Source organism: Hypanus sabinus, chromosome 12 (assembly GCF_030144855.1).
Source record: "Hypanus sabinus isolate sHypSab1 chromosome 12, sHypSab1.hap1, whole genome shotgun sequence".
NCBI classification, from domain to species: Eukaryota; Metazoa; Chordata; class Chondrichthyes; order Myliobatiformes; family Dasyatidae; genus Hypanus; species Hypanus sabinus.
Genome location: NC_082717.1, coordinates 87,836,081 through 88,894,649, shown reverse-complemented (window position 1 = coordinate 88,894,649; position 1,058,569 = coordinate 87,836,081). Strand labels below are relative to the sequence as shown.

Here is a 1,058,569-nt window from a genome sequence, read left to right as displayed (position 1 = left end):
GACGTTTTGAATCGACACCCTATATCTCGACCCCATTGTCCATTTCCCTCTCTAGATGCTGCCTGCCCCGCTGAGTCCCTCCAGCGCTTTGTGTGTTGTTCCTGGTTCCAGTCTCTTGTGTTTCCATTCTACTGCATTGTAACTGTATGGGCAGTTACATTCATTACAAGTATCTGCTTCATTTTCAGCCCAGACTTCCACACGGGTTGAAAGAAGTCATTCAGCCCACGAGCTATATGCTAGCTCACAGAACAATCCTATTCCATTATCAAAGAATTGATTGTGGACTTCAGGAAGAGGAGGTCAGGAAAACAACTGCCTTATTGAGGGGTCAGCAGTGGAAAGGAGGAGCAGTTTTGGGTTCTTCGCGTTGGGATTATCCTCCTGAGTTGTGAAGAATGGTCTCTGGCCAAAACATCAACTATTTATTCCTCTCTGGACGCTGCCTGACCTGTTGAGTTTCCCTAGCATTTTGTCAGGGTGTTACTCTTTTTTTCAGCATCTTTTGTGTATTAAATGCCTCTTATTTATGGGGAGATTGGGAAGTGTTGATGCTCAAGTGAGTTTCTATTTGTTCTTATTCTCCAGTCACTGAAATCTATGAAACTAAAACGTAGAAACATAGAAAACCAACAGCACAATACAGGTCCTTCGGCCCACAATGCTGTGCCAAACCTGTACTTAATTCAGAAATTACCTAGGTTTACCCATAGCCCTCTAACACCTTAAAACTATGCCCTCTCATGTTTGCCATTTCAGCCCCGGGAAAAAGCCTCTGACTATCCACACGATCAATGCCTCTCATCATCTTGTACAACTCTGTCAGGTCTCATCCTCTGTTGCTCTGTCCGGAGAAAAGACCAAATTCACTCAACCTATTCTCATAAGGAATGCTCCCCAATCCAGGCAACATCCTTGTAAATCTCTTCTGCACCCTTTCTATGGTTTCCCCATCCTTCCTGTAGTGAGGTGACCAGAAATGAGCGCAGTTCTCTAAGTGGGATCTGACCAGGGTCCTATATAGCTGTAACATTACCTCTCAGCTCCAGAACTCAATCCCATGGTTGATGAAGGCTAATACACCGTATGCTTTCTTAACCACAGAGTCAACCTGTGCAGCTTTGAGCGTCCTATGGACTTGGACCCCAAGATCCCTCTGATCCTCCACACTGCCAAGAGTCTTACCATTAATACTATATTCTATTATAATTGACCTACCAAATGAATCACCTTACGCTTATCTGGGTTTTACTCCATCTGTCGATGTCCCGCTGTAACCTCTGACAGAACTCCACGCTATCCACAACACCCCCAACCTTTGTGTCATCAGCAAATTTACTAACCCATCCCTCCACTTCCTCATCCAAGTCATTTATAGAATGCAGTTGGCAATTAAGAAAGTAAGTGGTACATTGGTCTTTAATGTAAAAGGTTTCAGTTGATACATGGGAATCTGAAGTAATTCCCTGTAGTATACAAAATCTAACTTGATAAAGATATCTCCATTCCATAATTATTTAGAGTATGGGCGTTTGTCGATGGGAGCTGTGATAGAGTAGGTGGTAGGTAGATTGTGGAACTCTTCATCTGAATTAACAAGAGGTTTTGAAATGTTAATCAAAAATAAACACTGATGGATGATAGTTATGCGTTAGTTTGCTCTGAATAGTTGATTGGAATTCCAAGGCTTGACTGAGTGGATATAGGGTAGGAATTGGTGGTGAGCATAGACATGGCAGGCCAAGGTGTTCGGTGCTGTTTGACTCCGTGGATGACGGCTAACACGAGGAGAGGCACAAGGTCCAAGGTTACTGTGGCCGTGCCTCTGCTCCTCTTTCTCCTCTTGACAGCAGCCAAGACTTCATTAGTGAAGAAAAGCTCTTGACACTGAACAAACGCGTGAGTGTAATGATTCATACTTTGCAGTGATGCACAAACAAAATGGTCCTCCAAGTCAACAGTCAACCACTCCTCCTATCATCTCTCTGCATGTTGTAAAAATGTGACCTCGGCATTCAGCAAGTCTTAAGAGTGCACAATATACGAGCTGTCTTGATAACAATTTATTCTCACCTTCTTGAAAAAGGTTTTCTTCATTGTTAATGCTTGAATTGTTAATTGTCTTGCTGAATTTTCTTGTGCTGATATTATTTCAAAAGTCCTGCACACAGATAACTGTATTGCTCGAGTGTTGCTGCCTCAAAGAGGAACGGGAGATAACAGATTTGTTGTTTCCGGTTCTCATTCAATTCACTAACTTTTTGTTGTGCCAAATGCAGGTCTTCTCGGCCCCCATCCAGCTGAAATTACCTCAATATTCCCTTTGACCTTTGAAGATGAATAGGTCAGCAGCTTGAGATAAGGAGTTTTCCTTCTACTAAACTAGATTTCCTTAACTAAATAATTTAAAAATTCAGTTGGCCCTATTATTTTAGATTTCCAGTCTCTCAGAGTTCTTGTTTACACAGTGACATGGTGAGTGGGAGTGCTGTTTTACAACCCCAGCAACGTGGGCCCGGGCGCTCCTGTGAGGAGTTTACATAGTCCCCTTTGGAGACCACGTTAACCATCAACCTCTCAGTTACACTAAACCTACACTAATCCCAATTTTCATTCTCCCCGTACTCCCATCAACCACTCAGTTACACTAAACCTACACTAATCCCAATTTTCATTCTGCCCGTACTCCCATCAACCACTCAGTTACACTAAACCTACACTAATCCCAATTTTCATTCTGCCCGTACTCCCATCAACCACTCAGTTACACTAAACCTACACTAATCCCAATTTTCATTCTCCCCGTACTCCCATCAACCACTCAGTTACACTAAACCTATACTAATCCCAATTTTCATTCTCCCCGTACTCCCATCAACCACTCAGTTACACTAAACCTACACTAATCCCAATTTTCATTCTGCCCGTACGCCCATCAACCTCTCAGTTACACTAAACCTACACTAATCCCAATTTTCATTCTCCCCGTACTCCCATCAACCACTCAGTTACACTAAATCTACACTAATCCCAATTTTCATTCTCCCCGTACGCCCATCAACCTCTCAGTTACACTAAACCTACACTAATCCCAATTTTCATTCTCCCCGTACTCCCATCAACCACTCAGTTACACTAAACCTACACTAATCCCAATTTTCATTCTCCCCGTACGCCCATCAACCACTCAGTTACACTAAACCTACACTAATCCCAATTTTCATTCTCCCCGTACTCCCATCAACCACTCAGTTACACTAAACCTACACTAATCCCAATTTTCATTCTCCCCGTACTCCCATCAACCACTCAGTTACACTAAACCTACACTAATCCCAATTTTCATTCTCCCTGTACTCCCATCAACTACTCAGTTACACTAAACCTACACTAATCCCAATTTTCATTCTCCCCGTACTCCCATCAACCACTCAGTTACACTAAACCTACACTAATCCCAATTTTCATTCTGCCCGTACTCCCATCAACCACTCAGTTACACTAAACCTACATTAATCCCAATTTTCATTCTCCCCGTACGCCCATCAACCTCTCAGTTACACTAAACCTACACTAATCCCAATTTTCATTCTGCCCGTACGCCCATCAACCTCTCAGTTACACTAAACCTACACTAATCCCAATTTTCATTCTGCCCGTACTCCCATCAACTACTCATTTACACTAAACCTACACTAATCCCAATTTTCATTCTCCCTGTACGCCCATCAACCTCTCAGTTACGCTAAACCTACACTAATCTCAATTTTCATTCTGCCCGTACTCCCATCAACCACTCAGTTAAAACTAAACCTACACTAATCCCAATTTTCATTCTGCCCGTACTCCCATCAACTCTCCTCAGATTCTGCCCTCATCTGTAATGTACACTGGCCAACGAATCTACCAATCTGCACATTCTTGGCATGTTGGAGGAAAACCTGATGGTTGGTGGGACAGGTATTGTTGAGGAAGTAGAGAGTCTTCAGAAAGATTTGGATACGCTCGGCAGAGGATGGAGCTCAGAGAAGCTGTGTCGGAGGGGATGGTCGTCGGCTCGGAGGTTCGACGGACTCAGGTCGCTTTCAGTGTGTGCTGCGTCTGCGAGGCTGGTTTCGACGGAGCTTCCATTGTGTGCTGAATCGGGCAGCGCCTTGGAAGTCCATAGCGGGGGTATTCCCTTCTGCCACCGGCGTGGGATGGCAAGTCTGTCGGGACCCTGGGGACTCGTGGAAACTGTGTGGTGATTTCTTTTGAACTTACAGTCCTTTAACATCTTGGGACTATTTTTACTGTGCCCATAGTCTGATTTTTTAATCGAATATGCTATTGTTTGCACTGTTGTAACTATATGTTGTAATTATGTGGTTTTGTGCAGGTCTTGTAGTTTTAGTTTTTGGTCCTGTTTTTGTCTAGTAGATTTGGAGCTCCTTTCCAGGGAACGCGCTAGCACGATATTAATATGCAGCAGCCTCTCTGGACTCTGGACTGGGGATTGCCAAACATTACATGGATTTTCTCGTGTATTAATATGCTTTTGTCATATGCTTTTGTGATATCATTCTGGAGGAACGTTGTCTCATTTTTTAACTGCATTGCATTTGTAGTTTCTAAATGACAATAAACTGAATCTGAATCTGATAGGTTGGCAGAATCGGCAAAGAATTGCCAAATGGAATACAAAGTAGGCACACGTATGCATTTCTGTAGAAGGGATAAAGGCATAATCTGCTTTCTAATCGGGGAGAAAATTCAGAAATCAGAGATGCAAAAGGACTTAGGAGTCCTAGTGCAGGATTCCATAAGGGCTAACTTGTAAGACGGATCAGTATTAATAAAGGCAAATGCAATGTTAGTATTCATTACAAGAGGACTAGAATATGGAAGCAAGAATGTAATGCGGAGGCTTTGGTCAGACTGCACTTGGAGTACTGTGAGCAGTTTTGTGCTCCTTATGTGCTGGCATTGGAGAGGGTCCAGAGGAAGTTTCCATGAATGATCCTGGGAATGAAAGGGTTCATGTATGAGGAGTGACTAATGACTCTGGAGTTTATAAGAACGAGAGGGAATCGCATTGAAATACATCAAATATTGAAAGGTTTGGATAGAGTGGACGTGGAGAGGATGTTTCCAATGGTGGGAGAGTCGAGGAACAGTGGGCATAGCCTCAGAATACAAACATGTCCCTTGAGAGCAGAGATGAGGAGGAATTTCATTAGGCAGAGGAGGGTGGTGAATCTGTGGAATTCATTGCCACAGATGTTAATAACAAACACAAGATTTCCTTGTATTTAGTTGCAGCTGAACCAGAAGCCAATTTTTTTTAACACAAAATATGAGTAACCGCTTGGTGAGCACGTCTGTTTCTGCCCATGACTGATGGAGAGTGGGAGATTAAACCTGGCTGAAGAGGGGATCTGCTTCACTGAAACCAACAGTGTAATGTGAAAATACCCTGCGTTCAAATTCTGCGATGGTCCTGAATGAAGTACAATTGAACAAGAATTCAAACCATGGATATTATCTACATCAGAGGTTCCCAAACTGGGCCCCCAGCGCCCCCCTCTCCCTTTCCGGCCATTACATAAAAACTATAAAGAATTTGGATTTAGTGAAAGAAAGAAGGAACTGCAAATTCAAAGCAGTGAAAAATGATTGAGAAAAAGATTATTCAAATCTATTTAAAGCAACAAATAAAGTTGCTAACATGAGAAAGTCAGCAGATGCCGGAATCAAAGTAGTGCACAGAAAATGGTGGAGGAACTCAGCAGGTGAGGCTGCGTCTCCGGAAATGAATAAACAGTCGATGTTTCGGGCCGAGACCCTTCTTCAGGACTGGAAAGGCAGGGGGAAGATGCTAGAATAAAAAGGTGGGGGAAGGGGAAGGAGGATAGATAGAAGGTGATAGGTGAAGCCAGGTGGGTAGGAAAGGTAAAGGGCTGGAGAGGAATAAAATTGTTTAATTACAGTAAAAAACAATCTTTGTCAACGTTTTTCGAGTGTACATTAGCAGCCCAACTGTTCACTGTTCCATTGCTTTTTCACCTTTCACTGAGATGGGTGGGTTTGATGTCATGAGATCAGCTTCTCAACGGTCAGTGTGGAGTCTCAGATCTCCACGGTCACTCCACTAAATATGATTTTGGAACGTCTGTAAAGACTGCCTTGACCTTTTTCCACAGTGCAGGATACTGCTCAGAGAATTCTTCCTGCGACCAAAAGTCTTGATGTGACTGTTTTGAACCTGGGCTTCAGCTCAACGTTATTTTGTAGCGAGATCAGCTCTTCCTCCTTCCTTCCTGTTAATTCCTCATTACAGGTGGTCAGGAATAGAACGATTGAAGATCAAGCGTTTATAATAAGTAATTCATTTCTTAGATTAAACCTGCAATCCCTCAGCTGCCTCACTTGCTACGGAGCGACCCCCCCCCCCCACACCCTCTCAGAAACTCCCACCACCTCAGAGGGTGATATTGCCCACTTTGGGAACCACTGATCTACATGATAAGCAATGTTGTGTATACTTGTCTAAATATCTTGTATGTTTCCTGTAACTGTGTTTTCTACCATGATATAAAACTAATCTTTCCGAACTTTCCTTTCAGCTGATGTACGGTGCAGAATCAATGTCTGACCTTCACTGGAGATTAGACTTAAACTTATGAAATAAGAAGAAACAAAAGGAGGTGCAGCGCAATGTAACAACAAGAAATTGTTTGATTGTATTGCCTTTTGTGTTTGCACATGGACACTTCTGTGGAAGCGATATAGACTCTACAGGATGCAGTCGCTTAAGTTCTCCTGGTGTTATGGTAAGTTGAATGTGTTGAACTCAGATCTAACCCAAAAGGAAAATTGCAAGAGAGTGCGGCGTTGGATGTAACGCAGAAACGTTGCTGTATTAGTAGTGTAACGCCCTGGGAAAGGTTTCACTGCTGGCCGCTGAATGTAATATGAGGGTTCAAATGTGTTTTTTTTTAACTCCACAGTTCACAAGAACTTAGTAAACTTAAAGTTTCATATTTGGAGGAATCACTAGATTTGCTAAAATATAAATATTGTCCAGTTTCATCTCACTCAGAAATACCTTGCATCATTTAATTTATGCTGAGAGAGAAAGAGAATTGCTTTGCATTTAAGATTTGAAAGACAACAAGTGAATCCATAGAGAAAATCCCAGAAGGGGGTCAAAAAAGCACTGATTTTGGTCTCGCTCACAGACTCCCTGAATCTGCTCAGTTATGTGATCGTTTTTGTTGTTTGCCTGTAGCCAGTACATCCTGAATGGTATCTGTCGTCTTGGGAATAAGCGGGTCATTTCCTGCTGTTAAGTTGCTGTCCTGTGATTATTTAATTTTTTGCTGTGTTTGCTACATTCTTATCATGTTCTGTGACCCTTTAGAGGGTTAGCTATAAGCTTGCTGCGAGATTTAGTATCTGCCCCTACTCTCTGAGCTTTGGCCTCCAGAAGGGACCCCTGCTTGCCAATTCATGGTAAAGGTACCAATGAGCCGATCCTCACCCTAATATAGTCACTTCATTCACGTGTAACCACTTGCCATATTTCTTTTAAAACGGAGCTGTAGGTAATGGAAGTAAAATTGGTGGCCACTTTAGTAGGTATATTGTATACCTGCTAATTAATGCAACTATTTAATCAAGTGGCAGTAACTCAATGCATAAAAGCATGCAGACATGGTCAAGAGGTTCAGTTGTTGTTCAGACCTAATATTGGAATGGGGATGACTTTGGCTGTGGAATGATTGTTGGTGCCACATGGGGTGGTTTGAGTATCTCAGAAACTGCTGATCTGGGATTTTCACACATAACAGTCTCTATACCTTACAGAGAATAGTGCAAAAAACAAAGAACATCCAGTGAATGGCAATTCTGTGGGTGAAAGTGCCTTATTAATGAGAGAAGTCAGAAGAAAATAGCCAGACTACTTCAAGCTTACAGTAAGGCAGAAAACATCTCAAGTAACTATGGATTTCAAGTAACCATAAAACTTTGAAGTGGATGGGCTTCAGCAGTAGAAAACTATGAAAATAAATCAGTGGGTAAATGCCAAAGTTATGATAAAGCTTCATTTCTTTAGACGAGGTTAAACATTTCCATTACCGCACACACAAAGGAAATTCAATCATCTGTTAAGATATTTATCTTCAATATTAGTACACTGGAATTACTGTGAGGACTGATTCTGAATGCAGACATGGGGTTGGTAAAAATACGTACTTTTCCTGCTGTTATTGTGCCAACACTTGACTAGTGTTTTGTTCCACGGAGACTGTTATCAATCTGACAGAGTTCCTAAAAATGGAAACGCCCTTTTCAATCTTTTCACTACAGAATCTTCATTTGTTTATTTGTAAGTAGACTGTATAACATTAGAAAACATAGGACACAGAAAACCTTCAGCCCACAAAGTTGTGCCGAATACGTCCCTACCTTAGAAATTACTAGGCTTACCCATAGCCCTCTATTTTTCTAAGCTCCATGTACCTATCTAAAAGTTTTTTAAAAGACCCTATCATATCCGCCTCTACCACCATTGCTGGCAGCCCATTCCATGCACTCACCATTCTCTGTGTAAAAAACTTACCCCTGACCTCTCCTCTGTACCTACCTCCAAGCACCTTAAACCTGTGTCCTCTTGTGGCAACCATTTCAGCCCTGGCAAATACTGGGAACGTAGTAGTACACATAATTGAAATACTCATTTAGTTATATCAATGAAATAGATTTTGTTCTGAGTTTTGTAGTCATACTGTACTGTGCATTAGAGCATTTTAACTCAAATGTCAATCATTCTTCAAGATATCGCAATGTCACGTAAATCCCTCCCCCTCTCTCTTCTCCCTTCTGTTCCACCACTCTAACCCTCCATGTTTCCCCATCCCCACTTACCCCCCATTTTCAGATAAACTTTTAACCTGCATGTGATGTTTTCTGAAGTTCACATTGTAGTTTACAGTCTGATGTCTTCTCCAAAGTCATCTCACCAAGGAAGGCTTCAGCCAATCGACAAGGCAGACATTTATCATTTCGTTCTGGCCACAGTTGACTTCAGTTCTCAATGGTCCATTGCCTAGTCTATTCCAATAAATAGATTCAGAACTTATTAAAATATCCATAATTTCCTTAAATGCTATATCTCATAAAGTCTCCTGAGGACAAATTAGAATTTAGAAGATGTGCTGCAGATGCTGAAATTCCAGAGCAACACACAAATGTTGCAGGAACTCAAGCAGGTCAGGCAGCGTCTGTGGAGAGGAATAAATAGTTGATGTTTTGGGCCGAGACTCTTCATAGGGTATCCAAGTTAGAATCTTCTAAGCCGTACAATGAAAGTTGACAGAATTCCATGTGCAAACAAAAACAATGTGTGGTCACAGAGCAGGTTAGAGAAACAGAACAAGCTGGGCTTCTGCTCCTTCCTGTCTTACACAATCCTCCACCTTCAACTTTATGCCTTCCTGGAGTGACAACCCGAGGACATCGTCAAAAGGCGGTGCCTCAAAAAGGCAGCATCTAACATTAAGGCCCCCACCCCCAACCATCACCCAGGACATGCCCTCTTCTCATTGCTACCATCAAGGAGGAGGTACAGGAGTCTGAAGACACACTCTCAGTGTTTTAGAAACAGCTTCTTCCTCTCCGCCATGAGATTTGTACCTAAGAACTCGGTATTTTTTGCTCTCTTTTGTGCACTATTTATTTATTTTATATATATATCATCGGGATGGGGAACGAGTGCCGCACTATGTCAATTAATGCTCAAATGAGGCAATCCATAGACCTGTTGTAAATTTTTATAACAGTCAAAAAAGGAGGCCGTTCACCTCATCAGAAATATCCCAGGTCTCTGGAAGAGAAATCTCTGCTCCCACCCATTGCCCAGCCTTTTCACTGTAACTCTGTGATTCTCCTTCTCCCTCAAGTTCCTTGTTCAAAACAACAATTGACTCCATTCTGTCCACTCTCAGCCACGGGACCCCAGGTGCAGGCTACTCGAGGTGTGAAACATGTCCTTCTTTCACCCTTGCCTTCTTCTAATTACTTTTAAGTTATGTTCTCTGGTTCTGGACTCCTCCACCAATGAGACAGTTTCTTGTTCCTCATTCTAAATCATTCATAATTTTGACCACTTCTGTCAAGCCATCTCTCAGCCTAATGAAAATCACAAGGCTGTAGACTTGGAAATCTGTAATTTAAAAAAAAGTACTAGAATCACTCAGTAAATCAGGCAGCTTCCGTGGAGAGAGAACTTTTTAACCTTCCCTGCTCTAAAGTGAACCTCTCAGTTCCCCACTTGAGTCAACACCTCCTCGCTGATACCATTCTGTAAAATATTTTCTGCTTCTATTTTTACTAACTTTACACAAACAGGGGAAATACTTAGTAGCCCTCTACTTCCATGGTACCTTTGAGCCAATAAATAGAGTTTAATAAGCCATAGAAAAGTCCCTTTAGGATTTGAACACAACAAAGCAACTATTGACCAGCTGTGTATGTGTCAAACATAAGACTTTGAACAAAATAATGCAATACTTTAAATGACAGCCTTGTGAAACTCAGAAAGCTGCAGACTTGGACATCTGTCATAAAAAAGTGCTAGAAACCCCCAGTAGATCAGGCAGCTTCTGCAGAGAGAGAAACGAGGAACTTTTCATTGAAACAATTCTAGAAATTTAATGTGTTCCATTCTGTTGTCACTGCAGACTGGTTTTTAACTGCACAAATACTGATTAAGTTACTTTCAGGGCACCTTTGTGGAGTTCCTGGTAATCTCAAAATTTTCAAATTGACAGTATGTAATTGAAAAGAACTGCAACAGAATTCCTTTGTGATCTGGCTCAAGCACGTTGCTGATTTCTTTTTAAGTGTACATTTACACTCACAGGCTTGGCAAATGTGTTGCAGGTGCATTCTACAGGACCATCTGAAAAACCAGTGGTGCATTATACATGAAACTCAGCAATAATCTAGGGTTACAGAAATGAAGTATACTAACTCAGTTTCTAATTATGCAATCTCCTGATTTATTGGGAAATCACAACATTTTATGCATCAAGAGCGTATTTGGAAGAAAATTATTAAAATAAATATAACTTTTGTCATATATTGTTACATTTTAAACTTGATGTAACAGGAGTACAGCAGAACAGTAGAATTACCACAATGTTCTGTTTCCAACAACAGAAGTATTCATCTCAGTCAATTCTCACTTTTCCAAATCATAAGAACATGTATTCCAAATGCTATATTATCAGATAAAAACATCAAATCTCTGTTGTCAAAACTTGAAAAAAACCCTCTAGAATTGTAATTATAACACAATTTCTAAATTAAATTCTAAACGCTATGTGGTACTTAAGTGTTGGAACACAAAGAAAAAACAATTGTTTAGTGTAAATGATTGGGTTTTTTTTACCAATCTTCTGATGAACTTTATAACTTTCAACTTTCCTGAAATGTATTAGTAAAAGATTTTCTTCCTATAGCTTATATTGAGAATGTAATAAAGTCAGCTTTCACTGGACCTTTGGCTATCAATGCAGTTCCTGCTAATAAAGTCAACAGCACAAGGCAGAAGCATCTTATCACATCCTGGCTACATCATTAAAAGCAGCTCCTCTTCATTTGAATTGGTTCCATGTCCATTCCGCCAAGCCGAAAGCAATGAGTTTGGGCGAGTCTGTGAAGTTTGAACTTTCTTCTCAAGAAGTCTTATAATTCGAAGTAAGCCAGGTCAGCCCCTCATAAAGTCCATCGCCAGTGGTTGCTGAGGAGGGTTGAACATACCAGTTGCGATCTCTTATTCTGGTCAGTCCCAGTTTTTCTTGGATCTCATGAGGTTTCATAGCCTCAGGCAGGTCTTGCTTATTTGCAAATACCAGAATGATGGCATCGCGCATTTCTCTGTCATTGATGATGCGGTAGAGCTCTTGCCTGGCTTCGTCAATGCGGTCTCGGTCAGCGCAGTCCACCACGAAGATCAGCCCCTGGGTGCCTGTGTAGTAGTGCCTCCACAGGGGTCGGATCTTGTCCTGGCCACCCACATCCCAGATGTTGAACTTTACATTCCGGTACGTCACTGTCTCCACGTTAAAACCTACGGTGGGAATGGTGGTGGTGGGCTGTCCCAGTTTGAGTTTGTATAGGACAGTGGTCTTCCCAGCTGCGTCCAGGCCTAGCATCAGAATCCGCATTTCTTTGTTTCCAAAAATCTTTGACAGGAATTTACCCATTTTTTTCAATCAACATCAAGTACGATCCTGGAAACAACAAGTTAAACTTTAACAGAGTATCCACACCCTCAGGAAATAAACTTAAAACTACCAGTCTTGTCAGAAATATTTGTTGGATTGAAAAAAACAAAAGGAACCTGTTCCAGGGGAGGTTTCCCAGCTGCAGCAAAGGCAACGATGAAGAAAGACTTCTTGCTGTTCTGTCACTTCCTTCTAGTTTGTCCAGACAAAAGCAAATGTTGACAAGGGAAAAGTTTTCTTCCTGACCTAAGAGCTCAGACTGTAGCATTTAATCCCTGTTTTTAGAAAAGGAAGTCATATGGATTCTGAAATCCATTGTCCTTGCTAATGCTGAGAGACTATCAATTTGTAAGGTTAACGATTCCAAAATAAATGCACAAATTCCAAAAGAGTGCAGAATGAAATTGATTTGAAGCACTTGCTCACTCTCCTCCTGCCCTGTTCGGTGTAAGTTTGAGGCCTCACGCAGGCCTATGAAAGCCATCTGCTGGAGAAGACTGGGAATTGTTCACTAGACTTCCTTGCATCTAATTCATCCGTTTAACTGAATGTATTGAACACAGTTCAACAAAAATGACATTAATAAGTTATTAAAGAATTCATAAAGCAAGTTTAAAAATTTATAATGTAAAGTCCTAATTCAAATGAATTGATGCAAAAGCAGTCAAGGCAAATAAAGATAATCAAATCTTTTGAATTTTACTCCTCTGGTAACCAAATAGACCTGAACTGTCTTTCTGATTATTTATTTTTCACGATACTAAACATCAGCTGCCGCAAAATTTACTTTAAAAATTATTTCATTTACTTATCAATATCATTCAATATAAGCTTTTATTCATAGTTCAAGCTTTAGGCAAAAGGTGGTGGTGTGTTGAGAGTATTCTGCCTGGAGATCGGTGAACAGTGCTGTTTTGCAGGGATCTGCTCTGGGACCCATGCGACTTGTGTTTTTTTATAAATGGCTTGGATGAGGAAGTGGAGGGGTGGGTCAGTATGTTTGCAGATGAAGCAAAGGTTAGTGGAGTTGTGGATCATGAAGATGGTTGCCATAATTGAATTGAATTGACTTTATTTCTTACATCTTTCACATACATGAGTAAAAATCTTTACATTACATCTCCGTCTAAATGCGCAGTGTGCAATCATAGTAATTTATAATAAATAGAACAGTCAATGTAACATAGAGTACACTCAGATCTGTCTGAGTAAATCAGTCTGATGGCCTGGTGGAAGAAGCTGTCCCGGAGCCTGTTGGTCCTGGCCTTTATGCTGTGGTACCGTTTCCCGGATGGTAGCAGCTGGAATAGATTGTGGTTGGGGTGACTCAGGTCCTCAGTGATCCTACAGGCCCTTGTTACACACCTGTCTTTATAAATGTCCTGAATCCTGGGAGGCTCACAACTACAGATGTGCTGGGCTGTACACACCACTCTCTACAGAGTCCTGCGATTAAGGGAGGTACTGTTCCCAGACCAGGCAGTGATGCAGCCAGTCAGGATGCTCTCAACTGTGCCCCTGTAGAAAGTTCCTCAGATTTGGGGACCCATACCAAACTTCATCAACTGTCTGAGGTGAAAGAGGTGCTGTTGTGCCTTTATCACCACACAGCCAGTGTGTACAGACCACGTGAGGTCCTTGGTGATCTTTATGCTAAGGAACTTAAAGCTGTTTACCCTCTCAACCCCAGGTCCATTGATGTAAACAGGGGTTAGCCTGTCTCTGTTCCTCCTGTAGTCCACAACCAGCTCCTTTGTTTTTGCGACATTGAGGGAGAGGTTGTTTTCTTGACACCACTGTGAAAGAGAGATGACTTCTTCCCTGTAGGCCACCTCATTATTGTTTGAGGTTAGGCCAATCAATGTAGTGTAGTGCAATAGGCAATGGGGGGGGGGGGGGGGGCACGGTAGCGTAGTGGTTAGCATAACGCTTTGCAGTACCAACAACTTGGGTTCAATTCCCATTGCTGCCAGTAGAGGGTTTGTACATTCTCCCCATAACCACGTGGGTTTCCTCCGGGTGCTCTGGTTTCCTCTCACAGCCCAAAAATGTACCAGTTGGTGGGTTAATTGGTCATTGTGAATTGCCCTGTGATTAGGCCAGGGTTAAATCAGGGTAGCTAGGCAACACAGCTCAAAAGGCCAGAAGGGCCTATTCCACACTGTATCTCAATAAGCAAACAAACAAATAGGACAATAGGACATTGTCAGCATGCAGAGATGGGCTCAGAGTGGCAGACTGAGGTCAGTCCAGAAAAGCGTGAAGGGATACACCTTGGAAGGTTTAAGTTTGAAGGCAGAGCACAATTCTTCACTGTGTGGCAAAACAGAGGAATCCAGGTCCTTAGATCCCTCAAGGTTGCTAGGGTGGCTAAGAAGGCATGTTTTGTCTTGGCCTTCATAGTTGGGAATTGAGTTGTTAAGAAGTCAGGGAATTGAGTTCAAGAGCTTCAAGTTAATGTCACAGCTTTATAAAATTCCAGTTAGACCACACTTGGAATATTGTGTTCAGTTGTTGTATCCACATTGAAGGAAAAATGTGGAAGTTTTAGGGAAGGTGCAGAGGGGACTTACTGGACTAGAGAACACATCTTATGAGGAAAGGTTGAGCAAGTAAGGGCTTTTCAATTAGAGTGGAGGATGAGAGGTGACTTGATAGAGATGTACAAAATAATAAGAGGTATAGAATGAATGAGACTTTTCCCAGAGCAGAAATGACCAATACACAGGAGCATAATTTTAAGGTGATTGGAGGAAGGTACAGGGGGAATGTTAGAGGTAAGATCTTTTTACACAGAGTGGTAGATGCATGGAACACCCTGCAGGGATTCTGGTAGAAACAGATACAGGAGGAACATATAAGAGACTCTTAGATGGGCACATGGTTGAATGAAAAGTATAGGGTTATGTGGGTTAGATTGATCTTGGAGTAGGTTTAAAGTTGGCACAACATTGTGGGCCAAAGGGCCTGTACTGTGTGTGGTACTGTTCATTCTGGATACTTGTTGTTGCTTTTAAGAGTTACTAATTGCATGCTAACCAAATCTGTTCAGCTGATCATTTTTAACAATTCTCAGATTTGTTTTTGTTCTGTATTCTACAATCATACAGAGTTTATTTGTTTAAGTACACGTCTGGCTCCGTGATTCACTGAACTGTCACCTCCCCAGGTCATGTCACACTCTGGACATGTCCATCTTCACTTTTGTTGTTGCAAAACCATTTCCCTATAATCCACATTTGTAAGTCTGCATGTTTATTTTGTTTAATTTTGTGCACAGAGGACAGGCAGAAGATCAGAACCACTGCCACCTGTGTATAGCCCTCAGCTCCCCATCGCCTTGCCACATGATTCATTTCACTCCAAATTTCCCAATGCACTTAATGTAAAATTTCTATCCTTAGCTAGAAACTTTCTCCAAGGTTCACATCACCATCTTTCCAAAATATCCTTTGCTCTTTTTACAACATCGTACAACAAGCTGCCATCCCTGTTTATAAATCCTCTTTGATACCAGCTCAGCTTATCCCAGCTTTTGTCTCTTCCTTTAAGATAGATATTGTGAGCAATTTTGGGCTCCTTATCTACGAAAGGATTCCGGGGGAGGTTCACGAGAATGATCCAGGAATGAAAGGGTTAACACATCAGGAGTGTTTGATGGCTCTAGGCCTGTAATCGCTAGAGTTTAGAAGAATGAGGGGGTGATTTCACTGAATTCTATCAGATATTGAAAGGCTTAGATAGAGTGGATGCGGAGAAGATGTTTCCTATAACAAGATTCAAAATTATTTAATGTCATTTCCTGTACCAAAGCGTAAAGGAGAACAAAGTAATTGTTACTCTGGATCTGATGCAGCCCAAAAAACCCACAAAGGATAAAGAACACAATAATAATAATAAAAATAAAACATGGTAAATATGAATACATAAGATAGCCTATATACATAGATTGATTACCTGTCCATTGACTGATGTGAGCTGTACATAAGATAACTGACAGGAAATAATAAAGTGGTGGTGGAGTTAGTGGGTGGAGGTGTTGATCAGCCTGACTGCTTGGGGAAAGCAACTATTTTTGAGTCTGGTGATTCTACATCACCTCCGGCCTGATGGGAGTGTTGGATAAACAGACCATGAGCAGGGTGGGTGGGATTCTTCATGATATTGCTGGCCTTTGTCTGACATCTTTCTGTGTGTGTGTATATATATATGTAGGGTTTCACTGATAATGTAATGGTTTCTCTGTAGCAGCAATGTTTGGGTTATGACTGGAGATAACAGGGGTTTGGAATGTAGTTTTTTCTTGTGAGCTGGAAGAGAGATTTTTGCGGTCTTTTGCAGGGAGAGACGAGGAGAGAAGACACGAATGGAGAGAGTTGGTAGACCAACGGATGGGATGGACTTGGAACGAGGGTCCGAAGGGCAGCGACGATTGGAGGAGGTCGATGTTGGACAATCGGCTTATCAGTGAGCTCCAACATTGTGCAAAAGACTGTTTCATAAGAGATTGGGCCCTTTTTCTTTTTTTTTCGATTTCTTTACTAATCATATGGTCAAAGTACAAATTATAAAGCTTAATTGTTTAATCACATATTGTGTACTGTTTATTATTTCAGACTACTGATTTGTAACGGGAGACATTGTGCAGCATCCACCCAAACAAGATTTCTTAAGTTTGACTGGGCCAGGGGCTATCATCCCCTATATTAAGCCTCTAGCCGAAGTGAGAGTTACATATATACTGTATATATGCCGATGGTGGGTAAACTGGTGCTGGTGATGCAATGAGCAGTTTTGGCTACCCATTGTAGAACCTTCTATCTGCCACAGTGCTGATTCCGTACCATGCCATGATGCAGCTTGTCAGGATGCTCTCTCTATCGAATGACGTGAGTATAGATGTGCAAAGTGCAGCTTTCTACAGCCTCCTCAGAAAGTGGAGGTGTTGGTGAGCTTTCCTGACTGTGTAGGATGTGTTCTGGGACCAGGAGAGGTTGTGTGTGATGTACATTCCCAGGAGTCTGAAACCGCTCCCAGTTTTCACTGCTGTGCCACCGATGTAAAGGAGGGTGTGAGTGGTGTGAATTCTCCTGAAGTTGGAAGAGGTTTATTTGCCTAGAGGTTATCAGACATGCATCAGTGACTTTTATTCACCTCATAGTTTCTACCTTATAACAGGCTTTGGGAGAATCAGGGACTTGCAGTCAGCCTTTGATAAATCTCCTATTGAACATAAGTAAATGCCCAGAAACTGGATTGCACTCATTTTCAGTGCACTAAATTTTAGAGCTACGCGCACTCAGTGGCCACTTTATTAGGTACACCTGCTCGTTAATCCAATCAGCCAGTCATGTGGCAGCAGCTCAATGCGTAAAAGCATGCAGGCACGGTCAAGAGATTCAGCTGTTGTTCAGACCAAACATCCAAATAGGGAAGAAATGTGATCTAAGTGACTTTGATTGTTGGTACCAATTGGGGTAGTTTGATTATGTCAGAAACTGATGATTGCCTGAGATGTTCACACAAAGTAGTCTCGAGCGTTTATGGAGAATGATGAGAAAAACAACAAAAGAAATCGAGTGAGTACAGTTCTGTGGGCAGAAATGCCTTATTAATGAGAGAGGTCAAAGGGCAATGGCCAGACTGGTTCAAGTTGACAGGAAGGTGACAATAACTCAAATAACCACACATTGCAACAGTGGTGTGCAGAAGAGCATCTGTGAACACACAACACTTCAAACTTTGAATGGTTGGGCTACTGCATCTGGTGGCCACGAACATACACTCAGTGGCCACTCTATTAGGTACAGGCTGCATCTATTAAAGTGGCCACTGAGTGTATTGTCGCTAATGCTCATCTGTTTTTCTTAATAAAGACTATTAAAGTCAAGGTTTACTAATAGGGAGGGGGAGAAAACAAAATAGAACACAAGAAAAAAACATTGACCCAATACCAGACTCGTACCTCTTACAGCCAAAACAGCTAGGTCTCTTGGCCAAAAGTCTTTTAAAAGTTGCTTGTATTTTCTGCATTTGAAACCATGTATCAAAGGGGGACTCACAAAATTCTTGAAGCTGTGCACCCAAAGAATGCAAGCTGGTAGATCTGGAGAGCTATATAGATGAGAGATGGAATGTGTTGCTTGAGCTTCATTATAACAATGCAGGAGACCTCAGACCAATACATCATAGTCGAAGCAGGATGAAAAATTAAAGTGACAGGCAACAGGTGGCTCTGTGGACCCCTCAAGATTACCCCATTCTATATTTGACTTCTCCAGTGTGGAGGAGATCACATCGCACCCAATCTATGCACTCCATAGATTTGAAGAGGTGCAAGTGAATTCCTGCGTCATCTAGAGACACTGGAAGGAAATGATGAAAGGACAGGAGATGCAGGTCCTGCTGTTGCACTGGAGAGTCCTGTGGGAAAGATGTAGTTAGTGGGAATGGGCCAGGGAATTGGCCGCTCAAAAATGCTGATATTGGAGCAGAGGGGAAGGTACCTCTGGTGGTGGTTTTGGTTGTTTTTTAATTTGTAAGGATGGTTTTGGGGTCAGAAAGGAGAGTTAGGGGTCAGGTTAGGGTTTGGGGATGTGGGGGATTATAGGTCAGGTCAGATTCTAAGTCCCCACCCTACATTCAAAAGCCGGTGATGCAGACGTGGGGCATCTGCTGTTGGATGTCAGACGTTGGGCCAACAAAGAGTGGATGAGCACCCCCCCAGGTCAGTGGGTTGTTGGAGTTCCATGCAGGCAAGGAGGAATGAGGTCTGGTTGTGGTGAACTATGTGCCTGTTGGGACACGCCCCTGCTGACTGCTCCTGTGGCTCCTCCCACAGGCCCCTGTATAAAGGAGACCTGCGGCCTGAAGATCGGCCTCAGTCTCCAGGACCTTGTATGATAGACACTCACTCCTGGTTCCTTCTTCCAGTCAATAAAAGCCGATATCTCGCCTACGTCTCAGTGTGAGTTATTGATGGTGCATCAATTTTATTGACTGGAAGTTTTATAACATGGAACCCGTTTTGCGTCCGGACCGGTTGGATTTGGACCCTCAAGACCCTGACGCAGCTCTCGCTTTTGAACACTGGCTTGCATGCTTCCAATCGTACTTGGCGGAGCTTCGTGCGACTGAACCCGCCGTTATGCACAGAATCCTACTCTCGAGGGTCTCCTCCAAAGTTTACTCCTTTATCCGGGACCTGCCGACCTACGATGGGGCACTGGACGCCCTCAAACGACAGTACCTGCGGCCGGTGAACACCGTCTACGCAAGACATCGCTTAGCTACCCGGCAACAGCGGCCTGGCGAATCGTGCGCTGAGTTTCTCCGAGCACTACAGACACTCGTCCGAGCTTGTGACTGCAAGACGCTCACGGCAGAACAGCATGCGGAGCTGCTGGTGCGAGACGCCTTTGTGACGGGACTGAGGTCAGTGTACATGCGCCAGCGACTGCTGGAGAACTCGGATCTTACCTTAAGCTCGGCGATAGAGAAGGCCAACGCTCTAGAAGCTGCGCGGCATAACGCCGACGCTGTCCAGTCGCGCGATTCCCCGCCGGTTTCGTGGACGCCTCAGACCCCGCCACCGCCGGCTCCCGGGAGCGAATTCGCCAACGCCGCCGCCAGTCGCCATTCCACGAGCTCCCCGACCCAGACCACGGCTGTGGCCCGTAAGAAACTCGTGCTTTGTTATTTCTGTGGCCAAAAGAAACATCCTCGACAACGCTGTCCAGCGCGAGAAGCGACCTGCTCCAGCTGCGGAAAGCGGGGCCACTTCGCCAAGGTCTGTAAGTCTCAACCTCGAGCGGAGTGCAGCGCTGCGGGTGAAACGTGGGGGCCGCCATCTTGCATGCCGGGATGTGGGCGGCCATCTTTGTCGACGTCAGCACGCCCCGCCCCCGATCCTCGGATGCTGACCGGGTACCCCGGATGTGAGCGGCCATCTTTGTCGGCGTCAGCATGCCCCGCCCCCGACCCTCCGATGCTGACCGGGTACCCCGACGGCGATCCAACTCTGGCCACTGTGACTCTCGACCAAAGCGCCCCACACCAGCTTGCAAGATCCATGATGGACATCCAGGTGGAGGGGCATTGGACTGGATGCCTGTTTGACACGGGCAGCACTGGGAGTTTTATTCACCCGGACACAGTGCAACGCTGCGGACTTGCAACGCGGCCGGTCAGTCGGAGGTTCCATTTGGCCTCTGGGTCGCAGTCCGCAGACATCCGGGCGGGTTGTGTAGCGACTTTGGTGGTGCAAGGCACAGTATATCGGGACTTTGAACTGCTGGTCATGCCTAATCTGTGTGCACCTGTGCTATTGGGGCTGGACTTCCAGAGCCATCTCGAAAGTGTGACTATGGTATACGACGGGCCCCTCCCACCACTCACTGTCAAGAATCCTCAGTTTTGTGGGACTTCTTCACATACCCCGCTACTGACCACACACACACACGGACACACACATCCCATCCAGAACCAGGCCAACAGCTGCGCTACCGACACTTGCAGCCTCTCCACTCTCAAGATCCCTCCCCCACCGCTGTTCGCCAACCTGACCCCCGACTGTAAACCTGTGGCAACCAAAAGCAGGAGGTACAGCGCGGGGGACCGGGCCTTCATTCGGTCGGAGGTGCAGCGGCTGCTCAGGGAGGGGATCATTGAGCCGAGCACAAGCCCTTGGAGGGCCCAGGTGGTTGTTGTTCGGACTGGGCAGAAAAATAGGATGGTGGTGGACTATAGTCAAACCATCAATAGGTTTACGCAGCTTGACGCATACCCCCTACCCCGCATCGCGGATATGGTCAACCAGATTGCTCAGTATAAGGTGTACTCGACAATAGATCTGAAATCCGCTTATCACCAGCTCCCCATCTGCCCAGAGGACCGCCCCTACACCGCCTTCGAGGCGGGCGGCCGGCTCTATCACTTCCTGCGCGTCCCTTTCGGTGTCACGAATGGTGTCTCTGTCTTCCAGAGGGAAATGGACCGGATGGTGGACCAGTACCAACTGCAGGCCACATTTCCCTATCTGGATAACATCACCATCTGTGGTCATGACAGGCCAGATCACGACGCCAACCTCCAACGGTTTCTCCAAGTGGCCGCAGCTCTGAACCTTACTTATAACAGGGACAAGTGTGTTTTTGGTACCACCCGCCTTGCTATACTTGGGTATGTCGTGGAAAACGGGGTTATTGGGCCTGATCCCGAACGTATGCGCCCCCTGTTAGAGCTCCCTCTTCCCACCACTCTCAAGGCCCTCAGACGGTGCCTGGGGTTTTTTTCCTATTACGCCCAATGGGTCCCCCATTACGCAGACAAGGCTCGCCCCCTGGTCAAGTCTACCTCGTTTCCCCTCTCTGCTGAGGCCTGCGCGGCCTTCAACTGCATTAAAGCGGACATTGCCAAAGCTACGATGCATGCAGTGGACGAGACCGCTCCCTTCCAAGTGGAGTGTGATGCCTCCGATTTCGCTCTGGCTGCTACCCTTAATCAGGAAGGCAGACCAGTAGCATTCTTTTCTCGCACCCTCCAAGGCTCTGAAATTCGGCACTCCGCGGTGGAGAAAGAAGCCCAGGCCATAGTGGAGGCTGTTAGGCACTGGAGGCACTATCTTGCTGGCAAAAGATTCACTGTGCTGACCGACCAGCGCTCGGTTGCGTTCCTGTTCAGCAACCAACAGCGGGGCAAGATCAAAAATGATAAGATTTTGCGGTGGAGGATAGAACTCTCCACCTACACCTATGATATCCTGTACCGGCCTGGCAGACTCAATGAGCCCCCTGATGCCCTATCCCGGGGAACATGTGCTAGCACACAGCTCGACCAGCTGTACGCCCTTCATGCTCAACTTTGCCATCCGGGGGTCACCCGATTTTACCATTTTGTGAAAGCTCGGAACCTGCCGTACTCCCTGGAGGACATCAGGACGATGACCAGGGACTGCCAAATTTGTGCCGAGTGCAAACCGCACTTCTACTGTCCTGACACGGCACAACTTGTCAAGGCCACCCGCCCTTTTGAACGCCTGAGTGTTGACTTTAAGGGCCCCCTTCCCTCCACTGACCGCAATGTCTATTTTCTCAGTGTTATTGACGAGTTTTCACGGTTCCCCTTTGCCATCCCCTGCCCCGACACCACTGCCACGTCCGTCATAAAAGCCCTGCGCCAGCTCTTCACTCTGTTCGGGTATCCCTGCTATATCCACAGTGATAGAGGGTCCTCCTTTATGAGTGAAGAGCTGCGCCAGTACTTGCTAGCTAGGGGCATTGCTACCAGTCGGACCACGAGTTATAATCCCCGGGGTAATGGCCAGGTAGAGCGGGAGAATGCCACAGTGTGGAAGGCCACACTTTTAGCCCTCAAGTCCAAAGGGTTGCCGGTCTCTCGATGGCAGGAGGTCCTCCCTGAGGCACTGCACTCTATCCGCTCTCTGTTATGTACGTCCACCAATGCCACCCCTCACGAACGCCTATTCTCTTTTCCCAGGAAGTCTGTCACTGGGACCACCCTACCAGTTTGGCTGACGTCCCCGGGGCCAGTGCTGCTCCGGAAACATGTGAGGAGCAATAAATACTCCCCGCTGGTAGAGAGGGTTCACCTTCTCCATGCGAACCCCCAGTATGCTTACGTGGTCTTACCTGATGGGCGGGAGGACACGGTCTCCATCCGCGACCTGGCACCCGCAGGTGCAGCAGACCACTACCCTGAAGGCTCTCCGGTAACTGTGAACCCTGCACCAGAGGTGACACCGTACTCACCAGGCCCTACACAGACTCCTCACGACACTTGTATACCGGGCGTTTCGTACGCATTTATACCAGGCGCCTCGCACATGCATGAGGGATCACCGGCGCCTAGTGGGCAAGAACACGCGCAACCCCCGTCCCCTGTGCAATCGCCAATGTTGCCGGCACCTATGCGGTCACAGCCGGTGCTACGTAGATCGCAGCGACAGATTCGACCGCCTGATCGGCTTGACTTGTAAGAACCTTCGCTACATGAGGACTTTTTCAAACGAAGGGGGGGTGAATGTGGTGAACTATGTGCCTGTTGGGACACGCCCCTGCTGACTGCTCCTGTGGCTCCTCCCACAGGCCCCTGTATAAAGGAGACCTGCGGCCTGAAGATCGGCCTCAGTCTCCAGGACCTTGTATGATAGACACTCACTCCTGGTTCCTTCTTCCAGTCAATAAAAGCCGATATCTCGCCTACGTCTCAGTGTGAGTTATTGATGGTGCATCACTGGTAACCCCATGTTCACGAATCAGTGAGACCAGAGTTCAAGAGCTAGTGTTTGGGGTCCTGTCATTGACGAGTCTGGAATTCAAAGCCCAGTGTTTGGGGTCCTGTCATTGACAAATCTGGAATTCGAGGCCCAGTGTTTGGGGTCCTGTCATTGACAAATCTGGAATTCGAGGCCTAGTGTTTGGGGTCCTCTCATTGACAAATCTGGAATTCGAGGCCTAGTGTTTGGGGTCCTGTCATTGACAAGTCTGGAATTCGAGGCCTAGTGTTTGGGGTCCTGTCATTGATGAGTCTGGAATTCGAGGCCTAGTGTTTGGGGTCCTCTCATTGACAAATCTGGAATTCGAGGCCTAGTGTTTGGGGTCCTCTCATTGACAAATCTGGAATTCGAGGCCTAGTGTTTGGGGTCCTCTCATTGACAAATCTGGAATTCGAGGCCTGGTGTTTGGTGATTGGTGTGCCCTGGCGTCGATGCTGAGGATTGAGGAATGAGGACTGAATTGGAAGTCCAGAAGTTGAGGCTTATTGGCCAGAACCGAGACTATGAATCTTTGTGAGTCCGAAGACCAATGTCTGCAGGCCTGAGCATGATTCTGCCGGATACTGGAGGCTGGAGGCCGGTCCTGGGGTTAAAGGAGAGATGGAGCTTGTTTTGCTGTTGTTGCGAGCTTGCTATGTTGGTGCCAGAACGTGTGACGACACTTGCAGGCTGCCCCAGCTCACCCCTAGCTGCGTTGGTTTTCGGTGCAAGTGATGCATTCCGCCGTATGTTTCAATGTGCACATTATAAACAAACTTGAATCTTGAATGTCATTGGAGTTGACAAATCCCCCTGCCTGAGCTGATGCCTGACCTTCTCTAAAATTGAAATAGGTCGTCATTCTAACATCCTCTGGAATGTAGTCCTAGTTCCACATTGAGTCATTCTCACTACCTAACTTGGCACTTACATCTTCTAAAACCTGGAACAGATCTGACTTTCAGAAAACTGTGCTTGCTTTACTTAAACTTGGTAATTTTCTACGAGTATTATTCCCATAAATAATTAGATTCCAGCTTTTTCCCTTTAAGATCAACTTTAAACAAACAATGGTATTTGCGTCCTTTTTTTTTAGAAATGATTTGAAAATATCAATATTTGGTTATATGGTTAAATTAAAACACATTTCTCATGAATATCCTTTGGTATTATTCTGGATCATTAGTATGGTTTATCCCATGAAAAAGTTGCAGACTACGATTTTGAAGTTATTTTCAATGATTGAAGATTAAGCTGTTCACGTGTGCTGGGTAAGAGATTAACGGGGAGATGTTGGCTGCTTTCCTGAGGCAGCAGAAAGTGTAGATGGAGTTACTATAGGGGCTGTTGGTTTGTGTGATGGACTGGGCTGTATTCACAACTCCTTGTAATTTCTTGCAGTGTAGCGCAGAGCAGTTGCCATTCCAAGCCGTGATGTATGTAAGTAAGATGCTTTCTATGGTACATTTCTAAACACTGGTAAGACTCAATGAGGCATGCTGGATTTCCTTAGTTTCTGGTGTGCCTGTTTGGATGAGGTATCCATGTGGTTGGATCAGGACAAATTGTTTGTGAGAGTTAATAGGTTGCAGACGGCATTTGCATCCAGTCCTAAATGGAGAGAATAGATTTTCTAATTGTGTTAAATTTTAAATGATCGAAGTTTACAAATTAATTTGAACTTTATTGAAGCAATACGAAGCTCCCATCTTCACAGAGAAGCAGCAGAAAACATTTAGTAGGTTGATCATTATTTTAAATGAAATTACTACATTTACATAGGAATGTATCATTCACTGTTTTGCATAGCAAATTCATTTTGAAAATTTTCATTACTGACTTCCTTTCCATTCTCTTTCTTGATACATTTTCACTGTTTTTCTCATTGTCCCTTTCACAGCATTTCCTCTTTATCAATAAAACTGAACCTCCTGAGTTTCTAGAAGAACTCAAAACAGTGTCTGGTCATGAGAAAGACTAATTAAGTTGTCGAATGAAAACAAAAAAAAAATGTAGGACACTAGGACCCCGGTGGTCCATAAGGCTGATCATTACTGTGAAATGCAGTTTCCCAGTACCAGGGCCCTCTCCTGATTGAACCATTCAAATAGCAAAACTCCCAGTAATCAAGCAGGACCAGTCATTGGCCAATATTAACACCTTTCAGTGCCTTGAGTATGGATTTACTGGACAGATGTAAATTCTCCATTGTTGCAGACTGGATATGTCTTAAGAGGAATTATAACAATATACAAATTTTATTGATTTACATTAGTCAATTTATTAGTTATTTTAATTCAAGGATTTAAAAAATTACTTGTCATTGCCTTTGTTCCAAAAGAGCTTAAGTTTTTCCAGCATTTCCTGATTTTTTTCTTAATAAGCTGCCAGAATCCAGCAAACGAGGTCAATCTGCAGAAAATGTGCTTATGAATATTACTTAGAGGAAGTGAATGCCTTGTTGGTGTGGTGACCTCCAGAACAATGTATTTTAAACCTGTATGAACATTGCAATCCAATTGAGGTGTTAGAAGTTGTTATCATTTAGACAAGTTTCTTTACAAAATAAAGGACACACTATTATTTCTGTGCTGTTATGTTTTATGGTTCTATTTGTGTGTGTGTGTGTGTGTTTATATATACACAATATATATAAAACAATTATACTGCAAATTTTTTTAGTGATTTTAGTGAAAATAACATGCCAAATTGTAGACAGTATATGATTTGATGCATAATGGCAATTATGCATTAAATCACACTCTGTAGATCCACTAGGAGCACGCTCATCTCCGTGTCTGTCAGACTCAAGTCCCACAATACAGACCTGAGTTCAAAGATTTTAAGCTGATATGTGAGGATAGTTCTGTCTTCAGGGGTGCTGTCACTTGGAAAATACTTTAAATTAAGTCCTGTCTGCTTTTGTGAGTTGATGTAGTTGACTCCTTTTGCATAATCTGCTAATATCTTTTGTAATTTTTCATCAAAAGGTTGAAAGCAGAAATTCTGTGGTTGAGAAGTATTATAAAACTCCATTAATCTTTTAAATTTCAAAATAAATTTTATTCATAACAATGTATACAGGAAATAGAATATAATTAGTACATGCCTTTGCATTCAGATATTTACCATCACGCCAATATGTTCTGTACACAATGAACCAAAGCCACTTGCTTCCTCTTTAACCAGTACACTCATGAGGTTAATCTGGCATGCTGATGAACTTGGTGGTGTCAGAACTATTAACACCCAATACTGCCTTTTTTAAATTACACAGAACGAATTTTCCCATGAACCTGGTAAATTTGAGGGGAGCACATGAGAAAGATCTAATTGAATTTAAAGAATGCAGTAAACAGGGTTTCAATGAGCTAAAGACATACTGCTTGCATTTCATCCCAACTATTTGATCCATCCTCGAGATTTGTCAGACATAATCTCACTTTGTAAAAGCATGCCACTTGATTGCCCTATAACTCTCTAATTGTCCTGTTCTTGTTTTCCCAGTGACACATGTTAAACTAGCAGGTTGTCAGTTTACTTTCTGCCTCCCTTCTTTCTTGTATTGTACCTATCCCTACTTGCACCTTTCCAAAATCCCAGGAACTTTGGTAGATTATCAGCAACATTTCCACAGTCTTGGCTGCCACTTCCTCTTTAACCCTGAGAAACAGACTATCACGAGATTCATTTGGCCTATACACTTTTTTCCAGTGTTAGAGTTTGTTTTGCGCTCCTCCATCCTGAATCAGAATCAGTTTAATATAACTGACCTATGTTGTGAAATTTGTTGTTTTGTGGCAGCAGTAGAGTTGAATATATTTTAGAAACTATTAAGTATGAAAACAAATAAGTGGGTTCTGGTTAATTGGGACACATTGGGACCAATACATTTTGGCCCAATTAAGTTTCATGGAAATAGCTTAAAAGATTAACTACCTTTTAGCTGAGCAACAATGAGGTATTTAAATGAAATACAGAACAAATTAGAACACAGCCAATGTTACTACAGTACTATAAAATTGTGTATTAGTTCCCAATAGTCACTGATGGAGGAATTCGTCCAGTGTATACTGGTGTGTATGGGGGTCGAGTGGGGGTGGGAGGGGTAGCACCTCTGGTGAAGGGGCTTGTTGTGTCCATTCTGGGGCAGTTCATTCACCTTTGGTCCCCACCAGACATTCAACTCTCACCTGTGGCTTTGAATAGCTGTTTGCATGTGTCAGCAGCCATACCCCGGTACACTACTTTGACAGGCAGACTAAACCAGGGGAGAGTAGCAGACACCTACTGCAGATATTGGACTGCCTTCATACAATGCTTTTGATGACTGCATCCTCCAACTCCCCATTGTAACGTTTGAGATGATTGTTGATACCTTCAAATTCTTCATAGTTTCTAACTTTTTGAAGAAGAGAAATCGTTTCATTTTCACTCCTGGCTGTTTCTGGCATCTCCAAGCCTGAATGCTTGTAACGGTAGTGCGCAAAACAATTTTAAATTGCTTTACTGCTTATTTCTTACCAACTATCAGTGACAAAAATCACTATTTTTTTAATACAAATATGTGCAAATGATGCTCTTTGAAAACTGTTTGCTCTAAAGCAACAGCCACAAAGTTCATGTGACTGACCCTAGTTGGAAACTGTTTGGCAACAGTAATCTGCCTCAATTAAGCGGCATGGTTTTCCAAATAAAGGAAGGGAAATCTTGGCTGTTTTCTCAATTAGTTTTTATTCTTTAAGAGTTGTCCCAAATAAGAAGTTACTCAATTAACTGATAGTCCAATTAACCAGAATCTACTGTATATAAAGAAGTTAAATTGCGGTAAATAAATTGTGCAAAAAGAGAGCAAAAATTGTGAAGTAGTATTCATAGGCTGGTTCATTGGCCATGCACAAATCTGTATTTATCTGGTCCCTTGATTTTATCTATTATTATTGGGATGTTTTATTTGGCTTTTATCATGAAGACCAACCTAAAATAATTATTTATTAATAATAATAACTATTTTGGATCTCCGCCACATCACTACTTCACATTCTTAATTTCCTTATCTTATTATGAAGGGAATCAACTATTGATTCAGCCTCTATCCTTGCTTGATGCACACAGAGATTCTTACTGACTATTTTTATATTATTCAATAGTATTTTTCCATATTCTATTGTATAGGCCTATCATTTTTAGTCATACTTTGCTGGTTTATAAAATGTTGCCAATTATCAGGCTTACTACTAATCCCAGCAACAGAGTACTTTATGCATTTTCTTTTAATGCAAAACCTTAGTAATTTTAGTTAGCCGTGGATGTTGAGACCTTACAGTGAATCCTTTCTTTCTTAATGGAACGTAATCATTACTGAGATTTCTGAAATATTTCCTTCAATGTAATCAGCCTATTACCCATTGCTTTCCCAATCTGCATTAGACAACCATTGACTTTATACATTATAAATGCCTTTAAGTTTAGGATACAAGTTTCAGGTGCACGTTTCTCACTATGAAAATGAATATGAAATTCTACCTGCTACAATCGCACTTTCCTAGGCAATCCTTCACTGTGAAATTATTAATCCTGTTTCAATACACCATACCACATCTGAAGTAGTCTGGTTTATCAACATAATACTCTTAGAAAGAATTCCTAATTTTGTTTATTAATCCATCCTTGTGGCTGCCTTTGCAAATTTCATTTCTTTGCGATATGTGATGATTACAATTGCCCGGATTGCAAAACCTTACTTAAAATACCCATTAATTGTGGATATGGTAAGTAATATTTATACCAGTGACCATTTCCCAGCTGTACAGTATTTGATGTTCACCTAAACTGATATTAGTTCATAAGACCATGAGACACAGAAGCAGAATTAGGCCATTCAATCCATCAAGTCTGCTCCACCATTCCATCATGGCTGATCCTGGATCCCTCTCAACCCCATACACCTGCCTTCTCACCATATCCTTTGTAGCACTGACCAATCAGGAAACAATCAACTTCCACCTTAAATATACCCACAGAATTGGCTTTTGCTGCAGTCCATGGCAGAGTAACTACAGATTTCCACAGATTTGCTACTCTCTGGCTAAAAAAATATCCTTCTGACCTTTGTTCTAAAGGTTCACTCCTCAATTTGAGGCTGAGTTCTGGATACCACCACCATAACAAACATCCTCTCCACATCCACCCTATCTGGTTCTTTCGGTATTTCAGTAGGTTTCAATGAGATCCCCAGGCATTCTTCTAAATTCCAGTGAGTACGGACCCAAAGTTGCCAAATGCTCCTCATGTTAACCCCTTCATTCCCGGAATCATCCCTATGAACCTCCTCCGGACTCTCTCCAAGGACAACTCATCCTTTCTGAGATATGGGGCCCTAAACTTTTGACAATACTCCAAGTGCGGCCTGACTAGTGTCTTATAAAGGCTCAGCATTATCTCCTTGCTTTTATATTCTATTTCCCTTGAAATAAATGCCAACCTTTCATTTGCCTTCTTTACCACAGACTCAATCTGTAAATTGTCTTTCTGATAGTCTTACACAAGGACTCCGAAGCTCCTCTGCATCTCAATGTTCGAATTTTCTCCCTATTTAGATAATAGTCCGCACTATTGTTCCTTTTACCAAAATGCATTATCATACATTTCCCAACACTGTATTCCATCTGCCAATTTTTTGCCCATTCTTCTAATTTATTGTCCTGCTACAATTGCATTGTTTCCTCAGCACTACCTACACCTCCACTTATCTTTGTATTATTTGCAAACTTTGACACAAAGCCATCAATTCCACTATCCAAATCAATGACAAACAACGTGAAAAATAGTGGTCCCAATACTGACCCCTGAGAAACACCACTCGACACTGGCAGCCAACCAGAAAAGGCCCCTTTTATTCCCACTTGCTGCCTTCTGCCTGTCAGCCATTCCACTATCCGTGCCAGTATCTCTCCTGTAACTCCATAGGATTTTATCCTGTTAACCAGCTTCATGTGTGGGACCTTATCAAATACCTTATGAAAATCCAAGCAAGTGACATCCACTGCCTTTCCTTTGTCTACCCTATTTGTTACTTCCTTGAAGGACTCTAACAGATTTGTCAGTCAAGATTTCCCTTTACAAAAAACCATGTTGACTTTGACTGATTTTATCATTAGTCTCCAAGTACTTCGAAACCACATACTTAATAATAGGCTCCAACACTATCCCAACCACTGAGGTTAGGTTAACTCAGCTATAACTTCCTTTCTTTTGCCTTCCTCCCTTCTTAAAGAGTGGAGTGAAATTTGCAATCTTCCAGTCCTCTGGGACCATGCCAGAATCAAGTGATTCTTGAAAGATCATTTTGAGTCAAGTCAAGTCACTTTTTATTGGCATTTTGACCATAACTGCTGGAACAGTACACAGTAAAAACAAGACATCGTTTTTCAGGACCATGGTGCTACATGAAACAATACAAAATCTACACTGAACTACATGAAAGCAAGACAGGAAAAAAAAACTACACTAGACTATAGTCCTACCCAGGACTGCATAAAGTGCACAAAACAGTGCAGGCATTACAATAAATAATAAACAAGACAATAGGCACAGTAGAGGGCAGTAGACCAATATATCTGTTATTTCTTCAGCAACCTCTTTCAGGACTCTGGGATGCAGTCCATCTGGTCCAGGTGACTTATCCACTTGCACTCTTTCCTTTGTAATAGCACTCCTGGACCTCTGGCATACAGTTAGTGTCTTCCACAGTGAAGACTGTTGCAAAGTACTTATTAAGTTCATTTGCCATTTCTTTGTTCCCCATTACTCTCTCACCAGCATCATTTTCCAGTGATAACTCTCACCACCCTCCCTTCTCCTCTTTACATAACTAAAAAAAACTTTTGGTATCCTGCTTTATATTATTGGCTAGTGTGTCCACATATTTCATCTTTTATCTTATTACAGCTTTTTTAGTTTCCTTTTGTTGGATTTTAAAAGCTTCCCAATCATCTAACTCCCCACTCACTTTTGCTGTGTGTGTGTGTGTGAGAAAGAGAGAGAGAGAATGAGAATGAATTGTGTGAGTGAACCATTAGATTAGTTGCCTCAAATTCAGTCTGTGGTCAGGTACAAGAGGGTGTGACTGTGAGTGAGGTGGGTAATGGGATTCATGAGACAGTGCTGGAGGAGCCCTTGAGCTTGTCCAAAACGTCTGAGATTCCTGCTCCCTTTGTAGATGAGAGTGGGGGTTCAGGGAGCCATTCAAGAGGGGGGAAAGAAGAGAAATGTAGTGGTAATTGGGGATACTACAGTCAGGGGAATAGACAGAGTTCTCTGTCATGAGGTGAGAGCATCCCGAAGGCTGTGTTGTCTGCTTGGTGCCCGGGTTTGGGTCATCTTATCTGACCTGTAGAGGAATTTGCAGTGGGAGGGGAAAAGATCTGGTTGTTGTGGTCCATGCGTGTATCAACTACATAGGTAGAATGAGGAAAGAGGTTCTGCTGAGGGAATTTGAATAGCTCGGGACTAAATTAAAAAGCAGAACCAAAAAAGTGGTAATCTCTGGATTACTACCTGAGGCACATGCAAACTGGCATAGGGTCAAGAAGATTAGAGAGTTAAGTATGTGGTTTAAGGATTGGTGTGGGAGAAGTGGGTTTGAATTTATGATAAACTGGCACCAGTATTGGGGAAGGAGTTAGCTATACCAATGGGATGGGCTCCACCTGAACAGTGATGGGACCTGGATCCAAGCGAATTGCATAACTAGGGCTGTGGATAGGGCTTTAAACTAAATAGTAGAGGCTGGATTCAACAGATTGGAGAAGTATGGATAAAGTAAAAGAGAAAAGTGTGGATAAAGTAAAAGCAAAAGATAAAAAAGAGGAAAATAAGAATGGAGTAAAGAAAACGCAAATACAAAAGAGTAAAAGATTACAAGATTTAAAAGCACATTTTTTGTAAGCTCACTTTATTTGAATGCTTGTAGTATTCGAAACAGGGTTAGTGAACTTGTGGCACAAATCAGTACAAAGGGGTATGATTTAGTGGGCATTACAGAGACATGGTTGCAGGGTGGAGAGGGCTGGGAATTAAATATCCAAGGATATCAGGTAATATGGAAGGATAGGCAGGAAGGTAAGGGAGGTGGGGTAACACTCTTAATTAAGGATGAGATCAGGATGATAAGATCTAAGGAACAGAATGTTGAATCCATCTGGGTAGAGATTAGGAATAGTAAAGAGAAAAAAATCACTGGTGGGAGTTGTCTATCAGCCACTGCATAATAACGTTACAGTGGCACAGGCAATAAACAGAAATATCTGAATAGAATAGAATAGAACAGCACATTAAGAATAGAACAGCAGTTATCATGGGGACTTTAACTTCCACATAGATTGAGTGAATCAAGTTGGTCCAGGCAGCCTTGAGGAGGACCATAAAATGCATCTGTGATGGCTTTTTGAACAGCATGTTACTGAACCTACAAGGAAACATGTTATCTTGTAGCAATGAGACAGGTAAAATTAGCAATCTTGTAGTTAGGGATCCTTTTGGAAAGACTGATCACAGTATGATTTGAGTTTCTCATACAAATGGGGGGTGCAATAGTTGGATCTATAACCAGTGTATTATGCCTAAACACTGGAGACTACATTAGGATGAGGGAGGAGTTGGTTAGTGTACACTGGGAAGACAGGCTACGGTGGGATGGTTGAGGAACAGTGGAAGACTGTCAACAAGATTTTTCATGGTGTTCAACAAAAGTATATTCTAGTTAAAAGCGAGGACAGTAAGAGTGAGGAGAGCTAGCCTGGGAGAACTAGCTAAGGAAATAAAAGAAGGCATCAAACTAAAGCTCAAGCATACAAAGTCACCAAGAGTAGTGGGAAATTGGAAGATTGGGAAAACTTTAAAAAGCAACAAAGAGCCACTAAGCAAGCAATAAAAAAGGGAAGTTAGATCACAAAATATAAAAATGGACAGTAAAAGTTTTTTTATAATTATATAAAGTGGAAAAGAGTGTCTAAAGTGAATGTAGGTCCTGGAGGATGAGAAGGGGGAATTGATTTTGGGTAATGAGGAAATGGCCCAGGCTTTGAATGACTATTTGGTGTCAGTCGTCCAGGTGGAGGACATATCTAACATGCCAAAGAGAGATGTTATGGGTGCGATGGGAGATGAGGAACATGATACAATAGCTGTTACTAAAGAGGTGGTGCTGAGCAAACTTTGGGCCTGAAGATAAGTCCTCTGGTCCTGATGGAATGCATCCCAGGGTAGGGAAAAAAATCGCATAAGTTATGGTAGAGGTTTTGGTGATAATTTACCAAGATTCTCTGAACTCGAGGAAAGGAACCCTGCATCAGGGAAGGAGTTTTAACATTCTCTCTCCAGTGAAGCTGCTTGACCCGCTGAGCGTTTCCAGCAATGTTTTTAGTGATCCTTTTTGTTGCTCCGTGTGTTCTGTCGGCGCCGGAGTGTGTGGCGACCTTGAGGGCTGCCCTCTCCCGTTGTGCCGGTTGTTAAGGCAAACGATGCATCGCACTGAACGTTTACACTGTACATGTGATAAATAAATCAATCTGAAAAGGGTTCTAGAGAATCTCAGTCTGCTGGCTCAGAATCTTTATGACAGGAAGACAAATCAATGGGCGATTCATCTATCTCATGGTATCTTTCCATGGGTAAGAGCACTCCAAATAAATGATGGATTAATTGCACAGAAATAATTTGGGTACTTGTTTTCAACAGATCGCGCGCAGATTGATTCTTGCTACGGTTACATAAAAATTGCTTTTGGATGTTTAATTTCTGATGTTTGCAATAGCAAGTTTACATATAAAGGATGTGCAAGTGTAGAAAGAAGATGATGAGCGAAGGATCAGAATTAAATCAGTGCAAGCACAGCGGCGCAGGATAGAACTGCAGTGTGCGCAAAAACTGGCCGCAACCAGTTTCGGCTGAGCTTTGCAGACGTCAGGCCTCCCCGACGCTGCCGATCCTAAAACTACAAATCCGGAGACGTACGCCTATCGCTCCGACTCTTGCAGAAGCCATTTTGGGGAGGCGAACATCTTTTTGAGGTAAAAGATAAGGGCAGCGATCAATATGGAGGCGCGGGAGAAGGAGCAGCGCACGTGACCTCCTTCCCCTAACTGCCGTCCATTCGGAAGCACGCGCGGCGGGGGCGGTCCGGCGCGGGGCCCCGGATGCGCGCTCTGTCGGCTGGGCATGCGCAAGCGGCGGAGGCGGGGCGGGATTCGCCCTCAGTTAATGGCGAACGGGCAGAGGGAAGAGTGAGTGTGTTATTATGTCCCGATACAACCGGTGCGGTGGAGGTGAGAATCCCCCTTTACCACTGAAGGAATACCACAGATAGCAAATGTGAACAGCTGATAGGAGCCGGCCTCTCGGCCCCCTGCTCCCCGAAGCTGGAAGCCGCCGTGCGATTGCCCGGCGGTGCGGAAGCTGCCATCGGCGCGCTGGTGGCACGCCAGCTTCTTTCAGCATGGCGGGGTCCGGAGCTGCGTAATGGCGGCCGCTTCCCCTCCTCAGTTAAACCGGTTCACTTAAGCCCGCTGTGACTTGCCAGCTTAAGCAGCGGGGTTGCGTGAAGCATCGGGCGGCCGGCTGGCTGAGGGAAGGGGGGAGGGTAAATAACTGAAAACGAAAGCGGCTGTGTTCGCGCGCTCTTCGGCGGGCCTGAGTGGAGTCGCTCCCTCCCTCCCTCCCATGCTCCAAGGGACAACCCCTCTGATGGCCAAAAGTTCGGGGGGAATTGTGCTGCCAGTAACTGAATTATTAACGCGGGTACACTTGATTCACTAACCACTGAGCTGGTTTGGCGATCCTTAATGTGGGAGGAGGAACAAATGGAGCATCGACAATGCGCTGGGCGATTGTACCCCCAAAACCGCAGTTTGGTTCTTGCTGACCATTAACTGTTTTCGTTTCCTTCTGCGATAATACAGTATAATCGTGTTCTTTGTTCGCCTTAAACGACCCACTGCTTAAGTCCAGCTGCCGTTTTAATTTCTGTCCTAGATCTTGGACCTCTCGAGGCTCTTTCAAACCCTGATTTATTTGAATGCTCTAATTTAGAGGAGTTTATAACATTGTAAAATATAGAGCATTTCATGCTACCATGGTATCTTTGTATCTTAGCAATTGAATTGGTAATTAGACATTCATTTGTATCAATCTTGAAATAAGGTTGCCATCAATTTGCATGGTCAATAGTATCAAATACAAATACTTATTGGCCTGTAATGTCTGTGTTGATTCTAATTTCACATTTTCAATCTGAACTTTTATGATTCATTCTAAACTCCCATCTGTTGTTTGTTGGACTAGTAGTTCCCTATTATATTTCCTTGAATTTTTTTTTACTAATCTCCAAATAAATATTATTCAGATCAGGTGCAAAAATATACCAGCCTCGACCCACGTTCTTATCCATGCAGTAAATCATGATCTTATTTTTGTGTCCAAGATCTTGCTGTACTCAAATTGGTTGTGCTCTTTCTTGTATTGCAGTTATGTATATTAAAAAATAAATTGCAGCTAATATTGGAGAGGATAGGAGTGTGATGGTAGTGTTGTATTATGGATAGTCATTGTAAATAAAGTGTTAGCAGTTGTGGGTAAGTCATCATGCCTGCATGAAAATATCTTAAAGAGTAGGGGGCTACTTTTCATCCCATTTGTCTTTGCATCTGGTAGTAAACCCTTGGGGCAGAAAGTCGCGTCACCTGTTCCTTTTCCTTGTCCTTGGGCCCCTGGCCAGGGACCATTCTCCCTAATGTGCACCTAACCCTCTCAGTTCCAGGTGAAGAAATGATTCACATAATCTACTGTTTCTTTAATGCATTTGGTACTTGATGTGTGTGCAACAGTCATTTTCCTATCTGGTTGCATGTCATTTAATCTCCCCTTTCCCACACCAACCTGTCTCCCTTGTCCTCTTCACTTGTACAGCCAAATGCAAACTAAAGGAACAACACATCCACACCTTACCCCTTCATCATATTTCCCATTTTCATCTGCACATCACCCTTCCTATCCCCTTCCCCTTCTGGTTCCCTCTGCCCATCATCCCTCCTTTATCTGGTCTGGAACTTCCTCCTCCCCCAGTTTCCTTATTCATCTTCACCTATCGCCCACCGACTCTATCTCCACTACTCCAATCCCCACTCCATGTCTGTTTCCACTTATTGACCAGTTAGTGTCTCTCTGTTCCCCCTAACCTCTATGCAGGGTCATAATCTGAAATCGGCGACCACCCTGTTGCCTCCACAGATGCAGCTTGATTCCAGCATCTGCAGTCTCTTGTGTCTCAATTGTATTGGACTAACTTAATTCTTTTAAACAGGTCACCTGGGTTGAATGGGTCACTAATTATTGTCTAAATAGATTTTAGTAAGATTTTTGATCAGTCGCCTATGGAATTCAGGAATTTAGATCCAAAGCAGCATGGATTCAAAATTGACTGTGACAAGAAGTAGGTAATGATTGGCTGTTGTCATTGGGGTTCATTATATGCTCTATTGTAATTTAAATCTAAATACAGAAATACATATATTTAAGGATTAGTGTATATGCAGATTAGAAAAATATTACCCATGTGGTTTAGGTGTAAAGGAAGGGAGGAATAAAAACTTTAGAATGTTGGGAGAAGGTCAGGTTGTAAGGTTGTTCAAAAACATTTGGCTGAAAGCTAGCCACCTTGCAGGAAAAATGTGATTGCACTGAAATTGCAGAAGGCTAGGAGATCGGAGCTATAAGAAAATATAGTCAAACCTATTGTTTTGAGATGAGAAAATTTGGGTTGTATTTGAGTTGTATAAAATTTGAGGGATCTGGACAGAGGAGGAATTTCCCTGGGCAGAGGAGTGAAATAAGCAGTAGGGTAGATTGAAAGTAGTCAGTAGAAGGATTAGCAGGGAGATAAAGAAAGTTTCCTTCCAAAGGAATTCTATGCCAAAAAGGGTTGTTAAGCCAGAAATCATCATTTAAAAAGAAATTGAAGAATTATGGACAGAATGTGGGATCAAGAGTAAGCTCCCCAGCTTACAAACTTTCTGATTCTACATAAAGCATTTTGGGACATTCTGATGGTAATGTAGACATACTATAAATTCTTAAATTGGGAAAGACTTGGTGTAGGTGGCTTTGCATGGCAGATACAGTGTACTGTACTATGACTGGATTCCTCAGACATCTGTGCTCAATTTTTATATTTTGTAATTTTATTCTCGTACTCCAGTGACATTTTCAGCTTTTACTGGAATGCGGAATTCCCTGCTGAACTGAGAAACTGTAGAGACACTTCTGCACTGAAACGTTTAAGAAATAAGTTTAACTGTTGAATTGTTTTCCAGTAAGTTGCTGCATATTGCAGTTTAACCTGCAATTCAGTTTTCCAGTGAGGATGAGTATAATACTGTGGGATGGGGTATTGTGAAATTTCTCTAATATGAAAAATGGTTTACTTTTGCTTTGCACTCATTACACAATGGAACCTCTAATATGAATTATTAATTTATAGCTAAGCAATGTTAAATCCACTTCAGTCTATAATTCATGTTATGTTTTATACTTAATATAGCTCTAGTGGTTTATATGGGAAGGTTAGATGCCCTAATTTTGACTTTAGGTTACTGATATTTCTTGAAAATACTGGAAAACGGAATGATTTTTTTCCACTGTGATAAAATCTTTCTCTTTAGAGAATCAGTTTTCAATGTCATATATTGCATATTTAAACATTTGTTACTTATGATCAAGTATATTTTTCTGGTTAAAATGGATTTCTGATATTCACTGTAGGCATCATAATCTTAAGATTTTTGCAAAAAATCTATATGTTTTTTCAGGAGTTTATATGCATGCATACATGTACACTGTTCTAGAACCCGTTTTTATGTTGGATCTCAAATATTCTGGATTTAATATGCAAGTAAGCAGTTGATTGTTACTCTGCATGTACTCACCTCTAAAGTGAATCTACAGACAATATGAAGATAGGTGGAGGGGCAGGTAGTTTTGAGGGAGTAGAGGCTACAGAGTGACTTGGATAGATTGAGAGAATGGGCAAATGGAATACAATGTCGGGAAGTGTATGGTCATGCACTTTGATAGAAGAAGTGAAAGGGTTGACTGTTTTCTAAATGGAGAGAAAATACAAAGAACTGAAGTGCAAAGGGACTTGGGAAGCAACGTGCAGGATTCCCTAAAGGTAATTTTGCAGGTTGATTCTGTGGTGAGGAAGGCAAATGTGATATTAGCATTAATTTCAAGGGGACTACGATATAAAAGCAAGAATGTAATGTTGAGACTTTATAAAGCAGTGGTGAGGCCTTGCTCGGAGAATTGTGAGCAGTTTTGGGCTCCTTATCTTAGAAAGGATGTGCCGAAACTGGAAAGGTTTCAAAGGGGCTCATGAAAATGACACCAGGATTGAGCGCTTGTAATGGCTAATGGCCTGTATTCACCAGAATTCAGAGGAATGAGGGGTGACCTGATTGAAACTTACTGAATGGTGAAGGACTTTGATGGAGAGGATGTTTCTTATGGTAAGTGTGTCCCAAGACCAGAGGACACAGCCTCAGAATAGAGGGTCGTCCTTTTAGAACGAAAGTGAGGAGGAATTTCTTTAGCCAGAGTGTGGTGAATCTGGAATTCTTTGCCATAGGCAGCTGAGGAGGCAGAGTCTTTATGTATATTTAAGGCAGACGTTGATAGATTCTTGAAAGGATATGGGGAGAAGGCAGGAGATTGGGGTTGAGAGGAAAATTAGATCATCCATGATGAAATGGAGCAGACTAGATAGGCCAAGTGGCCTATTTCTGCTCCTTTGTCTTATGGTCTAATGCAACTTTGCTCAGAAACAATTTTTAATTTCTGCATTTAATATCTATAGTAGAGATTTTTTCCCTGGTTTTGGATGAGCGCCTGGAAGTGGAATTTGGAGGCTGAGGCAGATCACTTTCACTTCAACTGTTCCCAGGATTCAGCTTTCCTTTCCAGAACATTAGACATCCTTCTTCAAAGAATGAGATTTCCTTTCCTCCACCATTGATGCTGCCCTCACCCGCATCTCCTCTATTTCCTGAACACCCAATTTTCCCACCACCTTGAAAGTGATATATACCTACCACCCCATGAATCTCTGCATTCAATATATTCTATGCAACTTCTGCCAGCTCCAAAGTGATCCCATCACCAAATAGATCTGTTCTTCCCCCCCACCTCTCCAATAATTGTGCCCTCTGTGAATCCTTTGTCCATTTGTCCCTCCCTATAATATATCTGCTACAACCCCCGTACTTATTCCTGCAAGCATCCAATGTGCTACACCTGTCCATACACCACCTCCTTCATTTCCATTCAAGGCCACAAACAAACAGTTCTTCTGGGTGAGCCTGCACGTCACCTGTGACTCTGCTGAGGTTGTCTGGTGTTCCCAGTGCAGCCTCCACTACATTGATGAGACACATTGTAAATTGGAGGGTCCCTCTTTTGAGTCCACTCCATCTGCCAAAACTTCATTTCCAATTCCCATTCCTATTCTGATATGTCAGTTCATGGCCTCTTCTTGTGCCATGATGAGGCCACCCTCAGGGTGGAGGAGCAACGCCGATATTCTGTCTGGGTAGCTTTCAACCCGGTGACATGAATATTGATTTATTCCTTCCGGTAAACCCCACCTCCGACCTTCTGTTTCCCACTCTGGCCTCTTACCTCTTCTCACCTGCCTATCACCTCCCCTGGGTCCCCTCCTTCCCTTTCTCCTATGGTCCACTCTTCTCTCCTATCAGATTCCTTCTCCAGCTCTTTATCTTTACCGTCAGTGTAGCTTCACTTGTCACCCCGCTGTTCTCCTTCTCCCCGCCATCTTTTTCCATCCTTTATCCTGAAGAAAGGTCTTGGCCTGAAATCTCGACAATTTATTTATTTCTATGATGTTGCCTGACCTATTGAGTTCTTCCAGCATTTTGTGTGTGGTGTTATACCTACTGTTACCAAAGTAAAGTCAATGTGGTCTATTGTAACTCAGTCCACATTGTCTGCATGGACTTAGTAACAGGGTAGGTTTTTTTCCTTATCCTCTTGTGACCAAAAACGGGATTATTCAAATAACTGAAGGAAGGCTAAGTATCTTGGTTGTCTCTGTTATTGTGTGCATGATTTTTTTTATTAAGCCAAATTTTTGAACAAAGGCCTTCATTAAGCTATTTTGGGCTTAAATGCTAAATCTGAAAATTAGGGTGTAGAAGACTGGGCATTGTGCTATTGCTAACTTCCAATCATTGGATTTTTAAATTGTATTTGAATACCTAGTTACCAAGGGGTGTGGTAGTTGCAAGTAGTAAAATTGAATGTGATTATCTTTATCGTTGTATGTCCATACAGTGTGGGTTTTTGTAACTATTCTTGACTAGTTTACACCAGTTGTGTGTAGATGTAAATAAGGGAGAATTGATGTTTGTCCAAGAATATTTGAATTTCTGAAGAATTTGCAGGAATTTGGAAAGAGCTTGAAGTTTACTTAAATGTAATCCAATTGATAAATATCAGTCGTTGAACTTTACATTATTACCTGGGGGGGGTGGTCGGAGTGAAGGAATATCCCTAAATAATCATTGTCCTCCTTGTCAAAATCACTGGAGCACTTGTTTCCCTGTCACCATTCTTGCTCAATTTAGCCAGCTGAGTAGTTCAAGAATTCAACATTGTGCCTTCTAATTTAACCCAGATTGTCAGGTAAACTATTGAGAGACTGAAGTGATTTTCTGTAATGAATTAACTGAAAGGAGTATGAATTGCTTTTCCATCTAAGCTCCCAACCAAGCAATATGATAAAATCTACAGCTGCCTTCATCTCTCACCTTCGTAGTCCAAGATAACTAGTTTAATAACTTAATTCACCCTGAATCAGGAATAAATGAAGAACCTTGGGAAAAAGGGAGTGAGGAAGACACAGAGACAGTTCTGCTTGCTTATGTTATTTTAGCTTGCTCCAAGATCATACAGGTCTACCTTCACTAATCTGGCACAATTGGGACTTGCGGAGTGTCGGATTAGTGAAAATGCCGAATTACAGAAGGATCACATTAAGCATTAGCTAACTGCTTCATCATACCTTTAAATATCATGTAAATCAGTACAAGTTAGATAATAAAACAGAAGTATTAAATGAGTAGCAAGTGAATTTTTAATAAAGTAATATACTGTACAGGCACAGACAAAACAAAGGGTACAAATAAATGTACAAGAATTAACTTATACAGAACAGTTGAGCACTTCTGCTTCTGAAGTGAGATGTTTAATATACCTTTAGGCAAAGTTACATGTCTGCAAGTGGGGGGTTGTCAGGATCATCAACATCTTCATCTTGAAAAATGAGTGAAGCATCAGGAACTGGTGCTGAAACTGGCATAACAGTTTCTTCAAGAACTGTTGATGTTGCTGGCAGCACATCTGGGTAAGCAGAAGTTGGAGAAAGGAGGTTTTCTATACGCCACATTTTCTCAACCGCCAGGCAGCCGGGGATTTGGCACTGGGCTGTTCCCTCTTGACCCTCAGTTACTGAGGGAATCATGGTTAGTTTGTTTTCCTCAGCTTAGTAATATGCTTAAATTCAGCGGGTCACCACGTCTGATCTGAGGTCGTAGGCAGCAGAGAACGGAGCGTCGGCTGGGCGAGGTAGTGCATGACTTCCGATAGGCGGGCGAGAAGGTGGACCGACCCAGCACATGCCAGTTCCCCCAAGCGGGTGCCAGGTGGTCATGCCTCACACAAATGGTATTAATAAATGCAGGAAAACAAGAATCACCTGTCTGTGCTTACAAGAGCGTGCCAACATGTGAACAGATCTAACACAACCAAAGCAACGCGCAGCAGATTGGTATGGTGGCCCAGGAAATTTGAAATTACAGTTGCATGGAAAATTTGAAATCAGTGCTGGATTATCGAAGGAACCGAATTACAGGTGGTCGGATTAGTGAAGGTCGACTGTACTTAGATGGATTTTAATTTACTGTATCCACCTGATATAACACTTTCAAATTGGATACTTTCCTGTCAAAGCCGATGGCATTTGATGTTTCTAGTGTAGTGTTGACACACTGACTTAAACCAGAGATTGCTGGAGCTTTATGGGCAGATATGAATTCAGTGGTGACTTCCATTTTTTAATGGACTATTGCTTCACCCACTTGCTAGTGTGCTATGAAATTACTATGAAGTTTTGTGACAGAATTGTTCATCAATCCACAATATACCCAGTAAAAAACATACCACTCTTCCAATGTAGTTATTGAGATGAATCCAAAAAGGTTCCAAGTAGGGACAAAATTTGGGAATTCCAGGACTTTGGTAAGTTCAGTGTGTCTAATGTGATAGTGTAGTGGGTTGCACTTGTTGCTCTCACTTTCAGCTTCTGCTACTGGCTAACAGTCTTGTGAAAAGGAGAGCTCAATGTGTCTCTCCCTGCCGGATCACGGTCTCCAACAAGCCTCCTGTCGTGTCTCCTTGCTGGTGACACATGGAAACTGAACTCCTTTCGGATTCAGGCTGCACTACGGAGGAGGGAGATGTGGTCTTGTCCCTGTACACATAACATGAAAGCCTACTGGTGTGTAGTCACACTCTGATGCTCATGAATCAGATCCCTAGCTATGGGTAAATAACCCCACTGCCTTGCGGTCAGACTCGAGAGAGATGAAGGCTATGGGAGTAGACGCTAATGGTAAATCTAGAGTGGAGCCCCTAAGGCACCTGGACAGCTCCTGCAGCCAAGCTGGTGCCAAGTGTATTGTTTCATAAGCTTTCCTTTGGACCACACTGGTGAGACTGAGAGGGGGATCTTGATGACTGGGCATCTCAGGATCTCCATACCTTCTGCCTCGGCCTTTGATGATGATCGTCATCCATTGTCCTTCAAGACAGACGGATGCAACCAACCACCAGGTGTTAAACTGCATTTTGAAACATGTCTGCAAGGTTTAGGTTATAAAATGAACATGTGATTGCACTACTGAAATACAATATTTGATTAATTATTGACTTATATTTATGATGGACATCAATCTTGGAATTAGAAATTTTAGATGGCTGATTTGGATAAATTATGAACTGTAAATAATCAGTATTCAACACTGATCTTGTACTAGAAATTCCAACAATCTCGGCATCTTACCTCTTCTAATATTGTGATCTCTGGTGTTTTGCACCATTGATCTTGTCGCATAGAAGATTCTCAAAGAATAAAATAGGAAGGATAAAGCACATTTTTAAATTAATTTTGAACAATTCAATTTGAAATGAGGATTTGTACTTGTGTAGGACTGTGGTTAGTTGAAACTAACTTTAAATTATTTTAAAGACAATTAGGGTTTAAAATTATTAATATGTAGTTAGTCCTTTTGAAGCTAAAAAAATTTGCTAAGTTGTAAATATGGCATATAAAAATCATGCAGGAAACTAACATTGTACACCAAAGTTTGTTGATAAAATCCTGAAGTTTTGCATCAAATCAGACTTCCATTGATTATGCTAAGTAGGCAGCAGGCTGTGGAGCATGAAATTAGGAATAGCATCATCTGAATTTCCTCATTACACTCCAGAAAGTGTAATATTGAATAGTAGTTTTTTCTAAAGCAGCATGTAAGATGTTAAAATTCACCACTAATGGTGTTAAAGACTGTCAGTAATAAAGAGCAATGGGTCATGTGATATATTTCCCACTTTGTTTACATTTTAATTATACTTCTGGCTATTAGTTTAATATAGTCACCCAGGTTCAAGTGAATCGAAATCAAATACCACACAATTTTTTCTTGTTATTGCTCATTATAAACTTAATGTTGATTTTATTTCTTAAAGCAAGTCTATTAAAATAGTCCTACCTTCTACAATGTCTGATGAAGGTATATTGGTCAAAGCATTGGGGAACATTCTGATGAGAAAGGTCGTGTTTTTTATGGCTGTGTAATGTTTGAAAGATGTTTAATGTTTCATCTAACTGGGACAACCAACAAATAATTAACTAAATACTACAGATATTGTAGCAAAATGTTTTCCCAGACTACTTATGTGTTTTGACCTGGTATAGAGAGCTCAGACTGGTAACCTTATATTAGGTGGGTGCTGAACCAAATGAGTATCAGGATTCCATTAACCATGCAAATCCTGGAATCACTTCTACATCATATTGCTGCTGGCCTATCTTGACTATCGACTTAATTAGATTTTTTTTCCTACCCCTCAGTGTTCCCATCCTGAGCCTTTTTGTTTGGTAGCCATTTGTTCTTGGAATCTTCACTCCAATTCATGAACGCAGGAGATACAATTATTGATCTTACTGTCTGAACTTCTCATGTATTTCATTTAGATTAATCCTTTTTTAAATATCTTCAGTTCTAGTATGACTTCCAATTTATTTTTGTTTCTTTTACTTTGAGTAATATTGAGCTACTTCTATCTGGTTCTATCTATACATTGACCTTGTATTAAATACATCTGATGTAGCTCATAAGACAGGTAACTTAACCATGTAGGGCAAAGGCATTTGTCTTTGATGCTGCACTTCAGTTTTCTTACAATAATTTTACAGGAGTGGTTATGAATTTTTAAAGGTAATGAAAGTGTAATTTGAATTATAAGTTACTTTATATGCATGCCATTTTCCAAAATGTTTTTGTCACTGAGATACTTACAGTACTGTGCAAAAGTCTTAGGCACTCTAGATTTTTAAAGTAAATTTTGTATTAGATTAGGGATTCGCAAACATGGACCCTTAGCGTTAACAGGTCTGTGGAAGGTTGGCAACCCCTGTATTTTGATTTTTTTTTGTCTTTTGTATTAATGTGTCAGTAGCAAAGAGCATTTTTTGATATCCAAGCAGTTGTTTTTCAAAAAATGAAATGGTACAGAGAATTTAAGTATTTTGTTAAAGTTACATATTAAGTGATAGTTTACTTTTCAAATTAAAACTTGATTACTTTGTGGGTACATAGCCCAGTGCATGATTAAATAGGTAATAAACAAGTACTAATGATTAATGACATGAGGTGAATGAACTATTCTGATTAACCAAAACAGAAACGGGTGTAGAAGGAATCAAACTGAGCAACCAAACTAAAAGGTGAGGTTGTGGCAGATGTGACAATTTAACCTTCAAGCTATCAATTCTTACACCTTAGCAAATTGAGCATAGCAACAAGACACAGGTCATCGTGCAACAGCAAGGTCGCTCCCAAGCAAGAATTTTGCAGCAGGTAGGAGTTTCAAAGTATGCTATCCAAGCTCTTCTGAAGAGTACAAAGAAACAGACAAGGTTAAAGAACAGAAGGGCAGTGGTCAGCCACAGAAACTGAGTGCTGCAGATGATGTCAAATTGATGTCTCTTCTAAATTGGAAGAAGTCCAGTACTGCTATCAGCTCTAAACACTTAGAAACTACTGGAACCCAAGTACACCCCTCTACAGTCAGAGGAAGTCTTGTCAGAAGTGGTCTTCGTTGAAGAGTTGCTGCCAAAAAACCTTTCATCTGAAATGGAAACAAAGCCAAGAGATACACCTATGAACAAGGACTGGGATGCTGAACAATGGTAGCAAGTAAGTTAAAACTTGAAGTTTTTGGCTCAAAAAGGAGGCACTTGTAGAAAAGCTGGAGAGAGCTATATGGATGAGTTTCTGCAACCAATGGTGTAGCACGGTGGAAGTTCCCTGCAGGTTTGGAGCTGCATTTCTGCAAATGAAGTTGGTGTTCTGGTGGTCAGAATTAATGAAACCTTCAATGCTGAGAAGCATAAGCAGATTCTCATCCACACAATACCATCAAAGGAGGCATCTGATCAGTCCCAACTTCATTATGCAGCAGGATGATGACCCCAAACACTCTGGCAATGTCATAAATAAATACCTTTAGCAAAAGAGAGTTCTGGAATAGATGATAAGGCTTCCAAAGAGCCCTGATCTCAATGGCATTAAGGCTGTCTGAGGTTGCTAAAGAGAGAGAAGTGAGACAGCCAAGGTCTGCAGAAGAAATGTGGCAATTTCTCCAAGATGCTTGGAACAATCTACCAGCGGATTTCTTATCAAACCCCATAACTGTGTACGTAAGAAAATTGATGCAGTTTCAAAGTCAGAGTAGTCACATCAAATAATTTTACTTTACTATTTACTGGGTTTTATAGTTTTTTGATATTTGGAAACTTCATTATTTCATTATTTTTGAAAGCATCTTTGATTTACAGCTTTTTTTTACATATGCTTAAGGCTTTTGCACAGTACCGTATTCCTTTCTCTTGGCGTATATATTCTTATAATTGTATATTTTTGTTGTCCTTTAAAGTCCAGTTTTCTTTTGAAAATCACAGTTAATTTTTTTGTAATTCAAAACAGTTTTATTTAGTGTTTTGTTTTGCAGATTCTAATGATATCTGGTATGCATCTCAACAGAAACCAAGGTCTATGTAGGTAACTTGGGAACAGGTGCCGGTAAAGGGGAACTAGAGCGTGCATTCAGCTACTACGGGCCACTGAGGACTGTCTGGATAGCACGGAATCCCCCTGGTTTTGCTTTTGTGGAATTTGAGGAGCCTCGAGATGCTGAAGATGCTGTTCGTGGTTTGGATGGCAAGTAAGTAAATCTTAAAGGGAAGCTAAACCCCATTGGTAAAGTCTTGCTTTCATTATTATCAGCTATTTTTATTGCATAATATGAATGTTTTCAATTTTCTTTGAAACTTCTGTTCAGAATGCACTTGTCACAGTATGCTCTCTTAGCCCTAAGTGTCCATGGAGAATTGTACAGGCATGGGGACATTGCCAATTGACTGAGAATTGTTTGAGAAAACATTACTGTACAAATACACATAAAATCAGAATCCAGTTTAATATCCTTGATATATCGTGAAATTTGTTAACTCAGCAGCAGCAGTACATTGTAATACATGATAAAATAAAAATTATAATAAACATGTATAGTTAAATAACTAGTGTAACACAAATAAACAGCAGTGAGATAGTATTCATGAGTTCGGTATCCATTCAGGAATTGGATGGCAGAGGGGGATAAAGCTGTTCCTGAATGACTGTGTGCGCCTCCTCCATGGTAAAAGTGTGAAGAAGGCGATGCTTAATGATGGACACTGCCTTCCTGAGGCACTGCTCCTTGAAGGTATCTTGGATACGGTGAAGGCTTGTACCATAACTTTTTCATTGTGCAGCAGTAGCAGCCCTTCCTCCCCAAACCAGACAGTGATGCAGTTTGTCATAATGCTTTAACACGGTACATCTGTAGAATGTTTTGGGTGACAAACCAAATCTCCTCAAACTCTTAATGAAATATAGCCTCTGTCTTGCTTTCTTTATAGCTGCATCAATATGTTGCATCCAGGTTAGCTCCTCAGATACTGACAGGAACTTGAAATTGCTCACTCTCCACTTCTGATCCCTCTGATTGGTTTGTGTTTTCTTACCCTTTCTGAAGCCCAAAATCAGTTCTTAGTGTATGCATACACATTTAAATAAATTGCCAAATTATTTGTCATCCCCTTATCCTTTTAAATAAGTGTTTTACAGTGTAATTCTATATTCAAGGCAAAACTGTATTAATATAAATAAAACAAATAGAAATCAAATAAATAACTACAGTCGTCATCACATGAAATACCAAAGCTGTTGTTGCTAATTAGCCTACAACTGCACTGCTGGTGTGAAGTAACTAATGTAAAAATATCTTCTCATTATTTTACATATTCAGTGAAATAAAATTGATTTTTGAGCATAAAACAAAACAGTCTTATGTAGGTCATGCATATTCTTTGAAATTTTTACTGGTTTAATGAGAATTCCTGTTGGCTAAGTACCGGATAAACAAACTTACCTACTTTAAGGTATTGATTGGCAAGAGTTTTCCCCTCCTCAAGATATTCATAGAAAAGCAGTCCCGTGAAAACTTACATTTGCCTGCAGAACCTTTCTTACATCATTTAAGAGTATAGTTGTTAGGCATTGTGTGCTCTGATCAGAGGATAAAGAGCTTGAGGACCATTTATCTTAATTTTAAGTAAGAAGTGAATAATGCTATTGACATTTGGATTTGGCTTCCACTTAAATATTGGGGGATTGTCAGAGTAACAAATGTATAAAATGTTATATGCGTGAAATATTCAGTTATTATAATGCAACATTGTACAGATAAAGAAACCATGAGTGCTGCCATTATTGTAACGGAGCCCATATTAACGCATTATTATTTGGCAATTGTGGAAATGCAAGCTATTTTTCAGATGTCATGTATTGGTACGCTAGCAGTTAACTATTTTCCCTTCAGACATGTCCAGTAACTGAAGATGTGCATGACTGCTCTTCTACCTGGTTGAGATCCTTTGAGTCAAATTTTATGCAGTTGAGTAATTTCTGTTCCTGTTAAAAATGTTTGACTCTTTCCTGTTAGATTTTATACTGTGTGTTATATGGTCTTTGGTGAGAAGAAATGACAGTAGCTGCTGAACAGTTGTCCACTGCTTTACGATCTTTTGGCTATTTGGAACACTAATACTGATCCAAGATTCCCAACTTTTTCTTGGTTGAGACCTCTTGGTGACCTGATATCTCATGAGCAACTTTTGTGTGACAGTGCATTGGTGTAATTAGCTACACAAATCAAGCAATGACTCTTTTTGGATTATACATAATTTCCATTGAATCAACATGAAAGGAACACAAGATGGCTTGCTTTTGTTGGTTCTCTTGATATGAAGAAACTTACTTATCTTTTGTGTGAACTTTTATCCTTGTGCAGTTTGTGGACCTTTGGTTAGGTTTTGGAGAATTTCTCTCTTCAAAGCTCTCTTCATACAGTATCTTATCGAAAAGGGAACATTATCAGTATTGAAAGCTGGAACTGTTCACAAAAGGTGCTGTTTTAAAATAGTCTGGCAATCGCCATTGATCAACTTCTTGCCAATCTTGGGTTATGCTATAAAGTCCCTATAAAAGGCAGGAATCAGCAAAATTCTGTAATTCATTTATCTCTTCCAGAGACATATTTGCTAAACTCTAGTAGTGCAGAATTGTTATCTTTACAATCTATAACAGATATATAATGATACATGGGAGTTTCAGGTCTTTGTAACATTACAGGGGCTACCTCAGCATAGCAAGCAGTAGTTGAATAATAGATCATGATACAAAACCCAATTTTACTTCTGGAGATTGGAGTTAATATGAACATATTCTGCTGAGATTGCATAAGTTTATACTTTCTCTATGAATTGAAGCTTATTTACTTCATCTAAGTTTAGAAAGAAACGTTTCTTGTGGCTCAGTTGTATTGGCGGCTTTCCTTAGCTTCTTGTGCCGGTCTATAAAATTATTGTTATATATAACTGGTCCATATTTCTACAGAGCTGCATTTTAAAAAGTTTTGAACTATGACTCGTATCCTGTTAGATTTGTTAGTTTTATCGCAGAGATCTGCTTCTATGGTTGTGCTAATGTTTTATAACTGAAGTTTGCATATAGAATGAATCACATGATATGCTTCCTCTGAATCTATATTCTGCATAGGCACCTGGGCTTTGTGTCTTGCTTTTGAATATTTGCCACAGGTTTGGGAGCATGATGAAAATGCGTATTTTCATGGGTGGCAGCACTGACACCCACTGGAAAATTCTCCCTTTAAAATACTGTGCATAGCTGAGGACATTCTGCATTAATGTTTGAGGTTGAAATGTTAGGAACTGTCACAAAGACATTGTAAGTTTAAAGTCGTATTAGAATTTGGTTGATTTGAAGTTTGAGTCGGTTGTTTCTTGTAAGAACCAAGTTCAACTGGTCAATAATGTGTGTTAGTGTACCCTTGGTATATGCATCAGGACGACTTTCTTATTTGTTAACACTTGAAAGCTTCTAACTGAATATTACAGCACACTGTCAAGAGGTGAATAGTTAGAGACATTTCTACAGCAGCCTATGAATTGCTAATTGAACAACATAGTTTACTTCTGTACCTTTTGTCAGGTCTCATTAAAATGGTATTTAAATTGATTTAGTCACCTACAAATCATGATTTGATGGTCTTGGCAATTGCACATGATTACAGATCAGTAAACTTGAAACCCACCTGGTTTCCTTGACTGTAAGTCTAGGGAATACACATCCGGGTCCCACCAAATCTGTGAGATTGAGAAGGCTCTCCCACCCCAAACCCCAGTTTGTGTGGATGCTGTGTAATTTGTTACAACTCGATGTATATGATTAAAGGAGTTATATTTATGAATTTTAACTAAAGGGTTAGTAAAGAAAGAAAAAGCAAAAAGGGCTCATTATAATTAAACAGTCAAATATGCACAAGTTGTAGAAGTTATACATATTCACCAATCCTCAGTTGACCTCGGCACCTTGCTCCATTGAATCACGGCCCCTCATTGGGTCAAATCCTACAGTTGGTTCTCTCCAGCGTCTTCACTCTTCATCTTCCACTGAACAAAGGACCCCAGCTCACACAGTGTCAGCCACACAACTCAAAAGCTCCCTCCCCTGATTGGATGTCTCACATTCCAAAGCACCAGTTAACTCTAACCATAACTCAAACATGGCTTCTACATTACATTAGCAGTGAAACCTCTCCCAGGCTGTTAAACTCTTACTGTCGCTTCCTAAGTATATATACAAGACAGTATTTACCTTTCTCTTTGGTATCTCTTGCTTTTTTGCTTTTCTCTAGATAATTTTCACAATGTGGTAAATGTCATTAAAGCACTTTTTATAAAGACAACTTTGGATTTCCATCATTCCACTGTGGTGTTGGGATCAGTCATAGTTGAACATTATTTTTCGGCAGAAGTGTTCTTTTGTCTTCACCTAACTTATCACCTAAACTTTGCCCCTAAACTTCAAATTGCTGTGAACAAGACTTGTCCAATGACATTGGAAAAAGTTATTGAGGCAATTTGTTACCCAATTAATCACCCCTTTTAAAGGTAGGATCCTGTAAGAGAGAATATTTTGTTAAATTATGTTGTTGAATAACTTATGTAGTTGTGTTCCAATCACAAGAATGGATAAAGTTATTGTGCTTGTTACTCTTCAGCCTAATGAAGAGCTTAGTAGCATCAATGCCTTTTTCTTTTATAAATTGTTCTTTTAAGTTCTGTCTCAGCCATGTTCCTGTTGGTTTTTCGCTAAGTTTTAAGGGAGGTAGGTACTCTTTCTTTACCTCCCTTTCTCATCTTCACCCCCGCACACCCCCCCCCCCCTCCCCATTGGGTTCAACTTGATGGTTTTGGATTTGAATCCTTTGATTTATGGGGGTGTGTGGGGAAGAAGTATATTGTTTCTCCTGAGATTTTGGTCAGACCTATGGCTATTTTCCAGATTTTTCCCCCATATCAGATGAGTTAGCTTGGAGAAATACTGCTGAAGTTTCACTGTAAATGTTCACATCACTGTTGCAAAAAAAAAATTGTTTATGGAATTGGACTTCAGGGCAAACAGATCAGAGTAACCAGTTTTGTATGCATAAGCACCAATGGTTGCAGAAGCTTAATTAATGTCTCATTGTATGCATCATGAAATAATGTGCATATAATGTTGAATGTTTTAAGCTCCAATAATAAGGGCAGTATTGTAGCTGCACATTTTCACTGATGCCTGTTTAAATAGTAATTTCTTTAACTTAAGGGTAATTTGTGGTTCGCGTGTTCGAGTGGAATTATCAACAGGAATGCCACGCCGCTCACGCTTTGAGCGGCCACCAGCACGGCGGCCCTTTGACCCAAATGATCGATGCTATGAGTGTGGAGAAAAGGGTCATTATGCTTATGACTGTCATCGCTATAGCCGACGTAGGAGGAGCAGGTATGACATACCAATCTCAATGATTATTAAAAACGCTTAAAAGCATTTTAAGTATATTTAAACAGCTTTATTTTAATCTGAATAAAAACGCAGTGCTTTATATTGTTGCTGCTTTACATTTAAGTGCTAATCAGGTCTTGTGGCTTTTTTGTTTGCTTGACTTTGAGTTTCACTGTGAATGTTTTGAATATTAATGATCCACCTGGTCCAAACCTTTCAGGTTTCTTCGTTTGAGTCAGTCACCGCGATTCAGAATGTCGTGAGCCTCATGATATCAGGCTGAGGCATCTAGCAAATCCAACAGTTTTGATGCGCCTAGAGCATACGGTGATTGGCATGAGGCCAGATCCCCTCGAGAACCTGCTACAACTAGCTTCACCTTTAAGATTCTTTTGAGGGCAGAAAATGTTTGAGAATGAGACAAGGTGATCGCCGTTATGCTGTAAATTGGCTTTCAATTGGGCCCCTTTCTAGAGGAACGCCAGATTGACCGCATTCCCTCGTAGACAAACATCCTGCGTCAATCAAGCCTCACTTTGGCTCATTTGGCTGTCAGTTTGATCGTCGTTAGATTGAAGAACATCTAGATGCTGCGATGATCTGATAGATACTTCTAGATCGCCTAGATCTGCTTGACCTTGGTCCAAAGAGGGGGTCGACTGACCTGCAAACTTGCAAGGTTTACTTTATGTACCACTTACAAGTGTTTTTACAATGCACAAAATGCTAAAAGAAATGTAATGATTTTTAACTGGATCTACGTTATGTAGATTTAATCTAAAAACATATATGTAGGTCCCCACATTGTCTTCAAACTGACAGACACTGTATTGTAGCAATCTTATTTTGATTCCAGCAGAGGTATTCCAAGAATATAATGCTGAAACAGCTAAATTTAACTCTTTTCTTTTTGTTAAACCAGGTCCAGGACTAGGTCACGTTCAAGATCACGTGGAAGAAGATATTCTCGTTCACACAGCCGTAGCCGTGGCAGAAGGTATGTCTTTCATGGAGGTTTAGTGTTAAAGAATGATGTGTTTGTGTTCTAAAATGTAATAATTACTCAAATTTTGTCAAGGTCCAGGTCATTTTCTCCTCGGAGGTCCAGGTCATTTTCTCCTCGGAGGTCCAGGTCTTTCTCTCCTAGAAGGTCCAGGTGAGTATAATACATTCTTTACTTTCCCTTTCTCCATAGTCAAAAACAAAAGAAAATACTTTGAGCTCTGGATTAATTGATCATTTCAATTAAGTACAACTTACAAGTCTTCTTGTCTAGCAATTTTAATTTAAAATAATAAATACTAACAAAGGCAAGTACTGATGATTTGCCATCCTTGGAAGCACGAAGTAGTCAGTGAGTCAATCTGCAATTGTAGAGAGAGGAAAAGCAGAGTTAGTGTTAAATGCATTTCATTGGAAATCAAAATAGGGCAAGAAACCCAAAATTAAAAATGTTGAAAGTAGTTAGTAAATTAGCCTGCAACTGTGGAGAGAGGAAAAGCTGAGTTAGTGCTTCTAATCAATGGCCTAAGTTTCCTGCATTTTCACTTTTTAAAAACAAAGTGTGTTCACTGAGTTCATGCTTGGAATGTATGTATGGTATTTTAAACATTGAATAGGTGTGAATCCTTATACTTTCAAAATACTGAGCCTTGATATGGTTTAGTTTGAATCACAAATACAACTCAAGCAAGCAGTTTGACTCGGGTCTGATGTCCTCACTTCTCTATCAACAGTACTCTTATTCCATGTGTCTGCTTCCATACATCCCTGTTTTGGGTCTTAAATTGTAAAATTAAAATGTTATGGCAAGTGGCTTCAATTATAATGTTCTTTAAAATGGAAGAAAATTTTAACCATATAACAATTACAGCACAGAAACAGGCCATCTCGGCCCTTCTAGTCTGTGCCGACGCTTACACTCACCTAGTCCCACTGGCCTGCACTCAGCCCATAACCCTCCATTCCTTTCTTGTCCATATACCTACCCAATTTTACTTTAAATGACAATACCAAGCCTGCCTCTGCCACTTCTACTGGAAGCTCATTCCACACAGCTACCACTCTGAGTAAAGAACCTCATTGTACCCTTAAACTTTTGCCCCCTAACTCTCAAATCATGTCCTCTTGTTTGAATCTCCCCTTCTCTGAATGGAAAAAGCCTATCCACGTCAACTGAATCCACCCTCCTCATTATTTTAAATACCTCTATCATGCCCCCCCTCAACCTTCTACGCTCCAAAGAATAAAGACCTAACTTGTTCAGCCTTTCCCTGTAACTTAGGTGCTGAAACCCAGGTAACATTCTGGTAAATCTTCTCTGTACTCTCTCTATTTTGTTGACATCTTTCCTATAATTTGGTGACCAGAACTGTACACAATACTCCAAGTTCGGCCTTAACAATGCCTTGTACAATTTCAACATTACACCCCAACTCCTATACTCAATGCTCTGATTTATAAAGGCCAACATACCGAAAGCTTTCTTCACCACCCTATCCACATGAGATTCCACCTTCAGGGAACTGTCCACCATTATTCCCAGATCACTCTGTTCTACTGTTTTTTTTTTGTTTTTTTCCACTCTGTTTGGTGTATGATTGCTGTTTTCATGAAGTTCAGAAAATGGATGGCTGTATCTGAAATATTCCTGAACTTTGTGTACAATTGGAATGTATGTTTGCAGACAGACTTCACAAAAAAAAAACATTCCTGGTCAGGTTTTTAAAACCAATAATTTATCCCTCCCTTCTCACCTGCCCATCACTTCTCTCTGGTACCACTTCTTTTTCCCTTTCCTCCATGGTCCAATTTGCTATCAGATTTGATCTTCAGCCCCATAATTCTTCCACCTATTACTCCTCAATTTCTCATTTCATTCCTACCCACCCTCCCCCCAGCTGCTTATTCTAGCTTCAGTCCTCCTCTTCCTTTCCAGTTCAGGAAAGGGTCTTGGCCCAGCACATCAACAGCTTGTTCCTCTTCATAGTTACTGTCTGACCTGTTGAGTTCCTCTGGCACTTGTGTTTTTAAACTGTTTACTTTTTTGTTTAATTGAAGATTCTTCATACTAGTTTCATGAAAAAGATTCAGGTTATGGGCAATGCATTAAAATTTTCAGTCTAATGAACTGAGGTTTCTAAATGTGCTTGTCCAAGAGAGAAAATTGTGCAACCAGGCTAAGTCTATTTCTAACACTTCTTCCTCTCTCTCCAGCTTTCTCAGCTGCCTCCTCCACCTCAGTGTTTGTACCAAGCTGCCCTGAAAAGATTAGTCTTGGTACATTTTCATTTTGTTGATTCAGTCGGTACAGCATCAACCAATTTGAGCAACTTGGAGGTGGGGTAGCATCTACAGATCCCCATTGATCTTCATTGGCTTGGGATTGATGATCTCTTCCTCTTTCTAAGAGGAACCGTCAGGATTTAACGAGTCATGTCCAGCAGAATCGCCACATCTGGCAGGGAAAGATTAAGAATAAAGAACACCGCTCTCCCCCATCCATTCATTTCCCTTCACTTGGTTTCACTTTTTCTCTTCCAACTTGTATTCTTTCCCCTCCCCAAGCTTTTTATTCTGGCTTCTGCCCCACTTCCTTTACAGTTCTAAAAAGGGGTCTCGGTCCAAAACACAAATGGTTTATTCCTCTGCCTAGATGCTATTTGACCTGATGAGTTCCTCCAGCATTAATATCCAGCACCAGCAGAATCTCTTGTTCAGGTTTTTTAAGAAGTCTTGAGAGTCGACAAAACAGATGATGAAATTTGCTGCAGTTAAAGATTGTTTTAGAGGCTTTTCTGGAGTTCAGTTAACTCATGGAGTAAGTACAGTCGACTCTCTCTTATCCAGTGGTTGATTTACCCCGGTTTGCAGATTAACTCTGAGGGTGGTGGGTGAAGGGGAAGCCTGTGCTTTCAGTTTTTCAAAACCTGTGCTTCCAGATTTAAAATCTTGGGCTACTACTGAGCTTGTTTGGTTCTGTAGAGCAGCAAGGTGTTGCATTCTTGAACAAAGAATTGTTTCTGGAAGTGTAACAGATGAGTATCACCAAGGCAAGTCAATTGATGAAACAAACAGGACTGAGTATTTTAAACAACAAAGTACTGTGCAAGAATTTCCAATGCCTTTTTAATGTGTTTTGCATTATCTGTATTTTTGCATTATCCGTCGAGGCGCACCCCTTCATTACTCAGGATAATTGAGAGTCAACTGTAGATGACATCGAGGCACTTTGGGAGGATTGGTAAATGTTTTTTTCTAAGTTAACTTAAAGTACCGTATGTCTTTTTGTAATAGTTAGCTTTACCTCATTGTATATCTGTGAATTTTAGTTTTGTAAATGGTCTTTTATAAAGGTCTCGATCAAGGTCACGATCCAGATCCAGGTCTCTGTCAAGGCAGAGAAGCAGGTCAGTTGATTTTCATGTAGTATCCTTTGTTGTAATTAATTTGTGGCATATACAGTTGTGAATAGTGCTAGCAGCACTATAGTGAGTATTGATATTTGAACAATAAATACCTGGCAGGAGTAGGCCATCCAGTGCTTTCAGTCTGCTCTACCATTGATCAATATCTTAGCTATTTTCTACCTTGGCCCATTTCTAACATTATGTTTAATATCCTTTAATGCCCAGAAATCTGCTAATCTCATGTATGAATACATACACAGCCTTCTAAGGTGGAACATTTGAAATGTTCACAATCTTCGGAGTGAAGCATTTCTTTTCAGCCCTAAAAAGTTAGCTCTTGATCCAAAAATTGTATCTTTTAATCTAGAACTCTAGTCATGAAAACATACTCTCTGCATCTAGCCTGTAAATTTTAGATTTCGTCTCTATTCTATTGAACTGGAAGTTTGTAAGATGTAAGTACAAGATTTGAAGCATGTGCAACAAAGAGGTGTAAGACCATAAGGCATTGGAGCAGAATTAGACCATTTGGCCCATCGAGTCTGCTCTACCATTTCATCATGACTGATCCATTTCCCTCTCAGCCTGAATTTCCTGCCTTAAGTATAGCCAATGACTTCAGAAAGGCCCATGACAAAATTCCTTAAGGTTAGAATTGATTTGATCCAGAGTATTGATCAGTTTATACTTGGGAGTATTGAGAGCAGTTTTGGGCCCCTTATCTAAGAAAAGATGAGCTGGCATTGGAGAAAGTACAGAGGAGGTTCATGAGAATGATTCCAGGAATGAAAGGGTTGACATATGAGAAGCGTTTGAGTCTGGTACTGTAATTGCTCGAGTTTAGAAGAATGGGAGGTGTGGGGGAGATCTCATTGAAGTCTGTTGAATATTAAAAGGCCTAGATAGAGTGGATACGGAGAGGATGTTTCTATGGTGGGGGAGCCTTTGAATAGAGAGAGTTCTATTTACAACAGAAATCAGTGGGAATTTCTTTAGTAGAGGGTGGCGAATCTGTGGAATTCATTGCCATAGACAGCTGTGGATGCCAAGTCATTGGATATATTTAAAGTGGAGCTTGATAGGTTCTTAATTTGTCAGGGAAGCAAAAGTTAGAGGGAGAAGGCAATAGAATGGGGTTGAGAGGAATAATAAATCAGCCATGACGGAATGGCAGAACACACCTGATGGGCTGAATGGTATAATTCTGCTTGTGGTCTAAAATAATTGGCCAAATCCATGTTGCTCCTTCCCCATGAAGAGGAGGCTGCATTGGGAGCACCAGATATCAGTAGACAACCCCAATAGATTTGCAGGTGAAGTGAAGGCTAGAACATATTGACGTCAAGAAAGAGAAAGACTTGGAACTTAAGAAAAGCATTAGGATTAATTCTCCAGGGCTGGACACGTTAATAGAGGAAGTGCGAGAATAGATTGCTGTACCTTTCGTAATGATCCTTGTGTCTTCAGTGACCATGAACGATTGGAGGGTGGCAAATGTTATTGCTTGTTCAAGAAATGGAGTAGGGATAACCCTGGGAATTAGATTCTTAGAGATAGGATTTACCAGCATTTGGAGAAGCATAGTCTGATTAGGGATAGCGTGTCTTTATGAGGGGCAGGTCATAGGATCCTAACTGAGTGCTTTAAGAATGTGGTGTGTATGAATTTTTAGTAAGGCATTTGGTAAGTTCCTCATTCAGAAAGTCGGGAGGAATGAGATCCAGGGAAACTTGGCTATGTGGATACAGAATTGTTTCTTTGTTCTTATGGCTCATAATCATCAACCTGACCTCATCCAGAACAAAGTAACCTACTTTATTGGTATTTCACCACTGGTGCAGGGTGGCTGCAATTCACACATGTTGTAGTGACTTACTTCCTTGGGCTGCTTTAGCAGCATTTCCTTCATTTGTGACCTTCATTGGGGAACAAGGAAATGGCAGACGAGTTGAACAGGTACTTTGGATCTGGCTTCACTAGGGAAGACACAGCCAATCTTCCAGATGTAATAGTGGCCAGAGGGCCTAGGGTAATGGAGGAACTGAAGGAAATTCACATTAGGCAGAAAATGGTGTTGGGTAGACTGATGGGACTGAAGGCTGATAAATCCCCAGGGCCTGATCTGCATCCCAGGGTACTTAAGGAGGTGGCTCTAGAAATCGTGGATGCATTGGTAATCATTTTCCAATGTTCTATAGATTCAGGATCAGTTTCTGAGGATTGGAGGGTAACTAATGTTATCCCACTTCTTAACAAAGGAGGGAGAGAGAAAACTGAATTATAGACCAGATAGCCTGACATCACTGGTGGGGAAGATGCTGGAGTCAATTATAAAAGATGAAATAGTGGCACATTTGGATAGCAGTAACAGGATCGGTCCAAGTCAGCATGCATTTACGAAGGGGAAATCATGCTCGACTAATCTGGAATTTTTTGAGGATGTAACTATGAAAATGGACAAGGGAGAGCCAGTGGATGTAGTGTACCTGGACTTTCAGAAAGCCTTTGATAAGGTCCCACATAGGAAATTAGTGGGCAAAATTAGAGCATGGAAAATTGGCTGGCAGACAGGAAACAGTAGGGATCAACGGGTCCTTTTCAGAATGGCAGGCAGTGACTAGTCCCACCTCAAGGCTTGGTGCTGGGACCGCAGCTATTTACAATATACATTAATGATTTAGATGAAGGGATTAAAAGTAACATTAGCAAATATGCAGGTGACACAAAGCTGGGTGGCAGTGTGAAATATGAGGAGGATGTCAGGAGAATGCAGGGTGACTTGGACGGGTTGGGTGATTGGGCAGATGCAGTTTAATGTGGATAAATGTGAGGTTATCCACTTTGGTGGCAAGAACAGGAAGGCAGATTACTATCTGAATGTTGTCAAGTTAGGAAAAGGGAAAGTACAACGAGATCTAGTTATCCTTGTTCATCAGTCACTGAAAGTAAGCATGTGGGTACATCAGGCAGTGAAGAAAGCTAATGGCATGTTGGCCTTCATAACAAGGGGAGTTGAGTATAGGAGCAAAGAGGTCCTTCTGCAGTTGAACAGGGCCCTGGTGAGACCACACCTGGAGTATTGTGTTCAGTTTTGGTCTCCAAATTTGAGGAAGGACATTCTTGCTATTGAGGGAGTGCAGCATAGGTTCACAAGGTTGATTCCCGGGATGGCGGGACTGTCATACGTTGAAAGATTGGAACGACTGGGCTTGTATACACTGGAATTTAGAAGGATGAGAGGGGTTCTGATTGAAACATAAAAGATTATTAAGGGATTGGACATGCTAGAGGCAGGAAATATGTTTCCGATGTTAGGGGAGTCCAGAACCAGAGGCCACAGTTTAAGAATAATGGGTAGGCCATTTAGAATGGAGTTCAGGAAAAAAACTTTTATCCAGAGAGTTGTGGATCTATGGAATGCTCTGCCTCAGAAGGTAGTGGAGGCCAATTCTCTGGATGCTTTCAGGAAAGAGTTAGATAGAGCTCTTAAAGATAGCAGAGTCAAGGGATATGGGGAGAAGGCAGGAACGAGGTACTGATTGTGGATGATCAGCCATGATCACATTGAATGGTGGTGCTGGCTCGAAGGGCTGAATGGCCTACTCCTGCACCTATTGTCTATTGACCTGTCACCTGGTTTAAGATTAGTTTCAGGCTCTGGTTTCTCACTGTCAAACTGAACATGAAATGCAAAATGATCACTCTTTTCCTCATCTTTTTAAAATGTTATATCATGTTTTGCCCCATCACTAGATCTAAATGGTCCATTCCCCTGTTGGGACCATTTTAAGGATTTTTTCTGAATACACTTACTGAGCTTGTTCTTGAGTGTACCTTTATCAATTTGATTCATCCAGATTAGATGGATTTTAATGTTACCTACGATTATTGTATTGCTTACATAATTCTTGATTCATACTCTTACAGTGTAATTTTTTAATGAAGGTTTTATTATCTCCACCAGATTCTCAGTCAGTCTTTGTTTTTGCACCTATATGGTGATTTTTGTCCTTTATAAACAGACCTACCTTAACCTTTACAAGTTCTTTTTGGTCCTGTGGAATATTGTTTTTAGTAGATCATGTCCATTTTTGTTTGTACCGCAATTCATCTGCCCTTGTTATAAATGTTCATGGAGCTTTCATTTTGTTGTTTTGCCATTTTTTTAGAATCATGGAGTCATGGTCATACAGCATTGTAATGTGTCCTGTGTGCAATCGTATCCATGTCAACTAACAAGAATGCATCTACACTAATACCATCTTTTTTCTTCTCCACACCCACCAACCCATGAGCTATATATTTGGAGCTCATGTCTTTGAACCACAAGAGAAAACTGGAGGGAATCCCTTCTGATCTCCTGAATAATGTTTAAGCTGTATGCAAGTAGTACCTGGTTCTGGGGCTGTGAGGCAATGCTATCACTCCTGCATTACTCAGTCTCTCTGACCTTGTTTGCAGGTGCAGACATGTTTGTATGCTTTGTTATATCACCTGTGTTGCTACCTTACATTGTCTTGTCCTTTCTCATTCTTAACTCCACTCACTCCAACTACTTAAACAGTTCTATACAGATTTAGTTATTGGACTTGCTGGGGCACCAGCTCCAGCTTCACTCAAGGGAGACCTGTCTTGTGAAACAGACTTCTTTCCCAGAACAGTTGCCAGTTCTCTGTAAACTGAAATTCATTTTATCCCACACCAATCTTTGAGCTATTCATTAAAATTTTTGACCTTATTAATTTGATGCCAGTTTGCATTTCATGGAGGTAATACTGCAGAGGCTATTAGCATTGAGTCTGCTTTTTACTTTAAGATCTAGCTGTTCATTCTTTCTCAGCAGAACCTTTAAATCCAATCAATATTAATAACAGGCTAGAGAAAGCTACTGCTGCCATAGTGCAAGTTGCTTTTTAGTCTGAGGTGTCCTTTATACTGATGATACAGAAAACACCTTTTGTGACTTGTTCTCATGGCCCTGTAGAATAGTTTGTCCCTAACTGTACTGCTGCCACACAAGTTTGCTTCCCCTTTCATGACTGACCATGGTGTTAGTCATTTTCCTCCTTCCTGAGCTTACTCTCATACATGTATTCTGTATGAACCATTTATTGTTGGGACAACAATTTAGGCGGCTGTTCCCTACTGATCACTTGTACCTGCTTTACTTGTCAGTCACTTTCTGTGGTAATTGCAGTAGTTGACCAAAGGGATGTGACTGTCCTCTGGAACAGAATGATCAAGTTCCTTTCCCCCTTGCATCTGTAGCAGAGTCTAAAGCACTGACTACTTTGACTAAGGCGGAATTCTGTTAAGTTGTAGATACTTGCCGCAAATCTGGTTGCTGAAATCATTGTGCCTCAGTTCCTGCATGATACAGCTACAATATGTCAGATGTGTTTCCCTGTCTGTCCTCCTTTATTTAATTAGTACTTTGTTTTCCAGCTGGCTATTTATAATTTTTAATTGTTCTGGTAATGATTTGGTGTTGAGTCCTAATTTTAGTTGCACCTTTTGCTTACTGGGAGCAAATCCCCTCAACATGGAGGGGAAGAAACAATTCTCAATAGTTAATTACATTCTGATGCCACATCTTGATTTTTCTTCTCTCTCAGGTATGGTAAACTGCAGAAGCCAGATAAATACATCCATTTTGTTGCTAATGTAATTTGGATGAAACATATTGATCTGAGCAAATACATGTTGCAGTTTTGATAAATGGACTATTTATTGGTGGCCCATTAGGAATTTTACCTACAGAGAACTTGATTATGAAGAATCTTGTAGTTCCATCCCTCCCCCACACATCTTAACTACCAATGAATGGCTATTTAAATCATACCTGCAGCTTATTTAAAAACTGCATAGTCCCAGAATTGATTAGACTGGGTTTTATTTGAACTGTAAACCAGATACAAACTGCTAGTTTTCATCTGCAGTAATCCTGATCATTGATGATCATTGTTATGCAAACTTGGAAATAAGTTGGTTTATGATGCTAAATATGGGAAATTATTGTTGAGACTTGTGTAATTGTACAAAATTTATCATAGATATATAATGTATAATCCTATATATCATAGGAATATAATGTACAGCAAATATTAATTAAACATTTTAATACAGATCTCTGTCTCCTCTGAGAAGATCCAAGTCTCGCTCTCTTGTTCGAAGGTGAGGAGATCAAACAATATTCATTCTTTTTGAAATGCTTGTCTTTTGATATTTTTCTCTTCTTCCGCCTTCCATTGAAATACTCAATATTCTTAAATTGCATCTTGTTCCCTGGCAACAGCCTTAATAGTTGATCAGTTAGCTATCTAGAATCGCTTTTGAGTGAGTTGCAAGGTATGGATTAATTATTTCAGGTTTTGTAGCATTTGAGGGTGAAAATACTTTTGCTGGACTAACTCTGGTAGGCTTGCAATTGGTTAATTTTTTGAATGTGGTTGTGTGCTTCCTGCAATATCCAAGTTCCTACTGAATGTTACTTCAACTCTGAGATTTCATTTTGGGCTGGATTCATGTTCTTCTCAGTTTATTTTGCTTGAGTTCAGGCATTTGAATCTAGTTATTAATTGTTCCAGCCTACAAAATGCCGTAACTCAATATAATGAAGATGGTCTGGGGAAATCTATAATTTGTAGAATTTCTTTGCAGTTAAGCCTTGTTCAATCTGAATAAAGAACTTTATTTGTGACTGCTGTGTTGGTCTTGGCCTTAGGAGTGAGTGCCCTGTTCCGTTGCCTGTTAGTAGTTTTATTGTTGGTTTTTGGATAGTTAACTAACTTCAATCTCTATCTTCTATTCCAAAAACAGTCGCTCAAATTCTAGATCACATTCACCAAAGCGAAGGTAAGGAATTACGCTAACAATTTATACACAAGAAGACTAGCTACTACTTCCCTACATCTGTAGTTATTTGCATTAAGGTTCTCATCTATAAGATCGTTTATAAAGATGTCTGAGTTTAGGCCAGTAAAATCTGTTTAAATGCAAGGAATATTTAAAGCTCTTAATATTTTTCGGACAAACTGACTAGATAGCAGAATGTTATCTATTTAATCTTAACACCTATAATTTGTTTTAGTAGTACAAAAAGGATTGACAGAAAGTAATTATGACCTTTAAGTTCTATGTTGATATTAATAGACTTAATTGAATCTTGCTGTTGCTTTTATTCGATATACATTGATTTGTTACATAAAAACTTTTCTAGAAAACACTGTCATCTGAAATTATAAATCAGCAAAAATCTTGGTACCAGATAACTAACTGTGGAAGACCATGATTTATTTACAATGGGAATTGATTGGTTGACAGTGTACTGAAATATATATGGTTGCAAACAAAATGAACCCCTAAAATTTTGTTCTAATTACATGTTTTTCCCTCCCTCAGTCGCACGCCATCTGAAAATTCTCGTAGAAGTGCAAGTCCTGACAGAAATGACTAAATACAACTGGCAAAGCTAAACTTTAGAATGTTTTTTTTGTTTACATTCTTTGAAGTTGTATGGGAAACCTCTGGTTCTTTTGTGGGGGTTTGGATTTGATTTTAAATGTAAGGGCTTGTTTCTAACTTAATTTTCATGCTTTTTTTCCCTTTTGTGGAGGAAATATGGCGTGGGTAGGAAATTTTTTAAAGAAATACACATCCTATAGAGACTAAATTGAGTGATCTGCATTTTTCCCTGCATAACTGTGTTGTATTCTTTTGTTGTTATATCAGATTCCTCAAACCATTCAAAGTGTATCACATTTTTGTATCTGGAAATAGAAATAAACGAATTGTCCTGAGAAGTGTGTGTGTGTGTCTTTTTATTAGGTATCCAGCATAGAATCAGTGAAATACACTTAATTATGATAGCGAAATGGAAGTTTGCTTTATTAGGAGTAGCTCAGGAAATTCAGCAATAATCTTTATGGCAGACAAGAAAACAAGTACAGATTTTAGGATCACAAGGGTAGATCTGGTAATGCTGATGAGAATATTACCATTATCGAAGCTTTGGTTCTGGGATAGTAACTCAGTGTAACTTAGGGGGCTGATGAGTATTGGAGAAAGTTGAAAACCCGCTTTAGCTTCAGTACTGATTCAGGGGGCAAAATTCCTAGTTGTTGGGATCAGTGTAGGGAAGAGCTAGAGGATCTTGTACTATACTTTGTGCATTACTAGGCCACAGAATAATGCATTATGTATTGGTATTGACCTTTATCCTATAGATAAAGCACCCACCATCAAGTATTAGAAATTGCTTCAAGTTATTGGAGAAATCACAGGTGGAATCAAAGCAAATACAATTTGAACTTTTAAATCAAACCAGTGATTACATGTGATCAGACTCTTGCAACCGAAAGCAACCACACTCGTACAAGAAACATACACAAAATGCTGGAGGCAGCATCCATGGGGAAAAAAAAGCTGGTTGAGGTTTCAGACCGAGACCCTTCAGCAGGACACTACAGGCCCTTCTGTCAGATGAGTCCAGGTTGACCATGGTGCCCATAAAACTAACCCCAATTTCCCAAGTTTGGTCCATATCCTGCCCCAACACGTGCTTTTTAAGTGATAAAACTACTTGTTCTGGCAGCTTGTTCCATATAGTTGCCACCTACTCCATGAAAAGGTTGTCCCTTAGGTCCCTTAAACCATGCCCCTAAATCTATGTTTTGGTCGTTCCTTCCCTGTGAAAAAGATTTATCATCATCTAGCTATGCCCTGCATAATTTTAGACCTTTTTAAGGTCCTTCCCCACCGCCCCGTGTTCCAAGACCTAGCTGAGCCAAGCTCTCCCGATAACTTAAAACATTTTGTAGTGACTGATTCTATTTCATTTTCCTGTGACTATCTCCTCTTACATCATGATCCTAGAAATTTGAGATATTTATCCAATTCCCTTTTGAAAATTAAAAGTTTTTTCTGCTCTTCAGCTTTGTGATTGCAGGTTTAGAAGTAACTTTGTACTGTACAGAAAAGCTATCCTTACCGTGATTTTGAGAAACTTCCATGAGATCAAGTACTGCCAATCATAGTAGTAACTCAAGCAATCCATATCAATGGTTTGAAAACCTTGTTTTGCTATTCTTAAAAAATGTTAGCAAGTTTAGTTCAAGCCCATCTCAGGCCAATAGTTATATTTTTAAAATCTAGAAGTTTTAAATGCACTTGACAGTTCTAAAAATAAACATGTTTCTAGAAATAATTTGCAAAATAGAGATCAATGTGTTATAACTAGACAATATTCTTCTTGGGCTCCTCCTTGTGGCAAGATTTCAATTAGTGTCGAGCAACGGTTGCCTACAGCCCCACAGTAGTCAGCAAATCTTTCTTCACATCTGCAGGCTGTACAAGACCAAGCTGGAGAGAGAAAGAACAGGTGTTAAAAAGACAAAAGGGTATTTTTAAAAGAATGCAGGAAGTAATGCTTTTAAAGGCCCTGTTTAGGAGATAAATGTCAATCTGGTTTATAGGCTTATACTGTGGTAGCTGCACAGCTGAAAACCAACTGAACCTGGATAAGATACTCTGAAGTTGCACACCTATCTATGATACCTTTCAAACTCACTGTTCTAGTGCCACCTTTGCAAAAAAAAAAGACCCATTTATAGTCCAAATTCCTCTGCTGTCGGGACTTTTTAATGACAATGTTCATAAAACTATGGTTTAAAAATTAGATAGCTGGAAATCCGGAATTACACAAAATGCTAGAGCAATTCTGACACGGAATAAGCAGTTGATGTGTTGGGCTGAGACCTTCATCAGGGAAGGGTACAAGCTGACAGGTGGTTAATGAGACGGGTGGGGGGGGGATGAAGTGAGAAGATGGGAGGTGATAGGTGGGAGAGGTAAAGGGCTGAAGGCATCCGATAAGAGGTGGCAGTGGACAATGGGAGAAAGGGAAAGAAGTGATGGGCAGGGGAGCCAGAATAAGAAAAGGGAGCAAAATTACTGGAGGTTAGAGCAATCAATGTTCATGCTGTCAGATTGGAGGCTACTCAAACAATACCAGGTGTTGCTCTTCTAACCTGAGAGTAGCTTCGTTGTCAGGCCATGGACCGACATTGGAATGGGAAGTGGAATTAAAATAGGTGGCACTGGAGAAACAACACACACAAAATGCTGGTGGAACACAGCAGGCCAGGCAGCATCTATAAGGAGAAGCACTGTCAATGTTGCGGGCCGAGACCCTTCATCAGGACAGTGCTTCTCCTTATAGATGCTGCCTGGCCTGCTGTTTTCCACCAGCATTTTGTGTGTGTTGTTTGAATTTCCAGCATCTGCAGATTTCCTCGTGTTGGCACTGCCTTTTGTGGTGGAGCAAAGGTGCTCGACAAATCTATGTTGCCTCACTGTTTAGGGCCCTGAATGGTGGTGAGGGAAATGTGTAGAGGCGGGTGCTGCACTTGTCCTGCTAACAGGGATAAGTGCCGAGAGAGATTAGTGGGGAGGGACAACTGGACAAACACATCACATAGAGAGTGATTGCTGCAGAAAGCTGGGGGGGGAGGGATAGTATCCTATTGAAAATATGAACAATGCTGTGCTGGATGAGAGGCTTTTGGGATGGTAGATAAGGACCAAGGGGAACTCGATGCCTGTTATGGCAGCAGGACGATGGGGTGAGGGTGGATGTCTGGGAAATGGAGGAGGTGTGAGTTAGGGCAACATCAATAATGGAGGAAGGGAAACACTGTTTTTTGAAGGAGGAGGTGTTTTGGAATGGAAAGCCTTATCCAGAGATGGGGGGAAATGAAAAAATGGAATGGCAGTTTTACAAGTGACAGGGTGGGAAAGGGTAGTCAAGATAGCAGTGTGAGTTAATAGGTTTATAAAAGATCAGTAAACAGTCTGTTCATTAAGAAAAAGGAGAGGTGTCTGAGATGGACCAAATAAATACGAAGGCAAGTTGGAGGCAACGTTGATGAAATTGTTGGGCTCAACATGGGTGCAGGAAGCAGCACCAATATAGCGCAGAAAGAATTGGGAACATTACCAGAGTAGGCTTGGAACAAGGACTGTTGTGGGTAGTGAAAAAACTATGGTAGAAGAGCTGAAAGTGAAACTTTTGAGGATGACGATCAGCTCTGACAGATGGAGGAGGGTGTTGGTAGAGAAGAACTGGTTAGGTCTAATGTCCAGAAAGAAGGCAGGGACCTTTAAAGCATTCCTGATATGAGACAGAGTGTAGAGGGATTGGACATTCATAGTGAAAAGTGAGGTGATCAAGGCCAAGAAATTGTAAGTAGTTGAGATTGAGAGCATGAGAAATATCGTAGATATAAGCGAGAAGACACTGAACCAAGGAGAACGAGTCAAAGCATGCATACATGGGTCCTTGGGGCAGGAGCAGGTAGAAACTATGGGCAGACCAGGACACTCAGGTAGGAGGTAGAAATGAGCAGTGTGGGGTAAGGAGGCAGTGGATGAGAGATCTGAGCGATGACCATGGTTAAAACCCAAAGTTGTAGTAGTGGCCACAGCATGAAGTGCAGGTAGTGTGCAATGTGAAGTATTTACAGGAAATCTTTAAAACAAATCTGTATAAAAGCTCCCTCTTAAGGACAAATCAGGAAATATTACTCAATTTCTTAACTATTGAAATATTAGGTCCTTACTCCCACCTTCAAATCCACACCACCCAATCATGACCGTTATTTTTCATTGTCTCAGAATGCTTTTATTCAAATAAAGCAATAAACAGTAGCTACTTACATTACTATTTCACAGTAGAGAAAGTAAACCATGTTGTGTGATTATATTCTTCACCAGGTCTCAGCAATGCATCTGGAAAATTCTTCTGCAATATAAGAACATTTGAAAGAATCGGTGGTCTGGGTGGGTTCCTGTGATCTGTACAAATATCCTCACTTAAAATTTCTGAAAGATGTGTTTTACTGTATCAGAGCTGCTATCATGCAAGTCACTGCATAACACATTGCAATAGGTTCAAATTTAACATTCATTTTTCACTTCAGCAGGGTGAAGTTGTAGAGAAGTAAGAATACAAATTTCTAAGGACATACTTTGGTTAACAAAATTAATTCATTTCACTTCATCTCACCTCTCCCTCTTCCTTTCCACCCGGCCCCAGAAGCTAACCTTGTTGACGGCATCAGGCCAGTTCTGCGTTTCCAAGCAAAAAGCTGAATGCTTAGGGTATACAGCTCCTCCTTTGCCCTTCAAGCTTCCATCAAGAAAATTGGCAGTGTAAAACTGAATTCCTGGCTGTGTTGTCTCAACCTCCAGCAGTCTGCCACTTGGTCGATGATACACCCTGTAAACAAGTTTTCACTGGTAAATTCTTAAGTATATTTAAAATTTATTCCCCAAACATTTTCCCAGCTAACATATGCCTCAAGAAATTAAGCAACCAGTAGCTCGAAGACTTGTGGCATGGCCATAAATAATTCAAACCTAGATAAGGTTTGGGGATATGTTCTCTGTCATTGGGGGATTGAAGATGGAGAGGGTCAGTAAGTTTAAATTTCTTGGTGTTTTCATATCAGAGAATCTGTCCCGGGACCAGCATGTAAATGCCATCACAAAGAAGGGACAACAGCGCCTCTACTTTCTTAAAAGTTTGTGCAAATCCAGCAGCATGTCATTGACGAGTGAAGATACACAGTGAAGAGTATCCTGAATGATTGCCAATGTGCAAGAACAGAAAAGCCTACAAAAAGTGATAGATACAGCCCAGTCCATCACAGGCAAAGTCATCCCCACCACTGAGCACACCTACAAGAAGCACTGACAGAAGGCAGCATCCATCATCAAGAACCTCCACCATCAAGGTCATCCTTTCTTCTCGCTGCTGCCAATGGGAAGGGGTACAGGGCCTTAGGTTCAGCAACATTTATTACTTTTCAATCACCAGGCTCCTGAACCAGCATGGATAATTTTACTACCCCAACACTGAACTGATTCCAGAACCTATGGGCTCACTTTCAAGGACTCTACAACTTATGTTCTCAGTATTATTTATTTAATTATTTTATTTTTCACTTTGCACAGTTTGTCGTCTATTGCACATTGGTTGTTTGTCAGTCTTTGTGTGTAGTTTTTCATTGATTTTATTGTATTTCTTTGTTCTGCAAATGTATGAAGATGAATCTCAAGATAGTATATGGTGACATATACATAGTTTGATAATAAACTTACTTTGAACATCAGGTTCTAACTCCACTCTAGATATCAGAATGCAAAGCTAAGAATTACTAGCGCAGTATCAGAATCAGAATCAAGTTTAATATCACTGGCATATGTTGTGAAATTTGTTGTTTTGCAGCAGCAGTACATTGCAACATATAATTTTAAAAAACTATAACAATAAGAAACAGAAGTCTTAGGCACGCTAGATTTTTTTATATAAATTTTGTTTTAGATGTTAACTTCTGCATTAGTGTGTTAGTAAAAATGAGCAAATTTTAGAGTTCCAAACATTCACTTTTGATAAAATTAAATGTTACAGAGAAATGTTGGTATTTCATTAATGAAAGTAATAGACCACTCTTCAAGTAAGATCTTGAATGTAGGTGTATATCCCAGTGCATATTGAAGTAAAGATAACTAACAGGATGCTAATAATCAATAACATAATGAGTTGAATGAACTAAACTGATTAAATGAAACAGAAACGGATGTAGGAGGAATCAAACCGGGTGAAGGACAACCACACTAAAAGGTGTGGGTGTGGGAGATGTGACTAGTTTAACCTTCAAATCATCAATTTTTACACCTTGGTAAGAGTGAGCATAGCAACAAGACACAAGGTGGTCATCCTGCATCAGCAAGGTCTCTCGCAAGCTGAAATTTTGCAGCAAACAGAATTTCAAGATGTGCCGTCCAAGCACTTCTGAAGAAGCACAAAGAAACTGGCAAGTGATCGACCAGGGAAACTGACTGCAGCAGACAAGAGATACATCAAACTGATGTCCCTTCTAAATCAAAAAAGTACAGCATAGAAACCACTGGAGACCAAGTACACCCCTCTACAGCCTACAAAAGTCTTGTCAGAAGGGGTCTTCATGGAAGAATTGCTGCCAAAAAGCCCTTCCTCTGAAGTGGAAACAAAGCCAAGAAATTCACCTACACACAAAAACACAAGTACTGGGGTACTAAGCAATAGCAGCAAGTGCTCAGGGCTGACGAGCCAAAATTTGAAATTTTTGGCTCAAACAGGGGGCAGTTTGTGCATAGAAGAGGTGGAGAGCTCTACATGGACAAGCATCTGCAGCCAACACTGAGACACGACAGAGGTTAGCTGCAGGTTTGGGCTTAAGTTCTGCAAATGGTCAAAATTAATGGAATCCTCAATGCTGAGAAGTACAAGCAGATTCTTATCCATCACACAATACCATCAGGGAGGTGCCTGATTGGTGCATTTTCATTCTGCAGCAGGACAATGATTCCAAACACATGGCCAAGGCCATAAAGAACTACCTTCAGCGATAAGAAGTACAAAGAATTCTGCGACAGATGGTGTGGCCTCCACAGGGCCTTGATCTCAACATCATTGAGGCAGTCTAAGATTACCTAGAGAGACAGAGTCTGCAGAGGAACTGTGGCAAGTTCTCCAAGATGCTTTGAACAACCTATTAATGATTTTCTTATACAAGGGTACACCAAGTACCTTAAAGAATTGAAGCAGTTTAGATAAAAGATGGTCACACAAAATATTGTTTTAGTTTTTTACTGTTCACTGCTCTTTATAATAATTTTTTTATGTTTCAAAACTTTTCATTATTTTTGAAGAATCTTTGCTTTACAGATTTTTTTTTACCTGTGCCTAAGACTTTTGCACAGTAAATATATATATATATATATAATAAAATTAAATAGGTAGTGCAAAAAGGGAGCAAAAAATAGTGAGGTAGTGTGCAAGGCAGAGGGGAAGAAGCCATTCCTGAAACATTCAGTATATGTCTACAGGCTCCTGTACCTCCTACTTGATGATAGCAATGAGAAGAGGGCATATTCTGAGAGATGGGGGTCCTTAATGATGGATGTTGCCCTTTGAAGGTGCCCTCAATTAGAGGAGGCTAGTACCCATGATGAAGTTGGCTGAGTTTACAACTTGCTGTGACTGTTTCCAGTCCTGTGCAGTAGCTCCTCTATACCAGTCAGTGATGCAACTAGCTTGGTATGGAATACTCTCCATGGTACACCTGTATAAATTTGCTAAAGTCTTTGGTGACAGACCAAGTCTCCTCAAACTCCGAATGAAATATAGCCGCTGTTGTGCCTGTTTAGTAATTGCATCAGTATGCTGTACCCAAGATAGATCTTCACACAGAAGATCTTTCTTTCTTGACACCCAGAAACTTGAAATTACTCACCCTTTCCACTGTTGATCCCTCGATGAAGACAGGTGTTTTCCCGCTATTTCCCTTCCTGGCGTCTACAATCAATTCCTTGGTCTTACTGACATTAAGTGCAAGGTTGTTGTTACACCACTCAACCAGCTAATCTATCTCACTCATGCAAGCCTCCTCTTTACCATCTGAAATTCCGTCAACAATGGTTATGTCAATGACAAATTTATAGATGGTACCTTGCCACACAGTTATGTCTGTAGACAGAGTAGATTAGTGGGCTAATCACACATACTCGAAGTGTGCAAGTGTTGACTGTCAGCAAAGAAAGATGTTACCCAGGTTTTAGAGTTTGTAAATTAGAACTGAGGGTAAGATGGCATTGAATGTTAAGCTATAATCAACAGCGATCTGACATAGGTACTGCTGTTCTGCAGGTGATCCAAGGCTAAGTGGTGAGTTAGTGAGATTGCATCCGCTTTAGACCTGTTATGGTGATGGGCAAATTGTAGCAAGTCCAGGTCATTGCTTAGGCAGTTGTTAATTCTAGCCATGATCAACCTCTCAAAGCACTTCTCCACAGTAGATGTGAGTGCAACTGAGTCACTGAGGCAGCTCACCTTGCTCTTCTTGGGCACCAGTATGATTGGTGCTCTTTTGAAGCAGGTGGGAATGTCCAACAGCAGCAGTGAGAGATTGAAGATGTCCTTGAACGCTCCCACCAGTTGGTTGGCACAGATTTTCAACGCAGTACCAGATACACTATCAGGTCCTGACACTTTGTGATGGTTCACCCTCTTGAAAGATGATCTAAAGTCAGCTTCTGAGACAGAGATCACAGGGTCACCAGATGCAGCAGGGATTCGCACAGCTGTAGTTTTATTCGCCCTCTCAAAGCATGCATAAAAGGCATTTAGGTCATCTGGGACTGAAGCATCACAGCCATTCATGATGTTAGGTTTCACCTCATAGGAAGTAATGGTCTGCAAACCCTGCCACAGCTGACACGCATCCGATTCTGCCTCTAACTTCATTCTGAATAGTTTTCTCGCTCTTAAGACAGCCCTTCTGTAGGTTGTACCTGGACTTCTTGTGTAGTTCTGGATCACCAGTCTTGAATGCAACAGATCTAGCCCTCAGCAGACTAAGAATCTCCTGTTTCATCCATGGCTTTTGGTTTCAGTATATCCAGTATGTTCTTGAAGGAACTCACTCATCCACACAGGTGTTGATGAAGTTGGTGACAAATGTGGCATATTAATTTAGATTTTAAGATGAATCCCTGAATATCATCCAGCCTATCAACTCAAAGCAGTCCTGTAAGCTCTCCTCCGCCTCCCTACAACATACCTTCTTTGTCCTCACCACCGGTGCTGCAGTCTTTAATCTCTGCCAATTGGACGTTTCGAAGTCTGCTGTGGGATGGCATGGTAAGCATTCTTGATTGTGGCTCCTCTGTTGGCTCATTTGTTGGTGGTATTGTTCAGAGAGTTTGTCAAACTGACCTGGTTGAAATCCCCTGCAATGATTGTGAAGGCATCTGGGCATGCTGTTTTGTGACTACTGATCATAGTGCTCAGCTCCTCCAGTGCCTGCCTGATGCAGGCCAGGGGCAGAATGTACACTGCTACCAGGATGATAGCAGAAAACTCCCTCGGCAGTTAAAGTGGACTAAATTTGACTGCTAGATGTTCCAGGACAGGTGAGCAGGATTGAGACAATACTGTCATGTCTTTATACTACCATGAGTTAATCATAAAGGATACTCCACCTCCTCTAACCTTAAAAGCCTCAGCTGTCCTGTCTTTACAGAGAATGGTGAAGCCATTGGGCTGCAGTGCTGCATCCAAAATAGTGGTGGTGAGCCATGTTTCCATGAAGCAAAGAACACAGCAGTCCCTGATGTCCCTCTGGTGCTGCAATCTTGCTCTGAAGTCTTCAATTTTATTTTCCAGAGATCGTAGATTTGCCAGCAGGATAGTTGGGAGTGGGGGTCTAAGGCCTCTATTTTTCAGTTGTACTTGTAGACCAGCGCATCTTCCCCACCATTGTTTTCTTAAAAGGGAACTGCAGTTGCGACCTGAGTAAGTCGTCCAGGTCCATCGATTTTGAGTATTGATTGTTCTTTTAAATGTCTTAAAGTGATGTTGTAAAAAGTACCCAGGGCTGTGACTGTGGATTTCATCTGTGAGAGTCCTAAATGAGAATATTTGATGATTCACTTCGAAGCTGCATGTAAAGGGTCGTCACTTATCGGCACCATCTTAAACATATCCAATGCTGCTGCATTCATGGGACATATCTTAGAAATGAACCACGCTCTCCATACTTTCTCAAATAGACAACTACCAAAGTTTAGTTTAATAGAACCAAAGGACAACTTACTAGGACCAGAACATAACTAGAGTGGGAATATAGCTCCTTGAGGTTAAACAATTCTGAAATCCTTTGATTTGAATGCATGCAGTATATGAAATAAGGTAGATGAGCTTGTAGCGAAGTTAGAAATGGTCAGATATGATGTTGTGGGTAGAAAATAATCTTCGTTGAAGGAACATCAAGCTGGGAGCTTAACCACCAAGGATACACATCATATTGAAAGGACAAGCAGGTAAGAAGAGGGGCAAGTAGCTCCATTGGTAAAATAATGAAATCAAACTCTTAGAATGAAATGACATTAGATCAGAAGTTGCAGAACCCTTTCGATAGATTTAAGAAATTGAAAAGGTATAAAGATCCTGATGGGAGTTATTTATCAGCCACCAAACAGTAACCAGGTACAAACTAACAAAAGGAGGTAGAAAAGGTATGTAAACAATGACAATGTTATGATTGTTAGCACTGGGGAACTTCAATATGCAGGCAGATTGGGAAAATCAGGTTGGTGCTGGATCCCAATAGAAAGAATTTGTAGAATGCCTATTACAGTAGATGACTTTTAGAGGAGCTGGTGTTTGAGCATACTAGGAAAAAGGTAATTTTGAATTGGGTGCCCTATAATGAACTGGTTTTGATTAAGGATCTTAAGGAACTTTTAGGAGGTAATGATCACAGTATGATAAAATTCACCCTGCAGTTTGAGAGGGTGAAGCTAAAACCAGATGTACAATAGTTGAGAGAAGGTAACTACAGAGGCATGAATGAGGAGCTGGCTAAAGATGATTGGAAGGGGACACGAGCAAGTATGTCAGTAGAGCAGTTTCTGGAGTTTCTGGAAGCAATTCAGAAGACACAGATCAGTTCACCCCAAAGGAGAAGAAGCATTCTAAAGGCAGGATAAGGCAACCATGGCTGGCAAGTGAAGTCAAAGACAGCATAAAAGCAAAACAGAGGACAATACAAAACAGCAATAGGTTAGCAGGAAGCTAGAGGATTGGGAAGCTTTTAAAAATCAACATTGGATATTGGACCACTGGTGCTAAAGAGGTAATAATGGGGAACAAAGAAACGGCTGAGGAACGAATATCATTGTGGATAACACCAGCAGCATGCTGGAAATCTGTGAGTGTCAGGGCAGTCACTATTACTAAGGAGGTGCTTGAGAAGCTGGAACATCTGTAAGTTGATAAATTACCTGCAGCAACAAACAAACTGCTGCAGGAACTCAGCAAGTTAGGTATCTGCGGGGGAAGGGGATTGTTGACCTTTTGGGTTGAGTCCCTGCTTCAGGATTGATGCAAGTCATGACCTGAACAATGAACATCGAGAGTGCTTGGGGGGGGGGGGGGAGATCTTGGGGAAAAAATCTCAGTTCATAGCACAGCATCAAATCAATTAAAGTGTAGCAAATCCCCACATATTATGGTAAAAATGATGGGGCATGATTTTAAAGTGAGAGGAGGAAAATGAGATAAGTTTTATTACGCTGAACACACTGCTAGGGGTGGTGGTAGTAAAGGCATTTAAGAAACTCTTTGATAGGCAAATGGATGATAGAAAAGTGGATGGCTCTGTGGGAGGGAACAGTTAGATTGATCTTGGAGCAGGTTAGAAGGTCAGCACAACATTGTAGGCTTTGTACTGTCCTGTTCTATGTTCTGCTCTCACCAGTTTTTAATCTATGAGCAAAATTCTGCTACATAATCATGACAGATCCTAAAATGCACCATTTGCTGCTACATATCCTACGCTGTAACAGTCACTGCTTGTATGCTACTTCGGGATTCCTAATGTAGTGAAAGGACGTATACAGATGCAAGCTAAATATCTGCCACTCTCCCTTAAACTGGCCAGCTGAAGAGAGTGAGAAAAGTGTGGAAGCATTGTTAGGATATCAATGGCCATGTATAAAGATTTTGGGGCAGACAACCAACTGGGGAAATGCCACAGCGACCTGGTCTCTGTCACTGAGTCTGACTGTGGCTCAGAAGGGGAGGAGGAAGAAGAGGAGTGCAGTAGTGATAGGGGATTCCATAGTAAGAGGAGCTGAATGAAGATTCTGTGTTTGTGAAAGTTACATCTGGATGATATGTTGTCTCAGACGCCAAGTCAGGAAAATCTTGAATTGGCTCCACAGAATTCTGAAGGGGAGGGTAAACAGCTAGAAGTCATAGTACGTATTAGAACCAACAACACAAGTTAGAAATGAGGTCCTGAAGAAGTAGTATAGGGAGCTAGAGAACAAGAAGAAAAGCAGGATTTCAAGGGTAATAATTTCTGGATTGCTGCCTGTGCCAAATGCCAGTGAGGATAAGAATATGATAATTTAGCAGATGAATACATGGCTGAGGAATTAGTGCAGGGGGCAGTGTTTCAGATTTCTGGATCATTGGAATCTCTTCTGGGGAAGGAATGACCTTTATCAGAAGGATGGGTTAAACTTGAGGGGGACCGATATACAGTCGGCCCTCCTTATCCGCGGGGGATTGGTTCCGGGACCCCCTGCGGATACCAAAATTCGTGGATACTCAAGTCCCTTATTTAATGTGATCAGTGCGGTGGTCTTTAGGACCCAGCAGAACCCCGGACTTTATTTAACATGTCTCCGTGCGGTGGACATTAGGACCTGGCGTTGCAGCTCTGAATCTGCAGTGTTTCTGTTTCTGAAAATGATCACGATCACAATTGAAACTAAGGTGGAAGTAAAAGCGATCGGAAAGAGGTGAAACACCATTGGTCATTAGAAAAGCATTAGGCTATAGTCGGTCAACGATTGGAACAATTTTAATGGAACATGTGAAAGGCCCTGCCCTGGTGAAAGCTACAATTATTACTAAGCAACACAGTGGTTAAATTATTGAAATACATATGTTTCTTAAGTGTTTTATATGCATAGAAAGGTAGAATATGTACTATATACTAAGAAAAACATGTGACTAACTGACGCTAAATAATACCAGATGTACCTGTTCCGACTTTAAATCCGACTTAAAGACGGACTCAGGAATGGAACTCATTCATAACCTAGGGACTGCCTGTACTTTTAAGTCATTTCTAGATTACTTATAATACCTAATACAATGTAAACACTATGTAAATAGTTGTTATACTGTATTGTTTATAGAATAATGACAAGAAAAATAGTCTGTACATGCTCAAGCAATGAGTGCTGGAGAAAGAACTTCCGGGTTTTCCCGATCTGCAGTTGATTGAATCCACGCATACAGAATCCGCGGATAAGGCGGGCCAACTGTACTTGCAGGCAGGTTTGCTAGAGCTGTTGGGGAGGATTTAAACTAATTTGGCAGGGGGATGGGGTAGTTGGTATACAAGTACCAACAACATTCTTGGTCAGATGCTGAGGAACTGTGCAGCCTAGCTAACAGAGGTCTTAATGAACACCTTTAGTATCTCCTTGAAACAGTCCCCCTTCCCTGCAGGCGTAAAGGCTGCCACCAACATTCTGGTGCCCGAAAGAGCAACAGTAGCTGGCCTAAATGATTACTGCCCAGTGGCAATGATTTCAAACAATCATGAAATGCTTTGAGCGGCTGGTAATGGATCTTATAAAATCCCATTTTCCAGCTGCACCTTCCCCCTTTCTTCTCAGTCCTGAAGAAAGCTCTCGGCATGAAACATTGACTGTTTATTAATTTCCATAGATGCTCCTGACCTGCTATGTTCCTCCAGCATCTTGTGTGATACACTGGACCCTTACCAATTAGCCGACTGCTCAAACAAGTCCACTGAGGGTGTCATAGCCTCGACCCTCCAATCTGTCCTGTCCCACCTAGAAAAGCAACGTCTCATATGCCAGGATATTGTTCATCAACTTTAGCTCTGCATTTTAACACGATCATTTCTCAGAAGCTGGTGGATAAACTGCACTTATTTGGACTCAACATCTTTCTCGGTAACTGGAACTTGGACTCCTTGATGGAGAGACCCCAGTCAGTACAAGTTGACAGCAACATCTCGAGCTCCATCATGCGGAGCCCCCAGGGTTGTGTGCTCAGCCTGATGCTGACTCCTGACTGCACAGCCAGGTTCAGCTCAAACCTCATCATCAAGTTCACAGTGTTGGCCTCATCAACAGTGAGTCGGCACACAGAGAGGAGGTAGGGAGGCTTGTCAACTGGTGCGAGAACAACTTGAGTCTCAACGCGGACAAGACTAAAGAGGTGAGTGTGGACTTCAGGAAGGTGTGGGTCGACCACTCTCCATTGTACATCCATGGCTCTGCTGTGGAGGGAGTGAAGAGCACGAAGTTCCTTGGTGTGCACATAACTGACATTCTAACCTGGACCCACACCACCACCTCATTAGTCGAGAAGGCACAGCAGCATTTACAATTTCTGAGGAGACTGAGGCATGCAAGCCTCCTTGCCTGCACTCTCACAACTTTTTACAGGATCACTTTGTCTGGCTACATCAGTGTGGTACAGAAACTGCAAGCCATTGGACCACAAGACCCTACAGAGGACGTAAGAACTGCAGAGAGGATCACCAGGGTTTCCTTCTCCACTATTTGACACACTTACAAGCAGTGTTGTAGAAGAAGGGCCCAAAGGATTATTGAGGATCCCTACAACCCATCCCACAGTCTCTTTGAACCACTACTATCAGGAATAAGGTACAGGAGCATCAGGACTAGGACTGCCAGACTGGGTAATAGTTTCTTCCCTCAGGCTGTGATACTAATAAATACCCTTCTCAGCACCGAGGTCTCATCACTAGGACAGCAAATAGTTTACTTTTTACTTTACTGCACTGTTTTTCTGTTTATCTATGCTGCACACTACATTCATTGTGAATTACATTTTATTAACTTATTAATGAACCAAACTGCAGTCAGCAGGATGGGTTGAAGTGTGTCCTTAAGTTAAAAAGTAGGCTCAGCCATGGAACAATGAAGATAAAGCAAAAGGGAAGGAGAGTGCGGGAGAGATTATGAAGGTCTCCTGAATAAATGAAAAGACCAAATGTTTAGAAAGGGTTAAAAGTTTAACTTCCAGTAACATGGGGCCAAAATTGAAAAGGGTCATGAATAGATGACCAAAGGTGTTATTTAAGAATGCACGCAGTAATTGGAATAAGGTAGATGATCTTCTAGTGCAGTTAGAGTTTAGCAGGTATAACATTGTTGGCATCACTGAGTCATGGCTGAAAGAAGATCACAGTTGGGAGCTTAATGTCCAAGGATACACAAATTGTATTGAAAGGACAGACAGGTAGGCAGAAGAGGTGGGGTGTCTCAGTTGATAAAAAAATGAAATCAAATCCTTAGAAAAAGGTGGCATAGGATCAGAAGATGTAGAATCCTTGTGGGTATGTTGAGAAACTGCAAGGGCAAAAAGCCCACTGAGAGTTATATACAGGCTTCTGAACAGTAGCCAGGAGATGAGGATTACAAATTACAACAGGAGATAGAAAAGGCACATATAAAGGGTAATGTTACAGGAGATTTCAGTATGCGGAAGATTGGGAAATCAGGTTGGTGCTGGATCCCAAGATAAGAAATTTGTAGAATGCCTATGCTTTTTAGAACAGCTTGTGGCTGAGCCCACTAGAGAAAAGGCAATTCTGCACTGGGTGTTGTGAAAGGAACCAGATTTGTTTAGGGAGCTTAAGGTAAAGCAACTCTTAGGAGACAGTGATCATAATATGATAGAATTTAACCTGCAGTTGGAAAGGGAGAAGTTAAGATCAGATGTATCAGTATTACAGTGGCATGAGAGAGGAGCTGACCAAAACTGATTGGAAGGGGACACTAGCAGGGATGATATCAGAAAAGAACTGGCTGAAGTTTGTGGGAGCAATTCAGAAGGGCAGGGTAGATACATCACAAAGATGAAGAAGTAGAGTATTTTAAATGAAAGATGATGCAACTGTGATGAACAAGGAAAGTCAAAGACAGCATAAAAGGAAAAGAGAGGACATACAATATAACAAAAAATAGTGGGAAGCAAGAGGATTGGGAAGCCTTTAAAGGCCAACAGAAAACAACTAATAAAGCAATGAGAATAATGAAACATGAATGTGAGCTAGCCAATAATATAAAAGAGGATATCAAATGTATTTTTGTTTCAGATATATAAAGAGTAAAAGAGAGCCAAGAGCGGATATTGGACTGCTGGAAAATCATACTAAGAGGCAGTAAAGGGGGACAAGGAAACGACAAATGAACTTGATATTTTACGTCAATATTCATTTTGGAAGACACCAGCAGTATGCCAGAAATTCAAAAGTGTCAAGGGGCAGGAGTACATAAGTTTAGTTGTTATTAACAAGGAAAAGGTGCTTGGGAAACTAAAAATTCTGAAGGTGGGTAAAACATTTGTACAAGATGAAATTCACCCAGAGTTCTGAAAGAGGTAGCTGAAGAGATTGTGGAGGCATTAGTAGTGATTTTTCAAAAATCACCAGGTTTTGCAACTGTTCCAGAGGACTGGAAAATTGAAAATGCCATTCCACTCTTTCCACAGGAAATTATAGGCCAGTTAGCCTGACTTCAATGGTTGGTAAGATACTGGAGTCCATTATTAAGGATAAGGTTTTGGGATACTTGGAGGAACACGATAAATAGGCCAAAGTCAGCATGGTTTCTTTCCTTCAGGGGAAATCTTGCCCGACAAATCTGTTAGAATTATTTGAGGAAATAATAGGCTAGATAGACTAAAGAGAATGTTGTTTACTTGAATTTCCAGAAGGCCTTCAACAAAGTGCAGCATATGATGCTGCTAAACAAGATAAAAGCCCATGGTTATTACAGGAATGACACTAGCATGGATAGAAGATTGGCTGATCAGCAGGAGACGAAGAGTAGGATTAAAGGGGGTCTCTTCTAGTTGGCTGCTGGTGACCAATGCTGGTGATTGGTATTTGAGCCACTTCTTTTCTCAATGATTTGAAATTGATGGCTTCAACTGGATAATACAAAAATAGATAGAGGGGCAGGTATTATTGAGGAAGCAGGAGTACTCAGACAGATTAGGAGAATGGAGAAATAAGTGGCAGATGAAATATAGTGTAGGGTAGTGTATGGTCATGCCCTTCTGTAGAAAGAATAAATACAGAGTATCTTCTAAATGGGGAGAAAGCTCAGAGATTACAGATGCAATGTTAGCATTCATTTCTAGAAGACTAGAATATAAGAGCAAGGACAATGCTCAAGCTTTATAAGACATTGGTCAGACAGCACTTGGAGCACTGTGAGCTGTTTTGGTCCCTTATCTAAAACAGGATGTACTGATATTGGAGAAGGTCCAGAGGACGTTCACGAGAATGATAGGGTAAACATATGAGGATAGTTTGATAGCTCTGGGCCTGTACTTGCTGATATTTAGAAGAATCTGGTGTAAACCTATTGAATAATAAGAGGGCTAGGTAGAATGGACTTTGACACAGTGTTTCCTATAGCAGGGGAGTTTACAGCCTCAGAATTGAAGGACATCTCTTTAGAACAGGATGAGGAGGAATTTCATTAGCCAGAGGGTGAATTTGTAGAATTCATTGGCACAGACAGCTGTGGAGGACAAGTCATTGGGTACATTTGTTTGATAGGTTCTTGATTAGACAGGGAATCAAAGTCTACGGGGAGAAGGCAGGAGAACGGGGTTGTGAAGGATAATAAAGCAGCCATGATGGAATGGTGGAGCAGACTTGATGGACCAAGTGGCCAAATTCTTATGGTCTAAGACCTACACACAGACCTTGTAAAGTGTTTTATTTTTGTCTTTCCTGGCAGCAAGTGAATTGCAGGTTTAAGTCATGTATATTTGTTTAAAAACATGAATAAAATTACATTCTAGAAAATACAGAGAATGCATAATTTTAAGTATGGGTGGGAAAAAGTTTAGAAAATAAACATTTTTCTGTTAAGTTCAAGATGATGTTAATTTTTATCAGGCTGCTTACCTTGCACAAGGCGATCGTTGCTTTGAGAGGCTTAAACAGAAATTGTGGTCAAAGCCTTCCATTAGCTTATTCTCAATGAGGTTTCCAAGTACTACAGGTTTTCTCAGATCAAAGTAAGTGTTTGCCACTGAGGCAATTTCACCTTTATGAACCAGAAATATATATTAAATTTCTACACCATTGGCTTACCCCCATTTGTAATACAGAACAGAAAGCCTCTGATGAAATATCATTGCTAGGTTACAAAAATTTTGTTTCTCTTGACATAAACATCTGTCCTGCTCTCATGAGGTGTTTTGAAGATCACTGTGCAAGTTCTCATCATCCTGGCCAATACTGTCTCATAAAATATCGCGTTGATAGATTATCTGATTACCAATTAACAGCCATCGTAGAAGCTGCATGTTTCATACTGTCTGCCAGATTTCCTGTCTCAGATGTAATAATACATCAGAAGCCTTTCATTTACTAAGGCCATGACGCTACTATAAATGGAAATCATTTAACTAAAAAAAATACTAGAAAGCATTCTCATAAAAACACAAAATGCTGGCAGAACTCAGCAGGCCAGACAGCATCTATGGGAGGAGGTAGTGACGACGTTTCGGGCTGAAACCCTTCAATTGCTGCAGCCCACCTGATCACAACAAATAAATAGATATATTAAATATATCTATTTAATTTTACATCTTTTACATTTCAAACTCCCGATGAAGCGTTTCGGCCCGAAACGTTGTCACTACCTCCTCTCATAGATGCTGTCTGGCCTGCTGAGTTCTGCCAGCAATTTTACTTTTCATTTATTTCCAGCAACTGCAGATTCACTAATGTTGCCTTAGAAAGCATTCTCAATGTTTTGTACCCAGTGTTAACTAGTTATTGCCTTGAAAGGTCATCTGTATAAATTGAACTTCGCTTGAGATGTTTTTATGCTTCAATGCAATTACTTCTCATTCTTCTAAGTTCAATGGAATATGGACCATTTCCTTAGACTCTCAATGAAAATTTTGCCACTTTGGTAATTAATTAAGCGAATTATTGCTGAACTTTCCCAATTTCAAGTATACTCTTTGGCAAGGAGACAAGACATGTACACAATGTTCCAAGACTCTATTGTAGGTATGTCTTTAATCTTGTATTCAATTGTCTTCTGTGTAAAGGTCATTTGCCCTTCTTAATGCATGGCATACACGTGTGTTAATGATTTGTGTACAAAAGTATTCAGGCTCCTCTGAGCACCAACAACCTTAAATCCCTCACCATTAAAAAACTCAGTTTGATGACTTCCATGTTTTCCATATTATATTCAGTCTACCAAGCTCTTGTCCTTTCACTTAAGGTTTATATTTCTGAATCCTCTGCACCTACTTGCAGCCCACTATCACCTTGCTTTCTATTGTCTGTAAATATGGATATATTTTACTTGATCACCTTATCCAAACCAAAATGGATTGTGAACAACTACCAATTGCTGCAGCCCACCTGATCACAACAAATATATAGATATATTAAATATATCTATTTAATTTTACATCTTTTACATTTCAAATAAAAGTTTTAAAACCTTCAGACATGCCTCACAAAATATAATTTTTATTCCCTGGTTCATTCTGGTAACCTACCCATTGCAAAACCAATAAAATGGAGAAATAGTGAGTGGAATAGCTGAATGTGTATGCATTTAAGCCAAACTAAGCCAAGGGTGGGCAATTATATCTCTCAAATTTAAATTTTCAACATTCCAACTTCTCTACCCTTTGGTAGAAAAGAGTAACAAGTACATTCTTACCAGTTGGAATTAATGTCTTGTCAACCGGTAGATAGTGATCAGCTTCTATTGAAACTTCATGGTCAAAGATATTGGGGGTTCCCTAAATGAGAAAGAAGGAAGAGAAATGTTGAAACTGGAAGTATTACAGCAAAGTGCATTTCATCCCATTCTGGTGTTCAACTACCTCCACAATCTCAGCCCTCCCTCACCCTGCAACCTTGTCCAGCTCTACAGATTTAAGGATCTCTATAACTCTGGCCTCTAAGGATCCCTTAATTTCTATAGCCCACAACTGGCAGCTTTTAGCCATCCAGACAATAAAGACTACTCTCACTTCTAACCAACTTTCCCCGGTTCTCTCAAATTGCTGGCATGTTGCAGGTGTCATCCACAGTGAAGGTTGATGAAAAATACTCATTCAGTTCATTTGTCATTTCTTTGTTCCCCACTACCACTCTCTGAAACCATTTCCGTGCAGTCCAATATCCACTCTCACCTCTCTTTTATATCATTAGTTTAGCTTACCTTTGTGTTTCAGATTTTAGTTGCCTTCTGTTGGTTTTTAAGAGCTTCCTAATTCTCTAGATTCTGAGTAGTTTTTGCAATATTGTATGTCCATTTTTTTATGCTGCCTTTGACTTTCCTTGTCAACCACAGATGCCTCAACCTCCCTTTAGAAAGCTGCTTCTTCTTTGGGATGAAATTATCTTACATCTTCTGAATTACTCTCAGAAGCTCTAGCCATTGTTGCTCTACTGTCATCCTTGATAGTGCTCCCTTGCAATCAACTTTAGTCAGCTCCTTTCTCATGCCACTGTAGTTACCTTCACTCAATTGTAATCCTAATACATTCAATTTTAACTTATCCCTCTCAAACTGCAGGGTGAATGCTAGCATTTTATAATCATGGCCTTCAAAGGATTCCTCTGCTTGAAGCTAAACAAATTTGATTCATCGAGCGATACCAAATCCACAATTGCCATTTTCCTTGATTGAAAACCTGATTTTCCCAGTCTACTTGCATACTGGGGTCACCCATGGCCATCGTAACATTGCTTTTTACGTGCCTTTTCTATCTCCAGTTGTAATTTGTGCTCCACATTCTGGCTATTATTTGGAGGCCTGTATATAACTCCCATCATTATTTATATCCTTAAATAATTTTTAAAAATTTTATCCACAAGTATTCTGTATTGTCTGATGCCATGTCGCTTCTTGCTCTGGATATGATTTAATTTTTTTATCAGTAAAGCCATCTCTTCCCCTCTGCCAACTTGCCAGTCCTTTCGATATGATGTGTATCTTTGGATGTTTAGATCCAGTTGTGATTTTCTTTGAAATGCCCACATTGCAGTACCTGCAAATTTCTAAATGTGCTATAAACTCAGCTATCTAATTTTATATACTGCATGCATTCAAATATAACATCTTCATCCTTGTATTCCCCACCCCATTTCTCAAATCTGTCTGAAGTTAAATTCTTATTCTTTTCTGAACTTTACCTTGTACTTTTATTCTGGACCCTTCAGTAACATCTCCTGCACCCTTCTTCCCTTTCATTTTATCTACATTTTCCAATCTGTTGAACCCTATTATTTAGTTTAAAGCCCTAGGTTTGCCATTCGCCAGGAGCTTGGTCCCATGGCATAGTTCAGATGGAGTCCAAAAAATTGTAAGCTTCTCCTTCAGCAATACTGGTGCCAATGTCCTACAAATTCACGAACAGTAAGAAAGAACAGACAAGCCCACGTGGTACCTAGTGATAATCTTGGCTTCACGTGGAGCCCTGGAAATAGCTTTGGAACATGGTGAAATACCAGCTAAAAGTGGAGACTGGGCAGAGAGGAGAAATAAATACTATGAGGCAAGGAAAAGAAACCCAATTTGTAAAATATCCTACCTTACAAAATTTTTCACACTTGATTGATCCTTTACAGTTATGACTTAATTTGCATTTAGATGCCATCATTACTTCTAAGTTAGAGAAGGGTCTTCCCAGCACAAAATGACACAAATGGAAAAAAAAACACCAAGGGCTATGTGGGAGGGAAGGGTTTGATTAATCTTGGATTAGGTTAAAGTGTCAGCACAACATTGTTAGTTGAAGGGCCTGTTCTATATTCTAAAAAGGAAGCTGCTTCCCCCCCATCTTAAAAATAATTAAGAGTTCTGCAGAGATCCCGGCCACTACTCGCAGTGATGTGAGCGAATCTCAAACATTCACCTCAACAAACTTGACATCGAATGCCCCCAAAAGACTGGTAACTGGTATCCCTAGCATATAGGAGAGCCCACTCCACCAGCATTGTTTGTGGTCAGGCTTCATTGCCTCATAAGGGAAGATCCCAGATACATAGAGTTTCTCTGACTGTTGGCCTGATTTATAATTCTTTTAAAGAAAATTATCAAAGAAGAGAAACTCCTTCCGAAAGGCTCAATAATCAGTGGACACATATGTACGGTAACTTGCACAATTTCTGGATGGTAGTGAGAACTAAAAATAATCCGTTGTTATGACCTGGAGTATAGAAAATAGCATAAAATACCTTAGAGTCAAATCAGTATTCACTGAATGACATACACTGTTGTAACGGAAATATGTAAGTCAAACTGGAGTCAGGAGTTGTCTGAGATGTACAAGATTAGTGATTTTCTACTCCTCCCTACTCCTAATCTCATTCACCAATCAGCCCATAATTCAACAGTATTTTACTTTTTATCTCCTATTCTGGGTAGCCTCTGACCTGCTGGCATGAACATTGGCTTCTCTTACCTTCCTGTAATTTCTCCCCCCTCCCCTTTATCTCCTTTTCTATTCCCCATTCTAGCTCCCCTCTTAGTCGTTCTCTTCCCCTCATCTGCCTATTACCCCACCCCCATCTCCCCAGTGCTCCTCCTTCCCTTTCTCTCCTCTCCTATCAAATTCCTTCTTCTTTATTCCCTCTCATTGGCTTCATCTATCACCTTCCAGCTTGTACTCCTTCCCCTCTGCCCATTATCTTATTCTGGCTTCTTCCCCCTTCCTTTCCAGCCTTGATGAAGGGCCTTGGCCCAAAATGTTGACTCTATTTCTTTCCACAGATGCTGCTTGACCTGCTGAGTCCCTCTAGTATTTTGTGTGTCTTACTTTGGATTTCCAGCATCTGCAGTATTTCTTCTGTTTAGTATTTTGAACAATATCTGTATTTCCAGTGAGTGGGAAAAGCCTGTGTTTTATTAAGCCTCAGTATCTTCTGATTGCCAAAAACAATCTCTGGCAATCAATAGCCATTGCCCCCTGTAATTACTTTTCCTAGCTTGTAATTGTCAGGCAGAGAATGTGGGAAGGAAAGTTATATTGAGATATTGTTACTTGTTAGGAACCTCGCTCCATACCCCTATTATTGTCTAAACTCCTTGATGGTTTGGAATTCAGATGGACTATAAACAGTGTGGAATATTCAATGTTATAGGCCAAGTTAAAGCATGTTACTTTTACTTTCACTCTATCCAATCACTCCATTACTTATCGCTTTTGAACGTATTAGATTATGTTTACTTGTCACATGTACATCGAAATACTGAAACATAGTGACTTGCGTAGTTTGTGTGAACAACCAACACAGTCTGAGGATGTGCTGGGTGGGGAACAGGCCACAAGAGTTGCCACGCTTCTGGCTCCAGCATAGCATGGCCTCAATTTATTAACCCCAACATGCAAGTCTTTGGAATGTGGAAGGAAATCCACGCGGTGATAGGGAAAACGTATAAACAGCAGTGGGAGTTGAACTAGCGTCACCGGTGCTGTAAAGTGTAATGCTAACTGCCACGCCATTGCACTGCCCCATATCAAATGAACATACATGTCCAGCTAGATTGAAGTAGGAATGGTTGGTCAGGTTTATTGGTGTGGTTTTGGTGGCTTCAGCCTTGTAGTTAATAGTCAGTTCTTTTCCATCCAGCACATAAGTCACCCAGACTTTAAGCTCCCCAGGATATCCCTCTTCACCATCAGCACTCGTCATTGAAAACCTCACTCCATTGGGTAGGACTTCAGGCGTCCAAAGGACCTGCAGTGAAAATAGAAATTAAATAGCAACCAAAATTATCTACCAAGTTAGTCAACAAAATGGCTGTGAAAATTGGATTCGGATCTAATGTAGGTACAGGGGAAATACAATCAACACACTTTGCAACAGTAAAAAAGAGACTTGTATTTTATACAGAGGCTTCTTACAACCTCCGGACATCCAGGCACATTACAACAAATGAAATACTATGAAGTATAGGTCAAAAACTGCAGATACTAGAAATAAACACAGATAATACTGGAAATACTCTACCGGTCAGGCTCTAGCATGGAAAGAGAAACAAGGGTGTTGTTGAAGTGTTTCTCTTCCACAGATGCTGTCTAACTTAGAGTCACAGACTCATATGGCATGGAGACAAGCTATTCAGCCCAATCTATCCACATGGGTAAACTTCCCAATTCCCAGTACTTTGTCCATAGCCCTTTGTGCCTAAGAATTCAAGTGTACCTCTAAACATTTCTTAAGTGTTGTCAGTAACCCAGTTTTCACCACTTTATCAGGCAATGCATTCTACATACTCACCACTCTCTGGGTGAAGAAAGTTCTTTCTCAGATTCCATCTAAATCTCTTCCTCCTTACCCTAAATCTAGGTCCTCTGGTTTTATCTCTCTCAGATTCAAACGAGGGTCTACATTATCTATGTAAAGGGGATTTCTTCTTTTTCGTTGTTACTGTGTATGTAATCAAAATGACTTCTTTGTTTTGTTAAAAGTAGGAATGCTTCTTTGTTGCGAGAGAGTGCTGGAAGCTTATTTGGGTTAAAATTTACTGATAACGAGAATTGTATTCCTTTGTAAACCAATTGGGATTAATGTTGTTCTTTCTTCTGAGTCTGTAAGCTATTGTTGGTGGGCTTTTGGGGAGATCAGCGCGAGGGGGTGAAAGAGAGAGGACACGATGCTGTAAACAGGGCGAGGAACTGACCCCAACGGGGGTCCAAGGCCAGGAGGTATCCCGAGGAGAGGAGACGAAGATAGATGTGTTTGGTTGACCACTTCAGATGGTCTTGAGCTGTGAGTCGAGGAGTTCGGAGGGGATCAAATGATGGCCGGGGGTTACATTGTGGGGGCTCGTCCGGGATTGTTTACTGTGGAAGCTGTGTGATCACCCTCTTTAAATTATGTCTGCGGCGAAGAACTGGTGTGCCTTTGTGGGGTGCGATTGCTGGTTATCGCTGCACGTGTGTTGGGTGGGGTGGCTGCTGTTGGAAGCACGGAGGTCGTTGTTCGAGTTCCAACTAACGCTGACGAAATGGTGGTGGGACCATGGGTTGTCCATACTGTTCGGAGAGTGAGAAGTGACAGGTTGGGATGTTTCAGCAGTGGTAGGCTCCGCCCAGTTGTTGGAATAATGTCCAGCCCTAAAGGGGCGGAGACATGGGCGGAGCAGACTTCTCAGTTGTTGGGTGAGTGGCAGTGCTTGGCTGAGGGAAAGCGACAGGAATTGGTTGGAAGCTTGAGTAGGCGGGCTGGTGACGTTGTTAGAACTGTCGGGTACAATTACCTCTGGGTGACAGCTGTCAGTTATGTGAAAGTGTGGGAAAATGTGTGTGGTTCGACTGGAAGTCAAATGCCGCAGCTGGGGGGGGGGGGGGCTTATAATATCCGTGGCAGGAGATTGGTGGAAAGTTTTTAGGGTATCCCTTTTGGTTAGGAGGGCAGATAAATTGCTTGCGGTGCCAGGGGGATCTGTCAAGGGGATCAGCTCGTCCCTCAGTTGTTCAGCCGATCCGAGAGGTGTCAGGAAACTTACAGGAGGTCCAGTGGGGGAACGGCTTGGGGTCTCTGGGGGAGCACGTTCCCAGCAATGGACCAAGGAACTTCCAAAAGAAACAGACCCTATTCCTGAAGGCTTAGAGGGACCAAGCACACAGGTGTTGTTACGGATGGATGGAAGTCAAGTTAAAGCCATCCTTGGCACCGGGGCGCCGGTTAAGTTGCTGTACAATTTGTTTTATAACCGTTATTGGAAGCATTTACCCTTGACGACATTGAGGGCACTGGAGATTTGGGGTACCAGTGCCGGTGATTATCTAGACGACGGTTGTTGGTCAGTGAAAATGGAGTTCTTAGAGGCAAATGTGGAGGTGACTGAGGTTCGTGAATCATTGATGCTGATGTGTCCAGACACTGTTGAGACGGGCAGCATTTCGGTTCTGGAGAGAACCAATATCCTGCGGGTGTGCTTGGGGGCCTGCCCGGAGGAGGCGGGTGAGTGCTGTTTGGAGGCATTGTCGATGCACCCAGAGTTTCGAGCTGCTTGTGCGGATGTGTGTAGCAGCATTGGGCCGATACCGAATTCAAACAAGAGCCGGTGGTGGTACGGCCTGGGGAAAGTATCTGAGGGTGAGACCCTCTTAGTGGACGCTGCGAAATACCACGAGGGAGGGGAGTTGACTGCTGAAGACACCTCGGTGAGAGACAGGTTGCGGCGACTGGCCCCTGAAGCCGTGGAAGACGTAGGCAGCGTGTGTGTGGATTATATTGCGCTGAAGAGGCGCACTGTCAGTGACCAGAATATGGCCCTGAGGGCCAAAGAGGGAATGGCCTATCTGAGTGGTGCGAAGTGGTTTAAGGTGCTGGATCTGAAGAGTGGATGTTGTCAGATCCCGATGAGTGGGGCCGACAAGGAGAAGACGGCCGTTATAAATTCCCTAGGAGTCTTCCGGTCTGAAACGATGCCACAGGGCATATCTGGAGCCCTTGCAACCTTCCTGCGGGGCATGTGGAAGACCACGGGGGATGTGGAGGCGTTTGGAGTTTTGGCGTATGTGGATGATCTCTTGGTATTTGGATTTGCCTCAGGAGAATATGAAGTGAGGTTGTTGCAGGAGCGGCTGAGAACTACAGAGTTAAAGTGTTTTCTGGACACGTGCCAGGGCTGGCGAAGGTCACAGCTCGTGAGTGACTGTCTCTGCAGAATCAAGTTTGAAATGAAGACGGAGAGACTGGAGAAAGTTGATCTGGAAGTAGTCATGAGGAAGAATACCGATTTGATGGATAATGTGCTGGATGTGTGGTACATGCTGCCTTTTGCTGACTTTCCCTCAACTGAGGAAGAGACCTTTGGCCCTTCTCCCACTGAGTCAGGTGTAGTGGGGAGGGTTAGCTATGTGCAGTGGGGGGCATGAGTGAGAGGTTGAGAGAGGAGTTGGTAGCGGGACCAAGGTATCCCTAGTTGTGTCTGAGCCTGAAGGGTTTAGGTGAGGGGGTATGGAGGTCTCAGAAGGGTTGGGGAACTCCCAGATAGTTGGCCTATGTAGCGCCTGAGGAACAGGGCGTGAGGTTTACTGTGTGGGGAGGAGATGTCACTATTTGTGCTTGGGTTAGGGTGTGTTGACAGGAAAGGTGGCGCGTTATTTAATAGTCATGAGGACATGACTTTTATTTGGTGGGGAGAGAGTGTAAAGGGGATTTCTTTTTCTTTGTTACTGTGTATGTAATTAAAATGGCTTCTTTGTTTTGTTAAAAGTAGGAATGTTTCTTTGTTGCGAGAGAGTGCTGGAAGCTTGTTTGGGTTCAAATTTACTGATAACGAGAATTGTATTCCTTTGTAAACCAATTGGGATTAATGTTGTTCTTTCTTCTGAGTCTGTAAGCTATTGTTGGTGGGCTTTCGGGGAGATCAGAGTGAGGGGGTGAGAGAGAGAGGACGCGATGCTGTAAATGGGGTGAGGAACAGACCCCAAGCGGGGGGGGGGGGGGGGGGGTTCCAAGGCCAGGAGGTACCCCGAGGAGAGGAGACAAAGATAGATGTGTTTGGTTGACCACTTCGGGTGGTCCTGAGCTGCAAGTCGAGGAGTTCGGAGGGGATCGAACAGTGACCAGAAGACTTCAGGAATTGAGCTCCAACAGTTGTGCACAAAGTGGTTTGGACTTTGATAAGTTTGGCACCTTTTCTTTATTTTCTTTTCATCCATATATACTGCATCATTATTAATCACTTAGTTATAGTAATCTTTATAAATTGTACTTATTTAATCGCATATGGTGTACTGTCTGTTTTTGGGTGAGGCGGGGACATCACACAGCATCCACACCAGCTGATTACCCAGTTTGGCGGGGCCGAAGGCTGCTCCCCCTAGACAAGAACGAGCTGAGCAAGCCTGAGGCGACCCAGGGGGTTACATCTATATTCAATTATATGTACTTCAATCACATCCCCTCCTCTGCTCCAGGGAGAACAGACCTAGCTTTTCCACTCCCTCCTCATAAATGGACTTTAACCCAGGCACCATCCTGATGAATTTCCCCTGCAGCCTCATCAATACCATGATTTCTTTCCTATGGTGTAGTGACCAGAACTGAACACAGTACTCACAGTACTCCAGATGAGCTACAATCAATGTCTTATAAAGTTGTATTTTATAAAATACAACCGATGAATGAATATTGTGTTAAAAGATTATGACATTTTTGTTTATGATGTGATGATTGATGCCAAATATATTGTTGTATAAGTAAGAGGGGTAGGCGTAATAAGCAGTAGCTTCAGCCTACACCCTTTCGGTCTGTTTTAAAGAATATCTTTATTTTTGTTGTAATTTTGTCCTATGAAATCATCATTGTAAATGATGCTTTTTGTTATGTTTGTACTGACCAAAATAAATTAATTTCATTCATTCATTCAATATGAAACAGATAAGTATCTAGGATATCAACAAGCAAAGAAAGTAGATCACAGTGAAATAAAGGAAAGACTTTTGACAGTATTTACTTCAAGGATTAAGAAAATCTGCCAAACAGGACTTACCAGTAAAAATATAACAAAGACAATGGACACTTTTGCTGTACCTATATTAGCTTATCTATATTTTAGCATAATATCTTGGTCTGAAACTGATATGTGTTACGAAACCCCCTACGTAACTGGGTCACTTACCAGCAAAGATAGAGAGGTCCGTTGGAAGTCTGATGGTACTATTTTTAAAAGTATTTATTGATAAAGGGGCACAAAAATAAGATTAATGCAAACATACAGATAATATACATCGTCAATACTAAATCTAAAAGCGCGGGTATAATAAGAATCAATAAGAAATAGCTCTATCGTTGTCTAGGGGATAATATATTGTCCGATGGAAATATAACAGTCACTGTTAGTTCGTTCAAGCTGCAGCATTTTGGGTTTAAGAGAGAGGCGTTTTAAACTTGCCCAGGTCTTTCATGAGGCCAATCCATTGAGTCAGGGGAGTGGGTTTCCCCGTTGTTAGCTAAAAGCCGTTTTCCGTGGTTCCAGCCACCAGTTCCAGCAACGGAACTGAATGCACGTGGCCTCCTACAGATGACTTCCTGCTATTACGTGGTCGCTTAACGTTTCTTCGGGTGCGTCTGAGGGGCTGTTCCTACAGACCCTCTTTTATCCTGACTCACAGGGTCATAGATGTCAATCAGGTTGGAGGTGATGCAATCTCTCCCTCAACCAGCCCACTTTGCCTGAGGGCGTTCACGTAGCATAGTCTTCAATCCACAACTTCGCCTTCCGGAGACAATGGCCATGCCCCTTAGCTTTACATCGCCGGGGAAACGAGACATTCCGCACGTCTCTCTCTCATTTCCTGTGCCCCTTGACCCAACCCAACAGTGATCTTGTGATTCTCACAAAGGAGGGGGCTACCCCGCACCCTTCAGCCCCTCAGAGCTGTGGTACATTCATAACATATGCAAAACTTACAAAGGAAAATAAGAACTGAAATGACAAATATCAGAAAATATTATGTACATTTGAATGTGCTTAGATTTACTCTACTTAGGACAGAAGGGGGAAGAGGAATAACAGACATTAAGAATCTACACAATAGTCAGATAAAACTTTACAAGGATAGACTTTCATCAATGAAAACAGGAATCAGCACTCCATGCAAGCATATGCAATTCTGACAAGAAGTACACACCACTAAATGTAAATGAGAGCACAACCCAGAAAAATGAACACATTATCACTACTGAAGGAAAAGCTAAGCAATGGAAGAGCACTATGGAAGACATCCCCATGATCTGAGCAGAGCAGATGTCGACAAGGAAGTGTCAAACGCCTGGCTCAGAGTTGGAGATCTCTTCCTAGAAACAGAATGGCTCCTTGTGGCGATTCAGGACCAGGTGTAACACAAAATATTACCAAAAATACACCATAAAAGACCAACAAATTTGAGATGATAAATATAGAAAATACTGATAAAAACCAGAAATAATCCAACACATTGCAGGATCCTGTAACAGTTTAACTCAATCTGATTACTTACACAGGCACAAACAAGTGGCAAACATCATTCATCAAAAGCTTGCCTTAAAATACAAACTCATCAATGAAATCACACTTTACTATAAATACAAGTCAGGTTTAGAGTCAGAATATCACAGTTATGACTGATCAGTTACTATAGATAAGACAATCTATAATAACCATCCGGATCCAGTAATATATAAGATAAACAAGCAAGAACAACTTACTTAATAGATATACCCATTCCAAACACACAGAACATACAGAAATCATTAAGTGAAAAACGCCAGAAATGTGCTGAACTAAAAGAGGAAACTTTGGAATGTGAACAAGCTAAAATTGTCCTGATAGTAATGTCTACAACTGGTGTCATCCAAAAGGCACTACACAATAGCATTAAACAATTGGGGCTACACAGTAAATCTTCAGAAAGCCACTATACTAAACATCACTAGAGCAGTTTGAAAGTTCCTAGCAATTGACAAATGAGTGTGTTTAGCTCTGCCCATACTTTACATTTTACCAGTCTGTACTAAGAAAAAATAAATAATAAGAATGTAAATAAATAATACTGAGAACATGAGTTGTAGAGTCATTGAAAGTGAGTCCATAGGTCATGGAATCAGGTCGGTGAGTGAAGTTATCCACAACAGTTATCCACCCAGGACATCTTCAGGGAACAAAATCTCAGAAAGGTAGTGTCCAGCACCCAGGGCATGCCCTTTTCTCACTGTTACCATCAGGAAGGAGGTACAGAAGCCTGAAGGCACACACTCAGTGATTCAGGAACAGCTTCTTCCCCTCTGCCATTGAACCCTTGGACACTACCTCACTTTTTTAAATATACAGTATTTCTGTTTCATGCATGGTTTTTAAATATATTCACTATACATATACTGTAATTGATTTACTTATTTATTATTAATATTTTTATTTTATTTATTATTTTTTTCCTCTTCTAGATTATGTATTGCACTGAACTGCTGCTGCTAAGTTAACAGATTAAACCTGACTCTGATTCTGGTTCAGGAGCCTTGTGGTTGAAGGGTAATGACTGTTCCTGAGCCTGGTGATGTGACACCTAAAGCTCCTGTACCCCCTTCCTGATGGTAGCAAAGAGAAGTGAGCATGACCTGAATGATGGGTGTTTTTGATGATGGATACTGCTTTCTTGTGACAGTGCTCCTTATAGATGTGCTCAATGGTGGAGATTACTGATTACTGATGCAAATTACTGAACATGCCTCCCAAAACCACATCACTCACAGACATTACAAACAATAAGAGTCCCAGCAACACTCCTCATGGGACACAACTGGTTATAGGCATTCAATTGCAAAAACAACCTTCCACCATCACACTCTCTCCACTTGCCAAACAAATTTTGATCCAATTTGACAATTTGTCTTGGTTTCCACTGACCCTAGGTTACTGACCATCGTTGTCATTTTCTGTTTTTTAACTGTACTTGTGTAGTGCAGTGGCAGTTGTAGGGAACATGAAGCAAAGAATAGAAATTCTTTGATTCTATAAAATCTTCACATAGTAAAGTGCTGCTATCAGCCATGTTGACAATAACCAAAATATAGATAGAAAATGCTAGACATGCTCAGAAGATCAGGCAGCATCTGTGGAGAGGGAAACCAGGTAAATGTTAATAACTAAAATCACAAATATCTAAAGATCAATAACTTTTCGTTAGAGCTTGTTATTGATCTGAAATATTAACCTCCTTTTCTTTCTCTCCACAGATGCTACTCAAATTGCCGAGCGTTTCAAACAACTTTTGTTTTTTCGTTCCACAGATTTTCAGCATCTATAGTTTTTTTCTTTTCCAAACCTGGATTAGGAATAATACACAAGGGATAAATATGCTTTCAGTGACCACTGTATTAGGTACACCTGTATACCTGCTTGTTAATGCAAATATCTTATCAGCCAATCATATGGCAGCAACTCAATGCATAAAAGCACTGAGACATAGTCAAGTGGTTCAATTAGATTGGAATCTGGTATTTGTAAGGCTAATAAAGAATCAGTGGTAGCAATTTTCTTTGATGTAGAGAAAGCTTATGATATGTTATAGACACAGATGTTGCTGCTTAAACTGGAAAAGAAGGGAATAGGTGGTATAACGTCCAAATGGATTCAAGATTTTTTATGTGACAGGAAGATACAATGGGAACAACATTGTCTAAGGAGTATGAGATAGAGAATGGGACTCCACAGGGGAGTGTGAGTAGTTCATTCCTTTTTAATATTATGATTAATTATATTTTCTTAAATGTTGGCTCAGACATTTCCAAATCCTTATATGCTGATGATAGTGCAGTGTGGAAGAGAGGCAGGAATTTAAATTATATAGTTCGGAAAATGCAGGCAGCTTTTAATGAAGTAGAGAATGGGGATGTTGGTGGGGTGCAAAGACTCAAGTTATTTGTTTTTCTAAAAAGAACATTACATCCACAATTGATCTTAAGTTATAGGGGTAAATCTCTTAAACAGAGTCAGTGGTAAAGTTTCTAGGTGGGTGGATGGACAAAAGGCTAACATAGAAGGTGCACGTGAAATATAGAATCTCCTTAAATACATAACTGAACACAACCTTGCTGTCGCTAAAGAACTTTGTACCATTTAGTTCATTGTCCAGCTCTTCTGTTATTATCTCTACCATCTCAACTGCTAGTATAGCAGTAATGAGTTCAAGTTTTGGTATGGTGAGATCTTGCTTATGAGCAAGCTCTGCCTTTGCCCACAATTAATCCAATTTCATTATATCCAATACATTTGTAACCTTCAGGTATGCAACACCAGCAATAGCTTTTGTTTATGTATCACAGAAAATACAGACTTCTTTCTTTTAGGCTGTGGAATTGCTGTGTAGGTTCTTGGAATCTTTAACCCTTTAAGATCCTGAAGGGAAGAACACCATTGCCGTCACTAATCATGTTTCTCTTTAGGGAGTGGGACATCCCTTCTATCTGAGCTCAACCTGCATCCCTGGATGCTGATTGGAGTAGCAGTACTCCAGAATCTCATTGTCCAGTTGGTGATCACGGAACTACAGGAATATGTCTCAATGATCATCTCTCCTAAGGAAGCCGTGGAACATTTGTTCCATGTCTGTTATCACTGCAATGGACTCAGTTTTGAAGCGCATGAAGACCCCGAACAGAATTACTGAGATCTAAACCATGCAAGAGCACATTGTTCAGTGATAGGCTTTTGAACTGTGCACTTGAATCAAGGGCAATTTGTTTTTGAGCAGATTTCTGGGGTTGGTAAACACCAACATTGGGCGAATAACACACACAAAATACTGGTGGAACACAGCAGGCCAGGCAGCATCTATAGGGAGAAGCACTGTCGACATTTCGGGCCAAGACCCTGCGTCAGGACTAACTGAAAGAAAAGATAGTAAAAGATTTGAAAGTTAGTCCTGAAGATGCTGCCTGACCTGCTGCATTCCACCAGCATTTTGTGTGTGTTGCTTGGTTTTCCAGCATCTGCAGATTTCCTCGTGTTTGAATATTGGGCGAATACCAGTTTTCTTTGTTGGGATCTGGTGGAGGAGTTAACTCAGCATAACTGTTCCTGAAGAGACTCTCCATGTAATGATCTTTCATTTCTGGATTCCTTCTCAATGTGCAACTGAGGGACGTGAGTCAACTAAGGACCTGTCCCCTGTTATTTAGTAGGAATTGTCATAGCGAGCAAAAAGGAAGGTGAGCTACCCAACAGTTTGACTTGCTTTTGCTAAACTCTTTTTCTTTATGATTCGAAGGAAGACCTCATCTTCAATGGAAGATGCCAGCTTATAAGTGACAGATGACCAGCTTGCCTAAATCTGGTTATTCAGAGGTAAATATGTTGTGCACTTAGACTACTTACTAACAATCTTTTCTTTCAAACAGATTCTACTCTCACATGTCTGAAATTACTTGGGGACCCTTTCTCCAGGCTTAAATATGCTGACAGTGGGCTGATGAGCAGCACGAAGGCAGACCTCACCCATGATGACCCAGCCCAGGCCCAGCTGTTGGGCATAAGATGTGAATGACTATGTGCAGCTTCAGGAGTTAAAATTTCATTCGTGTTGCTGGGAATACGGTTGCACTCAATGAGGGTTGCTAAGGGTAAGTAGACCTCCCCACTTATTAACTCTATGACAAATCCATTGGCTTTTCTTTTGGCACTTCTGATCTTCCAGAATATGTATTTAAATGTATGGGGAAACAGAACTTGGTGAATACTGAATATGTCATATAATGTTAATTTTGCCAAAAACACAATGCTCTGATCATCCAATCTCACATATGCTTTTATTTTTTGCTCAGGATTTCCCTTTGGGTAGATGTTGGCTAGAAACATTTAGAGTATGATTTGCCTTGGAAGCCTCTCCTGCATACCACAGTACATGAGGGAGTAGCTACATTTGATGGATGCTCAACTGGCTCACCACTGTGCTCCACTATAGGTGTGCGGGAACCAGTTGTAGCCCAAAGTGTTGGCCTGAAAGAACAGTTGTTATGTGTTGGTCACTGTTGCACTCAGTTAAGTATGTGAGAGCTTTACAGTTTGTTGCTTGGTGTGCTGTTTGAGCACAACACTTAAAACATATTTAGTGCTCCGTTAGAAACCATCTTTGGTCTACAAGCAGTATTTCTCTGAATACTCTGCATTTCCTTAAGGGATAAAGTTTCTTATGGACTGGGCATTGTCTGAAGTTTCTTATGGACTGGGCATTGTCTATCAGGGTTCATGATAGAGTTTTCTACTTCAGTTCCGTTAACTTTGATAGGGGTTTTGGTTTTCCATTCATTTGCTGGAGACCTCTCTTTGAATGAGGTGTTGCTGGAAGTGGAGAGCACAAAACTAGGGCATTTCGCATTTCTCCATGTGGCAGACAAATTGCACAAAGGATGAAAATGACGGATAGGGGGCAAAATGCTTTGTTTTATACTTGAACCCTTCAATTATCCACTGTTCTTTAACAGTGGATAATTCATAAGATGAGCAATTTCTCCACTTTCGGATTTATTCCTCTTGCTGGTTCCAAGAAACTCAGTCCTAGTAGGTAACACTCATTTTTTGCAGTTCTAACAACAGATTTTCAAGCTCTAGTAGCATCCATGGTTCTTTGTGTGAGAGCTTTGGAAAATTATCAAGTCTGCTGAAGAGAGATTCTTCATTTGCCTCTGGACAGCCATTGCATTAGAACAGCCTCTGCCACAGCATTTGTTAACCCTTAGCTGGATTATCAATGTGAACTACTCTAACTCCTCTTGCATGTTGCAGTGACTCCCCACCAAGCCACTTATAGAGAGGTCTAGTTCTTTGGTAGGTTTGAGGTTTAGTCCTTCCACAGCATTGAGAAAGCTTGGATTCCAGGACGGATAACTGGCAGACTGAATGTCAAACACTTTTAGTCCTGCTGTGACCAGGTCTCCTGTGAGGTGCAAGGAAACATCCAATTGCTAAATTGAGATCTTTGGGATAGACACAGTTTAACATGGAAAGTCTGTTAGAACATCACTCCACAATGCTTGTCTAGCAGGAGCCTGTAGAGGTGTAGCAGGTACAGGAGTGAAATTATAAAGGAAATTACAGACACAGTAATGGTGCACTTAAATGTGACTCAACCAGAGATTATAGCAAAAGGTGGAGGAAAAGAAAGTTAATAAAGGCAGGACCAAGACAGCAGCTTGGTTATGGAGTTGAAGACATGCATATAATTCTGAATGAATACTTTGCATCTGTCTTTACAGAAAAGGGATGATTAAGCCATTAATATCATTGAGGACTGTAATGATTTGGAAATGATAGACAGAGAATAGATTTATTAGTGTGCTCAGCAAGTTTAAAAGTGAATTAGTTGTGAAGCCAGGATAAAATGCATCCGAGACTAATGAAAGAAGGGAGGAAATAGGCCAGGTTCTGTCTTTAATTATCCAGTGCTGTTTGACTATAGATGTAATGTTACTGACACAGCACCTTTGTTTAAAAAGGGAGAAAGGGAATGGACTGAACAACAACAGGTCTGACATCAGTCATAGGAAAATTGCTAAGAAAAATTCTGAGGAGTGCATACATCAGCAGTAAGACAGAGACAGGACTGTCAGCATAGTGATCACGCCTGGTGATGTTAATGAATTTTTGAGGTTAACAATGAGTATGAATAAAGTTACAACATTTGATGTAGACTTCATGGAGTTCAGTGAGGTACTTGAGAAAGTCATACACAGCAGATCAACCAAGGAAGCAAATCGTATTTGAAGAAATGTGGAAGGTGACTTAAAAATCTGCCGATTATGAGAAAGCAAAGGTTGTTGAGAATTTTAGTAAAAGGAGGGCTGCATGTATTAGAGTTGTATAAGGCCCTTTGCTCTTTGTGATACATATAAATGATCCAGATTTAAATATAGGAATTGTAATTATGAAGCTTATTAATGGTAGGAAACTTTGTAGTGTCTTGAAGATACAAACAAAACTATCAATGAACTGACTGAGAATGAAAGTGGCAAGCAGAATTCAGTATGGAAAAATGTGTAGTAATGCAAGGCAAATAAGGCAAAGGTAAATGGTCAGGTACCAATAAGTGCAAAAGAACTGAGAGATCTTGAGGTATCATGTCCTCAATCCTTCAAAGTAGTAGATCAGAAACATCGGTCATAAAAACATAGGGATCTTTTCTTTTGTTGATCAAGACAAAGTATACAAGAGCATGTCAGTCATGCTACAACAAGAGAAAAATATAGTTCAGCAGCAGCTAAAATCCTGTACACATTCTGGTCACCATGCTAGGAAGGATATCAACACACACAAAAGGCTGGTGGAACACAGCAGGCCAGGCAGCATCTATAAGGAGAAGCACTGTTGATGTTTCGGGCTGAGACCCTTCACCTGAAACATCGACAGCGCTTCTCCCTATAGATGCTGCCTGGCCTGCTGTGTTCCGCCAGCATTTTGTGTGTGCTGTTGTTTGAATTTCCAGCATCTGCAGATTTCCTCGTGTTTGCTCTAGGAAGGATATGATTGCATTAAAGAGAGTGCAGAGAACACTTACGTGGAAGTTATCTGGGCAGGAGAATTACTTATAGAGAGATTATCTAAGCTGGGCTTGTTTCCATTGGCACAAAAGAGATGCGGAGGATATTTAATGGCATAGAAGTATGAGGGCCCACGCAGTGTAATCAGAAAGGGCTTAGTTCCTTTAGCTGATGGAACAATAATTAGGCAGCACTGATTTAAATTAATTAGTGATAGGATTATAATAATGCTGATGAAAATTATTATGCTCAACAGGGACTGGGGTACTAGAACTTACTACTTTTTCTTTTGCACTACTGATTTAATTTTTCAACCCACACACACATACTGTATTTCAGGTTTTTTTTCTATACTTGTACTGCTATAGATTGTACAATATATTGTACTATATTGTACTGCTGCTGCAAAGTTAACAAATTTCACAACACATGTTGTTTCTGATTCCACGAAACAAAGGTGATGCAGGCAGACCCTCACCACATCTTTAAAGCAGCTACAGGTAGACCTGAAGAGTCATAAATTATGGGACTAAGGACCAAAGGCTAAGAGATGGGATTAGCCTGATGTTCACTTTTGGCTGGCATAATACGACAGACCAAATAGCTTCCTTGTGCACGGGCAATGAAAATTTCTGTTGTTGCATGACAGCTTCCACAGTAGGTTTGCCGATAGTCATTCCTCAACTGACATCACAAAACACCAGAAATGACTATTATCTCATTTTTAATGCAGGAGATTCTGGAGCTGCTGAAAATATAGAGTAACACACACAAACTGCTGGAGGAACGCAGCAGGTCAGACAGCATTTAAGGAGAGGAATAAAGAGTTGACATTTCAGGCTGAAATCGTTCATCAGGACTCTTTATTTCTCTCTATAGATGCTGCCTGATTGCTGAGTTCTTCCAGCATTTTCTGTGTGTTATCTTAGCCTTCCTTGAGGGAGTTTTTAAGTACAAATTAGCTACTGTGATCTTGACATTAATCCATTACTACTGCTCTAAACCATTTCATTGGCTATTACACATTCCAGGGTCCCTTCATACTGTGGAAGCAGCTACACGCCGAATGGAAGATTTGTTTTTTGGCACTGCAATCTATCTTTTTGCAAAGCAATGTAACACAGCTTTGTAAATTAAATCTGCCTACATATGCAAATCCTGTTTGCAACGAGGCGGAAGGCACATGGGTATGTTATCTACAACATCTTGTATTTCCAGTGCAATGCTGTTTTTGTGTGTGGTAAAAGATGTGATATCTGGCATAAATCTACTGAGCAACAGCTAGTGTCAATGTGCAAAATCAATTTGTAGCAGGCTCTCCATGCAATCTGAAGCACCTGTGGTGCACACAATAGAGGTTTGTCAGATCTTCTATTCTAATAGCATATGCTTTTAATGGAAACTTACTTCTAATTGTGCACTTTCTAGGGTTGCAATATCTGTTTAATGACTAAAATGTCATAAACACATGCCAGATGCTGGAAATCCAGTGCAACACACAAAATACTCGAGAATCTCAGGACAGGCGAGAGTGTTTCAGGTGAGACTGTTTATTTCCCTCCATAGATGCTAACTGGCCTGCTGAGTTCCTCAGAGTTGCACCAAAAGGTCAGATTGTTTTTTTTATATCTGTCCAGATCTTGGATATCATAAGACATTTACAAGATTCTGTGCGTTGTTTTCTTTTGTAAACTCCTTAATTCGTTACTCTTGCCTGACTTTTTTTTACCAGCGTTGACTGGTTCTGACAAAATCAAGTCATCAGTCTTGATGAAAGGTCTTGGCTCGAAGAGTCGACTTTTCACTTCCCTCCATAAACGCTGCCTGACCTGCTGAGCTCCTGAAGCACTTTTTTGTGTTGCTCTGTATTTCCAGCATCTGCAGAATCTCGTGTGACAGTGACCATTATGTGCTCACAGTAATCTAAAACAAAAGCCATATACAATACTGTTGTCTTTTTTGCTGCTACTACCACGGTCAAGTCAAATGGAGTAACATTTTCACGCACAACAATCTCAAAAGTCTACAGAGAATGGTGTGAAAAACAGAGCTCATCCAGTGAACAGCAGTTCTGTGGGCAAAGAAGCACCATCCTCTTCAAAATGGCGCTGGAGAACTGCAAAATTATACACTTAACAGTGACTTTATTAGGTACCTAATAAAGTGACCACAGAATGTATGTTCATGGTTTTCTGCTGCTGTAGTCTATCCACTACAAGGTTTGATATGTTGTGTGTTCAGAGAAGCTCTTCTGCATACTACTGTTGTAACACGTGTTTATTTGAGTTACAGTTGCCTTACTGTCAGCTTGAACTAGTCTAGCCATTCTCCTCTGAACTCTCTTATTAATTGAAAAATTATTCCATAGATGATAACAAGATACTGGAGATTCCTGCATCAGATAACATATCTGATGTTGGGCAGAGGCACGCTAGAATTGTGGTTGAAATGACTGCAAAAGAAGAATCTCTCTCCACAGATTATTCCTGTCCTGATAAATATTTCCACAATTACTTTTATTTCAGATTCCAAGTATTCTGTATTTATTCTGTGGCATTTTCTAAAACGTGTTCAGGAGAATTTTCTTGATGCGTGGCCTTACATGCTTAACTAGCAGCATATACTGCTGGGAAATGAGTTGATTTTAATGCAAAAGAAACTCAGCAGGCTAGGTAGCACAGCAAATGGATGAACAACATTCCTGTCAGGACCGTGCATTGAAATATTAAGTTACTGTGGAGAAGGATGATAATGAAACTAGAATAAAAACAATTAACAAGAGAAACTGGATTTAATGAATTGACAGAGGATGTGGTTAGCAAATACTGACAGGTGGATAATTTTTATCATTCACAGGATGTGGGTGACTCAGGCAAGGTCAGTATTATATTGCTCTGCTGTAATTTTCCTTTGAATTGAGTGGCTTGACAGACCATTAGAGGGCAGTTAAAGGTTGACTGATTTCAACAGATTTGCTGTGTACAGGCCATACCTGCACAGATACTTGTTCAGTACACAGTCCTGACATCTGTGTGAAAAAAAAGCAATTGTGGAAATATTCATTGGGCAGGAATAATCTGTGGAGAGAGATACTTCTTATGCAGTCATTTCAACCACAATTCTAGAGTGCCTCTGCCCAACATCAGATATGTTGTCTGATATAGGAATCTGATCGTTGTTCTCCAGATGCTGCCTGTGCTGCAGACTATCTCCAGTATTTTGGTTTCATCTCGGAAATTATTTTTCAATTAGCAATTTAAAGTCTCCCTTTATCTTTACTCTCAATAATTTCTCCTCAGCTCCTGTCTCCTTTGCAGTACCTGGGCTCCCCTAGTGTTTCTGAACTCAGCAGAATAGAGTGAAGGCATTTTTTCCAGTCCTGTACACAACTCTACTGCACCACAACCTCCCTTCAACCACTCCACTCTCTCCACTTCTTCATGATGCACAATACTGGATAAACAGAAATACTCTCCAACTGTATACACTATACACTGTCCTAATCCCTGCCACAAACCAAACTGAGTTCTCTACCCAACTACTCCACCCCTCTGCCTGGCAATTCCCTGAAGGTGAACCAAACACTGTTGTCATATTTAAGCCAAAAATATCTGCCAACTCCATATCCCTTCCATAAAAGAAACCCTCTTTCCATTTTCAGAACAATACCTTATTCCATACCACCTCCATTTACTGATGCTGAAATCCTCACCTATGCCTTTTTTACTTTACTCAGCTGCATTGGCCTTCTTATTGCCTCAAATTTACAAACTGTACCCTTGTTTTAAAGTTCCTCCATGACTTTGTCCTATCTTCTCTCCCAAATTAAAGTCCCTTGAGATTCTTCCCTTCTTGATTCTCATTTACATGTAAGATACTTAGAAGCCAAACATTTGCCTGCTTAGAACCTAAATTCCGTAATTCCATCCCTAACTGCCTCTCCTATTTCCTATAAACCACCTTTCTTGTTAAAAATAAAACTACGCTTTTGATTCTCTGTCCTAATATGTTCTTAGCAGAGAAAATACGACATTGGGATATATAATATCCCTGTCAAACATTCCTGGATATTGTAATTCATTATGGGCCATTTCCAATTACATATTATTTTTCCTGTGTTGTTTTTCCACTTAGTTGAATATCCCCTGGTCAATAAAAATCTATCAATATTACTGAAATCTTCAGTGAAAACATATCCTTTTGGAGGGACAAATGCAGATTTTTATTACCCATCTGCGGAAAAATGCTTTCTCAACTCCACTCCCATCTGATCCAGCTCCAACTTTTGAGATCATGCCAACATTTAATAAAAGTTTAAACATGTAAATAAAGAAATAGATATCAGGGCATGCTGAGCATATGAGATGGCCACTTCTGGTTATTTGAGAGGTAACACTCATTATGGACCGATTAGGCTGAATTACCCACTACTTCGTAGTTTCACCACTACAAATCTAACTCCAAATGTTTGTTCAAATGTTGGACTTAAGGGTTATAATACAGTTTGCTCAGATACATTAAAAAGTGGTATTGCACATTTGCTGGTAACCCCGCTCCTTCGATGTCAAAATGCAGCCCAAACTTGCAAATACAGAGTTACTGCAGGTGGGTGTACTGTTCAACTGCACTTATAAACGTAACATTTCGGAATGACTCAAAGCCACAAACACTGTGGCCTGACATTTGTATTACTTGCTACCACTGCATATTTTTCAATGATTCTAGAAATAAGTTCTCATAAAGCACCGATATAGAGACGAACCAATGTTTCTATATTCTTATTGTCATGTAACCCTACATGTGCACCCATATGCTTTCTGAACTGCAAATACATGCAGTGGTGTTTGGAGGGAGTTACAGTCTTCTGTAAATGCTAGCACCGCACTTACCCCGAGTACTGGAGACAGGAAGATGCCAGAAGTTTCCTCTTTACTTATTAAGATATAGAAAGCTTTTCAGCCCATCACATCCAAATCTATCTGTCATTTTCCTCCTCCCCTTACTTGCCTTTATTCCTACAACTTCTCTCCCATCCCCTACAACTCCTTCTGACTATTTGACAATATGGGTTAAGGTTATGGCACGCAATTAACCTGTCAGCCTATGGTTGGGATATGGGAAGAAACTGGAACACCCAGCAGAACACAAATGGGGAGAAGGTACAAATTCCACACAGAAAGCAGACAGTAATAATCAAAACAGAGGCCTTGAAGCAGTGAGTCTGTAGCCTGGCTATGTCCAAAGTACTAAGTTTATCCCACCATGTTCTCAGCCTGTGGACAGTGTGCCTGCTCTTCTACTTTAACCCTTGTGTCCAAAAATTCTAGGAGATCCTCATCTTCACCCAGCAGTCTCCAAATACATTAAAGTATCTTTCATTACTCCCAATTCTAACAATGTGATGTCACTTATCAGATTCTCATTCTCCTTTGATCTTTAAGAGGGGGCCAATCTCTCCGTGATCCCTGACGCTCTCCTCAATTGCTCCAGGAACCACTGTGCTTCTGTGATACTTCCCAATGTGAGCACATGAAATACAACTTGTTTGCACTTGAAAGGCAAAAAGCAAATTAGTTGTAGTGTATGTATGAATGTCCCACAGTTGTGAAAGGCTAGGTTTTAGTACAAGACTTTTCACTGATTACTGCAACACCCTATATTGCTCATACCACCCTCCCCAACACCAAAAAAACTTCCCTCTCATTGGGAGCAGCCCCTTACAAGGAATGAACTAACAAAACTTGGAAATGTTAATGACATTTCTGCATCATTGCTAAATCCAGGGACTCCATACCCCCACTGCACTGTGGGCATTAAGGATCAGTCTAAGGACTGCAGCAGCTCACCACCTTCTGAAGGACAATTTGGAATGGACAATAAATGCTCACCCAGCCAGTGATGCCAAATCAGACATATGATTTTTGAAAATGTCTTGCTTTCACTTACATTCTTCCCATTCTACTCTTTACCTTCAGGTTTGTTTTTCTTTTCAGCTATGCATGTAGATACTCAGCAGGTGTAGACATATCAAGACGTACAAAAAAGCTGGATGAACTCAGCAGGTCAGGCAGCATCCGTTGAAAGAAGCAGTCAACGTTTTGGGTCGAGACCCTTCATCAGGACTAAAGGAGGAGGAGGCAGGGGCCCTATAAAGAAGGCGGGGGGAGGGTGAAAACCGATCAGAGGAAAGATCAAGGGGTGGGGGAGGGGATAGGCAGGAGTTGAAGAAGGAATCTAAGGGGAAAGCACTATGGATAGTAGAAGAAGGCAGAGTCATGAGAGGTGATAGGCAGCTAGAAGTGGAGACAGAGTAGAGGTGGGATGGGGAAGGGAGAGGGAGGGAATTACTGGAAGTTGAAGAATTCAATGTTCATACCAAGGGGCTGGAGACTACCCAGACGGTATATGGGATGTTGTTCCTCCAACTGAAGTTTGGCCTCATCATGGCAGTAGAGGAGGCCATGTATGGACATATCCGAATGGGAATGAGAGGGAGAGTTGAAGTGAGTGGCAACCGGGAGATCCTGTCTGTTGTGGCAGATGGAGTGTAGGTGCTTGACGAAGCGGTCCCCCAGTCTGCGTCGGGTCTCGCCGATGTAGAGGAGGCTGCACCGAGAGCACCGGATACAATAGGTGGAGAAATGTGGTATGTAGAAAGCCAAAAGTTAGGTAGTTAGGATTATGAGAGTGCAGTTACAAGTCTGTTCAAAACCCCCTAATGTTACTTCTGTCCCCACTCAATCAGTTTATAAAACCACATGCCTCCATTAAAACCACTTCCCGAGTACAGAAGGCAGCAGCAGGTCAGTATGCTGAAAAAGAGCTTTGACCAGTGGCCAAACTGGACATCAGGAGTTTTGAGAGGACGTAACTTCAATCAAATTCACTGCCCGAGTACTAAAGGTAGCAGCGGGTCAGTTCAGTGCAAAAAAAGGTGGGGGGGGGGTGACCTGACAGAGGAACATTAGAACATTAAAAAACCTTTTGACAAGAACAGGCCTTTCGGCCCAACAAAGCTTGCAAAACTCCTATTCACATAGTGTGTTGAAATAACCATCGAGTTTAGATTTAAAAGTCTCTAAGGTACTACTCTCAACTAAACAACTAGGTAGTTTGTTCCATCTGTCCACAACTTGCTCTTTTGTGCTATGGAGGCTAGTACCCAAGATGGAACTGATTAACTTTACAAATTTCTGTGACTTTTTTCAGTCCTGTACGGTAGCTTCCTGCCCCCCATACTCCATACCAGAGAGTGATGCAGCCTGTCAGAATGTTCTCCATTGTACCTCTATAGAAATTTGAGTGTTTTAGTTGACAAACCAAATCTCCTCAAACTCATAATGAAATTTAGCCAGTCTTGCCTTCTTTGTAGCTGCATCGACATGTTGGGACCAGGTTACATCCTCAGAGATCTTGAATTTGCTCACTCTCTCCACTTTTGATCACTCTATGAGGATTGGTACGTGTTCCTTATCTTACCCTTTGTGAAGTCCACAATCAGCTCCTTTGTCTTACTGACATTGCAAGGTTATTGCTGCAACCCCACTCAAAGAGCTGGTATATCTCACTCCTATACGCCCTCTCATCTCCATCTGAGATTCTACCAACAATGGTTGTATCACCAACAAATGTATACATGGTATTTGAGCTACACTTAGCCATGCAGGTATAGAGGGAGTGGAGCAGTGGGCTAAGCACTCACCCTTGAAGTATGCCAGTGTTGATCGTCAGCGAGGAGATACTATCACCAATCTGCAGAGATTGTGGTCTTCTGATTATGAAGTCGAGGATCCAATTGCAGAGGGAGGGACAGGGGCCAGGTTCTGTAGCTTTTTGATCAGGACTGTAGGAATGATGGTGTTAAACGCTGAGCTAAGGTCAATGAACAGCATCCTGACATAGGCGTTTGTATTGTCCTAGTGATCCAAAGCTACGTGAAGAGCCATTGAGATGGTGTCTGCCATCTTTTGTGGCGATAGGTATATTGCAGTGGGTCCAGATCCTTGCTGAGGTAGGGGTGCATTCTAGCCAGGACTGAACTCTCAATGTATTTCATCATTATATGCCAGTGATTTGGATGATGGAATTGATGGGTTTGTTGCAAAGTTTGCTGACAATATGAAGATAAGTGGAGGTTCAGGCAGTTTTGAGGAATACAGAGCTACAGAAGGACTTATACAGATTAGGAGAATGAGCCAAGAAATGGCAGATGGAATACAGTGCCGGGAAATGTATGGTCATGCACTTCAGTAAAAGAAATGAAAGGGTTGACTATTTTCTAAATGGAGAGAAAATACAAAATACTGAAGCGCAAAGGGACTTGGGAGTCCTTGTGCAGGATTCCCTAAAGGTTAATTTGCAAGTTGAATCTGTGGTGAGGAAGGCAAATGCGATATTAGCATTCATTTCAAGGGGACTAGAATATAAGAGCAAGATGTAATGTTGTAATTTTATAAAGCACTGGTGATGCCTCACTTGGAGTATTGTGAGAAGTTTTGGGGGCTCATCCTAGAAAGGATGTGCTGAAACTGGAGAGGGTTTAAAGGAAGTTCACAAAGATGATTCCAGGATTGAATAGCTTGTCAAAAAAAAGTGCTTGTTGGCTCTGGCCTTTATTCTCTATAATTCAGAAAATTGAGGGGTGTCCTTATTGAAACCTAACAAATGGTGGAAGGCTTTGATGGAGGAGATGTGGAAAGATGTTTCTTATGGTGGGAGAGTCCCATGACCAGAGGACACAGCATCAGAATAGAGGGACGTCCTTTAAGAACAGAGATGAAGAGGAATTTCTTTAGCCAGAGAGTGGTGAATCTGTGGAATTCTTTGCCACAGGCAGCTGTGGAGGCCAAGTCTTTGTGTATATTTAAGGCACAGGTTGATAGATTCTTGATTGGTCAGAACATGAAGAGATACAGGGAGTAGGCAGGAGTTTCATGATGATGAAATGACCGAGCAGACTCAATGGGCTGAATAGCCTAATTCTGCCCCTATATCTTATGGTCTTGTGGTTATCTCCTATCTTCTTGTGCTCATTTATGGGAACCAACTGTTAATTTATATGCAAACCCATATATGCTCAAGTTATTGAACTCCTGGAGAGATCCAGGACATTAATGGGAGTAAAACTAGTGGATGTAACCATATAACCATATAATAATCACAGCACGGAAACAGGCCATCTTGGCCCTCCTAGTCCGTGCCGAACCCTTAATCTCACCTAGTCCCACCTACCCGCACTCAGCCCATAACCCTCCACTCCTTTCCTGTCCATATACCTATCCAATTTTACCTTAAATGACACAACCGAACTGGCCTCTACTACTTCTACAGGAAGCTCATTCCACACAGCTATCACTCTTTGAGTAAAGAAATACCCCCTCGTGTTTCCCTTAAACTTCTGCCCCCTAACTCTCAAATCATGTCCTCTAGTTTGAACCTCCCCTACTCTCAATGGAAACAGCCTGTTCACGTCAACTCTATCTATCCCTCTCAAAATTTTAAATACCTCGATCAAATCCCCCCTCAACCTTCTACGCTCCAATGAATAGAGACCTAACTTGTTCAACCTTTCTCTGTAACTTAATTGCTGAAACCCAGGTAACATCCTAGTAAATCGTCTCTGCACTCTCTCTAATTTATTGATATCTTTCCTATAATTCGGTGACCAGAACTACACACAATATTCCAAATTTGGCCTTACCAATGCCTTGTACAACTTTAGCATTACATCCCAACTTCTGTACTCAATGCTTTGATTTATAAAGGCCAGCATTCCAAAAGCCCTCTTCACCACCTTATCTACATGAGACTCCACTTTCAGGGAACTATGCACAGTTATTCCTAGTTCTCTCTGTTCCTCTGCATTCCTCAATGCCCTACCATTTACTCTGCATGTTCTATTTGGATTATTCCTGCCAAAATGTAGAACCTCACACTTCTCAGCATTAAACTCCATCTGCCAACGTTCAGCCCATTCTTCTAACTGGCATAAATCTCCCTGCAAGCTTTGAAGATCCACCTCATTATCCACAACACCTCCTACCTTAGTATCATCGGCATACTTACTAATCCAATTTACCACCCCATCATCCTGATCATTTATGTATATTACAAACAACATTGGGCCCAAAACAGATCCCTGAGGCACCCTGCTAGTCACCGACAAAGTTCCACATGGAAGGTTAGTTAAGAAGGTTCAGTCGTTAGGTATTAATGCTGGAGTAATAAAATGGATTCAACAGTGGCTAGATGGGAGATGCCAGAGAGTAGTGGTGGATAATTGTTTATCGGGATGGATGTAGGAAATGTTTTTTGCTCTAAGTGAGCACAGTAAGCAAATTAAATGTCAGGAATATCAGTATCGGGCATAATTCAGTTTATTGACATGAGACAACAGATGCTCTAATCTGGAACAGGCAGAGGTAAGTTCAGCGGAGATGCATGAGGGCAAGTTTGTTTTTGCACAGAGTGGTGGGGCCAGGTTTTGTGGTATACTTAGAGTGACACACACACACACTCACTCTCTTCTGGTTAATGGGGCCGTCAGTTAATCAGGGCATTTACCATCAATCAAAAGAACATGCCAGTGTACACTGAATGATTTCTTCTATCGATAACTATTAGGAACTAATACACAGTTCTATAGTATGGTAGTTGTTTGGGTAGTGTTCAAATTTGTCCTGAATTTCATTCAAATACATAATTTGTTACTCGGTTAAATGGTAGTTTGTCATTTTTAAACCTTTTTAACTATTTCCCGATGTAACCAAATTAACTGAAATCTACTGTACATCGGGACCAGTACATTTTGGTCCAGTTAAGCAATTGCCCCAATTAGCAGAAGTTTTATGGAAATAGTTAAAATGGTATAAAAAAGACAAGTACTGCACACAAAATGCTGGAGACCAAGCCAGGCAAAAATTTATGGAAAAGTGTAAACAATCAACGTTTTCGGCCAAGACCCTTCATTAATCCTGATGAATTGTCTTTACCCTTTTTCATAGATGATAGTTGGCCTGCTGATTTCCTCCAGCATTTTCTGTGTATTACTTTGATTTCCAGCGTCTGCAGATTTCTCGTTTGTGATTAAAAACAAGACAAACTGAGTATCAAATAATGTATTTAAATGTAATACAGAACAAATTAGAACACTACCAGTACTATAAAACTGTGTAATAATTCCTAATAGTTATCAGCAGAAAAATTCATCCAATGTACACAATTGACAAAATCACTGGAAACACCTAGAGCAGGAAATGCTATCACACAATGCTATCGACGATTGCATCCTCCACACCTTCACTTCCAGTGTTAACATTCAAATTGATTGTTGATGCCCTCAAGTTCTTTGTAGGTCCTCACTTGTTGAAGTAGTGAAATAGTTTCATTTCCATTCTTGGCCGTATCTGGCATCTCCAAGCCTGAATGCTTGAAATCACAGTAAGCAAAATTGTTTGTAATTGTCTTACTGCTTATTTCTCACCAACAAAATCATTATCGACAAAAAAATCAGTGACAAAAATCACTGTTTTTGAACACAAAAACAAGCAACTGACACTACTTAAAAATTGTTCACTCTACGCACAGTTCACATCTAACAGCCACACAAGTTCACGTGACTGAGATCTCCCAAGTACCCAAAAAGAAAGATTGTGCTTACTATAGTGAGCACATTGATTCTTGAGAAGGCAGATTTTGCTGTATAACGAAAGATTAAGATAACTGCATCTACATTCTTTAGTTTTTACATACATGATGATTTTGTGACTATCTGCATTGTGTTCTGTGTTTTGCAGCTTGGCCTCCAGAGGAATGACGTTTTATTTAGCTGCATACACATATATGGTTGAATGACAGTGAACTTGAACTTGAGTATCTGGATTCCACACTCTCAAATCTGTTGCATATTTCATTGTTGATCTCTTTATTTATGAGTTGTCTTGAATTTCGTTTTCCTGTCCCACATCTCCTACATGCCTTTCTTCCTTTTGCGCACAAGAACCAGTTCTGTCCAGTTACACTGCTTAACTTTAATCTTCTTAACAGCTATGCAGGAAAACACATAGCTTGCTAGTGCAGATAGGGACTATGAGGAAGCTGGCATTTGATCTCTACACGATAGAGGTCAGCACACCAAAACCAATCCTATAACATTAACAGCTCTTATCAGCCAGTACAGTAATAAATGAGGCTTACCTTGTCAAATCCTTTCAGGCCACCATGTATACTATTAGGCCCATTATTAATGGGCAGTTGATAATCCTTCCCATCTATGCTGAATTTCCCTTTTGCAATTCTGTTGGCAACACGGCCAATCACTGCCCCAAAGTAGGGATGCTTGTTGATGTAGCCTACAAAGGCAAATGAAACAGTTGTCGTTTTTGACGATAACAATTTTATGTTCTTTACAAGTTACACTGTTTTCCTCCCTTCCTCCCCTCTACTAAGTGTTATTGTGTCCAAGCAATGAGCAATGGGAGCCATTCAGATTTTTCTTGAGCTCACTTGCAAGGCCATGCATATCAACCATCACTTGCCCCACTAATGAAGGGAAAGCTCTGACTCTCTGAACTATTGTAATTCTTCTATTGAAGGTACCAGTGTAACGGAAGAGGGAGTTTCAGGATTTGGATTCTTAAATCATGTTATATACTTTTCCCTACTTTCTTTTCACATTGTATGTCAATGAACTAGATAATGGAATTGATGTCTTTGTGGGCAAGTTTGAGGATGGAGGGAGTGTTGAGGAAGCAAGGATCTGCAGAAGGGTTTGGACATTGTAGGAGAATTGTCAAGGAGTGGCAGATGGAATACAGCGTAGGGAAGTGTACGGCCCCCATCTTTCTACTTTTCTCAGGGATAGCTCCCTATGCAACTCCCTTCTCCATTCATCCCTCCCTACTGATCTCCCTCCCGGCACTTATCCTTGCAAATTGAACAAGTGCCACACCTGCCCCTACACCTCCTCGCTCACTACCACTGTTGGGGTCATTTACTGTGTCCAGTGCTCCCGGTGTAGCTTCCTGTATATTGGTGACCAAACGTAGATTGGTAGACCATCTTGCCAAGCACCTATGCTCCATCCACCGGAAGAAGTCACATCTCCCCGTAGCCACATATTTTAATTCCACCTTCCATTCCCATATGCCAATCCATGGCCTCCTTTACTGCCATGATGAGGCCATACTCAGGTTGGAGGAACAACACCTTCTATTCCGTCTAGGAAACTTCTAACCTGTTGACATGAACATCAACTTCTTTAACTTATGGTAATGCCCCTCCCCCCTCTCACTTATCTCCTTGCCAGTTTACTGTCTCCCTCTGGTGCCTCTCCCCCCTTTTCTTTCTTCCATGGTCTTCTGTCCTCTATCAGACTACCCCTACTCCACCCCTGTATCTTTTTCACTATTCAACTTCCCAGCTCTTTACATCAACCCCCTCCCTCCTGGTTTCACCTATCACCTGGTATTTCCCTCTCCCCTCGTCCCCACCTTTTAAATCTACTCATCTTTTTTTTCTTCAGTCCTGCCAAAGGGTCTCAGCCCAAAACGTCAACTGTACTTTTTTCCATAGATGCTGCCTGGCCTGTTGAGTTCCTCCAGCATTTTGTGTGTGTTGGTCGATCTAATGCTGATGGTTTATAAGGCATTAGTGGGACCACACTTGGGAGTACTTTAGGCTGTTTTTGGTCCCTTATCTAAGAAAAGATGCACTGGCACTGGAACTGGAGAGGGTCCAGAAGAGGCTCTGATCCTGGGAATGAACAGGCTAACTAAGTGTTTGATGGCTCTCGGTTTATACTCGCTGGAGTTTAGATGAATGGGGGGAGGGGAGAGATCTCATTAAAACCTATCAAATATTGAAAGACCTATATGCGAAGAGAATGGTTCCTACAGTGAGAGAATCTAGGACCAGAGGGCACAGCCTCAGAGTAGGACATCCCTTTAGAGTAGAGATGAAGAGGAATTTCTTTATCTGTGGAATTCATTACCACAGTTTGCTGTGGCAGCCAAGTCATTGGATATATTTAAAGCAGAGGTTGATAGGTTCTTGATTGATAAGGACTCCAACAGTTATGGGAAGGCGGCAGAGGAATGAGGTTGAGAAGGCAAATAAACCAGTCATGATGGAATAAAGATTCAATGGGCCAGGCATCCTAATTCTGCTACTAGGTCTTATTATCTAAAGGTGCTTTATTTCATGTAACCTGGAGGTGCTAGAGATGGTAGCATCTCCATCACTTTGCTCTTGGCAACTGTGTATCATCAATGGTCAACAACTCTGGAGAATAGGGACACCATGCAGTGCGCACATGGCCCATATATGAAGGGTTGCTGGGTAGCCCTAACCCTCAGGGTAATGCCAACAGTGGTCGGGGGACTTTGGTGGGGGCCCACCTTCGAGGGTGTCGAAACCCAGGATGATGTCCGCTGTCTGGCCCCGCCGGTCCTTGGTCTCCAGGCCCGTCACTATGGCGCCGAACGACTGAACGCGGAGCGACACCGAGTCGGATCGCAGCAGGAAGCGGCGCACACGCCCGCCGTCGGGCAGCGCACCGAACTCCTCGCCGCTGACCTGAGTCATGGCGGGCGCCCGTTACCCGGCGACCCGGCCGGCCGACCGACCTCGCACTGCCAACTTAGTTCGCAAGTTTACTTCTTTAAAATCTGTTCAACCCACGGCTAACTGTAGGAGCAACTATCCACGGTCCGGCAGGATTTCCAGAGTGACGTGGATTGCCCCACTTGCTGTACTTTCGACTGCCGCCTGCGCATGGCAAACATCCTGCCAGGCCGCCTGATGGGAATTATCGCGTCGGTGCAGAGGCACAGTGAAAAGTTTGCAGCAGCACGGGTACGCAGATTCGAACAACACACAGAAAATAAATTCATACAAAAGTCAGTGGAATGCAGGGCGTAGGGAAGAAGATAGACAAGTCGGTGGTAGTGGTTCACGAGGTGGTCTACAGTGTTCCATTGCTGAGGTAGAATTAGGATTTTGTAGATCTCTTCAAGAGCCTGATTGTTGGAAGAAACTGGCTGTTCCTGAATCTGGGCTTGTTGGACTTCCGCTTCTGTACTCGCTGTTTGATGGTACAGTGAGAAGAGAGTATTATCTGGACCGTGGTGGTTCTTGGTGATGAATGCCATGTTCTTGAGGCAGTTCCTTGTAGAGGTGGTTGCAGTGATGGAGTGGACTATGCCTGCAACATGCTGGGCTGAGCCACTACTCTGAAGTTTCTTGCATTCCAGGGTGTTGGGATTGCTGTGCGAAGTGGTGACAGAACCGATCTGGAGTGGGGCATGCATATTTGATGGGAAGGTGAAAGGGGGGAAAAGGGATTCTCCTTGCCTGCCCATCCCCTCCCTCCGGTGCTCCTGCCCCCCTTTTTTTCCCTCCGTGGCCTTCTGCCCTCTCCTATTGGACTCCCCCTTCTCCAGCCCTGTATGTCTTTCACCAATCAACTTCCCAGCTCCACCCCTCCTGTCCGGGTTTCACCTATCACATTGTGTTTCTCCCTCCCCTCTCCCTTCGCCACCCCACCTTTTAGATCTACTCCTCATCTCTTTTTCTCCAGTCCTGCAAAGGGTCCCAGCCTGAAATGTTGTTGACTGTATTCTTTTCCATAAATGCTACCTGGCCTGCAGAGTTCTTCCAGCGTTTTGTGTGTGTTGCTTGGATTTCCAGCATCTGCAGATTTTCTCTTGTTTGTGATTGCTTCTTCTGATTCAGAACCTGCTGCAGAGGATACAACCTCTCTTACCTGCTTCACCATTCAAAGAAACATTCTTTTCCTGCAGTAATGGCGTTATCCCTTGACATCCAAAAATATATTGTTTTTTTTTCTCTTTAATATAGTCAGCAAATAAATGCTAATTGCATTTTTTAGCTAGAGTACAATCTGGATGGAAAAAATAAACTCTGTTGTTCTGAATGGCACGTAGAGTTCTGAACCTGGATTCTAGACATCCCACCCAGTGGGAAAACTCAGCTCTTGCATCTACCCTGTCAAGCTCCTTAAGGATTGTAAATGAGATACAATTATTCTAGACTCAAGAGTGCAGGTTTGATTTACTTAATCTCTTTAAGTAACAGCCTGCCTTTCCAAGAATCAATGTGGCAAACTTCATCCTCTTTTCATATCCTTTCTTAGGCAAAGAGATGAAACCTATACACAACGTTCAAGAATTGTATTCCTGCAGGCTTTGTGGAAGTAAAGGAAGACGTCTCAGTTATTATGTTCAAAATTCAAAGTAAATTTATTATCAAAGTACATATATGTCACCATATACAACCATAGAACACCACAGCGCAGTACAGGCCCTTCAGCCCTCCATGTTGTGCCGACCCATATAATCCTTTTAAAAAAAAGGTACTAAACCCACACTACCCCATAACCCTCCATTTTTCTTTCCACCCTGAGATTAATTTTCTTGTGGGCATACTCAATATATCTGTAGAAAAATGACCTTAACAGAATCAATGAAAGACTGCCCAATTTGGGCATACAACAGGCTCTTGAACTGATGTAGATAACTTCATTCACCTTAAGTCTGAACTGATTCCTCAACCTACAAACTCACTTTCAAGGACTCTACAACTTACTCTCTCAGCATTTTTTATTTGCATAATTTGTCTTCTTTTGCACTTTTAAGTATATTTTTCACAAATTGTGCAAATAAAAAAGAATACTGAGAACGTGAATTGTAAAGTCCTTGAAAAAGTGAGTGTGTGGATTGGAGAATCAGCTCAGAGTTGTGATGAGGAAATTATCCACACTGGTTCAGGAGCTGTAGAGTAGTGAATGTTCCTGAACTTGAGGGTTCAGCACCTAAAGCTCCTAGTAGTGAGAAGACAGCATGGCTTGGACAGTGCAGGTCCTTGATGATAAATGTTGCTCTCTTGAGGCAGCGTTCCATGTAAGTGTATTTAATAGTCGAGAGGGCTTTGCCTTCTTCAGACTCTCATTTTATCCAATTATCCTTTTTCATCGGTCCAACAGCATTAAGTACTATGGGTCCTGAGGTGGCTGATGATACAAATATGGGAGCCCAAGCATCATCGTAAATGGGACAGGGGGTTCACGATAGGGTGGGTGAATGGGTGCTTTGTGAGGGGCATTCCTTCACTATTTGTGCTGGGCTTCTGGGTTCTGATGAGGGAATGGGGACTTTCAATATCAGTTCAAATGCTCCTCTTCCTCCTTAAGAGGTTAAGGGCCAGAGAAAGCCATGAGTTGGCAGTAAAATCCATGTGACAAAGCTTAGAATATTCAGTCTTGTTTTGGGAAGTCTGGTGTCAGGTTTGTCACTAACGTGGCTTGCTCAACAAAGCTCACTCAGTATCAGGACAGAAATCTGTTTCTTGTCATACCTACTTCCTTTTGTTTTCCATTCTGTGTCACTCTCTCATTTAAGACCTTTATTAAAAGCTGCTTCTGACCATCCCTCTAGCATTTTTCATTTGTTCTGCATTGCATTTTCATCTGGGTTAGCTCCTATGGCTTCTCCATGTACATTTGCCTGTGAATTCAAATTATTGTCAACAATGTCTTATGGAAATGACCCAAATTAAAACCATGGCATGTTCTCTGTATCCTGAAGCTTTATTCCTTTCCTTTCACCATTTGAGTCTAAAGTACAACTGAAGTGGGGGGGGGGGGTAAGAAACAAATTAAGAGGGGCTAGACATACTGAGATGGAATGATGGAGAGGGGTTGGGAACAAAAACATGGAGGAAAAACAGAGAGAGAGAAGGAGAGGATGAAGTGAGTGAAGCACATCTTTTTTGAAGGAAGGCCAGATTGCCAAATGCCTTCAGGGGATCACTAACATAGACCACATTTTGCTTTAATCACACACCTTCAGAATGATAGGATTAGTTCTGTATTTTGACAATACACAGAGGTGCACAGCAGGGAATAGGATTATGAGAATACAAGTTACATATGGGATGTTTCCCCTGTAATCGGTACAGGGACCTTAACATTTCATCACATCTATTAATGACTGGAAAAGAAGTATAGAGAACTAAATCTGCATGTTTTTTTGGTAATTTTAGGTCTTTCTCTTAGGCGGTCACTCTCATTTTGCAGGTGACTGAGGCCATTCCGGAACCCTGAAACTTACCAGAATGGAGCAGCAAGTCCCTGATGAGAAGAGCCAGCATTTGGATGGATTATTTGCTCTTCCTGCTGTTTATGTGGGGTTTCTGTGTGCACTCAATGCATGGACAAGGTTCTCAGTGCCATTCTAAATGCTTCTTCTCAACTTTGTACAGTCTTGGGCCAGGGATTCCTAGGAGTCAATGAGGATGTTTTTACTTTCTAAGTTTTTGTAACTTTCCTTGAATATCTCCCTCTCTTCAACTGGTAAGCTCTTTCAGTGACATAAGCAGTCTGTTTTGCAAGTCTGGTGTCGGGCCTGTAAGTGATTTGGCCTGTCCAGTGAAGCTAAAGCTGTACAATTAGGGCCTCGATGCTGGTGATATTAGCTCACCTATCCTTGAGGTGAATCTGGAGGAGTTTGCAGAAGCAGCATTGGTGGCCTCTTTTGACATCCTGATTGTGGATACAAATAGAAGGATAGCAACAATAGTTAACTGTACACCATGAGTCTAGAACAGAGTTTGATCTACAAACACACTGTTCTCAGACAGGCCAAAGTCAATGGGGAATCCGTCATTAACGACTGCCTTTGCTGCAATTTTGCTCTTTTAAGATATGGGAGGTGGTTCATTTTTTTCCCAGAATTCTGTGATGGACTTTTATTGTGACACAACAAATGCATAGATGGGAACATAAAGTTGTAAAGGAAAACGTATAGATTTGACTATGTGGGGAGAGTTACAATGCATTGGTGTTTAGTGTGTTGAGTGTGATCTCCTATTCTTTAAACAAAAAAAATCTTGTGGAAATAAATTGTGGAAAGCTCAGAACTACTAAGCTAGGAGGAGCAGAGGGATATTCCAAAAACTGCAAAGGTTGAACGTGGTTTGCCTTTATTCACCCCTAATGTTGATTCTAGATTTAGGTAGTTGTTACAAGTACACTTGTAAAGTGAGAAGAAATTCCCTGCCTCTGTCTGTAGAGAAACTGTTCAACTGAGCGGTTGGTTTCCACAGGAAAAAAAAGGCACACTGAGTTGTGTTTCAGTTCCCTGTTTTTCGAGAAAATTGTATTCAGTAGTGAAACAGCCATGTAAGTAAGAGGATGGAATTTTCAAAATGTATTCAGTGGTCACTTTATTATGTACAGCAAGTTTTCATGGCCTTCTGCGGCTGTAGTACATCCACTTTAAGGTTTGATATGTTGTGTGTTCAGAGATGCTCTTCTGCACACCACTGTAGGTATTTGAGTTACTGCCACTTTCCCGTCAGCTCGAACCATTCTCCTCTGACCTCTCTCATTAACAAGGCGTACCCACAGACAGAACTGCTGCTCATTGGATGTTTATTTTGTTTTTCGTTCCATTCTCTGTAAACTCTAGAGACGGTTGTGTGTGAAAATGCCAGTCTCTAATCTACTCAAACCACCCCATCTGGCACAAACAATCATTCCACTGTCAAAGTTACTCAGATCATATTTCTTCCCCATTCTAATGTTTGGTCTGAACAACAGCTTAAATTTTTGACCATGTCTGCATGCTTTTATACATTGACTTGCTATCACATGATTGGCTGATTAGATATTTGCATTAATGAGCAGTAATATAGGTGTATGATGCACCATCAATAACTCACACTGAGACGTAAGGCGAGATATCGGCTTTTATTGACTGGAAGAAGGAACCAGGAGTGAGTGTCTATCATACAATGTCCTGGAGACTGAAGCCGAGCGTCAGGCCTCAGATCTCCTTTATACAGGGGCCTGTGGGAGGAGCCACAGGAGCAGTCAGCAGGGGGCGTGTCCCGACAGGCACATAGTTCACCACGGTGTACCTAATAAACTGGCCACTGAATGTATGTACAGGGAGACCAACACTTCATCAGAGCTGAATCAGGACTCAATAAAACTTAGATTCATGTAGCACTGTTAATAAAATAGCCAAGGAACACTTCAAGTTTGTAACAAGCAACATTTATCTTGGAGCCACAACGTGGAAAAAATGCTCTGAGCTTCATCAAAAAGGGCAAGTTCTAAGGTGCATATTAAAGGAGTATCGAGACACGAATACAGGAAGGAAACACCTGTACTAATGCTGTTTGAAGTCATAGCTGCTTTTTGTTAGAGTGAAGAGAACTGGGAATGTATGGGGGAGATTTTCAGAATTGGGGGATTGTAGAGATATCACAGAGCTGAATATGTAGGATTAATCCAGTAGCCCACCCTTTTTTTTTGAGAAATTAAAATCGGGAGATGGTTACCATGCTTCAGATGCCTATTTGTTTATTCAGTCAGGTTATCATTGGCCTGTATTTCAATTCCATCAGCACATAGAAATGGAAACTGGTAACCCAACCCCACTTACCTGTGCCACCGTTTGAAGGGATGATGGCTGTTCTTAGACATCAGTGCCACTTTCCTGTACTAACCCTATATTCCTTAATATCTAAAACTCTAACAATTGTTGTCTTGAATATACATATTCCACAGTTCCCTTGGATACTGAAGGCCAAAGATTCACTGCACTGTGAGAGAAGAAAGTTGTTCTCATCTAGTCCAGAATGAGAGGGTTCCTTTTTATTGTAACTGAAGCTAGCTAGTCAAAACATCAATTATTTCATCTATTTTGTCAAGCCTCGTTAAGAATTTTGCAAGTTACATTATTATCTCTTGTACTTCTAAATTCTAGAGAATATACTCCCAGTCTGCTTAATCACTCCTTGTACATCAAAACCATTCTAGGAATTAAGAAAATGAACCTATGCTGCATTCCATTGCAAGTATAATTGTCTTTAGGTAGGAAGATAACCTTCCATGGGCGGATTGGTAACATAGCGCACTTGTTCAACAGCACCAGTGATCATTGATTGGAGTTCAATTCCTGCTGCTATCTGTAAGGGGTTTGTAGGTCCTCACCACAATTGTGTGGGTTACCTTCAGGTGCTCCGGTTTCCTTCCACATTCCAAAGACGTACGGCTCAAGTCCTCACCTCTGCAGCATACCTCTGTAGCACGTAATTCTGACTGTGCACTTGGTTCACGTTTCTAACTCAAACTCTGGTCACACGTGTTCCCAACTGAACACCAGTTGCGTACTTACTCCTATTGTCAACCTCGAACTCTGGCCACATACCTACCCATGTCCCTATTCCGCAGTTGCCACTATGCACTAAGCTCATGTTCTCAACTCTGACACTAACCACACATCTGTTCCACATTCCCATCCCCACTGTTGTAGCAGTACACACCTGACCCTTGTTTTCTACCTTGGCTCCAGCTGCACACCCACCTGCAATGTCAAATTTGTCAAAGACCGCTTCTCTCTCTACATACACACACACTCTCTCTCTCTCTCTCTCTCTCTCTCTCTCTCTCTCTCTCTTCTCTCTCTCTCTCTCTTCTCTCTCTCTCTCTCTTCTCTCTCTCTCTCTCTCTCCCTCTCTCTCTCCCTCTCTCTCTCTCTCTCTCTCCCTCTCCCTCTCCCTCTCCCTCTCTCCCCCTCTCCCCCTGTCTCCCTCTCTCTCTCTGTCTCTCCGCTCCACAGATAATCTTTTGATCCCCAGTCAACAAGAATCTCAGAGTGTGTCACTAACCAGAAGTCTACTGTTTTGAGTATCTTGGTTGGTCCACCAGAAAGAACTAGCATTGGTTACATAAAAATGATCAGGAAATTGGGACTAATAAATTGCAAATAAAGGCACTACTGTTTCACAACCTCCATCATTCTTCAAGGTCTATAGTGACAATAAAGCAGAGGCTCAGCAGAAGGCCCTGGCCTAAAGAACTGATGGCGATAGAGTTAGAAAATTAGGAGACAGTAACTTTCCAAAGGCTAGGATGTGTGTAATGCTGCCAAAATCTTCCATGGGCCAAACACCTAAAGCATCACCCCATTAACAATCAAGAATAGAGGTGAATTTATCAAGCATATAGAGAGGCAGCCAATGGGAAGAAACACTTAAAAGTTGAGAAATCATGGTGCAGTTGTATAGGATACTGTCCAGGTTGCACTTGGAGTATTGTGTTTAGTTTTGGTCACCTGCTATAATAAAAATGTTATTAAACTGGGAAGTTTGCAGAAAAGATTTACAAGAATTCTGCCAGGATGAGGGATTGAACAATAGGGAGAGGTTGGATAGGCTGGGACTTAATTCCTTGGGGCATAGGAGACCAGGAGGTGATCTGAAAGAGATGTCGTATATCCATTGGTAGGATGACATCATGAAACAGGTAAGATGGAAATAAGTTTCCACAAGAAGGAGAATGTCGGAATTATGTCCCTCTTGATTAATGGAGTTGAACTCTTTAGTGGGGTTGGTAAAGGCTATAAGTGGTGACTTAATTTTCTCTTGGATTGTTTGTGCTGTGAAGAACATGTTTTCTGTGTATCTAGATTGATGGAATCTGCCAGCTATTCTGAGATTTTCTCTGTAATTTTGTAAATGGATTTGTACCCTTTGTTGAAGATGGCCATGTTTTTGGTGTTTTGAGTTCAGATGGTAAGTCACCCTCTTCCCAGGTACTGGCAATGACATTATGGGTTCATGATTGAAGTTCTCATTGTTGAACTTTAGAACCTGGCAGTGAAAATACCATCTGTCCTCCAGGTGTTTTTTTTAATCTTATTTAGAGATGGGCTTTTCAACCTCATTAGTCAAAAGTTGCAGCAAAGCTGAGCCGAATGTACCGTAGTAGGGTATAGTTCACGTTAAGAAAAAAGAAGGCACAGTTGAGAAGATGTTAAAGTGTTTCTGAAAGTGACTCAGACTCGGGCCTGCAGACATAGGACTTCAACCTACCCAGTGGATTTGCAGAGTTTCGCAGTCTTGACTTGTGGACTTCCAATCCATGCCTTGATCACAGGACATACTGAACACTGGGCATCGAATTCCAGACTTGCCATTGACAAGACCCCAAACACTTTGCAGAATCTACTGTTGAATCTATATCTCTATCTATCTATCTGTAAAATCTACTGTAGGTAGATACTGGCGTAGATTCACATTGAAATGTTCAGTGCCTTGCTTCGTCTGTTAGGCAGAATGCACAGTAGTTTGGAGCTACCAGCCTCATGCATTAGATTGCGTGAAGCCAAGAGAAGGTTAGTTCCAATCTGAAGATGATGTACCTTCCCGTGCCAGCCAGCATCAACACCTCTGCACAGCAGCAGCTCAGTTTCTATTGTGTCTCTGCAGAGGGCAGTGGGCTGGTCCTAACATGAGAGATCGTGAGATTCCACTCGAGTAAATTGCTCTTCTGGTATAGGGTTTATACCGCTCAGGAACAGATTTGTCCCCATTGGGAACCGAAGCCATTTTGCCCACACAGGACTTCATTGATTGCCTTCTAGGAGGAGGAGGTTGTTTGATATGATTCGGTTGCTAGGATTAGGATGGGTTTAAAAGCATCTGTGAGCTAGGTTCCATCAGGTCTACAACCCATTATCTGCACTGTCATGCAAGAGTTCCAGTGGAAGTGCAGAGCTTGAAGCTGCTGCTTTCCTTTAGGATGACAGCATTCCACCTGGCAGACAATGCCTTTATTGGTGCCTAGTAGCCAGCAAACCCAAACTGCATTCACTCATAAACTTACTACAGAGATTTGGATTCTGTGATACATCAAGGTATTTCAGAAGATGTTCACACGCCTTGGAAATAGTCTGTCAAGAAACACAGGAGAGTGTGGCCACCAATAAGGCTTGTCTGAAGATTTGGAAAGTAGCAACATGGGCTGTACAACTCCAACATGTGTAAGATTCATGCAGTCTGTGTGAATGAGAACAGAGACTAGTGGATGGTTGCTGTGCAGAGGACCAAACAAATTAGAGTGTAGAGGAATGAAGAAGGGAGGGAACATTGTAGTTAAAGGGAGGGGAACTTTGTGCAGAGCCTCGTACAAGCCCTGAGTGCTGTGTTGCCTGCAGAAAGCCAGGTTAGGAAAAATCATTCATTTTGAGGCTGAGAAAGAATTAGACCACAACAGTAAGACGATAAGACAAAGGAACAGAATTAGGCCATTCAGCCCATCGAGTCTGCTCCGCCATTCCATTATGGCTCATCCTGGATCCCACTCAACCCCATATACCTGCCTTCTCGACGTATCCTTTGATGCCCTGACCAATCAGGAAATTATCAATTTCCACTTTAAATATACCCATGGAGGTGGCCTCCACCAAGTCAGTGGCAGAGCATTCCAGATGCATTACTCTCTGGCTAAAAAAAATTCCTCCTTACCTCTGTTCTAAAAGGTCACCCCTTGATTTTAAGGCTGTGCCCTCTAGTTCTGGATACCCCCACCATAAGAAACATCCTCTACACATCCACCTTATCTAGTCCTTTCAACTTCGGTAGGTTTCAATGAGATCCCCCTGACTCCCCACATGGGAACCAGCTGAAAGAAATAGGGGAAGGAAGGAGGTTCTGCTGCAGGAATGTGAGCAGTTAGGATCCAAATTAAAAAGCAGGACAAAGAATTCAGGATTCAAAATTCAAGTTAGTTTATTGTCATTCTTCAGTAAATGAGTATAAAGGAGAACAAAACGATTGTTACTCTGGGTCCGATGCATCATTAAAAACACAATAAATGTAAGTATAAAAACAATCCTATAAAATACAATGAACAAGTAACTGTTGAGTGTGGCTGCATACATACATAAGATTGGCTTATATACATAGACTGAATGTAAAGTGACGCTGAATGCAGGAGTATCTAAATGTAAGGTGAATCTGGCAGGAAATGATAAGTGACAAAGTGACTGAGCCACAAGCAAGTTGGCAGAAGATCAATAAGATCAGACAATAGAATGTAATAGTGCAGAGTTGTAAAGATAGGAAATGAATCTGACAGGAAGTAACAACATCTACAAACGTAAGAGTCTTCCAAACATTGACAAAGGAAGGAAAATACTAAAGAGACACATTTGAAAACACTTTATTTGAGCTCCTACAACATTCTTAACAAGTGTCATGTTAAGTAATGCCACGGCTTGAAATTAATGATTGTAATCTAATGCTCATTATAGAGACACAATGGCCAAGTGACTAAGGTTGGAATTTAAATTTCTGAATTGTATACTTTTTAGAAGAAGAGGGCAGAATTGAACAAGAGGCACTATAGACCTTGTAACAAAGCCAGTAGAGATGAAAGACCTTAGTTCAGAAAAAAACTATTCAATTTGAGTGGAGTTAAAAATCAGGTAATTAGAAGTGTGTATGAAGCACATATTGCTGAATTCACTGGAAAAGGTTATTTTGAACATAATGTCATTGAGGGGAAGGATTAATCAATGATCCTGAGACACTGTACTATCACAAACTCCCCTCTAATTCTATCACTATTTACCCTAAATTTGTGCCCTTCATGAAAATATTTCCAGCATCTGCAGAGTCTCTCGTGATTATGATATCCTCTTCTTTTTGGAATCCATTATGCTACATTTTCAAAGTAGGCACTTATTCTGAACACCTTTCCAACATTGTTTCATAACCTTTGCTGCAGAAATATAAGAACCTTTGTCATTTTCATATATATGTTTCTCAACAGTTTTTGTGGTCTTACTACTTGTGCAAGACGCAAAATTGTGCAATTCATAAAGAAGTAAATTCTGAGAAAAACTTCTATGATGACTGGAGGGGAAATGGCAGGATTGTTATCTCTGTTCCCTAACTTGAAATTAAAATATTGTTAATACATGAGTATATAAATGTTGTTTTTACCTATGTATCAGTATAGTCTGAGGCCAGTGGGATCAGAGGTCCATGCGAGTTCAGAAGTTGAGGATCGACGGTCAAATATGTCATTAGTGTCCTGGGTTGAAATCCAAAGTTAGAGGCCTAATGTGTGCAAGGTTGAGTATCCGAAGACAAGAACTGTAGGCTTAAAGTTGGTGTGTCCTGGGGTTGCAGGCCATTCTGGTTGTGTGAATGGAAGGATGGTTGGGAGTGATGGATGGGAAAGGGGCTTGCTTTGCTGTGTTGCTTTGTTTTGATGTGTAGTTGTTACAGCCCTGGAGTGTGTGGCAACTCTTGCGGGCTGCCTCCAGTGCGTCCTTGGGTGCAAACAACCCATTTCACTATACGTTTTGATGTACATGTGACAAATTAATCTAAATCTGTTTATTCTTTGTCCCGTTCTCATTTCCATGACCTTTTGCTGTGCAAGCGTGGTAACCGAGATGGGCAATTTCTCCTGTTCCACATCATGATGATCAGCCAAGTCTTCCACATGTGATGTCCACTGAGAGGCAAACACTGTTCCCTCTAAGGTGCATGGTCGTGCAGTAACTTAAATGCTCTGCATACATAGTGTGTTGCCGCACAGCTAAAACCTTCTTTTATATAATGATGATATATTTTTCAAAGTTATATTAGCATAATTTCAAAATTTTAATAGCATAATTTCAAAATGATATTTACATAATTTAACAGAAGAATGAGACCCCCCCCCCCCATCCAGTATCTTGTTAGCAAATGTGCAGCTGGCGAACAAGATTGAAGACTTGAGGGCAAGATTACTGTATTGGAAAGAAATGACAAATTGTTTTGCTAGGTCCTGGCTTACTCCCTGAATATCAGATTCGGTGATCAGCACTGAAAGCTTCTCAATACACAGGACGAACCCAACTGCTGATTCCGAAAAGGCAAAAGATGGGGATGTTTGTTTCATGATAAACTCTCCGATGTGCCAGTTTTGTTTTCCTTGTATACCCCCCCAGCCTGGAGCACTAATGATCAAGTGCCAACTGTTCTATTTAAGAAGGGAGTTCTCCATAATCCTGACTGCAGTTTACATATCACCATCAGCAGACTGTAATCAGGCTCTTGAAATACTGCCATGCTGCCATCATCAAACAAGAAACCCCAATGCATTTCAGATTGTAGTTGGGTACTTTGATCAGAGTTGTTTGAAGAAATCTTTGCCCAATTACCATCAGCATATAACCTGTAGCACCAAAAGTCCCAACACATTAGACCATTGCTATACTACAAGAAGGAATGCCTTCTGTTCCATGCCCAGACCGCATTTCAGGAAATCTGATCACTTGTCTGTCTTTCTCCTACCTGCACACAGGCAGAAGTTAAAGAGTAAGGCTCTAGAGATAAGGACAATGAAAAAGTGGTCACAGGAGGAGGAAGAGTGGCTACAGGATCATTTTGAATCAATGGACTGGGCCATGTTCAAGGTCACCTCAGTAGATCTGAATGAACATACCATGGTAGTCATGGACTTTTTAAAAATAGTTGTAGATGAGTATGTCCCCACAAAATCATTCAAAATCTCCCCCAACCTGAAGCCCTGGCTCAACCAGGAGATCCGCAATCTGCTAAAGGCCAAATCAGAGGCATTCAGGTTTGGTAACCAAGTAAGATACAAGAGGTCCAGGTATAATCTCTGGAGAGCCATCTCGCAGGCCAGGTGGTAGTTCTGGATTGAACCTGAATCAATGAAGGATACTCAACATCTGTGGCAGGGTTTGAATGTTGTTAGAAACATAGAAAATAGGTGCAGGAGTAGGCCATTCGGCCTCTTACAAAGTGAAATCAAATGATGTGAGTGACAACAAGACTTTGCTTCCAGATGAGCTCAATGTTCACTTTGACCAGCAAAGGATAGAGGAACTTGTGTGAACTTACATACCGGAAGACCCTGTGATTTCAGTCTCTGAGGTCAATGTGAGAGCACCCTTCAGGAGGAAGAACTCACAGAAAGCATCTGGCCCAGATGGGGTACCTGGCCAAGTACCAAAGACCAGGTCAGATTATCATCTCCATCAGCACAGGTACACTGCAAAGCTTTGTGCTTAGTCCTCTGCTCTGCTCACTTTACAGCTCCACCGACATATTCAAATTTGCCAATGACAGCACTACTGTTGGTAGAATCTAAGTTGATGATGAATCAGCATATAGCAGAAATATTGAAAATCTGCCTGGGTGGTTCCATAACAACAACCTCTCACTCACTGGCAGCAAGAACAAGGAGCTGATTATTGACCTTAGGAGGAGGAAACCTGAGGTCCATGAGATCAGGGGATCAAAGGTGGAGACAGTCAACAACTTTAAATTCCTCGATGTATTAATTTCAGAGGACCTGTCCTGGGCCCTGCCTGTAAGTGCCATTACAAAGAAAGCACAGCAGTGCCTCTGCTTCCTTAGATGTTTACAAAGATTCAGCGTGACATCTAATACTTGACAAACATCTATCAATATGTGATGGAGAGTATATTGACTGGTTGCATCACAGCCTGGCGTTGAAACACCAAAGCCCATGAATGGAAAATCCTACAAAATGTAGGATGGATACGGACCAGTCTATCATAGGTAAAGCCCTCTCCTCCATTGAGCACAGCTATACAGAGCTCTGTCCCAGCAAAAGCACATCCATCATTAAGGACTCCACCACCCAGGTCATAATTTCTTCTCGCTGTTGCTGTTAGGAAGGTACAGGAGCCTCAGGACTCACAATAGCAGGTTCGAGAACACATTACCCTTAAGCCATCAGGCTTCTGAACCAGAGGGTTGCCCCACTTGCCCCATCACTGAACTGTTCCCACAACCTATGGACCCACTTTTAAGGACTCTTCATCTCATGTTCTCGATATTTATTGTTTATTATAATTGTATTTTTCTCTTTTGTACTTGTCCAGTTTGTTGTCCAGTTTGCACATTGGTTGCTTATTTGCCCTGCTGGGTGTAGTCTTCCATTGATTCTAGTATGGCTCTTGGATTTCTGAATATGCCTGCAAGAAAATGAATCTCAGGGAGACATATAGCTACGTTGATAATAGATTTACTTCAAAAGTTGAACTTTGAAGCTTTTGACCCTGTTGCTATTGCAAATGCAACCAATTTTGAAATTAGGAAAGAGAATGTTATACAACTAACAAAAAATACTCAGCTGTTATTATGAATTACAACAAAAGCGCTGCCTCAGAAATATTACGGCAACACTGTGATTTCCAGTTAGGCATTTCTGAGAAAGTTGAGACTGGTTCAATTAAGACAGTTGCTGATATATTTAACTACATGCTTAGAAATTTGAAGATCTGTCAATTCTTGTTGACATCGTTGGAACTGTGAAGGTATATTCAGTCTAATGAATTCAATCATAAGTAATTCCATGAACAGGTTAGAAGTGGAACACTTTGGATCTAATGAAGATTTAGATGTATCTTTCAGTCTGGATGTGAAATTAATCTGGATAGTGTTTGTAGATGATGCATTTGTAATGAAGACATGAGAAAAAGTTCATGAAATGTGCATTGTGTGGTTAAATGAAAACTTGAGGATCAATCGGTGTCTAATTAGCATGGATCTCAGTTTTCTGCTGCACTTGGGGTATTGCAGGAAGTTTCAATGACCCCATGGGCTTGAGAGAAAGTCTTTCATCATTACCTGTGATAATGGCTGGTTTTAAATTTCAAGTCAAGTCAAGTCACTTTTATTGTCATTTCAACCATAACTGCTGGTACAGTACATAGTAAAAATGAGACAACGTTTTTCAGGACTATGGTTACATGACACAGTTACAAAAACTAGACTGAATTACATTAAAAAAAACAACACAGAGAAAGCGACACTAGACTACAGACCTACACTGGACTGCATAGAGTGCAAAAAAACAGTGCAGGCAATACAATAAATAATAAACAGGACAATAGGGCAAGGTGTCAGTCCAGGCTTCGGGCATTGAGGAGTCTGATAGCTTGGGGGAAGAAACTGTTACATAGTCTGGTCGTGAGAGCCCGAGTGCTTCGGAGCCTTTTCCCAGACGGCAGGAGGGAGAAGAGATTGTATGAGGGGTGCATGGGGTCCTTCATAATGCTGTTTCCTTTGCGGATGCAGCGTATAGTGTAAATGTCTGTGATGCTGGGAAGAAAGACTCCGATGATCTTCTCAGCTGACCTCACTATCCGCTGCAGGGTCTTGCGATCCGAGATGGTGCAATTTCTGAACCAGGCAGTGATGCAGCTGCTCAAGATGCTCTCAATACAAACCCTGTAGAATGTGATGAGGATGTGGGGTGGGAGATGGACTTTCCTCAGCCTTCGCAGAAAGTAGAGATGCTGCTGGGCTTTCTTTGCTATGGAGCTGGTGTTCATCATGGCTTCATCACCCTTAATACCCTTTCCCATCAAAAATATATCAACGTTTGTTCTTGATTTTTCATTCAACCTATTCTTCATCTTGTGTGAAGGCTTGCATCCTGATGCCACTACTGAACTGCATCAGTCTCACATTAAGCTTATGCCCCTTTAGTTGAGGTGTTCTCAACAGAAGAAATAGTTTCATGGAATATAGAATATAGAACAGTACAGGCCCTTTGTGCGACAAATGTTGTGCCAACCTTTAACATACTCTAAGATCAATCTAGCTCTACCCTTCCACATAACTGTCCATTTTTCTATCATCCATGTGCCTATCTCTTTCCAACAAGTATATTAATCACAGTACAGTAGAATAACACAGCACGCTAGAAAGTTATGCAATCTATCATGATTGTCCTGGCTATTTGAAAAATCTACTTACTTACTTCCTTCCCTTATTCTCTTCCCCACACTCCTCAAAATCTAGATCTATTCAGAAAATCTGAATCAGCTTTAATATCATTGAGGTACAGCATGTCACGAAATTCATTGTTTTGTGGCAGCAATACAGTCCAATACATTAGAAAGCTATAAATGACAGTAAGAAATGTATGTATAAAATTTTAATTAAATAAGTAATGCAAAAAGAGAGCAAAAATAGTGAGATAGTGTTCATGGATGGGTTCACTGTCTATTCAGAAATCTGATGGCAAAGGGAAGATGCTGTTTCTAAAGTGCTGAGTGTGTGTCTTCAAACTCCTGTACCTTCTTCCAGTTGGTAGTATTAAGAAGAGGGCATGCCCTGAGTGGTAGGGGTCCTTAATGATGGATTCCACCCTTTGAGGCATCGTCTTTTGAAGGTGTCCTTGATACTGGAGAGACTAGTGTCCATGATGGAGCTAGCTGAGTTAACAACCCTCACAGATTTTAACGATCCTGTGCAGTGGTCCCTCCATACCAGATGGTGATGCGACCAATTACGATGCTTTCCATGGTACATCTGTAGGAACTTGCTGAAATCTTTGGTGACATACCAAATCCCCTCAAACTCCTAATGAAATATAGCCACTGTCGTGCCTTCTTTGTAATTGCATCAATATGTTGGGCCCAGGATAGATCCTCAGAGATGTTGACATCCAGGAACCTGAAACTGCTCACCCTTTCCACTGCTGAACCCTCGAAGAAGACTGGCATTCCTGAAGTCCATGGTCAATTTCTTGGTCTTATTGAGGTTGAGTGTAAGATTGTTGTTGAGACACCACTTGTACAGGATCTATCTCACTCCTGTGTGCCTCACTTCACCATCTGACATGCCTCTTCATCACCATAATTGTTGACCACCATGTCACCATTGCAATGCTATAGAAGTGATGAACTGAAAGAGGTGCCATCCTACTCATGAGACGATAGACCAAATCCACCTGTCTTTATGAGATCCTATGGCAATATTTTAAATGAGATCTGGATGGTTAATGACTAACTTGAACAGTATCACTGCAATGGGATGTCTTCCGCAAATTTTGCTGACCAGCACGTTCCAGGATGCAGGAGGTTTGCACTGAAGCACGGTTCAGCCACCACAAGGGGGCTGTGGTATGGCACCACAGTTTAAAGTTCTGTTGCCACTGGACCCTGTGTAATAGCCTCTCAAATGCTTTACTGATTCAGTGTATAAAGGCCAAAGGTGAGTAGTGTTGTAAGTGAATGCACTGATTTGCTTACTGTGGTTCAATGAATAGGAAATAACGTGTCCTATTTACTGCATATCATGAGTAAAGTATATTTATGGAAAAATATCACTAAAGAAAATAATGTTATCACTAGCAACACATACAAAATGCTGGAGGAACTCAGCAGGTCAGGCAACATCTATGGAAGTGAATAAACAGATGACATTTTGGGCCGAGGCCCTTCTTCAGGACTGAAAAGCAAGGAGGAGTACGGCAGAACAAAAAGGTGGGGGGTGGGGAGGGGAAGGAGGATAGCTGGAAGGTGATAGGTGGAGCCAGGCGGGTGGGAAAGGTAAAGGGCTGGAGAGGAAAGAATATGATAGGAGAGGAGAGTGGATCATATGAGAAAAGGAAGGAGGAAGGGGCCCAGAGGGAGGTGATAGGCAGGTGAGAGTGTGGTATAGAAGAAGAGGGGAGGGGAGGGAAAATCGATTTTCATGCTATTAGGTTGGAGGCTACCCAGACAGAATATAAGGTGTTGCTCCCTCATCCTGAGGGTGGCCTCATCTTGGCACAACATGTCAGAAAGGAAATGGGAAAGGGAATTAAAATGTTTGGCCACCAGGAAGTTCCGCTTTTGGCAAATGGAACAGAGGTGCTCGATGAACCGGTTCCCCAATCTGATAGTGATGTTGTCATTATCAAATTGCAATATATGTTGTCCCACACCACCAGGTTCAATAGTAGCTATTTCCCCTCAACCATTTGATTCTTGAACCAACCGGCAAAATTCTGATCACTACAGTTTAGCAACACTATGACTATTTCAGGTGAAAATTGACTTGTCATTTTTTGGTTCTAATTGTCTTGTTATTTATGTTTAATTTACATTTTCCACGTGAATCCTGCTTATCTGATGCTTTATGCTTGCTGCAGAAAGTAAGTTTTTCATTGCACCTGTTTATACATACCTGTTTGTGCATGTGGCAATAAACTCAACTTCTGACCTTGACTGACTTTGATATGTTGAACCTCATTTTGCAAGGCTTGACAGCAATGTTTCCTGCAAGGCTCACTTAGAGCATAAACAGCACCATAATCAGGCCAAATAATTGTTGCTGTTCTATAAATGTAATACACTGTCGTTGCCCCAAAGCACATAGTAACTTGACAAAGGCAGGAAAGGAAGTGAATTCCTTCTCAAACATAAACACCTCAATCGTGAGTCAAGAACCATTTCCTTTTTATTTAAGAGATTAAAACATACTAAGGGACTTCATGAAGCATTGAAAAATTGGCAGCATACAAACAAAGAAACAAAAATAGAAAATTCAGGAAATACTCAAAAAGTCAGATAGAATTTGGATAAACAAAATTATATTTTCAATTCAACAGCCTTTCATCAGAACTGATACCTGTTGCAGAACTGGATTTCAAGCAGTACCTGAAAGGAGGAAGGGATAAATGGAAATTTCTGGGCTGCTTGGGGTCCAAATGTTGGAAAGCTTATTGCCAGTGCTGGAAAATAAACTGGGTGCTGTATGAAGAGGGAAGAGCTGGAAGTTTGCAGGGTGAAAATGGTTCAAGATATAGGGAGGGAATGAGGGCATGTAGTTAAGATATATGCATAGTAAGAAATGGTTGTACATAACTGAAAGTAGCATGTGGACGTTGTAAATTATTGCCACATGAAGGGAGACTGCCACCAGGGGTACTTCTATCGTTGGTTAACTTTAATCTACAAAGAAAAAAGGTGATGTTTTTCTCCAATGGAGATATGAAATCTTGAAGTACAGACCAAGTTCTCCTTTTTGTTGTACACTAGCTCAGATTTTCCTGCACATGTCCACCCTTCTGTTATCTCTTTTGAAAGTATTGGGCTCAAATGGTTCGGGTCATATTTATAGTACAACCATTGGACTTTTGTTTCATTGTACATTCCAAGTTTCCTCAACAACCAACTCATCAATCTGTTATAAACTATTCCTTTATGATTGTTGGAAATTTTGTTCTTAGACCATTTTTGAAATTATTTTTCATGACATGGACTGCATTGGCAAGGCTAACATTCACTGCACTGTAATTGCCTTTGAGAAGGTGCTTGTAAGCTGCATCCACACCCACATTCAACATTTTAGGAAGAGCTCCCTCATCTCTGCCATCAAATTTCTGAACGGTCCATGAACCCATGGACACTACCTTGCTATTCCTCTTTTGCACTATTGATTCATTCATTTATCTATTTATTTATCTAATAATTTATTTTCTGCCACAAAACAACACGTTACATGACATACGTCAATAATAATAAATCTGAACACTTTGGTAACATGCAATTTTGTAGGATGACATTTTTGAATAAGCGTTAGAAGGTCCAACAAACAATCTGGCACAACAACGTCACCAAACCTGATATGAAATTCCATGGCCTAGCAAACATCTCAGATTTAAAGGGATATGTTTGCACTTCTACAGTACTGAGTATAGGCAGAGACCGAAGACTGCAGCACCAGTAGTGAGGACCAAGAAGGTTTGGACAAGGGAAGCACAGCTGCACTTACAGGACTGCTTTGACTCGGTGGACTGGACCATACTCAGGGATTCATCTTTGGATCTGATGAGTATGTCACAGTTGTTACCGACTTCATTAAAACCTGTGTGGATGAGTGTGTGCCTACAGAAACTTGCTATACATTCCCAAACCAAAAGCTGTGGATGAACCAGCAGGTATGTCATCTGGTAAGGGCTAGATCTGTGGCATTTAAATCTGATAACCCAGGTCTGTACAAGAATTATTGAGGGAGTGCAGCATAGGTTCACAAGGTTAATTCCCGGAATGGCGGGACTGTCATATGTTGAAAGATTGGAGCGACTGGGCTTGTATACATTGGAATTTAGAAGGATGAGAGGGGATCTGATTGAAACATGTAAGATTATTAAGGGATTGGACATGCTGCAGGCAGGAAGTATGTTCCTGCTGATAGGTGAGTCCAGAACTAGAGGCCACAGTTTAAGAATAAGGGGTAGGCCATTTAGAACAGAGATGCGGAAAAACTTTTTCACCCAGAGAGTGGTGGAAATGTGGAATGCTCTGCCCCAGAAGGCAGTGGGGGCCGTCTCTGGATGCTTTCAAGAGAGAGTTAGATTGAGCTCTTATAGATAGCGGGGTCAAGGGATATGGGGAGAGGGCAGGAACAGGGTACTGATTGTGTATGATCAGCCATGATCACAGTGAATGGCGATACTGGCTAGAAGGGCCGAATGGCCTACTCCTGCACCTACTGTCTATTGTCTATTACTTATGGAAGGCTATTTCAAGAGCGAAGAGACAATTCTGAGCGAGGTTGGAGATGAGATCAGATGCATGTTAACTCTGGCAGGGTTTGCAGGACATTACTTACTACAAAGCAAAACCCAATAGTGTGAATGGCAGCGATGCTCATTGTCTTCCGTGCCTGCTTTGAAAGGGAGAATATAACTACAGCTGCACCCGGTGATCTCTGTCTTGGAGGCTGATGTCAGACTATCTTTAAGGAAGGTGAACCCTCACAGGGAGCAGGTCCCGATGGAGTAACTGGAAAGGCTCTGAAAACTTGTGCCAACCAACTGGTGGGCATATCCAAGGACATTTTCAGCTTCTGACTACTACGGTTGGAAATTCCCACCTGCTTCAAAAAGGCAACAATTCCTAAGAAGTGTAGTGTGAGTGCCTTGTCCAATAGCATTCGCATCTACAGTGATGAAATGCTGGTCACGGTTAGAATCTACTCCTGCCCTTCCAAGTACTTGGATCCACTGCAATTTGCCTATCGCCACTATAGGTCTACAGCAGACACAATCTCAATAGTTCTTCATACAGCTTTAGATCACCTGGACAGTACAAACACCTATGTCCAAATGCTGTTCGTTGACTATAGCTCAGTGAATAACACCATCATTCTCACATCCTGATCGATAAGCTACAGAACCTGGGCCTCTGTATCTCCCTCTGCAATTGGATCCTAACTTCCTAACCAGAAGACCACAATCTGTGCAGATTGGTGTTAATATCTCCTCTACGCTGATGATCAACACTGGCGTACCTCAGGGGTGTGTGCTTAGCCCAAAGCTCTACCGTGACTATGTGGCTAGATATAGCTCAAATACTATCTATAAATTTCCAGATGATACAGCCATTGTTGGTAGAATCTCAGATGGAGACAAGAGGGCGTACGGGAGCAAGATGTATCAGCTAGTTGAGTGGTGTTGCAGCAACAACCTTGCGCCTAGTGTCAGAAGACGAAAGAACTGATTGTGGACTTCAGGAAGGGTAAGATGAGGGAACACAAACCAATCTTCAGAAGTGGAGAGAGTGAGCAATTTCAAGTTCCTGGGTGTCAAAATCTCTGAGGATCTAACCTGATCCCAATATATCAATGCAGCTATAAAGAAAGCAAGACAGCGGCTATATTTCATTAAGAGTTTGAAGAAATTCAGTTTGTCACCTAAAACACTCAAAAACTTATATAGATGTACCGTGAAGAACATTCTGACGGGCTCCATCTCTGTATCTCTGTCTGGTTGGGAGGGGCTGCTATTGCACAGGACCGAAAGAAGCTACAGGAAGTTGTAAAATCAGTCAGCTCCATCTTGGGTACTAGCCTGAAAAATACCCAAGACATCTTAAAAGAGCGGTCCCTCAGGAAGGTGAAGTCCATTATTAAGGACCCCCATCACCCAGGGCATGCCCTCTTCTCTTTTTTTTCCCTTTTGTTAAGTATTCATTATTTCAGTTTTTGCACTATTTTAATCTATTCAATATACATATATATAATTTACTGTATTTGTTTTATTTGGTTAGTTAGCAATTATTTATTTATTTTATTTCTTTCTTTCTTTCTATATTATCATGCATTGCTTAGTACTGCTGTTGCTGCTGTTAACAAATTTCATGACACATGCCTGTGATAATAAACCTGATTCTGATTCTAAAAGGATCCAAACAATTTGAAATATATGGCAGCCTTTGCCAAAATTTAAGCTTTGACAGGTATGGAACCTCACCACAGGAACTGGCTGCACGTAATGACAGGTACCATGTGGTCATTGTGGTGAACTATGTGCCTGTCTGGACATGCCCCCTGCTGACTGCTCCTGTGGCTCCTCCCACAGGCCCCTGTATAAAGGTGATCTGAGGCCTGACGCTCGGCCTCAGTCTCCGGGACATAGTATGATGGACACTCACTCCTGGTTCCTTCTTCCAGTCAATAAAAGCCGATATCTCGCCTTACGTCTCAGTGTGAGTTATTGATGGTGCATCAGTCATTTAAAATTATTTCCACGTCAAGGGAGGCCACCAGGTGTACTTCTATAGCTCCTGTTTGGTTAACTTTAATTTACAAAGAAGACAGAATGATATGTTTCTCTCCAAGAGAGATAAGAAATCTTGAAATACAGACAAATGCTCCCTTCTATTGTGCACTAGCAGGAAGTCAAAGCACTGTCTAAGACAAGGATGTATGCATGTTTGCAGCCACAGGCAAGAAAAGCATTTCAACCCATGATTCTGGGCTTGATTTAACACCAGACCTCAGAGACATAAAGACAATTGCACTTGCACTTCCTTTAGTGCTAAGCTAGTAGTTACTTATGATAATAAACCATACTAAAATAGAAATTTAAAACAGAATTACACGTAAGTCATAAAAAGTATAAATTTTAAGATATAAAAAAAATTATGGAATTGGAGCCAAATTTGTAAAGAATACTTAATCACAGGGTATACATTTAAATTAGCAACTTTTAATTGTATAGGTAGAGCAGCTCCCAATAACAAGGTTAAATAAAACCGTTTCACAGCTTTCAATTCCAAATCTACCCAAACTGGCTGCTCGTTCTTATCACCTCAGTGTAACCAAAAGGACATATATGGCACATTAACAGCCCAGTAATACATTCTTAAATTAGGCAAAGCAAGACCTCCATCCTTTTTCAATTTTTGTAAGTGACATTTTCTAATTCTTGGTCTTTTATCATTCCAAGTAAAAGATGAGATAATAGAATCAATTCAATCAAAAAACTTCTTAGTCAAAAAAACAGATATTCTGAAATAAATATAAAAATGTTAGATTAAGCAAGATTGGGAAAAGGAACTTAATTTGACTTTTATGACAGAAGACTGGATGCAGATCTTGAAGTTGGTTAACTCTTCTTCGATTTGTGCTAGTCATTCACTGATTCAATTTAAAATTGTACATCGTTACTATTTGATGAAGGAGAGATTGTCTAAAATCTTTCCTAATGTTGATAGTTATTGTGATAGATGTAGAACTGAGACAGCTACACTGACACACATGTTTTGGTCTTGTTCTAAACTGGAACAGTTCTGGAAGTCAGTTTTTTTTACAATTTCTAAAGATAGATAGATAGATACTTTATTCATCCCCAAGGGGAAATTCAACATTTTTCCAGTGTCCCATACACTTATTGTAGCAAAACTAATTACATACAGTATTTAACTCAGTATAAATATGATATGCATCTAAAATCACCCTCCCAAAAAGCATTAATAAATAGCTTTTAAAAAGTTCTTAAATAGTTTACTAAAATACATTGAGTGGTAACTTAAGCTCAGTCCTAACCCTGGCACTTTAACATGTCTTGCCCCTGGTGGTTGAATTGTAGAGCCGAATGGCGTTGGGGAGTAATGATCTCTTCATCCTGTCTGAGGAGCATTGCATTGACAGCAACCTGCCGCTGAAGTTGCTTCTCTGTCTCTGGATGGTGCTGTGCAGAGGATGTTCAGGGTTTTCCATGATTGACCGTAGCCTACTCTGCGCCCTCCGCTCTGCCACTGATGTCATACTCTCCAGTTCTGTGCCCACAACAGAGCCCATCTTCCTTACCAGCTTATTAAGACGTGAGGCGTCCCTCTTCTTAATGCTGCCTCCCCAGCACGCCACCACAAAGAAGAGGGCGCTCTCCACAACTGACCGATAGAACATCTTCAGCATCTCACTACAAACATTGAATGACGCCAGCCTTCTGAGGAAGTACAGTCGACTCTGTGCTTTCCTGCACAGGGCATCTGTGTTGGCAGTCCAGTCTAGCTTCTCGTCTAACTGCACTCCCAGATACTTGTATGTCTTAACCTGCTCCACACATTCTCCATTAATGATCACTGGCTCCATATGAGGCCTAGGTCTCCTAAAGTCCACTACCATCTCCTTGGTCTTGGTGATATTGAGACGCAGGTAGTTTGAGTTGCACCATATCACAAAGTCCTGTATCAGTTTCCTATACTCTTCCTCCTGACCATTCCTGACACACCCCACTATGGCCATGTCATCAGCGAACTTCTGCACATGGCAGGACTCCGAGTTATATTGGAAGTCTGATGTGTACAGGGTGAACAGGACCGGAGAGAGCACGGTCCCCTGCGGCGCTCCTGTGCTGCTGACCACAGTGTCAGACCTACAGTCTCCCAATCGCACATACTGAGGTCTGTCTGTCAAGTAGTCCGTTATCCAAGCCACCATGTGTGAGTCTACTCCCATCTCCGTTAGTTTATGCCTTAAGATCCTGGGCTGGATGGTGTTAAAGGCACTAGAAAAGTCCAGGAATGTAATCCTCACAGTACTTAAAGTACTCAAAGTACTTAAAATTAATTTACAAACAAACCAATTAAGGAATTGAGAAATAATTCCTCAAAATATCCGCAGTATTTCTTTGTCTGACCAACATGTTATTGTGTTTTTTACATTGATAGCTAGGAGGGCCATTCTGTTGAAGTGGAAGGATACATCGGCTCCCACTCTGTCACAATGGTTCTCTCAAGTGCTGTTATGTCTTAGTTTGGAGAAAATCAGAAATCTAACTTTCGAACTTATGTTTGATTTTGAGAAAAGATGGGGTTCATTTGCTCGTTACTACCATTTGAGTTAATTGTTAGATTTCCTCCACGATCTAATTGTAAATTTTGGTATAATTTTTTTTGTTGGCGGTTTGATGTTTATCTTCAGAAGCTTTTTGTATGACGCACGGCTCCAGGGTTGAACACCTAACGGATTCTCTTTTTTCTCACTTTTCTTTGCTTTAGTAGGGTATTTTTTCTTTTCTTTTTTTTTGTGTCGCCATATTTTTCAATCTTTAAAACACTTTTTTTTTCCTTTGAGACATTGTAATGTTACTTACTTCGATGTACTCTTGTTATTTTGGATAATAATAATAAAAGGATTTGAAAAGAAAGAAAAAGTCAATACCACTGAAGAGAATCATTAATCAACTACATTGCAGTTATTGAATATGTTGGCCATCAGAAAAAGGCAACTTCTAGGCAAAATAGAAGATAAATACTGAATAATCTGTTTATAAATTCTAATATTTGATGGTGGAGAATCACAAACTTCATTAACAAGATACATTTTAGAATTACATTTAATTAAAGGAGCATATTGCATAATTGTTTCAACAATTTGTTTTGTCAGATTAGAAGTGGATACTTATGGTGAAAACCAAATCTAAGATTTTTGAGAAATATTATGGAGTTCCGGCTTCCGTGCATTTCAGTGAGCAAATATCTAGCAAGCATCCGAGCAGAGATACCTCAACTGTTTGAATATTTCAGTGTTCATGTGTAACTGTTGGAATTACCCCACAATTAAAAATAAGCAAGTTCATCAGCTAATTTGTGATTTAAGTTACAGTGAAAGATACCATATCAATCTATCTTTCAAAGATGTCAAGTGGAAATACGTTGTCAATTTCAGTAGGGTTTCTGTTTTGATCATTAGGTCTTGACATGTTTACTCACTAATGAACACAGAAAGATACATTCTGCACCTTCCTCTTCTGTTTCTATTACCTTCCCCAGCCTTACACTCATGCAACTGCACCTCTTTGTCAGTTAACCCATTGCACCCTCCACCCACTTAACCCACACTCTTACACTTCAAGGAGAAATTCTGGCTGCTCATGCAATCCCCATTGTCACTGCCTCATCGTGTACATTCCGAAGCTCTGAGTTCTAACCTATGATATATAAATACATGTGTAGAGTCCCTTGAACTACTGTTCCTCACATTGTATTACTTGGATACTTTACTGTGGCTAGATATTGAGGACGTGAATATAGGTTATGCTTATTTAAATTTTACATAAGCTTAGAGAAACCCTTATTGCAGTACCAGGCCATCCTAGGTAAAGAACACCAGACTTACACACATCCCTGCACATGAATGAACTCTCATAATGTTACTAGATCCCAAAGTCTGATATATGTATATTTATTCTTATTGTTAGCATTTCTAGTGACTCCTGTTCCTTTTCTAACTTACGGACAAAATCAACTCATGGATTTATGTAAAAGCAGAAATGGTTCATAACCCGGACATGGCCTATAGCTTGAAACCCTCAGACTTAACACGTACAGTTGGTTTAGACTACTGTTTGAAACCTGTAACTTTGATCAACTTTTTGAATCTTATGCCAACTTAGTTTCACTTATTTAGAACAACACTTTCATGAAGTGCCTTAGGCTTTTCCAAGTTAAAGAAGTGCTGCATAATTATTGGTTTTGGACACAAGGATGATTATGAACACAGCTGGTTGTGGCATCACCTATTAACTGGACTCTGAAATCTCGCACTTGTTCCTCAATCACACTTCATTTACTTGTGCACAAGGAGAACAGCCTGGTGCCTCTCGCCCACACTGTTCTGACATCTGAATGGCAAAATGTCATTTTTGTACAGGACTAACTAGTAATTATGGATATTAGTCATTCGATAACCTTCTGTATGTTCAGAATCCTTATCTGCAAGTTTGATCACCATGTATTAAAAGTCAATAGAAACTACAAGTAATTGTCCCCTAACTGGTGAATCCTTCCATTACACCTTGTCTCCCTACACCATTTGGCTCCTGTCCCTGCTGTGCAAAGGAGCGCTATGCTCTTCAAATCTCTTTCTTGCCTGGGCTTCTTAACCCTTGCCTTGCCGCATCTTCTACAGGGCTTGAGTAGAATATCAGGCACAAGACCCACAAAATGCATTAGATACTAAGAGTCATAGTGTCATACAGCATGGAAACAAGCCTTTCAGCCCAACTGGTCCATGCTAACCAAGATTCTCATTTAAGTTAGTCCCATCTGCCTGTTTGGCCCGCTACCCTCTAAACCTTTCCTATCTATGTACCTATTCAAGTGCCTTTTAAATACTGTTAACATACCTGCCTCAACCACCTTCTCTGGTGGCTCATTCCATATACTGTCCACTCTCTAGGTGAAAAACGTCCCTCATTTTTCTATTAAATCTCTCCCCTTATCATAAACCTATGCCCCCTAGTTCCTTATGGTCCAACCACAGGAAAAAGACTACATATTCACCCTGTCTATGCCCCCATAAATTTATACTTCTATATAAGATCACCTCTCATTCTGTGCTCCAATGGGAAAAAATCCGACTTGCTCTACCTCTCACTGTTCTGACAACATCCTTGTAAATCTCCTCTGCACTCTTTCTTGCTTAATGGCATCTTTCCTATAGCTGGGTGACCAAAACTGAACACAATATTCCAAATGTGGCCTTACCAACATCTTGTACAACTACGACATAACATCTTCACTTCTATACTCAATGCCCTGACTGATAAAGGCCAGCAAGCTAAAGGCCACCTTCTCCACCCTGTCTACCTATGATGCCATTCCCAGGGAACCATGTGCTTGTGCTCCTACGTCCCACTGTTTTACAGCATTTCCCCAGGGCTCTACCACTCACTGTGAAAATCCACCCTCATTTGTCTTCCCAAAATACAAGATGTGAGAAGTAAATTAAAACATAGAGGAATTTGGCTTTGCCTTTGTGAAGTAGTTGATATCTGTCTTTCCATTAGAGGCACTTAAGTTTTTGTAATTATAATAGCCTACTGTTTAATTAGGTAACACTATATTTAAAAATTAGTTAATTTAATTTCTAACCAAATTACTTACATTGTTTTCCATTTTGCAGTTAAGTTCGTGTTGTCAATATGTCCTGACACAGATAATGCCACTCTTTCCCAATCTGTGTTACTTAATTAAACAAAACTTTTTAAAAATATTGTAAATAGGAGGTGATGAAAATATTCAGGACAGGTAGCCCCTGAGAAGTGATAAACAGAGTTATCATTTCACATCAATGAGCAGTTTTTGAAATTGCGATATGTTAGAGATAAGCAGAGGAGTGAGGGGCTGGTGGAGGGGTGGTAGGCGTGATGGAAGACTAGTGAAGAAGAAAACAAAGAGAACAAAAGGGAAGATCTATGATAAGTGAGCAAGATTAACTGTCTAGAGAAATGATATTTACTTTAAAAGGAACAGAAATAGGTGAATCATTGAAGGGCTGAAATTGTTGAATGCAATTTGCAAATAAGGTATTTAGCATCATGGCCTTCATCAGTCAATGCAGTAAGTACAAAGGTTGTGAAATTATGTTGTAAAACTTTGGTGAGGCTGCACCTGGAGTATTGTGTATAGTTTTGGTCACCATATTGTAGAAAAGATGTTATTGAACTAGGAAGACTTACTAGGATGTTGCCTGGACTTGGACTCTGTGTTACAAAGAGAGATTGCATAGACTTTCTTCCCAGGAGCATAGGAGATTGAGGGTTGACCTGAAGGAGGACTACGAGAGCTTAGGCAAGGAGAAAATACATGTTTTTCCCCCCCAGGGTGGGTTGCTAAAAACAAATGGGCATAGGTTTAAGATAAAACCTTTTAAAAGGGACATCAAGGGCATTTTCATCATGCAAAGGGAGGTGTGTATTTGGAATGAGCTGCCAGAAATAGTGGTTGAGGTAGGCACATTAGCAACCTTTAAAGGGCATCTAAAAGCATTTGGATAGGAGAGGTTTGGAGGGCTAAGGGGTAGACATGGACAGATGGGACTAACTTACTGAGCAATAGAGCCAGAATGGATATGTTGGGCTGAGTGGCCTTTTTCATGCCATGTGACTCTATCTGTCTATGAGAGTGCTGTCCAAGTCCAGCTGGTTGTAATCATTCTGGTTTGAAGATAAGGCATGGTTCCTGGACCTTCAGTGAAACCATATGGAAGCCAAGCCAGAGAGGCTGAGTTAGACAGAAGTGTAAAATGTTAGGAACCTGAAGCTGATGATCACAACAGCAACCTGAAAAGAAGTATCCTCCAATCTGGACTTCCAGTCTGCACTTAGTCCCCCCAAAGCAAAGAAGACCATACTGTAAGCAGTAGATATCGTATACTACCTTAAGCAAAGTGCCGCTAAATTGATGTTTCATCTTCAAGTAATGTTATGAGTCAGGAATAGTGGTAATAGAGCAAATAAAAAAGTAAGTGTCCCATTGTTAAGGTTGCAAAGTATGTGATGTGGGAAGAGGCAGAGATGTTGATGATGATTTGCATCCTGGTCAACATGAACCATTTTCTCATCTACCAACATTTCAGTACAATACCACATTCTGAATCAGATTCAAATATATCTCAAAGGCTAGTTCATCTCTCTGTCTGGGGTGTACTACTCGTCTTTCCCACATTCAATGACATCACCAGCTGTATAGTTACCATTCTAATCTTCCTGAGGACTCTACAGTTAATTAGAATAACAGGACTTTTCATGATCACATTTTGAGCTGTTCAAAGGTTATCTTGAAGATTAAGGAGAACCAACTTTTATAGACCACCAAATAATGAGAAGACAGTAGAACAGATTTACAGTGGGGAAAAGTGAGAAATGAACAAATTAATCTGGTAATAAGAGACTGTAAGTATGGTAAAATTAAATTGCACAGTGGTTGCATTAAGGTAGAACAAAGAGGAATCTCTGAACTTTCTTAGGTTGATTCAATTCTGTTGGATATAAACCTGCCCAAAGAAGCCCAGACCTGGAAATTGAATTTCAATGTGCAGAAGATTACAAGAGCTAAGTATCTCTAGAATTTCATCTCACAAACTGTACATACAGTAGCTACTTTACTAGGTGCCTCCTGTATCTATTAAAGTGGCCACTAAGTGTATATTTGTGGTCTTCTGCTGCTGTAGCCCATCCACTTCAAGGTTCCATGTGTTGTGCGTTCAGAGAGATGCTCTTCTGCACTCCACTGTTGAGTTACTGTTGCTTTTCTGTCAGCTTGAACCAGCCTGGCCATTCTCCTCTGACCTCTCTCATTACCAAGCCGTTTTTGCCCAGAGAACTGGCACTCACTGGATGTCTTTTTTTGCACCATGCTCTATAAACTCTAGAGTTTATTGTGCATGAAAATCCAAAGAGATCAGCAGTTTCTGAGATACTCAAACCACCCTGTCTGGCACCAACAATCATTCTGCAATCAAAGTCACTTAGATCACATTTCTTCCCCATTCTGATGTTTGGTCTGAACAACAACTGAACCTCTCAACCATGTTTATGTGCTTTTATGCATTGCGTTGCTACCACATGGCTGATTAGATATTTACATTAATGAGCAGGTGCACAAGTGTATCTAATAAAGTGACCAAAGAGTGTACTTCGGTTACAATCTTCCATATCTGAGGGAGTACAAGACTAATCCATGGCAATTTGTCCTTCTAATTTGCCACAATTATTTAAAAAAAGATTTCTTTCAATGCCTTCCCATTTATTACTGCATCCAGTCCTAATACCATAATCAGTAGGTTTTAAACACTTATAATCATTAACAGGGAAATTTTACAGAATCATAATCTTTCTGGTTAGGTTTAAATTTGTTAAAGTTTGACAAACTTTGTTATGTGCTTAACAACAATCCTTTTAATCTTTAAAAAAGGAGAGAGAGAAAAAAAACAGGAAATCATAGTTCAAAGTAAGTGACCGAGTTATTGTTGAACCTAAGGACATAGCATTTGGAGAAATTTGAGCTGATTAATGAGAGAGAATGTGGATTTGTAAGGATTATGTTTTGTCCAGTGGCTTGTTTGAAGTGCATGGAAAAATGTTTGACAGAGATTAGCCTACAGCATTCATTGTTAAAACACCTAGGAAAGCAAATGAATGATGCAGTAAATTGGATAGGTGAGAGGTAGCAGGGAATGGATTTCATGGGTATTTTACATGGGAGGAAATAACTGGTGCTAGATCTTATGTATATCTGAACGGTCGCCTCAATTATTCACTAAACTCATAAATAACAGCTAATCTACACACCCCAGTTAAAAGATTAAGTGACATAATAGGGGCTTAACGTTACAAAGAAATATTGATGGATTAATTCAAATTGTTTTTAATGATTCCAACACACACACACAATGCTGGTGTACTGCAGCAGGCCAGGCAGCATCTATTGGAAGAGGTATAGTCAATGTTTTGGGCTGAGACCCTTCGTCAGGAGTCCTGTACTTCTTCCTATAGATGCTGCCTGGCCTGCTGCGTTCCACCAGCACTTTGTGTGTGTTGCTTGAAATTCCAGCGTCTGCAGATTTCCTCGTGTTTGTGTTTTTAATGATTAGAAGCTTGGCAATATGGAAGTCCAAACTTATTAAACTACATTAATCAGATACAAACTAAAGAACACTCAGTTTCTTGGGAAAATGGCCTTCATAACTCAAGGAATAAAGTAGAAATGTTTTGCTGGAGCATTGTGAGTGGTGGGCAACTTTCTTAGTTGCCAGTAGGAATCTCTTCTGGGAACCACATAGGTAAAAATATGTTTTTACAGAGATGGCTATACCTGAACTGGAAGGGGACCAATATTGTCATGAGCAGGTTTGCTAGAGCTGTTGAGGAGGGTTTAAACTAAGTTGGCAGGTGAATGGGAACTGAGTGATGTCAGAGGTTGGGGCTGTTGGTATAAAGCTAAGTACACTGTGTAGAGAGACTGTGAGGAAGGATAGACAGTGGATAGTGCATAAATTACCAGGTGGATGGGTTGAAATCTGTCAACCTTAATGTGAGAAGTATCAGGAACAAGACTGATGAACTTAGAGCTTGGATCAGTGGTATATGGAACTATGACATTGTGGTCATTACAGAGACTTGACTGTCACAAGAGCAGGAATGGCTGACGGATGTTCTGGGAGGGAGGTAAAAGAAGTGGGGAGCAGCATTGCTAATCAGATAGTATCACATCTGTAGAAAAGGAAGATGTCATGGAGGGATTGTCTGTTGAGTCAGTAAGGGAGGTAATCAAAAACAGGAAAGGAGCAAACACTGTACTGGGAGTATTCTATAGGCCCACCAAAAGTAACAACGACACTGAGAAGCAGATCGGTAGGCAGATTTTGGAAAGGTGCAAAAATAATAAATAGTCTTCTTCTCATGGGTGACTTCAACATCCCTAATATTGACTGGCACCAACAAAGACAAGATGGTGCTGATAAGGGGTGTCTCTTTGAGTGCAGCTCTGAAGGGAATCATCAAATATTCCTGTACAGGACCATTACAGCTGAAATCCAAGGGTAGTATTTCACTAAGCAACATCATTTCAAGACATTTAAAAAAAATCTACTGATACTCAGAATCGATGGATCCCAGATTTCAGACTCAGGTTATCCCCCGCCATTTCAGACGCAGCGTGATGGCATCACTGTTCTCCAGAAAGGTAGCTCAGTCTTTTAACGGTAGAGGAGTTGGAGTATTCTTCATGGTGCACAGATGTGGCAATTCTGTCTTAGTCCTGCCCACTCAACCTGGAACATCTAGTGGTTCAGACTCATCAATTTTATCTGCTGAGGGAGTTTTCTACCATCATCCTGGTAGCAGTGTACATTGCACCTCAGGCCAATGTCAAGCAAGCACTGAAGGAGCTAAGCTCCATAATCAGCAGTCTCGAAACAGTGCACACTGATGCCTTCCCTATTAATACAGCATCATACCGTCAGTATTAATCAACAAGGTCAAAAACCTCCCTCTGCAACTGGATCCTTGACTTCCACATCGGGACACTACAGTCATCTCCTCCTCACTGACAATCAGCACTGGCACAGTTCAAGGACACGTGCTTAGTCCACTCTACTTTCTCTAAACTCACGACTGTGTGGCTAGGCACAGCTCAAGCATCATTTATAAGTTTGCTGACAACACAACTATTGTTGGCAGAATTTCAGATGGTGATGAGAAGGCATACAGAAGGAAGATAGATCAACTGGTTGAGTGGTGTCACAACAATGACCTTGCAACCAGCATCAGTAAAACCAAGGAACTAATTGTGGACATCATGGAGGGTAAGTCGAGGGAACACACACCGGTCCTCCTCAAAGGATCAGCAGTGAGCAGTTTCAAATTCCTGGGTGTCATCATCTCTGAAGAATTATCCTGGGCCCAACATATTAATAAAATTACAAAGAAAGCATAACAGCAGCTATGTTTCATTAGGAGTTTGAGGAGACCTGGTCTGTCACCAATGACGCTTGCAAATTTCTACAGATTTACCCTGGAGAGCATTCTATGGAGGGGCCACTGCACAGAAACTCAGCCAGCTCCACCATGGGCACCAGCCTCCCCAGCATCCAGGACACCTTCAAAAGGCGATGCCTCAAAAAGGTGGCATCCATCATTAAGGACCCCCATCACCCGGGACATGCCCTCTTCTCATTGCTACCATCAAGGAAAAGGTAAAGGAGCTTGAAGACACACACCCAATGTTTCAGGGACAGCTTCTTCCCCTCTGCCTTCTGATTTTTGAATGGGCAGTGAACTCACAAACTCCACCTCACTATTTAAATAATTATATACACTATTTATACGTATACACTACTTTCTTATTGTGTGTGTGTCACACAGACACACACATTTACAGTATATATACAATATGCATATGCGTGGGTGTGTGTATTTATATAGTTATTGTATTATTAGTTTTATTTATTATTATGGATTGCATTGTACTGCTGCCACAAAAACACATTTCATGACATATGCCAGTGATATTAAACCTGATTCTGATTCTGATTTACCTCCTTAGTGCAAAAGCTTCAGATGGGGCAGAATTTGTTAGGTATGTTCAGGAAGGTTCCCAACACAATATGTGGACAGGCCAGCCAGAGGAGAGGCCATGTTAGATCTAGTACAAGACAATGAACCTGGTCAGGTGATAGATATCTCAGTGGGTGAGCATTTCAGAGACAATGACTACAACTCCCTGACCTTTACCTTAGCCTTGGACAGATAGGGGTAGACAGTAAGGGAAAGTATTTAATTGGAGGAGGGCAGATTATGATGCTGCTAGGCAGGAATGTGGAAGCATAAATCAGGAACTGACATTCTCGTGGAAATGTACAACAGAAAAGTGAAAAGGGAGCACTTGCATGGAGTTCTGGATAGGTTTGTACCAGGGAAAGGGTGGTAGGATGAAGGAACCATGGCTGACAATAGAAGTGGAGTATTTAGTCAAGAGGAAGAAGGAAGCATACTTAAGTTTTAGAAAGTGAGGATCAGATGGGGTACTTGAGTGTTATAATTGTAGACAGGAAGGAGTTTAAAATGGACATGGGAGAACTAAAAGGGGACACGAGAAGGCCTTGGTGAGCAGCATTATGGAAAATCCCAAGATATGTGAAGAACAGGTAGATGACTAGATTGAGGGTAGGACCAATCAGGGATAAGGTGGAAATGTGCCTGGAGTTGGAGGAGATATTGAAGGTCCTTAATGCTTCAATATTCACCAGTGAGAGGGACCTTGACAAATGTGAGGTCAACTTAAAACAAGCAGATAGGTTAGAACATGTTAAGTTTAAAAAGATGATTTGCTGGAACTTTTGAAAAACATTAGAATAGATAAGTTCTTGAGGCCATTTGGTATATACAGATTAATACAGGGAGCAAGAGGAGAGATTGCTACACCTGAGTACTATCAGATGATTGGAGGGTGGCAAATATTACTCTTTTGTTCAAGGAAGGTAATAAGGATAATTCTGTGGATTACAGATCAGTGAGTCTTATTTCAGTGGCAGGCAAACTAGTAGACAGAATTCTTGAAGACAGGATTTCTTTATGAGCATTTGGAGAAGCATGGTCTGAATAGGGATTGTCAGCATGGTTTTATGAAGGGTAGGTCATGCCTCATGAGGCTGATTGACTTCTTCGAGAAAGTGGCAAAGCAAATTGACAAAGGTAGAGCAGTGGATGTGGTGCATGTGGAATTTAGTAAGTTCAGCTTGGTAGGTTCCTTCAGAAAGTCAGGAGGCATGGAATGCAGGGAAACTAGGATTCAGAATTGGTTTGCCTACAGAAGGCAGAGGGTGATAGTAGATGGAGCATATTGTGCCTGGATTTGGGAGTCTAGTAGTGTTCTACGAACATCTATTCTAGGTCCTCTGTTATTTGTGATTTTTTATAAATGATTCGGATGAAGAAGTGGAAGGGTAGGTTAGTAAGTTTGCAGATGACATGGTGAAGTTGTGGATAGTGCAGTGAGTTGTTGTAGGTTACGATGGGATTTTGATAGGATGGAGAGCTGGTCTGAGAAGTAGCAGATATACTTCAACTTGGAAAAGTGTGAAGTGATTCACTTTGGAAGATTGAACTTGAAAACAAAGAGTACAAGGTTAATGGTAGGATTCCTAGCAGTGTAGAGGAACAGAGGGGCCTTAAGGTCATAGATCCCTCAAAGTTGCTGTGCAAATTGGTTAATAATTTGTATGGTGTGTTGGCTTTCATTAGTCGGGAGAGTGAGTTCAAGAGCTGTGAGCTAATGTTGCAGCTTAATAAATTGCAGTAAAACCAGACTTGGAATATAGTGTTTAGTTCTGGTCACCTTATTATAGGAAGGATGTGGAAGCTTTGGAGAAGCAAATCCAAATACCTTACCTCATTACCACCAATCAAAACCCATCTTGAAGGGTGCAGAGGAGATTTACCAGGATGCTACCTGGACTAGAGAGTATGTCTTAAGAAGAAAGATTTAGCAAGCAAGGGTTTTTTTCTTTGGAGTGAAGGTAGGTGAGGTGTGACTTGATAGAGGTGTATAAGATGACAAGAGCAATATATCAAGTGGACAGTCAAAGACTTTTTCCCAGGATGGAATTAGCTAATATGAGAGGGCATAATTTGAAGATGATTGGAGGAAAGTATGGGGGGGGGGGGTGATGCCTGAGGTAGGTTTTTTACAGAGAGTGGAAGGTGTGTGCCAGGATTGGTGGTAGAGACAGATGCAATAGGGACGTTTAAGAGACTGTTACATAGGCACATGGATGAAAGAAAAATGGAGGGCTTTGTAGGATGGGAGGGTTAGGTTGATCTTGGAATAGGTTAAAAGTGTAACTTTGTGGACTGAAGGGTCTGTACTGTGCTGTACTGGTCTATGTTCTACCCTGAATTTGAAAATACAGGTGTTTAAATTTATTAGCAACCCAGTTTCTATTCAGATTCTACCAACCGTCAACAAGAAATGAAACCAATGGTTTCTTCGCTTAAAAATGGTAGTTTTCAATCATTGTTTGTTTGATGTCTCTGTTTCTTGAAATTATTTTTAAAATCTTTATTGGTGCTGGAGACTAGGCAGTAGTTTGATTCCACACCAAAAACAAAAGCCTATCAATGATTTTAAAACATTTAATGATTCACAAATTAAATAAATTTTAGTTACCATAGGAATACAAGTTGAAGGCCTGGAGTTTGGGGTCAAGTCATCAGCTAGTCTGGGGTCTTGATAGCAAAGATCAAAGTCTGAAGGCAATCATAGGTCTGGAGGTCAAAGCCTAATGGCTGAAGCCTGGATAATGGAGGCCTGGCTTGCAGTTGGAGGACTGTCTGAGTGTGTGGGCAGATAGGAGGGAAGAGTGAGAAAAGAAAGAGTCTTGGTTTTTTGTTGTGTTTTGTGTTGTTCTGCCAAGCTTTGAAGGCATATTATGTTGGCACCAGAGCATGTGGTGACAATTGTGGGCTGGCCCCAGCACATCCTTATGACGCACTTCACTGAATGCTTTATGATACAGTGCATTTGGTGGCATCCGTTGGTCTCGAGAGACCATGGATCTGCACCTGGAGTTTCCAGGGCACAGGCCTGGGCAGGGTTGTATGGGAGACTGGCAGTTGCCCAAGCTGCAGGCCTTCCCCTCTCCACGCCACTGATGTTGTCCAAGGGAAGGGCACTAGGTCCCATGCAGCTTGGCACCGGTGTCATCGCAGAGCAATGTGTTGTTGAGTGCCTTGCTCAAGGACACAAACATGCTGCCTCAGCTGAGGCTTGAACCAGTGACCTTCAAGTTACTAGTCTGATGCCTTGCCCACTAGGCCACGTGCCAACACAGTGCATTTATGATGCAGTATATGATAAATGAAACTGAAATTCATTCACCACCACTGATCCTCTGCCTGATATTGGTCCAGTTCTGTGGGCTCTAAGTTGGTTGACAAGGTCTATGCAGGATCCGTGGACTTGACCAGCAGTAGGGAGGTGGGTGGTTTGTTTGGGCCATTAAGCACTCCATCTGCTATTTGCAAACAGCTTCCATGTATTCCCATCATAGAGACGCTTAGTGCTCAACCTCCTATTAGGTGCTCCTTCTCCATTTTGGGCAAGCAAGTGCTAAGGGTTCCCAAAAAAAAAGAAGTTAGATTGTTTGACAGAGGCTCTGAGAATGTTCCTTGAAGCATTTTCTTTCTCCAGGAAATCTCTCACCTAAATGAGCTTGGGGTGGAGTGCTTGCTTTGGTAATCTGGTGTTGATAGCGTGGATGAATGTGCATGATAATATGGAAGGGTGATGTTGGTCTGGGAGAGGGTGTAGACATTGGTTTACCTACCATGCCAATGGATTGGGTGCATTTACCAGGATATGTGTCGATGATACCTCACTAGTGATATGAGATGCCTACTGTAGGTTGTCTGTGAGTTAGAAGCATACAGGAGGGCAGGTAGCATGGTTGCTCTGAAGACTATGAGCTTTATCTCCAGAATAAGCTTATTCCCAGTTGGCTAGTTGTTCACTGGAGGCAGTGGTGGATTTTGCCCTCAGCTGAAGGGTCAAGTGGTGATCCACCTTTTCCAGGGTCCAAACATGCTTCTGACTGTTTGGGATCAATTAGTAAAAGGTCACTGCCCATCGGAATAATTAATGGCCATTCCTTCTTCTATTTCAGCAACAGAGTCAATGATGACACAGAGCTCTGCGTCTGCATGTTCACCAATGCAAGTTGTGTCTGCATACTAATGCATATAGTGAAATAATTGGTGAAACGTATAGTCTGCACCATACAGCAGAGAAAAGCAATTAATTTCTAAGTACAGTCAAGTTTGAAAAGGATTCTTATGATTGCTTTAGATTCAAGGAATTGATGAGGTTGAGAAAGGCATGGTTCATGCTCTACATTTTTTCTTGGGTTTCTCATGCAGTCAAAATCAGGTCCATTGTATGTCTCAATAATTAGAATCTGCATTGCAATTCTGGGAAGAGTTCTCTAGCCACTGGTCGAAGCTGTTTGAGGCTAAAACTTATCACAACTTACCCAATGGTATTTAGGAGTCAAATTGATGTAGATAGCAGAATGATTTATGTGGTGGTTCTAGTTACCAAGCAAGTACTCCACTCTGACCCTGACTACAGTTTACATACCACCAAAGGCAGATATCAAGCTAGCACTCGATCTATCGAGTGCCATGATCAACAAACAAGAAAAGGCCTATCTTGAAGCCTTCAACATCCTTTCCAGGGACTTCATTCAGGCTTCCTTGAAGAAATCTCTGCCCAGTTACCAATAGCACATCACCTAAAGCACCAGAATGCACACTAACTACTATCAAGAATGCCCACTGTTCCTCCTCTTGGGAAATCTGATCATCGGTTCTCTCGTACCCGTATATAAGTGGAGACTAAGTAAGAATAACAAAGAGATGGTCATGGGAGGCAGAGGAGCAGCTTTGAATCAGTGGACTGCACCATGTTCAAAGACTCATCAGAGGACCTGAATGAGTACACCATGGTTGCCACAGACTTTATAGACACTCATGGACTGGTGTGTCTCCACAAAATCATTCAACATCTTCCCAAACCAGTGGTATTTCCCGACTAAACATGAATTCCAGAAGGATGCTCGACAGCTGTGGCAGGGCTTGAATGCCGTCACCTCCAAAATACAAAACCAAGCAACATAAATGTCAACAAGGTTTTGTTCCCAAGTGAGCTTAATGCCTTTTATACTCATTTTGACCAACAGAACATGGAGACATCTTCACAAACTCCCACAGCCCCTGGTGACTCTGTGATTTCAGCCCCTGAGGCTGACATGAGCAGGGTGAACTCATGGAAAGTGTCTGCCAGACAGTGTATCTGGCTCAGTAATGAAGACCTGTGCTAATCAACTGGCTGGAATGTTTATGGACATCTTCAACCTCTTGCTTCAGCTGTCTGAGGTAACTATCTCCTCAAACAGGCCTCAATCTTACCGGTTCCCAAGAAGAACATGGTAATTGTCCAATATCATTTACATCCACTGTGATGAAGTGCTTTGAGACATTAGTCATTAACCATATCAACTCCTGCCTGAGGAATGACCTGGGTCTGCTCGAATTTGTCTACTGTCACAACAGATTAGCAGCAGATGCCATTTCATTGGGCCTTCACTCTGCCCTGGACACTAGGATAATAAAGATGCATACATCAGGATGTTTTTCATTCAACTCAGCGTTCAACACTATCATCCCTTCCAAACTAATCGATAAGCTCCAAGACCCGGGCCTCAAGAGCTCTCTGTGCAACTGGATACTTGATTTCCTCACATGCAAATTGTTCAGACTGGCAACACCATCAGCACAACTCCCTGATCTACTTGCTTTGTACCTCTGATTGTGTGGCTAAGCACAGCTCCAACGCAATGTATAAGTTTGCCGATGACACCACTGTTGTTGGCTGAAATAAAGGTGGGGCTGAATCAACATATAGGAAGGAGGGAGATTGAAGCAAAACCAAAAAGCTGAATATTGACTACAGGAGGAAGAGGTTGAAGGTTCATTAGCCAGTCCTTATTAGGAGATTGGAGGTGGAGAGTATCAGTAACTTTAAATTTCATCAGAGGATCTGTTCTGGGAGCAGCACGTAGGTGCCATCACAAAGAAAGCATAACAGCACCTCTACTTTCTTAGAAGTTTGTGTAGCTTCAACATGCCACCTAAAACTTTAACAACTTCCATAAATGCACAGTGGAAAGTACTCTTAACTGGTTGCATCACAGCCTGGTATGGAAGCACCAATGCTCAGGAATGGAAAAGCCTACAAAAAGTCGTGGATACGGCCCAGTCCTTTGCAGGCAAAGCCCTCCCTACCATTGGACACACGTACAAGGAACACTGCCACAAGAAAGCACCATCTATCATCATGGAACCACACCACCCAAGCCATGTTCTCTTTTCGCTACTACAGTCAGGTAGAAAATACAAGAGCTTAGGTCCCACACCTCCAGGTTCAAGAAGAGTTTTACCTTCCAGCCTTTTGAGCTGGCATGGATAACCTCACTCACCTCCAATCTGAACAAATTCCATAATCTATCGACTCACTTTCAAGGACTCACATTAAGGTATTATTTCTGTACTTTTTATTTGCACAGTTTGTCTTCTTTTACACATTGGTTGTTTGTCAATCTTTATATACAGTTTTTCATAAACTATATTGCATTTCTTTGTTTTCTTGTGAATTCATGCAAGAAAATTAATCTCAAGGTAGTAAATGAAGTGAGAGGAGAAAGATTTAATGGGAAAGGGGCAAGTTTTTCAAATGGAAGGTGGTGGTATGTGGAATGAGCTGCTATGGAAGTGGTAGGGAAGGCACAATTACAAAGTTTAAAAGATATTTGGACATGGATAGGAAAGGTTTAGAGGGATCTGGGTGAAATGCAGGCAAATAGGAATAGCTTAGGAAAGCACCTTGGTTGGCATGGTGGAATTGGGGTAAAGAACCTGTTTACATGGTATGTACTTTGTAATTCTATGACTCTCTGATGAGTACTTTTTCCACAGAACAATTTGGTGAGGCACCAGTTAGCTCATTCATGATGGGGAGACCTACTGCATGGTAGCAGTCCAGCTGACGTGACTCACAAGTTTGCTTTGTAGGCCTGGTGTAGGTGATGAAAATGTTTATGTATGCTAGTTGTTGTTCACCATTACTGGAATGTTCCCATGGCCAGTGATCTCACTTTCAAGGACTCATTATCTCATGTTCTCATTACTTTCTGCTATTAATTTATCTGCATTTGCACAGTTTGTTATCTTCTTAACTCTGATTGATCTTTCACTGATCCTGTTATAGTTACTAGTCTGGAGATTTGCTGAATATACCAACAAGAAAATGAATCTCAGGGCTGTAAACGGTGACATATATGTACTTTGATAATAAAATTTACTTTTAACTTTGAAATATTGCACAAATAGCCTTATATTTCCGGAAATTCCAGGTCAAGGAATCTTGGAATTTGTTTTTTTTGTTAATAAAGGTACTGTGGAGGGAATAAACAGTCAATGCTTTAGGCTGGGACCCTTCATCAGGACTGGAAAGGAAGGAGGAAGAAGCACTTCCATTCCAGACTTGTGGGTTCTGAAGTGGCTGATGATATCAATGTAGGTTTTCCACATGTAGTGCCCCAGTTCACATCTTTACTGTTATGCTGTGGGTATTTCATTTAGCAGCTCTGCAAGAGCTGTTTGTTCTGCTTTCAGCCTGCTTGGGTTATTGTTGATGATAAGGGATGATGTGGAATGTGTGCCATCCAATTAGTGGGAGGTTTTCTTGGTGAGGGACAATAAGATTAGTCTTGGGGCTTTTGTTCAAGAGGAGATGAAGAGAGAAGATGCTGGGGAGAACCAGTCGTAACATACGATCCGGTGGGAGACCCGTGTGTTTGAGATGGTGAGCAATGTTCAGAAGGTGGCGTGGGCATTCACGCTGACCGAGGGTCCAGCTCCAACCTGTGCACATTTGACTGTTTAATTAGAATGGGTCCTTTTCTTTTTGTTATTCTTTATTAACCCTTTAGTTAAGATTCATAAATATAATTCCTTTAATTGTATGCAGTGTACTATCTGCTGTTTCGTGGCATTAATTTGTAGCAGGGCAGCGAATTACACAGCATCCACACAAACAAGGGGTTTGAGAGAGGGGGCTCGCATCTGAATCTCACACATTTGGTGGGCCTAGATTGTCTTCCCTAGACTTATACAGCCGAGGAAACCAGAGTGTTTCACACACATGGGACAGAATGTGGCTAATGGGATGGGCATGTGAATGGGGTTTGTGGTCTACTTCTTACACCATTGGATTGAGCTTCTGTGTGCTTGGGTGCATGGCCCTGAGCTTCCCAGCATCATTCTGAATGCTCCACTTTGAGGCTAGAGGCACTGGGAAGTCAGTGGGCATGTTGTGTTTCTTCAAGGTTTAGAGCATATCCTGGAATCTTTTCCTCTGTCCACCTAGTTACCTCCTCCATCAAAGAGAATCTGTTCCGGAAGTCTAGGGGTCATCCAAGCAAAACAAATTGTCCAGCTCTGTAGAGTCTTGTGACAGTAGCCAAGGCCTCAGTACTTTAGAATTGGCCTGGGAGAAGATACTAAAGTTGGTTTGCTTGTCCATTTTTAGCCATCCCCATGAGGGGCTTAGCCCTCCCTATCATCGAGGACAACTTGAAGCACCAGGGGCAGGGCTTGTCCATCACTACCATCCTCACCATCTCGGATATGCCCTCTTCTCATTACTACCAACTGGGAGGAGGTGCAGGAGCCCAAAGACCCAAACTCAATGATTCAGGAACTAACTCTTCCCCTCTGTCATTAGATTTCTGAACAGTCCATGAACCCATAAACACTACCTCTTCATTCTTTTTTGTCCACAACAGTCTAAAGGGTGAGGCTGATAAATAGTTTAGAAAGGGATAAAAAGAATCCCTTTCTTTTTAATATAGAACTGAAGGTGTCATATTTGAATGCAGTCAGTCTATGGAATAAAATAGGTGATCTTTTAGTGCTGTTAGAAATTGGTAGGTCTGACATTCTGGCATCACTGAGTTGAACCTGAAAGAAGATCACACTTCTGAACATAACATCCAAGGATACACATTGTACTGAAAGGACAGGCAGGTAGGCAGAGGGGGTGGGGAGGCGCTGTTGTTAAGAATGAGATCAAATCCTTAGAAAGCAGTGGCATAGGATAAGAAGATGTAGAATCCTTCTGGGTAGAGTTAAGAAACCACAGGGTGCAAAGACCCAAATTGGAGTTACATTCAGGCCTCCAAACAGTAGCCAGGATATGGGGCACACCTTACAATGGGAGATAGTTAAGGCATGTGAAAAGGGCAAAGCTACAGTAGTCAAGGAGGATTTCAATTTGTAAGCAGATTGGGAAATCTATCCTCATATCCTCGGTGTCTGTAACTGAGAATCAAGGGCATTACTGATTATGCAGGGGAAAACAGCATTGGCTGTCCCAGTGATGCCTCCCTCCCTGACATTCTAAACAACTTCTATGCACTTTTCAAGCCATGCAACACGATGAGAGCCACAAAAGCTACTCCCCTCCCAGGTGTGCAGCTGCTGTCTGTAACAGCAGCAGACATGAGAAGGATTCTGCAGAGAGTGAACCCCCACAAGGCGGCCAGGCCAGACAACATCCCAGCCTGAGTACTCAGATTGTGTACACCAGCTTTATGACTTCTTCACCGATATCTTCAACACTTCACTCATCCAGGCATGCTTCAAACCAGTCACCATCATCCCTGTATCAAGGAACTTTACATTTTCTATGCCTACTGCCTGGTGGCACTGACACCAATCATCATGAAATGACTGAAATGGCTGCTAATGGCAATATCAAAGACTCCATTCCTCCCACCTAGGAACTCACCAATATGCTTCCCGACAGAACAGCTCTACAATAGACGCCATAGCATCTGTCATTCACCCGGCCCAGTCACACCCAGAAAACAAAGACACATGTCAAAATGCTGCTTCTGGATTTCTTTTCAGCATTCAACACTATTGTCCCCACAGACGATGGTGAACAAATTCCTGCTCCTCGGTCTAAATGCACCATTGTGCGACTGGCTGTTGGACTTCCTAATGAAAAGACATCAGACAGGATGCATAACTGCTCCTCCCTCCCCATCATCCTCAACCTGGGCACCCCAGGGCTGTGTGCTGAGCCCACTGCTGTACACAGTGCTCACATGTGACTGCACGGTCAAACACCTGAGCAATCGTAGCAATCAATTCGTTCAGTGGCAGGTATGGCTGGTTAAAGGCACGCTTAACTGAAACAACAAAACCCAATGGTTGTTAAAATTTTCCTGCAACTAGTCTGAAAAGAAAAATGAGAACATTTAATTAAATAACCTTGTATTTCAAAGTAGCAGCTGAGTTTTAAGCAGTTTTATTTATTCTTCCCTTGAAATGAGAAGACAATTGTATCAGTGTGAGAGGGAGCTGTGGTTAATGAAGTATTATGTAATACAGAATGGAAAAAAAAAGCAAAAGATCCTCTTGGTTAATTCAGCTTAACAACAGGGAAGATACGCAAGTATGAGCAACAATTGTTCAATGTTAATCAACTCCTGCATCCCAGAAATTCCCCAGGATGATAATCAGAGACCAGATCTGGGATACCGACCAGTAAACCTGCATGACAGGTTATCTGTGGCTCACCTCGATCTCCGGAGGGCCTCGATGATCGACCCCAGAAACAACCTGGTGACTTTAGTCCGGGGAGCAGCGGAGAAGGAAGAAGAGTCCTCAGAGAATGATACAGAAGACCTCCAGATGAAGTCAACCAAAATCACTACAGCAATCCCCTACATGAGCAGGCCAATGGCTGTCACTTGTCTGCTTCTGAATATCATCGTCCCTGGTACAGGTACGCACTTCTGTTTAAATGTATATCAAGGTGCACTTCTTTATTGAGAACTTGTTTCGTAATTACATGAATGGCTTTGTTTGTTTGCTGTTGGAGTGTTGCATTCAGAGTGAAGTGCTCTGATGAATTTTTTAAAGTGAATCCTCTAGTGTATCCATAAATTCCTCAGTGTGGTCCTGGTCACAGTTCCTGGATTTTGCTGGTGGCCTGCTCTGATAGCTATGAATTATGAACCTCAGCAATCCAGCTATCCCTCCACACAATGCCTCACACTCATGTCTACATCTGATTATTACTCATATACCTGTATGTATCTTGGTTTGGATGATGGAATCGATGGTTTTATGGCCAAGTTCAAGGATGATACAAAGATAGGTAGAGGGGCAGATACTGTCATGGAAGGTGAATGTCTAGAGAAGAACTCAAACAGATTAGGAGAATGGGTAAAGAAATGGCAGATGGAATATCATGTGCGGAAGGTCATACACTTTAGTAGAAGGAATCAAGGAGCAGACAGTTATCTAAATGGGGAGCTAATTCAGAAATCAGATGTGCGAAGGGACTTGGGAGTCCTAGTGCAGGATTCCTTAAAGGTTAACTTGCTGGTTCAGTTAGTGGTAAGGAAGGCAAATGCAACGTTAGCATTCATTTTGAGAGGATTAGAATATAAAAGCAAGGATGTAATGCTGAAGCTATACAAGGCACTGGTCAGACCACACTTGGAGCAGCTCTGCGCCCCTTATCTAAGAAAGGATGTACTAGCATTGGAGAGGGTCCAGAGGAGGTTCATGAGAATAATCCTGGAACAAAAGGGTTAACATATGAGGTGTGTTTGATGGTTCTGGACATGTACTCACCCAGAGTTTAGAAGAATGAGAGGGAATCTCATTGAAACCTGTTGAATATTGAAAGACTTAGATAGAGTGGATGTGGAGAAAATGCTTCTAATTGTAGGAGAGTCCAGGACATGAGAGCCTCAGAATAAAACAGAGATGAAGACAAGTCTCTTTAGCCAGAGGGTCGTGAATCTGTGGAATTCACTGCCGTAGATGGCTGTGGAGGCCAAGTCACTGGGCATATTTAAAGAATAGGTTGATATGTTCTTGATTAGTAAGGGTGTCAAAGGTTGCAGAAAAAAGGTAAAGAAAGGGGTTGAGTTGGTTCTAGCTCTGATGGAATGGCAGAAAAGATTCCATGGACCAAATGGCCTGATTATTCTCCTATGTCTTATGGCTTATTTATTTATTTTGTAAATTTATAGTGATTTTGTGTCTTTGCATTGTCCTGTGATGCAAAACAATAAATTTCAAGCATATAAATGTGATTCTGATTCTTGCATTTTCTAAATCCTTGAGGAGGCTGCTGTAAGATCCTGGTCACAGAGACATGTAGGAGTTACTGCTGCCTGGTAGACCCTGAGTTTTATGGCAGCTCTGAGGTCTCGATCTTCAAATGCGTCAGGTAATACAACATTTACTCTTTTCGTTTTGATTCTTCCTACCTGCATTTCAGGTGAAGCAGCAATTAACTTTCACTTCATCCATTTTCATAATCACAGCCTGGTCTCCTCTGCACTGTGTTAAGCAAATTCAAGTGTGATGTCAGCTTTGCAGAGGATTTTCATTCCGTATGCTGAAGCAAGCCTGTGCATCCATTTGCTTGCTACCTTAATTCTTCACTCCCGCTGTGACCTGTTAGTCTGAAACCTTCTGCTTTATGCACTGCCCCACTGAGGCCCAATGTAACTTCAAGGTACAATAGTTCACTTTTACTTTTGGGCAGAGTGTAGTGTTTGGTAATCATTATTGAATTCAATAATTTCATTTAATCTGCTTTCTTTGTTTCTGTCACATCTAGCTAATTCTACTGTAAGTTATCCATCTGTAAATTTAACTTTTTTTGTCTTCAATGATTCTGCCTGATCTGCTGGATATTTCCTACAGTTCTGACTGGATTTCACACCTCCCACATCTCTTTTGTTCTTTTTCCCTCTTTCCAACTGCCTTCTTTATCTGGGAACCAGAAAGCTTCATCTTTAGTTCATCGCTATGGCATCCTGGCCTCAACATTAGCAAAGATAACCCCTTTTGTTTTTTTCTGTCAGTCCCACACTCTCTGCAAGTTCAAATTTTGATGTGGAATCTGACTCATTCAGTATTTTATCCAGCAATCTGCTATTTACAGATCTGGGTGCTTGCATGTGGAATGGGAGTGGAGTTAGAGCTGGAGTATGGTACAGCTTATTTCACAGGCTAAAACTCACTAGGTTTCATTTCCCGTGCTCCCTCAAACTCACCAAGCCTCAGTTTCTCACACCCCTTCAACTCACCAGATATATTATTGCTGTATCACATTTTAAAATCACACGTAGGAAATATTTGTTTGGAAAATTTGCCAGTCCAACAACATCAAAGCCTTGGAGAGCCAGATCATTTGAATTTTATTTTAACTTGTTTCTTCTTATTTCCATTTCTGAAGATAGGTCTTTGATATAAAACATTAACAATGTTTTATTCTATAGATGCTACTTAATCTGCCTAATGATTAAAGCATCTTTCGTTTTCATTAGATAGTCCCTAATGTTCCATATATAATTGGTTATGGCCAACTTCTGGCACTGGAAGACCAAGGCTGTGCACAGCTTCCAAATCTTCTGCAATTGTACCGATAACAAAATATGCTGGGAGTACTCAGCAGACTAGGCAACACTTGAGAAGGTAAGTCCTGAGGCAGCGTCTCGGTCCGAAACGTCGACCGTCTGTTCTTCTCCACAGATGCTGCCTGAGCTGCTGAGTTACTCCAGCACTTTGTGAGCGTTGTGTTAGATGCCTGTATTTATGATTTTATGCAGGAAGAAAACGGAATTGGACAGCTGCTTGTCTTACTACGCATTTCCAGCCGTCTCTGCTCCCACAGACGACGAGCGGAACCCGCAGATGTCGGCTCTCGACCTTAAAAGTGGGAGGGGGGGCGGGAAGAAGACGAGAGGGCAGGGCTCGCGGCTCTTGGATTGACATCCGGGCGCCCAATCAGAGCGGCCGGTTCCACCCCCCGCCCGTAGCGCCGGAGATGTGGGAACGTTGCCGGGAGCCACCTTCCCTCCTTTGTCCCGGCGTCCAATTCCCGATAAGCTGGCAGGCCCGCGACCAATCAGGGCCGAGCTGGTTTTGGGGTGGGGGGGAGAGGAGGGGTGCACGCGCCCAACGATCGTCGTTCGGAGGTTGTGGACAAAAGCGGCGACGCGGAGCTGAGGTGTCTCCAGCGAGCTGCTTCTCACCTTCCGACCCACTGGACCAGCAGCTTTGCAGTTTGCTTTCAGGCAGGAGGTGGTTTTGTGTTTTGATTACATAACAGCTGCGGCCGACTCGTCCATTCCCTCACACCTCCCCCGCTGATCGCCTCCCGGCCCGGGACGCCTGTGGAGAATGTCCGCGGCAGACTACTACGACACGGGCGACTACTTGGACGATTACTACGAGTCCTCGCACCACCCGTCCAAGCGGCTGAAGGTCGCCGACAGTGACAGCGACTTCGACAGCGACGATGACGGGCGCCTCTGTGGCTTGGATGCCGGGGTAAGCCTGAGTTGCTAGGAGGGGAGGGGAGGGGGTGGGGTAGGGCTGGGAGGGTGGTGGAAGATGGACTGGTTATGTTTCCTAGTGAAATGGAGTAGTATGAACAAAAAGTAGGCGCCGTTTGCTTTCCCCGACAGACACCCCCCCCCCGCCCCGCCCGCTTAAGGCACGTTGCAGTATTCATCACCTATTGGTCTTGTGCCCACCCGGTCTCGTAATATTTCACCATTCATACTCGCTTAAAGCGTATCTTAGCACCCATTTGCCTCTTCGCATTTGCACCAGATGTCTCAACTTAACAATTATTTTGCTGAATGTGTTGTTGGGTTGCCAGCTGCTGAAAAGGGATGAAATGTGGTGTGTATGCAATCATAAGAAACTAGGAACTGGTGGACCTCTCCATGTACTCTGGTTGGTTATTATTTGCTACCACACGTGTAGAAGGCAGTATCTTTTGAAACCCTGTGGTTTCCTGAACCAACGCAAAGTACTTGATCACTTATATATTCACTAAGCTTTAAACGCCTTGTCATGCAATAAAGGTTTTCTTAAAAATCTTTGTCGGTGTGTTACTAACGTGAATTGTGACAGTTTACAATTCCATCACTTACTCTACAGTGTTTGTTAGGCCCACTATAACTCGTTGACGATCAAAGTGTGAATAAAACATTGCTGTTTTGTGATTCTGCCTGTGGTTATAGTGAAAGGTGGCGTGACGTTACTTTGCTTGTCAGGGCAGGATGGTTTCAAATTGATTAATGCAGTTCTTGTTGCTTAAGCAAGGTAAAGCTGTTGCACTGGGTAATGGAAATTGGTGTGTAGGCTAGGTAACAACTTGCGTGGGACATTTTTCTGTGTGTATAAAGTTTTGTATTGAACAACAATAAGGAAGAGGTGCAGCTGGTCGGACTATTGAAAACCAGTATTTCCCCTCAAATGCACTTAAAGATGCATTTCAGGAACCTTGAAGGCCAGAGACTTTTAATTAAGACAATCATTATTTTATTGACATAAATTGCTGGAATAAATCTTTCATGTAAGAATCCTTTTTGTAAGTTTCTAATCCTTTTCTGATGATTCAATTTATTAAAACAGTTCACAATGATTTTGTTTAAAACAGTTCTGTGCAAATCCTATTTTTTTTGTTGCATTTGGGCAATTATGAATATGAAGATGTTACTCTCATCCTGAATAAATTCTGTGATATAAAAGGATTCATTAAGCAACCCACCACCCATCCCATAATCTCTTTGACCTTCTACCATCAGGAAGAATGTACAGCATTATCAGGGCTAGGACTGCCAGACTGGGTAACAATTGCTTCCCTCAGGCTGTGTGATTAATGAATGCCCTTCTACCACCCAGATCTCATCACTAGAATAGTGAACAGTTTACTATTATCTGTGTTGTACACTACCTGCACTTTTGTTATATCTTACTAACTTATCTGCCTGTGGGTGCACCATATTTTGAAGGAAGATTGTTGCATTTGTATATACGTACAGTCATATGAGAAACTTGAACTTGATGGTTGAGCTCTGCCAGTAAATTGCAAAGACAAAACTTGCAGATGAGGTTTCCTGGTGAAGGGTTTCTGTGCAATCCATTAACTATTTATTCATTTTTATAGATGCTGCCTGACTTGCTGAGTTCTTCCAGCATTTTCTGTTATGCTAGAGTTCCAATATGTGTTGAGTCTCTTGAGGCAAAGTTTGCTGTGTATATGATTTTTTTTAAAAAATGTTCAGGACTTCTTACAGTTTGGTAAAGATTTCTTTCTTATTCCATTCAAAATTATATTTTTTTTCAGAAGTTGAAAACTTGCATCCTGTTTGTTTTTTTCAGAGGAACATATGCTTCTGTAAAGGTTTCGTCTTTGGCTTTCAAGCTCTAATAGCAAGAACAGCAGTGACTCTGATGTGCTCTGTCCCATCATCTCAATATTCAGAGTTCCTTATCACTATGGTCTGTTCCAAAATAAAAGCCAGATATGCTGGAAACATTTGGCAGATCAGGAACCTTTTGGGTTGAAATCCTTTGTCGGACTGGGAAGGCGGGAAAAACAATTTGTAGGGGTGGGTGTGCTAGAAGTGGTTAGGAAACTGTGAATATGTGATAGGACCAAGTTTGTTGTAGAGATCCTCCAGTTAATGAGGCTGGAAGTACAAATTGGAGCCTAAAATGGATGTGGGTTGTGTAAATAGTGAGAGGAAAACCTGAGCCAGCGTCACAGATAGGTGACTTCAGAAAGAAATCACCATTTTTGAAGCAGAGAAAGTGAGTTACATGAACTTTAAAGTTTTTCCAATGATCTAATAGGCTGCAGTGTTCCTAGGTGAAGGATGTCTCTGTTCCTCACCTTTGCAATGGGTCTCATTGTAATGGTGCAGAAGGCCATGGACAGGTCAAGTGGGGCAATAGTTATGGTGACAGGCAATTAGAAACAATCATGTCTGTGGATGGAAGTTGTTGCTCTACAAAGAGGTCACCCAAAATGCATACATGAGGAAATCTGCAGATGCTGGAAATTCAAACAACACACACAAAATGCTGGTGGAGCACAGCAGGCCAAGCAGCATCTATAGGAAGAAGTACAGTCAACGGGTCTTGGCCCGAAACGGCCTGCCCTGCTGTGTTCCACTGGCATTTTGTGTGTGTCACCCAAACTGCATTTAGTTTTTCAAATATAAAGACCATGTTGTCAACACTGGAAGTAGGATACTGCTTAACCTGAAAAGATTTGAGGGGTGGGGTAGTCAATGGGCCTTGCATGATGAGAAGGAAAGAGGTGAAAGGGCAGATGTTGCATCTCCTACAGTTGAATAGAAAAGTTCTATAAGGTGGGAGAGCTAATGTTGGGACGGAAGAGCGAGTCAGTGAGTCAAAAAGGAAACAGTTAATCTGAAATTCTAGATGGGGAGGGAGGATTGTTTGGTGGTGGAATCTTGATGTCCTCTTTCAGTGCCTGCCAGGCTACTATTGTTCTTAAATTATGATTTGAGATTTGTGCGCCAAAAGGTTGCCATTTAATTGTGGGTAGATTAATATTTTGTTTAGAGCTACTGCACAGTAACAGGCCCTTGTAGCCCAACGAGCCTGTGCTGTCCAATTGCATCCATGTGACTAATTAAACTATTAACTTGTAATCTTAGGAAAGTGGAGCACATGGAGGAAATCCAAACAGTCAACAGAAATCAAATCAAGAAAGATAGCAGAGTCAAGGGATATGGGGAGAAGGCAGGAATGGGGTACTGATTGTGGATGATCAGTCATGATCACTTTGATTGGCGGTGCTGGCTCGAAGGGCTGAATGGCCTACTCCTGCACCTATTGTCTATAGTCACAGGGAGAACTATAAATTCCTTGCAGACAGTACCCACAAAAATTAACCTGGCAAGTTTTCTTAATTTTGTTTTGGGTGCAAGCTTGCTGAAGCTGATGAAAGGAAACAAATTCAGAACGTGAATTAACAGTGCAGTCATGGATATCTCAATCAATGCATGAATATTTCAAGCTTTAGTTATTATAGATTTTGCTGTAGTGAAATTGAGCTGTTACAGAATTTGCATTGTCAGTGTAACCTCTCACTGGTAACAATCCTTTAGCTTTGTAAATCCTTTTGAACTGGTTAATTTTTCTCAACTGTCATTTTATTCAAGCTATTTAAAATATGTAGGGTACTGTTTCTTACACAATGTAAAATGCAAGTAGTTTATCAACATCTTTTTTGCACTCTTCACAGGTGCAAAGTTAATTGGTCCTCTGCTTAGAACCTGCCTGATCTTTTTTGTTAAAAATGCCATCCCAAAGTTTCTCTTCCCCTCAGACAAAATTATATTTTTATTTTTGGCAACATCTTGTTTGGCTGTCATCTTCTGCATTGCTCCTTGTGCTTCCTTGGTACAGGATGCCATGGTGAAAAGAAACTATTATTTGGCAGATCTGTTTTATTTCACGGTACTGTCGACCCTCCTTATCCACGAATTCTGCATGCATGAATTCAACCAACTGCGGATTGGGGAAAACCCGGAAGTGCTCTTCCAGCACTTGTTGTTTGAGCATTTACAGTATTTTTTTTTCTTGTCATTATTCCCTAAACAGTGCAGTGTAACAACTATTAACATAGCATTTACGTTGTATTAGGTATTATAAGTAATCTAGAAATGACTTGAAGTACATGCAATCCCAGGGTTATGAATGAGTTCCGTTTCTGAGTCTGTCTTTTAGTCGGATTTGAAGTCGGAACAGGTACATCCGGTATTTATTAGCATCAGTTAGTCAAATGTTTTTCTTAGTATATAATACATATTTTACCTTTCTAAGGAACATGTTTCTTTCTTAAGAAACATACGAATTTCAATAATTAAACCACTGTGTCGCTTAGTAATAATTGTAGCTTTCATCGGGGCAGGGCCTTTCAAATGCTCCATTAAAATTGTTCTGATCATTGACCGACTGTAGCCTAATGCTTTTCCAATGACTGATGGCATTTCACTTCTTTCTGATTGCTTTATTAATTCCACCTCATTTTCAATTCTGATCGTGATTATTTTCGTGAACAGAAACACTGCGGATTCAGAGCTGCACTGCCAGGTCCTAATGTCCACCGCACTGAGCATGTTAAATAAAGTCCGGGGTTCTGCTGGGTCCTGAAGACCACTGCACTGAGCCAGGTTAAATAAGAGACTTGTGCATCCACGATTTTTTTGTATCCACGGGGGTCTCAGAACCAGTCCCCCGCGGATAAGGAGGGCTGACTGTATACGGGAGGATGCGCGTGGGTTATTGTGGATCGGGATAAAAAAAAAATCAAGTTCTCTTACTAAGTAAGTCGTAGCAGGTACATCCGGTATTATTTAGTGTCAGTTAGTCAGATGTTTGACTTAGTATATATTTTACCTTTCTATGCATATAAAACACTTCAGAATGTATGTTTCAATGCTGGGCTCGGGAACGGAATTTCCCAAGTTCGATCGAGTGACAGACTGCTCCCGAGTGCACACTCCACTGTTCTGAGTTGATGTGGAGGATCAAAATCCAATAATTAAACCACTGAGTTGCTTAGTAATAATTGTAGCTTCCATCGGGGCAGAGCCTTTCTCACTTTATCCTTTAAAATTGTTCCAATCGTTGATTAACATAGCCTAATGCTTTTCCAATGACTGATGGTGTTTTACCTATTTCCGATCGCTTTATTATTTCCACTTTATTTTCAATCATGATTATTTTCGTGAACAGAAACACAGTGGATTCAGAGTTCTGCTGCCGGGTCCTAATGTCCACCTCACTGAGACAGGTTAAATAAGGTCTGGGGTTCTGCTGGGTCCTAAAGTCCACCACAAACTGGTTGAATAAGGGCCTTGAGCATCTGTGAATTTTGGTATCCGCGAGGGGTCCTGGAACCAATCCCTCATGGATAAGGAGTGCCAGCTGTATTACTCTCTGAAGGCTATTTAAGCAGCTTTTCCTGTTTTTAATTCTGTGTTATCAGCCTTCTGAGTGGCTGAATGATTTAGCAGAAACTGCCAGATTTGTTTGTATGTAAATCTTGGCAATTTCTGAGAATCCATGAGTTTTGAACAAGTTTTCGTATAATTAATTTACAGAACTTAAAAAAAAAATGTATGCCATAGTGTACTTTGTGCCTGCTTCGCCATTTAGCATAACAGCTGTTTTTTTTAATCTCTGCATTTTGGATCACTACCCCATTATTTCTCTGATGTCTGGAAAATCTATCTTTGAGCATGAAGGATGAACTTTTGGAGGAGAGAATGCCAACTGTTTATTGCCCTTCGAAGAAATTTCTATTCGTGATCATTAAAAGCTTACTCCTCATTCCAAGACTGTTCTGTGGTCCTACATTCCTCAGTGAAGGGAAAACATCCTCTTTGCATTGAGCCTCTTCAACCCTTTTAAGTTTCAGTGAGATCTCCTTTCTATTCTATGGAGATTGTAGTCCCAGATTACTCAATCTCTTGTACAGAAAATGTACCCTACCTGGAGCTGATCTAAAATGTTTGCACTTTGTCTAATTAAACTAGATCTTAATGTGTTCTCTGGATGTACTCTTGACAAGACCCTGTACAATTGCAGTAGGCCTTCCTTTCTACCATATCAAACTCAGTTGTTGTGGGGGAGGGGGAATAGGACAAAACAATTTATTGGCACCTTCTTTGCCTTCATGTTGCACTTCACTGGTGGGTGAGCACACCAAGATCTCTGAACATGTGCTAGATTACTGGGCATAGGATGTACTCTGCTTTCTTAAGACAATGCTAAAGGAAATTCAGAAAGAAACGTTTAAAATGGTTTACATTGCAGAAATGTGGCGTTTGGTATTGTGTAATGCTGGTGTTTGTGCTTCTTATTTCCAACCAGGCACAGGGAGTTATTAGGAAAGTTGACATTGCTTCTTACTGTTAGGAATTAAAGTACGAATGTTGGGTGTTAAAGTTCAATTTCTTTTTAATTCCCAAACTTGAAAGCAGCAGTGGTCTCAGTGCTAGTGCTTATGGCCTCCAACTCAATGCCTTCCTTTGCAATTCTGTGCTTCTGTTTTGCAATCAGCAAGCAATTTAGAGCCATAGAAAGCTACAGCATAGAAACCTGCTATTTAGCCCATCTAGTATGCGCACCAAACTATGATTCAGCCTAGTCCCATTGACTTGCACTTATGACCATAGACCTCCAATGCCTCTTATCTATGCACTTATCCAAATTTCTTAAAAGTTGAAATCTAACCCACATTCCCTACTGAGTCCTGACGAAGGGTCTCTGTCCGAAACGTTGACAGCACTTCTCCCTATAGATGCTGCCTGGCCTGCTGTGTTCTACCAGCATTTTGTGTGTGTTGTTGTTCCCTACTGCTGGCAGCTTGTTTTGCACTTGCCACTCAGTGAACGGGTTCATCCTCATATTTCTCTTAAATATTTCACTTCTCACCTTTCCATGTAACTTGGGTCCCAAGTGCCAGCAACGTCCTTGTAAATTTTCTCTGCACTCATTCAATCTTAATGATATCGTTCCTGAAGGTTTGTAACCAGGACTTAACATAATAGTGCAAATTAGGCCTCACCAGAATCGTTGTACAGCTTCAACATATCCCAATTCCTGTACTCATTCTTTTATTTATGAAGGCAGTGTGCCAAAAGTTCTCTTTATGAAACCTTCTACCTGTGCTGCCACTTTCAAAAAAAAAAAATTGTGGATCTATATTCCCAGATCTCTCTGTTCTAACACACTGCTCAGTACTTTACTGTTCGCTCTGTAACTCCTGCCCTGCTTTGTCCAACTAATGTGTAATACCTCACACTTTTCTGCATTAATTTAACGGTTCTGCGCACTGTGATTTCAAGCATTCGGGCTCGGAGATGCCAGGAATGGCCGGGAGTGAGAATGATTTCACTACTTCAACAAATTGGGAAATGTAAAGAATCTGGTATCGACAATCACCTTGAATAAAAATGAAGATTGAGGATGCACTCATTGATAGCATTGTATGAAGGCAGTCCATTATGTACATGCGGTGTCTCTGCTGCTTTTGTTCATTCTAAAGTCAATCGAAAGACTGCGGCAGTGTATGCTAAATTCCTCCGGTAATTATTAGGATCCAAGACTCTTTTACAGTGCTATAGTTGTATTAATAGTGTTATAATTTATTCTGTATTTAATTTACAATAATTTGTCTTTTTTAAACATTTTTAACTATTTCCATGGAACTTCAGCTAATTGGGCCAAAATATACTGGTCCCAATTAATCAGAATCCACTGTACTTAATATCAATTTAAGCTCTGAACTTGTTACAAGTGTAAGTATTGGTTTTAATTCCAACTTGAGAATTAATTGTTTTACAAGCTTGATAGCCAATTGAAAGCATCTTGGGTAGCTATTTGCAATTTTTGTGTAACTGGATCTAGCAAAGTAGCTCTAGTGTTAGTTGGGGGTATGATGGCCAATTTCTATTGTAGTTATCTGTGAGATTCCAATTGAATTCAGGCTTGTTTTGGTATCAGGTGGAAGAACAACATCTCGTATTCTTTCTGAGTAGCTACCAAATTCAACAGCATGAATATCGACTTTCTAACTTCTGGTTACTTCTCTCCCCTCCTCCTCTTTGCCCATTCCCCATTTTGGTCTCTTCTAAACACCTTCTCTTCTCACCTGCGTATTGCCTCCCTCTGGTGCTCTCCCTTCCCTTTTTTTTTCATGGTCCACTCTCTTCTATCACATTCTTCCTCCTTCAGCCCTTTAGCTCTTCTTCCATGTCTGTTTCTCACTTTATTTCTTCTTTCTCAGGCTTTGTGCTTTGTCTTTACAGTGAAACAAGTGAAAACATCTGCAGAGGTGTTCTATTATAGACTTTGCATATTCAGATTACAAAGCCTGACTTGTGTACTGGGGGTTCATACAGTGGCAGGCAAAAGTTTGGGCACCCCGGTCAAAATTTCTGTTACTGAATAGCTAAGTAAGTAAAAGATGACCTGATTTCCAAAAGGCATAAAGTTAAAGATGACATTTCTTTAATATTTTGAGCAAGTTTCAAAATAACATAGTTCTATTTTAACTTCATCAGTCCACAGGACTTGTTTCCAAAATGTATCAGGCTTGTTTAGATGTTCCTTTGCAAACTTTTGATGCTGAATTTTGGCCGCAATGAGCAAAGGTATGTTTGGTGAAAAAAGGGTTCAGAATTTTATGAAAAGAACACCTCTCCAACTTTTAAACACGGGGTGGATCGATCATGCTTTGGGCTTGTGTAGAGGGAAGAGGGTCTGACCTGTAGAGGGTAGAGGGAAGAATGAATTTAATTAAATACCAACAAATTCTGGAAGCAAACATCACACCGTCTGTTTTTTTAAAAAAAAGTCAAAGATGAAACGTGTACAACAGGATAACAATCCTAAACACACCTCAAAATCCACAATAAGCTACCTCAAGAGGCACAAGCTGAAGGTTTTGCCATGGCCCTCATAGTCCCTTGACCTAAACATTGAGAATCTGTGGATAGACCTCGAAAGAGCAGTGCATTCAAGACGGCCCAAGAATCTTACAGAACTGAGAAGCCTTTTGCGAGGAAGAATGGGTGAAAATCCCCAAACAAGAATTGAAAGACTCTTCGCTGGCTACAAAAAGCATTTACAAGCTGTGATACTTGCCAAAGTGGGTGTTACTAAGTACTGACCATGCAGGGTGCCCAAACTTTTGCTTTGGACCCTTTTCCTTTTTTTTTGATATTTTGAAACTGTAAAAGATGGAAATAAAAAAAGTGATCTTGCCCAAAATATTAAAGAAATGTCATCTTTAACTTTATGCCTTTTGGAAATCAGGTAATCTTTTACTCACTTAGCTATTCACAGTAACAGAAATTTTAACCAGGGTGCCCATTGTATGAACACTCATTTAGGAGTTTGACAGGATGGATTTACTAGCTGTTGTGAGGCTACAGGCACTTGATTCGTGGCTGCATTTCTGATTTACAAACTGGCTTCTGAACATTTAACGAGAGCTGTGTATGCCCTTGCCACTTAAGTTTTGAAACAATATTTTCAGAAACTGCAAAGAAATGTATTTATATGACTTCTCACTATCTCGGTCTCAAGCTTTTTATAACTGTTAATCCCATTGTTGTAAAGGATATACAGCAAATAATTTGCAGAGAAGTACTCTGCAAACAGTAATGCAGCATGACCAGATATTTTGGGATTGATTTATTTTTGCATGTGTTGAGATACGATGAAAAGCTTCTGTTCACATGCCATCCAGACACATCACTCCATGCATCAGTATGTCAAGACAGTTAGAAGACTGCAGAAGCTGGTTGGAAAATTAAGCATTGGGTTTAATGCTAAAGAGCTGAATTTTAGACATGTATCACTGGCATTTATTGACCAGCTAATCACTTGAGTAGCAGCTTTGAGCTGCTTGCTCATGCTGTTGGATGTTTGCCATTTTTTTTCCTTCCACTGAAGGACTATTTCAAATTGTATAAGGAAGTGGTGCTTGCAGGCTCCTATAAAATGAAAGAAATTAACAGTTGTATGTGTGATTTCCCGCACATACTTGTAGATGTTGCATATTGCTACCACAGTATGTTCGGTTTGGGAGCGGGAAATGAATCATTTAGAATGAATAATAGAGTATTTGTCTTCACCTGCTTTTTGCTCTCAATTCCACTCTGGAGTTGCTTCTAATAGCTCAGATTTTATCATGGTTACTAATTTTCTAATACTTAATGCAATATCCCTCAAAGAAAGAATGGGTGGTTTGTAAACAATGTGGGATTTTGGAGAGATAACTGCAAAAGTCACTATTAAATTAACGTTTTAGGATCACGATGGAGATCGGGATAGAGATAGAGATCGAGATCGACCAAGAAGCCAGTACAAGACTGCTCCATCGCCTGTAGTTCATGTCCGTGCTCTTTGTGATTCTGTCATTGAAGCTGATCTAGTAAAAGGGGTTGATCGATTTGGACCAGTAAGGTAAATGAATCACTTAATTCTGCTTAAATTGGTTGGAAACAAAATAAAGATGTGAGATATAGCAGAAGATGTAACAGGCAGTATAGCTTCACCAGACCTAAAAAATTAGGAGGAAAATAGTGTAGGCTTTTCCCCTCAGTCCTTATTAGCAGTCTTTCATAAGCTAATATGATACACTTCTTTTAGGAGAATCAGCCTAAGATGAGCGAGTTAAAGATAATTCTGAGGGCCAACTTAAGTCATCATCAAATAAGTTAATGTTTCAGTTTTTCTCTTCCCTTCTAAGTTGTATTCTCTGGAACCTGAATCCTCAACACTATCAGTTTGTTGTTTCATATGTCAAAGGTAGTATGTTTTCATTAAATTTCTATTCTAAAAGTAATGCATAAAATGTTAAAATTGGATTCAAACATTTTAACGTTCTCGGATGATGCACGTTCTGACCCCAATGATTGTAGGGATTCTTTGGGGTGCAGTGCTGTTGAAGTCTAACCTTTGCCATCTTTTTTCCTTGGGGTTGTTTGGGAGGTGGGTGTTTATAGGGGAGAGAAGATGCCAGCTAATGATCAAGGCTAGAAATGAACCAGTTTCCAGCTTCATGGTTTCTGAGATGTAGCACTTTGGAAATTGGTGATAATTGTTGCTTAATTAGATCTTATTGATTAGGGAGCCCTGATTCTTAATGCACGAATGGAAGGATTAGCAACCCTGTAAGTATATACTTGCATACATGCAGCACATAAAAGCATTAAAGAATTGTACAAAAATTAACTTGAGGTTAAAGTATGGATATGGAATAAAATATTGGTAAATACTACAATGTATTTAAAATGTTAACAGCATTATAACGTTTTTTAAAATGCTTTTTTAATAGCTCTACTGTATAGTGTTTTACAGGAGGGAGCTTTTGGAAATGGAAGTTTGCTGGATGGGTAGTGTCCCTGGAGATATTCTTCCTCCTCCCCACCCCCCCCCCGGGACACATACTGGTCCTAAGGTGATGGTAGATTGTAGTCAATTACCTTATCTGCTAACCAGAAAGTTTGCTGTAGTTTCCATATGTTATGAGAGGATGCTGCGCCAAACCAGACAGTAATGGTTGATGTGCAAGAGTTTCAAATTGATCAGTTCAATTATAATATCACTAAAACTAAATCTTGGGTATGGAATCAATTTATCTCATTCTCATACTTGAGCTTTACCTGGTGCATGTTCGTGTTGTGGCAAAGTTAAAATAACTGCCTCGTTTCAAAATTTTGAGAACAATAGCAGTGGGTTGACAAAGTTTATCCATCTCAAATCGTAGTTCTCAAATCACATTTAGATTTGTCCATCCATGCTCTTGTTCTTTCCTGTTGCTTTACCAAACACTTCATGTCCTTTGAAACAATTTAAGAGTTCCTTTTAATGACTGTGCTCAATTTTTATTTTGTCTTGTATGGTTTATTATCCAAAGCAATCACAGTAAATCAGGTTGCAGGCATTCTGTCTTTTATCTTTCTAATTAATTCTAATCTCCAGCTGATCATTGAATTTTATTGGCCAAATTCTGCTGAGATACCTTTTGAACTAATAATTTTTGTATATTGACAGTACTTTTTAGGGCAAAGACATACTGTAAATTTGTAGTGATTTGTGCTCTATTTCTGGTATGTGATTTAGGTGTTTGATCTTTTGCTTTTTAGACTTTAAGCTACAATTCTAAATTTCCTGTTAACTAATGCTAGCTCTTCACAGCTGAACTTTATGTTGCAGCTATGTGATGATGTTGCCAAACAAGCGGCAAGCCCTGGTGGAATTCCAAGATTTGCAGAGTGCCCAGAAATGCGTTGCTTACTCCAGACGACGCTTAGTCACAATTGCAGGTCACCCTGCTTACTTTAATTTTTCTACCAGTCAGCGCATCACCCGTCCTGGGGGTCCTGAAGATCCAAAGCACATCAACAATGTTCTTTTTTTGTCCATCCAGAATCCTTTGTATCCAATTACAACAGTAAGTCTACATTTTTAAAAAACTTGTCACAGTGAATTTCACGTAATTGCTCTTAATCCTTTGCAGTATGGTGCACATTGAAAATTTCCTGTGGACTGGTGATTATCTTTTAGATTTAAGCACTTGTTCAATCATTTTTATGTACAAGTGAAGAGCAGTTGTTATGAAAAGAAATCTTAAACCTATTGCAGTTTGTTTGCAATTTCATTATACCAATTTGTAATTTCTTTTCCTTCAGGATGTTCTCTACACTGTCTGCAATGCATGTGGACCAGTACTTCGTATTGTAATATTTAAGAAGAATGGGATACAAGCTCTAGTTGAATATCCTTTTCAGAAGTGAACAAATTAATTGTCCAGAAGAATAACTTGGATAGGCTTACGATCTACCTTTGGAGTAATGGGATATGCATGTAGTAGTTTTAATTTTACTTGGGAATTGCTTCTGTGTTCTTCAGCTTGCTTAATCTATCATTGACCTGTACCTTCTGTTACTGCCAGCTCCAGCCTAGATCTTTCATTCATTGTCTTGGGGGTCCAGTCTGGAAATTATGTAGGCTGACACTGCAGTGGCTAGATGAACTGTGGTGTTTTTGTTTGAGTGGCTGTAAGTATCTCCATATCACTGAAGGAAGGAGGATCCATTTAATCTTAAACTTTTATTACTTAATGCCTTTAGTGATTTATTTCTTGCTTCAAGCAAGTCAAAGGGGCATTGGCATTCTCTGCAAAAGATTCCATACACAGATATGCACCTGTGTAAGAGGACATGAATTAAACAGTATGGTCTCATGTTTACTGTTACACATTATGCTACACTTTTCTTGTCCTGTGACAAGTCAACTGATTCCTCAGAATTCATGTTTATTGATTAGCTACAGCTCTGAGATCAATATTAAGATTCTCAACCATTTGTAGCAGTTGTTCTTTATCTTAATGTTTTACTTCAGAGTAGATCTATTTTTATGCAACAGTTTGGTGTGAAGAGGATGCAAACTTTTACGAGCTGTGTAGAAATTTACCTTTAAAGATTAGACCATGCTTACTGAAATCCAAATTCACTCCTTAACTCTATACACATTTGATTCAGTCCAAAGTGCCCAGAAGGCAAAAGCTTCTCTAAATGGAGCAGATATTTACTCCGGTTGCTGCACATTAAAAATTGAGTATGCCAAGGTAACTTGAAATGGTGTTTTTTATCTAAATGACATTTCCACTCAGTTTTTCTTGCATATTAAAACATGTTTTTCATCAGCCTACTCGACTGAATGTATTCAAGAATGATAGCGAATCCTGGGACTACACTAATCCTGATTTAACTGCACGAGGTAATGTATGCCCCGATTAATTTGTAGGCTTTTAGAACGTGTGCAAATTATCAATTTTTTATACTATGTTAGACCTCCAGCAACAGCCCTGAGTTTCTAATGACCAAATTGGAATGACTGAAGTTTAGCTACATTTATTTTTTTTCATATTAGCAATTAACTCTGCCACTGGATATAAGGAGCTTTTAAAGGATGCACTGTGAATTGTACTTTCAGTAGGTCTGCACAAATTGGACTGGCTGCACATTTTTAAGCAGTGAATATTGCAGATCTCATTTTGGTTTAAACTGGCACAATGAGCTTTCTGCCCTTGTTTAGTAACAAATAATGTTCATACTTGCAGGAAAATTTAGTGTCTCCTGGTTACTGATCCTGCTTTCTATCTCAAGTGCTGTAGTTAACAGTGCAAAACATCACCTCTAAATTCTTACTGGCACAAGCTACTATATATTTTTGACATAATAGGGACTGAATATTAAAATACATGAAGAGCTTGGGAATTTTGTATTTTGAATAAGTTTGTGTGCCATGGATAGTGATGTAAAAGGTGGTTGTTCTTGAATGAAGCAATTATGGAAGCAAATCCTTAAGTCTATGATTTCAGAAAAGAGCCAAGAATTTTAGTTGCAACTCATGTCATTTGAGTACTTGTGATCAATCTGAGTCACTCAACTTTTCCCTATTAAGTAATGAGCAGCTTTGATTTTTGTTAATGAAATCACAACTTGCTGATTACAGTCAGGACTGTTTAAAATAAATCCTTATTTCCCTGTACTGCTTTTAGTTTGACTTATTCCTGTTTTGTTTGTTTTTAAGCTATCTAGTCCATTTTGTGAAATCAAATCTCTTTACTAATAAGTCCAAGTATAAACAACCATCTTTGCTTATAGTGTTTGGGGATAGTGGTATCATCATTCTAATAGGATGAAGATAACTTTCATAGCTTATTTTTTTCTCATATTGAAGCACATTAATCATTATTGTAACAAAATGATATTTGTATGTTTGTACAGTAATTGCTGGTAGTCTAACATCTGTTTGGAAATGTATATTGGACAAAGGTATAGCCATCTGTCTGACCTGCAATGGATGTTTTGAAGTTCACTCGCATCACTTACAGCACTATAGCTACAGGTCACCTACATGAACTGTACATGCAAACAAGGCTACGGCACAGAAAATCGCAGCTTTTAAAGTCGCACGCAGTACTCAAGAACATTGCACTCAAAGGGGAAAAGAGAACCAAGACCTCAGTTGCAGAGATATTAAATCTTCAGAGCTACATTCACCTTCTGCAGATAAATATCGTCACTGCCGAAAGGATATTGATCTTTCTGTCCCCTCCTTACTGGAGCAAGACATTTTCACAGGTACATCAGCGAGAGTGAGCACCACAGAAGAGGGGCAAGCCAGGCAAACTCAGCATTTCATGCACCCTTGCCAACGAATGCCAGCACTTCGCATTTACAAATGACAGCAACCCTGCCTTCAGAAACAGAACAGACTTTTATTAATACTCAGCTCACCTAGACTGCATGCAAACACATCCTCAGGAAACTTGATCAGGAAGGACACATTTTATTTTCTCTCACCCCATTCATCGGTGCACAGAGGATATGTTTGCAAAGTGCCTCCGTAAGATCCTGAGATGAAAGTCTGTGTGAATACGTTAAATGCTGTGAAATTAAATTATTAAAGGAAAGACAACTCTTGTAAATTTGAAATGAAGAGGAGAAATCCCCTTATGACTTAAAAACACAAAACTGGAGACTCCTGTGATTGATTGAATTTGAAGCTGGAGTAACTTGAACTTTTTGACAAATCCAGGAATCGCTTGCTGCTAGAAGGAGGACTGAGGACTGTCTGAAAATTGTTACCTCTCAAAGTTAATTGTAAAACTATGTAACTGATGGCAAGTGATATTATTAAATTGGATAACATCAGTTGTACTGTAAAATGGCCATATTTCTGTGCACTTAATGGTATATACTACATGCTTTTAAGACCTAAAATATGAGAATTATGATATTTCCAGAATTTGCTTTGGAATTTGAAGGCCTCAATTGATAGAGCACTTATGCCTGAATCAGAAATTTGTGGTTTCAAGGACCCATTGCAAAATTTAGAACCTATAATACAGGCTTACATTTTTGAGGTGCTGAGAATGATTTGCACTGTTGAAGCATGTTAGTATCTCAGAATTATTAGATACAAGTCCTTGTTGAGGTGGTCTTCATTCTTCAAAATAGTTTGCTTTTAAGAATTCCAAATGTAGTTCTAAATATTGCAATAGAACCCTTGTGTGTAATTTAAGGAAGTAGAAGAATAGACATTAATAAGGCAACCTCAGTGAATGGTTTACTTTTAAGGAAGTGCATATGGGCTGTTCGCAGTGGATAAGATCAGGGTATTTCAGTGACTGGGTTGAGGCTGCAAGGGTAGTGTTGGAGGTGAGAAATCCAGTGAGTTGTTCTGTGACACGTACCTGTATAGATTGTAGGGATAGAGAAAAATAACACATGTTCCAACTTTGATATGGTGTGAAATTGTTTTATTGTCACATATACTGATATACAGTGAAAAGCTTGTCTTTCATACTGCTCTTACAGATCTACTCATTACACAGACGCATTGAGGTAGAACAAGCTTAAAAATAATGCAGAGTAAAGTGTAATAGCTACAAAGCACAATGCACATTAAAAAATAGATGCGAGATCATAATGAGGTAGATTGAAGAGCTTGATTAGTTGACCTAGGAAGAATAGAAAATGTCTCGTCCTGCTGGCTTACATTGTATTTAGTATTTATAGGCATAGTAGGTTAATTTTTACTCTACTGTGTCTCTAATGCCCTACACCTGTGCAAATTTGCAGCTACGATCTTTATTTGATTATCTGTTAGTTTCGAAGCATGGCTGTGGAGAGAAACCAAAGTGTATGTACTAAATATAAAAATGAGAAAAGTCACTGCTGATGTAACCTCTATTCTTTTGGCTTTCTACTGTCTTCATTCTTGTTGCTACAGAATTCATGTTTTGCTTTTGCATCAGTCTGGGTTAGTGCTTAAGATCTTCAACACCACCCGGTCATCATTCCACCAGGGTTCCCTTATTTGGTTGAAAGATTAACTGCATTACATCAGTCTTGACATGACTAAGTTTGGTCTGACTAATTGCTATACTTTCACATCAGTGTAGCAGTACCATAGTCTATATGATTCTTTTTCACAGCCTACTATTAACCTAAAGCTGTTTGGTAATGATATGTGGTGGGGTGACAAGTTATGCAAAGACATCAACTTTAAAGAACTGCCTGATTATTTGGAAAGGCAGGATATTTTGGGTCTTAAAAGTGTTGGAAACATCCCAACTGTTTTGGCCACTGATTTCTGCATTATCTTAAACCCTTTCTGGATTTGAGCCAAAAAGTTCAGTATTGGTTGACCAAATCCTTTTTCTTTTAGTGCACTGGTTTCAATGCATGAATTGGATAGAAGCTACTTATCAATAATCATAAGTCTAATTTCTGATCAAAGTATACTACTTGCAATGAGTTTGAAGCATTTGAATTTGGGCAATCAATAGTGTTCTCCTGATTTAGATCCATGTGAATTTTTAAAATAACATGATGTATATTCATCTTTTTAAACTCTGTATTCACTGATTGTAAAACTGTAATGCAGGGGCGAAGTATCTCGCTTTTGCTGAATCCTCCTGCAAGTTATTAAGAAGGCCTCTTTGAAACTGCTCTATCTTGCTGTTTGAAGCTTATGGTACAAAAACAGGTACAATTTTTTTAAAATTGTATTTAATCTCTTGTAAAGTTGACAACATGCAAATGTACTTTAACTTCCTGTACAATATGATGCAAAAATATTCTTAAATGGGGTTTAAGTTTTGGCATAATTGAGCCTAATTATTTTGCAGGGTTTTAAACTTCTCTTCCTTGTTTCCAGATGAACGGAGGCGACAGGGACAGCCAGCCCTTCTAGGAGATCATCCCTCAACATATGGGGGTAATTGTTGATTCTGAGTTTTTTAAGGGATTAGTTTTGCTTCTCCTGCCTTTATCTTTAATGTGATCCATATTGAAATGAAGAATGAGTGAAATCCAGTGAATGTCACATTTGCTGAAGCATGAAACTTGTTTTCTGCTACGTCTGGAACAGAAAGTGATGGGATTTTTAATTTGCATTTGCTATTTGACAGGGCTTTTTTCTTTGCAAGATAGGGTTAAGTCAGTTCATAATTCCACAGAAGGTGAATTTAATTTTGATTACAAAACTTGAATCACATTGAGCCCATTTGAGTCAAATTTGAGTTATTGTCATCTGTGCTAGTAAATCAATGCACAAAAGTATAATGAAAGCTTATTTGCAGAAATATCACAGGTAAACATCGTAAGCACCATTTGTAAGAAAAAAAATTAGACATCTACAAGAAAGATTTAAAAAGTCCTTTTTAGTGCAAAGTGATCATAATGGTCAGTGTTGCTTAGGGTTAATGTGATTAGGGTTGTGCCAGTTGGTTCAAATGTGGCTGAAAGGAAGTAGCTGTTCATGAACCATGTGGTGTGAGATCAGGCTTCTGAACCTCCTGCCTGTGATGGTAGCTATGAGACAATAGCATGGCCTGGATGGTGGGGATCTTTGGATGTGGTCTTGAGGCAGCACTTTGTGATAGTAGTGTGGTGTGCCTATGATGCATTGGGTAGAATAGACTGTAATGATTCCTACACTTTTCCCTTGGAGTGCTTATCCAATTTATTAGGAGTTTTTAGTTTGTCTTAACACCCTTTTTCAAACAGTGAATTTCAGATTCCTGTATAAAGGTTTTCCTTGTTATATGTCAGTTTGAAGCTCACGGGGCATCAGCCTTGGCTGGCAGCTCATCTAGAAGAAGGAAAACTCTGATCTCAAACTTTTGCTGGCTTGCACTCATGGGGCAGGCCTAGAGAGAACGGTCCAGAGCTGGAGTCCCTAAGGCAGTTCAACATTGAGCTCAATGCTGACTGGTAACTCCTGTGATGCTGCTTCATACTAAACTGCATTGGTTCCTGCCATTCATTTGGGTTCACCAGATGCGTGGCAAGGGGGAGCTTGCTATGTGGGCAACAGTTTGCTCAATATCGTACTGTATCTAGACAGCTAGGACGCAATATCCATGGTCAGCTCTGACGGAGGCCCTCACCTCAACTCGCATATTTGGCAGTTAAATGTATCTCTCTGGCTACTGACAATAAAATCTTTTGTATCCATTCTTAAACTGGGGTTTTAGGGGATCTTACTGTTAAACTTGTAGCAGTGTAACAGTTTACAACAGTTTGTTAGATAATTCCTAGTTTATTTTGCCTCTAGATAGGTAAAACTAGTGCCTTGCAAGTGAATATCTTTTGTACCCTTTCTTGGGTCTTGACACCCAGACTAAATCAAAGTGCTCTATCTGGGACTGCTAGTGGCTTTAGTTTGGCATAACTTTGGGTACTGTTTCCCTTTGCTAAAAGCCTCATGGATTTTGTGAAAATTTTTACAACTTATCCTAATTCTTTCAAAGACTTTATACCTTGGACTGTTTCTGTATTGCCTTTACACTTGCACTGTTCACAGCACCCAAATAGCAAAAAGTGAATTCTTGTAATCTATGATTCTTGCACCTAAATTTGGGTCATAATCTTGGAAATATTCAGCAGGTCAGTGGACTTTTGGAAAGATTTTCTTGTTTGGAATATGCTGATGAGGACAATAGTTCATGTCTTGGGAATTGGTTCTACTTTGATTGTATATCCTACAATAAGATGGGATATTTAAGTAGTGCCTCATTATTTTTGGTAGTCTACACTGCATGTTTTGCAATTTATCTAAAGATTTGAGTCTTCCTGTTGGCTGGCTTGTGTGTAGTGAGGAAAGAAGGAATATGTTTGTTACAAATTAACATATTGGTAATAGTAGAATTATCAAAACTATCCTGAAATATTAACTAATTTCTTTCTGAGCAGATAGTGCCCTTTCAGTTCATTGGAAAATGCTTAGCCTCCAGATATGGTAGCTATAATCCACCCTCAATCAATAGCAAATCATTTTTTCCTTTTTTTCTTTAATGAATACATATTGGATGTAAAATTCATTCCTTTTGAGGCTGTTCTTTATTGGCACTGATCCCATGTGGCTGCTGCTCACCAAATGTCTGATGTGCAGGTGCATTCCATTTCTATTAAGTCTGCCTCTGTTTTTGATCTTTTATTCAAAGGAGTTTCTCTAACGGTCCTTCCTTCACCTTGATTTGCCTTGAATGCTTTGACCAATAGTCTGCACTCTTTATTTTTGACCATGATTCTACAGTAGTTTTTGTGTGTAAATGGGAAAGTACTATAGCTTGTGCTAGACCCACAGCAATCAATTTCTCAGCTTTCCTCAAAAAGCGTGTAAAATCTATCAACAATCCATCTGCTTTCACTAAAATCATGGAATAATTTCAGACATTGAGTAACCCCACTAGTGTGTTCTCCTTTATCCTGGTCTTGTTTTGGCCAATAAGTTGTATGCATGAATGGGTATGAGTTACTTTGTAACCAAATTATCGGCTTTTTTTAAATTAGCTAGCTTTGTGATCTTTATCTCATTACCCACTACCTCTGAGCTCCACTGGCATTGTTTTTCATGATTGTTATGGTGAACAAATCAAAGCTTATTTTCTGCAGGAAAATATTTGCATAAAAAAGGGCATTACATATTGCGCATTAAGTAGTATGCCAATCTTTTATACAGGTTTTCAAGCAAACCCTTTGGTACTGGCACACAGAATGGATTCTCGTGCTTCCAACAACAGGCCCATGCATCTCTACTCAGCTCCTGATTATGACTTTGTTTCCCAAGGCAAAGTTATAATGATTTATGGACTTAATCCACACAAAATGAATTGTGAAAAAGTCTTCAACCTTCTCTGTCTCTATGGCAATATTGAAAAGGTAAGACTTAATCTTTTGCTTTTATCTTAGTTGTTAATGCGGGTCTTCATCACTAGTCCAAGTTGAAGCTTGTTTGTTTAAAATATATAAACAGTAAGTGAACTTCTAATGCACCGAAGTGCTCCATTTGGGATAAATCGGAATCCTAGTTTACACCCAAGATGGAGTGAACAAAAATTTGATGCTGCACTTGAGAATCTGTTCTACCGAGGGTTCCGGTGATGTCAAGAATGGCAGCTTAAGTCACTAGCTCCTCCTGGAAAACGCATATTTAGCCCTGTTAACCCATCAAATATACTATTTTTCAAAAGTATTTTAACTAATAAGAGGGACAAGAATGGGGGAAAAAAAATGGAAGTAAAAAATGCGACACCGCGGAGCCTGCAGCCGAGAGGAGTGCAGCGAGCGGCTCTCCTACTCAACCGCGTGCTAGCGACGCGGACACTGAGCCTTGTTCAGGCAAAGCGGCAAATATGATCGAAATTTTGAAAGAGATAAGGGAGTTCCAGAAAGAAATAAAGCATCAGCTATATGATATTAAGTCAGAGCTCGCCAATGTCAATCAAAAAATAGCAGTGGCAGAGTCTAATTGAGAAGGTGGAAGATCGCGTGCAAAACGTGGAACGGATACTAAGAAAGACGATAAAAATATCAAATAAACAAGAAGGTAAAATGCTTGACCTGGAGGAAAGATCACGGTGGAAAAATATCAGAATATACAATGTTCCCGAAGGAGCAGAGGGTTTGTCTATGACAGTTTGTTGGAAAGTTACTGCGGGGACGCACTGGAGCTTCCCTCGGTTATGGAGCTGGAAATTCAGAAAGCGCATTGCGTGATCGTCCTGAGGCCTACCTGAGACAGAGCAGATAAGCCACGCTCAAAAATTTCTTCAATACAGTACCAAGGCAGAGATTCTACAAAGGACCTGGGGTAAGAAGAGTGTGTTTTTAGACGATAAATTAATAATTTCGACCAAGATTATCCCCCCCCCCCTCCCCGTGGTCTTGCAGAAACGTAAAGAATACTAAAGCAAGAAAGGATTACATTTCAAATTCTGTACCCTGCTAAACTTCGTGTTTTATCAAAATGGGATCCAACTGTGGAAGAGGCGACTACAGACCTGAAGGCCAGAGGGTTGCCCATCAGCATGATCAAACCGAGGGAAAGCCTGGCTCCGCTTGGGAAATAGTGCGAGAATTGAGAAGGCAGGAGACGGGAGGAGGCCGAGAGAAGTATATCAGGAAGAGACTGAGTTTTCCAAAGACACCCCTCAACCCCTCCAGAAGAGCCATAAGGTTTGGCTAACTTCAAAATTGTTGAGAAGCTAAACGGAAGCAAAAGTAGACGGTGATATACCTATCTTGAGATATACTTATTATAATGTGGATTTTATATTACTCATTCTTCTTTATTCGCTTACTACTTTTTCCCTACCAAAATGAGAATATGTGTGTGTATGTATGCATATATATTCAGATTCAGTTTATTGTCATTTAGAAACCACAAATGCAATGTAGTTAAAAAGAATGAGACAATGTTCCTCCAGAATGATATCACAAAAGCACATGACAAAACAGACTACACCAGAAAATCCACATAACGTTTGGCAATTCCCAATCCAGAGTCCAGAGAGGCTGCTGCGCATTTATATTGCGCTACCATCTTAGTGTGTTCCCTGGAAAGGAGCTCCAATCCCACCAGTCAAAACAAGACCAAAAACTAAAGCTACAAGACCTGCACACAACCACATAGTTACAACAGTGCAAATAATAGCATAATTGATTTTAAAAAAAACAGACCATGGGCACAGTAAAAATAGTCCAAAGATGTTAAAAGACTAAGTTCAAAAGAAACCACCACACAGTTTCCACAAGTCCTCAAGGTCCTGATAGACTCGTCATCCCACGCAGGCAGCAGAAGGGAATACCCCTGCTATGGATTTCCACGGCACCGCCAGACTCAGCCTTGCAGACGCAGCACACACTGAAAGTGACCTGACTGTTGAGCCTCCGACCATCCCCTCTGGTACAGCTTCTCCGAGCACCATCCTCTGCCGAGCGTATTAAGATGCCCCTGCCAATGGCCATCGGCAACGCGACCCCGAGGACTGGGGCCTGTTCTTCCCAGCAGAGACCCAGACCTCACAACAGCAGCAGCAGCAATGAAGAAGGTCTTCCTGGAGATTTCCAGATGTTCCTCCGTGCTTCCACGTCCATTTTTCATCTGATTATGATTGCGCACGGCACCCTGCTTCACAAATAACAGATAATCAGCTCTGGAGTGGCTGCTGCAAACTGTGTTGTGCTGCCATCTTGATTTTTAAAATATATAAATAAATATAAGGAGTACACAGGGAAATCTTTTCTGTTTAATGGATTTGTTCACTGACTTTTATGAATACTGTAATGGGGGCCCTCAACTCACAAGTAGGAGGAGTTATCCCCCACAGCTAGACGTGGAAACCCAGGGTCATCTACCAGAGAACTCAGCCTTGGAATCACACCTTTGTTGCCTTTTTTTGTTATTATTTGCATTTCTTGGTTCTTATTTGTTCAGGGAGTAGATCGATTAAGTTTTATTCTGCTAACTTCAATGATACATTGACAGATAAAGACAAAGTAAAATTCATTTCTTTTAATGTCAATGGCTTAGTAAATCCAATCAAACGTAATAGAATTTATCCAAAATGAAAAAAGAACAAGCCCATGTAGTATACTTACAGGAAACTCATTTAAGTGATAATGAGCATAGAAAACTAAAGCGAATGGGCTTCACTAATTTGTTTTTCTCCTTGTATAAATCAGGACATAGGAGAGGAGTTGCTATTCTTATCTCAAATAAGCTAAATTTTGAAAAAGTATTCAAAATGGGAGATAAAGAGGGCAGGGGGAATATAGCTAGAAATTAGGTTACTCTATTGAATATACAGTTGGCCCTCCTTATCTGCAGAGTCTGCATGCGTGAATTCAACCGCGGATTGGGGAAAACCGGGAAGTGTTCTTCCAGCACTTGTTGTTCGAGCATGTACAGACTTTTTTTTCTTGTCATTATTCCCTAAACAATGCAGTATAACAACCATTTTACATAGCATTTACATTGTATTAGGTATTACAAGTAATCTAGAGATGATTTAAAGTATACGGGAGTATGTGCGTGGGTTATTGTGCATCGGAATTGAAAAAATCGGAAGTTCTCTTACTAAGTAAGTCGGAACAGGTACATCCGGTATTTAGCGTCAGTTAGTCAAACGTTTGTCTTAGTATATTGTATATATTTTACCTTTTTATGCATATAAAACACTTAAGAACGTATGTTTCAGCGCCAGGCTCGGGAATGGAAGTTCTCAGGACTCGGGACAGATCGCTCCCTAGTGCACTCTCCACCGTGCCAGGTTGATGTGGAGGATCAAAAACTCAAAACCCCAAAACCTAATAACTAAACCACTGCGTTGCTTAGTAATAATTGCAGCTTTCATCAGGGCAGAGCCTTTCTCACTTTATCCTTTAAAATTGTTCCGATCGTTGACCGACCTAGCCTAACGCTTTTCCGATGACCGATTGCGTTTCACCTCTTTCCAATCGCTTTATTATTTCCACTTTATTTTCAATCGTGATCGTGATTATTTTCATGAACAGAAACATTGCGCATTCAGAGCTCTGGTGCCGGGTCCTAATGTCCACTGCTCTGAGATAGGTTAAATAAGGTCTGGGGTTCCGCTGGGTCCTAAGGTCCACTGGATTGAGACAGGTTGAATAAGGGACTTGAGCATCCACGAATTTTGGTATCTGCGAGGGGTCCCGGAACCAATCCCCCGCGGATAAGGAGGGCCAACTGTATATGCACCCCTGGGAGGTGATACTGGTTTCTATCAGAAAATTACTGATATTATGGTAGTGGAAACAGAAGGTCTCCCGATATGTGGGGGAGAATTAAATTTACAATTACAACCAAAGTTAGACTCTTCCAACAGAAAAACCTATGAAACAAAATCCTTACATAAGAAAGTTAATATACTTTTTGAGGATGTTGGTTTAATTGATAACTGGAGGGACTTTTCCCCGACAGAAGGGATTACACTCTTTATTCTGCTCCCCATTCTGTATATACAAGAATAAACTATTTCATAGCATTTGGAAAAGACAAAGATAAAATAAACAACTGTGGAATTGGGTCAATAGATGCATCTATATATTTATCTGTTGATTTTTGACCTACAACCAAAGAATACTATTTGGAAACTATTAAGGAACAAATTAAAAAAGAAATTGGTCTCTACTTAGAATTCATTGATAATGGAGAGGTTTCACCTCCCATTTTATGGGATACTTGAAGGCCCTCTTAAGAGGGAAAATTATAGCGATTATCTTCATATAAGGAATAAAACATTAGAGGAATTACAAAATAGGCGGAAGGAACTAGAGAAAATAACACATTGAATTTGGCACAGGATACATTGGGGAAATTTAAGAAGTTTGGCTATGCAAGAAATCAGGAAAAATTTAATGTTTCTGAAACAGACATTATGAAACTGGATTAAAGTCTATGAAAATACTGGTGTGGAAACTGGGGGGAAAAAAAGATAGCAGAAAATACGATTCATAGAATTAGGGATCCAAGAACAAAAATGATTATTAAAAAAAAACTAAGTGAAATTCAAGAAGCGTTTGAAGTGTTTTACAAAACTCTTCATATTCCAAAGTTCCGGGGTGGGGGAGCGTAACCCAAATTGACACCTTCCTGAATTCTTTAGAGTTACCCACTTTAAGTGAAGAACAAGTTAAACAATGACTGCTGACATAACTGAAGTTGAATTAAAAGTTGGAATTAGTAGGCTTAAATTAAGCAAGTCACCAGGATCAGATAGGTATACGGCAGAGTGGTACAAAGAGTTTAAAAATGAATTAATTCCTGTTCTACTCCCCACACTGAACTGGGATCTAAAAAAGGCACAAATGCCACCCAGTTAGAAGGAAGCGATAATCTCAGCTATACCGAAAAAAGGCCAGGATAAAATGGAATGTGGGTCATTTAGACCAATATCCGTTCTTAATGTAGATTATAGATTATTTACCTCCATCGTGGCCAAACGATTAGAGGAGTTTCTACCCATACTGATACGTAACGATCAGACAGGTTTTGTATGGCAACGCCAAACACAAGACAATATACGGAGGACACTTCACGTTATGGATCGTATACAAAAAAAAATAAAATCGAAGCAATAGTGATAACTGTGGATGCTGAAAAGGTATTTGATTGGGTTAATTGGAATTTTCTTTAGAGGTTTACATAGATTTGGTTTCCAAGACTACTATTAAAACTATACAGACGCTATATGACAACCCCACTGCTAGGATTAAAACCAATGGATATTTATCAAATAGTCTTACCCTAGAAAGGGGCACGAGAAAGGGTTGTGCATGGTCACCACTACTCTTTGCATTATATCTGGAAGCATTAGCTCAATACATCAGACAAAATGAAGATATCAGGGGAATTACTATTAAAGGGACAGAGCATAAATTGGCTTGTTATGCGGATGACATTTTGATCTATCTAGGGCAACTAACATACTCTTTACCTAAATTGATGCAATCCTTTGAACAATATGGTCAATTATCAGGATACAAGATCAACAGATAAAACCCAATTGCTTTCATATTACTATAGCCCACCAAGAGAAATTGAAAGTAGATATCCTTGAGCATGGCAAACAGTCTTTCAAATATTTGGGCATCATTATGCCAAAAGATTTGACAAAGTTATCAGAATGCAATTATCAGCCTTTATGTATTTAAAAAAAATATTAAGGAAGATGTGGCAAGATGGAACCTGATTCCTTTTTTTCAGCACGCACAAGATACTGGAAGAACACAGCAGGCCAGGCAGCATCGATAGTACTCTTACTATCTTTCTTTTCGGTTAGTCCTGATGAAGGGTCTCGGCCCAAAACGTCGACAGCGCACTCCCTATCGATGCTGCCTGGCCTGCTGTGATCTACCAGCATTTTGTGTGTGTTGTTTGAATTTCCAGCATCTGCAGATTTCCTCATGTTTGCTCCTTTTTTTTCCACTGTCAGTTCAAGGATTGAGTCTATTAAAATGAATATACTGCCCAGACTGTTATATCTCTTTCAGACCCTACCAATAGAGATTAATCAAAATCAATTCAATGAATGGAACAAGATGTTATCAAGGTATATTTGGTAAAAGGCCTAGAGTTCATCTCACAACTTTGCAGTTAGCAAAGGAAAGGGGGGAATGGGCCCACCTTCTCTTACTATTTTGCAGTACAATTGAGAGCTGTGATATGTTGGTGCAACCCATCACATGATGCTCAATGGAAAAATATTGAGGAGTGGGTACTTCCCATCCCCATACAAGCAATTCTGGCTAATAACAACCTGCAAAGGTACATAAATACTATTGATAACCCATGGGTGAAATTGACTCTTAAAATATGGAAAACTACTATAAAAGAATATAATCTAGAGCAGTGGTTCCCAACGTGGGGTGTACGCCCCACAGGGGGTAATTTGATTTTTAAAGGGGGGGGGGCAATTCGGGAATGAGTTATTAACAGTGAATTTTTTCTAGTAAGTCTGTGAGTATGAGTGTGTGTGTGAGTTAATACATGTGTATATACAGTATGCATACATAAAAATACTTGTGTATGTACATGTGTAATTGTATGTACTGTATATATAGTGTATCACCATCATTACAACCATCAAATGGCTTTCATAATTAAATTAATGAATTGACTGATGTAGGAAGGAACGAATGAACAAGTCCAAATGCGTAAGAAACTCGTATAAGGTTGCGCCAATGCTGCTTTTTGCAGTAGCTTTCGGTTCTTGGTGGTGTGAAGGTGTGTACATTGCGTCATCTCTTTTAAACGGTGTATCTGTCTTTGTATGCTGTAGAAACGAATCGGCATGGTTTTATTTATTTATTATTATTTTAATATCACTTAATGTTCTTTTTTACAATTTCTTAGTAATTTCTTCCTCAGAACTTTAACAGTCCTTTGGTTCTTTTATTTTTCTCTTTCATGAATGTCATGTTCTTTGGAAGCTTGTTTAAACCAAGTTAATGGTCTTTTAGGCTTCCTCCAGGTGAATAGGAGTTCACTTTTTGAATAATAAGATTTATATATCGCCACAGGGGGCATCAGGATTTTAGAGTTGATAAGGTGGGGCATGGCCAAAAAAATGGTTGGGAACCACTGATCTAGAGGGAGATACTGCAATTCTTAAATGGTGTGCATATGACTCGGATTTTACACCAAATAAATTGGATGCTAGATTTAAGGACTGGATAGCTAAAGGAATAACAGTTCTTTGCAACATAATGAAAGAAGGAACACTGTTCAGTTTTGAAATGCTTAAAGAGAAACACTTTTTAGAAAAACAAAATTTTTAATTGGTATTTACAGATGCGACAATATGTTAATAATACGCTTAAAAATGTAACCAAGGTAAGTACATGTTTGATAGAGCTCTAGAAAAGCATATTAATTCAGATAACGGTAGTAGAATCATTTCAAGCGTGTATAAGGGTTTGTCAAATCTTAAAACACATTCAACTTCATACATTAAAACAAAATGGGAGAAGGAAGGAGGGATAATTATATCTGAGGAAGAATGGACAATATGGAGGTATCAATGGAAGTGTACCAGTTCACAGAAATGGAGGGAGTTTGGATGGATAAGCTTGATAAGATATTTTATTACATCCTCTCAGAAATCCCATTATGATTGTAACCTCCCTGTTTGCTAGAGAAATTGTGGAAATCAAAATGCAAATCATTATCATATTTTTTGGGACTGCCCTGTTATCAAAGAGTATTGGAGGGGGATACACAATGCCCTACAAGACATCTTTAAATGTGAAATACCCTTAGAGTAAAACCATATATTTTGGATATATACCTCAAGAATGGTTGAAAAGAGATAAATATTTAATGAATATACTGTTGGTGGCTGATAAAAAGACTCTTACTAGGAAATGGTTATTACAGGAGAGCCCAACTTTAAATACATGGATGGAAATTACAATGGACATTTACAAAATGGAGAAGATAACAGCATCTGTTAATCATAAGCTGGAACAATTTGATTCATACTAGGAAAAATGGTTTAACTACATAATGTCTCATAGGCCTGATTTTATTCTCTCAAATCAATGAATGTTGTTTTTTTAAAAAAAAATCACTCCCTACTTAGTTTTTCCTTTTGCTTGTTTTTTCTTTCCACTCTTTTCTATAAATGTATACCTCAGATAAATACTATGTGGAGATTTGTGACATATATGATTTTATAGATATAGATATAGATATATGTATATGTACAATGATATATGTACAATGTCTGAAATGCATCTTATGGAAATGTTTGTTTGATGATGAACTTCAATAAAAAAAATTACAAAATAAAAATCTCTGCTGCCCTGAGAATGTCTCATCCAAGATGGGGAGGATTATGGCAGAACATTCCAGCAAAGAACTTTGAGTCTTTTTCTTGCATCAAATGAGCAAGCCTCTTTCTTTAATCATCAGGGTATTGTATCTTTTTTTGGGCAAAAGTCCTCTCTATGTGCTTCATCTGTAAGTTTCTTTGCTTTTAGGTTAAGTTCATGAAGAGCATGCCAGATGCCGCCATGGTCGAAATGGGGGATGAATTTTCTGTGGATCGAGCTATTACTCATTTAAATGGTGTCGAGATGTTTGGAAAGAGAATTAATTTATGGTAAGTTTTTCTAAAGATCTTTGCACAGCTGTAGTGATATTTTAGTCCTCATGAAGTGGACAGTTATAATTTTCTGTATTCTTTCTTCAGCGTCTCTAAGCAGGCATCAATTGTTCCGAGTCAGTCTTACGAGTTGGTAGATGGCACTGATAGTTACAAAGAGTTCGCCAACTCGAGGAATAATCGCTTCACCAATCCAGGGCAAGCAGCCAAAAACAGGATACAGCCCCCTTCCAATGTGCTTCATTTCTTCAATGCTCCTCCATGTGTAACAGAGGAATACTTCCAAGAGGTAAAGATATCTGATGGGTCTGGAATAGTAGGAATTCTCTTATTCCCAACCCTTAAAAGTGCATTTCAACAAATGTTGCATTATTTTGTTGCTACTATACCCTGCTCGAAGTTTAGCGATAAGAAGGAGTGGATAACCAATTTGGGCACCAGATAAGAAATTGATGCATCCTTGGTTAGTGGTTTTGGGCAGTGTTGACACATCCAAGGAAGAAGCCGTGGTGTTTTTTTAAAAAAAAAGAGAAAGTAAATGTGTCAAGACTTTGCAAAGTGTCACTTAGATACTGTAAAGATATGGAAGAAGGTCTTCTGGTCAGATGAGACTAAAGTGGAATTTGTTAGCCTCAACACTAAGAGGTATATGTGGTGTAAATTTGATATTGCACACCAACCAGGTAACACCATCCCTACTGCAAAGTATGGCGGAGGTAGCATAATGCTCTGGGGATGCTTTTCGGTATCAGACTGGAAATCTGGTTAGGATTGAAGGGAAGATAAATGGTGTTTAATCAGAGATCATAGATAAAAGCCTGCTAGCCTTTGCCAGAAAACAAACTGGGAAGGAAGTTGTCTATGAAAGTTCACGAGCAGTAATAATCTGATTTGATTTACTACTGGGGGGGGGGGGGTGTTCTTTTAGCAGGATAGTGGTTAAAAGTACACTGCTATAGCAACCATGGAGTGGCTTCAAGTGAAGAAAATTGATGTCCTTGAGTGGCCCAGTCAGAGCCCTGACCTTAACTCGATCAGATATCACTGCCATCACCTCAAGGTTGCTGTTCACTGCCTCTCCCCAACTAACCTGGCACAGCTTGAGCAATTTTGCAAGGAGGAATGGGCAACTCTTGCTCCATCGTGTTGTGCAAAGCTAAGAGACTTGCCCAAAAATAATAGGGGCTGTAATAGCTGCAAGAGGTGGCTCAACTAAAGAGGGATGAATACTTTTGAACTGACACTTCAGTCTTTGAATGTTTAGTTTTGCATGTTTTACTCTTTTATTCTTGGGCTCTACTATGAAAAGAGCATGTGATTTGCAAATTCTCAGTCAAATTTATCAAAATACTTGATTGTAACATTCATTTGCGTGAACAAAGGGTTGAGGGCTCTTACAGGCCACTATACATGGAAGGTCTCTTGGTGTGTTTTTTTTAAAAAAAGAGTGACCAGTTTTGAGCTGCTGATTTTTGTCATTGGTCTCTGCAACCTTTCTTGACAATAATGCCACAGCAAATGGAACTCCTTTATTGTTTTCATATTGAATGGCTATTATGAACTTGAAGCTGGTGTATTGTGAAAGCAAGTTCAACTGTACTTGTGTTAGTTTCCTAAAACAGTCCTGACATGGCTGCTGCATTGATCATGATTCTGTCTGGGTTGGCTTTTTTTTGTGGCAAACACATAGTACATAGGACTTCCTTTCCAGAAAAAAAGCTTGACAAGGTGTATTATAGAACATTGTGTAAAACAAGGAAGGAGCTTGCTACTGGCCAACTGAGGTGGGAAAGTTACTGCTTGGGATTCTTTGTGTCAGAATTTATTTGAAGTTGGGAAGACAAACACTCATTGGGAATAGTCAGCATGGTTTAACTGAAGTACTGTATGGAAATGGGCCCTTTGGCTTGGCCCATACATGCTGACCAAGGTGGCTCTGGGATAGTCCCATTTGCTTGTGGTTGGCCCATATCCCTCTAAATCTTTCCTATCCATGAACTTTTCTAAATACTTTTCAATGTTCTAATTGTAACCGCCTCTACAACTTCTGGCAGTTTGTTCCTAGTAGCCCCCACCCTCAATGGAAAAATTTGTTCCTCAAGTTGCTCTTCAGTGAGGTGCTGCAGGGATTGGTGTAGGGCCCTGTATTGCTGCTTGTCACGTGTGTTGTTGAGAAGAGAAAGTATGTAAAATTATTAGTCTGACAATACTTCCAATTTTTGTGTCATAGTGGACAATGAAGAAGGCTAAGATTACAACTGAATCTAGATCATCTGGGAAACTGGGCAAAAGAATGGCTGGTGATGTTTAATTTAGGCAGGTGTTAAGTGGTGCATTTTGAAAAATAAAACTAGCAGGGCTTGAACAGTGAATGACAGGATCTTAGAGTGTTATCGAATAGTGAGACCTTGGGATAAAAATACATAGATTCCCACCTTCATCCCCATCCAACCTAACCAAATGTAGCAATGCAAGTAAACAGAAGTGAAGTACGGTATGCTCCCCCTCGGTGACCAGGACACTGAATGCAAGATTTGGGATGTTGGGTAGGCCATACTTGGAATATTGTGTATAATCTGGTCACTAGCTTTTTGGAAGGATGTGATTAAGCTAGAGCTGGTGTAGAAAAGTTTTACAGGAATACTGCCTGTACTGGAAGTCCCTCTAAGGAGGGATTGTTTGGACTGGAATTTTTTTTTGGTCTGCAGTGAAGGAAGCTAAGGGGTGATGTTAGTGTATAAAATTTGAGGGGTGTAAGACAGTAGATAATCATGGTCTTTTTTCTAGGATAAGGCAGTTTAAATGGAGGCTGTAAATTTAAGGTGAGAGGGGAAAGAATTAAAGGGAATCTGAGGTGCCAGTTGTTCAGAAGATGGTGGGTATAGTACTAAGCTGTCAGAGAAAATGGTAAAGGTGGGTGCAATGACAACATTTAAAGTCAGTTGGGCAGGCACATGGATAGGAAAGGTTTAGAATGTATGGGCAAAGTTCAGGCAAATAAAATTAGTGTATGTGAACATTTTGGTTGACGTGGCTGAATTGAGCCAAATGGACCTGTTTCCATACTATGCAACTAAATCTGTGGAAGGTCCAGGCAGAGGGAAAAGAAATTTAGGAATGGTGATAAATGTGTGAAAGTTTGGCTGGCTGCGGTACTGTGGATGACTAACGGGGTTTTTGGTCAGCCAGCCCTTAAAACTATTCTGCTTTGCCATTCTGGCAAAGCTTATGCCAGTTCTTGTCCAGTAAATCATCTACTGCATTTGTTTGGAGATGTTTGAACTATTCACTGCAAATTATTGCATCTGAACTCTGTAAAACACTGTCCTGAATATACCACCCCACCAGCCTCCATGTCCAGCACATAATTCTCCAAAACTTCCACCACCTCCCAAAGGATCCCATGACCGAACACCCCACCCCCCCCAAACTTCTGCAGGAATCTATGCGACTCCCTTGTCCATTTGTCTCTCCCCACTGATCTCCCTCCTTGCACTTATCCTCACAAGCAGAGCAAGTGGTGCCCCTACGCCACCTCCCTCAGTACCATCCAGGGCCCTAAACAGTCCTCCTAGGTGAGGTGACACTTCACCTGTGAGTTTGTTGGGGTCATTTACTATGTTGGGTTCTCTTGGTTTCATCTCCTGTACATCAGTGAGACCTGACCTAAATTGGGAGACCACTTCACTGAGCATCTACACTCTGCCAGAACAAACAGGATTTCCCAGTGCCCACCCATTTAAAAATTTATTTTTTTTAGTTCCCATTCCGAACGCCTTGTATTCAGTCTGGGTAGCCTCCAACCTGATGGCATGGCCAGTTCTTTACTTCATCCCTACTCCAGGTTTCACCTCTCACCTGGTGGTTCTCTCTCCCCTTCTCTCCCCCCCCCCCACCCCACCTTTTAAATCTGCTCTGCTTTTTTCTCCAGCCCTGCTGAAGGGTCTTGGCTTGAAACATTCACTGTACTTTTTTTCCCATAAATGCTGCCTGGCCTGCTGAGTTCCTCCAGCATTTTGTGTGTGTTGTGCTAAATGTGACAATGGATTCTGGTTTGGTTGGTTTTGATTTTGGGGCGGGGGGGTGGTGGGAAGAAGAAAAGAATTATTGTACTCTAGACTGGGTGCCAACATAATTGCAAATTGAATTCCCAGTCTGAGAATTTTAGAAACTCAGTGGCTTGCAAGTTATCTAATTAGAATTGCCCTATGGCTGTGGTTTGTCACATTTTCCTTGTACAGGAGTGCTTTAACTTAAATGTGTCTGATGTTTTTATAGGTTTGTGAAGAGTGTGAACTGAAGCCTTTTAAAACTGTCAAGATGTTTACTGGAAAATGTAAGTAATAAGCACATGCAAGTGGCTTCTGAAGCAGTCTTAAACTAAAAATTACTGGCCAATTCCATATTTCTGATTTGAATGCCTAATTTTACTTGTGCCATAGATTTAATTTTAAAATCAATGTGCATTAAGCTGAGAAACAACATGGAATAAGTGGAACAAAGGATTTTCCTGCTGGCTTTAAGTTAGAACTGGAAAGAGAACTGGCTGGGCACCTTTCTTTGTAGTTGTACAGTATAGAAATGTACTTTAGCCCAACTGTGCTGACCTCAATGCACTTCCAAGCAAGGGAAATTTGCCTCTGTTGGCCTAAGGAACCCCTAAACCTTACCTATCCATGTACCTGTCCAGCTGTTACTATTGTGCCCACCCTCTGGTAGTTCGTTCCACATATGTACCACCCTCTGTTTTTAGTTCCTATTAAATTTTGCTCTCATCATAAACCTGTTGGGGGGGGGGGGAGAAGACTGCATTCACCCTGTTTATGCCCCTCAGTTTGTACACCCTAAGATCACCCCTCAGTTTCCTGCACTCTGAGGAGGCAGAGGATGGTAGGAAATCCTAGTCTGACTAACCTTTCCCTATAACTCCCTTTCCCTTGAGTGCCCATAATATCTTCGTAAATCCTTCCTTCACTTTTCCAGTTTAATGGCATTTCCTTGGTGACAGAAATTTGCCTCACAAATGTCTTGTACCTCTCAACTTCTATACTTATTGTCCAGACTGAAGGCCAGTGTGCCAGAAGCCTTCAAGATCTGTCTACTTGTGACTCCATTTTCAGGAAGCCCCCATGTACCTGAACTTTTAATGTGTCGCTATTCTACAACAGTCCTGTGAAAATCTTAACCTTGATTTGACTTTCCAGAAAGCAATGCCTTCGACTTAACTGAGTTAAACGCCATTTGCCATTCCTCAGATCACCTATTCAGCAGATCAAGACCCCTTCCCCACCTACCCCTTTGTAACTTTTAATAATGTTCACTATTACTAATACCATCTCTTTTTAGTTGGTCAGTAAGAGTCTGGGGATAAGGTTGTGCTCACCTCACGTACTCAGTTGCTGTCAGCCATGTGATATTGTAACCTGACTGGTCCTGTCTCTATAATGGATGCTCAGTAAATGTAAAACTGATTTGTAAGATGTCTTTCAACAATCTGTTTCCTTCCAGCTGACAGGAGTTTATCTGGCCTGTTGGAGTGGGAATCCAAAAATGATGCGGTAGAAGCACTGACAGTACTGAATCACTACCAGATGAAAAACACAAGTGAGTACTCCTGTTTATAGATGGGACCGTCAGGGTTTAATTTTAAAATTTGAATGATAATTGGCAAGAATTTTCATCTCTTGCTGCTTTTGAAAGGGAAAGTTTATAATTCTGCAACGACTAATGATAAACTAAGCCTTGAGAGTGGAACGTGAAACTAGCTGCTTAGTTTTTTCAGAGGCAGCTCTAGCTGTTTGGCCTATTCCTCCATCTTCAGAAATGGAGAAACAATTGACCAAACAGCTGGTGCAGAAGAAGAGTATTTTTGTAAGGTTTGACAATGGTAACTAATATGCTTTCCCTGGCTAGAAAACTTAAACCTCTTTGTTACCCTTGTTACCCACAAGGTAACCTTTTCAAACCATGGAGTGATTCTCTTAAGGTGTGGATATTTGGAGTTACCAATAAAAGGGCTGAAGGATGTCAAGAATTTTGAAAAGATATGGGTGATTGGTGACACTAAGAATTAAATGATAATGGGGATGTATAGTGATGTCACTTTTTAACAATACTTTACCTTAGTGAGTTAGACCTGGTGCTATGTTTGTAGATTTTCTATTAAAATTCAACTGCCATTGACCTGGCCAAAGGGGTTAATTTATTGCAGTGCAAGTGCAGAAAGAATATTTATACTGGAAGTGGTTTCCAGCTATATGTACAACTATAAATGTATCCATAATTGAAATATTTAGTTGCCATTTGAGACTATAAGACATGATTCTAGCTTGTCCTAATTCCCCTAATAATTTTTATTTCTCTTGTCAAGATGCTTTGAGCAGGTAATGAGTTTAGTGTGTAGAAAATATGTATGTTAAGAGTGATTGTTTTCTAATCAGCAAAAACATTTCCAGTATACTGCTGTTCTGATTTTGCAGCTGAGATTTGAAACTAGCTAAGTTATAGAAAGTTGGACTTTTCAATTTAATTCACTATATGAAATTTGAGTCCAAGATGACCTCTGAAATACTCAGTTTGGATTACTACACCACAAGGCTGTATGTTCACATTCAGATATTTGACTTGGATTAGTGCTGACAATTTACAAAGAATTTGACAGGTTTGAAAGTAAATGCAATTTGCAGGAATTGGAGAAAAATAGCTAAAACCTTTTTTTTTCAGATGGCCCGTACCCTTACACTTTGAAGCTCTGCTTTTCCACCATGTCTCATGCATGAAGACACAGTTTGAAGAAAATTTGGAATTGATGCTATAGGTCAGCTTGCATACCATTTCCAAATTGAAGGAGAGAAAATATAGGTCTTTAGTATCAGACTTGCACTTGTAAGTGGAAGATACTTTCAGCTTATTGTAACTTTCTGAATTGTATCGATGTAAAAGTTAAAACAGTTAACTAAGTTTGTTCCTTTGTTAGGTTTTTTTGCAGTCAATGAGTTATTAGAACTTAATGTTTATGCAAGTGACCTTGTATTTTAGAACTATGCAAGTGATGAGCAACCACTTGTGGCATATCTATTTAAGGCACTTAAACAGTGATAAAAACAGGATTGTTTTTTTTTTGGAAATGTAGTTTGCAAGATTTGTTTTAACATAAACTACATGTTGCTGTGATCAGGAGAATTCTTCGTACTGCTGAAGTGCCCAAATGGTGACTTTTGAACACTATACCTGAACTCCGGTATATTTACAGCTTATTTCCATGTGTTTAATTCCTTGCTATGTTTCAGATATCATTAAACAATTATTTCAGATATCTGTGATTCATCTTAATAAAGGTTCTAAACTCAAATTTGTGACTAACTTGTCAGATTAGTTAACCTGACTAATCTTTATTATTCTGATTTTTTTCTTCCTCTTACTCCAGACACTCCCTTTTTATATCTGACACAAAACATTGATGACATTGATGTTGTGAGAAGATGTGGATAGATATCTATGCAATGTGGGCTTTACACCTTTAGTTTGCTCATATTTAAGTGCTGGCTCCCTATGTTGAGGGTCAGGAGTACTGCATATGGTGCATGGTTAATCTGGAGTGGCCCAGCTTGATTCTATAGAGCACTGCTGAATGTCTACCCTGGAGTAGCCCCGCTTTGGCTTTTATTTTGACTAATTAGCTAAAGTAGTTCTGATATTCCATTGGTAGTTGTCCATTGGTTAAGAATATTGATTTCAATTAATACTTTTTTTTCTAGGAATGTCTTGCAATTCCATCAAACAACTAACTGACAATTATGTTCTCATGAATGAAAGCAGTTACAGTAAGAGAATCTCAGTGTTTTCTATATTGAGATTCCCCACACTACTTCCACTACTCATGCTTTTTGGGTGGTGGGGGAGAGAAACTGTTTCTCTGGATCTTTTTTAAAGAGTAAAGAATTTTAAAAATGACTTGAGTATGATCAAGGTCACCAACAATTGAATGCTTACTACCTGTTATGCTGCTGGCATTTGCAGCCGCAGTGAAGGTCCTCCCTCTGGTGGTGTTCAGGGCTTCCTTCATGTTAGTAGCTGGGTTTTCACTGTCAGTCTTATTTCCCAGGTGGAAAATCAGGAACACTGTTGCACACAGACGTAGAAGGATTCTTCATTGCTGTTTCTGTAACAATTTTTATCAGTCAGGGTTGTTGACCTTGAACATCAATTGAATAGATTTTTTTTAAACCTAGTGATGGCAGTTGACTTAACTGTTAAACTTGTCCACCTAAATGCTACTTTGTCAAGTTCTGTAGTACATGGACAGTGCTAAAAGGAGAGATGTGCTTTAATGTGGAAATTAACTTGCACCCACAGTCTCATTGTTAGCAGTATCTAGATTTTTTAAAAGTTGCTTGTGATGCAAGTAGTGACTCATTCACCAAGATCTCCTTTGCCTTTCAAAGTAATGTTGAAAATTTGAGGCAGTGTGACTGCTAAGAATCCCAGTAAGATTCACTTTCAACCAAATGGTGTGAAGTGCTGTGAATGCACAGAAACCCAGCAAATTCCCTGCAATATGAAAATTTGCCATGCCTGAACAAGTTATGGTGAATTTTATTTAATGCTTTAGGGCAGTCTTTTTATGCATCTTCAGTCATGAATTGCCTCCATGATGGAGGGGGTTTTGAATTTTGGATCTACCAGCCGCTGTGGAGGACAGAACTAGCCCAACAGGATGGGCTCCATTCAAGCAGGCACTGATGCATTTCTTCCAGAAACTGCACCTCTCTCATCTGAGATTTTTTTTTTGGGGTGGTCAGTTTCTCTTCCGTTTTTTTTTCTTCACTTCCATGTATGACTCATTCTTTCTGGATTCCTGCAAAGTTTCTACCTGTCAATTAGAATTCACCTTTGACCTCTGGTATATTCAACGTATCTAACATTTTTCAAGACACTTATTGTATTCTGATTGCTTGAAATGTTAGCTGTTTTTCTCTCCTGTAATTCTGTCTCACCTTATTGGTTCAAACACATTCCATTTTAATTCCTCTTGAACTGAGCTGACACCAATCTGTTGAATTGGATAGTTGTGCTGTGGTATAGTACTGGGTGGAAAGGGTAATGGAACATTACAGCGCAGGAACAGAACCTTAAGCCTTGGTGATGCCAATTAAAACTAATTTTGTCTATTGACACATGTTCTATCACACCATTCCTGCCTGATGTGTCTACATGCCTCTTAAATGATGCTTGTATTTGCTTCCACTTGCCCTGGCAGTACATTCCGGACATCGACCAATTTTTGCCTTGTAAATACTTTATTCTCCACCTCATCTTAAAGCAATTGGTATTTGGCCCATTATCACCCTGGAGAAAAACTATCCTATCAATGCCTCTCAATTTTATACACTTCTATCAGGTCAGCCTTTTTGCTCCAGAGAAAAGTTTGCCCAACTTCATAGCTAATACTTCATAGCTAATTTGGACAACATTCTGTTGAACATCTTGAGCCTTCTCCAAAGCCTCTCCATTGTTCCTGTAACATGGTGACCAAAACTGGACAGAATAATCCAAATGAGGCTTAACTAAATTTTACACAGTTGTAGGGTTCAAGTGGGGGGAACAATAGATTTGGTTTAGATTTTAAGGGGAAAAATGATACAGGTATTGGTAAAGCAGGTTTTTAAAAAAACACTACATTGAACAGTACAGCACAGCAACAGCCCATTCAGCCCATAATGTTCTGAACTAATTAAACTAGTAATTAAATGCCTAGCTAAACTATTCATTTTTGTCTGCACAATGTCTAACTCAACATTCTCTGCACATTCATGAGTCTTGTCTAAGAGCCTCTTGAATGTCTGTGGTACATTCTTTCACTACCTTTAGCAGTTAATTTCAGACAACCACCACATTCTTTACAAATTCCACCATCTCCTGTGGGATCCAATACCAAACATCTTTTCCTGTCCCCACCCCAACCCTCTACTCCCCACTTTCTATAGGGATTGCTCCCTCTATGATGCCCTTGTTCATTTGCCCCTCCCCATTAATCTCCCTCTTGGCATTTATCCTTGCAAACAAAAGAATTGCTACACCTGCCCATTCACCATCTCTCTCACCTTCATTCAGGGCATCAGAGTCCTGCCAAGTGAGGTACCACTTCACCTGTGAATCTGTTGGGATTGTCTACTGTATCTGATGTAGCCTCCTCTACAACGAAGACTGGGGTACTGTTTTTGAGCATCTTTGCTCTATTTGCAAAAGACAGGATTTCCTGGTGACCAAACATTTTGATTGCAAGTGTCGGTCCCTGACATGCTGATGCCACTCTGCTTGGAGGAGCAACACCTCACATTGAATCTGGGTAGCCTCCAATTTGATGGCTTGAATGTTGATTTCTCTAACTGGGTAATTTTGCTGCCACTCCCTTCTCTCTTCCATTCTGGCTCCCCTCTTACCTCTTCCCAGCTACCTATTGCCTGCCCCCTGGTGTGCCTCCTCCCCTTTCTTGGGCAAGGAGAATGGACCTTCTCTAGCCCTTAACCTTTCCCACACATCACCTTCCAGTGTTTTTCTTCTTCTCTCCTCTTCCATCCACCTTCACTTACCACCCTCTAACTTGTACTCCTACTCCTTCCCCTTCCCTTTCCAGTCCTAATGAAGGTTGTTGATCCAAGAAGTCAACTTTTTCATTCCCATAGCTGCTGCCTAACCTGCTGAGTTTCTCCAGCACTTTGTGTTACCTAACAAAGTTTTTTAAACTTGCCCCTCTCCTTTGAACTCATCACCTTTAAGTGCATGCACACCAGTTCTAGACATTTTGAGCCTGAGGAAAAACATACTTGCTCTATAATTTCCAAATCTTAAACTTCTGTTAGGTCTCCCCTCTGCCTCTGTCACTTCAAGAGAAAACAGCCCCAGTTTGTTTAGTACGTGTCCAATAATCCCATCAGCATCCTGGTAAACCTATTGTGCAGCCTCTCCAAAGCCTCAAGTCTCTCTAAAATGGAACAACCAGAATGGAATTCAATGCCCCAGATGTATTGAACAGCAGCCAATCGGAGTTTGGAGGTGAAAGGTCTTCACCCAGGTCAAAGAAATCGGTTCTTTGTAGCCCTTTTTTTCTGAGTTGGAACAATGGCCAAGCAGAGTCCAGATTCATTAGCAAGGTAAAATAAAAATAGGGTAGGGGAGATGGTGCAGCCATTGTTAGAGTGGGACAAAGATGAGAAAATCTGCAGACGCTGGAAATGTAAGCAATACACTCAAAATGCCAGAGATGCTCAGCAGGCCAGGCAGCATCTATGGAAAAGGGTAAACCGTCAATGTTTTGGGTCTCTGCCTGAATCATTGACTGTTTTCTCTTTTCCATAGATGCAGCCGAGCCTATTGAGTTCTTCCAGAATTTTGTGTGTATTGTTAGTGGGGAGACTTGGCATTGGCTCAACAGGTATGGATGATGCAAGTATATGGTAAGCTTTTTTCTTGCTCATTTTTCTTCTGTAACTGTGTAGTTAGGGTAGTAAGAATGGCTCCATGGTCTGTTTTATTCTTTGTGTGACTTGTGGAAATTATGGGAGACGTCCAACCTCCCAGGTAACCAGGTGCAATGAGCTGCAGCTTCTCAGAACGTGTTAAATAACTGGAACGCCAACTCTACCTTCAGCTCAAAAGGGCAACTGGGAACACGATAGGAGCTACAGGGGGATAGATGGTCACCCCCAGATTGCAGGAGGCAGGCGAATAGGTCACTGCCAGGAGGCCAAAGAGAAATAGGCAGCCAGTACAGAAGTACCCCTGTGGCTGTTCCCCACAACTACAGGTATACCATTTTGGATACTGTTCTGGTTCGGTGGGGGAGGGTGGTGGCGAGCCACAGTGACTGGGTCTTTTGCACTGAGTCTAGTGCTGTGGCTCAGAAGGAAAGGGGGCAGAGGAGGAATGCAGTGGTAATAGGAGGTTCCATAGTTAGAATAGATAGGAGAATCTGTAGAAGTGATACTCAAATGCTGTGTTTCCTCCGTCAGGAATGTCTCAGATTGTATCCACAACATTCTAAAGAGGGAAGGTGAGCTGCATGTCTTGGTACATGCAGTATTGGAAAAAAGAGGAAATAGCTGAAAAGCGGGTCTTCCAGGGTAATGATCTCTAGACTGCCACCTGTGCCACACGCCAGTGAGGACAAGAATAGGATGATTTGGCAGATGAACTTGTGGCTGAGGAACTGGTGTAGGGGGCAGTGTGTCAGATTTGTGGATCATTGGAATCTCTTCTGGGGAAGATATGACATGTACAAAAGGGATGGGCTACCCCTGAACCCGAGGGGAACCAAAATCCTTGTAGGCAGTTTTGCTAGAGCTATAGGAGAGGGTTTAAACTAATTTGGTAGGGGACTGAGGACAGGGATGCTGGTTTACATGCAGAGTTGGTGTATAGAAACATAGAAAACCTACAGCACAATACAGGTCCTTTGGCCCACAAAGTTGTGCCGAACATGTCCCTACCTTAGAAATTACTAGGGTTACCCATAGCCCCCTTATTTTTCTAATCTCCGTGGACCTATCCAAAAGTCTCTTAAAAGACCCGATCTTATCCGCCTCCACCATTGTTGCCAACAGACCATTCCACACACTCACCACTCTGTATTTTAAAAAAAAACTTACTCTGTACCTACTCCGAAGCACCTTAAACTTGTGCTCTCTTGTGGCAGCCATTTCAGCCCTGGGGAAAAGGTCTCTGACTATCCACAAGATCAATGCCTCTCATCATCTTATACACCTCTATCAGATCACCTCTCATCCTCTGTCGCTCCAAGGAGAAAAGGCCAAGTTCACTCAACCTATTCTCATAAGGCATGCTCCCCAATCCAGGCAACATCCTTATAAATCTCTGCACCCTTTCTATGGTTTCTACATCCTTCCTGTAGTGAGGCGACCAGAACTGAGCATAGTACTCCCAAGTGGGGTCTGACCAGGGTCTTATATAGCTGCAACATTACTTCTTGGCTCCTAAATTCAATTCCACGATTGAAGGCCAATACACTGTATGCCTTCATAACCACAGTCAACCTGCACGGCTGCTTTGAGTATCCTATGGACTCTGACCCCAAAATGCCTCTGATCCTCCACCCTGCCAAGAGTCTTACCATTAATACTATATTCTGCCATCATATTTGACCTACCAAAATGAACCACTTCACACTTATTTGGGTTGAACTCCATCTGCCACTTCTCAGCCCAGATTTGCATCCTATCAATGTCCCACTGTAACCACTGACAGCCCTCCACACTATTCACAACACCCCCAACCTTTGTGTCATTACAAAACTTACTAACCCAACCCTCCACTTCCTCACCCAGGTCATTTATAAAAATCAAAGGGTATGGGTCCCAGAACAGATCCCTGAGGCACTCCACTGGTGACTGACCTCCATGCAGAATATGACCAGTCTACAACCACTCTTTGCCTTCTGTGGGCAAGCTAGTTCTGGATCCACAAAGCAATGTGCCCTTGGATCCCATGCCTCCTCATTTTTTCAATAAGCCTTGAATGGGGTACCTTATCAAATGCCTTGTTGAAATCTATATACACTACATCTACTGCTCTTCCTTCATCAATGTGTTTAGTCACATCCTCAAAAAAAAATTTATCAGGCTCATAAGGCACGACCTGCCCTTGACAAAGCCATGCTGGCTATTCCTAATCATTTTATCCCTCTCCAAATGTTCATAAATCCTGCTTCTCACGAACTTCTCCATCAACTTACCAACCACTGAAGTAAGACTCACTGGTCTATAATTTCCTGGGCTTTCTCTACTCCCTTTCTTGAATAAGGGAACAACATCCGCAACCCTCCAATCCTCGGGAACCTCTCCTGTCCCCATTGATGATGCAAAGATCATCACCAGAGACTCAGCAATCTCCTCCCTTGCCTCCTACAGTAGCCTGGAGTACACCTCATCCGGTACTGGTGACTTACCAAACTTGATGCTTTTCAAAAGCTCCAGCAGATCCACTTTCTTAAATCTCTACATGCTCAAGCTTTTCAATCTGCTGCAAGTCATCACTACAATTACCAAGGTTGTTTTCCATAGTGAATACTGAAATAAAGTATTAAGTACCTCTGCTATTTCCTCCGGTTCCACGCACACTTTCCCACTGTCACATTTGACAGGTCCTGTTCTTTCACGTCTTATCCTCTTGCTCTTCACATACTTGTAGAATGCTTTGGGGTTTTCCTTAATTCTGCCCACCAAGGCCTTCTCAAGGCCACTTCTGGCTCTCCTAATTTCCTTCTTAAGCTCCTTCCTAGTGGATAGAATTCACCCTGCAATTTGAAAGGGTAAAGCTAAAATCAGATGAATCAGTATTACAGTGGAGTAAAGGGAATTCAAGAGGTATGAGGGAGGAGCTGACCAAAGTTGATTGGAAAGGTACACTAGCAGGGATGATAGCAGAGCAGCAATAGCTGGAGTTTGTCAGAACAATTCAGAAGGTGCAGGATAGAAGGGGAAATAATCTAAAGGCAGGATTATGCAACTATGGCTGACAAGAAGTCAAAGCCAACATAAAAGTAAAAGAGAGGGCATATAATAGAACAAAAGTTAGTGAGAAGTTACAAGATTGAGAGGTTTTTAAAAACCAACAGAAGGGAACTAAAAAAAAATCTATAAAGGGGAAAAATGAAAAAAGCCCACCAATAATATCAAAAGTGATGCTAAGCATTTTTTTCAGGTATATAAAGAGTGAAAGAGAAGCAAGAGATATTGGACCATTGGAAAATGATGCTGGAGAGGTAGTAACGGGGACACGAAATTTTCAGACAAATTGAATAAGTATTTTGCATCAGTCTTCACTGTAGAAGCCAGTAGTAGTATGCCAGAAGTTTGAGAGCTGGGGAGAAGGTTCTTGGGAAACTGAAAGGTCTGAGGAAGGTGAGTTACTCGGACCTGATGGATTTTAGAACCCAGGGTTCTAAAGGAGATAACTAAAGAGATTGTGGAGAAATTATTGATGATCTTTCAAGAATCAATTGATTCTGGCATGGTTCTGGAGGACTGGAAACTTTCAAATGTCACTCCACTCTTCAAGAAAGGAGAAGGGTAGAAGAAAGGAAACTATAGGCCAGTTAGTCTGACCTCAGACTTTGTAGCCAAGTTTGCAGACAATACAAAGATAGGTGGAGTGACAGGTATTGTTGAGAAAACGGAGGCGTAGAAAGACTTAGACAGATTAGAACAATAGTCAAATAGGTAGCAAATGGAAAGATGTTGGAGTCTATTATTAAGGGTGAGATCATGATAAAATAGGCTGAAGTCAGCATTGTTTCTTCAAAGGAAAATCTTGCCTGACAAATCTTTTGGAATTTTTTGAAGAAATAACAAGCAGAATAGACAAAGGAGAATCGTTGGATGGTGTGTACTTGGATTTTTGGAATGCCTTTGACAAGGTGCTACACGTGAGGCTCCTAAACAAGATAAGACCCCGTGGTGTAGGAACGATATTAGCATGGATAGAGCATTGGCTGATTAGCAGGAAGCAAAGAGAGACAATAAAGGGATCCTTTTCTAATTGGCTGCTGGTGACAAGTGGTGTTCCATAGGGGTCTGTGTTGCAACCGCTTCTTTTTCCATTGTATATCAACAATTTGGTGATGAAATTGATGGTTGCAGATGATACAAAGATAGGTGGAATGGCAGGGAGTGTTGAGAAAGCAGAGAGACTGCAGAAAGACTTGGACAGAAGAATAGTCAAATAGGTAGCAGATGGAATATAGTGTCGGGAAGTGTATGGCTATGCACTTTGGTAAAAGGAATAAAAGCATAGACTATTTTCTAATCAGAGAATAAAATCAAAAATCTGAGGTGCAAGGGATTTGAGAGTCCTCACACAGCATTCCTCAAAGGCTAATTTGCAGGTTGAATTAGTGGTGAGGAAGGTGGAGGCATTAATTTCAAGAGGACTAGAATAAAAAAAGCAAAGGTGTAACTCTGAGGCTGTATAAAGCACTGGTGAGGCCTCACTTGGAGTATTGTGAACAGTTTTGGGTCCCTTGTTTAAGAAAGGATGTGCTGATATTGGAGAGGGTTCAGAGGACACTCATTAGAATAATTCCAGGAATGAAAGTTTTATCATATGAGCAACAATTGAAAGCTCTGGGCCTGTACAAACTGGAATTTAGAAGAATGAGAGGACTACCTCATTGGAATCTATTGAATGTTGAAAGGCCTAGACAGAGTGGATGTGAAAAGGATGCTTCTTTTGGCGGGGGAGTCCAGGACCAGAGGGCAAAGCCTCAAAATAGAGGGATGTCCATTTAGAACAGAGATGAGGAAGAATTGTAGTATGTATTGGTCCCAATGACATTGGTAGGAAAAGGGAGGAGGTCCTGAAGACAGACTACATGGAGTTAAAAGGAAGTTGAGAAGCAGGACCTGAAAGTTAGTAATCACAGGATTACTGCCTGCGCCACAGAACAGAGGGAGGTGAAGAATAAATGTGTAGCTGAGAGATTGGAGTGGTGGCTGGGATTCAGATTTCTGGATTAGTGGGACCTCTTTAGGGGCAGGCGCGACCTGTACAAAAAGGACGGGTTGCACTTGAATCAGTGGGTGACCAATATCCTGGTAGGGAGGTTTGCTAAGGCTATAGGGGAGAGTTTAAACTAGAATTGCTGTGGGGTGGGAACTGAACTGAGAAGATGGAGGAAAGGGCGGTTCGCTCAGAAATGGAGAAAGCTTGGAGACTGTGTGAGAGGGAGGATATACAGGTGAAAAAGAAGGGATACGCTTAGACCGATGGTTTGAGATAATTCTATTTTAATGCAAGAAGCATCATGAACAAAGCAGATGAGCTTAGAGTGGATCAGTACTTGGAGCTTTGATGTTGTGGCCAATACAGAGACTTGGATGACTCGGGCAGGAATGGTTACTTAGAGTGCCAGGCTTTAGATGTTTCAGCAAGGAAAGTGAGGGAGGCAAAGTAGGTGGGGGCATGGCACTGCTGATCAGAGATAGTGTCACGGCTACAGAAAAGGAGGAAGTCATGGACGGATTGTCTACTGAGTCTGTGGGTGGAAGTTAGAAACAGGAAGGGGTCAATAACTACTGAGTGTTTTTTTTTATAGACCACCTAACAGGGGCATTGATGAGCAGATAGGGAAGCAAATTCTGGAAAGGTATAATAATAACAGGGTTGTTGTGGTGGGAAATTTTAATTTCCCAATTATTGATTGGCATGTCCCTAGAGCGAGGGGTTTAGATGGGGTGGAGTTTGTTAGGTGTGTTCAGGAAGGTTTCCTGACGCAATATGTAGATAAGCCTACAAGAGGAGAGGCTGTACTTGATCTGGTATTGGGAAATGAACCTGGTCAGGTGTCAGATCTCTCAGTGGGAGAACATTTCGGAGATGGTGATCACAATTCTATCTATTTTACTATAGCATTGGAGAGGGATAGGAGCAGACAAGTTAGGAAGGCGTTTAGTTGGAGTAAGAGGAAATACGAAACTATCAGACAGAGCATAAATTGGAAACATATGCTGTCAGGGAAATTTACGGCAGAAATGTGGCAAATGTTCAGGGGATATTTGGCGTTCTGCATAGGTATGTTCCAGTGAGACAGGGAAAGGATAGTAGAGTACAGGAACCGCAGTGTACAAAGGCTTTTGTAAATCTAGTCAAAAAGAAAAAAGCTTATGAAAGGTTCAAAAAACTAGGTAATGATAGAGATCTAGAAGATTATAAGGCTATCAGGAAGGAGCTGAAGAATGAAATTAGGAGAGCCAGAAGGGGCCATGAGAAGGCCATGGCGGACAGGATTAAGGAAAACCCCAAGGCATTCTACAAGTATGTGAAGAGCAAGAGGACAAAGTGTGAAAGAATAGGACCAATCAAGTGTGTATGGAGCCGGAGGAGATAGCAAATGTACTTAATACTTTGCTTCAGTATTCACTATGGAAAAAGATCCTGGTGATTGTAGGGATGACTTACAGCAGATTGAAAAGCTTGAGCATATAGGCATTAAGAAAGAGGATGTGCTGGAGCTTTTGGAAAGCATCAAGTTGGATAAGTCACCGGGACCGGATGAGATATACTCCAGGCTACTGTGGGAGGCAAGGGAGGAGATTGCTGAGCCTCTGGCAATGATCTTTGCATCATCAATGGGGATGGGCGAGGTTCCAGCAAATTGGAGGATTGCAGATGTTGTTCCCTTATTCAAGAAAGGGAGTAGTGATAGCCCAGGAAGTTATAGACCAGTGAGTCTTACTTCAGTGGTTGGTAAGTTGATGGGAATGATCCTGAAAGGCAGGATTTATGAACAGTTGGAAAGGCATAATATGATTAGGAATAGTCAGCATAGCTTTGTTAAGGGTAGGTCATGCCATTTTTGTGAGGTGGTTCATTTTGGTAGGTCAAATGTGATGACAGGATATAGTATTAATGGTAAGACTCCTGGCAGTATGGATGATCAGAGGGATCTTAGGGTTCAAGTCCATAGGACACTCAAAGCTGCTGCGCAGGTTGACTATGTGGTTAAGACAGTATATGGTGCATTGGCCTTCATCAATTGTGGGATTGAGTTTGAGAGCTGAGAGGTAATGTTACAGCTATATAGGACCCTGGTCTGACCCCACTTGGAGTACTGTGCTCAGTTCTGGTCACCTCACTACAGGAAGGATGTGGAAACTATGGAAAGGGTGCAGAGGAGATTTACAAGGCTGTGGCCTGGATTGTGGAGCATGCCTTATGAGAATAGGTTGAGTAAACTCAGCTTTTTTTCCTTGGAGCGGCGGAGAATGAGAGGTGACCTGATAGAGGTCTATAAGGTGATGAGAGGTATTGATTGTGTGGATAGTCAGGCTTTTCCCCAGGGCTGAAATGGCTAACATGAGAGGGTACAGTTTTAAGGTGCTTGGCAGTAGGTACAGAGGAGATGTCAGAAGTAAATTTTTTTACGTAGAGAGTGGTGAGTGCGTGGAATAGGCTGCCCGTGAAGGTGGTGGAGGTGGATATGATAGAATCTTTTAACAGACTCTTTTATAAGTACATGGAGCTTAGTAAAATAGAGGGCTATGGGTAACCCTAAGTAATTTCTAAGATAAGTACATGTTCGGTACAGCATTTGGGCAGAAGGGCCTGTATTGTGCTGTAGGTTTTCTGTGTTTCTATGAAATTCTTTAGTCAGAGAGTGATGAATATGTTGAATTTGTTGCCACAGGTTGCCGTGGAAGCCAGGTTATTGGGTGCATTTAAGACAGAGGTCGATGGGTTTTTGATTATTCAGGGCATGAAAGGTTATGGGGAGAAGGCAGGAGAATGGGGTTGAAAGTGAAATGGATCAGCTATGATGAAATGATAGAGCAGACTTGATGGGCTGAATGATCTAATTATGCTCTTGTATTTTATGTACTCTGGACTATGACTTAATCTAAATCTTGGGACACCCTTGCTGAATAGCACTGAGAATCTTCACCAAGACAATAGCTCTGGTTGAAGGCTGTGACATGATCACCTTCTCAATGGCAAGTAGGATGATGAGCAATAAATACTGGCCTTACCAGTGCTCCCCAGTTCACTCAAAAAATTAAAAATTGTGGGCTTGAATCAGCGAAAGGGCAATTATTTTCAAAATTCTGAAGGTTTTACATGCAACAAAAGGGATTTCACTGTCTGAATAGTGAGTAACCACCCAAGAGATGGCAAAATAACTGGAGGTTATTAAAGAGAAATGATTTACAGGAGCTTATGATTAGGAGTGCTCTGAAAGTCATGAAACATTCAATAATTTCAGTAATTAAGAATTTGTAATCCTGCAGAAAATGGGTTTAATTTGATACTCTCTTGAAAACCCACAGAGGCCAAATGGCCTGCATTGCGAGGTTCTATATTCCTGAGCTAATTTGTTTTGAAACCCTCATGTTTCACCACTAAGCTATAAGTAGAAACACTGCCTTCTCATTGATGCTACTCAGAGAAAATCATGTTTCTATAATGGTTCAGCATGAGTAATCAGTGGTTTACTAGTTGCATAGCAGCAAGTAACTGTTCTCTCTTTAACTATTCACATCTATTTTGTAATAAATACTTTGTGCATTTAGATACCTTTGTATTTCATTTAGTTTTCTTTTACTGTTGTACTATTGCGATTGAAACAATGTTATATTTCCAAGTAGGAACGGTGCGTGATTTGGAGAGGAGCTGGTATTTCTGTGGACCTGCTGTCTTAGGCCTTGATAATGGATGTGCATTTGGGATGGCTGTTAGCAGTCTGGGTTGTTAACTGCAGGTCGTACATGCTGCAGGAACTGAGTGCTGACTTATAGAGAATGAATGGTTAGGGTGATTGAAAGGATGCTGGTTAGGCTGCTGTGGCCTGGTGGGTATTGATTTTCTCAAGAATTGTTGATGCATCACTCATCCAGAGAAGTTTTCAATCATGGTTCTGGCATATTCCTTATAGTTGGTGAAAGGCCTTTGAGTATCAGGAGGTGAGGAAGTTGCTAGGGTTTCAGAGTTTCTGTCACCTTGCTGATCGTTGATTGGGCTGTTAATTGGATTGGATTTGTGAGTGGTACCTATCAACAGTTTTCCAAATTGTATTAAGCCAGTATTATAACTGTATTGAACAGCTTGGCCAAAGGCAGGGATAGTTTTGAAGCAGAGATCTTCAGTACCATAGATGAGATGCCTTTTGGTCTTAGCTTTTGATTATGTAGTACTCGTGACTGTTTCTTGATATTGTACAGAGTGAATTGAATTGGCTGGAGGGCAGCTCTGTGACTGGAGAATCTCACAAGGGGCCAAATTGGATTAGCTATTGAGCATCTCTGGCTGGGTATGTTTGCAAATACCTGTGTATGTGTGTTAGAAGATGCTGTTGATGAAGATGCAAATGTTTTTAGATCCTCCCTCAAATAGCTGTTCAATTGCCCACCACTATTCGTGACTAAATATGTGAGGACTGCAGAGCTTGGATCTGATCTATTGGTTCTGAGGTTGCTTATTTCTGCCTATTGAATGTTTCTGCAATCCCAATTTTTAATTTTCTCATCATAACTTCCTCAAGTCTGATGACTACAATGAATGCTGCCACAAGATCTGTCATCAAGGACCTGCAGCATCCAAGCCATGCTGCTGCGAATAGGAAGGAGGTACAAGAGCCTTAGGTTTCACACCATCATGTTCAGGAACAGTTATTACCGATAACCATCAGGCTCCTGAACCAGTGTGGATAACTTCACTTACCTCAAGTTGGAACTGACTACCTATGGACTGACTCACTTTCAAGGTTACAACAACTCATGTTCTCAATATTATTTACTTATCTATTATTTTTTTATTTGCTCAGTTTGTCTTTAACACATTGGTTGTTTCTCAGTCTATGTGTAGTTTTCATTGATTCTGTTGTATCTCTCTGTTCTACTGTGAATGCCTTCAAGAAAATGAATCTTAAGATGGAATATGGTGACGCCTGATGGTTTGAATCCTCTTTCTGCAGGTCAACAAAAGAGAATTTGTACTTAAATGGCAGCTTCGTGTTTACAGAGCAAAGGTGCTTTGCAATCACTGAAGTAACTCTGAGGTGAAATCTGTTACGAATAGACCTGAAGCAGTACACTTGCTGAGAAATTATTTCTTGGCATGTTGTATTAAGGCTATATTAATGGATAGTTAATATATAATGCAGGAAGCTAAACTGGTTATTGCTTTGTGTGAGGCCACTTCCTTTCACTGAATTTGATGGAGAGGTGTGGTTGTCATGGTGCTACCTTGTGCACTGAATATTGTAGTGCAAATCAACATGATGGACTGTAGAACATTGCCTTGCCCATGGCTTGCGGCTTAATTAGTTTTAGTGGGGAAAAAAAGGATAAATTAAGGTTTGAAAAGTAACAGTTCCAGTAGTTCCATACTAATAAGTTTACATACTAATAGATTACATACTAATAAGTTTAAGATTCCAGTCCATTGTGTCAGAAAAGTCAGAGGTAGAGAATATTAGCCCTTGAGTAATTGAAATGTCTTTCTTGACCCACAATCAGGCAAGATTTTTTTAAGGGGTTAAGAAGGTGAGCTGTGTCCTCTGCAGGGGTGAGACTGTTTTATGGCAGCTCTTGGGCCACTTTGATCAGAAGGCTGCTGGTTCAGATTCTACCCAGCACAAAATCCAGATAGATCTTCCCAATACATTGCTACAAGCTGGCTGCAAGCCTTTCAGAGAATACTTTAATACAAATTTCCAACCACCTTCTTAGAAAGATATAAAAACTAGCAGAGTCACAAGTAGTTTTATGGGAGTTTTGCTGTGCAAATGCCTTGTTTTATCTTATACCTGTAAATATTAGTCACTTGCTCCTGAACTTTAGAACATAGAACAGACAGCTTTACAGCACAGTGCAGGCCCTTTGACCCAAACTGCTGTGCCAACCTTTTAGATCATTTAGCCCTTCACTACTACGTTTGTAAATAGCTCTCCATTTTTCTGTCATCCATGTGCATATCTAAGATTTCCTTAATTGTCCCTGATGTATCTGCCTGTACCACCATCCCTGGCAGAACGTTGGGGTCTAGCTGACTTACCTACCTACAGATCTTTCAGTTTCCCAAGATCCTGCTCCCTAGTAATGACACTTCTGCCCGCTGACACTCCTGAACTTCCAGCATACTTTATATCTGAAGAAACTTTTGGTATCCTCTTTACTATTATTGGCTAGCTTACCTTTATACTCCATCTTTTCCTTCTTTATGACTTTTTCAGTTGCCTTCTGTTGTTTTTTTAAAAGTTTCCCACATCTTTGCTACTCTTTGGGGTTCTGTGTATAATTCCCATCAGGGTCTTTTTACCCTTGCAGTTCCTTAGCTCTACCTACGACAATTCAACACCTTCCAATCCTATGACACCTCTTTCTAATGATTTGATGTCATTTTTTACCAGTAGAGACATGCTACCCCACTCTGCCTAACTGTCCGTCCTTTCGATACAAAGACAAGAAAATCTGCAGATGCTGGAAATCCAAACAACACACACAAAATGTTGGAGGAATTTCTCATCTTTTTTTCCCAGTAGTGTTGAAGGGTCTTGGCCCGAAACCTTGACTGTTTTCTCTTTTCCATAGATGCTGCCTAGCCTGCTGAGTTCCTCCAGCATTTTGCATGTGTTGTCCTTTCGATACAATGTGTATGTATCCACGGATGTCTCTTTCAGCCATGATTCAGTGATGCCCACAATGTCCTATGTGCCAGTCTGTAAATGTGCTACAAGATCATCTATCTTGTTCCATATACTGACTGTGTGCATTCAAATATAACATCTTCAGTCCTGCATTCACCCTTTTTGATTTTATTTGTCTTTTACATTGCAACTGATCTGCCTGACTCTAATTTTGACTTATCAGTAGCCTCTCCTTGCTAGCAGTCTCACTACACACTGCCTCTGTTTGTAAACCAACTGCCCCATCCTCAGCCCCAACACTCTGGTTCCCATTCCCCTGCCAAATCAGTTTAAGCCCTCCAACTCTAATAAAAATGCCTGCAAGGATATTGGACCCCTTAGGATCAGGTGTGACTCATCTCTGTGTTACAGGTCATACCTTCCCCAGAAAAGATCGCAATGATCCATAAATCTGAACCCCTGCCCCCTGCACCAGTTCCTCAGCGACACATTCACCTACCAAATCATCCTCTTCTTACCCTCACTGGTGCGTGGCACAGGCAGCAATCCAGAGATTACTACCCTGGAGGTCCTGCTTTTCAGCTCCCTAAAATCTCTCTTCAGGACCTCCTTGCCTTTCCTACCTATGTCATTGGTGCCAATATGTACCAAGGCTTTTGGCTGCTCACCCTCCCCCTTTAGAATGCCATGAACCTGATCCGAGACATCCCTGACCCTGGCACCTGGGAGGCAACATACCATCCGGGTGTCTCTATCGTGCCCACAGAATCTCGTCTCTATTCATCTGACTATGGATCTCCTATCACCACTGCAGTCCTCTTCACCACTCTTCTCTTCTAGGCCACCCCACCATACTTAGTGCCAGAGACCCAGTCGTGCGGCTCTCCCTGGTAGGCCATCCCCTCGATAATCTCCAAAGCAGTATACTATTATTGTGGGGAATGGCCACAGGGATACTCTGCACTAGCTGTCCATTTCTCTTCCTTCTCTTGTCAGTCACACGGTTCGTTGCCTCCTGCAACCTTGAGGTGACTACCTCCCTGTAATTCCTGTCTATCACCTCCTCATTCTCCCGTATGAGCTGAAGGCTGTGAACTGCAGCTCCATTTCCTTAATAACTTCTCCGAGGAGCTGCATCTCCGTGCACCCTGTGCAGATGTAGTTATCCGAGAGTCTGGATGTCTTCCAGAATTCCCACCTCTCACACAGAACAAAACATTTCCCCAGAGCCATTCTCACTGCACTAGCAGAACAGGACAGAAGAATAAATTTGGGGAAAAAAAAGGAGAAACTTACAACATACTTACCTCACCCAAGCCTAATGAACCAAAGTCACTCCAACACTGGATCACTCTCAACACTAGCAGCTAATCACCGTCAATGTGTTTGGCCAAAATTTTTATAAAATAGGCCAAAATAGCAACTGAGCTTACTTTAATCAAGTTCCTCTTCTCTGGAGCTTGGCGATTTTTGAAGTGCTGAACAATGCATTGCAGGTAGAACAGTGCTTAATGTGACTTTGCAGCAATTAATATTAAAAGTTGGGCCACTGTCCAGAGCAATCAGCCTTTGTGATAAGAGCCTGCATGATTCGTACTGATACAGAGATTTACTCTTGGCTAAATAGATCATTTAATCAGTTTAATTTCTGATATGAGTTAATTTACATTGTGGAGACTTGGCAGGTTACACGTCCACTGAGGACTTCACTTTTTTCTTAAATCTCTTCCTTGTAATATGGGCACTACAGAAGAGTAACGGTTAGTGCAATGCTGTTACAACTTGGGGCATTCTGGAGTTCAGAGTTCAACTCTGATGCCATCTGAAAGGAGTTTGAACATTATCCTCTGGGTGACAGTCTAAAGGCGTATTGGTTAGTTGGTTATTGTAAGTTGTCCTGTGATTAGGCTAGGGTTAAAACAGGTGTTGCTGGGTGATGTGGATCATTGTTAGGTGCTATATCTCTAAACAAAATATAAGTTTTTGTTCATTTCATTTAAAATTTCCTCAGACTTGGACGAGTGAATATGCATCACCATGGGAGGGTGGAGATTATTCAGCAATGTTTAATGCTATTTTTATCTTGTAGGTATAACAGTTTCTTTCAAGCAATTTATAATGTTTTCAGTCAATACACTCCCTCTTATTGTTTGTATGTACTGCATAAATTACAACACTGATCATTGCCTTCTTAGTTCAGTGGCAGGTCTGGCTGTTTAAAGGCACACTTAACAGAAACAACAGTTGTTAAAGTTTCCCCACAAGTCTGAGAAGAAAGGTGAGGAAAAACTCTAAGATTATGTTCAATTAAATGATCTTACATTTCAAAGTAGCAGCTGAGTTTTAAGCAGTTTTATTTATTTTTACTTTGAAATGAGAAGACGATTGTATTGGTGTGAGAGGGAGCTGTGGTTAATGAAGTATTAAATGCCAGTGTGGAAAAACAACAGAAAATCTCCTTGTTAATTCAGCTTAACAACAGGGAAGATACGCAAGTATGAGCAACAATTGTCCAATGCTAATCATCTCCTGCATCCCAGAAATTCCCCAGGATGATAATCAGAGACCAGATCTGGGATGCCGACCAGTAAACCTGCATGACAGGTTATCTGTGGCTCACCTCGATCTCCGGAGGGCCTCGTTGATCGACCCCAGAAACAACCTGGTGACTTTAGTCCGGGGAGCAGCGGAGAAGGAAGAAGAGTCCTCAGAGAATGATACAGAAGACCTCCAGATGAAGTCAACCAAAATCACTACAGCAATCCCCTACATGAGCAGGCCAATGGCTGTCACTTGTCTGCTTCTGAATATCATCGTCCCTGGTACAGGTACGCACTTCTGTTTAAATGTATATCAAGGTGCACTTCTTTATTGAGAACTTGTTTCGTAATTATATGAATGGCTTTGTTTGCTGTTGGAGTGTTGTATACAGAGTGAAGTGCTCTGATGAATTTTTTAAAGGAAATCCTCTAGTGTATCCATAAATTCCTCAGTGTGGTCCTGGTCGCAGTTCCTGGATTTTGCTGGTGGCCTGCTCTGATAGCTATGAATTATGAACCTCGGCAATCCAGCTATCCCTCCACACGATGCCTCACACTCAAGCCTACATCTGTTTATCATTCATATACAAGTATGTACCTTGAAAGCTAAAACAGACCATGTTTAGACTTGTAAATGAATCTCAGGGTAGTATATATGGTAATACACACTCATTAAATACACTTGTACACCTGCTCATTAATGTAAATACCTAATCAGCCAATTGTGCGGCAGCAACTCAATGTATAAAAGCATGCAGACGTGGTCAAGAGGTTCAGTTGTTGTTCAGACCAGATATCAAAATGGGGAAGAAATATGATCAAAGTGACTTTGACTGTGGAATGATTATTGGTGCCAGGTGGGGTGGTTTGAGTATCTCAGAAACTGCTGATCTCCTGCGATTTTCACACACAATAGTCTGTAGAGTTTACAGAGGGTGGTGCAAAAAAACAAAAAGCATCCAGTGAGCGGCAGTTTGGTGGGTATAAAAATGCCTTGTTAATGAGAGAGGTCAGAGGAGAACGGCCAGACTGGCTCAAGCTGACAAGAATATGCCAGTAACTCAGATAACCACGTATACAACAGTAGTGTGCAGAAGAAAATCTCTGACTGCACAACACATTGAACAAAGGAAGACCACGAACTTGCACTCTGTGGCCACTTTATTAGGCACAGAATTTATCCAATAACGTGACCGCTGAGTGTATACGTACTTCGATAATAAATTTACTTGTGACTTTTGGACAGGAAAAAGATTGAGTGGGGAGTATTTAGGGAACTGTGATCATAAATCTTTAAGTTTTGGTAGTTATGGACAAGAATGAGAATGGTCTTGATGCGAATGTGCAGGAATTGAGGAGAGTAGATTAAGAGTGGCTGTCTGGGAGTCAATTTCCTTATAAAATATGAGAGGTGGTTGGAGATCTGGACTGTTAGGTTCTCATCAAGATGAAAGAAGGAAATTAAAAAGGTTGACAAAGTTTGAGAACTTTGGATGACAAGAGCTTTTTGTATGTATACCAAAAAATAAAACAAAAGAAATACATAAGACTTAGGAAGATGAAATAGAAAAATATCCTCAAGCAATATAAAGGAAGCAAGAAAGGACTTAACAACAAGAAATTGGGGTGGCAAAACGTGGCCATGAAGTATCTCTGGCATGTAGAATTAAGGAGAACCCTAAGGCATTTTATATGTATTTTGGAAACAAGTTGATATCCTGAAAAACCACGCAGGGACCAAGGGGGGCATCTCTGCCTGGAGCCAAAGGAAGTGGGCAAGGTCCTTTGCATTAGTGTTCATTAAGGAGAAGGACATGGATGATGGTGAGATCATGGAGGAGTATGTTCCTCAATATGGGTGTGTGCTGAGCCCATTGATGTACACTCTGCTCACACGTGACTATATGGCTAAACACCCAAGTAATCACATTGTTGAGTTCACTGATAACATGACAGTGGTGGGGTTCATCAACAATAACGGTGAAGCGGCCTACAGGGAGGAGGTGGAAGAGCCTGAGGCCAGGTGCCAGGCAAATAACCTCTTCCTCAATGTCAACAAGACAAAAGAGATAGTTATTGACTTCAGAAGAACTCGCACCACTCACACACCATTCCCCCTACTTAATATCAGTGGCGCAGCTGTGGAAATTGCAAGCAGTTTGAAACTTGTGGGAGGGCACATCTTGCACAACCTCTCCTGGTTCCAGAACACATCCTACACAGTCAAGAAAGCTCACCAACACATCTACTTTCTGCTGAGGCTGAAGAGAGCTGAACTTTGCACACCCATACACAGGTCATTCTACAGATGTGTGGTAGAGAGCATCCTGACAAGCTGCATCACGGCATGGTACGGAATCAGCACTGCAGCCAGTAGGAACCCTCTATAAAAGGCAGGTCCAACTGCCCAACACGTCTGGCATCAGCCTTCCCCCAGTATCAAGGATATGTAAACAGAATGGTGCCAGAAAAAGGCCAGTAACATGATGAAGGATTCTGCCCGTTCACTATTTGTCTCACTCCCATCAGGGAGGAGGCTACAGAGCATCCACGCCAGGACCACCACACACAGTCACTCCCCCCCCCCCCCCCCCCCCCCCAAGCAGTAAGGCTGATCAATACCTCCACAACTTCTCTATTACTTCCTGTTAGTCACCTTATCTACGACCTAGTGTCACTTTATGGATATACAATCAATTTATGTATATAAGCTATCTTATTGTTTTTATTGTGCTTTTTTCTTACATTATGTATTTTGTGCTCTATCAGATCCAGAGAAACAATTCTCCTTACGCTTATGCACAGAAAATTATATTTAACAATCTTAAATCTTGAAGGTTGATATAGAAACATAGAAAACCTGCAGCATGATACAGGCCCTTCAGCCTACAATGCTATGCCGAACATGTACTTACTTCAGAAATTACCTAAGGTTACCCATAGCCCTCTATTTTTCTCAGCTCTATGTGACTATCCAGGAGTCTCTTAAAAGACCCTATCATATCCGCCTCCACCATAGTCGCTGGCAGCCCATTCCACCCACTCAGCACTCTCCGTGTAAAAAGAACTTGCACAGACATCCCCTCTGTGCCTACTTCCAAGCACCTTAAAACTGTGCCCTCTTGTGTTAGCCATTTTAGTCCAGGGAAAAAGCCTCTGACTATCCACATGATCAATGCCTCTCATTATCTTGAACACCTCTATCAGATCACTTCTTATCCTCTGTTGCTCCAAGGAGAAAAGGCCAAGTTTGCTCAACCTATTCTTGGAAAGCATGCTTCCCCAATCCAGGCAACATCCTTGTACACTCCTCTGTACACTTTCTATAGTTTCCACATCCTTCCTGTAGTGAGGCGACCAGAACTGAGGTCAGTACTCCAACTGGGGTCTGACCAGCTGTAACATATTCTAGGGTTTGTCAGGTCTCTTGATAAACATTAAGGTGGTTGTCCCCAGGGCTAATGGAATATATCTCAGGATTCTGGAAGCGGCAAGGGAGGAAATTGCTTGGGCATTGATTGAGATCTTTAGGCACAGGTGAGATCTCAGAAGTGTGAATACTCACCATTGTTCCTTTATTTAAGAAGAACAACAAGGAAAGTCCAGAAATTTATAGACTGGTGAGTCTTACTTCAGCAGTAAGGAAGTTGCCCTCTCTTGCTCACCATCTCTGCTAAGGGCGCGATTCCTTGTAATCCAGAAATCCTCTCACGTATATCCATCAGTGATTCTTCCGCAAGGGGTGGTTCATACTCACCAAATAATCTCCCAGCATGTGTCTAGGACATTGGATGAAAATGAAGAATATGGTGGTCACAGGGAGAATGTGCGTTTTCTGGAACTGAGAGGCAACAACTTTAATGCTGTTGGATGGTGCTGCCTTCAGTGTAAGCCATAGCGTCAGAGAGATTACACTGCAGGGAAACAGGCCTTTGGCCCAATACCTGCACAGCAGCCAAGTTGTCTACCTGAGCTAGATCCATCTGCCTGTGTTTAGCCCAGATCCTTCAAAGAACACTGAGCGACCTAGTGTTTTCAGTATCTCCAGGAGTAGCCTGGAAGACGTGACCCTGTGGATGACCCGATTCCTCGCCAGTATAACCAACGGAAGCATTGCGGAGATCAGAACATCGAGAGGGCAGTGTTCACTGCTGTCAAAGTAAGTGGCACTGCAGACTGTAAAATCAGAATGGTGAGCCGTTGATCTCCCTTTCTCTGTGGTAGGAGTGAGATCTCTCTCTCCCTCCTTAGTGAGAGACAGAGATCCTGTGGCATGTCGAAAGTTGGGAAGAGCCATAATTTTTTTAGCGGTCTCTAGATCATGGCTTCTTTGAGGGCTTTGTTGTTGCTTTCATGGCAGGTGGTGGGGGGATGATGCTTTTGTTGAGGCAGCTGGGAGGGAGGTTGATGATTTGTTGCTGCTTGTGTGTGAGAGGGGGGAGGGGGGCTTTGGGTTTCTAATGTTTTTTCTGTCATTCATTCTTTGGGGATTTTCCTGTTTTGTGGATGTCTGCGACGAGTAAGAATTTTAGGTTGTATACTGTATACATTCTCTGATATTAAATGGAACCATTGAGCCTTTCCTCTTCATTTATTTAAATGTAATTGTTCCCACCTCTGCCACTTCATCTGGTAGCTCGTTCCATAACCCACCACCTTCTGTGTGTAAACATTGCCCCCTCTTACCCTCCAGTCTTAGACTCTTCTACCCTGGCAAAAAGGCTATGACCATTACCCCTCATGATTTCATATAGCGCTATATGGTCACCCCTGAGCCTTCTAAACTGCGGAGAGAACAGCCCCAGTCTACCCAGAGTCTCACTATAATCCATGCCCTCCATCCTTGTGAATCTTTAATGTCCCCTTTCCAGGAAAGTGACATACTTCCTATAGCTGGACAACCGGAATTGCAAAGAGTGCTCCAAGTGTGGTCTCACTGTTGTTCTGAACAGTTGTAAGTGATGTCCCAGTCTATGCACTCTGCTGACCAATGAAGGCAAGCCTGCCAAACACCTTTTCACTACTTCTGTGCACACTTTCAGTGATCTATATACTTGTATTTCAGAGAACCATGTGCTTATCACTGCTGCACCTTACTGTACTTAATTTACATTTCAAATATTGAAAGAGTACCCTTCAACTAAAGTAGATGACTTGCGTTCATAATCCCAGCAAGTCCATTGGAAGCTTATTCCCTTGGGAAGCATGGCAGTCAATTTGCACACAGCAAAGTCCCACACTTTGATTAGATTTTAATTAAGATAAATATTGACCGACATGCCAGGAAGAGGTCCCCAGCTTGCCTTCGTAAAGTGCTGTTGGATTTTTAAGATTAAGCTGGGAGAATAAATGGTGTCTTGGATCAATGTTGAATATTGAACTTCTAATAATGCAGCCCTGCCCCAGTACTGCACTGCTAAATCAGCTCTAACTTCATGCCCAAAATTTGTGAGTGAACCTGGGGCTTTTTGACATAAGAGGAAGTAATGTTGCTAATAGTTTCAACTACTGAAAATTTCACGTTCTTGGTTGTTTACTTTGAGACTTGTGAGAATTGGGGTGAGTTTGAAGGCAGAGGGTAGCCTCCTTTTGAAGGTGTCACTTTCAAAGTCAGAAAGGCCATTTATCTGCCTTGTTGTGACGTTGTCCTGAGAACAGTTAAGGGGAGAGAAGAAGGTGAGTAAGCTATGATCATGCAGGAGAGTTCAGAGTGTTTTCTTTGTTGCTAGTTAACTGGTGTCTCTAGTTTATGGAGTCCAAAGTCCAGTGTTTGCTACATGAGTGGTTTAACAATTTTGATGCTGAGTTGAACTTGGAAAACTATGACCCAAGACAACATCAAATGACTTCAATATTACATTGCACCCAATTATTTGTGTTTAAAGTAGCATCTCTTAAGGGCTTAGTATGATCCAAGGAGGTGAGCATGTAATGTTGAAGTGTAGTGATGTGCTGGCATAGGAAACACAGTGGCCAACATATGCACATAAAATGCTGATCTGATAATTTTATTTGTGATTGCATAAAATGTTGAATGGGGGATCTGCCAGAATTCTTTAATTAGAGTGAGGCATCACAAACAAGAGAAAATCTTCAGATGCTGGGAATCCAAGCAACACACACACAATGCTGGAGGGATTCAGCAGGCCAGACAGCATCTCTGGAAAAGAGTACACGCGACGGTTTGTCCTGCTGAAGGATCTCGGTCTGAAAAGTTGACTCTGCTCTTTTCCATGGATGCTGCCTGGCCTGCTGAGTCCCTCCAGCATTTTGTGTGTGTTGCATAGAGTGAGGTGACATTTTGGGGAGGACTTAATGTGGATGGGAGTGTGTCCAAATGACTAGCAAACTGATTTATGCATTTAATTTGGATGCAATCAGCTGTGTGTGTGTAAACCAACTTCTAAAAAGAGACACTCTATCACATTGGAAATGTGACACTCAATTGACTTTTGGGATACCCACAAGCATCTAAGCCAGCTAACCAGCTCTGAGCTGAGAAAACTGAAAAGCAAATGTGGGCTCATTGAGGCAGTAATAATCTTAGCACAACATCATAACAGGGCAGTAACCGAGCCATTTCCAGTTTGAAAATAGCCAAAAAGAGACACCAAGGCACTGTAGATGCTGTAATCTGGAGCAAAGTAAAACCTACTGGAAGAACTCAACAGATCAGGCAGTAGAGAAACAGGATGGCTGATGTTTTAGGGCAAGTCTCTGCAACAGAAATCCTAGTCTAAAAATGTTATTTTTAAAAGAGCATTGAAGTTTACCTGAACAGGCAGACTGAACTTTGGACTGACATCTTTAGTCATTAGACAGCATGGCCAAGTGCAGCATGCACTAAGAACTGAAAAGAATTCAGCCTGAATTCTGTGCTCAGTTCATGAACTCAAAGTCTACAACTCAGAAGTAGGTGTGCCTCCCCTTGACCCAACCATCGGAATCGGCTAGTTCTCCTCTGTCAGTTTCAACTGGTAAACACCCTGGAGATCAAGGCTAGCAAAATGATCATCAAGAGGTAGGGAAAGATAATTTTCAAGACAGGAATTAACACCACAGGGCATGGTAGAATAAAATCAGGAATTAACACCACAGAGCATAGTAGAATAAAATCAAACAATCTGTAATGACACAATTTTGTATGGGGATTTCTTTTATTAGAAGTTAGTTTACAAGCACTGTGCATTCAAATGGTCGAAGTGTTAGTAATCCACACACACATCAATGAAGTAAACACAAGAAATTCTGCAGCTGCTAGAAATCCAGAGTAACACACACAAAATGCTGGAGGAACTTAGCAGGTCAGGCAGCATCTAAGGAGAGGAATTAACAGTTGACATGTTGGGCAGAACTTCAAAACCTATGTCCTGATGAAAGGTCTTGGCCTGAAATGTCCACAGTTAATTCCTCTCCTTAGATGCTGCCTGATCTGCTGAGTTCCTCCAGCATTTTGAGTGTATTATACCAATGAAGTAATCATCCAGTACTTCACCAGAGGGCACTGTTACCTTTGCAGGATTATAATTCTGTGTTATACACAAGGATTTATTCCTGACCCTTACTGCTGCAATGAAGTGCAAAAAGGGTAACCTTTAGTAATTTTGTACTACACTGTGCAGATTATTTAACATTAATGTGGCAGTTTCACTGCAAATTGAATACATGCATCATGTATAACATCATACTAAGCAGCTTGAAATCCCAAGTCTCTGCTAGACGTTGTGAATTCCTCTTTCTCAAGGAGCTTCCTGTTGCTAAGGCTATCTTCAAAATTCTAGACTTACGTGTTCTTTTATTTTTTTTCTGTTGATGCCAACTGAACTCCTATACTAACACTTTCTCTTTTGAGACGGCACACCAAGTACAACACCAGATTTACTGAGTGCAGTGCAGAGAGTATGCTGTGCTTTTCATCCTGTAGTCCTTCAGGCAGCTGTTGAACTGAGAGGCCAGATGTTGGTAAAAGACCATAATACCATCAGACATAGGAGCAGAATTAGGCTACGTGGCCCGTTGAGTCTGCTGCACCATTCCATCATGTCTGATTTATTGTCCTTCTCAACCCCATTCTCCTGCTGCCTTCCTGTAAGCTTTTGACATTCTTACTAATTATGAACCTATCAACCTCTGCTTTAAATATACCCAATGGCTTGATTTCCACAGCTGTCTGTGGCAGTAAGTTCCACACATTCACTGTCCTCCAGCTAAGGCAATTTCTCCTTATCACTGTTCTACAGAGACAGCCTTTTATTCTGAGGTTGTGCCTTCTGGTCCAAGACTCCTCCACTACAGGAAACATACACCCTATCTAGGTCTTGCAACATTCAGTAGGTTTCAATGAGAAACCCTTCATTCTTCTGAACTTCAGTGAGTACAGGCCCAGAGCCATCAAACACTCCTCATACATTAACCCTTTCCATTCCTGGGGTCATGCTTGTAAAACTCCTTTGAACCTTCTCCAATGCCAGCACAACCTTTTTTAGATGTGGTGCCCAAAACTGTTCACAATACTCCACGTGTAATCTGACCAACGCCTTATAAAGCCTCAGCATTGCATCCTTTTACATTCTAGTTCTCTTGAAATGAATGCTACTGTTGCATGTGCTTCTTTACTACCAACTCATCCTGCAAGTTAACCTGCATGAGGATTCCCAAGTCCCTTTGATCCTCTGATTCCTAAATTTTCTTCCCATTTAGAAAATAGTCTATGCCTTTATTCTTCCTACCATATGACCATACACTTTCTTACACTGTATTCCATCTGCCACCTCTTTGCTTATTCTCTTAATCTAAGTTCTTCTGCCCCTCCAGGTGTCTTTGTATCATCTGCAAACTTGGCCACAGAGCCATCACTTTAGTCATATAAAGTGAAAAGTAGTGGACCTAACTCTGACCCGTGTGGAACACCACTACTCACAGCAGCCATCTAGAAAAGCTACCTTTTATTTCCACTCTTTGTCTCCTGCCAGTCGCCCAATTTTCTGTCCATGCTAGTATCCTTCCTGTTATGCCATGGGCTCTTATCTTGTTTAGCAGCCTCATGTGTGGCACTTTGTCAAAGGCCTTATGAAAATCCAAGTAACCAACATCCACCGGCTCTCCTTTGTCTATCCTGCCTATTATTTTTCAAAGAAATTCAACAAATTTGTCAGGCATGATTTTCTCTGAAGGAACCCCTGCTGAATTCGGCCTATTGTATTGTGTGCCTCCAAGTACCCACAAAACTCATGCTTAATAATGGACGTCAACTTCTTGCCAACCACTGAAGACAGGCTAACTGGCCTATAATTGTCTGTCTTCTGCCTCCCTCCCTTCTTAAAGATAGGAGTGACATTTGCAATCTTCCTGTCCTCTGGAGCCATTCCAGAATCTAGTGATTCTTGAAAGATCATTACTAATGCCTCCACAATCTCTTCAGCTACTTTTTCCCAAAACCCCGGAGTGTAGTCTATCTTGTCCAAGTGACTTATCTACCTTCAGACCTTTCAGCTTCCCAAGCACCTTCTCCTCAGTAATAGCAACTGCTCTCACTTTTACCCCTTGACACTCTTGAATTTCTGTCACCCTTCTGTTGTCTTTCACAATGAAGACTAACTTAAATACTTACTCAATTGATTTAAAAGGTCCAATGACACCATTATACAGAAGAGAACCTCTCCAGTTTCGTGACCAATTTGTTTTTCCTGAACTAACATTACTCATTCAGGTTATCTGCTCAATATCTCATTCTTTACTGTAGGATATTATCAGGTGTAGAACTGGTTGCTGTGTTACCTGTATTTCAGCATTGTTATTTGATAATAAATCTTTCAGCCTTCCATTTGAACTTATTATGAACTGTTTTCCCTATCTCCCACTGAGTATGCCTCACGAATTAACTACTTGTTCTCTGAAGTATTCCTCGCTGACTCAGAACCCAATGTCAAGGTAACAATGGAGACAGAATGAGAGTGAAAAGCCCATAAGGCTGTGAGAAATAGGAGCATAATTAGGCCCTTCAGTCCATCGAGTCTGCTCCACCATTCCACTACGGCTGATATATTATCCCTCTCAACCCTATTCTTCTGCCTTCTCCCTGTCACCTTTGGCTCCCTTACTAATCAAGAATCTATTGACCTCTGCTTTAAATATACTCAATGACTTTGCCTCCACGGCTGCCTGTGCCAATGAATTCCACAGATTCACCATCCTCTTCACATCTGTTCTAAAGAGACAAACTTCTATTCTGAGGCAGTGCCCTCTGTTCCTAGACCCTACCACCACAGGCAACAGAAACATCCTTTCCACATCCACTCTACCTCGGCCTTTCAAATGTTCGATAGGTTGCAAAGCGATTCCACCTCGTTTCACTCTTCTTTGGGATGAGTCTCTCCTGGTCCTTCCAAATTGCTCTCATGAATCCATCCAATGCTGTTCTACCTTGGAGAAACTTGCTTGTGACATGCGTTGCAGTAATGCTATGTGGTATGAGGGCACAAAGAAAAGGTGCATGCAAAAATGATCATTTTTGAGTCTTTAACAGAAAACATTTTGGAGAGATAATTCAGTCTATAAAAATGAATTAAATAACACTGCAAATATAAAATATCAGAACCAGAGTACTTAGTGACCTTAAGTAAGAACACTACATAGACACTTGGTCTAGTATCAAAGGTTTCAGAAGTACATTTAATGTCAGAGAAATGTATACAATATACATCCTGAAATGCTTTTTCTTTGCAACCATCCATGAAAACAGTTAAATATTAGAACCACAGCTCCCCCAGCTCCTCCCTCCTGCACGTAAGCGGCAGCAAGCAACAATCCCCCTGCCACCCACTGGCAAAAAAAGCATCGGCACCCATCACTGAGCACTCAAGCGTGAGCAAGGCAACAGCAAAGACACAGACTTGCAGTTACCCCAAAGACTTTGCGTTTCACCCGGTATTCGACATACCACAGGTTTTCTCTCTCTCCCTAATAAGGGAGAAAGAGGTGTCCCTGTTTCACAGCGAGCGGGGAGGCACAACAAACAACTTACTGGTTTATGATGTTAAAAGTACGCCATGTCACTTCTTTCGAGCTCTGTGCCCAAAGATCACGAGTATCTGGGCACTTAGCCGCAGATATTCTGACACCCCTGACGACACACAGGTCTCCTGCTATGACACTGACTCTCGATCTGCTCGTCTCCAGAGCCCCGAGATCCCAGGCTTCCAAAGCCGAGCCGGATGCTTGGGCCGAGCCCTTGGCCAGTCATGAAACCCCGAGAGCGGGTCCCATTCCCACAAAGAACCGAAGTCAGCGTGTGACTTCAGGCCAGGGTCTTCAAAAGAACCCTGAAAGGGAAAGATAAATATACTGAAGATGGAAATAGAGCTGTTTCTGAAGATGCCATTTAGCGCCATCATCACTTTGCTCCGCCTCCAGATTACAGCCTTAAGTGGACAGTTGTGAGAAAATATATTTTATAAGGTACAATAGTCTTTAAAAAAAAAACAGACTTATTCCAAAGCAACCTCTACACAAAATGCTGGAGGAACTCAGCAGGTCTGGCAGCATTCTGAGTCATATCATGGAAAATTGCCTACAAATTAATATGTAGGACACATTGGAATAAAACCCAGTTAAAAGCCAGCATTGCATGTTGATAGAAATGCAAACTGATTTTCAGGTGCTGGCTGCTTTCACCCCATTACCTTAAAGGAACAATAGCAGCCCGACCGGCAAAATTTCCATGACAGGCAATAACTAACTGTTGATTTAAATCCATACACACTCTGGCTTACAGGGCATGTAGCTGCACGTTGTGGAGAAAGAGGCACATTGTGGCACGTTGAGGCCACATCTGTCACAAAACTGTTGCTTTACTCGGATAGACATAAATTTCAACTTTTTCACTATTATTATGGAATCCAATTCATTTATTTAGTAGTACAGCAATCATATAACCATATAACAATCACAGCACGGAAACAGACCATCTCGGCCCTCCTAGTCCTTGCTGAACTCTTAATCTCACCTAGTCCCACCTACCCACACTCAGCCCATAACCCTCCACTCCTTTCCTGTCCATATACCTATCCAATTTTACCTTAAATGACACAACTGAACTGGCCTCTACTACTTCTACAGGAAGTTCATTCCACACAGCTATCACTCTCTGAGTAAAGAAATACCCCCTCGTGTTTCCCTTAAACTTCTGCCCCCTAACTCTCAAATCATGTCCTCTCGTTTGAATCTCCCCTACTCTCAATGTAAACAGCCTATTCATGTCAACTCTATCTATCCCTCTCAAAATTTTAAATACCTCGATCAAATCCCCCCTCAACCTTCTACGCTCCAATGAATAGAGACCTAACTTGTTCAACCTTTCTCTGTAACTTAAGTGCTGAAACCCAGGTAATATCCTAGTAAATCGTCTCTGCACTCTCTCTAATTTATTGATATCTTTCCTATAATTCAGTGACTAGAACTGCACACAATATTCCAAATTTGGCCTTACCAATGCCTTGTACAATTTTAACATTACATCCCAACTTCTGTACTCAATGCTTTGATTTATTAAGGCCAGTGTTCCAAAAGCCTTCTTCACCACCCTATCTACATGATACTCCACTCTCAGGGAACTATACACTGTTATTCCTAGATCTCTCTGTTCCTCTGCATTCCTTAATGCCCTACCATTTACCCTGTATGTTCTATTTGGATTATTCCTGCCAAAATGTAGAACCTCACACTTCTCAGCATTAAACTCCATCTGCCAACGTTCAGCCCATTCTTCTAACTGGCATAAATCTCCCTGCAAGCTTTGAAAACCCACCTCGTTATCCTCAACACCTCCTACCTTAGTATCATCGGCATACTTACTAATCCAATTTACCACCCCATCATCCAGATCATTTATGTATATTACAAAAAACATTGGGCCCAAAACAGATCCCTGAGGCACCCCGCTAGTCACCGGCCTCCATCCCGATAAACAATTATCCACCACTACTCTCTGGCATCTCCCATCTAGCCACTGTTGAATCCATTTTATTACTCCAGCATTAATACCTAATGACTGAACCTTCTTAACTAACCTTCCATGTGGAACTCTGTCAAAGGCTTTGCTGAAGTCCATATAGACTACATCCACTGCCTTACCCTCGTCAACATTCCTCATAACTTCTTCAAAAAATTCAATAAGGTTTGTCAAACATGACCTTCCACGCACAAATCCATGCTGGCTACTCCTAATCAGGTCCTGTCTATCCAGATAATTATTAATACTATCTCTAAGAATACTTTCCATTAATTTACCCACCACTGATGTCAAACTGACAGGTCTATAATTGCTAGGCTTACTTCTAGAACCCTTTTTAAACAATGGAACCACATGAGCAATACGCCAATCCTCCGGCACAATCCCCGTTTCTAATGACATCTTAAAGATCTCCGTCAGAGCTCCTGCTATTTCTACACAAACTTCCCTCAAGGTCCTGGGGAATATCCTGTCAGAACCCGGAGATTTATCCACTTTTAAATTTCTTAAAAGTGCCAGTACTTCCACCTCTTTAATTGTCATAGGTTCCATAACTTCCTTGTTTCCCACACCTTACTCAATTCAATATCCTTCTCCTTAGTGAATACCGAAGAGAAGAAATCGTTCAAAATCTCTCCCATCTCCCTCTGCTCCACACATAGCTGACCACTCTGATTCTCAAAGGGGCCAATTTTGTCCCTCACTATCCTCTTGCTTTTAGTATAACTGTAAAAACCTTTCGGATTTACTTTCACCTTATTTGCCAAACCAACCTCGTATCTTCTTTTAGCTTTTCTAATCTCTTTCTTAAGATTCCTTTTACATCCTTTATATTCCTCGAGCAATTCCTTTACTCCATGCTGCCTATATCTATTGTAGACATCCCTCTTTTTCCAAACCAAATTTCTAATATCCCTTGAAAACCATGGTGCTTTCAAACCTTTAACCTTTCCTTTCAACCTAACAGGAACATAAAGATTCTGTACTCTCATAATTTCACCCTTAAATGACCTCCATTTCTCTATTACATCCTTCCCATAAAACAACTTGAGCCAATCCACTCTCTCTAAATCCCTTCGCATCTCCTCAAAGTCAGCCTTTCTCCAATCAAAAATCTCAACTCTAGGTCCAGTCCTGTCCTTCTCCATAATTATATTGAAGCTAATGCTATTGTGATCACTGGACCCAAAGTGCTTCCCAAGACATACATCTGTCAGTTGACCTATTGCATTCCCTAACAGGAGATCCAACACTGCCCCATCTCTAGTCGGTACTTCTATGTATTGTTGCAAAAAACTATCCTGCACACATTTCACAAACTCTAAACCATCCAGTCCTTTTACAGAATGAGCTTCCCAGTCTATGTGTGGAAAATTAAAATCTCCCACAATCACCACCTTGTGTTTACTACAAATATCTGCTATCTCCTTACACATTTGCTCTTCCAACTCACGCTCCCCATTAGGTGGCCTATAATACACTCCTATCAGTGTTACTACACCTTTCCCATTCCTCAACTCCACCCAAATAGCCTCCCTAGAGGAGCTCTCTAATCTATCCTTCCAAAGCACCGCCATAAGATTTTCTCGGACAAGCAATGCAACACCTCCTCCTCTGGCCCCTCCTACTCTATCACACCTGAAGCAACTAAATCCAGGAATATTTAGTTGCCAATCACACCCTTCCTGCAACCATGTTTCACTAATAGCTACAACATCATAATTCCAGTTATCAATCCACGCTTTAAGCTCATCCACCTTTCTTACAATGCTCCTAGCATTAAAATAGATACATTTAAGATACTCTCCACCTCCTCCTCTCTTTTCATCCCTAACAATGCATTCAAATTTATTATCCTTTTCTTTCTTCTCCCCTACATCTTCGGGCTGAGCGCATCCCTTCTCCATCACCTGCCTTTCCTCCCTCGCACACCGTCTCTTTACTTGCTCTACTGGTGAACTAACCTCCTCTCCCATAGTTCCCTCAAATTGATTCCCGCCCCCCTATTTTACTAGTTTAAAGTCTGCCCTGTAGCCCTAGCAAACCTCCCCGCTAGGATATTGGTCCCCCCAGGATTCAAGTTTAACCCGTCCTTCTTGAACAGGTCACGCCTGCCCCAGAAGAGGTCCCAATGATCCAGAAACTTGAATCCCTGCCCCCTGCTCCAATCCCACAGCCACGCATTCATCCCCCACCTAATTCCATTTCTACTCTCACTGTCGCGTGGCACAGGCAGTAATCCCGAGATTACTACCTTTGCGGTCCTTCTTCTTAACTGCCTTCCTAACTCCCTATACTTTCATTTCAGGACCTCTTCCCCTTTCCTACCTATGTCATTGGTACCTACATGTACCACGACCTCTGGCTCCTCACTCTCCCACTTCAGGATATCTTGGACGCGATCAGAAACGTCCCGAGCCCTGGCACCAGGGAGGCAAATTACCATCCGGGACTCCCGATCACCTCCACAGAACCGCCTGTCTGAACCCCTGACTATCGAGTCCCCTATTACTATGGTCCTCTTTCTTCTATCCCTACCCTTCTGAGCTACAGGGCCGTCCTCTGTACCGGAGGCCCGGCCACTGTCACTTCCCCAGGTAGGCTGTCCCCCCCAACAGTACTCAAACATGAGTACTTATTGTCAAGGGGTACAGCCACTGGGGTACTCTCTAGTACCTGCCTCTTCCCCTTCCTGACCGTGACCCTGATTGTATTCTTCTGCCAGGGGAGGAGGGCACCGTTGTAAAGATAGTTGTGATTTATCACAGAAAAATGTAAGAACTATGGTGACCATAACTTTATACTGGTACTAAATCGCAACAGTCAGTTTAATTAACTTTACAGTTGACCTTCTACCCACTACTTTTGGTAAGACCAGAGAATTCAGTCTCTGTCATCAGAATGTGATAAAGGGGCAGTATTTCTCCCTGGCATCTCTTGGTCCTGCTCTACCTTTCTACAAGATTATGGCCAATCTTCTAGCTTGGCACCACTTCCCTGCCCTGTCTCCTTGTCTCTCCTATCTCTAATGTCCAGAAACCCATTGATCTATATTTTGATGTGGTCAGGGACTGAGCCCCAATCTATCCCTCTGGGATAGGTGAATTCAAATATTCCCTCCTTCTATGTGAAGTTTCTCCTCATCACAATCCAAACATCCTATGCCCTACTTTGAGTTTGTGCTCAGCCAGGAAAGTTATCCTCCTAACATATTTACCGTTAAAATCTTCCTCTTCTCACCTTAAAGCTACGCCTTTCTCCAGGAAATAGGCTAAGTGCAACTTGAATCAGCCATAATCTTATAGGCTTGACTATCTGTGTGGCCACTAGCTTTCATACGTACTGTAGCACCTTCTGCTTTTGCTGCTGTTGACTTGCCGCTGATGTGCCGCGATATGCTGAGATGACGAGAGGAGTCTGCACACCTCTGGGCAGGATCTGAAGTGATGGACAAGAGCAAGGTTAACTCCCAGAACTCCCTCATCACCTGCTCATGTTCTCTTCCACCTTCACCCTCCCTGCACCCTCTTAATCTCCTTCTTACCCCCTCAGACTTTGATAACTGTATCATTTCTTTTTCTAACATGTAATCACAAATCCCCACCCCTCCTGTCATTCCACCTACCCTTAGTACTTCATCCAGTCATAACTCGCCTCTAACAGCTGAACTAACTAATGACTAGCGATTTAGGAAACACTGTGTTTTAATATCTGTCTCACTGGGTAATGTTTACCGTGTCCTTGCATTTGCCCAGGCATCAGTACTTTTGATTTAATTCCTTATTTAGTATAACAGTTAAATGTTTTTTTTATTGCTGCATGTCCTGCCAACACACCACAACAATTTCCTAATATATATAACTGTAAATGACAAATATTCCTTGATCCTTAACCCCTGATCAGTTCCATCGGTCCTTTCTTACTCAATGAGACCCCACTATCTAATCTCCCATCTCATTCACTGGAACCTGGTTAATACTGATAACCAGGATGCCAGTTCCCATGTGCCCTTCCCACTCATTGGGACCCAGATCCCCCACTCACTGGGGCCCCAGTTCCTGTGCTCCTTTTAAATTTACTTAGCTCACCAGAAATTTTATTATTATATTGTTTGTCTTAGATAATTAAAATTCTGCTGAGCTATCTATATATCATATCCAACTGTCCCAAAATTCTGCTTGCCCAAAATTAGCACCGTCCTGAGGGTGCTGGATTAAAGTAGTTCAGTATTCCCTAGTGTATATGAGTGACAAGAAAGGTGGTTTATAATTCAGGAAGATGACAGTTAACCACTGTGGAAAATCAGAGCCACATACACCAAGCATTGGTGCAACTCAACAGGCAGGCAGCATCGATGAAGAGGAATAAAGATTTGACTTTTGGGCTGAGACCCCTCATCAGGATTGGAAAGGAATTGGGCAGAAGCCAGAATTAGAAGGTGGGGGCGGGGGTGTGGGGGAGGAGGGGAGTACAAGCTTGAAGGTGACAGGTGAGACCAGGTGGTGGGAAGGTGGGTGGATGGGGCAGAGAGGATGAAGTAAGAATCTGGGAGATGATAGGTAGAAGAGGTAAAGAGCTGAAGAAGAAGGAATCTGATAGGAAAGGAGAGTAGATAATGGAAGAAAGGGAAGGGGGGCACCAGGAGAAGGGGAAGAGAAAGGTATGAGGTTAGCCTGAGTGGGGAATGGAAAGGGGGGGGGGGAGAACTTATTGGAAGTTAGAGAAATCAATATTCATGCTGTTGGGTTGGACGCTATCCAGATGGAAGATGTATTTATTTTCTGTGGAAAATGCATTTATATTTTTGATTCATTTGAATCACATTTGAATCAAATTAAAAGTTGTTGGTCCTCTACAAGAGGGATTAAGATCATGAACTACTAGATACAGCAGGCATTGGTAAAAGAAAATGAAAACATTGTCATTGGAGAATGTTCTATCGGAGTAGCAAAACCAACAGAGTTGTTGTGAAGTTCCAGTGACAATTCTACATATCTCAAAGGTCTTCTACCTTTCTGATTCCTTTCCAGCCCCAACCAACCAATGCATTAATTGGGATGGTGTTTGTGTTTGATGTGGATATGAACTGATGCTACTTTCAAACAGTCTGAGCAAACATGGAGACTGGCTCTCGGAGCCAAGGAAGAGTGGTCAAAGAGCATGGCAGTATTTTCTGAGCTCCACAGCTGTTCTTTCAGCTGCAATGTTCCTTCAACATAGAAAATAGGAATGGGACTAGGCCATTCAGTCCTTCAAGTCTTGTCGTACCATTAAACACAATGACAGCTGGTCCTCTCCCAGCACCTTATCCTCACGCTCTCTCCAATTGTAATTCCTTTTGCATTTGGGAACCTATCTTTCTCCTTAAATTCCTTTAGCAACTGCCTCATGTTTTAGAGGAGGGAAGAAAACTTCTCCTCATTCATTGTTAAATATCTAGACTTGTTATCTGAGACTGTGACACCTTATGCTAAACCTGACCTCCCTGTTTCCATAGGATACACCTTTCCCACATCCACTCTGTTTAGCTTCGTCAGAATTTTGTTTTAATAAGATCCCCTCTTGTTCTTTCAAGCACTGGAGAACATTTTCCCTGTTGACCTAATTTTTTTTATCAAAATGAAGTTTATTCATAATAAAAAAAATATTTTTCAAGGATGAACTTTTCACTCTTTGTCATTGTCACTCTTTACATTCATAGTCAATACTCCCAGTTCCGTCCTATTACATTCCTACACGTCAATAGCCCTGCTGGCACCCCCGGGGTGCTGCACGACTGCGATAATGGAGGGGCTCACCATCCCGGAACCTATGTCTAGTAGCGGAAGAACCCGACACTGTGATCCTTCCTCCAGCCCTTGCAGTGGCTGCACCAGGTTCCAGAGCATTTCTCAGCATGAGCTCCTGCAGCCTGCAGTGTGCCAGTTGGCAGCGTTCCTCCACAGACATCTCGACGTGCTGGCAGACCACAGAGCGACTTTCACTGAGTTGATGATCTGACATGTTAGCACAATGTTAGTCTCCGTGTGTGTCTCTGGGAACGGCCGTAGATCAGAGAGTCCCCCGTCACACTGATGCTCCGGGATGAACCGCGACATAGGCCCTCGCATCTTTCTTCAGACCCTCTTTACACACCCACAGTCCGTGAAGAGGTGAGCTACTGTCACTTCCCTACTACAGCCATCCCACGGGCAGCGGGCAATGGGGACGATGCTCCGGGCATGCAGGAAGGATGTGACTGGCAGGACCCCCTCACCCCCAGCCAGGCAAGCTCATGGTGCCTGTTGGTGAGGCCTGGTGATGAGTTATCCTGCCAGATAGTTTGGATAGTCTGCTCAGGGACTATCTGCACAGGGGTCACTGCACTGTGTCCATCGAGTCCGTATCCTGCAGCGTCTGCAGGGTGTTCTGTGCTGACCACTGCCTGATAGACTTGTAGTCAAAGGTGTTGGTCCAGAAGAACTTCTCTACAAAGGACAGGTAGTGTAGCACTGTCCAGCTGACTGGGGCCTAATTGCTCCTACCTGTGGCAATCCTGTCATCCGAGGAATTAGTTTGGAGAACCAGCAAGGCACACCTTCTAAGGCCAGTATATCCCTTCTTAGATAAGAAGACCCACAGTACACTAAATGTGGTCTTACCAGGGCACTGCATACTTGCAGTAAGACATCCTTGTTCTTGTATTCAGATCCTTTTCCAGTATTGACCAACATACCATTTGCCTTCTAACACCTGTATTTGCTTTCAGTTAAAGGTCTACAAGAGAGTCATTTTTTACATTAATATTTCCTTATCAAACACAATTTAAATAATATTTCACCTCTCTGCTTCCTTCTGTGAGGTAGATAGAGTGGTTATTATCTTGAGAGATTGCATTCAGGGAACTATTGTGGGGAGATTGTTACCCACAGAGGCTCTATCCAGGGATTCTGCAGCTAGAGTGGCAGTATCTCATGATACTGTAATGGAACTATCAAACCTTATTAGTCTTTAAAAGTCAGTATGCATGTGTGAATTGTTCTTTTATATGGCTTTAACTTGTCATTTTTGTGAAATCAAGGATCAACCTTATTGGCCATATACACTCACTGCCCGCTTTATTGGGTACAGGGGGTGTCTCTGTAATTCCCTGTAAGCTCCAGAGACTGTTGTGCATGAAAATCCCCGGGGATCAGCAGTTTCTAAGATACGTACTCAAACCACACGTCTGGCACCAACAATCATTCCACGGTCAAAGTCATTCGGATCATAATCCTTCCCCATTCTGATGTTTGGTCTGAACAACAAATGAACCTCTTGACCATGTCTGCATGCTTTTATGCATTGAGTTGCTCTCACATGATTGGCTGATTAGATATTTACATTAACGAGCAGGTGTACAGGTGCATCTAATAAAGTGTATATTTCCATGTTTTAGGAATTTGGTGTGGTGTGCTGGTCAGGGCACAACATGCAAAGAGAAAAGTTTCAACAGTTATAAAGAATAAAGTATATAAAATATAAACTTGGAGGTTAAAATATAGATATGGAATGAAATGTGCATGAATAAATAAATACTATCATGTATTTACAATGAAAACAGCATTATAAAATTTGTTTAAAGCATTTAAAATAGTTCAGTGGAGGGTGGAATAAACTGAGAATGGTGGAGGATTAACTGGAACGGTTGATCAGATTAACTGCTGGGGACAGAAACTTCTAAGGTACAACACTCTGAGGTAAGAACAAGTAATTTGAAATGTATATATTTTTTAAAACATGAGATCAGTTTGAACAGACCATGTGAAGTGGGTGATTTTTCTTTTCATAGTTGTCTGAGGAGAATTCCTCGTGACTCTGCAAGTGAGGCCAAGGCAGCAACCTTGAGAGCTATGTCTGTTGTTTTCAGGAACTATCCTGGCTGGCTTCACACTTGTGTGCTGTTCCGATCCTGGCACCCCCACTGGCAGCAGGAGCAGTGATGAGAGGTTGGCCCTGTTCTGCCTCAATGTTTGGGTGGGGGTCTCGCAGCTCTTCACTGTCCCCTTCCTCCTGGTAGGCTGGTTGTGGAGCATCGTCTGGGGCATCATGATGATCAACCTGTCCTGTAAGTACCTTCCCTGTTGGTGACTCGCCATTACAGAAAATGTATTAGAATTAGTGACAGCACCGTCCTCTGGTGCCCTTCCTTCTTCCCTTTCTCCCATGATCTCTCCTGTGAGATTCCTTCTTCTTCAGTCCTTTTACCTTTTCCACCTAACTCCTCCCAGTTTCTCACCTCACACCCCCCACACCTTCCCCCTCACCTATCAGCTGCCAGCTTGTACTCTTTCCCCCTACCCCCACCTTCTTACTCTGGCTTTTGCCTCCTTCCTCTCCAGTCCTGCTGAAGGGTCTCAGCAGGAAGTGTGGGGTGCTTTATTCCTCACTGTAGATGCTGCCTGAACTGCTGAGTTTTGTGTGTGTTGCTTTGGATTTCCAGCATCTGCAGAATCTCTCATGTCTATGACAAGTACTAGGCTTCTCTCTTTGACAGAGGCTCTGGCACATTTCATGCTTCATAAGCATTGACCCACCTTGTATGTGGCCTATCAGCGGCGTCTATAGAGCTTTACCAAGAGGGATTTCTCACAGGTTGGCGGCGGTTATTTAAAAAGGGAGCTTCGAGAGTGTTTGTCCATTGTACGTGGCCTATCAGGGGCTATAACTGGACACCGATCGTGAGTTAGATAGCAGGGAAGGTTCAGGCATAAAAGGGAGACACTGACTAGCGGAGCAGTCATCGATGGAGTAATTAGGGAGAGTGGTAGGGCTTTGCTCATTCAGGCTTCAGCAATAACAGTTCAAGGCAAGGTAAGTTACCCATGAGGAATAGAAACAGGAAGTATGTCTGTGAAGCCGGTGTTTTGTACTGGTCGTTAGATGTGGGAAGTTTGGGAGACTCCCAGCCTCCCAGGCAGCCACATCTGCACCAGGTACGTCGAGCTGCAGCTCCTTAGGGACCGTGTTAGAGAACTGGAGATGCAGCTCGAAGATTTTCATCTAGTCAGGGAGAGTGAGGAGATGATAGAGAGGAGCTATAGGCAAGTAGTCACACTGGAGCCTTGGGAGACAGTTAAGTGGGTAACAGGAGAGGGAAGGGGAAGAGTCAGGTACTGGAGAGTACCCCAGTGGCTGTCCCCCTGAACAATAAGTACTCCTGTTTGAGTAGTTTTGGGGGGTGGGGGACAGCCCACCTGGGGGAAGCAACAGTGGCTGTGCCTCTGGCACAGAGTCTGGCCATGTGGCTCAGAATGGTTGGGAAAGGAAGAGGATGGCAGCAGTGATAGGGGACTTTACAGTTAGGGGGTCAGACAGGCGATTCTGTGGATGCAGAAAAGAAACACGGATGATAGTTTGTCTCCCAGGTGACAGTGTCCGGGAAGTTTCTGATCGCGTCCATGATATCCTGAAGTGGGAAGAACAGCCAGAGGTCATGGTACATATTGGTACCAATGAGAAAAGTGAGGAGGTCCTGAAAACAGACTACATGGAGTTAGGAAGGAAGTTGAGAAGCGGGACTTCAAAGGTAGTAATCTTGCCACAGAACAGAGTGAGGTGGAGGATAAATGTGTGGCTGAGGGATTGGAGTGGGGGCAGGGATTCAGATTTCTGGATCATTGGGACCTCTTTTGGGGCAGGCACGATCTGTACAAAAAGGACGGGTTGCACTTGAATCCCAGGGGGACCAATATCCTGGCATGGAGGTTTGCTAAGGCTGTTAGGGAGAGTTTAAACTAGAATTGCTGGGGGGTGGGAACCGAACTGAAGAGACGGAGGAAAGGGCGGTTGGCTCACAAATAGAGAAAGCTTGTAGACAGTGTGAGAGGGAGGATAGGCAGCTGATAGAGAAGGGATACACTCAGACCGATGGTTTGAGATGTGTCTATTTTAATGCAAACAAACACGAACAAAGCAGATGAGCTTAGAGCATGGATCAGTACTTGGAGCTATGATGTTGTTGCCATTACAGAAATTTGGATGGCTCAGGGGCAGGAATGGTTACATAGAGAGCCAGGCTTTAGATGTTTCAGAAAGGACAGGGATGGAGGCAAAATAGGTGGGGGTGTGGCACTGCTGATCAGAGATAGTGTCACGGCTTCAGAAAAGGAGAAAGTCATGGAGAGATTGTCTACTGAGTGTGGCTGGAAGTTAGAAACAGAAAGGGGTCAATGACTCGACTGGGTGTTTTTTTTATAGACCACCCAATAGTAACAGGGACATCGAAGAGCAGATAGGGAGACAGTATGATATGATCTGGAAAAGTATGATATAACAGGGTTGTTGTGGTGGGAAATTTTACCTTCCCAAATATTGATTGGCATCTCCCTAGAGCAAGGGAGTTGGGGTGGAGTTTGTTAGATGTGTTCAGGAAGGTTTCTTGACACAATATGTAGATAAGCCTACAAGAGGAGAGGCTGTACTTGATTTGGTATTGGGAAATGAACCTGGTCGGGTGTCAGATATCTCAGTGGGAGAGTATTTTGGAGATGGTCATCACAATTCTATTCCCTTTACCATAGCATTGGAGAGGGATAGGAACAGGCAAGTTAGGAAAGCGTTTAATTGGAGTAAGGGGAAATATAAAGCTATCAGGCAGGAACTTGGAAGCATAAATTGGGAACAGATTTCCTCAGGGAAATGTACAGCAGAAATGTGGCAAATGTTCAGGGGATATTTGCTTGGGGTTCTGCATCGGTATGTTCCAATGAGACAGGGAAAGGATGGTAGAGTACAGGAACCGTGGTGTACAAAGGCTGTTGTAAATCTAGTCAAGAAGAAAAGAAAAGCTTACAAAAGGTTCAAAAAACTAGGCAATGATAGAGATCTAGAAGATTATAAGGCTTGCAAGAAGGAGCTGAAGAATGAAATTAGGAGAGCCAGAAGGGGCCATGAGAAGGCCTTGGCGGACAGGATTAAGGAAAACCCCAAGGCACTCTACAAGTAAGTGAAAAGCAAGAGAATAAGACATGAGAGAATAGGACCAATCAAGTGTGACAGTGGAAAAGTGTATATGGAACTGGAGGAGATAGCAGAGGTACTTAATGAATATTTTGCTTCAGTCTTCACTATGGAAAAGAATCTTGGCGATTGTAGGGATGACTTACAGCAGATTGAAAAACTTGAGCAGATAGACATTAAGAAAGAGGATGTGCTGGAGCTTCTGGAAAGCATCAAGTTGGATAAGTCACCAGGACTGGATGAGATATACCCCAGGCTACTGTGGAAGGCGAGGGAGGAGATTGCTGAGCCACTGGCAATGATCTTTGCATCATCAATGGGGGTGGGAGAGGTTCCAGAGGATTTGATGGTTGCAGATGTTATTCCCTTATTCAAGGTAGGGAGTAGAGATAGCCCAGTAAATTATAGACCAGTGTGTCTTATTTCAGTGATTTGTGAATTGATGGAAAAGATCCTGAGAGGCAGGATTTATGAACAGTTGGAGATACATAATATGATTAGGAATAGTCAGCATGGCTTTGTCAAAAGCAGGTCGTGCCTTATGAGCCTGATTGAATTTTTTGAGGATGTGACTAAACATGTTGATGAAGGTAGAGCAAATAGATGTAATGTATATAGATTTCAGCAAGGCATTTGATAAAGTACCCCATGCAAGGCTTATTGAGAAAGTAAGGAGGCATGGGATCCAAGTGGACAGTGCTTTGTGGATCCAGAACCTGCTTGGTTGTAGATGGGTCATTTTCTGCATGGAGGTTGGTGACCACTTATGTGCCCCAGGAATCTGTTCTGGGATCCCTTCTCTTCGTGATTTTTATAAATGACCTAGATGAGGAAGTGGAGAGTGGTTAGTAAATTTTCTGATGACACAAAGGTTGGGGGTTCCGTGAAGAGCTGTCAGAGGTTACAGCAGGACATCAATAGGATGCAAGACTGGGCCGAGAAGTGGCAGATGGAGTTCAACCCAGATAAGTGTGAGGTGGTTCATTTTGGTAGGTTAAGTATGATAGCAGAATATAGTATTAATGGTCACATTCTTGGCAGTGTGGAGGATCAGAAGGATCTTGGTGTTCGAGGCCATAGGACACTCAAAGCTGCTACGCAGGTTGACTCTGTGGTTAAAAAAGGCATATGGTGCATTGGCCTTCATCTACCGTGGGACTGAGTTTAAGAGCTGAGAGGTAATGTTACAGCTATATAGGACCCTGGTCAGACCCCACTTGGAGTATTGTGCTCAGTTCTGGTTGCCTCACTACAGGAAGTATGTGGGAACTATGGAAAGGGTGCAGAGGAGATTTACAAGGATGTTGCCTTATGAGAATAGGTTGAGTAAACTCAGCATTTTCTCCTTGGAGCGATGGAGGATGAGAGGTGACCTGATAGAGGTGTTTAAGATGATGAGAGGCATTGATCGTGTGGATAGTCAGAGGCTTGTTCCCAGGGCTGAAATGGTTAGCATGAGAGGGCACAGTTTTAAGGTGCTTGGAAGTAGGTACAGAGGAGATGTCAGGGGTAAGTTTTTTATGCAGAGAGTGGTGAGTTCATGGTAATGGGCTGCTGGCGACGGTGGTGGAGGCAGATACAATGGGGTCTTTCAAGAGACTCCTGGATAAGTACATGAAGCTTACAGAAATAGAGGGCTGTGGTGACCCTAGGTAATTCATAAAGTTTGACACAGCATCGTAGCCCGAAGGGCCTGTATGGTGCTGAAGGCTTCCTATGTTGTCTGTAAGCAGGGCTATTCAACCAGCAGTGTCACCACTGTGACCTTCATGACATACCGAGTCTGGTTAATCTGATTTGCATTTACAAACCCGCTTGATGAAAACAATACCACTCCCCCCCCCCCCCCCCATAGCTCTTCCCGAGCAGGGAATCAAGCCAGAGCATTCCTGAGCACTGATGCTCTGCTCTAACTTTCCAGAGCTAACAAAGGTAGTCTGTGCAATCCAGCTGAATCTGGGCTTGACCCCACTGGGACCTGGACCTCTCTGTATCTACCTAAGAGTCTCTTAAAAGACCCTATTGTATCCGCCTCTACCACCTCCACTGGTAGTGGGTTCCACGCACTCACCACTCTCTGTGTGAAAAACTTACCTCTGACATCCCCCTTGTACCTACTTCCAAGCACCTTAAAACTATGCCCCTTCCTGTTGGCCATTTCAGCCCTGAGAAAAAGCCTCTGACTATCCACATGGTCAATGCCTCTCATCATCTTATACACCTCTATCAGGTCACCACTCATCCTCCGTCGCTCCAAGGAGAAAAGGCTGGGTTCACTCAACCTGTTTTCGTAAGATATGCTCCCCAATCCAGGCAACATCCTTGTAAATCTCCTTTGCACCCTTTCTATGGTATCCACATCCTTCCTGTAGTGAGGTGACCAGAACTGAACACAGTACTCCAAGTGGGGTCTGACCCTGAAATCTGTCTGTCTTGTCTTTATGCAGCTCACCCAGGTGGGCACAGTACACTTGAAGATCATTATTTGGTATTCTTTGTTTCGTTTCCGACTCAGAGAGGCTCGGAAATGGAAAAGGACACGATGACCAATGTTGTACCTAAATAGGGTTAACTTGGACAGAAATGTGGAGACGACTGATTTGACTTTGATAGGATTCACATCATTTCCTTGCAACTGAAGATTAATTTTATTAAAAGTAATAGTTCTATAAAATAAGCAATGTCATGCCTAGCATACTTGAGTTGATTACTGAATGAAGCTTTCAAGTCTTCAAAGAATTTTATCATAGTTTCAAAAGGTGTGTTGAAGTATCTCATGGTTATCCTTTTGATAACCATCTGACTTCTGTGAGCAACAGCGAGTGTTCAAACTGTTTACCATTCTTTTTGCGAAGCTCTCAAAGTAGTCGAGAATTGAGAGCATGGACCTTGATTTTAACTATTTGTGCGGCTGATGACAATAGGTTTTTTGTGAAAGATGCTCTGTGAGTTGCACAGTAAATGATAAATATTTGATTCCTGAAGAAGAGCCTCAGCCTGAAATGTCAACTGTCTACTCTTTTCCATAGATGCTACCTGGCCTGCTGAGTTCCTCCTGCATTTTGTGTGTGTTGCTTTGGATTTCCAGAATCTGCAGACTTTCTTGTGTCTGTAAATGTTTTAGATTCAGGTTTTTCCCACGAAGTAATAACCCCACAGGGGTGTCCTGTCATTGATGATGCCCCATCTGTAGCACAAGCAAGAATGTTGGTGAGCAGAATGTCCTTCTCTTTGAAAAATTGCTCAAAACTCGAGATGTTGACTCCCCCTTTATATCTGTTTCTAGTCCCTTACAAGTAACAATTTTTGAACCATTCATTCATCTTTTATGAAGTAAGCATAAACAAGAAGCAAAGGTTCATTGCCTAGCAAAGTTGACTCATCCAATTGTAAAACAAATTCTGTTGCCCTAAGTATGGTGCAGAAAGGGTCTTCCACATTCTCAGACATTTCATCTATTCGTCTTTGAACAGAGTTATCACTGAGTGGAATTGCTTTAATTATCTGGTCTGATGACTTGAGCAAAACTGTACCCAAGAACCTCCCTTACTGCTGGCAGAGTCAGTACTTCTCCAATTGTCTGGGACTTTCCAGATTCAGCAATGAGCAATTGAAATATTGTATGACGCACACAACTATCACTGTTCGGTGGTGAAGTGGTGGCAAATATGCTTTGAAGTTTTTTCAGATTCTGAAAGTTTTCACAAAGTGACTGATAATAAGCCAAGTTCTTGTTTGCTTTATCAGATTGTATTCTCTTCAAATGTTTAGGAAATCTGGTTGGTTTCATCACCTCATTTGCAGAAAAAACTTCTACACAAAAGACACATTGGTTGTTGTTAGTTGCTTGGTGCTGGTATAAATCCATGTTTCAGATACTCCACACTGTACTGTCTACACTTCTTTTACATATTATCTGATAGGTATCTGATTTTACATACCATTTTCATTATGGATTAACAACCACGGTCAATCATCTGTTGTTTCAATCCAACCTCAAGCACTGCGATCAATAAAGGGGAAAGTTATGACATCATAATAGCTTGGACAAAACTTGACTCTCTGCTGAAGGTACATAAAGTGGGGCAACAATATCTCAGTTGGGCTGTGGGCTTTTCAAAGGAGTTGAAGATCATTCAAAAGGGCAGGTTCTGAACTTTATCCCATTGATCACAATGACCTAATTCATAGGAATTGTGCTGCAACATGATTAGAGTATGGGAATTGTACTAGCTAACACCGTACTGCTGAAGTGAACGTAAATATTACATGGGCCGGACCCGGACATGACATGAATTCTTTCTTCCCGATTGCAAAACACAGAAGTGTCACATTGCTTTACAACAACTATAACGTGCTTTGAGCGAAATCTAAGAGATTGGTGGGTTAGCAAGAGATGAGTTGATTGCGTGATCATTGTAAGCAATTATGAGGCACTGAGAATCAAGTGCTTATAATAATTAATTAATTTCAAAAATTTAAGCCTGTAATCCCCTTGCTACTAAGCACACCCCAAAGCTCCCTTTATCTTTATTGTCCCCTTAGAAACACCCAGAGCCCTGGTGATGTCACCTACTTTGGGAGCCAGTGTTCTAAATCGATATAAAGCATTGGAGAAGGAGAGATGACGTGACAGAGTTTATTAACTTATGAGGGGTATTTTTAGGGTAGGTAGTCTCCTTCCCACAGTAAATTGTTGAATGGATGGGAGGGATCACTGATAATGCTAAGTGCCCTGCATACACAGCAAGAGATTTGGATTAATTAGGAATCGTGATTGGCACAGACACTGTGAACTCAGGGGTCTGCTCCTGTGCTGTATTATATAGAACACAGGACACTACAGCTTTGTACAGGCCCTTTGGCCCAAGATATTGTGCTAACCTTTCAATCTACTCTAAGATCAATCTGACCCTTCTCCTACATAACCCTCCATGTTCCTATGCACCTATCTAAGAGATTCTTAAATGCCCCTAATGTATCTGCCCTTACCACCACCCCTGGCAGGACATACCACATACCCACCATTCTCTGTATGGAAAAAAAAACTTACCTCTGACATCTCCCCTGTATTTTTCTCCCATCACCTCAAAGTTATGTCCCCTTTGTATTAGTTATATCCAGCCTGTGAAAAAGTCTCTGACTATCCACTCCATCTCTACCTTTTATCATCTTGACTCTGTCAAGTCACCTCTCAAGAGAAAAGCCCCAGCTCACTCACCTTATCTTATAAGACATGCTCTCTAATCCAGGCAGCATCCTGGTAAATTTCCTCTGCAACCTCTTTAAATTTTCCACATCCTTTCTACAATGGGGCGACCAGAACTGAAACACAATATTCGGATTTTGGTCCAATCAGTTTTATAGAGCTGTAAACTCATGGCTCTTGAACTCAATCCCCGATAACTAAAGGCCATCACAGCATATGCCCTCTTAACAAGCCTGTCAACTTGGGAGGCATCTTTGAGGGGTCTATGGACGTTAACCCCGAGGCCCCTCTGTCTTGGGCAAGGTTTAATTGACATGGGTTATGGATTGGGCTCTATGGTTCATGTTATGATGCATTTCTGATTTCTGGTTACTACTGGTTTTATTGCTGTTTTGTACGATTTTGATTAGGGTGGACTGGCTCTGCAGCATGCAGTCAACGAATGACGCAGAGCTTAAATTGAACTGGTCACGATCGGCACAACATCGTAGTGCCGAAGAGCCTGCAATGTGTCCTGTGTTTCTATGAACTAAATTGAGCATTTCTAGGCTGTTTCAATTACTTAATGCATTGATGCTTTATACTCTGTGTTCACACTCGTTTTATACCACATGTGATTTGTTCTTTTTTTTTGCGAGTTTTCTTCAACATTTCTCTGTTTCATGGCTGTCGGTGGGAAGACAAATCTCATGGGTTGTATACTGCATACGTACTTTGATAATAAATGTACTTGGAACTGGCTTGTGAAGCAGGTGGACATGTGGGACGTGAAATTTAACCCAGGGGACTCTAAACTATCGTTATGGTAGGAGGAGCAGGAAGAGGCAACCTAACCGGAAAGATAAAACTCTGAAGGGTGTGCAAAGACGCAGACACACCAGTATACGTGCACAAACCTTTAGGACGCAGACACACCAGTATACTTGCACAAACCTTTAGGACGCAGACACACCGGTATATGTGCACAAACCTTTAAGACGCAGACACACCGGTATACGTGCACAAACCTTTAGGGTGCTTGGACAGCATGAGAAAGACAACACAAACTGTACAAACAGATAACCTAATGACATACACAGGATCTGGAGTTTTATGACACAAAGCCACAAAAATACTAAGGAAATTGAAACTAAATAAAAATTTAATTCTTACGGAACAGAAAAACTGTGTTTCATTCTGGGAGGAAGTAAAAAACCATGGGAAAGTTCTTTAGAATGGTTGAAGGCATGAGTTATGTGAAACCAAAGGGAGGGGGCAAAGATCTTTAATAAGCTTGATAAACCATGACCTGGACAAAGTTAAAAATTCATTGCCTGAGGAGCACTTGTTCCAAGTTCTGGCAATGGTAATACAGAAGGTTTGAAGAAAGACAATAATGTGGGCTAAATCCATGGCCTTAAAGTGTGTGTGTACAGGGGAGTGAGGATTGGGTGGTGGGGCTGTCGTCATCATGGCTTTGAGAAACTAATTTGGATAAGCAGTGGAAGGGAAGGTATTTATGGGAAATGTTGGCTGGGCTTCCACCCTGTTTGATCCTGATGCTTTTGTGATCCAAAGCTTCTTCAGAGGCTAAGAATGAGGCATAAAACTTATTTGACATCTGCTTAATTAAATCTTACAAGAACAAAAAAAAACAAAGGAGAAAGCAGTTGTGGTTGTCTCATACTCCAACTAGAAATAACACAAATTCCATTGATGACAACTAACCCTACAAAATAGCCAGGTTCCAATGTTGTGACACTTGCTACAGAAAACGAAAAAGCTTTTAGAAAAATACAGAAGCAACTGTACGGTAATTACCAGAAAATTCATTGAGCGATTACATGTGTGTAGGTGATTACATAAAAATACAAGCAAGCATAGGGAAGTTAAACTACAAGGAAATTAACAACTTTACTGCTTAACCCAACAATCCTATGAAATGTATGTGCTGAGATCCAAAACACTTAAGTTTTCACAGGTTAAAACCAGAGTTTTGTTATGTTATAAACATAACCCAGAGCAGGGTTATGTTTATAAAAGGCTGTGGTGGGTTGGTGAGGTTCTGCCTGAATCCCTGCGAGCACAACTGCTCTTTGCAGTGACTTGCTGAATATTTTGACAAAACTGAAACCAGTCCGCCACCTAACATCGTACTCATAGGGGAGCAGGCTTAAAGCAACAAGAACCGTTCTATGAACAATATCCATTTTCTAAAAGTTTAAAATCCAAGCCACACCATAGTACGTGTGCTTTTGGTTGCAGACAGCATTTGCTGAGTGCGTCTAATCACAGATCCAGTTTTATTCTAATCCTTCTCTGTGTCACCATGATGAGATTATCAAAAAGGTTTAAAAATTCATTAGTGCAATAGGACCTGCCGATTGAGGTGAGGCGAGCTGAAACCTCCAGCTTTTCGCTGACACAAGCGGCAATTGCCTTTCACCCTGATAAGTGCAAGGGTCACTTCTCTCCTTCCATTTCGTTAAGTTGGAACATCTGATGATTGTCTTAATGTCTTTCTGCCACAGACGCGCAGACGAATGCAGGAGTGGTGCGGGGAGTTACCATGGAAACACATCTCTCTGCAATAAGCAACTCTGCAAAGTGAGATTTACATGGGCTGAGACTTGGCTTTTGACCTGAAAAGTACAATTGGGATCAAGGCGCACCAGCTGACCATCAGTAACGATACATCAGGGGTTAGAATTTGTGCCGACATATTGAAAAGTGAAGTTCATAGAATATTCTGCTGCATTATGCCTGTATTTTAACAAGTACCAATGTAAATTAATATCTCTCATTGCCACTAATAGATTATGTTTTCCTGCTGTTAATCTTGCATTTTTGGAGTAGCTCTTCTGTTTTCTGGTGTCTTTGGTTGTATCAACACATTTCTACCTGCTTTGCTTAAGGACTTCTGATAGGAAGCCATTGTTGTAACATGTGAAACAGTTGTTAACTTTAGACACACAAGATGCCACAGATGGTAATGACCAATAAGTTCTTCCTGTGATGTTGGCTGAGAGGGAAGTATTGACTAAGAAACAGGAAAGAGTTAAGATGTCACATTTCCAAGGGCTCCCTCTGTGGGAGGGCAATGGGATCTCAGTTTAACATCCTCGATGCTGAAAAGAGAATGTATACCAGATAAGCTGCCAGCTCTGATCTGGAATACATGTGCAAATCCCACCATGGTAACAAAGGAATCCTACCTAATTAAACAAAATATAAAACTAAAGAAATATGCTGGTCTGTCTTGATCGGTAGCCTTTCAATCATTTTGCTCCTTCAGGGGAGGACATTTGCAACCCGTACCACACACGCCAGTGCAATTGAAGTTTAATTGCCTCCACTGTTTAGTGCAAATAAGGCTGGGTAAAAAATGCCAGTGACGACTGCAGCCTGTGAACAAAGAGCAAAGTTCTGCTCCTGTCTTTAGAGCCAGAGACTTTAACCCTCAATATGTTGACCCGGTGAGGACTGAAGTCTCAATAACTCAGCCACAGTTGATAATTGGTGAGGATGTGTGTGATATTTCTCCTTTTAAGTTTCTGGTAGTGCTCAATCCAAAAATGCTGCAGGGGACACTATTCTTGCCTGGTGTCAATTTCCTCCCGACTGTGAATGTCCTTGCTGGGGACTTTAGCTAGAATAAAGAGCACACTTCTCTCTATTTTTAACCAATTAACATTGATTTTTCTAACTCTCAGTAATTTCTCCATCCCTCACCCATCTCTCTTTGTCCATCTCCATGCTGAATCCCCTCTTGCCCCTTCTCTTTTACTCACCCGGCAATCACCTCCCTCTGGCGCTCCTCCTCCTCTTTCTCCCATGGCCCTCACTCCCCTCCTATCAGATTCCTCCTTCTTCAGCTATTTACCTTTCCCACCTATCACCTTCCAGCTTCTTATTTCATTCCCCCTCCCCCATCTTCTTGTCCTTGGTTCGTCCCCCGTTCACTTCCAGTGCTGATGAAAGGTCTCAATCTGAAAACAGATCTTGATCTGTTTATTTCTCTCCATATATGCTGCCTGACCTGATAAGTTCATCCAACCTTTTGTGCCTGCTCACCTTCTGGTGAACAATTCCCCCCCGCCTCCTCTATTCCTTGACCTTTCATCTCTTCCAACCTGCCTATCACTTCCCCCGGGTCCCCTCCAATTTCCCTTTCTCCTATTATCCAGTCACCTCCTTTATCAGAGTCTTTCTTCTCCAGTCCTTGACCTTTCCCAGTCACCTGGCTTCACCTATCACCTTCCAGCTAGCCTCCTTCCTCTTCACTTTAACATCTTCCCCCTTCCTTCTCAGTCCTGAGGAAGGGTGTCGGCACAAATTGTCAACTGTTTACTCTTTTCCTTGGAGGCTGCCTGACCTGCCAAGTTCCTCCAGTGTTCCGTGTGTTGTTTTGTATTTACAGCATCTACTTCTTCAGTTTTTGTGTCTGTGCTCTGATTTTCCAGAGAAGTTAGCTATCATCTTTCTAAATTTTAACCTACCTTTCCTGTCACTTGTATACACGAGGGAATACTGAACTCCTTTAATCCAGCACCCTCAGGACTTGGAAACTCTGATCAAGCAGAAGTTTTGGGCTGTTAGATATGATTTACGTAAAGACCCCAACAGAATTTTAACTACTTAAGATGTTGAGTGGGAATCTGGATTCCAGTGAGTGTGAAGGGCACATGGGAATTGGCATGAACCAGGTTCCCAGTGAATTGGATGGGAGAGTAGGAAGTGGGGTCTTATTGTGTAAGAAAGGACCAATGGAACTGATCAGGGATCAATTTTATTCCCTCTATAAATATACACAAATTAGGAAATTGCTGTGGTGTGTTGGGGCTATATGCAGCAAAAAGTGCCAATATTCAACAATTATACAAAATGATATAAAAAGAACTAATGTTCAAGTTAAGTCAAGTCACTTTTATTGTCATTTCGACCATAACTGCTGGTACAGTACATAGTAAAAATGAGACAACAACTAGACTACAGACCTACACAGGACTACATAAAGTGCACAAAAACAGTGCAGGCATTACAATAAATAATAAACAGGACAATAGGGCAAGGTGTCAGTTCAGGCTTCGGGTATTGAGGAGTCTGATAGCTTGGGGGAAGAAACTGTTACATAGTCTGGCCGTGAGAGCCCGAATGCTTCAGAGCCTTTTCCCAGACAGCAGGAGGGAGAAGAGATTGTATGAGGGGTGCATGGGGTCCTTCATAATGCTGTTTCCTTTGCAGATGCAGCGTGTAGCGTAAATGTCCGTAATGGTGGGAAGAGAGACCTCGATGATCTTCTCAGCTGACCTCACTATCTGCTGCAGGGTCTTGCGATCTGAGATGGTGCAATTTCCGAACCAGGCAGTGATGCAGCTGCTCAGGGTGCTCTCAATACAACTGCTGTAGAATGTGATGAGGATGGGGGGGGTGGGAGATGGACTTTCCTCAGCCTTCGCAGAAAGTAGAGACGCTGCTAGGCTTTCTTTGCTATGGAGCTGGTGTTGAGGGACCAGGTGAGATTCTCCGTCAGGTGAACACCAAGAAATTTGGTGCTCTTTACAATCTCTACCGAGGAGCTGTCGATGTTCAGCGGGGAGTGGTCACTCTGTGCCCTCCTGAAGTGAGTCAATGTTTCAGGTCTCGGCCCGAAACATCATCTGTTCATTCCTCTCCACAGACGCTGCCTGACCAGCCGAGTTCCTCCAACTTTTTGTGTGCTTTGCTCTGGATTTCCCGCCTGCAGAATCTCTTGTGTTCATAGCTTTTCTGTGGGGTGAAGCTGCAAGATGCAGGCAATAGGAACTTCCCGGGATAATGATGCCTGGTTCATTCTCTGGGGACAAGCAGAGCCTCAGCCCTAGTGTTGCTCGGTGTTTGCAAACTCTGCACAGCTTAACGCATGTACGTGCACACCTTGAGCAATGCATAAAAAGGAAACCCAACAAAAACACACGGAAAGTGTGAGAGTTTTATTCACAAGGCAGGTTATTTAATATTTACTTGACAGGTTGCTAAGCTCTTGTTCAAACCAGTACACTGTTCAAGAAGCAGACTTATCACAACTCTGCTGTTTGTGCATAGAGGAAACAGGTGTTTCCTGCTTAAACGCTGCACCCATCAATGAAGCAATAGTAAACTACAAGTAACCGCAATATAGTATTGCAATCACTCGGTAACCGAGTGTGATGTTCTCCTGAGGGACTGGCTATTGGTGGGTCATCTGGGAAGTCAGGATTCCCTTAGTGGAGAATGCCTGTGTGTGACTTTGCTTAACGGGGGGAGGCTGATACACAGGCAGCCACCACATGGTCATTGACAGATCGGGGGGTCAGGTCTCGGAGGGCAAGATGACTGGGGAATCTTCACTGCCGTTGTGACGTGTCACCATCTTCCGCCAGCTCCACCGTTGAAGTCCACTTTTTAACTGGAGCTTCCCACAACCGATAGGTAACCGCACCAGGAGATAGGTGCCAGATGGTTAAACCCCAGGCAGCACCACTCTGGCCATCTCAGGATGTCTTCACGGGTTTAGACCATTCACCTGATTTTATACACCTCTAAAAAATCACCCCTCAGGTTCTTATGCTCCAGCTACACATGGCCCAGCCTGTCCAGTCCCTTCTTAGCCAGTTTTCCAATCCTGATAATATTCTTGCGATTTCTTTTTCTAGCTTTCTCTGTGCAACCAAAGTATTTCCTCTTAAATTAGAAGAATTATCACTTTCTGTCTGCAGCTCACATGATAAGTTACTGGCGACTGGTTTCTGTTCCTCATCTGTCAAATGCTGTCCGTCCTCTAGGTCAAGGTTCACTGAACATTTTTCAGCACTTTATTGCTGTCTTTATCGCTCAAGTGTGATAGAGTGATTGGCTGTCTTTGGTCTCATAATCCGGGACTAATATAGCTACAAAAGGATATAATCTGCCTAGTAAAATAGATGGAATTTCTTGATTCTGAATATTTTCCTGGTGTACAGAAGTGAAAGTAAATGAGTCATTCAAGGAGGAGATACAGGAGCCTGAAGACACACACTCAGTGCTTTAGGAACAGCTTCTTCCCCTCCACCATCAGATATCTGAATGGACAATGAACCCATGAACACTACCTCACTATTTTTGCTCCCTTTTTGCACTACTTATTTATTTTTTTATATTTAAAATTGTTATTTATGATATATTTTGCAGACACAAAACAATAAATATCAATGCATAAAAGCATGCAGACTTAGTCAAGAGGTTTGGTTGTTCAGACCAACAGCAGAATGGGGAAAAATGTGATTTAAGTGACTTTGACCGAGGAATGATTGTTGGTGCCAGGTGGGATGGTTTGAGTATCTCAGAAACTGTTATTCTCCTGGGATTTTCACACGCAACATTCTCTCAGTCTCTTGAATTTATAGAGAATGGTGTAAAAAAAACTATGAATATCCAATGAACAGCAGTTCTGTGGGTGAAAACGCCTTGTTAATGAGAGAGGTTCAAGGGAAATGGCCAGACTGGTTCAAGCTGACAGGAAAGGGACTGTAAAGATACTGTGCACATGGCTGTTGTGTGTACACATGATGTAATGGGCCACATGATGGATGAAAAGATAGCAAAACCTATCAGAATCAGGTTTATAATCACTGGCATATGAGGGCTGATTGATAAGTTTGTGGCCTAAGGTAGAAGGTGTCAATTTTAGAAAACCTGGAACATGTATTTTTCAACATTATCCCCTCCTGCATTTACACACTTAGTCCAGCAGATGTGGAGCATACGGATCTTGGACCTCCAGAAAGTGTCCACAGCAGGGGTGATTGATAAGTTAATGGCCAAAGGTAGAAGGAGATGAGTTATACAGCTCTCTTTACGTGCACATGCAGGTAAACTCTGAGTGATTATGCAGAAAGTTTGAAGTTAATAACTCATCAGTCAGTAACTCATCGGGGCCTAAGGTAAAAGGAGATGAGTTATTATCACAGGATGTTTTACGCTTCTCACACCGTTTTCTATAAACAGGGAGATCTTCACCTGGATCACAGGAAGCTTCTTGCTTATCGACAACTTTGCCCCCGTTTTCAATAAGTCTGGGAGTCCCCCTCTGAGGGGCACTGCAGTCTGTCGCCATGTACACTGCCGCAATTTGTAACTTCACTGCCCTCCCTACCCCTCACTTTACCAAGCCGAGGCAACGACCCTTGTCCAGGAGGGCATCTGAAGCTGAGGTGCCAACCTACTGAAGCTGCAACACAGCACTACTTGTCTAAAGAGCGAAGGTCAGAGGGTAGTAGATATGGTCAAGTGATCCACAAGAGCATGTAGAACACAGAACAGTCCCTCACGGTACAGGCCCTTCAGCCCACAATATTGTGCCTATCCTTGAACCTACTCTAAGGTCAATCTAACCCTAGCATTCCACATAGCCCTCCTTTTCTTCCTTTCATCCATGTGTCTATCTAAGAGTTTCCTAATACCCCTAATGTATCTGCCTCTACCACCACCCCTGGCAGAGCGTTCCACGCACCCACCGTTAAAAATAACGGTACCTGACATCCCCCCTATATTTTCCTCCAAACACCTAAAAATTATGCCCCCTCGTATTAGTTATTTCTGCCCTGGGAAAAAGTCTCCGGCTGTTCACTCCCTCTTATCATCTTGTACAGCTGTACCGAGTCACCTTTCAGCCTTCTTTCCTTCAAAGGGAATTGCCCCAGCTCACTCAACCTACCCTACCCTCATAAGACATGCCAGATCCAGTCCATCCCATCCTCTAGCCGGCTTCATCCTTGAATGTCTTTGAACACTCCAACCAGCTGGTTGACACAGGTTTTCAGTGCCCTGCGAGGTAAACCTTGCCAAGATTCACCCTCTTGAAGGATGTTCAGACATCAGCCTCTGAGCAGGAGATCACAGGGCCACTGGAAACTGTGGGGATTTGCCTTGGTGTAGTGTCATTTTCCTTTCTCAAAGCATGCGTAAAAGTCATTGAGGTTATTAGGATGTGAAGTGTAATTGCCATTTATGCCGCTAGGTTTCACCTTTTTGGAAGTAATGGCCAGCAAACCCCCTCCCCACCCCCACAGCTGTCATGGATCCAACTGTGTCTCCAACTTCACATGGAATTGCCTTCTTGCTCTCAAGGTGGCCTTCCGTAGATTGTACTTGGAGTTCTTGTAGGATTCTGGATCACCGGTCTTGAATGCCACAGATCTAGCCTTCAGTAGACTGTGAATCTCATGGCTTCTGGTTTGGGTATGTCTGGATTGTTCTTGAAGGCATGTGCTCTTGAAGTTGCTGATAATTTTGGCATATTCATTCAGACCCAAGGTGAATCCCTGAATGTGGTCCAGTCCACTGCTTAAAAGCTGTCCTGTAAGCACTCCCTTCCTCCCCCCTTGGCCATACTTTCCTGGTCCTCGCCATTATTGCTGTGCTCTTTAGATTCTGCTTATATGCTGGGAGAAGGAGTACACCCTGGTGATTGGACTTGTCAAAGTGCGGGCGTGGGATGGGGCAACATGTGTTTTTAATGGTGGTGCGACTGTGATTGAACATATTGGCTGCTCTGGTTCTGCAGGTGAAATGTTAGTCTGAAACTTCAAGATGCCCTTGCTGAAATCCTGCGATGATTGAAAAGGCATAAGGGTGCTGTGTCTTATGACTACTGATCATGGTGCTCAGCTCGTCGCATGCCAGCTTGACGTTAGCCAGGAGTGCCACCAGGATGAGGCTGGAAATCCTCTTCAGCAAATAGAACAGATAACACTAGATGCCAGATGTTCCAGCAGGACTCAGAATTGTCACATCAGTGCACCACAATGAGTTAATCATGCAGCAAATGCCGCCTTTACCTGATCCCACCATCCAACCCATTGGGCTGCAGCGCTGTGTTTGGAATCTCAGTGAAGCAGAGTACACAACAGTCCTTGAGGTCCCTCTGGTCTTGCTCTGAGGACTTCAATTTTATTTTTGTGTAAAAGAGTCAGGAGGATGGGGGTAGGGGAGGCTAGGGTCCTGCACTTTTACCGGTTTTACCTGGAGCTATCCCCAGTGACAGTGTTTCATGAGACAATGGAGATGTTCCCGCTACTTCCAGCTGCTGTACTTGCTCCCTGCTGCTCTGGAGACCAGTGTCTGTCAGTTCTGATCATCATTTGATCTCTTAAGTAGCTGGAGATCATCTTACTGCAGTCTCTGTGACTGCAGATTTCAGCTGGAGTTCCAGGTAGGAGTGTTTGGTGATTTGATGATGAGGATTGAGGTTCGAGGGTTAAATTATAAGTCCAGAAATTGAGGCTCATTGGCCGGAGCCCCAGGTCTGTGAATCTCTGTGCAAGTCTGCTGGGGTAGTGAGCGAGTCTGAGTCCGCTTGACACTGGAGGCTGAAGCAAACGGTCAGAATCAGAATCAGGTTTATTATCACCAGCGGTCTGTCTTGGGGTAAGCGGACTGTGTATTCCATGGGTGGGGGAGAAGGGGGTTGTTTTTTGCTTGTTGTGATCTGACTTGTTCTGCTGAGCTTTGTGGGTGTGCTGTGTTAGTGCCAGAATCTATGGCGACACTTACAGGCATCCCCCGAGGTTGTGTTGGTTGTAAACGCAAACAGCGCATTTCACTGCGTGTTTTAATAAATAAACACGAATCTTGAATCCCTTGGGAGCTGCACACAAAAAGCTGCCCCTCTGCAGCGCCATTATTTCTTCCCGGTGTCACAGGGTGAACGTGCAAACTCCACACAGACAGCATCGGGGGTCAGGATTGAACCTGGGGCACTGGATTTAGGAGACTGCAACACCATCTCGGCCAGTGGCACCGAAGACCTGGGCTGAGTTATTCATGTACTACAACGTGGGAAGTTGCCTAGGTACGTCCTGTCCCAAAAATCGATCAATTCTAATCAGACCAATTACACTATCAAGGAATAAGGGTCAACTTTATTTGCCATAGATATTTACACGTATTACGAATTTGCAGTGGTGTATTGATGTGATATGAAAAAAATGACAACAGTCAACAGAATAAAGAGTTATGTAAAAATAAAATTAGAAGTGTAGATATGGAATAAAAATGTGAAAGATCAGCATGTATTAACAAATGCATTATAAGAAGTGGTTTAAAGTGTTTACAGTGCAGTGTGGGGGTATAGATAGAGGGGGGTAGAAGGGGGTGGGTAACTAGAATGATATTGCCCACGTCTTGGTCCTGGACACATACAAGTCCTGAAGTGATTGGTTTCCTGGGGGGATTGGAGTGACTACTCCCAAAAAGTATTTTTATAAAAATGTTTGCTATATCAGAGAGAGAGAGTGAGAGAGAGAAAGAAAGAGAAAAGAGAGAAAAAGAAGCAAGCCCATTCAGAATGAATTTTACACCTGGTGGTGTGCAGAACATGCTGCCTAAGTGGAGGAACTGTCTGACAATTGCATCTCCTCTCTCAGGAACATTGTAACTTGGAAACTGTCCTCTCAGTATCTGGCCGACAACTATCAGCTCTGTCAGCAGAGGACAGTGTGCACGTGGGCGTGGTTACACATGCACACAAATAACACAACCATAACCAGAAGTCCAAAGATCTTGGAATGGGAACTAGTTACACTATATTATTACGTTCTACAATTGTACAGTATTAGTGCCATTTTTCTCAGAATATCTGGAGTGCTTGCATCATTCTCTGTACTAAACAATGACACAATCTGTTAATGTGACCATCATGCCCTTATCTGTGGTTGCAACACCAGTTTTCAAAAGTCCCGTGTTAGTCATATTAACTCTCTTTATCCCGTGTTCCTGCACAGTTCTTTCTGTCTCTCTCTTTTACCGTCTTGTACAATTTATATGTAATTCATGTTCTGTGTGTTGTCTAACTGTACCTGCACCCTACCGTACTTGTGCACACGACAAGATAGCAGACTTGACTTGAGCTGTCCTTTGTTGCAAAGGAGATGGAGGATAAAATATAAACATAAAGATTGAACTACGAGGAAGAATTAGGTGGTGGGCTGAGTCTGAGGGCCTGTTTGCATTTCAGATGAATTTCTCTTTTGACTGAACTGGAAGAACTTGAACATTTTGCTGGCAAGGACAATTCCCACAATACTGTCCTCCAATAACTTGCCTCAGACAGGAGGTCAGAAAATCAAACGACCAAAGATTAAGAACCTGATGCAATGTATGAAAGAGAAGCTTTCATTTTCTAAAAGTCAAGATTTATACGATTTGTTTTATTTGTCACATCAAAACATGCAGTGAAATGAGTTGATTTGCACCATGTGGTAAACTATGTATACCTGTCTGGACACACCCCTCTGCTGACTGCTCCTGTCCCACAGACCCCTGTATAAAGGCAATTGGGACACTGCTCCTTCCTCAGTCTTCAACATGGTCATGCTCCCTTTTTCGCTGTTAATAAAAGCCTATCGTTCACTTCCAGTCTCCTAGAGTTATAGATGGTGCATCAATTTTATTAACAGCGATTTTAAAACATGGAGTGGATTTTATGACCCATCAAATTGGATATCGACCCTCAATCCCAGGAAGCCAGCAACGCTTTCAAACTCTGGCTAGCATGCTTCGAATTGTACCTGGAGGAGATTCAAGTAACCGAGCCTGCTATCATGCACAGAGTTCTCCTCTCCAGGGTCAGTCCACGGGTCCACTCAATGTTCAGGGACCAGCTGAGCTACCAGGATGCGGTGGACGCCCTCAAAAAACGATATCTATGGCTGGTGAACACCGTCTATGCAAGACATCGCTTAGCAACACAGCAGCAGCGGGCAGGAAAGTCGAGCGCTGAGTTTGTCTGGGCCCTACAGACACTCATGCGGGCCTGCGATTGCGGCAGGCTGACAGCAGAACAGCATGCGGAGCTCCTGGTAAGAGACACCTTCATCACAGGGATCAGGTCAGTGTACGTGCACCAGTGACTACTGGAACATGCCGATCTTACCTTACGTTCAGTGATTGAGCTGGCCGACACACTGGAGGCTGCTCTGCACAACGCTAACGCTCTCCAGGCACGCGATCTCCCGACAGCCTCGTGGACACCACAGACCCTGCAACCCACCGGCGAATCGACCACAGCTACTGCCAGTCACAAGTCCATGAAGTCCCCGCAACCCACCGACGAATCAACCACGGCTGCTGCCCCTCATGAGTCGGCGAAGTGTTACTTCTGCGGACTTGAAGGAGCACCCCCGAAAATGCTGCCTGGCACGAGAAACTACCTGCTCCAGCTGTGGAAAGAAGGGCCACTTTGCCAAGGCCTGTAAGTCCAAAACACAAGCGGGGTCGAGCAGCACCGCGTGCAAGGCATGGAGGTGGCCATCTTGCCTGACCACCGCATGTGAGGCATGGGGGCGGCCATCTTGGTCGCTGCCACCTCGCATCGCCTCCGACCCACAGGTGCTTACTGGGCACCAAGACGGCGATGCAACTCTGGCCTCCTTGACCCTCAACCAAAGTGCTCCACACCAGCTCGCAAGGTCAATGATGGACATCCTGGTGGAGGGGCACAGGACTAGCTGCCTGTTTGACACGGGCAGCACTGAGAGTTTTATTCACCTGGACATGGTGCAACGCTGTGGACTCGTGACACGGCCTGTAAGCCAGAGGGTCACCATGGCTTCTGGGTCGCATTCCACAGACATCCGGGGGGGGGTAGAGGGGTTGTGTAGCGACATTGGTGGTGCAGGGCACAGAATATCAGGACTTTATCTTACTGGTCATGCCTTAACTATGTGCCCTTGTGCTATTGGGGCTCGACTTCCAGAGCCACCTGAAAAGTGTGACAATGGAGTATGACGGGCTCCTCACAGAAATCCCCAGTTCTGTAGGACTTCATCACATATCCTGCTACTGACCACACACACACTGACCCGCACATCCCACCCAACACCATGCCCACAGACGTGATACGGGCACCACTTGCGGCCTCTCCACCCTCAAGATCCCTCCCCCACTGCTGTTCGCCAACCTGACCCCCAACTGTAAACTTGTGGCAACTAAAAGCAGGAGGTACAGCGGGGGACAGGGCCTTCATTAGGTCAGAGGTGCAGCGTCTGCTCAGGGAGGGGATCATTGAGCCAAGCACAAGTCCTTGGAGGGCCCAGGTGGTTGTTGTTCAGAACGGGGAGAAAAATAGGATGGTCGTGGACTATAGCCAGACCATCAATAGGTTCACGCAGCTTGACGCATATTCCAACCCCACATCGCAGATATGGTCAATCAGATAGCTCAGTACAAGGTGTACTCGACCACAGACCTAATATCTGCTTACCATCAGCTCCCCATCTGCCCAGAGGACCATCCCTACATTGCCTTCGAGGTGGGCGGCAGGATCTATCACTTCCTGCGCGTCCCCTTCGGTGTCACGAATGGTGGCTCTGTCTTCCAGAGGGAAATGGACCAGATGGTGGACCAGTGCCAACTGAAGGCCACGTTCCCATATCTGCATAACATCACCATCTGCGGTCATGACTGGCAGGATCACAACACCAACCTCCAAGCGGCCAAAAGCTTTTAACCTTACCTATAACAGGGACAAGTGTGTGTTTGGAACCACCTGACTTGCTATCCTTGGGTATGTCGTGGAGAACGGGGTCATTGGCCCTGACCCTGACCGTATGCAGCCCCTGTTGGAACTCCCTCTTCCCACCACCCTCAGAGCCCTCAAACGGTGCCTGAGCTTCTTTTCCTATTACGCCCAATGGGTCCCTCATTACGCAGACAAGGCCCGCCCCCTGCTCAAGTCCACCACATTTCCCCTCTCAGCCGAGGCCCGTGCAGCCTTCAGCCGCATTAAAGGGGACATTGCCAAAGCAATGACGCATGCGGTGGACGAGACCATTCCCTTCCATGTAGAGAGTGATGCCTCTGACTTTGCACTGGCTGCTACCCTCAATCAGGCAGGAAGGCCAGTAGCATTCTTCTCCCGTACCCTTCAAGGCCCTGAAATTCGGCACTCCGCGGTGGAGAAAGGATCCCAGGCCATAGTGGAAGCTATTAGACACTGGAGGCACTATCTCACTGGCAAAAGGTTCACCTTGCTGACCAACCAGCGCTCAGTTGCGTTCATGTTCAGCAACCAACAGCGGGGCAAAATCAAAAATGATAAAATTTTGAGGTGGAGGATTGAACTCTCCATCTACAACTATGACATCCTGTACCGGCCTGGAAGGCTCAATGAGCCCCCTGATGCCCTATCCTGGGGAGCGTGTGCCAGTGCACAGCTCGACCAGCTATATATCCTCCATGCAGATCTTTGCCACCCGGGGGTCACCTGGCTTTACCATTTCATGAAAGCCTGGAACCTGCCTTACTCCCTTGAGGAAATCAGGACGATGACCAGGGACTGCCAAGTCTGCGCTGAGTGCAAACCGCACTTCTACCGTCCTGAACCGGCACAACTTATCAAAGCCACCCGCCCCTTTGAGCGACTGAGTGTCGACTTTAAGGGCCCCCTTCCCTCCACTGACCACAATGTGTACTTTTTTAGCATAATTGACGAGTACTCGTGGTTTCCCTTTGCCATCCCCTGCTCCGATACCACTGCCCCATACGTCATAAAGGCCCTGCGCCAGCTCTTCACTCTGTTTGGAGACCCACGCTATATCCACAGTGACAGAGGGTCCTCGTTTATGAGTGACGAGCTGCGCCAATACCTGCTGGCTAGAGGTATTGCTACTAGTAGGACCACAAGCTATAAACCCCGGGGGAATGGACAGGTGGAGAGGGAGAATGCCACGGTGTGGAAGGCCACACTCTTAGGTCAAAGGGATTGCCGGTCTCTCGCTGGCAGGAGGTCCTCCCCGAGGCACTCCACTCCATCTGCTCCCTGTTATGCACGTCCATCAATGCCACCCCTCATGAGCGACTCTTTTCTTTTCCCAGGAAGTCTGCCATTGGGACCACCCTACCAGTTTGGCTGACGTCCCCAGGGCCAGTGCTGCTCCGGAAACATGCGAGGAGCAATAAATACTCCCCGATGGTCGAGAGGGTTCACCTACTTCATGCGAACCCCCAGTATGTCTACGTGGTCTTACCTGATGGGCGGGAGGACACGGTCTCCGACTGCGACCTGGCGCCCGCAGGAGCACCAGACCCCTACCCTGAACACTCCACGGTGACTATGAACCCTGTACCCACCGATGTATATACCCACAAGACACTGCACATACCAAGCCCTACACAGACTCCTCACGACACTCCCATACCGGGCATGCCCGAACCTGCTCACGCACATGCATGAGGGGTTACTGATGTCTAACGGGCTGGCACCTCAAGTCAGGCCGGAGTCAGCACAACCACCATCACCGGTGCTACGTAGATCGCAGCGATGGACTCGACCGCCTGATAGTCTTAACCTGTAAATATACTTGTCAGAAACTTCGCCCCATGGGGACTCTCTTTTAAAACAAAGGGGGGGGGGGTGAATGTGGTAAATTATGTATACCTGTCTGGACACACCCCTCTGCTGACTGCTCCTGTGGCTCCTCCCACAGACCCCTGTATAAAGGCGATTGGGGGCACTGCTCCTCCCTCAGTCTTCAACATGGTCGTGCTCCCTTTTTCGCTGTTAATAAAAGCCTATCGTTCACTTCCAGTCTCCGAGAGGTATTGATGGTGCATCACATCAACAATCCACACAGTCCGAGGATTGTGCGTGGTGCGGGTGGTGAGGGGCATGGTGAACCACAAGTATTGCCACGCTTCCAATGTCACCATAGCATGCCCACAACTTGCTACCGCTAACCGTACGCTTTGGAACGTGGGGCGGAGCTGGAACATCTGGAGGTAACCGACATGGCCACAGAAAAAACATACAGGGTCCTTACAGAGAGCGGCGGGAACGGAACCCTGTGACCCACTGCAGTCAAGACCTGTTTTAACACTCCAGGAGTTCGGTGACACCATAGCTGTTGGGATCAGCTGCTGTAGTCTTCTTCTTTAAGAAGGGAAAAGTCTGGATTCCAGTCGGTATGGTGAAGAATTCCCTGGAGTGATTCCTGAAGTCATGAGGACATGAGTTGGAGATGAAAAGGGAACAAGGAGGTAAAAGACACGTAGAGGAAAGGGCATGTTGGGGACGTGAGGGTGAGGCCGTTCTTACCGAATAACCTCTGAGTACAGGACCAAAACAATGTTTGGACATGTAACTCCTGTGTCATTTTCTGAATGGCATGGACAAGTTGAACGTGTTGTGTATGGCCTGGAATTAGGTGAATTGTAGATCTGGTTGCCACAACTTAGATGCATTTCATTTGGCTTTGTATCTGTACTTGGCACAATGACAATAAAGTTGAATCTAATCTAATCTAATGTGTCCACCACTGGTCTCAGTCAGTAATTGGTATTTTGTTTATTATTTTGACACGCAGCGAGGGACAGTGAAAAACTTTGTTTCTCCTGCCTGTCCATACTGATCATTTCATTCCAGGCTGATAACTGTGGGAATCAGTAGGTGCATATGTATACAGCTAAAGGAAACATCGCCAAGGTGTAAGTCACAGTGCATTGTGTTACACACAGCTCACAGCACATATAGTTGCTATTGCACTTACAGTCACAAAATACATTAGCACAAGTGGTGTAGCCTGAAGACTGACAGGTTGACTAAGTGTGAGGTGCATGTTTATGTAAGACAGTATAATGTTACTGGCACTATTATAATAAAACAAATAGTTGTCTAAATATGTGAAGCAGGAGCATTAAGAGATGAAAAGTGACGAGTGCAGGTTGAGAGTGGGTCTTTTAGTGGGGGAGTGTGGAGGAGCAGGGCCAGCAAGGCATTTAGATGGGGGGGGCGTTATGTCTGTATTGGGTGGCAGCGGGTTTTAAAAACATCCAAGAGCCTGGGGAAAGAAACTGTTTCCCAGCCTAACACATCTGGTTCTTATGCTGCGGTGCATTCTGCCTTATGGCCGGATGCCAAAGAGATTGTGGGAAGAATGGAGGAGGTTTTTGTCAATGCTTCATTGCAGTACCGTAATCACAATTACCCTTCCTACTCAGCAGCGCTGATTTACTTTGTCAAATAAGTTATTGAAGTATCAAGTACTTTAATAAGTGTCAAACAAGCTGTAAAGTAAAATCTCATGATGAAAATAGCTCTGTCCCCTCAGCTCAACATGATCAGCAGTCCCTCATACAACTGGCCATGTTAAAGGCAGCACTCACATAGAATGGAGTTCCTCTGTGCTACTGGCAATGCATTTGGTGGAAGAAAAAATTCACTTGTTTTTTTTCTTATGTTAAAAGTGATTCTTTTTTCAATCTGATCGAGGTGTGTGGGAGAGAATAATTTACAGGGAGACAGGGAAATATGGAGGGGGTAGTGGGACTTTTCCAGGATATTTTAACTAGATTTTAAAAAGTCGCTGGTTCCTCTTTGTAACAGAATCAATTGTCTACCTTCCATCTTCAATCATCCCTCAGAATCCACAACCTGTGTCCCTCCCTTATTTGTTGCATCTCAGTTTAAAGTTCAAAGTAAGTTTTATTGTCATAATTACATACTGTATATCCCACCGTATACTACCCAGGGATTCATCTTCTTGCGGGCATTCACACTAAATACAAAGCGGCACAATAGAATCAATGAAAAGCTGCCACTCACTTGTGGCTTTGATGCCTGGTGGGATGACCAGATAAACAAGTAACACTTAAACAGTGTTTCTGAACAGAGCAATCAGTCACTTCCTTTCTCACTTAAACCTCCTGGCTAGCAGCCATTATAACTCCCCAGGAAAGACAAATTTCATTTTAATTGTCTCTTTGTCTCAAGAGTCAAATGTCTCTTGACATCAGCATTGCATAGTTGTGTTCACGATCATGCTGGAAGGAGGTAGCAGGGCAGTGTAGTGGCTAGCTCAACACTTTACAGCACTAGCAGACCCAAGTTCAATTCCTGCCACTGTCTGTAAGGGGTTTGTACATGCTCCCTGTGACTGAGTGGGTTTCCTCTGGGTGCTCTGGTTTCCTCCCACAGTCCAAAAACCTGCCAGTTGGTAGGTTATTTGTTCAGAATCAGAATCAGGTTTATTATCACCAGCATGTTGTGAAATTTGTTAACTTAGCAACAGCAGTTCAATGCCACACATGGTAATAGAGAGGAAAAAATGATGAATTGCAGTAAATATTTAAAATAGTTAAATGAGTGTTGTGTGTTTTTTTGCTCTGTGTTGTTTTTTACGTAGTTCAATCTAGTTTTTGTACAGTGTCATGTAACACCATGGTCCTGACAAAAAGTCTCATTTTTACTTTGTACTGTACCAGAAGTTATGGTCGATATGACAATAAAAGTGACGACTTGACTAAATAAAAAAAAGTGAGGAATCGGATGGCAGAGGGGAAGGGGCTGTTCCTGAATTGCTGAGTGTGTGTCTTCAGGCTCCTTCTCAATGACAGCAACAAGAAGAGGGCATGGCCTGGGCGGTAGGGGACCTTAGTAATGGATGCCACCTTTCTGAGGCACTGCTCGTTGAAGCGTTGTAAACTATAAATTGTAAATCAGGGGTTGCTGGGCTGCACAGATCGAAGGGCTGGTAGGGCCTTCTCTGTGCTGTATCTCAATAAAAAAAATAGCCACTCTTATAACTTGAGTTCTCCCCCTCGAGTCTTGCCCTTGGCTTTGGAAAGGATGTGGGGGGATTAGAGGACGCCAGAGCCTGAAGTCTCTGCTCGGCGATTGAAGGACAGCAAAGTGGATGTGGGACATCTGCAAACTGGACTGGGATGTCCAGCCAACGGATCAGCATGAACAAAAGGCTGGTGGCTGTTCCAGGGGCAGCAAGTTGTTAACAGGTTTCAGAATTGGAGTTCCATGCAGGCAGGAGGAGTGAGGTCCGATAGGCCTCTTGGTTTGTGAATGAGTGAGAGCAGAGTTCGAGGCCTGGTGTTCAGCATTCCAACATCGGCAGGTCCAGAGGTCAAGGCCTGGTGCTCGGCATCCCAACATCGGCAGGTCCAGAGGTCAAGGCCTGGTGCTCGGCATCCCAACATCGGCAGGTCCAGGATTCGAGGCCTGGTGTTTGGCATCCCAACATCGGCAGGTCCAGAGGTCAAGGCCTGGTGCTCGGCATCCCAACATCGGCAGGTCCAGGTTTCGAGGCCTGGTGTTTGGCATCCCAGCATCGGCAGGTCCAGGATTTGAGGCCTGGTGTTCGGCATCCCAACATCGGCAGGTCCAGGTTTCGAGGCCTGGTGTATGGCATCCCAGCATCGGCAGGTCCAGGATTCGAGGCCTGGTGTTCGGCATCCCAACATCGGCAGGTCCAGAGGTCAAGGCCTGGTGCTCGGCATCCCAACATCAGCAGGTCCAGAGTTCGAGGCTTGGTGTTCGGCATCCCAGCATTGGCAGATCCAGAGGTCAAGGCCTGGTGCTTGGTGATCGGTGGGTATTTGGGTCAATGCAAAGGATCGAGGCTGGAGGTTTAAGTTGGAAGTGAAGAAGTCAAGGCCCATTGTGTGGACCCCTGGGTCAGTGAATCTCTGTGAGTCAGCTGGAGTCGTCAAAGGCCCAGTGTCTGTGTCTAAATCCGAGTCTGAATCAGGGTCTGCTGGAAGCTGGAGAATACGTTCTATCCTGGAGTTGTACGTGCAGGGGTGGGAGGGAGGAATGGGGACCTTTTTTGTTGTTGCTTGCTGTGTCCTGTGTCATTCTGTCGAGCATTGTGGGCATTCTATGTTGGTACCAAAGTGTGCAGCGATACTTGCGGGCTGCCCCAAGCACACCCTTGTGCCTGATGGTTGTTAGCGCAAACGATGCATTCCACTGTATGACTCAATGTACATGTAATAAATAAACACACCTTGAATGATTTATCTCTTGCCCTTCCTGTGGCTGCACCTGGTGGTGCCTTGATAGAGGAGCTGGTGTTGGAGGAGAGAGAATGGGCCATAGTGTCCTGGATGGAAAAATCTCTGCAATACCAGTAGGGGAGGGAGAAATCTCACTGGCGTTGCTTTGCCTAGATGTTGTTAGAAATTACGGTGGAGGAGGTGGAATAGGCAGTGAAGTCCCGAGGAAAGGTCTTGGCTCAAACATCGACTGTTCATTCCTCTCCATAGATGCTGCCTGCCTGCTGAGTTCCTCCAGCATTTTTGTGGGTGTTACAGGGGGAAACCTTTTCCTGTTCTGGCTGAGAGAAGAGGGGGTGGGAAATGGAACAAATATCCCTGGAAATTGGCTGCACGGTTAGGACCATGGGCGACTTCATCCAAACAGATGTGATGGAGATGGGGAAATTGGGAGAACAGAGTAGGGCCTCTACAGGAAGTGTAGTGGGAGGAAGCGCAGTTCAGGTGGCTGAGGGAGTCAGTTGGCTCGTACCCAACAGTGGTACAAATAATCTGCTAGAGGAGCCCAGCAGGTCGAGCAGGGAAGATGGGAATTGCTGATATTTCAACTCCTCCCAGGTTCTTCCACCCACCCATACAATTTAGAGGCAATTTACCAGAGGCGCTGGAACGTCTTTGAGATGTGAAGGGAAGCAGGAGCACTCGGAGGAAACTGACATGATCACAGGAAACCTGCAGCAGTAGCCCCAAATGTCAACGACTCCTGCCTCCCAACAGACACTGCCCAGCCCGCTGAGGTTCTCCAGCAGACTGATCGCTGCTCCAGCTTCCAGCATCTGCAAGAAAGGGTCGGAGACGGACTGAGTGAGTCGTGGTACAGGATCACCGAATGGTGAGAGCTCAGGGAAGCTATTTTCAGCAGGATTTCCGCCGGTCAGCAAACCTAGTGATACTGTGGGGTGTATGCAAGCCTCCAGCCGTTTCGGAAGGAGCAGGCAGCTGGTGCATCATCTCTGCCAGAATGTTTATCCACACGCCATATGCTGATCACTCTGTGGGAAACTTAGCAACAAGAAGGAAGGTTCTGAACTCCTCCCCCACATCCAGCCCACTAAAGAAATCCTCATCGGATGTGTGACCGTGAATAATTCAGTTGGGGATTGAGTCAAAGTTCAAAGTGCATTTATTATCAAAGTATGTATACATTACACAACCTTGAGATTTGTCTGCTTATCCAGTTTTTGTCTAGTTTTTCCAGTTTTTATCATTTGGGCTGATTTAAAACTACTAAAATGTCCGCTGTGTCATCACTTCCTGTTCCTCCCTGTATTTTTGTTCCTCTTCTGGGTTCATGAGTTCATACTTTGGTTAACTCTTTACACACCAAAGGGTTGAGCCTAAGAAATATGGCTCAGGCTATTAATTTTGCCTCTTGGTATACTAATGGTTTAAACCATCCGATTAAACAGAAAAAGATTTTTAAAGTATTCCAAAGACTGAACACGCATATTATTTTTGCACAAGAAACTCATGTGAGGAAAGAGGATAATCAATGTTTTTTTTAGGTTTTGGAAGAAACAACAGTACCATTCGAACTCGAATGCCAAAGTAAAAGGAGTTTCAATCTTTATTGACTCCTCTACTACATTTGTTCAACATGATATTATTTTGGATCCGAATGGTAGATTTTTGTTAATTACTGAGTTACTTTTCAATAACAAGGTTGCTATGGTTAATGTTTATGCTCCAAATGTGGACTACCCTGAATTTTTTAGGTCTTTATTCTCTTGTCTACCTAATCTAAATGAATATATGTTGATAATGGGCGGTGACTTTAATTGTTGTGTAAATCCTTTGCTGGATAGATCTACATCCACTCAGACTTTACCAAATAAGTCCGCTGCTTTTATCAACTCTTTTTTGAGTGATTCTGGAATTTTAGATATTTGGAGATTTCTACACCCTAAGGACAAAGAGTTTTCATTTTTCTCACATGTTTATTATTCTTACTCGAGAATCGACTACTTTTTTATTGACTCTCATTTTATTCCATCTGTAATTGGTTGTAATTATGACATTATCGCCATCTCTGATCATGCTCCAAAGAAACTTTCTATTAAACTAATGGACACAGCTCCTAGCAGTAGACAATGGCGATTTGATTTTACTTTGCTTCAAAATCTGGATTTCATTAAATTTGTGAAGGAACAGATTGATTTCTTCTTTTCAACTAATACAATGGAAGAAATTTCCTGCGGAACACTTTGGGACACTTTTAAAGCATATATACGTGGACAGATTATCTCCTATTCTGTTGGTTTGAGAAAACGTATTAAGAATGAAACTCTTTTATTGGTTGATAAGATCAAAGAAATTGATAAGAAATATTCTATTGCTCTTAGTAAGGAGTTCTATAAACAAAGAGTTGAGCTTCAAATGGAACACAGCTTATTACTTACGTCCTCGATCGAAAATCAATTAATGAAAACTAGAAGTGAATTTCATATACTCAGTGATAAATTGTGTAAATTGTTAGCTCACCAACTGAAGACTGCTTCGGTTAAATGTCAAATTATTAAGATTCGTAAACAGAATGGTGATTTCACAGTTAATCATGATGAGATAAATAAATCTTTTCAAAATTTTTATACTTCTCTGTATCACTCTGAATTTCCTCATGATCTCAATACCATGTATGATTTTCTAGGGAAATTGAATTTTCCGAAACTATCACCTGAAGAATATTTAACATTAGATACTCCCATTACAGATGCAGAAATAAAAGGTGTTATTTCCTCAATGAATTCTGGGAAAGCACCAGGTCCAGATGGGTATACAGTTGAATTCTTCAAGTTTTTTTCTTCTACTCTTTCTCCTTGGTTATGTAGGGTTTTTGAAGAAGCAATTATATTAGGTAAATTATCACAATAATTTTATACAGCTTCTATTTCTTTAATTTAAAAAAAAGGTAAAGATCCTACTGATTGTGCATCCTATAGACCAATATCCCTGTTAAATGTAGATTCTAAGATTTTTTCCAAGATACCGGCAACCAGGTTGGAGAAGATATTACCTCAAATGATCTCTGACGACCAAACTGGATTTATTAAAAACCGTTATTCATTTTTTAATATTAGGAGATTAATGAATATTGTTTATACTCCTTCATGTAGCACCCCAGAATGTGCCATTCATTAGATGCTGAGAAAGCATTTGATAGCGTTGAATGGCCATATTTATTTACTGTGCTTGAGAAATTTAACTTTAGTCCGACATTTATATCTTGGATTAAATTGATATATCACACTCCAGTAGCCTCGGTATTACTAATAACCAAAGATCTCCCTTTTTTCGCTTATTTCGGGGTACCAGGCAAGGTTGTCCTCTTAGTCCATTACTATTTGATATTGCCCTGGAACCTTTAGCAATTGCTATTCGAAAATCACCTAACATTTTTGGCATTACTTATGGGATGGATATACATAAGTTATCATTATATGCAGATGACTTGTTATTATATATTTCTAATACTGAGAAATCCATTCTTGCAGTTATATCACTGTTGGCTCAGTTTAGTAACTTTTCTGATTACAAATTGAACCTTAATAAGAGTGAACTGTTTCCCCTAAATATGCAGGTTTCTATTTATGGAAATTTACCTTTTAGATTAGTTACTGATCACTTTATATACTTAGGGGTTAAAATTACAAAAAAACATAAGGACTTATTTAAGGCTAATTTTTTTACCTTTAATTGATCAGATTAAACATTTGTTTACTAAATGGTCACCATTGTCTCTGTCACTCATAGGTCAGATCAATGCTATTAAGATGATTATTTTACCTACATTTATATATATATTTCAAGCGGTACCAATTTTTATTCCAAAATCCTTTTTTGATAAAGTTGATTCAAAAATCTCTTCATATATATGGCAGAATAAAAATCCTAGGTTAGGTAAAAGATATTTACAGAAGTCTAAAAAGGAAGGTGGACTGGCATTGCCAAATTTTCGATTTTATTATTGGGCAATTAATACCCGATATTTGAAATGCTGGTTATGGGATTTGGATTTATCTTTTAGTCCTCAATGGGTAAATTTGGAAACCAAATTGGTATAAGGGTTTTCACTGGGTTCTATTTTAGGGACTTCTCTTCCCTTTGCTTTTTATAAATTGCATAAACAAATCGACAATCCAATAGTTAAATATACTCTACACATATGGTTTCAATTTCGGAAATTCTTTGGATTGCATCAATTTATTTTAGCAATTCCTATTATATCTAATTTCTTTTTTCATCCCTCTATTATGGACCAAGCCTATTTAGCTTGAAAGGCTAAAGGTATATTATGATTTTCCAATTTATTTTTGGATAATTGTTTCATGTCTTTTGAACAATTATCTAATAAATATAATTTGCCAAGGTCCCATTTTTTTTAGATGTTTACAGATTAGGAACTTTTTAAACACTGTACTTCCTACCTTTCCAAATCTGGATTCTATGGGTATTTTGGAGAAAATTTTAGAATTAAATCCCTTTCAGAAAGGTGTAATAGCAAATGTTTACAATATAATTATGAAAATACGTTCAGAGGTTTCTTATAAAATTAAGAATGATTGGGAAAAGAAACTTAAGTTTACTATTCCTATTGAGAAATGGGGAAAAAATTCTTCAATTAGTTAATTCATCCTCTATATGTTCCAAACATTCGTTGATACAGTTTAAAGTTGTGCACAGGGCTCATGTGTCCAGGGATAAATTAGCTCATTTTTATTCCCATATAAATCCTATATGTGACAGATGCCATTCTGAGACAGCCTCACTAACTCGTATGTTTTGGTCATGTCTGTCTTTGAAAAAATATTGGAACAATATCTTCAATATTATTTCTACGGTATTGAGTATTGATTTACAACCTCACCCTATCACCACAATTTTTGGTTTACCAATGATAGAGCCGATTCATTTATCTCCTTCTGCCTGTCGAATGATTGCATTTCTTACATTAATGGCTAAAAGATCTATTTTGTTGAATTGGAAAGAGATTAATCCCCCTACCACATTTCATTGGTTTTCTCAAACTATGTTATGTTTAAATTTGAAAAAAATTAGAAGCGTCATGTGTGATCCTTCTATTTAATTTGAAAAGACTTGGAGGCCATTTATTCAATATTTTCATATGATGTAATTTGACCTTCTTCCAAACCTATTTCTTTCTGTTTCTGATTATATGCATGTAGAGAGGATTGGAGTTGATGACACTTATGATTCTTTTTCTTTTCTCAGTTATTATAAACAGCCCATGTTTCTTTTCTTTTTTTTAGTTAGTGGTTAACTTGTTAGAGTATTTTTTTTCCTAGTTTGTTTGGGGTATAATTTTTTTTTCTTATTTTTCTGTTTTTTTCATATTGTTATACCTAGTTTTCTTGTCTTGTACACATTATATTTGTATCATGTATGATTTTGGGAGACAATTTTTTGGACCTATTGTTTATATATCCTTTCATGTTAACTTTTAATTTTGTAATCCCAATAATTATGTATTAATTATGTATCAATTTTTGTTAACTTAATACATTCATATTAATAAAAAGATTGAAAAAGGAAAAGAAATGAGATTTGTCTGCTTAGAGGCAGCCACGAAACAGAGAAACCCAGTAGAACCCATTGAAAAAAGGACTGTCAAGCACCCAGTGCGCAGAGAGAAAAAAACATGGAAACGACTAGAGTAAGCAATTAGCATTCAGAACTGAAGTACAGGCAACCCTCGGGTTACGAATAACTTCCGTTCCTGAGTCTGTCTTTAAGTTGGATTTGTATGTAAGTCAGAACAGGTACATCCACTATTATTCAGCATTAATTAGTCAAATGTTTGTCTTAGTATATAGTATATATTTTACCTTTCTATGCATATAAAACACTTGTATGTATTTCAATAATTAAACCACTGCATTGCTTAGTAATAATTGTAGGTCCTTCAGGGCAGGACCTTATACATGCTCCATTATTCTCACTTTATCCTTTGAAATTGTTCTGATCGTTGACCAACTTTTCCAATGACTGATGGCGTTTCACCTCTTTCCGATAGCTTTATTATTTCCACTTCATTTTCAATTGTGATCGTTTTCCGTCAATGGAACAGAAAACTGCAGGTTCAGCAGCAGCCGTGGGTCCTCTGCTCCCCGGGTACTAAAGTCCACCTGCACTGAGACAGGTTAAATGGGACAAGTAGGGGCAGTGCTGACTGGAAAAGTGGGGGGTGTTAGGGTGAATCTTGCTAAGAAATATTTAAGCCAAATACAAAGTTACACACTCAACACAGTATTAACGGCAATGACATAAAATGGCGGACGGTGTCATGATCCGACTTAAAATGGCGGATGGCATTCTCCTCCCTCTGTTCATAAGTACAAGTTGTTCGTAAGTTGGACGTTCGTAACTTGGGGACTGCCTGTAACACGAAACCAGGCACCACTGCAGCTGGAGCAGGCCGCGGCCTCGGTTCAGTGCACAGCTGGGCAAGCGTCACGGGGCAGCAGGCAGAATCAGCCTGTCCCTCACCTCCAGTCCCGACACCCTGAACTTTTCAATCTGCCCCAGCGCTTAAATCATCCAAGCACGTCACTCTCGGAGAGCTCTGGGGCCCAGACTCCGCAGCCAGTTTATTTATCAGTTTTATCTGTGAGAAATTTATCAGTTTGGGGTAGAGTTAAGTTCTGTGCCTGTAGGCAGTGGCTTGTCTGAATTGTTGAGGGATGCCTTTGCTTGGCATTGATGCGTCTCTGCTGGACTCCAGCACTAGAGGGAGTAAGGGAGCAGCCCAGACTCCTGAGGAACCAGGACAACCGAGTTTGACTCAGTCCTCATAAAGGGCCTTGGCCCAAAACCTATCGAACGGTGAATGGCCTTGATAGAGTCGATGTGGAGAGGATGTTTCCTATGGTGGAAGAGTCTAACACCAGAGGACACAGCCTCAGAATAGAGGAGCATCCTTTTAGAACAATGAGGAGGAATTTCTTTAGCCAGAGAGTGGTAAATCTGTGGAATTCTTTGCCACAGGCTGCTGTGGAGACCGAGTTTTTATGTGATTTTAGGCAGAGGTTGATAGATTCTTGATTTGTCAGGGCTTGAAGGGATACAGGGAGAAGGCAGGAGATTGGGACTGAGAGGAAAACTGGATCAGCCATAATGAAATGGTGTAGCGGACTTGATGGGCCAAATGGCCTAATTCTGCTCCTATATCTTAAAATGATGTCCTTTTATTCCTCTCCATAGACGCTGTCTGACCCTGCTGGCTTTGTGTTGGTTACTCTGGATTTTCAGCATCTGCAGAATCTCTTACGTTAGGGAAATTTAAGAAACTCTTAGATAAGCACATGGGTGATAGAAAAATGGAGGGCCACGTAGGAGGGAGGGGTTAGATTGATCTTGGAGCAGGTTAAAAGGTGAGTTGAAGGGCCTGTACTCTGCTATAATGTTGTTTGTGGCCACCCCCCGCCAATGGCTATCGGATTCCATAGCAGCTGCTTGGCCTCTCTCCTGCAACCTGCTGAGACAGGTTATTCCTCACTTCATTCTTAAATGTAGCGGGGACTGCTTCAGAGAATGGTGCAGACCAGTGTCGCCCCCCCACCCACCTGCTTGGGTCAGAGGCCAGAGAGTTATCGGCGGCTCTGGAGTCAGAGTTCTGTGCGGGCAGGAGAAACGAGGTCCGATGACTCCCTGGGTTCACGAATCAGTGAGATTGAAGTTCGAGGCCTAGTGTTTAGGGCCCCATCATCGGCGGAGTCTGAAATTCAAGGCCTAGTGTTCAGTAAATCCTGGGATGCTGATGCTGAGGGTTGAATTGGAAATTTGGAAGTTGAGGCCTGTTGGCTGGAGCCCTAGGAACAAGAATGTCTGTGAGAATGTAGTTGAAGGCCGAATGTCTGTGTGTCCAAGTCTGCTGGAGGCTGAAGAAAGTGGCCTGCCCCAAGGTTAGGAGACTGCGTGTGTGGGTGGTGGGAGGGAGGGAGGAGCAGATCTTGCTTTACCGTTGTTAACTTGCCGCTTCTTGTTGCTTCTCTGCTGAGCATCGTGGGCATGTCAGAATGTGTGCTGTCCCCAGCTCACCCTTGCCTGTGTTGGTTGCTAATGCAAATGATGCACTTCACTGAATATTTCAATGTAAACATGGTAAATAAACTTCAGTCTTTTATGTTGAATCTTGATCATGAGTGTCCTGAACTTAGTTTAATTGGCCAGTGGCACTGTGTGCAGCCCATGTGAGACAGATCTCTACAAAGTGATCTAAATTAATTACAAATATAAAGCACAAAATAACTGATCAGATAAGTATTCACCCCCTTTAATATGACACACCAAATCATCACTGCTACAGCCAATTGGTTTTAGAAGTCTCATAATTAGTTAAATGGAGATCACCTGTGTGCAGTCAAGGTGTTTCATCTGATTTTAATAAAAATACACCTGTACATGGAACGGTTAACTGCTGGTGAGTCAGTATCCTGGTAAGAATGTCACCACAAAGGCAAAAGAACACTCCAAGCAACTCTGCGAAAAGGTTATTAAAAAGCATAAGTCAGGAGACGGATACAAGAAAATTTCCAAGTCACTGAATATCCCTTGGAGTACAGTTAGGACAGTCATTAAGAAATGGAAAGAACATGGCACAGCTGTAAATCTGCCTGGAGCAGACTGTCCTCAAAAACTGATTGACCATGTAAGAAGGGGTCTACTGAGGGAGGACACGAAGAGACCTATGTCAGCTCTGGAGGAGTTACAACTGTGCCATATTCTTCAGTGGCTGAGATGGGAGAGACTGTACAGTGGTGAATACATATACCTGTATGGACATGCCCCTCTGCTGACTGCTCCTGTGGCTCCTCCCACAGACCCCTGTATAAAGGCGATTGGAGGCACTGCTCTCCCCTCCCAGTCTCCGAGATGCCGTGCTTCGTTTTGCTGCTAATAAAAGCCTATCGTTTGCCTCCCGTCTCCGAGAGTTATTGATGGTGCATCAATTTTATTAGCAGCAATTGTAAAACATGGAGAGCATTTTACGACCAGACAGATTGGATCTTGACCCTCAATCCCAGGAAGCCGGCGATGCTTTCGAACTCTGGCTAGCATGCTTCGAATCGTACCTGGAGGAGATTCATGTTACCGACCATGCCACAAAGTGCAGGGTTCTACTCTCCAGAGTCAGTGCAAGGGTCTACTCCTTGATCAGGGACCAAATGGACTACCAGGGTGCGATGGATGCCCTCAAAAGACAATACCGGTGACCGATGACTCCGTCTACGCAAGGCATCACTTAGCGACATGGCGGCAGTGGGCCAGAGAGTCGAGCGCTGAGTTTGTCCGGGCCCTACAGACACTCGTGCGGGCCTGTGACTGCAGGGGATTGACGGCGGAACAGCATGTGGAGCTTCTGGTACGAGATGCCTTCATTACAGGGATCAGGTCAGTGTATGTGCGCCCAGCGGCTGCTGGAACACGCCGATCTTACCTTACATTCAGCGATCGAGCTGGCCGACACACTGGAGGCTGCTCTGCACAACGCTGACGCTGTCCAGACGCGCGATCTCCTGCTGCCCTTGTGGACGCCGCAGACCCCGCAACCCACCAGCGAGTTGACCTCGGCTGCTGCCAGTCGCAAGTCCGCGCAGTGTTTCTTCTGCAGACTCGAAAAGCACCCTAGAAAACACTGCCTGGCCTGAGAAGCTACCTGCTCCAGCTGTGGAAAGAAGGGCCAAGGCCTGTAAGTCCAAACCATGAGCGGGGTCGAGCAGTGCCGCAGGCGAGGCATGGAGGTCAGCATCTTGGTCGCCACCGTCTTGCCTGTCCACTGCGTGCAAGGCATGGGGGCAGCCATCTTTGTCGGTGCCACCTCACCCTGCCTCCGACCCACGGGTGCTTACCGGGCACCAAGACAGTGATTCAACTCTGGCCTCCGTAACCCTCGACCAAAGCGCCCCACACCAGCTTGCAAGGTCAATGATGGACATCCTGGTGGAGGGGCACAGGACTAGCTGCCTGTTTGACACGGGCAGCACTGAGAGTTTTATTCACCCGGACATGGCACAACGCTGTGGACTCGTGACACGGCCTGTAAGCCAGAGGGTCACCATGGCTTCTGAATCACATTCCACAGACATCCGGGGGGGGGTTGTGTAGCAACATTGGTGGTGCAGGGCACAGAATATTGGGACTTTGCGTTACTGGTCATGCCTCAACTGTGTGCCCCTGTGCTATTGGGGCTCGACTTCCAGAGCCACCTGAAAAGTGTGACAATGGAGTATGACGGGCCCCTCCCACCAATCACTGTCAGAAATCCTCAGTTCTGTAGGAATTTGTCACATACCCCACTACTGTCCACACACACACACACACACACCGACCCACACATCCCACCCAACACCATGCCGACAGCCAAGCTACTGACACCACTTGCAGCCTCTCCACCCTCAAGATCCCTCCCCCATCGCTGTTCACCAACCTGACCCCCGACTGTAAACCTGTGGCAACTAAAAGCAGGAGGTACAGCGCGGGGGACAGGGCCTTCATTCAGTCAGAGGTGCAGCGTCTGCTCAGGGAGGGGATCATTGAGCCAAGCACAAGTCCTTGGAGGGCCCAGGTAGTCGTTGTTCGGACCGGGCAGAAAAATAGGATGGTCGTGGACTATAGTCAAACCATCAATAGGTTCACGCAGCTTGACGCGTACCCCCTACCCCGCATCGCGGATATGGTCAACCAGATAGCTCAGTACAAGGTGTACTCGACCATAGACCTAAAATCCGCTTACCATCTGCTCCCCATCCGCCCGGAGGACCGCCCCTACACCGCCTTCGAGGCGGGTGTCAGGCTCTATCACTTCCTGCACGTCCCCTTCGGTGTCACGAATGGTGTCTCTGTCTTCCAGGGGGAACTGGACCGGATGGTGGACCAGTTCCAACTGAAAGCCAGGTTCCCATATCTGGATAACATCACCATCTGCGGTCACGACTGGCAGGATCACGACACCAACCTCCAATAATTTTTCCAAGCGGCCAAAGCTCTGAACCTTACCTATAACAGGGACAAGTGTGTGTTCGGAACCACCTGACTCGCTATCCTTGGGTATGTTGTGGAGAACAGAGTCATTGGCCCTGACCCTGACCGTATGCACCCCCTGTTGGAACTCCCTCTTCCCACCACCCTCAGAGCCCTCAAACAGTGCCTGAGCTTCTCTTCCTATTACGCCCAATGGGTCCCTCATTACGCAGACAAGGCCCGACCCTGGTCAAGTCCAACACATTTCCCCTCTCAGCCGAGGCCCGCACGGCCTTCAGCCGCATTAAAGGGGACATTGCCAAAGCAATGACGCATGCGGTGGACGAGACCATTCCCTTCCAAGTACAGAGTGACGCCTCCGATTTCGCGCTGGCTGCTACCCTCAATCAGGCAGGAAGGCCGGTAGCATTCTTCCCTCATACCCTTCAGGGCCCTGAAATTCAGCACTCTGTGGTGGAGAAAGAAGCACAAGCTATAGTGGAAGCTATTAGGCACTGGAGGCACTATCTCACTGGCAAAAGGTTCACCTTGCTGACTGACCAGTGCTCAGTTGCGTTCATGTTCAGCAACCAACAGTGGGGCAAAATCAAAAATGATTAAATTTTGAGGTGGAGAATGGAATCTCCACCTACAACTATGACATCCTGTACCGGCCTGGAAGACTCAATGAGCCCCCTGATGCCCTATCCCAGGGAGCGTGTGCCAGCACGCAGCTCGATCAGCTATACGCCCTCCATGCAGATCTTTCCCACCCAGGGGTCACCCGATTTTACCATTTCATGAAAGCCCGGAACCTGCCTTACTCCCTTGAGGAAATCAGGACGATGACCAGGGACTGCCAAGTCTGCGCTGAGTACAAACCGCACTTCTACCCTCCTGAAAAGGCGCAACTTATCAAGGCCACCCGCCCCTTTGAGCGACTGAGTGTTGACTTTAAGGGCCCCCTTCCCTCCACCGACCGCAATGTCTACTTTCTCAACATAATCGACGAGTACTCGCAGTTCCCCTTTGCCATCCCCTGCCCCGATACCACTGCCACGTCCGTCATAAAAGCCCTGCGCCAGCTCCTCACTCTGTTTGGATATCCCTGCTATATCCATAGTGATAGGGGGCCCTCGTTCATGAGTGACGAGCTGCGCCAGTACCTGCTGGCTAGAGGTATTGCTACTAGTAGGACCACGAACTATAATCCCCGGGGGAATGGACAGGTGGAGAGGGAGAATGCCACTGTGTGGAAGGCCACACTCTTAGCCCTTAGGTCAAAGGAATTGCCGGTCTCTCGCTGGCAGGAGGTCCTCCCCGAGGCACTCCACTCCATCCGCTCCCTGTTATGCACGTCCACCAATGCCACTCCTCATGAGTGACTCTTTTCTTTTCCCAGGAAGTCTGTCACTGGGACCACCCTACCGGCTTGGCTGACGTCCCCAGAAAACATTTAGAAGAATATCTAAATATTCTTGAACGTTGAATGGATTAAATAGACTGGATATGGATAGGATGTTTCCTGTGGTGGGAGAGTCTAGGATCAAAGGTCACAGCCTCAGAATAGAGGGCTGTCTATTCAGGATGGAGATGAGGAGGAACTTGTTTAGCCCGAGGGTGGTAAATCTGTGGAATTCATTGCTAAAGGCGGCTAGAGAGGCCAGGTCATCGCATATATTTAAGGCAGAGGTTGATAGATTCTTGATTAGTCAGGGCATTAAAGGCTACAGCGAGAAAACAGGAGAATGGGGTTGAGAAGAAAATGGACCAGCCATGATGAAATGGTGGGGCAGGCTCAATGGCTCCTTTGGCTTATGGTCTTATGGTCTACTTCCTCAATGGACCATTGTAATGAATTGATCTGTATGAATAGTATGCAAGACAAGTTTTTCAATGTACACAAAACAATAAGAAACCAATTTACCAAATTTCTTATTCTAAATGCCCGCCCTTAAGGAAAGACACAATGGTTTCTGGTTATGGTAACATTCCGAGACTCACCTTAAAGGACTGCACAACTGTCCAGAGCAAAATGCGGATGGTATATCCTTGGCGGAGAAGCTTGACAAGGCGTGCCGCTCTGAACAGCCGCAGAACGGCTGCTCCGGAAACAGGCGAGGAGCAATAAATACTCCCCGCTGGTTGTGAGGGTTCACCTACTTCATGTGAACCCCCAGTATGCCTACGTGCTGTTACCTGATGGGCGGGAGGACACGGTCTCCATCTGCGACCTGGCACCTGCAGGAGCACCAGACCCCTACCCCGAGCACTTCATGGTGACTATGAACCCTGTACCCACCGAGGTGTATACCCACGAGACATCGCGCACACCAAGCCCTACGCAGATTCCTCACGACACTCCCATACCGGGCGCCTCGCACATGCATGAGGGATTACTGACGCCTAATGGGCTGACACCTCAAGTCAGACCAGAGCCAGCACAACCAGCAGCACTGGTGCAATCACCACTGGTGCTACATAGATCGCAGCGACAGACTCGACCACCTGATAGTCTTGACCTATAAATATACTTGTCAGAAACTTTGCCCCGCGGGGACTCTCTTTTAAAACAAAGGGGGGGGGGGTGAATGTGATAAACTTTGCTGATTGACCATGTAAGAAGGGGTCTAGTGAGGGAGGACACCAAGAGACCTATGTCAGCTCTGGAGGAGTTACAACTGTGCCATATTCTTAAGTGGCTGAGATGGGAGAGACTGTACATACAACTGTTGTCTGGGTGTTTCACCAGTTGTAGCTTTATGGGAGAGTGGCAAAGAGGAAGACACTGTTGAAAAAAATTCACATGAAATCTTGGCTAGAGTTTGTCAAAAGGCATGTGGGAGACTCTGAAGGAGGCTGATGAAACCAAAATTGAGCTTTTTTGGCCATCAGACTCAACACTATATTTGGCGTAAGCCAAACACCTCACATCATCAAAAACACACTATCCCTACCATGAGGCATGGTGGTGGCTGCATCATGCTGTGGGGATGCTTCACTGTAGCAGGTCCTGGAAGGCTTGTGAAGATAGAGGGTAAGATTAATACAGTAAAATACAGGGCAATCCTGGAGGAAAACCTCATACAGTCTGCAAGAGAACTGTGACTTGGGAGAAGATTTGTTTTCCAGCAAGACAATGACCCCAAGCATAAAGCTGAAACTACACAGGAATGGCTTAAATATAACAATTTTAATGTCCTGGACTGACCAAGTCAGAGTCCAGACCTCAATCCAATTGAGAATTTGTGACTGGACTTGAAAAGGGCTGTTCACTCACGATCCCTGTGCAATCTGACAGAGCTTGAGCAGTTTTATAAAGAAGAATGGGGGAAAATTGCAGTGTCCAGATGTGCAAAGCCAATAGAGACCTGTCCATACAGACTTAAGGCTGTAATTGCTGTCAATGAAATTACTTGAAGAGGGTGAACACTTCTGCAATGAATTATTTTGTGGTTTGTATTTGTAATAAATTTAGATCGCTTTGTAGAGGTCAGTTTTCACTTTGATGTGAAAGATTCTTTTCTGTTGATCAGTGTCAAAAAAAGCCAGATTAATTCCAGTGTGATTCAATGTTGTAAAACAATAAAACTTCTGGGAGGGGGAGTGAATAATTTTGATAGGCCCTGTATGGACCAGAAACTAGAATACGAAGGAAGGGGAAGAGAAGAAGTATGTTTTTTCTGTCCATTCCAGTTCAGTCTCACTCAACGTTGACTGTTTATTCCTCTCTATAGATGCTGCCTGACCTGTTAAAGATGTTTTCAGATTAAGGTGGCACTGGTAAAGCAGAGCGATGGCTTGCCAGTAGCAAACAAAACAAAAACAACTACTGAGGGGCCCATTGCTGCAACCAGTCGCCTGTAACTTCCCTTCTGGAGTTGAGCTTTTGAACCACCTGCACGACCGGGCATTTTTTTAACAGTGTGAGCTCAAGTCCAGAAGGTGCAGGGCAGATGCAATATGGCGTGTACAGGCTGAATCAAAGCAGTGGGACCTGGGCCCGAGAGTGGGGAATGAGACCGGACTTGGAGATGATTCAACGTGCCAGGACCGAGGCCAGGCAGAGTTGAGGTGGTGCAGCCTGGGTCCGAGCCCAAGAGTGAGGAAAGACCTGAGGTTTGATCAATTTATGTATGCCAAATTGGAAAGGTGAGGTATGGGCTGAACTGAGGCAACAGGCCTAGGCCTGAGAGCGTATTGAAGCGGCAGGGCCCAGGTCTGAGAGTGAGGAACAATCTGAGGTTTGGATGCTTAAAGCACTGGGCCCAATTGAAAAGGTCAGAGACAAGGAATGTTCCGGTTCAGCTCATTGTTCTGTGGTGTTTACTCCTCTCTGCACTGAACTGAGGCTGTGGCCTGCAAAGGGCTCCTGAATCGCTTCAGTGATGACCGGCTTCGTGCCAGTGGACTCACTTCCATGAACTTCGCCTCTGAATGTTATTTGCTTACTTTCACAGTTTGCACAATTTGTTTCTTTTTCTGCACACTGGCCATTTGACGATCTTTTTAATGGGTTCTACTGGGTTTCTTTGTTTTTTTGGCTGCCTGTTAGGAGACGAATCTCACGGTTGTTTGTAGTTTAATAATAAATGTACTTTGAACTTCGAGTTCTTCCAGCATTTTGTGTGTGTAACTCTGGATTTCCAGCAGCTGCAGAATCTCTTGTGTTTAAGGTGACAAGTGAAGCCCAGGTAGGGAAATGGGGGGAGGGAGCACGGGGAACTGATGAAGTGAGAAGCTGGGAGGTGATTGGTAGGAAAAGTAAAGGGCTGAAGAAGGAGGAATCTGATAGGAGAGGAGAGTGGACCGTGGGAGAGAGGGAAGGAGAAAGAGCACCAAAGGGAGGTGATAGGCAGGAAAGGAGAAGAGAATAGAACTTGATTGTTATTGCTCAATACAATGAGATTGGGGTGCTACTCCAGTCTGTGCAAAACAGATACTTACAATGCATGTGGCACGGCTTAATTAAAAGAAAAGTTCCCGTGTTTACATGCAGCAAGTGACTTTGATAGACTGCTGTGCAGTCTGAGGCAGGGCAAAAGGAAATGTCACAATAATGGAATAACTGGGGGAAGTGGCATTAAGAGACTCGGAACATGGCAGCATCACAGGGAGGGGGGGGGGGTTCAGAAGAGGTGACTGGTTCAGATGTCTGGCTTCAGTGGGGAAGGAGCTATCCTTGTACAGGCTTTCAAGCTCCTGTATCATCTCTCCAAAGTTAGGAAAGAGAGAAGAGAATGGCCAGGGCATCAGGCATCCATCCTGGAGATGGAGGTTGCAGACCTGAATGTCGTTCATGCAGTGGCCACTTTGTTAGGTACACCTGCTCATTAATTATCGAATCAACCAATCATGTGGTGGCAATTCAATGCATAAATGTGTGCCGACAAGGTCAAGAGGTTCAGAACAAATATCAAAATGGAGAAGACTTGTGATCTAAATGACTTTCACTGTGGAATGAGAGTTGGTAGCAGACAGGGTGGCTGAGTATTTCAGAAGCTGCTGGTCTGTTAGGAATTTCATGCACAACAGTCTCTAGACTTTACAGAGAATGGTGCAAAAAACAAAAAAGATCCAGCATTGGCAGTGCTGTGGTCAAAAAGCTTTGTTAATGAGAGAGGTCAGAGGAGAATGACCAGACTGGTTCAAACTGACAGGAAGGTGACAGTAACTCAAAAAACAATGCATTGCAACAGTGGAGTGCAGAAGAGTGTCTCTGAACGCACAACACATTGAACCTTGAAGTGGACGGGCTACAGCAGCTGAGGACCACGAACATACACTCAGTTTTTTTTGTATTGTATTTTGTATTGTGCTCCCACGCAGATGAAGGTATCACGTTGTTTGCGGCAGCACAGTGTGTAGCAGGTACAACCACTACCTTGCCATTCCACAGACTGAGTTCGATCCTGAATCCAGGTGCATGTTCTCCCTGTGACCTCAGGACTTTTCCCCACAGGCTCCCAAAGATGTGCGGGTTAACTAGCCAGCGTAAGTCACCCTTGGTGTGTAGGTGAGAGGTAGGATCTGGGGCGGGAAGTAGTTGACTGGAGAATAAGATGGCACAAGTATAGGATTAGTGTGGGTGGGTACTCAGTGCTCGGGATGGGCTCAGCCTGGTTTCTGAGCTGCATACTGTAATTGTCATAAAATCTACAGCCAAAGCCAGTCCTTGTTTATAATCTGCCAGGCACTGAATAGTAATCCTCTGTTGGCCTATATTCATTGTTTGCTTCTGAAAATGCCATTGCCACATGTTACTCTGTATGCATTAAGAGTCCTTTCCCCCGGTTGTCTGTCTCCTCTGCTGACATCAATGGCTCGGCCCATTGTGCAGGTGTGAGTTCCACCAGCTGTCCCTGTCAAACTCACCTGATGCCGGTCTTTCACCGGCAGAATTATCAGTCGGCCTTTTACACTCAGACTCCGGGTGACAAAATCTCATCTGCCGTCGTGTGCCAGTCTGGTCACCTGCCTACAGGATGGAGAGCAGTAAGATTAAAAGAGCACAGAGAGAATTTATAAGGAAGTTGCCAGGGTTTGAGGACCTGAGGTATAGGGAAGGTTGATAGGTTAGGACTTTATTCCTGGGAGTATAAGAGAATGAGGGAAGAGTTCGTAGAGGATATACAAAATTAAAATGTGTATAGACAAGGTAAATACAATCAGGCTTTTTCCACTGTGGTTGGGTGAGACCAGAACTAGAAGTTTTAGGTTAAAGGTGAAAGGTGAAATATTTAAGGGTAAACTCAGGAACAGCTTCTCCAATCAGGGTGGGAACAAGCTGTCAACAGAAGTGGTGAATGTGGGTTCAATTTCAATCAGAAAGATTTACTATCGCCGAATATGTTGTGAAATTTGTTGTTATGTGTTGCAGAAACAGTGCAATGCGTAATAAAACATAAATTACAATATGAAATCTATACTATATACAGACAAGTGAAACCTGCAGATACTGGAAATCCAAGAACACACACAAAATGCTGGAGGAACTCAGCAGGCCAGGCAGCATCTATGGAAAAGAGTGTTGTTGACGTTTTGGGCTGAGACCCTCTAGAAGGACTGGAGAAAAAAAAGATGAGGAGTCGGAGTTAAAAGGTGGGGAGAGGGGAGAGAGAGCCAACAGGTTATAGGTGAAACCGGGAGGGGGAGGAATGAAGTAAAGAGCTGGGACGTTGATTGGTGAAAGAAATACAGGGCTGGAAAAGGGGGAGTCTGACAGGAGAGGACAGAGGTCATGGAAGAAAGAACAGGAGGAAGGGGCACCAGAGGGAGTTGATGGACAGGGAAGGAGATGAGGTGAGACAGGGAAAAGGGGATGGGGAATGGTGAAAGGGGGGGGGGGGCATTCCCGGAAGTTAGAGAAATCGATGTTGATGCCATCGGGTTGGAGGCTACTGAAATGGAATACAAGGTGTTGTTCCTCCAGTCTGAGTGTGGCCTCATTGCGACAGTAGAGGGGGCCATGGATGGACATATCAGAATGGGAATGGGACGTGGAATTAAAATGGGTGGCCACTGGGAAATCCGGATTCTTCTGGTGGACGGAGTGTCAGTGCTTGGCCAAGTGGCCTCCCAATCTACATCGGGTCTCACCGATATACGGAGGCCGCACCGGACACAGTAAACGACCCCAACAGACTCACAGGTGAAGTGTTGCCTTACCTGGAAGGGCTGTTTGAGGTCAGGAATGGTAATGAAGGAGGAGGTGTAGGGGCAGGGGTAGCACTTGTTCTGCTTGCAAGGATAAGCGCCGGGAAGGAGATCAGTGAGGAAAGACAAATCCTCCTGCCACCCTACTCCAGGATAGGGTTCCTCTGGTCTTCACCTACCACCCCACCAGCCTCCATGTCCAGCACATAATTCTCTGAAACTTCTGCCATCTCCAACGAGATCCCACATTTATCCCTCCCCCCTCCACTTTCTGCTTTCCACAGTGATTGCTCCCTAAGTGACTCCCTAGTCCACTTGTCCCTCCCCACTGTATATACACATAGGTGGGAGAGGTGTGGAGGGCTATGGTCCTGACGCAGGTTAATGGGACCATGCAGAATTACAGTTCAGCATGGACTAGATGGACCAAAGGGTCTGTGTCTGAATTGTTTGCAGAGAAACAGGATTGATATAACCGAGGTAGCAGGAAGATATTGCAAAGGAATGCTGAAAATGTGAAAAATATCCCAAATTCAAAACTGCAAATATCTCTCCTGTTGTGTTCTTTATATTAATATGTACCGTGGGTTCCTGGATCAGATAATGAACGAGATGCATATCTCACTGGTAACCATTCCTTATCATGTTTCTGGAGTAATACTGCCCCTAAGCCTGCATCACATGAGATTTTGATGGGTCTCTCAGCATCATAGAATTTCAACACAGGTTCTTTAGTGAATACTTTCCTGAGATGTTGCCATGCCTCCTCCTGCTCATGATCCCAGCTCCATTCGTTTTTCTTTTCTGTTAGCTGCCTCAACGGAACAAGCTGTTCTGAAAGATTGGGTATGAATTTTCCCATGTAGTTGACCATTCCCATGACCCTTTGAACATCCTTTTTACATTGCAGTCTTGGCATGTTCTCAATAGCAGTTCTTCAATGGATCAGGACACACACCCTCATCGCTGATGATATCACCCACAAGTGTCAGTTCAGTCACTCCTAGCTGCCAGAATCCAGAGGATGCATCTAATTTACTAAAGTACTTTGCATTAGCAAACTGACATAATTTCTTCACAAGTGGGCAATTTGAAATGCTCTCTATTAATGGCTTGATTCAAGTCTCTTGGATCTAAGCAAATCCTCAGTTTTCCATTTTTCTTATCAACAATGACAAGTGAATTGACCCCTTCAGTCGGTTCGTCAATTTTTTTTATGACTCCTAGCCGTTCCACTCTGTTTTCAGTTGATGATATAATGCAAAGGTACTTTTCTACATGGATGTACTATGGGTGGCACTGTGTTCTCAATTTTAATCGTGTGCTCTCCTCGAAGACAACCAAGCCCTTTGAACAAGTCCTCATACTCTTTCATCAAGTCACTATATTCTGACTCTGTGTCACTGTCCAGGATCTTGTCACATACCCCGTGACCCCGTTACCAAACCAGCAGAAATGGAATAATACGTTGGAGTCTGGTATTACCGTAACTAAAAGTGTTTATGAGTAAACTAAGTAATACAGTATTATAAAATGCAAATATACATATAAAACAGGTTAGCAATGATGTATACAGAAATGTGGAAATAGGAATCAAAACCAAGCTGTATCGAAGTCTAGGGGCAAATGAATAGTCTTATGTTGGTGCAGAGTTCAGTTTAGTTTAAGTCGAGGTAGTTGCTGCTGTGCCATTGGAGAGAGAGAGAGAGAGTGAGAGGTGATGCAGTTGCAGGCAAACCTTCCATTGTCTTCTTGTCCTGTTGTGGTCACCGACTGTGACCCCTCTGTACCAGGCCAGATCGTTCTTCAGTGGTGAGCCTGTCAGCCAGGCGAGGGTGGTCACACACACAAGCCCCCACCGGTCTGCCTTCACACACTGTGAGCCTCTGATTGATTCCCCCGAATCGATCCTCCAAACCCCACCTTCCTGTGGGTGCACAACACTCTTCCAGTGTCCCATGGCATGTCTGCCTGTGTCTCAGCAGACTTGCCTTTTATCTCCCCTGCCGGGGTACCAGCCATCCATCAACTGTCCATCACCTGGTACCGCCTCACTGTCTCAGCAGGAATCCACACAAGCAGGCAAAGTGTCCTTGGAGTAAAGTAAACAATTATCGAAGAAGCCATAACTAAGTCATCCTTCTCTCTCTCATTGTCAGCATCTGCAGCAGGATGCCTCCCCCCTCTTCTTCTCTCTCTCTCATTAGCAGCATAGTTCACAGGGGGGTCAACTCTGGACCCCATCTCAGCCTGGTTTGCTCATCACACATCACACTCTTTTCACCAAATTCAGACTCTCCCGGGCAGATAATCCCGGTATAGACTGTACATTCCTTGTAACCACCACAAATGAAAGTGTGTGCTCAATATGTTTGTGTGATACTTTTGCCACACATGTTCCTTTAACTGGAATGTCTGCACCTGAATATCCAGTCACTTTTATATTTGTCTGATGTAAACTTGGTCTTGGCTTTAATGCATTAAACTCAGATTCTGCAAGAACATTTACTTGTGCTCCAGTATCAAGTTTAAACAGAATATTGTTTTGGTTCACTTGCAATGGCATAGTCCAGTCATTCTTACTTTGTTTTCACAAAGCATATCTATATAAAACTTCTCATATTCATTTTCAAGCTCTGCATTTACGTTTTATTTTCTCTCTACTTCTACAACAGCGTGAAAAATGATTACCGCAATCATTGCATATTTTCCCATATGCTGGACACTGTTTTGGCTGACGTTGCCACCCATAGCGATCAAATAGCTTTTTTCACTCAGATGATGTCTTGCTCTCTGTTGGTTTTGTTGTCGATTTATTATTTTTTCTAATATGTTCGTGCTTTTTCACAGCGTCTACATTGCAACTCTCAATGAAAAGTTCTTTACCCTGTGACGCCACGGTTTCTGAAGCTTTGCAGAGCATCAAATCTTTTGCCAAGTCTAAGTCTTGTTCTCTTAACAGTCTTTCTCTCAGACCATTATCCAGAATGCTGCAATCCTGTCTTTAATGAGAGAGTCTGTCAGTTCTCCAAACTCGCATGTTTTACTCCAGTGTCTCAACTCAGTAACATATTGATCAATAGTTTCATCAACTCGCTGCTTACATGTAAAAAATTTGTACCGCTTGTACCTCACATTATGCTTCCATATACAAAATGTTTCAAATTTGCCCATTATCGATTTTAGATTTAAATTATCTCCATTTTCAAAAGTAAAATGGTTATATACCTCAATTGTGTTGTCACCTATTACATGGAGTAGAAGTGCAGCTTTCGTTTTTTCCAGTTTTTTATCCACTTCAATTGCTGATAGATACAATTCAAAACGTTGCTTAAAATTTCTCCAGTTCTCAGCTATGTTCCCAGACAATTGAAATGTCGGTGAAAGTTGTAAAACTGTTAGTACACCAAAACAGTTTGAACTCTTTTCGATTATCTTCAATTCTCCCGTGTTGGATAACTTATTATTCTTCCAGACTGGCTTCTGACACTACGTTGTGCTCTTTATATTAATACGTACTGTGGATTTCTAATAATGAAGCATATTCTGAAAGAAATAGAACATTTATTTAACAACTACAACCACAGGTGTCTTACAGCACCATGCTTCCAGATCTTCCTCTCATTTCTGCGCATGCTTGGGACTCTCTCCAATCACGTTCTTACATGTGATATCGCCACTTCTCCCTTCTGCAGCTCATTGTAGTTGGAAGATCTCACTGTTTACAGTGGCTGATTTAAATATAATTTTTATATTTAGATTATTTTTGCTTTTTTGATATTAGTTCTTTTCCATTTTGCATTTTTCGTTAAGCATCACTAATTTGACTAGGAAATGTATCGATCAATTGAGCAAAGAGACTTTGTAATTCTTGATTGGCTTAGCTCAGTTCCACACAGTGCAGTTTATTTAACCTACTATACTTTAGGTCAGAAGTTCAATTTGTAATTTCGAGTGAATCACCTCCTGACATTCCAAGGCCTTTCAGCCGTGCATAGAACATAGCAAATTACAGCACAGCACAGGCCCTTCAGCTCACAGTGTTGGGGTCATTCTAACCTTCCCTCCTCCACAGCCTTCCACTTTTCTATCATCCGTGTGCCTGTCCAAAAGCCTCTTAAATACCTCTAATATTTCTGCCTCTACCACCACACTTGGCCACATGTTCTACCCACCCACCACTCTGGTGTGTGTAAAATAGGTACTTCTAACATCCACCCTATACTTTACTCCAAACATCTTAAAGTTGTGCCCCCTCATATTAGCATTTCCATCCTGAGAAAAGTCTCTGGCTGTTCACTCTATCAATGCCTCTTATTAACTTGTACACCTCTATCAAGTCACCTCTCATTCTCCTTCTCTCCAGCCCTAGCTCACTCAACTTGTCCTCATTAGATATGCCCTCTAATACAGGTGGCATCCTGGTAACTCTCCTCTGCACCCTCTCTAAAGCTTCTGCACAATATTCCAAGTGTGGTCAAACCAGAGTTTTATAAAGCTACAACATTACTTCACGGCTCTTGAACTCAAGACTAATGAAGGCCAGCGCACCATACACCTTCTTAATAGCCCTATCAACCTACACAGCAAATTTGAGGGTCTACAGGCATGGACCCCTTTTCCTCCACACTGTTAAGAATCCTGTGGTTCACTCTGTACTCTATCTGCAATGGAAAACTCTTCAGTTTGCCTGGACAACTCTGCAACTCCAACAGCTCTCAGAAGACTTGACACTATCCAGGAAACAGAGGCTCTTTTGAACGTCAGCCCGCCTCCTCAAACAGAATTCCCTCCATCACCGGTGTGCTGGGGCTGCAGTTTTAGTATCAACGAAACATACCCCAGTTACTCATCCAGCACTAAGAACCCATGAGCTCTTCCACAAAGAGGGACAAGGGCAAGTGGGAACGCCAGCACCCCGAGGTTCCCCTCCAAGTGGGAACGCCAGCACCCCGAGGTTCCCCTCCAAGTGGGAACGCCAGCACCCCGAGGTTCCCCTCCAAGTGGGAACGCCAGCACCCTGAGGTTCCCCTCCATTGCTGGGACTAAATCCAGAAACTCTCTCTACGAAAACTCTGAGGGAGTTTCAGATTCAATTCCGATCCATTTATTTATCAATCACATGTTCATTTCGTGTTCTCCTTATTTATTTATATTTGCATTTGCACAGTTTGTTGTCTTCTGCAACAATCTGGTTGTTCTCTCAATGATCCTGTTATAGGTACTATTCTATAGAGTTGCTGAGAATACTTGCAGGAAAATGAATCTCAGGGTGGTATGTAGTGGCACATACATAATAAAATTTACTTTGAACTTTGAAGCATTCAGTGAAATGCATCATTTGCGACAACCACTGAGACAACCTTAAGCTGTGCTGGGGGCAGCCAGCAAGTGGTGCCGATATAGCAGGACAGAACAGAACGCAACAAAACTAAACACGAGAAGCAGCAAAGCAACAACAGCAAAACAAGCCCCTTTCTTCCCTCTCACACACGGACGGCCATCGGGCATCTCAAAATTAAGAATGCATAGTATAAATGGGTTATTCATTGGTAATTTTCTGATGCAAATTTTAAAATTACGATGATAATCTCTTTTTTGGGTGATGTTTAAGTTACTTACCTCCATAATTCATTATTTTTGTTACGGTTTCATTTTCCCATCGCTAGCTTAAAGCGTGTCTGAAAGAGATGTGCAAGAGATACTCAAATCCACTCTTTCTGAAGATCTGATTCTTTCTGAAGCTGGTACGCTGTCGGAATTAGTGTTAGGGGGATCACCGAGGTAAAATCCAATGAAGGGGCACCAGGTTGTGACTTCTCACCCCCAATATTCAATCGGATCATTTCATTGGAGTGCGTTGAGCGATGACGGGATGCAGACTAAAGTGTTACCGCTCAGAGAAAATACAGTGCAGGCAGATTATAAGGTGCAAGGCCATAGCGAAGTGGATCGAGGTCAAGGCTTCATTTTAGAACAGCAGTGTAGAACTTGTCCTTGAGCCTGGTGGTGCACGTTTTCAGGCCTTCGGCCCGATGGTCGGGCATCAGTTTCAGGTGGTTAAAATGCTGCTGTAAGGAATGAATTGTCTCACCTTTCCAATCTGGTTGGGGAGTGGGGAGGGGCAGCATGATAGCATAATGGTTAGCATAACGCTAGTACAGTTTTAGTGACCCGGGTCCAATTCCCACCACTGCCTGTAAGGAGTTTCTACGTTATCCCTGTGATTATGTGGGTGCTCCGATTTCCTCCCACAGTCCAAAACGTACTGGTTAGTATAGCTATTGACCACATGGATATAATTAGCTCTGCAGGTCCGTGGGGCTGGGAGGGCCTGTTACTTTTGTATCTCTATGCAAAATAAGAAAAAGATTTAAAAACAAAGTAGATACATCTGGTCTGTTGCAGTTGTGGGAGAAGACATTTTTTACTGTGCGAAACAACTGAAAAATTATTAGAAATTTTAATTTAGACTGATGGTGTGAACCTTAGAGCAGCTGATAATTGCCAGATTGTCTTTGGCTGCAAGTGGAAGCTTTTTTTGCACATTTTTAATTATTCCACCAACAGCATTCTGCAAATTTGCAGGAAATCAGACAAGAATTAGCAAAGTATTCTGATGCATACATTCATACTGAGGAAAAACAGAAAAATCTGATATTTACACCTGTTGAGAAATACAAATGAATTGAATGCAGATGAACATCCACTCTTGTACCTGTTGTGTGGAAAATCATTACTATTCCTTGTCACAACAATGCACTGTCTCTGCCAGGCGCAATATTTCTGGGTGTGAACTCACAATGACAATCTCAACATAATCCCACTAAAAGTCAGTCTCATCACCAACCAGCTGACCTGGTTGTGTAATAAGTTATTTTTATTACACAACCAGGTCATTTATTTCAGAACCATAAAATTAAGATGCTTTAAATGCTCAGTTGTACACCTGTACACCTGCTCATTAATGCAAATATCTGATCAGCCAATCATGCGGCAGCAATCCTAAACACAAAAGCATCCAGACATGGTTAAGAGGTTCAGTTGTTGTTCAGACCAAACATCAGAATAGGGAAGAAATGTGATCTAAGTGACTTTGATTGTGGAATGATTGTTGGTGCCAGATGGGGTGTTTTGAGTATCTCAGAAACTGCTGATCTCCTGGGATATTCACTCACAACAGTCTCTAGAGTTTACAGAGAATGGTGCGAGAAACAAAAAAACATCCAGTGAGTGGCAGTTCTGTGGGCAAAAGCACCTTGTTAATGAGAGAGGTCAGAGGAGAATGGCCAAACCGGTTCAAGCTGACAGGAAGGTGACAGTAACTCAAGTAACCACTTGATACAACAGTGGTGTGCAGAAGAGCATTTCTGAATGCACAACATGTCAAACCTGGAAGTAGGGCTACAGCAGCAGAAGACCATGATCATACACTCAGTTGCCATTTTATTAGGTACAGGAGGTATTTACATTGAGTGGAGTCATAAGGAGTAAGGGGGGGGGGGGTGGCTAAGGAAGGGGAGAGATTTCAGTGTGTGGATTTGATTTTGAAACTTTGCTTCATTAAAGAGAAGACCAATGCAGCAAAGGTGGTTAAGGTCAGGAGGACAACTCTAGTTGCTGAGCTTCAGCAAGATTTGTAGTGCCAACCTTACAAGAAGGTTTGAGTTTATCTAATTCATCCAGAAGCCTGAATAGGCTCGGTCTGGAATATTGTGTACAGGTCTAACATCTCCTTGGGATTCACTCCAATATGGTAAAAATTCATACAGATTGGTTCCTAGGATTGTGATCATTGAAGAAGAGAGAGCAAACAGACTGAGCCTATACCCTCTAGAGTGCAAAAGAATTAGAGGTGGTTTCTTTGTCATGTACAGAATTTCTACAGGGTTTGACAGAGTAGATGTACAAAGTAAAGTTTATTATCAGAGTGCATACATGTCACCACTTACAACCCTGAGATTCTTTTTCCTGTGGGCATACTCAGCCAATCATTTTACTTTGAACTTTAATCAAGAACCCATCAACCTCTGCTTTAAATTTTGGCCTCCACAGCTCCACACTGTCGACATTTCGGGCCGAGACCCTTTGTTAGGACTGCCCTGAGTCCTGACGAAGGGTCTCGGCCCGAAATGTTGGCATTGCCTCTTCCTATAGATGCTGCCTGGCCTGCTGTGTTCCACCAGCATTTTGTGTGTGTTGCTTGAATTTCCAGCATCTGTAGATTTCCTCGTGTTTCCTTTATTCCCACTCTTTGGTTTCTACCAGTTGGTCAATCTCTCTGCTGGTTGTCTGGAGTCAGGCATCACACGCTCAAGGTCATGGTCGATGTCTTTTCCATTCAGGAGTAGAGCAGAAATTTCTTCGCCCAGAGAGTAGTGAATAAGTGGAATTCCCTACCTAGCAGAACTGGGTGGGTTAGTTAGTGGATCCATTCAAAGCTAAAAAATCCACTCTTTAAGAAAGGAGGAAGACAGCAGAAAGGAAATTATAGGCCAGTTAGCTTGACCTCAGTAGTTGGGAAGATTCTGGGGTCAATTGTTAAGGATGAGGTTATGGAGTACTTGGTGACACTGGACAAGATAGGACAAAGGCAGCCTGGTTTCCTTAAAAGAAAATCTTGCTTGACAAACCTGTTGGAATTCTTTGAGATTACAAGTAGGATGGATAAAGGGGCTGCAGTGAATATTGTATATTTAGAATTTCAGAAGGCCTTTGACAAGGTGCTACACATGAGGCTGCTTACCAGGTTAAGACCCCATATTACAGGAAAGTTACTGGCATGGTTAGAGCATTGGCTGATCAGTAGGAAGCAGTGAATGAGAATAAAAGGATCCTTTTCTGGTTGGCTGCCAGTGACAAGTGGTGTTCTGCAGGTGTCAGTGTTGGGACCACTTCTTTTTATGCTGTAAATAAATGATTTAGATGCTGGAATAGATGGCTTTGTTGCCAAATTTGCAGATGATACCATGATTGGTGGAGGGGCAGGTAGTGTTGAGGAAACAGGTAGGATCCAGGAGGACTTAGACAGATCAGGGGAATGGGCAAGAAAGTGGCAAGAAGGTGTAGAATACAAGAACAGGGATGTGATGTTCAGGTTTTATAAGGCACTGGTGAGGCCTCACCTTGAATATTGTGAAAAATTTTGGGCTCTTCATCTAAGAAAAGGCATTGGAGAGGGTTCAGAGGAGGTTCACAAGGATGATTCCGGGAATGAAAGGGTTATCATATGAGGAATGTTTGATGGCTCTGGGTCTGTACTCGATGGAATTTAGAAGGATATGGGGGGAATCTCATTGAAACCTTTCAAATGTTGAAAGGCCTAGAGAGAGATGTTTCTGATGGTGGAAGAGTCTAAGACAAGAGGGCACAGCCTCAGGATACAGGGGCATCCATTTAAAACAGAGATGTGGAGACATTTCTTTAGCCAGAGGGTGGTGCATTATGGAATTTGTCACCACTGGCAGCTGTGGAAGCCAGGCAATTGGATCAGCCATGATTAAATGGTGGAGGAGACTTGATGACCCAAATGGTCTAATTCTACTCCTGTGCCGTGTGGTCTAAAAATGATAGATTTTAGGTGCAAGGGATATAGGTTAGTGAGATAAGTAACAATGAAAAGAACCACATGATACAACAGGCCAAAGTCAGCATGGCGGTTTGAAGATCAGAGGTGGTTTGTTAAATTGCAGAGGAGAGGCTTGTAGTCTATTTCATCTATCTATGGTCAAGACAACCCGGGCCCATCCCTGGCATCTGCTGCCATCTACCAGTGTGCCAGCCAGTTGAATCTGAAGCTCAATGCAACTTGTGAACGAGGGTGGCACTGATTTTGAGGGAGTCAGTAGGTTGTGGTGTGCAGGTAAGGTTCTTCCATGTCTTACACCACCTGGGCTTGATTTGTCAGTGGATCTAAATCCAACCTCACAGTCTACCTCTTTATGGACCTGCTCCGACTCTCTGCTTGCACTGCACTTTCTGTGGCTGTAACACTTTATTCTGCATCTATTACTGTTATCTCAATGCAAGGAAATGACTTGTATTGATGGCATGCAGGACATTACGGTGAGTGGGGGGAAGTATGAGGAGGGATGCCTGAGGTAAATTCTTTAAAACAGAGTGTGGTGGGTGCATTGAACAGGCAGATACACTAAGATAGGCAATGGACGATAGAAAACTGCAGGGCTGTGTTGGAGAAAGGGTTAAAATGATCTTAGAGTTGTTTGACACATCATGGGCTGAAGGGCCTGTGTTCAATGAAATATGAGAAATGATGAACCAAATTAACAGTTTATCAACCAGCAATCTGTTAGAAGAAGCACAATTATCTTAATGAAGAGTGGAACAGGCTGGAATACCAAAGATGAGAAAATCTGCCTGAGCTGGAAATCCAAGCAACACGCACAAAATGCTGGAGGAACTCAGCAGGCCAGACAGCATCTCTGGAAAAGAGTGAACAATCGACATTTCAGGCTGAGATCCTTCAACAGGAGTGGAAAAAAAAGATGAGAAATTAGAGCAAGAAGGTGTGGGGAAGAAGTATAAGGTGGTGGGTGATAGGTGAAACTGGGAGAGAGGGAGGGTGAAGTAAAGAGTTGGGATGTTGATTGGTGAAAGAGGTAAAGGGCTGGAGAAGGGAGAATCTGACAGGAGAGGGTAGAAGACCATGAAAGAAAGGGAAGGGGGAGGACCACCAGAGGGAGGTGATGGGGAGGTAAGGAGATGAGGTGAGAGAGGGAGAAGGAAATAGCAGAAAGTTTGACTATCATTTCTGAATCCTTCCTGCTGTGGCTAACTTGGTGCCATCATTTAAAAGCTGCGACACAAGTTTGTTTGGGTCATTAAAGAGGTGTATAGTATGTTGGCTTTCATTAGTTTGGAGAATAAGTTCAAGATCCACAAGGTAATGTTACAGCTGTATAAAACCCTGGTTAGACCACACTTAGAATATTGGATTAAGTTCTGCGTTCTTCATTATACGAAAGATATGAATGCTTTAGAAGGGTGGAGAATCTTGGTGGCCAAACTTTGCCAAAAAGCTTGTATGAGATGATTTTATTTACTACAGTGGAATTTATGGGGTCATTTAACTGAAATTTATATAACTGGGAGAGGTTGAATCAAAAGAACCAATTAGGATTAGAATTACAGTATCATATTGTAAAGGGAGTGGAGCTAAAATATTTGCGTTCAAAGATTATTTGAGATACTGGAAGAGGATGGAGCTGAGTGATGATGATGCTATACGGCAACTCCTTTGCTTGATCTTCAGAAACAGCTCTATTTCTGGCTTTGATATCTCTTTTCTTCCCTTTTGAAGACCCTGACCTGGAGTTAGTTAGTCTGACTGGTTACTTGTGGGTCTCGGGCCTCACGACCGGCTGTTTTTTGATATCCCAAGGATGTGGCCTGGAAGACTAGTGCACCTTCAGGGTGCCGGATTTTCGTGGCTCTGGAGACCCGCTGATCCAAGGCTGGTGCCACCACCGACTGATGCCTCTTGGGAGAACATGGAGTACTGTGTCCAGTTCTGGTCACCTCACTACAGGAAGGATGTGGAAGCGTTGGAAAGGGTACAGAGGAGATTTACCAGGATGCTGCCTGGTTTAAAGGGTATGGATTATGATCAGAGATTAAGGGAGCTAGGGCTTTACTCTCTGGAGAGAAGGAGGATGAGAGGAGACATAATAGAGGTGTACAAGATTTTAAGAGGAATAGACAGCCAGCGCCTCTTCCCCAGGGCACCACTGCTCAGTACAAGAGGACTGGCTTTAAGGTAAGGGGAGGGAAGTTCAAGGAGGATATTAGAAGAATGTGTTTTACTCAGAGAGTGGTTGGTGCGTGGAATGCACTGCCTGAGTCAGTGGTGGAGGCAGATACACTAGTGAAATTGAAGAGACTACTAGACAGGTATATGGAGGAATTTAAGGTGGGGGGGTTATATGGGAGGCAGGGTTTGAGGGTCGGCACAACATTGTGGGCTGAAGGGCCTGTAATGTGCTGTACTGTTCTATAAAAAAAAGATCAGAAGCAGCAGGCTTGGGTGTTGGCTGTGTGCCCAGAGACCTGAGTTCTTTGGGCACAGAGCTCAGAAAAAGTAACGCGGCAATCTTTTGACATCATAAATCAATGAGTTGTTTTGTGATGACACCTCTTTTTTTCCCCTTATTAGAGAGAGAGAGAGAGAGAGAGAGAGAGAGAGAGAGAGCCTGTGGTATGGCGAATACCAGATGAACGAGTAGTCTTTGGAGTACTGCAAGTCTGTGACTTTATTGATGCTTTGCTGCATGCCTGAGTGCTCGGTGGGGTCACCGATGTGTCTTGTTGGTGGGGAAGGGGGGGGGGGGGTTGTTGCTTTGCTGCTGCTTATGTGTGGGAGGGGAGAGTTGGGGGGGGCTTTGGGGTTCTAACATTTAACTGTCATTTATTCTTTGGGGAACTCTAGTTTTCATGGATGGTTGCAAAGAAAAGGAATTTCAGGGTGTATATTGTATACGTTTCTCTGACATTAAAAAATGTAACTATTGAACCTACTGAGTCATTGCCAGAGGCAAAGAACTTGTTTTTAAGGTACTTGATGAGGATTTCCTACGTCTTGAACTTCTGGGTCTCAGCTAGAGAGAAAACAGTGAATAGTTGGAACGGAGCAGATTCCAAACAAGATTACTGTGCAAAACTTCTGATGGATTCTATGGCTGGAATAGGAATGAATAGGTGGATGAACATTTTCATCTAATTATCATGAAAAATCAGAGACACACGAGAGACTGCTGATGCTGGAATTTGGAGCAACTCACAAAAGCACTTGTCGAGCACCTTCTGTTGTGCCAGCTGGGATCTCCTGGTGGTCAGCCATCTGTAATTCACTTCCCATTCCCACTCCAACATTATCCTATCAACACCCTCAGCTGACCCACCTACCACTTACCTCACCCCTCCCACCTCTTTTAATACCGACTGCCTTTCTTCTTTCTGTCCTATCCTGATGAATGGCGACTGTCAATCTTGCTCCATAGATGCCCCATAGATGCTGAGTTCCTCCAGGTCTTTTTGTGCTTTTCGTCATAAAGAAACGAGCCCTAAGCACAAGAGGTTCTGCAGACGCTGGAAATCCAGAGCAATGCAAACAAAATGGTGGACTGACTCAGCAGGTCAGGCAGCATCTATGGAGGGATATAAGGGTCTCAGCTCTTTATTCCTCTCCATAGATACTGCCTGACCTGCTGAGTTCCTCCAGCATTTTGTGTGCTACGCTGGATTTCCAGCATCTGCAGAATCTCTTGTGTTGAGGAATAAGCAGCTGATGTTTCAGACTGAGACCTTTCATTAGGACAAAAAGCAAACCTGTTTGTGATCACCTTCCTGTTTGTGGAAGTGTGCTGTGTAGTTTACCACACCACAGTGCTGGCGGCTTCACTGGCTGTAAAGGGGTGAAAGGAAGCAGTCTATTGTTCCTTCTGCAGTTGCAGTGGTTTGACTGAAGATGGAGCTGAGGTACAGTAAGTACTTAGGGAGGGGCAGGGGCCAGGCTGAACTGGCTCTTCATTAAGATTGTGGCTGCTCAGCCCCATTCTCCTGCCCAGTCTCCACAACTTTCGCTATTCCTGTCCATTTAAATGACAGAGCAACGAAAAACTCAGCTATCGAAACAGAGATACACAACAAGTCGGGCAGCACCTGTGGAAAGAGAATCTGTGATCCTTTGTCAGAATCAGGAAAGAGACTCTCACAGACCTAAAGTATCGGCTGTTTCTCTTTCCACGGAAGCTACCTGACCTGTTCCAGTGTTTTCTATTCTTTACTTCAGATCTCCAGCGTCTGCAGTATTTTTTTGTGATTTTCACAAAACTCCGGGTTTCCAATTCCATTGTGAGCTTCCCAGCTTTGCCCTAGAAGCTCGACGCTCTTTGAGACACAGCAGCCCGTTTGATGGGCACCCTGTCTGCAATCGCTCACTCGCTCCAGTGAAATAGGTACCATTTACAGGATACTCTGTAGCAGACCCCATCAGCTGCACTTTCCAAACCTGTGACCTCTCCCAGCTAGCAAAAACACAGGGAACACCACTCCCTGGAAGCTGCCCTCCAAGCCGGACATCCTGATTTGGGAATAGATTAATGTTTCTGCACCGTCACTGAAGCAATGTCCTGGAATTCCCTCCTAGACAGTGCTGTGGGTCTACCCACACTCAAGAAAACAGCTCACTGGCGCTTTATCAAGGGTGGGGCAATTAAATGCTGGCTCAGCCTGTGAAGCCCACATCCCCTGAAAGAATAACAAAAAATTGAAGTACGTAGTTATCATAAACACAAGAGATTCTGCAGATACTGGAAATCCAGAGCAACACACACACACAAAATGCTGGAGAAACTCAGCAAGGTCAGGCAGCAACTACGGAGACGTTTTGGGCCAAGACCCTTCATCACCAGAATCTGTGAGGCAACGATGTTGGTTCTGCTTTATTGTTCCACAAAATAAAAGAGGCCCTGTGTAGCAAAAGATGTTATTGCTTTTTCCCCTGCTTAGTTACCTAATGTAATCAAGCCCAGATAATATTGACCTAAGATGCACTGTAACGTATAGGATAGAGCTATACCAACTCTGATGGACAGGTCGGGTCATCTGGAATCCTAGTTCACATCTCCCCAAACATAATCTTTAGTCCCAGTTGAAGGAAGGTCAGCGAGCCCCTGGTAGGCGAAGGAAACACTTTAAAGATAACATCAGAATCAGCCTGAAGAAAATCAACATTGCAGTTAAAATCTGGGAAAACATCGTACCCTAGAGATATACTTGGAGGAGATCTAAACAAGAGCGAGTTGAGCAACTCACATACAAACTGCTGGAGGAACTCAGTAGGCCAGGCAGATCGAAGTCCTGCCAAAGGGTCTGGGCCTGAAATGGCGCCTGTACTTTTTTCCATCGATGCTGCTTGGCCTGTTGAATTCCTCCAGCATTTTGCATGTGTTGCTTGGATTTCCCGCATCTGCCGATTCTCTCTGGTTCCTGAAGAGTGAGCTGAGCTCACGAGAGTGACCTTCGCTGTACTGCAGGGATCAAGCAGCGACAGTGAAAGGAGAGAATGAACCATCAAAAGACCTGGCCACTAACCACAGACACCACTTACCTGTATCCATACTGTACCAGAATATGTAGATCCTGGATCAGTCTCTACAGACACCCGAGGACCCACCAAAAATAAACTCCTTGAGAAATCCCCCAACCCAGGTCTTTGGGATGTGGCAGAAAACTGGATCCGCTGGGGGAAGCCCTCAAACTTACAGGGAAAACATGAAAACTCCATTCAGTCAGCACCCTGAGTCAGGATCAAACCCCGGTCTATGGAGATGTCAGGCAGGGCCTCCACTTGCCCGGTTTCTATTATCACCCAGAAGAGGATTACTAACTTGTTTTTTTATATGTAACTTTTGAGGTTGCAGATTCTTGACTGAATTGAAATTCCATAGCAGTTGTAGCTGGATTTGAGCCAGGTGTCGAGACCCTTCGGCTATGCCTCTGCATTACTAATCTGGTAATCTAACCACTGGCGCGTGGCCAAGTGGCTAAGGCATTGGTCTAGTGATCCGAGGGTCGCTAGTTCGAGCCTCAGCTGAGACAGCATGTTGTGTCCTTGAGCAAGGCACTTAACCGCACATTGCTCTGCGACGATACCGGTGCCAAGCTGTATTGGCCTAGTGCCCTTCCCTCGGACAACATCGGTGGCGTGGAGAGGGGAGACTTGCAGCATGGGCAACTGCTGGTCTTCTATACAACCTTGCCCAGGCCTCAGTCAACATTGAAATCGATGGACAGCTGAAGAAGAAGAGAAGAAGAATCTAACCACTGTGCCATCACCATATCACCATGATGTGCCGAAAATGTCAAGTGATCTACATTAATTTAAATGTACTGCACATGTTTCTGAGATGTCTATATGCCTCTATGGTCACAATTTTAAAATGGAATATCTAGTGAAACCGAGTGTGTGTGTTGGGGGTGGGGGGTCGTATAATTCTGATCAAATTATTCTCTCAGTGTTTATTTCAAGAAAGCATTGACAAAATGTTCTCAGATCCAAATTAAACCGCAGTAGTAGTAGTAATGGTTGTGATTTTGTATCAGTCTACAATTGGATTCAAAGCATACTTAACTTATCTGAGAAAGAATGCCCCTCAGGACTGAGGGTGACTCGTTCCCCCTGGTTCACAGGTCAGCGTGGGATTAACAAACTCTTTTTTGCGGGTGAAGCAGGATGTGTTTGTCAGTGGCTGCTGAGGTGGAGAAGGTCAGTAACTTTGAATTCCTCAGCATTATCGTATCAGAGTATCTTAAGTGCCATCGCAAAGAAGGGACAACCGTTCCTCTACTTTCTTAGAAGTTTGTGTAGATCTGGCACGCCATCCAAAACTTTGACAAGCATCTATATATGCTTGGTGGATCATAACCAAACTGACTGCATCACAAACAAGAGAAAACCTGCAGATGCTGGAAATCCAATCAGTCCTGCCAAAGGGTTTCGCCTTGAAACATCGACTGTAAAGATGCCCGGCCATGCTGAGTTCCTCCAGCACTTTTTTGTGGTTGCTTCGCAGCCTGGTAAGGAAACAGCAATGCCCAGGTATGGAAAAGTCTACTGAAAGGGATGGATGCAGGCCAATCTATCACAGGCAAAGCCCTCCCCACAACTGAGCACATTGACAAGGAGTGCTGCCACAAGACAGCAGCGTCCGTCATCAAAGGCTCCTGTCATCCAGGCCATGCTCTCTTCTCGTCACTGTCACTGGGTGATAGTAGGTTCAGGAGGCTCATGGAAGTGACACACTTTTTCCTGGGTCTAACGTGAACCTTTATTGACAAAGGGCAGTGTGGTGTATCTAGGGCAGATTGGTAGGGGTATTTTGCTCTGTGGATATTGAGTTAAAGGCCATCTCCTATAAGTTCCAGTAAATGAGTTGGTGATGCCTTGAAGCCTGGCCTCTGAGTGTACACAAACCTTGCAGGTCAGCTCCTGAGGTTCAGGGCACCTGTCACTATGTCCCTAATGGTTCTGAAGCTTGGCTCTATTTCCCCAAGAAGCTTGACCAAGCTGAGAAATGGTGACAAAGACTGATCAATAATGCTGCCTTGTTTATACCAGGTCTTTCCTGAGCCAGGCTGCATGAGACCCTTTAGTTAGGATCCTAGCTCATGTGGTAAACACAGTATAAAAAGTACTCTGTGTTGAAGTATTTGTATTTTAGTGAAAGAAATTTAAGCGTGTATCTTATAAATATATAGAACACTGTCAAAGCACAGGATTGGAAAAAGCCGCAAAACTCCATCACGGACACTAGCCAACCCACTATCAAGGACATCTTCAATAGGTGATGCCTCAGAAAGGTGGCATCCATCAGTAAGGGCCTCCATCACCCAGGACATGCCCTCTTCTCATTGCTATCATCAGGGAGGAGGTACAGGAGCCTGAAGACACACGTTCAGTGTTTTAGGAACAGCTTCTTCGCCTCTGCCATCAGATTTCTGAATGGTCCATGAACCCTTGAATACTACCTTGGTTTTTGCTCTCTCTATTTGCTACTCATTTTTCAAATATTTCTTATTGTAAATGTTTAGTATTTTTTACAGATTGCACTGTACTGTTGTGACAAAACCACAAATCTCATGACATATGTCAGTGATAATAAACCTGATTCTGGGCCATAGAATTACAGAGCATGGAAACAGGTCCTTTGGCCAGCTTGCATAGTGTGTACGGTTTTCCTTTGGTTCACCTTTGCCATAATAGGGAGACTTCCGATTTGCGTTAGGGAGAATACGTCAAGAGGAGTGTCCTCTTTTTTCAGGTATTTTCTTTCCTATCCAGCAGAATTTCCATGATTTGTCACCTTCTTGAATTCAGTTTTAGTTGTGTCCAGCAAGAAGCAGAGCCCATCTCTGCATTGGTGCTGCTGCTGGTCATGGAACATCCTTCTGTGCATAGAAAATGGACTCTAGTGACTGATGATCAGTAACAAGGGTAAACTCTCTCCCATACAAGTACAGGTTGAAATGTTTTACACCCCAAACCAGACTCAAGACCTCTCTGTCAATCTGTGCATTGTTTTTCTCTGCAGGGGTATAGGAACGTGATGCACAGGCTTTGGGCTATGGGGCTTCTGTCACTCAAAACGTGTGACATGACTGCACCCATACTATAAGGAGAGGTATCAAAGGCAGCTTCACTGGGAGATGTGGTTCATAATGTTAGAGCACAGTGTCTGGCATCACCATTTCCTTTTTCGTTTGCAAAGCCACCTCACTTTGCTCTGCCCATTGCTGTTTCTTCCCAATCTGTAATAATAAGTTCAAGGAATGGAACACAGTAGTCAGATTTGGCAGGAAACTGTTATACTAATTGACAGATCCTAAAATATAAAGCAATTGTGACATGTCTTTTGGTCTTGGAAATCCACCACTGCTTGACTTTTCTCAGCACATTTGTGTGATTCTTACGCATCAATGGTGTGAACACAGTAACTGATACTTGGTTTAAAGTGCTCACACTTGTTGCATTGTGCTCTGAGCCCATAATCTTTTCATCTTCTTAACACAGTCCTGAGATTCTGGACATGTTCCTTGTCATCCTCATCCTCTCTTGCAGCACCTGCTCCGTAGCTTTCTGCCAGAGTGCAGCTGTAGAGGCTGCTCCAAAAGTAAGCCTATTATAGTGATGAAGCCCTTTGTGAGCGTTCATGGTGAGAAACACTTTGGACTCTTCTTCCATCTCCATTGGTAAATATTCCTCAACTAAGTCCTCTTTGCTGAAGTGCTTCCTTCCAGAAAGGTTTGCAAAGTTATCTCTTGCCCAGGCAGAGAGTATTGATCTAATTTCAGCACTGAGTTGATGGTGACCTTAAAATCACCACAGATTCTGACAGACCCATTCTTCTTGGCTACTGCAGTCACTGGTGTTGCCCATGGGCTGCAGTCAACCTTGGAAAGAACTCCTTCAGCCTCCATCTGATCTAGCTCACTGGCTACTTTAACACTGATGGTATGAGGAATTGGGCCGGCTTTGTAAAACATGGGTGTGGCATTTTCATCTAATACTACTTTACTCTGAATATGTTTGAGTTTTCCAGTGCATTACTTGAACACCGCTTTGACATCATCCAGTACTTTTCTTAATTCACTTTCAGTTTACTCTACTGCAGGAAATTGGCATGCAAATGTTGGATGGATCTCCAATTAAGTTGTAGTTGTCTCAGCCAATCATGTCCCCACAATGCTGGCCCTCCTGTTTTTACCACATGCAAGTGCAATGTGGCTTGCTGATGGTTGTATTTCATTATTACAAATGTCATTCCCACAAGAGTTATCTTTTCTCCAGTATAAGTTCTTAGTTGGACATCTGCAGGCTTCAGTTCAGCATTTTTGAAATGCCATTCAAACTCATTTTGTGAAGTGACTGAAACAGCTGAGCCAAACCAATGTCCAATTTCATTTTAATTAATTTGCCGTTCATATTGCTTGTCTCTTTGTAAGTCTCAAGGCCATCCAGTCCTATGTCACTCTCACCACAACATGCAGATTAGTGTTCTGTCTACAACTTAACTTTCTATCTTTTCCTTTTCCCTGTGCATTCCATTTATTTTAAAGTTGTATTGGTCTGGTGCATGTGAGCCCCTGCCACAATAGTAACACAATTTATTTGGCCAGGCAGGTTTCTGTTTCATGCTTCAGGTTTCACACTCACCTTAATTCCTGACTGAAATTCATTTGCATCTCTGGCTGCAGTTTACATTGATAGAGCAATTTCAACTGGTCTTTTAAATGTGAGTTATGCTTCAGTTAGGAGCCATTTTTAAATGACTTATTGTAAGATTCCACACACTAAACAATCTCTCTGTGCATCATTAAGCCCATCACCAAACTGGCAATGCTCCCACAATCTCTTCAATTCAGCCACATATGCTGAAATGGACTTCTCTTCTTTTTGATTCCACTTATGAAATCTAAAGCATTCTGCAATCAACATTGGTTTCAGTTCTAAATATTCTGCATTACTTTCACAATATAGCAAACTGTCTGCTTTTCAATGTATTACTCTCAGCAAAACTGGCATTTGCCATTTTTTTGGCAATTTCATTTGCTTCAAAATACTGCTCAATTCATTCAGTATAGCTCAACTAGTTGACCTGACCTGTTGTGCAATCAAACACATCCATCTTTCCAATGTAGCCAGCCATTTCTGCTTTTTGAAAAATTATTATTATAATTATTATTAGCCAGTACTCACTGTTTATGAACCTATGAACTTCATCCATTTTCTGCTTTTTTTTTAACTTGGCCATCTTTCTTACCTTCTGAAGAATTATTGCTGCACTTTTTAAAACTTAAACTCTCTTCCCTTTCAAAAGAAAACTTGATGTGCTTCAACAGGTTGTCTTGGGTACATTTGAGAACTTACTCTTTGCCACTGTTATGTTTTATAACTTTAGAGATGTATTGAAAGAAAAACACAGGGGTCAGGGATAATGCATCTACTTCATTTTACTTTGGTGAGGCGCACACATATGATGTGGTGGAGTGATGATGTAAGCCATTCATGTACTTCTTACATATAACCTGTAATGATTTATGTAAACAGACAAAGAGTGCTTAATCAAACAATATATTTACAATATTGCTCAAATATTGCTGAAATATTAAACAAACTACATGTTAATTCTGTTTCTCTTTCCACAGAAGCTACCTGACCTACTGAGTGTTTCCAGTACTTTGATTTTATTTCAGATTCCAACTTCGGTAATTCCACTTCTAAAGAGTTTATTTTAGTTTATTGGGGTGTTGGAAGACACTCTCTCTCCATTTAGAGTGTTTCTGGTATTTTCTTGCTTTTATAACCTGATCAATTGACTCTCTGATTGTGTTGGTTTATTGGTATTAATATCAGAAAACTGTGAAATATTTTTCAAATCACATGACTTGAAGCTGCTCTGCTGCTGGTAGCAAAGTAAAGCTTCCAACCCTGCTGGTGCTTGAGGTTGTCGTGGAAACGGTGGGTGAAAGCCCGTTTCTGTGTTGTATTACACCATAGTCCTATGTCCCTGGCTCAGATCTGCTCACTTTCTTTATCTGCTTACAGGAGGCTCTTGGAACTCCTTACAAACAAGCAGCATATGAAAAGCAGCTTCTCAGATACAACTCAGATTTTCTCTCTGCATCCAGAACTGAAAACTTTAACCAGGTGTTATTTGTTGTGAGTTGTAGTGGGTGGTGTGGCTCGAAGTATCAGAAGGGCCTACTCCACACTGTATCTCAATAAATGAATTAAATAAATCTGCAGGAATATGCCCCATGGAAACCTGAACCCTTTACCTATGAAGACAGAGTTCTGCTAAAGAGGTTTTGACATGCAACATTAACACTGTTGCCCCTCCCACAGATGCTGACTGAATTGTTGAGTGGTTCTGTTTCCATTTCAAAGTTCAATGTCAATTTATTAACAAAGTACTTACTGTGTGTGTTAAAATATACTACTTTGAGAGTAATTTCCTTACAGGCATTTACAGGAAAATATAGAGCAAAACTATACATAAGCAGACAGAGATAGACAAAGAACCAACATAGAAAGGAAGACAAACAGCACAAATACAAATAATACAGATAACACGAGGTTATGAGTCCTTGAAGGTGAGTCTGTGGGATGTGGAGTCAGTTCAGTGTTGAGGTGAGGGAAGTTATCCACACTGGTTCAGGAGCCTGGTGGTTGTAGGGTACGAACTGTTCCTGAACCTGTTGGTGAGGGACTATTTCAGCTTTCCAGTATCTGCAGGTACTTTCAATGCGAGGAGTTCATTGGAATTATTTTGACATAAAAATGAATAGAGTTATTATTTGTTGCAATATTACTTACAAAAATATACTTTAATTAACATCAGCACCATTATGAGCTGTGTCGTATGACGTGGGCAATTGTGGTCCATGACCATGATAGTTTTTGCCAAATTTTTCTACAGAAGTGGTTTTCCATTGCCTTCTTCTGGGCAGTGTCTTTACAAGACGGTGACCCCAGCCATTATCAATACTCTTCAGGGATTGTCTGTCTGGCACCAGTGGTCACATAACCAGGATTTGTGATAGGCACCAGCTGCTCATATGACCATCTCCCATGGCTTCACGTGACCCTGATCTTGTGTGTTTGTGTGTGTATGTGTGTATGTATGTATGCAAAAAAGCAGGTGCTACACTTTGCACAAGGGAGACCTGCAGGCCAGCAGAGGGAAGGAGCACTTTACACCTCCCTTGGTAGAGAAATATCTCCACCCCACCACACAATTTATTCATAATATATACAGTAAATGTAATTGGGGCACATCATTCCCTATGTTCATTGTATCTATTTATTCATTTAGCAATACAGTGTGGAGCAGGTCCTTCTGGCCCTTTGAAGCACACCACCTGGTAACCCCAGGTATAACCTGATTAACCCTAACCTCATCAGGGACAATATACAATGACCAATTAGCCTAGGTGATACATCTTTGGACTGTGGAAAGAAATCGGAGCACCCGGAGAAAACCTGGCCATTCTGCAGGGAGGATGTACAGAGACCCCTTACAGAACAGCACCAGAACTGAACTCTGAACTCCGGAACACCCCAAACTGTAATAGCCTGGCACCATGATTCTTTACGTTCTCCTCCTTGCTCCCATACAATGCACTGACAAAGTGTTAAGAGAAGTAATATTGACTCTTTATTCCTCTCCACAGATGCTGCCTGTCCTGCTAAGTTCCTTCAGCATTTTGTGTGTGTTACTCTGGATTCTTAAGGTTCCTTAAGGTTGTTTTAGCCGGGGCTGGTAATGGGGACAAGCCCCCCACTACCTATTAAATGCTCCCAAAGGCGTGCGCCTCAAATAACCTCTGACAACCATGCCCAGTTCCTGGCCTTCATGTGTGGCTTAGCTACTAAGTCCAGTGGAACCATTTCTACTGATGGGAGAAGGGACAAAGGCAGGTTGCTGGTGCCTTAAAACTAGTTATTTCAGGCAGATGGGGTTTATCAACCATGCAGCTCATCTAGGAGAAGGAAAACTCTGATCTCACACCTCCACTGCCTTGCAACTATATACACTCATGGGGAAGGCTTTGGGAACAAACCCAGAGGCAAAATTCCGGAGCTGGAGTCCCTAGGCAGTCTTACATTGAGTTCCATGCTGACTGGCAACTGCTGTGACGTTGCTGGTGCCAAACTATATCGGTCTCTGCCGTTCCTTTGGATTCATCAGATGCATGGAGAGGGGGAGCTTGCTACATGGGCAACAGCTTGCTCTCCATATCGTACTGCCCAGGCTTGCGTATCTACACAGCTAGGACACAATATCCATGGTCAACTCTGACCGACAGAGGCCTAAGCTCAGCTCTGGATTTCCAGCACCTGCAGAGTCTCATGTGTTTCCTCTAGGCTTTTAGAACTTTTTGGATTCTTATTTAAACAGCTGAGCGGTAGCTGCTAACAGCTGAGAACAAGCTGTTTGAGTACGAATGGCAACTGCAGTGCCTTGTCCGATGAAGGCAGTCATCTGATACTGTTGTATATGCAAATGTTTTCGTTGGTGTAATATGTCAGCATAAGGCACAGCATACAAGAGTAACAGCGACCAGTAAATGCAGCTGCTTAACAAAGATTATCAATACCACATTGATACGCTGGGACGTCCTCAGCCCTACTATAAATTATAACATTTCATTTGCAGTATCTTCCAATTGATCATTCTGAGGATACTCAGATCTGCAGACGCCTTGGGTTATTTTAAGAGTTATTGCAGTTCCTTGCTACTGGAGTCAGCATTACTTCCTTGAGACCACAGATGGGCTGAGTTTTGAGTTTCACTTGCCCTCAGCTTTCATAGATCCTCCTGGGTCAGCACTAACAGGCTTCGCCCTTGGTCCTAATGCCTGGTCATTACATCACTAGCCTTTAAAATACAAAATGCATGACAGCAAAACTTGTGTACAGCTTAGTTTTGTTACCCATTTTCAAATTAACTTAGAAATGCTTAATTATGGTAGCAGTTAGCAGATCATTTTACAGGGTCAGCGATCACAGATTGATGCCTGCTGCTGTCATTCTCCTGGTGACTGTGTGAGTTGCATCTGAGTGCTCCAGTTTCCTCCCACTTCCAAACACATACGGTTGGGTTTAGTAAGTTGTGGGCATGCTATGTTGTTACCGGAAGCGTGGCAATACTTGTGGCTCCACCCCCACCACACACAATCCTCAGACTGTGTGGATCGTTGGCACAAGTTGATGCATTTCTTTGTGTGTTTCGATGTTCGTGTGACAAATAAAGCTAATCGTACAGAAAACTGAACCTTCTCTTATGTATACGGCATGAGGTTCCTCATCTTCGGTTGTTTGATTTTCTGACCTCCAGTCTGAGGTGAGTTATTGGAGGACGGTATCGTGGGAATTGTCCTTGCCAGCAGAATCTTCAAGTTCTTCCAGCTTAGACAAAAAGAGAAATTCACCTCAACTGCCAACAGGCTCTCAGCCTCAGCCCACCACCTAATTCTTCCTCATAGTTCACCTACTTAACATTTTGTGCTTTATATACAAACAACTTGCATTAATTTCCTACAGCAAAAATGCTTTTTGATAGACTGAATTGATTACAGCTGAATACTCCTATTGCCCGTGTAGTGTCGTAGACACAGGAATTTCTATGTTTCCTTCTACGCCTGTGTACTCTCACCAACCCCCCTCCCAAAATAACTCTACCAGGTATTGATATTACTCAAGGTGTACAAGATGATAAGGGGATAAATCGAGTGGACACCTGGAAGAAACGGCTAATATGAAGGAACATAATTTTAAGGTGGTTGCAGGAAAGTACAGTGGGATGCCAGAGGTAAAGTTTTTACACTGGTGGGTGCATGAAATGCCCTGCCATGGGTGGTGGTAGAGGTAGATCTTCTTGTGATCAGTCTAGTTAAGTACGATCTTCTCCTAAGGGGTTGTCTATTGGTGGGTCCTCAGGTGTCTGTAGAGACTGATCTGGGACCCATGTATTCCGGTGCAGTGTGGCCAAGAGTAAGTGATGTTTGTGGTTAGTCATTGAGTCTTTTGGTTGTTCAGTCTCTCCTGTCACAGCTGCCCCTTGTTCTCTGTGGCACAGCGAAAGTTGCTCTCTCGTAGCTCAGGTCTCTCTTGAACAGATTTCCTCCAGTTGAGTTCAATGTCTTCCTAGTTTTTAGATGTAATGTTGAACTTCTCCAGGCTCATTTTGATGTTTTTTTGCCCACTTGGGGGTTCACTGATCTTCCTTCAACAGGGAGCTCAGTGAAGTTTGGAGAATGTGTACAGCCTGGAGGGCTGAAAGCCTGGAAATATGGATCAACTCCATTGCTCCTCTCTGACCGAGGAATCGAGCAAAGCTGAAGTCAACGAGGAAGAGAGCGGAGGACGGGGAGGTGTTCGGAACCGTTTGGCCGGCCCTCCTCTCCCTCTCACTTGCTGCTGTCAGAGGAAAGTGCAGGAGTCTTGGCATCCACTTAGCAAGGCTACGGACTCATTTTGGGGAACTTTGTGGTTCCTGTTGTATGTGTTCCTGGATTCTGATTATCCTTTTTTTAAATATTGCTGTTTCTGAGTGGTTTGATCAGGGCAATCACTGGGATCTGAGCTGCTTCAGCAAAGAATGCTTTGCCCTGTGGCCTGCAGTGGGCTAACGGCAAGACGCTAGCCCGTTGAAATAAACTGAATATCACTGGACTCCAGGTTTGATGTTTGATATTCCATGCATTGTCCCTTTAATTTTTGTCATCTGCACAATTTGTTCTTTTTTCACACGTTGGGTGTTTGGCGTTTCTTTGCTTCATGACTGCCTGCGGGAGGAGAAACCTTAGAGTTGTATTCTGTATGCACACTTTGATAATAAATGTACTTTGAATCTTTGATTGGCAACTTGAAGTTTTTGGACTTTGTTTTATGTTCGATTAGGAAATTGCTCTATTGGCCAAATCACCTATTTGTTATATGTAAATAAAAATTAAAATAAAAACGGTCTGTATTTTATGGTCTCAGATCTGAACAAATCAAAGTCATGGTTATGGGCACTGATTCCACAAGCCTTTCCAGGAACTGAAATCTATCTACTGTGATTCACCATTTGGATTATTCTGTTCAGCTCTGGTCACCTCATCATGGGAAGGATGTGGAAATTTTGGAGAGGGTGCAGAGTAGATTTACTGGGATGCTGCTTGGATTAGACAGTGTGTCTTATGAAGTTCGAGTGAGTGAGCTGTGGCTTTCTCTTTGGAACGAAGGAGAATGAGAGGTGACTTGATAGAGTTGTACCAGACGATAAGAGGCATAGACCGAACAGATAGAGTCATAGAAAAATACAGCACAGAAACAGGCCCTTCAGCCCATTTAGTCCATGCTGAACTATTTAAACTAGCTAGTCACATCAACTTGTACCAGGACCACAGCCCTACATACCCCTCCCATCCATGTGCCTATTCAAACTTCTCTTAAACATTGAAGTTGAAACCGCACCCTTCACTTGCACTGGCAGCTCATTCCACACTCTCACCACCCTCTGACTGAAGTTTCCCTTCATGTTCCCCTTAAACATTTCAACCTCCACCCTTAACCCATGGCATTGCATTTACCCTGTCTATACCCTTCATAATTTTGTATAACTCTATCAAGTCTCCCCTCAAAAGGGCCCAAAGGATCATTGGGGACCTGAGTCACCCCAACCACAAACTGTTGCAGCTGCTCCCATCTGGGAAATGGTACCATAGCATAAAAGCCAGGACCAACAGGCTCTGGGACAGCTTCTTCCACCAGGCCATCAGACTGCTTAATTCATGCTGATACAATTGTATTTCTATGTTATACTCACTGTCCTGTTGTACATACTATTTATTACAAATTACTATAAATTGCTCTTTCCACGTTTAGACAGAGACGTAACGTAAAGATTTTTACTCCTCATGTATGTGAAGGATGTAAGAAATAAAGTCAATTCAATTCAATTCAATCTTCTACAGTCCACAGAATATTCTAACCTTTTTGATCTTTCCTTATAACTCAAGCCCTCCAACAACATTCTTGTAAATTTTCTCAGTACTCTTTCAGAACTTATTTACATCTTTCCTATAGGTAGATTATCAAAACTGCACACAATACTCTAAATTAGGCCTCACCAATGTCTTATACAACTTCAACATAACATCCCATCTCCTGTACTCAGTACTGTGATTTATGAAGGCCAATGTGCCAAAAGCTTTCTTTGCAACCCTATCTACCTGACGCCACTTTCAATGAATTATGTACCTGTGTTCTCAAAACCATTTGTTCTATCACACTCCTCAGTGCCCTACCAATCACTGTGTAAGACCTACCTTGATTTGGTCTTTCCAAAGTGCAACACCTCCTGCTTGTTTGCATTAAATTCCATCTGCTATTTCTCAGCCCATTTTTCCAGCTGATCTAGATCCCGCTCCACTTCCTCGCTGCCCACTATACCCCCAATTTTGGTGTCACCCTCAAAACTATGATCCAGTTAACCACATTGTCATCCAGATTGTTGATTTACTGTAGATGACAAACAACAATGCAGCCAGTACCAATCCCCGTAGCACACCACTAGCCACAGGCCTCCAGTCAGAGAGACAGCCACATACTACCACTCTCTGGCTTCTCCCACAAAGACAATGTCTAATCCAATTTACTACCTCATCCTGAATGGCAAGTGATTAAACTGCCCTGACCAAGCCCTCCCCACCCCCCACGTGGGACCTTGTCACATGCCTTGCTGAAGTGCATATAGACAACATCCACTGCCTTACCTTCATCAACTTTCCTGGTAACTTCCACAAAAGACTCTTATAAGATTGGTTAGACATGACCCACCATGCACATAGCCATGCTGACTATCCTTAATCAGTCCATGTCTATCCAAATACTTATATATCTGGTCCCTCAGAATACCTACTAATAGCTTTCTCACTACTCAGGTCAGGTTCACCGACCTATAATTTCCTGGTTTATTCTTAGAGCCTTTCTTCAAGAGCAAAACAACATTAGCTATCCTCCAATTTTCCAGTACCTTACCTGCTGCTAAGGATGATTTAAATATCTCTGACAGGACCAGGCAGTTTCTGCACACACCTCCTACAGGGCCTGAGGAAACACCTTGTCAGGCCCTGGGGATTTGTCCACCCTAATTACTTCAAGACTGCAAATATCTCCTCCTCTGTAATCTGTATAGAGCCCATTACCTCACTGTTACTTTGCCTCACTTCTACAGACACCGTGTCTGTCTCCTGATTAAATACAGATGCAAAAACATCTATTTAAGATCACCCCCATCTCTTTTGACTCCACACCTGGATTATCATTCTGGTCTTCTAGAGGACCAATTTTGGCCCTGGCAAACCTTTTGCTCATAACATATCTGTGGATCTCTTAGGATTCTCCTTTACTTTGTCTGTTAGGGCAACCTCATGCCTTCTTTTAGCCTTCCAATTTCCTTCTTAAGTGTTCTTGTGCATCTTCTTATACTCCATAAGCACCTCATTTGTTCTTATCTGGCTACACCTGCTATGCACATCCTTTTTTTCTTAACCATGCTTCAATATCTCTTGCAAACGAAGATTCTCTAAACCTGTTGTCTTTACCTTTTTAAATCTGGTAGGCACATAGAAGCCATGTACTCTCAAAATTTCAAGGCCTCCCACTAATGAAGTACACCTTTGCCAGAAAACAGCCTGTCCCAATCCACACTTGCCAGATCTTTTCTGATACCATCAAAGTTGGCCTCTTTCCAATTTAGTATCTCAACACCCGGACCACACTTACCTATTTTTGTGTTTACTTAGAAACTAATAGCATTATAGTCACTAGATGCAAATGTTCCCTTACACAAATTCTGTCACCTTCCCTGTCTCATTCTCTAATGGAAGATCAAGTATTGCACAATTTCTCGAAGAGTTTTTTTAATGTACTGATTAAGGAAATTTTCCTGAACACATTTGACAAACTCTATCCCATCTAGTGCTTCTACATTATTGGGAGTCCCAATCAATATGTGGAAAGTTAAAAATCACTTGCTATAACAACCTTATGTTTCTTGCAAGTCTGTGATCTCTCAGCAAATTTGCTCCTCTAAATCCTGTGGACTGTTGGGTGGTCTGTATTGTAGCCCCATTAACATGGTCATACCTTTCTTATTTCTCAGTTCCACCCATAAAGCCTAATTAGACAAGTTCTTAAATCTGTCCTGACTGTGCACTGCCATGGCATTTTTCCCTGACTAGTAACACCCCCCCCCCCAAAACTCAGTCACATCTAAAACAACTGAACACTGGAGTATTGAGCTCCCAGTTTTGCCCCTCCTGCAACCAAGGCTCACTAATGGCTCCAATTTCACAATTCCAGGTGCTGATCCATGCCCTGGGAGAATTTTTCCCAGGGAAGAAATGACTAATACAAGGGGTCATAATTTTAAGGTGATTGGAAGAAAATATAGAAGGAATGTCAAAGGTATGTTTTTTTAACAGAATGGTAGGTGTGTGAAATGCACTGTCAGGGGTGGTGGTAGAGGCAATTACGCTATCAGCATTTAAGAAACTCTTAGATAGGCATGTGGATGATAGATAAATGAAGGGCTTTGTCGGAGGGAACAGAGCAGGTTAAAAGGTTGCTGAAGGGCCTGTAATGTTTCATGTGACCTTGGTTGGCTTTTAACTCTGCTACTTTTATTGAGGCTGCAGACTTTGTCATTCTTGGTTGTTCTTTATTCAAACTTGGCAGCAGGGTCTTGAGACTGCGTGGAGCAGAGTTGGAGGCGGGGTGCAAAACAGAGAGTAAAGTTCAACTTGAAGGATATACGTGGCCATGGTTGTTTCCAGAGCTCAGTGCTGGAAAGTGATGTCATAGGTCAGCAAATTGGTAACTGGTAAACATGAGATTCTGCAGATGCCAAGAGTCTTGAGTAACGCCCTCAAAGTGGAGGCCTGGTGAAGTGTCTTTGCCTGAAACATGGAGTATTTATTCCCCTTTATAAAAGCTGCCTGACTTGCTGATTTCCTCCAGCAAATTAGTAATTAGGTTGTGTTTCTTGCAGGACAATATCTCCTTGTCCAATTGGATCCTTGATTTCGTCACTTACAGACTCCTGTCAATTCAGATTGGCAACAACATCTATTTAAAATCTCCATCAGCAAAGGTGTGCTTAGCCTCCTGCTCTACTGGCTTTATACTTATGACTGAGAGACAAAGTACAGCTCCAGTGCCATAAGTCAGTTTGCCGACAACATAACTTTAGTTGGCCAAATCAAAGGTGAAGATGAATCAGCACACAGGAGGGAGATTGAAAATCTGATTGAATGGTGCCACAACCTCTTACTCAACATCTGCAAAACCAAAGAGCTGATTACCAACTATAGGAGGTCCACAAGCCAGTCCTCATCAGGCAATCAGAGGTGGAGAGGGTCAGTAACTTTAAAATTCCTTGGTGTTATCATTTCCGAGGATCTGTCCTGGTTTCAGCACCTAAGTGCCATTACAAAGAAGGCACAGCAGGAGCTCTAATTTCTTAGAAGTTTGTGAAGATTCGGCATGTCATCTAAAACGTTGATAAACTTCTATAGATACATGGTGGAGATTATATTGACTCCCTGCATCATGGCCTGGTATGGAAACACTAATACTGTTAAACAGAAAAGCCTACAAAAGGGAGTCAGTACAACCTAGTCCATCACAGTTAAAGCCCTCCCCACCACTGAGCACATTTACAAGGAGTGCTGTCAGAGGAAAGCAGCATCCACCATCAGGGACTCCACCATCCAGGTGCTGCCATTGGGAAGGAGGTACAGGAGCCTCAGGTCCAACACCACCAGGTTCAGCAAAAGTTATTACCCCTCAACCGTCAGAGTCCCAAACCAGCATGGATAACTTCACACCTCCCTGCACTGAACTGATTCCACAACCTTTTGACTGACTTTCAAGGACTCTGCAGCTCATGATCTCAGTGTTAATTATTTACTTTTTAACTATTATTATTATTTTGTTTTTCTTTTTGTATTTGCACATGTTGTTGTCTTTTGCACATTGGTTGTTTGTACGCTGTGATTCTATTGTGTTTATTTGTATTTACTGTGAATGCCTGCAGGAAAATGAATCTCAGGGTTGTATGTGGTGACATATGTACTACGATAATAAATTTATTTTGAACTTTGGTCACTTCTGTTTTAAATCAGGAATACCATATCAAAATCAGAGATATTAATTTTGCCAATGAATGTGGCAAGTTAAAATAACTAAATCAATTTGAAGTAATCCAATTCAATTAATTACATGGAACAGGAATGTCTTGGCAGGCACTGTGTTGTAGTTGCAACTGGTGCACTGCATTAGTATTGGCAGTTCAAAGAATTTCAGCTCAAGATTGATAAGCTGGACTCTGAGCTGCAGACAGCGTGGCGCATTGGGGAGGGGGCCAACAGCTTGGGCTTTGTGTTCCAGGAAATGATCACACCCCCACAGACTAATGTCCTCAAATCTGATCAGGGACAGGAGGATGGTACTGCAAGAGGCAGGTGAAGATAGCCAGAGGGTAATCCTTGAGGAGACTCCGCCATTAACCCTGACTGACAAGTCAAAGGTCCTTGGACCCTGCATAGACAGGGTCCAGGAGTGCAGGGAGGATGTGCAAGCTGTCCACAGGGTGCCATTCAAGTTTGGGGAGAAAAGCATAATGTGGTATTGTGAGTATTGTGAGTATGCTTTCCCAAGGGGTTATTCCCTTAAAGGTGAATACCTGTGAGTGACTTTGTTTAGTGTGGGGAGGCTGATGCATGGGCAGCCAACACCAGGCCCTTGGCAGATCAGGGTCAGTGTCCAGTGGCATGGCATCCAAGATGACTGGGGACCCTTCACTGCTGTGATCTTTCACCCACTCCACCACTGAGGTCTTGGTTGGATTGCTCTTTGTCTGGAACCTTCCCGCAATGGGTGATCCTACCAGGAGCTGAGCTCCAGGCAGCATCACTCTTGGGATCTCAGGAACTCACAAGCCTCTGCACCACGACAAGGTGATGACCCTTGGAGAAGGATAACGTAGTGGTGATAGAGCATTGCACTGTTAGCGGAGCAGACACTGTTTTCTGCAGCATAGAGTCCTGATGGTTGTACTGCATGCCTGTTGCCAGAAAAGAGGACATCTCTTCAGTTGTGATGGTCCATGTTTGCACTAACAACATTGTGAGCAAACTGTGGCTAAAGTTCTAGAAGAAAGTTTAGTTTTATTTGTTAAATGTACTGTAATTCAAAACATTGAAACGTGCAGTAAAATGCATTATTATGTGTCAAATCAAACCAGCGTAGATTGTGTTGGGAGCAGCCTGCGAGTGCTGCCACACTTTCTGGCACCAGCATAGCATGCCCACAACTTACTAACCCTAAGCATACATCTTTGGAATGCAGGAGCAATCCTGGGCTCCCGGAGAAAAACCCAGGAAGGTACAAACTCCTTACAGACAATGGCATGAATCATACCCCAATGAGTAATTGCTGGCACGATAAAGTGATTACACTAACCACTAGGCTACTATGGCACCCACAATGGGCCAAAGAGCAAAGGAGGTTGTATCAGAGGCATGTCAAAATAATTAAGTGATGTCATTAATCAAATTGACAAGGGTAAAGGGGAAGAGGAATTTTCAGATTGTGTCAGGCCAGGTCGTTTGCATAACCTACCTGGGAACAGGTTATTTTAGATTTGCTCAGAAGCAAAGAGGTAGAATTAATCAAAGATGTTGTGGTTTAAGAACCCCAAGAGAGTAGTAATGGTGGAATTCCTCAATTACTAGCATCCATGCTCTATTAACAATATAATTAAGTTAAATGGGGGCAGTTACTAATGTATGAAGATAGAGTTGCCTGGAGTGTACTGGATAGATAGGCTGAGGGATTCGTCAGTGCATGAGCTGTTCTAGGTATCTAATGTGGTTAACCATGCAGAGGGTTGTAAAGACTTCCAACTCCATCATGGGCACTAGCCTCCTCATAATCGAGGACACATCCAGAAGGTAATGCTTCAAAAAGGCGGCATCCATCAATAAGGACCCCCATTACCCAGGACATGGCCTCTTCTCATTACTACCATCAAGGAGGGGGTACAGGAACCTGAAGACACCCATTCAACTTTTTAGGAATAGCTTCTTCCCCTCTGCCATCAGATTTCTGAATGGACAATGAACTCATGAACACCACCTCACTATTTTTGCTCTCATTTTGCACTACTTTCATATATTTTAAATGCATATTTCTTAGTGTAATTGATTGTATTTTTATGTATTGCACTGTACTGCTGCTGTAAAACATTACATTTTATGACCCATGTCAGTGATATTAAATCTGACTCTGATTCTAGTGCGTAACACTCAACAGAACTTTATCCCAGTTTGAAAGCAGGATCCCAGGAGAAACTTGAATGAACCATTCATGATTAACAAAGGAGATCATGGAAAATCCATTAAATCAAAGACTGGGAGAATATAAAATAGCAAGGCCTGATCATAGTTCAGAGGATCAGAGAATTTTACAGAAACAAGCAGCAAGAAACTAAAAACGAGAGAAATTTGATTATGAAAAGAAACTGGGAAGAAGTATCAGAACAGACAGAAAGGGTTTCTATGGACATGAAAAAAAGGGAGAGGATAGCTAATGTAAATGTGGATCCCTAGAGAGTGTGTCTAAGGAATTAATAATGGAAAATAAGGAAACCGCAGTACAGTAAATCAATACTGACAATAAATAAATGATAAGGAAACTAATCAACCTGAAAGAATCTTGAAGGAATCTCATGGGCTACTAGAGGGACTAAAGCAGACAAATCACCAGGCCCTGATAGTTTGTACCAAAGGGTTTTGAAGAAAACAGTTCCAACAATAGTGGAGACATTGGTTAACATTTTTTAGTCTCCTCCAAGTTCCCAGAAAAGTACCAGCTTATTGGAAAATGGCAGGTATTGCTCCAGCTTTGAAGAAGGGACAAAGACAATAGAACTTTGGAGAAAGCATTTGGAGTATTGTGAACAGCTTTGGGTCCCTTATCTAAGAAGGGATGTGGTAGCATTGGAGAGGATCTAAGGAGATTCACGAGAATGATCCTAGGAAAGTAAGGTTAACACATGAGGAGCATTTGAAGGCTCTGGGGCTGTACTTGCTGGGGCTTAGAAGAATGAGAGAGATCTCATTGAAACTTATCGAATATTAAAAGGCATAGATAGAATGGACATGGAGAGAATGTTTCCTATAGTGATGCAATCTAGGACCAGAAGGCACAGCCACAGAATACCAGGATGAGCCTTTAGAACAGAGACGAGGAGGAATTTCTTTAGCAGGAGGGTGGTAAATCTGTGGAAGGCAAGTCATTGGGTATATTTAAAGGAGAGGGAGATAGGTTCTTAATTAGTAAGGGTGTCAAAGGTTACAGGGAGAAGGAGGAGCATGGGGTTGACATGAATGGGGTTGAATGAATCTGACATGACAGAATGGTGGAGCAGACTCGATGGGCTGAATAGTTGGTTCTGCTCCTATGTCTTATGGTCTTAATGGCCTGTTAGATTCATCTTGGCAAGATGCCGGTTTCTATCATTAAGGACATTTTGTGTCATTTAGGGAACTAGGCTGTAATCAAATGAAGTCAACATATTTTTATGGAAGGAAAATCACGTTTGATGAATTTGGTGGAGTTCAAAGGTTCATAGGCCCAATTTAATGACAGAGAAATGTATACAATATACATCCTGAAATGCTTTCTTCACAAACATTCATGAAAACAGAGAAGTGTCCCAAAGAATGAACGACAGTTAAATGAAGAACCTCTCCAGCTCCCCTCCCTCCTGTGCATGAGTAGCAGCGAGCAACAATACCCCCCTTCCCCCAGCAAAAAAATCAAGCATCAGTACCACCACCGAGCACTCAAGTGTGAGTGTGGTGAACTACATATACCTGTCTGGACACACCCCCTGCTGACTGCTCCTGTGGCTCCTCCCACAGACCCCGGTATAAAGGCATCTAGTCCTGTGCCCCTCCACCAGGATGTCCATCATTGACCTTTCAAGCTGGTGTGGGGCGCTTTGGTCGAGGGTTACGGTGGCCAGAGTTGAGCCGTCTTGGTACCCGGTAAGCATCGGTGGGTTGGGGGCGGGGCATGCTGACGTCGACAAAGATGGCCGCGCACATCCACTGTATAAAGGCGATCAAGGCCTGAGTCCGGCCTCTTAGTCTCCAGGATGTAGTATGGTGGTCACTCACTGCTTGTTCCTTCTTCCAGTCAATAAAAGCCGATATCTCGCCTTACATCTCAGAGTCAGTTATTGATGGTGCATCAGTGAGCAAAGCAATAGCAAAGGCACAGACTTGTACTTGCCCCAAAGATTCATGTTTCACCTGGCATAAAACATACCACAGGTTCTCTCTCTCCCTAATAAGGGAGAAACAGGTGGCTCCATTTTCCCAACGAGCAGGGAGACATAACAAACAACTCGCTGGTTTGCGATGTTAAAAGTCCATAACGTCACTTTCGTTCTTTGAGGATATATCAAGCAGAATCAATAGAGGGGATTCTGTAGATGTGGTACATTGGGATTTCCAGAAGGCATTTGACAAGGTGCAAAGTAAAAGGCTGGAACAACAGATAAAGATCTCATGGTATTGGGGAAAACGTGTTAGCATGGATAGAAGATTGGTTGTGATGTAGAAAGCAGAAAGTTGGAATAAACAGGTCTTTTTCAGGCTGAAAGGCGCCTCAAGCATCTGTTCCTGGTCCTCAGCTATTTGTAAGTCGTGTTAATGACCTGGAGGAGGGTGCAGAGTGTAAAGTATCCAAGCTTACTGATGTTACAAAAACAGGTGAGAGAGCATGTTGCGACAAAGACTTTTGGACTCTGTAACTGGATATAAATAGGCTGAGTGTGTGGGAAAAATCCTGGCAAACAGAACTTAATGCAGGAAAATATGAGATCATAGCTTCAAGAGTGAAGTAGAGTGGAGAAAGGGCCCTCTCATTCCACCCAGACCATGCTGACCATGATGCCTATCTGCATTAGACCCTCATCCCTCTATGTCTTTCCTATCTAAGTACCCATCCAAATGCCACTTAGGTATTAAAACTGCAAAGCATCTGCCCCTTCCTCTGGCAGCTTGTTCCATTTAACCATCTCTCTCTGTGTGAAAAACCAACTTCTCAGATCCCCTTTAAATATTTTTTCTCTCACCTTAAATCTCTATCCTCTAGTTCTAGACTCTACTGCCCTGAGGAAAGACTCTTTATCTCCTATATATCCCAATATGATGTTATAATCCTCTAAGAGATCACTCCTCAGCCTACTAGTTTCCATAGAGAATACACTCAGCCAATCCAATCTCCCCTTATTACTAAAACCCTCCTTTCCAGGCACCATCCTGGTGAATGTCTTCTGCACTCTCTCTGTGTTACCACTTCCTGTAGTGTGGTGATCAGAACTGTACCCAATGCTCAATGACTGCGGTGGTGCTGCTTCCTGCACCCATGGATTTTATCATCTTCATCACCACCTTCCACCCTGCTCTCAAATTCATGTGAATGATTTCTGACCTTCATCTCCCTTTTCCAGATCTCACTGTTTCCATCTCGGGAAATAAACTAAATTATTATAAACCCATCAAGTCCCACAGATACGTAACCTTCACCTCTTCCCACCCTGTCTCTTGTCCTTGCTCCTGGTTTCTCTGTCTCTGCTATATCTGTACTCAAGACTGAAATGGCTTCCTTTTTCACCACTCTCACATTTTCTCTGTTTCTCAGTCTGCCTTCTCCCAGACACCTTATCTCCTGTATTCGGTGCCACCAAAATGGCCCCCTCTACATTGAGTAGCACAAGCACAGAGTCAGTAACAGCTTTGCAGTGCACCGACACTCTGACCTCAAAGGCCATCCAAAGCTCCCCATCTCATATCATTTCAACTCCCCTTCCCATACCCACACTGACAAGTCCATCCTCAGTCTTCTCCATCATCAGGATGAGGCCTAACTCTGACTGGAGGAACATATCTTCTGGGTCGTCTACAACTCAATATTGTACCTAATATCTCCAATTTTAGGTAACCCACTTTTATTTTCCTCCCTCCTCCCCTTTCCCTCTCCTTCTGATCTTCTGATTCTCCCATTTTTGTCATCCTTCTCACCTTCCCCACAGCCTTCCCCCCCACACACATCTTTGTCCGTTTTCCCCTCGTAGCTCCATCCACCCACTTCCCATCCCAACCTCCATTTATTTCCAAACGTCATCACCTCTCCCCCAGTTGTTCCCATTCCCACCTGCTTTACTGATCCAAATCCAGTTCTGGGTAGTGCTTTGTGTTCCTGCTAATCTCCTCCAACAGCTGTCTCCCATTTTCGCACTCCTCTCCCCCACCTTTCTCCATCTGGTTTTTCCCTTTTTCTCTCTCTCTCTCCCTCCCTCCAACCATCCATCATTCTTTTGCCACTCTCTTCCAACTCCACCCCAATTCAACTCCCCTACCTGGCACTACCTACCCGTCACCTCAGTCCACCAATCACCTCGGAGGCCTGTCGTGGGGTTGGAGGACTGCCTGTGTCCATGGGTGGGAGGGCGGGGGCAAGGGGGCTTGTTTTTCTGTAATACACACAAAATGCTGCGGCAACTCAGCAGGTCGGGCAGCATTGATGGAAAGGACTGAAGAGCTGATGTTTCGGGTTGAGATCCTTCATCAGTGTGTTACACTGGATTTCCAGCATCTTGTATGTAAACACCTGGGTCGCCTCAGGCTCGCTCAGCTCGTTCTCGTCTCGGGGGAGCAGCCTTCGGCCCCGCCAAACTGGGTAATCAGCTGGTGTGGATGCTGTGTGATGTCCCCGCCTCGCCCAAAAACAGACAGTACACCATATGCGATTAAATGAGTACAATTTATAAAGGTTACTATAACTAAGTGATTAATAACGATATAGTATATATGAAGAGAAAATTAAAGAAAAGGCGCCAAACTTATCAAAGTCCAAACCACTTCGTGCACAGCCGTTGGAGCTCAATTACTGAAGTCTTCTGGCCACCATTCGATCCCCTCCGAACTCCTCGACTCTCCAAACAGCTCAGGACCCTCCGAACTCCTCGACTCTCCAAACAGCTCAGGACCCTCCGAGTGGTCAACCGAGCACATCTAGCTTCATCCCCCCCCCCTCGGAGAATCTCCCGGCCTCGGACCCCCCTTTGGGGTCCGATCCTCGCCCAGCTTAGAGCATTGCGTCCTCTCTCTCGACCCCCTCACGCTGATCTCCGCAAAAGCCCGTCAACAAAAGCTTACAGACTCAGAAGAAAGAACATTAATCCCCATTTGGTTTACAAAGGAATACCATTCTCGTTATCAGTAAATTAGCATTCCTGCTAGTTAACAAAAGGAAACCCTTTCCCAACAGTAACAAAGAAAAAAAAAACCCTTTACATGTACTTTTGCTTTGCTGGTGTTTAGTTGCTTGTTGTGTTCAGCTGTGTCATTCTGCCGAACATTGAGGGCATGCCAGGTTGGCACTGGAATATGTGGCAACACGTGCAGACTGTCCTCAGCCGGGGTTGCACTGGCTGTTAATGCCAACGACCCATTTCACTGTACACTTTGACTGATGCACACATGACAAACAAATGTATCCGAATCAGAATTTGGATCTGGAATCCCTCTTCTCTCTCTGCTGGCCATCTTGCCTCTTCACTCTCAGTCTTGACCTAAGTCATCGCCTTCCTCCCACAGATTCTATGTGATTCACTAAGTTCCTCCGGCACATTGATTGTTGATCTAGGTTCCAGTGTCTGCAGTCTCTTGTGTCTCCATAATGGAGTCTCACCAATGTTTTGTAGAACTGGAATGTGATGTCTGAACTCTTCTACCCAATGCCTATGTCTGGGAGGGTAAGCATAGCAAATTACTATCATAATCACCACTCTCAGCAAGCTTCAGAAGCACTCAAAGTTCAATAATGTGCAGTAACCTTGAAAATCAATGAGCAAGCAACTTTTAATTGTGACAATTAAAACCATCTTTTCAGGCTGGGTGGTTGCTATGTTTCATTAGGAGTTTGAGATTTGGTATTTCACCAAACCCTCTAGCAAGTTTCTGCACTGTACTGTGGAGAGCATTCTAACGCTCTGGCGTGGAGGGGCCACTGCAGTGGATGGGAAAAATATGCAGAAGGTTGTAAACTCATCCAGCTCCATCATGGGCACTAGCCTCGTCACTATCGAGGGCATCTTCAAAAGGCAGTGCCTCAAGAAGGCATCCTTCATGAAGGACCCTCACTGTCCAGGTTATGCCCTCTTCTCATTGCCACCATCAGGGAGAAGGTACAGGAGCCTGAAGATACACACTCAACATTTTATGTAGGAACAGCTTCTTCACCTCTGCCATCAGATTTCTGAATGGACAATGGACCCACAGACACTACCTCACTTGTTACTCTTTTACTTAACATCTTTAAAAAATATTTTTTATTGTAGCTTACAGTGCTTTCTTATGTCTTGCATTGTACCGCTGCTGCAAAACAACAAATTTCACCTAAAAAACCTGATTCTGATTCTTATTCTGGTGCTCAACCTCGGAGTAGGTTCTAATATGTTGTTCTAAGCCTGTGATGCAGCTTGTAATACGAGTTATCTGATCATAATACTGAGAATGGCATTTGCACATTGCATGTGCTAAAGTCTGCAGAGTAAACAGCCACATTAGTCCTCAGGCTGAATTGAATCTCGATGACAAGGATCACACCATCTGTTGACCTTATACACTTGAATGTAGGTTCAGCAGCACTCCAATTATCAATTAAAACTATCAGCAGTTGCCAGCAACAAAACATCTGCTGGAGGAACTTAGCAAATTAGGGAGCATGTCAAGAAGCAGTGAAACACACAAAATGCTGGAGGAATAGCTTCTTCCCCCCCTTCCTTTCCAGTCCTGATGAAGATCCTCAGTCCCGAAACATCAACTGTTTATTCCCTTCTATAGATGTGGCCTGACCTGCTGAGTTCCTCCAGCACTTTGTGTGTGGAACAATGAATTTCCATCATCTGCAGAATCTAATCTTTAGGATAAGTGGCAAGGGTTGGAATTGTCAACATTGACGGTTGAAACCATCCAAAAGGATTGTGTGGAAAGAGAAGATAGGTGTCATAAGTTTGAAGTTAATTGGGACAGGAGACTGTTGTCAAACAGTTTCTAAATTACATCAGTCGTGTGCACTGTGTGGCCCTTAGACACTACACCATGCTTAGAGTGAACAGTTTTTAAATAGCTTCGGTTGCGTGTGTTTGTGTTTAAAAAGCAGTGATTTTTTTCAGTGATACTTGACAAGAAATAATCAATAAGACAACTCCAAGCTGTTTTGCTCACTGTGGTTTCAAGCATTCAGGCTTGGAAATGCCAGAAATGACTGAAAGTGAAAATGACACTATTTTACTACTTCAACAAGTTAGGAACTAGAAGAATTTGAAGATATTGTCAATCATCTTGGGTGTTACCTTTGGTCCCCACTCAGCTCTCCCCTGTGGCTCCAAGTAGTCATTTGCATGTGATAGCAGCCGCACCCCCGGTACACCACTTCGACAGGTGGGAAAAATCAGCTGAGGGTAGCTGGCAGTTCTTGTACCCCAGTAAGATAGGGACATGCCTGTCCTAGCATGCAAAGTCACTTCCTGCTGACTTGCCAGATGAGATCTACAGTGAGATCCAATGGTCAGGGAGGTGGTTCTACAACACTCCTTGGAGAGCAAAGAGCATGACGAGGCTCAGAAGTCTTGGTCATCCACTGCAACCAGGGAAGACCCCAGTTCTGATGTCTACTCATTTCACTGGATCCAGACTTCTTAGGTCAACAGAGTGGAACTGCCCCAGTGTATGGGCTTTCCCACTTTAAAAACTCCTCCGCGCAGGTCTCCTCCCATCATTAGATATGATGGACAACCACAACATTAGTAGTGTTCTAATTTGTTCTGTATTTCTTTTAAATACATAATTTGTTACTCAGTTAAATGGTACTTTGTCTCCTTTATACCTTTATAATTATTTCCATGAAAATTTGGTTAATTGGGGCAGTTGCTTAAAATGTACTGGTACTGATATGTACAGATTAATCAGAATCCATGGTACTTAATTAAATAAAAGAATTATTAGTAATTTAAACATTAATTCTGCATCTTTTTGAGGAATAATTTGTCATCAATTATTGAGGAAGCAAATTGGCAGAGCTGAGGAAACTAGTTTGCCACTGTAAAGGGCTGGTTTCAAATTCCTGAGTCTCTCATCCAGGATGAAAAGAGAATGTACAAGTAACACAAGCCATGCTACCATGGAAATGAAGCTTGAGTCAAAGCTTCCACAGAAAATGAAAGACACACTTACAAACAGATACCTCTTGTGAATCTCCTTCTCTACAATAGAAAAGTCTGCATACAGTGATCTCACTCGATCGAATGTTCACTTCAAATTCGTTTGTGTGATGAACATATTCAATAGAATAAAATAAGCGACAAGATGTAGTTTCTCGTTAAATGCATGAAGTATTATGTACTGGATAGAAGATTATGGATCAAAGAGAGTGCTCTCTGATACATATGCTCAAAGCAAAAGGACAATCGAAAGGACACAAGTTCTCATTCTTCTCGAGAGTGGACGAGGCTGGTGAAAGACCTGATAGAAATGGGGCAATCACTCTGCTGGGTGTACTGTTTAGATCCCCCTTTCCCCCATAACAATGGAGGAACAAATTGGGACGCAGATTTTGGAATGGTGCAAAAATTACAGAGTTGCTGCCCTTAATATTGATTGGCACCTCCTTAGTGGAAAAGGCCTGGATAGGGCAGAATTTGCTACACGTGCCCAGGAAGGATTCCTGACACAAAACATAAACAGAGTGACTAGAGGATAGGCCTCTGGTACTAGGCATTGAACCAGACCAGGTCTCAGATCCCTCGGTGAGTTAGCATTTCGGAGACAGTGACAAAAACTCCCTATCCTTTACCACAGGCTTAGACAGGGATTAGGTGCAGATGATATGGGGAAGTATTTATAAGGGTGAGAGGGAATTATGATGCTATTAGGCAGGAACTTGGGAGTATGAATTGGGAATGGGTATACTCAGGGAATTGCATGACAGAATTGTGCAGGTTGTTAGGGAGCTGCATGAGGTTCTGGATAGGTTTGTCTCATTGAGGCTGGGAAAGCATGGTAGGATGAACAAAACAGAAAAGAGCTGTGGAACATCTAGTCAAGAGGGAGAAGGAAGCTTACTCCAGGTTTAGGAAGCAAATTTCAGACAGAGTTCTAGAATGTAACAAGTTAGCCAGGAAGGAGCTTAATAATGGACTTAGGAGAGATGGAATGGGGGATTTAAAGGCCTTGGCAAGTAGGATTAAGGAAAACCTCACGGCGTTTTACAGATATGTGGAGAACAGGAGGATGACTAGCATGAGGATAGGACTGATCAGGAATAGAAGAAGAAACGTGGCTGGAGTTGTAAGAGGTAAGGTATGACCGTAATGAATACTTTGCTTCAGTGGGGTTTTGATGGTTGTGAGGACAGTGTAAAACGGGCTGGAACATGTCAACGTTAAGAAAGAGGATGCGCTGGAACTTTTGAAAAACATTGGGATAGATAAGTCTTTGGAGGCCAGACAAGATATACCCCAGGTTACTACGGAAAGTGGGAAGAAATTGTTGTGGCTTTGGTGGCGAGTTTTGTGTTCTCACTAGCCACAGGAGTAATATTAGATGATTGGAGGGTGGCAGGTGTTATTCCTTTGATCAAGAACGGCAGAAGGAATGACCCTGGGAATGATGGACCAGTGAGTCTTGGGAAAGTTATTGGAGAAGATTCTCAGAAACAGGATTTATGAGTATTAGGAAGCTTTGTCTGATAAGCGATAGCCAGCCTGGCTTTGTGAGGGGTAGTACATGCCTCACAGGTCTGACTGAATTCTCTGAAGATGTGACAAAGCACATTGATGAAAGAGCAGTGGGTGTATGGTATATGGACTTTAGTAAGGTTCTAACAGAGGCTTATTTAGATAATCAGGAGGCATGGGATCCAGGGAAACTTGGCTGCATGGATTCAGAACTAGCTTGCCTATAGGAGCCAGAGGCTGATTGTAAATGAAGCATATTCTGCCTGGAAGTCAGTGACCAGTGGTATTCTGTAGTGATCTATTCTGGGACCTCCACTCTTTATGATTTTTATAAATGACTTGGATGAGGAAGTGAAAGGGTGGGTTAATAATTTTGCTGTTGAAAGTTTGGTGGAGTTGTGGATAGTGTAAAAGGTTGTTGTAGTTTGTAGCAGGACATTGACAGAATGAAGAGCTGGGCTGAGGGGTGGCAGATGGAGTTCAACTGGGAAAAGTGGTTCACTTTGGAAGGTCAAATCTGAAGACAGAATACAGGGTTAATGGCATCATTTTATGTTCTATGTGCAAGATTATGAGGGCTTAGGTAGAGCAGATAGTAAGAAACTCCTTCCATAGAGGAGGCATTTAGAATTAGAGGGCACAGTATAAAAAGTTTAAAGGGGATCTGAAAACAAATCTTTTTGACCCAGAGGGTGATTGGATTCTGCAATGCACTGGCTGAAAGGACAGTGGAGGCAAAAGTTCTCACATTTAAGAAATATCCAGATGGACACTTGAATTGCCAAGGCAGGGTACGTCAGTGAGCAAATGCTGGTACATTGGAGTAGTATAGTTCATGGCAGGCATGGACAAGCCAGATCAAAGGTCCTTTTTGGGTGGCTCCATTACTCAAACATGCTTGGCATGGAGCATGGATCTAGAAATAATTGCGGAAGATGTGTTTGGGATTGCTGAGATTCTGAACTGTTTGGATTCAGGGCTCCCTATATGCTGGCGTCATTCCTGAAGGAGGCGATGAGTAGAAATATCCACAGAACTGACTGGGAGGGATTCCTGTGAACACAAAATGGCTGATGTCTGCAGGGGATAGGAGACAATAGCTTCAGATGTAAGAAACATTGTGTTGCTGCTACGTCAAAATTAATTTTGGAGATAAGTGTGTTAGGAAAAAATGCAGGACTGAGGGATTGGACACTTGACAAATGGTAGTCAAAGCAGCACAAAATGTTGCAACATTTTGGCTCACAAAGTTACTCATGAATTTACCAAGTAAGGAAGAAGTGCAAAAATAATCAATCAAATGTCTGGTTTAATCTTATTTAACAATGAACTGTTCTGTTAAGGCATGGGATGTAAACATTTCCAACAACAAATGAAACCAGTAAAGGGATAAAAATAAACAGAAACAAGCCTCTGCTGTGAGAACAGAGTTTCAATTTGAAATGCTGTGAAATGTGCTGAACTCAAAAGTTTGAAGGTTTATCTCAAGCGCTTTTGTTGAAGAAATGAATTAGAATTTATTTTATAATTTCTATGTGAAACATAGTTGAGTAATGATTAGATTTGTGTTATTACTTCAAAAACAGGATGACCCATTAATCAGAGTTACTGTAGACACATCACATTTGGTCAGTTGGATGAACTTCGTTAAATTGTTTTCCTTTCTTCATTCGTGTCAATAAATGGAATTTGTGAGCATTTTGCCTTCCTGTCTAGACATTGAGACGGACAAGGATTCGCACTTTTGGCCAAGTTCACAAGTAGATACAAACCTGCCCTTTATAGATCCCCTTATTTCCAGGTGAGTTGGTCTCTCAGAGTGGATGGATTGTTTCTGGGGAACTTACCTCACAAAAGAGGACTATGCCTGCATTCCCATGCTAAAAGACAAACTATCTGATCCCCCTGCATTTGGTGAGGTCAGCACCTGGTCTCAGGTTACAGGGGAAGTCGTTTAAAGTTCAAGCTCAAAGTAAATTTACAACAAATTATGTAAATGTTCCAAATACTAACTTGAGATTCATTTTCTTGTAGACACTTATGAGGAAAAATAAAAGGAATTTATGAAAAACTAAGCATGGACGAAGATTGACAACCAATGTGAGAAAAGGCAAATTGCAAATAAAAAATACTGAGAACATGAGTTGTAAAGAGTCCTTGAAAGTGAGTCAATAAGTTGTAGAATCAGTTCAGAGTTGAGGTGATTGAAGTTATCCCTGCCAGTTCAGGCGCCTGATGGTTGTAGGGTAATACCTATTCCTGAACCAGTTGGTGTGGGACCTAAGTATCTCCTGCCCATTGGTAAGAGAACATCGCTTGAACAGAGAGATTATTTGATGGTGGACGCTGCTTTCTTGTGACAGCACTCAATGGTGCTCAATGGTGGGCAGGGTTTTGCCAGTGATGAACTGTGCGACAAAAGACCTCGGTGGGGAAGGTTTGGACCCAAGTGCTGGAGTATCCAAGACTGGAATCGATGCAAAATAGGAGACTGAAATGAAGACATGGTTCTAATCTAGACGCTAGACTAGAATCCAAAATTGATCTGGCAATTGAACAACAAACCTCAGTTCAGGCGCTCTTTAAATATTAAATTCTGGTGCCAAAACTTGGCCAACAATTAGCAGGGGTGGCCTGAATTTTTTTTTCTTTTTTTCTTTTTTTTTAAAAAAGGGACCTCACCAGCTATCCATATTCCGGAGAGTTGATGTGTCTAAACCCCAGAAGCTAGTGCGCTTGGGAGCGTGTTGTAACAGACTGGGCTGTGTCCATCACCTTCTGTAGCCTTTTCTGTTTCTAGGCAATGGTGTTTCCAATATCAGGCCATGATGCAACCTGTCAGGATACTCTTCACTGCGCATCTCTAGGAGTCTGTCAACGTTTTAGGTTCAAATTTTTGAACATAAAAGACATCAAGGAGTGTGGGGACAGTGTGGGAACATTGTATCAGGATGATCTTGCATTATCATGATTTTTAGAGAGCATGAAAATTAAAATTAACTGCAGGTGCTGGAAATCTAACATGAAAGCAGAAAATGCTGATAACTCTCAGCCTGTCAGGCAGCATCTGTGGAGGGAGAGACGGAGCCCCATTGACAAGTTGGACATCTTTTAGCCTGTGAACCCAGCCCAGGGTACACCATCTTGGTTAGGTAACCATCTTTTTTCTGAAGAGCAGTTGGATATGCTAAGCAGGTTTTTAGTAATGCTAAATCCAACCTTCTTCAGGCCAAAGGTGCTCCCCCCACATATTTTTGCTCCAGAGACTTTTTGCAAAAGATTTCAAACTGAGCATTGCTGGAATGGCCGAAAGAGCTAGCATGTGGAAGCGCTATGATAAAATGGCCCCCTCACAATTGAATTAAATTCACTCAAAGTCACTCAAGTTACTTTGTAAGTTCTTATCAATTACAGACATGTTCAACCTTATTTGCTATATTGAATTTCTTACATGTCACGAGTCAGACTGGAATTATCTCTTGACTATTCTTCTCCCGTTGCAGGTACACAAAACGTCACCACAGCAACAGCAACAGCAACAGCACTGGCACACAAGATATCATGTAGCAGGTCACAGGTGGACTCAAACAAAGATATACTGCGGTACTTGCCAGAGGGGATTTCCACATTCATAATGGAAGGTAAGAAAAGTGAAATCCTGGGGGTGACACAGTGGCAGAGCTTGTAAAGCTGTTAACTCGTAGTTGCAGAGACCTGGGCTGAATCCTGACCTCTGGCATTGTCTGCTTGGAACTTTTCTCCCTGTGCCCATGCAGGTTTCCCCCAGGCTCTCCTAATTCCTCCCACATCCTGAAGACATGCAGGTTCAAAGTAAAGTCATTACGTCACCTTATAATACCTTGAGATTTATTTCACAATAGAACAAAAAGATAACATAGAATCAATGAAAAACTACACACAAAGACCATAAGATCTAAGATATAGGAGCAGAATTAGGGCATTTGGCCCATCAAGTCTGCGCTGCCAATTCATCATGACTGATCCATTTCCCTCTCAGACCCAATCTCCGGCTTTCTCCCCATATTCCTTCATGCCCTGACTAATCAAGAATCTATCAACCTCTGCCTTAAATGTATGCAATGAATTGGTCTCCATAGCTGCCTGTGACAATGAATTCCACAGATTTAATACTCTCTGGCTAAATAAATCCTTCCCCATCTCTGTTCTAAATGGATGTGCCTCAATTCTAAGGCTGCACCCTCTGTTCCTAGACTCCACCACCATAGGAAACATCCTCTCCATATCCACTCTATCAAGACAATTCAACATTGGATAAGTTTCAATTCCCCCCCCCCCCCACACACACATTCTTCTGAATGCCAGTGAGTACTGGCCCAGAGCCATCAAACACTCCTCATATGAAAAATCTTTCAATTCCAAAATCATTTTTGTGAAACTCCTTAGGACATTTTGATTGACAAATAACCAATGTGCAAAAGAAGACAATCTATACAAATAAAAATAACGTAATGCTCTGGTTCATATTTTTTTATAGTTATGCTGTATGTATCTCATTTAGTAGTTCTGTAAGAGCAGTCTGTTCTGCTCTCAGCCTGTTTGTTGACGATAAGGGATGATGAGGAATGTGTGCCATCCAATTAGGATGTTAGAATTGAGTGGAGCTTTTTGGTGAGGGGCACCAAGGCTGGGCTTGGGGCTTTTGTTTGGGAGGGGACAGGAAGTGAGAAGGCACTGGAGAGAACAAGTCAGAGTGGGACCATGAGCCAGGGGTGAGATTGATTGAGGATCAGTGAATATGGTGAAATTCTGAGCTCCAACTTGTGCACAATTGACTGTTAAATTAAAATGGGCCATTTTCTTTTTCTGTAGCAACCCTTTAGTTAAGATTCGTAAATATAGTTACTTAAATCATATGCAATGTACTGTCTGTTATTTCGTGACACTAATTTATAACAGGGTATCAAATTACACAGCATCCGCACAAACCCCTCAGCGTTTGGCGTGGGAGAGTCGTCTCAATCTCACGAGTTTGGCAGGACCAGAGAGTGTCTTCTCTAGACTTACACAGCCAAGGAAACCAGATGGGTTTCAATAAATAAGTAAATAAATTATACTGAGTATATGAAAGTGAGCCCATTGGTTGTGGAATCAGATCAGATCTGAAGTGATGGAATTATCCATGTTGGTTCAGGAACCTGATGCTGGTAGGTTAAATGGCCCTGGTGTGTAAGTGAGTGGTAGAAACTGGGAGCAGATGTGAATTTTAGAGAAGTATAGTACAGAAACAGGCCCTTCAGCCCATCTAGTCCATCCCAAAACCATTTAAAATGCCTACTCTTATCAATCTGCACCGGGACCATAGTCCTCCATATCCCTACTGTCCATGTACCCATCTAAGCTTCTCTTAAATATTGAGATTGAGCTAGCATGGACCACCTGTGCTGGTACCTCATTCCACACTCTCACAACACTCTGAATGATAAAGTTTCCCCTCATGTTCCCCTAAACTTCTCACCTGTCACCCTTAATCCGTGACCTCTGGTTATAGTCCTACCCAACCTCAGTGGGAAAAGCCTGCTTACATTTACCCTATCTATACCCCTCATAACTTTGTATACCTCTATCAAATCTCCTCTCAATCTTCTACGTTCTAAAGAATACAGTCCTAATCAATTCAATCTTTCCTTATAACTCACGTCCTCCAGACCTGGCAACATCTTTGCAAAGTTTCTCTGCACTCCTTCAACCTTGTTTACATTTTGGGAGAAAGTAGAATATAGGATTGATGTGCTTGATAGTCAATGCAGAAATAGTAAGCCAAAACCATGTTTCAGGCTGCATCACAACAAAAATTACAGCTAGATTCTGAACTGGGTAAGTGGGGCGAGGAATGACATTTGGAGTTTAATTCAGGTAAGCGTTTTAGGAAATGAAACCAGTGTAGGATTTTCACAGTGAATGTGTGGAACATTGTAGAACAGAGGGACCAAGGAATATAGGTATATAGTTCCCTGAAAGTGGCATCACAGGTAGGCAAGGTGGTGAAGAGGCATCTGGCTTGCTTGCCTTCATCAATCAGGGCACTGAGTGCAGAATTTGGGATGTTACATTGCAGTCATACAAAATGTTGGTGAGCTGTACTTGGTGTATTGTGTTGAGTTTTGGTCACTTTGGTATAGGAACAATGCCATTAAGCTGGAAAGAATGCAGAAAAAAAATTTACAAGGATGTTGTCAGGTCTTGAGGGATTGGGCTATAGGGAGAGGCTGTGCACGTCAGCATTTTATTTCTTGGAGTGTAGAAGACTGAAGGCTACTCTCAGAGCTTAGATGGGCATTTTAGCTAGCATGGACGAGTTGGGCAAAAGGGCCTCCATGACTCCATCTATGCCTAAGCTTGATGGTCAATACAGAAATGATGGGCCCAAATCATGTGTCAGGCTGCATCAAGAACTGTAGCAGGATTCTGATCAGCTGGGTAAGTGGGGCGAGGAATGGCAACTGGAGTTTTATTAATATAGGGGCTCAGATCTTACCATCAGTAAAAGCTACTAGGAGTGAGGAAGACCAAAGATCTTTTCAGATGGGTTGACCACCCTGATCGATAAAACTGACATCACTGAAAGTAGACACATATCCTTCCCTACCCACCATTTCCATGTCACTTCCTGTCTGTCAGGGATTCAGTGCTAATTTTTAGGTGCCGAAGCTGACAAAATGCTTGCCATTTCCTTTATCCTCTCTATATATACGTCACACCCAATTTATGTACCTGCTCATTTCATGTACTGGGCAACTTCCTTGCCCCATTCATGTAATGAGCAAGTACACAAATTGGGTGTGAGATATATATATCTTCTTATGTCAAGCACTAAACCAAGATGAAAGAAATATATGAATTTCAGAGCTCCACAGAAATATAGTGATAGTTAAGACATTTGACAAGATTATAGTCTATCACTACATTTCAGTGTATAACTGGTACAATAAAACATATAATACTTAATTTAATAATATGACAAAGTATTGCACGGCTGCACTCATTAATTATCATAAAATATAATTATCTAGCAAGTAAAGAAAAAGATGGTAATCATGTATTTTACCAATTTAATAATAGTTACCTGCTTACCAAATGTCACCAATGAGAGGTTTCATAATAATTTCCACAAAGAATCAGGAGTAATGTGTGTTCGGGGGTCTGAAGCAACTCTTGTCTTGGTGTCATCTCCTGATCTGTGGCACTGCAGCCATGATGTGACATACGGCTCAGGATTCTACTGAACTAGAGGAGGTCTGTGTAGTTTAACAGACATAAGTGTTGATGCACGAATTATGAGCATTCTTGAGCATGTTGATGTTATTAAGCTCATGTGACTGAATCCTCTCTCACACTGAGCAGTACTAATAAGAATAACTTGAGAACAGCTCAGTAATGAGCATAAACCTTGGGGGATGCAGTGTCCACAATCCTCCACATAATCTCTGAAGGCATTTATTACAGAGGAAGGAAAAAGCTTAAACCGCTTACAGAGATGAATTTGCAGCTTCTCCATAATTAGGCGGTATTTCAGCAGGCCAGTTATCTTTATCAAGGATATACAGTTCATTTAGCAGCGATTTATACATACTTTGAGGTTCAGAATTTTGAAAACCTTTCAAAGATATTGTCGTGAACATATGGTGCTGCAAATTGTTTGTAAGACTAGTAAGAAAGTGTAGATAATTAATGGAGACAATTTTGTTGTTGCTTGTTAAGGTAATTTCTCCAAACTTCCCCTTTTCAACTGCCTCTTGAGCTTCTAGAGTTTTTGTACCAGGTTGCTCTTTCAGTCCATGCGGTGATCTTATGCTCCGTTAGATCAGTTTGTCTCCATAAACAATCGTAGTAGTGTGTTTCTGTAAACACTGACAGTAAACCAAGTTTACGCAACATGTCATACATTAGAGCTAAGTAGAGTAGAAACTGTTCTGAAGAGAGTCTTTTCATCAGACCTTCATAGGTTTTTCTATCACTCCCAGATCTTGTTTCATCCTTCATTGCTTTTTCAAAATGAAAACATACTGCTTCATAATTTTGCCACACTCCTGAAACTGTTCGAATGAGCTACCTACCCACCTGGTGCCCAGAACACAGCCTATTTTGCAAATTTGTTGTTCCAGTTGAGAGGCACATTCAGACAGTTCTTTTTGATTTAGAGGTGATCTACTGTAAACAGAGTACAATTTGTCCATAAATGATTGAAAATGATTTATTCCATGAACTTCTCTCACTGAATCACCTACTGCAAATTCTAATCTGTGATTATGACAGTGCCAAATTATCATGTCAGGGTAATGTTCCTTGAGAATTATTGCAACACCAGATTTGACACCAAGCATTATGCTTGCCCCATCGCTAGCAAATGCTGCAAGGTTCTGTTTCAAGTAAGAGGCATCAAACCCATGGTTATTGAGACAGTTCAATAGATGCTTAGCATTAGTTACAGTTTTCTGATCAGGCAGTTCAGTAAGATCTAAAAACTTAAAATGGGGATCACCTTCCTTATCACTTTCACATTTCAAATAAACTATTAGGGTGGTCTTAATACTCAGGCTTGTTGATTTATCAATGAGAACAGAAAAATTGCCATTTACCTGCTTGATATGCTGTCAAATTTTCTTTTTCATATTAATGGCTATGTGATTAATTATCTCTGTGGCACTAATGCGGGAATGCAGTCCAGTTCCAGCGTCAATACAATTTTTTTGAAGTTCCAATAAGCCAAAGTGATCAGAGTATGGTCTGTCATTCTGAGCTAAATAAAATGCAGAATGAAAAATTAAATGAACCAGAGAGACCATTTTTGCCATTGTAGGGGTAGCACTAACACTTCCACGAATTTCAGCTTCTTTCTGCTTTATTGTGCAAATGCTCGATATGCCACTTTTCAAAAGATCTGAGATTTTTATTTTCTCGGCAAACAATGCTCAAATGAATGCTGGAGAGAGACTGAGGATCTGTGAAATGGTGGGAAGCTACAGCAGGGTATGCTGGGACAACGGGTCGAACACGGAGGAATTTCACAAATACCCAAGTAAAGTCACAGCTCCTGGATTTCACCAAAAACCATCAAATATTCTAATCTTATTAGTGGTATTTTCCCTGCTACCCGCCACCCCTCTCCCCATCCCCCATTTTCCATAAAATTCCCTCTATTTAATATGCAGCCGCTGTTAAATTTCCCGCTTGTTTATTTTGACTTTGTTTATAAAAAAAGGTGCCGGAGCGGCACTTCGGCGAGCTCCAGCAGCTCTGCACCCCAGCCGTCTGTGCAGTTTCCCAGCCACAATGAGAAAATGAAAGCACCCACAAAATAACTATCTGAACTAAAGACAGTGTTATACATTGAACCATGTCAAATATCACGCCAAGGCGCACACACACTTCTATTGTGCATTTCCTTAGTGCTCGCCTTCTTTGTAGCTTTGCCCAGTTCCTACAGATTAAAAGGTTAGTAACTAACCTTTTGAAGCCCCAGTATCTTAGTTTCACCGCCCATGTATGGCACACTGGTGCTAATAGAGTGAACTGCAAGTAAAAGTTTAAAGATACTGAAACCCTCAGCAGATCAGGCAGCATCTGTCGAGTAAGAAACAGAGTTAATGTTTCTGGTCAATGTCCTTCATCAGATCTGGCATGAATCCTGATTCAGTTTGATACAATATGTTGTCTTGGCCTAAAAGTTATGCCTTCAGATTCAGACGCAGAGTGAAATTCACTGCTGTGGCAACAACCTGCACGATCTAAGGATGTCGGGGGCAGCCTACAAGAGTCGCCACACATTCTAGTGCTAACGTAGCATGCCTAAAGATTGCATTCTGTCTTTCTGTACTTCTCATTCCCACCATTTTAGCAAGAAAGGATAAGGGTCCAGCAAAGATCCAGCAAAGCCTTAGCTGCTTTGTAAAGGGAGTAATGAGCAGACCCTCAACTATATTTGATAGAATGTTTGACAAATACAGTATTTTGTTAGAAATAATGTCCAAACCCACTTAAAATTTGCTGATTTGTTCCACCTTTCTTTTAGTGTTGCATTCAGTATAGTGAACAGTCACATACACTCAGTGCCCACTTTATTGGGTACTTCCTGTACCTAGTAAAGACTGACTGTATGTTCGTGGTCTTCTGCTGCTGTAGCACATCCATTTCAAGCTTTGACATGTTGTGCATTCAGAGATGCTCTTCCACACATCACTGTTGTAATGCAATTTTATTTGAACTACTGTCACCTTCCAGTCAGCTTAAACCAGTCTGGCCATTCTCCACTGATCTTTCTCATTAAAAAGGCTTTTTCACGCACAGAAGAGCTGCTCACTGGATGCTTTTTAATAACATTTTTAACAACATTCTCTGTAAACTCTAAAGATTGTTGTGTGTGAAAATCTTCAGGAGATCAGCAGTTTCTGAGATATTCGAACCACTCTGTCTGGCACCAACAATCATTCCATAGTTAAAATCACTTAGATCACATTTTTAAAGGTTTCAAAGGTACATTTAATGTCAGAGAAATGTATACAATATACGCCCTGAAATACATTTTCTTCACAACCATCCATGAAAACAGAGGAGTGCCCCCAAAGAATGGACAACAGTTAACTGTTAGAACACCAAAGTCCCCCCCAGCTCCCCTCTCTCCCATGCTTCAGCAGCAGCAACAGTACTCACTCTCCACCACCGGCAAACAAAAGCATCGGCACCCGCCACTGAGCACTCATGTGTGAGCAAGAAAACAGCAAAGATGCAGACTTGCAGTTACCCCAAAGACTACATTGTTCACCCAGCATTCGACAGATCACTGGCTCTCTCTCTCTCCCTAATAAGGGAGAAAGATGTCTCCATTTCACAGCAAGAGGGGAGACATAACAAACAACTCACTGGTTTACAATGTTAAAAGTCTGTTGCATTGCTTTTCCTGAGCTCTGTGCCCAAAGATTGCGAGTCTCTGGGCACACATTTCTTCCCCATTCTGATGCTTGGTCTGAACAACAACTGAACCTCTTGACCATGGTTGTATATATTAAGTTGGTGCCACATGATTGGCTGATCGGATATTTGCATTAATGAGCAGGTGTACAGGTGTACCTAATAAAGTGGCCACTGAGTGTATCTAATTGGTACTTGACATTAATTGAACATAAATGATGGGCTTTATTTTCACCATGGCATAATATCCACTTTCTGTGTGCATGAAAAGCACAAAACTGCCCCTCTAACAACATGAACAGGGGCGAATGGGGAGATATTAAGATGTCTCCATTGGTGGGAAAGTCTCAAATAAGGAGATGCCATTGCAAAATCAGGGCTGTGATGTAAAAACAATGGTCCACGGGAACTTTCGGACAAAGGTTGGTGACTCTCGGGAGACAATAGACAATGGGTGCAGGAGTAGGCCATTCGGTCCTTCGAGCCAGCACCGCCATTCAATATGATCATGGCTGATCATCCACAATCAGTACCCCATTCTTGCCTTCTCCCCATATCCCTTGACTCCGCTATCCTTAAGAGCTCTATCTAACTCTTTCTTGAAAGCATCCAGAGAATTGGCCTCCACTGCCTTCTGAGGCAGAGCATTCCATAGATCCACAAGTCTCTGGGTGAGGAAGTTTTTCCTGAACTCTGTTCTAAATGGCCTACCCCTTATTCTTAAACTGTGTTTCTGGACTCCCCCAACATCGGGAACATGTTTCCTGCCTCTTGCGTGTCCAATCCCTTAATAATCTTATATCTTTCAATCAGATCCCCTCTCATCCTTCTAAATTCCAGTGTATACACGTCCAGTTGCTCCAATCTTTCAACATATGACAGTCCCACCATCCCAGGAATCAACCTCGTGAACCTACGCTGCACTCCCTCAATAGCAAGAATGTCCTTCCTCAAATTTGGAGACCAAAACTGAACCCAATACTCCAGGTGGGGTCTCACCAGGGCCCTGTACAGCTGCAGAAGGACCTCTTTGCTCCTATACTCAACTCCCCTTGTTTGAAGGCCAGCATGCCATTAGCTTTCTTCACTGCCTGCTGTACCTGCATACTTGCTTTCAGTGACTGATGAACAAGGACACCTAGATCTCATTGTACTTCCCCTTTTCCTAACTTGACACCATTCAGATAGTAATCTGCCTTCCTATTCTTGCCACCAAAGTGGATAACCTCACATTTATCTACATTAAACTGCATCTGCCGACTCACCCAACCTGTCCAAGTCACCCTGCATTATAATAACATCCTCCTCACATTTCAAACTGCCACCCAGCTTTGTGTCATTTGCAAATTTACTAATGTTATTTTTAATCCCTTCATCGAAATCATTAACGTATATTGTAAATAGCTGCAGTCCCAGCACTGAGCCTTGTGGTACCCCACCAGTCACTGCCTACCATTCTGAAAGGGACCCATTAATCCCTACTCTGTTACCTGTCTGCCAACCAATTTTCTATCCATGTTAGTACCCTACCCCCAATACCATGTGCTCTAATTTTGCCCACTAATCTCCTATATGGGACCTCATCAAAGGCTTTCTGAAAGTCCAGGTACACTACATCCACTGGCTCTCCCTTGTCCATTTTCATAGTTAAATCCTGAAAAAATTCCAGAAGATTAGTCAAGCATGATTTCCCCTTCATAAATCCATGCTGACTCAGACCGATCCTGTTACTGCTATCCAAATGTGCCGTTATTTCATCTTTTATAATTGACTCCCCACCGCTGATGTCAGGCTAGCTGATCTATAATTCCCTGTTTTCTCTCTCCCTCCTTTCTTAAAAAGTGGGATAACATTAGCTATCCTCCAATCCTCAGGAACTGATCCTGAATCTATAGAACATTGGAAAATGATTACCAATGTATCCACGATTTCTAGAGCCACCTCCTTAAGTACCCTGGGATGCAGACCATCAGGCCCTGGGGAATTATCAGCCTTCAGTCCCATCAGTCTACCCAACACCATTTTCTGGCTAATGTGAATTTCCTTCATTTCCTCTGTTACCCTAGGTCCTCTGGCCACTATTACATCTGGGAGATTGTCTGTGTCTTCCCTAGTGAAGACAGATCCAAAGTACCTGTTCAACTCGTCTGCCATTTCCTTGTTCCCCATAATAAATTCACCTGTTTCTGCCTTCAAGGGCCCAACTTTGGTCTTAACTAATTTTTTCCTCTTCACATACCTAAAGAAGTTTTTACTATCCTCCTTTATATTCTTGGCTAGCTTACCTTCGTACCTCATCTATTCTCCCCGTATTGCCTTTTTAGTAATCTTCTGTTGCTGTTTAAAAGTTTCCCAATCTTCTGGCTTCCTGCTCATCTTTGCTATGTTATACTTTTTCTCTTTTATTTTTATACTGTCCTTGACTTTTCTTGTCAGCCACAGTCACCCCCTACTCTCCTTAGAATCTTTCTTCCTCTGTGGAATGAACTGATCCTGCACCTTCTGTATTATTCCCAGAAATACTTGCCATTGTTGTTCCACTGTCATCCCTGCTAGGGTATCCTTCCAGTCAACTTTGGCCAGCTCCTCCCTCGTGGCTCCATAGTAACAAGAGGGTAGCAGAGCTAGGATAATTGGGAGCATTTAAAGAGGAAGCAGATACATTATTGTAAGGCTGAACAACTGAGGGTGATGGGAAACAAAAGCAGAGATAAGACCTCAGGCAGATCAGCCATGATTACATTGAATGGTGGGGGAGGCTTGAGAGACTGGGGGGCCTTCTCTTGCTCATATTTTCTAACAAATAGCACTAAATTGCATTTATATAGTCATAGAGTCATATAGCACTACACAGCATAGAAACAGCTCTTCGGCCCATTTAATCCAGGCCAAAATATTATTCTGCCAAGTCCCATTGATCTGCATCTGGACTATTGCCCTCCATACCCCTCCAATCCATGTACTTATCCAAACTTCTTTTAAATGTTGAAATCAAATCTGCACAGAGATGCGAAGGAATTTCTTCAGCCAGCGCGTGGTGAATCCCTCGCAATATCCATCAACTATTGCCCATCCCTGATTATTCTTGTGAAGGTGGTGGTGAGTACCTTCTTGAACAGCTGGGTTCTTCCAGCACCACTTCCTATGGATCCTCTTCAATAAATATATTTTTTCATGATTAAGGATACAGCTTCTCATAGAAAAAATTGTTGAACCATAAATCCATTTGGCTACACTAACTCCTCTTTGTGACCTACTTTGGAAGGTGTCCTCATGATGGTATTGTTTATTATAAATGCACACTAATTAATCTTGGATCATTTGACTTTTTTTTGCAGGGGAACAGACAATTCTATTCATTAAATCTTTGCTTTAAATCCGGGTCACTCATGTGGAGTAAAACAGTTTTTCTCTATAAGTAACCTGGACCAAAAAAAATGTATTAACTCAATGGCCCATTAAATATCCCTTTTTTAACAGCAACCTTGGATGGTGCTCTTGCGTCCTGCTTGACATCAGAAATTTTAACAAAATTGGGTGATAGTGCCTGCTACAGTTTCAGCCTCATAAAGTGGTGGAGTCATAGAGTCATGCAGTGTGGAAACAGGCTCTTTGGCCTGAGTGGATACCTACTTAAACCAATCTCACAATTATCCTGGTTCATTCACCACACATCACTTCTCATCAGGTTCTCCCATCTATCTACATTTAAGGGGAAGTTTTGATGCACCATCAATAACTCTCAGAGACGTGAGGCGAGATAGGCTTTTATTAGCTGGAACAAAGCACCGTCAGCAGCAGGAGACCACCACACAACATCCTAGAGACTGAGGGGGGAGCAGTGCCTCCAATCGCCTTTATACAGGGGTCTGTGGGAGGAGCCACAGGAGCAGTCAGCAGAGGGGCGTGTCCAGCCAGGTATATGTAGTTCACCACATTCACCCCCCCCACTTTGTTTTAAAAGAGAGTCCCCATGGGGCAAAGTTTCTTACAAGTATATTTACAGGTTAAGTCTATCAGGTGGTCAAATCTGTCGCTGCGATCTACGTAGCACCGGTGGTGATTGCACCAGAGACGGTGGTTGTGCTGGTTCCGGCCTGACTTGAGGTGTCAGCCCATTAGGTGTCAGTGATCCCTCATGCATGTGCGAGGCGCCCGGTATATGCATGTGCGAGGCGCCCAGTATGGGAGTGTCGTGAGGAATCTGTGTAGGGCTTGGTGTGCGCAGTGTCAGGTGGGTATACATCTCAGTGGGTACAGGGTTCATAGTTACTGTGGAGTGTCTGGGGTAGTGGTCTGCTGCTCCTGCGGGCGCCAGGTCGCGGACGGAGACCGTGTCCTCCCGCCCATCAGTAAGATCACGTAGGCATACTGGGGGTTCGCATGAGGTAGGTGAACCCACTCGACCTGCGGGGAGTATTTATTGCTCCTCACATGTTTCTGGAGCAGCACTGGCCCTGGGGACATCAGCCAAGCTGGTAGGGTGGTCCCAGTGGCAGACTTCCTGGGAAAAGAAAAGAGTCACTCATGAGGGGTGGCATTGGTGGACGTACATAACAGGGAGCAGATGGAGTGGAGTGCCTCGGGGAGGACCTCCTGCCAGCGGGAGACCGGCAACCCCTTTAACTTCAGGGCTAAAAGTGTGGCCTTCCACACTGTGGCATTCTCCCTCTCTACCTGTCCATTTCCCTGGGGATTATAGCTCGTGGTCCTACTAGTAGCAATGCCCCTAGCCAGCAGGTACTGGCGCAGCTCGTCACTCATAAAGGAGGACCCTCTATCACTGTGGATATAGCAGGGATATCCAAACAGAGCGAAGAGCTGGCGCAGGGCTTTTATGACGGACGTGGCAGTGGTGTCGGGGCAGGGGATGGCAAAGGGAAACCGCAAGTACTCGTCGTTAATGTTGAGAAAGTAGACATTGCGGTCGGTGGAGGGAAGGGGGCCCTTAAAGACGACACTCAGTCGCTCAAAGGGGCAGGTGGCCTTGATAAGTTGCGCCTTTTCAGGAGGGTAGTACTCAGCGCAGACTTGACAGTCCCTGGTCATCGTCCTGATGTCCTCAAGGGAGTAAGGCAGGTTCCGGGCTTTCATGAAATGGTAAAATCGGGTGACCCCCGGGTGGGAAAGATCTGCATGGAGGGCGTATAGCTGATCGAGCTGCGTGCTGGCACACGCTCCCTGGGATAGGGCATCAGGGGGCTCATTGAATCTGCCAGGCCGGTACAGGATGTCATAGCTGTAGGTGGAGAGTTCTATTCTCCACCGCAAAATTTTATAATTTTTGATTTTGCCCTGCTGTTGGTTGCTGAACATGAACGCAACTGAGCGCTGGTTGGTCAGCAAGGTGAACCTTTTGCCGGCGAGATAGTGCCTCCAGTGCCTAATAGCCTCCACTATGGCCTGGGCTTCTTTCTCCACCGCGGAGTGCCGAATTTCAGGGCCTTGAAGGGTACGAGAGAAGAATGCTACTGGCTTGCCTGCCTGATTGAGGGTAGCAGCCAGCGCGAAGTTGGAGGCGTCACTCTGTACTTGGAAGGGAATGGTCTCGTCCACCACATGCATTGTTGCTTTGGCAATGTCCCCTTTAATGCGGCTGAAGGCTGCGCAGGCCTCGGCTGAGAGGGGAAATGTGGTGGACTTGATCAGGGGGTGGGCCTTGTCTGCATAGTGAGGGACCCATTGGGCATAATAGGAAGAGAAGCCCAGGCACCGTTTGAGGGCTCTGAGGGTGGTGGGAAGAGGGAGTTCTAACAGAGGGTGCATACGGTCGGGATCGGGGCCAATGACCCTGTTCTCCATGACATACCCAAGGATAGTGAGTCGGGTGGTTCCAAACACACACTTGTCCCTGTTATAGGTAAGGTTCAGAGCTTTGGCCACTTGGAAAAATTGTTGGAGGTTGGTGTTGTGATCCGGCCAGTCGTGACCGCAGATGGTGATGTTATCCAGATATGGAAAGGTGGCCTTCAGTTGGCACTGGTCCACTATCCGGTCCATTTCCCTCTGGAAGACCGAGACACCATTTGTGACACCGAAGGGGATGCGCAGGAAGTGATAGGGCCTGCCGCCCGCCTCGAAGGTGGTGTAGGGGCAGGCCTCCGGGCGGATGGGGAGCTGGTGGTAAGCGGATTTCAGATCTATGGTGGAGTACACCTTGTACTGAGCTATCTGGTTGACCATATCCGCGATGTGGGGTAGGGGGGTACGCGTCAAGCTGCGTGAACCTATTGATGGTCTGGCTATAGTCCACGACCATCCTATTTTTCTGCCTGGTCCAAACAACAACCACCTGGGCCCTCCAAGGACTTGTGCTTGGCTCAATGATCCCCTCCCTGAGCAAACGCTGCACCTCCGACTGAATGAAGGCGCTGTCCCCCACGCTGTACTTCCTGCTTTTAGTTGCCACAGGTTTACAGTCGGGGGTCAGGTTGGTGAACAGCGATGGGGGAGGGATCTTGAGGGTGGAGAGGCTGCAAGTGGTGTCAGTAGCTTGGCTGTCAGCATAGTGCTGGGTGCGATGTGTGGGTCGATGTGTGTGTGGTCAGTAGCGGGGTATATGATGAAGTCCCACAAAACTGAGGATTCCTGACAGTGAGTGGTGGGAGGGGCCCGTCATATGCCATAGTCACACTTTTTAGGTGGCTCTGGAAGTCCAGCCCCAATAGCACAGGCACACACAGTTGAGGCATGACCAGTAGCACAAAGTCCCGATATTCTGTGCCCTGCCCCACCAATGTCGCTACACAACCCCCCGGATGTCTGTGGAATGCGACCCAGAAGCCATGGTGACCCTCTGGCTTACCGGCTGTGTCACGAGGCTGCAGCATTGCACTGTGTCCAGGTGAATAAAACTCTCAGTGCTGCCTGTGTCAAACAGGCAGCTAGTCCTGTGCCCCTCCACCAGGATGTCCATCATTGACCTTGCAAGCTGGTGTGGGGCGCTTTGGTCAAAGGTTACACAGGCCAGAGTGGAATCACCGTCTTGGTGCCCGGTAATTACCCGTGGAGGCGGGGTGAGGTGGCGCCGACAAAGATGGCCGCCCCCATGCCTCACATGAGGCGGGCAGGCAAGATGGCGGCGACCAAGATGGCGGCCCCTATGCCTCACACGCGGCGCTGCTCAACCCTGCTCGTGGTTTAGACTTACAGACCTTGGCGAAATGGCCCTTCCTTCTACAGCTGGAGCAGGTAGCTTCTCGGGCCAGGCAACGTTTTCAGGGGTGCTTTTTGAGTCCGCAGAAGTAACACTGCGCAGACTTGCGACTGGCAGCAGCTGTGGTCGATTGCGGGGAGTTCATGGACTCACGACTGGCAGCAGCCAAGGTCAATTCGCTGGCGGGTGGTGGGATCTGCGGCGTCCACGGGGCCGGCGGGAGATCGCGCGGCTGAACAGTGTCAGCATTGTGCAGAGCAGCCTCCAGCGTGTCGGCCAGCTCGATTGCCAAGCGTAAGGTAAGATCGGCGTTTTCCAGCAGCCCCTGGCACACGTACACTGACCTGATCCCTGTAACGAAGGCGTCTCATACCAGGAGCTCCGCATGCTGTTCCGCCGTCAGTCCCCTGCAGTCACAGGCCCACACGAGTGTCTGTAGGGCCTGGACAAACTTAGCGCTCGACTCTCCAGCCAGCTGCCGCCGTGTCGCTAAGCGATGTCTTGCGTAGATGGTGTTCACCGGCTGCAGGTACTGTCTTTTGAGGGCGTCCAGTGCCCCTTGGGAGGTTGGCAGGTCCCTGATAAGGGAGTATACCTTCGGACTGACCTTGGAGAGGAGGATTTTGTGCATGATAGCAGGCTCAGTCACGGGAATCTCTTCCAAGTGTGATTGGAAGCATGCAAGCCAGAGTTCAAAGGCAATAGCTGCTTCTGGGGCTTGAGGATCAATGTCCAATTTTTCCAGACGTAAAATACTTCCCATGTTTTAAAATTCCAGTTAATAAAATTGATGCACCATCAATAACTCTCAGAGACGTGAGTCGAGATAGGCTTTTATTAGCTAGAAGAAAGCACCATCAGCAGCAAGAGACCACCACACAACATCCTGGAGACTGAGGGAGGAGCAGTGCCTCCAATTGCCTTTATACAGGGGTCTGTGGGAGGAGCCACAGGAGCAGTCGGGGTGGGGGGGGGGGTGTGTCCAGACAGGTATATGTGCTCACCACAGGTTTACAATACTGTAGTCCATCAACCTACCAATGTGCATGTGCAATGAAACCAGCTGGTCATGTGTAAGAGTAAGCTACAGGAACAATAAGTGAGAGTGTGCCATCATTGGGAATGCTCTGTAAACCAGCATAGGCTTGATGAGCTAAGTGCCCTCTTTCTACAGAACAAGAAAATATGAAATGTATTAAACCTGCATGGTATAGTTCCTGGCTTTGCTCAACACCTTCTGCAATCAGGGATATGCATTTTCCATTGTCCCAGGCAGACCAGACCACTCCCAACTACCTGCATGTGCATGCTCCTCAGCCACAGCCTTAGGCTGCCTCATCTATGACCTCCAGGGCTGCCTGTGTGTGAACATTCATCCCTCTGTGAAGATCCTGGCACATGAACTTCCACTTCTCCCTGCCCTGAGCTTGGGGACCTGCCTTGTGCAGATCCAACCTAGAAACACCCGCAGAGTGCAGGTACTGAGTCACTTCTTCCCATTCGTGCTCATTCCCTGACAACTTCACAATGTGGGTCTGGTCTAGTGTCATTTCTGCTCTCCCAGAGAAGAGAGAGGCCTGTGGATGTGGTCATGATGAGGATCATAACAAATGAAAGTGAAAAGAATATCACCGAAGTATTTTCAGACCATAACGCCATATAACATAGGAGCAGAATTAAGCCATTTGGCCTATTGAGTCTGCTCCACCATTTCATCATGGTTATTTTATTACCCTACTCAACCCCATCCTTCTGCCTTCTCCCCATAGCCTTTGGTTCCCTTACTTATCGAGAGCTTGTCAATATCTGCTTTAAATGTACTCAATGACTTGGCCGCCACAGCTGTCTGTGGTAATGAATTTCATAGATTCACCACACGCTGGCTGAAGAAATTCCTTCGCATCTCTGTTTTAAAGGGAGATCCTTTTATTCTGAGACTGTACACTGTGGTCTTAGACTCCCCAACTAGAGGAAACATTCTCTCCATTAGACCAATGACTAAAATAGATAACGCTTCAGCATCCACATACATTCAAGTGGCCACTTTATTAGGTACCTCCTGTGCCTCTAGCCCACCCATTTCAAGGTTCAACGGGTTGTGTATTCAGAGGTGCTCTTGCGTACACCACTTTTGTAATGCGTGGTTATTTGAGTTACTGTCGCACTGTAAAATTGAGAGATTGTTGTACATGAAAATCCCAGCAGATCAACAGTTTATGTGATACGTCGCCTCATCTGGCACCAACAATCACTCCATGGTCAAAGTCACTTGGGTCTCATTTCTTCCCCTTTCTGATGTTTGATCTGAACAATAAGTGAACCTTTTGACTACGCCTGTGTGCTTTTATGCTTCAATTGGTTGATTAGATATTGGCATTAATGAGCAGGTGTAGAGCTGTACCTAATAAAGTGGCCGCTGAGTGTACAAGATATGTGAAGCCTCTGATGCAGTTCTGAATCTTGTAGATTTACAAGGATGTTCCCAGGAGTTGAGGGGCATGGAGAGAGGATGTACAGGTTGGTGTGTACGAGAATGAGGGGTGATTTTGTAGAGGTGTACAAAATTATGTGGGGCACAGATAGGATCAATGCGCAAAGTTTTTTTCCTAGGGTTCAGATGTCAAGATCTAGAGGGCATAGGTATAAGGTGAGAGGGAACCTGAGGGGGGGGGAGGAACGATGACAGCATTTTCACCCAGAGAGTGAGAGGAATGAGCCAGCAGAGGAAGTGGTTGAGGCAGGTACATTAACAACCTTTAAAACATACTTGGACAGGTACTTTGTTGAAAACGTTTAGAGAAATGTAGGCAAATGGGAATAGCTTACAAGAGCACCTTGGTTTGCACAGATCAATTGGACTCAAGGGCCTGTTTCCATTTTGTATGACTCTGTTACTGTGTACTGGGTGGAGCCCCCACACTATTTCCAAAGTATTTCTGCAGCATAAATGGGACACATAAAATTATGTGAGTCATGGCTGTTATACTGGCTCCTTGATGTCCATTGGCATAAAAATTGAAGGAGGTACAATGATTGTCATATCTTTTGACTCCTGAGATCACACCACCACCTACAAGGCGAAAGTTAAGACTGTGACTAAAGAGAAGCTCTCCACCTGCCTGAACGAGTGCAGCTCAACAACTCTCAAAAAGCTCAATACCGTCTATTGTCCCAGGTATCTCTGCATTCCACAATCAGCGTAATATTTTCTGAAAGATACTATATCTACGGCGTGCACTGGAGCAATTTTTAAAGGTTCTTTGATAGTCCCATCTAAAACCACACCAACAAGGGCAAAGACGGCAGATGCAGAGGATCACCATCACCTACAAATGCTTCTTTTTCACACACAATATTGGCTAATCTATCAGGTTGGAGGAGCAACACATCTTATTCCGTCTGGGTGGCCTCCAACCTGACAGCATGAACATAATTTCCTCTAACTGCCAGTAATTTCTCTGCACTTCTCCCTCTCTCTTTCTTCCATTTCTCATTCTGGCACCCTTCTCACCCCTTCTCTTCACCTCATCTGCCCATCACCCCGATTTGGTGCCCATCCTCTTTTCCTTTCTTCCATGGTCTGCCGTCTTCTCCTATCAGATCCTTTGTCTTCAGCCCTTCACCACTTTCACCTATCATCTCCCAGCTTTTTACTTCATTCCCGTGCCCCCACCCCACCTTCTATGGTACAGTACAATGCTTCACAGTACCAGCAACCCTGCTTCAGTTGCTGCAGCTGCCTGAAAGGGGTTCTCCCCCTAACTGTATGGGTTTCCTCCGGGTTCTCTGGTTTCCTCCCACAGTCCAAAGGCATATTGGTTGGTAGGTTACTTAGTCATTGTAAATTGTTCCATGATTAGACTGGGATTAAATTGGGAGATTTATGTGCAGCGTGATTTGAAGGGTCCAAAGGGCCTAATCCATACTGTATCCCCTCACCTGGTCTCAGCTATCGCCTACAAGCTTGTACTCCTTCCCATTCCCCTTCATCAAGTTCCTTCAGCACTTTGTGTGTGAGGCTTAAGATTTCCATCATCTGCAGAAACTCATCGTTCCTTGTTGTTCTTGGATTCAAGTCATGTAGAATTCCTCCAATAACAACATTATTTAAGCACATTCACCACAATCAAAGGTTCAAGGAGAAGACCTATTAATCCTTCCCATGCACTAAATATGGGTAATAAATGCTGACCTAGCCTGAGAATGGACTCTCTATTATTATCAGCTGATCCATATAAGTGAATATGATCACATAGCTACATGAAAATATAGCCTACAGACATTAATCCTAGATTGCAGGGTGTATATCATGTCTTTAACATGTGACCCAAATGGAATACAACTAGACAACATTTATCGCTTAGTCTGTTCATAGTGCATTTGCAGAATCAACATTAAACTCCAAGTACAGAATGCTAAGCCTACACGTTAAGATATTTTCTGGGATGATCCCACATGATACTTCATAATTGAATTTTGTTCTGTAATTAGAAACTAGGTTAGTAAGTCTGATGACTATAGAAAATTAGATTTTAGTTTTATTAATTCCCAATGTGACAATATCTACCAACATTGAAATTTATCATTTAACATCGGGTCAATTTTTCCTTTCTGTTGTAAATGAGATGCAATTCTTTTTCTTCTTCAAATGCATGCAATTATCTAACTAAATCCCAGAGACAGTGAACCAGTACATTGTTCCTTGACTGAAAAAAACACATAAAATGCTGGAAAAACTCGGCAGGGCAGGAAGCACTGATAGAAAGAGAAATCATTTAAAGTTTCAGGTCAAAGACCAGCTGAGTTTTACTCGCATTTTCCAATATGATTTCGGATTTCAAAAGTCTCAGTGCAGACTCTTTAATTGACATCTGGTTGCTGGCAGTTCAACAAAGCTCATACATAGTCATCAAAATCTCTGGCTTATGGAAGAAACATAGAGTGGGCATGATGTAGATGGGTGTGTGACTGATGCTTCAGAAAATGCTAAGGGAGTGCCTAGGCCTTTATCCTGATGGTCAAGATTTCACCTAATGTGATCTAACCTTGGTATGGTGGCTTTTATTGCAATCTGTACCTGATGAAAGGGTTAATCATTGATTCAACCTCTGGAATGAAATGCAATTAAATCGTTATTGTTCTTGGAAAGCTACAGTAATTGAGGTCAAGTGCCCTTTACTCAAGTTCATTGGTAACAGCAGCAGAAACCATGGAAATGGGAAGTTATTTGACCCCTCGGCCTCTTGGTTTTATTTACATATATCAAAAGGCCATCAACTGACCTCCCTCTATGAGAAGTCTGGAAATATGTGTATGGAGTGCATCACTGGTATTGGGCCAAGACTCCCAAGATGCTTCTTTCATTTACTTTATTGTCAGCTACAAACCCCAATGTCATTGGGGAAACAGTAAATAACGTAAGGACACATTAGTGTTTACAGAGCAAACAGAAATGTACAATTGGACAGCAGAATGGGACTTTGTTTTTGCTGACCTATGTAGTTATTTCTCAACTCTGCCACCAGAGCTAAGCAGTCTGTTGATTGTCCTAGTTTATGTAAACATTGAGGAAAAGGTACTGGGTTAATATCCAGTCTTTGGTCACTGTCACCACTAAAGGCAGGTGTGGGCACCTTTCTTGCCACAGGATGATAAAACTTTCCAGTAGCCTCTAGGTCGTGTAAAAGAAGTCAAATCACAAACAAGAGAAATCTGCAGATGCTGGAAATCTGAGTAACACACATAAAATACTGGAGGTACTCAGCAGGCCAGGCAGCATCTGTGGAGAGAAGTACAGTCGATATTTAGGGCTAAAACCCTTCAGCAGTCCTGTATTATATTTTTTTTCCATAGATGCTGCCTGGTCTGCTGAGTTCCTCCAGCATTTTGTGTGTGTTGCTGTGTAAAAGAAATAGTTGTTTATATTTTCCATTGAACTAAAACAAATTCTTATGTAAGAATTAAGGGAGTTCTTATGTAAGGGAGCTAGGGCTTTACTCTTTGGAGAGAAGGAGGGTGAGAGGAGACATGATAGAGGTGTACAAGATATTAAGAGGAATAGACAGAGTGGACAGCCAGTGCCTCTTCCCCAGGGCACCACTGCTCAGTATAAGAGGACATGGCTTTAAGGTAAAGGGAGAGAAGTTCAAGGGGGATATTAGAGGAAGGTTTTTCACTCAAAGAGTGGTTGGTGCGTGGAATGCACTCCCTGAGTCAGTGGTGGGGGCAGATACACTAGTGAAGTTTGAGACTACTAGACAGGTATATGGAGGAATTTAAGGTGGGGGGTTATATGGGAGGCAGGGTTTGAGGGTCGGCACAACACTGTGGGCTGAAGGGCCTGTAATGTGCTGTACTATTCTATGTTCTATGTTAAGAACGGCAACTTGGTGCATTTTTATTACTGCAACTGAAAGTTGCAATGGGGTCAACTACAAAAAAAATCAAAAAATGTCATCCATGTGTGAATAACCTGATTTTAAACCAATTTTTTAAAAGATTAAACATAAAAAATTGGACACTAGTCAGCTTCTTAGTAGATTAATTCTTAGCTAGTTAAAATTTGCTTTCAGATACTTGCAATTCAACTTGAACCGTCTGCAGTACAGGGTTGGTGTTGGTGGTGCCTTGAACTGGTTTATATCCTGCCTCCAAAATAGAAGCTTCTCCGTCAAAATAAGCAAATTTTCTTCTCTCCCAGCTGGTCTCTCCTGCGGGGTCCCAGAAGGTTCCATCCTAGTTCCCATTCTTTTCTCTATATATATGCTTCCGCTCGGCCAAATCATTCAGAAATACAACATTTCTTTCCACTGTTATGCTGACAACACACAGCTTTATCTCCCCCTGAGACCAAACAACCAGCCAAATCTAGTCAGCCTCATGAACTGCCTTGAGGACATAAAGTGTTTTACGGCACAAAACTTCTTACAGCTGAATGAAGACAAGTCTGAAGTTGTCCTACTTGGCCCCGATGACTCCATCAAAGTGATTACTAACAGTCTTGCTAACCTGTCCACCCTTGTCAAACCCCATGTTAAATCTCTTGGTGTGATATTTGATGCCACCTTTGAGTCTAACAAGCAAGTTGATGCAGTAGTAAAAGCCAGTTTTTTCCAGCTTCATACTATTCCCAAAATCAAGCAGTTTTTCTTTCTTTCAAAGATCTCCAGAAAGTCATCCATGCCCTTATATCCTCTCACTTGGACTACTCCAACTGCCTGTATACTGGGATTAGTCAGTCGTCTCTGTCCCACCTGCAACTAGTCCAGAACGCTGCAATCAGGCTCGTGACAGGTGCCCGGAAGAGGGACCATATTACTCCTATCCTGGCCTCCCTCCACTGGCTGCCAGTATGGTTCAGAATTGATTTTAAGATTCTCCTGTTTGTTTATAAAGCCCTAAGTGGACTGCCCCCTCCTATATCACAGACCTTATTCTACTTCCAGATCCCTCAGGTCGGCTGACTTGGGGCTCCTGGCTGTCCACGCCTTTGTTGTTGTAGCCCCTAGACTGTGGAACAGCATTCCCCTCCCTATCAGATCTGCCCCTTTCATTGACTCTTTTAAATCCAGGCTCAAAACTTACTTTTATTCACTAGCGTTCGAATTCTCCTGACGTGGCTGATTTTTGGCTTGTGCCTAGGCCCTTGTGTTGTTTCATTTGTGCCTATAAGCTGTTTGCCTTGTTGGTTATGTCTGTGTTTCTTGTATTTGTGATTTTAGCAATCTGCTCTGATCTGTACAGCACTTTGGTCAATGTGGGTTGTTTTCAAATGTGCTATATAAATAAATTTGACTTGACTTGAAGAATTTCTTCAGAGACTCGGTGGAGGCAGTTGGTGGAACTTCACCATGTTCACTGATTCAGACAGGGGTCACTACTGTTTTTGTTGGTGGGGGCCACAGAATGTAATTTGTGATGGATCTAACAGGCACTTCACTTTTCTATGCTAGTTTGTTGAATTTTGGGTGAATTGCCCCAGCAGAAACTCTCAGATAATGAAGACTGTTATAACCAGGCATACAAGATATTAAGAGGAATAGATAGAGTGGACAGCGCCTCCTCCCCAGGGCACCACTACTCAACACAAGAGGACATGGCTTTAAGGTAAGGGGAGGGAAGTTCAAGAGCGATACTAGAGGAAGGTTTTTTACTCAGAGAGTGGTTGGTGCGTGGAATGCACTGCCTGAGTCAGTGGTGGAGGCAGATACACTAGTGAAGTTTAAGAAACTACTAGACAGGTATATGGAGGAATTTAAGGGGGGTTATATGGGAGGCAGGATTTGAGGGTCGGCACAACATTATGGGCTGAAGGGCCTGTACTGTGCTGTACTATTCTATTCTATTCTAACCATCAGGTGCTGTTCCTTGCTGAGTTTCCATTGATCTAACAAGTGTTCACGTAATCGCTCATACACAACAAATATCCACCCATATCACATTTCCTAATTCTATCCTTATCACATCATGTTTCTAATAAAACAAAATCCAATTACGTAACACAAACCATATCCCCTTTGGGACACCACTCTACAGCAAACAAGAATTGTTTTTATTTACTATTACAGTTCAGGGAGAATGTCACCAACTTGTGGATAGTGAGGTCCTACAACCATAATGAACAGATGCATTGCTTTTAGTGATACCAATGAAGGGATGAGATTTGGCCAGGGCAAGAGAGCTAATTCCCCTGCACTTCTTCAAAATAGAGTCACACCATTCTCTACATAGACAAACTCCGTTCATAACAACAAAAAGGCATCATGGCACACTCCTAAATCACAATGAATATTCACTTATATCTTTGTGCTGGTCTCTGAAGGGGAATATGAACTCAGAACTTTATGGCCAAGACAGAAATGCTGCTTAAGTTAAGACTACTTCACTGTACTTGAACCTCCTCTCATGGACCTGGCTATTAAGCTTCACCTCACTACAATGTTTTTGCTTTGAATATACTTACAGATGAGCTTTATTTGTCACGCGTACATCAAAACAGATGGCGAAATATGTCGTTTGCGCCAATGAGCAACACAGTCCGAATATGCACCGGGGACAGCCTGCAGGTATTGTCAAGCTTCTGGCAACAACAGAGCATGCCCACAACGTACTAATGGGAGGAAACTGGAGCACCTTGAGGAAACCACATGGTGACAGAGAGAAGATAGACAACAGTGGGAATTGAACCCAGGTCGCTGGCATTGTAAAGCATTACAATAGCCACTGGTAGGTCCAGAAGACATGAAAGGCACTAGGAGATACATCCTTCCTCCCTTTCACCTGTTTTTGTAGTTCTTAAAAATGTAAATCAAACACATATAAAAAAATTATAAATCATGTATCACAGCTGAAGTTCTTTCCCAGCACTCTGTGGTGTAAGAACAGATTAGGTAAGCAGATCTCTTATGAACTGAAACCTGCCCAGTTTAACAAGTAACTTCTATTTATGGTGAATCGATTGCTGGAGATTCTCACCAAGTTTTCCTGATCCTCCCAATGAACACTGTCGGACCAACATAATAGGCTTTGCAAGTAATTAAAAAACACAGAAACAATAAAAAGCAAGGAAGTATTCAAAAGAACAGTAGTTAGAAACAACTTCAATAATTAAGAAATAGAATGTATGTCTTACAAATTCAGTTGAGCAACTGATTCAATGGATGCTTGACCCATCAAGGAGGACCGTCGGCTTATAATGGGGTACATCTATAATGGTGCCTGAAGTAAAACTTGCACATTATAGAGTCATAGAGTACTATAATAGAGCTCAGAAACAGGCCCTTTGGCCTGTGCAAAACTATTATTCTGCCTAGTGCCATTGACCTGCTCCTGAGCCATAGCCCTCCATACCCCACCCAACTGTTTTATAAAAAACAGATTATTTTTTATATCAATGAAGTTTGATGTATGCATGTGTGAATTCATCCATGAAGGTGGCAAGAATATGTTCTAAATTACAAAAAAAAAGGAATTTTCGAGGAGGAAATGAATTTCACAAGTTTGCAAAGTGTTACAAGCCAGAGAAATATATTAAAAAAACCACACGCACACAAACATCTACTGGAATAAGGCCACTTATCCTGAGGGCACAAGAATACAATGTGTTAGAAGTTACTTTTCACTTGCGCAGCATCTTTGTCAAATCCTATCTACTTTCAAGAAACACACACAAAATGCCGGAGGAACTCAGGTCAGGCAGCATCTATGGAAAAGAATAAACAGTTAACGATTAGGGCTGAGACCCTTCAACAGGACAAAGGGTCACACCCTGAAACATAGACTGTTTATTCTTTTTCAAAGATGCTGCCTGACCTACTAAGCTCCTCCAGGGTTTTGTGTGTGTTGCTTTGGATTTATGGCATCTCCAGACGTTCTTGTGTTGTATTTACAAGAAGGATGTTCAGTCCACATATTTACAGGAATGCATTCCAGATAGGATCATGAATCCCAAAAAACTGGGAATACTATTTTACATAACATTATAAAACACAATGTAGCTTAGTATAGCATGCTTGGGAAGAGTAATAAGGGATTTCAAGGATCAACTTCCAGTTCAAGTTCAAGTTTAATTGTCATTCAACTTTACATGAATATCCATGGCTACGGCCAAATGAAACACATTACTATGGGGCCACGATGCAAAACACAGTACCGACAGTCACACAACAACATAAGGCACATATAAGATAGCGGTAAAATACAGTCACACAAAAAAAATAGTCCAAGACCCTGAGTCAATGAATGTTTCAGCGGTCTGCAGTTGAACACAAAATGGCTTGACTTCTGTCGAATGAACATTGGGAGACAGCACCAACTCCAGCCAGGATGCTGCAGCACACTGGCCTCTGGCACTCTGGTTGAGTGCACCAACTCTGACATCTCTCTCCTGGGCAGCTGTAAGCAGGCGATCCCACTGCTTGAGGCCTAGTTATCGCTATGACTGAGGCCACGCATCTTCCCTTCCACAGCCAACAAACCAGTGAATCAGACTTGCAGCATTCCACATTAACAATGTCCACAGGGTCTTGCAATCACAAGAAAAGCGATTGAGATGATCACTCGTTGTTGTATTGCACACCGCCTTTGTGCACTGACTCCTCCGATGCCTCTATGATGCAGGCAGCATCATGACCTGCATCACGTCCAGCTCCTTCAGCTTCTCTGCCAACTAGGAACTCATTGATGGGGTAGACCTGCAGTACTTTAAGTTCTTAATGTCCAGCAGGGTCTTGTGATCATAAAAAGTATGTTTACAAAAGACAATACCACCTTTGGCTGCCCCCATAGAAGCCGCTGCATCCAAGCACGCCACCATGTTACGGGATACTTTATCTTATATCAGAACTTTATTCGCCGTATACACTTACTCATACTAGGAATTTGCTGTGGTGTGTTGGTGGGACACATAACTAAAGAAAACATTCAACAAATATAAAGATTAAGGAATTATATAAAGCATAAAGTTAGAGATTAAAATGTAGATATGGAATAACATGTGCATAAAAACATAAATAATATTTGCAATGTAAACAGCATTATGAAAAGTGGTTTGAAATGCTCACGGTGCAGTGAGTGACAGGCATAACAGATACAGGAGGGTGGGTGAGGGCTAACTAGATTGATTGATTAGATCAACTGCCTGGGGAGAGAAACTTTTAAGGTGGCATGAAGTTTTCATTTTAACAGCCCTATCACGCTTTCCAGAAGCTTTTGGAAAAGGCTGTTTGCAGAATGGATGGGTACCATCCATGATAATATGCCACAGTTTTGAAATGTATTTTAACGTACAATAATGAAGATAATGATGATGCATTATTGCTCTTCTACTGAGATATCACCCACCCACTTCTGGTAAGTCCAAACCACCAGGCTGTGCTCTTTCTCCCTGCACACAAATATAAATGGAAACGGGAGGGTCCAGTACAGAAGGCCATACACTGCTGGTCTGAGGGAATAGTTGAGCTCCAACCTGACTGTTTTGAGTCTGTAGACTGGTCTATGTTCAAAGATTTAAACAGCCATCATAGGTGAGTATGTCACCACTATCACGGACTATATCAGCAACCGAAAAGAATTTCAGGATGTATATTGTATACATTTCTCTGACATTAAGTATACCTTTGAAACCTTTGAACTATCCAAATGCATTGTGACAACTCGTCATTGTGACCGCAAGAAACTGCAGTGAGTGGTAGACGTTGCTTAGCATATCACAGATGCCATCCTCTGTTCCATGGACTCTGTCTACACTTCCCACTGCCTGGGAAGTGGATATTAAAGAGGTGATCGGTTCAGAATCAGAATCAGGTTTAATATCACTGGCATGTGCCATGGAATTTGTTGTTTTGTTGCAGCAGTACATTGTGATACATAATAATAAAAATTATAAATTGCAGTAAGAATATATAAAAAAGAAAACTAAATGAAATAAGTAGTGCAAAAAGAGAGGGAAAAATACTGAGTTTATTGTCAGTTCAGAAATCTGATGGCAGAGGGGAAGCTGTTCCTGAAATATTGAATGTTGTCTTCAGACTCCTGTACCTCTTCCTTGATGGTAGCAATGGGAAGAGGGCTGGATGATGGAACTGATAAGCCCTTTATGATGTGGGCTATGTTTACAGATTCTGCAGCTCCAAGGCCGTTCCATGAGTTTAGCGATGAGCTCATTAGGCTCTGTGCATGATCAATTTCTTATCTTGACGATGCTCTGGGCCCTGAGTCTGGCTGATCATAGCCAATGGTTCTCTTCTGCAGCAACCATCATGTTATCATTCAGGCAACAACTTTGCCATCTGCCTCTCCTGACACTCCAGATGAACTTGCTGAAGAGTTAGGATGAACCCTAGAGTATCATTATTGTTTCCAGTACTGTATATTAAAATAATTTATTAACAGTGTCACATTAAAATTATCTAACCACTAAATAATTAATTACTTCCCACTCTAGTAAATCTCACTGAGTCTGGGTATGTCCCAACTCACCTTCACCCTTTCTTCTTTATCTGCTTCATTATTGCTTATCACCATTCCTTCTAATTATGCTGTGGTTAATTCTTCTACTTCCTTTCCATCTATGTTATTGAAACCCTCACCTCCAACTTGATTCATGCCGGACTAGCAGAGAGCTTCACCTCTTCTCTAATTGAAGGATTCCTGGTGAAGCTATTGACCACTTCCTTCCATAACTTTGGCCAATGTAAATTTATGTTTGTGGCTTCAGTTCATTCACCATTCTTTAATGCTTCAATCTGATCATCAATATTGTAGAATGCCCTGCACAAAATGACATCAAAGTCAAGATTAACATCCACCACAACTTTAAATATGACCACAGGTACACCTGGTGTAATGGATCTTTATGAGTGCACCAACTCCAATACCTCTCTCCTATCCTCACTGATGTGCTGAGGAAGCAGGAAGTCTGCAGAAAGACTTAGATTAGGAGAAAGGGCAAAGAAGTGGCAGATGGAATATGATGTAGAGAAGTGTATGGGCATGCACTTTGGTAGAAGGAATAAAGGTGTGGACTATTTTCGAAATGGGGAAAAAAATTCAGAAATTGGAGGTGCAAAGGGATTTGGTAGTCCTTATGCAGGAATCCCTAAAGGAAAACAAAAATGTAGAGTTAGCATTCATTTTGAGAGGACTAGATTATGAAAGCAAATATGTAACGTTGAGGCTTTAGTCAGCATTGGTCAGTCTGTATTGTGAGCAGTTTCCCACACCTTTTCTAAGAAAGCATGTGCTGGCATTGGAGAGGGTCCAGAGGAGGTTCACGAGAATAATCCCAGGAATGAAAGGGTTAACATATGAGGAGCTTTTGATGAATCCGGGCCTGTACTCACTGGAGTTCAGAAGAATGAGGGGGATCTTATTGAAACTTAATGAATATTGAGAGACCTAGATAGAGCGGATGAAGGGGAGAATGTTTCCTATGGTGGGAGGAATCTAGGACAGAGGACACAGCCTCAGAATGTAAATACATCCCATTAGAAAAGAGATGAAGAGGAATTTCTTTAGCCAGAGGGTGGTGAATCTGTGGAACTCATTGCCTCAGACTGTTGTGGAGACGAAGTCATTGGGTAATTTAAAGCGGAGATTGATAGGTTATTGATTATTAAGAGTATCAATTGCTATGGGGAGAAAGCAGGAGAATGGGGTTGAGAGGGATAATAAGTCAGCCATGATAAAAAAGATAAGTAAATACAAAAATGAGGGAAATCAGAAACAGGAAATGATGATCACTTTTGTTGAATAGAAAATCTAATGGAATATTTTCCTCACATTTTAACAAGAAGCATGTTAAATTATCTTGCAAGTGTGACTGACTTGCTGGTCATAAATTATTTATTACATTCTTTCAATAAATAATTTATTGGTGGGTACCGCATTACTTGAATAGGGACTATTTTATTGGTTAATTTAAGTAATGCAATTTCCAATGAAGTGTGTGCTATCAGTAGACTGCTATAAGAAGACCAGACCACAATTTTTTCACTATCTTTGCTCTTTATTCTCTTTCATTTCCCCTTGTTTCCTTTTTCAGAATTTTCATGGAACTGAACATTGAACAATATTGAATTTCCAATGACACAATAGGTGATGATCAACATGAGGATTCATTGCTCAGTTTTGAACTAATGCCATAAAATTTCATGGTATGTAGATTCAATGTTCAGAATTGCAAGCAATTTCCTTCAAGAATGTATATCACAGTCAGTCTGTTCTACAGTAGTACAGGACATGCTCAAGGATGCTGACATTGGAGTCTAGGATGTTGGCTGTTAGGAACTATTCTGTGAGGATGCTATACCTCACTGTTGTTGACTAGAATGTGAGACAGTTCTTCTAATTTTGGTATGCTCCAGATGTCGAATAGAATTTTGCAGAGTTGTAACTTGTGAAATAGATGTGGCAGTCTGTGTTTACCAGAAGGTCTGACCTGTTTATTTTAATTGTACTTTGTTGTAGTGCTTTGGTCCATCTGACTGGCTTGTTGAGCCATTTCAGTCACACCTAATCTGGATCTTATCTTTGTTTAACATTCTTGTCTAATGAAAATCTGTCTATCTCACTTTCTCAGTCTTCAATTGAGTTAGTTTTTTGAGCAAGTGAGCTCATTTCCTACTGGTCTTCCCTACCACCCTCCATCCCTTCCTTCCCTCCACAAGCTCCAAACCCTGGGCCATTGTACCTCCCTCTGCCAATGGATCCATGATCTCCTCATCGGGAGGCCACGGTCAGTCTGGATCAGAAATAACATCTCTTCCTCACAGACAATCAACATTGGCAAACCTCATGGAGGTGTGCTTATCCCACTGTTTTACTCTCTCTACACCCATGACTGTGTGGCTAGGTACAGCTAAAACTCCAGCTATAAATTTGTCTATGGCACTATTGTTGGCAGAATTTCATGTGGTGTAGAGTAGGCATAGAGGAGTGAGATAGATTAGCTGATTGAGTAGTGTTTCAATAAAAACATCAACATCAGTAAGACCAGGGAACTGTAGACTTCAAGAAGGGGAAGTTGAGGGAACACACACCAGTCCTCATCAGGGTTCAGAACTGGAAAGAGTGAGCAGCTTCAAGTTCCTGTGTGTTAACATTTCTGAAGATCTATCCAGGCTCCAACATACTAATGCAATTACACAGAAGGCATGACAATGGCTATATTTCAGTAGGAGTTTGAAGAGATTTGTTATGTCATTAAAGACCCTAGTAAATCTCTACCAATGTACCATGGTGAGCATTCTAACAGGTTGCATCACTGTCTGTATGAAGGGGCCACTGCACAAGATCGTAAAAAGCTGCAGAAAGTTGTCAACTGAGCCAGCTCCATCATGGACACTGACTCCCCAGCAATGAGGACTCCTTTAAAAAGTGATGCCTCAGAAAGGCAGCATTCACATTAAGGACCTCCAATATCCAGGATATGCCCTCTTCTCATTCCTACCATCAAGGAGGAGGTACAGGAGACTGAAGTCACACACACAAAGTTTTAGAACATTACCCTCCAGCATCTGATTTCTGAATGGACATTGAATCCATGTACACTACCTTTATTATTTTTGGTCTCTTTCGTATGTATATTTATACAGTACTGTGCAAAAGTCTTAGGCACCCTAGGTTGTTATATGGTTCAGAGCCCTGATCTTAATATCATCATAAGACCATAAGACATATGAGCAGAATTAGGTCATTTGGCCTTTGAGTCTGCTCCCCCATTTCATTATGGCTGGCTTATCCATTTCCCACTCAATCTCATTCTTCTACCACCTTTCTCTAACTTTTCATGACTAATCAAGCACTTATCAACTTTCACCTTAAGTACACCCAATAACCTGGCCTCTGCAACTGCCCACTGCAGAGAATTATCTCTATTCTAAATGGACGTTCTTCTGTTCTGAGGTACGTCCTCTGGTCCTAGACTCCCTCGCCATAGGAAACATCCTTTCCACACCACTCAATCTAGGCCTTTCAACATTTGATAGGTTTCAATGAGGACCCCCCCACCTTATTTTTCTAAATGCCAATGAGTAAAGGCCCCCAGCCATCAATGGCTCCTCATACAATAAGCCTTTCATTCCTAGAATCATTCATTCAACTCCTCTGAATACTTTCCAATGTCACCACAACTGCTCACAATACTCCAAGTGAGGCCTCATCAGTGCTTTATAAAGCCTCAGCATTACATCATTGCTTTTATATTCTAGTCCTTTCAAAATTAATGCTAACATTTTATTTGTCTTCCTCACCACCAACTCAACCTGCAAATTAACCTTTATGGAGGCCTGCACAGGGACTCTCAATTCCCTTTGCACCTTGGAGTTATGAATTTTCTCCCTGTTTAGCAAATAGTCTACGCTTTTATTTCTTCTACCAAAGTGCATGACCATACAGTCCCTGACTCTGTATTCCATTTGCCACTTCTTCACTCTCTCCTAATCTGTCCAAATCCTTCTGCAGCCTCTCTGCTTCCTCAACACTACCTTCCCCTCCACTTATCTTCGTATCATCAGCAAACTTGGCTAAAAGGCCATCAATTTCATTATCTAAACCATTGACATACAACTTAAAAAGAAGTGGTCCTGACACCGACCCCTGTGGAACACCACTAATCACTAACAGCCAATCAGAAAAGGCTCATTTTATTCCATTCTTTCCCTCCTACCAATCAGCCAAAGCTCTATCCATGTTAGTAGTTTTCCTGTATTATCATGAGCTCTTATCTTGTTAAGCAGCCTTTTGTACGGCATCTTGTCAAAGGCCTTCCGAAAATCCAAGTACACAACATCCACCGATTCTCCTTTGTCTATTGTTATGTATTCAGGCAACAATAAATATATGTGTTCGGCAAGGGTTTACCATAACAAACAACACGTTTATTAAACACAGAAAACAAACCCCCCAAAAGTAAACAAACACTAACGCAACCGGAAACAGCTGCGGTGCGGCAGCCCAAACAGTTCTTAAAGCGATATTGCAAAAACAGTTCTTTAAAGTGGTATTGCCAAAAGTTCGATATGCTCACAGTCCATTTAAAAGGAGAGACTTTATAAGATGATTTAAATTCTCTTTCACGTCGCTTGCTTCGATCCCCGACGTCGAACTTCCCACGAAGAATTCACGAAACAGAACGGCTTAAAGGCACTGACCTTTCCTTCTCCACTACCTTCAATCCTTTCTGGTTAAACCCAGGGATTAACACGAAGATAGTCAACGAAATCCTTCCAAATAAGGATCAAACAAAGGTTGCCCCCGTTTCACTGTAGAAAGCAATTCTCCTCGATCTTTAACTTCCGAACTTCGATCTTCACTCTCCACTAATTTCCTCGAACTAGCAGAATCGTAAAGAACCTGCTGGCAATGACCTCTTAAACTTTAGGCATTAAATAAAACTTCATCTTTCAACTAAACTGCGTCATCACTTAAAACACGCAGTGGCATGAAGTCAACCTGGCAAATCCAGCCACGAACTGCCCCTCCTCACAGGGTGGGGTCTACCTTTTATAACCTGTAAAAAAAACCTGTCACATGATCTCTACTGGCGGGAAACTGACATCACTCCACCATCACAAGACCATCACCTCAAGTCCAGTATAGCTTCAATCCCAGTCACATGACAAGGGCACCACTGTCATGTGTCACGAGTACGTAACACTATCCTGCTTGTTATTTCCTCAAAGAATTCCATCAGATTTTTCAGGCAAGATTTTCTCTTAAGAAAACCATGCTGACTTTGATCTCTTTTATCATCTGCCTCTAAGTACCCTGAAATCACATCCTTACCATTCGACTCCAACATCTTTCCAACCATTGAAGTCAAGTTAGCTGGCCAATAATTTCTCCTTTCTTCTGCCTCGCTCCCTTCTTGAACAGTGGAATGACATTTGCAATTTTTCAGCCCTCTTGAAAGATCATTTACTAATGTCCCTACAATCTCTTTAGCTATGTCTTTCAGAACCCTGGGGTGTAGTCCATCTGATTCTATTGACTTATCTATCTTCAGACCTTTCAGTTTTCTAAGCTAGTAATAGCAACTGCATTCACTTCTTCAGCGTCATTTTCCCATGGTCCAATATCTACTCTCGCTTCTCCTTTACTTCTTAAATATCTGAGAAAAGTTTGGTATCCTCTTTGATATTGTTGGCTAACTTACTTTCATATTTCATCTCCCACCTCCCCCACCCATAGCTTACCTGAATTGCCTTCTGTTGGTTTTCAAAAGTTTCCCAATCCTCTAACTTCTCACTAATTTTTGTTCTATTATATGCTCTCCTTTTTCCTTTGGTTTTGACTTCCCTTGTCAGCCATGGTTGCAACATCCTGCCTATAGAATACTTCTTCTTTTAGATGTATCTATCCTGCACCTTCCAAATTGCTCCTAGAAACTTAAGCCACAGCTGCTCAGTCATCATCCCTGCTAGTATACCCTTCCAATCAGCTATGGCCAGCTTCTCTCTCATTCCTCTGTAATTCCCTTTACTCCACTGTAATACTGATACATCTGACTTTAGCTTCTCCCTCTCAAATTGCAGGGTGAATTCTATCATGTCATGATCACTGTTTCCTAGGGGTTCCTTTACCTTAAGATCCCTAATTAAATCGGGTTAATTACACAACACCCAATCCAGAATAGCTGATTCCTAGTGGGTTCAACCACAAGCTACTCTCCAACACCAACCTGATTTTCCCAATCTATCTGCATATTGAAATCCTCCATGTTTCCCTCCATATATCATGTTCCCCTTTTGACAATCTTGTAGCCAACATTCTGGCTACTGTTTGGAGGTCTGTATATTACTCCCAACAGTGTCTTTATAACCTTGCATTTTCTTAACTCTATCCACAAAGATCCTACATCTTCTGATCTTATACCACCTCTTTTTAAGGATTTAATTTCTTTTTTTTATGAACACAGCCGCGTGACCCTCTCCGCCTACCTGCCTGTCCTTTTGACACAATGTGTATCTTTGGATGTTAGGGTTCCAACTATAATCTTCTTTTAGCCATGATTCAATGATGTCCATAACGTCTTATTTATTAGTCTCTAATTGCACTACATGATCATCTATCTAATTCTGCATACTGCATGCATTCAAATATTGGTCACCCTTTTCAATTTTGTCTCCCTTTTACACTGCAACTCATCCCACTGATTATAATTTTGCCCTATCATCTGCCTGTTCGTCCTGACAGTCTCACTACACACTGTCTCTGTTTCTATACCAACAGCTTTATCCTTAGCCCTCTCATGCTAGTTGCCAAAATAGTTTAAACCCTCCCCAACAACTCTAGCAAACCTGCTCACGAGGATATTGGTCCCCTCGGGTTCATCCCTTTTCTACAAGTCATACCTTCCTTAGAAGAGATCCCAATGATATAGAAATCTGAAACTCTGCCCCCTGCACCAGTTTCTCAGCCACAGTCATCTGCCAAATTATCCTATTCTTACCCTCACTGGTGCATAGCACAGGCAACAATCCAGAGATAGCTTTTCAGCTTTCTACCTAGTTCCTTAAATCTCTCTTCAGAACCTCCTTGCTTTTCCTACCTATGCCATTGGTGCCAATATGTACAAAGACTTCTGGCTGCTTCCCATTCCCCTTTAAAATGTTGTGGACCCGATCTGAGATGTCCCTGAACTCTGACACTTGGGAAGAAACATACAGTACCATCAGGCATTCTCTATCACATCCACAGACTCTTGTGTCTAGTCTTCTAACTATGGAATCCCCTATGACTACTGCAGTCCTCTCTGTCCCTTTCCTTTCTGAACCACAGCACCAGACTCAGTGCCAGAGACCTGGTCATTGTGGCTCTGCCTCAGTAGGTTATCTCCTTCAACAATATCCAAAATGGTATACTTATTAATGAGGGGAACAACAATGGGGTACTCTGTACTGTCTGTCCATTTTCCTTCTTTCTCCTGACAGTCACCTATTTACCTGCCTCCTGCAACTTAGGGTGACTACCTCCCTATAGCTCCTAACTATCATCTCCTCAGTTTCCTGTATCAGCTAGGTGCACCTGTACAGATGTGGCTATCTGAAAGGCTGTAAGCATCCCAGTATCCCCACATCTCACACAAAGAACCCAACACTGCCCCTGGAGCCATCCTCACTACTCTAAATATGGACTAACAGATTAAGAATTAAGAATGAAGAAGCTCACCAGATACTTATCTCACCCAAGCCTGATGAGCCAAAGCCTCCCCACTCTAACACTAGTCCATTCGCACAATGACCACTCCAACAATGGCTGCTCTGCATGTCCCTTCCTTATTTTTATTTCCCTTTGCTAATGAACCATGACTGTGCAAAATCCAAAATCCTGTGAAGGCTCCTTTTATTAAATCTTTCATTCCCCAATCTGTGTGAGGCCTGCCGCACTGATTCAACTGTGACTATGATACCAAAAAAGCCAAAATCCAGTGAAAGCTACTGTTTTAAAAATCTCCCGCTCCTCCACCTGGGTGCTGAGGCTGCCTTTGGTTACCTGGAGAGACAGAAGCAAGTGAGACAGCCAAAGGCTGCAGGAGACCTGCGGCAAGATCTCCAAGATGCTTGGAACAACCCACCAGCAGATTTTCTTATAAAACCGCATGACAGTTTATAGTCTTAAAGGCAAAGGATGGCCACACCAAATATTGATTTGATTTAGTTTTTTACTGTTTACTGTTCTTTAGAGTACTTTTTGATGTTCAAAAATTTTTAATTTCAATTGTTCTTGAAAGCATTTTTGCTTTACAGAATTTATATGCGCCTAATACTTTTGCACAGTCTAAACATGTATATATAGTCAAAGTACTGTATAGTATATATATTATTGTAAGTCATAGCTTTATTTCATTATGTATTGTACTGTACTGCTGCTGTTGCAAAACAACAAATTTCACGATATATGTCAGTGATATTAAATCTGACTCCTTCATACCTCTCTTCAAAATCAGGTTTAATATCACTGACAATCAACACTTCCACACCTCAAGGATGCATGCTTTGCCCACTGCTCTACTCTCTCTACACCCATGACTCTGTGGCTAGGCAGAGCTCAAACGCTATCTATGAATTTGCCAACAACACAACTATAGTTGGCAGAATTTCAGATGGTGCCGCAGAGGCGTACAGGAGTGAGTTGTTGTAGCAACAACCTTGCACTCAAAACACAATAAATATAAATAGATAAGATAGCTTATATACATAGATTGATTGTATGTAAGTATATAAAATGATACTGGGTACTGGAGTGTTCTGTGCATAAAGTGACTTTGATAGGAGTGGTGGTGGGGGTTGTGATGGGATAGGTTACTAGGTGGAGGTGTTTATCAGCCTTACTGCTTGGGGAAAGTAACTGTTTTTGAGTGTGGTGATTCTGGCGTGGATGTTATGTAGCCTCCTCTGTGATGGGAGTTCATTAGCAAGGTGGTTGGGATCCTTCATGATATTGCTGGCTCTTTTCTGGCACCTTTCTGTAAATATATCCTTGATAGCAGGTAGGCAGGTGCTGGTGAAGCATGGGCAGTTTTGACTTCCCATTCTAGTGCCTTCCTGTCCACCATACTGCAGTTTCTGCACCATGCAATGTTGCAGCATGTCTGAATGTTCTCCACTGTAGAACATCATGAGTTCAGCTCTCTTCCGTCTCCTGAGAAATTAGAGGTGTTGGTAAGTTTTCTTGATAGTGTAGGATCTGTTCTGCGACCATGAGAGGTTGTGCGAGATGTGCATTCTCAGGAACTTGTTTCCACTGCTGTGCTGCCAATGTGAAGAGAGGTATGAGTGCTGCGAATTCTCCTTTAGTTGATAACCATCTTTTTTGTCTTGTTGACATTGAAGAAGATGTTATTTGCCTGGCATCTGGCTTCAAACTCTTGCACTTCCTCTCTGTAGACTGTTTCATCATTGTTGGTAATGAGCCCGTCAATGTCTTGTCATCAGTGAACTTGGCGATTACTTGGGTGTGAGCGGGGTATACAGCAATGGGCTCAGCACACAGCCCTGAGATGGCACCCATGTTGAGGATGATGGAACAGTTGTGCATCCTGACTGAGGTCTGTTAGTTAGATAGTCCAATGCCCAGTCGCTCAGCAGTGTATTTAGACCAAGGACTAGGAATTTGTTCACCAAGGTCTGTGGCACAATAGTGGTTAATGGCAAGCTGAAATCCAGAAATAGTGTCCTTGTTTGATAATTTGATAAAAGTTCTTACCAAGTTGCCATTGGTATATTTCTTAGAGTGGTCTTTTCCAGAACTGTACATTTCCAGTCAATATATAGTCCTCTCCCTATCCCTGCAGTCTCCTTCAACCTCCTAATATCTCTGCTCCTCTAATTCTGACTACTTTTGTGTTTAGGTCTGGTCACTGAGCTGTAGAGATGTTATCGAACTGGAGAGGACACAAAATAATTTTGAGAGGACCAGGACTTGACAGCTTGAGAGTTAGATATTTGATATGTTCTTTTTTTCTTGGAGAGTAGGATGTTGAGTGGTGAGCTTACCAAGGTTATATAAAATCAAGAGGAAAGTAGATGAGGTGGATAGTCACACTCTTTTTCTTAGTGAGGTCCTCTAATGGTCAGAGTTGAACATTGACGTGCTTTCTGGCTAGTACAATATGGAGAGCAAGTTGTTGCCCATGCAGCAGGTTCCTCCTCTCCATGCAGCTGATGAATCAAAAGAAACGGTGGACGCTGATACAGTTTGGCATCAGAGGCATCACAGGAGTTGCCAGTCAACGTTGAACTCAACGTAGGGCTGCTTTAAGGACCCCGGCTCCAGATGTTTCCTTGGGGTTTACTCCCGAAGCCTTCTCCATGAGTGGGTATACCTGCATGGCAGCAGAGTTTCAGAGCAGAAGAGTCTAAAACTGGAGGGCATTGATTTAAGATAAGAGAGAAGAAATGTTAAAGGGACTGAGGGGAAGCTTCTGGGTAGTAGGTGTATGGGATGATCTGCAGAGGAGGTACAAATACAATGTTTAAAAGTTATTTGGACAGGTACATGGACTAAAAAAAAGGCCTAGAGGAATATTTGCCAAACACAGGCAAATGAGACTAGCTCAGACAGACATCTCAGTTGGCATAAATGAAATGGGCTAATAGACCTCCTTCCATGGTGCTAACTCAATATACTCTGGTACTGAAGGCTACAACTTCAGTCACTGAAGTTGTAAGTTCTGAAATTCCATTGTTAAGTCTCTCTGCTCCTCCACCTCTCTCCTCCTTTGATATACAGTGACTTCTGATCAATTAGAACACATTGGGACCAGTACATTTTGGCCCAATCAACTGAAGTTTCATGGACATATTTAGAAATGTATAAAAAAGTCACAAACTACCCTTTAATTGAACAACAAATTATGTACTTAAATGAAATACAGAGCAAATTAGAACACTGTCAATACTTTTAAACTGCGTATCAGTTCCTAATAGTTATCAATGGAGGAATTAATTCAATGTAAGCTGCCATGTTCTTTTGATTGACTCTAAATTAACAAAATCAGCATAGACACCAATTACAAATCATGGACTGCCTTCATATAATCCTTTTGACGATTGTATCCTCCAAATCTTCATTTTTGTTGTAACATTCCAAATGATTGTCGATACCTTCATATTCTTCGTAGTTCCTAACTTGCTGAAGTTGTGAAATCATTTCATTTTCACTCCCGGCTGCTTCTGGCATCTCCAAGCCTGAATGCTTGAAACTGCAGTAAGGAAAAACAATTTTGAATTGCCTTACTGTTTATTTCTCACCAACTAATAGTGGGAAAAATCATCGCTTTTTGAACACAAAGACACACAACTGACACTATTTAAAACCTGTTTGGTCTAAGCATGGTGAGTGTCACATAAGTGCACATGACTAACACTGGTTAGAAACTGTTTGGCAACAGTCTCCTGTCCCAATTAAACACCATAGTGTCCCAAATAAATGAATGAATGGAGTCCCTGCTATTTTCTCAATTAATTTTTGTTCTTTAAGAGTTGTCCCAAGTAAGTGACTGTCTCAATCAACTGATTCCCCAATTAACCAGTATCCATTGTACACCTTAAGAAATTCCTCTCTGACCAAGTTTTCAGTTGCTTATTCTAAATTTTGTTCAATCATGCCCCTACAAAAAACTGTTGGATGTTTTGTGTTAACTGTATTATGTATTAGGTTGATGCTGTTTCACTGGCTTATGCCAGTTTTGATCAGATGATGGAAATAATCGTATCAGGAAATAAAATGTGGTCGAATTTTCCTGCATTGATGTTTAACTGACCTAAACAGAGTTAAACCCTGGAATCTTTTGCACTTTAAGCCAGGGGGACTTTTAGAATTTAATAGTTGTGTGAACAGATTTATTTTGTAATGGTCAGATTGTGCAATCAATAAATGTAATGATTGTATTTAATGAAGTATGAGAAAATAAGGAAATAGGAGAAGATCACTGAATGCTCAAGCCTGCCCTGCCATTCAATATCATCATGGATGATCTGCCTCAGGTTACAATGCCTCTTCTGTGCCAGTTTCCCAGAGCCCTCAATCCCTCAGAGCCTTTGTCCCGCTGAAGAGTTTCCGCCCGAAATGTCAGCTGTACTCTTTTGCATAGATGCTGCCTGCCCTGCCGAGTTCCTCCAGCATTTTGTGTGTGTTGCTAAGAAGATTGCTCTACTGCTTCTAGAGTTTAGAAGAATGAGAGATAATCTTATGGAAACATCTAATATTCCAGGGGGCTGGATCAGAATCAGAATTAAGTCTATTATCATTGACATATTGTTGTGTAATTTGTTGTTTTGTGACAGCAGTATAGTGCAAGACAAAACATTTCTGTAAGTTACAATAAAAAATAAAATAATTAAGTAGTGCTGGAAAAGAATAGTGAGGTTGTGTTCATGGATTCATGGACCAGTCAGGAATCTGATGCAGGAGGGGAAGAAGTTGTTCCTAAATGGCTGTGTTGGTTAGCAGGCTCCTGTACCTTCTCCCTTATGGTAGCAATGAGATGAGGCCATGTCCCAGAAGGTGAGGTTCGTTAACGATGAATACCGTCTTCTTAACCACTGCCTTTTGAAGATGTCCTCAATAGGGTAGGGTAGACAGAGATTCTCAGACCTGAAAGGTTAACTGGCTGTTTTTCTGCAGATGCCATCTGTACTGCTGAGTATTCTGATGTTTTCTGCTTCATCTCAAGTGCTATGTTTCCCTTGGCGGGTGAATCTAGAACCAAGGAACAGAGTCACAAGGAAAGGGATGATGATGCATTTCTTCTTTCAAAAGGCTGTAAATCTTTGAGCCAGACCTTTGTACTATATATTAAGCCTGATATGGATGAATTGTTGGACTAGATATTATGCATGTTCTGTAGGAAAATGGAACTGAGGTGATTAGCCAAATTAGTTACATTCTAATGGACAGACTTGAGGGGATGTATGGACTACTTTTTTTTATATTTAATTGCGTCGTTTTTTAAATCATCCATTGTAATGAGTGGAGCCTGTAAAATCAGGATTTTGCAAATGTATTATTTCTCTACATTTGGCTGGAGATTGACCTTGATTGGAAGAATGTGACCTATTCCCACAACTGTGCAAATAAACGCAGTTATATTTGTTTGAATCCCTTTATAACCTGCCTCTTGTACTCACAAATGTCAGTAGTTATGTAGAAGTTCTCTGCATGTCACATGAATGTACTCACAATGATCGCCATTCATTACTGCAAACTGGGTGAAGTAGCAAATACTTTGTTTTCTCTTTCATCTTATAAAGCGAATTTAGTAAAGCCTTACATAAACAACCCTTGAAACTAAGGCTGGAACAGAATTTCATTGCGGTTTCATTCCTGTTTCGGGAAACAAAATACGTTATTTCACCCGAAGAGCACATATGATCGATTATGTTTAACGTGCATTTATTCTTAAAAATATTGACTGTGCGGTGAGAGCACTACATGATCAAACGTGACTTGCAACATCCACAGCATTCAGGAATTAACGTCCGCACGCCGTACTGATCCAAACATAAGTGTTTCTCGATATGTTTCTTTTTAGCGTGCTGTCAAGAGCATGTGACTTCCGTCACACGAACAGGACTCATTCATTTGAGCTTATTAATTTTGCATCTAACCTATTTTTTGGGGGGAGACCTGAACTGTTAGAGATGAACTGCAATCATTGTGTCAAGGTGGAATTATGTTCTTATCGGCTGGTAACCGATCTTGCTTTCCTTCCCCACCCACACGTTTACCTCATCACCGGCGGCCGTAAGGCGGGGGGCGCTAGGACCCCGCGGCGTCGCCAGCTGCCTGTGCCCCGGCGGAGCCGCGCTGATAAAAAGGGCCGCTGTCATCCTTTGACGTCAGTGGCGTTCTGGATTTAAACTCAAGAGAAGATGGCGGCGGGTGCCGAGTGGAGAGGTCCGCGTATCTGCCGCCGTGGCAGCGGCGGCGGCGGCGACGACGGCAATTCCAGCACCGAGGGTAACGTTCCCGCTCCTCCCGCGGGCTTCCCGGAGGGCCGGCTCGTGGCGGCGGACGGGGGAGGGGGAGGGGGGGGGAAGTAAAGTTCGTTAACTGGGCCGCCCGATGAGAGTTTGAACGGCGGCGCGCGCGCTCCCTCGCGCGAAGGGAGGGCGGGGGGAAGCGAGTCCTCGGTCAGCGCGCAGGCGCGGTGAGCCGGTCGTTCTCACGCGGAGGGGGGGTGGAAGATCGCTCTGGAGGGGGGGGGCGCAGAAAAAAAATGCTGTTGAAAAGGGCGCAGCAGTCCGAGCAAAGGCGATTGGGGCGCCGGAGGTCCCGGGGACGGAGCGCCGGTGAGTGGGAATGAAAGAAACGCTGTTTAGTTTTATTTTGCGACGGAGTAAGGAAGTTTTCACGTGAACCTACGGGGTGGTGGGAGGTGGGTGGTGAACGGAGGCGAGGAGCCGTTTATCGTCTGCTAGTAACTTGGCGGCAGGTACGGCGGCCCGCAAGTGATCCTGCGCGGCCGCTGCAATCGCGACTCCGCTGTTCTGATATCTTGCTTTAATTCCGTGCATGCCTGAGATTTGCCCCCTCACACCGATCGGGATGTACCCCACTCCCTTCCCCTGCGGGAAGCATGTCCTTCCTCCCGACATTGTGGCCAGAGAAATTGCAAGGTGTCGGGGCCCGGGAGGGAGGCAGGCAATCTCTGCAACACAGTGTATGAACCGACGTCTCCGCCGCCCCATGTCCTAGGGGAACGTCCCCTGCCACGGTTATTAAAGTTCATCTCGTCGGCTCCTGTCACCGCTCTGCGCCCTTTACACTGCCCTGCCTTTCCCCTCTCCTCCGGCCTGCATTCCAGTAGCAAAGTGTTATGCAATCACTTTTAGACACATGGCTCTTTTAAAAAAATACTTCCCCCGGGCGGAGGCAAGTGACTCGAGTCGATCCCGGTTTTACCTGAAAAAAATCTCCACCCCCTAGCAAAGAAGCTAAGAGAATAAAACATTTATATTACTTAAAATACAACATAGTGGGTTGAAATTGGGTGGAATGTGAATAATCTTCTGCTTGTGTTCGTTTCACCACCTTGCTAGTCCGTTATTCCATTGCGTGAAAAAGAGGAGCATCTTGTTCAAACCCAATTATGGCTCCCAGCTGAAATAGTTTTGCTCTCATGACGTCTTAGCAGAACTAGAACTAATGTTTCATGCCAGTTGTCCCTCATAAGAGCTCTTCCAGCACTGATTGGCTGCATTTACTGTTTCAACATGGTAGTACCCTAATATCTGCAGACCACCTGGAGGATTGTATTCCTGCACATGCTAAAACCTCTTGGTCGGACAGACAGCCTTCACGAATGTTGATCTTGATTTAATGAATATTATCGGAGGACCCATTGACAGTAGTGTGAGGAACACATGGAAATGAGAGATGAACCTGACAAAGTTGCAACACCGTGCTAAATGAACCAAGCAGCATGCAATGGACATAACTACAAAACAGGACAAAATATGTGCTAATCAACTTTCAACAACTCATTGGTGTTTGGAATGTGGGAGGAAACCCACATGGGCCATGGATAGTGGTGGAATTGAACCCAGATTGCTGGTTCTGTAATTGTTGACATTAACTGCTTTGCCACTTGTGCTCCATTCCTTGAACCTTCACTTGGCCAGAAGAGCCTGTTATCATGCTTTATCTCTAAATGTAAAGTTAATAAATGTAACTTTGAGAAATCGCAACCAATTTAATCAGTTCAAGATTTGTTAATGGAGTTGTGTCCGATTGGGAATGATGGTAGACCAATGGATGGGTAATGGAAGGAGGCCTCAGAATCCCCAGCCTTGCCAATGCAAAGCCTTTAGCTTTTGAGTCGACAGTGAGTCAAGTATTTGCAACTGATCATCTAAAATTGAGTGGGTGATTATTTTCAGCTTTCTCCCACAATCATAAAACAACGACAAGGGTGGATACTGCAAAACCTACAGGACCTGCTTGCATCATGGCTGTAGTTCCAGTTTTATTTTGAGAACAACCTGCACTTTTGTCCAGGCTGTGCCAGTACACTGCCATTACTCCAAAATGTGGAGAATTATCCATGTTCTTGATCATTAATGATGGAAGATGTCATGGCACCTCTCTGTAACCTGTGTACTGAAGCTTGCATTTTGTCAGGATCAGCTAGCTAGTCAAGTGTTACAATTGAGTCACTGCTCTTGAAATAAAGGCAGCATTCAGTATCCTTATAATACAGGAAGACTTTCTATCCATCAAGTCTCTCCTGCCTTTCAGAACAAACTCATCAGACCCTTTCCCCATTTATTCCCTGCAACCTATTCCATCTTGAATACCCATCAATTCTGATTCTCTTACCATTCACCTACCCTAGGGGTAATCTATAATTACCTTTATCCTACCAACTAGCATGCCTTTTAGTTGTGGGACAAAATTTAATTGCTTGAATCTAAATTTGCAGTCATAGTGTAATTTGATTTTTGGGATTAAGTCCTTGTGAAATCTAAAGTCAAAGGGAATTGACACTGGGTTTTCTGTCTGTCTGGTATCCTGACTCCAAATCTTTTTATTTGGCCATCTGCAATGTGCATGTGGAATTGAACAGAATATATCTGCTTGCCTAGATAAGTGCAGCTTTTGCAACATCTGAAGCCCAATAGCATGCAGGACAAAGCTGTTTGATTGGTACCCAGGTCTAAATATTTGCTTCTTTTCACTACTGGCACTCTATTGTTGCTATGTATCACTTCTAAAATGCACCACCAATATTTGTGGAGATAGTTAATGTATCCAGAACAAATTTCACAAGGCCAGAAGGTGAATGGGAATAGCATTTGAATTGCTCAGCTGCCTAAATGCAATTTACGTCAACACTGTTCATGTAGCAGATGTTCACTTGTAACAGAATTCACAAAACACTGCCCTAAAGTTTGAGATAGAATAATATTTCTGAGTTTGGTAGAGGGGAAAGCAAATAAATATTTGTTTTTCCTCATTTTGTGACATTGTATAGCTGATAATACTTTGTGTTACAGCATAATTGTAATAGACATTTCTTGGAATGCAGCCCCCTAAATTTTGAAATATCCTCCCCATCAGCATTACCTAATTGCATTGAAGAAGTCACCATTTGCAGTCATTCGCAGTAGGTAATAAATACTAATACAAACACCTGATATGTCCACTGTTTATTCCTCTCAATAGATGCTATATAACCTGTAGCATTTTGTGTGGTATTACTAACCTTGACAGTGGTTCATACATTTTGTAAACTGAATCCCCAGTCTTGACCTTTTGCAGCCATTTCTGACTCTCAATTAGTTCATCTGCCTAAACTCGACAATTATGTCTAGTGTATTGACCTGAAGGTCGTTTGATTTCCAAACACAGTGGAATCTGTTTAATCGGGACCAGTACGTTTTGGCCCAATTAAATGGCTGCTCCAATTAACTGAAGTTTCATGGAAATAGTTAAAAACATACAAAAAAGATGAACTGCAGTTTAACTGAGTAACAAATTATGTATTTAAATTAAATACTGAACAAATTAGGATGCTATCAATATATTATAGTACTAGAAAACTATTAGTTTGTAATGATTATTGACAGGAATTCAGTGTACGCTGCCACATTCTTTTAATTATAAATATAATTAGCGTAGATATCTTGTGTAAATAATGGACTGCCATCATTCAATGTTTTCCATGTTTGCATCCTCCAAATCTTCATTTTCATAGTAGTATTCAAGTTGATTGTCAATACCTGCAGATTCTTTGTAGTTCCTAACTTGTTGAAGCAGTGAAATTGTTTCATTTTCACTCCTGGCGGTTTCTGGCATCACCAAACCTAAATGCTTGAAACCACAATGAGGTGCAACAGTTCTGAAATGTCACTAATAATTGGTGAGAAATAAGCAGCAAAACAAGAATCACTGCTTTTTGAACACAAATACATGCAACTGGTGCAATTTAAAAACAGTTAACTCTGAGCTTGGTGTAGTGTCTAACAGCTAAACAAGCTCATGTGTTTGATACAAGTTAGAAACTTTTTGACAACAGTCTCCTGCCCCAGTTAAGTGGTGTAGTGTTCCAAACAAATGAAGAGAACCTCTGCTATTTTCTTGATTAGTTTTTGTTCTTTAAAAGTTGTCTCAAATAAGTGGTTACCATGATTAACTGCTGGCTCAATTAACCAAAATCCACAGAACCATCCTTGGTACCATGCCTTTTACTGGAATGTCTGAGACTGTTAATAGAATTTGGAATGATAACGGAAAGTGAAAAATGAAATTACTGCACTTGATGACAATTAACTGCTTTCATTGCCATAGTGATACTTCTAAGAAAGATAATTTTATTTTAACCTCTTGTCTTTGGCATTTAACACGTTATGTCTTTACCTTCATTGCTCTGTTTATTGGGAATGATAATTCAAGGGATGAGAATGGTTATTTCCTGCATGCTGTCAAAGACCAAAATCTTTATTGCCTTTTTATTCAGGGATGGATCACCTTTGTCCCACTGCTGCTATCCAAAATTACAGAACCCATTGGAATTCTTCCAGTCCAATCCAAAAATGATGATTTGGATTCTGCTCAATCTTGCTCACGGCCTTCATTTTACCCATGTCTACATTTGCCTTTTGTAGGACCAACTGATACGGAGCTTTCAATTCTTGACTGTCTGTCCTGCAAGGTGAAGCATGCTACAGGCAGTGACTTGCTTTTAGTTCTGGATCCTGAGGTCTGTTCAGAATGAACAGATGGCCTTTTGACAGATTGCTGTTGCCAAATTCTTTTGTAAGCTACTTTAATATATGTTTCATAGAAGTGTTTAAGATTTGTTCAGGTAGATTTCAATGATTGATTTTTTTTAATGTTTTAAAAGCAAGCTATAAACCAATTAAAGTAATATAATAAAGTAGAAAATAAATCACTTTTTAGTCAATGTCTATTGATTCAATTAACCCCATTCAAGTGAGCTTGAATTTAGTTTATATTGAAGCTTTACTCTGAACTCAAGCAAGTGTAAACTTGTTTCTGACATTGTTGTATTGAGGGCAAGGTGAGGAAGATGAAAATGGGCTGACCTGTGAAGAACAGGTTCTGATGCCTCTCTGCAGAAATTGATGACAGGTAAAAATTTGGCTAGCAACTTGAAATTGGAGCATTTATTTTGTTGGAGTTGTAATTGAAATGGCAGTGTTCTTTGAGAATACTGTACACTCTTTTTAACCTAGTTGAACTTGTTTGTTTTGTAGGATCCTGCTAATACAATTGAAGTGCCTATTGTAAAATGCATATTTATATTTCACTAACCTGAGTAGTGTCCTATGAGACAATGCTTGACTTCCATTGTAAAGTGATGCAGTTTACATACTTGAAGCAAGATAGACAAATAATTCTGATAAAATTTGGTGATTCAAACATGTGTAGGTTAGTATTTTGTTTTTGACTTATTTGAATTGATTGTTGAGCAGTGATCTCTGGTTTATGGCATTTGTGTTCACGTTTTAATAATGATATGGTATACACATCAGTGAAAATCTTTTCCTGGCTTACTGGAAATTCTGGAAATAAGTTCTGTGCCTTGTATCTTCAAGGATGCACTTGATCTATTGAATCAGAGGTCTCCATCCAATTTTGCGCAGCGGACCAGTTTAATATTGACAATATTCTTGTGGGCCGGCCAATGTTTGGGGGTGTTAATCATGACCGGAATATAGGTGATAAGTTAACAATGAGTCACTTAATAAGTGGCTAATATATTCAGTTTCATTTCTAAAAGGGTTTATCTAATGAATTTAATATTTAACACTGCGCGTATTTTCCTCGTATGAATATATATAATCATTGCAACACACCAATATCGCTGAATCTGTGGGGGCCCTGGGCTTGTTTCCCTGCAACAAGATGGTCCCATGGAGGGGTGATGGGAGAGAGCGATACTCAAAGGGGGTTACTTATGTCCAGTCTATTCCGCAATTTAGTTTTCATGGCTTTTAGCACTTGTTTCTGTCCCACTGCTCACGTTTTTTCCGCTTAAAAAAAACTCAATGGGTTTGTCATTAAGTGCAGGGTGCTTGGACTTAAGGTGCTGAAGCAGTTTTCATTGCCTTGTTAGACAGCCTCCAGGCCTGAACTCCAGTTTCCCACCCACCAGACGCCTTGGCCAGGTGCAGCTGGTCGTGGGTGGGGTGAGAGGACAAGGTAAGGGCAGAGGTCCCCGTGCCAGGGCTGCGGCAGTCGCAGTCCGAAGAGCGAGGAGGAGTGCAACTGTGCACGTGCCTGCCCCCCTTGTAGGTAGGTAGGATCTACTGACTGACAAGAGTTTGGCTTGAGGGATGATTTTCAGTAGATCGTAGCAAGGTAGCTGCTCTGCTACTTACGAAACCTTGAGCCTGAATTAGGTCATCTGTGAATATTTTAGCACTGGGTTCCCCACGAACATTCGGTGTGCTAAACAGGTTTAGAGGCACCGCTCATCTGTCTGCGCTCCAGAACGGTAGCAACGGCACTTCTTGCCGGCTGCGCGAGGCGGCTGGTTACTCGAGGCCAACCAGTGATCCCTGGCGCGAGGGTATGACTCTGTTTAGGCAACTGATGACCTCGCGTGAGTAATGACCTTGAGTGCGTTCAAGTTCAACAGTGGCGTGACTGGGAATGAGGAAAGGTGCAGCTGACTCATCATTTCATATCGCCAGATCATGTTGTTTCCTTGCGGCCTGGTAGCACATGCTTTGGTGGTTGGGGACCACTGTATTGAATAGTTTAATAGTTCCATTTAATACCAGAGAATGTATAAAATATACAACCTTAAATTCTTTCTTTCTGCAGAAACAAGTGTCTTCAAGCTCTTGTGCCACCACCTTGATAGAAATGAGAAGAGGGGGTGTCTTGGGTGTTGACTTAATTATGAATGCTGAAATTTGAGGCATTGTCTTTTGAAGGTGTCCTGGATGCTGGGGAGGCTAGTGCCCATGATGGAACTGGCTAAATTTATAACTTTCCACATCTTTATTCAATCATGCAGTGACCCCTCCATGCAACCAGTTAGAATGCTCGCCTTGGTACTTATTAGTCTAGTCAAGTCAAGTCAACTTTTATTGTCATTTCGACCATAACTGCTGGTACAGTGCATAGTAAAAATGAGACACCGTTTTTCCGGACCATGGTTTACATGACACAGTACAAAAACTGGACTGAACTACGTAATAAAAAAAACACAGAGAAAGCTATACTAGACTACAGACCTACACAGGACTGCATAAAGTGCACAAAAACAGCACAGACATTACAATAAATAATAAACAGGACAATAGGGCAAGGTGTCAGTCCAGGCTTCGGGTATTGAGTCTGATAGCTTGGGGGAAGAAACTGTTATATAGTCTGGTTGTAAGAGCCCGAATGCTTCGGAGCCTTTTCCCAGACGGCAGGAGGGAGAAGAGATTGTATGAGGGGTGCATGGGGTCCTTCATAATGCTGTTTCCTTTGCGGATGCAGCGTTATAGTGTAAATGTCAGTGATGGCAGGAAGAGAGACCCCAATGATCTTCTCAGCTGACCTCACTACCCGCTGCAGGGTCTTGCGATTCGAGGTGGTACAATTTCTGAACCAGGCAGTGATGCAGTTGCTCAGGATGCTCTCAATATAACCCCTGTAGAATGTGATGAGGATGTGGGGTGGGAGATGGACTTTCCTCAGCCTTCGCAAAAAGTAGAGACGCTGCTGGGCTTTCTTTGCTATGGAGCTGGTGTTGAGGGACCAGGTGAGATTCTCCGTCAGGTGAACACCAAGAAATTTGGTGCTCTTTATGATCTCTACCGAGGAGCCATTGATGTTCAGCAGGGAGTGGTCGCTCCGTGCCATCCTGAAGTCAACAACCATCTCTCTTGTTCACATTAAGAGACAGTTTGTTAGCTCTGCACCAGTCCGTTAGCCGCTGCACCTCCTCTCTGTAAGCTGACTTGTTGTTCTTGCTGATGGCACACCACGGTGGTGTCATCGGCAAACTTGATGATATGGTTCGAGCTGTGTGTGGACTGAGCATGCAACCCTGGGGAACCATGATTAGATTATTAGATTAGATTGTGAGGACACTCAGTCCTCGTTTATTGTCATTTAGTAATGCATGCATTAAGAAACGATACAATGTTCCTCCAGTATGATATCACAAACACAAGACAGACCAAGACTAACGTACGTAAACCACATAATTATAACATATAGTTACAACAGTGCAAAGGAATGCCGTAATTTGATAAGGGCGGACCATGGACACGGTAAAAGTAAGTCTCAAAGTCCTCGATAGCCCATCATCTCTTGTCGACTGTGGAAGGAAGAAAAACTTCCTGCCATGAACCTCCAGCGCTGGAAAGCTTCCTGATGCAGCCTCTGGAAGCATCCGACCACAGCCAACTCTGAGTCCGTCTGAAAAACTTCGAGCCTCTGACACCGAGCATCGAAAGTATGTAGAAAGTTGTGAGTCTTTGGTGACAGGCCAAGTTGCCTCAAAATATAGCCTCTGTTGTACCTTCTTTGTATTGGATCAGTATGTTGGGCCCAGGATAGGTTCTTCAGAGATGTTGTCACCCAGGAATTTGCACATGCTCACTATTTCCACTGCTGATTCCACAATGGGAACTGAGTATGTTCCCTTTCTGAATTTCTACAATCAGTTCCTTGGTCTTACGGACATTTAGTGCAGGGTTGTTGTTGTGACACAACTGAAACAGCTGGTCTATCTCGCCACCATATCACCATCTAATATTCTGCCAATAGTTGTTATAGGCAAATTTATTGACGGTGTTTGAGCTGTTCCTAACCACACAGTCATAGGTGTAGAGAGAGTAGAGCAGGGGGCTAAGCACACAGCCCTGAGATGTGCCATTGTTGATTGTCCGTGCAGAGTTATTTCAGATCCACACTGACTAGTCTCCCAGAGAGGATGTCAAGGATCCAGTTGCAGAGGGAGGCACAGAGGCTTTGGTGCTTTTGGAAGAAAGGGGAGTAGGGAGTAGACCAGTAGAAAATGTTCTTATTGTCATCCTTTTGAAGCAGGTGAGGAGACGCCAGCTGCAGTATTGAGATGAAAGATCTCCTTGAATACTCCTGCCAGTTGGTTGGCACAGGTTTTTAATGCCCTTAGGGGCCTGATGGTTCTGTGGGTTCATCCTCTTGAAAGATATTCTGATATAAGCTGCTGAGGCTGTAGGGATTCACACAGTCTAATTTTCTTCTCCCTTTCAAAGCGTGCATAAAAGGCGTTCAGCTCATCTGCAAGTGAAGCATCATAACCTTTCATGTTAGGTTTTGCCTTGTAGGAGGTAATGGCTTGTAACCCCTGCAGGAGCTGAAATGCATCTGATTCCATCTGACTTCAAGTGGAATTGTTTTTGTGCTCTTATAATAGCCTTCTGTAGGTCGTACCTGGACTTGTATAATTCTGGATACACTAATGAAGTGTTATAGTTAAAGAAAATTGCAAGCAGGCATAAAACTTCCACAGTTCTAAGGAAACTCCTGAAATGTTGAACTTTGCATGATTTGATTTGAAGTACGGCATAAAAACAGGCTCTTTGGCCCACCTAGTCCATGCTGAAACCATTAAATTTCCTACTCCCCTTGACTTGCACTGGGACCACAGTCCTCCATGCTCCTACTATCCATTTACTTGTGCCAGCAACTCATTCCACACACTCAAGACCTTTGAATGAAGAGTTTCCCCTCATGTTCCCCTTAAACTCCTCACCTTTCATCTGTAACCCATGACCTCTGGTTGTGGTTCCTCCCAACCTTGGTTGAAAAAGTATGCTTGTGTTTTCCCTATCTATACCCCTCATTACTGTGTATATCAAACCTACTCAATCTTCTATATTCTAAGGAATGTAGTCTTAGCCCATTCCATTTTCCCTTATAACCCTCATCTTGCAGATCTGACAACATCCTTGTAAATTTTCTGTATTCTTTCAACCTTATTTACATCTTTCCTGTGGGTAGGTGACCAACACTGCGCACAATACTCCAAATTTGCCCTCACTAACATTTTATACAACTTTAATGTAATATACCATCTCCTGTACTCAATACTGTGATTTATGAAGGCCAATGTGCCAAAAGCTTTCTTTCTGTGCCTATCTACCTGTGATGCCACTTTCAATGAATTATGGAACTGTATTTCCAGATCTTTTTTCTACCACACTCTTTGGTGTCCTGTTTTTCACTGTGTAAACCTACCCTGGTTAGTCCTACCTAAGTGCGAGACCTCACACTTGTCTGCATAAATTACATCTGCCATTTTTCAGCCTAATTTTTTCCAGCTGATGCAGATCCTCTGTGAGCCAAGATAACCTTCCCCACAGTCCACTATACTTCCAATCTTAGTATCTGCAAATTTGCTGATCCAGTTAACCACATTATCATCCAGATCATCAATGTAGATGACATACAACAAAGGATCGAGCACTGATCCCTGCAGCACACCACTAGTCACCAACTTCCAGTCAGAGACCGCCATCTACTACAACTCTCTGGGTTCTACCACAAAGCCAATGTTTAATCCACATTGCTACCTCATCCTGAATTCCAAATGACTGAATCTCCAGTCTGTCCTGTTGGAGCACTGGGTGATATTTTCTTTGACTAGTAACGGCACCCCTCCTTTAATCCTTCCTGCTCTGTCACATCTAAATAACAGAACCCTGGAATATTGAGCTGCCAGTCCTACCCCTTGTATGACCAAGTCTCACTAATGGCTGCAATGTCATAATTCCAGGTGTTGATCTGTGCCCTGAGCTCATCCACCTTTCCTAGAATACTACTTGCATTGAAATGTACACTGCTTAGTGTACTAGTCACACCATACTCAGCATTTTGATACCTGACCTTGTCTGAGGTCTTATGAAAATCAGCCTCCACAGCCTCTCCACTCTCACTCTGGTTCCCATCCCCCTGAAACTCTAGCTTAAATCCCACTGTGCAGTATTAGCAAACCTTCCTGACAGAATATTAGCCCCCTTCCAGTTCAGGTGCAAACCGTCCCTTCTATACAGGCCCCACTTCCTTGGAAGAGAGCCAAAAATCATATGCCTCATTCCTACACCAACTCTTTAGCTGCATGTTAAACTCTAGTGCTGCTCACTAGCACGTGGCACAGGTAGCAATCCTAAAATCACAACCTTGAAGGCCCTGCTCTTTAACTTGGCATGTAACTCCTTGTGCAGAACCACATCACTTATCCTACCCATGACATTGGTACCTATGTGGGTCATGACTTCTGGCTGTTCACCATCCCACTGAAGAATGCTGAGAACTCAATCTGAGATACCCTGGACCCAGGCACCTGGGAGGCAACGTACCATCCAGGTATCCCGTTCTCGCCCACACACAGAACCTCTTGTCTGTTTCCCTAACTAACGAACCCCATTATTACCACAGCTCACCTCTTTCTTTACCCCCCCCCCCCGCCTTCTGAGTCACAGAGGCAGATGTGGTGCCAAAGGCCTGACTGCTGTGACTGTTATGTTATCTACTTCGCCCACCCCCCAATATTATCCAAAGTGGTACATCTGTTGTTGAGGGGGATGGCCAAAAGGGCATCGGCTCCTTAACCCCTTTCCTCTTCCTGACTGTCACCCAGTCTCCTGTGTCCTGCACAGTGGGTGTAACTACCTCTCTATATGTACTGTCCTATCACTCCCTCGGCTTTCTGGATGATCTGGAGTTCGTCCATTTCCAGCTCCAACTCCCAACTCCTTAATGTGGAGTTGTAGAAGATGCAGCTGAATGCACTTGCTGTTGTAGCTGTCAGGTGCACTGAAGAACTCCCTGCCTTCCCAGATCTCAAGAGGAGCATTCAACTATCCTGCCTGCCATCTCTATTTCCTAACTGGGCAGACATAAAGAAGGATAGTGGGGATAAAAAAACTTTACCTACAGCTTTTTGTTTTTTACTTTCTGACTAAAGCCACAAAGAGTTAAAGCCTCAAGATCACCACTCTAACTCTGTCCACTCAGATGATGATGTAGTTGTAGTTTGAAGGTGATTTTATTGTTCACTAACATGTTACAGGAGCTGAGTAAAAAGATGGTACTTCTCAGTGTTCTCTTGAAAGATGGGTTCAAATATTCTTTAAAATGCCTTTGACTCATAAAGATGCTTCTGACTAATAAATGACTAAATATTACAAACAATTATAATAGTTATATAGCACAGAAACCCCCTCTATGCGCCAAGAATTTTACATTGCTATGAAGTCACCTCTCAGTTTCCTACTCTTCAATCAATAACTCAGCCCTTTGAGTGCTGGCAACTTTCTTGTAAATCTTTTTATTTAACACCTAACTCCTATACTCGGTGCCCAGACTGGAGGCCAGCATGCCAGACACTTTCACCACCGTATTACCAGTACCACCACTCTGTGTTGGTTCTGGGCAGGTCAGGTTCTGACATCAGCAGTGACAAAGGCTTTGTGGTACCTGTGTGGAAGGAGCTTTGACTGAAAATGTCGCATGCCCACATTAATTTATTTTTCCCTTTAATGACAGACATGCAGCCAGACTGGTAGCATGTGGACGATTGTATTTACTGCCCCAAGACCATAAGATATAGAAGTAGAGTTAGGCTGTTTGATCCACTGAGTCTGTTTTACCATTTGATCAAACCTCTCAACCCATTCTTCTGTAGCCATTAAGTTTTTGGATTTACATTTTTTTGTAAACTAAATTTTGTTTAATTACTTGAGTCATTCCTGGTGCATATCCTTGTGGTTGGGTGATTGGAATTGTATGTGGCTATTCATTAAGAATTGTGGAAGTGAGTGTAAGAGCTTATGAGTATCATACAGTAGTGAATTATTTCCTGCTGTTTAAGCTTCCCATTGTTGCATCTAATAATCTTGGTTCTTTCTGTGTATTGTACCCAGCATTATTAAGTTGCCTGCCACTATTGAATCAGTTACATGACATCCTTTTATAATATTTTATCAACTTAGTGCTTATTCCACCCTCACTCAAAAGTTTTCCTGTTTAAGCCAGGCAGGTAGGCAAACTCCAGTCCTGGTGAAGTTATAGTTTGAAGGTGGTTTTATTGTTCATCAGTACGTTACATTATGCAAGTAGCTGAGTAAAAAGAAGGTGGAACTTGGCATTTTCTTGAAAGATGGGTTCAAATTTGATTAAAATTCCTTTGACTCATAGTGGTGCTTCTGACTAATAAATGACTAAATACGCAAACAATTATAATAGCCAACCTGATGTTGACAGCTAATTGCTTAACAACACAAGTTAATCAACAACATCTGTTAACTTAAAAGTAAGCAATAAGATCTAGTAACTAGAAATAACATGGCAAACCAAATTGAGCGTAGGGTGGGGGGGGGTATAAGTTTTTGGTAACAAAATTACTTGAGTATCTGCTTTCAAGTCTGAATTTAGCTTACTTCCATTGACATACTGTATAGAAAATGAACTTGTATAAGCTACAGAAGTTCATGTAAATATGTTGCAATGGGGCAGATTACTGTGTTATCCATTTCATACAGAGAAATGGTTGGACTACCTGTCAGCTTGTGCATCCTTAGTTTTTGTTGTAGGATTAGGAGCTGATTAGGAGATTTAAGGCAGGGTATGCTATTCATATACAACTTTTTATGGCCTGTACGCAATTTTGAAAATTAGTCACAGTTTGGAACTCGAATACAGCCAGAACTTGCAGACTAGTTCAAGGTTCAATGTATAATTAATTTTGTTGGTTAATGCATATTGCCAATGTTTGTTTAGGGAAATGCATAAACACAAGAATTCTGCAATTGCTGGAAATCCAAAGCAACACGTGCAAAATGCTGAAGAAACTCCAAGTCAGGCAGCATCTATGGAAATTAATAAATAGTGATGTTTTGGGCCAAGATCTTTCAGGGCTGGGGAAAAAAGGGGGAGGATGCCAGAATACATAAAAAGGTGGAGTTGAAGGGAAAGAGGATAGCTAGGTGGTATGTGAAGTCAGGTGGGTGGGAAAGGTTAAAGGGCTGGAGAGAAAGGAATTTGATAGAAGAGAATGGGCCATGGGAGAAAGGGAAGAAGGTGGGAGAGGTAGTAGATAGGTTAGAAGAAGTAAGAAGCCAGAGTGGGGAGTAGAAGAAGAGGGAAAGGTGAGGGGAATTTTTTTTGCCAGAATGAGAAATCAATGTTCATGCCATCAGGTTGGAAGCTCCCCAGACTGAATGAGATGTTGTTGTTCCTCCCCATTGTGGCACATGAGGAGACCATGGACTGACATGTGGGAATGGAAATTAAAATGGTTGGCCACTGAGAAATTTTGCATTTGATGGTAGGAGTGGAGGTGCAGGAGAAAGCAGTCCCCCAATTTATGACAGATCTTATCAATGTAAAGATGGCTGCATTGGGAACACTGGATACACCCAATAGATAGGCAGGTGAAGTGTTGCCTCACCTGGAAGGACCATTTGGGGTCTTGAATTAAGGTGATTGGGCAATTGTAGTACTTTGGCAGCTTGCCGGGATAAGTGCTAGGAGGGACAAGTGGACAAGAGAATCACATCACTGCGTGAGTGCATAGTGCCTTTGTTTAACTCAACTAAAATATGTCGTCTGTGAGAGTGATACACAACATAGTATTGCACTTGGGTGTCATCCTAGATTATTTACTCAGTAGCCACTTTAGATACAGGAGTGGAAAATGTGTGTTCTGCTGAAGCCCATCCACTTCAGAGTTCAATGTGCTGTGATTTCAGTTGCTCTTCAGCACAGCACTATTATAACGCATGGTTATTTTAATTACTGTAGTCTTCCTGTCAGCTTGAACCATTCTGGCCATTCTCCTCTGACCTCATCATCAAGGCATTTTTGTCCACAGAATTGAAGTCACTGGAAGTTTGTTGTTAATTTGCACCATTCTCTGTGAGCTCTAGAGATTATGCGAATATCTCAAAATCAGTGGTTTCGGAGATACTAAAAGCACCCCATCTGGCACCAGTAATCATTTAACAGTCAAACTAACTTAGAACATAGAAATCCATAGCACAATACAGGCCCTTCGGCCTACAGTGTTGGGCTGACCATGTAACCTACACTAGAAACTGCCTAGAATTTCCGTATTGCATAGCCCTCTTTTTTTAAGCTCCGTGTACCTATTTAAGAGTCTCTTAAAAGACCTTGTATATCTTTTTACAGTATGGGATTCCCAATCAAAAGGTGGAAAGTTAGTCAATTACTATAACAAATTTAAGGTTTATTGTAACAGTTTGCAATCTCTTTACAAATTTGTTCCGTTAAGTCCCACGTACTGTTGGGTAGTCTACAATATAGCCCCATTAACCTTTCTTATTCGTTGTCTGCATATCAGATTTAAGCAAAGCTAGAGGTTGTGAATTTAGGGTAAGGTGGAAGAGATTTATAAGAATATGAGTGGGGTCCTTCACTTAGTGTGATGGATACTGAAAAGCACTGCCCGAGTTTGGTTGAAGCTGGGCCACTGATGTGTCAATTGAGCACTTCAGTTGCTTGGGCATAGAGCTATAAACTTGGTGCTGGGCAATAAGATTAATTTGGAAATGTGTCCACTGGTTGGTTTGGAAGTGTAGAGTGAAATAGCCTGTTTATATGCTGACTGTATTCAGTTATTTTTGTACTTGTAGCAATTCAATTAGTCCCTTTGGCAAAATCGTTGATAGAATGAATAATTTGAGTCTCAAGCATCAATTGTCACAGCCTGTCAGCTTTAAGAAACACCTGTTTATTTACCTTCTGTTTTGTTTTAATCATTTTGCTTTTTCAAATTTGAATGTTCTTGGAAGTGTGTAGCCATTCTAGCTGTCCTGTTTGATACATTGTCATCAGATCTTGCTGGTAGGAGAAATCCTGTTTTCTTGCCCTTGACACCATAGTGTAATACCATACAATTCGAAGTACCCTCTCTGTTCAGAAAACTGAAGAAGACAACTCCATAATTGTATACAGGATTCTACCTACCTCCCCACCACCTCTACATGAACTTTTGAATGTTTGCATTTAGCATTAGTTGGAACTTAAAGATGAAGTGAAACTTTACACATTTTTCATTAGTGTTCATGTTTCCTGCATTTTCATCTAATTTTTGCATTTCTTTAGTCCCTATTTCATGGTTTTGCTCATGGTCAAATAACAAGCTTCATCATTGATGTGCTGTTGGAATGAAATGTTAAAGTTTCCTGTGAGGATAGGTGATGAAAACAGGGTTTGTTCCTTTTTGCCAATGAGTGTTTGATAATGCAACCAACTAATATTTCACTTAAGGCTGTTTGTATATCCAACTGATGTGATATTGAATAATTTGCAGTGATGGTGATGGAATTGCAACATGATTCTTTGGAATTGTTCATTAATTTAGTTACTGTGATTCTTTGGCATGGTAAGGAAGTGATTACTATGACACTGTATCTAGAGACAGAATTGTGATTTCCTAATGTATGTAGAGGAATCTCAAACTTTTAAACCTGCTGTTATCTTTTTGTACTCGAAACTCAACATGGATTTCAGTACTCAAGACTTGTGCTGCCAAGGTGATCCCAATTGAAAAATATACCTTCTGTTTGAATTAAAGTATTGCATTATTTTGTGTACTTCAATGTTCAGGTCACAAGCAAATTTCAGATATAACAGTAACTTGTTGTGAAGTATAGGTTGGGCGATTAATGACAATAGTTTGGTTCTGTTGTCAGTTGTATTTTTTAGGATAACTCTTAGATTTTTTTTAAAAGCTAAGCTTGCTTGTACTTAACCCCAAGTGCCAATTAAATTAGTTTTGAATGAAAGTTGGTAATTGGCTTTAAATCCCCAGGTTTAAGGAGAGTGTTGAAATTTGGGTTAATAGGTTTTTGTACTGTAACATGAGGGAAAACTAAATCCCAAATGTGCATGACCACTGGAGTTCTTTACAAATGATGTCAAATATTGGAAATTATAGTATGTCTTTTGAATCTTTTCATATCTTAGTTTTTGTGCAATTCCTTTTATCTGTCAAGTAGGTGGACAAAACAAATTCAGTTATTGCATACTATTACCATTACACCCTTTCCAGAGCTTCATGGAAAAATACAAAATTGGAGCTTTTGTGTATATCGTTGATGGAAGAATGAAATCTCTGCATGTACTGCATTGGGTTAACTGCATTATTACATGAAGTTGGTGTATATTTGACTTTTTTGTGTTTTTTTTTGGTTCTAGATAAGATGGTTTCAATCGTGCCAGAAAAACTAGCATATTTTACTTAATTCTTTGACAGCTGTAATTTTTAAGTTCCAGTATTTTCCTTTAGTGTTGCTAAATAACAGAATACTAATGATTTCTGCAAACTAAGTTGAGTTTCAGATTTCTATTTTCCTGATCTCTAAAACCTGCAGACCTACAACACTCAGATCTGTTCTTCCTGCATTTTGTCTTTTATATACCTTTGTTCCATTAAGTTTAGTATGAAATATTACAAGGGGAGAGGAGCAAGGCAAGCTGGGGTGTGATTGCCCCTTGCCGTCCTCTACTTGGGCTATTGGTGCCAAATTTGGCTGAAGCAAACCAGGGTTAGTTTCAGTGATATAAAAGAATTTGAGTCAGCTCTAGGACAAGGTGGAGCTGTAGACCCAAATGTTTCCCTTGCTCCTGGTACTAGATCAATTGCACAAACTTGCTGATGTCCTGTGCCAGTGGCCAGGTTAAGCAGCAATTCAACGGAGTCCTGGTGTTCATGGTTGCATGCTTTTTCACTTTGAGTGTAAGCAATACATCAATTTCCTTTGACTTGAAAATTCTTGTCTCTAACTTAGTTCCTTTCATAGGGATGCTGGTGTGTCTTTGTGATTACACAATATGTTGGTCTCAGGTTATACCTTCATGAGATGTTAGAACATAGAAAACCTACAGCACAATACAGTCCCTTTGGCCCACAGTACTGTGCTGAACATGTACTTGTTTTAGAAATTACCTAGGGTTTCTATCCAGGAGTCTTTTACAAGACCCTATTGTATCCATCCCCACCGCTGTCACCGGCAGCCCATTCCACGCACTCACCACTCTCACCAAGCTGCTTTGTGTTTTCTGGTGGCTGTCGTAAACTCTTCGAAGTGTGTTCTGCAGTCTGTGGTCTATGGTATGTGCGCTGTGGTCGGCCTAAGGTCTCTGGCCTATGGTCTACAGACTGTGGTCTGTGATCACTGTTATATGCTCTTCAGTCTCTGCTCTACAGACAGAAAAAAACAATTTGCCCCTGACATCTCCTCTGTACCTACTTCCAAGCACCTTAAAACTGTGCCCTCTCATGTTAGTCATTTCAGCCCTGGGAAAAGGCCTCTAACTATCCACACGATCAATGCCTCTCATCTTATACACTTCTTCTGCTCCAAGGAGAAAAGGCCAGGTTCACTCAACCTATTCTCATAAGGTATGCTTCCCAAATCCAGGGAACATCCTTGCAAACCTCCTCTGCAATCTTTCTATCGTTTCCACATCCTTCCTGTAGTGAGGTGACCAGAACGGAGCAGAGTACTCCAAGTGGGGTCTGACCAGGGTCCTATATAGCTGTAACATTACCTCTCAGCTCTTAAACTCAATCCCACAGTTGATGAAGGCCAACTTATGCCTTCTTAACCACCGAATCAACCTGTGCAGCAGCTTTGAGTGTCCTATGGACTTGGACCCCAAGATCCCTCTGATTCTCCACACTGCCAGGAATCTTGCCATTAATACTAATTCTGTCAAATATAGACTATTTGACCTACCAATATGAACCGCCTCACACTTGTCTGGGTTGAACTCCATCTGCCACTTCTCAGTCCAGTTTTGCTGTAACCTGTGACAGCTCTCCACATTATCCACAACACCCCCAACCTTTGTGTCATCAGCAAATTTACTAACCCATCTCTCCACTTCCTCATCTAGGTCATTTATAAAAATCACAAAGAGAAGGGGCCCCAGAACAGATCCCGGAGGCACACCACTGGTCATCAACCTCCATACAGAATATGACCCATCTACAACCACTCTTTGCCTGTCTGCCTTCTGTGGGCAAGTCGGTTCTGAATCCACAAAGCAAGGTCCCCTTGGTCCCATGCCTCCTTACTTTCTCAATCAGCCTTCCATGGGGTACCTTACAAATGTCTTGCTGAAATCCATATACACTATATCTACAGCTCTACCTTCATCAATATGTTTAGTCACATCCTCAAAAAATTCAGTCGGGCTCATAAGGCGCGACCTACCTTTGACAAAGTCAAGCTGACTATTCCTAATCATATTATGCCTCTCCAAATGTTCATTAATCCTGCCTCTCAGGATCTTCTCCATCGACTTACCAGTTACTGAAATAAGACTCACTGGTCTATAATTTCCTGGGCTATCTCTACTACCTTTCCTGAATAACAGAACAACATCTGCAACTCTCCAATCCTCCGGAGCCTCCCCATCCCCACTGATGCAAGGATAATTGCCAGAGGCTCAGCAATCTCGTCCTGTCCTGGTGACTTATCCAACTTGATGCTTTCCAAAAGCTTCAGCACATCCTATTAATGTGTATCTGCTCTAGCTATTCAGTCCACTGTAAGTTATCCCTATAATCACCAAGGTCCTTTTCCATGGTGAATACTGAAGCAAAGTATTCATTAAGTACCTCCACTATCCCCTCCACTGTCCACACTTGATTGGTCCTATTCTCTCATGTCTTATCCTCTTGTCTTCACGCACTTGTAGAATGCCTTGGTTTTCCTTAATCCTGCTCGCCAAGGCTGTCTCATGACCCCTTCTGGCTCTCCTTATTTCATCCTTAAGCTCCTTCCTGTTAGCCTTATAATTTTCTAGATCTCTATCATTACGTAGTTTTTTGAACCTTTTGTAAGCTTTTCTTTTTGACTAGATTTTCAACAGCCTTTGTACAAGGTTCCTGTACTCTATCATCCTTTTCATCTCATCGGAGTGTACCAGTGCAGAGCGCCACTCAAATATCCCCTGTACATTTGCCACATTTCTGCCGTACATTTCCCTGAGAACATCTGTTTCCAATTTATGCTTCCAAGTTCCTGCCTGATAGCTTTATATTTCCCCTTAGTCCAATTAAACACTGTTCTTATACCTCTCTGATGCCATAATAAAGGAGATAGAATTGTGATCACTATCTTCAAAATGCTCTCCCTGTGAAAGACCTCACCAGGTTCATTACCCAATAGTAGTAGGCCTCCGTTAGTCTCGATAGACCATGGATTTGCACCTTAGAAACATTCCAGGGCGCAAGCCTGGAAAAGGTTTTTTTTATGGCAGACCGGCAGTGGCCCAAGCTGCAAGTCTCCCTTCTCCACACCACCAATGTTGTCCAAGGGAAGGGCATTAGAACCCATACAGTTTGGTACTGGTGTTGTCGCAGAGCAATGTATGGTTAAGTGCCTTGCTCAAGGACACATGCAGCTTCAGCCAAGGCTCGAACTAGTGACCTTCAGATCACTAGACGAACATCTTAACCACTTGACCACGCAACAACATATTTCCCAATACCAGATCAAGTACAGCCTCTCCTTGTAGGCTTATCTGCATAGTGTCAGGAAACCTTCCTGCACACACCTGACAAACTCCACCCCATCTAAATCCCTTGCTCTAGGGAGATGCCAATCAATATTTGGGAAATTAAAATCTCCCACTACAACAGCCCTGTTATTACACCTTTCCAGAATCTGTCTCCCTATCTGCTCCTCGGTGTCCCTGTTACTATTGGGTTGTCTATTTTTTTTTTAAAAAGCACTCAGTAAAGTTACTGACCCCTTCCTGTTCCTAACTTCCACCCATAGAGACTCAGTGGACAATCCCTCCATGACTTCCTCCTTTTCTGAAGCCGTGACACTATCTCTGATCAGCAGTGCCACACTACTACCTCTCGCCTCCCTCCCTGTCATTTCTGAAACATCTAAATCCTGGCATTAAGTAGCCATTCTTGCCCCTGAATCATCCAAGTCTCTGAAGTGGCCACAACATGGCTCCAAGTACTGATCCACACACTAAGCTCATCCACTTTATTCGTGATACTCTTTGCATTAAAATAGACACATCTCAAATCATGTCTGAGCGCATTCTTTCTCTATCACCTGCCTATCCTCCCTCTCTCACCGTCTACAGGCTTTCTTGATTTGTGAGCTAACTGCCTCTTCCTTGGTCTCTTCAGTTTGGTTCCCACCCCCCAGCAATCCTAGTTTAAATTGAGACTGTGGTAGGCAAATTGCAAGGGTCCAGATCCTTGCTCAGGCAGGAGTTAATTCTAGACGAGGTAGCTCCCCCCGTTCTTCTTGAGCACTTGTATGCAATAACTAGGATATTTCATCATTTTTACCATTGATGTTTTCTGTTAACATTTCCTATATTAATAAAAACTTAATTGACAGACCTACTGGTGACCTAAATTGAGATTTTAAATTATTGCTTATTCTTTAGGGTTAGAGTTAACTAGCAGTACCTAGCAAGACAAATGGTTTTTTGGAATAGTCTGTTTATTGACTCCTCTTACCTAACCATTCTATTTCTGAAGGTATGATGTTGCCCACAAATGTACAAATTAGAATTATAAAGGCTATCAAATAAAGTCATGCTGATCTGATTGAAACTATAACTATATAACTGTGATTCTGTTTACTGACGCTAACATTTTATCGCATTGCTTATCAAATATCCATCTGTCAGTCTAAAAATTTCCCCAGAGAAAACCTGCCCACTTCATTATTGACATGGGTAGAAAGGGGAAGAGGCCTTGCACAGAGAGGATAGGGGATTAGGAAAGGGGTTCGATAGCAAAACATCAAAATTAGGAATCACTGAGTTTTACCTGGTGCCACATGCAAGTTAGGACAGAAATAGAAAGAATGTGTAGCTGAGGAGTTGGTGCAGGAAGCATGGTTTCTGGTTTTTGGATCATTGGAATCACTTTTGGGTTGGTATGACCTGTATTAGCGTGACAGGTTACACCTTAACTGGAGGGGAGCTAATATCCTGGCTGGGCTGTTCACTGGTGCTGCTTGGGAGGATTTAAGTTAGTTTGGCAGGAGAATGGGAACCAGAAAACCAGGTCAAAAAATGGAGTCAGTGAGAAGTCAACTGTAAGATCAGGCAAGAGTAAGAGGTAGTAGACTGAATGAATTGAAGTGTGTATATTTAATGCTAAGAGTATTATAAATAAGAATGATGAGCATGGATTGGTATGTGGAGCAATGATGTAACTATAACAGACTTGGTGGGAGGAATAAACTAGATGCTTAATGTTAGAGTTTTGGCTTTTTTAGAAAAGAAAATGTGACAATGTTGGAAGGGGGGCTGTTTGCAGGAACAATATCACAGCTGTCTCTCAGAAAGGATGTAATGGAGTGCTCATCTGCTAATAGGTATTACGTGTGGACACTTGGAATTAAGCTACAAAACCACATCCTGCTCTCCCCTCCCACCAGCAACCTCTGGGACATTGTGGAACTGAGATGCAAGCAGATTAATGCAGGACATTTAGTTGGGGCATAATGTTGTATGAATCCACGATGGTTTCAAAGTTCAAAGTAAATGTCACTATACAACTGTGATTCGTTTTCTTGCAGACATACTCAGTAAATCCAAGACCATAATAGTATCAATGAAAGATCAAATCCAAAGGATCAGACAAACACGCATTGTGTAAAAGGCACACTGTGCAAATAACAAAGAAAAATAAGTAATAATAAAGTAATAAATACTGAGAATAAGGTGAGTCCTTGAAAGTGAGTCCTTAGGCTGTGGGAACAGTTCAGTGATCGGATGAGTGTGAAGTTGAATAAAGTTATGGCCACTGGTTCAAAAGACTGATGGTTGAGGAGTGATAAGTGTTCTTTAACCTGGTAGTGGGTGTTCTGAGGTTCTTGTACATTCTTTGTAATGACAACGAGAAGAGAGCTTGATCTAGGTCGGGGGTCGGCAACCCGCGGCTCCGGAGCCACATGTGGCTCTTTTACATCTGTGCTGCGGCTCCCTGTTGCTTTGGGAAATAATTGGTTGTGGCGACCCTTTTCCTGGCACATCCGAACCGACTCACAATTAGATAGCCTACGGGGGGTTGCGAGCACAGAGCTTTGGAGCCTCTGCACCATGGGGGGCAGGTTGAGGGAGGCTTAAAAGTGAGGCTGAAGATTTCGAATAAAGTTTTTTCCTTCGACTGCAGTTACCGACTCCGTGTCGTAATTTTAGCGCTGCGTGTAGCACACCGCTACATGGTCAGTATTTAATTAAAATGTATTTTATGTTAGTTTGTTAGTTTTTGAAATGTAAATCTAAATTTGAAGATTATGGTGATCTTGTACAATCTAAATAAGACGTTGTGGCGACCCATTTCCTGACACATCCGAACCGGCTCACAATTAGCCAGCGTTCAGGCTAAGGGAGATAGCCTACGGGGGTTTGTGAGTACGTGTCTTTTGCAGCATCCGCGCCCATGGGGGGCGGGTTGAGGGAGGCTTAAAAGCAAGGCTGTTTAGTTCGAATAAAGCTATCTTTGACTGCAGTTTACTGACTGCGTGTAGCACACCGCTACAACGTGTTTTTATCGCTGGCTGTCCAGAGGGGAGGTGCTGAAATGCTTTGTCGCGTGTCTGGAAGAAGTGAAAACTTTCCTGGGCAGCAAAGGGCTCAACTTTCCTGAGCTGGAACAGCCAGAGTGGCTGGAAAAGCTACACTTCATGGTAGACATGACAGCGCACCTGAACACGCTGAACACAGCTCTTCAGGGGTAAGGACGTACAGCCCTACACATGTTGGAGGATGTTTTGGCATTCGAGCGCAAGTTGACGTTGCTTGCCAGAGATTTACAGAAAGGCACATTGTCTCACTTCCCCAATTTGAGAGAGTTCAAACAAGGTCACGACATGATAAATTCGGAGTATTTACATTCTGCAATCATCGCAATGCAAACATCGCAATGGGAAACGCTTCTGTGAGTTCAGAGAGGAAAAAAACACATTATCCTTCCCGGTCACTCCCCTAAGCATCGATCCATCACTACTGAATACGACTGCATTGTCAGGTGTGAGTCAACCTGACCAAGTATGATGAATATTTTAATTGCCTATTATTTTACGTATATTCATATGTTTTCATTGTTCAGTGAAATAGTCCTTTTATTTTTCAGGTTGACAGCTGGCTGACGTTATTTTTGGTTTGCTGCTGGCGGCAAATTTAAGTTTGGCGTTTTTCATAAATACAAGAAGGACTCAAATAGACGTTGAGTATTTTAATTAAAAGTAACCTTCAACCCAACGTCTTTTTTTCGGAGTTCAAAATGTTTTTGTTGCATGCAGAAATGTAATTTCGTTTCTCTGCAGGAGTTCATCAATTTCATAAATGCAACACATTATAGTTTGTTTATACATAGCATAAAGGCAAAACAAAACGTTGTATGCAGTGTTATTTCATTTTAAATGTCAAACGGGTTTTGCGGCTCCCAGTGTTTTCTTTTCTGTGGGAAACTGGTCCAAGTGGCTCTTTCAGTGGTAAAGTTTGCTGACCCCTGATCTAGGTGGTGGTAGGGGGGGTGGGGGGATCCCTGATGATGGGTGCTGCTTTTGTTGCAACACCGGTCTGTGTAGATGTGCTCAGTTGAGGAGAGGGATTTACCCATGATGGGCTGGTAGTATCCACTACTTTTTGTAGGATTTTCCCTTCAAGAGCATTGGTGCTTCAATACTAGGCTATGGTGCAACCAGTCAATATACACTCCACTACATCTATAGAAATTTTTCAAAGTATTGGATATTATGCTGAAACGCTTTGCAAGCTTCTAAGGACTGCCATGTGTTCTTCGTAACTGCACTTGTGTGCTTGGTCCAGGATAGGTCTTCTGAAATAATAACACAGCTATTTAAAATCGCTAAACCTCTCCTCCTGATTCTTCTGATGAGGACTAGCTCATGGACCTCCTATTTCCTCCTCCTAAAGGTAATAATCAGCTCCTTGATCTTGCTGACTTTGAGTAAGAGCTTGTTGTGGCACCACTCAGCCAGATTTTCAATCTTCCTCCGATCTGGTGATTCATCAACACCTTTGATATGGCTTGTGACAGTGGTTTCATTAGCAAACTTAATTATTGCATTGGAGCTGTGCTTAGCCAAACAGTCATAAGTGTAAAGTGAGTAGAGCATGGGGCTAAGCATGCAGCCTTGTGCATCTATGCTAATAGAGATTGTAGAGGAGATGTTACTGCTAATCTAAACTGACTGAGGTCTGCAAGTGAGGAAATCAAGGATCCAATTGCATGAGGAGGTATTAAGGCCATGGTCTTGAAGCTTATTGATTATTTTTGAAGGAATGATGGTATTGAATGCTGAGCTGTGGTAAATAAAGAGCATCCTGATGTATGTATCTTTGCTGTCCAGCTGTTCTCGGGTTGACTGAAGAGCCAATGAAATGGCACCTGCTATAGACTTGTTCTGCCAGTGGGTGAATAGGAGTGAATCCAAGTTGTTTCTCAGGCTGGAGTCGATGCGTTTTATCACCAACCTCTCAAAACACTTCATCACAGGCTGTGGAGGGATTTAAATACAAGGAAAAAAAATATAAAATCAAAGCATTGTTGGACTGGGTGCTGATGTTGGTCTACAAGTACAAAATGACTGAATAATCTTCAGTGTCCTGTTAAGGCACAGGTGGCAGCCATTCACCCCATTAAGTTCCTGTTAGCTATTAGTGGAACAATCCAGCCAGTGCTACATTCCTGCTCTGTTGGACCCCCTGAAAACTATGCAGCTCTTAATACATTAAATAAAAGAAAATTCCAGCTGCATGGGAGAATTTCTGTTTCTGCACGGCCACACACCCACTCAGCTTAGAAAGAACAGTGGACTTGAAAGCATATGTCCAAAAGGTAGAGCCTTCCCCATGCTAATGAAGCCCACTCAGCCAGATGTGATGTCACATGGAATCTACTGTCTTGGCTTGCTTCTCAGATATTGTTATGTCACATGACATGTATTGCGCCTGGTTTCATGTCATGTATCGTGTCACGTCATACTGTATCACATCTTGTCTCAAGACATTGTGTAATGTTGTATATTGCGACTGATCTCCAGTCTGGTATAGTGTATCATTGTATACCATAATTTGTGTCTCATGACTCACTGTAGATCATGTGTTGTCTCATCATATATCGCATGCCATTGTGTATCGCGACTTGTCGCATATTATACATGTCATACTGTATATCATATAGTGCTAAATCATGTGTCATTATACATTGTATATTGTGTCATTGGATTTCATCGTTTGAATGTCAGATCATACGTCATATTGGATATTGTTTCACATCAATGTCGTTTATCATCTCATTGTGTATAATCTCATATCGTATCTCATTACATATAGTATATTTTAGATATCACAGCATACAGCGCACATTGCTTATTGCATTGTATTTTGGTGCATTGTGATGAACACAATCTGCGAAGGTGAAGTATAAACTTAAAACACAGTGCTGTCTCCCATCATACATTAAATCAGAAAGACCCCTTTCTCAAAGGTAGTGGAAATCTTAAGCTGTCATGACCCCAGATTCTGTAAGTTGGGTCAACTGGAGCTTTCACAACTGGCGGGTCAGATAATTGGGTGTATGAGCATGAAGAGGTGTGTAGAGTATTGTTTATATGGTGGCTGTGAAAGATAGAATGGCCAGCGTTTGATTGAAGCTGAATGAGTTCAAAGCAATTGCCATTCTATACTGGAAGATTGAAGGCATTAAAACAATAAGTGAAATGCAGTGATTTGAAATCAGAATATTGGGACCACTGCATATACAGTATGAATGAAACCTGGCATCAAAGGGTTAAGTATATCTTCAGTAGTTAGAAATACTTTACATGTAATAAAATTAACTAGATTTTGCATGACTACAAAACATAGTCAAATCTTGTGGAATGATTTTACTTATTCCTAAGGAACATTGAATTGTGCAGGTTAGACTTTGCACGTAAGGCAGATGAATAATAGTTCCCATTGAAAACAGCATTGAAGTTCAAGCTGCTTTACACCTGGATGTGGGTTATATCTCTGTTAAACTATACAAATCTTCTCCTAGCCAATGTAACTGAGTGCAGCCAAGGCACCAACACCTTTATGCCAATACACTAAATTCTGCTAACCTCGTATCACCAAGCTCACTGACCTTGCTGATGATACAGCCATTGTTGGTAGACTCTCAGGTGGTGATGAGAGGGCGTGCAGGAGTGAGATATGCCAACTAGTGGAGTGGTGCTGCAGCAACAACCTGGTACTCAACGTCAGTAAGACGAAAGAGCTGATTGTGGACTTCAGGAAGGGTAAAATGAAAGAACACATACATTCTTCATAGAGGGATCAGAAGTAGAGAGAGTGAGCAGCTTCAAGTTCCTGTGTTAAGATCTGAGGATCTAACCTAGTCCCAACATATCGACGTAGTGTGGCGACCCTTTTCCTGGCACATCCGAACCGACTCACAATTAGATAGCCTACAGGGGTTTGCGAGCACAGAGCTTTGGAACCTCTGCGCCATGGGGGGCAGGTTGAGGGAGGCTTAAAAGTGAGGCTGAAGATTTCGAATAAAGTTTTTTCCTTCGACTCCAGTTACCGACTCCGTGTCGTAATTTTAGTGCTGCGTGTAGCACACCGCTACAATTGGTGACCCCGACGGTCCAAATGATTTTTGGACCAGAAATGACTGACACCGCCTCTGTTCATGCGGTTTCGTTGAAACTGCCGGGTTTCTGGACACAGCGCCCGAACCTATGGTTCCAGCAAGCCGAAGCCCAATTCTACGTTCGCCAGATCACCTCAGAAGACACCCGCTACTACTACGTGGTGAGCTCCCTCGACCAGGACACAGCGGCCCAGGTGGCGGAGTTCGTACAGTCGCCCCCGGCAGACGGCAAGTACACGGAATTCAAAGCCCTGCTCCTCAGCTGCCTGGATCATGCGCCCCGTTCACCCTGATGTCGGGTCCGAGCAAGGACATTACCTGGGACGAGGAGTCTGCCGCCGCTTTCGTTCAAACGAAGGAAGCTTTGGCGGACGCCGCAATGCTAGTACATCCCAGAATGGACGCCCCTACCGCCCTCACAGTGGACGCATCAAACACGGCAGTTGGTGGGATGCTGGAGCAACTCATCGCAGGTCGCTGGCAACCCCTGGCGTTTTTCAGCAAACACCTGTGACCACCCGAGCTCAAATACAGTGCTTTCGACCGGGAACTGTTGGCGCTCTACCTGGCAATCCGGCATTTCAGGTACTTCCTAGAAGGTCGGCCCTTCACCGCATTCACGGACCACAAACCGCTTACCTTTGCGTTTACGAAAGCGTCCGACCCCTGGTCGTCCCACCAGCAACGCCACCTGTCCTACATCTCTGAATACACGACGGATGTCCGGCACGTCTCGGGTAAGGACAATGTCGTGGCGGATGCGCTCTCTCGCCCTACCGTTCATGCCCTTTCCCAAGGGGTAGACTTTGAGGCACTGGCAGAGGCGCAGCAGGCGGATGAGGAGATTCCGAGTTACGGAACCGCAGTCTCCGGTTTGCAGCTCCAGGACCTCCCCGTGGGCCCGGGTGAGAGGACCCTACTCTGTGACGTCGCCACCGGCCAGCCCCGTCCAGTCGTCCCGACAGCCTGGCGGCGACGCGTTTTCGACTCCATTCATAACTTGGCACATCCCTCCATCCGGACAACTGTCCGCATGGTTTCCAGCAGGTTCGTTTGGCACGGACTCCGCAAACAGGTCAGTGAATGGGCCAAAACATGCATGCACTGCCAGACGGCCAAGGTGCAGCGGCACACCAAAGCCCCACCACAGCAGTTCCATCCCGCCCACCGGCGTTTCGACCACATTCATGTGGATATCGTGGGCCCCCTGCCAGTGCCGCGCGGGGCACCTCCTGACTATCGTGGACCGGTTCACAAGATGGCCAGAGGCGGTCCCGCTCACCGACACCACCTCCGAATCTTGCGCCCGAGCCCTGATCGCCACCTGGATATCTCGCTTTGGTGTACCAGCCCACATTACCTCCGACAGAGGCGCCCAGTTCACCTCCAGCCTGTGGTCAGCTATGGCCAGCCTTTTGGGGACTCAGCTGCACCACACCACTGCCTACCACCCACAGTCGAACGGGCTAGTGGAGCGTTTCCACCGTCACCTGAAGTCGGCCCTCATGGCCCGCCTGCGAGGAGCCAACTGGGTGGATGAGCTTCCCTGGGTCCTACTCGGCATCCGCACAGCGCCCAAGGACGACCTGCACGCCTCGTCGGCCGAGTTGGTATACGGCGCGCCCCTGGTCGTCCCCGGGGAGTTCCTACCAGCCCCAAGGGGGCAAGAGGAAGATCCTGCAGCAGTCCTGGGCAGACTACGCGAGAAGCTCGGTAACCTGGCCCCCATACCCACTTCACAGCACGGGCGGCACCCGACCTGTGTACCCAAAGACCTACAGAACTGTAAGTTTGTGTTTGTACGAAGGGGCGGGCATCGGCCACCACTGCAGCGGCCATACGAGGGGCCGTTTATGGTGCTCCGGAACAACGGGTCCACGTTCGTGCTGGACGTTGGGGGGAAAGAGGAGGTTTTCACGGTGGACCGCCTCAAACCGGCCCATGTGGACCTGGCGCAACCGGCTGAGTTTCCGGCACCTTGGCGGAGAGGCCGACCTCCCAAGCAGGTTCTGGCCCAGACTGCGGACATTGGGGGGTGTATCGCCGGTTCTGGGGGGGGGGGTTATGTGGCGACTCTTTTCCTGGCACATCCGAACCGACTCACAATTAGATAGCCTACGGGGGTTTGCGAGCACAGAGCTTTGGAGCCTTTGTGCCATGGGGGGCAGGTTGAGGGAGGCTTAAAAGTGAGGCTGAAGATTTCGAATAAAGTTTTTTCCTTCGACTGCAGTTACCGACTCCGTGTCGTAATTTTAGCGCTGTGTGTAGCACACCGCTACAGTAGTTCAATTTCCTCTGACCTTTCTTGTTAACAAGGCATTTTCACCCATTGAACTGCTGCTCACTGGATTTTTTTTGTTTATCACACCATTCTTGGTAACTCTGGAGACTGAATTTCCCAAGAGATCAGCACTTTCTGATACAGGCAGTCCCCGGGTTATGTATGAGTTCCGTTGCTGAGTCCGTCTTTAAGTCGGATTTGTACGGAAGTCGGAACAAGTACATCGGGTATTATTTAGCGTCAGTTAGTCAAACATTTGTCTTAGTATATAGTATATATTTTACCTTTCTATGCATATAAAACACTTAAGAAACGTAAGTATTCCAATAATTAAACCACTGTGTTGCTTAGTAATAATAGTAGCTTTCGTCGGGGCAGCGCCTTTCACATGCTCCATTATTCTCACTTTATCCGTTATCCTTTAAAATTGTTCCAATCATTGACCGACTGTAGCCTAACGCTTTTCCAATGACCAATTGGTTTCACATCTTTCTAAACGCTTTATTATTTCCAATTTATTTTCAATTGCGATCGCTTCCCGTCAATGGAACAGAAACACTGCAGGCGGCAGGTCCTGAGCTGCGCCGGCTCCCAAGGTCCGCCGGGTCCTAAGGACCACCGCATTGAGAGAGGCTAAATGGGACAAGTGGGGGCTGTGCTGGGTTTGGGTATTTGATCCACAATATTCTGCGTGGGAATTTAAACTGGAGGTGGCAGTGTTTTTTTTTATGAGGTCAAGTTGCGAGCTCGACATCAACCCAGCACGGATGGTACAGGAGTCACTGGATCGACATCAACCCAGCACGGGAATGGTCTATTACTGGATCGAACTCGGGAAACTCTGTTCTCCACCAGGCGTTAATCTCACTGCGCCACCAGCCGTGGGGGGTGGGGGGTGCAGGCGGGGTCAGGGTGAATCTTACTAAGAAAAATTTAAGCCAAACACAAAGTTAAACACTCAACACAGTGTCAATGACTTAAAATGGCGGATGGTATTCTCCTTCCTTGGTTCGTAAGCACGAGTTGTCCGTAAGTCGGACGTTCGTAACTCGGGGACTACCTGTATACTCAAACCACCCTGTCTGGTACCAATCATTCCATGGTCGAAGTCACTCAGATCACATTTCTTCCCTATTCTGATGTTTGGCTTGAACCTCTTGACCATGTCTGTATGCTTTTATGCATTGAATTGCTGCCACATGATTGGTTGATTAGATGTAGCATTAAAGAGCAGGTGCACTGGTGTTCCCAATAAAGTGGCCACTGATTGTATATTTGACTGACACCCCCTCGTTTTCCATTATCCCCACAACCTCTTCAGTTCTAGAGACAGAAGGATGCAGGGCATAAGCATTGTGTGTTTCAGAATCTTTTCTATCCCAAAGGACAGCTTGGGGTTAGCACAATGCCATCTGTGCGATTGGTTTCATTTCTCGTCTCTGTAAGCAGTTTGTACTTTCTCTCCATGGTCATGGGGAGTTTCCTCCAGGTTTTCGAGATTTCTCCCACATTCCAAAGATGTACTGGTTAGGGTTAGTGCATTGTGGGCATGCTATGTCGGCATCGGAGAGTGGCGACACTTGCAGACTGCCACAGCACATTGCAATGCAAGCAGTGCATTTCACACAGTTTGGACACTTCCATGTACTTGTGACAAATAAAGTTAATCTTTAATCATATTGCGTTGTATGAGGCAGTTCAATTTGACAATGGAAAGATAATGATGTTTATAGAAGTGAAGGGAACTCGACAGTTAACCTTTGACTTCCACGTGCAGTGTATTGTGATGTTTTCATTTGAAGGTAGAAATACTTAAAGTGAAGATGTATTAGGTTTATGCGAATTACATTCTGCATTACTAAATTGGATTATTACAGCAATGTGGAATATGTAGCAGTGAACAGAAAAACAACAAGCAGAAGTTACATTAAATCTTTCAGTTACTGGTTGGGCTTTGTCAGTTTCCAGAATACATTAATGGTGTTTTGAAGGGCTTGATGAAAATGTAGGGGAGAGTTTCTGGTTCGATACTGGTGATGAGAGTTTTGAGTGGACGGTTGGATGACAAATCTGGATTTATTTGCCTTGCATCAGTGAGAGTTGGAGCATAAAATGGTACAACAAAGAAACAGGTCTTTAGGCCCACAATGGTGTGCCAAACTAAGACTAGCAAATAAATTTTGAAATAAGCTAATCCCTTCTGCCAATACCACGTTCATGTCCCTCCATTCTCTGCATATTCATGTTCAAAGTAAATTTATTTTCAAAGTACATATGTCACCATATACAACCCTGAAGTTCATTTTCCTGTGGGCATACTCAATAAATCTATAGAAATATAACCATATCAGATTAAATGAATGACTGCACCAATTTAGACATTCAACCAGTGTGCAAAAGACAAATCGCAAGTACAGAAATCTCCTGAGGAATTGGAGGTGCTGCTGTGCTTTCTTCTAAATAAATAAATGAGCAATATACATTGAGAATGAGATGAAGAGTCCTTGAAAGTGGGGGCATTTCAATGATGGGGTAAGCAAAGTTATTCCTTCTGGTTCAAGAGCCTGATGGTTGAAGGGTAATAACTGTCCCTGAACTTTGTGGTGTTAGTCCTAAGGCAGTAGTGGGAAGAGAGCATGTCCTGGGTGGTGAGGATCACTGACGATGGATGCTACTCTCCTGTGACAGCATTTCATGTAGATGTGCTCATTGGTGGGGAGGCTTTATCTGTGATAGATTAGGCCAGATCCACTACTTTTTGTAGGATTTTCTGTTGAAAGGCATTGATGTTTCTAGCCAGTCATCATATTCTCCACTACACATCTGTAGGATTTATAAAAGTTATAGTTATGCTGAATCTTTGCAAACTCTTAAGGAAGCAGAGGTGCTGCCATGCTTTCTTCATAATTGTGTGCCAGATCCTCTGAAATAATAACACCAATGAATTTATAGTTAACTTAGCCTAAGAGCTGTCAAATTCCTCTATTGTATTTACCTCCACTAATTCCCAAGCAGCTCATTCCAGAAATCCAGTAAAGTCCTGAAGAAGGGTTTCAGTCCGAAATGTCAACTGTTTACTCTTTAGTTGATGCTTCCTGACTTGCTGAGTTCTTCCAACATTTTGTGTGTTGCAAAATGCAAGAGATGCTGGAAAATCAGAATAACACAGAAAATATTGGAGGAATTCAGTAGGTCAGACAGCATTTCAGTTGCATTTCAGGTCAAGATCCTTCATCTGGACTAAAAGCATGTGGTATGCTAGCAACCATAAACTCCCTCACGTTGTGGGATGGATGTAAGATTTAAATAAATTAAATGTGATTTAGTTGAGCAATTGAGTTCAGAAGTCAGGAACTTGTGTGTTGCAGCTTTATAAAACTCAAATTGGGCTACACCTGATTACTGCTTTCAGTTCTGCTTGCACCATTATAGGGAGGATTTTGGACTTTGGGGAAGGTACAGAAGACATTTACCAGGTTACTGCCTGGATTAGAGGGCATGTGCTGCAGAGGTTGGGGAAAAAATATTCACTCTATGCTGCCCTCTGGTGTTTGCTCAGTGGAAGAACGAACTGGACCAGAACAACTTGCCATCAATCCTACATTCAGGGACTTGGGCTACATTATTTTAAAAAATCTTTTTCCTTTGTATGTTATTCTGAAACTGTAACCATATGTGCTGCTTGTGATATGTGCAGTGTACTGAATGTTGTTGGAAGTGTGATTTGTACCATGACCCCAGAGGAATACTGTTTCATTTGGCTATATTGGTTGGATGATAATTGAACTTGTTTCTCTGGAACAGTGGAGGCTGAGGTATGGTCTGATAGAGAATTATGAGAGGTACAGATAGATAGCACAGGTTGAAATGCCTAGTACTGGAATGCATGTATTTGAGGTGAGACTGGGAAAGTTCAAAGGAGTTACGTGGGGAAAGTTTTTATTCTGTAAGCAGTGTTGGATGCTTGGAATGTGGTGGTAGATGGATAGCACATGGAAATGCAAGAAATGGAATGATATGGAATGTGTCAGAAGGGATTATTTAGTTATGCATTTGGTTGCTGCTTTAGTTTGCCACAACATGAGCCAAAGGTTCTGTTCCTGTGCTGTACTTTGTTCTAGTTTGTGAGAAGTTCCTGAACACATCAGTTTTAATTGAATACCCCTAACTGGATAATGATTACTTAGTTAATCTTCTCTCTGGTGAAAACATCTCTACATCTATGTCATGTCCACAAAAGCAATTATTAATGTTATGATGTTCCCTGTTAACCAGTCATTCCCCTCCTGTCTGGTGGTGGTGAACCTATAGATAGAATGTGTGCCCAAGATAGTATGAAGTAACAATTTGTTTAGAACCAGAGAGCAGTGAAATTCTTTCTCAGGAAATGTCTTGCACTGGCTTGGCATCAGCTAAACAACTGCATGAGCATGTGACTTTGGATGATATGCCTTCAAATTTTTGTATACATATCAGTATTTGGAAAGTAAGCAGTTACAATACCAATTCTGTGCAGAAATGGTTATTGTCATTAAAGGATTAATATTAATAATTTTGAACAGATTTTCTAAAACGTTTGTTTCAGTCTGCAGCACATTAGTAGTAAAACAATCAGTACACATAAATAAGCAATAAATTCATCCTTTTACCTTAAAGTCCATAATTATTATTACAAATTTATTAATCAATAATCTTTGCTCAAAATTACCATGCCATGCGAGAGAATTAGATTATTGCCTATTTAGGTACACACTCTAAAGGTTCACCATCCCTATTCCATACAGTGTAGTTTATTCTGAGATAATCTCTGTGGCATCTTTATAGGACACTTGGAAATCTGGATGGTGTACATCCACAGATTCTCTTGTCCTCTGCTTCTGTAATTTTCAAATAGGTCAGACATGCTTTCTCCTTGCTGTGGACTTGATTCCTTGATTTTTCTGTAATGTCTTTAATTATTAATATTTTGTCCAAATACAAATGTTAAAACTAATTCTGTAATTTTCTGTTCATCTTTTCCCTTTCCGTATTTTCCAGTGGAACTTTCTGAATCTGGGAATTTAAGAAAATTAAAATTACCCATCAACTTTTTTAATAGCCATTTTTTCATGTTCAAGGATGATGTCCATCTGAGCTCACAGCTCCCAACAATTCTGTAGTATCATTGACGATAGAAAATTTCCCATGCTCTTCAAAATCCTACTTTACAGGCAGTCCCCAGGTTACGAACGAGTTCCGTTCCTGAGTCCACCTTTAAGTTGGATTTGTACGTAAGTCGGAACAAGTACATCCCGTATTATTTAGCGTAACTTAGTCAAAGGTTTGTCTTAGTATATGGTATATATTTTACCTTTCTATGTATATAAAACACTTAAGAAACATATGTATTCCAATAATTAAACCACTGCGTTGCTAGTAATAATTGTAGCTTTCATTGGGGCAGGGCCTTTCATATGCTCCATTATTCTCACTTTATCCTTTAAAATTGTTCCGATCGTTGACCAACTGCAGCCTAACGCTTTTCCAATGCCCGATGACGTTTCACCTCTTTCCAAATGCTTAATTATTTCCATTTTATTTTCAATCGTGATCGCTTCTCATTAACGGAACAGAAACACTGCGGGTGGCGGGTCGCAAGCTCCGCCGCGCCCTAAGGACCACAGCACTGAATTCCCCGGGTCCTAAAGTCCACAGCACTGAGACAGGTTAAATGGGACAAGTGGGAGCTGTACTGGGTTTGGGTATTTGATCCTCCTCAATATTCCCCTTGGAAATTTAAACTGGAGGTGGCAGTGTTTTTTTTGAGTTCGAGTTGTGAGCTCAACATCAACCCGGAGCGCTCAGGAGCAGTCTGTCACTGGATCGAACTTGGGAACCTCCGTTCTCGAGCCTGGCACTGATCTCACTGTGCCACGAGCCGACTGGAAAAGGTGTGGGGGGGAGGGTCGGGGTGAATCTTGCTAAGAAAAATTTCAGCCAAATACAAAGTTACACACTCAACACAGTGTCAATGGCAACAACTTAAAATGGCGGACGGCGTTCTCCTTCCTCAGTTTGTAAGTATGAGCTGTTCGTAAGTCAAATGTTCATAACTCGGGGACAACCTATGCAGCAATTTCTGAGATGGTGCTTGTATCCTGTAGCAGTAAAGGTCGATGTAAAATACTTGTTTTATTCAATCTGCATCTCCTTGTTTTTCAAGTTTCCTTGATTCTTTCAAAAATTGTTTAGCTTTATCTTGTACTTTTTCTCCTCTTAATGTTCCAGTGTAATTGTTACTGTTTCTTATACATTCTGTCCAATCTTCAGGTGTATAGCCTTGTCTTCAGTTTCATTTTTCAATTTTGTTTTTTTTTGTTAACCACAACTTGTAATACGAGGAGCTTTGAAATTTTCCTTCCCTGTTGGAAATTTTGTATATTATGAAAGATGTTCTAAATATCTGCTACTGTTTCTGAATGGATTGACCATTTAAGCTGCTTTGCTAGCTCTTTGACTAGTTTTGCTTTCGTCCTTTAATTTTAAAAAAATAATTATACGATTAATACTGCCTTGGTATTGTGCAATGAAATGGCATTTTTGCAATCATGTCAATAATTAACTCCCAAGTGTATTATAACCTTCTGTGGTTTCAGGACATTCTGTTCTTTAAAGCTACTCCTAATCTTGGCTACCTTAAACATCTGACTTCCCCCCCCCCCCCCCCCCCCGATTTGTGGATTAAAATACCCCATGGTTACCACTGTATATTTCTGGCAAGCTGTTTAACACCATATTAACAGATCCAGCCCTCTGACTTCCTATTCTTGTTGTAGAGAGCTTGAAACACTACAGTATTTCTGGTGAAATTATGCCCTTCCAAACAGTAAAATGGAAGTGTTATGATAGAGCCACCATGATGGTGACGACTTCCAAGTAAAGGTGATGTGAACTTGCTAGTAATGTCTTATATGCATGTTTATTATTTCCTGTTTTGAGGGTGGGCTTGACTTTTGAATTGCAATTGAAATACAGCCATCTGGGCTTCATAGGTAGTATCAGTTGTGGTAGGATTGAACATGCAGTTCAATAAATTGGGTGGCAATCAAATAGACTGCTTTGTCTTTGGAGCTGCTTTGAGTGGTGTTGGAGCTGCATTCACCCAGGAAAGTGCAGAGTCAGAGTAATACAGAGCAGAAACAGGCCAACCACAGTATCCTTGCTGCTAGTTCCATTTGCTTGCATTTGGCTCCTAACCCACCAAGCCTCTTCCCCGCAAGTACTTATCCAAATGTCTCTTAAATGTCACAACCATACCTCAAACACTTCCTGTTGGCAGCTTATGTATTCAGCCTCTGTAAAGAAGCTACCAATAAAGTATTTTTAACTCTTCTCTTGTATCTGTAGCCTTTTGGTTTTGAACACCTTAATCTTGGGCAAAGAACTGATTGTCCACTTTGTCTATATCTCTCATGATTTTATAAATTTCTGACATCACTACTTGTTCTACACTTCAAGGAATAAAGATCTAGTTTGGCCAACTTTTCCCCATAACTTAGGCACTCCAGTCCAAGCATCGTCCTCATAAATCTCTTCTGCATCCCCTCAGCTTGACAATGTCTTTCCAAAAACAGGATGACCAAATCTGTTACATACTTCAGGTGTAGCCTCACCAACAACATGCAAGAGCAATATAATATCCCTGTTCCTAAACATGATGTCCTAGCTGAAGGCCAGCATACTAAGCGCTATCTTCACTACATGGTTTAATCGTGCGGCTGTTTTCAGCAAGCTGTTCTAGAACCCCGGGTCACTCTGTTCCGCAGCACTAATTGGTGCCCTGCCATTCATTGTATAGTTATTACCCTGAACTGGGCTGAATTGACTGTCTAAAATATATCACCTCATACTTATCCAAGTTGAAATCCATTAATGAAATAAATACTTCTTTAAGAGCCTCTGATTTCTTCCCTGGCCTCCTAAAAGGACCAAAGCTGCACCTGGTCAGGCCTTGTGATTTGCCCACCTTAATGGACTTCAAGACTGCAGACACCTCCTTATTATATGTATGATCCAAGACCTCATGATTACAGGAAAAACAGACATTAAAAATCTCAGCTGCTGTGTTCTGCAGTGTCACAATGTGACCTTTATGGTCTTTAAGAGGACCTAGTCACCTGTTAATCGTTAATGCAATTGAAGAATCTCTTAGGATTGTCTTTAACCATGACTTATAAATCCACCTCATACCCTTTTTGCCATCCTGATTCTTCTCTTAAATCTTGTCTCTAACTTTTTATATTTGTTGAGGATTTAATTTGAGTGCAGTTGCTTAAACCATGTGTATTTCCTCAGTGATCCTTAGCACAGCAATAATCTCTCATCTGCACTGAACTTGGTATATCTATTCTCTCTTCTAACAAGAACCTGCTGTCCCTAGATTCTTGGATAATCGATTTTGAAAACCTCTGTTTCTTTGCCTTAAAATGGAGTTGCCCACTTGACCCCTTTTAAGATCCTAATATCCTTAAAGTTGATCCTGCCCTAGTTCGACTAATTAGTGCACCTGTTTTATCTTTTTGCAAAATCATTTAAAAACTAATAGGATTGACATTGGACCCAAGTTCTCCCCTTTAGTTCCAGCCATTTTAGTTCCTTGGCCTGCTTGTGTTCCTAAGAGGAGATGCTCCTTCCTATGTGAATTCTTATTGTAAATTTTGCTCTGACCAGGATCTTTGAACATTGGGTTGCCTAGTCAGTACTAGGAATATTGAAATCTTCTACTAGTACTATCCTATTTATTCTTCTCACAACTGCAAACGGTTTCTCAACACTTTGGTTCCTTAAGTTCCCGCTAACTATTGGTGTGGGGTGGGGTGCAATTGGAGAGAATCTGTAATATAGTTCGACCAGATAATCAACCCCTTGTTTCTACAGTAAATTCTACTCAAGTGGCTTCAATAGATGATTCCTCAAGAATGTCCTCCCTTATATTTAAAAAAAAAGCCTTGCCCCCTTCACTCTTACCTGTTGCTGTTACTTCTAAAGCATTGGTGTAGTGGAACATTGAGCTGGTAGTCCTGTCCTTCTTGTGGCTAAGTTTCTGTTGTGGCCACATTATCCTAGTTCATAGATACAATCTGCACCCTCAGTTCATTTGCCTTGTCTGTTAAGCTATGTGCAATGAAATAGATGCAATTTAAAACAGTGGTACTTTAACTGTTAACATGGCTATCCTGATTGCTAGGCTGGCAGACTTTGGTTGCTACATATCTGTCTTCTCACCATTTTCCTTTTCTCGAGTCCCCTCTAGTTTAAACTGTAATAGCAAATGCAAATTTTCCCGTTAGGAAATTTGTTCCCTGTGGTTCAAGTGAAATCCATCTCTCTCGTACAGGTCACTTCTACCACAGAAGAGATCTCAATGGTCCAAGAACCTGAGTCCCTGCACCAGCTCTTCAGCAATGTGTTCATCTAGCCTAGGGGTTTTCAACTTTTTTTTTGTACCATGAATCCCTACCGTTAACCGATGAGTCTATGGACCCCAGGTTGGGAACACTGAGAGCTTTGTTTTTCCTGATTTCTCTGTTTGTGGCAAGGGAGTAATCTGGAGATCACTGTCCTTGAGGATCTGCAATTTAATACCTAACTTATGCTTGTTCTGTAGGACCTCATCTAACATGAGTTAAGATCTCCAGCTTTTAAACCTTCTCATGAAATTTCTGTAGCTGCTCAGAGATGACATTGTTGACCCTGGCAGGGTATTAGTACTCCTTGTCGGTGATGGAAGGATTTGCAAAGTCAAACCGTGAATCATCTACTAAAGGATACTGGGCTTCTGATCGGCACTTGTTGTAACATCAGTTATTTTCCTCCAATAATAAACTTTACTCAAAAAAAAATCCAGGAAATGTGAAACAGTACATAATTTATTTCACATTTAATGTTGTCCATTTTATGTTTATAGTGTTGTAAAGTTTATATAGAATAATCAACCTAATGTGTGCAAAGCACCACTCTACTCAATCAGCCCATTTGAACATTATACCCGTCAAGTGTTTGCAAGGATATCATGAAGTATCTCGCCTCTCTGTCTATTGTGGCAGGGTGTTAGATTGCAGTAATTCATCACAAAGCCTTTGGTTGCATCTTTTTGGTTTGTGATTTCTTCAGTGCCTGCTTTAACATATATACCTGTAGTTTGGAATGTACCAGGTGTTGGCAGCATCAACGTTAGACATCTCATTGTGCTGGAAGACCAAGTTTCCGATAGGCCAAAGTGCATTGTTCACTGAGTTGATCTTCCAAAAAGGTGCCAGAACGTGGTAGGCTGATCTAGAAGATCAGGTCCCATGGAAGCCAGGGTGAATGAGCTAGGTGATTCCAAATTAGTGTGGAGGTAGGAAGCAGAAGATGGTAGATAAAGGTTTTCATAGAATGGAGGCTGATGACTAGTGGTCTGCTACAAGGGTTTGTGCTGGGTCCCTTGTTGTTCGTAATGATGGACAAAATTAAGTATATTGTCAGTCTTCACTGTGGAAGACACTAACAGCATGCCAGAAATTTGAGTGTTGGGGCAGAGGTGAGTGGAGCTACTATTACTAAAGAGGAGGTGCTTGGAAATTTGAAAGATCTGAAGGTAGATAAGTCACCTGGACGATATGGTCTACACCCAGGGTTCTGAATGAAGTAGCTGAAGAGATTGTTGGGGGGGTGGGGAGCAACAGTAATGATCTTTCAAGAATCACTAGAATCTGGAATGGTTCTGGAGAATTAGAAAACTGCATTCTTCAAGAAGGGAGGGAAGCAGAAGAAAGAAAAATATAGGCCTTTGAACCTATTGAAATTGCCTCCTGCCAGTCAGCCAAAGAGTGGGAATAAAGTGGTCTATTCTGATTGGCTGCTGGTGACTAGTGGCATTCTGCAAGTATCTGTATTGGGACAGCTTCTTTTCACATTATACAGTTATAATTTAGATGACGGAATTGATAGCGTCATAGTCAGGTTTGCAAACAATGTGAGGATACAGTACTGTGCAAACGTACAAGACACTTGAGAATGGCAAAGGTGGAGCGCCACAGGAAGGATGTGGGGAGAGGTGGCAGAGAAATTCTAGGGGTGGGGTGGGAAGGTGCAGATGCAGCCACCCCGAGACACCAGGCAAGGATAATATGATTCCAAATAATTTGTTTATTGGTCATTACAGAATGTCTCTCTTATGCTTCCTGCTGCTGTTTCCACTCTAGGACCCATTTCAGAATCAGGTTTATCATCACTCACATATGCCATGAAATCTTTTTGGGCAGCAGTACAGTGCAGTACATAAAATTACTATGGTACTATGCAAAAGTCTTGTGTGCCTAAGACTTTTGTACAATATTGTGGATGGAGAGGCAGATAGTATTGAAAAAACAAGGATCTGCAGAAGGGCTTGGACAGATAGGGAGAATGGGCAAAGAAGTGGAAGATGAAGGATAGAATAGGGAAGTGTATGATCATCCAATTTGAGAAGGAATAAAGGCATGGACTATTTTCTAAATGGGGAGAAAATAAAAAAACCTGAGATGCAGAGGGACTTGGAAGATTAACTTACAGGTTGAGTTGTTGGTGAGGAAGGCAAACGCAATGTTAGTACTTGTTTCAAGAGGACTAAAATATAAAAGCAAGGATGTAGTGCTGAGGCTTTATAAGGCATTGGTCAGATCACACTTGGAGTTTTTGGGTCCTTTATTTTGGAAGGGGTCTGGAGGAGGTTTTGGAGAATGATTCCTAGAATGAACAGGTTAGCATGTGAGGAGAGTTTGGCTCTGGGCCTGTACTTGGAGTTTAGAAGAATGGGGGTGGGGGGGGGATTCTTTGAAACCTATTGAATATTGAAAGGCCTACATAAAGTGGATGTGAAGAGGATATTTCCTATAGTGGGTGTATGGGTGTGTCTAGGACCAGAGGGTACAGCCTCAGTAGAGGGAAGTTCATTTAGAATAAATGAGGAATTTCTTTGGCCAGAGGGTAGGGAATCTGTTAAATTCACTGCCATGGAGGCTTTGGAAGCCAAGTCATTTGAGTATATTTAAAGCAGAGGTTGATGGGTTCTTGATTGGTCAGAACATCAAAGATTACAAGAAGGCAGGAATATGAGGTTGAGGGATAATAAATCAGCCAAGGTGACCAAGCAGACTCGATGGGCCTAGTAGCGTAAACCTTGTACTATGTCTTATGGTCTTGTGATTATTTTTATAAAAATTTAGATGCAATTGCACAAGGCTTGATCAGTAAGTTTGCAATTGATGAAATCAAGGAATTGATAGTGAAGAAGGTTATTGCAGATTGAGGGGATTACTATCATTTAGTGAAGTGGTCTAAGGAGTGACAAATGGATTTCTGTACAGATAAGTGATGTATTTTGAAGTGGCATAGGATTAGTAGTAGGTTTGGTAGGACACAAGGATGTGTAATGAAATGGGGACAGTTCATAGTTCGTTGAAAGCAACATCACAAGTTAAAAGGTGTTTAGCATGCTGTCTGTCATTTAGAATAGGAATTAAGTAGTACAAATCTGATGTGGCTGCACTTGGTGTGCTGTGTATAGTTATTGGTCACTGTTTTAGGAAAGATAATTTTAAACTGGAAAAAGTACTGCAAAAATTCACAAGAATGTTGCCAGGACAGGGGGCATGAGCTACTGGGAGAGGTTGTCCAGACCAGATCTTTATTTCTTGGAACATAGAAGAATAAGGGGCAAATTTAAAGAAATGTTTAAAATTGAGTCATCGATAAGGTAAATGGTTGATAAAGTAATGGATTTTTAAAAAGGCATCATTTTCAGAGGGTAGTGAATATATGGAGCCAACTGCCAGGATTGGTTGAGGCAGGTGCAATAGTCTTAATTTAAGAAGCATGTGGATAGGTATGTAGAGATGGTGAAGGTTTTGGAGGAAATTGGGATGAGTAGGGTGGGTACCATGGTCAGCGTGTACATGATGTGCAGAAGAACTGGTATCCATGATGTATTTGCATTTTGACAGTCATAATACAAATACAGCATGTACAGGTATAAATGTACATTAATTCAGACACGCTACATTGGAAGCTGCAATAGTACTTTAAGTTTATATCAGTTATTTTGATAATCCCCTAAAAAGGCAAATTTAATTAAAGTTGTTGAGATCTGCTTTGAGCTTTTTGTACCCTATCAACATATTTTTACATTCTGATGTCCAACTATCAACTGTTGAACCTAGCAAAGGTTTTTATGCAGACTTTTATCACTTTTGTTTGAAGTTGTCTGCCTTGTTTTGTTAAACTTACCTGATTTCAATTGGTATTAATCTTGATGGTTAGTAAAAGTACATTAAGATAAATAGCTAAAATACTTCAATTTGTATCTCAAGTTAATTTACTGTGTTTTTAAACAGATGAGTCTGCTATCCAAGAGGCGCCAATGAATTCAGATGATGTACCCATGAAGGAGGCCAGGCCAATACAGATAGTTGTGGCACATGAAGATAATCATCACTTTGATCTTGATGAAGCATCATTGGAGAGGATTCTATTGCAAGAACATATTCGGGACTTGAATGTTGTGGTTGTCTCAGTGGCAGGAGCATTTCGTAAAGGCAAATCATTTTTATTGGATTTTATGCTACGATACATGTACAGTCAGGTAAGTCCATCCTACAGTTTTTTGAATTTACTGTTAGCTAAGTTGTATTTAATCACCTTGATGTATATGATATATTGGTATGAGAAAAGAACTGAAAATTGTAGAATGCTTGCCAAAGGCTCCAAACTTCGAAATCATTACTCACCTGTTAAAGTTTGGAGCTCCAGCTCTCTTCAGGGCTAACCTGGGATTATTGACTTTTATTTACAGCTGAAGTTCTTTATTTGCTCTCATTTCCTTGTACAATACTGTTTGTATCCTTTACCTTTCCCATTTTCACTTGTCAGCCTTTATTTTGACTTATTTAGTTGTAGAGGTTATCATGGCTGATCCTGAGTTTGTTTCTAGCTAACATCCATATGTACTTGAGCACAGGCCAGGCAGCATCTATAGGGAGAAGCGCTGTTGACGCTTCGGTCCGAGACCCTTCGTCACGACTAACCGAAAGGAAAGATAGTAAGATTTGAAAGTAGTGGGGGGAGGGGGAAATGCAAAATGATAAGAGAAGACCAGAGGGGGTGGGATGAAGCTAAGAGCTGGAAAGGTGATTGGCGAAAGTGATACAGAGCTGGAGAAGGGAAAGGATCATGGGACGGGAGGCCTCAGGAGAAAGAAAGGGTGGGGGGGAGGGGGTAAGCACCAGAAGGAGATGGAGAACAGGCAAACAACTGTGTTGTTGTTTGAATTTCCAGCATCTGCAAATTTCCTCAAGCTTGGAGCATATTCATTTGTTCTCATTAATATGGGCTAATTAAACATTTTTTTGGCTTTGGAGAGCAAAAGATTACTTCTGAAGATTAGTAACCTGGGGCGACTTCCTAACTTGTACAAGTGTCCCTTGCTGGGTGAGCTCTTGGGAAATAGTTCTTTGTGTGGGGGGGGGGGGGGGAGAAACAATTTGGTGTAAATCAAATTTGTAATTATTAGGAAAATTAGTATTTTCCCTCATTTGCATATTTCTCAACAAATACAAGCTTCCTTGTTGTAGAAATATATTTTGGATTAACACATACAATATGTTGGAGGAACTCAGTAGGTCAGACATTGTCTGTGGAAATGAACGTTTTAAGTTTGGAGCTAATAAGGGAAATGGAAGAGTGAAGGGGGAAGAGGGAAAATTACCAGAGGTTAGAGAAATAATTAGTGTTCAGGCCATCAAGTTGGAAGCTACCGAGATGGAATATCAGATGTTGCTCTTCCAATCTGAAAGTGGCAGTAGTGGAGGCCATGGACCGACATGTTGGGAACAGAAGTGGGGATTGAAATTAAAACAGTTGACTACTCCAAAATCCTGTTTTTTGCAGATGAAGCGAAGGTGCTCAACAGAGTTGGGATTGGGGGGAGAGTTGGCTGTATGCCCTGCAGTGCAAAGTGCTGATTTTGTTGAGTTTTATTCAGTATCAGTTTTAGAACATATAACAGTACAGCATTGGAACAGGCCCGTTGGTGCATGATGTTAAGGCCCTAAGCTATAGGAGCAGAATTAGGCCATTTGGCCCCTCGTGTCTGCTCTGCCATTTTGTCATGGCTGATCTGATTTCCCCCTCAGCCCCAGTCTCTGCTTTCTCTCCATATCCCTCCATGCCCTGACTAATCAAGAATCGATCAACCTCTGCCTTAAATATACCCAATGACTTGGCCTCCCCAACCACTAGTGGCAACAAATTCCACAGATTCACCACTCTGGCTAAAGAAATTCCTCCTCACCTCCATTCCAAATGGATGTCCCTCTATTCTGAGGCTGTGTCCTCTGGTCTTAAACTCTCCCACCTTAGGAAACATCCTCTCTGCATCCACGCTACATCCACTATATCAAGGCCTTTCAACATTCAATAGGTTTCAGTGAGTTCCCTCTCATTCTTCTGAATTTCATTTAAGTACAGGCCCAGAGCCAGCAGACACACCTCATGATAAACTTTCAATCCCAGAATCATTTTCGTGAATGTCCTTTAGTCCTCTCCAACGTCAGCACACACTATTCCAAGTGAGTCTTCATCAGAGCCTCAACATTAGATCCTTGTTGTGCCAAGCTAATCCCTTCTGCCTGCACAATGTCCATACCCTTCCAGCTCCTGCACATTTTTTCTACCTATCTAGAAGCCTCTTGAACTCCTGTTATATTTGTCATCACCACCTATCTGTGGCAGTGCATTCCAAGCACCAACAATTTGTCTTGCACATCTCTTTTGAGCTTAACCACTCTCACCTAATTGTATGCCATCTGTTACGCATTTCAAACCTGGGGAAAAATTGTACTTGCTGTCTATATCTATGCCTTTCATAATGTCTTCAGATGTTCCCTCCCCCCAGCCCCCACTACTGCAGAGAAAATAATTCAAGTTTGACTAACTTTCCAATATAGCACATGCCCATTAATCCAGACTGCATACTGATAAAACTCTTCAGCACTCTCTCCAAAGCCACTACATCTTCCTGTAAGGGGTGACCAGAATTGAAGGCAATACTGTAGGTGCGACCTAACTAGAGTTTTATGAACCTGCAACATAACTTCCTGGGTCTGGAGCTCAATTCCTTGGCTAATAAACTGAAGCATGCTGTATGCTTCATTACCACCACAACAACCTGCGTAGCCACTTTCAGGAAGCTGGTCTTGCCATTAAGTATACTGTTCCTCGTATTTGATCTCCCAGGTATAACACTTCTGATTTTCCGAGGTTAAACTCCATATTTTGTTTCTCCACCCACATCTGCGGCTGATCTATATCTCATTGTATCGTTTGGCAGTCTTCTACACTGTCCATAACATCACCAGCATTCATAAAATTTGCAGACTTGCTACCCCCCCCCCCCCCCCCCCATCAATTTTCATTCAGGTCTCTCCAGCCCAAATAGATTTCATTAATCACTACCCTTTGTAGCCTTTTCTGGATGAGCTTCCCATGAGGAATCTGTCAGACGACAAGCTGAAAGCCTAGTAGACAACATCTAATGTTCTGCCTTTATCAATCAGCTTCTTCACTATTTTAGAAAAAAAAGAATTGTTAGCAAGACATGACCTTTGGCTGCTCACCCTCTCTGTTACCTGTTCCCCTAACTATAGAGTCTGCTATCACAGTTGTCTGCTATCACAGAGTCTGCTCCACCTGACTTTGCCCTTCCCTGCTGAACATTAAAGCCACCCACAGTGTAACTGACCTGGCTGCTGCTGCTGTGCCATGATGTCATCCACCCAGCAGTAACCAAATGGGTATACTTGTTGCTGAGGGATGGTCATGGGGAATCCTGCAGTAATTGTCTCTTCCCCTTGCCCCTCCAGGTGGTCACCGAGCTATCTGTAACCTGTTCCTTGGGTGCGATCACCTCTGACAACTCTAATGCATGATGTTCTCAGCAAACTGGATTATCCTAAGGATATCCAATTCCAGCTTCACTGGTCAATCAGGAGTTGTAGCTGGGTGCACTTCCTACTTTGAAGTCAGTAGGGAAACTGGGAGTCTCCTTGACCTTCTACATCCTTGAATAAGAGCATACCATTGTCCTAGCTGATATCCCAGCTACTCTAATAGGAACAATAATTCTAAGGGAAACATCACCTGCATTGTCTCCTCCCACCAAACTCTCCTGACCTACAGCCTTGGCACTTGTACTCAGACTACTACAAGACAGCCACGCTGTTAGTCTGCTTCATTCTATTGCTTGCCAAAAACAACTGGACAACAAGCTAAGCTGCTGGCTCCTCCCCCTGCTCCTCTGGCTACAGCAACTGGACAAAAAACTCTTCATTGTAAAACTACTTTTAAAAAGTTTTGGTTTTGGCCAGTCTGCTTTCACCATCAGTCTCGTCCTCAAGGTCTCTAAATACACACTTGTGCTTTGTTCCATGCTTGCAGTGCCAATTGTCTTGTCTTTATACATGTATTAATTTCCTTTCCTTCCTACACAGAAATGACATTCTTTTGTAATCAGTAGCCGTACATTGATAACCTATTGAACCATTTTGTTGAGAAAATGGAGGCTGGCTGTTTAGGCAGTTTAAGAAGCTTAGCTGGTTGAACAGGGAAGCACAGAAGTGAAAGTAACAAATGTCAGTCCATTGCAGTTACCTGCAAAAGTGACACTGCCACATGCCAGGAGTGTGTCATGGTGCTGGCACTCAGACCACCAGCACCATGGCCATTGTTATATGGGACAGAAGACTACCACTTATAATTATCCTGCATATTTTTTAATAATAGATTAACATCTGGATACCATGATACAGTAGAAAAAAAATCAAGAACTCCATATTAGAGCTACAATACTTGCAGCTTTTGAAAGATTCTCTATTTGTAGTCACTTTTAATATTTACTCAGTAATTAACTTTGTCCCACACATTTGCTTTCCTAACAGAATTACAACATTCTACATCAAATGGCATATTGCTTCTACTTATGCAAAAGGATTTGATTTAATAAACTGAATTTATGAAAGTTTTTCTTTCTGTATCTTTTTGGTACTTCTGTTCCCCCTCCTGTCAGTTGGGTTTATATAGTGTAGATTTCTTGAAAACTTGCCATAAAACATTTGAGTCAGAAGGTCTTGCATGTAAATGTGTGAACTTTTCAGAGGACAAAGATGAATCGACATGTCCTGAAAAATCTCTTCTGTACCAAGTACAGGAAGTACCCAGGTTATGAACGAGTTCCATTCCTGAGCCCGTCTTTAAGTTGGATTTGTACGTAAGTTGGAACAAGTACATCCAGTATTATTTAACATCAGTTAGTCAAACGTTTGTCTTAGTATATAGTATATGTTTTATCTTTTTATGCATATAAAACACTTAAGAAACGTATGTATTCCAATAATTAAACCACTGCGTTGCTTAGTAACAATTGTAGCTTTCATCGGAGCAGGGCCTTACACATACTCCATTATTCTTACTTTATCCATTATCCTTTAAAATTGTTCCGATCGTTGACTGACTGTAGCCTAACGCTTTTCCAATGCCTGATGACGTTTCACCTCTTTCCAAATGTGTTATTATTTCCACTTTATTTTCAATTGTGATCGCTTCCCGTCAACGGAATGGAAACACTGTGGGTGGCGGGTCCTGACCTCCGCCGGCTCTGGACGTCTGCTGGGTTCTAAGGACCAGCGCACTGAATTCCCTGGGTCCTAAAGTCCCCTGCACTGAGACAGGTTAAAAGGGACAAGTGGGGTTGTGCTGGGTTTGGGTATTTGATCCTCCACAATATTCAGTGTGGGAATTTAAACTAGAGGTGGCAGTGTTTTTTTTTAAAAATGAGGTCAAGTTGCAAGCTCGACATCAACCTGGCACGGATGAAGAGCGCACTCGGGAGCGATCTGTCACTGGATCGAACTCCGGAACCTCTGTTCTCGAGCCCGGCACTGATCTCACTGCGCCACCAGCCAACTGGAAAAGTGGGGGTCAGAGTGAATCTTGCTAAGAGAAATTTAAGCCAATTACAAAGTTACACTCAACAGTGTCAACAGCAATGACTTAAAATGGTGAATGGTGTTCTCCTTCCTTGGTTAGTAAGTATAAGTTGTTCGTAAATCGGACGTTCGTAACTTGAGGACTACCTGTACGCTTCTGTAAAATATTGTAATTGCTGGTTGTGATTAGTAAAGTCCATAGTGAATGTACTTCACAGGTTTGACTGCCCTGTAAGGAATTTGCAGATGGCCTATTTGACTTGAATGATTATTTTGAAAAATGGCTAAAATAACCTATTGCCTTATAGTGCATGATGTCTTTTGAAGTGCTGCCCAATGGAAAATTGGACGAAGTATTAATGTCATTTTCCTACTGCTATTTCCCTGCCATCATCACTTCATGTCCACTATGACACATTGGATCAAGAGATATAATCTTGGTTTTGTTATCCCATTAGAATGAGGAGCAAACCCTGTGCATCAAATAATAAATTATGTGAGGAAAAGTATCCCCAGTGATACGTTGTGTTTACAAGCACCTGAGTCCTCGCACATTTTTTGTTGACCCCCCACTGACAACATTAATTTGATTCATGCAATCCCTGCACTTTGCACCTGTGATTTGTACCTGTGATCCTATTGCCGACAGTGGCTTGAGGCTTGGAGAATGAAATTGTGATTTTGTTTTGTCTCCCCATGCCGACCTCATTCTTCCCTCTTCTCTTCTCCTCTAACACCAATATCTGCGTGGCAGATACATGATGAAACCACCTGTGCGCTCAAGCAGGTGCTGACAATAAATGCATAGGCACATTCTGCAACTTTTCAATGAAAGAGAATCTTGATATTTTTAAAATATCACAATGCTGCAATTTCATGGTTTTCTCTTACTGTGCACAAAATAGATTTACCACTTTAGGGTAAAAGGTTTGTACAGAAAACTTTACAAACTTAACATCATGAGATCTATCTGGAATGTAAGTAATCATCCAAATTCAGCCAAATTCAGCTGTTGAATATCCAGTTCCTTTTCATTCTCTGTATTTGAAAACAAAGATACTTCAGATTCAGATTTATTTATCACACAGACATCAAAACATAATGAAATGACATTTGTATTAATAAGCAACACCCAGTGTGTGTTATTGGGAAGTGTTCTTAAAGTTGTATATCTAATAAGTAATACTGTACCAGAATTGGAGAAATCCAGTTTTCTAATCTTTTGTATTAGCTAAAACTGCCTCCATTTTTTGAGCATCCTGGAATAGTAAGCAAAACTAACTCTGTGGTAAGAGAGTGGTTGGCAGAACTTTGTTGTTCTACCATGGAAACTAAAGCTCCTGCTAGTTTGTAAACTATACTTGGTGCTTTGTTTCCTACTGAGTGCAAGAAATAGAAGCAGGAATTGATCTTATCTCCAGCCTATACATCCCTTGGGGTACGTATTTTATCTCTACTTGAATATCCATGATGCTAAGTGTTTTTGGGCAAGCATCACATTTGAAAGTTTTTATTTCTCATTTTAACACTAAAATGGATGGCATCTTATTTTGAAGCCATGTCTCCAGTTCCAAAATTTCCAGCCAAAGGAAACTACTTCTGAGCATTTACACTGATAGTCTTAGTTTTCAATATGATCTTGTGCTTCTAAACAACTATGAGAGTAGGTCAGTTTTGATCTCTCTTAGAAAAACTGATGATGCCCTGAGTGAAATCCCATGAATTTGCACATGAAATCCATGTATATACTTACCTGGATATGGGGACCAAAATTCTGTATTATTTCAAATGTGACCATTCAGAGGGTTTAAAAATTGCATTAATTCCATTGCAGTAAAGAGCAATATAGCATTTATTTTCCAAATAGTTTTCTGTACCTGAAGATTACCTTCCGACATTAAACTAGCCTGTCAAGAACATTCTGTACCAGTATTTAGTATGTTTTTGTTCTATTCTTACCAGAGTGAATAACCATTTTTCCCCACATTGCACTTAACTTGCTTTCACTTACTCACCTATTTATTTCTCTATATTCCTTCCCATGTGTGTCCTCAAATATGAAGGCAGCTTCACAGTAGTACCTACCCAAGGTCCTAATATAAAATGTTAATAATTGAGGGCCCAGTAGTATCTCTTGGCATTTCAGGAGAAACTGGTTGCTAGCCTGTTTATCCTTTTGCCAGTGTTCTACCTGTGTTAATGTTGCCCCATTTTCATGAACTCATACATAACAACTTGTGCTTTTTAAATGAATTAAAGCATTAGTTCCTGCTCATTTACCTTGTTATTTACATAATAAAAAAAAACTTTGTGTTGTCTAATATGGCCTTCTAAAATGTTCACTAAGAATTCTCTTAGAGCTGGATTTTGAATGGATTCTTACCGTTTTACTAAATTTTCAGAGCACATTTCTTCCTCCTTTAAAGCAGTTTTAAATTTGTTGACTTCTAGTCTTCTGAATTATTCCAAAATTTTGGAAGATTATTAATGCATCTAGTGCTGCAAAAAGCCCCCCTTTTTAAAAGTGTGGAGGCCAAGAATCCAATGCGTTCTCTTTTTTTCTTAAATCTTGGCTGCTAACTAATAAAGCAACAGTTCCCTGCTCTAGTCTAGGCTAATGACAAAAATTTTAGCGACTGCAATTCTGTTTTGTGTGCATGAGAAGACAGGAGTAGGAGTAGTCCATGCAACCCTCAAGTCTTCCTTGCCATTCAAAAGGCTTTATCTGCCTCGCCTCTCATAATGCCTTCTGTGCTAGTTCTCCATAATCCCTCATTCTTTGATCTTCAAAGAAATTTACCAAACTTTTTCAGTGCCCCCAATGATGCAACCTGCAGAGATTTGCCATCATCTACATTTGTACACTGCTCAGTTTTAAATGACTACCCTCTGGTGTATAACTTATTGAATCTCGTTTATCACTGAAATTTGTTATTTTGTGGGAACAGTACAGTGCAACTGCATCTTTGCTTGAACGTTTCAAAGTATGCTATCAGATCGTACCTTGTTGTAAGGTGCAAAGACACCTGGTACTTAACTCCCCCCACCCCCCCACTCCCCCTCAGCTTTGTACCTTGTGCCTATCTGTATTTCTAACAGCTTCTGGCTTTAAATTATTGAATGCCTTAATGCTGCATAGATTTTAGTGTATTTTATGAATGTTTTTCGAAAATGCTGACAACAGTGATCTTTGGTTATACCGTGTATAAAATGGAGCATAAATGTTTCCATTGATTGAACTGGGTAAGTATCTGGCTTGATGGACTGCAATGGGAAAACTGCAGTTCTCTTCCACGTTCCAAATATGTACAGGTTAGCAGGTTAATTGTTTATTTTTAGTTAATTTTGTATCATGTCCATGTAGACAGCTAATTCAAAGCCAAACCATCTATCCTTTTGCATGTACTGTTTTATCTGTGCATAGTTGGAATGTGGGCAAGAACTGGAGCACCCAGAGGAAACCTATGTGATCATTGGGAGAACATACAAACTCCTCAAAATTCCACAAGAATTGAATGCAGGCTGCTAGCATTGTAAAGTGTTGCATTAATTGCTATGCTACATTGCCATACTGTTTGGTTTTTATAAAAGTGATTATTTTGGAAGCGCAAACACGAGGAAATCTGCAGATGCTGAAAATTCAAACAACACACACAAAATGCTGGTGGAGCACAGCAGGCCGAGCAGCATCTATAGGGAGAAGCGCTGTCGACGTTTCGGGCCGAGACCCTTCGTCAGGACTAACTGAAAGGAGAGATACTAAGAGATTTGAAAGTAGTCGGGGGAGGGGGAAATGCAAAATGATAGGAGAAGACCGGAGGGGGTGGGATGAAGCTAAGAGCTGGAAAGGTGATTGGCGAAAGTGATAAAGGGCTGGAGAAGGGAAAGGATCATGGGACAGGAGGCCTCGGGAGAAAGAAAGGGGCAGGGGGGAGCACCAGAGGGAGATGGAGAACAGGCAGGGTGATGGGCAGAGAGAGAGGAAAGAAAACAAACAATTAAATATGTCAAGGATGGGGTAAGAAGGGGAGGAGGGGCATTAACAGAAGTTCGAGAAGTCCATGTTCATGGCATCTGGTTGGAGGCTACCCAGCCAGTATATAAGGTGTTGTTCCTCCATCCTGAGTGTGGATTCATCTTGACAGTAGAGGAGGCCATAGATAGACATATCAGAATGGGAATGGGACGTGGAATTAAAATGTATGGGCACTGGGAGATCCTACTTTCTCTGGCGGACCGAACGTAGGGTTTGAACACCTATAGATGCTGCCTGGCTTGCTGTGTTCCACCAGCATTTTGTGTGTTCTTATTTTGGAAGATTTAATTTGTTAATGTGATTTTTGCATTACACACACAGCTTGCATGCTTGCTTTTTGAATGATGCAAGTGCATGTACAGAAGTCAAAGCTTTCCAAAACTAATGAGTTTGTACTGATATATCCAGCATTTCAACTAACACACCCCCCCCCCCCCATAATTATCATTTGCAGTCTTTCTAGAGAAGCAGACTACTCTGTTCCACATTGACAATCAATTTATTTTTCCCCTAAATGAGAATTTGGCAAGATATTGCGTGTTCTTCCTCCTGTGATGGTAGTTCTTTGTGTGTAATGCTATTTGTCCTCTGGTACCTTTCCCAATAGCCATTCTTCATTGACACAGTTCATGGGACTTTCATAATGAACTAATCTAACAACTGATCTCTCACATTTATGCATCTCCTGTAGCAGCAATTAAATAATGCTGAGCAACAGGAACATTGGCTCTGCTTCATCTACTCCAGACTGTGGGGCATGACGGTCAATACTAATGTTCCTAGTGATGTAGGGGTCATTAATTAACTTTAGGCTAGTTTGATTTATATGGCCTGTATGTTCTGGAGTAACAAAGAAGATTGATGGATATACAGTCTAGTTCTTTCATCAGCAATGAAACATCCATAATTTATTTCTTTACTAAAGTTCTCTAATTTAGAAAGAGCAGAAATACAAACCTGTTTTGTATAGTATTTTTATACTTATTTTATTTGTATTTGCTTTTCTACTGGTAAGTACACTGGTCAGCATTTTCCTTACAGGTTAGTTTGCAGTGAAGCATTCTGCAAATAGGAATTTTGAATTCCTTCAGGTATCTTTAAGAAGTATTTTTCAAAAGGTTAAAATTGATTTACCTTGGATTCATCATTATTTATTCACTCATCATGTCAAGTTGCAATTTTAAAGTGGATTTTTCTGGCCTAGGTTTTAAAATCCTGTGTTTTGTATATGGGTATGCTATTAGACTATGGACTTTTGACTTTTTTCGTCTCAGTCTAACAGTTTTTAATCTGAGTTTTTCACCCAATCTTCCTCATTTTTGTTTGTGCGGAGGGAGGGGGTTTGGGGTGGCGTTCTGTTCCATTTTTGTCTGGGGGGGGGGATATAGGGCTTGATTATCGTGTTGCCATTCTTGGTTTTGCAATTATCTGGAGAAGAAGAATTTCAGAGTTGTATACTCTGATAATAAACCTTTGAACATTGTGTTAGATATTCTGAATAGATTAGAATTCAGAAGTTGAGATAATTTATCAAGATGATACATTGGGATAATTTAGATGCAATCTGTGGAATATTTGGCGCAATTTGTGTAAGTTGTGAATATTTTTATAAGGATTGCACCATTTACCATTTTAGCCTTTGTTCAATGATTTGGCTTTAAGTAAAACTTGTGCTGTTGTATGCTTGACACTATCTAAATATTTTTACTCAATTCTTCTGAACTAAGAGGGAGCTAAGAAGCCATTTTGGGTCTGGAGTCGCATTTGTACCAGGCCAGATTAGGATGGCAGACTCTTCTTTGAAGAATATTAGTGAACAAATATTTTGTAATGATCGGGTAGCTTTGTGGTTAATGTTCCTGAGACTATAATTCAAATTCTTGAATTAATCTGGATTTTCTGTCTTTGAGAAATTGAAGCTTGTCTGTAGATTAGCAGGCATCATTTTAAGCCCTTCTGCTACTATATTTTTGCAGCAGGAAGAAATGAAAGCAATGTCAACGCTTAATGGAGGTGGTGATAAGTCTTACTGGTCTAGTTTCTTAACTGGTCATGGCAGAGTAACAAATGTCACTTTTACATTAAGAGCTGTAAAAACTATTAAGCCAGTACTGAACATTTACTGTATAGTCAATGGCTAACTCTAAAGTATAATCTTCTCCAAACTGGTTTTTATCCCATGATCAAATGTTGAACTCTTCAAACTTTTACAGTTTCGTGATATACAAAGTGTCTGAATGATTGTTTGATTTTTGGATAAATAATTTTGGAGAAATAGCAGAAGGGGAAACTTTATTAAATTGTGAAAATAATGCAAAATTTATTAATTCAAATGTTTTACTTGTGAAATTTGAGAACAGCAGGTTCCTTTGCACGACAACAAACAAGTAGCTGTTCACACTCTATGTCAAAAGAGTACTGTGTATATGCAACTGTTAAATTTTCTGAATAGATTAGAATTCAGAAGTTGAGGTAACTTATCAAGATGATACATTGGGATAACTTAGCAACAATCTGTGGAATATTTGGCACAATTTGAGTAAGTTACGTATATTTCTCTATACAGGATCCCAGCGCTTGGCTAGGTGACATTGAAGAACCACTGACTGGATTTACTTGGCGAGGCGGATGTGAACGAGAAACTACTGGTATACAACTTTGGAGTGAAGTTTTTGTGATCAACAAATCTGACGGGAACCAGGTCTGGTTAGCATTGAACTATACAAAAGATATCGATCAAGTCTCTTATACACTTTTTTGTGTATTCTTTTCTTTTTACAATATTTTTATTCAGAAGAAAAAAAAGATGTACAGAGTGCAACACATAGATATACATCTCAACATAATTTGTGTACATTCATATATTGTAATAAAATTGTTCAAAATGTTATAGCATAACACATAAAGGTATACCACTCTAATCAAATATTTAAAGATAAGTCATGCATCATAAAAGAAATTTTTTGTATATTAAAAAGTCAACCCCCTACCAATGAAAAAAGCTGATGGATGACAATGGATAATTAGAAAAAAAAAACATATTCACTTTACAGTGTATTCTAATCTAATGTGAATTTAATTTTAAGCTGACTCATCTCAGCCAGGGCAAATTTAAAAGCCAAGCCAAATTTGCATTTATAAGTGATATTGAGATAGAATGAAAGGGGGAAAAAAAGCTAAGAATTCTAAATATAGTGTTATTTATAGAGTGCAGTGCAGCTAGGCAAATTTTAAGTGCCAGTACCATGAGGAGATAGATTATAAGAGATCAAGGATTTACATAAATATCTGCGTGTGAAGTAAATGTGAAAGTTTTTTATAAAAAATGTTTTTAATCTTTATATCCGAAGTTGTAAGTTCACGGTTATTCAGGAAGTGTGCATTTGAAATCTATTTGCATTATTCTGTTGATGGTTGATGTATTGCAGCCAGGGTAGCATTTCATTGTACAGGGAAGATCCTAAACTTGTCAAATCTCCAGTAGAGTTTCCACTGTAGGCTTCTGTAATCCAGGGTTTAGAAATTTGTAAGTGACCTTCAGTGTGAAAGGAAATCTAGGTGAGAGAACATTGTATGTACTGTGTTCATTAAGCCTCTGTGGCTTTTGATGCCCACTTGGTTTATGTGAAGACTGGCTGCTGCATCAAACTGATTTCTTCTGATCCATAATTAAGTAAGTCTTACCTCAAGGCTGGAGGAGTAAAACTGAATGCAGCTTTCCACTTAAGCATAAAAGCAAAATATTGAAGATGCTGTTGATCTGAAGCATTCAATAATTTTGTATTCTCATTATATACCCATACTATGTAGAGTGGAATTAAGTGGAGCTTTTAAAAATAAACTTGAAGATGTTTATTGCATAAGCAGGTTTTACCTGAGTAAGGGATAGTCTTAGCAACATGCACAAAAATGTTGGAGGAACTCATCAGGTCAGGCAGCATCTATAGAAATGAATAAACGGTCGACGTCTCTTACTGAGACCTTTATTCAGGATTGGAAAGGAATGGGGAAGATGCCAGAATAAAAAGAGAGGGGTGGGCAAGGAGGACAGCTAGAAGATGATGGATGAAGCCAGGTGTGTAAAGGGCTGGAAAGGAAGGAATCTGGTGGAGGAGAGTGGTCCATCAGAGAAAGGGAAAGAAGGTCACTATGGGGGAGGTAATAGCAGGTGAGAAGGGGCAAGGGCCCAGGATGGGGAATAGAAGAGGGAAGAGAGAGTAAAGTATTTTTTCCTGAAAATAAATCAATATTCATGCCATCGGGTTGAAGGCTATCAAATGAATATAATGTGAATATTTTGGCATAGGAGGCAGCCATGGCCCAACATGTTGGAATGGAATTAAAATGTTTGGCCTCCAGAGAGATCTGCTTTTAGTGGAATTATGGGTCTCACCAATGTACAGGAGGCCACATTGGGAGTACCAGACACACCTCACCTGTATTTAAAATTTCTCCTGTGTTGCCATTAGGTTTTTTTAAGCTGTAGCCATAAGTCTCTGTCCCCTTGATCTTGCTCCCTTTGTTAATGAGAACAATTTTTCTTTTGACTACTTCTCTGGACTGTTTTTTTTATTGTTCCATCAAGTTGGCTTGAAATTGCATCTCTTCTAAGGTGAACTGTTTAATTTTAGTCTGAAACTGAAACCCCTAGGTACCCTTCTTCAAATGTCAGAGTCTCTGCAATGAATAAATTTGTAACTACAAACAATGGCACGCAATTCTGACTGTCACTGCTGAAAATGTAGGGTGGAGTGGTAATGTGGTTTCAGGTATCTAGTGGTAAATGAATATTTGAAGAGAGAACAAAGACAAATATTTGAATATTTAGCCATAAAGCAGAGGTATAATAAAACATGAAAGTATAAACAAAATCATTCTTAAAGGTAACTGATCTTTCCAGCGGTGTGATATCCAAAACATTATAGAGAAACTGGGAGTAAAGTGTAGGGGAGGTGTTGGATGTAGAAGGAATAAGTGGAATATGGCTACATTGAGGGCATCTGATGGATGGCTAAGATGGTCATGCAGCATGGAGGAGAAAATGAAGCTGGAATTACTGTGCATTAAACTGCCATGCAGTTCTTTAAGAAAGAGGGTCCACAATTGGGATCTGTTCAAATTGAAATAAAGAATAAATGGAACAATGTAATATGGATGTATTGCATAAATCAAATAAAGCAGAAAGAGGATGAAATATATAAGCAAATATGAAATGCCAAGTAGCTAAATAATTGGAAGCCATAATGTTCCCAAGAATATTAGAACTAGTAGCTACTTTGTATGATCAATTGGATGCATGCAGCTTTGACATTCTTTAATTGTGTCAACATAACTACTGGCCATTGTAATTCTTGCAGCTATATTGATTCAGGCTTGAAAATAGTTAATTGGTTAATTGGGGCAGCTGCTAATTTGGGACAACTCTTGAACAAAAACTGATAAAAACTAGCTAGGATTCCCTTTATTTATTTGGGACACTGCACTTAATTGGGAACAGGAACTGTTGCTGTACAGTTTTTAAATAGTGTCAGTTGTGTGCAGTTGTATGGCTGTTAAACACTACACCATGCTTAGAGCAAACAGTTTTTAAATGGCATCAGTTGTGTGTGTTTGTTTTCAAATACAGTGATTTTTGTCACTGATAGTTGGTCAGAAATAAGCAGTAAGACAATTCAGAACTGTTTTGCTCAGTGGCTTTAAGCATTCAAGCTTGGAGATGCAAAAAATAGCTTGGAGTGAAAATGAAATAATTTCAATAATTCAAGTTTCCTAGTTTCATAGTTCCTACTATGAAGAATTTGAAGTTAATTGACAATCATCTTGAATGTTAATGAAAATGCAAATTTGGGTGTGTAATTGTCAATAGCATTGTATAAAGTCTGCTCATTATCTGTAGATGATTGCATTGATTTTGCAAAAGAACACTGCAGTGTACACTGGAAGAATTCCTCCATCCATAACCATTAGGAACTAATAGTTTTGTAGTACTGTAGTAGCATTAGTAGTGTTCTAATTTGTTCTGTATTTCATTTAAGTCAATAATTTGTTACTTATCATTTTTATACCTTTTTAACCATGACCATGAAACTTTGACCAAAATGAATGGTTCTGATGCTGCCCAATTAACTGGAATCCACTATTACAAAAGTGTTTGAAATGTACTCTGACAGTATTCATGAATGCCATTTTTTTTAAAAAAACAAAAAAAAAACCCAGCTGATTCAAACTGAAACAATTTTCTTCCAGGTTGCAGTCCTTCTAATGGATACTCAGGGGGCCTTTGACAGCCAGTCAACCATAAGAGACTGTGCTACTGTGTTTGCTCTTAGCACCATGACAAGTTCTGTTCAGGTAATGGTCAAATGGTAAACTACTTATGGTAATAATGTTCATATCCATTCGACATTTTTTTTCCATAAACTTGTTTTAATGTTCTGTAATAGTGCTATCCTTTGGTAGAATAATGCTTGCTACTGTATGAAGTGATCTTGATCAGTTTTCAATGTGTATAGGTAGTTGGCCAGAACATATCGCATGCATTTTAGTAATACAAAATAATCTGCAATGTACTGGTTGAAAAGGAAATAAATAGTAACTTTCAAAAATTAGCTTTGCAATAAAAGCGAAAAGATCAAGACAGAACTATCTTATCCAGAAAAACTGCCAGTAAAATAATGGGCAATAGAGCAACAGCCTAGACTGTTATGATTCTACAAAAATGTTTTAATCCTTGTAGGTATACAATTTGTCTCAGAACATTCAGGAAGATGATCTGCAACACTTGCAGGTACTGTACTCAATTAATTTTTTTTGCAGGAACGTTCTGATGTATCATGTTTTAGGCTTTTCTATTCTAATATTTTGTTACAACAGCCATACCTGTATGTAGTCTCCAAATTCCTGTAATTAATCCTGTTGTGTTTACCTGATAATATCACTCATCAGCTCCATGGCCTTTTCACTTCCTGTGAATATTGGACTTGGATCTTGTGCTCTTTGGTTTACCAAAGCATCACAATAGTTTGGTTAGTTAGGAAAACCATCGTGTTCCCATTCCAGTAGTATTCACCCAAACTAGAACTGGTTTATGCATACGTTGTTATATAAAATCCTAGTTTCTTTAACTATTGAAATATTCTTGGGTCTGAGTTCCTTGTTAATGAAAACTTTTTAAATACAAAATACCCGTTCAATGCTTTAGCAGTTTAAGTATGATATTCATGAGCTTGCTGTGATTATTTCAATTGACTGCCAAATATAGGTTTCATTTGGAATACTTTCTTTGGGCTAGGCATAAAGTATAGAACAGAGATCTTGGCACAGCTTCATAAAATGTTAGGCTGCAGTTCTGGTCACTGTGCTGTTAGAGTAATACAATTACACTGGAGAAGATACAAAGGAGATTCACCAGGATGTTCCTTGAAATTGAGTGTTTCAATTATAAGAGACTGCATGGGTTAGGTTTGTGTTCCCTGAAGCAGAAGGCTAAAGGGTGGTTGAGGCTCTAACACTGCAGCTGTGAGGTAGCAGCTCCACTTACTGTGCTGCCCTGTGCTGTAAGACGGCTGGCAACCACTTTGAGAATCGTCTCAGTGTATTTGCCAGGGCAAGTTAAGGATAGTTTGTATTCATTTTTGTTCTGTTTCATACTTTCCCTGTGTGATCACTATCTCTATGTATAATGCTTTCTCTCATTATTTGTATATGTTTACTCCTATTGACGTTAGTAATTGGAAAAAGTTCCTATAACAATTTCAAATATTCCTCCCATGTTATGTTTGAACTAATGGGTCATTTATCGCACTGTGACGACCCACTTCCTAGCGCACTCGAACCGGCTCACAAATAGCCAACACGCAGGCACAAAGGCCAGGTCTGCAACAAAGGGAAAAAGCCTGCGGTGGTTTGTGAGTACGTGTCCCTTAGAGCATCTGCGCCCGGGGAGGGCGGAATGAGGGAGGCTTTAAAGCAAGGCTGTGAAGTTCGAATAAAATCTTCTTTAATTGCAGTTTACCAACTCCATGTCGTTATTTTAGCACTGCGTGTAGCATACCGCTTCAGCTCATCGTTTATCAGCAGTGTGGTCAAGTTGTGGTAACTTGCATCTTGAGCTAATCTCTGGTAAAATGTGAATTGGATATTATGAAACTCCTGGACAGGAAGAAGTCAAGATGTGAGCATGCAAATTGCAGATTTATACAAATTTTTTAAGGTTATTGTCTAGTCCAAAACTCATGTCTGATACCATAAACCACTTTTCCTGGGGTATCTTTCATCCTCCTGGGACTATTGGCCAAGGTGAGGACTATTGAGGGAGTCGCATCCTTTAATTCTCAGCAGTCAATCATCAGTCCCTTGGAGCTGTCAAGCTTTTTAGTAGACCACATGGGAGAATTGTTAATGGATGCTTCCATAGATCAATCTTTCCCAATTTAAGAGGCTATCAATAAGAGTTTGAACCTGGCTCTGCCTGCTTGGGAAAGCTTTACTATTTCTTCAGTCCTTCAGATATCACTTCTATTCTACTACTATCATGCTAATGAATAGCAAAAACTGACTGAAATTTCTTTAAGCTCTTGTTTATTTATCTGCATTACACATCTTTAGACTGCAAGACTGTTGGTTGTTTACTAGGCGAATTAGACTGGCCAAACATGACCCACATACAACAATTCATTGGCTCATAAGAGAAATCTGCTTTCTTCCTTGACAGATCAAAAGCCATTGTTTCTAGATTGGCACAACCATCCACAGGTGTTTAAGGCTATATTCAGTCTGATTAAAAGGTGCTGAATGTCTATTCCGATCTGAGTGGCCGGTAATACTACTGAATTTTTGTAATGCTTTGCACAAGAGCTCTATTCCTTTAATCTGATTTTAAAACCATCTGAGAGTCAGTGGTATCCTATTTAAAAACAAAGTAAGCCAGTCCCTAACAATTAATTTCACCTGGTTTTTAAAATTCACTTAACCAGGGCCAGGTACCATGGGTAATTGTGATTGGTATCAGTGGCCAGGTTCCATGAAACAGATTGAACATTAAACGTAGAATTGTACAGGCCCTTCATCCCATAATGTTGAGCCAACCTTTAACCTGCTCTATGATCAATCTAATACCACTCTTCTACATAGCCCTCTTTTTTTTATCATCCATGTGCCTATCTAGGCATTTCTTAAATGTCCCTAATGTATCTCCCTTGACCACCATCCCTGGCAGGACCCACCACTCTATGTAACGATTTTCCTCTGACGTGCCCCTATACTTTCCTCCAATTACCTTTAAAATTTTACCCCTATATTAGTCATTTCCACCGGGGGGTGGGGGGGGGGGGGGGGTGTTCTTTGGCTATCTACTCTATACCACTTGTCATCTTGTGCACATCTTATGTAGTCACTTTTCATCCTCCTTTGCTCCAAAGAGAAAAGGTGTAGCTCACTCAGCCCATCCTTGAGAGACATATTCTGTAGTCCAGGCAACAGATCTTTTGCACTAAGGAGGTACAATCTATATTTGGGAAGTTGAAGTACCCTTTGACATCAGCCCTGCTATTTTTGCCTCCTGATCTGCTTCTCAGTGTTTCATGCTTTTTTTGTGTGTGCAGGTGGTGGTGGGGTGTTGCTTCTGTAGAATACTCATAAAAGTGATTGTTTTTCCATTAGGTCAGGCAGTGGAAGTTGTATTGGAGCATGTATTACTTGCAAGGGCTGTGAAATTATCTAAACTGCTAAAGATGCTGTGTGTTATCTAATCAGTGCTAGAGACTGAGATGACTGGTGTAACTACTTTGGTTCTGTCCTCTTGGGTTGCCAAGGGGGGGATGGATTCTGTTATCTTGGGCAAAATAATAATAGCAACCTGTTTATAAGAGCAATTTTTGTGCAAATTTTGTTCAAAGAATGTTACAAATTGATAAAGTACAAGAATAAAAATAAAAGACAATGTCCCATCTTCCTACAGGTATAGGACTTGCATGTTATAATATTATGTGGCATAGATTTACTTGGAACTGCTTTTCTCTCTTGGGGCAGCTGTGATCTCATTAGATCTTGAACTCATTTGTTCAAATTACTTCCCTATTGGTCTCCTTTGCTTAGGTTCTGTTTTCAACTCTTGTCATTTTTTTTTGGATATTCTACTCTGGTATGAGCTGGATCTTCTAGCTCTCAGCTTCAAGCATTCTGTCTATGCGCATTCCAGTGAGTCATTAATACTCAAAGCCCATTACTGATGTCTAATAGAACAAGCACGAGGAAATCTGCAGATGCTGGAAATTCAAACAACAACACACACAAAATGCTGGTGCCAGCATTTTGTGTGTCTAATAGGACAAGGTATTTTTGGTGGTGCAGGAGAAAAGTATAGTGTTGATGCATCCCTTTAAAAAAAAACCTCTTCCCTGCTATCCATCCTATGCAGTGCCTTTTAGAGGGTTACAGTCCCAAAGATAACGTAGGTTCACTATTCCTCCATTATCTACTTGCTTTCATAGGTAGATCATTACATTTTCCAGTTTCATTGTCATGTGTTTCAGTTCCCAAAGATGCATATTATGCCTCTCAGGGCTAAAAATTGAGATTCCGTAATTTGCTTTTCTATTGACATTTAATGTTATTGGCTAAATGTTGTGCTCAGTCAGTTATGTTTGTCCTGATTCTGAAGCTGACTCAAGCGCACATCCTGCTTTCCTCTACTTTCAGGGCTGTAATAATACCATTAATTCTTCTTTCTAAATGCTTTCTGCAATGCATGTAACAACTTATTTCCTTTACCCTTGTCCTCACGTTCATGCATACACTGTTATTACAATGCTTTTCACTATTTGCCTTTTTGGCATTGATGCATGCATCTTCCCAGTACTGCACTGCCAAAAACATATGACCTATATACACTGATCACAAGTCATCCATTCTGGCCATTTATCTAAGTACCTCTGGAGCTCTAATTTCCAAAGTGGTTGTGTTCTCTTCTAGGTGCTTCACTGGTTTATTTAGTCAGCTTCTTCACGTATCTCCCCAGCAAAGTTCATAAACTTTGCAAAGTTATTGATCATAACATAACATTTGACAGGTAGGTTGGTAATGATGTGCCAGTTTCCACTTGTATAGACATTTGCACCACTGACTGCTTGTCACAGGTAGACTTTCTTTATCTATTCAGTGCATCTTGCATTGTATACAACCCATCAAGACAAAAGCTGATCAATCTCAACCAAAATTTGGTATTCCAGTCCTGGATCTGACGCTCAAGCAAAGATCATAGGTTCTCGTTCATTTTCAAAGCTTTACGGAATTAAGTCCTGTTTCCTGAGCCCATCTCCCTCCTATCCCTTCTGTTCTCCCTCAGTAACAATTTTGATCATTTAGCATTTGACAGGTAGGTTGGCAATGATGTGCCAGTCCTGGTCCTGCCCATTTCTGCCAACATTGTTCCATTGCAGTTAGGCTGTTGGTTGCCACACCATCACACTTCCACCCACCAGCTTGCCAGTCTGTAGCATCCTAGTTGGCACTGAGCTAATCAAGACAGGGGAACATATAATTAATTGCACATGTAAGGATTCCATCTTCCTTGTGTGTTTGCTCTTGTGACCATGCCTCATCACTTGGGCTTTTCTCTATCTTAGCCTAAGTTTTTGATTCTCTTCTACTGTGGGAAATGTTTACAGAACTAACTAGGCTTTAGTCTCTTGATTGGGAATGTCTACAAATCAAATATATTTTCCTTGTTAGTATTGAACTGACTCCAGCTATTTATTTTTAGATTATTGGCTTCTTCAAAGCATTTCCTGATTCTGAATTGTTAACACTGTCCAAAACAATTTGCTCCTTCATTTGACTTAAACCACCCTTTTGCACTCTCAGAAATCTTCCATATTAGCCCATCTCTGTGGTTACCACACCCAATCTTCTGTTCTGTAATGGTTGTTATTACCCTGTGGTTACTGGGTCCAGAGAAATGAGACTAGTCAGGAGTGATAAAAGATAAATAGAGGGAAGAAACTTGTTGAAAGGGTACTGGAGGCAAAAACCCATATTGAATTTAGTGAACATCAACCATGAACTGCAAATGTACACTAAAGCTGGGATTATTCCAGATAGCCATTTCAACCAGTATTAATAGGTTAACGGATTCCTTCTGTGCCCTTGATTCCTAATAGCTTTTTATCTACATATTTTTGAGCCCTCTGAAATTTGGTAGGTTGGTTGTTTTGTTAATTAATGTCTGTTGAAACTACAATTTGTAATCTCTAAGTTTAACGTTTGTACTCACTGGTTGTGCCAACTTGTTGTCCTTTAGCTCTTCACAGAATATGGTCGACTGGCTATGGAAGAAGTATACCAAAAACCCTTTCAGGTTTAGTATGCTTTTATGAAATATGATTGCATTGAAATCAAACTCTTATTACTGCAGTTCTAACCTACCTTCATCCACTTGTTATCCAAAATCAAAGATTTTAGTTTGGGTGCCCAAGAATCTGCAGTGGTGAGAACTGAGTGTTTTTCTGAAATATTAAATGGGGTTTACTTGTAGATACATTTCTGGATTGCTAAGTACAAAATAGTAAAACTGGCATAATAAAAATATAAAAATTAAAAATAAAATAAAAATTAAAAAATAGTAAAAATGCTTAGATTTTGTTCTGGGCTTGGTTCAGTACCTGTATTGAGATTGTTATCCAGGCCTTTTCAAATTTGCTATCCTTAAGGAATACTTTACTGTCAAAGGTTTAACTTTCGGGTGAGACAATAAAAGCAAGTTGTCTGTTCCTGGGCACTCGCCAGGAGGAAGGTAGTTTTGTTACCTGTCAACGTGTATCCATTGACCAACTTAATCTAGTGAATATTTTTTCCCTATTTGAGGGACCATGCTGCACTTTCTATCTGGTAACAAAGACTACACTTAAAACGTAACTGGAGCAGGTTTACTGTTGACCTCCCACCTGCCCTTCAACACTGTTTCTTGCAGTGTTGCCCAATTAAGTCTTTTGCCACAAGGTTGACTCACACACAATGTAACATGATGCCCCTTTCTACACTAGTAGTCGAAAGTGCTCTTATAGAAAGAGTGAAGTTCTGCCTATAAAAATTCCTTTTATACGTGTTTTAATCAGATGGAAATGAAATTGCTTTTGTATTCTTTTTCTGTAGACATTAATGTTTTTAATAAGAGACTGGAGTTATCCCTATGAGCATCCATATGGGCTGGAAGGAGGCAAGAGATTCTTGGAAAAACGATTGGAGGTAGGATTTTAAATGTAATCTACAGTTTGGTGTCACTTTTAAATGTTTCTATAAGTAAATATCATGGTGCTATGCAATTTGGCCCTTTCTTAGCTTTCTCAACAGTTGAAGAGGAATCCAGCAATTTGAGTTGTTCCTGCATGGTAGAGTAGTGGTTAGCACAATGCTTTACAGTACCAGCAATGGTTTCAGTTCCAGTCACTGTCTTTAAGATTAAGTTCTCTCTATGACTGTAAGTTTCTTCCAGATGCCCCAGTTTCTTCCTATGGTCCAAAGACATATATTGGTTGGTAGGTTAATTGGTCATTGTAAATTGTCCTGTGATTAGGCTAGGATTAAATTGGAGTTTGCTGGGCAGTGCAGCTTGAAGGGCCTATTCCGTGCTGTATCTCAATAAATAAATAAATAAAATTCATACTATATTTCTGTATATTCATCAGGGTCTAGTGTACACCTCAATTTTGGCTCCATTTGAAATTAATGGAATTGAAGTCCAAAGTCAGAGTGCAACGTGTTCTTCGTCTGTGTACTGCATTTTTCACTACTGTTTTGCTATTTTTGAGAATCTAGGTGTTCGCTCTACGTAAAGTCATTGTGTCGACGGTTGACTTTTCTATTGATACATTTTTGTTTTTGCAATAACTGGAGAAAGATGAAGTTGGGAGCATTACATTTAGTTAACCATAGCTATTTTGTTTTCCCCTTTAGATAAAACAAAATCAACATGAAGAGTTGCAGAATGTTAGAAAACACATCCATTCCTGTTTTGCCAAAATCACCTGCTTCCTAATGCCTCATCCCGGTCTGAAAGTAGCTACAAATCCTGGTTTTGATGGGAGATTAAAAGGTATTCAAAGCCCCTGGATGGAACCTGTGTGTATAGGTTGCATGCAGATATTTTTGCTGGATGAAGAATTTTCAGACCAGTTGACATGATTACCATATCCCTATTGGGTCAAATATTTGACACCTGTTGGATCTTTTTGTATATACAAGAAAAGAATGAGACTCAAAAGTTCAATATATTTTAATGTTTTTAACTTCATCTAGGAAAACTGCTATCCTTTTTTAATATTCCATTCAAAAGGTATAATAGACTATTTTAATGTGTTCTAGGTTCTGTAGTTAGTCACTATTCCAATCTTTTGCATTGCTCATTTTCCTTCTAAATAATTTTTCATTGGCATAAATTTTGACAAATTTCATTAACTACAATCACTGGTCCTATTTCTGTACTTTGTCCCTGTATTAATGCCAGTCTGTATATTCATGGGTTAAATGTTGCCTACAGATCTATTCAAATTGAAATTCTTACTTCAGGACACTGCATTTGAAAATATGATCCAATTGGAAATAGTATCTAAGACAACTGAGGGAGAATTTCTTAGATATCTATAAATCCTCTTGATAATCTGAAATGGAGAAGTTCTAACTAGGTTGGTAAACGTTAATTATTAAGCAACTTCAGTCTTGCTTTCTAGTGGTTGCTTTACTTGGCATTCAGCTTTCACGCTCCTAATCATATTATGGAAGTATTCCTAAGGAATTGTCACATCCATCATTTCTAAGCTTTGATTCTATAAATTTTCTTTTTTGTGGAAAGAGCAGTAACTTCATAAATGCTTATTTTTTTCTTGAATATTCAGATATGAATTAGGAATAATATGCATTTTCCCTCAAAGATACTCTGCCGGTTAATAAGATTCTGGCTAATCTTCTGTGTACTCTCCAATGTTATAATGGCCTACCTGTAATAACCCTGCCTCCTTTGTCTTAAATAGGTAACCCTTTATTTTTTAAACAGTAATTATACTTCTGAATTCTCCCATAACAGATATTCTCACCACATCTGCCCTGTCAAAACCCTCCAATCCTTGTGTGTTTCAGCCAAGCTTCCTCTCATTCTTCCAGACTCCAGATATTGTTTAATAAAACTCTGAACAAGTTCCAATGCATTTAACATCCATTCTTAAATAAGAAGACTGGTACTCCTGATGTGGTTGCACCAATGTCTGTATAACTCCCTATTTTTTATTTTATTTCCTTGACAATAAGTAAAATTTGCTTTTCTGTGTGAATGATGCACAGGGACACCCAAGCATGTTTCTACCTTGTTGACAAAACGGGAAAACTTCTGTATTACTCCATTTACTAGGCCTTTACACACTCGCTGGACCTGTCTATTAACCGTTTTGTAATCTGTTTATGTGCTCTTCACCACTTGCATTCAATCTCGTATTATCAGCAAATTTAGTGGCAATTTTTTCACTTCCTTCACCCACCGGTCATTTATAATAGAACTCCCTGCATGGATATGGTGGCATTCCATGTTAGAGGCAGCAAGTTGATAGTCTTGTAGCTCCAGTGACACAGGTTCAGTCCTGGCCTTCAGTAATATCTGTGTGGAGCTTTCATGCTCTCCCTGTGAATGTGTGGGTTTTCTTCCAGGTTTCAAAGATCTGTCAGTGAGCCAGTTAACCGCTAAATTGTCTCTAGTGTATAGATCAGTGGTAAAATCTGAGGGTACTTGATGGAAATCTGGGGAAAACAAAATGGGATTAATGAAAGTTGGTGCTTCGATATAGTAGGTTTGAAGGGCCAATGTCAATGCTGTATGACTTTGACCTCCCAATTTGAAAAGGACTGTTAGTTGGCTACTCTTCTTCTGTGCTAGTATATTATCTACTTTTTGTGTAATAACCCTATGATTCAGCTGGCACCTCATCAAATGCCTACTGCATTCCTTCATATTGATTGTCCTTTATTACTTCGAAGAATTCTAATAAATCTAATAAGCAATTTCCCTTTCAAAAAGTTGTTGACTTTAATTAGAAATTTCCTTAGTCTTGTTAATAATGCCTTTAATAATAATCACTAGCATGTTTCCTACAAAAGATGTCAAGTTAACTAACGTGCAGTTTCCTACTTTGTTTGAATAAGGAATTACATCAACTATTTTCCAGTTTAATGGAACCTTTCACAAATCTTGGGGAATTTTGTTTTGAGATCCTAGGATGCAATCTGTCAAGATATAGAGATGTCACACAGTGACTCTAATTTACTCAGTATGACTGTCTTAGTTTCACTTTCCTGAGTTCCTCAGTCCTTCCAAATCCAATTTTGCAACTATATTTGGAATGTTATTTGCATCCTTGTTGAACTGTCTTAATTTGTAATTGCTCTTCATGGGCTAAGTGTGCGTCATTATTGCACTTGTAATGCCCTGGTTAAGATGTTTACTGCTATGCTGTAGGTATTTCATTTAGCAGTTCTGTAAGAGCAGTTGGTTCTGCTTTTAGCATCTTTCGGTTTAGACTATGTTGTTCAACTTGGGAATGTTGTCAGCCAATCAGGGTGGTGGAATTGGGAGAAAGTTCTAGAGAACACTGAGCAGAAAGGTTTTGTGATGGACACTAGTGTGCGTTGAGATCTTTTCGGCGGGAATTGAAAGAGGACAGGACTGAAGATGGCTGAGGATGTTGTGCCTGTGGCACAATTTATGTAGATAAATACGCTCGGCAGAGGATGGTGCTCGGAGAAGCTGTGCCGGAGGGGATGGTCGTCGTCTTGGAGGTTCGACAGACTCGGAGTCCGCTGCGGTCAGGTCGCTTTTGGTGTGTGCTGCGTCTGTGAGGCTGAGTCGGGCGGCGCTGTGGAAGTCAGGAGTGGATCTGCCTCATACAATTGGAGCACCTGGAGAGGCAGGGCCATGGGCTATCCATACTTTTAGAGAAGGAAGTGTACGTGAGGGCCAAATTGGAAGTATAACTTTCTGTAGCTGTGGTTGGAGACTTTAAAAGCATTGCTCTCGTTTCTGCAGAGTGAAGGGAAGGAATTGCTTAATGTCAATGATTTAATGAGTCCTTCAGTGATTTAAATTCTCAGCTCATTTTGGCTATTACATCACTGGTTGATAAATGCAGAAGTAAATCTCTAGAGAGCCAAAGTTATTGTAGGCTGGGAGTGTTTTGTGGGGTGAAGCACACACCCAATGGGGAAGAAGGATATGAAGGCTTAAGCTGAGCAGACATCTTGGTTACTGGAGAAATGGTAGTGCTCAGGTAAATGAAGAAACTGAGACTGGTAGAGAGCTTAAAGGGTCCAGGGGCTGATACAGTGAGGTTCCTCGAGGCAAAAAATCCATTAGCTGATTTACTGCAAGGTCTGGAAGAACTTTTGGCACTGCTAGAAGTGCAGCTGATCTTAGGATGAAGTTTAAGGACACATTTCAGGAGGAGGGAGAGAAGTTGTCTGCTTGCTTTTTCATGTTGGAGAAGCTGCTGCACTGTTCTTTCCACAAAGGGGGCATTCAACCATCTGAGAGAAATTACTTGAGGATGGAGCAAGTTGTGAAGGGTGCGCTGTCACATGACATGACTATTCTACATTTTCGAATGACCTGCAAGATGAGCCTTCTCCATTTTTTTTTTACTGAGTTACTCAGAAGGTAGGAGGAAAATGCAATGGAGGAGCGCGAGGCCTCTGTCAGCGGGGCAAAGGCTTTGGTAGTAGCCTATGTTGCTAAAGCAACCTCTGATGCCAACAGCTGGTGGTTTTGCAGAATGTCATGAAAGATCTGAAGGCCAATGAGAAGCTGGGCCATTGGTGGGACATACCAAGATGAGACTGCTGCTGAGTGGGGTCCCTTGACCAGGGAAGTGAACAGTATTTTCAGTTATAACTGTGGAGAAGATGGACATTTCAAGTGGGAGTGTGAAGGACAGGAAAATATTGGGGAAAGTAAATCAGCGGTTGACCAAATATAGAAAAAGATGTAAAACTATAGAAGGACCCAGTAAAGGAATGGGCTGACATTTCGGAGAGGATATGTTCCTGTCAGTGTGTCAAGGGAAATACTAAAGTACAAAGCACTGTTATTGAAGGTTTAGTGGGACCAAACTTCATCTATACGGATTGAAGGTGTTTATGCCTGAGCCATACTTGACACAGGTTCTCAAGTTGCTTTGCTTTATAGACCCTTTAATAACTGGTATTTTCATTTACCATTTACACCTCTCAGTGTCCTTGAGTATCGGGTTAATACTGATGAGTACTCGTACAATGGTTACTTGTCGTTGAAATTGGAGTTCTCAGAAGCAGATGTCTGAGTAACTGAGATTATGACACACCTGTGGTGGTCTGACCAGATCCAGTTGAAAAGGGTGGAGCTTCCATTCTTGTGAGAACAAATACTTCTGTTGTGAGAGGGCTCATTGGAGCTTGCAAAGAGAGAAACAGAACTTTTTGAAAACCTTGCCCATCCACCGTGTTCAGAGCTGCTTTTGAGAAGGTGCGAGTTTCTCCGAAGCAGGATGATGAGCAGAAATTAAAAACTGTGGTACGCCCAGTTTAAACCTGTCATGTTATGTCCAGGAGGAGTAGCTCGAGTAACAGGAACCCCTAAATTTGCTGGAATGCTCGAGAACTGGAAAAGGGGATTAATTGAGAGGATGTTGGGATGTGAAGAAGACTTTTCTACTGACAAGTCTGTTGATTACTCCAAGAACACTTGCCGCACTTTTAGAGCAACTGATGACACCCTTTCCAAGAGAGGTCTTGCTGGTTAGCACCAACAAGGTTGAAGATGTTTTGGCAGAGCCTGCTTAAACTGAAGGAAGCCAAGTTCGGTCATGGAGCAGGGGGGCCTGAGCTGCCAGAAGACATGAGTAATAGATAAGGGGATGCACCCTCTGGAAGGCAGGTTGGGTTGCAAGGGGTGGTTGAAGTTGGAGGAGCTGAAGATAGGGTAAGGAGGTCTCAGAGTCAGGAAACCCCCAAATTGACTGACTGGCGATGATGCACCAAGAAAAAAATGTTGTGCTTATCCCCCTAGTGAAATGCATCTCACCATTTACAAATGGATTGGAGGTCCTGACATCACGAAATTCCTTCGAAAGCTGTTATTTCAAAGACGTGGACATGACTGTTTATTGGTGGAAGGAGAATGAAGCTCTCTGGTTAAAGTTTTTACTGCTAAGTTGCAGGTCTTTCATTTTGACAGCTCTGTAAGAGCAGTCTGTTCTACATTTAGCATGTTTGAGTTTGAGCTAAAGATAAGAGGCCATGTTGTTCAACTTAGGAAGGTTGTGTCAGCTAGTCAGGATGGTGGAATTGGACAAAGGTTCTAGAGAACGCTGGGGGGGAAGGGTTTTTGTGAGGGACACTGGTGTGGGTTGAGGTGCTTTTGACAGGAGCTGGGAGAAGACAGGAGGGAAGATGGCTCAGGGTGCCGTCCCTGTTGCTCAAGGTGCTTTGTGCGGATGAATGGCTTCAAGGAGAATGGACCAATACTCCTGTGGGGAGCTTGTTTATTCAAGGTGGATTTTGAGTGACATCCAGGTGGTCTGTGCCTTCAGGCAGACCATGGGTCCAGCAGGTGAGTTAGACAACCTCTAGATGAGCTCCAACTTGTGTGCATATTTGGATTGGGTAAACTGTACTGGGCCCTTTTTATTTATTTTTTTATCAACTTTTCAATAAAGTTGACATTTGTAAATATATTTTATAATTGTGTATAGTGTATGATCTGTTCTTTGCTGATTGCTAATTGCATGGGGATAGTATTTACACAGTATTCACACAGATTGGGGTTCAGGTGGTCGAGACTTCCCAACCCCAGTTTTGATGGGGGCCAAGTCATACCTACCTTAGATGTACAGAGTTTGGGAGGGGTGGTTAGCAAAGGGCTAACAAGCTGCATCTCTAGAGATACCTGGTAAAAAGGGGGTTCACACCTCAACAACTTGCTGTAGTGCATATTCTTGTATTTAGCTATGGAGAAAATATTCTGATTTCATAATGAAATTTTTTATTGGATTCAGCTGTTTTCTGGATATAATTTGGAGCTTTAGAGCCTTTTGGAATTTATAATAATCAATGGGTTTGTTTAATTTGGTGGCAGTTATCTGAGGGACAAAGAACTGATCTTCCAAATAAATTAAGATGTTATTCATATGTTCCATCTAACTTCCACTGCCATATTGCTCCCTAGGCAAAACAATTATTAGTTGTGTGTGCTGATGGTATTATCATGCATACTGCATCATCCCTGTCTCTTAGTCAGATCCAGATAACAACAAATTTCTAGTAAGAATTAAATATAATTCCTGCAGTTATTTGCTTGTGTGATTAGGCCAACTGTTAAAAATCTTTTAAGATTTGTTTAATGGTGACTATCTAAACCCTTTTCATTGAAAACTTAAAATAAAAATGTTAAATTAATTCAGTTCCATTTTATAATTTTATGAATTGTTGTCTAAATCTTTAATTTGCTAGCCCTCTTCACCCATTGTTTGAGGAAAAGGAATAAGCTATGTGTCCACAAGTCTACTGTCCCAAGTAGTTGTAAATAGTATTTATTTAAAAAAACTAGTTCCAATATTGTTGCAATAAAATACTTCTGGAAATTCTGATAGAGAAAACACCAGAGCTAATGTTCTATGTGAAGGTACTGTTGTGTGTTCTGCCTGAACGAAATGTAAAATTAAAACCAGTAATCTTTGACTTTTTTAATGTGCTGTATCTGTTATTTTGGTCGAGTAGGTTTAACCCCCTTTGACCACCTGTTCCAGTTTCTGAATTTCAAGAAGCAACTGGAATAAGTTGGTTGATTATAGGATATTAGAAAAAGTATTGCACCATCATGCAAGTGAAAGTTGAATAGGTGTATTTATTTTAGCTGTTTGTTTTGTTATTTATTTTGTTCCAATAGACATTGATGATGATTTCAAAAAAGAACTTCGCAATGTAGTGCCATTTCTGCTGTCCCCTGAGAACTTGGTAGAAAAGGAAATAGGAGGAAGCAAAGTAACTTGTCGGGATCTGGTTGAATACTTCAAGGTATGAGAAATGAACATTTAAATGTTGTATGTTTCGGTTATTTTCTGAAGCATTTATATTTTAGGATATATTATATACATTAAAAATACAATAATTGTTCCCTGTTCTTCAGGCTTACATCAAAATTTACCAAGGAGAGGAGCTGCCTCATCCAAAATCTATGCTGCAGGTACTTTTAATTGTATCTCAAATAGATGTGGCATCTCAGAAATGATGTGATTTAAGAATTGTGGAAAAAAGAAACAAATTGCCGATGAATAATTAAGATACTATTTTTGTATCTTTTGAGGTAAATTTTCCATTTTTTGTATTCTAGTCTAAAAATGTTATTGAAGATGGCTAACTCTTTCTAATGGATTATAAATGGGTGTTTCTCTGTGCATAAGAGATGCATTATCTATTGGTCATTTAGTCATTGAAATAAATACATGTTCTCTATTGAAAGTCTTTGTTTCCACACTTCATGAAATTTCTTGCAATAAGCTGATACCAGTCAAACTCTTGAGAGTCATAGAGCAATATGTAGAGATACAGAACCTTGGGTCCATCCAGTCCACATTGTTCACCAGCGAGTCCCATTTCCTGTGTTTGAAATCAGCTGAGTTTCAGCATGCATTTATACAGTGAAGAAGGATTACCATCCAATGTGGACATATAATTTCAGATTTTATTAGAAGGAGATCAGTGAAAGAAATAGAATGAATACTCAAGCTTTGTTCCATTTCAACATTTGATGAAAGGTTCAGTCAAAAGATTTTGAATTTCTTAAGCAAGGTGGCAGAAATATCTTGTGATCATCAGTTTGCCAGTGAGATAGGAATTTGCTTCCATACATGCACCACCCTGTTGGGATTTCATATGCTTTATCACAAGTATTTGGATGGAACTCATCTGGTAATCTAGCTCTGAGTTTAGTTGATATGTGTGCTGTCCTGCTTGTCAGGTTATTCTATACTAATAGTCTTAGTTTTTTTCCCCCCTAATTTTGTCTTGTATAATCCTTTGCTTTTGTCCTGATTCTGCTGGTTTAGCAGCTTTTTTAAAAAATTTGCTTTGAATTTGCCCCTTAAGCATGGGCTTCTGATATTTCACCAGAGGTGTTGCCCATAATCGAAATTGGGTTTAATATCACAGACATAGGTTGTGAAATTTTTAAATTTGGCAGCAGTACAATGCAATACAATACATGGTAATATAGAAAAAATAAGTAAATCAATTACCGTAAATATGTATATATTAGTTCAAAAATAGTGCAAAAACAGAACTAAGTGAGGTAGTGTTCATGGGTTCAGTGTCCATTTAGGAATTGGTGGTGGAGGGGTCGAAACTGTTCCTGAATTGCTGAGTGGGTGCCTTCAGGCTTCCGTTTAATTAGTTGGTTTCCCAATACATATTAAAAGTGAGTCCAGCTGAATCCTGTCACTGCTGGAGAGAGGTGATGCCCTCAAGTGCATTCCAGCATTCTTGTATTTGCATTCCAGGAAGTGAGAACTCCAGAATAGGAGTATTCCATTCAGCTGAACTTTTTTCTCATCGCATGCACTACATCCTAGTCCTTGAGATTAAGTCCTTAAGGCTCTAAAAGTAATCTGGGTAATTATAGGCCAGTACGTTTGACGTTGGCAGTAGGTAAGTTATTGGGAGGAGTACTAAGAGGTAGGATCTACAAGTATTTAGATAGACAGGCTTGTTAGGGAGAGCTAGCATGGCTTTGTGTGTGGTAGGTCATGGTTAACAAATCTATTAGAGTTTTTCGAGGAGGTTACAAGGAAAGTGGATGAAGGGAAGGCAGTAGATGTAGTCTACATGGACTTCAGTAAGGCCTTTGACAAGCTCCTGCATGGGAGGTTAGTTAGGAAGATTCAGTCGCTAGGTATACATGGTGAGGTAGTAAATTGAATTAGACATTGGCTCAATGGGAGAAGTCAGAGTGGTGGTGGAGGATTGCTTCTCTGAGTGGAGGCCTGCGACTAGTGATGTGCCGCAGGGATCAGTGCTTGGTCCATTGTTATTTGTCATCTATATCAATGATCTGGATGTTAATATGGTAAAGTGGATCAGCAAATTTGCTGACGATACGAAGATTGGAGGTGTAGTGGACAGTGAGGAATGTTTTCAAAGCTTGCAGAGGGACCTGCTGGAAAAATGGCAGATGGAGTTTAATACAGACAAGTGTGAGGTATTACACTTACGAAGGAAAAACCAAGGTAGAACGTACAAGGTAAATGGTAGGGCACTGAGGAGTGCAGGAGAACAGAGGGATCTGGGAATACAGGTACAAAATTCCCTAAAAGTGGCATCACAGGTAGTTAGGGTAGTAAAGAGAGCTTTTGGTACGTTGGCCTTTATAAATCAAAGTATTGAATATAAGAGTTAGAATGTTATGGTGAGGCCAAATTTGGAGCATTGTGTGTCATTTTGGTCTCTGAATTACAGGAAAGATATTAATAAGGTTGAAAGAGTGCAGAGAAAGTTTACAAGGATGTTGCCGGAACTTGAGAAACTGAATTACAGAGAAAGGTTGAATAGGTTAGGACTTTACTCCCTGAAGCGTAGAAGAATGAGGGGAGATTTGATAGAGGTATATAAAATTATGATGGGTATAGATAGAGTGAATGCAAACGGGCTTTTTCCACTGAGGTTAGGGGAGAAAAAAACCAGAGGACATGGGTTAAGGGTGAAGGGGGAAAAGTTTAAAGGGAACATTGTGGTGGGTGGGGCTTCTTCACACAGCGAGTGGTGGGAGTGTGGAATGAGCTGCCAGATGAAGTGGTAAATGCAGGCTCACTTTTAACATTTAAGAAAAACTTGGACAGGTACATGGATGAGAGGTGTATGGAGGAATATGGTCCAGGTGCAGGTTAGTGGGACTAGGCAGAAAAATAGTTTGGCACAGCCAAGAAGAACCAAAAGGACTGTTTCTGTGCTGTAATGTTCTATGATTCTATTACTTTGCTGGTTTCAGTAGAACCATGAGGGTATTTGAAAGCTGGAAAAATCAGTAAATCAAAATCTTAGAGAAAGGTCTGAATTTAGTTTTTTTATGTAATAAAAATGTTATTCCCCTCAATAATAAACACAAGGTTCTGCAGATGCTGGAAATCCAGACTTGTGCACATAAAATGCTGGAGGAACACAGCAGGTCAAGCAGCTTCTATGGAGAGGAACAAGCAGTCGCCTTCTCAGCCCAAAGGTATTTATTCCATCCCATAGATGCTGCCTGAGCTACTGAGTTCCTCCAGTATTGTGTGTATGTTATTCTTCTCAGTGTTGATTTTATGAAAATACCTGAAGTTCATTCACAGTGCCATTTAGATTTGCATAACCTCTCAAGAGTGGTTTCAGACAGCTGTTTCCCAAAAGAAGAATCATTAAACCGATCATTCCTTTACAGGCAACAGCTGAAGCCAATAATCTAGCTGCTGTTGCAGGAGCAAAAGATATCTACAACAAAGCGATGGAGATGGTATGTAATTACAGGGTCTCTGCAAAAATTAGCTTTGCTTTGGATTCTTCTACAATGCATTGTATATAATTTAATGGTATTGAGTATATACTAGCCTTATTTCCCCTAGTGGTGGTGTTCTTTCTAATTAACAGTCACAAATTGAAGGGAGCTAAGCTAATTTCCACACTGGTTAGCTTGTTTGAATTTTATTGCCTACCAATAATTTTGTGCAGTCCACAATGCATTCTACTTTGTATAGTAATTTTAAAGTTTTTTCAATTTTTAAATATTATAAGTTAATTGCACCCACCTAGTTATGCCTTTGTAGTATACTGTTTGCTGGTAGCAGATACAAATCCAAGCGGTTACCAAGTTTTGGTATCTGCTAAAGCCAACTTCCTAATAAACAAGATTAAAACTGTAAATTTTTTTCCTCCTTTGTAAATTTTCAATTTTGTATTGATTTTTAGTTTGTTATAGCCAAGCCCTTGACTAGTACACAGTCAGATCTTTATTTCAATGGATTGGATCTAAATTCTGTTTAATTACTACACGGTAATGTGCAACTCGACGCTGTCAGGAAGGACATATGAATATTTTAAAAATTATAAAAAGTGAGCTTTGATATCTCAGACTTGACAGTCTTTTGATTTAATTTACTCTTTTGATTACTCACACTTTGTGATTTCATTGTGCAAAAGCAAAATGGTAGCCATTCGGTCCATTATGCCCTGATATCTCTAATTATTCTTTATGATGTTTTATTTCTCTTGCACATTCTCATAGTCATAAATATTTAATGTTTGAGCATATATCCTGTCCCCTTCAGAAGGTATTATTTAATCTACTTCCACCAACTTTTTGGGTGAATTTCAAGGCTAGGTGATGCTTCCAGTGAAGCAAAATATTCCAGTGCAAATAGAGAATTGCCCAGGCATATCTGACTATATCTACTGATTAATTTACAACACAGTGTCAAAGATCAGGAAGCTAAAGGAAGGCACCATTAACTTTACTACCATGGAGTATTTAATTTGCCATTAAACTTGTCATTGCTGCTCATGTAGCCCACTTGGCTCCTGATTCGATTATGGGCACAAAATGCTAAATTCTAGAAGCACCCCATACCCATGTACAGTAAGATGATGAACATTCAGATATGGACCAGTAAATTTAAAAATTCATGCCATAACGTGACAACGTAATGTCTATCTCTCAAAAATCTGATTGCTTGCTATTTGTATTTGGCATCCTGCACCCTGAGGTAGCCACTGATGAAACCTTGACTATACCAATATAGATTCTCTACAAGAGCAGGAATGTTCCATGGCAAAGTGCTCATCAGATTCTTATTTGCTGCTTAAGACAAATCGTGGGTGTGTTAAATGCTTTCCGCTTAGGGATTGCACTCAAGACTAATACTCGAGCAGCCTGACACAATCCAGGAAAAACCAGCTGCTCGACTGATACAGTCCATCGTCCTGATGATTCACTCCTTCAATTACTGATACACAATGTCTAGGTAATAGTGGATTTTAATTTAAGAAAATTTGATCTCAAAATGGAGATCTACTGAAAATAGGGGCCCATCTACATCTCTAGATATCATGAATACGTAGTGAGAATCAACATGAACTAACTGAATTGTGGAACAGACTGGATAAACTGTTTGACATATTGATAACCTTGGTACAAATGCAAAGTACTGTAGGTGCTTAGAATCTGAAATTGTAGTCCTGGAGTTGTAAGGAGTTCAGACAGCACCTGTGGAGAGAAACAGTTAATGCTTCAGGATACTAACTTTTCATGAGCCTATAACGTTAATTTTTTTCCCTCCACATATGCCAGCATTTTCTGTTTGATGCCTGTTGAAACGGTTATGAATTTGGATGACTGCCATGCTTTGAATCTACAAACATCTCCTGAATTCTTGATTTGTAATTTTCTGGAGAAAGGAACTAATGAATATTGTGGAGATGAGGAAAATCATGTTGATTATAAGTGGGTTTTGAGAAAGCATCTAGAGGAATATGAAATGCACAGAATTTATATATTTTTTCCTTTTGCCCATTAAAAGCTTTATGCATTTCTTTAGTCGACTATTTTAAACAAGACATTCTGCAAATGCTCGACATCCAGAGCAACATATACAGAATGCTGGAGACACTCAGCAGCTCCATTACCATTTATGGAGGGGGATAAGCATTTGATGTTTTGGGCCGAGATCCTTCATCGGGATATTGAAGTGCAACTTTTAAAATATTTGGAAATTTATTTAATAAATTTAGTACTGAAGTACTTTCTATTGAAATAATAGAACTGCAAATGATCAGAGCATGCTCAGATCATGGTTTTAGTATATACCACACATTAATATATAGTGAGTAATCTCTCAGCAGTTGTTGCACCTGGTTATTTGATACGTTCCCCATCTTCACCAAGAGGTCCAATATTTTAAAATCTAATACAACGAAATAATATCAAGCCAGGCTTTAATTTATTTCAGTCAATGATGTTAAGGTAAGTGATATGAAGTGAGTTCTTAAATTGATGTGGAGAGAATGCTTGCCTTCGTGTTTAACTTGATTATATTAATTAATAGTATTTGAAGAAATATGAATGTATTTGTTCTACAGTTTTGTGGGGGAGATAAGCCTTACATAGCACCAGCAGATCTGCAGCAGCAACACCTGACCTTAAAAGAAGCTTCTATCAAGCAGTTTCGCTCAGTCAAGAAAATGGGCGGAGAAGAGTTCTGTCAGCGTTACCAAGAGCAACTTGAGCAAGAAATGGAGGAGAACTATGCAAATTTTGTAAAGCACAATGACAGCAAAAATATTTTTTATGCTGCCCGTACACCTGCCACGCTCTTTGCTGTGATGTTTGCCATGTACATTATCTCAGGAGTGACTGGATTTATTGGTTTGAACTCGATAGCTTCTTTATGCAATATCGCAATGGGAGTGGCTCTAATATCCCTCTGCACCTGGGCTTACACTAAGTATTCTGGTGAATTCAGAGAATTTGGAGCAATCATTGATCAAGTGGCTGAAACTATATGGGAACAGGTGAGTGTTATCCTTTCACCACTTCCTTGCCTTTATTGCAAATGAGGTTTTAAGAATTTGCTATTTTTCTTAAAAGTTTAGTATTAATGTTAAACATGTAATTTAATACTGGTTTTAAATAAATGGGGAACAGAAGTTTTCAGAGGTTTTCACTGAATCATTTGGCTGCGAGATTTACAAGTAGTATGCTGTGCTGCTACTTGCTCGAATTCAATCTCTATTGTCTTTTCCTAGTAAAATTTCCTTACCATCATGTTCAGGTTCTGCTTCTATATCTTTGCTTGGCAAAATTAAATGAAAATTCTATTTTCTGAATTGCAGTTAACAATTATCAGCAGGTGAAAGTGAAGATGAACAGTTTAAAATTTATTTCAGGAATTGCCCATTCATCTTCCACTTTGACATCCCTAAAGGAAATTTAGGAAGAAGTTGGCACTATTTTCAGCTTGGTTCTTGGAAGTTTATCCCCACACCTCCACTCAAAGGGCTGCTTTCTTGTACTATTGAGTCACTGGTATGATTTGTTATTTTGTTAGAAAGATTGACTTAAATTTTTATGACATTTTACAGCCTTGATGCATTCCAGAACACTTGCTAGCCAATTGTATACTTGTGGTGAAATGACTAATGTTACAGATGAGCTGATGTAGTAATGTCCCATGTAAGAATGAATAGATAATCTGTGGAAATGTCATTTGGGAGATGGCTGAGTGGAGTAATGCCAAGGGATCAGTTGGTCAAGTTGAGAGAACAGTGTTTTCATCATCCCATACGGAATATAGCAGGACATTGAATGGTTGATGATGAAATGTTTGAATTCAGCGTTAATAAGAACTTGTAGTATTTAGGGAATGAGTGCTCAACCAGTGTTATCATGCAGCTTACTGTCTACGTGAAAAATATTTGACAAAACAAAACTTGAATGGAGTTGGTGGAGAAAAGTTGGAGACCGTTGATAAACTGGAGAGAAAGCTATTCCCAGTTAAAAGCAGACATTTTATTTTAAAAGTAAAGCACAAGCAAATACTTTAATAAAAAAGATTTTTATTTTTAGAAGTAGGCAATATTCACAACAATTTACACTATATATTTTCCCTTCGCAATCAGGTTTATTACCACTGTATTGTGGAAGTTGTTTTACAGCAGGAATACAGTGCAACACATGAAATATACTACAAGTTATACAGAAATATGTATTTAAAAATTAAGTAGTACAAAAGAGCTCCTGTACTACTTCTCTGATGGTAATGCGTAGAGGGGATCCCTTGGGTGGTGGTGGTCTTTAATGATGGATGCCACCATTTTGAGGCATCGTCTTTTGAAGAGTTCCTCAGTGGTGGGGAAGCTAAAGCCCATGATGGAGCTTGCTGAGTTTGCAACTCTCTGTAGTTTACTTGCTGTAGCCCCTCCATACCAAACGGTGATGCCTTGTCTTGTCCATACTGTACCAAGCAGTTAGAATGCTCTCCACAGTACGTCTGCAGAAATATGTGAGTTTCTTTGTTGACGTATGAATTCTCGTCAAACTCCTAATGAAGTATAGCCATTATTGTGGCTTCTTTATAATTGCATCAATATGTTGGGCCCAGGATAGATTTTCATTCATGTTGACTCGCAGGGACTTGAAACTCTCACCTTTTCCGCTGCTTGATGTGCAGTGGTATTGATTCAGTCTCAATGAGGATTGGTGTGTTTCTTTAAGTTCCCTTTCCTGAAGTTGAGAAACCCTTTGGTCTTACAGGCATTGAATGCAAGGTTGTTGTTGTGACGCCATACAACGAGCAGATCTGTCTCGCTCCTGTATGTCTGCTCGTCACCACCTGAGATTCTACTAACAACATTTGTGTTATCAGTGAATTTATAGGTGATGGTATTTACAACATGCCTAACTACAAATCATTGTTTGTAGAGAGAGTAAATAGAGGGCTTAACACATCTTCGAATTGCACTGGTTTAATTATCAGTGAGGAGATTATCGTATTTCTCATCTGGACTGACTGTGGTCTCCTGATAAGGAAGTCAAGGATCTCATTGCAGAGGGAGGTCCAGAAGACCAGGTTCTGAAGCTTACTTATTAGTACAGGTTCGGAATTAAGAATTTTCCTGATTTCAGAGTCTCTCCTTATTGGTCCTGGGACCCACCCGCGGATACCAAAAAACACGTATGCTTAAGTCCCTTATTTAACCTGTCTCAGTGCGGGTGGACATTAGGACCTGGCGGAGCTCCGGACCGATGTATATCCTCCCATATACTTTAAATCATCTGTAGATTACTTATAATAAATAATACAATGTAAATGCTATGTAGCAGGTTGTTATTCTGTATTGTTTAGGGAATAATGACGAAATTTATTTTCCCCAACAGAAACATTCAATAAACCATAAAAATATACAGCTTCAAATGAACCAAATCAAACACATGGTAAATGACTTATTTGAATAAATGTAGAACGTCACTGTCACTATAAAACTTCAGTAACTTGTCTTTCTGTTTCTTTAAATCATATACAGTGGTAGCTCTGACACCATATTCTTCAGTAAGACACAGCACAGACACACCACGATCAAGCCTCTGCAATAACTCCACTTTCTGCGTTATTGATAATGATAGATGCTTTCTTCTCTCTTATTGTTACCCATAGGGGTATCTGCAGCTCTTTTCGACATTTTCACAGTGAAATTAAACACGAAGTCAACAGTGAACACAAAATATCAGTGAACAGCAAATGCACGTGTGACCAGTACGAGCACTGTGCCACAACTGACGTCTGGCGGCCTCTGCTAGTGCTGCCATGTCACACCTGAGTGACGTCAGCTGTTGGCAAAAAGACTTATGTTTTTGGAGCTTTTTGGGTTTCAGAATTCCGGATCAGGGATTGTGGACCTGTACTGAGAGGGACAGTGGTGTTGAAAACTGAGCTGTAATCAATAGGCAACAGGCTGACTTGGGTATTGCTGTTGTCCAGGTAGTATTACAGCAGGGCCAGATCCTTGCTTAGGCAAGAGTTTAGGCATGATCACCCTCTCAAAGCATTTCATCACAGTTGCTATGAGTGCAACTGTACAATAGTCATTGAGGCAGCTCACCTCATTTTGGGCACTGGTATGATTGTCACCCTTTTGAATCAAGTGGGAACCTCTAACTGCATCAGTGAGAAATTGAAGATGCCCTTTAACACTCCAGCCAGTTGTCAGCACAGGTTTTCAGTGCCCTACCAAGTACACCATTGAGGCCTGACGCCTTGTGAGGGTTCTTGAAAGATATTCTGATGTTGGCCTAAGACAGATATCAGTGTCAGCAAATGCTGCAGGGACTCGAATGGGTATAGTTCTATTCTCTCTTTCAAAGCATGTATACATAACAAGCATTGAATGAAGCATCAGTCATTTATGATGTTGGGTTTCGCCTTGTAGGAAGTGATGGCCTGCAAGCCGTGGCAGAGCTGATGTACATCCAGTTCTCTTAACTTAACTGGAATTTGCTATTTTGCTCTTAAGATAGCTTTCTGTGGGTTGTACCTGGATGTGCTATAGAGTTTTAGATGATTGTTCTTGATTGCCAAGTTCTAGCCCTCAGGAGATTGCAAATCTCATGGTTCATCCTTGGTTTCTGGTTTGGGTACATCCACACAGGTCTTGATGAAGTCAGTGACAACTGGCATTTCATTCAGATCTGAAGATGAATCCCTGAATGTTGTCCAGTCCACCAATCCATGCTTCCCTTAACTATATCTTTGTAATCCTCACCAGTGGTGCTGTGGTCCTCAGTCTCTACCTGTATGCCAGCAGTAGAAGTACAGCCAGGTAATCAGAATTGCCCAAGTACAGGCGTGGGATGGCACAGTAGATATTCTTGATGGTGGTGTAACAGTGGTCAAGTATGTTGGCTCCTCTGGTTCCACAGGTGACATATTTATGGTAATTTGAGGTTTTCTCAAGCTGACCAGGTTAAGATCCTCGGCAATGATCAAGAAGACGTCAGGATGTGCTATCTCGTAACTGCTGAATACGGTGCTCACTCCTCTAGTACCGGCCTGATGTTGGCCAGGGGTAGAATAGTGTACCCTACAATCAGGGTGATGGTGGAAAATTCCCTCGGTAGGTAAATTGGACAACATTTGATTGCTGAATGTTCCATGTTGGGTTCTTCCATCTTCCTATCCAATTACAGGAGATGCAATGTCTAAACCTCCCTTCCCAGTATCTAGGGACCCAACACTCTTTCCACAGAAGCAATAATGTACTCTGCTCACAATTTAGTGTTGCATTTTCTGTTCGTGATATGGCACCTCTACATTGGAAAAATTGAACTGAAAAAAACTAATGGAGAGCATAAAATTTGAGAAAATCAGTAAAATAATATAAAAACAGTCAGTGAAACCTATCTTGAGTATTTAATAAGTAGAGAGTAGCTATAGTATTCATTGATCCCTTGAAGGACAAGACTGGGGAGAGAAATTCTAAATAATTTGGATTGGTCTTTAGAGGTTTTAGATAAATATTTTGTTGATCTCAAAGGAAATTACAGGGTCGCAGATATACAAATATTAGAAGAGAAGTAAGAAAGAATTTTTTAAAAAGTTACTTCAAACAGTCTAACAAGAGTGGGTCATCACTTCCCTGTGTAACCCCCTGGGTCGCCTCAGGCTCGCTCAGCTCGTTCTCGTCTAGGGGGAGCAGCCTTCGGCCCCGCCAAACTGGGTGATCAGCTGGTGTGGATGCTGTGTGATATCCCCGCCTCGCCCAAAAATAGACAGTACACCATATGCGATTAAATGAGTACAATTTATAAAGGTTACTATAACTAAATGATTAATAACGATACAGTATATATGAAGAAAAAAAATAAAGAAAAGGCGCCAAACTTATCAAAGTCCAAACCACTTCATGCACAACCATCGGAGCTCAATTACTGAAGTCTTCTGGCCACCATTCGATCCCCTCCGAACTCCTCGACTCGCAGCTTAGGACCATCCGAAGTGGTCAACCAAGCACATCTAGCTTCATCTCCTCTCCTCGGAGTGCCTCCTGGCCTCGGACCCCCGCTTGGGGTCCGTTCCTCGCCAAGCTTACAGCATCGCGTCCTCTCTCTCTCAACCCCTCGCGCCGATCTCCCCAAAAGCCCACCAACAATAGCATACAGACTCAGAAGAAAGAACAACATTAATCCCAATTGGTTTACAAAGGAATACAATTCTCGTTATCAGTAAATTTTAACCCAAACAACCTTCCAGCGCTCTCGCAACAAAGAAGCAGTCCTGCTTTTAACAAAACAAAGAAGCCATTTTGATTACATACACAGTAACAAAGAAAAAAGAAGAAACCCCCTTTACACCTGGCTATAGGTTGACTCATAGAGCCTAATGGCCGAGGGGAAGAATGACCTCGTATAGTGCTCTTTGAAGCAGCATAGTTGTCTTCGTCTGCATGCCACCTTGGCTAAACAAAGGAGCACTTTAGTAGTAGACTATGAGGAACATTGTCCAGAATTGCCAGGATTTTCCGTAGGGTCCTCTGTTCTACCACAGCCTCCAGTGTGTCCAGTTTGGCTCCAATAGCAGAGCCAGCCTTTCTAATCAGTTTATTGAGTCTGTTGGCATTACTCCGTGTTGATGTCATTTCCCCAGCAGACTGATAGAACATGTGAAGGAGAGGCCTGTATACTGAAAGGACCTCAGTCTCCTCAGGAAGAAGAGGTGACTCTGGCCCTGCTTGTACACAGCCTCTGCGTTGGTGCTCCATTTAAGTCTGTTATCCAGGTGCATCACCAGGTACTTGTAGATCCTCACCACTTCCATGTCCTCACCATCAATGGTAACAGGGATCATTGCAGAGTTAGACTTACTAAAGTCCTCCACCAGGTCTCTGTATTCATCCTCCCACCCCTTTATATATCCAACTTTGCTGAGTCATCAGAGAATTTCTGTAGATGATGTGACTCAGTGTTGTAACTGAAGTCTGGGATATACAGGGTAAACAAGAGGAGAGCCAATACAGGCCCCTGTGGCCTAGTGCTACTTGTAGCCATGTCTGACACACAACTCTGAAGCTGCATAAACTGTGGTTTACCAGTAAGGTAGTCCATTATCCAGCAAGTGCTAACCTGTATTGAACAGAGCTTTTCCCCCAGCAATATGAGCTGTATGGTATTGAAATCTCTAGAAAAATCAAAAAAACATGATCCTCACAGTGCTGCCCTGCTTATCCTTGTGGGATAATGGGCTCTGTTCAGCAGGTAAATGATGGCATCGTCGAATCCAATGTGCTCCTGGTAGGCAAACTGAGAGGATCAAGGGCTAATCTGACCAGGGGTTGGAAGTGAGCCAGGATCAGCCTCTCTACGGGCTTCACTATGTGAGGTCAGGGTCGCTGGACGGTAGTCATTCAGGACTTTCAGTCTGCCCTTCTTGGGTACTGGGACCACCCATGATGTTTTCCACACAGTTGGAAGCTCTGCAGCCTTGATGTTTTTCATGCCTCTCCATATCTCCTGTGTTCTGCTCTGCCCAAGCTTGTTCTCTTTTAGCTCCCGCTGCACCTGTTTCAATTCCTTCCTGTCTCCTGATCTGAAGGCTCTCTTTTTGTGATTGAGAAGAGCCTTCAGATCACTGATGGCTCATAGTTTGTTGTTAGGGAAGCAGCAAATAGTCCTTGATGGTATTACAGTGTCCACATAGAAGTTGTTGGTAGCCAGTGATGCAATCAGTAAGCTCGTTAATGTCCTCCCCATATGGTTCACTAAGCACATTACAGTCAGTAATCTCAAAGCAGTCCTTCAAGGCCTCAACAGGCACTGGAGATAATTTCTTTACTATCGTGGTGGTAGCTAGCTGTTGCTGTACTTTGGGCTTGTACACAGGCAGAAGTCGAACCAGGTTGTGATCTGATCTTCCAAGTGGGGGCAGAGCTGTGTGCATCTTTAATATTTGTGTAAAAGAGATCCAGTGTTGTATTTTCCCTGGTATGGCACTTGACAAACTGATTGAAGGTGGGTTGGGTTGTTGAGAGAGAAACATGGTTGAAGTCCCCTGATACTGCATTGTGGTGTTGAGTCTGGGGTCTCCTGTATGACGACACACACAGCATCAGGACTGCGTCAGAAAGGCAGAATATAGACAACAAGTGATATGGTGTGGCTGATCTTGTCACATTACATCACATAAATAATAGATCATTGAAGGCTGTGCAGAAACTGAACCTGAAAACCAATTCTATCATTAGAGGAAAACATACTAGGCAAATGGATGGGGCTATAGATCAAGTTTCCTGGATCTAATAGCCTGCTATAAGTGGCTACAAAGGTGATGGAAACTTTGGTTGAAATTTGTCAATAAGCCCTGGTTACACAAGGTCCCAGAGGGTGGGAAGTTGCAAGTATAACACTGCTATTCAAAAACAGAAGAGCATTGGATATCTGGCTCAGCTGTCCTGTCATTTGTATCAATGGATAAATTGTTAGGATCCTTTAAGGGGACATACAAAGAATCATAAGACAGTCAAGCAGAGTCAAATCAGTTTTTCTGAAAGGGAAATATTGTGTGACAGATTTATTAAGGATGTGATAAGAATGGTGTATAATACCCAATAAATGTCATATAATTGATTTCCAAAAGATATTCAGTAGTGTCATGAAAGGTTACTGAACAAGAAGTGCATGGGGTCAGTGCTACCTAACAGTTACAATAATCCAGGTAAAATTTTAAGTTCATGACTGGGTTTCTTGCTTCTTTCCCCACATTTGCTGGTAGTTAATAAGGTAGTCTAATACACACACACACACACACAGACACACACACACACCACCCCCCACACCCCCCCTTGTAATAAACAATAAATGGCTCAGATTGATAGGGTAGAGGCTAACTGCAGAAACTAAAGTTGATGTAAATGGATCCGTTTCAGATTTATAATCAGTGGGTGCCACAGGGATTAGTTCTGGGGCTTCAGCTATTCGCAATATATTTTATATGGGAACCAAGGGTACACTGGGAACCTTCTTAGCACTACCTCAAAGCTGACTGATCCATATGTGCAAACACGAGGAAATCTGCAGATGCTGGAAATTCAAACAACTTACAAAATGCTGGTGGAACACAGCAGGCCAGGTAGCATCTATAGGGAGAAGCACTGTCGACGTTTCGGGCCGAGACCCTTTGTGAGTCCTGATGAAGAGTCTCGGCCTGAAACATCGACAGTGCTTCTCCCTATAGATGCTGCCTGGCCTGCTGTGTTCCACCAGCATTTTGTGTGTGTTGTTTGATTCATATGTGGTTCCTTCTGCTTTTGGTCCTCCGATCTGAACTCTCACAGGTACATATCCAGTACTATTCCTTGAAAAGAAAAAGACATCAGCTTAAGTTGTGTATTTTACCAGGAACCTGGTATAAAGCTCCTGACCTCTCAGTACTTGGGACCTGACATGAACCTCTGTCCTCAGGCAATCCTACAGCAATGAATTGATACAGAAGGCATCTAGTAGTGCTAGCCCAAGACCGAGTGAAGCAGCCATTCCGCACTGGGAAATGTGGCTTAAGGTTGTACTCTGGCTGCACAGTGAGTGCAGACTTTCAGAATAGTGACATCTGATCTTTACTGAAGAATCGCATTTTCTCTATGGTCTTTCATCACTTCTTGTTGGATGGAGATTTCTCAGTGGTGACAAGCTCAGGGGTAGTTACTGACCTTCGAATGTGTTACCACAGAGAAATCTTGAGTTTGGAGATCTGTGTATGCCAAGGGGGAGAGTAGCTGATGATGGCAAAGGGTTATTTGTTAGTTCTATTCTACTCCTCCTCTTTGCTGCCTTTGCTTATTTTGTTTTCTGCACTCTGGTTGAACTCCCTAGTCGGGCAGTTTTTCATTGATTCTGTTATAGTTACTCTTTTATAGATTTGTGGAGTATGCCTGCAGGGAAATGAAACTCAGTGAGATACAGGTACTTTGATAATAAAATTTATTTTGAACTTTGAAAATATAGGGAAAGAAATGTCAGGTTATCCACTTTGGAAGGAAGAATGGAATGCAAATTATTTTAAATGGCATGTGTTTTGAGGTTTAAATAGATCTAAGCCCTAGTGCATGAAAGGCAGGTGCAAAAAGTAATTAGCATGGCTAGTGTACACTGGCTTGCATTGCGAGGGAGAAGATATATAAAGTACAGGTTTTGATTTAACTTTATAGAGTATAGGCAAGGTTGCATCTTGTATACATCGAGCATTACAGCACAGTACAGACCCTTCGGTCCACAAAGTTGTGCCAATTTTTTAACCTACACTAAAATTAACCTAACTCTCTTGCCTTCTATGTAGCCTTTCATTTTCTCTTATCCATGTGACTAGCTAGGAGTTTCTTAGATGTTCCTGTGTCGCTAATGTATCTGCCTGTACCACCACCCCAGCAGTGACACACCACTTTTAAAAGAATTCTCCTATGCCCCCACCACCGCCGTACTTCCAATCACCTTAAAATTATGCCCTCTCATATTAGCTATCTCAACTTTCTGCATCTGTAGGTGAGAGGTGAATAAGGTTGGCATGTGGATCAATGGGGTTTATCAGTCTATGGCATTAGCACTGCTCGTCTCCATAGACACTGTTTTTTTGTTTTCCATTGTCTGCAGTTTTTAGCCCTGGCAATTTCTGATGAACTTCAATTTCTTTTTCCCTACAGATTCTGCCTGAGCTGTTGGGAATTCTTAGCATTCTCCTTTATATCAGATTGCTTACAGCCATTATATTTTGTATTTCAGTTCTAGCAGATTTTTTTCTCTCTCCTCAGCTCTCCCATTTATACCTCCAGATTAGCTTCATTAACAAGGCTTGTACACTCCCTCCTGGATGACATCAATATGTGTTGTCCATGTTGGTATCCACTCATATCCCCTTTCTCCTTATTCTTGCCCCTTCACGAATTTAAGTATGCCTATATTCTAAATTTTTTACAGTTCTGAAGAAGGGTTGGCAACCTGAAATATGAATTGTTTCTCCTCTATAGATGATGCATGGCCTGCTGAATACTTTCAGCACTCCATGACCTCTTTAAGCAAATATTTCAAGATGAACTGTAGAGCATAAAAAATTGGAGGATTTAACCATTTGATTTGATCAAATTTGACCATTTGAGCCTCGGCTGCCATTCAATACAAATGACTTGTACCTCCCCATAACCTACGAGTCCCTATAAATAACTCATCCATGTACAATGATGCAGCCTCCACACTCAGTAGTGAAGAAAACTAAAGATTCTTAGCATCACAAAATGCTGGCAGAACTCAACAGGCCAGACAGCATCTATGGGAGGAGGTAGTGACGACGTGATCTATGGGAGGAGGTAGTAACGACGTGATAAACCCTTTATCCGAAGTGAATAACATGGGATAGTCGAGGAGGGATAAGAAGTGGGGGGAGGGATGAAGTAGAGAGCTAGGAAGTGATAGGCTGGAGGGAAATGGGCTAGGAGGAAGGTGGAGAATTATGGGAAATAAAAGAAAGAAAGAGGTAGGGCTAGGGGGAGATTATGGGGGGGGGGGGGGGAGAGAAAGAGAACCAGACTAAAATTATAGATGGGGATGGGGTAAGGGGGGGGGCAGGGGTATCAATGGAGGTCGTCTTCCTTTTTTAGAGAAAGGGGCTTCCCTTCGTCCACTATCAACTCTGCCCTCCATCGCGTCTCCTGTATTTCACGCACCTCTGTCCTTACCCCATCCCCCCGCCAGCCCACCAGGGGTAGAGTCCCCCTGGTCCTCGCCTATCACCCTCCCAGCCTACAGATCCAATGTATAATCCTCTGTAACTTCTGCCACCTCCTACGGGATCCCACCACCAGACACATCTTCCCCTCCTCTCTCCCCCCCCCCCCCCCCACTCTTGGCTTTCCGCAGGGATCACTCCCTACGCAACTCCCTTGTCCATTCATCCCCCCATCCCTCTCCATTGACCTCCCTCCAGGCTGTTATCCCTGCAAACCGAAGAAGTGCTACACCTGCCCCCACACTTCTTCCCCCACCACCATCCCAGGCCCCAGACAGTCCTTTCAGGTGAGGCACCACTTCACCTGTGAGTCAACTGGGGTGATATACTGTATCCAGTGCTCCCGATGTGACCATTTATACATTGGGACCCGCCGCAGACTGGGAGACCGTTTCGCCAAACTCTGGCGTTCAGTCCTCCAGCAGTGGCGGGATCTCCCTGTGGCCACACGCTTCAATTCCACAGACCACTCCCACTCCGACATGTCTGTCCATGGCCTCCTCTACAGTCAAGATGAGGCCACACGCAGGTTGATGGGGCAACACCTTATTTCCCATCTAGGGAGCCTCCTACCTGCGGGCATGAACATTCAACTCACAGACCTCTGTTGATACCCCTGCCCCCCCCCCCCCTTACCCCATCCCTATCTATAATTTTAGTCTGGTTCTCTTTCTCTCTCTTTCCCCTCACTATAATCTCCCCCCCCCCCCCCCAGCCCTACCTTTCTTTCTCTTTCATTTCCCATAATTCTCCACCTTCCCCCAGCCCATTTCCCTCCAGCCTATCACTTCCCAGCTCTCTACCTTATCCCTCCCCCACTTCTTATCCCCCCTCGACTATCCCATGTTACTTCACTCCTGATGAAGGGTTTCGACCTGAAACGTCGTCACTACCTCCTCCCATAGATGCTGTCTGGCCTGCTGAGTTCTGCCAGCATTTTGTGTTGTTATTTATTTCCAGCATCTGCAGATTCACTTGTGTTGCCTTTAAAGATCCTTAGAACTCTGAACGTTCCTCCTCTGCATTTACCTTGTTAAAACCCCTCAGTGTCTTGTTTCACATTCTTCAATACTCCAAAGTCAAGTTCTTGCCAGCTCAAACTTTCCTCATTGCCTAGAATCAACCTTGTGTATCACTCTTTAAATATGGAGACCAAAATAATGCACTTATATAGTTATAGCAAGACTTTGCTACTCTTGTACTCATTCCTTCCATTTTCCTTTTCTAATTACAGTGTCCACTTTGTTTCATATCAGGATCCAATTTAATATCACCAGCATATGTCATGAAATTTGTTAACTTTGCAGCAGCAATACAATGCCATACATAATGCAATTCATTTATATTCTATATTTATTAAGTTATGTATATTAAATAAATTAAGAATAGTAATGCAAAAACAAGTAAAAAGTTAGGTTGTGTTTATGGGTTCAGTGTCTATTTTAGGAATTGCATGGCAAAGGGGAAGAAGCTGTACCTGAATCGCTGAGTATGTATCTTTAGGGTTCTGTACCTCCTCTCTGATGGTAACAGTGAGAAAATGGTATGCCTTGGGTGAGGGGGGGATCCTTAATAATGGATGCTACCTTTCAGAGGCACTGCTCCTTGAAGATGTCTTGGATACTACTAATACTTGTACCCATGATGGAGCTGACTAATTTTACAATATGCAAAAACACCTAGATCTTTCTACAATCACAATTTACATTCTCAGTGTGTAAACAAAGTTCATTTCAACTTTGCGTTCCTATGTGTTATACAGTATTCCATCTGACAAATCTTGCTTTTGTTTTGAGCTATTTACCTTTGCAGACAGCCTTTCTCGCAACTTGCTTTCCAGCACCCTTACAGTCGCTGTAATAGTACATGCTGCATTGGTTCCTTCATTCACAATATAAGAGCTTAATCGCTATGTCTTGGTAGACAAGATATTGAAGTAATGGGTGAATAAGGCCTATTACTTTCATGGAGTTTTCCAAACAGCAACATTCCAATCTCTGCCCTGCCTGTGGTTTTGGGGTGAAGTACATTGTGGAGTACAGTACTTTGAACTCTCAGGAGTTGGCTCCAAATTTGCGATCTACCTCCAGAAGCAAGGAGTTATAGGGCATTAGAAGAAAGGAAACAAAACTAGAAATGAATTTAGGGCTGGTTGAGCAAGTGCAGGATCTAAAGACTAGATTCTGATTTATTACTGTCTCCTATTGTTTCTGAAATTGGTAAGTATATATGGGGGGGAGGTGTTTTTAAAAGCATCTTTATCCAGTCTTAAGCAAAATAAGGATTCCTTGTCTCTGCTTACGTTGATCATGAAACTGAATAAATTATATTGCACTATAAAATTGCAAAATATCACTCTTTAAGAAGGGTGGGGGGGGCAGGCAAAAGACTGAATTACAGGCTAGTTAGCCTGACCTCAGTGGTTGGCAAGATGTTGGATCCTATTATTAAGGATAAGGTTTCAGAGTACTTGGAAGTGCATGATAAAATAGGCCAAGTCAGAATGGTCTCCTTAAATGGAAATATCTGAAAAATCTATTTGAATTATCTATTTGAGGAAATAATAGGTAGGATAGACAAAGCAGTGTCAATGGATGTTTACTTGCATTTTCAGAAGGCCTTTGACAAGGCTGCTATGCATGTGAGGCTGCTAAATAACATAAGTGCTCATGGTATTACAGGAAAGATACTAGCATGGATAGAAAATTTGCCTCCTGCCTGTCAGCCAGAATGGAAATAGCTGGGTCTATTCTGGTTGGCTGTCACTGACTAGTGGTAGTTCATAGGACTGTTTTTGCACATTACCTTTCAATGATTTGTGTGATGGAATTGATGGTTTTATGGCCAAGTTTGCAGGTGATACAGAGATAAGTGATGAAGTGATGTCTGCAGAAGGACTTAGACTTGCAAGGGTAAGGAAGTGGTAAATGGATATAGTATAGGTAAACATACACTTTGGTAGAAGAAATAAAGACCTACTCCAGACTTTTCTCTAAACAGGGAACAAATTCAGAAATCAGAAGTAAAAAGGAACTTGGAGGTCATGAATTTCCTAAAGGTTAACTTGCAGGTTGAATTGGTAGAAAGGAAGGTAAATGCTATGTTAGCATTTATTTTGTGAGGACTAGTATAGGAAAGCAAGAATTAAAGCCTCAGCACTACAAGGCAGCGGTCAGACTGCACTTGGAGAATTCTGAACAGTTTTACACCCCTAGTCTAAGAAAAGATGTGTTGGCATTGATGACATTCACAAGAATGTTTCATTCAGCAGATGGAACAATTTTATTTATGCCTTTGCCTCTCTGCCTGTACTTGTACTCACTGGAGTTCAGAAGAATGAGAGGTAATCTCATTAAAAACTATTGAATATTGAAAGGCTTAGTGGACATGGAGGAAGGTCAGACCAGAGAGCACAGCCTCAGAATAGGACTTCCCTTTAGAACAGAGGAGGAATTTATTTAGCCAGAGGGTGGTGATTCTGTGGAATTCATTGCTGTGGAGGCCAATAATTGGATATTTTTAAAGCAGAAATTGATATGTAAGGGTGTAAAAGGTTACAAGGAGAAAGCAAGACCGTGGGGTTGGGAGGGATAATAAATCAGCCATGGTGGAATGGTGGAGCTGACTCTGAGCTGAATGGCCTAACTCTTCTCCTACATCTTACGGCCTTAACCAAAATCTTGCTTAACTAGATCATAACATGAGATGGTGGAAATAAGACAACATGTTTTAAGTAGTTCAAACAGTCAACAGCAGGTCCAGTGAGATCTAGGTTTTTATCGTGAGGCTTGGAGTACAATTTATAACTGTAGTTAGACCAAAGCGGGATTGTTCTGAGCAGTTTGGTTTGGTTTATTATTGTCACAGACTGAGGTGCAGTGAAAAGCTTCATGCCACCCATAATTACATTGAGGTAGTTTAAAAAAGCAGTGCAGTGTTGCAGTTAGAGAAAGCGCAGGTAGGCAAAGTTCAAGGACCACAAAAGGGGTTCTTGTCTATTCAAAGGTCTATTCAAGCGTCTGGTAACAGTGGGATTAGAAGCTGACCTAATATGTGCTATCTGGCCTTTTTAGCTTTTGCCTGAGGAACTTGTAGAAATGAGAATTCAATTGGTATTCAAATCATCCTTGATTTTATTGAATGGCAGGACAGAGTTAAAGGGAAATATTAACTACTCCTGTTCAAATTAAGAAGGGGTTTGGGAATTAAAAGGAAGATTTGGGTTACTCATTTAATGTTTGTTCCTGCTCTGGGACTGACCTGAATAAATATTTCCCCTGGCTGTATCGTGCTCTGCAGACTGTCCTTGGATCTTCAAATTTAAGCTTTGCTTTCTAAACTTTAGTCTGTCTATACTTATCACTGTACACTAACTGCCTTTTCTTTCTTTTTTTCCTCGCAATCCAGCGGAGTCCAAAGAAGGTGAAAACCTTGTTTTCTGGAAAATTTGTTTATTGTAATTGTCCCAGTCAATCTTTTTGAGAAATATAGTACTTTGTAGTCACTAACAAACAACTCCTTGTTTTAGGTGTTAAGCAAGCTGTTCACATCAGCTCGAAATAGAGTGATCCATCGTACTGTTACATCATCACTGAGGCTATCATCCAACAACAACAAGAAGAAAAACTAGCTGTTGTCCTTTCATGTTTTGGGATTGGGATGCAAGTGTGGACAATGACATGTACAGCATGAACTGGTCAGGGTTTTACTGCGCAGGAAGCTATAAATTGTACATGGCTAACTCAATGTAGGGTGCAGAGCTACTTATTTCTTAAGTGACATTAAAAACTGAGTTGAAAGTTGTGGTAAATGCATCTTAAGATCATGAACTTTTTAAAATTTAATTTATATATATATATATATATATATAAACCTTGTATTATCCATTGTATTATATAATGCCAGAATTGCACAATCAATAGTTAGCTTATTTTTCCACAACTTTCTTTAGTTGAACTTAGTTTTCCATTCCATTTTTTAATTCTTTATTCATATAGCTATTCTGAAGCTACTTAATGGGGAAACTTACAATGAACATATTTCTGCTTTCTGTTAGTATGTTTTTAAGTCTCCCTTTTTTTTCTTTTAACATTCCCATATTACAGGTGTTGAAGCCACTGAGTGACAGTTTGATGGAGGACAACATAAAGCAAACTGTAGCAAACTCCATCAAAGCAGGTTTGACTGAGCAGGGCTCCCAACATGCCAAATTAAAGACAAACTGACAATCCAACTTGCCTGGTTCTTTTGCTGTCAAGTGTTTGCTATAGGTTCTGGACTTGGTGCATCAATATATTCTGTGTAGATTTTGAAGTGAAAGTCCCAACTTCACTGGATGCTGCCATAAAGGTCTGAAGAAAGAAGGAATTTTGCTGGAGAAGATTTTAATAATGGATAGAAAATTACATTAAATAAAGTTCAGGGATAAATTAAAATCAAAATTAATTTTGAATGTTACTTATTGTCATGAACATAAGTTGAATTTCCTTTTCAAGTCACCTCTAGTGCATTGGTGGATTTGTGTAATAGACTGATTTGTACTGAGTTATCTGTACAGATGAATCAATGGGATCATTTGAGGTGATGCATAGAAAATCAGTCAGTGCATACTTCCTTTATTTTGTTAAAGTTCTGCTTTTATTACCAGTATTACAGTGCATGAATCCAAACTTTGTTAGGTTGAGAGTAATTGAAGCTTGCCAGGCCTTTTTTTTTCCCTGAATACATACTGACAACATCATGCATCATTTACAGTTGAACTGCTGGGAGATTTCACCATTTCATTACTGCCACTAATCCATCCAACATGCTTTTCATTTTCCTTTTTAACAGTAAGTCCATCCACAAAGAACTGTTACCCATGGTTGTAAGTTAGTATTTGCCTGCACACTGCATTATCTTTAATTTAATTTTCTATCAAATTATGGACATGGGGCATGTATATGAAATATAAATATATAAATACCAAATTTTGTATCAAAGTTTTTGTAGTTAATGGCAAAATCTGGTACAGTGGTAGACTCCGTGCAGTTTATGTAAAGGACTGTTATTTGTGAGTGATGTAAGCATCAAAATGCATCAAATTTGAGGTTTTGATATATTTGTGATATTAACTGCCTTGAGCGTTGCAATCCTACCCCTTATTGCAAAGCATTGGGAATGTTTGTTGTGGAATTCAGTTGTCTTCTGTTGCATTTTAAAGTTATTTCCTGTAATTTATTTTTCAATACATAATTAAAGTACTCTGATATTTCCTGCTTCTGTTTGTATTTTTTGGGTGAAATGAATTCTGCAAGATGTAATGGTCATTTAAGTGTCAAAACTTTTTTTAAATTTAATACTTAATCTGTAAAATGTATCTAGGTCATATTGGCCTCATTTAAATGTACAAAGAAATGTGTTTCTGCCCCCCAAGAGTGCTTGTATCTGTATATAAAATCCGTAATGGGTAATATAAATTGTTTAGATACACATTGAACAGTTTTCACAAACTTGCTGATTGTGCTTCAGAAACATTCTAATATTTCAGTATTGTATATTGTTGCTCAGATGGAATAAAGTAATTTAATTTGGCAGTAATAAAATTTTATTTTCCTCCTGTCAAAACAATTGAAAACAACTGAATCTGCAGTAACTGTTATGGATGAAGCTATAATTGGTCTAGTTGGATGTATGTCTCAAAAGCCAGCTTGGAGTGGTTAGTTGGATCATGATTGATTGATGAAGATATTCTGATGTCTGAATGTCATTGACAGGCACAGTTTGCATCATTTCAGTGTACCCTGACTCTGAAGCTTCAAAATAATCTGGTCAGCTCTAATTGAATCCAATTTGTGTATAGCACCAAAATATAGCTAAGGTTTCGACTTTAAGGTGGTGGTGTGATCACTTCAGTCTAGTAAAATGTTCTCTTAAGGGGTTGTCCTTGGGTGGCTGTACAGGCTGGCCCATGATCCACTTGAATCCATGCAACATGCTTTTCATTTTCCTATTTAAAGGTGATAATCAGCCTATTCAAATAATGCTGTGGGGTTTTGAGTGGTGGCCAAAAAAATCCTGTCCCCTTTCATTAACTTCTTCCTATGAGTATTCTTTCACACATTTGTGCGTGTGAACAATTACTAGTCAATCTTGCCTCTGTAACAACTACGAGAACTAGAAAGTATACAAATAAAGTATGATTGTAAACAAGAAGCTTTGACAATGAAAATAAAGAAAATTGCAGATGTTGGCAATATGAAATAAAAAAATACAATATTGGAAACAGTTGATGCATCTCTGGAAAGAGGAAGTTAATGTTTCACCTTGTAAATACTGTAGTGCAGGGGCTCCCAGTCTCTTTTTATGCCATTAACTGATGGATCTGTGGACACCAGGTTGGGAACTCCTGCTGTAGTGGAAGGTTTTTGAAGTGTTTTTGGCCTGAAACCTTAACTTCCACTGAAGACATAGAATTGGGTCATTCAGCCCACTGAGTCTACTCCACAATTCCATCATGGCTGACTTACTATTCCTCTCAAATCGGTCTCCTAATCTTTGCCAAGCACCTAAGCTCTTTTGGGAAAAAAGAATGGGATCGGCCAAGGACATAGGGTAACAGAGGAAATGAAACAGATTGAAATTAAGAAGGAAACGGTGATGAGTAAACTGATGGACTGAAGGCTGACAAATCCCCAGGTCCAGATGGTCTGCATCCTAGGGTACTAAAGGAGCTGGCTCTGGAAATTGCGGATGCTTTGGTAATCATTTCCAATGTTCCTTAGATTCAGGATCAGTTCCTGAGGATTGGAGAATGGCTAATGTTATCCCATTTTTTAAGAAAGGAGGGAGAAAACAGAGAACTATTGTCCTGTCAGCCTAACATCAGTAGTGGGAAAGACGCTAGAGTCCATTATTAAAGATGAAATAGTGGCATATCTAGATAGTAGTGATAGGATTGGGCCGAGCCAGCATGGATTTACTAAGGGCAAATCATGCTTGACTAATTGGAGTTTTTCGAGGATGTAACCAGGAAGTTAGACAAGGGAGATCCAGTGGATGTAGTGTACCTCGATTTTCAGAAGGCATTTGATAAGGTCCCACATAGGAGATTGGTGGGTAAAATCAGAGCTCATGGCATTGGGGGGGGGGGGGGGAGACATTGACATGGATAGAAAACTGGTTGGCAGATAGGAAGCAAAGGGTAATGGTGAATGGGTGTTTCTCGGAATGGCAGGTGGTGACTAGTGGGGTGCCACAGGGCGCGGTATTGGGACCACAGCTGTTTACGATTTACATCAACTATTTAGATGAAGGCATTGAGAATAACATCAAGTTTGCTGATGATACTAAGCTGGGTGGCAGTGTGACATGTGATGAGGATGTTAGGAGAATTCAGGGTGACTTGGATAGGCTGGGTGAGTGGGCAGATACTTGGCAGGTGATTAATGTGAATAAGTATGAGGTTATCCACTTTGGGAGTAAGAACAGGAAGGCAGATTATCTGAACGGTGTAGAGTTAGGTAAGGGAGAAATACAAAGAGATCTAGGAGTCCTTGTTCATCAGTCACTGAAGGTGAATGAGCAAGTGCAGCAGGCAGTGAAGAAGACAAATGGAATGTTGGCCTTTATTACAAAGGGAATTGAGTACAAGAGCAAGGAAATCCTTTTGCATTTGTACAGAGTCCTGGTGAGACCACACCTGGAGTATTGTGTACAGTTTTGGTCTCCAGGGTAAAGGAAGGACATCCTGGCTGTGCTCAACTAGTGGAATAAGTGCCTGCAAGGAGAAGTATAATTTGAGTAACACAAAATCTGAGCGCTAATATTGGCTGAGTATGCACTACAATAATTGAATTTGGAAGTTGAAAATGAAAGCTGGAAAGAAGAGTCAAGGTTGATTACCTGCTCCAACATCAAACTGAAAGGTTATGAAAAGATGAAAGGGACAAAGTATTTCACAAATCCCTTAAGCAGATCTAGCTTAAGGCTCCCAGAGTTCACAAAACATTCATTCTATTGGGACAAATTGAACATGGATTATGAGAACAAATGCCATCGAGCAGAGAAGGATGTAGATGCAGAAATAAATTTGAAGATGATTTGAAAGTTGTTGGTGGTGAGATATGTGGTGAACTACATATACCTGTCTGGACATGCCCCCTGCTGACTGCTCCTGTGGCTCCTCCCACAGACCCCTGTATAAAGGCGATTGGGGCCTGAGCTCCCAGTCTCCAGGATGTAGTATTGTGGTCAACCAGTGCTTGTTCCTTTTTCCAGTCAATAAAATAGATGCACCATCAATAACTCACTCTGAGACGTAAAGGGGAGATATCGGCTTTTATTGACTGGAAGAAGGAACAAGCAGTGGTTGACCACCATACTACAAGATAGTGAGCAAAGTTGTGTAAGGCACTTTTGGATATAGATCAGATAGCATTAAATCTGGACAAGTGAAAGGTGATGCATTTTGGGAATTCAAATAGAGATAGGACATGAAGAGGTTTAGAGCTCAAAGTTTGTGGTCCCCTGTAAGTGGCAAGGTTAGTTGGGTGATGAGGGTATATGGCCTGCTTGGCTGTCTGGGTGATGCACCATCAATAACTCACTCTGAGACGTAAGGCGAGATATCGGCTTTTATTGACTGAAGAAGGAACCAGCAGTGAGTGACCATCATATTACATCCTGGAGAATGAGGCAGAGGATTAGACCTGAATTGCCTTTATACAGGGGCCTGTGGGAGGAGCCACAGGAGCAGTCAGAAGGGGGCGTGTCCAGACAGGCACATAGTTCACCACACTGAGCGAGGTGTAGAATATTAAGAATTGTGATTTTATGTTGCAACAGTACAAACCACTGTTTTGTCTTCATTTGGAGTACTGTATACAAGTCTGGTTGTCACACTTTAAGCAGGATGTGATTGCACTGGAGAGAGGGTATATGATATTCACCAGGATAGTGCTTGGATAGAGAGAGAGGATAAGCTTTGTTTTCCCCTGGAGTGGCAGACATTGAGGAGGGACCTGATAAAGTGTATAAAATTTGAGAGGCATAAATAGGGTAGATACTTAGATGGTGGTAAAAACTAAAGGGCAAAGGATTAAGGTGAGAGTAAGATTTAAAATGAATCATAGGGGGTAGTTTTATTTTACGGAGGTTGATACCTGGAATGTACAGGTGCAGGTGCAATCAAATAAAATTACTGTTTAAGAGGCATTTCAACAGATACTTAAATAGGCAAGGCATAGAATAACAGCCTTAATGCAGGTGAATTGGATTGGTGTACATGGGTAAGTAGTTTTGCATGCACCTAGTGGGCAGGTAAGCATGTTTCCCTGCTTCGGTGACAATACTGGTAGATTTTGGCTTTTTGCAGGAGCGATCACCCTGGGGCCTTTCCTGAAGGCAGAAAGGTGAAGTTTGGGTATAGGAAGCTTAAAGGTGCAGAGAGTGTAGGATTTGAAGGAGACAGAGCAGTCACAACAAAGAATCTATTGTATGGGGCAAGAGCAGACCTGAGTTAGAAGGGACATGTTACCATTTGAGAGAATGATTTGGAATCTGCAGATTTCAAAGTTAGAGACGAACCTGAATAGTTGAATAACCAGAGTTGGATTAGGTAAGCAGTAGGAGGAGATTAACTTGGCTAGAGGACAAGGAAAAGGCCCTTCCATCCCAACAAACCACACCATCCATCAATCACCTAGTTAATATTGGTCTAATCACAGGACAATTTATAATGACTGATTAACCTACTTACTGGTATACCTTTGGACTGTTAGAGGAAACTGGAGCAGCTGGAGGAAACCCATGCAGCTCAGGGGGAGAAGGTACAAACTTACAAGTAACACTGGAATAATGTCATGCTAACTCTTAGTTAGGGAGGCCCTTATTTAGTTGGGATATTAATTTAGAACAGAGATAAGGAGGGTAGTGAATCTGTGGAATACATTGCCATGGATGGCTGTGGAGGCCAAGTCAAAGGTAACAGGAAGAAGGCAGGAGAATAGGATTGAGAGGGATAATAAATCAAACATGATAGAGCAGACACAATGGGTCAAATGGCTTAATTCTGCTCCTATATCTTATGCTGTTCGGTTGATAACTAATCACCCTTGCTGATTATGTTCCTGTACTGGAGTCTGATACAATGTTTGAATCTGGGACTGTTCAAACAGGGTTTGGAATATTCCAGTGTGCTCAGACCACTTAAATAAAATATTACATACCTTCATCCAGAGAAGGTTACTGCTTGCAGTTTCATGGTCACACATTGATCCATCAGTGAAAGGCAAATCAAGCCAAAGTATACCCGAAACCACTGGAAACACTTAACAAGTCAGGCAGCAGTAGAAAAAGGAAGTTAAAGTTTCAGGTCAGAACTAGGAAAGACAAAAATAAAACTAAGTCAGAGAGGAATGAATAGGGCAAAGTGAATGTGATAGGTTTGAGGCATGGTTTCTGTGAGAGTGTGATCTATTGCAAATAGTAAGTCTAGCCAGTATCAGAGTTATCAGATGTTGGAGAATTCAGTGTTGTGCCCAGGCAGGAGATGAGATGCTGGTCCTCAAGTTTTCATTAGACTTCATTTTGACTGCACTGTATAGTGAGTAACAGATTCAGGGCATTCAGGGAATGTCAGGGCATAATACAGGTGGGACACATCATGACTCAACTGGTGAGCTCGTACACTAGAAGGGTTCTGAGCACAGAGAGGAGGCTGTTCAGTAAACACAACATCCTGTCCCAGATACATAGGGACTGGTTCTCAACAGCAGCAGGACTTGGCACAGAAATTCTCTATGGTAAGGTGGTCCATGTGAATGTGCTCTGCAGAAACAAAAAACTTGAACAACTTTCTAAAGAACCATAGTGTAATTTGACAAGAGGACCCATCTGTTAATGGGTTAGAGTATTTGCTTTGGCTAGGTACTGTGATCCTGTTTAAAGTTGGTGATGTTTGACCAGTATGGTAACATAAGGCAGAATATATTACCTTGAACACAACTGCTGCACTTGAAACAGCAAAGGGCACAGATTCAAGCCCAATACTCAACAGAAGAATGAATATGTACTTGGAGAGAATTACTGAAACACGGAGAGTGGGACCTGTTTTTCTCAGTCATTAACTTGAAATGTTAGCTTTTTCTCTCTTAACAGACCTGCCTAAGTACTTACAGCATTTAAACAATATATATATCTTTACCAGCACAGTGGCCAATTTGGACTCCCATGGTCTGCATAAGGATTTCATGAACATTTGGTTTCAGAAGCTACCCCAACATTTCTGTTTAAAAACCAGGTCATTGATACTATTGGCTTCACACTAGTTCTTTAACACGCTGAAGCACAATGGCCATAGAAAAATATTTCATGAGTAGCAGTCACTGAAGCCATGAACTTTAAATTGACGAAGGGTCTCGACCCGAAATGTTGACTGCTTCTTTCAACGGATGCTGCCCGACCTGCTGAGTTCATCCAGCCTTTTTGTACGTTTTGATTTGACCACAGTATCCGCAGTGTGCTTTGTGTTTAATAAATCAGTGGCTGATGCATTGAACCAACCAGGAAAGAGCAAGATGAGCAAATCCTGCTTTTACCAAGAAACTTCTCTCACTCTAAGTAATGATCCAAGAGAACCATCTGATACAAAAATAAATACCAGCCTTTAAAGTCATGTGGATTCCAAATTCGTATTGGGCCCACTTGCTTAAAGTCATTGCAGATGTATCATTCGGTAAATAATTTTGGCTTTATCCTGGATGCCAGCTCAGAATGGAAAAGGGATGCCCAAATGGAGTAAATCAAGTGAGATCTGGGTCAGGTGCACTGATCAGTAAAGGCAAAACCATTACATAGTTTAAAAACACACCTGTAAAGTAAGGCAGTTATTCTAAGCACATATAGAATGGTGCTTAAACCACACCTGGAGTACTGTGAACATTTCGGATCTCTATATTAGTGAGGCACTAAAGCATTGGACAAAGTAATAGTTTTTCAGAAGTCAGTAGAGCTTATCTCAGATCAAATCTGAGATATTTAATGTTATGAAGGAACTTGATAGATGCAAAAAAGTTATGTCTTCATTATGACTAAGATCAACTGGCATAATTATGAGATAGTTACAAATAAATCCAAACAGAAAATCCAGAGGAATTTCTTTATATAGATAGAGGATGTGGTGGCTTTTATAGATTTAGTAAGATGCAATGTTAGCACTGATGAAGCTTTGGAGATTTACACATCTGATGGAAATGTATTAAGTTTCATACCGGAGACTCACATGGCAAGATCAGAAACTTGAGAAGCTGTAAAGACCCAGACAATTTTTCTCCGGGCTGGAAAATGTTCTTTACTAGATAGAAGTATTTTGCCGTGTTTGAACACTGCTGTTCAATACAGCTAAATACTTCTCCCATAGAATGCGGAGTTCACACTTCATGCCAACGGCTTAATAACATGCTCCAAAGCTTCACTGTCCCTACTGAAATATTTAATTACAATAAAATATTCAATTTACAATGAATGAATGAATGGAGACTTTGCCCAAGTCTTCGCAGCTCCACAGACAGATCGCTGGGTTGGTCTCTTATGCACACACTCTTTCCCTGGCTATCCACTTGTTCTTAAATATACTTATAAAATGCCTTGCAATTTCTTACTCTTACCTGTCAGTGATGTTTTGTGGCTGTTGATCTCTTAATTTAAGTATCCCCCTACATGCTCTTATATTCCTGTAAGACCTATTTTTATTTTCTATGTTTTCTTTTCCTTTACCAAACTAGCATTCCAATGCTCTTGGTCCTGAACTTTCATTAACATTAATTCACATATGTTGATTTACCTACACACTTGCTCCCAGTCTGCATTTCCCAGATCCGTCTATTGCTGTTGCATTTGGCCTTATCCTTAATTCAGACTTGGGATATATCTCATCAGGCCCTGAGATCAAGAAGGGCACAAATTAGACAGGCATCAGTGAAAGTCATGGCACAAGGAAACACACGGCATGCAAGTTAATTCCTAGAAACATGCTTTTCCATGAACAACTCTATAACAAACCCATAGACCTCAATCCTATTTATAAACAGATAAGGGCAAAATTTCAGACCACAAAGTGCACCTTACAGCCAATCAGCCACATTATAAATGACTTTCTGAAATTACATCCAATCAGCTGTTTGAGAAGCACTTAAAGGCCAAGCATGGATACACCACCACCACCAGCACATTGACGATGTCTCCTCGCATAGTGACAAAACGTTTGCAAGTAAATTGCCAAGATCAGAGAACAAATCAACCCAACCATCCAATGTCTCCTTTTATAATGTTAAGGTGCTCTAGAAATTCATCATCCCTATTGAAATGTACAATGACTATGTTGTTCTGCTTAGTGAATGCAGATGAAAAGCATCCATTTGACTTCTAGATTATCCTTTTCCATGTCCACTAACACTCCATCCTTCCATCCTCTCACCAAGGTTTATTCCCTGGGATTACTTTAATCACTCCCTCATCCCTAGTTATACTCCCTACATACGGACTTAAAAACCTCTAATAAATGCACCTTAAAATTTCACCCCAATGCTTTCAAACCGAGTGATCCAGTAATAATGGGATGTTGAAATCTGTGACCGTCGGCAACCCTATTCCTCTACATTTCTAGGATTTGTCTACACCTGCCACAGACTGTTGGGAGGCTTGTGATATAATCACAGCAGTATTTTATATTTCTAAGCTCCACTCACAATTCCTTCATTACTGCACCGATGGTTTCCTTGATTAATAATGCTAAACCATCTGCTTTTTAAGAAAAAACACCCATCATATCTGCATCCTATTCTTTTGAATGCGAGTTGTCACTCTGTGATTGTAAGAATTCCTGTGTGCCAGTCTCCTTGCAATTAGTTAGATGCAAATGAGCTTCCAGTCCTCCCATGAACCTTATGCCATACCTCACTTCCTGGACTGGCCTAATTTATCTATAACGACGTCATTCCCATGTGCTGTAGCTTTATTGGGAGATGACCGCCAGTATGGACGAGTAAGAAAATCTCCTTGCTGACAATCACCTCAAGGATGTATGCTTAACCCACTACCCATTCCTGAGCACAGCTCAATGATGATACCATTGTTGCCAACAGAATCTCAGATGGCAACAAGGAGGCATATAAAAGTGCAATAGATTAGCTGGTTGAGTGGTCACAACCAAGTAATTGATTGTGGACTTCAGAAAGGGGAAGTCTGGGGAAAACACACCAGCCCTTATGGAGGTGAGCGGTGTAAAGGTGCATTGCTTCTAGTTCCTGGGCGTCAACATCTCAGCAGACCTACCTTCAATGGAATCAAAGGTGACACGCCAGCAGCTCTACTTTATTATGAGTTAGAGAATACCAAAGGTTTGCAAATGTTTAAAATGTACAGTGGAGAGGATTATAACTGGTTGCATCACTAGCTGGTATGAAGGCTCCTTAACAGGACCAAGAGGCTACAGAGGATTGTAGATGCAGCCAGTTCCATCACTGACACAACCCTCCCAACCATTGAGGACATCTTCAACTTCAGTGCCTCAAAGGCCCTCACCATTCAAGTTATGCTTTCTCTGTGTTACAGATAAGGGAGGAGTCAGAAAAACCTGCAGTCTTCTTGTGCTTCCTCCCTTCCACCGTCAGATTTCCGAATGGTCCTGGAACATTACCTCATTATTTGTCTTTTGCACTTATTTTACAACCAATAAAAATGTTCGTCTTGCACTATACTACAGCCATGAAACAACAAATTTAACATACAGTATAGTACTGTGCAAGTCTTCGGCCAGAGTGACCAAGACTTTTGCACAGTATGTAGTAATTTTATGCATTGCGCTGTTCTGTGAGAAATGATGCACCTGATTCTGATATGGGTTTCTATTTTGGATTGAAGGGGTTAGGGAGAGGGGAATTATGGTTGGGGGGAAAAGGGAAAATATGGCTATATAAGCACCCAAGACTTTTGAACAGTACTGTATGTCAGGCTTAGGGCAGAGCACTTCAAAGACATGGAATGCACGGCTGAGCCAATGTCTATGATATCATGATTAGGAAATGTCATTAGCTGCAGTGCCAGAAGGCTTTGTGCCCTATGGAATTAAGGTGCTGATATGCCCGTTGAATAACACAATGTAATCAAAAATAGACAGGGAGAAAGATCAAGCAAGTAGACCACCGAATCACCCAACAGTGTTCACCTTTGAGTACCAGTGGGTTGGGGGCAGGGAAATGGTTTCCCCCTGGAGAGCACACAGCTGAATTTCAAGGATCAGCTGTTTAGTACTCTCAAGGTTGAAATTCTTCCGAGGGCAGTGGATCTTTAGAATTCGCTACCCTCAATCATAGTGAGGAAATCAGACAAGAATGTGGAGCTGAGACCAAAGATCAAATCTGACCAGCAAACATGATCTTAATATTGGCTCAGGTTCTCCTCTTACTCCTAATTTGTATACACTCACTGAGAATTCCTCTACATTAAAGTTAGAACTGAAATTCCTTGATCCTACACAAAATTCTGTACACAAGGCATGCACCTAAATGGCTTTCAAGTAACAAGTTGAAAAGTAGTCACTGAGAAACCAAACAGTGATGGAGAGATGCTCTCTCCAAACTCTCAAAGAAATTTGGAATCAAAATTAAAGTTAATACCAAACTTTAATGTCAATAGAGCATCACAGTTGCAGATTCAACATTAAAATGTTGTATTTTTACTTAATATAATAGTAAACAAAATCCTAGAAACCCTTGTGTACAACAGAAACCAAAAGACACTAGTTTACAAAATCAGATGGGACCAGATCCACACCCTAAAATCTTTAGGGCGATATATTAGAGCCTTGAGTAGCGTTTTCTCTTCAGAAGCAAAAGAAATGTCATCCACTGGTCACTCAGATCCCCTGGTCTTCTCATTTGCTTTAAATAAGATCAGCAACTAGACAAAAAATAACCAGAATGTAAACACATAAGACAGGTCAAATTCAGCACAATCTAAATTGTACAAACATATCATACAAGATCTGCTACAACACAAAATGTTGAAGCAACTCAGCAGATCAGGCAACATTTATGGCAACCCTTCATTAGTACTGGAAAAGAAGGCTGACACAGCCAGAATAAGGTGGTGGGGAGAGGAAGGGGTAGTTTCTTCCTCTTTCCTTTCCAGTCCTGATGAAGGGTCTCGGCCCAAATCATTGACTGTTTATTCCTCTCTAGTGTTTCCTGACCTGCCAAGTTCCTTCAGCAATTTGCATGTGCTGCCATGGATTTCTCGCATCTGCAGAATCTTTTTTATGTTTATGACAAGATCTGCTGCATGGAATTTTATTCTCCCTGAAAATGCCAAAGAAAAATAGAGAAAACTTGCTACTGTAACCGTCACAGTATTAGTAGACTTCCACCTTACTGTTTATTTAAGGAGGGATCTGCTTGCATTAAAGGTAGTGCAAAGAAGGTTCACTAGGTGGATTCCTGGATGAAAATATCATGACAGAAGAAAGGTTCTGAGTGTTGTGAATTTCTGGAATTCTCCAACGCAGAGGGATATGAAAGGTATTCAATACAAATTATTAGCTGATTTTTTAGACTACAAAACTGTAGGGAGAGGGTAGGAAAGTGGAGTTGAAGCAAAATCAAATTGGCATGAGCTCTTCAAATGACAGAGCAGTGAAGAAATATTTAACCATTATATAGTTAGAAAGATGCAAGTATATAATAAGGCGCTTTTACTTGTGTTTGTTCTTGCATTTGCTCTGCTCAGCTAGGAGGAGCAAACTGCTATTTCTGCCCAAAATTAACAAGAGTACTGAAGGTGGTAAAAATCACCAGGTTTGGTCTAAGCCTGGCATTGTCAAGTATATTCCACACCCCAATTTAAATGTGCACATTTTAAATGTGAGATTTTGTTCCAGCTAATGGTTTCCAGTTTATTATTGGCACCAATCAGATTTTAGAATGGGTATCTCCAAGCATCCGAGTATGCTCATGAATTGCTAAAAGATACAAAGTTGACTCCAGATTGTCCTGATAGCTGTCTAGAGGTAAAGAACTGAACAAGAGCTCACCGTTCATTGGCATTTCATCAATCTGCGTTGAGTAGTACTGTTCAATATCTCGCAGAATACGAATGTCATCGTTCTTGACAAAGTTGATGGCCACACCTTTGCGTCCATATCGTCCTGATCGGCCAATCCTACAACCAATGGCAGGGAACGTCAGAACAGGGGGCTGGGGGAGGGAGAGAGGATATTGGCTACCATACCATATTAATTAGCCAATTGTTTCAAAGATCTGCATGGTAATAAGGTAATGTTAATTACTTCTGTATTAACTACTCATTTCACCTCACTAAGACTTTAATATTTCATTTTCAAAATCTTTGCATTTGATTTATTTAGAGATACCTCACCTAACAGCCCTTTCCGGCCCAACGAGTCTCACCATCCAGCAACCCACCCATTTAATTCTAGCCTAATAACAGGACAATTTACAAGGACCTTTTATGCTTACTAACTGGTATGTCTTTGGACTGTGGGAGGAAACCAGAGCACCCAGAGGAAACCCTTGTGCTCATGGGAAGGACAAACAAGCCTCTTACTGAGGATGCTGGAATTGAACCTTGACGCTCTGAGTTATTAACACTGTCGTGCTAACCCACTACACTACTGAGGGGCCCTAATACTATATTACTTTAATTGGTAATAATTTGGTTTCATACTTCAGATGTTATGCATTACACAATCATGGAAGCTATTATCAAGTTGCAATTGGATATTTTGAATTCCACCAACAGCAGCGATGTGGCAGAGGATGAGGCGTGACTACACACAATGGCTCTTCAGTCACTGAAGAGAGGGGATGGAAGAGAGGAGATTGTGGTTCATTTGGCCAATGACATCAAGAATGATAAAACCAAACCTAGCACAACCAACACACTAAAGTTACCTGTGGATGTACAATTCTCTGTTATTGGGCAAGTCATAGTTTATGATCAACGACACTTGAGGGACATCCAAACCCCTGGCCCAAACATCTGTAGAAATGAGCACCCGGCTGTTTAAAAAAAAAACAAGCAGAAGTCATGTTTTGTCACTGATGTCCAAAATGATCAGAACTCTTGGAGCTTTCAAACACTACACACCTTGCACCAGAGCGGAATTCCTTCATGATGGATTCCCTCTCCTTCTGTGGCATGTCACCATGCATGGATGACACTGTGAAGTTAGCCTCTCTCATTTTTTCAGTGAGCCAATCCACCTACAATTAAGAAATTGGTGTTGAAAACAGTGTGTTAATTTCCCCTTTATGGACAAAAGCAATTCCGAACACTAATAAATACTTTTACATTAAATGTTTTAGCAATCAGCATTTAACATCTCCAATGTGTGCAAGTTGGGGCTGAAAATTTTCCAGAAGTAATGGCTACAGGAACTCTAAACACTTGCACAAAAATTCAACAAACTGCCACACAATAGGGACATTACACCATTTCCAGCACCTGCAGAATCTCATCTATGTAACTATATATTTTTTTCATATTTAACTTTTCTTTTGCAATACATACTTTATAAAATTCCATGATTCCATACAAACTTTGTTAAAATGTCTTATTAGACTGTGACAGGAAACGTACAAACTCCACAGACAGCAATAAAATAAACGAGCGATGAGGCAGTAGTTCTACCTCCTGTGCCCTTGACATTAAGTAAAGTTTTGTTTAGTATTTAGTTGCTTTTCTTTACCAAATGAGTGGAAAGATAACATGCTGAAGTGACAATGAAGCCTGGGTATGTTTCCTACCTTCCGCTTGGTGTTGCAGAAGATGACAGCCTGGGTAATGGTCAATGTGTCGTACAGATCACACAATGTGTCAAACTTCCACTCCTCCCTTTCAACTGCCACAAAGAACTGTTTGATTCCTTCCAAGGTCAACTCATCACTGTAAACACAATGTAATCATATTAAAATACATGGCACAGCAGAAACTGACCCGAAGCCTCTAAATTTGATAGTTGCCTACTGCACTGCCTGTGTAATAGGACTTCATCAGTTACATTTTGACTACTATAAAAGATTAGATTAGCTTTGCCACATGTACATTGAAACACAGTGAACCCTGTTGTTCTGCATCAACATTCAATACAGTTACAGAATATCTTGGGGGCAGCCCGCAAGTGTCGCCACCCATCCAGCACCAACATAGCATGCCCACAACTCACTAACCCCAACCCATAGGTCTCTGGACTGTGGGAGAAAACCGGAGAACCCAGAGGAAGCCCATGTGGTCATGGAGGGAACTGAACCCTGATTCTTGGCGCTGTAAAGCATTACGCAAACCACTGCGCTACTGTACTGTAAACAATTGGAATTAATTTATTTGTCTGCTCAACTCCCCTTCAAATATTAACCCCAGGGTATCAGAGCTAACAAAATGGGAACCGGGTCTGTCAGAATTTAAGTGAAACAAGATCAGTTTTGGAAAGGAATGCCACAACTTGGTACCAAATTGCAATCATTAAATTTGTGGTGAGCAAGTGTTCAGAGTTCAAAGGTCACTGATACCTCAGGGGGAATACAAAGTAAGAAAATACAGGGAGAAGCAAGACCACAAAGGGTTTGAAATCAGCAAGTCAGCATGCACTGGACTGAAGGGTGACACCTGGGCAGCAGAAATATGGATGACCTCAAAATCATGGAGAGTAGTGTAAAGGAATTAACACCGGAATGGTAACTGCAGCAGATGAGTGAAGGCCGGCTCAGAGTCAAATGTTATGAAGTTAGAAACAGGATTGCTTAGTACTGGCTCAGACTCGAGGCACTCCAAAGTTGTCAACATTCTGGTTCAGTCTCAGCAGTCAGTTCGGGTTTGGAAATGAAGCTTGTAATATGGACCAAAGGCAAATCTGTAGTCTTCCACTGAATTTTCCATCAATGGGAATTTCTGCTCAACAGGACTAGACTAAGAACAAAATGTTTCTGACAAATGTAAGACAAAGAGGAGTTTGAAGGTAAAGGTTAGTGTACATTTGGTTATTGAGTGTGTTTTTTGAGATGCCACTGAGAGGTACCGTACAGATGAGATAAAGGAAGGGGCCAAGGATAGATTCTCAAAGGACACCATAGAAAAGGAAGCCAATGCTGGTTATTTTCTGGTTACAAGTAATGGAAGAAAGGGTACTAGGTGAGTGTGGAACATGGAACTTCACAGCTCAATGGCTTGTGGTGAAATTTAGAACACTGCAAGGTTCTCAGGCAGAAAGAATCCTACCGTTTGACCAGGATTCGGATGGGGTCCGTCATGAATTTGTTGGTCATTTCCAAGATTTCGTGAGGCAAGGTAGCACTGATAAGAATCACTTGTGTGGCTGGAGGTAAATATCTGTACACATCATAGATCTGTTCCTTAAAACCTGCGGTCAGTAAAACAAACCACATAATGCATTCAAAAAAAATGTGGAGTACCATCGCCAACCAGCTAGTGTCATGTTAAAGCCAATCTTACTTAGAGAACAATGCAACACAATCAAAATTCTATTATTATTTCAATAGCCTTTCACAAATATGTTTATTGAAAACAAATAGTTCACACAGTTTTAGCTTTTTTATTTGGGAAAATAATAGGCCACAGTTACAACTGCACTTTTCTTGCTTAGTGTCCACACAGTACAGAAACAGGCCATTGAGCTCAGTCAACACCTGGACGCAAACTTGCTTCCAAACTACTTTCCCCTCCGCTTCTTTGCTTGTTCAGCTCCCCTATAAAGCATCTGCTGCATACAACTGACTTCAGCCATCACTCATGGAAGTGCACGTTTAGAAACCACTAAGTACAGCCCTTCCCCTCTCATTCCCAATTGGATTTCCTGGGGACCGTTACTGCGATGGCTTCATCAGGATGTTCACGAAATGACCCTGGAATAAAAGTGTTATGAGGATCGCTTGATGACACTAGACCCATACTTGCTACAATTCTTTCTGCCCTCTTCTTTGTGGTGGCGTGCTGGGGGGGCAGCATTAAGAAGAGGGACGCCTCACGTCTTAATAAGCTGGTAAGGAAGGCGGGCTCTGTCGTGTGCACAGAACTGGAGAGTATGACATCGGTGGCAGAGCGGAGGGCGCTGAGTAGGCTACGGTCAATCATGGAAAACCCTGAACATCCTCTGCACAGCACCATCCAGAGACAGAGAAGCAACTGCAGCGGCAGGTTGCTGTCAATGCAATGCTCCTCAGACAGGATGAAGAGATCATTACTCCCCAACGCCATTCGGCTCTACAATTCAACCACCAGGGGCAAGACATGTTAAAGTGCCGGGGTTAGGACTGAGCTTAAGTTACCACTCAATGCACTTTAGTAAAACTATTTAAGAACTTTTTAAAAGCTATTTATTAATGCTTTTTGGGAGGGTGTTTTTAGATGCATATCATATTTATACTGAGTTAAATACTGTATGTAATTAGGTTTGCTACAATAAGTGTATGGGACACTGGAAAAAAGTTGAATTTCCCCTTGGGGATGAATAAAGTATCTATCTATCAATTTAGAAGAATGAGGCGGGGAGTCTCACTGAAACCTATTGAATATTAAAAGGCAGGCGTAGATACATTGCACATGGAAAGGATGTTTCCTACAGTGGAGGGGTCTAGGACTATAGGGCACAGCCTCCGATTAATTTGGCCTTTTAGAACAGAGAGGAGGAATTACTTCAGCCAGTGGAATTCATTACCATGGACAGCTGTGGAGGCCAAGTTACTGGATACATTTAAAGCAGCGAATCAGACTGAGGGGGAATAATAAATCAGCCATGATGGAATGGCGTACTGAGTGCAATGTCTCCCAAGTTTTTAGATACAATAGTGAATTTCTTCAGGTGATTTTGCTCTGATTTTAGAATTGTTTCCTTTGCCCACTTGGGGCTTGTTGACCTTCTTTTAACTGGGGGTAAAGGATCTGTTTCCAGGGAAACAAATTAGAATTTATTTAAATCTTACATCCATCCCACAACATGAGGGAGTGGAAAAACTTTGTGTTATGACTCCGTTGCAACATACAGTCATGTGAATATAAAAGTCTAATGGCTTGTAGAAAGCTGTCCAGTAGCCTGCTGGACCCGGCTTTAATGCTGCGGTACTGTTTGCCAGACAGAAGCAGCTGAAAACAGTTTATGGTCAGGGTGACGTGTGTCCCTGATCATCTTTCAGGTCTTCTTTCTGCACCTGCTGCTATAAACGTTCTCAATGGAGGGACGTTCACATCCACAGGTGCGCTGGGCTGTCCATACCACTCTCTGCAGTACCCAGTGATCAAGGTCGGTGCAGTTCCCATACCAGGTGATGATAAAGCCCACCAGTACATTTTCAATGGTGTTCCTGTAGAAGGTCTTGAGGATTTGGGGGCTCATGCCGAACTTCTTCAGTCGCCCGAGGTGGAAGAGATGCTGTTGTGCTTTTTTTAAACCACAAAGCCAGTGTCCAGCTAATATGACCTATCCATCGGAGTTGATATTGCTAGATATTGGTATGTAGAATAACTCACAGTAACACTTCGGGCAAAATAGGTCAAAGGGAGGAATGCCAAGTAATTACAAAGGCACTGCCATTCATATATTGTAACTCATAACTCAATGGCACATCAGCCTCATTTAACCACCCTTCCTCCATTTCCTTTGATGGTCTAACCCAACTCAATTGCTTGAAGTGGCCAATTTACCAAGCCATGACAGCGTTTAGAGAAAGCTGGCTATGGATTTTCTAATCTTGTTTTGAATGGCCTTCCTCCCCTCCCCCGAAAGTTTCCCTCTCCATCAACCTTCTGGAATCTCTTTATAAAATTAAATGCTCTGCTCATAACACTTCTAAAACATCTACAGTGAAAAGAGTACAGACCACACTATTTAACCTAGCTTCAGAATGCAAAGATGAGGTACCTTTGTTCAGCATTTCATCTGCTTCATCAAGAACCAACATTTTGATAGAACGTGTCCTCAAACTTCGTCTTCGTATCATATCTATTGAATAAAATCTATGGTTAAGGTCATTCTTACATGATCTCAATGGCCTCTGATGGTCATCTATACAATTACAACTTGAGTAAAAACTCAGCCAAAAAAAAATCAAGACTTAAATCAGCAACAGCCTTTGATCAGTTAAAACTTTCAAACAGTCGGTTATCTTGGAAAACTAAAAATGGGATCATTTATTGGTATATTTGTAAAAACTCTATTTGGCAGGGGAGTGAATACAATAAAGCCTTAGATTTTAGGGGAGATGCATTTTAGAAACAGCTGTGAGTCAAGTACCATTTTTAAAATCAGTCATGATAAAATGGCAGAACAGACTCAACGGGCCAAATGGCCTAATTCTGCTAGTGTCTTATGGCCTTACATCAATGGTTTGAAAGGGTACCAGAGTAACCAACACCGGTTAGCTGAAGAGGGTAAATAGTTTTTTCCTGTTAATTTACTTATTATTACAATGACCTGTTAAATTTTGAGAAGCTGCACGATATTCTCAAGGGGGAGGGTAAACTTCAGAGGTCATGGTGCATATTGGCACCAATGACATAGGCAGAAAAGGGAGAAGAGGTCCTACACAGTGAGTACAGGGAGTTAGGAAAGAGGCTGAAGAGAAGGACATCTAAGGTAATAATCTCTGGGTTACTCCTAGTGCAACGTGCTAGTGCAGGTAGGATTGTGATGATAGCACAGATGAATGAGTGGCTGAGGAGATGGTGCAGGAGGCAGTATTTTAAGTTGTTGAATCACTGGAATCTTTTCTGGTGAAGGGATGAACTATACAAGAGTGACAGGTTGCACCTGAACTGGAGGGGAACCAACATCGTGGTGGGGAGGTTTGCTAATACTACTTGAGAGAGTTTAAAGTTTTGCAGGGGGTTGGGAACCAGAGCACCAGGTCAGTAAGTGAAGGAACAGACAGGGAAAGTAGCTTTCAGGGAAAGTAGCTTTCAGGGAAAGTACTGATAGGCAAAAATTAATATAAGTATGATGGTACAGATAGTTTGAAGTGTGTGTATTTTAGAGAGAGCATCAAGGCTGAAGGTGAGGAGAATGAATCAGTACATGGAACTAACAATGTTGCGTCCATTACAGAGACTTGGTTGACAGAGGGGTTAATGTACCAGGTTTCAAAGTTTTAGGAAAGATCAAAAGGAGTGGGGGTGGGGGGGGGGAAGAGAGTTGCACTACTAATCAAGTACAATATTACAGCCGCATGCAGGAGAGACAGTGGCAGGTACAGATTCTTAAGTCAATTGAGTAGTGCGATCACTCGAACTCTAGTAAGGTATGTAGACAAAGTCCCTCATGGGAGGCTAATTCAGAAGATGACGATGCATGGGGCCCCTGATGAATTCAGAACTGGCATCTGCATAGAAGTTAGAGGGTAGTGGTTGAAGGAACTAATTTGAACTTGAGGTCCGTAATTAGCTGTGTTCCACAGGGATCAGTGCTGGGACCTCTGCTGTTTATGATTAATATAAATGACCTGGATGAAAATGTAGATGGGTGGGTTAGTAAGTTTGCAGGTGATTAGTATAGAAGTCTGACAAAGAATACAACATGATATAGATCAGTTGCAGATAAGAGTTGAGAAATGGCAGATGAGTTTAACTAAATTTAATAAATAAATTTAATAAATCTGAGGTGTTGGCATCTTGGTAAGGCAAATGCAAGGATACAGTACACTGTTAGGGGAAAAGACCCTTAACAGTGTTGCTGCGCAGGTAGATCTTGGGGTCTAAATTCATAGTTCCTTGTAAGCGGCTATAGAGGTCGATTGGGTGATTAAGACAGCTTATGGTATGCTTGTTTTTTTATTAGTTGAGGCATTGAGTTCAAAAGTCAAGAGGAATGTTGCAACTTCCTGGTTAGGCTACATCTGGAGCATTGAATACAGTTCTGGTCGTCCCACTATTGGAAGATGTTGAGGCTTTGGAGGGGTTTAGCAGGATGCTGCCTCGTTTGGAGGGCATGTGCTATCATGACAGGCTGAGGGGAGCTCTGACAGAGGTTTATAAGATTATGAGAGGCATAGAAAGAGTGGACAGGGAGTTTCTTTTTCACAGGGTAGAAATGTCTAATACCACAGGGCACGCATTGAAGGCGAGGTAGGTTCAAAGGGGATGTGAGGGGCAAGTTTTTTTTAAACAGAGTGCAGCATGTGTGGGATCAGTTGTTTGGTATGGTGGTAGAGGCAAATATCTTAGAGGCTTTTATGAGACTTTTAGAAAAGCACATGAATATGAGATAGATGGAGGGATATGGACATTGTGTGGGCAGGAGGGATTATGTTGTGTTTTTTTATTTACTTTTTAGCTGGCTAGGCACAACATTGTGGGCCGAAGGGCCTATTCCTGTGTCGTACTGTCCTATATTCTATCCACAAATGGATTGACTCCGAATTCATGAAAACACAAAACGGTTTATAGTAATATTTGTTCTCTTCCTTTACCTGGAGTGGGGTTGGACAGATGAGGTGTTAGAAAGTATGGAGATCTCAAAACAGCAGTCTTGTTGCACTAGAATGTGGAATAGAAAGGTGGGTGTCTTGGCCTGGCCAATGTTTAAAATAATTAAAACAATGTTGTGGTCATTATCGACTTGCTATTTGTGGCAACTTGTGAGCAAATGTTGACTGATGTTAGATTACAATGACAGCAACTGTATTGCAGGAACAAAACCATTTGGGTCATCCCAAGATTGTTCAATGGACCACTTTACACTGTACAATTTATGAAGTTTCCCTAACATATTTGCCTAATGCCACGACAGGTCAATGACAGACACAATCTCAATGGCTCTCCACATGGCTTTTGACCACCTGGACAACACAGCCACCTAAGTCAGGATGCTGTTCATCAACTATAGCTCAGCATTTAATACCATCATTCCCACAATCCTGATTGAGAAGTTGCAGAACCTGGACCTCTGTACCTCCCTACCTCCCTCTGCAAATGGACCCTCAACTTCCTAATCTGTGCGGATTGGTGATAACATCCTCCTCGCTGATCAACACTGGCGCACCTCAGGGGTGTGTGCTTAGCCCACTGCTCTACTCTCTATATACACAACTGTGTGGTTAGGCATAGCTGAAATACCATCTATAAATTTGCTGATGATACAACCATTGTTGGTAGAATCTCAGGTGGTGATGAGAGCGTGTACAGGAGTGAGATATGCCAACTAGTGGAGTGGTGCCGCAGCAACAACCTGGCACTCAGACGTTGATTGTGGACTTAAGGGTACAGAGTGAGCAGCTTCGTTCCTGGGTGTCAAGACCTCTGAGGATCTAACCTGGTCCCAACATATCGATGTAGTTATAACAAAGGCAAGACAGCAGCTATACTTTATTAGGAGTTAAAAGATTTGGCATGTCAACAAATACAATCTAAAACTTCTATAGTTGTACCGTGGAGAGCATTCTGACAGGCTGCATCACTGTCTGGTGTGGAGGGGCTACTACACAGGACTGAAAGAAGCTGCAGAGGATTGCAAATCTAGTCAGTGTCCATTATTAAGGACCTCTAGCACTGAGGGCATGCCCTTTCCTCAATGTTACCATCAGATAAGAGGTACAGAAGCCTGAAGGCACGCACTCCACAATTCAAAAACTGCTTCTTCCCCTCTGCCATCTGATTCCTAAATGGACAGAATCTTTGGACATTACTTCACTTTTTAAAAATATACAGTATTTCTGTTTTTGCACTTTTTAAAAATCTATTCACTATATGTAATTGATTTACTTGTTTATTTTTAAAACTTTATTCTCTCTGCTAGATTATATATTGCATTGAACTGCTGCTGCTGCTAAGTTAACAAATTTCACACCACATGCTGATGGTGATGATAAACCCGATTCTGATACTATACATTAATAAGGTGCAACTGGTGAGGTTCAATGGCAATGGTGCACACAAATTTTGAAAACGCGGACACACAGACTCACTTAAAGAAAAATAAGCCCTTACTAATTCAAACTAAAGACCAATACAGGTCCCTTACCAAACACACGTCCTGGAGTACCAGAAACTACATGCTGTCCATAGTCCAGCTTGCGAATGTCTTCTCCAACATTGGTCCCTCCAATGCAAGCATGGCATTGTACGTTCATGTAGTCACCAAGAGCGAGGAGTACCTGACCAACAGACACATGACAGTCACGCTGCAACAAAAACTGCACCAAACTACCCCTAGCATTCTTAAAAACCGCTCATTTAGGGGATTGGGACATTGCTATTCACAAACAGATCATTCTCTTCATCTGTATGTCCCTCAAAGATTTAAAATAACTTGAATTACTTAAGATGTAAAGAGACAGATCTTACAAATATCACACAAGAGCAGGCAGCACTTCCTATGCCCTGACAAATGTTTAAGACCCATGTTTCATTTTGATCACTGCTTCCTAAATGCTCTCAATGACCAGATCCTCCCAAAGCACAAGCCTGGACATAAAGCAGCCTGCTCTCTCAAGCAAGTTCAGATCTACATGCAGCACTGTGAATGCGGCATGAAAGCAATAGGCAGAAGATGCCTTTGCTCTTGTACTCAAAATCTTCTTTTAATATAGGTTAATGTATTGCAAGTGGTCTTAATTGCTGCTGAGTAGTGAAATGTCTTTTAATGATTGGTGTACACCACCACCCAAGCCCCCATCTTACCAAACACCCTTTTCCAATCCGTCATTATTTTTTTTAAAAAACTCTGCCTTTCTAATGTTTAACTATTGCTTGACACCCTTGAGTCTTTCTTCTTGAAACTTCTCTATATCCTGCACAAGCCCACACTACCATCTAACTTTTTAAACACTAAATAAGCTTGGATATATTACATGACTCCCTCAGACAAGTTACTAAATAGATAGTGAACATCTGCAGCAAGCTCTTCCAACCTGAAAGTGACCTGTTTATTTCTACTGTTTTCATGGCAGGATATTACATCTAATACAATATAATCTAGTTCTGTTCAATCACAGTTCCTTATCCAAAACCTTCTGAATGTTCATGTATGATAGAAAAACTAGTTCACCCTTAATCTGCTAGTTTACAAGCTCAAAATTCTGAACAATTTGTCCAGAATGATTTCTTTTCCATGAATTCCTCTTACTCTGGCTATTCCTAGTACTATTTTCTAAGTGGCTTGTAAGCACTTCTTTATGAACATTTCTAGCCATTTCCCTTTTATTCATGGTAGTGTGGTGGTTAACTAGATGCTGTTACAGCACCAGATTGGAATTCAATTCTCACCGCTGCCTGTAAGGAGTTTGTACCTTCTTCCCGTAACAATGAGTTTCCTCAGGGCGCTCTGGTTTCATCCCACATTTGAAAGATGTGTAGTTAGGATTATTATGTTGACACCAAAAGTGTGGTGACACTTGCGGCTGACCAGCTCAAACCTCACTGATTTGATTTGACACAAACGACACATTTTCTTATACATTTTGATGTACGTGTGACAAACAAAGCTTGTCTTTTTTCATGCCAAATGAACTGGTGTATAGTTCTTTTCTCTCATTAAATAGCACCATTTCATTTGTTACCTTCCAGCCTATGAGGACTGTACTCTCAGCAACAGAATATATTTGAGAACTAGGTCATCCATCTATATGTAAACACGAGGAACTCTGCAGATGCCGGAAATTCAAGCAACACACACAAAATGCTGGTGGAATGCAGCAGGCCAGGGCCTTCTAACTGAAAGAGTCCTGATGAAGGGTCTTGGCCTGAAACGTTGACTGTACTTCTTCCTATAGATGCTGCCTGGCCTGCTGCATTCCACCAGCATTTTGTGTGTGTTGCATCCATCTATATAGCCACTTTTGCAAGCAGGTCATCAGCTCCATTAACTTCCTCAACACTAATGCTTTGGTTAATGCTAATTTCTTTACTCATTCACTCTCGGGCACAGAAAAGCTCTTCAACCCACCTAGTCCATGCCAACTAATATTATGCCTAGTCCCATCGATCTGCATCTGGACTATAAGCCCTTCATACCTCTCTCATCTACATACATATCCACACTTCCTTAAATGTTGAAACCAAACCTGTATCCATCACTTCTGCCTGCAGCTCGTTCCACACTCTCAGCAGCTTGAGTGAACTAATGCCCCCCCTGTTCCCCTTAGACATTTCACCTTTCACCCTTAATTCATGCCCTCTAGTCTCACCCAACCTCCATGGAAAAAGCTTGCTTGCATTTACCCTATACCATTCAATTTTACATACCTCTATCAAATCTCCCCTCATTCTCCTACGCTCCAAGGAATAAAGTCCTAACCTATTCAAACTTTCCCTGTAAGTCAGATCCTTACTTACTGTTACACCTCTTAACAGCGATTCCAAACTACTATAGTCAAGTCCCACCTTCATGGCCTGCTTTTAGATTTAAAACCCCTGTTTGAGATTGAACTAAATCACTTTCAGCCTTTATATAAAACTGTCACATTGTGATCATTGTTCTCTCAAGACCCTTACCTATTAAGACTACCGAAAAACTTTTATTATACAACACTGGATCTAAAACTTCGTTCTGTTGATAAACATCTCATCACATGCCCATCTAGAAAAGCACCCCTAAACAAAACATTCACTTTTCCTAACACAAATGCTGGAACCAATTGTGGTATGCTACTCTGGCCTGGGTGTACTGACAATGAAGTCACTTAAGAATGAAATAGAATTTTTCACCTAGTTTTATTGAAGAAAGCCTAACTTGTAAAAATTTTAATTCTTACTTTCTGTATCTGTCCTGCGAGCTCCCGTGTTGGTGCCAATATAAGTGCCTGAGTCTCACGAACCTAGATGTAAAAAGAACTTGTTTTAAAAAGGATAGAAATCGACATTCAATTATAATCTGTGAAATGGATGTCATTAATCTAAAACAATTACTTAAATTTTATTTACACTGCTTCTATGTACACAGTCCTATAAGATAATCTGTTTACCAAGATAAAAATAAATATAGATGTTAACAAGTATTACCTGAATATCCAGGCACTGTAATACTGATACACAGAAAGTTGCTGTCTTTCCTGTTCCAGACTGGGATCTGGGTAAAAAGATGGGAAGTATTAAATAAGCAGTTCAATTTTAATGTGCAATTACAAAACTGAAGAGATGTACTTACTGAGCAATGACATCCCTTCCTTTAATTATTTGTTTAATGGCCCTCTGTTGAATAGCTGATGGTTTCTCAAAGCCTGCAAATTAAAAAAATCACACTGCTCAATTCTTGAAAATATATTTTGCAATTAAACAGAACATATTTTCTGTAGAACAAGAGAGAGGAACAGTTGTTACATCGTCAATAACAGCACTCCTGACAGCACGCACAGGGTAAAACAACATTTTGAAATAACTACAGATGTGAGGAGTCTGTTGTAAGACTTCCGCGATCCTGTTGTGAATATTGTTAGCACCACCTACTCTTTCCTGACCCCCACCACAGAGCTTCACTCCCTGAAGCTTTTATGAGATGAATAGATTGGAATTACACAAGATTTCATGTGTTTTTTGCTAAAATTTAATACTGTTTGACAGAAAACATCCGTCATGTCAAGGCAGGTATGCTGGAGACAGATGTTAGAGCAGGAATTCACAAAAGAATGTCTGAATTGAGGAATACCTGTTCCAGTTTCTTCTCAATTCTTTAATGACCTTGAGTTACAAGCCAATAAAATCTTTCCATTATCAAAGCAGGATTGCAGCATGCACTATCCCCAGGGTGCAATGGAATAACTCAACAAGAATCTACCAAACTCGTGATGTACAAGGAAAAACTAGCACTTCGAGGTTTCCCTTCAAATGATGCACTTGGGGCAATTATTACTGTCCCTTCAGTGTCCCAAAGAGAACATCCCAAAATACCCTGCCCATCTGGACACTGGAAGCACACTGACAACAGAACAGGGGCTGCAGTATGCTCAAGGCAGCTGCCCACAACCACATTCTCCAGAGCAACTGAGGATAGAGGATAAATTCTCTTTTGTCACTGCTCCTCTGACGCAAGAATATTTCTAAATGGAAGCTTGCATATTTTTATAAAACAGCAGATCTACAAAGAATCACAAGGTCAGATTCCTGCCCTTTCATTATATTCTCCACTGTTTGTTCAATTAGTGTACCAGTGGCTGCCATGTGTTGGTAAAACTGCAGTTCCCTCCAACATCAGAAACATTTAACTTTCGACTATTAAAATGGCCCTTTCCAAGGAAAATCAAGAGGTTTCTGAATGCAACAAGCTTTACAAAAGTAAACACAAATGTTTGAGAATCACTATGGTATTTCCTTCAGTGCAACCTATCACAAAGTATTTACATCAATTGTTTATCCCAACAGACATGCTGGTGTTTCTTCCACCATTCTTCAGCTACATTTAACAAAGCAATCACATGCTAGCGATTTAATTAAGTGGATGAAACTGACGAGTTCAGCACTGGTGCAGGAAGCAGCACCAATGCAGTCATCAATGTAGCGTAGGAAAAGTGTCATCAATGTAAGCTTGGAACATTGACTTTTCCATGTAGCAGGCAAACAGGCAGGCACAGCTAGGACCCATGCAAGTGCCCATGCCTATCCGTTTTGGTTGAAGGAAGTGGGAGGAGCCAAAGGAGAAATTATTTAGAGTGAGGACAAGTTCTGCTAGGCAGAGGAGAATGATGGTGGAGGGGAATTGGTTGGGTCTGGTTTCCAGAAAGAAATGGAGAGCTCTGAAGCCTTCCTGTTGGGGGATAGAAGTGTATAGGGACTGGACATTCATAGCAAAAGTAAGATGATAGAGGCCAGGGAACCGGAAATCCTTGAAAAGATCAAGAGTGTGTGAGTTGTGTCAATGATGTAGGTAGGAAGGGACTGAACTGAGGGTGGGGAGGGGAGGCCAAAACAGAGTTGAGGTCTTGGTTGTAGTTGCTCCAGGCATTAAACGTCTACACATGGATTCCTGGTAATGCCTAAAATTGAATACTGCACATGAAGGACTTTAAGGCAGAAAAATGGCTTTGTCAGTATTGATTGCAGGAAAGAGGGGGAAGAATAGCAAGCTTCAGAATTATAAACTTCGAAGAATATTTAACAAACATTAGATCACCATCCAACATTCAGTTTGACCCACAATTATTTAGCTGAAGGTCACCAATTGTGAGTTAGAGGTGTCATTATAAACACTCATTGCCTTGTGGTGATGCCTTCTGTCATACTTCTGAATAAAGGATCAGCCTTATGTCAAAAAATAATTCACAGATGGATACATCATGTCACCAACTCTATCCAGCAGTACTACATACAGACATGCCTCATTACATTTACAGTATCCAGGTTGACACTGGGAAAGATGTGGTTTTTGAGAGATCCTAGCATAATTATATCCATGGGTCACTGTGTGTGTATGTGCACTTGACAGACAAGTCTCAGGAGTAACTTCTACCTTCACTCTGATAAAAGGCAAGAGAAAGAACCAGACAACTGGTAGTTAATTCCTATATAACCACAAATGAATCATTGATACCAGAGTTAACTAACACCAGCAGAAGTGATGTCATTGAGACAGATAAACCTGGGAAACAAGGATGGTCACAAGTTTACTGAGAAAAAGAGATGGTGAAGAGCAAGTTTGGAGAACTGTGCAAAGCTGGGGAGCATTAAGATTTTGGATTACACAAAATGTATTCTTTGACAAAAATAAGTCCTGTTGCTGCTCTCAAACCAGGTGGTCCTACTGATGATTAGGAGACAGCAGGGATACTGTCATTGAGGAAGAGTACGACAGTTGGATGTATTAAACAGTCTTTTTAATTTTTGCAGAATTAAGCTGGTATGAGATTGAAGGAAAATTGTGACTAGAGTTTTTATTAATAACCAAGGTTGACGAGAGCAATGCATTCGATGATATGGTCTATGTGAATTTTAGTTAGGTGTTTGATGAGATCACACGACTGACTAATCCAAAAAGTAAAAGTTTGCCAAATCCAAGTGAAAGGAGTAAATTGGATCTGAAGTGAACACAGTTAAAGGAAGCAAAAGGTAATGGGTGAAAAGCATTATATCTTTGCTGTGGAGTTCACAGGACTCAAAGCTGCACTGACAAGGCACTAAATTACTGCTGGTGTCATCTGTACGTGGTAAAATGGAGGACTTGCACTCAAAACACATTGCATGATTTAACACCAAAACTGATTAAGAGGTTGGCTGTTGGACAGAGCATTGTAGACTGCAGACAGATAGCAACAGAGATTGGTAATGGTTAGGTGGGCAGAAAAATGGCAGAAGGAAAATAGTTTGGAGAAATGTGATAAAGTATTTGGGAAAGGCAGAGATTAGAGAAATGTAAAAGGATAGGTAGACCAGATAAGGTTATATTTAGATATATCACTTTAATAGAGGAGTCATTCTTCTCTACAACAAAGATATTATGCCAGAGACCAGAATTAGAATAACAGATAGAGTTCTAGTCACTTTAGAGACCAAAGAAAAGAGCTTTAAAGAGACATCAGCAAGCTTGGGGAGTTTAAATTATGAAGACATTGAGTGGATTAGGGCTATTTAAGGATATTTTCATTTGTGACAAACTCTGAATCGAAGAGCATAATCTGTAAGCCGACTTGCAGAATTTGGCAAAACGAATTTTAAGTGAATTGGTGTAAGTATTTGAAAAAAAACTTGTAGTCCACAATTCAATACTTGAAAGAGTGGGGGACGTAAAAACGAGCATCAGATTTTACTCCAGAGATGGAAAACAGTTTCAACCCAAATAGTTACTATGGAAGTTAGCTTCCTCTAAATTTCTATCGTTGTACTTCCCTCATGGCGGATGCGAATGCAGTCTTCAGATACTTTGTGATCTGTATGGTGAATTTTACATCAGGACATCCCCAAACAGGTAACGAGGGCGGGGCAAAGAGGAGATATACATGAACAGCAAGACACCACGGTAACAACCAGAGCCATTTACAGCGATGTTCGTTGATCAGTCATTAGGATTCAGCAATATCAGAGAGGCGACGCCGCGACCGTCCAGCACTTCGACACAGGTGTCGGCTTAATCCGGGTGCAGGCTCGGCCCATCAGTAGACAGGGGGTCCGCGGCCTCAAACCCAGGCTTTTACCACGACAACCTCGTCCACCTGCCTCAGGCCACACTCACCGTACGCGTAAATTCCCCGCAGTAAGTCTTCTCGGAGGCCCATGGTGTCGAAGGTGGGGGTAACGTCCACCTCCTCGCTGGTCTCGAACTCCACCTTGGAGATATCCTCCTCCTTCAGGATGCGTTTCCTTCCCGAGCTCGCCATCTTCGACCACCACACCACCAGGGTCTGCAACACGCATGCGTCAACATGCTAGGCGTCACGGGGCACGAACTGAATCAACTTCCGACGCGCGACTTTACACGTGATCGAGACGAGCCGCCTTTGGTGGGCGGGCTTAACGTTTGATTGACAGGCGGCTGGGTCGCGATTGGTTGTGCTCTGAATATAGAACATTCCCTTCGGCCCCTCATGCTGTGCTGACCATTGAACCTACTCCAAGATCAACCTAACCCTTGCCTCCCACACAGTCCTCCATTTTTCCTTCCGTAATGTATCTGCCTCTATCGCTATCCCTGACAGTGTGCTCCATCCCTAACCACTCCATGTACAACAAACCTGCCTCTCACATCCTCCCTATGCTTTCACCTTAAAATTATACTCCCTTGTACTAGCCATTTCTGACCTGGCAGGGGGGAAATTTCTTGATCTGTGCATTTTATCATCTTGTACACCTCTAAGTCACCTCTCACCCTCCTACACTCCAAAGAGTAAAGCTTTAGCTCACTCAACCTTTCCTCATAAGACTTGCCCTCTAGTACGGGCAGCATCTAGGTAAGTTTCTCCAAACCTTCCACATAACGAGGCAACTAGAACTGAACACAAATTTATAACCTTGGAGTTGCAACATCTCACAACTCTTGAATTCAGTCTGCTGACTAGTGAATGCCAACATTCCATATGCCTTCTTAACCACCCTATCAACTTTGAGGGATCTATGGATGTCATTCCCAAGATCCCTCCGTTCCTCCACACTGCTATGAATCCTGCCATTAACTCTGTACAGTACTCTACCTTCAAGTTCGACTTTCTAAAGTGAATCGCTTCACAGCTTTCCAGGCTGCACTCCATCTGCCTCCTCTCAGCCCAGCTCTGCATCCCATCAGTGTCCCATCGGTCAAGTTTAACTTCATATAAACCATGTAACAATCACAGCACGGAAACAGGCCACCTTGGCCCTCCTAGTCCGTGCCGAACTCTTAATCTCACCTAGTCCCACCTACCCGCACTCAGCCCATAACCCTCCACTCCTTTCCTGTCCATATACCTATCCAATTTTACCTTAAATGACACAACTGAACTGGCCTCTACTACTTCTACAGGAAGCTCATTCCACACAGCTATCACTCTTTGAGTAAAGAAATACCCCCTCGTGTTTCCCTTAACCTTCTGCCCCCTAACTCTCAAATCATGTCCTCTCATTTGAATCTCCCCTACTCTCAATGGAAACAGCCTGTTCACGTCAACTCTATCTGTCCCTCTCAAAATTTTAAATACCTCGATCAAATCCCCCCTCAACCTTCTACTCTCCAATGAATAGAGACCTAACTTGTTCAACCTTTCTCTGTCACTTAAGTGCTGAAACCCAGGTAACATCCTAGTAAATCGTCTCTGCACTCTCTCTAATTTATTGATATCTTTCCTATAATTTGGTGACCAGAACTGCACACAATATTCCAAATTTGGCCTTACTATTGCCTTGTACAATTTTAACATTACAATCCAACTTCTGTACTCAATGCTTTGATTTATAAAGGCCAGCATTCCAAAAGCCTTCTTCACCACTCTATCTACATGAGACTCCACCTTCAGGGAACTATGCACTGTTATTCCTAGATTTCTCTGTTCCTCTGCATTCCTCAATGCCCTACCATTTACCCTGTATGTTCTATTTGGATTATTCCTGCCAAAATGTAGAACCTCACACTTCTCAGCATTAAACTCCATCTGCCAACGTTCAGCCCATTCTTCTAACCGGCATAAATCTCCCTGCAAGCTTTGAAAACCCACCTCATTATCCACAACACCTCCTACCTTAGTATCATCGGCATACTTACTAATCCAATTTACCACCCCATCATCCTGATCATTTATGTATATTACAAACAACATTGGGCCCAAAACAGATCCCTGAGGCACCCCGCTAGTCACCGGCCTCCATCCCGATAAACAATTATCCACCACTACTCTCTGGCATCTCCCATCTGGCCACTGTTGAATCCATTTTATTACTCCAGCATTAATACCTAACGACTGAACCTTCTTAACTAACCTTCCATGTGGAACTTTGTCAAAGGCTTTGCTGAAGTCCATATAGACTACATCCACTGCCTTACCCTCGTCAACATTCCTCGTAACTTCTTCAAAAAATTCAATAAGGTTTGTCAAACATGACCTTCCACGCACAAATCCATGCTGGCTACTCCTAATCAGATCCTGTCAATCCAGATAATTATTAATACTATCTCTAAGAATACTTTCCATTAATTTACCCACCACTGATGTCAAACTGACAGGTCTATAATTGCTAGGCTTACTTCTAGAACCCTTTTTAAACAATGGAACCACATGAGCAATACGCCAATCCTCCAGCACAATCCCCGTTTCAGATTCAGTTTATTGTCATTCAGCCATACACATGCATACCACCAAACGAAACAAGGTTCCTCTGGATCAAGGTGCACAACACAGTACATATAACTCACACACTAGTAAATTAATGAATAATAAGGTGCATTTAGGACACAAGTTAAAAAGTAAACAGTATAATGCTACTGGCATTACGTACATGATGAGACATGGCTAGTTGCAGGAAATTCAGTGTTTTTACGGCTGGGGGGAGAAAAGCTCTTTCCCATCCTAACAGTTCGTGTCCTAACGCTATGGTACCTACTGTCTAATGGTAAAGGGTCTAAGAGATTGTTGGATAGATGGGAGGGATTATTGACAATGCTAAGTCAGGTCAAGTCAACTGTACCATAACTGCTGGTACAGTACACAGTAAAAATGAGACAATGTTTTTCAGGGCCATGGTGCTACATGAAACAGTACAAAAGCTACACTGGGCTACGTAAAAACAACACAGAAACAACTACACTAGACTACAGACCTAGTCAAGACTGCATAAAGTGCACAAAACAGTGCAGGCATTACAATAAATAATAATCAAGACAATAGGCACAGTAGAGGGCAGTAAGTTGGTGTCAGTCCAAATTCTGGGTATTGAGGAGTCTGATGGCTTGGGGGAAGAAACTGTTACATATTCTGGTCGTGAGATCCCAAATGCTTCAGTGCCTTTTCCCAGATGACAGGAGGGAGAAGAGTTTGTGGTCCTTCATAAAGCTGTTTGCTTTGCAGATGCAGCGTGTAGTGTAAATGTCCGTGATAGCGGGAAGAGAGAACCCAATGATCTTCTCAGCTGACCTCACTATCCGCTGCAGGGTCTTGCGATCTGAGATGATGCAATTTCTGAACCAGGCAGTGATGCAGCTGCTCAGGATGCTCTCAATACAATCCCTGTAGAATGTGATGAGGATGGGGGGGTGGGAGAAGGACTTTCCTCAGCTTTCGCAGACAGTAGAGACGCTGCTGGGCTTTCTTTGCTATGGAGCTGGTGTTGAGGGACCAGGTGAGATTCTCTGCCAGGTGAACACCAAGAAATTTGGTGCTCTTTACGATCCCTACCGAGGAGCCATCGGTGTTCAGCGGGGAGTGCCCTCCTGAAGTCAACAACCATCTCTTTTGTTTTGTTCACATTCAGAGACAGGCTGTTGGCTCTGCACCAGTCTGTTAGCTGCTGCACCTCCTCTCTGTAAGCTGACTTATCGTTCTTGCTGACGAGACCCACCATGGTGGTGTCATTGGCAAACTTGATGATGTGGTTTGAGCTGCGTGTTGCAGCGCAGTCGTGGGTCAGCAGACAAGGGTCCTGCATGTACAGTGCTCCAGACAGGTATCTTTGACGCATGGAAGACAGGCCCCGATGATCCTCTTAGCAGTCTTCAGAATCCCTGGTAGGCTCTTGCAGTCAGATGCCTGACAATGTCTGTACCAGATGGTGATGCAGTTGGTCAGGATGATGGGCGGGGCCTTACTTGCCTTAATCTCCTTAGGAAGTGGAGATGCTGCTGTGCTTACTTGATATAGGAAGTAGGTGAGATTGTCCGTTCAGTGAAACACGATGGTCCTAACTCTCTCCGTCAGTCCTGCAGCTTCCTCAAGCCCACAGCCATCTCCTTGGTCTTGTCCACACTGAGGCTCAAGTTATTGTATCTACTCCATTCTACCAACTGCCCTACCTCCTCTCTGTACACCGCCTCGTCATCGCTGTTGATGAGGCCACTGTTGCGTCATCAGAAATTTGATGATGTGGCTTAAACTAAATCCAGGAGTGCAGTCATGCATCAGCGACGTGAACAGCAGTGAGCTGAGGATGCAACTCTGATGCTCAGTGTGATGGAGTTAGAGATGTTTCCATCAAAACCTATGAATGTCCATATCACCACCAACATTCGCATCATTTGCAAACTTACTAACCCACCCTTCCTTATCCAGGTCATCCATAAAAATCACAAAGAGTAGGGGTCCCAGAACGGATCCCTATTGAACGCCATTGGTCATTGGCCTCCAGGCAGAATGCTTTCATCTACAACCACCCTCTGCCTTCTGTGGGCAAGCCATACAGCCCAGTTTCCCTGGATCGCAAGCCTCCTGATCTTCTGAGTAAACTTCTGATGGGCAACCTAGATGAAGGCCTTACTAAAATCCATATACCCCACATCCACTACCCTATCTTCATTAATTTGTTCCTCACTACCTCAAAGAATTCAATAGACACGAGACATGACCTGCCCCTCACAAAGCATACATACAGACTATCCCTAATCAGACTATGCTTCCCCAAATGCTTATAAATCCTGTTTCTAACAATCCTTTTCAATAATTTGCCCAATCCTAGTCTATAATTTCCAGTATTACCTATATTGAACAAAGGAATATTTGCCATCCCCAATCTTCTGATACTATTCCAATGACTAGTGAAGATGCAAAGCTCAGAGGCACAGCCATCTCAAAGTAAAATTTATTATCAGAGTTCGAACATGTCACCACATACATCCCAGAGATTCTTCTGCAGCGGTTATACTTAGCAAATCTATCAACCAGTAACTGTAAACAGGATCAATGGGCAACAAACTTTGCAAATGTAATAAACAACGAGCATGAAATAACAAGATAAACGTGTCACCAAATGAGTGTAGTTCCCAGTTTATGGTCCCAAGCCCTGCCTAATAGCATCATAATTCACCCTTCCCCAATTAAATGCCATCTGCTTCTATCCCTGAACAATTGTGGCCACTGTTCGTCCACTGAAATATCTGTCACCTGACCAGGTTCATTGCTGAGCACCAGATCCAATGTGGCCTCTCCTCTAGTCAGCTTGTCAGGAATCCTTCCTGGACACAGCTAATAAATTCTGCCCCACCTAAAACTTCTGACTAAGGAGGTGCCATTGGAGATGCTGACATTACTCACGGCAACATCCTGCTTTTTTTCCAAAACCTGTTCCTCAGTGATTCCGTTGGAGTTCTGTGGAATACTCCCAAATAGAGTGGTTGCTCTCTTCCCATCTGTCAGCCGTCCATGCTGACTAATTCGATGATCCCGCCGAGATGTTCTCCCTTTCTGCAACTGTGATACAATGCCTGAATGGTAATGCCACTCCCCATCTCTTCATCTCCCTCCCTAGATGGGCCAAAGGGCCTGTTTCTGTGCTGCACTTCAATGACTCTTGAGCCAAAGCCTCAGTTCCCCATTCTAACTCTCTCCAAACACATTATGGCCACTAAAGTTGGGGCGTTAGAGCTAAAGTGAACATTGCAAAGCACCTACATCATTTCCCTCCCACATAGATTCTGCCTGACCCCATTTCGCAAGAAACCATTACCTCTTCTTTAAAGATACCAGCATTTTCCCTGTTACTGATGTCAGGAAAACTGGCCATGGTTCCCTGTTTCCTCTCTTCTTCCTTTCTTAAATAGTGGTGTTACATTTGCTACATTCCAAACTGTGCAAACCATTTGAGAATCTATGGAATTTCGTAAAGTGACAACCAGTGTATCCACCACCTCTTTTAAAATTCCAAGAGGCAGATCAAGTTCAAGATTCTTGTCATTCATTTGAAGTCCGGAGGCCGAGGTCCATTGGCCGGAGCCCCAGGTCTGTGAATCTCTGAGAGTCCGCTGGGGAAGTCAAAGCCTTCAGGGAGAAGACAGGGCAGTGGGGTTTGAGATGGATAATAAATCAGCCATGATGGAATAGCGGGGCAGGCTCGATGGGCTGAATAGCCTCATTCTGCTTTTAAGTCTTATGGTCTAGCCATTGTGGACAAGCCTACGAGCACAGACAAGGCCTCAAGAACTGCATCCTGATGCCTGTTCTGTATAGCCCTCGTGGCTTTCGGAGTGTTTTCATAGTCAAAGACCTTTGCCTTTGTCCCTATAAGTTTCTGATGATCAGAGACAGTCGAAGTTGAGTGTAAATTAACAAACAATTTCATATGTAAATTAATTTACATTAATCTCATTATAGAGGTGGATAGGGCCCTAATTTAGTGTCTCAACTGAAAGAAAATACAATAATTGCATTCCACTCATTCCTGAAAGCGAATGCCAAATACTGAAAGCCGTCGTTACACACTCACGTGTACGTATGAAGACCTTGGCAAGACTTGTTCCTCCACGCCAGCAGGGGCTGCAAGCAAGAACGGGCAGTTTGAGGAGGGTGGTTTCTGCGGTGGAGGAGAAGCCGGTGGGAAGACGAGCGACTGGTTGGGAGTTCAGAGGCTCGATTTGATTGAACGGTGAGGCGCTACACCCAGCCGCTACATCGGAACAAAGCGGAGCGCCGAGGAAAAGCCCCGCCGCCCGACATGAAAGAGAGACGGTGAAGTGGGAGAGAGGTAATGTAAATTTAATCATACATTTATTTTAAAAGTTTGGGTTTAACAGATTCTGCTTCCGCGTGCACTTTAAAATTATTAATTGTCCGACTCTACTTTGAGAGAGTCGGTTTGGTTCCCATGGTGAAGCGTTGTCCACGCTGCCATAAAAAGTCGTGACTTACAGAGGGTTTTAGTGCCCATTGTTTTGCATGAGATTTGGGTTTTAAATCTTGGTCTTTTTAAAAAGGTGCAGTTTTTTTCTGTTGCAGCTGCGTTTTCTATTTTACCTCGCCTCTTTCCATTCGATGGGGTGCTAATGGCGGGCGATGTCTGCGGAACGCGTTGTGGCGCTTGGGTTTGTCGGGGTGAGTCAGGGATCCAGTCGAGAAGGAGACGGGGTTGTTGTGACTTGCTCTGAGCCCAACTCTCGACGCGCTATTGGGTCGGTTCCCCTTGGGCTTTGCAGTCGCCCACAGGAGACAGTTTTAATCGGGAACGTACATCGTTGAGGCTCTCGCACCCCGTTTGCTTAATGCAAGGCACTTTCTCTGTGGCGGCAAGCACTTACTCTTGGCTCTGCTTTCTGTTACCACCTCGAAGGCATGAAAACGATGAGCTTTTTCATTCGGGCGGTGCAGTTAAACACCTACCGTGGAAGGGCCGCGACGATATAGATTGGGAAATCCCAATAATAATAAACATATCTCTCATCTCTACCATCCCAACGCATCCGTCTATTTTCAACGAAGTGTAATGTATCCACCCCCGTTGTCCTCTGGACCCCAGTAATTTGTGTGAGATTAAAAGCGCTGTTTGATGCGATCCTGAACTATTACTGTAACTTCGGTATGTCCCTTGAAGCTACATAACGATTAATCACACGCGGCAGTATAAAGATACCCAGTTTACTCTCTCGAGAATAATTTATGTCTCCTCTGCTGGAGTAGTTTGCTTTTCTGCTCAACGCCGCAGTTATTTCGAGGCGAGGACAAACTGCTAATAAATACATTTAGGGAGAAACGTGTCTCTATCAACCCGTGTGCTTGTGGTCCCAGCAACACTCTATAGATCTGTAGGTAATAAGTACTTCGAAGTTGTCAAGTCTTGCAAAAATTGTTCTTGTTACACAGTGTACAAACACAAGCATTGCTGAGCTTGACATGCTGGTAAAATTTACGATCTCCCGCCCGGCATGCCACAAATTATGTTTCCCTTACTTGTCAGTGGCATTTTAAAAAAAATGAAGAATGAAGTTTGCATTCACTGAGCGTAAAGTGCACCACTATTCTGAGGTCGTGATTAATTTTTTTGAATCAATTTTTTAAAAAATACAGTACCCTTTTCTTATTTTTTTCACTATTTTGGTGTCCTGTGTGTATCGGGGCTCATCTGAGTGTGCAAACAACATGTAGGATATCTTTATCTAAATATATATTAAGAAACGTCCACACCTCTCTATCTGCTGGCTTTAACTTCCTAATCACAATCAGTAGTGATGCTGGGAAGAATGTACAAGACTCTGCATGTTTCTTTTACAGAAGATAAAACCTCAGGCAAAAATATAATACAAAGACCTGGATAATAAAGGCGCATCTTGGCACAAAACCGAAGGTTCTTGGGAAATTTCAGAAACTACACAAACTCTGGTCGATTATTTGCAAACGGAGTTATTAATAAAATGATTTTTTTTATCGTCCTGATATAATGACCAGACGGACTTGCCGGTGTAACAGCATGTAGCAAACTGAAAGACACTCAGCTAGTTGAAGGTTTTGTATTTTGTTTTGTTTCATAATATTAATGAAGAACAAATGGGACTACAGTGTTTCTGATTTGCACCAGAAATACGGAATGAATTTATTCAATGTATAGAATATCTCCTCCTTTACTTTGAAGTGCTCCACAGTCTGGACTCTGGTCAGTTCTAATCCCTGGCAGGTATACAACTGACTTTAGTTCTGAATGACATCTTTTGTGCCCCCCCAATCCCACTCGCCCCACTCATCTTTGGGAATGTTGCCTCTTACAGCATTGGAATCCTTTCTGTTAAACTTTGCCACCCTCATTTCAGATACTCCTTCAGCTGCATCTGTGACAATGAGGCATGTTTTAATGTCTCCCTTTCTTTTGGCATGCCGACAGTTTCTTTGCAGCATAGGAGGAGGTGGGTCATCCCACGGATTGGTGCTTTAGGACAATCCCCTCAGTCCATCTCCTCCCCCGTGCCCTTTACCTTCCCTGATTCTTCTGTTGCCTGCTTCCCCTGACCAACGCTGCACCCACAAGCAGCGTGTATGAGGGATGTGGGAAGAAATGGGAGCATCCTGGGGAAACCCTTGCAGCCAGAGGGGATAACAGTTCAAACTCCACACACAGACAATGCCTGAAGAAGGGGTCCAGGCCACTGGAGTCGTGTGGCAGGAGGCCCCGTGCAGCTGAGAGATGTTATTGTTCCTTCCTGTGCTTGGTTATCTGATGGAACCAAGCCCAGATAACGCTGTCCTAAGATGTACACATTTCGTGTTCAGGATAAAGTACTGATGGGTCAGGCTATCCGGAATCTCCCCAAGCAGATCCTGTACGCCCAGTTGAAGGAAGGTCAGCGAGCCCCTGGTGGGCAAAGGAAACACTTCAAAGATCACATCAGAAGCAGCCTGAAGGAATTCAACATTGGAGCTAAAATCTGGGAAGGCAGAGCTCTCGGTTTCCTGGAGGAACTCTGTTCAAGGGGGAGCTGAGCAGCCACAGGGACCGAGAGTCGGAGCAATTAAAGGACCACTTCCTCTTGCCTACACTGTAGATCCGGGATTTGCCTCTACAGACACCTGAGGAGCTCCTTAGGAGAACTTCATGCTCGACCCGAGTGATTGCAGGTCACCGTAGTGTAAGAATTTAATCTAAAACCTTGGCCTGAAACTTCGACTGTGTATTCCTGTCCACACGTGCTGCCTGCTCTCCTGTGTGTGTGTGTTTTGCTCTGGATTTCCAGCATCCACAGAATCTCTTGTGCTCAGAATCTCACTGTGTTATGTTCCCCACATTTGAGAATATTGTTCAAGGATGGACCTGGTCTCTCTGACTATGCTGGTCTTGACAGTCACTTATCGAGAAGGCAGAATGGACCGGTGCTCTCGGCCAGTGATAGCAGATGTCAGGCGTGGAAAGGGAGAAAGTTGCTTGACGTGTGAGCAAAGATTAAAAGTATTGATTGACACAAGAAGTGTGGCGCAGTGGCAGACTAAAAACAGAGCTGTGAGTTCCTGTGAAGCAGCTGCAGAGAGTGTGTCTAAAAACACTCCACGAAAAGCCAGAGGAGAGGAAATACTCCCAGTTCTCTGCTGCCTTTCCCTGCCCCACGGTATCTCAAAGTGCCTGGCAGCCGTGAGCCAGTTCTCAGTTGTACTCACTACTGGAATGTAGAAAATGCAGAAGGAAACTTGTCCTACAGACAAGAATTAAACACACGTCCAGTACTTGTGTCCTGCTTATGCAGCCTTGGAGCAACCAAGTCCTCTCCTTTAACGATTATGGGTCATTTTTTTTTCTGGAGAAAAGGGGAGAATTCAATTAAAACATTTCAGGGTAATACCAGGCCCTCTGGCCCGTGATGGATTTTAACCTACTGTATCTAGCTAAGATCAATCTAACCCTTCCCTCCAACATAACCCTCCATTTTTCTATCATCCATGTGCCTGTCTAAAAACCTCTTGCATGTTCCTAATGTGTCGGCCTCGACCACCGCCCTGGCTATGCATTCCACGCACCCATCACTTGATGTGTAAAAGAAACCTCTCTCTGCTTCTGTCTGTAAAAACCACCAGTAATCTTCAATTTACTTGATTCTTCCCTAAAGTTAAAGCTTAACAGAGATTCAGAAACTAGTGAGAGAGCTGCAAGACTGACACAGACACAAGATCCTGCAGATGTTGTAAATCCAGAGTAAACCACACAAAATGCTGGACAAACTGAAGTACTGATGAAGAGTCTTGGCACGAAATGACGTCTAATTATTCCTCTCCACAGATGCTGCCTGACCTGCTAAGACCAACACAGATACAGTATACATTGATGTTTTTTAGCAATGGTTTGTAAACCTGTACCTTAAGCGTAACTGCCACCTGCTACACCACGTCTTCAGCACATGCTAATACTCATGTTACGGTGCATTTTCACCAGTGAAAGTCGATTTGCAGTCTGTGTGTGGTGCTTTCTGCATGTATTTTGCCTTTCATTGGGTCTGCCTCTTGAATGGCTCTCAATACCAGGGGACACGCTGTGTGGGGAGGAAATTGTAGGGAGGTGTCAGAAGTAGGTGTTTCACACAGAGCCACCGGCAGTGGTGAGGCAGGTACATTAGGGAAATTTAAGTTTCAAAATTGTTTAATATCATTCCCAGTACACAAGTGTAAAGGAGAATGAAATAATTGTGATTCTGGATCTGATGCAACAAAAAAAGCACAATAAGATAAAGAACACAATAAATACTGTATAAATATGTAAGATAGCTTGTATACGTTGTATGTCCATGAAGTGCTGCTAGGCACAGGAGTGCCATAGGTAAGGGGACTGACATGAAATGATAAAGTAGTGGGGTGGACTGATGGGTGGAACTGTCTATCTAAGAGTCTCTTAACTTAAAAGCAGTTACTACTTCCTTAGCTTACTGCTTGGGAAAAAATAACTGTTTTTCGAGCTAAGAGACTTGGATAGATACAGTGATATAAGATTCTGGGCTATGTAGGAGGGTAGGGTTAGATTGATAGTGGAGTAGTTTTAGTTAGGTCGGCGCATCATCATGGGCTGAAGGGCCTGTACTGTGCTGTACTAATCTACGTTATATGTTCTGCCATACTTTGCTCCTATCACCTTAAAACTATATCCCTTCTCTTAGTCATTTCTGCCCTGGGAAAATACCTCTGGCTGTCCACTCAATCTATGCCTCTCTTCATCTTGTAAGCCTCTCATCCTGCTTCGCTCCAGCGGACGCACTTCTGAGGGTGGTTGTGATACCATTGACCTTGTCTCTTTTGACATAGTTGAGTGATCGACAGGAATTTTTTTTTTCCGTGTAATGTAGAACATGGCATCTTGCAGTTTCTGATTGTAATCACTCTCTCATCGAGTTTCTGATGTCCTAAGCCCACTCCCAATTATTCTTCTCAACAGCTCTCTTCCATTCGAAATGCTCATTAAAATCTTGGACCAAGCGTTTGGTCATCTGTTGTAATAGACGCCTCCTTTATGATATTCTGACTGATAACTCTCTAGTGAACAGTCTCAAAATATCTGACTGCGTTAAAAGCGAGATACAAATATCCTACCACAAAGAATCTCCTCCAGCAGGTTCAACCACCAGGGTCACTCACCTCAACCCCAAACCCATTTACATTTTATGAATTGACTTTCAAAGACTCTACAACACATATTCTCAGTAATACTTATTTATTATTTTTGGATTTGCATAGTTTGTCTTTTGCAGATTTGCTGTTTGGCAGTCTTTGTGTGTAGTTTCTCATTGTCTCCATTGTATCTCTCTTTTTTGTTGTGAATGCCTGCCGGAAAATGAATCTTAAAATCGTATATGATGATGTATATGTACTTCGATAATAAATTTACATTGAATTTTGATATTTTTGAAATCTTAGGTAATTTATTGAAATTACAGTGTCACAGCATCATTATGAGTGCAGAGGTATACAAATATTAGAAGAGAAGTAAGAAAGAATAAAAAATAAGTTAGTTCAAGCAGTCTAACAGGAAGGGGGTCATCACTTCCCCCGCTATAGGTTGACTCATTATAGAGCCTAATGGCTGAGGGTAAGAATGACCTCATACAGTGCTCTTTGGAGCAGCGCATTTGTCTTAGTCTATCACTAAACGTTCTCCTCTGTTCAGCCAAGGTGGTATGCAGAGGGTGAGAAACATTGTCTAGAATTGCCAGGATTTTCCGTAGGGTCCTTTGTTCTACCACAGCCTCCAGTGTGTCCAGTTTGACTCCTATAACAGAGCCAGGCTTTCTAATCAGTTTATTGAGCCTGTTGGCATCAACTGTGTTGACAGTATTGCCCCGGCACACTACCGCATAGGAGATTGTATTGGTGACAACAGACTGGTAGAACATGTGAAGGAGAGGCCTGCAGACTCCAAAGGACCTCAGTCTCCTCAGGGAGTAGAGCCGACTCTGGGCCTGCTTGTACACAGCCTCTGTGTTGGTGCTCCACTCAAGTCTGTCATCCAGATGCACCCCCAGCTACTTGTAGGTCTTCACCACATCCACGTCCTCACCTTCGATAGTAGCAGGGACCAGTGCAGGCTTTGTCTTCCTGAAGTCTATTATCTCCTCTGGCTCACTGCCATTGAGCTGCAGATGATTCAGCCTGCACTGTTTGATAAAGTCCTTCACCAGGGCCCTGTATTCACCCTTCCGTCCTCCCATTATGCACCCAACTGTTGCTGAGTCATCAAAGTAGTTATGGATTTTAGGTAAAAGTGTGATGATTCTACACATGGGCAAATACCAATTTAATAGCTCAAAGTTAACTTGAAAGTTTAAGTATTTAAATTGTGTTCACTGTATTGCATCAACCACAAAACTAGTGCTTTTGTGCTTAAATAAAGTAAAGTGAATCTGTGGAATGCTCTGCCACAGACTGCATGAGTATATTCAAAGAGGAAGTTGGTCATTTCCTGATCAGTCAGGGCATTAAAGGATATGGCGAGAGGGCAGGTGTATGGGGTTGAGGAGGATCAGCCATGAAGGAATGGTGGAGCAGACTCAATGGGCTGTACGGCCTAATTCTGCTCCTGTGTCTTATGGTCTTAAGGAAGGATCTCTGCTGAAACGTTACGAGATTGAGGAGAGAAGGCAGAAGAAAGCAGTCGTGAATAACAGCAGGACCAGAGTGGGAAAGGTGAAAGCACAGGCAGAGGCTCATGGGGCAGTGAAGAATGGCGTTAAAGCAGACAAGGGCAGTCATGTCGATGGCCTGGCAGAAGAAGCAGTGGGGTGCGGCAACATGAGGAAGCTGTCCAGCAAGTACAGTAAGCCTGAGAGGCCAGTTGTGGATGGGGATGAAAGGACATAATGAGGACAAAGCAGCAGCTGAACAGGAGTAGTTGAACGCTCTGGAGATGGTCTGAACAGACCCGCACCTCTAAACGTACCTCCATCCCTCCAGCCAGTACTGACCTGCCTACCAGAGAGGAGATCAGGAAAGCGAGAAAGCTGCTAAAGAACTGTAAAGCAGCCAGTCCAGATGACATTCCTGGAGAACTTCTCAAGACAGAGCTGGGCACCACAGAAGTGATTCTGTACCCTCTCTTTTAGAAGATCTGGAAAGAAGAGCAAGTACCAGCAGACTGGAAAGAGGACTACCTCGCCAAGATTCCAAAAAAGGGGAGACCTTAGTAACTGTTCCATCTACAGAAGCATCACACTCTGGTCCCAGGGGAAGTCTTCTACAGGATAATACTAGAGACGATGCAATATGCTGTAAACACTGGACTAGGAGAAGAACAAGCAAGCTTCCACGAGAACAGATCACGTAGCCACGCGATGCATCTTAGTTGAGCAGTCGCTTGAGTGGAATTCATCTCTGTACGTCAACTTTATCGATTATGGAAAATCCTTCAGCAGCGTAGATGGAGAGTCCCTGTGTAGTATCCCCGTGGCACTACTGAGTACCAGGCAAGATGGTTAGACTGATCAAGAATTCGTACTAGGGAATGTTTTGCAGAGTCAACCATGGCAGACAGCTCACCAACAGCTTTCAGGTGAAGACAGGAGTCCGGCAAGATGTCTGACGTCCCCTTTCCCGTTTCTCCAGTCATCGACTGGATAATGAAGACACAGAAAAAGAATGGGATCCTGTGGACTCCATGACCTGATGATATAGCTTTCTTGTCCCGTACCCACAAGCAGATGCAGGGGAAAAACAACAGACCCAACAACCACATCGGTGTAAGTGGACTTTAATGTCTGCAACGAGGAAGCCAAAGTCTTCAAGATCAACTCAACCTGTGTTGACCCAGTCATCCTTGAGGGAAGTCCTCTTGAGGATGTAAAAGCTTTCACCTACCTGACCAGGGTGGCATTGATGGGATGTCAAGACAAGGGTCGGCAAAGCTAGGGCATCTGATTATAGAACATAGAACTACAGCACATTACAGGCCCTTTGGCCCACAATGTTGTGCCAACCATGTAACCTATACTAGAAACTGCCTGGAATTTCCCTAGCACATAGCCCTCTATTTTTCTAAGCTCCATGTGCCTATCTAAGAGGCTCTTAAAAGACCCTTATTGTATCTGCTTCCACCACCGCCACTGACAGAGCATTCTACACACCCCCCACTCTGTGTGAAAGTGCATTCTACACACCCACCACTCTGTGAAAATACATTCTACACACCCACCACTCTGTGTGTGGAAGTGCATTCTACATACCCACCACTCTGTGAAAATACATTCTACACACCCACCACTCTGTGAAAATGCATTCTACATACCCACCACTCTGTGTGGAAGTGCATTCTACACACCCACCACTCTGTGTGTGGAAGTGCATTCTACACACCCACCACTCTGTGTGGAAGTGCATTCTACACACCCACCACTCTGTGTGGAAGTGCATTCTACACACCCCCCACTCTGTGTGTGGAAGTGCATTCTACACACCCACCACTCTGTGAAAATGCATTCTACACACCCACCACTCTGTGTGTGAAAGTGCATTTTACACACCCACCACTCTGTGAAAATGCATTCTACACACCCACCACTCTGTGTGTAAAAGTGCATTTTACACACCCACCACTCTGAAAATGCATTCTACACACCCACCACTCTGTGTGTGAAAGTGCATTCTACACACCCACCACTCTGTGAAAATGCATTCTACACACCCACCACTCTGTGTGAAAGTGCATTCTACACACCCACCACTCTGTGTGTGAAAGTGCATTCTACACACCCACCACTCTGTGTGTGAAAGTGCGTTCTACACACCCACCACTCTGTGTGTGAAAGTGCATTCTACACACCCACCGCTCTGTGTGAAAGTGCATTCTACACACCCACCACTCTGTGAAAATGCATTCTACACACCCCCCACTCTGTGTGAAAGTGCATTCTACATACCCACCACTCTGTGTGGAAGTGCATTCTACACACCCACCACTCTGTGTGTGAAAGTGCATTCTACACACCCACCACTCTGTGAAAATGCATTCTACACACCCACCACTCTGTGAAAATGCATTCTACACACCCACCACTCTGTGAAAATGCATTCTACACACCCACCACTCTGTGAAAATGCATTCTACATACCCACCACTCTGTGAAAATGCATTCTACACACCCACCACTCTGTGTGAAAGTGCATTTTACACACCCACCACTCTGTGTGTAAAAGTGCATTTTACACACCCACCACTCTGTGTGTAAAAGTGCATTTTACACACCCACCACTCTGTGAAAATGCATTCTACACACCCACCACTCTGTGTGAAAGTGCATTTTACACACCCACCACTCTGTGTGTAAAAGTGCATTTTACACACCCACCACTCTGTGTGTAAAAGTGCATTTTACACACCCACCACTCTGTGAAAATGCATTCTACACACCCACCACTCTGTGAAAATGCATTCTACATACCCACCACTCTGTGAAAATGCATTCTACACACCCACCACTCTGTGTGAAAGTGCATTTTACACACCCACCACTCTGTGTGTAAAAGTGCATTTTACACACCCACCACTCTGTGAAAATGCATTCTACACACCCACCACTCTGTGTGTGAAAGTGCATTCTACACACCCACCACTCTGTGTGTGAAAGTGCATTCTACACACCCACCACTCTGTGTGTGAAAGTGCATTCTACACACCCACCACTCTGTGTGAAAGTGCATTCTACACACCCACCACTCTGTGTGAAAGTGCATTCTACACACCCACCACTCTGTGTGAAAGTGCATTCTACACACCCACCGCTCTGTGTGTGAAAGTGCATTCTACACACCCACCACTCTGTGTGGAAGTGCATTCTACACACCCACCACTCTGTGTGGAAGTGCATTCTACACACCCACCACTCTGTGTGTGAAAGTGCATTTTACACACCCACCACTCTGTGAAAATGCATTCTACACACCCACCACTCTGTGTGTGAAAGTGCATTCTACACACCCACCACTCTGTGTGTGAAAGTGCATTCTACACACCCACCACTCTGTGTGTGAAAGTGCATTCTACACACCCACCGCTCTGTGTGAAAGTGCATTCTACACACCCACCACTCTGTGAAAATGCATTCTACACACCCCCCACTCTGTGTGAAAGTGCATTCTACACACCCACCACTCTGTGTGGAAGTGCATTCTACACACCCACCACTCTGTGTGTGAAAGTGCATTCTACACACCCACCACTCTGTGAAAATGCATTCTACACACCCACCACTCTGTGTGTGGAAGTGCATTCTACACACCCACCACTCTGTGTGTGGAAGTGCATTCTACACACCCACCACTCTGTGAAAATGCATTCTACACACCCACCACTCTGTGTGAAAGTGCATTTTACACACCCACCACTCTGTGTGTAAAAGTGCATTTTACACACCCACCACTCTGTGAAAATGCATTCTACACACCCACCACTCTGTGTGTGAAAGTGCATTCTACACACCCACCACTCTGTGTGTGAAAGTGCATTCTACACACCCACCACTCTGTGTGTGAAAGTGCATTCTACACACCCACCACTCTGTGTGTGAAAGTGCATTCTACACACCCACCACTCTGTGTGTGAAAGTGCATTCTACACACCCATCACTCTGTGTGTGAAAGTGCATTCTACACACCCACCACTCTGTGTGTGAAAGTGCATTCTACACACCCACCACTCTGTGAAAATGCATTCTACACACCCACCACTCTGTGTGTGGAAGTGCATTCTACACACCCACCACTCTGTGTGTGAAAATGCATTCTACATACCCACCACTCTGTGAAAATGCATTCTACACACCCACCACTCTGTGTGAAAGTGCATTTTACACACCCACCACTCTGTGTGTAAAAGTGCATTTTACACACCCACCACTCTGTGAAAATGCATTCTACACACCCACCACTCTGTGTGTGAAAGTGCATTCTACACACCCACCACTCTGTGTGTGAAAGTGCATTCTACACACCCACCACTCTGTGTGTGAAAGTGCATTCTACACACCCACCACTCTGTGTGTGAAAGTGCATTCTACACACCCACCACTCTGTGTGTGAAAGTGCATTCTACACACCCATCACTCTGTGTGTGAAAGTGCATTCTACACACCCACCACTCTGTGAAAATGCATTCTACACACCCACCGCTCTGTGTGAAAGTGCATTCTACACACCCACCGCTCTGTGAAAATGCATTCTACATACCCACCACTCTGTGTGAAAGTGCATTCTACACACCCACCGCTCTGTGTGTGAAAGTGCATTCTACACACCCACCACTCTGTGTGTAAAAGTGCATTTTACACACCCACCACTCTGTGAAAATGCATTCTACACACCCACCACTCTGTGTGTGAAAGTGCATTCTACACACCCACCACTCTGTGTGTGAAAGTGCATTCTACACACCCACCACTCTGTGAAAATGCATTCTACACACCCACCACTCTGTGTGTGAAAGTGCATTCTACACACCCACCACTCCGTGTGTGAAAGTGCATTCTACACACCCACCACTCTGTGTGTGAAAGTGCGTTCTACACACCCACCACTCTGTGTGAAAGTGCATTCTACACACCCACCACTCTGTGAAAATGCATTCTACACACCCCCCACTCTGTGTGGAAGTGCATTCTACACACCCACCACTCTGTGTGTGAAAGTGCATTCTACACACCCACCACTCTGTGAAAATGCATTCTACACACCCACCACTCTGTGAAAATGCATTCTACACACCCACCACTCTGTGTGTGGAAGTGCATTCTACATACCCACCACTCTGTGAAAATGCATTCTACACACCCACCACTCTGTGAAAATGCATTCTACATACCCACCACTCTGTGAAAATGCATTCTACACACCCACCACTCTGTGTGTAAAAGTGCATTTTACACACCCACCACTCTGTGTGTAAAAGTGCATTTTACACACCCACCACTCTGTGAAAATGCATTCTACACACCCACCACTCTGTGTGTGAAAGTGCATTCTACACACCCACCACTCTGTGTGTGAAAGTGCATTCTACACACCCACCACTCTGTGAAAATGCATTCTACACACCCACCACTCTGTGAAAATGCATTCTACACACCCACCACTCTGTGTGTGAAAGTGCATTTTACACACCCACCACTCTGTGAAAATGCATTCTACACACCCACCACTCTGTGTGTGAAAGTGCATTCTACACACCCACCACTCTGTGTGTGAAAGTGCATTCTACACACCCACCACTCTGTGTGTGAAAGTGCATTCTACACACCCACCACTCTGTGTGAAAGTGCATTCTACACACCCACCACTCTGTGTGAAAGTGCATTCTACACACCCACCGCTCTGTGTGAAAGTGCATTCTACACACCCACCACTCTGTGTGAAAGTGCATTCTACACACCCACCGCTCTGTGTGAAAGTGCATTCTACACACCCACCGCTCTGTGTGAAAGTGCATTCTACACACCCACCGCTCTGTGTGAAAGTGCATTCTACACACCCACCACTCTGTGTGTGAAAGTGCATTCTACACACCCACCACTCTGTGTGTGAAAATGCATTCTACACACCCACCGCTCTGTGTGAAAGTGCATTCTACACACCCACCACTCTGTGTGTGAAAGTGCATTCTACACACCCACCACTCTGTGTGTGAAAATGCATTCTACACACCCACCACTCTGTGTGGAAGTGCATTCCATGGACCCACCGTTCTATAAGTTACAATGAGAAATAACTTAAAATAAATAGTGCAAAAAAAAAGAGCAAAATAGAAAATTGATAGTATTCATGAGTGGAAAGATAGAGGCAAGGACGTGGTTTCCACTGGTCAGTGAGACTGGAACTAGGGAAATGGCCTCGAGTTTCCGGGGAATAAATTTGGGACAGATATGAGCTGAAACTGCTTTTTCCAGAGAGTAGTGTATCTGTGGAATTCTCTGTCCAGGGATGCAGTAGGGCTTATCTCTATGTCATTGTGTGTGTATGTAATAAAGAACTTCAGTTCTTAGTGTGCAGTGTGGACAGTTCACCCGGAACCAGAAATTATGCTGGTGAACAGGACACACAAGCTCTTGGCAGGCTGGAGTGTCCCGAGTAAAATGTGGTCGAGCTGAAGTCATTCTGTAAATCTATGTATAAAATAGTTCTAGCGTATTAACCCTTGCAAGTTTCTCCAAGAATCTTAGTGCACTAAGATCTGGCTGTTCAACCCTACCATGAAGTCAGTTCTTCCGTAAAGAGCAGAGTCCCGGAGGACAACAAAGACGATATTTAGGAAAGTGCAGACCTTTATTAATAACTGTCTGAAAAATCCTCCAGACTCTCTGGCCAGGGGTAATTAACAACACCAATCTATGGCAGAGAACATACCAGCTAGCAGCAAAAGTAGAATTAAGGAAAAAAAGATGTGGATAGATAGGACACACGCTCAAGCCAAGTACCAACATCAGCAGGCAAGCAATTACATGGAATCTCAAGGGAAAGCAGAAGAGAGGATGGCCAAAGAACACCTGGTGACAGGACCTTAAAGATGACACCAAACAGATGGGCTGCACCTGGAAAACTGGCCCAGGACAAAGGACTCCAGCGAGCTGCTTTTGGCAGCCTCTGCCCCAATAGGCGAAATGGGACGATAGCTGAGACGATATGCCTGAGAAGATTTTTCTTAAAACAAAGATTTCCTTTTCGCAGTTATATCTTAATGGACTAAACTTTGTATGTGTTGATTTCCGGTCTTCTAGCTGAAAGGTGATTGTGACTCTGATGGTGGAATGTTTTATGTAAAGTATGTGGTTTTTAGGAATTGCGTGACAGCTGTGACACTTAGCTCGGAAATGGCCCTGCTGGTTATACTTAACAAACCATGTTGGCTGGAGAAGAATTGCCAAACTGTTCATAGTGGGCTAGTAATGTCAATGTGTCTGCGGTCAAGTGCTACAAGTGCCCGATGTCTCCTTCCTTTAAGATGGCAAATAACTTTGCTGTTCAGATCTGGGCCTGTGCTGGATGAAGGGCTCAGTTTTGATTAAAATAGGGTCTTAAACAATCCTCGGTGTAAGATCAGCTTGGAACTTTGTTTTCTGTTACTGTGCTCTGCTGCACACGGTGATTAGTCAACTGCGAATCACTCTGTGGTGGAATAACTTGTCACCATCACTTTAGATGTGTATTGAATAAATAATGGCTAGGGGATTGCATTGCAGCTGAGGAGAGGATCAAAAAACTACAGTAAAAATAATTGTCAATCAGGTAGTGTTGGTGGCACAGTAGCGTAGTGGTTTGTATAAGGAGTTTGTACCGCTCTCCCCGTGACCATGTAGGTTTCCTCCGGGTGCTCTGGTTTCATTCCAACGACGTACGGGTTAGTGTTCCGGAAGCGCGGCAACTCTTGCGGGTTTGCTCCCAGCACGTCATGAACAATGACGCAAGTGATGCATTTCACTGTGTGTTTCAACGTACGTATGACAAATAAAGCTATTCTTTAAAAGACCTTTTATCTTTTAGTTACTCCAAGCCCTCATTCGTCCTGAGGGATAGGGGCAGTGCAAAACAGAGAGGCGTGAATGCCACCACGGCCATCAGTAATGACGCTGAAGCCACAGGGGCGTTCGGTGCTCCACCCCTTCCGCAGGAGGGACAGCTTCTGCCCAAGTCTCAGCTAAAATGTACAATGACACTGATTCTCACCCTGGCTCTGTCTGCACAGGGGCTATTGACATTGCCAGCACGGGTTGCAGAGAGGGTGCTTCCTATCACGGGGGGTCTAGGACCAGTGGGCAGAACCTCAGAATAGAAGGGCATCCCTTTAGGAGAGGGGTGAGGAGGAATTCCATAGATTTTTAGCCAGAGGGCAGTGAATCTATGGAATTCACTGTCACAGGTGGCCGTGGAGATCAAGTCATTGGGTGTGTTTAAGGTGGAAGTTGGTAGGTTCTTGATTAGCAAGGATGTCAAAGGTTATGGGGAGAAGGTGGGACTCGGAGGCTGAGAGGGATAATAAATTGACCCTGATGGAATGGCAGAGTAGGCTCGATGAGCTGAATGGCCTAAATCTGCTGCTCTGTCTTGTGGTCTTTTGGTTGACAATGAGGACCATCTTGTGGCAAGCAGGGTTGACTGGACACCACTGACGCCAAGTTTTGGTTCCTCCTCGATGTCGAAGGACTGTGTTACGGCGCCGACACTAACGTCCTAAAGAATAAGTGAGAAAATTTGGGTGAATTGTACAGCTCTGATGTTGATGGACAGCAGCTATATGAAGAAATTCTGGACTGCAGAATGTTGCCATCAAGGTGGGTCAATGTGAAAATATCAAGACCTGAAGAGCTTCTTGAATTTATTGTTCAGTATGGAGATGAGAGCATCTTCCCCAATCTTCGCATTGCTATTCAGATAATGCTAACCATCGCAGTTTCCATCGCCAGCTGTGACAGATCAATCAGCAAGTTAAAACTAATACTTTCATATTTGAGAGCCTCCATGGGTCAAGGCAGACTCTGTGATCTTGTTCTGTTGAGTGTAGACAGAGAAGACACTGAAAAAACTGACTTTGATCACGTCACAGACCGATTTGCATCAGTGAAAGCAAGGAACGTGCAGTTATAATTTTCACGTAGTGCCATAATTTGTTAATTAAAAGATTAACGAGCTTGACTTGTACTTTTGAGCTGATATGATAAAGTTATCTAAAAGATGGGTGTCAGATGTTTGGACAGGGGCGCAATTTCCATGCTTGCCCTAGGTGCTATTTTCCGTAGATACGCCCCTGCACCGCAGGAGTGTATTGACCCTCGGTGCTACTTGGCTGACCTTGCGAGTGTTCAGACCCTCAGGACTGACACACTCGGGTGTGAGGAATGGAAGTGCAGAGTGATTTAGAAATTCAGATTCAAATTTATTTATTGCACGTACATCGAAATATACGGTGAAATGTGTTGTTTGCATTAGCAACCTGAACACCTGGACAGCCCTCAAGTGTGGCCACACATTCTGGCACCGGCATAGCGCGCCCACAGTGTTCACTGTAATGACGCAACACAAGCAGCGGCAATGGAGGAAACTAGACAGCAACAGCGGCAAATCAAGCCCCTTTCCCATCCTCCCACCCCCTCGCGCACACACAGGCCTCCAGCCCCAGGGCAGGCCACCTCTGGGCTTCCAGTCTCTGACCTGGAAGCCCAGACTTGCAGATATTGGGCCTCTTCCTTCCAGTCTCTGGCCTGGACTCACCCTCTATGTCCGGACTTGCTGATTTTGGTCTTCAGCCTCCGATTTGCCTGGCTCTGGATTTCAACATTCAGCTTTGCCCCTCAGGCATCACCGGCCTCAGGGTGTCGACCCCAGGACTTGTCTACCATGGGCCTGATCTTCGGGCCTGTGCTGTCATCGGTACTGAAAGGTGCAACACAGTTAGGGGTGTTGTGTTTTGCGTGAGATACTACAGTAGGGTTTCCCAACCATGGTCCGCGGACCCCTTGCTTAATGGTATAGGTACGCGGCAGTAAAAGTGCTGGGAAGCCCTGCTTTAGAGCTGAAGCTGACCCCTCAGGCAAACATTAAAGAGCCCGTGATAAAGGGAGTTCTCCCCCAAGTCAATTACTTAATCCTTGTTCCTCAAACTAGTCATTATGAAATTGCTGACTGGCAATTGTGTGCAAATTTGCCACTGCTTTTCTGTCATTGTGGTGCTGGCTTCAGGGAGCGGTCTTTGATGATGCTCACATCGAGAATGGTGCTAGATTTTTTGCTGGGCACTCTTCGGGCTTGGAGAGGGGTCTTCACGTATGCCAATATAAGTGTTTGGTTCATTTGTTTTAATATTTTGCCCTCGACAAAACTCAGTTTGTACCTTCAGAAAGGACATTAAGGACAGAAAGGACATAGGTTTGTTAAGAAGGCGTTTGATTGAGTTCAACAGTCACGAGGTAATTTTACAGCTCTGTCATAGCCTGGTTCGACCACACTTGGAATTTTGTGTTCAGTTTTCGTTGCCTCATTATAGGAAGGATGTGGAAGCTTTAGAGAAGGTGCAGAGAAGACTTATCAGGATGCTGCCTCGATTAGAGAGCATGTCTTCTGAGGAACAGTTGAGAGAGTTGGTGCTTTTCTCTTTGGGGCGAAGGATGAGAGGAGTACAAGATGAAAAGAGACATAGTTTGAGTCCATTGTGGCTTCTCTCCGTGCCATTGGGTGGCAACCTTTCCATTTCTTTAGCATTTTTGAGGCCGAGTTGTTAGCTGAACGCTCAGCCCAGCACGGGTTGAAAGCATGCCACGACTCGGCCAGATTCGCCTCGAAGTCTGGTGCCGATGCCACTACACCACCGGCGGCCTATTGAATTGACAACCTGAGTCTATTTCCCAGGGCAGAAATGGCTAATACAAGGGGGCATAATTTGAAAGCAATTGAAGAGGAGCACAGGGCGGATGTCAGAGATAGTTTTTTTTTACACAGAGTGGTGTGTGTGTGGAATGTCCTGCCAGGGGTAGTCATAGAGGCAGATTCAGTAGAGACGTTTATGAGCACTGAGTTATGTAGATTCATGGATGATATAGAAATGGAGGGCTATGTGGGAAGAAAAGGTTAGATTAATCTTATCGTAGGCCATCGTGCTGTAGTGTTCCATGTTCTATCCATGTTCACTCCTTTTCTCTGGGGGGAAAAAATATCACCCATAATCCTCAAGTGGAAGGATTGGGTGCTCCAAGGCCCCAACAAACAATACAAGTTCAGCACAGAATTGTGGGGTGAAGCTGTAATCGGTTTAAGATGGTGCTACTGAACTTGTGTGACTGCTTACTGGTAGTTCAGAAGGTAAGAAATATGACTAAAAACATCATTAATAGTACTTCTGAGGAAAATTGTGGTATACTATCACTGCAAACAGTGAAGAGGTGAGCAGAGGTGAAGCTGTCTCGAGAGATGAGCTGTGATGATGCATTGCAAAGTCAGTGTGCAAGGTGTTTGAGGTGTTTCCGAAGATGGAGTTGGAGCAAACGATTCAAAGAGGAGTTGAGGCAGAGAAGGTTTGGTGCCTGTCGATCTAAACCAGGTGCGAGCCGATTCGGAGAGGTCGAGAACAGCTTTGGGCTGGGCGGCAAGGTCTAGGCCTTGCTCTGGGGCCTGGCAGGGCACGACCCTGTGTTTTGGATGACAAATGCCAGCCCTGATAGACTGGAAAGACAGGGCTCTGGGACCTTGCTCTCCCGTGATGTTCACTCCTCCCTCCGCAGCGCTGAGGCTGTGAGTCTGCTCCCGTTGCTGTGCGCTTCGTGGCAGCTTGCCCTGCTGTATGATGACCTTGAGACCAAGGCTTTGGGCCTACTCCGGCTGCTCCCGGGATTCAGGTCTACGGACTCAATTTGGTTCAGAATGCTGTTGCTTGCATAATTTGTGTCTTTTTTCCTCGTCTCCGTGCATTGGTTTTTCTTTTTTACATTGGGTTCTTTAGGGTTTCTTGCTTTGTGGCACAAGCATGCAGGCAAATCTCTTTTTTTCTTTTTCAATCTCTTTATTAAATTTCATATATAAAGAAAAACATAACATAATATTAAATAGGTTATAAATGCACTAGGCTTGAAGTTAAATTAGTAATAAGATAACAATATCTTATTAAAATATCAGCAAAAAAATCGTACAATAATCAATCAAACCTATATTGATTATACGTGAAAAAGAATAATCACCGAAAGAAAAAAAAAGAAAAAAAATATAAAAATGCAAGAAAAAATGTATATTAAAAAAAAACCTAAACTAACATGGGCAATAATAACAGTTTATATGTACATGATAGTGTCAAGAACTCCGGAACTCCATACCTGAACAAGAATAAAAAGAGAAAAGGTCTCGAAGAGGCCAAATTAATTCATATGAAAATGTCGAATGAACGGTCCCCAAGTTTCTTCAAATTTAATTGATGAATCGAAAATAGTACTTCTAATTTTTTCTAAGCTCAGACAAGAAATAGTTTGAGAGAACCATTGAAACGTGGTAGGAGGATTTACTTCTTTCCAATTTTGTAATAGAGACCTTCTGGCCATTAAGGTTGCAAAAGTGATCATTCGTCTAATTGAAGGGGAAAGTTGACTACCATCCTCATTTGGTATACCAAAAATTGCAGTTATAAAATGAGGTTGTAAATCAATATTCCAAACTGAGGAAATGGTAGCAAATATGTCCTTCCAATATTTATGTAAGGTGTGACATGACCAAAACATGTGGGTTAATGAGGCCACATCTGAATGACATCTGTCACATTGAGGGTTAATATGGGAATAAAATCGAGCAAGCTTATCTTTAGACATATGAGCTCTATGTACGACCTTAAATTGTATTAAAGCATGTTTAGCACATATAGAAGAATTAACCATTTGTAAAATTTTTTCCCATTTTTCTGTTGATATATTATATTGAAGTTCTTTTTCCCACTCTTGTTTAATTCTACCTGACATTTCTGGTTGTCTCTTCATAATCATATTATAAATAAGAGCCACTAATCCTTTCTGACAAGGATTCAGGGTAAAAATCATGTCTGAAAAATCTATCGAAGTTGAATTGGGAAAGGATGGTAGAACTTTATATAAAAAATTTCTGATTTGTAAATATCTAAAAAAATAAGATTTAGGTAATTTAAATTTGTTGGAAAGTTGGTCAAAAGACATCAAACTACCTTCAGAAAAAAGATCACGAAAACATATTATACCTTTCCTTTTCCATATGCTAAAAGCTTGATCTGTTAAAGAAGGTTTAAAAAAGAAGTTAAGTAAAATAGGGCTATCAAGAACAAAGTTTTTCAGAGTAAAAAACTTACGCAATTGAAACCAAATTCGTAATGTGTGTTTGACAATAGGGTTGGATATCTGCTTATTGAGTTTGACTAAATCAGCAGGAAGAGAAGAACCAAGAACGGAGAATAAAGAATATCCTTGTGCATCACTGCATTCTAAATTTACCCACTGTGGGCACAATGGTGAATCCAAATCTAGTTTCCAATATATTAAGTTTCGAATATTATTCACCCAAATAGTAAAATCTGAGGTTAGGTAAAGCTAAACCACCATCTTTTTTAGATTTCTGTAACTGTCTTTTACTTAACCTGGGGTTTTTATTTTGCCACACAAATGAGGAAAGTTTTGAATCAATGTTATCAAAAAAAGATTTAGGAATAAAAATTGGTAAAGCTTGAAATAAATATAAAAATTTCGGTAAAATCATCATTTTAATAGCATTAATCCGACCAACCAATGATAAGGATAAGGGAGACCATCTTGTAGTAAGTTGTTGAATTTGATGGAGCATAGGTAAAAAATTCAATCTGAATAAATCTTTATATTTCTTCGTAATTTTTATACCTAAATAAAGTTATCAGTAACAACTTTAAATGGTATCCTATCATTCAATAAAGTTTGTGCATTTAAAGGGAATAATTCACTCTTATCCAAGTTTAGTTTATAACCAGAAAAACTACCAAATTGAACCAACAAGGATAGAATAGCGGGAATAGACCTATCAGGATCAGAAATGTATAACAACAAGTCATCAGCATAAAGTGATAACTTGTATAACTTCTCATTACGGGTAACACCAAAAATATTAGGAGATTCACAAATAGCAATGGCTAGAGGTTCTAATGCGATATTAAATAATAAAGGACTTAAGGGACAACCTTGTCTCGTACCACGAGATAATTGAAAAAAAGAGGATCTGTAATTATTTGTAAGAACAGAAGCAACAGGTTTATAATATATTAATTTAATCCATGATATAAAATTAGAACTAAAATTAAAATTTTTCAAGGCATTAAATAAGTATGTCCATTCAACTCTATCAAAAGCTTTTTCAGCATCTAATGAAATAACACATTCTGAGGTTGTGGGTGAAGAAGTATAGATTATATTAACCAATTTTCTAACATTGAAAAAGGAATACCGGTTCCTAATAAAACCAGTTTGATCTTCTGAAATAACCTGTGATAGTATCTTTTCTAACCTAATAGCTAAAATTTTTGTAAGAATCTTAGAGTCTACATTTAATAGCGATATAGGGCGATAAGATGCACATAAAGTAGGATCCTTATCTTTTTTAAGAATTAGAGAGATAGTAGCTTCATAAAAAGACTGGGGTAATCTCTTCTTAGTAAATGCATCATTAAAGATTTCACATAACCAAGGGGAAAGCAAAGAAAAAGTTTAAAAAAATTCTATAATATAACCATCAGGACCAGGAGCTTTCCCTGAATTCATTGATGAGATAGCCTCTCCTACTTCGGCCATAGAAATAGGAGCATCAAACAAACTCCGATCTTCATCTGTCAGTTTGGGAATATTCAAATTGTTAAAAAAATTATCCATCATGGACAGATCGCCGTCAAATTCTGATTGATATAAAGATTTATAAAAATCTTGAAAAGTATTATTAATTTCTTTATGATCAGTAGTTAGATTACCGTCTTGTTTACGAATTTTAATAATTTGTCACTTAGTTGAAATTGCTTTTAATTGGTTAGCTAACAATTTACCAGTTCGATCACTATGAATATAAAATTGAGCCCTGGTCTTGATTAATTGATTCTCAATTGAAGAAGATAATAATAAGCTATGTTCCATTTGAAGCTCAACTCTCTTCTTATAAAGTTCTTTGGCAAGAGTCACGGAGTAAATCTTATCAATTTATTTAATTTTATCCACCAATAAAGCTATATCTAAATATCTTTGTTTTCTTTTACCAACGGAATATGAGATAATTTGTCCACGGATAAAAGCCTTAAAAGAGTCCCAAAGTTTTCCTCTGTCAATCCCTTCGGTATAGTTTGTTGAAAAAAACAAGTCAATTTGCTGTTCTATGAAGGTGATAAATTCTGGATCTTGAAGCAAAGTAGCGTTGAGTCTCCAAGATCTAGTATTAATGGAAGAGTCCGAAATCTTAATAGATAACTTCAAAGGTGCATGATCCGAAATGGCAATAGAATCGTATTTACAATCAGTAACATCTGTTAATAAACGATGATCAATAAGGAAATAATCAATTCTAGAATAACTATGATATACATGTGAAAAAAATGAAAATTCTTTATCTTTAGGGTTCAAAAACCGCCATATTTCAGTAATTCCCGAATCAACCATAAAGGAATTAATAAGTAAGGCTGATCTATTTGGATGAATTCGAATAGGTTTAGATCTATCCATCAAAGGATTCAAACAACAATTGAAATCTCCACCCATTATCAACATATATTCATTTAGATTAGGAAGGGAAGTAAATAAAAGTTTAAAAAATTCAGGGCAGTCAAAGTTTGGAGCATAAGTATTAACTAGAGCCACTTTTCGATTAAAAAGTGAATCAGTAATCAACAAAAATCTGCCCTGTGGGTCAGACATAATTAAATGATGTGTAAACGAAATTGAGGGGTCTATAAAAATAGACACACCCCTAATTTTGGCGGTACAATTCGAGTGAAATTGTTGACCCTACCAGAACCTAAAAAAGCGTTGATTATCCTCCCTCCTAATATGGGTCTCCTGTGCAAAGATAATATTAGCATTTAGTCTATGGAATACTTTAAATTTTTTTTACGTTTAATCGGATGATTTAAACCATTAGTATTCCAAGAGATAAAATTAATAGACATCCATCATGCCAATATTAATTGTATATATCATAAAAGGTTAAAAAGACACATAACCCATAATTCAGGAAGAAGGAAAAAAGATTCAGGAGCAACCGGAGAACATGACACCTCAACAATATTAATAATTTAAAGTCGGCCCATAAACTAAAAGCAAAAAAATAAAAAGCAGAAGCGTGAAAAAAGATCCCTACCCCCTCCCCCAACCCCTCGAAAAAAAAGCCAAGCGGCAGGCGCACAAACTAATACTAATATTACCCCCATTTCAAGATGGCAACTCCATGAAAAGATAAAAAGAGACTATATAACACCCAGATTTAAATACAGGGTTGCAAAAAAAAAGGATATATATCAATCAAAATGAAAAAAAAAGTGATATAATAAAGCAAAAGATCATTAATAAAAAAGGATAAACATTAAAAAGTGTAATATGCCTTTAAAAAAAAGATTCCATATTCAAATACAAGAAAATGACGTTTCAAAAGCAAAGACTTATGGGAAGAAGAAACGACATTTTGAAAAAACCATATTACAAAATATAAATGTAAATGCACCAATCTATTAAAAATTTTTTTTAAAAAGTCATCAAAATGGGATTGAAAAAGGATTCAATAATCACTACAATATAAAAAAAAGGTCCAAAAATCCAAAACATTCGTCCCATTTTCAAGTACAAGCAAACAAAAAACGCTTACGAAAAGCAAAGTCTTATGGGAAGAAGAAACGACATCTTAAAAAATAAATCATTATTACAAAATATAGACGTGTATATCCAATTCAGAGAAAAAAAATTAAGAAAAAAAACATTATAGTAAAATTAAAAGAGCATCTATAAACCATGATAATAAAAAAAACCAGGTCTACAGACCAAAGTAACAAGCTATAACGCAGCTTCATAAGTTAAAGCCCAAAACGAAATGGCATCTTCTCTCCAAAAATTCTTCAACATAACACATAGTTCAACTTATTCTAGAAGATCGATATTCTTCGATGAATTTCTTCGCATCTGCCGGAGTATTAAAGAAGCGCTGACTTTCGTCACTCAACGTAATTCTGAGATTCGCTGGGTATCTTAAAGCTTGTTTAAATCCAATCGAATGAATCTCTGCCATCACTGGTTTAAAAGCGATTCTCGCTTTCATCACTTCAAATGAATAATCTTCAACAATACGAAACTTATTGTTTCTGTGAGAAATCATACCTTTCTGACGAGCTAATCGGATTAAAAGCTCTTTCTCCCGAGGATAATGGAAGCGAACAATCACAGCTCGTGGCTTGTCGCTCAAGATCGAAAATCTCGAAACTCTGTGGGCACGATCAATAGTAGGTTTAGCCTGTAAAGCTTCAGCGCCAAAAACTTCCCATAATAAATTAGAGATAAATTCAGTTAAGTCACCAGATTCAACATTTTCGGGAAGCCCGATGATTCGCAAATTCTGTCTGCGAGATCAGTTTTCAAGATCGGTGATTTTAAACTTATAATGCTCTACTGTATGAGCAGTCGACAGTACCTTCTTCTCCAATGTTTCAATTGTACGTATTTTTTCACAAATTAACTTTTCAAGAGCCGCGAACTTTTCTTCATGCCGTTCAATATCTGCTGCCTGCGATTGAAGCTTGGTATCAAGCGACCTAACAACTTCTTCAAGCTGAGACATTTTCGCAGTAAGCTTATTTTCCAGACTTGTCATTTTACTTTCCAAACTTGCAAGTTTAGTATCCAGAAGATTAGAAATTGCCTCAAGAGATAGAGGCTCTTTAGACGATTTCTTAGGTGCAGCCATTTTAAGTTTGAAAAGATTAAATCAAGTATTATTTTAGAAAAGAAGTAAATCGTAAGTATCAACCCTTGTAATTAAGTACGAAAAGATTTGATTAAAGGGTGATTATAGTTTAAAAAATGAAGAGCGCCTAAAAGGCAGATGTCTACGTCGCCATCTTGAAACTCTGGGCAGGCAAATCTCAAGGTTGTGTAATTTATACTTTGATAATAAATGTACTTTGAATCTTTAATGTTCTATAAAGTTGTATGAAGTTATCGAGGGTTGGTGCATTTCTTGGATGCAGTGAAATAACTAACTATAAATATATCATCTTGATCATTGGAACAATCATAAAAGTGCCAGGAACATGGAGCTGGTTAGGTACCCTCCACAGAGGGAGGGAGAAGCTGAGTTAATGTTGATTTGTCCTTTATGCTGTTGTTTATGGGAGTCTGGATGCTCGATCCCATCTGAACGTGTCATCGCTGATACAGTGAACTCCAAAAACCCGTGCTTACTCACTTTATTTACTCATGCAGGAGAATGGTGTGGCCCCATCACCAAACCATTCAGAAGTTTGAACAGAGAAATGCTACTTTTATACAGAGTTGACTAGCAGTTACAGATATTGACCATTTGATAACTTTGTGTATGTTCGCAATCCTTATTCGCCCACAAGGGTAACCACCTTCTGGCGCCAGCATAGTATGCCCACAACTCAATAACCCTAACTGTACGTCTTTGGAATGTAGGAGGAAACCGGAACACCCAGAGGAAACTTGTGAGGTCGCAGAGAGAACGTACAATTTGCGGTTGGGGTGACTCGGGTCTCCAATGATCCTTCAGGCCCTTTTTACGCAGCTCTCTCTGTAAGTGTCCTGAGTAGTGGGGAGTTCACAGCCAGAGATGCACTTGGCTGCCCACACCACTCTCTGCAGAATCCTGCCATTGAGGGAAGTACAGTTCCCGTACCAGTCAGTGATGCAGCCATTTGTTTGAAGCTGTTAACTGGAAATTTTTTTTTTAGATCTGCTCACAAATTGTTCAAACTGCAGCTGAAAGCTCCAGAGAATTTCCCTTTCTGATAACCTCGTTTTCTTCCTCCTCCCTCACTTTGGAACTTGAAGTGGCAGTGCATGAGTTCAATGACCTCACTTGCTCTTGATTTTTCTTTAAAGCAGTATTCTTACTGTTGTTGCAGACAGCTGGGTGGTGCTATGGGATGGATGAAGTGGAGCAGGAGAAGTACGTGTCCCAGCTGAAGGATGTGTTTGACAGCTGCGATGCCACGGGGACGGGATACCTGGATCAGGAGGAGTTGACTGAACTCTGCCAAAAGCTTCACTTGGAAGCCCAGATCCCCCTCCTTCTGCAAATACTTCGGGGCAGCAAACTCGATGCCAAGGTAAGCCTCCGTCTGCATGGAAACATGAGGTGACTTTGCACTCTTTTTAAGTGCATAACACGAGTCCCTCTGGTGCGCTCTGCTAGTGCTGCTGTGATATTTGCATGTGGATCCCGAATTGAATTTCATAAAACCTGGTGTACAAGTTTAGAACATAGAACATTACAGTACGGGCCCTTTGGCCCACAATGTGCCAACCTTTTAATGTACTCTAAGAGCAATCTACTCTTCCCTCCATTTTGCTCTCGTCCGTGTATCTGTCTTAAGAGTTTCTTAAATACCCCTAATGTATCTGCCTCTACCACCACCCCTGGCAGAGCATTCCACGCACCCACCCATCTCTTTAATGAATTTACCTCTGACATCCCCTCCTATACTTTCCACCAATCACCTTAAAATTATGCCCCCACCCTCGAATGAGCTATTTCTGTACGAGGACAAAGTCTCTATCATCTTGTACACTATCACCCAGTCACCCAGTTTACTTTCTAGAAATTTTTCGGAGAGTCTCATGAAAGGGGGGCGACTTTTAGATCAGTGCACCATGAAACCAGTTTATAACTGTCTGCCACATAAAGTTAGGTTTGGTAGAATTCAGCTTTTATTTTTTCGGAATATGGTGGTGTGCTGAGCTTTATGCTTGTTCAGATTTTGCTGGAATTGGTGAAACTGTAAAACAAAACAATAGGATTTCAAGACTTTGTTATTACAGTAATGCTCATAAGGAGAAATTATGTGTATTTTCTGTTGAGGACAGTTTACCTGTGATGGAAGCACATAAAGGTGGGGGGGGGGGGGGGGTGGTGAGGACAGTGCAAGTGATATCCTTGTATAAATTTGCTTCAGATACTTAGAGTTGAGGCTTTGTCTGTTATGGCAGAGGACTTGAGAGTCTGCTCACTGGAGAGGAATTGATGCACCATCAATAACTCACTCTGAGACGTAAGGCGAGATATCGGCTTTTATTGACTGGAAGAAGGAACAAGCAGTGGTTGACCACCATACTACATCCTGGAGACTGAGAGGCCGGGCTCAGGCCTCAATCGCCTTTATCCAGGGGTCTGTGGGAGGAGCCACAGGAGCAGTCAGCAGGGGACATGTCCAGACAGGTATATGTAGTTCACCACAGGAATGAAAAGAATCTTGTACCCCAAATGAGGATATTTGGCCCATTGTGCCTGTTCAAGTTCTTTTAAAGAGCTATCATTAGCTCCTGTTTCCCATTTTATTCAATGATATTGATGTCACACCCTTCAGTGATACAAAATGTCGTGTGGTCCACAGGACCATTATCCCACATAATGGTGGGGCGCGTAAGGAAACCTCAGGGCAGGTGGATTCTGAGGAAAATATTTACAAGGATGTTGCTGGGACTTGAGGACCAGATACAGGGAAAGGTTGAATATGTTAGAACTTTTTTCTGGAGCGTAGGAGGGAAGATTTGATAGAAGTATACAATATTACGAGGGGCATAGATAGGGTAAATGCAAACAGGCTTTTTCCAGTTGGGTGAGACTAGATCTAGAGGTCATACTAGGTTAAGGATGAAAGGTGAAATATTTAAGGGGAACACGAGGGGGAATATCTTCACTCAGAGAGGGTGAGAGTGTGGAACGAGCAGCAAGAGGAAGCAGTGGATGTGGGTTCAATTTCAGTATTTCAGAAAAATTTTGATAAGTACGTGGATGGGAGGGGTATGGATGGCTGTGGTTGATAGGTAGGGTAACTGTTTGACGTTGACGAGATGAGCCTGCTCCTGTGCTGTTGTGCCCTTCGACTCTATGAGAACCTTAGAGAGGGCTGGAGAGCTGGGAATTCCAGACCTCATGGCTTCAAAATGCAAATCTTGTTGCTCGTGCTCTTTCTCCTGCAAAGGAACTGATGCTTTTGAAACTTTCAGGTGAACTTTGAGGAGTTTAAGGAAGGTTTTGTTGCCGTGTTGTCTACCGGTATCGACCACAGTACCTCAGAAGATGAGAGCAGTTGCTTAGAACCGGGTGAGTACTCCTCACAGTATCAGCGCTTTTCCTTCATTTAGACAGACTTCATTAATCCCGAGGGAAACTGGGCTTCGTTACAGTCGCACCAACCAAGAACAGTGCAGAAATATAGCAATATAGAACCATAAATAATTAAATAATAATGTTAATCATGCCAAGTGGAAATAAGTCCAGGACCAGCCTATTGGCTCAGGGTGTCTGACACTCCGAGGGAGGAGTTGTAAAGTTTGATGGCCACAGGCAAGAATGACTTCCTGTGATGCTCAGTGTTACATCTCGGTGGAATGAGTCTCTGGCTGAACGTATTCCTGTGCCTAACCAGTACATTATGGAGTGGATGGGAGACATTGTCCAAGATGGCATGCAACTTGGACAGCATCCTCTTTTCAGACACCACCGCCAGAGAGTCCAGTTCCACCCCCACAACATCACTGGCCTTACAAATGAGTTTGTTGATTCTGTTGGTGTCCACTACCCTCAGCCTGCTGCCCCAGCACACAACAGCAAACATGATAGCACTGGCCACCACAGCCTCGTAGAACATCCTCAGCATCTTCCGGCAGATGTTAAAGGACCTCAGCCTCCTCAGGAAGTAGAGACAGCTCTGACCCTTCTTGTAGACAGCCTCAATGTTCTTTGACCAGTCCAGTTTATTGTCAATTCGTATCCCCAGGTATTTGTAATCCTCCACCATGTCCACACTGACCCCTTGGATGGAAACAGGGGTCACCAGTGCCTTAGCCCTCCTCAGGTCCGCCACCAGCTAACTTAGTCTTTTTCACATTAAGCTGCAGATGATTCTGCTCGCACCATGTGACAAAGTTTCCCACCGTAGCCCTGTACTCAGCCTCATCTCCCCTGCTGATGCATCCAACTATGGCAGAGTCATCAGAAAACTTCTGAAGGTGGCAAGACTCTGTGCAGTAGTTGAAGTCCGAGGTGTAGATGGTGAAGAGAAAGGGAGACAGGACAGTCCCCTGTGGAGCCCCAGTGCTGCTGACCACTCTGTCTGACACACAGTGCACGTACTGTGGTCTGCCAGTCAGGTAATCAATAATCCATGACACCAGGGAAGCATCCACCTGCATCACTGTCAGCTTCTCACCCAGCAGAGCAGGGCGGATGGTGTTGAATACTTTGGAGAAGTCAAAACATGACCCTCAGAGTGCTCGCCGGCTTGTCTTCATACTGAAGATAACAGCGGGTCCCATTTTCTCTCTTCAGGCTGACAGGGCAAGACTTTAATATCCAGTCTATAAAACATGGAGAAGGAACAAAAATTTCAGACGCTGCAAGTCTGACATAGCAAATAGGAAAGAACACTGGAAACATTAGATAATGTCGGGCAGCATCACCAGCCTGAAAAATTGATTCCATTTCTCTCTCCTCGGAGGCTGCCCAACCAGTTAAGTGTTTCCAGCATTCTCCAGTGGAGGTAACAAGATCTGTGCAGGGCAGTTCTTATCCTTGTAAGCATTGCTGAAACTCTGTTATCTGTTCATTATTATACTGAATTTGTACAATCAGTGGCCACTTTATTACTTACCTTCTCTACCTCATAAAGTGGCCACCAGGTTGTGTTTATGGTCTTCTGCTGCTGTAGCCCATCCACTTTACGGTTTGATGTGTTGTGCATTCAGAGATGCTCTTCTGCACACCACTGTTGTAACGTGTGGTTACCTGAGTTGCTGTTGCCGTCACATCAGCCTGAAGCAGTCCTGCCACTCTCCTTGAACCTCTCTTATTAGCAAGCCATTTTGACCGACAGAACTGCTGCTCACTGGATATTTTTTTCTCTGTAAACTCTTGAGACTGTTATGCGTGAAAATCTCAGGATTTGAGATTTCTGAGTTCCTGAGATACTCAAACCACCCCGTCTGGCACCAACAATCATTCCGTGGTCAAAATCACTTGGATCACATTTCCACCTATTTCTGATGTCCGATCTGAACTACAACTGAACCTCTCGACCATGTCTGCGTGCTTTTATGCATTGAGTTGCTGCCACGTGATTGGCTGAGTAGATATTTGCATTAATGTACGGGTTGTAATTAATGAAGTGGCCACTAAGTGTAATTAGTGTGCAGCAGAAATCAGAAGTGCTGTCCTGTGGCTCTGGAAGCAGGGTGTTATTGTACTGGAGAGAGCACAGACGTTGGCTGGATTGCAGCACTTCAGTTATGGGCGGAGATTGGGGTAGGTTGGACTTGTGAGCGAAAGAGACTGAATGGTTACCTGATGGAGCTGTACACGACCATCAGATGGGGTAGGTAGCTACACCCTGCCTCAGAACCTGACTTTGGGTATAACCTGCATAGAATTCAGACATTTTCATGGTTCAGCGGGCTGCTTCAGTTCCCTCCCTGCCTCAATGAAGTGTGGTTTTGTCGGAGTAACTTACCCGTAGGGCGTGAGTGGGTGGAGGAATCTGGGCAGAGTTGATAGGAAAGTGAGGGAGAATGAAGAAGAGGAATGAACTGATGATTCTGCTGTATGTGGGGCCACGCATGAAGGGAACAAATGCACTCCGGTATAATAACCAAGTGGGGTTAAGAGTATTCAGAGATTAGCTTTAATCTTTAAAGTTTATCTTTACATCGAAATGCATCCTTCTGCATCGGCAGCCAGCACAGTCTGAGAATTGGGGTAGGGGCTGCCTGCAAGTGTTCCAGTGTAGCATGCCCGCAGCTTACTAACACCGACGATCTGCGGAAGCTGGGGGAACCCACGTGGCCACAGGGAAACAAAAACCTACAAGCTCCTTACAGACAGCAGTGGGAATCGAACCCCGATCAGCGATTGCCGGTGCTGTAAAGCAACTGTGCTAACCGCTAAGCTACCATGCCAGCCGCAGTCCTGCAGGAATATGTTGGCCAGTGTGAAGTGAGTTGTCGACTCGGTTCATTCTGCAGCTTTAATATAAAATAGATCTGTTCTGGTGTGTTTCCTACTTCAAGTCCCTTTGCAGTCTGGTTTGGTTTTGTGACTAAAAATGCATCATAACTCCATTTTGAGTTTGAAAGTCTCCAGTTCCTTGCATTCTCAAATACGTAAGTGTGTTCGATGATGATTTATCTCCAGGGTGATCGGGAAAGGTTTTGTAGCCACTGAATTTGGGTGTTCACATTTTTTCAGCAGTTGTGGAGGAGGTTCAGCCAAAGTATGTCAGGGGATCAAAACGATATGGACGCCGATCCTTGCCTGAACTCCTCGATTCCGAGATCGAAACTACAGATGATTTGGAGGAGCCACTTCACTTTAAGGCTGAACCCCTTGTGCAAAACACCAAGAGAAGTCAGTTGAGACGCTCAGCATCTCTTGAAAGTGTAGAGGTTTGTCTGTTCTGCTTTTTTAAAAAATCTTCGTTCCTGCCGCTGTCGGTAAGGAGTTTGTACATTCTCGCTGTGATCGGGTGGGCTTCCTCTGGGTACTCTGGTTTAAGACCGTGAGAATGAGGCCATTTGGCCCATCAAATGTAGTTTATCCCACATTCCAAATATGTACAGGTTAGTTGGTTAATTGGTCACTTGCATGCAATTGAGCAGCACAGGCTGGTTGGGAGGGAAGGCCTATTATTGTGCTGTATCTTTAAATAAAATAAATACTGTGGAGACACTCAGCAAGTGAGGGAGGAGGGGAGGAAGGGAAAGAGGGGAAGAGAGAGGGAGAGGGGAAGGAAGAACATTCATGTTGACCCTTTATCAGGACTGACAATTCATTGACCTTAACTGTTGACTGGCTGACTTATTTGCTATTTCCTGCGTTTCCTGTTTTTACGGTACTGTAGCTATACCTATGTACCTAAGACTTTTGCACAGCACTGAATTTCCAATTTCCATGTCCATGAAAATAGGCAAAACCACAAATGCTGGAAGCCTGAAATAAAATTAGAAACTGCTGCCCGACTTCCTGAAGGTTTGAAACCGATTTTGTTTTTATTATGTTGCACTTTATTATTTGCACTGTCGTTATAATCTTTATTCCTACCGACTCAGCTTCATTCTTGGACCAGCGACACCTCGAATTTACAAAACTTGTATTCAAAGGGACTGTTTTCACCCCTCTGTTTATCTGTAATTTTCTTTGTCCAGACAATGTCCTTAAAACTCTGCACTGCTCTGCTGGTCTGGTGCACATGGGACCTCCTACATTCCAGCTCGGTGACTGTTCCTTCAGGTGTCTAGCCCTGTTCTGTGTTGTTCATCTCAGTCAATGCACAAAAACTCCTAGAGCTGGGTTTCTCAACCTGGGGTCCAGAGACCCCTGGGTTAATGATAGGGGTCTGTGGCATAAGAAAAGGTGGGAACCCTGTTCTAGAGGGCCTCAACAAGTCAGGAGCCATGGAAGGAATAAACAGTTAACCTGTTGAAGGGTCCTGCTCAAAACATCGACTATTTATTCCCTTTCATAGATGCACCTGACCTACTGAATTCCTCCTGCATTTTGTGTGTGTTGCTGAGGATTTCCAGTATCTGCAGAATCTCTTCTGTTTATGTTCTTCTCTTTTACCTTTTGAAGGTGAAGGTTAGGTCTGCTTCTAACTTTGCCCAAGCAGTTGCTCAGTATTTTCTGTGGAGTTAATTGTCCAGCTTTGTTTAGTTGTGCTGTGTATTAATCTCTGTTTAATTTCCTCCTTCTGTGACCAACCCCAGCAGGTCCGCAAGGACTGTGTCTGTTTGTACGTTCTTTCTGTGACCACGCGTGTTTCCTCTTTGTGCTCTGGTTCCCCCCCCCCCCCCAAATTCCAAACGTGGGCGGGTTACTGTTAGTGTTGGTAAGTTGTGGGCATGCTGTATTGGCGCTGGAAGCAGGTTGGACCCAGCCCATTCAAATCCACACCCACTACTTTCACTGGCAGCTCATTTCACACTTGCACTGCCCCCTGAGTGAAGTTCCCCCTCAGTTCCCCTTAAATATTTCACCTTTCACCCTTAGCTATGACCTCTGGAATTAGTCTCACCCAATCTCAGTGGAAAATGCCTGCTTGGACTTGTCCTGTCTATACCCCTCATAATTTTGTATCAAACTCCCCTCATTCTCCAATGCTCCAGGAATAACATTCCAACCTTTTCAGCCTTTCCCTATAATTCGAGTCCTCAAGTCCCGGCAACATCTATGTAAATTTTCCCTGTACTCTTTCAAGCTTATTGATATCTTTCCTGTAGATAGGTGCTCAGAACTGGACACAATACTCCAAATTTGGCCTTGCCAATGTCTTATACAACTTCAAATCAAATCAAGTTTAATTATTGTTCAAACCATACACAGATACAGCTCAACGAGACAGTGTTCCTCTGGGGCCAAGGTGCAAGACGTTCAAAATAACAAACAAACATTCAAAATGGCGAGTAACATAATTCAAAAAAATTGAGCAAAGAAGCATATTCACTGAAAAACACAGGAGGTAGCACAGATAGGAGAGACCGGCCCCCACCAAGCATGGATGCCATGCTGTAATGTTTCTACATCTCCTCTGCTGGTCTGCAGTAGCAGGCAAGCCCAAGGCTTGAGGCCTAGTGTTTGCTTCAGCCGAGGCTACACAGCTCCCGCATTCTCTGTCCCTCCACCAAGCAAGGGTAACAGGCCCATGACAACTTGTGTTATCACTGTCCTACAGAGTCTTGCGATCGCAAGTGAACTATCCTGGACAATTTCCCATGGTTTTACTGCACCAATTCCGGAGCTGCCAAGTAGCAGGCAGCCAGAACAGCTCCTCTGACATCCTGACTGGCCCCTTTCCGTTTAACCTGGCTGGCTCCTTTTCTAACATCCCGGCCCGCACCACCCCACACCTCGACATCCTGGCCGCCTCCGCCGATCAATGAGCAGCTCACTGATGGAGTAGCCTTTGGTACTTGAAGTTCTTGGAATAGAATTATCTTTGGATCATAAAAAAACAAACATTTCAAACATTTGTTTGGTCCCCGAGAGGCCACTGTGTTTGCATGCACCACCATCTTACTGGAAGTCACAAAACTCTCAATGTAACATCCCATCTCCTGTGCTTAATAGTCTGGTTTATTAAAAGCCAGTGTGCCAAATGTTCTCCTTACGACCTTCTCTAGCTGTGATGCTACTTTCAAGGAATTATGGGTCTGTATTCCTGGATTCCTGTGTTCTGCTGCACTCCTCAGTGCCCTACCATTGACAGGGGCTGGCACCGTGATGGCCAAAGGTGTGCGGGTGGGGCAGGCAGCCTTACTTGATAGAGTGCCGAGATTATCAGTGTTTAACTCCATTCACAAGTCCTCAGCAAATGGAGAAGGCGAGGCCTGCGTGCAGGAAGACTGTGGTAAGAGACAGCTGCCCCACAAAGGTGCTGGCAATCTTCAAGGAGAATCTTAACCATCTCCCCTTGACCTCCAACAGATTTTGGAATGTAAAAATCTCTGATGAGTCAAACCAGCTTTACAGGGAGATGCCACCTCAGCACAGCAGGACTGCTTTGAAAGCACAGGCTGGAGCATATTGAGGGAAGCAGTTGCCTGCGATCACTACGTCAACACTGATGAACAAGTGGGATCGGTGACTGGCTATGTGGGAAAGTGCATTGAGGATATTACCGTGATTAAACACTACACTGTCAGGGCAAACCATGGCTGACTGCAGAGGTCCATCCAGTGTTCAGGGATTGGGACGCTGCCTTCAGATCGGGGGACAGGACGACTCTGAGGTCAGCAAGAGGCGTGTTCTCCCGTGCCATCAGGAAGGCAAAGCATGAACATGCACAGTAAATCCAGACACCTTTGTGACACCAGGGACACGGCGCATGTGGCAGGGTGTACAAACCATAACTGATTACCAGTCCATCCCATGCGTCAGCGACAGCGATGCCGCCGTTCCTGATTGGCAGAATACCTTCTATGCACAATATAATGCAATGAGTGATGTGACATTGAGAGAAGGCCCCTCTCTTGAGGAGCAGGTACCCTGTCTGGTCACAGCTGAGGTGAGGATGATCTTAGCCAGGGTAAACCCACACTAAACTGTGGTGCTGGACAACATACCTGGCCAGGTGCTGAGAGACTGTGTGGCCAATTAGCAGATGTCTTAACAGACATCTGTAATATCTCCCTGAAATAGTTCACTGTCCCCACAGGCTTCAGGCCAAGAGAGCAACAGTAATTGGCCTAAATGATTACTGCCCAGTGGCACTAACTTCAACAATCATGAAGTGTTTGAGCAGCTGGTAACGGATCATATGAAATCCCACCTTCCAGCTACATTGGCCTCTTTCCAGTTCACCTCTTGCATAGACCAATCCCATTGAGGATGCCACTCTGTCCTGTCCCACCTAGAAAATACACCAGGATGTTGTTCTTCAACTCCAGCTCGGGGTTTTAATGCAATCATTTCTCAGGCTGGTGGGTAAACTGTCCTCGTAGGGACTAAACTCCCCTCTCCATAACCGGATCTTGCACCCCCGTCAGGCCGAGTTGGCAGCGATATCTCCAGCTCCATTGTACTGAGCGCTAGTGCCCCAAGGGCCTAGTGCTCGGTCCGCTGCTGTTCACGCTGTTGACTCACGACCAGACAGCCAGGTCCAGCTCAAACCTCATCATCAAGTTCACTGAGGATACTACAGCGTTGGCCTCATCAACAGTGAGGAGGTAGAGAGGCTTGTCAACTGGTGCGAGAACAACAACTTGAGTCTCAACATGGACAAGACTAAAGAGGTGAGTGTGGACTTCAGGAAGGTGCGGGTCGACCACTCTCCATTGTACATTAACGATGTGCACATAACCTGGACCCACAGCACCTCCTCATTAGTCATCAAGGCACAGTAGCACCTACCCTTTCTGATGAGATTGAGGTGGGAAAGTCATCCGACCCCCATTCAACAGCTTTCTACTGGAGCAGCATCGAGGGTATCCGGTCTGGCTGTATCACTGTAAGACCTTACAGAGGACAGTAAAAACTGCTGAGAGAGTCACTGGGGTCTTCCTCCCTCCCTACTTGTGACGTTTACTGGGAGTGTTGTAGACGAAGAGCCCACAGCATTGTTGAGGATCCCTACCACCCTCCCACAATCCCTTTGACCCACTTTGTCCCCATTTCCTTGAGGTACAGAAACCTCAGGACTGGGACTGCCAGCTTCTTCCCTCTGGATGTTGGACTAATGAACACCTTTTTATCACTAAGGTCTCGTCACCAGGACAGTGAGTTGTTTACTGTTTACCCATGATGCACTTTGAATGACGTTTTATTAATTTATTTGTGGTGATATTTTGTGTTAAGTGCTGTGTGTGAAGTATGCTTTGTTGGTGCACCATAGTCCGGAAGAATGTTGTTTTGTTTGCTTGTATATATGTACAGTCGGATGAAAGTGCACTTGATCTTGAAGGGGTAGTTAGGGGATTCCATTGTAGTTGCCTGGAATCGGTAGATATGGGTCCCAACACCTAAGCCCTGAGCTGGATCACTTGCTGAGTGCCCTCCCTCTGTGAGGCTCCCCACGGTTTAGCTCGTTCTGAAGTTATTGTGGTCCTCTTCTGTTACAGAGTCTCAAGTCCGATGAAGAGCTTGAAAGCCATCAAGAGCCTCAGCACGAGACCTTCGAAGCATTGGGTAATTAAAAAAAAATTAAAGTGCAACTTTTAACTGTAGTCTTTTTAATCCAACAATTGTACGAAATGTTCATTGGAACACATGTTGCACATTGTGTACAGTTCTGGTCACTGCACTACACGATTAACCCAGAGAGGGTGCAGGAAAGATCCATGAGGCTGTTGATAGAACTCAAGGGCTCGATCTCCAAGGAGAGACTAGATGAGCTTGGGACTATTTTGTCCAGAGTGCAGGAGACTGGACGTGGCGTAGCGGTTACCACGGTGCTGTTACAGCTCGGGACATCGGAGTTCAGAGTTCAATTCCGGTGCCATCTGTAAGGAGTTTGTACGTTTTCCCTGTGATCGTGTGAGTTTTCTCTGAGCGATCCAGTTAGGTTAGGAGGTACCTAACGTACTGGTTAGGAGGTTGATTGACCATTGTAAGTTGCCCTGTGATTAGGCTAGTGACATAGGTGAGCCTTTGGGCTGGAAAGGGCCTGTTCAGTTCTATCTCTCTAAATAGTAAACATGACACTCGAGAGAGATTTACAGGATTATGACATCTAAAATAAGAGGGCACGGGTTGATGGTGAGAGTGGAATGGTTTCAGGGGGTCTCGGAGGTGGGCTTTCCACGTTGTGGGTGGTGACTGTATGGACTGAGCTGCTAGACGATGTAGTAGGGGTAGGGACAATTGTAACATTTGAAGGACATTGGGAGAGATAGGTGGAAAGGGAAGTTTTAGAGGGAGATGGGCCAAATGCAGGCTAATGGGACTGGTTTAAATTGGCATGAAAACCAGTTTGAAGGGCTGTTTTCATGCCGCGTGACGCTGATAACCTCAGCTTGCAGTTTTTACAAGCAAGTTGCTGGAGGGTCTCAGCATCTGTGCAGGGAACTGGACTGCCAGCATTTTAGGTCGAGACCATTCCTCAATCAGGCCGAATTCCAGCATCCATAATCCCTTGTGTCTTGCACTCTTGCAATGGCTTCAGCTTAACGGGAGGCCCCAGAGCTCTGCCTAGCCACAGCCTGCCCCCTGGCCCTTCACGTGTTGTACGTCACACACACAGACGTTACAGAGGCAAAGTGGGAGGTGGTGGTTGTGAAGAAAAGCTCGGGCAGAGCAAGGAATGCCTTGGAGTGGAACAGGGAGAGGTTTAGCAGGCCGATTCAGAGGAAGGGTGTGGAATGGAGTGAGTGGGCAGGTACTGGAGACAGCCGTACTCTGATTGAGATTCATAGTTATTTATCACACGTGTGTGGAAACAGTGAAATGTGTTATTTTTGTTAACAAACAACACAACCTAGGAATGTAAGTGTCCCCACACCACACATTCCAGTGCCAGTGTAGCATCCCCACCATGTTCCGCAGGACACAACGAACAGAAAAATAAGCCCCTTTCCTCCTTTGCCCCTCCCCCTCACTCACCAAACGCATGGAGAGGCCTCCAACTCCACGATAGACTCTGTTCTACTGGCTTTTGGCATCGGGCTTCGACTTCCAGACTTCTGATTGATGTTTGGGCTCCAATCTCCGGTGTGAACTCCAGGCTCCAACTCGGTGCGTGACGATTGATCCCTCCTTGTCCCTCCAACTTGCATGGACCCAACCAGGCTTGGAACAGCTGATATCCATGGATGTCCTCCGTTGTATCCCAAAACCCAATTCTGACCCAAACTCCCCTCATCGCTGTCCCCAAACCTAACTTGACCCTTAACTCCACCATCACTGACCCTAAACGGAGCCTGACCCCAACCCTAATTTGATCCCTAACTTCCCCCATCACTGACCCTAAAGCTAACTTGACCCCTAACTCCCCATATGTTTGGCACAGCATTGTGGGCCGAAGGGCCTGTATTGTGCTGTAGGTTTTCTATGTTTTCTCTATGTCCCTAAACCTCATTCTGACCCCCTCTCCCCATCACTGACCCTAAACCCAGCCTTACCCTGAACTAACTGCTGACATAAAAAACCCTATAAATGACATAATAAACTGCAAAAAGAAGGAATGGTGAGGTAGTGTTAATGGTTCATTCAGAAAACAGATGGCAGAGCAGAAAGGGCTGTTTCTGAATTATTGATTGTGGTTCTCCAGGCTCCTGTGCTTCCTCTCCAATAGTAATAATGAGAAGAGGGATTGTCCCGCATGGTAATGGTCCTCACTGCTGGTTGTTGCCATTCTGAAACATGCTCTCCCTATGAGTTATGTGTTTCTTATCAAAAGTCACAAAGATGTGCTGGTTGGTAGCTTCATTACATTCCTCCTCCCGTAAAGGTCTGGTTGGAGAATCAGCCTGGAGCTGTTGGGAATGTGCAGAAGACTGGTTTATGGCAAAGTCAGGGGCCCCTTCCTTAATGGTATTGGTCCATGGCACAAAAAAGGCTGGCAACCCCTGGCTTAAATAAACGGGGCAATCCAGCTTTCAAAGACTGAATGTACCCACTCTGTGTGGTAAGGAAACACGAGAAAAGCCCTCAAGCCAATCGTGTTACTTTGCTGTAAAGTTATTTTTCTGTGGCATTTTATGAGTAACACTAGGTTCTCCCATTGATTAGCAATTCTAATTCTGTAACTTGGAAACAATGTACGTAACCCAACTCATTACAAGTTGCTATTCCAACTGCTTTTCCATTTTCCCACCCGCTTCTCAGGTACACTTTGGTGGCAAAACAGATTTCAGGCCCCCTGTTTCCTGTGCTTACCAGAACAGTGTTTGGGAGTGTCCCAGGGAGACCTGGATTTCCCACTTCCCTGCTGGAAGCACACCCTATGTAAATATTCTGGAGCAGTTCGTGGAGTTTTCATCAAAACCTGATAGCTGAGTGTGTTTGGTGCTGGTTAAGCCTTTAGCAGACATCTGTATTCTCATTCTGGGTCTGGGCTATGTGGCATGTCTTCAGGCTGTCCGGTGATGTGGCACAAGGTTGTTTTCGATGGCAAGTCCACTGAAGAAGTAACATGGGTTTAATATCTGAGCTTATCCAGCTTTCTGGAGGATTTAAGGTGTTATCTATATCTTCTTAAGCATAGTGGTTGCTCTTGTAGTAGTAATGTGATCTCTCAAGTTGAGTGGGATGTTCTCTTGAGGGGTGGATTCCCTCAGTGGAGGATTCCTCTGTGACTTTGGTTAACGTGAGGAGGCTGATGCATTCACAGCCAGCACAAGGTCCTTGACATTTTGAGGTCAGGTCCAGTGACATGGAGTGCAAGACTGGGGATCCGCCAGCAGCCTTTGTCTACCATCACTGCCGTTGTGATGTGTCATTATCTTCCACCAGCTCCACTGTTGCGGTCTTAGTTGGATTGCTCTTTGTCTGGAGACTCCCCCCGTTCCGCCATGCATGACCCGAACAGGAGCTGAGTCCCAGATGGAGAGAGAAGCTCTCTCTACCAAAACCTCTCTCCCTCAGACACCCTTTCCACAGTCTTTCCCACGTTCTTTCCCTCAGGTTCCAAAAAAGCCCAGCATTCCAGACAGCCGGCGAGTGAAGTTTAAACCTGTGAGTTCCATTCTTTGTAGCACAAAGTCTTCGTTCTTCCCGGCTGGAGGTGTTCCCAATGTGCAGCACTGCTCTCAATTTCTCCAGCTCTGAAGCACGAGTGGGTTGAGTGTCCTGTCTGAGGTGTTGCTGACAGTTCCACGATGTATCTCGACCAGACCCTGTCCTCTTTCATATCACGTCACACATCACCTCATTGTGTATTGTGCATCACATCGCATCTACTGCTTTGTTCAGTGTCTCGTATCGTCATATCATGTGTCATATCGAATATTGTCTCTCGGCTTGCTTCTCGTGTTTTGTCATGTATTGCGTCAGGTTTCATGTCACAAATCTTGCGTCATGTCATACTGTATATCAGTACTCGTGACTTATCGCGAGTCTGATATTGTATATCATGCCATACCATACCTTGTGTCTAGTGTTTCACTGTAGATCGTGTTATCTCGTATTGTCTTGTGTCATGTATCGCGTGTCATTGTATATCGCGACTCATCGGGGTGTTATGTCATGTGGCATTAAACATTGTATATTGTGCCATTAGATCTCATTGTTTGAATGTCAGATTGTATAGAAACATAGAAAACCTACAGCACAATACAGGCCTTTCGGCCCACAAAGTTGTGCTGAACATGTCCCGACCTTAGAAATTACTAGGCTTACCCATAGCCCTCTAACTTACTAAGCTCCATGTACCTATCTAAAAGCCTCTTAAAAGACCCTATCGTATCTGCCTCCACCAGCATCGCTGGCAGCCCATTTCACACACTCACCACACTCTGAGTAAAAAAACTTAACCCTGACATCTCCTCTGTACCTACTCCCCAGCACCTTTAAACCTGTGTCTTCTTGGGGCAACCATTTCAGCCGTGGGAAAAAGTCTCTGACTATCCACATGATCAATGCCTCTCATCATCTTGTACACCTCTATCAGGTCACCTCTCATCCTCCGTCGCTCCAAGGAGAAAAGGCTGATTTCACTCAACCTATTCTCATAAGGCATGCTCCCCAATCCAGGCAACATCCTTGTAAATCTCCTCTGCACCCTTTCTATGGCTTCCACATCCTTCCTGTAGTGAGGCAACCAAAACTAAGCACAATACTCCAAGTGGGGTCTGACCAGGGTCCTATATAGCTGCAACATTACCTCTCGGCTCCTAAACTCAATCCCACGGTTGATGAAGGCCAATACACCATACACCTTCTTAACCACAGAGTCAACCTGCGCAGCTTCTTTGAGTGTCCTATGGACTCGGACCCCAAGATCCCTCTGATCCTCCATACTGCCAAGAGTCTTATATGAATACTATATTCTGCCATCATATGTGACCTACCAAAATGAACCACTTCACACTTATCTGGGTTGAACTCCATCTGCCACTTCTCAGCCCATACGTCATATTGGATATTGTTTCACATCAATGTCATGCGTCATCTCATTGTGTATAATCTCATATCGTATCTCATTACATATAGTATATTTTAGATATCACAGCATACAGCGCACATTGCTTATTGCATTGTATTTTGGTGCATTGTGATGAACACAATCTGCGAAGGTGAAGTATAAACTTAAAACACAGTGCTGTCTCCCATCATACATTAAATCAGAAAGACCCCTTTCTCAAAGGTAGTGGAAATCTTAAGCTGTCATGACCCCAGATTCTGTAAGTTGGGTCAACTGGAGCTTTCACAACTGGCGGGTCAGATAATTGGGTGTATGAGCATGAAGAGGTGTGTAGAGTATTGTTTATATGGTGGCTGTGAAAGATAGAATGGCCAGCGTTTGATTGAAACTGAATGAGTTCAAAGCAATTGCCATTCTGTACTGGAAGATTGAAGGCATTAAAACAATAAGTGAAATGCAGTGATTTGAAATCAGAATATTGGGACCACTGCATATACAGTATGAATGAAACTTGGCATCAAAGGGTTAAGTATATCTTCAGTAGTTAGAAATACTTTACATGTATTAAAATTAACTAGATTTTGCATGACTACAAAACATAGTCAAATCTTGTGGAATGATTTTTCTTATCCCTAAGGAACATTGAATTGTGCAGGTTAGACTTTGCATGTGAATATTAGTTCCCATTGAAAACAGCATTGAAGTTCAAGCTGCTTTACACCTGGATGTGGGTTATATCTCTATTAAACTATACAAATCTTCTCCTAGCCAATGTAACTGGGTGCAGCCAAGGCACCAACACCTTTATGCCAATACACTAAATTCTGCTAACCTCGTATCACCAAGCTCACTGACCTTGTTTACTAATCTACTGGCTACATAATCACACAAAATGCCGGAGGAAGTCGGCAGGTCAGTTAGCATATATAGGAATGAATAAACACCACCCACTCACCCACCTGGCGTCACCCACCAGCCACACACTCACCCACCCACCCACCCGGCGTCACCCACCAGCCACCCACTCACCCACCCCGCGTCACCCACTCACCCACCCGGCGTCACCCACCAGCCACCCACTCACCCACCCGGCGTCACCCATCAGCCACCCACTCACCCACCCGGCATCACCCACCAGCTAGAATGTACTCTTTCCTCTCCCCCATCTTTGGCTTCCTCCCCCTTCATTTCCAGTCCTGATGAAGGGTCTGTCTGAAGCGCCGAGTGTTTATTCATTTCCTAAGGTGCTGCCTGATCTGCTGAATCTCCAGTATGATTGCAATCAGGAAAGTGGGGTTTGTGCTGGCCCCTCCCACAACCATTTCCACAGTTCAGTGATGTGTCAACTGGAAGAATAAATCTGGTGGGATGCTGTTTTTCACAGCTGGTGGGAATGAATGCTTGGATGGGACTGCTGGTGGTGGGTGATCCGAGTACTGCAGTGGATGGGTGGGGCAGGAGCATCTGGAAAGTTGTCTTCACCTTGGTCTTAGCCAGGACCCCATCTCTACTAACTTCAGCTCGTAACGCTGACTCAACCGCAATTCTGATTTCCTCCCTTTTCAAAGTGTTTGAATACCTTCTGTATATAATAAAAAGGTCACTGAGTGTATGTGGTTGTCTCCTGCTGTAGCCCATATAATTCAAAGTTTGACAGGTTGTACATTCAGAGATGATCTTCTGCATATCACTGTTGTAACACATGGTTATCTGAGTTTCTGTCACCCACCTGTCAGCTTGAACCAATCTGGTCATTTTCCTCTGACCTTTCTTGTTGACGAGGCATTTTCACCCATTGAACTGCTGCTCACTGAATGTTTTCTGTTTATCACACCATTCTTGGTAAACTCTGGAGCCTGTGTTTGAAATTCCCAGAGATCAACAAACCACCCTGTCTGGTACCAATCATTCCATGGTCAAAGTCACTCAGATCACATTTCTTCCCTATTCTGATGTTTGGCTTGAACCTCTTGACCATGTCTGTATGCTTTTATGCATTGAATTGCTGCCACATGATTGGTTGATTAGATGTAACATTAAAGAGCAGGTGTATTGGTGTTCCCAATAAAGTGGCCACTGATTGTATATTTGACTGACACTCCCCCTCGTTTTCCGTTATCCCCACAACCTCTTCAGTTCTAGAGACAGAAGGATGCAGGGCATAAGCATTGCATGTTTCAGAATCTTTTCTATCCCAAAGGATGGCTTGGGATTAGCACAATGCCATCTGTGTGATTGGTTTCATTTCTCTGTAAGCAGTTTGTACTTTCTCTCCGTGGTCACGGGGAGTTTCCACCAGGTTTTTGAGATTTCTCCCACATTCCAAAGATGTACTGGTTAGGGTTGTGGGCATGCTATTTCGTCAAAGGAGAGTGGTGACAAGGACAGAGGGTAACAGAGGAAATGAAACAGATTGACATTAGGAAGGAAACGGTGATGAGTAGACTGATGGGACTGAAGGCTGACAAATCCCCAGGTCCAGATGGTCTGCATCCTAGGGTACTAAAGGAGGTGGCCCTGGAAATTGCGGATGCATTGGTAATCATTTTCCGATGTTCCTGAGATTCAGGATAAGTTCCTGAGGATTGGAGAATGGCTAATGTTATCCCACTTTTTAAGAAAGGAGGGAGGGAAAAAACAGAACTATCGACCTGTCAGTCTAACATCAGTAGTGGGGAAGATGCTAGAGTCCATTATTAAAGATGAAATAGTGGCATATCTAGATAGCAGTGATAGGATTGGCCGAGCCAGCATGGATTTACCAAGGGTAAGTCATGCTTGACTAATCTATTGGAGTTTTTCGAGGATGTAACCAGGAAGTTAGATGGGGGAGATCCAGTGGATGTAGTGTACCTCGATTTTCAGAAGGCATTTGATAAGGTCCCACATAGGAGATTGGTGGATAAAATCAAAGCTCATGGCATTGGTGGGGGGGAAGACATTGACATGGTTAGAAAACTGGTTGGCAGATAGAAAGCAAAGGGTAGCGGTGAATGGGTGTTTCTCGGAATGGCAGGTGGTGACTAGTGGGGTGCCACAGGGCTCGGTATTGGGACCACATCTGTTTACAATTTATGTCAACAATTTAGATGAAGGCATTGAGAATAACATCAGCAAGTTTGCTGATGATACTAAGCTGGTAGTGTGACATGTGATGAGGATGTTAGGAGAATTCAGGGTGATTTGGATAGGCTGGGTGAGTGGGCAGATAATTGGCAGATGAAGTTTAATGTGAATAAGTGTGAGGTTATCCACTTTGGGAGTAAGAACAGGAAGGCAGATTATTATCTGAATGGTGTAAAGTTAGGTAAGGGAGAAATACAAAGAGATCTAGGAGTCCTTGTTCATCAGTCACTGAAGGTGAATGAGCAAGTGCAGCAGGCAGTGAAGAAGGCTAATGGAATGTTGGCCTTTATTACAAAGGGAATTGAGTACAAGAGCAAGGAAATCCTCTTGCATTTGTACAAGGCCCTGGTGAGATCACACCTGGAGTATTGTGTACAGTTTTGGTCTCCAGGGTTAAGGAAGGACATCCTGGCTGTAGAGGAACTGCAGCGTAGATTCACAAGGATAATTCCTGGGATGTCAGGACTGTCTTACGCAGAGAGGTTAGAGAGACTGGGCTTGTACATGCTGGAATTAAGGAGATTGAGAGGGGATCTGATTGCAACATATAAGATTATGAAGGATTGGACAAGATAGATGCAGGAAATATGTTCCAGATGCTGGGAGAGTCCAGTACCAGAAGGCATGGTTTCAAAATAAGGGGTAGATCATTTAGGACAGAGTTATGGAAAACTTCTTCTCCCAGAGAGTTGTGGGGGTCTAGAGTGCACTCCCTCAGAAGGCAGTGGAGGCTAATTCTCTGGATGCTTTCAAGCAGGAGCTAGATAGGTATCTTATGGATAGGGGAATCAAGGGATATGGGGACAAGGCAGGAACAGGGTATTGATAGTAGATGATCAGCCATGATCTCAAAATGGCGGTGCAGGCTTGAAGGGCCGAATGGTCTACTTCTGCACCTATTGTCTATTGACACTTGTGGGCTGCCACAGCACATTCCAATGCAAGCAGTGCATTTCACAAAGTTTGGACACTTATATGTACTTGTGACAAATAAAGCTAATCTTTAATCATATTGCATTGTATGAGGCAGTTCAATTTGACAATGGAAAGATAATGATGTTTATAGAAGTGAAGGGAACTCGACAGTTAACCTTTGACTTCCACATGCAGTGTATTGTGATGTTTTCATTTGAAGATAGAAATACTTAAAGTGAAGATGTATTAGGTTTATGCAGATTACATTCTGCATTACTAAATTGGATTATTACAGCAATGTGGAATATGTAGCAGTGAACAGAAAAACAACAAGCAGAAGTTAAGCTAAATCTTTCAGTTACCGGTTGGGCTTTGTCCCTTTCCAGCAGACGTTAATGGTGTTTTCAAGGGCTTGATGAAAATGTAGGGGAGAGTTTCTGGTTCGATACTGGTGACGAGAGTTTTGAGTGGACGGTTGGATGACCAATCTGGATTTATTTGCCTTGCATCAGTGAGAGTTGGAGCATAAAATGGTACAGCAAAGGAACAGGTCTTTAGGCCCACAATGGTGTGCCAAACTAAGACTAGCAAATAAATTTTGAAATAAGCTCATCCCTTCTGCCAATACAACGTTCATGTCCCTCCATTCTCTGCATATTCATGTTCAAAGTAAATTTATGCACCATATGTAACCCTGAAGTTCATTTTCCTGTGGGCATACTCAATAAATCTATAGAAAAATAACCATAACAGATCAAATGAATGACTGCACCAATTTAGACATTCAACCAGTGTGCAAAAGACAAATCGCAAGTACAGAAATCTCCTGAGGAATTGGAGGTGCTGCTGTGCTTTCTTCTAAATAAATAAATGAGCAATATATATTGAGAATGAGATGAAGAGTCCTTGAAAATGAGTCCATTGGTTGTGGGAAGTAGAAGCTTTCTAAGTGATCGTGCTTGCGTGCTGGGCCCAGGACAGATCCTCTGCAATGAGAACACTGAGGATCTATGTGTATCTAAGAGCCTTTAAATTCCTCTATCATATTTACCTCCACTACCATCCCAGGCAATCGCCACAGTCCTGAAGAAGGGTCTCAACCTGAAACGTTGACTCTTTTCCATAGATGCTGCCTGACCTGCTGAGTTCCTCCTGCATTTAGTGGATGTTGCTTTGGACTTTCAGCATCTGAATTTATGATCCATTACTCGCTTTGTTTTTAAAGTAAACATTTCCATGCACATCTCCTTTGAACCTTACCCCCTCACCTTAAATGTGTAACCTCTAGTAAGAGACACTTTAACACTGGGGAGGAAAGTACAGGCTGTTTACTCTATTTATGCCATTCATAATGATTTAAACATCAGCCAGGTCGCCCCTCAGCCCTTGGTGCTCTAGGAAAAGCAACCCTGGTTTGTCCAACGTCTCCACCTAGCATGTGCTCTCCAATCCAGGCAGCATCCCAGTAAACCTCTTCAGTACCCTCTGCAAAGCCTCCATCCACATCCTTCCTGGGATGGGGCGATCAGGATTGAAGAAATGTCTGTGATGTGTGTTTGAGGAGGGCTTTTCACTGGCAGGGACTTTCACTAGAGGACACAATTTTAAGAAGGAAGAAAGTAAGCCCTGATCCAGGATGTGCTGTTTGAAAAGGTGCAGAAAGAAGATTTAATAGAAACCTCCAAAAGAGAATTGAATCTGAACAAGTTCATAGTTCAGAGTAAATTTATGATCAATGTATATGTCATCATATACCACCCTGAGATTGATTTTCACTGTAGAACAAAAAGTACAATAGAATCAATGAAAAACTACACTAGCAAAAAATAACTAATGTGCAAAAGAAGTAAAACTGTGAAAATACAATAATAATATTAAGTAAATAGTAAATAATACCGAGAACATGTGTTGCAGTGTTCTTGGAAGTGAGTCTCTGGATTGTGGAATCAGTTCAGTGTTGAAGCGAGTGAAGTTATCCACACTGGATCACACTGGTTGAAGGGTAAAAAGATGGAAAAGCGATCATTTGGCAGATCACAAACAGGAGAAGATCTGCAGATGCTGGAAATCCAAGCCTGCTGAATTCCTGTGTGTTGCTGTCATTTGGCGGACTAGTTAACAAGCAGAACTGGGATAACTTGGATGGTGATTCTACCAGGGCCATGAAATGACTCCCATGTGTTGTTTGCCTACCATCGCAAAGTATTTGTTTATACCTCCATCTTTAAAATTCTCGTGCAGGTCAGCTGAGCCGATGCGATCCCAATGGCTTTGACAGTCCCCAAAGGTCGTCCACTCCGTGCCCTGAAACCACAGAGGACCATGTGCAAGCTGTGTGGGAGGACCTGGGTGTGGGCAAGAACGGCTACCTTCACCGAGAGGAACTGGTGATAGTCTGCAAAAACATTGGTCTGAAGGACCTCAAAGACCAAGTATGTGTGTCGACCTTAGCCCCTCTTACTGTGAAGTTGTTAATATGGCACTGAAGTTCACTGAAGTTCCTCAAACATCGGGCTTGCCAGGATATTTCAGTTACAAACTGGCGTTCCAAATTCGTTTTGTTGAGTGGGTGAGCAGTAAGTTTGTCTCCAGGGTCTGTGATGACCACTGATCAGTTGGGCAATGAGTTAGTGCCAATGGCTGGCCTCTGGGGAAATTGTTCATCGCCAGCCATCACTCTTGTGCTGACATTCTGTGTTTGTGTCCTTCAACGAGAGCCCCCTCTTGGGACGTGCAGAATGCAAACGATGTCAACTACTCAAAGCCATGGTGAAGGGTGAGGTGGCAAGCTTATCAGCACATGGGGCAAAAAGGAAAGGCTCTGCTGTCCAGTCCATTAATTACCCCAGACACAAAACAGTCGGTCACACTGCTCTTTTGTGAGAGCTTGCTGTGCACATATTGGCCGGCACAGTTTCTACTTTGAAAGAGCCAATTTGGGATGTGGCAAGTCATGGGAGCCGCTAATTTGATCAAAGCCACCCAGTCTAATGGTGTAGACTCTGACTTGGTGATAATAGCTACAGAATGTGCCTGTCATTTTCAGATGCTTGTGAACTTATTCCACAGGACATTGACAGTCTTTTCAGAAAGCTGGACAAAGACGGTGATGACAAAGTGAGTCGCAGTGAATTTCTGCATGGCCTGTTTCGGCACGGACCCCCAGTTTCGACTCCCCGCAGCAGGAGATACCATCGAGCCCACAGCCAGGTAGGCTTACCTTCGCACACTCAGTGGCCACTTTATAAGGTACCTCTATTCCCAGTGGGTGAAAATCCCAGAATTCACAAGTTTCTGAGATACTCAAACCACCCCATCTGGCGCCTACAATCATTGCATGGCCAAAGTCACTTAGATCATGTTTTACCCCATTCTGTTGTGTGTCCAAACAACAATGGAAACTCTCGCCCATGTCTGCATGCTTTTGTGCATTGAGCTGCTGCCACAAGATCGACTGATTAGATATTTACATTAAAGAGCGGGTGTACATAATAAAGTGGCCACTGAGTACATGTATAGCTCTTACACTTTTAAATCCCTCCCCTCTTCCTCCCAAACTTGTTACCTTTGGCATAACCAGGATTAACTGTTGGGAGGCCAGAAAGACAAGGTCATTTTCACTCACTGGACACTTGGACTTGCACTTGAGCTTTTTATCAAATACAGTTCTGCCTTCAACACCATACACCCCAACAAGTTGACTGTTAAACTACACATTCTGGGACTCAATACATCAACTTGCAACTGGATTCTGGGCTTTCTTACCAATTGCCACCCAGACAGTCAGACTAGGTAAGTACCTTTTACGAAGATCTCATTCACAAGACTGATGGACTGAATAGGACCAGTGAAAATCTAATATTAATTACATTTCCCCCTTTTTCAATATGCTATTGTCAGTTAGAGAACAAAATATTTGATTTAAAAAAAAACATAAGCTCAAGAGAAATGCAGAGTAACACAAATGCTGGAGGAATTCAGCGGGTCGGTCAGCATCCATGAAGGGGAATGAATGACGAAGGGTTCAGACTGAAACATGGAGCATTTTATTCCCTTCCGTGGATGCTGCCTGAACTTCTGATTTAATTCTGTATTATGTCTTGACATAAATGTCACTGAGGTCTTGTGGAAAGCCTGAGATCTTGATTTTAGGAGCTTTTATAATCAAAGAAGTTCATATCAGTCGACAAACGTAATTGAGGAGTGTGAGAAATACAGTTGCTCGAGAAGCATCCCTGGTGATGGTTTATTAATGTGCATCATGAAATTAACCCTTTTCCTCCCAGGGTCCTGATGGGAACAGACACAGAGCTGCAACTCCATCTTTAATATCAACTACGATGTGTTCACAGTTGTTTTCTGCTCTCGATGATGGCACTGGTTATGCATCACCTGAACAAATCATTAACATGTGGCAGGAAAATGGGATTAAAAACAGTCACGAGATATTACAGGTGAGGCTTCACTCTTATTACCTTGATGTCGTTTTACGGTCTTTCTGAGGTGTTGCTGCTTCTCCTTGGGCCGTCCCTCAGCACCGGGAGTGCCTTTCGCTTCTGCTCCTTCCAGCGCCGTGGGTTCTGAAGTGAGACCGGTGTGAGAACTGCAGACACTTCCACCGTTAGGGCACAGGGTTGCTTGATGGAGAGGTTGGAGGTCGGAGGCCTGTCAGGGTGGTTGGGTGGGTGGGATGGGAAGGGGGCTTGTTGAGCTGTTGTTGTTGCTTGTGTTGTTCTGTGGAACAAGATGGACTTGCTATGTCAGTGTTGGAATGTGTGGTGACACTGGCGGGCCGCCCCAGCACATCTTTGGGCTGTGCTGGTTGTTAACAAAAACGATGCAGTTACATTAGTAAATAAATCTGAATCTGGGTATTTTGTGAGGTGGTACACCCCATCTATGGTTTAAACAGAGTTGCTGTCTTCCAATAGCATCCTTCTCTAGAGTCATAGAGAAGTACACCACAGCCCATCTAGTCCATGCCGAAACTATTTAGACTGCCTACTCCCATCGACCTGCACTGAGACCATAGTCCTCCATGTACCTATCCAAACTTTGCTAAATGTTGAAATCGAGCTCATGTGCACCCTTGCTCTGGCACCTCATTCCACACTGTTACCACCCTCTGAGTGAAGAAGCTTCCCCTCATGTTCCCCTTAAACCTTTCACCTTTTGCCCTTATCTTGTGACCTCCAGTTGTAGTCCCACCTAAACTCAGTGGAAAAAGCCTGCTTGCATTTACCCTATCAATACTATTTTATAATTTTGTATACCTCTAGCAAATCTCCTCTCGGTCTTCTACATTCTAAGGAATGAAGTCCTAACCTATTCAACTTTTTCTTGTACCTAACTCAGTTCCTCTAGACCCATCGCCATCCTTGTAAATATTGTCTGCACCCTTTCAACGTTATTTACATCTTTCCTGTAGGTTGGTGACCAAAGCTGCACACAATACTCCAAATTAGGCTTCTTTCTGCGCGTGTGTGTATAGCCCCTCCGCCATGTAGTGCAGTTCACCAAAAACCTCTGTATGCTAAATACTGGTTTTGCCATCCCAGATAAAGTTGTTCCTTTGGGCACGAAGTTGTCGAGCGGTCCTTTTTCAAAGAAGTTACTACAAATACATTATGCCTGATAAACCTTCGAAAGCAAAAGCAAATTTTACCCCTTGAGCGCATATGTGGGTCATTTTTAACCCACATTTTATTGCTTTCCCTGGTTACTGTGTTTCTCTTTTTCCGCTGCCCAGCGCCGTGCCTCACACGTGTGCTGATGTCATGTGACTGTTGTATTTTTTCCAGCGTAGTTTGTGCTGCATCAAAGTGACCAATTAGATTAGATAAGAATACAGACGGTCGCAAACATCAATATACGGCGCTCGCTGATGATATCCTGCAAGGTAGCTAGCTAGCATGGTGGGAGCTCCACGAAAGAAGGCAAAAATGTACAAATTCCATCCAGAATGGGAAGAGGAATTTCTGTTTACCTTGGTGAAAGACAAGTGTGTATGTATGTTGTGCCACCAAACACAAGCACTGACTGAAAGAGGGAATCTGGAGTGGCACCACACCACTAACCACCAGAAATTTAAAGACACCTACCCCCCCCCCCCCCAACCCCCCACCAAAGAGCACAATCCATGCCAGGAAAGTTGAGGAGCTGAATTCGGGGTGAAGGCTCAGCAATTCTTCACAAAACACGCTGCTCAAAGTAAGGCTGCTATTGAAGCATCATTTCGTGTTAGTCACCTAAACAAGAAGCCTTTTACAGATGGCGATTTATTCACGGTAGCAGAGACTTTCTAATGACTTTAAAAACAAAAACCAAAACTGCAATACGTAATATACCGCTTGGCCCTGCAACAGTGACAAGGAGGGTAGAGTCACTGTCAGAGGACGTAGATCGACAAGTGTTAAAGGACTTGTCACTCTGTGAGTATTTTTCACTACAGTTCGATGAATCCCTGGGTGTAATGTAAACAGCTCAGCTTGTTGTATTTGTCAGAATGGCTTTCCAGGATTTTACAACAAAGGAGTCCCTCACTCTTTTGCACTTAAAGGAGAGAATGAGAGGTGAGGATATTTACAATGAATTTAAAAAATATGTCCGTGAACATGACATCTGCATTCATAAACTGGTGGCAATTACTACTGATGGGGCCCCAGCAATGTGTGGTGTGCGCGTTGGATAATCACTGTTTGATTCATCAGCAGGCCTTGTCTGGGAAGAATATTGCTACATTTATTTCAAACCCATTTCTGCCAATCGATATAGAACAGATAGCAGCCAAGTTCCAGCAAGTACTTGGTGTGCCAAGTGATATTGAAATGGAAATAATTGATTTGCAAAATGACATTGAGCTCAAAGCAAGATGAAGGGACGGTGCTTTTGGGGGCTTGTCAGCAGGGAGAAGTTTCCTCATCTCATTACCTGTGCACTAAACGTCAGTGCCTACTTCGGGTCAACTTATCTGTGTGAAATTGCATTTTCACAGATGAAAATGATTAAATCTAAGTACAGGAGCTGTGTTACTGACGGGCACCTCACAGACTGTCTCAGACTGGCTGCCTGTAGTTATGAGCCAAATTTCAGGGAACTAGCAGAAAGTATTCAGCCCCAGTCATCACACTGAGTGCAACAGTCAATTTTGATTCATTTATTTTTCGTGTTGAAATAAAATTAAATAATGAAACTTAGAATTAAAGGTATGAAGTATTGTAATATTCTTTAAAAAAGACAGCTGTGGCCTGTTTGATATGCTAGTTACAGTGTTTTCTTGGTTGAATTAATTTGAAAGTTTGACACAAGCATTTTATGTCATTCAGATACAATTAGCCCAAATAAAAGGCCTCAAGTTGGAAGTACAATCTGAGCTGTTTTCTCTCTAAATGATTTAGTAGGTCGATACACGAGGAAATCTGCAGATGCTGGAAATTCAAGCAACACACACAAAATGCTGGTGGAATGCAGCAGGCCGGGCAGCATCTATAGGGAGAAGCAATGTCGATGTTTCGGGCCGAGCCTGAAACGTCGACAGTGCTTCTCCCTATAGATGCTGCCTGGCCTGCTGTGTTCCACCAGCATTTTGTGTGTGTTGCCTAGTAGGTCGATCTTGTCTTTCACTAAGGCCGAGCTAGGGGATCTTGGGCTTAAAAAGGTTGGTGACCACTAGGCTAGAGGTTCCCAGCAGTTAATGGGGATGTTCCATTTCCGGGGAAGTGTATGAACACATCCACGATTCCTTTTTCCTGTAACCTTTTCATGTGGAGAGCTCAGAACAGGATGTTGGCTTTGGGGGTCTGGTGTTGGGTTCATGAATGTCTCTGGTTCTATTTAATGTTATTTTTGCAACAATCTGTTTTGACTGTGTTTTGAGAACCTGACTAGTGGTCACAGAAGAGCCAACTCGTTCACTTTTGCAGCAGAAACATTTTTGCTGAGGAGGGTGTCAAACCTGGCATTAAAGAGGCTGTGACGACAAGGTGCAGAAACCAAGTGTTTCTGTCACCACTGTTACTTCTGGGTGAGAACTTGCTGAAGATTTGGGTGTTGGACTGTAACTGCTAGTTACTGGTATTGTTTAGTGTTTAATTAACGATGGCAGTGAATTGCAAATGTTTACGGATTTCTTAATTTTATGTCATGTCAATGAGAAAACTGGCTTACAACTGGACACCCTGTAAGTTGGTTAGAATGCTTCTTGTGGAGAAGACGAGATTCTGCAGATGCTGAAAATCCAGAGCAACACACATGTACACACACAAAGTGCTGGAGGAACTCGGCTGTATCTTTGGAAAGGGGGCAAAGGCGATGCAGGGCCCGATACGTCCATCTTTTATTCCTCTCCTTAGCTGCTGCCTGACCTGCTGAGTTCATCCAGCATTTTGTGTGTGTGTGTTGCTATTCTTCACAAGAGAGGACTGCGACCAGGCCATTCAGCCCCGTAAATTGTGCTGCTTGTTGACAAAATCTGGCCCTGTTTCATTTGCATTTCAAATCTGGGTCGATGAAGCCTCGGCAGCCTATTTAGGGAGATTATTCTGAACTTCAACTATGTGCTCTGTGAAGGAGAGCTTTCTGACAGTAATCTGGAAGGGTCTGGCTCTTAATTTGGTGTTCTCCAGCTGAGTACTCGCTTGCCAGAAGAAATGGCTTTCTCCATATAAGCTACACTAAACTGTACAATAAACATAGATGCTCCAATGAGACATTCCTTGGGATGTAGACAGTCAATTCAACGGTTAAGCCTCTGAAACTGATACTTTTCCAGTCTGATGTAACTTCCTGAGCTGTAGTGCCCAGAACTGACCAGTTTGAGAATAGCTTTCTGCAGGATTGTATCCATTTATTTAGTGATACAGTCCAGCCCTTCGAGCCCTGCCAGGCCAGTGACTCCCGACAAATCCGATATAACCCTAACAAAATCACAGGACTGTGCGAAGAAACCAGAGGACCCAGAGGAAACCCACACATTCCACAAGTGAGACGTACAGAGACTCCCCACAGATTGGCGCTGGAATTGAACTAGGAACGCCAGAATGTCCTGAGGTGTAATGGCATCGCCCTGACCATAGAACATTGAACAGTACAGGCCATTCAGCCCACATTGTTGTGCTCACCCTTAACTTAATCCAAGATCAATCTAATGCTTCCCTCCCACACAGCTCCCACATTTTCCTTTCATCCATGTGCCTGTCCAAGAAGAGCTTTAAATGTCCTTAATACATCTGCTTTTATAACCACCCTGGCATCCCATTCTGTTTTTAAAAAACTCTACCTCTGACATCCCTCCTATGCTTTCCTCCAATCACTTTAAAATTATGCCCCCTGTATGAGCCATTTCTGCCATGGGGGAAATTTCTCTGGCTGTTCACACTGTCTGTGTCTCATCTTGTCAAACCTCTATCCAGTCACCTCTTCTCAACTAGTAGCAGAGTCTTCAGTATATTGTATGGGGGGCAGAGAGGGGCTTACCAGCCGCTGGTGGGCAGAGATTTTGTGAGAAGAGTGGGCCGGGTGGGGTGATGAAAGAATGAATTTAAATACTGTATGAGGAGTTTTTGACGGCTCTGGGCCTGTACTTGCTGGTGTTTAGAAAAATGAAGGGGTAACCTATTGAATATTGAAAGGCCTAGATGAGTGGATGTGGAGAGGATGTTTCCCATAATGGGGGGACGTAGGACCAGAGGGCACAACCTCAGGACAGAAGGTCATTCCTTTAGAGCAGAGATGAGGAGGAATTTCATTATCCGGAGGATCGTGAACCTGTGGAATTCATTGCCACAGATGGCTGTGAAGGCTAAGTCATTGGTTGTATTTAAGGCCGAGGTTGATAGGTTCCTGATTGGATAGGATGTCCCAGGTTATAGGGGAAGACAGAAGAATGGGGTTGAGAGGGATAATAAATCAGCCTTGATGGAATAGATTCGATGGGCCAAATGATCTTATGATACCTACTTCCTTTCTGTTAAATACCACCAATTGTGATACAATTCTTCAGCTCAGCACAGAAAGCACGCTGTTTGCTCGGAACAGCAATAGTTGGATGCTGTTGGACACATTTAGTGGATCATTGATTTCACAGAAAGAGATTATTTGACCCTCAGTTCATGTACTGCTGCACTATGACACTCTATTTATTTGCTAACCCTCTCCTTTGTCCCTTGCTATCCAAAATGTTCCTACGTATCAAATTCCCTTATAAAAATGATGAAGGGTCTGTCCCATCACCTTTTCCAGACAGTTTACTCCAAATAATAATTCACAGGCTAAATAATATGCCTCTTTCTATCCCGGTTACATTCCCTTTGAGACTGAACCACCAGTTAAGTTCTTTAATGAAATCTTCTGTACGTTTGAATACCTTGATAAACTCTCACCTTCATCGCCTTCTCTGCTCCAAATGTGAATACCTTTGAATGTCAGAACAATGCCATTGCTAAATCATCCCTCCACCTCATCAGTTCCAAAGGAGTAATCTCTCAGAGAGTCACAAAAACACGATTCTCTAATTGATGCAGGAAGTTTCCTGTTTTCATCCCTTGTTGTCTCTCTCCCTCTGCCTGTCCCTTTAGCAACTACTCCCTTTTCACACAACTCAACCTCCATCTCCCTCGATCCTGATTTTCCCCAGTCACCAGCCCTCCCATCCTGCCTCTGGTATCGATCATGCAAAAAGGCCCAATTACAATGTAGTTTCTGCCCTTCTGGAGGTACTGCCACATGGACCTCATCACACCAATTATAGGACAGATACTGTGAACAAAGGCAACTCTTATAATTGGCTTTCATAGATCTGACAAAGGCATTTGATGCAGGAGATCATCAAGCTTTCCAACGTACACGATCAAGGCATGGCTGCCCTGAAAGAACTCACAGGTACTGAATACTACTGCATGATGGCATGTCAGCCACAGTACTCAGCAACTGCTTCACTATTCAGGCAGGAGTCAAGCAGGGCTGCGTCACTACATGCACGATATGTGCTATCTGTATTGCTGCTGTCCTTCACCTCATTGGCCAAAATCTGCCAGAGGGATTCCCAATCGTGTATAAAATGGACAACAGGCTTTTCAACTTCAACCGGTTCAAGGCCAAGAACCAGGTCAGCACCACCTGGATGACTCCACCATCACAGCACACTCTGAAGAAGACATTCAATGTATCACAAGAGTTTTATTTATTGTTTTCAACCTCTCACTCATACGGGCCAAAGTTCCCACTTGCTTCAACAATTGTACCAGTGCCTAAGAAGATTAATGAGAGCTGCCTTAATAACTATCGCCCGGTAGCTCTCACATCGACAGTGATGAAATGCTTTGAGAGGTTGGTCATGACTAGACTGAACTCCTGCATCAGCAAGGACCTGGACCCATTGCAATTTGCCTATTGCCACAGTAGGTCAACGGCTGACGCAATCTCTATGACTCTCCACACGGCTTCAGACCACCTGGACAACATAAACACCTATGTCAGGTGTTTATGTAACTCAGTATTTAATACCATCATTCCCACAATCCTGATTGAGAAGTTGCAGAACCTGGGCCTCTAAACCTCCCTCTGCAAATGGATCCTCGACTTCCTAACTGGAAGACCACAGTCTGTGCAGATTGGTGATTGCATATCCTCCTTGCTGATGACCAACCCCTGACACACCTCAGGGGTGTGTGCTTAGCCAACTGCTCTACTCTCTATACATGACTGTGTGGCTAGGCATAGCTCAAATGCCATCTATAAATTTGGTGACGAGAGGGCGTACAGGAGTGCGATATGCCAATTAGTGGAGTGGTGTCGCAGCAACAACCTGGCACTCAACGTCAGTAAGACGAAAGAGCTGATTGTAGACTTTAGGAAGGGTAAGTCGAAGGGACGCATACTAATCCTCATAGAGGGATCAGAAGTGGAGAGAGTGAGCAGCTTCAAGTTCCTGGGTGTCGAGATCTCTGAGGGTCTAACCTGGTCCCAACATATCGATGCAGTTATAAAGAAGGCAAGACAGTGGCTATACTTTATTAGGAGTTTGATGTGATTTGGTATGTCAGCAAAAACACTCAAAAACTTCTATAGAGATGTACTGTTGAGAGCATTCTGACAGGCTGCATCACTGTCTGGTATTGTTGAGGGGGGGAGTTGCTACTGTACAGGACTGAAAGAAGCTGCAGAAGGTTGTAAATTTAGTCGGCTCCCTCTTGGGTACTAGCTTACAAAGTACCCAGGGTATCTTCAAGGAGTGGTGTCTCAGAAAGGCAGCGTCCATTATTAAGGATCCTCCAGCACCCAGGGCATGCCCTTTTCTCATTGTTACCATCAGGTAGGAGATACAGAAGCCTGAAGGCACACACTCATCGATTCAGGAACAGCTTCTTCCCCTCTGCCGTCCGATTCCTAAATGGACTTTGAACCCTTGAACACTACCTCACTTTTTTAAGATATACCATCACTGTTTTTGCACAATGTTTAATCTATTCTATATAGGTATACTGTAATTGTTTTTTTATTAATATTTTTTCTCTGCTAGATTATGTATTGCATTGAACTGCTGCTGCTAAGTTAACAAATTTCACGACACATGCTGGTGATAATAGCCCTGATTCTTTCTTTTTGTCAGACCTTGGATTTCACTGTGGAGGAGAAAGTGAATCTTGCAGAACTCACTAATGCGCTGGAGAACGAGTTAATGTCCAGCAGAAATAGGACGCACTTGGCTGCGTTAACCTGCTACAGGAGTGAAATCGACCATCTCCAGTAAGCAACTTCAGCTTGCGACCAGTGACTATTTTTGCTGTTAACATGTGTCACCTTGTAAGTGTGAGGCTACTGCTCGAGGGAGGAGCTCATGGAGCTGATGCAGTCGCAGGTGGAGTGCTGGTGATCAGAGAACAGGAGGGAGAAATGGTATCAGGTTTCCAGATTGGCAAGGAGCATCTCGTGGGTTGATGCTGGGATTGGTGCAGTTTATTGTTAACAATCTACGCTCGGTGGCAACTTTATTAGATACTCCTGCTCCTTAATACAAATATCTAACCAGCCAATCATGTGGCAGCACCTCCACGCATAAAAGCATGCAGACATGGCCAAGAGGTTCAGAGCAAACATCAGAATGGGGAAGAAATGTGATCCGAGTGTCTTTGACCGTGGAGCCATGTGGGGTGGTTTCGGTGTGTCAGAAGCTGCTGATCTGCGACTTGCAGAGAATGGTGCAAAAAACAAAGAAATACATCCAGTGAGTGGCAGTTCTGTGGGTGAAAATGCCTTGGTCAGAGGAGAAGGGCGAGACATGTTAAAGCTGACAGGAAGGCAACCTACAATAACCATGTGTTACAGCAGTGGTGTGTGTAAGAGCATCTCTGAACACTCTGAAGTTGATGGGCTCCAGCAGCAGAAGACCGCAAACATACTCTCAGTGGCCACTTTATTAGGTACAGGAGACATTACACTGAGTTTGGAGTTTTGATGACAGTCTCGGGGACTGAGTGCCTTGTGGACACGGTTGGTAACAATAAAGGGTATGTGGGAAAGCAAGTCATGAAGAAAAGGCTAAAGATTTGCAAATGTCTATAGAAAGGTGAAGCACGTGGTCCCCAACCACTGGGCCGCACAGCATGTGCTACTGGGCCACAAGGAAACAGCATGATTTGACGATATGAGTCAGCTGCACCTTTCCTCATTCCCTGTCACACCCACTGTTGAACTTGAACACACGCGAGGTCATCAGTCGCCTAAACGCAGTGATACCCTCGCGCCAGGGATCACTGGTTGGCTTCGGGTAACCGGCTGCCTCGCGCGTGGAGCATGCCTCCGGTTTGGTCCAGAGCCGCCTCTAAACCTGTTTAGCACACTGAATGTTCGTAGGGAACCCGGTGCTAATTCGCAATGACCTAATTCGGGCTCAGGATTTCATAAGTAGCAGAGCAGCTACCTCGCTGCGACCTACTGAAAGTCATCCCTCGAGACAAAATTTTATCAGCCGATAGATCCTACAAGGGGGGCAGGCACGCACGCTGTAGCACTCCTCGTTCAGTCGGTCGCTCTCTCCAGACTACGACCACTGCGGCCTTTGTCCTCTCACTGGTGTGTCGCAATAATTTTATATGTTCATACGAGGAAAATATACGCTGTGTGTTTAATATTAAATTTGTCAGAAAAAACCCATTTAGGAATGAAATTGAATGTATTAGCCATTTTTCAGTGACTTATCACCTATATTCCAGTCGTGATTAACACCCACACCACCCCCATTGGCCGGTCCGCAAGAATATTGTCAATATTAAAACGGTCTGCGGTGCAAAAAAAGGTTGGTGACCCCTGCACTAAACAGGTGGAACATGATTTTGAGGGAAAAACATGAAGTTACTCACTTTGTTAAGAAGAGTAGGAACGGGTAACAGAGAGAGACAGCTGGATGCAGTATGGAGGGATGTGTGTGTCCTTGTACATAGTAAACAGCATCCAGCCACAGTTAATCATTTTTCCCAGGGAAAGGGAACAGGGCAAAGGTTCGAGGTGAGAAGGGAAAGATTTTAAAAGGAACCGGAGGGGGAAGCTTCTACACCACCTTGTGGAATGAGCTGCAATCTCATTTTTGCAATCTGTGCAAATTTCTAAGTAGATTCTCCCTGTGGTCTTGTGGGTTTCCCCCAGTTGCACAAGTTTCTTTTCAAATTCCAAAGATGTGTGTGTGGGTGGGTAAGTTAATTGGCCCTAGTGTTTCAGAGCGAGAGGATGTGGGGAGAGGTTGATGGGAATGCAAGGAGAATAAAATGGGATGTGTTTGATCAGCACAGTCTTGGACAGAAGCACTTATTTTGATGTCCCTCGAGTAACTGTTTTCCAAAATACTGTTTAAGAGCCCTTGGTCCACACTTGTTTAAAGCAACATTTTAGTCGTTACCAAAGAAGTGCTTAATTAGCTGCATTAAGTGAGCTTGTGAAAGAGCCCGCAACACTTTGTGAACTGAAAATGTCAAGCTCTTTTGCGTGCAGTATTTCTGCCTCTCGCCAATCTCCCGTGTTGGTTTGTGCCGCTTGGGAGACTGCAGCTGTTAAAGACACTTTGCAAGTGCGTAGGTACTTGCAAGGCTGTGGGTTGTAGGCTCGATGTTTCCTGCTCCATCTGTTGGCTGTTAAAGGTATTTTTCCTCAGAGCTACAAACCCAGCTGCATGCTCTGTTGCTTTTGAATCGGAATCAGGTTTATTATCACTGATGTATGTTGTGAAATGTGTTGTTTTGTGGCAGCAGTACAGTGCAATACTACAGCGAGAAGTACTATAAATTACAATAAGAAATTAATATACTTGTCTATCAAAGTTCAAAGTAAAATTTATTATCAGAGTACATTAATGTCAACACGTACAGCCCCAAGATTCATTTTCCTGCGGGCACACTCAGCAAATCTATAGAACGGTAACTAAACAGGATCAATGAGAGAGTAAGAGAAAGTTCATGGGTTCATTGTCTGTTCAGAAATCTGATGGTGGAGAGGAAGAAGCTGTTCCTAAAACATTGAGTGTGTGCCTTCAGGCTGTCTGGTAGCAATGAGGAGAGGGCGATCCTGGGTGATTAATGATGGATGCCACCTTTTTGAGGCATCGCCTTTTGAAGGTGTCCTGGATGCTGGGGAGGCTGGTTCCCATGGTGGAGCTGGCTGAGTTTGCAATCCTCTGCCACTCTTTCCATTTCTGCACAGTGGCCTCTTCATACCGGCCAGTTAGACTGCTCTCCGTGGTACTTCTGTAGAAACGTGCAAGAGTCTTTGGTGAAATATGGCTGCTGTCGTGCTTTTTTTGTCATTGCATCAGTACGTTGGGCCCAAGATAGATCTTCAGAGACATTGACACCCAGGAGCTCACCCGTTCCACTGCTGATCCCTCAATGAGGGCTGGTATGTGTTCCCTCAACTTCCCCTTCCTGAAGTTCACAGTCAAATCCTTGGTCTTACTGTTGTTGAGAGCAAGCTTGTTGTTGTGACACCACTCAAACAGCTGAGTCCAGGTTAGACGTTGACACCCAGGAGCTCACCCTTTCCTCTGCTGATCCCTCAATGAGGGCTGGTTTGTGCTCCCTCAACTTACCCTTCCTGAAGTTCACAGTCAAATCCTTGGTCTTACTGTTGTTGAGAGCAAGCTTGTTGTTGTGACACCACTCAAACAGCTGAGTCCAGGTTAGACGTTGACACCCAGGAGCTCACCCTTTCCTCTGCTGATCCCTCAATGAGGGCTGGTTTGTGCTCCCTCAACTTCCCCTTCCTGAAATCCACAATCAATTCCTTGGTCTTACTGATGAAGAGTGCAAGGCTATTGTTGTGATACCAGCTGATCTACTTCACTCCTATACGCCTCCTTGTTACCATCTGAAATTCTGGCAACAATAGTTGCATCGTGAGCAAATTTATAGAAAACATTTTTGCTGTGCCTAGCCACACAGTTGTGGGTGCAGAGAGAGTAAAGCATTGGGCTGAGCTCGCAACCTTAATGTGCAGCGGGGTTTATTGTTAGTGAGGAGAAGATATAATTTCCAACCCACTCTGCTGTGGTCTCTCGATGAGGAAGTCAAGGATCCAGTTGCAGAGTGAGGTACAGAGGCTCGGTTTGGAGCTTGTTGATTAGAACTGAGGGACTGACTGTATGTGCTGAATGCTGAGCTGTACTCAGTAAACAGCAGCCTGACGTAGGTATTGCCCAGGTGATCCAAAGCTGAGTCGAGAGCCAGTGAAATTTCATCCACTGCAGGTCCAGATCCATGCTTGGCCAGGAGCTGATTCTAGCCTTGACCAACTTTGCAAACCACTTCATCACAGTGGATGTGAGTGTCACTGGGTGAGTCATTGAGGCAGCTCATCCTGAGCACTCGGGTGATTGTCACCTATTTGAAGCAGTTGGGAACCTCCTACTGCAGCAGAGAGAGGTTGAAGGTGTTCTTGAACACTTTCGGCAATTCGTTGGCACAGGTATTCAATGCCCTTCCAGGTATGCCGTCGGGGCCTGTCATCACCGTTGGATTTTGCTCTTTGAGATGCCGCACTGCACCTTAATTCTCTAATACGTTATGCAGTACGGTAATGAATTTTCCAATGTAGCAGGGGAGTTTAACAGGGACACTGGAAACGGGACCCCTGCTGTGTTTAAAGAGGGCACAGGAAACAGGAGCCCAGTGAGTTTAAAGGGAGTGTGGGGAAAAGGAAGCGGCCCTAAGCCAAGGGTGGAGCCATCGGGATTTCCAAATGATCAAACAGTGGCTTAACAGCGCACTTTACTGACTTGGGTACACGGACTACCTCAGCAGAAACAATAAATATTAAAACGTGAGTGGTTTCTTCCTCCATCCTCTCCAATCCTGATGGAGGATTTCGGCCTGAAACGTCGGCTGTTCACTCTTTCCCATCGACCTGCTGAGTTCCTCCGGCATCTTGTGTGTATCGCTCTGAATCTGCAGTATTTACAAAATATTAAAATGCGGGTGGTCCATATCCAATAAATATTGATGTATTAAAATTTTAAATTGTCTCCATAAAACATGCTCAAGTAACACTTGAGTATTGTCATTCAATGGTAGACATGTTTACAGCTAAACAAAACAACCTCCCTCTGAGACCTTCAGTACATAGATCATACACACCACGTAAAATAGAGTTCAAAGTACAAAGTTCAAAGTTTCTTGTGGGCATGCTCAAAAATTCCTTACTAGAGTAATAGCCATAATAGAATCAATGATAGACAGCACTGAGTTGGGCATTCAACCAGCGTGCAAAGGACACAAACTGCAAATGTAAAAAGGAAGAAATAATAAATAAATAAATGAACAATAAATATCGAGAACAAGGGATGAAGAGTACTTGAAAATTAGTCCATAAGTTGTAGGAACATTTTAATGATGGGGCAAGTGAAGTTATCCACTTTGGTTCAAGAGCCCGATGGTTGAGGGGTAGTAACTGTCCCTGAGCCTGGTGGTGTGAGTCCTGAGGTTCCTGAACCACTTTCCTGATGACAGCAGTGAGAAGAGAGCATGTCCTGGGTGGTGGGGGTCCTTGATGATGGATGCTGTTTTCCTGTGACAACATTTCATGTAGATGTGCTCAGTGACGGGAAGGGGTTTACTCATAAAGACTGGGCCGTAACCACTACGTTTTGTAGGAATTTCCATTTGGGGCATTCATGTTTCCATACCAGGCTGTGAGGCAGCCAGTCAATATACTCTCCACCACACATCTATAGACATTAGTCAAAGTTATAGATGTCATGCCGAATCTTTGCAAACTCTCGAGGACGTAGAGGCACTGCCATGCTTTCTTTGTAATTGCACCTACGTACTGGGCCCAGAACAGGTCCTCCAAAATGAGAACACAATAATATTAACAGATAATAACAACTATTCTGTAGATATACAAGTTGACATTAAGTGCAATAACAACTATTCTGTAGATATAAAAGTTGACATTAAGTGCATATAAACTACTGTATTAGTTAAATATACAACAGTATAATGCTACAGACATTATACCATAATGTTAAGGAAAAATTAATTTCTCATCTAACAAGCATGCAAATGATGATTGGAATATTTACCACTTACATACATTCAAATCTGGGTGATGTAATTAAATCTGGAGTTGTGTTGAATGAAGAATGGGGCTGGTGATTGTGATTTTATTTTGCAGGGGGCAGATCCAGCAGATGTATAAGGAAAGAGACAAGTTGAGAATGGACTTTGATCGAGCGGAGAAGCGAAATGAGCAGCTGGCCAAAGAGGTCGATGATCGATATGCCACCTTTGAGCTGCTGAATGAGACTAAACTCAAGTCAGTGGGAGATGTAAAATTGCTCTGAGTATTATGGCCTCCTCTTACGTGCACTGCTGACATTTATTCTGTGTGCAGTGAAAAGAACCTATTTTTGTGTGTGGGTTTAACTGATAAAGGCAGTATTTATTGTCTAACCCTCCCTGCCGTTGTTGAGGATCTTTTCAGAAACGTCTCTGCCCTTGTGCTGAATTTACCCTCTCTATGCCACCCCATTCAAGCTCTAGAATTCCTACCCTACAGCAGCTAAGGGAAGCCTTAGAGCAGCAAACCCCACGAGCCTCCGCATTCAACACATCGTTCTCCATAGCTTCCTCCTCCTTCAACGCGACCCTACCATCAAACGCATCTTCCCCTCACCCCCACTGTCTGCACTCTGTACGACAGCCTTGTCTACTCCTCCCTCCTGGCACATATCCTTGCACGTGTGTCAAGTGCTGCACCTGCCCCTACACAGCCTCTCTCAGCACTATTCAGGGCCTGAAGCAATCCTTCCAGGCCAAGCAACACTTCACCTGTTGGAGTGCGTACGTTATCTGGTGTTCCGAGTGTTGCCTCATCTACATCCGAGGGGCCCGACGTAGACTGTCCAGCACTTTCACTCTGTTTGCTGTAAAATTCACAACCTCCTGCTTGCCTCCCAATTCAGTTTGAGTTCCCATTTCCATTCCGATGTAGAGGCGCCCAGCAGCCGAAGGGCCTTCCATCGCCCGCTGCTCAGGTAGTGCACTTCCATCACCCACCAAATATTCAGCCGTGTGCCCACCAGAACTGAGTAACATCACAGAAACTGGGTCCCGACTCTGCCCCCGACAGGCCCCTGGTCGACCAAGGGGGCGGAGAACTTTGCCTTACACACGTGCAGAACGTAATTCCCCAACTCGTGCAATAGCCCCGTTTATTGCTTCAGCCCCAGTCAGTCGCGGAAGGTCCGGATCCCTGGTCCCCACCCTGGCCAACAACTTCTGTTGCTTTCATACCCACCACCACTCGCTCTGTTCCACCTCCATACAGCCTTTACAGCAGAGCCCCCCTCCCTATTTGTGGCATTTTAATTCCGTAGGCCAATATCTCTATTTATAATGATGATTGTGGTGGGCTGCTGTGTGCCATCAGAGTATGTAATCTTTCATAGTCCCTCAGATCTCCTCATCTACACTGGCCTCATTTCCTCTTCTGTGCCTGTTCCCAAAAACCCTTAACTCTGCCGCCTTTCAAATATTTATCCATCTTCTGGATGTTAGCCTGTGTGTGACTTTGTTTGATGTGGGGGTTGGCAGCCCCCACCTGGTCCTTGGCAGATCAGGGAGGGTCAGGGTCCAGTAACATCGATCTGGGGGCCCTTCACTGCTGCAGCCTTCCTCCACCTTCACTGCTGTTGTGTTGTGTCACCATCTTCCATCAGCTCCACCGTTGAGGTCTTGGTTGGACTGCTCTCTGTCTGGAACCTCACCCCTGACCTTACTACACTGAGTGATCCTACCAGGAGTGAATCAACAGATGGCTAAACTCGCTTTGCTCTCTGAGGGAGTGACTTTTTAAAAATGTACTTTCATCTCCTGACTCTTTGACGTTCCGGTAGTTTCTGGAGTTTCTGAGAAGTTCAGCTTGGCCTTGCCGTGTACTTGTCAATTGCAGTAAACAGTTCCCTGGCTTTTCTCCCACCCTTCCCAAATTTGCCTCTCCCTTCCGAACACCCACCTCAGGCACTTGGACCAGGGGTACAAGGAGAGGATGGCAGCAGCCAAGGTTCAGATGGATAAGGCTCGGGAGCTGATTGTACAGCAGATGAACATGCAGAAAGCAGGACTGGAGCAGGAGCTGGACTCCCTCCGATCGGATGAGATCTCTTCCAGGGAGAAGCTGAGCCTGGCAATGAAGGTATGCTGCACTCTGCAGGAAAGGGATAGTTTTTACTTCACTCAGTTTCTTTTCTCCTCGTGCTGGCAAAGACCAGGAGTTGTCCCTAATAAAGTGGCCACTAATTGTATGTGAGTTGTCAGCCGCTGCTGTAGCCCATCCACGTCAAGGTTTGATATGTTGTGCATTCAGAGATGCTCTTCTGCACACCACTGTTGTAACGTGTGGCTATTTGAGTTATTGTCACCTTCCTGTCAGCTTGAACCAGTCTTGCCATTCTCCTCTGACCTCTCTCACTAACAAGGTGTCTTTGCCCACAGAACTACTGCTCACTGAAATGGAATTATTGTTTTTCACAGCATTCTCTGTAAAAAAGCCGAAACTGTTGTGTGTGAAAATCCCAGGAGATCAGCAATTTCTGAGATACTCAAACCACCCCATCTGGCACCAGCAATTATTCCACTGTCAGATCACATTTCTTCCTCATTTTGATATTTGGCCTGAACAACAACTGAACCTTTTGACCATGTCTGCATGCTTTATGCATTGAGTTGCTGCCACATGATTGGCTGATTACATATTTGCATTAATGAGCAGATGTACATAATAAAGTGGCCCACTTAGTGTATATTGTGCCTTTCTTGTTAGAACACGAGTGAAGGGGAGCAGGAGTAAATCAGTGAGCCCCTTGTTTTGACAGAGACTGGGGATGGAAAGAAGGGCACATAGCTGATATTCAGGAGTAGAGCAGTGGTTAAAATTGACCCAGGAACTTACTATCACCCAGGTTTGCTATTAAGTGGATGTGGGGGAAGCCCAGGGGAACATTGGTTGTTGGTCCACCTTGTTGGGTATGGGCTTTCATTGATTCTATTACTGAGTGTTCTCACAAGAGTTGCATCTCTACCAAAAGAGGTGTAAGCCACTCCTTCCCTCCACTAACCTGCAGGTTACCCTTGGGCAAGGTGTGGCACCTGTTTAGCCCTCCAATCAGGGTCACATGAAGCTATGGGAGCAGGTGGTGCTGGGCACAAGTCCTGGTTATGCCACCACTGCTGCCAGGCAGGCATTCTCTGAGAAGCATTGATAATGGCTGGGGTCACCCGTCTTGTAAAGACACTGCCCAGAAAGCAGCAACGGCAAACCACTTCTGTAGAAAACTTGGCCAAGAATAATCAAAGTCATGAAAAGACCACGATCGCCCATGTCATACGACACTACGCATAATGAATGAGCTCAAAAGAAAATGAATCTCAGGTTATATATAGATATAAACTGTGATAATAGTTTTACTTTGAACTGAATAACTTTTAAAGCATAAAGTTGGAAAGTTTGTATGTATTTAACACCCACTACATTTTCAGTACATATAAACTGTTTCTTATAAACTGCAGGGTAAGTTATGACCTAGGTGGCAACCTTAGATCTTTTACTTTTCCTTGAATCATGGCAGCTTAGGAAGAGCATGGCCCTCAATGTCACCTCTAAAAGAAAAATGGCCTCTGACGGTACAACACTCCTGTGGTTTGGCATGTGCTCAGATCTCAGGGGTGGAACTTGAACCCGTAGCTCAAGATTCAAGGATAGCTTCTATCCTGCTAATGCCATCAGGTTGGGTGATGCTAGAACTGGGGGTCACAGGTTTAAGGTGAAAGGTCAGGTAGTTAAGGGGAAACTTCTTCGATTGGAGGGAGATGTGAATGCGGCCAGTGGAAATGGTAGCTGCAAGTTCGATTGTAACGTTTAAGAGAAGTTTGGATAGGTACTTAGATGGGAGGGTTATGGAGAACTGTGGTCCAGGTGCAGGTTGATGGGACTAGGCAGAAGGTCGGGTTGGCATGGACTAGATGGGCTGAAGGGCCTGTTTCTGTGATGTTGTACTCTGTGACATCATTTTTAAACAGACCTCTTATATGATAAGATCTACTCTTGACCTCAAGATCTCCCTTTGTATGGCCTTGCACCTAAATGTCTGCCTGCACTGAATTTTCTCCATAACTGATGTATTCTGTATTCTGTCGTTGCTTCCCCTCGATGTGCTGATGGGGTGAGTTGATCTGTATGGATAGAATGTAAAACAGTTTTCACCGTATCTCAGTGAATAATAATAAACCGATTACCAACTGACCTGGAGTTGAGAGGGTTACAAACTGAGCCCTGGTGGGTAAACAATTTGCATGTTGTTATTCAACAAAAGCTTTCCTCTTCAATAGGAGAGTGCACGGCTGCAGAAGGAACTGACGGAAACGGTGGAGAAGTTGGCTGAGTCTGAGAAGTTAGTCAGCAGGTTGCAGAAGGACCTTGACTACATGCTGAGAGAAAAAGCAAGTACTTTGTCCTTGCTCAGGTTTGGGTGGGGTCCTTCCTGTTGGTGAGGGGGCTATCGAGGGTCATTGAGAGGTACAGCATGAAAAGGCCGTTCAGCCCATCATTCTAATCGTCAAATACCCGTTGATATCAATCCTACAATAAATACATTACCATCAACTAACCCCCCCCCACATCCCAACCAATAGGGCGGGGGCAGGGCCAATGAATTTGCTGACCCCGTCGTCTTGGGGAGATGGGAGGGGAAGGAACTGCAAAGCACTGGAAGAACCTGCAAACTCCAGGGCTCAGGGCTGAAACTGCGTCACTGGACCAGTTTTATCAGCGGTGCCACTGTGCTGCCTTGTGGGGCTGTCGTGTGTGTTGGTGGGTCGGAACGGGGGAGGGAGGTGGGTTTTTTCCCCTCTTTAACTGGCTTGGTTTATTGTACCTTCAAAATCTCTTGGATTGTAGATAAGCCCATGAATTTGGGACTGTGTTTGCAGGCTGCAAATTCAAACCTGTGAGTCCTCACATTGTTGATGGGCCTGACCCCCCCCACCCTTGGGGCAAATGAATTCAAACCAACTCCCTGGAACGTCAGCTTCCGAGACAAAACAATCTCCACACCACCTAAAGACATTCTGATTTGCACTGCCATTTAACTCTTCGAGTCTCGTTCTCCCTCTCTTCAGTGTCCAGGAGTCTCACTGCATACTATTTCTGCCGATTGGTGTGTCTGCTTTGCCCTTTCTGTGACATGACTGCTTCTCCGAGGATTGTCTCCTTGTCACTTCCTGAGATCCCAAGCGCGATAGTGTCTGGAGTTTAGCGGGGGTCACTGGTGATGGTGAGGTCAAGGGGACAAAGAGCGATCAGCCAGGGCCTCATCGGTGGAGCTGGCGGAAGATGGTGACACGTACAACGGCAGTGAAGGCTCCCCAGTCATCTTGCCCTCCATGCCACTGGACCCTGACCCTCCGATCTGTCAAGGACCATGAGGTGGCTGCCCGTGTGTCAGCCTCTCCCCCCCCCCCGTTAAGCAAAGACACTCACAGGCGTTCTCCACTAAGGGAATCCATGTCTAATATCCAGGAGATGGACAAATATTGGAAAGACCGAAGAATTAAGGGTTATTAGGAACAGCCACAGAAGAAGTATTGTGTTTTGCGTAATCTAGCCACAGCCGTGTGGAATATGAGGGGAGGGGTGGGTGCATGGGGGCCGGTTTGAGGGACTCCCGTGTTCCTGTGAAACATTATGTATTCAGATAGACACACGCCAGCACACTGCAATAATTATTAAATATAAATATTAATAAAGAAATATTAAAATTACACAGATAGGAGCAGGGCTGTGTGTGCCATTGCCTGAGGGCCTGTGCGGAGGTGGAACATGAGGGCAATTCACCCTAACATCTCGTAGACAACCCCATCATACTTGGCTCGAATTGCATCGATGGGTTGATACGATTTTACACATCTTGGTCACCAATGCGTTCTGCTTTTAAGGCAGCGTGGAATCTATTTTTGAAGCCATTATTCCCTCATCCCTCATTCAGATATTGGTTTTCGGCTGGGCAGTGAGCATGAGGGAGATGCTGGTGGCCACAGCTGGACCTCTGCCTTGACCATCTTCTGCAGCTGGAGGAGATTCACGTACAGTGAAATGCATGATTTGCATTAACAGCCCACATGCACCTGAGGGGGTGCTGGGGGCAGCCAACGAGAGTCGCCACACATTCCGCACCAACAGAGCAAGCCCATGGTGCTCAGCAGAATGACACAGGACACAGCAAGCAACAAGAGCAAGATCCCACCCATTCTTCCCTCCCATCTGCGCGTGTATTCATTCACCTAACCCCAGGGCAGGCTGTCTTCTTTGGCCTCCAGCAGACTTGGACTTGGATTCGCAGATGTTGGGCCTTTGATTTGATTTGCAGCAAGCGACGTGTTTCACTGTATGTTTGGATGTTTTGAAAGATTATGTGACAAATAAAGCTAATCTTTATTCCTTTGCCTCGGGTTGCAATCCAGCTCTCCAGGATTTCTCAGTGTCTCTGGACTGACGGAAGCAGGGTGGCTTTGTCTGTGTGAGACCACGAAGGACCGAGCTTGGGTTCAGTCTGAGATTTAATGGGGAAGAAGTTTTGTGGAAGTTGCGTGCCAATATAATTATTCACAGGAATGGGTAGACAATTAAACGGGGATGAAAATGGATCCTGAGATTTTAAAAGCATTCACATTGATCAAATCCTTCATCTACTCAGATAGTTGACCCACCCTTTGTTGTTTGACTGGCCTGGCAATTTACATGTTGGATCTTTTGGGAAGGAGAGGAAGTGACAACATAAGTACACATGCAAGCCGGTCATGTGCTCCCTACCCTTGCGCCATTGACGCTGTTCACAGGGTCCTCAGCAGGTCAACCTGTCACACTCAAATTGGGAGGAGAATCAGAAGACAGGACACCCTCAGCAGGTTGGGCAGCGTCCGTGGGGGACAAATCAAGGACCCTTTATTAAGGCTGGAATCGCGAGAGAACACACATGTTAAATTACTGAGTGGGACAACCGTGAGACCAAAATTTGCAATGTAATGACTAATCTACAAAAAGGTGGTTGGGATAAAATGCTAAAGAGAAAAAGAAACAAGTGTAAAGTGAAATGGTGTTAAAACCACATCTGGTGGAGGAAGAGGGCATTCCTGAAATTGATAAGCTTTAGCACTGAGGTCAACCACTACTGTCTCGCTCCAAGAGTATGCTTGTAGTTTTTATTTCAACATCTATGCATCATTTTAGTCTAAAACCCATTTTAAAAATAATAGTTGCCTTGACAGCTTTAGTCTGCACCCTGTCAGTATATTCCGCTCTCCATCTGACCCCCACCTTGCTTGTTTTCTGATGTTCCCCATTCTGAAGAAGGGTCCTTGTCCAGAGACGCCCATTTTGTTTCTCCCAGCTGCCTTTCCAAGAGCTTCCAGTGTTTTTGCTTTCTGATTTCCAACGTCTGCAGGTTTTTGTTCCAAGGTCTCGGGGGTTTGACAGGACCGCCAATCAAAGCACGTGGATACGGCCAGTTTAGAGGGACGTGGGCAAATGGGGACTGGCTTGATGGCCACCAGGGCTAGCCTGGATGAGTTGGGCCAAAGGGCCTGTTTCCATGCTGTATTCCATGAGTTCAATTAGTACCAAGTAGCAGGATGAATGGGCATTATTCTGGGTTCAAACTGACAACAACAGATCATGACACCCCTGCTGTGCTTTGTCTACTGTGCATTCCCCTTTCCCTCCCATCCCACCCCACACTGCAGTTTGGAGCCCTGGATCATCCGAACTTGGAGCTCTCGGGACAGGAGCAGCGTTTTACGGAGATTATCGTGGCATATGAGCAACAGTGCAGGGTAGGTGTTGGTCACGTGTGAGCCCGTGTTGGGGAGGTTGGCCAAAGACATCAGTGTTCAGTGTAAAGGGGAAAGGAGAGGCACGGAGAGGGAAGCAAGGGCAGTCACGGTAAGCGATTACCGCAATGTGTTTACAACGTCGGTGATCATCGACGGGTTCAATTCCCACCACTGCCTGTAAAGAGTTTGTACGCTCTCCCCATAACCACGTGGGTTTCCTCCCACGTTCCTAGGATACAGAGTTAGGAGTAGTGAGTTGTCGGCATGCTATATGGGTGACGGAAGCATGACAACACCTGGGGGCTGCCCAGCACGGTCCTCTCTGGGTGGATTCGATGCAATCAATGCATTTCACTTTATGCTGCGATGTACGTGTGACAAATAAAACTAATCTTTCTTGATCTTGAAACTTGGCAGATGCAGCAGTCAAAATCAGGGAGGCCAGGACTGGAGTGATGTGGGTTACTGGGAGTTGAAGGGCCTGGGAGCATTGTTGATGTGGAGGGATGCATGAAAGTCTGAAAGCAGAAGGCATTGTCCCCCGATGACTCTTACCGATTACAGGTCTGCCCAGGACCACCAGAAATTGCAGAGTTGTGAGCATAGCTCATGCAAATCAGCCTTCCCTCCAACCAGCTCCCTCAGGAGAGCAGCCACATAAACGGGAATTCCTCTCACATTGTCACTCTTCTTTTCCACTCTCCCACTGGGCAGGAGATTCAAAAGCCTGAGAGCTTGTGAACCACCAGGCTAGAGGAGAGCATCCATCATCTCACTGGTAACAGAGGCTTGAACAGAGCTCTCTTACTAACACATGAACTCTTCATCTCCCACCCTGCCTCATCATGGTTTCCATTTTATGGGTCCACCTACACTCCACTATCTCACACTGTAGACTCTGAGAGCAGTACTGGCCCTTTGGGCAAACGAGTCCATGCCCATCCATCCAGACCGAAATTCCAGGCTTCAGCCCAAGTCCCTCTGCAGGTACCCTTCCCAGTGCTTGCAGCTGATTCTACTGAACTGCCTCCACCACTTCCTCTGGACCCACTAGATGGAAATAGTTACCCCTCTCACTCTAAATCAATGGAGACCTGGGCAGGTAGGGTTGGCTCAATACATTCCTGGCTGGTGGAGATTGTGTGTCCAGGAGATCAATTTAGGACTGATGTGGAGAGGGTCTGGGGATCTGTATAGGATGATGTGGAGAGGGTCTGGGGATCTGTATAGGATGGCGAGGAGACGGTCAGGGGATCTGTATAGGATGACGTGGAGACGGTCAGGGGATCTGTAAAGGACTGATATGGAGACGGTCAGGGGATCTGTATAGGACTGACGTGGAGAGGGTCAGGGGATCTGTATAGGATGGTGAGGAGAGGGTCTGGGGATCTGTATAGAATGACGTGGAGAGGGTCAGGGGATCTGTATAGGATGGTGTGGAGAGGGTCAGGGGATCTGTATAGAATGACGTGGAGAGGGTCAGGGGATCTGTATAGGATGGTGAGGAGAGGGTCTGGGGATCTGTATAGAATGACGTGGAGAGGGTCTGGGGATCTGTATAGGATGGTGTGGAGAGGGTCAGGGGATCTGTATAGAATGACGTGGAGAGGGTCAGGGGATCTGTATAGGATGGTGTGGAGACGGTCAGGGGATCTGTATAGAACTGACATGGAGACGGTCAGGGGATCTGTATAGGACTGACGTGGAGACGGTCAGGGGATCTGTATAGGACTGATGTGGAGAGGGTCAGGGGATCTGTATAGGATGACGTGGAGAGGGTCAGGGGATCTGTATAGGATGGTGTGGAGAGGGTCAGGGGATCTGTATAGGATGACGTGGAGACGGTCAGGGGATCTGTATAGGATGACGTGGAGACGGTCAGGGGATCTGTATGGGATGACGTGGAGACGGTCAGGGGATCTGTATGGGATGACGTGGAGACGGTCAGGGGATCTGTATAGGATGACGTGGAGAGGGTCAGGGGATCTGTATAGGATGACGTGGAGACGGTCAGGGGATCTGTATAGGATGACGTGGAGATGGTCAGGGGATCTGTATAGGATGGTGAGGAGAGGGTCTGGGGATCTGTATAGGTTGATGTGGAGAGTGTCAGGGGGTCTGTTTCGGATGACGTGGAGAGGGTCTGGGGATCTGTATAGAATGATGTGGAAAGGGTCGGGATCTGTATAGGATGGTGTGGAGAGGGTCAGGGGATCTGTATAGGATGGTGTGAAGAGGGTCAGGGGATCTGTATAGGATGGTGTGGAGAGGGTCAGGGGATCTGTATAGGATGACGTGGAGAGGGTCAGGGGATCTGTATAGGATGACGTGGAGATGGTCAGGGGATCTGTACAGGATGGTGAGGAGAGGGTCTGGGGATCTGTATAGGATGACGTGGAGAGGGTCAGGGGATCTGTATAGGATGACGTGGAGATGGTCAGGGGATCTGTACAGGATGGTGAGGAGAGGGTCTGGGGATCTGTATAGGTTGATGTGGAGAGTGTCAGGGGGTCTGTATCGGATGACGTGGAGAGGGTCAGGGGATCTGTATAGGATGGTGTGAAGAGGGTCAGGGGATCTGTATAGGATGGTGTGGAGAGGGTCAGGGGATCTGTATAGGATGACGTGGAGACGGTCAGGGGATCTGTTATGGGATGACGTGGAGACGGTCAGGGGATCTGTTATGGGATGACGTGGAGACGGTCAGGGGATCTGTATGGGATGGTGAAGAGAGTGTCAGGGGGTCTGTATAGGACTGACGTGGAGAGGGTCAAGGGGTCTGTATCGGATGACGTGGAGAGGGTCAGGGGATCTGTATAGGACTGACGTGCAGTGGTGACAGAAGCAGGGGAGAAGTGTCACCAATGATTGAGCTGAGGCCATGGTTGGACACCACTTACTGCTGATCTCCTGGGATTTTCACACACAACAATCTCCAGGGTTTACAGAGAATGGTGTGAAAAACAAGAAAATAGTCCAGTGAGTGCCAGTTCTTATAGTGAAAATGCTTTTTAATGAGAGGTCAGAGGGAAACGGCCAGACTGATTCAGGCTGACAGGAAGGTGACAGTAACTCAAATAACCCAGCGTTACAACAGAGGTGTGCAGAAGAGCATCTCTGGATGTTGAACCTTGAAGTGATTAGTCTACAGCAGCAGAAGACCACGAACATACAATCAGTGGCTATTTTATTAGGTACAGGAGGTGGTTCCATTACTGCCTTTGTCCTGGTTGAAGCTTAGCTTGGACACAGGTCAGTCCCCTACAGTGTCCACGGGGCAAGGTGGAGTTGCTGGCTAACAGTCCATACCTGTTGCAGAATCCAAAGTTCATGGATTTGAGTTTAGGAACAATTTTTGAATTTTCCCCCAATAACTGGTGTGGAACAGGAGGTGAGCTGATGGTGGAAGGGAACAGGAGAGAGTGCGCTGTGAGCCGTCAATATGCATCGAAACATACTTGTGTTCAGTAATCTTACTGAAACTCACAATGAAAGAGAAGGAAAGAGGGCATCTGAAGGGTAAGATGAGCTAGTGGCAAGTGAAGACCTTGCAAGTAATAGGAGCAGAACGTGGGTATTAAGCAGTGGTTCGTAGGGGGGTCAGAACATGGGGATATTGTGTGGAGTTGAAAAATACAGACATACTCTGCGGCAATTGTGGCTGCGTCAACTTCTGTCACAGAACACTTGAGTGCTGCGGTGGGGTGGAGGCCTGATCAGAGGGGTTGAAGGAGTAGCTGATAAAATGGGCAGGGATTCAAGGATGTTAGAGTGGAAAGAGAAAGCAGGGCTGAGATAGAATTCTAAGCCTGCCGCTTTGAAATTCCTGCTTCTATGTCTTGTTCTGTTAACTCTCTGTTTCCAGCTCTGATCAAACATGTTGCATCACCATATTAGAAAATAAATGGCAGTACTTAATAAATGTATGTAAATTGTTGGCCGAAGTTAGCAGTGTTTGTGTCTGATCCTCCTTATTAGGCAAAGTGTAGTCTGTCAGGAAACGTTTGGTTTATCAGCTTGACTGTTCTGATGTTGGCAAGATCTGGCCTGTCTGCATATATTATAATTAAAAATCCTTTAAGAAAGGCTGAGTGTGTTAGTGGGCTGAATGTTACTGTGGTGTGTGGAAATCATTCCCTGTTGTTGCCAAGCCTCTCTTGCTTCCTTTCTGGAAGGGCCAGTTCAACCAGAGACGTTACTGACTTTGTTCACTCTCTTTTTATTCTACTGCCTACCTTTGGAGCTACTAGAGGGTGAAGGTGAGCATACAATAAATCATTATTTTCTGCGTGGAGTCAGATTGTGTCTGCTTTACCTCAAAGTAGACTTTCATCGCAATTCAAATGCTGAGACTCAAACTTAGCAAACCTGTGATAAATTATAAAGTGAACTCTTCTTGACTTGACAAACCTGATGTCTCAGGAGGGTTTAATCCCATTTTCCACTTTCACCTGCCAACTTGTATTTGTTTTCCCCTCTCCCTCCCAATCTCCTCATTCTGGCTTCAAACCCCATTCCAGCCCACATGAAGGGTCTCAGCCTGAAATGTTAACTGTTTATTCCCCTCCAGACCTCCTGAGTTCCTTCAGCGTTTTGACTGTGTTGCTCTGGATTTCCATTATTGCAGAATGTCTTGTGCGTATAATCCCTCTGAACTTTTTATGCAAGAAATTAATTTTAAAGATCGCCATCACGGAATGGACCCAATTACACTCTGTGGTCACTTTATTAGATATGTCCTGTACCTAATAAAATAGCCACTGATTGTATGTTCGTGGTCTTCTGCTGCTGTAGACTAATCACTTCAAGGTTCAACATCCAGAGATGCCCTTCTGCACACCTCTGTTGTAACGCTGGGTTATTTGAGTTACTGTCACCTTCCTGTCAGCTTGAATCAGTCTGGCCATTTCCCTCTGACCTCTCATTAAAAAGCACTTTCAATATAAGAACTGGCACTCACTGGACTATTTTTTTTGTTTTTCACACCATTCTCTGTAAACTCTGGAGATTGTTGTGTGTGAAAATCCCAGGAGATCAGCAGTTTCTGAGATATTCAAACCACCAACAACCTTTCCACGGTCAAAGTCACTTCGATCACATTTCCTCCCCATTCTGATGCTTGATCTGAACAACAACTGACTGTGTCTGCATCCTTTTGTGTTGCTGCCACATGATTGGCTGATTGGATGTTTGCATTAACGAGCAGGCATACCTAATAAAGTGGCCACTGAATGTAGACTGTTTTTGTCAATGCGAGGTTTAAAATCAGTGGATGTCTCCGTTGAATTATTGCATTCAATGGCTGGGAAGTGCACAGGAAGAGGTGGTAGAATAAATAATATCTGATTAATGTATTCATTCCAGTGTTAGCGATAGAACAGACTAATGCTGCAAGATTCTCTCTTTGCCCGCCTCTTGAAATCTTGGGTGTTGATTATGAATTGGCATGAGTGAGCTTTGGAGGAATGCTACATTCAATGCAAGCTTGTGTACACTGTGTCCTTCACTGTTGGTGCTAAAATCTTACTGTGATTGTGGTGTGGCTTCGAGCACTGGTGACTAATTGGTTTTTTTAAACTAACATATTATTAAAAGTTATGCTTCAGCTATTAATCAGAACAGTGTCCCCAGCATGCCGCCTTCTCCTTGCCACCATCAGAGAGGGGATACAGGAGCCTGAAAACTCAGACTCAATGCTTTAGGAACAGCTTCTTCCTGACCACCATCAGATATCTGAATGGACAATGAATCGACCTCACTATTTTTTTTTCGCTCTCTTTGTTTGCGCTACTTATTTAATTTAATGATAGGTATATTATATATTTCTTATATAATGCATTTTACTGCTGCCACAAAATAACAAATTTCATGGCCTTCTCACTTTATCTATTCTATTACTCCAGTGTATAATAATTTCCCTGCGTTTTTGTCCCGTTCTTATAGAGATCTTTGTGATTGGGTTGATGCCAGGTGAGCCTGGGCATATAAAGTGGTTTTTTTCTGTGAGTGCTATGCATTGCAGCCCAGTTTGCTGAGTATCTGGGACTTGAATGACCCGGAAAAGTGTTGTAACTTTGGCACTTTCTGGTACTGTTCTGAGTTTAGATAATCCAGGATTCTCCTCCTTGGGGCAAGGGAAATACACTCAGTGCCCACTTTACTGGGTTGTTGTTTCGCATGGAGCTGTTTCTCTCTTCACACTTTTTTTTGTTAAGCCGCTCCTCCAGCTCGCAGCCGTATCGATGGACCGCGGGAAAGCCGTATCGGATATTGGGCATATTTGAGCCATGTGGAGGATGTCCTGGGTTGGGGCACCACAGGGGCAAGCGGAGGTTTGTCGGGTGATCCATCAGTGTAGTGTTTGTGCTGTTTTGGCATGTTGACTTATTGGTCTATTTGCGGCTGTCCGGTTTTTTCTGATAGTAAAGCCCGGGAGGAGTGAGGTGGGGGCCGTTGATCAGATCTCCGCTGGGGTGGGCGGGGGGTGGGTGTTATCTGGTGTGCCTCTTATTGGCAGCATTCTCCGTGCTTGTCATAGGAGTTGAGGTTTTTCAAGTTGTAGGAAGTTTTTCCGGATTTGAGTTGGGAAGGTGGAGAAGCATTTTTGATGAGTTTACAAACTGGAATATTGTTGGGAATATTTTGGATACGCTTGTAGAATTTTGCTGAAGCTGTTTTTCTGTGGATCTCCAGGGGTGCTATTCTGCTCATTTTTGGAGCCATTGGACAGTGTGGATTTTAGGGCTCCTGAGAAGTATAGATCTGTATATTGATGCTGTTTGTGTGAGCACTTTTTTGCCCAGGTGGGTGCGCAATATTTGGCAACTGAGAGACACAGTACTAGGCTAGGTGTTAGCACCCCATTTGGTTCCTGCTATCTTCCAGATTGTGGCTGTTCTGGATTTCAATTTCTTTGCAAGGTGAATCTTGTATGAGAGAGTTCGATCTAATGTGACTCCCAGGTACTTTGGGTGTGGATCGTTGGGTAGCTGTTTGTCATTTAGTTTGATATTAAGTTGAAGCTTGGTTAGTCGGTTGTCCAGATGAAATATAGAAGTTACTGCTTTGTTGACATTCACATTTAGAAGTAGTTGGATAGGGTAAGGTTTTTTTAATGGATTTGACGTCGTTCAGTTGGAAGGGTACATCTGCTTGTTAATGCTTTATCCAACAAAGGAAACGAGGCTAAGTGTGTGACTTTCGAAGAGTTGCTATGGAGATCTTAAACATGAGATTCTGCAGATCTTGGAAATCCAGGGCACCAGACACAACATGTTGGAGGGATTCAGCAGGCCGGGCAGCATCTATAGGAAGGAATAAACAGTTGACATTATGGGCCAATGCTCTTTGTCAGGACTGGAAAGAAACGACAATCGATCATGTCGACTGCTTATTTGTCTCCACAGATGCTCGCTGACCTGCTAAGTTGCCATGGAGATCTTGTTGGCCACCTCCTGTATGTTATGATTCTGTTTTAAGGTAGAAATGGTGCCAGAGACTCAAGATCTGTGTAGACTTCTCTCCCCACCGCCTCTGTATTTTATCGAGTCCAATGATCCAATGTGGTGAATCAGATGAAAAGTCTGTTGGGGTGTGGGTTCTCCCCAGTGTGTCTATAAAACTCAAGCTTCAAACTGGTGCCCATGTGACGTACGTGCCAATTGTGTAGAGGCACAAACTACTTTGCCAAATCGGCATCACCCATTTTGTGCTTCCATTCAAGGTGAGAAGGAGTTCCTGCTGTGGTCTAGAAGTACTAGTCCAAGTCAGATTGCCAAAGTGTAAGAAGTTCAGTCAGTTCTGGTAGAGGGTTTGATAGTTGTGGGATGAGACTGTTGTAATTGTATGTCTATGACTCACTGCTGGCCAAATTTGTCGCCATGCAGACGGATAAGTTCAGCAGAACCTTCTTGCTCGGTTGTTTTGTTCTGTGTGCTGGCGGGTTAGTCAAATGGATGGTCAAGAGTGGGCCTCTGCATTGGAGCCCAAACACTGGGAGCCAGCACAGCCTGACAGTGCCGGCAGCAGAGGGTGGAAACTGGTTTTGTAACACAAACGATGCCCGGAGACTGAATCCCCGGTCAGGTGGAGCAGTGCAATTCCCAGAGTGACTGATGCCGGAATTATGCGGCTCCCTCTCCTTGCGGATGGGCTGCGGTTTATCACCACTCCTGTCGCTTTCAGTTTCCTGCGTTCATTTCCCCAGGAGCTACGTGACCACAATGACGAGCTGAGGTCTGAAGTGGAGGCGCTCTGCTCCCAGCTGCACGTCAGGAAGCGCCGCTACTCGGGCAGTGACAGTAAGAATTCCATTTCAACGCTCGCTCATCCACTGAACATTCCCTGCATTCTCTGCTTGATTTTTCTCTCTGCTTCTGCTCACCTGGTTGGTTATTATATCCTGAACAGATAAGGATTTGCCGGAAGACCAGTGTGCCAACCTGAGCATTGAAGCAGAGATTGCAATCGAGCAACAGAAGAGGCAACACCTGCAGGAAGTGCAAGACCTTGAGATGCAATGGGAAGCAAAGGTTAGTCTGTTCCTTAGGCACCTTTTTGTGCCCTCCTCACAAGCGAGTGTTATTGCACTCATCTTTGGCAGCCGGTCATCCTCATGCCTTCATTTCCAGGTTTAAACATTATCAAAAGACCATGACTGCCCTCCTGAGGGTGCAGAGGAGATTTTCCAGGATGTTTCCTGCGATGGAACATCTTCGTCATAGGATAAACTGGGTTTGTTTACTCTGGAGTAGAGGAGGCTGAGGGTGGGGTTGCAAGTACTTGAAGGAAATATACAAAATAGTGAGGGGTGTGGTTACTCTAGACAGCAAAAAACTTTTCCCCAAAGCAGACGTGTCTATAACTTATGAAAGTTGTTTACTGTGCAACCATCTCACTGGGCTTGAATACAAACTCGGTTTTTTAGATAACTCTGCCACCAGCCACATAACTCAGCGGTGAGAAGGCCGCCTTTCATAAACAATATATATCTAGGATCAGTATGATCTGGGGCCCAACCAAACAGGAAAGGTGGGATATCTGATTGCTGTATAAATACTGTTCCATGCAAAGTTATCATTTGTCAGAAAACTAACACCAGCATAAATTTACAAAAGAAATATATTTACCAAATTTTCTATTTCAACAAGCAGTTACAGAAAAATAAAAGAGAAGTGCTCAGTGCATATCAAAGTTGAAGCTCATTTCTGGGTGTATGGCTTTACTCACACGCTGAACCCACGGTCTGCATGAGGGCACTACCACGGTCTGACCTTCCCTCGAAGACCATCTCGAACAAACTGGCTCTCTCAGGAGCACTGGCCTTTCCTCCCTGGAGCCATCCAAATGCACACAGTACTTCTTACAACGGGGTCTCTCCTTCAAACGGCATTTGGCGGGCATCTTCCCTTGTGCCCCACTCTGCAGCTCCCAGCCAAAATAAAACCCAAGTCAGACTACTGTCCTCCAGAAATCTGGATGTACAACCCCAGCTGGACAACATGGTTCCTTATCTTTAGCCGACGCCAAAACACTCATACCAGCAGGACACACTGCTCTTAAAGAAAATAAAAATACCTCACAGCATAGCAGTAGAAATCTTACGCAGGGCATTACAGTTGTAAGGGGTAAGAGGTTTAATGAGGAACTGAGGAACAACTTTTAAACCCTGACAAATAAAGCTAATTTTATCTAGATATCCCCTGACATGTATCCACCTGCCGGGTCTTGCTCCACACCTTCTCCTTTCCTTTTCATTCTGACTTTCTAGCCTCTTTCTTTCCAGTCCTGAAGGGTCTGAACCTGAAATGTCGCCTGTTCATTTCACTCCATAGAAGCTGCCTGAGTTCCTCCAGCTCCTTTGTGTTACAAAATACCTGTACTGCCTCCAAGAACAAATTTCACATAACTTAAGTCACATAGTCATAGTGCACTACAGCACAGACCCAGCCTTTCACCCCATCTCCTATTCTGCCTCGTCCCATTGACTTGCTCCTGGATCACAGCCCTCCACACCCCTCCCATCCACGTACTTATCCAAACTTCTCCTCAATGTTGTGACAGTAACTCTGATATCACATCACTGATCTTTGTTCTCTGCTCCTCTATCCTCCTACAACTTCAAACTTTTTGTTTGAGACTCTAGCTTTTCCCATTCCTGAAGAAAAGCCCTCAACATGCTGTATTTATTCTCCACAGTTAGTGTCTGGGTGTTCCTCCAGAACTTTCTGCCTTCAGTCAGCTTTCTGGTCCCTGAAGTATTTTGGTGTTGAATTTCAGATTGCAGTTCTACCGTTCCGTTTGCATCTCCTTTCTTTTTTTCAGATGTTCCATGGATCCATAGAACATTACAGCACAGAAACAGGCCTTTTAGCCCTTCTTGGCTGTGCCGAACCATTTTCTGCCCAGTCCCACTGAACTGCACCTGGGCCATATCCCTCCAAACACCCCTCATCCGTGTACCTGTCCAAGTTTTTCTTAAATATTAAAGGTGAGCCCGCATTTACCACTTCACATGGCAGCTCATTCCACACTCTCACCACTCTCTGTGTGAAGAAGCCCTCCCCCAATGTTCCCTTTAAACTTTTCCCCCTTCACCCTTAACCCATGTCCTCTGGTTTTTTTCTCCCCTAGCCTCAGTGTTTTTTACTTTATCCTGTCCCACTTCCTGCTGGTCAGTTAACCTCTCTTGTGGGCCAGCTTATCACACACCCTATTTCTCAGTGTTTCTTGACTCATTGATTCCGAACCTATTCCAGCCCAATGACGTGTCATTGCCTGACTTGCCCTGTTAACTTTGCTTCTCACTCCATCAGATGTTAGTGGCGTATTGTTATCTCTTCTCGCTGCTGCCATCGGGAAGGAGCTACGGGAGCCTTGGGTCCCACACTACCAGGTTTGGGAACAGTTATTACCCTCAACCATCAGGCTCCTGAACAAGGTGGATAACTTCACTCACCTCAGCTCTGAGCTGATTCCACAACATATACACTCACTTTCAAGGCATCTACAACGCGTGTTCCCAGAATTGTTTACTTACTTACCTATTCATTTATCTGTATTTGCACAGATTGCCTTTTGCACGTTGGTTGTTTGACAGTGTTTGTGTGTAGTTTTTCATTGCTTCTCTTTACTGTGAGTGCCCTGCAAGAAAATGAATCTCAAGATAGTACAGTGGATTTTAGTTAATTGGGACACATCGGGACCAGTACATTTTGGCCCAATTAAGCAGCTGCCCCAATTAGACAAAATTTCATGTAAGTAGTTAAAAAGTAATATAAAAAGAGACAAACTGGGTAACAAATTACATTTTACAGTAAATTAAATACAGAACAAATTATGGACTCATTTTCAAGGACTCTTCATCTCATGTTCTCTATTTCTAGTTTATTTTTTTATTATTTATTATTGCATTTGCACAATTTATTGCCCGTTGCACACTGCTGTGTGTGGTCTTTCATTGATTCTATTATGGTTATTAGATTTATTGAGTTTGGTCACAAGAAAATGAAACTATATGTACTTTGATAACGAATTTACTTTGAAGTTTGAACTTTTGAACACCACTAATACTACTACAGTACTATAAAAACTGTGTATTAGTTCCTGATGGTTATCGACGGAGGAATTCATCCGTATCGTGTTCTCTTGACTGTAATTAGTCAACTCAGACCACCTAGTACAGATAATAGGTGCCTTCATACAACACTTTTGCATTCTCCAAAGCTCCATTTTCATTGTAACATTCGAGATGATTGTTGATACCTTCAAATTCTTCATAATTCCTAACTTGTTGAAGTTGTGAAATTGTTTCATTTTCACTCCTGGCTGTTTCTGGCGTCTCCAGGCCTCAATGCTTGAAATCACAGTGAGCAATACTGTTCTGAATTGTCTTACTGCTTATTTCTTGCCAACTGTCTGTGACAAATATCATTGCTTTTTGAAGACAAATATGCACAACTGATGCCATTTAAAAACCCAATGTAGTGTCTAACAGCCACGCAAGGGCACATGATTGATGCTAGTGAGAAACTTGTTCAGCAAGTCTCCTGTCCCAATTAAGTGCATAGAGTCCCAAATAAACAAAGGGAATTGTGGCTGTTTTCTCAATCAGTTTTTGTTCTTTAAGAGTTGTCCCAAATAAGTTGCTGCCCCAGTTAACAGAGGGCCCAATTAATCGGAATTAGCTGTACATGATGACATATATATACTTCGTTAATAACTTTGCTTTGAACTCTCAACGTACCCAAATATAGTGAAATGGTTTTGCTTACGCTCCATCTAGACAGATCATTCTGTACAAAGGTACACTGAGGTGGTATAAAAAGGGAACAGAATAGAGTTACAGTTAGGGAGAAAGTACAGGAAGGTGTGGTACAAGCAGAGGATTAATACCAGGGCCATGGTGAGGTACACCGTTCACTTTTATCATGGAAGAGCTGTGTTCAAGAGCTCAGTAACAGCCGGATAGAAAACTGTCCTCAAGCCTGGTGGTACGTGTTCTCAAGGTTGTATCTTCTGCCCAGTGGAAAGGGGGAATCAGAGGGGTCCTTGATTATGCTGGCTGTTTTCCCAAGGCAGTAGGAAGTGAAAAGTGGAGTCCATGGGGGGGATGGTGGGGCTGGTTTTTGTGATTCACTGTGCTGTGATCACAACGGCAGTTCCTGTGCTCTTGTACAGAGCAGTAGCCGTACCAAGCTGTGGTGCTTCGGATGATGCCACCTATGGTATGTTGATAAAAGTTGGTGGTGATGAGTGGGCACAGGTGAAATTTCCAAGTTCAAAAAGTTCAAAGTAAACTTATTATCAAAGTTCACAGATGTCACCGGCATTCTTGGGCATTTATAGAAAACTAAAGAAATACAATAGAATTTATGAAAAGCTATAAATAACAAAGACAAACGACCAACGTACAAAGGAAGGCAAATCATGCAAACAATTTAAAAGATGTATATAAATAGTTCAGCGTTGTGAGTGAATTTAGACTCTTAAGATCATAAGACAGAAGAGCTTAATTACGCCGTGTGGCGGATTGAAACCGCTCTGCCATTCCATCATGGCTGATTTATCATCTCTCCCAGCACCATTCTCCTGCCTTCTCCCTGTAACTTTGGACACCCTTACTAATCAAGAACCATTCAACCTCAGCTTTAAATATACCCAATGACTTGGCCTCCACATTTCCTCATCTCTGTTCTAAAGGGACGTTCTTGTATTTCTGAGGCTGTGTCCTTTGGTCGTGGACTCCCCACTACAGGAAACATCCTCTCCTGATCCACTCTAATTAGGCCTTTCAATATTTGATTGGTTTCAATGTGATCTCCTCGTCATTCTCCTAAACTCCAGCGAGTACAGGCCCAGAGCCATCAGAAGCTCTTCATATGTTAACCCTTTCATTCCTGGAACAATTCTCATAAACCTCCCCTACAGCCTCTCTGACACTAACGCATCTTTCCCAGAGCTGCTCACGATACTCCGACCAATGCCTTATAAAGCCTCAGTGTTATATTCTAGTTCTCTCGAAATGAATGCTAACATTACATTTGCCTTCCTTACCACCGACTCAGCTTGCAAGTTAACCCTTTAGGGAATCCTGTATGAAGGCTCCCAAATTCCTTTGAACCTCTGCTTTCTGAAATTTCTCCCTGCTTAGAAAATAGTCTTGGTCTTTCTTCCGTCTACCAAGGTGCATGAACATACACTTATAACCATATAACAATTACAGCACAGAAACAGGCCATCTCGGCCCTTCTAGTCCGTGCCGAACGCCTACTCTCGCCTAGTCCCACCGACCTGCACTCAGCCCATAAACCTCCATTCCTTTCCTGTCCATATACCGATCCAATTTTACTTTAAATGACAATACCGAACCTGCCTCTACCACTTCTATTGGAAGCTCGTTCCACACAGGTACCACTCTCTAAGTAAAGAAGTTCCCCCTCGTGTTACCCCTAAACTTTTGCCCCCCTGCACAATATACCATCTGTCACTTCTTTCCCCTTTCTCCTAATCTACTCAAGTCCTTCTGCAAACCACCTTCTTCCTCAACACTACCTGCTCCTCCACCTGTCTTTGTATCGTCTATAAACTTTGCCAAAAGGCCATCAACACCGGCACCTAGATAATTGACTTACAACGTGAAAAGAAGCAGTCCTAACACCGATCTCTGCAGAACTCCACTAATCACTGGCAGCCAACCAGAAGGGGCCTCGTTTATTCCCACTCTCCTGCCAGTCACCCAACCTTCCTGTTACTCATGCCGTTGAGAAGCCTGAAGGTTGTAGGGTAATACCGCGCTGTCCCAGGTCAGACCCTCTGATACGGTAAGGTCAGGAATTTCACTTTGCTGTTGGAGTCACAAGGCAGCTGCTCTGACAGCTGGGCCACTGACCCCCTCTTACATTGTGATGCCGAGCTAGGGTAACATTGCTGCCATTTTGCAGGTAAATTATTATGAGCAAGAAATTGAAGTGATGAAGAGGAACTTTGAGAAGGAGAGGAAACACACAGAAGAAAGCTTTAAGGCTGAGATCAGTGAACTGGAGGAGAAACGAATGAGAAGAAGCCAGGAGACGGAGCGACTCCGGGGTTTAGTAGAAGAGCTCCACAATCAACGGGAAGGGGCGGAAGCCAGGCACACCCAGGCAGTTGCCGAGCTGCGGAGGGAACAGAAAGCTGCCGAAGCAGCCCTGCGGGCGGAGCTGAGGGAGAGGCAGGAAGAGATCGCCGAGCTCAGGAAGGATGGAGAGACGTCCGGAGCGAAGCTGGCACTGCAGAGGCAGGAACTGGAAGAGGCTTTTGAGCGGGAGAGGGCCGATCAGCGGCAGGCCTTCGCCAGCGAGAGGCTAGAGACGGAGCAGCGGCTGCTGAAGGAGAAGCTGAGGCTGGAGCTCCAGCACCAGGAGGAGCTGCAGCAACTGAGGTGGGTCTTGCTAAGCGGCATCCCTTACCACGGTGAACAGAACCGAGAGCCGGTCTCGCGCTCACCTTTCCATCAGCGGCTCCTTAACAAGTTATCAGGAGAGATTGGGTGGGCTAGGTCTCTTTCCTCTGGAGCGAAGGAAGATGAGGGGTGACATCATCGGGGTATATAGAATTATGAGAGAAATAGGAAGGGTCAGTGCCTAGTGTGGATGGGGGGGGTCTAAGGTCAGAGGTCATCAGTTTCAGGTGAGAGGGAGGAGGTTTAAAGTTGCTTTGAGAGGCAAGTTCTTCTGCACGGAAGGAAGTGGTGGAGGTGGGGGCAGTAATGACAGTTGAGAGAGTACCTGGCACGTCCCAGGCTGCAGGGGAACGTGGTGAGGGACACGCTGAAGCTCGGTGCACCCACCACAGAGGATTGGCGGGGAAGGACCACAGCGTACTGGAGAGGTTTGGAGAGGAAGTCCCTCCATTATTGCAGTCGTGTAGCACTCCAGGGGGCCTTATGAGTGGCAGAAGAGCTATTGACGAGTAGGAATATAATAAAACAGAACAGAGTATTGACTATGAACGTAAGCAAGCAAAGGCATTGCATGGTTTATTCTTGTAAATAACTTTTATTATGCATAAAGTTTATTTTAATGTCTAGACAGGTACCTGAATAAGCAAGTCATAGAGGGATGTGGAGTTAATGCTGCCCAGTGGGATGAGTGTAGAGAGGCCTGTTAGCGTGGATACAGGGGGCTGCTGGGGTCTGTTTCTCCGTGGTACAGCTCTTGCTGATAAGTTTGACATCCGCCCAGCCCCCTCAGGGAGAAAAGCGAGCAGGTATAAGACACGCCACCATTTTGAAGTTCACTGCTAGGGTCACGGTTTTGCATTGCCTTTCCATTGTTGTGGTCAGGATAAAAGCATGGACTGCCTAAATTATTTACATTAGAGTCCAATTTCAATGCAAAGGAAGGGTTGTGATGAGATTTCTTGGTGGTGAAGAGTTGGCTGGTCCATACATTTCTTGTGTTTCAGCCCTGACTGAGCTAGAGAAATACCGTGCATCTCTGGTAGAGCTGGGTCCTGATGTTCACCATCTGAGGCTCTTCAGAATGAGGCAGAAAACTTGTCGCTTACAACCTTTTATTAACGAAATGGCAGGAAAGGAAAGAGAAAAAGAGTCAAAGAGCCTAGTGGCAAGGGTGAAGAACGGAGGCAAAGTGGAGAGCGAACCAGCATGGTCTAGTCCTCTTATAGTAAATTCCTGATCACACACACACGCCACTGCAAAAACTAACCAGTAAGATGGCAACTATCCAAGTAACACGATACCCGCCATTGAAACTTAAGTTCTTCCAGAAATTCACGAAGGGAACTGAAAAAAAAACTCACTGAACAATTACATGTACATAGATAATTATATACAACTACAAGGAAAATAACAATTCTACAGTCTGATCCAACAGTAGTAAAGGGTATCGATGAGGTGCAAGGGCTTTCTTAAGGCCAAGGTGATGGAGGCCTTGGTGAACTCTGCAGTTCAGACAGTATCTGTAGAGGGATGTGGACAGGACGGAGAGATAGGAGGGAGGTGGCCAATGTAAAGGGGTGAGAGGGGATGAGGTGGAGGAAGCAGTTGGTGCAGGTGAGGAGAGGTGGAAGAGGGAGGGAGTGCAGTAACTGCCTTTAATCACCATTCAGCTTGTAGTCTGTTTCTGATGCTCAACAGGAATTGTGACAATGTGTATTGTAAATGCTTTCAACAAGTTTAATGAAAAGTATTTAAATATCTTTAGGAAGGCAACACAGGATGAATTTAACGAGAGGTTATCACTTTTGGAGGTCGAGCATATTGCTTTGACAGAAAAGAGTCAGTCTGGGCTGATCCAGAAGCACAAGCTGGAGATGAGGGAGCTGGTGAAGCAGTGTCAGAGGGTTGCCCAAGTTCAGGCCGTATGCCACGAGGCCAGCAAGGAGGAGCTGAAACTGCGGCAGGAACACGGCGCGATTCGCAGCACGTTTGCAACAGAAATGGAGGAGACTGAAAGCTCAAAGGCACAAGTGAAAGGACCACAGCCCGTGAATGGTTCTGGAGATCAAACCCATCGGGACAACCCGAGCTGTTGCCAAGGCGTCCGTGCCCTGCCCTCGAGCAACGAGGAGAGGATGAGGAGAGAAGCGGAGACACTAGGCCGGCAGCAGGAGAGAGATGAGCTGGAATTAAAGCTGAAACAAGTAACAGAAGAATCTGAGAGGAAAGAGGAGTTACTTGAAAACAAGATAAGGGACCTGCAAACCTTGGTGACTAAACTGGAGGCAGGGAAAAAAGCCGAGCAGAAGTACAGGTTTGTCATAATAGTTTTCTTCGAGTCGATAATGACCACCTTACTGCTGCTACTAATCACAGGAATTTTGTCTAATTCTTGAACTGACAACTAACCTCAATAATCAAGCATGCCAAATTTTTCTCTCTGGCAACAATGGAATTGAGTTTGTCATCCCTGGGCCGTGCAACTGACCAAGTGTTACACTTCTGCTATGTCGCAAGGTTTAATCTATACCGTGCTGTGGTCCAAAGCTGCGTCTGACGTTCTGACTTCCACTAATCACATCCTAACTTTTCCAGCCGTACCCTGGACTCTTTGCTCTTGCTAAAGACCGGCAGGGTGTGGGGCTGTCGCAGACTGTGATTGAAAACTCTTGCTGTAAAGGGCGAAGCAGGGTTGATGCGCAGGGGAAGCCGGAGTTTGAAGAGAGTGTGCTGGAGCATTTCAAGCCATATCCACTCAGTCTGTGTGGGGTTGGACTGTGCTCCTGTATCAACTGCTCTGCGAACCCCCAAGCCCCTTACCGGCAGCCTTACAGCATCGAAGTTACTGCTGGTGCAATAAAGCATTCAGGTGAACGTCTTTCTGTCCATTATTTTAAAGAGAGTATCCGTTTTGTAAAGTAAGTGGATAAACAGAACAAAAAAGGAAGCCATTTGAGCCAAAGTCCCTAGTCTGGCTATTTTAAGGGACAATCTGCCTGCTCTGTATTTCCCTCCTGTCCATCTTTGGCCATTGTTACTGGATAGTTAACATCTCCACAATCAAAGTAATCTCCCTTTATCTCCTGTGTCATAACTTTGAACAAAAATTGAATTGAATCTTACTTCAAACTTAAAGAGAGCAGTCCAGCTTCCCTGGCCACTCACTGGTCTCTGTGTACTAATCGGGGGCAGTTTTTAAGTTTATCTATTTAGAATAATGGACCAAAGAACTTCATGAGGTAAAAACAATGCACTTTATTGCCAATGATGAACAAAACTATTTCAGCTCACTGGTATTTGGATTGCTGTGTTTTAATGTAATGTACTGGAATTGCCACTTCACAATTCACCATAGTGACGCTGGTATGCCTTTAATAATAGTCTTGCGGATGGATAGCGTTGTAAAGTAGAAAACAGCTGTTTCTCTAATATGATTCGAAGTGTCTGGAAACTCTCCAGAATTAGCAGTGCCGTGTTGTGGTGGCGGGTGCTGTACTTGGCCGTGGACATTTGGCTTCATTGACCTCAGTGGGGCTGAATCCCCGGGGCAGGGCAGAGTGCACCAATGGCTCTGCGTGGCCTGTTTGCTGTTGGGGTTGACGTTACCAGGCACCGGCCATCCTGTTCCCGTGCTGCGATGGTCAATGCTTGGAGACAGTTCATTCTCTCCAATGTCAAGACTGATTTGTGCTTAAGGCACAAAGTCTGGTGCTGATGTACTTCCTGAGGTTCTTTGGAGAGCAGCTGTGGTTATTTGACAAGAATAATGTGTCCCTCAGATATGAGTCTGAAATGCTTGCTGAAGAAAACTCTTCCTTGAAAAGGAAAGTAGCAGCGTTTCATCAGGATTTTCGGGATCTGGAAGGAAAAGTTAACGAACACAGGTAAGCAGATGTGCCGTTGGAGTTCTATGAAATTCACAGATTTCTGATTGCTCTTTGTACTTGGCCTAAGTCACTCTTGTCATGTGCAGAAAACAAGTGGCTTGGTTGAAAGACGAAAGGGAGTGCAGGCAAAGGGAAGTCGAGGAACTTCAAAAGCAGGTAAGGACCTGCGCTTTGAGGCACAGAGACAGAACCGGATTTGATGGAAGCAAGAGCTGCTTCTCTCTCCCTAGATGCTGGGGTGTCACCCATCCTGGCTGTGTCACCCATCCTGGCATCCTGACTGTGTCACCCATCCTGGCTGTCTCACCCATCCTGGCTGTGTCACCCATCCTGGCATCCTGGCTGTGTCACCCATCCAGGCTGTCTCACCCATCCTGGCTGTGTCACCCATCCTGGTATCCTGGCTGTCTCACCCATCCTGGCATCCTGGCTGTCTCGCCCATCCTGGCATCCTGGCTGTCTCGCCCATCCTGGCATCCTGGCTGTCTCGCCCATCCTGGCATCCTGGCTGTCTCGCCCATCCTGGCATCCTGGCTGTCTCGCCCATCCTGGCATCCTGGCTGTCTCGCCCATCCTGGCATCCTGGCTGTCTCACCCATCCTGACTTCCTGGCTGTCTCACCCATCCTGGCTGTCTCATCATCCTGGCTGTGTCACCCATCCTAGCTGTCTCACCCATCCTGGTATCCTGGCTGTCTCACCCATCCTGGCTGTCTCACCCATCCTGACATCCTGGCTGTCTCACCCATCCTGGCATCCTGGCTGTGTCACCCATCCTGGCTGTCTCACCCATCCTGGCTGTGTCACCCATCCTGGTATCCTGGCTGTCTCACCCATCCTGGCATCCTGGCTGTGTCACCCATCCTGGCATCCTGGCTGTCTCGCCCATCCTGGCATCCTGGCTGTGTCACCCATCCTGGCATCCTGGCTGTCTCGCCCATCCTGGCATCCTGGCTGTGTCACCCATCCTGGCTGTGTCACCCATCCTGGCTGTCTCGCCCATCCTGGCTGTCTCACCCATCCTGGCTGTGTCACCCATCCTGGCTGTCTCACCCATCCTGGCTGTGTCACCCATCCTGGTATCCTGGCTGTCTCGCCCATCCTGGCATCCTGGCTGTCTCGCCCATCCTGGCATCCTGGCTGTCTCGCCCATCCTGGCATCCTGGCTGTCTCGCCCATCCTGGCATCCTGGCTGTCTCGCCCATCCTGGCATCCTGGCTGTCTCGCCCATCCTGGCATCCTGGCTGTCTCGCCCATCCTGGCATCCTGGCTGTCTCACCCATCCTGACTTCCTGGCTGTCTCACCCATCCTGGCATCCTGGCTGTCTCACCCATCCTGGCTGTCTCATCATCCTGGCTGTGTCACCCATCCTAGCTGTCTCACCCATCCTGGTATCCTGGCTGTCTCACCCATCCTGGCTGTCTCACCCATCCTGACATCCTGGCTGTCTCACCCATCCTGGCATCCTGGCTGTCTCACCCATCCTGGCATCCTGGCTGTCTCACCCATCCTGGCATCCTGGCTGTCTCACCCATCCTGGTATCCTGGCTGTCTCACCCATCCTGGCTGTCTCACCCATCCTGACATCCTGGCTGTCTCACCCATCCTGGCATCCTGGCTGTCTCACCCATCCTGGCATCCTGGCTGTCTCGCCCATCCTGGCATCCTGGCTGTCTCGCCCATCCTGGCATCCTGGCTGTCTCGCCCATCCTGGCATCCTGGCTGTCTCACCCATCCTGACTTCCTGGCTGTCTCACCCATCCTGGCTGTCTCATCATCCTGGCTGTGTCACCCATCCTAGCTGTCTCACCCATCCTGGTATCCTGGCTGTCTCACCCATCCTGGCTGTGTCACCCATCCTGGCATCCTGGCTGTGTCACCCATCCTGGCTGTCTCACCCATCCTGGCTGTGTCACCCATCCTGGTATCCTGGCTGTCTCACCCATCCTGGCATCCTGGCTGTCTCGCCCATCCTGGCATCCTGGCTGTCTCGCCCATCCTGGCATCCTGGCTGTCTCGCCCATCCTGGCATCCTGGCTGTCTCGCCCATCCTGCCATCCTGGCTGTCTCGCCCATCCTGGCATCCTGGCTGTCTCGCCCATCCTGGCATCCTGGCTGTCTCGCCCATCCTGGCATCCTGGCTGTCTCACCCATCCTGGCATCCTGGCTGTCTCACCCATCCTGGCATCCTGGCTGTGTCACCCATCCTGGCATCCTGGCTGTGTCACCCATCCTGGCTGTCTCACCCATCCTGGCTGTGTCACCCATCCTGGTATCCTGGCTGTCTCACCCATCCTGGCATCCTGGCTGTCTCGCCCATCCTGGCATCCTGGCTGTCTCGCCCATCCTGGCATCCTGGCTGTCTCGCCCATCCTGGCATCCTGGCTGTCTCGCCCATCCTGGCATCCTGGCTGTCTCGCCCATCCTGGCATCCTGGCTGTCTCGCCCATCCTGGCATCCTGGCTGTCTCGCCCATCCTGGCATCCTGGCTGTCTCGCCCATCCTGGCATCCTGGCTGTCTCGCCCATCCTGGCATCCTGGCTGTCTCACCCATCCTGACTTCCTGGCTGTCTCACCCATCCTGGCTGTCTCATCATCCTGGCTGTGTCACCCATCCTAGCTGTCTCACCCATCCTGGTATCCTGGCTGTCTCACCCATCCTGGCTGTCTCACCCATCCTGGCTGTGTCACCCATCCTGGCATCCTGGCTGTCTCACCCATCCTGGCATCCTGGCTGTCTCACCCATCCTGGCATCCTGGCTGTGTCACCCATCCTGGCATCCTGGCTGTGTCACCCATCCTGGCTGTCTCACCCATCCTGGCTGTGTCACCCATCCTGGTATCCTGGCTGTCTCACCCATCCTGGCATCCTGGCTGTCTCACCCATCCTGGCTGTCTCGCCCATCCTGGCATCCTGGCTGTCTCACCCATCCTGACTTCCTGGCTGTCTCACCCATCCTGGCTGTCTCATCATCCTGGCTGTGTCACCCATCCTAGCTGTCTCACCCATCCTGGTATCCTGGCTGTCTCACCCATCCTGGCTGTCTCACCCATCCTGGCTGTGTCACCCATCCTGGTATCCTGGCTGTCTCACCCATCCTGGCATCCTGGCTGTCTCGCCCATCCTGGCATCCTGGCTGTCTCGCCCATCCTGGCATCCTGGCTGTCTCGCCCATCCTGGCATCCTGGCTGTCTCGCCCATCCTGGCATCCTGGCTGTCTCGCCCATCCTGGCATCCTGGCTGTCTCGCCCATCCTGGCATCCTGGCTGTCTCACCCATCCTGACTTCCTGGCTGTCTCACCCATCCTGGCTGTCTCATCATCCTGGCTGTGTCACCCATCCTAGCTGTCTCACCCATCCTGGTATCCTGGCTGTCTCACCCATCCTGGCTGTCTCACCCATCCTGACATCCTGGCTGTCTCACCCATCCTGGCAACCTGGCTGTCTCACCCATCCTGGCATCCTGGCTGTCTCACCCATCCTGGCATCCTGGCTGTGTCACCCATCCTGGCATCCTGGCTGTCTCGCCCATCCTGGCATCCTGGCTGTGTCACCCATCCTGGCTGTGTCACCCATCCTGGCTGTCTCGCCCATCCTGGCTGTCTCACCCATCCTGGCATCCTGGCTGTCTCACCCATCCTGGCTGTCTCACCCATCCTGGCTGTGTCACCCATCCTGGTATCCTGGCTGTCTCGCCCATCCTGGCATCCTGGCTGTCTCGCCCATCCTGGCATCCTGGCTGTCTCGCCCATCCTGGCATCCTGGCTGTGTCACCCATCCTGGCATCCTGGCTGTGTCACCCATCCTGGCATCCTGGCTGTCTCACCCATCCTGGCTGTGTCACCCATCCTAGCATCCTGGCTGTGTCACCCATCCTAGCATCCTGGCTGTCTCACCCATCCTGACATCCTGGCTGTGTCACCCATCCTGGCATCCTGGCTGTCTCACCCATCCTGACATCCTGGCTGTCTCACCCATCCTGACATTTCCCATTTGCTGCTTCCAGTAGTTGAAGTTTGATTTTTTTTTTCTTTACTGGAATTTGGGTTGGTCTGAAATGTTTCAAAGTACTGGGTCTTTCTCGGGAGTGTAGTTTCACCATAGTCACTTGTTGGTATGTGTTTAATTTAAAGAATGTGGCTTGGTTATCTTAGTATAACCAGGAAACTGAGACACACACAGGGACATTGAGTTACAGCTCTGCTCTTTCACCTTTTATGGTGTAGTTTTAGTTCAGACTGCAGCTACCAGTTAGAACGTTCTTCCTTTTATCACCTCTGAGAAGGAAACTGAGGCAAACGCATCCTATTTGCACCTCTTGGGTGTTTCTCATAGTGTTGAAATGAATACAGGCAGACGTTTAATGCTGTTGTAACCAGAAAAAACAGACAGTCATAGGAAAGCTTTTTCTGAATACTTAACATAGCAAGGCAATCTGAAATACTTAAACAACGAAAGAACGAGAGGTGGTGGATGACTATGTGCTCTGTAGAAACCCACAGATGAAATGTTTTTATTGGCCTTTTCTGGAGCTTGCAATATCAGTCAGAACAGAAATTGATAGTGTTGTTGACATCAACCTCAAGTCCTTAAAGAGGGAGAAACACGTTCTTCACCATCAATTAACTATTTCAGGCTGAAACTTCACCATATAGTTAAGGCACCATCTCCCCTCAACAACCAAGCAGTAATTTGGTACCAATGAAAGGGATGAGTTTAGCCTCAGTGGTCCTGGCTGGTCTTGACCTGAATTAATTTTGTACACCATGTTCTGAATAAACGTCTCTAGTGTTTGTGTGCAGCTTTGGATTATGGCCAGTGTTGAAAACAATTCCTTGAGTTGGACAAGTGAAACTAGCTGTTTTGAAGTGTAATGGTGTCAGATTAGATCAGCAAAGCCAAGATAAGGTTACACATCTGCAATCCACTCTGCAAGCTTTTCTAGCACCACCTTCTGAGAATTTTTACAGAGTAAATTTACAAGGATGTTGCCAGAACTTGAGGACCTGATTTACAGGGAAAGAATTTTGTTCGCTGGAGCGTAGAAGAATGAAGGGAGATTTGCTACAAAATTATGAGGGGTATATTTGGGGCAAGATGCAGGCTGGCTTTTTCCATTGACTTTGGGTGGGACTAGAACTAGAGTTCATAGATTAAGGGTGAAAGGTGAAATATTGAAGGGGAACCTGAGGATGAGCTTCTTGACTCAGAGGGTGGATTGAACTGCCAGGTGCAGTTCAGTGGTAGATGCAGGTTTGATTTTAATGTTTAGAAAGGGTTTAAATAAGTACATGGATGGAAGGTGTAGGAAGTGGAGATGGTTCAGCATGGACTAGATGGGCTGAAGGGCCTGTTTTGTTGCTGTATTCTCTATCTCAGACTTTCCACTTCTATTGCCCTGTTTGGTATCCAGGCCTAATGGTGTCCCTATGATCTAGAAATTCCTCCTTGTGTTTCCACCTCTCTCCTTCTCTACATAGTATCTAAAACCTAATTCTTATTTAAATAAAGCTGCTGGACAAACGCACAGTCCACAGTACGACAGGCAGCATCCGTGGAGAGGATCAAACCGTCGTATTGGGCTGAGACCCTTTATCAGGAATGGATCGGTAGGGGGAAGGAGCCAGAATAAGACGATGTGGGGAAGGGAGGAAGAACAGGCTGGCAGATGATGGGGGGGGGGGAGACAGGAGAGGGTGGGGAAGGGAGGAGGAAATAAGAAGCTGGGAGGTGATAGGTGAAAGAGGTGAAGGCTGAAGAAGAAGGAATCTGATAGGAGAAGACAGAGGATCATGGGAGAAAGGAAGGGATGTGGGGCACCAGAAGGAGGTGATAGCCAGGTTAGCAGAAAAGGGGTGAACAGGTGCCAGAATGGGGAATGGAAAAAAGAGTGAACGGGAGAGCAGAGGAATTACCAGAAGTTGGAGAAATTGACGTACATTGTCATCAGGTTGGAGACTACCCAAACAGAACATGAAATGTTGTTCCTCCAGCCTGAGAGAGGCCTCATCGTAACAAGAACAGACATGGTGGAACTGGAATGGGAAATAGAATTAAAGCGTGTGGCCACCAGGAAATCCCACCTGTTGTGGCGGAAGGAGTGAAGGTGCTCGATGAAGCAGTCTCCCAGTGTACATTGGGTCTCAGCAATATTGAGGAGGCTGCACCAGGTGCTCCTGACAGACTCGCAGGTGAAGTGTTGCCACACCTGGAAGGACTTTTGGTCTCGGAAAAGTGGTGAGGAAGGAGGTGGGGGGGCAGCTGTAGCACTTGTCCTGCTTGCAGGGATGAGTACTAGGAGGGAGATGAGGGTGGAGGGACAGATGACAAGGGAGATCAGTGGGAAGGGAAGGGGGCACAAGGGAGATCAGTGGCGAGGGTCGGGTGGACAAGGGGGATCAGTGGGAAGGGAAGGGGGCACAAGGGAGGTCAGTGGGAAGGGAAGGGAAGGGGGCACAAGGGAGGTCAGTGGGAAGGGAAGGGAAGGGGGCACAAGGGAGGTCAGTGGGAAGGGAAGGGAAGGGGGCACAAGGGAGGTCAGTGGGAAGGGAAGGGAAGGGGGCACAAGGGAGGTCAGTGCGAAGGGTCAGGTGGACAAGGGGGATCAGTGGGAAGGGAAGGGGGCACAAGGGAGGTCAGTGGGAAGGGTCAGGTGGACAAGGGGGATCAGTGGGAAGGGAAGGGGGCACAAGGGAGATCAGTGGGAAGGGTCAGGTGGACAAGGGGGATCAGTGGGAAGGGAAGGGGGCACAAGGGAGGTCAGTGGGAAGGGTCAGGTGGACAAGGGGGATCAGTGGGAAGGGAAGGGGGCACAAGGGGGATCAGTGGGAAGGGAAGGGAAGGGGGCACAAGGGAGGTCAGTGGGAAGGGAAGGGAAGGGGGCACAAGGGAGGTCAGTGGGAAGGGTCAGGTGGACAAGGGGGATCAGTGGGAAGGGAAGGGGGCACAAGGGAGGTCAGTGGGAAGGGTCAGGTGGACAAGGGGGATCAGTGGGAAGGGAAGGGGGCACAAGGGAGGTCAGTGGGAAGGGTCAGGTGGACAAGGGGGATCAGTGGGAAGGGAAGGGGGCACAAGGGGGATCAGTGGGAAGGGAAGGGAAGGGGGCACAAGGGAGGTCAGTGGGAAGGGAAGGGAAGGGGGCACAAGGGAGGTCAGTGGGAAGGGTCAGGTGGACAAGGGGGATCAGTGGGAAGGGAAGGGGGCACAAGGGAGGTCAGTGGGAAGGGTCAGGTGGACAAGGGGGATCAGTGGGAAGGGAAGGGGGCACAAGGGGGATCAGTGGGAAGGGAAGGGAAGGGGGCACAAGGGAGGTCAGTGGGAAGGGAAGGGGGCACAAGGGAGGTCAGTGGGAAGGGTCAGGTGGACAAGGGGGATCAGTGGGAAGGGTCGGGTGGACAAAAGAGATCAGTGGGAAGGGTCAGGTGGACAAGGGGGATCAGTGGGAAGGGAAGGGGGCACAAGGGGGATCAGTGGGAAGGGAAGGGAAGGGGGCACAAGGGAGGTCAGTGGGAAGGGAAGGGAAGGGGGCACAAGGGAGGTCAGTGGGAAGGGTCAGGTGGACAAGGGGGATCAGTGGGAAGGGAAGGGGGCACAAGGGAGGTCAGTGGGAAGGGTCAGGTGGACAAGGGGGATCAGTGGGAAGGGTCAGGTGGACAAGGGGGATCAGTGGGAAGGGAAGGGAAGGGGGCACAAGGGAGGTCAGTGGGAAGGGAAGGGGGCACAAGGGAGGTCAGTGGGAAGGGTCGGGTGGACAAGGGGGATCAGTGGGAAGGGAAGGGGGCACAAGGGAGGTCAGTGGGAAGGGTCGGGTGGACAAAAGAGATCAGTGTGAAGGGTCAGGTGGACAAGGGGGATCGGTGGGGAGGGAAGGGTGGACAAAGGAGATTACTTATAGTTTACTGCTGCGTTAATGTTAACCCATTAAACCAGCTGTTGTGCAGGGAAGGTTCCTGAACCTAGTGGTATGAGTCCTGAGCTGTTGTGTATAGTGAGCTATGTGCATTGGCATGAATGTGCCCACTATAAGTGAACTGGCCAATAGTGAACCCCACTATCAGGTTGTTCTCTTTATCCATTTTTCCATTGTACAAGTTTCTAACTTGTAAAGCCATTTTGTTTTGAATCAGAAATGGTTGATTATCATGTGATGCGAAGAGGTTACTTCCAGTGAGGGAGAGTCTGGGGCAAGGTGTCACTACCTCAGGGAACTGCCATTTCTTTGGAGCAAAGATGGGGAGGAATTTCTTTGTCCAGAGGGGGTGCTGGTCTGTGGAGTTCAAGCAATTTGATATAATTGAACTGGAGATCAGTAGACTCTTAAATGGTAAGGGTGTCAATGGTTATGGGGAGTAGGCAGGAGAATGGAGTTGAGTGGGGAAAATAAATCCGCCTAATTGAATGGCTGAGCACACTTGATGGGCTGAATGGCCTAATTCTGCCCTGTGTACATTTACAACTATACATTCTAATGAGAAAACTTACTTTGGTGCTTCCTATGGTGTTGTGCTGTCCTGACTCGCATTGGTTTTGTATTCTTCTTGTCTAGATTAAACAACAAGTGACGGAGATTGCCGAACTCAGTAACACAAACCTGCATCTGAGCAACCAGAACTCCCAGTTGAGTGTCAGGGTGGATGCCGGCCAGAGCACCATCCAGCTGCTCAATGCAAGAATAGCTGAGCTTGGGGAGCAGAAGGACGAGGTGGCCAAGGTTTCCAGACAACTGCAGGAGGCCTGCAACACCGTGGAAAGGGAATATGTCCAGCAGCGGTCTGTTTGGGAAACCGAGAGAAGCCTCATGCAAAAGCAACTACAAATGTCTCAGGAGAAGGTGAAGCACCTTGAGAGTCTTGGAGCACTACAGTGCAGAAACAGACTCCTCAGCACATCTAGTCTTTACCGAGCTATGATTCTGCCTAGTCCCATTGTCCCTCCATATCCCTCCCATCCATGTATCCTAAATGCTGCACTTGAACCCGCATCCACCACTTCTGCTGGCAGTTTGTTCCATGGTCTTATCAATCACTAAGATTCCCCTTAAATATTTCACCTTCCACCCTTAACCTATGACTTCCAGATCTTGTCTCACTCAACCTCAGGGTGGGTAATGTCCGCCATCTTGCTTTTGCTCTATCTACACCCATCATAACTCTGTAAAACCTCCACTCATTCTTCAACGCTTCAAGGAATGAAGCTGTAACCTGTTCAACCTTTCCCAGTAACTCAGGTAATCAAGTCCCGGCAACGTCCTTGTAAATTTTCTCCGTACTCTTTCAATCTTATTGATAACTTTCCTGTAGGTAGGTGACCAGAAATGATCCAAATTGGGTGTCACCAACATCTTATACAACTTCAACAAAACATCTTAACTCCAGTATTCCAGACTGATTTACGAAGGCCAATGTGCCATCAGCTCTCCTTGCAACCCTACCTACCTGTGACGCCACTTTCAAGGGAATTATTTCTCTTGCCCTTGTGCGTGTGTGTGCTGCATGTGCATAGCAAGCAACTGATGACAGGATGTGAATTGAGTGTGTTTGCAGATGATGTGAAATGGTGGTGGTGTTGATACTGAGAAGGGTAGTCTTGGATACAGAATCCTGATCGGTAATGTGGGCAGAGGAACAGCAGATGGAATTTAATCCAAAAAATGTGTGGTGATGCACTGCGGGAAGGGCTGTTGTGGGTGGGATATGCACAATTTATATCCCACAATGTATAACTTTCACAATATATGAAAACTACAGCAAGCTTTCAGTGCAGCAGAGAGCATCCTTGGCTGCAGTCTACCATCACCGCAGGGGCTGTGTATGTCCAGGACAAAGAAGTAGGCAGGAAAAATTGCAGACATTACCCACCCTAAAAAACTGCCTTCTGGAAAGCACTATCGGACTATTAAAATGAAAACTTAGTGCCATCTTAGAAATTTCTTCCCCCAGGCAGTTAATCTGTTCAATCATTCTAATTAACCCTTCACTCCCCTCTGTCTATCACTCCCGCACTATAAAAGCTTTAAACCACTTTTGATAATGTTGGTACATTGTAAATACATGCTGGTACTTTATGTATTTATGCACATTTTATTCCGTATCCATACTTTAACTTTTATATAATTCTTTATTCTTTCATAATTGTTGATTTGTGTTGTTTTTGGTACATGTCACACTCTGACCAACGCAAAACAGCAAACTTCTAATACATGTAAATGTATTTGGCGAATAAAGTTGATCCCTGACCTGATGAGTAGTAGACCTCTTGGGAGAATTGTGGAAAAGAGGGACCTCAAGGATCCCAGAAAACAGCAGAGTAGGTGGAAGAAGCTTGTGGGATCTTGGTCTTCATTGTACATGAGAAAGGGAACGCATGTTGCAACTTTATAGAAGACTGGTTGGGTCACACCTGCAGTCTTGTTGTCCCCACACTGAAGGAAAGACGTGGTTGCACTGCAGAAGGTGCAGAGAGGATGCACCAGGATCCTGCCTGGGATGGAGCAGTTCAGTTTGAAAAGACACTGAAGAGGCTGGACTTGTGGGCTTGTATTTTTGGATGGAGAAGGTGAGGGGGGGGGGTTGCCTGACAGAGGTATATTAAAATTATGAAGGGCATAGCTATGGCAGGTAGTGAGAAACCCTTCCCCTTAAATGTGCCTATAGTCAGAGAGCAATGGTAAAAGGTAAGAAACTGACAGGGGACTCATTTGCAATTTCTTTTCTAGAACATGAATGAAATAGGAAATGGACTGCCTGACAACGTTTAAGAAGTAATTGGATGCATTCTTGAAATGTCATGTATAGAAAGCTACAGGCTAAGTGTTAGAAACAGGAATTAGTACAGCTAAATAGTTGGGCAGTAGGACCCAGTGGACTGAAGGACTCATTTCTGTGTTGTACAATTCTTACGCTTTTCCTGGTGTCTGTTTTGACACTCCGGGGAAGAACTTGGTATAATTGGTAAGAGTAGCATTTACTGATGGAGGGAAGGAAATTTTAGGGTTAAAGACAGCCTATCAGTTGTCTTTGACTGCTTTGTTCCAAAGTTGAACTCCTTGATGTTGTTAGAACAGTAGTCATCAAGGCAATTTTGTCACATTCCCGGCTTGTGCCTTGTAGACAATGGAGAAGATTCGGGATTTCGGGAGAGGCTCGATGCTGATGCCCAGCTTTCTGTAGCCACTAATAATGAGACTGTTTCACGTGTGTTTCGGGCCAGTGGTGCCCAGGTTGGTAATTTGAACGTGCTGCAGACGTGGTTCGACTCTATCTTGAGGGAGATGGGCATTCTTTGGACCAGTGACCAAGTGAGTGTTATCTGAGATTTCTCAGCCCTCTCCTGAATGTCAAAGTACATACTATATGTGTCACCATATACCACTGTCAGATTCATTCCTTTGCAGGCATTTACAGGAAAATAAAGAAATGCCATAAAATTTACAAAAACTATACATAAACAAAGACTGACCAACAACCAATATTCTTAAGAAGCAAATCGTGCAAACTATAAATAAATTAAATAAAGTGTTTTGGCCTCCAGTTTTTAATGTGAGGTACAGTTACCCATTATTGTTTTCTGGACCGATGGAAGTGCATGTGCCCCAGGGTAAGATGGAGACTTTATCTGCTTTGGTTGTGGTGTCAAAGTAGCTGTCATTGCTAATAAAATAAGTGTGCCTCAAACCCATGCATACTTACGACTCAAGCATTCCTTTAATTTTACTTGTGTTCAAGGAGAACAGCATGGGTCCCTGTCACCCACACTGTTCTGGTCTGAACAGAAAACTGCTATTTTTATGCAGAATTGGCTTATCAGTTACAGATACTGATTATTGTAAATTGTATATGTTTGAATTCCTTACTTGTAAGATCAAGTACCGTTCACAATAGAGGTATTAAAGTCAACTTCAAGCAGGCAACAGATGATATTTTGAAGTTAGTAAAGACAATAGAACCTTAGTTGTTGGGTATGGTTCACATCCTTCTGTTATCGCGTCTGTCTCTGATAATCTCACTTTGAACGTCTCGTTTGACTGCAACTGCCCCATGCTATCTTTGCCTTACTCCAATATCCACACGGTCTCCCTTGGTCTCTCATGCTGTCTGTGAAGTATCAAAGTTCAGCAGGTTCGGGGAAGGGAGAAAATCGCACAGAAAAATGTGCATGCTTTCTCAAACTGAACCAAGTACAGCAGCCAGCTTTGAGCAAAGAGAGGCAATGAGAAAAGGAAGAGCCTTTTTGCAGGAGTCTGTGTACGTAGTAAAATTTACAATATTGTGTTGCAAAGATTCAACAGCAGTATGGATAGAATGTGGCTGGGTTAGGAATGACAAAACTGAGTTTTTAATTAAAAATGCTGTCCTATGTACAGATAAAGAACCTGGAATTGAGTTTGGACCGAACACATTCTGAGGCTGACCATCTGAACCTTGAGCTCGAAGGAAAACAGAGGGATAATGTGTCACTGGCCCAGGAGGTGGCATCTGTTACAGAATCACTGCAGCAAGCAAAGGACAAGGTAGAGTGTCAGTTGGGGTTCTGACACCAATGTTTATTCCTGCGTTGCTCGGACATACGGAAAATGACAGAATCAATAAAAGCTGCCTAAGCTCAGTCAGCTCCATCACGGGCATCAGCCTCCCCAGCATTGAGGACACTTAAAGCCAATGGCCCAAAAAGGCAGCATCAATTATCCTCACCACCCAGGGCATGGCCTCTTCTCATCAGGACCCTGAAGATACACAATCAACATTTTAGGGGCAACTTCTTTCCCTCTGCCATAGGTTTCTGAATGGACCTTGAACACTACCTCACTATTTTTGCTCTCTTTTTGCACTAGCTATTTAATTTTAATATATATTTCTTATTGTAATTTATGGTATATTTTATGTATTACCACAAAACATATATGTCAATGATAATAAACATGACTCTGATTCTGCTTTGAGTGGAGGTGTGGGGAACTCCACTATTTCTGACCCGTATGACTTGTGGTATGAATTGGAATCAGTTTTATTCACTGATTTAGATGACGTGAATTTTGTTGTTTTGCAGCACTACAGTGCAGTGACACAAAATCCTATAAATTACCAAAATAAATAAATAGCGCAGACAAAGTGAAATAATAAGGTAGTGATCGTGGGTTCATTGACCATTCTGAAATCTGATGGTAGAGGGGAAGAAGCTCTTTATGATTCATTGACTGTGGGTCTTTCAGGTTCTTGTACCTCCTTTCCAATGGTAGTAATGAGAAGAAGGCATCTCCTGGATGCTGAGGGTCCTCAGTGATGGATGCTGCCTTCTCCAGTGATCACTGGAAGATGTCCATTATGGTGGGAAAGGTTACGCCCACGACGGAGATGGCTGAATCTCAAATCACCCCTCTAACAGTAACATTTCAGAATTAGTGTATGATTTGTAAGTGATGAGGCTAGTACAGGACTTCATGATGAATGGACAGACTTGACAGATGAAATTTCATTCAAAGCTGTGTGAGGTGATGCATTATAATAGGAAGATGTAGGGACATCGAGAGTATACATGTGCTTTACTCTGTGGTAGAAGCTGTGCAGGTTTGAAAATAATCCAGTATTGATATTGGATATGGGACCCTGGGCTTCAGAAATGGTGCCAAAGAGCACCCGTCCCCCACTCCTTTGGAAGTGGAGCCTTGGAAAGGGTGCAGAGGAGATTTACCAGGATGCTGCCTGGACTACAGCATCTTTTATGAGTATATGTTGAGTGAGCTAAGCCTTTTCCCTTTGGAGCAAAGGAGAATGGGTGAAGGGCCAGTACTGTGCCGATATGTTCTAAAATATCGTTTAGAAGTAGAGTATTCCAATCTAGGTCACATCACACCTCAGGAAGCCCTCGAGAGAATGTAAGACAGATTGTCTTATTGTCACAGGGAAAAAGAAATTTGGTTACCAGGTTAAACTGGAGAGGCAGAGGCTGTTGTCAGAACAAAGGTGAGTTAAGTGGAGGCAAGGGAGAGGTGGATAGTAGAGGTATTTTAAAGCACTGCCTTGACTCTATAGAGTTTAAGTAAGGAGAGGCAGAGATCAAGGGTCAGATGATTTGGACTGGTAATGATTTATAAGTGATGTTGGGTGCAGTGAGAAGAAACATTTGTAGGAATTGAGGGCCTGGATTATAGGGAGAGGCTTGGCAGTTTAGGGCGTTATTACAACATTACTTGGGCAAGTGGATGGATAAGAAAGTTCTAAGAGGATATGGGCCAAATGCAGGCAAATGGGACTAGCCTACATGGGCATTTTGGTTGGCATGGACCAGTTGGATGAAAGGGTCTATTTCTGGGCTATATTAATCAGTGCTAATTATGATCTGGAATGCACTGTCTGGAAGCGTGGAGCAGATTCATCACAAGCTTTCAGAAGGTACTGAAGAAATGAGACCTGTTTGAGCCAGGTCGGGCAGAAGGTTGCCCAAAGAGATCAGTGTTCAGGAGCCGTGTAAAGGAGAAGCATAGGAAAGGGAGTGAGGGCAATCACAGTAAGTGGTCACTGCAATACGATTGCAGTGCCAGCGATCATCGACCGGGGTTCAATTCCTGCCGCTGCCTGGAGAGAGTTTGTCTGTTCTCCACAGATCTGTGTTGATTTCCACTGGGTGCTCCAGTTTCCAAAGGCATACAGTTGGGGTTAGTGAATTGTCGGTGTGCTGTGTTGGCACCGTAACTGTGGCAACACATGCCCTGCACAAACCTCGCTGGTCTGGTTTGATGCAATGACCCATTTCACTCTATGCTTTGATGTACTTATGACAAATAAAGCTAATCTTTCTTTCTTTAAATGCTTAAAAATAAAGACTATTGCAGGGCTAAGAGAAGAATGAGAATGGGGCTGACCATTTCACTCTGGAACTGGCTGACACAGGTGGTGTGCACGGTCCTGACTCTGTCATCCCAAGAGTTGCAGAGTTCTTTGGGACTTTATTACTGTGTGCCTTGAACATGCCAAGGCAATGCTTTAAAATACCTGACGTAAGATTAGACCATGGGAATTGCTCCACAAGGAACCTCACAAAGCTTGTGACAACCAAAGGAGTCAAACATGTTTCTTTTTATACTTGGGTCACTCACAGTTCCAGAGCTGGAGAACTCCCATAAGGCCATAAGACATAGGAGCAGAATTAGGCCATTTGCCCCATTGTGTCTGCTCTGCCACTTCATCATGGCTGATGTATTATCCCTCTCAACTCCATTCTCCCTGTAACCTTACTAATCAAGAATCTATCAATCTCCACTTCAAATATACCCAATGACTTGGCCTGCAGAGCCATCTGTGGTAATGAATTTCACAGATTCAGTACCCTCTGTTTAAAGAACTTCCTCCTCATCTCTGTTCTAAAGGAGTATCCTTGTATCCTGAGGCTGTGCCCTCTGGTCCCAGACTCCCCCACTATAGGAAACATCCTCTCACAATCAGTCTATCTAAGCTTTTCAATATTTGATAGGTTCAAAGAAATCCCCCCCTCATTGTTCTAAACTCCCGTGAGTACAGGCCCGTTTCATGTGCAATCTCCTTGCTGTGTTATCCTTCCCTTGTTTCCCAGCTCGTAGAGAACTTGCAGGCTTTACCGCTGAGCAAGTGTATCATTCTTGAATGAGCAGTGGCAAGCGAATGGAAACACAGCAATGAGGGTATTAAATATGCAATCAAGCTGTGTTCGTTCAGCTCGGCTCTTGATCAGAATCAGGTTTAATGTCATGAAATTTGTTGTTCAGCAGCAGCAGCAGTGCCTTGCAATACATATGTACTATATAAATTACAATAATTGTCTATAAAATTACGATAAATAAGTAGTGCAAGAAGAGAGCAAAAAATTGTGAAGCAGTGTTCATGGTGGAGGGGAAGAAGCTGTTCCTAAAACATTAACTGTGCCTTCAGGCTCCTGTACCTCCTCTCTGATGGTGGTAATAAGAGGACACCATGTCCTGAGTGTTGGGAGGTCTTTTAATGATGGATACCACCTTTCTGAGGCTTTGATGTTGGGGAGGCTAGTGCTCACAATGGAGTTGTACTTTAATTAACCAAGTAACAGGGAGTCTACAATAACGTAATATTACTGCATGTTATAAGGGTGGTCTAACCTTTGGCCACAGTGGAGCCATAGTCTCTTCTGTTACATTTGGGTCATGGTACTTTTTATATTGACTGTAGTTCCTGGCTCAGGTACTTGATTGGTTTGCATGCATTTCCTGAAGTCAGTTTAGGTTTATTTAGTTACACAAAGTTTTGAAATTCTTTGATTTAACTTGACGTTTGTAAATGATAAGTAATACTTAAATTGATTTCAGTCTCTTCCATTGTCATTTGTGACAAACCTGCTGTGGTTTTTCAGACAGCTCTAGACGTGGCACTGGTTTCAAACAGGATCTATCATTATAATGCCAAATCTAATGATAGTCCATTTCGAGAAGAATTCTGATGGATATATTTTTGTCAAATAAAGTAAATTCCTGTACGTATTAAGCATTAATGATGTTAATGTGATTTCATAGGTCAGTCAAATGCATGTATTGGAGACTGAACTGGAGTCGGCTGTGAAGGAACATCAGACTTTGCAAAACAAACAATTGAAATTGGAGGCTAGCTTGATGGAGTCTCAGGAACAGGTAAAATTCCCTGAGTTGTCTGTCCACATCTCTCTCAGCCGTTCACAAGCTGTATCAATGATTTGGATACAGGAGCCAAATCTATTATGTCCATGTTTTTAAAAAAAGGTTTAAAAATGTATTTATGTGTCACATGCACATCGAAACATCCAGTGAAACATGTTGCTTTGTATCAAGTCAAATCTGCGAGGGTTCTGATGGACAGCTGCAGGCGTCGCCATGCTTCTGGTGCCCACGTGGCATGTTGGTGATGGTGAGAGTCCAGGTGGCAGCGTGGGTTGTGAGGAAGTTTCAACAGCCCCATTTGATATTGGACAATGTGTACAACCTGAAATTCTTAATTCTGGGTTCAGATGGATAGAAACTGGCAACGTGAATGGGGAAGAAGATGGAACGTGGAATACAATGTGGGGAAAATGTAAGATTATCCACTTCAGTTGTGTTAACAAAAATGGAAATTGTTTTTAAAGGCTGATACGGTAGGTATTGGCGTTCAGTAGGATCGGGGTGTTCTCGTGCATGGCTCACTTGAAGTTAACATGCAGATGCAAGAGGCAACTAGGAAGGCAAAAGGTAAGTTGCCTTCATTGGAATATAAAATATTACAGCACAGTACAGGTCCTTCAGCCCACAAGTTTGTGCTCTCCTTTTAATCTACTCTAAGATCAATCTAAGCCTTCCCTCCTACGTAGCCCAGCAATTTTCTATCATCTGTGTGCCTGCCTGAACCCCTGGCAATGCATTCCACACACCCAGCACTCCGTGTGAAGAACTTATCTCTGACATCCCACATACACCTTGCTCCAATTATTATGTACCCTCATATTAGCTATTTCTGCTCTGTGAAAATGTCCACTTTATCCCTGCTTCTTATCATCCTGTACATCACTATCAGGTCACCTCTCACTCCGAAGAGAAAAGCCCCAACTTACTCAACCTCTCTTCATAAGACATTCTCTAATCCAGGCAGCGTCCTGTTAAATTTCCGTTGCCACAGGCCATGCCAGGCTACTCTTCTCCCTAGTCCCATCAACCTACACCCAGACGATAGAGCTAAGTACTTATCCAGGCTTCTCTTAAATGTTGTAATCACATCCACCACTTCTGCTGGCAGCTCATTCCACACTCTCACCACCCTCTGAGTGAAGAAGCTCCCCCTCGTGTTCCTCTTAAATATTTCACCCTTCACCTTTAACCCATGGCCTCTAGTTCTAATCTCACCCAACCCCAGTGGAAAAAGCCTGCTTGCATTTATCTTATCTGAACCCCCGTATCAAATCTCCTCTCATTCTCTTACCCTCCGGGGAATAAAGTCCAAACCCATTCAGCTGTTCCCTATTGCTTAGGTCCTCAAATCCCACGTGAAGTAATATGTTCTAACATCACTCCTGAAAAATGAGGTTTAGAAGTTTAGACTCTGCTCCCTAGTTCTAGATCTCTGAAGCAGGGGATGGATTGAGAGAAACGATTTCCAATCAGTTTCCCTCACTGTTCTCAGGTGACCTGATTGTATGCAGTTTTGGTCACCAAGTTACAGGAAGGATATTAATAAGGTTGAAAGAGTGCAGAGAAAGTTTACAAGGATGTTGCCGGGACTTGAGAAACTGAGTTACAGAGAAAGATTGAATAGGTTAGGACTTTATTCCCTGGAGTGTAGGAGAATGAGGGGAGATTTGATAGAGGTATATAAAATTATGATGGTTATAGATAGAGTGAATGCAAGCAGGCTTTTTCCACTGAGGCCAGGGGTGAAAAAAACCAGAGGACATGGGTTATCCTTGAAAGGGGGAAAAGTTTAAAGGGAACATTGTGTGGGGGGGGGTCTTCTTCACAGAGAGTGGTGGGGGTGTGGAATGAGCTGCCAGATGAAGTGGTAAATGCAGGCTCACTTCTAACATTTAAGAAAAACTTGGACAGGTACATGGATGAGAGGTGTATGGAGGGATATGGCCCAGGTGCAGGTCAGTGGGACTAGGCAGAAAAATAGTTTGGCACAGCCAAGAAGGGCCAAAAGGCCTGTTTCTGTGCTATAATGTTCTATGGTAATCTCAGTGAAATCCCAGGAAATGACTTTACAGATGAACAGATCTGTTCATCGTAACAGATGAAATACTGTTTATTATGAGAAAGAAATGTGTGCAAAAACAAAGTAACTTGTATATGTTGACACAAGGGACTGTAGATGCTGGAACTTGAAGCAGCAAGCGATCTGCTGGAGCAACACCTGTTGAGGAAAAGGAATTATTGATGTTTACCTTGAATACGGTTGTACTTCTCTGTTATTGCAACATTTAAGATGTTTTTAGAGTCTGGCTTAAAATGTAGCAGGAATATTAGATGATTTCAAACATTACCTCTAATAAGTTACTCAGGGTCTGATGGATAGGCATTCAGCTTTGTTGTCGCAGGAACACAAGATCATAGGAGCAGGAGTAGGCCCTCAAGCCTGCCCCACCATTGAGTATCACCATGGAAACAGTTTAATGGGATAAATAATAATCTGTCCTCCTCTGTGTCAGATTCCCACTCACCCAATCTCCTAAAGATTTATCTGTCTTCACTTTAAAAACTTCTAATGATCTAGCCTCCCCAACTCTCTCGCACTAAACATTCCAGTGATTCACAAAGAATTTTCTGCATAACTTGACACACCTCAGGTTTTAAATGACCACTGTTTATCTTGAAACTAAATCCTTTGCTTGAGACATTCCCACAAGTGTAAGTGTCTTGGTCTGTTGAGTTCAGTTCTCATTCTATAGATCTGAGGGTGTAATCCTGTCTTGTCTCATTGGTTTGAGTGTGGCATTCTGTGGTTCTCTGTCATTCCGATAGGACATTCTGGCTCCTGGGTGTAATTATGTTGCAAGACCTCGTGGGCAAATCATATCTTCTCCGATAACAAGAGGGCTCTTGCAAAGCCCAAAATTATACCTCTTGTGGCAAAATTCCATCTTCCCCAGAACATACTCGTGCATCTCTACACTGGCACCATGGAGAGCATTATCACCATAAAACAAAGGAGCAGAAATCGGTCATTCAGCCCATCGAGTCTGCTCCACCATTTCATCATGAGCTGATCCAATCTCCCCTTTAGTCCCATTCCCCCACCTTCTCACCATAACCTTTGATGCCCTGACTGCTCAGATACCTATCAATCTCTGCCTTAAATACACCCAATGACTTGACCTCCACTGTCACCCGTGGCAACAAATTCCATAGATTCACCACCCTCTGGCTAAAATTTTTTTTTGCATCTCTGTTCTGAATGGACGCCCTGCAATCCTCAAGTCATGTCCTCTCGTACTAGACTCCCCCACCATGGGAAACAACTTTGCCACATCCACTCTGTCCATGCCTTTCAACATTCGAAATGTTTCTATGAGGTCCCCTGTCATTCTTCTAAACTCCAAGGAGTACAGTCCAAGAGTGGTCAAACGTTCCTCATATGTTAACCCTCTCATTCCCGGAATCATTCCAGTGAATCTTCTCTGAAACCTCTCCAATGTCAGCACATCCTTTCTTAAATAAGGAACCCAAAACTGCACACAGTATTCCAAGTGAGGTCTTAACAGTGCCTTGTAGAGCCTCAACATCACATCCCTGCTCCTATACTCTATTCCTCTAGAAATGAATGCCAACATTGCATTCACCTTCTTCACCACCAACTCAACCTGGAGGTTAACCTTAAGGGTATCCTGCACGAGGACTCCCAAGTCCCGTTGCATCTCAGAACTTTGAATTCTCTCCCCATTTAAATAATAGTCTGCCCATTTATTTCTTCTACCAAAGTACATGACCGTACACTTTCTGACATTGTATTTCATTTGCCACTTCTTTGCCCATTCCCCCAATCTATCCAAGTATCTCTGCAGACTCTCTGTTTCCTCAGCACTACCGGCCCCTCCACCTATCTTTGTATCATCAGCAAACTTAGCCACAAAGCCATCTAGTCCATAATCCAAATCGTTGATATACAACATAAAAAGAAGCAGTCCCAACACGGACCCCTGTGGAACACCGCTGGTAACCAGCAGCCAACCAGAATGGGATCCCTTTATTCCCACTCACTATTTCCTGCCAATCAACCAACGCTCTATCCCTGTATGTAACGTTCCTGTAATTCCATGGGCTCTTATCTTGTTTAGCAGCCTCATGTGCTGCACCTTGTCAAAGACCTTCTGAAAATCCAAATACACAACATCCACTGCATCTCCCTTGTCTAGCCTACTTGTAATTTCCTCAAAAAATTGCACTAGGTTTGTCAGGCAGAATTTTCCTTTAAGGAAACCATGCTGAGTTCTGCCTATCTTGTCATATGTCTCCACGTACTCCGTAACCTCATCCTTGACAATCGACTCCAACAACTTCCCAAACACCGATGTCAAGCTAACAGGTCTATGATTTCCTTTTTGCTTCCTTGCCCCCTTCTTAAATAGCGGAGTGACATTTGCAGTCTTCCAGTCCTCCGGAACCAGGCCAGAATCTATCGACTTTTGAAAGATCATTGCTAATGCCTCTGCAATCTCCACTGCTACTTCCTTCAGAACACGAGGGTGCATTTCATCTGGTCCAGGAGATTTATCTACCCTTAGACTATTCAGCTTCCTGAGTACTTTCTCTGTGGTAATTGTGACTGTGAACACTTCTCTTCCCTGACACCCTTGCATGTCCGATATATTGCTGATGTCTTCCTCAGTGAAGACTGATGCAAAATACTTGTTCAGTTCCTCCACCATCTCCTTATCTCCCATTACAGTTGCTCCAGCATAATTTTCTATCGGTCCTGTATCTACTCTCACCTGTCTTTTACTCTTTATATACTTGAAAAAGCTTTTAGTATCCTCTCTGATATTATTTTCTAGCTTCCTTTCATAGTTCATCTTTTCCCTCTTAATGACCTTCTTAGTTTCCTTTTGTAAGCTTTTAAAAACTTCCCAATCCTGTCTTCCCACTAATTTTTGTTTCCTTGTATGCCCTCTGCTTTGCTTTTACTTTGGCTTTGACTTCTCTTGTCAGCCATGGTTGCATCCTTTTTCCATTCGAAAATTTCTTCTTCTTTGGAATATATTTGTCTTGCACCTTCCTCACTTCTTGCATAAACTCCAGCCCCTGCTGCTCTGCCATCCTTCCTGCTAGTGTCCCTTTCCAGTCAACCTTGGCCAGTTCCTCTCTCATGCCACTGTAATTTCCTTTACTCCACTGAAATACCGACACATCGGATTTCAGCTTCTCTTTCTCAAATTTCACAGGGAATTCAATCATGTTGTGATCACTGCCTCCTAAGGGTTCCTTCACTTTCATCTCTCTAATCACCTCTGGTTCATTACACAATACCCAATCCAGTACAGCCGATCCCCTAGTGGGCTCAACAACAAGCTGTTCTTAAAAAGCCATCTTGTAAACATTCTACAAATTCTCTCTCTTGAGATCCAGTGCCGACCTGATCCACTGCCCTTCTGGCAAGCCTTTTCTATTTCCTGTTGTAATTTGTAGTCCACATCACTGCAGCTGTTTGGAGTCCTGTAGATAACTGCCATCAGGGTCCTTTTACCCCTGCGATTTCTTAGCTCAACCCATAAAGATTCTGTACCTTCCGATCCTATGTCAACTCTTCCTAATGAATCCTTGGACGTTCAGCTCCCAGAGACATGCATCCTTTAGCCACATCTCAGTGATGGCCACAATATCATACCTGATACCTGATCACCTCTGCCTTTACTGTCTGGTTGCTGCCTCATCCTCTCACAATGTATGAAAATTATTGCAAACTGTCGGGACTTGTCCAGGATAAAGAGGCAGGCAAGAAAATTCATTGCAAACACTTTTTTTTGTGCTATACTCTGCCAAGCTTTGGCGGCCACTTTTTTCGAAGTGGTTGTCTTGGAGGAAAGATTTTGTGAGTGGTCCCCCACGTCCATCTCACAGCACAGTTTTTTTTTTATGAGGCCGAGTTGCAAGCTTGACACTGTACCCGGCACGGATAGAAAGCATGTCTGGGAGCGGCCTGACTGGATTCGAACTTGGGAACCTTCGCTCCGGAGTCCGGTGCTGATGTCACTGCGCCACCAGTTGGTCACTACCCACCCTGCAAATAACCTTTTCAAAAAGCTCCCTCTGGAAAGTGCAATAGGGCTATTAAAACAAAAAAAAAATTATCAAAACATTTTAGAAGTTTCTTCCCCCAGGCAGTTGATCTGATTAACTCTTCTAGTTAATACCCCCCCTCATCCCTCTCTATCACCCCTGTCACCGTACCACACTATAGACACTTTAAATCATTTTTATAATGCTGTTTATATTGTAAATACATACCTATGTTTATGTACTTGTGCACATTTAATTCTATATCTGTTCTTCTAACTTTACTTTTAGAATCAGAATCAGGTTTATTATCACCGGCATGTGACGTGAAATCTGTTAACTTAGCAGCAGCAGTTCAATGTAATACATAACCTAGCAGAGAGAAAAAAGAATAAATAAAAGAAAACATAATAATAAATAAACAAGTAAATTGATTATGTAATATGAATAGATTTTAAAAACATGCAAAAACAGAAATACTGTATATTTTTAAAGAAGTTGGGTAGAGTCCAAAGCTACGATGTCCATTTAGGAATCGGATGGCAGAGGGGAAGAAGTTGTTCCTGCATCACTGAGTGTGTGCCTTCGGGCTTCTGTATCTCCTACCTGATGGTAACAGTGAGAAAGGGCATCCTGGGTGCTGGAGGGTCCTTAATAATAGACGCTGCCTTTCTGAGACACTGCTCCCTAAAGATCTCCTGGGTACTTTGTAGGCTAGTACCCAAGATGGAACTGACTAGATTTACAACCTTCTGCAGCTTCTTTCGGTCCTGTGTAGTAGCCCCTCCATTCTAGACAGTGATGCAGCCTCTCAGAATGCTTTCCATGGTACAACTATAGAAGTTATTGAGTGTATTTGTTGACGTGCCAAATCTCTTCAAACTCCTAATAAAGTATGGCTGCTGTCTTGCCTTCTTTATAACTACATCGATGTGTTAGACCAGGTTAGATCCTCAGAGATCTTGACACCCAAGAACTTGAAGCAGGTCACTTGAGAATAATTATTTATTCTGTATAATTATTGAATGCTGTTGTGGTTTTTTTGCATGTTGTGCCCTGACCAACATACCACAGCAAATTCCTAATACATGGAAATGTAAATGGTGAATAAAGTTGATCCTTAAACTCAGCTGTACACTTTTCAAGTGAAGATTTAAAAATCCCATTGTACTGTTTCGAAAAAAATAATTCAAGCGGGTTCTATTTGATGTGCTAGTGACCATCATAATCGACCAGAACTTCAGTATAACTAGAAATACATTTTTATCTATGCTGTTTGTAACTTTTTGAAAAAATGTCTTCAATTTTCTGTATTTGTGAACGCACCACAGGAACATCTAATTGGCAGTGATTAACTGCATTTCTTCTTAAATCTGTTGGAGTTCCATCCCACCTTGGTTATTTGTTTATTGTAATGCAGGTTTTCCATTCAAATCCAAGGCCCAGATAATAGAAAAAATGCTTGGAAAAGTTCATGTATGTTTTTAAGCAGTGACCATTCATAGCAAATTTTGGTGCAACGTCAGCTTTTGGAAGTGAAAACTTTTTTTTTATTGGCCATTTAGTTCACTGATCATTCTTGCATCTGAAAGGTTATAAGCAGAACTTTATCTGGATTTGCTGTTCCGCACCATCTTTCCGCATTGCACTTTTGATCTGTGTTGCAAATAAACCTGTGTTCCTCCAAGGTTGACCTAGATTTCCTAGCCCCGTCACAGATGGCCACGGTTTGTTCTGGCTGTGCCTTCCTAACTCTCTGCCCACCTTTCCTCCTAAGATACTCCTTAAACTCCACATCATTGTCGAAGCCTTTGGTTACTTGTTCCCTCCTGTTTACTGACACGGTTGTCTTCTTTTACCCCCTAGTTGTTAGAAGCCAACACCAAACTAATGCAAACCCAGTCACAACACTTGCAGGAAGTACGAGCCTTAAAGGAGCAAGTCAACAGTCTGGTGCAACTGCAAATGAAGGTAGCAGATGGCGAGCAGAGGGAGCAGCGTCTTCAGCAGCAGCTCGACATCCAGCGTCAGGAAGCCCACAATCTGATGCGTGAACAGCAGGTAAAAACATGAGTACCATTCTGCCTGATGGTTTTGGGCCTTAACTGAACAGTTTATGTTCTTAATATCTATCAATGCACTGAAATAGTTTTTCCTAATTTTCATGTGCTCCTTAAATCTGTCCCACTACCTTTTCCTCACTTATCTTTACATTTCTATCTGATAAAGCTCCTGTGGAATATTTCAGTGTTAAGGCAGAGCACAGCATAATCAAGCACCCCTCCCACACCAATCATTCTCTCTCTTCCCCTTCTCTCATCACAAAAACTTCAGACCACCCAGCTCAAGGTCAGATTCTACCCTGCTGTTAATCAAATGCTTAAACAGACCTGTCGTAGGCTGAAGGTGAATGATTGATGTCCCTGTCTGTGTCATTCTTGCCCTTTTAATTGTTTACTTGCACTGCACTCTCTGTAGCTGTAACACTATACATCTCTCACATTTCCTTTGTGGCTATCTTGATGTACTTGTTTAATGAATGATCTGCCTGGGTGGCATGCAAGCAGTGGTTTTCACTGTATCTCAGTACATATGGCAATAAACCAATACCAATGCCATCTCAAATGGGAGAGTTAGAGGTCAGATTAGGATCGAGGGACAGGGACGTGAAGGAGTTAGAGGTCAGGCCTACACTCTGCACTCCAAGTACAGCAGTGTGGATGGGTGACGGAAGATATCCTGAGACTAGGCTGCTCTGCTCCACTCTCAGAATCCGGTGTAGTTATGGGGATGAATTACATCTAGAGACCAGGCTTCCACACTGTGCTTGAAGGCCAGTGATGTGGGTGGGTGACCGAGGATGTCAGGGTGTCGCAGGTCAGTCTGTGCGAAGAGGGGGCAGGAGGGCCGGTTAGTTCCAGGTCCTGTCGTTGGCTAGTATGAGGACCGATACCAAAGGTCCATCAGAAGCTCAAAAGTGGAAGCATGGAGACCCAGAGGCCTGTCTTGGATTTGGAGGACTGTCTCTGTGTGTGGATGAGTGGGAAGGAGGAAAGGGGGCAGTTTTGCTGCTGTTGTCTTGTGTTGTTCTGCCGAACATTGTGTTGGGACGCCACACTAGCATAGTGGTTAGCATGACTGTATTACAGCAAGGGGTGTTGGAGTTCAGTTCAATCCCAACGTCATCTGTAAGGAGTCTGTACCTCCTCCCCATGAAATGTGGGTTTTCTCTGGGTCTTGCCCCCAGTACCCAGTCCAAGGTGGGCTAATTTGTCATTGTAAATTGCCCTGTGATTAGGCTAGGTTTAAAGCGACGGTTGCTGGGTGACGTGGCTGGAAGGGCCATTTCAGTGCTGTATCCCAATAAATAATAATTAACATGGTGGGTGCACTATGTTGGTACCGGAATGTGCGGCCACACTTGCGGGCTGTTACCAGCACATCCTTGACGCAAACGACACATTTCACTGTATGTTTTGATGTACAGCCAGTCTCTGGGTTACATACGAGTTCATTTCCTGAGTCCATCTTTAAGTCGGATTTGTACGTGAGTCGGAACAAGTACATTCGGTATTATTTAGCGTCAGTTAGTCAAATGTTTGTCTTAGTATATAGTATATATTTCACCTTATTATGCGTATAAAACACTTAAGAAACGTATGTATTCCAATAATTAAACCACTGCGTTGCTTAGTAATAAATGTAGCTTTCATCGGGGCAGGGCCTTCCACATGCTCCATTATTCTCACTTCATTAATCAGCTACAACAATGTATTAGATAAATATGAGAGCAGAAATAAGGGTATGACTGGGTGGTTTTTCAAAATGAAGGAAGAGTTTTGCTTATAGTAGATAGTTTCTCAAAGAAGTTTGGTTACCAGGGAACACAGTTATGATTGGCAGAAGCAGGGGGAGGCATGGAGAATTACTTATAGTGCAGTTATGAGCTGAATGTAATACTTGAATAGGTGGCTAGAGACGGATTTAAAACAACAATGTTGAAAAATCTTGGTTGCAGTCTGGAGCACACAGCCCGCAGATGTGATGGAGTCAGGTCTCGATGAGGGCTTCGGCAGAGGGGGGCACTGGTTGAGGGAAATGCTACAAGCTTCTGGAGGCTGGGGTAGAAGAACAATGGAGCTAGTGTGTTCTGGTAGAGAGCAATGCAAGCAAATGACTTGCTTAGTTCTGCCTTTACCAATCTGTTAATGTGAAGTTGCAGCGAATAACACTAATTGAATAGCACTTCTAAAAATCCAGCAGAGACAATGGTTCATATGAACTACTTAAAGTCAGTGTGTCCAATTGCCTTTCGTGTATCAGCTTCCAGCGATTGGAACTAACTGATGCTTGATGTCCTGACGAAGGGTCTCTGCCCAAAACGTTGACTCCTCTTTTCAACGGATGCTGCCCAACCTGCTGAGTTCATCCAGCTTTTGTATGTGTTGATTTGACCACAGCATCTAATGTACTTTGTGTTAACTGATGCTTGGTCTCCTTATTATCAGAATATAAATAAAATTACATTCTACTTCAGGAGGAATATGAGAGACTGCTGAAGCAAATGGAAGGAAGGATAGAAGAGGTGGAAAAGAAACTAAAAAATATACGAATGACACTTCAGGAGAAAATGAAACAGCTTAAGGAACAGGTGAGTGATTGGGGCAGCTACAAATTTCACAACAATTGATAACGGCATTCATGAGTTCGTGATTGTTTAAAATGTGACAGAAAATTACTTAAGACAGTGTATGTGTTCATAGATGAAGTGAATTATTATTACACATCTATTTCAGAGGATAGCATTAACTTGTTCAACTGTAAAAATGCTTCCATCGGTGTTGTAGTTTTTAACTGATTGTGAGGTCTTGGGAAATGAAGTTTATCTACTCTAAATTTAAAACTATTTTAGGTATTTAATTGAGTATTGTGAATATACATGCAGCAAGTTCCACTAACATGGCTGGTTTGTGGATTGTTGATGAGACAGCTGAACCATTTATTAGGGATTGCAGATCTACATCAGAATCCTGCTATGCTTCACTATTAAATTGCTCATTCTTGATTTTAAAATGGTTACCTGATATCATCTCTTCTCATATCTAACATCCAACTCTATAAGCTACATTTTTTCTACCACTTACAGATTTTAGTTATTCTATCACAGGCGACTCGAATTTCTAACCAGCATTCCCTCTAAAAAGGATCTAATGCTTTCCTGGCTTATATTATGAATTAACTCTTCTCGGGCTTCCAGCTGGGTATAGGAATAGATTTTAACCAACTTTTCAATGACGAACTCTGCCATCCCTGATTAAGATAGCAGAGTTTGTAATCGAAACATCGGTTAAAATCAATACCTGCACTCAGCTGGAAGCTCGAGAGGAGTTTATTAGTAATCCTTTTTTGTTTCCTGCTCCAAATGTTATGGCTTAGTGTCAAGCAGCTTGAGAAGCTGTATGGCCAAATGAGCTTCTCTATGCAAAAGAATAAAAAATAATGGGTTTACTTATTGCCTACAGTTTGCCAAGAACACCAAGTCTGACCTGTTACTGAAGGACCTGTATGTGGAGAATGCACAATTGATGAAAGCACTGCAGATTACAGAGCAGCGACAGAAGAGTGCTGAAAGGAAGACTCAGTTGCTGGATGAAAAAATTGGAGCTTTGAACAGTCTGCTGAGGAAAATTGCTCTAGCCTCCCTCTCCTAACTCTGAATGTTTCCACTCCAAAGGCATTTTTCAAAAAAATGACACCTTCAGCACTTTAGAGATTCGACCTGATGTGGAATCAAAGTAACTCAACAAAAACTGTTGGTACATCCTCGGAGAACTTGCAATGCTCACGAGCGCAAGTTTATTAAAAACTGTTTGCTCTTCCCTGTCCACCTTGTAGATACTCAAAGAGAAACCAAAAAAGATTAATACAGGGAATAGGAGAAGGAAGAAAAAAGTTTTCCTTCTACCAGCAGACTTATTAAGAGAATGTCCCTGCTGGCAGGGACAGCTGAACATGACTGCTAAACAATTAGTGGCTGTAGTCATGACCCAACCACTTCCCTGCTACCAAATATCCATCTGCCTGGCAAGACTCATCCTTGCCCTCAATAGCTACTTTTGATTCCTCCCACTTCTATAGATGAACAGACTGGCTATGGGTATTTGCAGTCTTTTAAGTGGCTTCTTTTGACAGTTCTTGTTCGATAAAATTCTGGCACCTCTCTCCAGCTTTCTTGATTACATTGACGACATCAGTGTTATTTCTTGCACTTATGTGGAACTTGCCACTTTCATCACCTTTGTCACCAGTTTCCACCTGCCCTCAAATGCTCTAGGATTATCTCCAATGCATCTCTTCCATTTCTTGGATTGCACCCAGCCCCATCTCCCTCTCAGGGATGACTCAGCAGCTTCCACAGCGACTGCAACTCTACCTCCCATCTCCTGGTCCTCAGTTCTCCAGCATTCCTGTTCAAACTGAAAATTTGCAAAGAATGGCCTATTGTTTTAAAGAGCTAGAAAATGCCAGGATGTTGGGAGAGAAATTGCCAGCCTTATTTCCTGTACAGGCAGCTGAAGTGACACAATTCAGAGTTTTCCTGTAACATTTGAAACTAATAGTCTTTTATGTTGAGCAGTACCTCAAGACTGGGTGCAAGCTTGACTCTGCTGCTATTTTAATATTGAAACTAATGCGACAGAAGTTAATTACTTCTATTATTGTAAAGTGTAGTTTTGCAAAATGTATGTTTAAGTTTCTGAAAATAATTTGTAAATGCGGATCCTTTTGTACAGAAATGCTTTATTTGACTTTCATACATTTTAAAGAAACTTTATAAACATTAAAGAATGTCAATGTACACTATTTTAAATGATTTGAATTAAAATGTTTATTTAAAGCTACAATATTATTCTTTGGGTATACAGATTCTTCCAGATATAGGATCAGACCACATTCTCAGTTTTCAGCTGAACATTAGCAAGCACTGAAATTACACAGTTCTGATGTTTGTGGTCCAACCCTCACCCTCTGTAATTATAGATAAAATTAAGAGAATTCCTCCCCCTCCTGCACATACTTTCCTTGCAAGGATGTGCTGTGAGAGGGAAGAAAGGTTTTAGCCAATTTTTAGGCTTCTGTGCAAGTACAACCCTCTTGGAAATAGTGGTATTTTTAACTTAGCTTAATAAGCAGTGACTAATTTATTAGCTGTCAAATTAAAGGGTTTTACTCAGTTGAATATTTTAATAAGATGCAGGTAATACATGCCAAAACAAGAGTAAGCTACTGGCTGTAACATTGAGTTGCTATTCTCAGGATAACACATGTTCCAGAATTCCATGACGAATTAACTGTTCACACTTCCACCTGGGCATAAAATGCTGAAAGAAAGCAAAAGATATTGTAAGATTTTATTTTCTATTATATAATGTGAAAGAAAATGAAGGTAGGAAAGTGAGTAAAGAAAATGTGTAGTATAGCCATGTAAGAGCTGCACCCCTGACTTTCCTGTGGGGTGGGGGGGAAGTAAAAGCTTTGGATTCAGGATACAGTGCGAGAGAAAGATGATCTTTGTTCTCTTAAATCACACTTGGTAGAGATTAGTACAGGCATGTAACCAGATCACCAAGAAACACAATGGAAGGCATTGCTATACCTTCAATAGTTAAATTCTAATGTTTCTGGAATAAGCAAAGGTTCATTCTAATGAAACTAGTTATGTAAAGTGGTGATAGAATGAGGAACTATACTGCAGTAGACAGCATCAATAAATGACTCATGTTTCCAGATCCACAGTCAAATTTGACAGTAGCAGAGTGCCAGGGGATCTTGCTATCAGGGCTTCATGGATAAGCAACAAGCTAAAGTAGCTCACTGTTTGCCTCACTGCAGGTGGAAAGACGCAAGGTTTTTAATGAGGTGCCATAAGGCAGGCTGGTGAAATAAAATAAAAACCCATCTAATCCAAGGGAGAGAGGTAAAATTGGACTGGTGGCAGGAAACAAAGGGGAACTTTGAGGCATATTGTGACTGATTTCTTACCAATGTGACTTCCACTGGACTCAGTATTCAGTACTTGTGTAGTACATATTAGCAAAATGAAAAGATTGTGACAAAGTGAGCACATGACAAAAAAAGCATTAGAAGGCAGGAAGTCAGATGGGAAGGAAAATCGGAAATAATATTCAGTCAGGAGAGATATGAAGCAAGTATTTGGGAATGTGCAACATTTTATGTGGGGTACAGTAAATGTGGATTCTTAATGATAGGATAAGGAGGGCAAACTACTGGTTGGATTAGAGATTTTGCTGGTATTATACGTAACATTAATTAGACCACAGCTTGAAGACTAGAGCAAGTTCTGCTCACCATATTGCAAGTAGGATGTGACTACACTGGACATTTTGGTAGAGATCTATTTTCTTAACCATCTGGTCAAAATCTAATCAGCCAAAAACCTTTTTCCACCCCAAGGATGGTAGCAATTTGGGACTCAGAAGCTGAGACTACAGAGAAGCAGAACCCAAACAGAACTGGGGCATGTACATGGAGCCATAATCTGTAAAATCAGACTTTGTACTGAAAGGTGGGATTTGGCAGGTGGCTCCTTTGACTGCTGGGACACAAAGGGTCGAAGGCCCTACTCCTGTCAATTACATTTTTCCATAAATCAATGAAATCAGAGTCCAGGCAACTTTCATCAATTACTGATGGCTCCAGAGCAAATCTCAGGTCTTTAAATATGATGAGTATTTGTTTTCACTGCACTCCCATCTACTGAGATCCAGATTCCCATTGGTTGCTAGGTGCAAAAAAACAATTTCACATCTCCCCTCCCCTCACATCCTCCTCCTAATTAAGTATCTGCTCCAGCTGATAAAGAAAGCAGATCCTGTTTATCTAATTCAAACCCCACCATAATTGCATTTTTCCTGCAAAGTGATGAACAGAACTTAATCTAGTGGTTGTGTAGAGGAAAAACCTCATTCTAACTAAACCAGCCAATATTTAAAATGTATGCACAGTGCTGGAAAAGAGATGTTTTCATTGATATGCTGGTGGTCTTGTCTGCTCATACAGAGTATCCATGCTCTTACATTTTGCTTGAATGCACGTGTCCATTGAACACATTCTTACACAATTCCTAGCATTTACATTCAACATTTTAACACACAGACCTTTTACTGTGAATACAGATTTGGGGAACAAGAAATTGAATAGAAAGGTTTACAGATAGGTATCTCAATTCTTACTTGGCTGTTTTTTTTCAGGAGGACTGTCGTACCATCATCTATCTCAAATTCACCGTAATCTTTCAAACACCGCACCTAGAGGACAATTTTTAAAACATTAAAAGGAACTTTATAGAACTAAGGTGTTATTAAAAAAAAATCAAATATTTCACAGGAGACATTACCAAACAAAATTTATCAAGCCTTACCAAAGGAAATGGGGTATAACAATTGACAAACCATGAAAAAGCTCCTAAAAGGAAAAAGAGGCAGAGATTTTGGGAGGTAGTTTTGAAGCCCAGGGGCCAAGCAGCAGAAAACAAAGGATGCCTGGAGAGCATTTCTGAAGGTCAAACTCAGAAGAGGTTAGATGGCAAGCAGCAAAATCAAGAGGTAATGGGCATATTGTTGCACGGATCTGCGTGTATTCCTAGTCCTTGTTTACTAAAGTTGTCTGAGTAATTTATCCCATATGTATTGAGAGTTAAATGATAACAAAATATCGTATTACTGTGACAGACACCAATGGTGGGCCCTTAATGCTTAGCACACTGAAATAGACACACACTGGACTATATATCCAGATGGTCTCAGTAGAGGAACATGTTAATCCAAGACAAGGAGGTCCACATGTTTAATGCACACTTACAGCAAGATACACAGGTTGTGGCATCTATGGAAAAGAGTTATGTTTCTGTTTGAATATCCTTAGCAGAAATAGGAAAGAGAAAATTTAGTTTTAAGTTTCAGAGAGGGTGGGAGTGAAGTGGATGGGTCAAGATATTTGAAATTACCATAGGTGTAAGAAGTTGAATGGAAATCACTTTTTGCAGGTTGAAGAAACCAGAGAGAGAAAGAACAATAAATAATTAGGCAGATAGACATAGATGAAGATAAGATTAGGAGGGGTGTCCTGGTATTCAAAGGCATGTCAGTATTAAGGAAGTGTTGAGTGTATTGAGAAGCATTAAGGTGGCAAAGTCCCCGGGGCCTGATGGAACCTATCCTATGAAAATGAGAGGCAAGGGAGAAGACTGCCTGCGCCTTGACATGGTCTTTGTATCCTCTTTAGCCACAACCAAGGTCCCAGAATTCTGGAGACTAGCCAATGTTCTTTTAAGAAGGGCAACAGGGTAAACCAGAAAATTGTAGGCTGGTGAAACTCACATCAGCATCAGAGAAATTACTGAAAATTCTTAAGGACAGTACTTACTCACATCTGGAAAAGCACTGAGTGATAAGAGAAGATGAGAAAATCTGCAGATGCTGAAAATCCAAGAACACACACAAAATGCTGGAGGAACTCCTGCAGGCCAGGCAGCATCTATGGAAAACAGTAAACAGTCGATGTTCTGATGAAGGGTCTCAGCCCGAAATGTCGACTGTTTACAATTTTCCATAGATGCTGTCTGGCCTGCTAAGTTCCACCAGCATTCTGTGCGAGTTTTTAGAGAATGTCAGCATAGCCTTATGCAGGGCAGGTCCTGCCCCACAAATCCTACTGAGTTTTTTGGGGCAGTGTCGAAGATAATTAATGAGTGTGGAACAGTGGATGTCACTACAGCATTTGATATAGTCCCTCCTGGTAGGCTGCCCAGAAAATTAAGTCTCACTGAATTTACAGTGAGCTGGTAAGTTGGATACAAAAAATTGGCTTGGTTATAGAAAGCAGAGTAATAGTGGAGGGACATTTCTCCCCCACGAATGGAGGTCTGTGACCGGGGTGTTCCACGAGTGTCACGTCCTGGAACATCTGAAAATGTAAATGGCCTGATTAATACTTTGCAGGTGACATGAAAATTAGTGAGGTTATGGATAGTGAATAAGGCTGCTGATTGAAAAAGCAGGATATACAGTAAATCAGTTGGAAATTTGAGTAGAGAAATGACAGATGTGACAAGTGTGAGGTGATGTATTTTGAGAGGTCAAATGCAAAAGGAAAGCTTACAGTTTATGGCAGGACCCTAAGGAAGATCAATATACAGAGGGATCTTAGGGTGCAAGACTGTATCTATCTGAAAGTGGCAACACAGATAGATGCTAAAGAAGGTGTACAGCTTACTTGCCTTCATCAGTCAAAGCACTGAATATAAAAGTCAGGAAGTCATTTTAGAATAGTATAAAGCTAAGGTTATGCAACATTTGGGTGTGCAGGGAAGGATGTGGAAGCTTTGGAGAGGATGCAGAAGAGGTTTACCAGGATGTCATCTGAATTGGAATGTATTATCTACAAGGAGAGCTTGGACAAACTTGGATAGTGTGCTCTGGAGTGTCAGAAGCTTTTTGCACCAGGATGAAAATGTCAAATACTAGAGAACCACACACAAAATGCTGGTGGAACGCAGCAGGTCAGGCAGCATCTATCTGGAGAAGCACAGTCAACGTTTCGGGCCGAGACCCTTCGTCAGGACTAACTGAAATGAAAGATAGTAAGAGATTTGAAAATAGAAGGGGGAGGGGGGGAATGCAAAATGATAGAAGACCGGAGGGGGTGGGGTGAAGCTGAGAGCCAGAAAGGTGATTGGCAAAAGGGATACAAAGCTAGAGAAGGGAAAGGATCATGGGATGGGAGGTCTAGGGAGAAAGAAAGGGGGACGGGAGCACCAGAGGGAGATGGAAAACAGGCAGAGTGATGGGCAGAGACAGGGAGAAAAAAAGGGAGGATGAAAAAAAAACTAAATATATCAGGGATAGACAATAGGTGCAGAAGTAGACCATTTGGCCCTTCGAGCCTGCACCACCATTCTGAGATCATGGCTGATCATCTACTATCAATACCCTGTTCCTGCCTTGTCCCCATATCCCTTGATTCCCCTATCCATAAGATACCTATCTAACTCCTTCTTGAAAGCATCCAGAGAATTAGCCTCCACTGCCTTCTGAGGCAGTGCATTCCAGACAATCACAACTCTCTGGGAGAAGTTTTTCCTTAACTCTGTCCTAAATGACCTACCCCTTATTCTCAAACCATGCCCCTCTGGTACTGGACTCTCCCAGCAGCTGGAACATATTTCCTGCCTCTATCTTGTCCAATCCTTCATAATCTTATATGTTACAATCAGATCCCCTCTCAATCTCCTTAATTCCAGCATGTACAAGCCCAGTCTCTCTAACCTCTCTGTGTAAGACAGTCCGGACATCCCAGGAATTAACCTCAGGAATCTACGCTGCACTTCCTCTACAACCAGGATGTCCTTCCTTAACCCTGGAGACCAAAACCGTACACAATACTCCAGGTGTGGTCTCACCAGGGCCCTGTACAAATGCAAAAGGATTTCCTTGCTCTTGTACTCAATTCCCTTTGTAATAAAGGCCAACATTCCATTAGCCTTCTTCACTGCCTGCTGCACTTGCTCATTCACCTTCAGTGACTGATGAACAAGGACCCCAAGATCACTTTGTATTTCTCCCTTACCTAACTCTACACCATTCAGATAATAATTTGCCTTCCTGTTCTTACTCCCAAAGTGGATAACCTCACACTTATTCGCATTAAACGTCATCTGCCAAGTATCTGCCCACTCACTCACCCTATCCAAGTCACCCTGAATTCTCCTAACATCCTCATCACATGTCACACTACCACCCAGCTTAGTATCATCAGCAAACTTGCTGATGTTATTCTCAATGCCTTCATCTAAATCGTTGATGTAAATCGTAAACAGCTGTGGTCCCAATACCGAGCCCTGTGGCACCCCAATAGTCACCACCTGCCATTCCGAGAAACACCCATTCACTGTTACCCTTTGCTTCCTATCTGCCAACCAGTTTTCTATCCATGTTAATGTCTTCCCCCCCAATGCCATGAGCTCTAATCTTACCCACCAATCTGCTATGTGGGACCTTATCAAATGCCTTCTGAAAATCGAGGTACACTACATCCGCTGGATCTCCCTTGTCTAACTTCCTGGTTACATCCTTAAAAAACTCCAATAGATTAGTCAAGCATGATTTGCCCTTGGTAAATCTATGCTGGCTCGGCCCAGTCCTATCACTGCTATCTAGATATGCCACTATTTCATCTTTAATAATGAACTCTAGCATCTTCCCCTCTACTGATGTTAGGCTGATAGGACGATAGTTCTCTGTTTTCTCCCTCCCTCCTTTCTTAAAAAGTGGGATAACATTAGCCATTCTCTAATCCTCAGGAACTGATCCTGAATCTAAGGAACATTGGAAAATGATTACCAATGCATCCGCAATTTCCAGGGCCACCTCCTTTAGTACCCTAGGATGCAGACCATCTGGACCTGGGGATTTGTCAGCCTTCAGTCCCATCAGTCTACTCATCATCGTTTCCTTCCTAATGTCAATCTGTTTCATTTCCTCTGTTACCGTTTCCTTCCTAATGTCAATCTGTTTCATTTCCTCTGTTACCCTATGTCCTTGGCCCATCCATACATCTGGGAGATTGCTTGTGTCTTCCCTAGTGAAGACAGATCTAAAGTACTTATTAAATTCTTCTGCCATTTCTCTGTTTCCCATAACAATTTCACCCAATTCATTCTTCAAGGGCCCAACATTGTTCTTAACTATCTTCTTTCTCTTCACATACCTAAAAAAGCTTTTGCTGTCCTCCTTTATATTCCTGGCTAGCATGCGTTTGTACCTCATTTTTTCTCCCCGTATTGCCTTTTTAGTTAAGTTCTGTTGTTCCTTAAAAATTTCTCAATCATCTGTCCTCCCACTCACCTTAGCTCTGTCATACTTCCTTTTTTTTTAATGCTATGGAATCTCTGACTTCCTTTGTCAACCACTGTGGCCCCTTTCCCCCCTTTGAAGCCTTCCTTCTCCGGGGGATGAACTGATTTTGCACCTTGTGCATTATTCCCAAGAATACCTGCCATTGCTGTTCCACTGTCTTTTCTGCTCGGATATCCATCCAGCTAACTTTGGCCAGCTCCTCCCTCATGGCTCCATAGTCTCCTTTGTTCAACTGCAACACTGACACCTCCGATCTGCCCTTCTCAAATTGCAGGTAAAAACTTATCATATTATGATCACTACCTCCTAATGGCTCCTTTACTTCAAGATCGTTTATCAAATCCTGTTCATTACACAACACTAAATCCAGAATAGCCTTGTCCCTGGTCGGCTCTCGTACAAGCTGTTCCAAGAATGCATCCTGTAGGCACTCTACAAACTCCCGATCCTGGGGTCCAGCAACAACCTGATTCTCCCAGTTCACTTGCATGTTGAAATCCCTCATAACTACTGCGACATTACCTTTGCCAGATGCCAATGTTAACTCCCTATTCAACAATATCCATGTTACTGTTTGGTGACCTGTAGACAACACCCATTAGGGTCTTCTTGCCCTTTCTGTTCCTTAGTTCTATCCACACAGACTCTACTTCTCCAGATCCTATGTCCTCCCTTGCAAAGGACTGAATCTCATTCCTCACCAACAGGGCCACCCCACCCACTCTGCCCACATTTCTGTCCCTACGATAGCACGTATACCCTTGTACATTCATTTCCCAGGTCTGATCTCCCTGCAGCCATGTCTCCGTTATCCCAACAACATCATAGTTACCCATTCGCACCTGAGCTTCAAGCTCATCCGCCTTATTTCTGACACTTCGTGCATTGGGTTAGAAGGGGAGGAGTGGGATTAACGGAAGTTAGAGAAGTCGATGTTCATGCCATCAGTTTGGAGGCTACCCAGCCATTATATAAAGGTATTGTTCCTCCAACCTGAGCGTGGCTTCTCCTTGACAGTAGAGAAGGACACGGATAGACATATCAGAATGGGAATGGGACGTGGAATTAAAATGTGTGGCCACTGGGAGATCCTGCTTTCTCCGGTGGACAGAGCGTAGGTGTTCAGCGAAACGGTCTCCCAGTCTGCGTCGGGTCTCACCAATATATAAAAGGCCACACCGGGAGCACTGGACGCAGTATATCACACCAGCCGACTCACAGATGAAGTGTCGCCTCACATGGAAGGACTGTCTGGGGCCCTGAATGGTGGTGAGGGAGGAAGTGTAAGGGCAGGTGTAGCACCTGTCCTGCTTGCAAGGATAAGTACCAGGAGGGAGATCAGTGGGAAGGGATGTTGGGGGGAATGAATGGACAAGGGAGTCGCGTAGGGAGTGATCCTTGCGGAAAAAGGGGGGGAGGGAAAGATGTGCTTGGTAGTGGGATCCTGGGAACCCCTTGGAGGTGGCAGAAGTTATGGAGGATTATATGTTAGATCCTAGAGGATATAGTTTAAGATGAGAGACAGTAAGGTGAAGGATTGTGCAAAGCAGTTTATTTTGAAAACAGTGATGGTGGTAGGTGCCTGGAATGCACAGCCAGGGAGGTTTTAGGACAGATAAAATAATGATGTTTAAAAGGCATTTAGACAGACGTGTGAACAGAGAGGGATATGGACTCATTTAGAATGGCATTGTGGCTAATGCAGGTATGGTGGCATGGAGGGCCTTTCATGCACCATGCATGAGTGAGTTGCAAAGTGCGAGCTGTGGGAATTACTCAGCTGATCAATGTTTTTTAAAATGTAAGGGAAAAAAAAACTGAACCAATATTACAGATGGGAGGACTGGCCAGTTCCAATACCAACAGATGCAAGGTATCCAGGAAGAAAATGAGGTGTTGATTTTTAAATTTATTTCTTGTTGAAAATGACACAGATCCTGCAGACTGAATGCAGGTGCTCCACAAAGCGACTACCCAATCTGCATGTATGTTCCAATGTACATATGTTGTGAACATTGACTGCAGTGGGCTTTGCTGGAAGTACAGGTGAACCTCTGCTTCACCTGGAATTGTTTGTGTTCCTGGATGGAGAACGTAAAAGGAGAATGGAATAAGATGGCATGTGGCAAAGACTTAAGAGTAGCCTTCAGAGTTGGGAAGTCTCTTTGGATTGCTGATATGGGAGGGGGAAGGTGATCTGGTTAAAGATCAGTTTTGTCACGTACATTGAAAAATACAGCGAAAAGTATAGTTTGCATCAAATCAGTGAGGATAGTTCTAGGGAACCCTGTTGCCATGCTTCTGGACCCAACATAGCATGCCCGTGACTTACTAACCCTAACCGTATATCTCTGAAATGTGAGAGGAACCCAGAGAACCCACGTGGTGAGGGAAGAAGATACAAACTCCTTAAAGACAGAGGTAGGAATCGAACCTTGATTCTTGATCACTGGCTCTGTAAAATGATTGTACTAACTGCTGCACTACTGGGAAATCTTAGTGAAGATGGTGGAAATCACAAAGGATCATCTATTGAATGAAGTGGCCGATAGAGTAGAATGCAAGGATAAGGAAACAAATGAATAAATTCATTCTTGCTTCCAAGACACTACCACAACCTTTGGCTTACTGTGGAAAAGTGTGTGAAAACCAAGACATCAAACCCAGCACCAACCCAAGACTACAGCGCAGTAACATCTCTGCCATCCCACGTGCTTCAGTGATGAACTTGATTGTACAAGGCATCTCAAAACACAGAAGTGCCACTGACAAGAATATCCTCAAATTCCAACATCAGCACCTTCTCCCAAGCCCACACGCATAGCACCAAGGATATGATAGCACCCAATGAGCTCTGGACATGGGATATTAACACGCCAAATCTGTCACAGCAGAAGAAAATACTTCCTTAAAAATCTTCCTGAGAAGAAATATAATATGGGAATACTTGGCTTGGGTGAGTATCCAGTAAGGCACCAAACACACCTTGCACCAATATTCTAAACCAGCCACCTGCCGACCCATCCCATCTGTGGCAGAGTCTGCACACCCTCTAACTGGCCACCCATGAACCTAAGGAACTTAAGTGGAAGTCATCCTTGTCCCTGATAGCTATTGAGAGGGGGCACAGAACTAATTAAAGCATTTGCAAAATCTGAGATGCCTATTAGGTTTGAAATGCAGGAGTTAAAATGAAGGAGGCTGGAGGTGAGGAAAGTTTTGTGTAGCTTCTGAAAGAATGTAGTTTCTGTGGTGACATTCAAGTGGGAATAAAAGAAATAAAAAAAAATCAGTATTTTTCATTGCTTCAGAGGCAATCAAAAATTTGATAGTTCTACTTGCTGTTCAACATAGTTGCCTTTCAAGTGGAGTCCGGTAACCTACTGGACCAACTTCTCTGCAACCTTACATAATCCCTCACATACTGACATTATATTATGGACTACAACACTTACCTCAATAAACAGACTTTTTGGAGGTTTCATATCTTGAGTTATGTCCAGCCCTTCATCTCCACCAATGGTTCTCATGTAAGTGGCGAGTGACTTTTTGTAGTGGTTGAACCACTCTGTCTGTGGAGGAGAAATCAAAACCAATTTGAAAGTAGCCCTAAAACAGAATCATTCATTGGATAGCAGCACCAAGCAGAAAATGAGAGCAAAACACTCTACAATGCAAATCCTTAGCATTGTGAATACCTACAAAATAAAACATGTAATGCTTCTTAGAGAGAAAGAACCTAAGATCTAGGTAGTTCTTGTTTTTATTGATTTTTTGAATAGTAGGGAAGGGGTGGAGGGAAAGAGGGGAGGGGGAGAAGGGGGTGGAGTGGGAGGGCTTGGAGGGTAAAAGGACAAATTTCAAGGGGAAAGGGGAAGGGACAATGGTTATATTCAGGAACATGGAAGGATCCCAAAACAAGGACAAAATTTAAATTCAGTGTCCTGTCAATCCAGGAACCAATATCAATCAACAAGCAACAATTTGGTGTGGATTAGAATTTGGGTCAGAGTTTTGGCAAAGTATGCAGGTTTCCATTGCACATATGTAGAAGGCTTAGTAGTTGAACATTAGAAAAGTGGAGCCTAATTATGACAACATTATAGATAAGGCTGTCAATAGTAGGGATGGCTGATGTCATATTGTGAAAGGAAATTGCAAATGGTTTGGTTCAGATGGTCAGGCTCTAATTTAAAAAAGTAATTTTACATACATAGAAAGCACTTTGGTCTATCAAGTGCAAATCAGCTCCCATCAATCGAATTCTCCCATTTATTTTCCCTTTAACCCATTGCCTCACATACTCATCAATTCCAATTGTTCCTCTGCACAAATATATGATAGGACACGAGCCAACTAACAACTAGCAGGTCTTTGAGATATATTGCTTTTTATTCATTATCATCATATGCACTAAGATAGTGAAAAGCATTCATTTTGTATGCCATTGAGACAGATCTTGCCACATATAATTACATTGAGGCAATAAAAGGAAAACAGAATGAGGAATATAGAATTACAGTTCGAGAAACCGCAGTGCAGGTAAACAAAATGCAAGGACCACAATGAGATAGATAGGGAGATCAAGAGCTCATTTTTTTGCATCTAAACAGTCCATTCAAAAGTTTGATAACAGTGGATAGGACCTGTTAAAGTCTGATAGTATGCCCTCTCAGGTTTCACAGGGATGTTGGAAGAAACCAGACAGTGTCAGAGGTGGGAAAGAGGGGTACAGGGGTTGGGAGAGAATATACTAGCCCCTATGAGCAGCTGAGGTCCCACTCCCCCATTTTTTGGCCCATAATCCTATTACCTCTCACACGCCCACTCAGGAATGAACGGGTTACTGGAGCTGCGAGTCAGCAGCTCCACTAGCTGTGCCAAGATACCACTCACATACATTAACAATGCAACGTTTCCAGTGGAACACGGGATTTATTTAAATCAATAACCAAGGCAGCACCACTGTAGCAGGCCCAACCCAGAGAAACAAAATAAGATGGCTGCAAGTCAAGGGAGGAATTCTAACACTTTAATGTTAGGAAGATTCAATGGAAACTTTCTCCCATACTAACCAGTCCATTTCTCATTGCTAGGCCAGCTTTGTTGTGTGAAGACCCGTAGCCATTTCCCTCACCATTAGGCACCATAAGAACAGTGCAAGGTGCTTCCCTGTTCTTGTATGTCATCCTAATACCTACCAAAATAACTTGGGACATGAAGGGGTTTCAAATTGTAATTTCTTTTCCCAATGAAATTTTGCCTTTCCAGCTGTTCATTTTCCAGTTAAAGGTTTCCGTTATCATTTTACCCCATTTATTTTTTCTTTAATTATATGCTTTTAAATGCTTCTTTGCAATGTCAGAAAGGCCATTTTTAAAAATAGATCCTAAAGAGGCAAGGCACAGATCATAGCATAATTTTACATTCTATCTAGTCTTTATTTTTTTAAAGCTGCTAAGTCATACTGGGAGAACTGCCCTTTTGGCACCATCAGACATTTTCTGCAGATGGTAAGGTCAACTTTCACACGTGCAATGACACAACCTTGTTCCGTGCCATTTCAATTTCACCAGTTATGTAGTCTGACAAGCTGTAAGGTGAATATTGAATGTCTGCAGATCTGGAACAAGCTGAGGATGATGAATGAGTAGACATTTTTACCAGTTGGTGGAAAAATTCTCCATGACTTAACTCTTTCTGGACTTAAGTGGACATTGCAAAGGCTCTACTGATAATCTGCTAATTGAAAATCATTTCCAAATAAGGGGTCATTAGTGAGATGCTTTTTGATAAGGCAGAAGATTTAACATGGGCTTATTAATAGTCTGCGACCATGAATTGGAGCGGCCTGAGCCCAGTGTGACTTGAACAAGCTATAACAGTGTTGAGTAGTCTGAATCAGCAAAAAAAAACAAAGGAATAACATTGGAGGCTTGTGGTAAAGTGGTACCACATGTAGTGTTGGACCAGAGCCAGTGAGGGGTGGATACAGGATGGCCTGATGGATCAGAGTAGAATGGTGCAGAACTGTTAAGGTAAAAGAATAACAGTAAATATTTATGGAGGTAGAGCAGCAAGAATTCAAGAGACAAATGAGTGCGAACTTCAGGGAGACAATATATCACAAGGAAGATAGATCAGTTACTTGGACAACAGGAGATCCATATTTTGGTGAGCAAATTGTATTTCATTTAATTAGATATGGTAAAGCTATATTTGGAATTATTTACAAGGTAAGGGTCAACAAACATCCAGGTCCAAATGAGTTATAAAAACTTCAGTCTACCTTTCAGTGAAACTATCACCTTCAGACCCACCACAAACACTACATCAACAGATAGTTAAGAATCAACAGCTTTATTGACCTTTAACCCAAGACTTTACATCAAATCCTTACCATCACAAAAGACATTCTACTTTATATTCATTTTGTTCCCATCTCTGTACAAAGCTGAAATATTCTCCAAAGCCTAAACCACATTATATTGGACTATTCTGATACTCTTCAATCATCTACTATCCATAAGCTTAAGTGCATCCAAACTTCTGCCACCTGTATCTTTGCAAAAAATCTCAGTTGTCCACCTTTTTTTTCTCCTCCTTTGATGGTGACTTCAATTCTTCCAATGGTTCACATACAAAATTCTCATCTATAACTTTTAATCCTTCCCTGTACCCTAACTTCAACCCCACAATAATCTTTTTGGATGCCAGCCTTTCATAATCATGTAAAAAGAAGAAATATATTAAAAAAGTCCCTTGAAAAGAACAAGGAAGTGGATCCAAGGATATATAGCAGGAAACAGATCAAACTGGCTACTTCTTGAGCTCTCATTTCTATAGTTTTATGAAAAGGCAATTAAATAAACTTTGGGTATGTTAAGAAGGGGGAAGAAAAGGATGGGCTACATAATCTTTAAGTTTCTCCAAAAGCAGTGTACCTCTTCAGGAGCAAAATGGAATCGGATTTCTGATGGCAGAACACTTCCATATTCCCACCTCAAAGATCGAATCCGCAACAAACGGTCGTATCTGCCAAAAATAAACATGTTGATCATTTTCTCCCAGATAATTCATTTCCTTTAATCTATCTTCAGAAGACACAATTTTGCAATAGAATCCTATTTGTTACGGTCTTCGTTATCTACACTGGCAATGGCTTGCCTTTAACTCTCCTTACGGCTGTTCAATCCTTAAAAACATACCATGACATTCTTCTTACAAGATCAATATACAGCATATTTCTATGATCTAGATATTGAATACTGTCATTAGCAAAAGACATCAGGGAATGCCCTCCCAATTTAACAAAAGCCACTTAAAAATGATACAAAATAGGAAAAGGAAACAAGAAATTTTAAAATTAATTAGATAATAATCCCATAGTCACAGGACCCATTCCACTTGCACATAATGTTATATTATGAGATTGATTAATCAAAATGAAATGGATTAAATCAACATTTGAATGTATGCAGCAGGAATAAAGGCAAAATAGGAAGTATTCAGAAAATAAGACATTTTATAGTGTCTTTGTATCTAGAAACTAAAAGCATGCATGCCCGACCAATTTCCTTCAAATAAGATATTACAGAGAACTGAAGATTAGATATCCTATCAAAACTAAAAGCACAGGATCCCCAGTACAACTTACATACAGCAACATACAGGTATGCTAAAATGCAGCGCTTATTCCTTAGTAAACAGCAGTGACGAAACTTGATTGTTGGGATTAAGTCTGTTCTTTCTTCAGATTTAGCCTCATTTCTAAAAAAATAAGTAAAATATGTTATTAACCTAGTTGATTATCATTATTTTTGACACCCTTTACCTATTTGCTTATTAACTATTTTACATACCAGAACAGTATACGAGAACCTTGCTTCAGAAGGAAACTTTGAATGGGATTCTGGGCAACACAGAATTTTTATCTCCAAGCAGATGCAGCTGGCAATTCAAGATGATTCAATGACAAGCTGGAAAATCTAAATTCTCCACAGCAGTATCACTGGTTAGTTGATTAAAAATGTTCCTGTCTGGTAGGAGCCTCAAACACTGTCAACTTAGCCTATTGAACTGCTGATAATGGAATTATTAGCACCAGAGGCATTTATCTCCACCTATCCTGCAAGTTGATTTGTCATTCATTTCAGTTTCAATCTGACAAGCACAAAGTTGCACAATGACTAGATTAAGTCAAAATCCCTCATTTATCAATTTACTCTGAATGTGACAAAATATAATTAATTTTAAGGCTGTGGACACTGATCCATTCAATACAGTTAATTAAATAAAATTTTACAGAAATATTAACCAGTCTAATTAATGTACACCAGTGTTTATGCTGCATTTAAAGTCACCTCCCAATCTACTTCATACAATTACCTTTCTATTCCTTTAATGTTTGTAATAGGAAGATTCATATTAGAAATATTCAATAGAATTACAGAAAATCCACAAGCAAAATACATTTTCACAGAATTTTTTCCTGAGCTGTTATCCAAAATATGTACAGTCCAGATATGCGTGTCATGTCCATGTGTCAGTAACAAAGTAAAATACTACATGATTTACAATCTTTTCTTCACTGGTATACTTATCCCAAAAAGTCCCTCTCACTGGCAATACAGTTAAAGACCGAAGTGAAATGTACTCCTGTCTCAGCCCAGTCTTTGACTGCAGTCAGTAAATGGCAATGTCACTTACCAGCTGCAACCGTTCATTCCCTCAGATGGAACAAAGCCAAGTGTTTAACTTAACCTCAGTGGTGAGGCTTCATTTATTATATTTATTGGCTTGTCCGTCATATCAGATGATGACAGATTTGTACAGTTCTATTGTGTGTCTGTAGGTGAGTCAAGGTTGTGAGCGACACAGATGTCCACAATAAAGACATGAAAATTATGCTGGATCTGGAAGTTATCGCTGTTATTGCTTTCTTCTTTGTTGGGCAGCAATTAGTGCTGCTCAGCGTCTCTCCTCCAGATTGTTGTGAACTGTTGACACCAAGGCTCGCCGGCCAATCTGGTCTTGCGCACTCAGTTCTAACTGTTTTGATACAAGCCCAGCGTGTGTAATCCAAACAAGAGAAAATCTGCAGATACTAGAAATCTGAGCAACACACACAAAATGCTGCAGGAACTCAGCAGGTCAGGCAACATTGAGGAAAAGAGTACAGTCGACGTTTTGGGTAATGTTAGCTTTCACTCAGTCTTTGAACCTCTTACAGTGCCTGAATCAATTTCTCTTGCTCAGCGAAAGCTCACCACACAGTAGCTGCTTGGGGATTTGGGAATCCTTCATGCGTATGACATCCCGTCCACCAAAGCTGTGCTTTTCCAATCATTGCTTCAATACTTGTAGTCCCTTCCCCACGAGATCCTCTAGGTTTGTGACTTGGTCCTGCCAATGGATGGCAAAGATCGACCTCAGACTACACATATGAAACCCCTTTAGCATTTTGTAGTGGCCAGGTTTCACATCCATACAGGAGACTGCTGAGGACCACAGATTCATACACCTTTATTTTTGTGGATAGGCAGATCAGGTGTGCTGGTTCAACACCGTGATCACAGTCGACCCAGGCTTTGGCTGGCCTTGCAAATCCTGGTGTTGATTTCTGTCTAATGAGCCATCACTACAAATGATACTGCTGAGATACTTGAATTCTTCCACTATTCTGCCAATAGTGATAGAGGGGGTGGTAGCAGCAGATCCAGGGGCAGGTTGAAATGGGACTTCTGCTTTGCTTAGACTGACGGTAACTCCAAAGAGTCTGAAGGCTTCTGCAAATTTATTGACAATTAGCTGAAGGTTGAACTCAGTGTGAACCATCAGAGCATACCCATTGGCATAGAGGGCTTCGAGAATGAGCTTCTTGACTATTTTTATTGTGCCTCTCAAACGTCACAGGTCCAAGAGTGATCTTCAGATGTCTATACTTCAGATAGACATCTTGGTGTCTTGTGTCTAAGGCTTCATACTGCATGGATTAAACAATGCACCCGAACTGACCATTGTAACCAATGGCATTAATTTAAGTAATGCTGGATGAACTCGGCAGGCCAACTTGTGTGTGTTGCTTAGATTTCCAGCATCCACAGATTTTCTCTTGTTTGCATTAATTTAAAGGCAAGTCTTACATAATACATAGATTTAATTAGTCAGAGTTTCACATGATTTCAAAGTGAAAACTTAAAGAAAATACTTAAGTTCTCTCAAATTATATCAAGAAACTAATACACAGGTTGAAATGGCTGAATAAATCGTTTTTTCAAAATGGGGCTTCTAGGAATGGTATTGATGCTTTGACAGACAAATCTTGCATCTTCTCCATATTTTGACAATAACACGGATGGTCTTGAAAATGAAATGAAATAAATTAAAAACAGAACTTAATAAACTGTATTTCGAATCATCACCTTTTCACTGGTTCTATTACTGAGAAACTAGATGGTAAGTAGACAAACAGCTGACCCCCCCACATTAGAGCAGGGGGTTCACAATTCTAGAAAATCGTCTGTATTATGATTTTCCATAAGATAAAGCCAAAATATTAAATTGAATTGAAAAACAAACTGTAAAAGAAACACAAATTTAGCAAGGATAAATGTTCATTCTGTATCTCAGATTTGTTGATAATGATTTGTGAATTCTGTAAGGGTGAATGTCCATTGCCTGAACTACTGTAACACGGGAATCATCCGTTTTCTGTCTTTTAACCTGAATAATTTGCCTGGAAAAAATTGCTCAATTAAAGCAGATCATCATTAAAACTCAAGCATATATCACCATAAATCAAGTCTGCATGTTTAGAAGTAAACTGCAATTAAAAATCAGACCAGATAAATATAAACTAATTACAGCAGCTTTAAAAGCAATAAAGCATCAAGATACTTCGGAGGAAATTGTTACCTAATGTATAGCTATACAAGGAGCCATCAAAGAAGAAGGTAACCAAGAGTTTGGTCAAAGAGGTGTGTTTAAAGTTGAAAAGTGGTGATGAGGTATGGAGATACAGATGGAATTATAAAGATTAGAGCTTCATCCACTGAAGGCTGCTACAGTGCAACAAATTTAATCAAGAATGAGCAAGAGGCCAGAACAAAAGAGAGTTTACTGAGAAGTTTAGGACTTGGAAATTATAGAAATATGGAGGAATTTTAAATAAAAATAAGGACCAGTTGGAAAGCATGCTACTTTTTAAAACCTTGACCCACTTAACTCAGTAAGTGCATGGCAGATCAGTTAATGGTTCTTGGTGAGAAATAAAACCAAGGAGAGCCTACTAGGCCTTTCATTAATACTTCATATACAAGCTATTTGTGGAAGTATCAGAAATGGTTGTTTATAACGGATTTCATTTCTCATCTCCATCTCATAATTATACACACTTCAAATTGCTGAGTGGATTGCTTTGGATCCAAATAAGTTATTTTAATAGTAAGTGAAAGTAAAACAAAACTGCAGATACCAGAAATTTGAAATTAAGGAAAAGATTCAATGCTGGAAACATTCAGCAGAGCCATTCTTGGACCTGAACTCTGCTTCTCTTTTCACAGCATTTCCAGCATGTTATTTAATCTAATGCTGCCTGATTGGAAGGCATTTTAAGGACTTGCAAATATTGCTGTAGATTTTAGTTTACAGGGAAAACAAAACTACTGCTAAATTTGCTGTGAACCCATTATATAATCAATATTATAGATTAAACTCCATACTTGAAAGGTTAATCTGCACTGCACCAGGCAAGACAGCACATGAAGCACAAAGTAAACTTACACATCACTTTGGTTCTGTTCGTACAATGCCTTCATCTCTTCAAGGACTTCTCTGATGCCATCCTCCTGCAAGAAGTAGATTATCATTTGAATAAGCCAGATATTATGAACCCATGGAAAGCATGGAAAACTGGCTGAGTACTAAAGACCTGTGATCAACTGGCTGGAGTGTTCACTGCTACCTTTAACCTCTTGCTTTGGCATTCTGAGGAAGCCATAGGAACTTCAATTATACCAGTGCCTAAGACACCTGCCTCAATGACTATTGTCCAGTTGCACTTACATCCACTATGATGAAGTGCTTTGAGAGGCTGGTGATGAAACATACCAACTCCTGCCTGAGAAGTGACTTGGATCCACTCCGATTTGACTACCGTCTTAACATGTCTACAACAGATGCCATTTCATTGTCTCTTCATTCAACCCTAGAGCACCTGGGAAGGAAGATTCTCTTCATCATCAAGATGATTCATCAGGATGCTCTTCATTGACTACAGCTTGGCTTTCAACACTATCATCCCCTCAAAACTAATCAATAAGATTCAAGACCTAGGCCTCAATACCACCTTGTGCAACTGGATCCTTGATTTCCTCACTTGTTTGGATTGGCAACAACATCATCTCCACAACCTTCATCAGCACGGTGCACCTCAAGGCTGTGTGTTTAGCCCCCTGCTCTACTTGCTTTCTATTTATGACTGTATGGCTAAGCACACCTCCAATGTCATATTTACGTTTGCTGACAATACCTCTGCTGTAGGCTGAATCAAGGGTGGTGCTGAATCAGCATTTAAGAAGGAGAATGAAAATCTGGCCAAGTGGTGCCACAATTAACAACCTCTCAGTCAATGTGAGCAAGGTCAAGGAGTTGATCACTGACTTCAGGAGGAGATCAGAGTTCCATGATCCAGTCGTCATCAGGGGCTCAGAGATGGAGAGGGTCAGCAACTTTAAATACTTGGTGTTAATATTTCTGTCATGGGTCCGGCAAGTAAGTGCTTTAATGAAGAAAGCACAGCAATGCCTCTATTTCATTAGACATTTGCAAAGATTCAGCATGATAACTAAAATTTTGACAATGCTCTCTTCTCACTGCTGCCATCAGGGAGTGGTACAGGAGCCTCAGGACCCACACCATGAGGTTCAGGACAGTCATTATCATTTAACCATCAGGCTCTTGAACCAGAAGGAATAACTTCACTCGTCCCATCACTGAACTGTTCCCAAAACCTATGGACTCACTTTCAAGGACTCTTCATCTCATGTTCTCGATATCTACTGTCCGTCCATCTATTCTTTTGTACCTTGTTTGTTTTTCTATCCAGTTGGGTGCAGACTGACATTGATTTCATTGTTTTTTGGATTTACTGTGTATACTCACAAGAAAATGAATCTCAGGGTTGTAAATAGTGACATATATGTACTTTGATAATACATTTACTTTGAAATTGTCTACAATGTCAGATATTCACATAAATATTAACTAGCAGTCGTATTACTTAACAGTGAAGATATACAAAGAACTCACTGCACTAAGACTGTAGCTGACCAGACTTGTATTCTGGTACTTTTCTTCCAGCCTCTCTCCTCCACTTCCCTAATCACTTCAGTACCGTCTTCCACTTCTTTCTCCCCACATACTTTTCGACATTTCCTTTACACAGAACTTAGATATCTCAAACTAAACAGTTGGAATTAAAGCTATACTATCTTGGATACACCCCTGATTGTGTGTTTCAAGTATTTAACAAAATCTTTTTCTTAAAAAAAAAGACATGCTTGAAACACCAGAACATTGAATTTTGTAGAAAACAAAGATAAACCAGGGGAAATAACAATTAAGCATTAACTAATTCCTACATCTGTAGAGTTCAAATATAAAACAGCCAACTACATTTCTCATAAGGGCTATTTATCATTCACTTAGTAATTAACCGTATATTAAATTATCAATCTTCTGTCAAGCATTTGTTAACTGTAATTTCACCTCTATTGCATGGTACTTAAGAGTTAAAGGATTTTAAAATCTTCTTTCCATGACTTGCAGTTCAAATTTTATTTTATACTTTTTTCACCCTCTCCTGTCTCATTGCAAAAGCTTTGCAACCATAAAAAGAAATGAAAACTACCAGGTAGGACATTGAGGAGGAAATCTGACAGAACAACACACACAAAACGCTGGAGGAACTCAGCAGGATAGGCAGCATCTATGGAAGTGAATAGATATGAATGAATATTCAGGCCGAGACCCTTCTTCAGGACTGAGAAGAAAGGGAGGAAGTGCCAGAATAAGAAGCTATCGGGGGGGGGGGGGGGGATGCAGGGAAAGAGCTGGAAGGTGATTGGTGAAGCCAGATGGGTGGGAAAGGTAAAGGGCTGGAGAAGAAGGAATCTGATAGAAAGGGAGAATGGACTGTAGGAGAAAGGAAAGGAAGAGGGGACCCAGAGAGAAGTAATAGGCAGGTGAGAAGAGATAAAAGGTCAGAGTGGGGAATTAAAGGAGGGGAGGGGAAATTTGTTTACCAGAAGGAGAAATCGATATTCATGCCATCAAAGGAGGTTAGCCAGACGGAATACGAGAGTGGTCTCATCTTGGCACAAGGGGAGGCCATGGACCGACACGTCAGAATGGGAATGGGAATTGGAATTAAAAGGTTTGGCCACCAGGATGTTTCGCTTGTGGCAGATGGAGCAGAGGTGCTCGATGAAGCAGTCCCCCAATTTACAATGGGTCTTACCAATGAAGAGGGAGCCTCATCAGGAGCACCTGATATAACAGAAGACCCCAGCAGATTTGCAGGTGGAGTGTTGTCTCACTTGGAAGGACTGCTGAGGGCCCTGAATGAAGGTGAACAGGCAGGTGTAACACTTAAGTCACTTGCAGGGATAAGTGCAGGGAGGGACAAATGGATAAGGAAATCGCAGAGGGAGATCCCTATGGGAGGTAAAGTTATGTTTAGTTGTGGGATCCCTTTGGAGATGGCAGAAGTTGCGGAGGATAATTGGATGGTAGGTTAGGACAATGGATGTCTTTTAAGAGAGCATAAGTGGGTTTCTTGCACCTGTATTTACTAAGGAAACTGGCATGGAGTCAGTGGAAATAAGGCAAACAAGTAGAGGGGTCATAGAACCTATACAGATTGAAGAGGAGGAGGTGCTTGCTACCTTGAGGCAAATCAGAGTAGATAAATCCCCAGGACCTGACAGGGTATTCCCTCTGACTTTGAAGGCAACTAGTGTTGAAATTGCAGGGGCCCTAGCAGATATATTTAAAATGTTGGTACCTACAAGTGAGGTGCTGGAGGTTTGACGGATAGCTCATGTTGTTCTGTTGTTTAAAAAAGGCTCTAAAAGTAATCCGGGAAATTATAGGCCAGTAAATTTGATGTCGGTAGTAGGTAAATTATTGGAAGGAGTACTAAGAGACAGGATCTACAAGTATTTGGATAGACAGGTACTTATTAGGGAGAGTCAATATGGCTTTGTGTGTGGTAGGTCATGTTTAACAGATCTATTAGAGTTTTCCAAGGACGTTACCTGGAAAGTGGATTAAGGGAAGGCAGTGGATGTTGTCTACATGGACTTCAGTAAGGCCTTTGACAAGGTCCCACATGGGAGGTTAGTTAGGAAGATTCAGTCACTAGGTATACATAGTGAGGTAGTAAATTGGATTAGACATTGGCTCATTGGAAGAAGCCAGAGAGTGGTAGTGGAAAATTGCTTCTGTGTGGAGGCCTGTGACTAGTGGTGTGCCACAGGGATCAGTGCTGGGTCCATTGTTATTTGTCATCTATACCAATGATCTGGAAGATAATGCGGTAAATTTGATCAGCAAATTTGCTGATGATACAAAGATTGGGGGTGGTAGTGGACAGTGAGGAAGGTTTTCAAAGCTTGCAGAGGGATTTGGATCAGCTGGAAAAAACGGGCTGACAAATGGCAGATGGAGTTTAATACAGACAAGTGTGAGGTATTGCACTTTGGAAGGACAAACCAAGGTAGAACATACAAGGTAAATGGTAGGGCACCGAGGAGTGCAGTAAAACGGAGGGATCTGGGAATACAGATACAAAATTCCCTAACAGTGGCGTCACAGGTAGATAGGGTAGTAAAGAAAGCTTTTGGTACATTGGCCTTTATAATTCAAAGATTCAGATTATTGTCATTTAGAAACCACAAATGCAATGCAGTTAAAAAATGAGACAACGTTCCTCCAGAATGATATCACAAAAGCACATGGCAAAACAGACTACACATAACGTTTGGCAATCCCCAATCCAGAGTCCGGAGAGGCTACTGCGTACTAATATTGCGCTACCATCAGCTTGTCCCCGGAAAGGAAATCCAAACCCACCAGACAAAACAAGACCAAACACTAAAGCTACAAGACTTGCACAAAACCCCATAGTCACAACATACAGTTACAACAGTGCAAACAATAGCATAATTGATAAAAAAAAACAGACCATGGGCACAGTAAAAATAGTCCAAAGATGTTAAAAGATTGTAACTTCAAAAGAAACCACCACATAGTTTCCACAAGTCCCCAGGGTCCCAACAGACTTGCCACCCAACGCAGGCGGCAGAAGGGAATACCCCCGCTATGGACTTCCACTGCGCTGCCCGACTCAGCCTCACAGACGTAGCACACAATGAAAGCTCCGCTGAACCCAGCCTTGCAGACACAGCACACAATGAAAGTGACCTGACCGCAGTGGACTCCGAATCTGTTGAACCTCCAAGCCTCTGACCATCCCCTCCGGCACAGCTTCTCCGAGCACCATCCTCTGCCGAGCATACTAAGACGCCTCCGCCAATGGCCATCAGCAACATGACACCAAGGACTGGGGGCCTGTTCTTCCCAGCAGAGACCCGGACTTCACAGCAGCAGCAGCAATGAAGAAGGTCTTCCTGGAGATTTCTAGATGTTCCTCTGTGCTCCTACGTCCGCTTTTCATCCAACTATGATTGCGCACGGCACCCCACTTCACAAATAACAAATAATCAGCTGCAAGCCGTGTCGCGCCGCCTTCTTGAATTTCAAGTTTTGAGTATGAGAGTTGGAATGTTATGGTGAGGTTGTATAAGGCACTGGTGAGGCCGAATTTGGAGTATTGTGTGCAGTTTTGGTCACCAAATTACAGGAAGGATATTAATAAGGTTGAAAGAGTGCAGAAAAGGTTACAAGGATGTTGCCGGGACTTGAGAAACTGAGTTACAGAGAAAGGTTGAATAGGTTAGGACTTTATTCCCTGTAGCGTAGAAGAATGATGGGTATAGATAGAGTGAATGCAAACAGGCTTTTTCCACTGAGGCTAGGGGAGAAAAAAACCAGAGGACATAGGTTAAGGGTGAAGGGGGAAAAGTTTAAAGGGAACATTAGAGGGGGCTTCTTCAAACAGAAAGTGGTGGGGGTGTGGAATGAGCTGCCAGATGAAGTGGTAAATGCAGGCTCACTTCTAACATTTAAGAAAAACTTGGACAAGTACACAGATGAGAGGTGTATGGAGGGATATGGTCCAGGTGCAGGTCAGTGGGACTAGGCAGAAAAATGGTTCGGCACATCCAAGAAGGGCCAAAAGGCCTGTTTCTGTGCTGTAATATTCTATGTGGGTGAGGGTAGCATCAATAGTGGAGGGAGGGAAACCCCATTCTTTAAAGAACATCATTGATGTCTTGGAACGGAAAGCTGCATTCCGGGAACAGATGCGGTGGAAGCAAAGAAACTGAGAAAAGGAAATAGCATTTTTACAGGAGATATGGTTGGAAGAGGTATGGTCAAGATACCATGGAAATCAGTAGGATTATAAGAGATGTCAGTTGACAGTTTGTCTTCAGAGATAGAGAAAGAGAGATCAAGAAGGGGGGGGGGGGTAGAGGTGTCAGAGATTCACCAAGCGAATTTAAGGGCAGGGTGGAAGTTAGGGGCAAAGTTGATAAAATTGACAAGCTCAGCATTAGTGCATGAAGCAGCACCAATAGTTGTCAACGTAGTGGAAGAAGGGTTGGGATAAATGGGGAAGGCTTCGAACATGGACTGTTCTATATAGCCAACAATGAAGCAGGCATAGCTGGGGCCCATGCAAGTGCCCATGGCTACCCTTCGACTCTGGATAAAGTAGGAAGAGCAGAAGGAAAAATTTTTCAGTGAGAGAACCAGTTCTGTCAGCTGGAGGAAGGTGGTAGTAGAGGGGGATTGGTCGTTTTTTTTTATATCAAGAAAGTAGCGGAGAGCTTTGAGGCTTTCTTGATGGGGTAATAAAAGTGTATAGGGACTGACATCCATGGTGAAGATGAGGCTGTCAGGGCAAAGGGATTGAAAGGTACGGAGGAGATTGAGGGTATGAGAAGTGTCACGGATGTAGGTGGGAAAGGAATAAAACAAGGGGAACAGACATGAGCTGAGTGGAACAGGAGCAGGCAGAGACAATAGGCCTACCTGGACAGTCTAGTTTGTGGATCTTGGGTAGGAGGTAGAAGCGAGCAGTGCTGGATAAGGGAACTATGAGTTTGGTGGCAGTGGATGGAAGTTCTCCAGAGTGGATGAGGTCAGTGATAGTTTTCTGATGGTCAGGAGTGGAGTCCTCTTAAAAGGGGGAGGGTATGAGGTAGTGTCTGAGAGTTGCTCCCTGGCCTCAGCAAAGTAGAGGTCAGAGGTTTTAAAAGAATTTAAGATGTTTAGACCTTACTGATCAACAGTGATAATTCTCATAAGACAGAAGGCAGCAAGAAATATTTTATAGCAAGTGAGAATGAGGTGATCTACAATGTAGTCAGTAGCTAGTGGTTCTGTTGGGGTGTGGGACAATGGATAGGAAATCATCCAATTATGTAACAATATTTTAGGATGGAATTTCATGAATAACTAATAAACACAGAAACTATACATAAGAGTAATACATATGTTTGGATAAATCATTGGAACTTCAATGTCAACCAAAATACTGGTTAGAAAATTCAGTCTTGAAGCAGGCGAACATGGTGGTCGTGATCCTTTTAAACAGTAACTGATTAAAATACTAAAAGGCAATGAAATCATAGAAGGAGAAACTTTCAGAGTAAGGAAGCTTCAAAGTTAGGATTTTAGTTGGACTTTCCAAAGGATGGCTCCAGAGGCCAAGTACTATAATGTTATGACTATGCTAGTCAGATTTTACTTTCCAGTTAACCAGATCAATAATTAAATTGTAATTAAGTGATTGAAATGCAGAGGGGCAGAATCTTTTTCCTGAAACTACTTTTGTTTAGCATCTTGCTGGTGTTTTCAGACACTTTTGCAATCACATGACGATTATTCAGCCATCTACTCTCAACAGTTTTAATTCTATGCTTTCAACTCAAGTTGTGCAGTGCAGAAACAAACCCTTTGGTACACTTGTAACTGGAACACCAAATCAACAGTCTCAATATGGATGGGCAAATAAAATAACAACATTAGGCAGTAGTTGTTAAGTTACTAAACCAGCAGTTAGATTTCTGGACCATTGATCCAGAGACATTTGTTGAACCATGGCGACTGGGGAAATTAAATTCAAATAATTACAGTAAATCAATCTAGAATTCAAAATGAAGAAATTAGTCTTAGTAATGGTGAAACTACAGGACTCATACTTAGAAAATAGGATTGTGCAAGACAACATAGATCTATAAAGACAGACAAGATTGTAGATGTTGGAATCTGGAACAAAAGACATAACACTCGAAGAACTTAATAAGTCAAGCAGCATCTGTGGAGGCTGTAGTTGTAAGGTGACATTTCAAGTTAAGGCTCTGCTTTAGGCAGAGGAAGAACAGGAAAGATTGTTAGTACATAGCAGTAGAAAAGAGGGGAAACTGGACAGATAGAACTAGCTGGGAAGAGAGTGTGGGCAAGATGAACAAATGGTGAAGATGATGGGAAAATCAAAGTGACATGCAACTGGAAGCTCAAGAGTCATTGCACACGTGCAGGTGCTCCACAATATGGTTGCCAAGTCTTTGCTTGGTAACATCAATGTAGAGGAGGGCACATCACACACATCATATGTAGTGTCTATTAACTCAAGCTTCAAGTTGCCTTAACTTTGCTTTTTACTCCCACACTGATATCTCTGTTCTCCGGCTTCTTCAGTGCTACAGAGAGGCCAAACACAATGTTCCCTTGTTCACTGCTTCCATATTCTCCCCCAACTATTTCCATCTACTCATCTTCCCTTTCCAATGTGGGTTCACCTATTACAGATTAGCCTGTGTCCCAGCCTCAATTGTACTGCTACATATTAAACAATTTTTTTTGGTCCTCTTTAGTCCTGATGCAAAGTGAATTGTGAACATATTTATTTTTGGCAAAGGGAAAACAGTTGATATAATGAATTTAGACTTTCAGAAGGCCTTTAATAATGTACCTTTAAGACATTGGGGTGGCCAGGGAGAGGTGAAGGGGCATGACATGTCCATTCCAGGATTGCTCCCTTACCTTTGCTTCCCACCACACACTCAGTTCTCACCTGTGGCACCCAATAGCTACTTGCATACAACAGTGGCCACAGACCAGTACACCTCTTCGACAAGGGAGCTATACCACTGTAAGGGCCGCTGGCAGCCTCACCCCCGTGAGACAGGGACATGCCTGTCCTAGCATACGAAGTCAGCTCTGGCAGACAAGATCCACATTGAGATCTAATGACTGGCAAGGCAGTACTGCAACTGTCCGTGAAGAGTAAATGGCATGACAAGGCACAGAAGCTGTCGTGGTCATAGGCAGACAGACAGACATACTTTATTGATCCCGAGGGAAACTGAGTTTCGTTACAGTCGCACCAACAAAGAATAGTGTAGAAATATAGCAATATAAAACCATAAATAATTAAATAATAATAGGTAAATTATGCCAAGTGGAAATAAGTCCAGGACCAGCCTATTGGCTCAGGGTGTCTGACACTCCGAGAGAGGAGTTGTAATGTTTGGTGGCCACAGGCAGGAATGACTTCCTATGACACTCAGTGTTGCATCTTGGTGGAATGAGTCTCTGGCTGAATGTACTCCTGTGCCTAACCTGTACATTATGGAGTGAATGGGAGACATCGTCCAAGATGGCATGCAACTTGGACAGCATCCTCCTTTCAGACACCACCGTCAGAGTGTCCAGTTCCAGCCCCACAACATCACTGGCCTTACGAATGAGTTTGTTGATTCTGTTGGTGTCTGCTACCCTCAGCCTGCTGCCCCAGCACACAACAGTAAACATGATAGCACTGGCCACCACAGCCTTGTAGAACATCCTCTGCATCGTCCAGCAGATGTTAAAAGACCTCAGTCTCCTCAGGAAGTAGTGACGGCTCTGACCCTTCTTGTAGACAGCCTCAATGTTCTTTGACCAGTCCAGTTTATTGTCCCTTCGTATCCCCAGGTATTTGTAATCCTCCACCATGTCCACACTGACCCCTTGTTTGGAAACAGGGGTCACTGGTGCCTTAGCTCTCCTCAGGTCCACCACCAGCTCCTTAGTCTTTTTCACATTAAGCTGCAGATGATTCTGCTCGCACCATGTAACAAAGTTTCCCACCAGCCTCAGCCTCATCTCCCTTGCTGATGCATCCGACTATGGCAGAGTCATAAGAAAACTTCTGAAGATGGCAAGACTCTGTGCAGTAGTTGAAGTCCGAGGTGTAGATGGTGAAGAGAAAGGGAGACAGGACAGTCCCCTATGGAGCCCCAGTGCTGCTGACCACTCTGTCTGACACACAGTGTTGCAAGCGCACGTACTGAGGTCTGCCAGTCAGGTAATCAATAATCCATGACACCAGTGAAGCATCCACCTGCATCACTGTCATCCACTACAACCAAGGAAGACCCATTTGTGATGCTTGTTCATGCAGATTTCTGAGGTCGAGAGAGTGAAACTGCCCCAGTGCAACAGCTCTTCCACTTTATAAAGTCTTACGCAAAGGTTTCCTGTCATTATCAGACACAACTGATCACCACTACACAAGACAGTATTAAAAAAAAAATAAGTGATTTGGGTCAATAGTTCATTAATGGAAAGATGCAGTAAACAGGTCATTTTTGGGTTGGGAGAATGGGGTGCAGCAGAGTTTAATGCTGGGTGAGTATAACGGTGAAACTGGCATTGTACAAGGCCATTGTCTGATACCTTTAGAACACTGTGCAAGTCTTCCTCCCTCAGGAAAAATATATTTGTGATAGTTAATAAGAAGAAAGCTAATTTGTTTAATTCTTGTGATTTCTTTGGGATGGGAGTGGGTAGCTGAATCACCCAATGATAACAGATAAGCAGATTGAGTCTATAATCTCTCAAGTCGAGTGAAGCGAGAAGTGGTTGCATCAAAACATCAAACTTTTAAAGAAACTTGACAGGATACACTCTGAGAAAATATATCTCCTGACTGATGAGACTAGAACAAGAATCAGTCTTAAAATAATGAGTCAGCCATTAAGGATTGAGGTGAGCAATTTCTTCACCAAGAAAGTAGCAAGCCTTGGAATTCTCTATACACATGGGATGACAAAGCTCAGTTAGGATGCAAAACAGAGGTAGTCAAGTTTCAGGATAGTAACATAACAAATGGTCGTAGAAAAATGGCAATAAGGTAAACTTCAATTATAACTTTATTGAATGACTGACCAAATGTGAGGGTCCAAAATCCTATTCCCGCTTCCACTTCTAATATTATTAAAACCATCTGCCATCCAGTGTTTTTTTAGGGAAATCTGCTATCCTTACCCAATCTGATGTTTGGGTAAATCTGGAAACACCAGTGTGGCCGATTTACAGCTGCCTGCTTGGCTGGGAGCAATTAGGACAATAAATACCAGCGATGACAACTTCTCATAAATAATTTGTAGTTTCAATTACACCACATCTTCTGTACAAAAACTGCATTTGATTACTTGCTAGAAAGATAATCCAAGTGCAGACTGCAGGTGATGAGATGAGTCACAGGTTGATAACAGTATTAGATGTCTGACTCAAGAGGAAGGACCCAAAACATTTTTTAAAGCAAGTCCAGAAATTGCTGTAAATTGGAAGTTTAGAAGATACTGCTGTTTAAACAAGAACAAATTTAAAACTGATAAAAGTTCTTTTCAGAGTGACCCATATACATAAGTAACGAAATGGAGTTAACAGCTCTGAAATATAACCATATAACAATTACAGCACAGAAATAAGCCATCTCGGCCCTTCCAGTCCATGCCAAACACTTACTCTGACCTAGTCCTACTGACCTGCACTCAGCCCATAACCCTCCATTCCTTTCCTGACCATATACCTATCCAATGTTACTTTAAATGACAATACCAAACCTGCCTCTACCACTTCTACTGGAAGCTCGTTCCACACAGCTACCACCCTCTGAGTAAAGAAATTCCCCATCGTGCTACCCCTAAACTTTTGCCCCCTAACTCTCAACTCATGTCCTCTTGTTTGAATCTTCCCTACTCTCAATGGAAAAAGCCTATCCACGTCAACTCTATCTATCCCCCTCATAATTTTAAGTACCTCTATCAAGTCCCCCCTCAACCTTCTATGCTCCAAATAAAAACCTAACTTGTTCAGCCTTTCCCTGTAACCTAGGTGCTGAAACCAAGGTAACATTCTAGTAAATCTTCTCTGTACTCTCTCTATTTTGTTGACATCTTTCCAATAATTCGGTGACCAGAACTGTACACAATACTCCAAATTTGGCCTCACCAATGCCTTGTACAATTTTAACATTACATCCCAACTCCTATACTCAATGCTCTAATTTATAAAGGCCAGCATACCAAAAGCTTTCTTCACTACTCTATCCACATGAGATTCCACCTTCAGAGAACTATGCACCATTATTCCTAGATCACTCTGTTCTACTGCATTCTTCAATGCCCTACCATTTACCATGTATGTCCTATTTGGATTATTCCTACCAAAATGTAGCACCTCACACTTAACAGCATTAAACTCCATCTGCCATCATTTGTTAAATAATTTAACAAACTGTTGTATATTCCACTGAGGTGACTTCAACATTCTGGACAAAGAACTAAGATAGGCATCCTCATCTGTATTGATAATGATGAAAAACACAATGAATATTTAGCATTAGTCCAACATTTATGTTTAACTAATCCATTTTGAGGAAGGGAAAGTCAAGGGCATACACACCCATCCTCATTGAAGGATCAAAAGTGGAAAGAGTGAGATTTTCAAGTTCCTGGGTGTCAACATCTCTGAGCATCTATATCTTGGGCCCAACAAATTGATGCAATTACAAAGACATGACAGTGGCTATATCTCATTAGGAGTTTGAGGAGATTTAGTATGTCACCAAAGATGCTTGTAAATTTCTGCAGATGTGGCATGGAGAACATTCTATCTGGCTGCATCACTGTCTGGTATGGAGGAGCCACTGCACAGGATCAGAAAAAGCTGCAGGAAGTTGTAAACTCAGCCAGCTCCATCATGGGCACCAGCCTCCCCAGCATCCAGGACACCTTCAAAAGGTGATGCCTCAAAAAGGCGGCATCTATCATTAAGGACCCTCATCACCCAGGACATGTCATCTTCATGTTGCTATCATCAAGGTGGTGGTACAGGAGCCTGAAAATACACACTCAACATTTCAGGAACAGTTTCTTCCCCTCTGCCATCAGATTTCTGAATGGACAATGAACTCACGGACACTGCCAATTTTCTTCTCTCTTTTGGCACTACTTATTTAATTTTCTTTTTTTATATATATATTCATTGTAATTTATAGTTTTTGTTATTATATATTGCAATGTACTGCTGCCACAAAACAATAACTTTCGCGGTATTATACCCGATTCGGATTCCAATGAGCTAAGTGCCACTCCAGTGACTTTGTGCTACTGCCAGGATTTTGTCAGTCAATATTAAGGCCTGACCTGTGCAATTTTCCACCTTATTAATCAATTGCCAGTGGCAACGCACACCAGACATGAAGTTCAAGATAATTGGGAAAGCATAGTGGAGCAGATTGGATAACATAAGTTTCTCTACAATACAAACTGAAGAATTGAGTGATCCATATCTGAGGCAATATGTCATGACCATGGGTGAATGTGTTTAATTAGAATGGCTGGTCTCTCAGTGGCTTCCATCATAAATTTGAACACATTATAATGGAGTAGTTGATTAAAATTCCAGCAAGAGGCAATGAAATTACTTAAGCATTTTTTCCACCTGCACTTCCCAAGATGCCTCTCACTTGTCAGCATTGTTGGTTAGACAGCAAGCACTTTCAAGAGACTCCTGATTACCTGCCTGTTCCTTTTATCCCATCCTGCAGTCACCCAGTCCCTCTCTGTTACTTCTTAGGCTGGAGGGTGACCATCTCATGAAATGTACCAACCATAACATATTCAGGCTTTGCAGATGGAGGACAGTGGTTATAGATGCTTCTCAAGCTCTAAGGCTGAAGCTTTTAGTTCTTCTGACCAATGCCACCTCCTGCACCTGGAGTCCCTACAAGATGCAGGACATGTAGTCCATTGACTCCCACATCCACATCGTCCTTCATCTCTACCAACTCAGTGCAATATCACACTAGCCACACCACCTCCTCTCCCCACCTTTCTTCAGGGACCACTCGCTCCACGTCTTCTTGATTCTCTTATCCCTTCCTGCCCACACCTCCCTGTCACCTGGCACTTCCTCCTGCAACTGCAGGAGCTGCAACACTTGCCCCTGCATTCTCCCTCATCATCATCCTGGGACAGAAACAGTCCCTCCAGGTGAAGCAAAGATTCACTGCACCTTCTTCAACCTGCTCTATTGTACAGGTGCTCGCAATGTGGCCTCTACATTGGTGAGACCAGGTGTAGATTAGGCAACCATTTTTCAGAGCACCTGTGCTATCTGCATCAGCCATTTGAGATTTCCATCTGCATGCCATTTTAACTCTCTTTCCCATTCACACACTAACCTGTTTGTCTTCTACCTTCTCCACAGCCACAGTGAAGCCAGGTATAAACTAGAAGAACACCCCTTATTCTGCTTGGGTAGCCTATGGTCCAGTGACAGAATCAAGACATTTTCCAATTTCAGGCAGCACATTCTTCACGTTCCTTTCTGACTCCCAACAGTTCACCTAGGGGCTCTCTCTATGTTCACCTTATCCATCATTCACCACCCAGCCCACCCCACCCCCCGCCAATAGTTACCTAGATTTTTCACCCTACCCCACCTGGTCCCTTGTGCCTACTTACTTGGGTTTTGTCCTCTTTGCTTTGTCTTTCCCATCCCTTCCCCCCACCTGATTCCATCTGCTCATCGTCCCTCCCTATCTGGTTCTACTTCTCACCTACCAGGCTTCATCTTCATCTTTGCGTTCTTCCCTACCTAACTATCCTGACTGTCTGCCTTTTTTCCCCCCTTTGTTATGTTTTACCCATCGCTACTGATCATAGAGAACACTAAAATCTGGAATTCTACCTCACCAGCGAGTGGCATAGTGAAGGTGCTGGACAGTTACGGTCTAACACATGGAACGGGCTCTCGCTCTGTGCCACAGACGACCACAGCTACTCAGGGGAGTGGACGTCGGAAGTGTTGCACGAGGATGCAGAAATGTGTAAAGTGTGCAAGTATCTGAATGAAACTTAAAGCAGATCCCTGCAAGCCTGCACTCCTGACGGTTCTACTCACTAACATCTGATCACTAGAAAATAAACTGGATTACCTGCATCTGCTTATGAACTAGCGGGAGATGAGGGTCTGCTGCACACTCATCTTGACAGAAATGTGGCTCCAAGCCACCATTCCAGACTCAGCCTTCTAGCTAGAAGGCCTAATCTCCTTAGGCCTTGAAAAACTGTGATCTCAGGAAAGACCTGTGGAAGTGGCTGTGTATCTACATCAATAAGAGCTGGCGTGTGAATGCCTCAGCAGCAACTGCCCACTGCTCAGCACAGTTAATTTTTAAATGGTGAAGTGCAAGTCCTTCTACTTACTGGGAGAGTTCACTGTCATTGTGACTGTTGCTATTTACATCGCTCCAATTTGCTGCTAGTGCTGGGGAGGTGCAGCAGGAGCTTTATGGTGCCATTTGCAACCTCAAAGCCACTCACTGAGATGACTTCTTCACTGTTGCTGGCGACTCAATCATGGCAACTTAAAAGCAGGTCTGCCAAAGTTCTCCCAACATGTCAACTTTGCAAGAATATAGTAGACCTGGTCTTTACTCATGATCATTGAGTCTACAAGGCTGCTCCCTGCCCTCATCTCGAATGCTCAGGCCACATACGCGTTTTGTTAATCTCTGCATACAGACCACTGGTTAAACAAGTCAAACTAATTTACACCTCAATGCTGTTTCGAAAGCAAGGACTGCAGCATATTCAGACACGCAGCTGTCTACGATCATTACATTACTGATGAAATGTGGGATCAGTGACTGGCTATGTATGAAAAAGCACTACACTGCCAGACAAAACAAAAACCAATGGTTGACTGCAGAGGTGAGTGCACTGTCAGGACTCTGCCTTCAGATCGGGGAATAAGATGATTTTAAGGTCAGCAAGGGTCACAATCTCATATGCCATCAGGAAGGCAAAGTGGGAGTACTCATAAAAAGATTCATAGGCACCTTTCTGACACCAGGGATACAAGCAGCAGATGTGGCAAAGTAAACAAACAAACCATAACAGATTACAAGTCCACCCTGCATGCCAGTGACAGCAACACCTCCCTTCCCGATAGACAGAATTGTTCTATGGACAAGTTGATGCAATGAATGGTATGGCATCGAGGAAAACCCTCATACCCCGAAGAACAAGCACCCTGTCTAGCCACAGCCGAGATGAGGAGGATCCTAGCCAGCACAAACTCAAGCAAGCTTGGTCTGATTGAGGCATGTAAGGCTCCCCACCCCTATTCTAACAACTTTCCACAGGAGCACCAACATATGTCCTGACTGGCTGCATTATTATATGTTACTAAACTGTAAGACCCTATAGTAAACAATGCCAAGAAATCTCCCTCCCCCACTTGTGACATTTACCGCAAGTATTGTATAGTAAGGATCGAAGTGCTGTTGAGGATCCCTACCACAATCTCTTTGACTCACTACCATCAGGAAGGTGGTACAGGAGCATCAGGACTAGGACTGCCTAACTTTTTAAACAACTTCCTCCCTCAGGCTGTGAGAATGATGAATAGCCTGCCACCACCGAGGCCTTAAGACAGGACAGTGACCTGTTTACTATACTGTTTACTCATGCTGCTGCGCTACGCACTACATGCACTTTGAGTAATGTCTTATTAACTTGTTTGTGGTAATATTTTGTTTTACTTGCTGTGTGTGATATGTGCTTTGTGAGTGCACTGTATTCTGGAGGAATGCTGTATTGTTTGGTTGTGTATATGTACAGTCAGATGACAATAAACTTGAACTTATCAGCCTCTGTATCAGCCCTCCTCACTTCCAAATGCCAGCTATCATCCCTCCACACTCTGAGACCTGATGTAGGGTATCAACCCTTTGTCTCCACTGAAGCTGTTTGACCCACTGAGTTCTTTCAGCAGTTTAATTTTTGCCTCACTGCAGCACCTCTTTCCTTCACATAAAAATCCTGAGTTGCATACTCCCTAGCAGTACTTTATGCCACTCTATTGCACATGATCCATGTAAGTTCTTAAAATAAGAATCCAAACCACAAACATGGCTTAGCAATTACATCTAAAGCCTAAACGAATATTTGTGAATTGCAATTCATTTATATAAATTTTCAAAATACAAAAAAAAAGAGATTTATTTGAGGTTATTGGCCTGGGCTGACACTTTGCTAGTGACTGCATATCCAAGACATCAAGAATAACAGCATGGTCCTCAAACATGCAGGAAAAATGCTCGACATAATCAGAACCTGCTTAAATGCCTTATCCCACAAGGGGGCCTCAATGTTACATTCAAAATGTACATTACTTAGGTCAATTTTTTTCTCTCTTTATCTTGTAGTCGTGCAGTTATGCATATTTTGTTGTTTATCTTTGTGCATGTGCAAGTAAGGTATCATCACAATAACTTTATGATTACTTATGCTTGTAATGTAGAATGCTGCTGTTCTCAAAACTAAGATTCATGGCATATGTATGCCTACGACAACAGTGAACTTCAAAGTTCAAAGTAAATTTATTATACAACCCTGAGATTCATTTTCTTGCCGGTATACTCAATAAATCTATAACAGAATAATAACCATAATAGAATCAATGGTAGCCTGCTCCAGCTTGGGTGTTCAACCAGTGTACAAAAGGCAACAAACTGTACAAATACAAAAAGAAATAATAAAAAATAAATAAGCGGTAAATATCGCGAACATGAGATGAAGAGGCCTTGAAAGTGGGGAACTTGAATTTGGGCATCATTGGTACACTGGAGTGCAAGAACTTTGTGTTATTTATTCGATTCAGCATGCAAGAATATCTAAAGACAACTTAAAACATCAATGTTCAGACTTGTTCTTTCTTTCTTTTTCAATCTTTTTATTGATTTTCATATATACATATAAAAAAAACATAACATAATAATGAGTAAATTATGAATACAATAGACTTGAAGTCACGTTGATAATAAGATAACAATATCCTATTAAACATCAACAGAAAAAAAATACCTTAATCAATCAAGTCCATATGATTATATACGAAAAAAAACAAAAATAACCATTAAAAGAAGAAAAAATTTGAAAATATGTGAAAAAAGTATATATTAAGAAAAATAAAACACTAAACTAAACTAACATGGGCAATAATAATAGCTTACAAGTATATGATAGTGTCAAAAAACTCCAGAACTCCATACCTGAACATGAATAAGCAGAAAGAAGGACTGGAAAAGGCCAAATTAATTCATATGAAAATGTCGAATAAACGGTCTCCAAGTTTCTTCAAATTTAATTGATGAGTCAAAAATAGTGCTTCTAATTTTTTCCAGGCTCAGATAAGAAATAGTTTGAGAAAACCACTGAAATGTGGTAGGAGGATTTACTTCTTTCCAGTTTTGTAATATAGACCTTCTGGCCATTAATGTTACAAAAGCAATCATTCGTCTGATTGAAGGGGAAAACTGATTACCATCTTCATTTGGTATGCCAAAAATTGCAGTAATAAAATGAGGTTGTAAATCTATATTCCAAATTGAGGAAATGGTAGTAAATATGTCCTTCCAATAGTTATGTAAAGTGGGACATGACCAGTTCAGACTTGTTAACATTTTGCAAACATACCTCAAATTTTGGATTTACTTGATTGATCACTCTCTGTGGTGTTTTGATGCAAACTGCAACATAAATAATCTTAACCCAAGTCGATTATTTAGTTAAATATTTGTTTCAAATTATTCTAAATTTGCATCCTTTATCATTAGTCAAAAACCTCTGTTAGTTTGGTATAATCTACATGAACATGACAGCAGTTCACTCAGGATTTTCTTGCAGCAGCTGTACTTCATTCCTTCTGCACTGTATCCATCTTTGGGAGGACTGAGGACTGATAAAGATTAAACACTTTGCTGCCATTATTGACAAGGATTACACAACCAAGGAGCTCACCAACACCTCTTTCTGCTGAGGCTGAAGAGAGCTGGACTTGTACACCCATATAATTTCATTCTACAGATGCACAGTAGAGAGCATCCTGACAAGCTGCTTCACTGCATGGTTCGGAGTCAGCACTGTGACCGACAGGAAGGCCCTACAATGGTTATTAGTCAAAGCTGCCCAGAGCATCACCGGCACTAGCCGGAAAAAGGCCAGTAACATTATGAAAGGCCCACCTACCCTGCTCATGGACTGTTTGTCCCAATCCCATCATGGATGAAGCTACGTAACATCCATGCCAGGGCCAACAGAATCAAAAACAGTTACTTATCCCAAGCAGTAGGCAGATCAACACACTTCCACCACATATCCCGCCACCGGTACTTTATCATTTTCTGTCAGTTACCTTATGTACAGACAAACCTGTGCCGAGCGTCATTTTATGCACATGCAATCTATCTATTTATATGCTACCTTATGTGTTTATATTTATTGTTTTCATTACGTTCTTTATCTTATTGCATGTTCTATGTGGGGTATCGTGTCCAGAACAACAAGTATTTGGTTCTGCTTTACACTTGTGTACTGGAAATGACATTAACCAATCTTGAATCTTGGAGGATGAGCACCTTGCACCGGCAGCTGAGGAGGGCTTTCGTCCAAAACAAGACGGAAAGGCTTTGAACACTGCGATACTCACGTTGAAAGCGGGGAGTTGTCCATCGGCCGCTCGCTGCAGCTCCTGGATCAGTTCTACGGCTTTCTCGCAGAACATCGAGCAGTTTACAGAGAGCGGTGAGACTGTGAACCCAAACTCCCACAGCCTGATCGCAGGCGGGCGCCCAACTCTCCCGCCAAAGCAACCGGGCTCCTTCCGGCCAATCAGCGCGCCGCTCGCGCTGCCCGTCGCGTCACTTCCCCCGGAAGTCGCCGCCGCCGCCTGGGTGCCGTTTGTAAACAGCGGGCAATGTTTCCACGCTGTCTCGAGAAGAGGTAGAGGTGCCGCTCTCTCATTTATTATTGTTTTAAAATTGTTTAGCAAGTGCTGTTTACTTCACCCTTTCAGGCTATGGCTAACTTGCTCCCATCCTTACGGGTTCGATGTCTTTTATTTTAAACTTTCAAGTGGGCCCCCCTCATCGCGAGCCTGCGCTCTGACTCTCCGTCCCGAACGAGGACCCACCGAGGTCAGCCCTCCTCACCAGATCGGTCCTTCTTTTGTCTGCCACTGTTATAAAATGCACGTTCACGAACTTTGGTCTAAATACATCGTGATCACTCCTGCTGTTGTGCAGATTTATAAAGGGATCATCCCAAACCAATGTTGTTTAAAATGCACTAGATAAGCAAACAATTCTGTCACCCATACCTTAAGGTTGAGCAACAGCATGCCCACTGCCGTCGGTGAGGGTGTGGGGGCATCAGCTCTCCTTATCTATCCCAATGCCGTGCGTCTCAAACAGCCCTTGATAACCAAGTCCAACTCCTGGCCTTGACTAAGCCTGGCGAAACCGTTTCTGCTGACAGGAGAAGGGGCAAAAGTGGGTTGCTGGCGCTTTAGAACCAGTCACTTCGGGCAGATGGGGTTCGTCAGCCGTGGTTGGCAGCTCATCTAGAAGGAAAACTCTGATTTCAAACCGCCGCCGCCTTGCGACTACAATATCTACTCATGAAGAAGGCTTCAGGAATAAACCCCGAGGAAAATATCGGGGTTGGAGTCCCTACATTGATTTCAACGCTGACGGGCAACTCCCGCAACGCCGCTGGTACCAAACAGTATCGGTCTCTGCTGTTACTTTGGATACACGAGCTTTGTGGAGTGGAGGAGCCTGCTGCATGGGCAACAGTTTTCTCTTCATATGGCCTTCCTCTTCGAATGGCCTGTTTTTGTGCTATAGACAATAGGCGCTGGAGTAGGCCGTTCGGCCCTTCGAGCCAGCACCGCCATTCAATGTGACCATGGCTGAACGTCCACAATCAGTGCTCCGTTCCTGCCTTCTCCCCATATCCCTTGACTCCGCTACCTTTAAGAGCTCTATCTAATTCTTTCTTGGAAACATCCAGAGAATTGGCCTCTGCTGCCTCCTGAGGCAGAGCATTCCATAGATCCACAACTCTCTGGGTGAAAAAGTTATTCCTCAACTCTCTAAATGGCCTACCCCTTATTGTTAAACTGTGACCTCTACTTCTGGACTCCCCCAACATCGGGAAGATGTTTCCTGCCTCTAGCATGTACAATCCCTTAATAATCTTATATGTTTCAATCAGATCCCCTCCCATCCTTCTAAAGCCCAGTTGCTCCAATCTTTCAACATATGACAGTCCCGCCATCCCGGGAATTAACCTCGTGAACCTACGCTGCACTCCCTCAATAGCAAGAATGTCCTTCCTCAAATTTGGAGACCAACACTGAACACAATACTCCAGGTGTGGTTTCACCAGGGCCCTGTACAGCTGCAGAAGGACCTCTTTGTTCCTATACTCAACTCCCCTTGTTATGAAGGGAAGTTTTTTCACTGCCTGCTGTACCTGCATGCTTACTTTACTAGGTACTAAGGCGCTGTACTTTTCTATGACTGTATGACACTATACCTTACTGCCCTGGCTTGCGTATCAACTTAGACGCAGGCAGCTAGGACCCAACATCCGTGGTCGACCCTGACCAACGGAGGGCTTACTTGAACAGGTCTTAAATTCTACCTCAGACAATCTTTCCCCTAAAATATACCAATGTCGTTAAGTTTATTTGTGTTTGTTTTGTAGTCTAAGCTACCCATAAATCATATTAATTTATGTAATTGATATGCACTGTGGCCGTAAAAAGCAAATTATCATGGCACTTATACCCTGGGTATGTGTGCTCATGATAATAAACTTGAACATAATATAATGTAACAGAAAAGTCTAATTAAACTAAAGGAAACACTATGCCCTATCATGGGTAAATTGTATTCTCTATGTCATAACGATTAATCTTAGTAAATTGATTTATCATCACATTTACTGAGGTACAGTGAAAAACTTGTCTTGCATACTGTTTATACAAATCAATTCATCACATTGTGGTAGCACAAGGATTTAGAATAAAGTGCTATAGTTACAGAGAAAGTGCAGTGCAGATAGGTACTAAGGTGCAGGATCAGAATGAGATAGATTGTGAGGTCAGGAATCAATGTCTTCATACTAGGGAAGTGTTGAATAGACTTTCAACAGTGGAATAGAAGCTGTCCTTAAGCATGCTTTCAGGCTTTTATATCTTCTGCCCAATGGGAGAGAGGAGATTATGTTGGTTGCTTTAATTAGGCAGTAAGAAGTACAGGCAAAGACCATTGTAGGGGAAGCTGGTTTTTGTGACGTGATATGCTGTGAACCCTCTGCAGTTTTCAGCAGACACAGGTATAGAAGTTAATGTACTACGTTGGATAGGATGCTTTCTATGGTGCATCAATGAAATTAGTGAGGCTCAAAGGTGAGTATCTCTAGCCTCTTGAGGAAGTAGAGGCACTACTCTGGTTTCTTGCCCTATTGCATCTACAGCATGTGATTGGTCCAGGACGGATTATTGGTGTTGTTTACTGCTGGGAACTTAAAACTCTCAAGTGTCTCAACCAGAGCAGTACATGTGAACCGGAGGATGTGCACTGCCCCACTTCCTGAAGTCTTGTCTTGCTAATGTTTTAGAAAAGATTGTTGTCTTGACACCATGTCATTAGGTCTCTATTTCCTTTCAGAATTCTGATTCATTATTACATGAGAAATGGCCCATTATGGTGCTAGCATCTGCAAATTTGTTGTTGGAGTTAAAGCAGAATCTGGCCACACAATTGTGAGTGCACAGAAGTAGAGTTGACGGCTAAGGATGCAGCCTTGTCGGGCACCAATGTTGAGAATAATTGTGGCAGAGATATTGCCATCCGTTTTTACTAATTGTGTTCTGTGGGTCAGGAAATCAGGGATCCGGTTGCAAAGGACAGTGTTGAGTTCCAGGTCTAGGAGTTTGGAGATGAGTTTGCTTGGAATTACAGTACTGAAGGTGGAGCTATAGTCAATAAACAATAGTCCAGATGCTCCAGTGATGAGTGTAGGGGGAGAGAAACGGTGTCCACCTGTTTTGGCATTAGGCGAATGCAGTAGATCTTGTTATCAGGGAGAATGGAGTTAATGTACCCATTCCCATGTTCTCATAGACTTCATGATGGTGGATGTCAAAGCCACTGGCAGTAGTCATTGAGGCTCATTATTTTGCCTTTCTTCAGTGTCGGGATGATAGTAGTATTTTAAGGTGGCTGAGAACCTCAGATTGTAGCATGAAGAGATTGAAAATGTCTGTGAATATCACAGCCAACTGACCTACGTAGGACGTGGTCAGGGACAGCATCCAGAGCAGGAGCTTTCCATAAGTTCACTCTCCAGGAGACTCTGATCTTACATCCTCCATGGTGACCGTGGGTTCAAGTGCGTTAGAAGCTGGCAGGGTGGGTAATGCTATTCCAATTTTTTATTCAAAACATGCATAGAATGTAAACAACACACACAAAATGCTGGTGGAACACGAAGGGTCTCGGCCTGAAACGTCGACAGTGCTTCTCCCTATAGATGCTGCCTCACCTGCTGTGTTCCACCAGCATTTTGTGTGTGTTGTTGTTTCAATATAATTTAATTTTATTTTCTTTAGTATTAGGTTTAATCTTTTGTCTTTGAAAGAAAAGGTGGATAAATGTTTATAATCAAGTATCCACTTTATTCACCATACACATTTACTTGTATTAGAAATTAGCTGTGGTGTTGGTGCAACATACAACAAAAAACATACGGTAATTAATCATATCAAATAAATCACTGTAAAGCAATGGGAATGGTGTAGATTTATGCATTTACCTGAACTGCAACAAAGTTGTTCACTGGTGTAGCAGTTGTAATGGGTAGCTGTTACGATTAGAAGATGTTAATACTGCCTAATCGATATTAGTACTTGAATAAACTGTGGCTAGTGTTAGTTGAGTTGGCTTTTCAGGTGTAAAACATTGAGTTTTTACTTGTTATAAGGTGCCAAAAAGTTTTAAATTCTTGGATTGTACGGGTTACTGGCATTACCAGTATTTGTTGCCTAGGTGATTGAGAATGCTTTTGAATCATGATTTTTTGAAAAAGGTAAATTATTGTCCTGCTGCTCTTTAATTTCTAATTTAACAATAATCTGTGTGTGGTTTGTGAGGCCACCTTGGAGGGCAGTTAAAAATCAACTCCATTAGTAAATGAGATTAGTCAGGTTGGTTAAGGATGTGAGGTCCCTTTCTGAGGGAACAGTAGAAATTTTAATGCCAATTAGAAAACATCATGATATGCTGTATGCCTGAGTAAATATAATACTTTGTATTATTACCAACAAAATATGTTGTATTTCCAGGTAATAAATTTCCCTGGTCAGACAATACAATAAAATTTAATTTTTATTAGTGTGATCTACATTTGGATTGTGTCTGGTTACAAATGTAAATTACTTGCAGTTGTGATGTACTGTTGTGTCACAAAACCTCTTATAGGAGTTCTACAAATTCAGAGTCATTTATTTATCACATGTGCATCGAAACATACAGTGAAATGTGTCTGACGCAACCTAAGGATGAGCTGGGGGCAGCCCGCAAGTCTTTCCACACACTCTGGCCCACAATGCTCAGCAGAAGCAACAAACCAACAACAGTAAATCAAGCCCCTTTCCTCCCTCCCACACACACAGACCACCTGGGCCTTCAGCCTCCAGCGGACTCATGGATTTACAACTTCAACTTCCCCATTGGACTTCCGACTCATAGAGTCAGGACTTCGACAATGGGGCTTCAATTTCTGGATTTCCAATCAACATTTGGGCTTTGATCTTCCCATGACTAGTCAATTCAAGGACCTCAAACTCCATGCTCAAACAAAGGGCTCGTTGAGTTGTATACCTATAAGGTCACTGGCCCTCCTGTTTCCTGCTCACATAGGCATCGATCCCAAGACCAACCGACCTGGGGAGACTAGCTGACTCAGCCTAGCTGACAAGCCCTCATCCTTGCTGCTCCTTGTCGCCAACCCAATGTGCACAGATGTCCTTCATCACACTTCCCTGTCACTGGCCTTCAAGCCCAGAGCGGAGTCCTAGGCTGCGGATGTATTTCGCCGGCCTTCAAGGGATTGGCTACATAAGGAAACTGGGTAGATTGGGAAAAGCAAGTTTTGATAAACAGCATACATTTGGAGAATGATGTATAAAGTTGCTGATTTAAGAAGTAAATCTGGTGCTCAGACCTGTGACCAAAAGTCTTGCAATTGATGTTGAATGATGTAGGGCATTGAGGAATTGGGGGATTACTGATGGAAGACTGGAGACTGCATGCTAAGATATAAAACTGGAGTTTGAGAAATTTCCTTTCAAGTATCCAAAATAAAAGTTAATTCTCAGACATGCAACTACTCATCTTTGTCCAACATTAGATTTGGTTATCGTTTAGAAAACATCATAACCTGTTCTGCAAACAGGGACTTTAGAGCCTATTCAGAAATGCTCTTTGCCTTCTGCACCATCAAGTAAGTTCCTCTTAGAACGTTGATCACAGGCTACTCTGCAGGAATAATTTACTCTTCCTATGAAATGATTACATTTTGTTTTACCTAACACCATCTGCTCTGTCCCCAACCTTATCCAGGAATTTAGGTCGCCCTGTGGAAAGATAAAACATCCATACAACTGATCTCACTGCCTCATGTGAGATTTCTTCCATTTATATGGTCAGTTTGGAAAAGCAATTTAAAATCAATTTAAAGTTAGTTATTCAGTTCAGTACTTTTAAAGAGGTTACTTCATCTCATAAGGTCACTTATCAAGTTGTGGGGAGTGATTGAGTGTCGTTTTGCATTGAAGTGCTTGATCAGGGTTGTCTTTGCAAGATGTAAGATAGGTATTAGCAATTAAGTGTCCACAGAAACCACAACCCATTTGGGTGTAATTTTGGGGGTTTCGTGTTTTCAGCTCCAGGTAGCTTCAGAATCAGATTTAATATCACCGGCATACGTTGTGAAGTTTGTTAACTGTGCAGCAACAGTACAATGCAATACATATAATAGAAAGAAAAAGAACTGTGAATTACAGTATGTATATGTAGTGCAAAAATAGAAATAAGAGGTAGTGAGGTAGTGTTCATGGGGTCAAAGTCGGTCCAGAAATTGGATGGCAAAAGGAAAGAAACTATTCTGAATTGTGAACGTGTACCTACAGGCTTCTGTACCCCCTTTCTGATGGTAGTAATGAGAAGAGCACACCTCATCACTGTGCCTCATGTTCTTTACTGTAACTTTGGAAATTAGATGCTATTTTGGAAGACTATTTAATCTTGAACTTTTCTACATGGTACTGTGGTGTTGTGTCCCATATAGATGTGTGCTTTAAGATAGCGTTGAGTAAAATTCTTGAGGTATTTATAAACAAGGTAAGGCGTTATTGGTTAATAACTGTAATGGGGTGTTATTAGTGGTTAACAAGAGCACTGGGTAAAAGGTCCTCTGAAGTTCAGTGGCATGAACTTGTGATTTGTCTAGGCTGAACACATGTAACAAGGGGAAGGAAGTACAATTTTAAAGCATGTTTAGTGGTAATTAATGTCGCAGAGCAGGCATTACATAATTCAAGATTTTTTAAGCCAAACTTAATCAAACCTGCATACCATCAAGCTGCACTTCAGAAATAAATTGAAATATGTTGGATCAGTGATTCCCAACAGGGGTGGTTACATGTCCTAAGGAGCATTAGGGGAAATAGTAGTCATCAGGCGTCATTCAAGATTCTTGGGGAAAGGGGGTGGTAAGCAGCACCCTAAATTGAGGCATGAGACCTGACTGACCATGTCAAAATACTGCCATCGTCCACATCCAATAGGCACTCCTGGTTTGTGTTAATTTTAAATTTTAATTTAACTCCATTATTGATGTATAAATATGTATGGCTCAATCTCTATGAACCTGATGGTGGTGAAGCCTTGAATTCTAACCATGCTAATAAAAAGAAACTACAGAAAGTGCTTCAATATGATGTTAGATATCTGGAATATGGTTTTATTCTGTTCCCGTCAGCTCAGTGACGAACCATGTGGCTTATTGGTAATATGCACTGTCTAATGAAACCATCAAGATTGCAGGAACACTTCTGTAAAAGACACCCTGGAAAGGCTACTTATGGTATTACTCAGTTCCAGAAGATGAAAGAAGCATTTGAAAAATGTTGCACTTGCCAAGAAAGCTAAAAATGACCTTGATAGTGGTCTCATTGCTTCTTATAACATTTCCAAAATGATAGCAAAGTGTGGAAAAACTCATACAATTGGTGAAAGATTAATAATGTGCTCAAAATGGATACCAGTATTTTAAAATCAATTCCTCTGAGTAATAACTCTGTAGCTTGTCGTATTGACGAAATGAATGAAGACATCGCGGATCAAGTATGCACAGAGCTACAAAAAGCAGAACTTGGGATACAACTGGATGAGTCAACTGTGAGAGACAACAAGGCATTGCTAGTGGCATATGTACAGTTTATCAAAAATGGAAAAGTTTATAATGAGATTCTCTTTTGTAAAAGGTTAAAAACAAATATCAGCAGAAAATCAATCTACGATAAGCTCAAAATGTATATTAAGGATAAGAGTTTTCCATTTAGGGACATTTTTTTGTGTAATACATGGAACACCATATATGATAGGTCACCATGTTAGTTTAGTGGCATTTATGGAAAAAGAAATTCCAAGACCGTTTGCAATCCATTGTGCAATTTATTGTCAACATCTTGCAGCCCAAAACTTCAGCTAATGATTTTTTCAAGCATGACTCTTGTAATATCTGCTTTCAACAAAATTAAAACAAACCTGTTAAATAGCAGAATATTTCACCAGTTATGCCAAGATAATAAGAGTTTGAATGCTTGCTTTTTCATAATGAAATGCGTTGGCTGTTAAAAGGCTGCTGCTTAAAATGTTTCTTTGATCTTTTTGACACTCAGAGAATAGGACCAATCGTGTGACAGTGGAAAAGTGTGTATTGAACCGGAGGAGATGGTGGAGGTACTTAATGAATACTTTGCTTCAGTATTCACTATGGAAAAGGACCTTGGCGATTGTAGGGATGACTTGCTGCGGACTGAAAAGCTTGAGCATATAGACATTAAGAAAGAGGATGTGCTGGAGCTTTTGGAGATATACCCCAGGCTACTGTAGGAGGTGAGGGAAAAGATTGCTGATCCTCTGGCAATGATCTTTGCATCATCAATGGGGACAGGAGAGGTTCCAGAGGATTGGACGGTTGCAGATGTTGTTCTCTTATTCAAGAAAGGGAGTAGAGATAGCCCAGGAAATTATAGACCAGTGAGTCTAACTTCAGTGGTTGGTAAGTTGATGGAAAAGATTCTGAGAGGCAGGGTTTATGAACATTTGGAGAGGCATAATATGATTAGGAATAGTCAGCGTGGCTTTGTCAAAGGCAGGTCGTGCCTTACAAGCCTGATTGAATTTTTTGAGGATGTGACTAAACACACTGATGAAGGAAGAGCAGTAGATGTCGTGTATATGGATTTCAGCAAGGCATTTGATAAGGTATCCCATGCAAGGCTTATTAAGAAAGTAAGGAGGCATGGGATCCAAGGGGACCTTGCTTTATGAAATTCAGAATTGGCTTGCACACAGAAGGCAAAGAGTGGTTGTAGACAGGTCATATTTTGCATTGAGGTTGGTGACCAGTGGTGTGCCTCAGGGATCTGTTCTGGGACCTCTTCTCTTCGTGATTTTTATAAATAACCTGGATGAAGAAGTGGAGGGATGCGTTGGTAAATTTACTGATGACACAAAGGTTGGGGATGTTGTGGATAGTGTGGAGGGCTGTCAGAGGGTACAGCGGGACATCGATAGGATGTAGAACTAGGTTGAGAAGTGGCAGATGGAGTTCAACCATCTGAGTATACAGAGTAAGTGTGAGGTGGTTCATTTCGGTAGGTGCAATATGATGGCAGAATATAGTATTAATGGTAAGACTCTTGGCAGTGTGGAGGATCAGAGGGATCTTGGGGTCCGAGTCCATAGGATACTCAGAGCTGCTGTGCAGGTTGACTGTGGATAAGAAGCCGTATGGTGCATTGGCCTTCATCAATCGCAGGATTGAGTTCAAGAGCTGAGAGGTAATGTTGCAGCTCTCTAGAACCCTGCTCACACCTCACTTGGAGCACTGTGCTCAGTTGTGGTCATATCACTACAGGAAGGATGTGGAAACAGTAGAAAGGGTGCAGAGGAGATTTACAAGGATGTTGCCTGGATTGGGGAGCATGCCTTACGAGAATAGGTTGAGTGAGCTTGGCCTTTTCTACTTGGAGTGACGGAGGATGAGAGGTGATGTGATAACGGTGTATAAGATGATGAGAGGCATTGATTGTGTGGATAGTTGGAGGCTTTTTCCCAGGGCTGAAAAGGCTAACATGAGAGGGCACAGTTTTAAGGTGCTTGGAAGTCGGTACAGAGGGGATGTCAGGGGTAAGTGCGTGGAAAGGGCTGCCGGCGACTGTGGTGGAGGCGGATACAATAGGGTCTTTTAAGAGGCTCCTAGATAGGTACACAGAGCTCAGAAATATAGAGAGCTATGGATAACCCTAGGTAACTTCTAAAGTAAGTATATATTCAGCACAGCATTGTGGGCCGAAGGGCCTGTATTGTGCTGTAGGTTTTCTACGTTTCTATGACACTGTGGTTGAATATTTGCTCAAAGTCGACAAGAGCCTGGGAAACAAGATTGATCTTCTACGTGGAGGTGTGGCATACCGAGTCGATTTGTGTGACAAAATTAACATTCTAAATATGAAACTGCAGAGTGAGAATTTCAATTTAATCCAGGCAGAAAGTACAGTGTTACTTTTATTGGAAATTTGGAAATATACATGTAAGCAAAACACTGGGAGAAGAATGTTCTCAGAGTTTCCCTGTAGGAATAGAATGGCACTCTCTTTCACAGACAATGATTTGAATTATTTGGAAATTCTGGACTGGGTAATTAATCCATTTCAGTGCAAGAAGAAATTATCGAATTTCAGAACGAAGAAGCAGCAAAACTGCCTTTTAAAAATGTCGGCTTTTGATGTATGTGGCTACACTCATATAAAATGGTCTGGAGATGAGCCAAAATGCTCTTGATTGTGTCTTCATCCTCCTACCTTGTTGAAAGAAGCTTCAGTGCATTGAACCACATAGTCACAAAAAAAAAACAGAAACTGCTTGAACATTTGTTATGTGTGGGGACTTAAGGCTTTTGCTGTCACAACTTGAACCAGAGATTTCAACTTTTGCTAAAAACCATCAAGCTGAAGGATCACATTGATATCAACGCTGCTGTACAGTGCTCAGGTACTGTGTAAGCTAGGTTTAAAGGCAAATTTAAAGCAGAATAATTTTTCTCATGTTAGCATATGGTAGACAGGTTTTTACGCTATAGGGTTCTGGAAAATATATTGTGCCTGAGGGGCATTGGCAAGTATGAAAGTGCTTTGGGGGTGGGGTATTGGGCTGAAAAGGGTTAGGAAACACGAGATAGATAGATAGATACTTTATTCATCCCCAAGGGGAAATTCAACATTTTTCCAGTGTCCCATACACTTATTGTAGCAAAACTAATTACATACAGTATTTAACTCAGTATAAATATGATATGCATCTAAAATCACCCTCCCAAAAAGCATTAATAAATAGCTTTTAAAAAGTTCTTAAATAGTTTACTATGTTAGATTCTAGTGTGCAGAGGATGATTTTTGACAAGGTGACAAATGAATTATAGTTGCTTTTCTATTGAATGTATTTTAACATGTTTATACAGTTGACTTGGCATTCATTTTACTGGTTATATACTCTACATGCTTCTACAAACTGATAAGAATATACTTCACAGTCTGCTATGCAAACAGTTACTTCAGAGACATAATTCATACATATATAGCATTTCTTACCACTTATCTGCTTCAGTATTACTTAATAAATTTAATCAGCTTGACACGGGGGAAAAATGACACTTGGGAAGAAACAGACTTCTGAACCTATTGGTTATTGCTTTCTAATCTGATTAATACTGAGAAAAACAAATTGTCCAAATTATAAAAAAAGTTAATATAAATAAATAGTACTGAGAACATGTGTTGTAGAGTCCTTGAAAGTGGGTCTATAGGTTGTGGAGCCAGTTCAGAATTGAGTTGAGTCAAGTTATCCAAGATAGTTTAGGAGGCTGCTGGTTGAAGGGCAATAACTGTTCCTGAACCTGGTAGTGTGGGTCCTAATGTGTACCTCCTTCCTGATGGTAGTAGCCAGGTGAAAGCATGTATCAGGTTTATGTTGAGCATTAATGCAGCTTTTTCAATAGTCAAAAATCCAGGTTCATACTAACACCCAGTCTGTGTTGCAAGGTAAATGTAAAATTTATTTCTAAAAAGTTAGGAATAGTTTTGTGATGTTCTGGCCAATCTTGCTCCTTTAATCAAGATCCAAAATAGTTGGTATGATTTATGACTCAATTGTCTTTAGCGTACAATTTAGTTGTGTAGTTTGGGGCCTCCTGAAATTGTAGAGTAATACAATTTGAATGCAAGTTTTTTGAAACAAAGTCTACAGTTACTACACGTCTTAGAAAATACTTCATAATGTTAAACCATATAATGATGAATAAAACCATCTGGTGACTATAGTATCAGTTACTAATAGTGATTATTATTCAATCTAACCGGCTATTAAAATCGCGAATCAGCAATTAGGATGCCCATACAAGCCTTTCTCTCATAACTACGCTTTTCATTCCATTTAATTCTCTTTCAACAGTTATCACTGAATTTGTTTTCATCATTGTCAGATAGTGCGCTCCAATTTCCTCCCTACATTTTTCCTACAGACTCTTTCTTTACCCCTGCGTCAAATAAAAACCCTGATCTTCTTTGACCCTTCCGCCAATTGACTTAAACCCGTAGTGCTAGTGCCTGCTTTCCAATTATCCCAACACGCGAAGAAAGCAGGAATAATGCAGCATTTTCAATCGAAAACGAGCTGCATTATCAATTACAATACTAACTTACGGCTTACTGCCCCCTCCCACACAAACACATACAAAAGCTGATGCTGTGCATTCTTAAATCATTTTGGTGAAGTTTTCCTGTACGGTTAATGCTTTAAGATCAGACAACTCGATGATTCTTGCCAGTCTGAAAAATGGATTCCGATTTCAACGCAGTCTCTTAAAGCGTGCGAGGCCTGCGCGTTGCAAGCAGCTGAGAGGTTGAAGGTTGCGGCCGGTCAGCTGATTCAGAGAGGTGGGAGTTGCTGCAAACAATGTACCAAACTGGGTGCCTTCAGAAACACCGAACAGCGTGCGAGTGAAGTCCGTGCGCTCTGCTTCAGCACGGTTCAACCTCGCCGGTTCTCCTACAACCCCCCTTACCAGCTCACGGGGCATTTCCGTTCAGCTCGATTACTTTTGTTACCGTTCCCACCGCCTCTCCTAAGTAAAAGGTGGTACTTGGCGTTTTGTTTTTCTAGTAATGCGAAGGAGGGCTGATTCTCTGACAGTAGAACATGACACCACTGTTACAACCGTACAGAAGGGCTCATCGCAAACTGCTCCGAGATTGAAACACAACCACAAGGTAGCAGCTAGTAAAAAGGACAACGACTTCGGCACGGATGCGAAGATAGGAATGAGAATTGGTTACCGAAGGTAAGACGGATCCAACCATGAATGGGCTAGTGCTGTAACATCAAAGATACGACAGAGAAGTTACCGTGTTATTGACAACTTCAAAACCTGCTCCGTTTAAAGATAATTAGACATTAAAGAGTTAATTTTCTGTATATAAATACTCGCTCTCTCATGCAGTAACAGTAACCTTAAATATAACCTTTTTAGTCACCGAAGCGGACCTGATTGTACCTTTCAGTTGCACTCAAGCGTTGAGTCAGCTTTTCTCAAAGACGGAAGAGGTCATTTGAAAATATTTTAAAATGTACTTCAACTTGAATAGATTTTCAGATTGTTGAAATAATTCAACGATGACTTAAACGATAGATTGATTCATTTCCACAAGCTTTTAACCTGCTATTAACGAGGAAGATAATTCAATTGTTCAGAGGCTACTGTATAAGTTTGAACAGCGTTTCCTGGAATTACGTTCCCATACATCCATTGCTGGTTAACAATCGGGAAGCTGTTTGAACGGGGCTGAACTGCTCCTTATCAAATATATATTTTGCTCATTGAATCATTCCAACCTTTAAGTGTCATTTCAAGAAGAATCATCGTTCTGTTAGGATACTGCCTTGTTGCAGTATCTGAGAGTATTTCCCTATAGATACTTTCCCTCTGGTGGATCCCTTGAGACTACCTTCCTGTCTCAGACTAACCCTACATCTGTTCCTCTCATTCCCCTCTGGACTAGATCCACTCTTTCCCTCCTCCCCTTATGTTCTGCTCCACACCTGCTTCCACTGTATCCTCTCCTGGACTTGTCCATGTCCCTGTTTCTTTTTCCCATCATCCCTTTGTCTTTTTCCAAACATGCCTACCCCTCCTTTTCCTCTCAACTCAGCCCTATCACCCCCCTCATCCCCTTTAGTTTGCCTTCCTGTGCTTTGCAAACATCATAGCAATTCATACACAGCAGATTTGTCTGTGACTGCAGAAAGATGAATGTTCATTTATTTTTTTTATTTCTGTGGTTTGGGGAGAATTGGAATCAGGATAACAGAATAATTGCTGTTTTTACAAAATGGTAAATAACTAGCATTTGTACTGGAAGAAGGAGATAGCTTGTTCAATGTGTTTCAAGCTAGATTGTCTTACTGCCTTAAAAAAGCTGCAAGTATTGAGTCAGTAAAAAATTTTCAGGAGAAATTTATAATAGGATATCATGGAAATTGGATACTTCTCATCTCATAGTTTCTACATCCACTTTCTATTACACTGGTAACAGACAGATAATAGTATAGTCACCTAATTTGTTGGACCTGACATATAATGAGGAAAAACAATGGAGGAGAGCGATGGAGATGAGTGCATTGTTACTGTCTGTCACTTCAGTTACCATAAATCATGCATCAAATTTCTTCCAAACTGTATCCTAACATATTGCTTTCGGAAGTAAAACTTCTCAAGCCCATACCCCCAGCAGGACCCAGGCCACCGACAGCAGCTTGCCGGAGTCCTCTGTCCTGGGCCAGTCTTTCAAGTTGTCCCCAGGTGTAACCCATCTTCTTGGATCTTTTCTCTCCCTGCGATGAGGCACTTGGAGCTTCTATTAGCATTTTGGTAGCTCTGGGTTTTACAGGATTGCTAGGCCCATGCCCAACTCTCCTCCTCCTTTCACAGCTGGGCTTGGGACCATCCAAGATGGAGTTTGAATTAAAATTGTTCTTTAAAAATATTTGAAATTAGGATTTAGAAATAGAGGGCCCTTAAAGATGCAGATATAAAACAGAATGCATCCTAACTGTTGCATCCCTTGCCAGACTTGGTGCTGTTACATTGTCGCTCTGCATTAATGCAGCCTCTTAAAATAGCTTTAGGAAGATTTAATTTTCGTGTCATTGGATTACTTCGATGTTAAGAGTTAATTGGACTTGTGCTGATACAATGTATTGTATGCTATTCTACATTATGTTTATAACTTGTAATAAAGTAATTCATATTATTATTGGCTGTTAAATAATATACAAAATGTAGATTTCTCTAATTTGCTTTTCTTTGGCTTAGTTAATTGCAAGGGAGGCAAGAAGCCTGCACTGTTAATATGTTTTATCCATAATTTGTTGGTGTCCCTATTTAAGATAGATAAATATTGGAAAAGGCATTGAATAATAAAAATATTCTTAAGAACATTCTTAATATTTGTTGTTATGCAAAATAATGGTGATATGTCTGCTTGTGAACCTTTACAGTAAGATATAGCTGGGTTTATCCTTTGTGATAACAGGATTAACAGGCTAGATCAGAAGCATGGTATTTAAAAGCAGTTGTTTTAATATTTTACTCCAGCACACTAAAATGACTTAACATGACTTGTCTTGAATATCGTTGGTGGAGAAAGCAAAGCTTAGGATGGTGTGGCAGAAACTATTGAGGTCAAAGACATCCATTCTAGATTTATCATTGAATACTTTGAAGGTCAGTTTTAGAAAAGGCAGCTGGAGATTAAAACATTTTTTTTCCTCGGCCATATGCCTTTGCCCTGGAACTACATCTGATACTTCACCCATCTGGGACTTCTGTTTTACTAGTCAGGAGATGGGAAAATGGAATATCATTAACCAGAAGTAGAATAACATTAGATGTATAGCATAAGTTAAGGGCCAAGCAGTTCAGACCAAGTTTTATTCTCCGAACTTTCCCAACTTTCTTCAGTTAACTCTATTAGTACAACTCCCTGGTCTTTCTCTTTTTGCCTGTCTAGCTTCCTATTAAATGGCACTCAGCTGCTCCTTATGATGGCGAGTTAGGTTAAAAATATCCGCTGTTTGATTTCTTTGTAACTACCACATGTTAATAATGTCATTGATTTTTCAAGGATTGATTCCATTCCTTAAAAAATAAAATCTTGTATCTTTTTATCTCACAAATTGTTAGCCTGCTATCAGCCTTAACTACATCTGGTTTTGAACGTGTCACAATCAGCCATGTTGATGACTTTCTTTCTTGGAACTTATTTATCAGAATCTTATCAATTAGGTTTCCACCCATGCCACAATAATGAAATATTTATTGTCGTAGTCATTGTGCAACTTTCTGATTATGTCAAATATGTTGTATCCCATTTGTACTCATGGCCCTCCACACTAGTTAACCACACTATTTTTCTCTCCACTGTTGCGGTATTGTATCTTTAATATAGCAAAACTGTCTGAGGCAACTTAAAAGAGTATGATTTTTTAAAAAAAGACATCAAGTTCAGAACTGTATTAAGAAATATTTTTCCCAACGCTTCCCCACAAATGGATATGTTCTCTTTTGTTCCACCAAGTATCAAAGCTGTTCATAATTTAAATACCTGTTAGATCAGTCTTTGCTTTTTCAACACTTTTTGATAATTATAACCTTTATTTCTGGTATAAGTGTTATAAGCTCATTAATTATCTTCTCCAGTTTCTTATTCTTTCAAGTATATGGCATCCAGAACAGTACACAGTACAAGTTGGCTATGATTTATTTAGTATTTCATGTTTGTGTTTGTTCCACCTCTTCAAAATAAATTGTTTTAGCTTGCTATGCTTTACTAGCTTGTATCAAAATTTTTGGTGGTCTGTTTATTTTTACTGTACTACCAGCAGCATGGTAGTGTAGCGGTTAGCATATTGCTGTTTCAGTACCATCGACCTGAATTCAATTCCCACTGATGTCTATAAGGAGTTTGTATGTTCTCCCCATGACCGAGGGTGTTCCCATTTTCTCCTATTTCCAAAGACACAAGGGTTAGAGGTTTAATTGGACAGCCCAGGCTTATTGGGCCAGAAGAGTCTCTTACTGTGCTCCTACCGTGCTACATCTCTAAATTTAAAAAATAAAATAAAATCTATTTGCTTCTCTTCTTCCCACTTTTTATCTAGTCATTTGAGAACTTTTTTTTGTTTAACCATACATTAATACTATAGATTCATATGTTGACACTTATTTTGAAATTATTTCACTGTTTTGCAAACATACTATTGAAGTATTTTGATAACTAGTTTACAGAAAAGTCTAGAGATACTGTTGAACAGAAGTAAAGCTCTCCCTACCATTGAGCACGTTTACATGGAGTCCTGCCACAAGAAAGCAGCATCCATCATTAAGGACTCCCACCATCCAGGTTATGCTTTCTTCTTGAAGCTACTATTGGGCAAGAGGAACCACATCACCAGGCACAGGAACAGTTATTACTCTTCAACCATCAGGCTCCTGAAGCAGGGTGGATAACTTCACTCACCCCAACTCTGAACTGACTCCACAACCCACAGTCTCACTTTCAAGGACTCAACAACTCATATTCTCAGTACTATATACTTAATTATTTGCACAGTTTGTCTTTTGCACAATGCTTGTCAGTCTTTGTTTATGTTTAGTTTTTAATAAATTGTATGTTCTTTTTTTATTTTCCTGTGAATACCTGCAAGAAAATAAATCTCAAGGGTAAAATTTATGTACTTTGATAATAAACTTACTTTGAATTTACTTCCTCAGTGTTGACTCTTTCTTCCACTTACATGTCATTTGCAAATTTATAAAACATTTTATTGAAAAATCTGAATTGATAATACAGGCTATGAACAAATACTTCTTGTGGGGACCCATGTAGTAGAATGTAGTACAACTCTCTTTCCTACATTCAGTTATCCAGCTAGGTGCTATCCACCCTGATATGTTCCCTAACTCTACCAGCTCTCAACTTATTCAGTAGTCTATTACGTAGTTTAAAGTTAAATAGTTATCGCTTTATACAAACAGCAGACCTCTTGCATTCTCATTTCATTATTTCTATCTGCACATTAACTCTCAATTTGTTATTTAGATTAGATCCAAAGCCCAACCATAAATGTTAACTTTTTGATGTGAGTGAAACACCAACTTGCCTGAACTAGGTTCTTTTCTTAGCTAGCCACAGGATTGTAGGTTTATTTCCTTATTTCTGATCTTCACTGGCATTAGTTAGTGTGCTTAAGTTTAGCTTTGGTGCTTTGATGAAAAAGTTAGATAAAATGAAGTAAGGCAATTAACATTTGCTTCCACAAGTGTCAGTAGACATTAAATTCATGACTGTATATAAAAGCAACAAAAATGAAAAAATATAAAGTCTGTACTGTTACAGGACAATTTCTCTGCTAATCCTAATCCAGAGTTGTGGAATTTTATTATTACATTAAATGCACTGATTTTCAGCAGAAGTGCGGGTAATTATCTTTTTATTTGAGATGTGTCTCGAGCCACAAAGGGGGTGTTTACTGAGGAGGAAATTATGGTGTCTTAAGAATTTAGGGAAATAAGTGGAGATATTTTGGAGAACATGATCATTATCAGGGAGGAGTTATTTGCAGTCTGACAGCATGTTCTCTATTTGGACTCTAGTGGGCCTTTGACAAGGTCCTTCATGGTAGGTTGGCCTGAGAGGTTAGATCCCATGCAATCCAGGCATAGCTAGTTAGGTGGATTCAGAGAATGTGTCTTTGCCAGAAGTACCTGGTGGAGATGTAGGGTATTTTTTGAAGTTCATCCTGAACAACTGCATGAAACTGTTCCTAGGGACACAATGAAACAAATGGTTACTGTTGGAAAGCTATCAAAGCAGTGAATATTATCCATGAGGATGCAAAAAACCTGATGTATTCTGGGAGTGTTGGCTCTGACCAAGTGTCAAAAACTTTCCCATCTTAAGGATATTTACTGACATAGGCTTCAAGGACTCCACAGAGGATCTACATGGTAGAGTCCTCCTGCTTTGCATATTAAATAGTTGAAATCTGTGTTAAAACACCATGAACTATTGCTTTAATGCTGTAAATAAATGTTAACTTATGTGAATTACTAAGTAATAGGAGGAACATGTTTGACATTATATACTTATTATATTTTTGTTTTATTTAACTAAAGATATTTACAAAAATAATCCATGTATTCCGTGTAGACTCCCATCTGTGACTTGGGAGTAAATCACACACCTGAAGAGTAGACAAATGCCACGGACTATATGGAGCTTGTTCATGTGTTTCACTCAAGCCCTTGAAATAGAACTGACTGTAGTCTCAAAAGATTGAGCGATGTTTAAAGACAAATCTCTTCTATGGCACATTTTGCTCTCAACAAATTTTCCAAACTGAAGGGAAACGACATATCAACATTTCCTCCAGCATCTCCTCCCTTCCAGAACCTCTCCTTCAGGCATTCACTAAACCTTGAGACTTTAGTTTAATACATTAAGAATTGATCTATTAATATTGATTCTTTTCTAATTGCCCAGAGGCAGTTCGGTCAGAAGTCTCATTCGTTAACGTACATTTGCATAGTTTATCGCTTGTAATCCATATTGACAATCATAGTCTTAAAAATGCTTTCATGGAGTAATAATCCCAAATGGAATATATTCTGAACACCTGGTGCACCATGCTTAAAAAGGAGATTAGTTCACCATTGTATGGCTTTCTGTTAAATTGAATTTTTAAATGTTTTATCTCTTTGTTTCAGTTCCTTCATGGTTGGAAAGTTCTAATCTGATTTTTGTATTTTGAGATAATCATCTTAATAATTAAGTTGGTTGCATGTTGTAATTAGTTCTCAATATCCAACTTAGTGGAAACCAGATATGGTTCTGGTGACCAAGTGGAAACGAGAATGGCCTGTGAATCTATTTGTGTATGTGTTGTCAAGCATCTTAATCAGGTAGCAATTGTAATGATTTAAAATTCATTTTCTAGAACATTTAATATATAGTATGTCAAATTCTTATTTTACTTTCTTTAGTCACATAATAAAATTTAGTTTTAACATTTTTAATGTTTGTGTGAAAATACTGTGAAGAGTGAATGTGTGACATATTAGTTTATTCTGAACTTCAGAAGTCCTTTTGCTCAGACTTTGAGAAATATTAATACTTGTTTTACTGGCTTCATATTGTAACTGTCTGTACACACATATTGCACATTTGGCGTGGCACCAATTTGTGCTGTTCAACGTTCAGAAGTAGAATAATGACTGGCTGGGATTGTATTACATGAGGATAATGGATACCCAGGAGGGATTACTCTTCAGTAATTTCATCAAGGGAACTTGGGTTGTATTGTAAATAACATGAGAAAGATTAGCTGACAGCCTTAAGATTGTTGACCCACTATACTTTTTAAATAACATAATTTGGCAATAATTTCAGTTAGAAATAAAGTTGTACAGCACAGAAACACACTGTTTGGTGCAAACACGAGGAAATCTGCAGATGCTGGAAATTCAAACAACAACACACACAAAATGCTGGTGGAACACAGCAGACCAGGCAGCATCTATAGGGAGAAGCGCTGTCGACGTTTCGGGCCGAGACCCTTCGTCAGGACTAACCAAAAGGAAAGATACTAAGAGATTTGAAAGTAGTGGGGGGAGGGGGAAATGCGAAATGATAGGAGAAGACCGGAGGGGGTGGGATAAAGCTAAGAGCTGGAAAGGTGATTGATGAAATTGATACGGAGCTGGAGAAGGGAAAGGATCATGGGATGGGAGGCCTCAGGAGAAAGAAAGTTTTGGGGGGGGGGGAGCACCAGAGGGAGATGGAGAACAGGCAAACAACTAAATATGTCAGGGATGGGGTAAGAAGGGGAGGGGGGGCATTAACAGAAGTTAATGTTCATGCCATCAGGTTGGAGGCTACCCAGCCGGTATATAAGGTGTTGTTCCTCCAACCTGAGTTTGGATCTATTTTGACAATAGAGGAGGCCATGGATAGACATATCAGAATGGGAATGGGACGTGGAATTAAAATGTGTGGCCACTGGGAGATCCTGCTTTTTCTGGTGGACGGAGCGTAGGTGTTCAGCGAAATGGTCTCCCAGTCTGCGTCGGGTCTCACCAATATATAAAAGGCCACACTGGGAGCACCGGATGCAGTATACCACACCAGCCGACTCACAGGTGAAGTGTCGCCTCACTGGAAGGACTGTCTGGGGCCCTGAATGGTGGTGAGGGAGGAAGTGTAAGAGCAGGTGTAGCACTTGTTCTGTTTACAAGGGTAAGTGCCAGGAGGGAGATCGGTGGGAAGGGATGGTGGGGGGACGAGTGGACAAGGGAGTCTTGTAGGGAGCGATCCCTGCGAAAAGCAGAAAGCGGGGGAGGGAAAAATATGTTTGATAGTGGGATCCCCTTGGAGGTGGCGGAAGTTACGGAGAATTATATGTTGGACCTGGAGGCTGGTGGGGTGGTAGGTAAGGACAAGGGGAACCCTATCCCGAGTGGGGTGGCGGGTGGATGGGGTGAGGGCAGATGTGCGGGAAATGGGAGGGATGCGTTTGAGAGCAGAGTTGATGGTGGACGAAGGGAAGCCCCTTTGTTTAAAAAAGGAATACATCTCCTTCGTCCTGGAATGAAAAGCCTCATCCTGAGAGCAGATGCGGCAGAGACAGAGGAATTGTGAGAAGGGGATAGCATTTTTGCAAGAGACGGGGTGGGAAGAGGAATAGTCCAGGTAGCTGTGAGAGTCTGTAGGCTTATAGTAGATATCAGTAGATAAGCCGTCTCCAGAGGTGGAGACAGAAAGATCAAGAAATGGGAGGGAGGTGTCGGAAATGGACCAGGTAAATTTGAGGGCAGGGTGAAAGTTGGAGGCAAAGTTAATGAAGTCGACGAGCTCAGCATGCGTGCAAGAGGCAGCGCCAATGCAGTCGTCGATGTAGCGAAGGAAAAGAGGGGCATGGATACCGGTATAGACTTGGAACATGGACTGTTCCACAAAGCCAACAAAAAGGCAGGCATAACTGGGACCCATACAGGCGCCCATACACCATTGGTTTGGAGGAAGTGGGAGGAGCCAAAGGAGAAATTATTGAGGGTAAGAACTAATTCCACTAGATGGAGGAGAGTGGTGCAATTCATCTGTGCTGACAGTGATGCCTAACCACTGGAATCCCATTTACCTGTGTTAGGCCTGTATCTCTCTACCTCTTTCCTGTCCAAGTGCCAGTCCAAATGCCATTTTAAATTCTGAAATTGTAGCAGACTCTGCCACTTCCTCTGGCAGCTAATTCCATATAAGCATCACCCTCTATGTGGAGAAACTTGCCCCTCTTATCTCCTTAAAGTTTCTTCCCCCTCACTGAAACCCATGTTTTCTAGTTGTAGTTTTCCCCACCCTGGGAAATACTGATTAGCTACCCCATCTTTCATAATTTTATGAACCTCTGGAAGGCCACACTTTTGCCTCCCAAGTTTCAGAGAGAATAAGTTCTGCTCATCCAATATCTCCTTTGAGGAAATTAGTCTGTTCCAGGCAACACTTTGGTGAATCTCTTCTGCACCTTCTTGAATGTTGCTACATCCTTCCTATAGTATTGTGACCGGAACTGTACGCAGTGTTCTATGTCCTGTTGCTCACTCATTTGGATTAGCTTCCATCTGTCTCTGTTTCACTCAATTTTCAAATTGATCTATACTCCTTTATATTCTTTCATAATCTTCTTAATTATCTACTATTCCACCGTTTTCTGTGTTGTCAGCAAACTTGCTAAACAGGCCACTTGCATGCTCATCCAAATTTACTTATATTCAGTACTGTGCAAATGTCTTGGGCACATATATATATAGCTCGGGTGCCTAAGACTTTTGTAAAGTACAGATGTCCCCCACTTTACAAATATTTGCTTTACACCACTTTGCTTTTACAAAAGACCTACATTAGTAACCTGTTTTCGCATTACAAAGAGGATTTTCGCTTTTACAAAAATTATCCCCATATAAATTAACGGTTCTTCGCTTTACACCATTTCAGCTTAAGAAAGGTTTCATAGGAATGCTCTATCTTTGTAAGGGGGGGGGGGGAAGACACCTGTATTATATTTGTCAACATGGAGCAGGGAGCAAGTTTGTAAAAATGGTGGGAACAAAGGATGTTGGAGTTGTGAGGATGGAGTGCTGTGGGAGGAGTACCAGGGGCAGGGGGTGGCATGGGTGCAGATACACACAGCCTTGACACCAGGCAAGGTAATCTGATTCCAAGCGATTAGTTTATTGATTATTATGGAATGTCTCTGGTGCTTCTCACTTTCTCCCCTCTCGCTATGCCTTTTCCCAACCATGATTCCCCTCTCTCTGCTCCCTTCCCACTCTCAGTCCATAATAGAGACCCATATCAGAATCAGATTTATTATCCCTTGCAGATCATGAAATGTTTTTGTGTGGCACCAGTACAGTGCAGTACATATAATTACTACAGTGTTGTGCAGAAGTCTTGGGCATAGTACTGTACTTTGAAAACATCAAATGTCTCAGCACCATTCCCTGTGGTACACCACTTGTTTCTCAGACTAGAAGTCTGCAATAACTCTTGACCACTACCTCCTGCCTCCTATTGCCAAGCAAATTTTGGATCCAGTTTGCCAATGCACCTTGGAGTTCACTTGCTGGACCATCCTACTGTGTGGGACTTTATCAAAAATCTTGCTAAATGCTATGTAAACCATGTCTACTGCACTGACTTCATTGTTCTTAATTACTATCTCAAAAGAACTCAATCAAATTGTGAGACAGGATTTTCCCTGCAGCATGTTGTGTTGACTCTTCCTAATCAATCCCTCTCTTTTCAATGCACATAAATCCTGCCTCTTAAAATTTTTCCAATAATTCCCTACTATTGATTTAAGATTCACTGGCCTGTAATTTCTTGGCTCATCCCCATTGTCCTTTTCGAATAAAGGAACACTTATCCACTAGTCTTCTGATACATTATTGTTAGCCACAGGTGAGGTATTAGAGCCCCAGTTATCCTCTTATATTATATATCTCATAGCATTGTGGGTTAGACCGTTGGTTATCCACCTTAATGCATGTCAATGTCTCTAACACTTTGTTCTTGACACAATCACTGTCGCCCTTCCTTGCAGTGCCTTCTCCCTGGTGAATACCAATAAAACATATACCTTTAGGATCCTGTTCATGGCTCCATACATGGATTTCTGTTTTGGTTCCTAAAGGAACTTTTTGAGATTGTCCTTGTGACTACTTGCCTAGGCCATTGTGTATCCTTTGCTTCCATAACTTTTTTCTTCAGTCTCTTCTGTACCCTATATAAATCTCAAAAGAGTCGCTTAAAACCAAACGGCACTACCTGAAGCACTATATGTTTCCTTTTCTTTTCTGATCAAGGTTTCCTAATCTTGCAATCTTTGTATTTCACACTTGCAGTAACATGCTGAGCCGAGCTCTTCGAGTCAAATCAACTTTTATTGTCATTTCGACCATAACTGCTGGTACAGTGCATAGTAAAAATGAGACAACGTTTTTCAGGACCATAATGTTACATGACACAGTACAAAAAACTAGACTGAACTATGTAATTAAAAAAAAACAACACAGAGAAAGCTACACTAGACTACAGACCTACACTGGACTGCATAAAGTGCACAAAAACAGTGCAGGCATTACAATAAATAATAAACAGGACAGTAGGGCAAGGTGTCCAGTCCAGTCTTCGGGTATTGAGGAGTCTGATAGCTTGGGGAAAGAAACTGTTGCATAGTGTTACTATTAGCTTTTGCACATCCCTACTTAATGGATGTTGTTTCTCTCCCTAGCAAATGCTGCCATTTTATGATAATTCCTGTTTATGTGTTTAGAATGCAGATTCTGCTACTGCTTAGAGACCAAATGGGAAGAGACCAAAGAGGAACAGAAACGCAGAGCATTGATCTTTTGGACTCTTTAATGTATTTTCTAAGTAGTTACATTTAGAAATTGTTACTAAGCATGGGAGAACTGTGCTATTAGATCAGTTACTTGCTGTATAACCAACTTCCTCCCAACCCCCACCTTTTCAGTGATTTTGTGTGGTCGTATTGGAAGACCAATCAGCTATCACATTGTCTGAAATGTCAAGTCAAGATGAGTGCCAAACTTCGTGCTATAGGTGGTGAATCTGAAGTTCATTGTCACAGGCAGCTGTGGAGGCAATCATTGGGTATACAGTATTTAAAGCAAAGGTTGGTGGGTTCTTGATTAGTCAGGGTGTGGAAGATTATGGGAGAAGGCAGGAAAATGAGGTTGAACAGGATAATAAATTAGCCTTGATAGTGTTGAAGCAGACTCGATGGGCTGAATGGTCTAATTCTGCTCTTAATTTTATGGTCTGTCTTTAGTTGCTAAGGTCATGTGACCATGTTAACTTGTAGGGAAAGAATTACTCCTTCATGTTGAACTATAAGTTGCAGCTGTATACATTAGTCCGCTTTTAATTGAGGCACAAGGGACTGCTGGTGCTGGAATCTGGAGCAACACACAAAATGCTGATGAAGCACAGCAATGCAGGCTGCATTTATGGAGAGAAATGGACGGTTGATGTTTTTTGGTTAAGACTCTCCAACAGCACTAGGCTTTTTCAGATGAAAGTAGGATGATATTGGAGGTTGGAAGATGATGGGTGGAAGTGCTAAAGAGCTGAAGATGACAAATCTGATAGGTGAGGTCAGTGGGGCATTGAATTAAGGAAGGGAGACGGGGAGGGAAACCTGTGGGAGGAATGTGTGGGTGATGGACAGATGCAGAGGGTAGGAGAGGAGAAGGAAAGATACAGTAATGGGATCTAGTTAGTTTAAGATGAAACAGATGAAAGAAAAATGGGGCAAAAGGGATAGAGGGGGAGCAGTTACTGGAAGTTCCTGCCACCATGTTGGAGACTGCACAGGTGGAATATGTGGTATTGTCCTTCTAATTTTCATTTGGCTGTAACCAATTGGAGAGGTCTGTGAACAGGTATGTCAGTGCAGGAAGGAGAAGTAGAATTGAAATGGCTGGCCTCCGGAAGATCCCAGTTGACACAATGGACTGAGTGGAGGTGCTTTAGTCACCCAATCAGTATCCAGTGCAGATGAAGGTCTCAATCTGTAACGTTGACTGTCCATTCCCTAGTGTTCACTTCATGGATGCTGTATTGCTCCAGTTTTAATTAAGTCTACTTTTGCTCTTCAAGTTATTTGAACTGCTGGTTATTCAAATTTGACTTGTCCATACCAGTCTATGTCTCCCATTTCAGTACACATGTTTCAGTTAAATTTCTGCATGGTTGAAATTTTCTTTATCATTTGTAAATCACTAGATACTATTGTGTGAAGAGTAGCACATTTTTGAACAAATGCTTTATCACTTTTCTCCTCTTGCCATAGCTAAATATCTAAGGCTTTCTCCTTGGCTTTGACTTGCGCTGCACACCTTTCTCAGACAAACCCAAACTACTTCTCAAGACCTTCCATAAGGTCTTAAACCAAACTTTAGAATGTGGCCTTGCTGTAGATGGGCTAACTTGCTCCTCCAGAGGTTGGAAATGTGTCTTTGTTCACTTGTGTTAACATATGGTTGTAGTAACAAACTTGGTGAGGAACTCCAGGTAGTATCAGAGGAAGGAAGCAGACTGGATGGATGCTGTCTGACCAGCTGAGTTCTTCCATCATCTTGTTTGTTGCTCCATATTCCAGCATCTGCGGTCTCTTGGGTTTCTTGGTCTATGCAGTAGAAGCCCAGTGTTGTACTGCACTTCAGAAGTTCAATTATATCAACTTGCGATTTTTAAGGTCAGTGTGTCATTGACAGTTATATGATATAAACTTTAAATGTTTAACACCATTAAATATGCCTTTGTGACCTTTCACATATCAAATAACACCAAAAGTTTATGATCCACATGAGCTATCACGGTGAGTCTCCACCAAAGGCCAGTGTTAATAAAAAGACAATGGAAAGTTAACCAGACTTCAGATCCACAAGTGGCCTTTTAAATGTAACCACCTTCAAGATAAGATAAAATTCTGTTACAATTAAAAATCTACTGCTCAGCAGTTAGTCTGATGAAAGTATAATAAAAGCAGAAAATACTGGAAACACTTAGTAGGTCAGGCATCTCCAGAAGAAAGAAGGAATGTTTCAGGTTGAAGACCCTTCATCAGAACTGGGAAAGGGAAACAAATTTGATTTAAGTAGCAGGGAAGATGAGGGAGGGGTGGAGCAAAGGAATATTTCTAATAGAGTGAGACCGGATGATTAATGTGACAGTTAAGGCAAAGGACATTAGCTGCCTCGCCTTCGTTGTCTGCTACCTAAACTAATTTGTTTCTCTCTTTCTCCTTCCTGAAATATTGACCATTTCTCTTTCCACAGGTGCTACCTAAAACCTGCTCAGTGCTTCCAGTATTTTCTGTTTTTATTTTAGTTACATTGATGGAAATAACGGAATCATAAATCACATGATGTAATAGAAAATATGTAGTATCATCTGGCCTACCTCAGTGTGGTAAATTCTACATAAAGTAAAACATGCTGGCAGTATCCTTGTCAGGAATTTTTCATCTCCAAGCTGGAATTCAGAGTGTGCTTTCTTAAAGCTTGCCAGTACAGCATCATCTTTCACAATTTAGCTTTAGTTGATGATGTTAAATACTTTAGAGTGTAGTTAATTGGACATACTAGGATTGGTACATTTTGGCCCAAGTAAGTGGTTGCCCCAATTAGCTGAAGTGTCATGGAAATAGTTAAAAAGGTACAAAAAAGACAAACTACCATTTAACTGAGTAACAAATTATATATTTAAATGAAATACAGAACAAAGTAGAACACCACCAAAGCTACTGCTGTACTATAAAACTGTATTGGTTTGTAATAGTTATCAATGGAAGAATTCAACCAGTGTATGCTGCCATATTCTTTTCATTGACTGTAAATGAACAAAATCAGCGCAAGCACCCTATGCAGATAACAGACTGCTTTCGTCAATTACATCCTCCAATCTTCATTTTCATTGTAACATTCAAGATGATTGTTGATACTTATAAATTCTTCATAGTCCTTAACTTGTTGAAGTACTGAAATCGCTTTATTTTCACTCGCAGCTGTTTCTCACATCTCCAAGCTTGAATGCTTAAATCTACATTGAGCAAAACAGTTTTGAATTGTCTTTCTGTTTATTTCTTGTCAACTGTCGGTGACAAAAATCATTACTTTTTGAACTGAAATGCACACAGCTGATATTTTAAAAACTCTTCACTCTAAGCACAGTGTGATACCTAATGGCCAGACAAGTGCACTCATTTGATGGTAGTTAGAAACTCTTTGGCAGCAGTCTCCTGTCCCAGCTAAGCAGCATAGTGTCCCAAATAATTGGTTTACTACTTTTATGGTGGCATGTTTCTCTGCAGCATTGTTGTGCATCAACTTTACTTAAAGCTGTTATAAAATCATGATATACCTTCCACACAGTACCAACCTTAGTTTATAAGGTGTTTTAAGAATATTTCAAATAATGTTTGTTCAGAAAGTAAAATTTTGTTTGTGTATTTTTTAAAAGGATTTGCATACTAGTTGCACATTAGTTTGTTAAACTAACAAACCCAGCATTCAGATATCCATCGTTCAAATAATGAATGCTTTATAGTGTGCTTAACTAGAACATTACTTCAGAGTCATTCTCTTTCTCTTTCACTGTTTGTTTTCCAGTACTCACACAATACTGAACGTGATTGCAGGACTAATGCTATTTTCCTGTTTGTAAATAGTCGCAGCTCACATTTTGGGTCCTTTGTAGAGGAGCCTATCCCACTATTTTCCCTACTTTCCACCCCTACACTGCCATCAATTTTCACTCCCCTTGGCCCTAAGTGATTGAGTACTAGCCAATTATTTCATTGTGTATTTTGTACTGTATTTTGTGTTGGGGAGATCAGCACCATGATTAATGAACATTCAAGCATAAATATCCTATAATGTGATTAATGACTTCTGTGAGAATATTGATGATCTATTTTTAAATAGAAATATTGTGTAATTCATCTATGGAAAGGAATGATGTTTTTCAGCATTTGGTAACAATTCGGTAAGTTTTCTTGCTGTTAACTTAAGTTACAGTATTCCTTTTCTTAAAGCTTTGCAATAGAAATGAATGCAAATTTTTAAAATTCTATTAGCATTGTATCCATTTAATTTTGTTCTGCTTTTAATTATAAACGAATGAAATGTGATTATGAAAAGAGCATTTTGGTTTATTCACAATATAGAATTATTGATTACAATGTTTGTCCTGTTTGTTCAGTAACATTTTTCCATTTTTCTTTCCCTTTTGCTTTAGACGATCCCGTTTGTTGAACAGAATCAAGAAAGTAGCTTTGTGGTTCTTAGCAGTGTACATATGCATTCCTTTCATAGTAAAGCTATGTCCAGCCATCCAAGCCAAGCTTGTCTTCTTAAATTTTGGTGAGTGCTACTAATTACCAATGCAGTACACTAGATCATTCAAAGTATTATGCACCAGCCTTGACCTGTATAAATTGTATAAATCTGAGTTCTAGAATTCTTTCATTAAGCCTACTGTCTTGCTATTTCTCTGTCATTTATTAGACCAAGCTCTTTGTCCAAGCTTCTGGTAATTTTGATCAAAGATTTGTTTTTCGCTGATTTAGATAGGAACAAGCTAGCTATTCAAGTCAGTTACTGTTAAATTAGATCTTCATGCTCCTGTGACTAGCACTGTTTGACTTTACTACTGAATAAATCAAAGCCCTTGAGCCTTGCACCTATTCCCTTTGTGAGCTTGGTTATTGTACATTTTTTAATGTAAATTTATAATGCCTCTGCTTTTTCCTTGTAATTGCCCTCTACCTCCAACTTTTCAGTTAATTCCCACAATTTTCTAAAATTCATGACGTGTTGCTAGTTAAACTTCATATAGTTAAACTATATAACTGTGATGCAGTGTGTCAATTTCTTGATTTCTCCTGCCTATCTTTAGTCTTAGAATCAGAATATTATATATAAAATACCCAGGGCAGGTCTGGGTATTCTCTTGAGAATATATATATATATATATATTGAGAAAGAGAGACATACACCACCCCCCCATCTGAAATGCTTGGGGCTAGAAGTGTTTTGGATTGAGATTTTTTTTAAAATTTTGGAATATATAATGAGATAGTTTGGGATTGCCATCATTTTTAACTTTGAATTTATGTGCTACCAGTGTGTACTTACATTAAAAATGATTACATACCATTAAAAAATATAACGTGTGCAGGGTAACAAAAGCAGCTCAACGGTATCGGGAGAATACCTGAATCAGCTGTTCAACAACAGCAAACAATGGCAGGCTTTCAGTCTCCACCTGCCATGCTGTATTTTGATTACAAGGTTACAGTACTCTATTTGTACATTTTTTTTAGATTTTGTCAAATATGGAAATAATCAATATTGTAGACTGTTCTGGTGTTAGATTTTCAAAAGCAAGGCTTTAAAAATTTAATGCCGTTATGTAAGATAAAGACGATCAGCATCGTAGACTTGTTCTGGTGTTGGATTTTCATGATCAGCAGACGACTTAAAAATTTAATGTTGTGCTTAAATTTCTGCAACTAGCCTGCTGAATATTCAGAATTACTTTCAAATTTTCAGTTTGTTGTGATAGATTTTTACTTGTTTTATGATCAACTTACTGTTAAATGGTATATGTTCACTCTGCTGAATACATGATCAAGATCTTTTTTTTCCTTTATGCAGTGTTTTTTCATTTTTCATTAACTTCTGCTCATTATGTATGTGAGGTCACCTCTCAGAACTGCCTTTGGTGCTGAGAGACCTGTGTATCGCCTGTGAACCTTCCCAGCGTCTTGTGGAATTTTCCATTTGTGACATCATGTCAGCGCTTTAAAAAAAATTGAATTTCGGAGGTTTTCAGATTTTGGAATTTCAGATAAGGGGCACTCAACCTATATTTGTCATTAAAATAGATGATAGCTTAGCATCCACAGATAATGTAGGCCTTTTGATCATTCTCTTTTAGGCAATGTTTAGTTATTTTTACCCTCAAATTAAACAGTCATATTTTACTTATTGGTGGTCAGAAGTCACACAAGATAGTATTTTGGTTGTCACTGCTACTAGTACAAGCTTGCACATAAATATATTTAATTATTGAATCTCAGTTTCTGTGGTTGCCATGGTGAGATTTAAGTTCCCATTTCGAGATCAAACCAGACCTCTGAATACTAGTATAGTTACTTCTGCTGCTATACTAACTTAAGCTGTAAAGAAAGTATATTTATCAACACGGACACTATTAGTTCCTTGTGTAAGAGATTTTAGTGGAAAGCTATTTTGAAATTTCAATATTAGAAAATGAGCAAGTAAGCATTGTTTAGGGGAAATTGGGGGTAAACAGAATCCGTCTTTTGACAAAAGACATTTAATATAGATATGAGAAGGGCTTTTAACTTGCATGTGTACATCAGAGAATCAATGTGGATTTAATCTTAAATTTGAACTTTGATATGATCTTTGTTGTCATGAAAAGTGTTAATGCCTCATTTCTCTTTCTTAGTGCGGGTACCATATTTCATTGATTTAAAAAGGCCACAAGACCAAGGTTTGAACCACACATGGAATTTTTATCTTCAGCCTGAAGAGACAATTACTATCGGTGCTTGGTAAGTAGCTGAAGAGGCTTGTAAAGGACAGTAGAAAACAAACATTCCAGATATTGGAACATTTAAAAATAGTTATTAAAATACACCTTGCTTTCCTTTAAGGAAATGACATTTAATTTCATCTTTCAAAGATTTAAGAAAATTTAAAGTACGTGTATATATCACAATATACACTGCTTCATTGGGCAGAGAGTTCCACAGATGCACCACCCTCTGGAAAAAGCAGTTCCTCCTTATCTCTGTCCTAAATCTACTCCCCTGAATCTTGCCGAAATGTCCCCTAGTTCTAGTCTCACCTACCCGTGGAAACAACTTTCCTGCCTCTATCTTATTCTTCTGAATTCCAGCAAGTACAGTCCCAGTCAACTCAATCTCTCCTCACAGTCTAACCCCCTCATCTCTGGAATCAACCTGGTGAACCTCTTCACCACCTCCAAAGCCAGTATATCCTTCCTACATGAGGGCATGAAACAAGAATTGGCTATGATAGACAGAGGGACTTTACTTAGTAGATTAAGGATGGATGTTGTATCCATGAACAACCATATGAATTATTCATTCCTGTTGAAAGTAAAACAGGAAAGAGGACGTGGCTGTGACTTGGAAAATATTAGGCATAATATTAGATCCAATTGTGTTCATTTTCTTTTTGCCCCTTATGCTCTTGGCCTTGTAAGAGCAGTGAATATTGACCTATGAATACTGCTAATACACTCCCCTCAGTGTCTACACTGCATTGAAAGTCAGGGATACCGTCACTCTTAATAAACTTGCCCCTAGATCCTTGCCTGCTTTCTCTGATAATTATATGACACTCTTAGGAGTTTAGCAAAATTAACAATGTGAGGAACCATATATTTTTGATAAATACTGCATTATACAATGCATTCATTCATGGGTGTCACTCTTATTTTGACAGATGTGTCACTGGCAGCTTCTGGTCATATATGAGCCTTGTATGCCAAGTGTGACTGTATGTGCTGTGGTTTTTGGTACCTTGGCCCTGGAGGAACTTTTGTATTTGTTTAAATATGTACATGTGTATGGTTGAATGACAATTAAACTTGAACTTGTTAAGTATCCCTTGGACAAGGAGACAGACAGACAGACATACTTTATTGATCCCGAGGGAAATTGGGTTTCGTTACAGCTGCACCAACCAAGAATAGTGAAGAAATATAGCAATATAAAACCATAAATAATTAAATAATAAGTTAATAAGGTTGCCTCCTGTGTCCGTGTACTTGTAAAGATTCCATTGCCAGCTCCTTAACATCATTTGAACATATAAGTATTCCCTGGATGCACACTCCTGTGGGAATGTTGTATTGTGGTGTGATTCCTCAGGGTTGCTTCCTGAGGTCAGAACTGTGAGGAAAGATGAGAAAGTTCTTGGTGCCACTGCTGGTCAGCTGTTCTCCTGCTTTGTCATTTCTGATTCAGATGAAATACGATCTTGCAGTAACAGAAAAGGTTCCTTCTAGCTTTTCTGATTTTGAGGAAAAACCTGCCAAATCCTGGGAGTGCAAGGATAGAGACTGCAATGATTGCAATTTGAGTCTGTCTGCTTGATGTATGTTTTGGACTCTATGCTCTGTCATTAAACCAAAGCAACATTCTTGAGAGGTTGTAATGTTTTTTTCATTAATGGGGCAATATCAGTCTTGCAAATATCAATGTGGAAGAAAATTTTACCAGAAACAAAGTTGACAATTGCTCCTACTGCTGTTTTGAGTGTACTGAATACCAGAAAAACAGTATTGGGCTGCTGTGGGAAATATCTTTGACACTTTTCATTAATGTGGATTTTATTTAGTTAATTTCCATTGAAATGTACACATGCAAGTTCACTAATGTTAAATTTGTGCGCATAACATTGTTTCTTGCTTGGCCCATTCTAACAGCTTTCTAAGTAAACACTAGCACACTCATTTGCGTTTGCACCATCGTTCACTCAACTTTGCATCCTTGTCTGGCATTCACTTTCTTCCAGCATCTGAAATGCATATTATTTTCTTTAATAAATACATGCTGCTTTGCAGAGAAATGCAGGCTGTCGTATGATAGTTGTTCCTTTTGAACTAATTTAAAACTACTTGGATCTGGGACTCTATCACATGAATAAGTGCAGAAGATGGCTCAGGTTCCAGATCTTCAGTCAATTTTTTTTATGGCAAGCTTTATAGAAAATTACATTCAGTTACCAGTTTATTAGGTACACCTTGTACACCTGCTAGTTAATGCAGATATCTAATCAGCCAATCATACAGACATGGTCAAATGGTTCAATTGTTGTTCAATCCAAGCATCAGAATGGGGATGAAATGTGGTCTAAGTGACTTTGACAGTAGAATGTTTGTTGGTGCCAAGCAGAGTGGTTTGAGTACCTGAGAAACTACTGATCTCCTGGAATTTTCATACACACCAGTCTCTAGAGTTTTCAGAAGATGGTTTGAGAAACAGAAAGCATCCAGCGAGCAGCAGTTTTGTGGGTGAAAAGACCTTGTTAATGAGGGGCCAGAGGGGAATGGCCAGACTAGTTAAAACTGATAGGAAAGCGATGTAACTCAAGTAACCATGTGTTACAACAATGGTGTGCAGAGGAGCATTTCTGAATACACAACACTTTGAACCTTGAAGTGAATGGGCTATGGCAGCAGAAGACCACAAATATAGCCATTGATGTTATATAGAAATAATTTTATGAGAACAAGAAAATACAATCCAGTGACAATTTGCCCAGGTCAGATATCAAAATCAAATCTGCTTATCTTTATCCTTTGAAAGCCCATATCCTTTTACTTCCTGCTGAAATTGAAACCAATATAGTTCCTCTTTGGATGTTTCCAATAGGTCACTGTGAAATGGCGGTGTGAGTATTCAGTGAATTCTGGCTGAATTTTTATTTGTCATTCAAGTTAAATTGCATTTGTTAGTTGTATATTCATACAAGTCTGTAATATTTGTTGAAACATCAAAACGGTTTTACCATATCTGATTTAAATATGCATATTTGCAGCTTAACAATGCCGTGTTGATGTAGATTAAACAAAGTCGAGTTTGTTCATTTCACTGTTGTACAACTAGGAAACAAAGCACCAGCAAAGGGAAAGTTGTTTGTAGATGCAAAGCTGCCAGCAATCTTTTTGTAGAGCTAGATTAAACAAAAATATCAAAGGTGCATTTAGTGCCATCCTCAATCATCTGTTAAATAACTAGACAGCAACTGGATTTAAACAAATGCTCAGGTTATTTTTTTTTATGTATCATCCTTCATCCTGGAGGTTAGAGTGATTTGTATCTTGTTTATTTCAATGATATGGTTTGATAATGATGATGCTTTTTAGCACAGGGCCAGTTGTTTGCAGCCAATTTTTCCAGTTAGACAAGGTAACCACATTAGTTCAGTGAGGAGGTCCGTTATCAGCCAGGCATATGCATTGCTGAAGTTCATTCAAAATAGAAAAAAAAGTAATACTTTTATATTCATTGGCATAAAAGGGGAAGGGTGGGAAAATGGGACACTTCCATTTAAGGCTCAAGATCGTAGTGTTACAGGTCAGCAAGACATCTACCCCTCCACTTTGTTTGAGAAAGCACAGGAGAGTAAGGTGTCTAGACTACTGTGATGTTCTCCTGTACTAGCTCTTTCTGTACTCTTGCTGTGAAGTTTTCAATTTGGTCCCGGGATGTTATTGAAAATGTGTTAAGATTATCTAAAGTTGTTTCATGGAAGATATTTGCAATTTGAAAACAGTAGTCAGCTCTGATCTTGGAGCTTGTGGTTCAAATTTAATGTACACACACACACATACAGTGTCTTGGGAGTGACAGGAAATCTGTGTATTTGAACTCCTAACTTCCAACTTCACTTATTTTCTGTACAATTCAGCTAAATTGATACTCCTCACATATACATTCTCAGATCTGCCAATTTTGTGTGTTAATCAGACATATTTGGAATACATACCCCTGTTAGAGTCATAGAGCAGTATGCAGAGAAACTGGTCCTTTGGCTCATCTCGCTCGTGCTGACCCATTGATCCTCACATGGACCATTGCTGTCCATGTCCCTCTCATCCATGTACTCGTCCAAACCTTTCTTCAATGCTGAAGTTGAACCCGCATCCACCACTTCTGCTGGCAGCTCGTTCTACATCTGCACCATTCTCTGAGTAAAGAAGTTCTTACTCAGGTTTTCGTTAAATACAGTAGATTGCAGTTAATTGGGACCAGTACATTTGGACCCAATTAAGCGGCTGCCCCAATTAGCTGAAATTTTATAGAAATACTTAAGAAGGTATAAGAAAGGACAAACTACTGTTTAACAAGTTATGTATTTAAATGGAATACAAGAACAAATTAGAACACTACTAATACTATGACAGTACTATAAAGCAAGGTATTGGGTATAATGATTATTGATGGAAGAATTTCTTCAGAGAATACTGCCCTGTTCTTTTGATTGACATAAACGAATAAAATCAGCACAGACTCCTAGTGCAAATAATGGACTACCTTCATGCAGTGCTTTTGATTATTGCATCTGCCAAATCTTTATGATCATTGTAACATTCAAGATGATTGCTGATGCCTTTAAATTCTTTGTAGTTTCTAATTCACTGAAGCAGTGAAATTGTTCAATTTTGACTCCCGTCCGTTTCTTGCATCCCCAAGCCAGAATATTTGAAACAACAGTGAGCAAAACAGTTCTGAATTTTCTTACTGCTTATTTCTTGCTGTCAGTTACAAAAATCACTGCTTTTTGAACAGAAATACATGCAACTGACGCTATTTTTTAAAACCCATTTGCTCTAATCACACTGTAGTGATTAATGGCCTCACAAGTACGCGAGTCTGACACTAGTTAGAAACTATTTGGCAAGTCTTACGTCCTAATTAAATGGCATACTGTCCCAAATGAATGAAGGGAATACCTGTTATTTTCTCAATTAGTTTTTGTTCTTTAAGGTTTGTCCCATATGTGCAAATGCCCTGATTAATCAATTGCCCAGTTAATTGGATTCCACTCTTTCACCTTTTACCCTTAACTTACAACCACTAGTTCTTGGTCTTATCCAACATCAGTACAAAAAGCCTGCCTGAATCTACGCTATCTATACCTCACATAATTTTGTATACCTCTATCAAATCTCCTCTCATTCTCCTATGCCGCAGGGACTAAAGTCCTACCTATTCAGCCTTTTCCTATGTCTCAAGCCCTGGCAACATCCTTGTAAATTTTCTGTGTACTCTTTCAATTTTATTGATATTTTTTCCTGTAGGTAGGTGACTAGAACTACACATAATACTCCAAATTTTGCCTTCCCAAGACCTTGTACAATTTCAACTTAGCATCCAAATCCTGGACTCATTACTTTGATATATGAAGGCCAATGTGCCGAAAGCTCTCATTACAATCTTATCTACCTGTGATGTCACTTTCAAGGAATTATGGATCTATATTTCCAGATCTACCACACTCCACAGTACCCTACCTTTCACTATGCAAGTCCTAATTTATTTGGTTGTACCAAAATGCAACATCTCACACTTGCCTGTATTAAATTCCATTTACCATTTTTCAGCCCATTTTCCCAGCAGGTCCACATCCTGCTCCAAGCTTTGATGGTCTTCCTCACTGTCCATTACACCCCTAATCTTTGTGTCTTCTGCTAATCTGCTGATTCAGTTTCTTTCATTGCTATATCAACAATCTCAATGATAAACAACAACGGACCCAGCACTGATCACTGCAGCTCAGCAGTAGTCATAGGCCTCCAGTCAGAAAGACAGTGATCTACTACCACTCTCTGGCTTCTCCCAGGAAGTTAATGTCTAATCAATTTTACTACATCATTCAGAATTCCAAGTTACTGAATCTTCTTGAACAGCCTCCCATGCAGGACCTTGTCAAAGGCCTTGTCATTGTAGACAACATCCACTGACATAGACTTCATCTACTTTCCTGGTAACATCTTCAAAAAATTATATAAGAGTGGGTAGACAATATTTCCCACACAAGTTCTAGTATCCAGTCCCCTAGAATACCTTTCAATAATCTGTTAACTACTGCCGTCAGGTTCGCTGGCCTATAATTTCATGGCTTAGTCTTAGAGCTTTTCTTGAAGAACGGAACAACATTAGCTATCCTCCAATTCTCTGGTAACCTGTGGCTAAGGATGTTTTAAGTATCTTTGCCAGAGCCCCTGCAATTTCTAACTAGCCTCCCACAGTGTTTGAGTGAACACCTTGTCAGGCATTGGAAATTTATCCACCCTAATTCAATATCAATAGGTTTCAATAGGTACATTTAATGTCAGAGAAATGTATACAATATGCATCTTGAAATTCTTTTTTTTCGCAAACATCCACGAAAACAGAGGAGTGCCCCAAAGAATGATAGTTAAATGTTAGAACCCCAAACTCACTCCCAGCTCCCTCCTTCCATGCATAAGCAGCAGCAAAGCGATGACCCACCCCCCCAGCAAAAAAGCAACAGCACCCCCCACCAAGCACTCAAGCGTGCAGCAAAATATCAATAAAGACACAGACTTGCAGTACCCCAAAGACTACTCGTTCACCCGGTAATTCGACATACCACAGGCTCTCTCTCTGTCTGTCTCTCCTCAGCCCTGAGGGGTAAAAAAGATGTCCCTATTTCACAGTGAGAAGGGAGACATAACAAAAACAACTCACTGATTTATGGTGTTAAAAGTCTGTTGATCTTGGGTCTCTGGGCACACAACCAGCAGCCAGCTCACTGCTTTCAATCTTTCGTGTACTCCCACAACACACTAGTTCTCTGTGGTGCCACCGACCTAGAGTCTGCCCGCTTTCAGAACCAACAAACTCCAGCACCCTAAAGTTGCACTAGTCTTTCAGACCGCATCCTTGGCATATCGAAAAGCAGCTTGCATCATTTCCAAAGACCCTGTGTCCGTCTCCTGAGAAAATACAGATGCTTTTAAGATCTACACCATCTCTTTCAGCTCCATGCATGGATGACCACTCTGATCTTCCAGGGGACCTATTTTGTCCCTTGCTATCCTTTTGCTCTTAATACATCTTTAGAAGCTCTTTAGATTCTCCTTCACCTTGTCTTTAGAGCAAACTCATGCCTTCTTTTAGCCCTCCTTTCCTTCTGAAGTGTTCTCTTGCATTTCATATACTCTACTTGTACCTACTGTAATTCTCTATACCTTTTTATTAACTGGGGCCTCAATATCTCTCAAATCAAGGTTCCCTATACCTCGTGGTTTTGCCTTTTATTCTAACAAAAACATGTAAACTCTGTACTCTTTAAAATTTAACTTTTGAAGGTCTCCTATTTTCTAAGCAACTTTGTCAGAAAACCACTTGTCCTAATCCACACTTGGCAGATTCTTTCTGATGCCATCAAAATTGGCCCTTTTCCTATTTAGACCCATGGAGCAGCCCAAGCCTTCTCCATAATTATCTTAAAACTAATGGAATTATGTTCACAATTCAGGAGAATTGTTACATTCAGGAGTGTAAATTTGGATGCATTTGTGGCATGAATTCAATTATATCTATCGGGTTTTGGGTGACACTACCACAGCACAATATGACATTCTTTGGGAATGGAAAGGCTGGATTCTGTAATCACCATTGTGCCATTTATCTCTGTAGAACACTGTTTCCTCTGTTTACTGACAGGCACACAGTACCTGCTAAACTATGGAAGGAGGCTCAGGGGAAAGACCAATCATGGTATGAAGAAACCTTGGCATCGGGCTCTCCTATCATTCTTTACTTCCATGGCAATGCAGGCACCAGGTAAAGTATTTTTAAAACATAACTATTCAACTACTTTTTAAAATTTTGTCCTTGCTACCTTTTGTTTCCAACTTGTCCAAACAGAAGAGGAAAAATATGAAGAGTCCTGATTGACCAAGCCAAAGGAATTTGGATGAAAATCATTAGATTTTCCCCCTGATTCTAGTACAACAATATGAACAAGCATTTATATTGCAGCTTTAACATTATAAACTAGATGAAGCTGTATTGTAGGATTTGTAGCAAACAAAATTTGACGGTGACCTACATGATATACTAGGACAAAGCTTTTTTAATGACGTGGGGTTAAAGAGAATGTTTAAAGATTGAATTAAAGGTGTGGATATTTAGGGAGGAAATCCTGTTCAAGGCCATATCTATTATATTAACTGAGTATTCTGCTCTCTTCTTATCAGATGGTGTGCGCTACTGAGTTATTAGATTTTGGAAGGATTTTCCAAATTACACATCCATTAGAAATGCCAAAACAGACAAGAGTGTTAAATATATTTTTTGCCATTTTCAATACAAGAAATGTGTAACCAATATGTATGTGTTGCCTCAGTTCATGATCCAGTACTCAAGTGGACCTGTATTATGTTCTTGTACTAAACTGTCACTGTGGAGGTCTGCATTAAAGCTAGTGGCTTTGATTTTCATTTTCCCTTTTATTTTGTTTATAGATGCCCGTACATTAGCAGAGATATGAGAGACCAACTCAGTAGAGTGTTATTTTAAAAAAAAGTCCACGGTCAAGAATTTTGTCTATATTAAGATCTGCATAAATTGTCCAATATCTCAATGACATTATTACTTTAAGAGGTGCTTGAACTTTTTACATGGTGCCCTTAATATTGTAACTTTACTACTAATCATTATGCAACTTCTCATTTCTAAAAATGCTGTTTGAGCTGGGATTGAAAATGTCACGCATCTAAAACCAAACAGAGAAATTTTTTAAAATAAAAAATCGTTCTAAACTGCGTTTTTTATTTGTTCACAGAGGTGGGGATCATAGGGTCCAACTATACAAGGTAGGAGATCTTTTAAATCAAGTTGCTTCTGTTGGAGGGATAATATTGTAAGAGGGATATTCCCACAATCCACCAATATTCTTAGACTGTCCCCTTGAAATTCCTCTTTGTGTTTCACCTTTTGGTGCACAGTATGGAGTATACACTATAAAATCTTAAGACTTGACCAGGAACCTGTTTACTTAGCTTCTCAATTTTCTTCAAACAGTTATTTCATGTTAACCAATTAAGAAGGGCCAACAATGTTCATGGAATCGTTTAAACTTCTGTCTGATTAGTGCTTCAAGTTGCATCCTATTATGTGAAATTATTTGCGTACTTAACTCTGATCTAGGTCTATAGATTGTATGAGTTAGTCTTTTAATAGTTTTCACTGTAATGTCAAAGCTTTGGCTCTCAATGGAAATAAAACTTGACAAAATAGGATAAACTCAACATATCTTTGGTCATCTATACATTTGAAGGCATAATTCATCATTCACCAGCTTTTTGAACCTTTTATACAATAGATTTAATACTTAACTTCCTATATAAGGAATCAGAGATGCTGTTTACTAATCGTTATTCAGTACAGTGACCTAAACATTTACTATACAAGTTCATCAGTCACAGCTTCCAGATAATACTAATGTTTCAAAATGTGTCCTCTAATACACTTTACTATTGGAGTTGAACAAATATTGGAGTAATACTTCTGATCACTGTTTTGTTAATGAAGGAATTTAGTTTTATGATTGTGGTAACATCAAATTTTCATTATAAGGAATATAATGTATATATTTGTGTCAACACTTAAATACAATCAATCTTTTGTGTAAAGGTTTGGAAAAATTACATTAAACATTTTATACTGGGCATCTTAGAGCTGTGGAGTACAACAGTGACTAGTGGAACTATTGCATCTAGTGTCTGAATATTAATGGAAAAACAAGAAAAATAGTACATTTTATAGTCTCAATCCTTGATTTCTATGAAAGAAATTGGAATATCAAAAGTCCTTCCAGCTAATGATTTTTTTTTTTGTCCAACACCAATTTGTGTACAGCAAATTCCCATTGCACAGCAATCTGATAATGACCTGATAAGTTGTTTACTCCTAATGGTTGAGGGCTGGACATTGACCAGGATACTGGGGGCAGTTCCCCTGCTGCTCTTGATATGGTGCCAAGATTTTCATGTCATTGCAAGATAGAAGATGAAACTTCATCTCAGTGTTTGATCTGGAAGATGGTAACTACAACAGAGGCAAAGTAATACACTCATAGTATGGACTGGAAATTAAATTGTGGATCATGTGCTGAAGTTTCTGAAGTATTTGACTCGGAGCAAGAGAATGGTATCTCCAAGGAATAGCTGATACCAGAATGGAAATAGTGGATATTCTCCTGCTTTGCACTATCAGCACTTCATCTTGACTTACTTTGTGCATTAGTGGTTTATCTATACTATAATTTGAAACCTTGAATCAAATGTCATGACTTTTCTTCTTTCAATCTATTTTCTTAGTATCCAATTTAATGATTACCATCAGGATTATATATCAAATTAATTTGATCCTCTTCTTTTGGACTCACTAATAATATTTATCTCCCTATCTGGATGTTAATAATACCACCAATCCTGACTTATTCGAAACACAAGAAATCTCCAGGTGTTGGAAATTCAGAGCAACACGCACTGAGGAACTCAGCAGGGCAGGCAGGTTCTACAGAGGGGAATAAACAGTTGAGACATTTCAGTAGGCAAATTTCACGTCACATGCCAGTGCTAATAAATCTGATTCTGATCTGCTGTTTCTTGTAATTCTAAAGTTTTTTTTGTATTATCAGCTTTTCATCCTATAGTGCATTTACTGTAGTTAAAAGAATCAAAGTAATCCACTGGAGCTGCATAGTGCCATTAGATTGGAAGCTTGGTTAAAGAGTTAAATTTAATGCAAAGTTCCGGGCTTTGAAGGTACTATGGGGCAAAGTCAGGAATGGCTTAAGAGGGCAGAACTGAAACTCCACTTACAAATACTGCATTCTCTCCCTCAATTAAATTTTCACAAGGTAAAATTCCACTACTAACAAAAATATTTTTGTAATTTGTTAGATAAACTCAGAATTGTTATTTCTTTGAATTCTAGTCATCAACTCTGAACTACATTCATCAATTTCTTTAATCTGCTTAGTTGAATTTTCAGCTGCTGATCTGACTGTAAAATTCATCTGTGCTGATGATTTTCTTAATCTATCTAATCTTGATATATTTTTGACGACTTTGTTTCAGAGTACTCCCATAAATGAGTTTTTGCTCCATGCATCACCAAATGCATTTATGGTTGTCCCAGTATTCAAGTAATTTTGTTAATGAACAGAAAGCACATCTTTAGTGCAGTAAAACACAAGGCTTGACCCTTGCTTTATGGTCTAATCTTGTTTGCAAAATTTATTGAGCAACTACTGAAGAAGTGGCTCAGGATTTGTGGTTAGTAACATACTGCCTATGCATACAACTGACTGGTGAAAAATATCAGATTTGACTCATAAAATGAATTTCCCTGCAGCTCAGCAGTGAGGGGAAGTGGGGAATGGTGGTCAGTGGGTGGGGCACAGGGTTGTAGCTGGTTAGGTGGCATACAAGGAGCAGATTAATCCCTAAACCATGATGAATATTATGATTGTTTCTGATATACAGTAACTATAAAACACTGACTTTTTTAATTTTTAAAACAGGACTAAATCTGTTAACAATTTAAATAAAGTAAACAATTAAAAAGATTCCAACATTTCCACGGTTCATTGCTTGACATGTCATAGATTGTTTACAGACAGACATATTTTATTGATCCCAAGGGAAATTGGGTTTCGTTACAGCCACACCAACCAAGAATAGTGAAATATAGCAATATAAAATCATAAATAATTAAATAATAATAAATTAATCGTGTCGAGTGGAAGTAAGTCCAGGACTAGCCTATTGGCTCAGGGTGTCTGACACTCTGAGGGAAGAGTTGTAAAGTTTGATGGCCACAGGTAGGAATGACTTCCTATGATGCTCAGTGTTACATCTCAGTGGAATGGTCTCTGGCTGAATGTACTCCTGTGCCTAACCAGTACGTTATGGAGTGGATGGGAGTCATTGTCCAAGATGGCATGCAACTTGGACAGCATCCTCTTTTCAGACACCACCGTCAGAGAGTCCAGTTCCATCCCCACAACATCACTGGCCTTACAAATAAGATTGTTGATTCTGTTGGTATCTGCTGCCCCAGCACACAACAGCTGCCCTCAGCCTGCTGCCCCAGCACACAACAGCAAACATGATAGCACTGGGCACCACAGCCTCGTAGAACATCCTCAGCATCATCCGGCAGATGTTACAGGACCTCAGTCTCCTCAGGAAATAGAGACGGCTCTGACCCTTCTTGTAGACAGCCTCAGTGTTCTTTGAACAGTCCAGTTTATTGTCCATTCGTATTCCCAGGTATTTGTAATCCTTCACTATGTCCACACTGACCCCTTGGATGGAAATAGGGGTCACTGGTGCCTTAGCCCTCCTCAGGTCGACCACCAGCTCCTTAGTCTTTTTCACATTAAGCTGCAGATGATTCTGCTCGCACCATGTGACAAAGTTTCCCACCGTAGCCCTGTACTCAGCCTCATCTCCCTTGCTGATGCATCCAACTGTGGCAGAGTCATCAGAAAACTTCTGAAGATGGCAAGACTCTGTGCAGTAGTTGAAGTCCGAGGTGTAGATGGTGAAGAGAAAGGGAGACAGGACAGTCCCCTATGGAGCCCCAGTGCTGCTGACCACTCTGTCTGACACACAGTGTTGCAAGCGCACGTACTGTGGTCTGCCAGTCAGGTAATCAATAATCCATGACACCAGGGAAGCATCCACCTGCATCACTGTCAGCTTCTCACCCAGCAGAGCAGGGCGGATGGTGTTGAACGCACTGGAGAAGTCAAAAAACATGACCCTCACAGTGCTCGCCGGCTTGTCCAGGTGGGCGTAGACACGGTTCAGCAGGTAGACGATGGCATCCTCAACTCTATGTTGGGGCTGATAGGCAAGTGAGTCTTCCACCAAGAGTGATGGAAAATCTCTGCAGTTTCCCATATCCACATTGGTCTCTGTGAAGAGATAATTGTTGAAGTTTGGTTCAACAAGCTCCAGACAGCATCTGTAATCAATCAAGGGAGATCAAGGCAAATGTGTAGAAATCCCAGACTTGTTGGTTTTTCCACATGGAACCTGTAAATTCTATTCACAATATATTTGCGATAGATGCTAAGCTATTTAACTCCTAAAAACAAGGAATTAAATAGTCGACCAATTATAGAGGATATGTTTTCTAAACTTTTTATATAAAAAGTACTACTGGATGTTAACTTGTGCATTGGACTTGGAATGAACTGACAGTAAGGTAAAATTGGATAGAAGTGGTGCTATATGACTGAGTGTTTTCTTGTGTAAGGAGAGTCAGTTGATGCCGGGTGATTTTGGGCTATACTCTGCCTCCAGTTTGTTTAGTACTACAATTATATTCTCCCAGAATGTGCTGAATGGTAGATAAGAATGACATTTGATTTTATGAAGGCATTGCGGCCTCCCATATGACTGAGGTATGCCTTATCTTCCAAATGAGTACTTCTTGCCTTTTTGCACCACTCGTTCTCTAATTTGTATCCATCAAAATTGTATGTAACTTAGTCCAAGCCCCTCATTTTTATTGGAATGTGAAGATGTTTGTGGCAAGACATTATTAAGCACTGTTCTTGTTATTTTCCTCTTTAAGGACTTCATTAAAGGACTGCAGCAGTTTTGAATTTATTAGATGATATTGGAATCAATCCTGGAAACAATATTACAATATTTGTTTTATGTGCGGCCCTTTTTGAAAATTTTGAAGTCATTAATGAGATACTACTTAAAATGTGAAGTGTTTATTGGTAATTTGTGTACAGGGTGAATGCAGAGGAAGAGTTCTTTTGTTGACAGTATATTTATTCTGTCTGTCCTTTTTCCTTGCAACTCCACCTTCTTGATTTTGTTTTTTTCTCTATTTATAGGTCCTCAGCTCACAAGGCTACCATGTAGTTGCTTTGGATTATAGAGGTAAGTAGATCTGTAACTAGTTATGGACACTAAGAATGATGTATATATTCTTGCTCCTCTGTGATTTAACATTCTTTGCAAAATAAATTGCTGACACTTTGATATCAGTAAATAATGAATTAGTATAAAAATACATAGTATTAAGAATTCAAAGCAATTTAAAAGCAAAGATATAAGAATTGTCAGGATTAAGTAATAGCTCAGAATCTGCTAAATAAGCAGAACTGGCAGCACAATATGCTTGAATTATTTGTGTAGTTCCACCATAAAGCCTTGTAATACATGGTGAAACAGCATTTTGATGTAATTCAGTATTGGTTTTGATTTAAGACGTGCACTGGACAAAAACCTTAATTTTTTCAGAAAACAGGAGATGATATTCTTATTACATCTTCCTAATCCTGATCTTGGTTATTTCCCTTTATACCTGTTAGTATTCATCCTCACCTTGCTTCCAAACTGATAATGGGGCTGAATTTTGTTTTTACTTATCAACTATTTTTAATCTTTTTCAGCATGTCATTCCTATGGATAAGCAGTAATGTTAATTAATGTTAATAGAAAGTTAATTGCTTTCATCTATTTTTGCCCATGTTGTAACCTGTGGAAAAGTATATATTGAGTCTTGAAATAAGTCACTTCCCTTAATTCTAAATGGGAAATGTTACAACTCTTCAAATATAAACATGAAATGGTGATTTATTACAAAACTGTAAAAGCACATGAATATTGAGAAAGCTATTATAAAACTGTTACACTGCTCTTTTAAATATGCTTGCTGCACACAGGACAGATGGAAGAACTAGGATAAAATCTCTTTTTCAGGGTGCAATCTAAACTTATTCCTAGGTGGAAAAAGTGCTAGTATTTGGATGATCATGCATCCATTTACACCTCATCAGGTTGTCTGTCTTATTGCAGTTCTGTATTAAAGCTTTAAAATAGCCCCTTGGTGTCAATATATTCCTTTGAAACAATATGTAAAGACAATCTTGAAAGTTCTTAGGAATTTGGCAACTCTGGCTTTTCTGAACAAAATTAAAAGGTTCAGTAAAAATTTTTATATTCTTCTGAGGTATTTTCTGTTGCAAGAAGTGTGCTCAGGTGTAATCCATTGATGTTAATTTTCTGTTGCTAATTTTCTGCATTATTTAAAATCACTACTGAGAGACTATTTAAAGTTTTGGGAGGCATTGAAATCTCTAATTCTGTTCTCATATGTAATTGCTAGTTGTAACTAGGGAGGTTAAGATATTTTGGCTGATACCCTTTTGTTGTTTCTCTCCGTTCCTTTCCCACTCCACTCCATCATCCCTAAGTCCCTTGCTCTTTCTTTTATACCTTTGATTAGTTTCCACCACCAACTCTTTGTTTCTTCATAACCACCTGCACCCTCCATTTAACAAACTAACGTAAATCCTGCACGTACACAGTTGTTAATAGGCACAAACTAGTCTGAAGAATTTGCATTTTAAATCTGGAGTTAATTATGTATTTGTTAATGTCTGAGCCATGCTCTCTTCTCACTGCTGTGCTTGGTGGGAGGTGTAGGAGCCTTGGGACCCATGCTGCCAGGTTCAGGAGCAGTTGCCCTGTGGACATCAAGCTCTTGACCTGGCATGGATGGCTTCATTTAGCGCTGTTCTGGGTTGATTCTGTGGCCTAGATGCTCACTTTTGGGACTCTTTACAGCTGATATTCTCAGTATTATTTCTATTTGTACAGTGATCTTTTTTTGCTGTTGTTCTTCTGAGCATTGCGGGCATTGTATAGTTGGCGCCAGTATGTGTGGGAACACTTGCAGGCTGTCCTCAGCAATTTCTCGTGTGTGTTGGTTGTTAAACTAACTTGCATCTTGAATGTTGAATCCTGTTCAGTTTGCAATTTAAATAAACTTGGATAGTGTGACTTTAATCACAAGTAAATATAGATCCAGGCAAAACATTGACAATTGGGATGTATCAGCTTTTCAGCAGAGACCATAGCAATTACAATGTTGAGGCAAAGATGGTTAAAGCTCTGTGCTCCTGCCCCAACGTGTACCACATACCATTATAATGCAAGGTACAGACAATGTTTCATTCCTCAGAACCATAAAGTTGAAATAAATGCAAATTAATCATTTTAATGTAATTTGTTCAGGCATCTATTCATTTCTAATACATTAGATTAAGGAATCAGGAACATTAGAGGTATTGAATTGTCTTTCTCATCATGTGACCCCTCTGGAAAGCATCCACTGAGCTGCAGAACATATATTTCATCTGGTAAAGCCAATACTGGATTAATATCAGTCCATCTACTTGTGCTTGCTATCAAGCTTAGGTAGGTTTAAAAGAAGCAGATGTGCTGCGTTATTCTGCCAACATTGTTCCATTTGTTGAAATAGACCATTGCTACTAATATAGGGATATTTAGTATAATCTAATCACCTACGTGCAACCAGCTAGGAAAAATATTTTGTAGGAATTGAGGCCAGTGAAGAAGAGAAACAGAATTGCGTTATATTTATTCCTGATTTGAATTTGTGTAAAATCCTACTATTTAATAGTATTGATACTTCTTTTCTCTCTTTATTCCTCTTTCCCAAACCTAATTGCATAGGAGTGCAGGTGACAGGATTGAGACGTGTATAAATAAGTCAAAGGTAAAGAGTAAATTCTGTAGCAGGCATACATTGTAAGTCAATAGGGAGCAGAATGAATCAAGTAAGCTAAAGAGAGATTCTGAGACCTACAAACTTTGTAACATACACTCAGTGACCACTTTATTAGATACACCTGCTCATCAATGCAAATATCTAATCAGCCAATTGTGGTAGTAATGCAATGCATAAAAGCATACAGATAAAGGGGTTCATTTATTGTTCAGACCAAACATCAGAATGGTGAAGAAATGTGATCTAAGTGACTTTGACCGTGGAACGATTGATGGTGCCAGATAGGGTGGTTTGACTATCTCAGAAACTGTTGGACTCCTGGGATTTTCAATCACAACCGTCTCTAGAGTTTACAGATAATGATACGAAAAATAAAAATCATCCGGTGAGCAGCAAGTCTGTTGGTGAGCAAGGTCAGTGGAGAGTGGTTCAAGCTGACATGAAGGTGGCAGTAACTCAGATAGCCCCACATTACAGCAGTGGTGTGCAGAAGAGCATCTCTGAACACACATCATGTTGAGCCTTGAAGCGGATGAATTTGTGCTCAGTGGCCACTTTATTAGGTACAGGAGATACCTAATAAAATGGTCACTGAGTGCAGAATCCAGCCTTTACTTGTCTTGCCAAAGAATGCAATTGTGCTGTGACAATGTCACCCAAATCCCAATGGAAAGTATAATTAAATTCGTACCACAAACTCTCCCAAATTCACACTCCTGACCATACTAATTCTCTAAAATTGTGATATAATTCCATTCACTTCAAGATAATTATGGAGGATAGACCTGGTCTTTGGATTGATTCTAGATAGGAGAAAGGCCAATTTTGATGGCATCATAAGGTGTGGATTGGGATGGGTCTTCTGGCAACAGGATGCTTGGTAAGTGGAAGGCCTCCATAAGTGAATTTCTAATAGTACAGAGTTTGTATGTTTCTGTTAGACTAAAAGGCAAGACTGAGGTTTAGGGAATCTTGGTTTTCAAGGGGTATTGAGGCTCTGGTTAAGAAAAAGAAGAAAGAGGTACATAGCAGGTATAGGTAGCAAAGAACAAATGTGGGGCTTGAGGAGTATAAAAATGCAAGGGAACACTTGAGAGGGAAATCAGAAGGGATAAAAGATGACATAAGGTTGCTTTGGCAGGCAAGGGAAGGAGAATTCCAAGGCCGCCTTCATTTTGACGTAGATGGGCTACAGTTGCAGAAGACTATGAACATACGTTCAAGTAGCCACTTTATTAGATACAGGAGATAATATAATTTGCATAATAATAATTATATTTGCGGCATTTTATTGCAATCTTAGATTTGGGCAAAATATCAAAGTGTAGTTTGCTGAAAAACTGGCAGCTGTCAGATTACATTGGAGACAGAATCATACAGTTTCCTGACATTGTTTATTGGGTTAAATGCAAACATTGTAAAGGAATGTTTGAGTGTGAAGGTGACATTATAAGGATTGCTGTTAGAATCATTAATTCTATAGTGAATGTTGTTATAATCAGCATTGAACTAGTACAATTTAATAGTTGCATGGCTTTAATTCACTGTGTTGGTGGAATTCTTGTATATGACAAACAGCATTGGACAAAGTACAGATCCCTGAGGCACACCACTAGTCGCCGGCCTCCAACCTGACAAACAGTTATACACCACTACTCTCTGGCATCTCCCATCCAGGCACTGTTGAATCCATTTTATTACTTCAATATTAATACCTAATGATTGAACCTTCCTAATTAACCTTACATGTGGAACCTTGTCAAAGGCCTTACTGAAGCCCATATAGACAACATCCACTGCTTTACCCTCGTCAACTTTCCTAGTAACCTCTTTTAAAAAAAAATTCAATAAGATTTGTCAAACATGACCTTCCCCGAACAAATCCATGTTGACTGTTCCTAATCAGACCCTGTCTATCCAGATAAATATATATACCATCTCTAAGAATACTTTCCATTAATTTACCCTCCACTGACATTAAATTTAATTGCTAGATTTACTCTTAGAACCCTTTTTAAACAATGGAACCACATAAGCAGTACGCCAATCCTCCGGCACCATCCCCCTTTCTAATGACATTTGAAATATTTCTGTCAGGGCTCCTACTATTTCTACACTAATTTCCCTCAAGGTCCTAGGGAATATCCTGTCAGGATCTGGAGACTTATCCACTTTTATATTCTTCAAAAGCGCCAGTACTTCCTCTTCTTTAATCATCATAGTTTCCATAACTACCCTACTTGTTTCCCTTACCTTACACAATTCAATATCCTTCTCCTTAGTGAATACCGAAGAAAAGAAATTGTTCAAAATCTTCCCCCATCTCTTTTGGCTCCACACATAGCTGTCCACTCTGATTCTCTAAGGGACCAATTTTATCCCTCACTATCCTTTTGCTATTAATAGAACTGTAGAAACCCTTTGGATTTATTTTCACCTTACTTGACAAAGCAACCTCATATCTTCTAGCTTTTCTAATTTCTTAAGATTCTTCTTACATTCTTTATATTCCTTGAGCGCCTCATTTACTCCATGCTGCCTGTATTTATTGTAGATCGCTCTCTTTTTCCGAACCAAGTTTCCAATATCCCTTGGCTTGCTCAAACTTTTAACCTTTCCTTTCAACCTAACAGGGACATAATGATTCTGTATCCTCAAAATTTCACCTTTAAATGACCGCCATTTCTCTATTACATCCTTCCCATAAAACAAATGGTCCCTATCCACTCCTTCTAAATCCTTTTGCATCTCCTCAAAGTTAGCCTTTCTCCAATCAAAATCTCAACCCTGAGTCCAGTCCTATCATTCTCCATAATTGTATTGAAACTAATGGCATTGTGATCACTGGACCCGAAATGCTCCCCAACACATATCTCCGTCACCTGACCTATCTCATTCCCTAACAGGAGATCTAACACTGCCCCTTCTCTAGTTGGTACCTCTATGTATTGCTGCAAAAAACTATCCTGCACACATTTTACAAACTCCAAACCATCCATCCCTTTTACAGAATGGGCTTCCCAATCTACGTGTGGAAAATTAAAATCTCCCATAATCACAACCTTGTGCTTACTACAAATATCTGCCATCTCCTTACAAATTTGCTCCTCCAATTCTCGCTCCCCATTAGGTGGTCTATAATACACCCCTATAAGTGTTACTACACCTTTCCCATTCCTCAATTCCACCCAAATAGTCTCACTAGACGAGCCCTCTAATCTATCCTGCCAAAGCACCACTGTAATATTTTCTCTGACAAGTAATGCAACACATCCCCCTCTTGCCCCTCCAATTCTATCACACCAGAAGCACCGAAATTCAGGAATATTTAGTTGCCAATCATACCCCTCCTGCAACCATGTTTCACTAATAGCTTCAACATCATATTTCCAGGTATCAATCCATGCTCTAAGCTCACCCACCTTTCTTACAGTGCTCCTAGTATTAAAATAAATGCATTTAAGAAATTCTCCACCTCTTACTCTCTGTTTATTTCTAACGCTGCAAACAACTTTATTACCTTTTCTTTCCTTCTCCCCTACATCCTCGGTCTGAGCGCTCCCCTTCTCTATCACCTGCCTAGCCTCCCTCACACACTGTCTACTAGCTTTCTCTATTTGGGAACTAACCTCCTCTCTCCTAGTCTCTTCAATTTGATTCCCACCCCCCAACCATTCTAGTTTAAACTCTCCCCAGTAGCCTTAGCAAATCTCCCCGCCAGGATATTGTTCCCCCTAGGATTCAAGTGCAACCCGTCCTTTTTGTACAGGTTACACCTGCCCCAAGAGAGGTCCCAATGATCTAGAAACTTGAATCCCTGCCCCCTGCTCCAATCCCTCAGCCACGCATTTATCCTCCATCTCTTTCCATTCCTCCTCTCATTGTCACGTGGCACAGGCAGTAATCCTGAGATTACTACCTTTGCGGTCTTTCTTCTCAACTCCTTTCCTAACTCCCTATATTCTCCTTTCAGGACCTCTTCCCTTTTCCTAACTATGTCATTGGTATCTATATGTGCCATGACCTCTGACCCCTCACCCTCCCACTTAAGGATATTTTGAGCGCAATCAGAAACATCCTGGACCCTGGCACCAGGGAGGCAAACTACCATCCGGGTCTCCTGACTGCGTCCACAGAATTGTCTATCTGACCCCCTAACTATCGAGTCCCCTATCACTACTGCCTTCCTCTTCCTTTCCCTACCCTTCTGAGCTACGGGGCCGGACTCTGTGCCAGAGGCACAGCCACTGTTGCTGCTCCCCCCCCCCAACAGTACTCAAACAGGAGTATTTGTTGTCAAGGGGTACAGCCACTGGGGTACTCTCTAGTACTTGACTCTTCCCCTTCTCTCTCCTAACCACGACTCACTTGTCTGCCTCCCGTGGCCCTGGTGTGACCACCTACCTGTAACTCCTCTCTATCAACTCCAAGCTCTCCCTGACCAGACGAAGGTCATCAAGCTGCAGCTCCAGTTCCCTAACACGGTCCCTTAGGAGCTGCAGCTTGACACATCTGGCACAGATATGGACATCCGGGAGGCTAGGAGACTCCCGGACCTTCCACATCCCACACCAAGAACAACAAGCTGCCTTCACACTCAAAATTCCCCATTTCCTCAAATTACAGGAAAAACTGAAAACTAAACCTACCTTGCCTCGCCCATTTCCACCTAAGCCCGTTGAGCCAAAGCCCTTAAGCCTTCACTCTGCTCCAGACTCACTCCGCTGCCCGCTGTATAAGGCTGTGTTCCTTTTAAATCTTCCACGCTTCACTGCCCGACATCACATGCCTGTGTGGTTCCACATCTCTCAACTCCGATGAGACGAAGAAAAATTCAAAATGGCTCCCGCTGCACTCCCGTTCTGATTCTCAGCCTTCCTTCTCCAAATAAAACCCGAATCAGGATTTCTGTCCTTTTAAATCTTCCACGCTTCATTGCCCGACGTCACATGGCTGCGCATCCCACATCTCTTAACTCTGATGAGAAGAAGAAAAAATCAAAATGGCTCCTGCCACACTCCCATTCTGATTCTCGCCTTCCTTCTCCAAAATTATAACAAATAAATTAAATGGCCCCCATTACATTTATCCCAGGTTGTATTAATAGAATCCTTAAGGTAGTACTGGAGTAATGCAAATTCTTGATATTATTGTTATGAATTAGGGTTAAGGTCACGTCATGTTTCCGGCTAATGTGTGCCAGTATGATGGGTTCTGTAAAATGGGGACTTGTAGACTGTTGTGCAGAGTAATGCATTTGACAACAGGTTACCATAATCTGGGAGTGTAATACTTAATTATTGATCTGTGATATTAACCCAGGCAAACATGATGTGTTCAAAACGTACTTTCAGAGTATATTGTCGGACAATCTGTATTTTGTTGTCATTAAGCGTCATTGTCCTAATATTGTTTATCCTATACAGGACAGCAGTGGGTTGCATTGCTGCAACTGGAGTGTGTTCAACATGTGTTTTGAATTTAATGGTCAAATTGTCTTTTGTGTAAAGCGAATAGATTGCCCTATTTTATGATAGGGTTACAAATACCCAGTAATATCCTTAATACATTTTCAGTCCAGAGGGTGTGATTGTTTCTTTGCAAGTGTAAAAGTTTATGCGTTAGGTTAATGCTTCCAGATAGACTATGTTTTTGAACACAGACCCAAGGAGAAGTAGTAGGTCATAAGCTTCTTTCCTCATTTTCTATTAACATCTTGGTAATAATTTTTTTAATTGCCAGGTATTGACAACATAGTCAAAAAACAAAAATCTGTTATTGCCTTACTTGTTCAGAAATTTTGAACCAGATGCAAGGCTTCTCCATTTCACTGAATTTCTGGTAAGCTGATGAATCAACAGTTGAGGCCAATAGCTTATGCTAACACAGTTCTTGAATCATCAGTTGTTATCGCAAAAGTTCTTTTTTCAGAATTGCTTTTTTTTTAAAAAAATGCTGATCTGGTTTCAGGTTTTAAGAAATAAAAGAATTGTTCAGTACAGAAGGAAGTCTTTTCACCTGTCCTGACTGTGTAGGTTGCTTAAACTTGTGCCTATTTAATCCAGGAAGAGCATTCACCTTAACTATTTAAGACAGCTAGACCAGTCAGAGTTCTTTTTAGGTTTTGTTATCAACTTACATTTTGCTTGTTTCTTATGGTTAGCTGATGATTTGACAGCTACATCCTACAAAAAAACCTTGTGGATTGAAGCATGGAATTTGGAAGAATGAGAACTGATATTAATGAAATATGTAAATTTCTGAGGAGACTAGACCAGATGCATGCTATCCCTCATGAAAAATGGGAGAAACAGAAGTCTTCTATTACCAGGAACCATGGTTTCAGAAAAATGGTTTGATCTTTTAAGGGTTGCACCTTAACAGGTGGGGTACCAGCATTCTGGTAGGCAGGTTTGCCACTGCTACACAGGTGTGTTTAAACTAAGTAGTGGGGGGGAGGAGACAAAATGGAAATATTAGGATAGAGTTAAAGGGAAAGAGAATAAGAAAAGTTAAGAAAGAGAACAGAATTAATGGGACAGAAAGCTCAGGAAGGGATCGGAGGTATGGCCAAGTGCAATAGGAATTAATGTGAGAGAAGTAATGGATTAAAAGTATTATATATGAATACATGAAGTGTAAGAAATCAAGTGGATGAGCTTGAGGCTCAGTTGGAAATCGGCAAGTATGATGTTGTAGGAATAACAGAGACATGGCTGCAAGAGGACCAGGGCTGGGAAATGAATATTCAATGGTATACGTCCTATCGAAAGGACAGACAGGTGGGCAGAGGGAGTGGGGTGGCTCTGCTGGTGAGGAATGAAATTCAGTCCCTTGCGAGGGGTGACATAGAATCAGGAGATGTAGAGTCAGAATGGATAGAACTTAGAAATTGTAAAGGCAAAAAGACCCTGATGGGAGTTATCTACAGGCCCCCTATCAGTAGCCTGGATATAGGGTACAAGTTGAATCAAGAGTTAAAATTGGCATGTCGCAGAGGCAATGCTACAGTTGTTATGGGGGATTTCAACATGCAGGTAGACTGGGAAAATCAGTTTGGTACTGGACCCCAAGAAAGGGAGTTTGTGGAGTGCCTCCAAGATTGAGTCTTAGAGCAGCTTGTACTGGAGCCTACCAGGAAGAAGGCAATTATGGATCTGGTGTTGTATAATGAACTGGATTTGATAAGGGAACATGAAGTAAAGGAGCCATTAGGAGGTAGTGACCATAATATGATAAGTTTTAATCTACAATTTGAGAGGGAGAAGGGAATATCAGAAGTGTCAGTATTACAGTTGAATAAAGGGGACTATGGAGCCATGAGGGAGGAGCTGGCCAAGGTTGACTGGAAAGATACCCTATTTCTGGAAATAATACAGAAGGTGCAAGATCAGTTCATTCCAAAGAAGAAGAAAGATTTTAAAGGGAGTAAGGAGCGACAAGGGAAGTCAAGGACAGTATAAAAATAAAAGTATAACATTGCAAAAATGAACGGAAAGCCAGAGGATTGGGAAACTTTTAAAGAGCACAAGAAGATAACTAAAAAGGCAATATGGGGAGAAAAGATGAGGTATGAAGGTAAGCTAGCCAAGAATATAATGGAGGATAGTAGAAGCTTCTTTAGGTATGTGAAAAGGAAAAAATTAGTTAAGACCAAAGTTGGGCCCTTGAAGACATAAACAGGTGAATTTATTATGGGGAACAAGGAAATGGCAGATGAGTTGAATGGCTACTTTGGATCTGTCTTCACTAGGGAAGACACAAACAATCTCCCAGATATAATAGTGGCCAGAGGACCTGGGGTAACGGAGGAACTGAAGGAAATTCACATTAGGCAGAAAATGGTGTTGGGTAGACTGATGGGACTGAAGGCTGATAAATCCCCAGGCCCTGATGATCTGCATCCCAGGGTACTTGAGGTGGCTGTAGAAATTGTGGAAGCATTAGTAATCATTTTCCAATGTTCTATAGATTCAGGTTCAATTCCTGTGGATTAGAGAGTAGTTACTTTTTAAGAAAGGAGAGAGAGAGAAAACAGGGAATCATAGACCAATTAGCCTGACATCAGTGGTGGGGAAGATGCTGGAGTCAATTATAAAAGATGAAATAGCGGCACATTTGGATAGCAGTAACAGGATTGGTCCGAGTCAGCATAGATTTACGAAGGGGAAATCATGCTTGACTAATCTTCCGGAATTTCTTGAGGATGTAACTATGAAAATGGACAAGGGAGAGCTAGTGGATGTAGTGTACCTGGACTTCCAGAAAGCCTTTGATGAGGTCCCACATAGGAGATTAGTGGGTAAAATTAGAGCACACGGTATTGGGGGTAGGGTACTGACATGGATGGAAAATTGGTTAGCAGACAGGAAACAAAGAGTAGGGATTAATGGGTCCCTTTCAGAATGGCAGGCAGTGACTAGTGGGGTATCACAAGGCTCGGTGCTGGAACCGCAGCTATTTACAATATACATTAATGATTTAGATGAAGGGATTAAAAGTAACATTAGCAAATTTGCAGGTGACACAAAGCTGGGTGGCAGTTTGAAATGTGAGGAGGATGTTATGATAATGCAGGGTGACTTGGACAGGTTGGGTGAGTCGGCAGATGCAGTTTAATGTAGATAAATGTAAGGTTATCCACTTTGGTGGCAAGAACAGGAAGGCAGATTACTATCTGAATGGTGTCAAGTTAGGAAAAGGGGAAGTACAACGAGTTCTAGGTGTTCTTGTTCATCAGTCACTGGAAGTAAGCATGCAGATACAGCAGGCGGTGAAGAAAGCTAATGGCATGTTGGCCTTCATAACAAGGGGAGTTGAGTATAGGAGCACAGAGGTCCTTCTGCAGTTGTACAGGGCCTTGGTGAGACCACGCCTGGAGTATTGTGTGCAGTTTTGGTCTCCAAATTTGAGGAGGGACACTCTTGTTATTGAAGGAGTGCAGCGTAGGTTCACAAGGTTAATTCCTGGGATGGCAGGACTGTCATATGTTGAAAGATTGGAGCAACTGGGCTTGTATACACTGGAATTTAGAAGGATGAGAGGGGATCTGATTGAAACATATAAGATTATTAAGGGATTGGACATGCTAGAGGCAGGAAGCATGTTCCCGATGTTGGGAGTCCAGAACCAGTCACAGTTAGTAATAAGGGGCAGGCCATTTAGAACGGAGTTGAGGAAAAACCTTTTCACCCAGAGAGTTGTGGAGCTGTGGAATGCTGTGCTTCAGAAGGCAGTGAAATCCAATTCTCTGGATGCTTTCAAGAAAGAGTTAGATAGAGCTCTTAAGGATAGCGGAGTCAAGGGATATGGGGAGAAGGCAGGAACTGGGTACTGATTGTGGACGTTCAGCCATGGTCACATTGAATGGTGGTGCTGGCTCAAAGGGCTGAATGGCCTACTTCTGCACCTATTGTCTATTAAGATGGAGATGAGTAGGTATTCCTATGTAACCTCTGTGAATCTTTGGAATTCTAAACCCATCCAGCGAGCTATGGGAGTAGGGCCATTGCATATTGTCAGTGCTGAGCTTAGATAGTGTTTTGGCAGTCATGAACAGCAGGCAATTGGCATTGAGGCTAGGATTTTATTGAATGGCAGAGCAGGCTCCAGGGGCCATACATCCAATTCCTGCTACCTGTTCTTGTGTTCAGTGTGTTTACAAAAATGATTGTGCTTCACTGGTGAGTTTGAGCTTACTTACAACAACAAAGCGTTTTTTTAAAATTCTACTTTAGTTTGTCAGTTTGGATTGAGTAGTCGATTTCCTTGTGAAGTTATCTTTTAATTTTTTTTTACCTCATGCTCATTTGGATTATGGGAGGATATCCTAACTAGATATTACATGGTCAATGGCACCTTTTGAGTTTCAAGTTTGTCACTGTTGGCTCATAATGTTAATGGAGTCATAGAACACTGCCTCACAGAAACAGGGTCTTCATCCCATCTAATCTGTGCCAAACCATTAATCAGCCTCATTCCATTGACCTGCACCTGGACCTTACCCCTCCATACCCTTCTCATCCATGTACCTATCCAAATTTCTCTTGAATGTTGAAATCGACTCCTCTTCCATCACTTGTGCTGGCAGCTCATTCTACACACTCACCACCTCTGAGTGAGGAAGTTCTAGTCCTAGGTTTGTTCTTTATTGTAAGGAATGTACCCCCAAAATGATATCTCGAAATTAAGAAATAGTCATTCTTGGTATATTTTCTGGTCCGAGTGATTTTGATAATTTATACCAAATATATTTGCAGGGCGATTTCTCAGTGATTTTGAACCTATTGGTTGTTGGTATCAGTTGGCACAATAGATGTGGGGGGGGGGGGGGGGGGGGGAGGGAAGCAATCCTTACTCTTATTGAAGAAGTATTTTGTGCATTATAAGATGTACTGATATAGCATAGAAATAACCCATTCAAATTTTTTGTACATGCCAGCTACTTCAAAGGGGGATCCAGTCCTTGCTAAAATTTTTCTGCTGCCATGATTACACCCCCCCCCCCCCCCCCCCGCCACCTTGAGTATTAATCCTGTTTTTCTTCTGAAAATTGCTGCTGAACTGGTTCCTCCAGCCTTTCAGAGTTAGCATTTTGGGTCACCATAACACTCTGGATACTTTGTACTCTTCTCATCATCCTGAGTCCTTTTATTAATTACCATAAATTGTGGTTACTGACTGCTGTGTAGGAAGCAACTTTTTTGTCCAAACCATTCATTAATTTGTTCACCCTGAACAAATCTCGGGTTGATCTTTTTTCCAGAAAAATAATTTTATTTTCCAAACTCTTCATATAGCTGAAAACCTGTGTCTATGATGTAATTTCTTGTAGATCTCTTGCAAGCATTGTCTTAAATGTGGTGCTCAGAACTGGCACAAAACTCTAGCTGTAAGTTACATGACTCAGTCTGGAGACTAGTAATCTGAAAATCCATCTGCATAGCATCATGACTCTTACTCAATTATTCCTTTCATTTATGTCATAAAAGAACGTTTCTTTTTGCAACCTGACCCCTAGCTGAATGGCAAAATGAACACTGACCCATAAATAGCAAATACTAGTAATGCACATCAGGAAGGCAGCATTTTTTTGGGGAGAGAAACAGTGGTTTTTCAGGTCTTTGACATTTTTTCAGTCCCTCAGCTCTTATCTGCAATGTCTATTCTCAAATAATAGTTTGATCTGGTGAAGTTAGTACAAAGGATATTTGCATTGTTCCAGATGATTGAATGTTATGTAACAGCTTGGTGATAATTACTTTGTTTAATTTTAGATAACTTTATGGTTGCATTCAGTTTATTGCGATTCCATTACTGTATTTCTTAGCTCAGAGTTTTATTGTTTTTGTGGAATTTCTTCTCTTTGGTCTGAATTTCTTCTGAAGTTCTTTGCATTTTGCTTTAAATATTTGTGCTTTGGTTGAGGTTTATATGACTTAGTGATTTGTCATAAGTGTCCAAATTGGCAGTGATCAAACATCAATGTGTTTTACACTTTTCCAATATAATCATAAAAGGTTGAGGGATATGAAGTCCTGACTGACATAGATAAGGTCATGGTCTTTTTCTTGGGAAAGGGGGAGGAGTTCTAGAACTAGTGAACTGAGATTCAAGGTAAGAGAAGTAAAGTTTAAAAAGCTCCTGAAGGCAACTTTTTTTACAGTGACCTGGTAGAGGCAAATGTAAACGTAACATGTAAAAGGCATTTGGAGTGGGATTTGGGCTAATGCAGCCATATATTGTGTCTATAAGAAGTATTCACTATCCCATGGAAGTTTTCCTGTTTCTTTTTGTTTTACAATGTTGAATCCCAGTTGATTTAATTTGGCTTTTTTTGACATTTATCAACAGAAAAATACTCTTTCATGTTAAAGTAAAAACAGATCTCTGCCAAGTTATCGAATTAATTAGAAATATAACACACAAAACAATTATTTGCAGAAGTATTCACCCCCTTTAATATGACACATCAGATCAACATTGGTGCTGCCAACTGGCTTTAGAAGTCACGTAATTAATTAAATAGAGATCTGTTTTTGGAGACCTGTGTGCAGTCAAGGTGTTCCAGTTGATTGTAGTAAAAATACACCAGTATCTGGAAGGTCCAACTGCTGGTGAGTCAGTATCCTGGTGAAAACTACAACATAAAGATAAAAGAACTTTCCAAGCAACTCCACGAAAAGGTTATTGAAAAGCACAAGCTAGGAGATGGATACAAGAAAATTTTCAAGCCAATGAATATCCCCTGGAGTACAGTTAAGTCAACTGTCAAGAAATGGGAAGAATATGGCATGACTGTAAATCTGCCTAAATAGGCCATCCTCAAAAACTGAGTTGTTGTGCAAGAAGGGGACTAGTGAGGGAGACCCATGACAACTCTGGAGCAGTTACAAGCTTCAGTGGCTGAGATGGAAGAGACTGCACATGCAACAACTGTTAACTGAGTGCTTTACCAGTCACAGCTTTATGGGACGGTGGCAAAAAGAAAGTCACTGTTGGGGGAAAAAAAACTCTCATTAAATCTTGGCTAGAGTTTGCCAGAAGGTTCTATGGCCTGGTTAAATCAAAATTGAGCTTTTTGGCCATCTGACTAAACGCTTTATGCCAAACCGGCAGCAATCCTAGGCTACGTCCACACTAGACCAGATAAATCCGTAACAGAAGCTTTTACTTTTCATTTTGACACTCCGTCCACACTAAAACAGTATTTTCCTCCCCCGAAAATAGAACTTTTCTAAAACGCCCTCCAGAGTGTGTAATTTTGAAAACGCCGGATTGGCCAGAGCAGTGTGGACGGGGTAACCGGAGAAATCTAAAAATGCTGTCATGACATGCCAGAACGGATGGTGACAGCAGCGCGCCATTTCATTGTTTTCTTGAACGCAACCTAACAATTTCAGAACAGATGGCAATGAGACTGAAGTCAGAAGGGTTAGAAATGTACTCACCAAATACTTTGACCCATAACTTACTGAATAAATAAGTATACTCACTTTGCCCTGTTTTCTGTCCTTGCTCGTATGAAGGTGGTTTACCTATTTATGCAAGTACTTCTCTGACAATAGATGTGTAACAGTCTAATGTAACATTGTATGGAAATACAAGATAACACTGATGTTTTATACATTTAACAAGGGGCTTTATTAATGCAGCAGAGTTAGTCAGTTTTTCAATGTTTGTCGTCAGCCAGGTCATACTGTCCGTAAACACCTTGTCGGTTGCCTCCACATGCTCCAGTATTTGTTTTTTATAGCTTTAAGTCCTGCTGCGTGAGAGCCACCAGCTGTCTGTCGTTTAAGTTTCTCCAGTCTGTAACTGAACAAATGCGTACCAAGTCTTTCACGGCGAGATTCGACACCAAACATATTGCTTGTTTTCGGTAGATGTGTCCTGCGTATGCGCAGTAGGAGGAGATTTGCTGAAATATCTGTTTTAATGTGGACAGAAGTATGTTCAAAATCGCTTAGTGTGGACGCCTATCGTTTTTATGCGAGACCGGCGTTTTCAAAATTATCCTGTCTAGTGTGGACGTAGCCTACTGTGAAGCATAGTGGTGGCTGCACCATGCTGTGGAAATGCTTAACTGCAGCACGCCCTGGAAGGTAGAGGATTAAACGAATGCAGCAAAATACAGGAAAATCCTGGAGGAGAACCTGATGCAGACTGCAAGAGAACTGTGACTTAGGAGAAGATTTGTTGTCCCGCAAGACAGTGGCCCTAAGCATAAAACCAAAACTACACAGGAATGGCTTAAAACAATAAAGTTAATGTCCTAGAGTGGCCAATTCAGAGTCCAGCCCTCAATTCAATTGAGAATTTGTGACTAGACTTGAAAAGGGCTATTCACTCACGATCCCCAAGCAATCAGACAGGGCTTGTGCATTTTTGTAAAGAAGTATGGGGAAAAATTGCTGTGCGAAGCTGATATAGACCTATCCCCACAGACTCAATGGCGTAATTGCTGTCAAAAGTGCATCTGCTAAATACTAACTTGAAGGGGCGAATACTTATGCAATCAATTACTGTATTTTGTGTTTTATATTTGTAATTAATTTAAATCACTTTGTAAAGATCTGTTTTCACTTTGACACAATAGAGTCTCTTTCAGTTGATCAGTGTCAAAACAAGCCAAATTAAATCCACTCTGGTTCAGTGTTGTAAAACAATAAAACATGAAAGCTTCTGGGGGAGGGGGGGGTGAATACTTTCAATGGGCATCTCGATGGTTGATATACACAGGTTGTACAGAGGGTCTGTTTCTGTGGTGTATAATACGATGTCTCTAGATCAAATGCAAGACGTTGAACTGCAAGTGTTGGTGAAATATTTATAATGTTATTTCAGTAAAACACATGAACATTATTAACTCATCCACGAAAGCTATGAAGCTAGAAAACTGATACTAGAAAAATACTGGAAACACTCAAGATGAGCAGCATCGATGAAAGAGAAACAGTTGATGTTTCAGGGTCAAAGGGTCTTCGATCTGAAACATTGTTGACCAAATTCTTGAGTACAATGTTGCCAGTAAATTGAAGATCAAGTCTTGACAAGCCTATCAAATGTAAATAGGTGGGTGTCATAGTGAACAAAACCTTAGAGACTGAGAAAACAAACACCTATCTATGACACCCAACTATTTACATTTGATAAGGTTGTCACAGTTTGATCTCCTATTTACTGGCAACATTGCAGACTTGACTCTGAGATTATGCAGATGTTGGAAACCTCGAGGAACACACAAAATGCTGGAGGCACTCAGCAGGTCAAACAGCATCTATGGGAGAGGAATAAGTAGTCAACATTTCAGGCTGAGATCCTTCATTAGGGTCTTTGCTGAGTTCCTCTAGCATTTTGGTGTGTGTAGCTTGAGTCTTGGATAAGTCAAATTGTCCAATTCATTTGGAAGAAGCAAATTTACTGGGCTAACTTTTAGTTGTGTGTTGTTATTCCTAAGGCTCTGATTCTCCATTCCTGGTCCTCTTCCACATCAATTCTTTCATTCCCTGATCCATTCAGCAAGTCCCACTTATTCTGGCTTCACCAATGTTTATTAGTGGAGATTTATCAGCAGGTTTAATTGTAGGAAATGCTGGCGAATAGTGTGTATAATAAAATGCTAATGCTTATTTTCTTCATGATTGATCCTGACAGCATTGGTTTATCTTTGTGTATGAGAAATAGCGGTCACTATTGATTTGTATTACAAACTATTATTCATCAATCGTTTTCCCTGAGTGAAGTAGATTCATAAAATCATACAGCACAGAAGCACGCCATTTAGCCCATGATGTTCATGCTGACCATGTTGCCTAATTGAGCAAGTCTCATTGCCTGCTCCCTCTAAACCTCTCTCATCCATGTACCTATCCAAATACCTCTTAAATGTTGCATTTGAACCAACCTTGACTACTTCCTCTAGGAGCCCAGTCCAGGTACCGACTACCTTCACTGCCAGTGTAATGATTTCTCATCTTTCTTCTAAATCACTCCACTCTTAACATGTATTTGTGTCCTCTAGTTTTAGACTCCCCAACTCTGGAGGAAAAGACTATGGCTGTCCACCATATCCATTCCCCTTATGATTTTATATATTTCTATGTCATTCCCTGCAACTGCACCGGTCCAATAAAATAATGGCCACGCAACATACAGATGTCCTTGAAGATTTATTTTTTATTTCTCCCCCTCTCTCCCCCTCTCTCCCCCTCTCTCCCCCTCTCTCCCCCTCTCTCCCCCTCTCTCCCCCTCTCTCCCCCTCTCTCCCCCTCTCTCCCCCTCTCTCCCCCTCTCTCCCCCTCTCTCCCCCTCTCTCCCCCTCTCTCCCCCTCTCTCCCCCTCTCTCCCCCTCTCTCCCCCTCTCTCCCCCTCTCTCCCCCTCTCTCCCCCTCTCTCCCCCAAGGTAGATAGAGCTATCTTTATACTATTCCAGTTAGCACCAATCACAAGATCTCATAATCCCCAAAGATGGTTCTCAACCACTCATATGAAGCCGAGGTTGCTTTGAACATCTCGAGAATCGTTGGGGTCAGTAGGTTAACTGATTGGCTGTATTTCACTGTTTGGTTCTGGCCAGCACTGTATCACTATGTGACCTGTTTTCTGTAGATCTGAAGAGAAAGTTGAGAGGGTGTATTTGACTTGCCAGCTGTTAGATCGCATGAACTTGTTCCATGCTGCGAGTCAAGGGGAACTGTTAGGCACTCTAGTTGTTAGTTTATGCATCTCCAATAATGTCTGTTTGGTTGGTAAGGTTGGATGAGATAGCTGAATTTCAGATGCATTGTGACGATCAGTGCTCATCATCTGCAGAGCTATGGCTCTTCCTGTGCTCCAGAGCCTCATCCTTTTTTTTTTGGAAGTGCCTGCTCTACTAATGGTTGGTCAGGTCTCGTGCCTCAAGTTAGGGTGCCACTTACACCGCCCCCCAAGAATCTTGAATCCCCCGACAACTTCTATTTCCCCTAACACCCCCTTAGGACATGTAACTGTCCCCTTGGGGGGGGGGGTGCTACCCCCCCCCCATAGGGAATCATTGTGTTACTGGAAAACTGTTAAAGAGTCAATTTTATTCATTCAGGGATACAGTGTTGTGTAGGCCTTTCGATCCGCACTTCCGTGCAACCCTTAACAATCCTGATTTAACCCCAACCTAATCACGGGACAATTTAACCTACTCGGCACATCTTTGGACTTTGGAAGGAGACTAGAGCACCTGGGGAAAACATAAGCATTCCACGGGAAGGACATGTAGGCTTCTTACAGATGGTACTGAAATTGAACTCCATACTCTTTAACAGCGTCGCGCTAACTGCTATGCTACCATGCCTCCCACGTTTACAGACTGACTGGGGTTTATTTCATATGATCAGTAAACCAACCTGAATTGGTAAAGGATTGGTCAGGCCTGGCAAAACAAGATTAAACTTTGACTGAAGTAGCAGTTGGCATGACACCATTTACAGCTTGGGTGTTCCAGAGTTTGGATTTGAGTTCCAGTGGTGTCTGTAAGGAGCCTGCACTGTGTGTTTCCTCCCATGAGTTTCCTCTGGGTGATCCAGTTTCCTCTCTCAGTCCAAAGACATAACAGTCAGTAGATTAATCATTGTAAATTGTCCTGTGATTAGGCTAGTGTTAAATAGGTGGGTTGATGGGTGGTGCGGCTCATTGGACCGAAAGGGTATATTCTGTGCTGTATCTCTAAGTAGATAAATCTACAGATGTGTAAGCACTTTTGAAATGTACCTCGAGACTGATCTAAAACTGAGATTCATTAAACTGAAGCCAAATTACTGTTTGGGAAAACTAGCTAAAAAGATGAGCCCCACCTGTTTATCTTTTAATAATTTTACCAAAAATATAAAGATCTATTATCAATAGACAAACAAGGAAAAACAACATAACACACCAATCTAAATATTAAAACTATATTTGTTACATTACAATTCTTATTAAATTAAGTTGGCAACTAATTCAAGGATAAGTGTGATGTAGTGTTTTATTTTTTAAGAAGCTGAAGTGCACAAAGCAGAAAGGACTAGAATTGTGTATCAATAGGTTGCTACACTTTGTACAAATTGCAGTGAGTTTTTCCACATGAAACCATGACATGAGTCTTCAGATTTGATGTAAATTGGGTAGAATGCAGTAATTATCATATTGTTGCCAAAGCTAGAAGTAGAGCAAAGGACTTAGATCTTTATTAATAAAATATCATTAATAGTTGCCGAAAATAACCAAAAGGGATTGTTGGCCCATATATCTGCAGAACAGGAACACAAGGAGAAACTTTTAGATAAATCTGTCCAAAGCCTCTGGTTTAACCATATCACTACTATCAGTGGTTCTGGAGATGTTTTTTGAAAGAGTGCAACAAAGATTTAGTAGAATAATACTTGTATTTTAAGGAGAGTATTCAACATTTGGGTTACATGTCTTGAAATTAATATTGAGGGTGGTTTGATTATAAGACAAGTTTATAAGAAGAGCTGATAGAGTGAATAAGGAAATTAATTCTGGAGAGCAAAGGAGCCTCAGAGCTGGAATGGATGGGAATGCTGAGGTGTAGGACTGAAGTTGGGGCTAGAACTTCTACGAAAGAATTTGAGAAAGACTTCTGCACAATAAAATGGTACAAATTTGATGCTCACATCTTGCAGTTGGCAAATAATATCTTGTCATTTGGGGATGAAATAGATTGCAGATGCTGAAGTCTGGAGCAATGCTGGAGAAACTGGAATGAGTTTGGAAGAAAAGAAATGATGGATGTTTCAGACCAAGACCTTTTTTCTGATGTCATTCCTTGCCTTCTACAAAGGCAACCACTGATGGCCACAACTGTCTGTCTAAACATGGTTCCAATGTCATCTACAAATTTGCTGATAACGCTACTGTTGTTGGCAGAATCATGGATGGTACAGAAGTGAGATAGGTCAGCTGGTTGAATGGTATCTTAACAACAACATCAGTAAAACCAAAGCTGCCTGTGGACTTCAGGAAATGGAAGTTGGTGAATTTGCTCTACTCGTTTAAGGGTGTGCAGTGGAAAGGGCAGTCAGCTTCGCATTCCTGGGTGTCAGCATCTAAGAGGAGCTATTGTGGGCTCACCATAGATGAAACAATGAAAAGGATGCACCAGTGTCTCTACTTTCTTAGAAATGTAAGGTGATTTGGCATGATAATTATTGAACACTGACAAACTTCTATAGATGTATAGTGGAAAGCATTTTGACTGGTTGCATCACAGCGTGGTTTGGAAAACTCTAATGTGCAAGAATACAAGAGGCTTCAGATAGGGATGGACTCAGCCAGTTCCATCATGGGTACAACTCTCCCCACCACTGAGGACAGGAGGTGATGATGCAGGAAGGCAACATCGATCGTGTAAAGACCTCAACCATCTAGCCCATGCCCTCTTCCGATGGTGCCATGAGGCCAGAGGTATAGGAGCCTACTTCAAAGCCATACTTCAAAGTTCAGCAACTGCTTCTTCCTTGCTGCCTTCAGCTTTTGAACTGACCTGAAAAACCCTAACACAACCTCAGGTTATCTATTTTTTCCTCTCTCAACTTGCACTAAAGTTTTATATTTATTTTTGTTGTACAAACTAATTTTCATGGCACTTATACCCTGAATGCCTGTGACAATGAACTTGTATTCCTCTGGCAAGTTGTTCCTATGCTTTGTCAATAATGAGCTTTAGATATAGTTCAAATTCAAGTTTATTGTCATATGACATATATTGACATTTGACATTTATACAACCAAATGAAACAACGTTCCTTTTGACCATGGTGCACCCACAAAACATGTATCACAAATACAGCACATAAGATAAAATGTTACCACAAGTAAGTTAATCAAATATAATTCAAAGCTTATGTAGCTTATAGAACAGTAAACAACTCATTGTTCTAATGATGAGATCTCAGTGGTGGCAGGGTATTCATTAGTGTCTCAGCATGGGGAAAGAAGCTGTTATCCAGTCTGGCAGTCCTAGTCATGATGTTGCTGTACCTCTTTCCTGACAGTAACGTGTCTTAGAAATTGTGGGATGGGTGGTAGGGATCCTCAACAATGTTTTGGGCCCTTCATATACAACACCCCCAGTAAACGTCACAAGTAGGGAGGGAGGAAGATCCTGGTGATACTCTCAGCCGTTTTTACTATCCTCTGTAAGGTCTTGCGGTCTGTTGCCTTGCAGCTTCTGTACCACACAATGATATAGCCAGACCGAACACTCTCGATATTGCTCCAGTAGAAAGTTGTTAGAATGGGGGTGGGGAGTTAAGAGGAGTAATTAGCAATAATTTTGAGGAACAATGGGCATGTGGAGTTGGGCCAGGCTCGGAGGATTTGTTCTCTGTTTGTTTTGTATTTAAATCTTCAAAGATCTTGTTTTCTTGTTCTTTAAATAAGGAAACACTTTCCAAATAGGTGAAAAATTTAATAAAAATATTGAGTTCAACCGTTGTCTACACACATGCTAAGATATCAGTTTTTCCATTTGAAATTATGCTGTGCAATGTGCTTTAAAGGCAGAATATTGGGCCAGGAGATCAGAAAGGGATTAAAGATAATTGGACACAGTCCAGAATTCCATACTTTTTCAGTTTGTGCACATTCATTAGAGGCAGAACTTTAAATTACTGTCAGTATCACATCAGTGCAACCAGATTACACTGCAAATATTTTCTGTGATGAGTCTTGTACTGAAGGCTCTGTGTGCTTTGTGTATTTGCTTTCCATATCTACTTATTCTTTAAGGCAAGTTGTATCTATGCAGTATCTATGGAGGGGAGAAAAACAGTTGATGAAGTGGTCCCCTGGGCCTCAAGCAGTCCTTCCAGATGAGGCGACACTTTTTCTGTGTGTCTATCAGGGACATGTATGTTCCCTGGTATGGCCTTCTCTACATTGGGGAAACCCAACAGAGATTGGGCGACTGCTTCATCGAGCACCATTCACTCCATCCACTGCATCCACTGCAAAAGACAGGATTTCCAGGTGGCCACCCATTTCAGTTCAACTTCCCATTCCCATTCTGACATTCTGTCCATGGTCTTCTCTACTGCCTCAATGAGGCCACACTTGGGTTGGATGAGCAAAATCTCATATTCCATATGGGTAGCCTCCAACCTGCTGGCATGAACATTGATTTTCTCACATGTGATTTTTTTTTTTTCCCTTCCTCTCCCTCTCCTTTTTCCATTCTTCATTCTGGTTCCCTTCTTGCACCTTCTTCTCACCTGGCCACCACCTCTCTCTGGTTCCCCTTCTTCTCCCTTTTCTTCCATGGTCTGCTTTCCTCTCCTGCTAGAGGAACTTAGCAAGACTCTGATTGAAGAGGTCTCGGCCCAAAACTTTAACTATTTAATCCCCACTGTAGATACTGCCTGACTTGCTGAGTTTTTCCAGCATTTTGTGTGTGTTGCTCAAGATTTCCAACATCTTCAGAATCTCTTGTGTTTATTTTTTCTGTACATCCTTCCTGACGAAGTCCAGATGCTGACTGTCAGTTTGCTTGTGCTGTTTATGTGCTTTCTGAGTTGACTTCCTTTCCCACGATGTGCATGGCTTCTAAAATGGTTTAACATGCTTGTGATGAGGTTCCTGGTTCTCACTGCATTAATTGTCTCATACCGAATTGTTTCCTTTTGTGTTCATTTATACATTAATGAAATTATTTACTCGGTGGATGTAAATGCATATAGGTTAGGACTCCTAAGTGTTCAGGTCTTCTTTGTGCAGTAAGCTAATTATGTGACTGGCAGATGCTAAACAAAATCATGGTGCTAGCTTTAACAGAGGAGAAATTTGAGGCTTTAAACAGATTGCAGTATTCAGGTAAATGGGGAGGGAAGATGTGCCTTTTCCACTTACATTTATATAGTATCCCTTGCAAACTCAAATCATCCCAAAACAAATATGCTTTTGCTATTAGGTAAGCGCTAAACATTGCCCTGAATATCCATATATCATCCCTGAATTTTGAATAATATTGCTGAATATTTTCCTTTCAGTTGGCCATGTTCAAGCTCTCATTCTAAGCAACCCACTTTTGATACAGTAGCACTCCCTTATTATTGCACTAAAATGTCATTCTAAGCTTTTTGTAGTACTTCCAAAATTGTATTTCCTCCAGAACCCCATTAAAAGTTCTTACAAAATTGGTGAATGGAAGTTGTTACTACTACTGTTATTTGGACGTTTCCAAAATGGCATAAATATAAAAGAGCATTGATGTTGTTCCTCATAGGTACAAAAGTTCTCATAGACTGCAAGCCCTAGTTTATGCTGAAGGACTGAGAATTAATCATGAAATGAGAAAATATGTAAGAAAACAAAAGCACAATAGTCATAGAACCCATTAATTCAGATCAAAATAAATTGGCAAAAGTAGTCCAGTGACTGGGTTCCTATAAATCTTTCAGGATTACTTTTCTGGAGCAAAGCTAACAAAACCAACCAGGGAATGAGCTATTTCAGATTGTGTAGTGAGACAGTGTTAATTAGTAATCTTGGAGTAAGTTTATTTTATGGGGACAATAGGTAGATCTTTACATTAGCTTCAGTTTTAGATTTGGGAATGGAATCTTGAGTCTTAAAACACAAATAAATATTTTTTAAATTTTTGGATTGAAATTTAGATTTAAAATATGGTACCATATTTTTATTAGTTATTTTTTAAATCATGAATTTCAAAATCTTTTACTTAAAAAAAAATCCCTTAAGGAAAATTATTCCAGGGTTCCATTGCTTTAGACATGATAAAGTGGGAGGGATTAAGAGGAGTGTGGCTTTACAAGTCAGTGAAAATGTCATTGCAGTACTCAGACAGGACAGACTGGAGTGCTTGACTCTGAGGCTGTAAGGGTGGAACTGAGGAACTATTAGTTTCAAGATAATTCAGGAAAAGGAAAAGGTCCTCGGGTTGAGATTTTAAATTGGAGAAAGCCCAAGTTTAATGATATCGGAAAGGATCTGGTAAATGTGGACTGGGAGAGGTTGCTTACTAGCAAAGGTGTACTTGATATATGGGAAGCCTTCAAAAGTGAAATTTTGAAAGTACAGAGTTTGTACAATATGTTCCTGTCTGAATAAAAGGCCAGGGTGACTGGTTTAAGGAACCTTGTTGTTTGAGGTGTTGAGGTTAAGAAAAAGGAGGAGTATAGCAAATGTTGACAAGAAGGAGCAAATGAGGTATTTTAACAAGTATAAGAAATACAAGAAACACTTAAGGAAGTCAGGAGGGTTAGAAGAAGGCATGAGGTTATTCTAGCAGACATGGTGAAGGAGAACCCCAAGGGTTTCTACAGATGTATTAGGAGCAAAAGGTTAGCAGGCGATAAAATTGGTCCTCTGGAAGATGAGAGTAGCCATCTTGATATGAAGCTGAAAGAGGTGGGGAGATCTTAAATATGTAATTTGCATCTGTATTTACTCTGGAGATGAACAGAATCTATGGCAGTGAGGAAAGCAGTAATAAGGTAGTGGGCCACATACAGCTTTCAGAGGAGGAGATATTTCCTTTCTTGAGCAAAATTAAGGTGGATAAATTCCACCTGTGGGAGGCTACTGCAGAAACTTGAGAGGCTAGTCAGAGCTGATTAGAAATAAGCAAAATGGCTTTCAGCATGGTAGGCTGTGTCTAACCAATCTTATAAAGTGTTTTGAGGATGTTACCAGGAAAGTTGTTGAAGGAAAGGCAGTGGATGTTGTCCATTTGGGCTTTAGCAAGTCCTTTGACAAGGTCCCGCATGAGAGGTTGATGAAGGAGGTTCAGTTGTTTGACATTCAAGATGAGGTAGTAAATTGGATTAGTCATTAGCTTTGTGGGAGAAGCCAGAGAGTGGTAGTAGATGGTTCCACTCCGACCAGAGGCCTATGAGTAGTAGAGAGTTACAGGGATCAATGCTGGGCCCATAGCTTTTTGTCATCAATACTAGCGATCTGGTAAACTGGATCAATAAATTTGCAGATGACACCAAGATTGGGGGTGTAGTGGACAGCAAGGAAAACAATCAGATCTGGATCAGCTGGAAAAATATGCTGAAAAATGTCAGATGGAATTTAATACAGACAAGTGTGAGATGTTGCACTTTGGGAAGAAAAACCTGCACCTGCACGGTGAGCTGAGGACACTGAGGAGTGCAATAGAACAGAGCAATTGGGGAATACTGACTCATAATTTCATTTAAGAGAAATTTGGATGGTTATATGGATGGGAGCAGTATGAAGGGCTATGGTGCAGATTAATGGGACTCGGCAGAATAATAGTTTGGCATGGACTAGATGACCCAAAGAGCCTGTTTCTGTACTTTAGTGTTCTGTTGACTCTGTTACTCTGTTGTTGACCCCTTTGGTTTGTATCCTGGTTTCAAAGTTCAAAGTGCACTTACTATCAAAGTATATATACTATATACAGCTTTGAGATTCATCTCCCTTACAGGTAGTCACAAAGCAAAGAAACCCAATAGAACCTGATTTAAAAAAAAAATAAGGCCATCAATCTCCCAATGTGCAGGTTAAAAAAAAAAGCAAAATTGTGCAAACAGTAACATTATGCAAATAACATTCAGAACTGAAGTTCACAAAAATTGGTCCACAGCCATGAAGCCAGTCACAGCTGATCTAAGACTCCATTAGTTGCAGGTCACGGCCTGAGTTCATTGCAGAGATGAGTAAACCTCATGAGCAGGAAGCTGAACACTGGCCCTGACACCCTGACCTTTTCAATCTGGCCCGGCATTTAAATCATCCAAATAGCAGCTTGTTCCTCACTTTTTTTTTTACAACAGATTCATTGATTTGTGAGAATAAAATCAGGCCTATGAACCATTATGTAGTTAAACCATTTTTCCCAGTATGAATCAAATTGTTCTAGCTAATGATTAACAGATGCTGTTATCTTCTCCATTTTGTAAATTTCCATTGTAATTTCCATCCATGTATTTAAAGTTGGGCTCTCCTATGATGACCATTTTCTAGTAAGAGTCTTTTTACCAGTCACCAACAGTACATTCTTTAAATATTTATCTCTTTTCAACCATTCTTGAGGTATAAATCCAAAATATATGGTCTTACTCTCTAAGGGTATTTCATATTTAAAGATGTCTTGTAGGGCATTGTGTATCCCCCTCCAATAGTTTTTGAGAACAGGGCAGTCCCAAAAAATATGATAATGATTTGCATTTTGATTTCCACAATTTCTCCAGCAAACAGGGAGGTTACTATCATAATGGGATTTCTGTGAGGGTGTAATAAAACATCTTATCAAGTTTTTCCATCCAAACTCCCTCCATTTCTATGAACTGGTACACTTCCATTGATACCTCCATGTTGTCCATTCTTCCTCAGATATAATTATCCCTCCTTCTTTCTCCCATTTTGTTTTAATATATGAAGTCGAATGTGTTTTAAGATTTGTCAACCTCTTATACATGCTTGAAATGATTCTACTACCATTATCTGAATTATATGCTTTTCTAAATAGCTCTATCAAGCATCATATTAACATACCGTCGCATCTGTAAATACCGATAAAAATCTTGTTTTTCTAATAAGTGTTTCTCTTTAAGCATTTCAAAACTGAACAGTGTTCCTTCTTTCATTATGTTGCAAAGAACTGTTATTCCTTTAGCTGTCCAGTCCTTAAATCTAGCATCCAAATGATTTGGTGTAAAATCCGAGTCATATGCACACCATTTAAGAATTGCAATATCTCCCTCTAGATTATATTCTTTTATAGTACAAATGTTTGTAGTTTTCCATATTTTAAGAATCAATTTCACCCATGGGTTATCAATAGAATTTATGTACCTTTGCAGGTTGTTATCAGCCAAAATTGCTTGTATGGGGATTGGAAGTACCCGCTCCTCAATGTTTTTCCATTGAGGTCATATGATGGGTTGCACCAACATATCACAGCTCTCAACTGTGCTGCAAAATAATCATCTCTAAGAGAAGGTAGGCCCCATCCCCCCTTTTCCTTTGCTAATTGCAAAGTTTTGAGACAAACTCTAGGCCTTTTACCCTGCCAAATATACCTTGATAGCATCTTGTTCCATTAATTGAATTGATTTTGATTAATCTCTATTGGTAGGGTCCGAAAGAGATATAAAGGTCTGGCAGTATATTCATTTTAATAGACTCAATCCTTGAACTGAGACTGAAAAAAGGAATCGGGTTCCATCTTGCCACATCTTCCTTAATTTTTTTAAATATAAATGCTGATAATTACATTCTGATAATTTTGCCAAGTCTTTTGGCATAATGATGCCCAAATATTTGACTCTGTGTACCATGCCCAGGGGCATCGACTTTCAATTTCTCTTGGTGGGCTATAGTAATATGAAAGTAATTGGGTTTTATCTATGTTGATCTTGTATCCTGATAATTGACCATATTGTTCAAAGGATTGCATCAATTTAGGTAAAGAGTATGTTGGTTTCCCTAGATAGATCAAAATGTCATCTGCATAACAAGCCAATTTATGTTCTGTCCCTTTAATAGTAATTCCCCTGGTATCTTCATTTTGTCTGATGTATTGAGCACGAATAGTGGCAGTGGCCATGCACAACCCTGTCTTGTGCCCCTTTCTAGGGTAAGACTGTTTGATAAATATCCATTGATTTTAATCCTAGCAGTAGGACTGTCATATAGTGTCTGTATAGTTTTAATAATTGTGTCTTGGAAAGCAAATCTATGTAAAACTCTGTAAGGAAAATTCCAATTAACCGAATCAAATGCTTTTTCAGCATCCACGCTTATCACTATTGCTTCGATTTTATTTTTTTGTATATGATCCATAATGTGAGGCGTCCTTCGTATATTGTCTTGTGTCTGGTGTTGTTGTATAAAACCTGTCTGATCGTTACATATCAAGTATGGGTAGAAACTTCTCTAATCATTTGGCCATGATGGAGGTAAATAATCTATAATCTACATTAAGAATGGATATTGGTCCAAATGACCTGCATTCCATTTTATCCTTGCCTTCTTTCGGTATAGCTGAGATTATCGCTTCCTTCCAACTGGGTGGCATTTGTGCCTTTTTTTAGAGCCCGGTTCAGTGTGGGGAGTAAAACAGGAATTAACTCATTTTTAAATTTTTTGTACCACTCTGCTGTATACCCATCTGATCCTGGTGACTTGCTTAATTTAAGCCTACTAATTGCAGCTTTTAATTCAACTTCAGTTATATCAGCAGTCATCCTTCTATTTTCTTCTTCGCTTAAAGTGGGTAACTCTAGAGAATTCAAGAAGGTGTTAATTTAGGTTATGCTTCCCCTTGGAACTTTGGAATATAGTGTTTTGTAAAACACTTCAAAAGCTTTTTGAATTTCACTTAGCTTATTTTTTATCATTTTCGTTTTTGGGTCCCTAATTCTATGAATTATATTTTCTGCTATTTTTTTTTCAGTTTCCACGCCAGTATTTTCATAGATTTGGATCCACTTTCATAATGTCTCTGTTTCAGAAACATTGTTTTTCCTGATTTCTTGCATAGCCAAATTATTTATTTCATTCCTAATTCTTTTAATTTCCCCTAATGTATCCTGTGCGAAATTCAATTTGTTTTTTCTCTAGTTCCTTCAGCCTATTTTGTAATTCCTGTTTTATTCCTTTTTTTTCTTATATGACGATATCGCTATAATTTTCCCTCTTAAGACCGCCTTCAGAGTATCCCATAAAATGGGAGGTGAAACCTCTCCATTATCATTAAATTCTAAGTAGAGACCAATTTCTTTTTTAATTCGTTCCTTAAAGTATGGATCATTGAGTAGACTTGAATTTAGTTTCCAAATAGTATTCTTTAGTTGTAGGTCAAAATCAACAGATAAATATATAGGTGCATGGTCACTCACATCTATTGTCCCAATCCCACAGGTGTTTATTTTGTCTTTGTCTTTTCCAAATGTTATGAAATAGTCTATTCTTGTATATACAGAATGGGGAGCAGAATAATAACTGTAATCCCTTCTGTCGGGGAAAGGTCCTTCCATATATCCATTAAGCCAACATTCTCAAAAAGTGTACTAACTTTCTTATGTAAAGATTTTGTTTTATAGGTTTTTCTATTGGAAGAGTCTAAGTTTGGTTGTAATTGTAAATTTAAGTCTCCCCCACATATCAGGAGACCTTCTGTTTTCATTACCATAATATCAGTAATTTTCTGAAAGAAACCAATATCACTTCCCGGGGGTGCGTATATATTCAATAGAGTAACTGAATTGCCGTCTATATTCCCCCTTACCAGAATATATCTGCCCTCTTTTATCACCCATTTTGAATATTTTTTCAAAAATTAGCTTACTTGAGATAAGAATAGCAACTCCTCTCCTATGTCCTGATTCCTATGAGGAGAAAAACAGATTAGTGAAGCCCATCCTCTTTAGTTTTTTTACGCTCATTATCATTTAAATGAGTTTCCTGTAAATGTACTACATGGGCTTGTTTGTTTTTCATTTTGGATGAAATTCTCTTACATTTGATTGGATTTAATAGCCCATTGACATTAAAAGAAATGAATTTTACCTTGTCCTTAGCCATCTGTATTTATCTGTCAATGTATCATTGAAATTAGAATAAAACTTAATTGATCTACTCCCTGAAAAAATAAGAACCAAGAAACGCAAATAATAACAAAAATGGCAACGAACGTGTGATTCCAAGGCTGAGCTCTCTAGTAGATGACCCTGCGTTGAGCTAGAGGATATGTCTAACTGTGGGGGATAACTCCTCTTACTTGTGAGTTGAGGGCCCCCATTGCAGTATTCATAAAAGTCAGTGAACAAATCCATTACACAGAAAAGATTTCCCTGTGTACTCCTGTGCATGTACACATGCATGCACACACATATATACTCATTTTGGTGGGGAAAAAAGAGTAAGTGAGCAAATAAAGAATAACAACTAAGTAATATAAAATCCACATTATTATAAGTATTTCTCGAAATAGGTATATCACTGTGTACTTTTGCTTCCGTTTAGCTTCTCAACATTTTTAAAGTTAGCCAAACCTTATGGCTCTTCTGAAGGGGGTGAGGACTGTCTTTGGGAAACTCCCGGTCTCCTCCTGATATATTTTTCTCGGCCTCCTCCCGTCTCCTGCCTTCTTGATTCTCGCACTATTTCCCAAGCGGAGCAGGATAATTCCTCAGCCAGGCTTTCCCTCGTTTTGGTCAGGCTGACGGGAAACCCTCTGGCCTTCTTGTCTGTAGTTGACTCTTCCACTGTCTGGTGCAACCGCGTCCCGTTGTCATAAAACACTCTGTTTAGCAGGGTAAGGAGTTTTAAAATCTAATCTTTTTTTGCTTTAGTACTTGCTTTACTTCGGAGTATTCTTTGTGTTTCTGCAGGACTGCAGGGGGGGGGGTAATCTTGGTTGAAATATGTTAATTTATCGTCGAAAAACACTCTTCTTACCCCAGGCCCTTCGTAAAATCTCCGCCTTGGTGCTGTACTGAAGGAATTTAATAATAATTGAGCGTGGCTTTCTATCCTGGGTAGGTTTCGGAACGAGCTCATGATGAGCTCTTTTGACTTCCAGCTCCATAGCCAAGGGAAGCTCCAGCACGTCCCACAGTAACTTTCCAACAAACTCCGTCATAGACAAGCCCTCTGCTCCTTTGGGAACATTGTAGATTTTGATATTTTTCCGCCATGATCTTCCCTCCAGGTCAAGCAGTTTACCTTTTTGGTGATGTAATATTTTTATTGTCTTACTCAGTATTCATTCCACGTTTTGAACGCAATCTTCCACCTTCTCAATTCGAGTCTCTGCCACAGCTATTTTTGATTGATGCTGGCGAGCTCTGACTTAATATCACGGAGCTGCTGCTCTATTTCTTTCCAGAACTCCTTTATCTCTTTCAGGATTTCGAACATATTCGCCGCTTCACCTGAACGAGGCCCAGCGCCCGCCTGGCTAGCATGTGGTTGGGTAGGAGAGCTGCTCACTGCACTCCTCTCGGCCGCAGGCTCTGCAGTGTCGCTTTTTTTAAATTTCCATTCTTTTTCCCCATTCTTGCCCCTCTTTTCTGTTCAAATATTTTTCAAAAAATTATATTTGATGGGTTAACAGGGCTTAATACGCGTTTTTCCGGAGGAGCTAGTGACTTAAGCTGCCACTCTTGACGATGACATCACCGGAAACCTCTTCACAGTCTCTCTTAAATGAAGACACTAACATCTTTAGGGAGGTGAGGTCAGCCATGTGTTTGGGCTGGTGCAACTCCCTGCATTTTCCTTGGAGATGTCATAGGTTGAAAAACCAACCGTCTGGGTGGACAGAATCCACATTGCGATGCAGTGAGAAGCTCTTCAGCTTCAGTGGAGGTGGTTGAGAAGGGCTCTGCTGACTCTCACTGTGGCCACAGCAGGAAGACTCTCTGAGGTTAAAACAGCCAGACTGGCTTCCTTTCTCGAGATGATTAATAACATCTTTATATTCCTTCCTTCAGTGAAATTGTGGACTTTTTGCTGATGAGTTTTGGAACTATATTGGGAATCTACTGCCCTGAAATCCTTGTTTTTTTTTAAATTGGCATGTGGCATTTTCATTTTCTTATTAGGCAGGGGTGATATCCAAGCTGCTGTGGGATGGAATTAAGGATGTTTCAGTCAGGGACGGGATCATGATTGAAATGTTTCTTCCAGCAAGCTCTCTGTCCCTAGTGAATTCACTCCCATTCTTAGCTGACACTGGGATATTGAGCATTTTGGAAATACTTGAATGTGTATATCTCCCATCTAAACCAAGAGTTAATGTACTTTAAGCGTTAAATTATGTATAAGACGTTTCTGCGAAAAATTGAGCTGTGTGTCAATATAAATGTAAATTTTTTTTCAGATATAAAAAGAGTCTCAGAATAGAAGGTTGTCACTTTTGAACAGAGATGAGGAATCTATTTAGCAAGCCAGTGGTGAATCTGTGGAATTTATTGCCACAGGCATTTGCGGAGGCCAAGTCACTGTGTATATTTAAAGCGGAGGTTGCTGGGTTCTTGATTAGTAAGGGCATCAAAAATTACAGCAAAGAGGCAGGAGGATGGGGTTAAGAGGGTAACAAATCAGCCATGAGCAAATGGTGGGCAGACTTGATAGGCCGAATAACCAAATTCTGCTCCTATGTCTTTTGGCCTTGGGTGTTGAGGCTCTCATTGGCCCTGACAGTGCTGTAGAATCCATGAAATTTACTGCTGCTGGAAGGTTGCTGAACGTCCTGTGCTGTTCCCAACCACCACAGATTTTCAGCTGGGTCCTTGCTTTCAGATGTCTGTAAAGCTGTCTTTTTTTTAAAAAAAGAGTTTAGCTTTATTTGTCACATGTACATCAAAACATACAGTGAATTGTGTTGTTTATAGCAAATCGAATCAGTAGCGATTGTGCTGGGCAAGCCGCAAGTGTTGCCATGCTTTCCACACTAACATAGCATGTCCACATCTTACTAACCCTAGCATGCATGTCTTTGGAATGTGAGAGGAAACGGGAGGAAACCCACGTGGTCATGGAGAGAATAGACAAACTCCTCATAGATGGCAGAGAGAATTGAACCCCGATATTACAACTGGTGCTGTAAAGCATTGCACTAACCACTACACTATCATGCCAGCCCTTTTTTTTTCTTGAAGAGCAACAGTGATTCCAATGCAGAAAACTTCTTGTATTTGAACTTAACTAATTCTTCAGTCTCCAGATCATTCACATCAAACCATTCTGGTCGGTCTTGAAGGTTCTCTTCACTGATGCCAAGGGAGGAATGTGTTTCCTCTCCACCCAGATCAACAACTCAAAAGTTAGTACTTTTTCAACATTTGTGTTCCTGGGTATCATTATTTTGTGGGACCTCATTTGGGAAAACCATTTCTGCTTCATTAACAAAAGGTGTGGCAGAGAATGTATTCCTTGTGGCAGTTGATAATATTCCATCTTCCTCAGAACATGCTGGTGCAATTCTGCACTGCCATCATAGAGAACAACTTTGCATCAGTTACTACCTACATGAAAAAATAATGAGGAAAAATTTGGTGCAGCTCTTGTTAATTTGCCCAGAACTTGCAAGTGTAATGGAAATTATTTTAAGATTTGTTCTGTTCTAATTCCGCTAAAGGCATTTACAAGTCAATTCACAAAGGAAGGCACTGCCCTCATGTTGAAGGCTACCAGAAATAACTTTATTACAGTTATTTAAAACATGCAATACAGAAAGAAAGACAAATGATTACTGAAGTAGTTGTTCAGAAAACAAAATAATACTTACCATCAACTTAATGAACTGATCTGTACAATGCCACAGGTGAACCTCAGATGCCACCCCTCAATTCCCGTGCCTGCTCCCTCTATTCCTGTGCCCCACCATTCCATTTTATTTTGGCATGTGCCAAGGAGGAATCACATTTAACTCTTACAGTTGATTTTTGCCCAGTTTGCAAAGTTATTACAATCAGAATTTTCATTTTATTTTGGTTAATTTTGTGCATTGAATATTTCATTAAATTGTTATGTTACATTTCCCAAGTAGAGATGTTCTTGCTGATGGTTGCCCTTTCTCTGACCCTTGTGTTGTGGAAGGTAAATGTGAATAACTTCCTTGAGATAGCAGATGAAGTGTGAATGGCCAAGTGCTTTTGTAATAGTATAAGTGCACTGAGGATGACAGAGTGCTGGTACTTTGCCATGAGCTACTACATACTTTAATATCTAATTTGTGTGATCCTTTTGTACATGACGGCAATGCTGATTTAATCTAAAGATGAGATGAATCAGCATTCACTAGGAAAGGTACGTTTGAATGGGTTATTATTTGCCAGAATTAAACTATAAGCGTAGTGTGAGTTAGAAAAGAGTCATAGAAAAGTACAGCAAGGAAACAGGCCCTTCAGCCCATCTAATCCATGCCAAACCATTTATACTGCCTAGTCCCATCAACCAGCACCCAGACCATAGTCTTCCTTACCCCTCCCATCCATCTACCTATCCAGACTTCTCTTAAACGTTGAAATCAAAATTGCACTGGCAGCTTGTTCCACAGTCTCTCAATCCTCTAGCTGAAGGAGTTTCCCCTCGTTCCCTTTAAAGTTTTCCTCTTTCATTCTTAACCCATGACTTCTGGTTGTAGTCCCACCCAGCCTTAGTGGAAAAAGCCTGCTTGCATTTACCCTCTTGAAGAAGAAGAAGAAGAAAACCCTTAACTCTGAGTGGAACCATTGGGACGCTGTTGTGATGGCATTTTTTATAGCAGGCTTTCTTGTTTTTATGAGGCTGAGTTGCTAGCTTGACGCTCAACCTAGCACGGATGGAAAGTGTGCAAGGGAGCTGGCTGGATTCGAACTCAGGAGCCTTCGCTCCAAATTCCGATGCTGATGCCACTATGCCACCAGCCTCTCTAAACTCCTTATAATTTTGTATATCTCTATCGAATCTCCCCTCAATCTTCTACATTATAGGAAATAAAGTTCTAAATGATTCAATCTTTCCTTACAACTAAGGTCCTCCAGTCCTGGCAACATTCTTGTAAATTTTATTTGTTTTTTAAATCTTATTTAAGTCATTCTTGTAGGTAGGTGACCAAAAATGCACACAATCATCCAAATTGGGCCTCACTAACATCTTATACAACTTCAACAAAACATCCCATCTCCTGTACTCAGTAATTTGAACAATATAGGCTAATGTGCCAGATGTTTTCTTTATGACACTATTTACCTGTGATGCTACTTTCAATGAATTATGGACATATACCCCCAAATTCCTTTGTTCTGATACACTCCTCACTGTGCAAGACCTACTCTGTGTGGTCCTCCCAAAGTGCAAAGCCTCACACTTGTTTGTATTAAATCGTATCTGCCATTTTTAACCTATTTTTCTAGCTGATCCAGATCCCACTGCAAGTTTTGATTGTCTTCCTCGCTGTCCACTACACCCCCAATCTTGGTGTCATCCACAAATGTGCTGATCCAATTAACCACATTATCATCCAGATCATTGTTATAGATGACAAACAGCAACGGACCCAGCACCGATCCTTGCGGCATAACACTAGTCACAGGCCTCCAGTCAGAATGACGACCATCTATTACCACTCTCTGGCTTCTCCCGCAAAGCCAATGTCTAATCCAATTTATCACCTCATCTTGAATGTCGATACTGAATCTTCACCAACCTCTCATGCAGAACCTTGTTAAATGCTTTGCTGAAGTCCATGTAGATATCATTCACTGCTTTGCCTTCATCAACATTCCTGGTAACTTCTTCAAAAAAATCTATAAGATTGGTTAGACATGACCTACCTTGCAGAAAAGCATGCTGATGATCCTTAATCAGTCCCTGTCTATCCAAACGCTCATATATCCTGTCCCTTTTTACACTTCCCTCCCACTGTGCCCAAGGGAACACTTTGTCAGATCCTAGGGATTTATCCACCCTAATTTACCTCAAGTCAGCAAACATCTCCTCTGTAATCTGTATAGGATCCATGACCTCACTGCTGCTTTGCCTCACTTCTATAGATACTGACCATCTTCCAAGTAAATATAGGTAAAAATCCATTTAAAATTGCCATATCGATCTTCCAGAGGAACAATCTTGTCCCTTGCAATCCTTCTGCTCTTAACATATTTGTTAGAAGCCCTTAAGTGTTCTTTTGCATTTCTTGTACTCCTCAAGTACCTCATTTGTTCCTACCCGCCTATACCTGCTATGCACTTCCAAATTTTTTTCTTAACCAGGGCCTCGGTCTCTCTCAAAAACCAAGGTTTACTAAACCTGTTATCCTTACGTTTTATTCTGACAGGCACATACAAGCTTTGTACTCTCAAAATGTTCAATTTTGAAGGCCTCCAGCTTATCAAGTACACTTTTGTCAGAAAGCAACCTGTCCCAATACACACTTGCCAGATCCATTCTGATACCATCAAAACTGGCCTTGCTCCAATTTTTAGAATCTCAACCCAAGTACCCAATATATCCTTTTTCTTAATTATCTTGAAATGAATGCCATTATGATCACTAGATGTAAAATTTTCCCCTACATAAACTTCTGTCACCTGTCCTGTCTTATTCCCTAATAGCAGATTAAGCATTGTGCACACTCCCATCGGGACTTCTACATACTGATTAAGGAAACTTTCCTGAACACATTTGCCAAAATCTATCCATCTAGTCCCTTTACAATATGGGAGTCCCAGTCAATACCACCACCTCAGATCGCAAGACCCTGCAGCGGATAGTGAGGTCAGCTGAGAAGATCATAGGGGTCTCTCTTCCCGCCATCATGGGCATTTACACTATACGCTGCATCCGCAAAGGAAACAGCATTATGAAGGACCCCATGCACCCCTCATACAATCTCTTCTCCCTCCTGCCGTCTGGGAAAAGGCTCCGAAGCATTCAGGCTCTCACGACCAGACTATGCAACAGTTTCTTCCCCCAAACTTATCAGACTCCTCAATACCTGAAGCCTGGACTGACACATTGCCCTATTGTCCCGTTTATTATTTATTGTAATGCCTGCACTGTTTTTGTGCACTTTATGTAGTCCTGTGTAGGTCTGTAGTCTCGTGTAGCTTTCTCTGTTTTGTTTTTTCACATAGTTCAGTCTAGTTTTTGTACTGGGTCATGTAACACTATGCTCCTGAAAAATGTTGACTCATTTTTACTATGTACTGTACCAGCAGTTATGTTTGAAATAACAATAAAAGTGACTTGACTTGAATATGTGGAAAGTTAAAATACTTGCTATCACAGTCTTGTGTTTCTTGAGCGGTCTGCAATCTCTCAACAAATTTGTTCCTTTAGATCCCATGGTCTGTTGGGTAATCTATAATACAGCCTCATTAATGTGGTCATGCCTTTCTTATTCCTCAGTTCCACCCATAAAGTCTCACTAGATGAGTTCTCCAGTCTGTTTGGATTGAGTGTTGCTGTGATATTTTCCCTGACTAGTAATACTACCCCTCCCCCTTCAATCCGTTCACCTCTATCACATCTAAATCAACAGAACCCTGGAATACTGAGCTGCCAGTCCTGCCCCTCTGGCAACCAAGTCTCATTAATGGCTACAATATCATAACTTCGTGTGTAGATCCATACCCTGAGCTCATCTGCCTTTCCTGCAATACTTCTTGCATTGAAATATATGCAGCTCAGAACATTAATCCCATCATGCTCAAGCTTTTGATTCCCTTTGTCTGACAAGCTTTGTCTGAGGTCTTAAGGACATATGTCTCTACAACCACTCCACTATCTGTTCTGGCACTCTGGTTCCCATCCCACTGCAACTCTTGTTTAAACCCACCTATGCAGTAGTAACAAACCTTCCCAATCAGTAAAAAGACAAGTAAACCTCTGTTTAGAGCTCAGCATTCGACACCACCATCCACTCAATACTAATCACCAAGTTTCAAAACCTGGGTCTCAGTACTTTGCTTTGCAACTGGATGTTTGACTTCCTTATTTTAAAGACCCTAGTCAGTGCAGATCGGAAATAATATCTCGAGCTTGCTGACGGTCTATGCAGTTGCAGCTCATGGCTGCGCGCTTAACCAACTGCTCTACTCTTTCTACACCCATGTCTGATAACATGCAGTTAGAAGTTGACAGACATGACATTGTGAGCATCACAGAATCGTGGTTGAAAGAGGATCACATCTGGGAGCTTAACATCCAAGGATACACATCGTATCGAAAGGACAGGCAGGTAGGCAGAAGGGGTGGGGTGACTTTGTTGGTTTAAAAAAAGGAAGTCAAATCCTTAGAAAGAAGTGACATGGAATCAGAAGTTGTAGAATCCTCATGGTAGAAATGAAAAACCACAAGGATAACAGACCACGACGAGAGTTATATACAAGTCTGAATAGTAGCGAGGATGTGGAGTACTAATTACAATGGGAGATAGAAAAGGCGTGTAAAAAGGACAATGTTATGATAGTCATTTGGGGATTTCAATATGCAGGTAGATTGTGAAAATCGGGTTGGTATTGGATCATAAGAGAAGCAATTGTTGAATGCCTGTGAGATGGCATTTCAGAGCAGTTTGTGATCAAGCCCACTGGGGAAAAGGCAGTTCTGAATTGTGTATTATGTAATGAGCTAGATTTAATTAGGGAGTTTAAGGTAAAGGAACCCTGAGGAGACGAGTGATCAGAATCTGATGGCTAGCAGTGTTGGTGGCAGAGCAGGAAAAGCTGGAGTTTCTGAGAGTAGTTTGGAAGACTAGCATTCATTTCAAGAGAACTGGAACATAAAATAAAGGATGTAATGCTGAGACCCTATAGAGCATTGGTGGGACAACATTTGGAGTATTGTGAGCAGTTTTGGGCTCCATATCTAAAAAAACAGATGTGTTGGCCTTGGAGAGGGTCCAGAGATGGTTTATGAGAATGATCCTGGGAATGAAATGGTTAACTTTTGAGGAACTTTGTCTTTGGGCCTGTATCATTGGAGTTTAGAAAAATGAGGGAAAGGGGATCTCATTGAAACCTGCCACATTTTGAAAAGTTTAAATAATGGACATGGAGAGGATTGGTCCGATACTGGATGAGTCTACGACCAAACAACATAGCCTCAGAATAAGACATCCTTTTAGAACAGGTGAGGAGACATTTTAGTCAGAGGTTGTTGTTATGTATGCCGTAACTGGATAACTTACCAGCAAAGATAGAGAGGTCTGTTGAAGTCTGGTGTCACTATTTTCAAACGTTTTTATTTATAAAGGGACACAAAAGTAGGGTTAATACATACATTCAGATAGTGCACATCGTCAACATTCAATCTAAAGCGCGGGTATAGTAATAATCATCATTAAGAAGTGAGCTCTGCTGGTGTCTGGGGTTAATAGATTGTCCGTTGGAAATATAAAAGTCACTCTGAAAGTCTGCAGGCCTCAGCCCTTTGAAAATCGCTGGGTTTTGCGTGGGGCGACCGAGAGAGAGAGATTGGGGGGAGAAGAGAAAGAACTTGCCAAGTCTTGATGAATCTTCCGTGAAATCGGGGGAGCGTTGGTTCCCTCTCCCCAATGTTAGTTAAAAGCGGTTTTCTGTGATTCCAGCCACAAATTCCAATCCCGGAATCTAACACACGTGGCTTCCTTCAGAATGGCTTCCCGCTGCTGCGGGATCACTCTCTCGTGTCTTCTGGGTGCGTCTAAGGGGCTGTCCCCCTGAGACTCTCCTTTATACTTCCTCACGGGATCGCAGGTGTCGATCAGGTTGGGATGATGCAATCTCTCTCTCAACCAGCCCACCTTGCCCGAGGGCTTTTCACGTGGTCTCCATGAGACAATAGTCGCTGGCATCTTATTCTGTATCCCAGGTGGGACGTGCAATTTGGCACGTTTCTCTCTCTCTCACTTCCTGGGTCTACTGACACCCCCCCCCCCCCCCAAACGGATGCTCTTGCGATTCTCACAAAGGAGGGGGCTGGGATCATAACACGATACTGGATGAGTCTACGACCAAACAACATAGCCTCAGAATAGGACATCCTTTTAGAACAGGTGAGGAGACATTTTAGTCAGAGGTTGTGAATCTGTAGAATTCATTGCCATAGATGATAGTGGAAGCCAAGTGATTGAGTATATTTAAAGTGGGGGTGGATAGGTTCTGGGGACCTCCAGTCTCCCTGATAACCACATCTGCATGAAGTGCAACGAGCTGCAGCTCCTTAGGAACTAGATCTACAGTTCGATGACCTATGGCTCGTATAAGAAAATGAGGGGATAGATAGGAGCTACAGGGAGGTAGTCACTCTTAAGTTGAAGGACACAGCTAACTGGATGACTGTTAGGAGAGGGAAATGGAATAGACAGCCAGTGCAGTTCTGTCTGTTCCCCTCAATTATTATACTGCTTTGGATACTGTGGAGGGGGGAGGGGAAATGACTTACTGGGAAAACCGCTGCGACTAGATTGCTGGCGCTGAGTCTGGCTCTGTGGCTCAGAAGGGAAGGGGAGAGAAGAGCAGTGCAGTAGTGATAGGGGATCCGATTAGTAGAGGAGCAGAAAGCAGCTTTCTATGGAAGTGAAAGTAACACCCAGATTGTATGTTGCCTTCCAGGTGCCTGGGTCAGGGATGTCTCAGATCGGGTCCATGGCATTCTAAAGAAGAGTAAACAGCTGGAAATTTTGGTACATATTGGCACCAATGACATGTAGGAAGAGGGAGGAGGTCCTGAAGAGAGAATATAGGGGAATTAAGTAGAAAGCTGAAAAGCAGGACCTCCAGGGTAGTAATCCAATCACAAACAAGAGAAAATCTGCAGATGCTGGAAATCCAAGCAACACCCACAAGATGTTGGAGGAACTCAGCAGGCCAGACAGCTGAGTTCCTTCAGCATTTTGTGTGTATTTTAGGGTAGTAATCTCTGGATTGCTGCCCGTACCATGTGCCAATGAGATAACAAATAGGATAATTTGGCAGATTATGGCTGAGGAATTCGAGCAGGGAGCAGGTTTTCCAGTTTGTGGATCATTGAGATCTCGTCTGGAGAAGATGTGACCTGTGCAAAAAGAATGGGTGACACCTGAACCTGAGGGGAACTAATATCCTTGCAGGCAGGTTTGCTAGAGTTGTTGGGGAGAGTTTCAACTAATTTGGCAGGGGTTTGAGAAGTGGAGTGATAAAGGTAAGTATGTGGCAGCTAGATGAAGTGTCTTGTGAGTCTGTGAGGAAGGACATGCAGTTGTTAAAGCAAATTGCAGTCAGTGGAATGGGTTGAAGTGTAATAGTGGGCCAAAATCAAAATTATGCGCTGTATACTGAATAAGGTAGGTGATCTTATAGCGCATTTAGAGATTGGCAGGTATGATGTTGTGGGCATCTCTGAGTCGTGGCTGAAAGAAGATCATAGTTAGGAGCTTAACATCCAAGGATACACCTTGTATCAAAAGAACAGTCAGGTAGGCAGAGGGGGTGGGATGCCTGTGCTGGTAAAATGAAATAAAAACCTTAGAAAGCTGCTACATAGGATCAGAAGATGTAGAATTCTTGTGGGCAGAGTTAAGAAACTGCAAGGGTAAAAATACCCTGGTGGGAGTTATCTACAGGCCCCCGAATAGTAGATAGGATGTGGGCTACAAATTACAATGGGAGATAGAAATGGCATGTAAGAAGGGCAATTTTGTGATAATTGTTGGGATTACAATAGGCAGGTACAGTAGATTTGGAAAATCAGGTTGGTGCTGGATTCCAAGAGAAGGAATTTGTACAATGCCTATGAGGAGGCTTTTTAGAGCAGCTTGTGGTTGAGCCCACTAGGGGAATGGCAATCCTGGATTGGGTGTTATGTAATGACCCAGATTTGATTAGGGATCTTAAGGTGAAGAATTCAATTCTATGATAGAGTTCGCCCTGCAGTTTGAAGAGAAGCTAAAAATGGATAGATCAGTTTTTAAAGTTCAAGAAAGTATGCATGCTGTATATAACTCTGAGATTCCTCTACAGTTGATTAAAGGAATCAGAGTCATAAGAAAGGAATGGCCAAAGTTGATTGGAAGGGGATGCTAGCGGGGATGTTGGCAGAAGAGCAATGGCTGGCCTTTGAGCAAAATTTGGAAAGCACTGGAAAGACATCCCAAAGATGAAGAAGTATTCTAAAGAGAGGTTGAGGCAACTGTAGCGGGTAGGGGAAGTCAAAGACAGCATAAAAGCAAAAAGAGGGGATACTGTATAATACATGAAAGATTATTAGAAAGCTAGAGAATTTGGAAGTTTTTAAAAACCCAACAGAAGGCTACTAAAAAGCCATAAAGAGCGAAACAATGAAACCTGAAGGTAAGCTATCTAATGATATAAAAGAGGATGGGTAGAAGGGCAAGGAATGTTGAGGGACCAGGGTCAGTAGAAGGACCTAAACAGGTTGGGCTCATGCACTTTTGCAGAAAGAATAAAGTCATGGACTTTTTAAATGGGAAGAAAATCCAAAAATCATATTGTATACATTATCTGATATTAAATGGAACCATTGAGCCATTGAAACTCAGAGCTGCAAAGGGTCTTTGGAATCCTCGTGCAGGATTCCTTAAAGGTTAACTTGCAGGTTGAGACAGTGGTAAGGAAGACAGATGCAGTGTTAGTATTCATTTTGAGAGGACTAGGGTATAAATGCAAGGGTGTAATGCTGAGGCTTCATAAGGCATTGATCTTACCACATTTGGATTATTCTGTGCAATTTTGGGTCTTTGAAGAAAAAATTAGCTGGGATTGGATAGGGTCCAGAGGAGTACATGAGAGTGATCCTACGAATGGAAGAGTTAACATATGAGGAGTGTTTGATGGCTCTGGGCCTGTACTTGCTAGGGTTTAGAAGAACGAGGGGGTTCTCATTGAAAAGCCTTGATAGAATAAATGTGGTGAGAATGATTCCTGTAGTGGGAGAGTCTTAGACCAGAGGGCACAGCCTCAGTATAGAAGGATGTCGACTTAGAATAGAGATATCTATTCAAGGTGAAGGTTGACAGGCCTTTGACTAGTCAGTTTGTCAAAGGTTATGAGGAGAAGGCAAGGGAATGGGATTGGGAAGAATAATAAATCAGACATGATGGAACAGCCTAATTCTGATCCTGTGACTTATTTGAGGTCTTTTGTTGTTGCTGATGTACATAGTGAAAAGGATCAGAAGAGGTCAAGTTGTAGCATTTGTACTTGATGTGAAGTCAATATTCAGGGTAAAAATTGTGCTTAAAATTGCACTAGTATACAAAATTGATCTTTTCTTTTACTTAAATTTCTATGCAGACATTTTTGGTCTATTATTGACCACAACATTTTCAATAACCCAGTATAGCTGGGTACATAGAATATCGAACATTACAGCACAGGAACAGGCCCTTCGGCCGACAAAGTTGTGCCAAATCAATTAGATTAGTAAACAAATAAACTAATCAGTTTGCCTATACAATGACCCTATCCTTTCAATTCCCTCATATTCATGTGTCTATCTGAATGTTCCTTAAAAATCCCTAATGTATCTGCCTTTTCCACCACCCCAGTCAGCACATTACAGGTGCCCACCATTCTCTGTGGGGGGAAAAAAAACTTGCTTTTTACGTCTCCTTGAACTTGCCCCCTCTCACCTTAATTGCATGCCTTGTGGCATAAGAAATTTCAAACTTGGGGAAAAGATACTGTCTGTCCACTCCATCTGTTGCCTCTCATGATCTTCTCAGCCTAGATTGTATCTCTCCTCAGCCTTCACAGCTCTAGAAAAAATAACCCAGATTTGTCCAATCTCTTGGGTAGATAAATCTTCTGGACCAGATGGAATGCACCCTCATGTTCTGAAGGAAGTAGCAGTGGAGATTGCAGAGGCATTAGCAATGACCTTTCAAAAGTTGATAGATTCTGGCCTGATTCCGGAGGACTGGAAGATTACAAATGTCACTCCGCTATTTAAGAAGGGGGCAAGGAAGCAAAAAGGAAATTATAGACCTGTTAGCTTGACATCGGTGTTTGGGAAGTTGTTGGAGTCAATTGTCAAGGATGAGGTTAGGGAGTACCTGGAGGCATATGACAAGATAGGCAGAACTCAGCATGGTTTCCTTAAAGGAAAATCCTGCCTGACAAACCTATTGCAATTTTTTGAGGAAATTACAAGTAGGCTAGACAAGGGAGATGCAGTGGATGTTGTATATTTGGATTTTCAGAAGGCCTTTGACAAGGTGCTGCACATGAGGCTGTTAAACAAGGCAAGAGCCCATGGAATTACAGGAAAGTTACATACGTGGAGAGAGTTTTGGTTGATTGGCAGGAAACAGAGAGTGTGAATAAAGGGATCCCATTCTGGTTGGCTGCCAGTTACCAGTGGTGTCCCACACAGGTCTGTGTTGGGACCACTTCTTTTTACGTTGTGTTACGAACCCCGTAATTGGGTCACTTACCAACAAAGATCGAGAGGTCCGTTGAAGTCTGATGATATGATTTTTAACAGCATTTATTAGTAAAAATACACAAAAATAATATCAATGCAAATATACAGATAATATACATCGTCAATACTAAATCTAAAAGAGCGGGTATAATAATAATCAATAAGAAATAAGCTCTATCGTTGTCTAGGGGATAATGTATTGTCCGATGGAAATATAAAGTTCACTCAGTTCATGCAGGCTGCAGCCTTTGGGGACCGCTGGGTTTGCAATGGTTGGCGAGAGAGAGAGAGTTTTGGGAGAAAAACTTGCTGGCTTTCCTTTTATGATTTCGATCCGTCGGAGTCTCATTGGTGTGGCCATTCACTTGTGGCCTCTTCTTTAGCTAAGCCATTCTTCCGTGATGAGCCTGCCACCCTGGCAAGGGAGGACGCACACGAGCCCTCACCGGCGTTCGCGATAAAACGTTGTCACTGGATTTCCAGCATTTCTCCTGGTGCGTCTGAAAGGGTTGTTCCCCAGACCCTCTTTTATCCTTACTCACGGGGTCTCAGAATCAGGTTGGGATGATGCAATCCCTCAACCAGCCCACTCTGGTCGTCCCCTGAGGGACTTCAATGAATAGTACAGTACTCAATACACAATTCTGTCTCCAAGAGACAATAGCCGTTATCAATGGTTCCGTTTTCGCTGAGTCCAGGACACATTCCAAACCTTGTGGATTCTGTGTGTCTCTCTCTCATTTCCTGAGTCCCAAACCTGAATTAATAGCGATCTTGCGATTCTCAAAAAGGACTTTGTACCCTTCAGCCCCTCAGAGTTGCGGCACATTCGTAACAGTTGTATATCAACGATTTGGATTATGGAATAGATGGCTTTGTGGCTAAGTTTGCTGATGATACAAAGATAGGTGGAGGGGCTGGTAGTGCTGAGGAAACAGAGAGTCTGCAGAAAGACTTGGATAGATTGGGGGAATGGGCAAAGAAGTGGCAAATGAATTACAATGTCGAAAAGTGTACAGTCACGTACTTTGGTAGAAGAAATAAACGGGCAGACTATTATTTAAATGGGGAGAGAATTCAAAGTTCTGAGATGCAACGGGACTTGGGAGCTCTCGTGCAGGATACCCTTAAGGTTAACCTCCAGGTTGAGTTGGTGGTGAAGAAGGTGAATGCAATGTTGACATTCATTTCTAGAGGAATAGGGTATAGTAACAGGGATGTGATGTTGAGGCTCTATAAGGCACTGGTAAGACCTCACTTGGAATACTGTGTGCAGTTTTGGGCTCCTTATTTAAGAAAGGATGTGCTGACATTGGAGAGGTTTCAGAGAAGATTCACTGGAATGATTCCGGGAATGAGAGGGTTATTATATGAGGAACGTCTGACCGCTCTTGGACTGTACTCCTTGGAGTTTAGAAGAATGAGGGGGGACCTCATAGAAACATTTTGAATGTTGAAAGGCATGGACAGAGTGGATGTGGCAAAGTTGTTTCCCATGGTGGGGGAGTCTAGTACAAGAGGAAATGACTTGAGGATTGGAGGGTGCCCATTCAGAACAGAGATGCAAAAAATTTTTTTTAGCCAGAGGGTGGTGAATCTATGGAATTTGTTGCCATAGGCGGCAGTGGAACCCTTGTCATTGGTTGTATTTAAGGCAGAGATTGATAGGTATCTGAGCAGTCAGGGCATCAAAGGTTATGGTGAGAAGGTGGGGGAATGGGACGAAAGGGGAGATTGGATCAGCTCATGATGAAATGGCAGAGCAGACTTGATGGGCCAAATGGCTGACTTCTGCTCCTTTGTCTTATGATAGCACATGTTCTCTATTCCAGGCAGCACCCTTTTAAACCTCTTTTGCAACCTAACCAAAGCCTCAACATCCACCTTTCAGGTTTAGAAATCATTTTTTTTAAGAACTGCATGTTAGGGAATATTCCATAATGCACTTAAAAGGTATAACTAGTTATGAATATATCTGAGAATGGGTAATCACAATGATTTTTTTAATCAGTGTACTGTCCCACCTGTGAATTATCCAGTTTTAATTAATTGTACAAACTATATATAATAGTAATCTGCTGTAATTGATATATAGTAAAAATGTACCTAAAAGCTAAATTAAAAGCTCAGCCTAATTTTAAAGGATTTATCAATGGGTCAATGGGTGCAGTTAGTGGAAATGTGCTGAGTCACCCTATGTTGAGCAGTTGGGTTTTGGATGCGACATTTCAGGCTTGTTTTATAAGCATAGATGAAAGCCCTTGGTATCCTGACATGAGACTTCCATTTGAAATTCTGTTTCTTTTCATCTATGTGTCAATCTAAGGGTTGTGGCGACCCATTTCCTGGCGTATCCGAACCGACTCACAATTAGATAGCCTACGGGGGTTTGCGAGCACAGAGCTTTGGAGCCTCTGCGCCATGGGGGGCCGGTTGACAGAGGCTTAAAAGTGAGGCTGAAGTTTTCGAATAAAGTTTTTTCCTTCGACTGCAGTTACCGACTCCGTGTCGTAATTTTAGCGCTGCGTGTAGCACACCGCTACAATTGGTGACCCCGACGGTCCAAACGATTTTTGGACCAGAAATGACCGACGCCGCCTCTGTTCATGCGGTTTCATTGAAACTGCCGGGTTTCTGGACACAGTGCCCGGACCTATGGTTCCAGCAAGCCGAAGCCCAATTCCACGTTCGCCAGATCACCTCAGAAGACACCCGCTACTACTACGTGGCGAGCTCCCTCGACCAGGACACAGCGGCCCAGGTCACGGAGTTCGTACAGTCGCCCCCAGCAGACGGCAAGTACACGGAATTCAAAGCTCTGCTCCTCAGGACTTTCGGACTCTCACGGCGTGAGCGGGCTGCCCGTTTACTGCACCTGGACGGCTTGGGCGACAGACCTCCATCGGCTTTAATGAATGAGATGTTGTCTCTGGCCGACGGACACACATGCCTCATGTTTGAGCAGGCATTCCTGGGGCAGCTGCCTGAGGACATACGCCTGCTGCTGTCCGACGCGGATTTCAGTGACCCCCGGAAGGTGGCAGCCCGGGCGGACTTGCTGTGGAACGCCAAAAAGGTGAGCGGGGCGTCCATCGCACAGATCTCCCAGCCACGCTCCCGGCAGCAAACCAGTCCAGGCCCGGCCGCTGAGCCCGCCAACCCCCGGCCCAATGAACACTGGTGCTTCTACCACCAGCGGTGGGGCACAGAAGCCTGCCGTTGTTGCCCACCCTGCAAGTTCCCAGGAAACGCCAGGGCCAGCCGCCGCTGATGGCTACGGCGGCTGGCCATCGGGATAGCCTCCTGTATGTGTGGGATAGCAGGTCGGGACGCCGGGTTTTGGTCGATACTGGGGCTGAGATCAGCGTTTTACCTCCGACGAGTTACAACACCCGCAGCAGGGCACCGGGTCCCCCCCTGAGGGCCGTGAACGGCAGCACCGTAAGGACCTATGGCACCCGTCAGGTGCAGCTACAGTTCGGCTCCAGCCAGTTCACGTGGGACTTCACACTGGCCGCCGTAGCCCAACCGCTTCTGGGTGCGGATTTTTTGCGGGCTCACAGCCTACTGGTCGACCTGCCCAGGAAGAGACTGGTACACGCCGAGACCTTTCAGACGTTCTCCCTGGGTGCAGCCCAGTTGCCAGCCCCTCACCTCGGCTCCATCACGCTGTCCGACAACGACTTCACCAGGGTCCTGGAGGAGTTCCCATCGGTTCTGGCACCGCAGTTCACAGCGGCCATGCCCAGGCACGGCGTACAGCACCACATCCCGACCCAGGGACCACCCCTCCACGCCCGTGCTCGGCGGCTTCCCCCGGACAAGCTCCGACTGGCGAAGGAGGAGTTCCAGAGGATGGAGGAATTGGGGATCATCCGGCGGTCCGACAGCCCATGGGCCTCCCCCCTGCACATGGTGCCCAAAGCGACGGGGGGCTGGAGACCGTGCGGCGACTACCGCAGGCTGAACGAGGCTACCACACCGGACCGCTACCCTGTGCCGCACATTCAGGACTTTGCAGCAAACCTGCACGGCGCACGGATCTTCTCCAAGGTAGATCTCGTCCGAGGGTACCATCAAATCCCGATGCATCCTGACGACGTCCCCAAAACGGCACTCATCACCCCTTTCGGCCTTTTCGAGTTCCTCCGCATGCCGTTCGGCCTGAAGAATGCCGCACAGACGTTCCAGCGGTTAATGGACGCGGTGGGACGGGACCTGGACTTCGCGTTCATCTATTTGGATGACATCCTCATAGCCAGCGGCAGTCGTCAGGAGCATCTGTCCCACCTCCGTCAACTCTGCGCCCGACTGAGTGAGTACGGTCTTACAATCAACCCCGCCAAATGCCAGTTCGGACTCGATACCATTGACTTCCTGGGCCACAGGATTACTAAAGACGGGGCAACCCCTCTGCCCGCTAAGGTAGATGCGGTCCGCCACTTCCCCCGACCCACCACGATCAAAGGCCTTCAGGAATTCGTAGGTATGGTCAATTTCTACCACCGCTTCCTCCCTTCAGCTGCCCGGATCATGCGCCCCCTGTTCGCCCTGATGTCGGGTCCGAGCAAGGACATTACCTGGGACGAGGAGTCCGCCGCCGCTTTCGTTCAAACGAAGGAAGCTTTGGCGGATGCCGCAATGCTAGTACATCCCAGAATGGACGCCCCTACCGCCCTCACAGTGGACGCATCAAACACGGCAGTCGGTGGGGTGCTGGAGCAACTCATCGCAGGTCGCTGGCAACCCCTGGCGTTTTTCAGCAAACACCTGCGACCACCCGAGCTTAAGTACAGTGCTTTCGACCGGGAACTGTTGGCGCTCTAGCTGGCAATCCGGCATTTCAGGTACTTCCTAGAAGGTCGGCCCTTCACCGCGTTCACGGACCACAAACCGCTTACCTTTGCGTTTACGAAAGCGTCCGACCCCTGGTCGTCCCGCCAGCAACGCCACTTGTCCTACATCTCTGAGTACACGACGGATGTCCGGCACGTCTCGCCCTACCGTTCATGCCCTTTCCCAAGGGGTAGACTTTGAGGCACTGGCAGAGGCGCAGCAGGCGGATGAGGAGATTCCGAGTTACAGAACCGCAGTCTCCGGTTTGCAGCTCCAGGACCTCCCAGTGGGCCCAGGTGAGAGGACCCTACTCTGTGACGTCGCCACCGGCCAGCCCCGTCCAGTCGTCCCGACAGCATGGCGGCGCCGCGTTTTCGACTCCATTCATAACTTGGCGCATCCCTCCATCCGGACAACTGTCCGGATGGTTTCCAGCAGGTTCGTTTGGCACGGACTCCGCAAACAGGTCAGTGAATGGGCCAAAACGTGCATGCACTGCCAGACGGCCAAGGTGCAGCGGCGCACCAAAGCCCCACCGCAGCAGTTCCATCCCGCCCACCGGCGTTTCGACCACATTCATGTGGATATCGTGGGCCCCCTGCCAGTGTCGCGCGGAGCGCGTTACCTCCTGACTATCGTGGACCGGTTCACAAGATGGCCAGAGGCGGTCCCGCTCACCGACACCACCTCCGAATCTTGCGCCCGAGCCCTGATCGCCACCTGGATATCTCGCTTTGGTGTACCAGCCCACATTACCTCCGACAGAAGCGCCCAGTTCACCTCCAGCCTGTGGTCAGCTATGGCCAGCCTTTTGGGGACTCAGCTGCACCACACAACTGCCTACCACCCACAGTCGAATGGGCTAGTGGAGCGTTTCCACCGTCACCTGAAGTCGGCCCTCATGGCCCGCCTACGAGGAGCCAACTGGGCGGACGAGCTTCCCTGGGTCCTACTCGGCATCCGCACAGCGCCCAAGGACGACCTGCACGCCTCGTCGGCCGAGTTGGTATACGGCGCGCCCCTGGTCGTCCCCGGGGAGTTCCTACCAGCCCCAAGGGGGCAAGAGGAAGAACCCGCAGCAGTCCTGGGCAGACTACGCGAGAAGCTCGGTAACCTGGCCCCCATACCCACTTCACAGCACGGGCGGAACTCGACCTGCGTACCCAAAGACCTGCAGAACTGTAAGTTTGTACGAAGGGGCGGGTATCGGCCGCCGCTGCAGCGGCCATACGAGGGGCCGTTTATGGTGCTCCGGAACAACGGGTCCACGTTTGTGCTGGACGATGGGGGGAAAGAGGAGGTTTTCACGGTGGACCGCCTCAAACTGGCCCATGTGGACCTGGCGCAACCGGTCGAGTTTCCGGCGCCTTGGCGCAGAGGCCGACCTCCCAAGCAGGTTCTGGCCCAGACTGTGGACATTGGGGGGTGTATCACCGGTTCTGGGGGGGGGTTATGTGGCGACCCATTTCCTGGCGTATCCGAACCGACTCACAATTAGATAGCCTACGGGGGTTTGCGAGCACAGAGCTTTGGAGCCTCTGCGCCATGGGGGGCCGGTTGACAGAGGCTTAAAAGTGAGGCTGAAGTTTTCGAATAAAGTTTTTTCCTTCGACTGCAGTTACCGACTCCGTGTCGTAATTTTAGCGCTGCGTGTAGCACACTGCTACAGGGTCTCTTTAAATGTCCCCAATGTATCTGCTTCTCCTACCACCCCAGCAGTGTGTTCTAAGCACTTACTAATCCCTGGATTAAACAAAACTACCTCTAACATCCCTCCCCATATTTTCCTCAAAACATTGTAAAGTTATGCCTCCCTTGTATTATTGAGAGAGTGGACAGCCAGCATCTTCCTCCCAGAAGGAATACAAAGGAGGCATAACTTTATGATGATTTGACGGGTGGTGAATTTAAAGAGCTGGGGTAATTGAATTCAATCAGATTCCCCCATTCTCCAGCCCTTTATCTATTTCAACAATCAACTTTCCAGCTCTTTATTTCACTCCTAACCTCCACTTCAAGTTTCATCTATCACCTTGTATTTCTTCCTCCCCTCCTGCCACCTTCTTACTCTGACTCCTCATCTTTCTTTTTCTTCAGTCCTGATGAAAGGTCTTGGTCCGAAATGTTGACTGTACTCTTTTCCATACTTCTGCCTAGCCTGCTGAGTTCCTCCAGCATTGTGTGTGTGACACTATATTAATGCTGGACAGAAAGAACTAAAATCTGCAGATCAGTGAACATAAATGAGGCAAGGGCAATGGGAACAGACAAAGTAGATGTCTTTGTTCTTGTCATGTGGTTGCAGGAATGGGGGTTGCTATTTTGTGAGAGTGTTCTTGCAGCCAGCTTTTGTGAACTGTTTGGTGAGCTGGTTCTTGGTGAGGGATAGCTTATTCAGAGCAACTGAACATGGACACAATGAATCTCCTGTTGGTGATATGCTGAACAGGAGACAATTTCCAGATAAGAAACTGTTCATTTGGTTATGTAAAATTGGCAGGCTTGTAGAAAGAACAGCCTAAACTCAAATGACCTGGAAAGAGCAAAAGAAGTTACCAGAGGCACAAGTTTGGAGGAAGAGTTGTAAAGTGATATTGCTTGTCTTGGGCCAGATCCTATGAGAGGCTGACACAGGTTAGTCAGATGAGCCTGAGCCTGAGTTGAAAGATGATAGATTAATCTAATAAAGAAAAGGATAGGAATAGAGATTTCAAAAGCACGGGCAGCGACAACTGTGTGGAGACCAACTATTGCAAAGGTGTGTGACCCCACATCAGAATCAATAGGAACGCTTGGCCAGTGCTGGCTAGATTTCCTGGGTATTTTTCTATTCTTTGACTGTTTGGTGGGGGCTCATTGAGACCTAGTGTCTGATATTTAGGTTTGTAAATTCACGTGTTTGTTAACGGAAGCAATAAAGATATTTGTCAAAAAATACACATTATATCTGTGCCTAACTTATCATTTATTGTTGAGGATTAATACCTTTGTAACCCTCAGGCTCAGCCAGCACATGTTCGTTTATGGGAAAACAACTTCTGGCCCTGCCAAACTAAGAAATCTCATTTTTGTGGATGCTGTGTGATGTGCTGCCCAGTTACAAATCTGCACCGCAAAGTATCAGACAGTACAGCATAGGCAATTAAATGATTGAACTTAACTGACCCTCTATCTAGATTAAGATTTATAAAGAAAATAAAAAGTAAAAGGGCCCATTTTAAGGAAAAAGTCTATTGTGCATCGTTGGCGCTTATTGTTCGTTCATTTGTTCCTGTCGACCTCCAAGCGTAGCTGGCACTCGGACCCTTGCTCCTCAGTCCGCTTTGTCCAATGGTGTTCCAACTCCCTCCATTCCCCGATGAAAGACCATGAAAATCCTAGACACACAAGAAAGAAGAACATTTCTCCCATTGGATAGCCCCTGCATTCCAAAGTCCTGTTATCTCTAGTCATTACCCAAACATTGCTTCTATAGAGAAACCCATTACCTTAACAGTGGGGCATTACATAGAAGCCATTACATTAGCAGTGAAATCTTACAGTGTGTTACACCTGTAATATTAACTACCCTATCAACTTGCACTCCAACTTTGAGGGATTAATGGATGTGAACGCAAGATCCCTCTATTTCTCCACACCACTAAGAATCCTGCCAATGACCCTCTACTCTGCCATCAAGTTTGACCTTCCAAAGTGAATCACTTCACACTTTCCTGGATTGAAAAGGTTTCGGGAGGATATAGACAGATTAATTGAATAGCAGAGTGTTTGGTAATATAATGAGAAGATAATTTAGAAAGATGTGAGGTCATCCATTTGGATAGTAAAATAGGAAGTTAGATTTTAAATGATGGGATTTTGAATGGTGCTGGTTTTTGGAAGGCCTGTATAACTTTGTACTTAAATTGTTGAAAGTTAACATGCAGATTTAGCAAGGGAAATGGTATATTGGCCTTTATTGTAAGAGAAATTAAAAGCAAGAGTTGAGATGTTTTACTCCAATTGTACAAGTCCCTAAGGAAAGCACATCTGGAATATCATAAATTGTTCTGTTCACTTCAAATAGGGAGGATATTCTTTCAATACAGGGAATGCAATGAAGCCTTGCCAGATTGATTTCTGGATGTTGAATTTATAGTAATTAAATAGATGGAGCCTATATCATATTGAGGTTGGAAGAATGAAAGACTGCCTTACTGAAAAGTGCCAAATTCTTATGGGCTTGACAGGATAAATGTAAAGTTGGTATTTCTCTGGTTGGGATGTCTGAATTTGGGGTCATGGTGTGGAAATGAAGACACGAGAAAAACCAGAAGAAATTTCTTCTCTGCAGACGCTGGTGAATCTTTGGAATTCTCTACCTGAGGGTATTAAGAGGTTCATTGTCTGCAGTATTGAAGGTAAGTCTATTAGAGAATAAGATGTATCAGGTTAAAGTAGGAAAGTGACGCTGAAGATTGGCCCTAATGTTATTGAATTACCTAACAGACATGCAGGACTGAAAAGCCAATCCCCACATTTATTTCTTATGAATTGGAGGACTGATTACTCCTTTATCATGGTTTTTGAATGCAGTTTTTGGATAAGTAAATATTTTTAAAGATGAAACAGGCCCGTTGTAAAGCGGAAAAACAGTGTGTAGTGTAAATGAGTGTTCAAAAGAGAGTCAAGCAAGAGATTGTTAAACAGATGACAGCCCCTAAGTTTGGGGCTGATGTATTAACATAAGAGGAGGCAGAAGTGAGTGATTTTCAATGCTATGGAAAATTATCTGGTGTCTTGGTGGTTCTTGAATATTCACTTTTTACAGTTTAAATCAGTTGATGAGAGGGTCACCTGTGTCCACGTATATTGAGGACACAGTCTTGCACTAAAGAGTCAAATCAACCATTTACATCTGAGCTGAGGAGCAATCTCCTCACTGAGACTTTGTGAACTATAAGACTATATTTGCTACTCCATTCCTGGGTATATTTAACAGCAGAGATTGGTAGATTTTACAGTTTGTAAGCAATTGAGAGATAGAATACGGAGTTGTTAAAAGATCATCAGAGTAGGCTCGAGGGAACACTTGGCCCATCCATTTTCTTATGTTCTCATGCAATGTAGTTTTGGATTTATTTTGAGTATACTTTAATTCCCACTTGGTGGTGTGCATACTGCTTTATGCCTTCTAAATTGCACTGCTTTTTGATAACATAGTTTCTTGTATTATTGCAGAATGTTGTACATTAGTGGCAGTTTGAACAAATGGGAACAAAATTGCAACTTGGAAAACAACTTAATCTTGAGTTTCTTGAAGTTATCAGGCTGCTTTCCATTTTAAAATTAAATGTGTTATGTTTCAAAATCAACTTTAAATCAGATACTGAAGGTGTGTGAAAGCGCTCCCTAATTTTGATTTGTAATTTGTTTTCAGGATGGGGAGACTCCGAAGGAACTCCCTCTGAGAGTGGAATGACCACAGATGCAATCTACACCTACAATTGGTTGAAAGCGAGGAGTGGTAAGAGTTCTGTTTACATCTGGGGCCACTCACTAGGCACAGGGTAAGTAACTACTTGTTTGTGAGCTGGCTTTAAGTAAATAATTTTTATTTAGTAACTGGTGGTTGATTTCTTCCATTGTTTTGTTGTGCACTATTATTGGAAGTACAGTGGATTCTGGTTAATTGGGGCAACTACTTATTTGGGACAACTCTTAAAGAACTATTTGAGAAATTCACTTCATTTATTGGAGACACTATGCTGCTTAATTGGGACAGGAGACTGTTGCCAAAATTTCTAACTTGCGTCAATCATGTGCATTTATGTGGTTGTTAAACACTGCACTGTGCTTAGAGTGAGCATTTTTAAAATTGTGTCAGTTGAGTGTGTTTGTGTTCAAAAAGCAGTGATCTTTGTCACTAATATTTGGCAAGATTTTGCTCACTATGATTTCAAGCATTCAGGTTTGCCGGTCAGAAATAGCTGGTAGTGAAAATTAAACTATTTCACTACTTTAGCAAGTTGGGAACTACAAAGAATTTGAAGTTATTGACAATCATCTTGAATGTTACAATGAAAATGAAGATTTGGAGGATGCAATTGTCAAAAACATTGTAAGAAGGCTGTCCATTATCAGCACCAGATATCTTAGTTAATTTACAGTCAATCAAAAGAACATGGTAGCTTACACTGGATGAATTCCTCAGCTGATAGCTATTAGGAACCACAGTTTTATAGTACTGTTGCAGTATTCATAGTGTTCCAGTTTGTTCTGTATTTCATTCAAATGCATAATTTGTTATTAATTTGATTAGTAGTTTGTCTTTTTTATATGTGTTAACTATTCCCATGAAATTTTATCTAATTGAAACAGCTTCTTAATTGGCCAAAGCGTACTGAACCCAATGAATCCCAATTAACTGGACTCTACTGTACTTAATTACCATAATGAAACTAATGGTATTTAAACACAAGAGATTCTATAGATGCTGGAAATCCAGAGAAACACACACACAATGCTGGAGGAACTCAGCAGGTCAGGCAGCAATTATGAAGAGAAATAAGCAGTTGACACTTTGGGCTGAGACCCTTCATCATGACTGGAAAGTAAATCGGGCAAGGAGAATCCAGATTAAGAAGGTGGGGGAAAGGGAAGTACAAGTCGGCAGATGGTAGGTGAGTCCAGGAGAGGGGGAATGAACATGCTGGTAAGTGGTAGGAGGAACAGGTAAAGGACTGAAGAAGAAGGAATCTTATAGGAGAAGACAGTGGACGGTAGAAAGGAAAGGAGGAGGGGCACCAATGGGAGGTGTTGGACAGGTGAAGAGAAAAGAAGAGGTGAGAGGAGAGCCAGAATTGGGAATGAAGAAAGAGAGAAAGAGGATAAGGGAGAAATTACCAGAAGATAGAAAAAGGTGTTTGAGAGACTTTGAGTCTTGAGGATATTTCACAAGTTTTACCAATTTTAAACCAAGTGTAACATCAACATTTGCCTGTTGGTCACATTGACAAAATTATATCAATGTCTCCTTATCAAGAGAAACTCTGTAATAGGATTTTAAATACCTGGGAAAGTCTATAATAATTGTTCCATTATGGTTGTCAAGTGCCTCGGAGGGGGTTATTGATACCACAGCAATGGCATCCCTGCGGATATATAGCAGTCTCTAAGAAAACCTGGTTTAAAAAAATAAAACTTGCTGTTTCATTATTTCAAATGCACTGTGTGCAAGGGTGGTGGAGGTATATTTAGTGATATCTTTTAAAAGGAAATTTGTAAAATATTCTAAAGAGAAATGTTTGCATGACAATGAAAAAGGAGCTAAGAATTGTTGTAATTGGAAGGCTTTATCAAAGAGCCAGGCAGCTATGATAAACTGAATGATCTCTTGTGTTCTAATACGATGAAAGCATGAGAAAACCATAGGATGATTTGGGATCTGACAAATAAAAATGCTAACTATTTCTTAATTTAAAAGTTATAATACAAAATATAAATTTAATAGATATTATTTCACAGATACTTTCTATAGATCCCCCTTCCCTTTCTTCTATTGTCCATTCCCCCCCCCCCATCAAATTCATTCTTCTCCAGCCCTTTACCTTTTCCACCCACTTGGTTTCACCTTTCACCTTCCAGCTAGCCTGTTTCCTCTTCCCCACCTTTTAATTCAGACATCCCACTCCTTCCCTCTCAGTCCTGAAGTCCTGAAGAAGGGTCTCGGCCTGAAACGCTGACTGTTTACTGTTTTACATAGATGCTGCCTGGCTTGCTGAGTTCCTCATGCATTTTGTGTGTTTTGATTTGGATTTCCAGCATCTGCAGATTTTCTCATGTTTTGTGATTTTCTATCGATCTTTACTGTTTTGATATTCTGTAATATATGTCCCCTCTCCAATATTTTACTGGATCTTGCAACGTGATAGAAAGGTAGCTAAGGCAATGGCCCAAAGGGACATCTCACAGAGCTCACAACTACTACTCTGCCACTTGCCTATACTCCATAAACTCACACTCATCCCACTATATCCCAGCACAAGTATGCCTGTGAACAACCTGATACAATATGGGTCTTCTGTCAGCTCCACATATGAAAGCGGCACTGCTTTTTTTCATTGTGCAAATGTAATGGTAGCCATGTGTTCTGAGGATGTAAGGAAAGTCTCAAAACACCATGGTGTCCAGTCAGGTGGTTGTGGCAAATGATTAGCAGCAGTCCTTATTATCTTCCAACTAAGTTGATTAGTTACCCAAGAGGAGCCTGCAAACAGAAACTTGACTTACCTAAAGCTGAGGGAGTGCAAATGCTACATGGGGTTGTATTGTTACTGTTACGTACCCCGTAACTGGGTCACTTACCAGCAAAGATAGAGAGGTCCGTTGAAGTCTGATGGTACTATTTTTAACAGTATTTATTGATAAAAATACACAAAATAATATCAATGCGAACATACAGATAATATAGGTAATCAATACTAAATCTAAAAGCGCGGGTCTAATAATAATCAATAAGAAATAGCTCTATCATTGTCTAGGGGTTAATGTATTGTCCGATGGAAATATAAAAGTCACTTTAGTTCATTCAAGCTGCAGCGTTTTGGTTTGAGAGGAAGACGGGTTAAAACTTGCCCAGTTCTTTTATGATGTCAATCCTTACAGTCGTTGGGAGTTGATTTCCCCGTTGTTAGCTAAAAACCATTCTTACGTGGTCAGGGCACACCGATTCCGGGGCAAATGGAAATGGACGCACGTGGTCTTCCCATCAGCTTTTGCTATTACGGGATCGCTAGTGTTTCTTCTGGTGCGTCTGAGGGGCTGTTCCCACAGACCCTCTTTTATCCTGACTCACAAGATCTCAGATGTCAGTCAGGTTGAGATGATGCAATCCCTCCACCAACCTCCCCCTCGGTTCATTGCCTGGGGGCTTCGATGCATCGTACAGGATGCAATACACAAGTCCGTCTCCAAGAGACAATAGCCGGTATCAATGGGTCCGCCTTTCGGAGGCCAGGACACATTCCAACGCTTTGTGGATTCTGCATGTCTTTCTCTCATTTCCTGGGTCTCCTGAACTGACTCAATAGTGATCTTGCGATTCTCACAAAGGAGGGGGCTACCCCGCACCCTTCGGCCCCTCAGAGCTGTGGTACATTCATAATATTACGAACCCCGTAACTGGGTATCTTACCAGCAAAGATAGGAGTATCTGTTGAAGTCTGATGATACTATTTTTAACAGTATTTATTAGTAAAAATACACAAAAATAACATCAATGCAAATATGCAGATAATATACGTCATCAATACTAAACCTAAAAGTGAGGGTATAATAATAATCAATAAGAAATAAGCTCTATTGTCTAGGGGATAATGAATTGTCCGATGGAAATATAAAGTTCAGTTCAGTTCAGTTCATGCAGGCTGCAGTAGTTGTTGTTCGCGGTGTTGCAATTGTTGGAGAGAGAGAATAACAGCTATTAACTTGCCGACTTTCCTTTTACGATCTTGATCCGTCTCCGTCCTTTAGCTAGATCGTTCCATGGAGGACTCGTCACCCAGGCAAGGGTAGACACACACACAAGCCCCCCACCGGTCTCGTAGCGTCTCTCCTGGTGCGTCTGAAGGGTGTTCCCCAGGCCCTACTTTTATCTCCACTCAAGGGGTCTCGGGTGTCAATCAGGTTGGGATGATGCAATCCCTCAACCAAAACACTCTGGTTGCCCCCTGAGGGGTTTCAATGAATAGAACAGTACTCAATACACAATTCCTTCTCCAAGAGACAATAGCAGTAATCTCTCTCTTTGTCAATAGGAGACATTCCAACCTGTGCTGTGCCTCTCTCTCATAAATTTGTATGAGCTGTTTATCTCTCTCATTTCCTTTGATAACAGCATCGGAATAGTAGCGAATTGCGATTCTCCAAAAGGTGGGGGGATATTGGCGATTCTGTACCCTTCTGCCCATCAGAGTTGCTCCTTATTCATAACAGTATTCCCTGCCATTAACGAAGAATTAAATTATTTTACTTTAAATGCATCTTTCCCCATTCAGCCTCCAGCTACCACCCCCTCCACCCCCACCCAGCTTTTCTCTTTTGACAAGACCTCACATGATGGGCTGGTCCAGGAAGTTTGAGAACAATGGATCCATGATGTTTTAGCAAACTGCATCCAGAATTGGCTTGGTAACAGGAGGCAGAGGGTGATGATGTATGAGTCTTTTTTCTGACTGGAAGTCTGTAATCAATGGTATACCACTGGGATTGGTGCTGGGACCTTGTTTGTCACATATATAAGTGACTTGGATTGTTGCCTAAGGAAACACAGGAAATAGATCAACTGGAAAGTAGGGAGGAGTAGTGGCAAATGGAATTTAATCCAGGCAAGTGTGTGGTAATGCACTTTGGATCTCTAATGCTGGCCAGATATATACAGTAAAAGGTAGGGTTGATGTACAGAGGAGCCTCAGTGCATTCATAGCTCAATGAAATATGAAGTGCAACTCTTTACAGAAACAATGAGAGTTGAATCCCGATCTTACAGCTGGCACTGTAAAGTGTTGTGCTAATTGCTGTAATGCTTTGAAAAGGCGTTTAGTTACAAGGAGATATTGGATATGCTGGGATTGTTCTCACTGGGTGCAGCAGGCTGAGAGGTGACCTTATAGAGGTATATAACATTATAAAGGCTTTGGTTATAACCATATAACAATCACAGCACGGAAACAGGCCATCCCGGCCCTCCTAGTCCGTGCCGAACTCTTAATCTCACCTAGTCCCACCGACCCGCACTCAGCCCATAACCCTCCACTCCTTTCCTGTCCATATACCTATCCAATTTTACCTTAAGTGACACAACTGAACTGGCCTCTACTACTTCTACAGGAAGCTCATTCCACACAGCTATCACTCTCTGAGTAAAGAAATAGCCCCTCGTGTTCCCCTTAAACTTCTGCCCCCTAACTCTCAAGTCATGTCCTCTCGTTTGAATCTCCCCTACTCTCAATGGAAACAGCCTATTCACATCAACTCTGTCTATCCCTCTCAAAATTTTAAATTCCTCCATCAAATCCCCCCTCAACCTTCTACGCTCCAATGAATAGAGACCTAACTTGTTCAACCTTTCTCTGTCACTTAAGTGCTGAAACCCAGGTAACATCCTAGTAAATCATCTCTGCGCTCTCTCTAACTTATTGATATCTTTCCTATAATTTGGTGACCAGAACTGTACACAATATTCCAAATTTGGCCTTACCAATGCCTTGTACAATTTTAACATTACATCTGAACTTCTGTACTCAATGCTTTGATTTATAAAGGCCAGCGTTCCAAAAGCCTTCTTCACCACCCTATCTACATGAGACTCCACCTTCAGGGACCTATGCACTGTTATTCCTAGATTTCTCTGTTCCTCTGCATTCCTCAATGCCCTATCATTTACCCTGTATGTTCTATTTGGATTATTCCTGCCAAAATGTAGAACCTCACACTTTTCAGCATTAAACTCCATCTGCCAACGTTCAGCCCATTCTTCTAACCGGCATAAATCTCCCTGCAAGCTTTGAAAACCCACCTCGTTATCCACAACACCTCCTACCTTAGTGTCATCGGCATACTTACTAATCCAATTTACCACCCCATCATCCAGATCATTTATGTATATTACAAACAACATTGGGCCCAAAACAGATCCCTGAGGCACCCCGCTAGTCAACGGCCTCCATCCCGATAAACAATTATCCACCACTACTCTCTGGCATCTCCCATCTAGCCACTGTTGAATCCATTTTATTACTCCAGCATTAATACCTAACGACTGAACCTTCTTAACTAACCTTCCATGTGGAAGGCTTTGTCAAAGGCTTTGCTGAAGTCCATATAGACTACATCCACTGCCTTATCCTCGTCAACATTCCTCGTAACTAATTCAAAAAATTCAATAAGGTTTGTCAAACATGACCTTCCACGCACAAATCCATGCTGGCTACTCCTAATCAGATCCTGTCAATCCAGATAATTATTAATACTATCTCTAAGAATACTTTCCATTAATTTACCCACCACTGATGTCAAACTGACAGGTCTATAATTGCTAGGCTTACTTCTAGAACCCTTTTTTAAACAATGTAATCACATGAGCAATATGCCAATCCTCCGGCACAATCCCCATTTCTAATGACATCTTAAAGATCTCCGTCAGAGCTCCTGCTATTTCTACACAAACTTCCCTCAAGGTCCTGGGGAATATCCTGTCAGGACTCGGAGATTTATCCACTTTTAAATTTCTTAAAAGCGCCAGTACTTCCACCTCTTTAATTGTCATAGGTTCCATAACTTCCTTACTTGTTTCCCACACCTTACACAATTCTATATTCTTCTCCTTAGTGAATACCGAAGAGAAGAAATCATTCAAAATCTCTCCCATCTCCCTGGGCTCCACACATAGCTGACCACTCTGATTCTCTTCTTTTCTTTTTCAATCTTTTTATTAAATTTCATATATATATATAAAAAAAAGCATAGCATGATAATGAGTAGATTACAAATTCAATAAACTTGAAATTACATTAGTAATAGGATAATAATATCCCATTAAACATCAATCAACAAAAGGTACATTAATCAATCAAGTCTATATAAATATATATAAAAAAAATAATCATCAAAAGAGAAAAATAATTGAAAATATATAGAAGAAAATATATATTGAAAAAAAATACTAAACTAAACTAACATGGGCAATAATAACAGTTTATAAGTATGTGATAGTGTCAAGAAAAAACTCCGGAACTCCATACCTGAACAAGAATAAGTAGAGAAAAGGATCTGAAAAAGGCCAAATTAATTCATATGAAAATGTCGAATGAACGGTCCCCAGGTTTCTTCAAATTTAATTGAAGAGTCAAAAATAGTGCTTCTAATTTTTTCCAAACTCAGATAGGAAATAGTTTGAGAAAACCACTGAGATGTGGTAGGAGGATTTACTTCTTTCCAGTTTTGTAATATAGACCTTCTGGCAATTAATGTTACAAAAGCAATCATTCGTCTGATTGAAGGGGAAAACTGATTACCATCTTCATTTGGCATACCGAAAATTGCAGTAATAAAATGAGGTTGTAAATCGATATTCCATACTGAGGAAATGACATCAAAAATGTCCTTCCAATAGTTATGTAAAGTGGGACATGACCAAAACATGTGGGTCAATGAAGCCACTTCTAAGTGACATCTGTCACATTGAGGATTGATATGCAAGTAGAATCGAGCAAGCTTATCTTTAGACATATAAGCTCTATGTACAATTTTAAATTGTATTAAAGCATGTTTAGCACAAATAGAAGAGGAATTAACCATTTGTAAAATTTTTTCCCATTTATCTGTTGATATATTATATCGAAGTTCTTTTTCCCATTCTTGTTTAATTCTATCCGATATTTCTGGTTGTATCTTCATAATCATGTTATAAATAAAAGCTACTAATCCCTTCTGGCAGGGATTAAAGGTAAAAATCAAATCTGAAAAATCCAATGGAGTTGAATTGGGAAAAGATGGGAGAAATATGTAAGAAATTTCTAATTTGTAAATATCTAAAAAAATTAGATTTAGGTAATTTAAATTTGTTAGAAAGTTGATCAAAAGACATCAAAGTACCTTAAAAAAAAAGATCACGAAAACATTTTATACCTTTCCTTTTCCATATGCTAAAAGCTTGATCTGTCAATGAAGGTTTGAAAAAAAAAATAAATAAAATAGGGCTGTCCAGAACAAAGTTTTTCAGATTAAAAAATTTACGAAATTGAAACCAAATTCGTAGTGTATGTTTGACAACAGGGTTAGATATCTGTTTATTGAATTTAACTAAATCAACAGGAAGAAAAGAACCAAGAACGGAGAATATAGAATATCCCTTTACCTCACTACATTTCAAATTTACCCACTGTGGACACAATGGTGTGTCCAAATCTAGTTTCCAATACGTTAGGTTACGAATATTATTCGCCCAATAATAAAATCTGAAGTTAGGTAAAGCTAGACCACCATCTTTTTTAGATTTTTGTAATTGCCTTTTGCTTAACCTGGGGTTTTTATTTTGCCACACAAATGAGGAAATTTTTGAATCAATGTTATCAAAAAAAGATTTAGGAATAAAAATTGGTAAGGCTTGAAATAAATATAAAAATTTCGGTAAAATCATCATTTTAATAGCATTAATCCGACCAACTAATGATAAAAATAAGGGAGACCATCTTGTAGTAAGTTGTTGAATTTGATGAAGCGTAGGTAAAAAATTCAGTCCAAATAAATCTTTATATTTCTTGGTGATTTTTATACCTAAATAGATAAAGTTATCAGTAACAACTTTAAATGGCATCCTGTCATTCAATAAGGTTTGCGCGTTTAAGGGGAATAATTCACTCTTATCTAAGTTTAATTTATAACCAGAAAAACTACCAAATTGAGCCAATAAGGATAAAATAGCAGGAATAGACCTATTAGGATCAGAAATATATAGCAGCAAATCATCAGCATAAAGTGATAATTTGTATAACTTCTCATTACGGATGATACCAAAAATATTAGGAGACTCACGAATAGCAATGGCTAAAGGTTCTAATGCAATATTAAATAATAAAGGACTTAAAGGACAACCTTGTCTCGTACCACGAGATAATTGAAAAAAAGAGGATCTATAATTGTTTGTAAGAACAGAAGCAACAGGTTTATAATATATTAATTTAATCCATGATATAAAATTAGGACTAAAATTAAAGTTTCTCAATGCATTAAATAAGTATGTCCATTCAACTCTATCAAAAGCTTTTTCAGCATCTAATGAGATAACACATTCTGGGGTTGTAGGTGATGAAGTATAAATTATGTTAATCAATTTTCTAATATTAAAAAAGGAATACCGATTCCTAATAAAACCAGTTTGATCTTCTGAAATAATCTGTGATAGTACCTTTTCTAATCTAATGGCTAAAATTTTTGTAAGAATCTTAGAGTCTACATTTAATAATGATATAGGGCGATAAGATGCACATAAAGTAGGATCTTTATCTTCTTTAAGAATTAGAGAAATAGTAGCTTCATAAAAAGATTGAGGTAATCTCTTCTTAACAAACGCATCATTAAAGATTTCACATAGCCAAGGAGAAAGCAATAAAGAAAAAGTTTTAAAAAATTCTACAATAAAACCATCAGGACCAGGAGCTTTCCCTGAATTCATTGATGAGATAGCCTCTCTTATTTCAGCCATAGAAATAGGAGCATCAAGCAAGCTACAATCTTCATCTATCAGTTTAGGAATATTCAAGTTGTTAAAAAAATTATCCATCATGGACAGGTCACCATCAAATTCTGATTGATATAAAGATTTATAAAAATCTTGAAAAGTGTTATTGATTTCTTTATAATCAGTAGTTAAATTACCGTCTTGTTTACGAATTTTAATAATTTGTCGTTTAGTCGAAATAGCTTTTAATTGATTAGCTAACAATTTACCAGTTCGATCACTATGAATATAAAATTGAGCCCTGGTCTTAATTAATTGATTCTCAATTGAAGAAGATAATAATAAACTATGTTCCATTTGAAGCTCAACTCTCTTCTTATAAAGTTCTTTGGTAGGAGTAACGGAATAAATCTTATCAATTTCTTTAATTTTATCCACCAATAAAGCTATATCTAAATATCTTTGTTTTCTTTTACCAGCGGAATATGAGATAATTTGTCCACGGATAAAAGCCTTGAAAGAGTCCCAAAGTATTCCTCTGTCAATCTCTTCGGTATAGTTTGTTGAAAAAAATAAGTCAATTTGTTGTTTTATGAAGGTAATAAATTCTGGATCTTGAAGCAAAGTAGCATTAAGTCTCCAAGATCTAGTATTAATAGAAGAGTCCGGGATCTTGATAGATAACTTCAAAGGTGCATGATCTGAAATAGCAATAGAGTCATATTTACAATCAATAACATCTGTTAATAAATGATGATCAATAAGGAAATAATCAATTCTAGAATAACTATGATATACATGTGAAAAGAATGAAAATTCTTTATCTTTAGGGTTCAGAAACCGCCATATTTCAGTAATTCCAGAATCGACCATAAAAGAATTAATAAGTAAAGCTGATCTATTCGGAAGAGTTCGAATAGGTTTAGATCTATCCATCGAAGGATTCAAACAACAATTAAAGTCTCCACCCATTATCAACATATATTCATTCAAGTTAGGAAGGGAAGTAAATAAACGTTTAAAAAATTCAGGGCAATCAAAGTTTGGAGCATAAATATTAACTAGAACAACTTTCCGATTAAAAAGTGAACCAGTTATCAACAAAAATCTACCCTGTGGATCAGAAATAACTTCATAATGTGTAAACGAAATTGAGGGGTCTATAAAAATAGACACACCCCTAATTTTAGCGGTACAATTCGAGTGAAATTGTTGACCCTCCAGAACCTAAAAAAATGTTGATTATCCTCCCTCCTAATATGGGTCTCCTGTGCAAAAATAATATTAGCATTCAATCTATGGAATACTTTAAATATTTTTTTACGTTTAATCGGATGATTTAAACCATTAGTATTCCACGAGATAAAGTTAATAGATTTATCCATCATACCAATATTAATTGTGTGTATCATAAAAGGTTAAAAAGACACAGAACCCACAATTTAGGAAGAAGGAAAATTGATTCAGGAGCAACTGGAGATCATGACACCTCAACAATATTAATAATTTAAAGTCGGCCCATAAACTAAAAGCAAAAAAATAAAAAGCAAAAGCGTGAAAAAAGATCCCTACCCCCTCCCCCCACCCTTTGAAAGAAAGCCAAGCGGCAGGCGCATAAACTAATACTAATATTACCCCCATTTCAAGATGGCAGCTCCATAAGAAGATTTTTTAAAAAAAGCTATATAACACCCAGATTAAGATATAGGGTTGCAAAAAAAATAAAATTTAAAAAAAAAAAAAAAATATATATATATATATATATATATATATATATATATATATAATCAGTCAGGTTAAAAAAAAACTAAAATAGTAAAACAAAAAATCATTAATAAAAAAAAATGAACATTAATATTTAAAAGTGTAATATACCTTTAAAAGAAAAAATTCCATATTCAAATACAAGAAAGATGTCGTTTCAAAAGCAAAGACATGGGTAGAAGAAACGACATTTTGAAAAAGCCATATTACAAAATATGAATATAAGTTCAGCAATCTAATAAGAAAATTTAGTAAAAAAGAGTTATCAAAATAGAATTTAAAAAAAAAGATTTAATAGACACTACAGCATATATAAAAAAAGACTAAAAAAAATTCAAAACATTTGTTCCATTTCTAAATACAGGCAAACAAATAAATGCTTATAAAAAGCAAAGTCTTATGGGAAGAAGAAACGACATTTTAAAAAAATAATTCATTATTACAAAATACAAACGTGTATAAAAAAAGGATATTAGAAAAATTAAAACAGCATCTATAAGCAATGATAATAGTAGTAGAAAAAAAAACCAGACCCATAGATCAGGATAAGAAGTTATAACCCAACTTCATGGGTTAAAACTTAAAATGAAATGGCATCCTCTCTCCAAAAAAATCTTCAATGTAACTCATAGTTCAAGTTGCACTAGAAGATCGATATTCTTCAACAAATTTCTTCGCTTCTTCCGGAGTGTTGAAAAATCGTTGACTGTTGTCGTTCAGCACAATTCTAAGCTTCGCTGGATACATTAAAGCTTGTTTAAGTCCAATCGAGTGAATCTCTGCCATCACTGGTTTAAAAGCGATTCTGGCTCTCATTACATCATAGGAATAATCCTCAACAATTTGAAATGAATTGGTTTTGTAAGAGATCATACCTTTTTTACGAGCTAATCGAATTAGAAGCTCTTTCTCACGAGGATAATGAAGGCGAACAATCACCGCTCGTGGTTTACCAGTCGTAGACGAAAACCTCGCAACTCTGTGAGCGCGATCGATAACAGGTTTAGTTTGCAAACCTTCATCACCGAAAATTTCCCACAGTAAATTAGAGAAAAATTCAGTTAAATCACCGGACTCAACTTTTTCGGGAAATCCGATGATGCGCAAATTCTGTCTGCGAGATCGATTTTCAAGATCAGTAATTTTAAACTTATACTGATCCATAGTTTTAGCAGTCGACTCTATCTTCTTCTCCAACGCTTCAATTGTACGTGCTTTTTCACAAATTGATTGTTCAAGAGTCGTAATCTTATTTTCATGCCGCTGAACATCTAACGCCTGCGATTGAAACTTAATTTCAAGCGATCTAACAACTCCTTCAAGATCAGATATTTTCGTGGTAAGCCTTTTTTCCAAACTTGACAGTTTACTATCCAATTTACCTTCTAGTCTGCCTTCCAAACCATCAAGTTTAGAATCCAGAAGGTTAGCAACTGTGTCGATAGATAAAGGATCCTTGGACGATTTCTTACTTGTAGCCATTTTAAGTTTGACAAGATTAGATCAAATATTATTTTAGGAAAAAAGAGTTAATCAGAAGTAGCAACTCATATGATTAAGTTCGGAAAGATTTGATTAAAGGGTGATTATAGTTGAAAAAATAAAGAGCGCCTAAAAGGCAGATGCTTACGTCGCCATCTTGAAACTCCACCCCCCATTCTGATTCTCTAAGGGGCCAATTTTATCCCTCACTATCCTCTTGCTTTTAATATAACTGTAGAAACCTTTCGGATGTACTTTCACCTTATTTGCCAAACCAACCTCGTATCTTCTTTTAGCTTTTCTAATCTCTTTCTTAAGATTCCTTTTACATTCTTTATATTCCTCGAGCAATTCCTTTACTCCATGCTGCCTATATTTATTGTAGACATCCCTCTTTTTCCGAACCAAATTTCTAATATCCCTTGAAAACCATGGTGCTTTCAAACCTTTAACCTTTCCTTTCAACCTAACAGGTTAACCTATGTGTTAGAACATAGCCTTGTGTGAACGGCCTGAGTCGGAGTGCAGTAGAGGCACAGGGCTTAAGAAAGCAGGGGCAGTCAGTGGCACACACAGCCAAACAGAATTGCCAGTGACACATCCAGGATTTCTCTTGGACAATTCCTGACGCAAGTACTGGTGCAGCATCATCTACAAAAGATGTATTTTTGGCTCAACATAAATGTAAATCAATTTATGTTTTGGTATTTGTATATGCATCAGTAGAACCAGTTTATCTATAAACAACTGCATATCAACATACTACTAAAACGTTCATGCAAATCTTTTTGTATAAAGTTAGAATATAATGTGCAAGGTATTTTTCATAAATTGTTTCTGGGCCATGTATATATATTTGGCAAAGAAAATATTTACTTTATGCATATTCTTGGTTGATATTTTGGGACTTGTCCCTTCTTGAAGCATCGTTCTTTGTATGGTCCAGATACTTCTACAGAATTGTTAGGTAAAGGTTTCAATTATCTTAATGACAACAGTGAGGAATGACATATACATTTACATCAGGATAAAATATAACATGTAATACTGACTGGTGTTTTGCCACATATCGGTGCTAGGTCCTCTGTCGTTTATCATCTACTGAATAAATGATCTAGATAACGTAAACTGGATCAGCAAATGTGTGGATGACATCAAGATTAGAAGTGCATTGGACGATGGGATAGGCTATTAAAGCTTGCAACAGGATCTGGAGTAGCTAGAAAAATGTGAAATGGCAGATGGAAGTTAATGCAGACAAATTTGAGGTGTTGCATTTTGGGAGGACAAACCAGGGTAGGACTTGCACAACGAGTGGTAAAGCACTCAGGAAGGCTGTATAACGGGGGGTTCTGGGAATACAAATCTGTAACTCTTTGAAAGTGATGTCACGGATTGGTAGTGTCATAAAGAGAGTTTTTGGCCATTGACCTTCATAAGTCAAAACATTGAGCACAGGAGTTAGGATATAATATTGAATTTGTGTAAGACATTGTTAAGGCCTACTTTGGGCCATTGTTCACAGTTCTGGTCACCTACCTACAGGAAGGATATCAATAACAATGAAAGAGTGCAGAGAAAATTTACAAGGATGTTGCCAGGACTTTAGGACTGAGTTAAAGGAAAGGCTGAATAGGTTAGGACTTTATTCCCTAGAACATAGGAGAATGCAGGGAGAATTGATACAGGTATACAAAATTATGAGGGGTATAGATAGGGAATTGCAAACAGGCTTTTTCTACTGAGGGTGGATGAGACGAGGAGTAGAAATCATGGGTTAAGTGTGAAAGTAGTAATGTTTAAATGGGACAAGAAGGGGAGCTTCCTCAGAGGGTGGTGCGAGTGTGGAACAAACTAGTGGAAGTGGTGAATGTGGGTTCAATTTTGTGAGAGAATTTTGGATACGTGCATGGATGGGAGAGGTATGGTTCAATAGGTACATTTAATGTCAGAGAAATGTATACAATATACATCCTGAAATTCTTTTTCGTCTCAAACATCCACGAAAACAGAGGAGTACCCCAAAGAATGAATGACAGTTAAACATTAGAATGTTATGAAGGGCTATGTTCCAGGCACAGGTCAATGCGACTACCCAGATTAATAGTTCACAATGGACTGGATGGGCCAAAGGGCCTGTTTCTGTGCTGGAGTGTTCTATGATTATTCTACATCTACAACTAAACACCTGTAAAGGGGGTTTCTTCTTTTTTCTTTGTTACTGTGTATGTAATCAAAATGGCTTCTTTGTTTTGTTAAAAGCAGGAATGCTTCTTTGTTGCAAGAGAGTGCTGGAAGCTTGTTTGGGTTAAAATTTACTGATAACGAGAATTGTATTCCTTTGTAAACCAATTGGGATTAATGTTGTTCTTTCTTCTGAGACTGTAAGCTATTGTTGGCGGGCTTTTGGGGAGATCGGCGCGAGGGGTTGAGAGAGAGAGGACGCGATGCTGTAAACTGGGCGAGGAATGGACCCCAAGCGGGGGTCCGAGGCCAGGAGGTAATCCGAGGAGAGGAGATGAAGCTAGGTGTGCTTGGTTGACCACTTCGGATGGTCCTGAGCTGCGAGTCGAGGAGTTCGGAGGGGATCGAATGGTGGCCAGAAGACTTCAGTAATTGAGCTCCAACGGCTGTGCACGAAGTGGTTTGGACTTTGATAAGTTTGAGGCCTTTTCTTTATTTTTTCCTTCATATATACTGTATCGTTATTAATCATTTAGTTATAGTAACCTTTATAAATTGTACTCATTTAATCGCATATGGTGTACTATATGTTTTTGGGTGAGGTGGGGACATCACACAGCATCCAAACCAGCTGATTACCCAGTTTGGCGGGGCCGAAGGCTGCTCCCCCAGACGAGAACGAGCTGAGAGAGCCTGAGGCGACCCAAGGGGTTATACACCTTTGTCTTTTTATTTGTTGAATCTTGAGGTTGGTTTGTTCAAAAAGATTAGTAAATTGGACAGTATGTGCTATGCATCAGATAAGTGTTTTGCCAGCAACAGCAACATTTATGCATAATGAGGCACTTGGTAACGGCCAATAAAAAGAAATTAGATTAAGCAGACTGGCCATAGTGTGTTGGAGAGGTGAGTTCAGGCTTTAGCTCATAAAAGCTTTGGTGAGGAAAGCTGAAGGCTGTAGGAAGAATTTTTCATTTAATTTTTCTTTCTTTCTCATTGCACTGTTAGAGCAGTGGGGATGCCAGGCAGTATGGTAGGATGCTCCTCTTGCAGGGTGTGAGAAGGCAGGAAGACCTCCGGTTTCATTGGCAATTAAACCTGCAAGAAGTGCATCCAACTGCAGCTTCTTTCAGACTATTAAGAAATTGGATGATCTCTGTATCTTGCAGAAGCCTGAGGGGTTGATTGACAGGGCATACAGGGAGTTAGTTACACCGAAGATGGAGGACACAGATAACTGAATGACCATCAGGAAAGGGAAAGGGGATGGGCAGCTAGTGCAGATATCCTGTGGCTGCTCCCTTCTTCAACAGGGATTAATACTGTTGGGGAGAAGGATGACCGAGCAGAGGAAAGCTACAACTGTCGAGTCTCTAGCACTGAATCCGGATCTGTAGCTCAGAAGGGAATGACAGAGAAGAGGTGAGCTCTAATGATAGGGGATTTAATGGTTAGAGGAACAGATTCTCGGATGATCTGTGCCAAGATTGGGGACATCTCGGATTGAGTCGACAGCATTTTTAAGTGGGAGAGTGAAAAGCCATAGGCCGTGGTCTACATCGGTACCAAAGCCATGGGTAAGAAGGATGACAGGGTGCTGCAAAATGAGTTCAGGGAGTTAGGTGCTAAGTTAAAGGACGAGACCTCCAGAGTTGTGGTTCTAGAATTGCTACCCATGCCTCATGCTAATGAAGTCAGAAATAGGAAAATAATACAGTTTAACTGATGGCTATGGAGATGGTGCAATAGTGGGGCTTCAGACCTTTGGATCATTGGGCTCTCTTTAAACTAATGTTGCAGGGACGTGGGAACCAGAGGGCCAGACCAGATAGTGAAATGCTTGTGGGAAAAGATACTGTTAAGCCTACATACAAAGTCAGGAGTCGAAAGATTGAGCATGGTGAGACTAATGTTCTGAATAGTGTATATTTCAATGCAAGGAGCATTGTAGGAAAGCCAAATGGGCTTGAGGCATGGATCAACAAATGGAATTATGACATTCAATGAGATTTACAGGAAGATGTTTCCTGCTTGGCATTCTTGCCTGCCACACCTCCAAAAGTGCCCTTAGGTCAGCTTCAGGTCATCAGCTGGAGACCACTGCTCATTGATGCTTTGCTCCCTTGGCTCTGGTACATCTGATGGCGGAGCAGTGGTAGGGAGGTTTCTTTTCTGTCTCTTCCGCCAACTGTCAGGTGGCCCTCCTGAACCTCGCTTCAGTCACTGCCATATCACAGAGTGACCTTATTGATGCGCTGACTAAGCTCCGGCATCCTACCTTCACAGGGTAGACGATAGTCCTCCAACCAGCATCCGTACACTCATCTGCCAGGTCAGGGTACTTCAGCCTCTTCTGCCTGTGGACAGCCTCCACTCCTTCCTCCTGTGGGATGGTTAACTCAGTGAGGAGGACTGTCTTGGCAGCTGTGGACCACAGTACCATGTCTGGGCAGAGAGATGTGGTGATTCCTGTAGAAGCTCTAACTGTCTGCCAATGTTCCATTCCTAGCTGTGGAGAGGAGTCCTGAAGCAGCTCTTGGGCAGGTGCACTCAGTGCTTTTACCAGCCTTAACAAATGCAATGAGCTGTTGTCCCGCTTGGGAAAGGCTACTTCTCACATTCTGCTTGCAGGTCTCTAGGATCTCTGCCAACTACTTTAGGACCTGGTTTTGCCACCATCACAGCATAGACTTGCATCCTGTCAGGATGTGTTGGAGGTTGGCATTGGTGCTATCACATGGGGCAGCTATCTTCACTGCTGAACCACTAGTGGCAAGGTGTCATAGGTTGCCCTGATGAGAAAGCTGAGTCTGGCTTGCGGGATCTTCTACGGATCAGGCCAGCTGAATAACCTGTTCATGGTGCCCTTCCATGTTGTCCAGCTTCCCTGACAGCCCTGTGCCACTGCCTTCATCCTGTAGCGTTTCTACTCTGACCTTATCACCTCCTCTACTACCATGGCTTTCCTCGCTTTCTTTGAGGCCTTGGACCAGAAACATGCTGCCTTCCCCCAGCCAAGTCCTGCTTGTTCAGCCTGGATTCTGCCGATAACCTTTTGGTGCTGCAGCTTGCTGATGGCCTGGTCTACTTCAGCTTGAACTCTCCATTTAAGGCTGGTACGAATTGAGCCATTGGCACTCCTCACCAGTGGGTCAGTGGACTCCCTCAGCTGGGTTTTCTCCTGCTTGTACCTCAGGCTGATGGATCACTGTGGCAGCTGCAACCAATGTTCCCTCTAATGGGTGTGTGTGTGTACGCACGCATCTTTTGCTAGAAGTGCACAAAGGAATATTAACTGCACAGAAAAGGTTCTCACCCTCTACCTCGTTGGCACGTTAAGTATATTTCACGATTGTACACAATCACAATTCCTTTTCCAGTTTCTGATGCAGACTGTGTTGACAATATGGAATTTGTGATGATTTGTCTGCAGATTTTAGAACAGGCTTATTTATACTGATTTTATTGAAGAAATTATTGATTGATTATATCAAATTCCAAAGAAACAAAGGGCGTGAAGCGCAAAGAACTGCTACTTCATTTAAAGCAGAATGGCTTAATGAAACAGTAGAAACTGCTACAACAAAAGCTTATGAGGTCAGGAATATGCACCGACAGGAAATATTTAAGTACAATACTGAAACCAGTATTATCTGCGTGTATTGTTGCGATGCAAAAGTTGCTGGAGAATTTGCAAGTGGGAAGAAGTAGAGTGACATTTGGAAATTTGACTTTTTAAAGCGCCATTTAGCAAGTAAGTCACATATGGACAGTGCGCAAAAGCTCTGGTGAAAAAATCCTTCATTACCTGCAACAGGCCTGCTACATATGTTTTGTGAGAGTGCAGATGAACGTGAGCAAAAACTATCGAATCAAAGTTCTTATTGACAGTTATTTTATTTCTTTTAAACAATGAACAACAAATTGGACGTGGTAGCTTATTATCCTTAAAGTAGCTTCAGGTTTGCTTCCACTTAAAAATTCAGTGTGCACATGTTGTCACTGGGCAAAAAATTGCACAGTAGAAGACTTTTGCACATACTGGTTATTACAATTTAAAGGGAACATTAGCTGCAAGATGTTCTTCCCAAAGGGGCTAGTGTCTGAGAAACACCAAAGTAGCCCCTGCCATTTCCAGATGTAGGAGTTGGCTTATCCCATCTATCTTACTAGCTGTGGATTTTACACATTTTCAGGGGCCCTTTGGTGCAGTATGAACTGGTAGCACCCACTTCATACTTTGCGAGTAGTTGATTCTGGTTGATCCTCAGCAGGCCCTCTGCGAGCTGTTTCTCTACTTTTCTAGCCATTAGTGAGACTGTTGCAGGAGGGACAGGACTGGCAGTTCCATGTTCCAGGGTTCTGTTGTTTTAAACATGATAGAGAAGGAGGGATTAAAGGGGGAGGGATGCCATCAGGGAAAATGTCACGGCAGTGCTCAGTCAGAATAGACAGGAGAGCTTGTCTACACTGGCTACATGGGTGGAACTGAGGAATAAGAAAGGGATGACCACATTAATGGGATTATATTACAGACCATCCGAAAGATTTAGAGGAACAAGAAATATAAGATTTGATAGGTGATTTTAATTTTCCACATATTGACTGGGACTCTCATACAGTAAAAAGGCTGGAAGTAGAAAGAGTTTGAAAAAATGTGTTCAAGAAATGTTCCTTGATCAGTACATAGAGGTCCCAACTCGAAAGAGTGCAATACTAGATCTCCTATTAGGGAATGGGACAGGGCAGGTGACAGAAGTTTGTGTAGGGAAACACTTGCATCTAGTGATTGTAATGCTTTTAGTTTCAAGATAATTATGGAGAAGGGTAGGTCTGGTTGTCGAATTGAGACTCTCAATTAGCGAAAGGCCAAGTTTGATGGTATCAGAAAGGATCTGGCAAGTGTGGATTTGGGCAGGTTGTTTTCTGGCAAAGGGTGTACTTGATAAGTGGGAGGCCTTCAAAAGTGAAATTTTGACTGTAGAGTTTGTATATTCCTGTCAGGAGAAAATGCAATAACATGTTTAGAAAACCCTGATTCACAGCAAATATATAGGCAGGAAGGAGCAAATGAGATACTTAAGGAGTATAAAAATGCAATTAAGGATTAAAGATGAAATCAGGAGGGCAAAAAGGCATGAGGTTACTCTTGCAGACAAGGTGAAGGAGAATCTCAAAGTCTTCTAGAGATGTATAAAGAACAAAAGGACAGCAAGGGACGGAGTTAATCCTCTGGAAGATCAGAGTAGCCATCTATACATGGAACTGAAAGAGATGGGGAGATCTTAAGTGGATTTTTTTGCATGTGTATTTGCTTGGAAAACAGAGTCTTTGGAAATGACACAAGCAGCAGTAAGGTCATGGACTGTTACAGGTGAGGAGGTGTTTTCTGTCTTGAGGAAAATTAGGGTGAATAAATTGCCAGGGCCTGACAGGGTATTTCTTTAAACTATGTGGGAGGCTAACGCAGAAATTGCAGGGGCCCTAGCAGAGATATTTAAAATGTCCTTAGCCACAGGTGAGGTGCCGGAGGATTAACAGGTAGGTATTGTTTCATTGTTTAAGAAAGGCTCTAAGAATAAGCCTGGAAATTATAGGCTAGTGAGCCTGACATTAGTAGTGGAAAGGTTATTGGAAGGTAAGGGACTGGATATATAAGTAGTTGGATAGACAGATACTGATTAGAGATGATCAAAGTGATTTTTGCACATGGTAGGTCGTGTCTAACCAATCTTAGAGATTTTTTTGAGGAAATTACCAGGAAGTTGATGAAGGCAAGGCAGTGGATACTGTCTACATGAACAAGGCCTTTGAAAAGGTCCCACGTGGGAAGCTGGTCACGAAGGTTTAGTCACATGGAATTCAAGATGAGGTAGTAAATTGGATTGGACATTGGCTCTGTGGAGGAAGCCAGAGAGTGGTAGTAGATGGTTGCCTCTCTGACTGGAGGTCTGTGACCAGTGGTGTGTCACAAGGATCAGTGCTGAGTGTTGTTGTTTGTCATCTATATTTTGTAGCCTGGGGAAAAGTACATACTCAGGACAACAAATACTTTTTCGGGTTTTAATTCCTTTATCTGTTTTAGATGTTTTAATGCGGAAGAGGGTCTTAAAACAAAATGAACAAATTTACAACCAGTTCCTGCCGTTACAATCTCAGTTTAACCTTTGATCCACACCCTTGTGTATCAACGGATTGCGTATGCAGTATAAAAATACAAAAAGCAAACCACACAAAACTAATATGGCAGTGGCAATTCTGAAGAAACACAATACAAGCAACATGAGAATCCCACCAACCCTGTACCTTATACATCGCAGCAAAAATGTAAGCGAATACATCTCACCTAAGACGTCTACTCCCTTTTAGTACACACGTGCTTAACATCCAAACAGAGACTAAACATTCACGTTGCGCTGTTACATTCACAATTAGTCATGATACAATAAAGTTAGACAAAAGGTACACATTGGCACAACTTTTACATGATATTGCCTGGTAGTTAAATTACAGGAAGACTGACCTACTTGGCCAGTAAGGAACTTTGCACAAACCACGCTATCCAGCACCAATGCCTTCACTCGTGAAAATCTAAAGCATCCACACGTAAAACATGTCAAATTACCGATATTCTTGATTCACCAACGAGCATAAACGAATTCACATGGGTATCATCAATTAATACTCGCTTTTCCTCACCATACCCAGTATCTCTGGGAGGATCTTAATCCCAAAGCCCCACCAGCTGCTTCTGCAGAAAACAAAATGGTCTCCCCACTATCCCACGCATGCATAATAACATCACCGTCTCCACTTAAAGGCATAGGCAACTGTTCTAGCATTACCCAGATGGATGTCTAAGTACACTTTTAATGACAAGGAATAAGATTCGACGGTCACCCAGTTACATACATCAACAATTTGGGTGATAACGTGGTAAACTGGATTAACAAACTTGCGCAAGTTGGGGAAGTAGTGGACACCAAGGAAGACTATCAAAGCTTCCAGCAGGATCTAGACCAGCTGGAAAAATGGGCTAAAAATGTCAGATGGAATTTAATGCAGAGAGGTGTGAGGTATTGGACTTTGGGTGGGAAAACCAAGGTAAGACTTGCAGGGGGAACGGTAAGGTACTAAGGATTGCGGTAGAATGGGGATCTGGAAATACAGATCCATAATCCCTTCAAAGTAGTGTCAGAGGTAGATAAGGTCGAAAAGAGAGCTTTTGGCACATTGTCAAAGATGAAAATATTGAGTATTGGGGTTGGGATGTTATGTTAAAACTGATAAGATATTGATGAGGCCTAATTTGGAGTATTGTGCGTAGTTCTGGTCACTTAGCTACAGGAAAGGGGGTGGTGAAGGTTTCAATCAGCGGAAGTGGTGAATGCAGGTTTGATTTTAACACCAGAAAAATTTTGAGAGTCCCATTGATGGGGAGGATATAGAGGGATATGCTCCATGTACAGGTCAATGGGGCTAGATAGATTAATAGTTCAGCACAGTCAAGATGGGCCATAGGGACCATTTCTGTGCCAAAGTGCTTTATGACTTTATGTCTACCTCTACTTGCCCTTAGAAAGCTACTGTTCTGAGCCATGCCTTGAACCACTGCAAGCCCCTTCAATAAAGTTAGTAGGTGTAACCAGAGCCAGAGAGCCATGCCTGTCATGTGACAGCACTGCCCTCACCTGGTTGGAGGTCACACTACCTGCCAGTCAACATTTTGCCCCTCCCAACTAATCAATGCACACTTAACCATTGGCCACCTTAATTGGATTAACCTGACTAACACCAAGCCATTGGCCCCCTGATCTATGAAGGGTGCTACATGTGCTTGGCTCGCTCTCTTTTGCCATCCTTGAGGGACCACCCTGCTTCACTCCAGGCTGAAGACTGCAGAACAGCGCTGGAGACGTGGTAATGTGTGCATTGAATAGGGTTGTGGGAGCGTTTATTGTTGTCCCGTTAGCAAAGAGCCATGCTTGCCCATAGCCGGGGGGGGGGACAATTATTGTAGTTACTTTTCCCTTGCTTGTATGTGTACCTGTACTCCGTCCCCACACCGTTTCCCCCATGTATGGTACTGCAGACCCGATTTTTCCCACGCTCCTCTATTCTAAGTGCGTTTGTGCGAATACTGTAGCCACTTGTGTTGTTCCCAAGCTTTTTCTTCCCTTGTAAATAAACTCCTTATTATTAAAACTATGTGTCCAGAGCTCTTGCCTTTGAGACCCAAAGAATCTTTCTTATTTCCATCACAGCAGTAGGTACTTCTAAGGTTTTGGCTTACCAACAGTGAATGAAAGGGCACAAGATTATGGTCTGGGACTTAGAAAGGAACTTGCAGATGATGGTATCCCTGTGTTCTGCTATACTTGGACTTTAGAGCAAAGGTCCTGGTTTTAGGAGGTGAATTGCTGTATAGCTGTAGTAAGTGCAGTCATAACATATTGGTGATAGAAGGTATGTCAGCTGCTTTGCCTCAATTGGTTTGTCCTGAACAAACTACCATAGCACGAACTGCACATATCCAGTCAACTATGCTCCATGACATTTTTTGTTTTTGATACCCTGGGCTGGCTTTGAGGAGCCGCTGGGTGCACAGTACCCAACCTCTGAACTATGCCTGCAGAGGCAGTATTTTGTTTGACTGATTCAGTAAAGTGTCTGGTCAATGATCATGTCCAGGATACTAATAAATTTGGATTCAACAACAGTCATGATGTCATATGCCAAGGTAGATGGTTAGACTGTTGTTGATGGTCCATGTTTATAGCAACATACATGTTACTTGGCAATTATCAGAGCAAGCCTAAATGTGATCTATTTCCTGTTCTGTTAAGTTCCAAATTGCCTCATTACAGAAGGAATTATGAATGGACTGGTTTGTGCAGTTGTCAGCAGGCATCCCCACTTGAGCCTGTAGGATAAAGAGCTTAGTATAGAGGGAGAGACTGAAGATACCTGAATGTAGGACCTCTTTGAATAGTCACCTAGGCTTGGATGATTGATTGGTCTGCAATAATGCCTTCCCTTGTAAGTATGATATCTTGGCAGTTGAGGGTCTTGCCTTAGTACCCATAGACTTCAATTTTATCAAGGGTCAATGTTACCTGGAGTCCAAGACAATTGCTCAACCGACCTCTGAAAATCTGAGGCTGTAATAAGGTTGGAGTGGAATCAAATGGAGTCATAAATGAGGCTTGAGAGAACAGTTACTTGTACATTGTATTTTATAAGATTGCTTTTATATTTATATTTGTGTTATTTTTACTGTGTTCTTTATGGATATTGTGTTGTTCTATGCTGTATCAGATCTAGAGTAACAAACTGTTTGTTTTTCTTTACATTCGTATACTGAAGAATGATAATAAACAATCTTGAATGTTCACTCCTGAGCTGACATCAGACCCAACGGTTTCAGTGTAACTAGTGTGCTCAGCTGATTTTTGATATCATGAAAAATGAACTGAATTGCTGAACACTGTAGGTTATTTTGCAGTGATCTTGGGAGGTTGTAGTGAAGGATCATTGAGACGGAATTATCCATTACGTTAATTGGTTAATTGTCACAAGCATTACACAATATTACAATTTTGTTTGTGGCCTCATAACTTTAAAAGATTGTCTTTTTGGCATGGCGTATTTCAGGAAATTGACTGGCTACATTGTCAACAATGTAGTTAGTCAGTGCTATTTCTGCTAATAGTAATGGAGAAGGTGGAGGTTTTGGTGGTGGGGAAGGTGAGAAATGCATCTTACACTGTAAAATAGTTGAGGAAGGTACTGCTAATTAGGAAATGAATAGAGAGGGGACAAGGGAAGATAAATATTCTCATCTCTACCATTTGAGCTTTTGACAAAGATTCTATTACATTAAGTATTGAGATGTTTAAGCAGCATAGTTTCAGATACAGCTAAAGAGTGAATATTTTTAGTCACTGGAACGTCATTTATGGTTTAGAGTCATCTATTGGATTGGGTAAGCATTTAATAATTGTTAAATTTACCTTTAGGCTATCTAAAACTAACTTCATACACTAAATTGGCTAACAAAAGATTAATTTATTATTTGTAATAGTGAGTAGTTAAATGCTTCAGGTGATGTGAGATGTGGGAAGATAAACACAGATAGAAGTAGAACTGGGTTAAGATGTTGTGTTCTGCTTAAGCAATGTTGTGCCTGATGATAAAAGTAAAATACAACTTCTCATCTTTTTCAGTGTTGCTACAAATGTTGTAAGGCAGCTGTGTGAAAAAGGTAAGTTGCTTCAATTAACTCATTGACTTTAGGTCCTAGTGACTCTGACTTTCATAATGAAACTCAGTCAACTCTTGGTACTTTCAGCAATGCAGCAATAAATTCACTGTAATGCCCTGATTAACATTTTTACTGCTATGCTGTAGGTATTTCATTTTAGCAGTTCTGTAAGAGCAGTTGGTTCTGCTTTCAGCCTGTTTGGGTTTGAGCTGAGGTGAGGGGTTTTGTTCAACTTAGGAATATGGTGTCAGCCAATCAGGATGGTGGAATTGGGAGACGGTTGTAGAAAATGCTGGGTGGAGAGGTTTTTGTGAGGGTCACTGGTGTGGGTCAAGGTCTTTTTTTGATGGGAGCTGGGAGAAGACAGGAGGGAAGATGGCTCAGGGTGCTGTCCCTGGTGCACAAGGTGCTTTATGGAGATGAATGGCTTCAAGGAGGAAGGACCAATACTCCTGTGGGAGAGCCTGTTTGTTCGAGATGGATTTCAGGCAACGTTCGGAAGGTGCAGTGTGCTTTCACAGAGACCAAGGGCCCAGCATGTGAGTTAGAGACAACTGCAAGATGAACTCCAACTTATGTGCACATTTGACTGTTTAGTTACGATGGGCCTTTTTTTTCTTGAATTATTGTTTGGTTAAGTTAACATTCTTAAATATACTTTCTTTATAATTGTATGCAATGTACGGTCTGTGATTTCTTGCAAATGGCATTTGCCGGGTAGGGGTAGTAAATCACACAGCAATCACATAAACCGGGGTTTGGGTGGGCAGGACATCCCAACCTCATGGATTGGTGGGACCGAAGTCATATGCACCCTAGACGTATGGAGCTTGAGAAAGGTGGTTTCCTCGCCAAGGAGCTAACAGCTGCATTTCCAGAGATGCCCAGTAAAAAGGGGCTACATTGTGGGGGCTTTCATCCTGGATTGAATTTGTTGAATCAGTTCAGTTCAGTTCATTTTCAGTATATTGTCATTTAGAAACCACAAATGCAATGCAGTTAAAAAATGAGACAACGTTCCTCCAGAATAATATCACAAAAGCACATAACAAAACAGACTACACCAGAAAATCCACATAACGTTTGGTAATCCCCAAATCCAGGGTCTGGAGAGGCTGCTGCATATTAATATCACGCTACCATCTTAGAGTGTTCCCCGGAAAGGAGCTCCAAACCCACCAGACAAAACAAGACTACCTAGACACACCAAGTCAGGAGACCAACTCTACCACCCAACAAACCAAAAACTAAAGCTACAAGACCTACACAAAACCACATAGTTACATATAGTTATAGTTAACATATAGTTACAACAACGCAGACAATACCATAATTGATTAAAAAAAACAGACCATGGGCATAATAAAAATAGTCCAAAGATGTTAAAAGATTATAAGTTCGAAAGAAACCACCACACAGTTTCCACAAGTCCTCAGGGTCCCGATAGACTTGTCATCCCACACAGGCAGCAGAAGGGAATACCCCCACTATGAACTTCCAAGGCGCTGCAGGACTTGGCCTCGCAGATGCAGCGCACAATGAAAGCTTTGTCAGACCCAGCCTCGCAGACGCACACAGTGAAAGCGCTCCGACCGCAGCGGACTCAGAGTCCATTGAACCTCCGAGCCTCCATCACAGCCTCTCTGAGCATCATCCTCTGCTGAGCGCACTACGACACCCGCGCCAGCGGCCACTGGAAATGCAGCCCCGAGGACTGGGGGCCTGTTCTTCTCAGCAGAGACCCAGACCTCACAACAGCAGCAGCAAAGAAGAAGGCCTTCCTGGAGATTTCCAGATGTTCCTCCATGCTCCCACATCAGTTTTACATCAGATTAGGATTGTGCACGGCACCCCGCTTAACAAATAACAGATATCAACTCCGGAGTGGCCACTGCAAATTGCTTTGCGCCGCCATCTTGCCCAGAATGCTGTGTGATCGCTGAAGAATTGATTAAGTGGGTTTGTGTTCAAGCCTGTGTTAAATTATTGTCTGGGAAAGTGATTAAGATACTTGGTTATGGATACCGCAGGGATTAGGCATTGGTGTGATTCAAAGGGATTTCTTGTAACTAATGCTGTGTTCTGAGTGGGGTAAATATCCGCAACCCAGATGAATTGTTGATTAGGGTTTTAAGTAACGTTGAGGTATTAGGGAAAGTTACAATCATGGAATGGCAGTTTGACTGAATGGCAAGTAAAGAGGTGGTTTTAGTTCAGACTAGCAATGATGTGTTGGGAGTTGATCTGCCTGTTACCTTTGGGGTGGTGGGGGGGGGGACCATAGGACTTCCATACTTTCAGAGAAGAGCATGGCCTGTGCGATGCCAAATTGAAAGTCGTGTTTCCTGTAACTGAGGGCAGAGACTTTTTAAAAAAAAAACAACTTTGCTCTTGTTTCTGCAGAGTGAGGGGAAGGAGTTGTCTGATGTGAATGGTCTAATGAGTCCTTCAGCTGTTGATTTAAATTCTGAGCTCGTTTTGGCTATTACATTACAGGTTGATAAATGCAGAAGAATATTTGTGGAGAACCAAAGTTATTGTAGGCTGGGAGTATTCTCTGGGATAAAGCCCCCAGCCAGTGGGGAAGAAGGATATGAGGCTTGAACTGAGCAGACGTCTCCATTACCTGATGAATGGCAGTGTTCAGAATATGAAAAAACTGAGACTGATAGAGAGCTTAAGGGACTGTGGATATCGTGAGGTTCCCCAAGTCAGAAAATCCATTAGCCACATCAGCTAATTACCTGCAATCTCTGGAAGATGCTTTTGGTACTGCTGGAAGTGCAGTACTGGAAGCAGAAGTTCATCTTAGGATGAAGTTTGGGTACACGTTCCAGGAGGAAGGAGCGAAGTTGTCTGCTTATATTTTCAGGTTGGAGAAGTTGCTGCACTGTTTGTTCAGCTGTCTTAAAGAAATTGCTTGAGGAGGGAGAAAGTTGTGAAGGGCGTGCTGTCACATGACAGGATTGCTGTACATATTCCAATGACCCACACTATGCACCCCTCCATTTTTTACTTAGTTTCTTAGAGAAGGCAGGAGGAAAATGTGATGGGGGAGTGGGAGGCCTCTGTCAACTGAGCGCAGTCTTTGGTAGTAGCCTCTATTGCTAAGACATCCCCTGATGCCACACAAGTGGGGGTTTTGCAGGATGTTGTGACATTAACTTTGTTGTTTTTAAGTCTTGTTGATGGATGTTGCTTTCTTGTGACAGTGCTCAGTGGTGGGGAGGGCTTTTCCTGTGATTGACTGGGCTGTATCCAATACTTTTTTATATGCTCTTTTAAGCTTGGACATTGGAGTTTCCATACCAGGCCGTGGTGCAGCCATTCAGGATTCTCTCTGCTGTGTATCGACAGAAGTTTGGCAAAGTGCTGACCTTAAAAGTGTTGCTTACATTTCATAAGAGAATTAAGACAAACCTCCACATCTGGTAAATTGAAGGGAATGGGTTTGATTAATTCCATGCTTTTTATCAAATTACAATTTGTTCAGTGATTTGATCTCAGAAGATTTGATCACACAACGCAAGCAGGCTATGTATATATATAATTGCATATATATATTCTTCAGAAGTGCTTACTGATCTGTCCTGGCAGCCTCCCCAGCGCACACCAATTTCCACCCATGGCTTCTCCTTAATAGCTGTGTAATAGCATCTAAAAGGTTGTCACAATTCAACCTCATTAAGCTGCTGACCAGAAATAGCTTTAAGGTTTCTAACTCCTTGACCTAGTGGTTGAGAGGTACTGTAAAGAGAGCAAAGCATTTTGATTCATGTACATAAATCATTAAAGCATTGTGTATGGATGTGAAAAGCAAATAAAAAGGCAAATGGAAGGTGGCATCTTCACAAGGTGGTAAGAATTCAAAAGGGAAGCGATACCACAGTTATGGTCTGACTTCAAGCAGACAACCAGTTTCAGTGATGAACATCAAACTGAATTGTATAATACAGAGGGTGATAGAAGTTTATAGGGGAAAGGATATATTTGGAGGGGGAACAAAGAAGATAGACCAATGTGAAATGGTGAGCAGCCTTTGATCAGCTGATTGGTGCAAGGGTCTGACTTTGTTAAAGAAAGAAAACAATAATTCAAATACAGGAATGTGTCTCGATGATAAAATGGCTTCAGAAACTGTTTTGTGTTCTTCTGCTGGGTATCGTGGGCATGCTACGTTGGCGCTGGAACGTATGGCGACAGTTACGTGGTTCCCTGAGCACACTCTCGGATGTGTTGATTGTTATCACAAACAACACATTTCACTGTATGCTTTGATGTATATGTGATCAATAATTCTGAAGCTGAATAAATCTGAATATGCCCAATGTTTTTCATTCTGCAGATTAGTACTTCAGCCACTAACCTGTTGTAGTTTATAACCATATAACAATTACAGCACGGAAACAGGCCATCTCGACTCTTCTAGTCCGTGCCGAACGCTTACTCTCACCTAGTCCCACTGACCCGCACTCAGCCCATAACCCTCCATTCCTTTCCTGTCCTGTCCATATACCTATCCAATTTTACTTTAAATGACAATACCGAACCTGCCTCTACCACTTCTACTGGAAGCTCGTTCCACACAGCTACCACTCTCTGAGTAAAGAAATTCCCCCTTGTATTACCCTTAAACTTTTGCCCACTAACTCACAACTCATGTCCTCTTGTTTGAATCTCCCCTACTCTCAATGGAAAAAGCCTATCCATATCAACTCTATCTATCCCCTCATAATTTTAAATACCTCTATCAAGTCCCCCCCTCAACCTTCTACGCTCCAAAGAATAAAGACCTAACTTGTTCAACCTTTCCCTGTAACTTAGGTGCTGAAACCAAGGTAACATTCTAGTAAACCTTCTCTGTACTCTCTCTATTTTGTTGACATCTTTCCTATAATTCGGTGACCAGAACTGTACGCAATACTCCAAATTCGGCCTTACCAATGCCTTGTACAATTTTAACATTACATCCCAACTCCTATGCTCAATGCTCTGATTTATAAAGGCCAGCATACCAAAAGCTTTCTTCACCACCCTATCCACATGAGATTCCACCTTCAGGGAACTATGCACCATTATTCCTAGATCACTCTGTTCTACTGCATTCTTCAATGCCCTACCATTTACCATATATGTCCTATTTGGATTATTCCTACCAAAATATAGCACCTCACACTTATCAGCATTAAACTCCATCTGCCATCATTCAGCCCCTTTTTCTAACTGGCCTAAATCTGTCTGCAAGCTTTGAAAACCTACTTCATTATCTGCAACGCCACCTACCTTAGTATCATCTGCATACTTACTAATCCAATTTACCACCCCATCATCCAGATCATTAAAGTATATGACAAACAACATTGAACCCACTAGTTCACCACTAGTCGCCGGCCTCCAACCTGACAAACAGTTATCCACCACTACTCTCTGGCATCTCCCATCCAGACACTGTTGAATCCATTTTACTACTTCAATATTAATACCTAACAATTGAACCTTCCTAACTAACCTTCCGTGTGGAACCTTGTCAAAGGCCTTACTGAAGTCCATGTAGACAACATCCACTGCTTTAACCTCGTCAACCTTCCTTGTAACTTCTTCAAAAAATTCAATAAGATTTGTCAAACATGACCTTCCACGCACAAATCCATGCTGACTGTCCCTAATCAGACCCTGTCTATCTAGATAATTATATATACCATCTCTAAGAATACTTTCCATTAATTTACCCACCACTGACGTCAAACTGACAGGCCTATAATTGCTAGGTCTACTCTTAGAACCCTTCTTAAACAATGGAACCACATGAGCAATACTCCAATCCTCTGGGACCATCCCCGTTTCTAATGACATTTGAAATATTTCTGTCAAAGCCCCTGCTATTTCTACACTAACCTCCCTCAAGGTCCTAGGGAATATCCTGTCAGGACACGGAGATTTATCCACTTTTATAATCCTTAAAAGCGCCAGTACTTCCTCCTCTTTAATCATCATAGTTTCCATAACTTCCCTACTTGTTTCCTTTACCTTACACAATTCAATATCCTTCTCCTTAGTGAATACCGAAGAAAATAAATTGTTCAAAATCTCCCCCCATCTCTTTCGACTCCACACATAGCTGTCCACTCTGATTCTCTAAGGGACCAATTTTATCCCTCACTGTCCTTTTGCTATTAATATAACTGTAGAAAATTGTACCATACCAATGAAATGTTATGTGACTTGATACCTGATGTAGTCAGACTGTAAGATGTTTATTTTTTTTCTGGTTTTGAAAAACATGGCTCCTTTTATTTGTAGGTACCCCTCCAGGTGCCTTAATTCTGGAATCTCCTTTCACTAACATTCGGGAAGAAGCCAAAAGCCACCCTTTTTCACTGGTAAGTAGCATATTATTTCAAATGAAGTCTTAAACTATTCATTACAGAGCAAAGAACTATAGATTCTCTCCAGTATTTATTAAAATAAATTCAAAGCTACATCTCGATCTTCTGTATCACTTAAGCAACAAAAATGTATGTTTAGATTTCTCTTTATTATTTGACATTAGAGTACAGATGAGATTGAGGCTTGGGTTAGCAGCAGCATGATTAGAAATTTAATTGCATGACTCCGTTTGCTTCTGCACTGATTGAAAACAGTGTTACGTGTTACATCAGATACTTTCTGATGAAAAATCACTCAAGTAATTGAGAAAAAGTGAAATGTCACCAGCTGTGTTATCAGATAAATTCTGACTCAATCATGTACACAGGTTTTAGAAGAGGTAACCAAAAGTTTAGCCAAGGGTGTAGAATTTGAGGTGTGGAGGTTAGGTTAAGGGGAGGGGATTTCCAGAGTCCAGGCTTCTGAAGTTAAAGTTGTATTCTGTGGGATAAAGGGCATGTTTTCTGCAGAGCAATATATCTGTGAATATCAAGTTACAACAAAAAAGCCGTACTTTTTGAAACCCTGGATCAAGTGTTATTAAAGACATAATTATATACTCTCTGTGCTGGTTAATCATCTGGACCAAATTTGTTATGCATTTCAAAAACCTCATTTATTGTACCTTGTTTCTTTGCTTTCAGGAGCAAAGCTGGGCAGATTGTAAATACAAATTGACTGAACTATTTTAAAGCTGAAGAGCCATTTTTTCTCAGAGAGGCATTCTATTTTTTATTCTAATAAAAGCAACAGTGTACCAGTCATTTTGCATAAGAGTGTGATTTTTCTGATCAATTAGACATGGCAATCACAGAACTGTGGGAATGTATAGTGCAGGAGGAGTCTGTTTGGTCCATTTTATCCATGTTGGCCGAGAAAAAGCTATTGAGAATAAACTTATTTGCCAGTGTTTGGTCCAAAAGTTGTAGGTTATGACAGCTCAGTGCTCATTGACTGTTTTATAAGTGTGGGCATGTTATGTTGGCACCAGAAGGATGGTGACACTTTTCGATGTACATGTGACTGTAGTGTAATGTATTGTGTGGAAACATGCATAATTCATAACCACCAACATTGTGTTGGGGCTCACTTGAAGTGGCTGCTCAGATGTGATGATGTAATGACATAAAGTTTTTTTTTACCATGCTATTATGTTCTGTGTTTGGTTGGCAGTAAAGGAGTTGTAACGGTTTCCCTTAAACTTAAAATGTCTTTGCTATTTCGTTTGTGAAAACCTACAATGGTGACCCCCAATGCTCTAGGACAATTTCAGAGTTATTCAACATGTCAGCCAATGCAGAAGTTGAAACTGCTGGAGTTTTGGGATCAAAATGCCGTCGCTTGGTTTATGCAACCTGAAGCCCAGTATGCACTGAGAAATCTTCGCAGATGACACCAGTATATAATAGCATCACTCAGTAGTTCCACTGCAATGAGAGTAGTGAGTCTGCTTGAACACCCACCTGAACGCGAAAAATATCGCAAGCTAAAAACTATGTATTACAAACTTTTGGACTATCGGATTCTGAGCACTCTCCTTGCCTGGCCTGGAGGTGGCTAGGCCTTCAGAGCTAATGGACCACATGCTGTTTCTCCTGGGAAATCACCATCCTGGTTTTATTTTTTAAAGAGCTCATTATGTAGCACATGCTTGATCGAGTATAAAAACAGCAGACTTGGGTAAAGCTGGTCTTTTTTGGTGGCTCAGATGTGAGAGGTACGAGTGTCGGTGTCAGAGCCCCACATAAGTCAGGAGAGAGAGGTTAAAAGGACCAGATTCAAACAGGGGTGGTCTTTTTGGGCTGAGCAGGCACGGAAAGTGTTGGCATCAGAGGCCAAACTCAGCTGCAAATAAAAGGAGGGTAGGCTCAAGCGGAGCAGCCATTGTCAGAGTATGCTAGTGATAGAGTGTGAAGGCTTTGGCTTAGCAGGCTTCAGCATGAAGGGGAAAAGACGCAGTTAAGAAAAGTTAAGCCTTTTACAAGTGTATAGTAATCAGGATGGAATGCTCCTCCTGTCAGATGTGGGAATTCAGGATATCTGATGGTTTCCCTGATGACTACATCTGCAGGAAGTGCACCCAATCTCAGTGCCTGACTGACTGGGTCTAGAATTAGATGTTGGAGCTGGAGTTGGATGTACTCAGGATCATCCGGAAGGCTGAAGATATTATAGATGAGACTTTTGAAGAGATGGTCACACCCAGAGAACAGGCTTCAGACAGAGGATGGGTGACCACCAGGAGAGGCAAGGGGATTAAGAAGTCACTACAGGGTTCCCCTATGGCCATTCCCTTCTACAAGTAAACCTCTTTGGATAACAGCAGCAGTCAGGCTGGTGGCACTGTGGCTAGCTCTGAGACTTGACAGGGAAGGGACTCAGCACAGATTTCCTGTGTGCTCAAGGACTGTTAGATGATCTTAAGAACTGTTGGTTTGTGGATGTCAAAGACTTTGGGTCGTTACCCTACTCCCCCAGTTAGTTCTTGGCTTGTGCGCAGGTCAAATAGCCTCTGGGCTTCCCCTTCCATATGGTCCCTAAGTCCGATGGTGGTTGCTGCCCATGTAGCGATTATCAAAGTCTTCACGAGGTCACCCCCTCCACCCCCCCCCCCCCCCCCCCCATTCGTTACCCAGTCCTACATATCTAAGACTTTTCGGCACAGTTAGACAGAAAGTTAATTTTTTCTAAAGTTGACTTAGTTAGGGGCTACCATCACATGCCTGTGTGCTTGGAGGACATTCCCAAAATGGCTGTGATAACCCTGTTTGGCCTCTTTGAGTTTCTGCACATTCCATCTGGACTGAAGAATGCAGCACAGATTTTCCAATGGCTGATGGACTCTGTATTAAAAGACTTAGATTTTCTTTATGTTTACCTGGATGACACACTTTCACACCTCCGTACACTTTTCGAGCACTTAAGCCAACATGGGTTGATTATTAATCCTGCTAGCTGCCAGTGTGGGTTGTCAACCATTGATTTTCTTGGCCACTGCATCTCCGCAGAAGAAGCAAAACCCCTCCCTTCAAAAGTAACTGCTATTATGGATTTCCCACCACTCCACAGAGTTTTTAGCTATGGTGAATTTCTATCACCACTTCATTCCATGAGTTGCTGAACTTGTGCTCCCCTTGTATGGTGTCTTTAAAGGCAATGCCCCTAATCATGTGCTTGACTGGTCAGCAGACATGACCAGAGTATCTATGACACCAAATGAGCTCTTTCCAACATGACCCTACTGGCACACCTGTGCCCTGACGCTTCTGTAGCCATTATCACTGACGCTTCAGACTATCCTGTAGGTGTTGTGCATGAACAGTTTGGAGGCATGTGGCAGCCACTTGGCGCCTTCAGCCAGCAGCTCCATCCTCTGAAAGAAATTACAGCATGTTTGACCATGCTCTATCTGCCTGAAACATCATTTTTGTTTTCTACTAGAGGGTCGCCATTTCATGGTGTTTATTGACCACAAACCCCTCGAGCAGAGGATGACCAAAATATCAGACCCTTGGTCTGGATGACACCAATGCCACCTGGACAACATATCATATCAAAACTGATACTCAACATATCAAGAGAAAAGTAATTCCATGTCTGATTGTCTCTCACGGCCAGCTGTTGAGGTCAACTATGCTAGCATGGCAGCCGACCCAGAGGTCCAAGCTTACTGAACAGCTTTCATGGGCCTGCAGCTGTCTGAGATTAAGTTCGAGGATGCTGAGGTTATTCTCCTGTGCACCAAAGTTTGTGTGGCATGGCCTCGGATGGGGTGCAGCCTGTGTTGAGTGCCAATGGAAGAAAATTAGCCATCATGTTTGGGCACTATTGACACCTTTTGAGATCCCTGAGTGACAGTTTGACCATGTCATTTTGGATCTGGTTGGTCCACTTTCCCCCTGCCCCTTGTGGTTTCTTGCACCTCCTTACCATGGTGGACTGTACCACCGGGTGGCCAGAGGTCGTCCCTCTAGCATTGGTGAAGACCACAGACGTGGCTTCTGCGTTTATCAGTACCTGGGTTGCTTGGTTTAGCACCCCATCTGTTATTTCCTCTGACTGTGGTTCCCAATTCATGTCAGACCTCTGGGCTGCAATGGCCCAGAACCTCTATGTTAGGCTACATCAGATCATGGCATATCACCAGCAGTTCAATGGCCTATGGAGCAGTTGCACTGTCCTTAAAGGCCACTCTTAGGGCTTCCCTGGCAGACGAGTGTTGGCATGATCATCTCCCATGGGTCCTGCTGGGGCTTAGAGCAAAGAGGACTTGAAGTTATTCGCCGTTGAGTTGGTATATGGGCAGCCATTATGAGTGCCAGGTGATTTTATTCCTGATGCCACGACTGCCTGGTTGGCCTCTCAACGGTGTTCCTTCCTTCCTCAGTAAATTCAATTCCTTTGCCCCTATTTCTACCTGCCATTATGTCATACAGCACTCCTGTGTTCCTGTTGACCTACATTCTGCTCTTTTTGTTTTCGACTGCCATGATGCACACCAACATCCCCTTATGATGGCCCATTCCGTGTTTGGGAACAGAGAGAAAAGACTTTTATCATAGATAGGAAGGGTAAATCTGAATTATTTAGGTTGTTTGCCTTAAACCAGTCCACCAAGATTTGGAGGATTCTGCTGCCGTGACATGACCATGAGCACATCAACACAGCTCTGGATGAGCCCAAGTCATCTGCTGACCCGAGCTCTGGACAGGCTCACAATTCCAGTTTTGGTGAATTCTGGTATTGGGGGTGTGTGTAGGGTAATGGGTGGAAACATATGCATAATTGACAACCACCGACACTGAGATGGGATTCACTTTAAGGGGCTGGTCTGATATGATGACGTTATGATGTATAGTTTATTACCATGCTTTTATGTTCTGTGTTTGGTTGCCAATAAAGCAGTTTTTATGGTTGCCCTTAAACTTAAAAAGCTCTGCTGTTTCTATTTGTGAAAACCTGCATGACAAATAAAGTTTATCTTCTATTCTCCTCCTCGTCCTTGACTTCTTCCTCCTCCTCCCTCCTCCTCTTCTTCCTCCTCTTCTTCTTCCTCCTTCCTCCTCCTCCTCTTCCTCTTTTTTTGTGTGGCTATGCCTCAGATTTAACAGAATAGCACTAGGGTTAAATTGAGGAATGGCTGCATTCTGTGAGATTGGGAGATTGAGGCAGATCTGATAGACCATAAGATATAGGAGCAGAAAGGCTATTTGGCCCAAGGAGGCTTCTCCGCCTGTCCGTCCTTCTCAGCTGCATTCTTCCTTTGAGATGGTAAGATCGTCACAGCGTCTTCCCCTGGTCAAGTCAAAGGTGTAATTATTCATTCTTTACCTTGTTTACCATCCCAAGACAGTGCTAGATATTCAGAACATTAAGTAATACAGGTCTACCCCATCAGTGAGTTGCCTAATAGCAATGGAGCTGAATTTGTTGCATACCATATTGTGTTGTGGCCTGGATTTGTTGCGTATCATTGTTGTGCGGTCCATCAAATGGTGCAAATGATTGCCTTGGATGTTTTAATTGTGATCGCAAGACCCTGATGGACATTGGTAATGCAGGGTACTGCAAGTTGGTTCACAAATTAATTGGTGAGACGGATGGCGGGGGAGCAGCTTTGCCTTGGTTCTTTTGCAGACTGGGCCCTCGTGCAACCACCAGGAGAGGAGTTGGCTGTAATCATGTGTATGGTTGAATGACAGTTAAGCTTGAACTTAGAACTTGATCCTTGATTTCAGCCTTTGAAATCTTTAGTAATAAAGAACTTTGCTTTAAATGTAGCCAATAACTTGGCCTCCACAGCTGTATATGGCAATGAATTTCAAAGATTCACCACCCTCTGGCTGAAGAAATTCCTTCTCATTTTTGTTCGAAAGGGATGTCCTTCATTTCTGATGGTGTGCCCTCTGATTCTTCACTCCCCCCACTGCAGGAAATGTCCTCTCTACATCCAATCCTTTAAATACTCAATAGATTTCAATTCTTCTAAGTTCCAACAAATACAGCCCCAGAGTCATCAAAAGCTTCTCCTGTGTTAACTCTTTCATTCCTAGGATTATTCTCATGACCCTCTTCTGACCCTCTCCAATGCCAGTCCATCCCTTAGATAAAGGGCCTAAAACTGTTCACAATGGTACAAGTGCAGTCCGACCAATGTCTTCTGAAGTCTCATCATTACACCTTATTTTTGTAGTTCTAGTTCTCTCGAAAAGAATGCACTTTTGCATTTGTCTTCTCCTAATTTGTTCAAGTCCTTCTGCAGACTCCCTGCTTCCTCAACACTACCTGCCCAACCATCTATCTATGTATTGTCCACAAACCTGGCTACAAAGCCATCAATTTCATCATCCAAATCACTGGCATATAACATGAAAAGAAGCAGTCCCAATAGCGATCCCTGCAGAGCACCACTTGTTGAAGGCAGACAAGTAAAAAAGGCATCCTATGTTCCCACCCTTTGATCCCTGCTAATTAGCTAATCTTCTATCCATGCTAGTATCTTTCTTGTAATACCAAGTGCTTTTTATCTTGTTTAGATGGCTCACGTGTGGCATTTTCTCAAAGGCCTTCTGAAAGTTCAAGTAAACAACGTCCACTGACTTTCCTTTGTCTATCCTGCCTGTTATTTCCTCAAAGAATTCTAAGAGATTTGTCAGGCAAGATTTCCCTTTAAGGAAACCATGCTGACTTTGGGCTATTTTATCAAGTACTCTGAAAGCTCTTGCTTAATGATGGACTACAATATCTTCCCAACCACTGAAGTCAGGCTAACTGGTCTATAATTTCCAGTCTTTTGCTTCCCTCCCTTTTTAAAGAATGGAATGACATTTGCAATTTTTCAGTCATCTGGAAAGATTTCAGAATCTAGTTATTATTGAAAGATCACTACTAATGCCTCCACAATCTGTCCAGCTACCTCTTTCAGAACCTTGGGGTGTAATCCAGGTGACTTATCTATCTATAGACCTTTCAACTTCTCAAGTACCTTCTCCTTAGTAATAGAAGATACCCTGAATTCCACCTCCTGACAGCCTTGAGTTTCTGGTACACTGCTGGTGTCTTCCACAGTGAAATCTTGAGTTTGTCTGGCAATTTTTTTTGTCCCCCCCATTACTACCTCTTTATATATCTGAAAACATTTTTGGTATCCTCTTTAATATTATTGACTAGCTTATCTTAATCTTTTCTCCTTATTTCTTTTCAATTTTAAAAGCTTCCCAATCCTCTGTCTTTCCACTAATTTGAGTGAAATTATATGCCCTCTCTTTTGCTTTTATGCTCTTTGACTTCCCATGTCAGTTACGATTGCCTCATCCTTCCATTAGAATACTTCTTGTTTGGGATGAATATATTCTGCGCCTTCTGAATTGCTCCCAGAAACTCCAGTTATTGCTGCTTTGCTAGTGTCCCCTTCCAGTCTTCAAAATCATTGAGGTATTCAGTCGTGTTTCCTTGGCTGTTTTCCTTTCCACTGTTTCTTGAGCCCTGTATAATTACTGTAATTTAAGAGTTATTGTAATAAAGTATTTAAAGTACATGGATTACACATGGTAGTTCTCATTAATTTTACACTGAAGCTCACTCTCTAAAGGTACTTGAAACATTAAAACAACTCCACAAAATAGTTAAATTATTTCCGTGAATGGGAGAAAGAAAAGTAAAGCCACATTTTAAGTGGGAAATCAAAGCAGATTGTCAAAGAGAAGTAGAAATTCTCTTCCTTCTAAAGGTTTTGGAAGTGTGTCATATAAGGCATTTAATGCTGCAATTTATATAAGTAAGAGTTTTCAAAATAAGGAATTGAGGTGCTGATAATCCACTTGTTGTTAGGCAGCACTATTGCCCTTTCTGGTACATGCAAGTTTGTTCTTTTGTGATCTCAATGTAATCATAGTTAGCACTGACCCCTCCCCCTCCACCCACCCTGTTCTATACTAAGAAGCATAAAAGCAAAATTGATACTGGGTTTGAGAATTTTAATCTGAAAACACTAGCCCTCAGGAGAGTTACGAATTACATTTCTCTTTAGATCTAGGGTTAATACAAAACTCCAAAATCACTGGAAGCATTCAGTAGTGTTCCTTAGCGGCCTTCCTTTCCATTCTTATCTTGAGCCCTAGAGAGGTATAAGGAGAGGTATTCATCTAAAAGTAATAAAAAATACAAACTACCTGGATTTGAAATGGTAGTTATCATTTATGTTAACCTTGAAAGTCAGTCTCTAACCTTTGGGGACTACATATGTGCAGTACTTAATAGTTTTTTAATTTATTTTTGAAATCTGTCAAAAAAATAGCTGAAATGGCTTCACTCTGTGTCCTTGTTGAATTCATTAATTCAGTTTTCAAATTATAGCTATGGTGCAAGGAGGGAAATATTCTTCAAAATGTCTTTCTCTCCCCAATGTCCACAGGGGTTTCCCCAGTTACTTTTGTTTCCTCCCAAATCTCAAGGTTGCCAGGGGACAAGGAAATAGGACTGAAGGAGTGGTACTGATGGCATTGCTCTACTGATTGTTAGCATGGACTCAATAGTCTGAATGGCCTCTGTCTGTATCAGAATAAGTAAGCAAGCAAGCAGACCAAGTACGGGTCAGGAGAAGAGGCATGGTGATCCAAGATCATTAAAAGGAGCAAACAACAGCATTCCAAGGCTAGGGATGGAGTGAAGCTTTTGGAAATAAAGGAAAGTGTAAAGAGCAAAGTAACCACAAGTTCCCGAGTTGTATTTAGTTCAATATCTGTCTAGTTTTCTTTTTAGCATTGATGGTATTCACGTGGCTTAACCATAACACAATTGTTCACATCACAGTGGCAGTCCTCAAAGTGATGCGTGATTCAAATTCAGATTCATTTCTTTATCACATACACATCGAAACATACAGTAACATTCATTGGTTGTGTTAAGAACCAATACAATCTAATGATGTGCCGGGGGCAGCCCACAAGTTTTGCCACACAATCCAGTGACAACGTAACATGCCCACGATTCTTGGCGGAACACCAAGAACACAGAACACCACAAGCAACAAAACGACAACAGCAAACAGCAGAAAGGGAAACTGATAAGGTGATAAATAAAAAATACCACTGTATAAGGGAAAATAATTGGAGCTTGCACTATTTAAATTCAAGAGGGAAAATTATAATGACAAAAGAAAATAGCTGCTGCTCCTATTTTCTCAAAGTGTGTGCTTTGCCTGTTGTAGAGGTGACCATTCATTTCTGCTTGGTTGTGCTGCCATTATTCTGCCAAACTAATGATTGTTTATGTTTCAGGTCTACAGGCACCTACCTGGCTTTGACTGGTTCTTCCTAGATCCAATCACAGAGAGTGGTATAATATTCCCCAATGATGAAAAGTAAGTAGAAGGTTTTTAAGAGTTGGATTAGAAGTTGTATTTAGAAATTCAGATCCTTTTCCCACTTAGAATTTCTGTTTAGTCCAATGTGGAATTCATATAACTGTACTGATGTGTGTACCCAAGAACAATTTGGGTTTAACAGTACTGCAACAGATGTTGTATAGCTGCAAAGATGAACGTATCAGGTGACAGCTGTGACTCAGTGCTACCCCTGCCCTTAAACAGAAGTTAGGGATCCACTTCAGGGCTCTGAGGACATAATTTAGCTGACACTTTAGTGCATGACTGTGTGAATGCACAGTTAAATATGCTGATTTTTGGTCAGATGTTAAGTAGTGTTCCTGAATGTTTGCTGAGTATTGCAAAAGTTCCCTTACCACAGTTCAGAGGAAATTCTGGTCAGCATTTATTGTTAACAAAAGATATCAGAGTAGAATTAGGGCATTCGGCCCCATCAAGTCTGCTCTGCCGTTCATCATCAACCTTATTCTCCTGCCTACTCCCTTCTTCACTAAAGCTCACAACTTGTTCCATTATTTTGTCGTGCTTTTGAGACCATGATGTGTGCAATTTCCCACATTAGGGCAGTGACTGCTAGTCACAAGTATTCCATCCACTTCAGACTGCTGATTGAAGCAGATTTCTCAATGGAGTAAGTATAAAACATGTCAATATGTGGTGTCATTTGTGTAAATTGTGCATATATAATGCCCTAAATGTACATATCACGTAGTGAATCCTTCCAGTGTAAACATATGTCTCATTTCACTAGTGGAAATTTTGAGAGTCAATAGTCTTTAGTCTTCCTCAGCACATTCATGTGCATCAAACAAACTGTTTTCCATCCCTGCACCCCCCATTCTTAACATTGCTATCAGAATGACAGAAACTCTTGAAGTGTTAGATCTGAATATGCAACCTTGGCAAAATCATTTTTTTAATGTGATCAATTGAGTTTTTATTTATTTGTTTATTGACATACAGTGCAGAGTAGGCCCTTCTGCCTTCGATCCACGCTGCCCAGTAATCCCCTAATTTAATCCTAGCCTAATCACAGGACAATTTACAATGACCAATTAACCTTCCAACCGCTACGTCTTTGGCATGTGGGAGGACACATGCCAAACGTCACGGGGAGAGTATACAGACGTCTTCCAGGCAGTGGCAGGAATTGAACCTCGGTTACTGGTACTGTAAAGCATTGTGCTAACCACTTTAATATTAATATTAATATTAGCTCACAACTTTGTAGCTTTGTAATTTCTTACTATATTTCTGTGATGAAAATAGTTTGGTAAATGTTAAGTTCCCTGTAAATTGGGAACAAGTCGTCAGGAGGGTTCATGTCATGCAGCATTACTCAATGTTGTGAAATCTAAAGCTTTGCTTTCCTTTTCGAGGGCTGTTGAGATGTTATTAAAAGTGCATGAAAGAATCTTGAAGGAAGACTGAATGTTTTGTGTGAAACATGTCTGCTCAAACATCTCTTTGGAACTGGATTTGCAGTCTTAAAGAAAATGCTTAATGTCTCGGAAAGCAGCAGAGCCTAATAGATTTCCGATTTAAGCTGAGTAAGTTAGTTCCTTGTTAGTCTAAGCTCGACAACTGGAAGGAAAAGTTTGTGAACCCTTTGCATTTACCTGTTTTCTGCATTAATTAAGATCAGACGGCATTTTATGTGTAATTCATATCCTGGGGACCAATATCCTGGCAGGGAGGTTTGCTAATGCTATTAGGGAGAGTTTAAACTAGAATTGCTGGGGGGTGGGAACTGAACTGGAGGAAGAGGTTGGCTCACAAATAGAGAAAGCTTGTAGAAAGTGCAAGAGGGAGGATAGGCAGGTGATAGAGAAGGGATGCGCTCAGACCGATGGTTTGAGATGCCTCTATTTTAATACAAGGAGTATCATGAACAAAGAGGATGAGCTTAGAACATGGATCAGTACATGGAGCTGTGATATTGTGGCCATTATAGAGACTTGGATGGTTCGGGGGCAGGAATGGTTACTTAGAGTGCCAGGCTTTAGATGTTTCAGAAAGCACAGGGAGGGAGGCAAAAGAGGTGGGGGCTTGGCACTGCTGATCAGAGATAGTGTCACAGCTACAGAAAAGGAGGAAGTCATGGACGGATTGTCTACTGAGTCTCAGGATGGAAGTTAGAAACTGGAAGGGGTCAATAACTCTACTGGGTGTTTTTTATAGACCATCCAATAGTAACAGGGACATCAAGGTGAAGGTAGGCAGATAGATTCTGGAAAGGTGTAATAATAACAGGGTTGTCGTGGTGGGAGATTTTAATTCCCCAAATATTGATTGGCATCTCCCTAGAGCAAGGGGCTTAGATGAGGTGGAGTTTGTTAGGTGTGTTCAGGAAGGTTTCCTGACAAAATGTAGATACGCCTACAAGAGGAGAAGGCTGCACTTGATCTGGTATTGGAAATGAACTTGGTCAGATGTCAGGTCTCTCAGTGGGAAAGCATTTTGGAGATGGTGATCACAATTCTATCTCCTTTACCATAGCATTGGAGAGGGATAGGAACAGACAAGATAGGAAAGCATTTAATTGAAGTAAGGGGAAATATGAAGCTATCAGGCAGGAACTTGGAAGCATACATTGGGAACAGATGTCAACATGGATTTGTGTGTGGAAGGTCATGTTTGACAAATCTTACTGAATTTTTTGAAGAAGTTACTAGGGAAGTTGACAAGGGTAAAGCAGTGGATGTTGTCTATATGGACTTTAGTAAGGCCTTTGACAAGGTTCCACACGAAAGGTTAGTTAGGAAGGTTCAATCGTTAGGTATTAATATTGAAGTAGTAAAATGGATTCAACAGTAGCTGGATGGGAGATGCCAGAGAGTAGTGGTGGATAACTGTTTGTCAGGTTGGAGGCCGGCGACTAGTAGTGTGCCTCAGGGATCTGCACTGGGTCCAATGTTGTTTGTCATATACATTAAGGATCTGGATAACGGAGTGGTAAATTGGATTAGTAAGTATGCAGATAATACTAAGGTAGGTGGCATTGTGGATAATGAAGTAGGTTTTCAAAGCTTGCAGAGAGATTTAGGCCAGTTAGAAGAGTGGGCTGAAAGAAGGCAGATGGAGTTTAATGCTGATAAGTGTGAGGTGCTAGATTTTGGTAGGACTAATCAACATAGTGTGGCGACCCATTTCCTGGCACATCCGAACCGGCTCACAATTAGATAGCCTACGGGGGTTTGCGAGCACAGAGCTTTGGAACCTCTGCGCCACGGGGGGCAGGTTGAGGGAGGCTTAAAAGTGAGGCTGAGGATTTCGAATAAAGTTTTTTTCCTTCGACTGCAGTTACTGACTCCGTGTCGTAATTTTAGCGCTGCGTGTAGCACACCGCTACAATTGGTGACCCCGACGGTCCAAACGATTTTTGGACCAGAAATGGTTCATGCGGTTTTGTTGAAACTGCCAAGTTTCTGGACACCGCGACCGAACCTATGGTTCCAGCAAGCCGAAGCCCAATTCCACGTTCGCCAGATCACCTCAGAAGACCCCCACTACTACTACGTGGTGAGCTCCCTCGACCAGGACACAGCGGCCCAGGTTGCGGAGTTCGTACAGTCGCCCCCGGCAGACGGCAAGTACACGGAATTCAAAGCCCTGCTCCTCAGGACTTTCGGCGCGAGCGGGCTGCCCGTTTACTGCACCTGGACGGCTTGGGCGACAGACCTCCATCGGCTTTAATGAATGAGATGTTGTCTCTAGCCGATGGACACACACCCTGCCTCATGTTTGAGCAGACATTCCTGGAGCAGCTGCCCGAGGACATACGCCTGCTGCTGTCCGACGCGGATTTCAGTGACCCCTGGAAGGTGGCAGCCCGGGCGGACTTGCTGTGGAACGCCAAAAAGGTGAGCGGGGCGTCCATCGCACAGATCTCCCAGCCACGCTCCCAGCAGCATACCAGTCCAGGTTCGGCCGCAGAGCCCGCCAACCCCCAGCCCAAGGAACACTGGTGCTTCTATCACCAGCGGTGGGGCGCAGAAGCCCGCCGTTGTCGCCCGCCCTGCAAGTTCCCGGGAAACGCCAGGGCCAGCCGCCGCTGATGGCTATGGCGGCTGGCCATCGGGATAGCCTCCTGTATGTGTGGGATAGAAGGTCGGGACGCCGTTTTTTGGTCGATACTGGTGCCGAGATCAGCGTTTTACCTCCGACGAGTTACGACACCCGCAGCAGGGCACCGGGTCCCCCCCTGAGGGCCGTGAACGGCAGCACAGTAAGGACCTATGGCACCCGTCAGGTGCAGCTACAGTTTGGCTCCAGCCAGTTCACGTGGGACTTTACACTGGCCGCCGTAGCCCAACCGCTTCTGGGTGCGGATTTTTTGCTGGCTCACAGCCTACTGGTCGACCTGCCCAGGAAGAGACTGGTACACGCCGAGACCTTTCAGACGTTCTCCCTGGGTGCAGCCCAGTTGCCAGCCCCTCACCTCGGCTCCATCACGCTGTCCGACAACAACGTCACCAGGGTCCTGGTGGATTTCCCATCGGTTCTGGCACCGCAGTTCACAGCGGCCATGCCCTGACACGGCGTACAGCACCACATCCCGACCCAGGGACCACCCCTCCACGCCCGCGCTCGGCGACTTCCCCCGGACAAGCTCCGACTGGCGAAGGAGGAGTTCCAGAGGATGGAGGAATTGGGGATCATCCGGCGGTCCGACAGCCCATGGGCCTCCCCCCTGCACATGGTGCCCAAAGCGACGGGAGGCTGGAGACCGTGCGGCGACTACCGCAGGCTGACCGAGGCTACCACACCGGACTGCTACCCTGTGCCGCACATTCAGGACTTTGCAGCAAACCTGCACGGCGCACGGATCTTCTCCAAGGTAGACCTCGTCCGAGGGTACCATCAAATCCCGATGCATCCTGACGACGTCCCCAAAACGGCTCTCATCACCCCATTTGGCCTTTTCCAGTTCCTCTGCATGCTGTTCAGCTTGAAGAATGCCGCACAGACGTTCCAGCGGTTAATGGACGTGGTGGGACGGGACCTGGACTTCGCGTTCATCTATTTGTACGACATCCTCATAGCCAGCAGCAGTCGTCAGGAGCATCTGTCCCACCTCCGTCAACTCTGCGCCCGACTGAGTGAGTACGGTCTTACAATCAACCCCGCCAAATGCCAGTTCGGACTCGATACCATTGACTTCCTGGGCCACAGGATTACTAAAGACGGGGCAACCCCTCTGCCCGCTAAGGTAGATGCAGTCCGCCACTTCCCCCAACCCACCACGATCAAAGGCCTTCAGGAATTCGTAGGTATGGTCAATTTCTACCACCGCTTCCTCCCTTCAGCTGCCCAGATCATGCTCCCCCTGTTCGCCCTGATGTCGGGTCCGAGCAAGGACATTACCTGGGACGAGGAGTCCGCCGCCGCTTTCATTCAAACGAAGGAAGCTTTGGCGAACGCCGCAATGCTAGTACATCCCAGAATGGACGCCCCTACCGCCCTCACAGTGTACGCATCTAACACGGCAGTTGGTGGGGTGCTGGAGCAACTCATCGCAAGTCGCTGGCAACCCCTGGCGTTTTTCAGCAAACACCTGCGGCCACCCGAGCTCAAGTACAGTGCTTTCGACCGGGAACTGTTGGCGCTCTACCTGGCAATCCGGGATTTCAGGTACTTCCTAGAAGGTCGGCCCTTCACCGCGTTCACGGACCACAAACCGCTTACCTTTGCGTTTACGAAAGCGTCCGACCCCTGGTCGTCCCGCCAGCAACGCCACCTGTCCTACATCTCTGAATACACGACGGATGTCCGGCACGTCTCGGGTAAGGACAATGTCGTGGCGGATGCGCTCTCTCGCCCTACCGTTCATGCCCTTTCCCAAGGGGTAGACTTTGAGGCACTGGCAGAGGCGCAGCAGGCGGATGAGGAGATTCCGAGTTATAGAACCGCAGTCTCCGGTTTGCAGCTCCAGGACCTCCCCGTAGGCCCGGGTGAGAGGACCCTACTCTGTGACGTCGCCACCGGCCAGCCCCGTCCCGTCGTCCTGACAGCCTGGCGGTGCCGTGTTTTCGACTCCATTCATAACTTGGCGCATCCCTCCATCCGGACGACTGTCTGGATGGTTTCCAGCAGGTTCGTTTGGCACGGACTCCGCAAACAGGTCAGTGAATGGGCCAAAACGTGCATGCACTGCCAGACGGCCAAGGTGCAGCGGCACACCAAAGCCCCACCGCAGCAGTTCCATCCTGCCCACCGGCATTTCGACCATATTCATGTGGATATCGTGGGCCTCCTGACTATCGTGGACTGGTTCACAAGATGGCCAGAGGCGGTCCTGCTCACTGACACCACCTCCGAATCTTGCGCCCGAGCCCTGATCACCACCTATCTCGCTTTGGTGTACCGGCCCACATTACCTCCGACAGAGGCGCCCAGTTCACCTCCAGCCTGTGGTCAGCTATGGCCAGCCTTTTGGGGACTCAGCTGCACCACACAACTGCCTACCACCCACAGTCAAACGGGCTAGTGGAGCGTTTCCACCGTCACCTGAAGTCGGCCCTCATGGCCCACCTGCAAGGAGCCAACTGGGCGGACGAGCTTCCCTGGGTCCTACTCGGCATCCGCACAGCACCCAAGGATGACCTGCACGCCTCGTCGGCCGAGTTGGTATACGGCGCGCCCCTGGTCGTCCCCGGGGAGTTCCTACCAGCCCCAAGGGGGCAAGAGGAAGATCCCGCAGCAGTCCTGGGCAGACTATGCGAGAAGCTCAGTAACCTGGCCCCCATACCCACTTCACAGCACGGGCGGAACCCGACCTGCGTACCCAAAGACCTGCAGAACTGTATGTTTGTGTTTGTACAAAGGAGTGGGCATCGGCCACCGCTGCAGCGGCCACATGAGGGGCCATTTTTGGTGCTCCGGAACAACGGGTCCACGTTCGTGCTGGACGTTGGGGGGAAAGAGGAGGTTTTCACGGTGGACTGCCTGAAACCGGCCCATGTGGACCTGGCACAACTGGCCGAGTTTCCGGCACCTCGGCGCAGAGGCCGACCTCCCAAGCAGGTTCTGGCCCAGACTGTGGACATTGGGGTGTGTATCGCCGGTTCTGGGGGGGTGGGGGTTATGTGGCGACCCATTTCCTGGCACATCCGAACCAGCTTACAATTAGATAGCCTACGGGGGTTTGCGAGCACAGAGCTTTGGAGCCTCTGCGCCACGGGGGGCAGGTTGAGGGAGGCTTAAAAGTGAGGCTGAGGATTTCGAATAAAGTTTTTTTCCTTCGACTGCAGTTACCGACTCTGTGTCGTAATTTTAGCGCTGCGTGTAGCACACCGCTACAATAGGACATACAGGGTATATGGTAGGGCACTGAGGAATGCAGTAGAACGAAGTGATCTAGGAATAATGGTGCATAGTTCCCTGAAGGTGGAATCTCATGTGGATAGGGTGGTGAAGGAAGCTTCTGGTATGCTGGCCTTTATAAATCAGAGCATTGAGTATAGGAGTTGGGATGTAATGTTAAAATTGTACAAGGCATTGGTGAGGCCAAATTTGGAGTATTGTGTACAGTTCTGGTCACCGAATTATAGGAAAGATGTCAACAAAATAGAGAGAGTACAGAGGAGATATACTAAAATGTTACCTGGGTTTCAGCACCTAAGTTACAGAGAAAGATTGAACAAGTTAGATCTTTATTCTTTGGAGTGTAGAAGGTTGAGGGGGGACTTGATAGAGGTATTTAAAATTATGAGGGGGATAGATAGTTGACATGGATAGGCTTTTTCCATTGAGAGTAGGGGAGATTCAAACAAGAGGATATGAGTTGAGAGTTAATGGGCAAAAGTTTAGGGGTAACACGAGGGGGAACTACTTTACTCAGAGAGTGGTAGCTGTGTGGAATGACCTTCCAGTAGAAGTGGTAGAGGCAGGTTTGGTATTGTCATTTAAAAAAAATTGGATAGGTATATGGACAGGAAAGGAATGGAGGTTTATGGGCTGAGTGCAAGTAGGTGGGACTAGGTGAGAGTAAGCGTTCGGCACGGAATAGGAGGGCCGAGATGGCCTGTTTCCGTGCTGTAATTGTTATATGGTTATATGTTCTTGGGGAAATGTATGGCAGAAATGTGGCAAATGTTCAGGGGGTATTTGCATAGGTTCTGCATAGGTACATTCCAGTGAGACAGGGAAAGGATGGTAGGGTACAGGAACCGTAGTGTACAAAGGCTGTTGTAAATCTAGTCAAGAAAAAAAGCTTACGAAAGGTTCAAAAAACTGGGTAATGATAGTGATCTGGAAGATTATAAAGCCAGCAGGAAGGAGCTTAAGAATAAGATTAGGAGAGCCAGAAGGGGACCTGAGAAGACCTTGGCGAGCAGGATTAAAGAAAACCCCAAGGCATTCTACAAATATGTGAAGGGCAAGAGGATGAGACATGAGAGAATAGGACCAATTAAGTGTGACAGTGGAAAAGTGTGTATGGAACCAGAGGAGATAGCAGAAGTACTTAATGAATACTTTGCTTCAGTATTCACAACAGAAAAGGATCTTGGTGATTGTAGGGATGACTTGCAGTGGATTGAAAAGTTTGGGTATATAGACATTAAGAAAGAGGATGTGTAGGAGCTTTTGGAAAGCATCAAGTTGGATAAGTCACCGGGACCGGATGAGATGTATCCCAGGCTACGGTGGGAGGCAAGGGAGGAGATTGCTGAGCCTCTCGCAATGATCTTTGCATCGTCAATCGAGATGGGAGAGGTTCCAGAGAATTGGAGGATTGTAGGTGTTGGTCCCTTATTCAAGAAAGGGAATAGAGATAGCCCAGGTAATTATAAACAACTGAGTCTTACTTCAGTGGTTGGTAAGTTGATGGAAAAGATCCTGAGAGGCAGGATTTATGAACATTTGACTAGGAATAGTCAGCATGGTTTTGTCAAAGGCAGGTCACACTTTATGAGCCGGATTGAGTTTTTTGAGGATGTAATTAAACACATTGATGAAGGTAGAGCAGTAGATGTAGTGTATATGGATTTCAGCAAGACATTTGATAAGGTACCTCATGCAAGGCTTATTGAGAAATTAAGGAGGCATGGGATCCAAGGGGACATTGCTTTGTGGATCCAGAATTGGCTTGCTCACAGAAGGCAAAGTGTGGTTGTCAACGAGTCATATTCTGCATGGAGGTCGCATGGAGATTTACAAGGATGTTGTCTGGATTGGGGAGCATGCCTTATGAGAATAGGTTGAGCAAACTTGGCCTTTTCTCCTTGGAGCAATGGAGGATGAGAGGTGACCTGCTAGAGGTGTACAAGATGATGAGAGACACTGGTTGTATGGATAGTCAGAGGCTTTTTCCCAGTGCTGAAATGGCAAACACGAGAGAGCACAGACGTCAGGGGTAGGTTTTTTTATACAGAGAATGGTGAGTGCGTGAAATGGGCTGCCAGCGACTATGGTGGAGGTGGTTGCAATGGGGTCTGTTAAGAGACTCCTGGATAGGTACATGGAGCTTAATAAAATAGACAGCTATGGGTAATTTCTAAAGTACATGTTCGGCACAGCATTGTGGGCTGAAGGGCCTGTATTGTGCTGTAGGTTTTCTATGTTTCTGAAACCAGAAAGGTTTCACCAACATTTTCTTGCAACTATACATTTGGCTCAGCAGCTTGATCAAGGAAGATGAAACTGATTCCAAGATGAGGGATATCCTGTAGGAAACACTTTGTGTCTGAACTTCGGTACTCAGTTGCTGTAGATTTCACTTGGAGTATTGAGTGCAGTTCTGGTAAAAACATTACAAGAAGGATATGGAGGCTTTGCAGTGGGTATAGAGGAGGCTCACCAGGATGCCTCCTGGATTAGAGGGTATTAGCTATAAGGAGAGATTGGGCAAACTAGGATTGTTTTCTCAGGAGCATCAGAGGCTGAAAGAAGACCTGATAGAAGGTTATGAAATTACGAGGGGCATCAGTAGGGTAGAGAGTCAAAGCATGGAAATATCAAAGACTAGGGGGGCATAGCTTTAAGCTGAGGGGTAGATTTAAGGGAGATGTTGGGGCAGGTATTCTTTTACACAGACAAGTTGCCAGAAAAGCACTGCCAAGGGCGGCAGTGGAAGCAGACACGACAGTGGTATTTAAAAGTCATTTAGAGAAGACACATGAACTTGAAGGGAATGGAGGGATATGGTTCACATGCAGGCTGAGAGGGTTAGTTTCATTTGGCATCATGATCAGCACAGTTATTGTGGACCAAAGGACCTGTTTCTGTGCTGTACTATTGTACATTTGATGAACATATATGGCAATGCCCAGCCAGAGTGAATCCTCCAGGGAATGAATCCATCCAACTGGGACCATCACCTGCTTACTGCACAATGGATGACTACTATCTGCCAAGAGCAAGCTGCTGAACATCCCCAAGATTCTGGGCAGAAGATGTAGAGAAGCTGTAATGAGGACAACAGCTGGCCAGAGAGCAGCCTAATTCTGGGAGAGGGTGACTGGCCATTTCTGGGATAGACTATGAAGACGAAGGATTGTGGATGGAAGAGGGTCGTGAGGAGGGAAGAAGAGTGGCAGTAAGTGAAGAGGGAGCTGGAGGCATAGAGAAGAGTATTTGTGTTTGATATTTGCATATGTGTAAGTCCATGTATTTGCAGTAGGGCCTGGTTTTCAATCAGCTTGGATCTCCTGGATATCAGATGAAGACCTTGTTCTATTAAAATTGTGAGAGCTGATCACTGCATATTGAAATAAACCATTCTTTTCCATTCTACACTCAGTGGAAGCGGGGTGTCTTTTGGACTCGAGAATGTCTAAGAAGACTGTATATACTTTTCTAGTTTTCATCCTAGAAGCAAAAAGATTATAGTGTAGATTAATGAGGATGTTGCCACGGTTGGAGATTTATAGTTATTAAGAGTTTGATTTGTTTTAGTGATTTCTTTGCAATTAATGAACAAGGATTTTTTCTCTTGGAAGGGAAGGTGAAGGCAGAAACCATCTTTACATTTGCAGGTGAAGCATTGTTATTGATAAGGTTGTTGACTGGAAGTGGGAGATCTAAGACCTGAAGACACGGCCTTAAAATACAAAAATGTTTCTTTAGAACAGAGAAAAGGAGAAATGTCCTGGTCAGAGGGTGCTGAATCTGTGGAATTCATTCCCACAGATGACTGGTGGCCAAGTCATTGGATACATTTGAAGCAGAGGTTGATAGGTTCTTGATTAGTAAGAGCGTCAAAGGTTATGGGGAAAAGGCAGAAGGATGAGAAGACTCTACTCCACACCCCTCTACAACTCCACCTTACACCCAATTCTCTTCGTCTCCCCCTCTTCCCCACCTTCTCTTCCCCCCCCACCTCTACAGACAAAAGTTTACGCTAATGATATCACCAGCCCCCACGTCCAGTTTTGGGCCGTGTATCTCAGAAAGGATGTATTGTCATTAGAGAGAGTCCAGAGGAGGTTCACGAGGATGATTCTGGAAATGAAGCAGTTAATATTTGAAAAGCATTTGGCAGCTTTGGGCCAGTACTCACTGGAATTTAGAAAAATGCAGGCGATCTCATGGAAACCCCCATGAATGTTGAAAGGACTAGATAAGCTGGATGTAGAGAGGATGTTTCCTCTGGTGGGGGTATCCAGAACTAGAGGGCACTGCCTCAAAATTGAATGGTGACCTTTTAGTACAGAGGTCAGGAGGAATGTTTTTAGCCAGAGAGTAGTGAATCTGTGGAATGCTGTGCCACAGACTTCAGTGGAGGCCACGTCCATGGGTATATTTAACCTTACTGCTGCTGATTGCCCACCATTAGTATCCTGAGGCTTGATGTTAACCAGAAACTCAACTGGAGTGTCCGCCCAAGAGGCTACAACCACATATCAGAGATGGTAGGTATTATGTGCAAATGACTCGCCTCTTGATACCACAAAATCTTTCTACTATCCACAAGGCACAAGTTTTAAGTGTCTTGCCTGCATAAGGGCAGCTCCAACAAGGGGGGAGAAGATCCACATCACCCAGGACAAGACATCCTTTGTGATTTGTGCACCATTTCCTACCCTAAACATTTGCTCCCTCAGTAGGGTACAGAGACTGCAGCAAGTAGCATCTAGATGGGGAAGGTACTTCCCTGGGCTATTTCAGCTACCCCACCTTCTCAAGAGCAACTAAGGATGTGGAATCAATGCTGGTCTTGGTAGCAACATCCACACCTTGAGAAATAAAGTAAAAGCCCTTCCTGATCCATGTCTTCTATTATTCCATTGTGTGGTGAGCAATAACTTGCTTTGAAAACAAGCATCTTGTCCAAATTGGTTAAAAAAGGAAATAAGTATCTTGTTGAGGGAGGGAATATCTGGGTTGGGTAAATTTCAAACTACAGAGTTCTGGGGTATAAAGCTGGTGACCACTTGCCCTCGCACAGCAGTGATGGGATCATGTGAAATTGCCTTGTCCTTACATCAAACTTGATAGCACCGCAAAGCAAACATGTTGAATTTAAATGAAGTGCGGTGTTTCACATGCCTCTTTAAAACCAAGCAAATACCAGAGAAAGTAAGTGCCAGTTCACTGTTGTTTTACTTTTTTTTTAACTTGTTCTTTGAGGGTTTCTCCAGTTATACTGTATGTCATTCTCTTTGTTCTTCAGTGTGCGACATATCACCTGCCCATTGTTGATTCTCCATGCAGAAGATGATGCTGTCATCCCCTTCCACCTAGGAAAAAAGGTAAGTCACACCTGTAGTGATCGTTCAAGATCGCTAGATTCTGGTTTGGTTCCAGAAGACTGCAAAATTGCAAATGTCATTCCACTCTTTAAGAAAGAAGGAAGGCAAGGACAGGAAATTATAGGCTGGTAAGCCTTCAAAACAGAGGTTGATGTGTTCTTAATTGGTAAGGGCATCAAAGGTTACAAGGTGAAGGCACGAGAATGGGGTTGAGAGGGGGTTCAGAGGGATAATAAATCAGCCATGATAAATTGGTGGAGTGGATTTGATGGTCCGAAGGGCCTAATTCTTCTCCTATGTTTTATTGGGCTTTAATGAGCTAAATTAATTAAATTATTATTTGCAATAATATTCCGGCTGCCAAATTCCATTCAAAACCTCCAAAAAGAAATAGAAAGGAAAAGCTCTGAAAATAAATTCATCCAAAAGCTTAACCCTCTGAAAGAGTTTTAAGATTATAGTCATATGAGAGAGGAAGATTTTAACTATTCTAACTCCATCTGGGAAAAGGTTCTCCTTTGACCATAATGGGGATGTATTCTTTAATCAGACAGTCCAAGACAATACAATTGCTTGATGACACCAGTCTTCAGAAATTGTGCACAGTAACTTTCTTCATTTAAAATCCATTTTGAGATGATCTGAGCTTTTAACCAATTGTGGCCATTACTCTTCAGAAAGTGTGTGAAATCTTGGACGGGGTGCAAAGAAATTGACTGGAATAAGAATAAGAATTTACAGTCATGCACATTGACTAAAGAAACACAGCTAATTACTGCAAGATAGGAATAATTAATGCAAAAGATTTGATAGAGGTGCTTAAAATTAAAAGAAGTTGTTTAAAATGTTGGAATACTCAGCAAGTTGGGCAGTATGTGTAGAGATAGAAACTGAGTCAATTTTTCTTGTCAGTGACCCTTCACTAGAACTGGAAAAGTGAGAAAACAAATATGTTTTAAGTTGCTGAGAGGGTGAGGGTTGAGGGAGAACAGAGAAATCCTGTGATGGGGTGGAGACTGAGGTTGTCCAATTACTTGGGCGATGTTTAGTCCCAGCTGATTGGGAGGAGTTATAAACATTAGGAGGTGAATGCATACAGTAGAAAAGAAAATGTGCTGGAAAAAGTGAGGATTAACAGTTACTGCAAACCTGAAATAATAGAGGGTGCTAGAAATACCACAGTAAGAGGTAAATCTGTATTAAGGTTACAGGTGCATCAGAATTGGCTAATTCTGACACAGCTTATTTTGATTTTCAATATCTACTTGGACACCCAAGATGCATGAGCTTCCTGCTACGTTCACCACCAACACCCCTTGTGAGAGAGGATAAACAAATCGTGGATCTTCCATCCCAATGACCCTCCAAAACATAGTCTTGGGCCCTTACCTCACTGGAGAGAGTTGGTGAAGCATCTCCTGTTTCCTGTGGTGAAATGTACTGGAAGTGTTTAATCATCAGTGCTCATTTCCACTTCAGCGAAGTCTTCGTCCTTTAGTACCTGGCCTGTGGTGTGGATTGACAGGGGTGTTTATTATAAAGTCTGGATGATGATATTCCGAACCCTAGGTTTGAACCCATTTTGTTTCTCTTCAGCTTTACGATATTGTTGCATCTTCTCGAAGTAGCAGGAAAGTGCAGTTTATTCCCTTCCATAAAGACCTCGGCTATCGGCACAAGTATATATACAAGAGCCCTGAACTTGCTCAAATTCTGAGGTAAATGTGCACTTATTTTCTGGTGGTTATATGTTCTCCCTTTCCCCATATTGAGCTTACCCAAGGCTGTTGACCTGTTGCTCTTGGCTTTATCAGAGAGGGCTTGGGGGGGGAGGGGGGAGACCTGATAGAAGTTTGTGAATTATGAGAAGGATAGAATGGTGGTGAGTCTGAATCTTTTTTCCAGGGTAAAAATGCATTACGATGAGAGGGGAAAGATTTAAAGGAGATATGCAGGAAAAGTGTTCTTTTTTCACACTGAGCATGGCAGGTGACTGAAGCAAGCTGCCAGAGGAGTGGTGGAAGCAGACACAATTTATTATTATTTATTTTTTGAAATACAGTGTGGAATGGCCTTTCTAGCCATGTCACCCAGCAATTCCCCTGAATGACCAATTAACCTACCAACTACGTTTTTGGACTGTGGGAGGAAACCGAAGCACCTGGTGGGAACCCACGTGGCCACGGGGAGAGCATACAAACTCCATGCAGGCAGCTGCAGGAATTAAACCCAGGTTGCCCGTACTGTAAAGCATTGTGCTAACCACTAGGCTACCGTGCCACCCCAACTCTGCTGTTGAAGTGGTTGTCTGCAGCGAATTGAGGGATATGATCATGTACAAACAGAAAGGATTTAATTTAATTTGGCAAGATATTTGGCACAACTTGTTTCTGCACTGAACTGCTATGTGCTCTTTTAAGAGGGGGAATAGATTTTCCTGATACTTTGATTACAAAGCTAACTCTGCAGGACCATGGCATGAGGGACAGCTACCCTCTCGATCCACAATAATCAGGCCAGGCTCAAGTTCTTAATTCCCTGGTTAATTTGTTCACACTGCAACAAAGTTCCCCAAATACAGAGTTCCTTAATGACTCAAAAATCACAACTCGTAGATCAGTTATTCTACAAGTCGCATGTAATTATGTGAACTGATCATCCAGTGCAAATTTCACACATTATAGTCTTTTCACTAACTACTATTTGAGAACCATACCATGGTAGTGTCAGCGATTACCGATTGGGGTTCAGTTCCTTCACTGTCTATAAGGAGCTCTCTCCTGACTGAACGGGTTTCCTCCCACATTCCAAAGATGTACTGGTTAGGGTCAGTAGGTTGTGGGCATACTATATTGGTGCCAGAAGGGATGTCCCCAGCACATCCTGAATTGGTGTGGGTTGTTGACACTGTTTCGATGTACGTGTGACAAATAAAGCTAATGTAAGGGACTGTACAACTCATGTTCTCAGTATTATATATTTACTTTATTATTTATTATAATTATTTGCTTCTTTTGTACTTGCACAGTTTGTCTTTTGTACATTGGTTGCTGGTCAGTCTTTGTGTAGTTTTTCATTGATTCTATTGTACTTTGTTCTATGGTGAATGCCTGCAAGAAAATTAATCTCAGGATAGTATTTGGTGACAAATTATAAATTTATTTTCAACTTTGAACTTTAATCTTTATCTTTTTATATTTTATTTTGACCATTGACCAATGTCCAGTCATAACAGAATATCCTTTTGATTCATCCCATCAATCAGCGTCACACAAGGTCATTTGTAGCCAATATGCTTGTAGTTTTTGTAGCCACATTTACCTTTTTAAAAGATGTATTTTCATCGCCTCTTCCTGCTATGATGAACTGTTCCAGCAACAGGTCTGTAGCCCTGGTAACCCTCAGGTTCTGTCGGCTACGTAAGTCTAGGGAGGACAATCTCTGGCCCCACCAAACATATGAGATTGAGGTGCAGAACCTCCTGTTTGTGTGGATGCTGCGTAATGTGTTACCCTGTTACAAATCAGTACCATGAAATAACAGACAGTACACCGTATGCAATTAAACAATTTAGCTTTATAATTCTTAATTTGACTAAAGGGTCAGTAAAGTAAAACAAAAAGAAAAGGGCCCATTTCAGTGAAACAGTCTAGTGTGCACAAGTTGGAGCTCATGGTTTCCCTTCTGCTGATCCTCCATCAATTTTCCTGGGCTTTGTTGACTCCCGGCCCCACTCCAAGTTCACTCCGTTCTGGTGTCTACGACCTCCCCTTTCTGGCATCTTCTCTGTCCATCTTCCACCAAACGAAAGACCCAGATCCCCTCGGTGTCAGGAAAAAACACTTCCCTCATTGGACGGCTCGGATTCCAAAGCCCCAGTTATCTCGAACCGTAACCCAAACACTACTGCTACAGAAAGACCATTATATAGCAGTGAAACCTTTCCCAGGGTGTTACATTTGGAAAGCTCTCCATTTGGGGCCAGCAAATCAGCTAAGTTCTTCCCAACCTGCTACTCAATTACAGAATGCAGCAATGGGGCAGGGTATTAACATGTTTTGTGAGCTACACCAATATCCTAAGTGTCATAAAAATGTATCCACATCATACCGTTTAATCATTGTCCACCAACCATGCCATTGTCCTAGCTGAATAAGGCCACATAAGCTATCCAGTTGCAATCCCAAATGCAGGAAACCTAATGAATCAATTTTAAACTTCATTTTAGTTTATCCCCACTTTTCCATAAAGAGGAAAATGCAAAACTAAGGAAGAATTGGAGAGGAAAGAGGATGTCTGAGAGTTGCTTAAAATCAAAAGAGGGGCAAACTTGAGGAAGAGAGATTGTTTTTGCAAGAGGTGACATTCTTATTAAGGAAATAGCAATAGAAGTTATGAAGGTAACAAGAAAGGCTGATTTTTGGAAAGTGTTTAAGAACGAGATTGGAAGAATAAGCTTTAATGATTGTATCCAAAAATGTCTACAAAATGTGGTGGACATGGCTCAGCCAATCACAGGCAAAGCCCACCCAATCATTGAGCACACCTACAAGAGGTGCTGCCACAAGAAAGTAGCATCCATCATCAAGGACCCCAACCATCCAGGCCATGCTCTCTTCTTGCTGCTGCCATCAGGATGGAGGTACAGGAGCCTTAGGTCCCACACCACCAGGTTCAGGAAGAGTTATGACCCCTCAAACATCAGGTTCCTGAATCACCAAGGATAACTTGACTCACCTCAACTGTGAAAGTGAATCCATAGGTTGTGGAATCAGTTCAAAGACTTTACAGCTCATGTTTTCACTATTATCTATCTACTTAATTTTCACAGATTGTCTTCCTTTTTCAGTTTGGTTGTTTGTCAGTCTTTGTGGTTTTCCATTGATTCTATTGCATTTCTCTATTCTACTGTGAATGCCTGCAAGAAAATGAATCTGTAGGTAGTATACAGTGACATATACATACTGCGATAATAAATTAACTTTGAACTTAATGATAGAGCATAAATGTTGAGTTTGGAGGAAGAGAAAATGATTTTGAGTGTTAAGGTGGCAATTCCTGCTTTCCAGGGAATGTGGTGGCATTTATCAGGGCTTGGGACAGTGTTATGAAATAGCGTAAATCCCTTTTTTTTCCCCCCTGTTGATCTAGGGAGTTCTTAGATGATCCATCCTTTCATCATTAATGAGGTGCACCACGGTGAACAGATAACAACTTCAGAGCAGCATGAAGACTTCAGTCCTTGTCAACATTGAGTTACATTCCACTAAACTTGTTCTGTTTGAAGACAAAATAAAAATCATGATCTCAGAAATTTTATTTTTAGTCAGGTGAGAAGGAGCGCTGAGCTAGGTATAATAATAAAGCAAAGTAAAGGACATTAATTGAAATTTCAAGGAGTTTAGGTTTAATAAAGAAGTGAAGATGCTCATTTATTTTCTAGACCATTGTGATGGAATTCTTGTGTTAAGGTTTCCAAAATGTAAACATAAGTAAGGAGGATCAGGGTAATTTCAAATTATGATTCTTATCAACACACTCCATTTGTTGCTTCCAAATCGTGGATGATCTTAAACAGTACTTTTACTTTTGAGAGTGTAAACTTGTTGATGTGCCCTGTAATGTTGGTTTAATCTTCATGGTTCTGTTCCATTGTGAGAAGGGTTTTGTGAAGAAATATTGTTCATGTGAAGGTAATAACTATTCAGAAACTCAGATTGATGAGAACATCTGAAGGATTGTACCTTTAGGGAAAATTCAAGTGAGTCTGTCTTGATCTAGTAACTAGCTGTATTCAGATAGGTAGTTCTCTACAAGCTAGAGGTAATGGTCATATGTACTATGTCTTGTGAGCAACTTCCTCTCAGTATCCAGGCAATCTGAGTTTTGCTACAAAAAAAATGGGAGGTTGTGATGATACTATTCCAAGATAAATATTCAAAATCAGATCAACTGTTGAGCCTTGTGTGTTGTTGGTACAAAACTGTTGGGTGTCTGAATGAACTGTTTTTGTGAAAATTTTCATTGTCACATAGCTTTTGAAGACGAGCAGTGGGGCTTACTGTATCACCAGAACAAATCAAAATTACAATTAACTTGTCTAGCGATTAACTTGCATTGTGAACTATTATCATAGCCCTGCTGATGCACTGTAGTCAGTGAACAACGCTACTTGTATAGCAGTGATTATGTGAGATATGTTAAATTTACTGGTTGACTTCTGGGGCACAGTGTAACACTCTTTTAATCTTAAATTCAGTCGCTTTAGAATATAAGTACAGCGGCATTCATTATTGAACATGCTAAAATTCCTCTTAACACACTTCACTGTTATAATGAAGATTTAACTGGTAAATAGAAAAAGCCTTTGGTAAAGAAAGCAAACGCCTTGTGTAGAGCATAAACTTTATTTATTGAAGTATTTACATATTTGTCTAACATACACCTGATTTGATAAAATTAAAACATGAAAATGCTGGAAAAAAGAAAAAAATATAGAAAATTTAGAGAAGTGTAGAAGACCTGCTGAGATGAGTAAGGAAGAGTCAAGTATAGTGGATTCCTGTTGATTGGGGCATGGGTTAGTCATTACAGCTGATTATTGGGACAATTCTTTGTTTATTTAGGACACTGTGCCACTTAATTGGGACAGGAGATGGTCAGTTATGTGCACTTTTCTGACTGTTAGGCACTACATTTCGCTTAGAATGAACGAATGCCTGTGCTTGTGTTACATTATCCATTTGGGCTGATGGACACCGATTCAAAAAGCAATGAGCTTTGATCATTGTTTTTTTTATTTAAAAAAATTATTTGAGAACCTTGCCACAATAACATCTGGCACTAGCCGGAAAAATTACCCTACTGGACCAAATTAAAAGCCACCCCTCTGACACCATTCATCATCAGCTGGCAGAGATAACTCACTGAAATCTACAATTCCACGCTTGATACATCAGCAAAATAATCTGTGAGAAGAATGGGCATTGCAAGAGGGACAACAGGGAATATCCCAAAAGCAAAAGTGCGAAGGTAAAGATCCAGATGTTGAAGAGGTGCTCAGTCAGTGGTTTTCCATTGTAACTGGATGAGATGTGCATGTCAGTAGACCAATGTTTAACAAAAAAAGTCTAAGGAACTAGTTAAGAAGTTGGGACATGAAGATTTTTAAAGCAATAGATGGTTGGTTGACTCAATGGAAATGTGGGTACCACATTAAATTCTAGAAAACACACAGCGAGAAAGCTAGTGCTGAAATGCGGAAACATGAAAACACAAAGCTTCCCAACTTGCTACGAAAACTTTACGCAGTTGATATCGGCAATGCCGATGGAACAGGCCTTTTTTTATCATGCCACGTAGGACAATTCCCTTTGCTACAAACGTGCAACACTAGCTGGTTCAAAGAAAGCGATGGATCGCATAACGGTGTGTTGTTCAAATATGTCAGGAAGAGAAAAAGAAATTGTTGGTTAATGGCTAAAGTATTAAACATGCTTTAAAGGATTTAGAATGGGTAGTTTACCAATCAAGTACTATGCCAGCATACACTCGATGAATTCCTCAATTGGTAACCGTTATAAAATAGTTTTATAGTACAATTTCATTTAAATTCATAATTTGTTATTCAGTTTGTCTTTTTTTTATATATACCTTTTAACTATTTCCATGAAACTTCGGCTAATTGGAGCTGCCGCCTAACGGGCCGAAGCATATTGGTCCTGATATGTCTCAATTGACTGGAATCCACTATATATCTGTCACTCCTACTGAATCAGGAATCTGTCTTTCTCAATGCTGAATTTCTGGAAATGTTTTAGTAAAGATCTCACTGATCTACTTCAATGATGGAAAGGAGGCTTTCCTGTTCCACTGAAGATAATAACTAGCAAGTCTGTAAGTCATACAGCCTTGAGAAAAATATTTGATGAGTTTCTCTGGCTGGGGAAGTTGCATGGAATTTCACAGCACAAAATCAGGCCTTTTGCCTCATAGATGGCTTACATTGTTGTTTCCTTGTTTCATATCATCTGATCAACATTGTTACCCCTTTCTACCTCATGTGCATACTTCTGGCTGTGGTCACCCAGCAAGGGTTCTCCAGTAAATCTCCCTCTCGAACTGAATCTTTGCAGCTTGACTTTAAGCAATGATGCTAATAGAAATCAACATTATTTATTTTTCCTGAGTGTGTCTGGTAATGATAGTTAAATCATACTTGGCTTAATTCTTTGTGTAACTTGCAGTTTGCTGTTAATTCTTGAGCATTAACTTTACCCACAGTCCCCATTTGTTAGACCTGGAGTTTTACATGGGCAGCTGATGTCTTAACCTTCATAGTCATTTGTAGGCAGTGTAGACATTTAGTATAACTATCATTAATGATTTTTTGCCATTTTTCAAAACTATTAAGATGTTGTGCTTGGCTCATTGGTGACACTGTCACCTCATGTCAGAGTATTATGGATTCAAGCCTGTGTGCAGAGGGTGAATGCACTGCATTGACTGAAGTCTTTTGGATGAATTGTTAAACTGAGACTCTACACTCTCAGAGAATACTAAACATTTCACAAGTGGGGAAACATGCCCCTAATTCAGCTATGAAACCCACATGGGGTTAGTCATAACTAATAGGGTAATAATAACTGTGTAGTCAATAATAACTGTGACTTTTGGGTTTATGTTTATAAACTTGTAAATAATTCAGAAGGGGCAAAAGCAAAATAATGTGGGTGCTAATATCTGAAGTAAAAGGGAAAAAATGTCGTAAAAAGTCAACCAGCAGTTGTAGAGAAATACAGGTTTAATCAGTGTTGGCTGAGCTGATGAAACATTTACATAGCTCCTTTTTGTCATGGACAAAAAGACTTGCTTTTATCTAGGGTTCACAGAAAAGTCATCAAAATCAATTTGCTGCAATGAAAAATCTTTTGAAATAGTGACTGATCTGTCATAGTGGCAAATGACTTGCTGTGCAGCAAGGTTCCATAAATAACAATATGATAATGACCAGTCTAATTCTTTGTGAGATATTATCGTGCTGGAGGAGGGTTATTTTGTCCTTTGAAATAGTGCTGCCATGTGTTTCTACAAGCCGTTTTGTCCATAATAAAGCAGTAATTATATAAAAACTCTTCAAGCCAGCCAATTCTGATTAAACCCTCTACTGCCAGTTGGAGGAACATCACCTTGTATTCAGTCCTGATAGTTCTCCAGCCTGATGGCATAAACAATTTCTCAACTTCCAGTAACCAGTCACATCTGTCCTTTTTTGTTTTCCTTATCCCACCATCTCCCTCTCTTCCTTGCCCTCTCGATCTGCCCATCACCTATATATTCCTCCCATTGATTCCCTTCCTCGCTTCACTTCCTTTATTCCATGTTTCACCATCCACTCCTATCAGATTCTATTTTCTACAGCACCTTTAACTTCTGCCTATCACCTTCCAGCTTCTCATTCCCATTCTCTTACCAGCTGCTTATCACCCACCAGCTGTATCAACCATTTCTCCTCACCTTTTATATTGGCTAACTCCCATCTTTCTTCCCAATCCTGATGGAGTCTCAACTTGAAGTGTTGACTATCCATTTCCCTCCACAGGCACTGCCTGACCTACTTGAGTTCCTCCAACTCCTTTATGTTGCTTCAGATTTCCGGCATCTGCAGTCTCTTATGTCTCTCTGCTTAAACCCTGTACCTTGCCATACAGATACTCAGATCTTTCTGTTGATAGGTGTCAGATTGATGTAGCTGCTATTGAATCATACATCTCCGTTTTAACGGCATCACTATTCTGAGGAAGCCAAATCTTCAAGGGAAAGCTTTTACCTATTGACTTTTGCTTGTGGTTTATTCTAGCAACGTGACCTATTATTATCAGGTGCCACCGTTCTTCAACTGTTGCTTATGGAGTCAGTTACACCATGTTTAAATAAAAACCAGAACATGACCTTACATTGTAGTAGATAAGGCAGCTGAATCAGCAGATGATTTCATGATTAAACTGGCAGTAATCATTTGTAACATCACATCTACAGGTTTCTGATAGTCTACTATTGTGGCTGGATTAAGCATGGAGTCCATTTAAAATGTCTTGTTTTATAACAGAAAGGCTGTAGTTCTTCATAGATCCATCTCATTATACTCTTCATGAAGTGCTGCACTCCCCGCATGGCACTGCGTTATAATCACTATTTAATATCCAGTCTCACAGAGGGAAAACTTACTAATGTCTGTGCAAGTAATCAAAGTACAGGTGTTATACAACCAGGAAATATGTGAGAGAGTAGAAGGTGGGAATATTCCACAATATTTTGTTTTAGTTACTTGCAATCAGATTTTTCAGAGATCCTGAAAGCACATTGCATTTAGATGTATGAGCCATAATGGACTTAGAATTACTTTGTATGATCAAGACTGTTAATAATTGTAAGTTATTAAATGGAAGGTTGGAATCTACTAGGATAGTTTATGTAAATTCTGCACCCCTATGAGCATGTCAGTTGGACTATAGGGGAATAGAGGGTTAAGAGGAAGTGGAATGGATCAGACCAGCCATGTCTCACTGGATGCCAAAGTCTGCTGCAGATGCCCCAGCATGAAGCCTAATCAGGCTCCTGGCCTTTCATCATGAAAGATACACAATTTAGCTTTTAAAATGATTGGAACTGTGATTCTATTAAATGCAAGTTTCAATATTTTGAATCGTTTATTGTGACCTTCAGTGTAAAGGAGCCTCTTGAGCATGCATAATAAAAGCAGATCACTTGAAAAAGTGCTTCTCGTGTTCCCCATTGGACTTGTGTTCATGTTCTCATTAACTGCAGGAACTCTCCTGTTCCAGCAGTTTGTTAAAAGCTGTAAATGGGTCGTTCCCCCCCCCCCCCCAACCAGTCTGCTTTAATGTGGAATTAAATTGTAATGATATCTGCAATGGAACTTTAGGGCAATAATCTAATGTGAATATTGTTATCAGATTCTGCAGATGCTGGAAATCCAGAGCAGCACACAGAGTGCCTGAGGAACTCAGCAGGTCAGGCAGTACCTATGCAAAGGAATAAAGAGTCGAAGTTTCAGACTGAGACCTTTCATCAGAACCAGGCAGTTTACTGTAATAATAAACTTCAACAGGCACTCCAGGAGTTTAGCGGCCAAATCCATCAACACTGATGTGCACACAAGGAAGGAGTGTCAATAAAAGGGCCTTGCCAAAATCCAGGTGTAGGGAATGATTCTTCCAAGTCTCAGCCCAAAATGTTGACTGTTAGTTCCCCTCTATGGATGCTGCCTGACCTGCTGAGTAGCTCCAGAATTTTGTGTGCTTTAGTAGTAAACACTGGACAGAACTCGCAATCCCTCTTCCAGTCAAAGGGAACACTTCCCCTAGATGTCAGCAAGTTTTTAAATTATTCAGGGAATGAAAACTTAGATGTAGAAATGTGTAAGGGAAACCAAAACCAGGGACCATAATGAAAGCTGGTCATTAATAAATCCAGTAAAGAACATAGGAGCACATAGAGAGGGCTGAAAATGTAAAACTCAAGTCATACAAGTTCACCAATGAATATGCATTTAAAGGGAATGGTAGGTAAATATCCAACAGGCACAGAAATAGAGATACAGTGATGGTATTAGATGAAAAGCTGTGTGAAGTATTAGCACACTCTTAGACAAATTTACTCGTTTCTGTGCTATGAGTTGTGTGTTTATGTAAAAGCAAAGGAGTTTTGCATACTTACAATTACTAACGATATCAGTAACCTTTTATTTTGTTGCTATGTGCAGATGAGGAAGCAATTGAATGGTTGTGTAAACATCAAGTGTAATGGCATTTTGTGCAGTGTTGTGAACAGCCTAATTGAGAGGTCAAACAATTGCGTGATCTTGCACATTTTGTAAGCTGCTGAATCTAAGACTTTGCTTGAATATTAACTGAATTTATGTACTGTATATTTTTTAAATAAATAAAATCCTGAGCCTAAGATGACTTATTGTCTTATGTGACACCACACATTAAGGTCTGTGCTTTTGATTCTTAGGGGTTTATTGCACTGGACGATGGGGTGTGAATTACAGATTGAAATTCTTCCACAGTTGTGGGCAGAGATGCTCCTAACCATGCAATTCCTACAATAGTCTCCAAACCTTCCAATTTTTATACTGGTTGAGCATTCTGCCTGAATGACTTGTTTTTTTCAGATTAATGCTTTCAATATTGTAATACAATTAGTATTTAAGGTAAACAAAACTGGTTTCCTGTGCACTTAAATCCCACTGTTTCTGCATATTTTGGTACAAATTAGTAGGAGCTTCACAGACACAACCACATCAGAAGATAGATGAAATTTAGGTGAATATCTGACATATTAAAAACAAAGCATTTTTAATGAAAAAGTGTAAAATACAGTTCTGAGGAGGCAGTGAGTGGATCTCTGTGTTCCTGGAGTATATACCAATCCCCCTCTGCTTCACTTGGAACTCAGTTTTAAACTGAAAGGGTCCATTCAGCAGGCAGCTGGTTCATTTAAATGGAAGACAAGAAGAATTTATCTTCAGACAAGATACCCCTATTACAATTCAAGGGATATGCAGGGGTGTGGGGCAAGAACAAGGCACCTCATCCTAGCTTAATGTACTAAAATTTACTTGTCTGGTGCCTGGGAACATTGCAGACCTGAACCCAGCTGATCTCACCACTCTGTCTCAATTGCCTGACTGGAATCTAAGTGAAACCAGAGGATATTGAGGTTTTGACACAGCAAAGGTGGTCTGAGCTAAATGAATGGCAGTGAAAGTTGGTGTATGTTCAATTCTTTTTGAAAAATCACTATGGTAAAATTAGGAAAGGAATGAAGGAGCAAGATTCAGAAGTGATTGAGGCCCACCCAGGTTCCGTATTCATAGCAGTAGAATAGGTGCACAGTACCCAGTTGGCATCCTATCTTAGACTTCCAGGGATCTAGCTTCAATCCCAACCTTGGAGCTGCCCATGCACAGTATCATAGTGGTTAGTGCATCTGTTTATAGCGCCAGCCATCACTGATCTGGGTTCATTTCCTACTGCTGTCCATAAGGAGTTAGTACATTCTCCCTATATCTGTGTGGGTTTCCTCCAAAATTCCAAAGATAAAGAGTTTGGGTTAGTGAGTATGCTATGTTGGTGTCAAAAGTGTAGCACTACTTACAGAATTGCCCACAGTATAATCCTCAAACTGTGCTATTTGTGGTCGCAAAACAATTCCTTTCACTGATGTTTCGATGTACATGTGACAACTAAAGCTAGTCATTTTGTAAGACATATACATTTGTAATGTGGCCATGTGGGTTTCTCCTGTCCACTCTGGTTTTCCACTTTCTTTTACCATAGATGTATCCGGGCTGCTGTTTTAACACCACCTGTTTTTATTTCAAATTACATGCATCTACAGTTTTTTTTCATCTCCAGCTTTATAACAAATGTGACTGCACTGCCATCTAGTGGCAGATACGTGCAGTACATCTGAATTTAAGTTTTTTCTTCATTGGTTGCGAAGATCACTGGATTCCTCACTGGCATTGACAGTAACAGGATTTGAATTACTCTAGTTGTTGCCTCTCCATAACAGACACCAAACTGAGGCTTTTTGGTCCTTCCAGAAGACAAGAAAGACGAGCATATCATAGGTAGGTGTAAGAGCACTTTTGGCACATTTGCTTTCATAAATCAAAGTATTGAGTACAGGTGTTGTGATGTTAAAATTGTATAAGATATTGGTGAGGCTTAGTTTGGAGTATTGTGTGCAGTTCTGGTCACCTACCTAAAGGAAAGATAGCCATAAGATTGAGAGTGCAGACAAAATTTACAACAATGTTGTCAAGACTTAAGAACCTGAGTTACAGAAAGGTTGAACTGTATTCTCTAGATTCTAGAGCCGAGAAGAATTGATAGAGATATGCTTAATTGAGGGGTAAAAGTATGGTAAATGCAAGGAGGCTTTTTCTACTGAGGTTGGACAAGACTAGAACTAGAGATGATGGGTTAAGGATGAAAAATGAAATGATTAAGGGGAAGACAAGGGATAACTTCACTCAGGGTGATGAGAATGTGGAACAAACTGCCGGCAGAAGTGGAGAATGCAGTTTCAAATTCAACATTGAAGAGAAATTTGAATCAATACAAGGATGACGGCTATGGCCCGGGTGCAAGTCAATGGGACTAGGCTGATTAATGGTTCAGCACAGACTAGATGGGCCAAAGGTCCTGTTTCTGTGTTGCAGTGTTCTATGACTATGTGCCTTAAGTCTAAGATCAGTCAACTGGAATTAGTACAGTAGATTTCCCCTCAAAAAGCATCACTGAATCAGATATTATAATGAGAGAAATTATTCAGACTCAAATTTCTTGGATTTGTAATTTCTATGTTTGTATTTGAAAAAGTGCTGTAAACAGGGATGGCATCACAGCCTGAGGTACAGAGGGGATTCTGTAGGTACAGGCATTGCCTAGGATGGTCAGTAAAATCCCAGCCACTATATTTCACATGATTATCTCTATAATAGTGCCATGTAACAAGCTGAGGGAAGACATACCATCTTTTTGGACCTAGCACTTAACAAGCTGCCAGCTTGGTGCATGAAGTTCAAGGACAATGGGTCTGCTATTTTCCATTTACACCATTCACAGAATGACATTTATTTTATTGCCTTTAAGTATCATGCCATTCATTCCCTCTCCCCGCCCTAGCTCCAATTCTGAAGTCAGATCACTTTCTCAGATGCTGCCTTTCCTGCAGTGTAATCTGAACATCTTCTTTTTTAATTCAAATTTCCAAAGTATTCAGTTTTTGTTTTGCACTTTTTTTGTTAAAATTACATCTAGATGATTGGAGGGAATACAGGGGGATATCAGAGGCAAGTTCTTTATAGGGGGAAATGTGGGTCAAAGGGTCTGAACTGCACTGTAATGTTCTATGTTAATTTGTTTCTATTATCTTCCTAGAAACTTTTTAACTGCAAATCCAGCAAATGAATGACAAAAGTCTCTTTGTGCATAGTTGTGATGAGAATGTTTTAATGGATTTTTAAAATCTCCTGCTTTCCACCCACAAATGACAATGTGTTCAGTGCAAAGGAAAAATTAGGAAGAGGCAATCCTTTCTTGAATAATAAGATTCATCCTTATTATAGAAATCTACACTTAAAAACCATTCCAGTAACAAAAATCACAACCTCAAACATTCCTCTGCTGAAACTCATGTTTTAACAAGGTGCACAACAGTTGTATTTTATAAAAGACAAACAAAAGCAAGGTGATTCCCATGATAAACAGGGGCGGGGGGAACCACAAGAGCCTAGATTGCACACACCACCCATCTTCATAAACAAGAGGCACATACTAAGATTTGGGTTCATTTGGAGGGGGAATCTTTACATCAGAGGGCTCCACCCCCCAAATCTCTCTGGCATACTCTTTGATTGTTCTATCACTCGAGAATTTGCCAGCATTTGCAATGTTTTTTATTACCATCTTGGTCCAATCCTTTGAATTCTGTGAACAGAAAGAACAGCAATCATTAACATGCAGCATACTGCTGAGAAGAAAGGAAATCATGCAGAGACAGAAACCAAAACAGGTACTGTAAGACCAAAAGACATTTGGCCCATCGCATCTGCTCCATCATTCCATCACAGCAGCTTTATTACCTTTCTGTCTTCTCCCCACAATCTTTGACGCCCTTACTAATCAAGAACCTACAAATCTGTTTTAAGTATACCATCTGTGGCAATGAATTCCATAGATTCAACACACTCTGGCTAAAGAAATTTCTCCTCATCTCTGTTCTCAAGGGACTTCCTTCGATTCTGAAGCTGTGGCCTTTGGTCCTAGACTCTCCACTATAAGAAATGTCCACTCTTATCTAGGCCTTTCAATATTCTACAACTGAGTTATCATTACAATCCAAACATACTGTCTACATAGAAATAAGAGTAAACTCTCATACACAATCCACCTGTGTAATAATTTTAATGGATGCCCTTTTGCTCAGTTTGGTGGCACACAGAACAGTCATAGGACTCCAGAGCAACACACAAAAATGCTGGATGAACTCAGCAGGCCAGACAGCATCTATGGAAATGAACAAATGAAATGTCAGTCGATATTTTGGGGAGAGACCCTTCCTCAGGACTGGAAAGGAAGGAGAAAGACACCAGAATAAAAAGTGGGGGGGGGGGGGGTGCAGGGGAAGAAGGATAGCTAGAAAGTGATAGGTGGAGAGGAAGGAATCTGATAGGAGAGGAGAGTGGAACATAGGAGAAAAGGGAAGGTGGCGGGGGGGGGGGGGGGGGTAATAGAAATCCATAAGTGTTTCGGTGTGTGGAGCTGGTAAACATTTCAGTCCAACTTGGTGGAGGGAAATCCTTCTGTTTACTGAACGAGCAAAGTTCAATATGAATCATGCCTGTGACTACTCAATGAAATGAGGTACTGTGGAAGTGGTATACGAGGCTGTTATGATCATTGTTGTTCCATAAGTTGAAACAAAACCCATCCCAATCCAGTGGTACAGCATAGAAACAAACCCTCCACCAATTAGTAAATGATTGATCCCTCCCTGACTAGTTCCCTCATCTCACCCCATATAACTGCACAACAATCACTTGTCTGATTGGTGTGTTTGCCAGATCACACAAGTTATTCATTACAAAAGATTAGACCACACTTGGAATATTGTGTTCCATTCTGGTCATCTCATTATAAGAAGGATGTGAAGTTTTAGAGAGGGTGCAGAAGAGATTTACCAGGTTGCTGTCTGGACTAGACGACATGTTTTTATGAAGATAGGTTAAGTAAGTTAACTCTTTGGAGTGAAGCAGGATGAGAGCGATAGAGGTGTGCCAGAAACATTTTCCCAAGGCAGAAATGGCTAATACAAGGGGACATAATTTTAAGGTGAACAGTCAGAGAGTAGCTGGTGCATGGATGTACTGCCAGGGGTGGTGGTAGAGGCAGATACATTTGGGGCATTTAAGAAATTCTTAGGCACATGGATGAAAAAAAAATGAAAAGATTGGAGTAGACTATAGAGTGGGAACAACATTGTGAGCCGAAAGGCCTGTACTGTGCTGTAATGCTCTATGTTAACTTGATAAGACGAGAGTAATTTAAGCAAAGGCATTTAACTCAAACACCCAAGTCCAGAGATCAAATGGTCTGTTGGGTTAGTAGCCAATATTTCACCTTGGAAAGGTATCACATTAAGCACTGAATAAGCAGTCAGCTGATTGTTAAGCAGTCAACACAAAGTTGATCCTTTCTATGCAAATCCACTCACAGACAGCATCTGATAGTGATGCTCCCTACTAACAACCTCTAGTCAAGAACACCACATTCATTAAATTGATTCACCCATCTCTGGGCACTACCCATAAGCATGCCTGGTTAATCGCTTAGCGTTAGGAACATATATTTCACTCGAGGAAAAAAATGTAATTCCATTGCTCTGGCTCACCTACTTTTAGGACCGGAGGGGCAAAACCTTAAATATTCCATGGTCGTTACTGCAGCTTACATTCACTCATTCCAGCTTAGGGAGATTTTGGGCTTGAATCAGACATGCAATTCTAATATGGCAATGAGGGGCAGAGGAATTGCTAGCCTCACCAAAACAGACTGTATTTTTAAAGTGATATATCCAGCACCCATGAGGTCCCACTCCAGACAGCTGGTAGTTCAGGCCAGGGCTTTCAGTGTAGTGGATGGTGTTGGATTGTCAGAGGTTCCAATGGAATGTTAAACCAAACATCACCCTCAGTGGCTGAGACCACAGCATAATTTTGAAAGACCACAAGAATTCATCCCCATGCCTGCTCCCAATATTTACCCCTCAGCTAACAGCGATAATTTCCCCCACAGCTGCGTGGAAGCTCTCTGGGCACAAATGGCTGCCATAGGGATCATCTTCCAAAATATGCTGTGCACACTGAAGAGCAGTTTGAACGCTTGGGCTTGGCAGGGGCAGGGGAGGGTGGTCATGAAGGGTTCCATATAAACGCAAAGTTAGTGAAATGAAAATAATTTGTCTGCTTGAGTTGGGTAACCAGGATATGCAGGAACCACCCCAAGTAGTGGGGACCAGACCTTCTAATTCAAGGAGGCATCACTGGTCATACAGGAGTATTTCCAGATCTCTTGAATACACCTGGAGATGCTCAGGGTTCAAAGTTACTCCCCAGGGCATTTTCTGCTTTCACTTCAGTCCTGATGTCAGAGGCAAGTTCTTTATACAGAGAATGGTGGGTCCGTAGAATGCCCTGTGGGTGGTGGTAGAGGCAGATACAGAAGGGGCTTTTTAAAAATTCTTAGATAAGCAGATGGATGATAGAAAAATGGAAGGCTATATATGGGAGGGAAGGATTAGATTGATCTTTAGTGTCATCACAACATCGTAGGCTGAGTGTTGTATGTAAATAGAACCTTGAGAGAGCAGGATACATAGGAATATCTGGTACATCTATACAAGTCCTATTATAAGTCCTCCGTGCATCTTGTACACATACTACTGCATGTGCCCGGTGACCAATGAGCAGGGGCTGGAGGCCAACACCTTAGCCCATATGATGAAACCTGGCAAACCATGGGAGAAATGGCAATGACGTTTGGTGACTGTGTTAACAGATAATGGATTACATTACCTTGTACAGCTCACTAACTTTCTCTTGGGATTTGATATACGCTTCAAAGTCAGCAAACACTTTAAATCTGAAAGAAATGAAGACAGGGGTTGAGTGCCAGTGTGAAGTGGCTGCAAACAGCTAGTCCAAAGTAGGTGAATGACTGGACAAAATACACCAGTGCTTAAACACAAGCAAACTTGCCTAACAGAGAAACGTTAATAGAATAAATAACAACAGCCAAGGTTTCAAAAGAGAATTACACAAAATAAACAACATTTGGAGTGCTTTGCCTTTTTACACTGCAGGTAACAGCCAGTGGATGGGCAGAACTGGACAAACTGTAAATAGGGTAGACTGTAGGTCAGTGATGGGGACCATCAGTTACAGAGCAGAGGCACAGAATACCATGAGGTATTGAACATCTAGTCCTTTTATGTTTGATAATGATAATCGTTCTCAGTAACCCAAGTAAATTTAGGGATTGAGCACACATTTGGACTTAGTTAACAACAATAAAGAGACTGATATCCTTTGGAGTATGCAGACCTCTCCTTCACATGTTGTATCAGTCTGTTGTCACCAGTACAATCTTCTATGCAGTTGTGTGCTGGGGCAACAGGCTCAAATAAACTGATTAGAAAGGCTGGCTCTGTTATAGGAGTCAAACGGGACACACAGGAGGCTGTGATAGAACAACATATGGAAAATCCTGGCAATTCTGGACAATATTTCTCACCCTCCGCGTGCCACCTTGGCTGAACAGAGGAGCACTTTTAGTAATAGGATAAGACAACTGCGATGCTCCAAAGAGCTCTATGTGAGGTCATTCTTAGCCTCAGCCATTAGGCTCTATAATGAGTCAACCTATAGCCAGAGAAGTGATGATCCCATCCTGTTAAGACTGCTTGAGGTAATTTATTTTATTCTTTTTTTACTTCTCTTCTTATACTTGTATATCTGTGCACTTGTTACGCTACTGTAATTTCCTTTGGGATCAATATTTATCAATCACTAATCTCTTCATCATATCTTTGTGCCTGATTGGAATGAATGGCTGCTCCAAACAGGAACCTGCAATTCCTGTCCCACATGGGAACCTCAGGATATTTCCTATGAACTGCGGGAAGTGCCTCCCATTAATTGAGACTCTGGCACTCCTTTTCTACCAACGGTCCCACACCCTTCCCACGGCACTCCACTCTCACCATTCTCAACATACAATCTCCCACCAGATTTACAAACTCACTCTCCACTCTACTTTGATAAATACAGTATTGTGCAAGTCTTAAGCACCCTAGATAAATATTATATACACAACCCCCCCCCCCCAAAGACTTTTGCGCAGTACTGCACGGAACTGCTGGTGCAAAAAAATAAACAAATTTAATGACGTGATGATAAACCTGATTCTGACATGGGTTTCCATTGTGGACTGAAGAGTGGGAAGGGTCAGGGAGAGGGGGATCATGACTGGGAAAAGGGTAAGCCAGAGGGGACGGAGGGGGAAGCACTAAAGAGGCATTCTGCAATGATCAAGAAGCCAATTATTTGGATTCAAATTATCTTCCTTGGTGTCTCCAGCCTGGGTGCGTCTACACCCATGCCACCTGTCCCCGGCGTTCCTTCTCTGCCACCTGCCCTACACTCCTCCCACAGTGCTCAACCCTCGCCATTCCCAACATCCTTTTCTCCTGCCGAATTTACAAACTTGCTCTCTACTCCACAGTGACAAAGACAGGACTGTGTAAAAGTCTTAGGAACCCTAGCTATAAATGTGTTCCCAAGGCTTTTGCTCAGTAGCCTGGCACAAGCCTGGCAACTCACTCCAGACTTCACCCCGGCTGGGGCTGAGGTCAGAGTCACATCTCGGCAGAATTTGATCAACTACAAGGAGCTCTTGTAGTCAAGTTCATTGTCACATTCACAATCACGGTGAGGTATTGGTACATCACAGGCAGGTAGGTTCCGTTGAAACTTAAGTTAATAGCAATCAAAGGGTCACCATCCATTGATTGTGGAAAACAATCACAGGAAGGGGTCAATCACCTGGGACTGAGGCCAGAGAATTCCTTTATTCAAGAAGTTTGAATCTTTGGAATTATCCACCCAGGGGTGGGAACACTGAATCACAACTGACACTGGGGCTAAACAGGTATGTGGCAAGATTGAAATGGTTTTATTGAATGATGGGGCAGGATTGAAGAGCCACATGACCTGCTCACAAATCTCTTCCAATACCATGCATTAACACAACCTGAATCATTGGCTTTATAATCAGGGTACAAAATACAAAAACCACAGTCACGATAAAGCTACACACACGCTATCAGATGCTTGCTGCTGATTACTGCCTTTAATTCCACATACATCCTCTCAGAGTTGTAGAGCAATAAAGTACAGAAACAGCCCTTCAGCCCATCTGGTCAATGCTGAAATATTAAGCTGCCTAGTCCCATTCACCTGCACCCGGACCAAAGCCCTCCACACCCCTCCCATTTATGTGCCTATCCAAATTCCTTTTAAATGACAAAATTGAACCCCCATCCAACACTTCCACTGACACTCTCTCCACCCTCTGAGTGAAGTTCCCTTAATATTCCCCTAAAACATTTCACTATCCATGCTTAACCAACCTCAGTGGGAAAAGCCTGCGTGCATTTACCCTACCTATACCTCTCATCATTTTGTATACCTCTATTAAATCTCCCCTCATTCTCCTACACTCCAGGAAACAAAAGTCTTAGCCTATTCAACCTTTCTTTATAACTCTGGTCCTCAGGTCCTAGCAACATCATTTAAAATTTTCTCTATACTCTTCCAATCTTGTCTATATCTTTCCTGTAGGTAGCTGACCAGAACTGGACACAATATTCCAAATTAGGCCTCACCAATGTCTTATACATCTTCAAAATAACACTACGTACAACAATAGGTTTAATTCCGAGGAGCATCACTGTGTTAGTTAGGATATCCCAATAGGCTGACAACTTCATAACCACTTTATTCCCTGGAGCATAAGACAATGAGGGGTGATTTTACAGAGGTACAGGCGTCCCCCGCTTTACTACAGTTTGCTTTACGCCACTTCACTTTTACGAAAGTCTTACATTAGTACCCGTTTTCGCTAACTGAAAGAAATAGAAACATAGAAAACCTACAGCACAATACAGGCCCTTCGGCCCACAAAGTTGTGCCGAACATGTCCCTACCTTAGTTGAATAGGGAGTTAACATTGGCATGTGGCAAAGGTAATGTCGCAGTAGTTAAGGGGGATTTCAACATGCAGGTGAACTGGGAGAATCAGGTTGGTGCTGGACCCCAGGATAGGGAGTTTGTAGAGTGCCTACGGGATGCATTCTTGGAACAGCTTGTACGAGAGCCGACCAGGGACAAGGCTATTCTGGATTTAGTGTTATGTAATGAACAGGATTTGATAAGCGATCTTGAAGTAAAGGAGCCATTAGAAGGTAGTGATCATAATATGATAAGTTTTTATCTGCAATTTGAGAAGGATAAGGGCAGCTCGGAGGTGTCAGTGTTGCAGTTGAACAGGGGAAACTATGGAGCCATGAGGGAGGAGCTGGTCAAAGTTGACTGGACGGATATCCTAGCAGAAAAGACAGTGGAACAGCAATGGCAGGTATTCTTGGGAATAATGCACAAGGTGCAAAATCAGTTCATACCCCGGAGAAGGAAGGATTCAAAGGGGGGAAAGGGGCCACAGTGGCTGACAAAGGAAGTCAGAGATTGCATAGCATTAAAAAAAAAGGAAGTATGACAGAGCTAAGGTGAGTGGGAGGACAGATGATTGGGAAGTTTTTAAGGAACAACAGAACTTAACTAAAAAGGCAATACGGAGAGAAAAAATGAGGTACGAACACAAGCTAGCCAGGAATATAAAGGAGGATAGCAAAAGCTTTTTTAGGTATGTGAAGAGAAAGGAGATAGTTAAGAACAATGTTGGGCCCTTGAAGAATGAATTGGGTGAAATTGTTATGGGAAACAGAGAAATGGCAGAAGAATTTATTAAGTACTTTAGATCTGTCTTCACTAAGGAAGACACAAGCAATCTCCCAGATGTATGGATGGGCCAAGGACATAGGGTAACAGAGGAAATGAAACAGATTGACATTAGTAAGGAAACAGTGATGAGTAGACTGATGGGACTGAAGGCTGACAAAACCCTAGGTCCAGACGGTCTGCATCCTAGGGTACTAAAGGAGGTGGCCCTGGAAATTGCGGATGCATTGGTAATCATTTTCCAATGTTCCTTAGATTCAGGATCAGTTCCTGAGGATTGGAGAATGGCTAATGTTATCCCACTTTTTAAGAAAGGAGGGAGTGAGAAAACAGAGAACTATTGACCTGTCAGCCTGACATTGGTGGTGGGGAAGATGCGAGAGTCCATTATTAAAGATGAAAAAGATGAAATAGTGGCATATCTAGATAGCAGTGATAGGATTGGCCGAGCCAGCATGGATTTACCAAGGGTAAATCATGCTTGACTAATCTGAGTTTTTCGAGGATGTAACCAGGAAGTTAGATGGGAAAGATCCAGTGGATGTAGTGTACCTTGATTTTCAGAAGGCATTTGATAAGGTCCCATTTAGGAGATTGGTGGGTAAAGTCAAAGCTCATGGCATTGGGGGGGAAGACATTGACATGGAAAGAAAAATGGTTGGCAAAGGGTAGCGGTGAATGGGTGTTTCTCAGAATGGCAGGTGGTGACTAGTGGGGTGCCACAGGGCTCGGTATTGGGACCACAGCTGTTTACAGTTTACGTCAACGATTTAGATGAAGGCATTGAGAATAACATCAGCAAATTTGCTAATGATACTAAGCTGGGTGGCAGTGTGACATGTGATGAGGATGTTAGGAGAATTCAGGGTGACTTGGATAGGCTAGGTGAGTGGGCAGATACTTGGCAGATGATGTTTAATGTGAATAAGTGTGAGGTTATCCACTTTGGGAATAAGAACAGAAAGGCAGATTATTATCTGAACGGTGTAGAGTTAGGTAAGGGAGAAATACCAAGAGATCTAGGAGTCCTTGTTCATCAGTCACTGAAGGTGAATGAGCAAGTGCAGCAGGCAGTGAAGAAAGCTAATGGAATGTTGGCCTTTATTACAAAGGGAATTGAGTACAAGAGCAAGGAAATCCTCTTGCATTTGTACAGAGCCCTGGTGAGACCACACCTGGAGTACTGTGCACAGTTTTGGTCTCCAGGGTTAAGGAAGGACATCCTGGCTGTAGAGGAAAGTGCAGCGTAGATTCATGAGGTTAATTCCTGGGATGTCTGGACTGTCTTACGCAGAGAGGTTAGAGAGACTGGGCTTGTACACGCTGGAATTAAGGAGGTTGAGAGGGGATCTGATTGCAACATATAAGATTATTAAGGGATTGGACAAGATAGAGGCAGGAAATATGTTCCAGATTCTGGGAGAGTCCAGTACCAGAGGGGCATGGTTTGAGAATAAGGGGTAGGTCATTTAGGACAGAGTTAAGGAAAAACTTCTTCTCCTAGAGAGTTGTGGGGGTCTGGAATGCACTGCCTCGGAAGGTAGTGGAGGCCAATTCTCTGGATGCTTTCAAGAAGGAGCTAGATAGGTATCTTATGGATAGGGGAATCAAGGGATATGGGGACAAGGCAGGAACCGGGTATAGATAGTAGATGATCAGCCATGTTCTCAAAATGGCGGTGCAGGCTCGAAGGGCCGAATGGTCTACTTCTGCACCTATTGTCTATTGTCTAAATTACTAGGCTTACCTATAGCCCTCTATTTTTCTAAGCTCCATGTACCTATCCAAAGGTCTCTGAAAAGACCCTATCGTATCCGCCTCCACCACTGTTGCCAGCAGCCCATTCCATGCAATCACCACTGCGTAAAAAACTTACCCCTGACATCTCCTCTGTATCTACTCCCCAGCACCTTAAACCCATGTCCTCTTGTGGCAGACATTTCAGCCCTGGGAAAAAGCCTCTGACTATCCACACGATCAATGCCTCTCATCATCTTATACACCTCTATCAGGTCACTTCTCAACCTCTGTCGCTCCAAGGAGAAAAGGCTGAGTTCACTCAACCTATTCTCATAAGGCATGCTCCCCAATCCAGGCAACATCCTTGTAAATCTCCTCTACACCCTTTCTATGGCTTCCACATCCTTCCTGTAGTGAGGCAACCAGAACTGAGCACAATACTCCAAGTGGGGTCTGACCAGGGTCCTATATAGCCTCAACATTACCTCTCGGCTCCTAAATTCAATTCCACGATTGACGAAGGCCAATACACCATACACTATCTTAACCACAGAGTCAACCTAAGCAGCTGCTTTGAGCGTCCTATGGACTTGGACCCCAAGATCCCTCTGATCGTCCACACTGAGAACTTCTCCTCCTGAGAACTTCAGTATTACCATTAATACTATATTCTGCCATCATATTTGACCTACCAAAATAAACCACTTATCTGGGTTGAACTCCATCTGCCACTTCTCAGCCCAGTTTTGCATCCTATCAATGTCCCGCTGTAATCTCTGACAGCACTCCACACTATCCACAACACCTTCAACCTTTATACCGTCAGTAAACTTACTAACCCAACCCTTTACTTCCTCATCCAGGTCATTTATAAAAATCACGAAGAGTAAGGGTCCCAGAACAGATTCCTGAGGCTCTCCACTACTGACCGACCTCCATGCAGAATATGACCTGTCTACAACCACTCTTTGCCTTCTGTGGGCAAGCCAGTTCTGGATCCACAAAGCAATGTCCCCTTGGATCCCATGCCTCCTTACTTTCTCAATAAGCCTTGCATGAGGTACCTTATCAAATGCCTTGCTGAAATCCATATACACTACATCTACTGCTCTACCTTCATCAATGTGTTTAGTCACATCCTCAAAAAATTCAACCAGGCTCGTAAGGCACGACCTGCCCTTGACAAAGCCATGCTAACTATTCCTAATCATATTATACCTCTCCAAATGTTCATAAATCCTGCCTCTCAGGATCTTCTCCATCAGCTTACCAACCACTGAAGTGAGACTCACTGGTCTATACTTTCCTGGGCTATCTCTACTCCCTTTCTTGAATATAGGAACAACATCCGCAACCCTCCAATCCTCTGGAACCTCTTCCATCCCCATTGATGATGCAAAGATCATTGCCAGAGGCTCAGCAATCTCCTCCCTCGCCTCCCACAGTAGCCTGAGGTACCTCGCATCCGGTCCCGGCAACTTATCAAACTTGATGCTTTCCAAAAGCACCAGCAGATCCTCTTTCTTAATATCTACATGCTCAAGCTTTTCAGTCTGCTGCAAATCATCACTGCTATCACCAAGATCCTTTTCAGAGTGAATACTGAAGCAAAGTATTTATTAAGTACCTCTGCTATTTCCTCCAGTTCCATACACACTTTCCCACTGTCACACTTGTTAGGTCCTGTTCTTTCATGTCTTATCCTCTTGCTCTTCACGTACTTGTAGTTTTCCTTGGGGTAAACATACTTGGGGTTTTCCTTAATCCTGCCCACCAAGGCCTTCTCATGGCCCCTTCTGGCTCTCCAAATTTCCTTCTTAAGTGCCTTCCTGTTAGCCTTATAATCTTCTAGATCTCCAACATTACCTAGCTCTCTGAATCTTTTGTAAGCTTTTCTTTTCTTCTTGACTAGATTTATTACGATCTTTGTACATCATGGTTCCTGTACCCTACCATAACTTCCTTGTCTCATTGGAATATATCTATGCAGAACTCCACACAAATATTCCCTGAAAGTTTGCCACATTTCTTCCATACTTTTCCCTGAGAACATCTGTTTCCAGTTTAAGCTTCCAATTTCCTTCCTGATAGCCTCATAATTCCCCCTTCTCCAATTAGATGCTTTTCTGACTTATCTGTTCCTATCTCTATCCAACGCTATTGCAAAGGAGATAGAATTATGATCTATCTCCTTTTAAAGTATCTCCAAAATGCTCTCCCACTGAGAGATCTGACACCTGACCAGGTTCATTTCCCAATACCAGATCAAGTACAGCCTCTCCTCTTGTAGGATTATCTACATATTTTGTCAAGAAACCTTCCTGAACACACCTAACAAACTCCACCCCATCTAAACCCCTTGCTTTAGGGAGATGCCAATTGATATTTGGGAAATTAAAATCTCCCATCACGACAACTATGTTATTATTACATCTTTCCAGGATCTGTTTCCCTATCTGCTCCTCAATATCCCTGTTACTATTGGGCGGCCTATAAAAAAACATCCAGTAAAGTTATTGACCCCTTCCTGTTCCTAACCTCCACCCACAGAGACTCCTTAGACAATCCCTCCATGGCATCCACCTTTTCTGCAGCTGTGACACTATCTCTGATCAACAGTGCCATGCCCCCACCTCTTTTGCTTCCCTTCCTGTCCTTTCTGAAACATCTAAAACTCGGCACTTGAAGTAACCAGTCCTGTCCCTGAGCCATCCAAGTCTCTGTAATGGCCACCACATCATATCTCCCAGTACCGATCCACGCTCTAAGCTCATTCGCTTTGTTCACAAAACTCCTTGCGTGAAAATAGACACACCTCAAACCTTCGGTCTGAGCGCGTCCCTTCTCGATCACCTGCCTATCCTCTCTCACACACTGTCTCCTAGCTTTCTTTATTTGTGAGCCAACTGCCTCTTTCCCAGTCTCTTCAGTTTGGTTCCCACCCCCTCAGCAATTCTAGTTTAAACTCTCCTCAATAGCCTTAGCAAACCTCCCCGCCAGGATATTGGTCCCCCTGGGATTCAAGTGCAACCCATCCTTTTTGTACAGGTCACACCTGCCCCAAAAGAGGTCCCAATGATCCAGAAATCTGAATCCCTGCCCCCTGCTCCAATCCCTCAGCCACGCACTTCTCCTCCACCTCACTCTATTCCTATACTCACTATCGTGTGGCAGAGGCAGTAATCCCGAGATGACTACCTTTGAGGTCTTGCTTCTCAACTTCCTTCCTAACCCCCTATAGTCTGTTTTCAGGACCTCCTCCCTTTTCCTACCTCCGTCGTTGGTACCAACATGTACCACGACCTCTGGCTGTTCTCCCTCCCGCTGCAGGACATCTTGGATGTGATCTGAAACATCCCGGACCCTGGCACCTGGGAGGCAAACTACCATCCGAGTTTTCTTCCTGCGTTCACAGAATCGCCTGTCTGACCTCTTAACTATAAAGTCCCCTATCATTACTGCCTTCCTCTTCCTTTCCCTACCCTTCTGAGCTACAGGGCCAGACTCTGTGCCAGAGGCACGGCCACTGTTGCTTCCCCCAGGTAGGCTGTCCCCTCCCGCCCCCCCAACAGTACTCAAGCAGGAGTACTTATTGACAAGGGGTACAGCCACTGGGGTACTCTCTAGTACCTGACTCTTCCCCACCCCCTCCTGACTGGGACCCACTTGTCTGTCTCCCGTGGCCCTGGAGTGACCACCTGCCTGTAACTCCTCACTCTCCCTGACCAGACGGCCATCGAGCTGCATCTCCAGTTCCCTAACGCAGTGCTTTAGGAGCTGCAGCTCGACACACCGGGTGCAGTTATGGTGGTCCAAAGAAGATTGTCACTTTTACAAAAAAAGGTGCTCGCTTTAAAATTGTGTTTACCCCGAGAAAGACTACCATGATTGTGAAGCCTTGCACGGGCAGGTGTGTGCACATGCATGTACGTGCCGATTTTTTTCTACTAATTGATTTTGGCTAAATCTTCCCGATTCTGGTAAGTGAAACTACACTGTACATACATTATTTCTACTTTATATAGGCTGTGTATTTATCATATCATTCCTGGTTTTACTATAGGTTAGTGTTATTTTAGGTTTTATGTGTTATTTGATATGATTTGGTAGGTTATTTTTTGGGTCTGGGAACGCTCAAAAATTTTCCCATATAAATTAATGGTAATTGCTTCTTCGCTTTACGACATTTCGGCTTACGAAAGGCTTCATAGGAACGCCCTACTTTCGACAGGGGGTAAACCTTAAAATAAAATTACAAGGGGTACAGACAGGGTAAATGCAAGCAGGCAACCCACTGAGGTTGGATGGGACTAGAGGTCATAGGATATGGGTGAAATGTTTAAAGGGAACATGAGGGGGAACTTCTTCACTCAGAGGATGGTGTGAGTGTGGAATAAGCTGCCAATGGAAGTGGTGGATGCAAGCCTGACTGCAACATTTACGAGAAGTTTGGATATTTGCATGGATGGGAAGGGTTCTGAGGGCTATTGTCTAGATGCAGGTTGATGGGAGTAGGCAACAGTTCAGCATGGCCTAGATGGGCTGAAGGGCCTGATCCTGCACTGTAGTGCTCTATGACTTTTACCACATTTGATAACAAGGAAAAAGTCACCATCTAGAAAAGTAGGCTGTAGCTCATCCTCAGTGGTATTTATGTTGTAAGATAAACCTTCACATTGGTCAGCTATCCACCCAAGTTCATTACCTATCATGATGCATCAGCATGTTTACCACGTCCTTAAACAGCTCTGGTTCTTTCATGGAATAGTATCCATTGCTGATCTGATCCACAGCCTGTCTTAGCTCTGGCAGCTTGTCGTAATATTCTCTGGCATTGTATCTGCATTGGACAGAAAATCAATGAACACATATTATTGAAGGCTCACATTCACTATCATACTGGAAGGCTGATCATGTAAATGCACAGCACAATGTGGCTAAAAGAGAAGGGGGACAGAAGAGGGACAAAGGCACTGAGTCACTGAGGATGTACCTCCATACACGAAACCCACTTACCAACACTTGATACTGAGCCTAATGTGCATCGGCCATTCAAGTGCTTATTCCAGCTGTTTCTAAAGCCTTGCAAGAGTATCTGCCTCTCCCACAATGCATTCCTGACTAACCACCTTTGGGTCAAAAAGATTTTTGAACATCAAACATAGGACATTACAACACAGTACAGGCCTTTCGGTCCACAATATTGTGACAACCTTGTAACTTACTCTAAGATCAATCTAATCTTTCCCTCTCATATAGCCCTCCATCTTTTAATCATTCATGTGTCTATCTTAAATGTCCCTAATGTTTTTGCCTCTACCACTTTCTCTGAATGGTGTTTCCCACATCCACAACTATAAAAAAAATCCTACATCTGAAATTCCCCTATACTTTCCTCCAATCACCATAAAATTATGCCCCCCCTTGTATTAGCCATTTTAGCCTTGGATAAAGATCTTTGGTTACCCATTTGATGTGTGCCTCTTAGCATCTTGTACACCTGTCTGAAGTCACCTCTCATCCTTTTTCTCTTTAGAGTGAAGAACTTTTCCTCATTAGACATGCTCTCTAGTGCAGGCAGCATCCTGGTAAATCTCTGCTGCACTCTCTCTAAGGCTTCCACACTTGAATCACTTTGAATTCCTGATTCAGATGGCAAAGCACTATTGCTGAACCAAGGCCAACATGACAAAGGCGGGGGGGGGGGGGGGGAAATCTCATTGCAGCAAGTTATCTAACAATTTCAAACTAACCCCTTTTTATCAAGCGCCTCGACATCCTCCACTCTCATGCCGAAGATGAAGAGATTCTCCTCTCCCGCCTCCTCTGCCATCTCGACATTAGCGCCATCCATGGTTCCTATCGTCAGTGCTCCGTTCAACATGAACTTCATGTTGCCTGTTCCTGAAGCCTCTGTGCCAGCTGTTGAAATCTGTTCGGACAAATCTGACGCAGGGATCACTGTTGTTGAAGAGGAGGAGAGGAAGTTAACACAGTGTCCCATTTTTCCCTTTGCTGAATTGATCACTCCAGGTTCCAATTCTATCTGACATCAATTTGCAATTACACCTCACCTTTAATGGAGTAAAGCATCCCAAGGTCATTCACAAAATGTGTAATCAGAGGCTCCCTGGTCATAGTCAGACACATGCAGCACAGAGGTTACTGAAGTTGCAATCATTAACTCCACCAACTGTGCCTGCTGGTGGTGGGATTTCTAGTGGTTTGATGGACAATTCAGTTCTCAATTTATTGTTGTGATTGGAAATTTTATAAAGTGTTGGTAGTCAAGATGGGGAAGGATCAGGCTTACAACTTCAAAACTTTCTTCTTTGTAAACTTGGAAGTTCGATGTTATAAGTCCTCCCCGTTTCTTCTGCTGAAGAGGTCAAACTCAGAAATGGGGCCTATTCCCTGCTTTTCCCTCTGTGGTCCTGTATATTAACTTTCCCCTCAAGTTTCCCATCCCATGTCACAAGTAATTCTATCTGCGTCAATTTAAATGACGCAGTTTTTGAATGACAGAATAATTTAAGGGCCTGAATGGCTTATTTTTGCTTCATGAACAAAGAACAAACTGCAGATGCTAAACACCCAATTATTTTTTTTAAAATGAGGGATCAAACTAAAATGTTAACCTTTTTTCTCTCTGCTGAGATGCTGTCTAGCCTGCAGCTGTCTCCTGGTTTTACCTTTATTCCTATGTTGGTTTCCCAGGAGCCTGCAGGAAAACTGACTGATCAGAGAATGCTTGGTCCATTTTCCCTACTGAAGGCCAGAGACTTTAAGTGAACATGAAATCTCAATTCTTATGACATTTGTCCACTGTACCTTTCTCAGCCAGAGACACCCGGTAATTCTCCAGGAAGATGACCTTCAACCTGTCACCCACTATGGGGTCATTGTTGACAACATTTCCCACTGAAGTGATGAGTTTGATGATCATCTTGGCCATGTGATAGCCTGGTGCCGCCTGTGGAAAGAAAATCAAAGTTCAAAAATAAATTTATTATCCAAGTACGTAGATGTCACCTTCCGATTCAGTTTCCTTCAGGCATTTACAGGAAAATAAAGAAATGTAATAGTTTATGAAAACTATACGAAACAAAGACTGACAAACATCCACTGCGCAAGAGGACAAATTATGCTAATAATAAATAGATAAACAAACAAACAACATTGAGTGTAGAGTCCTAGAAAGTGAATCATAGATTGTGGAGGCAGTTCAGCATGGAGGTGAGGAAGTTACCTGGTTCAGCAGCCTGATGGCTGAGGATAAAAGACAGGATAGCGGGGGTCCTTGATGCTGCTTTCCTGTGACAGCCCTCTTTGTAGATGTGCTCAATGGTGGGGAGGGCTTTACACGTGATGGACTGGGTCATATCCACTACTTCGCAGGCTTTTCTATTCTTGGACATGGGTGTTTCAATAGCAGGCAGTCGGGATACTCTTCACAATGAGAAAAGTAAATGGACTGCAGATTTCAGAGATCCAAAAGAGACCATTACAACTGCTATATGTATCAGCACTTGAAACGTCAAAGTAAAAAATGTTACAGCATGGGCAGGGTGAGCCAAAAGCCCTCTGCAGTGTTCTATAATTGCATAACTCTGAAAACAGAAAAGGCTGGGGATGTGCTGGAGGTTAGGAAGTACTAATAGAGAGAGAACAAAGCTTTCTTCCCTCATGGTGCTCCATGGCCTGCTGAGTGTTTATGTTACACTTACACATTTCCCTTCACACAGAAAACATACCCCAGGAGCTGGGATAAACAAGCCAGCTGACTGAACGTGGCCGAGTGTGAGAGGTTTCCAGGAGGCTTTTCCTAAGGCAATGTCACATGGAATTGGAGAGGTTCAAGGAGCTGAACAGAATCCAAGAGATCAGGGCTACAGAGGTGAAGACAGGCCATTGCTGGTAGTTTATGGGAATGTGGCCATAACTGGAGGAGCTCAGAGATATGAGGGTTTTTGTATGTTGGTTACAGGAGGGTGAAGCCAAGGAGGGACTTAGACACACAATAAAGAGGAATTAAAACAAAAGTCAGTTTCACATCAGTATCACTTTCCTTCTGCCCTAACAAAACCTGCGACATCCAAAACCTTCTCAAAATGAATGCCACTCCCTTGTATGCCCTACCTTTCCTCCAATCAGTACTGTCCTTGGCACAAAGGGTTTGTTCGGTTCTTTTTTGATGCCTGGAAGAGACAAAAGGGATGATTTCAAAATCAACAGCACCTTCAGTTGCATTAAACTGCTTCACTAACAAGGCCATCAATAGTTTCCCTTTCAAAGGTGGTCTTGAATTTCTCCTTTTCACTAGGCACGTGTGCTTAGTTAGCTTAAGAATTTCAGGTAGTGCACAGGGCGCATATGTCAAAAGATAAACTAGCGCATATTTTTTCTAATATAAATCCCATCTATGATGGATGTAATGCTGAGGTAGCTACCTTAACTCGTATGTTCGGTCTTGAATAAAGTTAAATAATTTTTGGAGGGATATTTTTAGAATGCTATTCAAAATCATAGGTTTGGACCTACAACCTAATTCACTTATGGCAATCTTTGGGATCACTCTGAAGGAAGCAAGAAATATTTCTGCTTCCGCTCAATGTATTATAGCTTTTTCAACTTTATTGGCTAGGAGAGCCATTTTGTTGTATTGGAAAGATCCTCATCTACCTACTGTTTTTTTTTGCTCTCCTCCATTATGTCATGTTTAAGCTTGGAGAAAATTAGAAGTCGGACATTTGATACATCTTTTGAATTTGAGCAAACCTGGCGACCTTTCATTCAATATTTTCATATGATTTAAATTTTCTTTTTTTTTTACTTTTTTCCCCACTTTTTTAGGTAATCTTTTTCCCTTCTTCTCCGTGACATTTCAGATTTGACCAGAAGGATTTCCCCCCCTTTTTTGTAATTATATCCTCAAATGGAATGCCCAGTCTTTCTTTTTGTTTTAGGTCAGTTTAGTGGGCTTTTTTTTCTTCGCAATAATAGAAAATATGAGTCTTTTTTTCATGAACTGTTAAGAGGAGTTGTGGTTCCTTTTATATATTAGCTCAATATTATACTATATATGGTTTTGACAGTATACACTCCTTTTTTGTTTGTACTTTTATTGAAATATGTATAACTTCTCCTCTGATTTGTATTTGTCTTTATATTTTTAAATCAATAAAAAAAGATTAAAAATGAAGAATTTAAAAGGTTTCAATGCAGCCATGATAAAGGTTTGGTGATTTATGACCAAATCTGAAGAGTGTATGGCTGGCAGGTTGGTCACATTCCCAAGCCACAGCTTGGAAAATGCTGCCAGAGCAACCATGACACTCAACATACTGCACACAGTCTACACTGAGTGTAAATATATCAGAGGTACAGTGCATAGATGCTTAAAATTCATTCTAGCATTATAAATTCTGAACTGACCTGGCCAAATCCACTAGAACCATTTCCTTGATAGTATGACAAATATAATAAATGTTCGGTTAAGATTAGTGCAGTATAATTTTCTACATCAATTATATATTACACCACAAAAAATAAATAAATTAAATCCAAACTTATCGGATCAGTGTTTCCGATGTAACCAGGAAACTGGTACTTTTTTACATTCTACATGGTCTTGTTCTAAAATTCAACCTTTTTGGACAAATTTAAGACTTTTATTGGAACAAATTACAGGAACACAATTTCCTCATAATCCAATATTACTCTTATTAGGTGATATTGAAGGGATAAAACCAAAACTCAAACTAAATAAATACCAGAAATAATTTATAAAAATTGCACTGGCAGTAGCCAAAAAAGCTATTGCAGTTACTTGGAAATCGGATACATATTTAAGTATAGATCGTTGGAAGAAAGAAATCTATGGTTGTATTCCATTAGAAAAAATTACTTATAATTTAAGAGATAAATATGAAACATTTCTGAAAATTTGGAGCCCTTATTTACAAAAGACAGGATTAAATCTATAGATGTTCTGAAGATGAAACAATTGGTTATTTGGGGAAAGAAATAAATATACATATTAAAGTTATTACAAATTCCATGGAGCATGTGGAGATCTTCCAACAACCAGGCACTCTTTCTTTCTTTTTTTTTCTATAGGGCAGTTAGGGGGGAGGGGGGAAGGGTTATATACATTTTTTTTTCCATACTTCATTTTGTAACTACTTAAAAATGCAATAAAAAAAGTTAAAAAAAAACCCATTTCCATCTGCAATTTCCTCTCCCTGCCTCTTGCCTTGAAGCAACATAACTTCTGCCATTTAAACACTCCCATTACTCATGTGTTGAGGCTTTATAAGACATTGGTCAGACCACACTTACGAGGATTGTGAGCAGTTTTGGGCTCCTCATCTAAGAAAGGGTATGCTGGCATTGGAGAAAGTTGAGAGGAAGTTCACAAGAATGATCCCAGGAATGAAAGGGTTAATATTAAAGGGGCATTTGATGGTTCCAGGCCTGTGAATTGGGGGGGGGGGGGGGTGGAGAGGAGAGATCTCATTGAAACATATTGAATATTGAAGGGCTCAGATAGAGTGGACATGGAGAGGATGTTTCCTATAGTGGGAGAGTCTAGGACCAGAGGGTGCAGGCTCAAAGTACAAGGACGTCCCTTCAGAACAGGAGTTCCCAATCTTTTTAAGCTATGGACCAAGCAAGGGATCTGTGGACCCCAGTTTGGGAACCCCTGCTGTAGAACAAAGATGAGAAGGATTCGTTCTTTAGCCAGTGGGTGGCAAATCTATGGAATTCACAGCTGTTTAGGACAAGTCATTGGGTACATTTAAAGCAGAGGTAGTTAGGTTTTTGATTTGTAAGGGCATCAAAGGTTACAGGGAGAAGGCAGGAGCATGGCATTGAGGAGGGATAGTAAGTCAGCCATGATGAAATGGCGGAGAAGACTTGATGGGCCGAATGGACTAATTTTCTCCTAAGTCTTACGGCTGATGCACCATCAATAACTCTCGGAGACGTGAGTCAAGGTGGGCTTTTATTGGCTGGAAGAAAACACCGTCAGCAGCAAGAGACCACCACATAACATCCTAGAGACAGAGGGAGGCACAGTGCCTCCAATCACCTTTATACAGGGGTCTGTGGGAGGAGCCACAGGAGCAGTCAGCAGAGGGGGGCGTGTCCAGACAGGTATATGTAGTTCACCACAATGGCCCAACATGGACTTCACTCCCTTTGCACACTTCCCTTTAACACCACTCCCCTTTCAATCTGGTCTATCACTTAACAAAAGTTAAAACTTCAAACTCTTGTTAACCCTCCCTGACCTGATGAGAGTTTAAAGCTTTGTATCAGTTCCTTAGCTCCTTGTTCCAAGTCTGCAGCTTGATGCAGGTCTATGAAACGTTTGCTGAAAGTTTCTATTATTGAACTGCCATACCTCAGTTGCCCTTGCATCCTCCACATGAATGTTTCTTGTCGAAATCAGGCTCACATTACACCTCTCAATCCTATGCATCCCACTTACTATCAGTGTTTTCTCAAGTTGCTGTTCCCTGCTCACATGTGTTTACATGAACAGCATTAGGATTGGACAAAGTTCACAGGCTTCTTCTGAATTCCTTCCCTACATTAGAATCCACCAGAACCCTTCCCATTTCAATCAGTCGTCACTTCCCCGTTCCCAGGACATCCAAAGTAAATTTATTAACAAAGTACATACAGTATCTGTCACCCTATACGACCCCAAGATTCATTTTATAGCAGACATGCACAGTAGAATGAAGGAATACAATAGAAGTAATAAAAAACTACAAAGACTGATAAACAACCAATGTGCAAAGAACACAAACTATTCAAATACAAAAAAGCAAATATTATTATTAATAAACAATAAAGAAATAACACCGAGAACACGAGTTGTAGAGTCCTCGGAAGTGAGTCCCTGGGTTGCGGAATCAGTTCAGAGTTGTGGTGAGTGAAGTTATCTACACTGGTTCAGGAACTATAAAGCAGGAGGTACCACAGCATTAGGACAAGAACTGTTAGGATGGAAAGAAGCTTCTTCTCCAGGGCTGTGAGACTACTGAACTCCCTGCCACCAACCAGATCTCATCACGTATGAGTGTTAAACTGTTTACTTTTTAAAACTTGTGTTGTAAGTGCACCTTAGTATTTCTTAATTTACTTGTGGTAATATTACTTTATGTGTTGTATGTATGAGTTATATGTACTGTATTTGTATACCTTGTTCCAGAGGAAGTTTGGTTCATTTGGCTGTATATACATGTACAGCTGACAATACACTGAACTTGAATTAAATATTTAGGCAACAGTGTCTATACGGTTAATAAGTAATGAGAACCTTGAACTATGGTGCAATAGAATGTAGAACAAAGGAGGTTGCAAATAAAACTTTACAGATTAAACAAGAATAAGCCAAACGTTAATGGCACAAGCAAGCATGAAATTGAGGAAAGAACTTGTCAACAAACACGTGGACAGCAGAGGGCAGCATGACGGGGAAATCCGGTCGAAATCCAAAACAACTGAAATTCATTTATCAAAAAATAGTCAGCAAGATATTAAAATAATCCAAAGTTTCAAATTTGAAAATGAAAGTGGTATGGAAACAGATCAATTATGGGACAACCAGGATAAAAATTATAGGCAGCACACAGATCAAATATGTTATTATTTGGCTAGATTGTTTTCAAGGGAGAAAGAGAAGCTGGACCGAACAATGGAAGAGGAGCTTGGAAAGTAATAACTGCATTTAAGAGAAAAAGAATCTTAAATTATTTGAACAGAAGGAAGATAAAGCTCTCAGCCCTAAGATTGTACCTGGACATTTTTTTTTACAATAACTTAGGCAAGATGTTGAACTACACATATTTAATAATTTGGAGAAAGGATAACTTTATCTAAAAGAGAGAGAAAACAATGCAAATCTCAAGTCTGTCAGCTTAATATCAGAAAATAGGTAATTGAACATTTACTGAAGAAAAACACTACAATCCAAAAAATCTATTAATAGTCAACAAGCATTTTGAAAATATGCCTAAAAACACAATGTTTTATGAACAGCTTCTTCCCCTCCGCCATCAGATTTCTGAATGGACAACGAACCCATGAACACTACCTCACTATTTTTGCATTACTTAATTTTTTATATATCAAGTATATTTCAAAATGTAATTTGTATATTTTTTAATGTATTGCACTGTAATGCTGTCACACAACATATTTTATGACATATGTCAGTGGTGTTAAAACTGATTCTGGTTACTGATGTTCCAAGTAATGACTCTAGATTTCCCAAATGTCTCTGATAAAATGCAGACACATAACAGACTAAAGAATACCTCATTATTCACTTCCAGGGTAGATGAGCAGAATGGATAAGACAAATGGCCAGCAGCAAGACAGGCAAAGGATAAACTTTAATCCGAGTAGCACAAGATAGAAAGAACTGATCATTCGTTTTCACAGTATGCAATATTGTCGTGCCAACAGCAGAGCAATGATAAACTATCAATAGAAACACTGACATTCATGGATATACCTTGCCTGCTGAGTATTTCCAGAATATTCTATTTATTTATTTATTCAGTGATACCATATGAAACAGACCCTTCTGGCCCAATGAGTGGCACTGCTCTGCAACCCAGCCATTTAACTCTAGCCTAATCACAGGACAATTTACGATGACCAATGAACTTTCTAACCCGTAATCTTTGGATTGTGGAGGAAAACCATGCAGTGATGGAGAGAACGTACAGACAGCACTGGAACTGAACTCCAAACTCCAGAACACTCGAGCTGCTCTAACTGTTACACCACTGTGTCATTCTGTTATTACCCGTGGTAATTCACTTGTCTCCTGCAAACATTTGTTAATATCAGGCCCAGGACAGTAGTTTGCAGCTAGCCAGTTTCCCCATCATGAAACAAGCTGTTCTCCAACTGATCCCAGGGCCAAGCACCCTGAGCCCTTTCCCCGGTCATCTCCTCACTAAACTGGCATTGTTTCACCTTACAGTAAGGAAAACACCACCTCTGCAAGTCAGGAGGCTCACCACGACTAGCTCTCTGCATCAGAATTAGGCGGCACAGTGGCGTAGTGGTTGGCACAACGCTTTACAGTACCAGCGACCCAGGTTCAATTCCTGCCACCGTCATAAGGAGTCTGTACATTCTCCCTGTGACAACGCGCGTTCCGGTTTCCTCCCACCGTTCAAAGACGTACGAGTTGGTAGGTTAATTGGTTATTGTAAACCATCCTGTGATTAGGCTAGGGTTAAATCGGGGGTTGCTCGGGCTGATTCCGTGCTGTATCTCAATGTGGGTTCAGGCAGTGAGGTAGTGTTCATTTTGGCCCCATGGCAGCAGGAATTTGGGGTCTGACACAGCATCTCCTTCTCCCATCACAATAGTACAGCTCAGCACTGGGCCACAGACAGATTCCATTTCTTGTGCCAGGTACCACTAGGCAGAGAAAATGTATCTGCCATATGCCAGGCTAAAGCACCTTCTCCAATGGGTAATGCTGGCCCATTCCCCAGAACTGAGGAGGTCAGGGCGAGCTCCAGCTTCCCTCCCTGATGAAAGAGTGATATGTACTTCTCAGGTCGGCCCACATCACGTACACGTACAGGACCAACGGAGGTAAGAGACAGGGAGAAAGGGGTTCATTTGCAGACAAGCCTCTGTCCATTTTCAGCAAGTACTGTGGAAGTTGCAGCAAGGCAAGGGTTAAGGTAATGTCCAGGCAAGGATAGTTTAGAGATAGCGTGCAGTCAGTCCAAGCAAGAAAAGTTTTTGAAGAGCATAGTTTCCCTTTGAACAATAGGGGACTGGAGCCATTCGGCATTCTGAGACAAAGATGCAAACAAAAGATTCTAGGGTGGCAATTACTTAACTAATTCTGAAGTATTATTGGCCTTTAACAGGAAGATTACTAATACTTGTATTACCATACTGTGCTTGGCGATTGATTAAGCAAATAAGTAATTTGGACCTACACAAGGTTATCACCAATTGATCAATATCTGTAAATGCCAGTAAATTCTGTATAAAAATGGCATTTCTGTGTTCAAACTTTGGAACAGTGTGGTGACATGGGCCATGTTGTTCTCTTTGTGCATAAGTAAATAAAGTGTGATTGAGGAAGGAGAGTGAAAAAGTAACAACAGTAGTAACTGATAGAAGATCTCAATGGATAAATCGAACCATGTGCAGGTGGTGACTTACGGTTGTAGAGAGTAATAACGTGCAAACAGTTCAGTAGCTGCCTCTTGTACTCATGGATCCGCTTGACATGGACGTCAAAGATGGAGGAAGGATTGATCTTCAGCTTGTACTCTTTCTCTAAATAAGCCGCAAATTTCAGTTTGTTCTCCTAAAAACAAAGAGAATGAGATCACCGGAACAATAGGTGCTAAATTTTACCGTAAACACCGTCAAATGCAGTCACTCATAATGTCAAGAACACAGCAGCCAGAACAAGTCCTGACAGACAGCAAGGCAGTGCTGGCCAGATGAGGTCAGTTCACTGCTCTTGACAAGAGAGGAAAGTAGTGCTAAGGATGTTTTAACATTGTAGAGTTTTAGTATTGTATTTGAATGACGGTATCACAGACAGCAAAATGGTTCATTGACCCCATACAGGAGAATCAGATTTACGGCTCTGGATTGGGATTTGACCCTGCAACCTTGTCACCCAAGGGACATAGTTAAAAACCACTGTGACACAGACAACAAAGACTGGTTTAGCTTTAATTTTACACAGCTGACACTACAGAATAGTTTCCTGTACCTGTTTCACATTGGCCACATCTCGAATGAAAGCTTCGTTGTCGACGAAGGCCAGCAATTTCTTCAGCTGGTGCAGATCAGTGATGAAACCCTCTCCAATTCTCTGCAGAGAAAAAACATGAACCACCTAACCAGCGTTGTATGAAAAGTGCTGAGCCAAAGCTGGGGGCCTCTGACATGCACAATTCACCAGACAACAATGTGCATCTGTGTAGCAGCTTTAATACTGGGGAGTGACACCCTCACACAATAAAAAGTTTAGAGGGATGTGGGCCAAATGAGAGCAAATAAAATGAGATCAGGTGGCATCTTATTCTGCATGGACCAGCTCATGCCCTCGCCCTTTTGCTTTGTAATAAAGGAGGTCTTTCACATGGGAAGGCAGATGAAGCCTGTGTTTGATACAAGGAAACTTGCACAGTAGACTCAGCATCTGGATGGTTCTGGAACAGGATTCCTGGCGTGGAATTTGCAAGCTGGAACCTGGAACCAGATCCAAGTTCAAAGATGTCAAAGGAAGTGAAAAGAAGGCTCAGAGTCATAGAGTACTATAGTACCATAACAGGCCCTTTGGGCCATCAAACTGTTACTCTGCAAAGTCCCATTAGCCAGTTCCTGGATCACACCCCTCCATGCCCCTCCCAACCACGTACTTATTCAAACTTCTCATAAATGAAGAAATTGAACCTGCATCCACCACTTCCCCTGGCAGCTCGTTCCACTCACATCATCCTACGAGTGAAAAAGTTCCTATCCAGGTACCCCTTAAAAATTTCACCTTTCAGGCTTAACCCATGACCTCTCGTTCTAGCTCACCCAACCTCAGTGGAGGGAGCCTGCTTGCATTAACCCTATCTAAATCCCTGATAATTGTGTAGACCTCTATCAAATCCCCCCTCATTCTCCTATGCTCCACAGAATAAAGTTCTTACCTATTTAGTTATAATGCAAGAAGCTGCTACACTGGAAGGGGTGGCCACAGAAGAATTTTAGAACCAAGATGAAAATGTTAAAGTTGAGTGGCTGTTTAATGAGGAGCTGTTACAAAACACAATGAAACGTGGTGGCATGACAAGGGTTAATAGTTTTTAAACAGCGCAAAGCAACAGAAAAGTGCTCGGTAGAGGGGTCCGATTTCAAAATTCAAAGCAAATTTTATTATCACACTTCATTTTCTTGTGGGCATACTCACTAATCCATAGAATAGTAACCACAACAGAATCAATGAAAGACTGCCCAACTAAGGTGTTCAACTAGAGTGCAAAAGACAACAAACTGTGCAAATACAGAAAGATGAAATAATATTAATAAATAAATAAGCAACAAATATCGAGAAAATTAGATAAAGAATCCTTGAAACCAAGTCCATTGGTTGCGAAATCAGTTCAGTATTGAGGTGAGTGAAGTTATTCACCCTGGTTCAGGAGCCTGATGGTTGAAGGGTAATAACTGTTTCTGAACCTGGTGGTGTGGGACCTAAGGCTCCTGTGCCTCCTTCCTGATGGTAAAGATGAGAGAAGAAGAGAGCATGGCCTGAATGGTGGGAGACCTTTATAATATTTTCAAGTCCTTTAACTCCAGGACAGAACAGGAAAATTTCCTCTAAAATGTAGGAGACTGAGAGGTGGTCTTGCAGAGGGGCATTATAATTATGAGGGGCATAGCTAGGGTAAATATGCACAATATTTTTCCCCGAGTTGAGGCCTTGGTTTAAGGTGAGAGGGGAAAGATTTAATAGAACCTTGAGGGCAGAGTGTGGTACAGTACATATATGGAACGAGTTCCAAAAGAAGCAGTCATGCCAGTTAGCATAACAACTTTGAAAAGACAGTTGGACAAGTATATGGATAGGAAGAATTTCAATAAGTTTGGGCCAAATAGCACTAGATTGGATGGGCATCTTGGTTAGCATCAACCAGTTGGGCTGAAGGGTCTTTGTCTGGAATTAATGACCCTCACTAGAGCTGCAAGGTAAATGAACAAGGGCTGAGACCTGCCATTAGTAACAAAATCTAAGCCTTGGAACATACCCTGCACAGAAAACTATAATTGGCATGATAACAAGTTGCTCATCTTCCTGGCCATTAGGAGGACAACAGGGTGATCTAACAGATGTTTAAAATGAGTAAAGGATGTCACATGATAAATACATTGAGGATATCTTCTCAGTTAGAGATCCTTGAAAATGTGTGATAGGGAAAAGCTTTACATTTGATCTAGCACTTCAGAATCAAATCAATGCAGGATAACAAGAGGCGGATCAGCCAATGATTAACATACACTGAGTGAATGTTTGTGAGCTCCTGCTGTTGTAGCCCATCCACTTCAAGATGTGATGAGTTGTGAATTCGGAGATGCTTTTCTGCACACCATTGTTGTAACGCCTGGTTATTTGAGTTACTGTCACCTTAACCTCTCTCATTAACAAGGCAGTTTTGCCCACAGAACTAGAACATACAACACCTACAGCAGAATACAGGCCCTTCGGCCCACAAAGCTGTGCCGAACATGGACTTACTTTAGAAATTACATAGGGTTACCCATAGCCCTTTATTTTTCTGAGCTCCGTGTACCTATCCAGGAGTCTCTGAAAAGACCCTATCGTTTCCACCTCCACCACCAACGCAACCGCCCATTCTACACACTCACCACTCTCTGCTTAAAAAAACTTAACCCCGACATCCCCTCTGTACCTACTTCCAAGCACCTTAAAGCTGTGCCCTCTCGTGTTAGCCATTTCAGCCCTGGGAAAAAGCCTCTGACTATCCACACGATCAATGCCTCTCATCATCTTATACATCTCTATCAGGTCACCTCTCATCCTCTGTCGCTCCAAGGAAAAAAGGCCAAGTTCGCTCAACCTATTCTCAAAAGACATGCTCCCCAATCCAGGCAACATCCTTGTAAATCTCATTTGTACCCTTTCTATGGTTTCCACATGCTTTTTATAGTGAGGCGATCAGAACTGAGCACAGTACTCCAAGTGGGGTCTGACCAAGGTCCTATATAGCTGCAACATTACCTCTCGGCTCCTAAACTCAATCCCACAGTTGATGAAGACCAATGCACTGTATGCCTTGTTAACCACAGAGTCAACCTGTGCAGCAGCTTTGAGTGTCCTATTGACTCAGACCCCAAGATCTCTCTGATCCTCCACACTGCCAAGAGTCTTACCATTAATACAATATTCTGCCATTATATTTAACCTACCAAAATGAACCACTTCACACTTATCTGGGTTGAACTCAGAAACTGCTGCTTTCTGGCTGTTTTTATTCCTCATACCATTCTCTGTAAACTCCAGAGACTGTTGTGCATGAAAATCCCAGGAAATCAGCAGTTTCTGAGATACTCAAACCACCCTGTCTGGCACCAACAATCATTCCACAGTCAGAATCACTTAGATCACATTTCTTTCCCATTCCAATGTTTGGTTTGAACAACAACTGAAGCTCTTCACCATTTCTGCATGCTTTTAATGCATTGAATTGCTGCCACATGATTGGCTGATTATTTACATTAACGAGCTGGTGTACAGGTGTACCTAATAAAGTGACCATTGTGTATAGTTGGGTCAGCTACTGTGCAAGCACATCATGTTCTTTCAGGGGAATGTACTGTCGCTAAACTGAAAATCTAAAATAAAAATAGAAAATTCTGGAAATGCTTAACAGGTCATGGAGAATCTATGGAGGAAGGAGGGAAGTTAATATTTCATGATCACATCCTTTCATCTGTTCCCAATTGCTAAAATCCATAATGGGTATTCAGAATAAATCCCTCACCTCGGCAATGATGTCTGCAAGACCTGGGTTACATAACAGTAGCCAACGTCTTGGAGTGATCCCATTTGTCTTATTCTGGAACTTTGCTGGCTCAATTTCATAGAAATCCTTAAAACTGGAAAGAGGAAAGAACACATTAAAACCAGCTGAGATTCTTTTCTGATTTAGCACTGATAGGTAGAGCGGCAGGAACATAGAACAGGAAAATGCTTTGATGTAACTTACAACTGGACAGGCAATGGATAAACATGGACCAACGAGCAGTACTGAATCCCACTTACCCTTCTGATTCACCGCTACAATGATCCTTGCTCAGGGCCGGGGGTACAAACTCACATCTCTTTAGAACAGAGCTGATGGGGAATTTCTTTAGGCAGAGAGTGGTGAATTTGTGCAATTCATTTCCAAAGTTGACTGTGGAGGCCAAGTCATTGGGTATATTTACAATGGAAGTTGATAGGCTCTTGATTAATCAGGGCATCAAAGGTTATGGGGAGAAGACAGGAGAATAAGGTTGAGAGGGATAATAAACCAGCCATGATAGTATGGTGGAGCAGACTTAATGGGCTGACTGGCCCAATTCTGCTCCTACACCTTTAAGGTCTTATGGCCAGGATGGTGACAGTAATTGGACGATAGCATTTCTACATCCACTGAAAGCTTATAACAGTTTTTGGTGTGGTGATCTAACCATAAGTAAATAAGTAAAAGTCATCCACAACTAGGCATATGCAAACAATCCCCAATTTACATAACCACATAACTTCTAAACCATGTTGTTATATTTGTAAATGCTTCAGATATTATATCTTATTTATGTTACAACCTTCCTCAACTATCTTGTAATTGTTTTGAATTAGCAACTAAACACTGAACCCAACTCCTTTGCATGACCTGGTTCCCCGTGTCAGCATTCCGAGGGTGAGTGATTAAGTTTGTGTCACAAGTTAGCAATGGTGTCATTCTACACAATCTGTCCAAACTGCATTACAACAGGACACACCAGAGGGTCTTATAATTTTTTTAAAAAAACGTTTTCAAGTTTTCATATTTAACAAGCACATTGGCTTCATACAAGTAAATGTGATTACTACCTTGAATATAAAGTTTTAATTTATAACCCTGGTTGTTTATCTCAAACTGAAGAATAATACTCTTTAGCTATGGTAAAAGTTTACCAACAAGTGATACTTTAAATAAGCATGCTCACTCAAACAAATATTATCTCTAAACTCAATATAATCCTAAACTGCCTAATGTCAGTGTTATTCCTCCCCTCCACCTACATTCAAGTGGAATTCAGTATCATTGCAAGCCTGGCCTTCTCCTATCCTTCTCTAGTCCTTTTGATCCATTGCTGCCCCTGTGCTAACTGAGGAACAGATCAGGAGGCAGGTTTCTGGAAAGGTGAAAAAAATAACTGGGTTGTTGTCATAGGCAAGTTCAACTCCCTGCAGATTAAGTGGCATCTCCTTTGTGCAAAAAGTTCAGATGGGGTAGAATTGGGGATTCCTGACACAATATGTAAACAGGCTGACTAGGGGAGAGACCACATTGGATTTTGTGCTCAGCAATGAACCTGGTCAGGTGTCAGATCTTACAGTGGGCGAGTATTTTGGAGACAGTGATCATAACTCCCTATCTTAGACATGGCCTTGGACAGAGATAGGAGTAGGTATGGGGTAAGTATTTAATTGGGAGAGGGAAAATTATGATGCTATTAGGCAGGGACTAGAGAGGGCAAATTGGGCACCCAGGGAAATGCATAACAGAAATGTGGACATTGTTTAGGGAGCACTTGCATGGAGTTCTGGATAGCTTTGTCCCATTGAGGCAGGGAAGGGATTGAAGGGTGCAGGAACCATGGTTGACACAAGAGATCGGGAACATTTAGTTAAGAAGAAGAGTAAGTAAGAAGCATAATTAAAGTTCAGGATGCAAGGATCAGACAGAGATCTAGAAAGATACAAGGTGACTCGGAAGGAACTTAAGAATGGACGAGAGTGAGAAGGAGACATGAGAAGGCCTTGGCGAATAGCAATTAAGGAAAAACCCCTAGGTGTGCTACATGTACATGAAGAACAAGAGGATGACCAGAGTCAGGGCAAGACCGATCAGCAATGAACAGGCAGTATGCCTGGAGTTGCAGGAGGTAGGGAAGATCCTTAATGAATACTTTGCTTTAGTATTCACCAGTGAGAGGGACCTTGACGATTCTGACAACAGCATTAAACAGGCTGATATGCTAGTACACAGCAACATTAAGAAAGAGGATGTTCTGTATCTTTTAGACCAAAAGATATTGGAGCAGAATTAGGCAATTTGGCCCATTGAGTCTGCTTCGCCATTTCATTGTGACTGATCCATTTCTCCTCTCAGGTCCAATCTCCTGCCTTCTCCCTGAAACCTTTCAAGCCCTGACCAATCAAGAATTTATCAACCCCTGCCTTAAATAAACAAAGACTTGGCCTCCACAGCTGCCTGTGTCAACAAATTCTGCAGATTCACCACTCTCTGGCTAAAGAAGGTCCTCCTCAGCTTTCTACAAAGAGCCGCACTATTTTGAGGCCGTGTCCTCTGGTCTTAGACAATCCCACCATAGTAAACATCCACTCTATCAAGGTCTTTCACCATTCAATAGGTTTCAATGAGGTCACCCCTCATTCTTCTAAATTCTAGTGAATTCAGGCCCAGAGCCATCAAACACTTCATATGACAGGCCTTTAAACCTGGAATAATTTTTGTGAGCCTTCTCTGAACCGTTTCAAGTTTCAGCACATCCTTTCTAAGAGGCCCAAAATTGCTCACAATACTCTGTGAGGCCTCACTAGTGCTTTATAAAGTCTCAACATTACATCCTTGCTTTTATACTTTAGTCCTCCTGAAATTAATACTAACATTGCACTTGCCTTCCTCACCACAGACTCAACCTGCAAATTAACCTTCAGGGAATCCTGCACAAGGACTCCCAAGGCCCTTTGCACCTCAGTTTTTTGTATTTTCTCTTAATTTAGAAAATAGTCAACCCTTTCATTTTTCTACCAAAGAGCAGGACCATACACTTTCCAACACTGTATTCCATTTGCCATTTCTTTGGCCATTCTCCTAATCTGTCTAAGTCCTTCTGTAGTCTTCCTCTTTCCTCAAGTCTACCTGCCTCTCCATCTATCTTTGTATTATCTGCAAACTTTGCAACAAAGCCATCAATTCCATCATCCAAATCATTGATACATAACATGAAAAGAATCCATCCCAAAGCATAGTCTGATTAGGGACAGCAAACCTGGTTTTGTGAGGGGAAGATCATGTCTCATGAGACTGAATGAATTTTTTCAGGATGTGACAAAACACATTGTTGAACGTAGAGCAATGGATGTAGTGTATATGGATTTTAGTAAAACATTTGATGAGGTTCCCCATGGTAGGCTCAATCACAAAATCAGGAAGCATGGGATCCAGGGAAACTTAATTATGTTGATTTTGAATTGGCTTGCCCATAGCGGGCAAGGGGTGATTTTGCTTGGAGGGCAGCGACCTGTTCTAGGACCGCTGCTCTTTGTGGTATTTATAAATTACTTGGATGAGGAATTAAAACAGTGGATCCATAAGTTTGCAGATGAAGGTTGATGACATTGTGGATAATGCAGAGGTTGTCGACGGTTACAACAGGACATTGACAGAATGCTAAACTGGGCTAAAAAGTGAAAGATGAGTTCAACCCTGAAAATTGTGTAATGATTCATTTTGGAAAGTCAGATTTGAAGGAAGATTACAGGGTTAATGGCAGGATTCTTAGCAGTGTGGAGGAAGAGAGAGATCTCGGGGTTTATGCCCACAGATCCCTCAAAGTTGCCACACACGTTGATAGGGTTGTAAAGGTGGCATATAGTGTGTTGGCCTTTATTATTCAAGAGCCACCAGATAATGTTACAGTTCCATAAAGTCCTGGATAGACCTCACTTAGAATATTATGTTCAGTCCTGGGTGCCTCATTATAACAAGGATGTGGAAGCATTAGAGAGGGTACAGAGGATGCTGCCTGGATTAAAGAACATGTCTTGGCAGGATACTTTGAGCCAGCTCAAGCTTTTCTCTCTGGAGTGAAAGAGGATGTGAGGTGACTTCATAGACTTGTACAAGATGATAAGAGGCACAGATGGAATGGATTGTCAGAGACTTTTCCCCACCCAAGGGGGCTGGGTGACTGGAGGAAAGTATAGACAGGAAAACTGAGGTAAGATATTAACAGAGAGTGGTGGTTGCGTGGAGCACACCACCGGGGTGGAGGTAGAGGCAGATACATCAGGGACATTTAAGAGACTCTTAGATAGCCACATGGATGATTTTAAAAAATGGGAGGGCTATGGGCGGTGGAAGGGATAGATTGATATCAGAGTAGATTAAAAGATTGGCCTGTATTGTACTGTACTGTTGGCGCAGTGAGTGGTCACTAATCTGCTGCCAGAGGAAATAGTTGAGGCAGATACAGTGACAACATTTATAAGGCAGTCAGCTATATGAATAAGGAAAGTTTTGACCAGGGGTCCCAACCGTTTTTTAATGCCGAGGACCAATACCATTGAGCAAGGAGTCTGTGGACCCCAGATTGGGAACCCTTGGTTTACGGGGATAGAGACAGAAAAGCCAAATGGGATGAGCTCACCTGGGCATCTTGTTCAGCATGGATGAGATGGGCTAAAGGGCCTGTATTACTCTACAACTCTAGGACTAATAGGACATAGAAAATTATCCAAAGAATGGGATTGCTCAGTGAAGCAGCATAGATTTCTTGATGATTTGACTTCTTATATCATAAAAAAAATAGTGAAAAGAACCACCAGGGTATTTATAAAAAAAGCCTTTACTGATATCTCAGCAGTTCAGACAGCATCTATGGAGAGATGAGCAGTCAACATTTCAGCCCAAAAAACTTCAACAGCCAGTACTGATGAAGGTTTCAGTGCAAAACATCGATTCTTCTTCAATAGATGCTGCCTGACCTACTGAGTTTATCCAGCATTTTTTCTGTTTTGCTCCGGATTTTCAGCATCAGCAGAATCCCTGTGTTTATTTTGCTGATATCTGTTATTTTTTTTTTACCTTAAACATCATTTTTTTCTACAGCTCTTGCCAGTTTAATTTTAATATCACATGAAACAATTTAAGTGTTTATGCTCCTTTAAAATCATTCTCCAATTTGGCTAAAATTTACAGGCAACATTATAAATTTTTACAGCTTAAAAAAAGACAATGCAACAAAGGACACTTATTGCAACAGCAGCAAGACCTGAATACGTCAAACACAAAAAACAGTCACCCTGCATGAACGGAAAATGTGACATTAAAAGAGAAATTCACGAGACTTTTGGACTAAAACAGTTTAAGTGTTTTGCCTCAATTTACAAATGATATCCTTTGAGTCAAAACAAATGAATACATTTTTACAGGTATAAAAAGATCAGAAAAACAGCTTCCATTGTCATTAAGGACCCCACCACCCAGGACATGCCCTTTCCTCATTGTTATAATCAAGAATAAGCTACAGAAGCCTGAAGGCACATACTCAGCAATTCAAGAACTACTGCTTCCCCTCCGCCAGGAATCCTAAATGGACATTAAACCCATGAACACTACTTCACTTTAAAAAAAAATTCAGGTTTTTTTGCACTGCTTATCATAATTGAACTATACATACACATACATATTTACTGTAATTCAGTTTTTTAAAAAAATTATCATGTTTTGCATTGTACTGCTGCTGCAAATTTAACAAATTTCATGACATGCTGGTGATATTAAACCTGATTCTGATTCTTTAACACATCTTTTCATCTCTCTGGGTCTATACTCGCTGGTACAGGATGGAGGGGCGGGGGTAATATCATTGAAATCTGCTGGATAGGTGGGCCACGGAGAGGTTGCTTCCACTAGTAGCAGAGTGTGGGATCTGAAGGTACAGCATCAGAATGAAGGGGGGGGAGGCCTTTAGAACTGAGATGAGGAGGGATTTCTTCAGCCACAAGGTGGTGAATCCATGGAATTTGTTGCCATCGGGTGTAACTATGGCAAGCCATTGATAGCTTCTTGATTGGTAAGGTTAAGGGGAGAATGGGGTTGAAATATATATATTTTAAAAATCAGCCAAGGTGGAATGGCGAAACAGCCTCGATGTGCCAAATGGCCTAATTCTGTTCCAACACCTTGTGGTCTGATTTTAAAAAATGATTCAGATCAATACGAGTTGCAATAAGGCAAGACAGTGAAACAGTAGAGGAGGAAGGTGGGAGAAAGGACTTCGCTGGTCACCCTGCCCAGTCAGGCCTACAAATCCTGCTGACTACAGAAGCTGATCTTCACCCTTGATAATGTTTTGAGTAATCAGTTGAATAAAATAAAATCATTTTAAAATAGCCAGTGGACTGATAGCTTTAACTTTATGGGTGTGGGGAATACAAAGAGGTGGGAGTTCTTTTGAAATATTAGAGCGAGAAGGGATAAATTATGGAGGCAGGTTTTATAGCACATACATGAAAACGTGGCTTAGAAACAGTCTATTCATGTTGACTTCCTATCAAGCCATCATTTCAATCACATTCCTCCTTTCTTTCCCCAAAACTTGTAAATCAGGTTTCCTCAAGTGTCCATTCAATTTCCAGGAAACGCCTTGATTGATAGGCCTCACACTAAGAGGCGACTTTACTGACATTTAAAACGATAAATCATTTGATGCAGTGAATAGAAAGAAACTTTTTCATGTGGGAGCAGAGTAGAAAATGAGATGGCATAAACTTAAAATCAGAGCTTGCTTTACAGTAGTAGAGCAGATGAATATTCCTCATCTCAGTAGAAATTCCCCCAAAATGTTGCTGTAGCTAGGTCAATGAAATTTTTCAAAATTTACGACGAGATAGATAACGGATAGGCATGGGATGTTTAAAAAAAGACGCAGCAGAGGATAGATTTGGTCCTGACCTCAGTAATGACACAATTGGCCAGAGCGACTGACCTTTTTCAGTTCTCTTACCACTCAGACATGTCTGGCCACTCTCAGCCTGTGAGCTTCGCTAGATCTCCTCACTGACTCACATCCTTTTTGTAAAGTGACTGCTGCCACCACCCAACATTAATGTAATCTTTTAATCCTAGATTTACACAAGGATAGATCTTTCTTTGCCCCCACTTACACTGTGCTCTTCACAATTTCTGAGTGAATTTGTGCAACGCCGTTAACCGCATGGGACCCAACAACGCTTAGGTGTGCCATGTTGATCCTCTTGGGATCTCCCTCCTCGATCAGCGACATGCGTTTCAGACGGTCCATGTCACCAGGATACCGAGCGGCAATGTTCTAGAAGAAGTGAGCACTTGGGTTAGCCAAACCTGTCAACAAGGCTCCATTAGCATTGTCTCACATCTGAATGGGGGGAGTACAGTAAACATTTCAGGCCAAGACCCAGGGGACATTTCAGCAGGGTCTCAGCCTGAAACATTGACTGTACTCTTTTCCACGCCTGGCCTGTTGGGTTCCTTCAGCATTGTGTGTGTGCTGCTTTTGCTTATGGTGATATATATGTACTTTGATAAAAAATTTACTTCCAACTTTGATCTTAATGAGATCATTTTAGTAAAACAACTGCAACCCCATGTGATGTGACATGATTTTGATCAAAAGAGCAAATATGACTTGGTTGAACCTAGATAATTAGGAGGCTTCACAGTAACAATTCCCACTGAGTATCTACAGGGAAGAACCATTCTTCGAGCCTGAGAAGCTTTGAACAGAAATGTTTGAAACACTACAGAGCTGCGTGCACGAGTCTCCATGTTAAAGGAATGATTTTGTGTAGTGTTGCATCTCAACCTCTTGGTAACAGATATAGTACTGACTGAAACTTTGTTGTTCCAACGACTACTGATTTTGTTACTTGATAAAAGCAGGCAACTCTGAACCGAGTGTGAAATTTAATCTGGTAAAGCTCCCTGAATTGATACAATGGTTTATTCCTTCCTCTGTTTTAGGGAAGATCAGAGCTATTCAACCCTCACTCCCTTTCTTTAAATACAAAGAGAATAGAGAAGTAGGACTAACATTAACCTTTGACTTGGGTTTGATCAGTTCTGTCACAATATTTACTTGGTGATAATATCTATGGGACAAAACTTTGAATGAGATAACGTGGTTGCCTTTGGATGGAGATATGCATCAAAGGCCAGGCAGTGTCAGTGACACCTCAAACGACAGAACAAAATAACATCAAAATACAAGAGAAAGAAGAATTAAATCTTGCATTCTCCTGAATATAGAATACTAAGGGGTATTCAAACCTGGAGCTCAGGGTCTCATAATCAGTTAGTCAGGGGTCAATACCAAAGATCAAATCCGAGGCTTGGAGACTAAAAACTGGAGACCTGTCCTGCAGTTGGAGGACAGTCATATGTATGGATGGGGAGGGGGGAAGGAGGGAGGAAAGGGTTTTGTTTTGCTATTTGTTGTATTCTGTGCAACATGATGCACATGCCATGTTGGCCCGGGAATGTGTGGTGACACTTGTGTACTGCCCCCAGCACATCCTTGGGTTGTGTCGCTTGTTAATGCAAAAGCAATGCATTTCACTGTGTTTCCAGGTACACATGATAAATAAATCTGAATCTGATGTGGGTGTTCTCATCAGGCAATCTAAATGATCGAAGGGTTTCATTCTAAATTATCAAAAGAGAACATTTTTCTCTAGAATTAAGGAGGCAAGAGAAAATTACAGCCAGACTCCTTATGGGAAAAGTCAGAGATTCTCTTGCTTTTCTACAAATAGGAAAGGTGGGACCTTCTCCCCAAAAGCAGAGCTGATCAATCAGAGGGGTAACGATCAGGGCTTAGTAAGCTGGGGAAGTGTAGAGGGAATGGAAAACTCAAGAGAGACTAAAGAAACATGAGAGAGGAACGTGGCAAAATGGCTCCAATAGTTCTTACGTCTAAATGGCGCTGGTTGATTTCATAGATGAGCTGCAGGTGCCTTGGGAGAAGTCGCTCAAACATCTGCACCGGCCAGCGTTCCAGAGCCTCGGGCAGCACCGTGTGGTTGGTATAAGCACAGGTCTGTACTGTTATATCCCAAGCCTGGCAAGAAAAAGAATGACAGTATGAATAACTCGAGATGTAGTACGGTAGGGAAGCATGGTCAGGAGGGACAAGGTTTCTTGGTCTGCACAGATCAGCTAGGATGGAGGGCTAAATAAATATAGTCGCAGGTTAGGACAGGCACGCTTTAAAAGCCTTCTCAACTGAAGACTTCCAATTTACTAACAATTCCACTTCCACTGCCAATTCAATGAAGCAGCTTCTGACAGTGAGCAACACCTACACAGAGCATGACAAAGCTGCTGAGCCTCTCAGCCATCGCAAATAAAAATAGGAATGAAAGGGCTGCATGTCTCCAGAATAACAACGAGAGGAACAAGGATGGCAGATCAGAAATTATGCCATCAAAAGTGTCCTTCGTTAAATGAGGAGGGGCTATATTTCCCTTGCTACAACTCCCTACAGACAGTGTTAGGAATTGAACTCAGGTCACTGGAGCTGTAATAGAGTTAGACTACTGTACCACACTTCATCAGGACTGCTCGAAACACTGACTGTTCATTTCTCTCCATAGATGTTGCCTGCCTGACGGAGTTCCTCCAGCATCGAGTTTGTGCTGCTCTGGACTTCCAGCATCTGCGGAATCTCTTGTCCCTCTGATAAGTTTAATCCATTTGGAGAGCACACAACGCCCATGCAGTTTGCAGCACTATTACAGTGGTGTGGTGTAGGCCAGACCACAAGGACAGGTTCATTCCCCCAGAAAACAGTGAATCTGCTGTTTTACTGGCTCACAATCAAACTGCACAAGACAATAGTGCCTTTGGTATGGGTGTCTGCCCTAAGCACAGATGAACTTGTGTTTTAAGATTCCAGCACAGAACTGTAATGAGAACTTAACAAAACATTTGCTCAGCGCTTTTGGATGAGGTTCAAAGATAGACCTGACCACTTTTCTACAACAATCTCTTCGTCCAAATCTTGGACAGCTTGGTCAAAGAACTAAACCTTGCCTCTTTCTTTTCCCACTTTAAATCACTTCACCTCTTTCAGATCCCCTCCTAGTGGTGCTGCCATATTCTCAGGCTTACAATTCTATCCCTCAGTTATTCCACTGTCATCACCTTAGCAATTCTTCCCTGCTTCTGATTGACCTGCACTCTTCGCACCACCCCATCGTTCTGTGCTCACTGTGTTGAGGCGTGTATTTCATTGTTACCATGTTACTGTGTACTCTGTGACACAAGGAATTTCATTGCAAGCTGGTGTATGACAATAAACTAATCTGGTCTGATAAGATTTCATGGCCTTCCCCTTGAATCAAGGTTTTGTCACTGTAGGGAAGGTTGACTGACACCCTGTCCAATCTGTGGGCGGGAAGAGTCAGTGTACACAGAATGTGAGAAGTTGCAGCCCCTCTGAGTTTCTCAAGAGGGGGGTGGAAGTTTGTGGTCCCCTTGGACATTCTGCAGAAGAGCTCATTTAGTGGATGATAACTATTACTTTGCTTTCTGTACTGCTACTTTATTAACCGTTGGTCTTCATTTTGTATTGCATGTTTCATATAACTCTAATGAAGTGATTTCTTGTGCTTTAACATGTGTACAGTAACTCCTTTGTTTGTGAATACATGAAGCTCCTTGTGGAATCAAGTTCAATCGTCATCCAACCAGACACATTTATACCGCTAAGTGAAACAGCATTCCTCTGAGGCAAAGGTGCAGAACACAGTACATACCATTACACAAATCATATATAGTTACTATTGCACATTGTTGTTGTTGTTTCTTTCCACGCCTTGTGGCACATCGGGTGGCCACTTTGCTGCTCCTTTAGCATTTTCCTCTGTTATTCACGAGGCCGAGCTGCTAGCTCAACACTCAACCCAGCACGGACGGAAACTGTGCAAGGACCCAGCTAGATTCGAACCTGGGACCACTCAGATCGATGTCTGGTACAGATGCCACCACACTACTTTCCAGTTATACAATGGTACATACAGTCACAAAAAATATTATTAGCTCAAGTCCCTGAGTTTCTTAGCCTGAAGACTGATGATGCATGGGATGTTGTTCTTTAGCCATGTTTCTGTAAGAACAAGTATGCAGAAGTTCCTCATCTTGTGCTGGTTCAGCAGACAAACACGGAATAAATTTTGAAATATTTTTGTTACAGCGTTCTTACTCATGGATGGGCCGCACAGTAGCACAGGGGTTATCATAATGCTATTACAGAGCCAGTGGCCCGAGTTCAATTCTGCTGCTGTCAGCAAGGAGCATGTACATTCTCCCCGTGACCACCTAGGGTTCTTCCAGCTGCTCTGGTTCCTCCCAGTCAACAGATGTACGGAATAGTAGCTAAATTAGTCACATGGGTATAATTGGATGGTGCAGGCCATTGAGCCCGAAGGACTTGTGACCCAGCTGTATCTTTAAATTAATAAAATATAAACATCCTGTCGTCTGACAAAACGAAAGATTTTGATGACGTTTCTGTGAGGTTCCTTTGTACGTTTTGTGAAAGACACCACATAGACACAGTTAGTGTTAATCTAAAGTGCCTGGAATTTGATGTTAAGTGGGAAAAGAGTTGTCATAGCCATACCTTGTCCCAGTCTAACTTCTCCACATCCACGAAAATTCTCATCAGCTCAGGAATAGCAAGCGCAGGGTGGGTGTCATTGAGCTGAATGGCCACCTGTGAACAAAGCAACATCAACGTCAGCTCTCATTTCACTGAAATGAACAGACACTCAGGGTCCACTTTATTAGGTATACCTGCTCGTTAATGTAAATATCGAATCAGCCAATCACGTGGCAGCAACTCATTGCATAAAAGCATGCAAACATGGTAAGAGGTTCAGTTGTTGTTCAGGCCAAACATCAGAATGGGGAAGAAGTATGAAATAAGTGCCTTTGACCAAGGAAAAACTGTTGGTGCCAGACAGGGTTGCTTGAGCATCTCGGAAAATGCTGATCTCACACATATTCTCTAGAGCAGGGGTTCCCAATCCTTTTTATGCCATGGACTGCTACCATTAATGAAAGGGCACACAGACACCAGGTTGGGAACCCCTGTTCCAGGGTTAATAGAGAATGGTGCAAAAAACAAAAAGCATCCAGTGAGCAGCAGTTCTGTGGGAGAAAACGCCTTGTTAATGAGAGAGGTCAGAGGAGACTGGTTCAAGCTGACAGGAAGGTGACAGTAACTCAAGTAGCCATGGGTTACAACAGTGGTGTGCAGAAGAGCATCTCTGAGTGCACAACGTGTCAAACTTTGAAGTGAATGGGTTACAGCAGAAGACCATGAACATACAGCCATGGCCACTTTATTAAGTACCCCCTACATCTAATAAAGTGACCATGGAGAGCACTTATCCACCTGTCAGACTCTGAAAAGCTCCACACAGACTTTGTCACCAATGTCCCACTGGGAAGGAAATTTGCCATCTACTCCTGGTAATTATCTACATGCAGCTCCAGACCCACCAATATGGTTGAACCCTTGGTTGAGTGGCAGCTCAGAATGAAGAATAAACACTGGCCTTGCCAGCAATGTACAAATTTTATGAATGAATACACAAAAGTGTTTGTAAATGCATTGGCTGGACACTAAAATACAGCTTTTGGCTCACTCTTGTTGCAAAGCTCATTTTGTCTTCTGACTGAAATCTGGTGCAGCACATTGTGGTTAGCGTAACACTAACATAGAGCTGTCTGTAAGGTGGCTTTCTGTTCTCCCCGCGATCGTGAGGTGCTCTGGTTTCCTCCCCCATTCCAAAGATGCATAGGTTAGTAGATTAATTAGAGTAAATTGGTGACGCGGGCATGTTGGACTGGAAGGCCCTGTTACCATGCTGCATCTCTAAATCTACATCAGTTTATCTTAATAGTGTGACAGTGACAGTGCTCTTGCCTCCAAGTCACAAGGTTGTAGGTTCAAGTCTCGCTTCGGAGAACTGTACATGCTTTCTGCATTGACACTCACAGTGATATTACTATAGGGGTCCTGCTTTCTGATTAGATGTTTGACATTTGCAGGATAGATAAAAGAAAGACCCTTTTCTTTTAGAAGTGTAGGACACTCTACAGAAGAGTGAGAGGCTTGCCCAAGGATCAGTAGTTACCCCAACTAATTAACCTAACAAAGCAAAAAACTCCTCTCTGCACAAATTGGCGGCTTAGCTCCTTAAATTACAGTCGCGTGTACATCAAGCACTGTACTTCATTTTAAAGCACACTAGATCATTGAGGTCATTTATATATTTTTTTTTGCAAGCACTTCATTGCACAAGCTGTCCTCATCACTGACTTTGCCTCACCATTATAAAGAGAATGCAGCAGGTAAGTAGCTCACAAATCAGTAATTTAATCCGGCTTGGCAAGGAGCCTGCAGGCCGTCAGCAAGCGGAATTGGTTAAGTGCAGCTTCAAAATCATTGCTTAATAATGCACCATCATCCTGCTGAGTCATCGCTGCAGTTATTTGTGCTGGTAATCAAACTTCCACTGACAGGGAAAGGGAAAGAAAACGAAGGGAGACTAAAAACAAAATAAGCAGGAGAAGGGAGAGGTCAAGGGTGAGCTGGATAGGGCAAACCTGACAGTGTAGAGGAAAGAACTCCAGAAAGTGGAGGAAGGAGAGAAAGAAAAATTAAGATGTGAGGAATTGGAAAGGTGAGAAAAATTGTCCAATGGAATGAAATGCTTTGGTGGAGCTGGAAGGAATGTGGGGATGAGGAACTACGTGTTGTGCAGTCGGCTGTATTTCTGGCTAGGAACAGGTTGAGAGACATTTCCCTAGCTCTCAGCTCAATGCATACCAACAAGAGAGAACAAGTAGCTAAACCTCACAATAACTAACCAAGGTAGAAGCAGACAACCAGTTATAGGAAGGAGAAAGCACGAAGTAATGTTGCAACCCTATAAAACCCTGGTTAGATCACACTTGGAATATTTTGTTCAGTTCTGGTTGCCTTACTATGAAAAGGATGTGGAAGCTTTAGAGAAGGTGCAGAGGAGATTTACCTGGATGCTGTCTTGATTAGAGGGCATGTTTTATGAAGAAAGGTTGAGTGAGCTAGGGCTTTCTCTTTGGAGCCAAGTTGGATAAGAGGTGACCTGATGGAGCTGTACAAGATAATAAGAGGCAGAGATAGGGTAGATAGCTGAAGGGTCTGCAATGTGCTGTAATGTTCTATGTTCTAAGCCAACAGGAGCTCCTGCAGTCAGTAAACTATATGTTGTACCTCAGTAGGAATACATACAGCATTTGACACATTATTTTAAAAAAACACGATCTTGGCGTTTGTGTGATCCAAAGTAGGCCCTTTAAGAAGTTTGCTCTTCTTCCAATTAGTGACCTGAAGCTGCTGAAGTGGGAATTTATCGCATATGCCAGGTCCTACTTGATAAACTGGTGCTGAGCCACATTCCTGAACTACAGCAGATTGTCAGGCTCATTGAGAGAGGCGGGGGGAAGGATTCCAGTATTACATGTACAGCAACATTTATCTGTTAGGCTAAGAGTCCTTAAGACATAGGAGCATAATTAAGCCATTCAGCCCATCACTATTCTATTGTGCCTGAATTATTATCACTCTCAACCTCATTCTTCCCCCAAGACATTAGACTCTTCAATTCCCAGAGTCTAGTCTGACACCAACCTACATACACACACACACACACTCAACTGAACACCACTCCACTCCCTTTAAAATTTTTGCTCATTTCTTTCTCAATTTCTGCTAAAACATTGTTTACATTTATATTTACATTTACATTATTTATTATTATATTGTAATTTGCCCTTTACTGTGCCTATTGTCTTGTTTACTAATTATTGTACTGTCTTGCACTGTTTTGTGCACTTTATGTAGTCCCTTGTAGGTCTGAAGTCTCATGTAGTTTTGTGTTGTTTCATGTAGCATCATGGTCCTGGAGGAACGCTGTTTCGTTTTTACTGTGTACTGTACCAGCAGTTATGGTTGAAATGGCATAAAAGTGACTTGACTTGATTCTCTGCCTTCTCCCTGTAACCTTTGACACTGTGACTAAGCAATAACCTATCAATCTCTGCATTACATATATCCAATGATTTTGCCTACATGGCCATGTGTGACAATGAATTCCACAGATTCACTATCTTCTGGTTAAAGAAATTTCTCCTCTTCTCTATCCTAAATGGACATTCCTCTTTTCTGAGACTGTGTCCTCTGGTCAAGGACTCCCCCATAAACCTCTTCACAGCCACTCTGTCTAGGCCTTTTAATATTCAATAGGCTTCAATGAGATTACCTTTTATTCTTCTAACCCCCTGTGTGTGGGCCCAGAGTCATCAAACACTCCTCATATTGCAAAGAGAAAACAGGAGATAGTATATCGGGATGGGTGTTGCAGGTGTGAAGGGCATTGGTGAAGGAACCTTGCCTGGTATCCATAATGCAGGTAAACATTACACATGTTGATGCTAAACACATCTGTCTGTTTAGCTGGATTTTCTCAGATGACTTTTAATTTCTTTAGTGCTATCAGGGCCACACTTACCCAGGGTGTCCCATCAGAACACTGACACACGGAGACTGATGGCAAAAGGGGATTAGGGGAACCAGGGAACATATCATTCACCATAGAGTACTTAGTTTCTGTGCTGCCCTTGCATTGCTCACAGTTATGTGACTGCTCCACTAGTTTTCTAGTTATTGGTGACCCTAATGTCAGTGTTCACCAAAATAACATCAACAGAATGCGATTAGACCTCCACCTCCCCCCATTCAAAATTATTCTTGATTTGTACTTCTGTGGTTCATTGTTTCTTGGATCTTATCAAACCATGCTGGTGGGCTGCACACAGCCCCCAGCTGCAACGGTACAGAAGAGCTAAAGGCCATTCAGCCCACCACATCAGGTCTGACCATGATGTTGCTCTTTCATCTGCCTGCATGTGGTCTGTATCGTTCTATTCCCTGCCCGTACACCTGTCTGTCTAAATGCCACTATTGTACCTAGTCCTACCAACTCATTCTAGATAACTAGAATAAAAATAAAATGTAAAATAAAAATACCTTACAAGTCTCTTTTAAACTTTCTCCCACTTATCTTAAACACAAGCTCTCTAGTGAGTGACATTTCCACTCTGGTATAAAGACTATATTTCCATCAATACCTCTCATAATTTTATAAGCTTCTATCTGGTTGACTCCCAGTCTCCACTGCACCAGAGAAAACAGTCCAGGTTTGCCCAACCTCTCCTTAAAGCCAATCCTCTCTACTCTAGGTAATGTCCTGGTGAACCTCTTCTGCACCCTCTCCAAAGCCTCCAAACCCTTCCTGTAATGTGGTAACTAGAATTGCACTGAATACTCCAGGTGTAGCCTAATTGAAGGTTTGTACAACTGCAACTCGACCACCCAACTTTTATACTCAAGGCCTTGACTGATGAAGGCAAACGCACCATAACTTCTTTGGTACTGCCACTTTCCGGAAGCTATGAAGTTGCAACCCAAGAGTTCCTTAAAGCCTTGCCATTTATTGTATACGTTCCTCTTCCATTTGATCTCCAAAAATACAATATCTCTCACTTGTCTAGATTAAGTTCCATCTACCAATTCTCCCCTCAAATTTTCAATTATCTACACTACCTTCACTATCGATAACTCCACCAATCTTTGTGTCATCTACAAATTTACTCATCAGACAACCAACATTTTCATCCAAGTCTTTCAAATCACAGTTGCTGCAGCATGGATCCTTGCAGATCATCACAGAGCTCCAGTCACAGAAATGCCTCTCCATCACCACCCTACGTCCTTTATGACCATGACAATTTCATATACTCAAAAAACAATCAGATTTGAGAAACAGGACACCCTCTGCAAAAAGCCTCGCTGATTTTCCCTTTCAATTTCAAGCTTTTTCATCCTGTTCCTAAGAATCTCCTCCGGCAATTTCCCTATGACTGGTTTAAGGGATCTGAGATGTATCAGATGCATTGGAAGAACAGAACACTGTTGAATAAGAGAATAAACAAACATTCAAAATTTCTATGCAGGAAACATCAATGTGAACGTCCTTGGAGAACTCCTCTAACAATGTCCAAGGGATGATTGACTTTCTCCCTTTGCAGATGATACAACTTCAGCCAGTTGATACAATTCCTTGATCCTCAATAAATGCATTTTTCCTTAGAACAGCACTACTACAGCCCAAATCACTAGAACTCAGCAATATTTGCAATTACATTCCAGTGCAGATCAGTCCTGAGCAAAATTACCTTTTCTGGGAATGTTTCAAATGAGGTTCGGACTGGATCTCGGCAACCAAACTTTGAAGACTTGAAGCGGCGGATGATGTCCTGAAGTGTGGCAGCTACCACAAAGTATTCTTGCTTTAAGCGGAGCTCCTTCCCTTCAAAGAACTGCAAACATTTATGCCGGTTAGTGCCATATTTTCTGTAATAAACAAGGAGTGCAGATATACATCCAAAGAACAATACAATCCAAGCAGCGGTAGGAGCGTGGCTGCATTTGCAGGCAAAGAATGAGAAGATAGTGGGAACGATGTGGCCAGAACCACTTCAAACAGATCACCACCTGATCCTATTATCACTATGCTTGACAACCTTTTAATAATCCTGTATTCCATTGGTTGACAAGAAACTCAATCGCAGGTTGAAACTCAGCATTCCTTATTCTAAATGATGTGCTGGGATTCTGGTGCATGAATTTTGTTATAATTCATTCACAAGATGGGACAGTCCTACTGCCTTCAGTACTACAGTCTTGATCATATTTGATACCAACAATTAAGGGACCCCCTGGTTTTAAAACTGCTTCCTGTATTTCCTATTCAGCCGTCCCCTGCTTTACAAATGTTCACTTTACTCCACTTCGCTCTTACAAAAGACCTACATTAGTAAAAACACAAAATGCTGGCAGAACTCAGCAGGCCAGACAGCATCTATGGGAGGAGGTAGTGACGGCGTTTCGGGCCGAAACCCTTCATCAGGAGTGAAGTAACATAGGATGGTCGAGGGGGGATAAGAAGTGGGGGGAGGGATAAAGTAGAGAGCTAGGAAGTGATAGGCTGGAGGGAAATGGGCTAGGGGAAGGTGGGGAATTATGGGAAATAAAAGAGAAAGAAAGGTAGGGCTGGGGGGAGATTATAGTGAGGGGGGAAAAAGAGAAAGAGAACCAGACTAAAACAATAGATAGGGATGGGGGTAAGGGGGGGGGGGGCAGGGGTATCAATGGAGGTCTGTGAGTTGGATGTTCATGCCGGCAGGTAGGGGGTGTATCTCCCACCTAGGTAGCCTCCTACCTGCTGGCATACCTGATGGTATGTCCATCATACTAGTGTAGCCAAGGTAACTGACCTTCCAATTATCCTGCTGAAAAGCCCTTCATGCATCTCCTGGATACATGGAGGGCTCTTTACTAAACAGCTCCCTGTTTTTCCTTAAGACTGGCACTGATTTCAAAGCACTGCTCAACCATTCGGTCCATGTCGGTGTTTACACTACACCTGACCCTTTTCACCCAATCCTTTCAGCATATTTATGTCTCCCTTACATTAACAAGCATTCTCTGCTCTTCACCCTGTGGTTATGTGCTCTCCTTTTCAAGCTTCACCCAATTTCCCAACAGCATTTATTGACAACCAATGTGTGTTTATATCCTCTGAAGGGGGCTATCTTTTCCATCTATCCTATTAAACTCCTTCATAATTTTTATAGACTTCCCTTTTCTCAAAGGAAGTTTGAAACCTTGGAAACAATAAAAACAAATCCAAGCGAATTTGAGGTTTACATGACATAGAGAAGAGTGTAAACCATGCTTATGGAAAAGGAGCAGGGACAAAACGAATTGGGCAGTTTGTGCAGAGGCACAAAGGGCAAGCAGCCATCTTGTGTGCTGTACTAGTCTACTCATTGCTCCCTGGAGACAATCTGTTCAGTTCACTTCAGCCCTCACTACCCTTCCGTTAATCTTCTCCCTTTTTCCCTCCAACCTCTGTATTAGAGAAACTAGGAGTACCAGAATGCCTTCCCATAGGGATTGTGGTACCCCTTCAGGTTGCTGAGGGATTCTGTAAGGAAGGAATTGGGACAACAGGTCACTATGAAATTCCTGGAAGGATTTTGGAAAAGGGAGTAGTGTGGTGGGAGAGAGAAACAAAGATTTCTAACGGGGAAGCGTGTACCCACTTAACCAAGAGTGCGTCGGTAGACTTACATTGTCATTGGGGTACAGGACTCTGGATATATTCTCAGCCAGGTTTCGATCCAGCACAGCCTGGATATAGTCACCAGTATTAACTATTAAAAGAAAGAAAACACAATCCTCTCGTTAACAATTTATAAAAATTGAACACAATTTCAGTACAACTTAAGTAGAATCTGATCAGAATCAGTTCTGATGAAGTCTGTTGGATTTTGACTACAGTCGGCCCTCCTCATCCGCAAGAGATTGGTTCTGGGACCCTTCACGGATACCAAAAAACGCGGATGCTCAAGTCCCTTATTCAACCTGTCTCAATGCGGTGGACCTTAGGTCCCAGTGGAACCCCAGGCCTTATTTAACCTGTCTCAGAGCGGTGGACATTAGGACCCAGCGGAACCCCAGGCCTTATTTAACCTGTCTCAGAGCAGTGGACATTAGGACCCGGAGGCGGAGCTCTGAATCCGCAGTGTTTCTGTTCACGAAAATAATCACGATCACGATTGAAAATAAAGTGGAAATAATAGTGATCAGAAAGAGGTGAAATGCCATCAGTCACTGGAAAAGCGTTAGGCTATGTCGGTCAACAATGGGAACAATTTTAAAGGATAAAATTTTAAAAGGCTCTGCCCAGATGAAAGCTACCATTATTACTAAGCAATGCAGTGGTTTAATTATTGGGTTTTTGATCCTATAAGCGTTTTATATGGATAGAAAGGTAAAATATATACTATATACTAAGACAAACGTTTGACTGACGCTAAATAATACGCGATGTACCTGTTCTGACTTAATTAGTAAGAGAACTTCCGATTTTTTTTCAATCCCAATAACCCATGCACATCCTCCCGTATACTTTATAATACCTAATACAATGCAAGTGCTATGTAAAATAGTTGTTATACTGCATTGTTTAGGGAATAATGACAAGGAAAAAAGTCTCTACATGCTCAAACAACAAGTGCTGGAAGAGCACTTCCGGGTTTTCGCGGCTGGTTGAATTTGCGCATGCAGATCTCGCGGATAAGGAGGGCCGACTATATTTATTCCCCTACAATGATACCCGACTTGCTGAATTCCTCCAGCATTTTGTGTGTGCTTGTTGCTCAAGATTTCCAACATCTGCAGAATCTCATGTCTACAGAAAACACACCCGATCTTCTTCAAAACATAAGGTTAGGACCGTTCTGTTCAAGTGAGAGCACTCAATTTAAGTTACAGAGTAGGTGTAAGAATGACATTTCCTCTGGTTTAGATATTTACAGAGAAGGGGTTTGCAGTTTCTAAATAAACTATCATCTAACTCAGGACAGTTAAGAATTTTCTTCACCCAGAAAGTAATCTTCAGAACTCTACTCAAGTGGGCCGTGGAGGCTCAGTAGCACAGTGCAGTTAAGGTAGAGTTCAACAGAGCTTTCTGAACATCAATGGAATCAAGAAATATTGGAATTACACAGGAACGTGGCTCTGAGGTAAAAGCAGAAAGGCAAAAGGGGTGGAATATTCTGTCCATGTTTTTACATAAATGGAATATCAAACAATGAAGAAAGCCCACAAGGTCTCCACATTGTACTGGGCTCTCTTTGCAACCTGTCATGTTACAACAGCTTAAATGCTACTTCACTCTCGTACACTGCTCGGCATGAACAGGCAAAGGGTTACAAAAGTAGGGAGTGTTATAGAGTCCAGATTGATGGGAAATGGAGTTGCAACAGTAACAGCTATTACACCATAGTAACACAAGAGATTTGGCTGTCAGATTTACACTCCTTCTCATAGTGACGAACTGGAAGTTTCAGAGCATAACTTGTTGGAATTCTCCATTGACTGAAGGGTTTCCAGAATGGTCACGTAACAAAAATACAATTCCATTTAATTATAGATCACTTACACTGATTGAAGTTCACAGCAGTACAAACCTTTAGGACTCCTTGTGCCCAGATACTTTCACTGTGTCGGTAGAGGACGTGGATATTTAACACCATCACATGTTTAACAGAGAAGGCAGGAGGTTTTGTATTTGTGCAAAGCTAGTTTTGTTTTTGTTTGAGATACTGCTATCACTTCTCAGTCACAATGCACAACGCACGAATATAAAACTGAAGTAGGAATTGATTTTTTATTATTATTATTATTTTACCAATGCCCTTGAACAGAAAAGCAGAGGATACAACCCAGTCCATTACAGGCAAAGCCTTCCCCATTGAGCACATGTACATGGAGCACTGTCGCAGGAAAGCAGCAGCCATTAAGAACCCCACCATCCAGGCCATGCTCTCTTCTCACTGCTGTCAAAAGGAAGGTGTTACAGGAATCTCAAGCCACACACCACCAGCTTCAGGAACAGTCGTTACCCCTCAACCAGAGGGGATAACTTCACTCACCCCAACACTGAACTGTTTCCACAACCTAAGGACTCACTTTCAAGGACTCTTCATCTCATGTTCTTGCTGATTTATTTATTGATTGATTGATTGATTGTATTTACTGTGAATACCTACAAGAAAATAAATCTCAGGTTTGTAAATTACTATACTTTGATGATATTTACTTTGAAATTATTGTCACATGTATTGAGATACAGTAAGGATCTTGTCTTGCAAACTGTTCATAAAGATCAAATCATTACACAGTGCATCAAAGTAGGACAAGGTAAAACAATAACACTGGAGAATATATTGTAACAATTAGATAAAGTGCAGTGTAGGTAAACAATAAAGTGCAAAATCATAATGAGGTAGATTGTGAGGTCAAGAGTCCATCTTACTGTCAAGGGAGCCATTTACAGACAGACAGACATACTTTATTGATCCCAAGGGAAATTGGGTTTCATTACAGTCGCACCAACCAAGAATAGTGTAGAAATATAGCAATATAAAGCCATAAATAATTAAATAATAATAGGCAAATTATTCCAAGTGGAATTAAGTCCAGGACCAGCCTATTGGCTCAGGGTGTCTGACACTCCGAGGGAGGAGTTGTAAAGTTTGATGGCCACAGGCAGGAATGACTTCCTATGACGCTCAGTGTTACATCTCGGTGGAATGAGTCTCTGGCTGAATGTACTCCTGTGCCTAACCAGTACATTATGGAGTGGATGGGAGACATTGTCCAAGATGGCATGCAACTTGGACAGCATCCTCTTTTCAGACACCACCGTCAGAGAGTCCAGTTCCACCCCCCACAACATCACTGGCCTTACAAATGAGTTTGTTGATTCTGTTGGTGTCTGCTACCCTCAGCCTGCTGCCCCAGCACACAACAGCAAACACGATAGCATTGGCCACCACAGACTCATAGAATATCCTCAGCATCGTCCAACAGATGTTAAAGGACCTCAGTCTCCTCAGGAAGTAGAGATGGCTCTGACCCTTCTTGTAGACAGCCTCAGTGTTCTTTGACCAGTCCAGTTTATTGTCCATTCGTATTCCCAGGTATTTGTAATCCTCCACCATGTCCACACTGACCCCTTGGATGGAAACAGGGGTCACCGGTGCCTTAGCCCCCCTCAGGTCCACCACCAGCTCCTTAGTCTTTTTCACATTAAGCTGCAGATGATTCTGCTCGCACCATGTGACAAAGTTTCCCACCGTCGCCCTGTACTCAGCCTCATCTCCCTTGCTGATGCATCCGACTATGGCAGAGTCACCAGAAAACTTCTGAAGATGGCAAGACTCTGTGCAGTAGTTGAAGTCCGAGGTGTAGATGGTGAAGAGAAAGGGAGACAGGACAGTCCCCTGTGGAGCCCCAGTGCTGCTGACCACTCTGTCTGACACACAGTGTTGCAAGTGCACGTACTGTGGTCTGCCAGTCAGGTAATCAATAATCCATGACACCAGGGAAGCATCCACCTGCACCTTAATAGTCTCAGAATAGCAGGATAGAGGCTGTCCTTGAACCTGGTAGCACATGCTTTCAGGCTTTTCAATCTTTTTGATTTTGTTGGCTACCTTACTGAGGCAGCAAAATGCAGAGAGAGAGAGAGAGAGAGAGAGAGGGGAGGCTGGTTTCTGTGATGTGTCGAGCTGTGTGCAGTTTCCTGCAGTCTTGGGCAGAGCAGTTGCTATACCGAGCCATGATGCTGTATATCTGTGTCAGGATGGTGGCATCCGTCGGTCTCGAGAGACCATGGATCTGCGCCTGGAGTTTCCAGGGCTCAGGCCTGGGCAGGGTTGTATAGGAGACTGGCAGTTGCCCAAGTTGCAGGCCTTCCCCTCTCCACGCCACCGATGTTGTCCAAGGGAAGGGCACTAGGACCCATGCAGTTTGGCACCGGTGTCATCGCAGAGCAATGTGTTGTTAAAGACACAAACACGCTGCCTCAGCTGAGGCTCGAACCAGTGACCTTCAGGTTACTAGTCTGATGCCTTGCCCACTAGGCCACACGCCAACACCATGGTGTACTGATAAAAATTGGTTAATAAAATGAAGTAAAATTGGCTACGAGACTTTTGATTGGCCAGCTCATTCTGTTCCTTGTGCTTAGTTCCCGCATGGCCAGTTTTCTGATTTAGATATTTGTCAGGGATAATTTTCAGATCTTGCACTTGAACAAGCACACAATGTTTACAGAAACAATGCACAGCTGACAAGCCTGCTGTTTTGCAGATGAGATCTTTCCCCACCCACCAAGCTCTGTGGAAAAACATAACGAAAGCAAGAACACAAGGTAATTTTTTTTTCTCTGGTACTCCAGACAATCTGGTTTCCTCCCTCATCCCAGTAGAATTGGAGAGCGATGGCAGGAGAATGGGGTTTGAGAGGGATAATAAATCAACCATAATGGGATGGCCGAGATGTCTCAATGGGCCGAATGGCCTAATTCTGCTTCCACGTTGTATGGAATGGTAAGTGTAAAGTACTGTGCAGAGAGTCAGCAGGGAGTTGATGGGTATGTGAGAATAGGTTACAGGGAAAATCGTAGGGGTTTGATCTGGTGGTGTATCAAGATAGAATGGGTTAAAAGGCGACATATCACAAGGACCAATCAGAAACAAGATGATGATATTGTCTCATTACCCATTTGTGGAACCGTGTGCATGTAGTTTACCTGCTGCTTTTGCTACATTACTACAGAGGCTGCATTTTAAAAATGCTTCATTGGTTACAGATTGGTTTGGACCTCATCAGGTGGCCAAGGCACCAAGCCAACTTCAGATCAGCAGCAGCTATTGAGTCTTGTGTTCCTGTTCTGCTATTCAATGAAATATAGCAGATCTCTAACCTATCCTCTTATCTTTGCTTTCCTCAAACTCCTTAATACTTCTGGTTAACCTCAATATTATCAAATACACATAACAAATTAACTGATAGTCACAAGGTGTTCTATACTTCTGCCATCCCAAATTCACTGCTCAACTGTGTAGGGCTGTAATATTTAGGTTTTGTTCCTGCTTCTCAACTCCTCCACCAGCACAAATACTTTCCCTTTATCTACGTCATCAGTTCTCTGTTAATGACAGTGAAACCACACCTTAACCTATTAAACACCAGGAAGTACTGCACTAGTTTGTGGAGTCTCTCAATTTAACCTTTGCTGTTCAGGAATCATTCCTGTAAATCCATACTACACGACCTCCAAGGACAATACATCACTCTTAACTGAGGTCGACTGATATTACTCATATAATATAAAAACAGAAAATACTCAACAGGTGAGAGGGAAACAAAATCTAAGTTGCGGGTTGAAGGCCCTTTGACTATGTGCCGCTCACCGTTTTCTTGGGGTTTCTAGCTGCAGCAGAAACTTGGCCCGCTTCTACATCCACCCTAAGACACTGAATTTCATCAGTATTACTGTTTATTTTCTGATCCTGCCCATGGCTTTGTAATAATCTATGTCCATAGATATCTGCCAAGTCCATTTGGACCTCTATTTTTTAGATTCAGTACTCTAGATTTTCACCATTTGGAATTGAAGTAGACAACATGGCAAGCCATTGTCCAGTTTTGCCCATTAAGTCTGCTTCACCATTCCATCATGGCTGATTTATTATTCCTTTCAACCCCATTCTCCTTTCTTCTCCTGTAATCTTTGAGACCATAACTAATCAAGAAGTTATCAACCTCTTTTTAAATACACCCAATGAGTTGGCCTCCACAACCACCTGTGGCAATGAATTCCACCCTCTGGCTAGAGAAACTCATCCTCATCTCTGTTCTAAAGGATGTGACATCTGGTCTTAGACACCCCCATGTACTCTTCACGTCAAACTTAATGCCTCTTTCCAAGTTAATGCTTCTATCAGAACTGCTTACGATGTTGTCTAACTTTGTGTCAATGGCAAAAATGGATACTTGGTATTCTTTCTTATTGTATGGGATGAATGGCTACATCCCTGACACAGATCTTTAGAAATATTTACATATTATACAAATTTAATTAACTGCTCATTATCCTTTCTGTTACTTACTACTCCATCCAATTTCCTATCCAAGTCAATCATTTGATTTCAATGCTTTTAAGTGTTAACTTTGGGGATTATCAGATGTCTTCTGTAAATCTATCTACATAAATAACTAAAAACACAGTAAATACCTGTCATCTCTTCAAAAGCCTTACAAGTTCAACTTGAATTTCTCTGATCAATCAAATTTAAGGTGTTCAGTTACTTTGTCCTCAATCTCCAACAATAGTTTGTGGTTCTCCAGTTTTCCTCTCACTTACATAATGATCTGACATGAGGAATTTTGGAAAATTACTGAGGGGATATTTGCAGTGCTATTAAAAACCCAGGAACAAACTATGTTTCTGGGGATAATGTAATACTTAAATGCCATTATTATTTTTAAAAACACTTTGTTCTCGGTAATTTTGGCGACCAGTGCCATCAGTGAGTACCAGATTCCCTGAAGCTTTTGCTCCATTATAAATAATGATGCAGAGTGCTGGATTATGTTGTAGAATAGCTATTTTCTGATATTTTCCTCGTAATTTAACTTTTCTATGCTTGTTTGTACTTTTATATAATCATTTACATACATGCAATTGTTTAGCGAATTTTCCAGTTGCTTCTGTATTTTTCTAGGAAGTTTTTCAACAGCAGGGATCATGCCACCGGAATCTGGCCATTTTGTGGGTTAATTGTTATCAGGGAATTTTGTTTACCTCTAGTTGGAGTACGAGATGAATACCACTTATTTTTCTTTGTTCGTTCTTTTAACATTTAATAAAGTGGTCAAAAGCACCAAGTTTTATGGCTCATTCACAAAAACACCATATCTAACAAGGGCAGCTCAGCACATCCACCAAATCCTGATTTTCATTTGTGACATATTGCTCCTCAATATATTTTTGTTATCCCAATATAAAAGTTTATTTAGATTTTAAAAGCCCATTTAAGTTACTTTACACACGCTTTTACTAGCTCTAGCAATTGTTTTATTACCTTTTGCCATTCTTCTCATCTTTCTCAGGCACCTAGATCTACACTTGTTTTTAATCAAGCCTTGCCTTTAAGCTCTTAGTTGTTCCTGACTTCATGAACCATCTATGGCTGGCACATTGGCAAGTACAGCAACTACTTCTTCACATAAACTAGTTCTAATTGCAAAGTTGTTATTAAACACTCCCACTGAAGAATTGTAAGCTGTCTTTGGCAGTGAGAAATTTTGATCTAATGGGGGGAGGGGTAAAGGAGTTGCAAAAAAATAATATTTTATTATAAAATCCGTTGATCTTAGAAATCTATAATTTGTTCACAAATTCTCTACTATTATATTCAAATTGAGAAGAATGCATAAACAGTTTGAACAGCGTGCTAGAGATTGTCAAGTTTATTAGCTGCTCAGGACTCTGTCAGCACTGCACAGTCCGTGCCAATCACACGCACATACTGCACCATATAAGGAGAAGAATGGTCAATGTTTCTATAAAGGAAGCAACAACACTTCATTTTGAGAGGGCCATGGGATTAATAAAGACTGCAAAAATCTGCTTTTGTTGCCAGACATATTCAATTGGCTTACAAGTTCAAGTTTAATTGCCATTCAACCATATACATATATACAACTAAATGAAACATCGCTCTTCCAGGGCCAAGGTGCAAAACACATGACTTACAGCCACACACAGCACACCTTGTTATGATGGCACATACAGTCACAAAACAATAACGGCAGTGCACCCCTTATATGAAATTCCAAAATCCGAAAATGCTCAGAATCCAAAATTCTTTTGGGTGCTTACATGACGTCACAAATGGAAAATTCCACAAGGTGCTTGGAACATTCCCAGGCAATGCACACGTTTCTGCGCACCACAGACAATTCTGAGAACTGACCTCACACACATCACAAACAGAATTTAATGAAAAATTGAGAAACTGTATAAAGCGAAAAATTGATCTCGACTGCATAGTGAAAGAGTGGATTTGTCAGTGTCAGAGTGAACACGTGCTGCTTAACATGCATCATGGAGCAAGCAAACGATGACGGAAAGTTGTAGGTAATCGTGAACATTCAGCGGGCTGGTTGCAGAAATTTAAGAAAAGGCATGGCATTGAATTTTTAAAGATTTGTGGTGATGAAGCATCTGCTGATCATGAAGCAGCAGAGAAATTCATTGATGAGTTTGTCAAGATGGCGACTGATGGAAAATCTAACACACTGAGCAGCTGCATCAGTACATGTGTGTGATGAACAAGTACAGCTTACTGGCAGCACTTAAATTCCGAGTATGGAATGATGGCAGTGCCAAATAGCTGCTGACTGTCCACCTGGCCAATCGATGCAGTGATGGCTTACCTTTCTGATGGTTCAATGTACACATTATTATTTCATGCACAAAATTATTACAAATATTCTATATAATTACCCTCATGGCATATGTATAAGCTAATTATGTAATGTAAATGGATTTTGTGTTTAAAGTTGGGTTCCATCCCTGAAGTATCTCATGAAGTATTCCAAAGTCCAGAAAAATCCAAAATCCGAAACAATTCTGACCCCAAGCATTTGGGATAAGGGGTGTTTGGATGAGGTACAGTTTGTATTAGCACAAATCCCCACTGTGAACAGTAAGTTCATCCTGAGAATTACACTTCAAAATCAGCAGTGCAGTAAGAATGAGCAAGTATTGAACATTTCAAAATATCTAAAGGCACTTTCAGGTGTGTGAATGTCAGATAATTAAGAAATGGACAAAAGGAGTATGTATCAGGATAAGCTGACTGGCTGGAAAAGTAGGCTTTTAGGAGGGTTTTGAAGTGATGGTGGTGATGGATAGGTTGACAGAGATTAACATCTATATAGATAAAGTGGAGCGGGAGTCAATAGGAACTTGCTAAGGAAGAGGATGGAGAAAGATGGGGAAAAGAAAATTAATTGAGAGTAGGCTAGAGGTGAAAACTGAGGAAATGCAAAGTGCATTCAGTGGCTACTTCATTAGCTACACTTCTACACCTGCTTGTTAATAAAAATATCTGATCAGCCAATCATGTGGCAGGAACTCAATTCATAAAAGCATGCAGACATGGTCAAGAGGTTCAGCTGTAGTTCAGACCAAACATCAGAATGGGGAAGACATGTGATCCAAGTGACTTTGACCGTGGAGTGATTGTTAGTGCCACGTGGGCTGATTTGAGTATCTCAGAAACTGCTGATCTCCTGGAGGTTTCACACACAACCGTTTCTAGTGTTTGTAGAGAATGGTGTGATAAAAAAACATTCACTGAATGGCAGTTCTGTGAACAAAAACATCTCGTTAATGAGAGAGTTTAGAGAAGAATGGTTAGAATGGTTCAAGCTAACAGGGAAGTGTCAGTAACTCAAATAACCACGGGTTACAACAGTGCAGAAGAGCATGTCTGAATGTACAACATGCCAAACCATGAAATGGATGGGCGACAGCAGCTGAAAACCAGGAATATATAGAATCACACTCAGTAGCCATTGAATGTACTTAAAGGAGGTCATAGAGATAAGGAAGGGAAGGCATGGGGGTGGGGTATGAAGATTCAAACACATGGAATGCCAATTTTGAAATTACTATGAAAAGAAGCCTGTGGCAATACTTGAAAAACAGCTTAGTTTTAGTGATGTCCCTTCCCAAAATTTATCCATCAATCCACAGTTAAACTAACATATGGTCTCTGGCAGGACACACTCTGGGTAGAATCAGTGTAGCAGCAGGAATTATGCAACAATAAACATACTATTGTAGCGGTGTGCTACATGCAGCGCTAAAATTACGACATGGAGTCGGTAACTGCAGTCGAAGGAAAAAACTTTATTCGAAATCCTCAGCCTCACTTTTAAGCCTCCCTCAACCTGCCCCCCCGTGGCGCAGAGGCTCCAAAGCTCTGTGCTCGCAAACCCCCGAAGGCTATCTAATTGTGAGCCGGTTCAGATGTGCCAGGAAATGGGTCGCCACATAACCCCCCCCCCCAGAGCCGGCGATACACCCCCCAATGTCCACAGTCTGGGCCAGAACCTGCTTGGGAGGTCGGCCTCTGCGCCGAGGTGCCAGAAACTCGGCCGGTTGAGCCAGGTCCACATGGGCCGGTTTGAGGCTGTCCACCGTGAAAACCTCCTCTTTCCCCCCAACGTCCAGCACGAACGTGGACCCGTTGTTCCGGAGCACCATAAACGGCCCCTCGTATGGCCGCTGCAGCGGTGGCTGATGCCCGCCCCTTCGTACAAACACAAACTTACAGTTCTGCAGGTCTTTGGGTACGCAGGTCGGGTTCCGCCCGTGCTGTGAAGTGGGTATGGGGGCCAGGTTACCGAGCTTCTCGCATAGTCTGCCCAGGACTGCTGCGGGATCTTTCTCTTGCCCTCGTGGGGCTGGTGGGAACTCCGCGGGGACGACCCGGGGCGCGCCGTATACCAACTCGGCCGACGAGGCGTGCAGGTCGTCCTTGGGTGCTGTGCGGATGCAGAGTAGGACCCAGGGAAGCTCGTCCGCCCAGTTGGCTCCTCGCAGGCGGGCCATGAGGGCCGACTTCAGGTGACGGTGGAAACGCTCCACTAGCCCGTTTGACTGTGGGTGGTAGGCAGTTGTGTGGTGCAGCTGAGTCCCCAAAAGGCTGGCCATAGCTGACCACAGGCTGGAGGTGAACTGGGCGCTTCTGTCGGAGGTAATGTGGGCTGGTACACCAAAGCGAGATATCCAGGTGGCGATCAGGGCGCGGGCGCAAGATTCGGAGGTGGTGTCGGTGAGCGGGACCGCCTCTGGCCATCTTGTGAACTGGTCCACGATAGTCAGGAGGTGCCGCGCTCCACGCGACACTGGCAGGGGGCCCACGATATCCACATGAATGTGGTCGAAACGCCGGTGGGCGGGATGGAACTGCTGCGATGGGGCTTTGGTGTGCCGCTGCACCTTGGCCATCTGGCAGTGCATGCATGTTTTGGCCCATTCACTGACCTGTTTGCAGAGTCCGTGCCAAACGAACCTGCTGGAAACCAGCCGGACAGTCGTCCGGATGGAGGGATGCGCCAAGTTATGAATGGAGTCAAAAACACGGCGCCGCCATGCTGTCGGGACGACAGGACGGGGCTGGCCGGTGGCGACGTCACAGAGTAGGGTCCTCTCACCCGGGCCTACGGGGAGGTCCTGGAGCTGCAAACCGGAGACTGCGGTTCTGTAACTCGGAATCTCCTCATCCGCCTGCTGCGCCTCTGCCAGTGCCTCAAAGTCTACCCCTTGGGAAAGGGCATGAACGGTAGGGCGAGAGAGCGCATCCGCCACGACATTGTCCTTACCCGAGACGTGCCGGACATCCGTCGTGTATTCAGAGATGTAGGACAGGTGGCGTTGCTGGCGGGACGACCAGCGATCGGACGCTTTCGTAAACGCAAAGGTAAGCGGTTTGTGGTCCGTGAACGCGGTGAAGGGCCGACCTTCTAGGAAGTACCTGAAATGCCGGATTGCCCGGTAGAGCGCCAACAGTTCCCGGTCGAAAGCACTGTACTTGAGCTCGGGTGGCCGCAGGTGTTTGCTGAAAAACGCCAGGGGTTGCCAGCGACCTGCGATGAGTTGCCCCAGCACCCCACCGACTGCCGTGTTAGATGCGCCCACTGTGAGGGCGGTAGGGACGTCCATTCTGGGATGTACTAGCATTGCGGCGTCCACCAAAGCTTCCTTCGTTTGAACGAAAGCGGCGGCGGACTCCTCGTCCCAGGTAATGTCCTTGCTCGGACCCGACATCAGGGCGAACAGGGGGCGCATGATCCGGGCAGCTGAAGGGAGGAAGCGGTGGTAGAAATTGACCATACCTACGAATTCCTGAAGGCCTTTGATCGTGGTGGGTCGGGGGAAGTGGCGGACTGCATCTACCTTAGCGGGCAGAGGGGTTGCCCCGTCTTTAGTAATCCTGTGGCCCAGGAAGTCAATGGTATCGAGCCCGAACTGGCATTTGGCGGGGTTGATTGTAAGACTGTACTCACTCAGTCGGGCGCAGAGTTGACGGAGGTGGGACAGATGCTCCTGACGACTGCCGCTGGCTATGAGGATGTCGTCCAAATAGATGAACGCGAAGTCCAGGTCCCGTCCCACTGCGTCCATTAACCGCTGGAACGTCTGTGCGGCATTCTTCAGGCCGAACGGCATGCGGAGGAACTCGAAAAGGCCAAACGGGGTGATGAGAGCCGTTTTGGGGACGTCGTCAGGATGCATCAGGATTTGATGGTACCCTCGGAGGAGGTCTACCTTGGAGAAGATCCATGCGCCGTGCAGGTTTGCTGCAAAGTCCTGAATGTGCGGCACAGGGTAGTGGTCCGGTGTGGTAGCCTCGTTCAGCCTGCGGTAGTCACCGCACGGTCTCCAGCCTCCCATCGCTTTGGGCACCATATGCAGGAGGGAGGCCCATGGGCTGTCGGACCGCCGGATGATCCCCAATTCCTCCATCCTCTGGAACTCCTCCTTCACCAGTCGGAGCTTATCTGGGGGAAGCCGCCGAGCACGGGCGTGGAGGGGTGGTGGTCCCTGGGTTGGGATGTGGTGCTGTACGCCGTGTCGGGGCATGGCCGCTGTGAACTGCGGTGCCAGAACCGATGGGAAATCCGCCAGGACCCTGGTTAAGTCGTTGTCGGACAGCGTGATGGAGCCGAAGTGAGGGGCTGGTAACTGGGCTGCACCCAGGGAGAACGTCTGAAAGGTTTCGGCGTGTACCAGTCTCTTCCTGGGCAGGTCGACCAGTAGGCTGTGAGCCCGCAAAAAATCCGCACCCAGAAGCAGTTGGGCTACGGCGGCCAGTGTAAAGTCCCACGTGAACTGGCTGGAGCCGAACTGTAGCTGCACCTGACGGGTGCCATAGGTCCTTACGGTGCTGCCATTCACGGCCCTCAGGGGGGGACCCGGTGCCCTGCTGCGGGTGTCGTAACTCGTCGGAGGTAAAACGCTGATCTCAGCACCAGTATCAACCAAAAACCGGCGTCCCGACCTGCTATCCCACACATACAGGAGGCTATCCCAATGGCCAGCCGCCGTAGCCATCAGCTGGCCCTGGCGTTTCCTGGGAACTTGCAGGGCGGGCGACAACGGTGGGCTTCTGCGCCCCACCGCTGGTCGTAGAAGCACCAGTGTTCCTTGGGCCGGGGGTTGGCGGGCTCTGCGGCCGGGCCTGGACTGGTTTGCTGCTGGGAGCGTGGCTGGGAGATCTGTGCGATGGACGCCCCGCTCACCTTTTTGGCGTTCCACAGCAAGTCCACCCGGGCTGCCACCTTCCGGGGGTCACTGAAATCCGCGTCGAACAGCAGCAGGCGTATGTCCTCGGGCAGCTGCTCCAGGAATGCCTGCTCAAACATGAGGCAGGGTGTGTGTCCGTCGGCCAGAGACAACATCTCATTCATTAAAGCCGATGGAGGTCTGTCGCCCAAGCCATCCAGGTGCAGTAAACGTGCAGCCTGCTCACGCCGTGAGAGTCCGAAAGTCCTGAGGAGCAGGGCTTTGAATTCCGTGTACTTGCCGTCTGCCAGGGGCGACTGTACGAACTCCGCGACCTGGGCCGCTGTGTCCTGGTCGAGGGAGCTCACCACGTAGTAGTAGCGGGTGTCGTCTGAGGTGATCTGGCGAACGTGGAATTGGGCTTCGGCTTGCTGGAACCATAGGTTCGGTCGCTGTGTCCAGAAACCCGGCAGTTTCAACGAAACCGCATGAACAGAGGCAGCATCGGTCATTTCTGGTCCAAAAATCGTTTGGACCATTGGGGTCACCAATTGTAGCGGTGTGCTACACGTAGCGCTAAAATTACGACACGGAGTCGGTAACTGCAGTCGAAGGAAAAAACTTGATTCGAAATCCTCAGCCTCACTTTTAAGTCTCCCTCAACCTGCCCCCCGTGGCGCAGAGGCTCCAAAGCTCTGTGCTCGCAAACCCCCGTAGGCTATCTAATTGTGAGCCGGTTCGGATGTGCCAGGAAATGGGTCGCCACACTATTTGAGATAGACTCCAGCATATTTCCAACTAGACATTGATCTGATAGCAACTCACGAGAAACAATTTCACTTAACAGCCATAAAAGTATTAGTGATGAGTAAAGTGAAAGTTTAATCGAGGGTTGAGAAGCTTTCCATTCACTGATGACAATTCCACTTCCTTACTTGCAGGGGAGGTGCAGTTAGAATGGACGTGTTGAATGACCACTGGTGGGAAAATTGTACCAGAGTGGCTTGGGACAAGGTGACATCATCTCCAGGAGTGCGTTCAACCAGACCTATATCTGTTGTTTTGTATGGTAGGTTTTTCTCTCTTCACAACTTCTAATTGTTTTTTTGTCAAGCCACTCCTCCAGCTCAAGGATGAATCAATGGACTGTGGCAAAGCTGTATCAGATATTGGTGAGAGGGCATGTTGGGTCATGTGGAGGACGTCCTGGGTTGGGGCACCACAGGGGCAAGCGGAGGTATGTCGGGTGCCCCATCGGTGCAGCGTTTGTGCTGTTTTGGCATGTTGACTTATTGGTCTATTTGTGGCTGTCCGTTTTTTTCTGGTAGTAAAGCCGGGGAGGAGCGAGGTGGGGGCCATCGATCAGACCTCCGCCAGGAGGGGCACAGTGGGAGGCATGTTGGTGTGCCAATATTGGCGCCAATCAGTGTGTCCATCATAGGAGTTGAGCTTTTTCAAGTTGTAAAAAGTTTTCTGGGATTTGAGTTGGGAAGGTGGAGAAGCATTTTTGATGAGTTTACAGACTGAAATGTTGTTGGGAATATTTTGGATACGCTTGTAGAATGTTGCTGAAGCTGTTTTTCTATGGACCGTCGGGGTGCTATTCTGCTCATTTTTTTGAGCCTTTGGACAGGTGTGGATTTTAGGGCTCCTGAGAAGTATAGATCTGTATATTGATGATGTTTGTGTGAGCACTTCTCTCCTACAGTAATCTGTAGCAATCATGCAAGAGTTCCTCCAAAAATTCAAGACTGCATTTGATAGATTCTCCCCCCACAACGAAAAGAATGTCAGTGAGCACATGGACCTGAATGGAATCTGCCCTCAGCAAACCACAATGGTGTAACAGGAAAATAATTTGTTCTTACTGACTGTTTAAGCAGCATTCTGGCACCAAGTCAACAATCACCAATGATCAGGTTGTTTAAAGTACAATTTGCTCGAGGCTGCAAACTTCACTATTCTAACTCTGCAAACAATTTTATGGACACAGCCTGTAGCTCTCAGCAAAGGACTTCAGTCAGTGCATGGGGCTAAGGGTGCTAGGCATACTGGATTTAAAACATGGAGGACTGTCTTAATCAGTGTCCCAATGATGGAAAACACAAGGGAATCACTATACGCCTTATTCAGCATTAGATGCAGGAAATAGCTGTGACTTTCAGATGAGAAGTAAAACTCTCTCTCCTCTTAAACAGGTGCCAAAGACCCAATAATGGAGTAAGAGTGAGAGAAATATTCCTGGTGTCCAGACCAAAATCTATCCTTCAGCCAGCATCACTACAACTAGTGGAAGACGCTGTGTGCAAATTATCCTGCTTGTTTCCCATATTACCACAGTGACATAACTCCAGAAGTCCATTGCTGGTTCTGAAGCACTTTAGTGTAAAGTAATCCTTTTCTGATTAACTTGGCTCATGATTGCTGGCGGAATCTCCATCTGACGTGAGCTATTTAGTGGGTCACAGAATGGCAGCACACAAGGAATAGCAGTAGATAACAATTATATGTTATGTGACAACAAGATTATCAACCCTTCAGACTAATCGCCTGATACGGTTGTGACCAACTAGAAAAACATTAATTCAATACAGGAAGAATATTTGGGCATTTAAAAATATTATGAATAGTAGATACAGGGGATAAACAGTGATTTGATTAGGTGGGGAGGTTGAACATCTTGCAGAACCAATGAAGGTCCCCCCAGTTTCACACTGGAATCAGTTGGTAATTTTTTCTCCCAGCAGCACATCGGCAGATTCATATTCATTTATCACTTGTACTTCAAAACATAGTGATGTGGCCTGGAAGACTAGCGTGCCTTCAGGGTACCAGATTTTCGTGCCCTGGCGGCCAGCAGATTCAAGACCAGTGCTGCCACGTGGGAGACGGAAGATCGAAGGCAGCGAGCTGACTGCGTGCCCAAAGACCCGAGTTCTTTGGGCATAGAGCTCAGAAAAAGCAACACAACAATCTTTAAAACCAAAAATCAATGGGTTGCTTTATGTCTCCCCTCTCGCTGTGAAATGGGAACACCTCTTTTTCCCTTATTAAGGATGAGAGAGAGCGCCTACAGTATGTCGAATTACTGGGTGAACAAGTAGCCTTTGGCATACTGCAAGTCTGTATCTTTATCAATGCTTTGCTGCATGCTTGAGTGCTCATTATGGGGTGCTGATGCTTTTTTGCTGGTGGGGAGGGGGGTTGTTGCTTTGCTGCTCCTTACGTGTGGGAGGGGGGAGCTAGGGGTGGCTTTGGGGTTCTAACGTTTAACTGTCATCCATTCTTTGGAGCACTCCTCTGTTTATATGGATGGTTGCAAAGAAAAAGAATTTCAGGATGTATATTGTATACATTTCTCTGACATTAAATGTACCTATTGAAATATGCCATTGTGTTTAACAACCAGCACAACCTAAGGATGTGCCTCGGGAAACCCGCAAGTGGTGCCACACATTCCGGGGTCAACATAGTGTGCTCACCATAGTTGGCAAAACAACATAGAACACAACAAAACAACAACAGCCCTACCACACAGTCCTCCAACTTTAGCAGTTCATACACTGGCTTGTCTTCATGATAAATGCCCTTTTGGTATGGACAGTTTGATAGCTCAGCTCTCAGCACAATAACCCCATAGATGTAGGGTTAGCATGAAGAAGAGAGGTAACTCACTATCACAGGGCACTTGATGTCAATAGTCAGAGCCCAGAGCTCTGCCCCCTACTCATCAAGACCAGGAATGAACCTAAACTATTGAAGTCTTAAAAGGGTTTTAACCCTGAAACATTAACTCTGCTTCTCTTTCTACAGATGCTGCCTGACTTGGAAGTTTCCAGAAATTTTCATTCAAACTTTGGTGCCTAGCCAAAAGTCCTTCCAATTTTATTTTTTAAATATATCTGAACCTTAGTTACTGTTCAATACTTGTACTGAAAGGTTATTGTTTATGCAAACAAACACAATTCAATGTAGGCACAACTTTTTAAAAAAAATCCAAAGGCAATCACTTTCATATAAGACTCCACATAAAGCCCCAAATCCCCAAGCCTATATTTTCTATATTCCCTCCCCATTTCAGCTCAACTTCCCTTTTACATACATAGATGGAGCAACCTATACGAGTCTTGTTCTCTTTACACATACCAAATGATTCAAAGTTGAAAAAGGCTTGGCGACACTTCCCCAACCATCTTCAAAGGGATTGCCTCACCCAATTCAAACAGTCTTTTTCATTTAAGCAAAAAATGCCTCAACTATATCAAATTGCTTTTCATGATGCTTTCCCTTCTCACACTCTGACTTACACAATCCAGGGCCTTCAGGCAACTGAATCCATTTTCATACCTACCACGTCTCAGATAGTATCACTAGTTTGCACAGACACTCTCTCTTAAGCACTCCGATAAGTTTCACCTGCAACAAGCCCTGTATGTATGCAGTTAATTTTCAGGCAGAGATGCTGGTCCTGGATGGAGGATAGGACCATAAAATGTAGAAACAGAATTAGGCCATTCAGCCCATTGAGTCTGCTCACCATTTCTTCATGGCTGATCAATTTCCCTCTCAACCCTATTCTCCTGCCTTCTCCCCATAACTTTTCACACCCTGCATAATCAAGAACTTATCAACCTCTGCCTTAAATACACCCAATGAATTGCCCTCCACAGCTGCCTGTACCAATGAATTTCATAGATTCACCAACCTCTAGCTAAAGAAATTCCTCTTCACCTCCATTCTAAATGAACTTCCCTTTGTTCTGATGCTGTGTCTTCTGGTCCTAAGTTCATCCACTTATAGGAAACATCCTCTCCACATCCACTTTATCCAGGCCTTTCAACATTCAATATTTCAAAGAGATCCCCTTTAATTCTTCAAAATTTCAGTGAACACAGGTCCAGAGCCATCAAAAATTCCTCAAATGATAATCCTTTCATTCCTGGAATCACTCTCGTGAACCTCCTCTGAATCCTCGCCAATGTCAGCTCATCTTTCTTAAATAAGGGGCCACAAATTGCTCACAATACTCCAAATGAGGCTTCACCAGTGCTTTATAAACCATCAACATTACAGCATTACATATTTCAGTACTCTCAAAATAAGAAAATAGTCTACCCTTCTTCTACGAAAGTCCATGACCATACACTTCCTGACACTGTGTTCCATCTGCCACTTCTGTGCCCATCTTCCTAATCAAAGTCCTTTTGTAGCCTCCCGACTTCCTCAAAACTACCTGTCCCTCCACCTATCTTTGTATCATCCGCAAACTTTGCAGCAAAGCCATCAATTCTGTCATCCATCTTTTTGAGTTGAAGTTATTTTGTAGTGGTAGTTACCTGGAGCTTTGCCAAGGGAAATAGATATGAAACCAAAGTTTAAGAGGCACTTAGATTGGCAAGGAATAAAAGGATAAAGATCATGTGCAAGCTGGAAGGATTCATTTAAATTGATATCGTCAATGAGGCTATCATGGCAAAAGTGCCAGTTCTTGTGGTATACTATTGTATGTCACTGGCTTCTTTGAAGTAATCTCTGCCCAATTATCATAAACATAAAACCTGAAGCACTAGGGGTCCTAACATACTCAATCGCTGCTATACTATGATTAGGAATGCCTACCGTTCCATACCTAGACAGCATTTCAGGAGATCTGATCACTTGGCTGTCCTTCTCCCATCTGCATACAGGCAGAGGCTAAAGAGCAAGGCTTCAGAGATAAGGACAACAAAAAGGTGGTTGCAGGAGGCAAAGGATTATTTCGAGTCATAGACTAGACCATGTTCAGAGACTCAGAGGATCTAAATGAAGGCATCATGGTTGTCACAGTATTTATAAAAAACAGTTGTAAATGAATGTGTCCCCACAAAATCATTCAGTCTTCCCTAACTGGAAGCCCTGCATGAACCCTGAGATCAGTAATCTGCTGAGGGCCAGATGAGTGGCCTTCAGGTCTGATGACCAAGTAAAATATAAGAGGTCCATTACCATCTCTGAAAAAGCATCTCATGTGTGAAGTGGCAATACTGGACCAAGCTTGAATCAATGAAGGATGCTTAACAGTTGTGGGAGGGCTTCAATACCATCACCTCTTACAAAGTGAAACCAAGCGAAATAGCTGACAACATGGCCTAATGACTTTTATGCTCGCTTTGACCATCAAAACATGGAGACAACTTCGCAAATTGCATATCCCCTGAAGACCCTGTGATTTCCATTTCTGAGACCAACAAGAGTGCATCCTTCAGGAGGGTGAATCCACAGAAAGCATCTGATCAAGTACTAAAGACCCGTGCTGATCAACTGGCTGGAGTGTTCACCAATATGCTTAAACTCTCATTTCGGTAGTCTGAGGTACCCATCAAGCAGGCCTCAATTATACTGGTGCCTAAAAAGAACGTGGTAACTTGCCTCAGTGATTATTGTCCAGTTGCACTTACATTCATTGTGATGAAGCATTGTGAGAGGCTGGTGATGAAATGTACCAAGTCCTACCCAATAAACAACTTGGCTCTGCTCCAATTTGCCTACCAGCACAACAGGTCCAAAGCAGAAACGATTTCATTGGCTCTTCACTCAACTATGGAACGTCTGGACAGTGAAGATGCATTTATCAGGATGCTCTTCATTGACTACAGCTTGACATTTAATACTATCATCCCTCAAGACTAATCAATAAGTTTCAAGACCTTGGCCTCAATACCTCCTTGTGTAACTGGATCCTCGATTTCCTCACTTGCTGATCCAAGTCAGTTCAGATTGCAAAAACATCTTCTCTACATTCTCCATCAGCATAGGTGTACCACAGGGCTGTGGGTTTAGCCCCCTGCTCTACTTGCTGTATACTTACAACATTGCTCCAATGCTATATTTAACTTTACTGATGAAACCACTGTCACTGGCTGAATCAAAGGTGGTGATGAATCAACGCATAGAAGGAAGGCTGAAAGTCTGGCTGATATCTTATTCAATGTCAACAATGCCAAGGAACTGATTATTGACTTCAGGAGGAGGAAACCAGAAATCCATGATCCAGTCCTCTTCAGAGGATCAGTGGTAGAGAAACTCAGCAACTTTAAATCCTGGGTGTTATCATTTCAGAGGATCTTTCGTAGGTGCCATTATGAAGAAAGCATGGCAGCGCCTCTACTTTCTTGGAAGTTTATGAAGATTTTGCATGTCGCCTAAAACTTTGACCAACTTCTATAGGTGTGTAGTTACATCATGGCCTGTTATGGAAACACCAATACCCTCGAATGGAAAAGCCTACATAAAGTCCAATCCATCACAGCCTTTCCCAACAATGACCACATACATGAAACACTGTTGCAGGGAAGCAGCATCCATCATCAAAGACACCTACCATCCAGGCCATGCTCTCCTCTCATTGCTGCCATCATGAAGGTAGTACAGGAATCACAGGACCCACACCACCAGGTTGAGGAACAGTTACACCCCTCAATCATCAGGCTCTTGAACCAGAGTGGATAACTTCACTTGACCCATATCTAAACTGTTCCCATGGACTCACTTTCAAGGACTATTCATTGCACGGTCTCAATATTTACTGCTTATTTATTTTATTAATATTTGCACAGTTGGTTGTCTTTAGTGAATTGCTTGTCCATCTTGCTGGGTGCAGTCTTTCATTGATTCTATTGTGTTTCTTGCATTTACTGTGAATGCCCATAAAGATTGTATATGGTGACATACCTGCACTTTGATAATAAATTTACTTTGAACAGACTGATTGACTTTTCTGCTATTTCAGTCTACAAGCCAGCCTTTCAATGACTTTCAACTGATAGAATGCCTCATTAGTAGGTAGAGGCACTTTAACTCTGCATTCATGACTATATGAGTATTTGTTCTGTGGCACAGACTCTACTACAGAGAAAACGAGAAGCTACAAGAACAAATCATGTTCATGTTTCAGCTTTAAAATGGGGACACAAGCATTTTCCCCTGTAGCTAACCCCCCACTCCCCTTTTATTGTAGTGCTATTTATGTTTTTTTAACTTTTAAAGTGTTTATTAACCATTGTCCCACAGTCTTATATGTTTTAAAAGGGCACAGGCCCCTACAATTACATAAATTATGGACGTAGTCACAAATATTCATCCGTAAAGAATACAGATCTGGGCATCTTTTTAGTCACCCAAAAATTTAACTCTTGCTTGTAACTTTGCCATGATATTCCAGCTCACAATGATTGCCAAATGTGTGGCCTTGCTAACCCTATTTTTAAGTCTTTATTGCAGTTTCTACACATTGCCTTTTGACAGCAATCTGAGAGTAACCACAGGGCACTGGGGGTGAAATAGTCACAGAAGTGGATATCACATCATAGATCTCTTTATTGTTTCCAAGTGTTCTTTTTGATTTTTTGATTAATGACTGCGATCTAATCTTTAAAAACTTTATCTGCTGGCTAGCCTCTGAGCACTGCTTGAATGTCTGTTTGGAAACTTGAGTCTCAGGCTGCTTGGATATTTGGGGTTAACAACATCACTTCACTAATTAAAAATAAAATACTGTAGATGGAGGGAATCTGAAATAAAAAAAAACTAAGTGCTGTAAAAACACAGGTCAGGCAGCATCTGACCAACCTGTAAACATTTCAGGCCAAAAACCCTGGAGAGATTCCTGCATCTTCTGATCTTTTTAAAAAGATACTTTTGCAGTTCCATTTACTGAACATGCTAACAAGATAGATTTGGAAACTGAAAAACAGTCCAGGTGAGTGTTGCAGTCACTTATTATGCCGTATATTTAAAAAATTACAAATAGAGGAAACAAAGGCACCTATTGTCAATATAGCAGTTTCACTCTGTAGTGCTCAAAGGCAGACTAACAAGAAAGTGGACTCTTTTCCATTTTCATCTGTGCAGATTGCCAAATAAACCACACAAAAGCAGAAGTGCAAAGGAACAGAGCCTTTCATTTCAAGTTGCTTTGGTGGCAAGAATACAAATCAACAATAAAAGCAGGAAATCACTTGCTATTATTGTCGCTGTACTAGCTGGCAGTATTTTAGAACCCGATCACCATTCCAAGCAGCACTCAGCCCTTCTCACTGCGCTCCCACTGATGGAGGTTTGCCATCTGATCAACAGAACATCAATAATGGAACTTATAATTCAAAGCCCTTCAACATAACAATAAAAACACGTATACAAGGCAGGTCTGATTGTAAAGCATGCAAGTGGCATAAAAGATGTGAGACAGCGCTAGTTCGTTCAAACACTGCTGTACCATTTAACCTACCCACCAATATGTCTTTGGAATGTGGGAGGAAACCCGCGCAGTCACAGGGAGAACTTACAAATTCCTTACAGACAGCGGTGGGAATTGAACCCAGACCACTGCTAACCACTATGCTACCGTACTGCCCAACTACCACCATATTTACTGGTGCAGCCTTCAAGACGACCACAGGAGGCTTGCATGCCTCAGTGATCTGGAGAGCGATGTTGGCTGGAGTCAGAGTCCTGGTCTCCACCCGGGACTTGCATGTCTGACAGTAATGAAAACTGAGAGGAAGCTACCGACATGAAGACGACCACCAGAGATGGAGAACTTTCATTTCTGCCCTAAATGCCAGTGGCATAACAGGCTGCAAGTTCCTTGCGTGGTCACTTTCAGGTCAGTGAGCCAAACACGAGACATTGCAGAGAGCAGTGAAAGTAGTTCAGTCTAAAGCAAAAACCAATTTCCCCTCCATTTCCCCCCTTTTTGTCAGACAGAAGATACAGCACCTGAGAGCATGTACCATCAAGCTCAAGGACAGCTTCTATCCCACTGTTACGAGTGTTAAATGGACCTTTTATGCACCAAAGTTGAATTCTTGATCTCTTCATCTACCTCATGGTCTTTACACTTTGTCTACAGGCACTTTCTCTGTAACTGAAACACTATATATTGCATTCCCCCCGCCCCTTTTGTACTACATCAATGCACTTGTGTGCAATGATCCATCTGGATGGCTTGCAAACAAACGCCTTCCTCTACATCTTGACAAATATGGCAATAATAATAAACCAAATATCAAATTGTAGACCCACATCCTCTCTGTTATTTTCTAGCAAACACTATTTCCCTAATACCCCAACAGAATATAATGATGTAAATTCTCATTATATTGAGTTCTAAGCACAGGATTCAATCATGTTCACTTGATCACCAATGTTCCCTTCTATCCCTCAGAGTGCTGAAATCAGCACCTGCATCCTTAATGCCACACTGACCTACAATATCTCACCAACCTCCACAGCTTCTACTAATTCACGCCTTTAACTGCTCCACTGGTCTCCCACACCCAACCCTCACATTCTAAAAGCATTCTCATTTCAAAGATTTTCATATACCTCCTTTCATCAAGGCATTCCTCAGTCAAGTGGAGTTACAGCAATAAAATAAGCAACACATCAGCCAATTTCATACATCAGGTCCTCATTGAGGTTGGATAACCTCTTTCGATGAGATGCTAATACTGGCCAGGACACAGCACTGAATTCCCCTGGTTTACAACATATGCTTCATATGATCTGCTACAGCTAGAAGAAGCCAGATAGAGCTCAGGTAAATTACAGAATATTTAGCTGTGAAGCAGAATATCAGCAATACCTTGGCCCAAAATGTTGTACTGACCTTTTAACCTACCCTTCCCTCCCACATAGCCCTCCATTTTTCTATTATCCATTTGCCTATCTGAGTCATTTCCATCATAAGACAAAGGATCAGAATTAGGCCATTTGCCCCATCGAGTCTGTTCCACCATTTCATCATAGCTGATTTATTATCACTCTCAACCCCATTCTCCCACCTTCTCCCTGTAGCCTTACTAATCAAGAATTTATCAATCTCCACTTTAAATATACCCAATGACTTGGCCTCCACAGCCATCTGTGGCAATGAATTTCAACGGTAAAGACCTGTGGAATTCTTTACCACTACCTAGAGTGCTACCAGCTAAAGACATTTACACCTACTAGCTAAAGACATTCCTCCTCATCTCTGTTCTAAAGGAATATCTTTCTATTCTGTTGCTGTTCCACTACTGGAAACATCCTCTGCACATCCACTCTACCTAGGCCTTTCAATATTTGATAGTCTCTCAATGAGATCCTCTTCATTATACTGAACTCCAGCAACTACAGGCCCAGAGCCATCAAACACTTCTACGTTATCCCTTTCATTCCCAGTATCATTCTTGTGAACCTCCTCTGGACCCTCTCCAATGCCAGCACATGCATTTTTAGAAAAATAAGGGGCCCAAAGCCTTAAACGGCCATAATGTTTTGTGTCTACCACCACCCTTGACAAGGATTTCCACACACTCACCACTCTGTGTAAAAAAAATCTACCTCTGACATCGGCCCATATTTTCCACTAATCATCGTAAAATTATCCCGCTTCATATTAGCTATTGCTGCCCTCGATACTGCTGATGAAGACTAAGCTTAGATTTGTTTGCTCAAATGAGAAATTAGCTTCTGACTTACTGACTAAAGCCTTTGCAGTTTATCTTCAATAACTATTGTCTGTTGCCTCTGCTAATAATTCACTGCTTCCCCTATCACAGCTCAATATTTCAGCTTTTGTAGGTCAATCCCCTGCAAAATGACTTCTCTTCTACATCACCAACCCAAACTTCAAATTTCTTACAATAACTTCAAAGAGATTTGACTTTCTCTTTCTAAATCTTTTTGCTGTCTGCTCTGGCTTTGCCTTGCTAGACACAAAGACACCCTTTCAAACAAGGCCCACTGAATAAACAATACTGTCACTTACAGACTACAAATAATACAGATACAATGCCCGAAGAATGATGCTGCAAATGAGATTTTCACAACTGCAGAGGAGCTTCCTAGCAACTTACAGTCTTTCAGGTTGAAATCATTGGGAGCCTTAGCAGACCACAGTCTCATGGTGTTGACAGTATTGTTCTTGAATCCCGGCACTGGAGTGTCGTAGGGCATAGCCAAGACAACCTGCACCCGTGAATACAATGCAGTTATTTGCCAAGTTAAACGCATCCAAAATATACAAGTACTTGCCAATGACTTAAAATTACGCATATCTTCTTGATTCTGTGTCTTGAGTCATTTATTATTATTATTTTACTTGGTAACTTAATGATAGTAATAGCAGCTCTCTGCCTGCCAACCCCCAAATCTGAACCAGCAGTTGATTAGATTAAGGCTGAGTTTTCACTTTAACTATTCATATGTCTTTGCAACAGATTTCTTTATTCCTTCACCCAACAGAGTCCCATACGAATGTGTGGGGGGAGGGGAACAGAGTCCCATACGAATGTGTGTGTGGGGGGGGGGACAGAGTCCCATACGAATGTGTGTGGGAGGGGAACAGAGTCCCATACGAATGTGTGGGGGGAGGGGAACAGAGTCCCATACGAATGTGTGTGGGAGGGGAACAGAGTCCCATATGAATGAGTGGGGGGGGGGGGGAGAACAGAGTCCCATATGAATGTGTGGGGGGAGGGGAACAGAGTCCCATATGAATGTGTGGGGGGAGGGGAACAGAGTCCCATACGAATGTGTGGGGGGAGGGGAACAGAGTCCCATACGAATGTGTGTGGGAGGGGAACAGAGTCCCATACGAATGTGTGTGGGAGGGGAACAGAGTCCCATATGAATGTGTGGGGGGGGGGGAGAACAGAATCCCATACGAATGTGTGTGGGAGGGGAACAGAGTCCCATACGAATGTGTGGGGGGAGGGGAACAGAGTCCCATGCGAATGTGTGGGGGGGGGGGAACAGAGTCCCATGCGAATGTGTGGGGGGGGGGGAACAGAGTCCCATGCGAATGTGTGGGGGGGGGGAACAGAGTCCCATGCGAATGTGTGTGGGAGGGGAACAGAGTCCCATACGAATGTGTGGGGGGAGGGGAACAGAGTCCCATGCGAATGTGTGGGGGGAGGGGAACAGAGTCCCATGCGAATGTGTGGGGGGGGGGAGAACAGAATCCCATACGAATGTGTGTGGGGGGAGGGGAACAGAGTCCCATGCGAATGTGTGGGGGGGGGGGGGAGGAGAACAGAATCCCATACGAATGTGTGGGGGGAGGGGAACAGAGTCCCATACGAATGTGTGGGGGGGGGGGAGAACAGAATCCCATACGAATGTGTGGGGGGGGGGGAACAGAGTCCCATACGAATGTGTGTGTGTGGGGGGGAACAGAGTCCCATACGAATGTGTGTGTGTGGGGGGGAACAGAGTCCCATACGAATGTGTGTGTGTGGGGGGGAACAGAGTCCCATACGAATGTGTGGGGGGAGGGGAACAGAGTCCCATACGAATGTGTGGGGGGAGGGGAACAGAGTCCCATACGAATGTGTGTGTGTGGGGGGGAACAGAGTCCCATACGAATGTGTGTGTGTGTGGGGGGGGAACAGAGTCCCATACGAATATGTGTGGGGGGAGGGGAACAGAGTCCCATACGAATGTGTGTGTGGGGGGGGAACAGAGTCCCATACGAATGTGTGTGGGGGGAGGGGAACAGAATCCCATACGAATGTGTGTGGGAGGGGAACAGAGTCCCATATGAATGTGTGGGGGGAGGGGAACAGAGTCCCATATGAATGTGTGTGTGGGGGGGGGAACAGAGTCCCATACGAATGTGTGGGGGGAGGGGAACAGAGTCCCATACGAATGTGTGTGTGGGGGGGGGGGGAGAACAGAGTCCCTTACGAATGTGTGGGGGGAGGGGAACAGAGTCCCATACGAATGTGTGTGTGGGGGGAGGGGAACAGAGTCCCATATGAATGTGTGGGGGGAGGGGAACAGAGTCCCATATGAATGTGTGTGTGGGGGGGGAACAGAGTCCCATACGAATGTGTGGGGGGAGGGGAACAGAGTCCCATACGAATGTGTGTGGGGAGGGGAACAGAGTCCCATACGAATGTGTGTGGGGGGGGGGAGAACAGAGTCCCATACGAATGTGTGGGGGGAGGGGAACAGAGTCCCATACGAATGTGTGTGGGGGGGAGGGGAACAGAGTCCCATATGAATGTGTGGGGGGAGGGGAACAGAGTCCCATATGAATGTGTGTGTGGGGGGGGAACAGAGTCCCATACGAATGTGTGGGGGGAGGGGAACAGAGTCCCATACGAATGTGTGTGGGGGGGGGGGGGAGAACAGAGTCCCATACGAATGTGTGGGGGGAGGGGAACAGAGTCCCATACGAATGTGTGTGTGTGGGGGGGGAGAACAGAGTCCCATACGAATGTGTGGGGGGGGGGGGGGAAGGACAGAGTCCTATACAAATGTGTGTGTGTGAGGGGGTGGGGGACAGAGTCCCATAAGTCTGCTACTTATTGCACAAAGAATGTTTCCCAATTCCACCCTTCAGTGACTGGATTTGCTCCTGTTTCACCAACTAGAGGAAATAACCTTTCCTACAGCTGCCCTATCAAATCCTTTTAAAACACATTGGTCACCTTTTGCCCTTTGAACCCGGCAGAGTACTTATGTCTGTAACTAGCTCTTGAAATTTGTCAGAACGGCCTCAGTTCTGGCAAATCGCCTCTCCGAAGGCAATATATCCCTTGCAGAGGTGCAACTTTCAGAAATGAATTATCTGGTGCAGCTAGGCCTCTCTACAGCTGCACTGTTGACATTCAGCTCTCTTGAGATAGCAACCAATGTTCCTTTTCAAATTCAGGAGTGACCTCTGTACAGCATTGATTTGCCTGCATTCTCCTGTTTCTTTCATACTTCCTGAAGCATAGATCAACAGATATCCCCAACATTATCCTGTCCACTCTAATGATCTACCTTCCTCCTCCTATCTAAAGAAATCCTAAACTGAGCTCAGCAGTTGTAGCAGCAGCCATCTTGAAAGGGCAGTGGACTCAGATTTCGAAGGATCATCCAAAAGGGAGGTGGCGTTATCTGAAGTTTAAAACATTGGAGAGCTACAGGGAACAGGGGTAGGAGTGGAAAGAATGAACAGCTCTTCAAGACAGGTAACAATGGCACGATAAGCTGAATGGCTTCTCTATCTTGTGCAATTGCACGAGCAGCTTTTTTTTAAAAAAAAGACCAGCCATAACTTCACATTAGTATCCTCCCATCAGTTAAAAAGAAGTGACGCAGATAATTTCCCTTCTATTTTCTAGGACAACACAGCCAGCTTTACAGCTATCTATGACTCACAGCTGGTTCTACACCAGGAGCGTTGTGCAGCACGTACCTGAGTGTCAACCCACTTAGCACCATCAGGGCCAAGTTCCACCCGTCCATAGAAGTGAACAGGGAGCATGTATTCTGGGCGAGCCTTTTCCCAAGGGTTACCATAGCGCAGCCAATCATCCGCTTCTTCTACCTGTAAATGAACAAAAATTAAACGTTGTTCTTCTTTAAATACGTATACAAAGTAACTGAACCAATGAGAAAATCTGACCATTATGGCCAATCGCCAATCAAGGTTAAAATGGAAGACATAAGGTTCAAGTATCTAATGAACTAGAAGGAATTATATACTCATTAGCATCTTGATGCTACTCTATATTTTAGGATTCATTGACTAATAGGATACAGGGCCAGGAAGGAGACTGTCTCAATTCAGACCCATGCTTTGAGCATCAGCCATTACTCAGTGATAGCCCTGCGTGATCACTGCACTACTGCTGAATAGTAAGGCACTGGTCAGAGCACACGAAGTATTGTGAGCAGTTTTGGACCCCTTGTATAAGAAAGGATATGTAAGCATTTGTGAGGGACCAGAAGAGGTTCACGAGAATGATCCCAGGAATGAAAGGGTTAACATATGAGGAGTGTTTGATGGCTCTAGGCCTGTGCTCACTGGAGTTCAGAAGAATGAAGGGGGATCTCATTGAAAGCTACTGAATACTGAAAGGCCTAGACAGAGTGGATGTGGAGAGGGTGTTTTATAGTGGGAGAATCTAGAACCAGAGGGCACAGCCTTTGGAATGGAAGGATGCTCCTTTAGAACTGAAATGAGGAGTAATTTCTTTAGCCAGAGGGTGATGAATCTGTGCAATTATATTGCTACAGATGACTGTGGAGGCCACAATATTGGGTACATTGAAAGCTGAGGATGATTATTTAAGGGTGTCAAAAATTACAGGGAGAACAGGATCGAGAGGGATAATAAATCAGCCATGATGGAATGGCCTAGCTTTGCTATGTCTTATGGTTTATCACAGAGTCTCAAGTAATACTTAACCCCTCTGACCATAAATAATATACACCAATATGTTGTGGAAGATTGTCTGAGGTGATGCACTTTGAGAAGTTAGATAGGGGTAGGATGTATACAATAAATAGTATACATCTATTATAGCAGTGGATTAATAGACCCAGACCTCAACCGATGTCCTGGTATTACCCGACTAGTGGAATCTTGCTGTGTGCAAATTGAATTCTAAGGTTGCTACAGTGCCACAAGAATAAAATCTAAAAATACACTATTCATTGTAATGGAGAGTAAAGATATGCAATGCTCATGGAAAGCACAATAGGAATGCAAGGAAAACAAAGTGTGGTGTTCAGGTGCAACCTCAATCTGGAATCCACTCTTGGACTCTGCGTAATGCCTTGGATTCATTAAATCTGTGTTGACCAAAGGATACAGGAAAGATTAAGGAAAATACTTTCAGCTCACATCCTCTATAGAGTTAATTCCTTTCACCTCAACTATGCCCAATTGCTTTTGACATACTGCTGTGAAGAAAAAAGCTAATATCCTAATCTATGCCTCTCATAATTTTATGCACCCTATCAGGACACCCTCAGTCTCCTTTGTTCGCGAGGAAACAAACTCAGCCTATCAATCTCTCCCCATAACTAAAATCATTCAATCCAGGCAATATCCTGATGAGGCTTTCCACACCCTCCCCAAGCACATCCTTCCGATTGTGCAGTGACCAGAACTGCATATAATATTCCATGTGTAGGCTAGCCAGCACTCTATAAAGTTGTAACACAATATCCCAACTCTGAAATTTCACACCACAACCGTGAAGGCAAGTGAGTTAGTCCAGGCCGTATTCATCACTCTATCCATCTGCTTTTGGGGAACTATGGACTTGAACCTTAAGACCCCCTTCATTAATATTCCTTAGTTCCTGACTGCTTATTGTATTTACCCTAGCCCTATTTAACCTCTCTAAAGCATCGCATTCAACAGCTTTCCACAACATACATTATTTAAGGTCAATTCATAGGAGATCGACACAGAGTGATGAGGGCCTGGAATATGCTGCCAGGAGACAAATGAGAGAGGGGCAGTTCAGAGACTCTTGGATAGGCACATGAATGTGCAGAATGGACAGACATATACAGTGGTGAGGCACAGGGATTAGCTTAGTCAGGTAGTTAAATACTAGTTTAATTAGTTCCATACAACACTGTGGGCCCAATGGTCTGTTCCTGAACTGTACAGTTCTATGTTCTAAACCACCAATTTGTGTTATTTGCATACCTCTTACATTCACATCCAGATAGCAAGGTTCCCAACACTTCCAACCTGTCAGCACTACCCTCTGTCTCCTCATTCCAAGCTAACCTTATTGGGACAATAAATTGCCCTGGGAGTCGGGAGTGGGGTGGGGCGGGTAGAATGCTAGTGATGGGAATTAGGGAGTCTAATGCCATGTTTATTACTCTTCAATAGTCATAACCTACAAAATGAGCTTCAATATTACTGTTGGAGCAAAACTAAACTGGATAAATTAATGAAGGAAGCAGAGATTGAGGCAATGTGGCTTAGAGGGACCCGTGTGATTGGAACTTTGTTAATGTGCAGAGTAAACAGTGACATCAACTTGAGCCAAATGTTCTGTTTTCATGTTGAATAAATTATGTCCAAGACTAAAGATATTGATTTATTTGTCACATGTACATCAAAACATACAGTGAAATACGTGATTTTGTGTGAAATCAAATCAACGAGGATTGCGTTGGTGGCAGCCCACAAGCGTCACCTCAATTTGGCACCAACACAGCATGCACACAACTCCCTGGTGCTAACTGTGGCAGGAAACTGGAACCACCTGGTGGAAACCCACGCAGTCACAGTCACACGCAGCCTTGTGGGCAGCAGCGGGAATCTAACCCTGATCGGTGATCTCTGGCATTGTAAAGTGATTGCGCTAACCATGCCACACAAGACTAATAATTTAAAACTTCATTTTAAGGTTAAATTACAAGAGAACATAAGCAGAGTTTGTCAATGCAAACCAAACAGTTTGGTAACACACAAAATGCTGGAGGGACTCAGCAGGTCAGGGAACATTAATGGAAATGAATAAACAGGCAGAGACCCTTCTTCAGGGCTGGAAATGAAGGAGGAAGATGTCAAATTAAAAAGGTGGGGGGTGGGGAGGGAAAGGAATCTAGCTGGAAGGTGATAGGTGACGCCAGGCAGATGGGGAAGTTCAAAGGCTCGAGAGGAGGGCATCAGATAGCAGGAAAATGGACCATGGGGGAAGGGAAGGGAAGGAGGAGGAGACCCAAAGGGAGGCGATAGACAGGTGAGAAGAGTTAGCAGGCTTGAGTGGGGAATAGAAGAAGAGAGGAGGGGTATGGAAAAATTCTAGGGATCAATATTCATGCCATCAGGTTGGAGGCTAAACAGTTGGAATATAAGCTGTTGCTCCTCCACTGAGGGCGGCCTCATCGTGGCACAAGGTTTAAGTAAATGGATTGGTCAATCAGGTGCAGTAGCAGGCATTCAAAGAATCCTTTTGGCATACGCAGAGAAGATATAATGGGAAAGAAAAGAATTCAAGGGGAGAACCAACCATCAGAGTTTAACTAAAAAGTTAAAGAATATTAAACTTAAAAGTAAATGCAAATGGATGTACAAATATGATTCCAGGTTTGAATAGCTTGTCACATAAAGAGCATTTGATGGCTCTGGGCCTGTATACACTGGAATTCAGAAGAATGAGGGCTGACCTTATTGAAACCTATCAAACGGCGAAAGGCCTTGGTACAGTGGATGTGGAGAGGATCTTTCCTATGGTAAGAAAATCTAAGATCAGAGGACATAGCCTCAGAATAGAGGGGTGTTCTATTTGGAATGGAGATGAGGAGGAAATTTCTTTAGCCAGAGAGTGGTGAATCTGTGGAATGTGTTGCTATAGGCAGCTGTGGAGGCCGAGTCTTTATGTATGTTTAAGGCAGAGGTTGAAAAGGTTCATAGATTCTTGATTGGTCAGGGCATGAAGGGATACAGGACGAAGGCAGGAGATTGGGGCTGAGAGGAAAGATGGATCAGCCATGATGAAATGGCAGAGCAGTCTCAACTGGCCAAATGAAGTAATTCTGCTCCTGTGTTTGAATGTCTTGTGAAAGTCAAAACAGATGTTTATAGAGAATATAAAACGTAGCAAAATACATGATGGAAGAGAGGAAAAGACTCTAATACAAGACACCACTAGCTAGAAATGTAAAAACAGATAAGAGTTTCTATAAATATTCAGATTATTATGGAACCCAGAGAAGGATAACTAAAAAAGATCAGGAAGAGAAATATTTCCAAATAGGGTTACAGATTTTCCAAGATTTAAACCACCACCTCCTAAACGGTTTTCTAAGCAGTCAAGGGAAAAATTCATAGGGGATGATCCCACGTCCTCATTTTCTTCGAGCACTTTCCAGTACATTTCAATAATAATTTTAAAAGAGCATGGGCCACACGGTCCCTCAAGCCTGGTCTGGGAGTCAGATCATGCCTGATATGATCCTAGCCTCAATTCCACTTTCCTGGCCATTTCCCAAAACCATCAATTCCCCTAAAATATAAAACCATCCGCCTTGAACACATTAATGATTTCCCCTTCACTGCTTTTTGTAAGCATACTGTTCTAAAGTGTGCATAGTACTCTTAATGGAGTAGTATCACTTGTATGGTTGGAGTACATAGGTGTCAAACTCAAGGCCATATCCGGCCCGGCGTACAATTATATCCGGCCCACGAGATCATTTTAGATGGATCTATTATTTTAATTATTAATGGCCCGGCGATATGAAGCCTATGATTGTAAGTTAATACCAATCATAAAAATAATGCTTGCTCAGCAGTCTTCTTCATAAGAAATGGAATTTGTGAAGTGAAACACTTTGTAGTTATAGCAGAGACTGAGACACATGAGAACAGGCTGAAAAAACGGAGGCAATGAAAGCTGCGTTCGCACGCGCCCGACTGATCCGGCCCGCATGAAGCTGCATTTTGCCTAATCCGGCCCGTGACCTAAAATGAGTTTGACACCCCTGTTGTAGTGAGATTCCCTACTTTTAAGTCCATTCCCTTTGGAATATAATACAATGGAAAAAGGAGAGCAAGGGAGTGTTGGGTTGAGGAAAAAAAAGACAATTGGACTACATAAGGGGTCTGGGTAGGCATGTGATGATCATTGTCCAGGGATACATTTCATCCAGAGTCGATAATCCTACTCCAAAAAAAAATCAATTGCTGCTGAGGTGAAACTGAGTAGGAAGAATTGGGAAAGAAAATGGCTGTGGAGAAGATGAAGAATATTAAAGACAGCATGGGAAGCAGAGGGCAGGATAGAGAAGAAAACAGAGCAATGCTAAGACAACAAACACAAGAGATTCTGCAGATGCTGGAAATTTGTGAGTGTTGCTAAGATAAACATCTGAGAGGAAGAGCAGAAGCCACACTAGCGTAAAGCAACCTCAAGGAAGTAACTGCAACACGATGGGGTAAAGTTTCCGTTTCTGTGCTGCAGTGTTCTATGACTCTAAGAATGCACATTCTGCATAGTGATACTAAATATACTGTACCTGTTTATTTGATGCCCTTAAAATTCATTTTAACGAATGTGCATATCGCAAACAGGGCCAACCTTTGTTGCCCTTGAAAAGATGGTGGGAAGACACTTCCTTGAATCTCTGTTAACGGTATTGAAGGCAGTATTGTCAAGAAGTGAATTTCATATTTATAACTCGAGGCAATGAAGAAATGGGAATATATCTCCAAGTCAAACTGGTGTGTGACACGGGGAACCAGAAGGAGTATGTGTATGTGTTTCATTTTTGAACAAATTATGAGGAGTTTCATGAGATAAGTTCTACAAGGTGAGCTGCATTAAGTTCCTCTGGACCCTGATAAACCACCATTGCTTAAAGCTGCAGACTTGCAGAACAACAGTAGTAATCAATTTACTTTTGCCACCAGTATCTTGTCATTAATGCTCCTGCCAGCCAAATTTTCTTCCAACGTCCTTTTGTTATTGGGACAAGATACTGGTGGCAAAAGTAAATTGATTTCTATGCATCACTATGCAGAATGTGCATTCTTAGAGCCATAGAACACTACAGAACAGAAATGGAAACTTTAACCCATTGAGTGTGTGCTATACTGTTACTGGCCCAGTTCCATTAAACCGCACTTGAACCTCCATACCCCTCCCATCCATGTAACTATCCAAGTTACTCCTAAATGTTGAAATCAAACCCACATCCATGACTTCCATCTGAAGCTTGTTCCACACACTCACCACCCTGAGTGAAGAAGTTCCCCCTCATGTTCCTCTTAACCATTTCACCCTTAACCTATGACCTCTAGTTCTGGTCTCACCCAACCTTAGTGGATAAAGCCTGCTCGAATTTACTCTCATCTATAACACATAATGCTGTATATCCTCTTATCAAATCTTCCCTTTCTCCTACATTCCAGGGAATAAAGTCCTAGCTATTCAACCTTTCCCTATAACTCAAGTCCTGGCAACATCCTTGTCAATTTTCTCTGCACTCTGGGAATCTTATTGCTATCTGCCCTGTAGTTAGGTGACCAGAGCTGCACCCAGTACTCCCAGTTAGGCCGCACTGGTCTTTGTTGCACTCGTTCCCTGGTGCCCGAACTCTCACAGGTACATGGAGAAAGAAACTACAAAATGGGGGCGGTTGCAGAGGGCCTGCAGCTGGGGCTCCACGTGCCGATCAATCACTCTGAACCTACAATTTTCTCATCACTACTGACATCACAGAGAATGGGTAGAGCTGCACAGCCAGAGGAAGAGGAGAGCACAGCAGTGGGGGAAGAACATGGGATCACCCCAGCTCATTGAACAGCAAATCTCCATCTACACCTCAACCACTACCCCTATTCACACCAACTCCATTAGCACACTCATCCCTGGGAAGACAATTCGAACCGGTTCCATAGAGTGTGTCAGGAAAGACAATTAACTGGAAATGCAGCCGTGAGGGCGGAGTAAAGTTGTGCTCATCTTGTGATGGCAGACAGTCACTGTCTGTGCTCTATTAATCAATACTGCAGACTCACACAGGTCCCAGTTTGCCATATTAGCTGGAGTTACAGTAAATCAATGGGAATGTCGACCCTTGACCAGACCAAACAGTGATTCAAGAGCACCAATTACAAAATGCTCAAGTTTTAAAATGAGAGGCGAGTGAGAGAAAGGTTCATGAGGCAAATTGATCTGAGAGAAAGAGTGGTGGTGCTTAGAACACCCTGCCAGGTGAAGTGGTGGAAGCAGATGAAGTAGCAACATTAGACAGGCAGGGAATGAACGGATATAGACAAGAGCACATGCTGTTTCAATAGGCCAAGGCATGAATATTTCTGGAAAAAAGTAAATAAAAGGAAGATTTCACAAAAGAATTATTTACTTGAGGGAAGCTGGTGAGTTTGGGGAATTCAGAATCAGGTTTATTATCACCGGCATGTGACACGAAACTGGCAAGGTGAAGCCAAGGCTGTGATCTTTTCAGCTACCATGTTACTCACTGGCAGAACAACTTCAAGGACCCAACTGCTCAAATCCTGTTTATTATTAATTGTGCCCAATGTTTGGGGGGGGGGTATACCCACACGAAGGGCCTCTTTCTGCAGTTTTTAATTTGAGATAATGAGGTAAAAAAAGCCAATGGAGAACAAAGCGGTTTATAGTCTGAGATAACTGGGTTAAAAAAAAACGCAGATGGAGAACAAGACAAATTAGTGACACAAACAAGTGAGCTGAACTAGTTGAAACCAAATGATACAAATTAAAAAGAACTTTGCAAAAAGCCCAACAAACTGACTGACTTGCCCTGTGTTTTGAGGTTGGTACTTCATGTTATTTGTAAATAGCCCTTTAAGTCACCTGGCTACGGATGAGGTCATCAGGGGTCCTGCTCCCAGCCTCCATGCAGCAAGCTTTGTTATAAATGGGTATGCAGAAGAGTGCCAAGAGAGGACAATGTCAGTCTAAGCTGCTAAACAGCTTGCCAACATTTGTTGTCAAAACTAGCAGTTGGCTAACAGGCATCTCAATGAGGAAGAATAACGAAAAACAACATTCTGGAAATGAATTTGGACCAAGAAAAAGACAGACAAAAGGAAAAAAAAGTCAGAAACTTTGTGAAGGGAAAAAGGATCAAAAATTAAATTCTGCTTAATTATTTAATTTTGTTTTCTGCACTCAACCTATCAAGCTTTAAGAATAATTTAAAGCCTTAGATTTGAATGCAGCCCTTTCTGATGATCACAAAACAACAAAGCGTTTATTGTATACACAAGCGTGAAAGAACAAAACATGAATAGAAATGGGTCATTAGTAAAATAAGGACAGTCTCTGGATAATTGCAAAATATATTCAATGCTCAAAAGAAATAACAGGGCAGTAGAGGAAAGTAAATTCAAACAGAGTTGAGCAGGTTTGAATGTCAAAATACAGGAGAACATTACTAATAATAACAGCATTTTTGCCAATTACATTGCAAGTTTTAGCCCAGCTCTGGAGGCACAAAGAACATTCCAGCAGACACATCTAGAGCATTAATAAATTCAAAATGCTGGTGGAACACAGCAGGCCAGGCAGCATCTATAGGGAGAAGCACTGTCGACGTTTCGGGCCAAGACGTCGACAGTGCTTCTCCCTATAGATGCTGCCTGGTCTGCAGTGTTCCACCAGCATTTTGTTGTGTGTGTTGTTGTTTGAACTTCTAGCATCTGCAGATTTCCTCGTGTTTGCTTAATAAATTCAATACTTGTTGGTGAGTTCATTTGCCAAGCTCTATTCCACAAAGACCATTAACGTAAAGCTCATCCAGGCAAAGACAATGTAGCAAGAGGAAGCAAAGGTGCACAGAGATTACCTCAGAAATAAAGACCCCCCCCCCACCCAAGAAAATGCTGATTGATCCAACCCAGAATAAAGAAGATTCCAGTTCCATACTCAATTCCACATAGAAATGCAGCATGGAGCAAGAAGAGTTTCTACCCCACTGCTGCAAGACTATTAAATGATTCCCCAGTGTGATAAGATGGTCTCTTGACCTTATTGTCTCCCAGCAATGCATTATCTCTGTAGCTGTTTATTCTGCACTCTGTAATTGTGTTACCTTGTACCACCTCAATGCACTGTGTACTGATCTGATCTGCATGAACAGTATGCATGATTCACAGCTGCAGATTATTCAACCCATCTGGTCTCTGCTGACAAAGCAATCTTATCTGTCTCATTCCTCCCCGTTTACCCACAATTCTTTAAAAAATTGTGAGGGAATTGAAAGTCATCGATAAAATTGGCTCATACTGCTCTTTCAGATGATGACTTGCTTCAAAATAGTACCATAGTAATGACCATACAAACCTTTTTAATATCACATTCCTTTCAGGATAACATATTCCTATTCATGTCCTGCCCCCAGCCGTCAGAATGGGTTCTAATCAAGACTAAAATATCGGCCAGAATTCCAAGGAATTGCATCCTTACCTTGTCTCAGAATGCCAAATAGCTCCAGTCCCCTGCTGTGAAAGGGAGGCCAATCTCTTCTAAGACTTTTCTTGCCTGGACTGACAGGACCAGCTGCAAACTATCCTTGATTGGACATCACCTTGCCTTGCTGCAACTTCCACAGTATCAGCCTACACTTTTGTGTTTCCATTTCTGGAATGGATCCTGAAGCACTACCCTTTTCATCTGTAACAATGGTACTAACAACTAGATGAGCTTCAATCAGGATTAGGTAGGTGTAGCCAAAATTCCCCCCTTTACATTTTCTAGTCATAAATGTTGTTTCTTAGACCATGATCCTATCCTTTGATCCCAAACATCTTTACATTTCCAAATGTTCCACCTTTTTATTTGTCTAATACTCAATTCTATCCTGTTTTTATCCAAAATGGGTACGCTCATCTATATTCACATTATGCCTTCAACTCCATGAGCCTCTGTCAACCACCAAACCTTACAGTTGGACTAACATCTCGATTTGTGAAACTGGCCAACAACAATAATAACAAGTATGTTCGTTTTCTGAAACAATTCCAGCAAACTCACCTGCCAACCATTATGAATCTTCTGATTGAAGATTCCAAATTCATAGCGAATCCCGTAGCCATAGGCAGCTAAACCTAGTGTGGCCAATGAATCAAGGAAACAAGCTAAAAGTAAGAAATCAAGAAATAAATAGTTAGCAGAAGAGCCAATATTGCTTTACAGGTTTATTCATTTCTCCTGAAGTGAAGGAGGGAAAGGTTAGACTGATCTTGGAGTGGGTTCCTACTGTACTATGCAAACTTCCTAGGTACAGATATATATGACTGGGGTGCTTAAGACTTTTGCACAGCACCCTATTTGTCTATGTGGAGTGGAGAGCAAGTTTGTAAATCTGGTAGGAGCAAAGGAGTGGGACTGGTGAGGGTGGGGACAGAGGGCATAGAAGGAGTGTCGGGGCGGAGGGGGGTGCAGACACACCCAGCCCTGAGGCATCAGTCAAGGTCATTTGATTCCAAACAATTGATTTATTGATTATTACAGAATGTTCCTCTGGTGCTTTCTGCTCCCTCCCCTCTCCCTTCCCCTTTTTCTACCATGATTCCCCTCTCCTTACATCCTCCCCACTCAGTCTACAATAGGGACCCTTATAAGAATCAGGTTTATCATCACTCACATATATCATGAAATGTTTTTTTTTGCAGCAGTACAGTGCAATACATAAAAGTACGACATTACTGAGCAATGTCTCAGGCACCCTAGCTATATACACGTGCCCAACACTTTTGCACAGTATTGTATGTTCTATGCTCTACTTTCTAAGGTGGGCGGCCAACAGATTTTCATTGTTTCCCATCCCCCTCAGTGCTAATTGATGACGCTGCTGTAAAGTGCAACGTACATACTCCTAGCATGAATTCAGTTCCTACAACTCTGTTTTTGCTGGTCCAGGACAAGGCTGCATAAATAACACGTCTTCCAAAAGGTTCTGAAAATTAGAGGAGGACTTCTTTAAGCAAAATGAAGCCAGAGTATGTACACAGTTGAAGCCAGTAAATGGTTCAGCAACATTTTAAAAAGGATTTACTCACCAATACTGAGTAAGAACCCGGCTTTATTTACAAAACTGCTCTGTATGTCACCAAAGTACAAGCAAAACAAAAATCACATTTTACAGCACTGCTTTATTGTGCTTGCTTGTGGTTAGGAGTACGGGAATAAATTTGAGCTGGACCATGAAAAATGACTTCACTTTGCAAAATTAACCCAATTCTGAACACCGTTTGAGCTTCAGCTGTTGATCGCATCTAGGTTAGCAACCTTAGCTTTGAGGCACTGGCTGTGGCTCAGAGATTTGGAATGCGGCACTGGGGGCAAACATTTTTGGACTCAAATCCCAATATACTTGAACAAAAAAAATCTAAACTGGAGCTCCCTTCCCATCCTAGCACAAATGTAAGCACTGTAGTGTTAAAGATGCCATCATTTGGATGAACATTTAAATGCATTTATCTTCTCAGGAGAATACTAAAAACTCCTTTTGCGCCACATCGAGTCAGGGTAATTAGTCATCTGCAGCATACCGTTAATGACTTTTCCTCAACCATTATCATTAAAGAAATCTGATTAACTAATTATCATTACGCTAGTATTTATGGCTGATTTCCTCCTCCTATTTATCAAGGTCCCCTGTGGTCAAGGGTGATTAGCTTCTACTCCAGCCCTGTAGATCCTGAGGTGGTTGAAAAGCTCTCTGTGGAATCTGCAGGCTCTGCCTCAGGGGGCTCAGTTGGAACTTGGCTGGGTGAGCATGGAGGCTTATTTATAACATACTTCGTCTCATCATTCTTTTGCACAGATCCACAACGCCCATTGCCTTCCTGGTCTTGGTCCAGTGACTATGAGTAGGTGACAATGTTCTCTCCTCCCATCCCAGAAGAGGTTTTGGTACACCCTTGAAGGACTTTGTGCCTTTAAAAACTATTAACTGCTTCAAATTCCGAAGTAAACTGCTTCTGCTAGTGACAAACGAGAAAATCTGCAGATGCTGGAAATCTGAGCAACACAGAAAATGCTGGAGGAACGTCAACTGTATTCTTTTCTAGATGCTGCCTGGTGTGTGTGCTGTGCTCGTGGGTTGGAGTTAGTCATGAGGATTTTTTTTAAACCAGAGTGTGGTAAATCTGTGGAATTCATTGCCACAGATGGCTGTGGAGGCCAAGTCATTGGCTATATTTAAAGCAGAGGTTGATGGGTTCTTGATTAGTAATGTGTTAAAGGATACAGCAGAAGACAGGAGAATGGGGTTGAGCAGGATAATGAATCAGCCATGTGGAATGGTGGAGTGGACTTGATGGGCTGAATGGCCTAATTCTGTTCCTGTGTCTTATGGTATGATCAGAGTCTTGATGTTGGTCTGGGACACGGGTTAACTCCTACCATTAACTGAGGAGTTCATGGATCCCAGGTTGGAAAACCCTGGTCTAGAAGGGCCTGACTTCAATCTGCCTATCATGCTGCAGACTTTGAAGATTTGGCAGCAACAGCAGGACTTCTAATGCCCTGTGCAGCCTCTTCATGCCTTCTGATATTACAACTGTGCCTATTCTTCATGGTACTTCACAAGGATAAAACATTCTGAGGGACAAATTTATTTACATAAAATACAATTCAAGTCTTGCTCTCGCAAGGAGGAGACAAGGGTGCAGATACTGAAACACAAGCTTAGATACAAGTATGTAATTGACTTAAACAATTCAAACATATACTGCACCATATGTGCATAAAAAGTAAGTGAGAATCGATCTCAGTGAGTTGTCATTTATAATAATTACCTGCCAGTCGACCTAGACCTCCATTGCCCAGTCCAGCATCCTCTTCAATTTCCTCCAGCTCTTCAATATCTAGACCCAACTAGATAATCGAGGGAAGGAGTAAAGTTACACCAAATATATGATATTAAATCCATCTGACAAAATAGTTCCCTTTTATCTTTTCATTTTGAATATTAAAAATTGCCCAGCGTCACTGACCCAATTTATACAAATCCATCATAACAGATATTTCTACTTGAGCTCACAATACAATATTGTTCTTTTTGCCTTTCACCTTCATTTCAGGAGAGGTTTCTGCTGGCAACAAGACAACCATGCTCACCCAGTGACAACTTGCTACTAAATGCTGGTCTAAAACTGAATGGGAAGAACAAGGATGCAGTCCATTGGGGCAGAACATGCTTTGTTCCACAAAGCTGCTAAACACAAACTTTGACCAATAGCTAAGCCTCATCCTTTGGCTAACTGGTTGATAAATCTGTCAAAACATAATCAATCCAGTTCTTACTCTCCTTGGCTGAAAGGTGACCAATGTCACGACTTGTACAATAGAAGAGTAACCTTGAACTTAATGAGATACCAACAGCTTCACACAGTACTACTGTCTGCAGCCCAATGCACCCACCATCTCTTCCATGACATTTAACAGAAGAGTGCCAAGTTATTTTCTCTGTGAAGATTTGTCATGTTTTCAATGATAGAAGTAATCAGAGGACATCAGATTTAAGTCAGTTTCAGAACAGAACCAAGGGAAAGTAGATATCTTCATTCTGCATTCCACCTGTGGTGTGCAAACTGTTCACCATCAGGGAAGTGGTTATGTGCTCAATAAGGAGATATGGTTTCCAATACTAATGAAAGAAACAGGGGCATGGGGTAGTAATTGGATGCCTTTTTCAATCCAGTGCAAGGATGCAAGTAACTTTATACTACAGTTATCCCACAAATAATGTTGGTGGCTTCCTTGCTGATACAGTGTACTGAGATGTTCCTGCTTACATACACATATTACAGACATGCTAAAATGTGAAATTAAATGTGGTGTTTTTATCCAGTAGCTAGAATGACTGCTCTTGGATTACATAATTGATGTCCTCAATCTTAATGGCTGAATGCTGAATACATCAATACAACTTTCAAAGACCATATGGTGCAGCAATAAAATCACTCCTTGGATAAAGTGGTGCATTCATTGCTGCCAGGAAACTGTATTGTGCAAATAAATGTTGAAGGACACAAAAGGCAATAACACTGGAGGCTCTAATGAATACAAGACAAGACCAGTGTTGCCTATGTGATTACAGCTGACATTTATTTGCCACATTCATTACACATTGAAGTGGACCTTCTCATCATTTCTATAAAAGGCAGTTAAAAAATAAACTTCCGGAGCCAGAGCTCTCTCTAACATGACTTCAAGTACAAGCTATTCCATCACATTATCTGATCATAAGCAGGAATACACATGCACAATAAAAACAGGGCTAGAAAAGCCTCACTTCTAATCTACGTTACCCAGAAGGAAGAATGGATGGACTCTTAATTTCCATAAGCTCATCCACAAAATGAAGCTCAGACAGTAGTTCAAATGTTCTTCAACTGAGCCATTAATAAGTTGCTGCTCTACAATTAATAACCTCCTGCAATTCTTATCTATGCATTCAATTTCTGATGACTGAGATAACAGAATTCTGCAAACGAGCCAAAGATTCATGTAGCATACCTGATATATGGCCTCATCTGTGGCATTCTCCATTCCCAGGTTCACCATAGTATTCTGCAAGGTCCGGCCCATGTAGAACTCCAGAGATAAGTAGTATATACGCTGTAATGCACAAGGATGCTTATTTTAACAGAGCAAACTTCTAAGCTTACGACGAACTTCTATAGATATGAGAGTACATTAATTAGCTGTATCACAGCCTGCTATGGAAACACCAATGTCCTTGAAGGGAAATCCTACAAAAAAAATAATGGAATACGGCCATCACATGTGAGAACCTCCCCATCACTGAGCACATCTAAACAAAGCAGTATTGCAGGAAAGTGAAGCACCCATCATCAGTGACCCCCACCATCCATGACAAGCTCTCTTCTCGCTGCTGTCATCAGGAAGAAGGAACAGGAGCCTCAGGACTGACACTACCAAGTTCAGGAACACTTACTTATCCTTGGCCATTGGGCTCTTTAACCGAAGGGGTAACTTCACTCACCCCATCAATAAACTGTTCCCACAACCAATGGACTCACTTTCAAAGACTCTTCATCTCATGCTCTCAATATTTATTGTTTATTTATTTATTATTCTTCTTTCTTTCTTTCCACCAGTGAGCACATCTACAAGGAGCACTGCTGCAAGAAAGCAGCGTCCAACATCAGGAAATCACCTTCTTTTTCTTGGGCTCTTCACTTCCAGTGGAGCATAGGCCATTGTTGATCTCCCATCTCCATCATCCTCCAAAGTCAATGGTATGGTCGAAGTTCATCAAAGCTTCTGCAATCCATTACATCCATGGTACAGGGGATTGGCCTATCAAGAACCCTCACCATCTGGAACTTGCTCTGCTATTGTCACTATCACAAGGCTCCTTACTCTATGAGCTTTATACAATACCGTAATTTTTGAAAATATATTTAAAGTGTCCATTTCATTTTCTTTAGAACGTCTCCTAAATTTATTTCCCTCACTCATTCAGGTACAATGTTGTTATGTATGAACAAAATTGCTGTTGCTCCTTTTCACATCTTGTGATACAGCGGGTGGCATTTTTTTTTGCCGTTTCGTTAGCACGTGTCTGTTTTTGTTTTAAAGAGGCTGAGTTGCTAGCTTGACGCTCAACTCAGCACAGATGGAAAGCATGCAAGGAGACAGCTGGATTTGAACCTGGGACCATCTACTTCGAGGTCTGGTGCTGATGCCACTACACCACTGGTCAGCCCATGAAGAACATTAGATTATGGATTTTGGTGCAATTTGCATGAAAGTACAACTCAAAGAAATTACCAAAAGAAAAATATTATGGGAAAATCTGCATAATTGCTTACTGTGGCCCAGGTTTGATCCTGAACCCCTTTGTCCTTTTGACTGCTTGGAGTTCTCAAAACTGTTTTGGTTTCCACCCACAACACAAAGATGTGCTGGATTAGTTGAATGCTGTAGATTATCCTTAGTGTAGGATGAGTGGGAGGAGGATCAGGGTGGAATTGAAAGAACAGTTTTTAGCAGGATTAAATGAGTCTGATGGGAGCGTTAAGAGAACTTGCATAAACCCAATGACCTCCATCAATGTCGAGAAAAATATCCCCAATGTTTCAGGATGTAGAGGAAAGCTGCAAGGTGAATTGGCTAACTAACCCATACAGTCCTTCACTCAACTGGTTCAGCAAGTATGGGCTTAAACAAGAATTATGTTCCTTGAACACAAATCAAACATTACTGCCACTTCAACCATCCTCCTGATTTAGTCAAATTCATTACATATTTTATAAAACTGTTAATTATCTCAATGGAAGTGTTCTAAGAAGCAACAAACTTCTCAGAAGCCTCCTCCTAGGCTTTTGGTCTGACTTTAACATCAAAAAGCATTTTCCTGTATTAGGTCACGTGCAATGTTCCCTCTAATTTGTAATGACCAGCGTGCGCAAAAATCTTACGCAGTGCAATTGTTTGCCCAGTGTCAACAACATGTGCACACTGAGTAAGTTCTTCAATGCAAACAGTATAAATAAGCCAGATCTAAAATCTGCAGACAAATCATCACAAACTCCACATTGTCAACACCGTCTGTATCAAAAACCAGAAAAGGAAATGGATTGTGTACAAACACAAAATATACTTAACATACTAATGAGGAAGAGGGTGACAATCTTTTGTGCACTAGTAGCAAAAGATATGCACACCTTAGAGGGAACATTGGTCACATAATTTAGTACCACCATTGGAAGAATTTTTCTTCAATGGCAAAGTGACCATCAGAAATCATAAACCTTTATGAATATAACTCTGCTAACCTATACCCCCTCATCATTTATGACTATTCAGCAGCATCCATGTCAAATCATCTCCACTATTATGCGGATCACCTGGATCTTATCCAACTATTCAGTGGCTTTTCTTATTGTTAATTACTCCTTGTAGGTGGGTGATGGAAGACAGTCAAGTGTGGAGTTAGGATTGGGTGACTGAATTAGTTATGGGAGAATAATAATAATAAGCAGAATAGTATTGATGGGATTGCTCTGAGAGTCAGCATAGACTTGATAAGTCAAATGGTTTCCTTTTATTTTGTTGATTATATTTCGAGATATAGCACAGTAACAGGCCAATGAGTCTGCACTACCTCATAACACCCATATGATTGATAAACCTACAATTGCATTTGTTTTGTCTCTCCTCTCGCAGTGGGAGGATTAATACCTGTCTCTCCAGAGAGAGACAGAGAAGTTGAAATGTTGGAAGGATCAGTTAGTAGACCAATGTCTCTCTTTGGGGCTGTTCTTTTGTTGGAAATACTGATGCTTTATGCCAGAATAAGTAGCGGTGAGGGAGAGGGTTGATGTGCATTGGAGTGGGGTAGGGGACTTCAGGGTTCTAATGTTTTTTTGTCATTCATTCTTTCGGGTTTTTCCTTCTGTTTTGAGGATGTCTGCAGAGTGAGGATTTCAGGTTGTATGCTGTATAATTTCTCTGGCATTAAATGAAACCATTTTTGGAGTGTGGGAGGAAACCCATGCGGTCTTGAGAAAAGCATACAAACTCCTTGCGCAGAGCAGTGGAAACTGAACCTGGGTTACTGGTGCTGAAATAGTGAGACGCTAACCACTACGCCATGGTGCCACCCAATGTTGTAGGAAAGTATCAGAAATTTTGAAAAATGGTTGCCTCAGTTGTCACCCTTTTTAAAACTTGAGTTCTCCAGATCTCTGGTAACGAACACCAGAAGTGATACAAGTTGCACTCACCTGTTACTCCTGTTCGATCCCACCTGACAAATAAATTGATTTTAAAATTCTCATGTTATTCCAAATCGTTCCATGTTTCAGTCTTTCCTAGTAAGGCTCCTGTAGCTCTATATTCTCTCCATTCCTCCTAAGCTATTGTTGATCCCAAATTTTAACCCCAGCATTAATGATGGTGTTCCGTAGCCAAAACCTTCTGCACTGGAAATGCTTCCTAAATCTCTTCACCTAACCTTCCTCAGAAATATTCCAAAATCATACCAAGCTACTGTCCTCTCACCCAGGATCTCTCAATGTGCTCCAATGACTTATTTTTCTCCAGAAAAATACAAAGGTGATGTGTAAGAGTCATTTTATTACCTTAAAGATACTACATAGATAACTAGGTCAATGATTCATGAACAGCTTCTTCCCCTCTCCCATCAATGATTTATTTCATTGTGTTTCGATGTATATCTGGATAGTAAATCTGAATCCTAAAAGAGTAGTGGATACAGCCCAGTCCATCACAGGCAAAGCCCTCCCCACCCTTGAGCACTGCCAGAAGAAAGCGGTATCCATCATCATCATGGACCCGCACCATCCAGGTCAGGCTGTGAGAAGAGAGCCTTCGGGAAGGCGGTACAGGAGCCTTAGGTCCCACAGAACCAGGTTCAGAAACAGTTATTGCCCTTCAATCATCAGGCTCCTGAACCAATGTGGATAACTACACTCACCTCAACACGGAATGGATACCACAACCTATGGACTCATGTTCTCCGGATTACTTATTTACTTTTTATTTGTATAGTTTGTCTTCTTTTGCACATTGGTTGTTTGAATCTTTGTGTGGAGTTTCTTTGATTCTATTGTATTTCTCTGTTCTACTATAAATGTCTGCAAGAAAATGAATCTCAAGGTAGTGTATGGTGATACATCAGTACTTCATTAATAAAATTACTTTGAATTTGCGCACGTCTCTATGTCTGTGTGACGCACATCAAAGGATCAATTGGATGCACTTAAATCATAATCATCCAGAAAACAGTCTCGTTTCCAAGTGATCTATTTGTAGCTTTTCAACTTGTACAGGCACGTTCAAAGAGGTGGAGAGGCTTAGATAAAGAAATTGGTGGCCAGACAGTTGAAGGCATTTTCTCAAATATAGGGGAGGGGTAATACAAGGTAGAAAGAAGTGGAAAAGCCAAATCATGATGCTCATAGCCTTGCAGGAAACTGGAGAAGGAGAACTTTGATCAAATTTATGTATAAAAATCAACATCAAACGAGGACCGAATGCATGTCAGCAGCTCAAAGGCTCATAGCTAAATGGTGCACTAAGTAGTTATACAGCAGCAGAGCTTTGGATGACTTTTAAACCAGGGGTCCACAGACCCCTCAGTTAATGGTAGGGGTCCATGGAATAAAAAACGTTGGGAACCCCTGCATTAAGCATATAGTGGCAAAAGGTGGCCATAGGCTGGCTGTGATCTCTGTCCAAAGTCAGCAGTCTGTTAGAACTAATTTCTTTTTTTCAAACTCTAAAGTTGTATCACCATTTGGGGAAATAATTGGAACAAGCCTATCTTGTTTGGAATTGCATCTCTACATTACTCAATGCTGCCAATGAATGAATATTGAGAAATTAGTTTTAATACTATCACATGTTAAGTGAAAGCCTTTGCTCATACGTCAGTCAGTCAGATACATACCAACATTGAAGTAGAAGAAAGAAAACAGAATACAGAATATGGTATTAGAGTTACGGAGAGAGTTTTTCAAATAGACAAATAATATGCAAGCAACATATTGAGGTAGACTGGGAGATGAAGAGTTAATCTTTTGGCATACAAGAGATCTGCTCAGAAGTTCCATAACAACACAAAAGCCGTCCTTGAGCCTGGTGTACACACTCTCAAACTTTTGCATTTTCAGCCCAGTGAGAGAGGGAAGAAGAGAGAATGACCGGGGTGGGAAGAATCTTTAATTATGTTGGCAGCAGAGCTTGCATTAATGAGGCTTTGCTTTGCTGACTGCACTTAACTAACCAGTGATGAGCCATTGTAAAAACAAACCACATGAATGCTCAAAGTGCCCAACAGCAGAGTATCCATACATTTGCTTCCCCCAGCTCAGCTGCACAAATTCCTGTGCTTAGCTAGTGATCCATCAATCATAGACTCACAGCAGTCCAGCTGCCAATGTGGCTGGCACTTGTGATCAATATGCGTGTTCAGAACTAAAAAATAAACATCTAAACAAGAGAAAGAAAACAAAAAATATCAAAGTTCCACTTAAAGAAAATCTTTTGTAACCTCAGGGCACCCCATAGCTCTTTACAAACTACTTTTATGATGCAGTTATTGTTCTAACTTGAGAAGCAGAGTGAATAAGTATACTCAATGACCACTTTATTAGGTACTCCTCCTTAGGAAATGAAAATACCTAAACAGGCAATCATGTGGCAGCAACTTAATGCATAAAAGACATGGTCAAGAGGTTCAGTTGTTGTTCAGACCAAACATCAGAATGCGGAAGTATGTGATCCAGGTTACTTTTGACCAAGGAATGATCACTGGTGCCAGACAGGGTGGTTTGAGTTTCTCAGCAACTGTTGATTTCTTGTGATTTTCACACACAACAGTCTCTAGAGTTTACAGATGCATGAAAAAATGCATCATTTAGGCACCATGGTAGTGCAGTGGTTAGCACGACGCTATTGCAGCTCAGGGTATTCCAGAGCTTGAAGTTCAATTCCAGCACCCTTCTGTACAGAGTTTCTGCAGGTCCTCCCCGTGGAAGGTGTGGGCTTTCACTGGGTCCTCCGGTTTCCTCCCACAGTCCAAAGACTTGTTTGGTAGATTAATTGGACATTGTATATTGTCCCATGACTTGTTTAAGTTAATCAACTTTATCAGTGGTTGCTAGGGTGGCTTGGTTCAAAGAGCTGGAAGGGCCTACTCCATGCTGTATCGCTAAAATAAGTTTTTAAAAAAACATCCAATAAGGGGCAGTTCTGTGGGTGGAAATATCTTGTTAATGAGAGAGGTCAGAGGAGAATGGTCGGATTGGTTCAACACTTTACAACAGTGGTAAGCAGAAGAGCATTTCTGAATGCACAACATGTCAAAGCTTGAAGTAGATGGGCTACAGTAGCAGAAGACCACGATCATACAGAATACAGTGGCCACTTTATTGGGTAAGGAGGACCCTAATAAGAGTGGCCAGCGAGAGCAAATGTACAATGAAGAAGCTCCACAAGAAGCAACACAATAAAAGCAAATAAATAACTGTCATGAGAGGGGAGAAGTACAATTTTTCCTGTTTGTGGGACTTAAGCATACAGATATGTTACTGTATTCCCCTGCATTAGGTGAATGGCTGTGAGAAATAAATAATTTCATTGCAAATATGATGTCATCCACTTGGGATCTGAAAAGGAGAGAATGGATTATATGCTGACAAGAAACATGTTGTAATTTTGCCCGAGACTCACTGCATGCCAATGTGAACAGCTTCATGTTTTGAGAAGTTGCAAACAGAACTGAGTATTTTACAACCACCAATTCTGAGGGAGAAAGTCATTGATGGAGTTGAGATCCGTTTTAAAACTACCCTAAAAAAATTCTGTAGCTGTATCCTTGGCCTGATTATTGACTTACAACCCATACCCATCTCAGAACCAAAATCAGGTTTAATATCACTGACATATTGCGAAACCTGTTGTTTTGCAGCAGCAGTATAGTGTAATACATAAAAATACCAAATTACAATAAGAACTACATACTGTACATTTTAAACTTAAATATGTAGTGCAAAAAGAGAGCAAAAATAGTGAGGTCGTGTTCATTGGTTGGTTCATTGTCTGTTCACAAATCTGATGTTGAGTGTGTCCCTTTGGGCTCCTAAACCCCCTCCTTCTTGGTTGCAATGAGAGGGCATGTCCAGGATAAAGGGGGCCCTTAATGATGGAGGCCACCTTTTTGAGATATTGCCTTTTGAAAATATCCTCAATGCTGGGAAGACTAATGACCATGATGGAGATGACCGAGATTGCAACTTTCTGCAGCTTTTTCCATCCTGTGCAGTGGCTCTTCCATACTAGATACTTGCAGTGGCCCTTCCATATTTTCCTTGGTGCTTGATATAACTTCAACCAGTAAAAGGTTTTGCCCCTCTATTATCAATGAACCAGTTTTACAAGTGCTATATAATGTTACAATTTTGCCTTGATGTCAAGGCCAGCCATTCATAGCACACCAGTGCAATTCAAATCTTTTAACTATATTCTGACCAAAGCTTTAACGAATTCAAGTGATCCCCTTGGGAGTCCAAATTGTGAGTCAAAAAAAATGCAAGAATGAAAAATAGTAGTGTGAGGTTTGGTTAATCTGCCCTTGGCTCAGCTCCATCTTCCTACATGATGCTATAACCAACTTCATCACCAACACTAAATATCAGCCTGAACATTCAATGACACAATCGTTATGTTTTGTAACTCAAAACACTAAATCATTATGTTTTGTAATTCAATGGTAGACACCAGAGTCTGAATTGAAAGTCTAACTTCATGTTTTACTTTAAGCGAGGCACGCACGTATCATGTGGCAGTGTGTATTTTTACATATAAACCACAATGAATTATTTAAACAAATAAGGAATGCTTAATCAACATATTTGCAATATTATTCAAATTTTACTGAAATATTAAATACACAACAATCGCCACAGCTCTCTGGCAATGAGAGTTCCAAAGATGCATTACCTCTTGAAATGCATCCTTGCCCATGTTTTCCTTAAATAATTGGGAACTAATTCTTATTCTGAAATAATACCCCTTCTAGTACCAGATTCCACTATAATGAAAAACACTAACATCTGCTTGGTCAAGTCCCCTCAGAATTTGCTTAAGTAATCTAACTGCAGGTTTTAAATGCCAATAATATCCAGGCCCACGTTACTCAACCTTTCCTTACCAGAGAGAGACTGGAGGAGATTGCAGTACTGGAATAAAGTCACAGCACTACAGCACAGAAAACAGGTCTTTTGGCCCATCTAGTTCATTCCAAACTGCAATTCTGTCTAGTTCGATCAACTGGCACCTGGACCGCAGCCCGCCATATACCTCCCATCCTATATAATTCCATAACTTCTCTTAATCGTTGCAATCAAATCCACATCCACCACTTTCACTGGCAGCTCATTCCACACTCACACCATCTTCTGAGTGAAGTTCCCCCCCCCTTGTTTCTTTATAAACTAGCTCAACTCAGTGAATTCTCTCTGAACTGCCTGATTTCAATACATCTTTCCTTAAATTAAAAGGCAAGATTCCATAAGACTATAAGACATAGCAGAATTAGGCCAATCAGCCCACTGAGTCTGCTCTGCTATTCCATCATGGCTGATTTATTATCTCTCTCAAACCTATGTTCCTGTCTTCTTCCTGTATCCTTTAGCACCCTGTCTAATCAAGAACCTATCAACCTCCACTTTAAATATACCCAATAACAGCCTCCACAGCTGTCTGTGACAATGAATTTCATAGATTCTGACTAAAGAAATTCCTTCTCATCTCTAGTCTGATGGGACACCCTTCTATTCTGAAATTCTGCCCTCTGGTCCTAGAGTCCCCCACTGTAGGAAATATCCTCATCACATCCACTCTATCTAGGCCTTCGATTATTCAATAGGTTTCAATTAGATCCACCTCCACCCCTCATTTTTCTAAACTCTAGCAAATAAGGCCCAGCCATCAAACACTCTTCATATGTTAACACTTTCACTCCCAGGATAATTCTCATGAATCTCCTCTGGACCCAAGCAGTGTTGCACACATGGTTTCACACATGCCATTTATGGTTGTAGCAAGAATCTAAAATCTTTTGCTGCATAGGGAATGGGGGATGACAGGCAACACTTCATCTCCTTCTGATTTTCTGTGGTACATATCTGCAAACTTACTATACCACAGCGTTCGTAGGTATTTCTTGCTTCTTGCCCCTTCCTACCAAAGTACCCCACATCCGCATTCTATATACTAGTTGTGAAATTTGTCTATTCACTTAATCTACCAACATCCCTTTTACAGATCCTGTGTTCTCTCATTATAATTTGCTTTCTCAGCAAATTTAATCAAACAAATAAACCCAGGCCCTTTCACTTAGATTGCAAATATCTGAGGATCCAGAACTGACCACTGTGCTACATCACTATTTGTGGCTCACCATCATGAACATCAACCATTTACCCTGATTCTTTTCTGTTCACAGAAGCAAAATGGTTCCAAGACACACAGCCCTCAAGTCCCTACCAGCTCAGTGCAAGAGCAATCCGGCTAATACCACTCTGCTCTCTCCTCTTCACCGTTCTTCGCATTGTCTTTTCAGATACTGTATTTATGCAGTTCCCTTCTGAACACCCTGAATGAATCTCCCTCCACACAGACCCTGGCAGTGCATTTCAAACCCTAACCCCTGTAAAGAAAATTAACTCATTGGATCGAGGTTCATTTGCCACTCTCCTTTCATTTTATGCCCCCTAGTTCTCAACTCCTCTGCCGATAGCTCTTTATTCATTTCATCTACACAACATGATATTAAATACTTCAATCAGATTCCTTCCAATCTTCTCTTCTGCAAATATAAACCCAAGTCCAATAATTAATCTCGAGGCGTGTCTCATCTGAATCTGCCATCCCACTCCTCTGATCTATCTGTCTGAGGCATGCAACAAGGAAGGTGGCTATTCCAAATTACCGCACTGTATGCTAGAGAAACAGAACCATCTCAGCACATTGTAGCTTTCAGGACTCAGTATCGAATTCCACAATTTCAAATCACTTGTTTTTCTCTATCTGCATTAAGACTGGCCAGCTCTGCTGCAACATTTTTCCACTCGTAGCATTAAATCAGATTCCCTCTTTCCACAGAAGCCACCTGATCATCTGGGCATTATCGGCATTCTCCCATTGGTTTCAAGCTTCAGCACAAGCCTTGACCTAAATTTCAGAGCATTGAGTCCCTTTCCATGTGCTGATTGACAGTAATGGTATTTATTCCTGAACTGCTGCTCTCTTAAATCTAGAATAAATGAAACATCTTAAACCAGTCCACAAACCACATCATACAGTGTCCAAGAGAGAAAAAAAAACACATTTTTCAGCCCCACTCAATGGCCACTTTATTGGGTACACCTGCACGTTTTTACAAATATCTAATCAGCCAATTATGCTGCAGCAACTCAATGCATAAAAGATGCAGACGTGGTCAAAAGTTCAGTTGTTCAGACAGGGGAAGAAATGTTATCTGAGTGACTTTGACCATGGAATAATTGTTGGTGTAAAACGGGGTGATAACTCAGGAACTGCTCGTCTCTTGCGATTTTCATGCACAAGTTTATGGTGTTTACAGAGAATGGTGCAATAAACAAAAAACATTCAGTGAATGGCAGTTCTGTGAGCAAAAACACTGTTAATGAGAGAGGTCAGAGTAGAATGGTCAGACTGGTTCAAGATGAGAGGAAGGCGACAGCAACTCAAATAACCACACATTACCAGGCTGTGCACAGAAGAGCATCTCTGCGTGGACCTTGAAGCGGATATGCTAACAGCAGCAGAAATTCACAAACATTCACTCAGTGGTCATTTTATCAGATGCAGGAGGTACTCTTTAAAGTGGCCACTGAGTGTATAATTACATCCTACAGCATTAAGGTAGAATTAAATATAAACAGTGATGAGGTCTGCATGCCAAACTAAACTGACAAAAGAAACAGAGGTCACTTTTCAATTTTACAAATTAGTTAACAAGTCAATCCCATAACTTTGTTCTTCCTTGAGTAGGTTTTTCCTCAATACATTTGTATTTTTCTCAGAAATCTCATTTTGGTAACAGTTTCACGGACTAAAACAAAATATGCAATTTAGTGGAGCTCTGTGCCACTGCCTCATTGCGTCACTACCCATGGAAGCACCCTCATTACTGGATCAGAGTCTATGTGTACATAGTTCCACTCCACATCCCAGACATAATTCCTGCTGACACACAGAGCACCAAGAGGAGCAAGCAGTCTTCAGATTCATTTATCACACGTACATCAAAACGTAAAGTGAAATGCACCTTTTGCATCAACAACCAACACAAACTAAGGATGTGCTGGGAAGTATTGGAGTATAAAAGTTGCATTGTTTGCTGTGTAACCAAAACTATGTAGTCAGCTTTGAACTTGCTATTTGCTATGCATGTATCCAATTTAGTAGGAGAATGCAATCTTAAGAACATGGAAGACAATGGTGTGTTAAGGAGAGGTAGCTAAGAAATGTAGATTAGAACAGGATTAAGTCAATGGGTAGAAACAATAGTGGCGGATGCACTTGTGATACGCAACTGTAGACCGATTGGATATGCTAATGCAATTAAACCAGAAGATTGCTATAAAAAATGCTATGTACAAGGATCGGTGGGCAATCAGCGACTAGCTCAATGACTCTCAGCTTTGATTTGCAAATTAAAGTTTAACCCTTCTTGAAGAATCTTCTGTGTCTCCTGGCCGTTTGCGGGGCACGAGAAACCACGACAGAAGCAGCCCAGAAGTGTTGCCACATGTTCCAGCCCCAAAGCATGGACACATACTATGTTCACAAAACAATGCAACACTTGCTGCCTGTTACACTGCTGGCGTTTGGGGCAGCAATGAAGGTCCCCCATTGATGTACCATCCATCGCACACAGATTTAGAAAGATTCTTTATTGCTGTTTCCATAACAATTTTTGACCATTCAGGGTTATTTGCCCCCAAACATGGAAGACTGGTGGACCACTCTTAGTCTGTCCTCTACCCTTTGACCTGTATGGCATGGGTGACCCAACCAAAAGCCAAAGCACCAGGCCCTGACTCCAGCAAACACAGCTCTCAGGGTCATCAAAGCATGCAAACCTCTAAACTGTATGACAAGGTTGTGGACCTCATGGAGGAATAACAGCAGCAATAAATCTCCCCAAACACACTCACATAGTCCTCCAACATCAGGATGGGGCTTTAAAAACTACAGTTGAATTATATTTTTGAAAAAGTACCTCCCCCACCATAAGATTTTCATCTGTTCTGATCATTTCAGAACATAGTGAAAGAAAAATAGTTTTGGATTAATAAAACAGAACTATGTCTTCATGCTCTGCAGCTTGAAAACTGGAATCAACTTCCAGCACTCAGTGTTTATCATTTCAAAACATGTACATGGTGATACTGATCAATTAGTGCAAAGGTGGAGTTTATGATAACATTGGACACACAATCTACAGCAGAGCTTTGCTAAACAATTTATGGATAACAAGACGAATCTAGTAAGTTATTTAAATAATCAGATATATCACACTCAAAATCATTTCTAGTCTCTGTGATAATGCTGAAACAAATCTCCCGTGCATTGAGTTTTGAGTTGTGCATTGAGGATAGCTTATATATTTATTGTGTTTTCTTTGTTTTTTAGTGTTCCTTGCATTTATGTTTTTTAATGCTGTATTGGATCTTAAGTAACAATCATTTTGTTCTCCTTTACGTCTGTACTGAAGAATGACAATAAGCAATCCTGAACCTTAAGTATTCAGCACAACCTTCTGTGCATACGTCTCACAAACTTGATTGAATTTTTTTTGAAATTGTGACGAAGATGACAGAGAGTAATGTTGTCTACATTAACTTTAGTAAGGCATCTGAGCCTCAAGGTCCCTCACAATGCCCTGATCCAGAAGGCCAAGACACATGGGTTCCACAGAGATTTGGATTCAAAATTGACTTGGACACAAAAGACAGGATTCTGGGGAAAGCATCATTCTGGCTGGAGATCTGTGACCAGCAGTGTTGCACACAGATCAGCAATGGAACCGCTGGTGTTTGTGATGTACATAAAAAACTTAGATGAAAATGTAGCTAGGTTTATTAGCAAGTTTGCACACCACACAAAAATTGGTGAGGTTATGTACAGTGAGGAAGGTTGTCAAACAGCAAGATACAGAGCAATCTCAGATATAGCCAGAGAAATGGCAGATGGAGCTTAATTGAGCAGTCAAATACAAGGGAAAAAATACATTAGTGATAGGACTATTGATGTACAAGAAAGATCTTGGAGTGAAAGTCCACAGCTTCCTTAAAGTAGTGACACAAGTAGAAAGAGTGATAAAAAAGTCAAATGGACACTCGCCTGCATCAGTTGCAGCACTGAGTATCAGAGACAGGAAGTCATGTTGCAGCTACATGAAACTCTGGTTAGGCCACATTTGGAAAACTGCCTGCAGCTCTGGTTACAAAGAGGATGTGGATGCTTTGGAGAGGCTCATCAGATTAGAATATTACCTAACTAACAGGAGGGGATAGAGAAATTTGAGTTGTTTTCTCTGAAATAGCAGGGGCTGAAGGAAAACCTGAATTTTTTATGGAATTATGAGAACACCATAAGACAATGGAGCATAATTAGACCATTCAGCCCATCAAGTCTGCTCTACCATGCCGTCATGGCTGACCCCAGATCACACTCAACCCCATACACCTGCCTACTCGCCATATTCTTTGATATTCTGACCAATCAGGAAACAATCAACTTCCACCTTAAATATACCCACGGACTTGGCCCCCACCACAGACTGTGGCACAGCACCCACAATTTCACTACTCTTTGGCTAAAAAACTTTCTCCTTACCTCTATTATAATAAAGGGTCACCCCAAAATTTTGCGGCTATGCCCTCTAGTTCTGGATATCCCCACCATAGGAAACATCCTCTCCACATCTACTCTATCTGGACCTTTCAACACTCAGTAGGTTTCAATGAAATTCCAGTGAGCACAGGCCCAAAACTGCCAAATGCTTCTCATATGTTAACCTCTTCATTCACAGAATCATCCTCATGAGCCTCCTCTGGACTCTCTCCAATGACAACACATCCTTTCTGAGATATGGGGCTCAAAACTGTTGACAATACTCCAAGTGTGGCCTGGCTAGTGTCTTGTAAAGACTCAGCATTATCTCCTTACTTTTATATTCTATTCCACTTGAAATAAATGACAACATTGCATTTGCCTTCCTTACCACAGACTCAACCTGTACATTAAACTTCTGGAAGCCTTGCAAGAGGACTCCCAAGTCCCTCTGCACCTTTGATATTTGAACCTTCTCCCCAGTTAAATAACAGTCCGCACTATTGTTCCTTTTACCAAAACGTATTATCATAGATTTCCCAACACCGTATTCCATATGCCACTTTTTTACCCATTCTTCCAATTTGTCTAAGTTCTGCTGCGATTGCATTGCTTCCTCAGCACTACCTACCCCACAGATCGAGCATCTGCACACCAAGTTTCATCTTACACAGGTGCCTGGAACATGCCGCCAGGAGTGTTGGTGGAAGTGATGTCACAGTGGTCCTTAAGAAACATTTAGATAAAAACATGAACATGCAGGGGATGGATTACCTCCAGGCAGGGAGGTTTAGTTTGATTTGCCATTTTGGTTGGCACAGACATGATGAACTGAACTACTTTACTTTTCTACAATCTATGTTCCATCTCTTACCCAAAATCCACAATCAGCACAGTCCTGGTAGACCCAATTTTTCTTCCTGCTCTGTAGTTGTTGATGTTTATTTGAAATCAAGCCCAGCTAAAAATATATTTTGCTCCTTCATTCTGAAGGATTGGAAAATGACTGTAACATCAATTAAGGGTCAACTAACACATAGTCAAAAAGTTGCAGAATCATAAACAAGTGATTCTGCAGATACTAGGAGTCCAGAGCAACACACAAGTTTAGTAGCTATATATTTATATACAATCCTTTATAATTGTTGAATGTTGTTTTTTTTCTGTTGCATGCTGTGCTCTGACCAACACATTCCCAATATGTGTAAATGTATATGGTAGATAAAGTTGATCCTTGGACGAGTGTATGAAGAAAGGGTATGGAAAATAGGCAGGTAAATATCCCTGAAAACAGAAGAAGTGCTACACCTGCCCCCACACTTCTTCCCTCACCACCATCCCAGGCCCCAGACAGTCCTTTCAGGTGAGGCACCACTTCACCTGCGAGTCAACTGGGGTGATATACTGTATCTGGTGCTCCTGATGTGGCCATTTATACATTGGGGAGACTCGCCGCAGACTGGGAGACCGTTTCACCGAACACCAGCACTCAGTCCTCCAGCAGTGGCGGGATCTCCCTGTGGCCACACACCTCAATTCCACAGACCACTCCCACTCCGACGTGTCTGTCCATGGCCTCCTCTACCGTCAAGATGAGGCCACACACAGGTCAATGGAGCAATACCTTATTTCCCGCCTAGGCAGCCTCCTACCTGCCGGCATGAACATTCACCTCACTGACCTCCGTTGATACCCCTGCCCCCCCTTACCCCATCCCTATCTATAATTTTAGTCTGGTTCTCTTTCTCTCTCTTTCCCCCCCTTCACTATAATCTCCCCCCCCCCCCAGCCCTACCTTTCTTTCTCTTTCATTTCCCATAATTCTCCACCTTCCCCCTAGCCAATTTCCCTTCAGCCTATCACTTCCCAGCTCTCTATCCCTCCCCCCACTTCTTATCCACCCTCGACCATCCCATGTTACTTCACTCCTGATGAAGGGTTTCAGCCCGAAACGTCATCACTTCCTCCTCCCATAGATGCTGTCTGGCCTGCTGAGTTCTGCCAGCATTTTGTGTTTTTAGGTAAATAGGGTTTTGCCTCACTAAGCACATGAAATGTACAGGGGCCACTGTTGGACTGACTGATGGAAGGTAAAACCTATCTTTCCCACTGGTTATTATTCTTCATTTTCTCCTGTTCATGAAGGAAGTTTATAACTCAGCGTTTTAACATGGTGTGGGGTGGAGCTGTTGGGTTAAACAAAACCACTGGGAGCCAAAGAAATCCTAATCCTCATCCCGCAACATAGAGCACCAACACTGCCCAAAACGTAACAAATATGAAGTGAACAGTCAGCCACTGTGAAGTGTCACAGCATGAAGTGTCCCCCACCCAGCTCTCGTGACTACACTCCTCCCACACCTGAAACCACTACGGTGGGCTTCACAGCTGAACAGATGAGAAGACAGCTGAAACGTCACCACCCAAGCAAGGCTGCAGGCCAGGATGGTGTCAGCCCCAGGGTGCTCAAAGCCTGTGCCCCCCAACTACGTGGAGTACTTCACCATGTCTTCAACCTGAGCCCGAGTCTCCAGAGGGTTCCTGTGCTGTGGAAGACATCCTGCCTCGTTCCTGTACCGAAGACGCCGCACCCCAGTGGCTCCAATGACTACAGACCAGTGGCATTGACCTCCCACATCATGGAGAGACTTGTTCTAGAGCAACTCCAGCCTATGGTTAGGCCACACTTAGACCCCCTCCAGTTCGCCTACCAGCCTCGATTAGGAGTTGAGGAAGCCATCGTCTGCTTGCTGAATCGTGTCTATGCCCACTTGGACAAGCCAGCGAGCACTGTGAGGGTCATCTTTTTTGACTTCTCTAGTGCGTTCAGTACCATCTGCCCTGCTCTGCTGGGTGAGAAGCTGACAGTGATGCAGGTGGATGCTTCCCTGGTGTCATGGATTATTGATTACCTGACTGGCAGACCACAGTACGTGCGCTTGCAACACTGTGTGTCAGACAGAGTGGTCAGCAGCACTGGGGCTCCACAGGGGACTGTCCTGTCTCCCTTTCTCTTCACCATCTACACCTCGGACTTCAGCTACAACACAGAGTCTTGCCATCTTCAGAAGTTTTCTGATGACTCTGCCATAGTTGGATGCATCAGCAGGGGAGGTGAGGCTGAGTACAGGGCGATGGTGGGAAACTTTGTTACATGGTGCGACCAGAATCATCTGCAGCTTAATGTGAAAAAGACTAAGGAGCTGGTGGTGGACCTGAGGAGAGCTAAGGCACCGGTGACCCCTGTTTCTATCCAATGGGTCAGTGTGGACATGGTGGAGGATTACAAATACCTGGGGATACGAATTGACAATAAACTGGACTGGTCAAAGAACACTGAGGCTGTCTACAAGAAGGGTCAGAGCCGTCTCTATTTCCTGAGGAGACTGAGGTCCTTTAACATCTGCCGGACGATGCTGAGGATGTTCTACGAGGCTGTGGTGGCCAGTGCTATCATGTTTGCTGTTGTGTGCTGGGGCAGCAGGCTGAGGGTAGCAGACACCAACAGAATCAACAAACTCATTCATAAGGCCAGTGATGTTGTGGGGGTGGAACTGGACTCTCTGACGGTGGTGTCTGAAAAGAGGATGCTGTCCAAGTTGCATGCCATCTTGGACAATGACTCCCATCCACTCCATAATGTACTGGTTAGACACAGGAGTACATTCAGCCAGAGACTCATTCCACCGAGATGTAACACTGAGCGTCATAGGAAGTCATTCCTACCTGTGGCCATCAAACTTTACAGCTCCTCCCTCGGAGTGTCAGACACCCTGAGCCAATAGGCTGGTCCTGGACTTATTTCCACTTGGCATGATTAACTTATTATTTAAATATTTATGGTTTTATATTGCGATATTTCTTCACTATTCTTGGTTGGTGCGGCTGTAACGAGACCCAATTTCCCTCGGGATCAATAAATTATGTCTGTCTGTCAAAAGTACGGGCAGTGGAATATAACTTCTCCAAATGCGCGTTTCCCACCGGATGCTCCATTAAAATTATAAACAAATTTTTAAAAAGTGCCTCAGTTACTCCGCAGGCTTCAATGAGTTCGGAGAGCAAATATATCTTTTTAAAAATTGGAATATCAATACGGTTCCAGGCGAAGTTACAACGGGAATACGTGCTATGACAAATTGAAAGCTTAACGCCAATTATTTAAAACTCCACTCTTACCCTCTAAAACAAGGCAGGCTTTATTTGGAATATAACCTCTGGAATTCTAAATAAAATAAACAGGGCGCTTAATATTTTGAAAACCGATGCAGAAAATGAATGGTTGTGTTAGATCAGCATTTACTGTTTTAAAGTATTTGAATATAATTTTTTTTGCTGTTAGCATTGTACAAACCTCTCTCTCTCTCTCCTTGCATTTTTAATTTTAATGAAGGGCGCTGACGGCCATTGGGTATGAGCAATTTTAGACAAGGGTTGAGACGCGGAAGAGTTGACGATGGCTCGGGAGGAAAGGGAGGATGGCTTGGGACTGCGGAGCATTGGCCTCACCCACCTTCGGATCCTTCTCGTAGTAATACTGCTGGGTACGGATCCAGCGACCCACCAAGTGGTCGCGGATGGTATGAGCCAGGGCAAAGTAGTAATCCCGGGGGGTTGCGACGTTCCTGTCCTTGACCAGAGTGAAATGTAGATGCCTGTTGAAGCCTTTCTTCAACTCCACCACGTCCCCGAGCTCTGCGATTCCCCGCACACTGATCTGCTTCCTCTTCTCGAAGTCCGTCAATGGGGTCGCCATGGTGTACTTTGTCCAGGTAGATGGGGAGCTACTTCGGGGGTAGTGGGTTTGCAGACAATTAAAGTGCACGGAACTCCGGCTAAAGTCGTACTGAGAGCCGAAAGGCTGGTTAGCTACCTCCCGTCCTTCCTGCTGCGAGTCGAACTACGTGCGTAGCTCATTGGACACAAGAAGATGGAGGGTGGAGACAGACAGGTCCAACATCCAAACAACGCCGCAACGCCGCTGGTCTGCACCGGAGCGTAGCAGGGGAAATTCAGACATGCCACCGCAGTCTGATCCAATCCACGGCTGAACACTGAACCCCGTATGTAAAGATAAACACCTGGGAAACACCTGCATCTCATGAATTGCATCCGACCACGACAGAAGATACCGCACATAAACAGAGCAAGATAAATTATCCCTTTAAAAACACGGGGAAAAGTATCACCCCAATAACAGAGAAACAGTACGTTCCATTTAAATTGAGTCATAAACAGTAGATATCTCAAATTGTGAGAGAAACTGCACTTTCATACTGCGCCAAATAGAACAGAATCGCGATCTCAAAAACGGAGACATCATGCCCTATAAAGAGTGCTAGATAAACTCGGAGACAATTTGAACCACCATGATTGATATTCCCACAAACAAGTAATGCAAGTCTAAACAGAGCAATACCACATAAATAATCAGATTCCTCAATCACGCGCTGGATCTGTTCCACCTGAAAATACAGAGATTTGTCTCAGTCAGTTGCAATGTAGGTTGCTGAAGTGTAAATGGAATCTTTCGCCGCCTGTGTGATTATGTGACTGAAAGTTCTCTCAGATACATACTGAGGTGGATCGCTGATCCCATAAAAAGGGAAAATCTGCAGCTTGAGGTAAATTGTTCAGGAATGCAAGTGTTGACATACTTCAAAGTAAATTTATTATCGAAGTATGTATAGGTCACAATATGTGACCTTGAGAATCACTTTTTGCAGGCATTCACGGAAAAACAAAGAAGTACAATAGGATCAGTGGTGCAAAGGAACTTGGGTGTCCTTGGGTCTCGATAGAATGGGTGTGGAGAGAATGTTTCCTGTAGTTGGGGAATCTGGGACCAGATGGCACAGCCTCAGCTATCTGTGGCAATGAACTCCACAGATTCACCATCTTTAGAACAGAGATGAGGAGGAACTTCTTTAGCCAGAAGGTGGTGAATCTGTGGAATTCATTGCCATAGACAGCTGTGGAGGCCAAGTCACTAGGTAATTCTAAAATGGAGGTTGATAAGTTGTTGATTAGTCAGGGCATCAAAGTTATGCAGAGAAGGCAGGAGAATGGGATTGAGAGGAATAATGAATCAGTCATGATGGAATGGTGGAGCAGACTCAATGGGCTGAATAGCCTAATTTGTTCCAATGTCTTTGAAATCAATGAAAAGCTACACACAAAGACTGACAAACAACCATTGTGCAAGAAAGACAAACTGCAAGCAAATAAATAAATAGATAGATAGATAGATAGATAACAAGAACATGTGTTGCCAAATCCTTGAAAGTGAGTCCAAAGGTTATGGAAGCAGGTTAGAGTTGAAGAGAGACCATGCATGTAGTCAGCCAGACTGAAGCCCCACACAGAATATCAACTTTATCTGATGTATTTTCAGGAAGGTACTGCTTTGTACAGTTTTACAGCTCTAGCAACCATCCTGACCATTGATGCTGTCCGTGTGGAGCCTGCATGTTCCCTTTATAGCTTGCTTGTGACTCCTGTGTGCTCCACGTCACTCCACTGTCCCAATGACATGCAGGTTGGTGGGTTAATTGGCTACTGTAAACTGGTTTTGAGTGTGGATGAGTGGTAGAGTCTGAGGAGAGCTGATTGGAATGTGGGAAAAACAAAAATTGGGATTGCTGTAAGTTCAATGATTGGCAAAGAGTTGGTGAACTCAAAGACCTTGTCTATGCTGTATGATTGTATATTAAAACTGTAGTGGCACATTATTGCATCCTATCAATGGTAATGCAAATTACACACGCAGGCTGTTTTCCTTAATGACACAGGCTGCACTTCCAATATGGTGACAGAATGCACCTCCCTCTTATTAATAAACTGCTTCGCCTTTAGAAAGAGCAAGAAGTTGCAACCTGTATAAATGGCTAGCAGATTAGGTCTCATTTTCAAAATATTATTGCATTGACAACAGGGAAGCATAGTGGTTAGCACAATTGTTTTACAGCGGCGGCTATCACTGATTGGGGTTTGATTCCTACGATTGTTTATAAGGACTTTGTACATTTTCCCCATGACTGTGCAAGTTTCCCCTAGGTTCTCTGGTTTCCTCCCACTTTCCAAAGTCGCTTGTTTAGAGTTAGGGTTAGTGAGTCATGGCATGCTATATTGGCAGCACTTGTGGGGTATCCCCAGCACGATCCTCAACTGCATTGGTCATTCATGCAAAATGACACATTTCAATGTATTTTTTGATGTACGTGTGACAAATAAAGTCAATAAAGGTAATTAGCAACATACACAAAATGCTGGAGGAACTCGGCAGGTCAGGCAGCATCTACAGAAAAGAGTAAACAGTCCACATTTCAGGCTGAGACCCTTCAACAGGACTGGAAAGGAAGGGGAGAAGTAGAGTATGAAGGTGGGAGGAGGGAAGGAAGAAGTACAAGGTGGTATGTGATAGGTGAATCCATGAGGGGAGGGGGCGTTGAAGTAAAGAGCTTGGAAGTTGATTAATGAAAGAAATAAAGGGCTGGAAAGGGTGGAAAATGATAGGAGAGGACAGAAGATTATGGAAGAAAGGGAAGGGGAGGAACAGCAGAGGGAGAAAATGTAAGGAGATAAGGTGAGAGAAGGAAACAAGAATGGGGAAAGGTGAAGGAGAGGGGTGGCCAGTTACTGGAAATATGAGAAATACCATCAGGTTGGAGGTGACCAGAAGGAATATAAGGTGTTGCTCCTTGAACCCGAGTGTGGCCTCATTGTAGCAGTAGAGAATGCCATGGACTGACATGTCAGATTGGGAATGGGAAGTAAAACTGAAATGGTGGCCACTGGGAAATCCCACTCTCATGGCAAACAGAACAAAGGCGCTCAATGGAAAGGTCTCCCAATCTATGTTGAGTCTCACTGATATACAGGAATCCACAGTAGGAACACCAGATACAGTAATGGCCTCAAGAGACTCACAGATGAAGTGTCGCCTCACCTGGATGGACTGTTTTGTAGTGAAGGAGGAAATGTAGGGGCAGGTGTGGCACTTGTTCTGCTTGCAAGGATGTACCACGAGAGAGATCAATAAGGAGGGACAAGTGGACAAGGGAGTTGTGCAGGGAGAGATCTCTGCAGAAAGTAGTGTGGAGAGTAAGATGTACTTGGGATTGGATCCCATTCGAGATGGTAGAAGTTATGGAGAATTATGTGCTGGATGCAGAGGTTAGTGGGATGATAGGTAGGATAAGAGGAACCCTATCGCTGATGTGGCAGCAAGAGGATGGGGTGAGGGCAAATGTGCATGAAATGGAAGTGATGCAGTTGAGGGCAATGTTGATGGTAGAGGAAAGGAAGCCCCTGTCTTTGAAGGAGGACATCTCAGTTGTTCTGGAATGAAAAGCCTCATCCTGAGAACGGATGTGGCGGAGATGGAGGGACTGAGAGAAGGGGATGACATTTTTACAAGTGACAGGATGGGAAGTATAGTCCAGATATCTGTGGGAGTCAGTGGGTTTATGAAAGATATCAGTAGATAGACTGTCTCCAGAGTTGGAGACAGATCGAGAAAGGGGAGAGAGGTGTCAGAAATTGACCAAGTAAATTTGAGGTCTGGATAGGAGTTGGATGAAATTGACGAGCTCTGTTTTGGTGCAGGAAGCAGTATCAATGTGGTTGTCGATGTAGTACAGGAAGAGTTGGGGAGCTTGGAACATGGACTATTCCACATAGCCAACAAAAAGGCAGGCATAGCTGGGGACCCATGTGAATGCCTATGGCTACACCTTTGGTTTGAAGGAAGTGGGAGGAGCTAAAAGGAGTAATTATTGAGGACAATTTCCACCAGATGGAGGAGAGTTGTGGTGGAGGGGAACTGGTTTGGTCTGCTGTCCAGGAAGAAGTGGAGAGCTTTAAGGCCCTCCTGATGGGGGATAGAAGTGTGGCCACATCGGGAGCACCGGATACAGTATATCACCCCAGTTGACTCACAGGTGAAGTGGTGCCTCACCTGAAAGGACTGTCTGGGGCCTGGGATGGTGGTGAGGGAAGAAGTGTGGGGGTAGGTGTAGCACTTCTCCCGTTTGCAGGGATGAGTGCCCGGAGGGATGGGGGGGGGGGATGAATGGACAAGGGAGTGGCGTAGGGAGCGATCCCTGCGGAAAGCCTCACCCATCGCCCCTGAACCCTCACCCATCGCCCCTGAACACTCACCAATCACTCCTACACCCTCACCCATCACCCCGGAACCCTCACCCATCACCCCTGAACCCTCACCCATCGCCCCTGAACACTCACCTGAATCGGACATGCTTTGTGAAATTGAGACGATCGGGGCAAGGGAATTTTATGTCATTGAAAAGATCAAGAGCATGTGAAATGTCATGGATGTAAGTAGGAAGGGACTGAACCAGGGGAATAAAACAGAGTCAAGGTATGCAGGTTCTTCTTCAATTGCCTCCATCTCTGTTCCTACTTCTTTGGCAAGGATTCTCCAGCCTTCATTGCTGACCCCTTCTCCTGTCTTCATCCCTCCTCCTCTTCCTGATCATCCCATTCTGGTCTTCTGCCTACTCAAAATTTGTTTTTATTTGCCATCTGCCAAATTTCTCTCCTTCACCATTCCCCATTCCTGTTTCCACTCCTTACCTGCCCATCACCTCCCTCTGATGCTCCTCCCCCTTCCCTTTCTTTCATGGTCTACTGCCCTGTCAGATTCCCCTTTCTCCAGCCCTTTATCTTGTTCACTAATCAATTTCCCAGCTCTTTACTTCACACCCTCCCCTTCTCCTGCTTACACCTGCCACCTTGTACTTCTTCATCTCCTCCCACCTTCTATTCTAACTTCTCCCCTTCCTTTTCAGTCCTGATGCAGTCTGAAACATTGACTGTTTACTCTTTACCATGCATGCTGCCTGGCCTTCCAGTATTAGTTCTTCCAGTATTTTGTGTGTGTTGCTTTTGATTTCCAACATCTGCAGGTTTTCTCATGTTGGTAATAAAGATAATTATTTGGTTTCTCTTCCTGTTTCACTATTTCTGGACCTCCCAAGGATTTATCTGTGCCCCCTCCTGTTTCTTATCCAGATGTTAGTCATTGATGACATCACTAAAAAACTTGGTCCATTGCTCATACTGACAGCACCCAACCCTGTCTTACTATTTGTCATAACCCACTTTCAAAGAAGAAAGTGCTCTCCACAAATAAGAAACATTGTATTGCATATGGATAATGATATAACTTCTACCTCTGTGTAATGGAACAAACTGCACCCCATATAAATAAAGTTGCATATTTCACCCTCTCATGAAATAAAATTAACATTTCACAGCAATAGTGAGACAGATTTCACTCTCCCACCTCCAATGTTCCTTCTGAGTTGCGTGGACACACCCGTGCACGTAGCCTTTGTTGTTGTGCAGCTGGAATTTTCTCTTACATAATGTTAATATAATTTTAAAATTTTGCGAATATACTTTTGAAATCTGTTAACGTAATTGAGATACCCTATAATTATGTTAATATAATCCATAAATATTCTAAATAATAAATGTGTCACAACCTTTACTTTGAAACATTTTAGAGCTTCAACATAATTATTTTCAGTGTTTCAAGTTGCAACACTAAACACAGAATGGAATTTGGTAGCTCTTTGTTAATAAACTGCAGGCCCACTGAATGCTGATGCCATCTCGTCAAAACACTTTACTTTTGCTATTGTGCCTGTCAGTTGGTTTGACTGCCTGAAATCGTTTAGTTGTGTTGTGAGTTGTAGTCTATGTTTGATGTGCATATTACAAAACAAAAACATCTAAAGTGCTGTGCACTTGACAGGCTGTGTAAAACTTTCCTGCTCAGAGCGATAGTTGGTTTGAGAAGCTGTAAAAAAAAAATTAGAGGAGTGGTGCCCACCTCGCATATAAGTGCTGTAATTGTACAAACCCCATTTCCAGAAAAGTTGGGATATTTTCCAAAATGCAATAAAAACAAAAATCTGTGATATGTTAATTCACGTGAACCTTTATTTAACTGACAAAAGTACAAAGAAAAGATTTTCAATAGTTTTACTGACCAACTTAATTGTATTTTGTAAATATACACAAATTTAAAATTTGATGGCTGCAACACACTCAACAAAAGTTGGGACAGAGGCATGTTTACCAGTGTGTTACATCACCTTTCCTTTTAATAACACCTTTTAATCATTTTGGAACTGAGGATACTAATTGTAGATTTGCAACTGGAAATTTTGTCCATTCTTGCTTGATATAAGACTTCGGCTGCTCAACAGTCCGTGGTCTCTGTTGTCTGATTCTCCTCTTCATGATGTGCCATACATTTTCAATAGGAGATAGATCTGGACTGGCAGCAGGCCAGCCAAGCACACGCACTCTGTGTCTACAAAGCCATGCTGCTGTAGCCCGTGCAGAATGTGGTCTGGCATTGTCCTGCTGAAATAAGCATGGACGTCCCGGGAAGAGACGTCGCCTTGGTGGCAACATATGTCTCTCTAAAATCCTAATATATGCCTCAGAGTCAATGGTACCTTCACATACATGCAACTCACCCATGCCGTGGGCACTGATGCACCCCCATACAATCACAGATGCTGGCTTTTGCACCTTTCGCTGATAACAATCAGGATGGTTGTTTTCATCTTTGGCATGGAGAACTCGACACCCGTTTTTTCCGGAAACTAGCTGAAATGTGGACTCATCTGACCACAGCACACGGTTCCACAGTCTGTTGGTCCATCTGAGATGAGCTCAGGCCCAGAGAACTCGCCGGCGTTTCTGCATAGAGATGATGTATGGCTTTCTCCTTGCGTAATACAGTTTCAGGTTGCATTTCTGGATGCAGCGACGGACTGTTAAGTGACAATGGTTTTCCGAGGTACTCCCGAGCCCAGGTGGCTATAATTGTCACAGTAGCATGACGGTTTCTCAGGCAGTGCCGCCGGAGGGCTCGAAGATCACGTGTATTCAACAGTGGTTTCCAACCTTGTCCTTTATGCACTGAGATGTCTCTGAATCTTTTCACAATATTATGTACTGTAGATGTTGAAAGACCTAAATTCTCTGCAATCTTGTGTTGGGAAATGTTCCTTTTGAACTGACTAACAATTCCCTCACGAATTTTGGCACAAAGGGGTGAGCCACGACCCATCCTTGCTTGCAAAGACTGAGCCTTTGATGGATGCTACTTTTATACCCAGTCATGATACCTCACCTGCTACCAATTAGCCTGCTTAATGTGGAGCCTTCCAAACTGGTGTTACTTGAATATTCTGTGCACTTTTCAATCTTATTTTAACTCTGTCCCAACTTTTGTTGAGTGTGTTGCAGCCATCAAATTCTAAATTTGTGTATATTTACAAAATACAATTAAGTTGGTCAGTAAATCTATTGAAAATCTTTTCTTTGTACTTTTGTCAGTTAAATAAAGGTTCATGTGAATTAACATATCACAGATTTTTGTTTTTATTGCATTTTGGAAAATATCCCAACTTTTCTGGAAATGGGGTTTGTATATTTATTTATTCATGGGATCTGGGAAACAAAAGACCAGTTGATATTTTTCAGTTCTGATAAAGGATCATTGACCAGAAGGACTGAATCTATTTCTTCCCTCCCCTCTGTACCCCCATGACCTACCCCAGCCACTCCCCAGGATGCTGCCTGACCTATATATAGAGTACTGTTTTTGTTCCAATTTTTATTACCTATGCCTAATTTTCTGTAAGAAGGTGTTAGTTCGATAGCCTCCTGAAATGCTGCCATCTGTGGCTAAGGTAGTCTCATAGCTAGGAGTTCCATTTTGATCAGAAATACGAATGAGATAAATGTCCTTGAGTGATATTGGAGCTGAACTCAATCAGGCAAATTAAAATATTCTATTGAACTCCAGCTTTGTATTACTGAAATAGTGGAAAGGTTTTATGAAGACAGAAGTTGAGTTGCAAGTACAATTAACATTACACACCCAAGAGATTCTGCAGCTGTTGGAAACCCAGAGAAACAGACAAAGCAGCAACCATGGAAAGGAATAGCGACAACTGTTCAGGGCAAGACCCTTCATCAGGACTGGAACTGAAGGAGAAGAAGCCAGAATAAAAAGGTAGTGGGAGGGGAAGGAGTACAATCTGGGTGACAGATGAAGACAGGTGAGGGTGAAGGCAGGTGGTGGGGGAGGGATGAAGTGCAAACTAGGAGGTGGTAAGTAGAGAAGGTAAAGGGCTGAAGAAGAAGCAATCTGATAGGAGTGATAGGAGAGGTCAGTGGACCACAGGAGAGAGGGAAGGAGAAAGAGCAGCGGTGTGGGGGAAGTGATAGGCAAGTGAGAAGAGGTAAAAGGGGGAGTCAGAATGGGGAATGGAAGTTGGGGGGGAACCACTAAAAGTTTGAGAAATGATGTTCATGCCATCGGGTTGGCGGCTACCCGAATGGAATATGAAATGTTGCTCTTCCAACCTGAGAGCAGCCTCAGGGCAGTAGGAGGGGGCCATGGACCAACATGTCGGAAGGGAATGGGGGGATTGGAATTAAAATGGTTGACCAGCAGGAAATCCTGCTTATTACAGACCTGCTCAACAAAGCAGTCTCTCAATCCACGTCAGGTTTCACTGATGTACAGAAGACTGTATTGGGAATACTGGATACAGTAGATGACCCCAAAAGACTTGCAGGTGTAGCATTTCTTCTGCATAGTAGGGGATTTGAGGGTTATGGGGAAAAGGTAGTTAGGTGAAGATATGTCAATGGCCAGATCAGCCATGATCTTACTGAATGGCAGAGCAGATTCGCCAGGCCAGATAGCCTACTCCTGCTATTTCTTATGTTCTTATGCTTGCAGGGATATACATGATGGACGTAAGATGAAGGAACTGAAAATAGCTTTCTATAGAAGACTATTCTAATACTACCCCTCCAGTGATATCCTGGAATTAAAATGACTGGCCTTCAACAAGCACAAATACCTTCCTTTCTGCAAAATATTTCTCCAGCCAGAGGGAAGTTTTACTGTTGATTCCTATAAATTTCAATTTTATTCAGACTTTCTTAATTGCAGGATCCATCAAGTAATCCTATAATGTCAAAGTACTTCTGGAATTTAGTTCTGCCCATGTTTGGAGTAATGTATTTAGGAACAAGTAGTCATAACTGAAACTGTCCTCTCTAAAAACATTTTCCCTGTAGTCCTACTGTCATTGTTCTCCTCTGAAAGTTACCTAATCTCTTTTCAATATACTTCAGATTTTATCAGCATCCTGTGGACTACTGGTCCAGATCTCTTGATCATTAGTCCAGTAACATAACCACTGCAACACCATACCACAGCAGAGTATGCATTAATGATTAGAAATCATTCTGATGTTTTGGCCACTTCCCATTCTGACATGTCTATCCATGGCCTCCTCTATGGTCATAATGAAGCCACTCATAGTTGGATGAGCAATATTGATTTCTCTATCTTCTGGTAATTTCTCCCCCACCCCTTCTCTTTTTCCTTTCCCCATTTTGGTTGTCCTTTCACCCCCCCCCCCATTTTCTCCCTCTGGTGTCCCTCCTCCTTCAGTTTGTCCTGTGGTTCATTGATCTCTCAGATTTCTTCTTCTCCAGCCCTTACTTTTTCCACTGATCACCACCCAGCTTCTTACTTCATCCCCCTCTACTCTATCACCTACTTTCCAGCTTGTATTTCTCCCCCCTACGCCCCCCCCAACTTCTTATTCTGGCTTCCTTTACAGTTCTGAAGAAGGGCTTCAGCTGGAAATGTCAACTCTCCCCTCCATAGATAACCCATATGGTGTATTGGCCTTCATCAATCATGGAATTAAGTTTAAGAACCGAGAGGTAATGTTGCAGCTATATAGGACCCTTGTCAGACCCCACTTGGAGTATTGTGCTCAGTTCTGGTCGCCTCACTACAGGAAGGATGTGGAAACCATAGAAAGGGTGCAGAGGAGATTTACAAGGATGTTGCCTGGATTGGGGAGCACGCCTTATGAGAAAAGGTTAAGTGAACTTGGCCTTTTCTCCTTGGAGCGATGGAGGATGAGAGGTGACCTCATAGAGGTGTATAAGATGATGAGAGGCATTGATTATGTGGATAGTCAGAGGCTTTTTCCCAGGGCTGAAATAGTTGCCACAGGAGGACACAGGTTTAAGGTGCTTGGAGGTAGGTAAAGAGGAGATATCAAGGGTAAGTTTTTTTAAACAGAAAATGGTGAGTGCATGGAATGGGCAGTGAGGCGGACATGATAGGGTCTTTTAAGAAACTTTTAGATAGGTACATGGAGCTTAGAAAAATAGAGGGCTATGGGTAAACCTAGTAATTTCTAAGGTAGGGATGTGTTTGGCACAACTTTGTGGGCGAAGGGCCTGTATTGTGCTTAGGTTTTCTATGTTTCTATACCTGCCCTGCAGAGTTCCTCCAGGAGTTTGTGTGTTGCACTGGATTTCCAGCATCTGCAGGAGCTCGTGTCTTTACACGACCTTAAACAGGTCTTCGTCGATGGAGAGAAAATCTCGGCCAGGTTCACACTAAGAATAACACACGGTACCGGAGGTCGCCTCACGTGGGGTGGCTGGGGAGCACGAGGGAGCGTCACGGGGAGTAGCCGGGGAGCGCGAGGGAGCGTCACGTGGAGTAGCCGGGGAGCGCGAAGGCGGATCACGCAGGGTGGCCGGGGAGCACGAAGGCGGATCACGTGGAGTGGCCGGGGAGCGTCACGGGGAGTAGCCGGGGAGCACGAGGGAGGGTCACGGGGGGTAGCTGGGGAGCGCGAAGGCGGATCACGCGGGGTGGCCGGGGAGCGCGAGGGAGCGTCACGGGGAGTAGCCGGGGAGCGTCACGGGGAGTAGCTGGGGAGCGCGAGGGAGCGTCATGGGGGGGTGTAGCCGGGGAGCGCGAAGGCGGATCACGTGGAGTGGCCGGGGAGCACGAGGGAGCGTCACGGGGAGTAGCCGGGGAGCGCGAGGGAGCGTCACGTGTGTATCCGGGGAGCGCGAGGGAGCATCACGGGGAGTAGCCGGGGAGCGCGAGGGAGCGTCACGGGGAGTAGCCGGGGAGCAGGAGGGAGCGTCACGGGGGTTGGCCGGGGAGCGCGAAGGCGGATCACGTGCGCCGGCCGGAAAGCGCGAGGACGGGAGTCTAGCCGGCAAACGGCGAGAGGGGAGAGCGGAGCGGGAAATTGACCTGTGGAGAGGAGGCGAAGGTGGGAGTCAGGGCCAGCTTATGTTGTGTGAAATGTTAGTCATTTGCAGGAGATACCAGTTTATGCACACAAAACGTGATGATAACCAGTCAGCGATGAAGTCGGGGTATATACTTTGGCCAGCACTCCTTGAATGTGAGAACTGCACTTTACACCGACTTGAGGCAGCTGACAGGATCTTGGCTTTATATCGCTTCCAAAAGATGACATTGAAGAGGTGCACAGGAGCAGAGGCCTGGATTTTTTGTGCCTCGGGCATCTAGTGTGTTTCTGATTCACTAGAATTCAAGGGAAGTGCTCAATAATGCATTCATATGTTTTGAGACAGGTATTTTTGCTAGATCCTTTGAAGCCTTTTCTTGAACTCCTGGTTGTGGATGTATGCTCTACTCCCCTCCACTTTTTTTCGCCAACCCTTGTAATACCTTGTTTGAAATAAGTTAACTAAAATAAATGTGGATTAAAAAATACATCAATAACAATAATTACAAAACTACTGGATTGTTGTAAAAGCACATCAGCTGAAATAATGTCCTGCTTTCCTTTCCTGATCTGGCCTATATGTGAATCAGCAATATTGCTGACTCCTCACCATTTCCTCAGGCCATTAGGAATGGATTTATGCCAAAAATGTACACATCTATGAATGAATAAATTGCAGGCATGTTTTAGTACTTGCAATGCCTTTTCAAACTGATTAATGAAAAGAGTGAATAATGATTTCCAAAATGTTGTCAGTTGCATGTGATGGAATATAACTGTTATAAATGCCTTCAAATCCAGTGCTGCGGCTTCAATTTAACCTTGACTTGGCCCAATACCAAGGCACATTACTCCCCACCATCGGTAATAGCTGAAGGAGACTGTCTCAAGAAGGCATCATCACCAATGGGCCATGCCATCTTCTCACAGCTACCACTGGGCAGGAGGTACAGAATCCCACCAACAGCTTCAAGAGCATCAACCATTCAGTTCTTGAAACAACATTATAATTTAGCAACACATGGCCACATTTATCATTTTGCACTAAAATAGACTGTTTTTTCTTTAAAAATTGTGTATGATTTATCATTTATGCTTTTCTTGTGCGTGCTATGTGCCTGTGCTGCTACTGCAAGTTTTTTATTGCCCCTGTACTTGGGCACATGGCAATAAACTCAGTTTTGACGTTGACACTTCTCTTGGGTATATTGTCTGTATGTAAATGATGCAGCAAATATTGAGAGAAAGAAACATTGATCGTTTGCAATTGATAGATATCTTCCAGTCAACGGAAATTATTTTACACAAAAGGTTGCAGTGTCAAATTTAAGTATTTGTTTGCCAAGACTGAACAGCCAGAACTGAGGCCTCACTAACCATGTAAAGGCATTGGAGAAATACTTTGTTTAAAAATAAGATTCGGATTGGAAGATTGAAAGGCAAAGTATAATTTTTGTTTTGCAAAAGAATTAGGAATGAGAATAGGTAATTCAGTTCTTCAAACATGCTCCACCATTGAATAATATCTTGGCTGTATCTGCCTCAGTGTCATTTTTATTTCTTTTTCTAACTTTATGATTCTAAGCATCTTACTCCATATCCATTCTGAGGACCATAGAAAGAGTTTAAAGTTTCAAAGAATTAGCTCTCATTCTTTAAGAACTGCAGAGAATGCAGGCTTAATATAGTTAATTTCTTCTCTTGGGCAAACCTCCAATTCCAGGACCCAGTATGGAGAACTTTTGTTGCATCCCCCTTGTCAAATTTGTATATTCATTATCAGATAAGACGACTAAAATCATTCTTTTCCAGGTGTGGCCCGAAATAATTCCCTAATTTGTAGTGAAAACATAATGCACTTAAATATGTGATCTGGTGTTTTTGCAGACTATCAGGTTGGTTTTCTTTTCCTTCTAAGCCCTGTCCCTATAGCTTCCTGGGAAACATCCAGAGCAAAGGCTCTGCAGTCACCCACTGGACTCGGGGATTTGGATTTCAGAATCCTGGAATTCCTAATCTGCACACTTTACAGATAGTGTAACCTCAGAGCAGTTTCTAGTATTTAAACAGCTTTTTGTAGAGGCACAGCACTGTAGGGAGATACAGCACAGAAACAAACCTTATGGCCCACAGAGACCTAATCAATCATTAAGCACCATTTATATTAATTCTACATTAATCTCATGTTTTACTCTCCCCACATTCTCACTCTAGATTCAGGTACTCACATTACTGGCAAATAATCTAGTGTTGGGGGATGGGGTAGGGGCAGTTGAGTTGACAACAATATTGTTGAAAGATGGGAATCGGTTGTGTAAATATTTCTTGTTTTACTGGATGCCTTAGCTGAATAACCCTGTAGTTCATTGATTGATCCAATATTGCAGCTGTGTTGGAACAACTTGTTTGAAGTTTTGATAGACCTTACAGAGGAATGTTGTTAGGCCACTCAATGCCTTTGTTGTATCCACTGACTCAGCAATATTTTCCATTCAGTTCAAGTGAATATATAGAATATAAAATAGTACAGTTCAGTACAGGCCCTTTGGCCCATGATGTTATGCCAACATTTTAACCTACTTCAAGATCATTCTAACCCTTCCCACCCACATCCATCAATTTCAGAATTAAATCTTGACAGATCCAGAGTCAGGAGTTGACTGCCCTACTGATGGGGCTATGCTGACTCTGAAATCTCTGCAAGGACTCTAAAATGCCCAACGTTTTTCATGGTCTCACACACACCATAACCTTCTAGTTTGGTCCCCTCTTGCATCATTGCTGCCTCCTTCCCCACCTCCTCCTGTCCACCTTCTTACTAGACAGGCATCTGAAACAGTGAAAAACAAACAGCAACTGCGGAGGCAAAGAGGTGGTCACTGCCTCAGGTTGAGATCCTGATGCATACATAGTCTGTGATGCTGGATCTCAACCTGGAACATCATAGTAGGGGTTGATGTTGCAAAGTTGTCCAGATAGGACTAGGCACAGCCTCAGAATATATCAGACCAGAAATGAGGAGGAATTTCTTTAGGCAGAGGAAATCTGAGGAATTCAATGTCACAAACAGCAGCAGAGGCCATCATTGGGTATATTTAAAGCAGAGGTTGATAGGATTAGCAAAAGTGTCAAAGGTTACAGAGAGAAGTCAGGAGCAAGAGGTTGAAAGGGATAATAAATCAGGCATGATTGAATGGTAGAGCAGACTCAATGGGCCAAATGGCCTAATTCTGCTCCTAGGTCTTATGGTGATTGGGCAAGACGATATGAAGCTTGTATACAACATTAACCTAGGTAGGCATGAAAATGTCAGGCTAAATAGCCTGTCTCTGCCCTCATATTCTATGTGTTTTTTGTGTCTTTTCTTTATTTTTAGTTACAATAATATATGCATGTTTTAAAATTAGGAACAGATTAGATACTCTTAAACGTGAATAGCTGTCAAGTTGAATGGGAAGGCTTTTGTTCTTAAGGTTGGACAACTGTTGAACTTGATTCATTGCCAGCCAATGTGAAAAGAATTATTTCTGATTAAAAAGTGAACACTTGTTTTGAAATAGCTTCTCCATTATTGGCCTTTCTTCAGATCTGCACAGTATTTAGGATGCAAGTAAAGATAAAATGTATTTAAAACTTTTGTGAGCAATACTGCTTTTTGTAGCTCTTTTCCAACTTTTAGATTAGAGTGATAGTGCATTATCTGTCCTTGCATAACCTATTTATAATTTACTAATTTGTGGAAATAATCTGAACAGACAAAATTCTAAGAGAACCTTTGTTTCTCAAAGCTTGTACAGTTTATTCAGGTAACTAAATAAAACTATCATTTACTTTTGTCAACAGATTTAAGAGACTGCGTGATGATTTCAACATCACACAAGCACAGGAATTTTGTGTCTGAACCAATGGGAAACAAATCAGTTTCTGCCCTGGCTGGAATCGGAGCAACACTTGGAAGAAAACTAGAAGAACAAGGTTTTGATAAGGTAAGAATGGGCTATATGTTCCTGGAAAACAGGTGTATCTATTGAATCAAGGAGTAGAGACCTGTGCTTGTTTGGAACCTTTCCCATCTGATGAAAGGTCACTGGCCTAAAACATGAACTCAAAGCACAGGCACTGCTTTGCCTACTGAGAATTTTCTGTGTTTATGAATAATTCAAGTATCTACTGTATTTTACTTTTGTACAACTATTAAATACACTTCCCTTCTGCGACTGTCATCTTCATTGCTTTCAATTCATTCTCCTATTTTTGATCATGTTGATAGCCACCTCCTTTATCTTCATCTCCATTACTGATTTAATTTGTATCTTATTTAACCAGTTTTGGAAAGATGACTATTAATGGCATTTGTTTTGGAGAATAACACACACAAAATGTTGAAGAAACTCAGCAGGTCAGACAATAGCTATGGAAGGAATTGAGAGCTAATGTTTCAGGCCAAGACCCTTCATCAGGACTTTTGGGAGCTGTGGCTGGATTAGCCAAGGCAAACAATTGTAGTGCATTTTGTACATGGGACATGTTATAGCCGTGTGTATCAACAGTGGGGGAAATTAATGTTTAAGGTTGTAGAATGGGATACCAATCAAGCCAATGGCTTTGCTCTGAAGATTGTTCTATCTTCTTGAATGTTGTTGGAACTGCTTCTATCCAGGCAACTTGAGAGGATTTCATCATAACCTGACTCGTGGCTTCTAACTAGTTGGAAAGCTCTGTGAGTCAGGAAGTGAGTCACTTGCTACAGAATGCCCCTCCTAGGGGTTACCACTGATCAGAGATATAATTGCATTAACCACAAGGTGGCAGCCCTCAATGGAGTACCTGGTAAGAGTCTGAAAACTTGTGCCAACCAACTGGCAAGGGTATTCAGAGACATTTTCAATCTCTCACTGCTATAGTCATAAGTACCTATTTATTTCAAAAGGGCAACAATTAATACCAGCTCCCAAGAAGAGCAATATGAGCTACCTTAATGGCTATCAGCTAGTTGCAGTCACATCTATGGTGATGAAAAGCTTTGAGAGGTTGGTCATGGCTAGAATCAACTGCTGCCTCAATATGGACCTCTCATCACCACACTGCAATTTGTCTATGACAAATGCTGGTGATATTAACTCTAATTCTGATAAATACTGTGAATGCAGAAGCAGGTCAAATGATGCCCCAGTGTCAAGGACAATCACTCTCATCTCCAAAATTCGCCTCCTTGCTTCATGTTTGAAGAGGACTGAAGCTAAGTGGTCTGATGGTTTGGTGAGCAGGTTATGGCGTTGTTGGAAACACCTTCCATCGATTTTCTGATGCTTGAGGCTAGGTGATTAGGTTGTAGTTAGCCGAATTAAATTTGCCCCACCATTTGTGGATAAGAGAATTTTGATGTGCTGCCAAGTTGTAACTGTATTTAAACATTTTGGCTAGATGCATTTTGGCTAATTCTGAAACAGATGTACGGTACTACAGCTGGGAACTTCTCTATTGCAATAAACTTCAGTATGTCCACTGCTCTCAACCATTTCTTGATGTAACAAGGGGTGAATTGAATTGGCAGAAGACTAGCTTTTGTGATGGTGGGGATCTCAGAAGGAAGTTAAAATTAATCATTTATTTATTAACTGAAGTTAAAATCCTTGAGTGCTCTGGTGAGGTACAAGTTCAAATCTCGGCTTCTGTTGTAAATCTGGGAAGTTTACCTACCAGCGTCTCAAATTAAACTCAACCCTTCATGTTTAAGCTTCATCTCTCTGTTCTCACTCCCCAGACTGTTCACACTATCCCTCTAATCCCAAATAATCAGTCCTCAGCAAAAATCAGTTTCATCCACTTGGACATCTAGTGTAATAAATCTCGAGTTTAGTGTGATTCTGCACACTTCTTCATTTATGTTTCAGCTCCCTGATGTCATTTACCCTCACAGCAGATCATGTCTTTCATTTTCAGAATTTTCATTTCATCTAGACCTTTCCCTCTGACCTCTTGTTCTACTAATAAAAGGGGTGCCACAGTGACATAGCGGTTAGTGCAATGCTATTACAGGTCAGAGTTCAGAGTTCAATTCTGACATCATTTGTAAGGTGTGTATAAGTTCCTCCTCGTGAATGTGTAGGTTTCCTCCCACAGTCCAAAGATGTACTGATTAGTAGGTTAAAAACACAAAATGCTGGCAGAACTCAGCAGGCCAGACAGCATCTATGGGAGGAGGTAGTGACGACGTTTCGGGCCGAAACCCTTCATCAGGAGTGAAGTAACATGGGATGGTCGAGGGGGGGGATAAGAAGTGGGGGGAGGGATAGAGAGCTAGGAAGTGATAGGCTGGAGGGAAATGGGCTAGGGGAAGGTGGAGAATTATGGGAAATAAAAGGTAGGACTGGGGGAAGATTATAGTGAGGGGGGAAAAGAGAGAGTACCTGCTGGCATGAACATCCAACTCACAGACCTCCGTTGATACCCCTGCCTCCCCTTACCCCCATCCCTATCTGTTATTTTAGTCTGGTTCTCTTTCTCTCTTTTTTTCCCCCCTCACTATAATCTTCCCCCAGTCCTACCTTTCTTTCTCTTTTATTTCCCATAATTCTCCACCTTCCCCCAGCCCATTTCCCTCCAGCCTATCACTTCCTAGCTCTCTACTTTATCCCTCCCCCCACTTCTTAGCCCCCCTCGACCATCCTATGTTACTTCTCTCCTGATGAAGGGTTTCGGTCCGAAACGCCGTTACTACCTCCTCCCATAGATGCTGTCTGGCCTGCTGAGTTCTGCCAGCATTTTGTGTTTTTATTTATTTCCAGCATCTGCAGATTCACTCGTGTTGCTGGTTAGTAGGTTAATTGGTTACAGTAAAGTGTCTAAGTTGGCTTGCTGAGTGAACAGTGTGACTCTTTGGGCCAGAAGTGCCTGTTCCATGTAGTAATAAGTAAATAAACAAATACATATATATCATTAACTCTCCATATTCTGAGGTGTAGCACTAAAACATTAAACACCAAGCTGGGCAGTAATGTAGGTGAGAAGGTAGGTTGTGCAGTTGGCAAGGTTACTCATAGATAGGTATCCTTGGGAGAAAGAAGTTCAGACTGATGGAGAGTCACAAGGATTATGATAATTATTTGAGAGCTAGTGACCTGATGGGGAAAAAATGAAGTAAGGTAAGATGACAGGAGGGTCTAGGTGGAAAAAACAAAAAATATTCTAAAACATGACCCAGGCAGCTGTAAACATACCAACTTCCAGTTTCTGCAAAGGTGGTGTGCAACACATTCCCAGAAGGTAGATTAACATTAGAGATTGTACACCTTTGATGCGTTCTCAGGTTAGATCCCTCTCTCTGGTAACAGAAGTCAGTGGATTTATAAGTGATTCCACTGACGTCCTACATCCAATTTATCTTCCTTAACCCATCCTCAACACTTGAGGTTACTCCTTTCCCCAAACACTACTCATTCTTTGCTGACTGCAATCTACTGCTATTAACTTAACCATTTCCTCCATCGGTTGTTCTCTTTTTCTGTTCATGTTAATCATTTCTCCTTTTACAGCCTCTTAAATAGCTACTTCACTTCCTTTCTGCCTTCACATGTTTACTTCTCAATATATAGTCTGCATAATATGTTTAGCAATTTCTGTTAAACATGTCAGCTTTTGTCATTGTGAAGGGAAAGGGGTATTCTAGGATCACATACATACGTAAGCAACGATGTGGATTCATAAAGCATAATGGTGAACTCTAAAAAAACTCTTTAACGTATGACTTTTACCTACTAAAAGCCTACAAAAAGTGGTGGATACAACTCAATTCATCACAGGAAAAGCCTCCCTACCACTGAGCAGGTCAACAAAGAGCACTGCTACAAGAAAACAGCATCTATCATCAAGGACCCCCACCATTCAAGCATGTTCTCTTCTTGCTGCAGCCATCAAGAAAGAGGTACAGGAACCTTAGGTCCCACACTACCAGGTTCAGGAACAGTTATTACTTCTCATCCATCAGGCTGCTGAACCAGCATGGATAACTTCACTCACCACAACAGTGAACTGATCACTGAACACAGCCTATGGACTCACTGTTAAGGACACTACAACTTAATGGTCTCAATATTACTTAACGTTTATTATTATTATTTTTTAAAAATTTGTATAGTTTGTCTTCTTTTGCACATTGGTATCTTGTCCAGCCTTGTGTGTAGTTTTTCATTAATTTTATGGCATTTCTTTGTCTTACTGTGAATGCCTGCAAGAAAATGGATCTCAGGGTAGTACATGGTGACTTATAGGTACTTCAATAATAAACTTACTTCGAAATTTGTTCAACTATTTTGGATTCCTGTGCACTACTCCTGTCTTTTTAGGGACAGTAATGAAGGTGCAAAATAAAATCTAGGTGGATCATAGAGCTGACATCTGCCTGGAAAAATTGAGCTACTCTGTAATATAAAAGGAATATCTGAGAGATAGTCCCATAACGGTATGAAAGTGCTGGTTTGAGTTGGCAAAGGTGATGTTTTTGCTTTTGTAGTGGACCAGAATATGAAGTGGTCTATCATAATTCCATTTAGAAATTTGGAAGAAACCTCAGCACTCAGAATAATTAGAATGGAAGTGACCATACAGGAATAGTTGAGGTAAACTCTACAGATGCATTTAAGAAGAAGCTGAACAAGGTAGAATATATTGATCATTAAATGAAAGAAAGTCTGGTATGGAGCATATACTATTCTTTATATATAAACAGTAATATTTACTGCTAATCTTTAGTAATCTTATTTTCTGTTCCCTTTGCAGGCTTATGAAGTGCTAGGCCAGTTCCTTGTTCTGAGAAAGGATGATGAATTATTTAAAGACTGGTTGAAAGATATTTGTGGAGCCAACAGCAGACAAGCTGGACAGTGTGTCTTCTGTTTACAGGAATGGTGCAATGCTTTCCTGTAGTTAATATTCTTGTCTAAAGCATGTATGAATTTCGTTACTTATGATCTGGATTAATAAAGGCATTCTGAACAAATAACGATTTTCCTTTGTTTATCTTAATCATGTATGTAGTTCATTGCCTTGATGTTTTGTAGATTAATACCAATATTTCATGCAACATCAATCCTTTTTTGTCAAGGTATGTGCTTCACATTAAAATGAGCAGCTAGTTTCTGATACAAGTGGGAATGAGAGGGTTAACATATGAGGAACGTTTGACCGCTCTTGGACTGTACTCCTTGGAGTTTAGAAGAATGACAGGGGACCTCATAAGAAACATTTTGGATGTTGAAAGGCATGGACAGAGTGGATGTGGTGAAGTTGTTTCCCATGGTGGGGGGGTCCAGAACGAGAGGACATGAGTTGAGGATTGCAGTGCACCCATTCAGAACAGAGATGCGAAAAAAAAATTTTAGCCAGAGGGTGGTGAATCTGTGGAATTTGTTGCCACGGGCGGCAGTGGAGGCCGAGTCATTGGGTGTATTTAAGGCAGAGATTGATAGGTATCTGAGTAGTCAGGACATCCAAGGTTATGGTGAGAAGGCGGGGGAATGGGACTAAAGGGGAGATTGGATCAACTCATGATGAAATGGCGGAGCACTCAATGGGCCGAATGGCCAACTTCTGCTCCTTTGTCTTATGGTGTAAGTTTTGCACTTGTGTGTGTCCACAGTGCTACGAAACAAAATGAGAAAAAGAGCAGTGCTGAAATAGCAGCAGAACTGGTAATTTGATAAAAGTTATATACATTAAAGTACATTTAATTTTGACTATGGACAGAATCCTTCAAAAGCAAAGATGACAATATCTCTAAGTAGTGGATACAGCCAGTCCATCACAGGAAAAGCACTCACCACCACTGAACATATAAGGACCACTGCCACAAGAACGCAGCATCCATCACCAAGTACCCCCACCATCCACGTCATGCTCTTTTCACTGCTGACATAGGCAAAGAAGTAAAGAAGCCTTAAGACCCACACCACCAGGTTCAGGAACAGTTATGACCTTTCAACCATCAGGCTCCTGAACTATTGTGGGTAACTTCACTCATTTCGATGCTGAGCTGATTCTTTTTTGTATTTACACAATTTCTCTTCTTTTCCGCATTGCTTGTTGTCTGTGTAGTTTATTGTGTTTCTTTGTATCTACTGTGAATGCCCACCAGAAAATGAATCTCAGGGTTGTATATGGTAACATATACATACTTTGATAATAAATTTACTTTGAACTTTGAAGTATTTAGAGCTCAGTGCAAACACTGCAGTAGTTTTGTAGCTTAACAAGTCATAGGCTTATAAATAGTCCACAAAGCCAAAATAAGTTGTCGCATTATAGTACTCAAAGTTTTGTTTTATTCCATTCCTTTAAGTAGGTGTTGACTTACCACACAATGCCTATAAATAAAAAAATATACAACAATCATATTGGCATTTTCAGATTAGGACAGTATATCATCATGAGTATTGGTAATGATGGATACTTTCCACATTAAATCTATTGCCTTCAGATTTGTAGCTATTTAGAGTGCTGATTATATTTATTTGTGTGCAGCTGCTGCAAAAGAGTGGGGTAAATTTAAGGAGCTGCCAGTCCTTTAGGTGCTCAGTGTGCAAGAAACGACTGGAGTAAATCTTATATTGCTGCAGATTTAAAAAAAATATTTTGAACATTCAACATTAATTTCCGCTAAAGGAGAACCATTATCTTTTGCAGCATATTTACAAACTCCAGTCCTTAGAAAGGGCAAACAGAACACCCTACAGTGTACTGAGGAAATAATCCCTCACAGGACACTCAGCTTTTCCTACATGACATACAGTAGTTGCTTGTTGATGGCCATCAAATATTGAACATCCATAGCTGCAACAACTGTTGTAGTTGCATGGGAAGTTGGAACTTGCAGGATATGCATCTGTCTATCAGTCATATCAGTGCCCAAAAAGAGCAGAGTGAGCTGAATTAGTACCCAGTTGCTCTCACATTTACTATGATGAAGTGCTTTGACAGGTTGATCATGACCAGCAACAACTCCTGCATCAGCAAGCACTTGGACTCACTGCATTTTACCTACCGCTACAACAGGTCTACAGCAAGTGCAATCTCACTGGCTCTCCGGTCAGCTTTGAACCACTTGGACCAATACCTACATCAAATTGCTGTTTATTGATTGCAGCTCTGTGTTCAACACTATCATCCCCTCAGTACTACTTAACGAGCTTTGAAACCTGGTCCTCTGTACCTCCCTCTGCAACTGGACCCTTAACTTCATTGTGAGATCACAGACAGTCTAGATCAGAAATAACATATCCTAGTCACAGATAATTATCACAGAGCACCTCAATGATGCATACGTAGCCTACTGCTCTACTCTACACCTTTGACTGCATGGCAAGGCACAGCACAAAATGCCATCTATAAATTTGCCAATGACATAGGTGTTACTGGCAGAATCTCAGATGCTGATGGGGAGGTGTACAGGAGTGAGATAGTTCAGCTGGTTGAGTGGTGTCACAATGACAAACTTGTACTCAACATCAGTAAGACAAAGAATTGTGAACTTCAGGAAGGGAAAGTTGAGGAAATACACATGTCCTCATAAAAGGGTGAGCTGTTTCAAGTTCCTGGGTTCCAACATCTCTTAAGATCTACCCTGGGCCCAACATACTGATGCAATTACAAAGAAGCCACACCAACGGCTTTATTTCATTAGGAATTTAAGGTTTGTTATGATACTAAAAAAATTCTAGATGTAATGTGGAGAACATCCTAACAAGCTTGATTATCCTTACCAATTTGTTTTGAATAGGTAACAAGATGTTGGTAAGGGTTGCTTTAAGACTTACAAATTTCTACAGATGTATCATGAAGAGCATCCTAACTGGTAGGAGGGGCCTCTGCACAGGATCAGAAAAAGCTGCAGGGGTAGTAAACACAGCTAGCTCCATCGTAGGCACTAGCCGCCCCAACACTGAGGACATTTTCAAAAAGCAATTCCCAAAAATTCCTCATTAGGGACTGCACAACCCAGGACATGTCCTCTTCACATTACTATTGTTTTAGGAATAGCTTCTTCTGCTCCACCATCAGATTTCTAAATGGTTAATAAACCCATGAATACCACCTCACTATTTTTGCACTACTTAATATATTTCTTATTGCAATTTATATGATATATTTCATGTATTGCTACTGCAAAACACATTTCATGACATAATGTGTCAGTGATAGAAAACCTGATTCTGATATAATGGAAATCATAAAATGTCCAGTCCTTTTATATGTAAAGCAGTCACACATGGAGGAAAATAATTGTAATAATGCTGTCCTGTTTGATATTGCAAATTAGAATCAGGTTTATTAATAACATACTGTATACAGTGAAATTTGTTGCCTTTTGGTGATACACTGCAAGACAAAAATTATCATAATTTGCAAAATTAAATAGTGTATAAGATGAATAATGAGGTAGTATTCTTGGACAATTCGGAAATTTGAAAGTGGAGAAGAAAAGTCGTTCTTAAATGTTGTGTGTGTCTTCAAGTTTCTGTACCTCCTCTCTGATGGTGGTAATGTGAAGATGTCCTTGATGGTGAGGGTCTTTAATAATAGATGCCACCTTCTTGAGGCACCGCCCCTTAAAGATGATTTAGGTGGTGGGGAGCGTTATGCCCATGGTGGAAATGGCTGAGTCTACTCTGCAGCCTCTTGAGATCCTGTGCTTTGGAGGCTCCATATCAAGCTGTGATGTGACCAGTCAAAAGGCTCTCCACCAGTCAGCCAAGTTTTGGTGACATACTAAATCTCCTCAAATTCTTAAATAGGGCCATTAGTGTGCCTTCTTTGTGCTCCTAAGATGTTGATGCCCAGGAACTTGAAGCTTTTCACTGCTGACCCCTCAATGCGAACTAGTGTGCATTCTCCTGACTTTTGCTTCCTGAGGTCCACAAAATGTTCCTAGGTCTTGCTGATGTTGAGTATGAGGTTGTTGTGATACTAACCAATCTAGCTCATTCCTGTATACCTCCTCGTCACCAACAGCAGCAAATTTAGATATGGCATTTGAGCTGTGTCAAGCCACATGATCAAGAGTGTAGAGAGAGCAGAGCAGTGAACCAAACCATGCATCCTATGTCAATTGTCAGAAATATCACTTGTGTAAGTAGATCAAAAACACATTTTCTGCACTTGAATCAAATTAAGGACAGTTAAACAGCACTGGAAATCTCTCAGCAATTCTCCTCCTCACCTCAAAATTATTTTAAGCTTGCTCCTTAAAACACATATGTAGTTCTGCACAGTATTTATTCATAAATGGAACTAATAGTTAACATATTGGAAATAACCTTCAACATTTAGGATTACTAAAGCTATGTTCCTCAGGATGCATTATTCAGATTTGGTTTTGAAGACTTTCCATCTTAGGCAGTTGCTTAGGATTACTTGTTATCATACGAGAGAAGAGCAGAACATGTCCATGTATAATCTTTTATAATGTGGGGCATTCCTGCACATCAGCTATTTCATACTCTTGACATAATGGTGCCTTGACACAGTAGCAGAGAAGTCTAAGATGGCTGAATACCAGTCAGTAAAGTTAAGAGAAAATCTGAAGATGCTGGAAATCTAAGCAACACACACACAAAATGTTGGAGGAACTCAGGAGGCCAGGCAGCATCTATGGAAAAGAGTACAGTCAACATTTCAGGCCGAGAAAGCTCTCCATTTCTTTTTGACACCAGTCCCAACCAATTCTCCTCTGCCTAGCGGAACTAGCCATGGGTACTCACATGGGTCCCAGCTATGCCTGTCGGTTTGTCCGTTATGTGGAACAGTCTGTGTTCCAAGCTTACACTGGTGGCCGTCCTGCACTTTTCCTATGTTACATCCACAACCGCATTGGTGCTACTTCCTGCACCCATGCTGAACTTGTCGACTTCATTCACTTTGCCTCCAACTTCCATCTGGCCCTCAAATTTAACAGGTCAATTTCTGACACCCCCTCCCCTTTCTCGATCTGTCTCTATCTCTACTGATATCTATTACAAACCCACTGGTTCTCACAGCTACCTGGACTACACCTCTTCCCACTGTTACTTGTAAAAACACCATCCCCTTCTCTCAGATCCTCCGTCTCTGCTGCATCTGCTCTCCAGGTGAGGCTTTTTATACCAGAACAAAGGAGATGTCCTCCTTCTTCAAGGGGCTTCCCTTCCTCCAACATCAACATTGCCCTCAACCACATTTCTTCCATTTCACACATCTACCCTTACCCCATCCTCCTGCCACCCTACCAGGGATAGGGTTCCTCTTGTCCTCACCTACCACCTCATCAGCCTCAATGTCCAACAGATAATTCTCTGGAACCTCTGCAATCTCCAATGGGATCCCACCACAAACCACATCTTTCCCTCCTCCCATTTTCTGCTTTCCACAGGGTTCGCTCCCTACACAACTCCCTAGTTCATTTGTCCCTCCCCACTGATCTCCCTCCTGGTACACCCTTACAAGCAGAACAAGTGCTACAGCTCCTCCCTCACTACCATTCAAAGCCCCAAAACAGTCCTTCCAGGTGAGGCAACACTTCACCTGCAAATCCCATGGGGTCATACACCATACATGGGGTCATACATCTCCCAGTGTAGCGAGACACGACATAGATTAGGAGATTGCTCCATCAAGCATCTATGCTCTGTCTGCCAGAAAAAGTGGCATCTCCCAGTGGCCACCCATTTTAATTCCACTTCCCGTTCCTGTTCTATTATGTCTATCCATGACTTCCTCCACTGTCATAATGAGGCCACACTCAGGTTGGAGGAACATCTTATATTCCACCTGGGTAGTCTCCAACCTGATGGCATGAACATTGATTTCTTGATTCTGGTAACTGCGCCTCCCCCCCCCCCCACTTTTCCTTCTCTCACCTTATCTCCTTGCATGCTAATCACCTCTCTCTGGTGCTCCTTCCCACTTTTCTTTCTTCCTCTCCTATCAGACTCCCCCTTCCCCAGCCCTCTATCTCTTCCACCAGTCAACTTCCCAGTTGTTCATTTCACCCCTTCCCCTCCAGGTTTCACCTATTACCTTGTGTTTCTCCTCCCCCCCACCTTTAAACTCTACCCCTCATTTTCTTTTCTCCACTCCTGCTGAAGGGTCTCCGCCCAAAATGTTGACTCTTCTCTTTTCCATTCATGCTGCCTGGCCTGCTGATTTCCTCCAGCATTTTGTGTGTGTTGGCTGAATATCAGGTTCTGACAAACAGGCTTAACATGCTTTGAATAAGAGTGGTGGCATGGTAGTGTAGCACAACACTTTATAACGCCATTGATCAGCGATTGGGATTCAATTCCTGCTGCTCTCTGTAAGGAGAATGTATATTCTTCCTGTGACCATTTGTGTTTCTCCTCACATTCCAAAAACATACAGGTCAGTGTTAGTGATTGTGGACATTCTATGTTGGTACCAGAAAAATGGTAACACTTGCGGCATACCCCCCACCCCCAGCACACTGAATAACCAATAAGCATCAATGCACTCGATGCATTTCAATGTACATGACAAATAAAACTAATCTTCTATCGAATGGGAATTTAAAAATTAAAAGGAGGATTAGCAGAGGAGGAAATGGGACTCGCACCAAATTTGGCATAGAAAGACAGGAAAAAAAGGACAAGGTAAACGTTTAAAACAAACCATTTTTAAATAATAGAACGGCAGCAGTGTGATTCCAGAGACTGTTATTCCCTTTTTAGGGTGTGGGTATAACAAGTGGCATTGCAGAAATATAATCCTTGTTATTACAGAAAAGTCCTTGCACTGCTGTTTTTTATATTGTTGGAGCTCTTGAAACACAGGCTATTGGATGAGTGACACAAATTGTCCAGAAACTTCTAGTGACTGCATTCTTAGGGTATTTATTCTTTGTTGTAAATTGCCAAGTTAGTTGCAGAATAAAGGGTCATCAAGACAATAAGACATTGGAGCAATTTAGGCCATTCAGCCCATTGAGTCTGCTCCACCATTCAATCATGGCTGATTTATTACCCCTGCCGAAGGTTTTCAGCCCAAAACGTTGACTGTACTTTTTCCCCATAGAAGCTGCCTGGCCAGCTGAGTTCCTCCAGCATTTTGTGTGTGTTGTTTAGATTTACAGCATCTGCAGACTTTCTCTACCCTCTCATTTTGTAAATATTCTGTAAGCTTAGTCCCTTTAAAATGACTTCATGACCAATGGAGTTTTCCTTAAAACTGAAAAAAACTTGAAGCTACAGCGATAAGATTATATATATTTAAAAGTTTATACAAGACTAGAAATAACCATGACTATGATAGCATATAAATCAGAAGGTGCAGTTGTGGTAAATAGTATATAAGGTAACAAATTTTCAAGAGAAGTTCAAAATTTCCTCTTCATTATTAATTCAATGATAAATGACAAAAGTTTCTGTTTTCTGCTCAAATCAATATAAAAAATGAACACAAGATTCTGCAGATACTGGGAATCCAGAGCAACGCAGACAAAATGTTGGAGGAACTCAGCAAGTCAAGTAGCATCTATGTAGGGGAATAAACATGTTTCAGGCTGGCATCTTTCACCATGTCTGGAAAGGAAGGACGTAAGGGGGGGTGGGGTGGCTACAAGATGGCAGAAGATATGTGAGGGATGACGTGAGAAACTAGCAGTTGAAAGGTGGAAAAGGTAATGGAATGATGAAGGAATCTAGTAGGGGCAGACAGTAGGCCATGGGAGAAAGGGAAGGAGGAGGGGCACCAAAGGGTGGTGATGGGTGGGTGAAGAGGAGGGGTAAGAGGGCGAACAGAATAGGGAACAGAAAAATACAGAAGTGGGCAAGGACAGTAATTACCATAAGTTAGAGAAATCAATGTTCATACCATGAGTTTGGAAACTACGCTGACAGAATGCGAAGTGTCTTCATCTCCCTCTGGTTCCCCTTCCCTTTTCCTCCATGCTCCACCAACTGTCCTATTAGATTGCCTATTTTTTCAGCCCTTTACCTCTTTCACCTATCACCTTCCAGTTTCTTACTTCATTCCCTCTTCCCCCACACACCCACCTTTGCTCTCACCTGGTTGTATTCCTTTCTTCCTCCCACCCCCTAACTTATTCCAGCTTCAGGTGGTGAATCATTGCCACAGACAGCTGTGGAGGCCCAGTCATTGGATATATCTAAAGCAGAGGTTGAATGGTTCTTGATTACTAAGGGTGTCGCAGGTTACAGGGAGAAGGTAACAGAATGGGAATGAGAGAGATAATAAATCTGCCATGATGAAATAGCAGAACTCTCAATGGGCTGAATGGTCTAATTCTACTCCTATGTCTTATTTACTTCTTCCACCTTCCTTTCCAGATTTAATGGTCTCAGCCCAAAATATCAACTGTTTACTCCCCTCCATAGATGTTGGCTGACTTCCTGTTGTTTTCCTCCAGCATTCTGTGTTGGTCAAAAAGGAACAAAGCTTTAGAAGACATATCCTTTTAAGTAGAACACTAAAATTAATTTATTTACTTAATTCCTGAAGATTTTTAAATATCAAATACCAGTTGTTGCTCTGTTCAAATGTATTGTAACTTTTTACACAAGTTCTGTGACTTTTTAAATGAAAGGAAGCTCAAACTTGCAACCAGAAAATAAAGGAAGAATGGCTTAAGAACAGATAGCAGACAAACTTAGATGGAAACGATCAACAGTACAAACACATCCACACATCAGTTGGTAGCCCTGATGAGAACAGATTTGGGAGCAAAATTTTCAAACGTCTGAGGCATTAGTAAATCTTCATTGAGTCTGCATACTGAATGTTCATCACCTTGTAAAGTGCTTTTGTTAAGTGACCATATACTTCCAGAAATTAGAAAGATAATGTGCTAAAAGTCAGCCTCTAACAGACAATAAGATAGAATTTTTACATTTTGTGTTAACAAATAATGTAAGTGGAATTTATTAGCAAAAATCTTTGCAAGACCTTTACAGTGATAGCCTTATACCTGAAATGCTCACCCCCATTTTATGCCCTTAATCTGATGAATCAAGGTTTCCAAATTGACTTGGATAACCTTCGATGATTCCATTTCCCCTTTCACAAGGAAATAAACCAATCTTTAATCATTCTGAGCAGAGTTCACAAATTACAATAGACTAGCAGAGTGCATATTTTATCTCAGTTAATTTTTGCCTGAGCTTAGCATCTTGCATTAAGGTTGGAAGATTCAAGTGGATCACTGACTATAAATTTGCATTTTAGCTTCAACATAAGGCAATGTAATGAGAAGGGTAAACATCTAACCATCACTGAATGATAATAATCCTCCCCCAGCAGCAGCTGGTTTCAAATTTACGAACAGGAAGGACTCACCTGAAAGCAGAAATTAGGTGCTTGCTAGTTTACAATGGCAAAGTGTCTAAAAACTAGCTGACAAACCTTATGGCCGGCTAGCATCAATTCTATAATTGATTTATTGGGGAAAGATTCAGTAGTAAATTTTGCATTCACTACCCTTTAAAATTTGAAAGTGCAACTTTCAAACATTACTGACATAAACAATTATAAAGGTTTTCTATGAAGTCCTTTTGAGAGATGTTATATTCTATATATTAAAAAAATGGCCAGAATACTTCATTCAAATACTATGGATTGGCAGGCTTAGTCAGTACAATGCCCACAAGGAGGGTAGAAATGAAGCATGGACAAATCACCTCAAACTTTGCTCTCTTTTGCAATGTAATTCCAATATTTAAATCAACATATACTATTGGCAGACACTTCCAAATAAGAATGGCTCATACTATTGGCAGACACTTCCAAATAAGAATGGCTCACCTGCAGATATTGTGGTTGATAAAAGCTATTCAAAGCTTGTTTATAACTCTCATAGTTGTTCTTTGATGCATACAGAATAAATAATTACAAAATCGTGTAATACATAACTGAATGGTCTTAAATGTAACAAAATGGTAAGTCCCTGCAACTGACAGATATCTAGTGGTAAATGGTATTACTTATTCAGCAAATCTGAAATATTCTTCTCATTATGCTATGGTGACATCCATTGTAGATGGAATGTTGAATAAAGGTTGACTGTGATGGCCAACTGTGAGTAGCTATTTTTCTAAATGAACTAGTGTTCCCTCAAAACGGTTTTATTTTTATTTCATGGAAAAGATCTGATGCAGATCTGGTTCAAGCCTGGGAACCAAGGTCACCGAGCATACCAAGACAAAGATGCAAATGAAGGATTCTAGGGCAGTATTTACTAATAATTCAAGTATTATTGGCCCTTAACATGTAGATTTAATTGGTTATTAACACCTGAAATATGTATCATGATTGGTACTTAAATATAGAAATGATGGGAATCGGAAAGGCACAAAGTTTCTATTGGATCAGTATTTGTATACAACTAGTGAATTTCTGTATATAAAAAAAGGCATTTCTTTGCTCACACTTCAGAAAAGTGTGGTGACAGGGGCCATGCTGTTTTCCTTGTGCACCAGTAAATAAAGTGTGATTGAGAACCGAGTGTGAGTTTTCAGAGTCCAGTTCATTGGCGGGACAGTGTAATAGCCAACCAGGGAGTGCAGAGGTCAGCCTGCAAGCTTCCACAAACATTCCAGTGCCAATACAGCATGCCCACCAAGCTTGGCAGAACAACACAGATCACAACAAAGCAGAAGCACCAAGTCAAAAGCACCACAGCAAACCAAGACCTGTTCCTCCCTCCCAACCAGTCCTCCAACCCCAAAACAGGCCATCTTTGGGCTCCAGGCTCCAGCAGACTCGTGGACTCACAGACATTGGGCTTTCGACTTCCCCAAAGGACTCACAGAGGTTTGCATACTCACAGCTCTGGCTATCAGGCCTCTACTTCTGTACTTCAGAATGACTTTAGGGTTTTGATCTTTCAGTATCATTAACAACGAATGAGGACACAAGATCCAGGCCTTGAGCTCCAGACTCACCGATGGCGGGATCCTGAACACTAGGCCTTGAACTCTGGTCTTCGCCGACCCAGCTTGCGTACTGAGGCATTACCAGCCTCATTCCTGCTGCTCTGCTGGCTCAACATCTGACCACATCCAAGTGGCTAAATGTGGAGCAGAGGCCTAGACTCTACCCTGTCCTCTAAATCCCCCACATCCATCCCTGTCCCCAAATCCTAACCTGATCACTAACTCCCTTCCCTGACCCCAAAATCAAATAAAAATGGTATTATACATTAAAAATAAACACAATTCACAATCCCTTTAAATTTCATTTTTTGTTGATTCCTAAAAAATAAAATAAAGTTACAAAAAAGATTCTCACCATTTGTTTGTTAAAGATCATGCAAAATCTCAGCCAATGTGGCAACCATCTAAAAATCAGTGATTTTTGATCGCCTAGATTTAAAACAATAAACCCCAGAGACTCAGAATATTAAAATCAACAAAGTCTAGACCCGCATTTTATGATTGCCCCATTGCCACTGGGGGAAGACAATATTTTGAAGAAGGTGTGTGTCCAACCCTGATGGAACTGTAAACAATCGCTTTTCTCTCCAGTTTCAGTGAAGGGAGTCGATGTAATGGAATGTAGCTCCCAGTGCCCAACTGCTCTCAACACCATTGATCTTTCGAGCAAGCTGTAAAGAGAATCACAATCCACTTCAGATAAGACACTGCAGAATACTAAATGAAAGATGTTAATTTCATCCATCACATCCAGATTACCTTTAACTCGGCATCATTTTGGAATCCCAGCTCCTGCAGCAGCACGGTTATGTATACAAGATCCATGCAAAGAAATGGTTGATCTGTTGACCCATCTTCCATACTTTGACATGCTGAAAAATAAGTGATTTACATTTTTCATAAAAGTGTCTGAAATGGATCCAAGTTCTTCTGGGTGCTCCAGTTTCCTCCCACGTTTCAAAGACGCATGAGTTAGTAGGTTAACATGGGTGTAACTCGCAGCACAGACTTGTAGGCCGGAAGGGCCTATAAATGTGCTGTATCACCAAGAAATAAATGTAAGAAAAATCCGGAGCAATGCACACAATGTAATAGAGGAATTCAGCAGTCAGGCAGCACCTATGGAGAGGAATAACCAGTCAATGTTTCAGGCTGAGATCCTTCAGGTTTGGAATGTAAGGGAAAAGAAGCTGTAGTACAAACTGGCAGCTGATAGTGAAGCCAGGTGAGAAGGAAGGTGGGTGGGTAGAGGAAGAGGGATGAAGTAAGAAGAGGCAGGTGAAGAAGAAGGACATTGATAGCAGTTATATACAGGCCTCCCAACAGTGGCCTGTTGGAAGGTGGACCACAGGTTGCAACAGGAAATAGAAAAGGTGAGTCAAAAGGACAATGTTAAAGTAGTCATGGGGGATTTTAACATGCAGGTCAACTGAGAAAACCAGATTGGTTATGGATCTCAAGAGAGTGAGATAGCTTTTTCGAACAGTTTGTCGTTGAGTCTACTAGGGGATCAGCTATACTGGATTGGGTGTTAGGTAATGAACTGGAGGTGATTAGGGAGCTAAGAGAACTCTTAGGAACTCTTAGGAAGCAGTGATCACAATATGATTGAGTTCATTTGAAATTTGATAGGGAGAAAGTAAAGTCTGATGTAGCAGTGTTTCAGTGGAGTAAGGGAAGATTACAGTGGTATGAGAGAGGAGTTGGCCAAAGTAAACTGGAAGGAACTGCTGGCAGGGATGTCAGCAGAGCAGCAATGGCGTGTATTTCTGGCAAAAAAATGAGTAAGGTGCAGGACATGTGTATTCCAAAAATTAAGAAATATTCCAATGGTAAGATAGTATAACTGTGGTTGACAAGGGAAGTCAAAGCTATTGTAAAAGCAAAAGAAAGGGCATACAACAAAGCAAACATTAGTGGGAAGATAGTAGATTGGGGAGTTTTTAAAAACCTACAGAGAGCAACTAAAAAGATCATTAGAAGAAAAAAGATGAAATATGAAAGCAAGCTAGTAAATAATATCAAAGTGGATAGTAAAAGTTTTTTCAAGTATGTTAAAAATAAAAGAGAAATAATAACGTGGAACAAGGAGATGGCTGATGAACTAACTGAGTATTTGTGTCAGTTTTCCCTATGGAAGACACTAACAGTATGCCTGATGTTGTAATGTGTGAAGGAAGAGAGTGGGTGCAGTTACTGTTACAAGAGAGAAGGCAATCAAAAAGCTCAAAAACCTAAAAGGTACATAAGTCACCTGGACCAGAGGAACTGCACCCTAGGGTTCTGAAAGAGGTAGCATGAGAAATGATCTTTCAAAAATCATTGGACTCTGGCAGGGTGCCAGAGGACTGGAAAATTGCAAATGTCACTCCATTCTTTAAGAAAGGAGGAAGACAGCAGAAAGGAGATTATAGACCAGCTAGCCTGACCTCAATGGTTGGGAAGGTGCTGGAATCAGTTGTTAAGGATGAGGTGATGGAGTACTTGATGACACAGGACAAGATAGGACAAAGTCAGCATGGTCTCCTTCAGGGAAAATCCTGCCTGATAAACCTGTTGAAATTCTTTGAGGACATTACAAGTAGGATAAAGGGGATGCAGTGGATGGTGTATATTTGGACTTTCAGAAGGCCTTTGACAATGTGCCACACATGAGGCTGCTTACCAATTAAGAGCACATGGTATTACAGGAAAGTTAGCAACATGTTTAAAGCACTGGCTGATTGGTAGGAGGCAGCAAGTGGGAATAAAAGGAAACTGGTTGGCTGCCAGTGACCAGTGGTGCTCCTCAGGGGTTGGTGTTGAGACCACTTCTTTTTATGCCGTATATAAATGATTTAGATGATGGAACAGTTGGTTTTGTTGCCAAGTTTGCATATGATATGAAGATTGTTGGAGGGGCAAGTAGTGTTGAAGAAACAGGTAGGATGCAGAAGGGCTTAGACAGATTAGGAGAATGGGCAAGAAAGAGGCAAATGAAATACAATGTTGGAAAATGCACGGTCATTCACTTTGGTAGTAGAAACAAATGTGCAGACTATTTTCTAAACCTGGAGAAAATCCAGAAGTCTGAGGTGCAGAGGAACTTGGGAGTCCTTGTGCAGAACCCCTGAAAGTTAACTTGCAGGCTGAGTTGGTGGTGAGGAAGGCAAATGCCATGTTAGCATTCATTTCAAGAGGTCTAGAGTACAAGAGCAAGGATGTGATGCTGAAGCCATAAAGATAGAAAAAAAAACCTTATTTTCTGAGTAAATTACAAGAATAAAAACTTTGTTTTTGTATTTTAGAGATTAAATGTTCAGGCAAAGTTCCAGAGTTCCTTCAGATATTTTAATTGTACATGACCTCTAATGCTCAAAGGAAACCGTGAAATTTCTCATGCTTTTTGATTTTGGAATTCTTTCCTCCCTGAATGGGAACAAGTCATTCCCTTGCAAATACACATGCATACATTGCAGCGTAGTGCGTGAGTCAACTCTAGTGGAGACCAAACCCATCCTCAGTGGAGATCCAAACATAGCACTTCCTTCAGGGAATTAGGAACAAGATGATTTTTCTTTCTTTGACTTCAGGATGCTGAGGGCAATTCACAACACTGTCTGACACATCTCAGATAATAAGGTCAAAAGTGGTCTTTTTGGAAGCAAACTGGTAGAGTCATTCACTGGATTAATTTTGAGGAAATTATGACACTAGATAACACATTATACTGTGAGGCACCATTAAGGTATATACTACACTGATTACAGTAAACTAACAAAATCGAAGTGCCTATGAAAGTTCTTAGTCATCCAGGTCACTATATATCAAGCAGTAGTAAATCAAAGCAACTGTAGCGGTGTGCTACACGCAGCGCTAAAATTACGACACGGAGTCGGTAACTGCAGTCGAAGGAAAAAACTTTATTCGAAATCCTCAGCCTCACTTTTAAGCCTCCCTCAACCTGCCCCCCGTGGCGCAGAGGCTCCAAAGCTCTGTGCTCGCAAACCCCCGTAGGCTATCTAATTGTGAGCCGGTTCGGATGTGCCAGGAAATGGGTCGCCACACAACTGTACTTGCTGTGTTGTCTAGAAGACGTTTTGCCACTCATCCGAGAGGTTTGGCACTTTGGATGGGGAGGACGTATTTGAAAGAGGAGTTAAAGAAGCCATAAACTGGAAAACCCATCCCTGAACAGAGGGGGTGGGGTACAACACCACCTATTTGTTATTTACAATGCAGTCTTAACATCTCTACAACGGTTCACACCTCCATTCATGAAAAGATAAGACTAATGATAGACAATAGGTGCAAGAGTAGGCCCTTTGAGCCAGCACCACCACTCAATGTGATCATGGCTGATCACCCACAATCAGTACCCCGTTCCTGCCTTCTCCCCATATCTGCTATCTTTAAGAGCTCTATCTAACACTTTCTTGAAAGCATCCAAAGAATTGGTCTCCACTGCCTTCTGAGGCAGAGCATTCCATAGATCCACAACTCTCTGGGTGAAAAAGTTTTTCCTCAACTCTGTTCTAAATGGCCTGCCCCTTATTCTTAAACTGTGGCCTCTGGTTCTGGACTCCCCCCAACATTGGGAACATGTTTCCTGCCTCTATTGTGTCCAATCCCTTAATAACCTTATATGTTTCAATCAGATCCCCTCTCATCCTTCTAAATTCCAGTGTATACAAGCCCAATCGCTCCAATCTTTCAACATATGACAGTCCCGCCATCCCGGGAATTAACCTCATGAACCTACGCTGCACTGCCTCAATAGCAAGAATGTCCCTCCTCAAATTTGGAGACCAAAACTGAACACAATTCTCCAGGAGTGGTCTCACCAAGGCCCTGTAAAACTGCAGAAGGACCTCTTTGCTCCTATTCTCAACTCCCCTTATTATGAAGGCCAACATGCCATTAGCTTTCTTCACTGCCTGCTGTACCTGCATACTTACTTTCAGTGACTGATGAACAAGGACACCTAGATCTCGTTGTTCTTCCCTTTTTCCTAACTTGACACCATTCAGATAGTAATCTGCCTTCCTATTCTTGCCACCAAAGTGGATAACCTCACATTTATCCACATTAAACTGCATCTGCCCACTCACCCAACCTGTCCAAGTCACCCTGCATTCTCCTAACATCCTCCTCATATTTCACACTACTACCCAGCTTTGTGTCATCTGCAAATTTGCTAATGTTACTTATAATCCATTTATCTAAATCATTAATGCATATTGTAAATAGCTGTGGTCCCAGCACCGAGCATTGCGGTACCCCACTAGTCACTGCCTGCCATTCTGAAAAGGACCCATTAATCCCCACTCTGTTTCCTGCCTGCCAACCAATTTTCTATCCATGTGAGTACCCTACCCCCAATACCATGTGCTTTAATTTTGCCCACTAATCTCCCATGTGGGATCTTATCAAAGACTTACTGAAAGTCCAGGTACACTACATCCACTAGCTCTCCCTTGTCCATTTTCATAGTTACATCCTCAAAAAATTCCAGAAGATTAGTCAAGCAGGATTTCCCCTTCGTAAATCCATGCTGACTCGGACCGATCCTGTTACTACTATCCAAACGTGCCATTATTTCATCTTTTATAATTGACTCCAGCATCTTCCCCACCACTAATGTCAGGCTAACTGGTCTATAATTCCCTGTTTTCTCTCTCCTTCCTTTCTTAAAAAATGGGATAACATTAGCTATCCTCCAAACCTCAGGGACTGATCCTGAATCTATAGAACATTGGAAAATGATTACCAATGTTTGAACGATTTCTAGAACCACCTCCTTAAGTACCCTGGGATGCAGACCATCAGGCCCTGGGGATTTATTGGCCTTCAGTCCCATCAGTCTACCCAACACCATTTTCTGCCTAATGTGAATTTCCTCAGTTCCTCTGGCCACTATTACATCTGGGAGATTGTTTGTGTCTTCCCTAGTGAAGACAGATCCTGTTCAACTCATCTGCCATTTCCTTGTTCCCCATAATAAATTCACCTGTTCCTGCTTTCAAGGGCCCAACTTCAGTTTTAACTAATTTTTTCCTCTTCATATACCTAAAGAAGCTTTTACTATCCTCCTTTATATTCTTGGCTAGTTTACCTTTGTGCCTCATCTTTTTCTCCCCGTATTGCCTTTTTAGTAATCTTCTGTTGCTCTTTAAAAGTTTCCCAATCCTCTGGCTTCCTGCTTATCTTTGCGATGTTATACTTCTCTTTTATTTTTATACTGTCCTTGACTTCCCCTTGTCAGCCACAGTCGCCCCCTATTCCCCTTAGAATCTTTCTTCCTCTTTGGAATGAACTGATCCTGTACCATCTGTATTATTCCCAGAAATACCTGCCATTGTTGTTCCACTGTCATACCTGAGAGGGTATCCTTTCAGTCAACTTTGGCTAGCTCCTCCCTCATGGCTCCATAGCCCCCTTTGTTTAACTGTAATACTGACACTTCTGATTTTCCCTTCTCCCTCTCAAATTGTAGATTAAAACTTATTATGGTCACTACCTCCTAATGGCTCCTTTATCTTGAGTTCCCTTATAAAATCTGGTTCATTATACAATACTAGATCCAGAACAGCCTTCTCCCTGGTAGGCTCCAGTACAAGCTGCTCTAAGAATCCATCTCGGAGGCACTCCACAAACTCCCTTTCTTGGGGTCCAGTACCAACCTGATTTTCCCAGTCTACCTGCATGTTGAAATCCCCCATTACAACTGTAATATTACCTTTGCGACATGCTAATTTTAGCTCTTGATTCATCTTGCACCCTATATCCAGGCTACTGTTTGGGGGCCTGTAGATAACTCCCATTAGGGTCCTTTTGCCCTTACAATTTCTCAGTTCTATCCATACTGACTCTACATCTCCTGATTCTATGTCACCCCTCGCAAGGGACTGAATTTCATTTCTCACCAGCAGAGCCACCCCACCCCTTCTGCCCACCTGTCTGTCCTTTCGATAGGATGTATATCCTTGAATATTCATTTCCCAGCCCTGGTTCTCTTGCAGCGATGTCTCTGTTATTCCTACAACATCATACTTACCAACTTCCAACTGAGCTTCAAGCTCATCCACTTTATTTCTTATACTTCGTGCATTCATATCTAATACTGTTAATCCATTATTCCTCTCGCTTCTCACATCGGTCTCTATTGCACTTGGTCATACTCTCCGATCCCTTCCTGAGCTTTCTGCCCCGCCAATTCTGTTGTCTTTCTTAACTTTTCTTATTCTCTCTTTCCCTTTAACTCAATCCTTATATTTCCAGTTCGTCTCCTCCCCCCCCACTTATTAGTTTAAACACACCTGTGTAGCAGTGGCAAACCTGTCTGCCAGAATGCTGGTCCCCCACCTGTTAAGGTGCAACCCGTCCCTTTTGTACAATTCATCCTTACCCCAAAACAGATCCCAGTGGTCTAAGAATCTGAAACCCTGTTTGCCGCACCAGCTCCTCAGCCACACATTGAGATCCCATATCTCCCTGTTCCTGCCCTCAGCAGCACGAGGAACTGGAAGCAAACCGGAGATAACCACCCTGGAGGTCCTGCTTTTCAGCCTTCTTCCGAGTTCTCTCAAGTCAGCTGCAGAATTTCTTTCCTCTTCTTCCCGATGTAATTTGTGCCGACATACACTACCATTTCCAGCTATTCAACTTCACCCTTGAGGATGCTCTGCAATCGGTCTGTGATGTCCTGGATCCTGGCTCCAGGGAGGCAACACACCATCCTTAAATCCCACCTGTTGCCGCAGAAACCGCTTTCTGTACCTCTCACTATGGAGTCCCCTACTACCACAGCTCTGCCTGTCGTCTGTCTCTTCGGCTTTGCTTCAGTGTCAATTTTTGACTTGCAGACCTGTCTGCCTCTAAGATTGGCAGTGTCTTCTGTCCCAACAGCTTCCAAGAGGGTGAACCTGTTTTCAAGTGGCACATCCCCTGGGGTCTCCTGTACTTCAAGCATCCGTCCCTTCCTCATCGTTGCCCCCGTTCTCTCTTCCGGTATCTTCGGTGCCACAATCTCACTGTAGGTCCTGTCCAGAAAATTCTCGTTTTCCCTGATGAACTTGAGGTCATCCAGTTACCTCTCCAGTGCCCCAACATGGTCCTTCAGGAGCTGAACCTGGACACACTTTTCACAGTTGTAGCAGCCGGAGGCACCATCAGTGTCCCTGACCTCCCACATCAGGCATCACACTGAATCAGTTTACCTGTCACCTCTTCACCACCTCTCAGCCTCTCCAACTGTGGCGTAGTCTCCTCCCTCAGCCTCCTTGCCGAAGGCTCTCGAGCCAAAGATTCACACTTTCCTCACAAGGCACTTCCCTCGACAAGGCCGATCCCTGAGTCAAAGCCGCAAAGCTCCACTCCTTTACTGGCTGCTTTCCAGTAGAGGTCATGATCCTCTCATTACCTCTACTACTCTTAATGGCCCTCGTGTGATTGCTATAACTTTTAAACAAATCACAGAGTTCATAAACTGGAGAAATATCCACCTTGGATTAAAACTAAAGAAGCCTTTTGGATGGAGAGGCAAAACATCTTCTAGACAACACAGCAAGTCCATTTACCTTGATTTACTACTACTTGATAACAAAAGTAATGTGTTTTGATTCACCTATTAAAGAGTCTTTGCTCTCACCCACTTACTCCTCAAAGTAGGCAAGCAGAACAAATACACACACAGTAGTTTCATTCCTGGATAAAAGTATTCCTCGTTTCCCCAAACTGCCCCTCTAGCTGACCAACTACTCCTCCTAGCCCATTTTGTCACAGCACGTGCTACTTTAGCTTTCATATTAAGGTGGTAGTGTCCATTTAAACTGAGTAACTTAGTCTACATTGAAAATTCTTCTAATATGTAAGAACTTGAGCTCGTCTTTGTAGTGTGCATCATGTTCTATTTCCACTCCCTCAAACATATGAATTATTAGATGTTTTCTTATTTGAAATCAAATACATCCTTGATGAAGGAAGTGCCCTGCCAAATGTTAATCGGTTTTAGAAGGGTGGATGGAGGGGGGGGGGGGAGTACAATTTAAAAAAAGTAGCAAACAAGCCTTTGCTCCAAAATCAGTTGCAAACTGGAGGAGTTGCAAAACTGTGGCAACATTAACATTTCTAGTGATAAAGACCATTAAAAATTAGGAACAGCAATATTTAACACATTTTGCTAAAATGGGCGAGTTAAAAAAAATCAGCATCTCTGACTGGACTGGTAAGATCTTTTGTTTTCACAATTGATAATTTCTCATATATCCTTACAATATATAAATGATATATTCTGCCGACTGTGTCTAATGCTGATACATAGATCAATCTTATTCCAAATTTATTTCACACAGACAGTGTCAGATGTTTGGATTACTCTTGAGTTAATGAAGCTGTGAAGCACCAGCACCACCCACTGCCATCCCCTGTGACACGGAAGTTCAGAAACATTACAGACTGACAGCAGTTAAAAATAAACACTGATCAGATTCAAGATGCACATGATTCCAAAAATTACAACAATAATCTAGAATTGCTGCATTTGTAGTTCTTACCAAGCTTGGCTGCTCTCCTATAATCTTCAACTCTTAAAATGCCTCCTTTTTCTTCATCTGAAGAAGAGGATTATGAGAGGTTAGGAGCAGCAATGTGTTTAATTATATTTATAAGTTAATGCTTATTCCTGCTCCTCATTTACACATCTGCTTGTCACATTTTCTACCTCCTAAGGAGAGGGTATGCAGAATGTTTCAGACTCTCAGTCCTTACCTCAAGGAATTAGAAGGAGCTGAATTTTTCTAACAGCTGCTGACTTCCCACCTCTGACAATATTAGGCTTTCAGGAAATGAGGTCCTCTTTTTTTTTTACCTCTGTTGCTTGATGGAGCCAATTCATGCTTGCTTGGTTGGATGCCTGAATGAACAATTCACACAGCAATATCCATTGTCTTACCCAAGCGCCACTTCTTAATTTGAGTATAGGCAGGTTACTCATTCACAACCGAATTTGCTCAGGATTGAGCATTAGGCACCAGTGAAGGAATAACAATGGGCAGGTACTTTTAGCAGCAGCAAGCCACAGGGAGAAGTGGAGCTTTACCAATTCTTGGTCAGTTATGATGTTGGGATATAGCTGTATATCCAAGTTGCATCATGCACCAAGGACACCAACGATCAAGGCCATGCTTCCTTCCCATTACTGTCATTGTGAAGGAGGTGCAGGAGTCTTGGGTCTCACAACACCTTGCTCAGGAACAGTTAATAACCTTCAAGCATCAGGCTCCTGAATCAACATGGAAAACTTCATTAACCTTCTTCCCAGTCCCCCATTTTCACCAGTTCAGGGCCATTTGAAAAGATCTAGAGAAACTTGACAATGTCGTGCCTTGTAGCAATCTAGTAGTTAGAAAAACAACCCCCAGGAAACATCACTACAAACACATTTCAATCTGTAATCATCAGTCCATCACCCTTTGTTTCATGTCAGTGAAGTGTGGCTTAACTTTGAAAAGAGCAACATTTTACCACTGGGCTGGTGAGTATTACTGAACACTCTCATGATCTGTGGGCAATATTGAGAACGGAAAGATTCTGCCAATATCACATTTGCTTCAATTTTATCCCTGTTCAAGACCCTGGTATGGCCGGAAGCTGCAGGGGACTATTAGTTGTAAGCAGCATGCAAAATGTAAAGGCAGAGTACTTTTTCACTGTGATAAACGTTGAAGTACAGAAGCAACCTGGCTGTCCTTGTACACAGGTCACCCACAGCAAACATGCAGTGCTGCAAGCAGTTAAGAGGCAGAATTAAGCCATTTGGCCCATTGAGTCTGCAGTACCATTCCATCATGGCTGACTCATTTTCACAAAAAAAAACTACATGCTTTTAAGTAAATAATCCACTGGCCTTCTCTACAAACTACAGTCAACCCTCCTTTTTCGCGGGGGATTGGTTCTGGGACCCCCCCCCCCCCCACCACCACCGCAGATACCAAAAAACGAAGATGCTCAAGTCAGTGGATTTTAGGACCTGACGGAGCACCGGAGCTTACTTAACCTGGCTCAGTACGGTGAACTTTAGGACCGGGCAGAGCATGGGACCTGCCGCCCGCAGTGTTTCTGATCTGGAAAAGATCACGGTTGAAAATAAAGTGGAAATAATAAAGAGATCGGAAAGAGGTGAAATGCCATCGGTTATTAGAAAAACATTAGGCTACAGTTGGCCAACAATTGGAACAATTTTAAAGGTTAAAGTGAGAATAATGGGGTATGTGAAAGCCCTGTGCTGATGAAAGCTACAATTATTACTAAGCAACACTGTGGTTGAATTATTGAAATACATATGTTTTTAAGTGTTTTATATGCATAGGAAGGTAAACTATATACTAAGACAAACATTTGACTAACTGGCACTAAATAGTACTGGATGTACCTGTTTCGACTAGAGAACTTCTGTTTTCTTTTTCGATTCCTTATCTGCTGTAACCTATGCGCATCCTCCCGTATACTTTAAATCATCTCTAGATTACTTATAATACAATGTAAATGCTATGTAAATAGTTGTTATACTGTATTGTTTAGGGAATAATGACAAGAAAAAAAAAGTCTGTACATGCTCAAACAACAAGTGCTGGAGACTGAACTTCCGGGTTTTCCCAATCCGCAGTTGGTTGAATCTGTGCATCCAGAACCCGCGGATAAGGAGGGCTAACTGTATTTTCAGTTTAGGAGAAAGGATGTCTTCTTATTTTGCACATAGTTGAGATCCCAGCAGGTACACTGGGTACAGCTTTTGCACCCTGACCATAGTATATGGTAAATATAGAAAGTATATACTTACTATAGAAGGTTCACTAACCTGTCAAAGTAAGTTTATTGTCGAGTATGTATTACTGCACGTTACCATATACCTGTACTACCTTGAGATTCATTTCATTGATCTGTAGGACAGCAGGATACTTATCAATGGAGACTGGAATGAACGGAGATAAGAAGGAAAGGGGATCTCATTGAAACAGGTTTGAAAGACTGGATGTGAGGGGATTCTCCTTGACCCCACCCACCCCAGAATGAGGGTGGGGGGGCCCCAATTTCAGGGTATGGAGTAAAACCCAAGAGGAAATGAGGAGGAATTCCTTTACCTGAAAGAGTTCTCCACAACAAGAAAATGCAGGCCAAAATGCTGTATATATATTTGAAAATATACAGATTTCTAGAGACAAAATGTAATAAAGGACACAGGGAGAGGTAAGAATGATGGTATGGTGTTGAGTAATGAAAACACAGGAGTAGAGTATTCAGCCCTACAGCATGTTCCACCATTTCACAAAATCATTGATGCCTTTTGATCTCTTACATATCCTTACAAATGGATCTGGATTCTCCTTCCAAAAGCAGCTGTCTCAAGAAATCATCAGGGCCACTGATTCCCCTTGTGCAATTGCCAAGGGAGATTTGGGGAAGGAATTTATCATGGTTACCCACATGGGTCCTAGCTACGCCTGCCTTTTTGTCGGCCATGTAGAGCAATCTATGTTCCAAGCCTACACTGGTATCTGTCCTCCTCTTTTCTTACGTTATAGCGACAACTGCATCGATTCTGCTTCCTGCACGCATGCTGAGCTCATCGACTTCATTAACTTCGCCTCCAACTTCCACCCCGCCCTCAAATTCACCTGGTCTATTTCCGACACCTCCCTCTCCTTTCTAGATCTTTCTGTTTCTATCTCTGGAGACAGCCTATCCACCAATGTCTACTACAAACCTACAGACTCTCACAGCTACCTAGACTATTCCTCCTCCCACCCTGTCTCCTGCAAAAATGCTATCCCTTTCTCTCAATTCCTCCGCCTCATCTGCTCTCAGGATGAGGCCTTTCATTCCAGGACAAAGGAGATGTCCTCCTTCTTTAAAGAAAGGGGCTTCCCTTTGTCCACTATCAACTCTGCCCTCCATCGCGTCTCCCATATTTCACGCACCTCTGCCCTCATCCCATGCCCCTGCCAGCCTACCAGGGATAGAGTCCCCCTGGTCCTCACTTATCACCCTACCAGCCTACAGATCCAACGTATAATCCTCCATAACTTCCGCCACCTCCTACGGGATCCCACCACCAGACACATCTTCTCCTCCTCCCCCCCACTCTCGGCTTTCCACAGGGATCGCTCCCTATGTGACTCCCTTGTCCATTCATCCCTCCCATCCCTCCCCACCGACCGGGCACTCATCCCTGCAAACGGAAGAAGTGCTACACCTGCCCCCACTCTTCTTCCCTCACCACCATCCTAGGCCCCAGACAGTCCTTTCAGGTGAGGCACCACTTCACCTGCGAGTCAACTGGGGTGATATAGTGTATCCGGTGCTCCTGACGTGGCCATTTATACATTGGGACCCGCCACAGACTAGGAGACCGTTTTGCTGAACACCGGCACTCAGTCCTCCAGCAGTGGCGGGATCTCCCTGTGGCCACACACTTCAATTCCACAGACCACTCCCACTCCGACATGTCTGTCCATGGCCTCCTCTACAGTCAAGATGAGGCCACACACAGGTCAATGGAGCAACACCTTATCTCCCACCTAGGCAGCCTCCTACTTGCCAGCATGAACATTCAACTCACAGACCTCCGTTGATACCCCTGCCCCCCCCCCCTTACTCCATCCCTATCTATAATTTTAGTCTGGTTCTCTTTCCCTCTCTTTTCCCCGCTCACTATAATCTCCCCCCCCCCAGCCCTACCTTTCTTTCTCTTTTATTTCCCATAATTCTCCACCTTCCCCCAGCCCATTTCCCTCCAGCCTATCGCTTCCCAGCTCTCTACTTTATCCCTCCCCCCACTTCTTATCCCCTCTCCACCATCCCATGTTACTTCACTCCTGATGAAGGGTCTCAGCCTGAAACGTCGTCACTACCTCCTACCACAGATGCTGTCTGGCCTGCTGAGTTCTGCCAGCATTTTGTGTTTTTACTCATTTAATCATGTTTTTTTTTTTAGCCTGCCGGACACTGCATGGTCTTGAGGTGCTTCTATAGTGCACATTGTGTGAGTCTGGCTGGATACACCAGAGTGCTGCCTCTTGTACGTGGTTATTGTTATTATAATCCTATCTACCCTACTCCCATGGGAACAATGAATGCAATTTTCTGTTGCACAATCTGAGATTGCCCAGTTCAGTTCGGGAATTTATGCATTACTCGTGCAATGGTTTCCAACCTTACTGGAAACAGAAGATCATCAACGAAACATACTTCTCTCATGAACTTACCAATCAGCCCAACATCGACTGCTCTGTCGTAGTAGTAGGAAAATGCATAAAATGAAATGTTCTGTACTTCCTCAGGCTTATGCACCCTTTTGTAAAGCACCTTCTCTATCCTTGAATAACAGGAATCATACAGATGCTCTCCTAGAAGCAGACAGAAGCGAGAAGTTATTGGCTATTTACTTGTTACAAGTATCTAACAGCACAAATAACTCTAATTGTGTGGTTTAATGCCAGTGTAGAGAAAAAGAAATATGATCAAAAGAATGTTTTGTGATTATGAATTTCAATTCTTATTAAGTTTGGGAGCTCAGGCAGAAAATGGCAAAGCAACATACTGGGGGAGTGGGAGTAAGAGAGGGCAGTGAGAGCGGGGTGGGGAGGGGAGTGAGAGGCTTAAAACATGTCCTTTCAATGCTCCAAGATTCTATAATTCACTTGGAAACATTCACCACTTTTCAAGTGCTAGACAAATAAGAGTCAAAACATTTTAAAATTATACTGTACCTGCTTTCTGTCCTTTAATGCTGTAAAGAATTTCAGCATGTTTCCATTCTGTTTTGTAGCCTGGTGTTAAGCAGGAACTTACTAAGTCTTGATCCTTCTCAGCTGTAAATGAGTGGAAAAAAAAATTCAAGGACAGCAAAACGTTAGAACTCAGTTGCAATTTCTCTCACAAAGTCATTGGAAGCAGGGAGGATCTTCATTGGTTGGGATCGACCATGGATGTTGTGCCCTGGCTGATGATACGCAAGCCAGGGCAGTTTAATATGAAGTGTAAGCTGTTGCCAGTGCAGCAGGTTACCGTCACCACACAGCTGATGAATCCAAAGGAATGGCAGAGGCCAACATGAGGAAATCTGCAGATGCTGGAAATTCAAACAACACACAAAATGCTGGTGGAATGCAGCAGACCAGGCAGCATCTATAGGGAGAAGGGTCCTGACGAAGGGTCTCGGCCCGAAACGTCGACAGTGCTTCTCCCTATAGATGCTGCCTGGCCTGCTGTGTTCCACCAGCATTTTGTACGTGTTGAATGGCAGAGGCCAATACCGTTCGGCACCAGCTGCGTTGCAGGAGTTGCCAGTCAGTGTTGAACTCAACGTAGGACTGCCTAACGGACGAAAGCTCCAGATTTTCCCTTGGGATTTACCGTAAATTCCGGACTATAAGCCGCTACTTTTTTCCCACGCTTTGAACACTGCGGCAACACTGCGGCCTATACTATGGTGCGGCTAATGCATGTTTTTTTTTCATGCCGCCAAAAACATTTTGCCTTGTAACAGTAGACCAATATAATTGATGAGTAGTTCACAGAGGTCCAATGAAATTGTACGATAAATCAAGCGCACTTTCACAATTAAATTATTGTAAATCAGTCATTTGTACTCACCCTCATCAACATGGAAAACACTCGAAGAAAAGCATATGATGCAGCTTTTAAGTTAAAGGCGATCAATCTGGCGGTTGAAGAAGGAAATCGAGCTGCTGCACATAATCTTGGCATAAATAAATCGATGTTGAGACGGTGGAGACGCCAGCGTGAAGAACTGAGTCAATGCAAAAAGACGACAAAAGCTTTCAGAGGTAATCATAGCAGATGGCCCGAACTTGAAAACTTTCTTGAAGACTGGGTTAACACACAGACAGCAGGCGGCCGCGGTGTTTCCACCGTGCAGATCAGACTGAAGGCTAAAGCAATCGCCACCAAAATGAAAATCGAAGATTTTAGAGGTGGGCCATCGTGGTGTTTTAGATTTATGAGACGAAAAGGCCTGTCCGTCAGGGTACGCATGACTCTGTGTCAGCAGCTCCCTCCCGACCACGAGGAAAAACTTGCTAACTTCCGCACATTCACTCAAACAAAGATAGTGGAGAATTCCATCGGGCCAGATGATATCATAAATATGGATGAAGTACCTTTGACGTTTGACCTGCCTCTCACTCGGACTGTTAATAAAAAAGGTGACTCGTCCATCACACTGAAAACAAGTGGCCAAGAGAGAACGCATTTTACTTGTGTTCTGAGCTGCACAGCATCCGGACTAAAGCTTCCACTGATGGTGATTTTTTAAGCGGCTGACAATGAAAGTTCAGTGAAAGCTGCCATCAAGAGTACAAACTCAATTCCAGCTGTGATTCCTGGGGGCACCACGAAGTATTTGTAGCCACTGGACATCAGCGTGAACCGGGCATTTAAAGTGGCGCTTCGCGTTGAGTGGGAGGCTTGGATGACGAGCGGCGAGAAATCCTTTACCAAAACAGGACGCATGCGAAGAGCATCTTTAACTCAAGTCTGCCAGTGGATCCTAAATGCGTGGAGCCGTGTCACAACATCCATCATCACCAGCGGGTTTCGAAAGGCTGGACTGCTGCGTGATGAAGAGGACCGCGTGCGCTCAAGTGAGAGCGACAACGAAGAGACTGAAGTGAGTGACGAGATCCTTAGGTTTTATTCAATTCGGACACTGAAGGACTTTGATGGTTTTAGTGCGCAGGAGGAAGATGAAGAAGGCGATCAATAACTTTTCCTGGTAGGCTGCAGTATATATATATTTTTTTTACCAGTCGTTAGGAGATATTGGAATGTTGTTCGTGCACTGTTCAGTAAAAAAGTATACGCAACGTAATTTGTGTGTTACCGATACATACGTATATTTAAAAGTAGCTGTGTTACAGGCACTGTTCGAAAAAAAGCATTTGCAATATATATTTGTTTATGTTACCATACGGATTTAATTAAAAGTTGAAAAATCCTCACGTGTAATATCTTTCTGTGTAAATATCTCATATTACAACTTGGGACACCTGCGGCTTAAAATCCGGTGCGGCTTGTACAAGTACAAAATTGATTTTCTTTCTAAAATTAGAGCGTGCGGCTTTTAATCAGGTGCGCTCTGTAGTCCGGAATCTACGGTACTCACAAAGCCTTCCACGAATGAGTGTAGCTGCAAGACATTGGAGGTTTGAGATCAGGTTTCCTCCTCCGAGGTGAGCTGCCAAACATGGCTGACGAGCCCCATCTGCCTGGAGCGACTGGTTTTAAGGCACCAGCAACCTTCCTTTGCCCCTTCTCCTGTCAGTAGAAACAGTTGTGCTGGGCTCAGAAGCTAAGCCACTTGAAAGCCAGGAGTCAGACTTGGTCGTCAGAGGCTACTTGAGATGCACACCATCAGGAGCATTTAATAAGTAGTGGGTATTTATCCCCCTAAAGCCACCCTCCTCCCCCCCACCAAGCTATGACAGCTTTTAGAATAAAGATGTTTTATTTCTAAGTTCTCCATATTCAATCATATTTTCCCCACTAAGACAACAGAATTTATGTTTGGAATAATCACATAGTTCTGCACCCTTCCTTGAAAGAAGAATGTAATGTCCTGTATATAGTGCAGAAAGGGTTTTCATGGTTGGAAAGGATGTCTTACAAAAAGATTGAGCTGATTGGGATGATATTTATTGACAAGTGATCTATTGAAACATAAGAAATAAGAGGAGTTGGCCACCTGGCCCGTCGAGCCTGCTCCGCCATTCAATAATATCATGGCTGATCTAACCATGGACTCATCTCCACCTACCCGCCTTTTCCACATAACCCTCAATTCCCCAACTATGCAAAAATCTATCCAAACTTGTCTTAAATATATTTACTGAGGTAGCCTCCACTACTTTATTGGGCAGAGAATTTCACAGATTCACCACTCTTTGGGAAAAGCAGTTCCTCCTCATCTCTGTTCTAAATTTACTCCCCTGAATCCTGAGGCTATGTCCCCTGGTTTTAGTCTTGACTACTCGACTACCAGTGGAAACAACTTTCCTGCCTCTACCTTATCTATCCCTGTCATAATTTTATATGTTTCTATAAGATCTTCTATCATCCTTCTGAACTCCAGTGAGTACAATCCCAGGCAACTCAATCTCTCCTCATAGTCCAACACTCTCATCTTTGGAACCTCCCCTGTACTGCCTCCAAAGTTGTATATCCTTCCTCAAGTAGGGAGAACAGAACTGCACGTGGTACCCTGTACACTTGCAGCATAAACTCCCTGCTCTTAACTTCAATCCCTCTAGCAATGAAGGCCAACTTTCCATTTGCCTTCTTGATAGCTTGCTGCACCTGCAAACCAGCCTTCTGTGATTCATGCTCAAGCGCGCCCAAGTCCTTCTGCACAGCAGCATGCTGCAATCTTTTACCATCAAAATAATAAATTGATCACCCATTGTTCATTCCAAAGTGGATGACCTCTCATTTACCAACAATGTACTCCATCTGCCAGACCCTTGCCCATGCACTTTACCTATGTATATCTCTCTGCAGATTCTCCATATCCTCCACACAATTTGCTTTTCTACTCAATTTAGTGTCATCAGTAAACTTAAATACAGTACACTCGGTCCCCTCCTCCAGATCATTAATGTACAGTGGCATGCAAAAGTTTGGGCACCCCGGTCAAAATTTCTGTTACCGTGAATAGTTAGGTGAATAGAAGATGAACTGATCTCCAAAAGTCATAAAATTCAAGATGAAACATTCTTTTCAAGCAAGATCAGTGTATTATTTTTGTTTAGTACAATTTTAGAGTGGAAAAAAAGGAAAGGAGCACCATGCAAAAGTTTGGGCACCCCAAGAGATTTCAGCTCTCAGATAACTTTTACCAAGGTCTCAGACCTTAATTAGCTTGTTAGGGCTATGGCTTGTTCACAGTCATTGTTAGGAAAGGCTAGGTGATGCAAATTTCAAAGCTTTATAAATACCCTGACTCCTCAAACCTTGTCCCGACAATCAGCAGGCATGAGCTCCTCTAAGCAGCTGCCTAGTGCTCTGAAAATTAAAATAAATGATGCCCACGAAGCAGAAGGCTATAAGAAGATAGCAAAGCATTTTCAGGTAGGTGTTTCCTCAGTTCGTAATGTACTTAAGAAATGGCAGTCAACAGGAATGGTGGAAGTCAAGTTGAGGTCTGGAAAACCAAGAAAACTTTCAGAGAGAACTGCTCATAGGATTGCTATAAAGGTAAATCAAAATCCCCGTTTGACTGCAAAAGACCTTCAGGAAGATTTAGCAGACTCTGCAGTGGTGGTGCACTGTTCTACTGTGCAGCGACACCAGCACAAATTTGACCCTCATGGAAGAGTCATCAGAAGAAAACCTTTCCTGCATCCTAACCACAAAATTCAGCGTCAAAAGTTTGCAAAGGAACATCTAAACAAGCCTGATGCATTTTGGAAACAAGTCCTGTGGACTGATGAAGTTAAAATAGAACTTTCTGGCCGCAATAAGCAAAGGTATGTTTGGAGAAAGAAGGGTGCAGAATTTCATGAAAAGACCACCTCTCCAACTGTTAAGCATAGGAGTGGATCGATCATGCTTTAGGCTTGTGTTGCAGTCAGTGGCACGGGGAACATTTCAATGGTAGAAGGAAGAATGAATTCAATTAAATACCAGCAAATTCTGGAAGCAAACATTACACTGTCTGTAAAAAAGCTGAAGATGAAAAGAGGATGGCTTCTACAACAGGATAATGTTCCTAAATGCACCTCAAAATCCACAATGGACTACCTCAAGAGGCTCAAGCTGATGGTTTTGCCATGGCCCTCACAGTCCCCCGACCTAAACACCATCAAAAATCTGTGGATAGACCTCAAAAGAGCAGTGCATGCAAGACAGCCTAAGAATCTCACAGAACTAGAAGCCTTTTGCAAGGAAGAATGGGTGAAAATCCCCCAAACAAGAATTGAAAGACTCCTAGCTGGCTACAGAAATCGTTTACAAGTTGAGATACTTGCCAAAGGGGGTGTTACTAAGTACTGACCATGCAGGGTGCCCAAACTTTTACTTCGGGCCCTTTTCCATTTTTGTTATTTGAAACTGTAAAAGATGGAAATAAAAAATAATCTTGCTTAAAATATTAAAGAAATGTGTCATCCTTAACTTTATGCCTTTTGGAAATCAGGTCATTTTTTATTCGCTTAGCTATTCACAGTAACAGTTGCAGGCCCAGCACCGACCTCTGGCACACTGCTCACCACTGATTGCCAACCAGAGTAACACCCATGTACCCCAATTCTCTGCTTTCTATTAGTTAACCAATCCTCTATCCATGCTGATACATCACGCTCAACTCTACGCATCCTTATCTTATGGATAAGTCTTTTATGTGGCATCTTATTGTACGCCTTCTGGAAATCCAAGTAGATAATGTCCATCTATTCCCCTCTATCCACTGTGCTTGTTATATCCTCAAAGAACTACAATAAGTTTGTCAAACAGGCCCTGCCTTTGCTGAATATATGCTGTGTCCGCCTGATGAATCCACTTCTTTACAGCTGCCTCGCTACTTCTTCTTTAATGATAGTTTTAAGCATTTTCCCTATTACAGATGTTAAACCAAATGGCCTATAGTTAGTAGTATAGTAGACCTTTAGCCTACTTTTTCTGAACAATGGTGTGACATTTGCTTTCTTCCAATCTGCCAAACCTGCCCAGAGTCCAGAGAATTTTGGTAAATTATCACCAAAGCCTCAGCTATAACCTCTGCCATTTTGTTCAGAACCCTAGGACGCATTGCATCAGGACCAGGTGACTTGTCTACCTTTAGGTCCACAAGTTTGTTCAGCACAACCTCTTTAGTGATAGCTATCGTATCGAGGTCTTCTCCTCCCATTGCAGCCATATAATCTTTCTTCAGCATGTCAAACATAAAGAAGATTGAGGGAAGATGAGGACAGGTTCTGCATCGACTTTCCTCATTGCGGGAATTACAGTAATGCTAACAAAAAGGGCAACTGTATGCAGTTATTTTTCTTTTGATCTAGTTGTCAGCTGGCCTGTCATGTTGCAGCTGTACACAACTTTAGAGTACTGAGAGCAATTCTGACTGCTACAAAGATACGAAGGCTTTGGAGGAGGATGTTGCCTGTCTTGGAGTATAGTAGCTATAAGGAGATTAGAAAAACTTGTATCAGAATTAGAATTAATATCACCAGCATACATTGTGAAATTTGTTGCTTTGCGGCAGCAGGACATTGCAATACATAGTAATAAAAGCTACAAATTACACTAAGTATATATAATGGATGTCACCTTTTTGAGGCATCACCTTTCGAAGGTGTCCTGAATGCTAGGGAGGCTAGTGTCCATGATGGAGTTGGCTAAGTTTACAAATTTTTGCAGCTTTTCCGATCCCATACAGAGGCCTTTCCATATCAGTCGGTGATGTAACCAGTTAGAATGCTCTCCACGGACCAGCTTTACAAATTTGCAAGCATCGTTGGTGACATACCAAATCTTCTGAAACATCTAATTAAATATAGCTATATTTAATGTCATGCCTTCTTTGTAATTGCATCAATATGTTAGGCTTAGGATAGATCCTCAGAGATGTTGACACCCAAGAACTTGAAACCGTTCTCCCTTTCCGCTGCTGACCCCTCGATGAGGACTGGTTTGTGTTCATTTGACTTCCCCTCCTTAAGTCCATAATCAAATCCTTGGTCTTACTGATGTTGCTGCAACACCACTCAACCAGCTGATCTAGCTCACTCCTGTATGTCTCCTCATCACCATCTGAAACTCTGCCAACAATAATTGTCTTGTCAGCAGATTTATAGATGAGGTTTCAGCTGTGCATAGTCACAAGGTCGTGGGTCTAGAGCAAGTAGAGCAGTCAGTTAATCACACAGACATCCTTGAGGTGCGCCAGTGCTGATGGTCAGTGAGGAGGGGACGTTATTTCTGATTCACACAGACTGTAGTCTCCTGGTGAGGAAGTCAGGATCCATTTGCAGAGGGAGGATCAGAGTCCCAGGTTTTGGAGCTTTTTGATTGGAACAGAGCATAATTATGTTGAATGCTGAGCTGTAGTCAATAAACAGCAGACTGAGCTATGTAATACCTGGAGCTACCTGGACTGAGCCCAGGTGATCGAAGGCAGGGTGAAGATCCAGTGAAATTGCATCTACTGTAGACCTATTGTGGCAATAGACAAATTGCAACAGATTCAGGTGCTTACTTAGGCAGGAATTGATTCTGGCCATGATCAACCTCTCAAAGCAATTGATAATAACTGATGTTAGTGCAACTGGGCGATTATCATTGAGGGATCTCACTGTGCTCGTTTAGGGCACTGGTATGATTGTTGCTCCTTTTAAGCAGGTGGGAATCTCAGACTGCTGCAGTGACAGAATTAATGTTCTTAAACATTCTTGCCAGTGATTCGAGTTTTTCAAAGGTTTTCAGAGCCCTACCAGGTACACAATCAGGGCATGATACCGTGCAATGGTTCACCCTCTCGAAAGATGTTCTGATGTTGGCCTCCAAGACAGAGATCACAGGGTCACCAGCTGCTGCAGGGATTCGTGTAGATAGTTTATTCTCCCTTTCAAAGTGTACATAAAAGGCATTGAGCTCATCTGGGAATGCAGCATCACAGCCATTCATGATGTTAGAGATGTTATTGCACGCTGGAGGCAGAGGGGTGAATTGATAGATATATATATATAAGATTATTAGATATATAGACAAGCTTGATAGTCAGAGATGTTTTCCTAGGGTGGAAATGCCAAGTACTAGAGGTCACAGGTTTAACGTGAAAGGGGAAAATCTAATGTTTTCTTTACACAAATAGTGGTAGGTAGTGGGAATGTGCTGCCAGGAGACAGGGTAAAAGAAGATGTGATAGCAACACTTGAGAGGAATTTAGACAGGCAGGGAACAGAGGGAATAATAGACCACGTGCAGGCAGATGGGATTAGCTAGATTGGCACAATGAATCCATGGGCTTTACTGTTCTATATACAGGATGACAGACTGAAACCTGAAATAGTACAATACTATACACCACTGGTGTCCATTCCCAGCTAACCTGTCCAGTCTACACTCAGTAGCCATTTTATTAGGTACACCTGCTCATTAATGCAAATATTTAGTTAGTCAATCATGTAGCAGCAACTCAATGCATAAAAACATACAGACATGGTCAGGAGGTTCAGTTGTTGTTCAGACCAAACATCAGAATGGGGAAGAAATGTAATCTAACTGACTTTGTCTCTGGAATGATTGTTAGTGTAGGACAGGGTGGTTTATGGATCTGATTTCCTGAGATTTTTATGCACAAGTCTCCAAGGCAAAAATGCCTTCATAATGAGGGAGGTCAAAGGAAAATGGCCAGACTAGTTCAAGCAGACAGGAAGCAGACAGTAACTCAAATACCAACATCTCAGCATCTCAGAATGCAAAATATGTCGAAACCTGAAGTGGATAAGCTACAACAGCAGAGCAGACAACTGCACTAAGTTCCACTCCTGTATCTAATAAAGTGGCCACTGAGTGTATAGTTAACTCGGCATGCAACTTTATATACAAAAATACAAGCTATTTATAACACAGAATTCAAGCCACAAAACAGCTTCTGTAGTCAGGTTGGCTCTCATTGTTTCCACTGCCCAGCTGAGCTGTGGAGGTGATATGCAATAACAGAATTGTAAACGCATAAGGTTCGATATACAATCTCTGAAGGAAAACATTCTTCAGCTGATTTACGTTTTGCTGCTGTGCTTGGGTTTCATTCATCCGTGATTTACCTTGAGAAGGAAGTCCTCAGCCTTCAGTCATGATACACTGCAGTCTGCACGTGAAGGCATTCCTACAATGCTCTTTGATAAGGAGTCCCAGGATTTTCACCTGGGGATGATGAAGAAACAGCAATGTATGTCCAAGTTAGAACTTAGAGGCGGTGGGGTTCCCACCAACATACATGCCCTTAATTCATGCGCGAGTCCTGGGCCAAGTGATTTGGTACAAGGTGGAGGGAGGAAAGACAGAATTACTTAAAGGTTACGATTAGCCTTTTTTGTCACATGTACATCAAAACATACAGTGAAATGCAGCATTTGCATCAAAGCAAATCAGCAACGACTGTGCTGGGGGTGCCTCAAGTGTTGCCATGATTCCAGCACCAATGTAGCATGCCCAAAACTCATTAACCCTAACTGTATGTCTTTTTGGAATGTGGGTTGAAACCGGAGTACCCAGAGGAAATGGGGAGAACATACAAACTCCATGCAGAGAGTGATGGGAACTGAAGTCTGATTTGTGATCACTAATGCTGTAAAGCATGGCACTAACCATTACGGTAACTTGGTAGAGACCTGGGTCTGCAGCTCCCTGCTTGCCTTCTAGTGAACTCATTCAACGGCTGTGGATATTGGCATTTTCTGACCATCTCTAGGTACACCTGTACTGTGGAGATAGCTAAGAGTCAACTACATTGATAGATCTAGAGTCACAAATCAGCCAAGCTGGGAAGGGACACAGACTCCATTCCCTAAAGGTCAGTGAAAGAGACTAATTTCCCCTTTCCTCTCCAGCCCCGGTGAAGGGTCTCAGACAAAAACATCAACTGGTTGCTTCTCTCCATAGTTGCTGCCTGACCCGCTCCAGCATTTTGTGTGTATTCCTCAAGAGATGAATTTACGATGCTCCAACAGTTTTGAGCTTACTATTATCAACACCAGCTTTTATTTCAAACACAAATGAAATAATAAACAGATTTAATTACTCAAAACTTAAATCTCCCCACAGCCAGTAAGATTTAAACTGATGCTTTTGGATCACCAGGCAGACACTGGGTAACTAATCCAGCAATTCAGCCATTATGCCACTATGTAGGGTAACAGTCCCCTGAGTCCTTTACAAAGCTAAATTCAGCACAGTTTAACAAGCAAGAAGAAAGATATCCTCCATGAGGCAGAAAAAACAATGACCTGTTATGCCAACTTACTTGGTTTACCTTCAGTTCCTCCTAAAATCGCCAATCTCGCTGACATCAGCCCAAGCCCCAAGTAACTGAAAATTGAAAACAATATTAGTGAAAAATTGAAATAAAGGTCATCAAAATAAATATAAACTCTTCCTGTGTTAAAGCTGGCTATAGGAAGCTACAAAGAGGCTCATAATTATGGAATTTGGCCGAATCTCTTATTCAAATAGATCACAATCGTGGAAAGTTATGTGCTCAGTAACTGTTAGCCTAAAGGAGCTTGAATTAATTAGGAACTATTATTCAGCAATAATTTCTCATTATGAAAATCATAATTATTACTTTTAATATTACTACAGCATGGGAAAAGTAAATCCAAAATGAAAGAAACCAATGATCATTTTTATAGCCATCTCCTACAAGCTAGCTTGTTGGAACAGACAGTTACATTTTCTTTGCTCTCTTCAAGTACTCATTCACTTCCCATTTCAAAATTTTAGGTTCTCCTTGGCCTGAACAAATTTTCAACTGAAGATTGTTCAACATCTGAATTCTTGCCTGATTAGGCTTCCCTTTACAAATAGTTATTACACAAACGCTGAAAAGAATACTAATGCTAGCAACAACAAGTAGAAAAAAGGTGCATTTCTTTGAAGGCTGATCCAAAAAGCTTGGGCTTGCTGCAAACCATCTTTCTTCCAGTCCTCTTCCTGAGAATTCCCCCTTTGATGGCTGATCCTTTGTGCACATTCCCCTGGTCAAGACCCAACACTCTATTTTCAGAGCTGAATTTGGAATGATGTTTCAGGAATTGGCTGTGGAATGCTACATTAAGGCAATGGATGGAGCCGATTCAAGCAGCAATTGCAAACACATGACAAAAGCAATTCTCTGGCACTGATAATGACCTGCTGTTCAATAGTTACTCTGCTAAGAACAAGAGGAACCACACGTTCAAACATTCAGTGCACGTGCTTGGCTAAGGATCAGCTAAAAAGCTGTGATGCAAAATTACCATCTGCGGGATTATGACTGAGCATCTCGAAGTCAGAAATCCACCTGAAACGTCGCCTGGAGCTGACAGACAGATTGCAAAGCATGTCATGAGTGAGATATTTGGAATACACGTGCAACATTCTCTGCGGAGAGTATTAAACAGATCGAACCTTCATTGGCAAAGTAGTTTTACTTTTCAAACAAGACTTCTGCTGTTGTGACATGGGATTATAATGAGATTGGCATCAGTTTATTTAGAAATACAAGGGATTTATACATTCTAAATCTTAGACTTTTTCCACGTGGATACTTGGATAACAATCATCATCATCGTTATGTGCCATGTAATATGACTTGGGTGATTGTGGTCTTCTATCTGTATCGAGAATATTCTTGGTAATTTTTTCTACATAAGTGATTTCCCATTGCCTTCTTCTGGGCAGTGTCTTTACAAGATGGGTGACCCCAGCCATTATCAATGCTATTCAGAGACCTGCTCCCATGGCTTCCCGTGACCCTGATCAGGGAGCTAAGCAGGTGCTACACCTTGTCCAACAGTGACCTGCAGGCTAGTAAAGGGAAGGGGTGCCTTACACCTTTGGTAGAGACGTATCTCCACCCCACCACTGAAACGATAACCATAATTCCATAAAATCTCAAAATATTTATTTACGCTGATACTGGTTTAATAAGGGAAAGAACCACATTGTTACTTTTATAACCTCATCTGCTTGGAGAGAACAAATGAAACTACGTAAAACATATCAAAAATTCTGTACCTACTTTAACACTGAATTTGTCAGATTATCTTAACCCAATTCACTTTCTGAATGCTCATATTTAAAAATAATGCTACATTGTGTGGGTTTTCAGTGCAGTCTAGCACATCCAAAGGAATCCAAAAAAAACTTTACCCATTAACTCATTTGGTCTCACCCTATCAGATTTCTTCTACTAATTCCTCCCCTACCTTCTTTGCAACAGAAAATTAACTTTGTTTCTCTCTCTTACTCAGTTCTAACAGAGGGAAACATTAACTATATTTCTCTTTGCTCCAATGCTGCCTGACCCGCCAAGGGTTTCCAGCAATGTCTGTTTTGTTACTAACCTGCGTGAGTAAAGTATGAAAGTGCTATTGAACATCTGAATTGAGGTAATACATTCAACAGGAGAGGTCTGGAGTGTCATCTAGAGAAGAAACAGAAAGACATTCTCAAAAGCTGCTGTTCCAAAAATGAGATTAAAATCTGAATAACTACCCTTAGGACATCTTAAGATTGCACAAAATGACTGGAAAAAAAAAGATCAGTGTTAAATAACACACATCCATACCATACTAACCATATAACAATCACAGCATGGAAACAGGCCATCTCGGCCCTCCTAGTCCTAGTCAATTAAATACTTTTGAAATACATTCATTTTTAGACAAACACAGCAATACATGTTTTGCCCGGATTCACAATTAAACAAATAACTTGATAAATATTTCTTGCCAAGAGAAACCTGTTTCTCAGATTTTGTAATCTACTGAAAGCAAGGAATCCTATATGGACATTCAACAATATAGCAACTCAATCAGTTTGTACGTCAAAAGGACATAGATAAAAGCTGAGAGGTAGGAGGATTAAAGTGGATGTGAGGAAGAATTTCCACTCCCCCCCTCCATATAGACAGCTGTTGGAATCTGGAACGTGCTGCCTGAGATGCTGGTGGAGGTTGGTACTTACTCAACATTCAAACAGCATTTAGACAACACATTCGACTCACCACACACAGCAGGCTACAGGCCAAATACAGGAAAACAGAACAAGAGTTGGCTGACATGTAGTTTTAATCCCTGCAGAAAGAGAAGCACTCTACAGATACTCATTGATACAACGTGGAAGGGTACACTGCAACAGGATCGAGATTGTGGCCTGTGGACACTTGGCAAGTCTGCAAGTTGGAGGCCTGATGGCGCATCCAGAAGTTGGAGCTTGATGTCTGAAAGTCCGGGCCATGGACTGGAGGCCCAGAGGTGGTTTGTCCTGGGGTTAGAGACCTGGGAGAGAGGAAAGGGGCTTGTTTTGCTGTTATTCCTGAATGTTGTGGGCACACTATGTTGGCGCTAGAATGTGTGATGACACTTGTGGGCTGCCCCAGCACATCCTTAGCTTGCGTTGGTTGTTAAACTAATGACACATTTCACTATATGTCTTGATGTAAGTGTGATAGAGAAATGAATCTGTATCTATGACTCTTAATTTCAGCATACAAAAGGTACCCAAGCCTTGGAAGTAGTCTTGGAATTGGGAGTGTTGTCAACAGAAACCAGTTGAGGTGTTCACATTGTAATTCAGACCCCGATGCAACTGAACGACTAAACATTGTGACGTTACCACTTGTGATAAATGGCGATTGTAATTTTATGCAAATGTTGGCAATGAACAGGATGTATACACGCAAGGCAGCAGAAAATGGTGCAAATATATTGGCATGTTAAGTGATTAATTGATAAAACATCTTGTCTTCAGAGAATTTTCTGAATGTGTGCATTATCAGTAAGAACACAAGAGATTCTGCAGATGCTAGACAACAAGACATCTGTTTTCAACCTCAGGTTGGTTATTTTCCCAATGCAATCTAATTAGATCCGACTTACAAAACTAAGCAAAATGAAGATTGTTTATTAATTTTTTTTTGGTGTTTTCACTGCCTAGGCCAACATTTATTGTATCCCTGGATTCCTGCAGTGAGCCATCACTTTGATCTGCTGTGATACTTCTAGTGAACATGTTCCCACAGCAGTGCTGAGGAGGGAGTTCCAGAATTTGGACACATCAGCTATAAAGTAGCAGTGATATATTCAGAATACTGTAAAACCTGGATTTCAACCTGCTGGTGGCATTCCTATTCACCTGCTGTCCCTGACCTTCTTGGTAGATTACATGTATCCGTCATTAACTTTTCTGTCAGTGAGTCATTCAAATGGGAGAGTATTGTATAACAGACAAGTCCTTCTATATTCATACCCTGAATTAACTTTCAGTATGCAAAGTTGGTGCTGGTAGTGTAGCATCAGCACTGGACTTAGAGGTGGATGGTCCTGCTGGGTCCCAACCTGGGCAGCAGCAGTACCTGTGTGAAAGAAGGGCCTGGCGATCTCCTTCCATATCTTACTAAGAAAACTCTATTGACAACTACACTATTCATAGGATCACCATGTCGGCACTTAATAATAACGATGCATATATTCTTATTTTCCCAAGGTCCTGGAAAAAGAGTAGTAACAGCTTTGAAGAGGTCATCTTTTCTAAGCAGTTACTGTGGAGTAAATACAGTCTACTGGTGTCCCAGTTGACAATCAGCTCTGATCTAACATGCAATACCTTTTTCACCCTCACTCTCACTCCCAAAGACCAACTGGGCAGCATCAATAGTTGCTGCCATCATACACAATTTGATTTCTGTGGTATCCTTCACAGATTCAAAAGAAGAAACTTGTAAAAACAGTGGCTGAGCATGAAATTTCAAGGAGTTTAACACTTCCATAATATTGAACAAGGCAATCATCAAGGATCTGAATGAACCATAGTGAACATGTTTTCTTTGTTGTAGTGAAAGCCGTGCCCAATAGATGGCAGCAGAGCTTGGTAATACTTCATTACAATGAAAACAGTAATAATTTTTATTATTAGTAATGACTCATCTCCTTCTACCTTAGGCCTCAAACTTATCAATCACCCCGATGAGTTATTAACTGATGTCATGAACTTCAAACTCTCTGCATAATCACTCAAAAAGTTGACCTGCATATGCACGTAACGAGAGCTGTATAACTCATCTCCTTCTACCTTAGGCCACGAACTTAACAATCACCCCTGCTGTGGACACTTTCTGGAGGTCCAAGATCCGTATCCTCCACAACCGTTGGACTGAGTGTGTAAATGTAGGAGGGGACTATGTTGAAAAATAAATGCTAGGTTTTCTAAAATTGACTCCTTCTACCCTAGGCCACGAACTTATCAAACACCCTTCGTACAGTGAGATTAAACTATCAATTTTGATAGTGCCAAATGAACAGACTCACACCTTGAATAAATATCAAATATTGTCAGCACAGGACAGAACAGAAATAAATTAGATTTATCATAAATTCTTACAATACCGAGAAAGTAATGAGATACAAGTTTTTCCATTTTCAGTGTGTATGTTCTTTTGAGAATTAAAAATTATGGGCTGAAACATTTTTCCACCCTCCCCTTTTCTGGTGCACTGGTTTCTAATATTGGACAGCTTAAAGTTACATTATTTTCCAATCCCTCCTTGGCTTCACCCTTCCCAAACTCTAACTTCATCCAAACTTAGAACTCAGAATTTTAAACGTCCTGCACATGTGAAGCCTTGAGCATCCTTGTATTAACATCGTAACCTTGGCTATCCTGAAATCCTAAAGTGATGCGTTAACATATTTCTTCTGAAATAAAATGCTTGTGTAATCTGGGTTGATTTTTAGTTTTTCTAGCTCCCAACCAACCCAAGACTTTTTAATCTGTTAAAAGGAGACTCATTAATCTATCAGTTCCCACTGTGAAGAACATAATCTGTGTTATTAATTTATCTACTCTGAGGGACATTAAATGAACATGTAATAGCATAATATGGCTTGAACCAGATGGCCCCTAATCAAACCAAAGAGTTCCTTAAAATATACACAGGGAGATTTGCATTTTTGAGTATTATGTGGAGTAAATGGGCAAACTAACTTCAACTCAGAGAGCAACAACAAATTATAATTCGACAATCAAAGTCAAACAACAGCCTTTTAACTATGATGACAATTGAGATTTTAAAGGCAGAGTCTTGCGGCAGTTTCTCTGAGTGGAGGAGTGACTAATCAGCAGGAGGCAGTGCGTAAAAAGGGCTACCTTTCAGTCAGGTCCATAGTCAAGATTTAAAAAGCAGAGCTTTGCAGCAGTTTTCTCAGAGTTGGACAATTAACATCAGGGGTGTGTAAAAAGAACAACCTTTTAACCAGGTTGGTGATCAAGATTTTAATGGCAGAGTTTTGGTGCAGTTTCTCTGAGTTAAGTGACCAATCAGCAAGAGGGATTCAATAGAAGGGGCCGATAAAAATAACTCGAGTGCACGTGGAGCGGCCATTCTTTTGAGTGTGCCAGTCTTTGGCTCATTGGGCTTAGGTAAGGTAGAGTATCCTGTAAACTATTCTCTCTCTTCTGATTTGTTCATTCCTCATCTGTTAGGGCACAGTAATTTAGTGAGAATGGTTCTGTCTTGTGGGTGGTATGTGCATCAAGCTCCAGCTCCTCAGAAAATGTATCAAGAAACTAGAGCCGCAGCTCGATGCCCTTCAACTCATACAGGAAAATGAGGTGATAGACAGGAGCTACAGGGATGTAGTCACCCATAAACTGCAGGAGACAGGGTGATTGTGAGAAGGAGTACACTTGTGGCCGTTCCCCTCAATAATAATTATACAACTTCTGATAATATTGAGGGGGATGACCTACCAGCAGGGAGCCACAGTTACCGGGTCTCTGGCACTGAGCTGGTGTTGTGGCTCAGAAGAGCAGAGAGGTGAAGAGGACTGCAGTGTTGATAGGAGATTCCGTAGTCAGAGGAGTAGAGACGAGGATCTGTGGGTGCGATAAAGACACCCGGATGGCATGTTGTCTCCCTGGTGCCAGGATCAGGGATGTCTCTGATCCAATCCATGGCATCTTAAGGGCGAGGGTGAGCAGCCAGAAGTCTTGGTACATATTGGCACCAATGACATAAATAGACAAGGTGAGGAGATCCTGAGGAGAGATTTTAGGGAGCTTGGTAGAAAACTGAAAAACAGGATCTCCAGGGTGGTAACCTCTGAATTGATGTCTGTGCCGCGTGCCATTGGGGGTAAGAATAGGATGGTTTTGCAGGGGAATGCGTGGCCGAGGAGCTAACTGGTTCAGGGGGAAGAGGTTCAGATTTATGGATCATCAGGATCTTTTCTGGGGAAGGTGTAACCTGTTACACCTGATCCTGAGGGGGTCCAATATCCTTGTGGGCAGGTGGGCTAGAGTTGTTTGGGTGGGTTTAAACTAATTTGGCAAGGGGATGGGAACCAGAGTGATGGTGCTGAAGATGAGGTTTGAGAGAGGCTAATGATAGGGCAAAACTGTAGTCAGCAGGATGAGTTGCAAAGTGAAAGGTGACTAAAGGTTTTAAATTTGAATGTGTGCAGTAAATGGAATAAGATCAATGAACTTGTAGCACAGTTACAGATTGACAAGTATGATGTTGTAGGCATTACTGAATCATGGCTGAAAGAAGATTATAGCTGGGACCTTAATGTCCGAGGATACCCATTGTATTGAAAGGACAGGCACAGCAAGGCAGATGGAGTGGTGTGGCTCTGGAGATAAAAAAAATAAATTTAGGTCATTAGAAAGAGGTAACATGTTGAATTATTGTGGTTAGAGCTAAGGAACTGCAGAAGTAAAGAGTACATATTGGCACCAATGACATTGATAGACAAGAGGTGAGGAGGCCCTAGAGAGAGATTTTAGAGAGCTAGGTAGGAAGTTGAGAAAGATGATCTCCAGGTTAGTAATCTCTAGTTTGCTGTCTGTGCCTCGTATCTGTGAGGGTAAGAATAGGACGATTTGGCAGGTGAATATGTGGCTTATGAACTGGTACAAGGGGCAGGGGTACAGATTTATGAATCATTGGGATCTCTTCTGGGAAGGTACGACTTGTAGAAAAGGGTCGGGTTACACCGAGGAGCTTCAATATCCTTTTGGGCACATAGGCCAGAATTTTTGGGTGGTTTTAAACTGATCTGGCAGAGTGATGGGAACAGCAGTGATAATGCTGAAGATGAGGTAGTTGGTTTACAAAATGGTGAGAATATGTAATGATAGGGTAAGATTTTTTCGTTTATGATAGTTGACTTGAAGCTGAACACAAATATAATTTTAGACTACTTGCAACGCAAAAGAATTAAGAGAAACAAGAAATTAACTTTCATTGAATATAATCTGTTTAATTGCACAATGGTGCTGACGCTTTGCAATAGATCAACTAAGCTAAAAATGTTCTGTTGATCATTTTCATTTGTACTCAGTGTGTGAGTCTTTTCACTTACATATCTAACAATAATTAGGCAGCATTGATGGATTCCAGCTGCCCTGATACTGTTTCTACGTGATTGAATGTCCCATTGAAACCTTTCACTGTACTGAGATACGAAGCAGTAACACCAAAGCCTCCAAGATGCTGATTATTCTTGATGATGTGGTCGGCGCTCTCCTAAATGGACGTGACCGCTGTCCTTTGACTGCAGCAAAGGGTTTTATGGGTGTCTCGAAGCACGTCATTGCAATAAGGTTTAGTGATCACTCATTGATGGGTCTCAGTTAGATCTGTCCCAATCTTGCACATGCTGATGCCGATTAGCAGAATATGACCGCTCAAAATAGAGCTGCCCAGCCCTTTTGCTCCGGTTGGTGTTGCTGTTGAGGCTGGCTGTGCGCATGTGTCTTGGTGTCGCGTTCCAATTTCCAAAATGGCGGATCGGCTCTTGGGTGAAAACGGGGCAGCTGATTTTGGCAAGTGAACAATTTTATACAAATATATAACCCTGAACTTTGCCTACATTCTGTATGTTAGGGCATTTTAAGTCGATTTAGCCAAAAATAGTGTCAGTGTAATGCACCGTTTGTGCTAATTGGAGGTCACAGACAGACAGAGCATGAGAGTTTTAGTAGTATATAGATGTCAGTAATTTGGATGATGGAATCGATGGCTTTGTTGCAAAGTTTGCAGATGATGCAAAGATAGGTAGAGGGACAGGTAATTTTCAGGAAGTAGAGAGGCTACAGAAGGACCTAGATTAGGAGAATGGGCAAAGAAATGGCGGAATACAGTGCTGAGAAGTATATGGACATGCACTTCGGTAGAAGTAGTAAAAGGGTTGACTATTTTCTAAATACAGAGAAAATACAAAAACCTTGGGCGTCCTTGTGCAGGATTTTCTGAAGCAGCCTTTCCCAACCTTTTAAAATTATTTAATCTACAGCTCATGGTATGTTCGCTTGATCAGCAAGTTGTAGAGATAATAATCCAAAAATAATTGTCAATGCTCTTTTGAGTACAGAATGAATTTTTAGCCAACCTTTCTTGAAAAAAGCAGGTAAAACTTAGCTTTTATAGGGAGAAGCGCTGTCGACGTTTCGGGCCAAGACCCTTCGTCAGGATACTGTCAGGATACTATCTTTCCTTTCGGTTAGTCCTGACGAAGGGTCTTGGCCCGAAACGTCGACAGCGCTTTTCCCTATAGATGCTGCCTGGCCTGCTGTGTTCTACCAGCATTTTGTGTGTGTTGCTGTTTGAATTTCCAGCATCTGCAGATTTCCTCGTGTTTGCTCTTAAAACTTAGCTTACCTTTCTTGAAACTATCTCCTTTCCTTTCCATAAATTTTAAAAACTCATAAGGCAAACATAACAAATTTCAGATAATGACGGGCTTAAGCCAAAATGGGATTTAATTTTTCTAAAAGTAGGCTGGGTAGATTTAATTTAAAAAAGATTGTAAATTGATTTTAACTAATGCTATTTATTTACAACATGAAAATTTATTGACAATTTTGAATAGAAAGTCACTAAAAACCAGAAGCCAAAGTAATATGAATAAAAGTATAGCCACACTGGACCATTAGACAAGTCTGTAAAACACAGGGGTTAATAAAATATCAAAAAAGAACATAGTAAATAACAAAACGCAAAAACTGCACAAAATACTAAAACTTCACAATTTACTTCTAACCTACACAATCCACCTTTTGCAATGTTTACAGTAAATGCAAAGTGGCTGACCAGCAGCTGTATCACAGTGTGTAAAAATTCCTCCTTTGGAACAAAAATTTCTCTCCAATCTTCTACTACACCAGTAGTTTATTTGTTCCCATAAGTCAGTTGGCAGAGTATTAGGGGAAGCTGGGGGAGGTAATTTGGGAGGGAGAGGCAAGTCCATTCAATATTCTGAAAACACACTTCACGTTCCTCATCGGTCTACTGTCCTCCCCTCTGTACAATAAAGCACTCACCACCAGCCTACTGTCCTCCCCTCCATGCAATACAGTGCTCAGTTACCAACAGCCACATCTCACATCAAAAACTGAGAATGGACTCAACCAAACAAACACAGTCCTACTGCATATTGCCATACTAGGCTGGGAGACCTCTAACAAGATTGTTAACGGAGCTGCTCGGTCAACTGCCCACCATCGTGAGCACTAGCATCACGTCAAGTTCAAAAAATGATGTTTGTCGCAATCTCTTGCAGAACCCCTAGCGACTTCTCGTGGATCCCCAGTTGGGAAACCCTGACCTAAAGGTTAATTTGCAGGTTGAATCTGTGGTGAGGAAGACAAATGTGATCTTAGCATTCATTTCTACAATCCCCATTTCCAGAAAAGTTGGGATATTTTCCAAAATGCAATAAAAACAAAAATCTGTGATATGTTAATTCACGTGAACCTTTATTTAACTGACAAAAGTACAAAGAAAAGATTTTCAATAGTTTTACTGACCAACTTAATTGTATTTTGTAAATATACACAACTTTAGAATTTGATGGTTGCAATACACTCAACAAAAGTTGGGACAGAGGCATGTTTACCATTGTGTTACATCACCTTTCCTTTTAATAACACCTTTTAATCATTTTGGAACCGAGGATACTAATTGTAGTAGATTTGCAACTGGAATTTTTGTCCATTCTTGCTTGATATAAGACTTTGGCTGCTCAACAGTCCGTGGTCTCCGTTGTCTGATTCTCCTCTTCATGATGCACCATACATTTTCAATAGGAGATAAATCTGGACTGGCAGCAGGCCAGTTAAGTGCACTCTGTGTCTACAAAGCCATGCTGCTGTAGCCCATGCAGAATGTGGTCTGGCATTGACCTTCTGAAATAAGCATGGATGTCCCAGGAAGAGAGGTCGCCTTGATGGCAACATATGTCTCTCTAAAATCCTAATATATGCCTCAGAGTCAATGGTACCTTCACATACATGCAACTCACCCATGCCGTGGGCACTGATGCACCCCCATACCGTCACAGATGCTGGCTTTTGCATCTTTCGCTGATAACAAACAGGATGTTCGTTTTCATCTTTGGCACGGAGAACTCGACGCCCGTCTTTTCCAAAAACTAGCTGAAATGTGGACTCATCTGACCACAGCACACAGTTCCACAGTCTTTTGGTCCATCTGAGATGAGCTCGGGCCCAGAGAACTCGCCGGCGTTTCTGCATAGAGTTGATGGATGGCTTCCTCCTTGCATAATACAGTTTCAAGTTGCATTTCTGGATGCAGTGACGGACTGTGTTAAGTGACAATGGTTTTCTGAAGTACTCCCGAGCCCATCTTAGGCAGTGCTGCCTGAGGGCTCGAAGATCACGCACATTCAACAGTGGTTTCCGACATTGCCCTTTATGCACTATGTCTCTGAATTCTCTGAATCTTTTCACAATATTATATAATGTAGACGTTGAAAGACCTAAATTCTCTGCAATCTTGTGTTGGGAAATGTTCCTTTTGAACTGACTAACAATTCTCTCATGAATTTTGGCACAAAGGGGTGAGCCACGACCCATCCTTGCTTGCAAAGACTAAGCCTTTGATGGATGCTACTTTTATACCCAGTCATGATACCTCACCTGCTACCAATTAGCCTGCTTAATGTGGGGTCTTCCAAACCAGTGTTACTTGAATATTCTGTGCACTTTTCAATCTTATTTTAACTCTATCCCAACTTTTGCTTAGTGTGTTGCAGCCATCAAATTCTAAATTTGTGTATATTTATAAAATACAATTAAGTTGGTCAGTAAAACTATTGCAAATCTTTTCTTTGTACTTTTGTCAGTTAAATAAGGGTTCACATGAATTAACATATCACAGATTTTTGTTTTTATTGCATTTTGGAAAATATCCCAACTTTTCTGGAAATGGGGTTTGTAGATGTCTAGAATATAAAAGCAAGGATATTATGTTAAGACTTTATAAAGCACTGGTGAGGCCTCACTTGGAGTGTAAGAGCTGTTTTGGGCCCCTTATCTTAGAAAGGATGTGCTGAAACTGGAGAGGTTTCAAAAGAGGTTCACAAAAATGATTCTCTTGCCATATGAAGAGAGGACGAGAGGACATTCAAACAAGAGGACATGATTATTCAAACGAGAGGACATGATTTGAGAGTTAGGGGGCAGAAGGTTAAGGGAAACACGAGGGGGTATTTCTTTCCTGTAGAAATAGTAGAGGCCAGTTGGGAAATGTTGTGTCATTTAAGGTAAAATTGGATAGGTATATGGACAGGAAAGGAGTGGAGGGTTATGGGCTGAGTGCGGGTAGGTGGGACTAGGTGAGATTAAGAGTTCGGCACGGACTAGGAGGGCCGAGATGGCCTGTTTCCGTGCTGTGATTGTTATATGGTTAAGAGTGTTTGATGGCTCTGGGCCTGTATTCACTGTAACTCAGAAGAATGAGGGGAAACCTCATTGAAACCTGTCGAATGGTGAAAGTGCATGTGGAGAAAATGTTTCTGTGGTTGGAGGGTCTAAGACCAGAAAACCACAGAATTTCCATTCCTTTGAGAACAGAGATGAGGAGGAATTTCTTTTGTCGGAGGGTAGTGAATTTGTGGAATTCGTTGCCACAGGCAACTGCGGTGGCAAAGTCTTTGTGTATATTTCCAGGCAGAGGTTGATAGATTCTTGATTGGTCAGGGCATTAAGGAATAAGGGGATGGGGGGTGGGCAAGGCAGGAGATTGGGCCTCAGAAGAAAATGGATTAGCCATGATGAAATTGCTGAGCAGACTCGATGGGCTAAATGGCCTAATTCTGCTCCAATATCTTATGGTCTAATGGACAATCAGTTGCCAAGCTGACCTTTGGCCAATTTTGATGTATTCACACCTGCCACGAAAACGGTATGTGGTTTTTTAAATGGGGTGTGTATGGGCTCTGGGAACAGCATGTAGTTTTTATAAAGTGGGTGGGGTTGGTAATGAGCTCTGGGAATAGTATGAAGTTCTATAAAGGGGTGTATGTATGGGCTCTGGGAAGAGTATGCAGTTATTATTAAGGGGAGCTCTGGAAACTGTATGTAATTTTTATAAAGGAGGTGTGTACTGGCTCTGGAAGCAGTATGTAGTTTTTATAAAGGGGATGGTATGGGCTGTGTACAGCATGTCATTTTTATAAAGGGATGGTGCTTATCGGCTCTGGCAACAGTATGTAGTTTTTATAAAGGGGATGGTACGGGCTGTGTACAGCATGTAATTTTTATAAAGGGATGGTGCTTATCGGCTCTGGCAACAGTATGTAGTTTTTATAAAGTGGGAACTGTATGGGCTCTGCAAGGGAGGTGTGTATGGACTCTGGAAACAGTATGTAGTTTTTTTAAAAGGGAGATGCCTGGGCTCTGGAAGTGGGTGCTGTGAGCAGTTCTCAACAGCATTTTTACAAACCACTGGTACATTTAATTGCTCAGGCTACACTGTGCGGTGCTGGAGTGCCATATCAAACCTTGAAATAAATGTGATTTGAAGTGGTTTTCAGTTAAATACAGCATAACGCTTTTAAAAATAAAATAAATTAGCTTAGCTTCAAAGGGAGCTGAACATTACGGACTTTTGCACTCCTTAGCTTTTAGCAGTAATTTATACTGCTCAGCAACAGGCACGTTGGACTGCCTACAACCCACTGGTCTTCCAGTGTAAGATGTATGAGGTAAATACTCCTGACTGCTACATTCCAGGGTACATGCTGAGGGGCACACTGAAGCTCCACCACAAATGTTTTTTTTAGGAAGGAGCACATTTTAGGGATCTATGGCTTCTAAAACCCAATGAGTGTCACTGAGTTATTGCAAGGGAACGTATTGGAGTGCTGGTAAAGTGAACGTATAGAAAGAGACGTCCCGAATGTATTTACACATTATACATGTATGGGGGAGAGAAATTGGATGAAACGAGGTTATGTATGACTAATCACATTCAGGCAGGTCACAACTCCAATCCCCACTCACAAAACAAGTTAGATATTCATATTCAAAACATACCTCACTGTGAGGCAAAAACGTGATTTGCGTAGAACCACCCCCAAGGTCAAGCATTCCAACAGCATCTTGCTTTGAATCTTGCAAGCTGTCTGAAATGAGCATACTTCAATTAGTACTGCAATAATCAAAATTCAAGTCCCCCTGAGAACGTATTTGAAACCAGAGCATGTAGGTTCATTTCTTCCCTTAAAGTGCAGGTTTATTGAATGTGCTTGTGGTAGATCAACAACTATCCATACAATTCAGGGGAACATGTATATAACGAACAAAAGACACCCTGAAGGATCACATTCTGGCTGCTGCTATGTGAGAAATGCTTGCAGGAACACCAAGGTGTTCCTTAAAAAGCAAGTACAGGTGAGGTGGGTAGGGACTTAGACAAAACCATAGAACATTAAAAACAAGGGAGAGGTCTAAGATAGCAGAACACTGGAACAGTTTCAAGAAAATTATTTCATCATCGAATAGGGGAGAAGAAGAAACTCTAACAAAGAATCAAGAAAGTAGCAGTTTATCAAGAAGAGAGGAGTACAACAGAAATTACGCTATCTAAACAGGGTGTGCTAGGTATACAGTACAAATTTAATACGTACTCCAAACAAATGACTACTTCTTAGCAACACTCATAGACACAGAGCTGCTGATGTGCCTAAGCTCTTTAATGTTTATACACTTGCCCACGAGACTTTCACATGGATTCAGCCAGGCAAAACACATTTGATGTGTAACTGAACAAAAACACCTTGGCCACATTAAGATTAAAATCTCCTACGATTAATTCACTAACATTAACAGTTCAGGAAAACTCATTTCTGTAGAATTCACAAAGCATCAGCATCAGCTTACCTGTTAAAAAGTTGACAGTAATCCATGCTGAAATACCTGCAATTACAAAGCACTAGTTACAGGAAAGTAGGCAAAGAATCAGAAAGCAGGAAGTATTTACTGATGGGAAGACCATCATATTGTGTCTGGTAGTAAAAATAATAAAAATAAAAAGAAGTTACATTAAAATTCTGCATGTAAAATTTGAGAAATGTTTGAAACGTTCCCGAGTTCTTTGGGCACAGAGCTCTGGAAAAGCGACACAACAGACTTTTAACACCATAAATTAGCGAGTTGTTTTGTTATGTTTCCCCTCTCACTGTGAAACGGGGACATCTCTTTTTTCCCTTATTAAGGAGAGAGAGAGCGAGCCTGTGGCATGTCGAATGCCGGGTGAATGAGTAGTCTTTGGGGTATTGCAAGTCTGTGTCTTTATTGATGATTTGCCACACGCTGGAGTGCTCAGTGGAGGGTGCTGATGTGCTTTTTGTTGGTGGGGGGTGAGAGGTCATTGCTTTGCTGCTGCTAATGCATGGGAGGGGGCAGTTGGGGGAGGGCTTTGGGGTTCTAACATTTGACTGTCATTCATTCTTTGGGGCACTCCTCTGTTTTCATGGATGTTTGTGAAGAAAAAGAATTTCAGGATGTATATTGTATACATTTCTCTGACATTAAATGTACCTATTGAAACTACTGAAGTATGATATGCACAGGAGAAAACAACTGAAATTTTATCTCACATCATGGAATCACAGGAAACATAGCTCTTTGAAAAAAAAACTGTTTATCTGCATACTTTTGTTCCCCTTGGTCCAGATCCTGCAAATTTACCTTTTTTATCCTTCTCCTCTGACCTCTCCCAATAAGAAGACATTTTCACCCAGAGAACTGGTGCTCATTGGATTTTATTTTGTTTTGCACACCACACTTTGTAATCTCTACAGCAGAGGTTCCCCCTGTGCATAATAGTTATTGGTCCATGGCATAAAAAAAGTTGGGAATCATTTCTATAGAGACTTGGGTGTAAAAGTGAGTTCAGCAGTTTCTAAGATACTCAAACCACCTTGTATGGCACCGACAATCATTCCACAGTCAAAGTTAATTAGATCACATTTCTTCCCCATTCTGATGTACTTGCAGTTACATAGTTATGATTTTACAGGACAGATATGTAAAATTAAGCTGCATGGTACAGGTACGTCTGGAAGCCTACTCAAAACTATACAGGATCCTACCAGTAACAGGCAAATGTTGGTATTATATTTTCCACATCAATTGATCAATTCTTATCTTTTAATTTTTTAAAATTTATTTTATTTAGAGATTCCATGCGGAACAGGTCTTTCAATCCCAACGAGCTGTAGCACTCTGTGGGTGACTAATTAATCTACTAACCAGTATGTCTTTGGAATGTGGGAGTAAACCGAACACCCAGAGGTTATGCACATGTTCATGGGGAGGACGTACAAATTCCTCACAGATGGTGCCAAAATTGAAAATCCAATGCTTCAAGCTGTAATAGCATTGTGCTATCTGCAATGGCATTGTACCTTGAAACGGTCATTCAGATGGTCAGAGATATAAGGCAGAGAAATAGCCCTTTCGCCCAGTTCATCCATGCTGACCCAAATGTCTTCCTAAGCTTGTGTTTGGCCCACATCCATCTAAATATTTCCTATCTATATACTTGTCCAAATACCTTCTAAAATTTGAAATAGTACCCACCCCTACTCTTCCTCTGGCAGCTTATTCTGTATAACCTTCACCCTTGGTGAGAAAAGCTTTTCCCTTAGATCTTAGAACATAGAAATCTACAGCATATTACAGGCCCTTCGACCCACAATGTTGTGCCGAACATGCTACCTACTCTAGAAACCGCCTAGAATTTCCCCACTGCATAGTCCCCTATTTTACTAAGCTCCATGTACCTATCTAAAATCTTCTTTAAATCTTTCCCCTTTCACCTTAAACCTAGGGCCCCTATTTTTAGACTTCCCCTATGCTGGTAAAAACCCATTCATGTTATACAATCTCCCCCACCCCCCCCGTGATTTTATAAACCTCTAATGTCACCCCTTTTGTTCCATTAAAAAAAAAGTTTCGGCTTATCCAGTCTCTCCTTATACCTCAAGCCCTTAAGTCAGTGGTAACATCCTTATGAATCATTTCTGCATCCTCCCAAGCTTAATCACTTCAAATAGTATGGTGATCAGAAGTGTACATAATATTCCAAATGTGGTCTCATCAATGACTGACCAGCTGTAATATGACATTCCGACTCCTGCACTCAATGCCCCACCTGAAGGCAGATACCTCCTTCGCCACTTTGTCGAACAATGTACTTGTACCCAGAGCTTTCCCTGTTCTTCAACACTTTCCAGAGCCATGCCATTCACAGAGCAACTTTTGCCTTGATTTAACTTCCCACTTGTCTGAGTTAAATTTCACTTGCCATTCCTTTGCCCATTTTCCCAGTAGATCTAAATTCTGTTGTAATTTTAGACAATCTTCTTCATTGTCAACCGCACCACAAACTTTGGTGTCATCTGCAAAATTATTAATCATACTGCCTACATTCTGATTCAAATCATTGATAAACAGTATGTGCCTAAGAACAGGGGACTCAACACCAATCACTGCAGTGAACCACTGGTCACAGACCTTCAATCTGAGAAGTAACCATTCACTACCACCTCTAACTCCTTCCACCAACAATTTTATATCCATTTAGCAAGCCCACCCTGGATCCTATGTGATCTCACCTTATGGACATTTCTACCATGCAGGTCCTTGTCTAAAGCCTTGTGAAAGTTCATGTGAACAATGTCTACTGCAGCTATTTAAGAACCATCCCCAAGTGATCACTGTCCTTTTGCAGGATCTATGTATTCTCCTTGCAACTTGTTCTTCAGTTATCTTTGCATAATCAGAAAATGCATCAGCAGCGCTTAACTAACCAAGTATATGCATGTTAGACATAAATAATAGTTAGTACCCTACCTTCATCTGTCCCATCCATGACACTAACACAATCATTTAACACTTGGAAAGGACTTGATTGAAAGACTTCTTTCACCTGGAAGAAGGAATTTAGAAAAACACAGAAGAATTACTTTATATAATTCTCCGTAACTTCCGCCACCTCCAACGGGATCCCACTACCGAACACATTTTTCCCTCCCCCCCCACTTCTGCTTTTCGCAGGGATCACTCCCTACGCAACTCCCTTGTCCACTTGTCCCCCCCATCACTTCCCACCGATCTCCCTCCTGGCACTTATCCTTGTAAACAGAACAAGTGCTACACCTGCCCTTACACTTCCTCCCTCACCACCATTCAGGGCCCCAGACAGTCCTTCCAGGTGAGGCGACGCTTCACCTGTGAGTTGGCTGGTGTGGTATACTGCGTCCGGTGCTCCCGGTGTGGCCTTTTATATATTGGTGAGACCCAACGCAGACTGGGAGACCGTTTCACTGAACACCTATGCTCGGTCCGCCAGAGAAAGCAGGATCTCCCAGTGGCCACACATTTTAATTCCACGTCCCATTCCCATTCTGATATGTCTATCCATGGCCTTCTCTATTGTCAAAATGAATCCAAACTCAGGTTGGAGGAACAACACCTTATATACTGGCAGGGTAGCCTCCAACCCGATGGCACGAACATTAACTTCTCCAACTTCCGTTAATGCCCCTCCTCCCCTTCTTACCCCATCCCTGACATATTTAGTTGTTTGCCTGTTCTTCATCTCCCTCTGGTGCTCCCCTCCCACTTTCTTTCTCCTGAGGCCTCCCATCCCATGATCCTTTCCCTTCTCCAGCTCTGTATCACTTTCGCCAATCACCTTTTAGCTTCATCCAACCCCCTCCGGTCTACTCCTATTATTTCGCATTTCCCCCTCCCCCCTCTACTTTCAAATCTCTTATTATCTTTCCTTTCAGTTAGTCCTGATGAAGGGTCTCGGCCCGAAACATCGACATCGCTTCTCCCTACAGAAGCTGCCCAGCCTGCTGTGTTCCACCAGCATTTTGTGTGTGTTGCTAGAATTACTTTAATCTCATTTTCCAATTGTACGTTAGATCCTAGCTATTTAGCAGACAGTGAATGGCTGCATCCCACATGCTTCAATGAACACACACATTTACAAACACATTTACAAAGTATGGCGTTAGAAGTTAAACCTCTGCATTTCTTCTCAGTAGCCATAAAGTGTGACAATGGATTGAGTTCTACTAAATGGTGTCATTAATGCCCATTTTTATATGCACATGGCACAAAAAACAGGATCCATTGAAAAGAGCAAGTCTCACTTTGTGTGTGAATTTCACTTGGGCCAATAAACAGTAAGGATTAAGCAGGCTTTGGCAAGGAGGTACGGGTAATGTTCTTTTAAAGAAGTAGTTAACTGAAAAAAGACATCAAATAACAATTAATTAAAAGAGGGATGCAGGATCAGATGCTGTGAGTGCTGGTGGACCACGTTGTGTTTCTTGGTTCAAGTGTCTAGGAGCTTGGGCTCAAAGTTGATGACCTGGAATCTGACCTTCAACCACTGCAATGCACAGGAAGGGGAAGAGCTACCTGGATATTGTGTTTCAGGAGACAAGTCATACACATTAAATTACTCAAATTCTGGTTGTGGCCAGAGACAAGACCATGACTGTGATTGAGGCAGACAGAGGGATTCGAGAGATAGTGATAGAGGATCCTCAGCTCCTCAGCTTGCCCAAACAAGTCTAAGGTTGTTGCTTGTGTGGATGAGCATGGGGCTGTAGGAAGGATGAGCAACCAAACTGTGACAAATTGGCACAGAGTTAATAAGATCAGAGAGTTAAATACATAGCTCCTAGATTGGCATGGGAGAACTGGATTTGAATTTGCACCAGTACTGGGGACAGAGGGAACTATTCCAGTGGGACTGGCTCCACCTAGACAAAGCTGAGACCAGGGTCCTGGTGAATCGCATAACTAGGGCTGTCTGTGGATAAGGCTTTTAACTTAGTAGGGGGTGGGTTCAACAGTTTGGAAAAGTATGAATAAAGAAATAGAGAAGAGCGAAGGAGAGGTTACTCAAGTCTCCAAAATAAAGAATAAGAAAAATTTTAGAAAAGGAAAAAACTTCAGACTACAAGGAGACAAAATTGAAAAGGTTGGTGAATACAGGCTCAAGGTGTTATATATGAATGCAAGCAGTATATGAAATAACATAGATGATCTTATAGTGCAGTTAGAAATTAGCAGGAATGATGTTGTGGCTATCACATCGCTGTGTTTCAAAAAAGATCGCAGCTCAGAGCCTAACATCCAAGGATACATACAAGTTATATTGAATAAACAGGTGGGTGGGGTGATGCATTAACATCAGATAGCATCCCAGAAGCTATAGCTTTTAATAATCTGTTTGAAAATACATTGATTATACCTACTTTCAACATTTTAACGACTTAACTTGGTTTATGCTTATATACACTACATCATTTGTACAGTAAGGCAAAGCACACAATCAGAATAGGCTCTGATGAAAGATCTTGACAGTTAACTGTTTTTATCTCCACTGATGCTGCTTGACTTGTTGAGTATTTCCAGCATTTTCTGTTCTTATTTCAAGTCACTTGAAATAAGTTGTTGAAATAAGTTGTTGAGTGAGAGAGAGAGAGAGAGAGAGAGCGAGTGGGTTCAGTGAGTCAGTTTCTTACACTCAGTGGATCATTAATCTCTGGAATTCTGACAAATGGAAGTGGAAGCAAAGTCTTTGAATGTTTTACCCCAAAGGTACAAATATACACATTAAAAAGAATGAAGGATTATTGTACAGCCATGGCTAAAATTAGATCAATCATGATCTTACTTAATGGCGGAAGTTGAATGATCTACTCCTCCCAATTCTTATGCTTATATGTAAAAGGAGTTTCAAGCTAGGAGAGGAAAGAATGCAAGTGATTCATTTGTTATTTAAATAAGCAGGGTTCATAGTTTGGAAATCAAAAAACTATGAAAAAAGAATTAACTGTAGCATTTAAAGATTACAACCTTTGAAAGACTGATTCGAATACAGCATCATTTACTTTTTTACAATATCCTATAAATAGGCATAATTGGAATTTTCTAAATGAACTACTTTATCCAATGCTAATAAATACAATAAGGAGGTTACCTTGTCTAGTAGAAGCTGGGCTTTTACTCCAGGTAAAAGCCGTAACCCAGCTGTGGCTTTTAGTACTAAAGGAGTGCTTGACCAATAGTCATAAGGAACTGATTCTTTGGCAACCTCCAACAGATCTTCAATTCCCTTTGTGCTCTACAATACAAAAGCAAAAACCATAGACGACAGTGATAAACGAGATTTATTGATCAAGGAATGCATTTGTCTAAAAACATTCATGGTACTTAGAAAATTACAAACACACTTTTCCTACTTATTGACTATGCAAATTTAGTAACTTACTCAAGAGAATAATGAGGCTATGTTACTGGATGGATCCATTGTTAAGATTAGGAAACTGAGGGCTATTTGGAAGAGGCAGAAGAGTTGAGGCCTAGGCAGACCAGTCATGATCATACTGAATGCACAGCAGGATTAAGTGATTGCGTGACTTACTTCTGTTCCTATTCTCTTGTACGTAACCTAGTATGGAAAGTCACATTAGTTGTAGGAGTCTATTTGATTCCATCTCTTTCAGTAAGTGTTGTGGTTGATTAAGTTTCCATCACCATTTTGTTTGAAACTGTTTTTATATTTCAGGATGACTTCACTTCCAGGTTGATGGACCACCACCTCATATTCCACCTAGGTAACCTCTAACCTAACTGCATGATAATGGTTTTTCAAATTTCTGGCAATCTCTCCCCTCTCCTTCTTTCTCTCTCTATCCATTCTGGCTTCCCTCTTATCCCTTCTTTGCACCTGCCCATCATCTTCCTCTAGTGCCACTCATCCTTCCCTTTCTCCCATAACCCATTCTCCTATCAGATTCCTCCTTTACCTTTTCCACCTATATCCCAGCTGCTCACTCCACCCCTATCTCCCCATCCACCTGTTTTCCTCCTAACCTGATTCCAGCTATCACCTGCCAGCTTGTATTCCTTCCCACCTCCATCAAACTTTTTATTCTGTCTTCTCCTCCCTTCTTTTCCTTTCTGATGAAGGGTCTCCACGCAAAACATTCGACTGCTCATAGAGTCTTAATAGATGCTGCCTGACCTGCTGAGTTCCCCCAGGATTTTGTATGTGTTACTCAGAAATCAGTTCTTGCGACGCAAGCTTTGCCAGAGAGGCAATGTTTGTCATCCTTTCTTCAAGGCTCAGGGTAGTGGTTGGGCTCCTTCAATAGTTGTTGTCTTTATGTGGTGAATGCCCGCAATACTTTGATGGAGTGAGCTTTAAATCTTGACTCATCAACATTAAAATGAAGCCACAAAAGGTCCCAAGTTATTTGCTTCTTAACTTACGATTTGCAAGGCTCAATTCTGCAGTTTCTTATAATGTTAAAAATCCAATCTATTACGCACTTGAAATACTCTAGTTCCAGCTCTGAGTTCAAGAGTAAAACTCAAATATTCAAGTCAAGTCAAGTCACTTTTATTGTCATTTTGACCATAACTGCTGGTACAGTACACAGTAAAAATAAGACGTTTTTCAGGACCGTGGTGTTACATGACACAGTACAAAAACTAGACTGAACTACATAAAAAAACAACACAGAGAAAGCTACACTAGACTGCAGACCTACACAGGACTGCGTAAAGTGCACAAAAACAGTGCAAGCATTACAATAAATAATAAACAGGACAATAGGGCAGTGAGGTGTCAGTCCAGGCTCTGGGTATTGAGGAGTCTGATAGCTTGGGGGAAGAAACTGTTACGTAGTCTGGCCATGACAGCCTGAATGCTTTGGAGCCTTTTCCCAGACGGCAGGAGGGAGAAGAGATTGTATGAGGGGTGCAAGGGGTCTTTAACTGAGGTAATATTTTTCAATCTTAAAGCTACCACTAAAATAGGATTATACTGCCTAAGGATTACATTTGCTTCCTGATTATTAGTTGCAGATGGATGTCATACAAAATAAGTTTGCTTACAGGCATTTTTACAGTAACTTCAAGATAGCAACATATTCCATAGGTCTTTACAGAAACAGCTTCAATTAAAATTTAACATTGAACATACAAAAACCGAGCACAGAGGACCAAAATGTTAGTCGAAGAGGTTTTTTGAGAAGGAGGAAGGTACAGAGAAATTCAGGAGCACTGAACTTTCGCTGCTACAGAAATTTCCATGAATGATGGAGCAACTAACTTCAGAGAAGATCAACATCTAGCAAGTGACAGAAGACAAGGGTGCCAGGGTAGTGTAGCAGTTAGCATGACACTATTACAGTTCTAGGTGTCTGGGGTTTCTTCTCATAGTCCAAAGATGTACTGGATAGGTTAATTGGTCATTGAAAATTGTCCCATGATTGGTTTAGGGTTAAATCAGTGTTGTTGGGGGCTGCTGGGCACATGGCTCAAAGGGCCAGAAGGGCCTATTCTGTGCCATATCTATAAATAAATAAACAAAATCAAATTCCAGAGAAATCAGAGCAGTACAGCACAAGCCCTTCAGCCCACAATACTATACTGACCTTTTAATCAATCTAACCCGACCCTCCTACATATCCCTCTATTTTTTTTCTGATCATCCATGTGCCTATTCAAGAGTTTCTTAAATGTCCTCAATATTTCTGCTTTTACCACTATTCCTGGCAGCACATTCCACTCACTCACCATTCTCTGTGTAATAAACCCAACTCTGACATCCACCCCCATATATTCCTCCGATCACCTTAAAATTATGCCCCTTATATCAGCCATTTCTGCCCTAAGGTTTCTGGCTGTCCACTCGATCTATATCATCATTTCCTTCAATGGTGGATTTGAAATGAGGGAAGATATTGAGCAGAGTGGGTGGATCTTGAGTTTGAGAGAGTGAGAGTCAATTTTACTGAAAGCCAAGTGGACTGGTTAGATTCTGAGTTATGTTTCCTCTGACTGGGTTGTTCAGAACCAAAATTCAGGACGGAGATAAGAAATAAAAACAGAAAATGCTGAAACTATTAAAAACGCAGATGCCTGATCAGTTGAGCTTTTCTAGCATTTGCAGGTATTGTTTGAACAGAAATAAAAAGACATTTCTTCTTCCAGGAGATCATAAACCTTCAGAATTCTCTACCCCAAAGGGCTATGGAGGATCAGTCACCTAGTATATTTAAGATAGAGACTTATAGGTTTTAGGCATTAAGAGAGTTACAAGAGATGGTATGAGCACAGAAGAGCAGGACAGAACTAAAAAGATCAGTCATGATCCTGCTGAATGGCAGAGCAGGCATCAGGGGCTAAGTGGCCTATTTCTTACTACATAGATAGGAAGAGCATGTGATTCATTTACCTTTCCCCCAACCATCAAAAGTCAGATCTTTGCATTCTCTCCTAGCTCCACCCCACCATACAATGACCCCTATGTTTGGGGTAATGGATGACCCCACCAATCCTACCAAGTCAAGAAGCTATATTATTCTGTGACCCAACTTAGGAGTACTGCCCAACCTACTGAAAATCACAATCTGTTGGAAGAAATCAGCAAGTTGAGTGGCATCTGTGTACGGAAAGGAATTGACATTTCGGGGCAAAACACTGAATCAGGACTGAGATGGTCAGTATAAAATGGGGAGTGGTAAGTCAGGAGCCCATAGTGATTGGCAAATGGAGCAGAGGTAGGAGATGGCAGATGGCTAGTGTCAGGGTGGGGGGTGGGGGAGAGAAAGAGTTGGAAGACAGTGACAGGTGAATGATAAGAGGGAAGTTAGGGGAAGGGGAGGGGAAGAGTGGAAGAAAACACAAAGACATAAAACAAGATGGGGAGCATGAAGACTGACAGTCTGATTTGCATTAATTAGAAACAATGGAAAAGGATAGGCATGGATTTTTAGATTTCCCATCTGAAGCTCTGCCAAAACTCCTACCAACCAATCAGGAAATAACCAGTTGTAAACACTGGATGTATAAAATACCATTTATCTTTTAACACTTTATTCTACTGTTCTTATTCATACTTCATCTGCTTTTTATTCCTTTTTATTTTTTTATTTCAAGTTCAAATTTAATTGTCTTTCAACCATTACATATGAATACAGCCAAACGAAACAGTGTTCCTCCAGAGCCAAGGTGCAAAACACAGAACCAACGGTCACACACAGTAAATATAGATACCACTGCAGAAAAACATAGAGACACAAAAAATAATAAAGCCCAAGTCCCCAAGTAGTGTGATCTATAGGTTGATGTTGCATGGGATTTTGGCCTGGCACCATGTTTCTGCCAGAGCTAGCACACAGAAGTTCCTCATCACATGCTGGTGCAGCTACAGATGAACATAATCCAGCTCATCTTCCATCAAACACAGTACCGACTGGGTAGGGCCAACCCCCAGCCCAGCACAGATTTCTGCACACCCACAGACCACCTCCAGCATCTCCTGTGCCGGGCAGCAGCAACAGGAGACACTGCTGAGGGCCCAGTCCACGCAACAACTGAGGCAATGCAGCTCCCCTACTGTCAGTCCCGCTAAAAAACCAGTGAACTAGATCCGCAGTAGTCTACCTTACCAGTGTCAACAGGGTCTTGTGATCACATTAAAAATATCCAAGAAATTATTTGTACTGTTTTTTGGACATGCACCACCTCCACAAAATCATTTGCAACAAGTCCAGGCAACAACACAGTACACAAGAAGTCCAGCTCTGTCACTATCAAGCAACTTGCCAATGGAGTACACCTGAAGTACTTGATATTCTTAATATCCAGCAATGTCTTGCCACATAAAAAAGATGTAAAGAATGAACAATTACATCATTCTTATTATCCAATGACAGTACTATCCTACAACCTATGAGTGGTATAGACAGGGTAAATGTAGCAGGCTTTTTCCATTGAGGTTGGGTGAGACTACAATCGGAGGTCATAGGTCAAGGTGATAATGAAATGTTTAAGGGGAACTTCTTCACTCAGAGGGTGGTGAGAGTGTGGAATGAGCTTCCAGGACAAGGGATATTAGGTCGATTTAAGAGAAATTTTGAAAGGTACATGGATGGGAGGGCTATGGAAGGCTATGGTCTGGGTGCAGATCAATGGGACTAGGCAGATGAACGGTTTGGCACAGACTAGATGGGCCAAAGGGCCTGTTTCAGTGTTCTGCTGTTCTATTACTCTAATCATCATCAGGCTCCTGACCTGGAGTCGATAACTTCACTCACTACATCTCTGAGCTGATTTCACAACCTACAGACTCACTTTCAAAGATTCTACAACTCATGGGCTCAGTGTTATTTTTTTATTTGCACAATTTGCCTTCTTTTGCACATTGATTGTCAATCTTTATGTAGAGTTTTTCATAAATTCTATTGTATTTCTTTATTTTCTTGTAGATGCCTACAAGAAAATTAATCTGAAGGTAATAAATGGTAACATATATGTACTGTGATAATAAATTTACTTTGACTTTATTTGGTTTAAAGCTTATAATATTGTTCCATATGCTGAAAGTTTACCTGCTATCTTTTTATGTTTGTTAAGTTTCACTTTGCTTTATAATATATACTGTTAGCTAAGTTAGTCAAAGTTTGGCTGGAACACAATCTTCACATTGAACCATTTAATACTAGAAGCTTTGTTGCTTGTGAGGGAAAGGATTTCTGGAAAACATGCTATTGAACAGAGGACCTGTTTTAAAACCAGCAGGAAGACATTTCTGTTAAAAAACATCTTTTTCATTAGATTTGGCACCTTAGCAGGTTATTTTTTTTAAAACACTGCACATAAGTTAATAGAATTTTATAATCCTGTGTAAAAAAAAAACAATCAGAATCAGAGGATGTTTGAGCGTGAATAGCGCCTGTTTAAAGTTTAAAATTGCTAGGTTAAAAGGCCTTAAATGTTTGTGACATACATTAATGCTAGGATACAAATGAAGCAGATATGACTAGTAAATCTGTAGATGATCACTGAAATTAGTACTGGAGATAGCGAGGAGGGTTGCCTAAGGGTACAGCAAGATGTAGATGAACTGGAAAGTTGTGTGGAGCAATGCAGATGGAACACAATCCTGCCAAGTGTGAGGACAAACAAAGGCCGGATATGCACAGTAAATGCTACGGTCCTAAGAGAAGGGAGATAAAGAGAAGGATTTTGCAGTACAAGTCATGAAAGTGGCAGCACAAGTAAAGAGGTATGGAAAGGGGATATGGGACAGACAATACTTTAGACAGGATGACAAAACCCAAGACAGCGTTGGTAAATTACTGTTGTCTTAGTCCTCTTAGGACCTTTACCCCTCTCCACAGCTGCTTCTAATTTGCTAAATGTTTACTGTACATTCTGTTTTTAATGTACTGGGTAAATTGCAAACAGCAATATTCACTATTAAGAAAACATACAAAATTAAGAAGAAAAATTACCAAGTGAGGCTTTTCAGAATATGCTGACAATCCTGGCTTCAAGGCTTTGAAAGTTTCATTTGCAAGTTTAGGAGATTCTGTTGAAAAGAAACAAAATTTAAAAATGACTTAAACTTTTCATATCAATTACAGAGTATTTAGCAATATGTATATCCAATGCTTGTCTTGATAACCAAGTTCAACTAAATAATCTTAGCATAATAGATGAACAATTAAAGCATTGATCAGAGAAAATAAAGTATCAAGTACAAATAAGATATCGAGCTTAAAAATATTTTAAATTCATATTTCTATAATAAAAATTAGAACACCTAAACTGAAAAGAATAAAGTCCAGTTCAAATTAACACCTTTGCTTGCATTTCACCACTAAATGCATTGTACCGTACAAACTGAAAATAATCCACCTTCATGCTGTTCCTTTCCAGAGATGATCAATGAATGGCCCATATTTATTCAGAATATACATCACAAGAACTAACCTTCAATGCCTCTTGCCTGCTGTCTAGCTCTATACCTTAAACTGTCCAGTATAAGATTTTCTCAAATACATTGCCTACACTACTCTCTCAATCCCAAAAGCTGGAAACTTCAATCACAATTTAGCAGTGCGCTCAACCACAGAATTTAGTACATTGTTTCCATCTTATTCAGTGCTCCATAGCCATTGAAATTCACTGTTCTTCAACTTAAAACTCTGATTTTCTTTTCCTCACTCTGTATTATCTTAGTTCTCGGAACCATAAAATCCTTTGCCACAACTTTGACATCCATTTCAATTGTGTAGTGTACTGATGTAATCCTGTGACTTATGAAAGTCTGACATAATTTGTCTCTTAAGTTTTATACTTTTAGTTCTAAAGTTAGGTTTTGTATATGTTAAAGTACTTATTATTAAACACAACAATTTATTTGGTCACATTTAAAGTAGTATAAATTAAAATGTCTGTCTGGTGTTGCTGGGAGATCCTAAGATCACGAAGGGCAGTATATAAATTTTGGTTTGAGATGTTGAGATATTTCTTTACACAGATTTATATATTATTCCAATTCTTGATCTACCTTGGAGCACTATGAAAGCTTAGTCATTCAGAGAGAGATATATTTTTCAATGGCAAGAGAACTGGAGAATATGGGGATTGGTGGCAAAAGCGAAGGAGGCACAAGATGAGTCACGATTTTATCTAATCATGGAATGGGCCTTGTAAGACACATGAGGAATCCATGCTCCTATTTGGTCACAGCAAGATACAAAATGAAACAGGCCCTTCAGTCCACCAAGTACATATAGTGAATCAGGTACTTACACTAATCCTACATGAACCCATTTTGTATTCTCCCCAGATTCTCAAATTCTACCACTTACAGGAGCAATTTTACTGAGGCCAATTAACTTAGCAACCTGCATGTCTTTGGGATGTGGGAGAATCACGCAGAACAAACCTACATTATCACAGAAATAATCTGCCAACTCCGTAGATGGTTCTCATATTCCTAATAGGAAGTGACAAAACACAAATGATATGCAAATAACAGCATGATTAACAGTTTCTAATCACAACTAACCATTACAGAAGGGATTATGTTATTCAGTGCCTTTAATGTTCATACCATTACTATGTAACAAAATAGCTTAACAAAAATCCTACCATTTGCCATCTGGGTAAACTTGAAAACATGGATGCGTGTCCCAGTGCTGCCAGCATCAAACATAATTCCATAGAAGGCTTGAGGAACAGGTTGTTCGTGTGTGATCTGCACATTGAATCCAAGTCCACTCTGTATTCGTTGCAAAGGTTTCTTCTGATAGATGTACAGGAATAGGAATAAGAAAAGGACCAAAACAAATGCAATTTTTGGGACCTTCATGGTTCACAGCAATTAAATACATATTTTATTTGCAGCTGATCCACTCAACTCGAATTGGAACCTGTCAAGAAGGAACAAACAATTAGTTTCATCAAGATACGTGAAGAGATCTGTTTGCTCCTCACACTTAAACAGAATTGCTCTTTTATCTTTGTACTGGTTTATAGCTGTTGAAGCCAATTCAAACTTTTGGCATAGTTTCACTGACAAGAAAAAAAAGACAGTAAAGGAATCCAAAAAAAAAACAGAAATGGTGGAAATACTCAGCAGATACAGTGGTTTTGTCAAGAGAGGCAAAGTGAGTTAATGTTTCAGGTTGAAGGCCTTTTAATGTAACAGTTCCAAAGTGCTGGACCACATAAGGGCCATCAGACATAAGTTGTCTATCTATGCTCAATCAAAATTAGGCTGTTGGAGATGCCAGCACCAAAACCATCTAGACCTGGTACAAGTTAATTCCTTTCAATGATGATGAGAATTCAGAAAACAAGATAGACAAGTTACATTATTTTGAATTGTGTGGACACAATTGCTTTTAAATTTTTTAAATGTTGAAGTTTAATCATTTTAAATTTGATTTTTAATAATAGATTAGTAAATTTTAAGCTTGTAAATGTCAAAAACATTCACAAGCATTCAAATTCCTCAGCAGTATTTTTTGACCAAAAGGCAGGAATCAGAGTTTCACCTCAGTAAGTCCATGTGAACACCAGTTTCACATCAAAGGGACTAACTTGGTAGTGCTCATTAACAAGTCATTGTTAAAGATCAAACTAAGCATAATATTTATTAGCAGAAAGCCACACACCTTCAGTGAGGCTACAAGGCAAAAGCAGCAATCTAACGTATAATTTGGCCATCAAAAGATCTAATATTTCTACTTTCTCGGCAAGAGATACTTTCTTGGCCTTTGAGGAATTGCTTTGACCACCTAATTGCTTTTCAGGAGCCATTTTTTCACAGGAACAAAGTAGCGAACGAACAAGCCGCGAGGCAAACAATCCTCGAACAAGTGCTGGAAGAGCACTTCTGGGTTTTCTCGATTCACGGTTGGTTGAATTTGCGCATGCAGAACTCACGGATAAGGAGGACTGACTGTATTGTCTTGCATTACTTACAATCTATAGAGCTTTTATGGTAGTTTGGCTTTCATTTGATAAAGAATTAGTAGGGGTTTTATTTCCCAACTATCTACACCACAGTGGCAGTAATGCACCTTTAAGTTGGACTGTCAACCACCATTAAAATTCAGAAGAGAAGAGGAGGAGGAGGAGGAGGTTCAGTTGTTGTTCAGACCAAATATCAGAATGGGGAGGAAATATGATCTAAGTGACTTTGACTGTGGAAAAATTGTTGGTGTCAGATGGGGTGGTTTGAGTATCTCAGAAACTGGGATTCAACAGTCTCTAGAGTTTACAGAAAATGGAGCAAAAAACATCTAGTGAGCAGCAGTTCTGTAGGTTCAAAAACATCTGTATTCTTTACAAGTTTGAGTGTGTGAGAGCATGATGTTTTGTGGAAACTAAGGCATGGCTACGGTTAAAATAGTGTGCAGATGTATAGTACAATATCCTTGGAAGTGACAATTCCCCTGAGAACATTGTGGGATATTACGACATGGCCAGATCCAGCAGACCAGACAAGATAAAGATGTTAAGGAGAGATAAGCAAACATCCAATAGGACAATAACTCTTCCCTGAAACTAAGATATGAATGGTTGTTTCGATTAGATTAAATATGGTTCCTATTGGTCACAAGCGTGTGTAAGTCTAAATCATGATTGGGGATTTCTTTTATTTGTATTTTAATATGAAATGAAGTGTACAAGGTTCTCAAACAGTCAAAGGGACTGTACTGTTCTCTTTGTGCACTAGTAAATAAAGTTTGATTGGGAAATGGTACTTTGGTTTCCTCCTACAGTCTAAAGATGTACCGGTTGGTAGGTTGATTGGTCATTGTCAATTCTCCTATGATTAGGCTAGGATTAAATTGGGGACTGCTGCACTGTGCAGCAAAGGGCTGGAAGGGTCTATTCCGCACTGTATCTTAATACATAAAAGAAATGATTACTGGATGGCAGAGTTCAGTTAATTGACAATGAGTTTTCTTGGAGATTCCACTGAGATGGAAAACCTTTGTCTCTGCTATATAGGCAACAAAACTGAGCCCTTGTGGTTAATCTGTCCTGAGTCTGTGGTATCGCACAATTGAGCAAGTAGCAATAACTCTGTTATTGGAACTCAAATTTCTTTCTGTTTAGAATAGTTGAAGTAGGCCATCACATCGGTTGCCAAAGAAGGAAGCAACTGTAAACAGAAGTTTGAGTCCCCCATAAAGGAACCACGTCCTGGCAGAAGAGCCACAGCAGATGGAGATTTGAGTCCTGATTCAGATACCCTTGAGATTGAGCCCTGCCTGTAGATTTGAGTCCCATGAAAAGGACAGGGAAAAAGACCATTGTAGGAAACAACAGGAATTCCTCAGTGCGAATAGGTGTGTGAGGACAACTAAAATGGCAGCGGAGCTCCATCAAAGGATTGTGCCACACTCCGTCCTACTCCCCAAGGGAATGACAGTGACATACATATTTTACACACCATGACCCTGAGAATGCAGAACATATTGAGAGTAGGTGAAGTGGACAAAGGGAGGAGACAAGTGTTTCCCTCCAGATGGTTTCATCAGGCAAAGAGTATTAGTGGAAATGGTAAAAGGTAAGAAAAGCACTGTTTGATCTGCATAATTACTGGATAAGTGAAATGCAGAAGCAATTAGATGTACAGAATAGAGCAGAGGAAAGGAGGAGGTAGAAAGGACAATGGTATCTATCTCACATTTAAAAAAAAATCCAGTACTTGAATAACACACACAAAATGCTGGTGGAACACAGCAGGCCAGGCAGCATCTATAAGGAGAAGCACTGTTGATGTTTCGGGCTGAGACCCTTCGTCAGGACTAACTGAAAGGAGAGATACTAAGAGATTTGAAAGTAGTGGGGAGAGAGGGAAATGCGAAATGATAGAAGACTGGAGGGGGTGGGATGAAGCTAACAGCTGGAAAGGTGATTGGCGAAAGTGATACAGAGCTGGAGAAGGGAAAGGATCATGGGACGGGCCTTGGGAGAAAGAAGGCGGGGGTGGGGGGAAGCACCAGAGGGAGATGGAGAACAGGCAGAGTGATGGGCAGAGAGAGAGAAAAAAATCCAAACAACTAAATATGTCAGGGATGGGGTAAGAAGGGGAGGAGGGGCACTAACGGAAATTAGAGAAGTAAATGTTCATGCCATCAGGTTGGAGGCTACCCAGCCAGTATATAAGGTGTTGTTCCTCCAACCTGAGTTTGGATTCATTTTGACAGTGGAGGGGGCCATGGATAGACATATCAGAATGGGAATGGGACGTGGAATTAAAATGTGTGGTCACTGGGAGATCCTGCTTTCTCTGGTGGACCGAGCGTAGGTGTTCAGCGAAACGGTCTCCCAGTCTACGTCAGGTCTCACCAATATATAAAAGGCCACACCGGGAGCACCTGACGCAGTATACCACACCAGCCGACTCACAGGTGAAGTGTCGCCTCACCTGGAAGGACTGTCTGAGGCCCTGAATGGTGGTGAGGGAGGAAGTGTAAGGGCAGGTGTAGCACTTGTTCCACTTACAAAGTTAAGTACCAGGAGGGAGATCGGTGGGAAGGGATGGGGGGGACGAGTGGACAAGGGAGTCGCGTAGGGAGCGATCCCTGCAGAAAGCAGAAAGGGGGGGGGAGGGAAAGATGTGCTTGGTAGTGGGATCCTGTTGGAGGTGGTGGAAGTTATGGAGAATTATACGTTGGACCTGGAGGCTGGTGTGGTGGTAGGTGAGGACAAGGGGAACCTTATCCCGAGTGGGGTGGTGGGCAGATGGGGTGAGGGCAGATGTGTGGGAAATGGGAGAGATGCGTTGAGAGCAGAGTTGATGGTGGAAGAAGGAAAGCCCCTTTGTTTAAAAAAGGAAGACATTTCCTCTGTCCTGGAATGAAAAGCCTCATCCTGAGAGCAGATGCGGCGGAGATGGAGGAATTGTGAGAAGGGGATAGCATTTTTGCAAGAGACAGGGTGGGAAGAGGAATAGTCCAGGTAGCTGTGAGAGTCTGTAGGCTTATAGTAGATGTCAGTAGATAAGCCGTCTCCAGAGATGAAAGATCATTACTGATGCCTCCACAATCTCTTCATCCACCTCCTTCAGAACACTAGAGTGTACACTATCTGTCCATGACTTACTCCCTTCAGACTTTTCAGTTTCCCAAGAACTTTGCCTTTAGTAATAGTAACTTGACACACTTCATGACCCCTGACACCTGGAACTTCCACCATACTGCTAGTGTCTACCACAGTGAAGATTGATGCAAAATACTTATTCAATTCATTTTCCGTTTCCTTGTCCCCCATTAACACCTCTCCAGCATCATTTTCCAATGGTCTGATATTTGCTCTTGCCTCTTTTACACTTTATGAATCTGAAGAAATTTTGATATCCTCTTTAATATTAGTGGCCAGCTTACTTTTGTATTCAATCTTTACCTTCTTAATGATCTTAGTTGACTTCTGTTGTTGTTTAAAAGCTTCTCACTCATGTAACCTCACTAATTTTTGCTCCATTACACTATATACCCTCTCTTTGATTTTTATGTTGGCTTTGACTTCTCTTGTTAGCCAAAGTTGTGTCATCTTTTCTTTAGAATACTTCTTGCTCTTTGGGATGTATATATCCTGTGCCTTCCAAATTGCTTCCAGAAATTCCAGGCATTGCTGCTCTGCCATCAAACCTGCCAGTGTTCTTTTCCAATCAATTCTGGCCAACTCCTCTCTCATGCTCCTGTAATTTCCTTTACTTCACTGTAATACTGATACATCTGACTTTAGCTTCTCCTTTTCAAATTTCAGGCAGTGCTTGGTCACATTATGATCACTTTCCCTTAAGGGTTCTTTTACCTTAAGCTCTCTGATCAATTCCAGTTCATTGCACAAAACCCAATCCAGAACAGCTGATCCACTAGTAAGCTCAACTTCAAGCTGCTCTCTAAAAAGCCATCCCACAGGCTCTCTAGAAATTCTCCCTTTTGGAATCCAGCACAAACCTGGTTTTCCCAATCTACCTGCATATTAAAATCCCCATGACTATTATACATTGCCCTTTTGGCATGCATTTTCTATCTCCTGGTAATTTGTAGATCCCATCCTTACTACTGTCTGGGGGTCTGCAGATAACACTCATTAGGGTCTTTTTACTTTTGCAGTTCCTTAGCTCTAACCACAATAATTCAACATGTTACCTCTTTCTAATGACCTAAATTTATTTTTTTTACCTCCAGAGCCACACCACTACATCTTCCGTCCTGCCTGTCCTTTCAATACAATGGGTATCCTCGGACATTAAGGTCCCAGCTATAATCTTCTTTCAGCCATGATTCAGTAATGCCTACAACATCATACTTGTCAATCCGTAACTGTGCTACAAGTTCATTGATCTTATTCCACATACTGCACACATTCAAATTTAAGACCTTTAGTCCTATATTCAACTTTCACGTTGCAACTCATCCTGCTGACTGCAGTTTTGCCCTATCATTAGCCTCTTTCAAACCTCATCTTCAGCACCATCACTCTGGTTCCCATCCCCTTGCCAAATTAGTTTAAACCCACCCAAACAACTCTAGCCCACCTGCCCACAAGGATATTGGACCCCCTCAGGATCAGGTGTAACAGGTTACACCTTCCCCAGAAAAGATCCCGATGATCCATAAATCTGAACCTCTTCCCCCTGAACCAGTTAGCTCCTCGGCCACGCATTCCCCTGCAAAACCATCCTATTCTTACCCCCAGTGGCACGTGGCACAGAAAGCAATTCAGAGGTCACCACCCTGGAGGTCCTGTTTTTCAGTTTTCTACCAAGCTCCCTAAAATCTCTCTTCAGGATCTCCTCACCTTGTCTATTTATGTCATTGGTGCCAATATGTACCAAGACTTCTGGCTGCTCACCCTCGCCCTTAAGATGCCATGGATTGGATCAGAGACATCCCTGATCCTGGCACCAGGGAGACAACATGTCTTTATCGCACCCACAGATCCTCGTCTCTGCTCCTCTGACTACGGAATCTCCTATCAACACTGCAGTCCTCTTCACCTCTCTGCTCTTCTAAGTCACAGCACCAGACTCAGTGCCAGAGACTGAGTCAATGTGGCTCCCCATGGCAGGTCGTCCCCCTCAATATCATTTAAAGTTATGGACTTCCGGTAAGATGGCGATTGCTTAGCTGCTCCAAACTTTTGTTCCGTTACTGTCGCTATCTTTGCACTAAATGTCTCCATTTTTTAAACCTTAGTTGGGAACTTTTTCGGTATCTCTTACTTGCCTGTGAATACATCTAACTTACAATGTCTAGCAAGAGTTCTAAATCCGGGAGAAAGGAAGCTACGGCTCTCTCAGACGAGACCCTGGCTGCGCTCGGTCAGCTCCGAGATGAAATTTTAAAGGAATTCAAAACCGCTTTCAAACAGTTGGAAGACAAACTGGATCGGATCAACGATAAAGTGGACAAACATGCTGAACACTTATCTCGCATCGATTCGACTTCTGAAGATTTAGAAAGTCGTGTTCGATACTTGGAGACTCTCTGTTCCAGCTTAGAGGAAAAGTGTAACAAACTCCTTTTCAAAATGGTGGATCTCGAAAATCGCAGCAGACGCTGCAATCTTAGAATTCTTGGATTGCCAGAGGCCACCGAAAAGGGATCAACAGTGAAGTGTTTCGCCAAGTTTCGGGAAAGATTTGCTTCCGAACCCGCCTGAGCTCGAACGGGCACACCGGGTCTACGTTCCCCCCGGAATTCTGGGCTCCCGCCCGCAATCAGTAATCTTGTGCTTCCATCAATACCAGGTAAAACACCGTCTGATCGTAGAGGCACGTCGCAGAGGTTCTTTTATTTTCCAGGACACAACCATTCGTTTTGTGGAAGATTTTGCACCCCAGACCTTAAAGATGCGCGCTGAGTTTAAAGGCGCAATGAAAGTGCTTTTTGATTGTGGTTTTAAACCTTCTCTTTGTTCTCCTGCTGATCTACGAATCAAGCTTAACACTGGAAAATACAAGTGGTTTAAATCAGTGAAGGAAGTTGAAGCATTTGTGGCAAGTCTTCCGGCTATCCAGTCATCTTCGGAACCCGATCGGACCTCCTAAAATGGTGGATAAGTACTTCTCGTAGTAAAATTACTTTTTCTGGACTCAGACTTTACTTGAATCACTCAGACATTATTCATTGAAACTCTAAGGGCTGTTGACAATCTCTCCCTGGATTTGGTGTGTGTGTAATCTATTTTTAATCTTGTACAACTTTATCTACAGAGTTCTACAACTGACTTTAACTTGTTTTGGAGGTTTGAAGTCTTTAGTGAAGGCCTCCCTGTTTGTTGGTTCACAGTTTAATTGCCGATCTATTTTTCCTTCTTTTTATATTTATTTATTTTATTATACTTTTTTCTTTTTTTCCTTTTCTTCACCCCCTTTTTCTAATCTCTGAATTTTTTTCTCTCTTCTCTGTAAATGGTTGATAAATACTCGTCTTGAATTTATAATTTTCCCCTTCCTCTCTTTTTTCCTTTCTCTTACTTTATTCTTCTATAATTTTTCGCGGGCAGGTTAGTTTTGGTCTTCTTCTGATTTTCTCTGTATTAAGTTTTATATTCCTGCAGAAGGTGTTCTAATCTGTAGTTATGTTTTCTAGTGCATAAACTAGTTTCTATTTGCTATAGTATTTATACGGAACTGCTGTTAATGACACAGATCTGGAAGTTGTACTTGGGTTAATTTTTTTGGTAGAGCTAGCTACTTGTTTTGGTAGCCGTCTAGTTTTGGGTTGTGTGGGTGGGGTGGGTTTTCCAGTTCCAACATCACTCACTGTATATATTATTTCTCTTTATTGCTCAGGACATGTATATGTTTTGATTTTACGAATCTATGTCTACATCTCTGCTCCCAGACTGCTATTGTACTGCTTGACTTTTTATATGCCTTCTGCCTTTTATGCGTTAGTAATCAATAATGGCTAGTGCACTTAAATTCGTGAGCTGGAATGTAAAGGGATTGAATCACCCTGTTAAAAGGAGGAAGGTATTCTCACATATCAAACAACTCAAAGCTGACATTGCTTTCTTCAAGAAACTCATATTTGTTGTTCTGATAACTCCCGGCTTCTGTCAAAGTGGGCGGGTCAGCATTTTCATTCATCCTTTACCGCTAAAGCTAGGGGAGTCTCCATTCTTATTAACTCACATATTCCTTTTGAACTCCATAATAAAATATCTGATACAAATGGCCATTTTATTATTGTTTCTGGCAAATTATATAACACTAAAGTTGCACTAGCAAACCTGTATGCCCCCAACTTTGATGACGTTTTTTTTGAACAGTTTTTTTCCTCACTACCAGACTTAAACTCATACTCTCTTATACTGGGTGGTGACTTCAATTGTTGATTAGATCCTAATTTGGATCGATCGTCCTCTGTTACTAGACCACCTACTAAATCTACCTTAGCTATTCAATCGTTTCTCTCTAATTATGGTATCTCTGATATATGGCGTTTCCTCCATCTTACGGAGAGAGATTATTCTTTCTTCTCACATGTTCACCATACCTTCACTAGAATTGATTATTTCTTACTCGATAACCAACTTATTCCATTTGCCCACTCTTGTGACTATCAGAGTATACTGATTTCTGACCATGTCCCAATTTCTCTCTCTCTGAATTTGCCTGGTCTCCCTCAGAGGAATAAACACTAGCGGTTTGATTCAACTTTACTATCGGATGAGGATTTTAAAAAATTTATTAAGGATCAGATAACCTTTTATTTTAACACTAATACATCACCTGAAGTGCCATCCCAGATTGTCTGGTATGCCATGAAAGCATATCTGAGGGGGCAAATAATCTCTTACACAGCAAATCTCAACAGAAGATCCCGTGCAGATCGATTAGACCTCATTAACCAGATTAAAGAATTGGATCAAATATATGCCCAAACTAAGAACCCTGAATTATACAAGAAGCGCGTTGAACTCCAAACTAAATTTAACCTTCTGTCCACTCAACCTGTCGAATGCCAACTTCTCAAAAGCAAGAATCGCTTTTCCATTCATGGGGATAAGTCTGGTAAATTCCTAGCCAATCAGCTGAGGCATTCCAAAGCCAAACAACATATTACAAAGATCCGGAAGGAGAATGGAGACTTTACATCGGATCATTTAGAAATTAATGATGCATTAAAAAATTTTTATTCTCGACTTTATTCCTCTGAATTTCTGAATGACAATATCTTTGTTGATCAATTTTTTCAGAATCTGAATATCCCCTCACTTTCATCTGATTTCAAAGCCAAACTCAATGCGCCTATGTCATCAGAAGAAATATCTATTGCTATTTCTGCACTGTCCCCAGGGAAATCTCCTGGACCTGATGGGTTCCCTGTAGAATTTTATAAATCATTCTCTTCACTTCTTTCTCCTCAGTTACTTTCAGTATTATCTGACTCATTTAATTATGGCAAATTGTCACCCTCTTTCAGTGAGGCATCTATTATTCTTCTTTTAAAAAAGGGCAAAGACGCAACAGAGTGTTCCTCGTACAGGCTGATCTCTCTGCTCAATGTTGATGTACAGATCTTAGCTAAGGTTTTGGCTCATAGATTAGAAACCGTTATTCCCTCCATTATCTCTGATGACCAAACAGGCTTTATTAAAAATCGACTCCCTTTTTTTAACATTCGGCGTTTATTTAATATCTTATACTCACCTCCAACTGGGATTCCTGAATGTGTTATTTCCCTCGATGCGGAGAAAGCATTTGATCGTATAAAGTGGAACTACCTTTTTGCAGTCTTAGAAAAATTTGACCTTGGCCAAAGTTTCATCTCTTGGATCCAATTGCTGTACCTGTGTCCTACTGCTTCTGTTTTAACTAATTTTCAGAAATCCCAAGTATTTAATCTCAAACATGGCACCTATCAGTGATGCCCCTTAAGTCCCTTTCTCTTTGATTTGGCTATAGAACCTCTGGCGATAGCATTTTGAAACTGCCCTGAATTGACCGGGATTTGCAGAGGGGGTGTTGAGCATAAAGTTTCTCTCTATGCTGATGACTTAATACTCTTTCTCTCAAATCCGTCTACATCCTTACCTCTGATGTTTTCACTTCTTGACCAGTTTAGCCAGATCTCTGGCTATAAACTTAATTTACATAAGAGCGAACTTCTCCCAATTAATAAAGAAGCACAAGAACTAACATTTCGTGATCTCCCTTTTAAAGTAGTCCATAATCAATTTACTTATCTTGGAATTACAGTCCCAAGGAAGTTTAAAGATCTCTTTTGTGAAAACTTTGCCAATCTTTCATATGCTATAAAACAGAGTCTGGTACAATGGTCACCTCTATCTATGTCTTTGGTAGGTCGTATTAATGTTGTTAAAATGTATGTTCTCCCCAAATTTTTATACCTATTTCAATCTATCCCAATTTTTATTCCTAAATCTTTTTTTGATTCCTTAGACTCTATTATTTTGTCGTATCTGTGGCAGAATAAGCGCTCCAGAATTAATAAAATCCATCTCCAAAAATCTAAAAAAGAGGGTGGCATGGCTTTACCTAACTTTCGTTTATATTATTGGGCAGCTAATATACGTTGTGCTACCTTTTGGTCTTTCTTCCACGGCCAACCCGAGTGCCCTAACTAGGTTGAGCTCCACTAAAGAATTATCTATCTCTGCACTTCTTGGCTCTGCACTCCCTAGTAGTCTGCCCAGATCAATAGCTAATCCTCTTGTTAGACACACTTTGCGTATATGGGCTCAGTTCAGGAAATGCTATGGTGTCCAGGGGTTTTCCGTTTCCAGCCCTGTTGCTCACAATTCACCTTTTTTTACCTACTACATACGATTCTGCATTCCAGGTTTGGTATAGGAAGGGCATTAGACATTTTGAAGATCTTTTCATTGATAATCGCTTCACTTCTTTTCAGCAGCTCTCTGTTAAGTTCAATTTGCCCAATGCTCATTTTTTCAGATATCTCCAAATCCGACACTTTATTGCTCCTTTGATTCCTAACTTTCCTGAAATGCCTGCAAAAAATGGTATGGACCTATTTCTTTCCATGAATCCACTAGGTAAAGGCTTAATATCATCATCCGAGATAAACTAGCAGCCTTACGATGGGCCCCTATGGATAAAATCAAAATGGCCTGGGAGCAGGATTTAAATATCTCCTTATCTCTGAGGAGAGCTGGGATTCAGTTCTCAAATCGGTTAACTCAACCTCTCTTTGTGCTCGCCACTGCCTTTTACAGTTTAAGATTGTTCATAGAGCCCATATGTCTAAATCTAAACTATCTTGATTCTACCCTAGCATTAGTCCGCTCTGTGATGAATGCAAGAGGGGCGTGGCCTCTCTTATCCATATGTACTGGTTCTGTCCTAGCTTGGAGAAATTTTGGAAAGATGTCTTCACTACGTTATCGTGTATTCTGAATCAGCACCTAGAACCAAATGCCGAATATTATCCTTTGCCTCTCTCCTGGCTAGACGCTTGATCCTCCTCAGATGGAGAGATGTTGCCCCGCCCACTCATGCTCAATGGCTTAACGACATCATGGCCTGCTTGGACCTCGAAAAAATTCATTATTCAGTTCTCAATTCGGATCTAAAGTTCCATAAGGTCTGGGGACCTTTTATCGAGTACTTTTATAACCTTCCTCTTGACCAGGGTTTTTTTTTCTTTTCAGTCCCTTGCTTTCAGCTCCCTTTTTTTTTCTGGTAGAAGGCATTATTATCCTCTGTTGCTGAGTGTATTCACAGTCTGGGAGTTTGGCTGTCCTGACATACTCTCTATATTGTGTTGTGGTTGGTCTGGAGTTGCTGTTGATTTCTCTTGTGCTGTGGGGCTTGGGGAGGACACTAATCTTACTTGTCTTTAATTTAGGTGCTTTTTTGTTAAATTCTCTTCCTTTGTAGCATATTGTTATTGTATGCTTAATTTTGCACTGTTTTAATGTTCCTCATTGGGATTTGGGATTTTTAATTTGTAAAATGTTTTGAAAAACTAATAAAATTTTTTTAAAAAAGTTATATACTTATTAATGAGAGAAATGGCTACAGGTGTAATCTGCACTGGCTGTGCATTTCCCCCTTTCTCTTGACAGTCACCCAGTTACCTGTCTCCTGCAAGCTACCTTCCTGTAGCTCCTGTCTATCGCCTCCTCAATCTTCTGTATGAGTTGAAGGTAATCGAGCTGCACCTGGTGCAGACTTCTCACATCCCACACTCAGTACAAAACACTGACCCGGAGCTTTTCTCACTATACAATGCACTAATCATGAGGAGGGAGGGGGGGAAGAGGGGAGAGAGAGTGAAACTTCTAAGACAATCTACCTCACCCAAGCCTGATGAGGCAAAGCCACCCTAAAGACTGGCACACTGAAAGGAATAGCCACTCTGCTTGCACTTCATTATTCTTACTGGCCCTTTCTAATGAATCCCTTTTGCTGACTGGTTGCTCCTCAAATCAGAAAAAAACTTTTGTGAAACTCTGCCTTCAAAATCTTGATCGCCACCCTGATTAAAAAGTAGTAGCTCTTTTCTTGCAACTCTGGTGTGGATTGTCCAACTATGTGTGAACCCCTAGTCTAAATTATGCTTGTGTAGTCTTACTGTAACTCAATATGTAAGTGTTAATTAATGGAAGGATAACTCAGCTGTTTTGCAAATGCTGTCTGTAGGCTCCCAAACCAATTGTACAAAATGTGGGGTATGTACCCTTTTCCCCCATTACTGATGCCTCAGGAATGCACTCTTTGTATTTTCCTTGAATGAGATCTGGCATAAAGGATAATGGGCAGCTTCGATAAGGAATGTTTCATTGTAGAAAACCCAACTTTTCAAAGCAGAAATGCCCGGCACATTAAGTATCATCACAAAGCCACAACAGTGCCTCTACTTGCTTAGAAGTTTGCGTGGCTTTGGCACATCATGTAAAACTTTATCTAGTTTAACCACATCTTTCCTACAACAGGGTGACCAAAACTGTATACAATTGACTGATAATAAACTGACCTAGGTTAGGCAAATCTTCATTAATTCAAAATTTACACTTTGTCTCTATGTGAAGATCAATGCAGATTATGTTGACCCCCAGACTAACAATTTAATTCTTGATTGCTATTGTTCCCTTTGTAGCAATATCCATCTGGGGGAAGGCTAGGCAGGTACTACACCTTGCCCAAGGGTGACCAGAAAGAAGCACCTTACAACTCCTTTGGTGGAGACACATCTTCATCCTGCCACCTGCCAACTACACTCATGTTACTAATTAACCTACCAACCTGTAGGTCTTTGGAATGTGGGAGGAAACCCACATAGTCATGGAGAGAACATACAAACTCCTTACAGACAGCAGAGGAAATTGTACCCAGGTCACTGGTGACATTACGTTACCATGTTGAAACAGCATTCCTCACGTTATGCAACAGTATGTCAACTTCATTCATGTGCTTAAATACTTTGAATAGGAATTGTACACAGAACCTTCTAACTCAAAGAACAGAATTTTAAAATGGGCATAATAGTTGCAAAGGCAAATGATGACAGAACTACTACACTGTTATGGTACACAAATGGTAGTCCCGTTCCTAATAAGTCAGAGAATGAAGTATTGTATGCTCGTTTATAATACTGTCTAAATTAAGTAATAATACTTTATGAAAACATGGGATTAAGGCAATGCCATTACTTATCAATGCTGAAATCTGGTGGGACAAAATCTACTGATTGTAAATTGCTTCATGTGGAACTTGAAGAAACATCTGAACAGGTAAGTATGATGCAGATTATATTGGAGAATAAAGTCGCATTGTTCACTGTGTAACCAAAACTATGTAACCAGCCTTATGTTTGCTATTTGCTATGTATCCAATTTATTGGCCAGAATGTAATCTCTGTATTGCCCCTGTACTATTGAATGCATCAGTGCCTTAAGAATGTAGCTAACAGTGAAAAACCAGCCTTATATTTACTACGTATCCAATTTATTAGCCAGAATGTAATCTCTGTATTGTCTCTATACTATTGAATGCATCAGTGGGATCGTGGAGTGGTGTGATGGTATGGGGACCAGTGAAGGCCAGGAAGGGGGACACATGTTCCAGGGAGTAGACTACAGCAAGTATGGGCTATGGAGTAGTGTGATGGTATGGGGACCAGTCAAAACTGGGAAGGGGGACACGTGTTCCAGGGAGTAGACTACAGCAAGTATGGGCTACTGAGCAGAAATATTGGTGGTGAATCAATAAGCTAATGTGCTGGTTATAAGTGTTGCAAGCGGATAAGGTATGCCAATGTAACTGAGATAGGAGACCGGGTATGCTAATGAAACTGAGATAGGAGATGAGGGTATGCTAACGAAACTGAGATAGGTGACGGGGTATGCTAATGTAACTGAGATAGGAGACGAGGGTATGCTAATGAAACTAAGGTAAGAAATTACTATAAAGAATACTGTGAACTAGGCTCAGCGGCTGTTAGTGACATGTTCATTAACTGTCGCAGCTTTTGTTTGCAAATAAAGGCTTAAATTTCTCAAAGAATCTTCTGCGTCTCCTGGTTATTTCAAGAAACCATGACAATATTACCTCATACAGCACTTTGGATGATTTACTTTGGATAAGTTTAATTTGGATAATTTACATTGAAAATAGTTTATTTTTCATTAAAATACATTCAGGTGGTTATACATTTTTAATAAAGTATTGCCCCTCCAAATTTTACCTGAAGCAAACCGATTATCGATTTATAATTCATAGGTGTTATAAAATCCTGAGCTAAATAGTGACAGTAAAACATAACCAAGAAAAGCAACAGACCATTGACTATTCCGTAGTTTTTCTGGATCCTCTGAGGCCCGGTAATCTAATGAATAGCTTTACAGTAGATTGGTTAAATTGCAGAACAGTTGTGCACTCCTGTGGCACAGAATGAATAGCTCAAGTGTTACAAATCTACTCCCAAGTAACTGTACTAGAACAGAATATTGCTTGGTGAGATTTAGGCTTTGTTGTATAAGAGCGCCATTTAAGATAAGCTTTAGATAATAACGTAAAGATCCAAAATGAAAGCAAGTAATTAGACTTTTGCAACAAAAAGTTCCTATTATACTGAAGGATCTTGGTATGAGACGGTCGACATTAAGAATAGGGATCTACGATCTTGCAAGATATAAGGATTAATATCGAGCAAATGATAGGAATCTAGATAGTTTAACTAAGAATCTAAAGACAACAAAAAATGGGATGCAGTGGGAAGCAATACAAGGTTCGGAGAGAAAGGGTTGAAAGGCAAAGAACAGAAAGGAGAGACCAACGCAGTGGGGACTGGAAGGCTTGGAGGTGAGGAGGGCTATCGTGGACGGGGAAGCAAAGAAGAGGGGCAACAGGAAGGACAGCGAGGTGGGGGGGGGCGAGGTCTTTAGGGAAAGGGCTGCAGCTGGAGGGATTGCAACACTCGGCGACTGCACTGGAGAGTAATGCCGGAACCCTCCCACTCCCGTTTAACAACCTACCGTCCTGCCCGCCCTCACGACATCTTCACCGATCGCCTCTGCCCGTGACGTAACCACGCACCAGTCGCCGCCGGCTCGCGAGCCCTGACGCGCATGCTCAGTTGGTCCGGCTCCAGTCCCACTCCCCTCCCGCCGACACGTTGACGACAGTGCTCGAGCGTCGGCCATGACGGGCCTGCTTTCTCTTGGTGATACTCAACGTCGAGGTGGTCTTCCTTCGTGGGAACGTCACCTTCTTCTTCTTCTTGTGAAGTTTCTTCGCGGTTGGCAGACCAACATAACGTGCATTGCCACCTACTGAACTAGAGTGAGGAGCAAAGAGATTACCTCATACTCAGTAAATCCCCTCCAAAACAAACTCACCAGGAAGGCTAATATTTTTCGGAGTGTCAGATACGCACTTGTATAGGTTACGGGAGTAGAGATATTCTAACAAGCTTTCCACGTTAAACTATACCTGCCCCAAATATCTCAATTTACCAATTAGATGTTTCCTTTGCACCTCAGAGAAACGGAGTCAGAGCCAGGTTTATTATCACTGGGATATGTCGTGAAATTTATTGTTGCGTGGTAGCAGTACATTGCAATACATAATAAAAGCTATGAATTACAGCAAGTATATAAAAAAATAATAAGTAGTGCAAAAAGAGGAAAATATACTGAGCAAACATGAGGAAATCTGCAGATGCTGGAAATTCAAACAACACACACAAAATGCTGGTGGAACACAACAGGCCACGTAGCATCTATAACGAGAAGCACTGACGACGTTTCGGGCTGAGATCCTTCGTCAGGACTAACCGAAAGGAAAGATAGTAAGAGATTTGAAAGTAGAGGGGGGAGGGGGAAATGCGAAATGATAGGAGAAGACCAGAGGGGGTGGGATGAAGCTAAGAGCTGGAAAGGTGATTGATGAAATTGATACAGAGCTGGAGAAGGGAAAGGATCATGGGATGGGATGCCTCAGGAGAAAGAAAGGGGGGGGGGGAGCACCAGAAGGAGATGGAGAACAGGCAACCAACTAAATATGTCAGGGATGGGGTAAGAAGCGGAGGAGGGGCATTAACGGAAGTTAGAGAAGTCAATGTTCATGCCATGAGGTTGGAGGCTATCCAGTCGGTAAATATGGTGGTGTTCCTCCGACCTGAGTTTGGATTCATTTTGACAGTAGAGGAGACATATCAGAATGGGAATGGGACGTGGAATTAAAATGTGTGGCCACTGGGAGGTCCTGCTTTCTCTGGCTGACCGAGCATAGGTGTTCAGTGAAACGGTCTCCCAGACTGCGTCGGGTCTCACCAATATATAAAAGATCACACCAGGAGTGCCAGATGCAGTATACCACACCAGCCGACTCACAGGTGAAGCGTCGCCTCACCTGGAAGGACTGTCTGGGGGCCCTGAATGGTGGTGAGGGAGGAAGTGTAAGGGCAGGTGTAGCACATGTTCCGCTTACAAGGATAAGTGCCAGGAGGGAGATCGGTGGGAAGGGATGGGGGGACGAGTGGACAAGGGAGTTGCGTAGGGAGCGATCCCTGAGGAAAGCAGAAAGGGTGGAGGGAAAGATGTGCTTGGTAGTGGGATCCTGTTGGAGGTGGCGGAAGTTACGGAGAATTATACGTTGGAACTGGAGGCTGGTGTGGTGATAGGTGAGGACAAGGGGAACCCTGTCCTGAGTGGGATGGCGGGCAGATGGGGTGAGGGCAGATGTGCGGGAAATGGGAGAGATGCGTTTGAGAGCAGAGTTAAAATATACTGAGGTAGTGTTTGTGGGTTCTTTGTCCATTCAGAAATATGATGGTGGTGGAGGGGAGAAGCTGTCCCTGAAACACTGAGTGTGTGTCTTCAGGCTCCCATACTACCTCCTTGATGGTAGCAATGAGAAGAGGGCATGTCCTGGGTGATGGGGTTCCTTAATGATGGATGTCACCTTTATGAGGTGTCCTCGATGCTGGGGACACTTTCTGCAGCTTTTTCCAATCCTGTGCAGTGACCCCTCAGAATGCTCTCCACGGTACATCTGTAAAAATTTGCATCTTTGTTGACAAGTCTCCTCAAACTCCTAATAAAATATGTATTCTTTGTAATTGCATCTATATTGGGCTCAGGATAGGTAATCAGAGATGATGACACCCAGCAACTTGATACTGCTCACCCTTTACAGTTCTGATCCCTCGATGAGAACCAGCTGATCTATCTCAGTCCCCGATACCTCCTCTTCCCTGTTGCAAGAAGTGCTTTGTGTAGTTGAATGGCTCTGAGGTGGAAGGGGCAGTACTCACGAGAGAGCCAGTTCATTCAAGATGATCTTTGAGGAAAGTTTGGAATGTGGCAGGTCCAGCACGTGAGTGAAGAGATACACCCCTAACTGCTCCAGAATGAGTTCCAACGTTCATGTGCACATTGGACTGGTTTGACTGTAATGGACCCTTGTATTTTCCTTTTCTTTTTCTGTAACCGTTTGTTGAAGTTGAAAACCTGGTGAATATACTTTCTTTATAATTTTATGCTGGTGTACGATCTGTCATTTCTGTTTTACCAATAACCCTGTGTGGGCAGTATTTACACAGCATTTGCTACAGCCTATGTTCATTAATTGGACTTCTAACCTTCCTGTTTGGTTGAACCCCAAATCATATCAATGCAAGACATATATTGTTTACGAAAGGTGGCCTTCTCACCGCTAAGTCATGTGGCTGGTTGCAGAGTTAGCTGACAAGTCAAGTTGGCGTACGAACCCCATTCAATACCTTGAGTCCATGAATGTTGCAGCAATCTGCATTCAAGCACAATACAAAGATTCAAAGTTTCAGAATGCATTTATGTATGTGTTGGGGAGCACTTCGGTCCAGTGATCACAATGTCATTAGTTTCAATATAATTATGGAGAAGGATAGGACTGGACCCAGGGTTGAGAATTTTGATTGGAGAAAGCCTAACTTTGAGGAGATGCAAAAGGATTTAGAAGGAGTGGAGTGGGACCATTTGTTTTATGGGAAGGATGTAATAGAGAAATGGAGGTCATTTAAAAGTGAAATTTTGAGGGTACAGAATCTTTATGTTCCTGTTAGGTTGAAAGGAAAGGTTAAAAGTTTGAGAGAGCCATGGTTTTCAAGGGATATTGGAAACTTGATTTGGAAAAAGAGGGAGATCTACAATAAATATAGGCAGCATGGAGTAAATGAGGTGCTCGAGGAATATAAAGAATGTAAAAAGAATCTTAAAGAAATTAGAAAAGCTAAAAGAAGATATGAGTTTGCTTTGGCAAGTAAGGTGAAAATAAATCCAAAGGGTTTCTATAGTTATATTAATAGCAAAAGGATAGTGAGGGATAAAATTGGTCCCTTAGAGAATCAGAGTGGGCAGCTATGTGCGGAGCCAAAGGAGATGGGGGAGATTTTGAACAATTTCTTTTCTTCAGTATTCACTAAGGAGAAGGATATTGAATTGTGTAAGGTAAGGGAAACAAGTAGGGTAGTTATGGAAACTATGATGAAACTATAAAGAGGAGGAAGTACTGGCACTTTTAAAGAATATAAAAATGGATAGATCTCCAGGTCCTGACAGGATATTCCCTAGGACCTTGAGGGAAGTTAGTGTAGAAATAGCAGGGGCTCTGACAGAAATATTTCAAATGTCATTAGAGACAGGAATGGTGCCGGAGGATTGGCGTATTGCTCATGTTGTTCCATTGGTTTAAAAAGGGTTCTAAGAGTAAACCTAGCAATTATCGACCTGTAAGTTTGACATCAGTGGTGGGTAAATTAATGGAAATTATTCTTAGATTTGGTAAATATAATTATCTGGATAGACAGGGGTCTGATGAAGAACAGTCAACATGGATTTGTGCGTGGAAGGTCATATTTAACAAATATTATTGAATTTTTTGAGGAGGTTACTAGGAAGGTTGACAAGGGTAAAGCAGTGGATGTTGTCTATATGGACTTCAGTAAGGCCTTTGATGAGGTTCCACACGGAAGGTTAGTTAGGAATGTTCAATTGTTAGGTACTAATATTGAAGTAATAAAATGGATTCAACAGTGGCTGGATGGGAGATGCCAGAGAGTAGTGGTGGATAACTGTTTGTCAGGTTGGAGGCCGGTAACTAGTGGTGTGCCTCAGGGATCTGTACTAGGTCCAATGTTGTTTGTCATATACATTAATGACCTGGATGATGGGGTAGTAAATTGGATTAGTAAGTATGCAGATGATACTAAGATAAGTGGCAGTAGGTTTTTAAAGCTTGCAGAGAGATTTAGGCCAGTTAGAAGAGTGGGCTGAAAGATGGCAGATGGAATTTAATGCTGATAAGTGTGAGGTGCTACCTGAGGTAGGACTAATCAAAATAGGACATACATGGTAAATGGTAGGGCATTGAAGAATGCAGTAGAACAAAGTGATCTAGGAATAATGGTGCATAGTTCCCTGAAGGTGGAATCTCATGTGGATAGGGTAGTGAAGAAAGCTTTTGGTATGCTGGCTTTTATAAATCAGAGTATTGAGTTTAGGAGTTGGGATGGAATGTTAAAATTGTACAAGACATTGGTGAGGCCAAATTTGGAGTATTGTGTACAGTTCTGGTCACCAAATAATAGGAAAGGTGTTGACAAAATAGCGGAGATTTACTAGAATGTTACCTGGGTTTCAGCACCTAAGTTACAGAGAAAGGTTGAACAAGTTAGGTCTTTATTCTTTGGAGCGTAGAAGGTTGAGGGGGGACTTGATAGAGGTATTTAAAATTATGAGGGAGATAGATAGAGTTGACGTGGATAGGCTTGTTCCATTGAGAGTAGGGGAGATTCAAACAAGTGGACATGAATTGAGAGTTAAGGGGCGAAAGTTTTAGGGGTAACACGAGGGGGAACTTATTTACTCAGAGAGTGGTAGCTATGTGGAACGAGCTTCCAGTAGAAGTGGTAGAGGCAGGTTCGATTTTGTCATTTAAAAAAAATTGGATAGGTATATGGACAGGAAAGGAATGGAGGGTTATGGGCTGAGTGCAGGTCGGTGGGACTACGTGAGAGTAAGCGTTCGGCACAGACTAGAAGGGCTGAGATGGCCTGTTTCCATGCTGTAATTGTTATATGGTTATATGGTTATTATTAATAAATGTATAAATTATACAACCTTGAGATTTGTTTGTTTGACAGGCAGTCACAAAGCAAAGAGCCTGAAAGGATCTAATTAAAAAATAAGACCAACCCCCAGTTCCCACAGAGAAAGGGGAGAAAAACACAAAACAAGTCATGCAAACAATATAAGTGAACAACAGCAGCAGCATTCCAAACCAAATTGAGTCTTTAGATCCAAATCCTCAGCGCCGCAGAGAGAGAAACTCCCAGATTATCTGGGCCGGCATTTAAATTGTCTGAACCTCACATGAGGAACTGGGCCCTGCTGTGGTGAATTGCTCCGGGCCTAGACTTCACTGTTGGAGAAGCTGCTCTCAACCCCTCCAACTCAGCTCAGCACTTAGAGTGATACTACCTCACCCAACTCTCGATGCCCCGCCTTTCCAGTCTATCTGGGCTGGGGTGTTTTAGGTTGTCCAAGCAGTGGATTGAACCTTGCATTAGGACCAGGGCCTTGCCATGGAGAACCACCCTGGACTTAGACCAGGATTTTGCTGCCGAGGAAGCCATCCTCGACCTCACTAAATCAGCTAGGCACTTGGAGTGATTCACCCTCGCACCTGGGTTAGATGGACAGACATCTGAACCCTTCTGTCCCGTTTTCTCCCCTCAAAATTGTCCACTCCAACCAGTATGGCTGCAATTCCAAGCATGTCAATTTTGTAGTGCACCAGCAGGGCACATCTCTTGAATTCTCTCTGCCCTTGCTCACCTCTTCATTGTTTGCGGTGATAGTTTACCACAACTTACTTCAAAAAAGGCACTTTTATTAAGGTTTTAAGTCAATTTCCTTTGCTTTCTTTCTAGTAAGCTATCTAATATCTTTGATAGTGCCATCTTAAACCAGAAGAACCAGAATACACCTTGTCTAATGCCAAGTGAACACCTGGTAGCAGGGGAGTGGGGAAGCAGCACCATCTTCAGCTTGGATGCCTCTGGTGAAAGACACCCATTGCAATGCCTTTCTCCTGGGCAACTAAACAGGTGACGCTGTGGCTTGAGGCCTGGCTCTTGCTAAAACCGAAGCTGTGCAGCTACCCCATTGTCCCCCCCACCATCTGTAATAAATCAGTAACTTGGACAATGCAGCGCTCTATATTAACAATGTCCAACAGGTCCTCATGATCACAAGAAAAGTAACTAAGATGTATCACTCACTGTCGGTCTGCCTTGGTGCACTGTCTCCTCTGATGCAGGCCACACCAAGTCCAGTTCTGTCAGTTTCTCCACCAATGAGCAGCAGAGTCTTGAGAGCATGAAGAAATACATTTATAATGGACACTAAAACTTCTGGTTGACCTTGTAAAGCCACTGCGATTGAAGTTGCCACCATCTTACCGGATGTACATCGAAACATAGAGTCAAGTGCGACAACAAACAATAGAGTCCAAGTGTTGCAGTGTCAACATAGTATGCCCACAGCTTATTGACCCTAATCCATGCATTTTTGCAATGCGAGAGGAAATTGGAGCACCTGGAGAAAACCCATGTGGTCAAGAGGAGAACATATGAACTCCTGACAGACAGCAGCAGGAACTGAACACCGATCTTATAGTTGACACTGTAAAGCCTTGTGCTAGCCACTATGTTACCATACAACCCCATTTTTGGGTTGTATTATCTCAGTAAGTTCTTTTGGGGCTTTTTATTATTTCAAAGATGCTCTGTGTTGTGTTTCTGCTGTCTCTGAAAGAGAGTTTGAAATTTGACCCAAGCTGAGAACCACATGCACAAGCCATCATATTTGTATAGGACAATATCAGTACTGGAAATGCCAATTGTGGTTAACCACAGTCTGTATTTACAAAAACTAAAATTTTCCAAATTGAAGAGTGTTTAGTCCTTGTAGAAAAAATATACATGGTACAATTGCCCACAGTGTACATCTCACTGACAGAAAATTGAACAGCCGGTCACTTTTTCTGCACTTGTTTTGTTTTCAAGATTTCAGCTAATTTTCTATGGATTTGCAAACCTCCATCTAGTATTACAACTTTCATTAATGTTTGGTTACAAAGAGGAAGATATATTTAACTTGATTTGGTCTCGATGCCATGCTTTTCCTCCACGGTCAGATTTCTGAATAGACAATGAACCAACTCATGAACAACAGTTTTTTTGGTCCCTCTTACTCTGCTTATTTAATTTATATACAGTGCTGAGCAAAGTTTTAGGCACTTAGATTTTTCAAATACAAATTTTGTTTTGGATGATTATGTTTTGTTCTTGGCATTAGTGTGTCAGTAGAAAACAGCGAATATTAGATTTCCAAACACTTATTTTCCAAAATATTGAACATTACAGATAATTTTTTGTTGTTTGTTAAAGAAAGTAACATAAATCCCTTTTCACATAAAACCTCAATTGTAGGTACATAGCCCAGTGTATGATTAAATAAAGATAACAAAAGGGTGCTAATGATCAATGACAGATGAATTGAATGAATTAATCTGATTAACTGAAACAGAAATGGGTGTAAAAGTAATCAAACTGGGTGAAGGGCAAATGCCCTAAAAGGCAGTTTAACCTTCACATCATAAATTCTTACACCATGGCAAGAGTGAGCACAGCAACAAGACACAAGGTGGCCATCCTGCATCATCAAGGTCTTTCCCAACAGAGACTTTGAGGCAGACAGGAGTTTCAAGACACACTGTCCAAGCTCTTCTGAAGAAGCACAAAGAAAGGGGCAAGGTTGAGAACCAGAAATGCAGTGGTCGGCCACAGAGGACAGGAAGTAAATCAAACTGACATCCCTTCTAAATCAGGAAAAATCCAGCTGTAAGCTCTGAACTCACAGAAACCACTGAAACCCAAGTATATCCCTCTACTGTCTGGAAAAGTCTTGTCAGAAGTGGTGTCCGTTGAAGAATGCTGCCAAAAAGCGATTTCTCTAAAGTGGAGGCAAAGCCAAGATACTCACCTACACAGAAAAAACACAAGAACTAGGGTGCTGAACCAAGGCAGGAAAAGTGCTCTGGACTGATGAGTCAAAATTTGAATTTCTTTTTCAAACAGGAGGCAATTTGTCCATAGAAGAGATGGAGAGAGCTATACAATTGAGTATCTGGAGCCAACAGTGAAGCACAGCGGAGGTTCTCTGCTGCCAAACAAGTGGAATGAGGTACCGAAATCTGAATAAGATCATTGCAGGTGGGTGGGTTACATGTTGATCAACAGCCACTGACCATGGGTCAACGATCATTGCTTGCTAGTCAACAGTCTCAATTACTGTAGGTTTGCCTTCACCTATTAACCAACAGAAAAAGTGGAACTGGAATTCACCTTGTGAACTGCAGCAATCTTGGTCTGAACGTTGCTAAGAACAACCTCCTGAAACAAAATGCACCTTTTGTGATAGAAGAGAACATTGGTCTTGAAGCTGTCAGCACAGAAAACAAGACGGACAACAGAAACAAGCTCAATAAGTTGAATCTTCTGCCCTATGGAATTGTTAAGAAATCCTGATCTGATGACATGGTTCCAACAACCAGTTTCAGATGTAATAGACATATTGTTGAATACGAACACTAACTAAGGACTTGCTTGCCTTGATAGGATTATATGTTAATTTACTGATCGGGAATGAATGTGCTGAATTCTAATTGGAGATGAAGGATGGTGATGCTCATGACTGTGCAAGGATAGTAAAATGCCATGACGATGC

General features: G+C 42.2%; 14 protein-coding genes and 2 long non-coding RNA genes across 30 annotated transcripts; 9 read left to right on the top strand and 7 right to left on the bottom strand.

Moving 5' to 3' along the window:
- Window positions 1-2,894: 2,894 nt before the first annotated feature.
- Window positions 2,895-16,845, top strand: LOC132403106 (uncharacterized). The gene is made up of 3 exons (XR_009515184.1): window positions 2,895-5,771; window positions 6,606-6,812; window positions 16,617-16,845. It is a non-coding gene; the product is annotated as an uncharacterized LOC132403106 (long non-coding RNA).
- Window positions 11,000-12,758, bottom strand: LOC132403105 (ADP-ribosylation factor 6-like). Its single transcript, XM_059986392.1, has 2 exons — window positions 12,392-12,758; window positions 11,000-12,281 (listed from the first exon to the last, which is right to left on the bottom strand). Exon 2 carries the CDS (start codon window positions 12,252-12,254, stop codon window positions 11,724-11,726), a length of 531 nt encoding a protein of 176 aa, XP_059842375.1. The 5' UTR covers window positions 12,255-12,281; window positions 12,392-12,758; the 3' UTR covers window positions 11,000-11,723.
- A 4,146-nt stretch (window positions 16,846-20,991) lies between the features above and the next one.
- On the top strand, window positions 20,992-23,479 carry LOC132402523 (uncharacterized). The gene has a single exon (XM_059985378.1). It carries the CDS (start codon window positions 21,007-21,009, stop codon window positions 23,269-23,271), a length of 2,265 nt encoding a protein of 754 aa, XP_059841361.1. The 5' UTR covers window positions 20,992-21,006; the 3' UTR covers window positions 23,272-23,479.
- An 11,266-nt stretch (window positions 23,480-34,745) lies between these two features.
- Window positions 34,746-64,626, top strand: LOC132403115 (serine/arginine-rich splicing factor 7-like). The gene is made up of 9 exons (XM_059986409.1): window positions 34,746-34,877; window positions 47,007-47,187; window positions 52,239-52,415; window positions 53,338-53,412; window positions 53,494-53,571; window positions 56,771-56,824; window positions 62,951-62,998; window positions 63,644-63,679; window positions 64,226-64,626. Exons 1-9 carry the CDS (start codon window positions 34,850-34,852, stop codon window positions 64,278-64,280), a joined length of 732 nt encoding a protein of 243 aa, XP_059842392.1. The 5' UTR covers window positions 34,746-34,849; the 3' UTR covers window positions 64,281-64,626.
- Window positions 64,627-65,122: 496 nt separating this feature from the next.
- On the bottom strand, window positions 65,123-116,298 carry galm (galactose mutarotase). Its single transcript, XM_059986408.1, has 8 exons — window positions 115,944-116,298; window positions 113,743-113,897; window positions 88,048-88,254; window positions 84,224-84,305; window positions 82,435-82,576; window positions 68,927-69,101; window positions 68,540-68,624; window positions 65,123-66,184 (listed from the first exon to the last, which is right to left on the bottom strand). Exons 1-7 carry the CDS (start codon window positions 116,128-116,130, stop codon window positions 68,544-68,546), a joined length of 1,029 nt encoding a protein of 342 aa, XP_059842391.1. The 5' UTR covers window positions 116,131-116,298; the 3' UTR covers window positions 65,123-66,184; window positions 68,540-68,543.
- A 47,926-nt stretch (window positions 116,299-164,224) lies between these two features.
- On the top strand, window positions 164,225-201,621 carry LOC132403111 (heterogeneous nuclear ribonucleoprotein L-like). Of its 2 annotated transcripts, XM_059986402.1 has the most exons (13): window positions 164,225-164,752; window positions 175,080-175,234; window positions 176,990-177,227; window positions 177,466-177,553; window positions 178,309-178,403; window positions 178,483-178,555; window positions 182,510-182,569; window positions 185,318-185,517; window positions 194,146-194,267; window positions 194,358-194,559; window positions 198,549-198,606; window positions 199,779-199,874; window positions 200,994-201,621. In XM_059986402.1, exons 1-13 carry the CDS (start codon window positions 164,603-164,605, stop codon window positions 201,047-201,049), a joined length of 1,593 nt encoding a protein of 530 aa, XP_059842385.1. In that variant the 5' UTR covers window positions 164,225-164,602; the 3' UTR covers window positions 201,050-201,621. The 2 variants fall into 2 exon arrangements, with proteins under 2 accessions (XP_059842385.1, XP_059842386.1); XM_059986403.1 differs by lacking the exon at window positions 175,080-175,234 and having other exon boundaries at window positions 164,588-164,752.
- Window positions 201,622-215,332: 13,711 nt separating this feature from the next.
- On the top strand, window positions 215,333-252,343 carry LOC132402407 (protein stum homolog). The gene is made up of 5 exons (XM_059985264.1): window positions 215,333-215,404; window positions 219,661-219,703; window positions 219,966-220,253; window positions 240,863-241,060; window positions 251,674-252,343. Exons 1-5 carry the CDS (start codon window positions 215,333-215,335, stop codon window positions 251,751-251,753), a joined length of 681 nt encoding a protein of 226 aa, XP_059841247.1. The 3' UTR covers window positions 251,754-252,343.
- A 121,154-nt stretch (window positions 252,344-373,497) lies between these two features.
- LOC132403104 (uncharacterized) lies at window positions 373,498-376,543 on the bottom strand. Its single transcript, XR_009515183.1, has 2 exons — window positions 376,405-376,543; window positions 373,498-373,877 (listed from the first exon to the last, which is right to left on the bottom strand). It is a non-coding gene; the product is annotated as an uncharacterized LOC132403104 (long non-coding RNA).
- atl2 (atlastin GTPase 2) lies at window positions 376,496-474,287 on the top strand. 6 transcript variants are annotated; one of them, XM_059986389.1, is made up of 14 exons: window positions 376,542-376,636; window positions 381,286-381,436; window positions 420,003-420,250; window positions 432,251-432,385; window positions 435,931-436,035; window positions 436,421-436,471; window positions 441,983-442,039; window positions 442,834-442,926; window positions 443,635-443,773; window positions 450,638-450,765; window positions 450,878-450,934; window positions 454,160-454,231; window positions 456,850-457,281; window positions 473,135-474,287. In XM_059986389.1, the coding sequence occupies exons 3-14, from the start codon at window positions 420,029-420,031 to the stop codon at window positions 473,252-473,254; spliced, it is 1,611 nt and encodes a 536-aa protein (XP_059842372.1). In that variant the 5' UTR covers window positions 376,542-376,636; window positions 381,286-381,436; window positions 420,003-420,028; the 3' UTR covers window positions 473,255-474,287. The 6 variants fall into 6 exon arrangements, with proteins under 6 accessions (XP_059842369.1, XP_059842371.1, XP_059842372.1 ...); XM_059986386.1 differs by lacking the exon at window positions 381,286-381,436 and having other exon boundaries at window positions 376,496-376,636; XM_059986388.1 differs by lacking the exon at window positions 381,286-381,436 and having other exon boundaries at window positions 376,496-376,636; window positions 472,558-474,287.
- A 10,384-nt stretch (window positions 474,288-484,671) lies between these two features.
- eif4a3 (eukaryotic translation initiation factor 4A3) lies at window positions 484,672-503,384 on the bottom strand. Its single transcript, XM_059986407.1, has 12 exons — window positions 503,182-503,384; window positions 499,171-499,243; window positions 499,026-499,092; window positions 498,779-498,841; window positions 496,048-496,180; window positions 491,956-492,036; window positions 489,300-489,441; window positions 487,832-487,970; window positions 487,173-487,288; window positions 486,977-487,084; window positions 486,097-486,224; window positions 484,672-484,967 (listed from the first exon to the last, which is right to left on the bottom strand). Exons 1-12 carry the CDS (start codon window positions 503,324-503,326, stop codon window positions 484,951-484,953), a joined length of 1,212 nt encoding a protein of 403 aa, XP_059842390.1. The 5' UTR covers window positions 503,327-503,384; the 3' UTR covers window positions 484,672-484,950.
- Window positions 503,385-509,875: 6,491 nt separating this feature from the next.
- Window positions 509,876-630,404, top strand: ninl (ninein-like). 4 transcript variants are annotated; one of them, XM_059986398.1, is made up of 25 exons: window positions 509,877-510,080; window positions 535,890-536,093; window positions 537,994-538,090; window positions 541,232-541,425; window positions 546,595-546,661; window positions 557,838-558,028; window positions 558,666-558,806; window positions 559,883-560,050; window positions 568,204-568,340; window positions 574,251-574,391; window positions 576,098-576,272; window positions 578,465-578,575; window positions 581,873-581,962; window positions 590,169-590,262; window positions 590,372-590,493; window positions 596,404-596,882; window positions 598,669-599,217; window positions 600,683-600,787; window positions 600,877-600,946; window positions 609,337-609,621; window positions 613,153-613,299; window positions 617,305-617,418; window positions 625,366-625,560; window positions 628,037-628,150; window positions 629,022-630,404. In XM_059986398.1, the coding sequence occupies exons 2-25, from the start codon at window positions 535,911-535,913 to the stop codon at window positions 629,208-629,210; spliced, it is 4,158 nt and encodes a 1,385-aa protein (XP_059842381.1). In that variant the 5' UTR covers window positions 509,877-510,080; window positions 535,890-535,910; the 3' UTR covers window positions 629,211-630,404. The 4 variants fall into 4 exon arrangements, with proteins under 4 accessions (XP_059842383.1, XP_059842381.1, XP_059842382.1 ...); XM_059986399.1 differs by having other exon boundaries at window positions 541,229-541,425; window positions 559,949-560,050; XM_059986397.1 differs by having other exon boundaries at window positions 541,229-541,425.
- Window positions 630,405-630,544: 140 nt separating this feature from the next.
- Window positions 630,545-668,624, bottom strand: gins1 (GINS complex subunit 1 (Psf1 homolog)). Its single transcript, XM_059986410.1, has 7 exons — window positions 668,463-668,624; window positions 649,221-649,285; window positions 645,108-645,206; window positions 644,381-644,471; window positions 640,892-641,008; window positions 632,754-632,828; window positions 630,545-630,881 (listed from the first exon to the last, which is right to left on the bottom strand). The coding sequence occupies exons 1-7, from the start codon at window positions 668,535-668,537 to the stop codon at window positions 630,813-630,815; spliced, it is 591 nt and encodes a 196-aa protein (XP_059842393.1). The 5' UTR covers window positions 668,538-668,624; the 3' UTR covers window positions 630,545-630,812.
- A 64-nt stretch (window positions 668,625-668,688) lies between these two features.
- abhd12 (abhydrolase domain containing 12, lysophospholipase) lies at window positions 668,689-878,796 on the top strand. 3 transcript variants are annotated; one of them, XM_059986404.1, is made up of 14 exons: window positions 668,695-668,755; window positions 681,337-681,514; window positions 697,614-697,738; window positions 699,855-699,960; window positions 707,641-707,760; window positions 708,764-708,794; window positions 713,852-713,897; window positions 769,184-769,313; window positions 794,641-794,678; window positions 800,979-801,058; window positions 810,383-810,465; window positions 823,106-823,184; window positions 824,781-824,902; window positions 876,821-878,795. In XM_059986404.1, exons 2-14 carry the CDS (start codon window positions 681,339-681,341, stop codon window positions 876,975-876,977), a joined length of 1,293 nt encoding a protein of 430 aa, XP_059842387.1. In that variant the 5' UTR covers window positions 668,695-668,755; window positions 681,337-681,338; the 3' UTR covers window positions 876,978-878,795. The 3 variants fall into 3 exon arrangements, with proteins under 3 accessions (XP_059842389.1, XP_059842387.1, XP_059842388.1); XM_059986406.1 differs by lacking the exon at window positions 681,337-681,514 and having other exon boundaries at window positions 668,689-668,755; window positions 876,821-878,796; XM_059986405.1 differs by lacking the exons at window positions 668,695-668,755; window positions 876,821-878,795 and adding an exon at window positions 828,336-835,166 and having other exon boundaries at window positions 681,059-681,514.
- On the bottom strand, window positions 835,524-948,686 carry LOC132403109 (glycogen phosphorylase, brain form). Its single transcript, XM_059986401.1, has 20 exons — window positions 948,290-948,686; window positions 929,869-929,970; window positions 928,146-928,224; window positions 925,375-925,478; window positions 915,285-915,416; window positions 911,950-912,061; window positions 886,477-886,559; window positions 884,517-884,660; window positions 878,851-878,943; window positions 876,139-876,285; window positions 874,355-874,518; window positions 867,171-867,285; window positions 863,387-863,488; window positions 862,822-862,969; window positions 855,739-855,797; window positions 854,431-854,572; window positions 853,353-853,560; window positions 852,305-852,439; window positions 841,858-841,924; window positions 835,524-838,711 (listed from the first exon to the last, which is right to left on the bottom strand). Exons 1-20 carry the CDS (start codon window positions 948,530-948,532, stop codon window positions 838,559-838,561), a joined length of 2,532 nt encoding a protein of 843 aa, XP_059842384.1. The 5' UTR covers window positions 948,533-948,686; the 3' UTR covers window positions 835,524-838,558.
- LOC132403117 (barrier-to-autointegration factor-like) lies at window positions 890,826-968,905 on the top strand. Of its 3 annotated transcripts, none has more exons than XM_059986412.1 (4): window positions 890,826-891,130; window positions 901,012-901,139; window positions 963,768-963,910; window positions 968,703-968,905. In XM_059986412.1, the coding sequence occupies exons 2-4, from the start codon at window positions 901,028-901,030 to the stop codon at window positions 968,847-968,849; spliced, it is 402 nt and encodes a 133-aa protein (XP_059842395.1). In that variant the 5' UTR covers window positions 890,826-891,130; window positions 901,012-901,027; the 3' UTR covers window positions 968,850-968,905. The 3 variants fall into 3 exon arrangements, with proteins under 3 accessions (XP_059842395.1, XP_059842394.1, XP_059842396.1); XM_059986411.1 differs by lacking the exon at window positions 890,826-891,130 and adding an exon at window positions 891,180-891,308; XM_059986413.1 differs by lacking the exons at window positions 890,826-891,130; window positions 901,012-901,139 and adding an exon at window positions 959,812-959,942.
- Window positions 968,906-970,208: 1,303 nt separating this feature from the next.
- On the bottom strand, window positions 970,209-1,049,839 carry entpd6 (ectonucleoside triphosphate diphosphohydrolase 6). 2 transcript variants are annotated; one of them, XM_059986384.1, is made up of 14 exons: window positions 1,049,771-1,049,839; window positions 1,033,916-1,034,196; window positions 1,032,268-1,032,344; window positions 1,025,937-1,026,080; window positions 1,022,783-1,022,858; window positions 1,019,804-1,019,839; window positions 1,018,958-1,019,046; window positions 1,006,960-1,007,039; window positions 1,004,877-1,004,941; window positions 994,606-994,707; window positions 994,102-994,242; window positions 989,392-989,448; window positions 980,618-980,730; window positions 970,209-980,529 (listed from the first exon to the last, which is right to left on the bottom strand). In XM_059986384.1, exons 2-14 carry the CDS (start codon window positions 1,034,133-1,034,135, stop codon window positions 980,452-980,454), a joined length of 1,278 nt encoding a protein of 425 aa, XP_059842367.1. In that variant the 5' UTR covers window positions 1,034,136-1,034,196; window positions 1,049,771-1,049,839; the 3' UTR covers window positions 970,209-980,451. The 2 variants fall into 2 exon arrangements, with proteins under 2 accessions (XP_059842367.1, XP_059842368.1); XM_059986385.1 differs by having other exon boundaries at window positions 1,004,886-1,004,941.
- Between the last annotated feature and the right edge of the window lie 8,730 nt (window positions 1,049,840-1,058,569).

What these genes read in the sequence shown, in the direction of transcription:
- LOC132403111 (XM_059986402.1), top strand. Translation starts at nt 164,603, where the DNA reads ATGTCCGCGGCAGACTACTACGACACGGGCGACTACTTGGACGATTAC. An exon ending in GATACAAGCTCTAGTTGAAT is followed by an intron (nt 177,554 to 178,308) that starts ATCCTTTTCAGA and finishes CTCTATACACAT; the next exon opens with TTGATTCAGTCCAAAGTGCC. An exon ending in CAAGATGTTTACTGGAAAAT is followed by an intron (nt 198,607 to 199,778) that starts GTAAGTAATAAG and finishes GTTTCCTTCCAG; the next exon opens with CTGACAGGAGTTTATCTGGC.
- entpd6 (XM_059986384.1), bottom strand. Translation starts at nt 1,034,135, where the DNA reads ATGAAGGTCCCAAAAATTGCATTTGTTTTGGTCCTTTTCTTATTCCTA. An exon ending in TTCATACTTTACTCACGCAG is followed by an intron (nt 1,004,942 to 1,006,959) that starts GTTAGTAACAAA and finishes TTCAATTTTCAG; the next exon opens with TTACTTGGGGCTTGGGCTGA. An exon ending in CATTAAAGGACAGAAAGCAG is followed by an intron (nt 994,243 to 994,605) that starts GTACAGTATAAT and finishes GTCTGCTTCTAG; the next exon opens with GAGAGCATCTGTATGATTCC.
- gins1 (XM_059986410.1), bottom strand. Translation starts at nt 668,537, where the DNA reads ATGTTCTGCGAGAAAGCCGTAGAACTGATCCAGGAGCTGCAGCGAGCG. An exon ending in GACAACTCCCCGCTTTCAAC is followed by an intron (nt 649,286 to 668,462) that starts GTGAGTATCGCA and finishes TACTTCTTGCAG; the next exon opens with GAGGATGGCATCAGAGAAGT. An exon ending in TCCTGAAAAAAAACAGCCAA is followed by an intron (nt 630,882 to 632,753) that starts GTAAGAATTGAG and finishes GCTTTCTTTCAG; the next exon opens with CATTTTATGCCCAGGTGGAA.
- LOC132403105 (XM_059986392.1), bottom strand. Translation starts at nt 12,254, where the DNA reads ATGGGTAAATTCCTGTCAAAGATTTTTGGAAACAAAGAAATGCGGATT.
- LOC132403115 (XM_059986409.1), top strand. Translation starts at nt 34,850, where the DNA reads ATGTCCCGATACAACCGGTGCGGTGGAG. An exon ending in GTTCGTGGTTTGGATGGCAA is followed by an intron (nt 47,188 to 52,238) that starts GTAAGTAAATCT and finishes CTTTAACTTAAG; the next exon opens with GGTAATTTGTGGTTCGCGTG. An exon ending in AGCCGTAGCCGTGGCAGAAG is followed by an intron (nt 53,413 to 53,493) that starts GTATGTCTTTCA and finishes AATTTTGTCAAG; the next exon opens with GTCCAGGTCATTTTCTCCTC.
- abhd12 (XM_059986404.1), top strand. Translation starts at nt 681,339, where the DNA reads ATGCGAAGGAGGGCTGATTCTCTGACAGTAGAACATGACACCACTGTT. An exon ending in ATAGGGTCCAACTATACAAG is followed by an intron (nt 708,795 to 713,851) that starts GTAGGAGATCTT and finishes CTCTATTTATAG; the next exon opens with GTCCTCAGCTCACAAGGCTA. An exon ending in AAAGCCACCCTTTTTCACTG is followed by an intron (nt 801,059 to 810,382) that starts GTAAGTAGCATA and finishes TTTATGTTTCAG; the next exon opens with GTCTACAGGCACCTACCTGG.
- galm (XM_059986408.1), bottom strand. Translation starts at nt 116,130, where the DNA reads ATGACTCAGGTCAGCGGCGAGGAGTTCGGTGCGCTGCCCGACGGCGGG. An exon ending in GGGTTTCGACACCCTCGAAG is followed by an intron (nt 113,898 to 115,943) that starts GTGGGCCCCCAC and finishes TTGCCTTTGTAG; the next exon opens with GCTACATCAACAAGCATCCC. An exon ending in GCCTGAAAGGATTTGACAAG is followed by an intron (nt 88,255 to 113,742) that starts GTAAGCCTCATT and finishes TTTTCACTGCAG; the next exon opens with GTCCTTTGGACGCCTGAAGT.
- ninl (XM_059986397.1), top strand. Translation starts at nt 535,911, where the DNA reads ATGGATGAAGTGGAGCAGGAGAAGTACGTGTCCCAGCTGAAGGATGTG. An exon ending in TCGAGGAACTTCAAAAGCAG is followed by an intron (nt 600,947 to 609,336) that starts GTAAGGACCTGC and finishes CTTCTTGTCTAG; the next exon opens with ATTAAACAACAAGTGACGGA. An exon ending in TGATGGAGTCTCAGGAACAG is followed by an intron (nt 617,419 to 625,365) that starts GTAAAATTCCCT and finishes TTTACCCCCTAG; the next exon opens with TTGTTAGAAGCCAACACCAA.
- LOC132402407 (XM_059985264.1), top strand. Translation starts at nt 215,333, where the DNA reads ATGAATGCTGCCACAAGATCTGTCATCAAGGACCTGCAGCATCCAAGC. An exon ending in CTGCTGCGAATAGGAAGGAG is followed by an intron (nt 215,405 to 219,660) that starts GTACAAGAGCCT and finishes CACACTTAACAG; the next exon opens with AAACAACAGTTGTTAAAGTT. An exon ending in CCACAAGTCTGAGAAGAAAG is followed by an intron (nt 219,704 to 219,965) that starts GTGAGGAAAAAC and finishes CCTGCATCCCAG; the next exon opens with AAATTCCCCAGGATGATAAT.
- LOC132403109 (XM_059986401.1), bottom strand. Translation starts at nt 948,532, where the DNA reads ATGGCGACCCCATTGACGGACTTCGAGAAGAGGAAGCAGATCAGTGTG. An exon ending in TTGCAGACATCATTGCCGAG is followed by an intron (nt 863,489 to 867,170) that starts GTGAGGGATTTA and finishes TTTTCTCTGCAG; the next exon opens with AGAATTGGAGAGGGTTTCAT. An exon ending in CAGTACTGATTGGAGGAAAG is followed by an intron (nt 854,573 to 855,738) that starts GTAGGGCATACA and finishes TTCTTTCCACAG; the next exon opens with GCGGCACCAGGCTATCACAT.
- LOC132402523 (XM_059985378.1), top strand. Translation starts at nt 21,007, where the DNA reads ATGGTGGTGGACTATAGTCAAACCATCAATAGGTTTACGCAGCTTGAC.
- atl2 (XM_059986386.1), top strand. Translation starts at nt 376,549, where the DNA reads ATGGCGGCGGGTGCCGAGTGGAGAGGTCCGCGTATCTGCCGCCGTGGC. An exon ending in TATACCAAAAACCCTTTCAG is followed by an intron (nt 442,040 to 442,833) that starts GTTTAGTATGCT and finishes CTTTTTCTGTAG; the next exon opens with ACATTAATGTTTTTAATAAG. An exon ending in TCTTGGAAAAACGATTGGAG is followed by an intron (nt 442,927 to 443,634) that starts GTAGGATTTTAA and finishes TTTCCCCTTTAG; the next exon opens with ATAAAACAAAATCAACATGA.
- LOC132403117 (XM_059986411.1), top strand. Translation starts at nt 891,211, where the DNA reads ATGGGGTTTGAGAGGGATAATAAATCAACCATAATGGGATGGCCGAGA. An exon ending in TATATCTGTTGTTTTGTATG is followed by an intron (nt 901,140 to 963,767) that starts GTAGGTTTTTCT and finishes TTTTGTCAACAG; the next exon opens with ATTTAAGAGACTGCGTGATG. An exon ending in AAGAACAAGGTTTTGATAAG is followed by an intron (nt 963,911 to 968,702) that starts GTAAGAATGGGC and finishes TTCCCTTTGCAG; the next exon opens with GCTTATGAAGTGCTAGGCCA.
- eif4a3 (XM_059986407.1), bottom strand. Translation starts at nt 503,326, where the DNA reads ATGGCGAGCTCGGGAAGGAAACGCATCCTGAAGGAGGAGGATATCTCC. An exon ending in GGAAGGGATGTCATTGCTCA is followed by an intron (nt 499,093 to 499,170) that starts GTAAGTACATCT and finishes CTTTTTACCCAG; the next exon opens with ATCCCAGTCTGGAACAGGAA. An exon ending in GAATTCCGCTCTGGTGCAAG is followed by an intron (nt 487,085 to 487,172) that starts GTGTGTAGTGTT and finishes TTTTTTAAACAG; the next exon opens with CCGGGTGCTCATTTCTACAG.